Source organism: Dendropsophus ebraccatus, chromosome 1 (assembly GCF_027789765.1).
Source record: "Dendropsophus ebraccatus isolate aDenEbr1 chromosome 1, aDenEbr1.pat, whole genome shotgun sequence".
NCBI classification, from domain to species: domain Eukaryota; kingdom Metazoa; phylum Chordata; class Amphibia; order Anura; family Hylidae; genus Dendropsophus; species Dendropsophus ebraccatus.
In genome coordinates, this window is record NC_091454.1 from 151,501,443 (window position 1) to 152,528,942 (window position 1,027,500).

The 1,027,500-nt window shown below is 41.1% G+C and overlaps 3 protein-coding genes, 1 long non-coding RNA gene and 1 other non-coding gene across 17 annotated transcripts in view; 2 read left to right on the forward strand and 3 right to left on the reverse strand.

Moving 5' to 3' along the window:
• Positions 1-279,652, forward strand: part of APBA2 (amyloid beta precursor protein binding family A member 2) — a 302,541-nt gene extending 22,889 nt beyond the window's left edge. The window contains exons 2-13 of one of the 3 annotated variants that reach the window (XM_069956545.1): positions 30,097-30,184; positions 116,453-117,447; positions 147,680-147,760; positions 154,364-154,403; positions 187,419-187,564; positions 193,015-193,101; positions 213,281-213,466; positions 223,997-224,176; positions 224,264-224,476; positions 227,804-227,923; positions 277,262-277,402; positions 279,515-279,652. In XM_069956545.1, coding sequence (XP_069812646.1) covers positions 116,482-117,447; positions 147,680-147,760; positions 154,364-154,403; positions 187,419-187,564; positions 193,015-193,101; positions 213,281-213,466; positions 223,997-224,176; positions 224,264-224,476; positions 227,804-227,923; positions 277,262-277,402; positions 279,515-279,586 — 2,232 coding nt within the window. In that variant the 5' untranslated portion in view covers positions 30,097-30,184; positions 116,453-116,481 and the 3' untranslated portion in view covers positions 279,587-279,652. The remainder of the gene's footprint in view (positions 1-30,096; positions 30,185-116,452; positions 117,448-147,679; positions 147,761-154,363; positions 154,404-187,418; positions 187,565-193,014; positions 193,102-213,280; positions 213,467-223,996; positions 224,177-224,263; positions 224,477-227,803; positions 227,924-277,261; positions 277,403-279,514) is intronic. The other 2 variants (XM_069956547.1, XM_069956548.1) reach the window with 2 other exon arrangements.
• A 10,089-nt stretch (positions 279,653-289,741) lies between these two features.
• On the reverse strand, positions 289,742-289,900 carry LOC138781860 (U1 spliceosomal RNA). Its single transcript, XR_011361577.1, has one exon. It is a non-coding gene; the product is annotated as a U1 spliceosomal RNA (small nuclear RNA).
• Positions 289,901-298,258: 8,358 nt separating this feature from the next.
• On the reverse strand, positions 298,259-857,963 carry ENTREP2 (endosomal transmembrane epsin interactor 2). Its single transcript, XM_069956552.1, has 11 exons — positions 857,739-857,963; positions 664,104-664,160; positions 531,014-531,124; positions 486,006-486,137; positions 402,507-402,614; positions 381,062-381,222; positions 373,424-373,559; positions 344,970-345,045; positions 335,121-335,705; positions 306,002-306,327; positions 298,259-298,855 (listed from the first exon to the last, which is right to left on the reverse strand). The coding sequence occupies exons 1-11, from the start codon at positions 857,961-857,963 to the stop codon at positions 298,670-298,672; spliced, it is 2,103 nt and encodes a 700-aa protein (XP_069812653.1). The 3' UTR covers positions 298,259-298,669.
• Positions 598,344-606,940, forward strand: LOC138778995 (uncharacterized). Its single transcript, XR_011361085.1, has 2 exons — positions 598,344-598,424; positions 606,706-606,940. It is a non-coding gene; the product is annotated as an uncharacterized lncRNA (long non-coding RNA).
• A 134,030-nt stretch (positions 857,964-991,993) lies between the features above and the next one.
• TJP1 (tight junction protein 1) overlaps positions 991,994-1,027,500 on the reverse strand; it is a 172,243-nt gene continuing 136,736 nt past the window's right edge. For 4 of the 11 annotated variants that reach the window (XM_069981952.1, XM_069981975.1, XM_069981959.1 and 1 more), the window contains exons 11-29: positions 1,027,236-1,027,386; positions 1,026,474-1,026,582; positions 1,024,541-1,024,760; positions 1,023,505-1,023,689; positions 1,022,805-1,022,900; positions 1,021,407-1,021,489; positions 1,020,297-1,020,507; positions 1,018,801-1,018,901; positions 1,018,000-1,018,350; positions 1,015,295-1,015,543; positions 1,013,879-1,014,745; positions 1,009,876-1,009,970; positions 1,008,579-1,008,803; positions 1,005,463-1,005,513; positions 1,004,354-1,004,505; positions 1,003,732-1,004,200; positions 1,001,870-1,002,087; positions 1,001,621-1,001,764; positions 991,994-993,733 (exon numbers count right to left, since the gene is read on the reverse strand). In XM_069981952.1, the coding sequence (XP_069838053.1) occupies positions 993,639-993,733; positions 1,001,621-1,001,764; positions 1,001,870-1,002,087; positions 1,003,732-1,004,200; positions 1,004,354-1,004,505; positions 1,005,463-1,005,513; positions 1,008,579-1,008,803; positions 1,009,876-1,009,970; positions 1,013,879-1,014,745; positions 1,015,295-1,015,543; positions 1,018,000-1,018,350; positions 1,018,801-1,018,901; positions 1,020,297-1,020,507; positions 1,021,407-1,021,489; positions 1,022,805-1,022,900; positions 1,023,505-1,023,689; positions 1,024,541-1,024,760; positions 1,026,474-1,026,582; positions 1,027,236-1,027,386 (4,072 nt within the window). In that variant the 3' untranslated portion in view covers positions 991,994-993,638. The remainder of the gene's footprint in view (positions 993,734-1,001,620; positions 1,001,765-1,001,869; positions 1,002,088-1,003,731; positions 1,004,201-1,004,353; positions 1,004,506-1,005,462; positions 1,005,514-1,008,578; positions 1,008,804-1,009,875; positions 1,009,971-1,013,878; positions 1,014,746-1,015,294; positions 1,015,544-1,017,999; positions 1,018,351-1,018,800; positions 1,018,902-1,020,296; positions 1,020,508-1,021,406; positions 1,021,490-1,022,804; positions 1,022,901-1,023,504; positions 1,023,690-1,024,540; positions 1,024,761-1,026,473; positions 1,026,583-1,027,235; positions 1,027,387-1,027,500) is intronic. The other 7 variants (XM_069981955.1, XM_069981953.1, XM_069981992.1 and 4 more) reach the window with 7 other exon arrangements.

Genomic DNA, 1,027,500 nt, shown 5'->3' on the forward strand with positions numbered 1-1,027,500 from the left:
AGAAGTAGTGTATGAACGGTTTATTCAATTGTTAGCTATGGCGGACGATGATTTTGGTGTGAGACCTAAAGAAAAGATCAGCTGATCGTTTTCTTTATCACACGAAGCAATAATCGATTATTGCTCCGTATAATAGGACCCTAACTGTGGCCTATAAAGACAATTCAGGGATTCACTTTTGCATTGTTATTTAGGAGTATATCCGTAACAGTGAGTCTTCAGTCTGCAGTAATAGGAATAGTGTCCCGTTGGCTATTTATAATGAAAAATAAACTGATTGAGATCTTCGGCTGCATTGCTCGGACCAACCAAGATCGCATCAGTACCTGCTCTTAGATTGGATAATAACCACATCCAAAGATTGAAAGTGACCATTTTCTATCTGGATACTTAAGGTTGCCCAAAAATTGGTCACAATAAATTCATATTGGCTCTGCTATCATTTTGGACCAGGCTGATTGAAATCTTTGTCTGGTTTTATTTAGTCCAGTCAAGATAAAAAGGCTAACATGTTAACAGTAAAACTGATAATTCTTTGCAACAAAGTAATAGCAAGAGAGCAGTCGGAAAGCTGACAAAAAATGATGGGCACAATAACAACCGCATCTCTGCTACTTTTATATAGTTATAGAAAAAGAAATTTCAGAGTCATTTCTCTGTCATTCTCCAGTACAGTCACAGCTGGATGAGATCAGCTATGTCAGGGGAAGAACATTTGGCTTATAACGTAGTTTCATGGATTTTGGTGTTTGTAACTAACTTTATCTTTACTTTTATACTCTTGTGTTTTAAAGAGCAGTGTTCTATGGTAAGACAACAAACACCAAGCACATGGCACATTCTTTGTTATAGACAATGACAACCTACCTGTGCCCAGACGTTTTCTTCAAGATAAAATATTTATTGATTAGCTACAGAAGAACTGAGAAGAATTAAAACCGCATACAACATTGTTAGGAGAATTGAAATGTCCAGGAAATTTATATCGGCTATATATTCAGCCCTTCACAATGTTATACCCAGTTTAAAGCATACTTGTCATTACCAACCATTTTTAAAAACTGCCTGATTTTGTTAAATTAACCTTCCAGAGTGATGATAAGGTACTGTAGATTTAGTGCTCTTACGACTGTTATTGAGCTCTCCATGGTGCATAACTATTTCTCATTCTCCATGGTCAGGTCAGGGTGCAGGATCAGGTTAAGGCTGCGTTCACACTACGTATATTTCAGTCAATAGATTTCCGTCAGTATTGCAACCAAAACCAGGAGTGGATTAAAAACACAGAAAGGATCTGTTCACATAATGTTGTAATTGAGTGGATGGCCGCCATATAACGGTAAATAACTTCCATTATTTCAATATAACAGCCATTGTTTTAAAATAACAGCACATATTTGCCATTAAATGACGGCCATCCACTCAATTACAACATTATGTGAACAGAGCCTTTCTGTGTTTTCAATCCACTCCTTGTTTTGGTTGCTATACAGCCTCAAATATACAGCCTCAAATATACGTAGTGTGAACATAGCCTAAAACTGTTTGTCAGTAATATACACTCAGCCACTTCATCCCTTAGTTGCCTACCCTGTCACAGCATAGCACAACATTCCCTTATAGCTACGTCATGGCATATTATTGGTGAAAGTGCATTTAACAGGCTGACTGTGCTAGGAATGATTTACACAGTACAGTTCTATAGATAGCATGTGGAGTGGAGATGGGGTTACTGATACACTTAGTTTCAAATGTGCTTAATGAGTAGAAATGCAAGAAAAAAAAAGTAGCATCAATAAAGGGGTGTACATTAGATGCTACTGGTAAAAAACTAAAGGGAGGGAGAGGAAGATTGGATTTACAGTAGTGGACACAATTGTTTTACACAAGAGATATGTGCCCTTTATAAAGGTGGTCACAGATAAAAGGAAAATATTAATTTACTTTTGTGGATCATTTTCAGCAGACAAACTAGCTAATTTTTCAAGTACACAGCCCAGATTTTCTCAGGAGAGGTTCTCCCTCTCCCCTGCACATACCAGATGCTTTGTGTTTTGAGTCTCTCTGTTACTAGAGACAGGAATTCCCTGCCAACAGGCAGTGGACAGCAAATTCCAAAGAATTGAGACATCTAGTAGGCAAGAATATAGAGCTATTTACCTAGGGTAAGAAATTATTTCTGATAAATGTACACATTTATCTTTGGAATTACATAGGCTATCACACACCCTGTGGGCACTACATCTATGTTTTTAAATCTCTACCTGGTGCTGTAATTAGTTACACCATGTGAATCCAAATTCCCTTTCAGACTTTTTTAGGGTACTGTGGTTCCTTTGTCCATTCTGCAAAATTATTCTTCTACATGGGATATTGATCCTCTTTTAACATATGAACTATTTAAGAGAAATGTTAACAAACAGTATCTCTGTATATTTCAAACCTGCTAATCTTATGTGTATCAGATCTCCAGTTGAAAGGGCCGATTATAATCTTCTGGTGTAAACGTGTCATCTTACGTATGTCATTAATTGCATCTTTTAAGCTGGCCTCAAAATCATTGTTAATTGTTTGCAAGTCTTTCAGTGTAAACACTTGTCTTTTGGTCATTCGCAGGGATCTGTTTTATATTATGATTGTAAATATTATTTAACGACTTTTTGTAGAGACTTAATTCTTCATCTAAACGCCCATGGTTTAAAAAAACAAACAAACAGCGCTTGTCGTTCGCTAAACAAGCACTTAAGTGATTTATCTGTACATGTAAAAGGACCCTAAGAGAGTATATAACTAATCCCTTTATCATTTGTAGACTGCTATTTAGAGTGACAAGATCTAAAGGCCCTATTATACAGAGCAAGTATCTGCTAAATCAAGCAGATATCGCAATATGTAATAGAACCAGCAATTAGTTCGCTCATCAGCTAATTGCTCACTTTAAACCTGTCAAAAAATAATCTGCCCTTGGCCACTCATCTCTCTTTGTAATAGGGCCCATGGCTGATTAAAGTAAGGGCTGTATGAACAATCTAGCTCTGTTCTTACAGGGCAGGTTGCACAATCATCAAGCCGTGTAATAGGCTTTGTAAGTAAGCAATGATCTAGCAGCAGTTTAGACCTTAACACAGAGGTTGAATCCTGCAAGACATAAAGGTTGTAGGTATTAGGGTGGTTTCAGACCAGGTGTTTAGGAAAATATGAAACACTTGTCTTTAGGGAAATGTGAAACACTTGTCTTTTATTTTTTTTTTTAATTTTGCGACAATTCTAGATTTGAATCTCGATTTTCTATTTTTATGTTAAATAAGCAGAAAAAATACACCAAGACACAGATGAAGCAGTACTAGCAGCTGTACTTGAATGAACTGAAAAATTGCATTTCAGCATTATATCCCTGTTCCCCCACATTCCCCCTACAAGATTATCATGCCCCCTGCCCCTTCTCACATTCCCTGTAATATCATCATGTGCATAGTGCCCCTTACATTCCCTGTAACATCACCATGCCCCCTGCCCTCCTCACATTCCCTGTAATATCACCATGCCCATAGTGCCCCTCACATTCCCTGTAATATCACCATGCCCATAGTGCCCCTCACATTCCCTGTAATATCACCATGCCCATAGTGCCCCTCACATTCCCTGTAATATCACCATGCCCATAGTGCCCCTCACATTCCCTGTAATATTACCATGCCCATAGTGCCCTTCACATTCCCTGTAATATCACCATGCCCATAGTACCCCTCACATTCCCTGTAATATCACCATGCCCATAGTGCCCCTCACATTCCCTGTAATATCACCATGCCCATAGTGCCCATCACATTCCCTGTAATATTACCATGCCCATAGTGCCCCTCACATTCCCTGTAATATTACCATGCCCATAGTGCCCTTCACATTCCCTGTAATATCACCATGCCCATAGTGCCCCTCACATTCCCTGTAATATTACCATGTGCATAGTGCCCTTCACATTCCCTGTAATATTACCATGCCCATAGTGCCCTTCACATTCCCTGTAATATCACCCTGCCCATAGTGCCCCTCACATTCCCTGTAATATTACCATGCCCATAGTGCCCCTCACATTCCCTGTAATATCACCATGCCCATAGTGCCCCTCACATTCCCTGTAACATCACCATGCCCATAGTGCCCCTCACATTCCCCATACAAGAACTCCAGCACTCCCAGGTCCCCCCATCCTACATAATTAATGCCTCAGCTGAGTATACTATCCTGTGACCTGACAGCAGTCTAAACTGCAGGGACCTCAGAGCAATAGTCAGGGAGAGAAGATCCAGGACAGGCACAGTGCAGCATCGCAGTGTGTATAGGACAGCACTATAGATATCACTGTGCGCCGTGCAGTGACCCGATTTTTTAACTGTTTGAGCCACTATGGGCCCCCTGAGAGCCTCAAAACAAACAACAATCTGCAACTGCTGACCTCTGACATTAGGAGCCGGAGAAGAGCCATAAAACGGGCTGCTCTGTTAACTCTTTCAGTACTGCAGAATGTAGAGTATTACTGTGCATCACTTACATTCTGCAATACAGAAAGAGTTAACAGCAGAGCAGAACATGACTTTTATGCCTCTTCTCCTGCTCTTGCACTACGCTGAGATCAGCTCGGAGTTGGGCAGTGCAGAGAAGACATAAGATAGCGTCCCCTCTGCTGTTAACTTTTTCTTTTCTACAGTGTGTAAGTGATGCAGAGTATAATAACTCTGCATTATTGAAAGGGTTAACAGCAGGAGACACTATATCTATGTCTTATATGATGTGAATACCTGTGAATACGAGGCTTCCAGTGCCTCCTCAGCGCTTCTCATGAGGCAACTGACAGGAAACACGGCTGGGCACTGAGCCGTAACTAGTTGTAATGATAAGGACACAGGACGCTGATGCCGCCCCCCTCAAGGGCTGTGTTATCTGCCGCCTGAGGCGAACACTTCACCTCGCCTCATGGCAGATACGGGCCTGCATACGGTGCTTCTGATATGCACCCGTCCCCCTCATTTTCTGGATGGTATACTTTCAAGATGGATGGGGGAGTGCTCTAGAGAGGGACAGGTAGGACCTTTCTTGCTTTCCAGATAATCTCTTTAAGTACTGTATGCTAGATAGTCTTCACAAAACACTTTTGTCAAACATTACTGGTTGCTTTCAGTGACAGATCAGGTACATGTGTGATATTCTCGCCCCTTTTCTCCTGGCAGTCGTTACAAACTGTATTTGTTTCAGGGATAAGGTCAGACACCTAAAACAGCAGCTCTCCCTTTCATTCATTATTATTTTTTGGTAGGTAGCCATATTATGTAGTAAATTTGATGTTTCTTTCTGTATGCTTCAGAAACAATCAGGGACAGACAAGTCATAATCTGGCAGCCAAGAAGTTTGGTCTTTACATGATTAGCTTACATGCCAACCTGATGAGCCAGGACTCATACATAGGGTGAGGTTCAGTAATAGACATGTTGCATAGTATAGTATTTACTGAGCTGAATATCTGGTGGATAAAAGGTTTAAAGCGAATCTGTACCCACTAACTCACCCCCCAAACTACTGGTACTTTCCTTCCCGGATGTCTTTTAGAAAATGATGTTAGTGCTGGATTGGTCTGGATTTTCATACCGCCACCAGGCCAGAAGACTGGTCTACAACCTTGTTTCTTTAATTGAACATGCGCAGTAGTGATCCTAGATGGCCGGGCCTCAAGTTCCAGAGGCCGAGGGCACAAATGCCCTAGGCCCCACCTCATTGACTTGGCTACTGAGAAATAAAAGAGGATTTTTCACCCAAAAGATGGCACCAGTAGCATTTTGATATAGACTGTGCATATGCATTTGCCTTATTTACACCATGCTCACCACAGTGGAACACATTGTAAAAGAGGTACAGTATGCCCAACAGATTTACTATGATTTATGCCAATGACCTGGTATAAATCATAGTGGAAATCAATGCCATCTCAGATTTCTGTGTACCACTGCAAAATGGGAAATATACTAAGAAGGCAGCACTCCTTAATAAACCTACTAGTGGGAGATTCCTTAGACCAGCATAGGTTTTAGTAAATTCCCCCCCTTTATTAGTATATAACAGCCACATTTGGATGTGTCTTTCACAACACTGCTGACCCTGTACAGCTACAGTTACTGAAAGTATTGCTGTGAATCCAAAGTTTAAGACCAAGTTACCGATTTAGAGAATTTACTCCATTATTTTGTGTTAATCTAAAGCTATGGTGCCCCTAACTGTTCGTTTCTATTTACATTTGCCTTCATTCATAGGATTTCAATTCCAGGTTTTAGCTGATTTTTTATTTATATGAAATAACTAGGTCTCATATTATACATCACAATGTGCAGCTGGTAACAAAAAAAGACAAACATTAATGCCCGCCCGCTTGCTTAGTTTATATAGTGGCTTCCCTGATTATTTAGCGAAGGGATTAGATGGTGCGATAAGGAAATACACTACCTTCCACTTCAGCAGCAGAAATAATCAGCTTGTTTTGCATTTAGACCAGGCTGCTGAATAAACAAGATAGGCAGCTCTGAAATGTAGCAAACACTGCTGCTCTTGTTTTTTTTATGTATCACATTAGAATTGCAAACACTACACTATCAAGCCACATTCTCTAACAACACCTGCAGAGCCGTGATAATGTAACAACCCACATCTATTATTTGAAATAATTAAACTCAGACTCTCTCTGCAAATTATTGTCCTTCATCTCATCTTTCATATAAGCCCTAATACTTTTATTAATGACTTGAGAGTCTATGCAGGAAGTTTGATTTGAAGCCACTCTTCTATTCTAAGAAAAAAAACGGAAAATCCTGGCATGAAGGTGAGAATGTTTTGCATATGAGCGGCATGAAAGATGATGCTGGATAGTTCCAGGATGAACAAGGGCAAGATAAATACATAACTGCTATTTAAAGCCAATCTCCGGGCAAAGTTTTTTTGCTAACATGACCTAACTCTAAATTCTAGTTTTGAGCAATCTCGCATAATTTAATTTTGCTACTATAATAAGTAGATCCATTCCCGGTGCATGCATGCATGCCATCCCTTCTTGTCCAATAAACCGTACATTTGGGGGGGGGTTATGAAGACCGGCGTACAAAGGGGGCACCGGTCTTATATTAGGCCCCCCCTTTTCCCCTCCTTGTCACACCCCCCAAACTTCCTCAGCCCGCCCATCGGGTAAGTGGGGCATACGACAGGCGTACGCCAGGGAGAAGGGGCGAATCTGCACCTTCTCCTTGGCGTACGCCTTGGACGGACGCTTTATAAATGTCCCCCTTAGAGTTCACCTATGTAACAAACCATTCCTTCCCCTACTACAAAGGTGTCAAAACTTGGCTGTCCAGTTGTTGCAAAACTACTATTCCCATCATGCCTGGACAGCTAAAGCTTTGGGACTTGGCATTGGGACTTTTAGTTTGGCAACAGCTGGAGGGCCGTGAGTTTGACACCCCGGCCCTACTACCTTATGTGCCTAGCCATTTGTTCCCCAGTTCTGTCATGTGACTCTTTCTAGTGTACTATTACAATGATCCCTAGATTTCTTAATTTCCAGACGCTCAGTTTTCTGCTGTGCATTGTGCAGAACTGGGGATTCAGGGTTCATTTAGAACAAGTGCATAAGAGCACTGATTGTCTATGCACAAGTCGATTGGCATATATTACAAGGATCCTTTAAATGGACCAATTTTTGGCAGTGACTGGCCACACTAAAATTGCAGGATTTTTCATGCACTTCCATAATCATTTGCAGTACATTTCTATTGTGCTAGTGGCAAACAATGATTTTTCCAGCCACACAAAGGATGCAATTAGCCGCCAATTAAATTTTTTATGGATTTGATGCTACCAAAGATGCGCAATTTTGCACTTTGGATTTTTTTTACGCCGTTTACCAAGCGAGATCAGGAATTTGACAATTAAATAGTTCGGGCAACTACGCACGTGGTAATACCAAACATGTTTGTTTATTTGTTTATTTTTTTATTTATATTTATAAAATGGAAAAAGGGGGGTGCTTTGGACTTATTATGGGAGGGGATTTTTTTATTCATATTTTTTTTTACTTTATTTCTTACTTTAACTAGAAGTCCCACTGGTGGACTTCTATATACATAACATTGATCTCTCATAGAGATCAATACTATGTATATACACAGCACTGATCAATGAGATCAATGATCTATTGCTCTGGCCTGCTGCAGACCAGAGCAATGTAATGCCAAACCGGGATCAGCGTCAGTGAGGTCCGGCCCGACCAAAAGAACGGATGCGATTGCTACTGTATTAGTCGTTTGTCTTTCAACAGCAACTACAACTCAACTAGGACGATCAGCCAACATCGTTCATGTCAGCTGATCATTGCCTTCTATTACACAGGACAATTATTGTCCGTAACGGCTGATAGTGGCCGAATACGGCCCCTAATAGTCTGATAGGATGCTAAGGTTATTCCCTTATCTTACAAAGCCACAACATATTATTAGGGTGGAGAATCATGAGAATGGAGGTACATTATTAAATAAGCCCTGTGGTCTCTTCATTTTCAGGATAATTGGGGATCTCAGAGGTCAGACTTTCACCGATCTTGGAGTTGTGGCATTTCTTTTATTTATAATATGGAAAAAAACCAAAAGCACTTTAATGTTACAGAGGTTATGTTTTACAGAGTGTGATTTTTTTAAAAAGTGTTTTCGGTTAAAGGCAATTATGCATAAAAAAATCTGTATTTGTAAGAAAACCTTTGATATGAAATACCCACCCTTGTAAGTAGATTGTAATTACTGTACTTGTCTGAAATGTAACTTCAGATTTGCTATTTAAACTCAACCAAATGGCTCTCTCTCATCCCATTAAAAACCATATTGCTGTGGGACTCCTACTAGATTCTGCTTTGTGTGCAACAGATGCTTTCTTGTCATATCATAGCTAATTGCATTTTTCTCTTTATATTCAAATATGAGACATACCAGCTTCCATCTGTGCCAGCTAAGCTTCTTAAATCGGTTTCTTTCATAGCTCATTGCCAACATATACAAGGTAATCTTATTTATTAGGCTGATAAAAAATATGAGTTGCTGAAACTGCGAAGAACCAGTTGATTGGTATTAAAAAAAGGGTTTTTATATTATGTGCATTGTGTAAATCGTCTGTTGGTGGAGAAATACTATGAAACACCACAGCTTACTACAAGTTACAATAATTCAAATGTTAAACATAGACACATAGAAGATTGTCGGCAGAAAAAGACCACCTGGTCCATCTAGTCTGCCCTTTTAGTAAGTGTAACAGAATATGTATAGTAAGTGTTAGCAGACTACGGTAGCAAAATGGTCTAATTTGTACTCAAGGTAAGAACAGGTTAAGAATTTGGACATAGTTCATTAAATGGGACCTCTTATTTTTCAATGGCCAAGGAGGGGGTGGGTGAAACCAATAACATCAACTTATCATCCTGGCTCAGGCGCTGCCAATCCCGATCTGCTGCTTCACTCCCCCGGTGTGCAATTGCTTCCTGGTCTTGAGATGTGACTTTGCAGGCCTGCTCAGCCATTCAGTGGCAGAGGCGGGACAATGCTACAGCTGCTGAATGATTGAGCATGCCTGTGATGTCACATCTCAAGACCAGGAAGGGGCCGCACGTTGGGGGACTGGAGAAGCAGAATGAGGGCATCAGCACAGGAGCCAAGGAAGTAAGTGGATGTAATTGCTGTCAGTCAGTTTTATGGTTACAGATAGAAATTTATTTTTCCTTTTTTCCTTAATTCATTTCAACAATAATATATTTTTTTCTTTGATGTAGCTGTGTGAGATTTTTTTTTTTTTAAATAAATATTGATATGTTTATAGAATTATTACTTTTATTAAGTTTTTTGGAGGACATGAATGCAGAAAATAGCAAATCCCTGGGCAGAGCCGAATACACGCAAACTTGTTGATAACGTTTCTGTTGTGTATGCCATGGAAAGAGTTAGGCTGGGTTCACACTGTGTTTGTGCAGTTTTTTTTTAATGCATTTTTTGCAAAAAAAAGATGAAAAACAAATTTAAAAACGGATGTATTTGTGTGCATCCTTTTTGATTTGTTGATCCATTGACTTACATTATTAGGCTATGTTCACACTACGTATAGAGACCGGCCGTTCCGTGACCCGGCCGGTCACGGAACGGCCAGTCTCTGCACGGATCATTCCGGCCGGTACTGGTACAGTTAACCCTTAGAGGACCGGGCCAATTTAAATTTGTGTTTTCGTTTTTTCCTCCAGTTGCATTTTTTCACCTAGAAACGCACATGAGCCCTTATTTTTTTCATTAAAGTACTCTGCGAAACCAAGAAAAAAATTCAATGTGTGGTGAAATTCAAAAAAGACAAAAACGCGTTTCTTTTATTTGGGTTTTTTTCGTTTTTACGCCGCTCGCCCTGGGGTGAAACTGTCTTATGTCTTGTTAACTGTCTTGTTAAGGGCAGACTAGATGGACCCAGTGATCTTCTATGTTTCTATGTTATTTATGTTCCGATTACAATGATATGAAACATATATAACGTATAACTTATTTTATTTGATGGCTTGTAAAAAATTCAAACCATTGTTAACAAATATATGTTCCTTAAAATTTCTCTTTTCCCAGGCTTATAGCGCTTTTATCCTTTGGTCTATGGGGCTGTGTGAGGTGTCATTTTTTGCGCCATGATGTGTTCTTTCTATCGGTACCTTGATTGTGCATATTTGACTTTTTGATAGCTTTTTATTACAATTTTTCTGGATTTGATGCAACCAAAAATGTGCAATTTTGCACTTTGGGATTTTTTTGCGCTTAGGCCCTTTACCGTGCAAGATCAGGAATATGATAAATTAATATTTTGGGCGATTGCACAAAGGAAAAAGGGGGGTGATTTAAACTTTTATTAGGGGAGGGGATTTTTTTTTATTAATTAATAAAAACACAATTTTTTACATTAATTAGAAGCCCCCTGGGGAACTTCTATATACACAGCACTGATCTCCTTTGAGATCAATGCTGTGTATATAATAAAACAATGATCCATCAGATCAGTGCTCCATTATACTGGTCTGCAGCAGACCAGATGCACTGATTGCCTAGCCGGGATCAGTGTCATTCTGACGCTGAGCCCTGGCCAGCATCAGAGAGATCCCCCCACTTGACACCTGGGAGAGGGGTACAGATACTATTTATATGCAGCTGTCAGCTTTGACAGCTGCATTTAAATAATTAATTAGCCGGGAATGTCAAGCCTTCTTTGCCATGAGAACAGTAAATCTGTGGAACAATCTACCCCAGGATCTCATCATAGCAAAAACAGTAGAGGGCTTCAAAACAGGCCTAGACAAGTTCTTAGAACAAAATAACATAAATGTATATGTATAGAACCTACCCATCATCCGCCCCCCTTCCCTGTATCAATCCCGTCCTTGGTTGAACTTGATAAATGTGTCTTTTTTCAACCGTATTAATTATGAGACTATGGGACAACATAAGTAAATATGGTGAAACAAGAAACTGGTTTAAACCCCCCCCCCCCGCCCATCAATTTGATGATGGAAACACATTAGTAAATCAGCCCCTTTTATGTGTTTTAAGTTACTATTATCCAGTATGGATTGGTTTTATTCCCATAATAATATACTATGAAGCCATGTATAAATACAATGCTCTGGCAGTATGATCCACAGCATCACTTATAATGTTGATAGGAAGGTTGACTGCTTCTGAATATGACACATTAACTCGAGCACATGAGGTCATTTACTTTCTGCATAGTAGTTTCTAGGACTTCTTACAATATGTCCACATGATAGAATTTTCACCAGAAAAATCGGTCACAGATACGCATAAGACATCACGGCATACAAATGGATTACCAACAAGGAAGATTATAGCAGATTATGTCATTTATAGCTGTGATTACTGAATATCCCACAGTAGGTAAAAATTGCATTCTAATGGAGATTTTTCATGCCATTCAGGACTTGCATACTGGTGTTAATACAACGTCCCATCCAGATGATGGGGATTAGGTTGTTTTTGTTTGATTTGTATATAGCAGGGTTACAGATAGTACCCAGTTTTGCTTTGTAAATTTTACATTATAGCATTTAAACCTTAGGGTGGCTTCAGAGCAGGTGTAGATTGGAGGTGTGTGCCTCTTAGTAAATCCGGCAAGGGAAAAGGTGGTGAGGGGCTTTATCTAAATGTACAATGTACCATTTCTTTATCTTATCATCATAAATGAATAAACCCTGGTTTTATTTCAAGTTGATATCACATTTCACACCCCACTGCTTTATACATGTTCATATAGTACACGGTATGATCACAGTGTAATTTATATTTCTCAGGTAACAGCATTGAATTATTACACGTATACACCATTTTATTCTTCTTAAGTGGAAGTAACCTTGGATTCATCTGAGTAGACAGAGAATTATACCGGCTGATGATCCATAGCATTCTCTCAGAGGCACTGACCTGCAGTGTGAGGACAACTTTTATTAGAAGGGAAAGAGCAGTAAATGCAGCCTAGTTTTTTTTTTTTTTTTTTTTTTATCTTCAGCCAGCTTAACAACCAGTATAACACACCCGAGGATGTAAGAGGAGATTATTATATCCCAAATGACATGCAAATGTGGCCAGCATAATATAAGCATACACAGAAAATATTAAGCTAGAAGATGAAGGGAAGGCTTTTGTAGATGTGATCATTAAAGATATTCCTGTAGAATTTCTTATAGAAAGCATCCTCTGTATGGGCATAGATATCCAATGGCAATAATAACTCAATGAACCTTACCGTGCCACCCCTAATGGCTTTTATGTAGTGCACATTCCTGTTCAGAATTTTTTTTTTTTCTTTCATTTGTACGGTTGCTTTTAGATTTCCCTGCCATTGCTTTCCCATTACATATCATTAAAGGGAAACTAACAATAGCAGGGGTGGACACCGACATTATAGGGCCCCTGTGAAAATAACGTGTCTGGGCCCCTATAAGTAAACCACATCAAACATTTCACAGTATTGTCCAAACATTTCTGACTTTTTAACACTGGTTATCTGCGGTCTGCACCAGGACACTTATCATTGCCCTGACAAGCAGGAGCACAAGCTTCGGCCCCTCATAACACTTGCAGCTCATCAATCTGCACTCTCTGCATCAGAGGACAAGGTCTATTCACTTATCGTAACTAGAGATGAGCGAACCGGGTTCGGGTTTGAGTTGATCCGAACCCGAACGTTCGGTATTTGATTAGCTGGGGCTGCTGAACTTGGATAAAGCTCTAAGGTTGTCTGGAAAACATGGATACAGCCAATGACTATATCCATGTTTTCCACATAGCCTTAGGGCTTTATCCAACTTCAGCAGTCACCGCTAATCAAATGCCGAAAGTTTGGGTTCGGATCGACTCGCGCACGCTCGAGGTTCGCTCATCTCTAATCGTAACCTGAGATGACCACAACATACAACATCATAACTCCATGGGCCATATGAATCTTGTTTTCCCGAAGTGTACCAGAGGGGCGGATTAACTTTACCATAGGCCCCGGGCTGTTTACCAAGCCTTGGCCCCCCACCCCACTGTAACTATGGCAGCACTAGCCTGGCGTTCATAGTACAGGACAGATAATGTCATGATGTCCTGATTTGTGCAAAGTTTCCATAAAAAAAACAGTGATTTTTTGCAAATCATGGCGGAAGTGTAGCCAGGAGACAGTACACCACTGAAAGTATAAGTCTTTTTGGGTGGTCATGGGCCCCCCAGGAGCTCAGGGCCCCGGGCTGCCGCCCGAAACGCCCCTGTTATAATCCACTACTGGTGTACCACCCCTCACCACCCGACAAGAGGGACGTCATGGACACATATCCATAGTACATGGAACGCGACAACTATGAATCACTGCAGGAACCATTTTGCTTCTATAACGTACAGGGTTATATTGTAACCTACATGACCAGACATCATGACTGGTGGAGATATTATTCTGCAACCAAAGCAATAATCTTCCTATTCCTAGAGGAACTTGTTACGACTGTACAAGGGAAACACGTTGGACATTGGAAGGTGTGGTACCATTAATAATCACTTTGAGGCTGGATATATATTTAAGAGATGTGTTCCAGTTTTCACCTCCCACTACTTCCTGCCATACCTACATATGCCTAACCTTATCTTTGGGTATTTGCACACTACGGAATTCCGACGAAAAACCCGTTCAGGTTCATTCTTTGAATGGACGGTGGAATTCGCCCATGCATAGAATGGAGTCTATGGCATGGGCTGAAATGGACGCGGCAACGAGCAGGTGCGAGCTGCGGAATCTGCAGTGGAATTTTTGTCGGGATTCCGTAGTGTGCATATACACTTACTTTGATTTGAAACAGAACTATTGTTTAATTGGACGTACCCACACACACTCTTCCAGCTTAGGGGGAGATACTTCTGGCGTTTAGGGACGCCTGAATCAGGGGGTTCCAAACTAGAGGTAGGCAGGGTCATATTGGGACAACACATGACCTATGTGCTTCATATTCCTGTTTGTTATATGCTATTTCCTTTTTTGTTTGTGTGTAATACCACCACTATTTCCTTACCTTGCCTTTTTATTTTTTTTAGCATACGCTAAAAAAACCTTTCCGTTTTAATCACTTTTTTTTATAATGGAACTCAATGCAAAACAGATCCAAACGGATGCACACAGATCCGTTTTTCCCAATAAATGGATACATTAAACGCACGGTAAAAATGCAGTGTGAACCCAGCATAAGAAAATTGCCTTCAACCTTTGTGCCCTTTGAAAACAGAATCTTCAGTATAATTAGATATACATTTCCATTGGCATTCCTGGACTCATAAGATTAATAAAAAAAAAAAATAAGAAAACAAGATTAATCAAAATCACAACTTTTCAGTATATACATAGATGTAATCAACATATAATATAAGGTACCTTTGTGAATACATTTCATTATTTAGCCTGCAAGGATTCTGTGTCATATGCTTTATTATTTTCCTCATCTGTAGTAACTACTGGAAAGGTTTCATAAGGATTTACATAAATACACAGAATGGGTGTCTGTATTGATTGTAAGTTTATTCTTATTCTGTTTAGATAAGTAATACATTTTGGGGGATTTCTCAGGAGAAGTGGGTGGGGGATTACTAGACTGTTCAGACTTACAGATCATTCACTGCACTTAAAGTAATACATAGGAATAGCAAATCAGTTAATAGTACTTCAGTCTGTAAGTTATTTATTGATCCTACTGTTAGCATCAGCTTTCAGTGTCTATTATTAGCATCTTTTACAACGTACATGTTAGAGGTATGTAGATCTTAAAATTTAATATTGAAAGCCATCTTGAATTCACAAATGGCAGATTTGTTACAGAAGTTTCTGCCACAATCCTGTTCACCTGTAATATTGTCATGCAGATGAATAGAACCAATTTTCAGTTACATGAATTTAATCAGCTGTGTGTGCACCCCTAGGTAAGGGGTGCAGGAACAGAATAGAGAAAGTATACTTACCCTTCTCTGTACCCTTGCAGAGCTGCCTTAGCGATCTCTGACAGCCACTGGCCTTCTTCAGCTGCAACTCCACATACCCAGTTGATGGATTGCCCACTCAGCCAATTAGTAACTGGGACGGGACACCACTGCAGTCCCTGATTGGCTGTGCAGGCAATCTATCAGTGGTGCTGTGATGTTGCTGCAGCAGTGATCTGTGATCTGCTGCGGATCCACAGCAGAAAATCCGCTGCGGATCCGGTACGTGTGAACGTACCCATAGAGAATGTTAGTCAATGGAAAAAATAAACCAAAACAAAGAAACAAGATGTGCATTTGAGACATTACTGCTTGACAGTGGTGTATATTCTATTCTATTACACATCTATTACACATCATGCTGACAGGTTTGTATATTTGACTTCATGAACTCTGTGGGGGGCAATAAATTAAAAGCGCGTAATTCTTAGCTTAGACTAGACATTCTACAAATGCACCAGAATTTTAGAAGGGATACAAGCACATTTATGCCATAATCAGATTTATGCATAAAAAAGAAATTCTTTTCTATTTTCAATGTCTTTGATTTTAATGTCAAACAACAGCTTTTGCACCCAAATTCGGGTTTACCCACTTTTATGTATTTTCCCCAGTGTTTTATGAGGACTTGTACAACTTATTTAAAACCTGTGCATCGGAACAGGGGTCCTGTATGTGAAAAGCCATCTGCAATCCTAAAACCAAGTCAATAACAATTTTCAATGTCTAATAACCCAATATAGCTGACACCCACCTGCAATATGCCAATATCCAACATCAGAGATGACACTGTTCCTTGATGTTTATCCCCTTAGATGCTGCAGTAGTTTCCTCAGCATCTAAGGAGTTTGGACAGTGTGTGCCCTATCTTTTTTTTATTAAATATGTTAATTGAAAAGAGATTTTCTTTTGACAGACAAGAATATGAGAAACAGAACAAAACGGTAATCACAACAAGCTTCCGTGAAAGTCATTGTAAGCAAGTACAATATACAGGGCATTAAGAAATAACACAAGGCCACAGTTGTGGTTGAGGAATCACAGACATATGACATGACTATTATAATAGTGAACAACAAGTACAAATGTCTCCATTGTTGTCAGACCACACTTTTCTGTTGGTTTAATAGCCATTGGATAAGCATTCACCTAACCAGTGAAACAAAGCCATTACTAACGTGTTGATAACTTCAATAAAAAAGAAGAATACAATTAATATATTACAAGAAGACCATAGTATTAGAGAGAAAAAGAGAGAACAAAGAAGAAGAAGAAAGCAGCCAGAGAAAAGAGATGGGAAAGGGAAGAGGAAAAAACGTGGTGGTGGTGGTGGTGGTGGGGGGAGTGGAAAGGCCATGGACCGACACTCTCATAGAGCAGAAGATGTGACCTGAACTCAGGGGGAGGCTAGCCAAGAGCCCTTGTGGCCATCTTGAAAGGTCAGCCGAACCATCCACGTTCGGTTAAACCGGTCATTACGATTAGCGTCCTCTGCCAGCATCTCTTCCATTCGCATGATATAGTTGACCTCAGAAACCCATTCCACAAGGGAGGGTGCAACAGAGGATCTCCAGTGGCGAGGGAGCACCACTCTAGTGGCAGTCAGGAAGTGCCGAAGTAGGCCTTTTTTTATTGAGGAAATAGCGCCCGGGATCATGGAGAGGAGGCCAATTTGAGGCAGTACCGGTACTGAGTTAGCTGTCAGGGTGTTATATAGTTGAAATATTTTAGGCCAATATCTATTGAGATGTGTGCAACCCCACCAAATATGTAACATGGTACCAGGTTCTGAGGAGCATCTCTAGCAGAGGTCCGACACAGAGGGGTAGATCGAGTGCAGCAGAGATGGGCATCGGTACCAGCGCGTCAGTATTTTATAATTTTTTTCCTGCGCATGGCATCCCGTTGGAAGTTTGTGTGAATAAAAAAAAATATAAACCAATCAGACTCAATGAGTTGTACGTTCAACTCGCGTTCCCACGCCTGCGTGAAACAAGGAGACTTGGACCATGTAAGAGAACCAAGAATGGCGTATAGCTCGGAGAGGAGGCCATGCAGGGGGCCTGTTTGTGTTGTTACCAATTCCAAATCAGTGAGGTCCTAATGCAAGACCTGTGATCGTGAGAAAATCGTAAGAAAAGATTGTAGTTGGAGATATTCTAACCACAAGATGTGTCTATCCGGGTGGAGGTCTTTGAGTTAGGTAAATGTGGGCAAAGTCGTCTGTCCTGAGGTGAGGTGAGTTAGTCTCGGAGATGTTTGTCTATCCCAAGCAAGGAATCTATCTTGTGTGTGCCCTATCTTCCCATTGCCCCTGTATGATGCAATCACAGGACACTTTTTCTACATACTATTAACATGATGCTCCATAGTTAAGCAAGTCCCCTTCTCCATTTTGCAAACACTATGGACTATATGCAAAATATATTTATGTATTAAACTAGTAATGTAAGCAACACATAAAACATTAAAGGGAACCAATCAGCACAATTGTGCCGATATGGTTACCAGCAGCACAGTGTAGATTTACTGTGCAGCTTGCGGCGCATGCAGCAGTAGCTTTACAAAGGGGTCACTAGTCACTGTTCTCTGCCTGTCAGCGCACAGTATGGGGATTATTGACAGACAGAGAAACCCATGGCTCCCCACCCAGATGACTAGTTGCTGCCCCCCTCCTGACCTCACGAGGCATAGTAAAACATCTTTTTCCCCTTCATAAAGCTACTGCTGCAGCCGCTGCTGGCATGCTCTGCAAGCTGCACAGTAGATCTATACTATGCTGCTGGGAACCATATCAGCACAATCGTGCTAATTTGTTCCCTTTAAGAGGACCTCTAAGAAGTATAACTTCATAGAGTAAAATTTAAGCTTGTTTCATCGCACTTAATATGTGTTTCATCGCTATATTAAAAAGTTATGTTAAAATTCTAAAGTATTTATATTGCAATTAGCAAATATACAATGGATTCTACACGTTTAATGACATAATTGAGGAACAGGCTCTTCCGAACAAAAGTCCAGCTCAGTTTTTTTTCAGTATAGACAATGAAATATTTTAAAATCTTGTGAAATATTTTAAAATCTTGTTTTAAAATGCTAGTGGAAACGATGGGTAAATTGCTTTCTCAGGCTCTTACATCCATATATTTCTTCCTTCTTGGCTTCGGTTCCCCGTAAGAGTTAAATTCCTAGAAGCAGCCCTGACTACAGAAGGTTGTGGTGGTGGAAACATTTTGTATTGTTTAGCCCAGACGCTCTATAGCCCCAGAAAGACTCATTCTTCAATGCAAAAATCTAAAGGTTTGTTTAGTAGTTCTACATAGTTCTTTTAAACCACCGTGCACAGAAACATAAAGGTGACATGTCTTCTTTCAACCTAAAAGTGTTCAGAAAACTGTCATTCATGCCTCGCTGAAATGTACTTATAAGTGTGATTTGTGGTGCAGATAATAGTTTCTAACCTATTTACCTTGTCAAACACAGTGCTGATGTTCTAGAGCCTGGTGAAGGTTTTGTTTGTCTTTGCTGGGTTAACAGAGATTGGTAGACTTTGAGAAAGTCTTCACTATTGTACAGTATAAAACTCTGTTCTATGTTACTGTATCTCAGACACCAAAGCTTCATTGTTTGAGTGTGCAGAAATGATATAGTGTACATTATTAGATTGTAAGCTGTATCTTATTAGAGAATAGCAACAGAAAATATGTACCTATCAGCAAACCAGACATTCATCACAGATGTTTTTCAATAGTGTGTATGAAAATAAAAATGTTATCTATAGTAATTGATTATGAGCTATGTTACATTGATGTCAGAGGTACTGTAGATTCTTCGTCTATTTTTCCTTGTTCTGCTGATGTCTGGGTTTACCAGGTTCCTATATTTTGAATCGGAGACAGAGCTCCATAGCGTAATCCAGACAAATGAAATAGGGTAAAGGTATATATGGAACTCTCACCTTAGTGAGTTGTGCAAATGTAAGGCACAACTCTCACAAAAAGCACATGAACTCCCGTTTAATTCTCTCAGGGATTAGCACAATAGACAAACTCCTCCACTCCAACAACAGGATGCCGGACGCAGGTCCAGGTAGACCGGTCTCATAACGCGTTGTGTCTTTTATCATATCTTTTACTAAATTATTTTAATATTTACTATCTATTCCTGGCTACCTGGACCTGCGCCCGGAATCCTGTGGTTGGAGTGGAGGAGTTTGTCTTTTGGGTTCCTATATTAGCCTCCTCACCAGGCACATGGATACATTTGTGGTGCACTCCTGTGAGGCTCGATCGTTCACTTGCCAGATGGTACTGTGTGACACCACTACAGTGGTGGTTGGTCGAGGTATAGCTCAGCCAGATGGTAAATTGTCTTGATGCCAGTGCCAGGTGGGCACACAGGTATGGGGGCACACCTGCTTTTATTTTAGAGTGGTGACCTATACCCTTTCCCCTGTGGTCGGTGACCTGCCGGGCTGTGAGAAGGTCCCTTGGGCACTTATCATGGTGGTCCGGAGTGGAGTCACGACCCACCCGAACTATCGGTACTGCCACCCACAGAAAGGGGACATGACCCAAGGATGTGATATCTACTGTGTAGGTGCTCGAGTAATGACCACTTAGTCCCGTTAGCATAAATAGATCTTCTTTACTATAGAGATACTTTAAACTAGAGCTGATAACAGACTGTAGACTCGACAAGACAGGAACTGTACTGAGGACCTTTAGAATAGAGGAGCTGTGAGTAATTGAGAGGAGTTTGTGCTGAGAGTCCAGAGTAGTGGAGAGAAGTTTAGACTGCAGGTTCAGAGTAGTAGAGAGGAGTGTGTCGTTATAATCCCAACCCAGGGTAGAAGTGTTCTCTGCCAGAAGTAGAATACTGTAGACTTGTAAGTAGACGTTTACTTGTGCCTGTGTTTCGACCTTTGTCGCTATACCACCTTTTTGCCCACCAGTTTCGGGTGACACAACCTAGAGGGTGACACAAGCCCCAGACCTTGTTACCTGAGTTGAGCAGAGTGGCCAAGATTTCCTGGTTACACCGATGTTGCAAGATGAGTACGTAGGCTTCTAGCAACTTTGCTCTATCCAGGTCAGTTCCTCTTGTTATCAGGATACTGTCCTGCACTTTTAGACTTGTTCTTGGGTTGAGGTGATCTCTGACTTGTCCTCTCCTTGAAGTAGCTTAACACTGCATAGTGTGTAGAAGTGCTGCTTTCAAGAAACTGGTATCTGCGTCTCCCATGTGCATCTGTTCTGCACAGGAACCTAAGACTGAGATTAGTTCTGGAGAGGGGACCTGGCAAAGCCAGAGACCAGCTGGACCACAGCTGGACCAACTTTTTTTGTGTCCTCTCTGCTCAACGACCAAACTAGAACTACCCTAAAGTGAGTGTATGCTTCCTCTTCCCTTGTAACAACCTCCTACAGGTGGTGTAACATCCCCTGTGAGTGGTGGAGAAGAAAAGCATAGAAGAAAGGCGCTCAGAGATAGGTAGAGAAGAGAAGGTCCTCATTGGTGTACAAATAACAATAAACAATAACCCTTTGGTTACCTGCAGCTGTGCAAAACATAAGTACAGTTATGCATAATAGTGACATTTTGTGGTAAAACTTAGGTACTGCTTCATTACCAGTTTAGTACAGACTTTAGCGAAGGGTGTAACAATAAGCAACACCCGTGGTGGGATACCACACATTTGTATATCATATACTTACTTTATACACTTCTATAAGCCTGTATATGTAAAGAGAGAAATTTATTGAAAACTATATCTCTCTTATATAGATAGAATGGATCTATTTGTAGTACTCTTTTTCTCTCTGTTTACATATACAGTCTTATAGAAGTACATGAAAGAAGTATATGAAGCATAAATAGGAAGCATATAATAGTGGGGACAGTTAAAAAAGAATTTCAGGGAAATGAGATTCCACAGCACTATTTGGAAGCGAGATGTCTGCAGCTGTGTGTAAGGCACTACCTTGTATACAGCTCAGTGGAGGGAGACTGGAGAAGTGAGTTGTGGTGACAAGTAAGTAAACAAGGGCCAGACTGCAGTGCACTCATTGGAAATACAGCTGCTTTCTAGTCATCTGATCACACTGGTGTCCACCCACAGAGTGGGACCAGAGCTGCAGAGAGATTAAGAAATAAGCTAAAAACTGTGAAATGACATTGGAGAGTGGCTGTTTTTGCATTAGTAGTGTAATAATAATGGTGTGTATTACTCCAGGGCCGTATTTTTTCAATTTCCTGGGATGACCCCTTTAAAAATGAGTTTGTGCATAGGTAACCACATATACAAATACAATATTCTTTTCTGCATTCATATGAAAATAATCAGAAAATAAGTCTGGACGTACAGTACCTCTGTGGAGTACATGTAAGGACAAAATACTGTATCTGAAATGTACTATTAGGCTGGGTTCACACTACGTATATTTCAGTCAGTATTGTGGTCCTCATATTGCAACCAAAACCAGGAGTGGATTAAAAACACAGAAAGGATCTGTTCACACAATGGTGAAATTGAGTGGATGGCCGCCATATAACAGTAAATAACTGCCATTATTTCAATATAACAGCCGTTGTTCTAAAATAACAGCAAATATTTGCCATTAAATGGCGGCCATCCACTCAATTTCAAACATTGTGTGAACAGAGCCTTTCTGTGTATTCAATCCACTCCTGGTTTTGGTTGCAATATGAGGACCACAATACTGACTGAAATATACGTAGTGTGAACCCAGCCTAAAGTGTCAGTTTCTTGTAGTAGATTAATTGCTTGTCATTTCACCTTCTACATAGATAGACAGCACCTTACCTTCACATAAAAACTAATTATATTCACTCTGCCCGTGACTGCAACATAGATTGAAAATGACTGTAGTGTGAATGAAGCTCTAGCATATAAAATCAAATTGAAATGCATAGTAGGCTGCTGTCTCAAATTCACCCCGGCCGGTACTGCAGTACCATCCGAGTGAACATCACTTCTTTTGAATTTGGATACGGGCACATTCGGATGTGCCCGCATCCCAATTTACCATAGCAGACAATGTAAAGCCGTACTTTACATTGTCAGCACAGTCAATTTTGTGCTGCTGCTATTCAATGAAAAGCGGCTGCACAAAGTTGACATGTCAGTTTTCTTGCAGACCCATTGGAATCCCTGCCGGAGTGTATGTGAATTCGCCCTTTCAATAAATAGCGTCCGTTGTTACAGATTGCAGTTTGCAGATTGAGAACGTGGCCTAACATTGCAAAACATTATTTGCCCTAAATTTATACTTGTGATTTATAGGCGGCATCGGGTTATCAAGCACGCTCCACAGCAGAGTGCGCTTCATAGCAGGTGGGGGCCGTCTGCACATACATGGGGCCGTCTGGTACATTATTTAAGTTTTGGTTGAATAATGGTCGCTTTCAACATTTTCTCCTGTCTGAACATTGCACAGGTGCCTTAATGATCCAGCCCATGTTCAGTATTCACACAGCTCACAGCTGAGGAATAGGAGACAATCTGCCTAGAGCATTCCTAATGATGAGGAGGGCGGCGAGTAGGGACGGAGAGGTTTTGCTAGCCTAATGCATAGACATTCTAAGCCCCGGCCCCTGCAAATTTAAAACTTGTTTTTTTAGGACAATAACTGCATCACCTGCCGAACGGACCCCAGGACAAATCTTGGATTAAAAGCAGCTATCCGAAGGTACAAGCGGTTTGGGGGGGTCAGATTGTGGGTACAGTGTCGCTTTAACCCCTTAAGGACAGAGCCAATTTCGATTTTTTGCGTTTTCTTTTTTTCCTCCTTGTGCATCAAAGGCCATAGCACTTGCATTTTTCCACATAGAAACCCACATGAGCCCTTATTTTTTGCATCACTAATTGTACTTTGCAATGACAGGCTGAATTTTTGCATAAAGTACACTGCGAAACCAGAAAAAAATTCAAAGTGTGGTGAAATTGAAAAAAAAAAAACGCATTTTGTTTATTTGGGGGAAATGTGTTTTTACGCCATTCGCCCTGGGGTAAAATTGACTTGTTATGCACGTTCCCCAAGTCGTTATGATTAAAACGATATGTAACATGTATAACTTATATTGTATCTGATGGCCTGTAAAAAATTTAAACCATTGTCAACAAATATACGTCACTTAAAATCGCTCCATTCCCAGGCTTATAGCGCTTTTATCCTTTGGTCTATGGGGCTGTGTCAGGTGTCATTCTTTGCGCCATAATGTGCTCTTTCTATCGGTACCTTGATTGCGCATATACGAATTTTTGATCGACTTTTTACGACTTTTTATTACAATTTTTCTGGATTTGATGCGACCAAAAATGCGCAATTTTGCACTTTGAGATTTTTTGGCGCTTACGCCGTTCACCGTACGAGATCAGGAATGTGATTAATTAATAGTTCGGGCGATTACGCACGCGGCGATAGCAAACATGTTTGTTTATTTATTTGTTTACTTTTATTTATAACCTGAGAAAAGGGGGGTGATTCAGACTTTTATTAGGGGAGGGGGCTTTTTATTGACAACAACACTATATATTTTTTTTTTACACATATACTAGAAGCCCCCCTGGGGGACTTCTAGTATATACACTTTGATCTCTCATTGAGATCTCTGCAGCATAGATATGCTGCAGAGATCCATGAGATAGGCACTCGTTTGCTTTCGGCTGCTGCAGCCGGAAGTAAACGAGTGCCGAGCCGGGGACACGCCATCTTGGAGAGGTCCCCGGCCGGCTTCAGAAACGGAGATCGCTCCTCCGGGATGATCTCCACCACTAGACACCAGGGAGACGCTGGATCCGGTAATCGGATGCAGCTGTCATGTTTGACAGCTGCATCTGATTACTGTATTAGCGGGCACGGCGATCGGACCGTGCCTGCTAATACCTGCGGTCCCGGGCTACAAGCGGCACCCGGCACCGCCGCGGTTCAGAGCGGGGTCGCCGTGCGGCCCCGCTCTGAACGCCCTTACCGGCAATAGGGCGTACCTATACGCCCTTTGTCGTTAAGGGGTTAAATGGATCGTACAAGAGAATGAGGGTTGACCTCAGGGAGTATAACCAAAACACTGCTTTTCCCACATTGCCCCCTGGAAAATCAAATATGCAAAGATACTTTAGAGACACCTTTACATGTTTCTCAACATCATTGAGCTAGCCAGACCTTCCTCCATGAAGGAACAACCAAGGCAAGGGGGGTCTCCAGTCAAGGAAACCACCTTTCAACAAGCCACATTCAAGTACCGCAGTACTTTTGCATAAATAGAGCTTAGACTAAAAATGGGCAAAAAATCCAATTATTCACGGAAAATAAGGCACACAGCCCTTGATAGATTTCCCCCAATGTTTAACCCCTTCAAGACAGAGCCCTATGATGCCTGGAAGTCCGGGTCAAATTAATGCAATGCTCCTCCCCGCCTTCTAAGAGCCATGGCGCTTTTATTTTTCCACCTACAGGGCTTGTTGGGGTATCATTTTTTGTGCCATGATCTCTAGTTTTTAATTATATCATAATGGTGTAAAAGAAAAGTTTTGATCGCTTTTTATTATTTTTTTCTTATATAATTCAAGGAGGTATATTAAACTTTTATTGCCGGGGGTATAAAGGGTTTTTATACTTAGTGTAAAAAAGTGTATTTTTTTTTTTTTCTTATTTTACAGTTTAATTAGGCTGGGTTCACACTATGTATATTTGAGGCTGTATTTGTGAGGCTGTATAGCAACCAAAACCAGGAGTGGATTGAAAACACAGAAAGGCTCTGTTCACATAATGTTGTAATTGAGTGGATGGCCATCATTTAATGGCAAATATTTGCTGTTATTTTAAAACAACGGCTGTGGTATTGAAATAATGGCCGTTATTTACTGTTATATGGCGGCCATCCACTCAATTTCAACATTGTGTGAACAGATCCTTTCTGTGTTTTCAATCCACTCCTGGTTTTGGTTGCTATGAGGACCTGACATGAGGACCAAATACAGCCTCAAATATACATAGTGTGAACCCAGCCTTAACCTGAACAGGTCCCTAAAAATATCTGATTTGAGGCTGTATTTGGTCCTCATGTCAGGTCCTCATAGCAACCAAAACCAGGAGTGGATTAAAAACACAGAAAGGCTCTGTTCACATAATGTTGTTATTGAGTGGATTGCCGTCATTTAATGGCAAATATTTGCTGTTATTTTAAAACAACGGCTGTTGTATAGAAATAATTGAAGTTATTTACCATTATATGACGGCCATCCACTCAGTTTCAACATTGTGTGAACAGATCCTTTCTGTGTTTTCAATCCACTCCTGGTTTTGGTTGCTATGAGGACCTGACAAGAGGACCAAATACTGCCTGAAATATACGTCGTGTGAACCCAGCCTCAAACATGCAATCAATAGATTGCATATACTGCATAGATTGCATAGCATAGATCAGTGTTATCGGCGATCTATGCATACAGCCTGCCTTAGAGCAGACTCTATACATAGATTCCCTATCCAACAGCACGGAGGTTGTTCTGTCACTGAGTACCTAAAACACCACGATTGCTGTGCATTGTGGCGATTAATGGGTTAATCTGAGGCAGCTGCAAGATCAAAGCTGCCTCTCATTATCCTCAGCTACCGGGACACTGATGTGTGCGGGACCGCTCTCACTTCAGCGGTCCTGCACAGATCAAACCCCCTCACAGTCAGGAATATATATATATATATATATATATAATTTTCCTACTGCATAGGGTATGTGCAGTAGGAACGTATATACAGATTACTGACGTGAAGGGGTAAACATGGCCTAAATTTGCACTGTCTATGTTGGCAAATGTTTTATCCCCTTTAGGACCAAGGATTTAACTTATGTCCTTTTTTGCGGTGTATTGCCGCTCAAGGACATACAGTTACATCCTGGGATGAAAAGGGGACAGGAGTTGTGCCCGTGCCATCCCGCAGGGCGTCCCGGCTGTCAGTGATAGCCGGACACCTGCTGTATCTGCCACAGCCCGCGCCGGGTGCGGAACGGGGCAGATAAAACTATAAATGCTGTAGTCAGGCCGATTGCAGCACCTATAGGCTGGGTTCACACTACGTATATTTCAGTCAGTATTGTGGTCCTCATATTGCAACCAAAACCAGGAGTGGATTGAAAACACAGAAAGGCTCTGTTCAAACAATGTTGAAATTGAGTGGATGGCCGCCATATAATGGCAGATATTTGCTGTTATTTTAAAACAACGGCTGTTATATTGAAATTATGGCAGTTATTTACTGTTATATGGCGGCCATCCACTCAATTTCAACATTGTGTGAACAGATCCTTTCTGTGTTTTTAATCCACTCCTGGTTTTGGTTGCAATATGAGGACCACAATACTGACTGAAATATACATAGTGTGAACCCAGCCATAGTGTGGAATAGGGAGAATCTTCCCTCTATTCCTATCAGGGCCGTGCAGAAGCGATCGCACGGCCCCAATGTTTGCTATGGCACCAGGAGGGTTCCCTGAAGCCTCCTGTGTCATAGCTATGGTGGCTGAGCCTGTTCAGCTTTGCCTGTTTTACAGGCACATTATTAATGTGGCTGTAATCAGGCAATCAGATAATAATGTCCCCATGGTGGGACAGTGAATAAAGTAAATAAAACATACGCAGAAATAAATAAAGTACACAACACATAAAATCCCCATAGCCCCCAATGCAATAATAAATGTAACAAAAAAAAAAAAAAAAAAAAAGTACACATATTTAGTATTGCCGTGTGCGTAATGATGCTGGCAATAAAATTATTACATAACTAAACCTGCACGGTGACCGCATGGGAAAAAAATGAAAATCACTAATTTTGTAACTTTTTCAAGAAATGTGGGCATTTTTCATACCCAAATTGTACAGATATTAGACAAATTTTACCACTTACACTACTGTTCAAAAGTTTGGGGTCACATTGAAATGTCCTTATTTTTGAAGGAAAAGCACAGTACTATTCAATGAAGATAACTTTAAACTAGTCCTAACTTTAAACAAATATACTCTATACATTGCTAATGTGGTAAATGACTATTCTAGCTGCAAATGTCTGGTTTTTGGTGCAATATCTACATAGGTGTATAGAGGCCCATTTCCAGCAACTATCACTCCAGTGTTCTAATGGTACAATGTGTTTGCTCTTTGGCTTAGAAGGCTAATTGATAATTAGAAAACCCTTGTGCAATCATGTTCACACACCTGAAAACAGTCTAGCTCGTTACAGAAGCTACAAAACTGACCTTCCTTTGAGCAGATTGAGTTTCTGGAGCATCACATTTGTGGGGTCAATTGAACGCTCAAAATAGCCAAAAAAAGAGAACTTTCATCTGAAACTCGACAGTCTATACTTGTTCTTAGAAATGAAGGCTATTCCATGCGAGAAATTGCTAAGAAATTGAAGATTTCCTACAACTTTGTGTACTACTCCCTTCAGAGAACAGCAAAACAGGCTCTAACCAGAGTAGAAAAAGGGAGAAAGTGGGAGGCCGCGTTGCACAACTAAGCAAGAAGATAAGCACATTAGAGCCTCTAGTTTGAGAAACAGACGCCTCACAGGTCCCCAACTGGCATCTTCATTAAATAGTACCCGCAAAACACCAGTGTCAACATCTACAGTGAAGAGGCGGCTGCCGGATTTTGGGTTTCAGGGCAGAGTGGCAAAGAAAAATCCATATCTGAGACTGGCCAATAAAAGAAAAAGATTAAGATGGGCAAAAGAACACAGACATTGGACAGAGGAAGACTGGAAAAAAGTGTTGTGGACGGATGAATCCAAGTTTGAGGTGTTTGGATCACAAAGAAGAACGTTTGTGAGATGCAGAATAAATGAAAAGATGCTGGAAGAATGCCTGACGCCATCTGTTAAGCATAGTGGAGGTAATGTGATGGTCTGGGGTTGCTTTGGTGCTGGTAAGGAGGGAGATTTGTACAGGGTAAAAGGGATTCTGAATAAGGAAGGCTATCACTCAATTTTGCAACGCCATGCCATACCCAGTGGACAGCGCTTGATTGGAGCCAATTTCATCCTACAAGAGGACAAGGACCCTAAACACACCTCCAAATTGTGCAAGAACTATTACAGCAGAAGCAGGCAGCTGGTATTCTATCGGTAATGGAGTGGCCAGCGCAGTCACCAGATCTGAACCCCATTGAGCTGTTGTGGGAGCAGCTTGACCGTATGGTACGCCAGAAGTGCCCATCCAACCAATCCAACTTGTGTGAGCTGCTTCTAGAAGCGTGGGGTGCAGTTTCTCCAGCTTACCTCAACAGATTAATAGCTAGAATGCCAAAGGTGTGCAATGCTGTAATTTCTGCAAAAGGAGGATTCTTTGACGAAAGCAAAGTGTGATGTAAAAACAATTTTATTTCAAATACAAATAATTATTTCTAACCTTGTCAATGTCTTGACATTCTATTCATTTCACAACGTATGGTGGTGAATAAGTGTGACTTTTCATGGAAAACACAAAATTGTTTGGGTGACCCCAAACTTTTGAACGGTTATATATATATATATATATATATATATATATATATATATATATATATATATAGTTAGTGATGGTGATGAGTGAATAGATTGAATAGTAAGGTATTCGATCTGTCGAATATTATCGAATAGTTCACCGAATATTCGATAAATATTCGATAAGCGTTCAAATCCCCCAGCTTCCCGTTTTTACCTGGTCGAATAGATGTTTTTCAATAATCAAATACTTGTTTCCATTGACTTTAATGGGATCAAATATTCGGGAGATATTCGTATGAATATCGAATATTCGAATATTTCACTATTCGCTCATCACTATATATGTGAGTGTGTGTATACACATATATATTTAGGTGGCATATATATAATTTAAATTGAGATGGGAATTGATGATACTGTATTTTATTCTGTATTAAATTTTGATGTGGAAACAATTTTACATATGCTAAAGAAACATTATTACAGTATCAATTTTATTATTTTGGTTCTGTTCCTAAATCTTATAAATACATTTTTGTGAGCAATTCCTCAATTTTCTTCTTTGAATAGATTATTTTTTTCTTCCCATGATTATAGGCTAGTTATAATCTTCTTTTGATTATAATCAGCATCTGTTATTTCTGTGGCTTTTGTTCTCATCGCAACCGACTTGTCACATGTTGGAACAGTATTGTCTTGTTATACTGTCATGAAAGAAACATTTATACTGTATTGTTAAGTGTATGCTGTATAGATATCTATAAATATAAAAATTTGGACAAAATAGCAATAAAACAGCTTACATGCGCACAAATACATTCATACACACATACACAGACATTCATTGCCTATATATAGGGAATCTGATCTGTAAAATCTCTTCTAATAGACACAGTAAAGCAAATAATTATTTTGGTGTGAGTGATATATACTGTTATCAGAAGATATGTCATACTTACCCATACATTTTTTCTCTTCTGCAGTTATCAGATTACTACTGGTGTTGGAAGAATGTACAGTAATCCGCTTATCACATCGCTGTAGCAGCCAAGAGCATATTTACTATCACAGGTAATTTTTATGTTTACCACAGTCATAATTGTGTATAAAATACAGGAATTGGGTCCCACCTCAGGTCACTTACTAGGCTATTTACTGAGTGATCTTACCAATGTGTCTCTGTGCACATCAATAAATAATACTCAAAAGAAAGATAAAGAACCTCAAGGTATATAGCGTACTGTGAATAGTTAATATATTAAGAATAATATCAATAATAATGTGGGAATTTATTTTTTAAACGCATAAGGGTAGGCAGCAATGCTTCAGAAAAAAAGAAAAAATACAATACATACTCATTAAAATATATTTGTTAAAATTCCTGAAGAGAGTCCATAGGAATAAAACAGGTAATGTCCAATTCAGATCTATCGCCTCATGATAGTGAGCGCTCGTAGTTGCTGGCTTACTGGTCCGGTGTGGGGTAGTGCATGCAATGTTTTACCTAGGTAGAACCGTAGCTTCGAAAAAAGAAGTCACTTGGCCTAGGGCTTCAGTCGGAGGCTGCTCATGCTCTAGCGAGCTGTGTTCTGATGTGCCGTGGCCACAGCGTACAGGATCAGCGATGTAGGTGAACTGGAAGTCCAACAGGTAACGTGTGATGGATAGTAGTAGTTAGAGCTCTATGGATGGAGGGTGTCGTAGTCCTTACGATACTCCTCGAGTGTTAGACGCGTTTCGAAAAATCCTCTTTACTTCCTCAGTAACGAAGTGGTTAATTGTATGTGAAACATAGTATTTTATACAAAATATCAACGGAGACGTTTAGTTCCGGAGTCAGTAGAAAAACAGGCCTGGAGCATAGGATTTGTATCTGAGGTTTCTAATATCATATGGACTGGAGTCTAAGTGATTTAATTGCACAGTATCCTGAAATTGGACGAAGCAATGTTATAAATACTTTGTAGTTATATGTTCAACAAATTAAAAAAATAATAGAATTTGTAGACAGCAATTAAGCTTAGATAAATCACATGCATGTAAGTATATGGTCCGTAAATAGTACAGAACTGCATATAAAACGCATATGAACCGCATATAAAACACAAACAAATGGATAAATATCTAAAAGTCAATAGATTATGTTGTGTGGAAATCCAAGGCATCATAGTGCTGATATACGATCCATCAGAGAACCACACAAAAACAAAACCCATAAAACATATATAAAACGCAATAATATGAATTTATGTCTATAATGTGAAAAAGTGTCTATAATATAAGAATAAAATTGCAAGCCAAAAGAAATTAACAACGCATCAAGTCACCTGGATACACTAATAATCGTACATGTAAGTGTATGGTCCGCAAGTGGACTACAATATAAAGAACCCATATGAAACATGAACATGTGAATAAATGTCTAAAGATCAATAAAGAATGTTTTGTGGAAATCCAAAGGCATCGTAGTGCTGATATACAGCCAGACATACGATCCATCGGCGAACCACACAAAAAATTTGAGAAAACCAAAAATTTCTAAATCTAAGTTTAGACCATCTGAGGCCAAGGTTTGAAATTCATATATAGTTTTTGATTCCTGTTGCGACATTTTAGTGATATGATTCCCTCCCTGACAGAAAATAACACAGAGAATATAAGTCCCGAAGGATCTTGGTTGTGGTACTTTTTGAAATGTGATGACACTGAATGGTTATCAAAGCCAGCTCTAATATTCCGAATATGCTCTGCATGCTCTGCAAGCTCTGAATACGATCTACATGTTCTGCCCACATATTGGAGATTGCATGGACAGGTTAACATGTAGATCACCGATTTGCTATTGCAGGTTAATAATTCCTTAATAGAGAGAATATGTGCGTTGCTGGTAGATGTGACATGTTTGGTACTGGATAATTAGTGTATCCAGGTGATTTGATGCGTTGTTAATTTCTTTTGGCTTGCAATTTTATTCTTATATTATAGACAGTTTTTCACATTATAGACATGAATTCATATTATTGCGTTTTATATACGTTTTATGGGTTTTGTTTTTGTGTGGTTTTCTGATGGATCGTATATCAGCACTATGATGCCTTGGATTTTCACACAACATAGTCTATTTAATTTTAGATATTATTCATTTGTTTGTGTTTTATATGCGGTTCATATGCGTTTTATGTGCAGTTCTGTGCTATCTTCGGACCATATACTTACATGCACAATCAGTGTACCAAGCGACTCGATCTGTTATTAATTTCCTTTGATTTATTTTCTGTGGCTGTTTATCAACAACATGATGGTTTGCAATCCTCTTCGCTTTTGTTTTAGTTGAATTTCTATATTATATCTTATAGTTTATTCTATATTTTATTTTAGATATGATTTTTATATTATAGACATGAATTCACATTACTGCGTTTTATATGCGTTTTTATGTGATCTATGTAAGCTTAATTGCTGTCTACAATTCTATTATTTTTTTAATTTGTTGAACATATAACTACAACGTATTTATAACATTGGTTTGTCCAATTTTAGGATACTGTGCAATTAAATCACTTAGACTCGAGTCCGTAGGATATGAGAAGCCTCACATACAAATCCTATGCTCCAGGCCTGTTTTTCTACTGACTCTGGAACTAAACGTCTCCGTTGATATTTTGTATAAAATACGAAGTTTCACAAACAATTAACCACTTTGTTACTGAGGAAGTAAAGAGGATTTTCCAAAACGCGTCTAACACTCGAGGAGTATCGTAAGGACTACGACACCCTCCATCCATAGAGCTCTAACTACTACTATCCATCGCAGGTTACCTGTTGGACTTCCGGTTCACCTACATTGCTGATCCTGTACGCTGTGGCCACGGCACATCAGAACACAGCTCGCTAGAGCATAAGCAGCCTCCGACTGAAGCCCTAGGCCAAGTGACTTCTTTTTTCGGAGCTACGGTTCTACCTAGGTAAAACATTGCATGCACTACCCCACACCGGACCGGTAAGCCAGCAACTACGAGCGCTCACTATCATGAGGCGATAGATGTCTCACATGTTTCAGATCTGAATTGGACATTACCTGTTTTATTCCTATGGACTCTTTTTAGGAATTTTAACAAATATAACAAATATATTTTAATGAGTGTATGTATTGTATTTTTTCTTTTTTTTAAAGCATAACTGCCTACCCTTATGCGTTTAAAAATAAATTCCCACATTATTATTGATATTATTCTTTATATATATATATATATATATATATATTAACTATACACAGTACGCTATATACCTCGAGGTTCTTTCTCTTTCTTTTTCTTTACAGTCATAATTGTACCTTAGTAGTTTCAGTAGTTTTTCAGGATTGTATATCATGTCTACAATTGTCCGTATCTATACATCCTGGAAGCACATATGGATATATGAAAGGTATTGTGTTTCTCCCTTCACCTACCAGCTATCTAACAGCAGTTTGGAACATGAATTACAACTGACAAATTCACTTTTAGGGTACAAACACACTGGGCTTATCCGCAGCGGATTTCTCGCTGCAAATTCCCAGCGAGTCCCACTGCGGATCCCTTCCCTGTACACTCTATGGGCAGACAAACTCGCAGCAGGATGGACATCCCGCTGTGAGTTTGTCAGCAGCCACCCCGTTAACCCCCCGCCGCCGGAGCATGTACATCACCTTCTCCCCATTCCTGCTTGCTTCGGGGGTTCCCGGCAGGTCCCGGTAGGCCAGTCAGTGCGCTGCAGCGGAGAAGGTGATGTATACTCCGGCGGCAGGGGGTTAATGGGGCGGGCTGCTGACAAACTCGCAGCGGGATGTCCATCCTGCTGCGAGTTTGTCTGCCCATAGATTGTAAAAAACAGGGATCAGCAGTGGGTCTCGCTGCGAATTCCCAGCGAGAAATCCGCTGCAAATAAGCCCAGTGTGTTTGTACCCTAACTTTTAACATGTCTGTGACGATTTAACAGCAATGCTTTTACTTTATAACATGGTTTAACTGGATTCAAAATAAAAATATATTTTTACTGAAGAAGTGTTGGATCATCAACATTTTGGATACTTTGTAAACCAAGAAGCGATTCATATATCCTGTAGATGAGCACATGGATAAAGTGAACCTAAGGCTATTTTTCACGTGGCAGGATTTGGATCAGTATTTTGTATTAGTATTCGGAAGCTATAACTAGAAGTGGAACCTACATGGAGATAAATATAATGGAAAGACTGTTTATTTCTTCTTTGCATCGACCCACTTCTAATTTCATTCTGCAAACTGATTTAAATATTGCCATGTGAACGTGACCTTTTAATGCTTTTTGTCACTAAAACATACTGCAATAACTATTGCTACATACCATGTACCTGGTTGGGCTCACCAAATGCATGTACTCATTCAGACACAAATGTTATGCGCTAATACTGCAGCTGCCCCTGCCAGATGACAGAGAACACAGACCCATAAATCAGGATATTGTAGTTTGAGACAATATAAACATAATATCTATTGACTAGCTTGCCTTTTGTTTTGGAAATTACCCACACTGTACATTGTCATGATTACAATACATTCACCACAGCCTTGGCAAAAGACATAGTAGCATTGTTGTTTCCCAATCCCTGCAAAACACAATGAGGCTCAAAACTGCATGTGCAGAATAATCTTATCAGAGCTTCTAGCATAGCATCAAACCTGTTGGGAGAGACAAAAGGCGTCTTTATGCCTGAAGAATAAAGTGTGTTCTGACTTCTGGCCTCCGTCACATCTGGATGACTTTATTGATTTTATGGGTAATTTTTTTTTTTTTTTTTTTAGTACAAACAAAGGTATTTTCTATTTACCAGAATTATAATTTAAAGTGACATTTGCCTACAATAAAAATACATTACATGTGTGTGCCCTGTTACTTGCGTTTACTATATATTTTCTACATTGGAACATGAAGTGTAATCATTATGTCTAGTTGTGGCCAGGACTTAGGATAATGATTCGAAATGTGTCAGAATGATTGTTACTGTTTCATGTTGGAAATGCTTTTAACTTTGGATACAATAAAGAAGGATGCTTTAGCTTCTAATTCCTGCCATGCTGGGTTCACTTTACTGTTTGGCTAATGCATCAGGACCATATTTGTCATAGGTAGGAAAACCTAATACATTGGGTGAGTATACTTGGGGAAAATTACAGAGTATAGAAACACTTAAAAAAAGATGTCTAAGATATTAATTTATATATAGGCTATGTTCACTCAAACAATTTGACGCTAAGAGACGACAGTCTTTTAATAATTACAGCTACAATGATCATGATCATTATTTGCGGCAGTAATTATCAAGACTGCCTTCTTTTGACGTCAAAATGACTGCCATCCAGAAAGGCAGACATAAAACAAATGTGTGAACATAGCCATAGTCTGTTCTTTACCTGGGAGCATCGATTCACTTTTCTATCCTAGTTCTGTTACCATACCATAAGACAGAGTGTCTAGTGGGTGCCCCCTTCCTTGGCACTTAATACCGAAGGAAATATGCCCCAAAAAGGCTATTCACAGGCTTAGATACCAGCTGTACACTGGCTGTGCAGACCATGTGATACCATGCAGTTACATCCAATGGCTCACAGGGGATGTCTTTTCTGATCTGAGTCATGCAAAGAAGGGGTCCGCGAAGCCTCAGTTACGAGTCTCTAATCACTGGAATAGCCAGATATCCCTCTCTCCAGAGAAGGAAGCCTGTTACCAAGGGGTGCTTCCCAGTGGGTAGAACACCAAACCACCCTGATACGTAGCCCCTAAAGTCCTCCTGTTGTGAGCATTTGGACCCAAATAGGGAAACACCAGGGTGGCCCCTATAAGTCAAAGTCTAACTCTGTTGCGAGTGTAACAACATAAGACAAGAGTTACCAAGGCGAGGCATCCATTCACCGACAGCTGTTTCGGGGTATTTGCCCCTCGTCGGTGTGGAGTACTCCATTGGATTTTTTTCACTGATCTCCCTGAGCTCAGTGATTGTTGTGTTTTGTTGGTCTATTTTTCATTGCCCCTGGTAGCCAGAATCCTGCTCCATACTGATGAGGGGCAAATACCCCAAAGCAGCTGTCTGTGGATGGATGCTTAGCTTTGGAACCCTTATGTCATTACACTTGCAACAGAGTTAGACTTTGACATATAGGGGCCACCCTGGTGTTTCCCTATTTGGGTTCCAGTGCTCGCAACAGAGTAAGGACCATGAGTAGGGACTATGTATCAGGGTGGTTTGGTGTTCTCCCACTGGGAGGCACCCCTTAGCAACAGGCTTCCTTCTCTGGAGAGGGGGATATCTGGCTATTTTGTTGTTTTGAGACTCGCAACTGGGGCTCCACAAACCCCTTCTTTGCATATTCAAATTTTGTAGGGAGGCAATCAGGGGAGACTCCTAAATAAGTACTCCATAGGATTTTTTTTCACTGATCTCCCCGAGCTTAGTGATTGTTGTTTTTTATTGACTCTACACTTTTCCAGTACCTTTCCCCTTCTATAGTGCCTCAACCAATAATAATGTCTCTGTGGTTGGTATGTAAGTGGGTTGGGAGGTAGGCAGTTAGATGACTCCAGTAAATGGTATTCCCAGTATACAAATACCCAATAGGTAGGTTCCCCCCATCTTTTAGGCAGCAAGCACCTCTTCATATGGTATGCACAAGTGCAAAATGAGTGACATCATTGTGTGTGTGTGTGTGCATCCTGGAGGTGGAGGTGCTCCAGGCCTCTAATGAGCTTATGCAATTTTTAGGGCACTTGGATATTGTTGAAGGGGTCTCTTTACCCTAGTCCTAGAATCTTTCATTTTTATCTTTTTACTTTTCTGTATTCCTCTGCTTAGTAGTAGCCTCCACATTTATATCTCCGAGCTTAGTTGTCCTTTATGTGCATCAGCATGCCAAATTTGCAGACTTACCACAGGGGAATACGAGTCGGTAGGAAGATAAAAATACAGTAAATAATGGAATCAATGTGGTTTGAAGGACAGGGGATTGGAGGTGACAGAGTCACTTTAACAGATTAATGGTGATAAAAATAAAGGTAAAATTAAAACTTATAATTTTATAAGTCACTTGCTGCCCAAATAAGTTATTGTCCTGATTCCTCTTATTGTGTCTTTATAATCAGCAAGAAAATAATATTGTCAGCTCAATGGTTTATTTATTTCAACATGTCAATTAGAGCGATTACAGAAAACCTTTTCCAGAGTCACCGAACAGCTGAACCATCTATCTGCCGTCTTGTGTTTGCTGTTATGGGTTCAATGTTGTCCCTATTTCAGTGTGTAACGTACATTGTTCCTTAGTATATTATAGTGTCAAAATAAATCTTAAATGAAAAGAAGGGGAAATAATTCAAGCCCACGACAAGTGTAAAATTATTTGGAGGAATGGTTTACAAGCTGTGCCAGCTTTTTTTTTTCTTTACTCTTTATTTCTGGGTGTTTTTGTTTTTCTTTACAAAGAATGAAATGATGGCTGGTGATAAAATGGATTATGAGCTTGTTTTGATGCCATTGCTTCTTGCCTCATCTCTATGCTGTTTTCCTTTCCTCTACGTTGTTTTTTCTTGTTCATATGCTGCCTACATACTAAACAGAAAGATAATACCAAGTATTGAATGCTTCTTTGTAGCATTACAATGGTGTACTAACTATGAACAGTGCAGATTGAGGTTCTCTCGCCTCCCACAGTTTAATGTCACCCCTCACTAAGTGAAGCCATTTAAATTTAGCTTTGACTTTTCTTTTTCCCTTCAATATTCCGTCATGTCCATTTATTTTGTCTGTCAATAGCACATAAACCATTTAGCACAAGGTTGTTATTCAGAATGCAAGACACCTATCTTGTAGTTTTATCTGTTAAAAGGATCTACTGGGGAGCACTAAGTGACTGGAAGCAAATAACATACTGTGTTTCGCTGTGTGATGTGGGTAGATAGGTTGGAAAAGTTTCTAACTAAAGTTTTCCTGATGAGACTCTTGTCCTAGAGATTGTTGGCACAATATAATGTCTATTAGGGTTATAACATTGATAGTCACCAGGACTAAGTTTGGTAAGGATGAAATGGCATGGGTTAAGTTTGAGAATATTCTATCTAGTCTACCCATCTGATTATGTGTTATTGAATTAACAAACTAGAATGCGTAAAAACTTTTCTTTATCAATGTGGAGATCGATTAATATTTGGGACTATCCATGATGTTTTCTATAAGACTATGTTCACAGCCTTATTTTGAGCTGAAAATTACAAAAAATGGCCAAAAAAAGCAGACGTGTACAGAAAAATTGCTGAAATTAAGACCTAGTGTCTGAACATAGTGTGATGGTGACTTTCATAATGTGTTTGACACATAGCCAGTTGTAAAGATAACATGTGGGTTCAGATGTTGCTACTTCTTCTTTCTTTTTTTGTCACCTTTTTATTGTTAGACAAGCAAATTACTTATATTAGTGAGACACTAGAAACCATTCATTAATACATTAATATGTTCCTTTTTCCTGGAATGTTGAAATTTTAAAAAATGTTATATAAATCAGAAGAAAGCATCAGAAGATAAATAAGTCCAGTATTCCATTATTGCCAAAAAGATAATAGAACAATCTCACTAATACAGATTAATCTGTACTAATCCTGACCTTATTTGCACAACCACACTGCGTGCAGACAAAAATAATGATAAATTTGGTGTGTGCCAAAGTAATTACCCCCTCCTGCACTCCCCTTTTGGCTAGCACAGCACAGATCTTGCAAAAAAAAAAAAAAAAAAAGATTACAATTTATTTTGCGTAAACACCTTGCTTGCACAAAGATTTGCAACTATTTGCAAAGTCGGTTCCAGGCACAGTCTTGATGGTTTCCACAGTGAGTCTAAAGCAGAAAAAAATGGTTAGGAGAGAGGATTTGAGAAACTTTGACAAAGGCTAAATTGTGATGTTTAGATGACTTTGATGGCTAGAGCTTTTCTAGAATGTTCCAGTTTGCAGCAGTTAGTACCTATAGGTGGTAATAGGTACTAATAGGTATAATAGGTATAGGTACCAATAGGTGCCCATAGTTCATTAATGTGTGTTGGGAGCTAAAAATTGCTGCTTGTTGAAAAAGTTAAGTGTGCCTGTTATAAAAAAAAAAATATGAACAAGACATATCAGAAGTTATATTGGTTTGGGTCTGAATGGTCAGAGCGCATCTGATCAGAAGTATGAACCTGTAGATGTCACATGATCTGGACAGACTCCCAATGTCTATGGGGCTGTCAAGGTCTCATGGACACAGTGCAGGGAGAGGATTGTATGACAGCACAGTCATCTCCCGTCTACTGATCAGTCATTTTTTGAACACTCAGATCCCAACTGATAACTGTTTCATGTCCAGAGGACATGTCACAAGTTTTTTATTAGTAGTAGGTACTCATTGGGCACTTAACCATTGAACCAATTGGCATCAGAGGCAAATGCCCTGGCCTGACAAACCACATTTTCTTTTATATTTTGTGGACAGCTGGGGGCTTATATGTTGCTTACCAATGAAAGATAGCATCAGTATTCCCTATGGGAAGAAGACAAGCCAACTGAGGTACTCTGATGCTCTGCCAATGTTTTGTTAGGAATCTTTGGATTCTGATCTCTTGATTTCTCCAAATCTCAATTGAAAAGAACTTCTGTGAAATGTGCTGGAAAAACAAATCCTATTGTTGAAGGCCTAGCTTCAGCGGTTGGTTTTATTGTAATTACTTATCGTTGGTAATTTAGAAGCTTTTCACATTTTTTAGTTGTGTGAAAAAATTGGGTAAATAGTTGTCCCACTACAAATCAGTTGTGTCCATCTTTGTGGCAGATTTCTTGATCATTTCCACTATTAATTCTCTAGTACCATGTAATAACCCCCTACCCACCCCCTTTGGATCACCCTATTTTCACACTTGGCATCAAGGGAGAAAGGAAATGAAACCTTCCTCTGCGTCTTGTCTTGTTACAGTTTGGTGCTCTATTAAGCACAGTTATTCCAAGATAGTTCTTATGCATAGTGAAGTGTTTCTATATTCCTGATATCTGTAATATCAGCTGAGAAAATACTGAATTAATGAGAACACATTAAGCGTTGTACAGCTTGTCAACCTGTATGTAGCTTCTAATTGTTCTTCCATCGGTGGAACTAAATACAGCAAGTTAATAGGAATCTGCCCAATCACATTTTTAAATTAATTTCTGGACCTTTTCAGGTTTTGCATTATTTAATATTTTAATTGACTAATCAATCTTTATAGCAGCACAGTATCAGCTAAGGAGACGTCTGATGAGAGGTGCGGAGGAGCCTTTACAGCTCTGAGAAGTAATTGGAATGCTAAATAGCTAAAAAACTAAAATGGTTTGTAGTGGCTAAAAGCAGTTACATAATTGACAGGCACTGTCTGGGTGGCTCTAAAGTAAAGTTATCCGTGTGTATTAATTTTTATAGGTATCTTTTTCCTTTTAATAAGTCCAAAATTCTGTGTGGAACAATTTTATCTTTATAAGGGTCAGAGCTCAGTTTATCTGATAAAGAGCCATGACAGTTTTTATTTTTGCAAAAACGTCAGAGACCAGATGTAAGCTGGTCGTCTATGGAAGTTTATGATCTGCCTTACACACATGGGGGGACATTTATCAAAGGGTGTAAAATTTAGACTGGTGCAAACTACCCACAGCAACCAATCACAGCTCAGCTTTAGGCAGTGCTGAAAGGAAAGAGGAGCTGTGATTGGTTGCTGTGTGCAGTTTGCACCAGTCTAAATTTTACACCCTTTGATAAATCTCCCCCATGGTGTTTTTTTGGTGTTGTATTTATCTCTCCCTGGCGTTTTTGAGGCTCTTTGGTAGTCTTTCCAAAATGCAGCATACTGAGCGTGTGGCGTTTTTTTTGTTTTTTTTTGCAAACTGTGGTGTTTTTTTTCTACCATAGACTTCAATGGGATTGTTCTGGTTATCTCAAAAACGACATTGCTGTGTGTATGGCATTTTTTTCACCTTTTGTGGTCATCAACTAGGTTATGTGGTGGGGGGGGGGGGGGGGGGGGGGGGGAGTTCAGCACACAAAAATGCCTCAACCACAAAAAAGATTATTCAAACATAAAGTCAAAAACGCCTGAAAAATGCCAGAAAAAAACTAAAGCATGTGAGGGAACCCTAAAATTAATTAACTTAACTTATATACCTATTTTGAGTCTCTGCCATTAAAAATATCTTTTATCATGTCATCAGGCATTTCAAAAGTTATTGATCACAGCGGGTCGGTGCTGAGACAAGGTGTGATAAAGAGATATAGCTGGGGAAGTGCACTGGAGCAGCGCTATCCACTCCCTGGCCACTCACTTATTGTGACAATGTACCCTCTCTCTCTGGCTATATCTCCTACTCACAGCAGGTCTCAGCAGGTCTCGTTTGACATGCCTGGTGACATATTAAAAGTTATTTTCAATGACAGTGACTCTTTAACTACCCCAAGATAAACAAGCCAAAAGCTAGTCTATATGTCCTGGTGATAGGTTCCCTGTAAAAATTTTTCAATGACTATACCAATCGCTTCTTGCATCTGTAAGGGGAAATTAAAGGGGTACTCCAGCCTGGGGGTATTTTTAAACTATGGCCGGGAAGGGGGTGGTTATAGATGGCGGCGGTCACTTACCTGCCCAGTTCCAGCACGGGGTCCCAGATCGCGCCGCCCCGCACACCTGTCCCGCGGCCGCTTCCTGGTGTGAGCTGCGGAATGAGATGTGACGTCTCAAGGCAGCTTAGCCATTCAGCAGCCATAGCTGAGTTCCGCCTCGGTCGCTGAATGGCTGAGCTGCCTTGAGACGTCATGTCTCATGCCACAGCTCACACCAGAAGGCGGCCGCGGGACGGGTGTACTGGGCGGCGCTATCCGGGACCTGGCACTGGAACCGGGAGGTAAGTGACCGCAGTCGTCTATAACCACCCCCTCCCCAGCCATAGCTTAAAAATACCCCCGGGCCGGAGTACTCCTTTAAATGTTTGTTACCACTGAGATTCTCAGGACTCTTAGGGTGCGTTCTCACAGTGTGGCCATGGTCATGGTTTTTAACCACATGCATCCCCCCTCTAAATAAGATCATACCCATATTAGGGATTCAATTATGTCTCTTAACTGCCTTTTTAGAATTCTGTACATCAATAGTTCAAGACCATTAGGTGCTTTATTTTAAGGATATTTCATGCATTTCTATTTTGTATAACTGTTCTATGGAAATGTTAGCTTGCTTGGAAACACAAGTGTGATCCTAAAATGTCAGCATACATATCAGTTGCATTTCATTTGGTTTTTCAGCTATTGGTCTTTGATAATCCCAAGAGGCCTAAAAGGAAAGCTTTCGCTTTGTAAGCGGTTTGGTCATGCTTACAGTTTTCATTGTTTTGTGTTATAAAGATGTTGTGTTTCAGCGTATCAATAGCTTCTATTGTAAGCAGCAGACAAAGTGCATACGAATAAGCCTTAGTCTTGGTACCATTGGGACCCATCGTGCATATCTGCAATGTGTGGATTGTCTAGAATAAGAAGTCTTTTAATGTGACATTCTCTTGTTATGTCATTGTAGGTTCTGAATTAGTGAGCCAAATGAGTTTTAGTATAGGGACAGCCTTGGGATCACCTTAGTTTTGTTAGGCCAGTTTCACACGTTCAGGATCGCAGAAGGTTTCACGCTGAGAGTTGTGCAGTAAAATTCACTGCAATCCTGTGTCCAGTCATTTTGTATGAGTTTACATACTCGCTGCTGATTATTTTTTTCCACTACTAGTATGTAAAATCCCTTCCCCCTTAACCCACTTCTGCCCGTCCACGCTCTGGCCTGCTTTTGTGGCTCCTGGCTCCCTGATGTCCCGCTCAGCCAATCAGTACTCTGTCCTGCTGCACCCACTGATTGGCTGAGTGGGATGTCAGGGAGCAGGGAGCCACAGAGGCAGGAACGTGGAAAAGTAAAGTATTCACCGGGTCCTGATAGGTTAAGGGAGACGGGGCTTTACATACTCGCAGTGGAATGAAAAATCTGTTGCAAGTATGTAAACCCTTACAGAATGACAGGACACAGGATCACAACAGAATTCGCTGCGAAGTCTGTGTAAAAGTGTAAAATCCGCTGCAATCCTATATCTGTGAAACTACCCTAAAACTGAATTTGTCAGCTGTAATTCAGGTTCCAAACTGCTGATACAATTAGATGGCTGTCAGTTCAAGGAGACAAATGGAATTTACTAATTTGCAAATGGCTGACAAATTTCTTCCTGATTTTTGAGTGTAGCTTGCACCAAAATGGCAACATAGAAGAACCTTTTCTCTTAGTAAATTCTCTGAACTTAAATCCAAATTTCAAGCCACACCACTCTTTCGGGGAAAAAAAATGCTATTGTATGTCTATGGCCATCTTACGGTTTCTGACAGACACAAATTATGTTAACCTCTATGACTCAGGTTTTTTTTTTTTTTGTGTGCCCCCCCCCCCCAAAAAAAAAAAAAAAAGTGGGGAAATGCCAGAGGACTACTGAAGGAAAAACATCAGAAAATACACACTGCCTCTAAGCCTCTATGATCCAATCTTTTTTGGTGTGTCTTCCCCCCCCCCCCAAAAGGGGGGAAATGCCAGAGGGCTACTGAAGGAAAAACATCAGAGAATATGTAAAAACTGCCCCAGTCCAAGCATGCTATGATTTAGACACACTGCCACTGAGCCAAAAATAACACTAAAAGGTGGAAACAAATGGCAGAAACAAAAACGCCATGTAGGCATGACAAAAATAACAAACTTACTCATAAGCAGCAAACACCAGCCCATCTAAAGCTTTATAAAGTATTCACAGATAAAATGGGAACCAATACCGCTAATGCAAAGTCCAAGACAAAACAATAATTCAGCAGTAGTGATATCTGGTTAAAACGCAGTATTTGGTGGTAAATATGGATTATCAGAACATGGAAAGTATCGCTCTTAATTTGGCGGCTGGTGTAACGCCAAGCAATCCTCAAGTCCCGTTTTTCTTTAGGGTTGGAATGGGTTATTGATTATGTCAATCAAGACAGGGTTTCACCATATAACTGCAGCACATTGCTGATTTAAAGTAATCGGCTATTGGCTTTTATTACAAATATAGTGATTGCTTCCTTTTCTTTATTTGTCCAGCTTGGTTTCTCAAAAAAATAATGTAGATGTTAAGTGATAACAATTGAGTACTACAGGGCTGCTCTCACAATGCTTCAACTTTGTTTTCCTTGTCTTTCTGGTGTCAGAAAGGCTTCTAATATACCTAAAATTCCACCTGACAGCACTTGGTAGAAATCACCACATAAATTAAAGATGTGGCTTATGAGAAATGAACCAGTGATGCAACCAGGGAGAAAGCACAGATAGATGAAAGGTATATAACTGCCTATGGGGACCTCATTGAAGCATGGCGTGTCAAACCTAATCTAAAGCAAGAAGCAAGTTTCTAGACCTTGTCATACACTGAGACACCTGACCATTCCTTTATTATAGAAGAAAATGGTGGTAACTTCAGGATAATTGTAAGCAATAGGTTTTTTCTTATGATTGTGCCTAAGTTCAGGCCACTGATGGGAACTAAAGGGCAATTACAGTGTAAAAACTGGTAATGTGTTATAACAGAGAATATATAATGATTACTCAGGATTTACATACGACAAAAAAACTACACAAATAATTCAGAATGGTGAGCCAATTAAATGCTCAGCATACTGGGAATGCACATTCCTCCCTTGTGCAGCAAGCAGGGAGAGGGGAGGGAAGCTGCAGGGAGAGGGGAGGGAGGGAAGCTGCAGTGAGAGGGGAGGGAGGGAAGCTGCAGGGGGCTTTGCTGATGAGGAAGAGGGGAGGAGACTTTGGAGGCTGACTGATTGAGTTGCCCACTGCTTATACTGTACCATCCCATCTGGCATTTGCCAGAACTTTTAGATGAGCAGTCCAGCCATGCATTCAATTGATAAAGTATTAATTCCATTTGGAGTAAAGAATAATATTATGGAGTTTGCACAGACACTGTGATGAAATATGTTTTGGCAATTATAATTAGAGAGCGAGCAGATGGCAAACTCCTAATAAAATCACTTTCAAAATAAATGAATTTGCCAGGCTTTAATCCTTGATTATGTGCTTGACTTCTCCATTTATATTTAGAATAGTTCCTGATGTCCATGGCTAAAGGCAATGTTTCCTGCACGTACATCAATAAAATAAAATGGGCAAATCAGTAAGTGTGCACAATTAGCTCAACAAATAATAACAAGATTGAAAAGTTTTATAATACCCTTAGGTTTTGTTAGTTTATACACCATAAATTGCCAGTTGCCAATAGAGGAAAAACCTTCTGGACTAAAAACTGAAAATGCAAAATTTATGTCCAATATAATTTAACTACTTGTACCAGAGGTTCTGTAAGGTATAAGCTATTAAGTTAATTCTTAGAGTCAACCAAAGCTTGAGGGGTGGTGGTTGTAGGTTTGAACACCCAGAGCCCAACAAATTAAAACTTTTGACATACAGTATCTTTGTAACTTGTGAAAACTTTGTTTAAATTATGGGGACACTATTTCATAACCATTTTTTTTTAAGAAATTGACTGCAAACAGTTTTGTAATATGCTCTTTATTATTTTCTATGTTTAAGTTTTCTATGTTTAAATCGACTTTATACATATAACCACTAGGTGTCTCCCTTCCTGTCAAAATGCAGTCAATGGTCCCTTCCGTGCAGATATATATATATATATATATATATATATATATATATATATATATATATATAATATTTTATTGTGCAAAAAAAGAGACAAAACACAGGAGGTCTCAGTCCATTGCGTGCTTACAGACATAGCCTTATGTGCTCATATAGCAAGACAAGTCTTCACTGCGCTTGGCTATGTTCACACAATGTTTTTTCAGCTCCGTTTAATGGACGTCATTTAGCAGCTTGGCTTCCCCTTAGTGCAATGACTGGTGTTTGTACATTATTCTACGATGGGATTTCTAATTGCCCTTTGGGTGTGTCTTTGAAAAGCCCATTGAATTTAATAGTAAAAGCGGAAGGAACGGTGGAAAAAGAAGAACTGTGTGTGAACAACTAATAAAAAAGTCCGCTGTTAGCAAAACACGTCCGAAAATAATGATCATGTTCATTGTTTTGACTTCCGCGGTAAAAACACCTGTTATTCAGTACATTGTGTGCATTGGACATCCGTCTTTCCATTGACTTCAATGCATTGCATTGCAGTCAGTTAAATCACATAAAAAACGGACGTTATTTTATATTGCAGAAGCGGCCACCTTTTCTCTATTTTTGAAGTGGTGTGAACATAGCCCATGTGTACATGTATGTGTAAGGGGGTAGGTGACGTTGTAGGGGGAATGCTGTCAGGTGCTAGCTATTTATGACCAACTTTAGAATGTTTGGCTTTAAGATGGATTACATGCAAAACGATTAAATATATATAAATAAATATATATCTAATCATATAATATAATTATAAATTTTATGGTAATTGTAGTTTCTAAAAAAATGTAAATTGCATTTTCTAAAATATTGGATATTTTATGTTAATTGTAGTTTCTAGAAAATTAGATATTTTATGTTAATTGCAGTCTAGCAAAATACGACTGTAATTATGAGTGAAAATACAATAACAATGTATGAATGGCCCTTTGCAAAAGCAGGTGGTAAATAATGGGCATGATCATTATTTGGACAGCCATAATCAATTCTATATGGTCTGTGCACTGCCGCCCAATTTTACATTGACTTCAATAATGAATATAGCCTAAAAGTTAAAAGGATGAACCTTTTGCCTCAAGTTTTGGTTTGTCATAAAGAGTACAATCATGTATACCAGTATGTTCAGTTGTATTGCTTTATACTACAACTGTGCAGTAAATGTCACATCAGTTAAAATAAAGCAGCGAGTAACATATCTTTATTGTATCTTTAGCTTTGGTTGCTCATTCTGATTTGTATTCTTGATAGTTTTCAGGTATCGACAGGAGAAAAAACCTCAGTGATGTTACTTTTGCTGACTAGAGCCCAAGCGTTAAGCTTCATTTTAATGCCGTGCTATGAATATTTCCATTTCATTGGTCTGTTGTCTGAGTATGTAAATTCTACCCATGAATTATGACATTCATCTACAAAAATAAAATACAGTACATCAATTCTACTTATTTCATGAAAAAACCATAAAATTCTCTGTAAAAATTACACTATAATACAAAATAAATTGTACTATATAGACCCTTGACAATATAATGTTAGCTTTAATGTTTGTTTTTTTCAGTCTTGAATTTTCTGGGTGATTTCTTTTTTTCCTGTGACTGCTTGATATTCTCCATAAGTAGTCCTAGTCTTTGATATAGGGTATTTATCTCATTATTATTATTTTTTTCAATCTGTGCTGCATGAGATACATAAAAGAAATAGCAAAAATAAAACCACATTGAACATGTCATTCATTCCTCCTTAGACTGTGTTCTAACAATGCAAGTGCTAGATTGTTCCTCTAATTACAGCAATCTTCGATGAAATTGGCAATCACAATATTTGGCAGAATATTACTGTGCTTCATGATGTCACTGGTTTATCGTGAATTGTAGTCTAAATGTTGATCCAGCCCATGAAATATGTGCATCCAGTGTGTGTGGGCGATGGCGCCATTTAGGCTTTTGCTGTTCCTGCTTATCCTTAAAAGCTGGTAATTAAATTTAAAATGAATTGTGACCTCTCCCTGAGTGAACGCGTTTCAGGGAAATGCTCTAATGGAAGCAAAATCTGGACGCTGCAGCATTTTGAAGTACATACAATTTGAGTGTAATTGGCCGTTTTGTATGTATGCAGTATACTGGCTGACTACAGAAAGACAATTTATTTTTATATGATCTGTAGTGCAGGGGGCACGGTGATGGCAGGATGGCATAAAGAATAAAGTTCTCTCACTAAGATAACAGACCTAAGCCAGATACTTTTATCAATTTCCTTCCAGTCACAGCACACATTTTCCCTGAATAGGGAAAAGCTGATGTGGCCATATTGCAAGAGTCGAGAATCTGGTACTAGTTTGTTTTCAGCGACCAGGAGTTGGTCTGGAGAACTGTCTCACCAGAGGATCTTTGGCTTAACACACATGAATGACTTTATTACATCAACCGAGGCACTGTTTAGATTCCCAGCCACATGTCACTGTCAGTTGCTGGTGATGCTTTATCTATATATGTGTCTATATCGTATAATTTCAGCATTGTATACTGCCCCTCCAGGCTGAGCAAATAGATTTGCCTAATTCAGTATGGTGGACTCTGAAATTGCAATATGATTTGTAGATCCTTATGTGTCTCCAATGAAACCCTATTATAGATCAGTAAGATCAGTCTCCAGTGTGGGTATCATTTCTTGCAATGTTTAGGTAAGCTTCCTCTGAATACCCCGCTTTTCACAAATTTCAAACACATAGTAATAGGTTAGTTTCTGTATATCTGTACAACAGAAATGTGTATAGGGCTGTGATATATGTTTTTGACAGGTGAAAATCAAGCAATCAGCTGCGTTGATTTCATGGGGCAATTATTAAGGCGATATTTATGGTCTTGTCTGTCATTTACCACCTTCTTTAAAGAGACTCCGTCAGTAGGTTTCTGCAGCCCTATCAAAGGGTAGCATAAACTAGTAACGGAGAAGCTGAACAGAATGATGTATCACTTACATTGATCCAGAGATATCATCCTGAATAACGTGGACAATAAGTAGTCCTCTCCATTATATGTGTGAGCACAGTAGTCCTGGATATTCATGAGATTCAGAAAACTCAACCCACCAGCTGCTGATTGGCTGTTATGCATCCATGCTGTGTATAGACAGTCAACTCTCAATCAGCAGCAGGAGGGTGGGGGAGGGGTGTGGCAAGAATCCTATTCTCCTGCATATTAGGAGAATGGCTGAACAGTATGATGTAAGTAATTCACCGATCTGTACAGCATTTCTGTCACTAGTTTATGCTGCCCTCATTTAAGGCGGAATAAACCTAGTGACAGATTCCCTTTACCTTTTGGCCTGTGCCATTGCAACAGATAGAGAGCACAAGAAGGGACACGGACTGCAGATTAAAAAGTTGTATATTTCCTTGAATATCCATATTATTGAAAGCTGGTCTGTGGATTGGTGATGTATTTGTAGACATTGGCCCAGATATATCAAGCTGCCTGAAACCCACACTGTCTGGTTTACCCTACAGCAACAAATCACATGTCAGGTTTCATATCTTAAAGAGCTCTGGTAAAATCATAGGCATGGATTTAAACAGAAGCATCAATTAAATAATTTTTTTTTTGCTGGTGCAGCCCCAACACCTAATTTCCCTAGAAATCAGATGTTATAAGACAGTGATTGGCAATTGTGTAGCGACTTAATGCATCAGCTGTCTGATAATAAGGAGTCCTCCCCAAGTAACATCAATAAGCAAAATTAATTTATTAATTGTATTTTTATTAATTTTTCAAAGAAGAAAAAACAGAACCGGTAGCCAAGGCAAACATGCCCAAGGTATAAGAAAGTAAAATGAATTGAAATGATCTTTTATGGTAAAGAAGTAAAATCTAGTGATAACAATAGACTGAGATGGCTTGTGAGGGCTTAGAATGTGAAGGCTTATTGCATTGTTTCGCCAATAATGCTATCAGCTATTCTCATCAAGAACTGCAACATGGCATCAAATAAATGTATTTGATGAAATATAAAAGATGCATATCTGTAATGCTAATAAATGTGCAATTTTATTGTTTTTACTAATTTATTTCTAAAAAGCTATTTAAGACGAGTGACCTACATAGACATGAATAGTCTCCTCTGCAGTCTTTAATGTGGTGTTCATTCCGGCTCATACACTGGAATGAATGGGTAGTCATTGGGAGCCCATCCCAGCAGATATTTCTTATGGAGCGCCTAGCCTGGCATGTTGCGGATCTCAATAACAGAGTACTTAGCTCAGTTTTATTGCCTCAGGGTAACAGATTCTCATAGCAGATTCATTTAATCATGGCTGTAATTGCATGAAAATAACTTGACGCTACCGAGTTTACCTACGGTACATGAATGCTAGTTGTTAGCACGCCAGCTGTGCTTTGGGCCTTATGTGTATACAAAATCAAATGCTTTTTGATCTTTTAAGTCTTAATATATTTAACCACTTTGTTACCAGAATAGTTTTGTCTGTAATAATTTAGTATGCACTGGTTCAATGGCTTTAACTTTCTGTTATGTAAATGGTTGTCTGGGGACTAAATGTTATGATACAATATGGCTAGGCTATATAAAAAAAACAAACAGTATTGTCTTCACCTAATATTACACCAGTGGTATCCCATCCCACTAACACAAGTAGATGCCCACTTTCTTGTGTTGAACCCAAAACCGGAAGTGATGAGCAGTGGGATAGGGCACCATCAGCAGGGAATCAGGGGAAGTACAAGCTTTTATGATTTATTTAGCCTAAAAATTCTAGCCTGATACCCATGATACTGTTTAAGGGGTTTAACCCACTACAATTTGTGGCTGTAATATGTGTGCAGAAATGCACTTACATTTTGCTTGTGTGAAGTTTGCCTTAACATGTGTCCATCATTGTTTTATGATTCTATTAAAATGTCTTGATCTTACTCATGATTTTATATTTATATTCTATGTTTTATTTGCACTTCTCTGAACTCTGTCTGAACACAGCTCTACTCCTTGTGCTCTGCTGATTGATTGATTTTATCTACCACACTTGTCTCTTTCCTGCTGAGTTTCCTCTGGCCACTTAACAGTTAACCTCTGTTTTACTTATGTGACCCTTGCTGTGTCTGTTTCTGTGCGTGTGTGGTCCAACCATGTATGTCCTTGAAAGGGTCCCTGATCTTCTGTAAAGTGTATCAGTGCCCTGATTTCAACACTGACTATTGATTTATTTTTTTAGTGTGCAAGCTTCGCCATATCTTTTTCTGTATTGTTACCTGGTTTACCCTGCCTATGGCTCTGTTACTTGACTATTCTCTTGGATCCTGTTTTATACTTTGCTGCCTGTATGGTTTGACCCTGGCCTGTTGCCTACCCCTTGTACATAAGTTTGTCCTCGTTTTGTGTAGTCACCTGATTGCAAATAAGGAGCATCTCAGTGGTTGTTCATAGTCGCCTATGACTGTTGAGGCAACTAGATAGGGTCAGTTGATGGGACCAGATTAGGGATCACTGTTTCCTTCCCCACCCCTTCTCAGGCTACCCTGCCTATGGTCATGTCAATAATATACAGTAGCATAGCTAGTTTTGTTTAAATCATCACAAACATATCTTATGTATTGAGGTTACATTAAGAGTGTTTATTTATTTATTTATTTTTTAGCAGAATTTGGTTGCTGAGTTCTCCATAATAAGTGTAAAACAAACTCAATTTGGTGGAAACTCTGTGAAAAAGAGCTCCATGTAATGAAATAAGGTTATTAGCATTGGGGCATACATAGCTGCCCGAACACTTTTAATTAAGAAGAAGTTTTAATAAAATTTGTTGCTACTTGTGTCTTTGAACTATTTAATTAATTTGAAATCTAATCAAATTTTAACCTCCTTATTTCTAAGAGCCACATTTGTTTCAAGTTAAGCACATCATTTATCATCTATAATTAAAACCCCAGAATTTTTCACTGGATTAATTCATATGGTTGATGTAGTAATGCTGGGTAGCACTAGTTATACAGAAATTTTACATGTTTATAGAAAGTGTCATTTTAGCCTTCATTTTCTATATTTTATTTGATGACAGACAGGCTTGCTACAATTTAGAATGAATAATTCAATTTGGTAATGTTGTATAGGACATAAATTATTGTAATAAACTAATAAACTAACATATGATAGATATTGGTAATTTCCCTCTTGACTCTAACACAGTATAGCTTATTTTTAACCCCAACCCCCCCCCCCATAGTACAGCACCCTCTTAGTAAGCTTTAGTCCCCGTTCCCACTGAGCAAAACTAGTGTTCATTCTTCAGCGCGGACAGAGCAGGAGCGCGCACCTCCCATAGACTCCCATTATGAGCGGGAGGCTAACTGCATTCTGCGGCGGACAATTCCGCCACGGAATTCCGCTAGTTTTGCTCAGTTGGAACAGGGCCTTAGTGTTGAGGGGAGAGTTCAGGTTCGGCCTCTCCCCGAACCCAAACGCTAGAATTTGACTCCCTACGGCTGCAGAAGTTGGATGCTGTCCTATGTAGTCCTGGAAAACAGTTATTCGTGTTTTTCAGGACTCCTTTTAGTATGGAGTTTGATGAAATGTATTAGTAAAAAATATGGCTAATTTATGAATCATAAAATGGTCATTTTACACTTTAAAAGACAACCTAGAATACCATGGGGGAATGTGGTCTGTGACAGATTCACTATTATTACTGCTAAAAATAATTATTATAACCTCTACTTATGTAGCATGTACAAAATATGTAATTTTCATAAACCTAATAAAACAGTAAAAAGGAACAAATTGGAGGAGAGGTCAGTGTTTTAAAGATAAAATTTTCTGTTTATTTAGGATCCATTAAATGTCCATATTGATAATGTCCATAGAATAATACAGAGCACAGAAAGCTGACATGTTTCCTACTGGCTTCCCCTTAATCATCATCTACGACTAAGGACCAACTGGCCAGAAATGCCTCAGATTTGTGTGCTTTTTTTTTTATTGTTCGCGAGACATTATCAATATGGACTTTTAATGGATCTAGAATAAACTGAAAGTTGGAAGTGTTGACCTCTCCTCCATTTTTTTCCTTGACTGCATTGTAAGGATTGAGAAGTCCTTTGGTCGTGTACTAACCAGGTGAGTCGGTTGCATTTCACTTTATATTAGGAAGGAATCATTGAAGATAGAGAGGAACAACAAAACTATATTAAATAAGTTAAGGATTGTCTAAAAAGTATTTAATGAGCAGAAAATCTATCTATATATCTATCTATCTATCTATCTATCTATATATATATACGCACACACAATATTGTGACCCTTTTGGACATTTTGTGGACATTTTTTTAGTTAGCATTTTTACCAAAACCTGGAGCGGATCCAAGAAAACAGTGCATACTGTGTCAGTTCCACCTCTGGCTAAAAATACTGACCAAATACTGTGTGAGAACATAGCCTAAGTGCAGGGGTGATTCTAGCCTCTCTGCTGCCCGAGGCGAACTATAGGATGAAGCCCCCCCCCCCCGTCAATCCGCCCACATTATAATCCACTACTGCCCCCCCCCCCCACTGCTGTCCCCAATAAACATAATGTTTGGTCCCTTGCTGCACAAAGGATGTCAGGAGAGGAGGGGGCTGATCTTATAGGGGAGGTCACAGCAGCACAGAGGAGGTCAGGAGAGGAGGGGGCTAATCCTATAGGAGAGGTCCCAGCAGCACAGAGGATGTCAGGAGAGGAGGGTGCTGATCTTTTAGGAGATGGTCCCCCTCTTCCCCCCTTATAGATGGTCCCCCTCTTCCCCCCCTTATAGATGGTCCCCTCTCCCTTATAGATGGTCCCCCTCTCCCCCCTCCCTTATAGATGGTCCCCCTCTCCCCCCTCCCTTATAGATGGTCCCCCTCTCCCCCTCCCTTATTGATGGTCCCCCTCTCTTATAGATGGTCCCCCTCTCCCCCTCCCTTATAGATGGTCCCCCTCTAATAGATGGTCCCCCTCTTTCCCCCCTCCCTTATAGATGGTCCCCCTCTTCCCCCCCTTATAGATGGTCCCCCTCTTTCCCCCATATAGATGGTCCCCTCTTTCCCCCCTCCTTTATAGATGGTCCCCCTCTTTCCCCCCTCCCTTATAGATGGTCCCCCTTCCCCCCCTTATAGATGGTCCCCCTCTTTCCCCCCTCCCTTATAGATGGTCCCCCTCTTTCTCCCCCCCTATAGATGGTCCCCCTCTTTCCCCCCCCCTTATAGATGGTCCCCCTCTCCCCCCCTTATAGATGGTCCCCCTCTTCCCCCTTATAGATGGTCCCCCTCTTTCCCCCCCCCCTTATAGATGGTCCCCCTCTTCCCCCCCTTATAGATGGTCCCCCTCTGCCCTCTCCCTTATAGATGGTCCCCCTCTCCCCCTTATAGATGGTCCCCCTCTCCCCCCTTATAGATGCCCCCCCCCTTATAGATGGTCCCCCTCTCCCCCCCCCTTATAGATGGTCCCCCTCTGCCCTCTCCCTTATAGATGGTCCCCCTCTCCCCCCTTATAGATGCCCCCCCCTTATAGATGGTCCCCCTCTCCCCCCCCCTTATAGATGGTCCCCCTCTCCCCCCCCTTATAGATGGTCCCCCTCTGCCCTCTCCCTTATAGATGGTCCCCCTCTGCCCTCTCCCTTATAGATGGTCCCCCTCTGCCCTCTCCCTTATAGATGGTCCCCCTCTCCCCCCCCTTATAGATGGTCCCCCTCTCCCCCCCCCTTATAGATGGTCCCCCTCTGCCCTCTCCCTTATAGATGGTCCCCCCCTTATAGATGGTCCCCCTCTCCCCCCTTATAGATGCCCCCCTTATAGATGGTCCCCCTCCCTTATAGATGGTCCCCCTCTCCCCCCCCCCCTTATAGATGGTCCCCCTCTGCCCTCTCCCTTATAGATGGTCCCCCTCTTCCCCCCCCCCCCTGCACAGCAGATAAAACAAAAAACAGCACATAACTCACCTGCCATCCGTTCCCCCGTCGAGCCCTTCTGGTCTGGTCCCGGCTGATGTCTGGCTGCCGGAGGTGTCCCGTCCTGTCCCCGGCAGCGCGCGCATCAGAGAGCTCCCCGTGCGCCGGAAGTCACAGCCACAGGTGCACGGGGAGCTCTCTGATGCGCGCGCTGCCGGGGACAGGATGGGACACCCCCGGCAGCCGCACATCAGCCGGGGGACTAAGGCTACCGGAGCCCCCCCGCGCCCGGACAGCATCTGTAATTAGATGCTGGGAGCGGGGGAGACTGTATTCATAAGCGCCGCGCTGTAGTAAAAGCACCGCGCGGCTGATTCATTACAGCGCGGCGCTTATGAATACAGTCTCACCCGCTCACAGCATCTAATTACAGATGCTGTCCGGGCGCGGGGGGTCTCCGGTACATGGTACAATCAGTGGCAGATTATAATGTGGGCGGCCGCCCGAACCGCCCATATTATAATCTGCCACTGAATGCCGCCCCCATGATGACAGCTAGTGGCGCCGCCTGAGGCAGACGACTCAGGTCGCCTCATCATTGCGGCGCCACTGCCTAAGTGCCCTGCAAGTACCTAGCGAGATCAACAACTCTGTGTTCCTGCATTTTCTGATCAATACCTATTTTACAACATTGGTTAAAAGTCATCTTCCATTGAGGTTATAAGGCTATTCTGGAAGATCTAAACAGATATTTTACAGTTTGCTGCTCAAATATAATGCAGTGTTTTTCTGACTTGAGTTGTGTTAACAATGGGCAAAAAGGATTATTGCTAGGTTCTGATCAGATGAAGTCTTTTATGTTATACATTGTATGGGTACATAAACTAATACTGCCATATACACAAAAACATTAAAGTGTACCTTTACCTTTCAAAATCTAAATCAACAGATGGTTAATGAAGCAAGTTTGCAATTTACATTAATTATTTTTTTGGGTTATCACACTGTAAAACAAAGCTATACTTACCAGAAATCCAGATTCAGTCTTGTGAAGGCAGATTTTCTGACTTGTGCTGGTTGTAACAAACAGACTAAACACAGGAATTCCGACCAGTACAGAGAGTCCCAGCTTTATGGGTGAGATGTATCAAACATGTTGTAAAGTGAAATTGGCTGAGTTGCCCCTAGCAACCAATCAGATTCCACTTTTCATTTCTCGCAGACTCCTTGAAAAATGAAAGGTGGAATCTGATTGGTTGCTAGGGGCAACTGAGCCAGTTTCACTTTACACCATGTTTGATAAATCTCACTCTATATGTTCATGAATCACCTGACTGCCTTCTCTGTGAGCGATCAGATGGCCTGGGATACACAGGACATCTTGTTTTCTGACTCTTTGAGAAGAAAACAAGAAGTGCTGTGTTATCCATGATAACACAAACTTGTAAAAAATAATGTGAATCGCAAACTTGCTTAAAGGGGTACTCCAGCGGGGGGCACTTTTTTGCTGGGATTGGGGAGGAGGTGGCTCCGGTCCCCGGTTCCCGGACGCTTCCTGGTGTCTGAAGCGGGCCCGAGACGATAGGTCTCAGGTCCGCTCAGCCTGTCAGTGACAGAGGCGGGATCTGAGCGGACTTGAAACGGATCCCGCCTCCATCACTGACTGGCTGAGCGGACCTCTTCAGACACCAGGAAGCGGCCTGGATCCGGGCATCGGAGCGCTGCGATGCGGGACCCGCCGATGGAACTGAGGAGGTGAGTGGACGTCTTTTCCCTCAGCCACCTCCCCCCCAGTCCCAGCAAAAAAGTGCCCCCCGCTGGAGTACCCCTTTAATATCACATCTACTGTTGATTTGGATTTTGAAAATTATAACGACAGTGACACTTTAAGCCTAATATAATTAGGACATTTATCCATATGTTAATATAAAATCCTATTACAAAGAAGCCAAGTGGTCAGTATAATATAGCTGTGGAATGGAGGAATACTTGAATTGTACTTCTACAGTACAGTATATAATGCTATTTATTGTTTTGGCTTTGCTACTTACAGTTTTCCTTGCAATAAATAGCAGTTTGTTGGCCTCAGTGGTAAAATAAAAAAAACTAAGCAATGAAACAAAGTTTATGAACCATTCCATAAAAGACCTTATTTATCCTTGTCCTTCATCATATCCTCAACAAGACCTCAGCATGTGGCAGATTTTTGTAGAGCAACCTGGCAAGACAAGGTTCATAGTATTGAATTATTGAATGGCATGACCCACAATTGATTTTTCTTTTCTGCAGCGAATCATACAAGAGAAAGTTTTTCTCCAGGGGATTAATTAACTTTTGCTCTCTTCACCAATAGCTGCAGATATGTGAAGTTCTCTCCTTCTAAAGTGCTTGTACTTAATACTTGTTTACATGTCTAGGCCTGGGGAGATGCACTGTAAATTCATATGGTGTGCATTGCTGTAGACTACATCAAACACTTTGTTCTTCTCTAGTTCAAGCTTGTTGTGGTTGGTCTGAATTGTAAATGCACAGAAAAAAAATTATGATTTCCTGAGGACAAGCACCAACTTATATCTGCAATGACAAGCGGATATAAATAGAGCTGGCATAAAACTTTCGGATAGTCCTAACTCATAGCCAAATGTTCTATTGGTTATTTCTAATGCTGAATACAAATAACAGATGTTTTTCTTGTGCTGAGAAATCTTTTCATTTTTTCACTTGACTGGCTTGAGGGAAAGAAAAACAAACAAATTACAAACAACAAACTTGCAATCTTAAAATTCTCCATTAGTCAAATGTTCCCGCATACTTAGTGACACCATATTCATGCTCATCCCCATCTTTTAACAGTCATAACTTTTAAATATTTATTTTTTCCACTTTTGTAGCCATATGAGGGATTTATTTTACCATCTAAAGTATATAGAAATATATTGATTCTAATGAAGCCGCGTCACAGAGGGGAAGAGGGTTACTTCCCACTAGAGGCGGGCTGGGCCGGTACCTCGTAATGGGCCAGTGCCATGCATAGGAAACGGGCCGCAGTTAAAAAAAAAAAAAGACTTCTCTGCGCTGGGGCTGTTCTATTCATGTGCAACACTTGAAGTGAACAAACCTGATGGTACAGTCACTTTAAGGCAACTGCTAACACAGCACTCATTCAGAGAATCCTGGAAACTCATGTATGAGCTATTGAATGGAATATGTAATGCTGCGTTTACACTAAGCGATAATTCGCCCAACGAAATTTTGAAGCAATGATTTGGTTTTTATAACAATCAGTGTTTAGACGAATAAATCATTAGAAAATTTGTAAGAAAAATTGTTATTGCGATAGTTTTTAAGATCGCTTAAGCCCATTTTTCACATAGGATGAATCTTTGAAAGACTGTTTACATGAAGCGATCTGCAAATTTTTAGCGAACGGCGAACAACGATTTGAGAACATGTTGAAAGATTAAAATGAACGATTTCTCACTCGATACTTGATCGTTTGCTGTGTTTACACGGAAAGATTATCACTCTAATGCGATCGTTATTGCGAAAGTTCCAACGATAATCGTTCCATGTAACGCAGCATAAGACAGATCATTTGATCTTTGTACTCACCTGTGTTTAACACACCTGTGTTAAACTTTGTTGTAGAGTAGCGTTGAGCAAACTCTAGACTGTAGTTAAGCATGCTTGTGTTTGTCCGAATAGGCTGTATCCATTTTTTCCAGGACTCCCTAGGGCTGCATCCAACTTCATCAGCCACCGCTAATCAAATGCCACATGCTTGGGTTTGCATGAACCCAATCGTGCTCCAAGATCGTCCTCTGAATTGCTCAACTCTATTGAGAAAAGCAATTTGTGCTGAAAAGCTTATTGCACTGGGCAAACTCAGTTTAGGCCATGTTCCCACAACGTATGTTTTGTATAAATCACATCTGTTGTTGCAATTTGCAACAACGGCCGTGATTTTTACAAAACATAATTTGTATTGCATGAATGGAATCCCGGCCGGAATGTATACAGATAGTATATGCTCTGGCCAGAATTCTTACCAGTTGAACATAAAACTGACACGTCAGTTTTGTGCGGCCACTATTAATTGAATAGCGGTAGCAGAGAACATGTCTTCGGCTTTGGCTGCACGCTCCATTGTGTGCAGCGGTGAATTAGGATGCGGGCACACACTGATGCACCAGCATCCCAATTAATCAGAAATGAAGATCATCCCGGTCGGTATTGCAGTACCGACCGGGATGATCTTCCGTAACACCGGCCGTTCTGTGACCTGACAAATCAGAATAAAAACTAATTTAGGGAGTTTCAATCATGGGCACCTATAGTTTGGTATTCCCTACTAATCCTGTGTATGCGTGCGTGTGACTGTTCTCCTCTGATATGATACTATATACTATATGAGGCTATGTTCACACTACGTGAGAGACCGGCCTCTGCAATGATAATCCAGCCGCAGTGTTCTGATGCGGGCGCATCAGCGTGCGCCTGCATTAGAACTTCACATAGCACACAATGAAGCAAGCGGCCAGAGCCACTCGCTTCATTGTGTGAACTGTCAGGTCTTTCTGCGGACATGTCAGTTCTTTGCGGCACCATATGGGATCCCTGCCAAAGCGTATACAATGTGCCGATGGCAACAACGGCCTTACTTTTACGTAGTGTGAACATAGCCTGAAACTGTAATCCATCCTTTGGTTGCTGCTCAAGTAAAAGTAAATGCACAACCATTCAAACCTGCATTGTCCTGAAGCAATATTGTAGGTTCTCAATATATGCACAGAAGACTACTGTTTAATAGAGAAGAGTGAACTTCAGGTACATTCAGGTTAGTCTGAACCCAAACTCTAAGCATTTGATTACAGGTGGCTGAAGGAGTTGGATGCAACCCTGAGGCTGCCTGGAAAACAGAACTCTCTAGGGCTGCATTTAACTTCTTCAACCACCGGTAAAAAATGCAGAGAGTTCGGGGGTTGGATAAACTCATCCTTTAGGAAAAACTCATCTCTTCTGTGTAGAAATCATAAACCTTCATTTAAAGAAGATCTGTCTCTGGAATCCTGCCGAATATGACTTTATGTAATGACCTGGTGCAGAAAGGATAAACAGTTGCCATGGGTACAAAAAGTGATTTAGTTATTGAAGGATACAGTGACATGATAATTCTGTTTTTTACTTCTAGAATGTATGATCTGTCTTAGACCTATGCTATAGACCTCTGAGTCTAATAAATGCATTTAGAATTGGGCGTCAGTGTGAAAAACATTTTTTAACTTTTTTTGGAATGAAAATGAAAGTGTTGCTATTTATAAATGAGATTTTTTCAATTAAAGTTTACATGCACAAAACAAGGGGGAAAAGTTTAAAAATGAACTGGTACTGCAATGGTATAAATCCTAAATCCTCTTAATCCTTTTAATTTAAATGCGCAATAGTTTTTTGTCTACTCCCTACAGAATGTATTCAGTATTTTATACAGTGAATAAAATGTGTGTGACTATTTTATTGTGCTTGTATTTTATTAATCAAAGGACCTTGTTTTTGGATGAAAGGGGCCCTTGGGCTAATGGTAATTATGTTGCTTAATGTGAGCTTAAAACTACGCTTTACAACAACCATTTTTAATAAGGAGGTTGTCTGATAAAGACCATTCATGTACATATGACCTATTAGGAAATATGAAAGTCATGGGAAGAGGGAGTCCTTGCTTTAAATCCTTTTTTATGAGTTAGTATGGATATCCATTCATTAGAATGGTCACCATGTAATGCTACATTTCTCTTGCAGTCACTACAACTGATCAGCAGAAGTTAGAGAAACTAGACCAGCACCAATAATTCATGGTTGTGGTAAATTCCATGTAAGAACAGTTATTTTCATGAGACATCCCATTTAAAGGGTTTATAACTAGAGATGAGCGAACCGGGTTCGGGTTCGAGTCGATCCGAACCCGAACGTTTGGCATTTGATTAGCAGGGGCTGCAGAACTTGGATAAAGCTCTAAGGTTGTCTGGAAAACATGGATACAGCCAATGACTATATCCATGTTTTCCACATAGCCTTAGGGCTTTATCCAAGTTCAGCAGCCACCGCTAATCAAATGCCGAAAGTTCGGGTTCGGATCGACTCGAGCATGCTCGAGGTTCGCTCACCTCTACTTATAACCTATCCACAGGACCCCACACAATCATGAGAATGGGAGTCCATTGTCCACTGAGTGGGTGGAGTAGTGTTTGAGCATAGAAACAGAGGATTTTCATGTATGTTCGCTACTGTCATAGCCAGTATAAGATCTATTTTGACCGTCTGTTTCCAGAGTGAACTGGAACGTCACAGGATGCTCAAAAAACGGTGGGGAATGGCCAGCCTAAGCTGTAGCAGCAGCAGCATTGGAAAGTGACAGGTAAACATACATTACTAACATGTCCCCCACATCCCGGCAGGATGAGTTATAGTGAAAGATTTCCGGATAACCTCTTTAATGAGTTATAATGCACTGTGCTTCCTTGATAAGTTATTCTGTGCTCCCCTTAAGCTGTAATGCATTGTGACCCCACGTTATACTGCACTGTGCTTCCCTTCTTAAAGGGGTTGGCCACTTTATAGTAAAATAGTTCAGTGTACAGTATCAGTAACTGTTCTCAATGTATATACTGAAAGCAACTCCCTGTGTACCTCATAGAGCTAATATCAGACTCCCCTCCTCCATGCTGTGCTGCCCTGCTCTGTGGTGTTTCTGTCCATAAAATGGCCGACATGGAAGACCATGTGACCATGCCCCACCCCCTGTGTCCACCACTGAGCCTGTATATGTCTATGGAGGACACAGGGGACAGAGCATGGTCACATGCTCCTCCATGTCAGCTATTTTATGTACAGAAACACCACAGAGCAGCCCAGCGCAGCCTGGAGGAGGGGAGTCTGACATTAGCTCTGAGGTACACAGAAAGCTGCTGTCAGTATATACAGTGAGTACACTTACTAATACTGTAAACTGAACTATTTTACTATACTATAGTGGCCAACCCCTTTAACTTACAATACACTGTACCCCTTTAATACATTGAGTCTCTTTATTAATTTATAATGCACTGTGCTTGTTTAATACATAGTGTCCCTTCCTTAATGAAGTATATAACACTATATAGCAGTAATAGGGATTAAAGGTTCTTAACCTGAAACGTGTAGGTGTACGACTTTAAGTGTTTATTACACACTATATCCCCCCTTAATGAGATATAATGCACTGGGTCCCCCTGAGCAGTTTTTCATGCTCATCTGTCCCGCTTTCATGTTGTCCTCTGCAGACACTGCTCTGGCATCTGATTATTAGCTCTGGCTCCTTTTAGGAAAGATACAGACAGTGTGATAGGTAATCTCACAATGGGAGTGTTAAGTGGTGGTGCAGGGGAACTGGAGGCCTCTACACTGCCAACTCACAGGCCTGTTAAAGTGACAGAGGCACTCTGTGCACAGTGACACAGAGTGATTTAATTATTTGAATAAAGGTGCTTGCAGAGGTGCTGTGTATTGTGGGAGGCTAGTGATCATCCCAGCCTTGGGCCCAAGACAGATGCTATAGAATAAGGGGTAAGGCAGCAGCCCGATCCTAGTGAAACAAGTGCTGGATCAGGGCAGGTTGAGCATACTCAGTGGCGGGAAGCCCTGCCTCTGTGACACTTGTCAGTGTGGCACCAATATTTAAAACAGTTTTTTGGCATAAAGTAGCCCCAGACCGCAATGTGCTACTCCAGCTGGTGCTGTGAGAGTATCACTTTAAGTGTTTTGACCTTGAATAAGTGCACTTATTAAGTATAGCAGAGAACTGTGCAATCCCCCCATATAACTTCAATTTTTTTCCATCTAATCTTAAGGTCAGTTTTATAGTAGATGTTCAATGAGATGGTCATATATGGTTATAAATTAAGTTTTCATCTATTTAGTAATTAATAATAATTTATAACTTAAAGATTTCCCCAACTCACACACTTACTGCCTTCCCTAAACACCTAAGAAAAATGTTCCCCGTCCTTGAATGTGACTATCAAATTGAGTTAATGTTATTTTACCAAATCCATTTATTTTGAAGATCCAGAATGTGCTTATAGGACAGATTCCTTAATGTTCAAAATATGGATCCTGAAATCATTCCAAATATTGTCAGTGATTTATTAGATCTAATGGCTTGCAGAGGGCAGGCATGTCTTTAATAAAACTATTGAGGTTTTGATTACTTTTGTCACATGACAGGTGTTTCTTTAGAGCTTTATACTAAACTAGAAAATGTACCCGGCGCTGCCCGGGTATAAAGTGTCAGTGTGTTAATTAGATTTGTTCTAAGGTGCCCAGGAGGCAAAGCTAAAGGTATTGTTTCATATAAGTTAATCAGTGGAATTAGTGTATACCTGTAGTGCATAGTTGGAGGGGTTCTGTATACCCACAATGTCTAGTTTTTAGGGGTCTCGCATATCTGTAGTGCATAGTTGGGGGGGCTGTATACCTATAGTGTATAGTTGGGGGGGGGTCCTGTATACCTGTAGTGTGTAGTTGGGGGGGCTGTATACCTGTAGTGAATAGTTGAGGGAGGTCTTGTTTACCTGCAGTGTACAGTTGGTGAAGGTCCTGTATCCCTTTACTGTATAGTTCGGGGGTCCTGTATACCTGTAGTATATAGTTGGTGCTGTATACCTGTAATGTATAGTTGGTGGAGGTCTTGTATACCTGTAGTTTATAGTTTAAGGGTCCTGGATACCTGTAGTGTATAATTGGTGGAGGTCTTGTATACCTGTAGTATATAGTTCGGGGGTCCTGTATACCTGTAGTGCATAGTTTGAGGGTCCTGTATAACTGTAGTATAGAGTTGGTGAAGGTGCTGTATACCTGTAGTATAGAGTTGGTGTAGGTCCTTTATACCTGTAGTGTATAGTTTTGAGGTCCTGTATACCTGTAGTGTATAGTTTGGGGTCCTATATACCTGTAGTATATAGTTGGTGGAGTCTTCTCTCTCATCTGTCCGGAGTCTTCTCTCTCATCTGGGTGTCATTCCGTTATCTCTCCTCATCGCTGCAAGGATTCACAGCAAGTATTCTTCTCCAGTAAACTACCCAGCAACGCTATTTCTCTCATACTCCTACTCCCATGATCCGGCACGTATTCTCACAGCCTATGCAGCACCACTCCTGCTTTATTTGTCAAAGCCTGCTATATACCCGGTTGCATCTGGACAGAACTGTTGCTACTAGTTACCTCATCTATAATAAAACCGCTGTTACTGAACCCTGGCATTGGTGTCCACTAACTGGTGCCCTGACTAAGTGCAGCGAGGAATCGCATGCCCATCATCACCCGCAGATTCCACAGACCGGCCCTACAGCTGTGCCGCCCTAAGGCCTATACCGTGACAAGTATACACCCTGCAGCTGCCTCGGTCATTTCCCGATCATAACACCAGCACTGCGGAAGTTGCCCCCAGGGGCCAGGGCATCGCAGTCCTGTATACCTGTAGTGTATAGTTTGGGGTCCTGTATACCTGTAGTATATAGTGGGTGGAGGTCCTGTATACCTGAAGTATATCGTTTTGGGGTCCTGTATACCTGTAGTGTAAATTTTGGGGTCCTGTATACCTGTAGTGTCCTGTATACCTGCAGGGTCGTATTTACCATTAGGCACCCATGGTCTGGTGCGTAGGGTAGCACCTTGCAGAGGGGCAGTACCCTCCCGTTCAGACTTGCCAGAAAATCTTTGGTCAGGTCTTGTATAGCGGTGTTATCCAGTCACAGTATGGCGGTATTGGTCAGGTCTGGTATGGCAGTGTTATCCAGTCACAGTATGACAGTATTGATCAGGTCTGGTGTGGCGGTGTTCTCCAGTCACAGTGTGATGGTATTGGTCAGGTCTGGTATAGTGGTGTTATCCAGTCACAGCATGGCAGTATTGGTCAGGTGTGGTATGACAGTGTTATCCAGTTACAGTATGGCGGTAATGATCAGGTGTGGTATAGCAGTTTTTTCCAGTCATAGTATGGTGGTATTGGTCAGGTGTGTTATGACAGTGTTATCCCGTCACAGTATGGTGGTATTGGTCAGGTCTGGTATAGCGGTGTTATCCAGTCACAGTATGGCGGTATTGGTCAGGTCTGATATGATAGTGTTATCCAGTCACAGTATGGCGGTATTGGTCAGGTCTGGTGTGGCGGTGTTACCCAGTCACTGTTTGGTGGTATTGGTCAGGTCTGGTATGGCAGTGTTATCCAGTCACAGTATAGCGGTATTGGTCAGGTCTGGTATGGCTGTGTATCCAGTCACAGTATGGTGGTATTGGTCAGGTCTGGTATGGCAGTGTTATCCAGTCACAGTATGGCGATATTGGTCAGGTCTGGTGTGGCAGTGTTATCCAGTCACAGTATGGTGGTATTGGTCAGGTCTGGTATGACAGTGTTATCCAGTCATAGTATGGCTGTATTGGTCAGGTCTGGTATGGCAGTGTTATCCAGTCACAGTATGACAGTATTGATCAGGTCTGGTATGGCAGTGTCATCCAGTCACAGTATGGCGGTATTGGTCAGGTCTGGTATTTGTAGTGTTATCCAGCACAGTATGGCGGTATTGGTCAGGTCTGGTGTGGCAGTGTTACCCAGTCACAGTTTGCTATACCTGTAGTGCCCTGTATATACTGTACATGTCCTGTATAGTTGGAGTAGGGGGTCCTGTATACATGGCCTGTATAGATGGAGTAGGGGGTCTACCAGTTATTACTGTGGATGTTGTGAGACAGCTTCCCTAGCAACCATTGCTCCATGTGAAAATGAAAGCAGTAATCCTATTGGTTGCTAAGGCTCCAACTGCCGTGTCTGCTGCAGCTAATTATATCACCTGTGTTTGCAGTGAGGAGATTTTCCCATTCATCTCTATGGGGCGCCGCTCTTCCCCCTCCCCCTCCCCTCCTGTACATCTGGTGGGGACGGGACCTTCGCAATAACCTTCCCGGGCACCCAATGTATCTGTGTGCCAAATTTGGGGTCAAACGGTTCAGGCATTTGGAAGTCTATTTGGGACAGACAGACAGACTTTGATTTTTATTATATAGACTAGAAAATGTACCCGGCGCTGCCCGGGTATAAAGTGTCAGTGTCCTGTATACCTGCAGGGTCGTATTTACCATTAGGCACCCATGGTCTGGTGCGTAGGGTAGCACCTTGCAGAAGGGCAGTACCCTCCTGTTCAGACTTGCCAGAAAATCTGGTGTCTTTTCGAGGGGGGTATGGCGGTATTGGTCTGGTATAGCGGTGTTATCCAGTCACAGTATGGCGGTATTGGTCAGGTCTGGTGTGGCTGTGTTATCCAGTCACAGTATGGCAGTATTGGTCAGGTCTGGTATGGCAGTGTTATTCAGTCACAGTGTGTCGGTATTGGTCATGTCTGGTATGGCGGTGTTATCCAGTCACAGTATGGCGGTATTGGTCAGGTCTGGTGTGGCTGTGTTATCCAGTCACAGTATGGCGGTATTGGTCAGGTCTGGTATGGCAGTGTTATTCAGTAAAGTGTGTCGGTATTGGTCAGGTCTGGTATAGTGGTATCCAGTCACAGTATGGCGGTATTGGTCAGGTGTGGTATGACAGTGTTATCCAGTTACAGTATGGCGGTATTGGTCAGGTCTGGTGTGTCAGTGTTACCCAGTCACAGTATGGCGGTATTGGTCACGTGTGGTATGACAGTGTTATCCAGCACAGTATGGCGATATTGGTCAGGTCTGGTATGGCAGTGTTACCCAGTCACAGTATGGCGGTATTGGTCACGTGTGGTATGACAGTGTTATCCAGCACAGTATGGCGATATTGGTCAGGTCTGGTATGGCAGTGTTACCCAGTCACAGTATGGCGGTATTGGTCAAGTCTGGTATGGCAGTGTTATCCAGTCACAGTGTGGCGGTATTGGTCAGGTCTGGTATGGCAGTGTTATCCAGTCACAGTGTGGCGGTATTGGTCAGGTCTGGTATGGCGGTGTTATCCAGTCACAGTGTGGCGGTATTGGTCAGGTGTGTTATGACAGTGTTATCCAGCACAGTATGGCGGTATTGGTCAGGTCTGGTATGGCAGTGTTATGCAGTCACAGTATGGCGGTATTGGTCAGGTCTGGTGTGGCAGTGTTACCCAGTCACAGTTTGGTATACCTGTCCTGTAGTGCCCTGTATATACATGTACTGTATAGATGGAGTAGGAGGTCCTGTATATACATGTACTGTATAGATGGAGTAGGGGGTCCTGTATATACATGTACTGTATAGATGGAGTAGGGGGTCCTGTATATACATGTACTGTATAGATGGAGTAGGTTGCCCTGTATATACATGTACTGTATAGATGGAGTAGGGGGTCCTGTATATACATGTACTGTATGGATGGAGTAGGGGGTCCTGTATATACATGTACTGTATGGATGGAGTAGGGGGTCCTGTATATACATGTAATGTATAGATGCAGTAGGTTGCCCTGTATATACATGTACTGTATAGATGGAGTAGGGGGTCCTGTATATACATGTAATGTATAGTTGGAGTAGGTTGCCCTGTATATACATGTACTGTATAGATGGAGTAGGGGGTCCTGTATATACATGTACTGTATAGATGGAGTAGGGGGTCCTGTATATATATGTACTGTATAGATGGAGTAGGGGGTCCTGTATATACATGTACTATATAGATGGAGTAGGGGGTCCTGTATATACATGTACTATATAGATGGAGTAGGGGGTCCTGTATATACATGTACTGTATAGATGGAGTAGGGGGTCCTGTATATATATATATGTACTGTAAAGATGGAGTAGGGGGCCCTGTATGTACATGTACTGTATAGATGGAGTAGGGGGTCCTGTATATACATGTACTGTATAGATGGAATAGGGGGCCCTGTATAAACATGTACTGTATAGATGGAGTAGGGGGTCCTGTATATACATGTACTGTATAGATGGAGTAGGGGGCCCTGTATAAACATGTACTATATAGATGGAGTAGGGGGTCCTGTATATACATGTAATGTATAGTTGGAGTAGGTTGCCCTGTATATACATGTACTGTATAGATGGAGTAGGGGGTCCTGTATATATATGTACTGTATAGATGGAGTAGGGGGTCCTGTATATACATGTACTATATAGATGGAGTAGGGGGTCCTGTATATACATGTACTGTATAGATGGAGTAGGGGGTCCTGTATATATATATATATGTACTGTATAGATGGAGTAGGGGGCCCTGTATGTACATGTACTGTATAGATGGAGTAGGGGGTCCTGTATATACATGTACTGTATAGATGGAGTAGGGGGTCCTGTATAAACATGTACTGTATAGATGGAGTAGGGGGTCCTGTATATACATGTACTGTATAGATGGAGTAGGGGGTCCTGTATATACATGTACTGTATAGATGGAGTAGGGGGTCCTGTATATACATGTACTGTATAGATGGAGTAGGGGGCCCTGTATATACATGTACTGTATAGATGGAGTAGGGGGTCCTGTATATACATGTACTGTATAGATGGAGTAGGGGGTCCTGTATATACATGTACTGTATAGTTGGAGTAGGGGGTCTACCAGTTATTACTGTGGATGTTGTGAGGCAGCTGCCCTAGCAACCATTGCTCCCTGTGAAAATGAAAGCAGTAATCCTATTGGTTGCTAAGGCTCCAACTGCCGTGTCTGCTGCAGCTAATTATATCACCTGTGTTTACAGTGAGGAGATTTTCCCATTCATCTCTATGGGGCGCCGCTCTTCCCCCTCCTCTCTTGTACATCTGGCGGGGACAGGACCTTCGCTAAAACCTTCCCGGGCACCCAATGTATCTGTGTGCCAAATTTGGGGTCAAACGGTTCAGGCGTTTGGAAGTCTATTTGGGACAGACGGACAGACAGACAGACAGACAGACTTTGATTTTTATTATATAGATTTCCATCATGTTGTGTTCTCTGCACTCAGTTATTCATTATATGTCTATAGCACATTTTTCCAAGCATATTTCAACTTAGCCGTAATAAATTCTATCTGCTTAGTAAAAGTGTACATATAATTTCAGGTGAATTTAAGATTATTGTCCTCTGTGAGCTGCCCATGTTCTACTCAGTCTCAGTACTGTGTAGTATCCTCTTCTGTGTAAAATTAGATGAGAAGTAGCAGCATGTCTACAGTCTCCACCTTGGACATGAAGCAGCACAATAAAATATTACCCTCAATATACCAAAGAGTTCTGCTCTCAGTTAAAGCAGATGTCTGGACAGGCACTTTCCATTGTGTGCTATAGTGAATTGGGATGCGGGCACATATGGATGCGCCCGCATCCCAATTCAGCCTAAATGAAGTTCATCTGCCGTTACTAAAGTACTGGCCCTTCTGTGACACGGCCGGGTCACAGAACGGCTGGTGTAGTACAGTGTGTGAACCCGGAGTTAAAATGGTTGGCACCCATATTTGTAGTGTGTGGTCTAAAGAGGGTCACAGACCAGTTTTTTAATGTATTTCTTTTTTAATGGCTGCCTTTTGGTAATCTCTAATAAACATGATTGTACAGACACTATATTGTCTATGATGATTAACCCAGACATGCATCCATCAGATCTGTGTGAACATTATCACATTTTCATTACGGTGTCGGAAGTGTGATGAAGCAGATGGATGTAGCTGACCCTGGATAGTCTCCCACTGGCTGCAGATTTTTGTTTGGCTAACATTTTAACATAGTAAAAGAAAATGAAGCCACACATTTGGTTATTTACCTAGACAGTTTTGTACTAATGTATAGTTAGGCTGCTAAATCTATGAACTTTAGATTAATGGAATCCTAATAAGGTAGATAGGCCTAATGCAAGTGCAAGGTCAGTAAAAGTCTGGAAAAAATTCTCACACTGTTGTTCTTTAAAACATATGTTCCTGCTGTCCTTGTAGATAAGAGGTTATTGCCAGGGAATATACTGACGTATCGCCCTTGGAAAGAATACGACAGCACTGTTTATCTTAATCCTTCTAGTGTTGAAGATACTCAGCAATTGAATTCTGTGGCATCAATCTTTTGTGCGAAGGTTAAACAAAATAAAACAAAGTCTGGATTTATTTAATGCAAATTTAGGAAGGCCTCAGCAACATCCGTAAGATGGATGTTCATTTTCTATTCTTCTTTCATTTTAGTAGATTCTTGGTACTTTGTGAGGGACAATGAGTTTAGTGTTGGAATGTCTAGATAAGTGTGTCCTATATTCATAATATATGACATGCAAATAGGACAAAATGCTGTGCTATAATAAGAATATGGTGCTCCAGTTAGAAACTAACAGTATTTTTTGGATGATAAGTTGACAAAAGGTTTTGCAGGGTACAAATCATTTTTCTAGGATGATAAAGGCGGCATAGTTGCCAATGCTAAAGTATAGCCTGACAAGCAAGGTTTGTAGCTTAAAGGGGTACTCCAGCGGGGGGGGGCTATTTTTGGATCTGGCCAGGGAGGAGGTGGCTGAGAGAAAAGACGTCCACTCACCTCCCCGGATCCAGCGTCGGGTCGGGCGCTCCGGTTCCCGGGCCACTTCCTGGTGTCTGACGCGGGCTCGAGACGTGACGTCTCAAGTCCGCTCAGCCTGTCAGTAACAGAGGCGGGATCTGTTTCAAGTTGTCCCGGAGGAGCGATCCACACATCTCTTACCTCCGGGGCTCCGATTGCTTCCGGCTGCAGCAGCCGGAAGCAATTAAAGTGCCTATCTCATCAATCTGTGCTGCATATCCCAAAGTGCAAAATTGTGCATTTTTGGTCACATTAAATTCCAGAAAAATTGTAATAAAAAGTGATCAAAAAGTCGCATATGCGCGATCAAGGTGCCGATAGAAAGAACACATCATGGCACAAAAAATGACCCCTTACACAGCCCCATAGACCAAAGGATAAAAAGTATGGGAATGGAGCGATTTTAAGGAACGTATATTTGTTAACAATGGTTTGATTTTTTTACAGGCCATCAGATGCAATAAAAGTTATACATGTTACATATTGTTGTAATCGTAACAACTTGAGGAACATATTTAACAAGTTAGTTTTACCCCAGGGCGAATGGCGTAAAAAAAAAATAAAAAAAATAAAAGAAATGCGTTTTTTATTTTCAATTTCACCACACATAGATTTTTTTTTCTGGTTTCGCAGTGTATTTTATGAAAAAATTGAGCCTGTTATTGCAAAGTACAATTAGTGGCGCAAAAAATAAGGGCTCATGTGGGTTTCTAGGTGAAAAAATGCAAGTGCTATGGCCTTTTAAGCACAAGGAGGGAAAAACGAAAACGCAAAAATTGAAATTGGCCCGGTCCTCTAAGGGTTAAAGGGGAAGTTCGGCGAAAAACTATGTGTACTATATTGTAACTACACAGTTATTGTTGATACAAGAGTCAATAGAAATAACATTTAGGTGTGAACAATTGATTTATAGAAACAATAATAAAAATTTTACACTACACAATTATCATATTGTTCAGAGGCTAATGTATCAGAACAATAACTACCAAGTGTAATGGGGCTTTAGGTTTGAAAATCCTCTAGTCGTGCTCTGTGAGTTGCAGACATACATTGATCTATTCAAAGTTGGGTAGTATCGGGCGTAATTATCCATGAAGTAACATTATCTCAGGCCTCTGTAATGCCCAGTTACATCCAAGTACTTAACAACAATACAGTAAATAATATCTTGTAGCATACATATAGCACATTACCTCAAGCTCATTACTGCAAATTCATGAAATTGGTTTTGCAACCATTTTATGTTATTCCCTCCGTAAAATTCTTATAAACAAAAAAAGTCATATTACTTAGCAGATACTCTCTTTGGCCTCCTTTATATGAGCAGATCTTGCTTCTGTAGCAAATATTTGCCTGATTTGGAATATAGCTGTAAGGTCAGTATTGAGTGTTTTTTGAGAGTATGGGTTAGGTCATAAGTAGGGCTATATGCATATCGTATATATTTATAATAATCTGCCACTGACTATACCTTTACCGATTTAGAAGGAGCTAGCACTAGTCTCATAAAAATATATTTTATGAAGGCCACAAAAAACTTTATCACAGCAATATCAAAGCTGAAATGACTAGAACTGTCAGAAAGTGCTTACATATTTCTATCAACATCCGTAAGCTGTGTTCCCACTATGTGAAAATGATGGCCATCATTTTAGTGTAAAAACATGGATGTGTTATCCCATAGTGGGAGCATAGCCTTAGATTGGTGCTATACCAAAGCTTTTTATTTGTTCTGTATACATGGATAAACTGTTATTTAAAAAACAACACTTTTTTAAAGTTTTAATTAGCCGAGCGGGCCATCAGTGAGCAGGGACCCGGAGACTGAAGCAGGAGCGCCACAAGGGAGTACAGGCGGGTCTGCATTTGCTGTTTATTACATTGCTTATGCTCATGTAAACTTTATTATTATTGATGCACTTTAAATGTATGTATCCATATATCTACACTCATGTTGTACCTCTGTATATCTCAGATTTCATACACAATCTGTGAAAAGTATCCCATTGTATGCTGGGATTATTCTCTTCTAGGGAACAGGATGGTGCCATACTGGGGCACCCTACAGTGGCACATGCAGTATTTAGGACTCCACAATATGGATCCATAGGGACTCTGAGTACCTTGTTCATATGGCTTCATATGTGCATGAGGTTTTAGAATGACAGATATGAAAGCCTAATAGCCTTTGGAATGGATGTCTGGCCCTTGTGGGATAAAATACAGGTGTTCAGAATTATGGAAAGAAGTAATAAAATGCATAGATCCCAGAGCTTTGTAATATCCTCCCTGTTTTGAAAAATAATAAATGTTGCATCATCATAGTCTTTTGGTTTCTCGCATGTGACCTATATTATTTGCTTGCTAGGGAAAGTAAAAAAAAAAAAAAAAAAAAGCTCAAGGTGACTTGAAAGTATAAGGTGGTTTAGTCCTTACATGAAGGCTAGCATGAATAAAAATTACTCAAAGGTCGGAGTACTGACCCTGACTCATATTACCAGTTGTTATTACCATGTGTCATACATAAAATATTGTATACTCCATATAATAGACAAATTCAATATATATTGCTAGCAGTATAATGGTATATCCTATCACCTATTGAGCAATTGTACACTGGCCTGTCCATACAGCCACTCCAATTGCAAGTCTATCAATTAATGAAGTCAACAAATACCCAGTAGCCAAATGCAATGATTAATGATCACATTCAAAATTGCAGAACCCTTAGGCCAAGTTCACACGCTGTATAACAGCGGCCATTCTTTGACACGGCTGTGTCACAAAACGGCCGCTGTCTGTGAAGTTCATCCCAGCCGGTACTGCAGTGGCGGCCGGCTGAACATCACTTTATCTTAATTTGAATGCGTGCGCACAATGCAAAATGCAACTGGGAGCCGCACTTCACATGGTTTGCACAGTCTATTCTGTGCGGCCGCTATTCATTGAATAGCAGCCGCACAAAATAGACATGTCAGTTTTCTGTGTGGCCGCATACAACAATGGCTGCACTGTATACAGAGTGTATACAGTGCAGCCGTGGTTTTATAGAAAATAATGCATACTCTATGGCTGTGCCAATAAACAACGGACGTTGTTTTACGTTGTGTGAACGTGGTCAAAGACTGTTCACATACAGTATTTTGCTCAGTATTTTATTAACTAAAACCAGGAATGAGTTGAAAGCAGAACATGGCTATGTTCACACACAGTATTTTTGTCGTTCTTTTGGTCTCAAACCAGGAGTGGGTTAAAAGCTTTCCATTATAATTTTGCCCAGTCAGTTCCACTACTGGTTTTGGTTTAAAAATGACTGACCAGAAGACTGATACAAATATTTTGTATTATGTATGTATGAACATATCGTAATTGTGCAAATCTTTCCATTCTATTTTTTTGTTTATGTTCCCACTATGGTTTTTTTTGTCTGTTTGAGGCCAAATAACTTTTATTTTATAATGACGGCTGTCAATTGTACAATAACAGCCACCATTATGAAATAACAGAATGTCAGTATTTGTAGCCAAAATCAGGGGTCCAATCGACAGGAAAAGACTATGGGGGAGATTAATCAAACATGGTGTAAAGTAGAATTGTCTTAGTTGCCCCTAGTAACCAGATTCCACCTTTCTTTCCTCACAGACTCTTTGGAAAATGAAAGGTGGGATCTGATTGGTTGCTAGGGGCAACTAAGCCAGTTTCACTTTACACCATGTTTGATAAATCGCCCCCTATGTTTCCACAATGTCTTTTCTTGGTTGTTTGAGGCAAAATATAGTCCATTATTTCATAATGGTGGCTGTTATTGTACAATTGACAGGTGTACAGGAAAAAGAACAATTTGTGAACATAGCCTAAGGATGTGTTCACATATTATGTTTTTTTTTTTTTTTTTTGCAATTATTGGATACAAAGCCAGGAACAAAATTTTCAATAATTGCAATTCAAACCTGAATGTGTGAACACTCCCTAAGCCATTATTAATACATGCAACTATTAAAATTACAAACTATTAAAATTTTTGTCCATCACTGGTAAAATTACAAGGAAATATGCATTCTGGTCTTTTTAATGTCCCCTTATATATGTAGCAGAGAGAATGTATCACTGGTACATCGCTTTTGTGTTTATTACATCAATAGACTGGCCCAGTTCTTTTCTCCATTTGGTTCCAGCGCATGGCGCCAGTCAATTACCAAGCACTGGCCAGGCAGGAAGCACTGGAGGCAGGCCGTCCGGGCTCCAGTGTGAAGAGACCCCCTCCCCTCTGTGACACGGCTCCATTAAAATCAATGGAACCACATTACAGAGAGAAGGGAAGATTGTCACACTGGGGGCCGGAAAGTTCACCTCCAGTGCTTTACACCTCCCCGTGCTGGTCTTTTCATGTAAAAACTAAAAAGCAATGTATTAGTGAGGTACATTGGCTTTAATCTTTCTCACACCTAGATATTTTTTATCCAGAAGAAAGCAAAAAAAGTATCTTCCTAGTTGATTGTTACACATTTTGCCTGATAGGGTAAGAATAATTTTTCCGACCATAAATTAGGGGCTCAGATGTTTCCCTGGAACAGGATAAATTCATAGCTTCCTCGCTGCATTTGAACTCTTTATACAATTAGACATAAGCTATATGTCTAATCCTTTTTTTCCAGTTGAATTAGTTTAATTTGTTTCCACTGGAGAAATTATACAAAATATAAAGAAGGATTTCCTTTTTGCTGGTCTTCAATCACTGTGAAGTCAGCCAAGGACTGGACACTTGTTTTCAGCTTGGTTGAACATTAATTCAGTAGCTAAGACTGTCACTCACAGAAGTATATTTGTACCCAGTGAACGACAGCCTCAAACCATCCATACTGTTCCTCCAGTGAAGCAGAACCTCGCTTTGCTACATCTCTTTTCCTCATTAGCCATCAGCATATTTAAGGTGATTTTGTAGTGTGTGAGTCGTGACAATGTAAATGTTGAACAGTAGTTAATGGTGCTTAGTGTTTTTTTTTTCCAAAACTGGTTCTGCCGGTGGGATGACCCACCATCGTTTAAGCAGGTTTTTTTTCATTCTTTTTTACACTTTTTTTTTTTGCTATAGATCTGCGTCATATAATTTAGCAGGCAGATGCAATGTTTTACTCTGTAATGGCTGATCAGGGATTCTGCTGGTTCTCTGGAAAGGATTTATAGGAAAGATGCTGGGGAAAACGGGAAACTATTGTTATATCCACATGTTACTACTGTAATGGCATTTTATGTGCTTTAAAAAATTGCTGCAGCATAGAGAAAACATACAGTTGTGTCCGGAAGTATTAGGACAGTGATACAATTTTCATAATTTAACTTCTGTATTCCATCTCAATAGATTTGTCATCAAAACCACCAATACTTGATTAAAGTGCAGACTTTCAGTTTTAAAGGGGTACTAAAGTAAAATAAAATTGGAAATAAGATTAATTTTCCATCAACTGGTGTCAGAAAGTTATAGAGCAAAATAAGTGGCCAGCTTACCTCTTGGTAAGCCATTTGAGCTCCCATTCTAGTCTGTGTCAATCCAGAGTATAAAAGAAGAATCTTGGGTCCAGTGGCCGTTGTTTTTACAATGTGTGAACATAGCCTTACATAATAGTAGTAGGTGCCTAAGTTTGCACTTTCCTCAAAGTTCCCTAGAAATTGCCAAGCCTATGTTATGTACATAAAATAGTATAATATGAATATCAATTAAGAATTACTTATCAAGATTTTCTGTGCTGGAATTATCGTGCAATTCAATAATTTTTTAACTAAACAATGAGGCAAAGAAGTTCAAAGAAATCTATGACAGATATGACAGACTAGGACTATGCTTCCATTACGTAAAAGTGACCTCCGTCTTTCCGGACAGCTGCCATCTTAGTGCCAAATGACAGCTGCCATTATCAATAGACGGATGTCTTTTGGTGATAAAATGCCTTTCTGGACGGCTGTCATTTTTACATAGTGGAAACAAAGCTTTCAAACGTCTGTGAAAACTTTCCATAATTGCGGACAGGCTGGGGAGCCATTTATGCCCCACTCACAAACCTGTACATGTTACTGGGCTATTGCAGTCCTTATTAGAACCTGTCAGTTTTTTGAGGCATAGATCCGCATTCACTAATGACAGCTACAGGCAGCCCTACATACAGATTGTAAACATCCAGTATTGTATAATAGTTATACACTGTAGCATATAATAATAATAATAATAACAACCTTAAGTATTTTACCCTACATATTTTCTTTCTTTTTACTGTACGTCTTAGTGCATCTATATCAAGATTTTACATGTTATTTCAAGTCTTAAGACACAATCTTTCTTGCATGTCACGTTGATGGTGATTTGAAGAGTAAATCACACTGAGCACAGATGGTGAGTTAGTCCTGAAAAACAGCAGTAAGTTGTAATACTGCACAATCACTGGAGGAATTTCACACCACCTACAGAATAAATGATCCAGAGGGAAGGAGGTAGCTGAAGTGGCCAAGTGAATTTATTGCTGCAAAAATTCCTCCAGTTCATCGTAATAGAACAAATTGACTATTCCGTGGAATGATTTCTTTCTGTGTACTAACTGCTTTACTGCAGGCTATGTAAGATCCATAGCGCTATTGCTCCAAGTGAATAGTAATATAGGTTTATATGCATATTTATGAGAGAATAGAAACTAGCCCTATAAGGAAATGTTTCCCAAAGACTGTAGGTGTGCTCATGCACATTTCTTTATGCTGAGCTTATTTGGCAGTTAAGGGGGTTGTCCCATCTGCTGAATAATCACATCGACACCTCTGCGTCCCCTCTCACTTCTTGGTTCGGCAGGAGAATGGGCAAGCATTGTTGGGATGTATCATTGCTTATTTATATTACCTTGTCTTTACTTGTCTCTACCAATGGGGTTACACATGTCTCCAGAGCAGGGGCGTAACTACCACTATAGCAGCCAAAGCGGCTGCTATGGGGCCCGCCGCATCAGGGGACCCCATGGCCTGCTCCTGCAATACACTGGGCCCCCTGAGCCGTCATCATTTGCAGCACCAGGTGGCCCTGCTGGTCTCCTGGGTTTTGCAAATGTCCCTTTAACTGCAAGCACTCCTGACCAGAGCTAGCAGTTATGTAGTTATGACTTCACTTGACCGTTTAGTGGTCAGTCGGGGGGGGGCCCGATCAAAAGTTTGCTATGGGGCCCAGCCATTTCTAGTTACGCCCCTGCTCCAGAGGCAATCCAAGTCCTGGAGATGTGTGTGTGTGTGTGTGTGTGTGTGTGTGTGTTTGTCTTATTTTTGGGGAAACAGGGTATATATAGAATAGGCTTAATGGTGTGTCCTTCCATTTTTATTTTACTTTTTTTCTTTTCCATTTCATTTTTTTATTTTATTTATAGTCTGTATATGATGTAGAAGACTATATGATGGCAATCCTGTGATGGTTGCTACCACTGTGTATGTCATGTCATCTTTGCTGTTCTTGCAAAGCTGTCTCTCTGTTTGTAGAGAAAACTGGATAGGCAATTCCTTATTGTTATTACTGCAGCATCATTAACACTGAATCTAACATGTAGCATCTCCCTAGTGTGATAGGGTAATAAAGAATGTGTAGAATAATCTACAGTAGTAGACTTCTAGAAACTGTGACCAGGACAGGGCTAAAGCTCCAATGCATCTGTAACATTGCATACAGTGCTAACATTTTTTTTGTTATTAGGATGTTTTACATCTAGCGTACTATGATCAAGCACCTTTATCTTTAAATAAATTTTAAAACCTGAATGGTTTTGTTATATTAACCATTCAGAGCTGTGACAAGGTGATTTTAGTACTTAGTACTTGAGCTCCTGAAAGTCTCCTCCTGCACAGCTATTTCTCATTCTCTATTCAGGGGATGGGACTAGTACTTGACTGCTAGCAGTACTCAAACCTGGACATAATTTCCCTTACTTATCTGGCCAATGACAGTACAGCACCTTTCCTCTCTAGTAGGCCATGGCATAGTGCTTAAGAAAGTACAGTGCTTAGACTGAACAGTCTAAAACTCTTCTGGGGGATGTTTTAGAATACACTACTGTAGAGAAAGGTAGGGGGGGGGGGGTGTTATTGGTGCACTGACAAAAGGATCACAGCAAGGAAAGAGTTACAGAAGCAGCCATTGTCTAGGCAGTGAACCACTGCTGCTGCTGACACTGTTCTAAAGATAAACCAAATGTAGTCACTATTAGACTACAGTCAATCAATATACTGTAAGTCAAAGGTAATGCCTTGAATACATATGAGCACACTTTGATGGTGTAGCAGCAATGTATATGGAAAATGTGATGTGAATAGGGGCATCATATTATCATGCATGTCTTCTTTATTATGAATAGCTGTGAAATCTGTCCATGTTGTTGGGAAGGAAGATTCTCTGTTCTTTCTTATCATCCCCTGACTAGCACAGAGAATGTTTGCAGATAAAGAAGAGGAAATTACAGTGTGAAACAAAAGCAGGATGGATAGTGAGTTGCCTTTGCTTGTTTCTATTCCTGTACAGCAGCAGCCGAGCACTGCAGCAGAAGGGGAAGGTGAGCTTCCCAGTGAGTGATAGCTCTCTACTCTGCCTGCAGATGCCTGAAGAGGAGAAGCAGAGGACAGTCCTGTGCAATCTGCACACAGAGTACAGTTCCTGGGTGTAGCTAATGGTAGTAGGAAGTTCAGCTGACATTACATGTACTAATAAATCAGCAGCCATGCAAGTTCTATGAAATACATCATTCTAGAATATTATTATTGTTTGTTAGTTATAGAGCATACAGTAGGTAACAGGGATTTCATGTCATCAAAAATGTTATACAATGTACAGTATGTTGAAGTGGCAATTTACTGTGGCATAGCTATAGGGTTCAGTGGACCAAATCTATTCTACTTGTGTCCATGTTTGGTCTGTTTTTTTTGTTTTTTTGTTTTTTTTGCTGCTGTATGTATTTTTTTTGTGGGACACAAAAGTGTGATAGACTACATGTTTGTTTATGCACATGCAACATATTCCAATGGAAAACTGACCAGATATTGTTACAACTTGGCTTATTGGACCCTATGGCTATGGCTATGCCATGGATAAACAGAAGTATACATCAGAATACATGCTTGATGACATATACACTAATGACTTACAGCCAAATTGACAAGTCTCATTTCTTTTCCTTAATATTTGTAAAAAAAAAAAAAAAAAAGTTCTTTGGAAGGATTTGTTCTCTCTGTGAGGGGTTTATTCAAGTGACCTTATTACATAATCATATTCATCGGACCGCGCTGGCACATAATATATAATTTGCGTGAATTCATGTTAGGCAATCATAGGAAATACATCATTATGTTAAGTTAGGAACAGTTTCTTTTCTTTTGCTGTAGCGCTGCTGATCTATCGCAAGACTCAATTTTCAGCCGCCTGAATTTCATGGAAATGTATCCTTATAGATGTGTGGGTGGCGAATGGAAGCAAATAGCGAGTCTGTATGTGTTTTCATAAGCGCTCAAAAACATAACCCCCAGTGTGCTAACAAGTAACTTCAATTACTTTTCATGGGGTTTTAATTAGTGCGGTGATTGCATATGAAGTACAATTAATGTATCTCTGTGTTTCACTCTGCACCTGGTAGGGAATTCATATGGGACTTTGCCGAGATTTTGGAATGTGTTTCAGAACAGTACGAAAATAAATCACAGACTGGTTTGTCACACCAGCCTTGGGATATGTAATGTTCGGAAAAGTTTTGACAATAAGTATGAATTCTTTTAGTGGGGCTTTGATGCATGTTATTGAAACTAAACCTTTTATTTCTTTTCCTAATGGTATTGTACTAAAATACTGTTCTAACAGGTAAAACAAACTTACAACCCCCTATAAAAAGAGTTTTCACTTTGTAACATTATATGGAAACCACTACCAAAGCCCTACTGTGTAGTTGGCTAAAGGTTTATTTTCTAAGAGCTCGAGCATATTGTGACACCCTGAATCCCTACAACTACTGTAAACCTGAAGGATATCCTTGTAAGGTTATGTTCACACAACACATTTTTTATGGAAAGAACGGCCATTGTTCTTAAAATAATGGCCGTTCTATTTTCGCACTGCAATGATATGCGTTGAAGTCAATGCAAACAATGTCTGTTGTTTCACACAATGTATTAAACAACAACCATTGTTTACTATGGTCATCGAAATAATGATCATGTCAATTATAGACTTCAATGCAAATGCACTCTTTCCAAGCTGAAGAGCACACTTCATGAAATGGGAGCTGAGCTAGCTTTGTTATTTCTATATAATGCTGTCTTTTCCAAATCCGTCATAGTTAGGCCACAGCTGTCAAAATATCTTTTATTAATATATAGGGAAAATCATAATTCATTTGTTATTGGAATGTGAAGGTGATGCTTTTAAGAGTGTCATCATCTGGCACCCACAAACAATAATGCTGCCCACATCCTTCACCCTCCATTTAAATTTTTGTATATTTCATTCTTTGAAGGCATGTGAAAGCAAAATATACAAAAAAATGCAATATACTGTTTGTTACTGCAAGGCACTTTATAACTTTAGAGGAACTGCCGTGCTAATGTGTCTTGCAGTAACCTATTGCATTTTTTCAATCTAAATGTTTGTATATTTTGTTTACACATCCCTTCAAGGGATGAAATGTCCAAAAAATTAGAACACAAAAATGCAATAGGAGAACAAGGCACCCTCTGCTCTGTCGAGCAGGGGGCACCTGGTTAAATGCTTGAGTCTGCCGTTGATTTCACTTTTTTTTCTTTTACGATGACATATATTGATCAGCCCTTACATTAGAACCACCAAAAGTTAAGTGAATAGCATTGTCTGTCTTGTAATAAGGGCACCTGTCAATATTAGGCAACATTTACTTCCTGAGGCCATGTCACACAATGTATGTGTTGTATAAATAAAGGCCGTTATTGCAAATTTCAACAAGCCATGATTTATTCAAACCATACACTGTCTGTAAATGAGTGGAATTCCGTCTGGAGCGTATACTGCCCACAGCAACCAATCACAGCTCCTCTTATATTTTACCAGAGCTGAAAGCTGAGCTGTGATTGGTTGCTGTGGGCAGTTTACACCAGGTGTATATTTACACCCTCTCATAAATCTCCCCCATAGTATACACTGCGGCTGGGATTCCATCCAGCCGCATGAGAAACTGACATGTCAGTTTTCTGCGGCTGCTATTCATTGCATAGTGTCCGCAGAGAACCTGTCAGTGCACCTAGTGGAGTGTGCGGTCCGGCTGCATGCTCCATTGTGTGCAGTGGTGAATTCGGATGCACACACAGGCGCACCTGCATCCGAATTCAGCAGGAATGAAGATCATCCGGCGGGTACTGCAGTATCGGCCGGGATGATCATCTCAAACACGGCCGTTCAGTGACCCGGCCGAGTCACAGAACGGCCGGTGTTTTACAAAGTTTGAACATGGCCTTAAGCTGATGTTTGGCAAAACACAAGGATCAAATTATGATAACTAGACAGGTCCTGTGTTGTAATTCCAGTATGCTTTGCTCAGCACCTACAAAAAGTGGTCCAAAGAACAACAGCTAGTGAACCATCAACAGAATCATGGGTATCCAAGGTTCTTTAAAATGCATAGAGAGCAAAGGCTAGCCTGTCTGGTTTGATACCCAAAAAACAGCTACAGTAGCATATAGTACATTGCTAGAAAAGTTACTGCTAGCTATTGTATGTGCCTATGATGCCAAGGTGCCTACATTGGGCACATGAGGATCAGAACTGGACCATCCAGCACTGAAAGAAGGTGACCTGGCCTAATGAATCATGTTTTCTTGTATATCACATGGGCAGCTTTGGTGCATCTTTACCTACTAGAATGAGGGATGGTACCAGAAGGCACTATGAGAAAAAGGCAACAAGTCAGCAGAGGTGTCGATCTAGGTGTCAATTTGCCTGGAAACATTCATTTAGACTCAATACACCACTTCATGGCCACAGTGTTGCCCAATAGCGGTGGCCTCTTCTAGCAGAACAATGTACCCTGATGAAGTTGCAAAAATGGCTCAGGAATGGTTTGAGGACCATGACAAACAAATATATGTCTAATCCGTGAAGGTGCAACTTACAGACCTTAAATGATCTGTTGCTAACATTGTGTTGTCAGATACTGTAAGCCACCCTAAGAAATATATTGGCATCCATACCTGGGTTAGAGCTGTTTTGGTGGCACATGGGGACCTACTCAATATAAAGACCGATGGTTTTAATGCTATGGATGATCAGTGATCAGTTTCTCTTCTCTTCCCAAATACAAGCTTTAGTTGACACAGTATTATTTTAACTAAATAACATCCTAGGCGCAATAGGTTTAGACCAAACCCTGACCGACTGCAACAAGTCGGGACACATGTGCACTAAGCTCCTTGCCATGTGGCTGAGATAAACTCCCAATGTAATTCTATGAGTCTGTAGTGTGCACAGGGAGTGGGAAGAGAAGCACTCCTTTTAGCGATTAGTCAGGGGTCTGAAAACTAATGTCCCTTTTTAAGTGACAGGTTAACGTGATGTGTCGATCTGTTGCATAGTGCAGCTTCATCTGTGGAGGACTGCATGGTAAGTAAGCTCTTAGTTGCATGAAGGCTGCACCTCACATCATATGGGTTAAATACTTAAAAGGATTTTTCTTATAACTATTAAATATTTCCCTGTGTTTCTTGTACTAGATGCAGGCTTCTTCAGCCGACAACTTGTATAAAATATTTTGCACATATTTATTATGAAATGAAAAAAGTGGGCTTAAGATCCAAACAGTGTATTATAGGGAATAATAATGTTGTGATTGAAGTGCTCATTTGCTCATTAAAATGCAGACAACTATGTACAAGGAGTGCTTTATTTTGCTGGGAACATGGAAATAATGATAAAAGGGACAGCAGAGAGTTTTTGATTTGCCCTGTATAAACTCGGCTAATATTTCTCGGCAGACACATCTACTTCTGAAAGCCTTCTCATCACTGCTTTTGTATTCAGAAAACATTTCTTCCTCCTACCATTAAATCTTAAGGACATACTAAATGTACTATGGGCGTCTGGCTGCAAATGCACTCTTTCCAAGCTGAAGAGCACACTTCATGAAATGGGAGCTGAGCTAGCTTTGTCATTTCTATATAATGCTGTCCTTTCCAAATCCGTCATAGACCAAAGCTGTCAAAATACCTTTTATTAATATATAGGGAAAATAATGCTTTTAAGAGTGTCATCATCTGGCACCCACAAACAGTAATGCTGCCCGCATCCTTCACCCTCCAAGCGCAGCTTCATTCTTTGGTTGTGTGTGTGTTTTTTTCCCTTTTTTTTCTTAAAGTACAAATGTACTTAAACCTTCCCAATACTGTTCCAGTCCAAAATGCATACATTCATGGCTTCAAAACTACAAATGAATAGATGTTTAGTATTTTCCTGCTTATAAGACTATTTTTTAATGCAGGAAATTCTTCAAAAAAGTTAAAGGTCGTCCTATAGGGCAGGTGCTGAAAAACTTCTGAGCCGGACTGGAGAATCTGCAGTTGCCGCATATGATGAACGGAGCTAAAAACGGCCACGTGCCCACCATATGCAGCGACCGTATAAAGGGCAGAGCAAGCTGCAGGGGTCCGGGGTATGGAAAAAAGAGATATGCTAGAGTGGCGCTGTGCCCAGAAAAACACACCTCTTTCACCCGTCTGGCCGCCCTTGTATCCTTCCGGCATTACTGTACTTCTACCTCTCAGATCTCGCTGCTGTCTGATGTTTTTTATTAATTTTTTTTTGTTGTGCATTAGAACAGGGGTGGTGTTATACCATGAGTATATCCCAAACTCTATATTTTAACTGGAAAACTTGGGATTCGTCTTATACTCCCAGTCGTCTTATACTCTGCAAAATTGGTAATTGAAACCTCCTATTAGATTCTTCCAATCTTGTGATTGTAGAGGTCTTAAAAAAACTACTTTAGAAAGATAATTTGACTTTCGAGTAGGTAACATTATATCCATTAAAAACTTCAGGGAAAGAAAATCGATTAGGTATCAATTTCCCAGAGGTTATATACAGTATTCTGCCAGTACTCATGTTGGTTTTGTCTGTGTACTGTGTGTATGTATGTCACTGGGATTGCACTAGATTATACTCATTCACGCATGTTTCAGAGACAAGCTTTTCTCCAAAATGTGTCAAAGGGGTTTTTGCCTCAGTCTTTTGGAAGTGCTTGTTACTAGCAAGTGAATACACGCCACCAGCTTGGGTGAACTCCTCACAACTATGTGCAGTTTATTCACAATCAAATTTATAATAATAATAATAATGCATAATAATAATTAATCATCATCATCTGTACAAGAGCCTATAGCTTCAAGTTTAAAGAAAAAAAAAAACATTTACATTTCTATACAAAGAATGGGAAAAGTATCCTATTTTTATGAATTCTTCAGGAATTTATGGATGGTTGCCAGCCTTATTTGACATATGCAGTTTTATATATTGACGTATTACAGTTTTAATTGAAGAAAGTATTATGATATTATTAACCCCTTAACGACATCGGGCGTAAGTGTACGCCCCCGCAGCGTGGTACTTAACGCAAACGGGCGTACACTTACGCCCGATGTTTACCGGATCGCTGTGTGTAAACACACGGCAATCTGGTAAGGATGGCTGCTGTAATACACAGCAGACCATTGTAGCTTGTCGGCACTGACGGTGCTGACGATCGCTGTAATTGGCTGATTTATTCAAATCAGCCAACTACAGCAATTTTCCGGTTCCCGGGTCATCGGTGACCCGGGGCCCCGGAAATCAATGGTGATTGGTGCTGTCCGAGACAGCACCAATCATCATTAGTGTGTATACTGAAGGGGGCCATGGTGCCACCCCCCAGATCGCCGCTATTGGCCGGCCAAGCCCGGCCGGCCAATAGCGGTAATCTGAGTAAAAATAAATATTATTACTTTTCTCTTCACCCCTCAGCTAGTTAGCTAAGAGGTGCAGAAAAAAGTGTGTGTGGTGTGTGAGCACCATACTCACCGGATCCCGGCGCTGGAGAGAAGATCTGTGGCATCCCACGTCGTTCTCCGTCGTCTTCCCTCGGCTCTTGTCGGTTTTCGTTGTTTTTCTTCGGAGACCTTCGTCCAGGTACTTGTACTGCCCCCTAGCGGCTGACTAGTGTATATAATACACTAATCAGTGGCTTTGGGGTAAAGAAGTAGCTTTTTTTTTTTTTCCCCCCAATTTTATTTATTTTTTTTGCGCCCTTCCGCCGCTGAGTGTTGATCAAGTGCGCCGCAAGTGCGCCGCTGATCAGCAACTCCTCTTTTTTGGTGTAGGTTTTTTTTTCCCCCTTCCCCCCCCCCCTTTTTTTTTCTATATCCTACCGCCACTGTCTGCTGATAAGTACCGCACATAAGTGCGGCATTTATCAGCAACTCCTTTTTTGGCATAGGTTCCCCCCCCCTTACTGTGAAAAACACGTATAAAACACTACATTACACTACACTACCCCACATTACACTACTTGAAATAAAGTTTTAGACTACACCACTACACTACATCACATTTACATACCCCCCATACACCAATCCCCGAATAATGTCCCAGAGAGTGTTTTCGGTGGAGGAGGCATACACGCTTATTGCCTCCGACACCGAAACGGCCAGTGAGGATGAATGGGGGGATCCTTCTTCCCTCCATTCATCCTCATCATCATTATCATCATCATCATCCAGTGATGATGACTTTCCACCTAGGCGTCCAAGGAGGACGCCTCGGGCTGCCCGCCAGACACGTCATCCCATCCCGCCCCCTGCCCCCCAGACAGGTGACCCCATCCCGTCCCCTGCTCCCCAGAAACGTCACCCCAACCCACCCCCCGACCCCCAGACACGTCATCCCATCCCGCCCCCTGCCCCCCAGATAGGTGACCCCATCTGGACCTCAGACCCCCAAAATTATCAGCCCTGGATTTCTGGCTTTATGGCAACGGCGGGAATCCAGGTTAAGCTCTATTTCTCTGATGACTTTGTAAATTTGATGGTGGCGCAAACAAACTTGTACGCGCACTAATTTCTGGCCCAGAACCCCTCCTCTTCTTTTGCTAGGCCCATGGCGTGGACCCCTACTGATGCAGCCGAAATTTCTAAATTTTGGGGGGCTCCTGCTGCACATGGGCCTAGTAAAAAAAAACCCCACAATTCGGCAATACTGGAGTGGGGATATTATGTATAATACCCCACTTTACAGTATGGCCATGGGACGGTTTCGATTTGAAGCCCTGCATTTGTCTTGCATTACAATGACAATGCAAGGTGCCCCCCACGAGATGATCCCTCGTATGACCGACTGTACAAAGTACGGCCGGTCATAGAGCACTTCTCAGCCAAATTTACTGAGATGTATATCCCAGAGAAATACATCTCAGTAGATGAGTCCCTTCTGAGCTTTAAAGGAAGACTCCATTTCCGCCAGTACCTTCCCAATAAAAGATTGCGGTATGGCGTGAAACTATACAAACTCTGTGAGAGTACCTCAGGGTACACTTACAGATTTAGAGTATATGAGGGTAGGGACACCCAAATTCAGCCCCCAGAATGCGCCCTGATCCTTGGAGTTAGTGGGAAGGTCGTTTGGGAACTGATCTTCCCACTGCTGGATAAAGGTTATCACCTGTATGTTGATAACTTTTATACCAGCATCCCCCTGTTTCGGTCCCTCGCTGCCCGAGCTACTGTAGCTCGCGGCACGATCCGAAAAAATCAAAGAGGCCTACCAAGTCACCCTGTTAGACAACTAATGCAAAGGGGGGAGAGCAAGGCCTATGCCTGTGAAAATATGTTGTTGGTCAAATATAAGGACAAGCGCAATGTCCTTATTCTGACCACAATTCACAGGAATAGCGTCACCCCTGTCACTGTACGTGGTACCACAAACGTGGTGAACAAACCTGATTGTGTTCTAGAGTACAATCAGTATATGGGAGGAGTTGATCTCTCAGATCAAGTCCTGAAACCATATAACGCCACGAGAAAAACCAGACGGTGGTACAAAAAGGTGGCCGTATATCTGGTACAGACAGCGATGTACAACGCTTTTGTGCTGTACCGATATGCCAGCCACCCAGGGAAATTCCTTGAATTCCAGGAAGCAGTGATCAAAGCCCTGATATTCGGCAGCCACGGAGCGGGCCCCAGCACTTCTGGATATGAAGGACCCCGTATCGTACAGGGACAACATTTTCCAGGTGAAGTCCCCCACACTGGAAAAAAGGGGAGATCCCAAAAGAAGTACTGAGTGTGCCGTAAAAGGGGGATCAGGAAGGACACCATTTACCAGTGTGACACCTGTCCTGATCACCTCTGCATAAAGGATTGCTTCAAGGCGTACCACACGTCATTGGAGTTCTAAATTATCTAAATTCTGTCCCTTATTACTATTTCAGGGGTCACGTTGATCCAGGGATTATTCTGATTATGCCATTATGGAGTCGGGAAAGAATTTTTCCCCTGTGATGAGGCTACAGTTGTCTGCCTCACGAGGGTTTTTTGCCTTCCTCTGGATCAACACAGGTTGAATTTGATGGACACCTGTCATTTTCAACCTTCTAAACTAATAATTGACCCAATACCCCCAAATTAATTAAAATAGTCACTTTTCCCCAACTAAATAGGCATGGCCCCCATTCCCATTAGAGGCGTGCCATGATGCAATTAGAAAGCCCCTGTGCGGCCAGGACAGTACAAACCCACCCACAAGTGACCCCATTCTGGAAACTACAACCCGTAAGGAATCTAACAAGGGGGGCAGCGGGGATATGGCCCCCTGGTGACTCGCACATTTATGCCGTGAAAATGAAAAAAATGGTATTTTTCATTTTCACGGCACATGTTCTACATATGTACCCGTCACCAGTGGGGTCCATATGCTCACTATACCCCTTGTTAGATTCCTTATGGGGTGTAGTTTCCAAAATGGGGTCACTTGTGGGGGGTTTCTACTGTCCTGGCAGCACAGGAGCTTTGTAAATGTGACATGGCCTCCATCCTCCATTCCAGCCTCTAAATGGCGCTCTGTTCCTCTGGTGGCTTGCCCTGTGCCCATATGGCATATTATGTCCACATGTGGGGTATTTTCGTACTCAGGGGGAAATTACCCTACACGTTTTGCATTTATTTTCTCTTTTAACCCCTTGTGGAAATGAAAAAAATTAAGGCTAGACAAACATTTAGTGTAAAAAAAAAAAAAAAAATTTTTACACTAAATCATTGATCTAGTCTTTATTTTTTCTTTTTCACAAGGGGTTAAAAGATAAGAAAAAACACTAAATGTGTAGCGCAACTTCCCCCAAGTATGAAAATACCCCACATGTTGACATAAAGCGCCAGGCGGGTGCAGGGTAAGCCTCCGCAGGGAGGAAGCGCCATTTGGCTAGAATGGATGGTGAATGCTATGTCGCATTTACAAAGGCCCTGTGTTGCCAAGACAGTCGAGGCCCCCCAAAAGTGACCCCATTCTGGAAACTGCACCCCTTGTTACATTCCTTGTTACATTTGTCTAGCCTTAATTTGATATGAGGATATGGACCGCTTGATGACGGGCACATTTGTGCTGTGAAAATGAAAAAAGGAAATTTTTCACTTTCACGTCACATTGTTCCCTATTTGTGCCCGTCACCAGTGGGGTCCATATGCTCACTACACCCCTTGTTAGATTCCTTGAGGGGTGTAGTTTCCAGAATGGGGTCACTTGTGGGGGTTTACCACTGTCCTGGTAGCATAGGGTCTCTGCAAATGCATCATGGCCCATGAAATCCATTTCAGCCAAATCCAGCATCCAAAAGCCAAATGGCGCTCCTTCCCTTTAGAGGCCCGTCTTGCGGCCGCATTACGCTTTATGTCCACATGTGGGGCATTTCCGTACTCGGGACAAACTGCTTTATGCGTTTTGTGTTTTTTTTTCTCTTTTAAACCCTTGTGAAAATGAAAAATTCACGGCTGGGCCAATGTTTAAGTGTAAAAATTTTTATTTTTACACATCATTGATCTAGTCTTGACATTTCTCATTTGCACAAGGGGTTAAAAGAGAAGAAACAGAACAAAACATGTAGAGAAATTTCCCACATGTGGACTTAAGGCGCTATGCGGCCGCAAGACAAGCCTCCAATGGGAAGGAGCGCCATTTAGCTTTTTGGGGCTGGATTTGGGTAGAATGGAGGGCCATGTTGCATTTAAAAAATCCCTGTGTTGCCAAAGCAGTGAAACCCCCTCACAAGTGACCCCATTATGAAAACTACACCCCTCAGGGAATGTTACAAGGGGTGTAGTGAGCATATGGACCCCACTGGTGACGGGCACAAATGTGGAACAATGTGGCGTGAAAATGAAATATTAAATTTTTTTACACTATAATGTTGGTTTAGCCTTGAATTTTTCATTTTCACAAGGGGTTAAAAGAGAAAAAAACACACAAAATGTGTAGAGCAATTTCCCCCGAGTCCGTAAATACCCCACATGTGGACATAAAGCGCCATGTGGGTGCAGGGCAAGCCTCCGAAGGGAAGGAGCGCCATTTGGATTTTGGAAGCTGGATTTCACTGGAATGAATTTCATGGGCCATGTCGCATTTACAGAGCCCTCGTGCTGCCAAAACACTGGACCCCCCCCCCCACAAGTGACGCCATTCTGGAAACTATACCCCTCAAGGAACCTAACAAGGGGTGCAGTGAGGATATGGACCCCTTGTTAACAGGCACATTTGTGCCGTGAAAGTGAAAAAATGAATTTTGTTACTTTCACGTCACATTGTTCCACATTTGTGCCTGTCACCAGTGGGGTCCATATGCTCACTGCACCCCTTGTTAGATTCCTTGAGGGGTGTAGTTTCCAGAATGGCGTCCCTTGTGGGGGGTTTCCAGTGTTTTGGCAGCATGAGGGCTCTGTAAATGCGACATGACCCTTGAAATCCATTCCAGTGAAATCCAGCTTCCAAAAGCCAATTGGCGCTCCTTCCCTTTGGACTCTCGTCCTGCGCCCGCTTGGCACTTTATGTCCACATGTGGGGTATTTCTGTACTCGGGAGAAACTGCGCTACACATTTTTTGTTTTTTTTTTCCTTGTATCCCTTTGTGAAAATGAAAAATTGAAGGCTAGAACAACGTTTCAGTGTAAAAAAAAGTTTTTTTCTTTTTTCACGCCACATTGTTCTGAAAATCTGTGAAACACCTGTGGGGTCCAGATGCTCACCGCACCCCTTGTTACATTCCTTGAGGGGTGTAGTTTCCAGAATGAGGTCTTTTGTGGGGGGTTTCCAGTATTTTGGCACCCCAGAGCCTCTGCCAACCTGAAGTGGTACAGTCAAAAATGACCAAATATAACGGAGCCATTGAAATTCACTAGGCGCTCCTTTGTATCTGAGGCTTGTGGTTGCGTCAAAGAGCGCAATAGGGCCACTTATGGGGTATTTCTATAAACTGCAGAAACGGGGCAATCAGTATTGGGGTGCATTTCTCTGGTAATGGGTTTATAATTATGAAAAATTTTGAATTACAATAAAATCTCTGCACAGAAAATTTCAAATTTCTTACACACTTAGCTTTTATTTCTGTGACTCCCCTAAAGGGTTAAAAAACTTTCTGGATGTGCTTTTGCAGAGTTTGGGGGGTGCAGTTTCTGAAATGGGGTGCTTTGTGGGGCTTTCTAACATACAGTCCTCTCAAATACACTTTAAACCCGAACAGGTCCCTAAAAATATCTGATTTTGAAATTTTGCAGAAAATTTGGAAAATTGCTGCTAATGTTTTAAGCTTTCTATTGTCTAAAAAAAAATTAAAGATAGTTTAATAAATGCTGCCAACATAAAGTAGACAAGTTGCTAATGCTATTTAATATATAATTTATGTGGCATAACCATTTTCTGTATAGGCAGAAGAGTTTCAAAGTTGGAAAAATGCATTTATTCACAATTTTTCACGTTATTTTGTTTTTTTTCATAAAGATTCGTTATGAGTATCAACTCCAATTTACCAGAAACGTGAAGTACAATATGTCACGAGAAAACAATCTCAGAATCAGACGGATAGGTAAAAGCATCCCGAAGTTATTAATGACTAAAGTGACACAGGTCATATTCATAAAATTTGTCTCTGTCCTTAAGGCCATTTCAGGCTCTGTCCTTAAGGGGTTAATGCACTGTGTGAGGGTATTATTTGAGCATAGTATGCCTTGTATCATAATTTTGTTTAGGCTTTTGTTTAATGGTGGCAATATTATGTACTAGAAATGGAGAACTGGCTACTACACTGGCTGTGTAAATACCCTCCTTTGCAAAAATGCAAAAAAAATGGTCTGGCACAGTTAGGATATGTTCACACTGAGTAAAATCGGTGGAATGCCGTGGAGCTCAGTGTGAACATACCCTTAATGCATAAAACATCTGAACAAATCACTGCATATTATTTGGTTGAATAAATTACCAGAAGTATTAATCAGTGCAAAAACAAGACTCTAAATCATAACTTTTAATATACTGTGATCCCTACAATATAAATTTTTTCCAGGATGACTGTTGTACTGTATGCAAGGTATTGTATCTTGAGACCAAAATCCTATGGATAACTGGTAATTGGTTTTAAAGACCCCAAAATGTCACCCCAAAATAAGAGAAAAATAAGATTTAGGTTACAAACCCACTTGGCGGGTCTGCAGCGAGTCTCCATGCTGCGTTTTTGCAGCGAGACTCGCTGCAGATCCCGGCCCTATGCTTTTAATGGAAGACAAACACGCAGCAGGGATGTACATCCCTGCTGCGAGTTTGTCTGCAGCCCACCCCATTAACCCCCCGGCCGCCGGAGCTGATACTTCACCTGATCCCGGCTCTGGCGGTTCCCGATGTCTTCAGCAAGCCGGAGCGGGGACCAGGTGAAGTATATGCTCCAGCCAGCCGCCCGCAGCCCCGGCCGCCCGATCGCCCCCCCACAGTCCCGGCCGCCCGATCGCCCCCCCGCAGCACCGATCACCGGGGCGTGCGATCGGTGCTGCGGGGGGGCGTGCGATCGGTGCTGCGGGGGGGGGGGGGGGCGATCGGGCGGCCGGGGCTGCGGGCGGCTGGCTGGAGCATCAGGTGAAGTATCAGCTCCGGCGGCCGGGGGGTTAATGGGGTGGGCTGCAGACAAACTCGCAGCAGGGATGTACATCCCTGCTGCATGTTTGTCTGCCATTAAAAGTATAGGGCCGGGATCTGCAGCGAGTCTCGCTGCAAAAACGCAGCATGGAGACTCGCTGCAGACCCGCCAAGTGGGTTTGTAACCTTAGAGATAAAATATGCAGATAACTAATATAGATAAAGCAAGTCCTTACATATAACAGTCAGGAAGCTACTGGAGGCTGTAAATTACTTTCTGTATAGAAGACATGAACATTTAAAGGGTCCTGGACAGATCACACAGGGTCCCAGAAAAATAATTTCAAATTTTTCAATTTTCTTCTTTTTCTTCCTCACCTTCTAAGAGCCATATCTCTTATTTTTCCATCTACAGGACCATGTAAGGGCTTGTTTTTTTCAGGAACAAGTATACTTTGTAATGGCGCCTTTGAATCTACCATAACATGTATGACGGGAACTCTCAAAATATTATGGGGTGAAATTAGGGAAGAAAAATGAAATTCCGCAAAATTTGGGTGATCTCTATGTCTACGTAATGCACTTAATGGTAAAACTGACACGTTATCTTTATTCTATTAGTCAGTCTGAATACAGTGATAGGGAGGGGCTATGTCAAATTTAAAGAAAATTTTTTTTTTTTGTTTTTTATTTTAAACTTTTTAAGTCCCCCCTAGGGGCTTTTCCATTTATACATTACATTACTGACACTGGGCAATGCTGTTCCATAGCATAGCATAGCATAGCATTGATCTGTGTTATGTAATGATCGCCAATCTGACTGCACAGAGGAAGGTAAGAGACCTCTGTCAGTCGGCTAAAATGATTAGACGGCAGCCCATCATTAACAGTAAGGACCTGGCTGCTATCAGCCAGTCCCCACGCTCTATGAAGCGAGCTCAGCTCCTGAGCACACTTCACAGAGCCTCCGGACCTGTTGGTGTACCGGTACGCCATGGGTCCTTAACCCCTTCTTGACTGGGCTAATTTTCCTTTTTGCGTTTTACTTTTTGCGTTACATTTTTACACCTACAGACCCACATGAGCCCTTATTTTTTGCATCACTAATTGTACTTTGCAGTGACAGGCTGAATTTTTGCATAAAATATGCCATGAAACCAGAAAACAATTATATCCGCGGTGAAATTGAAAAAAAACCCCACAATTTGTTTCCCTTGGGGGGGCTTCGTTTTTTCGCCGTGTTTCCTATGGAAAAACTGACATGTTACATATGTTCGTCAAGTTGGTTTAAAACGATATGTAACATGTATAACTTTTATTTTATTTGATGGCTTGTAAAAAATTCAAACCATTGTTAACAAATATAGGTCCCTAAAACTGCTCTATTACCAGGCTTCTAACGCTTTTATCCTTTGGTCTATGGGACTGTGTGAGGTGTCATTTTTTGCACCATGATGTGTTCTTTCTATCGGTACCTTGATTACGCATATACAACTTTTTGATCGCTTTTTATTACAATTTTTCTGGATTTGATGCAAGCAATTTTGCACTTCGTTTTTTTTTTTTTTTTGCGCTTACGCCGTTTACCGTGCGAGATGAGGAATGTGATAAATTAATATTTTGGGCGATAACGCACGCGGCGATACCAAACATGTTTATTTATTTATTTTTATTGATAAAATGGGAAAAGGGGGGTGATTCAAACTTTTATTAGGGAAGGGCATTATTTATTTATAACACAACTTTTTTTTTTTTTTTTTACACTTATACTACCCCTGCGGACTTCTAGTATAAGTACACTGATCTCTCATTGAGATCTATGCTGTATAGTTATACAGCATAGATCGATGAGATCAGTATTCTATGGCTTTTGGCTGCTGCAGCCAAAAGCAATAGAATGCCGAGCCGGGATCAGCGCCATTATGGCACAGACCCCGGCCGACACCAGAAGCAGGGATCGCCCCTCTGTGACATGCCGCACCCGGCACCGCAGCGGTTCAGAGTTTTTCTTGGTAATCTTTTTCAGCCAGCTGATGATTTCATGGGGGTGACTGATGTAGCAACGTGGGATTTTGGTGCTTTAATAATTCTGCAATATATTATATGTATTTGGCGCAGTGGTAATTTGGAAAGATACAGGAGACTTTAACGGACTCACAGATGTGCAGTAGTATTGAAAAGCATTAGGATGCAGATACATTTCCGAGACAAACATACATTTTTATGGATAGACATATATCTTATGATGTTTACTTATGAATGATAAATCTCTTTGCTGCACTCAATCCACCCACATTGGTTTGCTGCTGACAAAGCTACAGAACATTTATTAATTTATCTTCACAATGCTCTCTATAACCTTATATTTCCAAGTGGCGTATTCTAATTAGAGACATGAGCATTGACATATATCATAATGTAATTGGGTGTGTAGTATGCATTCTAAGATTATTCATAGCTTATTTTGTACTTCAGTTATATTTGTTTACATGACATCTAAGCGCATAGACTATAAAACACATCAATGGTAGGCCTCACGAGGCCCCCAATGCATTTCTTCTTGTCTCTTGGTAGAATGCTAACAGTACAATTCTAGCATGAGACACAGAAAGCGACATTATTGGCCAGATGCATAGTCTTTCATGTTTAATGACATGTTGCAAGCAAATCATAGTGAAGAGCATTTACTGTGATTTGTTGCCATCTCAGTATAGTGTGCAGAGATTCAGCAGACAGGCGTTTGATATTATAGTTGTAGGGCAGATGATATCTGTCTTTAAGCTACACTGATGTCACTCTGTTTTAACATTGACAAGTGGCTGCTCAAGAATCTTCATTATAAGTTCCATCCTTTATTAAAAGTCATAATTTGGTAGCTTCTTGTACAGGCTGACATATAATTGGCTTATCACTAGACCTTCTATTCACTTTTATCCAACATTTAAGGGGATTGGTTAGACTAGATAGTACAGGAAGAAGAGTGGTCAAAACACCCGAACCTTGAGGCAACTGCCCAGTGAGGATGGAGCAGTGCGGTACTGGGAGGGCATAGGAGCCGAGGGGTGGGGGGAGTGCAGGATATTGTTTGTAATCATACTCTCCCTGGACATATAACTAAAAACTGCCACACCCAGACAACCTCTTCAGTCACCTAATTGATTCTTCCGTTGAGAGCATATTGCATATTGTAAGATAACATTACTACCAACAAAACTGTGAGAGACAATCTTAGAGACAGTACTACTTCATTATTCGGCATCACCCAGTTGGGTTTTTAGTCTCTGGATCTAATGTCAAAACATAAATATATAAGAAAATTACTTAAAGCGTAACTATAAAATATTTTGACCATTCAGTTTTAGTTAGCTTAGGTCATAAGACTTTTTGCAATATACATTAATAACCTAAAATGAACAGTTTTTTAAATACGTAAAGCCAAAAGTCCCCTCAGAGCTCGCTTTGCCTCTGACTTATTTCTGCATTCCTGCTGGACACGCCCCCTCCCTGGAGATCCGCCCTTATGCCCCTATTCCACGAGTCGTTTGGAGGAGCAAACGAGCGCTATCTGCTGCCGACGCTCCTATTCAACGGAGCGACGACAGCAGATCGCTGCTATATCAGTCGCTTGTTTTTCAACATGTTGAAAAACAAGCGACTGCAACGATCAGCCGACATGAACGATGTCGGCTGATCGTTGCACTCTATTCCACGGGACGAATATCGTTCGTAGCGGCCTATATCGGCTGAATACGAACGATATTGCTCCTTTAAACGACCCGTGGAATAGGGGCTTTAGTGTACAGACTCTGACAGGAGGATCAGATAACAGCCCTGACACAGAGAGAAACATAAACAAAACCTCCTCCCCCTCCTAGCAGCACGTTCTCCCCCCTCCCCTCACAGAGGTGACTAAGCAGAGCTGAGGGTGTTGTGTTTGAGGAGCAGCGCAGGGGAAGAGCTGGATGGAGGGACAAGTGTATCCAGTGCCACCATCACTCCAATGTACTGCATGAGGCAGAGTGGGTGAGTCACTGAGGGGAGGACTACAAGTCCCAGCACAACACAGCTGTAGTCCTTCCATAGTACATAAAACATCCACTATCAGAAGTCTGCAGCAGGTGCCGCCACCTCCATGGCTGACATTATCCTACAGTGTTATGAGAGCAGATGACTGTATCTAATCCCACTGTGTGTGATACCATCTGCTGGGGCTCTGTATCTAATCTTACATTGTGATACTGTATGCTTGGGCTCTATCTGATGCCACTGTGTGTGATACATCTGCTAAGGTCCTGGTCAGTGAATGGAGGGACGCAGCCAGGGAGATGAGGGATAGGCCACGCCCACTTTCTCTCAGCCAGGAGAAAAATTCATTTATTCCTCTGAGCCAAACAACTGGCCATATCTCAGCGAGTGTACATGCTATCAACGCATTATTTGAGGAATTTCATTTTTTGGCTACTGAAATTATAATTACGCTTTAAGCTTAACTTACATAACATTATACACTATTACACTATACACTATTAGGCTATGTTCACACACTGTAAGAGACCGGCAGTTCCGTGACCCGGCTGGGTCATGGAACGGCCGGTCTCTGCAAAGATCATCCCGGCCGGTACTGCAGTACCGGCCAGATGATCTTTATGGCCGTAGAGCCATAGAACATAGAACATAGAACATCAGAACTCCCCACAGCACACGCTCGCTCCACAGTGTGCACTGACATGGGTTTCTACGGCTGCTATTCACTGAATAGCGCTTCCAGAAAACTCAGTCAGTTGTTTTTCAGCATCACTAGGGATCCCTGCCGGAGCGTATGCCATGTGTATATGCTCCAGACGGGATCCCATAGACGGAGGTGTAACGTATACTTCCGTAATAATCACGGCCGTGATTTTACGAAAATATACCTTGTGTGAACATAGTAACAAACTGTAAAGGGGTTTCCCATTTTATAAAGTAACAATGTAGAGCATTGCTAGTATATGGTAAACTACAAGAAGGCAGAATTATAACCATCAATCGGGCATCAAGCCACATACTGTACATAAAGACTATGAGGGAAAGGTTCCTTTTGCTCGATGGTGGTCCTCCACAGCTTTTATTGTAAACCTTTTAACAACTTTTGTGAGGCATAGCATAATGAAAATCTTGTTACTGGGAAACAACATGCCGACCTCCAGACCCCTAGCGCTCAAGCCCGCCTTTGAAGTCTCCCAATGATTTTCTCCAACTAAATTGCCAGCTGTGACTTGAAAACAAATGCTATACAACACAATTCAAGAAAGAGTGCATGTAACCTGCTCAAACAAGTCATATATTACATGCACATCTATTCTTCTCTTCCTTTTAACACATGTAAGATATCTATTGCCAGTCCTACCTTTTCCATATGCAAATGTCATTTTGTAAACCTTTAGTAAATGCAATTATACTAGGGACCCATCTTCATGGGAGAAATCCTGAAGGCAGAGGTGCTGGGGATACATCATCAATGCTTGTCACCAGTGTTTCTATATTCTGGCAGCTGACTGTGCTGAAGCAAGAAGATCCCGGATAAGCAGCTGTTTTTAGCTCCTTTTACTAACTAGCAAATGTTTACAGCCAGAAGCCTAATTTTCCATACAACAGTTTTTCTGTGAGCAATCTTGAAACCATCTTTAAGAATATACTCTAATTTCTAACAGCACAGAATACTTTTCTTTATACCTACAGTGCTAAAAGTAGGACACTTATGAAATGTTTTACATTACTAAATCATAATCTTTTAACCTGACAATGAAAAATTCATTCACAACTTAGTGAGCTTAGATGGCATCCATGCTGAAGTAAAGGGTTCTGGTGACGGAGAAGGCTGTTTGGAGAAATGAGGAACATCACATTGTAAGAGGTTATGAAAGACAGACTAAGGCTATTTTCCCGCTACATTTTGTTTCCATTTTTGAAAAGAAAAAATGACGTCCGTCATTTAGAAGTTTAGCTGCCTGTCAGTGCAATGGCGCCTGTTGGTACATTATTCTAGTTTAGGTAGACTGATTGGCCTTTGGGTGTATCTTTAATTGAAATGTCATTGAATTTAATACTAAAAATGGTCAAAGGATGCTGCGGGGGTGGGGGTGCGACTGTGTGTGAACAACTAAAAAATAACTGTTAGGAATATGACTTTGCACTCCTCGGTCCGTGGCGGGCAGCCAAGGAGGCACTGAGTTTGTCTGTTGTTTGCACTGAATTGTGTTTTACTTTTGTACTTTTCAGCCACACCTGCCTTGCCTGTCAGACTTCTGGCAGTGCAAGGGTTACTGCACTGCTAGGTCTGCCCAGCTGAACTTGGTGCTGGGATCAGGGCTGCTCCAATCAGCTGCTGGACCTAGTCTCTTATCCTGGATAAAAAGCAGTCAGCTCCTCATTTCCCTGCTGGCTATTAGTTCACACTAGTCCCAGCTCCCCTGATCCTTTCCCAGCGTTCCCTCTCCTAATACCCTTGCTATTGCTCTGCCCGTGTTTTGACCTCTTGCATGACATCTGACTATCCGCTTTCTTTCTGATTTTGTACCGTGTTGTCCGTTTGGTTTTGACTCGGCTAGCTTACTATCCTCCATTGTGTTTTGTTTGTCCATCTCCGTTCTGTGTGTTCACCTACTCAGCGTAGGGACCGACTCCGTGGTTGTCCCCGGCCATTTAGGGCCGTGCGTGGCAAGTAGGTAGGGACAGTTGATGGAGTCAGTTTCAGGGCTCACTGTCGTGTCTTGTCCCTACCTGCCTCACCCTGACAGTAATGTCCAGTGTGCAAAAGACGCATGAAAATAATTGACATGATCATTATTTTTACGTCTACGACTTCAATACATTGCATTCAATACATTGAACTTGGCGTTATAATGCATATAAGCAGTTTATATAATAATTTCCTAGGGATAATAAAGTGGGTTGCCAGACAATATCTCCTAAGCATGTTAGGTCACCTAACCTGTTAGCTTATGTTCGCTGAATAGTAGGAAGAGAATCAATATATGGGCTTAGCAGTATATGGCTATGTTCTCACAACCTAACTTTTATGTAAAGAACGGACGCTGTTTGCAATGGAATCAGCGTCCGTTCCTTACTCATATGTGTAACGTAAGTCGGCCGCATGGCTTATTGATTTGCGGGCACACCCAACGATGCCCTCAAGTCAATAGTGAAAAAAGAACGTTTCTGCATCCGAAACAGAGGTATCAGCTGCAGAAACGTTCTAAATGCAGCCCGGCGGCCGGCAGTTTAACAGCTTCCATTGCTATAAACATGGCCTATGGATGATGATTTCTCTATTTCTTACTGCAAAATCAAGTACAGAATAAAACGTTCCCTTTAAGTACAGTATCTTGATTCACAAGGTAAAGTCTTGAATTATCTCTAATTCTTTACTTTATTGCTTTTTTTTTAATCTGCTTTGTGCTTGTTTGTTTGTAAAAAGCAAAAGGAATGATACTGAGGAGTATGTTGACCTTGGTTACTGAAAACATTCAGAAAAAGGAAGAAAAACATGACATGAATTCTGTTGACACGAGTACACAAGAATTATATTGCACTTCCACTTCTGTTTTCCAAGTTTATATATGACCTCTGACTCATTCAATATTCTGTGTTCCTTTTATTGGTTAAACCCTTATTATTTTGATAAGGCAGGCAGATCAGTGAAATGCTGCCATTAGTACTCAGCAGATTAGACTGCTTTTTTTTTTTTTTGTAAACCTTATTTTTTCAACCTTTTTAAGTTTCAGAGTCATTGCAAGTCCTTGGCAACATTCAACAACTTTCGATCAGATGAAGGCACCTTTCCTTTGTGACTTTATCTGCTGCTCTCTGTAAGATGTCTGTCAACGAAGAAGACTCACAATTTATCAGTATTCAAATATTTAAGAGTCTTCCTAAGCAAGCATTAAGATTTTACATGCCTCTCTTTACCGAGCTACTCAAAAATCTGTTTACTCTTTAGATGGTTGGCAAGGTTAGGAAACCAAATATCATATAAACTATTTGGGATTTCTCATATACTGTTCAGCATCTATCTCTATTGGGCCAGGTGAAGGACAGATACACAGAGCGCCCTGCATTATACAGTCAACCTATTGATGGGCACGGTGTAGTGCTTAATTCCCCTTGTGGTGGTGCTTCAGGTTTCCCACAGATTATATGTTATTACTTGGGTTCCTTAATGGTGACTCTGTGATCTATTCTTATTGTCAATGCATCCTTCTAACAAGTAAAGATACTCCAAGTGGAGAATCCCTTTAAGGCTATGTTCACACTATGTATGTGTGCGGCTGTATTTTTTATGCGGCTGGAAATGTGCGGCTGAAACTACGGCCGTGGGAAAAATAGACATGCGGCTGAAAACATACGGTCATTTACTTGGAAATCTGGTTCAACTAAAAATAACAAATAAAATTTTTAGAAAGTGATGCAAACACCTCTGGATGCATCTGGGAAAGCAGGGAAACAGTTTACATGAATTGCTATTACCGGGGTTTGCGATCCTCTGCAGTAATGCCGATGCCTCTAATAGTTAATATATTTAATTAATAAAACACATTTTCGTTGTAATAAAGTCCCTTTCATTGTTCAATAATTAAATTTAAACGAATCAATCATTTTGCAATTAAATATACTGTTAAAAAAAAAATATATATATATATATATATATATATATAAATAAATGTATATTTATATATATATATATATATATTTATTTTTTGACAGTATATTTAATTGCACAATAATGGATTCGTTTAAATTAAATTATTGAACAACGAAACTGATTTTATTAGAACGAAAATGTGTTTTATTAATTAAATATTAATTAGTACAGGAAGCTCCATTAAGCTGTTAATTCATATTGCCGGCAATAGAGCATTCTGTACTAATCATCACTTTACTTTAATTAAAACATCAAATGTTTCTTCTAATTATGTTATCACAATAGCATTATTAAAAGAAACATTTAGAATTATATGTGCGCTCAGCTGATTGGCTGATCGGCTGAGCGCACATATAATTAGCGGGTCCGCAGCACAGTGACTCACACAGTGACAACACAGTGAGTATAGAGCTCTCCCCACCCCCTCCCCAGCACTGCACCCCTCCCAGAAAGGAAGGGGGGGTCACTTAACCCCTTCCTTGCTGGGATGGGTGCAGTCTGACATCAGTCTGGCCCCCAAGGGGTTAAGGGGGATGCAATACATCCTCCCTTAACCCCTTGGGGGCCAGACTTTTTTAAATAAATAAATAATTTTAAAAAAACGCATAGGGTCCCCCCTATTTTTATAACCAGCCGGGTTAAAAACCAAACGACAGCAGCCTGGTAACACCAGGGTGGGAAGAGCCATTGGTTTAGGCCCTCCCCAGCCTAAATCTTACCAGCCTGCTGCCGCCCGGTCCAGGAGCGCCAATGCGCTAAATGTTTCTTTTAATAATGCTATTGTGATAACATAATTAGAAGAAACATTTGATTTGATCAGTTTTGTTGTTCAATAATTTAATTTAAACGAATCCATCATTGTGCAATTAAATATACTGTAAAAAAAAATATATATATATATAAATATACATTTATTTATATTTATTTTAACAGTATATTTAATTGCACAATGATGGATTCGTTAGAATTAAATTATTGAACAACGAAAGTGACTTTATTACAAAGAAAATGTGTTTTATTAATTTAATATATTAACTATTAGAGGCATCGGCATTCGGCATCATTGCCAGCTATTTCTGAAGTGCTCCGTACGGACCGCCTGTCAATCCACGGCTGTATTTCCAGCCGTAAACAATGGTCTTGTTCATTTTTTACGGGTCAGTTTACGATAGGGCCGTAGATTCATACATAGTGTGCACTGTGCAGCCGTATATCCTATACTTTCCAGCGTACGCATGAACCGGAGAAATCCGGCTGATGATTTACCGCCCGCAATACAGCCACACAGATACAGAGTGTGAACCTAGCCTAAAGATGTTATCATTACATCACTAAAAAATTATGAACATAATGAGCTATTTTAATCTGTGTTATTATAAGCGTTATACAATTTCCTGCGTTCATTGGCAGCTGTCAATGTATTGTTATAGGAGTGCACAGGGTGAAATGTCTCAAGGGACTTTCCATGGCTATGAACCTGTCAACCTCATGCATCACTGTAATGCACCATGCTGTCATATCTGTCATTTTATTTCTGGACAGTACATTCAAATGTAATAGCACAAGCAGCTTGATAAGCAGATCAGACGACGGCTGTAAGAGGGAATTCTTAGCCACTGCCTGGGCGAAGCAAATCTAGATTATTTCAACTTATTCTTATTGATATTCTCCACTAGGATCTTAAAAAATGTTATTTCATTTCTGTATGGAAACATCAAGTTATTCTACTCAATGTCCCAGTCTAGTCCCCAAATGGATGAAAACGTATGGAACTTTTTTTGAGCTGAAAATCTTATCTGTATATTATAAGCAATTTCCTAATATGCAAATGCTACCCATATCAATCCTCTTAGGAAGAGAGACTCGCATAAAATGGGAAAGCAGTAAAAACTGGCATAGGGGCATCTAGATCCCTGAGTTTGTTTCTACTAAAGGAGTAAATAATACTTACATAATACAGCATTACCTTACCTGTATTTGATGTATTTATTATATGAATTATATTGTAGCTTAAGCCTTCAAGTCACTTGTTTTATTTAACTTTCACAAGTTTAGCTTTTGCAAAGCTAGATTAGATAGGGAGATAGATGATAGATATAGACAGGCAGGTAGGTAATAAGTGAAATAATTGATCCACCAGTTGCAATGAATGTTTTCATGTCATCTTATCCTTGGTATAAATAGTCTGTCAGGCTGATTGTTGTATTCTCCTTTAATATGTAAGCACAGCATTAATAGGAAATGAAGTCTTGAATGATACATCTGTTTGTTTTATAAATGAGAAAGCTTATCTCAGATCAGTGTCAAGCCCGCTGTTATATTTTTTGGCACTCAGGCACTGTCTATCTAAGTGTCCTTATTGTCTCTGTCAGGGTGAAATATGTTGTCAAGGAAAAATACTAATAAAGGAACTATACAATAGAGTACAGTGAAAATATATTAATACACCTTACAGCATGGAAGCATATGGATGAAGGATACCTGAATGAGACTGTAGGTAAAGCTTAAAGTGAATCTTACACCCTTTACTACCTTCCGAGCTGGTAAATCACTGCATAGATCAATATAAGCATTCAGAATATTTTTATTTTAAAAAAAGTGCCTTTATTTGTACTGACAATAGCATGAAAGAGGTGAGGGCTATCTTTTTTTTTGGCCCTAGCACCACTATGCCTTACTGGTGTTGGTTCATGGTACTACCTCTATCCATCGTGGGATAGTGTGTTTGCTGCTTGCTCTACCATAGCTTATAGGGGAGAAGGGTTACATGGTCCTCTGGTTATTTTGCCTAGATGCCAACAGTAAGTTGTGATTATGGCAGGAGGCATATAACATTTTACTCAGCTGGACTTCCTTTTCTCATGGCTCCATAACAGCTGCATAGGCTGCCTCTGTGGTAAATGTCATTTTCCATTTCTTTACCTAACTACATTAGGAGAACATTGTTAGTACTTATGAATACACTTTTCTGCCTAGACTTTATCTTATTATTAAAAGTAACATTAAGCACATTGTTAGTTTTCTTTACAACACCCCTGTTTGCCCATTTCTTTGAACCGTAGATATTACAATATTCCATTCAGTTTTATATTTCATATTATAAGAAGTTTTAGTATAATTAGGTTGTTGCACAAATCCTTAAGGACAGATCAACCCAATGTTTAATGTTCAATAGTTTAATTTCAAATGCAGTCTTTCGTTGTGTTACAAAACAGGCATAGATGTGCCTTGTGCGAAAATTACCCCTCCACTCACCCCCCACTCAGGATCGCCTCAGTTCTAGGGTCCCCAGCAAAAGCTTTAGAGAAAAAAAGTAGATTACCTTGAACTTTTTTACAGTAAATTGTGTCAGGATGAACATGCTTTACCTAAAATAGGATTGGCGTTAATATGGTTTGGTGAATTCCATTACAACCTTTCAATAATTCTAGTTTTCAGGTCATTTACAGGAACAGTGATGAAGGTAAAGATGATATTACTGCTGTGGGGTTCATTTAAACAAGCTTCATGTAGTTTATAATGTGAAGGTATTCTTAGCAAATCATGATTCATATTCTATCTTTACATGTAATCTGTTTAAAACGAAGCTAATTGTTATGAAGAACAATGCGATTATCCGTCTTGCACTCGATAGCAGCTAATACTCTATGGCTCTCACCTCATAATAGCTTTCTTATGAGTTGCTATTATATTCTTTGATAAAACACTCCCCCGATGGTCATTCATGTAAATTAGAGGACACCTTAATTGCTATTGATTGCTCCTCACTTCTGTAATAAACAGGGAGAATATTCAGCTGGAGACGATAAAAGAAACCGACCAAATATTTGGAATGCAAATTACATTCTGATTTTTCAAATGTCTTACTGTAAAGCAGAGGATTTACTCTTGAGAATACTCCGGAAGATCACAAAAATAGACCTAGAAAAAAAAAAACAGAATGCTTTTTTCTGTGGCATCTCAGCATGCTTCACATGTTTTAGATATTATACGTGCAGATTTCCTCTTCTCACTTGCCATCTGCCCTTCTAAATTCCCTCATCCCAACCCTTCTAGTTTATGCCAAGACCTATTTATTGGCAGCGTTTATGATGTGGGGATATGGAACAGCTAGCCCATATTCTCATGAGACCAATCACATTATAGCACTTAGTTGCTAAAGCATACAAAAACCTCATTCCCAGCTCAGCTAATTATCTAGAACAGTTGTGTTTTTAGTGCATAATCTTAATTCATCTTGCTTCCATTAGCAGATCGAAATATATATGTATGCTTTTTCCTGTTAATGGAAAGAAGATCAGATGAACCCATCATCCTCCGCAATACCAACTGCAACCTTACTGTTTACAATGATTGCAGAAATTAACAAGGGTTTATTAGAATATTTAGTCACTTCACGCTAATTGTGAATGTCGCCTCTAATGAACTTCATCCATTGTAAAATACATTTAATTAGAATTTTTCCTTTGGAATGGTATGATGCTATTTCCAGAAACAAATACTAACAGAGTATTAGTTATGCACTTGCAGACTTCTCTGACTGTGCGTGTTACCAATCCCTTCTTGGTTTCTTATTTGCTTTAACTTTTTACAATTGCCTAAAATAACACAAAACTATATTCACTAAAATAACTGATGATATTAAAGCTGAGCATGGCTCTGTAGGGAGGCAGATATGGAATGCCACAATATAGTTAGTTTGGATATGAAGAGCAATTATGATAGTTGTGTGTAATTCCCTCCGTGAAGTGATAATAATTGAAGAGCCCAATTAAAATCATGCAAAGGTGGAATAAGACTGATATACTAGCAGTGAACCAGTACTCCATTATAGCATTTACCAGTTTCACACTTGGAGTGACTCTGAAGACTTGGGGCCCTATTATGCAGAGTGATAATCAAACAGATCAGCCTGACTCAGCAGATTATCACTCTTTGTAATAAAGGCAAAGATTAGACAAAGAAACGATCATCAGCTAATCGTCGTTTGATGGTACGCGGCCAATGGCTGATGACTGTGTAAAAATAATAAGGTTTATACTTACTTGGCCAGTGATTGGCTGAGCAGTCTGTCACAGAAGAGATGGGGCCCGAAGCGTCAGCGGTGAGCAGGGAACACAGGCGAAAGGCTGCAGGACAATGGGGGGAGAATCGGTAAGTATAAACCTAATTATTTTTCATGTAAAAAGCAAGGGCTGCACGGATATTGTTAACTATATATATACAGCCCTTGCTGCATGATAATCGAACTGTGTGTAGGCTCGGTAAGCAAGCACCGATCTAGCAGATTGTCACTCGCTTACTGTGAGGGGTCAGCCTGTGTAATACAGCACTTACACATTTTTTCAGTCACCTCCTTATGTAAAACAAGCAACAAGAACAGCTGTATGGAACCACTGTGCTACCCACCTGGCTTGAGTCTGAGTACCCTCATGGGATTCTTTTTTTGTTCTACTCTAGGATGTGGAAGCTAGACCTCGCTGCAAGAGAGTACCAGGTTGTTAAGAGATTTACTTTTTGTCAGTCCTAGAAACTCTGTATGATGTATGAATTACATTACTAGCATATTATGCATATTACATTATCCTATGCATTGTTTTAGCTAAGGTAATGCAGCTATATAGAATATTTATTTAATGCAAAGAAGAACACATTATAATAGTTTAAAATGATGTGTTCAAAAACAGAAGAAAGAAAGATAACAAGTAATCAGCACATGGAGCAGTGAGAAGACGTTAATGCATCATAAAATGCCATTACTCACTCACTGGATCCTGGCTATCTAAGCACATACTTAAAGGGGTAGTGCGGCGGTAAAGAATTATTCACAGAATAACACACAATACAAAGTTATACAACTTTGTAATGTATGTTATGTCTGTGAACCGCCCCCTTCCCGTGTTCCACCCCCTCCCGTGTAACCAGAAGTGTGTGGTGCATTATACATTACCTGATCCGTGTCTAGGGCCGTCCGCCATTTTGTGCCAAACGTCATCTTCGGACGCACGTCCGAATCCCTGCCGCCGCTCCCCCCTCCGCCGCGTCACAACTGTGCTCAGCCGCAATTGGCTGAGCACAGTTATGCTTAGCCAATCGCGGCTGAGCATCGGATGACGCTGCAGAGGGGGGCCGGCATTCGGAACAGTCGGAGCTGTTCGCCGGCCGGCCGAAGAAGACGTCACTGACTGAAGATCGGAGATGGGTGTCGGCACGTGACAGGTAATGTATAGCGCACCACACTTCCGGGTACACGGGTGGGCGTGGTGGTAAATGGGGAAGGGGGCCATTCACAGACATAACATACATTACAAAGTTGTATGACTTTGTAATGTTTTTTATTCTGTGAATAATTCTTTACCGACACACTACCCCTTTAATCCTAGTACTTCTAAATCAGGTTCACAGCAAAGAGAAGGGAATGATAAACCAAATCAATGCGCTGACTTGTGCTGTGATAGAGATGACATGTTATGTGGGCACAGTAGATTTACACCCAAGGTTACCAGCTGCTCAATATGCAGATGTGCTCTGGAAAACACACTTGTAAAGTGATATTTCTTTGTGATATTTTTTTTTGGGTGACAGCAGTAAGTAATAAAATGTGTGAGTAATTTCATAGACCTCGAAGAAGCTTCATTATTTTTTTTGAAAGTTGAAGTATTGAATCCTGTTTACCTATACTAAAGGCTTACAGTGGGAGAAAAAAAAAAAAACATTTGACATACCGTATCATAGAGACATGTCATTAGAGATTCTGAGTAATAGAAAACTCCGTAGCACTCTTTTCATGCAAAATTGTTCAACAGTTTATTTGACAGCGTGATAGGAACAAAGCCAGGCATATACACAATAATGGTGCAAAATAGAAAAAAATGCTTAGATTTAGGCGACTGATGACGTTTCGACCCTGCCAGGGTCTTTTTCAACGTCGCGGTAGGCAGTTTGAGCAGGAGCGCTCCTGGCGTTCTCCTGTGCGTGTCAAGCGCTGAGATTCTGAGTCCCCCGGTGATCACTTGAATGATCAGGGAGAAGTGTGAAGAACATGCCGTCAGTTAAGCACTGCTCCCTCTTTGTTCTCATGATAGGTGAGGGACAAAGCACCAAGACCCAACCAGTGTATCTTTTTAGTTGGATCCAATAGTCATATTCTCTTGTTAGCGAAATGAACAGGACAGATGAAAGAGAGTATTACTGCAGCAGAGACTACACATTTTGTAGCTAGCTACCTACATAGGTACATAGGTCTGCATAGAAGCTGGAGATTCAAAAGGTGGATAGGATTTTTTTTTTTATTGTTTTTCTCTTTTAGATTCATTGAAACAATAAGAAGGTGTTGGAAAGGTGTAAAAATCTTTATTGTTCTTGAATAAGGATAAGCGAACCTAAGATTAGTTTTGGGAGGTTTGCTCAAATTGAGCCTTCAGATTTGTTTCAAATTCAATGCTGATTCAGATTGAGCCTTACACTCACCGGACCAGCAAGTGCAAGGATATCAGCAAACCTTGTGCACACTTGGGTTTGTCTGAACCGGAAAATGTGCTATTTGATTACTGGTAGCTACAGAAGTTGGAGGCAGTCCTAGGGAGTCCTGAAAAACATGGATACAGCCTATGGCTCATATCTGGTAAGGAGTAAAGTGGCAGTGCACAGCACAAAGGTAAACAGTGATACATAGCACAATGATGCTTACTGTACTGGACACATCAAAATGGTCCCTATGTAGTTTAAATTGTGCCATACACTAGGGTGCAATGGACACTACTTACTAAGAGAAGGCATACACTGTATGCGACCTGTTGCTTGAATACTCAATGGGCTGGACACAGTAAAGGCCATATTACACGGAACCATTATCGGCAATGATCAGCCAACATGAATGATGTTGGCTGATCGTTGCAGTCATTTGTCTTTCAACATGTTGAAAGACGAACGACTCATACAGCACAATCTGCTGCCGTCGCTCCGTGGAATAGTAGCGGTGGCAGCAGACCACCGCTATCCCCTAAGGGCTGTGCGGACGATCTAGCGATCACCCGGGCAGCCACCCCTGTACTCGCCCACTCGCTGCCGTCGCATGTAATAGCACTAATAGCTAATAGCGCTTGTTTCCTCCTCTTGTACCCCTGTGTAATAGGGGCTTCAGGGGTTAAGAAAGCATGACAGGACTCCCTGATCCTCTACTTGTGGGTAAGTGTGAAACTACTGATCTGCTCCTTGTTCCTGTCTGTGGTCAGACTTGGATCAAGGCCTTCTTCATCTGCACTCTAGTGCCACACAGGGGAATGCTGTTCAGGACCTGGTCACAGAGAGGAGTGGGCAGTAAGTGAGTTTTATACCTTTTAAAGGGGTACTCCAGCTAAAAGCTTTTTCCCAGTAATTGAAACACATTACAAAGTTATAACTTAGTAATATGCTTCAATCACATATCTGACCCCTTCCTTATCTTTTCCCCCCTCAACCCCCCACCAGGAAGTGAAGTAAACTCATTCTTACCTATTGACTGTTGACCCCAGGCTGCTCTGTGGAAGCCATTTTGTGACAATGACATCATCTGCATAAGCACAGCTTCCTGGTTTGGGCTTTCCCATGATGCACTTTGTCTCCTGTGATGTATAACTGATAGAGATGTGCGAACCTCGAGCATGCTCGAGTCGATCCGAACCCGAACTTTCGGCATTTGATTAGCGGTGGCTGCTGAACTTGGATAAAGCCCTAAGGCTATGTGGAAATCATGGATATAGTCATTGGCTGTATCCATGTTTTCCAGACAACCTTAGAGCTTTATCCAAGTTTAGCAGCCCCAGCTAATCAAATACTGAACGTTCGGGTTCGGATCGACTCGAACCCAAACTCTGTTCGCTCATCTCTAATAACTGACTCTCTAATAACTGACAAAGGGAGGCTGGCCTAACAGGGCTTAGACCAGCCTCTCTCTTGATGATGTAATTGTCACAAAATGGCTGCCACAGAACAGCCTGGGGTCAATAGTCATTAGGTAAGAATGAGTTTACTTCACTTCCTGGTGGGGGTTTGAGGGGGTAAAAGACAGGGAAGGGGGCAGATAGGTGATTGAAGCATATTACAAAGTTATATAGCTTTGTAATGTGTTTCAATTACTGGGAAAAAGCTTTTCGCTGGAGTACCCCTTTAAGGCATTAAGTAGTCAGGCATACAGCAAATGCTTGAATTTTTGGTAAGAAAATGAGCCAGGGACTCCTGAACTAGATTTGCCTGGAAAAAAAAAAAAAAAAATATATATATATATATATATATATATATATATATAATTTTTTTTTTTTTTAAATTGGAACATATTTGATTCACCCTCTGTCCATACAATGTTGATTCCTCCTTGGATTTTTTTATTGGTATTTTATTATGTACCGATATGGTGCAAAATGTCCTGAAGAATAAACTAGGGGACAGAAAATAAATATACTGTCACGGCCACATCTTGTACCCCTGCTGCTGCTGCCGCATTTGTGTCTCTGGCCACGGTCCCTTCTCCTTGGCATCTGGTCCCGATACAAAGCTTCCTTCCCTTCCTGCTCCCGGCTATTCCTGTTTAGCAGGCCGATGCGCACGTCCAGACCTCCAATGCGCATGCACGCTGGTTCTGCTTACATTTAAAGGGCCAGTGCCCACCATTTTATTAAGAAATTCAAGACTTGATGAAGAAGTAAGGCCCTATTCACACATCCTGTTCCTGTCCGCAATTGCGGATCCGCAGAAAAATAGGACCAATGTATTTCAATGGACCCATACACACATCCAGGTTGTGTACTGGGCTGCAATCCGTTCCGCAAAAAAAAAGGACAAGCCCTAGTACGGACAGTAACTGACACACCCAATACAACTCTATAGGGTCCGTATTTATGGATGCAATACAGATGAAAATTTGAGGATTGGAAAATATACTGAAGTGTGAATAGACCCTTAGTGGAGGGGAAAAAAGCACTATATGTGCATTTCCCGTAATAAGTATATATTGAGAATTTGTATAACTCTTATGCTGCAATAACTTGCTTTAATTTAGCTTTGGTCTCGACTTCTCCTTTAATAACAACTACATATGAATGTATTCTGTTGTATTCACGTGTAACCAGCACAGAAAGCTGCAATAAGCAGCACAATAAGTTGTCCTTCTATAGGCCTTTTTTTAAATTACACAATAATCACAATAATGAACTGAAGCCATGTGCTTATTGCAATATATACAACATGAAGGTTAAGCAAGAGTCCAACTTGCTGTTGCTGTCTTCTTATTTCTTCATTATTCGTCCATTTTTATAAGGTTGAGGAGGCTTAGAAGCATGCATTCAACATAGTTGGCGTAGGTCCCGTCTGCCGCTTCTTTTTATTAAGAAATTTCTTTGTGTCACTGATAACTCAATTGTTGCAAGTCAAGGTCTTATATAATAAAGAATCCACATTTCTTTGCATTTACTCTTCTAGTTTTCCTTTTGTCTTTTTCTCTTCTGTAAATTGAAGTGACATCACAAAAAATGCACTGGCGTACATTTACAAAGACTCTCTAAGACTATGTTTACAGTAAAATAATATCAGAATATGTCTATGCTCACACAACGTCACAAATTGAGAAAAGGCGGCCGCTTTTGCTATTTAAAAAAACGTCTGTTATTGCCACGATTGAAGTGACTGCAATGGCAATGCATTGAAGTCAATGGGAAGACGGGAGCCCAATGCACACAACGTATTGTATAATGGACGTTTTCGCCATGGACGTCAAAATAATGATCATGACAATTATTTCCGGACGTTTTTGCAAACAGCGGACGTTTTTTTTATTAGTTGTTCACACAGTTTTTCTTTTGTCACCGTCCTTTCTCCGTTTTTACTATTAAATTCAAATGACTTTTCAATTAAGTTAGTAACTTAATTAACTTAAGTAACTTAATTAGAAAAAACTAGAATAATGTACAAACACCAGTCATTGCACTAAGGGTAGGCCAGGCTGCTAAATGACGGACGTTATTTTACACTCAAAATGATGCATGTCATTATAAACGGAGCTGAAAAAGCGTAGTGTGATTGCAATGGAAAAATAGTAGTGAATTGCTTAGCAAAGGGAGTTGGCAGGTATCCCTCACAGAGACTGCCCTTAAGATATTACATAGGACTTACTATGTTCCTGCTAGGTTGCATGCCGTATACACAGAGGTGTCTCCATTTTGTTTTCGATAGGTTGCATGCCGTATACACAGAGGTGTCTCCATTTTGTTTTCGATAGGTTGCATGCCGTATACACAGAGGTGTCTCCATTTTGTTTTCGAGGCTGTCAGGAGATAGGAGACATGCACCACATTTGGTGGTCTTGCCCTGTAGTCCAGAGATTGTGGACACAGGTGATTCAGCTGGTGGTGGACGTAATTGGCCGGCCTTTCCCTAGCACACCTCAAGCGTGCCTATTTGGAGTTAAGCCATCTAGGCTTCCCTATAGCCTGTTTAAATTGTCAAAATTTATATTGCTAGCAGCTAGGATCTATGTTGCCTCTTGCTGGAAAAAAACTCATCTTTCTCTAGATAAGATTAAAGATCGTGTAAATGATATTATGCTTTCTGAAAAAATTGCGTCAATAAGGGGGGACACTGTGGAAGCTTTCGAGAAGACTTGGACACCCTGGATTACTTCAGCTCATGTGAGGGACATTTCATATTATATTTCCATATGATGGGACGACGGGTACTGGACTTTCTTGTTTGTATTTTATTTTTTGCACTTATCTGCACTTGATTATTGTATTGTTGTTTGTTTTCTTCCTTTCACGTTGGAGGCCGATTGTAGGCCCATTGGCTTTGTGCTATGTGTCTTTGTACTTTTAATAAACATTGATATGTTTGATACTAAAAAGCGTTGTGTGAACATAGCCTATGGCTGTAACTTTGAGGTAAAAATGATATTTGAATATAATGATGCACTTCATTATAGTCAATGAGAAATTGTCTGGCAGTGCACACACTGTATTGATTAGGACCATGCTCATGCACAGCTCTCTTGTTTGGCTGTTCTCCCAATACATCTGTCATACTTTTGTTGGGAAACCCTATTAAAGTTTATTTTGATGACTGTAACGTAAACCCACACTTTTCCACTGGACTGAACACAGATAATCATAGACGTCTCTGGTGACTTGAAGGGGGTTCATTTGATTTCCATGAAGCATCCAGGTGATGAAGCAATAAAACATCCCAAGATGCAGGTATTTTATGAACATCTGAAACACGCTAAGGGCACTTCAGTATGATATTTCAGTACCAATAGTTAGTTTTGCTTTCTATGAGTATAAACAGATGGTGTTAAATGAAGACATTAGACATAGATGTATATTTTCGATGTCTGATATTAAACGTGAGTTATAAAGACCATTTGTGAGTCATCCTGCAGCAAGGAATTTGTCCTCCTCTACCTAATTATGCTAGTATTAAGGAAATGCTACATGTCTGCATTCTAAACAACAGCTGTGAACTGCAATTGCAAGTCTATTTTATGAATGCATTCAGTTGCTTAAATTACTGTATTACTCACTGATGTCATATGTAATGTAATGTTTTTTTTTTCTTACCACTTTTGTTTTTATGCCAAGTGATCAAGCACTGAAAGTGTAGAAAACAAACAATGCAAGATTGTACTGAATGCTATATATATCCTGTATATGTTCTTGTTGTCTAACTGTGACCTTGAAAGTTCACCTACCATGTATAAGTTATATTTCTAAAGGTAGTTGTAAAAGGCTTTTGTAGCCCAGTGCTTGTAACAGCCATTAAATTTAACATAAGGCTATAAAAAGATAGAGTTGTGCTATCCTTTTGATATTCCAGTTAGAGATCATATGAGCAGTTTGTATAAGCTTTGCCTTTAGTCTTTAAAGGGGTTGCTTAAGATTTGAAAAAGGTGTCCGTGGATCCGTTCCAGGTCATCAGCCCCCGTGATCGTAGGGTGACTAGATATCTTTCCATGCTTGTAGTTTGGCTGCTTTTGTGCAATTATTTGGTGTTTACAAGGGTGTTGCAGTAGTGGATTATAATAGGGGCGTTTCGGGCGGCAGCCCGGGGCCCTGAGCTCCTGGGGGGCCCATGACCACCCAAAAAGACTTATACTTTCAGTGGTGTACTGTCTCCTGGCTACACTTCCGCCATGACTTTCAAAAATCACAGTTTTTTTTATGGCAATTTTGCACAAATCAGGACATCATGACATTATTCACCTGTACTATGAACGCTAGGGTAGTGCTGCCATAGTTACAGTGGGGTGGGGGGCCCAGGCTTGGTGAACAGCCCGGGGCCTATGGTAAAGTTACAGAGTAATAAACTAGATAACAATTCACATAAGGGGAGTGAGGTCCCTTATGGTGGGTATACACAGGCAGATTTATCTGACAGATTTTTTAAGCCAAAGCCAGGCACAGACCATAAACAGGGAACAGGTCATAAAGGAAAGACTGAGATTTCTCCTCTTTTGAAATCCATTCCTGGTTTTGGCTTCCAAAATCTGTCAGATAAATCTGCCTGTGTAAACGCACCATTACTCACACAAGCTAACAACATATGAAGAAGTAAAGCACCATTTTGTTGGTGTGTTCTCAGTGGTATAGTACATTAACTTGTTCAAAAAGCAGCATGGTGCCCCATATTCATCTTTGGAATGTTGGCAGCTTCAGGATCTTGAATACATTAGCGGCTACAGTATCTTCTAGGCTCTAGATATATATGTATATAGATATAGATGTATATAGCCTAGTTTCCAGTTTGGGGATATTATTAGCTTAAGTCTCTACTTTCCTATGCTGTGTGCATGCTGTCCTTTTATGTATGCTGTACTGATAACTTCTAATGTGTTCTTCCTTATTTTTTTTTTAATGGCTCATATGACTAGCTTAGAAAAACCCTGATTTAGTGATAGTGTCAGGAGATGAATGAATTTATTTTACATTCCCTACTGATTTTTTATTTTGAAAGCTATAACGAAAGGTACAACTAAATTCAAGGAAAAGTAAGGGTCTATGTCAGTGTTTCTCAACTCCAGTTCTCAAGACCCACCAACAGGCCATGTTTTGAGGATTTCACAGGTGATATAATTATAGTCAGTGCGCCGGTAACAGCCACAGCTGTTCATTGTATGGGATATCCGCAAAACATGACCTGTTGGTGGGTCTTAAGGACTGGAGTTGAGAAACACTGGTCTTTGTATTATGCAGAAACACACTTTAAGGGTTTTCAATTAAAATAGTTCTTTTCAGCCTGGGCGGCATTATATTGAAATCAATTTTCAGTGCGGCTGTGAGAATAATTGTCATGTCAATTAAGGTAAGTTTCCATGCACACACGGACTGCCTTTTCTGTCAGTCTGTGTATGGCTATGTTCACACAAAGTCAAAAATAAAGAAAAGGCGGACGATTTTGATATTTAATGTGAGTGCAATGGCAATGCATTGAAGTCAATGGGAAGACGGACGTCCAATGTGCACAATGCATTGAATAACGGACGTTTTTGCCGTGGACGTCAAAATAATGAACATGATCATTATTTTTGGACGTCTTTTGCAAACAGCGGACGTTTTTTATTAGTTATTCACACACAGTTTTTCTTTTGTCACCATTCTTTTTTCATTTTTACTATTAAATTCAATGGACTTTTCAATTAAGCCGCACCCAAAGGCCAAGTAGTAATTCCAAACTAAAATAATGTGCAAACACCAATCATTGCACTAAGGGGAAGCCAGATAGCTAAATAACATCCATTATTTTAGATTAAAAATTATGGACGTCATTTTAAACGAAGATGAAAAAACGTGTGAACATAGCCTATCTGTGTTGTGCATGGAAATCAATGTTAATTAATTTTCCATACACACTCTAATTGGACTGCATGGAAAACAATGTTCCTGCAGCCATCAGAGCTCTGACGCCCGCAGGAACATGCCGAACACCGACCTGTGTTCGCCAAGTTGCTTAGCTACGGCCGTTGTTATACATAGTGTGAACATAGCCTAAAGGCACTATTACAATTGACAACCCTCAGCAATAAATATTGGTTACAAACCAGTTGCAATTAAATGTTAAAAAAACACAACTTTTTATTACAGTGTGACTAATAATTAAAAAAAGCGACTTTTCTTTATATCTTATAAAACAAGTTAAAGTAGATAAATAAATGAAACGGTGTCTTCAATGATACGTGCAACTTAGGAATCCTAATGTTCTATCTCCTTCTTTTACAGAATCTTTCATGAAATGATGGCCATATGAAATGTTCAGTATGGCAAACAGGAAACGTCAAAGTACCAGGGCTAGCATGTTGGGTCAAAGGCCAAGATCCTGCCCTTCTTCTCCTCAAGTCTTAAGTCGTGAAAAAGAGGACTCTGTATATGAGGAAACAGTAGTTCATGAGTATACAAATACACAGTTACATAATAGGCACTCTACAAACAATCAAGAGGAGCAAGACTGCAACGACAACAGTGGTGACGGTGACTCAAGCTCTGATTATGTGAATAATACTTCTGACGAGGAGTATGATGAAGGCCTTCCAGATGAAGAAGAAGGCATCACTTATTATATACGTTATTGTCCCGAAGACGACAGCTATCTTGAAGGCATGGACTGCAATGGAGAGGAATATATCCACACTGAAGAACACCACATAGATACAGATGAATGTGTTGAAGCAGTTGAAGATGAATGGACAGAATCCAAACTACAGCAACAAGAATGTATTGAAGAAGATGTAGTGCAAGAAAACCAGATGCAGATTTTAGAGGAGGACAATTCATCCTCATTAGAAGTACAAGACCAGGAGGAAACAGCCCAGTATAGTGAAAATGAAGAAGAGGTATATCAGGATTACTATCCTGTAGAGGCCAATGGTAATTCTCTTCCACAATCCCCATTTCATAAAAGGAAAGCTGATGGCAATGTAGAGGACCCAGAAGAAGATATTGACCAGATAGTAGCTGAAATAAAAATGAGTATGAGTATGAGCAGTATCAATAGTACAACAGACATGAGCCCTGAGCATGTTGGAACCGAAAATGTGCCAAAAGAACCTAAGGAAATATGCCAGAAACCAGATGCAGGTCTCTCCTCTGGTAACAGACATGAAAACAGACCAAAATCTTTGAATATTCCTTCAGCTTCAAAGCATGGTGATATACAAAGAAGTTATAAAACAAAGGTTCGGACCCCAGAAGAAAGACAGAAGTGGTCTCAAGAACAGGTTGGTTTTATTTCAGCCTTTTTTTTAAAAAAAAAACAACACCTTTCTCTTTTTATTGTAAGAGTTTTCACAAAATTGTAAGGCGGGGTATACATAGTACAGCATAATACAGACACATTTTTCTGTACAGTGTATTGCCACAAGTCCAGGCCTAACCATAGGTCCAGTGAAATGTGGTGAGAGCTGTCAGTCCAGGGCATCAGAGATAGAGTTGGGACTATAACTGGGACATGCTTTAAGGCTGTGTTTATACCAGTGTCCCACTTATAGGAGTGCTCTTAAAAGAAACCAGATTGTCAGATATTCTTTGTTCCATCTATTAAAGGAACAATTCAATTTTATTCCCCACATAATGCTAACTTATTCCCATATCCCTATAGTGTCATCCAGTAGTGGATTATAATAGGGGTTTTCGGGCGGCAGCCCAGGGCCCTGAGCTCCTGGGGGGCCCATGACCACCCAAAAAGACTTATACTTTCAGTGGTGTACTGTCTCCTGGCTACACTTACGCCATGATTTGCAAAAAATCACTGTTTTTTAATGGCGATTTTGCACAAATCAGGACATCATGACATTATCTGTCCTGTACTATGAACGCCAGGCTAGTGCTGCCATAGTTAGTGTGGGGTGAGGGTGGGGGCAGGCTTGGTGAACAGCCCGGGGCCTATGGTAAAGTTAATCCACCCCTGGTGTCATCTGTTTCATTTCATCAGCTCAGCTGCATCTATGCATTTCATGATACCAGTTAGGTTCCCCTCTCTGACAACCAGAATATTACATGTACATGTAATATGTAGATGGGATATTAGTAGACGGGATGTAGACAGGATATTAGTTAGTAAAACAAATATTCTGTTTTACTAACTTTCCTGTAAAGTACATGATCACATCATCAATGTTGATTAAGATAGAATGTCTGTTCTCTTGAAGGCTTTGTTCTCATGTAAGTCAGACACTTCATTGGAATCCTCTCTCACAAGTTACATTCAAAAACTAGAAGAGAAAAACAGGGCAAATGTTATTTTCTTTTGGCCAGTAAAGACTAGTGATGAACACCATGTAGGAAATCAAAGGGACCAAATTAATGGAATAAGGATGCTTCTGACACATAGGTGAACATAGCCTAAGGCTTCATTCACACAACCGTATATTTTGTCCATAATTGCAGATTGCGGATGCAGCCTGTACAAATCGCCAATCCACAGCAGCAACCGAGGCCTAGCAGAAGCCTTGGCTGCGTATACAACAGATTGTCTTCCCGTGATTGCATTGATGGGAGCCGATCCAACTAAACCAACAATGTATTTGTAATGTTAAAATATCCGCCAATGGAGATCTCTCTGTGTTGTCAATTAGCCACAACCCTTGGCTGTTGATAGCAGCTGGGAGCCATCCGGTATAGAGAAGTCTTGTGTTATGAACCCTCTCTATAGCCCCTTAGCGAGTGATGGATATATCTGTCATTGGTCAATAAGGGGTTAAAGGCAACTAGACTATATGTACCATAAATTAGCAAAAGTAAAATGAAGAAGAAACCATTATGATTTAATAGAGATGTTAAGGGCTATAGTAAAAGAAAAAAGGATCAAGACGCATCCATTTTTTTTGTAACGTACAAAAAAAATAAGGTCAGCTACGATTTTGTGTATGTTAAAAAGAACAGATGTGTTTTGATTAGAGATGAGCGAACCGGGTTCAGATGAGCGAACCTGAACGTTCAAGTTTAGCAGCCACCGCTAATCAAATGCCGAAAGTTCGGGTTCTGATCGACTCCAGCATGCTCGAGGTTAGCTCATCTCTAGTTTTGATACTTTTTTTTTAAATAATGGAAGTCAATGGAAAAAAGGATCAAAACAGATGCACACAAATGCACCCGTCTTTCCATCCATTTTTTATCCATTTAATGCTAAAAAAAAATATATATAAAAAAAAAAAAGGATCAAAAAACCGTAGTGGGAACCCAGCCTTATAGGAGGTATGAAGAGACTGGACAGTGTAGCTGACTGAGAGGTGTATGAAATTAGGCAGAGGGATACAAAGCAGTTTATGGCTATGTTCACACAACGTTTACCAGCGTCAATTGCATAGCAACAGGCGCTGTTAAACTGCCGGCCGCCAGGCTGCATTCAGGACATTCCTGCAGCTGATGCCTATGTATCGGCTGCAGAAGTGTTCTTTTTTTTACTGGTGATTTGCGGGCACCATCAGGTGTGCCCGCAAATCAATTAGCCATTCACTTAAAAGTAATGTGCGGCCGCCGGCGGACTTTACATTGTGTGAACAGCTATTATTTCCAGATGCTTTTCACTGAACAATGTACCGGCAGGTTCAAAATTTTAACATCCGTTCTAAAGAACAGGCGTTAACATAATGCTGTGTGAACACAGTGGGCGGCATTGCATTGACTTCAATGCAGTAAAGAACGGACGCTAATGCCATTGCAATCAGCGTCTGTTCTTTTCATAAAAATTACATTGTGTGAACATAGCCTGCTTCAAAAGAGGAATAAATTACCAAATCTCTTAAGGAGGGGAATAAGGTATAGATATCAGAGGTTGTTGTTAATGGTGGGTATCCTGAGCAGAGACTGGTCACAAGTGGTGGGCCCCAAGGGTCTGTTTTCGGATCTGTTTTTAAATATGTTTGTAAGTGACATAGGAGAAAGTTTGCTAACTAGGGTTTGCCTGTTTGCAGATGACACAAATGTACATTGAAAGATCTTCTTTTTTGCACATCCTGATCTGCTTCTTCCCACATACTGTATAAGCTGTTTTCTCATAACCAGTTCTAGAACCACTTCTAATGTCACGTTTTACGTTTGTCAAGTGATGAATAGAATAGTGGAGATGTCTGACATTTTAGTGCTGCTCAGATTATTTCATTAATCTAAAAATCTTGTGAAGAAATGTCATCCTGTGTTATGTAAGTTATCACCTCCTGGTATAAGTGTAAATGTATGTTTATTAGGAAAGTGACTTCAGGCCTTGTCTGTCTATTGTGATAGCACTAAACTACAGCACATTTCAATAAGGGCACGCGAAAACATGAGCTTGGAAATAAAAATGGAGGTCTACACAAGGGCAGGTGAGCACTGTGTGCTAAGCAGTGTGAAGAGCTGTTTGCTATAAATCCAATTTCTTCTTTATATTCACATCAATTACCTTTCATCCTCACACAGACATGACTTTAATAACCCAGGATACTCACAGAGCTGTTGTCTTAAACATGAGCAGTCAGGTGGAAATAGAAGATGCTAGTCAACCCCCGTGACTGTTCATATTTGGTAGTTGATATTGGTGCCATGAAATTGTGATCACTGTGTATACTCCTATTAGATGTGTAGTTCTCTCCGCACAAATTGTATTAGGTGATAGGAATTTGTGCCCATATTTATGTCAATAAACAATAGTACAAACAGTGCACACGAAGATCAGCACTTAGAGTAGATTAAATGGCTTGTTCTATTCGAATAACCATAAAACTTTAATCTGTACTACTATGATAGAAATTGGTATGTACATTCATCCCAAGAAAAAGGACTGAAAAAATGGACTGCACCTCACAGATAACTCAAATCAATAGCAAATTTTATTATACATAAATGCCGGGGACCAAGGACTGTTAAAACCAATTAAAATACAGACAGACCACTAGCCCAAATATGGCCATGTGGAACCAAACCCACTGATACAATATCTTCATGTAATGACCATGATCACAGAGAATAAACAAGTACGAATGAGGAAGTCCATGTGACTGAACGCGTGGGATGCCTGTCCTAACCCACTGAGTGATGGCCATGTCGGTGATGGCCATCTCTTTCTTGCACTTGCACTTTATGTCGGTGATGGCCATCTCTTTCTTGCACTTGCACTTTAATTTTTGCATTGGCATTACATGTATATCTACTAGGTAGTATTCTGCATCACATTGTTTACATATATATTTTTTCTTATTATTGCATATATCTATTTTGTTTATAGGAATTATTTATCTATTTATTTCATTCATACTTGTTTATTCTCTGTGATCATGGTCATTACATGAAGATATTGTATCAGTGGGTTCGGTTCCACATGGCCATATTTGGGTGGTCTGTCTGTATTTTAATTGGTTTTAACAGTCCTTTGTCCCCGGCATTTATGTATAATAAAATTTGCTATTGATTTGAGTTTTCTGTGAGGTGCAGTCCATTTTTTCAGTCCTTTTTCTTGGGATGTATGTACTCTTTGGATTGTCAGGACTTGCACTCACCTGAATATTGTTCACATGGTGCCAGTCCAATTACATCATAGAAATTGATATGTATACTGCACATATACAGTATAATTGGGGAGATTTGGACTGAAATACCAGTGTTAGGCTTGGTTCACACTGTTTTTGCTGTCTGTTTATTGGTTCCATTTAAAGAAAAAAAACTGATGAAAAAATGGATGCGTTTGTGTGTATCCGTTTTTAATGTTTTTTTTTTTTTATTCCCATTAAACGGATCCGTTAAATGGACAGCAAAAATGCAGTCTTAGGTTTACACTACGTTCTTTTTACATAAAGAACGGACACTGATTGCAATGGAATCAGCGTCTGTTCTTTACTGCAGGGGCGGCATTGCATTAAAGTCAATGCAATACCGTCCGCTGTATGCACACATTGTTATTTAAACACCCGTTCTTTAGAAAATAATGTACACGCCTATTTTTTCGTGACTCTGTCCACCAAACAGCGTCCAGAAATAATAGCTGTTCACACAATGTAAAGTGTGCCGGCAGCAGCACTTTACACTGAAGTGAACGGCTAGTTGATTTGCGGGCACATCCAGCGGTACCTGCAAGTTAATTGGAAGAAAAGAACGTTCTTGCAGCCGAACCGATACAGCGGTATTAGCTGCAGGAACGTCCTGAATGCAGCCAAGCGGACAGCAGTTTAACAGCGTGTGTTGCTATGCAACGGTTTCTGTTAAACATTGTGTGAACATAGCCTAAGGATATAAAACAAGGTGCAGTTATAGGTCCTGTTTACACACTGTATTTTAGCATTAACCCCTTAAGGACCGCGGGCGCATATTTACGGTAAGGGAAGGGAGCTCAGAGCGGGGGCGCACGGCGACCCCGCTCTGAACCGCCGCAGTCCCGGGTGCCGCATGTAGCCCGGGACCACGGCTATTAGCGTGCACTGTCCGATCACCGTGCCCGCTAATCAGGTAATCCGATTACCTTATGCAGCTCATCCCTGGTGTCTAGTGGATCAGATCGCCCCCCGGGACGTTGTCCCGGAGGAGCGATCCACACATCCTCACCGGCCGGGGTCTGCGCCGTAATGGCGCTGATCCAGACTCTGCATTCGGTTGCTTCCGGCTGCAGCAGCCAGAAGCAATCGAATGCCTATCTCATTAATCTATGCTGTATATCTTTGCAGCACAGATCTTAATGAGAGATCAGTGTGCTTGTACTAGAAGTCCCCCAGGGGGGCTTCTAGTATAAGTGTAAAAAAAAAATGTTGTCATTAATAAAAAAAAGCCCCCTTCCCTAATAAAAGTCAGACTCACCCCCCTTTTCCCATGTTATAAATAAAAATAAATAAATAAATAAACATGTTTGTTATCGCCGCATGCATAATCGCCCAAACTATTAATTAATCACATTCCTGATCTTGCACGGTAAACGGCGTAAGCGCAAAAAAATCCCAAAGTGCAAAATTGCGCATTTTTGGTTGCATCAAATCCAGAAAAATTGTAATAAAAAGCGATCAAAAAGTCGCCTATGCACAATCAAGGTACCGATAGAAAGTACACATCATGGCCCCATAGACCAAAGGATAAAAGCGTTATAAGCCTGGGAATAGAGCGATTTTAAGGAACATATTTTTGTTAACAATGGTTTGAATACATGTTACATATCGTTGTAATCATAACGACTTGACGGACATATATAACAAGTCAGTTTTACCCCAGGGCGAACGGCGTAAAAACAAATATCCCCCAAATAAACAAAATGAGTTGTTTTTATTTCCAATTTCACCACACATTTATTTTTCTGGTTTCGCAGTGTACTTTATGAAAAAATTCAGCCTGTCATTGCAAAGTACAATTAGTGGCGCAAAAAATAAGGGCTCATGTGGGTTTCCAGGTGAAAAATTGCAAGTGCTATGGCCTTTTAAGCACAAGGAGAAAAAAATGAAACCGCAAAAAACGAAATTGGCCCGTTCCTTAAGGGGTTAAACAACAACACTTGTTGTACGGCTGTTGTTTAATGACATTGATTGATTACATTACAGTGTATGGAACCACGGCCGTAGTGTATACACACTGTATGCACTACAGCCGTGGTTCTCTGCAGCTACACAAAAAAATTGACAGGTCTATTTTGTGTGGCTGCTATTCAGTGAATGTACAAGATAGCATACTAGATAGCCTGTGCTCACAGTGTAAAGTACGGCCTAGAGGTGTACTTTACACTGTGGTCTATGGCATATTGGAGCGCAGGCACACCAAATGTGCCCGCATTTCAATTAAAGCGATTTTCATCCGTCAGCTGTTGTTTAAACAATATGTGAACTTGGCCTAAAGTTTTATACTGTATATCTCTATTGAGTAAAAATACAGTAAAAAAAATTAACTAAGGCCTCCAGACATCATCTGGACCACTCCCTTTAATGCATCTATATCATTTAAAAAATATTTGAAATGCCCTAGAGACATGTCAAACATTTTGGTTGGCTAGGGTCTTTGTGTACAGACCCCCATGATCACTAGAACCAGACTGAACCAGACTGCTATTGAACCTGTTTGGTATATCTCTATGACATATCAAAAGTTTTTTTTTTTTATTAAATGGGGACAAACCATTACAGAGTAGGGCCAGGTTGGTGTACTAGGACTTGTCACAAGGGTGTATTCCATGTATTTATCATTTTAGTCTTTTGGCTGATACTTGTTCTGTTTGTTTTCTAAGTTCAGATTGTGCTAGGGTGATGGATTTTATTTGGCAGTCATCCATTATTAGAGTCCATTGAGTCATATTGATCATTTTTTATTACAAAGGCTCTGTCACTGGTAAACGATCTAGAAGGTGATGTGCACTAAATGCACAATGCATCACAACCCTATGCTAGCTTTATAAACAAATGGATTCATTTCTGTCTGTGCCAATTTAAGAAATACAGACTCTATTCCATTTAAAGCTAATTGTTGTTCTTGGGCTTGTATGTGGCATTTGACTTTGTCATTTCATTAGGTGAATACAGTGTGTATCATTTATTGATTGCTAAAGTTTTTTTTACTGTCCATATGTTTTACCATTTTAACATATTACTTTGTACTTTGCTGTTTGTTTAAATAGGGAATTTGTCCTTGGAAAACAAAAAAATTGCTCCATGACTTGGAGTGGTGTAAAAATAATAAACATGCTATATTCACCTTCCCCAGACCACTGCAGCTGCTGTGCAGATTCTCCTGCCACTGATTTCCATATCTTCCAGGTTCTTGGGATATCCCAACTGGTGATGGGAAATCTTATTCTTTTTGGGGATTAGTTCACTATGAACTAGTTCAAAGTTGACAGCTGCATCCGATTACTTGATGCAGCCGTTCCCTGGTGTCTAGTGGGGAGGATCGCTCCCTGGGACGTTGTCCCGGAGGAGCAATCCACACATCTTACCCCGTCCGGGGTCAGCGCCATAATGTCGCTGATCCCAGCTCGGCACTCGATTGCTTCCGGCTGCAGCAGCCGGAAGCAATCAATGTGCCTATCTCATCGATCTATGCTGCATATCTATGCAGCATAGATCTCAATGAGAGATCAGTGCACTTATACTAGAAGTCCCCCAGGGGGGCTTCTAGCATAAGTGTAAAAGTAAAAGTGTTATTATTAATAAAAATCCCCCTCCCCTAATAAAAGTCAGAATCACCCCCCTTTTCCCATCTTATAAATAAAAATAAATAAATAAACATGTTTGGTATCTCCACGTGCGTAATCGCCCGAACTATTAATTTATCACATTCCCTATCTCGCACGGTAAATGGCGTAAGCGGAAAAAAGTCCCAAAGTTAAAAATGGTGCATTTTTTGTTGCATCAAATCCAGAAAAATTGTAATAAAAAGCGATCAAAAAGTCGCATATGCGCTATCAAGGTACTGATAGAAAGAACACATCATGGCGCAAAAAATGCCACCTCACACAGCCGCATAGACCAAAGGATAACAGCACTATAAGCCTGGAAATGGAGTGATTTTTAGGAACATATATTTGTTAACAATGGTTTTTTACAGGCCATCAGATACAATGAAAGTTTTACATGTTACATATAGTTGTAATCATAACGACTTGAGGAACATATATAACAAGTCAGTTTTACCCCAGGGCAAACGGCGTAAAAATGAAAAAACCCCAAATAAAAGAAATGCGTATTTTTTTCAATTTCACCACACTTTGAATTTTTTTCTGGTTTTGCAGTGTTCTTTATGAAAAAATTCAGCCTGTCATTGCAAAGTACAATTAGTGGTGCAAAAAATAAGGGCTCATGTGGGTTTCTAGGTTAAAAAATGCAAGTGCTATGGCCTTTTAGGCACAAGGAGGAAAAAACGAAAACACAGAAATCAAAATTGGCCGGGTCCTCTAAGGGTTAAATACCAATGAGAGACCTAAAATCTGTTTTTTTCTGCTTTTAAAACTTTATTCCATTTTTTAGCTCAGTGATAGTTTTTCAAAATAATGACATGGTCTGACTATGACATTTTTTCAAGCTACTTTATAGGTGGCGAAATGCCAGGAAAAAAAAAACATTGCTAAAAGATTGCAATATGATCAAGATACCTGGTGGAGTAAAGAGAAGTACAGTACAGGGTCCATTATGGCTGCAGTTTACATCTGTTTCTTTAAAAGCCTCATAGGTGGCAGATTATCACGTGATCTCTGAATTATCTGAGCTAAATGAGCTATTGAACTAAATTCCAGAAGAAATCAAGAGAGTCTAGTTCAATCGCATGGATATGACTGGGCTCAGCAGTGACACCTATGATTTCATAGCTAGAGGTACTGACTTCTGAATGTATGAGGGAGTTGAAAAGCAGTAAACCTGCAAGTTGCATAGTTAGTACAGTATGAAGATACAAGAGCCAGTGCTCTCCTACAGAAATACTCAAACACACAAACTCACACACACACACACACACACACACACACACAGGCAGTGTGTAGGCAGTGTAGTTTCATAGTTTTCATTTTCTTTATTAAATCAGTATTTTCTGGGATGGGCTGTGTTTTTATTATTTTTATTTTCTAGCGTGGGGAACTAAAAAATGACAATTAATCATGATAAATTAATCTTTACCAGGAAAGTGAACTAGATAATTTAGTTGACTTTGAAGATAAGTTTATTTTAAACTGATCATTCACAAACTTCTTATTACTAGTCCCATCCCCAATTAATTTTTTTTTTTTTCAAATCACAGGTTTAAAACAAAACTTCAGCAGTAGAACACCCTAAATATTACATTAAATGCATGCTGAGCTCCAAAAGCGTGACGATCTAGCTGATCAGCGCTTACTTTGCACGGCCCTATTGACCTGTGTAAAACGACCCTCACTTTAACTCTCTTAATAAGAAATTTTAGTTGTTTCTTTAGTTAAAACTTGTGTGTGCCTCCTAATGATGCCAACACCTCCTCACTAAGCATCTTCTTGACTACAACAGTTGTAGAGGGTGCCTTGTAAAACTTACTACAGTCTGAGCTGGTTCTTTGGGGAAATATTTATACTTATTTCACTAGGCAAGCAATAACTAGTGGATAGGTGGATTTCTGACCACTGGGACCACAACTGATGCCCAAGAATGCAGTATAATTGTGTCTCAAAAGAACAGAGCACATTGTGCATGCCCTGCTAACACTCTATTCATTCTCTATTAGGTTTCTGAACATTGTTGAATGCAGTACTTACCAATGTTTGGAAGCCCCTGAGAGAATAAATGGAGTGTTCCAGGCACATGTGCAGTGCATGCTATTCATAAAGACACAGTTTACCAATGTTTTTGGGGATGGGGATCCTGTGAATAGGGGATAACTTAAATTTTGAATGCTGCCCCAAATTACTCACAACCTTGCTAGCACCCCCTATCTGTATGTGTGATTCCCCCCTATCAGTATATTTGTAATCAGCCCAGTGCATGCCATGTTCACCACTCCCAAAAAGCAGCATGTCCTGGTTCTTTAGCTAGATGCTGTATATGCTGGCCAGTGCCTTCACCTTTTATACCCTTCCTGCCTCATATTAGTCATCGTTACTAGTGGGATGACCTATGTGAGCATCTGCTGCTGCCATCCCTGCCTTTAATGCCATCATGTTGCAACTGGTGTTTTTGGTGGGATCCAACCAAATAGATCATACAGTAATTAATCATTTAATTGTTCTCCTTCATTGCATTAACACAATGTCTCTGTGTGAACATACCTATATATAGACAATGAATGGAGTTAATGCAGCTGGTGGCAGACAGTTATACAGATTTGGTAATTACATCTACCTATAAGTAAAAATAAGTAAAAATAAGTGCAAATAGCGGCCTTTGTTGTAAAACAATGGCTGTTGTTAATGTTCAAGTTCAATAATAACTGCCATTGTTTTGCAAAAACAGTGGCTATTTGCAATTATTTTTACATGGTGTGAACATAGCCTTTCAGTAGTTTCAACTGCTAATTGCCCTAGAGAAAGTCATGTAGTTTTTTGAACTGAACACTTTGCTCCCTGCTGCCACCTGTATCTGTGTTGCAAGCTCTGGACCCATCCTAATAAAGACAAAGGTGGCAGCAGTGAGCACTTTTTGGGTTGGAAAGAACTATACAACTTCCTCTTCATACTGCAGCTTATAAGTACTGGAAGGTAATTTACAAATCTGTATATTTTTCTGGCACCAGTTCACTTGAAAGTATTGTCTCAGTAACACATGTAATTGTGCCTTTGCACAAAGTATGTACTAGGTAGGCCTCCGATATTAGATGTACCTTTTGAAACAAGCACTGCAATTAAAAAGCATAAAGTTCAAGCTTCACTCACCATAATCATTTTTATAAGGCTTAGTAGCATCCCATTGTGACATTACATTGTGTGATAGCACCGCAGTTAATCAGATGCAAATTACATCTCGAATGAGGAAATCCTCGGCTACAGCCCCGGTGAGATGAACCAGAAGAGGGCACCATCGGCTCTATCAGATCAGGAGCTTTTTTTTTTTTGAAGCGACAGAGTTTCTCAGATAGTGATTGAGAATATTAAACAGTGGAGTTGAATAGCTGAGATTTCCCATTGGAATTCATATTCAGACATTTGAAACCACTGTTCAAGTAAGTCTTGACTGTAAGAGGACAGCATAGCCGGAGGCAGTAATTATGGAAATTATGCAGATCATGCTGTATTAATCATCTTTTTGTTCTCTGTAACTTGAATAATAATTTGATAGAAAAAAAAATCCCTTTAGCAATTTCACCTCCCAAAAATTGTTGTCTAATTACAGACGTACTTAATGAAGGGAAATACAGTGTATAGATTGCATCCCTTTTAATCACCTGTTTACAGATGTCTTCATTGTTTTATCTATTGACATATTAAATTCAAGGATATCCTTAAATGTTACTATGAACTGAGATAAGTAAAGAAAATATAATTGATTTGCAGCAGGCAGCATTTTACATACTCTGTTTTCAATGTTCTTTTTGTTCATTATCTCTACGCTGTCCTTTTCTTCCTTTTTCATGGTTCTGACATTCTGTCCGTAATCGAGCGGAAGTGCATCAAGACCGTGCCGACATGTATCACATGGTATTGGAGGTCAAACCAAACCCATCGCAGCTCAGCTGCAACAAATAAATCCAGCCCTGGGATAATTTCAGATGCATGTAATATGTATCTGTATTATGGCAACAAGTCCCAGTAAGACCCCTGGTCTGCTGACCCCAACTGAAAGCATCATAGGAATCTATAATATAATGCCTTCAGTTATAGTAACTATATCTGCAATCCAATTGGAACTTGTGGCCATAATATGGATGCAAAACTGTATTACACTCATCTGAAAGCGGCCTTAGGCGTGCAAAAGACTAGCAGATGCTTATGCAAAGTACTCTCCACAATATTGGCTTAATTCCACTGTCATTTAAAATCCCCTGAAATAAAACATTTACAATTAATTCTTATATCTTTAAAATCGAATTAGAATTTGGTTATTGCACAAAGAGTAATATAATGTCTAGCAGTGATCATAGTAACTGTCTGGGATAATCATATGAAACAGTTAATAATAAAGGAAATAATATACAAGCAGACTAGATATACCAGGTGTTCTATTTCATGGCCGTAATAAAGCTGTAGTGATCTGTCTATATGTGTATCAAGCCCTAAAGTGAGCTCTCTTACAAAGATGTCTTTAGCTGTCTCTGTACATCTCTCCCACATCTAGCTCTTTATTGTGCCATTCCTCTGTTATTCTTACTAAAAGAAAAATGAGTAAAGTAGAATTTACTAAGAAGTATTTACCAAAACAGACACATCAAAGCTGGTGACAGGTTCCCTTTAAGGCTAGGTTCACACTATGTATATTTGAGGCTGTATGTTTGAGGCTGTATAGCAACCAAAACAAGGAGTGGATTGAAAACACAGAAAGGATCTGTTCACATAATGTTGTAATTGGGTGGATGGCCGTCATTTAATGGCAAATATTTGCTGTTATTTTAAAACAAAAGCTGTTGTATTGAGATAATGGCCGTTATTTACTGTTATATGACGGCCATCCACTCAATTTCAACATTGTGTGAACAGATCCTTTCTGTGTTTTCAATCCACTCCTGGTTTTGGTTGCTATGAGGACCTGACATGAGGACCAAATACAGCCTCAAATATACATAGTGTGAACCCAGCCTAAGACTGCATGGAAGTATTTTTTTTATACTGTCAGTGATTGTGACTTCAACATGAAAGGGTATGATATGAGCAGTCTCCTTCTTCTCTCCTACCTGTTTCCTTTATTCATGCAGACAGTCTAATAATTGGGGTTAATTGGGGGCCTTTATGAGATATTACAGGCTTGCAGCTCAGAATGGTAAGACCTGGTAAGATACTAAGACTTGCTGCATTGTATTCCACTAAATCTTACACAGTCATTTATAAGAAGTATATGTTACAGAAAATATACTGAAGACAATGCATCATTTCATACTGTTTCTTAAAGCTGTATTTATCCCTGATGAAATATGATGCCTCCTTAGGCTTTGTTCACATCTGCATTGTAACTTCCTTGTTGTAATGAAAGCCATTAGACTATGCCGAATTCATCATTTGATGGATCCCAACAGAGCCTGTCCGACATCAGTGAATTATAATGGGGTCTGTGGGGGTTCCGTTGTGGCTTCCATTGTTTTGATGGCAAGAATAGCACTACATGCAAGGTTATTCTTGTAGTCAGAACTGCTGGAACTGCTGATGGAGGCTCCAAATGAACCCTTCAGTGTAATAACAGCCTCTCTAATAACATTCGTACATAGCGAGATCAGTCAGCGATGAGCAAGTAATTAGCATTTATTGGTGTGGGAGCAGATATAGATGCAATGATTTTTTTTCTGCTTCGAGTAATAATCTTGAAGCTGTAGAACAATACATACATGTAGACAGATCTTAAATTATTCAGATCATGGAGCATGTATTGTCCTTACTGGAAATTATTGCTTGCCTAAAAATTAAATGAACTTCTACAAAGCAAATTTTAACAACCATCAGCAAGAAATAAATTTGACTGTATGATAAGCATTTATGCTGCCAGTACTTGCTGAGGGCGAGATTACTACCGTACAGTACTACAGTTCCTTAGATTTCTCTCTGTAATTACTTGGTCTTCACAGACAACACATGCTTTACTGTTGAGACACAGCTTTGTTACTGACACGGCATGATTTGCTGCCCAGCATGTGAAACAAAAACCCCTCAAGAGACAGAGAGAAGGGGGAGAGGCAGAGTGATGAGTGCAGATAACAGGGAAGACATTGGAATGTGTGACTTCCAGTAACTAGGGAGAGGTAAATGGCAAAAGGGAAGTAACCCTTAACAAATAACATGTTATATACATACTGTATATACTATATATACTGTAATATAATGATCATTACTGACCAGCGAGTAGAGGTCTTAAAAAAAACTACACCTTTCTGCAGGGAACAGATGCATTTAGTCTCCCCTATTACTGGTTTGTAACAAAGGACACATCCCATCATGCTTTCCGTCATGTTTTTTTGGGGGGGTTTAAAATGTAATCCACATTAAGATGTTTCTAGATACTTGATAATACAGGTATAAAGATCACTATATAGTCTCATGAAGAACAAAGTATAATATACATGATTAAAAGGTATTTAAAAAAAGGCAGATGGGGAGGAAGAGGATTGGAGTTATGGAGGAAGTAAAGGGAGGGAGTAGAGAGAAAGTAAAGTGCGAAAATCCTTCTATCTTAAGGGCTAAAGGCAACTTTGCATTTTTTTAAAACATTTTTTAATACCTCTTTATTGAAGGGAACCTGTCACGCTGGGCAGTCCCCCCCCCCCCAACCCACCCCACCCCTGGATAGGGCCCTGCATACATACCGGCTGCTGTGTGTCCCGCTCCTGGTGCTAGCCCCGCCACCGAGATCTGGCCGTTGTCTCAGCTTTGTGCTCAATATGCAAATAAGCCGAGATGCGTCCAAAGTCTTTAAAAAAAAAACACCTGGCAGCAGGGAACAGACGCATTTAGCCCCTCATATTACTGGTTTGTAACAGAGGACACATCCCATCATGCCTTCCGTCATGTTTTTGGGGGGTGTTTTAAAAATGTAACTCTGGACCCACATTTAGATGACTTAGTCAAGTAATAGTTGGTCCAAACTTTGACTAGACTAGATTGGCCAATGAAACCGATTCACATTCATAAATCTGATGAATTTTAGACCGTCTAGTTTAAGTTAACACTGTCTAGTGTTTCACATTACAGTATATAGAGTGTATAGTTATCATCAGAACATGAATGAGAAATGTCAAGTTAAAATCCAGAAAACTGCTTTATGCTGGAATCACACTACAGTTTTTGTTTAGCCAGAAGTAGATCCAGCAAGAAGGAGAAATATAAAGTGAAGACATCACTTTGTTTTTGTATCTGTTCCTGTGTTTGTCTCTAAATATTGGCACATGTGTAAATCCAGCTCTAAGGTGTTCTGATAAATATTTAATCAGCAGGTCGATTTGTGTAAACATGCACAATAGAGCGAGTATCAAATATCCGAGATGCTGATTTGCATTCATGTGTTCATACTTTTTCTGCAGGAGGTCAAATACAGTGTAAAACACTGGTGTACATATTTATTTAGAGAATGAAGTGTTTCATATCAAATCCTGCTTTTACATGGAATTTATAATCTAGGTATCTAGTTCATTTTTTTAACTGAAGAAATATATAGAACATATCTTAAAATTACCAACAATTACAGGGGGATGATAACAAAGAGCAAATAACAAATGGTAATTGAAATAAGCATTGCAGAGATATTTCTGCTTGATAATAAAGGTATTAAGACCACTATATAGTCTCATAAAGAACAAAGTATAATACAAATGATTAAAAGGTAAAATAAAAAAAAAAAGTGGGGGAGATCGGGATTGGATCTTAAGGGCTATGGGCACATTTAAATGCATTAAAAAAAACACACACACACACATTTATTTACCTTTTTATTCACCCTGGGCAGCCCCGGCCCCCCCACCGAAATCACCCTACCCCTGGTCAGGGCCTCACATACATACTGGCTCCTGTGCGGCTATAGGAAATCACTGCACCAGGGCTAGCCACTACTTTTCAAAAAAGTCAGACTTATCTGACGAAACATGTCAGTTTGGCATGGCTTCTTTTAAATTATCCTTCAGACAGGTATCGTGATCTATAGGCATGTAAGGGTACGTACGTATTGGGCTTCACGAGTCTATACCAAATCGCTTTCAGTCTAGGCAGTAATAGCCAACGAATATCCCCAACAGAGACACTCACAATAGCCTGGTTCATGCACCATAGCGGGGATCGCTACATAGTAGAGGTACGCTGAGACGATCTTGTATTAGGTAGTCCTTTCATACATACTGGGCACAGCTCCTTATCTCTCCCGCTAAGGTCTTCACTGTGTGACCAAGTACACTCTAGCCCCCTAACGTCACCAAGTGACTGTGACATGACTCAATGTCACATGCTTATCGTGGGAGGGGATCGATTGTACTAGAATTGTCTCATTGATATTTTAATTTCGCACCTACACCACTACTTCCTTTTGGAAAATTTTAAATTAACAAATAAAAGTTAATTTTAGCCACTGGGAAATTCGGTATACTATCTAGTTATCTAGGATTGATCTAGGGCTACCCGAGATGACAGGTTCCCTTTAAAGTGTAATTGTCATTTAAATGTCACTTAGCAGAAATGAATAAATATTAATAGTACATGCGATTTTAACCCCTTAGCGACCCATGACGTATCTGATACGTCATGGTGCCGCGCGGGGTGTTCAGAGTGGGGTCTCGCCGGGACCCCACTCTGAACGGCGCTGATCCCAGCTTACATGTGCAGCCGGGCAGTGCCTCTATTAGCCGGCGCGGGTCCCGTTGCCGCTCCGGCTAATTAAGCCTCTAAGTGCAGCTGTCAAACCTGACAGCTGCACTTAGAGGCTTAGATCCACACATCCCTGGTGTCTAGTGGGACTGATCTCCCCCCCGCGATGCGATCGTGGGGGGGAGATCCGTTCTTCTGCCCGTGCCGGGCCTCAGCGTCGGAATGACGCTGATCCCGACTCGGCAATAGATTGCTGTGGCCTGCAGCAGGCCATAGCAATCTATGACCGATCTGATCGATCTTTGCTGTGTATATACACAGCATTGATCTCTATGAGAGATCAGTGCTGTCTATTTACAAGTCCCCCAGGGGGACTTCTAGTTAAAGTAAAAAGTAAAGTAAAAATGTTTTTTTATTAATAAAAAATCCCCTCCCCTATTAAAAGTCCAAATCACCCCCCTTTTCCCATTTTATAAATATAAATAAATAAACAAATAAACATATTTAGTATTGCCGCGTAAACGCCCAAACTATTAATTAATTACATTCCTGATCTCGCTCGGTAAACGGCATAAGCGCCAAAAAAATTCCAAAGTGCAAAATTGTGCATTTTTGGTCGCATCAAATCCAGAAAAAATTTAATAAAAAGTGATCAAAAAGTCGTATATGCGCAGTCAAGGTACCGATAAAAAGAACGCATCATGGCGCAAAAAATTACACCTCACAGCCCCATAGACCAAAGGATAAAAGCGTTATAAGCATAGGAATGGAGCGATTTTAAGGAACATATATTTGTTAACAATGGTTTGAATTTTTTACAAGCCATCAGATAATATAAAAGTTATACATGTTATATATCGTTGTAATCGTAACAACTTGAGGAACATGCATAACCAGTCGGTTTTACCATAGGGTGAACGGCGTAAATGCAAAACTCCCTGAAATCAAAACAAATTCCTATTTTTTTTTTTAATTTGACAGCGCAGATGATTTTTTTCCGGTTTCGCAGCATGTGTTATGGAAAAATAATGCCTGTCATTACAAAGTACAATTGGTTTCGTAAAAAATAAGCGCTCATATACGTCTCTTGGTGAAAAAATGCAAGCGCTATGGACTTTTAAACATAAAGTGGAAAAAGCAAAAGTGCAAAAACGAAAATTGGCTTTGACCTTAAGGGGTTAAGAAACTCTGTAATGCATTTTATTAAGCAAAAGAGTTTCCTTCTATACTTAAAAAGCTGTTTTCCTACCTCCCCCCTCACTTCAAGAGAAGCAATTTTTTGTGTCCATTATGGTCTATGGAGTGGGGGAGGGGTCGAGGAGGATTATTGAGCACAGAGAGGAGAAAAGGCAGTTCTACACAGCACAACAACCTGCAATTTTATCTAACCAAGTTTCCAGATTAGCACTTGGATTTATGATCTGTGAATCCAGTGTTTTATGAGCCCAGACAGTCTCCAAACTGCAGGGTTGCTTTTCTCCTCTTCTTGCTCACTCCTGCCCCTTGGCCCCTCCTCCCTCCATTGGTTATAATGGACTCAGCAAACCCATCCTCACTTTTCTCCTCTGAAAGGTGGCACCAGATGGCTACTCTGCATACCCTTCTTTACAGAATTCCTAGCGGAGCATGAATGACCTGTGATTTTCCACATGTCTTTTTGGCCTTCTTCTCAAGGAGAAGCATTACCCCCATTGGTCCTGAGTACAATAGATACATGCTCATTTGTACCATTTTACTAAATGTCCATTTGTATTTCCTCAGTGGCATGCACTTTTTTTGATCAGAATGTGCCTTTAATTTTTTTGGTGACTGAAAGATAACTTGAAGGAACAAAATCATTAACAGTATGCCGTCTTCTCTTTCTTAAGGCTTCACTGTATTTATGCATCTGTCAACTTCAGAACAGAAAGTTCAATCCATTCTTTAGCCTTCTTTGTGAAGTGAAGTATGATACCCCCGCTAGCGTCGCAATACTGGACAATTATTTCTACATTTGTATAAAGAACCCCAACCTACACTGATATTTTTTTGCATGTATGTCATTGACTATTTCTATGGCTGGCCACCAAGTTGCATTACTTTAGATAATTGTGTAATAAGAAAGCTGTCATGATTTTACTAATGCCGCTGACATCTGCAGAACAATGCCACTGGGTCTGCCTAGCAATTTTCACCATGAATTAGCAAGTCACTAAGATAAATGAATTGGTCTGGGCAGCTAATATCAGGTGTGTGGCAGGAAATGAATAGAATTATCTTAGGTTTGACAATACTGTGTATTCCGGAGCTGTATGGAACTTAAATTGGAATGGGAACCCAAAGATATTGTTTGTAGGAACACAAAACATATTGCTCTCTGAGCTTTACATGCTAGCAAAAAAATTACATGGGGCCTCATGCATCCTGTAGCCCCAACAACCCCCCCACCCCCTTCCCCGACAGCCACTGGTGCTCACCAAGCCATGGTCCGGCAACTGTAGGAGGGCGGGAGGGATTGATGCGCTGCCAGCAGCTGGTGTGAGCTGTTCCATCAAGGTAGACCACGCTTCGCCCAGGCCCCTTGCTGCACGGTCCTCATAGCAGCTGCGTGGTTTGCCTCCATGGTAGCTATGCCAGTGTTACTAAAAAGTGGAAGTTGTCATGGGGGCAAGGTTTGTAAGGCTGGGTTCAGACCCCGATAAAGTGTGGATTTGTGTAAACTCTGTTCAAAATCCAGACCAAACTGAAGCAGACCATGAGCTATAAAGTGCACATACAGTATCATCACAATTCATTTATATGGGTCTCCATTGACATTGTACTCTGTTTTGTAGCATTCTGAAACTCTGCAACAAATATGCCTCATGTGACTTTAAAGTCTCTGTTTTGACGTCATATCTGTTGGCCTTTGCTTGTTTGTCCTTTATTAAGATCCATTTTGTTAACCCTATGTAAAGAATGACATACATGAAAAAAAAAATCACATGGCTTAGAATTTAATCGCATCATAATAAAAAGAGTGTTATGTCACAGACAGAAACAATACCACATCGCCAACAACGTGGGAAAAAGTAAAAGTAACAATTAACAGACAAATACGCCCATCCAACCCTCTCACCCCAATAGTTTGATATAGTCTTAAAGGTGTTCAGGCATGAGAAAACAATTATAAAGAGAATAAAAAGAAGCTATTCTTACCTCACTGTGCTCCCCCCGTGTCCTCCTGCAGTGTTTGTGTCCTCCTGTATTATCTCAGTCAGCCAATGACTGTTGTATAGGATCAGTGCTGCACACCTCTGCCTTAAATTGTAAAGCCGGTGCTCAGTGGTAACTGGGTTCTTCAACCATAAGTCTTGTATAGGAGAAAACCACGGCACTCGATGTTGCAGGAATAAGTGAGGGTTTTTTTATTTAGTAAATAGATACAAGGTATTTACTCCGACCGTACATAAGAAATGCAAGAGATGAGACCAAATAACATATGGTGCGACCCTTCTCCCTGCATACAGCTCATGAGAGACCCCATTGCCTGAGGAAGGTCCATAGCGGACCGAAACATCGCACCATATGTTATTTGGTCTCATCTCTTGCATTTCTTATGTACGGTCGGAGTAAATACCTTGTATCTATTTACTAAATAAAAAAACCCTCACTTATTCCTGCAACATCGAGTGACGTGGTTTTCTCCTATACAAGTCAGCCAATGACTGACTGAGATAATACAGCCAGTCAGTGATTGGCAAAGTGGGTAGTCACTGCTGAGACAAGTATTGTAAGTCAGATCCCACCACCTTATGCTGAATATAGACAATTTAAGGACTAATTTACACATCTGTAGCTGTACACAGTATAATGGACCCATTTATTCAGAATAGATGATCTCTGCTGCAACCAGCCAAGTAGCTTGCCCATTTTTTTTTTTTGGCACTGTGGATCACCGCCCCAACATGGACCTGTAACACATAAAGTGACACTGTCACCCCCTTTCTGCATTTTGACTGCTCTCCACAGGTTTAAAGGGTAAATTTCACAGCTTTCATTACTTATTTTATAGTATACGTCATGGTGCTTGTTCTGGTAAAAAGTGTTTATTATCTGTAGATTGGGATATGTGGGCGGGGCTTTGCGGCCTAAGCGCCACATCACCCCACCCCTAGCGCCACTTAGTACGCCCCATCCGTGACGTCATCGATGCATAGGCCCTGCCCCCTCAGCGCCCATCGGTGTGGATTAATCTAGGGGTGGGGCCTAGATCTTTAGGCTAGACCTTCCAATGGCTGTTGAGTGGGCAGGGCCTATGCATTAATGAAGTCACTGATGGGGGCGGGGCTAGTTGGCGCTAGAGGCGGGGCGATGTGGCGCTTATGCCGTGAAGCCCTGCCCACATATTCCAATCCACAGATAATAAAAACCACTTTTTACCAGAACAAGCACCATGACGTATAATATAAAATAAATAATGAAAGCTGTAAAATTTACCCTTTACACCTATGGAGAGCAGTCAAAATGCTGAATGGGGGTGGGGGGTATGAGGCCATAGAAATGAATAGGCCATCTGTCCACATTTGTGGGTCCTTAAACCTATTTGCAAGCAGGCAGATCTTACCGCAGTAAATGTACCATATATTTTGTTTTCCTTTTTGCCTTGTTAAATAAATCTCAGCAGGCTGTCTGCTCTCAGTTTTTTTAGGGGTCCGTATGCAACAAAGAGTAATTGAAATGTTTGATTAATTTGTAAAAGAATATGTAAATAAGTGACATTTTTCATTATTTTAAAATGTTTACTTGAAAGTTTATTATATGCAGTATTTATGAGGGGATGTGATGCCGTAAATCAAGTCTAAGATGAGAATTTATATGAACCTTGATGTATTTATTTCAAGTCCTTTACTGAAAGAAGGAAATAAAAAAGATGGATGAACACCTAGATTTATTTGGATTTGCATTAACTTTTCTCTGTGACATCTATATGTTTGGAAGTAAAGGTCATGTTCTTTGGCACAATAACAGATTTCAACCCTTGCTTTTTTTTATTAATAAACTTAAAAATGGTAAGATCTAAAAAAAAAAAAAAAAAAAGCACGTCAGTTTAAAATCATGGTAGTTTTTATAGTAGAGCACATGTTCCTAGGCCCTAATGCAAAATTCATACTAAAACAAAATTGACAGGCTTTCAAAAGTGAAACCACACAAGCGTCCAGTTGCATGCCACTAAAACCATATCCATCTAACTGCATTTTTAGCTGCAAAACCATGCAGACATTAACACTGATTGTTAATGGCTACACGGGGAAGGGGGGGGGGGGATATATCATCTCCACAAATCCCACCTTATGCAAAAAATTGTGAGTTTTGCACTGCAAAAAATTGTGATAAATAAGGTTCTGTATACTGAACAAATTATTCTGAGATGTGATTGCATATAATACACTCAGTGTGTTATACATTCATATGTGTAAAAGTACATATCCTGAACACTATTCAGACGTCTACGGACCAATTACATTCTGACATTCTGACAACAGACTTTCCCTGAGGATTATCTCACAGTGACTTTTCCAGGACAATCCAGGATACAGATATTCAAGACTGGGCACTTACTGTGTATATGCTATTTATGCCTGTTTTTTTTTTGTCTGTTTTTAAATACCATACTTTGCATATAATACACTCAGTGTGTTATACATTCATATGTGTAAAAGTATGGTATTTAAAAACAGACAAAAAAAAAACAGGCATAAATAGCATGTACACAGTAAGTGCCCAGTCTTGAATATCTGTATCCTGGATTGTCCTGGAAAAGTCACTGTGAGATAATCCTCAGGGAAAGTCCGTTGTCAGAACGTTAGAATGTAAAAAAACCGCATTGGTCCGTAGACGTCTGAATAGTGTTCAGGATATGTACTTTTACACATATGAATGTATAACACACTGAGTGTATTATATGCAATCACATCTCAGAATAATTTGTTCAGTATACAGAACCTTATTTATCACAATTTTTTGCACCTGATTTGTATCACTCCTTATCACTTGTAAGGACAAGTGCCATGAAAAACTTTTTCCCAGTAATTGAAGCACATTACAAAGTTATATAACTGTGTAATATGCTTCAATCACCTGTCTGCCTCCCTTCCCTGTCTTTTCCCCCCTCCACCCCCCACCAGGAAGTGTCCTGACTCACACAGACCTGATTACTGTCGTCACCGTCACCAAGCTCTTCTCTCAGCTCCTTCTCCTGTTACACTAGCCTCCCCCCTCCCCTGCCTTGTCAGGTGACAGCTTGCTCACCTCCGATTGGCTGAACAACTGCAAGCCATCACTTGTCACATCTCACTTGCTTATCTTCCCTCCGACTGACTCGGCACTTAGGCAGTTCCCCCCTCCCCTCATACCCTCTCTCCTGCTGCCGTGGACTCAGTGAAGGAGTCATGTCACTAGAGAAGATAAGCTGAGCAAGCAGAGTCACCTGACAAGGAGGGGGAGGGGGAGGCTGGTGTAACAGGACCTAGAGCAGCCCTCCTGCTGATGACTCATCCTCACAAGAAGGAGCTGCCTGGTGACGGTGACGACAGTAGTTAGGTCTGTGTGAGTCAGGACACTTCCTGGTGGGGGGTGGAGGGGGGAAAAGACAGGGAAGGAAGGCAGATAGGTGATTGAAGCACATTACAGAGTTATATAACTTTGTAATGTGCTTCAATTACTGGGAAAAAGGTTTTCATTGCACTTGTCCTTTAATCATGATTTGCCACACACTATAAAAAGATATGAGTTACTGTTTGTATTTGCTTGAGAAAGGTCTCGAGATGAGACTGAAATGTTGCACTTGCTTTTTGATGTACCAATAAATACCACATCTTTTTTCACTATACGGATGTGCCGCAAAATTTTTGGATTTATTTTTTTGTACATATATATATATATATTCGGTGATGTGGCTAAAAAATAAAATCTCTTGTGGCCAAAGGCAGAATTCTGCCTGCAGCTACAAGAGTGACTGGCAGAGCAGAGAGCCAATGGCTGCTTGCTCTGTCAGTCAACTGTATTTAACTATAAGGGCCCATTAGGAACACTTATGGTTAAATACATAGGCACAGGAGTAGAACACCTTCTGCTTAACCCCTTATACTCTGCATAACCCAAAGTTCACTTACATGCTGCAACACAAAAAAGGGTTAAAGAAGCAGAAAACAAGGTGATCTTTGCTTCACAGCTTGTGCACTGATAACCCCTGACCTCTGTACTGAGCTCTAAGAACAGAGATCAGGGGTTAACAGAGCGTTAAATGGAATGCAAAACCGCCATGTAAACCCAGCCTAATGCTGATAAGCCATCTTCTTATTCCAGTTGATTACACTCCTGTCTTGTCTGCAGTATGTATGTAGGGCTTGTGCTTTTGATATGATATAAGGCCACCTAGAAATAAGGAGAAATGGGGTTGTCAGCAATAACAGTCTGTATAATTATTCAGTCCTCCATTCGAGGATCACCAGTACTGAGATCACATAAGTACATAATTAACTGGATCATGAGAAATGACTCCATGGGTGTATATTGAGCAAGTGCCACAGTGATGGAGTGCTTTTATCTGTAAACTGCAGATGGCTAGAGTAGTAGATGCTTGGAACAAACTTCCAGCAGATGTGGTAGGTAAATCTACAGGCAAGATTAAAGGGGTACTCCAGCGGGGGGCACTTTTTTGCTGGGACCGGGGAGAAGGTGGCTGAGGGAAAAGACGTCCACTCACCTCTACGATTCCAGCGGCGGGCCCGAGACGTGACTTCTCAGGTCTGCTCAGCCAGTCAATGAAGAAGGCAGGATCCATTTCAAGTCCGCTCAGATCCCGCCTCTCTCACTGACTGGCTGAGCGGACCTGAGACGTATCGTCTCAGGCCCGCGTCAGACACCAGGAAGCGGCCGGGGACCGGAGCGCTGCGATGCGGTACCCCCCGCTGGAACCGGGGAGGTGAGTGGATGTCTTTTCCCTCAGCCACCTCCTCCCCGGTCCCAGCAAAAAAAAAGTGCCCCCCGCTGGAGTACCCCTTTAAAGCTGCCTGGGGTATGTCAGGAATATGCAGTAGCCTGGTGTGAACTGGGCCTGGTTTGTTGTGACACACCCGATTGCTTTTCATCCAGCAAGGCAGGAGTTAACCAGAGCTCTGCAGGATTTGAATGTTTCAGCTGAACTTGGTGCTGGGATCAGGGCTGGTCCACTCAGCTGCTGGACCTATCCTCTGATCCTGCATAAATAACAGCTAGCTGTTAACTCCTGCATTGCTGGATGAAAAGCAAAAGGGTGTGTCACAACAAACCAGGCCCAGTTCACACAAGGCTACTGCACATTCCTGACAGGATAACCATATATCTATCCTAAGACAATAAGAAAGAAAATACTAAAAGGGCAGACTAGATGGACCAAGGGAGGGTTTTCTGCTGGCAATCTTCTATGAAGTCAGACAGTTATGAAAGATGGTTTCCAGTACTTGGCTAAGTAGGTAGGATATGTGCTTGAATTAGGTAATGCAATATACAGTACTTCCATAGAAAAAGTAAGTTATATGTGTTAACCTTGGGGTGTTGATGGATAAAGGTATTTTATGTGGTAAAAATGTGCCTTAATAGCTGCAAACACAAAGTCCATAAACTCCACAGCTTTAAACACCATAAGGTGCAATTTATTTATTTAGAAGAGCTACAAACACTAGAATACAATTAATTGCCCACATCTGAAAACATAAAATACAAATGACTAACCTGAGCTATAACATATAAAATGTACTGTTTAAAACTCAGCTAAACACTATATGCACATTCACATTTTGGATGCTTGCTCTGTAAATGTTTGAACATGTATTCCAGAGGGAAAAAAATCCATTCAGCTGTGCTCCGGGCACAGTTAAAGTGACTCTGTACCCACAATCTGTCCCCCCCAAACCTTCAGATAGCTGCTTTTAATCCAAGATCTGTCCTGGGGTCCGTTCGGCAGGTGATGCAGTTGTTGTTTTAAAAACAACTTTTAAACTTGCAGCGCTGTGTCTAACAGCCGGGGCTTACACTAGTATATGCATTAGGCTGGCACAACCTCTTCTTCCCTCCTCCCCACCCTCCTCATGATTAGGAATACTCCAGGCAGATTGCTTCCTATTCCCCAGCTTTGTGCATAATGAACATGGGCTGGATCATTAAAGCGTAACTGTCATGTTTTTTTTTTTTATTGCAGAAATCAGTAGTATAAGCGATTTTAAGAAACTCTGTAATAGGTTTCATCAGCCAAAAAAGCCTCCTTCTGTACTCAAGAAGCAATTTCCCAGCCTCCCCCCTTGACTTCTTATCTGTGCATTATCAGGCAAACACGTCTTCATTACAGAGAAGCCAGTGAAGAATGGTTCTGCTCTCTCCATTGTAAGCCTATGAAGGGGGGAGGGGCCGAGGGAGATGAGGGAGCAGGAAGAGGTGACATGAAGGTCAGCTGTTTGTAGACTGTCTGGACACCTAAAACGCTAAATTCAGGTGTCAGAAAGGTCAGTGCTTATCTATGAACTTACTGAGAGAAGATTGCAGGGTGCTGTGCTGTGCAGAAATCCTCCGTGCTTAGTCACTCCTAACAGCCCCTCCATAGCCACATAATGGAGACAGAAATCCTGCTGTTTCTGATGTGACGGGGGAGGCTGGGAGATTGCTTTTTCAGTCCAGAAGGAAACTCTTTTAGTACATAAAACCTATTACAGAGTTTCTTAAAATCGCTTGTACTGTTGATATTTAATATTTTCAGAAAAATGACCCTGAAATGACAGTTACGCTTTAAGACACCTGTGCAAAGCTCAAACAGCAGGTAATGTTCCTGGATCATTCCTAATGCTGAGGAGGGAAGGAGAGGTGGTGCCAGCCTAATGCATATACAAATTTAAGCCCCGGTCGTTAGACACCGCGCTGTAGGATTAAAAATTGTTTGTAAAACAATAACTGTATCCCCTGCCGAACGGACCCCAGGACAGATCTTGGATTAAAAGCAGCTATCTGAAGGTACAAGGGGTTTGGGGGGTCAGATTGTGGGTACAGAGTCGCTTTAAATAGGAAAAAAATTATCCTTACCCTCATACCCCCTCTATAGCTATTTATTTGTCAGTCTATTGTTGTCCTTCCCATTCTTGTCTCTGTGTCACACAAGGACCTTCTTGCTCAGCCAATCAGTGGCAGCAACATTGTTCCACCTCAGCTACTGATTGGCTGAGTGAGAAGGACCTTTTGTGACAGAGACTAAGGGTAAGGGTACTATTACACAGGCTGATGGGGGTCCGATAATAACAGTAAACAAGCGCTGATCTGCTACATCCTCGCTCGTTTACTGGGCCTATTACACGGTCCGATAATCGTTTACAAGGGCTGCATGGACATCATTACCGATGTCATTGCAGCCCTTGCTAAACTGGCATACATTACCTATCCCGGAGCCACAGCTCCTCTTGCGGTCCGCTTCTCCCCGGATCCCTTGTGCTGCAGCTTCAGAGCATCCTGTCTTAACTGACAGGCCGCTCAGCCAATCACTGGCCTGTCAGCGCGCAGGACCCCGGAGAGAAGAGGAGCAGGAGGAGCCCTGAACCATGGATAGGTAATGTATTTCTTTTGCAAATCGTCAGCAATATATAGGTAAGAACCTATATCAACGATCAGCCAATGACAACGATCATCGGCAGATCGTTGTGTTTATTACACGGAACGATAATCGGCCTGATAGGGCCGATTTGGACGATTTTCGTTACGTGTAATAGTACCCTAACACAGGACAATTGGCAGGAGAGCAAGGGGAGTGAGTAAATGTATTTTCTTTTATTTAATTGTACTCTGTGCACAGAGAAAAAATGACTTCAATACCAATTGAAGACATTTTTTTTTAGAGAACAGTTTATTTAGAAAAACAAAAAACATACCTTTCGCTAATGCTCTTACTTACATTACCTCTGATTTGGTTTAAGAGGTTGCCCCAAAAATAATGTAGTTAATTCCAAAAAGTTAATTCTAAAAATTGTTTGCATTTTTTTATATTCCCCTTACCAAATATTCCAGGAATAATATTAGTATCTCTCTGCCTGCTGTTTCTTTTCAAACACTTTACTGTGTTCAGCTTAGTAAGCATTCACGCACTCTGCAGATCACGGATGCTAAGGGGCATGGAGCTGCGGGCCAGCATCGGGGACTCCCTGCATAATGTATCGTTATGATGCCGGGAGCTCCAAACATGTCCAAATCTTTCCTCTACTGTAGTGATACAGCCACGTCATGTAATAATACATGATCCTGGGAGTTCCCAATGCTGGCCCTCAGTCTTTTTGTTCTGAATGAGTGTGAATGCCCCCTAAGGCCCCTTTTATATGTCCAGTTATTACTGTCAGGAAATCTTGATCAGGAGGCTTTAGGAAATCATCAATATTTCCTGACAGTAATCAGTATTTATGGTGATCAGAAGTGCTTTCAGGATTTCCTGAACAGGAAAAAATGTATTGTAGCATCTGTAACTCCAGATGCTTTCTGGATGCACATCAGAAAAGCGTCTGTATTTACGGACACTCCCATAGACCTGTATGTGCGGAACCGTGGAAGAATTCCAGTTGAAAATATGACAGATAGTTAATTTCCCGACCTATTATCCTGAACGGACACCCTTCAGAGAAAAGCCTGATTGGTGTCCGTTCCCAATAGAACAATATGGGTCAGGAAATTTATGTGGATTATATCCTGCATGAAGTAGCATATTCTTTCTAGTCTGACACAATGCCACCTCTACAGTCATGGCCAAATGTTTTGAGAATAATACAAATATTCATTTTTACAAAGTCTACTGCTTCAGTTTTTAAAATGACAATTTGCATATACTCCAGAATGATATAAAGAGTGATCAGCTTAACAGCAATTACTTGTAAGGTCAATATTTGCCTAGAAAATGAACTTTATCCCCCAAAACACATTTCAACATCATTGCAGCCCTGCCTTAAAAGGACCAGCTAACATCGTTTCAGTGATTGCTCCATTAACACAGGTGTGGGTGTTGATGAGGACAGGGCTGGAGATCAATCTGTCATGATTAAGTAAGAATGACACCACTGGACACTTTAAAAGGAGGCTGGTGCTTGGCATCATTGTTTCTCTTCTGTTAACCATGGTTATCTCTAAAGAAACACGTGCAGTCATCATTGCACTGCACAAAAATGGCCTAACAGGGAAGAGTATCGCAGCTAGAAAGATTGCACCTAAGTCAACAATCTATCGCATCAAGAACTTCAAAGAGAGAGGTTCCATTGTTGCCAAAAAGGCTCCAGGGCGCCCAAGAAAGAACAGCAAGCGCCAGGAACGTCTCTTAAAAGTGTTTCATCTGCGGGATCGGGCTACCAGCAGTGCAGAGCTTGCTCAGGAATGGCAGCAGGCAGCTGTGAGTGCATCTGCACGCACTGTGAGGTGGAGACTCTTGGAGCAAGGCCTGGTCTCAAGGAGGGCAGCAAAGAAGCCACTTCTCTCCAGAAAAAACATCAGGGACAGACTGATATTCTGCAAAAGGTGCAGGGAGTGGACTGCTGAGGACTGGGGTAAAGTCATTTTCTCTGATGAATCCCCTTTCCGATTGTTTGGGACATCTGGAAAACAGCTTATTCGGAGAAGACAAGGTGAGCATTACCACCAGTCTTGTCTCATGCCACCTGTAAAGCATCCTGAAACCATTCATGTGTGGGGTTGCTTCTCAGCAAAGGGAATCAGCTTTCTCACAGTCTTGCCTAAAAACACAGCCATGAATAAAGAATGGTACCAGAATGTCCTCCAAGAGCACCTTCTCCCAACCGTCCAAGAGCAGTTTGGTGAACAACAATGCCTTTTCCAGCATGATGGAGCACCTTGCCATAAAGCAAAGGTGGTAACTAAATGACTCAGGGAACAAAACATAGAGATTTTGGGTCCATGGCCTGGAAACTCCCCAGATCGTAAGCCCATTGAGAACTTATGGTCAATCATCAAGAGACGGGTGGACAACATGCAAGCATTGATTGTGCAAGAATGGACTGCTATCAGTCAGGATTTGGTCCAGAAGTTGATTGAGAGAATGCCAGGGAGAATTGCAGAGGTCCTGAAGAAGGGTCAACACTGCAAATATTGACTTGCTGCATTAACTCATTTTATCTGTCAATATAAGCTTTTGTTACTCATAATATGATTGCAATTATATTTCTGTATGTGATAAAAACATCTGACAGACACACATAAAAACCAGAGGGCAGCAGATCATGTGAAAATATAATATTTGTGTCATTCTGAAAACTTTTGGCCATGACTGTATAGTAGCAGATCCCCATAGAAAACCTTTCCTGCTTTGGACAGTTCTTGGCATGGACAGAGGTGGCAGCAGAGAGCACTGTGTCTGACAGTAAAGAATACACCACTTCCTTTAGGACATACTGCAGTTGATAAACACTGGAAGACTTGAGATTTTTAAATGGAAGTAAATTACAGATCAATATAACTTTCTAACACCAGTTGATTTAAAAAAAAAAAAAAAAGCCGGAGTTCCCTTTTAATTTTTTCAAAGCATACAGATGGGCCTACCAGCTGGCCTTTTAATTGTATAAGTTTGTATGTCTTTGATGATACATTTTCATATATGTTATGTCTAGGTATGCAACAGTGGGGACCAGCCTAGGAAACAGCAGCGCTCTGATCTTAATGGGCCAGTTGATAACAACAATGTATCAGAGGTAAGCAGATCTGTTATTGCACAACATAACATTTATTTGCTAATGTTTAGTATGTGATTTACATCTATATGGGCAATCAAAGCACAGCACCTACTCTTTACTGCCATGACATGTGATGTGCACTGTGTTGGGGAATGGCAGTGAAGATGGCAGTGAAGATGAAGAGGTTACTGATGCAGTGGGTTTACATGGTGTAATATGAGAAATGAAAGAACTATAGCAGCACAGCAAGGGAGGGATTACAGTATGCACTGAACTACTGTTGACAGCTAAGCTCTGCCCCCATGTCCTGTGTTCTGTCCTGGTCTGTTTGTTACTAGAGATGGAACAGGCAGTGACTGAAGAAAGGCCATTTATTTATTGTATATAACAAATGTACATGGTCTTGGTTGTGTACTCTTCACATTTTTTTTCAAAAAGAACTGGTCATTAACGCACTAGCTTTCACATGTCTTTCAGCCACTATTTTTTTTACCACTGTTTTTCTACCATAGTATATTTTAACATACTTAACATATAGCCATTTCCACACTTATCATTTCCATTCACCCTATCCTTTATAAACGGGGTACAGTTATTTGCATGTTTTTTTATACCTTTTTTTTTTCCAAACCTGACTTGTAGCCAGCTATATGAAAGCAATAAATAGCCTTAATTTTATGACCTGCTCTATTTATTTATTCAGTAGCTTACACAGTGTTCCTAGTCTGCATGAAGATGTATTAAGGTGGCTGCAAAGCCTTTACGTTTGTATGGGAGAGCATTTATGTATGATGACAGGTAAAATAAATTTTGATGCTTATCGCAGGCAGGATGAAACTAGTGGAGCAGCTACAATGTGACTTAATGAAAAAGCAATGCAAATAATAATAGCACAATGTGCAAATGAAAGAAAAAAAATGAATAAACAGTTCAGCTGTATGCTTGGAAGTGACTGCATAGATGTGACAAACAAAACAAAAACGGACTAGTGAAGGATGACAAGAATGACTTAAGGAATCATTGTTTTACCCCTATATATAGTTAAATCATTGCTACATATCTATATAAAGTTACTTGACCTGGGAATAATTGAGGTAAAGTTGTAATAGGAGTCTGCTAAGTTTCCATTCACATCATGTTTCAAGTTTCTTCCACCAGTATACGTAGAACAACAGCTGGAGCGCCGCAGTTTGGATACCCCTGCTATAGGAGAACACTGAAGTTACTAAAGTAGACCAGGTTCAGGGCCCCAAGTCAGACCACTGAAGCATAATAATAGTGGCACATATAAATTAGGCCCTGCCCCTATTCAGCTCACCAAGTTACATGCCTTTTGGTAAATCTGGTGGAACCTACGCTTGTCGCAGGTCAGGTGCAGAAATCTATACCTGCTCCAGAGCAGATGTACACTTCTGCTATGATTTACACCTGCTATGGCATAAATTGCAATAAGATTAGGAGCGTGAGGAGGCCACACCTGCTCTCTGGCTTGCCACGTCCCCTTTGAGCCCATCATGTGAGCAGGTTGAATGCTATGGAAAAGGAGCAGATCTTTGCCTTTCCCGTGGCATATGCCATGGAGGCATTTGATAAATGTGCCCCCTTATCAACATAAGCTGAAGCTGATAGTTGCTGATCTGCATCAGATATCAGTAGAGTGTAAAGATATCTGCTTAAAGGGGTAGTGCGCCGTTTAAAAATTATAAGCTAAATAACACACGTTACAAAGTTATACAACTTTGTAAGGTGTGTTATGTAAGTGAATGGCCCCCTTCCCCGTGTCCCCCCACTCCCGGAAGTGTGGTGCAGTATGCTCACCAGATTACTGTCGACCCCGGACGCCATCTTAGGTCGAACGACGTCATCTTCGGGAGGTCGGCCGGACCGCTCCAGCCAACCCTCATGCCGACCCCCGCTGCCGCGTCATCAGCTGCTCTGCCGCGATTGGCTGAGCATAACTGTGCTCAGCCAATTGCAGCTGAGCAGCTGATGACGCGGCAGAGGGGGGGGGGCGCTCCAGCAATTCAGTAAGTATAATGCACCACACTTCCGGGGGTGGGGGGACATGGGGAAAGGGGCCATTCACTTACATAACACACATTACAAAGTTATATAACTTTATAATATGTGTTATTTAGTGAACAATTTTTAAACGCCGCACTACCCCTTTAAGTTGATACTAGCTGATTGATGACATTTGTGAGAAATAAGACATGAAAATCCTTCCCATGAAAGCTCTTTATATACAACGTGTTATATGCTTTTTGCAGGATGGCAGAAAAATGTGTTAATGAGATCTTGTTAAATCTCTATTTATTAACATTGCACATCTGACAGTTAAGGATTCGTTTAAGAGCCTTTCCTGACTTGATAGGTTTCCTAACCTTGTACAGTGGATCTTTAGTATAAAGCTGTTGACTCTGCATGGTTGCCTTAACCCCTTAAGGACCGGGCTAATTTTCGTTTTTTGCCACGTTCCTTAAAATCGCTCTATTCCCATGCTTATGGCACTTTTATCTTTTGGTCTATTGGGCTGTCTGATGTGTCATTTTTTGTGCCATGATCTGTACTTTCTATCGGTACCTTGATTGTGCATATGTAACTTTTTGATCGCTTTTTATTACAATTTTTCTGGATTTGATGCAATTTTGCACTTTGGAATTTTTTTGCCCTCACGCCGTTTACCAAGAGGGATCCTGAATTAAATAAATTAATATTTCAGGCGATTACACATGCAGCGATACCAAACATGTTTCTTTATTTATTTATTTATTTTTTTATATTTATAAAATGGGAAAAGGGGGGTTATTTGGACTTGTATTAGGTGAGGGGCTTATTTATTAATAAAAACACTTTATTTTATTTTCACCAACAGTAATTAGAAGCCCCCTGGGGGACTTCTATATACACAGCACTGATCTCCCATTGAGATCAATGCTGTGTATATAATTGAGCTCCGATCCATCAGATTGGTGCTCTATTATAATGGTCTGCTGCAGACCATCTGAATGGATTACCGAGCAGGCATCAGCGTCATTCCAACGCTGAGCCCCGGCCGGCTCATTAGAATGGATTTCCCCTCCGCGATCGCATCACGGGGGGGAGGGGGAGATCCCCCACTAAACACCATTGACAGGGGGCACATATACTATCCAAATGCAGCTGTCAACTTTGACAGCTGCATTTAAATAGTTAATTAGCCGGCCACGGCGGTCGGCCGCGGAGGCTAGTACCCGCAGTCACTGGCTACACATAGCAACCGGGGACTGCGAGCTGCAGAGAGGGCTTACGCTGGGAGCCCTCTCTGATCCCCCTTAACGGCCGCATGACGGGTATACCCTTCATGCGTCGTTAAGGGGTTAAGGCCCTTTTGCACAGGTTGAGTATCGATAATGAGGGTTCCTAGGGACACTAAATCAGCCGAGATACGACCATGTAAAAGTGTCAACGATCAGCCGATGAGTCAGCAAACAAGCTTGTTGGCTGATTGGTTCTTTTGTGCAGCAGTACAATTTATCGTTATCGTCCACACATCTATGTAAATGATAATTGAATGTTAATGGCAATTAATGGTGCCTTGTCAATGCTTCGCAAGAGAGCGCCAGTCATGGTGACTGGCCCTTGTTTGTGGCAGTACTCGGCCACATATCATGTAATGTTAAAGGACCCTTACATGCTCTCTTTAACTCTCATTTACTATTTATACGATTGTCTACCGATGTACTGTATCTTTAGTCACATAACTAAACTTGAATTCATGTACTGTCACCTAATCAGATCTGTATAATTGTGTCTAATTAATTAATTAATTAATTAATTAATTAATTAAGAGGAATCTGTTGCACTTGCTGTCATTGTTCTATACAAAGGCATAAAACCAAAAGTGCAACAGCAAGTGATTACCATACATATTCCCCCCGGCATACACACAATAAAAACCTGCTCTATAAATATAAAAAAATAAGGATCTTAGCAAACCATTTGATCAGACTGAGTGTACTACTCTAGTATGCTCACATTAGCAATGGCCTCTCCTGGGCTAACATTAAGCCTAAAAACTTGGCAGATAGGATCCAGCTAATCTCTATTTAAAGCACCCACCGGACATGGGTGGATTGCAAGCCAACAGGAGTTAGCCACACCATCCACATACTACAGAAAAAAACAAGGGTTAGACATTTCCCATTCTATATCTGATACAACTGTTGTACCCTTAACAGTTGCAAGGTCTGCGAACTATGGTTGGAACAATGCCTCTACTTTTTAAATTATGTAATATTCTACTAATAAAATAGAGATATTACATACAGTATATAAATTCTAGTGTTGGACAGATAAAGGGTCATTGCTGTATTAGACTACAAATGTTTGTAGTCTGGTAACATGAAGATACATAGATTGGCAAAAGACACAAATAGGACTTATAGTAGTGCAGTGTAGGATGACAATTATTTGAAAGTAAATAACTGAAGCATGTATTAACCCCTAGATGACCCAGGACATACCAGTACGCCATGGGTCACTGTCCCCAGACGACCCTGGGCATACCAGTACATCCTGGGCTATAAAGCGCGCTCTGGAGCTGAGCGCACTTCATTGGAGGTGGGGACCAGCTGCAGTGAGCAGCCAGGCCCTCACCGTGAATGACAGGCTGCAGCGATTGTAGCAATCGCAGCATGTCATTAACTCCTTAAGCGGCTTTTAAGTGTAAGTGACAGGGGCAGTCCCCTGTCACTTACCAATCAGAACCCCAGCAGTGTGACTGCGGGGATCCCGATCATTTTAATGGACCGCCAGAGGTCTCTCACCTTCCTTCATGCGGTCCGATCGGTGGTCTGATGATTAAGTCTGCCACAGGCAGGCTTAATCAGCAGAGCGCTTATCACACTGATCAATGCTATGCCTATGGCCATCAGTGAAGCTTCTGACGCCTTCTCGGGACTGACAGGCCCTTCAGCCAATCATTGGTCTTGGCGCTGTCCTGTCTTGGCCAGTGATTGGCTGAGTGGCCTCTCACTGCATACACAGGTTTAGAAGTTTCAGCGGCTGCTGTGGTGCGCAAGAAAACTCCAGGAGGACACGGAGGAGCATGGAGAGGAAAGGAAAACTTTTTTTTTTAACATGCTGCAGATCATCGAGCTGTGTAATAGGCTCAGTAAGCGAGCACCGATCTAGTTGATCTGTGCTCGCTTGCAGCAAATGTCTGATCATGTAATACGGCGCTAAGACCCAGAAAAATACAACTAAAACACAGAAGGCAAAACACAGAAAGCTGCCAAATAAACACAATAGACAAGGCTTTACTCTAACAAAATCAGGATACAGTTAACAGGAAATAAGAAATAGAAAAAGAACTCAAAGAAAGCACTCAAAGACCTCAAAGAAAGAAAGCAAGAATGTGGAGTGAAACCAGAAACAGAACTTGATCAAGCGTAGGTGACTTGCTCTATAGTTTGCACAGACTGCCTGACCTTGATTCCTTTTAAAGGCTAACAAATGAAACTCCACTCAAACTAATGCCCACCAACTTCTTCAATGTTTAGAACAAAGGAAAGGAAGAAAAAGCAGAAGGATTCCTGCTTTTTGTAACAACAAAACAATGTCATTTCTAATTTTTAATGGATTCGGGCATAAAAAATATGATTGTTAGGTTTGGGGACTATTTCAGTATTTAGTTACTGTAAATCAAATGGGTGATGAATAATAGTGCATTTCCTCTGACCATCAAGATATATAAAACTATATGTTTACTTCTTTCCAGTTTATACTGCAATAACTTATGTATTCCCACCACAAGGCAGAGAATATATTTAAAATGAGTGGCAGGATTCCATTCCCAGAAGATCTCTAAAACTCCAGAATGAAGGTCAGGGAGGCGTTCAGTTAAATATAAATTTGCTGTGGTCTACGGGGACCGGAGAATTATGGCCACATTTTGTGCAAAGTGTCTAACTTAGCTCATTATAGAATAATTGCTGCAAACTGAACATTTTACCAGTCAAGTGACAAACACTTCACCCTACTTGTGATGTAGACCAGCAGGCCCTCATAAACACTTGTAGAGCCTTATTTGCACTGTATTTGCAGACAAATATACTTGATTTATATTATAAGTAATGTAACTGAATGTCTTGTCCTAGTCCTGAATTCATTCTAAAAAGCAGCAGTAGGAAGGAAACTGAACAGCAGTACAGTGTACTTGTGTATCCAGCACTGTGGTGAGACAGAAATAAGCTTTTCTAGGGCCTTCAGCATCTCTCTTGTCTTTCTCTCTATCTCAATGCAAGCCTTCCTCCTCTTCCTCCTCTTCCTCCTCTTCCTCTTCTTTCTCCATAGACTTCTATAGGCAGCTTGTAACTTGATCACTTAGTAGGGATATAATCTGGTCTCTCCTTTTTAGCAAAGAGTTAATGAGAATGAATAATTTAGTGTGTATAAAAGAGTGTATAAGTTTGTTAAAAAGACTGCCTATGTGACCTCTTCTGACTCTTCAGAGTCTACAGCGCTTTTGAAGAGGCCATAAGTCCCTGTCTTCTATGCATCATTATGAAAATACTACTTTAATATGACAATATCATGTTGTTTGTTTTGAGGTGCTAACTATTCTTATTTTTTTCCCAGCAGACAAAGAAAGTGGCATCTTTCCCCAGTTTTGTGGACGGTATGTACTTGTCTTTAAGTTTGTGTCAGTGGAGTACAGTATATTTTGAGGACATCTATTGACAATACAGTGAAATGGACATATAATAAAAGTGTGACTAACAACACTTCTTTGGTGCAGAAAAGTGAACAGAATTGCATAATGTTTGTTTGGTTTTATACTTTTTGTGTTTTTTTCACATATGAAAGATTTGTAATAATATGGTATGTGTGTCTTGTAACACCCACAACATTTGCAACCTTGGATATGTACTTTATTATTCAGCTGAATTGTAGGGCTTGCTCACATATCTTTAGTGTTCAGGCTCAGTTATAGCTGTGCCTTTCTATAAGTCATTGAGCATTAACACTGAATTTTTTTGAAAGCCTCCAGTCCTGTCTGAATTAACATTGCAGTATGGATGGGCATCACATACATTACATCACATCACATCGCATATTCAGCGGGCTTTCTTGCAGGAAATCTGTGAGCCAAAAGCCAGAGGTCTGTAGAATTACACTGCTCTCAATTCACAGTGTCTGATTATTGTCTCATGGCTTAAAGGGGCAGTTCAGAAAAAGAAATGATTTCAAATCAATTGGTGCTAGAAAGTGCCAGAGATTTGTAATTTACTTGTATAAAAAAAGTCACGTGTTTCTGTACTTATCAGCTGTTGTATCTCCTGCAGGAAGTGGTGTATTCTTTCCAGTCTGACATATTGCTCTATGCTGCCATCTCTACTCGCTATTTTGTCCAAGAATGTGGGACTTTTTGCCAATTTGCCCCGTGTTTTCCTGAAAAATAGACAGGGGCGAGGAAGAGTGAGAAGGGGCGTGTTCACCCTCATTTATGCTTGCAAGCATCTACATTATAGCATTATATGCACTATAAAATACGACATGGAGAAAAGGGAGCAGCTGCACATCCCACCTATGGCTGACACTAATGCCGCTAGGCCTATTTTTAAAACCAACGCCAGGATGTCGATATATAATTTGATCAAACCATATTGCCCCGTATACCACATGCAGGTCCCCTGGTTCACACGGGTCCCTATGCTAACTACACACTGTGTCGGTCAGCGACCGCCAACCCCACAAAGCGTGCACATGCAGAGAAGGGAGGCCATGGAATGGACCTGCAACCCCAATGTCAGAGGACCAAACCCAAAATGCCCCACCAAAACCCAGCCGGGACCACCGGCGGGGAAGGCTGTCCCCAAACAACACAAGTATGAATATGGTACTGCACTGACCACTGCTGCTGCAGACAGAATAGGAAAGACATAAGGTACTGACATGTGAGCACAGGTATATCCTGCCAATTTGGGTCATGTGGGTCTTATGAAGGGGAGTGCCAGCTGCTCAGAAAAGGGAGAACTATGAAATACGACATGGAGAGAAGGGAGCGGCTGCACATCCTACCTATGTTACATAGGTTAGTAACTTATGTCTTTCCCATTCTGTCTGCAGCAGTAGTGGTGAGTGCAATACAATATTCATGTGGGTGGTGAGATGTAGAGACCTGCACCGCTCCAGATATGCACTATGTGGAATGGGTCTGTGGAACGGTCTTGAGCCAGACAATGAGTGTGAATGTGGCTGCAGGGTGGGGGTGCAAACTACAGAGGCAAGATGTACCAAAGTTCAAGAAGAGAAACACGTAGTAGCACTCACCCTTTCTTCAGCTTAGCGGCTTTATTACATTCACAAGTTGCGGGGAGGGAAAGGGTTCAGGTGTGTGCGCGTCCTGGGACGGCCGTTTCGGGGATACGCCCCCTTTGTCGACCAGGTGATGACGTCAGGATGCCAGGAGGGGTGTTATATACATACTACAATGTGCACGTGATAAATAACAACCAGTAAAAACATATAACAGGTATCAGATAAAGACACTTAGATCATTGCGCTCGTTTAGGCCGAGCGGGCCAACCGCGTTCAGACGCGAGATCCATGTAGATTCCCTTCTTAATAAAATTTGTTGTCTGTCTGAGCCGTCTTTAGGGGGGTTAACCCGGGGATGTTCTTTAAAGCGAATCCATAAAGCTCTTTTTGTTTTGCCTATGTAATACATTTGGCAACTACAGACTATGGCATATACAACAAAGCAGGATTTGCAGGTTATGAAATCATGTATGTAACAATCAGTGCCACCTAACCGAATATATGCTACATTTAATAAATGCACACAATATCTACACTGTCCGCATTTTTTGTTGCCCTGCGGTAGGGTGGATGTGAGCCATTGTTTCTGGCTAGTAGCGGTGGCTTTGGTATGTATATTACTACTGAGACAGTCACCTAGATTTTAGTTTTTCCTGTATGAAATGCAAGGTCTTCGAGAGGCTATTTCATACACATCAGGATCACTCTCTAAGAGGTGCCAATGGCGCAGTATGGAGTAAAAACTATGGTGTATGTAGTATGGTGTTCATTGGGGAGTTTTGGAAGATGAAGTAGAATCTCCTATCATTATTTTTATTTTTGTTTTTCTGGGAGGGTCTCAGTAGGGTAGCTCTGGGTTTAGATTCAGCGCGACGTCTTGCTTCATGTATCACATTGGGGGGATAGCCTCTCTCCAGGAATCTCTCCTCCATTTCGAGAGCTTGCCGTGAGAATGTGTCATCGGTATTATTTACCCTACGTAACCTGAGCATTTGGCCATAAGGAATGGCTTTTTTTGTGTGCTCAGGGTGGGAGCTCTCGAAATGGAGGAGGGAATTACATGCTGTGGGTTTTCTGTACACGGAGGTACATAGGGAGCCACTCTTAACTTCAACAAGGACATCCAAGAACTCAAGGGTAAGTCCTCCGAATTTGGATGTGAAGAACATATTCACCTGGTTAGAGCTATTGAGGTATTGGACAAACTGTAGAAAGTCTTTCTCAGTTCCTTGCCATATCATAAAGACATCATCTACAAATCTGTAGTAAGTTTTGATGTACTTTATGTATGGGTTGCTAGGGGTGAAGACAATGTTGTGTTCCATTTTAGCAAGAAACAGATTGGCATACGTACAGGAGACCGGCGTGCCCATGGCAGTGCCGATCTCCTGTCGGTGCCATCTGTCCTCGCTAAGGAACACGTTGTTAGTGAGGATAAATTTAAGTGCTTCCTGAATAAAGTCTCCCATGGTTGCTGTGGCATCATTTTGCCTAACAAACCAGGATACTGCCTCTACACCCGCATCATGTGGAATGCGGGTGTAGAGGCTTTCTACATCGATGGAAACAAGGGAGCAGTCATCAGACCAGGGGGTATCTTCCAGCATTTGTAGGAAGTGACTTGAGTCTCTGAGGTATGAGGGCACACATTTCAGGAGCGGATTAAGTAGCCAATCCAAAAATTTGGAAAGGTTCTCGGTTGGTGAATTAATGGCAGATACGATCGGGCGCCCAGGAGGTACTTTAAGCGACTTGTGGATTTTTGGCAGGAAGTACCACCTGGGCGGCCTGGGGGCTATGGGGATAAGCTTCTCTGCTGTTTTCTTATCTATGGTGCCTAGTGTGGTATACTTGTTAAGCAGAGATCTTAATTTCTCTTTTATATCTGGGATGGGATCTTTACCTAAGATCACATATGTATTTGTATCCCCAAGTTGACGCTGTGTCTCTGCTATGCAATATTCTTTGGACATAATTACAGTTGCTCCCCCCTTATTCGCCCTGCGCACAATAAGATCCGGTCGTTGTCGTAGCCATTTAAGTGCTCTCTGTTCCTTATGTGACAAATTATTCATAGCTTTAGGATACCTGAGAGATTTAATGTCCCTCAACACCGATTTGCTTTAAAGAACATGTTTACTCTGTAAAGACGGGGAAGGGAGTCCCCCGTCTGATTGAACATATCAGAACTGTCCACAATGGCGATACCTCCTCACTAAGATTTCTTGGCCTTGAACGGGTTAACCCCCCTAAAGACGGCTCAGACAGACATCAAATTTTATTAAGAAGGGAATCTACATGGATCTCGCGTCTGAACGCGGTTGGCCCGCTCGGCCTAAACGAGCGCAATGATCTAAGTGTCTTTATCTGATACCTGTTATATGTTTTTACTGGTTGTTATTTATCACGTGCACATTGTAGTATGTATATAACACCCCTCCTGGCACCCTGACGTCATCACCTGGTCGACAAAGGGGGCGTATCCCCGAAACGGCCGTCCCAGGACGCGCACACACCTGAACCCTTTCCCTCCCCGCAACTTGTGATTGTAATAAAGCCGCTAAGCTGAAGAAAGAGTGAGTGCTACTACGTGTTTCTCTTCTTGAGCTTTAATACCATATTCATACTTGTGTTGTTTGGGGGCAGCCTTCCCCGCCGGTGGTTCTGTCTGCAGCAGCAGTGGTGAGTACAGTACCATATTCATACTTGTGTTGTTTGGGGACAGCCTTCCCCGCCGGTGGTGCCGGCTGGGTTTTAGTGGGACATTTTGGGTTTGGTCCTGTGACATTGGGGTTGCAGGTCCATTCCATGGCCTCCCTTCCCTGCATGTGCATGCTTTGCAGTGTTTGATGGTCGCTGACCAACACAGTGTGGAGTTAGCGTAGGGACCCGTGTGAACCAGGGGCCCTGCATGTGGTACCCGGGGCAATATGGTTTGATCAAGTTATATACCGACATCCTGGCGTTGGTTTTTAAAATAGGCCTAGCAGTCAGTGTCAGCCATAGGTGGGATGTGCAGCCGCTCCCTTCTCTCCATGTCGTATTTCATAGTTCTCCCTTTTCTAAGCAGCTTGCACTCCCCTTCATAAGACCCACTTGACCCAAATTGGCAGGATATACCTGTGCTCACATGTCAGTACCTTTATATCTTTCCCATTCTGATTGCAACAGCAGTAGTGAGTGCAATACCTGCAATTCATACTTGTGTTGTTTGGGGGCAGTCTTCCCTGCTGGTGGTGCCGGCTGGGTTTTGTTGGAACATTTTGGGTTTGGTCCTGTGACATTGGGGTTGCAGGTCCATTCCATGGCCTCCCTTCCCTGCATGTGCACGCTTTGTGGGGTTTGCGGTCGCTGACCAACACAGTGTGGAGATAGCGTAGGAACCTGTGTGAATCAGGGGTCCTGCATGTGGTACACGGGGCAATATGGTTTGATTAAATTATATACCAACATTCTGGCGTTGGTTTTTAAAATAGGCCTAGCGGCATTAGTGTCAGCCATAGGTGGGATGTGCAGCCGCTCCTTTCTCTCCATGTCATATTACATACACTAGCCAGACCACTGCTGTTAGAGGAAAGTAATAAGTGGTAACCTAGATAATGAGCTGTCGACAACAGAGGGAAACAGGAGAATAGCAGGTTTGTTAAATCAATGTATTTGGAAAAATATTTAATGTGACAAGCCCTACAAGTATAACTATATTAGTTAACATGGGAATACCCCTTTCCAATTGAACTATTGTCACAAAGTGACTATGAGGACAACCAATATTCATCTTAATATAAAATAAATTTTCCTGACTCTTGACAGTTCAGTTCATCTCTTTATGCATCTGTTGTAGCTTAGAACTGTTCTTTTTAGTGCAAACTTTACATAGAGAACTGGCAGAAATGGTGGTAAATTAAGGGTGAATGTTAAGAAAGTATAGACTCTTGCCTTTATCATCACAGAAACTGCGGGTGATGCTTATTGAATGTGGAAGTAATTATCACTCATTGTCTCCTACAAGCATTGATTAAGCGATAATCTTCACAAGCTTTTTATAAAGAAGTCACTTGCAGGCCTGAGTAACTAAAAGACTTAATTAAGCTAAAAACATCGGGTGTCATTTTCTGCAAATTTATGGTTGCCTGGTGATGGTCTTGTAATAATATCTTTATTTCAGTGTGTTTTACATTAATGTACATCTAATGACGTCTGATGAGCAGCAAAAGTTATGACTGGACAGGCTGTCTGATATCAAAAGCATCTGTTGCTGTTTTTATGTTTTTACTATAATCAGCTCTTTTCCTGTATTATGTTCTTGTTGAAATAGTTTATTAAATTATATTTATTTTTTAGTGTGCCAGCCGCTGCACCTGCTCTCAGTAAATGTTCATTAAGTGGGAATGAGTCTGAGGAACATTTCTACACTTAAATAGTTTATAGGGTGGAGATCGCAGACTTTAACTAATTGTGGATTCTTACGTATTGAAAGGAGTTACAGTTTCTAATTCAGCTGACCAGGGCAAAATTCCTTACAAATATCTTTCATTTTGTTTCTGAAATGCAGATGACATTAAGGTGGTTCATAATGTACTGTAAGTGCAGCAAATAAAATAGTCAAGGGTGCAGTGGCCAGCTCCAGTGGAGTAAAGAACATCATTCATTCAGTGGCCAGCTCCAGTGGGGTAAAGAACATCATTCATTCAGTGGCCAGCTCCAGTGGGGTAAAGAACATAATTCATTCAGTGGCCAGCTCCAGTGGGGTAAAGAACATCATTCATTCAGTGGCCAGCTCCAGTGGGGTAAAGAACATAATTCATTCAGTGGCCAGCTCCAGTGGGGTAAAGAACATAATTCATTCAGTGGCCAGCTCCAGTGGGGTAAAGAACATCATTCATTCAGTGGCCAGCTCCAGTGGGGTAAAGAACATCATTCATTCAGTGGCCAGCTCCAGTGGGGTAAAGAACATCATTCATTCAGTGGCCAGCTCCAGTGGGGTAAAGAACATAATTTATTCAGTGGCCAGCTCCAGTGGGGTAAAGAACATATTTCATTGGCCAGCTCCAGTGGGGTAAAGAACATCATTAAGTGGCCAGCTCCAGTGCAGTAAAGTACATCTTTCATTCTGCGGCCAGCTTCAGTGCAGTAAAGAACATAATTCATTGGCCAGCTCCAGTGCAGTAAAGTATATCTTTCATTGGCCAGCTCCAGTGCAGTAAAGAACATCTTTCATTGGCCAGCTCCAGTGCAGTAAAGAACATTTTTCATTGGCCAGTTTCAGTGCAGTAAAGAACATCATTTAGTGGCCAGCTCCAGTGCAGTAAAGAACATCATTCAGTGACCAGCTCCAGTGCAGTAAAGTACATCTTTTATTGGCCAGCTCCAGTGGAGTAAAGAACATGATTCATTCAGTGGCCAGCTCAAGTGCAGTAAAGAATTTGATTCACTCATTGACCAGCTCCAGTGCAGTAAAGTACATCTTTCATTGGCCAGCTCCAGAGTAGTAAAAAAACATCATTCAGTGGCCAGCTCCATTGGAGTAAAGAACCTGATTCATTCAGTGGCCAGCTCCATTTGAGTAAAGAACATGATTCATTTAGTGACCAGCTCCAGTGCAGTAAAGTACATCTTTCATTGGCCAGCTCCAGTGCAGTAAAGAACATGATTCATTCAGTTGCCAGCTCCATTTGAGTAAAGAACATGATTCATTTAGTGACCAGCTCCAGTGCAGTAAAGTACATCTTTCATTGGCCAGCTCCAGCGCAGTAAAGAACATGATTCATTCAGTGGCCAGCTCCAGTGCAGTAAAAAATACGATTCATTCAGAGTGCAGCTTCAGTGCAGTAAAGAACATCATTCAGTGGCCAGCTCCAGTGCAGTAAAGAACATTCAGTGGCCAGCCCCAGTGCAGTAAAGTACATCATTCATTGGCCAGCTCCAGTGCAGTAATGTACATCTTTCATTGGCCAGCTCCAGTGCAGTAAAGTACATCTTTCATTGGCCAGCTCCAGTGCAGTGAAGAACATCATTCAGTGGCCAGCTCCGGTGCAGTAAAGTACATCTTTTATTGGCCAGCTCCAGTGCAGTAAAGAACATCTTTCATTGGCCAGCTCCAGTGCAGTAATGTAGATCATTCAGTGTCCAGCTCCAGTGCAGTAAAGTACATCATTCAGTGGCCAGCTCCAGTGGGGTAAAGAACATAATTCAGTGGCCAGCTCTGGTGCAGTAAAGTACATCTTTCATTCAGCAGCCAGCTTCAGTGCAGTAAAGAACATAATTCATTGGCCATATTCAGTGCAGTAAAGTATATCTTTCATTGGCCAGCTCCGGTGCAGTAAAGTACATCTTTCATTGGCCAGCTCCAGTGCAGTAAATAACATCTTTCATTGGCCAGCTCCAGTGCAGTAAAGGACATCATTCATTGGCCAGCTCCAGTGCAGTAAAATACATCTTTCATTCTGCGGCCAGCTTCAGTGCAGTAAAGAACATCTTTCATTAACCAGCTCCAGTGCAGTAAAGAACATCTTTCAAAGAACATCTTTCATTGGCCAGCTCCAGTGCAGTAAAGAACATCATTCATTGGCCAGCTCCAGTGCAGTAAAGAACATCATTCATTGGCCAGCTCCAGTGCAGTAAAGAACATCATTCAGTGGCCAGCTCCAGTGCAGTAAAGTACATCTTTGTTTGGCCATCTCCGGTGGAGTAAATAAACAAAGTGGAGGGACTGTGGTGAAAATGCTATAATACGTCTTATAGCATGTATTTATTAATATGTACATTAAACACAAACATGAAAAAGAGGTTTTATAATTAGATGATTATAGGTAGAGGTATAAGGGGTAAGGGGTAAAGGTACGAGATAGGTTACCCCTGGTTTAACCCTGCCTATTACTGAAGTGGGACCCCCTGGTTTAGGCGTCCCCAAACAACAGGAGGGACTGACCCTGTGCTAGGGTTGTGTAGGTCTTTCCCGTTACAGATGTCAGTTGTCACAGTGTCTGGTAATACGGTAATATACAAAGTGTGTAGCATATAAAAGGCAGGTGTAGATGTTTTTTTGTCGTGGTTCTGATATCCCTTCTTCCGTTTATCCAACGCGTTTCCCTTGTTCTATGGCGACAAGTTCCTCAGGGAGTAGGAAGAGTGTTGGAGTATCAATGGGATATGCCTTGATACATGTCTCAGTCTGATCCAGGAAAAATTGAATTTACAGATGAATTTTGTGGGTGCTCCCAAGTCTGTTGTAGGGGATCACCGTTGTATGTATAGAGATACGTCTGGTGGACAAGTTGTGGTCACTTTATCCAGATTTGTGTCTGGTCTTGTGTGTTAGTTGTTTTCTGCCTTTACAGTATGATCAACTGTATAGTATTATTACGAGCTGTAGTAGATAAGTAACCAGCAATCTCAGTTTCCAGATGGTGTTAGTAAACAGATGTAGTTAGTTTGATACAGATAGTTTTTCTCCTGCAGAGTGATGAGCTGTGGAGCGTGCACTGAGTCTGCTGTGAGGTCTCAGAGATGCTGAGACATCTACCCTCTGTGCGAGGGTGCCTGATGGAGGCGCGTCCTCGTGTGCTGGCTACTGCTGGAGACAGCTCCGGTGGAGTAAAGAACATGATTCATTCAGTGGCCAGCTCAAATACAGTAAAGAATATGATTCATTCATTGACCAGCTCCAGTGCAGTAAAGTACATCTTTCATTGGCCAGCTCCAGTGCAGTAAAAAAACATCATTCAGTGGCCAGCTCCATTGGAGTAAAGAACCTGATTCATTCAGTGACTAGCTCCATTTGAGTAAAGAACATGATTTATTTAGTGACCATCTCCAGTGCAGTAAAGTACATCTTTCATTGGCCAGCTCCAGTTCAGTAAAAAACATGATTCATTCATTGGCCAGCTCCAGTGCAGTAAAAAATATGATTTATTCAGAGTGCAGCTCCAGTGCAGTAAAGAACATCATTCAGTGGCCAGCTCCAGTGCAGTAAAGAACATCATTCAGTGTCAAGCTCCAGTGCAGTAAAGTACATCATTTATTGGCCAGCTCCAGTGCAGTAAAGTACATCATTCATTGGCCAGCTCCAGTTTGTCTAATTTTTAAATTCTTTAGTGCTTTGATGGCTGAAAGCAACAGCCCAACAGTATGCAAATAAATAGCCTAGCGGAACATTATTGCATGGTTTATTGTAGTCCGGCCATGAAAGACAGTTCTGATTAATGGTATAGATTGTTAGGATCCTAAACAAATGAAATGCATGCTATGAGTTGTATGAATATACTTTGTAAGGGCAAAAGGAATTTCTTGTTGTATGTGTTTTATGCATTTTAGTGATGTCATTTATCATGTGCATGTACCTATTTAACAAGTACTTAGGCATCTCATTTCAAATGCTATGAATAATGCTCATTAGTGGAACACATCAGACAGCAAGGTTCTTAGCCTGATTTTGTTGTTCACGTGTATATTAGATTTGCAATTAATTTATTATGTGTTTAGACTCTTTGAGAAAAAAATGTCTAAACTCAGGAAGTGCTGTGTGTTATATAACTTTAATAATAATAATAATAATAATAATAATAGTGATGAATGTAAATTGCAAACTTGCTTTATATCTACTGCTGATTTAGAAAGTTATAACGACAGCGACACTTTAAAGACAATAGTCCTCATGTAATGAATGTATTTATTATAATCACTTTAACTGTTTAGCAGTCTCCCCTTGTGCACCCAGTTCTGTTCAAATCCCATCCCGTGGCTAGCTAGGGAGTGGCCTATTGACGTACTCCTTAAGGAGAGTCTATAGGGAGAGTCTATTATATAGACGTGTGGTGACTTAATGACCATTCCTGCCCCACTGAGATTTCTGGGAAGAAAGGATATGCAGAATAGCTCTCACACCACTTATACAAAGTGGTGTCCCTTCAAGTCAGTGTTTCACTCCATCTGGGATTCTTACCCAGTTGGAAGTAACCTACCCAATAATAGAAATGCTACCATTTTGTGTTAAATAAATGCTGTCATACATTGATTAACCCCTTAAGGACCAGGCCTGAAATGGCTTTAAGGACCAAGGCAAATTTTATGAACATGACATGTGTCACTTTATTCATTAATAACTTGGGAATGCTTTTACCTATCCTTGTGATTCCAAGATTGTTTTTTCATTAGATCTTCCACTTTATGTTAGTCATAAATTTGAGTTGATATCGTTAGAATTTTTTTGTGAATAACTCCAAAATATTGTTAAAAATTTTTAAAAAGCGCATTTCTCTAAATTTGAAAGTCTCTGCAAATAAGGTAAATACTAATATGTCTTTTATTATTTATTAATTCATATCTATAACATGTCTGCTTTATATTAACAGCATTTGGTGAACATGATTTTACTTTTTTAGGATGTTAGAGGCCATAAATGTTTAGTAGCCATTTTCTAAATTTTCATGAAAATTTCAAACTCAGAAATTCTTTAGGCACCAGTTTAGTTTTGGAGTATATTTTAGAGGCCTGTATACTAGAAACCCCCATAATTTACCCCATTTTGAAATATTCACCCTTTCAAGTATTCAAATTGACTTTCATACAGTATTTTCACCCTTAGGCTGGGTTCACACTACGTATATTTCAGTCAGTATTGTGGTCCTCATATTCCAACCAAGACCAGGAGTGGATTGAAAACACAGAAAGGATCTGTTCACACAATGGTGAAATTGAGTGGATGGCCGCCATTTAATGGCAAATATTTGCTGTTATTTTAAAATAACGGCTGTTATATTGAAATAATGGCAGTTATTTACTGTTATATGGCGGCCATCCACTCAATTTCAACATTGTGTGAACAGAGCCTTTCTGTGTTTTTAATCCACTCCTGGTTTTGGTTGCAATATGAGGACCACAATACTGACTGAAATATACGTAGTGTGAACCCAGCCTTAAAGCGTAACTGTCATTTCTTTGAAAACATTAAATATCAATAGTACAAGTGATTTTAAGAAACTCTGTAATAGGTTTTATAAACCAAAAGAGTTTCCTTCTGGACTGAAAAAGCAATCTCCCAGCCTCCCCCCTCCCTTCAGAAGAAGCAGGATTTCTGTCTCCATTATGTGGCTATGGAGAGGGGAGGGGCTGTTAGGAGTGACTGAGCACGGAGGATTTCTGCACAGCACAACACCCTGCAATCTTCTCTCAGTAAGTTTATAGATAAGCACTGACCTTTCTGACCCCAGAATCCAGCATCTTAGGTGCCCAGAGAGTCTACAAACAGCTGACCTTCATGTCACCTCTTCCTGCTCCCTCATCTCCCTCGGCCCCTCCCCCCTCCATAAGGATCGAATGGAGAGAGCAGAGCCCGTCTTCACTGGCTTCTCTGTAATGAAGACGTGTTTGCCTGATAATGCACAGATAACAAGTCGGGGGGGGGGGGGGGGGGGAGGCTGGGAGATTGCTTATTGAGTACAGAAGGAGGCTTTTTTGGCTAATGAAACCCATTACAGAGTTTCTTAAAATCGCTTATACTACTGATTTCTGCAATAAAAAAAAAATATATATGACAGTTACGTATTTCACAGGGATAACTGCAAAGTAGGAGTGAAAAGTGAACATTTTCATTTTCTTTCCAGAGACTCCAATGTAATCCTATGTATTTTTTACCACAACAATTACCGTTACTGATCCACCAATGCCGGCAATTGCCGATGCTGGACCCCCTTTGGGGCAGTTACACTAAACTGTCAGCTATCAGCTGACAGTTTAGTTGCAGCTCCCAGGCACTGTTTGTGTAAACAGCGAGCATCGGAAGCAGGTCAGTAAATAGTAAAAGCTGGGACTGAATTATAGCTGCCACACTTAGTTCACAAAACCGCAATCCAAAAATCGATTGCTTCAGCTGTCCTGTTCTGAAATACCTCAATTTAGTGGCCATACTTACATATTTAGTATTTAACTATGCAGTTAATTCCCTATAAAGTTTAAAAAAAAACCTCAGTACACATATATACAGACGTGTCATAGACAAAATCTGTTTAGTGATATGTATCATGAGATTACCAGCATTTCAAAGCACCTAGAGGTCACGGCCTTCTGTCAGTAAGTATATACACTGTGTACATCTATGAGAGGAGACAGGGTGCTTGTTATCTAAATGAAGCTTTTTGACATGTTCTGCACGTCAGGATAATGTGTTAAAGGGCTGTCATGAAAAATCTAAACATCTTTTTAACTAATGTAAAGTCCACTCAGCTGCCGAGTTCTATGCCTGAACAATTAAATGTATGCGCTCCTTAGCAGCACATACAGTTAAATTTGGCTAGTTGGTTGGTTGCAGCAAGATTGGCTTTCCGCCCTGCCAATAATTGTTGTGGCCAAAAGTGGGCACTCCCGTCCTTAAAGCTGTTGCGCATAATTGACGTAACTCAAGTACCTGCAGAGCAGGGAGAAAGGCATAAGATTACAGTGCTGCAGTCGTGCAGCAGGTAAGTATGGCCTTTTTTTGCTTTTCTTAGTTCTAGACGGGGATGCCTAATACCCCTAAGGGGGTATTTGGGGGGAGGCTAACTTCTGGTAAGGGTGTCATCTATGGGCGTTGCGGTATGGGATGTGCTGTCTAACTGACAGGGGTGTGCCTAATTTGGGGGTACAGTCTGCTGTGGGAGCTAACCACGTTAAGGATTATCAGGGAGGTAACTACTGAGGGAGGGGAGTAGGCTACCAGGGGCATGCATATGAGGAATACATATTGGGTACATTACCTACATGGGAGATGGTTCTGGAGGGGGATGCAGACATGGAGGATACTATCTTCTGAGGGAGGATATGCCTTCTAAATACTATATAGATGCACAGAGGGGAGTCTTACTTCTATTTGGGGGCACAGAGGGCACAGAGGGCACGAACTACTACTACATAGAAACAGAGGAATGTAACTACTATATTTAGGCACAAAAGGCCTAACTACTATATGGATGCACAGAGAAGGCTGAACTACTAAATGGAGGCTCTGAGGGGCCTGACTACTATATAGGGGGCACAAGGAGGGTCCATATCTTCTATATGGAGGTGTGTGTGTGTGGAGGGGAGGGGCTAATCTACTTTGTGTGGGTATAGATGGTGGCCTTTTTACTATATGAGGGTATAAAGGGAGCCTGTGTACTATATGAGGACTAAAACTGGGTCTAAATATAACATGGGGGCAAAGGGATGGTGCTGTAGCGAGAAGCCTAAAATGTTTGTCTGGCAGAGTCTTTATAGATAAAGCATTGCCAAGAAAAGTCTTCATGATGGCTGAGCCAGAAAAAGTGAAAAGGAAAAGTAAACAATTTCTATTAGCAAAATGTCACTTGTAATTCATGCAGGGAAGACAATCCCTGTAAGTCACTGGATGTAACTGAACTATAATCACTTATAAGAGCTGCAAAACCTGTATATAGCTGGATCTACTTCTATTTAGTCAACCCTTAGGGAGAATATTGGTCTTCATATAGTGGATTTTATTCAGTGATAGTCTAGTGGTATTATCCAGTCACTGGATGGTGAGGGTAGTGGTCATTGTGTGACAGTGTTATTTGTCCTGTATATACTGGTATTATTAGTAATATTGTGTGATTTAATTCAGTGACTGTATAAAACACAATTGTCAAACTGCGGCCCTCCAGCTGTTGCAAAATTACAATTACCAATAGTGGTTTTGAAACAGCTGGAGAGCCGTGAGTTTGACATCCCTGGTGTAATGGTATTAGTCATTGTGATGATGGTAGTAGTCATAGTTTTGAGTGTTGTCTTAAGATAACATTTTATATAAATGTGTAATTTTTTTTTTCATACATCCAAAAATTTGCTGTAGCCTTTTGCTAGTATATGTGGTGCCCCACGCTAGGGCCATCACCTATGTGTAGTGGTGGTTCCCTAAGTTTTGTACCACCCAGGTAAAGTAACACTCTCAGGTGTCACACCAATTGATTTCAACTGTGATTTCCACTGCAGCCACTAGGTGTCTCACTCCCCTCTGCACAGCTTTAGTGTATGTCTGAAGGTATTGGTATGTTTATATGTTAGAGCATTCACAGGTATCTCCTCTGTACACTTCTACCTTCTCTTTGACCTTTGTTGCCCTTAATGACCTTTGTTGCCCTCCTCTGCACCCGCTCCAGTTCAGCTGTGTCCTTCTTATATACTGGTTCCCAAAACTGTACACAGTATTCTATATCTGGTCTGACCAGTGATTTATAAAGAGGCAAAACTATGTTTTCATCTTTAGCATCTATGCCTCTTTTGATGCATCCCATTAGTTTATTTGGCTTGGCAGCTGCTGCCTGGCGCTGATCACTAAAGTTGAGTTTACTGTCCACCAATACCCCCAGGTCCTTTTCGGAAGCAGTTTAATGGTGCATTCACACCTACAGGATCTGCAGCTGATTTTCTGCAGCAGATTTCATTTAAATAACTGAACACAGCATCAAATCTGCTGCAGATCTGCTGCAGATCCTGTAGGTGTGAACGCACCCTTACCCAGTGTTTTAATATTTAGCACATAACTGTTCTTAATTTTTCTATGGCCCAAATGTATAACCTTACATTTATCCACATTAAACTTCATTTGCCATTTCACCGCCCAAGCCTCCAGCTTCCCCAAATCCCTCTTTAATATGATATAATCATCTTCTGTGGTGATTACTCTACCCAGTTTAGTATCATCTGCAAAAATGGAGATTCTACTCTGTAGCCCCTCTACAAGGTCATTAATAAAAATATTAAAAAGAAGTGGACCCAACACTGACCCCTGTGGTACCCCACTAGTAACTAAAACCCAAACTGATTATGTTCCATCAATGACCACCCTCTGTGTTCTATCACACAACCAGTTACTTTTGCATACATTTTCCCCCAGTCTCAGCATCCTTATTTTATAGACCAACCTTTTATGTGGTACAGTATCAAATGTCTTTGAAAAGTCCAGATACACAACATCCCCTGCCTCTTCATAGAAGCCGATCAGATTAGTCTGACAGGAACGATCCCTCATAAAACCATGCGAGTCCTGCGTTATAAGATTGTTTTCATTAAGATACTCCAGTATAGCTTCTCTTACAAACCCCTCAAATACTTTACCCACTATAGATGTTAGACTTACAAACCTGTAGTTTCCAGGATCACTCTTTGACCCCTACTTGAATATTGGTACCACATTAGCTATGAGCCAGTCCTGTGGAACAATCCCTGTCATTACAGAACCTTTAAATATTAGGAATAAGGGTCTGTCTAACACAGTACTTAATTCTTGCAAAACTCTAGGATGGATACCTTCTGGGACTGGTGATTTATGGATTTTAATGTTTTTAAGGTGTCGCCCCACTTCTTGTTGTGTTAGGCAGATGAGATTTATTGGAGGATTTACATAATCCCCAGTCATGTAATCTGTTATGGGATTCTCCTCTGTGAATACAATAGAGAAGAATGAACTTCTATCAAGAAATTGTAAAATGTTTATCAGCACATCCTAAGCCATTTAAAGGAGAAATTTGGGCAGACCACTTTCTTTACAAGTGGCGGGGGGGGGGGGGGGGGGATAAAAGAAATTACATTCTCTCACCTCCCCAGATCCAGCATTGGTTGGTACATACCGTCCCTGGCCACTTCTTGGTCTTTGCAGACTTGACACCTCACAACCAGGATCCCTACTCAGACCTGGAAGCAACTGGGGACCTCATTAGAGGTATGCTGCCACCAGTGCTGGAGCCGGGAAGGTGAGAGCATGTTATTTCTTTTATCCTCCCCGCCACTTGTGAAAAAAGAGATCTACCCGGACTTCTCCTTTTATAATGGTAACGTTTCACGTTTTTGGGGTCGGTCACAGGTCCTGTTTGAGTAGAAGTTTTGAAAAATCAATAGGCGTGTATACTGAACATGCAGTATTTAAACACCTTATGATTATATTGATAAGGTTGGTTTATATTGAGCTTGTCCAAAAATATGCAGTGCTGTTTTTGATCCTTGTAAATGGGGTGCAGAGCATAAGTTCTATCTGCCACCATTCGTCTATTCTGAACATAGTTATATGATTATAGATTTTAATGTCAGATGTTTAAAAAACTAATGAAATAGGCCATGTAACAAGAAAGAGCAATTTATTACGATTGGGTTCCTCCAATAGCACATAAATTACGCTGCGTGCCTAACTTTGTGAACAGATTATTAAAGTAGCAGCTATTTCCCCATTCCTCTCACTTTGTTTAAAAATCATTAACATTTCTATTCCGCCCTGATGAAATAATCATTTCTGCACTGGCAATAATGTCTTAACATGGATACCTTAACTTGCATATTATCAAAGGGCATCGGAAATCTAAAAACTGATGTGTCTGGTCATAAATTATATATTTAGCATTTGCCGCTGAACTTCAAGGCTGAACATCTGATGAAAGTTTTATATTAAATGATGTGGATTCAGATCTTTATTTTAACTAATTAAAGGGGTAGTCCACCAAAAAATTTTTTCCTTCAAATCAACTGGTGCCATGAAGTGCCAGAGATTTGTAATTCACTTCTATTAAAAAAACTTAAGTCTTCCAGTACTTATCAGCTGCTGTGTGTCCAGCAGGAAGTGGTGTTTTCTTTCCTGTCTGACCCAGTGCTCTCTGTTGCCTCCTCTGTCCATGTCAGGAACTGTCCAAAGCAGGAGCAAATCCCCATAGAAAACCTCTCCTGCTCTCCAGACTGGAAATAATACAACTTCCTGTTGGGCATACAGCAGCTGATAAGTACTGGAAGGCTTGAGATTTTTTAATAGAAGTAAATTACATATCTCTGGCACTTCATGGTAGCAGTTGATTTGAAAGAAAAATTTTTGGGTGGACTACCCCTTTAAAGACCGCAATGTCTTCCATTTTTTTTAACAAGCCTTTTCCTGTTGTTCAGGCAATGTAAATAACTATCCACAACGTCTTTACAGGGCACATTTGGAAGGTCACACATCTTTCCTTTATGTTGTAGACTTGTGCTAAAATAAAAATAAAAAAAAGAAAGAATTCCCCCTCTCCATCATTCTGCCTTCATACATCATTCTGCAATACCCCCTGGGATTTTTCAATGTTGGGAGGTTGGGGAGGTTGAGAAGGAGGGGTTTAAAGGATTATTGGGTAAAAATTAAAGGGGTAGTTCAGCAAAAACAAAAAATCTTTCAAATCAACTAATTCCAGAAAGTGCCAGAGATTTGTATTTTTCAGATTATTGTATTTTTCTATTACAAAATCTTAAGTCTCTCAGTACTTATCAGCTGCTGTATGTCCTGCAGGAAGTGATGGAGAGCATGAGAGGTTTTCTACGGGGATTTGTTACTGCTCTAGACAGTTACTGACATGGAGACAGCAACTGAGAGCATTGAGGGCGGCATAAAACATATCAGGAAAGACTTAAGGATTTGAATCTGTATAGTCTGGAGGAAAGAAGAGAAGGGGGGGGGGACATGAAATGTTTAAGTATATTGAAGGACTAAATAAGGTTCAGGATGGAAGTGTTTTTAGAAAATAACTGAACTCAAAAACAAGAGGACACAGTGAGAGGTTAGTTAAGGGAATGATCAGAAGCAAAAGTAGCAAAAGTAAAAGGAAGAAGAATCCATTATGGTTTACTAGAGAGGTTAAGGCCATTGTAAAGGGAAAAAAGGCAGTGTATAGGAAGTATAAGGAGACTGGGAATGAAGCTGACAGAGAGACGTATAAAAGTATACAGAAGCAGGCAAAGCAGTTTATAAATGCTGCTAAAGCCTCAGAAGAAGAAGAAATGGCAAAATCTGTTAAAGGGGTATTCCCCCCAAGAGCTAAAAAAAATGAAATGCCTCCAAACCTAGCTGGTCTTACTCACCAAGTCCCCCTGAGAATTTTGAGCCATCTCCCGTCTTTCTAGCTGCTTCCTTTCCTGAGTTACAAGTTTTCTAAAAGATGGTCTATAATCAAGATAGGAAACTACATTTCCCATCATGCAATGTTTTTGCCTGATGATGGTAATGTAGCAGAGCTGAGATGTGATGGGGATGTAGCAGAGCTGAGATAGGGAAAACGATGTAGCAGAGCTGAGATAGTGAGAACGATGTAGCAGAGCTGAGATAGTGAGAACGATGTAGCAGAGCTGAGTTAGTGAGAACAATGTAGCAGAGCTGAGATAGTAAAAACGATGTAGCAGAGCTGAGAATGTGATGGGGATGTAGCAGAGCTGAGATAGTGAGAACGATGTAGCTGAGATGTAATGGGGATGTAGCAGAGCTGAGATGTGATGGGGATGTAGCAGAGCTGAGATAGTGAGAACAATGTAGCAGAGCTGAGATAGTGAGAACGATGTAGTAGAGCTGAGATAGTGAGAACGATGTAGCAGAGCTAAGATGTGATGGGGATGTAGCAGAGCTGAGATAGTGAGAACGATGTAGCAGAGCTGAGATGTGATGGGGATGTAGCAGAGCTAGGATAGGGAAAACGATGTAGCAGAGCTGAGATAGGGAAAACGATGTAGCAAAGCTGAGGTGTCCAGAGGTGAAAAGGCTGCGGGTGGCCGCGGGTGAGAGGGCTTCGGGCGGCCGCGGGTGAGAGGGCTGCGGGTGGCCACGGGTGAAAGGGCTGCGGGTGGACGCGGGTGCGAGGGCTGCGGGCGGCCACGGGTGAGAGGGCTGCGGGCATCCTAGGGTGAGAAGGCTGCGGGCGGCCGCGGGTGAGGGGGCTACGGGCGTCCTGGGGTGAGAAGGCTGCGGGCGGCCACGGATGAGAGGGCTGCGAGCGTCCTGGGGTGAGAAGGCTGCGGGCGGCCGCGGGTGAGGGGGCTGGGGGTGTCACACATTTGGGGCTGCAGGCACAGGAGCGCTGCGGGCAGCCATCGGGTGAGCGGGGGTAAATGCACAGCCTGATTGCGATGTGCGTGTGGGTGAGCGCGGCGGCGGGCGGGTGGTGCAGGGTTTGCATCCACAGGAGCACCAGGCGGCCACTGGGTGAGCTGAATGGGGGAGGAGTGAAGGGGTCGTGCACACAGTGTGGGGGGGGGGTGGAGATGTATGATACAGGTGATCTCTCTGGGGGGCGCCGCTACACAGTTGCACTTATCGGAGTCTGCGAGCGGCCACCGGGAGACGTGGGGGGGGGGCTGCACTCACAAATGCGGCCACCGGATGAGGGGGGGCACAGACTCAAACAGTGCCGCGGGTGTGAGGGGAGGCACAGACTGTGGGTACGCTCCGGGTGGGGAGGTTACATAGAGCTGGTGAGCTCCAGGGCGAGGGGCACACAATGGGCGGTGCTGCTGTCAGAGAGGCAGACAGCTGCAGCGTCTCACTGTCCTCCCTCACTTCCGTGGACTGGGTTAGAAGCGCTAACCCAGCCCATTGAAGAGATGGAGGACACGTGATGCCATCTCGGAGGATGCGAGCCAGGAGCAGGGAGCGTGTCGGAGTGGACTGAGAGCTGATGATTCTATGCAATCCGTGGGGGTGGGGGCACCTAGATAACAGCAGAACTGTGCAGAATCCGTAATAAATTTATATTGTAAAGATGGAAAGCTACGGGTGGGCAACATATTAATGCAAAAATAATTTTGGGGGGAATACCCCTTTAAGGAGGGTAATAAAACCTTCTTCAGATATATAAGTGACAGGAAAATACGTTTATTGATGGAGATAAGGCGGTCGCTGACTATTTGAATAGTTACTTCTGCTCAGTGTTTTCAGAAGGAGGCCTTCACAATCACAGGATGGTTGGACACAGCATTGCCTCCAGTTATATGGGTTCAGCTCCAGTATTTTCAGAGGCTGAAGTTGCAGAGGAACTTGCCCGTTTAAAGCTGAATAAGGCGATGGGTCCAGATGGCATCCATCCCAGGGTTCTTAAAGAACTTGGATCTATGATTGTTGCCCCCCTAACAGATCTGTATAACCAATCCCTGCTAACAGGAGATGTCCCCAATGATTGGAGAATGGCCAATGTTATACCAATCCACAAGAAGGGGAGTAGATAAGAGCCCAGTAACTACAGGCCAGTGAGCTTAACATCTGTAGTTGTGAAAATGATGGAAACTCTTCTAAAAAGAAGATAATGGATCATCTAAGAATCAACAATTTGATGGATCCAAATCAGCATGGCTTTACTGAGGGCCGATCATGTCAGACTAATCTCATTGATTTCTATGATTATGCCACAAAAGTGCTGGATGAAGGTGGTGCTGTGGATATTGCCTATCTGGACACAGTGAGAGGTTAGTTAGGGGAAAGATCAGAAGCAATGTGAGAAAATATTATTTTACTGAAAGAGTAGTAGATACCTGGAACAAACTTCCAGCAGAGGTGGTTGGTAAATCTACAATAACAGAATTTAAACACGCCTGGGATAAACATATATCTATCCTAAGATAATAAGAAAGAAAATACTAAAAGGGCAGACTAGATGGACCCAGTGGTCTTTTTCTGCTATGTTTCTATGTTTCTAAGCAATGTGAGAAAATATTACAGAACAGCCAGTGTTACTGAAGATCATCCCGGCTGGTACTGCATTACCGGCCTGATGATCTTAATTTCTGCTGAATTTGAATGTGGGATCACTCACACGCTCCATTGTGTGAACTGACAGGTTCTCTGCGGCCGTTATACGACAAATAGAGGCTGAAGGAAAACTGACATGTTAGTTTTTTGTGTGGCCTCTAGCGATCCTGGCCGGTGTGTATACTATGTGTATACACTCCAGCCGTGATTCCATAGACTGCATCACAATGTAAGTTTCATATTAATCAAATTGTTGCAATTTGGCAAAAATGGCCAAATGGCTTTGGGAGTGACCAAAGCAAGGGGGTGGAAGGTCACTTCCATACCCCATCAGGGGTATCCCCCTTACCTGTTCATTTAAGAGTGAAACAGCAACAGAATCCTCCACTCCACAACTTGGTCCAACGGGCACAGGTCCAGTTAAAAAAAACAGGGCAAAATAAAGTACTAAAAATTTATTAAAAGTTGCCACAATGCGTTTCAGGATCATACCGATCCCTTTCTCAAGTGTCTGATTGGGTCCTGAAATGCATTGTGTAGTTTTTTAAATAAATCTTTAGTAGTTTATTTTGCCCTGTTTTTTTACCTGGACCTGCGCCCGTTGGACCCGGTTGTAAAGTGGAGGATTTTGTTGCTGTTCCTATCCCATTGTGGTTGCCTGGGAGTGGCTGTGGTTCATATACCTGCTGTGGTCAAGTGTTGTGCCTTGTGTTTGCACAACACTATCAGGTGAGAATCTCTATTTTTCTTTTTTCTAAAGCCCTTCTGTCTCATTTCTATACTATTGAGAACTGTTCATTCTTATATTATCATTTAAGATTGAGACAGCTTAAACACCTCAAGAGATGCATGCATGGGTTGCGTCTTGCACTTTGTCGAATCACTAACCCGGTGTTGATATGTATGCATGTCTTGGAAAAAGCCAGAGGCACAGATTTAGCAAGTTTTTTTTGGAATACATTATTTCTGCCATATTTTTTTCTTTTAAGAAATATAGTACAGTATGAAAATCTTCTCCAGTGTAAGGTTGTTGGAATTTTTGCCACTCTTTTATTTAATGAGATTAATGTAAAGCCTTCTCTAATCTGGGCTTTTTTTTTTATTCCATTCTCCAATACATGATACAAGTGTTTCCGGTCTATTTAAAGAGGTCTGGGCAAACCGATTTTTGTGCTGGGGAGGATAAAATAAAGAATGTGCTTTTACCTCCCCCACTTCAGCAATGGTGGCCGCAGACCAGAGCGGCGGTTTGCAGCCACCAGCACTGGAGCGGGGAAGGTAAGAGCACATTATTTCTTTTATTCTCCCCCTCACAGCAGTTAAAAAAATCGATTTTCCCGGATTTCTCTTTTTAAGTGTATCCCAATTGACTAGGTGTTCATATCCATTTTTTGGCAGTTGGATGGCCCATACAGCTCAACCCTCAGATTAGGTTCTGTGTGTGTCTACTCATTGGGGGCTTTATTTCTTTTTTTCATATTTTTTAAAGAAAAAGGGAAAGTCCCGCTACAGTTTTCACCCTCAAATGTCTGTTCTAGGCCCCTAAAGGTTAAAGAGGGTCAGAGTGCTGCCCCTTCCACCTCCCAGTGTCTTTTCTAGGCCCCATAGGGTTGAAGAGAGTCAGAGTGCTGCCTCTGCCACCTCTCAGTGTCTGTTCTAGAGTCTTTTAGGACCATTGCCCCTGATGGCGATTCCGTTTTAAAATGTCTACTGCTGTTCTGGGAGAAAGTGTCATTTAACATTACTCATCCACTGGCATCCAATGATGTCCACGGCTGATTCACCAACGTCCATAACAGTCCTAGGAGAAAAGTTGATTTGATGCCACTGGTCCACCAATATCAACTGCTGTCCTGGGAGAAAGTGTCATTTTATGCTGCTCATTTATCAATGCAGTGGACGTTTTAGACACTGTAGCAACAACAACTGTTTAATAAAAAATAGCTACTCTGTAATAGTCCCACTATTGTATCTACTATAGTTTGGCTGTTTCAATGAGATATATTTGTATTCGATTTGGGAATATTATTGAATTTAACCCAACATTTTTGAACCTCGCTTCGCTCATCTGTAGTTAAGATTCGTAGTGTATTGACCAAGATGATGATATGGCATCATTAGCTTCACCGTTCACAGGTCAATCAGTGTGTTACTTACCATAAAGGTTAAACTTACAAGCCTACAGTTTAGGTCTATTTTTTTTTTTTTTACCGCTTTTGAATACTGGCCTCATATTTGCTAGTCACCAGACCTGTGGGTCAGACATCATTATAGATAAGTCATTATAGATTTCATAAAAATTGAATATAAGGGTCTATCCATTGTTCTTAATTCCTACTGAATTTGGTAATATATGTCATCCGTGATTTGTCCATTTCAGTTCTTTGAGCACTTTGAGCTGGGTTAATCAGGTGACATTTAATGGAGAGTTTACATTATCCCTAATTATGTGTTCTGTTATTGGAATTTCCTATGTAAATATACCAGAGAAGATGGAGTTTAAGGGTACAAACCCACACAGCGTATACACAGCAGATACGCAACAAATACGCAGCAAATACGCAGCAGATTTGTTGGTACAGATTTGATGCTGTGTTCAGTTATTTAGATCTAATCTGCTGCGTATTTGCTGCGTGTTTGCTGCGTATTTGCTGCGTATCGCAGTAGTAAATACGCTGCTTATACGGTGTGTGGGTTTATACCCTAATAGATAATTACTTTCCTTATCCTCCTTTACTATTAAACCAGGTCAACAGTTTAAGCTTTAACTTTTTTTTTTATTAGTATTTTGTAGTTTCATTGAGTCTCTCTGTTTCCATCCCCGCTTTATTTGACTTCATCACAATAGTTTTTTTTCAAATTTCTTTCATTTTTTTTTATTTTTTTTTTAGAAACATTAATGCCTCATTACTATTTTTTGCTTCAGTACAGTAGTGTACATTTGCTTGTTTCATGTTGTTTCTAACATGCTTATTCCCAAACTGTATCTATTTTACATAGAATTCACGATTTAGATTGCTCTAGTGACGTCACTCAAGCACTGACACTGCAAAGGGAGCGCGGCCTCTTGTGACCGCAGGCTAAACGTTGCCTGCGGCCACAAGATTGACTGACAGGGAGGGAGCTAATGGCTCCCTCTTTGTCAGTGCTGCTGTATGTAACTATGAGCGCTCGTTATGAGCGCTCAAAGTTACAGTGCAAGGCGGGCGAGCAGGCAGGCGGGTGAGCGGGGGGCAGGATGAATGGGTAAGTAAATTAATAACTGCGCCCCCATCCAGACTGCGCCCCTGTCATTTTGTGTCCTAGGCCATCGCCTACCGCTGAATACTCTTTGTCCCAGCCCTTCATCACACCCCACCCCTGTCTGCATCATCAGCCTGTGCTCAGCAAACACACACAATGTGAGAAAGAGCCATGTAATCTCTGGCTCCTGAGGGGGAAGAGCAGTGGAAGCAGGAGACAATTTGGATTGGCACAGAGGCCGTTTTTCTTCACTTCCTGGATATCATTCAGCTTCCAGCATGGCATAACCGCAGAGATATGGTAATACATTGTATAGAGACATCTATATAACTTTTAATATACCTTTAATAGAAAACAGTTTTCCCCTGGAGTTTCCCTTTAAATATTATTTTCATAAATGTGATATTTTTCTTAGCTGCATCCATGTCTTATACAGTATTTTTGTAACCAGGTCACATTATCTCTAATCTGACTCTCGGAAAATTACAGTGTTCCCCTTCCTACCCAGCTCTATGTGGATATTGCCCCTTTTAATAAAATAAAAATTAATTAATTAATTAAAAAATAAATTAAATAATAATTTGGAAAGAGGACGCAGAGGTCCAAGTGGATGAGGAGGTAAAGGTGGAGGCGGAAGAGGAAGAAGCAGAGGAGGAGTTAGCCAACACTCTAGAATAGAGATTTGTATGTCGTTGCCTGGTTCATTTTTATGAACGCCAGCTTGTCCCCATTGATTGTCATTGAGGACTCCCCCTGCAGTGCTAAACACCCATTCAGAGATCACACTTTTCATAGGGAAGGCCCAGCACCTCCAAGGCATAGAGGGCAACTCTGGCCAAGTGTCTAATTTAGAAACCTAGAAATTTAACAAGGAAGATCCATCGCTCAGTTCGAGGAAAAAATGTTGACACACTGATTTACCATGTAGCTACAGTTTTCCTTCCTGCCTATATGTGCCATATCAGATGGTGGTGGTGGATCTTGTAGAGTACTGACAAAGGCGTTCTACATTGTGGCCATGTTCACCCTCCTTTTAAGGTCATGGTGGTTCCCCAGCTGCATTGGCGACTGCCTGATTGGCCTTGTGCTCCCAGCGAGCCCTCTCTGATAGATGGGAACTCCCAGCAGTGCATCTACCAGCTTATTCTTGTATCCCCACGTCTTTCTATCACACTCTACAGATGGAATGAAGGACACATTGTAGCAGAGACTCAGCAAGGTCGCCACTTGGCAACTCAGCCCTGATGAGAATCCTGGTAACTTGGTGGTCATTGTGCAGGCACTGCAGCGTGTAATTGCTCATGTAAGCCAGGCTGCCCAGAAGCAAGGACGAGCTGTTCTCAGTGGGAGATGTCTCCTCTAGCTCCTCTGCATCACCCCAGCCATGGTCTGGTGGTGTCTGTGAGCTGCTATCGGTGCCCCCCTGCCATGAAGGCAAATCGTCCTAGTCCTTCTCCAAAACTGTCCCTTGGCTGAACAGAGGTGTGGATGACTGGACTGACAACTGGGGAAATGGGCCTTCTTCCTCCTCCTCTGCTTCCTCCTGAAGGGTTTTATCAAACAGGCATAGGGTGGGGAGGGTAGCATTGACAGTGTGAGGGTGATGGTGTGTTGACGTATTCAAAGCACCTCAACATGGCACACACATGCCACATATTTGCCCACACGTTGCTGTTGGTCTACACTGTGACTCATCCTTGCATTTGCCAGCTGAAACTCGACTATGGGCTGCTACTGCTCAAAATCTTTTTGCAGCATTAACGTGGAGCTCCAGCTTGTGGGCATGTCACATACAGTATGAGGCGGTCGGTGGGAAGGCCAAAGTTCCACTGTAGTGCAGACAAGCGGGCTGTAGCAAGGTGAAAAAACCAAAAGGCGCACACTCAGACCACACTTTCTGGAGCAGATTTGGCATATCAGGGTAATGTGCCAGGAAGTTCTGCATCCCCAAGTTCAGCACATGTACCTGGCAATGGATGTGCTTTAAATCTGCTTAACAATATTTCTCCTGTTGCCACACACCTCCTTTTCGGGCTTCAGCTACAGCAACCATTCCTCTGTCTGCTGTTCAATCCCCATTCACAGCTCCTGCGCTGTATCACAGATAGTTTGAGCACAGCCTGCTTTCATTTCGCTATAGCTGTGCAGAATTTTGTTGCTCATGGGCTACAGTGGCCAGATGAGGAGGTGGCTGGTGATGCTGGTGGTGGTGCTCAGGTAATTAATATTAACGCCTCGATTAAGGCCCTGGTGGCACAACATGCAAACAACATGTGTCTTGTCTTCAGCTATTTGGAGGAAGAAATGCCATACCAGAGAGCTCCTCTGAACTAGCTCTTGGCCGATCATTTGGCGAGCAGTATTGAGGCCTAGCAAATAATGCTGCAGACCCTGGTGGGTGTTATATTTTCCACACCTGCTCCCCACAGCAGCAGCACCAAAGCCATGGCCCTTCTTTGTAGATTTCCTTTTTTTTTTTTCATTTGCTTAAAGGGGTTATCCAGTGCTACAAAAACATGACCACTTTCTTTCAGAGACAACACGACTCTTGTCTCCAGTTTAGATGGGGTTTGCAATTAAGCTCCATTTACTTCAATGGAACTGAGCAGCAAAATCCCACCCAAGCTGGAGACAAGAGTGGGGCTGTCTCTGGAAGAAAATGGCTATGTTTTTGTAGCGCTGGATAACCCCTTTAACTTCGGCAACACTTAGGGCCCTATTCCACAGTAACGATAATCAGGCCCCATTTGGCCCGATTCGGCCGATTATCGTTCGGTGAAATAGAGAGAACGATCAGCCGATGATCGTGTCATCGGCTGATCGTTCATTTAGGGCGATTTGACAGTAGCAGCATCATCATTATCATACATTACCTGTCCAGGCTTCTTCTCCGCGCTGTCTTCATCCCCGGGTCCCGCGCGCTCTTATCTTCTGAATGGCCGGTCAGCTGACGGAGCGCTCAGCCAATCACAGGCCGGGACCGCTGCAGCCTGTGATTGGCTGAGTGTGGCCTGTCAGCTGACCGGCCATTCAGAAGATAGAGCGCGCGGGATCCTGGGATGAAGACAGCGCGGAGAAGCCTGGACAGGTAATGTATAACTGCTGCAGCAAGGGCTGCAAGGAGATCGGTAACTATCTACTTGCAGCCCTCGCTCAACGATCATCAGGCTGTGGAATAGGCCCAGTAAACGAGCGGCGATCTAGCAGATCGCCGCTCGTTTACATCGTTGATCGGGCCCTCCTCGGCCCGTGGAATAGGACCCTTAGCCACACACTTATAGCCTAGCTGTGACAACATGAAAGCACATGAATATATTAGCCACGCATTCATTGCCCACCTGCAGCAACTGTTTGATATATTATTTATGCACCCATTGCTGAACTGCAACAACACTAGGATATATTAACCATGTACTGATTGCCCACACTGATGGGTTATCTCATCTGCAGCTATATTTGCATATATTAGCCTTGCACTGATTGCTCACCTGCCAGACTTTGATATATTAGCCATGCACTAATGGCCTAACTGTGGCAACACTTGGATATATTAGCCACACACTGATTGCCCAGCTGCGGCAATACTTGGATATATGAGCCACACACTGAATGCCTAGCTGCGGCAACACTTGGATGTATTAGCCACGCACTAATGGCCTAGTTGCGGCAACACTTGGATGTATTAGCCACGCACTAATGGCCTAGTTGCGGCAACACTTGGATGTATTAGCCACGAACTGATTGCCTACCTAAGGCAACATTTGGATATATTAGCCACACACTGATTGCCAACCTGCTAAAACACTTGGAAGTATTAGCCACACACTGATGGCCAAGCTGCAGCAATATTTGGATATATTAGCCATGCACTGATGGCCTAACTGCAGCAACAGTTTTTTTTTTGCCACTAACTGAAGGTCTAACTGCTGTAACACCTTATTTTAGCCACACATTGATGAGTTAACTGCGGCAACACCTTTTTCACTAGACTTTTAAAGATTTTCACTAGACTTCTCCTTTAACACAAATGGCAACAATATGCAGTAATATTACAAATTATTGGACAAGATATACTGAACCAGTGTTCTGCTTCCTGCAGATGCTGATAGGGAGACATCTGGTTACTACTCAGGAGGGAATAGCAAATTACAAAAGAAGTGCTTATTAATGAAGAAGTATATCTTTTATGGTGGTTACAGGGTTGACAACTTATCACTAATTATAAGGTATTTAGGGTAATTACTGATGAGCCGACATTATGCCATTTATGTTGGTATTTCCATCCTGACCACAGAAAATGAAAGTATGTTAAGTAAAAGTGCTATACACGCTTAGTATATATAAATGGAGATGTTATTGGAAAAATGCAGTAAACAGGAAATATATGTCACTTAATATGTGTTCCGTTCACTGTGTACAAACATTGAGAAGCGTATCATTTATACAAATGGTTTATGTGTACATATAGTAAATGTGCGTTGCTTTTTTAGAAAGAATCAGAGAGAAAGAAGGCTGCTTGTGAGTGAGAATCACATGAGACCAGATAAATACTCACCTGTCAGTAACAAACACTACTGTGTAAAGTCCATGGTGGCTACAAACTAACTCCAAAATGTACTCTGCACTGTCCCAATGTACTTACATTATACCAAAATAAGGAAGGGGTTTACAATATTCTTTCAGTAAATCCATATTAAAAATTGTGGCTCTTTAGGGGACTTAGAATAAAAAAACTATTTTTTTTTTCTGTTATGGCACAATGTTACAAAAGCGTCCACCCTTAGGCTATGTTCACATGTAGTACTTCCGCCAGTCTTTTGGTCAGTCTTTTTTTTAACCAAAACCAAGAGTGGAACTGACAGGGCAAAATTATAATGGAAAGATTTGCACAGCTTCTGTGTTTTCAACCCACTCCTGGTTTTGGTTGAAAAAAGACTGACAAAAATACTATGCGTGAACATAGCCTCAAGTTGTTAATTGCACTTATTAAAGCTAAAGCCAGGAGCAGATTTTAAATGGAGGACAGGTCTTAAAGAAAAGACTGAAATTTCTCTCTTTTCTTTTTGTTTAAATCCATTCCTGGATTTGTTTTCATTGATTACAATTAAAAACTTGAATATATGAACATATCATTAGGGCCCCATTTAATGGAACGATTATGCTACAAACAGGGCCAGATTAAAGGGAGGGCACCCGGGGCATGTGCCTCGGGGCCCCCACCAGCCCGAACCCGGAAGCAGGGTTCCGGGTTCAGACTGGTGCATCTATGGCAGGGGTGGGGTGAGAAAAATCTGTCCCGCTAGCCGCATCAGGCCCCCGACATATCCTGATGCGGCCCACACGCACAGCGCTCTCCTGTGTCCGGTGGCCACTAGACACAGGAGAGCCTGACAGCTCCTGTGAAGCGGTGGATGTCTGTTGTCTCTGGCGGGCCACGCACGATGACGCCATTTTATCACGCGCTGCCTGGTGTACAACACGTGTGCTGCAGAAGATAACAGAGGAGCCGGCCAGCAAGAAAGGGGAGTGGAGTGTTTTTTATTTTTACTACAACTATAATTACCAGGACACCACTGGGGATTTGGGGGGGGGGGGGGAGTTGGGAGAACGACAGATACCAGGATACCACTGGGGGTTGGAGACGGGGGATAGGTACCAGGACACCACTGGGGATTGGGGGGGGGGAGTTGGGAGAACGACAGATACCAGGATACCACTGGGGGTTGGGGACGGGGAGAACTACAGCTACCAGGACACCACTGGGGATTGGGGGAAGGGGGATAGCTACCTGGACACCACTGGGAGAACTACAGCTACCAGGATACCACTGGGGATTTGGGGGGAGGGGGAGTTGGGAGAACTACAGCTACCAGAATACCACTGGGGGTTGGGGAGGGGGATAGGTACCAGGACACCACTGGGGATTGGGGGGGGGAGAACTACAGTTACCAGGATACCCTTCCCTTTTTTTTTTGGGGGGGGGGGGGGAGGGGGGGTGAATGGGGAGCCCCCTACAAAATTGTTGCCCAGGGCCTCCACCAACCTTAATCCGGCCCTGCCTACGAACCAGCTGATATTGGCCTGAGTAATCGGGCAGTGATCAGGTGATAAACAAGCAAATGCTTTTTTGTCGGCTGATCACTTAATACTGACTTCCTGCAAAAACATTGCTTGGTGGACAAACATCTCTTTGTACAATATAAGATGTGCAGCTGATGAACAAATAAAGCAAAAGCCTTCAGGAATAATCCAGCAATCCTTTATATAGCCCTCCCAGAACAATAGTTGTTCCTCTTCTACAAGATTGACGCTTAAGTGTCCACACTGTTGGGAACTAACCACTCCCAAGCATACAATATTCTCAGTATCCCTAATAAACCATTGACCTTCTCTGCTCACTTTGTATAATAAAAAAAATAATATTAATACATAAAAAAAATCATGTTAAAGAATATAAATACCCCCAGATATCAAAGTGACATCACATAGATGGCTCCAGATCAAATGCTGTATGATAAGCACATTTAGGAACAAAAGGGAAGATTAATCAAACATGGTGTAAAGTGAAACTGGCTCAGTTGCCCCTAGCAACCAATCAGATTCCAACTTTCATTTTCCAAAGAGTCTGTGAGGGATGAAAGGTGGAATCTGATTGGTTGCTAGGGGCAACTGAGCCAGTTTCACTTTACACCATGTTTGATAAATCTCTCCCAAAGTGAAACTGGCTCAGTTGCCCATAGCAACCAATCAGATTCCACCTTTCATCCCTCACAGACTCTTTGGAAAATGAAAGGTGGAATCTGATTGGTTGCTAGGGGCAACTGAGCCAGTTTCACTTTACACCATGTTTGATTAATCTTCCCCTTTGTTCCTAAATGTGCTTATCATACAGCATTTGATCTGTTTTCCAAAACCTAATGATGACCACCCCTCTTATCAAGCAAAAGGACACTACCAGTGGCACATTTCCAGTTTAATAAAAAGTATTTTGGGACTAGTTTTACTTTTTTTGGATGTTAGTTTGTGACTTACTGACTTATTTTGCCCACATAGTGGAGTCTATTTAAAAAAATCAGTAAATATTTCTAAAATGTAGAATCATGTCAAAACCCAATACGTGTGTTAATACGTAATTTTACCACAAAACATGCTATACTATCCCAATTGCAGCTGAGGGGACATGCAACATGCCTATAATTTGTCTAGATAGAAAAAGTAAGTTTATTACTACCAATATCTGTTTGTAGTAAATAATCACATATCGATTTTATTTATTGTGTGCAAATCCTTGAACAGTACAATATTAGACAGTAGCTAATACTGTTTGTGTATACCATGCTGTACCATGGTTCTGCTATATTTAGGCTATGTTCACACTACATAAAAAACGCGGCCGTAATTCATAAAAACGTCCGTATTTGCGCAAATATGTTCGTTTTTATGAAGTACGGCCATGTTTTTTGCGTAGTGTGAACCCGGCCTTACTCTGTAATTCTTATATGATTATCCCTACATTGGGGGGTTGGAATCTTAGCTAATCATGTAAACTCTGTTAGATTGCTTTTTAGGTATATTCCTCTCTCTCTCTCTCTCTCTCTCTCTCTCTCTCTCTCTCTCTCTCTCTCTCGTTTTAAGTTGTCTGCTTTATTCATCAGCTCCATTTCAATGTTGTTATCCCTTCTAATTTCATTGGCTCTGAATTTATCTTTGCTCTGGGATTGAAACTGTCCTAATGCACCAGTGATTTCCTGTTCATTTAGATACAAATTTGTCCTCAGTTTAACCCCTGTACATATACCAAGGTGTCAAGAAAATAGTCTTTAAACAGACATAGTAAACTTCAAAGACATGTTTGGAGTTAATCTCCATCAGGAAATTCTCCAATGACCCTTTGTCACTGTTCCAAGCTGCAAAGAAATCACTTGTGTACTGAAACCAAGCTACAAAATATTATGTAAAGAGTTTTGTTATATGTTACATTATGACACTGGCTTGAAAAAGGGCCCACATTGTCTTTTACAATGCCTTAAAGGGGTTGTCCAGGGAGCAGAAGACAGCTGAAGCCTTCTGCTTCCCAGTGCTTACTTGTAAATCCATGTCTCAGTAGGATTACATCCTGATCCCAATCATTACATGTGGCCGTGGTTTTGCAACGTCAGTGACATTGTGCATCTATTGAACCTTGTGTACAGGCATGGTTTCACCCGCTTGCTATGATCAGGGTGTACGCCGCCCCCTCCACATATTAGAAGGCTTACTTCAGAGATGTGGATACATACGAAGTGAGTGCTGAGATATAGCTGAAATGTAATATTTATATCCGGTGCCTTGGAAACCCTTTCCTCATTAAATTTCTATATTTAATGAAACTAAGATACTTTGCTATTATTATTTTTACAGATTTATTTTAAATTTTTCAGTGATCTGAAAAAAAAATACAAAAATAATAAAGTATAGTTATTCTAACAATTATAGCAAGCATCAAAAGAATATGTATTGTCAACTAGTGGAATCAAATGTTACATACAGAAAAAAGTAAGAATACATTGTATACAAATATTGAATTCTTCTAGTCATGCAATTGTATATTTTCCAGTACCTAGCCATAAGACTCTACTAACCAACTGGTATTTGTTATTTCAGTGCCTGGCCCTTGTGAGCCGGAGGATCTTATTGATGGAATCATCTTTGCAGCTAATTTCCTGGGCTCCACACAGCTGCTGTCAGAACGCAATCCATCGAAAAATATCAGAATGATGCAAGCCCAAGAAGCTGTAAGCCGTGTGAAGGTGAGGGGTTTATTTCATGGATATTATATGAGGGACTTTGTGAAATCTATACAGTTTATAAAGTCAGTGTGCACTACTGCAATTTATCTAAGTCTGGATTTAATGGTAACTGTCTATATTGTCACCTGTGTCCACTGTGGCAATTTACCACTAGATTTGTTATTACTCATATTATGCACAGGTTTTAAAACCAACCAGAGAATACTGTAACCCAGTTTTTCAGCTTTTTCTTCAAATTTTTTTCTGAATGACTTTTTCAAAGTCATAAATAGATAGATAGACAGAGAGATATATTAGATCCTAACATGTCTGTATCACCAAATATTGTATATTACAAAATCATGATGCTATAATCACGATAACCTGTGAAAACATAATTTTTGTATGGATGAGCCAGCCAGATCTTTATCGATCATATTTTTGTTGTGTATTTCCTGCTGTTTAGTCCTATTGACTTAATCATCAAAATTAACAGCCTTGAAAAACACGTTTGAAAAAAATGTTAAAATAAGCATCCTGCAAAATATAAGGTCTCATACAGCTACATCTAATTTAACCTAAAAGAGGTCAAACTGTTTTTTTGAGTAAAAAAAGAGACATTTTGCCTAATTAGTCTGGGTTCACACTACGTATATTTCAGTCAGTATTGTGGTCCTCATATTGCAAGCAAAACCAGAAGGGCTCTGTTCACACAATGTTGAAATTGAGTAGATGGCCGCCATATAACGGTAAATAACTGCCATTATTTCAATATAACAGCCGTTGTTTTAAAATAACAGCAAATATTTGCCATTAAATGGCGGCCATCCACTCAATTTCAACATTGTGTGAACAGAGCCTTTCTGTGTTTTTAATCCACTCCTGGTTTTGGTTGCAATATGAGGACCACAATACTGACTGAAATATACGTAGTGTGAACCCAGCCTAAAACCTAATACAGAGTTTCTTAAAATTGCTTTTACTATATATTTCTGCAAAAATATTTTAAATAACAGTTACACTTTAAGGCTATGTTCACACTACGTTTAACAGCATCTGTTGCATAGCAATGGACGCTGGTAAACTGCCGGCCATCAGGCTGCATTTAGGATGTTCCTGCAGCTGGTACCTCTGTATCAGCTGCAGGAACGTTCTATTATTACTGTTGATTTGCGGGCACCGTCGCGTGTTCCTGCAAATCAATTAGCCATTAGCTTCAATGCAATGCTATTTGTACAAAAAGATTTGTACAACTTTGTCCAAAAATTTTAAGAATTATATTCATTCAGAATTGATTTGCTCATCTTTAGCCGCAAACATTGGATGTTACAACAACGGCCGCTGTTTGCGCTTAACAGTATGTAGTGAGAACATAGCCTTAACCTGTACTGTGAATGAACTTTTGGACAAAAGAGTTGCATGGATGCTTTTTGGGATTAAATAATATTACAGGTTATAGTCTATTTTGGAGAAGGGTTGTTGATCCCAGGATTTATTCTGATTGCCAGATTTGGAACTGCCTCCCTCTAAATCAACACTATAAGGTAACAGGTAGGGATGGTCCGAACCGAGTTCGGTTCGGGTTCGTACGAACCGGAACTCTCGGTAATGATTCCCGCTGTCTGCCCACTCCGTGCAGCGGGCGGATCCAGCGGGAGGACCACCTGGAAAACTGGGATACAGCCATAGCCATAGGCTGTATCCCAGTTTTCCAGGCGGTCCTCCCGCTGTATCCACCCGCTCCACGGAGCGGGCAGACAGCGGGAATCTGATGCCAAGCGTTTGGGTTCATACGAACCCGAACCTCGGAGGGTTCGGACCATCCCTAGTAACAGGCTTAACAGGATGGATGTCTTTTTTTAAGCCTTAGTAGATCATATGGCAATTTTATCAATGTACTTGAAGGTTGCCTAAAGTAAAAAAAAAAAGTTAAAAAAAATAAAATAAAAATGACACCTATGGTTAATGATCCTGTTTTTTTGTTGCTTTTTGTTTTATACTTCTGCTTAAAAGTAATCAAATTATCTTTTTCATTGGAAAAGCAACTGATGCATTTGACTTGATGATTGAACATGTGCTAACATTATGCTAACATTAAACTTGTAATATGCCATTTAAAAGATGTGGGATGACACGACTGTGGCAATAATACGTTTATAGCAACATAACATCTGGTCGGTGTGTGGGTTTCCTTGTCATATTCCCAGTATTGTGCGCTAATAGATTACTCTTTTCTCTGTTTTTCTTTGTGTGTTCACACTTCCTTATCCTCTCTGTCACGCGCTTTCGTCTACTCAGAGGATGCAGAAGGCTGCTAAAATCAAGAAAAAAGCGGTGTGTGGAATGTTTCCTATTTTTAATTCCATTTCATTGTCTTTTTTCATTCCATCCACATCCCTTGAATTAAGTCACAATTGTTTATGGCCATTTTTTTTCTTTAAATCATTTTTACATTAGAGGTCTGAGGAACCGGAATCATGTTTTTGTGGTACACACCATGGAATATTCTCATTTCATATATCTAATTTCTACTCCACAATTATTGTGGTGTATATATGAAATTTTGTATATGTCTATTACAGAATACTGCTTTTTTCTATACTCCTTTCATCCTCGAGCTCCATTTATCCTTCCCGTTAAAATCAGACAGCTCAGCTTACCAAAATATCAAGTTTAATGCTGCCCATAGAAGTCAATGAAAGGTGGAGTCAAGAAGGAGTTAGCTGCAGACTGAGACAGAGCACAGAGAGTTATATATACCAATGGATAAAGCTCTACTGTTATAAAGTGTGATGAAACCCCCTCCCCTCTGTGACACGGTTCCATTAGAATAGAGGGGCGGGGGTTTTCTCCCACTGGGGCGGGCCGGCCCACCTCCAGTGCTCAGTAATAGACCAGCACAGTGCACTGGAACTGGGCCGCCATTCAAAGAGGACCGCCACACTGGTTTCCCCATGCTGACCCTGTTCTATTGATATGCAACACTTAAAGCAAATGTACCTGATGGTACATTCATTTTAAAGCTTACACTTCTTAGCACTGCTTTATAATGGCCCTTATGTTGCTGCTGCATTTGAGGGTGTGCTATAGACATATATAGAAGCAGGATTCCCTCTTCTTTGTTTGTCTAGTGTATAGGATACATAACAGCTTGTCTCCACCTCTAGCTCATGGATAACTGAAAACAAGTCATGGAGCCTGCTGAGCAGAAGGCTTGTAAAACTGACATTACAAGCTATATAAAGGCTGCAAATAGTGATTCTTGACTTGTACACACACAGTTATAAACTTGATTTTTAGTTAATGTTAATATATATTGTTATATATTAACGTAAACCCTCCCATCAATCCTATGCTCCTAAATGTTACACCATGCTAAGAAATGCTTACCATTTCTTACACTGCAGCCTATTTCCTATTCCTCATCTATATTTGGACTCATTCATTCACAGTACGTAGTGATAAGTGCCCTGATTGATGAGATGTAATTTACTAGAAAACTGTTCCAAAAATCTCCTCTGTGGCTTTGTATTTATGCCTCATGGCATTTATCATGAGAAGATATGTTAATTATGGAAAATGTGCCAAGGCAGATCTTTTCTCTGGATAACAATATGCTGGATAACATGGCTCTTTTAATATTTTTCCTGAAGCCTGAAAGTATTTTTTTCCTAATTTGAGTCTCATGAAATATTACTTATCTGCATCTGCCTATTGGTTTCATACTGTTCCATAAAGTCACATGCATATATGTGTAGTAATGTCATTAAAGGGGTTGTCCAGCGTTATAAAAACATGGCCACTTTCTTCCAGAGACAACACTACTCTTGTCTCCAGTTCAGGTGTGGTTTGCAGTTAAGCTTCATTCACTTCAATGGAACTGAGTTACAAAACCAACCAAACTGGAAACAAGAGTGGTGCTGTCTCTCGAAGAAAGTGGCCATGTTTTTTAAATGCTGAATAATCCCTTTAAGTGTATACCATAAAGCGACCTATTAAGCCACTGGCTTAAAATTAAATTAACTAGTCGCATCTAAATTCATAATTCATCTAAAGAAGGGTATGCACATGTTCTGTATAGAGGAAGTGTGGACGCGCTAATCATTTTCTCTGGTGGGCTCAATAAACCCCAACCTACCGCTGTAGAGATCAGCATACTGCAGGGAAAAACTACTAAGGCCATAAGCCATAATGTCATTAGAATATCATGTAGGGCATGCATAACTCTATTTGTTATAAAGTCGGTTGCTTAGTTGCTAGCATATAAAGAAAACACAACTAACAAACAAGAAAAGAGATATGCCAAATCAGCAACATAGCACACCACAATAAGGTAATAAATCCAATGAAAGTACTTCATTGTTGCAGGTACATTACCAAACATAGATGGCCCCAAAGCTAAAAACACTTAAAACATCCCACCATGGAGACACCATGTATGGCATCATCTAAAGTGATACCCCTGAACTGGTTTATCACACACCATATTCAAGTAAAGTGCAAGTGCAATTCCCCAAAAATCAAATAAGTAAGCTATTTACAAATCACCAAGCAAAATAATACCAATATCAAGAATGCAGAAAAAATATCACAAAAAATATGTTGCAAAATAGACACAAAGGGTAAGTAGAATACCAATCACCAAAAAAGATATTGAGGGGAATAGGGTGGAAATGCTGTGCCACTAACAAGAGCCCCACGCGTTCCATCCGCCCAACCGGACTTCCTTAGGGGTTAAGCCATAATGTGGCCAAAAGACGGTGCTGGGTTGTAGATTCATTTCTGTAATCCCAGTTTTGATGCTGCTATAAGGCACTATGGAAGCAAAGACAGCCATACTCTGCAGATGATAAGATATCTGCAAACATTGAATATCTGTATAATTTCAAACTGCTTTACAGCTATATTTACTATGCTTTAAATCTTAGGTCCTTAGAACATATTTTCATCATTGAGCCCGACAAGGTGACCTTGCTCAGATGGGTCACTAAACTAATCATTATATCTGTATAACAGCAGACCCATGAGCCATGTCAGTTATACATTTTCTCTGTTTGAGTCATATACCGAAGAAGAATGAATGGGAAAAATTGCAAAGCTGCCTGAAGATGTGTCAAATTGAGCTTGCATTGAGTCTCACAAGTCTATAATCTACCCAATGCAAACTGCTGTAAGTCAATGTATAGTTGACCTCTTCCTTTTTCATGCAAGCTATTGACAAGAACCCTTCATATTTACCAGACCTTCTTACATATATTGATTAGGCCATATTGATTGTGTGTGTAAAAATAAAAAAAAAAAAGACCCGAGTCGTTTCATTGTGATGATCAGAATTAGTTGTGATCTGGGTTTACAATATAACCACTATATAGCATTCCACCATTAATTACCATCAAATCTTTACCACATCCCATCTATCAGTTTCTTTTGTAAATTACATCATTCATGTTGTCTCTGTACTCTCATTCTAGAACTCCGAAGGAGATTCTCAGACGTTAACAGAAGTGGATCTTTTTATATCAACACAGAGGATCAAAGTTTTAAACGCTGATACACAGGTATGTTTTCATCTTGTTTGCTGTAGATGGACTAAGCTGTGGGATTTGTGGATAGAAAGTGTTTCTTCGGCAAGTGCAGAGAGCTGCCTGCAGAGTCGGAGGAGTGTTGTGCAATGTCTGAATAAAAACAATGTGAGATCACCACAAGGAGCATTTGTCTCCATTCCTATCACGTTTAGGGGTTGAGGTTTCCATTCTTTTCCTTGAGGCAAATAAAACAACACAATCTATTCAATGTCCCTGTATACAGCTATATGCTGAAATATGTAAATAGTAGGTAGGTATACATGTCTATAGATTGTTGAGCTGATGAATTCTTTGTGGGAATGTCACAGTATGGGTTTGCAAACTTTTTTAGTATATACGTTAATTCTTGTGATTATGGCAAGGCTATACTGCAACTTATTAGATGCTAAAAAGCTTTTTTTAGACTGACAGCTGCACTTTACAAGATTGCATACAAGTGGATCGCTATGGACAGCAGCTTTAGTTCAAAAAGTGGAGTCTTGGCTTTATTCTTGTGACTTTTGCTGATATATATTATGACATACTCGTGGCAGATCCACGTTTAATGTACTCCATGTAGTCTACTTGTGACTACGCTTGGTTAACTTCCTGAACATATTCTTTTTGTGTGGGTCTCCAAACCATGGTCTACTCCAGTGTGCATTCCAGGAATGGACCAAATGTTGCCACTAGTAGGCTGCATTTGGTACATTAAATGCAATAGGCCAATGAGTAATACATTACCATACTTTTTTTCTGGTATCCCACGTATACCAATGATGGATGGCAAAAATGAAATGTAAATGGAGCTTTACAAAACAGAACATATACATTAGTGCCAAAGACTAATCTTTAGCCTCCACAGGAGTAGTGTGGACCTGTTCTAGCATGCAGTGTCGCTAGCGCAAATATGATCTCTTGCAAGTGTCATGAGAAGAAAACCTGCAATCAGTTCATAAAAGTCTATGTCTCAATTATCCCACACCATGCTAAGACAAGCCAGGAGCATTCTGGAATCAAAAGCCGTGGTTTGATGAAACAAAGACTGAATTCTTTGGGTTACAATCACCAAAGGTACTGTATGTTTGGAGGAAGAAAGAGAAGCTGTTCAATAGAAGAACACCTTGCCAACTGTTCTGTTCTTTTTAGGATTATCATGGGAAATATTGTACAGATTGAGCAAAGTATGGATTCTACTAAATATTAACAAATCCTGGAAGCCAACATCCCTCAGTCAGGGAGGAAACTGAAACTGAAAGGTGTTTGGATTTTTACAAAGATCAACACATATATACAGATTGTATATTAAAACTACTTAAGGAAACATAATCCCTGGCTTTTGGAATCAAACAACAGAAAAGTAGACAGCACTGCTCGGAGCTCAGTGGCATGGTGGGTGCCAGCCGGGAGATCTTGACTTTGGATAGCTTTTGAAATCTCTGTATACTTGGTATACTCTTAAGGAAGAGTATAAAAGTAATTAAGGCTTTAAGGTATTATGTGGAGACCCAGGGATGCAAGGTGTTGTATGCAAGAGCTAGGTGTTGTGGGACCGCTGCAACACTTGTCACAGAGCTCAAAGTGGTAGAAAGATCTCTCTGGGACCCAGCACATGCCTGTTATAAGTGTTCCTATATCTAAATAGTGTATAGTCCTCAAGACCAGAAATCAGCCCTACTTCATACAGTAGATATAGATTTAATGTGATTCAATAAGCAGTACTTATATTACACATGATTGTGTGATATAAAACATAGTAAAACCAACACATGGGATACACAATGAATATCATAAAAATAGTAAATATTGCATAAAAGGAGGCGAGATAAGAAAAAAATAAATAAAAATAAAAATAAAATAAAAATTAAAAATAATAATAAAAAATAAAAAATTGTCTCTGTATATTGCGGTACCGCTAGGTGCTGGCCAGGTATATAGTTGTATTTTAAACTAGTATAGTGTTAGACCCCTGGATTCATCTCTTATGAGCCACTGTTTCAAAAAAGGCACGATGTAGTTTGTGCTCGATCAGAACAAAATAAGTGATAAAAGATAGTTAAGTGATAGTCTGAGACTTTAATCCTTCCACTCTCCAGATATATAGTCCGTTTGGTTATATATACAGTCTCATTACAACTAACTCTGTGTTGCATACATGTTGCGATTCCACATCAGTTCATTAATACAATTCATAAGTGGGAAGTAAACAATAGTAACGAACTGCAATGTAGCGGCGTTTGTAACGCCTCTCACCCGTCCTGGAGCGGCTGGTAGTGAGGCGCTTCTTCTACTGGTTTCCCTTGTGAAGAGGCCGGTCGGTGATCACGGCTTCAGGCTGGAGCGGTCCTGCAGCGCATCCTTGTGTCTTCTACAGTTGGATTCGCTCGCAGCGTCCCAGCCTCGCTCTCATTCCTGACCTCTCCGTTCCGGGGTTATGGAGATGTGGATATGAATATGGATTATGGGTCGTGGCTATGGATGTAGGGGATATTGAAATAGACTAGGGGGCCCCCCCAGAAAAGAGCGATATTGCGCAACAGGAGATGGAATAAAAAAGTATAAATTGAAAATGGAAAAAAAAATAAAAAAATAATAAGTTGAGTGATAAAAATGATAGTGGCTAATCCTATATGGTATTAGTCCACAATATTGTGTGCCAAACGCGTTTCAAGGTTCTTTAAAATTAACCCCTTCATCAGTGGCAATGGTAATATTCGGTATTGACCTCCTCTGTGGAGGGTATTTATACCTAGTCCTCTTATTGGTCCTGTGTTAAAAGGAAAGTATGGGCCGGACCAGAGTGTTCCAGGTCATAATTTAGTGTTTGCTACATTCAGATATTTCAAAAACATAGACATGAACATATGCTCATAAATAGACCGATATTGATAGAAAGAAATAGAAAGGAATAGAAAGGAATTATCAATATATTCTTCTAGAACCACAAATATGTATGTTAAAGACGAGCAATATGTCACAAGGAAAATTGTCATAATGGACAGACTTCAAAAAACGCATTATAACCGCATAATGTGAATAGGGTACTAAAAGATTAGGATTCATATAATAAATTGCATAGGTGATATAATTTCAGTTAGTATTATTTACAGAAAATCGGTTATGTCTCAATTACATACAATACACTTGCAAGGATTATATAAATTGTGTGTGTTATGTAAACAAAATCATCAAATTATATAGTATTCGGACTAAAAGCACAGAGCATCCCTAGAAGATTGTATCGATTGAAACGTATTGTGTGAATGTTGATATGATGACTTGTAGGGTATGTAACATTGTATTGTTTATAATAGATCATTTATGTGGTATGGAGGACAGACCATACATATATAGTGTGGACCCTATAAACTATGCCAATTTCAGTATAGACATATAAAAATCCGCAAAGAGTAATGCAGATACAATGCTACATGGCCATAATAACCAAGGTGGCAGGGGCGGCTCCGGCGCCGTGTAAGACGGCCAGGCACGGAATCGGCCGTGACACAGAGGTCACCAGGACCGAGGGATTCTTAGTTATTACAGAAAACCAAATACTTCCATCTCTGCATTCAAGCCCATAGGCTCGAGACTATCAAACTCAAATATCCTCTGAGACTCAATTCTGGACATCTTGCTTATATAGTCGCCCCCTCTCCAATCTTTCTGGACACTCTGTATAGCTGTAAATGTCAGTTGGAAGGGGTCACAGCCGTGTATTTCTTTAAAGTGAGATGATAGGGGGTGGGTTATCTCTCCTTTCTTTATGTTCCGGATATGTTCGGTAATCCGAACTTTCAGTGGTCTTTTTGTACGCCCCACATACTGTTTGGGGCAACTGCACTGGATCACGTAGATCACTCCCTTTGTGTTACATGTAAGTAGTTCTTTGATGTCCATTTTGAAATTATTAGAAATGGAGGTTACACTTAGCGTATGTCTCGGTGTGGGGGTGCTTTTGCACCCCAGACAACTGCCACATCTGTGGAACCCCGGAATCTCTAACCAGGATTGATTGGTGGTACGCTGTGATTTTCTTGGTACAGTGGGGGCTATTTGGATTCCCAAGTTTGGGGCCCTGGTGTACACAATTGGGGGTCTTTGGGGGAGAAGAGGTCCCAGTACTTTATCCCTTTGTATCAGATGCCAGTTTTTAATGATAAGTTTCTCTACTCTTCTATGTTCAATATTGAAAGGGAGAATGATGAATTCTGTTCTCTCTGTAGGGGTTTTGTCAGTTGTGTTGAAGAAAGATGGACGTTCTAATTCCCTAACTTTGGCCAATGAGTTCTGAATGATAGTGTCTGGGTATTTTTTCTCTTGGAACTGCACTGTTAGTTGTTTAGCCTCTATCTCGAACTGTTCTGTTTTGGTACAATTCCTCTTAAGTCTTCGGAATTGGCCTACAGGGACATTAATTAGCCATCTGGGAAGATGGCAGCTGTTGAAGAGAATAAAACTATTCCTAGCAGTTGGTTTTTGGAATGTTCTGCACTCCAATCCCTCGCTTGTTACTACAATATGGAGGTCAAGGAATTAGATTTCTAGTTAGCTTATAACGGGAGTTAGTTTGATGTTCCATTGGTTGTTATTCAGTTCACCAACAAAGATTTCTAAGTCACTGCGAGTCCCATCCCATAGGAGGATGATATCGTCTATATATCTCCGCCAGAGGACCAGGCCCGTTCTTTTTTCTTCTTTTTTCTTATCTCGCCTCCTTTTATGCAATATTTACTATTATTATGATATCCATTGTGTATCCCATGTGTTGGTTTTACTATGTTTTATATCACACAATCATGTGTAATATAAGTACTGCTTATTGAATCACATTAAGGCTGGGTTCACACTATGTATATTTGAGGCTGTATTTGTGAGGCTGTATAGCAACCAAAACCAGGAGTGGATTGAAAACACAGAAAGGCTATGTTCACATAATGTTGTAATTGAGTGGATGGCCGTCATTTAATGGCAAATTTTTGCTGTTATTTTAAAACAACGGCTGTTATATTGAAATAATGGCAGTTATTTACCGTTATATGACGGCCATCCACTCAATTACACCATTGTGTGAACAGAGCCTTTCTGTGTTTTCAATCCACTCCTGGTTTTGGTTGCTATGAGGACCTGACTTGAGGACCAAATACTGCCTGAAGTATACAGTGTGTAAACCCAGCTTAAATCTATATCTACTGTATGAAGTAGGGCTGATTTCTGGTCTTGAGGACTATACACTATTTTCATTATCCTATTTCTTACTTGCCCCTTTCTAGGTTAGGACATTTTTAGTTTAACCTCGGCCAGAACCAGTTCTTCGATTGTGAGCTGCACCTGTACATTCTTTATATTTGTTCCTATATCTAGTCTCGTAAAGGCACTGTACAATAACTTTTCAATGACTGTGTTTACAAGGTGCAGTTTTTGAGTATCTTACAGTAGCAGATAAACTAAGGTAATACTTGAGGTTTTAGGAAATCTCTGGGAGTTATTGTAAGAAGGCTTGTACTTGTGGCTAGAAGACTACCTGAATGGCACCTGTCCAATATGCACAGCACTCTGCTGTGGGGATTCTGACAACCTTGGCTACAGTTATCCAGCAAGTCCAGTAGTATGGGCCTTAGGTTAGAACATTTGTGCAGAGCTAGCCCCTCAACTTATGTTGAGCAAGTGACAGCGGGGCACATCGCTATACAGCAACCACTTTAGATAAGTCCTTGTGCAGACTGAAGGGATTTGAGACAAACTTGTGAGCAATAATACTTAGTGTAGACATGTCTAGTTCCCTGGCCTGTGGTAGTTAACCCATTGGAGCTTTAGCAGGCCATAGCCTCACTTTCAGAACCTTGAAGAAAACAGGAACACAGCATTTCCTTTCCTCTTCTCAACACTATACTGTTCTGAACTTATCTAAGCACATCTACACATCTACTTACAGTATACGCTACAATGGAGCTCTCTATTGGTATAGAGCAGCCTGAGGTAACTCAGCACAGGATTGGCCACAACTAGAGGGAAACTTCTGCAGGGCTGTGAGAGGTGAAGAGGTACAGAGATGGCTGGCAAACTTCCTCTTAAGCACATACAGACTGTCACATACACAACTAACCTCCTTCAACATGTATCCAAATAGCATCAGAGTACAATATGCAGTCAAATGCATCTTTTACAGTTTGTCCACAGATTGAACCCCTCTAGACCACTAAAAACACTTAGTGTGTGACAGCAGCAGTAAACATAGGTTCTGGGAAACTGCAATTACATTCATTTGAAAAACTGACATAAAGACTTGTAAAAACTTCTGATTGCTTGAGGTCTGGGTGTTCAGACTCCCATAGGTCACAAGAACTGACCAAGAGAAGCGTGTGGCACTTCACTCCCCAGCTCAATGCAGGAGATGGGCTCCACCGATTTACTATAGAACCTATTTCCTGCAGTGAGACTTAGAGGGACCATTTGAAATGACAAGAAGTGGTTTACAAAGCATTTATTCATGTGACTATCTCTTATGTCCTCATGTGTACTGGTCTCCCCTTTTAAGAGTAACTGCATTGCAAATAGGTGTAATGTAAAGAGCATATGGGAGGGGGGCAAATACCAGGATGAACTTCCGTGTGTAAAAACCTGTGTTTGCCCATTGATATGGAGCCCCTTTTACCTATGCAAACAACTGCTCCATAGATATACATATTGCTTTCTATATTCTTATATGTGCAGCGCAATATATACTGAGCAATCCTAGAAGAATGCGGTCAGATATATGCAGCATCTAATGGTGCATGCTGTGATTTTTGTTTTTGCAAAATCTGCATAAATAAATGGACCATATGGAAATATGCTATGTGAGTGTATGTCTCCAAAGGAATTCCTTACCACTGTATATTATTACCGAATATGTGCATAAGACCTTACTGAGATAAGAAGCTGTGGATTTTGTTTAATTCATGGCTATTTCTTGCCTTATTGCTTGCTATGTTTGTGATTTCTTCACACATTCCGTAACTCTGCCATATCAAACAGATTTGTCAGCAGTCCATATTATTAAACATGCAGTGATGGGATTGGAAATGTTTTTTTTTTTTCCCCCTGACATTTCTATATACTGACATTGTAACAAAAGGGTCAATTATTATACAAAGTATGAACTTAATTGCAGCCCTTCAATCTGCTCATTGTGCTTTGTTGTGATTCATTCATCTTCCTTTATAATGCAAATGCAGTGTAAAAGATATTTTATCAGCATGCAGGACAGCAGTGTTTATTTTAATACAAAGGTGGTTTGTCATGGCAAATACAGAAATAAGGTGACTTGGGGAGGTGACATTTTTTTATTGACTAAACTGTGTGAATACCGGCCCAGCTCAGGTGAATTATTACTTGTTCTGTAGCAGCAGACTTAAGTACAAAAACTGTCAACATAAAAACACATTCTTTACCTAGACTATAAAAATGTAATGTAGTTACCTGCAAAACCTAACACCTCTGATAACATAGCTGCCAGGTCCCAGCCTCGATTTCCCATTGACAAGAAAATATTACAAAAGTGCCACATGAAGCAACATTTGAAAAAACTTCAAATACTTTCCTGACATTTCCATGTATGTGGTTGTGTTATACTGGCAGAGTGTGTGTATTTAGACAGAGGTGGATACAGCTTGTGTCTTCAGTAACTTTTATTGTCTCTTATACAATACAGCAGTGTAATGTATCCATGTAGGAATGAGCGAACTTTTGAAAAGTTCAGATCGGTTCGATCCAGCAAACTTTCGTGAAGTTCGGATTCGTACGAACCGAACCTAAAACGAACCTTGCTATAACGGTTGAATAATTGCAGCTACTATAGTGGAAGTCTGATAGGGTATAGTTTCGTTTAATTACAATGAAAAAAGTGGAAAAAATCAAAGTGCAAAAATAGTGAAAAAAAATTGCCAAGGTGTAAGTAATTACATGGGACATAGGACACAAAGTTTCTTGGACCCAGTAGGGTAGAAAACAGACATTTGACAGTGGAACCAGCAGCAGTAATAGTACTGTATTTGACCCAGTATGGTTGAGAACAGACAGGAGGAGGAGGAGGCAGTAGTACTTGATTGCAAACAGCCCAGTATGGTTGAGAAGAGACTATTGGAGGAGGTGGCACCACTTGATTGCACCCAGCCCAGTATGTTTGAGAACAGACTATTTGAGGAGGAGGAGGCAGTACCTGATTGTACCCCGGCCAGTATGGTTTAAAACAGACAATTGACGGAGGAGGAGGATGTTCAGCCTTGGAGTGGTGGCCTGGGAATCCTTGCTGATTATGTTGTTCAGCGCACTTTCCAGAACACGGATGAGTGGGATAATGTTGATCCCATAGTCATGCCTGCTCAGAGTCGCTTCCTCAAAGGGGATCAACAATTGGCAGGACATGTTCAGAGAAACCTGTGCACTATGAGGTTTATCACATGTGCCATACAAGGTGTATGACTCAGCCCTCCCTGCTGCACTGCAGAGGCAATGTTCCTCCCTTTGTGGGCTACAACACTTCCCACCGTTAGTTGACCTTGGGTCAGCCATTCATATATCTCCTACCTGATGGTCCGGAGGAGCTCCTGCCCACTGTGGCTCCGTTCACCCAGGCTCACAAAATGGAGGACAGCCTGAGAGCGCCGGGCCTGACATCGTTGGTAAGACATCGGGGCAGGTTGGACTGCAATCAAAGCGGTGAATGGTTGCAAGCTGGTGGAGGAAGAACTTTTGCGGAACTAGCCCCCTAAAGCACCGGTGAGGTGACAGTGGCAAGAATGGGCTAACTTACTGGTGGTCTTCTGGAGGAATGTTGACCCAATGGGCAGTAACAGACAGGTACTGCCCTTGCCCATAATTAAAGGACCAGACATCAGCACTGGGGTGCACGGTCTTGGACACCAAGAATCCCAATGAGTCGCCAACATTTTTCTACACAACTGTGCAGTGATGAGACAGCCGATGGGACTTTTTATTTCTTGGACAGTGATGGGACTTTTTAGTACAATGAAAATAAGTAAAGACTGCCACTTCCCCAGTTAAAGTGCGTGTAGATCAGGGGCCTGCCAGCCCAGTAACATTGTCCAATGTAAACACACACACAGATGCGATTGCGATTTTTTTTCCTTGCTTTTTATGTGCAAATTTTCATATCATACATGTTGTAAACATTTTCACCTCTAGTGCAAAAAGTCGCTTGTAAACGGGGAAGAGATAAATAGATAAAAGTCCACGGCTCACATGGAGCTCATACGGTCCTCTCGGAGCTGGGTCTTGACGTCCGCGTTCACATGCTGCGACGTTTCGAGTGTGTTCACTCTTTTTCAAGCATGAACTGTGCAATCCCACCACCACATGAAATACAAGGGAAGTCTCGCGAGATCACTTCCACTATAATGAAATACAGACACATGGGATATCAACTTTACATAATCATTACATTTTGAAACATTTCGTGGTTCCCTAACTGTCTGGATCTCATTCTGACTAAAAACTTACAGAATAGTTGGAAATATTATAAGAACACATTAAAATTACATTGCTCGTTTAATCCCAGAGGGTTAAGTGTCTCCAGTGTCTGAATCCAATACACCTCTCTCTTTAGTAGTCTTAACTTAACCTCTTCGTCACTGGCGCCCTGTAACTCTTCTAAAATGGTCCATTTAAGTTCACTGACACTATGTCTGGACTCGGCAAAGTGTCTAGCCACACCAGTCTCACCATATTTACATGTAATAGCCCCCCCATTAGCTGATGCTCTCCTGATCGCCGCACGATGTTCATTGAGTCTAATTTTCACTGTCCTCATAGTCTGCCCTACGTATGCCATCCCGCAGGGACACTTTAGTAAGTAAATGACCTTTTTACTGTCACACGAATGTCTCCCTTTTAAAGGTACAGGGGTCCCCTTCCTAGGATGTCGGAACTCATTGCCCCGTATAATGGAGCTACAGTTTTGACAATTCCTACATGGAAACGTCCCCTGTTTCGCCGTCCGCAGGAACATCTGTCTAGATACCCTGTGTTTTTTCATGTCGGCTCGAACCAGATGATTGGCCAAGGTCTTACCTCTTCTGTACACAAACCTAGGAGGTTTATCAAAGATCCGGCCATATTTCTTATCCCGTTTCATCATTTTCCAATGGCGGCGGATCACATTCTCAACCATCCTGGAATGGGCATCATATGTCGAGATAAACATGGGACAATCATCATTCTTCTTTTTCTTACCACCCTTAAATAGTTCTTTTCTCTCTATTCTCCTCACTTCGTCACCAGTCTGTCTTAATTCTATAGGATCGTAGCCTCTCTCCGCATATCTAGAAATGAGTTTCTCTTTATGAATGCAATACTCTTCATCATTGCTACATATGCGGCGGGCTCTAATAAACCGACCACGTGGTATGCCTTTAAAGGTCTTTAAAGGTATGCGGGATGGCATACGTAGGGCAGACTATGAGGACAGTGAAAATTAGACTCAATGAACATCGTGCGGCGATCAGGAGAGCATCAGCTAATGGGGGGGGGGGGCTATTACATGTAAATATGGTGAGACCGGTGTGGCTAGACACTTTGCCGAGTCCAGACATAGTGTCAGTGAACTTAAATGGACCATTTTAGAAGAGATACAGGGCGCCAGTGACGAAGAGGTTAAGTTAAGACTACTAAAGAGAGAGGTGTATTGGATTCAGACACTGGAGACACTTAACCCTCTGGGATTAAACGAGCAATGTAATTTTAATGTGTTCTTATAATATTTCCAACTATTCTGTAAGTTTTTAGTCAGAATGAGATCCAGACAGTTAGGGAACCACGAAATGTTTCAAAATGTAATGATTATGTAAAGTTGATATCCCATGTGTCTGTATTTCATTATAGTGGAAGTGATCTCGCGAGACTTCCCTTGTATTTCATGTGGTGGTGGGATTGCACAGTTCATGCTTGAAAAAGAGTGAACACACTCGAAACGTCGCAGCATGTGAACGCGGACGTCAAGACCCAGCTCCGAGAGGACCGTATGAGCTCCATGTGAGCCGTGGACTTTTATCTATTTATCTCTTCCCCGTTTACAAGCGACTTTTTGCACTAGAGGTGAAAATGTTTACAACATGTATGATATGAAAATTTGCACATAAAAAGCAAGGAAAAAAATCGCAATCGCATCTGTGTGTGTGTTTAAATGGGACTTTTTAGTGACTGTTTTTTTTTTAACCTTTATTGTAAAGATATGAACTGAGATTTTGACTTAATAAAGTAGATCAGCTTGGACACTGAAGTTCCTTTCATGTGTCTTGCTTGACACTCACAGGCAGCTGTCACATAACATTTTTTCAAATTAGGCAGCACCCAGGTATATCTGAGGAGACTAATTTAAGGTCTCACCCTAACAGGGGTGACGTCACACATCTTGATATTCACAGAAAACCAGGATACAAGGGATTATAGGAGTAAGAATCCCTTGTATCCTGGTCTATTCTGTGAATTTATTTGTTATTGTTATTTTAACCAGATTTGTTACAAACTTTCTCAAAGTTTGGTGATGAACCAAACTTTTTGCAAAGTTCGTAACAAATCTGGTTCGTTACGGTTCGGTTCGCTCATCCCTTTATCCATGCAAAGACTGTATCGGCCAACTTGATCTGTTCTCTTGGAACTGCCAGATTTTAACTAAATAAAATGTAGTATTTACTGTATGTAAGTTTATTTTACTTGCTCAACACTTTAAGATCATTGCTTGCATGGGCTGTCAGATGAAAACAATTTAATATTAATACAGCATTCTGTTATTGGAGGTACAGTAATGCATCAAGCATTTCCAACCCCCCACTAAACAGACACAGGCTGCCGACAAGAGTGTGATTTATGCAAACTTTCTATGCAATAAGGCAGTTATGTACATCATTTCAGAAATACAGTGATATTACGATCGTGAGAATGAGTGTGGTTCCTTCCCTGCTCTGTGTGAATAGAGTCAGGCTCATAGACTTTTCATTATGAACCACGTGACAGAGAGCCGGGAGAGGAATACACTCAACATTGTGAAAACTCAGACCCAGACCAATCAAAACTTTTGCCATGTCTCTCTGACTTCTCAAAAGTTCATAATAAGTTTCATAATAACAGTGACACTTTAAACTCAATAATAACAGTGTGCAGTAAGCTGCAAAGCTGCCTCTAGCGGAGACTTGTAGCAGGCAGAATATCAGTTAACTCTATGTCCAAAAGGGGGTTTGGATATCTGTATGTGAAATACAAAGGTTAAAACTCTATAAAGATATAATAAATAATGAAAACATAATAGGCATTGAATTTTGGATGTATAAGTTACATAATGGTATAAGATGGGGATTAATTTTAGACAACTACCGAATCCTGACCCAGGAATAATACGAATAACATCATTGAGCAGGATGGGTTTCCTGTAGGTTTAGACCTGCTTCTCCCTCTATTGTAGTTATGTAGTGTTATCTGGAATCATGAGCTGAATAGTATACTGCAGGGGTACTCAACAACTTTTAGTGAAGGTCCACTTACCGGGGTCTATTGTCAGGTGAAGGTCCGAGCTGAACATCAGTAGGAAACGTGTTTTGTTACTTTGTCACAAACGTTCAACTATTTATATACAGAATTGCTGCTTATTAGCGGGAAAACTGGCATTTTTTTCTCTCTCACCAGCCCTTTGATATTAGGTACAAAGGGGGTGACTGCCCTGGTAGTATATAGCCCCCCTGTTGCTCCCCCAGTAGTGTATAGCCCCCCCTGTGCGCTCTCCCTCAGTAGTATATAGCCCCCTGTTGCTCCCCCAGTAGTATATAGCCCCCCTGTGCGCTCTCCCCCTGTAGTATATAGCCCCCTGTGAGCTCCCCCCAGTAGTATATTGCCTCCCCGTGCGCTCTCCCCCTGTAGAATATAGCCTCCTGTGAGCTCCCCCCAGTAGTATATAGCCCCCCTGTGCGCTCTCCCCCTGTAGTATATAGCCCCGTGTGCTGTCCCCCAGTAGTATATAGCCCCCTGTGAGCTCCCCCCAGTAGTATATAGCCCCCCTGTGCTCTCCCCCTGTAGCATATAGCCCCCTGTGAGCTCCCCCCAGTAGTATATAGCCCCCGTGAGCTCCCCCCAAGTAGTATATAGCCCCCCTGTGAGCTCCCCCCTGTAGTATATAGCCCCCTGTGAGCTCCCCCTGTAGTATATAGCCCCCCCGTGCGCTGTCCCCCTGTAGTATATAGCCCCCTGTGAGCTCCCCCCAGTAGTATATAGCGCCCCTGTGCTCTCCCCCCAGTAGTATATAGCCCCCTGTGAGGTCCCCCCCAGTAGTATATAGCCCCCCTTGTGCTTTCCCCCTGTAGTATATAGCCCCTGTGAGGTCCCCCCAGTAGTATATAACCCCCTGTGCGCTCCCCCCAGTAGTATATAGCCCCCTCAGTAGTATATAGCCCCCTGTGAGGTCCCCCCTGTAGTATATAGCCCCCTGTGCACTCCCCCCAGTAGTATATAGCCCCCTCAGTAGTATATAGCTCCCTGTGAGGTCCCCCCTGTAGTATATAGCCCCCTGTGCGCTCCCCCCAGTAGTATATAGCCCCCTCAGTAGTATATAGCCCCCTGTGAGGTCCCCCTGTAGTATATAGCCCCCTGTGCGCTCCCCCCAGTAGTATATAGCCCCCTCAGTAGTATATAGCCCCCTGTGAGGTCCCCCCTGTAGTATATAGCCCCCTGTGCACTCCCCCCAGTAGTATATAGCCCCCTCAGTAGTATATAGCCCCCTGTGAGGTCCCCCCTGTAGTATATAGTCCACCTGTGCGCTCTCCCCTTGTAGATGCCCCCCAGACAGAAAAAAAAATAACAAAAACAACTCACCTAGCACCTCGTTCCCCGCTGCGGCTGTCTTCGTCTCTTCCCATCGGTCCGGCCCCCGGCTGATACTCGCTCTGTAGGGATGTCCCGGGGATTCCCCAGCAGAGCGCGCATCAGTGATCTCAGCGTATGCCGCCGGCCTGCACTTCCGGGAAGGACAGGCCGGCAGCGTACACTGAGGTCTGTGGTGCGCGCTCTGCTGGGGAATCCCCGGGACATCCCCAGAGAGCGCGTATCAGCCGAGGGCCGGACCGACACTGCCCCCAGCCCCACAGGCGTACTGACATCTAAGGACAGTACGCCTATGGGGCGGGAGGCAGTGCGGTGGGGAGCGGGACCTCCTAACCGCCCCGGGACGGACCGGATCCGGGGCGGTTAGGAGGTCTGACCAGGGGTCCGGACAGCTGGCCGGGTTTGGACCGCGGTCCGCCAGTTGAGGACCCCTGGTATACTGTATCTTCCTCTGTGTTTTGTGTTGACCTATTATATAATCATTTATTCATGTGTTATATTCCAATGCTGAATGTGGCCAGAGCTCAGTTACAAATAAAATATTAGTATAAAAACTATCCTTTGAATTTGTTTTCGGGTGCCCTTGGTTTAGTATTTCTTGTATATTTAATACAGAAAAAAATTACCATATTGATACAGATCTGTGCAACATCATTTTTTTAAGCTTTCCAAAACCATCAGATGAAGAATACTTCTTGACATTGGCAGGGACAGAAAAATTGTATACTTTTACTTATCAGACAGAAGCTTTCAGATTTTCCCAAATGGTATCTCAATCAAAACAATGAAAAGCACACAGGCACATTGGATTCCTTCCACGGTGAATAGCTGTTTGTTTTTACTTTTGTCACCCCATGAAATTGTTTTGTAGATTGATGTTAAGCTCAGCCTAGTTGAAGAACCTCTTTATAAAATTCCATTTCTGTGACGTTAATGCCCCAGGGATTGTCTTTTCATGAGCCGTTTCATAAATCCACAAAACTAAAGGAGACGAAAACATCAAAATGCTAAAATATTTGTGAGTGTTGTTACATTCATGCTGATAATTCTGAAGAAAATTTTCAAGAAAGTAGTTTCAGCCAACATGTTTTGTACTTTTTTGTCAGTAGACTATTCGGCAGTTTTATTTGCTCAACATAATAACTAATTGCTTTTTATTCTGTTAAAACATAGAAATCACAGTCAAAAGTTTATTCCTGATTTAAAGGGGCTCTCCCTTTAGGGTAGGTCATCAGTCCGTGATTAGCGGGGTGCCTACAACTAGCAACTTTAGCGATCAGCTCCTGTACTAAATGATAAAGGACCAAAGTTGTCTCTATTCACTGTGTGTGTGTGGGGGGGGGGGCTCAGGGGGAAAATTTTCACAAAATCGCTGTAATATCTTGATGGTAAGGCAGAGTTCACACCACATTTTTCCTATCCTTTTTTTTTTGTTTTTTTCTTAAAAACTGATGCATTTGTGTGCATTCCTTATGATCCATTTTTCCTTTGACTTCCATTATAAAAAAAAAAGATTCAAAACAGATGCGTTTTTTTAATGTAGACAAAAAACGTAGTCAAAAGAGATGAGCGAATAGTAACAAATAAGAAGAAGGCAGGCACTACGACTCAAACATACAGCCTCAAATATACGTAGTGTGAACATAGCCTAAGGCTGGGTTCACACTACGTATATTTCAGTCAGTATTGCAACCAAAACCAGTAGTGGATTAAAAACACAGAAAGGATCTGTTCACACAATGATGAAATTGAGTGGATGGCCGCCATTTAATGGCAAATATTTGCTGTTATTTTAAAACAACGGCTGTTATATTGAAATAATGGCCGTTATTTACTGTTATATGGCGGCCATCCACTCAATTTCAACATTGTATGAACAGATCCTTTCTGTGTTTTTAATCCACTCCTGGTTTTGGTTGCAATATGAGGACCATAATACTGACTGAAAATACGTAGTGTGAACCCAGCCTAAGACAAAATAAGGACAGGTGTGCACAGGTACATACAGGTATGCATTCATATGCTATGACCGTAATTGAATAATTCTATTATACAAGAACTAAAAAACACCACTATACAAGCAGACTTATCTCAACTTATTCATTGCTGCAATTTTTAGGTACGTTTTTAAGTAAACAGGTGCAACTACAGTACATTTTCACAGTGGATTTGACTTTCTGTGGAAAAGTCTACTTCAGTATATCTTATCATTGTCATGGTACAATGTCACCATTCCCATCCTGTATTTTACCTTCACCCAGGCATTCATAATGCAGCTTATCTCTTCACATTAAATTGAATAAATACAATTGGCTCTATACAATAGTCAGATTATCTCTACATATTTGCCAGCACATGAATAGCATTTTTCTAGCCATCTCTTAATACTGAAACAGTACACATCAAAGGGACATGAAGGCCACAGTCAGCAAACCCGGAGAAAATAAGAGCAGTAGTGTCTGCCAGAGCGATAACACAGTGATTTATACCTGCTACCTGCATGGATCAGAGAGATAGGACGTTTTACAGCTGCATAATCTCCTCATCTACACTTTCAGAGAGCTTGACATAAATAAAAAGGTGTCACATTTTTAGGCGTAAAAAAGTAAACTGAGCTCTGCTAAAATAACTCTATAGTTTTAATGAGAATTTCGACTGGTCTAGAGCCCACCATACCTATAGAGGCTATAAAGCCTGTGGAAATACAACTCCCAGCAGGTACTGCTCATCTCACTTTACCCTTCAACTAAAGTTCAAGACAAGACTTAGGGCCCTATTACACCAGCAGATTATCTGACAGATTTTTTGAGCCAAAGCCAGGAATGGACTATATACAGAAAACAGGTAATAAAGGAAAGACTGAGATTTCTCCTCTTTTCAAATCCATTCCTGCCTTTGGCTTAAGAAAAATCTGTCAGATAATCTCTTGGTGTAATAGGGCCATTAGACTGACTTCACACTGCCTTAAAATCTTGGAAAAACGCCAATAAAACGCCATGGGTTTTCTTGCAAAAATGTAAGCAGCCAGATGTTAGCTGGAGGTCAATGGTCAAGTGTATGATCTGCCTTGCACACATGAAGTTTTTTGGGTGTGGCGTTTTTCTGTCCACTCTTGTGTTTTGAGGCTCTTTGTCAGTTTTTCCAAAATGCAGCATACTGAGGGTGTTTGTTTTTTTTGGCAAACTATGATGTTTTTTGACCGTAGACTACAATGGGATTGTTTTAGTTGTCTCAAAAATGCCATTGCTATTGCACTTTTTTTTCTGGCATTTTTGTCACCTTTTGCGGTCCAGCAACTAGGTCATGTGATGGCAGAGGAAAAAAAAAGTTAAGCACACAAAAACACCTCAACCACAAAAAAGTCACGCATAAAGTCTAAAATGCTAAAAAAAAATGAAAATGCATGAAAAAACAACTGCATTAGCTTACACAAAAATTTGTGTCTTTTGACTGGTTTGCACCTGGCTCACCAGGTAGGTAGATAAGAGGGTACAGCATAATATAAAGGGGGTGGGTCACCCCCTGCAACAAATTTAATACAATTTATGTATGCACACAGGCATACGCTGTAGCTGAAATTTATGCTAGCGCATGCAGTCATAGTTAGCGCATACAGTCATCTCCGATGTGCCCATAGTTATGTAGAAGCCTGTGCCTCTACATATTTCCAGAAAGCCCATGTGCTGCATAGGGATTTTGTACAGATTGATATAATTTACCTGAAGGAATTAAAACAAAACATAAGGTAAAGTAAGGTATACAGGTTTACTAAAAAGTGACTGAGGTGTTTTCATATTCTTAAATATTTAGTAATCAGAACCCTCTAAAGCCAATATATACATGTCGTTTTCGGGAAATAATAATAATAATAATAAATTTATTTGTATAGCGCCAACAGATTCCGCAGCGCTTTTTTTTCTATGCATACAGTACAGAGGTACATAATACGCAGTTAAATTGGAATAAATAAGTACATAGTTAATAAAAATAACAAAAAATACAAAATACAGAGTATAGACGAGACCTGCTCGTTGGAGCTTACAGACTAATTTTCATAGACACCAGGCATAAGTGCTTTATTTGTCCATGGTCCAGCCATTGTACATAATTAGAATTACAGGATGAGCCAGTAACAACGCCAATGTCTGATGCAGGTAAGCATATAAAGTGCAGGAACAGTCAGAGAAATAGAGCAAGGGAAACAGAAGGGGGAAACAGTTTAGGGAACGTTATAAGCGAGCCTGAAGAGATGAGTCTTCAGGGCACGCTTGAAACTGTGAATATTGGGTATGAGTCTGATGTGTTTGGGTAGGGCATTCCAGAAAATTGGTGCAGCACGAGAGAAGTCTTGGAGGCGGGAATGAGAGGTTCTGATTATGGAAGATGTTAAGGTTAGATCATTTGCAGAGCGCAGAGCACGGGAAGGATGGTAGGTGGAGATGAGGGAGGAGATGTATGGAGGGGCAGAGTTGTGGAGAGCTTTATGGGTGAGGGTGAGGAGCTTGAAGTGGATTCTGGATTTGATGGGTAACCAGTGCAGTGACTGGCACAGAGGAGAGACATCGGTATAGCGGCTGGAGAGGAAGATGAGTCTGGCTGCTGCGTTCAGGATAGACTGGAGAGGGGAGAGCTTAGACAGAGGAAGACCGATTAGTAGGGAGTTACAGTAGTCAAGACGGGAGTGGATCAGGGCGACAGTCAGAGTCTGAGCAGTGTCAGTGGTGAGGAATGGGCGGATTCTGGAGATGTTTTTGAGATGGAGATAACAGGAGCGTGTAAGAGCTTGGTTATAGGGAGTAAAGGATAGATTGGAGTCCAACAAAACCCCCAGACATCGAGCCTGATGCACAGGAGTGATGCTAGTACCACAGACTGAGAGGGAGATGTCGGGTTTAGGTTTGTTAGAGGGAGGAAATACAAGAAGTTCAGTTTTAGAGAGATTAAGTTTGAGAAACAGAGAGGTCATAGTGTTAGAGAGAGCGGATAGGCAGTCACTAGTATTTTGCAGGAAGGCAGGGGAGACGTCACGGGAAGAAGTGTATAACTGGGTGTCATCAGCATAAAGATGGTATTGGAAACCAAACCTGCTGATGGTCTGTCCGATGGGGGCTGTATAGAGGGAGAAGAGGAGGGGACCCAGGACTGACCCCTGGGGAATTCCAAGCTATTTAAAGGTACAGTCAGCTCTGTCCTTGTTTGTAAACCTCTTACCTACTGGAATTTTGATACATTGATTTATGAATGAAATTATCTGTTTGTAAACATTTGTCGGAAAAATAGTTTGTGTCAGAGAGATAAACAAGCTATTTACCCATAAAATAACCCCAAGATCAAGTAGGGGTAAGAATAGGAAAGCCGCCTCCTTCAAAGAGAACCCCTGATTAAGGTTTTATATACTTTTTTAAAAGAGAGATCACAGAGTTAGCACATATCAGTTTCTTGGACAGCAGTCCTAACTACAATTACAGTCTCAACATTGATAATTTCCCCACTGACCACACTGAAACTTTGTACTATACAATATACGTGTAGATATCCTGTTCCTATATGGTCCATGGCTGACCTTACAGATGGATCTGCAGCCTCTCTATCCAACTATCTGACTGCCAACAATATTATGTTCACCATCTATGCTAAAGACTTATTGGTGAGACCTTTTCGATTATCCTTTTCCAATGAGGGTATGGTGTACATTTACCATTGGGGGTCTGGTTACAAGCCTGCATTTGCACTTTATACCAGAGTGGCTATAAGTCCGTATGTGTTTTTAATGTCTAAAGGGTCACTGTGATTTGCCATTGGCTTCTATAGGTTTGGTTGAACCACATTTTGTGTGTTTTGGGGTATATTTTAAGTTTTGTAATATTAAAAGATATGCTTTATAATAGTGTGCTCCCCCCTTGTAAATCATTGCTTACTGCTGTTGGTGTTGTTTTCCAAACCAGTATCTCCAAAAACTAAAATCTGATATCCTGTATAGGGATATGTGTTTAAGGTTTAAGGTTACCTTTTGTACTGAGAAACATTTTTAAACAAATTTACCACCATACCCACAATGTGGCCACCGAGATCTCCTTACAAAATCCTTATTTGTAAGTGTTGGAGGACCCATCTAAGTACATATCGAAGGGGTAAAACCTTTTTTGCTGAGAAGTTGACTCCCTAGATCAGCCCTAGATCTTTGTTCTGTAACGACAGTTTTCTATTTTACAGCCTACTATAGACTATAGTTTTAAAGCAATGAGCTGCTGCTTACTTGTGTAAATTAGATTGTAAGCTTTTTTTCTTATTTATTTTCCATGAACAGGAAACAATGATGGACCATGCACTAAGGACAATCTCATACATTGCTGACATTGGAAATATTGTTGTCTTGATGGCAAGACGTCGGATGCCAAGATCGGCTTCACAGGATTGTATAGAAACTACTCCAGGTGCTCAGGAAGGAAAGAAGCAGTACAAGATGATCTGTCACGTGTTCGAGTCAGAAGATGTAAGTTGTTGTTTCCTAAGGTGCATGGGACTTTCAAGTATCCTATCCTATTCCATATCGAAAGAACAATGTTTTTTTTTTTTAGAACAATCAGCGTTTAGACGGAACGATATATCGTACGGAAAAATCGTTTTGCGATCGCTTAAGCCTATCTCGAACATGTTGTAAGATCAAAATGAACGATTTCTCACTCGTCGCTTGATCGTTCGCTGCGTTTACACATACGATTATCATTCGAATTCAATCGTTATCGCGCAAATTCGCACGATAATTGTTCCGTGTAAACGCAGCATTACACACATTATTTTGCTGGTAGTTCTAGCATTACTGTTTTCAACTGTTATTTGAGAAGGAGTAGGAAGGTAACAATTATCAATTAGGTACTAGGGTTCTACCATTCAGGGACCCCCACCATTCTGAAATATACAAAGACCCTTCAGCAAATTGTAATGTAAATGAATGACATGTAATAGTGTGATTGCAAAGAATATACTGTAGTATTGATGAACTGTAACCCTTCTAGAAATTGTTGTAAGGTAGGAAATGTTCGAGAGAAGATTCATGCTAAGGTAAACAATACAAATATCCTTGTATTCTGTCTATAAGTAAAACAGACAAAAATTAAGTACTGTATATGGCTTTAGGTGAAAAGTGATCTGTCACCTAAAGGCTATTATGAATGGTTAATCTCAGCTGTTACATCTACAGTACATCTACACTGTTTGACAGAAGTTTGAGGAAAGTAGTAAAACAGATTTTTTTTCGGTAATGAAAACATACTCATAAAGGGAGGCAGGGCAAAACTAATACACTTTGTTATCGCAGGGCATGAAGAGTGGTACAGGGATCAATGCTGGGAAGAGGGGTAGGCACCGTTAGGGTGGGGTGCATTTTATGCATGAAAAAATACATACCTTTAGGATTCTGTGTATGGCTATGTTCACACAATGTTTATTTCTCTGTTTTTGAAAAGAAAAAATTATGTCTGTGATCTTGAGGTCAAAATGATGTTCGTCATTTTGCTGTTTGGCTGCAGTCAGTGCAATGACGGCTGTTGGTACATTGTTTTAGTTCAGGTCGACTGATTGGCCTTTGGGTGTGTCTTTAATTGAAAAGGCCATTATTTATACACTGTGTACATTGGACGTCCGTCATTCCATTAACTTCAATGTGTTGCATTGAAGTCAAATACATTGCAGCAATAACGGTTGTCTTTTTGAATAGAAAAGGCGGACACATTTTCTCTTTTTTTGATGTTGTGTGAACATAGCCTATAACTGATAGGACACTGTAACCATGCTGCTGATAAAGCTTTGACACTAGAGTCTAATGAGTGACTCTCTTTAGTGAAATAGGGAGCAATTTAAAGAGGTACTCCAGTGAAAATGTTTTTCTTTCAAATCAACTGGCATCAGAAAGTGCCAGAGGTTTGTTATTTACTTCAATTTAAAAAATCTCCAGTCTACCAGTAATTATCAGCTGCTGTATGCCCTGCAGGAAGTGGTGTATTATTTCCAGTCTGACACAGTACTCTCTGCTGCCACCTCTGTCTGTGACAGGAACTGTCCAGAGCAGTAGCAATTCCCCATAAAAACCTTTCCTGCTCTCCAGACTGGAAAGAATACACCGCTTCCCGCAGGATATACAGCAGCTGATAATTCATGGAAGACTGGAGATTTTTTAATAGAAATAAATTATAAATATCTGCCACTTTGTGGCACCAGTTGATTCAAAAGTGTTTTTGTTTTTTTTTCTGGAATATCCCTTTAATGAAATGTGTCCAGTTATACTAAAATTCACAGAATGAATGTAATGCTTGTACACTCTGGGTTTTAGTGGACCTTATCCTGCTCCTTATAAGGATTCTATCTATGCCATTTGTTAAATCCTATTAACCCAGAATCTATAATGTTTTCAGTATGCTTGCTCACCTGCAATGATGTAAAATGGATCTTTTGGCTGGGTTCACACTACGTATATTTCAGTCAGTATATTTCAGTCAGTATTGCAACCAAAACCAGGAGTGGATAAAAAAACACAGAAAGGCTCTGTCCACACAATGTTGAAATTGAGTGGATGGCCGTCATATAACGGTAAATAACAGCCATTATTTCAATATAACAGCCGTTGTTTTAAAATAACAGCAAATATTTGCCATTAAATGGCGGCCATCCACTCAATTTCAACATTGTGTGAACAGATCCTTTCTGTGTATTCAATCCACTCCTGGTTTTGGTTGCAAAATGAGGACCACAATACTGACTGAAATATACGTAGTGTGAACCCAGCCTTTAGGTGATAGACACTTTTTGCACTGATTTTTTCCTATTGTTATTTGTTTCCTGAAAATTTATCAACTTCCTCAATAGTTTTAATTTCCTACCATTCCTACCATTCAGATCATTGGGTCGGATGGATTTTTATTTCTTTCAGTGTTAGTTATAGCAGTAGTGAGAGGGAAGTGGTTACACATCAGCTCAGATTGTGGATGCTGATAGAATCCTTGGAGGACAGCTCAGGCAGGCTGTAGATAGAGAAGAGAGTACACAAAAGGCAATTTTAAGGAAGAACCACCTAGACAGTGCACAAGTATAGAGACAAAATAAAAATAAACTGCAGAGACTAAAGAGAAACCAAGAAACATTTTATAACAATGCGAATTGGAGAAACAAATCTTAACCTAGACTGGTATGTTGTCTAGCTAGGCGTTCTAATTTAATATACTATTAAGTGGGTATTAACCTATACCAAATGTACCACAAAATGGTATCTATAGGAGCTTCCGGCTTTTAGACAGAGGAAGATCATGCAACACTTAAGTATAAATTGGGATCAAATGACACTTCACATCTCTGTCCTTCCAAATATTCAGAGACAGGCCATTGGATGGTTGGTGAAAATATAAACTAACTATCCTTTCATTCCTTCTTCCCTCAACTGTAAAGCGTTCTTCATTGTTGGACAATGTACTCATTGTATCAGAGAATACATTCTTTTAAGAAGCAATTCTAAGATGATTGCCCATTTCGAAGCTTTCTCATACACAGAACTGAAATTTTGCCATTTCCAGATCTAAAGACTCCTTGATTTTTTAAGTGTACATGATATTTTAGGAAATCAGCTATAGTTAAGGTTCTCCTGCAGCCAAGCTCCACTATCTTATACCGGTGGACATCAAAGGCCCTATCAATAGCAACTCATGATACAGCAGTGTCTTTGATAATTTCTTTAATGTCTGCTACCTGGGATGTCCCAGCGGAGTTCTATCACGAGAGGTTGTCCTGCACTCTGACTTGAGTCAGCTGTAATAAAACATTTGGCTCAATCCCAGAATTTGATATAAAAGTTCTTATTACATTCTATCTAGGATTCTAGGGATTTGATTTGTATAGTGATAATATATGTAATGATATAGAGGCCCGAAATGCAAGCAACACTAAGTGTGAAATAGTAACAACGCCGGAGGTAAGGATACTTCATGAAAAACCACTAAGACCAGAACACTGGTGGAGACACAGTGTCCCAATAAACTTTAAGAACATTAAGAGTCTGAGCAAAACATCTTAGCTTAGAAAATCAATGCTGAAAACAAAAGTCAATTGTATCCGGCATTTGCCTCCATTTTTCTCATTTCCTAAAAGTATAGATTTCAAGGCAGGTCGTAGGGGCACATCTGTTCACTTTCTACCAGCTTTCAAGCAGCTTTAAGGTGCCCATACACTTTAGTCAAGGGTCAGCTTGACTGCTCCCAGATCTGCAGGTGCCCTCCACTACTATCCACTTTCCCCTCTTCCCCATCCCCCTCCTCCCCACCATTGTGTTGTTACGTTAAAGTGAAAAAGTATTTTGTAAACTAAAATAAAAACAAGTTTAAAAAAAAAGGGCAGCTAAACTCACTTTGACAAGACTGGCAGACTGTCTAAATCATATGGTGGCCTTCTCACTCTCCCCCGACTAGTGATGTCAAGGAAAGAATGGACATGGACTTCAGACAGCATTCTAACTTTTCCTTTGAGAACACATGAGCATTTCACCTTGCTGAGAGTTGGTGGTGAGATTGGAAGAGAGAGTTGTTGGCCAATCGAATGTTCACCGCATTCCTGGTTGCCCCCCATCCCCACAAACTAGCCATCCTGGCTGCCCTCCATCCCCACACACTACCCATTCTGGCTGCCCCCCCCTCCCCACACACACTACCCACCCTAGCTGCCCCCCATCACAGCACACACTACCCATTCTGGCTGCCCCCCCTCCCCACACACACTACCCACCCTAGCTGAGCCCCATCCCAACATACACTACCCATCCTGGCTGCCCCCCATCCCCAAACACACTACCCACCCTAGCTGCCCCCCCATCCCCACACAATACCCATCCTGGCTGACCCCCATCCCCACACAAACTACCCATCCTGGCTGCCCCCCCATCCACATGCTAACCATCCAGGCTGCCCCCCCTCCCCCCACACACTACCCATCCTGGCTGACCCCCATCCCCACACAAACTACCCATCCTGGCTGCCCCCCCATCCACACGCTAACCATCCAGGCTGACCCCCCTCCCCCCACACACTACCCATCCTGGCTGACCCCTATCCTCAAACACAATACCCCACCTGACCCCCAGTGGCCCTACAGGTCATCAGGATGCCCGATGCCGCAGTCACCAATGTACGAGCGCCAGGTGACGTCACTGGTGCACACATATGGAGGCAGGGCAGGAGTGTGGCAGCGATGCGGCTGGCTGTGGCTCACATATCCATTAGACAAGTGTGGTATGTGGGGTGGGCTGTGGCTGCTGGCATCTTGGCGCTGGCGGACTGTGGGTGGCAATACATCTGATCAGGCACCTAGTACATGGATGGCAGTGGACCTGGGGCAGTGGAGGGGCCCACCAGGCTGAGGCTCAGAGTCCGAACCTGGAAGGCCCTTCTGTTGGTCTGGGCCCCTGTGCAGCTGAACTGGCTCACAAGTGATGTCTGCCACTTCCCTAATATATTGTATAAAGTGTCAGATACAGAAGTCATAAATGAGTACAATTTAGCTAAATCTAAACTAGAATGCTTCCATCCAGTGATGGCAAGCAGGGGTCTTGATTATGATGAGATATAAAATCTATATAATAAAAATCAAAGTCTGTCTGTCTGTCTGTCAGTCCCAAATAGACATCCAAACACCTGAACTGTTTGACCCCAAATTTGCCACACAGATACATTGGGTGCCCGGGAAGGTTTTAGCGAAGGTCCCGTCCCTGCCAGATGTACAGGAGGGGAGGGGGAGGGGAAAGAGAGGCGCCCCATAGAGATGAATGGGAAAATCTCCTCACTGCAAACACAGGTGATATAATTAGCTGCAGCAGACACGGCAGTTGGAGCCTTAGCAACCAATAGGATTACTGCTCTCATTTTCACAGGGAGCAATGGTTGCTAGGGAAGCTGCCTCACAACATCCACAGTAATAACTGGTAGACCCCCTACTCCATCTATACAGTATATGTATATACAGAGCCCCCTACTCCATCTATACTGTACATGTATATACAGGGCCCCCTACTCCATCTATACAGTATATGTATATACAGGAGCCCCTACTCCATCTATACAGTATATGTATATACAGGAGCCCCTACTCCATCTATACAGTATATGTATATACAGAGCCCCCTACTCCATCTATACTGTACATGTATATACAGGGCCCCCTACTCCATCTATACAGTACATGTATATACAGGACCCCCTACTCCATCTATACAGTACATGTATATAAAGTGCCCCCTACTCCATCTATACTGTACATGTATATACAGGGCCCCCTACTCCATCTATACAGTACATGTATATACAGGGCCCCCTACTCCATCTATACAGTACATGTATATACAGGGCACAACAGGTATACCAAACTGTGACTGGGTAACACTGCTACACCAGACCTGACCAATACCGCCATACTGTGACTGGATAACACTGTCATACCAGACCTTACCAATACCACCATACTCTGACTGGATAACACTGCCACACCAGACCTGACCGATACCGCCATACTGTGCTGGATAATACTGTCATACCAGACCTGACCAATACCACCATACTGGGACTGGATAACACTGCCATACCAGACCTGACCAATACCGCTATACTGTGACTTGATAACACTGCCATACCAGACCTGACCAATACCGCCATACTGTGACTGGATGACACTGCTACACCAGACCTGACCAATACCACCATACTGTGACTGGATAACACTGCCATACCAGACCTGACCAATACCACCATACTGTGACTGGATAACACTGCCATACCAGACCTGACCAATACCGCCATACTGTGACTGGATAACACCATCATATCAGACCTGACCAATACCGCCATACTGTGACTGGATAACACCGCTATACCAGACCTGACCAATACCACCATACTGTGACGGGATAACACTGTCATAACACATCTGACCAATACCACCATACTATGACTGGAAAAAACTGCTATACCAGACCTGACCAATACCGCCATACTATAACCGGATAACACTGTCATACCACACCTGACCAATACCGCCATACTGTGACTGGATAACACTGCCATACCAGACCTGACCAATACCGCCATACTGTGATTGGATAACACTGCCATACCACACATATACAAGAACTGACCAAAGATTTTCTGGCAAGTCTGAACGGGAGGGTACTGCCCCTCTGCAAGGTGCTACCCTACGCACCAGACCATGGGTGCCTAATGGTAAATACGACCCTGCAGGTATACAGGACACTACAGGTATACAGGACCCCAAAACTATACACTACAAGTGCACGCGACCTCCAACAACTATTTACTACAGGTATACAGGACCCCAAACTTTACACTACAGGTATACAGGACCTCCACCAACTATATACTACAGGTATACAGGACCCCAAACTATACACTACAGGTATACAGGACCCCAAAACTATACACTACAGGTATACAGGAACTCCGCCAACTATATAATACAGGTATACAGGACCCTCAAACTATACACTACAGGTATACAGGACCCCCGAACTATATACTTCAGGTATACAAGACCTCCACCAACTCTATACTACAGGTATACAGCACCTTCACCAACTCTATACTACAGGTATACAGGACCCCCGAACTATACAGTACAGGTATACAGGACCTTCACCAACTGTACACTGCAGGTATACAGGACCTCCCTCAACTATACACTACAGGTATACAGCCCCCCCAACTACACACTACAGGTATACAGGACCCCCCCAACTATACACTATAGGTATACAGCCCCCCAACTATGCACTAGAGATACGCGAGACCCCTAAAAACTATACATTGTGGGTATACAGAACCCCTCTAACTATGCACTACAGGTATACACTAATTCCACTGATTAACTTAGATGAAACAATACCTTTAGCTTGGCCTCCTGGGCACCTTAGAACAAATCTAATTAACACACTGACACTTTATACCCGGGCAGCGCCGGGTACATTTTCTAGTATATTATAATTATGAACAATTATTATACATTGATGAAGCCTTAGTTACATAGGACTAGACAACGACCTCAAGGCTTTTGAGTTTCACGACAGAGCACACTGCATCCTGAAGGGTTTTCTGAAAGTATATAATATGTTTAATTCCGTAGAAGATCTGTAATACCATATGTAGTAAATCTACGCCTGGGCACTGAATTGTATTTCCCTCCCTCATTGATGAAAATTTCCATTCATAGATTTTGTTTACCCTCTGCCTCCAGAGCTCAGGATGGTGCGGTGTGCCCTAATTCTGATTAAATGCCTCCTTCAGATAGACAGGGGTTGAGTCAGCTATAATTGCCATTGTGAGATCTCCAATCCCAACCTGTGCCAAAAGATTATTCTTAATAAAACTGATTCCATTATGACACTCTCTCTAGTCTCTGCTATATACCAATTATATTTTTGTTTTTTCACGGTGGATATATTCCCATTGCCTGCAGTCACAAAATGTGTTGTGTGGAGATAATCTTTAGACCCCGGGGGACGCATCGGCTTTGCCATAGAAGGAGCACATTACATCAATAAGAATAATAACACTGCGCTACATTATTTGCAGAATCCTGCAGTGCCTGTGACTTTTTAGACAACAGAAGTTAATAGGAAGCTTGTGTACATTTTTGTCTGTGCTTGAAAGTGGAAAACATATTGATATTTGAATTACTGCAAGAAATTTACTTTCATACTTTAGGAAACCTTTCTGAGCAAAAGGTAATGGTTAAGTTGAGTTCAGAACACAGCTATAAATCTCAGTATATACCTCTTAATCCTAGTAGAAAGAAATATAAGAGATGTAAACTCAAAGACCCCCTAATGGGCACTTTGCTCTCTAGTTAAGTTCTCTGGTTTTGTAAAAGACATTACCCTGGCTAATATAGTACACTGTTTATATGCAGAGAATATACGGAGAACTCATGCAAAGATAATAGTCCAGGGAGGGCAGGAAGTGGTGGGAACATAATAATGAAGTGATACTTACCTGTCCCTACGCCCCTTAAACAGCACAGCACCACCGCTCCCGGTCACCTGCTAGTCTGCTGTATCTCCTGGTCCTGTGACATCATGGCCCCTCTCAAGAAAAGCAATCAAAAGCCAGCACACCACACTAACACTTGTTCACACTATGCAGTTTGCATGAAGCCGAGGCTAACAAGCAGCAAAAACAGAAAATTGCTGCAACAAACTGCAAGTGCCATATAGGATTTTTTTTTTTAATAAGGTTCTTAGCAAACCATTTGATCAAATAGAATGTACCAGCTCACCGCCTTAAGGTGACCTCAGAGATTTGGAACCTACTCTAGCAATGGCCTCTCTCGGACTGAAAGGGCCCTATTACACCAATAGACTATCTGACAGATTTTTTAAGCCAAAGCCAAAGCTCACAGTTACCTCACTTCTGTGGCTTAACACTGCATACTAGTGGGTTCAGTCTCTAGTAAAGGATACAGGTTCAGTCCTTGTTAAGGGCTCTGGCCTAAGCGAGGCCTGCTTGGTCACTGCAGCAGGAGTCTTGAGTCTGTCTCTCATACACACTGTCTAGGAGAACAAAAGAACAGGAAGTTACCTCAACCTTTATAAGGTCGTGCGACATAGAGAAGATTACAAAGAAAAGGGTTGAGCGTCTTGCACCTGTGATTGGCTAAACACAACACATAGCTAAACCTTAACACCACAGCTGTGTACAGAGAGGCATGAGACACCTAGTGGCTGGAGGGGAAATCATAGCTCCCAGCTCTTGGTGTGACACCTGACAGAGTTACTTTCTGACGGGCCGTGAAAAGCTTAGTTACCCCTGTACTGGAACTCTCCAGCAGCAAAGACCACAGTGCTTATAGCAGGCTATTGGTTGCAACACAATTGTTACATATGTTTATAGTCTCCCCTTCAAAAGTACCAAACCCTTTTGGACCTCATTCTTAGTGGGATCCATTGTGGTTGTCTTATTTGTTCAGCAACATATATTCCACAGTCTCATGGTTTTGTTATACAAGTAAGCAATGGCACTTGTGTGAACAGAGCTATTAAAGGGGTTGTCCAGCAAATTTTGTTTCTTTTAAATCAACTGGTTTCAGAAAGTTTTATATAGATTTGTAATTTACTTCTTTTTAAAAATCTAAGGTCTTCCCATACTTATCAGCTAGTGTATGTCCTGCAGGAAATGGTGTTTTCTTTTCAGTCTGACACAGTGCTCTCTGCTGCCACCTCTGTCCGAGACAGGAACTGTCCAGAGCAGGAGAGGTTTTCTATGGGAATTTGCTGCAGCTCTGGACAATTTCTGCCTTGGACAGAGGTGGCAGCAGAGAGCACTGTATCAGACTGAAAAGAAAACAACATTTCCTGCAGGACATACAGCAGCTGATACGTATGGGAAGACTTCGGATTTTTTTTTAATTAAAGGGCTGGAAATGACTATGGGGATAATAAAGGTATGCCAAGTATCATACTAAATAGCTCTATTTAGCAATGCTTCCATTTACACCCCTATTTTCCTGCTGACAGGTCCCCTTTAAGTGATGGCTCTTTCTTGTGATAAAATGCTTGCTTCTACAAATATGGTAATGTGAACCACATATTTTTTTATAAAGCGATAGCAGACATCTGGCCTGCAATATCACAGCATGCATGACTTCCAAATGACCTCAACCCAGATAAGTGCTTTTATAGAGCTGTAAGAAATGTAGAATCACCATTTCCTTTTGACGGAGAACAGTCATTACATATATTTAAAAGGCCATTTTTATCACTATACTTCTTTGTGTACTGAATTAAAATTATCCCATAGTGACACCTAGTGGCAGGAAAAGATTTAACATTGTTTTTCTCCTGGCCCATACAATATTGCTGCTATTGCTTTTATTAACAATTGTATTGTAATACATTATGAAACAATATGATTGTTATTACTATACAAATGACATCAGGGGCTGATAAAACAGTACTAGACTTGACACTTTGTTCTTTCCTTCTTAGGCCCAGCTCATTGCACAGTCAATTGGCCAAGCTTTCAGTGTTGCTTACCAGGAGTTCTTACGAGCCAATGGGATCAACCCAGAAGACCTCAGTCAAAAAGAATATAGCGACATCATTAATACTCAAGAGATGTATAATGATGACCTCATACACTTCTCAAACTCTGAAAACTGCAAGGAGGTAAGTATAATACTATGATGTTATCGCTATTAATAGATGCCTTTATGGACTCTCTGTGAAATATGGTTATGATTTATTTGTTAACAGCTTCAAGTGGAAAAGCTCAAGGGAGAGATTTTGGGAGTGGTTATTGTGGAATCTGGATGGGGCTCAATACTTCCTACTGTAATACTCGCAAATATGATGAATGGGGGGCCGGCTGCGCGCTCTGGAAAACTCAGCATTGGCGATCAAATTATGTCTATCAATGGAACAAGCTTGGTTGGCCTTCCTCTAGCAACTTGTCAAGGTATAATTAAGGTATGTGCAGTCTATTCTACATCTATTATGTGTTGTCTTATTAATCCCTATGGGAATATTTCCCTTAAATTCAGGTATTGTAGATTTACCAACCACATCTGCTGGAAGTTTGTTCTAGGGATTTACTACTTTTTCAGTAAACTTTTTCCTACACAGACCAAAATATGTAAACAGGGCTATCTCTAAAACAGAAAATTCCTACAAAACTGATAGCTCACACCAAAGTATAATGAACAATGTACACTTTATTTGAAAATTCATATAACATACATAAAAACACATATTTTAAAATTCCAAGATATTGACAGATTTGCACAGATGACATAGGTGGGCCACAGAGATCACTAGGACATAATTGAGCAGTGAGGGGAAGCGTAATACAATTACTCAGGCGCCCAAACAAAGGAAAAAATCAGTAAAGTGCACAGTGCTGCTAGTGTCCAACAAAAATATAGCAGCAAAGGTAGTATATGCTAAAGTGCACAGTGCTGTAAAGAGGCTATGTACAAAATCTCTGATATATGGGCGGCTGAGGTGATTACAAATATACACAGTAATGGCGACAGTGTCTAACCAGCTTCCAAATAAGTAACATGCAAAGGTGCAGGGTATACCTTAAGTCAGGTGACCGCGTGGTCCTCCTCCTCCCCAACGCACGTTTCGCGTTAGCTTGATCAGCATCTTTAGGGTGTTTGCCATTTGTAAAGCTGACATGTTGTATATATTCCTCAGTATGATTACAATGATACGCCGTTTTTTACTTCTTTTAAAAAATACAGACTTTTTAAAAATCAAAATATGTTTAAAAAAAGCTGATAGGGTTTGTGCTTCAGTCTCTCCAACCGCCTTTGGACCTGTTCTGTTTTATCAATATCTTTTGTAGGTGAGGTTTCTAGAACTTTACACAGTATTCCAGATGTGGTCTATAAAGTGGGATACAATCTCCCTACTGCTTATACCTCTAGCTATACAGGCCAGCATATGATTTGCTTTCCCTATCACCTGGTTGCACTGTTGACTCATTTTAAGGTTAGCAGAAATCATTACCCTTAAAACCTTCTATTCTTAAGTCTTTGCTAACACAGATCTGCCAATATGATACTAGTTACAGGATTCCTTCTGCCCAAATTACATTTGGAAACACTGAACTGCAGTCTCCATTGTTTGGACCACTTATCTAGCAAAGCTAAAATATTCAGGAATATCAACCCAATTGCACACTTTTGTGTCATCAGCAAACAGACAAACTTTACCTACAAAACCTTCTCCTATGTCACTTACAAACATATTAAAAAGAATAAGACCCAGAATAGACCCTTAAGGCCATCACTTGTAGCCGCTCTCTGCTCATATTGCACACCTTTCACAACAACACATTTATAGCTTTGAACTTCAAAGAACAGAAGAGTCCAGCACTCACCGATCAATGAAAAATGCAGTTGGGTTTAATGCAGACACCGGAGGCTGCCTGGGAAGGGGGAAGGTGGTGTGCAGGTGCGTTACCGCTATCTGTCAGCCAACCACAAATCCACTGAACTATCCAGGGAATAAAGTGGTTATCCAGGATTAGAAAAATGTGGATGTTTTTTTTCCAGAAACAGCACCATTCTTGCCTCTAGTTTGGGTGGTGTTTTGCAATTTAAGTAGCAGTGCACTTTTTTGTTTCATTTCCTCCCCTTCTGCAGACTTATATGTACATTTACCATTGACACTGATACCCATGTGACCTCTTTTCATTAGCTGCGGGCCAGCCGGAAGTCAGACTGCCTAAAGGAGAAAATAATTAATCTGGTCACAGTCAAAGAAATCAGTGTGTACCCGAGTACCTAAAAGTATGATTTACAGTGAGGAAAACAGGATCTGTAAAAAAAAAAAAAAATCCAAAATATAACATTGTTTGATTTATAAATAATTATTCAGTATTTGATACAATTAAAAAAGAGAACTTAATATTTGGTACAGAAACCTTTGTTTTCAGTTAAAGAGGTCAGATGTTTCCTGTAGTTCTTCACTATGTTTGCAGACACTGCAGCAGGGATTTTATCCCACTCCTTCATACAGATCTTCTCCCAGATCTTTCAGGTTTCAGGGCTGTCACTAGGCAACGCAACATTGAGTTTCAGCTCCTTTCAAAAATTTCCTATTGAGTTCAGGTCTGGAGACTGATTAGGCCGATCCAGGGCCTTGAAATTGTTTTTATGGAGCCACTCCTTAGTTGCCCTGGCTGTGTGTTTAAGGTCATTGTCATGCTAGAAGACCTGGCCACAACCCATTTTCAGTGCTCTTATTGAGGGAAGGAGGTTGTTGGCCAAAATCTTGTGATATGTGACCCCATCTATACTTCCTTTAATATGGTGCAGTCGTCCTGTCTCATTAGCAAAAAAAACACCCCAAAGTGTTTTCACCCCCATGCTTCATGGTCGGGACTGTGTTCTTGGGGTTATACTCATCCTCCTTCTTCCTCAAAAGAAGGTAAGTGTTTATATCAAAAAGTTTTATTTTTGTCTCATCTGACCACATGACCTTTTCTCATGCCACCTCTGGATCATCCAGATGGTCATTGGTGAACTTCAAATGGGCCTGGACATGTGCTGGCCTGAGCAGGGGGACCTTGTGTGCCCTGCAGGATTTTATTCTTGCAGGGCACACAAGGTGTTACTACCAGTAATCTTTGAGACTGTGGTCCCAACTCTCTTCAAGTTATTGATTAGGTACTCCCTTGTATTTCTGGGCTGATTCTTGAACTTTTTAAGAATCATCCTTAGTACATGAGACAAGATCTTTCATGGAGCCCCAGACTGAAAAAGATTGACAATTAGTTTGTGTTTCTTCTAATAATTGCATCAACAGGTGTTGCCTTCTCACAAGCTTCTTGCCTATTGTCCTGTTGCTCATTCCAGCCTTGTGCAGGTCTACAATTTTGTTCTTGGTGTTCTCAGACAGCTCTTTGGTCTTGTACATGGTGGAGAGGTTGAAGTGTGTGGATAGGTTCAAACTTAGGATAGGTGGATAAGTTCAAACCCCTTCAACAGATCTTCTCAGTAAGATCTGACATTGCTATCCACCTACAAGTGAATTCTTCCCTGTTTAGTAAGGTTTACATGTATGTTAGATGTGTCACTGTGTTCCTTTGTCTTCAATGTTCTATCATTTTCTTGTATCCTGTAGATGTAAATGCCTTACATGGGGTTATGATGATCTTTGTTTTTTTGTTATAAAATTGTGTGGGTCAAGATTTGGTATTTCTTCCAGTTCCTCTTTAGAAATAAAAAGAAAAATTTATCTTGTCGATGTAAGTTTACTTTGTTCATTTTTTTTTTTTTGCAGGGCCTTAAGAATCAAACACAGCTAAAGCTAAATATTGTCAGCTGCCCCCCTGTCACCACCGTCCTCATCAAGAGACCTGACCTGAAGTACCAGCTGGGGTTCAGTGTGCAGAATGGAATTGTAAGTTCACTTCTCAGTACTTTTTTTTTACTTTCAGCTTAGTTTTCGAGTAATGCTATTATTTGGTTTTATGGTTTCATTTGTTGATTTTATTTGTCTATGGGGCATTTACTAAGAGCAGTGTTTCATATGCAACTCTTATGTGATGTAGCATGTGCCCTACCATGGATTCCTCCCTGATATATTTTATGCCAGGAGGTTGCCAGAATTAAAAAAAAAAAATGACATGATCCACAAGCCACATGTTCCCCTCTTCCTGCCAAAAGTTTATAGTACACAGCATAGTTATAAGACAATAAAACAACTTTAATAACACTACAGGCTTAGATACACCACCTGATCATGACAATGGCCCTGGATATTGTTTTATGAATAAACCTATATACACTAACCTTGTCCCTAATAAAATGCCCGAACATAAATTTTAATGTATAAGTAATACATTATGTATAAATAATAGTAATGTACTTATATAACCAGTAATATCCCCCTGTGCCCTTATAGTGGTCATGCACTACACTTGCAATATACAGGGTATAATCACACTGTAAACTTGATATAAGTGATAACAATAACCAGTGATTCACATGTGATGTCTTGTTGATATTCCCTCTCCTTTTAATTCTTCACCTGGTCCAAACCATCATGAAAACTTATTTTAGCCTCAACTGGTCTCTGTGGAGTTTGATAATAGTGTTCTCAGTACTACCCCAGACATAAAAATTTCTTACTTGTAATAGTGCCCCACTGTTGTGCCCTACACAGTACTAGCGCACCTCTGTACTCCACTGCGATCCACAGATCAGTTTTTGACTCCTTTGTTTTAAATACATCCAAGGGTTCAGCATATGACCCGCATCTCTATTCATTCTCTCTGTACCTGGCTCTTTTTGAAAGCTTCATAGAGAATGAATGGAGCTGTGGGTCATGTGCTGCACCTCTAGCTGTATTCCTAACAAAGGAGTCGGGGGCAGATCTGGAGATTGCCAGAGGGTATGGAGGTCGGACCCCCCGTAATCTCTAGTCCCCTATCCTGTGGATAATTTAGTTTTAAGTAGGAAAAACCCTTTAATTCCCTCCACAGTAGTGGTTCACCCCCACACAGTAAAGGTGTTCCCCACATAACCCCTTAGCTATATCTATATCTATAAAATGATGCAGCGTTGCTTGCCATGTAAACTGCTTGTTTGCTGTTGCCTCTGTCTCCCTGAAAATGCAGTTCTGTTCCTCCCCACACTGTAAATCAGCACTAACTAGTCATCCGGGCTGCATCTCTCCCTCAACTAGTCACGGCTCCCGGTCTGCAATCACTCCCCTTTGCGCTGTAATCATTCCCCTCTGTGCTGTGACCTCTGAGAGGCTTGTGGCCTGTGATTCACACCCAGAAAGGTGGGATTACAGCATGGAGGGGAGTGATTACAGCGCAAAGGGGAGTGAATACAGCCCTGGAGCCGTGACTAGTTGAGGGAGAGACGCCACCCACATGACTGGTTAGCGCTGATTTACAGTGTGGGGAGGAATAAAACTGCATTTTCAGGGAGACAGAAGCAACAGCAAACAAGCAGTTTACATGGTAGGAAATGCTCCAGCATCATTATTGTATCTCAAAATCCTAAATCATTATGATTGGTTCCCTCTAAACTTAGCAATAGCAGTAATATATTTCTTACCATACATTGGGCTCTATTATTTATCTAAATAGTCTGTTTATTTTGCGAAGGGACATTCTTACCAGGCTCACTGTAGGGAAGTAAATAATTACATGTAGTGTTAAAGAAAATCTAGTTTTTTGGCTTACGTTTCTTCAGTAGCAGTCTGGCACCATCTACTGAAAAGTAAAAAGAACTACATTAACTTGAGTGATAGGAAACTACAACACCCTGCAAAATACAGTGATCCCTCAACATACGATATTAACTGGTTCTGGAAGGACCATTGTATATTGAAACCATTGTATGTTGAGTCTATATTTCTATGGAAAACTAGTAAGTGGTTCCGAAGACCCCAAGAAGTCAAACTAAATGGATAGAGTTATGGCCTGTTTACTTGAAGCGATAATTTGCCCAATCGATCATTTAACAATTTTGAAGCAACAATTTGATTTTTATAACGATCAGTGTTTAGACGAATAAATCGTTAGAAAATTTGTTCGAAAAATCATTATTGTCATCGTTTAAGAGCACTTAGGCCCATCTCAAACTTAGGGTAAATCTTTGAAAGACACAAAGCTATCTGCGAATTTTTAGCGAACGACCAATGACGATTTAAGAACATGTTGAAAGATCACAATAAACAATTTTTCGCTTGTCGCTTGATCGTTTGCTGTGTTTACACGAGCCGATTATCGCTCAAATGCGATCGTTATTGTGAAAATTTGAACAATAATCGTTCCGTGTAAACGCACCATTAGACAGCCGATAGATAAATAGAACCTGACCTATATCAGGAATCACATCAGCCAGATAGATATAAGAGCCACTAAAAATCACATATGCACAGCTGCATGCAGTCCTTAGACTGATGATCTAAGACACCAAGACCATGCTGGCACTGCCTGGCATCTAGCGTGGCACACAAGGCCCTCTTTTCCCTTCTCACTGACAAGGATCATTGCAGGGTCCCTCTTTTGTTCCTGATAGCACTGGCACACACAGGCCGCTCTTCCTTCTTTCCCCCCTGGCAATGGACTGAATGCAAGGTCCCCCAGTGTCTGAATTCCCCAGTGTCTTGGCGTCACACACAGTAGCCTGCACACTCTCACAGTAGCCTGCACACTCTCACAGTAGCCTGCCCACACTCACAGTAGCCTGCACACTCTCACAGTAGCCTGCACACTCTCACAGTAGCCTTCCCACACTCACAGTAGCCTTCCCACACTCACAGTAGCCTGACCACTCTCACAGTAGCCTGCACACACTCACAGTAGCCTACACACACTCACAGTAGCCTAGCGCTGGAACGCATGGGACGTCATCAAGATGGCGGCGCCCCGGCCTTGCTTGCACAGAAACAGAGGAGTAGGTAACGTAGAAGATACAGACTGCAAAGGCAGTCTGTAGCTTCATAAATAAACTTAGGGAAAGATAAACTTTTATATTAGGGACAGTGAAATTTAGATGATAGGTTCTCTTTAAGGACCCGTGCAATGTTCAGCATGGAGAAAATGTTTCAGTGGCATTCCTAGTGATGAAGAGGGTGGGGAGGAGGGACGGAGGGGTGGTGCAAAGTTGGGGCACAGATACTCCCGTTTGGCACAGGCTTCAAGTTTAAGGGTGCCTTCACACCTACTGACTCGCAGCGTTAATAACGCTGCGAGTCGGCTAGGTCCTGGCAGATCACTGTCAGTACATACACGCAGCGGTCTGAACGACCTCTGCGTGTATGTAAATCTGCCGGCCACTTAACCCCTTCTGATGCCGGCCGGCCGCTTCCCACTCAGCTCTGTATACATTACCTCCTCGCTCCACGGGGTCCTGCTCTCGCGCCCGGCCAATCATTGTGTTGCCCTGCCGCAGCCACTGATTGGCCGGGCGGGAGAGCAGGACGCCTGGACCCCGTTGAGCGAGGAGGTAATGTATACAGAGCTGAGCGGGAGGCGACCGGCCGGCATCAGAAGGGGTTAAGCGGCCGGCAGATTTACATACACGCAGCGGTCGTTCTGATCTGCCAGGACCTAGCCGACTCACGGCGTTATTAACGCTGCGAGTCGGTAGGTGTGAAGGCACCCTAAAAGTAATTTTTTAGGACAATAACTGCATCACCTGCCAAATGGACCACAGGACAGATCTTGGATTAAAAACAGCTATCCGAAGGTACAAGTGGTTTGGGGGGGGTCAGATTGTGGGTACAGAGTCGCTTTAAGCAGAGAGCTAGGAGTGCTTCAGCTGGGATGTTGCTTGTAGGCAGAATCACTGTGACCTGTGGCCCTTGCCTGCTTCTGCAGCTGTTTCACAGGGCAGTCCCGTTGGGGAGGAGTGATGTCACAGCTGCCTTGAGGCATTGTATCCTGATGCTGGATTCAAGGTGCGATGCTCTTCAAGGCCATCGTACCTTGAATCCATCACATCTTGAGGCCATAGTATGTCGGGGGATTACTGTACAATGATTGTTTGTGGTGGTTCCATTTCCATTTTTAGTGGTACACCTTTTGGGTACATGTGACGTTATGATAGTTTTTGACAAAAAAACAGAAGGTGCAACAGCAACCTACAGGTGCAAGATCTTACGGTATATACTCCTCCCAGCGTACACATGGTAAACACCTGCTCTGTAGATATTAAAAAGTGAGGATCTTAGCAAACTATTTGATCAGAGTGTACCATGTCGCCACGATAAGGCTTCCTCGAGACATGGTCCCTACTCTAGCATTTCCACACTAGCAATGGCCTCTTCTGGGCTGAATAAGCCTACAACTGGGCAGATAGGAGCCAAATTATCTCTTTTTATAGCACCCTTGGAACATGGGTGGAGTGCAGGCCAACAGGAGGTAGCCACACCCCCCAGATTCAACAGAAAAAATAAATAATTGGCAGCACGTCTATGACTCTGTTCACACTGCAGGTTGCACGCTGCTTGTGGCTTAAGTACAGACAAAAAAACAGAAGGTGCAACAGCAACCGTATATACTTCTCCCAGCGTACACACGGTAAACACCTGCCTTGTTTTGTTAGCTTTTATCTATATTTTTTAGGGGTTGGGATTAACAAAAAAATTTCATTTTGGTTAGTTTTTTATTTATTTATATTGCAGCGTTAATCGGGTGGGATTATTAATGTAACGGGTTAATAGACAGGGTCATTGCGGACGCGGCGATACCAAATATGTGTATTTTATTTTTAGGTGATCATTTATAAAGGGGGGGGGGAATGTGTATATTTATTTAATTATTTAATTAATTTATTTATTTTACTTATTTATTTAATCATAATTATTTTATGTGTGTAACTTTTTCATATATATAATCCATTTCAGCACATGATCTGTGCTGTAATACATTATATAGTGAATGAGCTGTCAGCATTACAGCTGACAGCTCATTTAAACAATCAGACCCTTGCCTCAGTGCAGCCTCTGGGTTGCTATGGTTATCCCCCGCAGCCGTGCGATTGGGTGAAGGGGGAGTCAAAGGGAGCCGATCTCCTTCCGGATTTCCCATAGACGTTGCAGTCCCATGGACTATGCGGCTCTCCTCCGGGCAGGGACAGTAGGAGGAGGCTTTGTGAGACAGCCTCTTCCCGCTGCCCGATTGCTGTTAGGGACAGCGGGGGGAGGCAAGGAAAGGATGACGTTCGGGGGACGTCATTTTGCAGGAATTTACCTGCATTACCTGACATTTCCCAAACGTCATATTGCGGCAAGGGGTTAAAGTTTATAAAGTTGAACAAAATGGAAACTCAGTGGGGCACCCCAAGTTGCTTTACAAGAGATGTTGCTTTATAAGAAATAGTGAATGCTTATTGCATTCATAAATGTAATGTTAATTTCAGTACAGAAAACCTCAGAACAGGTATGGCACTATGAGGCTATGTTCACACCAGGGCCGTATTTACCACTAGGCACCCGTGGTCTGGTGCCTTGGGCAGCACCTTGCAGGGGGGCAGCACCAGGGAGTAGGGGGAAGGAAACAACTTTTAAATTTTTTTTAGTCTCCCATCTCCCATTCAGACTTGCCAGTAAATCTGGTGTCTTTTCAAGGGGGAGGGGGATATGTTTGTATTGGTCAGGTCTGGTGTGGAGGTGTTATCCAGTCACAGTATGGTAGTATTGGTCAGGTCTTGTGTGGCAATGTTAAATGTGATGCCTGGAGCTATTACCTACTAATCTACCAATCCTGTTCTGAGAATCCCTTTGCAGACTGCTTTAACCCCTTAGTGACCGCCGATACGGCTTTTTACGGTGGTCACTAAGGGTCCTTATTCTGCTGCCATCAGCTTTTTACGGCGATGGCAGAGAATAAGATAGCGGGTCCGTCCCACCCCCCCCCCTTACCGACGATCGCCGCTATTAACGTTATAGCGGCGGCCGTCGGTAAAGGGGATTACCGGTGAATCCACGGCGGGGGGGGAGATGAAATAAGTGTCCATCAGACCCCAGATCAGACCCCCCTAGTGCCCTGATAACTAACCCCCCTCCCCCGGAGGCCATCATTTCCAAGATGGCCACCGCCATCGCTGTGAACAGACTAATGTCTGTTCACAGCAATGGAAAAGTTAAAATGAATGAAAACCCTATGCTCTCCACCACCGGAGGTAGCGGAGAGCATGGGGCAGTGATCGGGGACCCCCCTGTGGGGTCCCGGTACAAGCGATCAGCGGTATATACTATATACCGCTGATCTCTTGTGCCACGTGCATCCCGGCACTTTTTATCCCCTGTCACCATGAATGATTGGTGACAGGGGATAAAAAGTGATGTATCCTGTCCCTCAAGTTGCCCCCCCCCCCCAGTCCCCCCTGTCCCCCAGTCACCCCCCCTTCCCCATATACGTTACCTGATCCTGGAGCTCCTTCCTCCTCGACGTCCTGGCTGGTTATGAAGTGCGCATGCGCTCCACAACCAGCCAACTCTGAAAATTTTAAGTGACAGAGACCAATTTGGTCTCTGTCACTGAACTATGATTACTGTGATAGAAAATATCACAGTAATCATAGTAATGTAGTGAAAATGAATGTGCAAAGTACAAAAAGTGACAAACATACAAAAAAATAAAACACACTTTTTATTATAGTAATAATTGCAGTTTACTCCCAAATTACCCCTAACCCCCCCAGATTACCCGTAACCACCGCACGTTGCCCGTAACCACCGCACGTTGCCCGTAACCACCGCACGTTGCCCGTAACCACCGCACGTTGCCCGTAACCACCGCACGTTGCCCGTAACCAGCGCACGTTGCCCGTAACCAGCGCACGTTGCCCGTAACCACCGCACGTTGCCCGTAACCACCGCACGTTGCCCGTAACCACCGCACGTTGCCCGTAACCACCTCAAATTGCCAGTGACCCCCTCCAGATTGCATGTACCCACCCCAGATTACCTATAAGCACTTCAGTTTATCAGTAACAATCCCAGATTGTCTGTAACCCTTCCAGGTTGCACATAACCCCCTCAGGTTCCCTGTAATCACGCCAGATTACATGTAACCCCCCAGATTGCACGTAACCACCGCACGTTGCCTCTGACCACGCCACAATGCCTCTGACCACTGCACCTTGCCTCTGACCACCGCACGTTGCCTCTGATCACCATACGTCGCCTCTGACCACGCCACGTCGCCTCTGACCACGCCACGCCGCCTCTGACCACGCCACGCCGCCTCTGACCAACCCAAATTGCCAATGACCCCCTCCAGATTGCGGTGCCCATACCAGATTACAGGTACCCACCCCAGATTGCCTATAAGAACTTCACTTTATCCGTAACCACCCCACATTGCCCGTAACCACCCCTCGTTGCCCGTAACCACCCCGGATTGTCTGTAAGCACTGCAGGTTGCCCGTAACCACCCCACGTTGCCCGTATCCACCCCAGATTGTTTGTTAGCACTGCAGGTTGCCCGTAACCACCCCACGTTGCCTCTGACCACCCCAAATTGCCAATGACCCCCTCCAGATTGCGGTAACCATGCCAGATTACAGGTACCCACTCGAGATTACCTATAAGCACTTCAGTTTATCCAAAACCACCCCACATTGCCCGTAACCACCCCACGTTGCCCGTAACCACCCCAGATTGTCTGTTAGCACTGCAGGTTGCCCGTAACCACCACACGTTGCCCATAACCACCACACGTTGCCTGTAACCACCCCACGTTGCCTGTAACCACCCCAGGTTGCCGTAACCACAGCAGGTTGCCCGTGACCACCCCATGTTGTCCGTAACCACCCCAGATTACCTGTAACCACCTCAGGTTGCCCATAACCACCCCAGACTGTCTGTAACCACCCCACGTTACCTGTAATCTCATTTTTTTTATTTTATTTTAGTAACTGCGCTATTCTAATAACCATTACTAGCTGCGGTTTTGCTCCAGTAAATTGGCGCTCCTTCCCTTCTGAGCCCTGCTGTGTGCCTATACAGTGGTTTATGCCCACATATGAGGTACCGTTTTACTCAGAAGAACCTGCGTTACAGATTTTGGGGTACGTTTTCTCTCCTGTTCCTCGTCAAATTGAGAAATTTCAAACTAAACCAACATATAATTGGAAAAATTAGAGTTTTTCATTTTTACTGGCCAATTTTGAATACTTTCCTCTAATACCTGTGGGGTAAAAATGGTCACCACACCCCAAGATGAATTCTTTGAGGGGTGCACTCTCCAAAATGGGGTGACTTTTGAGGGGAATCTATTCTGCTGACACTACAGGGGCTCTGCAAACGCACCTGGCGCTCAGAAACTTCTTCAGAAAAATCTGCACTGAAAATGCTAATTGGCACTCCTTCCCTTCTGAGCCCGGCTGTGTGCCCATGCAGTGGTTTATGCCCACATATGGGGTACCGTTCTACTCAGGAGAACCTGCGTTACATATATTGGGGTGACATTTCTCTCCTTTTCCTCGTGAAATTGAGAAATTTCAAACTAAAGGAACTTATTATTGGAAAAATTCGAGTTTTTCATTTTTACTGTCTACTTTTGAATACTTTCCTCTAATACCTGTGGGGTCAAAATGCTCACCACATCCCAAAATGAATTCTTTGAGGGGTGTACTTTCCAAAATGGGGTGACTTATTGGAAGATTTTACTCTGCCGACACTACAGGGGCACTGCAAACGCACCTGGCGCTCGGAGACTTCTTCAGCAAAATCTGCATTGAAAAAGCTAATTGGCGCTCCTTTCCTTCTGAGCCCTCCTGTGTGCCCATGCAGTGGTTTATGCCCACATATGAGGTACCTTTTCACTCAGGAGAACCTGCGTTACAAATTTTGTGGTACTTTTTTTCTCTTATTCCTCATAAAATTGAGAAATTTCAAACTAAAAGAACATAATATTGGAAAAATTCGAGTTTTTCATTTTTACTGTCTAATTTTGAATACTTTCCTCTAATACCTGTGGAGTCAAAATGGTCACCACACACCAAGATGAATACTTTGAGGGGTGCACTTTCCAAAATGGGGTGACTTATGGTGAGATTTTACTCTGATGGCACTACAGGGGCACTGCAAACGCACCTGGCGCTCGGAAACTTCTGCAGCAAAATCTGCATTGAAAAAGCTAATTGGCGCTCCTTCCCTTCTGAGCCCTCCTGTGTGCCCATACAGTGGTTTACGCCCACATATGGGGTACCATTGTACTCAGGAGAACCTGTGTTACTGTGTTACTGTGTTACTGTGTTACTTTTTTCCTCTTCCTCGTGAAATTGAGAAATGTCAAACTAAACGAACATATTATTGGAAGAATTCGAGTTTTATATTTTTACTGTCTTCTTTTGAATACTTTCCTGTAATACCTGTGGGGTTAAATGGTCACCACACACCAAGATGAATTCTTTGAGGGGTGCACTTTCCAAAATGGGGTGACTTATGGGGGGGGTTTCTCTCTGCTGACACAACAGGGGCACTGCAAACGCACCTGGCGCTCAGAAATTTTCTGCAGCAAAATCTGCATTGGAAAAGCTAATTGGCTCCTTGGCTCCCTTCCTTCTGAGCCTGGCTGTGTGCCCATACAGTGGTTTACGCCCACATATGGGGTACCGTTGTACTCAAGAAAACCTGCGTTACAAATTTTGGGGTGCTTTTTCTCTCGTGTTCCTTTTGAAAATGCGAAACTTTAATCTAAACGTATATATTATTGGAAAATTTTAATTTTCCATTTTTTTACTGCCTAAGTGTGAATACTTTCCTCCAGCCCCTGTAGGGTTAAAATGCTCATTATACCCCTAGATTAATTCTTAAGGTGTGTAGTTTCTAAACTGGGGTCACTTATGGGGGTTTTCAGGATACCAGACTTCTAAATCCATTTAAAAAAAGAACTGGTCCCTAAAAAAATCAGTTTTGGAAACTTTCACGAAAATGTGATAATTTGCTGATAAATTTCTAAGCCCCATAACACCCTAAAAAAGTAAAATATGTCTACCAAATTATGCCAGAATAAAGAAGACATATTGGTAATGTGACTTAGTAACTAATTTATGTGCTACGACGTTCTTTTTTTTAGAAGCAGAGAATTTCAAAGTTCATAAAATGCTAATTTTTTTTTATTTTTTATATTTTGATGTTTTTCACAAAAAACACACAAAGTAGTGACCAAATGTTGCCACTAACATAAAGTGCCATATGTGACGAAAAAACAATCTCAGAATCGCTAGCATACGTTAAAGCATCACTGAGCTATAAGAGCATAAAGTGAGACAGGTCAGATTTTGAAAAATTAGCCTGGTCATTAAGGTCCAGATGGTTTAAGAAGTTAAAACCATGAAAAACACGATTCAGACAATTCTCCTACATGTAGAGAAATGCATGTGGCCGAAACCACTCTCCCCCACGCTCCTCAAGATGGGGCGTCTTCTGGATAAAGTGCCTAGGGCAGCAGCAGCTGTTAATACGACCCTGATTCACACACAGTACTTTGCTCAGTATTTTGGTCAGTAATTTTTCAACCAGAACCAGGAGTGGATTGAAAACACAGAAATCTTCTCTGTGTTTTCTTTGTCTGTTCCTCGCCAGATTCTGGCTGCAAATACTGTCCAAAATACTGATTGGCTGGGTATGTATATTTAGTCATTCTTCTTATGACTAGACATGAGCATCACAGCAGTGGCATAGCTGCCATGTAGGCAGACAACGCAACTGCTTTGGGGCCCGTAAAACTACTGGAAGATCTAGTTTATGATAACAGCCCATGCAGACACTGAGAGTGTCAGCTATATATAACAGAACAGAGGCTTAGAGTACATATCAGCACAGACGCTCACTGGCTGTGCTGATTACAAGATGTCAGGGGGCCAGAGTATTCATTTAACAGTAAATGTGGCAGTACACCATCAAATATATAGCCACAGAACCCCTATTAAATAAGGGAACTCTAAAAACATCTCATAATAGAAAAAATAATGTTAAGTTCATGGACACAAATTTAGCTTAATTGGCTTAAATTCACCATCACAGCAGGAAAGCGTCCTTGACAGTAGTTTTCACTTGCTGACAATCCTAACAATAGGACCTGCATATTGTATTCTCCACTTGCACATCCTTACAGGTTGTTTTCTTTTCAGTGCCTATTATCGCTCTTTACGATGCATTTCTAAACTTTACAAAACATTTGCAATGTTTTGTTATCTACTTAAAGGAATATTCCCATCTAAACTTCAATAGTAAAGCTTGTAGAACTTGTCATGTTGAATATTTGTGCAAATAAATTTATTTAGTAAGCTTTCCACCCTGTCCTGATATGCTGCTCTTTTCCTCTTGTTGACAGCTATTTGTCTAGGTAAGCGACCACCTCACTACTCTAAAAGCAGTGGTCTGGTTGGTGTAGATATAGCTATAAAAGATGTGCATAACTCAAGCATGCTGGAGTCCGATGGTTCAACATTTAAATACCGGTTGCTGCAACCCTAGTGGTTTTGAAAGAACATGGATACAGCCATAAGCTGTAGTATATACAGTATACACTTTATATCTATACAGCTAAATTATATATAATCAGTCCAATTACAGCTTTGAGTGCAGAGTGGTGGTTGGTTAGTAACAAGATCGGGGTCAACATGGGGAAGGGCATATTAGGGGAAGGATACAAGTTTGCTAAATGAATCTATTTGCAAAAATACTTAACGAGCCCTACAAGTATAGCTATGTTAGTTGAGATGGGAATAACGCTTAAAAGGGAATCTGTCAGCTAGTTTTATAGGGATCATTTCATGGAGACTAACAGTACCAACATAATAAGTAAAAAGATGCTTATAATCCCCAGTGTGAAGAGTCAAAGAGGTGTGCTAAAGCACTTAAGTGCCCCCTGTCTATAACGCCTCTTCAGATAAGATTGACAAGCATGGCTGTGTGCAATGACTGTGCTGGCATACACACAGTATGAACAACGGCCGTTATTTGGCACTTAAAAAAATGGCCTTTGTTTTGAATGTGGAACAACGGCCATTGTTTAGCATGTTCCAATGGCTGACATTGCAGTATGAGCCGTGGGAACATTATTTTAGCTCAGTATTGACCGCTGTCCCGTTTGAGTGTGTCCTGAAATAAAATTCCATTGACTTTAATGCAAAGGACGGGAGAAAAAAAGTACCATGTGTGAACAACAAAAAACAACAGCCGTTGTTCACTACATTGTGTGCACTAAAGGCCGTTGATTGCATTCAATGCATAGGAAAAGATCAATGTTAGAAAAAAACGTCTGTTGTTTTACCCGGCATGAACGGCTGTTGTGTGACCATAGCCTTAAAGGGGTTATCCAGCGCTACAAAAATGTGGCCACTTTCTTCCAGAGACAGCCCCACTCTTGTCTCCAGCTTGGGCAGGGTTTTGCTGCTCAGTTCCATTGAAGTAAATGGAGCTTAATTGCAAACCGCACCTGCACTGGAGACAAGAGTCGTGTTGTCTCTGATGTTTTTGTAGCACTTGATAACCCCTTTAAGCAGCAAAGCCAGCAGTAATGCTGCTCACGTACCGTACGTGCACTGCTGTGGAATTACACAGCACCTGCATGGGAATCTGGCAGAGTCCTGCCTGTTAGTCATAGTTGTAAAGACAGGGAAGGCATTTCAAGAAACAGTAAAAAAGTATGTAATCAAATAGAAATCTACCACTATTTCCATTAACTGGTTTTATTGTTTACCACAGGACAAATTCTGTGCAATGTACACAATGAAATGGTTAGATGTTGTCAACAAGCAGGCTAGGTGCTGTTGACAGATCTTTAAATCTGGCTTAATTCACAGCAGAAAATCTCCACCATATCATTCACTATATTGATTTTTTTTTCCCTCAAATCTCATCTATATCCATCTTATCTCACCCTACTGTAAATGCTATGGATTTTCCACACAGAACTTTCACAGCGAGTATTCCCTGTGTGTGATTTGGTTTTCTGAATTATTCTTTTTTGAAAAACATGACAGGAAATTATTTCCATGCATTTTAAAGCATTGCTGTCACTTAAATAAAATAAAATAAAATAAAAAAAAAAAAAATATATATATATATATATATATATATATATTTGACATGTCACACAGACATGTTTAAAGTTTTGACTGGACAGGGTCTCAGTTCTGAGGGAAGCGCTCAGCTAAGTGCGTTACTCCATGGCTCACTGTTTGATCAGACTTCTATTATTGTAAGTCTATGTAGTCCTCCAATAGAGCACCAATCTAAGGGTTTATTTACACAAAAAGATTATTTGATAGATTATCTCCCAAAGACTTGAAGCCAAAGCCTGAAACAGACTATAAACAAGAACATAAACGAGAGAATGAGATTTCTCCTCTTTTCAAATCCATTCTTGGCTTTGACTTTAAATCTTTAGCGGGTAATCATTCTGTGTAAATGGACCCTAATATCCAATCTTTACAAGCAATGATTTCTTATTGAATAAACTAAGGGGCCATTTACACAGAAAGATTATCTGACAGATTATCTGCCAAAGATTTGAAGCCAAAGCCAGGAACAGACTATAAACAGAGATCAGATCATAAAGGAAAGACTGAGATTTCTCCTCTTTTTAAATCCATTCCTGGCTTTGGCTTCAAATCTTTGGCAGATAATTTGTCAGATAATCTTTCTGTGTAAATGGACCCTTAATGATTGATTATAACAGTCCCAATCACATCTCAGCTTTGATTGATTGTAATGTGCAGTTTATACCAGATTCTGTTAAGGGTCCATTTACACAGAAAGGCTCTTTGGCATGGGCTGATTATCTGCTGGAAACACTCATTCGGCTTGTGTAAAATTGACAGTGATCAGCTGAGAAGTGGGAAAATGGCAGATCACATCTTTTGTGCGGGCTTTAAAATCTATCACTATTGGCTGCGCATCTCCCTGTATAAACAGAGGGTTTGTGGCTGATAGCAATAGATTTAAATGGGCACACGAATGATACAGTGATTATTTGTGTGGTCCGGTTGCTCGATTAGTTGTGCCAGCACTGCAAGCCAGCCCTGATAGTGCTGAGCAGCACTGGTTTGCGACCATGTGAATTCTTAAACATGTGGCAAATCCTTTATGTTCTCTATGGGTATATATGTTAGGTACAAGTGTTATGGATGCACCTCAAAAGTGCTGTCATATTGACTGTCAGTTTAAAATTACAAGTTAAAAGTTTATACTGTGCACTGAGAATCAAACACCCTGACACACGGATGGTTAAGGTGGATCTCCTTTATTCAAAGATGGCAGCCAGTCTATATACCCTGGGGGGTGTTCTACTAAGGCTTGTGTCAGTACTTCATTGGCTGAGGTACAAAAGGAGTTAGTTACATAGCACAAGTGTTACTTACGTAAGCTTTAAGGAATGTAAATATCTCTATCTATAAAGTCAGCGCCATATTGTAATGGCTGCACTAAATATACAAAATTTCACATCCTTTACAGTCCCCCCTTTGTGTTTGCAGTCCCCTGAGTTCTGAGTTATGTTTGCACTAACCCCCCAGTAATGTCATGTTAAAGGCCTCTGCTTTAGGGTATATGCACACGCAGTAATTTAGTTGGAAAACTCAGTGCGGAATCCACCACTTGTCCCTGTGCGCTCTCCGCTGGCTCCATAGGCTCCATTATATGGCTGATTCTGCAGTCCACCAAAAGAATTGACACGTCAATTCTTTACAGAGGAATTTGTTGGAGAATATAATGGAGCCTATGAAGCCGGCAGAGAGGGAAGCAGGAGTGCGCTGGGACGAGCGGTGGATTCCACACTGAATTACTCTCTTTGCACATACCCTAAGTTGTACATCTTAATACCATCAAAAGGGGTTTCCAACTTATACCGTTGTATGGACAATGTACTATTTTATTAAGGTATACATTTTATCTACAGGACATAAAAGTGTAGCCCACATATCAGAATACCTGTTTTATGGTATTTTGATGTATAACTGTGTGGTTAGTGGGGCCTAGTTATAAACTCATCAGAATAAAAGAGTAAACCTTACTGTATAGTGTTATATTAAAGTGTGTAACCACAAGCTACCACTAGATGGCAGGCTTTACTCTGCTATGAATTCATTTTCAGCTACAATCTCTGTGGTTTTGCTTAGGAGCTGTTCACATCACGATTTGACAATACATTCGGGATATATCTATGTCGGGATATATACATCAGTATTTAGTGAAAAGTGATGCCTATTGCTGCGTTTACACGAAACGATAATTGGCCCGATCGTACGATTAACGATGTCGGAGTAACGATTTTTTAGATCAGCGTTTAGACGGTACAATATATCGTACGAAAAATCTTTTGCGATGGCTTAAGCCTATCTAACACATTGGTTAAATCGGCGAACGACTGTTTACACGGAACGCTGATTTGAGAACATGTTGTAAGATCAAAATTAATGATTTCTCGTTCGTCATTTGATCGTTCCCAGCGTTTACACGTATGATTATTGTTGGAATTCGATCATGATCGTGCAAATTTGCACGATAATCGTTACGTGTAAACGCACCATATGTATGCTTGATTTACTTGATTTTCTGGCAGTTGTCCTCATTGTTAATCAAGAAGGGTTGGGAGAATGAGGGCATCCCAGTGCTCACTATTAACCCTTTCCCGCCCCATCATGTACTGGTACATCCTGGGGCGGGTAGGAGAATTCAGAAAGTGGTCTAGCCGTGACCCTGCTCTGAACCACGTGGCTCCCGGCTGCTATTAACATTTGCAACAAGGTGGTCACGGTCTCGCTGGTGGATTGCCCGATTAGCTTGTTAGTGGTTGCAGTGATGTTAGTGGTTAACATCCACATGAATGGCAAGACTCAATGTTTCTCAGCAGAATATTGCCCATAGCATCAGACAGCCTCGCTGGCTTGTTTTATATTCTATGGTGCCATGTCTTCTACAGGTAACTGGTGTGCATGTACTGTAACTGGGGGTTGATGTAATTTAAAGGGATTCAGCTCCATTAACTTCAGTGGAACTGAGCTTTAAAACCACACCCAACCTGGAGACAAGAGTGGTGCTAGCTTCCATGTTTTTCTAAGCCTGGAATGAAATTAAATGTGATTGATCATAATTGGCCTTCTATTGTTTATGATTCAGTTCTGGATATGTCCATTGTAGGTGCTTTTGGCCACGGTGTACAGAGGTCAGCATTAGCAACCTAATCAATTTGTGGCTGTGCAACTTTATATTCTGATGCCCTTTTGTTATAATTAGCATTAACATTTTTAGATACTTGTACTACAATAGCTCTTCTATGTAATAAGACAAATGGTCTAGTCTTTATTTTCTATACACTGAGCCTTAAGTGCCCATAGTCCTGTCACCAGTTTACCAGCTGTTCCTCCTTGGACCACTTTTGGTAGATACTAACCACTGCATAGAGGAGAGGCCACACAATACCTAATACCTGCCATTTGGAAAGGATATGACCCAGTCATCTCGGCATCATATGGCCCTTTTCTAAGTAGCTTGGATCCTTACACTTGGCTGCGATGGGCAACTATTCCGCTGTTCCATTGCACAAGGTGTGATAAATCTTCCATATTATATACTGCTTGGTATATGCTATTATAGTTGTACCTTTGCTGGCTTTTTTGGCACACAGTGTGTTTTCCCATGAATGTCTGTGTGTGTTGACTTACATGCCAGTAGATTGACAACGAAGCGCCACAGATGTGATATGAAATTAGCCTAAATGAGGTGACATTCATTCCTCACACAAATGGCGAAGACTTATGATGATACTCAGAGTAACTTCTGTATTACCTGTAATTCTAGGACAGATGAGACCTTATCATCTGTCTTTTGTTCTTGCTGCTCTGTTACCTTTTTCCACTATATTGTGAACTCTATGGAGCGAGACTGTGTGAGAGGAGGTGTCAGGGTTTTCTGCTTTTCAGTGCATCTGAGGATTATTCCATACAAAGTCTCTGCTGACATTACACACTTAGGTGGCAGTACTGCATTGAAGAAGACTGCAGAATATGAAACTGGGAGCGTACACAGAGCCCGATAGCAGACGTCTTTTCACTTGATGTGTGGCACTCTACAGAACGGATAATTTGCCACAATGGGTGTAATTAAACATCCTCCACCTACATGTCATTTTCTCATTATGCATGCAGCTGCTAGTTATTTACTTGGCTCACCACATGGCACATTTTATGTGCTTTTATCCTCTATAATTCAGAATGTAAAGCTATTCCATAACTGAGAAACTTTAGCTGTGAAAAAGAAATGATCTCGCCTTGATCTCTGTGAATCTCCAGCTTTAGACCTTTGTATCTGTTGTTTGTTTGACTTTCATTAACAACAAAAAAAAAAGTGTTTATCTTTGATGAGTTTTCTGCTCGCTATGGAGTGAAGGACGTAAAACATACGTAAGTGATAGGTATATACAGGGCCGTATTTACCATTAGGCATCCGTGGTCCGGTGCCTTGGGCAGCACCTTGCAGGGGTGCAGCAGCAGGGAGCAGGGGGAAGGAAACAACTTTGTCTACCACCTCCCGTTCAGACTTGCCAGAAAATCTGGTGTCTTTTCGAGGGGAAGGGGGGTATGGTAGACCCTAGTAGTCATGTGCTGTTACCAGGATTAGTGGCCATACGCCTATTGGTTACCGCATGAGGGTCTGGTTTCGGCTGCATGTGGTGAAGTACAGTAAATGTGGGAACGCGGCCTAAGACTGATCAGATATCAATATGATGTTCAGAAACTAGAAAATCATGATGCTAATTGGTGAGTCAGGATGGGGCGTCCTCAGGTTCAGTGCCTAGGGCAGCATTAGCTGGTAATACAGCCCTGGGTATATACAGTATATACATATGTTAATAAGGTGATCAAGGCCCATAGGGAGAAAAAGGAGGACAGGAGTGGATGGTTGAAGAGATGTCACATATTGCTCACCACAACATTTTGTTTTTTTGTAAGAGTATCTTTGCAGGCAGCACAACATAGTAGCAGACATGCGATTTCATTAATGTGTCAATACACAGAAGACTCCTCAGTATTCATGAGCTGTATCCCACTCTATCCCACCCACCCCAGCCCTCCTGCCACTCACTGTCAGTTTTCTCTGTAAACTCATATCATTTTGTTGAATGGAATCATTGTATCATTATAGTAGTTAGAATGAGACCCATAGTGGTGTAATAATAATAATAATAATAATAATAATAATAATAATAATAATAATAATAATAATAATACATGTATTGTATACAGTATATTTTCATAACATTTCAGCTTTTGAGTAAATCTTAAATTTATCTATTTTCTGTTTATCATCGTGATTATTGAGCTTGACAGTACAAACTGATTCTACCTTAAGGATAAGTGAAACTTTAAAATTTCTCTTCTTCATTGATTTTCTAAGATCACATGATCCTCTGTAAATCCCAACCTTGATGAATGAATTCTTCCATCTAATACGCAGTAGATGAGCAAATATTTGAAAAAAGTCTGACTCCCATTAATTCTTTGCCATAGTCTTGAACATGACATATCATTTCAACCTCTGTGTTGTTTGTTACTGTGTTGGTCATCTGTTATTGGCGTGTATCTGTCTACAGAAGCACGCTTTGGCATTTATGGAATATGTCAGAATATATACAGTTTTGTAGTATATAAATCCCGGCACTCACAATTAGGTAATGCTTCTTTTATTAAAGTGATTCAAGCGGGTACATGAGAGAGGACACGTTTTGGCCTATAGCCTTCATCAGCCCTGAAACACGTCCTCTCTCATGTACCTGCTTGAATCACTTTAATAAAAGAAGCATTATCTAATTGTGAGTGCCGGGATTTATCTACTACATTGCCTGGTATTTCCTCCTACCACGAGCACCACTTACTGGACAGAGTGCCATCTTCTACATAACTATATACAATTTTGGTCTTGAAGAGAGCCTATGTTTAAACTATGACATGTGAACAAACTGCAGTATTAGCCTTAATCTGAAAGACAAGAGCACATTATACGATGAATTGAAGTGACTTTTGTCAGAATTGGTCCTGTCATAGTGTACTGATGTATGACATTTAGAAGGCTATGCTGGTATACTTTGTCCTTGTCCTAATATTCCCTGAATTTTGATGCTGAGTTTTATATTTTACTATGAAACAGAAAACCACTGAAAATCAGAAGTTAAATTGTAAGATATAAGTCTCTAGCGAGTATCTTCACCAGCAGGTGAGATGCTAGCTTGGGCAAGTTATGAGCAGCACTAGAGAGAATTTACAAGCCATGGTCTTTGTAATATCTTTCTCTTTCAACATGGCAGGCTGTTGAGTTGGCCATTCCTGCAGGAGACTTCCTTCTTACTACATGGTCCATTCATGTCTCTCACCCTCTAAGCTGTGCCACCTGCTCTCATGCTCTCTACAAGTACCTTGCCCAGCAGGCCTTTTCACTCGTGTGATACCTGACCTCACTGCTGTTACTCTCACCACTCTGGCCCCACTTCTCTAGCAGCATAACAACCAAAGAAATTGCACAAATAGATGAAAATATAACAAAGTCTTTATTTCAATAATTAATTTATAAAAGCACATAAAAGTAAGATATGGGATAGAACTAGGTCAAAAACTAGAGGTCAAAAACTAGAGGGGAGGAAGATATCAGTGTGGTATTTAGTAATACAATTAATATGGAGTAGTATACTGTAGTGGATGTGAATACAACACCACCATCTAGTGGTCACTAGTTGAATGGCAGCCTATAACACCTATAATTAAAGCGACTCCGTACACACAATCTGACCCCCCCCCAAACCACTTGTACCTTCGGATAGCTGCTTTTAATCCAAAATCTGTCCTGGGGTCCGTTCGGCAGGGGATGCAGTTATTGTCATAAAAACAACTTTTAATCCTGCAGCGCTGTGTCTAACGGCCGGGGCTTACATTTGTATATGCATTAGGCTGGCACAACCTCTCCGTCCTTCCTCCCCACCCTCCTCATCATTAGGAATGATCCAGGAACATTTACTGCTGTTTGAGCTTTGCACAGGTGTATTAACGATCCAGCCCATGTGCCGGGCTGCCACAGGTGGGGAATAGGAAGCAATCTGCCTGGAGCATTCCTAATGATGAGGAGGGTGGGGAGGAAGGACAGAGAGGTGGTGCCAGCCTAATGCATATACAAATGTAAGCCCCGGCCATTAGACACAGCGCTGCCAGATTAAAAGTTGTTTTTATGACAATAACTGCATCCCCTGCCGAACGGACCCCAGGACAGATCTTGGATTAAAAGCAGCTATCTGAAGGTACAAGTGGTTTGGGGGGGTCAGATTGTGGGTACAGAGTCACTTTAAGTGTAACTAAACAGTACTGGGAATAAATAGTGAATGAAATAAACTAAACTAGAGGGGGGGACTGTATTTATCCCCTCACATATGAGGAACCTACTAAAAAATAATCAAATAATCACAATGTAACTTATAAGGGCCCCAAATTAGAATAACATAATTAATTCATATGCAGCCATACATATAAAACAAACATGAAAAAAAATGTCTTAAGGGCGATCTGATCACACTGTACAAATACTGTATGTTCTCATCTTTAGCATCTATGCCTCTTTTCATGCATCCCATCAATTTTTTTTACCCTTGGCAGCTGCTGCCAGGCACTGGTCACTAAAGTTGAGTTTATGGTTTGCTGTTTTACCCAGTGTTTTATTATTTGATCTAAACTTAGACTAGAAAGTCTAAAGATGTGCCAGATTTACAAATAACCTGAGCCACTGTGATGTGATCTGATGCATTCTTGGACTGTCTTGTACAAGTTTACACTGACTGAGAAAAAGACATTATTATTAAATCTAGGTCAGTGAGTTAAGTTTCTCAGTATACTCATTTTGTTATGTCATCACTAACCACGTATAGCGGGCACCACTGTGAAGTACAAGTCCCTCCTCTTTTATTTTACATCCCATTTGAATGCAACTCTGGCTTTGGCACAACTGCCACATGTGAAACCAGCATAAAGCATGATACAAGGCAGACATGGTACAACAAATCTAATTGCAAAACATACCAAGGTTAAAAACATTTGAAAAGCAAAAAATGCCTAGCTCTGCTAAGGTAGGAGCAAGGCACCCCATATACACCCCCCCCCATACACACACACACAACCATCACACAGTATGTACAGTAGTAGGACCTGGGTACAGATAAATAATAGAACAGAAGGTCAAAGACATAAAATGTTTAGGTACTACCACATGTGGCAAAAAAATATAAGGTTTATACAAACCATGTATACATTTGTGCCTTTTGCTATTTCATCCCTTTTCGGGGCTCTTTCGAGTCTTGTACATATTGGAAGCTGTAGCTGCTTTTCTCAGCCAACGGGAGGGCAACCTTCTTGTCTACCTGTATCTACGCTTAGGAAATCTCCATTCAAATGCTCTGAGTTTGTTACAACATTCAGGCAGTTATACAATGAAATATATGGTAGTTTTGGTTATAAAGTATATCTATTATTAGATTAGATTGTATTTGGTAATTCTATGCAAGAATCCCTAGATTTGTACATGTTTGCAGAGGATTGCACATACCTTATGCAGTAGCATTTCCTTTAGATGAAGGCCTTACTGACTTTCAGCTTAGAATAATTTATTTTTTTGTGATTGTTCTAAAAATACATAAAAGTTACAGAAAAGGCCTCAGGTTATCTTCAATTACAGCAGCGGAGCAGAGACTGCTCTTTTAGGTCAGTGCCTGAGATTTTGAAAGAGAAGAAGCTGTGATTTTGCACTTCTGCAGTTATGGCAGGGCGCGCAGTCATTTGTTATTTGTCCCAGACTGCTTCAGTCAAAATGGAATGGAAAAGCGAGGTTTACAGTAACTGCACTTGTCAGAATCTCCATTGTCTCAGAGTTCTCAGCTTCTGGTACTGTCAGTTAGGTATATGCCTACTGGTTGAGAAACGGCAGCTCTATAAAATTTACTGGCACCATTTAAATAGTGTGGGGAAAAAATACAAAACCTATATCCATTACTTTTACTACAAGAAAGCAGCATCTAAGGCTATGTTCAAACACGGTTAAATAAAAGCCAAATACAACAGTATAAGGCTATGGTCACACACAGTATTTGTTAGTCTTTTGGTCAGTCTGTTTTTACCCAAAACCAGGAGCGGTTGAAAAAAACAGAAACTGTGCAAATTTTTCCATTATAATTTTGCCCTGTCAGTTCCTCTCCGGATTTTGGTTGAAAAGATCCTGACCAAAAGACTGACGGAAATACTATTTGTGAACATAGCCACTAATAGGTATAATATGTGGCCATGTATTGAATCTAATATTGTGCTACATAAAATTTAATGTACCACCAGGTACATTGCTTTGGGTTTTTTACAGACTGGCACTGGCATGGGGATGCTGGTCCTTTTTTTGAAATATTACCACCACACCACAACCACTACCATCACCATCATATTGTTACTGACCAAATCCTGTATACTAAGACCAATATAACACAGTACCGGATAACAAGTAACAAATAACACCACCGCATACTAACACCATCGCATACTGATTAACACCACCACATACTGACTAACACACCACACACTAACACCACTGCTGCTACTGACTTATACCACCACATACTAACACCACTGCTGCTACTGACTAACAACACCATATACTAATACCACCGCTGCTACTGACTAACACCACCATATACTAATACCACCACTGCTACTGACTAACACCACCACATACTAACAGCACTGCTGCTACTGACTAATACCACCACATACTAACAGCACTGCTGCTACTGACTAATACCACCACATACTAACACCACCGCTGCTACTGACTAACACCACCACATACTGACTAACACCACCGCTGCTACTCAATAAAATCCACTGTACACAGATCACTATCACCTCATACAGTCATATAGAGGCTGTCCCAGCTGTACACAGGTTCTATACTCCATATACATTACAGTGCAGTTACATCAGGTGACTCACAGGGGACGTCTGCTCTGATCAGAGCTCTTCCTTTTTCATCTTCTCCATCCGCCCTGGGCAGTTATAAGAACTTCTCAGAGCCACAAATCCACAAAATCTGTCAGCCAGACATATTAGGCTCCTCACTCTGGCACCATCCTCATTTCTACAAACTGCACATCTGTATTGGCTCCTTTCCACCCTTATTTAGTGGGTAGGCTGACTCTATATGACCCCCTAATAATATATGCCACTGCCTCTATGTGGCCTCCTTATAGATGGCCCCCTGTGTTGTCCCCCCTCCTTATAGATGGCCCCCACTCCCCCTATGTTGCCCCCCTCTCCCCCTATGTGGCCCCCTTTCTATCCCCCTTTTATAGATGCCCCCCCAATCTCCCCCTTATAGATGCCCCCCAATCTCCCCCTTATAGATGCCCCCCCAATCTCCCCCCTTATAGATGCCCCCCAATCTTCCCCCCTTATAGATGACCCCCAATCTCCCCCCTTATAGTTGGCCCCCTCTTCCCCCCTTGTAGATGGCCCCCTCACTCCCCCCTTGTAGATGGCCCCCTCTCTCCCCCTTTGTAGATGGCCCCCTCTCACCCCCTTGTTAATGGCCCCCTCTCACCCCCTTGTTAATGGCCCCCTCTCTCCCCCTTTGTAGATGGCCCCCTCTCCCCGACCCTTGTAGATGCCCCCCCTTATAGATGTCCCCCTCTTTCCCCCCCTTGTAGATGTCCCTCTCTTTCCCCCCTCCCTTATAGATGGTCCCCTTCCCCCCTTATAGATGTCTCCCTCTCCCCCTTTATAGATGGCCCCTCCTTATAGATAGCCCCCTCTCCCCCCTTTATAGATGGCCCCCTCTTTCCCCACCCATAGATGGCCCCCTCTTCCCCCCCTCCTTATAGATAACCCCCTCTTTCCCCTCCCTCCTTATAGATGGCCCCCTCTCCCCCCTCCTTATAGATTGCCCCCTCTCCCCCCTCCTTATAGATGGCCCCCTCTCCCCCCTCCTTATAGATTGCCCCCTCTTCCCCCCTTATAGATGGCCCCCTCTTCCCCCCTCCTTATGCATAGCCCCCTCTTCCCCCCCTCCTTATAGATGGCCCCCTCTCCCCCCCTCCTTATAGATGCCCCCCCCCTCCCCGGTGCAGGCAGATAAAAAAACAAAACAAAAAAACACACAACTCACCTCACAACCCGCTCCCCCATCGAGCCTCCCTTCTCCTGCAGCATCCGTCAGGCCACGGCTGATGCGTGGCTGCCTGGGGTGTCCCGTCCTATTCGGGGCAGACAGATCCGGACTCTTGTGACTGCAAGCAAAACAATGCTTGCGGTCACAAGAGTGATTGATTGGGGGGGCTCCCCCTTGTGGCATGCCGGGTCGCAGCGGCGACCACTGGGACCCTGGTAGTTACGCCACTGGCTCCATTTATTCTAATGGAACCACATCATAGAGAGAAGGGGTTTTAGTCACACTGGGGGCAGGCAGGCCTGCTCTTAGTGCTTCAGGGTGGGCCGCTGCTTGGGAATAGACCGCCACAGTGAACGGGAACCAGGCGGCAGTTCAAAAAAAGGACTGTGCCACCAGCATCCCCATGCCGGTCTGTTAATGTAAAAAACCCAAAGCCATGTACTTGGTGTTACATTCACTTTAAAGTGTATGGAGAAACAGCTGGCCGTGCACATATTGTTAAAAAAAATATATTTTTCTTTTACAATGTGCACACTGACTGATATATTTACATAGACTTTAATGTAGCTCATTATTAGATTATAAATACAACTACATTTTATATCTATTTCACTGTTGTATTTTGCTTTTTTTTTTCACTGTGTGAGAACCTAACCTGAAGGGTATAGGTATGTTTAGAAATTTTTATTTTTCATTTACTTACTAAAATAAAAAATAACCAACTGAGGCTGTGTATGGCTAGGTTCACACCTGGTAGGAAAAAGTCACTTGGTGGGTGGAAGTGTAGCGTCAGTTTCCCTCTGATTCACTCGGGAGGACACACAGAAACAGGCATCCCTGCTGAAGTTAGCCAGGGCCTGGCTCTGCAAGACCCCTGTCCGGGACAGTCCAACTAGTGTGATCCAGAGTTTTAGTGAGCCAAGACACAAATGTATGAAGCAACCAGAGACACTCAGTATGTCACCACACCTGTGTGCTGAACCAGCACTGGCGTCACAACAGTGCTATCACTGGCTGAGGTGTATCACAACCACCAGCACAACATCATCCGGTGGCACAGCACCACTCCCCTTCCCCCCTGCCTGGAAGCCATGTGGTGAGCTCCAGCCAATGAAAAGGCTGCCACTGCCATCAGCAGCCTTTTCTCTCCCTATTTCTATTCACTGCTCCGCAATCCGACGTAAGAGTGATCTGAGGACGGTGGCCAGAGATGACGGCCAAAGGGATATCACCGAATGGATGGTAAGTATATAAGCTGTGTGTCTGTTTTTTTTTTTTCTTTTTTATCGGTCTGCCGGAGTACTCCTTTAAGCTCTGTGCCCACTGTCAATTAAAGGTGGGGTAGGAGTATGCATGTTGGATTTGAGGTGGTGAATAAGAGATGGGCAGGCCTACCCGTTTTCTTTGCTGTGCTGGGAAATGCCCCTTGGGCACTTGAGCCCAGCATCTTTACAAAATGGCTTATAAGTCAGTGCCACAGGGGACTATAGAGATAACAAAGGTATGCCTAGAATGGTGATGAGAAGCCCTATTTAGTCATGGACTGCTCTATACTCCTGGCTTTTTTGCTGACAGGAAAAACATAGGATAACATTATTTATTGCAATTCCAATTATTTTACTAAACTCCATAATCAATGTTTGTAATGAGAATCCTCTTTACTACTGGCTTCCAATTATTTATTTATATAGTATATATTTTTATGTGCTGTGGCAATATTGCAGCATTTATTTTACACATAGGGATAAAACACAATACATAAACCCTATTTATTGTCCTTTGAGACACCATAAATATTGCTTTTCTATTTATAACTTTCACCATGGAATTCTTCCTGCAAGTATATGAAATTACTGCTCCCATATCTGTTATTTTGGTGCAAACATTACATACTGTAGAAGTATATATTTTCACTGGGAGCCTAGCTTTTCGATTAACTGTAGCCAATTGTGTGATTCATAATTAAATCTCCTTAATAAGGGAAATATCTTGTCCCTGGGTAAAATTAGGCTGCATTGTGAAATGATTGACAGTTGTTTTATGAGCCACAAAATTATCATTATTAGGAAGGTACCGTAACAATAGATATATTTCTTTTCAAATATAACACTAACCTAAAACCCATGGAGGTCCTTTATGCCTTATGAATAAAATATGATCCACTGAGGAAGCAACATTGAAGACAAATCCTTGTAATACAAGTTACCCACCTGTATTATTGTAGCATTAACCCCTTCCCGCTTATGGAAGTACTGGCATGTCCATGGCTGAAATGGCACAGAAGCTGTTCCCTTCCCTTGCAATCCCAGTATCCACAGTGCTCAATAAGGGTTCACAGCTCAGCAGGATCCATAAGTTTTCCTGCCTGCCTTCCTTCTAATCGTGTGATTACCAGATTGCTACGATTGCTACTGTTGCTGCTTGGTCTTAGCAGACCCAGATCAATTCAGCAGTGAATATCAGGAAATTGTATTTTTCCTGTGACTGGGGCTAATTTTTCAGCCCCAAAAATATATTGTACTGTCAAATGCCCCCTTTTATGATGATTTATTTTACCAACACTTTGTGGAATAGGTTTTTCTTTGTTTCTCTCCAATCCTTTATCTTACTGTTTAAACTAAGATGAAGTATTGTTGAGACTGTAGAATGCACTAATAAACATTAAAATAAAAATGGACTAGTTAGGTAGAACATAGGGTGAAAGGAGAGATAACGGTAGCAAACCTGCAGCGCAAGTAAGCAGGAGTGGTGAAAGGAAATGCAATTGTAACAAATAGAGATGAACGAACCGGGTTCGAGTTCGAGTCCATCCGAACCCGAACGTTTGGTATTTGATTAGCTGGGGCTGCTGAACTTGGATAAAGTTCTATGGTTGTCTGGAAAACATGGATACAGCCAATCACTATATCCATGTTTTCCACATAGCCTTAGGGCTTTATCCAACTTCAGCAGACCCCGCTAATCAAATGCCGAACGTTCGGGTTCGGATTGACTCAAACCCGAACCCGATTCGCTCATCTCTAGTAACAAACCTGCAGCGTAGGTAAGCAGGAGTTGGCGTTGCAATGGATCAGCTTTGCAAATATACTTGCAACGTAACTAAGCAGGAGATGCAATTGTAACAGATCGACAGCACGAATGGGAAAACCAGTAGTATGACAACCAATTGGAGAGATACAAAGGCATAAAAGAAACAAGGAAGAACTTATTCCACATTCTTGACGAAGGCGTAAAGTTATGCTGAAAAGTGTAGGAAGAATAGTGGTCCTTGTGAGATTCCATAGCTAACTTTGTGACGTCACAGAGAACTTTCACGGAACGCCGTAGCTGGTAGAGATCACGCCACCAGCTGGGGCGCGACCCCAGCATGGACTAATATCTTCTGACTGAACACTGGATTAACTTACCATCTATGATACACTTCTGGAAAGAAATAAGAGTAAGTCACTTTATACATCCATCTACACAGTTCCATGTAGAAGCACTAGATGCATTTGTTGTATTTCTGATTTTGCACACTAGTGGGAATTACGGGCTATTCCCTTTATAGCATCTAAAAGCAGCATACTGTGAGCCAACATTCAAGCGCCGTGTTACGTATACTCAGTCTTTGCGTTACATTTACATTATTTTAATAAATACTAGTTTGTGTATATATCCCCCCAATATCATAAAAACTTTTAGTTTACTAATGGAAAAATGATATAAAAGAAAGAAAAAATTATTTGAGTGGCCAAAATGAGAAAAAATTAGCTTTGAAGTCTACTAAATAGCTTTGAAATCTAATAAAAAATACTGGTCGTGAAGGGGGGTAACAAGCCTGATCTAGTATTAAAGTGTCACTGTCGTTTAAAAGAGACATGTCAAAAGTCTTGATCGGTCAGGGTCTGTGTGTTCACACCCATACCAATCACGAGAATGGCTCTGTGTCACTTAATGAGTTGGACTCATAATGTATATCTGTAGACTCTATGGAAGGTTTTATTAAATTTTCTAAATTGTCTGATGCAAGATGTTCAACAAGAGAGTAGACATTACCACTTTTCTTGCAGTCCAGTCTTGAGGATCCTGCCCCCTGATATTGGTGGTATAACACAAGGACAGTGTGCCACATAGTTACATATGCTCATTCTCAGGCTCTTATCTCTAGTGTTTATGCTCAGTGCTTTTTTGCTTTTTTTAATTCGAATATATTTAAATCCCTTTACAAGGAGCTGAAGTCATTTGTGTGTAATTGTTTTTCCAAGTGAACATACCTAAATCTCTTGGAAAACTTTGCTGATGTTTGAGTTAGTTGTGCTCCAGCGCTCTCTATTTTCAGCCTCATTAGGCCTGGAGAATCCTATACTGCAGCACGAAATACATTCTACCTTCCCTTTATTTAGACTGCTGTTGTTTTCTATACAGATCTTTTAGGTGATTTTGTTTCTTATTTATAAAAGCAAATAATACTCTGTTAGAAAGACACTCTTTCTCCTGCTTGAATGACAAGTGCTGCTCTTTTGTGACCTTAGGGCTTCAAACGGTGTGGAGCACAACTTCTGTTTTTGGTATTCGTGAACTGTCTCAGTTACTGTGGTACAGTAAGACAGAGTTTCTTCTTAAATTTAAGGTTTCCTCTAAACAGCATACAAATGAGAAAATTTTATGTATTGCTGGTATTGTTGGTATCAGAATACAATCATAATTGTGACTGACAATAAAACAGTGTATGAACAGTTGGAAAAAAAAACAGCAAAAGCAGGTGGTAGATAATGAGCATGTTCATTATTTGAATGGTCTTAATCAAACGCAGATGTTATTCTATAATAATAACGACTAAGATATGAATTGGGGAAAGTACATTTATTGACGGAGATAGTAGGTCGCTGACCATTTGAATAGCTACTTCTGCTCAGTGTTTTGAAAAGGAGGGCTTCACAATCACAGTATGGTTGGACACAGCATTGGCTCAAATCTGTGATTGCTGCCCCCTGATGGATCTATATAACCAATTCCTTCCATATACCATATTGACAGCGGATTACACGCTGCGAGTTTGCAGTGAGATCCGCTGCGGATACCATCACTGTCACTTCAATGAGCTTCCATACTCGCAGCAAGCCGGAGCGTGGACCCGGCGATGTATGTACCAGGCCGTAGAGGGTTAAGGGGGTTGACTTTTACATACTCACAGTGGGATGACAATGGAACCTCATTGAAGTGACAGTGAAGGTATCCTTAGTGCATTTTGCTGCGAACTTGGAGCGTGAAATCCGTTGTGGATACGGTATGTGTGAACCCACCCTTAAAAACAAGATAATGGATCACCTAAGAATCAATAATTTGATGGGTCCAAACCAGCATGGCTTTACTGCAGGCCGGTCATGTCAGACTAATCTCATTGATTTCTTTGATTATTTCAAGTGCTGGATGAAGGCGGCCCCATGGATGTCGCCTATGTGGACTTCAGTAAAGCCTTTGATACAGTTCCCTATAAAGAGCTGATAGAGAAATTAGAGAAAATTGGACTTAATCCCTGGATAGTTCAGTGGATTGGTGGTTGGCTGAAGGATAGATATCAGAGGGTTGTAGTTAATGGAGTGTATTCCGAGCAGAGACTAGTTACAAGTGGTTTGCTACAAGGGTCTGTTCTGGGTCCTATTCTTTTTTTAATATGTTAGTAAGTGACATAGAAGGTTTGGTAGGTAAGGTTTGTCTGTTTGCTAATGACACAAAAGTGTGCAATAGGGTGGATATTCCTGGAGGTGTCAGTAATATGGACAATGATTTAGCTTTACTACATAAGGTCTGAACAATGGAAACTGCAGTTCAATGTTTACAAATGTAAAATAATGTACTTAGGGAGGAGGAATCCTATATCCAAGTATCATTGGTGAGACCACATCTGGAATACTGTGTCCAGTTCTGGAGACCTCACCTAAAAAAGGATATTGATAAAATATAACGGGTTCAAAGACGGGCCACGAAAAAAACAACAACTCAAGAACAAAAGGACACAGTGAGAGGTTAGTTGGGGGAAATATCAGAAGCAATGTGAGAAAATATTATTTTACTGAAAGAGTAGTAGATGCTTGGAACTAAGTTCCAGCAAATGTGGTTGGTAAATGCACAGTAACAGAATTTAAACCTGCCTGGGATAAACATATATCTATCCTAAGATAACAAGAAAGGAAATAGTAAAAGAGCAGACTAGATGGACCCAGTGGTTTTTCTGCTGACAATCTTCTATGTTTCTATACTGTGTTTAAAATACGGCTATACTTTAATCTCAAAATGACAGTAGTATCTTTATTTTATTTTAATGTGTGTGAACATAGCCTTAGGCTAGGTTCACACACAGTCGAAATGACATTTGTTTTTATTAGATGGCCGTCATTCATCGACAAGTATAGTCTGTTATTATATAAACCATGGCTGTTTATAAAACGGCCCTCATTTTGACTGTGTTGTGAACAAAGCCTACTTGACCCCTGTGCCAGTGGACTAATCGGTCTACCTTTATACATTAATTTCCGTATACATTACAATAGTCACTTTCTACTAATCCCTATTAGTGACAGTAACCACAATTCTATAGCATCATGGGTCAGAATCGTACAGTGCTTCCTGTCCTGGTGCATTCTGGGAAGTATAGTTTGTACATCAGGCATTATACAGCAATCTTGTGGAATGCTTGCTTTTTTCCAGAATAAATTACAGCAGCAACCGTTGCATTATAGAAACTCATCTAAGGTTTAAGGATATTTTCTAATGATAAGTGTATTGACTGTTTGTAATTGCCATCAGGTATCTCAGACGTCTGCAACAAAATGTACCAAATTTTGGTGCATTTTACAACGAGGTCTTAGCATTACCATCTTAGTAAATCTGCCCTACTATGCAAAAATATTTCTTGCAAATCAAATAAATGGTGGGTAAGACCTACTGTGAGAATCAAAGTTGGCCAAACTTGCCAATATCGACTGAATCAGTCAACAACTACTCCCAGGATTATGGAGTGGATGCAGAATGTACGTTAGCCAGACCATTCTAGTCTTCATTACATGTTAACTAACAGCTTGGCATTACATTGATGTTATTAGTGGAATCAGTTGTACAATCATTTCTCCAATGTGTCCCAGGAGACCTTTTCCAACACATTAATGTCAGACTGCATGTTGCTCGTGCTATTGTGAGCAGCCTTGTGGACTAAATGTATTACCATGGCCCCTAGCATTTCCATACTTGTCTTCCATACTTGATGTCCATCTGGGACATCATCAGCAATTGCACGGGGAGCTGCCAGCAATGAATCTTGATGATTTGTATGTCCAAGTAAATGCAGCATGGCAAAATATTCCTCAGGCAACCATTAATCCTCTTGTTGGTAGCATGCCAAGGAGTGTGTGTATCTGCATGTGGCCCTAATACTAAATAAATGGAGATGTTTTAAATATTTTGTTTTAATTTTTTCATAATTGTTATCTTATTAACATGTCTATCATTCCTGAGATTTTCATAATTCCACTTTTCACTTTTCCTTCCCACTATGGGAACACGCCATCCTGTATTGGGGAAAGGTGTCTATCTATCCATAATGACGGCCACTAATAATGATCAGGATCATTATTTATGACCATCAATATTAACAGACATCTGCCTTTTCCTGCTATGATTTCATAGGGGAACATAGCCCTGTGTTGCACTTTCAATGTTGAGAGGGCATGTACTTGTAGCATATGAGTGAATCTGTCTGTGAATTGCTGACACTTTGCTTCCATATTTTTATACTTTAGTGCAAAGTGCCAAAGAGGCCCCTACGTGTTGAGGGCTGTAATGTCTCCTGGCTCCCCCTCCTATCCTTATCCCTGCAACAAATATGGATAGAGATATGGGAAAGGGGGGGAGTCATTCCAGTCTGCAGTCATGGGAAGGCTTCTTTGACACTTGGCACAGGACAATAGAAGCTTTTGTGTACGTTATGGAAGTACTGTACAAACAGATATATGAAAAGAAACCATGTAAGCGGCTTGAAACGTGAATTGCGGCTGAAAGCTACCAGTCACATGGTGGTTAATTTCACCAGAATTTGATCAGAATGTCGGTTGCACACATTACCGTCAAAGTGTGTTTATTCCCGAACCTCCAGCCACAGAATGAAATTCACTGCCGATCAGGTGTGCGGACTTTACGCTTTGAATACTGGTAAATGGCACATTGTGGTGCATACATGTGCATACACAACTAAGTGCGTACAGTTTAATCAGCTTCGTCAAGTAACTGTCTTGTGAATAATTGTGGAGCATCAGGGCCGGCTCCAGGTTTTTGTGGGCCCTTGGGCGACAGAGCCTCAACAAATCATGGAGAGACAGGCAAGGAAAGATTTGCAGCAGAAGAAACATGCGGCTGCTGCATATCTTTCTCCTCCTGTATCTCCTGATCTCTGCGGTAGTCAGGACTCTGGAGACACAGTGACAGGATCATATATATATATATATATATATATATATGCGATGCCCTGGCCCCTGGGGGCCACTTCCGCAGTGCTGGTGTTATGAGCGGGCAATGACCGGGGCAGCTGCAGGGTGTATACTTGTCACGGTATAGGCCTGAGGAATCTGCGGGTGATGATGGGCATGCGATTCTTCGCTGCACTTAGTCGGGGCACCAGTTAGTGGACACCAATGCCAGGGTTCAGTAACAGCGGTTTTATTATAGATAAGGTAACTAGTAGCAACAGTTCTGTCCGGATGCAACCGGGTATATAGCAGGCTTTGACAAATAAGGCAGGAGTGGTGCTGCATAGGCTGTGAGAATACGTGCCGGATGATGGGAGTAGGAGTATGAGAGGAATAGCGTTGCTGGGTGGATTAGCTTGAGAATAATACTTGCTGTGAATCCTTGCAGCGATGAGGAGAGATATCGGAATGACACCCAGATGAGAGAGAAGAATCCGGTCACTTGAGCAGGCAGATACAGCCGAAGACTTGAATATAGCAGAGCACCTAATCCACACTTCTAGTGGTGAAGTGGGAGCTGCAGAGAAGAAGCCCAACTCCTCTGAGGCAGGAGAGGGACGACACACATCCTCCTTGCTTGGAAGCAGGGGGAAGACTCACTTGTTAGGAGGAAGTGGGAGGTCACATGGTTGCTCCTGGCCAGAACTAGTCGGCCATTGGAGGAACCATGGTTACAGGTCACGTGATCAACAGCCTTGCATACCACTGTACACTGTAATAATACACAGGAATACATGACAATACACATGAAAATGCACAATACCAGAGAATACTAGGGGAAAACCAGCAGCAGTTGCAGTGCAAACACTTACCAGAACAGGCATTGACACAGAAATAGAAATGGGCATAATAGGAGTAGTAGTCTGCATGTTCTGGGACACTGCATACCTCCCTAGCAAATTTGAGCCGACCTCGGCGAATCTAGAAGGCAGCAAACATGAATAGACTGGACAATCAAACAACAGGAATGAATGATGAGAGTGAGTGTGAGGAGGTGTGTGTTTCCCACGCCCAAGGCACAGGTGAGAAGAGAGAGAGGATGAGAAACCCTAGTGGCAGGACTTCACCTAGGGGTGCCTAACGTACTCTGGCGACCAGGTAGCTAGTGCGTGAACCATCTGACATGTAAGCCAGGACAAGTTAACTGCTGGCGGGTGACCCTCAATATTCCAGCCAGTTAGACAGTAGGTTTTCTGTTAAATGTGTTACCCTACTGGAAAAGAACTGTGAAGACCTGTGTACTACCTTGGCGTGCCTGAGTAGTGTCTTGGATACCTGGAAGAGAAAGGAACAAAATAATAAAAGCGAACATACATGGGGAGCTCCCTTTCATACCACTCAATCACACACACAAGCACTCCACAGGCCAAACACACGAAAAGGTATCCAAGGTGCGATATGTATGGACCAATGTGAAGGTTAGGTATGACTATGTGTGATAACTACTGTGTTGGGACAAGACAGAGGCGAACAAATACTGGAAACAAAAGGAAGGGAAACACAACAGACAACAAATACTGCGAGGTCTTGAGGAGAACTGGCTCACATGAATCTGAATGAAAATCTGAGAGAAATCTGAATGAAAATCTGAGAAAAATCTGCATACGAACTGGCTCAACTAAATCTTTCCAGCTATAGATATGATAATAATACACAATACTGAGACTGGATGAGAAAATACACTCCTACATAAACTGGACTTTCTCTGAGGTATATGTAAACTGACTTCTCTTACTCAGAGGAGGAGCTATCTGACTTAGACACTGGAAAATATACTGTTTTACAAAAGAGGCACTCTACTCTGAGGCAATCTATGTAACCTTGTGCTTACTCAGAGGAGGAAATACAAAGACTTTGATAACACTGGAATGCAATGGTAGAAAAAGTGCAATAATGAAATAAGTGTAATAATACCCTGTGTGGAACACACAATCACAGGAAAGTGCATTAGGAAGGAATGGGTTAAGTGTCTCTGTTAGGTAGAGTCTCTTTTAGGCAATTGGAACATCGTCCATGTAAAAGGCTCTGGGACAGGCACTAGAGAACTTTTTGTTACTGTAAGTGTCCATCAGCTCATGGCTGGTTCGTACAGGGAACTTGGTCAGGAGGACCAGGCACGAACCTTGAACGTTGCATACACTGGAATAATTAAACAGTTAGACAACAGAAACAGTTAAGGACTCTGGTCTCTGTAGCGAAGTGGAGGAATTCCTCTGGTAGAGCGCTCAGACCGTCTCAGCGGAGGATCCTCTTCAACAGTGATTGGTGCAGGTACAGGTGGAAGATCACCCCCAGTGTCTGGTTGTAGAGATGGAGTTGTTGGAGGCACAATTGGAAGTGGAGGGGCCACTGGAATGTGCACAGGGACCGCTGGATAGCCTATGGCCATGAGGAACGGTTCAACTTGGAACATTTCTTCCAGAGAGAGAGGTTTAGCTGGAGCTGCTGGGGGAGCCGGAGGTGTGGATGCAGGTACCGGACACGGTGCTGTAAGGCCCTGTAGGTCCTCCTTAGTGCAACGTTTTATCCTATTCCGGTGCACCGTCTGCGGGGCTAGCCCTGGTTTTTTGACTTCATACACATCAGTCTCTGGGTAAGGGATAGAAGAGATGACATAGGGCTCAGGCTCCCAAAGGCTTTCAAGTTTGTGAGAGCGATGATATTTCTTTAGCCAAACTTTATCTCCCACTTGTAGTGGTGTGGCATTCGCCCTTTGGTTGTAGGCATCCTCTTGGCGCTGCTGAGCCTCCCCCATCCTCCGGTCAACAATTTCCCGGGCATCCTGGATTCTCCTCTGATGCTCCCGAACCCAGTCAGTTTCAGGTAGGGGGTTGAAGGTGTCAGGAGCTTGGACTCCAAGAGCACGGTCCTGAGGGAGTTGGCCTTGGCGGCCAAACATCAGGTAGAACGGGGAGTAGCCAGTGGAACAATGAGTGGTATTGTTATAGATCTCCACTAGTTCATCCAACAAGTGGGGCCACTCTACTCTCTTCGTCACTGCAGCCGTTCGGAGCATGTTGATAAAGACCTGGTTAACTTTTTCACACAGACCATTCCCTTGGGGGTGATAGGCCGTGGTACGGAGCTTCTTACATTCATGGTAGGCACACAGCTCCTGGAAAAGTTGTGACTCGAAGGCCGGACCCCGGTCCGTCAGCAGAGACTCTGGGCACCCATAGTGCTTTACATACTCCTTGTAAAAAGTAAGGGCGGTGGTCTTGGCGGTCAAGTCCCTGACAGGTACCACGACTACCCACTTGGAGTAATGGTCGACCATGGTGAGGGCGTAGGTGTACCCGCATCTTGTAGGGGCCAGCTTCACATGGTCCAGGGCGACTAGCTGATTCGGCCGGTGGGAGGTGATTGGGTGCAAAGGGGCCCTGACTTCTCTTCCCCCAGCTTTGGAGATATTACAGGCAGGACACTCGGCACACCAGTTCTCAATGTCAGCCCTCATCCCGATCCAGTAGAACCGCTGTCGGATAGTGGCCTCCGTCTTGTGTACCCCGAAATGACCGGACCGGTCATGGTAGGCATCTAGCACCATCTTAGCGTCTCGTCGGGGAATGAGGATCTGGTGGCACCTCTCCCCGGAGACCGGGTCAAGAGAGTTCCGCAGGATCAGTCCCTTCTGTAGGAAGAGCCTCTTTCTTTGCCTCCAGAGTCGCCTTAGCTCGACATCAGGATAGGGCCTCTTTATCCGCATGGGGACCCGACCAGTAGAGAGGTAGTCATAGATCTCCCCCAGGACGCGGGACTCTTCCTGGATGGTCTGCCACCTGGCCAAGTCTTGCGGGGCCCTAGGTGGAGGCGAAGGTGCTTCAGACCTAGCTGCATCAATAGCACTCTGGGTAGCAAACCTTTGGTAGAAGGGAGGCATTTCTACATCTTCCCAATCGCTGTCCTCTGGGGCCTCTTCGCCCTTGGGTAGTCGGGACAGGAGGTCTGCATTGACGTTAGCCTTGCCACTGCGGTACTTAATTTCAAACTGGAAATTGGCCAGTCGAGAAGCCCACCGCTGTTCCAGGGCACCCAGCCGAGCAGTGCTGAGATGCGCCAACGGGTTGTTATCCGTATAGATGGTAACAGGGGTGGCAGCCAGGTAGTCCTTGAACTTTTCGGTGACGGCCCACACTAGGGCTAGTAACTCCAACTTGAAGGAGCTATAATTGTTGTCGTTCTTTTCAGCGCCCCGAAGACTCCGGCTGGCATAAGCTACAACTCTCTCTTGGCCATCTTGAACCTGGGACAGCACAGCTCCCAGGCCTTGGAAGCTGGCATCCGTGTAGAGCCGGAAAGGAAGGTTATAGTCCGGGTAGGCCAGTATAGGAGGCGTAGTCAACAGGCGTTTCAGGGTTTGAAAGGCAACCTCTTGCCGTTCGGACCACTCTACGGGGAGCCGTCGGTTGTAACTTTCTCGAGGGCAACCCCGGAGTAACTCATTGAGGGGCTCGGCCACTTGGGCAAAGTGGGGAATGAAGCGGCGGTAATAGCCGGCGAATCCCAGAAAGCTTCTCACCTCCTTGACGGTCTTAGGGGTATCCCAGTGTTCCACAGCCGAGATCTTCTCTGGATCGGGTCGTATCCCCTCAGCACTCACAACATGCCCCAGATAGTTCACTTGGGGTTTGAGAAGGTGGCACTTGGAGGGCTTAATTTTCAGGCCGTGATCGATCAGGACCTGGAACACTTCAGCCAGATGATGGACGTGGTCTTCATAGGTACGTGAATAGACAATCACATCATCTAGGTAGAGCAGGACACTCTGAAAGTTGAGATGGCCGAGACACCTTTCCATCAACCGCTGGAAGGTAGCGGGGGCGTTGCACAGACCGAAGGGCATGCTGGTGAATTCGAAGAGCCCCATGGGGGTGGTGAAGGCCGTCTTCTCACGGTCTTCGGGTGCCATGGGCACCTGCCAGTACCCACTGGTGAGGTCCAAGGTGGAGAAGTAGGCGGCTGACCCCAAAGCAGCAATAGACTCTTCGATCCGGGGCAAAGGATAGGCATCCTTGTGGGTGATTGAGTTTATCTTCCTATAATCCACGCAGAAACGGATGTTACCGTCTTTCTTCCTCACGAGGACAATAGGGGCAGCCCACGGACTCTGACTTTCTTGGATAACGTTAGAGTCTTTCATCTCCCTGAGCAGTTTCTTGACCTGCTGATAGCTGGCAGGAGGGATTGGCCGATGTTTCTCTTTGATAGGCAAATGGTCCCCAGTGTTGATCCGATGCTGGACCAGATTGGTCTTCCCGAAATCGAGGGAGTGTTTGCTGAAGGCCTCGTGATACCTTTTGGCCACCTTGAGGATGCCGTGGAGGTATTCAAGTGGGGTATTGGTATCGCCAATATGGAGTTCATCCCACCAAGGGGCGAGAGCCCTGTTTGAGTCCCTTTGAGTGCCACGGATGGAGCTCTGATAGGCGATGGTCTCCTCACAGACGATGTCCTCAGGATCGAGTTGGTATAGCATGGCCACGGTGGTGAACTTGGGTAGGTCAGCTGGGGAGTCTCCAAGGTTCACCAGACGGACAGGGACCTGACCATTGGAGACGGTCACCAGGCTTCTAGCGGCCCTGACAAGAGGTTGCCCCTCAATTTCAGTAGCATCCAGAAGAGCCACATAGTCAGCATTGTTGAGGCCCGGACGGACCCTGCACCAGATGAGGAACTCACTGTTAGCTGGGATGGTGATTGGACGAGCATCTCTAGTGCGGACACGGCAGATTTCTCCTCGAGGATTGGCAAATTTCCACTGAGCGGTGAGCACTTTTATGGTCTTCTGGACGGCTTGCCTGTACTGAGGAGAAGCACAAGACATAGAGGCATTCAAGGCATCCAACACTTCAGTGAATACATGACGGATAATATTCATGCCTAATACCACGGTCCCACTATCTCCCTGAGCCTCAGTAACAATGATACCCTGACGTGCTAGCTCTCGCTTCCCTATGCAGACAGTGGGTTCCCAGTAACCTAGTTGCACAATAGGACGACCATTACTAGCAATAAGTTTCAGACGGTATTTCTCAACTGGACCTAGGGTTCTCAGATCCCAATGTTCTTCAAACACATGCCTCGGGATAGTGGTAACCTGGGAACCTGTATCCACCAGAGCCTCCAGGGGGACTCCGTCCACCCAGATAGTCACATGCGGGCATTGTGAGAGGAACCTTGAGAACCACTGTGCTTCCTGCGGGCCTGGATCTCGACCTCCTGGGTGTTGGCCCTCGGACCCAGGGGTAGCCCGTTTAACTGATAGCACTGAGAGCGGTAGTGTCCATGTCGCCTACAGTGGCGGCAGTAGGGGTGCTCAGGGGATCTACGTCTCTGTGGAGGAGGCCGATCGGGAACGGCATACCCAGGGCAGGGGTCCTGTGGTGGTGGAGGTGTTGGATAAGCCCCTTGTAGCCCCCTTAGGGCGTGGCAGAGAGAGTCAACCACTTGCGTAAGGAGAGCAGGGATCGCTGGAGAACTAGCCGGGATAGACTGTTGGGCAGCTTGTATAGCGGAAACCGGCGGAACCATAGCGGGCACTGGAGGTGAGGGTATAGGTCCCACCGGGTCCGGGCAATCTGAACCTGGAGTACAGCCGGCACAGGGATTGTCAATGCCAACCACCCTCAGAGCCAGAGTCTTGAAGTCCAGGAAAGGCATTGTAGGGTTTTGGGCAGCTAGCATACGCAGTTGGCTCTGGATGAGTCTAGAGTCCACCCCCTCTATGAAGCGGTCAGTGATCATACTCTCCACAGCCGAGGGGGCTATGGTATCAACCTGTCTCAGGGCCCGGTAGGCAGATTGGAGGGCTAGTGCATAGTCTCTGAGGGTCTCACCTGGCCTTTGTCGTCGGTCATAAAACTTAAGGCGGACCTCCGTGGGTGTCTGTACCTCAAATTCTTTACTCAGCCGGGCCAGGATCTGTTGTACATTAGCTTTCTCCGTAGCTGGCCACGACCGCACCTCCTCTGCAGCGGGACCCTCAAGTTGTCCTAGCAGCAACTGCACCTGCTGAGTGGGAGAGAGTGAGACAAGTTCAAGGGTGCGGGAAATTTTTTCCTTGAAATCAGCCAACGTGTGGGGTTCCCCTTTATAACTGGGAAGATTGTTGGGCCCAATGAAGAACGGGACCGCTGCGGTAGCCATAGCAACGGGAGCCGCAGGAAGTCTTCGCCGGGCCATCGGCGGACTGCCGGACCCGTCAGAGTCACTGTGATGGCCGGTGGACATGATGAGGGGTTCTGGTGTAAGGCGTCTGGAAGAAAGCAGAGGTGAGGAGAGCTTGCGGGAACAGCAGGCACCAATAGGCAGGGTGTCCGGGACCAGAGAGGGATAGGGCGGAAGTCAGCACCAACGCTTCCGGCGGTCCGGGCACAATCTCCTTCCCTCCTGCAACAGAGGCTTGGATACTGCAGGGCCGGGGCGGAGCTTGGGCGGAGCGCGCGTGCGAAGATAGTGCGTCACCAGCTGACTTGACCCCTTAGCAGGCCGCAGCGCGGCAATAGCAGAGTCTCTGAGGATGATGAGGGGTAGCAAATATGAACACCGCGGGGTGTACGCGATCCTGTTCGTGACGCCAAATGCGATGCCCTGGCCCCTGGGGGCCACTTCCGCAGTGCTGGTGTTATGAGCGGGCAATGACCGGGGCAGCTGCAGGGTGTATACTTGTCACGGTATAGGCCTGAGGAATCTGCGGGTGATGATGGGCATGCGATTCTTCGCTGCACTTAGTCGGGGCACCAGTTAGTGGACACCAATGCCAGGGTTCAGTAACAGCGGTTTTATTATAGATAAGGTAACTAGTAGCAACAGTTCTGTCCGGATGCAACCGGGTATATAGCAGGCTTTGACAAATAAGGCAGGAGTGGTGCTGCATAGGCTGTGAGAATACGTGCCGGATGATGGGAGTAGGAGTATGAGAGGAATAGCGTTGCTGGGTGGATTAGCTTGAGAATAATACTTGCTGTGAATCCTTGCAGCGATGAGGAGAGATATCGGAATGACACCCAGATGAGAGAGAAGAATCCGGTCACTTGAGCAGGCAGATACAGCCGAAGACTTGAATATAGCAGAGCACCTAATCCACACTTCTAGTGGTGAAGTGGGAGCTGCAGAGAAGAAGCCCAACTCCTCTGAGGCAGGAGAGGGACGACACACATCCTCCTTGCTTGGAAGCAGGGGGAAGACTCACTTGTTAGGAGGAAGTGGGAGGTCACATGGTTGCTCCTGGCCAGAACTAGTCGGCCATTGGAGGAACCATGGTTACAGGTCACGTGATCAACAGCCTTGCATACCACTGTACACTGTAATAATACACAGGAATACATGACAATACACATGAAAATGCACAATACCAGAGAATACTAGGGGAAAACCAGCAGCAGTTGCAGTGCAAACACTTACCAGAACAGGCATTGACACAGAAATAGAAATGGGCATAATAGGAGTAGTAGTCTGCATGTTCTGGGACACTGCATATATATATATATATATATATATACAGAGCAGGAGCTGTATACAGAACTAGCAGCCCCAGCATGATATATATATATATATATATATATATATATATATATATACATATATATATACACACACAAAGAGGCCTAGATACATAGGACAGTGTGATAAAACTATAGCTGCAGGGTAAATCATCACGAGGAAATAAAATTAGGAAAATATATTGAATCTTTTGTAGGAGAGGCTGCTTCAGGCAACAGTATACCTTGAGAATAGCGTTTTTTCTTTTCCAATGGTTGTGAGGCAATATTTATGGGATAAGGCACTAATCTGTGCTAAATTAATGCACGACTAGATTAATGCATGTAGCTTATCTTTACATACAAGTCATTCCACAGGGAGCTAAAGAGTAAGAGGTTAAATAGCTTTCAATTGGCCTCTTCATATAAGAGTTCCTGAAGGCTCGTAAAGCCCAAGATGTACAGTTTTAACATTATTTTATTGCTAACACCCCCTTGAGAGCTTTATACACACGGAGCAGTCCAGTATGGGGACGACATTAATCAGAATAACACTACATCTACCTACATATTTCAGCTAAATGAAACTGACCGCCAAAGGTTTCAACACTTACAGGAAAACTGGGAAATCTTTTTTTTTTTATGTGCTCTAGGTTTAGAAAGATTTGTTTTTTGAAGCATTGACCTAGGATAGATTGTATTGTTATTCTTCATTACTGGTCACCAGGAACCAAAGATTGCACATAGTTAGATGAGTTAGTATGGGCAGTAGTTATATATATATATATATATATATATATATATATATATATATATTTGTTAAAGGAGAAGTCCAGCGAAATGTTTTATTAAATTAATTTATTGCCCCCAAAAGCTATACAAATTACTAATATACACTTATTACGGGAAATGCTTATAAAGTGCTTTTTTCTGGGATGTCACAACCCGACTCCCAGAGCTGTGCGGGCTGTGGCTGCTGGAGAGGAAGATGGCAGAGGGGTGCTCAGTGTCCCTCCCTCCAGTGCCCTGTGTCCCTCAGTGTCCCTCTGCCATCATCCTCTCCAGCAGTCACAGCCCGCACAGCTCTGGGAGTCGGGTCGTGACATCACCATGTTATCCAGGAAGTGAAGCCTTGATGCAGTAGTAAGTGCAGGGAAAAAGCACTTTATAAGCATTTCTGTAATAAGTGTATATTGGGGATTTGTATAACTTTTGAGGAGCAATACAATACTTTAATAAAAAATTTTGCCTGATTTCTCCTTTAATTCTCTGTAATACATTGTAGTAATTGTTAGTCCAGGACTCAAGGGCAGTCCATTAGCAATAAACATAAAACTAGAAAATATAATACTGTACTTTTTAATGTACATACAAAATAGTTTTTCATATCCCTCATTAATGCTCCATGTGTTACCTGTCTATTCACATTGATGTTTGTGCATAGTGGCTACGTAGTTCTCTGTCCCCATTTATGTAGACCAGATAAGCAATGGTAAGAAATGAATTTTAGTATGTTTACTATCAATCCTTTTTATATTCTCCTGTTTGTGACCTGTGGTGGAATCATCTTAATCTCCAACAACAATTTCACAGATTAGGCTTTGTTCTTAATTGCACTTGAGGCTCTATTAAAGGCACTGTTGCAAAATTCATCCAACCAATTAATTCTGCGCAGCAAATATGGAGTATGAAGTGTTTTTTTTCTGGTTATATTCAGCCAGATGAATGGACACCATATTGGAAACCCTAATTAAAATCAGTGGGGTCTGTCAGGCTGCATTGGTGTCCAGCATGCAGTGGACCCACCGGCTCCAATTACTTGTGTTGAACAGAATATGAAGGGAAGGCCCAAAATAGAGCAGGTAACGCAGATGTGAACCTGGCCTTTTATGAATATATTTGTCAACTACAGTGGAGTTAAGATTAGTGTTATTTCCCTTTCTCACATGGAGCAATGAAACTTTGAAGTGCACTATGAATGTCTATGAAATCTGCTGGCCAAGATCATGCAGTCCTTTTTCTTTTACTACTTGCACATATATTAAGGGAAATTATGGATATGCTACATAGTTATAGATGTGCTATGTCTTGGTACTCAGCAGGTCCATAGACTTACTGTACTGTTAATGGATGTGTGCGCATTAACATGAAAAACTCATTTGTGTTCTGACTATAAAAACTAAATAATAATCCGTTTTTTTTGTACAATGTAACAGTTGTTTTTTATCCTTAGGTGAAATGGTTAATATTAAATTACAATAGTATTTTTTCCCCAGTTTTTCCAGTACTTTTGACACTGACAATACTGCTTATAGCAGGAAAAATGGTTTTAATCTTTACACATTTTTGTCAGCTTCCAAATATATCAAAGGTACTTTTTTTTCCTTTACATGTGAGATGTGAGAGATTATCCCCAATTAGGATTTCCAGCTGCCTCTCGCTCCTTATGCCCTGACTTACAGCGAGATTGTCACCATAAGAAACCTCTTTATAGTAAATAATAATGAAATAGAAGATTCGGTTTCATCTCTGAATGACCTGCAGAGTTCTAGTTTTGTCCATTCCTCAGGGCTAGCTCTGTGCAACCCTGACTAACTGGTTGCTTATTATTAGAAGTCAGAGGAACAGGACTTGTTTCTTTGGCCGTTGCCAATCTTGATCTTTTAGTGGGTGTAAAGTCACCTACTAGTTCTTATTCGATTCAGAATTGTACATTTGCTCTAATGGAATGGAATATACCTTACTGATAAGTTTTCCTTAAATTTTACCCAATTAGAGTTTACTGTTTATGTAGAGATATCTTTATTGCAGATTGCAGGATGAAGGCGACAGTCATTTCGCTTTCTGAGCTCCCTCTAAGCTTAGAGGCGGCTGAGAAAGTGAAGCAGCTGTTGTCTGCATCCTGTGACCTGATGATTTTCCTATAAAGGGATATCGGTAATGGTGAGTGCTGTGGTCCTCATTCCCCTATTACAAAGTCAGTGGTTTACACTAATTTTTTGAAAAGTGAGGCACTTGATGCACCTTAATGAAAACCACCATTGGACACACAACTTTCAATCGCAGTATTCTTCATACAATTGTTTATTTGGCTTTGGCTTTTTTGTATATTGCACTAGTCTCTTTGTACAGCCCCCTTTTTGCTACTGATAAGACATTTTGAATCTTAGTTTTGTTCCTGCTTTCTCTTCCTCTGACAGGGCCATAATAGCACCAGGCATCTGGGCCTCCGGAAAGTGCCATTTTCCACAACCTCATGGTCTACAAGGGGGTGTTGCTGGTGTCTTGTGTAGGCATGAGCAATGACATAGTCATACCCACCTGCACTGTTGTCTAGACAAACAAAGGATTAGGGTGAATATTTCTTTTTTTTTTCTTTTTAATTTTTTTAGGTACATTTTCTGGGAACATTGGGGAAGATTTATCAAACATGGTGTAAAGTGAAACTGTCTCAGTTGCCCCTAGCAACCAATCAGATTCCACCTTTCATTTTCCAAAGAGTCTGTGAGGAATGAAAGGTGGTATCTGATTGGTTGCTAGGGGCAACTGAGGCAGTTTCACTTTACACCATGTTTGATAAATCTCCCCCATAATGTTCTGGAGGCACTTTTGATCATTGGAGTACTATAGGTGAGCTCTGTGGGGAAGAAAGTTTTTGGCGGACATTGGGCATTGTTACTGGCACAAATATTCTGGCACTGACGATATCTGCCTGGCACTTTTTAAAAGTAACAATGGAATAGCCCACATTGTGCTGAAATTAAGATACATATTTTGACATGTTTTCCTCTGATTTACTACAGCACAAAACTCTTGTATGAAACACTAGGTAGGCTGAACTTTTATCTTTTCCATTATAGCAATGTGATGCAACCACAAATAATCATGTGCATTAACTTTATAAAATTGTACCCTGTCCTCATGAAGACCCTGTGTGGAACATTCCATGTAATGTCTTCATATGTGAAATTCTAGTTTCTGTAGGTGCGTGACACCTAGATCCCTATGGAGAACTTCACTAGAGCCTGATAGGAAGTGATAGAAGCATTAAGACAAGGGAACAAGTGAGAGACTGACTTGGAATTCCTTAATGGCACACAAGGGAAATTCTAGTTTTGGGTCAAGTTTCCCTTTAAGTACCACTCAGCAATGCAAGCTGGTACAGAAGATATTTCACAAGTATTCTTTTGAATTAGAAATACTCTCTAAACTTCAATCTTTTATAATCTTCCAGAATGGCATTATAAGCTTTTTAGAAATTAGCTAAAACATCAATGTTTTGACAGATTTTGTCTTAATTAAGTGCTTTTTACCATTTTGATGATGTGAAGACTCAATCCGCCTAAGATTTAATGTGTGCCATTTATACGAAAATGTTTCAGATTTCATAAAATGCCTTTTTTCTTTTCTTACATGAAGATCTTTCAGATAATTATCTCTGATTATAAGCTCTTTAATCCATAGAAGAATGCATTGACAATCCACATGTATTTTCAGTTTCTAATCCACATTATTTACTTTCTGAATCGTTACCTGTTTGGAAATGAGAAATATGGTTCTGTGCATTTATGAGACATTTCCTGGCAGGGTTCCTCTTATGTGTAATTTATGGGGAAAATTTATTAAAAGGCTAAAATGCCTTTTTTAGGCGCAGATGTAAAAATAAACGCAAAAAATAAATCAGCGTAAAAATAAACGCAAATGGTCTATTTGTTAATATTTGATTCGCATCGGGCCAATCTGCACCTCCTGCGCCAGTGGGGCGGAGAGGGGGCATTACAGGGGGGTGCGGCTGCACGCAGAGGGGGGAGCGACCTCTGCGGGCACTGCATTTATAATTTTTCCGGGGAAAAAATGATAGTGAAACCTACTCAGCTCTGAGCTGACATAGGTTTCAATTTATTTGCACGGACGGGCTCCGTGTGCACTAGATTTATGTAGAGGCAGTGCGCCTCTAAGTAAATCCTCTGAGCTCCGGAGCTGCAGGGACACTTGTAAGCCCGGCATAAAAAAATATGTTCACATATTTTTTTCATATTTTTATTTTTGATTCTGTTCTTTTCTGTTCTGTTCTATTGTAGACAATAGCCCGCAAGAATAGCGTTTTTTAGGCAAGAGCGGCAGCTATGATTTGATGGAAAGTATGGAAATGCACATGGCACACATGATAAGAATACAGTTTTCCCTCTATGTAAAGTACATCACTGATCAAACTACTCATGGCATATGATGTACATGTTTCAAAGGTCCCAACCTCCATTCATGCTGCTATGATAATGTCTATGTGGTACAAAATCTCATATGTAATTGTATGGACACAAGTGAAATAACAAGGGTTTGTAAAACATTTTATGTGTCTGAAGCTACTGCTTTTTTATGTAATTTTTTGGCACCTATATATAGGAAGGCCATGGCTGAACTACAGTAGGTGCAGATATGGGTGACCAAGGTAATTGGGTGGATTGCAGTGCCAAGACAGGCTATCAGGGTTTTTTTTTTTTTAATCTGTTTTTGCAAAAAAAAGAAAACAAAAAACAGATGGAAAAGAAGATGCATTTGTGTGCATCCATTTTAATCTGTTTTTCCATTAACTTCCAAAAAAAGGGATGAAAAAGCATCTATTTTTTAATGTACACAAAAATGTGGTCAACCATGTTTTTGTGTACGATAAAAAAAGGATGCAAAAAAACAAAAAATCGCTGCAACCATATACATGCCTGTAATGCAGGTCTGAACCTTCTCCTAGATACTAGCGTGGTATAGGACGCGTCGCTAGTGCCCTGGAACTCGCAGGGCTGGTCAAAATGCAATGTCCAGAAAGTATTCCAGCGAGACAGCCATCCTTGATAAAACCCACTTTTATTTAGCTTGGACTATCCATGTGTTGGATGTTTTATTCTTTTTGTCCAAGCTAAATAAAAGTGGGTTTTATCAAGGATGGCTGTCTCGCTGGAATACTTTCTGGACATTGCAAAAAAAGGATGCGTTTTGATCCATTTACTATTATAATCATGCAGTTTTCCCACGTAGTGTGAACCCAGCCTTACCTAGTTAACAAAAAGAGGAATGGGGGTGATCTGATCACACAGGACAGATATCTTTCTAGTGATCGTTTTACACCATGAGAGGGGGGGCATTGTCTACATCTAGAGATAAGAAGGATTCACCATAGACAGGAACCTTTTTTCATTATAAGAGCAATATCAGTATCAACCACTCTGCCACACTATGAAAAAAGTTAAAGAGAGCCAGGAGGCTATTCCTCAATAATATGACCCATCTACTCGCTGCTATAATCTTCCCTGAATGCAGCATCTTATAATACATTTCTCTTGTCTATATATCTGCTATTTTCTGATGGTCTTAATCTCAGGACAGAATTATTGACACACACACTAGACCACAGTATTGAATTTCCAATCAGACTCCTGACATTGCCATGTGGTACAAAGGGTAGATTGAGTCCCAAGTAAACACCCCAAACTAGTCTCTGCACCTCCAATGCTTATCCAATAATATTGTAACCAAACTTGATTTGCTGTAAAGAGCTGTCAGCAGTCAGATCTAGGAATACCAGTGCTCTGTTAAGGTAAGTGTTGGAATAGAATGGACGGACTGAATTTATGTGGGTCAGCATCTTTTTTAGATACTCTCTTTTTAGAGAGCAGTTCGAATTATTAGGAAGTACAAAAATATATATATTTTAATATAATTATATAATATAAAATAATATAATTTTAATATAACACATTCGTGTAAGAAAGATCCTGCATGTGCCCACTCCACCCCACACCTGGATCAGTATGTAATTCACTGGAAACCAATAAAACTTCAATATAAAATATTAATAACAAAGTAGCCTATCGGTTAAATAGAACTAAACTAGATCAGCTTTGTTCTCTATCCCATAGCTGTAACGTTCTTACTATGTCTTTCATACATCCTTGATGTTCATTAATGTTGGGCCGATTCCATTTTTTTTCCATTTAGCGTCCCAATTACACTGAACAATTGGCCAACTGGCAATGTAAGTTTTACTTAAAGAACAGTTAAAAACTAGTGATGAATTACCTTTTACCCAAATTATCTAGAAAAAATAGGAAAACGATTGCCAACCGAAACAGTGTAAAGCCCCTATTCCACGGGTCGTTTAAAGGAGCAATATCGTTCGTATTCGGCCGATATCGGCCGCTACGAACGATATTCGTCCCGTGGAATAGAGTGCAACGATCAGCCGACATCGTTCATGTCGGCTGATCGTTGCAGTCGCTTGTTTTTCAACATGTTGAAAAACAAGCGACTGATATAGCAGCGATCTGCTGCCGTTGCTCCGTTGAATAGGAGCATCGGCAGCAGATGCTGCTATATCCTATCAGCGATCCTCCGAGCAGCCCCTCCCGCACTCACCCGCTCGCTGCAGCCGCGTTGAATAGCGGCGGCAGCGAGCGGGGAACGAGGAGCAAACGAGCGCTAATAGCGCTCGTTTGCTCCTCCAAACGACTCGTGGAATAGGGGCATAAGGGCCCTATTCCACCGGACGATTATCGTTTGCATAATCGTTAACGATTAACGATCTCAAACAACCGCTATTGCGAAAGACCTGAAAACGTTCACTCATTTCCATGGAACGATAATTGTTACTTATGATCGTAATTGCGATTGTTTTTCTTCACTATTTATTCGCTATTGCGTTCGTATCTATTGCGAACGACCGAACGATGTCTTATTCAATGCGAACGATTTGCAAACGTTTTGCGAACGAACAATGATAAAAATAGGTCCAGGTCTTATAAAGCGATCAACGATTTCTCGTTCGGTCGTTAATCGTTAACTGCATTTCAACCGAACAATTATCGTTTAGATTCGAACGATTTAACGATAATCTGAACGATAATCGTCCGGTGGAATAGGGCCCTAAAGCTCAGTCGGCTTTCGCACACCTAGTAAATTGATAATGTGTATTAAACATATTAATTGGTTGTCTTAAAATGGTAATCTTATATTATATGCAGCGCAAATAAATGATGGAAGATTTTCCACAATAGTTACAGTGAATGGGAGACATCAATTTATTTTTTCCATTGTCCTTGTAGATCTGCAGCCTCATGAGAGGAGGGATTGCTGAAAGAGGAGGAGTAAGGGTCGGACATCGTATTATCGAGATCAATGGACAAAGCGTGGTGGCCACAGCTCATGAAAAGATAGTCCAAGCGCTTTCCAATTCAGTAGGAGAGGTAAGAACTTGTCCTTTGTGGTGAAGTTACTGTATACTATAATGCAAAGCAAAAAATCGTTCAGAGCTCATCAATGCTCGTGAGTCATTGGCACATCTTTACATTCACATTTTAGATTTGCCTCTTTGTCTGTATGTGAGGTTACTGGAATGTGTAAAGATTTTATTGTTTGCAATTTTGCTGGCAGTATTCTTTGTGCAAGGAGATATAATGGATCCCATTTACACGGCAGGGTACATGCTGCTTGACTATTGTTAATGTGACTGTAATATTCCCATCTTGGTTAGAGGGGCTGAGGACATAAGGATTAACTTTCCGCTGCAATGAATTGAGATGTTTAGTCCCTATGAATATATTCTTTCATTTTTGAACTGCTTTAGACAGATATGAAAACATTAGATATACAAGTCAGTCTCCTCAGCCCTGATATCCTGTGTTCAGCTGCTTTGTGCAGCCCAGGGCTTTGAACATTTTATTTTAGATGTTTCATTGATGAGATAAATTGATATTCAAAAGCATTGAAGAAAAAGGGATTTGAGGTTTAAAAAAAATGGCATAAAACCCATTTATTTCACAGAACCATTTTTTTCTGCCGCTCTCTTATGTATGGTTCATTGTGATAAGGGAAGACAGACGAGGTGGCTATAATTTTTTATTCATGTGTGGCCATATAGATTCTATAAAAATCAATAGGTGGCATGTCAGGGCCATCTGCATGATTTATAGGATGAGGAAATGAGAAAATGAGTGGCTGCCCATATAACTCTTAGCACTAAAAAAGTCTAAAGTCTACATTAACTGTGCTTGCATGTATGCATGCTTGTGTTACATTTATATGGTCCATTGGTAAAGTGAATGGGTCATATTCAGCCTCCTAGCATAATGAATCCAATGAGAACATTGGAAGACAAAACAGTAGTTGCAGCATTACCTCTGTCCAGCAGTCAGTGCAGTCACCTCCACCAGTAGACGTAGCTTCCAACAGCCCCCCCAATAGTTACCGAAGAACCCTTCTCCTCCAGTTATCTAAGCTGTGTGTTTTTATACTGATCTTAGTGATCAGAGATTGATGGAGAAGCAGTACACTAAACCGTGATTACCTGAAAGCCACTGTGTCCTCTTCTCATCCAGAGTAATCACTGCCTTCCCCTGCCGGGAATGATGGAGCCAGATAGTGTCAGCTCTGTGTATTCCACACCTGATTTTCAGTTTATTAAAAAGCACACACAAAAAAAAATAAACCCCAGCAACACAAAGTGAAGGCTAAGGGCCCTTATACATGCAGATGATGTGAGGATAACGCTTGTTTTGTACCTGTTTACTGAGCTTGTACAAGGCCCTATCAATCATGTGGCCTGAGTCTATAGATTACTACTTATATAATGTGAGGTTCTTGGCACACATTTAAAAAAAAAGAGGTGTGCCTTTCCGCCATGTCAAGGTGACCTCAGATGGGACCCTACTCTAAACTCACCTGTTGGTTTATACCTCCACAATTTACTCATAATCCAGTTATACTCAAAGTGTAAATAGATGGACAGATAACTGGAGTGCATGACCAATACCAAGATGGTGGATATACTTGGGGGAATATATAGCATATATATTACTAATAATATACACTGTAGGGGTGATAATGTTTGTCATTTTGATGTTCGGAGGTTTCCTGAAAATGGAGCATAGCTAGAGGATGTATGTTTTTCTGAAGCATTTAGCAATAAAAAAGGGTAATTTCTCACATCACAAAAAGTGTAACAGTTAGAGCAAATAATAATAATAATAATAATAATAATAATTGTTGTTGTTGTTATTGAGCCAGTACATCATATAGAGCCTTTATAACTATATTATTTATGGTAGCGTCACTGTGTGACATATAGCCAGAGCTCATGCTCTTTCTACGCTTTTGTAGATCCGCCACAGATCTATGTGATCCCCTGATCCAGCCTCTCAATTGATTGTATGAAATACACAAGAAAGGATATTCTATTTGACAAGAAAATAGCTTAGGAAGGAATAAACAGCGTATGGCCGGCCCTGATGTTCAGCATTAACTGGTGATTCTCTTCCTGCCAACTTGAATTTTAACATGCTTTCTTCTCTGTGCCACAGATCCACATGAAGACTATGCCAGCAGCAATGTTCAGGCTCCTTACTGGACAGGAGACACCTCTCTATATCTAACAATGAGCAGCCATAAACGAAATTGTATTTCAAGTTTAAATCAATATACATCCACATATTAACAGAGACACTGGGCAGATATTTTGTATTTCTAACAAAAGAACAACAGATATCAATGGACAGATGCTTTTACTTTTCTTTTTTCTTGCTTCAATTATTTTTTTGCCAGATGCATTGCCAGAATAAAGCAGTTCCATCACCAACAAGGACAATTTGTACATCATAGTCAACCCGAACTGTTTACTCTTCATGACTAGTAATTTATTTGTTATCGTACATGTAGTGTTAAGGTGTTTGTGCTGTATGTTACATTGGTAAGTGTGGATTTGAAGATAGAGAAAAATGGACGCAATACACTGTGGAATCCAGTGAAGACCAATGAAATCCATATTAAGCTTTGCTCATGTGGAAATACATTGCTTAAGAGGTCCAATTAAACAAAGTCTTTATAAGCCAATATAGTCTACACCATCATTTTCACCTGGTCCAGGTCTTTCATGTTTATTGCACATTGTTATCCCATATAATGTCACTAAAAACGGCCAACCTGAGAACATCATATCCATGTAGTTTCATTAGATTAAGCAAAGTGCAGTATTGTTTTCAGGAAAGGGACAGGAACAGAAGAAGCATTGTCCTTTCTTTTACTTCCTTCTGGGATCTAAAGTGACGGCTTATGGCAATAAACTGCAAATTGTTTACTATAGAATGTCAGCCACTGTGACAATTAAATAATTGGAAATGCTCTGTGATATCAATGTGTTGTAAGGCAAGCTCAAGCGCAATGTACAGTAAATGGGGTAGGCTAATTATTTCTCTTTTTAAATACTAATTTATTCCTGTCACATGGCTATCATACCTTAGCATGTAGCATGTTCACACTATGTATATTTCAGTCAGTATTGTGGTCCTAATATTGCAACCAAAACCAGGAGTGGATTAAAAACACAGAAAGGCTCTGTCCACACAATGTTGAAATTGAGTGGATGGCCGCCATATAACAGTAAATAACTGCCATTATTTCAATATAACGGCCGTTGTTTTAAAATAACAGCAAATATTTGCCATTAATTGGCGGCTATCCACTCAATTTCAACATTGTGTGAACAGAGCCTTTCTGTGTTTTCAATCCACTCCTGGTTTTGGTTGCAATATGAGGTTCACAATACTGATTGAAATATACGTAGTGTGAACCCAGCCTCAAAGTGTCTTGTAGAAGACCAAATAATTACCCACCTCATAATATATTGCACTACAAGGGGCTCTGTAGGCAACATCTTCCATATCTTCTTACAGTAAATCCAAATGGTCCACTAGAAGGGTAGGTGGCAGGCAATACATTGCTTTGATATACAGTGAGATGAGGAATAATACAGTCATATCTAAAACAAAATGTAAACCAAAGAAATGTCAGGTGCTGGAAAAGATTATAAGCCATTGATTTATTAACTTTCAGTAAAACCCTGTTTTCCACTATTTCATTCCTAATTGGGAAATGTAGAAATACTGTGAGTTTTTATACTGGAGTCAGTTCCTCGGCTTTCTGTTCTTTACTGTAGTTGGTGTCTATTATGTCAATACTATTTGCTTCAATTTTACAATCTCTTTATTTGTTTTCCTAACCAATAGTAAGTCCTTCTCCAATCTACAAAGCACCGAACAGGCATATAAAAATTTTATTTTAAAATACAAATCTCAAACAGGCAGCTGTTGAGTGTACTACAAATAGCAGAGCCACCTGAATTGTAGATTTTAGGTGTTTTTTGTTAACCCTATAAATGTGATATTGGAGCTGAGCTGTGCACTCTGAGCTGCCTACAAATCTCCATCCTGCTGCTACTTTTCCTATGCCACAGCTGCCACTTCCTACTCTTCCCTGCTTAGTATTTGCTGTATTGCTATAGATGGTGGATGTTGAGCTTTCTGGACTTTTACAGAGAGCCTGTAGACAAGTAAAGGGGGATAAAAATCACATTTTCATTTATAGTTACAAAAAACACTACTGGTTTAATATGATATTGTTCTATTCTTGTCAAACTATGTTTCAGAAGCATTGAATATAAAAAAGCCTCTTAGTGATGAGGCCATTGCTTTTTTTTTTGCTTTTCGGGGTGCTGGCAGAAATTCTGCCTAATTTTCCCATTTTAGCTTTTTGCAGGCGGAAACTAGAACAGCAGTCTGGGAAGAGAAGAGAGGAATGGAAACCCTCGCCCTTCCTGAAACCTCCTGTCCTGTCACCATCTGAACACTGCCCTGAAAAGAGGGATAACCACTACAACCTCCCTGTGATTTATGCCTATAATAACAGAGGACAGATTAAAGAGGACCTGTCACCCCCCGTGCCGGGGTGACAGGCTCCTGACCCCCTGCTAGATCCCCCTATACTCACCTAATCGCGCCGGGTCCCGCTTCCTGATCCGGTCGGGTCACAGAGATATCAGCGCCCGAAGCCCGGCGCGCGCGCACACAACAGATTCCGATGCTCATAGAGAATGAATAGGGAGTCCGATGCTCCGTCATTCTCTATGGGCATCGGACTCTCCTGTCAGAGAGCTGAAATCTCCGTGACCCGACCGGCTCAGGAAGCGGGACCCGGCGCGATTAGGTAAGTATAGGGGGCTGTATCGGGGGGTCGGGAGCCTGTCACCCCGGCACGGGGGGTGACAGGTATCCTTTAAGCTTTCTTAGATGTCATGTCTTGGGAGAAGTAAGCCATCGAAAACATGGAATGGGCAGGGCAAAGTTGTGATCATCGAATGCGGGCATAGTTTTGTGATGTCAAATAAATGCACAGTATCTCTGATATTGCAGGGACACTGTGCACACACCACACACAATAGTCTTGACTTAACCCCATCCCCTCCCCATGTCTTGGAAGGGAGGGGGAGAAAAAGCACTGGTGAACAGAAGCTTTAGTTGTCTTCTGCTTGCTAAATATTAAAGCCAATAAATGTAAATACTACTAAAGTATACTGAAGGTATACTGTGAGGCAATGAGAGATGAGAATGACACTTCATACAACTTTTTAGGACAAGTGGTCTGCTTTAAAGGGGTTATCCAGCGCTACAAAAACATGGCCACTTTCCTCCAGAGACAGCGCCGCTCTTGTCTCCAGCTTGGGCGGGGTTTTGCTGCTCAGTTACATTGTAGTGAATGGAGCTTGATTGGAAACCGCACCTGAACTGGAGACAAGAGTCGTGTTGTCTCTGAAAGAAAGTGGCCATGTTGTTGTTCCACTGGATAACCCCTTTAAGAGTGAGCACAGCAAGAAGATTTCAGGAGAGCAAGAGTCTAAATGAACATAATTTTTGTTAAATCGCTTTTTTATGGAACAGGTTCAGCCAACATTGTAAAGTATAGAAATCTAATTGCTTCAGAATGACAGAATATGGTATTAAAGGGAACTGGTCAGTTCCTTGGTGTCCCTAGGTTTACAGATGTTTAAATTTAGAGAGTTCACAGTTGAATCATTGCCATGAGTCCAATGTATTCATGAAATGCCCCCGCCCCCTCTTGATTGACAGTTTTCTCACAATGCACTGTAATTGTTAGAAAGCTGTCAATCGGCATCAGATGGGTGGAGACTTGTCTTATGAATAAATCAGACTCCTGTCTCCCAGCACTTGCATCTAACTGTATTAATGAAACTCAATGAACTTTTTCAAATCTATTGCCCAAATTAGTGCAGACCCAAGCTACTTCATGCTGTCCTCTGAGAAAGCTGGACTGACAGATTCACTTTAAATAAAGGCACAGAAAGCAATGTTTTTCTGGCTGCTGATGTAGAAATATAGTTTTGACCCTTATAGACCCACAAAGATGTCAAGTTCTGTTGTAGGGTTTTCAAACACATTTCTGAGGCAAGGCAAACAAGATATTTGTATGGCTATAAACAGTAGGATAATATGTGAAAGCATAATTTGTAAAAGATTAAAGGAGCTGTGAGCGATATAAAGTTGGTACACAGTACGCTAAAACACATAAAACACACCATGCTTTTATGCAGGCTTTGCCTCAGCCTCTGTGTAGAATGTTCACAAAATACAGGTTGCAATAAACTGCTCGTACTCTTTCCATTTGGCTTTGAAACGGAGCTTGAAGGCATCTTATTACATAATGTCAACCAACTGTATAATACTGTACTTTGGGTTTCTTTATCTATAAGATCTCTGCTTGTTGTTCTTGCAAAAAATTAAAAAATAAATAAACAAATAAACAAACAAACCTTCTTGAGAAGGGTGACAATTATAACCTTGTGGATAACATTTTACCTACGCTGTTAGGCTGTGTTCCCACATCGTATTTCCCCCTCTGTTAGTTATTTCTTAAAATGATGCTTGAGTTCAAAATGACGTTCTTCATTCCACGTTTTGGCTGTCCGACAGCTCTTGGTACACTATTCTAGTTTAGGTGGACTGATTACCCTTTGGGCGTGTTTTTAATTGTCAAGACAATTAAATTTAAAAGTAAGGATTGTGAAAGGATGGTGAAAAAAGAAAAACTGTTTGTGAACAACTAAAAATAACAACTGCTGTTTACAAATGACGGCCGAAATAATTGTCATGAGCATTATTTTAATGTCCGTAATTTAAAACACTGTGTGCATTGGGTGTCTGTTATTCCATTGTCTTCAGTGCATTGCATTGAGGTCAGTTATTAAGTGTGAACATAGCCTTACAGTGTAGCAAATATGCAGACATCAGTAAGAGATTTGTTCTGTGGATAAATGAGGATTACAGAAGATTACTATTGTATATCCACATATCAGCCATGATCCATATCAGCCAGGACTAGGTCTGTATTGTATTTCTGCTTTTCCATGTCATCAAGAATGTATTCATTTTCTGGCAAAAAAATTTAATTTTTAAAATTAAAACACAAAGTATTGTATACTGTTATGAAACATTTTATTTTTATAGAACTAGAAAATTCATTTTATTTTAGCATCTAATTGGATATTTCCACATTAAAGGTTATCCAGAATTTCAAACGTGGCTGCTCTCTCCTCCCCCCCCCCATCCCCAAAAAAACAACAACAATGTTTCCCCCTGTCCTTAGATTGTGTGTAAAATTACAGCTTTACTCCAATCACTGAGGAAAAGAAGGGAAATGCTTCTGAAAGCTCTAAAAGAAAAAAAAACCTTTTAAACCTTTATAGCATATTCATGGGAGGAAAAGGGATTCTGTGCAGATTTGCAGCAGCTTATTTCCTTATGGAATCCTATTTAGAGTTGTCCACTGTCATATATCTATGATCTTATAGAGTAATGGAAGAAGGTTGGACCAGCACCTACTGGGGAATTATTTATTTAATTGTTTATAGTAGGAGATCAGTGACATATCTGATAATAAATTTGCAGAGAAAATGTACAGGAAAATTGACATTTGCACCAATAGACTATGTTCAGACATGGTAAGAGACCGGCCGTCCAGTGACCCAGCCGGGTCACGGAACGGCCGGTCTCAGAAAAGATCATCCTGGCCGGTACTGCAGTACTGGCCGGATAATCTTTGCCGCCACTGAATTCGGATGCGGGCACTTCAGCCGTGATTCCTCAGAAGGCAGCGCCACCTAAGTACCACAGAAATCACGGCCATTGTAATAACAGCCGTGATTACTACGGAACTTACGTAGTGTGAACAAAGCCTTAAGATGTCTTTCATTATTATTTATATATTGTTTCTGATCTTTAAACATAAAGTATGGCTATGTTCACACAACGTTTTTTCAGCTCTGTTTAAAATGACGTCCGTTATTTTGAGTCTAAAATAACGGACATTATTTAGCAGCCTGGCCTCCCCTTAGTGCACTAACTGGTGTTTGCACATTATTCTAGTTTGGTTACTTTATAAATAAAAAAGATGCCGTGCCGCGCTAAGTACTAATCTCTACGGATCGCTACGAGAGGCAAGATACTTCCTCGACCAGGAAGTCGAGGAAGTATCTTGCCTCTCGTAGCGATCCGTAGAATCTGTGATGTCACAGAAGGATTCTCATCCGGGATTCCCGTAGCTAAGGGTTTGAGGCACCACCGGCCGGGGCGTGCGCCCTATCTGGAGATTTACTTGGTGCAAAGGACTTTGGAGCAAAAATCAGTAAGGACGCAGTGACCAGTAACTCACCGACCGTAACAGGACATTCTTGATATCAAGTAGGAATCCACACAGGTTCACAAACGTGGAGGACTACAGATCCAAGCCAGCCTATACACGCACTAACGGTGAGCAGTTTGGTTTAATATCTTGCACTGGCCCTATTATGCACTGATATTAATGACTATGCTTTTAAATATTAGTACTTAGCGCGGCACGGCATCTTTTTTATTTATATTGTTCCTATTTTTTAGTGGAGGCAGATACCACTAGCTGTAGCTCGCAGCAGTACGCACACTATTTTTATCGGTATTCTTATTTAAAAACTTATTACACCAGGAGGCGCCCCCGCCCTCTCTCTTTTGTCTCTTTATAACAATGAAAAACTATTACTCTAAATCCAGTTTTAGCATAGGCTCTTCTTTTAAAACACAGGTTGGAAAGATATTCTTCATTAGTAGAAATAGCATTCCCACTTTTTGTTTCTGCTATTTTTTTTGTCATTTGAGCTCCATTTGAACTCCACCAATTTTACTGTATAGAACTATAAATTAGACGTTTACAGGAGGTTGGGTAGTATTGTTCTCAAAAGCGTAAACCCACAACAAATAACCTTTATATGGGGCCACGCTTGATGATTTGTTTATTGCTGAGGTCCAGTTGCAACTCTGAACACAACTAATTTTGCAAGGGGAAAACCAGACAAAATGTAGTATTTTATGTCAGTCACCTAGAGAAAAGTCTTAAGTCTGCTGGAGAGAGAGTGTTTTCAGAGCAGGAGGCACCCCTCTATTATGTCCATATGCCTTAAAGGAGTTGCCAAATGATGAGACCTGTTTTATACTAATAAATGAACATATATTGGTAAATAAAGTTATATCACTACCTATCTATAGTCTCTCATTCTTTCTCTTTTTGCTCTGTTATCCTCAGCCCAGTGTTCTGTCCAGGGTACATTCTGTAACAGACTACCCATTCTATTCTACTATGCGGAAGAGATTACGGTTGGCTGAGATCCCAGCTAGAGTGTTCTGTACACAGGAACAGGAAGTTTGATTCAGCATGTTTTCCAGACAGAACATTTATTTGAAAGCAGTACTGCAGAAAGTTTGCATAAAATCAGAAGGAAAGCATTAAAGACCACAGAAAGGTAGTGCAATAACTTTACTCCGTCATCATATGCATCGGGTTGTCTTCATGAACAAGTCCTTTAAGGGAAGACTCTTGTGTTGAGTGTGATAATAGACATCTAGATGGTAAGTGCTGTTAGATCACTAGGCATAGGCACTAATGTCAAGATTTTACCTGGTAATTGACAGCTTTTGGCTATGTTCTAACATATTTTTTGCACAATACGGCCATTGTGTGAACATACTGTAGCTTTTTAATGTTATAGGCTATGTTCCCACTTCAGTTACACATCAGGCATAGACTTCCATCTCATTATATAGACGGATGCAAATAAACATCATCATTATTATTTGTGGCCGTCTATAGAACGAGACATCTGCCTTTGCCTGATATGTTCCTGAAGTGGGAACATAGCCAAAAAAATGACAAATGAGAAGAAACTACTGTTGCATATACTATATCTAATGATCTGATGTCATCTGGAAACCTACCAAATCCCTGTTCTTCTATCATAATTCTATTTGTATGCATAGCCTAGTGTATGGTGGCCTGCAGTCTAGTCTACAGAACCTGAAGGTAGCATTTGATCATTTCAAGAAAAGAAACTAAACTAAAAGAGTTAGGAAATTCTGAAAGTATCTTACTGTAGAAGCTGAGTACAATCTGGATAGTGTGGTAATGGTGTGATTGTTTATCGTGTGTATACATGTACTATACCGCTCAGCCTCTGGATCTTGTATTACTGTCAGTTATCAGGATCTAGCAGAGACCTTTCCCTTTCAGGAGGAGCGTTTGTAAATGAATGATTCTGTTATTAGACATGATGCAATTTTTTTCTTCTCAGTGCACAGGAGAGAAAGAACATGGCTCGGCTTGCTTCCTTGTTTTTTTGTTCTGTCATTGACAGCCCATGACCATTTCCAGTATAAGATTGTGTGCATAGTGGCATTGTATTTCATTAACAAAATAAATGTTGATCGGTGTTCTACATTTTGGCTTAGACCTTGAATAGCATACACTGTGATTTAAGAAGCCTTACCATACAGTAACACAAATGTACTGTATTTCGAGGACTAACATATACTGTACGTTGCATGCAGACGCCAATTGTAGGAAAGCATCATTGTTAATAAATTTCATACAAACGAGGAGCGGTTTGTCTTTTATTTAACCCCTGAATAAGCAAGGTTTGGTTTATATGCATTGTTTTCCCCTCTGGCAGATACTTAACTCTTTGTCTAACATTCAGCAACCCCCAACACAAAGTGATCAGTCAGCCTCTTATTCCATCTGTATTATTTGTGTAAACGCTGCAGTGTTCTACAGTATTATCATGTATAATGTATAGTCTTTCTTGCATTTTTTGTACTCCTAAACACAAGAGAGTCATCACTTTTGTGTGGTCATAAAATTGATTGAGAAATTCATTAGATGCTGTCTGATTTCAATATATTTAGAGGTAACAAATAATGCTATACAGACAGTACTATACAGAAAGTCAGAGACCACCATTATTTACTTCATTGCCTGCCAGATACTGTACTGTTTAGTCAGGTGTGGAAAAAAAATGCTGCACAGTAAGGTTATGTTCACACATCGTAAATATGACTGTCTTCTTTTTTTTTTTTTTTGTTAGACAGCTGTCATTTAATGGCTAGTAGCGGCCATTTTTTAAGCAATGGCCGCTATTCATGTAACAATATACAATGTGAATACTGTAAAAAAAGAAAAAAAATAGTTTTTCTTTCTTTTAAACTGTACCAGTTACAAATATTTTGCCAACCTGTCTCAAAAAAAAAAAAACTCAAGAAAATGGTATAAAGACCATACACTTTCCTGCCTAAAATGAGCCCACATCCAGCTCTGTCAAGAGATAAATAAGAAAACTATGGATTTTGCAATGTGGGAACTGTTTTTTTTTTCCTATTGTGTTAAAGGGAAACAAAATTCTCACTTTATTCAATATGCAAATTTGCTATATGCTGCCTCTATATTCATGAGGAGGGGGTGGGTCGGCAGAGCGGACTCACCCCCACTGTACCAAACCATCTACATTCCACACCCAATAAAGCGAACTTTTACCAAAAATCGTGCTGAGGATGATGGTGAGAAAGCACATAAATGTATATAAATTTCTACCATTACCAAGAGAGGAACAGAAGAACATAACTGTCACTAAAACACCGCAAACCATATCTACAAACACCAGACACGCAATGGGTTGATCTTAAATGTATAATGTGATCTTTATTTGGTAGATTGTTTTTCCATTGTAGACATCGAGGATGTTTTTAAAAGGGTACTCGTAGACTGAAAAACAGATTTTAATACATTGCTTTAATAAAGTTATTATTACTTTACTAAAGCAAATGTAGATTTTATTCAGATTTTCAATTCCATTGACAGGCAGCAGTAAAGGTTGACATGGCCCCCTTCTGCTGCCACCAATGTTTGTATTAGGAAGTGCAGCACTATCTAATCCCTGCAGTTCCCTATCCCCTGCTCTGATCTATGCAAAGCAGGGTCACGCTCTGATCATGTACTGTATATTCTTATATACAGTACCTGCGGGGGAGGCTGCCCAATATGATTCCTGTGTCTGGCAGCCTCTGTGCAGTGATTGTTAGAACCTGTAGCAGGGCAAGCAGTGATAGCAGTCACCACTCCCTCTGTAGAGGCTGCTGAACATAGCATTCATGTATTAATCACAATCACAGATCCCTCAGGCAACAGCCTGAAGCATATCCTGGATAGCTATTCTTCCTAAGGACACTGTTTAGGCAGTGGAACATGTTGAAAGGGCTATATTTAGGTTTCAATAGCGATATTACTCTGCTCTGCTATCTATACAATATGTCATTATAGCTGGAATTTATTGGTTAGGCAGTGTACAGCCATTACACATGAGCACTGGGGATCAGTTTTTTTTTCAGGAGAAAGTGTGAACGCAGTCCCCCACTACCACGCAGCCCCCCACTACCACAAGTTTTCCACATTGTAGGGGTCAGCATACCCGGAGTGCAATGAATGAGCCTCACCCTGGGAGAACCACCTTAGTGATGATGGTATCTCCCCTACCAGGTAAGTATGTGGATCAGGTTTTAAAAACACAATTAGTCTACCCCCAAGTAATTTTTAGTGTATGGCTAGGCTACCCTAAAATTAAATTTTTAGTCAGGTTCCATAAGGGGGCCATTGCCTAAGGGATCTGTGATTGTGGTCCTATTGAGACCCCCGGCCTGTGACTGGAAGGCTTTTTGGGGGAATTAATGTATTAAAAACTAATTTTTAGTTTTTAAGTTCAAACTAAGTTTAAACTAAGTCTTTAGGTGCAAACTAAGTTTAAAAGCACATGGCTGTAGAGATGAAGGCGCAGAAGGAAACTGCTGGTGTTCTCAGAACAATGAACTGGCTATCTCGGAGTCCCTTTTCATTAGTGCAAATAATTCTAAATTCTAAGATTGCATCATAGGAAGAGATCCCTGCAGACTTCTTTGAAAACCTTAGGGCAAGTATCCTGAAAAGAGAAACTGAGATTACAAAATTTTTTTAAATCCTCTCTGACTTTTACACAGTTCCATCAGGTGAAAAGTTATAGTAACAATTTAAGTAGTGTTTTTATCATAAGCTATTTCCTTGTTTGATATATTGAATATTGCCAAGAACCTACATTAGTGGGGTCCAAAAAATAGCATGAAGGTCAAATCATGTATACAATGTATATAGAACTGTCATCTCCTGAAAGCACATTCTAATATAGAAAACTGCAACCTTTTTCACAGAATGTCGGTTTTAAAGAAAACATTTGCATTCATAACCATTTTCACACCAGGAAGCAAGCTTATTCTCTGTCTGCCATCAATATGGATTCAACTGTGAAATTTCTACAGTACAGTTTCTTTGCTCCACCAAGAGCAGCATCTCTGAACATATCGTACAGTTACATTAGACAGCTACTGCTGATTGTATTTTCTAACTAAAATTCAAAAGTAGTAAAGGCATGGAGAAAAAGAAGAGGATCATTAAAGGTAAGACTTTTAAAACTTTGATTCAAAAGTTCATTTCTGACAGATATCATCAATTGTGGAATTATTTAAGTGTAAAATCATAAGAAGAGCAGAAACAGATGCATAATAGAAAGAGTCAAGGGAATAGTGATATGGGGAACAAAAACAATGGAGACAATACAGTATGTAAAAGAATCAGAATAGTAGGAACCTACTACAACGTCTTCAACAAACATGCAATGTTAGGATGAACTCTGTAACAATTTTTATGTTATCAGAAATGTGAGTTACATACATCTGTTTTGCATATTATGTCCATGTTATATAGTATGTTTTTGTTGAATTCGCTTATAGACTTTAGCCCAATATTGTGTTTCAAACACAATGTACCAGGCGTGATGGACAAATGGTGGCAAGAAGTCGAACAAACATTACTTTACACAAAGTTGTTCATCAACTTCAAAACTTCCAATAATAAACTGCTGATTTTGCAGGGTACACATCAACTGTGAAAGACAGAATCTATAAAACAAATTCCAATCATTTTTTTTTATTTTTAAATAATTATTTTGCATTTTCTTGCATGAAGTAAGCATTTCATACAATAGAAAACAGATCTTAATAGTTGGTACTTTTCCTGTAGTTCTTGACCAAGTTTGCAATCACTTTAGCAGAGATTTTGTTCCACTTCTCCATACAGATCCTCTCCAAATCCTTCTAGGATCTGTCGCTGGACAACATTGAGTTTCAGCTTCCACCAAAGATTTTCTATTGGGTCAGGTCTGAAGACTAGCTTGGCCCTCCAGGGATTGAAATGCTTCTTACAGAGCTACTTTTTAGTTGCCCTAACTTTGTGTATCTGGCCATTGTCATGCTGGAAGATTGAACCACAACCCATCTTCATTGTTCTTACTGAAAGAAGGATGTTATCCTGTCCCTTTTCCAGCAGAAAATCACCCCCAATGTACACCGTTTCCATCCCTGTGCTTCACGGTTTGGACTGTCTTCTTGGGGTTGTACTTCTTCATCTTCTTCCTCCGAACATGGAGTGGAGTTAATATCAAAAATATTTTTCCCTTTTGGTATTTTAGTCTCATCTGACAACACAACCTTCTCCCATGCCTCCTTTGGATCATCCAGACGGTCATTGGTAAACTACAAACAGGCCTGGACATGTGTTGGCGTGATCAGGGGAACTTGCATGCAATGCAGAAATTTAATATAGGAAGGAAATCCCGTCACTCACTGCTTGAAATGCAAGCAGTGCTCTGGGATTTCCTTCCTATATTGCTTACCCCTTGCCACGAGCACTGTGACGCTGTTTATTACTGAAGTGCTGGTTTTACTACATTCAACAACTGCAGAAATGTAATCAATGACTGTGTAGTGTGCTACTAATGTAATATTTGAGATTGAGATCCTTGCTCTTTTCAGGTAATTCTGGCCTGATTCCTGACCTTTTCAGAATCATCCTTACCTCACGAGGTGAGATCTTACATGGAGACCCAGTCTGAGGAAGATTGACAGTCTTCTTGTGTTTCTTCCATTTTCTAATAATTGCACCAACAGTTGTTGCCTGTTTACCAAGCTGCTTGCTTATTGTCCTGTAGCCCATCCCAGCCTTGTGCCAGTCTACAATTTTTTTGTCCAAGATGTCCATAGACAGCACTTTGGTCTTGGCCATGGTAGAGAGGTTGGAGTGTGATTGAGTATGTGGACAGGTGCTTTTTTTAATATACATGTAACAAGTTCAAACAGTTGCAATTAATACAGATAATGAGTGCAGAGTAGGAGGAGCTTCTCAAAGAAATACTAACAGGTCTGTGAGAGCCTGAATTCTTGCTGGTTAGTAGGTGATCAAATACTTGATACTTGATGTAATAAAATGGCAATTAATTATTTAAAAATCAATATATATATATATATATATATATCACCAGATGCCCCTATTGTTAGAAATAAATTTATTTCATTTCATTATCCTGAATAACTCTGCGCAGTTGTTTTCATTCTGCCAGGGCTTGCTATTTGCAGGATTACCAATATTAGAATTACAGTTTCTATGATGAATATTATCTCTCACAGACATTTCCTCTATGTACAGCTGCTTGCATGCCAGCTAGTAGAAGGTATGGGCCAGTGCTGAAATTACTGACAATATAGATTTGCTACTGAGCTGCAGCTCAACTATTCTATTATTCACTGACATTGCACGCTAATGCCTATGTGTATGTGAAAGCTCTTGAAACAGGAAAGGAAGAAGGGACTGCCAGGGAACAGTGGAGACAGCAGGCAGAGGGGAAATATAAGGTGAGATTAAAGCTATAGTACATAGAGGAAAAGGGGACGTAACTAGTGATCAGCGAATCCTAAAATGCTCGGGTGCTCGTTACTCGAGACAAATATTTCCCGATACTCGGGTGCTTGTTTCGAGTAACGAACCCCATTGAAGTCAATGGGAAACTCAAGCATTTTTGTAGGGGACCCAGGCTTGGTAGAGGGAAGGTTGTGTGAAAACCTGTCAACCTCAGAAAATGATGCAAACACCACAGAAATGGACAGGAAACAGCAGGGGCAGCATGCATAGATGCTTCTGAGGCTGCCTAATCGCACTATTATCCCAAATTATGGGCAACAGTATTGCAGTGATCACACAGTGAACCACCCCAAAATTTAGCCTGACACAGCATGGCAGTGAGAACACAGGGGACCATTAAAACAGAGGTAGCATATGATGAACCACCCAAAAACTTTGCCTGACCCAACATATCAACATCAAAGAAAGTAGAAGGTATTGGTGAAAGGACGGCAGAGGACACCCGTAAGATGACATCCACAGATAATATGGTTTGAAATGGTCAAGACAAGGATGCTAAATTGGATTTGACTTTGAATTTGATTGTAGCAGTTGGGGTCACATTCCCTGCATCATGTGACTTACCACTTCTCCCCCCACCTCTGTTTTGACTTTGAATTTGACTGTAGCAGTTTGGGTAATATTCCCTGCATCATGTGATTCACCACCTCTCCCCCACCGCAGTTTTGAGTTTAAATTTTACTTTGACTGCAGCAGTTGGAGTAACATTCCCTGCACCTCTCCCCCCCACCGCTGTTTTGAGTTTGAATTTGACTTTGACTGTAGCAGTTGGAGTAAGATTCCCTGCATCATGTAATGCTCATGGGGTATGGCTGTCTCAGCACAATACTCAACACTCAATACTCAACTGGACACATTATCCGCTATCCACGTGATCACATGTTCACACTGCTGCGGTTTTAATATCTGTCTACCATGAGAAGTTGGGTGAAGAAGCTAGCGAGTAAACATCTGCGGTGTGCCACTGCTGCCCCCTGAACCACGGCCTCTGCCAACTGCATCGCTTGGAACCCCACGCCCTCGTCCTCATCCTCAACCCTTACTCCTGGGGTTCACCATTTTATGGACACTGCACAGTATGGAGCTTAGATATGCCTTGAGAAAGAAATACAGAAATCAGAAAATATACTAGTGGTCCCACTAGTTTTTTGGGGGGCTGTGGGATACAATCTGTTGATGGCTGCACCTATACACTCTGTGACACCCCCTTTATACTGTGCCAGCAGTAATGAACCTAAATATGCCTTGAGTAAGAAATACAGAAATCAGAAAATATACTAGTGGTCCCACTAGTTTTTGGGAGGCTGTGATATACAATCTGGTGATGGCTGCATCTATATACTCTGTGACACCCCCTTTACACTATGCAAGCAGTAGTGAACTTAGATATCCCTTGAACAAGAAGTACAGAAATCATAAAATATACTAGTGGTCCCAATAAAAGATAGTGGTCCCCCTTTCTGCCAGCAGCCGATCACAACAGTGTGCTGCTAAAATTGTGGTAGCTGCACTGCAAGTCCCAGCCAGCAGTCTGTAGTAATACAATTTAAAAACAATTTGAAGCCCTTACAAGGGCTGTTTGGTTGTTTCACTAGTATTCCCTGCCTACTGGAACGCTAATTCCCTCCCTAACGCTCTCCCTGACCAGCAGCAGCTCTGTCCCTAATCTCTTCCAGCATGCATGTGAGCAGAGCCTTGCCGGACACGCTTTTTATATGGCAGGGTCATCTGATCTGGCCAACCAATAGCTGCTATCGACATGTATGGGTCCCACGTGATCGCAGGATGTACCAATGAGTCTCCTGCATGTTTATTGGCTGAGAAATAGCGCCCAAACTTACAGGAAACGGATGATGAGATTTTTTTGAGTATCGCGGGATGCTCGTCCGAGTAACGAGTACCATAGAGTACCCTTATTCTGGAACCAGTACCAAGCTCGGACGAGCATGCTCTGTCATCACTCTGTTGTTCAGAGTAATGGACATAACAAAAGCAGGAGATTAACAACAAGACCATATAACATATAAAAATGTATAAAAAACAACCGCGCTCCTGATAGACACCACTACTCGTAGATGTCCGTATAGCAGCAGGCTACCAACAAGTGGTTACTGCTCCCACTCAGTAGGATAATAATTAAAAATAATGATAGTGTTGTGCCGCGCTAAAAAGATGTCATATACATAAATAAACAATAGAGTTCACATGATCTCTTCCATGTGTATTGTTAGAGATAAAATCACTCACCACATTGGTGTGTCGGTTATGCTCTGACTTGTAGTCCTCCGTATCAACGGATACAGCGTCCGATAAGTATAAGTTTCTTTCTGGATTCCTTTTAAAATCCTCAGAGTAAGTTAGGGTTCTGTACGTCCTTTTTGGTTCTTTTTGCCTCTTGAGAAAGAAGGTCGGAACCTTCGAAACGCGTTGAGGACACTTTTGCCTCCTACAGCGACCCGTACTGTGACGTCACAGAGAACTCCGCTCAGAATCACCCCAGCTAGCGTTTTACGCGCCACCGGCCGGGGCGCACGCTTTGCATAGAACTTACAAACAACCAAAAAGGACGTACAGAACCCTAACTTACTCTGAGGATTTTAAAAGGAATCCAGAAAGAAACTTATACTTATCGGACGCTGTATCCGTTGATACGGAGGACTACAAGTCAGAGCATAACCGACACACCAATGTGGTGAGTGATTTTATCTCTAACAATACACATGGGAGAGATCATGTGAACTCTATTGTTTATTTATTTATATGACATCTTTTTAGCGCGGCACAACACTATCATTATTTTTAATTAAGACCATATAACAGTTGTAAGTTTGGCTAACAGAGACATTAGCATTAAAGACAGTAGTAAGTGACTGCACATTTAAACCATCTACACACTTTTAAAGATCATAAATCCCTTTCATTTATATTCTTTTTGTGATTTATGAATGTCCTGTGGGTTTCTTGTTCATCTGATATCACCCTACAAAATTACAAGTAACAGATGCATCAATAGTACATTAGTGACAGTTTTTATATAATAACTGAATATTATTATTATTATTATTACCAAGCACAAGCAAAAGCAGGAAGATAAATATGAGGAAAATATTATTAGGTTTAGGTTGTTTTTCTTTCTGTGAGTTTTCCCCCACATGAGCCTTATCTGTTTACTCCAGTATTAAAAAGTATACAATATGGAATTGTGTATTTTTTTTTTATTTTACAGTATCCCTCTGTATAAGACAGCATGGCATATGCACATTGGCCTAGTATATATGAAAAGGACGCTCTTTGTCATCCACTTGGTGCCTTGATTACACTCGGTTTATGCTTCTTGGGCTTTTCTGGTGAATGTTTTGCAAAATGAGATGGGAACAAAGCCTTTTACCTTTAGAAGAATTAAATATTGTAGGCAGAGACTCAGTGTAATAGACCAAGTTATACCATGAACCACATACAGTATGTTTATAATAAGTGTATTTTGCTATATTTTCAAAGCCTTAAAATTTGCACTTTAGAAAATCCCGTGATAAAAATAGTAGCAAGAATATGATTGAAAAATAGGGCATGTTCAGAAACGTACAAGTCGGTTTATATGAAATGTGTTTATTGAGCTATTCATATTGTTTAAGATAAGTAAAAAAGATAAGTTACTGTCTCCACCTCTCTGTCGCCTGTGTTATCTTGGATAGAGACTCAAGTGACCTCATCTGGCAGAATTCCACCAACACAGTAGGAAATGGCAAATAAACAGGAAATTAATGTGGTCTCATATGGCCTTTGTCAAAGCCAATATTACCAAGCTACTAATAGAGCAATACATAAAGACATCCAAATACTTAGATCTGTATCTCTACTCTTCTGTGGGTGGTCTGCATATGTCTTTTCTCTCCTGTGTCTGCAATATGTGCTTGACCCTGGATATATTAAAGGGGAACTACTTATACTGGTTTGACTAAAGCCCTGGGAGGCAGCAGTATTTTCTATGTGCTAAAGAGAATTTAATTCTCCTGATAGCTAAAGTCATGAAAACTACTACATAATTGAGTTGGTAGAAAAAGAGGAATGGGGGAGAAGAAGTCAGTCATTTTTAGGACAAGCACATTCCAGCTGCCATGTACCGTCACTGAAATCCAGTCCAGCTTGGAGCTGTCCAAGATTCCAGCAACAATTCACACCTGTAGAGGTCATGTCCCCTTCCTGCATAGTCATATTAACCGTTCCTCTGTTCCCTATCTCCCTGGTATGAGCAGCACAGATAGCAAAAACTGGCCATGTTTTTGGACATCTACGCCACCAGCATGATACTGTATATGATACAGCATGATAATTTCCTGCAAAATCTATTGTTGCCTTAAACTATTCATGAGAAACAAGCTTCTACTGACAGATTTTATTAGTGTATAGTCACACACAGCAGATTTGTTGCAGAAATGGTTACCACTGTCCTATTCACCTAATGAGACTTGCAGAAATCCATGTCCCTTTGGGACACAGAATTTCCTTAGCAAATCTTCTACATGTGACTACAGTGAAACATTCCGAGCAAACTACTTCTTCGAGAAGACCCTCTTCTTCCAGACCAATTTTTTTTGTGACCAATTATTTAACCATTACTGGCCTCTCTGCTTGTCAATCATCGCACTGACAGGCAGAGAGCAGTGATTACACACGGGTGGGGAGCCGCCCAGATAACTAACTGCCCGCCTCTGCATAGCAGCTTTATGCAGTGAGGCAGGGAACCAAATCAGCCCAATTGGGCTAATTGGTTCCCTTTACGACTGGAAGTCTTGTAAATGTTCTTCTATAACTTTTATACATTTCATAAGACTGGGTTATGTGTTCTACAGCCACCAATTTTAGTTTCATGTCAGACTGACCTGTGCTAAAAGTCAATCACTCTATAACCAAGATAGAAAGATAGAGACTGAATACAAAAAATCGAAATCAATGTGAGCCTTTTTTTTTTTTTTTTTTAATTAAATGTCTTTGTGAAAACACTTTGAGGTACAGAAAGTAATACAACACTGAGGTTGTAAGATTTTTCTTCTTCTGAAGATTTTTCTCCTTTTATATGTTATGCTACCTTTCATTGATGGTACAGATAGATTACAATTTTAATGTTATCTGCAAGTTTGCAGGACCAGATAATGGCTCCCTTCTTTGGGAGGTTGCAACTGTTGAGAACATGGTATACAGTTAATGAAGCTACATGGCAGCAATATCCAAATCTCTATTTTAAATTAAAAAATAGATTGAAATTCATTTGTCTGTTCCAAAAAGGCTTTTTGTGGAAAAAAAGCTTGCATTGTTGGTGCAGAACATTATACATTCGGGGACCTCATTGAACAGGAGTCTTTTGTCCCATGCATTACCATGTTCAGATCGAAAATGCCATGTTGTAGGTTGTGTTGGTGACAGAATTGGATTTCAATGTCCTTAGTCTTTGCATGCAAACTTTTAAACACTGGTTGTCAGAGGATGGTCTCTCTGCAAACTCCTATAAGACTATGTGGTCTGTCATGGTCCATTTCTCGTGTAAGATGTATCCTGTGCAGAAATGTCACTGGAGAACTGAGTGCACCACAGCTCCGTAGGTGAAGATCTTCTTGCAGTCGTTTCCTTGAAATACTGACATTCTGCTGGGAGCTTGTAATTACCTGTTAATAAAACAAAATGTGGTTAGCACTTAAAAAAGAAATAAAACCAATGTGCTGACTAAAAGCTATAGCACTACAAACGCTACACTAAACAATAAAAGAGGATGTGTGCACTAGAAAACATAGTTGTTATGAATCAGGGACAGGATGGCACAAGGACAGGTGAGCCCTGATGCTGGCATCCGCTGTCCCTGCCTACTTGCCGCAGGAGCCCTAGATGGCAACGGACAACTGGTCGGCAAACCCTGATCTTATCTAAGTGCAACACAGAATGAAACAAGACAAACACACCCACACCCACAAAAAGGCAAAGTCAAAAGTCCAGGTCAGTAACAATTGAGTGGCGCAGTACAATATGAAATCCAAGGGGGTAGTCAAATAGTCGAGAGCCAGAAGTCAGATAATCAAAAATACAACCTCAATTTCAAAAAAGTTGGGACACTAAACAAATTGTGAATAAAAACTGAATGCAATGATGTGGAGGTGCCAACATCTAATATTTTATTGAGAATAGAACACAAATCATAGATCTAAAGTTTAAACTGAGAGAATGTATCATTTTAAGTGAAAAATATGTTGTTTCAAAATTTTACAGTGTCTAAAAATCCCCAAAAAGTTGGGACCATGCCGTTTTTACCGCTGTGTTGCATCATCCCTTCTTCTTACAACAGTCAACAGACGTCTGGGGACAGAAGAGACAAGATTCTCAAGATTAGAAATAGGAATGCTCTCCCATTCATGTCTAATATAGGCATCTAACTGTTCAATCGTCCTGGGCCTTCTTTGTCGCACCTTCCTCTATATGTTCTCTATAGGTGAAAGATCTGGACTGGCTGGCCATTTCAGTAGCCGGATCCTTCCCCTACGTAGCCATGATGTTGTGATTGCTGCACAATGTGGTCTGGCATTATCTTGTTGAAAAATGCAGGGTCTTCCCTGAAAGAGATGATGTCTAGATGGGAGCATATGTTGTTCTAGAACCTGAACATAGCTCTCAGCATTAATGGTGCATTTCAAGACATGCAATCTGCCCATGCCACAAGCACTCATGCAACCCCACACCATCAGTCATGCAGCTTTCTGAACGGAGCTATGAACAACTTGGGTTGTTCTTGTCCTCTCTGGTCCGGATGACATGGCGTCCCACTGTTCCATAAAGAACTTCAAATCAAGACTCATCTGACCACAGAACAGTTTACCATTTTGCCACACTCCATTTTAAATGACCCCCTGGCCCAGTGCAAACTGCTGAGCTTGTGGAGCTTCCTTAGAAACGTCTTCCTCTTTGCACTGTAGAGTTTCAGCTGGCAACGGCAGATGGCACGGTGGATTGTGTTCACTGACAATGCTTTCTGGAAATATTCCTGAGCCCATTCTGTTATTTCCTTGATAGTGGCATTAATTTTTGAGGTGCAGTGACATTTAAGGGCCAGTTGAATTTTACGGCCTTGACCCTTACACACAGCGATTGTTCCAGATTCTCTGAATCTTTTGATGATGTTATGTATGGTTAATGATGATAACTTGAAATTCTTGGCTATTTTACGCTGGGTAACACCATCCTGGTATTGCTGCATTATTTTTCTGCGCAACAATGGTGGAATTGGTGATCCTCTTACCATCTTGGCTTCGGAGAGACACTGACACTCTGAGTAGCTCTTTTTATACCCCAACATGTCAATTAACCTAATTAGTGTTGATTGGTCCAGCTGTTCCTTATATGCTCAGTGTAATTTTTCCAGCCACCTTTTGCTACTTGTCCCAACTTTTTGGGGATTTGTGAGACACTGTGACACTGTGAAATTTTGAAACAACATATTTGTCACTGATGAAACATTCTCTCAGTTTAAACTTTTGATCTGTGATTTGTGTTCTATTCTGAACAAAATATTAGATATTGGCTCCTTCCTCCTTTATTCACAATTTGTTTAGTGTCCAAACTTTTTTGGAATTCAGGTTGTACAATGCACTAGGCACTATCACAGGCAAGGACTGAGACACAGGGGAAGATACTTAATGAGCCTGGAGTCCCAGACCCAGGCGTGATTGCGGCTAAGGCTCCAGGTCCAGTAACCCTCTGAAAGCTGACTGGTGGTGTCAGCTGCCAGTCAGAATCACTGCAGACACACAACTCCTTTGCTGCTCGGCCGGGGATGTTGAAGCTCCGGTCGCGGGTACATAAAAGATAAGCACTTCTGCACCCCCAGCAACCAGGCTTGCTGCTAGGGAAGCCATTGGCATGTCTCTAGTAACTGGCCAGGCTGATCACTAGAGACGCCGTCGGCTTCCCTGTCAGGCCAGCCGCGTGCTCTAGCAGGGCCAGGAGCCGAGCACGCGGCCCGATTCCTACAATAGCTATGTATTAGTTTAGATTATGAACAGTTACAGAAGACATCCAGTATGTCCTGAGGAAGAAGGATTCCTGTAAACAAAGAAGTGTTTTCTACATTTGTTGATACAATACATAAATATTAAATAGTAAATTCTACAGATAATCGAACTTTAAACAAATCCAAGTGGCTAAAGAAGTTGTACACAGCCCTAAGGGACTCCTGGAAAACATGAATACAGCCTGGGGTTTTGTTCAAACACAGTATTCTTGCTCAGTATTTTAGTCAGTATTTTACAACCAAAATCAGGAATGGATTGAAAACCTAGAAAGGCTATGTTCACACACTATTGAAATTAAGTGGATTGCTGTCATTTAATGGAAAATTATTGCCGTTATTTTAAAACAATTGCGGTTATTTGTCATTAAATGGCGGACATCCACTAAATTTCAACAGTGTGTGAACAAAGCCTTTCTGTGTTTTCAATCCATTCCTGGTTTTGGTTGCAAAATACTGAGCAAAAATACTGTGTGGGAACATAGCCTAAGGCTATATCCATGTTTCCTAATTGCTGCATCCAACTTCCTCAGGCGTCGGTAATCAAATGCTGCAAGCTCGAGTTTCTTGCAAATTAGAGAAACACAACTGACAATCCTTGGAAGGACATTTCAAATTCTCGCACTGCCCCCTACTAGAGCGAATCGTCAAAAAAGTAAAAAGAAATGATACGTTGTGAGATCCTTTGGTTCTGAGATAAAGTGCTTGCTGTAAGTAATAAGCAGTTGACATATCTAGTTCTCCACAACAGCATGGGCAGCTGCACAGCAAACAAAAAGGCCAAATAATTTTTCATTACAAACTCTGAAAGACTCCCTAATGAATAACTACAACAAGAGACTGGATATATTTTACAGGAGCTTTTATTTACCAACCCTTTATGCCAACTAAATTATACTATATTATTCCAAGTGTGAATTATGACCAAGACCAGTACTGAATGCTATACAATTTTATGATACTATCACAGTGACTCCTGCATCCCAAGAATTGGTTTATTTTCTGTCCAAAAGTCCTTGTGTTCTGCTTATAAGTTAAGTCTATTAAAGTGAATGTACCACTACATACACTGCATTTTTTTTTTACATTAATAGACCAGCGCCGGACCGCCGCCCTGTTACTGCACACTGCGCCAGCCTATCCCCGAGCACCACCTCCGCTTGAAACAATGGAGCCGCGTCACAGAGGGGAGGGGAGTTTGTCACACTGGGGGCCAGCAGGCCTGTCCCCAATGCTTCATGATGGGCCGGTGCTCGAAAATAAACGGGCACCTTGAGCAGGAAGCGGTGTTGGGTCAAAAAACGGACTGCTGCTTTGGCATCCTCACGCCAGCCTATTCATGTAAAAAACACAATGCAATGTCTCCCCTGCTTCCCTTCTACAGTACATGACTTGAGATAGATTCAGTGTCAAACATAAACATGATGAGAATACTTATGGAATACTACTGGTTATAAAACATTAGGAAGGATGATGTGAAGGTAGATTAACTTAAGCACACACATTATTCAGTATGTTTGAAGAATCACTAAACACTTAAATCGAGACATGAGACATGAAGGCAGCGTTAAACAATCAACATATTGAATGAAATCCTGACTGGATCTGATTTTGCATATACATTTATGTTCTTTGTCTATAAATTATGCTGTGTAACCAAGGATTATTTTAATCTAAATTTTGATGTGAAGAATAACACAGAAAAAAAAACTATGATGGAAAATCTGTGATTTGGACTGGCCAAAAAAAACATGTAAACCCAGCCAAAAAGAAAAAAAAAGTTAAAGGGAATCTATTCTCAGGTTAGAGCAGTGCTTCTCAAACTGTGAGGCGGGCCTCACCAGTGAGGCGCCCCCTAGTTGTTGGTGAGGCCCAGCTGGGGAGCCAGTTTTCACAAAAGTAACTATGATCTGCACAGTCCTCCAAAATCTCAATTTTAGCAACATTATTAATTTATTTTGTACTTGCTTTATTAGTATATTGAGCTTGAGAGATGGGTGAAACGTAGTCCTAGCAGTATTTTCAGCTTTTAAATGGACTTTCACCACAAATGGTGAGGCCCCAGCATCCTCTTGGTCAGTCTTGTGAGGCCCAGGCATTGCCTTGGTCTGTTGGGTGAGGCTTCAGTAGAAATAGTTCGAGAAGCGCTGGGTTAGAGCTTCCAAACCTGCTTATAGATCTGTTATGACAGTATCTGTTGGGACCTTGGCGCAGTCCTCAGTTCGTTGTCTTTCAACAGGTTGAATCACAAGGATCATGGCAGCACCGCAGCAGACTGCCACTCTCTTTAATGGGCAGCCTGGATGATCTAAGGATCATCCAGGCAGCCCCTCCCGTTGCTCCCTGTAACCCCCTTCCTGCTCTTTCTTTCCTTGTTATAGCAAGGCAGTGAAAGGGGAAGGAGGAGGAAATGAGCTCTGAGCTGACAGATGGGGGCTTGCTTCCTTCTCACATTGTACATTGCCATGTAATATGGCCTTTATTCTGTGAGTTTGCATTTGTCTTAGCTCTGACTGAACACTGTCCTGCTCCTTCTGGTGTGCTAATTGATTTACCTGCCACACCTGTCTCTCCTCTGTTGTGTTGCTTCAGTGACTTAACAATTAACCTCTGTTTTGTTTAGGGGATTAACATCTGGTTTCTCCACTCACTCTTACTGGATTCTGGACCTTTGTTTCAGTCACAATCTGACTGGCCCCCTGCCCCTGAATTCCTATATAACATCTCCAGTTTGATAACCCTTCTCTGGCTATTAGATTTGTTTTTACTAGCACGCTTGGGGTTCCCTTTGCTATCTCCTGTGTTATCTTGTGCTTGCATCCTGGAGCTTGGTTACCGTGACCTGAATATCCTGTGGAATCTGATTATGTATCTTTGCTGCCCATTTCTTTTGATCACAGCTTCCAGACTATCCCTATCTGTGAGTTTGTCTTGTTCTGTGTTTCACATATTGCAAGTTAGCGAGTGTCGCCCAGTTGCTCTCAAATACCTAGGGCTATCCTGGGCAAGTAGGCAGGGACAGTAGATAGGGTTTACTTTCCGTGTCCACCCCATCCCTTCTCTGACTGGTCAGTGCTTGCAGTATCCTGACAAAATCTTAATAGGGGAGGCATAATTTTTCTGTAATGCACATTTTGTGGATTTGCTAATAAGCCTGGAAAGGGGCTGCTCAGTATTTAATATTATTTTATTAGTATTAGGATTTATTAAAAGGTTAGGACGCCCTAACCAAGGAGTAAAGTACAACCTAACCTGCTGAGTTCCCTAAAAGCCGTAATCCAGAGCTAACCTGTGTTAAAAATTTAATTCAGGTCTCAATTAAGGCTATTTTTCTCTTGCAGAACCTAAGCATACTGCTACAAAGGGGTATCATAACTACTGCTCATTCAAAAAGCACATGTAAAGCTTAGTATTTGTGATTAAGGCTAAAGCTACACAGTGAATTTGGCCACAACAGAGGTTGTGCAATGTTAATCATGGAGCCTGGATTGGGGTGCGTTGTGACCCATAAGTGGCTACAACCACAACCTCACAGTTTAATCTATTCAAAGTGACTTTTTATGTGACTGTTTGGTCATGGCCACTTGTGGGTCCCAATGCAACCCCATTTACTTTACCTATGCATGACACAACATGATCCATGATGTGTCACATGTCATTTTTTCATTGTGAGACCCCTGTGCGAACAAAATCACTGTGTAGCCTTAGCCTTAATATTCTCTTAAGTCCATCATAGTCGAATTTGAAGGCCATGGCTGTCTGATAGAAGAGGGTGCTGTTTATTTACATACATGTTCATCTTAAGAAACTGAATGCTCATAGGGACTTTTTGCCTATACCTTTTAATTGTAGCCATTATTCCAACACCAGTGCTACAGCCAGTGAATGCTCCTTTTACTCTTTTAAAAACATTAAAAAAGTATTGTGTACCTTAAAGTGAACAGTTTTTACTTGAGATAAGAGTTTTCTGTGCGCAAAGTTCAAATTCTCGAAGTACTCTGATGTTAGAATGACACTGATAGTTAAAATTAGTTGTGTCGTTCATCAGATTGGCAGAGTGGTAATGACCGTGCAATCACTATGATGTAGTAGTAAGTCATGGTGTGCTTACAATCTAAGGGCCTTGTGATACTGTTATGTCAATGTGTTGCAAGGAATTCCCCCTTTCTGTTGCAGGCAATTTCATTTTTACCTTGTTCTAAGAGCAATTATTCATATGGGGGCTTGTTTTTTGTGGTACCAGTTGTACTTTCATCTTTCATTTTACCATACACTGTATTGGGTGAAAAAAATGTCTGCAGCAAGAATATTCAGACTGATAGGGTAAGGAGAGTGTGTCTCGTGTCACTGTGGGTTCTGGAGGGGGCCCAGGAAGGGAGAGGAATGGCCTAGTGCTACCTTGACACAGGACACAAGTGGCAGAATGATTTTACATCTTGTCACTCACTCTGTCAATCAGACACAGAACACCAGTAAGTGAATGTGAAGAGGGGGCTCACTTTTAGCTCAGAGGGATTCACCTGTTCCCCTGTGGGACAGTCTCAACCTGAAAACATGTACAGATGTGGCACAACAGAATTGCTATTAAAAATAACTAATTTATTAATATTATAGTGCATAATGTCAAATGACAAATTCTTCTGCTACATATATTGTATGTATGTTGTACAACACAATGGTTACACAATTTCAGCCAGGACGGAGTGGAGGCATAGTACAGCAGTAGTTACATTCATGTATCCCCCCCATATTTGGTTACCTGGTCTATAATATTGGCACTAAAGATGGCTTCCTCCATGTGCCGCTCATCTGACTTGATGACAGATTTAATACTGTTTACTACATGTTGCACCTCTGGAGATAAGTGACAATTTGAGTGTTCCAGAAATTTGGCTACTAAAATCTTTGTGTCCTTGTATGTTTTCAGGTCCACCAAAGAATTGGGCCTCTCTTTGGAGATATTTTTTAGGGCCTTGGGCTTGATTCGATGGCTGCCTTTTTTGTTGTCTTTTTGTCTTCCCAACAAAAAATGGTTTCCTGTCTCCTGGCAGGCTGAGGCCGTCATGTGTGGATAAGAGCAAGGAGCTGAAAAGAGAGAAGGAAAAGGTAAACAGCTGAACAGATTGAAACATGATATCAAGACTAAATTGTCTGACTGGATAAAACGCATAATCAAGCATCAAGATGCAAAGCATAAATAATTAATAAATCACGCTCTCCCAAGCGAGTATTTAGCAGATTAGGAATATTCAGCGCACGTTTTAAATAAATGTGGTCTGGTTTAGTCATGCACGCTGCTGTACTGTATAATCCATCTGGAGGCAAATCATAAGGCAGTGTATGAGATAGGATTTGTAAGTAGCACAAAATGTGCCATACTTAACTTCATCCTGAACATGCCCACAGTGTGGTAAAGTCATGTATATTAAGGCTGGGTTCTATGTTTTTTTATCTGTTTTCCCAAAAAGTTGGATAGAAAAATGGATGCATTTGCGTGCATCCGTTTTGGTCCATTCTTCCATTACTTCCATTATAAAAAAAAGGATCAAAATGCATCTGTTTTTTTTAAGCGTACACAGAAATGTGGTCAACCAGGTTTTTGTGTACATTGAAAAAACAGATGCCTTTTAAACCTTTTTTTTATTTTTATAATGGAAGTCAATAGAAGAACGGATCAAACAGATGCACACAAATTCATCAGTTTTTCCATCAATTTTTTTTGCGAAAACAGATAAAAAAACAGCCCTAACATATATCACATTACAACACTGTGGGCATGTTGCATGACACCCTAGGAAGTCCTGGAAAACATGGACACAGCCCTAGGGCAGCATCCAACCTTGCTGGGAGTCAAATGCTGAGCAATCAGGTTCTGAAAAACTTGAACATTTGGCAAATTTGCTCATCACTAGTAGCCTAATGTCTGCTGCCTGGACATGGTCACGTTTGTTCTTTTTACCTTGTCAAACAAAAATATATCTTAAAAAAATCCATAGGCAGATATTAGGACTTTTTCAGCAAGTGGAAAATAGCTGTATGAGTTGTCAACATGATCTTTTAATTCTTTTCTTTGTTTATTTACCGTATATAAACAAAGCACCGACAGATGTAGCACAGCACTTTACATAGCTTTGCCAATTCAGTCCCTGTCCCCATTAGGGTTCACAATCTAAAGTCAAATATGTGTATGTTTTGGGTGTGGGAGGAAACTGAGTACCCAGAGGAAACCCACACAAACATGGAGAGAAAATACAAACTCTTTGCAGACATTGGCCTTGGTGGCAATATGCAATGGAGCCCATATAGAAGCTGTTACATGAACTACAGTAGTACTGTACAGTACAACATGTAATGTGAGAAATAATCAGGTTAAATCATACACTTGTAATCTATCATCCATTGTTCCGCCATCCCATGTAGCTCATATTCTCATACCTGCCCGCCATGCATTATTGCAGTCATTTAGGTCCTTATGGAGAGCACAGATGTTTTGAGACATAATGCCAATTGCTGAATAAAGTCTGAATACAATGACTATGAATACATTCTCCATGTGTCAATGAAGCCAGCAGAGGCTGTTCTGGATAGCGTTCCCAGTGAGACTCTCACTACAGTTCCTGCCAACCAGCGTGTGGAGACATGTTTATATAGCATAATGCAAAGTGAATGATTACAAGAATCTTTTCCAAATAAATTATACACAGTAGTTATTAAATATATTAACCCTAAGAGGACCGGGCCAATTTAAATTTTTGCGTTTTCGTTTTTCCCTCTTTGTGCTTAAAAGGCCATAAAAAATTCAATGTGTGGTGAAATTGGAAAAAAAAACGCATTTCTTTTACTTGGGGGTGGGGGGGGGGGGGTGGATCGTTTTTACACTGTTCGCCCTGGGGTAAAACTGACTTGGTATATATGTTCCTCAAGTCAATACGATTACAACGATATGTAACATGTATAACTTATATTGCATCTGATGGCCTGTAAAAAATTCAAACCATTGTTAACAAATATATGTTCCTTAAAATTGCTCTATTCCTATACTTATAGCGCTTTTATCCTTTTCTCTATGTGTCATTTTTTGCGCCATGGTGTGTTCTTTCTATCGGTACCTTGATTGCGCATATACGACTTTTTGATTTTTTGGCGCTTACGCCATTTACCGTGCGAGATCAGGAATGTGATTAATATTTTGGGCGATTACGCATGTTGCTATACCAAACATGTTTATTTATTTATTTATTACATGGGATAAGGGGGGTGATTCAAACTTTTATTAGGGGAGGGGGCTTTTTATTAATAACAACACTTTAATTTTTACTTTCACACTTATACTTGAAGCCCCCATGGGCTCTCATACAGATCTATGCTGCATAGATCAATGAGATAGGCACATTGATTGCTTCCGGCTGCTGCCGAGACGGGATCAGCGCCATTATGGCGCTGACCCCGGAATGAGTAAGATGTGTGGATCGTTCCTCACGGAACAACGTCCCGGAGGAGCAATCCACCTCACTAGACACCAGGGAACAGCTGCATCAAGTAATCGGATGCAGCTGTCAACTTTGACAGCTGCATCCGATTACTTTATTAGTGGGCACTTTCAAATACAAGTTGCATACCACAATTATGACACCACTATCCAGGTAAGAGCAGTTGTGGTGTAATCTAAAGCTTCTGGGCCCATAAACTATGGTGTGCTATGTATAATACTGGCCTCTCTTACATGGCAGAGCTGCCTATGAGACTGGACTATCACTACTATATCCTCTACTGATATGTACAAACAAACTAAGTGCATGATCATAATAGGCAGAATGGGAAGTAGATTATGAAGTAGACTATATCCATTCCTCATTCTACTTCTCTTATCCACAATAAGAAGGTAAAGTGACTGACCTGTGGGTCTCCTGATGTATGCTGGAGACTGTACTGGCTTATGAGCTACTGTTAGTGCCGCTGAGAAGTCAGCTGGCACGGCCATAATTGATATGAAACTAGACTACTATAAGTTAGAAAAGCAATAAAAGCATCTGCACCCAATGTTGGAGGGGGCAGATGAAAAGTGAAGGTCATAAAGAATGACCTCTATATAGCAAAATACATGAATTTATTATAAGAGACTCCTTTACTGTACCAACAATAATAGCAAACAATGGGATCTAAGCTCTTGGTTTGATAAAATATAATAATGGTTTTATTGTAGGGGAATAGGGTGCTTCCTCCAGCCAGCTGCGATCTAATCTCTCCTCCTAGAGAAAGCCTTCACCTGCTGTGTTTCCATTATATTTAAGAATACTATTTGCCTTGGCAAATGGGTAATTGATTCCCCCACTAGTAATTAATGTAATTGCTATTGATTTAAGAAGCTCTCCACCGCAAACCCTTTGGAGAGGGAAGAATCACTGAAACACTTTCTGTCTCTCTCAATTTGGTTCAGGGCAAGCCGAGCCATTGCGTTGATGTATGTGCTCCATTTGCAATACAACCATCCTTTAGAAATGCACAGACAGAACGGATCTTAAATCATCTTCGAGATACGGTTGCATTTTAACACAAACAAAGGCAGCCAAAGAGATTTACAACATGATGGGCTAGCAAATCTTTCCAAAGTATTGACACTCTTCCTATCTCCAAATTGCCAGCATTAGATATATTGCACAAGCCTAACAAATTCAATCACCAAAATCATACAGTTGTATTCTACAATATAAGGATACGTCTGGACAAAACATACAATACATTCTGCAAGAGAAGATTGGAAGAGAACAGCTGCCACAGATGCAAAATTAGTGCAAAGAGAGAACATATATTACAACAAGTGAAGATGGGGCTCCTCTATTACAACGATGCTAATATGCTAACTGTGATCATATATCATTAGTTCGGGAAGTATTATGAAGGGCCAAATGCACATGCCAGCTGTGTTTTGTCAGTTGTTCTCTTTCATCCATAGCTCAGTCTCTCATCCGCTTGCAATTTTAGCCATCAAATGCATATAATACCAGTGATCAGTAAATGTTAGCTCTTGTCTTGGTGGGTAGTGTAAGACAGATAATGAGGCCTAATGATAGGAGTGCATAATAATTTTTGGCTATACTCCCAGTGATACTGTATTTTATAGTGACTGTCTTTCTGATAATGACTCATTAACTGGATACCAGTGTATTTCGCATTAATAGGGAATAATATTTTGGACTGCTCCTTTGTTGAATATACAATATGTTTTCAAATGCCTTAAGAACAGACCTTCATATAAAATGAATGTATGTAAACGTGTAATTCTCTGTACTAATCTTAACCCCTTGCCTCCACAGCCTGTTTTGGCATTAAAGGGAACCTGTCACCCCCGGTGCCGGGGTGACAGGCTCCCGACCCCCCGTTAGAGCCCCCTATACTCACCTAATCCCGCCGGGTCCCGCTTCTGGAGGTGGTCGGGTGATGAAGATCTCAGCCGCTGCAGCCCGGCGCGCGCGCTGAGAGATGAGTCCAACACCCATAGAGAATGACAGGAGAGTCCAGCGCTCCGTCATTCTCTATGAGCGTTGGACTCATCTCTCAGCACGCGCACCGGGCTGCAGCGGCTGAGATCTCCGTGACCCGACCATCTCCAGAAGCGGGACCCGGCGGGATTAGGTGAGTATAGGGGGCTCTAACGGGGGGTCGGGAGCCTGTCACCCCAGCACGGGGGGTGACAGGTTCCCTTTAATGCTTTTAACTTTAGTGCTTTAGTGCTTTTAACTATTGCGGTTATTCTGAGATTGTTTTTTTCGTGACATATTTCTCTTTATGTTTGTGGTATACTTTGGTTGATACACTAAGTATTTTTTTGTAAAAAACACATTTGCCCAAAAATTTGAAAAATGTACAATCCTTTATATTCAAAATTCTCTTTTCCTAAGAAAGATAGTCATGCCACATAAACTAATTATTACTGTAACAACTACAACATGTCTGCTTTATGGTGACGTCGTTTGGTGAACGTCCTTTTACTTGTTAGGATGTTAGAGGGCTTTGAAATTTTTCAGCGATTTTTCAAATATCAGGAAAATTTCAAATTCTGATTTTTTTAGGGACCAGTCCAGTTCTGAAGTGAATTTGTGGGGCCTGTATGCTAGTTACCCCCATAAATCTTTCCACTGTAAAAACTGCACCCCTTAAAGTATTCAAAGTAACCTTTCATAAGTTTATTAATCCTTTGAGTGTTTTGCAGAAATTTAAGAGACTTGGAGGAGAAATTTAAAATTTAAATTTTTTTGGCAGATATTCTATTTTAATCCATTTTTCCTCTAACGCAGCAAATACTAACTGAGAAATGGAACTCACTATTGATTCCCCTTATTCCAGTGTTTCTAGAAATCCCCTATATGTGGCCGCAGTGCGTCACCTGACTCAACCACAAGCCGCAGACATGACAGAGACCTGGGGAATTTTGGGGCCTTTTTTTATTTCAGTTTTTTTTTTTGCCATTATACCATGTCACAGAGGCCTTGCGGTGCCAAAATATTTGTGTAAGCCAAGTTGACGTTTCCATCGGTACCATTCTGGGGGACATGTGACACCTTGATCAATATTTATTTAATTTTTTATGAGGTGGTAAGAATAAAAAACTCAATTTAGCAGCTGTTTTTCACCATATTTTTGTACGCCGTTTACTATACGTTACACATGACATTTTTATCGCTGTTCATCAGGTTGGTACGATTACAGCAATATCCATTTTATATAGCTTTTGTTATAGTTTATGGCATTTATTCTATAAAAACTGTTTGTGTCTTGCATATTGTAAGAGCTGTAATATTTTAATTTTTTCGCCAATGGAGTTATGTGAGGCCTTTTTTTGTGGCATAACCTACATTTTTAGTGATACACCTTTTGGGTACATGTGACGTTTTGATAGCTGTTTTCTATATTTTTTAGGGGGCGGGATTAACAAAACATTGTCATTTTGGTTAGTTTTTTATTTATTTTTTGAATGGTGTTAATCTGGTGGCATAATTAATGTAACGGATTAATATATGGGGTCATTACGGATGTGGCGATACCAAATATGTTTATCTAATTTATAGGGGACCATTTATAAAGGGGGGATGGGGAATGTGTATATTTATTTTAATAAATTATTTATTTACGTATGTATTTATTTACTTTATTTTAATTATTTATTTATGTGTGTGTGTGTGTGTGTGTGTTTTTTTTTACTTTTGCAGGTACATCTATAATGCATTACAGCACATGATCAGTGCTGTAATGCATTATAGAGTGAATGAGTGTCAGTGTCAGTGTCAGTGTCAGTGCAGGGACCTGATCGTAAAGTATGGGAGGGAGACGTATCTGGGGGGGGGGGGGGGGAGAACTAGGGACAAGGGGAGGGAGAGGACGGAACAGAGCACAGGGGGGTAGGCACGGGGGAGCACGAGCACGGGGGGGGAGCACAGAGGGCAGCACGGGAGAGCACGAGCACGGGGGGGGGGGGGGGAGTCGCAAGAGCATGGGGGGGGGGGGTCGCACGAGCACAGGGGGGAGCATAGAAGGCAGCAAGGGAGAGCACGAGCACGGCGGGGGGTAGCACAGAGGGCAGCACGGGAGAGCACGAGCACGGGGGGGTGGGTGTTTAGCACGAGCACGGGGGCGGGAATCGAATCCAGAGGGGAGGGGGACAAGTGGAGGAAGGGAGAGGAGAACGGGGGGAGCTGGATCGGGGTGGGGGGGCTGGATCGGGGCCCGGACATTACAGGGGGAAGGAAGGGGACCTGGGGAGAGCATTACAGCAGTGGCGACAGGAGGAGGCAACATGCAGACAGCGGTGTTTATGGGGTTAACTGCCCGGGGGGAGCATGTCTCCCCTCCGGGCAGTGGCAGCAGAAGGATGCTGTGTGACACAGCCTCCTCCTGCTGCCCGATCTCAGATAGGGACAGTGGGGGGAGGCAGAGAAGGCATGACGTCCAGGGACGTCATGATGCGTTCTGCCACTGCTTTTCATGACGTCCCGGGACGTCATATTGGGGGAAGGGGTTAAAGACAATGGTATAGTACAGGCCTGACAGATCTCAAGTCTTATATGTCTTAGGCACACCAATTACAATGGAACATATGCTATGATCTTGGCTATACTGAAAAAGTACATTTATCTTCACTGCTTTTCTGTCCTACCACTGTTGTAAGCTTTATATGCACTGTTTTTGCAGGGCCTGCTTTATAACACAATGTTCTGACCCTTTGATGGTCTCAACACAATGACAACTTTATATACAGGACTATTTTTACCACTAGGCACAATTCCAGATGCGACACGGGAAAGACGACAAAATGCAGAGTGGGACACTGGGCAGCTAGCTCAGATACCAGCACAATGAGCCGCAAACATGGCTCTGACATCTGATGTTCAGTTTTCCATCATTGTCCCATTCTCATTTTATATGTGACCATCAAGGTGACAGAGACTGCCTTCCAGAAGAAGACCAGCACTTCCACTTAATGCTGCTGCTGAGACAGGACACCATCACCCGCTTTCTCCTCTCCTGACCCTGCCTCCCTGATCTACCAAGGTTCAACTACTGTGTACACAATAAGTGAAACTGTAATGACATTTGGGGTCTGTATTTTACATATTGAGTGTACATCAGGGGGTCTGTATTTCTCATACCGGGTCTAGTCTTGGTGTCTACATTTTATATGTGGTGTGAGTCTGAACTCTGTATAGCACATATGGGCTGTAAGTCTGAGCTCTGTATAGCACATATGTGGTGTGAGTCTGAGCTCTGTGTAGCACATATGTGGTGTGAGTCTGAGCTCTGTGTAGCACATATGTGGTGTGAGTCTGGGGTTAGTAGAGCACATATGTGGTTTGAGTCTGGAGTCTGTATGTGCTGTCCCACCAAGGGTGTTGCTAGTAGTTACACCCTTCGTAAAAGCCTGTACTTTTTGGATGTAAGTGGTGAGTAGCAGTGTTAAAGTTTTGCCACAAGATGTCGCTATTATAAGTATGTGTATACCGTATTGCACAGCTGTAGTATTAAAGGAGTATTGTTTGTTTATATGTCACATGGATCTGTAGACCAATGAGAGTACTTTCTTCTTCTATCATATAATTTCTCTCATTACTTCTCATATATGCACTCTTTACCTATTCACAGCACACCTTACAGGGACTGTACATAGGAGGTCACATGGGTAGAGGAAGTATAAGGTGTTTTTCGCTGGACTGTAGAGAAAGGACACAAGCCAGAATGCTCTCTACAGTGGTCAAGTTGGGCCCTGGCCCTCTGCTAGGTCCCCAGTCTCAGTGTGCAGTCTAGAAGCAGACCCAGGTACATTCAACCTACACTTTTCTTCTCAAGCAACTCCACTCAACACTATGAAGTGTTAAGCCCTTCACTAGAGAGGACGTCAGAGATCACCTCAACCCACACCGAGGACAAGGAGAGACACAGTGGAGGACAGTATCCATAAAGTAAAGGAACTGATCTGGATATCTCGCTGCGCGGGTGTGGACAGGGAACTCTTAGCATTCCGCTATTTCCAGGTAACAAGGTCTGGGGCTTGTGTCACCCTTTAGGATGGGTCCCCCGACACTGGAAGGGCAATAGGTGGTTCAAAGACCAAAGAGTCAAAACACAGGCACAAGTATTCTCTCTCTTCTCAAGTATTCTTCTATTTCTACATCCGTGCCACCATACCTGTGTGTCCAACCAGCACTGGCGTCACGACATAACATCACTGGGCCCCCGCAATATCTTGGCCAACCACCATAGAACTGGTATCACACTTCACTACCTAGCAAGTGACCGGCCACCAACTCCCACACTGGGGCTGTACCACATGTATATCAGATATGGCGTATATAATCTGTATATTACATAAAGGGTCTGAGTCTGGGGTCTTTATATCACAAATGGGCTCTGAGTCTGGGATCTGTATATTGAATGTGGGATTTGAGTCTGTGGTGTATATCACATATAGGGTCTGAGTCTGGAATCTGTATCCCTTATGGGATGTGAGTATGGGCTGTGTCTCACATATCTGGGTCTGAATTTTGATATATGGGGTCTGACTTAGGAATCTGTATCATATATGGGGTCTGAGTTTGGTGCCTGTAACACATATGGAGTCTGTGGTCTGTATATTGCATACAGAGGTTAGTGTTGGGGGTATGTAACAAATATGGAGTCTAAATCTGGGATGTGTTTCATATATGGTGTTTGAGTCTGAAATGTGTATCACTGCTTCCGGCCAACTCCTTGTAATGCATATCAGCGGAGGAGGCCACCCGGGAGGGTAGTCCCACCCCTAGTGCACCAAAATACCTCCTAATAGCGAGGAAACAGCACATTTAACCTTAGTGCGCAATAGGGAGATATCAGCAGGTTAGATTCTTGTTTAGTTTCCCTTTAAGGAAAATAATTATTTGGCTTGTAGAATTGAAGGACATCTACATTCAAGTAATGGAGCAGAGAGGCACTACCAGACAAGGTCCATAGATAAATGTGGTGCTATTTCCTTTATTCATTTATTCTATCTCCACTTCTATTGGTTTGTTATACCTGAAGGTTGTTGCTTACATTTGATAAATTTAACGCTACACAATGTGTTATCTTTTCTAGTATGTCTTAAAAGACAAGCAGATGGTACCGTAGGAGTCTCAGTATATTTACAGTAAAATACTTACAATATAAAGATAGATCAGTGTAAAGAAACCAAGACTTTATCTTCCTGCAAAATAGTGGTAGGAAGAATTTCTTATCATGACTCGATCATCTGCAGAATATCCTGACAACTCCCCAGTGTTGGACATCATCGGTAAAAGCAGCCAAGGAACAATTGCTACGCTCTCCCATGTGACAGCTTTCCCTGTTGTCGTGTCATGTTTATACCTTCTAATAGATCCTTATATTCAATGATATTGTAAAACTCACAATTCATTACAATTATATGTGACCCAAGACATCCCTATAAAGAAACATCCTACAGATTGGGATGGGATTTCTTCTTTATCTCGGCCTGATGTGAATAAACTGCACAATGTAGATATTTTTGGAATGGAAAAGGTAAATGCCTGAGTAGTTTCATAGGACATACATCATGTGAGACTCCAGAATGATAAATGCTTCTGTCCTACTCTATTCCTGAGACTCTATTTTAAAGCTCTGAAAATCCAATTGGGTGATCTGTCAAGCTTTTAGTGTGACTGATTGTAGCGAAAAGACAAGCAACAAAGGAATCTCCTGTGCAATAGGGACTCCATGTCCTCACTAATGAAATTCTCCACAGTGACTGCGAAATGTCCACAAGGGCACTAATCAAATTATTACATAAGGATAGGGGGACAAATGTCAGTATCAGCCAAATAATCATATTTCTCCATGTAGGTTCGCTGCTCTTCCCAATTCTAATACTAGATGGACCTAACAATGACAACCACGAGCAATCTACACATCATCTCCCTGTGGAAGAATTACATTATGAGCCTGAATTTCCTATTGTCCCTATTCACTAATAGTGATGAGGTATAAAATGGATCCGATACTGTATGTCTTATGCCCTTGGGGCAGCAGAAACATGGTGCTGTATATACTACAATAAAGAGAACAAGAAACTATCTGAAAGTCTCAGCTTATCAACAAACTTGAACTTACACTACAAGTTTATTAGAAGGGGCTGTGTCATAGATGCAATTACTTGGATATAGCAATTATAAAACACGTATACGATATGTAGATTATGATATATCTCTTTTAGATATATAGCGGTATATAGCCCCCCTGTGCTCCACCCCAGTGGTATATAGCCCCCCTGTGCTCCCCTCCTCCCCTCCTCGCCCCAGTGGTATATAGCCCTCCTGTGCTCCCCTCCCCCCAGTGGTATATAGCCCCCTCTGTGCTCCCCTCCTCCTCCCAGTGGTATATAGCCCCCCCTGTGCTCCACCCAGTACATATTCCACATTCTCAACATACTGAATGGCTTAAAGGGGTACTTTGGAGAAAAATAATATTTCTAAATCAACTAGTACCAGAAAATTATAAAGATTTGTAAATTACTGTAATTAAAAAACAAACAGCCTCAACTTCCAGTAGTTATCAGCTGCTGTACACAGGAAGTGGTGTATTCTTTCCAGTCTGACATGGTGCTCTCTGTTGCCACATCTGTTTGTCAGCATCCAGGGATTAAATAATCCATATTAGGTGCTTAAGTACAATACAATACTTTTTCCAGTATAAAGACCACAATGGTCAAAACCTTGTATTGTACTTGAGCACCTAATAAAACACTTGGATTATTCTATTTCTGGAAGCTGTCTGATTTTTTTTTCTGAATTAGAAATGTGGACTACTGGCAAGGTGGCAGCAGAGAGCACTCTCAGATTGGTAAGAATACACCACTTCCTGCAGGGTATACAGCAGCTGCTAAGTTTCATATCTGTATAACTTTATGACACCAGTTGATATGAAAACATTTTTAGTACCCCTTTAAGGACAGCAGAAGACATTCAATATTATGTGGTCTGCTGATCAGCTCTTAACTACTACCCATAGTTTTACCCTTTTTCTTTGACCAATGGCATCCCAACAGAGACAGGTGGCAAAGTAGTTCACATCATGATATAAATGGTATATACTTTGCTCAGGGCCGCTTTAATACATTGGCGGGCCCGGTGCACAAACCTCAAGAGTGGGCCCCCCCTCTTCCCTTTCAGCACCCCCCCCCCCCTCGCATGTTATCAGAATCGGTGCTCCACACACAGTATAATGCCCTGAATGTGCCCCCACTCTGTATTATACATAAGGTATAACACTATTTCCACCATACAGTGATTACATATTACATGAAAACTGCACTGAACAGAACTGAAAGATATCACCAATGATACCATTACATAATACTGCCACACCATGACCACTACCACTACAGACCCTATAACAGAAAGAAGTTACATCCAGTGACTCACATGGGGAGTCTTCTCCGATCTGTCACTTTTTTTCTTTTTTTTTCTCCATCCAGCATGGGCCACCTTGATGTCTCTCCCGACTGTGAATCCTCTCTCCAGAATCTGCCAGAGAAACATTTTAGGCTCCAACACATACAGTAGTTAGGTCCCCTGTACCCCTATATAGTAGTTACCTCCCTCTGTACCCCTATATAGTAGTTACCTCCCTCTGTACCCCTATATAGTAGTTACACCCTTCTGTGCCCCCTATATAGTAGTTACACCCTTCTGTGCCCCTATATAGTAGTTACACCCTTCTGTGCCCCTATAGTTTTAATGTGTCCCTTAATAAGTAGATATGCTCTGTGCCCCAGTATAGTAGTAAGGTCCCTATATAATATAGCACACTCTGTGCAGCCCCAATGTAGTATAGACCCCAGTGTGCTGCCCTCAGTAGTATATACCCCTTGTGTGCTGCCCTCAGTAGTATATACCCCTTGTGTGCTGCCCTCAGTAGTATATAGCTCCCCCTGTGCTTCCCCCCCATAGTATATAGCCCCCTATGCACTTTCCCCAAAAAGTATCTAGTCTCCCTGTGTGCTCTCCCCCTGTAGTATATAGCCCCCAGTGCTCCACCCCAGTAGTATATAGCCCCCTGTGGTCCCCACAGTGGTATATAGCCACCCTGTGCTTCCCCCCCAGTGGTATATAGCCCTCCTGTGCTCCCCCCGTGGTATATAGCCCTGTGCTCCCCTCCTCCCCCCAGTGGTATATAGCCCCCCTGTGCTCCACCCAAGTGGTATATAGCCCCCCTGTGCTCCCCTCCCCCCAGTGGTATATAGCCCCCCTGTGCTCCCCTCCTCCACTGGTATATAGCCCCCCCTTCATAGTATATAGCCCCCAGTGCTCCACCCCAGTAGTATATAGCCCCCTGTGCTCCCCACAGTGGTATATAGCCACCCTGTGCTTCCCCCCCAGTGGTATATAGCCCTCCTGTGCTCCCCCCAGTGGTATATAGCCCCCCCTGTGCTCCCCCCAGTGGTATATAGCCCCCTCTGTGCTCCCCTCCTCCCCCCAGTGGTATATAGCCCCCCTGTGCTCCCCCCAGTGGTATATAGCCCTCCTGTGCTCCCCTCCCCCCAGTGGTATATAGCCCCCCCCTGTGCTCCCCTCCTCCCCCCAGTGGTATATAGCCCCCCCTGTGCTCCACCCAAGTGGTATATAGCCCCCCCTGTGCTCCCCTCCTCCCCCCAGTGGTATATAGCCCCCCTGTGCTCCACCCCAGTGGTATATAGCCCCCCTGTACTCCCCTCCCCCCCCAGTGGTATATAGCACTCTTGTGCTCCCCTCCCCCCAGTGGTATATAGCCCCCCCTGTGCTCCCCTCCCCCCAGTGGTATATAGCCCCCCCTGTGCTCCACCCAAGTGGTATATAGCCCCCCTGTGCTCTCCTCCTCCCCCCAGTGGTATATAGCCCTCCCTGTGCTCCACCCCAGTGGTATATAGCCCCCCTGTGCTCCCCTCCTCCAGTGGTATATAGCCCCCCCTCCATAGTATATAGCCCCCCGTGCTCCACCCCAGTAGTATATAGCCCCCTGTGCTCCCCACAGTGGTATATAGCCGCCCTGTGCTTCCCCCCCAGTGGTATATAGCCCTCCTGTGCGCCCCCCCCTCCGTAGTATATAGCCCCCCCTGTGCTCCCCTTCTCCCCCCAGTGGTATATAGCCCCCCCTCCATAGTATATAGCCCCCAGTGCTCCACCCCAGTAGTATATAGCCCCCTGTCCCCCCCATGGTATATGGCCCCTTTTGCTCCCCCCCCCCATGCTCCCCCCATAATGTATAGCCCCCCTGTGCTCCCCCTCCCATATAGTATATAACATTAAAAAAAAAAACACTTATACTCACCTGGGTCCCCGCGTTCCTCTTCACTTTGCATCTTCTGGCCGGACTGCTTCGTTCACTAGAGGCCGCTTTCCCCTTCTTCTGGCGGCGACATAAAGACGTCACTCGGTGCCGACGCTAGAAGGGGAGTGCGGCTTCTAGTGAACGCAGAGGTCACAAGAGTGACTGACAGGGAGAGAGCCAATGGCTCTCTCCCTGTCAGTGCTGCTGCTGCTGCACGGTGTCTATGAGCGCTCGTTTTACGAGCGCTCATAGCTACAGTGCAGAGCACAGCAGCGAGGGGGGGCCTCAAGGGGCGCCATCAGGATGGGAAAGTAGATTAATTACATACCCATGCCGATGGCGCTCCCCCCTGACAGGCCGGCGGCCGGAGCCCTGTGCGACCGCGTTGGTCGCACATAGCTAAGGCCGGCCTGGTCGGGGGGGGGGCCTTTAACCAGTGGGCCCGGTGCACGTGCACCATTGGCCCTATGGTTAAAGCGGTCCTGACTTTGCTAGGCAAATCTGGACTAGACATAACAGTCAATAATAGCAAGGTCACTAAACTAGTCTTAACAAGTTTTTCTCATCATCATGGAACAAGACCAAATCATGGGACAAGACAATACCTAAGAAAGCACAAATGCAGAGTTTATTGAGAACAATGTTAAATTGCACCATTGCCCATAGAAGACAAAAGGAAAGGATACCAAGGCTCATGAGAGCCACCCATTCCAAGAAGAAACCAAACCACCATGTTCAAGAGCAGTACTGTACTGAAAGTCCCTCTGTGTCCGATCAAGGTGTGCTGATGTGGAAATGATGGGTGCCAGAAGTTGTTTCCTCATATCCAAGACACAGCAACAAATCTATTTACAGTCTCAGCTAAAAGAAAGGCATTATAAGGTGCATATACTGTAGAAGAGCACCTATTGGCAGTGCATATTCCATCCCAATCAACCAACATTGACTATTGTATCTAGTTGGCATTTGCCTTGTAAAGTTTACACCCTTTATGTTGGTTTCACACATGGCAGTCTTTCTTTTAGAAAACTGCCTCGTTAGTTATTCTGCTAAAACCAGAAGTGGATCCAACAGGAAAGAGAAGTACAAGTCCTTCTTTTATATTTTCCATTCCATTTGACTCCATTTCTGGCTTTGGCACAAAGACTGCCATGCGTGAATCCAGCATTATATTTTGGCTTAGTACCCATCAGTCTGATTTAATTGCTTGGACCTCTAGTTGTCCTTGAAAAACTACTATAAATTGTCCATTATCTCTTTATCTGTTCATGCTTTTAGTAAATTGTGCAAATATGACACATCCTGTCATATAGAAGGAGATCTACCAGACCAAATGTATAAAGGAGCATAGTGAGAAATTCACGGGACAGTCTTCGATGTTTGTTTCTTTTATCATTTCTAATGAACACTAAAGGGACCTTATTACATTTTCTTCTAGTAGGTTTCTTGCAACATTTATGGTATACTAGTCATAAACATTACATTTAATTTAATAAAAGCTTTCAAAACTGACATTTTTTTTTTGTTCCTACTAGGTTTCCTACTGTTTTCCAAACATTTAATTCTGCAATTTGAGATATTATACTTGGCCAGCTTTTATTTTATTCTTGAGCTTTTTTACATAGCCACTGCACCTCGCCTTTTTAAAAATGAGCCAAAAATTAACCTTACGTCTTACACATGAAAGGTGGGCACGCTCATTGGATAAATGTCAGCCAACCTAATAATTTCAGCTGGGCCGTTAATGTGTTTGTGATCTCCCACATCCCCCAGACAGCAGATGTCAGAGGATATATGGATTCGGCAGTTCAGTTTCAATGACCTGATCCTTTTGTTCTTGGAGAGATAAGCCACTGAAAACACGTGCAAACTTGGCTGAGCCAGGGGGAATTTGGAGAGACTGCTGTGAGCCACATGAGCATTTGGTTGACAGCTATCTAACATGTACTGACCAGATTAAAGGGGTAAAATATTAAGTGATTTGAGTCAGGCTGGCATTGCAATTAAAAAAACAAAAAAAACAATAAAAAATAAAAAAATGAACATACTTCCTGCCCCTTTCACCTGCTGCAATCCTGATACCAGCTGAGTAATGTTTCCTGCTTTTATTTTTATTTTTTGAGATGCAGGAAACGCTCACTCAGCCAATCTCTGGTCAATGTGGGCCATTACCAGTGTCAGGCACTGACTGGGCGAGTGTTTGTGCATGTAAAAACGAAAGAATATAGTGCTGCTCACCTGCAACCTTCATCAGGACCATCATGGGGACAAATGCAGTGGGGGACAGGGCAAGAGAGTATACTGTAACTATAACCCTGAGTCCAGACAAAAGAAAACATAAGATGTTTTTACTTGCCAGGTTACAAATAATATAGTATACATAGTATATTGGGCAAGGAGGAAAAATTATTTTAGTAAATTATTCGTTCTTCCCTTACTTAATTTTCTTACTTAATGTCTGTTGTGCTGATGGTGGTGGAGTTAACAATGGTATCAATGCAAATTTTATGAATATATTTTTTATCAAAGCTTGGCACAGTAAATTTCGTATTTATATCCTAAAAATTTGTTTATGAGTTTAAACTGAAATGTTAGTGCACAATGAACTTTCAATATCCTTTTAAACTTCAAAGTGACTCGAACACCATGATATAGAGGTCCTTACAGCATGCCCAGTTCGGGGGTTGGCATTTCTCCCAGTGCTGGTACTTCAAAGAAAAAGTACTTTTATTGCTGCGGCGCGAGGGTCAAACTGGCATGGCCCTACGTCCGCGGCCTTTCTTCCATCCTCCATACAGCCCAGGGGCATGCTGAAAATGAAGGGAGAAATGCCGAAGTGTAAGAGAGATGCCGAAGCCTAGGGCACGGATGTTCTAGGCCTCACCAGTTTGACTACCTTCCCCATTCCAGCAATAAAAGTGCTTCTTATTTAAAATACCCCCACCCTTGAGAAAGGCCGACCCGAACCAGACACGGCGCAAGGAGCTCTACAATGCAGTGCCAACAGTTTAGGGGCAGCTACTGCTGGTACAGAGCCGCTTTAAGAGGTCAAAAAATATGGCTGTCCTGTTCCTGTTTCTAATCTAGAATTGGTGACTATAAACTTCTAAACAGTCTTAAAAAAATAGACTTCTTTTCTACTATTTGTGATTTATTTGAACCTGGAGGCACCTATACAGGTTATTATATTTATGCTGTATATTTGTATTATTTATCATCTTTGATTCTTTATGGCTTTCCAATATGTTGGTAAAAAATTAGATCATCAATGCCTGGATGAGATGCACCAAAAAAAAGAGAAAAAAAATTAGGTTGGCAACCTTGTCAACATTCCTGGTTTTAGAACAGGAGATTACATTTACCACCTACAATCGCTCATTCTGGCATTACAACAATAATTAACAAATCTCTCTTGTTAATGTACTACCTTGGACGATTACACAAGGTCCACCAAAATATAATTCTATGGGCAAGGTGATTACCATCTATTACTAGAGAAGTACTATGATAATGGCTTCCTAATGTTACATAATGCCTAAAGTGATGCTGATGCTGTTTGTTCCAGAATCAGAAGTGCATTATCCTGCCATAGCCTTCCACTCGTCTTATATTGCCTCCATTATACTAGTTGATTGTAAATAACACAGAACACTGTAAAACCTTGAGAGAGGCTTTAGCTGAAAAAGCCAGTGCATTAGAGGGATGGTGCTGTGCATTACTCATTGTAACGCTTTGTTCAGGTTTGAGGGTTAGTGTAGAGTCAAGAGGGTATTTCTTTTCATTAGGGGGTTTGTTGTATGCTACACATAGGTTTTGCTGTTGGCATCTTTAGCCAGATATATTTTACAATTTTCTCTGTACTTTTAGCAAACTTTGCATGTACTTTATGTAAAAATCTTATTTAGTACATAATAAAGGAAGAGGAAGAAATATGTCTAGGAACTTTTTCTGGCATCATAGACACTATAAGATTTACTACTCTGTACAACTATTTGTATATCACAATTAAACTACACATTGGAATGTAATGAGTATTTTCCACTGTTTGGAAATGTATGTTTCCAACATATGACTATGTACAGCCCCCAACAATGTTAAAGGAGCTGCAGGAATTTTCAGCAAGTACTGGTTGTGTATTGTACCTGACAACAATCAACCATAGTCTTCATATATCTGGGCAAGATGGAAGCCTTTCAAATACGCAATGGGCTATAGATTAACATGGAATTTTTTCTATGCGTTTTTTCCCCTCAAAGTGACGTCAGTCATTTTGAGTACCAAATGATGTCCCTCATTTTGTGTTTTGGGCGTCCATCATCACAATAACGGCTGTTGGTACACTATTCTAGTAGTTCAGGCCCTTTTAGGTGTGGTTCTTTTTTGAAGGTCCATTGAATTTAGTAGTAAGAAATCTGTGTGAACAACAAAAATAATGTCCTTTATTAGCAAAATACCTTCTGTGAATAATTGTCATGAACATTATTTTAATGTCTGTGCACACGTTTGTTTTAAATACACTTTAGGGGAGATTGATAAAACTGGTGTAAAGTAGAATTGTCTTAGTTGCCCCTGGCAACCAATCAGATTCCACTTTTCATTCCTTACAGACTCTTTGAAAAATGAAAGGTGGAACCTGATTGGTTGCTAGGGGCAACTAAGACAATTCTACTTTACACCAGTTTAATAAATCTCCCCCTATGTGTATTGGACGGCCTTTTTTTCATTGACTTCAATTAGAATTTGGGAATAACACCTTTTCTCTCTTTTTTTTATTACACAGTGTGAACATAGCCTCTGTCAGATGAGGCCAAGGTTGCACTTTGCTTTAATTTCAAAAGGTATGTTTGTTGCAAAGACACACTGTGCTTCACCAAAACCACACAATAGACACAGAGGACCATGGTGGAGGCAGTATTATGCATTAGGGCTGTTGTTTTCTGTAGCCAGAAGTGACACTTTAGTCAAGGTGGAAGAAATTATGAACAGTTCTAAGTATCAGTCAATTTTGGCACAAAACCTTCAGCCCTTCAGAGAAATTTCACTTTTCATTACACAAAGCACACCTCCACATGAACAGAAGAATGGCTTTGCCAGAAGATAAACCTTTAAGAATGGCTCAGCCAGAGCCCAGAACTGACACCAACTGAGGGTTGACCTCAAGAGAGCTATACACAATCGGATGCATTTGGGGCCAATTTACAAGGAAGAATGGGCAAGGATTGCGAAGTCTAAATGTTCCATACTGATACAGAGAATTGTATAGATTGTAGATTAAGTTTAAAAACTGGCTGCATTTCAAGAGGGGATTTCAACATGTATTTTATAAAAAAAAAACAAAAAAAAACATAGGGTGCACCAGAGGAAATCCTCCCTAGATTGAATTGTAGTTTTTAGTAAGATAAAAGTACAGTAAAAAGCAATTCTATCTAGGCATTACCCACAGGACCCCATTAATAGATATATCCATTGAGTGGTCATCTGAAACTAGAGAATGGGTCTTCTTTTAATCCAGAAATAATAATGCTTGATGTTTGATAGTATTTAGTATCACCATTTAGCTGACTTGCTGTCAGAATTATACAATTGCATGTTAATTGAGAAACATTTCAGATCTGTATATATATACACTCAGCGGCCACTTTATTAGGTACACCATGCTAGTAACGGGTTGGACCCCCTTTTGCCTTCAGAACTGCCTCAATTCTTCGTGGCATAGATTCAACAAGGTGCTGGAAGCATTCCTCAGAGATTTTGGTCCATATTGACATGATGGCATCACACAGTTGCCGCAGATTTGTCGGCTGCACATCCATGATGCGAATCTCCCGTTCCACCACATCCCAAAGATGCTCTATTGGATTGAGATCTGGTGACTGTGGAGGCCATTTGAGTACAGTGAACTCATTGTCATGTTCAAGAAACCAGTCTGAGATGATTCTAGCTTTATGACATGGCGCATTATCCTGCTGAAAGTAGCCATCAGATGTTGGGTACATTGTGGTCATAAAGGGATGGACATGGTCAGCAACAATACTCAGGTAGGCTGTGGCGTTGCAACGATGCTCAATTGGTACCAAGGGGCCCAAAGAGTGCCAAGAAAATATTCTCCACACCATGACACCACCACCACCAGCCTGAACCGTTGATACAAGGCAGGATGGATCCATGCTTTCATGTTGTTGACGCCAAATTCTGACCCTACCATCCGAATGTCGCAGCAGAAATCGAGACTCATCAGACCAGGCAACGTTTTTCCAATCTTCTGCTGTCCAATTTCGATGAGCTTGTGCAAATTGTAGCCTCAGTTTCCTGTTCTTAGCTGAAAGGTGTGGCACCCGGTGTGGTCTTCTGCTGCTGTAGCCCATCTGCCTCAAAGTTGGATGTACTGTGCGTTCAGAGATGCTCTTCTGCCTACCTTGGTTGCAACGGTTGGCTATTTGAGTCACTGTTGCCTTTCTATCAGCTCGAACCAGTCTGCCCATTCTCCTCTGACCTCTGGCATCAACAAGGCATTTCCGCCCACAGAACTGTCGCTCACTGGATGATTTTTCTTTTTTGGACCATTCTCTGTAAACCCTAGAGATGGTTGTGCGTGAAAATCCCAGTAGATCAGCAGTTTCTGAAATACTCAGACCAGCCCTTCTGACACCAACAACCATGCCACGTTCAAAGGCACTCAAATCCCCTTTCTTCCCCATACTGATGCTCGGTTTGAACTGCAGGAGATTGTCTTGACCATGTCTACATGCCTAAATGCACTGAGTTGCCACCATATGATTGGCTGATTAGAAATTAAGTGGTAACGTGCAGTTGGACAGGTGTACCTAATAAAGTGGCCGGTGAGTGTATATATATATATATATATATATATATATATATACATACAGTGGTGCCTTGGATTACGAGCATAATTTGCTCCGGGACTGTGCTTGTAATCCAAATCCACTCTTAAACCAAAGCAAATTTTCCCATAAGAATTCATAGAAATGCAGACAATTGGTTCCACACCCCAAAAATAATGATTTATTATTCTGAATCACATGTAAAACAAATGAAACAAACATTCAGAAACAGCTGACTATGTCATATTATAAGTTACTGTACAGTAATGGAGAAGATGGGAAACACCAGGGCTGACAGAGACTGGAGGGAGCATGAAGGAATGAGCAGGGCAGATATGGGCACAGTATAGCAGCGCTCTCTGTCCGGGAAGAGAGGGGTTACAGCTATGCAGAGATTACCTCCACAATCCTGTCCCCTGATGCAAGCCCCAGCCTAAAGTGGATCTGCTATGATTTGGAAGGTGAGGGAGACTTCCTGGGTCAAAGTACAGGGCTGTAGACCCCGCTATGCAGGCCATGCCCCTCCTCCACTCGCGCTCCCACCCAGTACAGGGAGCTCTTAAACCAAAGCAATGCTCTTAAACCAAGTCACAATTTTGAAAAACTGTGAGCTCTTAAACCAAAACGCTCTTAAATCAAGTTACTCTTAAACCAAGGTACCACTGTGTGTATATATATATATATATATATATATATATATATATATATATATATATATATATAAATATGATTGTATTGTACTTGTGTTTTGGGTAAAATCCAAGAATAAAAAGGAAAAAAGGAAGAAGAAAAAAATCTTAGTTGTAAACCAACCTAGGCAGCCACAGCAAATTACTTTTCACTATCTATCTATTCTGATATAATTCGAATGTAAAAAAAATTGCTGTTAGAAATATAGTCCATGATTGATGTGCTACATAGAAGTTTGTTTTATGTTTGTTTTTTTGTTTTTTTTACATGGACAACTATATTGGCAGCTCTGAGTATTGTACAACAATGGAGATAAAAAATACTCTTAGCAGCATTGATATAACTAAAGGCCCTATTTCACGGGTCATTTAGAGGAGCAAACGAGCGCTCTCAGCACTCGTTTGCTCCTCGTTTCCGGCTCGCTGCCGCCGCTATTCATCGTGGCTGCAGCGAGCGGGTGAGTGCGGGAGGGGCGGCGGGGAGCTGCGCGGGGGGGGGGGGCTGCCTGGGTGATCGCTGATCGTCCGGGTAGCCCATAGGATACAGCAGCGTCTGCTGCCGATGCTTCTATTCAACAGAGCGATGGCAGCAGATCGTTGTTGTATCAGTCTCTTGTTTTTCAACATGTTGAAAAACAAGCAACTGCAACGATCAGCCGACATGAACGATGTCGGCTGATCTTTGCACTTTATTCCACGGGACGATTATCATCTGTAGCGGCCGATATCGGCCGAATACGGACGATAATCGTTCCGTGGAATAGGGCCTTTACCTTCTACTATGCCACAGATCTCACTTTCACCTGCCCTGAATCTATGGTAAGAAACCAATATGTAGTCACAAAGTCGCTACATGCATTAGAAAAAAAGAAAAGAAAGGAAAAGAACGGATGACATGGGTGGCTACTTAACATTCACAGCAACAGATTTAAACTGTGTTTCTGAATAATTCAATGTCCCAACAGCTTGTCATATGTTGGAATCTTACATCCATGTAGAGTGTTTCCATTCTTAGCTACTTCAAATGTAAACACAAATAACATAAATTGGTAAGTTGAAACCTAAGCACCAATGGCTCATGGGATAACTCTTTTTTAGATGTACTCTATGGTGACTGAACCCACTTTTCAGCCAGTCAGAGGAAGACTCTGATTGGTGGACTAGGACAACTTTTACATCATTGATATATATATACAATGTCCCTGTCACTTTCAACAATTCCTATTTTTGAGCTGCCTCTCAGTCATTTCATTGGATAGGCAGCAAACTTCCTGGTGTAATTATTAGAGACAGAGCACCTGGTAGAGTAGCTTGCCATCAGCTGTTCCTTGTGCCTGCAGCACTTTAACAAAATCTTTCCCTCTCCATATAAACATGCAACCAACACACCCATCCTTAAAACGCCATTCCTTAACCCTGCCTCCTTATTCAGTTACTGCCCCATTGTCCCCTTTGCTTCGAAACTCCTTGAACCACATTTCTACCTTGAACCTTCCTCCCACTTTTCATCCAACTTGAGTTCTGCCCCCACCATTTCACAGAAACTGCCCTCACTTCTCCTTGATCTTCTCCTCCTACAAACTCTTTCACCAGCTTGGTGACCAGCTTGGCCCTCTCCTGGATCTCCTCTTACCTCTTCTACTGCACTTTAAGTATCTCCCACTCCCACACTAACTCTTCTCCTCGCCCCCTCAGTGTTGGTGTCACCCAAGGCTCACTGGTTGGGCCTCTTCTCTTCTCCATCTATACTTTTCGGTCTCTCATTCCCCAAGTCTTCTGCCTTAGGTCCCCTTTGACCACCTCCTGCTGCTTCCACCTCAAAAACATTTCCCAAATACACAGTTTTCTCACTCCCGACTACACAAAACTGCGACCATGACTATGTACCAGTCTGTCATTTTCCTTATTCATATAACATGTTTTAATTTTGTAATGTTCTGTTTGTCTCCCCCTATTACTTGTATAGAGAGCTGGAATTAAGGACACTTTAAAAACTAATGATAGATTTGAAAGCTGTGAGTGCACTTGCATGCAGAGCTTTCAGTAGCATCGGAACGTCACATGGACAACCATAATTAAGATGTGAACGATCAGGGAATGAAGGTTTCTTAGCACATTCAATTCTTAGGCATTCTTAGCACGTTCATTTCTGTCTTTGTGTCATGTGACCCAGACAGATCCCCAGAACAAGTCTATGGGTCCATCCAGGTCTCAGACACAAAACAAGGAGAGGAGCGCTCAGACTCTTACTGATAAAAATGTTTACGTTAAAAGTTTTTATTAGTGACAGGTACACTTGTACAGGGAAATGACAAAGAGTATTATAGTTTTCATGAGATGATAGAACCCATACCTAAGGGAATGACAAGGGTGTAGCATTATGTTACACACTATATATAGCTTCTAGAAGTCTGATTATTTGCCAATGGGTACAAATGTAATATTGGAACTTGTTGACTGTAGTTTACCAAGCAGCCACATGTGTAACGACAATGTACAATAAAATGTCTGGTCCCTATCACTGTGTATACAAGCATTTAAAAGTGAGACAAACTAAAAGAGCATGATATACTGCATATATAACCTCCAACAGTGCAACAAAACTATGTTTAAATAATTATTCTCTGATGACCCTGTCCCAGGCTGTACTGTAAAGCCCCTTTCACACTGTGCAAAAACAGCAGAATTTGGCAGTGGAGCTCTCCACCACGGAACCCCACCTTGCTCAGTGTCCTTCAGGGAGTGAATGGGAGGGTGCACGTGCATCCGCTTCCTCCCCTCTCCGCTCAAAGAAGTGACATGTCACTTCTTTAAGAGGAGAGCAGCGGGAGCGACTCGTGCACGCCCTTCCATTCACTCACTGAAGGACACTAAGCAAGGTGGGGTTCCGTGGCGGAGAGATCCACTGCCGAATTCTGCCGTTTTTGCTCAGTGTGAAAGGGGCCTAAAGCTGTAGAAAGTGACCACTGATAACTACTGTTATTGTAAACTGGATAGAAAAAAAAAAGAAAGTAATAACAACAGCACCAAATATTTGTTTATGATGAAACCTAACTGAATTACCATGTCATTAATGATACATTCCTTTTAACCTTTCCTTTTACCCACTATGCAGAGAAAATAAATAGTAAGCAAGGCAGCAAGTCAACCATGCAATGTTCCTATTTTTAGCACAGTACTTTTATATGTTAAGCACTTGCCCTGTGTTCAACTAGAAAATGAGTAAAGTAATCTCATTTCCCTTCTCATTTTATGTAGATAGATTAACAAAATCAGTCATTTGTTGGGTTTTGTAAAGGTCTCCGAACTGATTCAAGACTGGATCTACTTAGGCGGTAATTTACCAAACACAAGTCAACAAGAACTTATTTGCAAACAAGACTTGCTAAAAGTCATACAGTCTCATACTGTGAAATCACAGCTTGAAATACAAACCATTAAACTGGTCGGATCATTCTGTAAGTGTGTTAAAGTTCAGCCTCATTTTCTCAGTTGGGGATACAAACCATATTACTTGTCTGGTAATTTTCTGGTGTGTAAAAGTGCCTTTAATTCTCAATTCAGTTCAAGCTTCCAAATGTCTTTCCTAATTAATCTACCAATTGTACCTCGGAACTACTGAGGCTGCCTGAAACATGAAACTTTTCTTTCTGGTAACTGTCTGCTATAAAATACAAAATCCATTTCACGTACTAAAGTCAAACTGCTTGTTATATCTGCTGATATATTTTGTTAGAGTTTTATTTTCGAATGTGCTCTATATTGATCAAAGGTAATTGCTTTCTAACCGGGTATATCAGTTTGTGTTCCTTTTAAAATTCCACTCAGCTGTTTTTTTACTTATATCTATTTTCCAGGTGACAAGCAATATGGGCACCTTCCCAAATGTCCTAGATGTGAAACATGTCTATTTATGTAATGGGAAGTTTAATACTGCATATCTAAACAGAATTCATGATCAGGATCTGAGAAGGTGAGGATTACATGGTTACTATATTCAGTGGCGGTCTTTGGCACCAAGCACCCCAAGTGATCGCTTGGGGCCCCCAACATCCAGGGGGGCCCCCACACCCCTCTCTTGTGCTCAAGACCGCTGAACAGGGCCGCTGCCCCGCTCGCTGCTGCCATCTGAACTGTAACTATGAGCACTCATAATGAGCGCTCATAGTTACATGCAGCAGCACTGACAGGACGAGAGACATTGGCTCCCTTCCTGTCAGTCACTCTTGTGGCCGCAGGAAGTGTTTTCCCTGCGGTCACAAGTGGCCGCTCTGTCCTTGTGGTGTCGGTGCTCCAGTGACATCACTGGAGAATCGGCGCCAGGACAAGGGGAGTGCGGCCTCTTGTGATCGCAGGGAAAATCCTTACTGCGGCCACAAGAGTGAAGAGAAGAGGAGACGCCCTGACCCAGGTGAGTGTAAGTGTTTGTTTTATTGTGTTATATACTATATGGGAGGGAGAGCACACAGCGTGGGTCTATATAAATGGGGGGAGCACACAGGGGGGCTATAGACTACTGGGGCTTCACAGAGGGGTCTATATACTACTGGGGTCAGCACACAGGGGGTCTATATACTACTTGGGGCAGCAGAATGGGGTCTATATACAACTTGGAGAGCACACAGGAGGTCTATATCCAAGTGGGGGAGCACACAGGGGGGCTATGTACTACTGGGGGAGCACACAGGGGTCTATATACTACTGGTGGGGCACACAGGGGGTCTATATACTACTGGGGGAACATACAGGGGGTCTATATACTACTTGTGAGGCACACAGGTGGTCTATATATAACTGGGGGAGCACACAGGGGTCTGTATACTACTGGGGCAGCACACAAGGAGTCTATATAATACTGGTGGGGCACACAGGGGGTCTATATACTACTGGGGGAACCACACAGGGGGTTTATATACTACTGGAGGAGCACACAGGGGTCTATATCCAAGTGGAGGAGCACACAGGAGGTCTATATCCAAGTGTGGGAGCACACAGGGGGATTAAATACCCCTGAGGGAGCACACAGGGGACCTATATACTAGTGGGGGAGCACACAGGGGGTATATACAACTGGGGGCAGCACACAGGGGGGTCTATATACAACTGGGGCAGCACACAGGAGGTCTATATACTTCTGGGGAGCACACAGGGGCTATATATAACTGGGGGAACACAGGGGTCTATATACTACTGGGGGAAGCAATCAAGGGGTATATACTACTGGGGGCAGGACACAAGGGGTATATACTATTGGGGGCAGCACACAAGGAGTATATATTACTGGCGGTAGCACACAAGGGGTATATACTACTGAGGGTAACACACAGCGGTCTATTGTTTTGGAATGCGTGTCGAGGGGGGGGGGGCCCAGACATAACTTCGCTTGGGGCCCCAGAAATGCCAAGACCGCCCCTGACTATATTCAAGCACACAAACTTAAGCTTGAATACCAATTTCATGTTATATTTTAATACTACAGAATAAGCAGGATGTAATATGCAAAAGTACTATTTACCATTGTGCTCATGTAGTGTTAATAATGTGTATGTGTGCCTAGAGTTATTTGGTGTATGACAGTGTGTTTTGCACTTCTAACCCCTCAAAGAGAACTTGACACCATGAAAATGCTCTCTAATGTATGAGCATCATGTTATAACCAGGAAGAGCTGGGCAGATGGCTATGTATCTTTGTGGGAAAAAAAACTCAATGAGATGATCATTCTCTGGACTCCTTAAAGTGAATTTACCATTAGGTACATTCGCTTGAGTGTAGCATATCAATAGAACAGCGCCGTCACGGGGAAGCTGGTGCTGCAGTCCTTTTTTTTGAACCGCGGCCCGGTTCCCGTGCATTGTACCAGTCTATTACTGGGCACCAGTCCAAGCTAAAGCACTGGAGGTGGGCTTACCCACCCCCAGTGGGAGGAAACCCCGCCCCTCTGTGACATGGCCCTATTGATTCTAATGTTCCTTCTTACATAATATTTTAGTTCAATCAAAATACTGTTCAATTGCTGCCAGAATATTGCTCTAATCATATTAGACTTCTTCATCTTTTTTGTAAGAGTGTGTTCACACGTACCGCATCTGCAGCGGTTTTCATGATTTCAGTACAGTTATTCCCTATAGTCTCTACATTCTCGCAGTGTATTTTCCTGTACCGCCGCAACACACTGATTGGCTGAGCTCTGTCAGTGACCCGATAGCTGAAGATGCAAGCCAGAGCGCGGGCAGGTGATGTATGAGCTTCTTCAGTGGTGGACATTGGGGGGCGGGGCATGGTCACATGCATTTTATGAAGAGGAACACCACAAAGCAGGGCAGTACAGCCTGGAGGAGGGGAGTCTGATTTTAGCTCTATGAGGTACACAGGGAGCTGCTGTCAGTATATACAGTGAGTACACCTACTAATACTGTATACGGAACAATTTTACTATAAAGTGGCCAACCCCTTTAATAAGACCGAGAGGCTGCATTCTCCAGGATGCAGAGAACATAGGGAATAACTGTACCACATACCGCAGTGTATTTCACTGCAGATGTTGCAGCAGGAAATCAGTTGCAGATGGGGTACGTGTGAATGCACCCTTAGGTGGATTGCTGACTATTCCCCAAAAGTTTATGTTGCAAAAAGAATGGTTGGGCAGGTTGGATTTGAGCATTCCCAATCCTTCTACTTTAAATAAGCAAGCCACGACCAGGAGCAACCCCCCCCCCCCACACACACACACTAAATTTAGAATCATCCATATTTTTATAGACTCCTTAGGGCTGCATTCAACTTCTGTAGCCACTGGTAATCAGATGCTGCATGCTCGGACACTGCACGTTTGGAAGAACCTGAGCGTGCCTGAGGTCTGCTCATCTCTAACTGGCTTCTTCTGTGTCATGAGTTGATTTTGATTTCATTTAAAGTGAACTTGAATTGGTTGTTACTTTTCCCGAAAGAGGATTGTCTATCAACTAACTTGACAGAGATGGTTTTCATTAAAGGGGACCTGTCGCCCAGGCTGCCGGGGTGAAGCCCGCCCGACCCCCCCCGGTGGAGCCCCTTATACTTATCCCTCTCTTGAAGTCCCGGTCCCGGACCCCGTCCCGCCGCTGAGAAATCCCTGTCAGAAGCCATGTGTGTGCTTACCAGAGATGAGTCCGACACCCATAAATAATGACTGGAGCAGTCATTCTCTATGGGTGTCGGACTCATCTCTGGTGAGTGCACGCATGGCTTCCGACGGAAAAGCCGGGGTGACAGGTCCCCTTTAAGCTTTCTGCAAACCATAATATAAAAAAACATTTATTGTACCCTTATTAACACTGTGATAATATAGTGGTAATTTGGTAATTGTGTAAGAAAATGTACATCTGCTAAATTTATAAGGTAGGGTTTATCAGTTTTTATAATTGCACATACTGTAGTAGGATAGGAATAATGCCCATCCTATCAACTGTTATTAGAGTTCTGCTAAACACATTTTTTGATACAAAGTTCATTGATGCACTATTACAAATGTCTGTTTACCTTCTGTACTAGATGAGCAGGAAACAGGGTCACTGGTGGATCGGACTATACTGGCAATGCGATATTTCCTGGAATGAGGCTGTTGGACTGTCTTTTCCTTTGATCCTATATGAGACATTGGATTGATTGGTAATGTGCTTGGTGATGGTTGGCATTGTCCAGGTGATGGGCTGAACACACCATAACACACTTTTATAGGTTTCAATGGCTGAGACACTTTTCTTTCCTTTGTCAATAAATGAGATTCTCTTTCTGGGGTACTGAAATTCTCAGATGAAGAGTCCAATGACCTGGACTGAGTATAATTGTCACAGTCTTGCCACTGAGATCTGTCTGTTGATGCTCTGCTTCCATCATCATCAGGTGAACATTGAGAATTGGTGAGATGAAGGCCACAGCGGAGACTATGTTCCAAGCTGGCACAACTACTTCCTGTAGCTGCAGTACGAATAGTGCTATATGGAGAAAAATCTGCAGAACGCAAAGAGCCCTGAACTTCCAAAGAACAAAGGTCTTCTGATGAGCAGCTATGAGCAGCAATGTCAGCTACTTCCGACACCAAAATGGAGGTGCTGTCCACAGACACTACAATGTAAAACATGGAGATAGCAATTAGGTGTAATGTATTATTGAAATAGTTTGCATAACATTAAGCAGTCCTGTCAAATTTACACTTACTTACTTGAACCTGTCATCACTTTCATGCTACCTTAACTACCTAAGAGTGGATCCCTTTGATTTCTGTGAGCCCCACCAGCTTTGATTGATAGATCTCTTCTTGTACCCAAACATGAAAAATTTATTAAGGCTGGAGGAGCAGGGTAAAGCCATCAGGGATCACCTCAATGACTCAGGCTATGTTCACACTATGTATCTGTGCGGCTTTATTTTTTACGCTGCTGTAAATGTGCGGCTGAAACTACGGCCGTGGTAAAAACTAGACATGCGGCTGAAAACATACAGTCATTTACTTGGTAATCTGGTTCAACTAAAAATAACAAATAAAATCTTTAGAAAGTGATGCAAACACCTCTGTAATGCATCTGGGAAAGCAGGGAAACAGTTTACATGAATCGCTATTACCGGGGTTTGCGATCCTCTGCAGTAATGCCGATGCCTCTCATGGTTAATATATTAAATTAATAAAACACATCTTCATTATAATAAAGTCCCTTTCGTTGTTCAATAATTAAATTTAAACGAATCCATCATTTTGCAATTAAATATACTGTTAAAATAAATATATATATAAATAAATGTATATTTATATATATATTTATTTTTTGACAGTATATTTAATTGCACAATGATGGATTCGTTTAAATTAAATTATTGAACAACGAAACTGATTTTATTACAACAAAAATGTGTTTTATTAATTAAATATTAATTAGTACAGGAAGCTCCATTAAGCCGTTAATTCATATTCCCGATAAATAGAGCATTCTGTACTAATCAACACTTTAATTAAAACATCAAATGTTTCTTCTAATTATGTTATCATAATAGCATTATTAGAAGAAACATTTTGAATTCTATGTGCGCTCAGCTGATTAGCTGATTGGCTGATCGGCTGAGCGCACATATAAAGAGCCGGTCAACAGTACAGTGACTTCATTGTGCTGCGGACCAGCGAAGAGGACACATCGGGGTGAGTATACAGATCTCCCCACCCCCTCCCCAGCACTGCACCCATCCCAGTAAGCAAGGGGGGTCACTTAGCCCCTTCCTTGCTGGGATGGTTGCAGTCTGATATCAGTCTGGCCCCCAAGGGGTTAAGGGGGATGCAATACATCCTCCCTTAACCCCTTGGGGGCCAAACTGTAAGCAGCGATCTGTAAAGATGCTGCATACTGTAAGGTGCACAACACTGCTCACAATGATGGGTGTTGTGCTCCTGTTTGTGTGTTTTTTGTGTATTTCTCCCTTTTTGTTTTTCAGATATCGGTATCCTGTGGATTACGTCGGATTCGGTGGACTACGTCGATGACCAGCGGTTGTTTGGTGGTTTTTTTTAATAAAATGGTCAATGAGCGGTGTGGGGGTGTTTTTATTTGAATAAAAAAATTTTTTCGACTTGTGTCTTGTCTTTATTTCTTTACTTTATAGACTTAGTAGTGGAAGTGGAAGTCTAATAGACGGAATCCATTACTAAGTCGGGGCCTAGTGTTAGCTGGTATAAAATGGTTAACACTAACCCCCCATTATTACCCCAGTACCCAATGCCACCAGGGATACTGGGAAGAGCCAGGTGCCAGAGGTCCTGGAGCGTCAAAATTGGTGCTCCTGGACTGGGGCGGCAGCAGGCTGGTAAGATTTAGGCTGGGGAGGGCCTAAACCAATGGCTCTTCCCACCCTGGTGTTACCAGGCTGCTGTCCCTTGGTTTTTAACCCGGCTGGTTATAAAAATAGGGGGGGACCCTATGCGTTTTTTTTTAAATAAATAAATAATAATAAAAAATGCATAGGGTCCCCCCTATTTTTATAACCAGCCGGGTTAAAAACCAGCCGGGTTAAAAACTGGGCTCTTCCCAGTACCCCTGGTGGCATTGGGTACTGGGGTAATAATGGGGGTTTAGTGTTAGCCATTTTATACCGGCTAACACTAGGCCCCGACTTAGTAATGGATTCCGTCTATTAGACAGCTTCCACTACTAAGTCTATAAAGTAAAGAAATAAAGACAAGACACAAGTGGAAATTTTTTTTTTATTCAAATAAAAACACCCCCACACCCCTCATTGACCATTTTATTTTAAAAAAACACCAAACAACCGCTGGTCATCGACCTAGTCCACCGAATCCGACGTAATCCACAGGATACCGATATTTGAAAAACAAAAAGGGAGAAACACACAAAAAACACACAAACAGGAGCACAACACCCATCATTGTGAGCGGTGTTGTGCTCCTTACAATATGCAGCATCTTTACAGATCGCTGCTTACAGTCTGGCCCCCAAGGGGTTAAGGGAGAATGTACTTCATTCCCCTTAACCCCTTGGGGGCCAGACTGATGTCCGACTGCACCCATCCCAGCAAGGAAGGGGTTAAGTGACCCCCCTTCCTTACTGGGATGGGTGCAGTGCTGGGGAGGGGGTGGGGAGATCTGTATACTCATCCCGATGTGTCCTCTTCGCTGGTCCGCAGCACAATGAAGTCACTGTACTGCGGATCGCCTCTTTATATGTGCGCTGAGCCGATCAGCCAATCAGCTGAGCGCACATATAATTCTAAATGTTTCCTCTAATAATGCTATTGTGATAACATAATTAGAAGAAACATTTGATGTTTTAATTAAAGTAAAGTGTTGATTAGTACAGAATGCTCTATTTATCGGGAATATGAATTAACGGCTTAATGGAGCTTCCTGTACTAATTAATATTTAATTAATAAAACACATTTTTGTTGTAATAAAATCAGTTTCGTTGTTCAATAATTTAATTCTAATGAATCCATCATTGTGAAATTAAGTATACTGTCCAAAAATAAAAATATATATATATATATATATAAATATACGTTTATTTATATATATATTTATTTTAACAGTATATTTAATTGCACAATGATGGATTCGTTAGAATTAAATTATTGAACAACGAAAGGGACTTTATTACAAAAAAAATGTGTTTTATTAATTTAATATATTAACTATTAGAGGCATCGGCATTCGGCATTATTGCCGGCTATTTTTGAAGTACTCCGTACGGACCGCCTGTCAATCCACGGCCGTGAATTTGCACAGTTCCAGCCGCAAACAATGGTCTTGTTAATTTTTTACGGGTCCATTTACGATCGGGCCGTAGGCTCATAAATAGTGTGCACTGTGCAGCCGTATATCGTATACTTTCCAGCGTACGCATAAACCGGAAAAATACGGCCGATGATTTACAGCCCGCAATACAGCCGCACAGATACATAGTGTGAACATAGCCTCAATGTGGATTAGGCAGCATGAGAGTAATGATGAGTTCCCTTAATGTATGGTTGAGTGAATGGTGGTTGTCTTCAATACTGGACAACCCATTTGAAGGAAATGTATAAAAAAAAAAAAAAAAAAGTTTATACATTTATACAATTTAAAAAAAATAATTTTCCACCTTATTATCCATGTTACAGTCCTCAAATCTTGCTGTTTTTAGTCTTTTTTTATTCAAAATGTTTATTCATTTGACTGATCTTGTAGGCCATAGAAATACTGAGCTCAATTAGGACTTGATAGTGCCTTTACAGCAGGCAAAGACTGAGGAAAGTAGAATTTAGGAATGAGAGAGGGTGAGGGAAGAACAGAAATAAGAGATGCTCAACCTAATAAGGCAGACAAGGAGCAGCCCCCTTTTCTGAATGATCATGGGCTCTGCCAGGCCACTAACATGTTAGGGTCACCAGAAAAGCGTAATCTATTGTGCTGTCAGCGCGAATACTTGGCACATCCTTGTTTGGAGACAAAGGGTACAAGGACTTTCCATTTGCTTCAGGTTGAGTGGTATTGGATATCAGTTTGCTGACTAAAGCTATTGAGGGGCGGGTATGAGATGTGGAGACTGTGACGATTGCGGAGTTGAGTGGACAATGTGCCCAAGAAGAGTTAGATGTGGGTGGGAGGAGGGGGGTCATAGGGGAGTCTGGGGGTAGGTTGGATGCATTTATATTCATTAGTGTCTTTAAAAGTAAGCCATGGAAGCCAAAATTGGTTGAATAGTTTGGTATAGTGTAAAGAAGAAGGTCTTCCATCCACTGTACCGTATGTGATCAACTTCTCTGAACCATTCGGCTATCGTGGGTGGGGAGGACGATTTACATTTACATGGAATTATGGTCTGGGCTGTGATCAATAGAAAGCATGCAAGAGAACACCTAACTTTTCAGAGCTGTTTTTAGTCTTATCTCTAAGCCTAATAATATTCCAGTTCCCATTTGAACAAGGTGACTGTCAGAGACCACAAATATTGGTCAATTGGTCCATTGGTTTGCAAATAACTGTTTTGCAGTGTCCTTCTTATCATCACAGACAGGTTTACAGTGAAACGTTACACAGGAATATAGATAAGATGAGATCAAGCTATTCGCATTAGGTGATGGACACCACATCTCATCTCCTCCCCTCATTGCACAGAGACCACTGTACAAGTAACAGAGCATGCTTAGGACCCTTTCCCATATTAGTCAATGGTTCTCCTTAGATCTCTTGTACCTACAGTATGTCTATGGGGCTTACTGTAAACAATATCTCTAAATATTGTTAAAAGCAGCTAAATGCTTGCCTGCATAATAATGTACTAAGAGTGAAATAAACAAAATGAAAATAGAATCAGATTGGATAAAACATGTTTTAGTATTTGGCTCCAATCAGTTAAAACAACAACAACAACATTCAATGCCAAAGTATTTGACCTTGTCATTGTGCTTTAGTTTGAGGCTATGTTCACACAAAGTATTTTGTCCAGTGTTTCTGTCAGTATTTTTGTCTATCTGTAGCTAAAATCAGGAGTGGAACCAGAAGTGGAAAAAAACTTTTATGGAAATATCTGCACAGATTAATACACTCCTGGTTTTGGTTGAAAAAATACTGACCAAAATACGGAGCCAAATACAATGTGTTAACATAGCCTTAAACAGTATACTAGGCTGCAAAGGCTTTTATTTTACTAACTATGGTAAATATGGCATGGATCTTGGCTTTGTATGTATATACAAGGAGAAAGAGTTATACGTAATGGTCAACATACATTTATGTACAGTTTTTTTTTCCATCTCGGTTGCCTCTTTAAAACAACACTACAGACTAAGGCTATGTTCACACTACTTATTAGATCGGCCGTACCGTGACCCGTCTGGGTCACAGAACGGTCGGTCTCTGCCAAGATCATACTGGCCAGGACTGCAGTACTGCAGTATGGCAGTAGTGTTCTGATGCGGGCGCATCAGTGCGCGCCCGCATCGGAACTTCCCATAGCGCACAATGAGCCAGAGCCGCTTGCTTCATTGTGTGAACTGACAGGGTTTCCTATGGCCGCAATTCACTGAATTGCGGCCACAGAAAACTGACATGTCAGTTCTTTGCTGAGCTGCACGGAATCCCGGCCGGAGCATATACGATGTGTATACACTCCGGCCGGGATCCCACAGCAGAATAGGCTATGTTCCACTCTGCACAAAGTACGGCCTCTGTTGTAGTGTGAACATAGCCTAAGGGTCCATTTACACAGAAAGATTATGTGACAGATTATCTGTCAAAGATTTGAAGCCAAAGCCAGGAACAGACTATAAACAGAGATCAGGTCATAAAGAAAAGGCTGAGATTTCTCCTATTTTCAAATCCATTTCTGGCTTTGACGTCAAATCTTTGGCAGATAATCTGTCAGATAATCTTTCTGTGTAAATGGACCCTAACCTACTTTCCACTTGTCTATCCAATAATCCAGAATAATGAGTAAAAAAAAACTTCTATCAGGCCTCATTGATGTTTGATTAAAGGAATTATACTGTTACTGGCATATCATAGCATATAATACCTACATATAGTAGGTAAAGAACCAACACATCAAAATTATTTCCTCTGGCATTATGTACTGTATTGAATTTCACTACGACTGATCAAGTAGAATATTTCCACCAAACTTTTTAGTCACAGTATTCTTCCCTATGGTAATAGCTTTCTTGGCTGTAAGAAAATTTGTCATCAGGACAGTCTGCAAATAAGGGTAAACCTAATGGGACTCCTACCCTACAGAGTCCCATTCACCTGGAAAAGGACAATATGTCTTATACATTGCTCTCACCCAGTAGAAGATAGGATCAGTATAACTGTAATAATTACATAGATCTCTCAAAGGACAGGTCAAGCTACTTGGTAGTATGCCAAATCTTAAACAAGGTTTTGTGTCCTGTACACAAAGGAAACAACATTGTCCATTGTATTTTGCCTTCTCCAAGATAAGAAAATGCAGGGACGTGGCTCCGAGGGTCTGGTGGCCAAACAGGACTTGTGCTGGGATGGGGTTACTTAGGTTACTACTTGGTCCTGGGCCTATTGCAGTAACATTTCTTCCTGAGCAAACATTTTCTTACACAAATGTTAGCTTTATTGTAAAACATACTGCACTTTTTAAGGTGAATAAAGCTACATCATGTATAAGTTTGCTGTGCGTAAGAGAGAGTAATCAGGACTCAGGTGTGATAACCTTATAAGAGTCTGCAAGGTGCTCAGAGGTCTCTGTCTCTCACACAGGAGAAAAGAGCTAAGGACAAGTATCTGTGAGAGCCCTGCTCTAAAGTGGTTTCAGGTTGTATTTTTATTACTTTTGTGTTTTGTTGGTGTCAGGTATTAGACCTACACTGGGTTAGCCAGAAGCATTTAGGTTTAGTTAGAGCTGGACAGGCATAGGTTTTACTTTGCCATTTTGTTTTCTGTTTTGCCACCGAATCCCTTACAATTGGTGAAGGATGCGTTAGGCACAAGATTCTGGTATAAGAAACCGTGATGTAAAATTTAAAGGGCTGGTGTTCCTTTTTTTGTGGTTCTGACAAAAGGCTATAAACTTGCACTTCTAGGCTGGGTTCACACTACGTATATTTCAGTCACTATTGTGGTCCTCACATTGCAACCAAAACCAGGAGTGGATTAAAAACACAGAAAGGATCTGTTCACACAATGTTGAAATTGAGTGGATGGCCGCCATTTAATGGCAAATATTTGCTGGTATTTTAAAACAACGGCTGTTATATTGAAATAATGGCCGTTATTTACTGTTATATGGCGGCCATCCACTCAATTTCACCATTGTGTGAACAGAGCCTTTCTGTGTTTTTAATCCACTCCTGGTTTTGGTTGCAATATGAGGACCACAATACTGACTGAAATATACGTAGTGTGAACCCAGCCCTAAGATGCAAGACATGATCATGGCTGTGTTTCATGCTGTTGCAGGAAAACAGGAAGCTACTAGAGTACAACAGAAAGCTACTAGAGTGCAACAGATAGCTCTAGAGGAGACAAACCGCAGACCAACTGCCCATCTCGAGCTTACACAGGAGGAGCAAAGAAAAGACCGCAATGCTTTAAAACAAGTTGTGCAGCAACAATCCAGTGTGGCTGAAAGGCTCCCAGGTGTAGCAGACACTAGTCCTACTTCCATAAGGGCTAGTAATGTTTGGCAGCTGATGATGTGGAAGCCTAACATCCTTTGAAAGAACTGCTAAGCAAAAAGGTTGGGAAAAGGAACACTGGGCAGGAGTGTTGGCACCTCGCCTATCAGGGGAACCACAAAGGCATATTTTGACCGTGATAATCAGGATTAGGGATGGTCCGAACCGAGTTTGGTTCGGGTTCTTACGAACCCGAACTCTCGGTAATGATTCCCGCTGTCTGCCTGCTCCATGCAGCGGGCGGATCCAGCGGGAGGACCGCCTGGAAAACTGGGATACAGCCATAGCCATAGGCTGTATCCCAGTTTTCCAGGCGGTCCTCCCGCTGTATCCACCCACTCCACGGAGCGGGCAGACAGCGGGAATCTGATGCCGAGCGTTCGGGTTCATACGAACCCGAACCTCAGAGAGTTCGGACCATCCCTAATCAGGATACTATGATTTATAACAAGTTAAAATGGGAAATCTTATCATGATTGGGAGTTATAGTTTCTGTCCACGCCCAGTGTGTGCATAACTTGGTTTACCATATGCACAAACCAACCCGCTCTCAAATTCATGATCTCATCCATCTTTCCAAGAAGTGATTGCAGGTGGAGATCCTGACAGGCCCACAAATGGTGGAACCAATGGACCAAAATTTGTGGTCTCTGCCAGTCACCTTGTTCAAATGGGTAAGCTATGCGGATCCCAGAAGTGCTGACCAGCTGGTCGAGATGGCGTAAAGGTACACAGCTGAGGAGCAGATGAGCACCAGAAAATTTCAGGCCTATCTGGTAAGACTGTTCTATGGATAAAGGGGGCTGTTAGAGCTGTTAGAATAGTGCCTACAAATGGGGAGACTGAAAGCCAGAGACCTAAAAAGCCTGGTAAGTTTTGTCAGGAAGGTCTATGATGCCTAGAAGACTCAGTAAGGACTTATGTCCCTATGTCTTATAAACCTATGCCTGTCCGGCTCTAACTAAACATAAATGCTTCTGACTAACCCAGTACAGGCCTAATACCTGGCACCAACAAAACACAAAAGTAGTAAAAGCCCATAAAACCTGAAACAGCTTTAGAGCAGGGCTCTCACGGACACTTGGCCTCAGCTCTTTTTCACAGGGTAAGAGAGAGAGAGACATCTGAGCACTTTGCAGACTCTTATAAGACTATCACACCTGAGTCCTGATTACTCTCACTCTAAACTCGGACTGTCTAGATTTGGCCTGGACCCATTACCAGGCTCTATACCCGATCTATTGCACACATTTATTAAATGTTACCTGCTGCTTGCATTATAAGAAAGAAGCCATAAAGCCTTGGGAAACAAAGACTCCATCTACAACATCTACAATACACATATTGAGTCCACTATATATTTGTAAAGACCCTATACTGATGAAGTGAGGAGGGTGGTTAATAAAACATATAAAAGGTCTTATGACATTATAAAAGCCTTACAGTAAGCACCTTAAGATTAATGGATGCTTTTCCAAACACAGTAATGTAAACAGTGAAATGTGGAGTACAGGAATTGTATATCGAATATATTATTTAGAAAAGTAATTTAGGTTTCTGCCAAAAATTAACATTAACAGTGTACGTTATTGTAAACATATATAAATACAACAAAAGTTAAAAAAGAAAAAAAGACTGAATGCAGAATAAAGAGCAGTATTCATTAAATCCGATCAAGATGGAAGGAATATTTTACCAACCTTGCGTGCTGAAGCCAGCTGTAGTGTTCCTGTCCCCAATGCTGGATTCTGTGACCTGTTGGTCTATACTGGTCCCCTGCAGCGACACAAAACACATCACATACATGTTTGTATCCATGTATTTTTAGAAATAAAGTTACATTTTAACTCAAACAACTATGTTTGAATCACTTTCTTTGGAAAATGTTTTACCAATTTATAAGGCTTTGTTCATACTGAATCTGTAAGGTAGGCCTTAAGTAAAGCCCCTGATGCATCAGATATAAACCTGAAATAACCAATTTATTATAGCAACATAGCATTTTATTTTTGTATTATAGGAGGCCAGCAACACTAAAACTTGGCTCAGAAAAGAGAAGCCCAGCCCCAGTGGATATCCATAAAATCTTGTTTTATTTAATACCACAAGATTAAAATTCAAACAGGATAACACAGCGGAAAAGTTCACTTATATATTTCAAGCACAACAACAACTGAACATGATAACCCTAGGGCCAGAATTTCCTCTGGAGCCCATAAGCCTCAGACTATGTTTCTGATCATTACCCAGTACTCAAATACAAATAGCTATTGTTCTCCCAAAAATAATTGTTAGAATAGGTGCCAATTTATATATATATATATATATATATATATATATTTACAAGCCTTTACCTTCTTTATGCTAATGAGCAGAGATGAGCCCGATGTTAATAGGCAATCACTGATTTCCCTGATTTCCTATGGGCATCAGACTCTTCTCTACTCATTAGCATAATCAGCAAGAAGACTAATAGCAAATATTTCTCAGTGTCGGGACATTGCCGGGGGGATTAGGTAAGTATCTGGTGCTATATTAGGGGGAAGGTGGATACGGCCCTGGTATCCCATCTGACATGTTCCATTTAAATACAATACCCTGATTTCTAAAATGAAAAAAATAAAATAAAATAAAAAAATAAAACGAAATGTATGGCCCACAAAAACTCTTCTAACATTTCACTGTGACACCAGTGGATTTATTTAAAGTGGATTTGCCTTTTAATACAATCAGTAGTCTCTGGTATTCTCCATTGAAGACATTTGATGGACAGAATGTTTTCATGTATTTGTTTCACAACAGCCTAGAAAAAACTTTTAGTCAGCATGGTGATTGGAGATTTGTTTTCAGATACAAACTTTGAATTGATTTTTACATCTGAATCCTGTGTATGAGTGACGTTACTATTGATCCACAGATTGACTTGTCTTGTTGTTGACAAAGGGACATTAAGTATTGTGTACAGTATCTCTGTTAGCTTACGTAGAGTGAATCGTAACCAATTGCTCCATCCAGTATGTACACTTATTACCTAGGAATACAGGTATCACTTAATATCTACCTAGATCTAGTCTTCTCAGCCTTTTATCGTGCAAAAATGTCAAATATTGCAATTAAACTGCATAGGCTATTAATAGATTTATATAAATGCATAACAACTAATTCATTAAACCAATTTATAATAGATGAAATGTTTAAATTTTTACATAGTCTATGTCAGTAAAACTTATCTATCTAATGTGTACTTTTTGCAATGTATTTTTCAGGTTAAAACTTTTCCAATACAGTGGTACCTCAGTTCTTGAATATAATTTGTCCTGGAAGGCTGTTCTAGAACCCAGCAGTTTTAGAACCGAGCAGTGTGTTCCCATAGGGATCAATGTAAATGTGTTTAATTGGTTATTACCCTGAGCACCCAACCCACAGAGTGTAAAGACTAGCAGCAAGTAGCAGTGCATCTTGCACCACTATTTACTGTAAAGGAGCAGGGATTCCCCTCATTATGAGGGAATCCCCGCTACTTTACAATGAGTTCCCCACAGCTGAGGCAGAGAGAGAGGCAAGAGCAGATGGCTATTTGAAGTTGCCGCGCTGCCCTTGCTTCTACCCGCTGTGAGGAACAGCTTCTCCAGCCCCTGGACCTGTCCCCAGGCCGCCGTCTACCCTACTGGACCCTCCGCCTGCTGCTGCCTGCTGGTTTGGCAGCTGCTGGAGGGGACATTCACCCAGCTGCCTCTCCCCGATTCAGGACTCTCCTCCACCTGTCTCTCTGACCTCCCAGTACCCGTCCCCAGGCTTCTCTTGAACAGGGTGCACCTTCGCAGGCCTCTCCAACCTCCTGAAACCTGTCACTGGGCCCCTGCATTCCCCCATCAATGCCCACCACGGTGCCAAATTCAAGTGGAGGCACCAGGTAACCAGTGCTACTTTCTCTCTCTTTGCCTTAGTTGCAGGGAACACCCACTCAAAAAGGTGTTCCCCGCAGCAGAGGCAGAGAGAGAGGCAGTAGCGGTGGCTGTTTAAACTTGGCACTAGCTACTTGAATTTGGCACGGCGGTGGCCATTGGAAGGGATTGCAGCGGCCTGTTGTCAGGCCCCAGGAGATCAGGAAGGCAGAGGTGAGCTCTGTCGGGGAGAAGCTGCTGCTGGACCAGCACGTACTATATATATTGTATTAGTGAATAGATGTGTTTGCATAGAAAATTTGTATTGTTCATTAACATGTGGTAATTAGATTTATGTATTTCCTGTTTTTATTTAATTCTACATTCTAGTTATTTACTGCAGATGGGCAGATTTCATTATTGTGATATGCAGTGAATTCCTCTGTTGCTTCCTGAAAGCTTTTTTGCACATTATGCAGTTTTAAAATATGGTGGCATTTAAATGTGCATTAATCACTTTCATTTGGTGGCATTTCCTAATCCACTGTATATTATGGCTGATCTATTTTTAGCTATTTCTAAGGTATTGTCAAGTACAGCAAAATGGAATAAATTGTCCTTTCCTCCAGGGAGTAGTAAAGATCCCTGCTGTTGTACTGAACTGAATTCTATATTTCTTCTTTATTATATGATATATAGTCTATAATACATAAAAGTGACTGATTTTAAGCTGCTACAATATGTACAGTGTTTTACTGTTGAGTGCTTCAGGCCTTCAGGTATTTGAGAGTTTTCTGGAGGTCACTTGACTTAACCATAAAGAAATGTGTTACATGTAGTTACTATAAAAAAGAATCAGACTTCTTTGATATATTGTTTCAATGCAATAAGGCAGGTCTGATACATTGATTATCTGAATAGATCTGCAACAGAGCAGACCAGCTGAGGGAACCCTTATGTCACCCATCAACCCAACACAAACCCCACCCAGGCAGTTGACCCTAATAGAAACCGCTGCTATAGAAATGTGATGTTACAACTATCAGCTTGACCCAGAGTTACATATACCTTGTTTTCTGTGTTTTCTACTATTTTGATGTGTACTATTACTGTGTGACAATCACATTCAATCTAACAGTCATGTTCTTTTTCAATGCACTTCTTTAGGACTTTCTATTAATTATAACAGTGTCTTATCAGGCTAGAGGAGCAATGTACAATTGGAATCAAACACTTCTGTAGGGATATTTATTTATTTAAGAAACTAAGTCCTTAACCCCTTAAGGACAGAGCCTGAAATGGCCTTAAGGACAGAGACAAATTTTATGAATATGACCTGTGTCACTTTAGTCATTAATAACTTCGGGATGCTTTTACCTATGCGGCTGATTCTGAGATTGTTTTCTCGTGACATATTGTACTTCACATTTCTGGTAAAATGGAGTCGATACTCATAACGAATCTTTATGAAAAACACCAAAATAACGTGAAAAATTGTGAAAAAATGCATTTTTCCAACTTTGAAACCTTCCTGCTTATACAGAAAATGTTAATGCCACATAAATTATATATTAAATAGCATTAGCAACATGTCTACTTTATGGTGGCAGCATTTATTAAATTATATTTCATTTTTTTTAGACAATGGAAAGCTTAAATCATTAGCAGCAATTTTCCAAATTTTCTGTAAAATTTCAAAATCAGATATTTTCAGGGACCTGTTCAGGTTGAAAGTGTATTTGAGGGGCTTGTATGTTAGAAAGCCCCACAAAGCACCCCATTTCAGAAACTGCACCCCCCAAACTCTGCAAAAGCACATCCAGAAAGTGTTTTAACCCTTTAGGGGAGTCACAGAAATAAAAGCCAAGTGTGTAAGAAATTTGAAAATTTTTATTTTCTGTGCAGAGATTTTATTGTAATCCAATATCTTTCATAATAATAAACCTATTACCAGAGAAATGCACCCCAATATTGATTGCCCCGTTTCTGCAGTTTATAGAAATACCCCATATGTGGCCGTATTGCGCTATTTGACGCAACCACAAGCCTCAGATATAAAGGAGCGCACAGTGAATTTCAACGCCTCCGTTATATTTGGTTATTTTTGACCGTACCACTTCAGGTTGGCAGAGGCTCTGGGGTGCCAAAACATTAAAAACACCCCTAAAGGGACACCATTTAGAAAACTACACCCCTCAAGGAATGTAAAAAGGGGTGCGGTGAGCATTTGGACCCCAAAGGGGCTTCACAGATTTTCAGAACAATGTGGTGTAAAAAAGGAAAAATTCTATTTTTTACACTAAAATGTTGTTCTAGCCTTCAATTTTTCATTTTTACAAGGGGATAAAAGAAAAAAAAAACACCAAATGTGTAGCGCAGTTTCTCCCGAGTACAGAAATACCCCACATGTGGACATAAAGTGCCAAGCGGGCGCAGGACGAGCCTCCAAAGGGAAGGAGCGCCAATTGTCCTTTGCAAGCTGGATTTTACTGGAATGGATTTCAAGGGTCATGTCGCATTTACAGACCCCTCGTGCTGCCAAGACACTGGAAACCCCCCACAAGTGACCCCATTTTGGAAACTACACCCCTCAAGGAATCTAACAAGGGGTGCAGTGAGCATATGGACCCCACTGGTGACGGGCACAAATGTGGAACAATGTGACGTGAAAGGGAAAACTTTCATTTTTTCACTTTCTCTGCACAAATGTGGCCGTCATCAAGAGGTCCATATCCTCACTGCACCCCTTGATAGATTCCTTGAGGGGTGTAGTTTCCAGAATGGGGTCACTTGTGGGGGGTTTCCAGTGTTTTGGCAGCACGAGGGCTCTGTAAATGCGACATGGCGTTCATCATCCATTCTGGCCAAATCCAGCCTCCAAAATCCAAATGGCGCTCCTTCCCTTCGGAGGCTTGCCCTGCACCCACACGGCGGTTTATGTCCACATGTGGGGTATTTACGGACTCAGGGGGAATTGGTCTACACATTTTGTGTGTTTTTTTCTCTTTTAACCCCTTGTGAAAATGAAAAATTTAAGGCTAAACCAACATTATAGTGTAAAAAATGTAATATTTAATTTTCACTACATATTGTTCCACATTTGTGCCCGTCACCAGTGGGGTCCATATGCTCACTACACCCCTTTTTTACATTCCCTGAGGGGTGTAGTTTCCATAATGGAGTCAATTGTGGGGGGGTTCAACTGTCTTGGCAACACAGGGGCCTTTTAAATGCAACAAGGCCCTTGGAATCCATTCCAGCCAAATCCAGCCTTCAAAAACTAAATGGCGCTCCTTCCCTTTGGAGGCTTACCCTGCACCCACATGTCGCTTTATGTCCACATGTCGGGTATTTCCATACTCAGGGGAAATTGCGCTACACATTTAGTGTTTTTTTTTATCTTTTAACCCCTTGTGAAAATGAAAAAATCAAGACAAGATCAATGATTTAGTGTAAAAATTAAACATTTTTTACACTAAATGTTGGTCTAGCCTTGATTTTTTTCCTTTTCCACAAGGGGTTAAAAAAGAAAGTGAACACAAAACGTGTAGGGTAATTTCCCCTGAGTACGAAAATACCCCACATGTGGACATAATGTGCCATATTGGCACAGGGCAAGCCACCAAAGGGACAGAGCGCCATTTAGAGGCTGGAATGGAGAATGGAGGCCATGTCGCATTTACAAAGCTCCTGTGCTGCCAGAACAGTAGAAACCCCCCACAAGTGACCCCATTATGGAAACTAAACCCCATAAGGAATCCAACAAGGGGTGCAGTGAGCATATGGACCCCACTGGTGATGGGCACTTACGTAGAACATGTGCCGAGACAATAAAAAATACCATTTTTTTCATTTTCACGTCCCAAATGTGGCCGTCACCAGGGGGCCATATCCCCGCTGCCCCCCTTGTTAGATTCCTTATGGGGTGTAGTTTCCAGAATGGGGTCACTTGTGGGGGGTTTCTACTGTCCTGGCCGCACAGAGGCTTTGTAATTGCATCATAGCATCCTCTAATGGGAATGGCAGCCATACCTACTTAGCTGGGGAAAAGGGACAATTCTAATTTATTTGGGGGTATTGGGCCAATTATTAGTTTACAAGGTTGGAAATGACAGGTGTCCATCAAATTCAACCTGTGTTGATCCAGAGGAAGGCAAAAAACCCTCGTGAGGCAGACGACAGTAGCCTCATCACTGGGGAAAAATTCCTTCCCGACTCCATAATGGCGATCAGAATAATCCCTGGACTAACGTGACCCCTGAAATAGGAATAAGGGACAGAATTTAGATAATGTAGAACCCCAGTGACGTGTGGTGCGCCTTGGAGCGATCCAGTATGCAGAGGCCGGGGGGATCAGGACAGGTGTCACACTGGAAAATGTCCTTCCTGATCCCCCTATTACGCCACACTCTGCACTTCTTCAGGGGTCTCCCTTTCTCCAGTGTGGGGGACGTCACCTGGAAAATGTTGTCCTGGTGCGATACGGGGTCCTTCATATCCAGAAGCGCTGGGTCCGCTCCATGGCTGCTAAATATTAGGGCTCTATTACTACTTCTGATATTTTTGGATTGTGCCGCAAGCTACAGTAGCTCGGGCAGCGAGGGACCGGAAGAGGGGGTGCTGGTATAAAAGTTATCCGTACGGGTGGTGACCTTTATCCAGCAGTGGGAAGATCAGTTCCTGGACGATCTCCCCACTAACTCCGAGGATGGGGGGGGGAGGGGGCATCTGGGGGCAGGATTCGGGTGTCCCTTCCTTCATACACTGTAATGGTACATGTACACTGCGGAATGGCGAAGGATAACCCTTTGTGCATTCCGCAGCTGGCACCCGCCGGCGGACTGATGGAGGCGCGCGTCTCCGCTCGTGTCACACTCCATTCTATGCACGGGCGGATTCCGCCCTCTGTCCAAAGAATGAACGTGTTCATCTTTGGACGGACAACGGAATCCGCCCGTGCATAGAATAGAGTCTATGACACGGGCGGAGACGCGCGCCTGCATCAGTCCGCCGGCGGGTGCCAGCTGTGGAATGCACAAAGGGTTATCCTTCGCCATTCCGCAGTGTGCACGTACTCCCATCTGTAAGTGTACCCTGAGGTACACTCACAGAGTTTGTAGAATTTCACGCCATACCGTGATCTCTTATTGGGACGGTACTAGCGGAAAAGACATGTCTGGGGGGCAGCGTACGATACGCTACCCCCAGACACGTCACTTGATGATGATGATGATGAGGATGAATGGAGGAAAGAAGGATCCCCCCCATTCATTCTCACTTGTTGTTTCGGTGTTGGAGGCAATAATAGCATATGCGTCCGACGCAGAAAACACCCTGGGGGCCATCTTTATACGGGGACTAGTATATGGGGTATGTAAATGTTTATTGTAAAACTTTATTTCATGTAGTGTAGTGTAATGTAGTGTTTTTTAAGTTTTTTTGACAGTAAGAAAATAATATCCCTACGCCAAGAAAGGAGCTGCTGATAAATGCCGCACTTACGTGCGGCACTTAACAGCAGACAGTGGCGGTAGGATATAGGGGGGAAAAACGCTCCTACGCCAAAAAGGAGGAGTTGCTGATCAGTGGCGCGTTAGGGCGCAAAAAAAGTAAAAAAAAAAAAATTGGGGGGAAAAAAAAAAAAAAAATCTTTTTAACCCAAAGCAACTGATCAGTGAATGATATTCACTGATCAGCCGCTAGGGGGCAGTAGAGCGATGCTGCCGGAGATTACCGAGGCCCGCCGAAAACGAAGACCCGAGTGTTTCCGAAGATTTCCGACGCTGGACGAACGAACCCGGAAGCGACGCGAAGAAGACGCGAGGACGGCGCGGACCGCAGATCTTCGCTCCGGACGGCCAGATCAGGTGAGTATGGTACACCTGCACCACACACACATGTTCTGCACCTCTCAGCTACCTAGCTGGGGGGTGCAGAACTCGGCAATACTGTTTTTTACAGTATGATCGCCGTGATGGGCCGGCCGGTACTGGCCGGCCTATCACGGCGATCGTGGGGGTGGCACCGCGGCCATCTTTGTTGGGGACACTTATGGCGATTGGTGCTATCTCGGACAGCACCAATCGCCATTGCTTTCCGGGCCACCGGGTCACCGATGACCCGGAAAGCTGTTTTCAGCTGCTATATGCTGATCTGTATTGAGCAGCATATAGCAGCGATCGTCGGCACGGGAGGGGTTAATCACCTCCCGTGCCGACAAGCAGAGATGGCCTGCTACACATTATAGCAGGCCATCTTCCCCGACCGCTGTGTGTGAACACACAGCGATCGGGGAAACATCGGGCGTACCTATACGCCCGTTTGCGTTAAAGGGGGTATAGGTACGCCCAAAGTCGTTAAGGGGTTAATAACATTATCACTTTTTTTTTTTTGCAGATCAGATTGCATACACGTAATCTACTGCTGGTGTGAATAGTCCAATTGAAATCGGAGGGCAATAACTTAGGTATGTAATTGCGCATCTGCAATTGCAAACACAAATGGAACGTGTGAATAAGGCCTAATTCAAAGGTGACAATCAATATGGCTGTACTATCTCTTATCATTGCAAAATGGGCATCACAACAAAACAGGAAAACTTCAACATATTAATCATATGTTGCATCTGATTTATCAAATTTATGACCAAGAATTAACATTTACATTTTTGTCAGCATAGAAAAAATTCCTTAAAGAGGATGTACCTTCAGGTACAGCATCTTTAACATGACCCACGGATAGAACGGCGCTGTCACGGGGAAGCCAGTGCCGCATTCCATTTTTTGAACCGTGGCCCGGTTCCCATGTACGGTGCTAGTCTATCTAATGGCCAGGGCTGAAGCACTGGGCTGGCGTGCTCCCAGTGGGAGGAATCCCCTTCCCCTCTATGTATGACACGGCTCCATTCATTCTAAAGGAGCCACGTCATAGGGGGGAGAGAATCCCCTCCAACTAGGGGCGGGCCGGCCTAGTGCTTCAGCCCCAGCCTGGTACCCGTGGAAAGAACGGCACCGTACACGGGAACTGGGCCGCGGTTCAAAAAGCGGACCGCGGCACCGCCTTTCCTGTGACAGGGCTGTTCTATCCGTGGGTCATATTAAAGAGGATGTACCTGATGGTGCATGCTCTTTAACAGACACTGTACCTGTACTGCTTCAGGTAAATTTGGAAAATATACCATACACAAATGTTCTACATGGGACTACTTTTAATCTGGAATTTTTCATAAAAAAAAAAAAAATATTTAATATAACCCAGTCTTACTGTTTGGGGGGGGGGGGGAGATAACAATTCAAAACCTAAGTGTAAAAACAGGATTTACGCGCTCTTGAGAAAAAAAATATATAATTTTGCATAGATCAGTAAGATCTTAGTGAAATGTAACTGTAGCTTCATGTAACAACATGGATTAACTTCATGGGTGGTCTGGTGGCGTAGAATAGATCACCCTCTGAGAACAGGAAAATAATACTGTTTCACAGCTTTGTGTATGTTTACATAAAGTGCATCTGCCATTCTCTGTATAATATTCTGCAGACTGCCTACTGCAGATTTAGTATCCATGGAAAGTAAATGTGTAATATCTCTTAGATGTTTATTGCTTATATGTTATATATTGATTATAAATGTCTTTATTGGTCAGGGTCTGAGTGCCTCCTGCTCTGTGTCTATGAGGCCTAGACAGCCACATAGAGTTACATTAGGAGTCCTGTGAATGAAGAGAACACTTCTCCTGTATTCGTGATCAGTCAGGGTCTAAACTCTCTGAACCCAATGGATAAAAACCTTTACTACTAGATTTTTTTTTTAATGACAGGTACACTTTAGGCTTAGCATAAATCTAATTAATATATTCAGAAAGCCCTATATAATATGGGTATTAACTTAAGCTGGGACTCTCTAGTAAAGTCAGCACTCTGTATACGTACAATTTTAAGATCACTATCTGTCTGTCTGTCTGCTGTAAAATGATTCCACCCTTACTGCCCTTCGAATTATCTTGTTTTACTGAAACAAAAACCATCATTAATAACCTTTATAGATACAGTACTGTGTAGGAAGGCACTACATACATCTCCTTTATTGTTAGAGGATTATTCCTGCTGTGATCAAGGCCTCTTGGCCAAAACGCATGTAGAATATGTGACGATCACCTTGTTTCTATTTTTATTTTGGATTCTGGACTTCAATAAAGGCAAGGCTTTTAATGGACACAGAGCTGGGCTATCTTCTTTTTACTTTTGACTGTTTCCTGTTGGTGTCCGGGTGAATCCTCCCGCTCATTTTAAACTTTTAATATATTGCTGCCCTGGAGGAGAACATAACATACATGCTATGCTTACCTCTGCACATCCCCTCGGTGTCCTCCTACAGCATATTTGGGTCCTTGGCTAAACAATTCCACAATCCCACCTCCACTTCCAAAACTGACTCATCTCAGCATTACAGCTCACTCAGCCAATGACTGTCTGCGACGCTGTCGTCCCGTCACAGTTAGTGCTTGGCTGAGCAGGCTCTCTCTCTCTCTCTCTCTCTCTCTCTCTCTATATATATATATATATATATATATATATATATATATATATATATATATATGATTAAATGGAGACATAAATAGGGGAATGGTAAATATTCCTGTACATGGTATTAATTTGAAATAAGCGAATTTAAAGTATTAATAAGGTGAAGCGCTTTGTTAGCTCGGCAGTCGACTTATCAGTCTGCTGCCTTTAAACTGCACTGCTGCACTGCTCCGGGTGCCTGGGAAAGCGGTAAAAGTTTCCAAGGACTAGTTCCAGCTTTTCCCAGCAGCCAGAGCAGAGCATTACAGAGTTCAAAGGCAGCAGGCTGATAAGTCGACTGCCGAGCTAACAAAGTGCTTCGCTTTGTTAATACTGTAAATTCACTTATCTCTAGTGGTTAACCATAGCTGGTTAAACCAGGAACACGGTTGCACCACAAGAATAAAAAAATTGAACCATGCTCTAAAACTTTTCAATTGGCTTGTGCAACAATGTCATTGGGACAGAACAAGAAAAGGCAAAACTGTGTCTAACTTAATCTTACCCTTAGACAGATATCTCATTATCTTAAAAGTAACATTTGCTAGATAGAGATAGAAATTGTTGGTGAGCGGCATCCCTGAGCAGCAGGAGGTTAAGTAAAACTTTAAAAAGGCAATGAATGTGTTTCTTCACAAGGTCATTTACAACAGCGCTGCTCAGAATACAAAAGAAAGAAGTCATAAAAAGCAGAAAAAGGGCTTAAAGCATTCAGTTATTCTCCGTAAACAGGTCTCATCCGGTCCTTCAGCTAGTCGCAGGTTAAGTATGTGATCACTTCAAGTATCATAGGCAATCCTATTTAAATTTTGTAGAGGGGAATGTATGAAAAAGCTGCTATGTATTCAATCAAGGAAGTGGTATTGAGCCGAACACATCAGAGGAAATCAGCAGATGTGCTATATGAATTCTCAAGATTCAAGAAGTGCTGCTAAAAATGTCATCATGGGGAAAAAATAGAGAAGTGGGCAAAAGAATAAAATGAAGGAAAACTGAGAATTGTTCTGGAGCCAGAAGTGCAGGCAATCAGCCCATATATTGTGTATGGAAATGGACTACTCTCTATAATATGGGAATCTGGACACCCGCCAACTCAAGCAGCTTTCCGCTGGCAATGTCCTTAAACTGCATCTGGGGAATAATCTGTGGTTGCTGAAATCTTACACAATACATATAGTTGTCTAGTTCCTCGTATGGCCTTGCAATGAAACATAAGTGCCTTGGGTTACTTTAACTGGTCTTAATACTAGTTTCTGCCTTGGAAGTGTTGTGTGTTGTTGTGTTTCACTTAGCATTGCATACTGTAAATTGGATGAACAAGACTATATAATCATTTTCTTTTATGGCCTATGCAATGCAGTAAATACTCTTGTGTGACTATCACTGAAATCATTCAGTTTTATGTGCAGTGTTACTGACAGGACCATTTCCAAGCATCACCTTTGTGCTTTGATGCCATCAGAGTCATAGCAGAAACACTCCATTTTGCCCTTATAATTCCACTTTATCGTTGCTATAGTTGTGTAGGCTAGAAAAAACACATTTATAAGAGACCTCTTAAAGGGGATGTCCCATCTCCCCTTATTTTTAGCTCAGTCCTGCTGCATCTCGGGGTGTGGGGGGAGCGAGGATGGATACAGCAGTGCTGAGCTGAATGAGTGTGGGATGTCAGAGAGAGACATGATATAAGTGAAAATATTATCACCAGCTCCTGACCTCCGGTCTCGTCTCTGCCCAGCCACCACTATCATAGGGTTTTCTAGGCAACCGATGTCAACATGACAGCAAGACAGAGGGGGCAAACTTCAAAAGAAAGCAATTTTGCTAATGCAATGCATTTGCAAAATTGCTTTCTTTTACATTTCCCATCACCTAGCAAAAATGTTGGTGATGGAAATACCCCTGTAATGCATTCTTGCTTCTTATAATCTTAGCAGTAGCTAAAGATATTTGTGAACCCTTATCCATGCAGCATATAGATCAATAGATTCTCTGTTGAAGAATTTCCTTTGCACCTAAACCACTTTCCATTAGAGATACAGAGATAGAATACACAGTATGATTTGAGGTTGCAAACAAATGCCGATCAGTGAGATCTGCGCTTATTTGCAGTGCCTTCACAAGACTTGTGGCTGGATCGCATGGACATTAAGTGGATTCTTTGTGCGGCCATTTAACAACATTAGTATCTGCTGTTCATCCCCTGTTTATACGGAGATATGTCAGGCCAATAATAATAATTTATATGGCTGCCCAAAAGATTCAACATGCTCGTTTCACACCCGAATGCTGGCTCTTTTACACTTGCTGATGTATATGTCTCAGTTCTTGTATCAGGCAAAATGGTTGCTTATGTGGTCAAGTACATGGTGTGTTTATAGAAAGTATGTTACTAAATAAGTTGTCATAGTGTCATGATAAAGAAGGAAAGCAAAACCAGTTTATGTGCTTTATCTTTGATGCTAGGCTAAGTATAGAAAAAAGACTACATCCTCATAGAGTGGGAGTAACTTGGGGTGAGACCTGACTCATTTATAGGCTATGGTGTAGAATACCTCTTACGTATGGTTATAGGTTCACCCTATCTGGCAGGCATTCACATCAATCCTATGTTCTTGCTGGTCATATTGAATAGAACATAAGTTTTCTGTTATATGTTTGTTGATAACAGCATGGCATGAATTTGCATAATGCCAGCTCAGTGCTACAAGCACATACCACTTGAATGTCAGGGCTCCCTGCATCTAACACCAGTATGACATTATGCATAGCATTTCCTATTTAAATTTTATGGAAATTAAAACGTGGGTAAAACTGGAAATGAACATTACAGAAAAATTCTGAGAAATTCAGCCACCGCAGGAGATGATGTGTACTAGATACATCCAATATTACACCCTACAGGGCACATAAATCATGAAAAAAGTAAAAAAGTAAAGTGGTTGTGTCTATTTGAATTCTATTATCATTCACAAAATTTAGATCTTCAGGGGACTTCTCTTCCCTTTCCTGTAGCTTACAGAAACTTAAATAGAGGTTTTCATTACTGTTTGACACATATTAACTTTATGGTCTTATTAATAGGATATTGTGGGGAAATAAACTGAGTGCCCAGTAGCAACTACCTTGGCTGCTAATGCTGGGGTCACGCAGATGCAATATATTTTTCTTTGTATAAAAAAAAAGTGTGTCCTAACTGTATGCCTAGAGGAAAATAAAGAAAAATCCCCAGAATGCCCCTTCAACTTTCATAATTCTTTGGATCACAACCAGCAGTTGAACTGACACACACACCTGTTTCCGGGTTTTCAATCCACTCTTGGTGTTGGTGAACAATACTGACCAAAATACCACATGTGAAAAATTTAAGAATGTTGCTCAGGCAGGTATGGAAGAGGGCTGGGAGACTATGCTTTGTTTTACCCTCTTTTTCTGTTGTAAAAGAAGAATGATCACATAAGCATTTTACATGTCTGCGTTGTAAAATAGCTTAATGCAAGATTATGGAAAGCAGTTGTGGTTGTCTGAATTGAAGAATTGCTTTGGTTTTGGGCACCCACAGGGACCAGGGCTTGGTTGTGAATGACATCTCTGCACGAGCAGTAGGTAGACCCTGGTGCTAAGTGTGCAGAAAACTTGCTATTTGTACTAAAAATTATTGCTATTGCCTAGAAATGTTTTTTGTTTAGTTTTTTTTTTGTCATTGAACTTTAATGAAGAGGAGGCTTGGCATAAAGGTCCTTACTGTCCCCTATATCAATACTGTAGGCTTATAGGTTAAACTTGGACTCTTGTCTTTTGTCAACCTTATTTACTATGTATATGAGCTGCTATAGTCATGGATTTGTGAGGTTGATAACATAATAAAACCTATGCCTATTGCATTCATATTTACATATTATACTGTATGTACAGCCTATAATTTTAAACATTATCATACTTCACAAAGATTCCTGTTAGTGGCTAGCACTGGCATAGCTACAGGAAATAATGTGGTATAATTCATAGCCTGGAATCAGCTGGACAAATCAAGCTTCTGTGGCTTATATAAACAGTGGCAGTGATAAAAAAAATGCTAAAAAATGTAGCCAGCCCCAACTGGCCAACCACATAGTTTGTTGGGTCATGGTTGGGTGTAGAGTACTTACTGTTAGCTTGCTAACAGTAAGTTAGGGGTGCTTAGGGCATCCCTGGCCTATGGTTTTATGAGGGGAGCAGAGGATTCTGGTTAAACTTTGACAAGACAGCCTACTTGACTTTTGGAGTTTCCATTTGGCTGTTAACATAGGGCACAACAGAAACTATTGTGACTGTCAAGGTGTACACAAAGCAGCACTGGTCACATGCATTACATAGTTCTACACAAACTGTGTAGACAGTAGTTGTTTACTGTAGTCAGGACTGAAGAAGTTGGTCTGGTGTGCAGTGTAATAACTTTGGCATGATATGATATGAGTGGTAAAACGTGGTTACTCACCACTTGTACTTGCACTCCTCCGTGATGTTTTCATAATAATCGGCTCTTCCTTAGAATGACCGATACGCACAGCAGTATGCTTGAATACAAAACATATCTTTATTCTTAAACGTGCAGGTACTACAAAATAGCTCACAGATGATTCTCTGTTCACATTCTCAGGATGCCCAGACAAGCCACTATTGCCACGGACGTTTCGGAGGATAGCTCCTCCTTCATCATATGTGATCATCACTTTTCTGGCCGTCCTGAGAATAAAGAGATTTTTGTATTCAAGCATACTGCTGTATCAGTCCTAAGAAGAGATCTTTAATACGGAAACATCACATAGCAGGGCAAATGGTGAGTAACCACAATTTACCACAAATATCATGTGCACAATAGACTGGTGAATGGACAAGGTGGAGTCCTAGCCGTGTGGTTACATTGTTTAGTGCTAAGTACAGATTTTTGCTATTAAACCGAATATATAGCAATCAATACAAGGCAATACAAAACTCCATATTAAAAAAAATCAGCATTGCTGCAAGTAAGAAGCATAACCATGTATTGTTCTTTACTAGTTTAACAATTAACTATAGCACCAATATTTATGCATTTGAATTAACTCTTTATTTTCATTGCCATGCTCTGAGTGTACTAAGGCCTTTATGGTACAATTATCATCTTTCATCAAGTTGCTTAAAAGTATATAGATAAACAATAAAGGCTTCATGACAATGACATAAAACCATAGGTCCTAAACTATTCTCAATCTATATAGTAGTTATAAATAAAACACGAAATGTGCTGCGACAAGGTCAAGAGGACACACAGAGGATGTCATGTTTGGCAAAAAGCATCATCCCAGCTCAGTCTGAGCACACTTAAATATCCGACATCTCATAAAACCGGTGGCAGATCCCACGAAAAGTCATCAATCACTTCCCAGCCAGCACTTGTGTCCAAGACTTAATTTAAATTTGGCCTTTCATAAAACTAAATGTGACATGCTATTTTAAAGCTATTAGGAAGAGAGATTTCAGTTCATGTGGAATTCTACATCAATATGTGTCTTCCCACAAAGTCAGAAGGGGAAAATAATTGTTTTGCAACACATTCTATATCAGTAATGTCAATTTTTACAAATAGATTAACAGTTACTGTCTGCATGTAAATACAGAAACCCAGACTCCAAAATGTGTTGTTCAATTGTGAGCTTTAATAAGATGTCTGATATGGTAAGATGCATGACCAGTTCCATTAAGCCCACAATGTGCTCCACATTTACAAGGAACATGAAGCTGAAAATGTAATATTTTGGTAGAGTGGACGGATGTATATTAAATGGAGCTTTGTTGTAGGAAAAATTAATTAGGAAAATAGTTTTTCCTTAACTGAAGGCTACTCTAGAGGCTACTGCACACGTCCGTAGAATTCTGTCCATACACGGATGGTGTCCTGCGGACTGGACCTCGGAGCTCCCAGCATCATGATTAATCATGATGTCGGGAGCTCCAATACTATTTGAAAGTTCGTGCTAGTGTACTGACAGCCCCAGCATAAACTAGGGCGGGTGCAGCCGGCGGGCGAAATGATGCGGCCGACCAGCGGGAGGCTGGTTACAGCTGCTGCTGCTGCTAGAGGTGCTGGGACTTGAACATCGGGCTGGTGTATTTAGTGTTTTCTTAGCTTGGATAAAGTGACAACAAAGGCCTGTAACATCTCAGGTGGAAATGAGCCTTAATTCACTGCATTAAAAGTTGTAACCAGATAGGGGCCAAAAGGGATTGATAAACTTTATAATATTCATCAGTAAGCCAGTTGGGTTTAAGGGATGTAATAAAATCCAATATTTCTTCTAATGACATGGGAAAAGGCAAAGCCTGGAGCTGATTTTGGGGAATTATAATCAACAAAGGTATTTGCTATGCCCTTAGGGTCCGCTACATTTTCACTCCTGGAATTATATATGGAATGCAGCCCTCATGGCCGTATGGGCATACCAAACTATTATATCTGATACTGCCTCGTTTGCATTATAAGTAATATAATCTTCTATTGCACATGTAGTATCTGGGGCACACTTAGAGCCCCATTACGTGTGACAATTATTGTGCAAAAATCATTATATCGTTCAAATTTAAACAATAATGGTTTCATGTAAATGTAGGCAACAATCAAAAAATTCTTTGTGTGTCGTTTGTGTGACTGCATTTTTTGAGCTGAACTTAAAATCACTGTTGATCATTCGCTAATCGTTAACTGTAATTTCACATTCATTCAATAATCATTTACTAATTCATTCAGTGTAATTCCACATCTTTTTATTCATTTTCTGGATTTATATGGAGTAAACAATTGTAACTAATGACTATCGTGTTCCATCAGGGGCGTAGCTAGGCTACATGGGGCCCCATAGCAAAAAACTGTATGGGGCCCCCTCCCCTACACACTATAATATATTCAATATATATATATATATACAGTATATATATATATATATATATATATATATATATACATATTCGGTGATGTGGCCAAAAATTAAATCTATAAACAACAAATAAATAAATAAACAACAGTGATTGACAGAGCAGAAACCAATGTCTACTTGTTCTGTCTATCCACTGTATTTAAATATAACAGCTCATTAAGAGCCTCATGGTTATATACATAGGTGCAGGAGCAGACTACCTTTTGCTTAACCCTTTATTTATCCTACATAAGGCCTAAATAGTGCGGTCTATACGCACCCAAAACTGTCCAACATAAAACCAAAAAAGAAAAAATTATGAATGCAAGACCAATGTAAATATACGTATTTATTTTTTATTTTTTATTAGAATATCCCAAAAAAATATTTCAATTAAAAATGCATAATATGGGGGCTGGAGCATATACAAATCCCCATGGAAGTGGTGGATTGAATAGGTTCTTATACATAAAGTGCTATATAACAGAGTAAACAACAGTTGAATGGAGAACCTATATATACATACATATATACTGGGCACTGGGTTGGTACTACATACAATAGATAAATAACTCTCACAGTGAATACAGAGCAAAAAGAGAAGAAAGAAGCATCATCCACAAATAGTAAATATTACCCATACATGTCCTTAGTATACGAGTCCACCTCACCGTACACCCGACGCGCGTTTCGCGTGTTGCTTTATCGAGGGTGATGTCCCAAGTAGTAAGCTCAGACCTTATAAACCCCATGCAACCAATCAAACACATGCCCATCATGTGTATCATATAGAGCAATCAGCCATGCCGAGAAACCGGAAGTGACATCACTCGTCACATGACCATGCTCCGTCACACTATGGGCATATGGCCACGTATCATGATTATTCCTTCACATATATTCATGGTACCCCTACCTAAAATCTCCCTTCATAGATCTTACCAATATCCAGACCTTCTCATTTTCAAACAATACATATACCTCGGTTGCTGTATCTATGGACCGCATCGTAAGACCGGAAATGACGCGCGTCACGTGACCGCATCACATGACCACGTCATTCCCGGAAGACCCGACGCCGGAGCTGCCACTCATTGAAAATGAGAAGGTCTGGATATTGGTAAGATCTATACCTGGTGCAGGTGCTACTGCTGTGCCTGCCCTTTCCTCCATGTTGACTACTGCTGCTCCTGTACTGGCCTCCATGTTGGCTACTGCTGCTCCTGCCTGGCCTCCATGTTGGCTACTGTTGCTCCTGCCTGGCTGCCATGTTGACTACTGTTGCTCCTGCCCTTGACTCCATGTTGGCTACTGCTGGGCCTTAACTGGCATCCATGTTGACTACTGGTGTGCCTGCCCTTGCCTCCATGTTGACTACTGCTGCTCCTGTACTGGCCTCCATGTTGGCTACTGCTGCTCCTGCCTGGCCTCCATGTTGACTATTGCTGCTCCTGCCTGGCCTCCATGTTGGCTACTGCTGCTCCTACCTGACCTCCATGTTGACTACTGTTGCTTCTGCCTGGCCTTCATGTTGGCTACTGCTGCTCCTGCCTGGCCTCCACGTTGACTACTGCTGCTCCTGCCTGGCCTCCATGTTGGCTACTGTTGCTCCTGCCTGGCCTCCATGTTGACTACTGTTGCTCCTGCCTTGCCTCCATGTTGGCTACTGCTGCTCCTGCCTGGCCTCCATGTTGGCTACTGCTGCTCCTGCCTGGCCTACATGTTGACTACTGTTGCTGATGCCTGTCCCTCCATGTTGACTACTGCTGCTCCGGTAGTGGCCTCAAATGACTATTGTTGGACCTCCACTGGCCTCCAATGACTACTGCTGCTCCTTCACTGTATTTGTGACCTTTTTCCTGCATAGACCCTGTAATGATGAATTTCCTGCATAGACCATGTAATGGTGAATATTGAAGTCTAAAAAAAAAATTGACTTTGAGATATTGAAAAGATAATGGTGTTACTGACATGTAGAGCCCCACATTCAACCAAATACACTACCCCCGTATCATATAGATGCTTTAAACGATGAAATCTGAAGAAATCCGAAATTCGGTCGAACCGAATTTTCCCGAAAAAAATCCGGAAGTTCGCTCATCTCTACCCCTGACCTTTGCAGGAGCTAGGAGAACAGAGGTCAGAGGTTATCAGAGTAATGAGGCAGAGAACTAATTGTTAACCCTTTTTAGTGTTGCAGCATGTAAAAGAACACTGGGTCACTTACACACTGCAGTGCATAAGGGGTTAAGCAAAAGGACACAGGAGGCTCTTATCTTCCCTGTGCAGGGCCCCCTCCCTCCAAGGGCCCCATAGCAACTGCCTTCCCTGCCTCTATGGAAGCTACGGCACTGTGTTCCGTTTAATATGGTGAATGATTTCAGGTAGCTCTTATTTTGGATTTTTCATCATTAAAAATCGCTTAGTCTAATAGGAGCCTTAGCGTGGAAAGCACCAGAATCATATGCATGTGGCCGGATTACGGAACGGTCGGTCTCAGAAATGATCATCTCGACCGGTACTGCAGTGCGCGCCCGCATCCGAATTACCTGCTGCACACAATGGAGCGTTCAGCCGGAGCCACAAGCTCTATTATGTGAACTGACAGGGTTTTCGGCGGTCAATATTTAACGAATAGCAGCTGCAGAAAACTGACATGTCAGTTTCTTGCGACGCCACTAGGGATTCCTTAGAAGGTACCACCAAGGGCAACATCTGCAAAGAGTTTTTATGTTCTCTCCGTGTTTGCGTGGGTTTCCTCCAGGTTTTCTCCCACACCCAAAAACATACAGATAGGTGAAGCGCTGCGGAATCTGTGTGCGCTATACAAATAAAAACATTATTATTATTATTATTAAGGTACCACTACGTACAATCCGTAGTAATCATGGCTGTGATTTTATGAAACGTACGCAGTGGGAACATGGCCTAAAAATACAACTAAATATAATATGCAATCATTCCCATTATAGTCAAGACCCATCTAAAATGGCTACTTATAATTAAAGTTTGACTTTGCTTTTAGGTCATATAGTAGTGTGTAACATCTATCTAATTTTACAGGTTTACAGGCAATATTTCTAATTGTCTTTTCCTGCAATGTAGCAAACATTTTCAAAGCTTTTATGATTGCATGCAGGTAAATCTATAGAGATATTTTTATTTTATTCAGGTGTGACTGGATATAGGGTCTAGCTATTTGTAGTTCTCTACTTGCAACTAGAATAACCCCATGCAAGTACAGAATCTGCAGGGAGTAAACTGATATATTCAGTATACTATGTTGTAACTTTAATTTCAGAAGAGAGCAGCTGTGATCATTTTGATAAATTATCTTCTATCGGTCCTGCAGTGATTTATTGTACAGTAGAAGCAAAAGATCAAAGTTAAGTGCCTAGCTTAATCCTGGGTTAATCTTCAGAGCAGCAGTGAGTGGGTTATTTATAAGAAATAGGTGATCTGTGACTACATGGACATTTCAACTTGGCCACATAGATTTACAGAACAGAAATGTTTATCTTCCCTATATTAGTGAAGCTAATCTGACGTGATAATTTGCATTCGATATGTCTTCTGCTGTTGTTTGCATGACATTTCAATTGGATTAATGAGGCATTTACAGAAATCCATCTACTTCCAATACAACCAAATGAACGAAAACATTTCATGAATACGGTTTTAATTATTTAGAACCTATTAAAGAAAAACATGTAAAAACAAATAGATTTATCATCACGATAACAAGTAACAGAAAAAAAAGGTTAAAAAACAATTAACGTCATTTCAGTTTCTGCATTGTTATCAACGTCTTGTGACCTCTGCTGTTGGCACTTAGATATCTATTGGGCTGTAAGTGGCACTATTACATGGTTACATATGGTGACATTAATCCTGCACCATGTAATGGGATTGGGCAGTATATGGCAGTACACTGAAACGCATAATGCATTTTCCAAAAATTTAAACCCATTTTCATTGGTTGAAAATGATCTTTTTGACATTGACGTATAATTTATCAGAACAAGAACATTTATACTCATAAACAGAGCATGATATATAGTGAGTGATAATGATAGAACTACACTATAGAAAACTAAGGTTGGTACAAATGTGACAGTACAAACAAAGTGACAGTACAGTATCTGTCACTACATAATCCAAATAATATCATACTATCTGCTAAATTGTTGAGAAATATTTACCGGTCTTATACCAGGATAGTGATCTAAAGCAAATTTTCTAAAACAGCTGTAAATTCTCCACTAAGAGAGCACCCACTCTAGGCACACTTTTGTCTCCTTCTTAAATTGCCACTGAGAGTAAAAAAATAACCTGGCTCAATGTAAAAGGCAACACTATATATGTGGAGGTACCAGATGCAATTGTTGCAAACGCATAGGACAGACCCAGACCATACACAATGTAATTCAAAATACTGAACATAAAATAGAGTCTTACTTATTAAACATAAACCACTTCCATAAACCAGTTACTTGGTTACATGAATTATGCCACAGGTAAGTAGAGGAAGGTTGTACATGATGTGGTTTCCCTTCTTATACCTGAAGTGTCCATTATTCACAGTGTCTCTCATTGAGGGGTGTAAGCTAGAAACGCATAAGATATATGTAAAAAAAAAATTTGGATTTTAATGTTTCTACAATAAAAAGCAGTTTTTAGTGGAAGTGCTGACCGAAAAAAAAAGTTTTCTCTATACATCAGTTTATTATGCCAGGTTGCAGTTGCTTACTGGTTACTCAGGGAATAAGAGAGGAGAGGAATGTCTTAGGATAGGAGACGTTGAGCTTGGAAGTTTATATGCTCGCCCTCTGATGTTGCATGATAGACACAACTTGTCAGATGACACACTGCAGTCTGGTACGCTTTTAGTCCCCTCCATAACCCTTGTTATAACACTTCTGTCAGGATGGTATCTTTGCGGAGCGTCATGCGTCCCTCTGCTCATGCTGTGCGGCCGAGAAGGTGCTGATTTTCTTGCATTCTGTTTCTGTGTTTTGTTTTGTAGTGTGTGAACACTGGGTATTTGCTCACCTTGAGAGACACACCCAACTTTACCTGCTGAGTTCTGTCTGGCCATGTCAGGGTTAATCTGTGTTTTGGTTCTGCTGTGACTGACAGGTCTTCCTGCCAGTGGATCTGTTTTGTTCTCAGGTGTCTGTGCTTGGAGTTCAGGGGGATGGTCCAATTATGTTCTGGATCAGAACCCTGACCTCCTATATAACTACCTCAGTCTGGGATATCTTTGCCAGATATTGAGCTTGTCTCTGCCTGGTTCTGTGTTTGCTATTCTTGCTCTGTTTATTCTGACTCTGCTTTGTATTTCTGACCATTCTTGTTTGCTGCCTGCCCCTGACCATACTGCCTGTTTTTTGACCTTGCCTTTGGATTGTGATTTTGTACTTTTGCTGCCCGATTGTTGTGACCCGGACTGTCGACCATTCTTTATTGTGTTTTGTCTGTCTGTCTTGTCCTTGTGTCCCACCTAGCCAGTGCAGGGACTGACGCCCAGTTGCTCGCCGCCATCTTAGGGCGGATTGTGGCAAATAGGTAGAAGACAGTGGGCGGGGCTGAGCTTAGGGCTCACTGTGTTGTCTTGTCCTGCTGTCCGGTCCCTGACAACTTCCCTATCAATTTCAAATGGGTTTTATGGCCTTGATTCCAGGAATTAACTTTTGTTTGGCCAGAGACTTACAATTTTTTTCTTTAAAAAAACAAACAAAACAATCCCAAGTTCTCAAAGGACTTTCATTAAACAATTCTTATACTTGTGAGTAGTGAAGACTTTATAAACCACTACTCCAAAACACATAAGGTCTTCAGTCAAATCTCCTGGTGTACCGCCGTACTGTGACTGCCAGTGAGATCCCCAAGGGCTTCTGCATGTCATGAGAAAAGGGCAACAAAGATAAAAACCAGAGAGTACCATCTGAGGATAAAATGCATGTGTAAAAAACATTTACTATTGAACACTGAGGAGAGTTCCTGTTCTCCTCTATCCCCATGCGCATATAATCAATGTATACAAAACTAATTCCCGAAGTGCCCAGGTGTCTGGTAGCTTCATTGAGTCACACAATCAAACCATCTAGAATCAGGTACAGTGTTCTGACGCATTGCAAGGTTGTGCCCCCTTCCTCAGAGATGAATAGAACTCATTTGCCCACACTCGTACATATTCTGTATTCAGTCAAATCTTGCACTGCTCACCACCGGAGCTGAGATGGTGGCTTTAGTATCAGTTTATCAAGAAAAGTATGACATCACTATTAGCATGCACATGTTGGTTACAGAACAAATTGCTGGATGATGCTCCTTTAAAATCCATCCTGCATTTTAAGTAATTTTGTCCTTAAGGGAGACACTTTCACATAATGCATTTGGCACTTACTGTCAATCAAAATAATGTGATTTTTTTTTTGTCCATTCAGTGTAGGAGAGGCCTGAAGCACATTGTATGATACCAGTCATTTTTCACACACAATTGTGATTCCTGCTTCCATCTACTTTACCTCCAGGGCTCCATATGGCATGTAGAAACTTACGATTGATTTCTCTTACTTGTTCATGCAGTCAGAAATTAGGAAAGCATATAAGGCATGCAAGTAATGACTATCAATATCTATTCTCAACAACAAATGTGTTCAGCAAGACTCTACTTGGCTTAGGTGATCAATCTGTCTTGCCCATTAGCAATTATCAGATCTGCCTGTTTAGAAACAGAACTATATACTGTGGACAATACAAAATATCATTTATTGTTTGTGATGATTCTTTATAAATGAAAAGTGTAATATTTTTGTAGATATTTATAATTACATACTTCCATTGTGCTTTATTCCATTTGGTAAAAAATAACACCAAGGTGCAGAAACATGCGGTAAGTGATCACACCACAATTATCAAGTCATCACCGAAACATTGTGTACCGCTTGTTTCTGTACCTTGCAGTTATTTTTTACTGAATGGAATAAAGCACAATTGAAGTAATAGACACTACTTGGAGTATTTTTTATTTATCTAAACATGGTTCTTGGTCAGAACCTGTCTGCTGGCACCTATTATGATTCTTCCTGCTGTGCTGCTGATATCCCATGTATATATCTATAATTACAGTTATACCTTATCTAAAGTGTTATCATTCTTTTACTGTCAGGGGTATTGAAATTAATGTATAATATGGCTGTATAGAGTGTTAAGTGACTACTGGGGGTATGTTTTAGTTATATTTATCTACAATGTTTAACTACACTGACCAAAAGGCATATTAAAGTGAACAGAACAAGATTTAAAAAAAACAAAAACAAAAAAACAGTTGACAAAATGCATCTCATACCCCATGCCCTATTCTTTGTATTTTTTTTTAATCAGTAAAAACTACAGCTGTCTGATGATTATACCCCAAAACACAAGTCGAGAAGTTTTGACAAGAAAAAAAAAAAAAAGGTGTTACTATCGTGTCCAACTATTAAAATGTAAAAAAAGAACTATTTAAATTTGGAATCTCTGTATTTGTACGGAACTAGAGAATAAAGGTAAAATAATTAATTTTACAAAACCATGAATGGCATACATTTAAAATGCAAATATAAAGACAAAATAGCTTTTCTTTCATGAAAAATTGTATAAAATTTATTCAAGTAGTTACATAAACTCCAAAATGGTGCTATCAAAAAGTAAAACTTATGCTGAAGAAAAAAAAAATCCTTATGTGGCTATGTTGGGAAAAAAATAAAAGTCTTAAAATGCAAAGATGAAAAAAAAAAGAATTGGCTTATTCATTACAGTAGGAGTTTAAGAATGGTAGTGAGTAGAAAGATTGATAGTTGTTCATATCGAATACACATAGACATTTTGGCTAAATATAGTGTTAAAAAAGGGCTCTCTGTAGCGGCCAACCTGCAACAACAAACAGGACTATGGATGTGTATCTGTAATTGTCCACATTTCCGCAGATTTTCATGGAACGTACCCACAATTTGACCCCCCCCCAACCGTAATGTAGTTATTGTCCTAAAAAAACAACTTTTAAACTGTGTCAAATTGGCATTGCCTAGAGTATCTGTGCCCTAGGCTTGCACAGCCTCTCTCACCCCCAGGCAAGATTTTTCCTATTCATCACTTGTCTGAATACTGCACAGGTGCCTTAACGATCCAGCTCATGTGCAGTGTTCAGACCGGTGAAAAATAGGAGAAATTGGTCTTGGGGCATTCCTAATGATGAAGAGGGTGGGGAGGAGGGATGAAGGGGTTTTGCAATTCTAGGGCATGGGTACTCTAGGCCACGCCAATTTTGACACAAGTTTAAAAGTTGTTTTTTTTTATGACAAAACTGCATAACCTGCCAAACGGACCCCAGGACAGATCTTGGATGAAAAGCAGCTATCTGAAGGTACAAGCAGTTTGGGGGGTCAGATTGTGGTTACAGAGTCGCTTTAACAGCGTCCGTTGCTTAGAAACAGACACTGTTAAACTGCCGGGCTGCATTCAGGGTGTTCCTGCAGCTGACACCTCTATATCAGCTGCAGGAACATTCTTTTTTTTTAATTTACTTCAAACACCGTCGGGTGTGCCCGCAAATCAATTAACCATTCACTTCAAGTTAATGTGCGGGCGCAGCTGCACCTTACATTGTGTGAACAGCTATTATTTCTGCATGCTGTTCACTGGAAATAAAAGGCAGGTACATTATTTTAACGCCTGTTCTAAAGAACGGGCGTTAACATAACACTGTGTGAACACAGCGGGCGGTATTGCTTTGACTTCAGTGCAATGCCGCCCCTGCAGTAAAAAACGAAAGCTGATGCAATCAGCATCCTTTCTTTACTTAAATACAACATAGTGTGAACATAGCCATAGAATGTACAATGGCTTCCCTTTTTTTTCAACATGGATCCATACACTTATGGATATGTGTATGGGGCCATAGAAATCAATGGGTCCATAAACAGATGCTTGAAAGGGCCTTATGCTTCAGTGGTACTTCACTGCATAGAACTGGTTACATCTCTATCTGTGTATAAGTAAGTGGTATAACTAATAAAAAGCACAAACTGCATTCTGTCAATAAATGTAGTCCTGTCTTTTTAATGTTTCACCCATATGCATTGATATTATGGACCTCATCAGAATAAATTTGAAAAATTACTTTCTGCCCAAGAATCTTTGTTGTGTTTTATTATCAATATTAATTAATCTAATCTTGCTCTGCACCATCTGAATGTGTACTGAATATGATTGAAGAAAATATCATTGTGCTGTATATACTGTTTAGTATCACATTATTGGAAGCTTTGTGACACTATCTCATGGGACCAGAGATAAGACAAATCCTCTACTGCGGCATCCCTTACATATAGAAAATAGATTTCATGGTAAAAAAACATTGTCTCTGTGACTTTGAGAAGGGCCACAGGTCAACAATAAGGAAGATGTTGAAGATGTACAAATTGTTCTTATATAAAAAGGCTTTATAGGGAGACAGGAGATAAAGGCTGATTTGGGGCATCTAAATTGACATGTCTAAAACTCGTTTGTAAAAACTTACCAGGGAATTTATCAACAGGGGATTTTTCTGTGTGGTGTCTATATCAGCTATGGCAGTAATAGATTGGTGTGCTGAATTTCAGTTTACTATTACGGGTTAGGCTAGTTTATTTTCTGTGGTTGTGGTTCGTTTGTTTCAGAATTGTGTCAAAATGGTCTCATTGACCCAGATTTATCATGGTTTTATGAAACCTGAGCAGTGATTGGCTACTGTGATAAGCATCACATAATGTGATTATTAAGCTACTTGAGACATCCAGACCAATTTTGAGCAAATTAAGGAAAAGGCGCACGTCTGGACCAATCTTCCTGCCTCTCTTCCTGCCTGGTCGGATATGTCATACTCCCTTAGAAGGTATTGGGGTTTTAGGGGAGCTAGGGGAAATCTGTGGCGGTATGAATTTTGGGGGTTCAGTGAAGTAAAAGTAAGAGTTTTTGGTTGGTTGGTACGGGAGCTCTTTCTCTGCACATCTTCTCACTGGGCTGGCTAGCCATACCCCTCAGCACCCTGCCATTTTAAAGGCCTCTTAAGCAGAAAACCCATATAGAGCAGGGAATTCTGGCATTATGACACTCCTGTATAGTAAGTAACGCTGTTCAGTGCATGAAAAACGCTAATTTTAATCAACCATATACTCATAAATTGTAACACAAGACAAACTAATAATTTTCCAGTGGCCTCTTTTTTCTAGAGCTGCATATTTAATACACAGTACAGGATTAGAGTGTTCTATACAAGATTAAAGGGGTACTCCAGAGAGAGAGAAAAAATCTAATCAACTAGTATCAGTAAGTTATACAGTTTTGAAAATCACTTCTATTTTAAATTCCAGTACTTATCAGCTGCTGTATGCCCTACTGGATGCAGTATTTTCTTTTCAGCCTTACACACTGCTCTCTGCTGCCACCTCTGTCAGGAACTGTTCAGACCTGCAGCAAATCTTAAAGCAGAGGTTTTCTATGGGGATTTGCTGCAGGCCTGAATAGTTCCTGACAGAGGTGGCAGCAGAGAACATAGTGTAATATTGAATATGACAAATCACCTCCTGCAGGGCATACACCAGCTGATAAGTACTGGTAGGCTTGAGATTTTTAAACATAAGTAATTTACTCATCTATATAACTTTCTGACTAATATATATAATGTTCTCTGGAGTACTCCTTTAAAAACAATTCTCCTAGAGATCTGAACTTACAACACTATTTTTCTTACCTGGCTTGCAGGTGTTTGTCCAACCACAGCTTCATAAGGTGGCGGGAGCTCTGAAGGATACAAAATGCCTGGACTGTTTATGGACACTTCATACAAAGCACTGAAAGGTGAATGCGGGAAGTCCAGGTGAAGCCCTCTAAGAAGAGAAATGAATGTCACTTTTTATTTAATACACTTCAAAATTGAGTCAACAGTTTCACTGTCTGTATGTACGAGGACTGCAAATAAAGCGGATTTTACCTACCTGAGCGTTCAGTCACTATATTTATCACTTCATAACTATCTAAATACATCCAGCACTGCAGACTTTAATTTATCTGAGCTATAAAGGAATTGGACTGTATTAACTAACAAATGGTTTCCCATAAATACAGCTTTAATGTCTTTCATCTCCCACTGAGGGCAGTTATAGTTATTGGATTTTTAGTTATGCCCCAATAAATTGTGCCCTAATAAATTTCAGATAAATAATTGTTTATCTCCTATCTGGGAAGCAGACTTCGCTTCTTCTTAATTTACTTAGCTCTAAAATTATGCTTTCAGAATCTGAGTGCTTGCGAGATGGATTCTTGTAAAATATTAGGTATACTTTCACAAGTCAATGTAGAAAAATAGAAAAGTCATGGAAGAAAAAGACCACCTGGTCCATCTAGTCTGCCCTTATAATATTTCCTCTTTATCTTAGGGAAGATATTCAGTAACTGTGGATTTACCAACCACATGTACTAGAAGTTTGTGCCAAGCATCTACTACTCTTTCAGTAATATTTTCTCATGTTGCTTCTGATCTTTCCACCAACTAACTTCAGAGTATGTCCCCATCTGTGTGTGTGTAATTAGTTATTAAAAAATGCATGTACTGTACTTCCCTCCTGACCCTCATTAAGGCTATGTTCACACTGTAAGAAAAAGGTAAAATATGGCCTAAATGTTGAGGTAAAAATTTGGCCATATTTGCAATGGAATAATATGCTTTATTGATGTCAATGGGAAATTGTCCAGCAGTGCACACACTTTATAGAATAATGTCCATAAATCTTACGACTTACTTTTGCAAAATACTCTTTTTTCTGTTCAAGCATACTTTTATTTTCCCTCAAAATTACAGTAATATTTAGATATATATTTCTTTTAACTGTGTGAACATAGAAAATGAAATGTGAAGGATAAGCTTATAAAATATATTATTTTATTAGATATGCATTAAAAATATGTGATGTAACAAAATACAAATATTTACAATAATTTACAAGAATCTCCAAAAGCGTAGAGCCGTAGGGAGGGCTACTAGTCAGGTCATGTGTAGGAACTATCCACAGAAGTCAGTTCCAATATTCAGACACAATACCAGTTAATCCTGACAACTCCCGGCTACCACAATGTGCCAATGTACAGAAAAGAAATGCTCCTAATAGTCCAAAACCATATCGATCCAGTTATGACTACTTAAAGGAGACTATTGAACCACCTTGTCCAACGCGTTTCAGTACCAATGTCGGTTTCGTCATCAGGGGCCGTAAGGTTAAAGGTTAGAGTTAATACAGTATGAGTTTAAGTCAGTTAGTTATATCATATAGCAAAAAACATGGCATGTTTAGTACACCATCCTGCGCAGAATGACGGGAGCACATCTCCACGCTGAACGCATATTGTGATTCGACTCTATCTACCAATCTGTACCTTGCTAGACCTTAACATGGGATATACAGTATGTCCATGCACCTAGATCTACCTGGTGGGACATCATCCTAATGGTCGCTTAAATGATGGTACAGTGAGTACAGTATGCAGCAGCATTTATACTCCATCACATATAGTTTCAATTATTGGTGTACTAAACATGCCATGCTTTTTTTGCTATATGATATAACTAACTGACTTAAAGGGGTAGTCCACCTAAAAAAATTTTCTTTCAAATCAACTGGTGCCATAAAGTGCCAGAGATTTGTAATTCACTTCTATTAAAAAATCTTAAGTCTTCCAGTACTTATTAGCTGCTGTATGTCCAGCAGGAAGTGGTGTTTTCTTTCCTGTCTGACCCAGTGCTCTCTGTTGCCTCCTCTGTCCATGTCAGGAACTGTCCAAAGCAGGAGCAAATCACCATAGAAAACCCCTCCTGCTCTCCAGACTGGAAATAATACAACTTCCTGTTGGGCATACAGCAGCTGATAAGTACTGGAAGGCTTGAGATTTTTTAATAGAAGTAAATTACAAATCTCTGTCACTTCATGGCAGCAGTTGATTTGAAAGAAAAAATTTTTGGGTGGACTACCCCTTTAACCTCTTAAGGACCCATGACGTACCGGCACGTCATGGATCACTGTCACTTAAGGACCCATGACGTGCCGGTACGTCATCCCTTTAAACGGGCGCCGCGGCCGGCCGGGTCCCGATCGGGGGAGATAGCCTGCTATAATACATAGCAGGCCATCTCTCCCTGTCGGCATGGAGGGTTGTTAACCCCCCCCATGCCGACGATCGCCGCTATTGGCTGATAAGCCCATAGCGGCGATCGGAACCTTTCCGGGCCATCGGTGGCCCGATGACCCGGAAAAAAATGGCGGTCGGTGCTGTCCGAGGACGGCACCGACCGCCATTACTGTAAAAAGTAATGGTGGTCACGGTACCACCGTCCCGATCGCCGTGAACGGCCGGCCAGCCGGCCGGCCGTTCACGGCGATCAAAGTCCCCACAAGTAATAAATACCTGCTCCGGACCCCTCAGCTAGGTAGCTGAGGGGTCCGGAGCAGGTATTTGTACATTACTCACCTGTCCCGGGGTCCTGATCGGCGTCTTCCGGGTTCCCGGCGTCCTCTTCATCTTCGGCTTCTTCCGTGAGTCCCGATCGTCTCTTTCCGGCTCCAGCGTCGTCTATTTTCGTATTTTTCCGGCTCCAGCGTCGTCTATTTTCGGATCTTGCGCTCTGCTGCCCCCTAGCGGCTGATAAGTGTAATACACGTATCAGCCACTACAGGGATGTTCAGAATGTAGTAAAAAAAAAAATTTTTTTCCCAATTTTTTTTTTTTCTATTTTCCGCACCCTATCGCCGCTGAGTGTTGATCAGCATCGCACGAAAGTGCGCTGCTAATCAGCAACTCCTCCTTTTTGGCGTAGGGTGTTTTTTTTTTATATCCTACTGCCACGGTCTGCTTATAAGTGCCGAACATAAGTGCGGCATTCATCAGCAACACCATTTTTGGCGTAGGTTTTTTTTGTATACTTACTGTAAAAAACACGTAAAAAAACACTACATTACACCACACTACATTGAATAAAGTTTTACACTACACCACTACATACCCCATATACCAATCCCCATATAAAGATGGCCCCCAGGGTGTTTTCGGTGTCGGACGCATACATTATTATTGCCTCCGACACCGAAACAGACAGTGAGGATAAATTGGGGGGATCCTTCTTTCCTCCATTCATCCTCATCCTCCTCATCATCCAGTGACGTGTCTGGGAGTAGCGTAGCGTACGCTGCCCCCCAGACACGTCTTTTCCGCCAGTACCGTCCCAATAAGAGATGACGGTATGGCGTGAAATTCTACAAACTCTGTGAGAGTACCTCAGGGTACACTTACAGATTTAGGGTACGTGCACACTGCGGAATGGCGAAGGATAACCCTTCGTGCATTCCGCAGCTGGCACCCGCCGGCGGACTGATGCAGGGGCGCGTCTCCGCCTGTGTCATAGACTCTATCCTATGCATGGGCGGATTCCATTATCCGTCATTCCATCAACACGTTGGACGCAGAGCGGAATCCGCCCGTGCATAGAATGGAGTCTACGACACGGACGGAGACGTGCGCCTGCATCAGTCCGCCGGCGGGTGCCAACTGCGGAATGCACAAAGGGTTATCCTTCGCGATTCCGCAGTGTGCACGTACCCTTAGAGTGTATGAAGGAAGGGACACTCGAATGCAGCCCCCAGATGCCCCCTTCCCCCCCCCATCCTCGGAGTTAGTGGGGAGATCGTCCGGGAACTGATCTTCCCACTGCTGGATAAAGGTCACCACCACCCGTACGGGGATAACCTTTATACCAGCACCCCCTCTTCCGGTCCCTCGCTGCCCGAGTTACTGTAGCTTGCGGCACGATCCGAACATATCAGAAGCAGTAATAGGGCCCTAATATTTAGCAGCCATGGAGCGGACCCAGCGCTTCTGGATATGAAGGACCCCGTATCGCACCAGGACAACATTTTCCAGGTGACGTCCCCCACACTGGAGAACAGGAGACCCCAGAAGAAGTGCAGAGTGTGGGGTAACAGGGGGATCAGGAAGGACACCATTTACCAGTGTGACACCTGTCCTGATCCCCCCGGCCTCTGCATACTGGATCGCTCCAAGGCGTACCACACGTCATTGGGGTTCTACATTATCTAAATTCTGTCCCTTATTCCTATTTCAGGGGTCACGTTGATCCAGGGATTATTCTGATCGCCATTATGGAGTCGGGAAGGAATTTTTCCCCTGTGATGAGGCTACTGTCGTCTGCCTCACGAGGGGTTTTTGCCTTCCTCTGGATCAACACAGGTTGAGTTTGATGGACACCTGTCATTTCCAACCTTATAAACTAATAATTGCCCTAATACCCCCAAATAAATTAGAATTGTCCCTTTTCCCCAGCTAAATAGGTATGGCTGCCATTCCCATTAGAGGAGGCCATGATGCAATTACAAAGCCTCTGTGCGGCCAGGACAGTAGAAACCCCCCACAAGTGACCCCATTCTGGAAACTACACCCCATAAGGAATCTAACAAGGGGGGCAGTGGGGATATGGCCTCCTGGTGACGGCCACATTTGGGACGTGAAAATGAAAAAAATGGTATTTTTTATTTTCACGGCACATGTCCTACACATGTGCCCATCACTAGTGGGGTCCATATGCTCACTGCACCCCTTGTTAGATTCCTTATGGGGTGTAGTTTCCAGAATGGGGTCACTTGTCGGGGGTTTCTACTGTTCTGGCAGCACAGGAGCTTTGTAATTGCGACATGGCCTCCATCCCCCATTCCAGCCTCTAAATGGCGCTCTGTCCTTTTGGTGACTTGCCCTGTGCCCATATGGCAAATTATGTCCACATGTGGGGTATTTTCGTACTCAGGGGACACTACCCTACACGTTTTGTGTTCATTTTCTTTTTTAACCCCTTGTGGAAATGGAAAAAAATCAAGGCTAGACCAACATTTAGTGTAATTTTTTTAAAATTTTTACTCTAAATCATTGATCTTGTCTTGATTTTTTCATTTTCACAAGGGGTTAAAAGATAAAAAAAAACACAATGTGTAGAGCAATTTCCCCTGAGTACGGAAATACCCCACATGTGGACATAAAGCGCCATGCGGGTGCAGGGTAAGCCTCCAAAGGGAAGGAGCGCCATTTGGTTTTTGAAGGCTGGATTTGGATGGAATGGATTTCGAGGGGCCATGTTGCATTCAAAAGGCCCCTGTGTTGCCAAGACAGTTAAACCCCCCACAAGTGACCCTATTATGGAAACTACACCCCTCAAGGAATGTAACAAGGGGTGTAGTCAGCATATGGACCCCACTGGTGACGGGCACAAATGTGGAACAATGTGGCGTGAAAATGAAATATTAAATTTTTTACACTATAATGTTGGTCTAGCCTTGAATTTATCATTTTCACAAGGGGTTAAAAGAGAAAAAAACACACAAAATGTGTAGAGCAATTTCCCCCGAGTCCGTAAATACCCCACATGTGGACATAAAGCGCCATGTGGGTGCAGGGCAAGCCTCCGAAGGGAAGGAGCGCCATTTGGATTTTAGAGGTTGGATTTGGCTAGAATGGATGATGAACGCCATGTCGCATTTACAGAGCCCTTGTGCTGCCAAAACACTGTAAACCCCCCACAAGTGACCCCATTCTGGAAACTACACCCCTCAAGGAATCTAACAAGGGGTGCAGTGAGGATATGGACCCCTGGATGACGGGCACATTTGTGCCATGAAAGTGAAAAAATGAAAATTTTCACTTTCACGTCACATTTTTCCACATTTGTGCCCGTCACCAGTGGGGTCCATATGCTCACTGCACCCCTTGTTAGATTCCTTGAGGGGTGTAGTTTCCAGAATGGGGTCACTTGTGGGGGGTTTCCAGTGTCTTGGCAGCACGAGGGCTCTGTAAATGCGACATGGCCCTTGAAATCCATTCCAGTGAAATCCAGCTTCCAAAAGCCAATTGGCGCTCCTTCCCTTTGGAGGCTCGTCCTGCGCCCGCTTGGCACTTTATGTCCACATGTGAGGTATTTCCGTACTCGGGAGAAACTGTGCTACATGTTTTGTGTTTTTTTTTTCCTTTTATCCCTTTGTGAAAATGAAAAATTGAAGGCTAGAACAACATTTTAGTGTAAAAAATACTTTAGTCTTTTTTCAAGCCATATTGTTTGGAAAATCTGTGAAGCACCTGTGGGGTCCAGATGCTCACCGCACCCCTTGTTACATTCCTTGAGGGGTGTAGTTTTCTAAATGGTGTCCCTTTAGGGGTGTTTTTTAGGTTTTGGCACCCCAGAGCCTCTGCCAACCTGAAGTGGTACAGTCAAAAATGACCAAAAATAACGGAGCCATTGAAATTCACTAGGCGCTCCCTTATATCTGAGGCTTGTGGTTGCGTCAAATAGCGCAATAGGGCCACATATGGGGTATTTCTATAAACTGCAGAAATGGGGCAATCAATATTGGGGTGCATTTCTCTGGTAATAGGTTTATAATTATGAAAAATATTGGATTACAATAAAATCTCTGCACAGAAAATTAAAATTTTCTAATTTCTTACACACTTAGCTTTTATTTCTGTGACTCCCCTAAAGGGTTAAAAAACTTTCTGGATGTGCTTTTGCAGAGTTTAGGGGGTGCAGTTTCTGAAATGGGGTGCTTCGTGAGGCTTTCTAACACACAGTCCCCTCAAATACACTTTAAACCTGAACAGTTCCCTAAAAATATCTGATTTTGAAATTTTACTGAAAATTTGGAAATTTGCTGCTAATGTTTTAAGCTTCCTATTGTCTAAAAAAAATGAAATATAGTTTAATAAATGCCGCCAACATAAAGTAGACATGTTGCTAATGCTATTTAATATATAATTTATGTGGTATAACCATTTTCTGTATAAGCAGAAAAGTTTTAAAGTTGGAAAAATGCATTTTTTCACAATTTTTCACGCTATTTTGGGTTTTTTCATAAAGATTCGTTATAAGTATCGACTCCAATTTACAAGAAATGTGAAGTACAATATGTCACGAGAAAACAATCTCAGAATCAGCCGGATAGGTAAAAGCATCCCGAAGTTATTAATGAATAAAGTGACACTGGTCAAATTCATAAAATTTGCTCCGGTCCTTAAGGCCATTTCAGGCTCTGTCCTTAAGGGGTTAAACACATATTAACTTTAACCTTACGGCCCCTGATGACGTAACCGACAATGGTACTGAAAAGTGCTGGGAAAGGTGGTTCAATAGTCTCCTTTACTCTTCTTTACCCACAGAATATCCTATGATATCAAGTGCATAGGGGACAAGCAATATTAAATCAGAAAACTCCTTTAACAGATTGAAGGGACTGACTTTTAAGGCAACAACCTAACAAGACAAATTCAGTACATGGGATCCATTTACCTTTGTACTTCCATGACAGGTGTACACGTGTATTCTGGGGGATAATATGGAGGAGGTGGAATGGGTGGAATAAACTCATCAAAATCCAAGGTTTGATGAAGAATTGTTCCATGTGCCATCATACAGTCCATGTTGGTAGAGTGCCCTCGGTGCGGTAAAAACTGAAAATGAATAAATTTGAGATACAATGTTAGAAACGCAGAAACATATAAGACTATCAGCAGAAAAAGATCACCTGGTCCATCTAGTCTGCTCTTTTAGTATTTCCTTTCTTATTATCATAGGATAGATATATGGTTATCCCAGGCATGGTTAAATTCATTCATAGGGGATTTTACCTACCACATCTGCTGGAAGTTTGTTCCAAGCATCTACTGTACAACTCTTTCAGTAAAGAAAGTATTTTCCCATGTTGCTTCTGATCTTTCCCTTCAACTAATGTCAAGACTTTAGTAAATGGTAGAATCTCCCAATTCACTCTCATAAAACAGCAGATGGGTATGTATCAGTTGCGCAAAATTTTTGCACTTGCATACTTTTCCCTTGCTGCATAAAAATCTCTGGCCAAAAAGCAAAAATTACCATTAGGAGCATAGGCCTTGATAAATATGGTGCAAATTTGTGTTTTTTTTCCCCACAAAACAAAAAAAGAGCACATGATAAATCCGGATAAACAAATAACTAACATAAAACCTCACACCCCACCATGGCGCAGCTAGCCTAAACTGCTAAAACATAGCACAAGTAGCTTCATAAATGCAGAAAAAAAAGAATCAATAATAATAATAATAACATACATATATATACAGTATGTATATGTATATATATATATATATATATATATATATATATATATATATAATATACTCTGTGCACAAAAACATTTACCTTTTTTTTGTCAAAATATTGGTGCAAAACAAATCATAAACCCCCCTAAATCTGAATTTCATCTTACATGCACTGTATAAAATAATAGAATGTAGCTGTTGGATCAACAAATCTTGACCCAGGATTAAAACAAGGAACAAAAGATCTGTTTCCTTCTTGTTTTGATAGCCCGAAAAATACTTATCCTACTTACTGTCAATTAATATAATGAGTAAAGAATATCTTTCATGAACGTGCGTTTGATGCTGTCGGTATCAGTTAATTTAATCCACACTCGTTTACACATGTAACAAATCTTTTCATTCTTGCTGGTAATATTGCAAATTAGCATTGTTTCTATTAGACAATTTCAGTGTAACTTAATTATCTACGCTCCACTGGAGAGAATGACACCTCTCAATCCATTCTATTTATATATTGCAACAAGCTCTGAAATGGGAGAACATCAGAAGTGGATCGGGGTAAAGACAGTAATGCAGACAAACACTTTCAATTATATGGGGAAACAGAAGTCTAATGAGCCTGTTAGCAAGTCTAACCAATACGACATACTACAGGGACCATTCTGAAGATCAAATAAAGTGTGGACCCCTTGACCCTGCTCCTCCTGCTCAGCACTGGAAAATCACAGCCGAATCCAATCGAAGTACATGGTGTCTCTGCTACTCCCGTAGGCAAGGTTCTGTTGTCATGTCACTTTCACTGGATTCTGGCAGGCTAGGTCTTTAACTCTTGCCTCCAGAAAGAAGTGAGCTAATAATATTTGCTAAAGGCAAAACAAAAGTATTGTGCTTGAACTGTTGCATTCATGTTGTACTGTTGTCTGCTTGAATTACGGTGATATACAGCCACTATGAAAAAGACATAAGCAGACCATTTCTCATTTAATACCACTTGAGCCTTTTATGAGAATTTTGCTGTCTTTCAACAGTCTTTGTGGTAAAGATAGATTATTTATGGACAGCTAAGTTATAGATAAAATAAAAAAGAACAGTAAAGGAGTACATTGGCAAAAAGAAATGGTCCTCTTTCCATATATTCATATATTTCATATTCCATAGAGCTTATCCGCATTTTATGCACATACTAAGGGTTCCTCAATTTCATGAGTTAGCAAGCCAATCTGTGGCTCCTAACATTTTGAGGCTATGTTTCTACTACAGGATTTAAAGGGGAAAAGAAGGTTGTCCATTGAAAATAACTGTGGCAAAAAATAAACATGATCATTATCAATAGACTGCTGCCTTTACCGATGAAGGATGGACTATTCTCATAGTGGGGGCATAGCTTTACTTTGTTTTCTACTAATCTCTTAGAATGCTGAAGTAGGCCAGTTTACACATCTGCTATGGTCCTGTGTCTTGTTATTTTGTTTGAGTTTACATACTCAACATACTGTGTAAAGCTCTGTCCCCCTAACCCCCTGCCCCGGTGAATATGTTAACTGGACACAGGAGCTCAGCAGATTTTGCTGTGGAACTCTTAGTGTGAAATCCGCTGCGATCCTGTGCTTCTGAAACTGGCCGTAGTCTAATTCCTGAATTATATGACATTTTATTCACCTTTTCCTTAACCCCTTAAGGATCGGGCTAATTTTCATTTTTGGGTTTTTGGTTTTTCCTCCTTGTGCATAAAAGGCCATAGCACTTGCATTTTTACACCTAGAGACCTACATGAGCCCTTATTTTTTGCATCTCTTCTTGTACTTTGCAATGAAAGGCTGAATTTTTCCATAAAATATGCTGCAAAACCAGAAAAAAATTATATGCACGGTGAAACTGAAAAAGAAACGCAATTCTTTTTCTTTTGGGGGGGGGGGGGGGCTTTGTTTTTACGCTGTGTGTCCTATGAAAAAACTGACATGTTATATATGTCCCTCAAGTCGTTACGATTACAACGATATGTAACATGCATAACTTTTATTTTATCTGATGGCTTGTAAATTATTCAAATCATTGTTAACAAATATATGTTCCTTAAAATCTCTCTATTCCCAGCGCTTTTATCCTTTGGTCTATGGGGCTGTTTGAGGTGTTATTTTTTGCGCCATGATGTGTTCTTTCTATCGGTACCTTGATTGCGCATATGCGACTTTTTGATCGCTTTTTATTACAATTTTTCTGGATTTGATGCCACCAAAAATGCGCAATTTTGCACTTTGGTTTTTTTCCGCTTACGTCATTTACCGTACAAGATCAGAAATGGGATGAATTAATAGATTGGGGGACTACGCACACGGCGATACCAAACATATTTGTTAATTTATTTATTTATTTTTCTTTATAAAATGGGAAAAGAGGGGTGATCCAAACTTTTATTAGGGGAGGGTTTTTTTTTTTTATTTATAAAAACACTTTATTTTATTTTCACTAACAGTAATAAGAAGCCTTCTGGGGGACTTCTATATACACAGCACTGGTCTCCCATTGAGATCAATGCTGTGTCAATAATAGAGCAATGATCCATCAGATCATTGCTCTATTATAATGGTCTGCTGCAGCCCCGGCCAGCTCATTACAATGGATCTCCCCTCCACGATCGAATCACGCGCGGGGGGGGGATCCCCCACTAGATACCAGGGACAGGGGACACATAGACTATTCAAATGCAGCTGTCAGGTTTGACAGCTGCATTTAAACAGTTAATTAGCCGGTCGCTGCGATCAGCCGTGGCAGCTAATACCTGCGGTCCCTGGCTGCACATAGCAACCGGGGACAGCAGGCTGCAGAGTGGGCTCACGCCGGAAGCCTTCTCTGTTTACCCTTAACGGCCGCATAAGTATGTGTAAGCCAAAATCAGGAGTGAGCCTAAAAGCTGACAAAGTACCAATCTTTTAAATATACTCTTTTGGTATGGTCCAATCTCATACAAATGCAAAATATTGGTCAAATGTGAAAGAGGCCTACCTAGTATTAGTGACATTAGTTACAGTGAGGGATGAATTTTCCACCTTCCTTTTTATCAGATAGTGTTAGGTGAATTATAGACATACAGTAGTAGAATTCTGCAGGCAACAATGGCTACTGCTGACTCTTCTCTGCTTCAGTGACGGCCTACTTTTTCTGCCACTTCTCTGTTGGACTGGGCTGTGGCTCTCCTTCTCTGTCAGAAATGATGACATTGAGTTGCTAAGAAATCTGGCATTTGAAGATGGCCTATTTAAAGGGGACTTCAGCTGCAACAAATCTCCTTTATTGTGGTACAATCCTTCGCCAGACTACTGTCCCTCTATATTTTGGCTCTGTCTTGACTCCTGATTATAATCCTGAGGAAACGTATTCCTGCTTTACACCCCTTCCTTATTCCTTGGATTATTGACCTGGTACCAGTTGTTCTACTCGTGTTTCTGATCCTTGTCTCTACCCTGACAGTGCTCTTGTCTCATACTTTGGCCATCACATCCTGACCCCTCTAATGATGCCAATCTTTGTTTCCCTGTTGACGCTGCTCCTTCGGAGCTATTGCTACTAATGTTTGACTATTCGGTGGACCACGACATAGAAATTCAACTCACAAACTCCAAATGCTTTATCCCTCAAGAAGTTTTAGCTTAAATGACCTTCTTAGTGACTGTAATAATAATTCCTTTATTAGTATAGCCCGATCTGACTCTATGACACTTTAGCTTTGTCAATTTCCTCCCTGTCTCATTTATGATAAAATGTTTTGTATTGTTTCTGTTTTGTACTGTTCCTCCTGTCCCTACAATATCATGACTCGGGCTCAGAAATTGCCTGCTTAGCCAGTGAGTGACTTGGGCGGGACACCTCTGCAGTCACTGATTGGTTGAGTGGGTACTTTCCCCTGGGTCATGATGTACCAGGAAGCTGGGAGTGAATGAAGTCCGGTGGCTGTCAGAGAGGTGGTGCGGCGCTACGGGGGCAAAAGTATACAATTTTTTATAGTGTTAGTTGTGATTAGACTTCTCCTTTAAATGGAGACGACTATTTGGTGACCAACCAATAACCAATGTACATGTTTGAAATTAGATTAATTGTATGCACTCAGTTTTATATGTTTGTATATATTTGTTTAAAATGAGAATAAATCGAAGATCTAAGTACAAAGCTAGTTTTACATATAATTGGCTTTTATGGGTCAACAGAAAAGTGTCCCTGGAAAAAAATTTTAAATCTTGGCAAACAAGAATTGGAGAGGAACAAATACATTAAAGGAACAATAAAAGATAAATAAAATAAAATGTGCTGGTGCTATCACTCACTACTACTCACTCCAGCATTATTTTTTTAAATCCTCCAAGCAGTCGTGCTATGTCACTGACTAATCAGTGCATGCCATTACTGTCAATGACAAATATGATCCTGCCTGTGATTACACTCTCATATACAGTATTTACAACTTGTATTAGTGAACTCTGCACTGTGCTCTGTATGCCTTTAAGCATTCCTTTCCATTGGCTGCTTCAATAGTTAGGTCATCCAGGTTGCTATGTAAGTCCGGCAAAGTATTCATTAGGTTTCTAAATATCAAGCTTGTCCAGTCTATGCTTTTTCCTGTGTATGACCTACTGTAGTTCTGTTCCTGGATTCCTGATTGCCTCCTATAGCTCTACACCTAGATCCTGACCTCAGCCTACATCTGACTGTGCCTTACCCTTTGTAACGGACAGTGAGTGTACACCTGCTGTGCTAATCAACTGGTTTGGCTTTGGGCCATAGCAGGGAGCAGAGTCTAGGTGCCCTCTAGGGGCAGGTGGAGCTAATTGTAATAGATGCAGGTGGCTCTGTATTGGCAGATGGCAGTATCAGGGGATACAAGCTGCCTCTATAAATCCAAAGCAGTTGGCTACATGCACACCCTAATAGCCAGAGGCACCATTGATGCTGGGACCAGAAAACATTGTAAGAGCCGAGAAGGAGCAGTCCCAGGACCAGTACGGAACACAGCAGAATAGCTGGGCCACACAATTGGCCTAGCGATCCTGCATCATAGTCATGGGCCCTTGCTTTCTTTACACTCTGGCACCATAACTGAGACATGACAGCAGCTGCATTAGTAAGGCCAGGTAATTTCCTAATTATGCTTTTCCCCACAAACAGATAAAAGTGCCAAAATGTTGTAGTGCATTTCATATTTCCCTAAAATAACCCTTTCATAAAACATACAGTATGAGGGGGGGGGGGAGGGAACCAACAAAAATAAAGCTTTCAGACAAGTGTGAAAAATGTGCCATTTAAAAAAAAAATCACTCTGAGACTATGTTCACACACAGTAATATCGAAGAAAAATATTGTTGTAAATACTTTTGAGACTACAAATGCATGTAAAAAGTAGTACTTCTTTGTTGCTTTTTCTTTCTTTTTCATTCTTAGGCTATGGTCACACAACATGTTTTTATGGAAAATTAATACATTACATTAATTTCATTAACATTATTTATAGCTGTCATTATCAAACAACGACTAATATTTTATCTAAAAAAGAGATTGTGTAAACATAGCCATTAATTATTGAATTACATCACATGGTTTGTTTTGCAGGATCATTGATAATGTCTGTTGTTTTGCAACAACGGCCGTGGGAACATACCCAAATAATCTAACAAAGAAAATGCATGTAAAACACACTATTTTTGAAAATCACCACAAAAACTTTAAAAATTAGAAAAGAACCACACGAAGCACAAAATTATCTGCTGCAGTTTTAGGCAATGTTCATACACAGTAAAATAATACCAACATACAAATGGAATTTGGAGTAAAGATAAATCAATGTGTAAAAAGATGAAATTAATGGTAGGCTTTAGCCAAAAACTGATTGGAAATAATGAGCATGTTAATTATTTTTACCCCATACTTAATTACGGATGTTTTTCTCTATTGTGTGTGCACTGATGGTCAATTCCTTATAGACTTTAGTAGAGCACATTATTAGGCTACAAATACACACTTCAAAACATATCAGGGGAATGCAGCCGTCTCAGTATATAGACGGCTGCTAATTAAGATCATGTTCTTTATTAACGGCTGTCTTTTTAACAAGAGATCCGCGTTCCTCCACTATGTTCCTGAAGTGGGAGCATAGCCTTACATTGAGTGTACAGCTGTATTTTTTTCACTCAAAATTACTGACATATTTTGCTTTACTTTTACTGTGTGTAAACATAGCCTTATAGGCATTTTTTTTATCCAGTTTCCAAGGATATTTCATATTTACAAATTCAACAGGTAACAGGTAAACAAGAATGAAACATAGCAGCATAAAAGCATAAAATGCCACACAAGTAGGAAAGTGACATTATTTACCAATACATGTTCAGTTGAAAATAGATTTAATTATCAGAATGGCGGCTGCATATGCTGTCTGGAGCATCATTGGGCGGGAGAAAGAAATTAAGCATAATCCCTAGAGCCCATCCAATCAGCTACAGGCCCCTCTGTGATGTCAGCACCTCCTGTCACCCCCTATATAAGGCGGTTTGTTTACGGAGGTGGCCAGTCACCTGTGTGTGGAGAAGAGAGCAGGATTGCAGCAGGCAGTTAGAGCAGAGGAGGGAGAGACTAACAGAGTGATATAGGGACAGAGAGGAGAGGAATGGCAGAAATTGGATGATTAACTGGCTCATTGACATTTTTTAAATTGTGATTTTCCGATTTTTTTACACTTTTACAACATGCTTTAATAAATTTTCCCTTCTGTAACAGTCCCAGTATTGTAGCTACTATAGTTTTGGCTGTTTTATTAAAGTTAGTTAAGATTTGATTCGCGAACCTTAACAAGTTTGACCGAAAATTTGCAAAGCTTCTGAAACAAATTTCCGACTGCTTCGCTCATCTCTACTTATAACGCTTTTATTTTTTTTATCTATGGGGCTATTTTTGATCTATGTGACATGTCATTTATTTGTGCCATGATCTGTACTTCTACAGGTACCTTGCTTGCGTACACGGACTTTTTGCACACTTTGTATTACAATTTTTCTATATTTATTGCGACAAAAAAATCAGCAACTTTGCACTCTGGTGGGTCTTTGCGTTTACGCCATTTACCAAGCGAGATCAGGAATGTGATAATTTAATAGTTCGGGTGATTACACACACGGCAATACCAAATATGTTTGTTTGTTTATTTATTTATTTTTATTTATAAAATGGGAAAAGGTGTCATTCTCACTTTTATTAGGGAAAAGGATGCTTTATTAATTAAAAAAACTTTTTTTTTTTACTTATAAATTCATTAGAAGTCCCTCTTAGGGGCTTCTAATACAACTACACTGATCTCTCATAGATCCATTAGATCAGTGCTGTATTGCTCTGGACTACTGCAGCCCAGATCTATTGGTTACCGAGCCAGGATCAGTGTCATTCCGACTCTGAGGGCCGGGTTGGTAAGAAGAAGAAATCACCCCTCCACGATCGCATTGTGAGAGGGTGATTCCCCCTACTAGACACCAGGGAAAGCTTAAATGGCTTTAACCCCTTAGGGACACAGACATTTTTGGCATTTATGATATGGCCAAATTTTTTAAATTTTACACTTTATGCATCAATAACTTTGGAAAGCTTTTACCAATCCTTGTGATTCCAAGATTGTTTTTTTTCGTGACATATTCTACTTTATGATAATGGTTGAAAAAATTCTAACCAAAATACTGTGTGAAAATATTTTGATAATTATGGCTGTAAATAATGATTCTGCTCTGTATTTTTGACCCTAGTTATCAAAATATGGCCATATAAAAATGACAGCCATCCAAAAATATCCCCAAAAAGAAAATTGCTGCATGAACATAGCCTCAAACAAAAAGAAAACACAATGTGGTGTATGTACAGTACTTAATATATTTTATAGGGTAAAGTCATTTTAAGAGCACACAGAAGTATTCTTTAGCAATTCCAGGAAAACCTCTTAGCACCAGATACCTGGGACTGCAAGCATGTAGGTGTACAATGCGGTTCCACTTAAGGACCCTCACTATTGTTGTGCACAGTTTGCAATCAAATATTTTTGTGTTAATGCAACTCAAGTAGCACTTGTTTTAAAGTAAACTTGGGTCTAAATCCTCCAATATCTCTTCAAGTGAAAAAAAATAATAATGTGTTGTTACCCAACACAGTAACAGCTTTTATCTTCCCTCTTCCTCCAGTAATTATGCGCTACGATGACTGTAATTAAGGCTGCTAGAAAGAGGTTAAGGTTGCACTGTTTCCTCATAATACCCTGCAATTTGAAATAATGGGATTTAATTTGAGGGGATACACAGAAAATGCGAGACCTCTCTGAGAATAAAATAGTTGATATGCTTTTCATCTATAAATTACCACTGTACTGCTTAAATGACCACATTGGTTTCAGAAGCTAGAAGTGAAGTCCTCGTGTAGGTCTTTGAGTAAAAACTACTATCCAAAATGTCTATAAACCTGTAATATATTAAAGGGAACCAATCACGCCGAAAATCCATCTTAAGATAAGGAAACGTGCTGGCACATCACCCAGCACGGTTCCTAAACATCCCCCTGTAACCTCCGTGCCCCCCTCCATCAGTCAGTAATCTTACTTTGAAGAAGTCCCGCGCTGTATGTAAATTTCTGGCAAGTAGTCACAGTGGGCGGATTTAGTCAAGGTGGGCAGGATCAGTCACAGGTCCTGGGCGTCTGTAATGGCTGTAATCCCGCCCAGAGGGGCGTGCTTGAGGTCTGCCTTCCATCCACGTAACCTGGGGGCTTGCGTTTCACGTCGGCGGCACACTGACGTCATCCGCACGCAGCGCCGCCATCTTCCAGAGTCTGCGCATGCGCAGTACGTCGGCGTCGTCTCCCGCCGTACTGCCCATGCGCAGACTACAAAAGACGTCTGCGCTGTGTGCGGATGATGTCAGTGCACCGCCGACGTGAAACGCGAGCCGCCGAGTCACGTGGATGGAAGGCGGACCTCAAGCACGCCCCTCTGGGCATGATTACAGCCATTACAGACGCCCAGGACCTGTGACTGATCCTGCCCACCTTGACTAAATCCACCCACCGTGACTACTTGCCAGAAATTTACATACAGTGCGGGACTTCTTCAAAGTAAGATTACTGACTGATGGAGGGGGGCACGGAGGTTACAGGGGGATGTTTAGGAAATGTGCTGGGTGATGTGCTTAAGATGGATTTTCGGCGTGATTGGTTCCCTTTAAAGAGAAACTAACAGCACAGATATGTATGTATAAGTGCTGCCAATTTCCAGATACCCATTTAGGCTATGTTAACACACCGTAGTTTTGCGTCCGTCATTTCGGTGGGCTGTCATTTTGAGGTCAAAAGACAGCAGTCTTTTTATAATTACCATACATTTAAAAAGACGTCCGTCTTTTGGTGTCAAAATAACAGCCGTTTTAATAAGACCGATGCAAAATTACAGTGTGTGAACATAGCTCAAGGGAACTTTGCATATGTACCTTATCTTGTTGTCTGATCCAACATCTTTGTAAAAAAAAGTTCTTTAGTTTCAGGCGACAGTGTCAGAGAGGCAGGTCTGTGACACTGTGCCTGTCCTGCTCTCAGTTCATGGCTGCATCATTATGCCACTCCCACCTCCTCTGAGCATGATTGAAAGTGACTCATCTTTGACTACGTTGAAATCCAATATAATCATCCTTGGAAGAGGCAGGGCCGACCTGGAGACTGAGATGTTTTCTGAGAACAGGGAGTGTGCAAACAGTGTCAAAGAACCGCCTCTGTGACACTGGGGCTGGAAATTAAAGATAATTTTTTACAAATATGCCAGATCAGACAACCAAGATAAAGGTAGCCAAGCAATGCTCACTTAATAGGCAACTGGAAACTGGCAGTATTGATATATGCATATTTATACATGAGTTTCTCTTTAAGTTGCATCAAGGCTAGAAATACAAGTGCAGCCTTTGGTGCACTAAGACGCTAAAAAACGTCTGTTGTTCGACACTCAAAACAATGGCCGTTGGGTGAACATAGCCTTTGCGGTTATATATCAAGGTCTGCGCTTAGTGCAGACCATGAGAAAGTCGCACATTTTTGTGCAAAGCCCATAGATGGTGAGAGTGACGGAAGGTTTTAGTACTGTATGTAAAAATCCATACTTTGTGCCAAAAGGTAATTGAAAAATATTTGGATAATGACCTACACATCAAATCAGTTCATCCCATCTTATGGTTGTATTTATGGTACACAACAGTCAAAAATTCTTTTTATAACCTGCCATAATAAATTTGAGCAAAAGGTAAATTTTTTTCCATGTAATGAGTAAAGTCAAAAGTTCATAGTGTAGATTTAATGATAAAAAGATGACTTTGAGAAGAGGAATAATTTTGCTAAAACCCAGCAATCGCCCTGAAGAGATCTGTCTGATTTATACCCCCACTGAGGGATTGCGCTGAAGACATTCTTGCTAAGAAGGCTTTTAATCTTGGTGATAAAGTATCATACATATGTTCTGTATGCAGATATCTGTAGGATGTATTTACATATTCTCAAAGTTCAACCTCATTTAAAAGATTATGGATATGAACCACTGTCATTGTAAACTCCTCATCTGTGACTTATAAAGTGTACTTTTCTAGTCATCTCAAAGTTCTTTTTTTTTTTTTTTTTTATATCAGCTACTTTATATTGAGCAATTAGGATACCATACAGTTTATCAAGGCGTCATCTAATATCATTTAAAAAGAAGAAAAAGCAAATGCAAATTTCTCCTCTCCTGTTCCCACTGAAGGAGGCCATCTTGTAACATAGATGGCCGAAAATAATGATCATGATCATTAATAGTGGCCGTCTATTTAACAAAACTGTCGCCTTCCACCAATATTATTACTTAGTGAAAACATAGCATATGACCTCTACCTCTATATTTACTGTATATCACAGTCCCCTCATATTAGAGATCCTTACCCTTTTGAAACATATTTAACTTGGCTAATGGCAAAGGAATGTGAGTACATAGAAAGATAAAAATTACAGATTCAGAATCAACGTTGTTAAATCTTTGGACTGATAAGTTTAGGAAGCGTTTCAGAGGTTACAGAGTCCCCTTAAAGTTGTTCCATGTTTGAAACAAGTAATGTTTAAGAAATGTGCCTGATCATTACACCATGTATGTTGCCTTGTGTTATGGGTGGGGTGTGTGTGTGTATTTTTTGGGGGGTTTAGTATGTTTAAAAACATGCTACTACTGTGATAGGTATGTTTTAGAAAAACTCTATTAACAAAAAGGAACATCTTATTCAAAGGATTTTATACTGATTTACAGCCCCAGTCCTCATTATGTTGTCTCGTCACCACTAGGGCAGTCAAACAGACTCTGGTTTACAGGTGTTTATAGGATAAATGTAATATAGGCATTGTGTCAAGTGACTAATAAAAGTTGAAGTGGTACTCTGAACCATCATGGACGCTGATCACAATTGCTGGTAATCCACCACTGTCCTCAGCTCTCCTGGGTCAATTGTCTCCTGGAGTCAATTGTCACATGGCCTGTTATAAAACCATGCCTGGCAGCAGGATAAATTCATTGCCAGTGAAATTAATGCTGCTGCCAGACACCATTTTAGAACTGGCCACCTGAGGTAAGCTGACAGATGACTAACTAGTTTAACTTCATCCAGTAGAGCTGTGGACAGCGCGTACTGACACACAAAATGACAGGACAAGAACCATGTGACAGCTACACAGCTATCCTCACACTGTCCTCAATCTGTCCCTAATACCTAATTAACTTTCTATAACTCTCTTTAACCCTACCTCTACCTATCTCTCTCTAGCTAGTGTAAAAGTATGTGTTCAGTTCACTGAACACTGACATGGTCCAATATATAAAGTAAAGAAGAAAGTGTGACGTTGCGTGCCCTGCCCAGTTGTAAGGGATTATGGATACTTTTTTGTATGCATGCTTTTACTGCAAGGTAATGTATTATTTGCGTCCGCCATTTTGGATGAACTTTTAAAATATTTGATTTATTCCCGAATCAAGGTTTTTTGCAAAGTTCCAAGAAATCTCAGTTCCGAAAGTTCGGTTTGCTCATCACTGCTAAATACAACTGTAATTTTGAGTGAAAATAAAACAATGTGTGAGAAAATGGGAAAAAAAGGCCACAAGAAGGTCATGAATAATTAGCATGTTAATTATATGGACAGGCCTAATTAATTATGGTCGTTATTTCATACAGGGTTTGCACCGCTGTCCAGTTTACCATTGGCTTCAATGTAGCTGCATTACTAGATTTGAAATATTTTAACCTCCAAATTACACCCATATTTTACTTTTATTTAGCATTGTATAAATTTAATCTAAAAGAAAAACTCTTAACTATTTACAGCAACCAATTACAGCACAACTTTTATTTTTCACAGTGCTCTTAAAAATTTGAAGTTAAGATGGCCTCCCACAACAGCTGATCTTTCCACAGCTTTCTGACAGTCAAGCCTTAGAGTGGCTGGAAACTGTCTCTGCAGAGAAGAGGCAGTAACCATGGGTACAAAAACAAACATCAGTCAAAACCATTTCTCCCCCCACTGGCATGATTTGTCTCCAACTCACTCCTGCATTATTTGGTTTTTATGCAAAGCATTATGGGGGAAAAATGACACACAAGGTGCAAACTTTAAAAGTGGGCGGTCCATGTGCAAAAATTAGCAAATTTTAAAGTTGGGGTTTGTTGAAAGCATAGATAAATGTGCCCCTCTGTGTCCAGCCCCTTTAACCCCTTTAGCCCCAATCAACCACTCCAACACTGCAAACAGGTCTTTAAATCCCATCAGGGATACAGTATTTACAGGGAGTATTAAGAGCAACATACTAAAGATTCAAACTCTGCATTTATTCACACTCATGGTTAGGTAATGTCTCTCTTGGCTATTCTGCAGTTACACATAGAATGTATGACTGATATTTTAGATGCTTTACTGAAATTATTATTTTTTTAAAGAGGCAGATAAGCTACATTCTATTTACAGTGACACCTATTGGTTTACTCTTCCTTAAAATCTCTGTTAATAAAAGTTGGGAGCATTGTCCATAGATATTTTTATGACTTATGGTGCATTTACACGTAACGATTATCGTGCGAATTTGCGCGATAACGATCGAATTCGAACGATTACCGTACTTGTAAACGCAGTGAACGATCAAACGACGAATGAGACATAGTTCGTTTTGATCTTTCAACATGTCATCAAACCGTTGTTCGCAAAAAATTCGCTGTAAACAGTCGTTGTGCGATAGTCCGGCCGCCCACAGCCCCGTCCGCCGCCCGGCCCCCCGCTCATCTGCAGCCCCCTGCGCCGGCTCGATGGCCACCCCCGCCGCTCTCATCGCCGCCACCACTCCGATCGCCACCCGCAAGGCAAGGCAAGGCAGCACTGATTGGCTGAAGAGGAGCCGTTTGAAATTCCCGGCTCCCCTCTTCAGCCAATCAGTGCTGCCTTGCATTGATTGGCTGAAGAGGGGAGTCGGGAATTTCAAATGGCTCCTCTTCAGTCAATCAGTGCTGAAGAGGAGCACTGATTGGCTGAAGAGGAGCCGTTTTAAATTCCCGTCTCCCCTCTTCAGCCAATCAGTGCACTGAAGAGCGGAGCCGGGGATGTCTGAAGACCTGCTGCGCGGAGCAGGTAAGGTATGACCGCGTGCCGGCGGGGGCGATCGGATCGGCGGCGGTGGCGGGGGGGTGGCAATCGGAGCGGCAGGGGCGACCGGAGCGGCGGCGGCGATGACAGCGGCTGAGGTGGTGATCGAGCCGACGCAGGGGGCTGCAGATGAGCGGGGGGCCGGGCTGCGAGCTGAGGGCCGGGCGGCAGGCCGGCCGGGCTGCAAAACGATCGCAAAATGATTTTTCTGTATGATATATCGTACCATTTAAACGCTGATCGTAATGAAAAAAAAAACGTTACTCTGACATCGTTAATCGTACGATTGGGCCAATTATCGTTTCGTGTAAACGCACCATTATAATCTAAAATCTTTCAATCTTAAGCCTGACAAGATGTGTGCAGATCAATATTAAACATGCACAATTAGGTGCCAAATCTAAAAACCTTATATATAGTAAATAAGCCAACTGTGGCTTAATCAATATCTCTGCGGCATAGAAAACACATAGACATTTAGCCAAAACAGTTCTCTGATGTTTGAGAAATTCACAAAACAAGCAGTGCTCTTTCAGATAGTAGTTTGCATTATTATACTTGAGGTCCTATCTTAAAGGTCTCCTATCTATCTAAGAGGCTCACCAAATTGCACAAGGCCCTGTATGCCAATATTAGTGCAGTGTTATGAGCAGATAAAGAGGTGCTGGTAAATTATTAAAGGGAATCCGTCAGCTGCAATTCACTTTCCAAACTGCTGATGCTGTTAGATAACTGTTAGTTGAAGGAGACAAATGGTAGCTTTCGTATATCCAGCTGTGCTTCCAGGATGTAGAAAATGCTTTTATGGGTACAAGGAGTCAAAAAGGCTTTCCCAAGCTCCTGATCTGCTTGATTGACACCTGAGGCTGAGCCTGAAGCAGGGTCAGGTATGGGAGGGAGAAGTAAGGAGGTGTTACAGCCTGATGGGCTTAAAGTGGTTGTCCAGTTTAAAACTTTTTCCTTCCTTTCTGTTCCTTTCCCAAATTTATACATACCACCCATGTGCTTCCAGTTCCGGTCTGGTCATTTTTTCCTGACTTTGACCACCTCTACAGCTGCACAGGAAGTTCTGTAGTTCTAAAAATTTCTATGTCTGTTGTCACAATACATGTACTGCCCTCCATTTTGTGCCAATACATCACAGAACGTCATAGCACTGGGCACTCCTGGCAGTGAGAGAGTCCTATTAGTTTGTTACACTCAGTGTCACATGTTCCTTTTTAGCCATTGACAGTGCTTGTCAGGACCTTCATCACATGGTCCCTCAGAGCCAATAGCATCACAGAAATTGACCCTGCTGCCATATAGTGAACCTCAGTGGCAGTCATATACATGCAGGGACATCACTGGACCTCAGTGGCAGTCATATACATGCAGGGACATCACTGGAGCTCAGTGGCAGTCATATACATGCAGAAGAGCTGGCTGCCTGTGCTGGCAGCATCTATCATGTTACAGCAGAGACAGCAGCATCTGGGGACATGGGGAGGAATCATATGGGGAAATGATGGCTGGGTGCTGGTGTTTTTGTGGTTCTTACATTAGGCTAGTGGTCACTGGGGGAGGGAATGTGGGTGTAGTTACAAGAAGTAGACTGGGGCGGGGCTCTGGCACACAGAAAATGGTGGTCTATGTAGTTTAGCAGGTCCCTTGCTCAAATAATCCAAACCAGGAAGTAAAGAAAAGATGGGTGAAAAAAAAAACGCCCACAGTGGCCCCAAAATGTAGCGGATCACAGCAGAAATTGCTAGGGGGACTTGGGTAAGCTAGAACTACTACGTCTGCATTTTTTTTTTTTTTGCATAGAGTTGAACATCCTCTTTAAGGAGCTTGAGAACACCTTTTTGACACTTCAATTGATAGAATACCAACATTTTTCTACATTTTGGGAGTGCAGACAGATATATGAAAGGCACCATGTGTCTCCTAGTCCCAACAGCTATCTAACAGTGTCAGCAGTTTGTCACATGAATTGCAGCTGACATAATCCCTTTAACTCACAACCCTGTCATTAAGTCATCACTTTTTTGGTTGCGGATCAGTCAGGCACCTGGATTAATTTTCTCGGGTATAGCTGTCTGGAATTTGCTTTGGCTTTATAAGTCCCAGGTTAGCAGTATCCAGATCCAGATCTTTCCCTTGGTTTTTCCCTTTCTCTTGATCTTAGCAAAGCACTCACCCTTGTAAGGCCGGGTTCACACTGAGCAAAACTAGCGGAATTCCGCGGCGGACAATGCCATTAGCCTCCCTCTCAAAATGTGAGTCTATGGGAGGCGCACGCTGCTGTTCTCACATCGTCTCTCCGCGCTAAAGAATGAACATGTTCACTCTTCAGCACGGACAGAGCAGGAGCGCGCGCCTCCTATAGACTCAAGTTATGAGAGGGAGGCTAACGGTCCGCCGCGGAATTCCGCTAGTTTTGCTCAGTATGAACCTGGCCTAAGGGTGACCCTGCAAACTGTCCGCTCTTGTGTGCTTATGTCAAAAGCAAATGTATACTATGTCCAAAACACGTTTCTAAGGTTTCATGTATCCCTCATATAAGAGGGAAGAGAGATCACAAAATAATGGTAGTAGTAAACCTTGCAGCTATCAACACAAATAAGAGGTGTTTGTGTAATTAAAAAATGCAATGCTTTTACTATTATACCAATGTAAAAATTTTAGAAAAGAACATTTTTTTGTACTTGGAACATCCTATTTAGCAAAGATAAAATCACTTGTTCTGCCAATTTTGTGTATGCTTTGGGGCGTTTAGATGTATCCACTGGTAATAAATGAATATTTAGAAGGTAAATGATTTATGTCTGTTTATGAACACTACACCATTCTAAGATGGAGATACTGTAAAGTAAATGAGAAAAGATCATTATCCACAACATGTCCTGTTTAACCAAGAGATAGTCAATAAAAGTTATTGATTTAATGTACCTCCACCTAAGTGAGGTTTGGCAATTACACAGCGTGTGAGTATAAGGCAGCCTACGCTGATCTCTTAAAATTTACTAAATGTCATATTATTCTCTTAGGGTGGTTACACTAACTTTACTGTTGCAATGTAATTTCATCAGTAAAATGAAAGCACATAGGCATACACTGGACAAGGTGCTCGTTTTTACATTCTTGGTTTGTCCCATGGTTGCAAACAGTACGGTTGTATGTAAACAGTAGTACACATATTTTGCCCTTGTAAATATTTTTAGAAAGATAACAGTATTTGCACCCTGTATGTACAATTAAAGGAACATAGAGTCCATGGATTCAAAAACATATCCGTGTTGATAATTTGCATGAAGTTATATGGAGAAATACAGTACAATACAGGTGTTGGGGCCGATTCAGAATCCATTGGAAAAAATGTGAATATTTGCCATTTTTGATGAGTGCCATGGAATATCTAAAGGACTTTCTGGTACATGATCTGGCAATAAATATGAGTTAATATTTGGAACCTATACACATGGCAGTGCTGATGATGTTGCAGTTTCTGACTGCAATCCATTGACAAAATAGACACAACTAAACTGAAAAAAGACTGACAAAAAGACTGACGGAAATACTATGTGTGAACATAGCCTTAAATTGCACATAAAGAACGCTGCCGAGACAATGTTTTTTGTGGGGTCACTCCCCCTTCCTCAATTGATCTGCCTATCAGGGCAGTTTTGATGGCGCATCATCTTAGCATCAGCACTCAGCCTCAGTGTTACTTTTAGAAAGTAATGGGTCTAATATTTGGATAAATATTTTTCTCATTTTATCTCTGAAAAATTGATACATCTTGCCTAATGGAAAAGAATTAAACAATTTAAGTCAGTGATATATTTTCATCATGGATATGACAAAAGACAAAAATTCTAATAAATGTTAAATGACGTGAAGACAGAAAATATCTTCTTCAAAATCATTCTTACTGTCTGCTGCTTAAAAATCAGCAGTGTGTGCAATGTGGCCTCTGAGCAGATGTGACAACTGGTGAACACAGGATCCATTGGGAAGGCAACATGCACTGGAATAAGAAAAATTGCCTGCAACCAAGAAGAGAAGCCCTCATTTAGATTCAGTTAAACTGTACTTGGGGATTAGGAAAGAATTACAATAATTGTGGAGACAATAAAGGCAGATGCTGGACAATAAGAATTCTTAAGCAAGAGACTAAACAAACATCACATATGTAAATGCTTCTTTTGCCGACCAAAGTGGTCTCTGGATGTTTAAAATTATCATGGGCAGAAGGAACAGCAATGCATCTGAGCACACATCAACCAACTGCTGCAATTTAGAGAAAGCAATTAGCATAGAAGAACATGCAAAGCAGTAACCAAGATTTCATTTTCTCTTTATTGTTTTCCCTTACTTCTGTCACTTAGAACCAGTAAGTAATCCTTTTTATGTTTTGTTTTACTTAATCGTATTCCTTTGAAGCTGCAATGTTGAACAAGTAAAAAGAAAATATAAAAACACTTTAATATATAAACAGCCCTGCCATCGGTTTTCATTTTAATTTATTAATTTTATTTTAAATTCAATAAATTAGTCTTTTTATTTTTTTCTATAAAATTGGTATGGAAAACATGATTCATTTCAGTAATACAAAAGACGTCTAATAACACTGTGTTTCCCATAAAATAACACAGGGTCTAAAATCATGTTTTCCTTCTGAAAAGGGCTAGGGCTTTTGTTGGGGTGGGGCTTATTTGGGAGAAACATAGAACTTTGTTCCCCCTCTGTAGTTTTTACCTGTGATGTCCCACGACTGGTATTTTTCTCTTCTTCTGTGTACCCGTCAAAAAGCTTTTCTCTCAGGTTAAGTGGTGGATGAGGTATATATAAGTTTTCCCACTAGGTGCAAGTGTTTTGTATGTTTATATATATTTCTATGCTCAGCTGCAGAAGGTTATGGGTTAGTGTTTCTGTGTGCCATGTGTTGTGTGCTGGCCACTAGGAGGTGCTCTTTTCTTCTCTACCTATGCTCTTCCTTTTTTCTCCTGCGCACACTTATCCCCACCACTCACAGGCAGGCGCACAAAGGGCCCCTGTAGGACGAGTTTCCCTGGTGGAGGAGGTGCAGTCAGTCTTATCCAGATTCTCTGTGAGATAGGACACAAAAGACAGCCATTCCTGCGGAAGTTAAGCCAGGGCTTGGCTGATGCCAGGACCCCTGTCAGGGATACAGTAAGTTGAGTCTAGCCACTAGTGAGAAAAGATGCAACTGGAGACCAACAGTTCTTCTACACAAACAGCCACTTATACTATGCAGTGCTAAGCACACCCCAAGGAGAGTAGTCCCCAAGGAACACCCTGACCCACACCAGGAACATGTCAGAAAAGTAAAGGGCAGTATCATGAAAGACATAGGAACTAGTGTTGAGGAAATAAAGACAATTCAGTATATTTTATTGTTAAAGATGGCCCCCATATCCTGGACAATGCCTAAAGGAGAGAGTCTGTGTAGGACTATGTAATCCATGAGCTATGTAATACAACCCACTATGCAAATAAGAAACCTGTCATTGGCAAATAATAGCCTGGCATCCTATCTATATAACTCCCCTCTTTGTTCTGACTTCTTTCTGCTATATAACCTTCTGTAACGCTTATAATAAAAGAGTTTTACCTTGACATGGCGTGAGAGTGGTTCTTCATATATATATATATATATATATATATATACAGTATATATATATATATATATATATATATATATATATATATATATATATGAGCATACCTAATTTGGAGCAGATAGACAACAGTCTGGTACAGATTGAGTGCCATCCACCACACTAGCAACCAGTATATGAAGGTCTACGCATCCTACTGTGCAGGGCAGGTACCTGGGAAGACTTGGACACCTAGCTACACCCAGATAACCACAGCTGGGGCTCGTACTACATGGACAGGTTCTACACCACCAGAGGGCAGAAGGCAGTAAGACAGTGTCAAAACGTGAGTATGAGAATCACTCAAGATATCTCTCAAGGTTCTGACAGAGTACAAGGCTACATTGGGTTACTCTACTCTCTACTCTACAAGCACTGCTGCAACTCTTCTCAAGCACCTACCTCCAGCACTGAGGTCAAGCATTAAAGAGCATGTAAAGATTTATTTCTTGTGAAACCGTGTACTGTGAACTACAAAACTTCCAGCAAAGTTGTTATATATTTATACTAATGCACGTATCATCTTCTGTCTGCACCTATATACACACCACTGCACACCTTGGTTATTTTTCCCCCGTCTGTGGATGGCAGTACCGGTAGTCCAGGTGGGTCAGTTGACACACAGGACTTCCATGACAAGAACCCAAGGGACCCACAACAACTCGGCAGGTTACCGACCATTTGGGGAACACAGCCAGCCATACACAAACAAGCAGGTACCAATATCACACCTGTGTGCTGGACTAGCACTGGTGTCACAACAGCCACAGTAACACCTATATTGTATAAGCTCTCTGTAATTATTCCCCCATACTGTATTCCCCCTCTCTCTTTTGTAGTTAGTCCCATACGGTACACCTCTTTTCTCTGCTCTGTAAACATCCCTCATACTGTATACCCCCTCCCTCCTCCGGTCCTCTGGTGGGCCAGTCCAACAGTGCACACAGAAAGGCTGTCAGATCAGCTACAGTATGCCCATTCTCCATATCTTTGACATCCCATGACTGTAAGGGACCATTCACACAGAGAAAACAAATGGAATTTCAAGCGGAGCACATGACGCTTGAAATTCTGCCTGTCCCATTGTTTCAGTGGGATTTCTCATGCGCCTCTGCTTTACACTTTAAATTGACATCTTGCACCAAAATGAAAAAATGCCTACTGGTCTGGGTGATTTTACTGCCGTATATAACTGTCCACAACAGACAAGTTGTGCATTTAACCATAGTGATTATGAAGACAAGAGTTTGAAAAATCTTTAAAAACAAAACAAAACAAGAGTTCTATGTTACTCACCAGCTGTAGAACATCAGCAGAAACCATCTGCATGCAGCACATCGCTGTAGCCAAGGCACAGACAATTGTAGAGATGATATTCAAAGCACACACACTGAACAACAGGTCCTGTAAAAGATGCAAAGAAAACCATCAGGTTTTATCTTACAAATGCATGTGACAGGACTGCAAACATATTTAATTGGTTTGATAATAGCGGCTGTCACTTGCTATCTATCCTGTGTGGGATTAATTAGTTTGCACTTGTGCTTATTCAGATCTTAACCCCTTACCACTGAACTCTTCCAGGACACTAATGCATCACAGTTCTGTACTTTTCGGCATCACAGCATATTCAGAGGAAATTGTATTAATATTTCTATGGAAGTTTAGCTTTACTGGGATACCAACTCTCTGTAGATAAATTAGTGGTGGTTGCCATATTGCAGTCAGAGTTTTCTTCCTCTAAACAAAGACAACATTCCTAAATCACCATTTATATGGCTATTGTGTTAATGCCGTACACACTATAGAGTTTTAAACAAGACTTTGGCTGAGTTTTCACATTCACATTCGGAATGAAATCCAAACGTGATCCAAACCATGCCCCACTTCTTCATCAATAGCAAAAGTTGGCAATAATCACAGCAAAATCACACAGAGGCTATGTATCCACTACGGGATCATAGCCTGGAAAGGCGGACATCTGCCCCTTTCCCCATTATGATCCCGAAGTGGGAACATAGACAGATATTGGGGAGGAAATGGGGTGGTGGTCAACCAGGGCCGTCTTTCCCATTGGGCAGGGTAGGCGGCTGCCCGGGGGCCTATGACTCATGGGGGGCCCCAGTGGCAGCCGCCTACCCTGCAGAAAGGAAGGGAAGCTGATGAGCCACGCTGTGCCCCCTCTCCCCAGTACATTACAGGGCCGCACTACGCTGTGCATTGCCCCAGCGCTCTCCTCTCCTCACATAAATAAGCTGCATGGCCGGCCTGTGATGTGGGCGGCTGAAGCTCCCCCCTTTGTTAAGCCCCGCCCCCTGTGGACTGGTCCCATGTTCCTCCTGGCCTGGGACTTCCTGCCCCCAGCAGGCATTGGGATGCTCATGTGCGGGGCCTCACAGCAGCTGCAGGAGATCAGCAGTGTGGAGAGCAGGAGGCTACAGGCTGCTAACCTCCAGCTACACAGCGGCCTCCAGCTACAGGGCTTCCTGACCATCCCCCTCCTGTCCTGTGCTCCACTGCAGGAAATGTCAGGTACCTGGGGCTGTAGATAGCAGGGAGGTCGGGACAGAGAAGAGGGGGGAGTCTATATCTGGGCTGAGAGAAGAACACACACACACACACACCTACCCCTGTTCCCCCATAGCTGTCCCCTCTCCCCCAGGTTGCTTTGCCCTGTCCACCTGTAGCTGATCTGTACCTCCCAAGCTGCAATGTGCACCCCCTCCCCCCCAGACTGCTGTGTTCTCCCCTTCAGGCTGCTGTACCCCCATACACTTGAGGCTGCTGTACCCCCCCCCCAGACTGCATGTATGGCCAGGTTTGCACTATGTAAAGACAAGCCTAACATGTGTAAAGATTATTTATATATATATATATATATATATATATATATATATATATGTGTGTGTAAAGATTATTTATATATATATATATATATATATATATATATATATCTTTACACATGTTAGGCTTGGTTCCTATTTGTGGTTTTGTTTTGTTTTTTCTGCTCTTGAGCATTGAAGGAGAGGAATGACCCCCCCCCCCCACAGATGCTGCAAAACTGCTCCAGACAGAAGGATACACACATACAGAACAATATGCATCCATACAGAACGATGCACACCCATACAGAACCATACAGTACAATATACATTCATACAATACAATATACACCCATACAGAACCATACAGTACAATACACACCCATACAGAGCCATACAGTACAATATACACCCATACAGAGCCATATAGTACAATATACACCCATACAGAGCCATACAGAACAGTATACATCCATACAGAACCATACAGTACAATATACACCCATACAGAACCATACAGTACAATACACACCTATACAGAGCCATACAGTACAATATACACCCATGCAGAGCCATACAGTACAATATACACCCATACAGAGCCATACAGAACAATATACATCCATACAGAACCATACAGTACAATATACACCCATACAGAACAATATACGCCCATACAGAACTATACAGTACAATATACACCCACATGGGGCTGCACAGCACAAGGTTGGGGGTAGGGGGGATGCGGGGACTTGGATCTTGGGTCGGGGGGCCCAGTTCACAGCTATGCCCAGGGGCCCATCGTTTTGTTAAGACGGCCCTGGGGTCAACCACATTCAGATTGCATTCCAAATGCATATGTGGTGACACAGCCCTAAAAAATTCTATACATTTTATATAATCTAGCTCAAGATCCTATCCTGTGCTGACGAGGCTCAAAAATAGATCTCATACAGCATAGATTACATTATTTATTGAGCAGATGCCTGAAATTAAGGTAAATGGTGCATTAACATGAAGGACACTTTTTCTAAATTTGAGGGCCTTTGCAAAACTCATAATGTGTGGGTTTTACCCTAGGCTGAAATGTCAAGGAGGCAGGGCAAAGCTACTGAAGCACTGCAGCATTGGCACTTGGCCCCACCTCATTGACACTTAACAAATACCTTATTTTACTGTTTCTACAAAGATCTTCAGCTTTAGAAAAGGTCATGTTTGTGTCATTGCATCATTAATTGTCAGCCCATGTTGGGATAGCATGTAGATGGGCTAATAGATTCACTTTAAATTCCTTAAAGGGGTTTTCCTGGCAAAGTGTATTGTTGACCTATCCTTAAGGGGCCTATTCCACGGAGCGATAATCGGCCTAAATGGCCCGGGGATTATCGCTCCGTGGAATAGAGAGAACGATCAGCCGACGATCGTGTCATTGGCTAATCGTTCATTTAGGTTAAAAAGTAAAATCATTGGTCGCCACCCGCGCATCGCTACGTGGAATAGCTTCACGCGCGGAACCGGGATAAGGAGAAGACCTGCGCCTGGACAGGTAATGTATGAAACAAGGGCTGCAAGGACATCGGTAATGATGTCCCTGCAGCCCTTGCTAACGATTGTCGGTGGAAAAGGCCCAGTAAACTAGCGCTGATCTAGCAGATCGGCGCTCATTTACATCGTTTATCGTGCCCTGTTCGGTCCGTGGAATAGGACCCTAAGAATGGTTAATTATATCTGATCAATTAGAGTCTAGTATCCAGGACCTTTACTGATCAGCTGTTTGCCAGGAAGAAGAGTTGTGTTCACTGGGATATTAAACTGCAATGTAAACCTGGACATAACATTTTAACATATGCCTAAAATAAATTACATGGTAGAGTAGATAATTTTATTGCAACGTGAATTCTTTTAATCTCTTTAATTTCCTCCTTCTTACCCTATTATACAAACTGCACAATTGTACAACCTAAATGGAAACAAAGGAAATTATATACTAGTAGAATGGCATTGTCAGCACACATTAAACTTGTTTTTGAATGTATAAGAAGGTCTTTTGGTAGCAGTTATTGTTTACAGATGGTACAGATGGAAATGTACTATATACGTTTCTGTTTTTAAATATCTCATTTCAGTATGAGCAGAGACTACCGATCTGTATGAAAGTTTGTTTTCACGTTGCTAAAAAAAATTAAACATCCTAAAAGGAATATGGCATCCACATTTTTTTTACTCATTTGAGCCAGATACTAGAACATGTTGTTTTTTTTTCTAATCGGTTTCTATATTATAGACAATTTTTTTGTACGTTATAATCAAGGGAGCCATCTTGCTCGAGTTGCTTGTGACAACATTCAAAGATAGGGCTGGGGGGTATTCACTATAGAGTGTGTGTGTGTGTGTGTGTGTGTGGTGGTAGGGTATGATGAGCACTGAGCACCACCTTTTGTAAATGGCCTGATCCTGTCTTATCTATAGTTATGCATCACCTTTCACTGTAATCCTGCAGCTGGCAGCTGAAAAGATTTATCTACAGAACAGGAAGTGCTAGTTTAATACTAGGCTTAAGGTCCCCATACACCTTAGACTCTGATAGGCTGTCAATCTAAGGTGGGTGGATGGGAAGATGGGCGGTGGACGTCCATCAGTTATTAAAGGTGTATGGGGACCTTTACACTTCAATCACCCATATCCTCTATCCACAACATATTCAGCCGTCAATCTAAGGTGTATGGGGGGGTCCCCTGAATGATCACCGACAGATCCCGTTCCACCACATCCCAAAGATGCTCTATTGGATTGAGATCTGGTGACTGTGGAGGCCATTTGAGTACAGTGAACTCATTGTCATGTTCAAGAAACCAGTCTGAGATGATTCTAGCTTTATGACATGGCGCATTATCCTGCTGAAAGTAGCCATCAGATGTTGTGTACATTGTGGTAATAAAGGGATGGACATGGTCAGCAACAATACTCAGGTAGGCTGTGGCGTTGCAACGATGCTCAATTGGTACCAAGGGGCCCAAAAGAGTGCCAAGAAAATATTCTCCACACCATGACACCACCACCAGCCTGAACCGTTGATACAAGGCAGGATGGATCCATGCTTTCATGTCATTTCTATCAGCTCGAACCAGTCTGCCCATTCTCCTCTGACCTCTGGCATCAACAAGGCACAGAACTGCCGCTCACTGGATGTTTTTTCTTTTTCGGACCATTCTCTGTAAACCCCAGTAGATCAGCAGTTTCTGAAATACTCAGACCAGCCCTTCTGGCACCAACAACCATGCCACATTCAAAGGCCCTCAAATCACCTTTCTTCCCCATACTGATGCTCGGTTTGAACTGCAGGAGATTGTCTTGACCATGTCTACATGCCTAAATGCACTGAGTTGCTGCCATGTGATTGGCTGATTAGAAATTAAGTGGTAATCGTGCAGTTGGACAGGTGTACCTAATAAAGTGGCCGGTGAGTGTATGTTATTGTTGTTGCTTTGTTGTACTGTGTACATGTGATGTGTATTGTGCTGATTTTGTGCATTTTGGTCCTGGGCACCTCGAACTTGGTGGTATAGTTATGGCCTTTCATGGAAGATGGCAGTGAGAATGGGTGGTTACTGGTAGCTAGAAAAAGTAGGTATCTTTACAGGTGTAGTTCTATGAAGAGCTTGTTACACATGGATGTTGCTAGCCTATGTGTGATGTGCAGGCCTGCTGTCCACCAGGGGCCACAGTGAACTTGTGCATGAGGGAGAATTAGTGGTCTGTAGACCAGCAAAGGACTTGTCAGGGTCAAAGTGGATTTATTTACTATAGAAAAATCAGTGGGCTGGGAGCTATAGAAAATATAGAATATATTTTATGGGAGAATGGCAGAGCTGGAAATGACCTACAGATTAATTTCTAGTAAAGCTACATAAAAAAATTGTTTGCAAAAGTGTAATGGGCCGTGTGCAGTGTTAACTTGTGGAGTTTGCTAGGTCTGTGAGAGACATCAGGATGGGAGGGGACCTAAGCATATTGGTTATGCTTTTCTCATATTTAGGGGGGGCTACAGCTACAACTGAGTGCATGAGAGGCTGCGTGGAACGTCAATGTGCAATGGAAAACTTGTCTGCCCTAAAACCACAGGGTGGCCAGCTTTAGTCGCGTAGTATATTGGACTAAATAGAGTATAGGAGGAGGGACTGAAATAGAGCCAAGAATAGTAGTGACCCTCCTTTTCTTTGCATTTAACAATATGGTGTTATTAGGTTACACTGTAAGTTATTACCTAGATCTCCAGGAATCAGTGTGAAGTTAACACTAACTAGAGATCTGTGTGAAGTTAACAGTGACAGGAGAAGGAGTCATACTTATTGTTTTTAAAATGATATTCAAGTTTTCTTCTCGAATGTTGAAGTATATAGTGTCACTTAATGTGATTATGCAACCACCAAGTCTCTGCCTTATGCATGATTTGTAACACCAAGATGTGTGCCACTATTGTGCAAGGAAAGCTCTGTATTAACTAATATGGTCTACAAGGGGAAATAGTCTTACGCAAGGCATGTGAAGCTGGATCTTAAAGTGAATATGTCAGCTGTAATTCATGTTCCAAACTGCTGACACTGTTAGATAGCTGTTAGGTGAAGGAGACAAATGGTACCTTTTATCAGGGCCATATTTACCACTAGGCACCCATGGTCCGGTGCCTAGAGCAGCACCATTCAGGAGGGAAGCCCAAGGGAGCACCTCCCATTCAGACTGGTATCTGAATTGTGTGGGGGGGGGGGGCTTACGGTGGAATTGTTCAGGTCTGGTATGGCCGTTTTATCCAGTCACAGTATGGTGGTATTGGTCAACTCTTGTGGTGAGAATTCCTTCAAACAATATGCAGACGGCTCCAATCATTGATTCAATGTGGGAATTTGTTTATGTTTTAAGCCGTTAAAAACCATGAAAAACACAATTCAGACAATGTTTCTCCATGTAAAGAAATGCATGAGGCTCTCCCACTCTCCCCAAGATGGGGCGTCTTGAGGTTTAGTGCCTAGGGCAGCAGCCACTGTTAATATGGCCCTGCCTTTAATATATCCATCTATGCTTCCAGAATGTAGAAAAATGCTGCAACCTAGAATGTCTCCACTCTCCCATCCCTGCTGGATTACCACCTAGAAGCTCAGTCCCAAGCCGAGTAAGACATGAGACGAGTAGAGAGGTGTCACAGCTTGTTGCACTTCAGGTCACAGCTTGTTGCACTAGGTTAGAAAAGTCACTTTTTCTTTTTTTTTTTAATTATAGAACTAAAGCATTTTTCTATGTTCTAGAAACACCAATGGATATATGAAATGTACCATATGTCTCTTTGACCTAACAGCTATCTAACAGTGTCAGCAGTGAAAGCAAACAAGGGAAAGCTTCTTCATTGTGATAGAAACTGAAGATACAAGAAATGGGCCATAATTGATACAAGAAATGGGCCAGATGACTATTTTGCATGAGGAATGAATAGCACAATCTAAGTTTATTTTTTTTTGCTATGGATACAGTATGCTTTAACTCTGTATAGATTTGTAGCACAGAACCATTACGCCAGCATTTCTAGATGCTGCCATACTACTTGGCAAAATCTACATTAACAAGAGACTCCTGACTGCTAATCATGAGAGTGTGCTCTTCCTCATACAGAAGTAGGGCACACCTGCCTTTCCTGCAGTGAAAGGTTACAGCGCAGCAATACAAAATAAAACAATTAGCATTTCACTTTTAAGGTATGAATAAAGCAACATAATTACTGTGAAAGAGCATGCTAATCAGACATAAGTATTATGTTTACTGTTACCATGGCAATGTTAATCAGTGCTCTGTATTCCAACAAAACAACTTTTGATCCTCACTACATCTTTTCTGGGTTAGGCAAGGTATACATCATGTATATATATATATATATATATATATATACACACACACATACACGCCGCATGTTGATTTGTTTACATCATAGTGACAATGGATATACAGTGGTACCTTGGTTTAAGAGTAACTTGGATTAAGGGCGTTTTGGTTTAAGAGCTCACAGTTTTTCAAAATTGTAACTTGGTTAAAGAGCATTGTTTTGGTTTGAGAGCTCCCTGTGTAGTGTACCAGAGCATGGTTCCTGTGGCTGGGCTGAGGATGGCACCTGTCTACAAGCAGTTTATTGTCTATTCTAGGAGTTAACATGTTTTATGTGCAACTATTCTGTGTATTTCTGTGTACCAGTAACTGGCAGGCAGAGATGGGTTACATGCTTACACTGCACACTACACAACAGCGACATCTACTGACCTTAGTGGGAACTGCTCTAGGTAGTGTGGTAAGCTTGGAAGTTGCTAGAAGGGGGTGTGGTTATGCAGATAGGCCCCCTATATAAGGCTGGCTGTTGCAGTGTTTAGCTGAGACAGGAGACAAGCTGAGACAAGAGACAGGAGACAAGTGACCAGCTGTAGAGGGAATAACATTACCTCAGGAGATCACCACAGAGAGAGAAGCTGCTGAGGGGAACAAGGAGAAAGATCTTACACAGAGCAGCAAGAGAACAGACAGCTGGAGGTGAGAGAAAGAGAGACCTTGAGAGACAGTTTGTCAGGTGCCCCCTGAGGAAAGGGGCAGCACATATACAGTCAGTGGGAATCCTAAAGACAGACACCCAGTGGAGAGACTTGGCTGTAAGGGGAGCCGAGTTAACTTAGGCCTTGGCACCCATCTTCCTGACATTCGGGGGGTAGGATTGACTAGGACCCCTGGATCCTCTGGGAACCGAAAGTTGTGGCCTAAGGCCCGGCCCAGTAACTTTGCAGGAAGCTCCCTGGCAGACAGGGAGGGGAGAAGCAGACTCAAGCACCATTGGGAGAAGTCCACAGGATCATAGTGCTCACCAGCGTCCCACACGTACTGGCAGACCAGGACCTAAGGCAGGTCGTCTCTCTACACACCACCAGGCTCTCACAAGCACAGTAGCTCAGTCAAAGCCGCCAGTAGTCACTGCTGTGTACCAAAGGACTGTATAACACCTGCAAGTCTTACAGTAAAGGAGTTGTTGTTACACTGCCTCCCTCCTTGTCTCCCTGTTGTCTGGTCCACCTGCACCACACCACCATCAAGGGCCATATTACCAGGCAGCAGTATTTTGGGGTTGGCCCCGGGGGAACTACAAGTCCACACCACCGACCACCTTACACACGGGTGCAGCCCCCCTACAGAAACCGCTGCAGCAGCCACAGAAGAGAGAGAGATACCCGGGAAGCGCCAGAGAGTCCCCCTGTACCTGCAGAAGCCCTCGTGCCCACCTGTGACCGTGACAAGTTCCAGCCATCCTGCAGGTATAGCACACTCTCCCCCTGCAGCCCTCAGTGCATCCCCTCACAGAGGAGCTCAGCCACACGCTCAGGAGAGACTACCATCACCATCATCCTCTCCTCACTCCCCTCACTCTCTTCCCATTACCCCGGCTTGCTGCATGTTCTCTTTTGGCGTCACGAACAGGATAGGCTGTGTGCCTGTCACAAAGTACCGACACCTCAGCTGTGAGAAAACCGCCCTCAAGTGTGTGCTAGCCGCAAAAGAGGGGGAACCCTGCATCTCCATAGACTGTGAGTGTACATTATCGGCCTGAAAGCCTGCCATTAAACTGTTCTTGCATTGTAAGAGACTCTGTTCCAGCCCTGAAGGAGTTAAAGCACCGCAATTGTTTGCTGCGCCACAGCCTGAACCCGGAAGTGATAGTGCCCGCGCAGACGCTCCGTAACGGAGCCTACCACCATCTTAGGCTCCTGCTGCTGCCTAACCATCACAACAAGTGAGTCTACATACTGTTCCTGTCAGCGATCGCTGTGGTGTGTGTGCGACTGTGCATTAGAGATTATCCGGTCGGCTGCAGTGATCCCGCTGTGCGTGCTCTTAAAGAGACAGTACCATATATCTGCAGAAGCACGGAAAAGGTGCTAAAATGTCCAGTTCTTCAAGTGACAGTGACTCTCCTGGGCCTAATGCCACTACCGCTGCAGGCCCAATGCCTCTCACTCTACCCTACTACATGGGGGCTCCCTGGCTGCCCCGTTACCGTGGAGACGCTAATACTCTTAGAGGATTCAGAGAACAAATGATGGCCACCTTCAGGATGTATCCTTTATCCCAAGAGCAGCAAGTAGAAATGTTGATGGGACAATTAGAGGGACCTGCCCTTAAAGAGATAAAGTCATGGTCTCCTACTGAGAGGAAGACAGTAAAAGACATATTTGCTAAACTACAGTCTGAGTTTGAAGCACGCTCATTGTCAGAGTTACAGATGAGGTTCTTTGAGAGACGACAGAAACCTGGAGAATCACTCAGAGACTATGCTTATTCTCTCCAAGAATCTATGGGAGCCATTATCCAAGCAGAACCCTCTGGGGAGGCTCATGCAGACAGAACTTTGTTAGAGCGTTTCATAGAGGGAGCCTACTCTGAACACATCCAAGGCCAACTGAGAATGCTTGCTGAGCAGCACCCTACTCTCCCTTTCCAGGAATTCAGAAGAATGGCTGTTCGAGTGCTAGAGAGGGGACGACATCAAGAGCCTGTCAACCTGTCGGGCCATCCAGCTGTTGCCATGAGACCTGTCGTTCCTGTCTCTTTGCTTCCTTCCACAGGTGCTCCACCCGTGATCCAGGCTGCGCAAGCCCCTGCATCTGATGCTGTTTCCCGGTTGCAGGAGCAACTGGCTTCCTTGGCCAAGACTGTTGAGACTCTATGTAGACGTCTAGATGACCTCGCTACTCACCCTCAGCCGTCCAGTGTTCCTGAGACCCCTGTCAGGAGTTTTCCAGATGCATCACCTCCTGTCTACAAGGGTCCACCTGCAAGGACTGCACCAGATAAGGCAAGTCATCCCAAGCCTACTTGTCGTTATTGCCACAAATATGGACACTCTGCTGACACCTGCTTTCAGTTAAACTACACATCCCCGAGGGCGAGGACCGCCCCTCGGGATCAGCAGATCAAGGTCCACCTCGAGAACCGCTCTGGGGCCCTAGGTACATCTCGTCCTGCCCGAGAGTAACTATCTATCTAAATGGGGTACCCTTTGAGGCTCTTATTGATACTGGGTCTCAAGTGACTACTTTTCAGAAAAGTGCATATGAACAGTACTGGGACGTGTGTGACTTAATTCATCCCCCTGAACCCTGGCTCAATGTTATTGGCAGTTCTGGTCACCATATTCCCCATCAAGGCTACTGGGAACCTACCATTCAGGTTAATCATCTCATGTTACCCAGGCAAGGTGTTATTGTGACTTCAGTTGAGGATCATGAGTTTCCACCTGTTGTGTTGGGGATGAATGTAATGAAAAATTGTTTTGGGGAAATTCTTGAGTTGTTGCATGCATCTCTGTCCACAGCTCCACCACCTACCCAGAAGGGAATTCAGAGCGCCATCAAGAATATCAGCGCACAACAGAAGTTCAGCAGTGGATCTGGAGACATCTGCAGAGTACGTATTTGTGATTCCAAACCTATACTTTTACAACCTAATGCAGAAACTGTACTTTGGTGCCGCGCACGCCCTGGTGTTGGAGGAGAGGACTATCAAGCTCTCCTAGAACCCATTGACATCAAGGAGCGAGCACTAGTGAAGGCCGCCAGAAGCCTAGTTACTGTGTCTCAAGGACGAGTGCCAGTTCGTCTAGTCAATGTTGGTGACAGTCCAGCTACTCTTCCCAAGTTCTACGCTGTTGCAAAGCTCTCCCAAGTCACATTTGAAGACATTGTCAGTAGTAAAGCAGCAACCTGCTGTCAAACTGCTCGAGTCATGGACAGTGCAGAGCAGAGGCCCCAGGAACCCTGGTGGACCCAACTTGATATTGGTGATCCTGCTACGCCAGCTGCGCAACTAAAAGGCGTACTGAACATTGCATGCCAGTATCAACAAGCTTTTAGTCGACATCCACTGGACTTCGGCAAAACCACTTTGCTGCAACACACCATTCAAACTGGAGACCATCCGCCAATCAAGGAGCGGCATAGGCCTCTACCACCTGCTATGCACCAGTCAGTCAAGAAGCTTTTGCAAGACATGAAGGATTCAAACGTTGTCAAAGATAGCCAGAGTCCTTGGGCAGCACCCCTTGTGTTGGTAAGGAAAAAAGATGGAACCATCCGTTTTTGTGTGGATTACCGCAAACTCAACAGTGTGACCCACAAGGATGCCTACCCACTTCCACGCATCGAGGAGTCCCTCACAGCTCTGGGGAAAGCTGTTTACTTTTCTACCCTGGACCTCACCAGTGGATACTGGCAGGTACCAGTGGCACCAGAGGATCAGGAGAAGACCGCTTTTACCACCCCAATGGGTCTCTACGAGTTTACCAGCATGCCTTTTGGGCTGTGTAATGCCCCGGCTAGGTCCCAGAGGCTGATGGAGCGATGCCTTGGACATAAGAACTTTGAGAGCGTTCTACTTTATTTGGATGACGTGATAGTCTATTCCAAGACTTATAAGGAACATCTCGAACATCTCACAGAAGTTTTCCAAGTTCTAATCCAGCATGGGCTGAAGATTAAGCCATCAAAATGCCACCTCCTCAAACCACAGGTGAAGTACTTGGGCCACATAGTGAGCGCAGAGGGAGTGAAACCTGATCCAGAAAAGATCTCAGCAGTTCAAGACTGGCCTACACCAACCACTGTTAAGGAAGTGAGGAGTTTTCTCGGATTCGCAGGGTACTACAGACGTTTCATACCGCAGTTTGCCCACATATCCGAACCATTGCAAGAACTACTGAGAGGGCATCCGCCTGAAGTTCGTAAAAAGAAGTTGCCCATCATCTGGACTGACCAGCAGGAGACTGCCTTCCAGACTCTTAAGAGGCTTCTGACCCAGCCTCCTATCTTAGCTTACCCTGACTACCAGCTTCCATTCCGCTTGTACACCGATGCCAGTTACCTAGGCCTCGGAGCAGTCTTGTCCCAAGTGCAAGATGGGAAAGAAAGAGTCATTGCCTACGCAAGTAGAGGTCTGCGAGGTGCAGAGAAGAACGACCAGAATTACAGTTCTTTCAAACTGGAGTTCTTAGCACTCGTATGGGCAGTGACCGAGAAGTTTAAGGATTACTTAGCAGTGACACCCTTCACTGTCTTCACTGACAATAATCCATTGGCACATCTCAACACGGCAAGACTTGGAGCGTTGGAGCAACGCTGGGCATCAAGGTTGGCAAACTATCAATTTACTGTGAAGTACCGCTCCGGCAAGGTCAACATCAATGCCGATGCCTTATCCCGCCTACCAACAGATGAGGAACCACCCAGTACACTGGAAGATGAGTGGGAAGAAGTCGAAATGCCCGCATTCTACACCCGTTTTGCTCATCAGAAAACAACTGTGGTTGCACAGAGTCAAAATGCCAGGCCTACCCAATCTAACCAGCACCTTGAAAATGTTTCCTGGAAGACCCTCCAAGAAGAAAGTAGAGTGTTGGGAGAGATCCAGGACTACCTGCAAAGTGGTAGGATACCACGCAGACTGCGTCAAGACTATCCTGACCCTGAGCTGCTACGTCTCTGGAGACAGAGAAAACGCCTGTTTTTCTACCAAGGTCTACTACAGAGGAGTACTCTTGACCCAACCTCCGGTGAGCGACTTCATCAGTTGCTGATCCCATGTAGGGATGCTCACATTGTACTTGAGGCGTACCATGACAAATCTGGACACTTTGGTGTACAGAAGACCGAATCAACCATTCGGAGAAGGTTTTACTGGATTGGCATGCGCCAGGACATTGAGAAGTGGTGTAGAGAATGTCCTTCCTGTACAAGGACCAAAGGAGAAAGACATGACCAAAGAGCTCCTTTGCATCCTATCAAGACTCAACGTCCTCTTCAAATTGTTGCTATGGACCATGTAAAACTGGAGTCAAGTAGGTCTGGGTATACCTATGCCTTGACCATAGTCGACCACTTCACAAAGTTCGCTGTAGCAGTACCAGTGAAGGATTTGACTGCTCAGACAACTGCTGAAAAGCTTTGGAAGAATTTCATTCTACCATACGGCTGTCCTGATCACATTCTAACAGACAGAGGAGCTGCATTTGAGTCGCAGTTAATCCACCAACTCTGCCAGCAGCACAACTGTAAGAAGTTGAGAACCACCGCTTACCATCCTCAGGGTAACGGTCTTTGTGAGAAGATCAATCAGATCCTCATCAGTATGTTGAGAACAGCCTCAACCTCTCAAAGGGCTGATTGGCCAAAATCACTACCTGAGTTGGTGTACACCTACAACAACACAGTCCACTGTTCCACTGGATATACTCCATACTTCCTAATGTTTGGTCGTCAAGGACAGTTACCATCCGACTTGGCCCTTGGAGTACAAGTACCAGATTCAGTGAACCCTTTACCAGAAATCACCTGGGTGAAAGACCACCAAAGACGTCTGGAAGAAGCTAAGGAGATTGTTGCCACTAAGATGGAAGAAGCCAGACGTAAGCAAGAAGCAGATTTTAATCTACATGCTCGATTGGAACCATTACAAATGGGAGATAGAGTTTGGCTAAAAAACCATCATCGAACAAGTAAACTTGATCCAAAGTGGGAAGCCGAACCCTTCACAATTGTGGCTGTACCCTATCCAGACGGAGAGGTCTACAAGATTGAGAAAGAAGGAAGAGAACCTCAAACCGTACACCGTAACCGATTGAAACTTTGTCTAAAGGAAGATCATCCAGCAGAGTTCAAGGATACAGAACCTAGTTCTCAGACAGAAGAAAGCTCAGAGCTACCTGTTCATGTACCAAGTGCATTCTTTGACCCACTGTACATGTTTCTGGGACCTATTCTAACTGTGCCTACCTCAAGAGTTCCTACCAGAGAACTGGCTACCTCAAGAGCTGAACCAGAATCCGAACTACTATCAGTAGTAGTGGAGCAGCCACCTCCATTGAGGAGATCTGAGAGAACCACCAGAGGAATGCCTCCACTCAGATACAGAGTCTAAGTTCCGGCCTTGTTGGCCATATTGTTGATTGCATTATAATGTTATTTATGAGAAAATGTTATAGCAATGTAATGTTCAAGCTTTAGTGCCTGACTTAAAGTCAAGAGTAACGTTTAAGAGATGTGCCTGGTTATATAGCCAAGATTTCCAGAACTGTTTATGTTAGTTATAATCTGCCATGGACTGCCTATTCAGTGACCTTACTTACCCAGAGACTCTCATGGACACTATCTTTGTCATGTGCCACAGAGCGTTGTTTGTTCTGCCAAAAAGGGACTTCATGTTCATGGACACTACCAGGACTCTATATATATTGAGCTGTGCCAGAAGCCCTATACTACTACACTGTTATTGCAGCCATGTGTATTGCTTGTCCAAAGAAGCACTCTAATATGGACGCTGTGCTAAGTGCCAATAGAGAAACTTTAAGAGTTCCCTGTTGGGCAGGAGCCCACTATGTTTACAAAATTGTTTGCACTATATTTGCCTATGTGCCTAACCAAACTTTTACACTTTTACACAGGTATGGTGCCTTTTATTTGTGTTTCCAGCTTTCATCCTCGCCCCAGCCCGTCGCCGAGGCCGGCTTATTTTTAGAGGGGGAATTATGTAGTGTACCAGAGCATGGTTCCTGTGGCTGGGCTGAGGATGGCACCTGTCTACAAGCAGTTTATTGTCTATTCTAGGAGTTAACATGTTTTATGTGCAACTATTCTGTGTATTTCTGTGTACCAGTAACTGGCAGGCAGAGATGGGTTACATGCTTACACTGCACACTACACAACAGCGACATCTACTGACCTTAGTGGGAACTGCTCTAGGTAGTGTGGTAAGCTTGGAAGTTGCTAGAAGGGGGTGTGGTTATGCAGATAGGCCCCCTATATAAGGCTGGCTGTTGCAGTGTTTAGCTGAGACAGGAGACAAGCTGAGACAAGAGACAGGAGACAAGTGACCAGCTGTAGAGGGAATAACATTACCTCAGGAGATCACCACAGAGAGAGAAGCTGCTGAGGGGAACAAGGAGAAAGATCTTACACAGAGCAGCAAGAGAACAGACAGCTGGAGGTGAGAGAAAGAGAGACCTTGAGAGACAGTTTGTCAGGTGCCCCCTGAGGAAAGGGGCAGCACATATACAGTCAGTGGGAATCCTAAAGACAGACACCCAGTGGAGAGACTTGGCTGTAAGGGGAGCCGAGTTAACTTAGGCCTCGGCACCCATCTTCCTGACATTCGGGGGGTAGGATTGACTAGGACCCCTGGATCCTCTGGGAACCGAAAGTTGTGGCCTAAGGCCCGGCCCAGTAACTTTGCAGGAAGCTCCCTGGCAGACAGGGAGGGGAGAAGCAGACTCAAGCACCATTGGGAGAAGTCCACAGGATCATAGTGCTCACCAGCGTCCCACACGTACTGGCAGACCAGGACCTAAGGCAGGTCGTCTCTCTACACACCACCAGGCTCTCACAAGCACAGTAGCTCAGTCAAAGCCGCCAGTAGTCACTGCTGTGTACCAAAGGACTGTATAACACCTGCAAGTCTTACAGTAAAGGAGTTGTTGTTACACTGCCTCCCTCCTTGTCTCCCTGTTGTCTGGTCCACCTGCACCACACCACCATCAAGGGCCATATTACCAGGCAGCAGTATTTTGGGGTTGGCCCCGGGGGAACTACAAGTCCACACCACCGACCACCTTACACACGGGTGCAGCCCCCCTACAGAAACCGCTGCAGCAGCCACAGAAGAGAGAGAGATACCCGGGAAGCGCCAGAGAGTCCCCCTGTACCTGCAGAAGCCCTCGTGCCCACCTGTGACCGTGACAAGTTCCAGCCATCCTGCAGGTATAGCACACTCTCCCCCTGCAGCCCTCAGTGCATCCCCTCACAGAGGAGCTCAGCCACACGCTCAGGAGAGACTACCATCACCATCATCCTCTCCTCACTCCCCTCACTCTCTTCCCATTACCCCGGCTTGCTGCACCTGTACTGGATGGGATCGCGGGTGGAGGAGGGGCATGGTCTGCATAGCAGGGTCTACAGCACTGTACTCAAATAGCAGATCCACTTCAGGCTGGGGCTCACATCAGGGGACAGGACTGTGGAGGTAATCTCTCCATAGCTGTAACCCCTCTCTCCCCGGACAGAGAGTGCTGCATGTATGTTCCCACATCTGCCCTGCTCATTCCTTCATGCTCCCTGCAGTCTCTGTCAGTCCTGATTGGTCCATGCTGAATACACACCCCTTCCCCATTGCTGTCATGTGACTACACAGCCCTCTGACAGCAGCCCTGCTTCTCTGTTCTAGCCTTTTGTACTACTACTACTACTACTACTACTACTACTACTACTGCATTATGCATCTGCATCTCCATCCTGCATCTACAACCTGCTGCTGTGTTATCAGGGTTACGCAGTTATTATACATTATACTCCACATGCTGATTGCTATAGTGCACGGTAACTTATAATATCACATATTCAGCTGTTTTTAAATGTTTGTTTCATTTGTTTTACATGTTATTCAGAATAAATAATTATTTTTTGAGTGTGGAACCAATTGTCTACATTTCTATGATTTCTGATGGGAAAATTTGCTTTGGTGTAAGAGTGGATTTGGATTACAAGCACGGTCCCGGAACGAATTATGCCCGTAATACAAGGCACCACTGTATAAAGGTTTGGGTCCGTAATGAGTTTTACAGCATAAAAAAAAAGGGATTCTTATAGTTTCTTCTTTGAAATATATGTTGCAAAGGGGGGTTGTGTTAAATTAATTAACTACCACTGTACTGTAGCTTGTCATACATTTTATTAATTCATAACATATTCTGTAGAAGATTTAGAAATCATTGGCATTTGGTTGTTCCCTTAAACTTGCACTCTGTCCCCCATTCCCCCTTACCATTGCAGATTTACCATAGTCTGGGTATAGTCTCAATTCCTGTGTATTTCCAAATTCCTGTACTCTCTTGCAGCTCCGGGTACCACCACCCTGGGTCTTGATACTGCTGAAGAGTGTCAGGGCCCATTGTAACATTGCCTATGCCTAAAGAGGATCCCAAAAGCTAGGATAGTGAGTATAACTAGGCATCAAATTTTGGATTACTCAAATAGATAGCTAATGAAAAGATGAGTGGGCTGTGGCCCATTTCAATAGTTAATGGAAGCACAGATTAATATATATGAAAGGAACCATGTGTCTCTCTGACCCGACAGCTATCCGAACAGCAGTTTGGAATGTGAATTGCGGCTTATAGATTTTATTCAAACAGGCCTCGCTTTGAGGTTAAAAAAATCGGGGTTGGGGAGGTCTTAACTAGTAATGAGTGAACATGTTTGTAAATGTTCGTACATGAGGCTAAATGTTCTCGTTCGCCAATCACAAACAGTTTGTTCAATGATCAGAATTGTTATAACGATCATTTTCTTGTTCAATAGTTTTTTTTAAGTATTTTTCATAAAAGAATATACCGAGCAATATAACAATGTCCAATTAACATCATCTTGTCATATGCTATGTCATATCTTGTGATGTTAGAAACTGTGTATTTTATGCTTTGCACCTGATAATCTGATAAAAAGTAAGTTTTTACTGTATGTTCGCTATTTGTTCATGAATGTTCGACGAACACGAAGGTAAACTGAAGCATAAATTATACACCAAATGGGCCATAAATCGTACAAGAAAAGGGACAGATAAGTACATTTTTTTACTATAAATTTGTGGTAAAAATGCACAATTTTAGCAAGATTTGCACCACTGCTGTATTTTGGGGGAATTTGCAGCAAAATCTCATTAAAAAAAAAATCTATTTTTCAATATAAGCATAAATTTATTTATACCATAAAAATAAAATTATAGGTGCCACAATAATATCAAGAGGTATATTGGAGATTACCCATGTCTGTTGCTCTCTCCCTGCACATTAAAAGTTAAGAAACTTGGCAATTTATTTTTTTACTATTTTATCTTGGTCTCCCTGCTAGACATGTTGATGTTACTGTTATATTTATTATATATACAAAGCTTGTGGCCACCACTAATAGCCATGGAGTGCTAAACCAATGCATATAAATATAACATCATCCTCTCAAATCAACAAAGCCTATGCACAAAAAATGGTAGCACATCACAACAATCTTTATTATGACACTAACATAGATGCAAAAAAATAATATATAAATACAAATGTACAGGAGTAGTACAATAATGGAGAAAAAAACCCAAATACTGCTCTACATTTCTACATTAAAAACACTTAAAATGTCACCATAAGTCCTGCTGGCATTCCAGCCAGGATTAATCTACCACTTTGACCCTGGACTGTATGTACAATAACAAAAATCTAACATCTCTGCCTGAACAGAGACCATGTAAAGCAAAATGTAACCACAAATAATATATATACAAAAAAGAAGGAAAAAATAGAAAAAAGTCATCATATACAGTCCAAGAAGATATGGAATAGAGGTCAGATGGGATAAGGAGTCACCCAACTGTTATATTTACAGCTGGTTCTGTAGGTTCCCAAACACCTTTCTGCATTAGAAACTGGTGACTTACTGCTCTAAATGGACGGATTGGTTGAAGTGTGGTTCCCCTGTCTGCAGTAGTACAACTTTATACTGACAGCTTCCAGCCCCATTAAGCTGTTGGATCTTGGGAGCTGGCACAGAAGAGCCCAACCCAGCACAGCAGAAAGCAGAGCAAAAGAGCTTAGCACTACTGGACAGAACAGCCAATGACTGTGGAGGTGTTCAGCAGTAAGTTAAAGCAGGCCAGGAGCATAAAGAGGGCTAAGTTTGGCAGCTGAGAATACCCCTTTAATATTACTAAATGAAAAAAGCTTGAATAAATACATTTTATATGGTGTGCAATATAAACTACATGGTTTAAAAGAATAAAGATGCTGAACAGAAGTGAAAAACAAATCACTGGATACCCAGTATTACCCTTTATATGCACCACAACATATGCTGTATGAAGTAGCATTAGACCAAAGTTTAACAAACTACAGCACAATGCCAATTGAAGTACATCTGAAATGCTATCTTCTATGTTCACACACTATTAAATCCACTAAATGAAGCGCATAAGTTTAGCACATAAGCATATGTAATTATATCAGTGGCTCACAATAGAGGTGAACACAACAGAAGTATGTGAACCAGTAAGGGTTATAGCCCCCCTTCCAGTATGCTTTTTGTCATGCAGTCTCATTTACATACAATGAATTGGTGAAACTCAGACCGATCTATACTGTAGACTATTGGTTTCCAACCTGTGGTTCTCCAGCATAGAGCTGGCAACAATTTCAAGCATGCTGGTACCTCTTAAACAGCTGGAGAGCAACAGCTTGGATGCAAATGCTGTAGATAGTGATATAATTTATAAAAGGAGCAGACGGACAGGCAAACTAAACAAAATTCATATCTAATGAAAGCCTAAAGGCCCTATTACACACAGATTTATCAGACAGATCAATGAAGCCAAAGCCAGGAACAGACTATAAACAGAGAACGGATCATAAAGGAAAGATTGAGATTTCTCCTCTTTTCAAATCCATTCCTGGCTTTGGCTTCAATAATCTGTCAGATATGTGTGTGTAATAAGGCCTTAATGAAAGTATAGCTTGGGGCAAAAATAGGGTTATGTAATCATTTTAAAGGGGTTGTACACCCCAAAAATTTTTCTTTCAAATCAACTGGTGCCATAAAGTGCCAGAGATTTGTAATTCACTTCTTTTAAAAAATCGTAAGTCTTCCAGTACTTATCAGCTGCTGTGTGTCCTGCAGGAAGTGGTGTTTTCTTTCCTGTCTGACACAGTGCTCTCTGTTGCCTCCTCTGTCCATGTCAGGAACTGTCCAGAGCAGCAGCAAACCCCCATAGAAAACCTCTCCTGCTCTCCAGACTGGAAATAATACAACTTCCTGCTGGACATACAGCAGCTGATAAGTACTGGAAGGCTTGAGATTTTTTAATAGAAGTAAATTACAAATCTCTGGCACTTTATGGCAGCAGTTGATTTTAAAGAAATTTTTTTTGGGTGTACAATCCCTTTAATGAACAATTATTGTATAATACCTATCCCTACACATATATGTACAATAATTACCTGATTACCGTTTAGTCGTCTGTACTTTTATCCTTTTGTCTTTGCTGTAATAGAAATCATATCTTCATACTCTGGCTTTGTAGCCGGCCTATGATCAACCAAAGAGAGACAGGAGGAGACGTGTCTCCCTGTAAAGATTGTCTTTTTCAACAAGGGACAAAGCCCCACAATATGCCCAAATTTCCCAAGTGGTTAAAATTTATCTTTTATTTTAGCCATTAAAAATACAATACTACACCCAAGAAATAACAAAACATAGAAAGTGAAATAAAAAACACGTACCGTGTCAAGATCATATATCATACGCTATTTTTACAAAGTAGCTGTGGAGATATACTACTTTAACTGTCAATAGTCAAGTCCTTTATATATGCGATACAATCAATTCGATTTGCTATAGACAAAGGATAAAGATCAAGACACCCTGCCTATCAGACAGTATAGTAGGACGATCTTTAGGTATAGTTTTTCTATATTAGGGAAAAGAGGAATTTTCACGGACTGCTACAAAAAGCCTGTCTCCCGGAGCGATTTTTGTATACACTCCACTATATCCCACTTTTACCCCGCACTGGAAGCAATTGACCAGAAGCATCAACTCCTCGCTATTCACAATATATAGGTATATATAAGACGATACTAGGTATTAAAATTATCCATGCCTAAGGTGGAACATGTTTAGTCACTCGTGACTTTGTCAAAGGGATCAGCCAATATCTGCGGAGCTACTTTGTAAAAATAACGTATGCTATATGATCTTGAGATGATACATGGTTTTTAATTCACTTTCTATGTTATGTTATTTCTTGGGTGTTGTATTGTATTTTTAATGGCTAACATAAAAGGTACATTTTAACCACTTGGGAAATTTAGGCATATTGTGGGGCTTTGTCCCTTGCTGAAAACGACTATTTATAGTGCCTCTTCATGGAGAAGGGTCCACTACTATAAGTCCCTGTAAACACTGTACACTTTCTATAGAATGCTGCCAAGTCTTAATCACAGACCACGTCTCTGTCTTATTGTAGCAGAGCTAAAAAAAAAAAAAGAAAAAGCTGAAGAAGGAAATTTCCTGACTGGACAGCCACTTTAATGCTCTGAAGATGCATTAACAATAATCAATATGCAACAGGTGGCTATGGAGCTTCCTCTGCAGACTGTGACACAGACCAAAGACGTGATGCACAGATAAGATTATACAGTTAGGGGGTAGGGGTGGGGGGACTTGACATCACAGCTGAGACCCCAGTGATCAGGAGAACAAGCAGAAGCATGCGGTGCCACTTTTAATTCCCAGCTCACATCAATCTCTGTCCAGGCAGCTTGATTAAGTCAGAGATGGACAGAGATGCTTAACAGCGAGGAAGTGAAGTATGTTACCATGCGTGACTCTCTCCTTGTTCTCCTGATCAGTGGAGGTTTTTAGGAGGAAAGTTACCCTACTTTCCTTCCAGGGTCTTTGCTTTGGCTAGTCCAAATATTAGTACCCAGTCCACCTGCATAAAGGACTGCACAACACATAGACCACTATACCTGCCAAAAGTGATGCCACAACTCCACACATACCTTCCAGAGTCCCTCAAACGCAAACCTTCACAACCCACACAGTTTCCCTCAGAATTAGAATCCTCTAGGAATGCAGTCTACCTAATGTGCAGCAATAGATGAGGATTCGGAACCTTTCCGTTAGCCCACTGACTTACTTTCTGTGTCATTACTTGATGATGTTCCAGCATTTCCTATACACAAGGTCCCATAACAGGCTCTGAATTACCCTGCACAGTTGTTACTCACTTGTTCTGCATCCAGTGCATTGACTTTCTTGACATCCTTTGTAAATCTCTAGCAGACTCCAACCTGTAGCTCTCCACTTGTTTTTAAACAAAAATTTCCAGCATGCCCTGGAATGAGTAGTAATGCACTATAGCAGATACATGTAGGTTGAAGATAACAAATTTAGGGTAAGATTCTATTATTGTATATTCAGAGCTAATCAGTCAAATAAGGGTACAATTATAATCCAATTTAAAGAGAAGAAAATGTGTGCTTCATGTTTCATCCTTGCAGATGATTTTTGTAATGCAGATACACATATCATTATGACCTGAATTGAATACAGAGCAGCAATGTGGACCAGACCAGATTCTCAGTATGTTTAACAGCTGCCTCAAGGGCATACTTAGTTCATTTTAAGGATATCATGAAACAATTTGCTGTGCAAGGAATTATACAACTCTCTGAAGGGCAAGATGACTTGAAATACACTGTACTGCTCAGTATCATGATGTAACCTGCAGATGATAAACTCTTGCTTGACTGAGCGCAATGTGTCCCAGAGAGCCGCATGCAGGACAGGTTTAGGAGCAGAAGACACCTTGGCATACATTACATGTAATGAAGCATATCAGTGTAGATTTGTCTCTCTACTTGTGCGGTCATGGATATTACTGTAAATACACAGGGGAAGATTGCATGTTCAGAACCTGTAACGGGATTGCTTCCTACTTCTCTTGTGCAGATGAGATCCCACTGTAGTCTGTAACACAATGTCAGCTATAGACATGCTATTTATTATAATTTAGTGGCATATTATCCTAAAGGGAAAATCTGAAGTGTGAAAAATACATGTACTATCATTTTTATAGCATATTTGGTTGCTAGTTCTCCATTCTACAATCCTCTCTTTGCACACATGTCAACAACACTTTATGATGTTATTAAATGTATAAAGTATTTCATATGCTTCTTATGGCCATATATCTGGCTTCTTCAGCTCACTTAAAAGGTCATCAAGTGAGCAAATCTTTGTCCTATGTATAGTCATAGCTACATGAGCCAACGCTTACTCAGCTTCAGATTTGTTGTGAATTTTACAATTTAATTTGACAATTTACCGGGGTTGAAATCTGCTGTGAATTTATGGTAAAGTCAGCAGCAAAACCACATGTAAAAGATTTTTCTGTAGCTTTGCAGCATATTTAATTTGGAAATTTCCACCACAATTGGTCTTGAACTTAGTCCTTCCTTTATATATGTCATTCATTTAGAATTCACTCTTGACTTTGGCTCAAAAAACTGCACCACAAAGATGGCATGTGAGAAGAAATGCAGCATGTATAGACATTGTACAAGTTTTGAACCCATGTGTTCTAAATGGTTTATGTATAGTGATGGACAGACAGACCTTTATTTTTAAAATGTAAATGATCAATTCAATTTCTCTCCATGTGATTTGTAACATATTTATTAATTACTTCATTAAAAAAATGACTCCTTAAGAAAAAAAAAATGCACTAAGGTCCTTGCTTACTTTGATGGCAAAAATGTGTGCCAAAATGTGGCACACTTCTGCTCATTGGAGCCACCTTTTTCCATCAAAACCACTCCAATTTTCCAGCAAAACTAAAGATTAACCGCCTATTGATTCATCTCTTTGCATAGTCATACACACTCAGTATAATCTGCTGTAACATGAATGTTTTTATTCAAAGTGATCAGTACTCTGTTGTTCATCTGCTGGTTAATATGAACATTATTCCAGGTTGAAGGTCATAAGGTGATTAAGTATTTCTCTGCTTCTCTTAGAACACACTTAAAAAAAAAACTTTATTATCTCTTATGTCTTTTATTTAGTTAATAAACAACAAGAACAGAAAAACTATTGATTAATCAAACTGATATTTAAAAGGATAATGAACAATAAAAGTAAATTAAAGGCATCATTTCTTCATAATATAGCTATAAGTGGCAGTTATAAATAAAAGGCTTATAGTAAAAAAAATAAGGCTTATAAGGCTTATAGTAAAAAAAAACTTTCCAAACTTTCGCATGCTATTTTTCTTGTAAAAATAGTAGTATAAGAAAAAGATTCACACATTTGTGACATTTTACTTTTGTCACTGCTTGACAGCTTTATTTTCCCACCTTTGTAGTCATCTAGGTGTGGATTTCATTTTCTTAGGTTCTCTAAACTTCTAAACCTCAGAGAGTAGAAGTGTCAAGGAACTAAATGTGTCAAATAACTAGGCACAAAGTAACTATTGAGTGCAATCTACTTACATAGCCACTTCTGCTTCTGCCCAGCACTGCTGGTCTTTGCTTGCCGTGCTGCTCTCATTGTTCTCCTGTCACTATGAATGGAACATCACTGCTGTGGTCTGCCATTTACCAAGGCAGTTACCCAAAGCTCAGCCACATATCATGTAACATCAGCATGGATGCAGAAATTACTGGGAAAACAGGGCAGATTTTAAAATAAATGTATTGATTGATATATTGACTGTAATGTATTTATTTGTTACCTTTTGGGCCTATATATACACATGTTAGAGGTTCAGTTCTGTATTTGGCCCCACTCAAGTATACTCAAGGTACAGTGAAAAGTCAAACACACAGAAACAGCGGTAACTGGATGCAACCTTATTTAAATAAAAGGCACAATCCCAAATGGTTATAGGCCCAATGCGAGAATCGTCGTGTGACCTGATGTAGGTCAGGGAAAAGGTGCAAATTTTTACCTTGACCACTTAGTTTCAGCAAAAATACATGACATCACATAATACATGAAGTCACATGACCAACGAAGCAGGGTGATCCTTTCACAGTATGAATGTACACAATGTACCCTTTCTGTGCGGCGGAGCCAGGTTTGACAAATTTATAAAGAGCCGTGCGCTTCTCTAGTGGTAAATCCAGTGTAATGCATGGGTTCAGGGCTATATTTAAGACCAGCATTTGGGTACACCAGTCTTGATAAATTACCCTCAATGGATACAAGCTTGGCAGTAGGGATGAGTGAACTTTTGAAAAGTTCATATCGGGTCGATCCAGCGAACTTTCTTGAAGTTCAGATTCGTACGAACCAAACCTAAAACAAACCTTTCTATAACGGCTGAATAATTGCAGCTACAATAGTGGGAGTCTGATAGGGTAAAGTTTTGTTTAGTTGCAGTTGCTATTACAATGAAAAAAGTGGAAAAAATCAAAGTGCGAAAATAGTTAAAAAAAAATAGCCAAGATGTAAGTGATTACACGGGACATAGGACACAAAGTTCCTTGGACCCAGTAGGGTGGAAAACAGACATTTGACAGTGGAACCAGCAGCAGTAACAGTACTGTATTGGACCCAGTATGGTTGAGAACAGACAATTGACGGAGGAGGAGGAGGCAGCAGCACTTGATTGCACCCAGCTCAGTATGGTTTAAAATATACTATTGGAGGAGGCGGCACCACCTGATTGCACCCAGCTCAGTATGGTTGAGAACAGACTATTTGAGGAGGAGGAGGAGGAGGCAGTACCTGATTGTACCAGGCCAGTATGGTTGGGAACAGACAATTGACAGAGGAGGAGGATGTTCAGCCTTGGAGTGGTGGCCTGGGAATCCTCACTGATGAGGTTGTTCAGCGCACTTTCAAGAACACGGATGAGTGGGAGGATGTCGTTCATCCTATAGTCATGCCTGCTCACAAACAGTCGCGTCCTCAAAAGGGATCAACAATTGGCAGGAAATGTTCGAAGAAACCTGTGCACTATGAGGTTTATCACATGTACCATACAAGGTGTATGACTCAGCCCTCCCTGCTGCACTGCAGAGACAATGTTCCTCCCTTTGTTGGCTACAACATTTCCCACCATTAGTTGACATGGGGTCAGCCATTCATAACTCCTACCTGATGGTCCGGAGGAGCTCCTGCACACTGTGGCTCTGTTCACCCAGGCTCACAAAATGGAGGACAGCCTGAAAGCGCCGGGCCTGACATCATTGGTAAGACAACGGGGCAGGTTGGACTGCAGTCAAAGCGGTGGATGGTTGCAAGCTGGTGGAGGCAGAACTTTTGCAGAACTGGCCCCCTAAAGCACCGGCGAGGTGACAGTGGCAAGAATGGGCTAACTTTCTGATGGTCTTCTGGGAGGATGTTGACCCAATGGGCAGTAACAGACATGTACTGCCCTTGGCCATAATTAAAGGACCAGACATCAGCACTGGGGTGCATGGTCTTGGATACCAAGAATCCCAATGAGTCGCCAACATTTTTCTACACAACTGTGCAGTGATGGGACAGCTGATGGGACTTTTTTTTTTCTGGGACAGTGATTTGACTTTTTTTGTACTGGTTTTTTTTAATTATTTTTTTGTTGCGGCTAAACAGAGTTCTCCTATTTTTTTAACCTTTATTGTAAAGATATGAACTGAGATTTTGACTTAATAAAGTAGATCAGCTTGAACACTGAAGTTGCTTTCATGTGTCTTGGTTGATACTCACAGACAGCTGTCACATTACTTTTTTGATTAGGCAGCACCCAGGTATATCTGAGGAGACTAATTTAAGGTCTCACCCTAACAGGGGTGATGGCAAACATCTTGATATTCACAGAAAACCAGGATACAAGGGAATATAGGAGTAATAATCCCTTGTATCCTGGTCTATTCTGTGATTTTATTTGTTATTGTTATTTTAACCAGATTCGTTACGAACTTTCTCACAGTTCGGTTCAGTGACGAACCAAACTTTTTGCAAAGTTCGTAACTAATCTGGTTCATTACGGTTTGGTTTGCTCATCCCTACTTGGCAGTTTCAGTGTCACTACTTCATGCAGGGCATACAGCAGCTGATAAGTATGGGAAGGCTTGAGGATTTTTTTTTTTTTAAATAGAAGTGAATTACAAAACTGTATCTGTAACTTACTTGTACCAGTAGGGTTTGGCTGTTACTTTGATAACAGTCTATCTTTGTAAACATTTAGGGTCATCTCAGCCTCTGACAGCAACTCATACTTTGGCAGGACATGTGGCTTTCACAGTTTCTGGTAGCAGGCACACTATATCCAGGGCCTAGTTTCTGTTCCAGGAAGTGGTCTAGAACCATTTGCTTGTCTAACAAAACATTTCTTCCTCTGCCTGGTCTGCTATTCAATCAATGGAAATCTTACAATTGACACATAAATAGTCCCAAAAAGTGTCTCAAATGACACAAAAAAACTCACTCCAAATGTAAAAAAAGCATGTAAAAGAAGTGCTGAGATACAGCAGTATACAGCAGTGCAATGCATAGCTTATAATAATCTGCTCGCTCCTGCATTTCCTAAAAGATAAAGAAATACAGTATAAGGCCGGGTTCACACTACGTATAACACTAGCCATTCTGTGACCCAGTCAGATCATAGAATGGCCAGTGTTACTGAAGATCATCCCGGCCGCTACTGCAGTACCTGCTGGATGATCTTCATTTCTGCTGAATTCAGATGCAGGCGCACCCGTGTGCACCCGCATTCACTGCTGCACATAATGGAGCGTGCAGAAAGAGCTGACATGTTCTGTGCGGACGCTATTCAATGAATTCAATGTTCGTGCGGTGAGTTGGAATCCCAGCCGGAGCGTATACTGTGTGTATACGCTCCAGACGGGATTCCATTCAATCCAATACAATGCATGTTTTTCATAAACATACGTTTTGTGATTATAGCCTAAACAAGCAATAATGGGGGGGGGGGTCTCAGATACTAATAGAAACCCTAGTAAATTGTAGTATAGAAATATTATCTTATGTAAACTACTACCAAAGAAAATCTTGTAGATTGGAACTTGGAGACCCAATGATTATATGAGTCAGGAACACCAAATTCTAAACCTAGCCAAATGTGCCATTCTAGGTTATTTTCTTAGCTCACATCATTCAGCAGTTTCCAAGGATCTCTGAAGCAAGAGTCATAACAAAAAGTCTAGTTCCTCCATTTTGCTGAGTAAGAAGTCTAAAGACATGGAGAGAAAAGCTTGGGCACCGATTCCCTGTCAATCAATCACAAATCAGCTTATGTTGTTACTATGACAGAAAAAGCAAAGCAGCACTGCTCACCTACTGTCTATGTCGGATCTTCAGTAGGGCTTGCAGTAGTTTTGGTGTATATAAGGGAAATTGGTGGTCATTAAAGCGACTCTGTACCCACAATCTGCCCCCCCCCCCAAACCACTTGTACCTTCAGATAGCTGCTTTTGATCCAAGATCTGTCCTGGGGTCCGTTCGGCAGGGGATGCAGTTATTGTCATAAAAACAACTTTTAATCCTGCGGCGCTGTGTCTAACGGGTGGGGCTTACATTTGTATATGCATTAGGCTGGCACAACCTCTCTGTCCTTCCTCCCCACCCTCCTCATCATTAAGAATGCTCAAGCCAGATTGCTTCCTATTCCCCACCTGTGTGTATAATGAACATGGGCTGGATCGTTAAGACACCTGTGCAAAGCTCAAACAGCAGTAAATGTTACTGGAGCATTCCTAATGATGAGGAGGGTGGGGAGGAAGGACAGAGAGGTGGTGCCAGCCTAATGCATATACAAATGTAAGCCCCTGCCGTTAGACACAGCGTTGTAGGATTAAAAGTTGTTTTTATGACAATAACTGCATCCCTGCCGATTGGACCCCAGGACAGGTCTTGGATTAAAAACAGCTATCCGAAGGTACAAGTGGTTTGGGGGGGACAGATTGTGGGTACAGAGTCGCTTTAAGAGGCTAAGGACACTTGCATACATCCAAAATGGGTCAGTAACGTACGTCATTTATAAATGGATCAATAAAGCATTGAAGACTTCACTTTGTCAGGGAGCTGGATTCTCTTTTTTATGTATGGAATGATTACTGCATGTGGTCCACTGAGCATAAAGGAACTACTTATCCAGTCTCTATGTAATAATATTGATAATAATAATAATAATAATAATAATAATAATAATAATAATAATAATAATGTCATATCAGTAATAATTGAATATTGTAATGCCATACTGTCAAATAATGTTATTTCAGTATAGATGGTAAAAACCCAATTGGTGGGTTGAAACATTGCTGTCTTCACATGGATGCAATATATTCTCACTATAGTCTGATTGGAGTGCTGCTGAGTTTTTATTTTTGTTATTTTCTGTTATTTTCAGTTAGTTTTTTATTTGAATGTAAAATCCTAAAAAATAGCGTGTTCATTGTAAGTTATCTGATGTCATAGTATATGGCATGGGTATTGTATGTTTTTTTTCCCCCTTCTGCTTTCTTAAATGCCAAAATCAAGTCTAAAAGAAAATGACCAGAAAATCTATCAAAATCAAATTCCTCCCTTGCATTTGCCTTGGTTGGAAAGCAAATAGTTAACACAAGATCCATTCTAAATACATTTCATTTTCTTTCTTGATTTTTTCCAAAATCATTTAATCTGTTTATTTCGATAAGAGTTAGAATAATAATGCAAAACACGCTCAGATCATCCGCATTGAAACTGTGACTCATTTTACCCTCTGCTGGATTGAAAAGCTCATAGAATTCGTAATGTTCATTGAAACCTGGCTGCAGCACTTGGCATCTCTTCCCCAGCGTGAATACTTTTCTATTCCCTTTCTTTTATGATCTTTCGGATAATTAAAAAACATCCATCCTATGCCCAGTTACTGGGGATATTTGATCTTGAATTAATTAAAAAATAGAATGCAGGCGCAATCTAAGAAACAATAAAACAACTTAAAATACCAATGTCATCAATGCAAATTCTTAAATGGTGTGATTTAACTGGAGGAACATTCTGGACTCGGTCTAACTGGTGTGATTATTCATGTATAGAATACCACATTTCTATAATAAGCCAATCCACTTGACACAACATAAATATCTTGGCAATTTCATGAAGTGATTTAGAATGAGTTTAATAAAATGGCATGACTTACATCTCTCTTTACTATAAGTGGATGATTAAGGCGCTCTGATTTCGGTCATCAGAATCAAGGCAAGAAAGTTCAAACAGCAAACTGTGTTAAACAATTTAGTATTTTTTCCACTGATAGGATAAATAGGGGGTAATTTAGGAAGCTGGCTAGAAAAAAGGCACTCGTGGTTATTGGGATATTGTCTTGGTGTGATACAAAGACAATTAAAACATAAAGAGATTGCTTCCCTTCAAATAACTATGGTTCACATAATATGGCATTAAAGAGGTACTTCAATGAAAAGAAATTATTTTCAAAATCAACTGGTGTCACAAAATTATATAGAAATTTATGACTAGTTGTCCCTGACATGGACAGAGGTGGCAGCAGAGAACACTGTCAGGCTGGAATGAAATTATCACGTCCTGCAGGACAAAAAGCAGCTGATACATACTGGAAGACTTGGGATTTTTAGACCACATCATACACATCATACAGCCACACAACTTGTCATTCCAGTGAAAACAACTTACTTCAAAACATACAAAGAAGTGTGTATTATTATTGAGTCCTTAGGTTGCAGCCATAGTACAGATGCTGTAGACCACATCGTAGCATACCTCATAGCTATTACAATGCCTTCTCTATAACTGGGAATGCATACATTTCTATACTGATGATTGTCTAAATCCATGCTCGTCTGGGTTAACACGTTTCCTTTTTTTAGAAGCAAAGTGCTGCATTTATTTACACCCGGAGGCATTAATGCAAACAAAAACATGTAATGCTTCCTAATAGCAAGGTAATTGCCACAGTGCATTATAGAGACTGTGGTCCTATTGCTATGTATATTTGTGTATTTATGTGTGGATGTCTTTAACCCCTTAAGGTCAAAGCCAATTTTCGTTTTTGCGCTTTTGCTTTTTCCACTTTATGTTTAAAAGGCCATAGCACTTGCATTTTTTCACCATAGAGACCCACATGAGCCCTTATTGTACTTTGCAATGAGACTTTATTTTACCATAAAATATGCTGCAAAACCGTAAAAAAAAATCATTTACGCTGTCAAATTGAAAAAAAAAAAGGAATTTGTTTTCATTTTAGGGAGTTTCGAGTTTACGCCGTTCACCCTGGGGTAAAACTGACTTGTTATATATGTTCCTCAAGTTGTTACGATTACAACGATATGTAACATGTATAACTTTTATATTATCTGATGGCCTGTAAAAAATTCAAACCCTTGTTAACAAATATATGTTCCTTAAAATCGCTCTATTCCCAGGCTTATAGCGCTCTTATCCTTTGGTCTATGGGGCTGTATGAGGTGTCATTTTTTGCACCATGGTATGTACTTTCTAACGGTACCTTGATTGCGCACATGCAACTTTCTGATCGCTTTTTATAAAAAATTTTCTGGATTTGATGCAATCAAAAATGCGCAATTTTGCACTCCGGAATTTTTTTGCGATTGCGCCATTTACCGTGCGAGATCAGAAATGTGATTAATTAATAGTTCAGGCGATTATGCGCGAAGCGATACCAAATATGTTTATTTATTTGTTTATTTATATTTATAAAATGGAAAAAGGGGGGGTAATTTGGACTTTTATTAGTGGAGGGGATTTTTTATTAATAAAAAACATTTTTACTTTTTTTTTTACATTAACAAGAAGTCCTCCTGGGGGACTTTTATATACACAGCACTGATCTCTCATAGAGATCAATGCTGTGTATATACACATATATACATCAGTGAGATCGCCGATACATTACTGACCTGCTGCCGGTCAGTGCAATGTATTGCCGAGCCGGGTTCAGCGTCATTGTGACGCTGAGGCCCGGCACGGGCAGAAGGACGGATCTCGATCGCACCATGTATCAGATATGTCACGGGTCACTAAGGGGTTAAAATACAATTCAAACGCAACAACATTTTTATGTTCATCTATAAGGGTACAAACCCACACACCGTATACACAGCAGATACGCAACAAATACGCAGCAAATACGCAGCAGATTTGTTGGTACAGATTTGATGCTGTGTTCAGTTATTTAGATATAATCTGCTGCGTTTTTGCTGCGTATTTGCTGCGTGTTTGCTGCGTATTTGCTGCGTATCGCAGCAGTAAATACGCTGCTTATACGGTGTGTGGGTTTATACCCTAAATGGCATTCTATAACGTACAAAAACTTTTCAGCTGAAGTTTTTTCTTTAATGGATAGGAAATTTAGACAAGATAATATCGAATGCCTCTATAATGTATATGATATATACTCAATATGAAAGGCCTTTTTGATGAGATGGTGAATTATGACCACTTCAAATATCAAAGCATTTAAATAAGGTCTTAGGAAAAAAAAAGTGGAAAAGTAGAATAGTGACAGAAATCTCACAAGAAATGCCTTCTTAATGAAGTTATTGTTTCTCATCAGTTTCCACTTTCACACCACCCACCACTTCTCTTCTAACATCTTAGCTTCTGTGCTGAGCGTTTAGTAAACTGTCCCCTTATGATGATAAATTAAAGGAGCATGCTCTAGAATTATAATAAATCCTCTCTAATTATTATCTATGAACTGTTATGGTGGTGTCCTTACTCTCTATGTTGTTAGTGAGACATAGCGAAAATGAAAATGGCAAGACATGTACAGTGTTACCTACAATAAGAGATGCATAGTTTACACAGAGTTGGCAAACTAAACTGATACTCATTGATGCCATGACAGTAAAGTCACCTTAAGCAGCTGTCCAGGGATATATATATATATATATATATATATATATATATATATATATATATATATATACTTTTTATTTTTTTACATATAACTGGGGGGAGAGTATAAGTAAAAATAATAAAAAAGTAATACTCATCTACCCTAAGCAACTGTTGCATCTCTGCTATTGGTCCATGCTCATCAGTGAAAGTCCCGTTATACTACTGTACAGGGAACTGCAGTGTGATCCAGAAGGTGCCCCTCTCAGGCTCTCCTGACTGCCTTGAGGGCTTTCAATGGCTAAAATCTCAACACTGCCTTTCAAATGCTGACCATCTGAACATTCCTCTTCGTCATTTAAAAAATACTGTGGTTAAGACTCCAAAGGTAGAGCTAGGCTTGATAAAAGTTGGCGGGCTGATGGTGCTTTAAAGGTGTTTGGGATATTTAAGACAGGAGAAAGGTCCAAGGATAGAGACTACCCTTGCCATGCAACGGTTGTGTCAGATGATCCCACTGATAGTTGGCTCCAAGTATGGCTACTACCTGGTTTGGAGCTGGAACTCCATGACATGATGGTTGGTCACAACTTGACCACTGGCTTGTATAGGCAGCTGTGCCCTGTTGCTACACCTGGACCACCACTTGTTCTGCCACTTATCCACCCTCACTGACACTTCTGCTGCTGCCACTGGCCATACCGTGGAAAGGATCAGACTTTTGCTGCTTATACATGATGTTCTTATTGGTGATATCCTAGACAGAAAATGGATGTAATAAGCTATGTGCCTCAGTGGGTTAAATACACCCAAGATGGACAGAAAAAAAGTTATTTCTTCATATCACACTTAAGAAAGTGACACACTTTTTCCAAACAAGGAATGGAATGCCACCTGCCTCAGTGAGTTAAATTCACCCAAGATTGAATTGGTTGTTGGGAACAGTGACACAATAAATACGGTGCCACACACTAAACTTAGTGAACTGATGGAAACTGAAAGTGCCTCTGCCGATCAAAAGAGTGACAGCATATACACTAAAGCAGTCCTGTCTTACTGTACTGCCTAACCTCCTCTAAATTACCCTGCCTGGACCTATAATGTCCCTTTCTCTCTCTGTCCCTCACTGCTCTATTCAGATGCTTCTCCTCTTCACTCCAGCAACTGAATGACAACTTCCTGTTCCCTGCTGCACTATATTGAAGGGGAGTGGCCGTCAAAAGGTTTAGGGATATTCCCATGCTCATGCTGCTGTCTTTAGTTTAAAAAAAAAAAATACTTTTTGTTAAAGGTTTATTTGGTTAACGAACCAAATTTTTGCTAAAGTTCGAAACGAACCAGGGCTCGACGGGTTTGGTTCGTTCATCCCTAGTTATAAAAATACAGGCTAAGCTTTTATTAGGAAAACTAAACTGATTCCATAATTCAGAAGAGGCGCTCATAAACGATGTGTTCTGCTAGACAAATCAGATTTTATGAGAAGATGAGCTATAATCCAATTTTTGTAAGTCCGTTCATGTGGTGGATTTGAATCATTTATACTCATTTATACTGTTGCACATAAACTTTCTGAATCTAGCAGAAAGAGGGTTTTATTACTGCCACAGAAAGGGGTTTGCAACTGTTCAGACAGTAAAATGATATCACTTTCTTCCAATGGAACAGTGCCGGTCAATTTTTAAAGTACTTTAAATTGGGGTTAGAAGTTGATCTTGAGAACATGACATTTATGGTAAATTACCAGTGGATATCATTTTATATGGCCGACCGATAAATACATCTATTATGGTTCCTACTGAAGAATCAGGAATGACTTTTCTTATATAAAATAAGGGAGAATCAATAACTAACTTACAGAGATTTTGTAGATATGTATAAATATGATATAGTAGAGTAATTGAGCTTGAGGGAGTCTTCCAGCCTTACAATGCTACCGTACAGTACATTCTGATGATATTATATATTTAGTTTCCCATCTGCACTCTTACTTCTCAGACTTACTGTAGTTTAAGACAATTATGTCAACAATTGTGCAAATGTATATAAAGTAACAGCATTTCTGGGTAATGTATTTTTCTTTATAGATGTGCTCAAGGTTGTGTTTAAAATAAAACCCTATAATTCAGCCAATCGATTGTTTAGCGATTTTGAGGCAGCGATTTTGTTTTTAAAACGATCAGCGTTTACACAAAAAGATAAATCGTTTGAAAAAATCGTTATTGCGTTCGTTTTAAGATTGCTTAAGCACATCTCACACTTTGGCTATGTTCACACAACGTCCAAAAAAGGAAAAAGGCGTCCACTTTTTGTGTTTAAAAAGATGTCAGTTGCATTATTTTAATTGGCGCGACTAAAATGCATTGAAGTCTAGGGAATAACAGACATCTTTTTCACACATTGTATTGAATGACGGATGTCTTTAGAGGCGGACGCATTTAATACAATGTGTGAAAAAGATTCCGTTATTCCACAGACTTCAATGCATTTTAGTAAAGCCAATTAAAATGATGCAATAACAGACGTCTTTTTAAACGTTGTGTGGACGTTGTGTGAACATAGCCATAGGGTGAATGTGTGAAAGACTGTTTACACAAAGCAATCTGAGAATTTTCAGTGAACGACCAACGATGATTTGAGAACTTGTTGAAAGATCAAAATGAACGATTTCTCGCTTATCGCTTGATCCTTCGCTGTGTTTACACGAGCTGATCATCGCTCAAATGCGATCGTTATCATGAAAATTCGAACGATATTTGCTCCATGCAAAAGGACTATAACTCCCCAGCAATCACCATATTCCCAGAGCTCTATTGCCCCTGTATAGTGCCAACCAGTGGTTGCTGCAGTGTCCGCCTAAACCACTGACTGGTTTAGTGGGCAATTCCTTGTGCTGACCCTGACCACAGAATCTATGCACAGTGGGACCTGAGCTCTGTGAGAACAGTGGCTTAGGGATTTTCTTGAGCAGAGTTATTTTAAAAAAAATGTACTCCCCATTATATCCTTTAAGTCACGTTCACATGTTGGTCAACATATTGGTCAATATAATACGAATCTTAAATGCTGGATAACCCCTTTAAATCTGCAGCATAAAATCTGCAGTGTGAAATCCCCAACGTGAACTCCACATAGAATTAGGTATGCATGCATGTACCCTTGATGTGCAGCCATAAACTCTGTTTACACTGTTACACCGGGTGTACTGGTTTTACCAATGTAGGGTTCCAGTATTTTTGACAACAAAAATAATGCACTCTGCAATGCTATTCTTACTGTAAAAAACACTGGAAGCCTGATGGACCTCATTATAAGTAAGATGAGTTGAGATGTGATCCACCAGGATTTGTTGGGTCTCATTTGAAAACTGGCCCATTATATCTATCATAACTTTTTACAAAGGAAACCATGATGGTAGTGTGCACAAGGCCTTGTTCTAATGCCCCACTACCTGTCTGTAATATATAGTAAGCAAAGTCATCTATTTTTAGGGGGCACCTTACAATGTTTTTTAGATTCCACAGAAAGTGCTGCATTGGGGCAGCTTAGTCTTCAGTTTTATTAGGTTTGCTCTATTTAATAGGCTGGAGAGGGTGATGATGACCATAGTGCTTATTTGCTTTCTGACTGTATTTATGGTTATTTTCTAAATTGTTACAAAGTCTTTTTCTTTACAGATCAATAGAGTGTTTCAGAGTCTTTGATGAACAAAGAAAAGATGTTTATAAAAGTAACAATGAACCTTGCTGATGTTTTAAAAAGATGTTGATAGGTTTACAAATACAGCACTCAGCAGCAAATATTATCTAAGATTGCAAAGAGTTTTGCTACCTTGGAGAAATGTGTGTAATATAATAAAAAGCATGCACACAACACAGATGTATTGTGAAAGACTGAAAGGCAAGTTATACTGTTTAGCACTTTTCAAGCAATTCAAAACATAGTAAAGCCTCTTCAAAGTCTCTTTACCACAATAGAATGTAGTACAGAAGTATGTTTATATGAAACACCCAATACATTGTATGTATTCTGTAAATGCACATTGTTGGGTACATGCTTACTGAGTTTACGGCGTTCATTATAAAATAACGTCCGTTATTCCACCCTAAAAGACCTTGTGGGAACCAAGCCTTACATGCTGGAATTGTTGTCCTATTACTGTTGATTTTATGTACCTTTAGAAATATGGCTGAAATTACTTACTGGAATGTTTATACAAATCATGTCAAGCATGTTTATTGTTTACTGTGTGTGAACATATACTTAGACTGCTCATAATTTCTACTGATGTTCACAATGCAGGAAACCATTTATAGTACTTTAAAGGGGAAATGCAGGTTTGTGCGTAGGAACCTGCTGATACTTCCCAGTAGCCACTAAGGTCTTCTTACCGGCACTGATCTTCTCACCATCACCTCCACTGTTTTCAGGATACTAAATGCAATACAAATAGGCTAATTCATTCGTTAGGAGGACTGGGGGCATTTCTTGGCCACCTCGACCTCTCATGCCTACTTATACATAAGCATAAGTATGCATCTGGAAGCATGAGCTGTGAAAGCGGTGGGTGGGCTGGGCTGCCCCCAGTGCTTCTAGCGAATAAAGTAACATATTTGTACTGCATTAATTATCCTGAAAGCAACGGCACTTGAGGCAGTGAGAACACCAGTGCTGGGAAGAAGAATCCAGTGGCTACCGGGGACTACAGTATCAGCAGGTTCCTACACACAAACCTGCAGATAGTTCCTTTTTAAAAGCACATAATGAACAAGTATTATGTCAATATATGTTTTTCACAAGGAATAAGCACAACATATAAAAATGATAAATAATAATAATAATAATAATAATAATAATAATAATAATATAATCTTGTGCACTTTCTTTTACTAATCATCAGACTGAATAAATGTACTGTAGCCGAATTTAGGAAAGTAGAGGCTCTGAAGAATGTGAAGCATTTATACTCTATAAAGTCTAATCACGACCACTAAGTGTGATATTGGGCAGGTCTGTGCACATCATGAGAAAAGCAGTTTACCTGCATGGTCTTACTGCCTCTAAGGAGCCAGAAGTGAAATGCACAAGTGTGCTGTGATGTGAAACAGATCCATCTAGCTCTGCAGGATTTAAAGTATCTATGGTTCTAAAGGTTAAAAGTCCCCTTGGTCCTCCATCTTACCTAGTGGGAAAACATTTTGGCAAACAGTGGAAATAATGAGTGGAACAGCAGCTTTGTATTATCCAGACTCCCACAAACTCATTCAGGATATCATTTACTGTGCTGCGGTATTGTTTGCGCTTTATCATTTTCACTCTCTACTTAGCAAAACATGATCAATTTCCAACACTTACCACAATTTAGTACAATGCTTTCTGCTTCAAAAACTCCCATTGACTAAATCCATTTCTTAAATGTAAATTATTGTCATGCAATCAAGTTTGCGTAGCATCAGCAGCAGCAGCCATTTAGAGGAGAAAACACTGCCTCTGGAAAGCTGCAAAGAGTCTAGATAATTGAATTGAAATGTCAAATGTGGAAACTTGTTTTTAATGACTGGCCTTTCTTGAAAGTGTAATCAATAAGATCATTATGGGGAAAAATAATCACTTTTATCTCCAGCTCACATTAAACTGATGTACATGTGAAAATGGAGGCCTTCCTGGTAAAGAAACACTGATTCTGATGTAGTGTATTCTCTCCCACAGGTGATATATTGCCAGGTAATCATGCATAGCTTTTTTTGCAGTAATAGAATCTTGCCAGAGTGATAGGCTGTATTCATCATAGAAGCAAAATAGGTATCAGTAAGTATAACATACTGTATGCTTATCCTTAGTGGTATTCTTTATAGACAGACAGACAGACAGACAGATAGATAGATAGATAGATAGATAGATAGATAGACAAATGTTAATTTACAAACTCAGAACATCTCTTCTTCATTAATGTGTATGCATTCCCTTTGGTCCTATATTAAAGGGGTTCTCTGGATAGAGAAAACTGTATATTGTTGCAAGTATATGTAAATATGTAAAACAATAAAAAGGCTATGCTTACCTCTCCAACGATGATCCTGGCTCCACTTCTGAAATAAACTAGTAAACTAGGCTCAATCGCAGTGAAGGCATGGTGGATAGGGGAGTATACTTACAGGGCCTGGAGTCACAGCTCCAGCCCCAGGGCAAATACACACTTCTGACTGGTTGTGCCTGCCGTCAGTCAGTCAATAATTACATTTACCTGATTGTCCGGGGCAACATCACAAGGACCCGCCGCCAGCAACCCAGCTGGCTGCTAAGGATGCCGTCGGCACACCCCTAGTAACCGGCTGGGCTGGTCCCCAGGGAGGCTGTTGGCGCTGTCAGTGAGCTGGCCGCACGCTCCGTCAGCCAATAGTTTGCTGTCATACTGTTATAAATTATGTACATAATGGAGAAATTTTCAAATACTGTTCTTTAATAAAACCTGTGACACAACCCTTTTAATGAATCACACAGCGCAGTTGCTACCCTGTGAGCCATGATAATTTGACATTTAGCCCTGTGGCGTACAGTGCAGATGGTGTGTGGCCTCTTTTAGAGGCCGAACAACTGCTATTATTTTTTATTCAGTCACAGCCTCGAAAGACCTAAAAGACTGCTGTCGAATAGCCAAAAAAAGACGGTGTGTGACCATAGCCTAAAGGACTTCAAACATGAATCTTACTCAATATCACTCAATATTACTCAGTGTTTCTCATTTTCTAGATTTTGTTAGACTGTATTTGACATGTATTACTGACATGTCACTTTGTTCAGTTATTTGTCACATGTTGTTATAGCTAAATACTGTTCACAGTGTGATCTACAACTACTCAGTGATGCTCTTAATCCTACAGAATATACAGGCAGCATATAAATAACTTATGTAAAAAGATTACTTGATTAGAGATTTTTTAGACAGAATAAGCACGAATTTATGTAAATTTACTCACTTTGAAACAAATTTGCATCCCTTACTCCTTAAAATACAAGGAAAAAAAGTCTGCCTGAATTGAGAAGTAGTGCAAATTAGTCATTTTTTGGAATCAAATTTGTTTATTCACTGTACATTTCCTCAAACATCATTTTCAGCTGCAAAGTAACTATTTGCATAATCTTTCAGTTAGCTCAATTTAATTAGGAAAAACATTTTTTCTTGCCTAGTCGCTGCCTGCAAGATTTTGTGCACAGCATAGTCTCAGCTTTATTAGCTTATATCTTGATTTTATGCTTGACTAAGTACCAAACTTTAGCTGTCTACTTAAGGCTATATGCATACATATTTAATCATAAAACATATGTTGGTGAATGATGCTAAAATTCTTCACTTTAAAAGGCTGCATGTATAATTACATGTATGTGTACATTGATGGGGTGCGCTCACATATGCTCCTTCTATGTAACAGACTGTGGGAAAAGGTGGTGGAAGTATCAGATACCAACTATATTTGGTATAATGTAAAAATATGTATCACTTTATACAATGTCATCATGGCCATTGTGTGATAAATGCCCCTGTATAACATTCATCACAGCCATCTGTTTAATGGACATGTCACAAGCTTTTCAATAACTTTCATGATTAATCTGTTAAACGGATGCCATTATAGCCTATGGCTGATGGATATGTTAAATGGATAGCAACAGTAGAATTCATTACCCATAGGCTATAAGGGCATCATTGTATCATCGTAATGTCAAAATCATGAAAATTCTCACATATGCTAGGAAATTCTTTTAACATGTAATATGTTCATAGCAAAATGCATGACAAAATGTGGAATTACAACATAAGTTTGGTGAGTATACAGTATACTTTTGCCTCCAGTGTGTTGAAAAGCATAGTCAAAAATGTCCTTTAATAAAACTGGAAAAAAAGAACACTGTTTTCATTTAGATTCAATAGTAAAGATGAGCAAATAGTGAAATACTCGAAAATTCGATAAAAAAAAGCCCCCGATATTCAGTCGTATATCGAATTCCAATATAGTCTATGGGAGAAAAATACTCGGGACTTGGAAATCAATATTCGACCACTTGTAGGTCACCAAGTCCACAATGACACCTCAGGAAATGATGGCAGCACCTCTGGAATGCAACTGGGACAGCAGGGGAAGCATGCCTGGGTACATCTAAAACACCCAAGTCCCAGTATTACGCCACTATCACAACCTGTCTACAATACACTCCAAACACAATGTAACCACTATGTGTAATGGAAAAAATACTTGGAAAATGTCTTTCTTCTACAGCGTGAAAGCCAAATATTAAGCAAAAGAAACTTAATCATGCAACGCTTTAAATCACGTTGCCCATGACAACCACAGATGGCATAGGCAAGGGGGAAATTAAACAGCACTTATCCTTAACTGTCATTGTGTATGTATGTGTGTGTGTGATGTGATTTTTTAGAATGCCAAACAGAAGGTGTCCAAACTCTTTAAAGGACGCACAGTGCACAAATCAGTAGTACCAAGATAATTGTTTTTATGGCACACTCGCAGTATACAGCCGTGTATGGATATATAATTTTTTTTAGAATGCCAAACAGAAAAAGGCACAAATCAGTAGTACCAAACTTGTTTTTGTTATGGCACACTAGCAGTATATGGCTGGGTTCACACTACGTATATTTCAGTCAGTATTGTGGTCCTCATATTGCAACCAAAACCAGGAGTGGATTTAAAACACAGAAAGGCTCTGTTCACACAGTGTTGAAATTGAGTGGATGGCTGCCATATAACAGTAAAAAACTGCCATTATTTCCATATAACAGCCGTTGTTTTAAAATAACAGCAAATATTTGCCATTAAATGGCGGCCATCCACTCAATTTCAACATTGTGTGAACAGATCCTTTCTGTGTTTTTAATCCACTCCTGGTTTTGGTTGAAATATGAGGACCACAATACTGACTGAAATATACGTAGTGTGAACCCAGCCTAAAGCTGTATACCCTATATCTACAGTAGATACACTACAGCCTATTTCTCACACTACACTGCCTGCCTGCCTGAACTGTCTCACAACAGCTTCTAGAGCTCTGTTTTTTGTACCTTTAGCCCTAACAAGGGCTTTTGGGGGTCCCTTCCTACCTATCTTCACCTAAAGCTAACTCTCCCTGATGTACAGTCTCTCCCTCTCTAGCTCCAACCAGCAAGTGAAATGAGTCCTGCCTTATCCTAGTGCCTGTTACTCTCCCCCCCCCCCCCCCCCCGCCCTGCATGTTTATTGGCTATAAAAAGCTCCAGGGGGGTAGGGGGGGGCCAATCAATTTTTTGCTACGTTTTGAATTGAATGTTCGATGGAAAGTGTATATTTTGAATAGTTTAGTATTTGATCGAATAGCTATTCAATTGAATGCTACTTGCTCATCACTATTCAATGTAAGGCATTTTTAAGCATTTGGCCACAAGGAAAGGGCGGTGACACAGTGGTTAATACTGGAACCTAGTAGTACTTGGTCCTGCATCTGAATATAATCAATAGAAGTTTGCATGTTCCTCCCATACTTCAAAAACAAAGCAATGAGTGAATTTAGATACTGAGCACCAATGAGAGCACACTCCAGTATTATGGAATATGTTGGCTTGTATAAAAGAAATACATTAGTGTTAGGAAAACATTTATTAAAGTATTGGTTACAGTTCTGTATACATAATGCTTCAACCCAGCATGAAAGTAGACTTGTGTAGTATCATGTATAACGTTCCGAATTCAGCTTCAAAGTATTCAGGTAGTTCTTAGAACTAGTGCCCTTAGTACATCTAGGACAAACAATGCAACTTCACAGAACCCATCGAATATTCTATGGATGGCTGGTTATGTATTATTCACTGCAAAGGGCAGCGACATAACCAGAATGGTTCCCCAATAACAGTCAGCTGTTTGGGGCTCTCAGTGGAAAACAGATAAGCCAAGCATTTTATTAGATTTTGCATATGAAAAGGAATTGACAAACACTGGACAGTTTGTAGTGAGTTCCAGAGTATGAGAGATGAGTAAGAGAAAGCGGACAAGAGAAGAGTAATGATGGAAAGCCTGTGAACATTGAAGATTATGTTAGGAGAGGTAGTGGGAGATTAGCTCACATTGTAAAATAAAAGGATCATGAACCAAACCATATAATACTTTGTATTTGTCTGTTATAATGTTCAGTTATTTAGCAGATCACATTGGCTGCATTAAATATTTAACGCTATCCACGTACATTAAATAATTAGCATTAGCGAGGAGCCCAGAGGCCAGACCGCTAAGTAATCAGTATATAATAACCTGCATTAAACTGCACTTTCCACGCTATTCAGCGAAGTCACCATCAATATCATCCATAAACATGGTTCTGGCGCTGGACACATAATAAAATCTATAACAAGCTAGCAAGGAACTGATAAAAGCTTTACAATCCCCTGCTTAATTACTACAGAGAAATGTCTTCTTCAATCTACAGCGTTCTAGGAATTAATTAGAATAATACCAATATAATGGTTATATAGCTATAGCCATAAAGATTTTGTCACAAACCCATTGCTGCAATTGATCAGTAAAATGATTCAGTTTAAATATGGCTATTGATTGGCTGCACAGGTTTCCATCTTTAGAAATTGAAAACAACTTTTATCCTTGGTTGACTTCAATTACAGAGCCTCATTTCTAACATCACAATAATCTGAACAAAGATAATGAGCTGTAAAGCTTTTCCACCCATGAAATTACTACACACACCTTTCGCTTGGCATTCAAGGACAGATGTGTTTCAACTTAAGTTTTTCTTAAAGAATTATAATTGCAGTACTTGGTCCTTTGAGCCAGTGTTAATTGTTGTAAGACTTGTGAGAGCTACTGTGCCACCGGTTGAAGAAGTTTGAGAGGATTTGTTAATTAAATAGTATTACTTGAGTACATTCGAGCTGTTTGCTGAGTTGCCTGTAGTGATCACACTGTATTATTAGTCAAAGCAATATTAAGTGCCATACAATTAGATGTGAATTACACATTGGCATCCCTTTTTAAACAGTTTAAGACTTTATATGGGAGTCATTCTATCTATCTATATGTATATATATATATATATATCTCAATCACCAATCAACCATGCAAAAACCCCTTTGAGGGGGTTTTACCCAGAACATCTTTTCCCCATATTTCTTGTAGGGGCCATTTATATATTTAAATAAATTAATCATATTTCCCCTTAAACGTCTCTTCTCTAGACTAAACAAATGTAATTCTTTTAATCTCTCCCCATAACTAAGATGCTCAATTCCCCTTATTAGTTTAGTTGCCCGTACTTACCAAGCTTTTTCTTGGTAAGTATTGATATAAAAAAATTAGAATACTGTATGTTAGTAGGATGCCAATAATTATTTTACTTCTCATTGAATATCTCAAATATATAAAAGAAGACAAAAAGGCAAGTAGTATACAATTTTAAGAACTGTAAGGGTAATATAGAGTATAAATATTGGTTCAAACAGTATCTGATTGTAGGTAAATGGAAAACAAAACAAACCTAGAAATGGCAATAAATAAGTAATCAATCAAGAAAAACTAGTAACCAGTAATCTATAGCTGTTTCGAGACAATAGTGGACTATTATGTATGAGTACATATTTGTGATATAACTGGAAAATAAAACATCCATAAAGATTTGGCTAAATCAGTGATTACAGAGCTTAGTAATTGTTGTGTTTTGTTGGTCTACTTTTCATTGCCCCTGTTAGCCAGAATCCTGCTTCACACTAATGTGGGGCAAATACCTTGAAACAGCAGTCTGTGGATGGTTACCTGGCTTTGGTAAACCATTGTCATGTCACAATACTCACAACTGAGTTAGACTTTGATGCAAAAGGGGTGTTCCAATGCTCGCAACCGAGTGGAACTTAAGGGCTACATATCAGGGTGATTTGGTAATCTCCCCACTTGGAGGTGCCCCTTGGCAACAGGCTTTCCTTCACTGGAGGGATATCTGACTATTCCTGTGTTTTATGACTCGCAACTGATGCTCCACTGACCTCTTTTTTTGCATATTTAAATTTATAGGGGGCAATGTATCAATGGATACTCTTGAGTGAGTACTTCACTGGATTTTTTTTTCCACTGATCTCCTTGAGCTCAGTGATTGCTGTGGATGGTTGGTCTACTTTTCATTGCCCCTGTTAGCCAGAATCCTACTCCAAACTGATGAGGGGCTAATATCCCAAAACAGCAGTCTGTGGATGGATGCCTCGCTTTGGTAAACCCTTGTCATGTCACAATACTTGCAACAGAGTTAGACTTTGATGCAAAAGCAGCCACCCTGGTATTCCCCTATTTATGTTCCAATACACACAACTGAGTGGGACTTAATGGGCTACATATCAGGGTGGTTTGGTGATCTCCCCATTGGAAGCACCCCTTGGCAACAGGTTTCCTTCCCTGGAGGGACATCTGGCTATTCCTATGTTTTTAGACTCCACAGACCTCCTTTTTGCATATTTAAATCATTGATTAGATCATGTGGGAGTTGGTATAGAACATTGTAAACTAAGAGCAATTAGGAGTTTGATGTAAGTGGCTGAGAAGGTTGGGAGTCTGATGACATGAGGTAGAGCCACAAGTACCATTGAGATGTGAATTATTTTTTAATGAAGTAGGGAGGCAAGCATTTTATTTTATGGTATAATCAAATTAATTTCACTTTGAATAGGATTTGTCTTTTAATAGCTTGGATGATTACATGACTCACAAAACATCAAAGATTTGGTGGAATCTCAGGGAATCCCAGTAGGTATACACTTGTATAGGCAAAGCTTTCCTTCAGTGCTGCATACACTAAACTGTTCTAAACTGTTCATACTAAAGGAATAATATACACTTGACTTTTTAGAAAGTTTTCCTTTTTGTGCCTTTGCAATGCATCTGTTTAAAGTTAGCTGTCCATGGTGCTGAAAACCTACTGCTAAACAAATAACGAACATACAGTAGAAGTATACATTTTTGTCTATGCACATGTGTACAGATTATCAGGTGCAAAGTGTAAATTACACAGTTGCATACGCATTTCATTTGCATTTATTTTCATACGCAATTGCGTACAGATTGCTTACATTTTGGCCTAAAGTTACGCACATGTGTACAGCTTATCAGACACAAAGCGTAAATTACACAGTTGCATATGTTCGCAAGTTTGAATATGTTTGAAAAAAGTCATTATAACCAAACCAATTGTTGTGATCGCCAAACACGAACAATTAGCATCATGTTCGTACGAACATACTAACATTTACGAACAATAAAAAAATAAAAACAATAAAAAGGAAAAATAAACAAGGACCTATCTGTAGTAACAGTACAGTATGTTAGTCGCTGAATCAAATCACCAATTTCTCAATATGGTAACTAAGGGGGAGATTTATCGAACATGGTGTAAAGTGAAGTCAAATTCCACCTTTCATTTTCCAAAGAGCCTGTGAGGAATGAAAGGTGGAATCTGATTGGTTGCTAGGGGCAACTGAGCATGTTCTACTTTACACCAGTTTGATAAATCTCCCCCATAGTTTGTAAGATGGAAAAATACATATTTCCATCCATTTCAGAGTATGATCCTGCAGTGTTTATTCAGAGAAAGGTGAAAAGCAATAATTGGGAAGAAGACAAATGTTCTTATATTAGGGGAAAAAATCCTTCCCGACTCCAAATCTGGCAACCCAAAAACTATAGCCTGTGATATTATTGCACCCCAGAAATGCATTTATGACTAACTTTTATAGTCTCTATAGATTTTAGTAAAGAATCCCCTTCTCTAAGTGTAGAGGATGCCCCCTTGTTTTTGTTACCATCTTGTCTACCAATTGATCATGGGAAATATCTCTGTACTGCTCCCTGATATATTTATACATAGATATTGTGTCACTCCTTTAGCAGTGTTTTTTTCTAAACTAAATAACCATACTTGATATTGTTGTTTCTCTAGTCCACCCATTCCATGTATTACTCTGTGTAACCACTCCTGCTCCACTATGTCTTTCTTGTACACTGGTGACCAACTGTACGCAGAATTTTGTGTGTGGTCTGACAAGTGATTTTTACAGTGTTATAACTTGTTCTCTGTTGTGTGTATCTATGCCCCTATTTACTGTCAACTAAAATGCCTAAGTCCTTTTCCATGTCGGTTTTATCCAGTGTTTTGTAACAACCTTGAGTGTGGCACAGTATATATTGAGATCCAGTGATCTAGTCTTGATCTTACCTTCTCAAGAAAACTGATCAGCATACTTTAACAGGACTGATACTGATATGAAGTTATACAGTTCTGTTTACTGAGATCTTCCAATTTAACATCTATTAACCCTTTAATTACATTAGGCATATATTTATGCACTGACGCTGCTAGGATGGTTCTGAGAAGGGTCACACTATGACCCTACTCTGACCTCTGCTATTTGCAAGTGCAGCCTATCGCCGCACCCGGCTAATTAAAATTGGCAGCTGCATTTACATGCTACTTAATCCCTCACCTGGTGGTCTAGTGGATCGATCACACCCCGGCAATGTGATCGCGAAGGGGCAATCTATGCTTCTGTCTGGGCGATCACCAAAGCAATGGCACTGATCTTGGCTTGGCACTCCATTGCTATGGGCTTCAGCAACCCATAGTATAGATCAGTGCAATACATATGTACTGCATTAATCTCTATGAGAGATCAGTACAGTAATAGAAGTCGCTAAGGGGGACTTCTAGTTACAGCGTTAAAAAGAAAAGTTTTTTATTAATAAAAAATCCCATTTCCTAAAAGTTTAAATCACCCTTTACCTATAAAATGAAACATAGTTGGTATCGCCGCGTGCAAAATCGCAAACTGCGTATGAGCCAAAAATGCAAAAGAGCAAAAATACAGATCTTTTAGTCACAACAAATCCAGAAAATTTGTTGTAATAAAAAATATCAAAAAATTGCATTTACACAAGCAAGCTACCGATGGAAAATACAGATCATGGCACAAAAAATTACACCTCGTCTGGCCCCATAGACCAGAGAATAAAAGCATTATAAGGATGATAATAGAGCAATTTTAAGAACATTTAGACATGCAAGTTATTAAAGTTACTTGTAATCTTACTGACTTAGATAATATAGATAGCGTAGATAACATAGACATACTGTAGATAAAAAACAATTTTTTGTTTTTCAATTTCACCAACCAAATATTTTTTCCCAGTTTCGCAGCATATTTATGAAAAAATTAAGTCTTTTTTTGCAAAGTACAATGTGTGTCACAAAAAATAAGGATCCTTGTTGGTCTGTAGGTGAAAAAAACCCAAGCGCTATGGCTTTTAAACACGAGGAGGAAAAAACTAAAGTGCAAAAGCGAAAATTGACTTGGTTCTTAAGGGGTTAAAACAAAAAATACTTCAAACAATATACTCTACATACAATAGAAGTTAAATGTACAGTCTCTTAGAAAGTCAGTAGCTGTAAGTAAGTAAGTAAGTAAGACCCACTTCTGCTCTGACATATTTATTCTTAACAAGTGCACACAAGGATGATGAATTCTGGAAACTGCTCTTCTCTTTTAATATGAATACACACAATCCCTCAACTTTTATCTGGAATGCTTTAAAAGTATGAATCAGACTACAAGTATTTGGATCAGGGAATTCTGAACTCCTTGAGTCAGCAGTAATGACTACAGGTTTCTGCTCCACTGAAGTCTTTCTTCTACTGCCTAGTGGGCCAGAAACTCCTCGGAGAACCAGAATGATTAATTTCATTCTTTCTGCATTGTTCACAGAAGTTCATTTTGCTAATTGGCTTCCTTTCAAATTTTTCACACCAATCTGCTTAATGTTTAGTGCTTCTTATACATTACAAATATATGTAATAGCAAGCTTAGCGATAAGCTTAAGAAACTTTGGCACAGCACTATACGTATGTTCTTTGTATTTTGTATAGTTTTAAAGCAGTTTTTTGCTTCCTACAGGACAAAAGGTCTTCTTCCCCATGTAACTGCTCACAACTGCTGCGGTGTGGAGATCTAGGCTTCTGGCAAAAAAATAAAATTACAGTTTTCCATCTTACAGCACAGCTTGTAATAAGATGCTAATAACCACATGGTCAATTTACTTCCATCCCATGGCATCCTTTTAAACAAGAGAGATTTTTAAATTAAAAGTTTACATGTGTGCTCACAGAAACATCACATCTTTTAATAGTTTTTATTACTTTTTAATTGCCAAATACTGTAGATGAACTTATTATCTTCCGTCTTTTCCATTGACAGATACTTATGTTCTCAGAAAAATTATTATTCAAGCAATAAAAGGATAAATACATAAATGTATAATAGGTTAAAACAATAGGCAATCTATATTATGGATCAAATAATGAAAATTATGAAAAAATAGGACATTGTTTTCATTGTCTGTAATACTAGTTTGCATATTGTTGTCTACGCTTAGAAAAAAAAATAACACAATGAAAAGTAATAAAAAAAACAGACAAAACAAAAAAACAGTAATACTCAACTGTGTTTTTTGATTGTACTGTATAATGTGTATACATAGTTTAAATGTGTATACTTTAATGTGTATACAGTACAGTATCCAATATATGTAATTTGTGCTCTTTGAGGAGGGTTGTACCATCTTTACAATGCATGTTTTCAGTTACTTATACATGATGTGATCCTGCTTTAATACCTCTGAAGAAGTAAAAAGGTAAAACATGTAAAAGACTTAATACAATTATTTTTTTTTCTATTTAATCTACATTATTTAATTATATGTAACAATTTAGAGTTTGTTTATTCTTTGCATAAACAGTTTTTGTCAAATATATATATATATATATATATATATATATATATATATATATGAAACTTATTTATTTATTTATTTTTTTGAGACATGGAAATCAGGAAGATTCCAAAGAAAGGAACTTTTAAGTAATAATTACCTTTCCAATCCCCAAGCAGTTATAATGCTTGCTAGATCCCCTACCAGCATCTTACTAATGCACAGGGAATGTTATTGCTTCAGCCAATCAGTGGGCAACACTTGTCAACTGCAGACATTTCCATTATCCTCTGATGAGGACGCTGGATCACTATATGATAGCTATTGTAAAAAATAGCATCTAGACATCTTGCATCAACCAAAGAAAGACAGTATAGAAATGTCTAAATGGTGAAGAGCTCAAAAGGGTGTCTGTTATGTTATGTTCTCAGACAGGACATGTAAAGTATATAGGAATTAATGGAAGGTTTCTAGTAGATAGTTCTAGAACAATTGTCTTATACTTCATATGTATAACAAATCTTTACACTTGCCTATCTTGTTCATTTGCCCTTCTTTATTCAAACTTCAGGACTGAAGCTATTAATCTCTTTAACATGTCTCATTGTATTTCAAAGGCTTCACATATAAAAAGTTCTAAACATGCAGGCAACATCAAGGGGTAGATTTATCGAAAGGTGTAAAATTTAGACTGGTGCAAACTGCCCTCAACAACCAATCACAGCTAAGCTTTCAGCGTAAAATGAAAGAGGAGCTGTGATTGGTTGCTGTGGGCAGGTTGCACCAGTCTAATCTCCCCCCTAGTGTTATTGTCGTTCAATTTTGTCTTCATACTCTAATGAAGCGGCACAAACCCCCAAAAACTCCCAATCCAAATTTCTTACTGTGTGCGCCAAGCGAGTTTAGTATCTTTCTAACCCATTTGTAAAATTGTCCTTGTCAACTGTAATAATGAAAGCCTTTGATGCAGCCTCCTAAGTATGAAAGTTAGCAATTTATGGGTGGAATTATCATAGCTGAATAGTCAGCGTCTGATTAAACAATTGTGTGACAATCAGTTCGCTGGAAGAGAAGACTAAAAATGAAATCCTTGACCTTTTGCTAAGTGCAACAATAGACCTGCACACCTCTATATACTGTAGTTTTACAACCCAGTAGAAATATAATTACAGAGTCCTTGAGTGTGAATTATGCATTCATTGACCAACCGTTCTCAGTTTAGTTCAGTCCATTAAACAAGAATAATAACATGTGATGGATAAAAGAAAGATGTAATGGCATTGTTATCAGGATAAATAAATAATAAAGAATAACATTGATTTTCCATTAGCTTCTAATTTTTGAGACTGCCTGATATAAATAAAATTGTCAGCGATGTTTTTTAAAGGATAGAAGTAAAATTCATATACAGTGAAACTCATACCAGCTACTGCATAGGCTTATTAAATGACAAACCTTTCATATTTCCCTTGAGGCAACACTTGTGATCTAGCTCAGAGGCATTCTAAATGCCTGGCTAGAGTGTCCAAGGCCAGTATGGGCTCACTTTGTTTTGTAACCTATATTGCACATATGATGCTGTGTGACATACCGTAAAACCAGTGATATTGGGATATTGTCTGTTAGGTTATTTCAATCTTCAATGAAAGTGCACTTTGTTGAAATGTAAGGCTAGGTTCACACTATGTAAAAATGACAAATGTCTTTCATAACATTGGGCAAATAAGGTCCATTACTTTTTAAACAATAAACATTATTTGGGCAATGACACCCATTTTTATGAAAGACGGTTAGGGATGAGCGAACCGAACCGTAACGAACCAGATTCGTTACGAACTTCGCAAAAAGTTTGGTTCGTCACCGAACCGAACTTTGAGAAAGTTCGTAACAAATCTGGAATATTCGATATTCGTACGCATATCTCCTGATATTCGAATATTCGATCGAATATTCAATCCCATTAAAGTCTATGGGAACAAGTATTCGATTATTGAAAAACATCTATTCGACTACTTAGAGCACACCACGTCCACAATGACACCTCAGGAAATGATGCCAACACCATTGGAATGCAACTGGGACAGCAGGGGAAGCATCTAGCACCCCAAAATCGCAGGTAATAAAGTCACAAGTCGATGTTATACAGGTGAATTACCTAGTTATTAAAGGGTGTATGAATATTTTATAGGTAAAGCTGGACGGATGTATGATGTAGCATGTAGCACTTGGTCAACAGAGTGCCTTATTGTAGCACAGCAGCCTGCTTGTACCACCCTGTGTATTTATGTATGACGTAGCAGCACGTAGCACTGGATGAACACACATACTACTCTTTTTTTTAGATCGAGACGTCTAGCACGTATCAGCAGTACAAAGCACTTGGTCAGCAGAGTGCTTGCACTACCATTTGTAGATTTGCTACTACATATTTGAATGGAAATACCATTAGCCATTAAACCATTAAACAGTAGCCTTGTTTGCTGTCACTGAATGGAGACACCCAGTAACCTTGTTTGCTGTCACTGAATGCAAACACCCAGTAACCTAGTTTGCTGTCACTGAATGCAAACACCCAGTAACCTAGTTTGCTGTCACTGAATGCAAACACTCAGTAACCTAGTTTGCTGTCACTGAATGCAAACACCCAGTAACCTAGTTTGCTGTCACTGAATGGAAACACCCAGTAACGTTGTTTGCTGTCACTGAATGCGAACACCCAGTAACCTGGTTTGCTGTCACTGAATGCAAACACCCAGTAACCTTGTTTGCTGTCAATGAAAGGAAAAACCCAGTTCTCTTGTTTGCTGTCACTGAATGCAAACACCCACTAACCTAGTTTGCTGTCACTAAATGCAAACACCCACTAACCTAGTTTGCTGTCACTGTCACTCACTCATCATTAGGTGTGAACTTAGCCGAAATGTCCCTCTTTGACCATGCAGAAAGTTGTGAGGTATGCAGTCATATTACTCACTGCGACGTATCTCTCTTCGAAGCTCGGTCAGGATATCAGGGCTTTTTAATTTTAAATCCGACCATTTTCGCTGGATTTGCCCTCTGGTCTTCTGGACATTTAGCTGTCTCCGAAGGGCACGCAGAACTTTCTGTATAATTTTTAACTTATGTTGGTTAGAGTTTTTCACACATCCCTGTCTTAAATCATAGTCCCTGTCATCAAAGAACTGGACCATGATCTTTAATTCGTGCCTGGTGAATGGAGCAGCTCTCTCTGCCATGTTTCCTGTCTTCTGCTGTGCACACTGCAATGGTCGCATGAATGTCATGTATGCGCCGCACAAACTTCGTACGCTTTGCTAGACGTACACATATCGTACGTATATACGCACGCGTAACTAACTGTTAATACTGCGATTTTGTGCTGTCAGATGCTTCCTCTGCTTTCCTAGTTGCATTCCAGTGGTGCTGGCATCATCTCCTGAAGTGTCATTGTGGACTTGGTGACCTCCAAGTGGTCGAATAGATGTTTTTCAATAATCGAATACTTGTTCCCATAGACTTTAATGGGATCGAATATTCGAATATCAGGAGATATGCGTACGCTTATCGAATATTCGAATATCAGAAGATATGCGTACGCTTATCGAATATTGAAATATTTCACTTAGCAAGGTTCGCACGAATCCGAACTTCACGAAAGTTCGCCGAATCGAACCGAACCGAACTTTTCAAAAGTTCGCTCATCCCTAATGACGGTCATCATTTTCATGTAGTGTGAACTGAGCCTAATAGTCTTTATTGTTCATGCTCCTTGGAAACCCAGTACAATTAGGATTGTTCACATCTGTGTTACCATTTTTTTATTCAATCATAGGAACATAACAGCAGCTTCAGATTCATTATATTACAGACACCAGCAGTGCCTTATGTACCCTATTGACTTTAATAGGTTCTGTTAGGTTTCAATCACAATATTCTTATTTTCACAATATTTCTGTATTGTGTAACTGCTACTATGCAGTTTTGAAGTCTATGTTCACATGACATTTTTTATTTCTATTTTTTATTTTTAAAATGATGTCCATAATTTTGAGTTAAAAATGAAGTCAGTCATTTCGCGTTTCGAATGCCCTTCAATACAATGGTGGCTATGGGTACATTATTCTTCATCAGCTGGACTGATTGCCCTTTGGGTGTGTCTTAAATTGAAAAGTCCATTGAATTTAATAGTAAAGACAGTGAAAAACGGTGGTAAAAGAAAAACTGTGTGTGAACATTTAAAAAATAACATCAATTGTTTGCAAAAGACGTCTGCGAATAATTGTTATGATAATTATTTTTACTTCTGCGCAAACAATGTCCCTAATTTAATACACTGTGTGCATTTGGCGGACAACATTCCATTGACTTCAATGCATTAATTTGAGGTCAATTAAAATGTGGTAATAGCAGATGTCATTTTAAAAAATAAAAAGCTGACGCCTTTTCCTTTATTTCACTTAGTGTGAACATAACCTATCCGTAGTTAAAGACTACAATCAAATCCAGTGCGTAGTCCGATGTAGTCCTATATTTATGTGTTGAGGGAGAATAAAAAAACGGAGAGAAGGAGCATACTTCACAGGAAATACCCAGTAAGCTCAAAGCTTCATTTGTAGAAACAATTCATAAATGTACATTTTTTCTTTGGGAAAGACCACTGTATAGAAGTCTTAAAATACTATATTTTTGGACATAAGTGAACATATGCTGAAATTATTTTTTATTCATATTCATAAAATTCATCAGGAAAACAACCTAAAAATAAAAAAACTCACCTTTTGCTAACACATCGAAAGAGCTGATAATGAACTAATTAATACAACTTTAAACATTTATTTTCTATACTTCTGTAAATGTTGACACATCAATTAAAAACATTGTTCATCTTTAACTAAATAATCATTTCTTGCTGTCTTGATGTTTTTCACCATTTAACAATAGTTGCAGTAGAAAATTTTAAAATAATGGTGTACCTTCTTCATATATGCCATATGGCAAATCAATAGTGTAGAAAGCCTAATGGTTTGAAATGTGAGAAATATCCACCTATTGTAGTCTTTTAGTATGTAATTGTCTGGTACTCAGGATTAAGGTGGGGAAGGAAGGAGAAGTCACAATGACTATCTTCTAAAACTCCATCTTTCTCAAATAGGAAACAGTTTTTCTGTTTTAGGTAACAGAAAGAAGGGATGCACACAGGGGCAGATTAACTTTACCATAGGCCCCGGGCTGTTCACCAAGCTTGGGCCCCCCACCCCACTGTAACTATGCGTGAGACCATGTAATCCTATGTGGCAAGGCTGGAGACTGGTGCTATGGAGAGGAAGCAGAAAGCGCCATTTCCTTATGCACAGCTAACCAAACCAAAGTAATTAAAACCTGCCCTCTAGGTCACAGAAGTAGTAGGTAAGAATTAATACTTCACACCAAAACACCATTAACACCATTGTAATTACTGAACACTATTAATGTATTAAAATAAAAAAAACACAGAAATTAAAAACAATATATATGAAAGTACTGAATGAATTAGCAAGAGCGCAAAGATCACCCTTTAGCAGCATTGGAGTACAACTCCTATCATGGAAGTTGCTGTCAGCAAATGATGGGGAAGTAGTCCAGAATTAACAGTCCGATGTGCTGTTTGTTTGTTATAAACTTCACCAAACAAACAGCACATCGGACTGTTTTCATTCTGTGCGCTGATACTACTGTGCACAGTCCATCCTGAATTAGCTGATTCTGGACCACTTCCCCATCATTTTCTGACAGCAACTTCCATGAAAGGAGTTGTACTCCAATGCTGTACTCCTGCCTGCAATAACCTGACCCCCCCCCCCCCCCCGCCCACACACACACACACACACACTTCCCCACCTGACCCACACACCTCCCACCCGGGTCCCATCTTAACCCCCACCTCCACACACCTCCCACCCGGGCCCCATCTTAAACCCCCCCCCCCCCAAACACACACACGTTACCTCACTTGAGGATGATTGCCCTGAGGTAATGAAGCGCGGCGGGGCAGGAGCTTGCAGGGAGACTTCCAGGAGTGAGGCTGGGCTGGGCAGGAGCTTGGTGCCGCGGCGCACGGGTGACGTCACAGATGCTGCTCCCTCAGGTACCGCTCACTAAAGGCTGCCAATGTATGCTGTGGGTCAGGCCAGGGGTCAGAGGCCGCAGCTGGCAGCGGGGGGCGGGGGGTTGGAGGGTCGGGGAGTGCGGACTCCAGGGACAGCGCAACACAGCAGCACATCACTCAGGGGCCCACTGGGCCCCGAAAGTGATGTGCTGCTGTGTAACCCCATGCACAGTAATAATGTGGGCGGCATGAGCCCCCCCAGAGCCACGGGCCCCGGGCGGCCGCCCAAACTGCCCACATTATAATCCGCCACTGGATGCACATGGCTATTGTAACCAGCTCCTATATTATGCAGAGACCAGATGCTAAAAATAAAAAATTTTTTAAACTTGTTTTATTGAAACAATTGATTACTATTCCCCAAATGTAAACAACGGGAAAACATACTGTATGCTTGAAATCAGCATCTGCATATAACATTTTAGACACACACTCAACACCTTAACATGTCTGATGGAGGAGGGTGAGGATTACCAGATCTGCAAGATTATTACTATGCTTGTAAATTAATGTGTTTACTTACTGGTGAAATCACATTACAGATAAACCTTGGGCAACCACAAAATCAATACTATGCTACTCCTCATATTGTACACTTCTATTGATGGAGAGAATAGCAAGGCAAAGACCATGTAAATCAGGCAATGTATGCAGTAGCGGATTATAATAGGTCCATTTCAGGTGGTAGCAGGGGGCCCTGAGTCATGTGACTATGATGACACCACAGGCCCTATAAAGTCTGCACTATGGAGGAGGAAGATTAAATCTACAGGTATGTGAAAAAGGGACAGAGAGGACAATAAGTGAAGAGGGTGGTGACCAGTCTGGGGTGGGGGCAGGGGGATACAGGGTGACCAGTTGGGGGGGGAGGAGGCAGAGGGATACAGGCTGACCAGTCGGGGGGGGGGGCAGAGGAATACAGAGTGACCAATTTGGTGTGAGGGTAGGGGTATACAGGGTGACCAGTCTGGGGTATTGGCAGGAGGATACAGCATGACCAGTCTAGGGTGGAGGCAGGAGGATACAGAGTGACCAGTCTGGGGTGAGGGCAGGAGGATACAGGGTGACCAATCCATGGTGGGGGCAGGGGTATTGGGGCCAGTGGGTTACAGGGTGAACTGTTTGGGTGAGGGCAGGAGGATACAGGGTCACCAGTCTAGGGTGGGGGCAAAAGATGCACAGTGAACAGTCTGGGGTGAGGACAGGAGGATACAGGGTGACCAATCCAGGGTGGGGGCAGGGGTATACAGAGTGACCAGTCTTAGTTGGGGGCAGGGGGATACAAGATGGACAGTCTGGAGTGAGGGTACTGACACAAGAGAGGAGGGTCATGAGAATAGTGTTTGTGTGAGGAAAGGGGGTATTTTGGTGTAATTTGTGGTAGAATTAATTTTGGGGTCTAGTGTCTGTATTTAGGGGTCTGGTTGAAGTCTGGAATAATGTTGTGAGCGGAATTGGGAGTGTGGGGTGTAGTACATTAATTTATACTTTAACCCCTTAAGGACACCCTTCTCCAGCCCTGTGCTATAGAATAGCATTACACTAGGACTCAAGCCAGAGATGGATCAGGGAAGCTCTGCCTCCTAATTCACATGTACAAACAGCAGGGAGTGGAGACAATGGCTCCTCTGTTAAGGTACAGTACTCAGGCACGACATTCAAAATCAAAGTAATTTAAACAATGAAAAGTCACCACAGTGCTGTCTGATAATAATTTTTATAAAACGTTACAGTTATGTGTTAAATATGACATTATCTATCCCCTACTATGAGCCCCACGCTAGTGCTGCCATAGTTACAGTGGTGTGTGTGTGTGTGGGGGGGGGGGGGTGCAGACTTGGAGGCCTATGGTAAAGTTAATCTGGCCCTGAATGCATAGCAGAATAATTCTCTTTAAAAAAGGCCACTAAGTCTGACAGTTGCCTAAGCCAAACCAGGGGGACTGCAGTAAAAGATGGGAGCTGGAATGCAGAACTAAAACCTAACTGTCAGGACCTGGTCGCTCAGACAGACAAGATGGCGGACACAGACAGTGGACCCTAAGCTCAGCCCTGCCCACTGTCCCTACTACTTGCCACAATCCACTCTAAGATGGCGGCGAGCAACTGGGCGGTGGTCCCTGCACTGGCTAGGTGGGACACAAAGACAAGACAGACAGACAAAACACAAAGAATGGTTGACAGTCCAGGTCACAACAATCGGGCAGCACAGTACAAAAACACAATCCAAAAAGCAAGGTCAATAAAGGCAAATATTGCCAAAAGGCAATATGGTCAGGGACAGGCAGCAAGCAGGGATAGTCAGAATACAAGGCAAAATAGTCAGAATAAACACAGAGCTAAACAGAGGCAGAAGCAGGCTGAGACAAGCTTAATAACCGGCACCAGAATGAGCCTCAGCCAAACACTTATAGGGAATAAGGAGAAACTCCCAGTCCCTATTGGACAAGGCTCCTGGTATCAACTAAATCACCTGTGCACAGAACTGGCAGCAGTGTAACTCCTACATGGCCAGAGCACACAGCAAACGGGTGAGGCTGAACATCCTGATAGAAACAAGCCAGTGTTCAGACAGGGTTCAGGTTACAGCACAACACATACAAAACACCCAGTATCAGCGCCATCTTAGTCGCACAGCACGAGCCGAGGGGCGCACGGAACTCAGCACAGGCACATTCATGACACTAACACAATGATGGCCTATTACTCACACTCACTGAGGTCAATATTATGTCTGTGTTAACCTAGAGCTGCATTCACAATTTTGCTAATAGTTTTTGGAAACTGTTGATAAGTTTGTAGACTCCCATAGTCCTAATAGCTTAGTATCATACCCATGCCTGTTCTCACCTGGAAGCAATCCTTGGCATGTGGTATATGGCCAAGACTGCGCGTTTAGCCTTGTTTTAGTATTTGAATTTTATGTTTCAGTTGCACCAATCCGAACACTGTCTGATACAGGTCAATTCCTTATGTTCTAGTAATTGATTCTCTAGTACAGTTAACCTTTGTTTTGCTATGTGATTGACATCCTGCCTTTCCACTCATCCTTTGCCTTGTCAGATTGTGTTCTGTGTGCTTGATTCAATCACATGCTGGACTGGGTCCCTGGTCTCCTATATAGTGTTTGGTTGTCCTGTTATCCATGCTAGCTATTGAGCATGCAAACCCTACCCTGTATACAGTATGTACTTCTCTGTACCCCTTCACCTGGTTATCCTGATCTCAGATTGTGTACCTTTGACTACTCTTTTGGATTCTGACTTTGTACTGAGCTGTCTGTAAGGTTTGACTTGTAAGTTTGGGACTGCTAAATGCAATATAAAATTATTGGCCTCCACCTCAGATTCCAGGATTCTGGGGTAATGTTAAAGATATTTCCTATATAACTTAAGGCCCTTTTACACTCTCTTTCGGCTGATAATTGGTCCATGTAAAAGTGTCAGTGATCAGTCAAGAAAAAAGAAAACACCTGCTCATCGACTGACTGCCTCTTTTGCGTAGGCAGTAAAATTTACTGCTATCAGTCATCCATTTCCCTGTGTAAACAGGGGATCTGTGGCCGATAGCAATACATTTAAATGGCCACATGGATAGAGATGATTGAATAGGGCCGAGGTTCAGGTTCGTAAGAACCCGAACTATCGGCATTTGACTCCCGCTGCCTTACGTTCCGTGGGGAAGGTGGAGACAGCCCGAGTACCACCTGAAAAACAGGGATACAGCGAAATGTGAATGTGCACTGTTTTGCACTGTGACTAGAGAACATCTGAAAGTAATTACACTAAATAACGTCTCTCAATCCAGCTTCCCTACCTCATATATGCAGTATATTGTACATCCTTTCTCTGGAAAGTCTGCCTTTAGTATCCATGTGATTCAAGCTACTGTGTTACTTATAATCCCTGAATGTGCATTAAAGATAGCCAAACTAAACCAAACAGAAATAAAACTGAGCTCTCACTCCCCACTGCAAATCCCAGGCAAACTGTTAATTAAATCTACCATGCTGCTTTATTTTATAATCCCCTACAGTGAGAATATTATACTGATCGGGTTCTCTTCCTGAACACTGGGAGAAGATATTTATTCGCAGGAATGTACATCAAATCTTTTCAGCACATTACAAAGATGTATTATTTCTCCAAAATGCAGTGCATTTAAAAAGTACAACATATTCATTAAAAAACTCTTGCTAGGTTCAATTCAGTCTACTATCATTGGAAATAAAAACTGACCATTGAGCCAGGAAAAATGCAGTTCCCATTAAAACAGTTGTCAATCCTGTGTCTTTGAGTTTTACACATAGTATGACCTTTTTGCCGTTTTAATAAATGGACTTTTTTTTTTTTTACTCTGCCTTGTGAGTGCTGTTGACTTTCACTTCTTCATTTGTGGGATACTTTTAGTTTATTTACCTTGATACCCCAGATGACTTGGTGTGGGGATTGTACAACAGCTTGATGAGTGCCACAACATTTCTCTGTGTGTTATAACAAAGCTCTCCCATTGAGGGTGCGTTCACACCTACAGGATCTGCAGCAGATCTGCAGCAGATTTGATGCTGTGTTCAGTTATTTAGATGAAATCTGCTGCAGAAAAATCAGCTGCAGATCCTGTAGGTGTGAACGCACCATAAAAAGAAGTTGTCCTTATTGTGCACAGGGTGCTGAGGATGAAGGTAAGTTTGTTACCTTTATCCTCAGCCCTGTTTCCATGCTATTAGCAGTTTAATATTTATGCTAATTAGGTATATTTGCCTCTGACCCACAGTGCACCAATCCGCTCCTTTCTGGTCCGCTCTGCTGATAGTTATTAGGAGGGGTAGGCCAGCCAGGTGCGGATCAGTGAACCGAGGGTGGTAGTCCTGCCCCCAGTGCACCAAAATTCCAAATTAGCATAAAGATTAAACTCCTAATAGCACAGAAGGTAAGACACATACCTTCATCCTCTGTGCCTCCTGCGCAATAGGGACATATCAGCAGATTAGATTCTTCTAATCTGCTGATAGTTTCCCTTTAAATTTATTTGACATTGTTCTATACTGATTTTAAAATGTTATTTATCCAAGTAACTAGAAAATTTTTAACTCAGGCCTGTAATAGTTAAACTTATCTGTTCAGTTTTATGGTAAATAATTAAAATCTACTTATGTAACTTCTCTTCAGTCAAAATGTTATTATAAATTACTCTCATCATAAAAACATGTCATGAAAATACTTAATGGCCTCCAATCTGTCACATCTGTCATTCCATTAAAATCGCACTTTCATATATTATATTTAGAATAATAATAAGTGCAACAAACTAATGTTCCCATTCACCCAGTGGTGCCTTAACATCATTTGTAAGTTTATTATGCAAATTCCAAAGTTGGAAGAATTTTTCAAAGCTTTATCTTACTGTGGTTCTGATAATAAATATAATTCATACAGAAAACCAGTATATATCATAAAGCAAAGCTTTCCATAGCACATGGAAGTCCCTGGAAAGAAATCTTACTTTGAAGAATACCTTTCAATTACAAATAAGGAGAGATGAACAAATCAGATTGACTGCAAATCTGTCAAAGATCTTTTTAAGGGTGTGTTCACACGTAACGGATCCGCAGCAGATTTCTGGCTGCGAATTTGCAGCAAGGTCCGCTGTGAGTATGTCCGCAGCCTGCCCTGTTAACCCCCCAGCCGCCAAAGCGTATACTTCACCTGGTCCCCGCAGCGGCTTGCTTTAGGGCTCCCGGCGTCTTCATTTCCTGCTCAGCCAATCAGTGCGCTGCGACGGGGCAGCGCATTGATTGGCCGAGCGGGACGTGCAGGGAGCCCCGAAGCAATGACAGAAAATGACAGAAAACACCAAAGAAAAGACAAAAAAAAACATACATGTGAGTTGCATACAAAATTGCTGATAGCCTCCTGTGAGCTTTGTACACATTTGCTAGACTGGGCACAGAGCAAATATACTGAGTATGTGCCAATGCGTACACATGAACAATAACTTTGCTCGGGGGCCCCAGAAATGCCAAGACCACCCCTGCTTAATCCCCAAAAATTGCTGGGCATTGTACAATGGCCTCGGCAACTGCAGGCGTGTAAAGTGCCTCTACATGCCAAATTTTAAAAAAGCAGGGAAGTAAAGCAACACTAGATTTACACTTTAACTATTGGTCAGCAACAGCATCAAATGTGTGTATTAGCATAAGAAAATCTCTATTCAGTCATGGAAAAATGAAAGAGTCACTAGCATAGACAGAAGCAGCGTGCTTGGTATTTCAATGTATGGCTATGTTCACACAACGTCAAAAAAATAGAAAAGGCGTCCGCTTTTTCTATTTAAAAAAAACCTGACTGCAATGCATTGATGTTAATGGAATGACAGACGTCCAATGCACACGTTGTATAAGGTGGACGCTATCTGCACAGACATCAAAAAAATGATCATGTCAATTATTTTTGGACATCTTTTGCAAACAGTTGTTCACACACTGTTTTTCTTTTTTCACCGTCCTTTCTCTGTTTTTACTATTAAATTCAATGGACTTTTCAATTAATGACATCCAAAGGCCAATTAGGCCACCTAAACTAGAATAATGTACCAACAGCCGTCATTGCACCGAGGAGCGGCCAATCCTCAAAATAACAGACGTCAGTTTTGATTCAAAATAACAGATGTCATTTAAAAAAAAATATAAACAAACAAGAAAAAATGTTGTTTGAGCATAGCCTATCTCTACTTGATATTGTATATAGCTAAGCAAAATGAAAGGAAAAACGTTAATACTGTGTCCTACTGTAAGGAAAGGAACCGGGCCAGTGCATTAAGGTTATGGAACCTGACCATTACACTCTCAGCAGGTCTCTGCATTGCCTGCAGTGGTAATGTTAAGTTCTTGTTATACTTCAGCAAACATACTTTGTAATTATACTATGCATTGTTCATGGAATATATCTACTCTTTCTACTCTAGTCTTGTGTTTTTATTGTCTAGTGCACTGTAATTACTGATTCTGGTCTTTTTTATATGGGACTTTCTGTACCATGAGAAATAGGGGAGAATTGCACAGCCTAGGGAACTTAATTAAAGGAGAAGTCCAGTCATTCTAACAATTTATCATCCGGCAGGAAGAAACATAAAAAACAATCACTACTTACCTGCAGCTTTTTTTTTTTATTTGAAAGAAAAAAGAATTAGCTGAAGTACCCCTTTAAAGTTTTCTTGCTACAAAAGTTACCATATAAGATTCCAGAAAAAGGCCATACGGTAAAGGTTTGTGGGCCTGAACGTTTGCTGATCAATGGGCGAGCCATAAATTTATGAAAGCAATGTCATAATGAGAAAGCATCCTTAAAGAGATCTAAGGTTGATTGTGTAAAACTCCCCTGTCAATCATTCTCAGGGGTGGCCTGGGGACAAACCAGCAGCTGGAGAGTGGGGCGGGCACAGACAATGTGACAGCAAAAAAGATTGTGTTTACAGAAGACGCATGATTATAGAGAAAATCCTATGGGATGTGTCTATGGGAAGTCCGCTTTGTAGGTAAATGGAAACTGCATATCCGTGCTGTCAGTTTTCATTTGAATTGTGGCTACAGCATGGCCATCTGAAACTGGCTTGATCCTGAACACTTGACTGGCTTGACGGAACACTCATATTCAGATCGACAACACAATATTTGCTCTATTCTGAAAAAATTATATTTCATTTTAGCTTTATTTCCACTGTAAGATTGACAACAGAAGTATACAGTAGAGGTCATATTATCAGTACATTTTTTGGACATGAAAAGTATATACCAAAGTTTGTCCGCTGTTATTCAGACTGAAGTTTATCATACTGCTGCTGAAGTGAGAACGTCTACTGAGGTCAGAGGATAATTTAGAAAAGTCCCAGGATAGGCAGCATTGAAAGCTGAAGACAGATTTGGGACAGCAAGAATGAACAGATAACAATCATCCTTCACGAAGAACACATTGCCAGTGACACAGACAGGCAGGCTCTCCGTCTCATCCTCTATTTTCTTAATAACCAGCTTTTCTACAGATTGTTTTTTTTATGGATGATTTAAAACTTCAGCAGCTTTTGGGATTGCAGCATAATCTCCAAACACTATTGTTTCCTTAACAAAAGTAACTTTCTGTATTCATTTTAGATGACATAGACTTGAAATATATCTTACAGGTTTCCTTTTGTTCAACAAAAGATGAATTCTTCACAGAAGCTTTAATAAATTACAAAATGTTGATGTTTTAGTTTGAAGAATACCAGAGTTGTAAAGAAAGATTGTAAATCTATTTCTCTTTCAAACTTCCAGCTGAGAGAGCTGTCGCCAGGAAATTCACACTGAGCTGGTACAATAAAGTGTTAGTCTTTAACATGCAGTACCTTGCTGGGATGTCCTGGGTCTGAACAGAAAAATGAATGTATGGTCATTGTAGAAGAGACTGCCCACTATATTCACTATACACACACAATGCCACTCAGAGTGTTCATTTAAAGGGGTATTCTAAATAAAGATTTTTTTCTTCTAACTGTGCTCAAGGTGCATTAAAAGTTTTGATCATACCAGGTCTGAGTGTTCAGACTCGTACTGATCATGAGAATGAGCCAGGAGAAGATCACACTAAGCGGTCTACTAATGTAAGTCTATGGAACCCGACTTTTTTTACTGACACAGAGCGGTGAGCGGACCAGGCTGTAGCGTGGTTCTCTCCCGCTCGTTTCCACGATCGTTACAGATCTGAACACTCAGACCAGGACCAATGAAAACTTTTGGCATGTCTCTTTAACAGTTTTTATGATGACAGTGTACCACTCTAACCATTATTAAAAGCATTATATGCCTGGAACCCAAAGGCATAATGCATGCAAGTGAAAAATGTCAGTATGTACTGAAAGTTAGATTTAGTTACTTCCTGGGTGTTGGACAACTTATATTTACCATATTCTTTCCACCATTTAGCAATCCATCAAAAAAACTTGTGTGTGCTCACTATTGATCACGGCAGATGATCCTGTAAAGACACCAAAAGTGAGCTGACTATGTGTGAGTTTCTTTATAGTAAATCCAATACTCTGGTGGAGTAGGTATGGAATACCTGGAAATGTACTTTATTTGTGGCTATAGAGAATTGGCAAAACAAACTCTGTTATTGCAATAGTTAGAGAAGAATCACATACTGATGGCCTATCCTGTTGATGTACCATAAAGGCGTGAGATGACAATACATCTTCGCTGTAAATTATAGGAAATATTTGCCATTAATTTGGGAAAAGGTGAAAATAATTGCAGGTAATACTATGTATATGTGGTGTCCTACCACTGGTGTTTTCCTATCATCTCAAACCAAAGGTTTTATATATGTGTGCATTTCAAAGTATTTCTAATATATATTTTTCTATAACCTATGCTCTGCCTTAACAAATGTCCAGTCTTTTTCTTAAGGTGTTACGTTGTGGACGTTTTTTCTTTAGTGGGGGAGAATGTGGTGTCCTACCACGGGTGTTACGTATATATACACCCTTCGCAAAAGTCTGTACTTATTGTGTTAGTATGGTTATGAAGAGGTACTAAAGTTCACCACTAGATGTCGCTGTATTATGTATGTGTATATGGAAGCTGCACAGCTGAAGGATTGTAAAGGGTTATTGTTTTCCTGTTTGTCACCTGAATCTGTAGACCTCCTTTCTTCTTCTGTTGCACTCTTTCACCCACTCACAGTGCACTTTACATGCTGGGAGGATAGGTGGAGGAGGAGCATGAACTTTTCATTCTGGACATTGTGGAGGACATTGTGGACGCAAGCAAGATAGCTCTCCACAGTGGTCCTATCTGGGCCCTATCCCTCTGCCAGGTCCCCATACCTCAGGTCAGTCTTAGTCAGAATCCCGTATAGGAAGGACACAAGACAGTACACTGCTATCAACTTTTTCACAAGTAACACTACACAGCACTATGCACTGTTAAACTTCTCTTAAGAGAAGACAAGCCAGAGACAATCTCAAGCCACGCCGTGGACAAGGAGAAGTCACAGAGCAGGACACTATCCACAAAAGAGCCAAAGAGCTAGGAACTGATCTGGACAGAGCAAAGTTGCAGTAAGCCTAGGAACTCTGTCTTGCAACTTTGCTCCGTCCGGATCAATTCCTAGCTCTATGGCTGTTTTGTGGATACTGTCCTGCTCTGTGACTTCTCCTTGTCCAAGGTGTGGCTTGAGGTTGTCTCTGGCTTGTCCCTTCTTGCATTCCGCTCAACCCAGGTAACAAGGCAGAGCACGGCATCCTCCTCTCTGCTACTCTGCCTTTTGTATTATTCAAGTATATACAGATTTCGCCCCTAGTCTTCACGCTATTATCTTTGATACAAATAACCTTTTCTTTATTTACTGTGAAGACTACAAATTTAAAACTTAACTTTTAATAATGAATTTTAATAAATGTGCGATCAGTGATTTAAAACCTGCGGTGTATCTGACTATGACCAGTTGTAGAATAGATATCAATTAATATTCACTTGTATCAGTGAATACTATACAACCGCGATTGGATATTGTGTCACATCAATGTCTAAAAGCCCGGGTCTGCACCATCCAATGGCTATGTAATAGTGTTATAAGGCTGGGTTTGATAACCCGTGCCTAAAGCTGTATGCTGATATAGCCCTTGAAATAGACAGTGTCAGAGATATGTGGCTAATGACAGTTCGATCGTGGACACTATCTACCCATATATAGTGCGGCAACACCGGAATGGTGTGGCAGCACTCCGGCTTCGACGCACTCTCCGGTAGCTAATATAGCTTTGTGGTATATCGGTCAATTCAGAAATCACCCCTATCTAAAAACACACAAAGACACCCTTCACCACCCGACGTTTCACCACATAGATTGTGGCTTTCTCAATGGACAAAGACTATAGTGACCTCGTCACGTATGTCGGCATTATTTAAAGGATACATTTATTACGTATATTAGCCATATGACTCCTTTTTGCCCGTTGGTCCAATAGCCCGCATTTCTATTTGATTGACATGTCTTTAGACCAATCACGGACTTACCATTGACGCTTATATTGTTCTTACTGGTAATAGACGCTCAGCCCCATTTTGTATTATTCAACACAACTCAGCCAACCCAACTATATCCTACACTGCACTTTAATTACAGATCTGGTCGTTGTATTAATAAGTATTTATTGGGAACTTTGTCAAGTGTGTTTCAAGTGCTTTATCTAAAGAAACCTCATATTGTTGAAGCTGTATTACCTGCTGCACATTTAGAAGTAGTAAACCGGCTCAACTATATTCAAAAGACTCTGTGATTATTTGCAACCCACTGACACAGCATACACCTCAACCTTGGGACATTTCCTTTCTGTGGGTTGCGGGTCCTATCATCCAGGAGAGTAACTATACCACTCTGGCCATTCGTGATAATAACCCAAGGGACCCGGTAGCAACCCAGCAGGACACTGACCACAGGGGAAAAGGTTACAACAGGCCTTATAAAATAAAATCAGGTGTGCCATCACACCTGTGTGCCCTCCAGGCACTGGCATCACGAGTTAACACCTCAAGGTCCGGCTGTATCTTGGACAACCACCACCTGAGTGGAGTCACACCTGACACCTAGCAAGTGACCGACTGATCCTCCAATATAACATCACACCAGGGGTAAACCACATATACCTGTGACAATCCTTGATCATTTTAATATTCAACACTAAGAAAGTTATAAAAATATGACCTGCTGGAGGTGCTTAAAGGAGTATTCCACTCATTTTAAATTTTTTAATATTTTGCTGCTCTGGTGGAAAGCATAATTAATATGCTATTCTTACCTTTCTGCACTGCCCTGGTGTCTCCTATGGCATTTTCAGGTGCCCCACTGAATAAACCAGCCTCCACTTCCAAGACACACTGCTCAGCCAATCACTGTCTGAGATGGGACAGCGCAACGGCCAGTGATTGGCTGAGTGGGCTGTCACTTCTGAGACAAGTCTGCTTTGGAAGTGGAGCCAAGATCTTTCAGCAGGGGACCCGAATATTCTGTAGGAGGACAGCCGATAAGTGTGGAAACAAAGCCTAAAGGTTTTACAATTAGTGGAATACTGTTAGAACTTAAGGTTATGTTTACATACTGACAAAATTATGGCTGTTTTAATTGTGTAGCCATCATTTAACAGCAAATAACGGGTGTTATTTTATAACAATGCAGTTATTCACATAATAATTTATGTATCGATCTTAATGTTTATTTTGTCTATTATTTGTACCATTACCGTCAATAAAAATCAAACCGTAATTTAAGCTATGATCGAGCATTGTTGAAATGATGGTCCTTTTGGTAAGATGTCTTTACATCCATTATGTTTCTTTAAACTTACGACCATCCAACAAAAATGGCGTCATTTGTACATAACATAACCTTACAATGTAGTTGTTTGTTTCAGGGATGGACCCGTTTGAGCCTCAAAGTGCCAACATTTTTTTTTAAATAAGCCAACTGATAAGTAATCTAAATATAACATAGCCTAGACTAGGGCCAACTTTATCATACAGCATTAACCAGGCTGTCTATTCTACATTCATTCCTGTAAGTATTGAATAGTGTTAGTAAATCTGCTCCAAACAACATTTTGTCAACTTTTCTAGATTTACAAGTAGTTCCTTTGGCTGCAGGGTGTGGACACAAAATCATTAAATTGTAAACATAGTATGTTTTATCATTTCAGATTCCCTGTATCTTTTCTATGTATGCCAAGAATTTCACCGCTTGCCAACCAAGTAATGGCATTATTTATGTCATCTGCCAAAATATGTGACAAAAACTGGCATTCTTCTTTTACTCAAGTACCATATTAATCTTCCTCATTAGCACAAACATTAAGATATTTTAATCACCTGAAATTGGATTACCCCTATAATGTATTATACAGAATAACTCACCTGATTGATGTCATACAAACTGGCAAGGTGTAAAGTTATTACCATCAGGATTAAAATAGGAACACTATTCTTTTGGATTTCACTACACATGTAAGGATCTGGTCATAATTCTTGTCATAAAATGTGGGTTAATTTTTTTTTTTTTACTTTTTACAGTGTGATAGTATGTATAAAAGGGGACTACTAAGTAACTTAAATACTTCATATTGTTTCAGTACATTACATATGTTTAAATAAATATCTTGATATTAATTGCCATGCACACGTTGGAAATCTGGCTGAGTACTTAGTACACCACTTTAGGCTATAATATGGCTATAACATCTGGACCGACCATGGTTCTAGGGTTATCATTGTTAGCAGGGGGTTCAACTGTTGTTGCCATAATAGACATAATAGACAAACATAGCAGCATTGTCATTATGTGAAACTGGCTTTACTTAAGTCAACTTCTTGCCAATTTCTAAACCGCCAGTTCCTTCATTTCAAGCAATATAAACACTTCCCAAGCAATGTTTCAGCTAAACCATGGCAACTAAAGTTTTAATTTCTCTGTTATGGAGAGGCTGAGCTAAAAGGCAAACAGCTTGCCATAGTACAGCCATAGTTTGACAGCTTACTGAATAGCCACTAAATGCTAATCCCCTTGTAACAAAGAATTAGCTGGATGTTAGTTTTCTAATGAATTATTTGAAGACCTAAGTCAATTGGTGCTGTTGTCTGACAAAGTATTTAAAGTGACACCGTCACCCCCTTAGTGCATTCTGACATCTCTACACAGGTGTAAAGGGTAAATTCAGTGTTTTTCATATCTTATTTCATATCATACGTCATGGTGCTTGTTCAAGTAAAAAGTGTCCTTTTATCATCTGCAGATTGTATTAAGTGGGCGTGGCCTCGCGGCACTAGCGCCACATAACCCCGCCCACAACGGCACGGTTGGCCCCGCCCCCTTGACGCCCATTGGTTGTCCAACGTAAAGGGGGTGGAGTCTAGACCTTTCGGCCAGCCTGTTCCAATGGCCGGCGAGGGGGCGGGGCCAATTGTGCCGTTGTGGGCGGGGTTATGTGGCGCTAGTGCCGCGAGGCCACGCCCACTTAATACAATCTGCAGATGATAAAAGGACACTTTTTACTTGAACAAGCACCATGACATATGATATGAAATAAGGTATGAAAAACGCTAAATTTACCCTTTACACCTGTGTAGAGATGTCAAAATGAACAAAGGGGGTGACAGTGTCACTTTAACTCTTCCAGGCTTGTATAACCTATGGTAAATGATTAACTGCATCATAAAAAAGATCACATGACTACTGCCTAATATTATACAAAACATATGTTCTGTTCACTGCAACCTGAATAATCCAGAATTACTACATTAAACAGGTTACAAAGCAATTGCCTATTGCTGTATAGAACTGTACATGTACTTTATATCTGTCAAAAGTAGTCATTACTACATTTAAGGGAAACATCAGCAGGTTAGACAAATCTCACAAAGCATGGGGCACTGAAGATAAGGGTAAGTCTCTTATCTTCATCCTCAGCGCCGTTCCTGTGCAGTTTGTAGTGTAATCCTACAGTATGTCTGGCAAAGGTGTTTGGAGCACAGGGACAGAGCTACCAGCCCCAGAGCACTGATCTGGCCTGTCCCACTCCACTAATAATCATTAGCAAAATGATCAGCAGGTTAAATTTATCTAACTTAGCTTCCCTTTAAAGGGAATCTGTCAGCCTAAGGGCCCTCCCTAAGGTGCTGACTGTGTGCTGTAGCTGGCAGTCCCCCTAGTAAGCATGGTACCTTTTAGTAATTTGTCCGTGCAGTGGATTATGCACAGCCTCCTACTGTAATGAAGTGTCAAAGAGGAGTTCTTTGTGCCGCACTCTGGCACGCCTCACCACTCCCTCCTCCTCCCTCTTCTTCATTAATAATCAATGCTGCCAGGCCTCCTGCTCTCTCAGCTGTCATTCAGTGTCTCTGATTGCAGATCAGTTTGTGTCTGAAAAAAACCTCTCAGCTATAGTTGAATCTCTGAGCCCAAATGTGTTGGAGCTGTGGTCTAGGGGTAACTCAACCGTCTAGAGACCTGCCAGCTGTTTATTCTTTGGTTCAAATCCCCTGACAGAAATGAAATATAGGTCTTTTTTTCTTTATCATTATTGTATTGTTTTTAAGGCTATTTTCACACTCAGTATTTTTGCTCAGTATTTTGCAACCAAAACAAGGAGTGGATTGAAAACACAAAAAGGCTATGGTCTCACACTGTTGAAATTCAGTGGATGACCATCATTTATTGGAAATAACGGTCATTGTTTTATTTGACATTAAATGGAAGCCATCCACGCAATTTCAAAATGGATTTGCACCAAAGAATGACCTGCTGGCAGGTCTCTAGACAGGTGAGTTACCCCTAGCACATTTGACCTTAGAGATTCAGCTATAGCTGAGAGTTTCTTTCAGACATAAACTGCCTCCAGAGGACTGATTCGCAATCAGAGACACTGACAGTTAAGCAAGCAGGAGGCCGGACAGCATTGAGTATTAATGAAGAAGAGGGAGAAGAGTGGTGAGGTGTGCTAGAGTGTGGCACAATCAACTCCTCTATGACACTTTATTATCGTAGGATTGTGCATAATCCACTGCACTGACAAATTACCAAAAGGTACCATGCTCACTAGGGGACTTCCAGCTACAGCACACTGTCAGCACAGTAGGTAGGGCCTGGGAGCTGACAGATTCCCCTTAACCCTTTCAGGACCAAGGCAAATTTTATGAATATGACCTGTGTCACTTTATTCATCATTAACTTGGGAATGCTTTTACCAATCCTTCTGATTCCAAGATTGTTTTTTTGTTATATATTCTACTTTATGTTAGTGGTAAATTTGAGTTGATAGCTTTAGAATTTTTTTGTGAATAACTCCAAAATGTTGTTAAAAATGTAAAAAAAAGCGCATTCTCTACATTTGAAAGTCTCTGCCAATAAGGAAAATAGTAATACTACATTCATTATTTATTAATTCATATCTATAACATGTCTACTTTATTTTAAAAGCATTTGGTGAACATGCTTTTACTTATTTAGGATGTTAGAGGCCATAAATGTTTAGTAGCAATTTTCAAAATGTTTGTGAAAATTTCAAACTCAGAAATTCTTTAGGCACCAGTTCAGTTTTGGAGTATATTTTAGAGGCCTGTATACTAAAACCCCCCACAATTCAACCCATTTTGAAATCTTCACTCTTTCAAGTATTTAAATTTACATTCATTCAGTTATTTAACCCTTTCTGCATTTCACAGGAATAACTGCAAAGTAAGAGTGAAAAGTTAAAATTTGCATTTTCTTTCCAGAGATTCCAATGTAATCCTATGTGTTTTTTACAAAACCAATTACCATTACTGATCCACCAAAGCCAGCAATTGCCGATGCTGGATCCCCTTTGGGGGTCCAGTGGCAGTTACACTAAACTGTCAGCTATCAGTTGAAAGTTTAGTTGCAGCTTCCGGTCACTGTTTTTCTAAACAGCGAGCATCTGAAGCAGGTCAGTAAATGTACTGACTTTTGCTTGAAAGGGTTAAGTATAGAAGTTGCAGGTAATCCTCACAGGTTCATGTGGGTATGTTGTAAATGTCTGTGATAGGTCTACCTCTTTAACCCCTTGCCTCTAAAGCCTGTTTGGGCCTTAATGACCAGGCTCATTTTTCAAAATCTGACCTGTCTCACTTTATGCTCTTATAGCTCAGTGATGCTTTAACGTATGCTAGCGATTCTGAGATTGTTTTTTCGTCACATATGACACTTTATATTAGTAGCAAAATTTGGTCACTACTTTGTGTATTTTTTGTGAAAAACATCAAAATATCAAGAAAAATTTGAAAATTTTGCATTTTATGAACTTCTGAAATTCTCTGCTTCTAAAAAAGGAAGTCATAGCACATAAATTAGTTACTAAATCACATTACCAATATGTCCTCTTTATTCTTGCATAATTTGGGAAACATATTTTACTTTTTTAGGGTGTTACGGGGCTTAGAAATTTATGAGCAAATTATCACATTTTGTGAAAATTTCCAAAACTGATTTTTTTTAGGGACCAGTTCTTTTTTAAATGGATTTAGAAGGCTTGTATACTGGAAACCCCCATAAGTGACCCCATTTTGGAAACTAGACACCTTAAAGAATTAATCTAGGGGTATAATGAGCATTTTAACCCTACAAGGGCTGGAGGAAAGTATTCACAATTAGGCCGTAAAAAAATCGAAAATTTAAATTTTCAAATAATATATACGTTTAGATTAAAGTTTCTCATTTTCAAAAGGAACATGAGAAAAAAAGCATGCCAAAATTTGTAACGCAGGTTCTCTTGAGTACAACGGTACCCCATATGTGGGCGTAAACCACTGTATGGGCACACAGCAGGGCTCAGAAGTAAAGGAGCGCCAATTAGCTTTTTCAATGCAGATTTTGCTGAAGAAGTTTCTGAGTGCCAGGTGCATTTGCAGTGCCCCTGTAGTGTCCGCAGAAGAGAAACCCCCCAAAAGTCACCCCATTTTGGAAAGTGCACCCCTCAAAGAATTCATCTTGGTGTGTGGTGACCATTTTGACCCCACAGGTATTAGAGGAAAGTATTTAAAATTAGACAGTAAAAATGAAAAACTTGAATTTTTCCTATATTATGTTTGTTTAGTTTGAAATTTCTCAATTTCACGAGGAACAAGAGAAAAAAAGTACCCCCAAATTTGTAAAGAAGGTTCTCCTGAATACAACGGTACCCCATATGTGGGCATAAACCACTGTATCGCCACACAGGAGGGCTCAGAAAGAAGGGAGCGCAAATTAGCATTTTCAGTTCAGATTTTGCTGAAGAAGTTTCTGAGCGCCAGGTGTGTTTGCAGAGCCCCTGTAGTGTCCGCAGAAGAGAACCCCCCCAAAAGTCCACCCATTTTGGAAAGTACACCCCTCAAAGAATTCATCTTGGGGTGTGGTGACCATTTTGACCCCAAAGGTATTAGAGGAAAGTATTCAAAATAAGACAGTAAAATTGAAAAACTAGAATTTTTCCAATAATATGTTCGTTTAGTTTGAAATTTCTCAATTTCACTAGGAACAGGGGAGAAGCTGCATGCCCAAATCTGTAACGCAGGTTCTCCTGAGTAGAACGATACCCCATATGTGGGCATAAACCACTGTATGGGCACCCAGCCGGGCTCAGAGGGGAAGGAGCGCCAATTAGCATTTTCAGTGCAGATTTTTACGAAGAAGTTTCTGAGCGCCAGGTGCGTTTGCAGCGCCCCTGTAGTGTCAGCAGAATAGAACCCCAGCAAAAGTCACCCCATTTAGGAAAGTACACCCCTGAAAGAATTCATCTTGGGGTGCAGTGAGCGGTTTGACCCCACAGGTATTAGAGGAAAGTATTCAAAATAAGACAGTAAAAATGAAAAACTCGAATTTTTCCAATAATATGTTTGTTTAGTTAAAAATTTCTTAATTTCATGAGGAACAGGAGAGAAAACGTACCCCAAAATCTGTAACGCAGGTTCTCCTGAGTACAACGGTACCCCATATGTGGGCATAAACCACTGTATGGGCACACAGCAGGGCTCAGAAGGAAGGGAGCGCCAATTTGCTGGAGCAAAACCGCAGCTAGTAATAGTTATTAGAATAGCGCAGTTACTAAAATACAATAAAAAATGAGATTACAGGTAATGTGGGGTGGTTACGGATAATCTGGGGTGGTTATGGGCAACCTGCGGTGGTCACGGGCAACCTGGGGTGGTTATGGGCAACCTGGGGTGGTTATGGGCAACCTGCGGTGGTTACAGAGAATCTGGGGTGGTTACGGGCAACGTGGGGTGGTTACGGGCAACGTGGGGTGGTTACGGGCAACGTGGGGTGGTAACGGGCAACGTGGGGTGGTAACGGATAAACTGAAGTGTTTATAGGTAATCTGGGATGGATACCTGTAATTTGGGGTCGTTACAGGCAATCTGGCGTGGTTACGGGCAATCTGGAGAGGGTCACTGGCAATTTGGGGTGGTTAGAGGCAACGTGCGGTGGTTATAGGCAACGTGCGGTGGTTATGGGCAACGTGCGGTGGTCAGGGGCAACGTGCGGTGGTCAGAGGCAATGTGCGGTGGTCAGGGGCAACGTGCGGTGGTCAGGGGCAACGTGCGGTGGTTAGGGGCAACGTGCGGTGGTTAGGGGCAACCTGCGGTGGTCAGGGGCAACCTGCGGTGGTCAGGGGCAACGTGCGGTGGTTAGAGGCAACGTGCGGTGGTTAGAGGCAGCGTGCGGTGGTCAGAGGCAGCGTGCGGTTGTCAGAGGCAGCGTGCGGTGGTTAGAGGCAACGTGCGGTGGTCAGAGGCAGCGTGCGGTGGTCAATGGCAACGTGCGGTGGTCAGAGGCAGCGTGCGGTGGTCAGGGGCAACGTGCCGTGGTCAGAGGCAACGTGCGGTGGTCAGAGGCAACGTGCGGTGGTCAGAGGCAGCGTGCGGTAGTTACGGGCAATCTGGAGGGGGTCACTGGCAATTTGGGGTTGTTACGGTCAAGATGTGGTGGTTATGGGCAACGTGCGGTGGTTACATGTAATCTGGCGTGTTTACGGGCTACCTGCGGCGGTTACGGGCAAACTGGGGCGGATACGGGCAACCTGCGGTGGTTACGGGCAAACTGGGGCGGATACGGGCAACCTGCGGTGGTTACGGGTAATCTGGGAGTAAACCGCAATTATTACTATAATAAAAAGTGTGTTTTATTTTGTTTGTATGTTTTTCACTTTTTCACATTTACACTTTTTCACTTGTTCTTTTTTCACTTTCATTTTCACTGTATTACTATGATTACTGTGATATTTTCTATCACAGTAATCATAGTTTAGTGACAGAGACCAAATTGGTCTCTGTCACTTTAAATTTTCAGAGCTAACTGCTTCTGACGCGCATGCGCACATCAGAAGCAGTCAGGACGTCGAGGAGGACGGAGCTCCAGGATCCGGTGAGTATATGGGGAAGGGGGGGTGACTGGGGGACGGGGGTGACTGGGGGGTGGGGGGCGACTTGGCGGGGGGCACGGTGACACTTTTTATCCCCTGTCACCAATGATGTATGGTGACAGGGGATAAAAAGTGCCGGGCAGCACTGGGAACAGGCGATCGGCGGTATATAGTATATACCGCCGATCGCCTGCTCCGGGACCACACGGGGGGGTCCCCGATCACTGCCCCATGCTCTCCGCTACCTCCGGTGGCGGAGAGCATGGGGCTTTGATCATTATTTTATATCCATCCCTGCGAACAAACATCGCAGGGATGGGGGCGGCCATCTTGGATCTGATGGCCGCCCGGGTACGGGGATCTGGGGTCTGATCGGGGGGCTGATCTGGGGTCTGAGGGGACATTTTTCATCTCCCCCCACCGTGGATTCACGGTGGGGGGAGATGAAAGCTCTCGGCGGCGCCGGTAATTCCCGGTACCGGAGATCACCGCTATAACGGTAATAGAGGTGATCTCCGGTATCGGGGGACAAGGGGAGGGGGCCGGGGGACATACTAGTTGTGGCGGTAGGGGGAGGCAACGTGCTGCAGCCTCCCCCCGCCGCCCGATCGCCCGATCTCCCCATAGACGCTGCGGTCGCATTGACCGCGGCGTTTATGGGGTTAACTGCCCGGGGGGAGCGCGGCTCCCCTCCGGGCAGAGGCAGCAGGGGGATGCTGTGTGACACAGCCTCCTCCTGCTGCCCGATCTTCTATAGGGACAGCGGGGGGAGGCAGGGAAGCCATGACGTTCCTGGAACGTCATGTTGCGGGAACTACCTGCTTTACATGACGTTCCAGGAACGTCATTTTGCGGCAAGGGGTTAAAGCGACTCTGTACCCACAGTCTGACCCCCCAAACCACTTGCACCTTCTGATAGCTGTTTTTAATTCAAGTCCTGGGGTCCGTTTAGCAGGTGATGCAGTTATTGTCCTGAAAACAACTTTTAAACCCTGTGCAGCCCTGTGTCAAATTGGTGTGGCCTATGGTGTGTGTCCATCCTAGGATTGCAACGCCTCTCTGTCCCTCCTCCCCGCCCTCCTCATCACTAGGTATGCCTCCGGGCAGGATTTTTCCTATTCCTCACCTGAACACTGCACAGGTGCCTTAACGATCCAGCTCATGTGCAGTGTTCACACAGTTAATGAATAAGAAATTGTTCTTGCGGCGTTCCTAATGATGAAGAGGGTGGGGAGGAGGGATGAAACACTCTAGACACTCTAGGCTATGCCAATTTGACACAGGGCTGCAAGTTTAAAAGTTGTTTTTATGACAATAACTGCATCACCTGCCGAATCGACCTCAGAACAGATCTTGGATTAAAAGCAGCTATCCGAAGGTACAAGTGATTTAGGGGGGTCAGATTGTGGTTACAGAGTCGCTTTAAAGGATTTCATACACCAAGAAATAGCCTATAAAGTGTCTTCCTACAAATTACACTTTATGGATGTGAGAGATGAAAAGCAATTATAGGGGACTCAAACTCCCTATTGTTCACAGAGCTATATAGTTAATGTATTATTATACTCCTCCACATACAGGAAATAAATCAATTATTTTAAATATAAGTGGACACATCACTTGTTACATTCTAGGTGGAAGTGCTGTGGTTCTTCTTATTGTAAATGGCAGAAACAATGAAGAACCAGCTTAAATGAATCTTTTCCTTGCTTATGGGGACAGGTGTTCAAACCGTGGTTATAGAAGCCACACACATATATATTCTGGTCAAGCAAGTTCACAATATTAGATTCTGCTCTCGCAGAAAGAAATGCCCTTGAGAGATCAAACTGAATAAACAAGTCTTTATCTTTCACGTATGTGTTTGTCAGCAAAGTGAACAATAAAAACCTGTTAGCCAAGCACTTGATATCAACCTTGTGATAGCCAAAATTGTCTCTTTATAAGTGATCCAGGGAAGCTATGCCATTAGTCATGACTTAGAGCCTATACTTGTATGGAAATAATCTTAACTTATGTACAATAAACAGACAATAGGAAATCAATAAAATGCCCATGTGCTCTTTCTCTTATACTTTGTAGTTGCCTTTATTGGTAAAGAAGATCTAATTTTACTATATCAGCACTGGTCCTAAATTAATGTTGAGCTTATGTTGACGACATTATATTATAAGCAAAAGCACTGTCCACAAAATGTGTTTAATAGCCCAAAGATTAAGAAATAGTTCCTGTCGCCATAGGGTATCAAAAAGAGGGATTAATATCCATTGTAACAGCAAATGTTGTAAGTTATCCAGTTTGTACAGTCAAAAAAACCCACAAATGTCTATTACGTTCAACAAAACAGGAGTGTGGGGGTGATGAACTAATTAAAGGAAAGTGGGGTATGGGTAACTTTAGAATGGTGTTTCCTCTCTGTTGAAACTAAGGGTAAAAAAAAAAGACATAAACCAAATTGGCTAAAAAAGAAAAAATTTCTTCCTGATACTGTGTGGTGACTATATTAATCTTCAAAAACGAGAATTCTGTGAACTGGTACCCAAAACTAAACAGCATACTTCAGATGAGGCCACAAAGTATTGTATCAATGTCCCATGACTCCAACCTCTTACATATGACAATATGATGCTGGAAGTTTGAATAGAGCTGAGGTTCGGCATGTAACTCGTAGCTCTATTCTTTCTCTATGGAGCCACTTGAAAGAGCCGACTGCTTTACTCGTCTCTCAACGGAAGCTTCATAGAGAATGAGTAGATCCGCAGGTCACTTGCCAAACTGTGGTCTCTATTCAAAATAAACAGGCCAGGCGAAAATCTGGACATGTGAAATGTTCCCACAAATTGGCATGACACCGAGATCTTATAAGAAATTCAGTCCTCAGTATTTAACAGCTGCCATTGGGTAGTCTCTTACAGACTAATATCCCATCAGAATAACATTCACATAAATGATCCACCATCAGTTTACAAAGAGTATGCTGTGTAGAATATCATTTATCCCTTAACTTATCAAAGCAGCAGCGGTATGTACTGCTGTGAGATATGGAAACTGACAGCACAGATATATGTATATCCATGCTGTCAGTTCCCCTTTATTGTCATCGGCCTCACATCCTCTATTTACACAGGAAGAAGTGTGGCCAATGATGATAAATTTAAAAGCAAGCACTAAATACACGACCAGCTGAGGATTGGGCGTTTTGGCTGATTGCTGTAGCTTTTCTTGCAACACTCCTGGGCAATAATCGCCCCTCGTAAAGGGCTCTTTAGTGATGGCCTCATAGGCCTGGTCTCTGCATAAAGAGGGAACAGGGAATATTCTGAGAACAATTGTTTCAAATTGTTTCATGATTGTGTGACAAAGGTTAAAGAATACTTCAGACTGTATTCATATATAGGTTATGTTCACACAACATCAAAAAAAAGAGAAAAGACATTTGCCTTTTCTATTTTTAAAAGACGTTATTGCAACGATTTCATTGAATTCAATGCTATGCACCATCCTTTTACCATTTTAACTATTAAATGCAATGGACTTTTCAATTAAAGACACATCCAAAGGCCAATTAGTCCACCTAAACTAGAATAATGTACCAACAGCCGTAATTGCACTGACGGGCAGCCAAACAGCGCAATGACGGATGTCATTTTAATCTCAAAATGACGGATGTCATTTTTTCTTTTAAAAAAGGATAGAAAAAAAATGTGTGAATATAGCTATACCATGACAATACAATATATCAACAACTAATGATTTGCAAAAACTATATAAATTAGTTTTATATTTAACATAATTAGTATTCAATATAATTCACATATTTGTGATGAGGCTGAAGTACTGTACACGTCTTACAAGTACACATGACAGTACAGATTGTAACATATAGAGTTCTTCAATACCATTGTACATTTAACAAATAACCAGTAAAGATTCACAAGAACTCAATGAGCATTTGTATGCCTGAAGAAGGTGGATGTAGCTAAGGACTGCCTGGAAAACATGGATACAGCCAAAGGCTATGTTCACACAACATATCCCTACTATCAAATTGCAACACCGGCCATGATTAATAGAAAATGTTGCACGATTCAGAGGAATCCTGGCCTGAGTGTATACATATAGTATACACTCTGTCCGGGATTCCTAGCAGCTGTAAGAAAAACTGACATGTCAGTTTTGTGCAGCCGCTATTCATTGAATAGAAGCAATACAGAATTGTCAGTTATGGTGAATTGGGAAACGGGCACACACGAAAAGAAGTTCATCTGGCCAGTTCTGCAATATCGTCCGGGATAAACTTCACCGACCCCAGCCGTTCTGTGACACGGCCATGTCACAGAACGGTTGGTGTCTTACTAAGAGTGAACCAGGCCATAGGATGAACCTACCTTCTCCAGGAAGCAGGATTCAAATGCAGATAGCTCGAATTCATGTAAACCCATACTTTTGGCAAGTTTGCTCACCTCCATTTCGTTATGTTAGAATACAGATCTAGCTTCACACCATTAATGTACCAATCTGTCCACCTTGGACTCAAATACCAAAGCCTTATCCAGATGGAAGATGTCTCATTTCAGTTTGAAGCTTAAATCATGGAAGTTAATAAGTACAGGTGTCCATACATATCTTGAGAAAACATTTTCTACCAATAGTCAGACCATAGATTTTTTGTTTATTAAAGATCTTTCATCCATGAACGATTTTTCAGAAAAGAATGGTCTCAGAATATTTCCAGAACATTCCCAAAGACATAGTTTGTCATTCTCTAGGTGTCCATGATCATTTATGGCCAGTCTGAACAGCTATAACAGCCAAAGTGCACACAAATGCGCATAGATGCGTCTGCAGAGTGATCGTTCATTAACAATTTTTCAACCATCATCTTTTTTCCTTAAATGCATCACCACCTTAGGGTTCTTCAGGTCTACCTGCCCAGCATATTCCCTAAGGAACAGTTACCCATTGAACTCACAGGCATTCACTTAAAGGCTCTGTGACCAAAAATAGGATACAGGTTCCCAGGGAAGATCATGAATTGGTTAATGTGGGGGAGCAGAGCGATCCTGAGGACACATTTCTCACATAATCCAATTTTGTATATATATATATATATATATATATATATATATATATTTTTTTTTTTTTTTTAATTCTTAATTTTTTATTTTGTAGTTAGAAGGACCGGTGTTCTGCAAAAGGTATATTAATTATTTTCCCTTTGTGTAAAAGCCAACAGGAAAACCTAATAGTCTGTCCGTAAATTTCAATAAGCTGGTTGGTCACCAGTGTTGTATATTATTTTATATTATCTCACATTTCTTAGTTTTCTCACTTCTTAGTTCCTTATCTAGATTTCTCAACAAAATAAAAAAAAAAATCTGATGTCCCTTGCAAATACTGCATACTGTAGTATGAACACAACATACAGATGTTGCCTATTATGTTACCAGGAAAAAGTACAACATTTCAGTTCAAAGATTATTGTACAACTCCCTTTATGTAGTTTTTCATTCTAAAGTCCCAATTGTTATGTAAAATATATTGTCTGTCATTTCTAAGATAAGATTAGCTACTAATACACATCCATTAATAATACAAATGTGATGCAGCTGTTGAACAGCAATTCGAGTGGTATCTTTCATCCTCTAAACAGCTCAGAAAGTTATAGGCATTGAATCCATGTAGATGTCAGTAACGTGATTAACATGCTGTAACTCTGCCATGTAAGACAAAGTAGATCTCAAAACTGGCAACTCCATGGATATACTGTCTGAAATATTAGGTTACATTTCACATTGCAGTTATTCTCTTTGCAATTGGTTATCCATTATATTAGTATAACAGTATATTGTCTTAATGCAGTAAAGTAAAACTATAACAGACACAATAACTTCTTTCTGCTAATATCTGGGGATGGCTAAGTATAGACATTGATCAAATATCGATGCCTCAGAAGTCTGATCCAATGTGAAACTGGTATCCACACTGATCAATACAATAATGTGCCACTGGTGCTAATGAAACCTTAAAGGGAATCTGTCAGCTATAATTCATGTTACAAACTGCTGACACTGTTAGATAGCTGTCAGGACAAAGAGATACAACTTACCTTACCTTAGCTTATTTTCTCTGGTACATGGAGTCAAAGAGGTTTTTCCAAGCTGCACGCTGGAATACTTCCTCTCTTTCTTTTCCCAAGCAGGTTAAGGTATGGGAGGGGGCAGTAAGAAGTCATTTCATCTTGGTGCCCTTCAGGAGCCTCTTTGCCCATACATTTTATTTAATAGAAGCATGTTTCTACTTTCTGGAAGCACAGACTGATATTTGAAAGGTGTGTCTTCCTGATCTAATAGCTAACAGTGTAACAGCAGTTTGTAATGTGAATTACAGTTGACGTATAATAACACTATAACTCATATAGGGTGTCATTAGCTTTCTAAACAGTGCCAATAGGTTGTCACAACAGTCCAATGCCTCTGCTAGGCCTTAGTGCTGGACATGGCTCTGCTGATTGAGTCTGACCGTTGCAGACTGTACCAATAGAGCACAGATAACATAGATTAATTCAATGATAAGATAGGGCTAAAAAAATATATACAAATATTTTTAACAATATTTAAAAAAAAAACCTGTAGAACATTCCTTAAAATGTTAGAATTGCTGATTTTTGTAACATCATTTCCCAGAAAAAAAAAATAGAAAGTAGAGAGTAGAAAATGATCAAAAAGTCCCATCTAGGCAAAAGTAGTGCTAATAAAAACTACGGACCATTACACACTAAATGAACTCTACATAGCTCTGTATGTGGAAAATTAGTTATAGGGGCTAGAACATATTGGTGCAATTATTATTATTATTATTATTATTATTATTATTTCATTGTAAAACTAAAATTATCCAACTTTGGTATTGCCGAAAAAGCACTTACCCATGCAATAATGTTATTATTTTAATTTTACCATACAGTATAAATTTGGCCCTACAAAATGGTGCAAATTATTAAGTTTTTTCTTATTTTGCTCTATAAATAATTTTTTATTGCATTCTGTGGTAAAGAAGAGGTACAAGTAAGTGCAACTTGCACCACAAAAATAAGCCTCCACATGACTCAATATAAATATGTGGTTAATAAGCGGTTATATACCATTTAGGGTGCCTTCACACCTACCAGATCCGCAGCAGATCTCATGCTGTGGATTAGCAGCGAGATCCGCTGCGGATCCAGTCCCATTAATTTCTATAGAGCACATACTCGCAGCGGGATTGACATCCCGCCTTGAGTATGTGCTTTAACCCCCTGTTGCCCGCAGCCCTGCCGCCCGCAGCCCCACTTCCTGTAGCCCCACATTACCTGCTCTGGCGACGCAGCTGCATGTCAGTCTCCCGGCTCCCATCGGTCCCTCTTAGCTAATCAGCACCACTGATTGGCTGAGCGGGACCGGAGCCATTGCTCCATGTAATAGACCCTTGCTATCTCCTATGGGCTCCACGGTTGATCTAAAAATTGTCAGAGGAGCCCTCCTGCAGCTCCCCACAATCATAATTAATCGGCTATGTCAGCTGAGGTGTTAGACATGTAAAGGATTTAGTTTGGCTTACCTTTAGTGTCAATCGCACAGCACTACACTCCTGTAAAGGGTTGAGTTTCAGGGTTTCTCCAGGGTTACTACAGCCAGATGTCTGATGTTGCATTTCACAACAGACACAGACTCCATTACTGTTAATATTTATCTGCGAGGAAAAAAAGAAAAATATTGAGACCTTGACACAACAAGTGAGATTACTGCTAAGACATCATGGAATAGTCCATGCGAATGAAAATGGCCATGAAATTAATACCCTTTGTGTAACATTGTGTCTATCCACTAAAAGTGTTGCTTTTCAGAGATGGTAAGAACATCCTTAAAGGAGAAATCAGGGGTGTGTGGGAAACTAATTAACAAAGTATTCTTACCTGTGCTCGTGCCCTCCCGAGTCCTGTTGACAGCCGCCGGCCACCTGCAGCTCTGCTAGCTGCAACTTCATGTACCCACATGATGGATTGCCTGCTCAGTCAGTCAGTTACTGGCCCAGTTACACTTCCCCAGTCACTGACTGGCTGAGTCAGCAATCGTTCAGCTGGGCCATGAGTAGACATGCAGCAAGAAGAGACACGTACATGTTGTACAGTACCCAGATTCTAGGTGAAAATGATATCTGGCGGCCATCAGCAGAACCCAGGAGCGGCGCTACAGAGGCAGTGAGACGGGTTTACTTTGTTTATTATATCCCCCCTCCCCCCCCCCCCCCCTTTTTAATCTCACATGAGTTCTCTTTTAAGATTCTTGCAATCAAAAATACAAAGATAATGTATTTTCAGGCTATGTAATGACTAGTGGCATGATCCACCTATAACAGGGCTATCTTGGATCAATTTTTTAACAGATCACAATCATTTCAAAGCCGTAAGTGATCATTCAAAGAGCATTGCTCCTGACCAGCAGGGCTGAAAAATCATGCAGAAAAAAATCACATCCTGAAGGGAAGTCTCTCAGTGTCATGCCTACCACCAATGGATGGAGCAGAACAGCAGTTTACATCCAATCACCTTTTACTTAGTTAGGGAACCTTATAGTAAGCTCTATATAGTTATTGTTCTACGAAGAAAAGCACTTACATTTACTACTTAAAGTGACAGTACCTGACATTATACATTGCTAAATAAGTGCAAGGGCTAAAGAAAGTGGAAAGAATAAGAAAAAGTGGAAAACAACTAGCCATACTTTAGCTTTAAATGCACATACAGCACTGTAGCACCATCATAATCCATTAAGGTACATAGTAATGGCATAGCTCTTATTACAAACCACTGGGGAAATAAGATATCATAATTTGCGATTTATACATATTGTAGGCCCCAACAATGCAGATACATGAACCATACACTTTAGTATGTAGTTTATGCACACAAGTTTAAGTTTAAGTTGGCAGACAAAAGCACGGAGATGAGAAATGCTCCCCTCTTTCCTCTGTGGGACCAAGTGAATATAGCGCTAATTGGGGAAACAGCAGTGACCATCAATAACCACCAGGGGCTGCTGTCTGCTGCACCACGAAAGAGAGAGCTGCTGCCTGGACACTGCCAGTCAGTGCACCTCTGAGGGAGCAGAAGGTGTCTCCACTGTCATAGACAACTAAAACTAATTCTTAATGTATGTAGTACACAAAGGGTGGTATTACACGAAGCGATTATCGTTCGAATAATCGTTCAATCGGTCGTATTTGAACGATTATCTTTAAGTGTAATAGTAGACAACGATTAAACGACGAACGATTGGTCGTTGGTCGTTTAATAGGTTTTGGATCTATTTTTATCGTTTGTCTTTTACACATCGTTCGCACATCGTTCGTTTGAATAAGATGTTGTTAGCCGTTCCCTGTTCATTCGCAAATTGAAAGGGGAGTGTTCTTGAATTTTGTTGCTCCAATATAACCGATAATCTTTCTGTGTAGTAAAACGAACGATTATTAGGCAACCGCTATTGCGATCGTTGGAGATCGTTTATCGTTAATCGTTAATTGAAAAAAATCGCTTCGTGTAATACCACCCTAAGGGTTTGTCACAGATGGTGGATGCAACTTGGTAAAGATTTGGAACCGATTTGCTGCAGAATTTACACAACATGAGGCTATATCCTATCTCCTGTGTTCTTATGATGTATACTTTACATTAGTTTTATTTTGTGTGATGCAAAATGTATTATCTTCATGGGAAGGGAGCAGAGGACCAGGATAGTTGGCTGCTAAATCTTCAAGGGAAAAGCATGGACCTTGCGGCAGCAAAACATGCTCTATGGGGGGTGGGGGTGCAGAGTCAGTAGGTAGCGAAGAGAGCTATCAATCACTATATTTGTGTTAGTGAAAGACCCAGCTAGACTTAGGGTGGTATTACACGGAACGATAATCTGCCGAATTGGCCCGATTCGGCCGATTATCGCTCCCTGTAATAAATGCAACGATCAGCCGATGACAACGATCATCGGCTGATCGTTGATATAGGTTAGAACCTATTTTCGTCGGGCGCCGACCGCGCACCGCTGCGTGTAATAGCGGTGCGTGGCCGGCGACTAACGATATACATTACCCATCCACGTTCCAGGGCTGCTCCTGCCGTCCGCTTCTCCCTGCGTCCCGCGCGCGCTCTAGCGTCACAGAGGCCTGTCAGCTGATAGGCCGCTCAGCCAATCACAGGCCGCGGCGGTCCCGGCCTGTGATTGGCTGAGCGGCCTACCAGCTGACAGGCTGCTGTGACGCTAGAGAGCGCGCGGGACCCCCGGGAGAAGCAGACGCAGGAGCAGCCCTGGAACGTGGATGGGTAATGTATGCCAGTTTAGCAAGGGCTGCAAGGACATCGATAACGATGTCCTTGCAGCTCTTGTCAAACGATTATCGGGCCGTGTAATAGGTCCAGTAAACGAGCAACGATCTAGCAGATCGCTGCTCATTTACAGGTATTATCGGGCCCTGCTCGGCCCGTGTAATACCACCCTTATTTGGCTGATAAGGCATGTTAAGAATTGGAGTTCTTAACTGACTGGAAAGAAAAGGAAGCCTGTCAGGTTGTTTAAGCATCCTACATTGCTACTACTGCTGTTATCTTGAAGAATTAGGCAGTACATGTCCAGGGGTATTGTAGATTACTGGGGTTGAATTACTTAACCCCTAATTCTCTTTCTCCTTCTCCCATTCCCATCAATAATGACGCCAGACACTGTGTAACATTAAAAAATATTGGCCATAGCAGCCCCTTTGGTTAAGTGGAAAACATGTCAAATTATAACATCTTTAAACCTTTGATGACCAATTACATACTGTAGATTTGCAGACTTTTGGTCACATCACATCCAGACAAAATTGAATAAAAGATAATGAAAGACCAAGCTATCAATAAATAGTAGATTATGGCTCAAAAATAATGTCTGAATTAGCCCCACAGACCAAAAAATAAAAGCTTCATAAGGATTATAAAAGAGCAATTTTAAACACATTTAGATAAAAAAAAAATTCAATTTTTTTTTCAAAGCAGTAAAATTAAATTAAAGTTCTATGAATTACCCACAAAAAATAAGGGCTCATATGAGTCTGTAGGTTAAAAATGCAAGAACTATGGCCTTTTTAAATACGAGAAATTGGTCTGGTCCTTAAAGGAGAAGTCTGGCGAATTATTTTTTATTAAAGTATTGTATTGCCTCCCCCCCCCAAAAAAAAAAAAAGTTATACAAATTACCAATATACACTGTTTACTGGAAACACTTATAAAGTGCTTTATTCCCTGCACTTAGTTCTGCATCAAGGCTTCACTTCCTGGATAAAATGGTGATGTCACGACCCGACTACCAGAGCTGTGCGGGCTGTGGCAGCTGGAGAGGATTATTGGAAAGGGGACACTGAGGGACACAGGGCATTGGAGGGACACTGAGCATCCCTTTGCCATCATCCTCTCCAGCAGCCACAGCCCGCACAGCTCTGGGAGTCGTGACTTCACCATTTTATCCAGGAAGTGACATATTATCCAGGAAGTGAAGCCTTGATGCAGTAGTAAGTGCAGGGAAAAAAGCACTTTATAAGCATTTCCCATAATAAGTGTATATTGGTGATTTGTATAACTTTTGGGGGCAATACAATACTTTAATAAAATTTTTCGCTGGACTTCTCCTTTAAGTAGCTATAGAAACAATTTCCCATACTCAGGAAGGTCATGGAGGGCCATGAAAGCAGTACAAGACAATCCCCAATTCCCAGATCTGGGTTGACAAATGTGCTGCTACCCAAGGTTCCTATAGAACCTTAGTGTAAAACCTGCTTAAGCAGTAACCACCAAAATCATGACCCAACTTAATTGCCAGATAAGGAGGGGGGCTGGCTGTCCTAAAAAAAAACATGCCAGAATCCTTAACAAACCACCCACCTCCATGATTTTAAAAAGGGCAGGTGGGCAGGCTGTCCCTGGTCTGGGCATGTGAAATGGTAAGATCCTCCTTTAACTTCCTCTTTAATTAGCTACTCTTAACTCACCTAACCTTTTAATCCACCCGTAAATGACAGGCTCCTAGCCCTCTGCCAGCCTCCTCCTTATTCCAGTTCTCCTCTTGGCCTGCTCTTAACCCCCTGCCCTGCATCTGATCCCATACCTGTTAACCCCCAACTGCCCACCCCATCATGTACAGGATTCCTAATATTGTCGATTTCCATTGACCTATAATAGGGTACATCTAGATTCACCAAGAAGTATATTGTTTTGCCAGTGCTATTTTCCATTAAATGTGACAAATATGGAACCTCCAACACAGATGTGAACATAGCCTTGAAAATTATATGTAAAAAGTGCACGTGGCATTATAATGTTTATGTACATTATATATGTATTAGACAGTAAATGGCACCTCTTATCCATAGGAATAATCCAAATGTAATCAATATGTATCTTTATCATTCATATGTTTCTGTTCATAAAATATACAAAAAATGCAAGACATACATATTACAGTAGAAAATTTTCTGGAAGCATTTTGCAGCTTTCTACATAATGAAATCTATATTAAACAGGACCATGAAATAAATCTCTGTAGAAGTACTTGGGATTGCAATATAGCATATGATCAGACAAGTCTGAATTATTCATTACAGACTAAATATGTAATGCTGGGTCTTTGACCCCCTGGGAATGCTAAAAATAGTGACAGGTGTTGAAAAAAAAATGTTGTAAAGGCTGTGGATTCACACTCTGAAATCTGTGTTCTTTCCTATGCTAAGGCACTTTAGCTAGAGAACGACTGATGTAATAGTAAGCGGTACACAAAAAAAATCAATATGTTCTTCAGTAGGGAAAAAGCTTCCCAACATGGCATGTTATTTTGTTCTTAAATGAGCACTTTGTGTTCAGGGACAGAAAAATGGATTCTATCGCCACAAGTTACATGTCCTTTTTTCCAGCATTATTGTAGCTGAAACTGGATTACTTTTCTGACAAAGGTATTAAGAAAGCCCACTCTAAAAACTATGGTATCCATTGCCAGAAAATATTGGATAGTAATCCAAAGAAATAGATTGTTCACTTCCCAGACACAAGTTTGTGTGGGTATTCTTCAGGTACTTAGGTTTTGTCCCACTCTATGGCTATGTTGATCATCATCATAAGCGGTCGTCTATGTTACAAGATGGCCACCTTCCCCGAGATTTGTACGCCGTGGGAACATAGCCTATAACATACAGATAGGTGAATTTGGAATTTAGATTGTTGTGACAGGGATCGATTTGAGTGATGACAAAGAGAAAACAACACAGTGATTTGCAAATCTCATTTCACCCTGACATTCATAATAGGAGACAGAACACATATAAGATGTTGAAAGTGAGAAATGTTAAAGGGGTTATCAAGTGCTACAAAAACATGGCCACTTTTGCCCCGCTCTTGTCTACAGATTGGGTTGGGTTTGAAACTTAGTTTCATTAAAGTAAATAGTGCCTAAATGCAAATCACACCTGAACTGAAGACAAGAGTGGGGGAAAAAGTGGCCATTTTTTTGTAGCACTGGATAACCCCTTTAACATGTTATGAAAATAACTTGTGCCTATTTGGAACTCAGGGCAGCCCTCGGCTCCTTCAGCTGCCTTTTATTAGCCCCACTAACTTTTCTAGCCTCTAGTTGCCCTTGACCCAATTTTTTTTTAATATGCTTTCCTGCCATCAAGCTCTACCCCCCCCCCCCCCCCCCCCCCCCCCCCCCCCCCCCCCGGATGGTGAATGTGCCCTTTTTCAGCATTTGATCATTCCATTATGTTAAATTCACATTTTCACACAGTGTGCAAAATTTTTTGGAATTGTGGTTGTACTTTAACCAATCAAAACTTAATTTTTTGTAATATTTAGCCACTGCATGTACTTTCTGTTATTGTTGTTTTACACCAATCTTATCTATAGCTAGATTTCTTTAAAAAAAATACTAAAGAAACCTACAGTAAATAAATGATACTACAGGAATTAATGGACATATGCTGACATTTTCAAAGCTGTATATTACTAAAAATAACCGACTCACCTTTCAGATCCCCCACCATCACCCCACCAACAGTTCCATCATTCCTCATCTTTGTTTATATGTTAGATCACAGAATAAGCATGCCATACCTGGCACATAGTGCAACCACAGCAACCACCTACTAACTGAACAGCATGTGGTAATAATGGACAATTATTTCCCTTCATGTGTATCACTGCCAACTACAGAAGTGTCAAAAGGCAGGTCTTGATACACGGTATGACTATAAAATAATCAATATACAGTGTATGCACTGCACAAGCTTATTTACATAATGTTGCTGGATTGAAATAAATTATACAAACATCAGAAGAGTGTTATTAATATAAAACCCAACACAAAAGACTATGGTAAGAGGATTGGGAGCAGGGTCTTGTTCATCAGTGCTGATGTTCCCAGTGTTTGCAGCTGTAATCACAAGACTTTGGTATTCCGCTCCTGTGCGGCAGTAGTTTGACTATGCCACCGCTTCTTAAGTGACATAATTTACTGAAGAGCTGTATGTTTAATCATGACTGACAGTTTTCATTAGCAGCTGGGGCTTAAGAATAATCTGGCATTCTGCTCAGGCACACAGCTTTACTACAGCGTCTTAAAAATTATTTCTGCCGGCACAAATTAGTAACCATCAGCATTAGAAAGCAAAGCTAGTGACTGTATCAGCGCTATAGATTTATGTCGGGCATGCTACACTGTTTAGTGTCTGTTTGCTTGAGAATTAATGGCTCCTACTATTGGAATACTCTGGTCTGTTAGATATACAGATATGTGTGCTAATCTGTAACAGTGCAGATATTGTATAGAGATATACTAGAGCTAAACCTGTCAAGGCACCACAGCTCTGCAGTTGAGCTTATTATTCCATTCAGCCCACTATGATGTATGGCCTTCTATAGGATTGGAATTATACTGTGACATGTGAATTAGGTCCAGTTCACATCGTGTTTTTTGAAATGAAAAGCTAAGACAAAGTCATGGGCCGACCTTGATGGTTATTGAAAGAACATGTACAATAGATTTATTTTTCTTTTCATCAGATATAACCTTTTCATATGAACATGCTTAAAGGAGAAGTCCGGCCAAAACTATTTTTTTATATGTTATTATTTACGGAAAGTTAGACAAATTTCTAATGTACATTAATTATTGGAAATGCACATATAGGGCTATTTTTCCTTAATTTAGTAGATCAGGGAGACTTCAGATTCTCTAAAAAGAGATGACGTCACTAACCAGGGGTGTAATTACAATGGATCGCCTGCAGGGACGTACTATATATAGAAGTCAATGAGTACCATTGACTTCTATATATAGTGCGCCCCTGCTAAACACTCCATTGAAATTACAATGGATGTGTATGTGTATGTACATGTAATACAGTATACAGTGTTTTTGATTGAATACATTTATGGAATACTTTGGGGAGCAAGTGTCCTTGCTCCCCAAAGTATTCCATAAATGTAATCAATCAGTACATAACAGTAAGCACGCCGCCACCGAACGCCCGCTGCTACTGAACGCCCGCCACACCGCCGCTCTGGACTACACTCAACTACTACTCTCATCAGAGAGAGTAGTAGCTGGGTTCTATCGCCGCCGCCGCCGCTGATGCTGCTGATGGGAGCAGGGGAGCCGCTCACTCTGCAGCTCTCATCCCCCTCCGCTCCCCCCTCCTCCTCCAGCCAAACTTTACTCTATGTGATCGCTAAATCCCCGCAGGCGCCGCTCTCCGTTCACGCATGCCGGCCGGGGACACCAGGAAGCACCGGGAGCCGGCATGCGTGATCGGAGAGCGGCGCCTGCGGGGAGTCAGCCATTACATAGAGTAAAGTTTGGCTGCAGGAAGAGGGGGGAGCGGAGGGGGATGAGAGCTGCACAGTGATGAGCGGCTCCCCTGCGCCCATCAGCGGCAGCGGTGATAGAACCCAGCTACTACTCTCTCTGATGAGAGTAGTAGTTGAGTGTAGTCCAGAGCGGCGGTTCGGCAGGCGTTCGGTAGCGGCGGGTGTTCGGTGGCGGCGGTGGCATGCTTACTGTTATGTACTGATTGATTACATTTATAGAATACTTTGGGGAGCAAGGACACTTGCGCCCCAAAGTATTCCATAAATGTATTCAATCAAAAACACTGTATACTGTATTACATGTACATACACATCCATTGTAATTTCAATGGAGTGTCCAGCAGGGGCGTACTATATATAGAAGTCAATGGTCCTCATTGACTTCTATATATAGTGCGCCCCTGCAGGCGATCCATTGTAATTACACCCCCGGTTCCTGATGTCATCTCTTTTTAGAGAAACTGAGGTCTCCCTGATCTACTAAATTAAGGGAAATAGCCCTATATGTGCATTTCCCATAATTAATGTACATTAAAAATTTGTCTAACTTTCCGTAAGTAATAACATATTAAAAAATAGTTTTGGCCAGAGTTGTCCTTTAAACCAGACATTCAGGTTTAGTAAAAGATGGCCATTTTCTTCAAGAAACAGCACCTCTCCTGTCCTCAGTTCGGACATAGTTTTGCAGCTAAGTTCCATTGAAGTTAATAGTGCTAAATGCTGAATCGTCATACCACACACAACCTTGGGGCAGGGGTGGTGCTGTTTTTGTACATGTATAATCATGAAATGCTAAATGGGTCTATGATCTTTTTGGAGCCAAAGCCAGGAATGGATTTGAAAAGAGGAGAAATCTCAGTCTTTCCTTTAAGACCTGTTCTCTGATTTTAGTCTGTTCTTGGCTTTGGCTTCAAAAATCTGTCAGATAAATCTTTCTCTGTAAAGGCACCAATTGTCTTGGAGTCAAATCTTGGAGAGGAAGGGCATAAACAACCTTATTGTTACTCTTGGCAGATAAATGGTAACATAGGTACTGTAAGTACAAGGAGAAAAAAACAAAGGGCATTCTTTGCACACAATTCCTATGACATGACAAGTATGGGTAGGTAATATCAGAAGTAATAGCAGCACAATTTAGATGTAATGTATCAGTTCATAGGGTGCTCGCCTCACTGGACTGGACCAACCATCCGCTCACAGTATCCAGATAAACAGAAGGGGGGGGGGGAATTAACGATGCGTACGTCAGAGGCGTACGCCAGGGAAAAGGTGCAGACTTGCCCCTTCTCCCTGGTGTACGCCTACCGTACGCCCTGCTCGCCCAATGGGCAGGCTGGTGGAGCTTTTTTTGAGGGGGGGGGGGCGTTTAAGGCGGGGAGAAGGCATCAATCATGATCAAAAATGACACCTGCTGGAAGCCGGTGTAGATTTTGTACACCGGGTGCAGATTCGGGTGCCCGGCTTGCCAGATGCGCACGCTTGTCGGAGAGAAGGGGGTGGGGCCTAATATAAGACCGGCGTACAGCACTTCCAAAGTAACATGAGACAGCACTTCCTAGGAGACAGCACTTCCAAAGTAACGTGAGTCTTTAATCCACACAGTTAAGCGATGTTTCGGCTTATACACAAGCCTTAAGAAAGGCTTGTGTATAAGCCGAAACATCGCTTTGCTGTGAGGATTAAAGGCTCACATTAGTTTGGAAGTATAGGTAGGTAGGCAGGGTAAAAGGCAATGCTTACCAGCCATGGAGAGAAAGGAACAGCACTGTTTGAGAGCAGCGTGTAGTGTTCCTGGTGCTGTATAAGAGGAGACGCATTGTCAGCATATAAGGCTGGTCTGGTAAGAAGGGGAGCTTCCAGCAATGTTACCACATGACTCTCTAACAGTGGCAAATAAGGATTTTAATCTCTTGGATGTGGATAAGTATTGTGATGCACCTCTATGATGTGCACCCCTAAGTACTCTAAGTGGTGTGTTAGAGTAGTTAGGGGTGTACATAAGGTGTATATAGAGGTTGCACAAGATGTATGGGGTCTGATGTGTTCATACTATGTACTGACGGGCAAGCTCAAGCAGATTAGTTGATTTTTCTCAGTCGGCCAAATATAATTACTCTAGGGTTACTTAAGGCCCTATTCCACCAACAGATCTGAGGACAGATTATCTGCCAAAGATTTGAAGCCAAACCCAGGAACAGACTATAAACAGAGATCAGGTCATAAAGGAAAGACTTGATTTCTCCTCTTTTCAAATCCATTCCTGGGTTTGGCTTCAAATCTTTGGCAGAAAATCTGTTGTCAGATCTGTTGGTGGAATAGGGCCTTTAGACCAAGGGTGTCAATCTCTTTTCCATGGGCCAGACTTTGACACCCATGCTCTTTATTGTGATCTGTTCTGTAAAACACCATATTTCAGAGATATTATCTCTTCAGTTACTTCTGGGGGGAGCATACCTCTTTAAAATGTCATATAAAGCAACATGGCATTATTTAAGTGGTTTTAAGTAGTACCTGGTAGAAAAGAACACTCTATCCCCCCATATGAAATCAGAGAATATAAAGGTACAGCAAGGGAAATACATTTCTTAGCCTGCTATAATAGGGGTCTTTAAACCTCAAAAGTTGTGCATAAGGGCCTAAGTGTGCATAAACTATAAATTAAGTAGCCTACATGATCGTCAATTATCAAATGTTCAAAAGATCTATATAGAGACCACTGTATATCGACAAACCTTTGAAAATCTAAAAATGCTTTTACTCAGTACCATTGCTATCTCTTGCAATGTTCAACAAAGTCTTTGTTGATTAAAACCATAATTTAGAATAAAAATTCTAAGCTATCACATTTCCAAATAATTAAGGATTTAATACCAATTATCCCATGACACTGTTAGGCTTGGTGGGAATTAAAAGTAGCTGTTATTCCACGAGACATAGACATAAATAGAAATAAACTAGCGGTCTAATTAAACTGACTTCTTAAAGGTTTGTATTGCAGATGATAATTAATTACTCCCTATCAAATATTTATGTGTGGCTGTAATAATAGACAGAAGATGTATTTCAATCCTGGAGCTCCAATGAAAGACAATAAAATGCAAGCAAGGCACATTCTAAAAACTGAATGACCTATATTAAAGACAGCCTAAAAGTGTTTGTAGCTGAAATCGTCTCAGGACCTATCCACCAGGGGTAATGTATCTAATTATGGAGAATGTACCAGATAGTTACATTGGGAGAAGAACTACAAGACAGTGTATGAGCTAATGAAGTTTCTGCACAAAGCTACAGTATGACATGATATGAAGGTAATCGGCAAGCACCATTGCTGCCACCTATTTCTTACAAGTTATTGGATGTCTTTTCATATTTCTGAATTGCATTTTCTACTATGTAAATTTTTGAGCACAGTTGTTTAAATAGTTGTTTAAATTGTTTCATATAGTAATTTTTTGTATACACAAAAAGCAAGCATTTAGGGAATTTGTTTTCAGTTATTATCTAACAACACTGTACATTTACATATAGATAAAAGAAGTACCTGTTGTGCTAGTTTCATATAGATTAATCAAGTATTTGCTAAGCTAGCCTCTTAGGCTGCATTCACACGTTCCATGAAGTTGTCTGTGCGTACAGATCCATGCACACGGACAAAGTTATAGCCCATTGCTTTGTAGTGAACTATTCACATGTTCAATGTTTTTTACAGATCTCCAATCTGTTCAATTTAAAAAATAGGACATGTCATAACTCGGAACGGAAGCACGGCACGGATTCCCTATAGAAATCAATAAGATCCGTGTTTTTTACGGATGTACATTGATGTGACATCTGTGTTCATCGGTGAAAAACACTGTTATGATGTAATCAGTGTCATTTAAAATGCTTTTAGCCCTTAACAACAAAGGGCGTAAATTTACACCCTATTGCCGGTAAGGGGGTTCAGAACGGGGCCTGGTGCCGGTCGGGGTCTCCGCCAAAATGGCGCTGATCCAGGCTCGGCACTCGTTTGTTTTCGCCTGCAGCAGCCGAAAGGAAACGAGTGCCTATCTCATGGATCTATGCAGCCCCAGGGGGGCTTCTAGTATAAGTGTAAAAGTTAAAAAAAAGTATTGTTGTCAATAAAAAGCCCCCTCCCCTAATAAAAGTCTGAATCACCCTCCTTTTCCCAGGTTATAAATAAAAATAAATAAATGAACATGTTTGGTATCGCCGCGTGCGTAATCGCCCATACTATTAATTAATCACATTCCTGATCTCGCACGGTAAACAGCGTAAGCGCAAAAAAATCCCAAAGTGCAAAATTGCGCATTTTTGGTCGCATCAAATCTAGTAAAATTGTAATAAAAAGTGATCAAAAAGTCGAATATGCGCAATTAAGATACCGATAGAAAGTAAACATCATGGCGCAAAAAATGACACCTCACACTGCCCCAAAGACCAAAGGATAAAAGCGCTATAAGCCTGGGAAGGGAGCGATTTAAGGAACATATTTTTGGTAACAATGGTTTGAAATTTTTACAGGCTATCAGATACAATAAAACTTATACATGCTATATATCATAGTAATCGTAACAACTTGAGGAACATATATAACAATTCAGTTTTACCCCAGGGTGAATGGCGTAAAAACAAATACCCCCCCCAAATAAACAAAATGTGTTTGTTTGTTTTTTTATTTCACCACACATTTATTTTTTTTCTGGTTTTCCAGTGGACTTTATGAAAAAATTCAGCCTGTCATTGCAAAGTACAATTAGTGGTGCAAAAAATAAGGGCTCAGGTGGGTTTCTAGGTGGAAAAATGTAAGTGCTATAGGGTTTTAAGCACAAGGAGGAAAAAACGAAAACGCAAAAATCGAAATTGGCTCTGTCCTTAAGGGGTTAAACAAATCCGTTAAAAACACCGATACAGATGCAAAACAGAAGCAAAACGGATGTAAACACGGATGGTTTAGCATGGATCATGCAGGTAGCTAGCAGACTATATTCACCGGAAAAACCCTGTGAAAACTTGTGAATGCAGCCTTAGGCTATGTTCACGCAACGTTTTTTCAGCTCTGTTTAAAATGACATCTGTTATTTTTAATCTAAAATAACGGACGTCATTTAGCTATCTGGACTCCTCAATGACTGGTGTTTGCACATTATTTTAGTTTGGGTTACTAATTGGCCTTTGGGTGTGGCTTAATTGAAAAGTCCATTGAATTTAATAGTAAAAACGGAGAAAGAACGGTGACAAAAGAAAAACTGTGTGTGAACAACTAATAAAAACGTCCGCTGTTTGCAAAAGATGTCCGGAAATAATGATCATGTTCATTATTTTGACGTCCGTGGGAAAAACGTCCATTATTCAATGCATTGTGTACATTGGACGTCTGTCTTCCCATTGCATTGCCAATATCAAAATTGGACGGCTTTTCTTTATTTTTGACGTTGTGTGAACATAGCCGTAGTCTCTAAGTCTGCCATACAGCACTCCAGGCTCCACATGCAGATTCCTATGTGGTTAGGATCTTCTCTTTTTATTTCCTGGTTTGTGTTTTGTGATGACATGGTTTTGCTGGGAATTCAGTATTGCAATGTACTGCTACTCCTTCTGCTCAAGTGTTTGTACCATTTCCTTTTACTAGGATGGCCAGTAAACTGAAGTTATTCTGCACTCTTTACTTACTTCCTAAAGGACCGTTAACACTGAGCAAAAGTGGTGAAACTTAGTGGAGTGGAGTGCCATGGACACCTCGTGAAATTCTGCCTGTCCCATTGATTTTAATAGGATCTCTTGCGCGCCTCCGTTCTTCACACTGATCAACTGTTCAGCCAGTTGAAGTGCGCAGCTGCACATGAAACGGTCGTCAATGTACTGTATAAGAATGTTTGGGTTCATCTTCCCTCACTTGCACATGTAACATTTGAAAGAAGAGAAGCTTTATAGTGATTGCTGTGTTTTTACTTCATCTTCTTGTGCTGAAGATGGCATTTTTACTTTACTGGATGTCCCAGTATTTCTGGAAAGCATTCATCTTATTCCTAATACTCAAAGCTTTAAATTTGCCCTGAAGACACATCTTTTAAAGCAGCTTATCAGGCCCATAATTTGCTCACCTCTATTATCACCATTCCCCTACACTACAATTGGTTAAAATTGTACATGCAGAGATTGGTCAGTGACTGGTTCACCCACCTGCACTTGCACTATGCTATTTATAAAAGATAGCCAGACTATTGTAGAAATGAAGCACTTCAGCCCCTCTATAGATTGTAAGCTCTTGGGAGCAGGGCCCTCAATCCTCATGTTTATCTTGATGGTTATCTGTAATGTGAGATTTTTTTCTATACCTCATTAATCACCTTGAATTGGATTGCTGTCTGTGGGTCACCATTAGTGTATGACACAACAGATGTTTTCTGGCTGAATAAGAACAAATTCCCTCAAACACCCTACAAAACCTTGTGGAAATCCTTCTCAGAAAGAGGCCCAACTCCATAACAACGCCTATGGTTTTGGAATGGTATCTCCAACTATCCCAATTAGGTGTTATGGTCAGGTTGTAAGCATATTTTTGGCCAAATACTGCCTATGCATTAACGCCCAATCAGTCTGTTTAATACAGAAGCATAGCTGTGTTTCTGCACATTAATAGCAGGGACACATATAAATACAATAAGATGCTTGAAACACATAGTAAAGTGTGATAATGTTAGTTCTGTCCAAAAATTGTTGATTTTCATTCTACTATATTTAAAGAGTCTGTGCAGCTGAAACTGTATACCCCTGTTTATGAAGTGTGGTGTTGTGGTAGCACATTTTACACCCTTGGTATTGCACACAAATAGCACATTCTTTTCTTTACTATTCTTTCTTACTTTTTCTTTTTTTTTATTTCGTAAAATTATTTTTCAATATATAGTAAAATACTCACAACAATTTGCTGTTGTGGGTTCTGTTCTGGCTCAGTTTTTCTTGAACAAAACCAGTCTTTATATAAAGTCCGACATTTGATTCTCTTGTTCATGTATATGCTGTATGTAGCATTGCTGACGTCCTTTTACTGATTCCATTTTGGTCTATTCACATGTCAGTATATTTTTTTTTTTTGTTAGCAATCCACAAATATGGTTGCATCCGTATTGCAACCATATTTTTTGCGTGGATAATAATTTAATAATAATATTATTTGCGGACTGTGGATCCGTATTTTTGCAGATCCCATAGTGTTCTATTGGTGTGTCCATGGAAGAATTTCAGTCCCCACTAGGGCCTGTCCTTTTTTTTTTTTTTTTTTTTTTTTTTTGCGGTGCGGATCAGAGCCCTGTACACAATTACGGATGTGTGAATGGGGCCATTGAAATACATTGATCCTATTTTCTGACTGTGAAACAATTAACAAGGTACAAATCTAGGAGTTGGGCACAATCTTCTGACTGGGATGTTTATGCAGCTATGACCTTACAAGTCAATGTATGTGCTGTTATAGAAATATGCTCAAAGGTCAGTCTTTAACAAAAGGGTCTGGACATTTACTGATTGTAAGGACCTCTACCTACAGGAAATTGGAAAGGTCTCCAGTCATGAATGTTTTCTGAAGTAGTGTTTTTAAACTAAATAGGTATGAAAACAAGGCACAACACCATTATGAGATTCTGTCATACACAATTATTTACTTAAAGCATTACTGTCATTTAAATGAATCTTTAACATACTACACAGACACTTCAAAAGTTAAGATCGTCAGGGTCTCAGCCCTGAGGCCTTCCCTGATCATTAGATGGGTGAAGTGTGTGGCGATGTGCTCTGCTCTAGAGATGATTGAACAGGGCCGAGATTCAGGTTCTTACGAACCCAAACCATCGGCATTTGACTCCTGCTGCCTTCCCGTTCCGTGGTGAAGGTGGAGACAGCCTGACTACCGCCTATAAAACAGGGATACAGCCTATTACCTAGGCTGTATGCCTGTTTTCCAGGCGGTACTCGGTTCGATCATCTCTACTCTGCTCCCCAGCTTGGCGTTAAGTCAGTCTGATTACAGGAGACAGACTCCATGGAATACAATGAAGCTGTCTTCTCGGGTCAGCCAAGTAGCCTACACTGCCCAACTACTGTATATCTAAAGGTCAGAGATGTAACCACATGTTACTGTTGCTCCTGTGCCCCCCTAGCGTGCAGCCTTTATACAAATCCGATCGTGCAGCCTTTATACAAACCCCAGTGTGCAGCCTTGGTTTAGTGGTGGCTGCAGAAGTTGGATTCAGCCCTTTGGCTGCCTGGAACACATGGATACAGCCCGTGGCTGTATATATGTTTTCTAGGGTTACCTAGAACTGCATTCAACTTCTGCAGCAACCACTAAAGCTGCGTGCTCTGCTTCAGATGGAACCAAGCATCATCTCTAGTCACCAATCTCCAGTCTCCAGTCTCTTTACAGTCACCCCCCTTCCCAGTCATCTACAGAACTGAAAAAAAGACATCGGGACGCCTTCTGGTGTAGTATGTGCTGTCCGCAGCTGTTGGGGATACTGGGCTGTGTTGATGCACTGCGGCTGCTGGGGGGTACTGTCATGGGGAACATGGGGAAAATATGTAACAGCTTTGCTACATCTGTGGTGATCAGCTCTGCTACATCTGACATGTGGGGATCAGCTCTGCTATGTATAACATGTGGAGCTCAGCTCTGCTACTTCTGTGGGGATAAGCTCTGCTACATCTGACATGTGGGAATCAGCTCTGCTACGTCTTACAGGTGGGGATCAGCTCTGCTAGATATGAAATGTGGGGATCAGCTCAGCCACTGGCTGCCCAAGGGGGGGGGGGGGGAGTCTTCACATGAATACATACCTGGGGGGGCGTGGAATACATAATGAGGGGATGGGATGCCTACTCTCAGTGGAATACATACTGCTGAAATGTGATGCACAGTCCTGTGTTTACTGTACAACGTAGTAATGACAACAGTGGGACAGTAAGAAAGCTAATGAGGTGGGTGCATGAACAGACCAATCAGGGAGTAGGACTGCATAATGGGAAATGTTGTTTTCTGGCCGGCACCGTCTTGGACATAGACTGGCTTTTTAGGAAATCCTGTAACTCAGGAATGTCAGCAGCTAAAAAGATGGGAGGTGGCTCAAAATACTCAAGGGCACTTGATGTGTCAGACCAGCTAGATTCTGGAGAATTTCGTTTTTTAGCTTGAGTGTTTCAGTGACAGGAGCTGACTGATTGCTTCTGTACTGTGTGATTGTAAGATGGCAATTGGCCCCCATGGCAGCCAGAGGCCTACTGAATAAATTTGTACTGGTCAGTACTGGAGTGATCTGCTAGCAGAGCCTCAGGCAGACTATACTAGCAAAGTGCTGTTCTAACTGATGATCAATTATATGCAACAACCTTGCATAAATCAGTTAAAAAATTATCTTCCCTCCATTAACATAAAACAAAATAATTAAATAACAATAACAAAATATTTGGTATTGTAGAGAGTCGAATTGTTTAATCTAGCAAAACAGAGCATTACATTATTGATCTCACATGGTAAATGTAATAATAATAATAATAATAATAATAATAATAATAATAATAATAATAACAACAACAGATTTATTAATGATTTCACCAGAAAACAATTATTGCAATAATCACTTTGCTTATCTATAGAAACCATTTGGTTAGAGTAGTTCAGGATCCTTTTGTTTTAGAGGTGATGTTAGGATACTCTAGGCAATCTAGGGTTCTCGTTAATATGAGCTCCAGTCAGACAGAAACAACATGATTTCCAGACTGAAGAGCAGTATTTTTTTAGATGTCGCTAATAATATTCACCCAGATCTGAGGCATGTTGGCTTATCATTGATCCCACTATCCAGTAATGATAGCTCTGTCTCTGAAGAACAAGGGAAGCTCTATAAAAGCTTACTCTGCCAATACCACTTACAAATGCTCAGAACTTTTATTATTAATAGAATAACCATGACAGTGGAGACATAGGCATACAGTATGTGAACTATATGCATTTGGACACATGTACAAATAGTATTTACCTTTAGATTCTATTCTGTATAGATTTTTGGGTCTCTATAGATATATGTAGTGCTATGTTTATTTAGCATCACTCAGTTTAGCCCATGTGACAGTTTTATATGGATTATACGACAAAGATGCTTAATGGCCAATTACACTTGGACCTTTGGCATAAAATATTTATTTGCATTCCTATAATAGATTGCACTGGTTACAGTTTAGGCTTAAGAAACCAGCACTCTGCAAGCTTTGTGCAATGTGTTTAGTAAAGACATTTTTCTGTTCGTCCTTTGACAGCATATGAATGGGTTAAGTCAGTATACTTCAGTCAGTATTGCAACCAAAACCAGGAGTGGATTAAAAACACAGAAAGGCTCTGTTCACACAATGTTGAAATTGAGTGGATGGCTGCCATAAAACAGTAAATAACTGCCATTATTTCAATATAACAGCCGTTGTTCTAAAATAACAGCAAATATTTGCCATTAAATGGCGGCCATCCACTCAATTTCAACATTGTGTGAATAGATCCTTTCTGTGTTTTTAATCCACTCCTGGTTTTGGTTGCAATACTGACTGAAATATACTGACTGAAATATACATATACTGACTGAAATATACGTAGTGTGAACCCAGCCTTAGGGTGCGTTCACACCTACAGGATCCGCAGCAGATTTGATGGTGCACATTTGATGCTGTGTTCAGTTATTTAAATGAAATCTGCTGCGGATCCGGTAAGTGTGAACGTACCCTAAGTGTGAACGTGCCCTTTGATCAGTATTTTGTTACCAAAACCAGGAGTGGATTGAATACACAGAAAGGCTATGTTCACACAACACACAACTTTTATTTTTTTAACACTGACTTGCGGGCACCGTCAGGAAGTGGTGTGAACATATTATTTAAGGGATTCTTGCCTGCCCCTGTGCCCCTGCAGATGCAGCGCAGATGCTTTCTGTCAGACTCTGGTCTCCTGTTTCTCCTGGCTTCCTGTGTTATTACAACCCGTCAGATACTTCCCTGTCAGATACTTCCCATATTGATTGCTCAGAGGTTCAGTCTTTTTCTTATCGGTATCCTGAATCTCTTAGGCCTGTGACATCACTAAATGCCTCCTTAGCCAGTCAGTGACTGATGTGGGACACCTCTGTAGTTACTGACTGGCTGAGAAGGCATTTAGTGATGTCACAGGCCTGAGAGATTCAGGATACCGATAAGAAAAAGACTGAACCTCTGAGCAATCAATTTACAAAAGGGATATCTTTATTGATTAAAAAACACATAATCAGAATAATACCAAGGGAAACAGTGAATGACGATTGGAAAGATGTTTAAAAACAAAAAACAACAACAAACATACAAGCGGGGGGTAGTGCAAGTGGACCAGGACCACACACATGTAATATTTCCAAGGCTAGTAAATATAACAATGCAAAAAATAGTAGTACACAGTATATTACCAAAGTAGAAATAGTAAAGATGTCCACAGGCAACCCCCACCCCGATGTACGTTTCAGCCGAACGCCTTTTTCGCCTTTGACCCCTTTGAAAAAGGAGTTCTTCTGAAACGTACGTCGGGGTGGGGGTTGCCTGTGGACATCTTTACTATTTCTACTTTGGTAATATACTGTGTACTACTATTTTTTGTATTGTTATATTTACTAGCCTTGGAAATATTACATGTGTGTGGTCTTGGTCCACTTGCACTACCCCCCGTTAATATGTTCGTTGTTGTTTTTTGTTTTTAAACATTTTTCCAGTAGTGATTCACTGTTTACCTTGGTATTATTCTGATTATGTGTTTTTTAATCAATAAAGATATCCCTTTTGTATATTGCTTGCTCAGAGGTTCAGTCTTTTTCTTATTGGTATATTAGTTTGTAACTAGAACCCAATATCTGTGTGTAAGTACTAAATACTAAGTCCTCCATCCGTAGTACTAGGATTTATGGTCCCGGGTTGGGGGAGATCTGCGAGACTTATGTTTGGTTTATACTGAGAGATCCAGGAGACTGGTAGGGAACTATAAGCAGTGGCGTGGGCACAGGGATGGGTAAGTATCCCTTGATTTTCGCATTAACAGCACCCCCTGCCCTATGTGATTTGCCCAGAGTTCCCCCTTTATTTCATTTTCATCCACCTCTGTCTTAGCTCATAAAACTGAAAACTGCCATAAATACTGCAATACAAGGTTGATTGTAAAGACCTTCTCAGTTTTTTTTCCCCCCTCAAAAAAATGTCAAAGGAAAACCTAAATGCTGTGGATGAATGAATCCTAAGAAAATCTCTTCTTAGACACTTCTAAAATACAGAGCACCTTTCAAATAAATTAAATAAATAGTAAATTATGTATTATTTATTATTATTATTATTATTATTATTATTATTATTATTATTATTATTATTATTATTATTATTATCATCTATGCTCCACTTAGATGCCTGCAGGTTTTTGGGCAACTTTTGTATTGTATGTTCTTTTATTGTGTTAAGCATTATTACGCAAGACAAACTTGACCCATATTCTGTTTTTTTTTCCCCCCTAAGAATGAGATCTCAATAATATGTCTTGTTTTAAAGTGCTATGCTGTACATGAAAATAATTTATACAGCCAGCAAGATATATTCATCAGAGAACAGACAGGTCTAACAAATTATAAACACGTCCTTCTAGATCCAACCTTTCCTGGTTTCTGAATTTTATTTGCTCTTATTGAGTTTCAAAGCTATGCATACCAGAGCAGCCTACAGTCTCTGCAGACTTTATTTCAGCAATATATTACTTGCATGATTTTTTAAATTATACAAAGTACCCTTAGGGCACAGCTTGAGTGACATGTAATTTACACACAAACAGCAATTTTAGTGTGTTCTTACTCCTTTTGGTCAACTAAATATTCAGTTGTGAAAAAAATATATTGATATACTAAAGGCATTGACTTTGCATTGTTGAACCATCTGAAAAATTTCCCCCCAATTGTTTTTTTTTTTTTTTACTTCAGAGGATTCTTCAGATGTACTCCGCTGTACTTATAAAATCGTACATTTTAGGTGGTTCAGATGTGGCTTAGGATCACTAGCGACACAGAAAATTTAAATGCTTAGAAGACTGGTGACATACTGCCATAAGACATCAAATTAATGATACAGGACAGTACAGAAATACTGTGCAATCCACAATTCACCTCTTAGGTTTACCATAGACTTCTACATACCATGTACGTAATTTCCTACACCTACTCAGGAGGGCAGGACGAATTCACTAAGAAGAATGCGCCAGCACCAATATAATCTACTGGCTGGATTTATTAATGCAGCTAGTTAAGGATTGAGTTGAATTGTATTAACGTGATATTGTCACCCCAGTTTTAGGGTACTATTACATGGAGCGATATTTAACGATTAACACCTAACAATTAACGATCGCAAATGAGATTATCGTTTATCGTTAACCTGAAATCGTTCACCATATTACACAGGACGATGGTCGTTAGTTACGATCATTACTACGATTGTTATTGTGATCATTACTATGATCGTTTATTCCTTCTGATCCCAGCAAAACAATGAACAATGTGCAATTACACTGAACGTTTAGTGAACAAATGCGGAACTTGAGCGAACGAATGTGGAATTCAATAATTTTAGGTTCAGATCTAAATCAACGATCAACAACATACGAACAATTCTTCGATCGTTTCCTGCAATAACACAGAACAATTATCGTTTGAATTTGAACAATATAACAATTTTTTGCACGATAATTGTCCTGTGTAATAGGGCCTTACTGTATAATTTTATTAACACTATCAGCTACAAACAGTATTACTAAGGCAGGGCTTGGTGTCCATTAAGCCCCCTCTCCCTGCCTTGGTCAAGTGCTATTATCCACAATCCCCCATCAGGAGAGAGGGTTTGACAGACGCTAGATACAGCAAAACAGCACACTAGTTGGCGTAGCAGGCTGTCAGTAAGCAGAGAGCTGGAGACTGAAGCAAGAGTGCAAGGGGGTAGCATAAGCAAGTAAGCATTGGCTGTTTGTTATTTTTACTGGAATGGCAGCTGATTAGTTAAAAAAGGTGGTCACTAAATTCTTTGAACAGAATGAAAATCCATGTAGGGCCATAGATTATAATGTTACCAAGTATTGCAGCTGATTTCACTGCAAAATTCACATCGTGAAATCCGCTGCAAACTCGGAATGTGTTAGGGCACCTGAATTTATCAAGATGCTGGTCTTAAATAAATCCCAACCCTCATGCACCCTGTTGAGAGGGGCAGCTGAGCAAATCTTCTCCTCTGTTCTTCTCTGGTCAATATACAAGTTGACTCTAAAGCCCTTCAATCTTGGCTAAGGAAACTGGAAAAACCAACAGCATTTGCCTCTTGTCATTAGTTTGAGCTTTGGAGATGATGAATGACTTTGTGTATTCCTTGAAAAGAGAAAAGCTTTACATAGTTTGATTTTATTTATGGCATGCCCTGATTTGCCATTTATCCAATCTTGCATAATGCAGTATAGTAACTGGCTGTTTATATTGCCTGGGTGCAATGATTTGTTTCCTTGGATTACTTAGATGGTATGGGTATGACAAGATTTAAGGCATGTAAAGATAAGATGCCAAGAATATAGGCTTGAATCAGCTGTGCTCATTAGGGCTAGTAATCTCTGAACGCATGGTCTTTCCCTCTGTAGAGCAGTTTTCTGCTTCATAGTATCTTAGCTGCCAACTGCCTTGGCATCCTATACAATGTTTGTTTCTGGAAATGTTTCACAGCTGTTATCTACTCAGACTTACTCTGCATGTTCTAAAAATTAAATGTCACATACTGGGGTTTTCTTAAAGACATGATATTATATAATACAGACAGCTAGATATATAATTTATTTTATATTATTTTTTGTATACTGTATATCATAATTCTCTTTGGTTTTCTACAGTTCTGCAGGTAAACATATATATTTTTTTTATAACTCAAAGTGCAAATTCATCTTTTACCCATCTATGTCTGTTTAAGGCACACCCTGGTGTCCATAAGGTGGTGTCAAATTGATGAAAGTCCATGGGTAGATCCTTGGGGAAAGCCATCACACCAGCTCTTAAACCTTGCTGAACCATTACTGCAACTACGTTTAAGAGAAGTAGTCATGCATGTGCATGGTCCTATATACTGAGGTCTTCAAGATTTATGGAGGCAGATAACTAGGTTACTGCCTAAGGGCCCTATTCCAACCGTGTAAACGAGTGCCGATCTGCTAGATCAGCGCTTGTTTACTGGGCATATTCCACGGCCCGATGATTGTTTAGCGAGAGCTGCAGGGACATAGTTACCTATGTCCTTGCAGCCCTTGCAGCATACATTACCTAGCAGGGCTTCTCCTCCGCTCCGTCTTCCTTTACGGGTCCCGCGGCACAACATCAACTCCGCCTGACTGATCGGTCTGACAGCTCAGTCAGGCCGCACCAAAGTTGATGCTGCGCCGCGGGACTCGGGGAGGAAGACGGAGCAGAGGTGAAGCCCTGCTAGGTAATGTATGGTGCTTCTCAAATCGTCAGTCGCCCGCCATGCACTGCTATTCCACGCAGTGGTGCGCGGTGGGTGACCGATGATTTTAGGTTTGGGCCTAAATAAACGATCAGCCGATGATAACATGATCATCGGCTGATTGTTTTCTCTATTCCACCGAGCGATAATCTGCCGAATTGGGCCAATTCGGCCGATTATCGCTCTGTGTAATAGGCCCCTTAGACTCCCACATCAATAGATCTTAACTTTTTTTAATTGGATGGGATTGCTGAGTAGCCACTTTTGCAGCTCAATTTATGGCGGCTTGGTGGTCAATGCAGGAACTGAGCCCGCTCTATATATCATGGGTGCCGGATGCATCTTATAGCTTAAAACTGCCAGCAACTATCAGGAGATCTGCTCCTGGCAGCTTAGCCCTCTACAAGCTGCAATGAATAGTGCAACATTAAGAGAGCAGCCTGACAGATGTCGTACCTATCAGAGGTTCCATTGGCACCTCCACACAGCAGTTATCGTGTTCCAAATGGTTTCTATGGATGTCTGCATGTCTCTGTAGCTATCATGGTAAATCTGATTGCACAGTCTGACTCGTATAGGTCGTACACATAGGGGGAGATTTATCAAACTGGGTTAAAGTAGAACTGGCTCAGTTGCCCCTAGCAACCAATCAGATTCCACATTACATTCCTCGCAGATTCTTTGGAAAATGAAAAGTGGAATCTGATTGGTTGCTAGGGGCAACTGAGCTAATTCTACTTTACACCATGTTTGATAAATCTCCCCCATAGAGCGTTGATTACATTGATCAATGCAATGCAATAGCATTGCACTAATTAATATAAGCAATCTTATGACTGCATAAAAATGTCCCCTAGAGTAAAAAAAAAATTTCTTTGTCTTAATGCAAACTAAAAACAAACAAACATATTTCTTATTGTGGCATGCAGAACTGCCCAAACTATGAAAATATACTGTTACTGATTTGCACAATTATAGGGTTAAAGGAAAAATAACACCAAACCCCAGAATTGCTTATTGTTGGTCAAATTATATAAAATAGAATAAAAGCAAACAAAAAGTCCCATCTACAGTACCTCAAACTATTAACCAAAAAGTTACAGATCATGACATAAAAATGTGTCCGCATAATTCTATAAATGGGAAAAAATATATATATATATATATATATATATATATATAATTTTGACCATATGGTGCCCATTATTGGTTTAAATGGGTGGTGGGTAATCCTTACATTTTTGTTAAAGCCCCTTAAAAAAAAACAATGGGGGTTATCTGGGGAGCTGAGAACATATTACCATCCTCATTCCCATCGGTTCCCTTCAAACTATGTGCCCTTCCAATCTTCTACTTTTTCTGTTAGTGTGTAAGAACTGGGCTGTGATGGTCGGGCAAAATAGCAGCATGTAGGCAAAGCCATGGCCCTATGCACTGATCAAACAATAATTTGGCATACACTGACCACTTCATGTGGATGGCACAAAGCTGTAAATGAGCTGCCAGTGAGTAAAGAAAGGTAATACCCTTTTGTCTCCCTAAATCATCTATTTAAATAATTAATGACTCAATACACATTTATTTATACCCTGGGGCTGTTAAGGGTATGACGAGGACTGGGGGCCCCTGCTAATAGCCAGTGCAACGCTAATAGCCAGCACAGAGCTACTGTATGTTGCCCCCTACTGCTGCCACTCAATGGAAAATGTAAAGAAGCTAAATAATGTTATTAAGAATGTAAAAACAAACAAAACTAAAACTAAACAATTTTTATCTGCTGGAATGCCCTTGTAATTACACAGCAGTCTCTCCGGCAGTAAAACCTCATCCTTAGGAGAGTGCTGCACTCTGACAAACACTTGACCATTTACAAATGTAAATCTAGTCTCAGTATCGGAAGAAAAAGGAAGCAAACAAAAATAGAAGCATAATAATGTGAAACTATATCATAAAAATGAAAGTCTGTCTGTCTGTCCTGTATAGACTTCCAAACGCCTGAATCGTTTGACCCCAAATTTGGCCCACAGATACATAGGGTGCCCGGGAAGGTTAGAGCGAAGGTCCTGTCCCCGCCAGATTTACAGGAGGGGAGGGGGAGGGGAAAGAGCGCCCCATAGAGATGAATGGGAGAATCTCCACACTGCACACACAGGTGATATAATTAGTGCTGCAGCTCTCCAGCAGAAATGGCAGTTGGTAGCCTTAGCAACCAATAGGATTACTACTTTCATTTTCACAGGGAGCTGGAATCTGATTGGTTGCTAGGGCAGCTGCCTCACAGCATCCACAGAAATAAATACAGTAAGGGTGCCTTCACACCTACCGGATCCACAGCAGATTTAACGCTGCAAATTCGCAGCAAAATCCGCTGCGGATCCAGTGTCATTCAACCCTATGACACTACAAACTACATGTGACATTCCGCTGCGAGTATGTAAATTAACCCCCTTGGCGGCCGGAGCGTAACTTACACTGACAGAGGCACCCATTATCCTGCCCGCACAGATCACTGTTAGATCGCGCAGGCTCCCCTCCAGTGTGTTCAGCGCTGTGCTGCTGCTGCCAGGCACGGCTCTCTCCTCACGGCTGTGAATACTGCACACACTGCTCCAGCTTGGTTCGGGGGGGGGGGGAGGAACGTCCTGAGCCGTTAGGAGAGAGACGTGCCTGGGAGCAGCACACTGGAAGGGGGATACCTGCAAGGGGGAGTGCATACATTATGGGGGACACCACCTGCAAGGGGGAGTGCATACAGTATGGGGGCTACCTGTGGGGGTGAAGTGTATACAGTATAGGGACTACCTGCAAGGGGGGGTGGATAGAGTATAGGGGCTACCTGCAAGTGGGGGGTGTATAGAGTATGGGGACTACCTGCAAGTGGGGGGCTGTATAGAGTATAGGGGGTAACTGCAAGTGGGGGGAGTATATACAGTATGGGGGATACCTGCGGGGGGAGTGTATACAATATAGGGGCTACCTGCAGGGAGGGAGTGTACAGTATACAGTATATGAGTGTATATAACCAGGCTGTATATAACACTGCCAATGTTGTAATAAACCAGGCTCAACATAACACTGCCAATGTTGTATATAACCAGGCTCTGTATATAACACTGCCAATGTTGTATATAACCAGGCTGTATATAACACTGCCAATGTTGTATATAACCAGGCTCTGTATATAACACTGCCAATGTTGTATATAACCAGGCTCTGTATATAACACTGCCAATGTTGTATATAACCAGGCTCTGTATATAACACTGCCAATGTTGTATATAACCAGGCTCTGTATATAACACTGCCAATGTACTATATTAACACACATGGGCAGCGCCGGGTACATTTTCTAGTAGAATATAATAATTCATATACTGTATCTGTATAGTATAGTTTAGGGTTCACTGAGAGCAGTCTACGCAACATTCAGCTCATGTAGTGAATGAAAATAATTTATTGTGAATAAACCCCAGAAGCACAGCTGTATATCATACTTAGAATTGAGTGTTATGTCCAAAGAAATATGTGACAGTGCTCGATCTCTGATGTCAAGGCTGCACATATTTACCTCAAGTTCTGAAGATGCAATGTACACATTTTTGCTTTGATAGACTGTGTTTGTAGTCTAAAATATTTCAGAGTTTCTCTAATCACTTTCATCTAGAAAACATCAGTCGGTAATAATGTCAATCACTGCCTTTCAATTTGCATATGCCCATAGCAGCAATCTTTAAGGATTTCAGACTAAAACATAAAATATACAATCACTTCAATACCATTTTATTTCTTAATAAGAGATTTTCGTAAAGGTCTACACTTGCATGGAAAACAATGACATTAAAATTCATTTAAGACATTGCTGTCATTTGCAATAACCTTTGACATGTCACCAGACATCTTAAGAGTTACTGATCGTACTGAGTCTTGCTCCTGAGACCTTCTGCGATCCAGGGGTCAGCTCAGAGCAGAACGCATCTCTCCCCGACTGTGAATAAAATCTGACTTGTTCGCTTCATTATAGTCTATAAAGTGAAAAGTTTGGATGTTCTGCACTGCTGCACACTCTCCCTCGATCTCTGGATCACAGTGGGTCTTAGGAGAGAGGACATATTCATATTTATGCAAATGACAATAATGCTTTGGATCAGGTTTGATCTGTTTCTACTTTCCATTTAGCTTTTCCTCAATCCTGACCAGTCTCCCTGTCCTAACCATGCAAAACACCCCTATAGTATGATAGCAACCACTATGCTTCATTGTAAGAATGACACTTGGCCTGTGATTTGCCTGTTTTCCTTCAGATGTGAAATATCAGGCAAAAAGTTCAATATTAGTTTCATCATACCAATTTTTTGCATGTGAAATACATGTGGAGAGCCCTTTCATGCTTTTTTTTTCCAAACTCCAGGCAGCATTTTATAGGTTTCTCCCATCTGCACACACAATCTTTGGAACTCCGTTGGGTTCTTGGTCCCTGGTTGTCCTAAACTTCCATGTAAGAATTATGGAGACCACTGTGATCTTGGGAACTGTCAGTGCAGCAGTTCTCTTAGGACTGTATCTTTCCAAATCATTTCCAATCAATTCAATTTACCACAGGTAAACTACGATAAACAGACATGGCAGTCTTTGCAAGAGGTCTGAAAAATTATGTCCATGTAACATTTTAATTTTAATTTTATCCAAAAATCAGTTTTCACATTCCAATTATGGGGTATTGAGTGCATGTTGATTAAGGGAAACATTGATTTTTTTTTTATTTATTTTATGTTAGCACAAGGCCTCACCATAACAAATTGTGAAAAAAGTAAGTCTGAAGACTCAGGAGAATGCATTGTATAATCTATTTACCAGTATTTGTGCATGGTAATCTAAATATTTAAAGGAAAACTATCAGCAGGTTCATATGTACATAACAAGTAACATTTTTTGTCTTCCGGTGCCGGTCTACTGTACTTATATTTCTCTGTGGTGCCATTTAGGAGGAATTTGTTCAAAAAAATAGAAAGAAAGATGAAAATTAGACAGTTTGGTGCACCGTCCTGCATGCATCCATACCTACTTATGCATATTCATCTATGCATAAGTAGGCACATCTCTCTCCACGGTGCAGGCTGCTGTTACTGTGCATACACAAGATCTTGTGCGAGGAGAGAGAATTGTTTACTTATGTATAGATGAATAAGCATAAATAGTTGTGGACGTACGAGCAGTCAGATGAGTGGGGTGCTGCACTAAAGGGTCTTTTAATGCCCCTAGTGCACCAAATGGACTAATTGTCATATTTCTCCTAAACTGCTCCCCAGGGAACATAGAAAGACCAGCGTTCTGGGACAACAGGTAGTCATAACATCCTTATTTATAAATAGAGTTCAAATTTGTTCTGATCATGTCCCGTTCACCTAGCAGATGGGCTTATTACAATGTATTTACGTGATCTGTAGAACAGCAGACTAGAAAAGATTCTGTTCACATCTCAATTACCATAGGGTATCCAATGGCTTTTGACAGCAAAAATAATGTATTCTGCAGCACTGTTTTTTCTGATGAACCCATTTGTGTGAATAAGACCTGCCAGTATTCACTGAGATCAAGTTAAATACAAATTTGTCAAAGCTCTCATGGCTTCTGCTGCAGAGTTTCTGTTTTAGTTTCTGAAGCATAGATGGGCACTGTAAGCAGAAATGCTGAGAATAATGTGAAGTGCATTGGTAGTGAGAGCTTCTCTGCTTCTAAGCATGGTGGATTTAGAGGTCTATGTGGATATGAGGTTATTATAAATATTCTACTCAATACATTGAATAATATGTATTGGAGGTAGCTGCAAATAGCAACTGCTACTTTACGCTCTAATGTTCTATTACAATTTGTATATATTAACAAGATTTATTTATTTTTGCTCTTTACTGCTTTTTTTTTTTTATTAAACATTTCAATACATTTAATTTGATCCTCAGAAGATCTCTGATTACTCTGTGGTTTTGCTACATTAACCCTTCAGAGTGCTATCAAGGTAGTGTCAGTGTTCTCACTGCTGTTAAGCTCCTGACAGTCCCCTCCATAGTAGACAGCTATTTATCATTCTCTTAAAGGGTCTGACCAGAGCTAGGCTGTTTGCCATCAGTACTCTCATATGGACTTCTGTTCCCTACTTTGGCCAATACATGAACAACACCTACTTGTAAGTCTTCCTCCTCTCCAATGCCATAATGCCATGCTGGAGACTGAACAGGCTGGCACTGTTCTGGGCCTACGAATTACAGTACAATATTACAAATGGCATGTGTGTGTGTGTGTGGGGGGGGGGGGGGGGGGGGGGTTATGGATGTACATGGCCCTATGTGAGCAGAAAAAAACAAGCAGTAGAATAGTAGAGAAAAGAAGGAATTCCATCATAAAAGTATGCTTTGTCTAAGCATTGATCTGCTAACAATGATGGCAAGAGGTAGAGAGTACTGTGTAAATAGTAGGAACACAAGCTACAGTTGCCCTACTGGTTGGTAGAGATAAGATTGTCACCTTTAGTGACATCATGTCCTAATGTGGGGGCAACGCAAAGTGAAGAGGGAACATGGCCTCATCTTGTGCCTGATTTACCATTGTAAAAATCTATACCTTCTCAGACTTGTAGATTTCACCAAATATAATGAAAGATGTGCACCTCTAAAAAAAAAATTGCCATGGGGCATGTCAGCAGGGGTTTAGGTAAGACTGGTATACAGGTACACCAGTTTTAATAAATCCCCCCTGAAGTTTACCGGTTAGTTTGTAAATGTTTTATGGCAGCCACTAAGGCTTCTTTAGCTAGGCTGCTGCATTTAAAGGGATGGCATGACAGCTGGACTCCTATGCTAAATACCACTAATCCTGGCGGTTTAACCCATTGTATGCATAATGACCAGAAAATTAAACTGTGCGAGAGTCAAGGTAAGAAAATAACCTACATCCTCAGCGCCCTGTGTGCTATAGTGGCATATTAGTGGGTTAGATACTTCCCCTTTACCCGTGAACCACTGAACGACCTGTGTGTAGTCTGATGATTTTCTCATATTATAGGTGTTTTTTTTAAGGTATTAACCCCTTAAGGACAGAGCCAATTTCGATTTTTGCTTTTTTGTTTTTTCCTCCTTGTGCTTAAAAGGCCATAGCACTTGCATTTTTCCACCTAGAAACCCCCATGACCCCTTATTTTTTGCGTCACTAATTGTACTTTGCAAAGACAGGCTGAATTTTTGCATAAAGTACACTGCGAAACCAGAAAAAAATTCAAAGTGTGGTGAAATTGAAAAAAAAAACGCATTTTGTTTATTTGGGGGAAATCTGTTTTTACGCCATTCGCCCTGGGGTAAAACTGACTTGTTATGCACGTTCCTCAAGTCGTTATGATTAAAACGATATGTAACATGTATAACTTATATTGTATCTGATGGCCTGTAAAAAATTCAAACCATTGTCAACAAATATACGTCACTTAAAATCGCTCCATTCCCAGGCATATAGCACTTTTATCATTTGGTCTATGGGGCTGTGTGAGGTGTCATTTTTTGCGCCATGATGTGTTCTTTCTATCGGTACCTTGATTGCACATATACAACTTTTTGATCGCTTTTTTTTACAATTTTTCTGGATTTGATGTGACCAAAAATGCGCAATTTTGCACTTTGGGATTTTTTTGCGCTGGCGCCGTTTACCGTGCGAGATCAGGAATGTGATTAATTAATAGTTCAGGCGATTACGCACGCGGTGATAGCAAACATGTTTGTTTTTTTATTTATTTACTTCTATTAATAACCTGGGAAAAGGGGGGTGATTCAGACTTTTATTAGGGGAGGGAGCTTTTTACTATTACCAACACTTTTTTTTTTACTTTTACACTTATACTAGAAGCCCCCCTGCCATCCCTAACGGCATCAGGGCGTAAATATACGCCCTATGTCGTTAAGGGGTTAATCTGGACATGAGTATATTCATACATAAAAACCCTAAAAACCTTAAAAATATCCCTAATATAATAATTATAATTATTATTATTACTAATAATAATTATTATAATTATTGTGGACATGTCACTGGTAAAGTGCTCGAGGGGATGTACATCTCACCCAGGTTAATACATAGCATGAGATGGTGAGTCCAGGAGGCATCTGTGCTCAGCAGTGTTATGCTGCTGAGCTATTATTTATTATTGCCGGGCCTGGACTTACATGGAATGGCAGGTAGGTTTTGGTAGTGGGATTTGCCATTCCCTTCCCCCCGATCCAGGTCAGGTTTTGGGGTCAGGTGTTTCTGACCCTAATCAGCCTGACAAGGTAAAAGCCCTGCAGAGGATCCAGTGTTTGCTCTCAGCCAGGAGTGATCAGCCTGGGTGTCTGTTTGGGAGCAACCTGGGGATAAAGCCTCTGCTGGAGCTTGTGTATACCCTGCGGTATCCAGGTGAAAGACGCACTGTGATAAGTGTTAGATAGGTGAGCTAACCTGTTAGTAAGCGCCCAGACGGGCAAGACCTATTTGTTTGTTTTATTCTTAAAGCACGGTGCTGCTGTATTTTGTTTGATGGACTGTTTATGCTGCAAATAAACGCCAAGTTGTTACTTTACAAGTCCAAGTCTGCTGTGAACTGTGTCCAAACACACCATCCCCCGGGAAGATCCCTACATTATAAATATAATGATCCAAATCTAGTTTATTGTACTTATTCTGAAGCCGAATATCAGCGATCTCTCTGATCATGGTCAATATAGTAAATAGAAATGCAGACAAAAAACGCAGCAACACAAACATAAATTCAAATTCTTTATTCAATATGCAACATTGTAATGAAATATTACCGGCTCTTGAATAGTTCATCCGGTGACTCCCAGGTCAGGTCTGGTGGAGACCACAGAATGTGCCGCAGTCATTCCCCCTGTCCACCATTATCCTGGTCTGAGAGTCACCGGACCTAAAGATCCAGAGGAAGGCGAAGAAACCCCCCGGAGAGTTCTACCTCAGGGGGGAAAAAAATTCCTTCCTGACCCCACAAGTGACGATCGGATCTGATCTCCCTGGATCACAACTAGCCTGCTGCATACAGCTGTATGTATTATATAGGATGAGGAGACTCCTCCCTGTAAGAAATGAAAGACAGAGACATTAATGCTGCACAATATGTTGTCCCTATAGAAATAACTATTATTATTACATATACATCAATATTATATACATGTCCTGCCTCTAACAGCTTACAATCTATATAGATCAGGAGACCTGCCCTTAAGAGTTTACACACTAATATTCAAAATACATATCCTGCCCACAGAGCTTACAATCTAACATACAGTACATGTCCTGCTCACAGAGCTTACACTCTAATATACAGTACATGTCCTACCCACAGAGCTAACACTCTAGCACACTAATATATAATACAATCTCTGCTCCTAAGAGCTCACAGAGTAACACAGGCCCTCCTCTTAAGAGCTTACAGGCTTATATTTAGTACATGACTACATGTCTGCCCTAAGGAGCTTACAATCCATTGTACACTACAATACCCCACTCCTAAGAGCTTGCACTGCAATGTACCATACAGATGTCGCCAGTGTTAGGGTACAAACCCACTTGACGTATTTGCTGCGTGAATCAGTCTTAAAAATAAGCAGGCAAAACGCAGGTTGGCTTTATATGATTGTTCTGCATTAAAATACGCAATTGAGTATTTTTTAAGCGTGAAGCTTGTTGTTAGCAAAGCATCAGTTGTTAAAATACGCAATTGCGTATTTTTGAAGCGTGAAGCTACATGTGTTTTTCGCACAGGTTGTTAACAACTGATGCTTTGCTAACAACAAGCTTCACGCTTCAAAAATACGCAATTGCGTATTTTAACGCAGAACAATTGTATAAAGCCAACCTGCGTTTTGCCTGCTTATTTTTAAGACTGGTTCACGCAGCAAATACGTCAAGTGGGTTTGTACCCTTAACATGAACACGACAAAGCATTTCATGGTAACACAAGCTACATGTGTAGAGGCCCTGCTCCCGCAGGAGCTTACAATCTAATTTACAACCTACCACACAGTAGACATACAACAGAGAGGGGGCTGTCTACAAAAGAACAGCCATTTTAAAAGGATTTTTCATGGAATGATGGCCAATGCTGTGCATAGACCATAACTCAATTTTCCTTGAAAAACGCCTTCATGAAGGCCATGTTCACACATGTGCCCAGATGGGGTGTTTACTAAACTCACTTTAGCTCCATGTGTGAACAAGGCCTAAGTGAATAGCTCCCTACCTGGATGTGTTTTCTTCCAGCTGCCAACCTGTAAATAACAGCAGAAGCCTCAGATCTACAACTGTATATTCCGCACCATGTGTGACATCATGAGCATTGTGCCTGTGATGTCATCATAACTGCCACTGTTGTTTATGTATCAAGCTTACAATCAGTGATAAGTGCTCAGCTGTGATTGGTTGTTATGAGCAACAAAGGACATTAGTGTTCAGCTGTGATTGGTTGTTATGGGCAACAAAGGATATTCCTACTGTAAGACTGTGCAATTAATCTCCCCTCAGTGATTTATTTCATATTTATTTATATCCAAACGAAATATTTCAGCCATTTTCTATCAATGCATGATGGTCAATGGTCCATATTTATAGGGTGCAAACTAAATAACATACATCCATATTCATGAATGAATAAATGTATAAAGTGCTAACAGTGCATAGAAGTTATAGTGCACATAGATAGTATCAGTGCTGATATAAGCATTGGGACATAATCATAGTATGTGCTGATGTGAAGGATAAAAACAACAGGGGAGATTTATCAAACATGGTGTAAAGTGAAACTGGCTCAGTTGCCCCTAGCAACCAATCAGATTCCACCTTTTATTCCTCACAGTCTCTTTGGAAAATGAAAGGTGGAATCTGATTGGTTGCCAAGGGCAACTGAGCCAGTTTCACTTTACACCATGTTTGATAAATCTTCCCCAATGAGTCCATCATGTGTGTATGTGTGTGTGTGTGTGTGTGTGTGTGTGTGTGTGTGTGTGTGACATGTGTGGGGGTGGAAGGGACATATGTGGTTGCAAGGTGGCATACCTGGCTAGGCAAACATCTGGCTGCAGGGGACATATCCTATTGCAAGAGACATATTTGGCTCCATGGGACATATCTGACTGGAAGGGGCATACCTAGCAGAAAGAGGCAAATGTGACTGCAGGGCATAGCTGGCAACAGGGGACCTATCTGGCTGCAGGGGGGTACTTGGTTGTATGTGTCATACCTGGGGGGCACATCTGGCTGAAGGATTCGTACCTGCTACTAGGGGCATTTCTGTCTATAGGGGGTATGTCTGGGTACAGAAAGTATTACATCTAGCTACTGGGTGGGCATTATTACTGGCCACAGGGGCTATTATTATTGCGAGGGGGGGGGGGTTAAAAATTGCTACAGGGGCATTAGTATTTGACATTACTTGTCACATTGTTATGGGAGGCTCTAATCTGGGAATCAATTGCTGACAGAGACTTTATACAGTGTAATCTTGGCCTTGTTAAGGCAATGTTTCTAATTGGGGTACATTAGGGATACACAGCTGAAGCATCTTATCACATGAGGGTACTTGACTTGAAAAGGTTGAGAAACACTGTTCTATTTTTGTGGCAGTTTTGGGTAACTTTTTTATACATTTTAAATGAGCCAAATCTGTGCGGATTGAAAATAAATGAAAAATACTAGAAGAAAGATTTTTTTTTTGCTGGATCCAATCAACCTTGGTTAAAAAATAAAAAAACCTAAAGAAAAACGGCAACACAATTACTTGTGTGAAACCCCTCAACTTGAGTTTTTTTTTTTTTTTAATTAAAAGTGATGGTAAGAAGTTAGAACTGGTAAGTGTAGATGCAGATAAATCATAGTCTACTTTTATCATATTCATTCATCCTGTGTTTAACTAGCGGTATTTTAATTCTGAGAGATTATATGTTCATTGTATACAAAGACAAATAACATGTCTGCAAATGATAAATCAGTAGGGTTTATTGCCTTCTCTTACGGCTATAATGTATGCTGCTGGGGATGGAAGAGGCAATCTATAGAAAATTACAGGTATCATTTGTTCCAGCCAAGATTAAGAATTCTGGAATGCAATTCCTAAATTATAAAATGCCTTCGGAATCTTCACTATATAACTAAACTCCCTTGGACAAGAACAAATAAAGCATTCCGGTTATTTCGACATTCCTCTCTCTTCCATATCTTGGTTTATGACTTTATTGATTTTTTCATTTCTTCTTTGTAAACATACAATTGTATTTAATAAGCAAATGGAATGGATATTTTCAAAGTCGTGCAGCAGACACAAAATATGGGCCTCTTCTATCAAAAGCTTGTCAGAAAATAAGTGGCCTTACTATAGCAGCTCTCATTCATATTCTAGTAAGGACTTGGTTGCAAACGTCAATGAAGTTGCTTAGATCAGTGTTACTCCATATCCACTGGTGGTTCTCAGGCCCCCTGCATGCCCATGCAAAACATGTTTTCTTTTGGTCTCTATCACTTCCAGGCACTCCCTCAATGCTTTAGTCTATAGTCATATGACATTTGTGGCTCATATCTGTATGTCACATGGCATCATATAGAAAAAACATCACAAAAACTGAGAGACTACCTGAAAGCAACTGAGACTGGTGGTAGGAGAGAGAAGAATTAGATGGCACATTTTATTTAGGGACTAGTGTGAAGAGAGCATGCTCTACTGAGCATAGTGCTCGATAAAGCATTGGGCTACTCGTCACTGCAATTCATGGTGCTCAGGTCAAAGTGCAAGTCTCCTCCTTGCATGTTTTGCAGCTTTAATTAGCCAATAAACTCACAGGGAAGGCATGGCACTTCCTGATATGCTGTAGCCACGTTGGCCACTGGCATAGCAGTGATTGTACAACTGACTCAGGTGACCTCAATCTATATAGAGTCCTGTCACCTGATGCTCGGCTCAGATGCAGGTAGGCAGAGAGAGACACTGGAGGGGGGAACAACATTAGTGTAGGGAATAATGTAAGTAGAAATACAGACCAGTAGTTAAAAAAAAAGTCAGAAAAGTGTAAGAACCTAAAGTAAAAATTACAAATTTAAATACGTAAATAAAGATATCAGTAGAGTTCCCATCAGCAGAGAAAACCCAGTTCCCACAGCGCTAACCTCTGTAGAGGAACATGTAACTGTGCTGTGCATATGCTAACGTAGGTTCATTCATGAAATACATAACTGACAGGTGTGTTCAGGAATAAACTATTGCTGGCTGCGACTGGACAGCACAGTGATTGTCTGAGCGGCTTTATTGTAGTATTTTAAAATGATTTGTTATTTTTAAGATGTTCATACAACAAAGCCTTGTTATGGAACTGTGTACTATGTGTACTATACATACTATACTAGTGACTCATCAAGGAAACGGGGCATAATATTGTTCCAGAATGCTTCGACACGGAAGAAACCGCACCTTTGCTTAGGGTACCATTCAGATGGTGAGCTGATGAACTTCCTTTGTATATTGTCTGAGCGGGCCTGCAGTAAACAGGGAACCTGAAGAAGCAAGCAGGAGCATGCAGGGGGAGTGCAGACAGGTAAGCAGATAAATATCTAAGTTTTACATGGCTATGGCACTATATTCACATAATGGAATGAAAATCCGCTGCGTGAATGGAGTGACTTGAATAGTAATCATTGTTTTAGGGGATTTCACTGCTAAACTCACAGCATAAAATCTGCTGTTATACGGTACTTGTGAACCTACTCTAAGAGTCCTATTCCACGGGCTGAGGAGGGCCTGATCAACGATGTAAATGAGCGGCAATCTGCTAGATCGCCGCTCGTTTACTGGGCCTATTCCACGGCCCGATGATCGTTGAGCTAGGGCTGCAAGGACATTGTTACCGATGTCCTTGCAGCCCTTGCAGCATCATACATTACCTGGCTGCAGGGCTTGTCCTCCGCTCCGTCTCCTCCCCGGGTCCCCCGCGCTCTATCTTCTGAATGGCCGGTCAGCTGACAGGCCACACTCAGCCAATCACAGGCCACGGCGGTCCCGGCCTGTGATTGGCTGAGCGCTCCGTCAGCTGACCGGCCATTCAGAAGATAGAGCGCGCGGGACCCGGGGATGAAGACAGCGCAGAGAAGAAGCCCTGCAGCCAGGTAATGAATGATGATGATGCTGCTGTTTCTTCTCAAATCGTCGGTCGCCCGCCGCGCACCGCTATTCAACCGTAGCGATGCGCGGTGGGGGAACGATGATTTTAGGTCTGGCTCTAAATGAACGATCAGCCGATGACACGATCATCGGCTGATCGCTCTTTCTATTTCACCGAACGATAATCGGCCGAATCGGGCCAAATGGGGCCGATCCGGCCGATTATCGTTACTGTGGAATAGGGCCCTAAAGGTATGTTCACATGTATATAATCTGCTGCAGGTATAATTGTGTGGATTACACAAAGAATCAGGTGGTAAAAAGTGTGTATTACCACCAAGATGCCTAACAATGTGTGTTCATCCAAATATAGTTAATGTGGCCCCCAACGTGTTTCTGCCACTTATAACAGTCCTGTCATCAGGGGAGTATGAATAGCAGTATCATTTATATTCATAGATACTTTTATTGGCTGCTGCACTACAATCACTGCAGATATACTGTATGAGGTCAAACCACTCAGTTAAAAGAGGAGAAACCTGTATGGTAAATGCAGAACAAAATGTTTACCGCTTAGCTTAGCAAGTAAATGTGTGCTGTAATACTATGCTAACTTAGAGACAGGGTACAATGAATAATAATAAGCAATGTTGTGCCGCTTTGCAGCTTCTCACTGGCCCTGTTAGTCTGTGTGCCTTGCGGGTAAAATGCCATGTATAGGAATACTGTCCTTTCCTGTTCACACAATGTCTTTTTTTTGGCAATATAACGGTTTGATAACAACGAACGTAAATTATGATCATGAGCATTATTGGCAGCTGTCATTGTAAAATAAGAGGCTTTGTTTTAAAAACAAGGGCTGTTATTTTGCATAAAAAGACTTTGTGTGAACATAGCCCCAATGTTACAAGTGTATTGTCTAACTGATGAATCAATAGAGAAAATGCAACCTTCATATTTATTAGATCCTGCCAGCTTTTGGGAAAGAAAGAAAGTAGTTCAGAGTACATGGATCTGAAATAAATCATGCTAACATGAAAAATGGTTTTAATCACAGAGTTGACATTTACCAGTGTACATTGGGAACCACTTTGGATAACCTAGAAATCAGAGCAGGTAAAAATGTAGGAGACAGTGCTAGAAATAAAGGAAATGATACAATATCCTCTCAAGTCATTTTCCTTGGTTCCATTTAATATGGATTGATCGGGCTGCATTTCAACTGGAAGGAGCAGAAAGTTATTTAGTTCAGTGTATTGAGCAGAGCCCATATTGACTAGTGGAATTGAGGCAGCTCTTATCCCCAATTGAACTCTTATTTTGATTGTGAAGAAATACTATTCAAGACGGAGGATGTTATGAAAGATTTTTAGACAAATATAAAAGATATTTGCTTGGAAAGTAAGGGTAACATGAACCCTATGCCACTCTCACACAGCAGTATTTCTGTCAATACTTTGTAGCAGTGTTTGCAAGCCAAAACTACTGTTGGAACCCACACAAAAAAAGAAAGGAAAAAAAACAACAACATAATGAAAAGATGTATATACTTTCTTATTAATTCCTGCACAGAGATGGCTAACTTGTATATGGATGGATAGAGGGGCATCTAACTACTATGTGGGGACAATGAGAGGCCCTAACTGGTATAATGGGGTTCAGAGGGGATTAAAAAGGTTGTCCAAGAAAATGTAATACCTGGCCAGGCTGTTGGAGCTGCGGGGGACATTGTGTTCATAATGCATTTTTACTTGTCCTGTTCCCCTGCCACTGCCAAATCCCGAGCTGCCACTTCTGCAATAATTCCTCTGTTTTTTGAACATCTGATGATCGGAAAGAAACACTCTGTATAGAGTCTATACCCTATACTGTCAGCGGCGGGAGAACAGGTCAAGTAAGTATGCATATGTTGGGAGTACACATAGACAGATAATCAGGATCTTCAGGGCTGATGTTTATGACCCACAGACTGTAGCTACCAGAAGCCTCTACACAGGTCTGTCCTTTCATAACTGCAACTTCCAGAATATTCTAGGAGCATCAAAAGTGTAGAGCATTCTGAGAGTTATAGTTTGACTGAAAACATGTTATTTAGCATGTCGCTTCTCACTGGTTGTCCCTTGGTGGGCCCCAAGAATCATTTCCTCTGGTGGGTCCCAAATACCCCATTCCGCCCCTTGCACCCATTCCACCCCTACAACCTCAGCAGTGTATAATGGTAAAACTCAACATGTTAACATATTATAGAAAATAAAGGTTATAAGACAACTCTACTGTTGTTTTATTCATGGTGTATATCATTCACAATTTTTTCTCCGCAAAATAGATTCTAAATTCTTAGTAAGACAAATGGAAAGGTTATGGGCATGAGCATGTATATATTGCACCAAGATAATTTGACCATGTCAAAGAATACCATTTATCTGATCAATTTTTTTTAATGGCCAAGATGTATTGTAAAATTTTACACTCCTTAGTTCATTAGATGTCTAAGGAATCTTTTTACCCTATTACACAAAGCAGTGGCACGAGGCAAAAATCATGTTGACTTGTACAAACATTTCCATTCACGTCATTCTACGATTTTTCACTGGACCATATTTAATAGCCGTTACTTTGATGGCTGTTAAACAGTATGAAATGTTCATGAAGATCATGTTCAGTCAGATGGATCTGTTTTGTTTGGTGTTTTTCTTATTACGCTAATTGCAACTGATTCGTTATCTTGACAGCTGCAAATAGTGTGCCACACTGAAATGCATACTTTACAGAGAGATTAAGCCGAGGTCAAGACCTGGTTTAAATTGTCTGGCGTTAAACAGCTCCCGATGCCCTAATAAAGAGGCCCGCACCAAGCTCAAGTTGGATTTCAGCGTAGGACATTATTGAATATTGTGAATTTAAATGAAGTATTTTATGCGTGATATAGAATGAATACTAATGTTAAATGAAATTGGATTCATCAGCTCTAATAAAGGGAATACCAAGAGATGGGAAATAGAAAAGGCTGAAATTGAAAACAGCACGCAGCTGATTAAGTGGAAACTAAGAAATAATGAAAAATTGAAGGACTGCATGCAAGGATATGTTAGATTACATTGCTTTTCTAAGATTGGCAGATTTGAGATATCTTTGTTCACACATAATTTCTGGCCAGAGTGATGGGCTTTTTTCTGACATTGTTTCCGTAAACAGGGAACTGTACATTAAACAGAATCTATTGTGATGTTAAGTACAATCCCTGTAGAGATGTTTTGTTTGGAAAAAAGCAATAATGAAGGTACTCTATGGAGTTCAGAATGAGCACGAGGCAGTAGAAAAACCTTCATAGTTAACATCAAGTACATTGATTTACAAAACATCAAACAGAATGAGAAATATTTATGAATGCTATATAAGCAACAAACCACTTTGAGGAGAAGGTGTGGTGTGTACTGCATTACCCAACGTTAGGTGTGATAATGCCACCATAAGTGAAGATTAAAGAAGCAGACACTTTAACTGTAATTTTGAACAATAATGCATATAATAATTGGAAAAAGGATGCAATTTTTGGGAAATCGTTTAAAGAAATAGTACCCTTTTAAATGGCCTGACTTGAGCAAGATTGGCATTTTGACCCCACAGGTGTTTTGCAGAAATTAATGTGCATGTGTAATACATATACTGTATATAGGAGTTTTTTTTAGCTGTAGGTCTTCTTCCCAGGATTCATGCTCCGCTGGGAGGGTGGGGGGCATCTCTCTATAGCCCTCCAAGTGTAAAAGCTCCCACCTCTCATAGTCCAACAGGCACCAAGGCTTTGATAGCAAATTCCCTAAACCAAATGGTGCTGGAGACTACATGTAGATGACCTGGAGCCGTAATTCCATATGCCCCCTGCGTCTCAATCTTCTCTAGGACTCCGGGTATGGATGCGTGGAACTAGTACTCAAAGCTGGGTAGAGAAGCTATGTTTGGCCTAAAAGTTCTGGGGCCCAGTCAGATCCTATGGTACCCTATGACCCCTTGTGGGAAAGTTATGACCCCTGTTAGGATTGAACAGGTTTTACTTTTAGTCTAAGGGGGAGGAACTTGGGACTGCGTTTGTGTGCTAGGTATCTTGAAACTAGCAGCATGTATATACGCATATCCGAGATGTCAGACTTACTCTGCTATCTGCTGCATATCTTCCGATATGAAGATGTGCGACCAATATCGATAAAGTTTAAAGCCAGCTCGAAAGATGCAATAAGCTGTTTTACATGGGCTGATTAACGGCCGAAGAAGAGCTTTTAGCAACGATCCTGGCTGATAATCAGTCCACGTAAAAGGTCCTTAACATGGCTGAATGCACAACTCATTGTTCCTTAGCACTAAAGGGATGTAACAGCAGGAGACCATTTCTAGTGACACTGCTGTTTAAAAGAAACAGGAAGTAGAGATGAAGGAAGTGAAGCACTTCATTAACGCAGCAGTTGATTTATCAGTCGTCTGCCTTTGAACTCCATTCTGCTCCATGCCATTCCTCTTTGCGTGCCAGGAAAAATTAGATCCAGTCCTGAGAAACTGGGAGAAGTTTCCCAGGACTGGATCCAGCTTTTCCAAGCACCTGAAGCAGCACAGAGTTCAAAGGCAGCCGACTGATAGGGAATGATGTAGGGAATGTTTTCTTGGCAGATCATAAGCCCTTGGGTACTTGTGAATAGACATAACTTGACAGTGGGGCTTAGCAGTAGCTTCTAAGCATTGTGGCTGACCAAGTTCATCCCTCCATGGCAACTTTATACCCTATTATGGAAAGACAATTTCAAGAGGACAATGCACCATGCCACAAGGGCCATATAGTTAGGAGTTTTTCTTGCTTCTTTGCGTTTCACATTCCATAGATTTTAATCTTGTAAGACCTTAAAACACGCCATCAGCGCCTCCATGAAAATGTTAAAAACTTACAATAACCTTTGTCAACATTCATTGTTACTGCAGAAGTGTTTCTACACCAAGTAGAATCTATGCCATGATGAATGGCAGTGGGTCTGCAGACCAAAGGAGGTCAAACATGAAACGTGATGAATGACGCTTATATAGACTAAACTCCTTTAAAATTGTTTTTATATATTTATACAAATAACATTTAACAGTACAGCTGTTTACACATGTAAACAAAGCTATGAAATTATTTTATAATAATTAGAATTTTGAACCCGGCTTTGAATAAGAAAATCTTAAAGGGAAACTGTCAGCTCTAGATCATGCTCAGAGCTCAAGGGTCAAAAAGGCTGTTTCCCTCCCCAACTCCTCCCCTCTTAAATTGAATGACATACAGATCTCATATTCCTGCAGTGAATCATGCACATCAATCAGTCAAAGCAGGGATGGGTGGGGGAGGGAGAAGGAATGCATCCCGAGGTTCAAAGCAGCCTTTCTGATCCATCAGAAAGAAATGGGCATGATCTAGAGCTTCCCCTATATTAAATAATAGTTATTATATACAGTACATATGCCATAAAAGTACACTTAATAATGGGTTCAACTGCTGGGAGAACAGGGTACCTGGTGGAGAATTAAAGTACATGCACGCTTAGGCTCCCGCAAAGTCAATAAGAGATATGTAAAACGTCTTTATTAAGTTCACATAAAAATAATTGTAAATCAGTAAATATGCATATGTTACGCTGTGTACATAAAAAGTAAGCTAAATACCTTTCATATGTGCAGTGTTCTGGCACAATCTATGGGCAATAAATTTCTTTTCAGTAAGTGTATTATAAGGAATTTAAGGAATAAAAGGGGAAATGAGTGAAGTACAGAGGGATAGCCTACTGTTTAAAAGAGTTCAAGTGTGTTAGAAGTTGGAGATTTGCCAATACACTTTGCTAAATATAAACCACAGAGGCCTCCGGGTCTCCTACCTCATTTGTCTGCTGGACACAGTTATTCTAGCGCACTGCAAAATGCAACAAATTTCACCAACTGTACTCACAAGGGGCAGACTATTGTATTTCTGTCAGTACTGCATGTTATTATGTTTCAGTTAACTTCTTGCCTTCTGGATTATATGCGTGCTTTTTGTAATCCTTTCTAAATACTAAAAACATATAGGACTTGAATGTTTTGAAGAGTTAGGGGGATCTACCATATATACTCTATATACTCTTATTAAAAATAGGTAAAAAGCACATAATGTTATTGTCAAATTCTAAATAAATTATAATATAAAGTAATTTCTTTGACAATAAAATAAATGGGTTTCCTTTCTTGTGCTTCATTGAAGAGGTGATCAAACCTTTTAGAATCGATGGCCTATGCTCCAGATAGGTCATCAATATAAGATTAGACAGGTGCCGATACCTGGCAACTTTACTGATCCGCCGACTGAAGAGGCCTTGACGGACCTGCCAGACAAAAACCTAAATGCTGTGATTGCTGTTTGTTGTGACTTTAAGGCTGTGTTTATACATGCATTCACATTGCATTGGCATTGATTTACACTCCACAGTGTGCAAAACATACCCTTAGGAGATAAATGACCAGCATCAATGGAATCGCTATTGTCTGTCATTAGCAGTGGGTGTTTGCTGCAGATGGCAATTGACATATGCTGTGTATGGAGAGGCCTTCCTCTACCTGTCACGTGAATCAATCAGGAAGGGGTTAAGACCATTTCCCCTTTTCCACTAAGAGCAGAACGCTCAGGTATAGTTTACTTTCATATGACAAGTGGATTTGCAAGGGATTTCTGCACTACAGATGTGTTCATAACTTCTGCCAAGATGAAAGCACCGTGTCCCAGATCAGGGACTATCACCAAGTCTTGTGCTGTACTGCTAACATTAAGACACTTGTTATCCTTGGAAGTGGAGTTTTTTGCGACAAGGTTCAGTATTATGCCATTCTCCACTTGAAAAGTTAATTGTGCAGTAAATATGCCGTAATATTCAGGTTAATATAGGGCACAGTGCAGGTACTTACCAGTCGACAGCCTTCAAGAGAACTGACTAGCTGTGCATTTTGACAAGACAGAATGGATCCCGCCAAGTTGAGCATGACACAAACAGCAGACAGCAGCATAAAAAAGGTTATCTGAAAATAGATCACAAACAGCACATTAGTAAAACAGCTGCTAAATGTTAAAACAAAACTGCACAAAAAATGCAAATACATTTAGGAAAAACATAATAGAGGGACTATATTACATTTAATGTTTTGGTTTTATTAGCAAATCTGTAAATGGCCACTTCACCACTTATAAACTTCTTAGGCCTTATTCACGCGTTCACCAAAGCTGTCCGTATTTGTGGATCCGCAATCACGGTTCAGCTTAGTGCACATTAATTTATATTGGCTAATTCATACAGTCCACTTTCATTTTGATCCGCAATCCGTTCCATAAAAAAATGTCCTAGTGCAGATTGTGATTGCGGTACTGATTACCAATAGAAGTCCACGGGATCCATGTGTTTTGTGGACGTCACGGATGTCACATCCATGACATCCGTGAAAAACGTGGATCAAATCTACGCAAACTAGTCCCATTTTTTTAACAGTTCAACATTTTATGGATACGAAAACGGATGCAATTACAGATGATTTTTAATGGTTCACGGACAAAAAATAGCGGGAGGTTTTGCGAGCCAGAAAAATCACTGAACGTGTGAATGAGGCCTTACATGTAAAAGTTGCTTGGCTGTGACTGCATCCTTAGCACCCCTTTATCTATGCCTCAAGTATGGAGACTAATGTCTATTTACCCCAACAGGTCCAGACTTGAAATGTGCCACAATCCATTCAGCCATTCCTATGTTTGTGGGCTGGGTAGGTCAGTGGGCCACCCTTTAACGGGTAACAACCAGCTGGTTCTCACAAACTGAGGGCTTATTACCACGTCCTATGAGCCACGCAGCTGTGCCAGTACAGTACTGAAAAGATTTTAACTGGACCTCCTGGCATTATAATGATATGATAATGATATAATGATGATGGCAGGATTATGTTTTTCAATAATCTGTTTCGTTGTGCACCATCTGTTTATACGGAATGTATAACAAAAAAGCCCTTTGTTAAAATAACTGCTAGTTTGAGGAACTTAGTTCTTATTTCAGTAAAGTTTCTCAAAAGGTTCTGGTGGGTGCATAGGCCATTCTATGCCTTCTCCCAAGGTACAGGCAGCGAGATGATCATAATACAGCCTGTATCATTGAGCAACACAGACAACTTGATAAATTACCCCCCAAAGTCCTTGTAGTGACACAAAGTGGAGATCTCATCTCTGCGTTATTACTGAATGAAAGCATAGGCAGCATTATTATTGAATGGTGATAGAAGGGGCATTATTACTAAATGGGGGCACAGGGGACACAATATTACTGAATGGTAATAGAAGGGGCATTATTACTAAATGGGGGAACAGGGACAATATTACTAAATGGTAATAAAAGGGGCATTATTACTAAATGGGGGCACAGGGACAATATTACGGAATGATGATAAAAGGGGCATTATTATTAAATGGGGGCACAGGGGACAATATTACTGAATGGTTGTAAAGCTGAATAAGGCGATGGGTCCAGATGGGATCCATCCCAGGGTTCTTAAAGAACTCAGATCTGTGATTGCTGCCCCCCTGACAGATCTGCATAACCAATCCCTGCTAACAGGAGATGTCCCCGATGATTGGAGAACAGCCAATGTTATACCAATCCACAAGAAGGGGAATAGAGAAGAGCCCAGTAACTACAGGCCAGTGAGCCTGACATCTGTAGTAGTGAAAATGATGGAAACTCTTCTAAAAAAGAAGATAATGAATCATCTAAGAATCAACAATTTGATGGATCCAAACCAGCATGGCTTTACTGAGGGCCGATCATGTCAGACTAATCTCATTGATTTCTATGATTATGCCACAAAAGTGATGGATGAAGGTTGTGCCCTGCATATCGCCTATCTGGACTTCAGCAAAGCTTTTGATACAGTTCCCCATAAAGAGCTGATAGAGAAGTTGGAGAAAATTGGACTAAATCCCTGGATAGTTCAGTGGATTTGTGGTTGGCTGAAGGATAGATATCAGAGGGTTGTTGTTAATGGTGTATATTCTGAGCAGAGACTGGTTACAAGTGGTGTGCCACAAGGGTCTGTTCTGGGTCCTATTCTTTTTAATATGTTTGTAAGTCACATAGAAGAAGGGTTGGTAGGTAAAGTTTGTCTGTTTGCTGACGACACAAAAGTGTGCAATAGGGTGGATATTCCAGGAGGTGTCAGTAATATGGAAAACGATTTAGCTTTGCTAGATAAGTGGTCCAAACAGTGGAAATTGAAGTTCAACGTTTCCAAATGTAAAATAATGCACTTGGGGAGGAGGAATCCTATCCGAGTATCACATCGGCAGTACTGTGTTGGAAAAGACTTCAGAAGAGAAGGATTTAGGGGTAATGATTTCTGACAGCCTTAAAATGAGTCACCAGTGCAACCAGGCGGTGGGGAAAGCAAATCGTATGCTGGGGTGTATAGCTAGAGGTATAACCAGTAGGAAGAGGGAGATTGTGATCCCGCTGTATAAAGCTCTGGTGAGACCAAATCTGGAATACTGTGTCCAGTTCTGGAGACCTCACCTAAAAAAGGACATTGATAAAATAGAATGGGTCCAAAGACGGGCTACAAAAATGGTGGAAGGTGTGAGGCATAAATCATATCAGGAAAGACTTAAAGATTTGAATCTGTATAGTCTGGAGGAAAGACGGGAAAGGGGGGACATGATTGAAACCTTTAAGTATGTTAAGGCAGTGATTTTCAACCTTTTTTGAGCTGCGGCACACTTTTTATACTTAAAAAATCCCGGGGCACACCACCAACCAAAATGGCACAAAATGACACTAAAACAGTACATATTATACATATAGTTAATAATATAGATTCTAAATGTATTTATACTCACTCAGTGTGAAACCTGGGCCTGTTTTCTTCTCCCCCTGTGCTTCTCTCCTGTGCTTCTCTCCACCATACTTCTCCCCCCTGCTTCTCTCCTGTGCTTCTCCCCCCTGCTTCTCGCCTGTGCTTCTCTCCACCATGCTTCTCTCCTGTGCTTCTCTCCACCATACTTCTCTCCCCCCTGCTTCTCTCCACCAAACTTCTCTCTCCTGTGCTTTTCTCCTGTGCTTCTCCCCCCTGATTCTCTCCTGTGCTTCTCTCCACCATGCTTCTCTCCCCCCTGCTTCTCTCCCCTGTTTCTCCACCATCCCCAGGTTTCTCTCCCCCATTGTTTTCTCCTGTTTCACAGGGGCACCATAGTTTGGGGAACTTTCCCCGCGGCACACCCGACCATGTGTCGTGGCACACTGTGTTAAGGGACTAAACAAGGTTCAAGAGGAGAGTGTTTTTAGTAAAAAACTGAGCTCAAGAACAAGAGGACACAGTGAGAGGTTAGTTGGGGGAAAGATCAGAAGCAATGTAAGAAAATATTATTTTACTGAAAGAGTAGTAGATACCTGGAACAAACTTCCAGCAGAGGTGGTTGGTAAATCTACAATAACAGAATTTAAACACGCCTGGGATAGACATATATCTATCCTAAGATAATAAGAAAGAAAATACTAAAAGGGCAGACTAGATGTACCCAGTGGTCTTTTTCTGCCGACAATCTTCTATGTTTCTAAAAAGGGGCGTTATTACTAAATGGGGCACAGGGGACAATATCACTAAATGGTGATAAAAGGGGCGTTATTACTAAATGGGGCACAGGGGACAATATCACTAAATGGTGATAAAAGGGGTGTTATTACTAAATGGGGGCACATGGGACAATATTACTGAATGGGGGCAAAAGGGGCACTATTACTATATGAAGGCACAGGGAACATAATCACTATATAGGGCACAGGGGGACATTTTTGCTACATGAAGAGACAAATACTTTTTTGATTAACAACAATTTTGTATTGTATGTATTGTAGGCATGTGGCCTGTCAACTCTTTTTTTTAATATACTTCCCATTTACCCGCCCATGTTTAAGACCTCTGGATTAAACACAATACAAAGACATGTTCATTTTGGGGCATTCCTCAGTATAGAAGGCATTAGGGCACATTTATTAACCCCTAGGCAACCTAAGACGTACCAGTACGTCATGGGTAACTGTCCCCAGAGGACCCTGGGCGTACCGGTACATCCTGTGTTATGAAGCACACTCCGAAGCAGAGCGCGCTTCATAGGAGGTGGGGGCCGGCTGCAGTGAGCCGGGCCCTCACCGTTAATGAAAGGCTGCAGCGATCGCGCTGCAGCAAGGCAGGCTCAATGAGTGGAACGCCAATTACATTGATCAATGCTATGCCTATAGCATAGCATTGTACAGTGTCTGCAATCTAGTAATTGCAGGTAAAAGTCCCCCAGTCCCCAAGGGTAAAAAAGTAAGAAATGTTTTTATAAATACCCCAAAGCCCCTCCACCAATAAAAGTTAAAATCACCCCCCTTTCCCATTATATTAATAAAACATATAAAAATAAATAAATAAACATATTATATACCGGAACAAGCATAATTGTCTGATCTATTAAAATATAACAATCGTCATCGCGAATGGCGTAAATGAAAAGAGGGAAAAAAGCGCCAGAATTACCAATTTTTTGTTACATTATATATATAAACAAAATGTATTAAAAAGTGATCAAAACTTCAGAGCTACAAAAATATGGTATTAATAAAAACTAGAGATCATGGCGCAAAAAATGACACCCCATACAGCCCCATTGAAAAAAAAAGGATTTAATAAAAAAATATATATAACATTAGAGAATCTGTGTAAACCTGCATTTGGTTGTGTTCGGGCTGACCTACAGAATAATGGTATCATGTCGCTTTTACCATATAGTGCATTACGTAGACACAGGAACCCTCCAAAATTTACCATATTGCATTCTTTTTTACGATTTCACCAATTTATATCTTCATAAATTATATTTTGGGGGTCCATCATACATGTTATGGTAGAATGAAAGATGCCATTACAAAGTACAACTATTCCTATAAAAAACAAGCCCTCACATGACCCTGTTGATAGAATAATGAAAGTGATAGAGCTCTTAGAAGGGGAGGAGGGAAAAAAACGAAAACACAAAAATAAAAATTTGCGCGGTCCACTGGGTCATTTTGGGCCTGCTCCTCAAAGAGTAAATGTTCATTCACAGTTTTGTAAAAAAAAGTGGTGGAAAATAACATCAGGTCTAAACTTGTACTATATTCTTTAACACAGCATTATTTTCAAGAATACTCCATTATGTATGCTGCACTGATGTAGAGATTCTTGAAACTGAATTTGCATGAATAATGTTGAAGTTTTTTTTTTTTTTTTTTAGGAAGAAATAAGTAAGAAATAAGCGTTTTTAAGCCTCTATGGTCTCCAAGTTCTAGTCTTGGGGACTAATTTCATTGCTAATAATAGTGCAAAGCAGGGAACATCTTTAACAATTAAATAAATGGGGACCTACAGTACAGTATGCATTATGAGACTTTCAGACATGACTAAACAGATGGTGTCATTGTGTATAAGGGCTTTACATATATTTTTATTATATTATGTTTTTATCAGGTATGACACTTATAAAAAGTACATTATGTCTTCAGTCCTTTGGTAATAAATATTCTCATATGTAAAGAAAAAAATGTCTACATTTGCATGTAAGGCCTGAAATGCCTTACTGATTTTATAATACTGTGAGAAAGGCAGGAAAAGAGAGAACATCTGATTTATAACCTTTTCAATGCTAAAAGCTTTGCTTTGCCTTTGTTTTAAATTGTAGTATGTATGTGTCTCTATGAACAGTCTAAATCTACAAGCGTTTCAGTAATGGACTGAGATGCTAAATAGCTATTCTGTATCAAGCTACAGATGTGACCTGTGCACTGGTGGATACTGAATCACAGCATTTCAGCTATAAAAAGTATTAATGAGTCATACATCTGTTTTTGGTTGATGTAATAGGAATATTCCGGAACATACTATGGAATGCTAGCCATTTCATGTGGTACTGGCTTTCACCCATAATTATTTACTGTTCTCTATCAAATGTCTATAGCCTTTGTCTGAACAAAGAGATGGTCTAAATGTTTTATATTAGTCTGCTCTAGTCAAACTGTTTTATCTCATCTTATTTCATGAAGTGTGTTAGCAAAGTTTAGTCTTAAACAGATTCTGTAGAGGTAATAAAAAAAAGGTTTGCAAAGTATATAATATACTTCATGTCATAAGTCAGTCTAATGCTGACTGGTGCTTTAGATACAAACGTGTATAAGATGGGTACATACAGTGGAACAACAGATCAAGAAAAACTGATTGTGTCAAAATAGTAGAACTGATCCGGCAATTTGGGACAATCACTCATGACGTGTGACTTGGCCCCAGTACCTTCAATGCTTTGTCTGTCAGACGTAGGCAGAGCGGCAATTTCGAAATAGTAAATAGGCATGGGAGAGGAGCCATAGCAGCATGTGGTAATACTGCCCTCTTCTCAGCCAGCCAAGCTTGATTGGCAGCCTGAGAGCAGTGAACTTAAAGAGGACCTGTCACCCCCGGTGCCGGGGTGGCAGGCTCCCGACCCCCCATTACAGCCCCCTATACTCACCTGATCCCGCCGGGTCCCGCTTCCTGATCCGGTCGGGTCACGAAGATATGAGCGCCCGAAACCCGGCACGCGCGCTCACAGGAGAGTCCGATGCCCATAGGGAATGACGGAGCATCGGACTCCCATTCATTCTCTATGAGCGTCGGACTCTCCTGTGAGCGCGTGCCGTGCTTTGGGCGCTCATACCTTTGTGACCCGACCGGATCAGGAAGCGGGACCCGGCAGGATCAGGTGAGTATAGGGGGCTGTAACGGGGGGTAGGGAGCCTGGCACGGGGGGTGACAGGTCTCCTTTAATGCAAAGCCCAGCACTCAGGCTCCCGACAAAATGTGAGGGGCTGGAAACAGAGCGAAGGCAGCGTGACTACATGTTGATGTGGCTCCGTCCCCATGCCTAGTTACTGGTTGTTGGTACTGCACTAAATGCTGTGCAGGCATGATGGGAATTGTAATTTTGCAACAGCTGGAGGCAACAGTTTGACACCCTTGTCTTAGGGGCCTATTCTATGGAGAGATAAATGTCAGAATCGGCCCGATCCAGCCGATTATCGATCCGTGTAATAAATACAACGATCAGTCAATGACAACGATCATCGGCTGATCGTTGATATAGATTTAAACCTATAATTGTCAGGTGCAGACTGCGCATCACTGCGTGTAATAGCGGTGCACGGCAGGCTACTGACGATTTACATTACCTATGCTGCAGGGCTCCTCTTGCACTCTGCTTCTCCCCGGGTCCCGCGCGTTCCAGCTTCTGAGCTGACAGGCCGCTCAGCCAATCACAGGCCAGGACCGCCACGGCCAGTGATTAGATGAGCGGCCTGTCAGCTGGGACAAGCCGCTCTGAAGCTGGAGCGCACGGCATCGGGAGAGAAGAAGGCCACAAGAGCAGCCCTGCAGCCTGGATAGGTAATGTATAAAGTTTAAACAAGGGCTGCAAGTACATTGGTAACAATTTCCATGCAGCCCTTGTTAAACGATAATCGGGCCGTGTAATAGGCCCAGTAAATAAGCGCCGACCTGCAGATCGGCGCTCGTTTACAGTTATTATCGGGTCCCCATTGGCCCCTGTAATAACACCCTTAGACAATCTCTCTAACAGATACCTTTTCTTCAGACCCCAGAATTCATTAAAACACAATTAATTTGATCAAGATAATGTTAAAAAAAGCAGCAATGTTGAATACATTATAGCAGTTTTTTTGCCACAACTTTGTGAACATAGCTGCTTAACCCAGGACTTAACCCAGGACCAGGCTAGTTTTCGTTTTTGCGTTTTCATTTTTTCCTCCTTTTGCTTAAAAGGCCATGGCACTTGCATTTTTACACCTACAGACCCGCATGAGCCCTTTTTTTTGCGTCACTAATTGTACTTTGCAATGGCAGGCTGAACTCTTGCATAAAATATGCTGCAAAACCAGAAAAAAATTATATGCGCAGTGAATTTGAAAAAAAAAACACAATTCTTTTTCTTTGGGGGGGTTTCGTTTTTATGCCGTGTGTCCTATGGAAAAACTGACATGTTATATACAGTATGTTCCACAAGTCGTTACGATTACAATGATATATAACATGTATAACTTTTATATTATCTGATGGCCTGTAAAAAATTCAAACCATTGTTAACAAATATACGTTTCTTAAAATTGCTCTATTCCCATGCTTATAACGCTTTTATCCTTTGGTCTATGGGGCTGTGTCAGGTGTAATTTTTTTGCGCCATGATGTGTTCTTTCTATCGGTACCTTGATTACGCATATGTAACTTTTTGATCGCTTTTTATTAAAAATTTTCTGGATTTGATGCGACCAAAAATGCACAATTTTGCACTTTGGGATTTTTTTGCGCTTACGCCATTTAAGGTGCGAGATCAGTAATGTGATTAATTAATAGTTTGGGCGATTACGTACGCGGTGATACCAAACATGTTTGTTTGTTTATTTATTTATTTATTTATTTTTATTTATAACATGGGAAAAGGGGGGTGATTCAGACTTTTATTAGGGGAGGGGATTTTTTATTTATAACAATCCTTTTTTTTTTTTTTTATACATATACTAGAAGCCCCCCTGGGGGACTTCTAGTATATACACTTTAATCTCTCATTGAGATCTTTGCTGTATAATTGCACAGCAAAGATCAATGAGATCGGCACTCGTTTGCTTTCGGCTGCTGCAGCCGAAAACAAATGAGTGCCGAGCCAGGGACGGCGCCATCTTGGAGCGGTCCTCGGCCGGCAGCAGTAACGGAGATCATCTCCGGCACTAGACACCAGGGAAGTGCTGCGTCTAGTAATCAGATGCAACTGTCATCTTTGACAGCTGCATCTGATTACCTTATTAGCGGATCGGACCGTGCCCGCTAATAGCCGCGGCCCTGGGCTACATGAGGCACCTGGGACCGCGGCGGTTCAGAGCAGGGTCGCCGCGCGGCCCCGATCTTAACGCCCGCACCCGCGCGAGGACGTACAGTTACGTCCTCGTGCGGGAAAGGGTTAAAACACCAAACTAACACAGTGTGTAAATACACAAAAAGGTATACTCTTTCACAATAAAACCAGTGTTCCCATATGCTGGCTAGCGATTTTTTAAAGGCCAGCTGAGAGTCTGACAGATTGCATTAGGAAGCTTAAAGCCTCCAATCCCTGTCCTAAGCAAGTGCAGGCGCCCTACTGCCCCTCCACTCCATGGCTGTCATGTCCCAAACAGCACAGCGGCATGTACCAGGAGGTGCAGCAGCAGTAACGGATGAACCTCTATACTGCCACTGCTCATCTGTCTTCCTCTTCCTGGCCTGAAACTACTGCACAAAGGTTCCCAAAACCTGTCCTGATAGGAGAGGGTACAATAGTAATAAAGAAACCAGACACTCTGCACTGTTAGGTAGCGAAATGTATACATTGTATATATGTATAGGAAAAAGCATTCTTACTCTGAGCTGCTCCCACCACCCCTGGTAGGGCTGGCAGAGGAAAAGAGCAAGATGAACAGAGGACTGGTGACTGGTGTGTGAGTGGTCCATGGTACAGCTGTACATCATGAATTTGCAAAGTTGGTGAAATAAAACTAAAAAAAAACAAAAAAAAAACAACAACACGGGCAGTGCATTTTTTTGCCAGACTGTACATACAACAGGGAAAAAACACCTGGTATTTGTGGACTGTCTGTGAATGTTTCCACAGTTGGTAACTCTGATCGCCCCCTTTTCTTTAACAATTAGTAGTGGATGTTTTATATGCAAAAACATTTTTTTGATGTTTCAAGTTTCATTGTTTCATGTCAAATGTGTCTGAGGATTAGCTGTCCTTAGGGTCGATTTACACAGAAAAATTATCTGACAGATTATCTGCCAAAGATTTGAAGCCAAAGCCAGAAACAGACTATAAACAGAGATCAGGTCATAAAGGAAAGCCCGAGATTTTTCCTCTTTTCAAATCCATTCCTGGCTTTGGCTTCAAATCTTTGGCAGATAATCTGTCAGAATCTTTCTGTGTAAATTGACCCTTAGACACGCACCTTTATTCCCCTAATGAAACATCTGACAGCAGTGGGGAAGGTAGCTAAATATTGCATTTCAACAATCATATATTGCTGCAATATGCAGACAACTGCTAAAAATAAGAAAAGGCTTTTCACTTCACCGCTCATGGTACTCGACAAACTTACTTCCTCTAACTACAACCTAAAACTATAGTTTTATTATAAATACCAGCGTGCGCCTCCTTGATTATTAGGAACTAAAGCTTACTTCTACTTCCAGAATTTCTTTCATTTATGGTTTCAACTCAGGCTGCCATTAACCATGTGGCCGGCTGCCAAAACAAGGCTCTCTCCTCCATCCCATTTGTAGCTTCCAAATCATATAATTTGTGCATTGTAATAAAAGAACGTTATGTCAAAGTTCTCCGCCAATCTGAATTGAATTATAAAAGGTACCTCATGCTAATGTATCTATTTCATTTGTATAGCCGCCTTTGCAAAGGAAAGTTATAAATGAGGTCTAATTTCCTTCATACCACCTACAGCAGTAACCAAGAACACCATTGTATTTCATTATGATGTGAAAGAACAGCTATGGGGGGGGGGGGGGGGGGGGTTTCATTTGAGAAACGGAGGAGTTGTTTAACCATTGTATTGAAAGAGAGATTCACATAGGCAAGTAAATCAAGGGTATGTGCAGGAGTCCTGCTAAAAGCCAATTTCTTTGGCTATTAACAATTAGCAGGTACATGTGTGCGGTTAACAGGCCTTTCCATATCACTGCTATTAATGGAGCGTTTACACAGACAGATTTATCTGGCAGATTTTGGATGCCAAAGTCAGGAATGGATTTGAAAAGAGGAAAAATCTCAGTCTTTCCTTTATGACCTGTTCCCTGTTTATAGTGTGTTCCTGGCCGTGGCTTCCAAAATCTGTCAGATAAATCTGTCTGTGTAAACACACCATTAGGCTGGGTCCACACTACATTTTTGCATTATATTTTTTCTATCTGCTTTTTCAAAATAAAAAAATGAATTGAAAAACAGATGCATTTGTGTGCATCCATTTTGATCAGTTTTTCTATTGATTTCCATTATAAGGAAAAAAAAAAGTATCAAAATGGATCCTTTTTTAACATACACAAATATAAGGTCAGCTAGGTTTTTACGTACTTAAAAAAAAACATGTGTTTTGATCCGTTTTTTTTATAATGAACGTAAATTACTTTTTTTTTTTTTCATTCACTGTAATTCCACATTCGCTCGCTCAAGTTCCACATTTGTTCACTACACGTTCATTGTAATTGCACATTGTTCATTGCTTTGCTGGGATCAGATGAAGTAAACGATCATAGTAACGTTCGCAATAACGATTGGAACTAACAACTATAGTTCTGTGTAATATGGTGAACGATTTCAGGTTAACGATAAACAATTTTGTTTGCAATCTCTTGTCGGTAAACGTTAAAAATCGCTTCATCTAATAAGACCCTGAACACACTGGGGGAGATTTATGAAAGGGTGTTAATATACACCTGGTGTAAACAGCCCACAGCGACCAATCACAGCTCAGCTTTCAGCTCTGGTAGAATAAAAGAGGAGCTGTGATTGGTTGCTGTGGGCAGTTTAAACCAGGTGTATATTTACACCCTTTGATAAATCTCCCCCAGTGTCTCAAAACAGCTTGTAGATCTCTGCTTTCTATAATTTTAGCCCTGTAAAAGGACTTTTAGGGGTCCCTTTCTACCTAACTTCACCTAAAAGCTCTCCCTCCCTGGTGTACAGTCTGTCCTCTCTAGCTCCAACCAGCAAGTGACAAATCTGAAATCACCTATTCGTATATTCAGGAGACATAGTTTATCCAGCCAATCACAGTTAAAGCTTTTTTTTAAAGTCCTGCCTATTCCTAGTACCTGTCCCTCCCCCTGCATGTTTATTGGCTGTAAAAAAAAAGTGCGCTCTTCGATCGAATACTATTCTCATATCTCTAGTCTACACCAGGGAGCGGACCATAATAGATTCTACCAGAAGGAAAGTGGTTTTAGTTAGCATCAGCTGACATGTTGATGAAAAGAAGACAACAGAACATAATGCCAAGGCAGCAGGAATCATAGTCTATCTAGTCAACACAGGATGAGGTCAAGATGGACAGAAGACCTGGATGTGGTCAAATATACCAAATCAGTAAAAGCAAGTACTGAGGCTGAAGCAAAAGTATGTCCGGAATGACATTATGCATAAGGAACATTACTGCTGCAAGGAGGAAGCCAGGTGCCGTTATATGTGAACTTAGGGAAATCTTCTTCGACTTGAAATGAAACTGAAATTAACCAATGAGGGCAGGAGAATTGTTGTTCTCCAATTGTTCATGAGATCTCTTTTCAGGATTTAAGTTTTTCCAGCCACAGAAATAAAAGCATCTTCCTCCTATTTTTTTTAATGTCCAAAATCAATTTGATCTCATATTCAGTATCAAACCAGATAAAATTTTTGGAAGGGTTTCCATATACATTATTAGTATTATTATTATTATTATTATTATTATTATTATTATTATTATTATTATTATTATTATTATTAATAATAATAATAATAATAATAATAATAATAATAATTATTATTATTATTATTATTATTATTTATTAATAGAGCGCCCTTAATTCCAGAGCGCTATACAATAGATAGGGGTAACGAGCAGAAACAACACAAGATCAAAACATATTACATGAAGGTAAATGGCAGACTGCTACATGGGGAAAAGGACCGTGCCTGCGAGGGCTTACAATCTATAAGGTACAGGGAGAGAAACAGGATGTAAAGTGCAGCCAGTCAAGTGTGATGCAGAGTTATTGTAGGTTGTAGCCTAGTTTGAAGAGATGGGTTTTCAGGTTACTTTTGAAGGACTTGATGGTGGGTGAGAGCCGGATGTGTCGGGGTAGCAAGTTCCAGAGTATGTGGGAGGTTCGGGCAAAGTCTTGGAGGCGGTTGTGCGAGGTAGGAACAAGGGGGGAGTGCAGACGGAGGTCACTGTAGGATTGAAGGTTGCGTGAGGGATGGTAGCGAGGAACAGGGGACAGAGTGCAGCTATTGATAGTGATTGGCAGATTAGATGGCAGGGTGGAGCGAGATGGGGGAAAGATGATAAGTTCTATTTTGTCCATGTTGAGTTTTAGAAAGCGAGAGGAGAACAAAGAAGATATGTCAGATAGACACTCTGGAATTCTGGATAGCAAAGAGGTGACATCCAGACCAGAGAGGTAGATCTGAGTGTCATCAGTGTAGAGGTGGTACCTGAAGCCGTGGGATTCAATGATATGTCCCAGGCCAGAAGTATAGATGGAGAAGAGAAGAGGCCCAAGTACAGAGCCTTGGGGAACACCAACAGCAAGGGGACGAGGAGAGGAGGTGGTGTGGGAGTGGGAAACACTAAAAATGCGGTTGGAGAGGTAAGAGGAGATCCAGGAGAGGGCTGAGCAAGTGACCCCAAGGGATGAGAGAATTTGTAAGAGGAGAGAATGGTCAACTGTGTCGAAGGCAGAAGATAGGTCAAGGAGAAGGAGCACAGAATATTGGCGTGAGGTTTTGGCAGTTAGCAGGTCATTAGCCACTTTGATGAGGGCAGTTTCTGTTGAATGGTGAAGGCGGAAGCCGGATTGCAGGGAGTTAAAAAGCGAGTTGGTTGAAAAGTGGGAGGATAGTTGGGATGGTAGACATGTTGTTCCAGGAGTTTTGAGGCAAAGGGGAGAAGTGAGATGGGGCGGTAGCTGGATAAGGAGGTAGGGTCAAGGGATGGCTTTTTAATGATATACCTTATACTTTTCTCAGCTGTACCTTTGGAGGGTGTGGCTGTTGGTATAATGTGTATGGGGCTCTTTTGACTGACCACAGACAGATGATGCCAGTGGAGATAGGGTCGACCTTGATGCAAAGTAACTGCCCAACCCTTTTGTTCTGGGAGAGATAAGCCGCTGACATCAGTGGAGATAGGGTCAGCTGATGCCAGAGAGGGGTAAAGGTCAGAAGAGATAACTGACAGCTAAATGATCATTACACAGTCAGTTATTGAGGCATACAAAGAATTAGTTATCTACAAGGATGGAGAAATGTGAAGTTTGATTGACTTGTATTAAAACAGTATAATGACCTAGGAATCAAGAAGCATATTTGTAAGAGGTGGTATGAAGATATATAATCTTGTCATATTTAAAGAAAATCTATGTTATAAAAGGGCTCCAGGAGCTTCAGACAATACAGAATGAAGAATGAAGGCACTTATGAGTTCTGCCATGACAAGGGACGTGAATACTTTTGGGTGGATATCCTGGTGTGATTATTATAAGGAAACTACCCATTTCAGTATACTTGCCAAGTTACCTTGCCGAGATATGTCAACATTTCTGAGGAAACTCTCCAAAACTAATTTATTTGCTCAGCTTGACCCATTAGACTGAGAATGATAGGCTAAGGAAAACTTGACTTCCAAAGGTTGCAGAGTTGACCTCTGATATAATAATTTCTGGTACAATTAAAGTTAAATAGGTAAGCTAAGTAAAGCCAAATCCAATAGGCAGTGGGTCACCTGGCCATTGGCATAGGGTGTGCTGACAGTACCTAGGGCAAGACAAAATATCATCCCTTCTACCCCAATCTGGTCTGTAAATAGAAGACAGTGGCAATGCATACATGCAGAATCTTCTCAGGAGTACAACACATCTCCCATGTTTCTCTACCCTTGGTGCCCTCCATAATCAGAGTGAGTAGATAAGTGGGTTGGGGAGGAGTAGAAGGGTTTAGAGTTGGGGTCTGTAGGTAGGTCCCCAGTTGTTAGGTAATTACCTTCGATTAGATAGATACCTCCAGCATGTATATACAGTAATTACCACCTACATTGGGTAGATACTCCCAGTAGGTAGATAATCTCAGATCTCAAGTAAAATAGATATTTCTCTTAGAACCAAGAAGAAAAAAGGGAAAAAGTATAAATCGAAATTCCCTGGGTTGTGAATGGGTGAACACTTTTCTATTCATAACTTGTTTACATTATATAAATACCTGTGAGTACTAACTGTTATAAATGCACATGATGGAACTCTGGTACAGTCCTTGGTGCGTAAGGTAAGACTGAGACTTCTCTTTTGGCCATAACTTTCCACTTATTCTGTGTTTTTTTTTTTTTTGCCTTTGTCTGTGCCCAGTCTGAACTCTGTCTTATGCCTTCTAGTTTGCTAATTGTTTTCCCCACCCGTATCTGTTCTGCTAAGTTTCCTCTGGTCAAGTTATGGTTAACCTGGTTTTATCTCAGTGATTGACAGCTGGTTCCTCCAATCGCTTCTGGACCATTTGAGGTCTATTTAATGCCTATTGGATCCTGATTTTGTACTTTTGCTGCCCGACCATTGTGACTTGGATAGGCAGGGACAGTGGGCAGGGCGGAGCCTAGGGTACACTGTCTGTGTCTCTCCTGCATCTCTCTGTGACCTGAGTCATGACACTGACACTAGCCATGGCTATCTAGGTCCCAGTACTCTACTATATAGTCATTTTTTGTTTTCACCTGATTTGATGGTTAGCTAACAACTGATTCTGTGCTTTTAGTAACCAGGATTACTGTCTTAGGGTAAGTTCACACTGAGTAAATCAGGCGGAGTTCCGCAGCAGTGAAGGAGCTCATGCTCTCCCATAGACAGGCTATGGCATACTGAGACAGATTCCACAGCGTTCCACCGCAGAATTCCGTCTGGTTTACTCAGTGTGAACATACCCATACACTGATATATTTGTCATCTTTAATACTGTATGTATTTATTCTTCTGTACTTGTCTTATATTCCCATTTTGATGCACTCTGTATGCGATGTTAATTTTATAAAAAAAAAACAAAAAAACAAAAAACAAATAAAGCTAGACTTAACAATAAGAAAAATCAATGAATGGTCCATGAAATATACTAGTATATGAATGTCCTAAACAGTGAACTCCCTTCTATCACCTTACAACTGAAATTCCTATAAAGTATTTATTAGACATGTTACTATCAATATAATGTACCATTAATATTCAATTTTCACCATCTTTTCAGTCATGACAATGCAAATTTAATTGAAACAAAAAATATGGACCAGCTTCTTCATGAGCACATTAGAGAAACAATAAATTAGAGCACTCACTTATTTACTGTACACACAAATTAAAATCAAAAGACATATGGCCAACCCATTGCTACCGCAAAGTCTGAGATATCCAGATGTTGATAATATGGACCTTTAGCTTTCTGGCATTGATACTAAAATAAGTGCATTCCAGCAGCAGTGTCGAAAAAAATGAAACAGATGGGATGGTAAAAGAGTACATAAAATATTGGGTTAAATTATGCTTACAAAGTACCTTACAAAGACTAGAGCTCAACTACAAAGGCTACTGTACCATTATAGTATGAAAATCTCCTGAAATTTGATCTGGCAAACTCATAAAGCACAGGAATAAATGAAGAAGGAAAAAGAGCCATCTGGTCAATCAAATATATTTTTATTATTATTTGGGTTTAAACTGGAACGTGTCTTGCAAGAGGCACTGGAGACAAAAAGTCATATTTTTGCCAGCAAAACAAGAATATGGTTCTAAACATTGCTTGCCAATACATTCCTGCCAGTGCCCCTAAATGTTATGTGCTGGGACCATTGGCTGTGATGACCAAACTCTTTTGCAATGATGCCAGACCAGGACTTGGCGCTTCTTTCAAAGCTATCAGAACAATTTATTGTGTTTTTTTGCTTTGTCCATTGTTGTTGGCATCACCTGTCTGCTCAATACTCAAACAATTTTACCGAAGCCTTTAGTGATTAAAAAGCATACATTTTCTGTAGTGTTATATAAAAGCTTCTGTAGCACTTTACTTACTATTAAAGTGTAGCAATCACGTTTTCTTAAAATTATAAAATATTCTATTGATCATGATTTTGGCAAGGAAACTACATTACATTTCAGATATAATAAACAGATTTTAGTTATGTGATTTTCCAGGGCATTACCTAGTAGTATTAGGCATTAGTAGGCATTTTGAATTACATATTAATTTATTGTATGTATTATTGTTTCTTCTTTCCTTAGAACTAGTTGTTTTATATTATATCTAATTTACAGATTTCAGGTAGCTTTTACTTGAACAATAGTGCTGTGCACAGTATTATTCTTCCAGTCAAAACAATGGACACAACAACAGAAAATCATAGACCTCCTCACTGTGAGTCAATCTGATATCATGGTTTGCATTATAAATGCAAAAGCAAGCCGGTTTGAAACGACATTGATGTGTCTTGTAATTTGTACTTTGTTTGTTTGCTTTTTAGTGTTTAACTAGGTTCAACTCTAAATAACATTCAACTTTAGATGACAGCTTTTGTAGGTGTTACGGAAACAAGAATGTTATGAAAAATCATTTAGACCAGACTACTGAAAGAAAGTAAAAATTACAACATGGGTTAGAGAAACAGACACGTCAGGAGAGCTAATAGGTCCTTCTATGGCTATATTCACAATGTGTATTACAGCGGCCGTTGTTTTCAGTGTTAAACAACGTCCGCTGATCACCGGTTCATTTATTTTTTACATGAATAGGTCACTGCCGGTGCAGAGATGCTGGTGCCATGTTTTTGTTTTGTTTTTTAACCTCGACAGGGTTCCCACACACGCCGCTGGTCTATTATCTAGTACCGGAAGGGCATAAAGCTCTGGAGGCAGCCTGTCTGGGCCCACCATGTGAGAATCGTCACAGAGGGGAGGGGGTTCGTCACACTAGGCAGCGGTTCCAAAAAAGGGCCACAGCACTGGCATCCCTGTGCCGGACTAGTCTATTCATGTAAAAAACAAAAAGTGATATACAGGTGGTACATCAACTTTAACATGTCCCTCCGGCTGATACAGAATTATTGGCTAAAGGAACGTTATTCAAAACCCATTAAAATGTGCCGCCCATATGGGTGTGCCTAGAAATCAATTAACCATTGATTTCCCATGCACAATAAAGCTGGTATGACAGCCACATAGTGTGTGAACTGTCATTTATTTGCGGACACTGTTTGGAAACAACGTCTGGAAATAATTGACAGGTCAATTATTTCCACGGCCAGATTGAACTACGGCCGTGAGTGAACAACAGCCATTTTTTCAATTGATTTCAATGGGACACATTTTTTTTACAAGAAAAGCCGTTGTTTCAATTGGCAACAATGGCCGTTCTTGTCATAAAAAATACATAGTGTGAACATAGCCTATAAGTAATATTAGTGATAAACATATTTTTTTTATCCATGTGGCTTACAATAAAAAGAAAATGTATACAAATGATTATTCTGAAGCACGTTCTAAATTCTGTCATTGCACATTGATAAGAAGGTTGATCAGCAATAACTTACAAGCATGACTGTCCTTACATTGGCTGGTGCCCTGTTTTGACAGAAACATTTCGACCCAGCAGGGTCTTTATTAAGCTTAATTAAGACCCTGCTAGGTTGAAACATTGATTGGCTGTGTTTGTGGCTTTATGAATAAACATCACTGAAGATTTACACTATGGGATGCTGTCAGAGTTATTCTCTGTTATGTTACCTAGCTTCATATAATGATTAGAGGCCTTCTGGCGTGTGTACCCCTAACTACGACAAATTGGACTTACAAGCTGATGCTGTTAAACACTGGTTTTTGCTATGACAATATCAGGATATATAATAGTCTGCAAGTGAAAAATTAGTTTCTTAAATTTATATATTGAAAGCAGCAAACAGGTGAGCTTAAATGGAATCTGTATGGTCTGTACCAGTTACAGAGATTCAGACACAGATTCAGATAGGTGATAGGGAGATAAAATGATGCCTTTGTCTTTGCTGATGGCTATTTGCAGAGTTATAAAATAGCATTTTTCCTTGAAAGTTGAAGAGCCAGAACATGCACGCCTCCTCCCTCTCCTCTCCCTGCCTTGACTAATTGATGTACAGGGATGGAGGCTCAGCCCTGTATATCAATCATTCAAGACAGGGAGAGTATAGGAGGGAAGATACATGCATGCTAAGGCTCAGCATTGCTTCTGTAGCAGTTCAGTAGCATAGTGCTTTAGCTGTTTCGAAGCTCAGTGCTTCATAATAAATTATGAGTCCTGTAAGAGCTGAAATGTTCAGTCTGTGATATAATTCCAGAATATAGACCACATATCACTCATATATTACAGACATGTGGATCAGTGGCATAGCTATAGGGGTCGCAGCGGTCGCCATGGCGACTGGGCCCCTACGCTAGGGGGGCCTGCACGGCCCCCTTGCCACTTGTCTCTTTGAGCATCCCGAGAAGCTGCGGCCGCGCAGCTTCTCGGGATGCACAGATCGCTTTGATGTTCCGCCCGCACTGTGAGCGGGCGGAACATTAAAGCGATCAGAATACAGGAGCAGGACCTGTCAGCGTCCTACTCCTGTATTCCCTCCCATAGGCTGCCAAAACTTCATACCAGCAGCCTATGGGACGCCAGGATGTGACCTCTCCGGCAGGCATGATGATGTGACGTTATCACGCCTGCCGGAAGTCCTGTCCCTGCGGCTCGCAAGATGGAGCCCGAAGAGGAGGAAGAGCTGCTGCCTGCAGCCATAGCGCGGATTAGGTGAGTATGATATTTGTTTTTTTTAGGGGCACCTCTGGGGGCATTATTAGTTCATGGGGGGCACCTCTGGGGGCATTATTAGTATATGGGGGCACCTCTGGGGGCATTATTAGTATATTGGGGCACCTCTGGGGGCATTATTAGCTCATGGGGGCACCTCTGGGGGCATTATTAGTTCATGGGGGGCATCTCTGGGAGCATTATTAGCTCATGGTGGACCCTCTGGGGGCATTTTTAGTTCATGGGGGCACCTCTGGGGGCATTATTAGTTCATGGGGGCACCTCTGGGGGCATTATTAGCTCATGGGGGCACCTCTGGGGGCATTTTTAGTTCATGGGGGCACCTCTGGGGGCATTATTAGTTCATGGGGGCACCTCTGGGGGCATTATTAGTATATGGGGGCACCTCTGGGGCATTATTAGTATATGGGGGCACCTCTGGAGGCATTATTAGTATATGGGGGCCCCTCTGGGGCATTATTAGTTCATGGGGGCACCTCTGGGGGCATTATTAGCTCATGGGGGCATCTCTGGGGGCATTATTAGCTCATGGGGGCACCTCTAGGGGCATTATTAGCTCATGGGGGCACAGCAGGGAATCCTACATACAGGGGGCACAGCAGGGGATCCTACATACAGGGGGCATCCCACACAGCGCAGTTACTATGGGAGCCTACAGGAGGGAGAAAGGAAAGAAAGTTGCTAGAAATGTGCGGATCCTAAATTGTTTGTCTCACAGGTTCTGAAAAGATGAAACGTATCTGGAAGGAATCATCCTGGAGGACTGGACTGGATGGAGAGGAAAAGGGAAAGTGACACCTTAGATCAAAGAAGACGTCACCTGTGAGTCCCTGTATGACACTTTTCTTATTTTGTAGAACATCATTTAGTAGGGGTTCCCTGAGGTGACAGCTACTACATTATCTGTACTCAGAGATATCACTGTGTTATCTGTGGTGTTACATAGGACTGCAGGTGACATCTACATTATCTGTACTCAGAGATATCACTGTGTTATCTGTGCTGTTACATAGGACTGCAGGTGACTACTACATTATCTGTACTCAGAGGGATATCACTGTGTTATCTGTGGTGCTACATAGAACTGCAGGTGACATCTACTACATGATCTGTACTCAGAGATATCACTGTGTTATCTGTGCTGTTACATAGGACTGCAGGTGAAATCTACTACATTATCTGTACTCAGAGATACCACTGAGTTATGTGGTGTTACATAGGACTGCAGGTGACTACTACATTATCGGTACTCAGAGGGATATCACTGTTATCTGTGGTGTTACATAGGACTGCAGGTGATATCAGGTGACTTCTCCAGGTTGCAGAAGTTCAAACTTCATCGTGCCCTGCTGACAGTTTATTATGGGAGTTGTAGTTTTGCAGCATGTGGCTTTTCAGGTTGCAGCACTACAACCCCCATCGTTTCAAACTGGTAGTTCATGATGAGAGTTGTAGTTTTTCAGCTGGAGAGTCAAAAATTGGAATACAATGATTAGACAATGACACAGTACAGTCCATTATTTATAGGGGGCAGTAGTGCAGTACATGAGGTGGAGGCAGTGGCAGTGCATTAGAACATGGTGGCCCATTAGAGTAATTGGATATAACGTTAGATATGACTTTGCCTGATCGGGTGAGATGGGGGGGCCCCAAGCTAACATTTTGCACCAGGGCCCATCAGCCTTTAGCTACACCCCTGGTGTGGATGCAGCCTCAGGTTTGGTATTCTTTTTTTACGTATTATAACCTCATTCCCACACCATTCCACACATCGAATTTACTCTGGTTGGTATCACTCGCAGTATTCCAGAATGGTGAATAGCCATTTCTGTTGAATTTCTAACAGTGTTTTTACTCTACGTATATTTGAGGCTGTATGTTTGAGGCTGTATAGCAACCAAAACAAGGAGTGGATTGAAAACACAGAAAGGCTCTGTTCACATAATGTTGTAATTGAGTGGATGGCCGTCATTTAATGGCAAATATGTGCTGTTATTTTAAAACAACAGCTGTTGTATTGAAATAATGGCAGTTATTTACTGTTATATGGCGGCCATCCACTCAATTTCAACATTGTGTGGACAGAGCCTTTCTGTGTTTTTAATCCACTCCTGGTTTTGGTTGCTATGAGGACCTGACATGAGGACCAAATAAAGCCTCAAATATACATAGTGTGAACCCAGCCTTAGGCTGTTTATGGAGGGTGCTGTTTCATTTGTATTACAATGACTTGCATAAATTGTCTAAGATCTATCTAGTAGTTTATTGACTTGTTCACTCTGTCATATATTCATCCAATGGTCCTGTCTTTTGAGTGCTCCGAATATCCATAAGGTGACTTGCTCATTTATTAATCATCATCTCTGGATGCTTTTATTGTTTTCATTTGTTTGTCTGTGTTGGTTTAGGGAATATATTTCAGGATTACTTCTTATAAAACTTATTTTTAATATGCTTATTCTGTGATTTAGTTCTCGACAGTAGATGACCCCTATCTTTTCTGAGATACACACTGGTGACCAGAGCAACCCTAGCACAACCTCTCCCAGCAATATTGCACAGACTGAATTTAATACTGCATAGCAGAGTCAGACAAGTTTCTGACAGCTGTAGCAGAAACAGACAAGTTCCTGACACTAAGTATATGGACAACAGCAGAAAATGTTTTACTGATAAAGCCTGTAACTTCAGAGACACTGACTGCCCAGACAGCAGCATAATAAGTTATATTGAAACCTGCTATGCTGTAGTTAACCTCTATTAACCTCTATTGCTTCAAGCTTACAAGTACAGTTTTGATTAATTCTGCAAACTAAAAACTGTGTATATTGTCAGGGGATCGCCCCCATACTTGGTACCACTTGGTTAGAAGCCATTGCTAGGTCTGTATTCCCACCTCATTGCAAAAACCTGTGTGTTCTCTACATGTTTTACAGTTAAAAAGGCCAGAGAATCCTATAACTGTTGGTTTGAAATGTGGCAAATAAATCATATACAACATCCCAAAAACTTCAATTTTAGCAATTCTTGCTTTGCTACCTGGACTGGACTCCTCAAATGCATTGAATGAAATCAGTGGATTATCAAAGCATTTTAGCAAAAATTAGTCAACTATGTTTTGAATTAATGCACACAAGAGAGAAAGAGAGAGAGAGAGAGAGAGAGAGACATATATCTATATCATAAAAATGAAAGTCTGTCTGTCTGTCTGTCCCGTAAAGACTTCCAAACTCCTGAACCGTTTGACCCCAAATTTGGCACACAGATACATTAGGTGCCTGGGAAGGTTATAGCGAAGGTCCCGTCCCCGCCAGATGTACAGGAGGGGAGGGGGAAGGGGAAGAGCGCCCCATAGAGATTACTGTGAAAATCTCCACACTGCACACACAGGTGATATAATTAGCTGCATGTCTCCAGCAGAAATGGCAGTTGGGAGCCTTAGCAACCAATAGGATTACTAATTTCATTTTCACAGGGAGCTGTGGTTGCTAGGGCAGCTGCCTCACAACATCCAAAGTAATAACTATTAGACCCCCTTTTAACACCACCATCTCAGACCTGACCAATACCACCATACTGTGACTGGATAACACCACCAAATCAGACCTGACCAATACCGCCATACTGTGACTGGATAACACCGCCATACCAGATCTGACCAATACCGCCACACTGTGACTGGATAACACTGCCATACCAGACCTGACCAATACCACCATACTGTGACTGGATAACACCGCCATACCAGACCTGACCAATACCGCCACACTGTGACTAGATAACACTGCCATACCAGACCTGACCAATACCACCATACTGTGACTGGATAACACTGCCATACCAGACCTGACCAATACCGCCATACTGTGACTGGATAACACCACCATACCAGACCTGACTAATACCGACACAGTGTGACTGGATAACACTGCCATACCAGACCTGACCAGTACCGCCCCACTGTGACTGGATGACACCGCCATACCAGACCTGATCAATACCGCCACACTGTGACTGGATAACACTGCCATACCAGACCTGACCAATACCGCCATACTGTGAATGGATAACACTGCCATACCAGACCTGACCGATACCGCCATACTGTGAATGGATAACACCGCCATACCAGACCTGACCAATACTGACACACTGTGACTGGATAACACTGCCATACCAGACCTGACCAATAATGACAGACTGTGACTGGATAACATCGCCGTACCAGACCTGACCAATACCGCCATACTGTGACTGGATAACACCGCTATACCAGACCTGACAAATACCACCATACTGTAACTGGATGACACTGCCATACCAGACCTGACCAATACCACCATACCATGACTAGATAACACTGCCACACCAGACCTGACTAATACTACCATACCCCCTTCGAAAATACACTAGATTTTCTGGCAATTCTGAACAGGAGGTGGAAGACTAGAAAAATTAAAAAATAAAAAGTTGTTTCCTTCCCCCTGCTCCCTGGTGCTGCTCCCATGCAAGATGCTGCTCTAGGCAGACCACAAGTGCCTTATGGTAAATACGACCCTGCAGGTATACAGGACACTAGAGGTATACAGGACTGCAAAACTATATACTACAGGTGCACGGGACCTCCACCACCTATTTAGTACAAGTATGCAGGACCCCAAACTATACACTACAGGTAAACAGGATCTCCACCAACTCTATACTACAGGTATACAGGACCTCCACCGACTATATACTACAGGTATACAGGACCCCAAACTATACACTACAGGTATACAGGACCTCCACCAACTATATACTACAGGTATACAGCACCCCCACCAACTCTTTACTACAGCTATACAGGACCCAAAACTATACACTACAGGTATACAGGACCTCCACCGACTATATATACTACAGGTATACAGGACCCCAAAACTAAACACTAAAAGATATACAGGACCTCCACCAACTCTATACTACAGGTATACAGCACCTCCACTAACAACACTATACTACAGGTATACAGGACCTCAAAACTATACAGTACAGGTATACAGGACCCCCAACTATATACTACAGAACACTACAGGTATACAGGACCCAAAAACTATACACTACAGGTATACAGGACCCCAAAAGTATACACTACAGGTATACAGCACCTCCATCAACTATATACTACAGGTATACAACCACCACCAATACGACCACCACCAACTGTACAGTACAGGTATCCAGGACCCTCAAACTATAAACTACAGGTATAGAAGTCCTCCACCAACTATACATTACAGCAATACAGCACCTTCACCAACTATATATTACAGGTATACAGGACCCCAAACTATACAGTACAGGTATACAGCCCCCCCAATTATACACTACTGGTATACAGGACCTCCCTCAACTATACACTACAGGTATACAGCCCCCCCATCTACACACTACAGGTATACAGGACCCCCTCAACTATACACTACAGGTATACAGTTCCCCATCCCCCACCCCAACTTTACACTACAGGTATACAGGACGGATCTTTGAAGTTTTTAGTTTATTTCTAATGTTCATAAGCTACAATTTACATAAACAGTGCAGAACTGTTGGGTATATAGGGACATATAGGGCTACTGGCGATTTTCCCCTTAAACAAAAAAAACATGGACATAGATTGGCCTCCTGGGCACCTTACAATAAATCTAATTAATACACTGACTGTTTCAACCTGCCGAACACAGAATGGATATTAACTGACTAAGGATGGCTGCTGAATCCTCCAATATAGTATAATATCAAGGGACAAGTGAATTTCAGCAACCTAGTTGCTAACAAAAAATATAAAGTGGCATACAGATAATTAATCAAAGTAGTGTAACTATTACCCATGAGTTACCATATCTCAGCTGATACATTAATGCCTTAAAGTGACACTGTCACCCCCTTTTTGTATTTTGACTGCTCTCCACAGGTGTAAAGGGTAAATGTTACAGCTGTCATTACTTATTTTATATTATACGTCATGGTGCTTGTTCTGGTAAAAAGTGGTTTTTATTATCTGTGGATTGGGATATGTTGGCGGGGCTTCTCGGGCTAAACACCACATCGTCCCACCCCTATCACCACTTAGCTCGGCCCCCATCCATGACATAATCACCGCATAGGCCTGCCCCCTCAGCGGCCATTGGTGTGGGTCAATCTAGGGGGGTGGGGCCTAGATCTTTAGGCTGGCCCTTCCAATGGCTGTTGAGGGGCGGAGCCTATGCAGCGATGACATCATGGATGGGGTGGCGCTTCGCCCCACAGATCACAGATAATAAAAACCACTTTTTACCAGAACAAGCACCATGAGGTGTGATATAAAATAAGTAATGAAAGCTGTAACATTTACCCTTTACACCTGTGAAGAGCAGTCAAAATGCAAAAAGGGGGTGACAGTGTCACTTTAAATAGTCACTGTCCTATAAAAAAAGTTTACGCATGCCTCTTAGTAAAGCCATCTGACCCTGTGCCTGGTTTACGCCTGTTTCCAGGTGTACATCTTAACAAAATATGCACGGGAGAGGTGACGCCTTTCCACACCCCGCTCCCCTGCCCATGCATTAGGTGAACAAAGGGTTATGGCAGGTGCACACCATGGAGAAGTCAAGAATCTGAGCCTCTTCCATAGCGTACACAAGAGGTACATTATTTATAAATCTCCCCCATGGTGTCTCTGCAATTTGCTTCCCACTACCTTTCGCCAGGGATAGTGTTGAGCAGACTTCCCAAAAGTGTCTATGTTCGGCAACTTTTCTGAACCTGAACACTCAGCATTCAACTCCTGGCATCTGGAGAAGTCTAATGCCACCCATGGATACAGCCTAAGTCATATGCTTACTGACTAATTGGTATAATAAATATGGATTTACGCTTATTTATTTTCAGTTGATGACTTACTGAACGCTGTCTACTATGTAGTACATTGATCCCTCTGTAGGTGCTGCCTGCTTGTTAGTGGGAAATCTTTGGAAGTAATTTCTTTGCTAGTTCACCTGATACAATTGCCTGCTTTCTTTAAATTTGTCTGAGGCCAGGGAGACACATGAACAGTGAATGATTACCAATAGGCAATGAACTCCTTGCCAAATAATCAGAGTGGTCTCCTACAGGGCCCAGTGCGTGAATAAGCATGGAAGAGCCAAGTTAAGTGTATTTGTACGGGTATGGTAAGACAATTCTTAATGCTGAAACAGAGATGGCTTACAAGAAGATGTATTTTATTGTATTGGTTTTGCTTGGTCATTTTTTTAAGCGAATCCAAACCACCTGAAAGCCTCCCCCCCACCCCCCATAAATCCAGAACAATTTTTTAAACTTCATCATGTCATGTCTGATCCAGGGGCTGCCTTGCTCCTGGGGCCAGTGTCAATGTGGCCTACTTAATAACTGACATATATAAGGTATCCTACTATCCTACTCCATAACTTTTATACTATTCAGCATATACATCTCCCAACAGAGTATTGCAAGATGTTTTTATTTATTCTTGGTTTTACAAGCCAGTCTCTTGGCACACTTTTTCAGTTATGTACATTTTCAGTTATGTTGAGCAATAAGGAAAGGAATGAAATATGTAATAAATGTACGCCCCCCCCCCCCCCCCCCGGCCCCCTGCACTTCAGCATCTCTGTGTGCCTCATCTGTGACCCACTGCTTTAGAAGCAGACTGAACCTTGCTCTACCCCTAATTGGCTCTGCACCTAGTGAAGTAGGGAACACCACTTAGTTGGGGGCTACCTTTTAGGGCAGGTCATCTAAGTAGGCAGACACTGTGGGTTTGGTTCAGTTTAGGGCTCAATGTTCCTCAACATATGTGTCAACATATCTATACACTGTGGCATAGAATTCAAAAGAGGCAACATAGTCTACTTGTGGCCATATTTGGTCTGTTTTACATCTGTATTTATTTTATTTGTGGGATACAAAAGCATAGTAGAGTCTCTATTATTGGCTTTCTTACCCTCTTCCTGTAATTTGTTTAGTTATTCTTTACGTTTACATATATTGTTACATGTTGGAAATATAAACACATAAGAAGCCAGCTATACAGTTACTCTCCATGCCCGGGCATAAGCATTATTCTTCTAAATCCATAAACAACTTCTGACAATGGAATATTCATATTTTGTTAAGTATATTTAAGATGCTTTCTTGTGTGTTATAGTTCACTAAGTGGCATTTATAGCGACAGGCTTCCATCTCTTGTATGGCGTCATTGATCTCAGGAGTATTCATTAAAGGCAAACATTTCTGTGACAGACACAGTGGTTTAAATAAAAGAAAATGAACATAAACTCTGTATGTGGCTATAATGACATTAACAGGAATATTTTGCAGTCAGGCTTCAATCACCCATTAGAAAGACTTTTAACAGGCTGCACATAGCAACACATAACACTTTAAAATAGCGTTAAAACAGCTAGGACGATGTTTTAACACATAATACAATGGCAATTTCAAGCTCTTTCTGTATTGTGTAGGTGTACCGCTATTCAGCAAAGATGGAAAGGAGTTTTACTAGGAAACAGCCACAATTAATATACATTAGCACAATTCCCTTATGTGAGCTGCTTTCCCTATAAATTACACATTTGGGTAAAGCTGTGTCAGATGTGTTCAAAGTGAGACAAGCACTCTCGGTGGTGCACTTCTTGGAAGCAAAAAACATTCATATCATTAGCCCTTTGAACAGCACATAAAAACCTGTGGACTTGTTGGATGTGACAGGCTCATTGAAAAATTCAATATCCCTCTTGCCAATCAATCATGCTTTTCAATCCCCACTTCAATCAATCACATAAAAATGTCGTGTTCTGTGATAACTACACAAAGGAGAGCACAATGCTTCTGCAGCACTACCATGCCAAGCTCTCAAGCTGCACAATGAATGAACTTATCTCTTCTCGGTAAATTCTACAGGCAGTGGCCATTTATTTTCAGACGTGAACAATGTCAGCAATCTATTGTTTTAATCTTTTCTATAGGCATAAATTATTGTGGATGGTACACTGCGTGAATGCACAGTTTCTGCTTCTGTATAATTTACCTCAAATTTAACCTATAGTATGTTGATGTCTGGAAATCTACTGCTTTAGCATAACTTATTGTTCTCTGTGTAATTTTTTTTTTTTTTTTTTTTTGTAGAACAAGAGCCAAAAAGGTTAGGAAGAAGTCAATATGTTACTTATGGCAAGTCGAAGACTTATGAGCAGGCAAAGATGGGCTTTTATCAATATGCACTCTTTGCGTATACCAAGGAAAAGGGGCAGATCTGTCTCTGTCACACACCAGCTGTATCCCCTGCTCGCCTGATGGGTGGGCCAGGGGTGGGGGGCTCGGCAAGGCAGGGAGGAGACCTGACTGTTTACAGATGTAACACACGATACAAATCTACACCTGTTCCCGGGCAGGTTTAGGTATGTTCCACAATGCCTGCCCCAGGCGCAGGGCCAGACGGTTCTTAGTACTGTAAATCCGGCCTGGGAAAAGGGGGAGGGGTTTTATTTAAGACTGGCGTACGAGTAGGCCAGTCTTAATAAATATCCCCTAATTGATGTTAAAAGTATAGAAGTGATAAAATTGATGTATCGGCTGCAAGAACAATATTTTTTTATTATTGATTTGCGGGCACCATCAGGTGTGCCCGCAAATCAATTAGCCATTCACTTCAATGTAATGTGCGGCCGCCGCACTTTACATTATGTGAACTGCTATTATTTCCGGCCACTGTTCACTAAACAGCGTCCAGAAATAATAGAAAGGTACATTATTTGAGCACCTGTTCTAAGAACACAGCAGACGACATTGCATTAGCTTCAATGCAATGCCATCCCTGCAGTAAAGAACGGACGATGATTCAATTGAAATTATGTTTTATGAACCTCTTACCGCACCACCCTTACTGGTAGCATTTATGAAGAGTAGTATGATCCTACTGTACTTAAGGGTGCGTTCACACTTACAGAATCTGCAACAGATTTGATGCCGCAGGTTTGAGGTTGCAGATTCAAAGCTAATCTTAAAATCTGTGCCATCAAATCTGCTGCAGATCCTGTACGTGTGAACGCACCCTAAGGCTGGGTTCACACTATGTATATTTGAGGCTGTATTTGGTCCTCATGTCAGGTCCTCATAGCAACCAAAACCAGGAGTGGATTGAAAACACAGAAAGGATCTGTTCACGCAATGTTGAAACTGAGTGGATGGCCGCCATATAACAGTAAATAACTGCCATTATTTCAATATAACAGCCATTGTTTTAAAATAACAGCAAATATTTGCCATTAAATGACGGCCATCCACTCAATTACAACATTATGTAAACAGATCCTTTCTCTGTTTTCAATCCACTCCTGGTTTTGGTTGCTATACAGCCTCAAATATACGTAGTGTGAACCCAGCCTTAAAGGGTATTTAATCATGCTGTATAATGTTAATGCACATGGCTAGAATATGTCATAACCTAAGATTGCTGGATGTCAGGCTTCTGGTCAGAGGTTCCCTTGGTGCTCCTATACTTTTATATTAATATTTAGTTTTTTTTTTAATGTAAGCTACTTCTGATTTATTCTTTAGGATCACCACCCACATATGTATATGTAATAATGACAGACTGTTATATCTAAAGCATATGTTGCTTTGACAAAAGATAAACCGATATTACACTTTATCCAAAAATGGGAAGTGGACCTAGGTAGGTTCTTTATTGGGGAACAGTATTGCTCAAAATTGGAAAAGTAGTAAAGTTCCCACTTTAGCGGAGGTGATTGCCAAAGTCCAATGCAATTTTATCATGGAACGCATGATTGCTTATAAAATTGGGAATATTGATAAGTTTAGGAAGAATTGGTCCAAATGGAGTAAAACTAGGAAGTCTTGAGCTATTAATGGAGAAAGGGGAGGTGGAAGGGCTAGGTTCACTAGAGATAAGTACTGAAAGTTTTGTACACCCTACATAGTATGAGCAAGGAATGCAGGAAAAAGTTCACGTTTTGGTTGCTGTATGTTTATGTTATGTTATCCTTGTTTATCATTAGTCCATGAAGTGGGTAGGTATCAAGCAGGGATAAATAGGACATGTTGCTCTATGTTTTTTGAATAGTACCTTATACCCCCCTGTCTGTATTGTACTTGTTTGGCACCCTAATCGTGTGCAACAATATTAACCATTTACAATACCTGTCTAGTATGATACATTTTGTTGCTTTGTGTTTATTTTGTAAACTGTTAAAATTCTATAAAAATTTAAGTAAAAAAAATAATGAGGGACTGTTAATATTAAACTTTTTGAGTTATGCAGAAGTGAAATATCTGCAGTAAAAAAGTGGACTAATACAGGGCCAGGGTCAGCACCCGGCTTATAAAGGCAAGTGCCAGGGCCCACAGCACATCTAGGGCCCAGTCCCACCCAGTGAAAACCGTCAGTGTGCTGCAAGCACCGATGAGATGCCAGGGGCAGGAGACTTACAGTGCAGGCAGAACAGCAGTGCAGTTAGACAGCAAGAGCGGGGGATCCAAGTTCACTCCCCTATTTACTGTTGGAGGAAGGAAGAAGTGAGCGCTGATAGGAGCAGGCAGGCTTTTGTCTGATCAGCACAGACTTCCGTGCTTACAGACATAGCCTCTGCACTGCCGTCTAGGAAGCAGCTCTTCCTCTGATAACCTCTCAGGTACTCTGTGCAGCCATCTGACAGATCATGTGAAGGTTTCTGTGGATCATAAATCCTTGTGGAAATTGGGATGTGGGGAAGTTTATGGGCTGCAGAGCACATACAGGTGTAGTAGGGCACTAGCTATAGCCTGCTGTTTGTTTACTCCTAGAGGTCTTAAAAACATCCCCATCGGGGGCGGAGCGAGCCAGCGATGTGAGCAGACGCGTGGTGCTGGAGCTCCGTCCTGTAGCCTGCAAATCAGCCCATAATTAGCCTTCCCGGCACCCCCAAAGATTCCCCCTACACATGGGGAAGACCCCCAAAGGCCGGCAGCAGCACCCCGTACCGGAAACCCACCGGAGGAGCCGTACCCAGACGCTGGACCGGTTCCTAGCTCCGGGGCCCAGCAGCACCCTACCGGACACCCCGTCGGAGGCTGAGGCGGTCTCCACCCGCCAGACACGGTCCCCGGCTCATCTTACCTCACCGCCGGACCCGCCGGTCACGCATCCGCTCACCCCTCTGGAACAGGCGAGTAGAGGTCCTCTGACGCGCTCGGCTCAGCAGGGAGGAGGAAGACGGGCGCCATCTTGCCCACGTGTCCGGCGCAGAGGTGCGGGATCCAGACCGGGCATTTCCTGGCTGCCGGCTCGGACCACCAGGCGCTCGCAGGCCTCCTCTCCAAGGACTCTCCGGGGGGCGAACTTGCTGAGTCGGGTGAGTGGGGGAGGCTCGGAAAACGGCAGGTCCCCTCAGTCGGCTCTTCCTGCTGGAGAGGCGCCATCTTGCCTGCGGCACTGCTCTCCCGGGGGACACACCGCAGTCACCCCGCAGCCCCTCTCCTCCTCACAGAGACTGCCTACCCTCCACCTGGCTGGTCCCCCTGCGGCTTCTCTCACCCCAGCTCCAAGACAGCTTACCCCCACAACATCAGGGGGCATATTGCTTACTGAGGAGGCCCACTTCCCTGTGGCTGGAGCTGCTCCCCTCCCCTCCTCTATCCCTGTCTTGCTACAGCCAGCCATGTCTGTTGCCCCTCAACCTCATGAGGAGGGGCAGGCTGGCACTATGAGGAAGAAAGCACCTAAACAGCCTCCACCCCAGCCCGCAACCAGAGACACTGCCAGGGATGCCTGCCCTGATACTAATGACTGGCAGACCTCCAGAGACTCAGACTCTGACTCCTCTTTGTTTGGCCCGCAATCACAGAGAGGCATGCATAGACTTCTATCTCAGCTACCAACCAAAAATGATTTCCAACTGCTGATAGCCGAGGTTAAGGAAGCGTTTAAAACCGAAATCTCTGAAATTCGCAAAGACATCCAGCACATTACTAACCGAGTTGAGGGTGTTGAGGAAGAACATGATGCCACTCGGGCCTATATAGCCCAATTACACACCACTGTAGCGGCCCAATCATCTATGCTGAATGACGTGCAACGCCATCTAGAGGATATAGATAATAGAGGACGCCGCAATAACATCCGAGTCCGGGGTTTGCCGGAAGCGACTCAGGCTGACGATCTTCCGGACACTTTGGAAGCCATATTTAATACAATTCTGGGGGAACCCGCTTCCCACAAGATAAAGTTGGACCGGGCCCACCGGGCTCTCCGGCCTAAGTCAGCTAACGGCAACCCGAGAGATGTGATATGCTGCGTACACGATTTTGCTTTAAAGGAACGCATTATGACCAAAGCACGTTCCCTGAAGGACTTTGACTTTGATGGAGCGCCTCTTCAGCTCTTTCCGGATCTTGCCTGGGTCACTCTACAGAAGCGGAGATTTCTACGCCCCCTCCTGCAAGTCCTACGGGATCACCAGGCAACGTACCGCTGGAACTTTCCTTTCTCCCTGACGGCCAGGAGGGACGGCAAGTCGGCCACTCTACGTGACCTGGAGGACCTGCCGCATCTCTGTGAAACCCTGGACATCCCCCTTCCGCAGATCTCTGAGTGGGTGATTGCCCCACCTCCTCCACCCCCGCCGGATGAGGTCTGGCGGCCTGTGCGACAGAAGCGTCAGAGGCCTCATCCCCGAAACCCTTCATCACCTCCTTGAGCGGCCGCTGATGACAGGCTACTTCCCGTCCACTTTTGGGGACTACCCTTCCTCCATTTCCCTTGTTCCCATTTTTTTCTCCTGATGCCGGGACCTTTGCCACACCCCTGATGGGCTGTACTTTTTTGCCAACTATGAGCTACAAAGCTGCAAGGACGGAGTACCCACACTGTTGGTTTCCGTTTGCTGTGTGGTTGCTGTCTTTAGTTCTCTTCTCCCTCTGGGCTCATTGCCTGGCTCCCCCGCTTCCCTAGGAGCGTTTGTCCTCTGTCCTTTCCTTCCCCGAACTCCTTTTCCTTGGTGACAGAGGAAGGACCTATTGCTCCCACCCATGCATTTTTTGCATGGGTTTTTGGCTCACAGCCACTTTTTTCCTTTATGGAAGCCCTTGTTCTTAATTGATTTTCTGTACCAATGTGTTTTTTTTTGTGTTTATCGTGTTGTCTTTTTCGTCCCCTCCCTCCATGTCTCTCCCACTGTTGTGTCCCCCTCCTTTTTCCTGCAGTTCTGGAGGTTGCTGCCCTGGTTCGCCGCTGTTCCTGACTTCCCACTACCTGGAGCCCGTTGGATGGGGTCTGGTGAGTCTCACTGCACACGCATTGTCCTCTCCCCCTACACTTCTTATGGCTAAGATTGTCACACTTAATGTTAAGGGACTAAACTCCAATCTGAAGAGACGCCTGCTCCTGCAGGAATTAAGATCTCAGAAAGCTGATATAGCATATATACAGGAAACTCATTTTGATGCCTCCGCCACCTTTAACTTTGCCAAACACTCATATCCACTAGTTCACTCTGCCTCTATGGGCTGTAAACGGGGGGGTGTAGCCATCATGGTCTCCCGGACCTGTCCCCTACAGGTGGAGACGACCTACTCAGACCCCGGCGGTCGATATGTCATAATCGAGGGGTCCATCCAAGGCAGACCTCTACTGTTATGCAACATCTATGCCCCTAATAGGAAGCAGATTCCCTTTCTCCGCGGGGTCCTCAGGCGCCTCTCTCGATACCCTCCTTCGCCATGGATCCTAGGAGGCGATTTTAACCTCCCTTTTTCTGAGGTGATGGATAGGCACTCGATCTCTGGCGCCCCACCCTCCCCCGACCAGTGTCGGCTTTCTACTGAGTTTCGGAAGCTAATCCGACAACACAGTCTCTTTGACCTATGGCGCATTGAGCACCCTGGGGAGAAACTTTTCTCCTTCTACTCCCACCCTAGGCAAACACACACGAGAATTGATTATCTCTTCGGCAACATCCCTACAGTGCGTTTGCTCAAAGGTTCAAATATCGACCCCATTTCTTGGTCAGACCACGGACCGGTTAGCATCTCTCTAGCTTCCCTACTGTCCCCTATTCGCCACTGTCACTGGCGTCTCAATGAGTCGCTATTGAAAACGCAGACTCTAAAAGATTCTATCCAACACTGTATTGAGACCTACTTTGCTGAGAATGAAGGTTCGGTCTCTGCCCAGTCTACCCTGTGGGAAGCCCATAAGGCGGTTATTAGAGGCCACTGCATCGCCCTGGGGTCTAGAGGGAAGAAGGATAGATTAGAGGCTATTAAAGAGACCAAATCAAGGATTAGTGCCTTGGAGGCTGCTCTTTCCTCCCGGCCATCTGTCCGGGGTCTGCGTAGACTGATCGCGGCCAGAGCCAAACTTAAAGACCTCCTTACACACAAAGTGGAACGCTTGCTCCTGTTCTCGAAGCAACGCTTCTATGAGAAGGGGAATAGGGCTCATACCCTGCTGGCACGTATGCTAAACGACCGTTCGGCTGCTCAGTCTCCGCAGGCCCTTAGGGACCACCTGGGCCGTACCAAATTTCACCCTAAGGACATATCCTCGATTTTTGAGCGATACTTTTCGAAATTGTATTCTTTACCCTCTTCCCTTCCTTCTGATCCTGCAGCGAGAGCCAGACAAATACAAGCCTTCCTTTCACAGTGTGGACTGCCCACACTCTCCCAGGAGGCGGTTGAGCACTTAAATGCTCCAATCTCCTTAGAGGAGTTATCTGGGGTGCTTAAGGATCTTCCTTCGGGACGCTCGCCGGGACCAGACGGATTTACGTATCTGTACTTTAAGACCTTTCAGGAGCAGCTCGGCCCGCGGCTAGTATCCCTGTTTAATTCCTTCATGGAGGGCTCTGAGACTCCCCCCCCCTCTATGCTCCATTCCCTGATCACCCTTATCCCCAAACCTAACAAGGACCCGCTAGAATGCTCCAGCTACCGGCCCATTGCACTGCTCAATGCTGATCTGAAGATTTTCACGAAAATCTTGGCCAACCGCCTTAATCTCTGGCTACCAGGATTGGTGGATAAGGACCAAGTGGGCTTTGTACTGGGCCGACAGGGAGCGGATAACACTAGACGGGCTGCCAACATTATAGATGCGGTTAACTTACAAGCGGATAAAGCCTTGATACTAAGCCTTGATGCGGAGAAGGCATTCGACCGCCTTGGTTGGCCCTTCCTTTTTGAAACTCTTCAGACTTTTGGCTTTGCAGGTCCCTTTGTTACAGCCCTCCAGGGGCTTTATTCCCGCCCCACGGCCTCCATTAAAATGCCTCACCAACTCTCGAGAACTTTCTCCCTTCACAATGGGACCCGCCAGGGCTGCCCCCTGTCCCCGCTACTGTTTGTGCTCTGCATAGAACCTCTGGCGGCAGCCATCAGAAACAGTACGGATATCCAGGGGGTACACATTAGGGGTATGGAATACAAACTGATGCTGTTTGCTGATGATGTCTTACTTACCCTAACTAATCTACCCACCACTCTCCCGAACCTCCATAAATTGCTCCAAGACTTTGGGGTCTTATCTGGGTACAAGGTGAATACTGCCAAGACGGAGGCTCTTCCATTAAACTTGCCCGAAAATGAACTTCGCTCCCTCAGAGCCAATTTCCATTTTCGGTGGTCCTGCGACTCCATCGGGTACCTGGGTATCCGCCTCACCTCCTCATATTCTTCCTTGTACCTAGCTAATTATCCCACGCTCTTCCGAACTGTGAAATCCCTCCTATTGTCCTGGAATAAACATTTTATCTCCCTACTAGGCCGAATAGCGGCGGTTAAGATGACTATCCTCCCCAAATTACTATATCATTTTGTGACATTACCAGTAAAAGTCCCTATGCGGGAACTAAAAGCGATCCAAACCGCCATTTTCCGGTTTATATGGAACTCTAAGCGCCATAGAATCCCCAAAACTGTCATGATGGCCAGTAAGACTCGGGGGGGGTTGGCGACGCCTAATATTCTGCACTATTATTGGGCAGCGCACCTAAGGGTTATCCCATCTTGGTCCTCCTACCATGCATACAGCAAGTGGATGGCAATAGAAAGGAGGTGGCTGGCCCCCATACACCCAAATTCCCTCCTGTGGCTTCCTGACCCTGTCACCCCCTTGCCCCGATCACTCTTAGGGCCTATCAGATTCACTAAGCATATCTGGGACACTTGCTCTAAGCGATTTCAACTCTCTTCCACAGCTCCCCCCCTGGTCTCTTTCCTTCTCACTCCGGCTTTTCGGCCGGGCTTGGAGTCCGTGGTGGTACAGGCTTGGGGTTCTCGAGGACTCTTTCATTTTGCGGATGTTGTGAACCCTCTGACGCGCTCCCTGCTCTCTTTTGACGATTTATGTGAGAGACGGGCTCTGCCCACCTCGGAGCATTACACTTTTCTGCAGTTGCGGCATTTCATGTCGACGCACATAGGTAGCACCACGGTCTCTAAGCCCACGGCCTTTGAACAATTGGTCAGAGCCGGCCCGGGTGTGAAAGGTCTTGTTTCCGACATATATAAGATATTGGGCTCACCAGTAAATGACTCACCAGTCCGGCACGCATACATGACTAGGTGGGAGACGATCTTGGCCAAACCAATACCCCCTGAACACTGGGAAATTATTTGGGACAGGGCGGCTAAGTCTTCTCCATGTGTTACCTACAAAGAAACCCAATATAAATTGCTAATGTTTTGGTACCACACCCCCGAGTTGCTCCACAAACTAAACAGATCCATATCGCCCCTGTGCTGGAGGTGCCATACTGGGGTGGGGACTTTATACCATGTTTTTTGGGAATGCTCTGTTATTCGGCCTTATTGGACCACCGTATGCGAGGTATTTTCCTTAGTATTGCAACACCCCTTTCCACCTGACCCAGTGTCTTGCCTCCTTAACCTGACCCCTAAGTCGGTAGGAAAGAAATCCACCAAGCTGCTCTTGCAAATGTTGACGGCAGCTAAAACCTTGATCGCTAGACAATGGAAGTCAGTTCTCCCTCCCTCCCTTACTGACTTGGTAGCGAGGATTAAGGAGGTACGAACGATGGAATCACTGACGGCAAGGCTGAATAATAGTGTGGTTGCCTTTGAGGCTGTATGGGCCCCATGGGATGGGTATTGTTCACAACAGGGTTATACCTGATGGACTCCAGAACTGATCCCCCCTCCCCCCCTCCAACCCCCTCTCTACCTTCCCGATTCCTTCCCCATCTCCTCCCCCTCAACTTGTCTTTGATGTCTTATTGTCTATGTACGTCTTCCCCTGTAGGTCTTTATGGTGTTCACCTTAGTTTGACTCCTTGACCTTTTTTGTACTTGCGGTTTTGAAACATGTCCACGATTATACTGCATACTGCAGATTGCTTTATACTACCGCTGTTTATTGTGCACTGCATTCTTTTACTGTTTATATGAAAACTTTAATAAATATTACAGTTATAAAAAAAAAAAACATCCCCATCCACCTCAGTTAACCCTTCCCTGTAAAAGATTTTGAAGTAGGAGCTATTACCTATCATTTACGGTGTTGCTTTCTCCCTTTTCCTTTGAATGGACTGCCATACTTGTGTGCTACCTTAAAAACCGGTCACCAAGAGTATAAGTGATGTAGTGTACAATGTGTCCAGCTCTACACACCCTTACCCAGTTTATATATAGGCAAAACCTAGCCACAGTGCTGCTTGTTGCTACTGTATTTCTACAGGCTTGTTAACACCTAAGGCTGGTTCACACTGCACTAATGTGGTCTGCTGTAGGTATACCTTAGCTCAGCACCACCACATGATTTACTCCACACAGAGGCCCGCTAGGCTATGTTGCCCAAGGGCCCACAAAAGCCTGGAGCCAGCCCTGGCCTTATACTTAATATAGGGGCGATGTGGTGAAGGGAATAGTTTATTAGAAAGGATTTTCTCCACTGCTCATTACATTCTTAGACACTCTGATAATACAGTAGACAGTGGTAAAACAGAATATAAAAGAAATGATTTTGGTAATTTACATTTTTCTTATCTAAATTCTTGTGTCTTTCTTTTTACCTCTGTAAGATGAATTTCTTTCCCTGTATGTTCCTAGTGCAGAAATTAATCCTCCTGTTAAAGCATTTGTATGAAGAAAAGAAGGAAATTAGGCGGTAAGCCACAGTGTGGAAGGGTCCAATTTCTCTGAATATATTCTCTCCAGAGAACTGAATTATGTCAATTATGCCAAGTAAAATGCATAAAATACACTAATAACGATGATGCTAATTTACAACTGTGTACATTAAAGTTAGTTGAAATAGGAACCAAGGGGGAGATTTATTAAACATGGTGTAAAGTGAAACTGGCTCAGTCGCCCCGGCAACCAATCAGATTCCACCTTTCATCCCTCACAGACTCCTTGGAAAATGAAGGGTGGAATCTGATTGTTGCTAGGGGCAACTGGGCCAGTTTCACTTCACACCATGTTTGATAAGTCTCCCCCCAAATGTGTAACATGGTCCAGGGTCAAAGCACACAATCTACGACAGTGCCGGCCTCCCACTCAATGATAATCTTATGAAGCAGTGGGGCCTTTGAGCCTTCTTTGGTACCAGAGCCTAAGTAGAACTGCTACCACTTCAGAATCAATAGTTTGTTAGCATGGGTAGCATTGTGGCTGACAAATTACCATTGTTGCATTGCAGTACTGGAGTTCTTGATAATAAATTCAATCAAAGTCAACATCAGCATTGAGTTTGTATGTTCGTAAAACATACAGTATTGATAGGTTGCTTTTTATGTGTATGTCTTAGATAAGAAAATTAGACTGGGAGCTGCATTTGGAAACAATGTCTGATTACAATCTCTGTACAGAATACATAGTCAATATAGAAGCAACAAGAAATTCAATAGAAGGCAAACATTCAGACGAAAAAGCTTATTTTGCAGCATTTCTTTTTAACAGACTGAATAGAAAATTTCAGTACTGAACATAAAAATAAAGCTTAAGTATAAAGAAAATTATGCTCACTTCATTCCGGATCACGCCTATTTACAATCCCACTCTAAGGTTTCAAGAGGTATTCATAGTAAGACATGTGCTGTGACTACACTTCAGAGGTAGTCCCAGGTTGTCATTGCTCTCTTTTTCTTTTTGTAAACAAGGAAAGCACAATTCTTTGACATTTGTTCTTGGTTGGCATATTATGAAACGATTGCCTTTCGGAAGTTTACAATAGTTGACAACATTCTTATCATGTAATGGGCAGTCACTGTCAGTGTGCTGCGGCTAATCGGTATAATGAGAATTTAGCCAACTCTCTTGCACTTTGCTGCACACAACATAAACTATTTCCACTTGAAATGGAGCATAAGGTTTACATAGTTTACGCAATAAGCTAGTAGTAACCAGAGGCAATGTACCTTTCTGTAAATGTGCCTATTAATCTTCAATAGCTGTCAGATTAATGCTTGTCCGGCCAAAAGCTATCTTTTCTGTTCACTGCGAACACATTTTTCCCTGCCGAATATTTTTGTGTTGTGAATGGTAAGAAGGGGGACAAGTTAAAGGAGAGGTCCGGTGTAAATATTTATTAAAGCATTGCATTGTCCTCCAAAAGTTATACAAATCACCAATATTCACTTATTACGGGAAATGCACATAAAGTGCACAGAAAGCTCTGGGAGTCGGGTCGTGACATCACCATTTTATAGAGGAAGTGAAGCCTTGATGCAGTAGTAAGTGCAGGAAAAAAAGCACTTTTTAAGCATTTCCCATAATAAGTGTATATTGGTGATTTGTATAACTTTTGGGGGCAATACAATACTTTAATAAAAATTTTCACCTTTAAATCCAACATGTCAGACCCATCTGTTTACCATCATCAGGGGAGAGTTAGAAGATCCCATACACATTAGAGAATGCTGGAAATGGGTTAGACAACTTTATAATAGAACTAGTGAAATATACTTTTCTAGTAAAAAAAAATATATATATATATTTCTTACTGGTTGTGTTTTTTTAACGGCATCAAATTTGTATCCCCTGCTGAATCCATGAACAGTACCACTAACAAATCAATTTCTTAATATAAGTCTCTAACGTGCAGTAGCAAGGAACCTGTTTATCTGTATAACTACCATAAACTGACCTTTAACCACCCTTGTCCATAAATATCCACCTTATCCGGAAGTCTTAACTACTACAATAAATGTTCTTTACTACAAGCAGTCACTCTGAAGGCTACTGTGTGGCCTCCTTTGCACTGACCAGTCTAATACTTTATAACTAGACTCTCAGAGGAGTTGTAAACTGGACATACATCACTGATGGATATTGGAAGTCTTCTCTGTTGGTGACCACTATAAATAGCTAACAAGCATGGTGTTAATAGGAAATCTAATTTGAACTCATAAGAAATGTTTTACTTGCAAGTATTAAGGTAGTAGGATTATTCGATTTGAAAAAAAAGCTTGAAAAAACATGTGGATTTTATGTGCAATTGTTCATATTGGTGTTCTGCTATTAAAGTCAGTGCAGAGTAAGGTCATGTTGACACAGTGTTTTTTGAGGCAAAAAATAAGGCCGTATTTTAAACTCAAAGAACATTGTGTGAATGTAGCCTAAAACTGTCACAGTATTAAACACAGTGTGAAAAAAATAAATTTATGAATTCATATCCCCATATCTACATATAACAGCAAACTAAAACTAAAGTACTCAATGTGAGCAAAGCTTAAAGTGACTCTGTCACCCTCTGACTGCCTACTGGATATGTACCGCTGCATTGATATCAATAAAAGCATTGAGAACATCTTTGTTGCCTTTGGCTATGTTCACACACTGTTAAAACAATGGTCCTTTTTATTGGATGGCCGTCATTTAACGGGAAATAACTGTCATTATTCAAATACTAACGACTGTTGTTATAAACTAATGGCCATTATTTACAGCCCCCCCCCCCCCCCCCCCCAAAAAAAAAAAAACAGCTATTATCTTGACAGTGTGTAAACATAACCTTTGTTTGTGCTTTTACTTTTCACAGTCCGAATAAAGACACAGGCAATAAAGGTATGTTCTGAATGTGTTGATATTTATCCAGTGGTGCCACAAGCTATGTTCCCATTATGGGATTGTAACATGAAATGACGGCCATTATTATCAATGGGAACATAGCCTAAAGGAGGGACATGTTACAGTAGGAGTGTGTCATTACCAAAGGAAGTACTGTAAGTAATAAACAGGCTAAAAATATAGTCATAATTACCACTAGATAGTATTGGTTAGGAAAGCTTATTACTAAGACAAGAATGAATGATTGATATCTGTGTAAATTCCAGTCAAAGTTTCATTGAAAATATGTCAAGTTACCTAGACGTCATTCTGCTAAGTGATCAAGAACACAACAGACACGTATTGACAGAGGCTGATATCTAGACAGTTCTATTGGCAAAGGCAGAGATATCACAAAGTCACCTGGAATGAGTGTCTGCATAATGTATGCGATTTACAGACTTTTACTGTTCTTTACAGCTCCTATCTCTGCTAAAAAACAGCAAGAAAAAATTTACCTATTTCTGCTCAACAGAGTTTATGAAGGCTTTAAGGAAAAATCAATGATTTTAATAAGAAAAACACATCCACAGTCTTTCTGTCTTTTTTATGGGTTCTATTAGGTAAAAAATAAAACAGTTGAAGACCCTCTTTTAATGATATGTTACCTTTTACCTATAGAACCGTAGAAAAGGTGGTAGTTTATTCATAGAAACACATTATATAATTATTGTTTAGATGCAATAGCATAATCAGAGCTAAGTTTTCTTTTACCACCTACTGCATTATCTTAATACTCTGAACAAGTCAGAGACACCAGGTGCTGCTCCCTGACAGTATGCAGCCTGGACACAGATCCACCTCTACCCCAAGTGACATCCCTACAGATCTTAAAAAGTGTTTCTACATCTAACCCAGGTGTGAGCTACAAAAAAGAATGGTGATATTCTCCCCGCATTCGTATAGTTTGTCAAGTTTATAATCTCCCCAAAGAAAAAGTCATTGCTAGAAACAAGCAAATTTCCCCAAATTATTTTTGGGTCCATGTGACGGCCATATTATTTTTAAATTGAGATCCCAATTTAATTTAGAAGTGCCCCAATTTCCTGCAATCCCATAAACAAAGTATGTATAGGAAGGGGGATTTATATCACAGGTAGATTTCCCTCTTCCAGTAGAGTATACTGATGGACTGGACCTGGTGCAAAGTGCCTGACCCAGTGAATGTAGCGAATGGAAGCTATGATACATACAGTATAGCCACTGACTTCTGGGCTGCTCAATAAACAGAAGCAGGGAGGAAACAAGTCCAAAAGGAATCACAAAAGGTGTTGATTCCAGCCTGATTTTTTTTTATTTGCAGAATTCACATTGAATCTGATTTGTGTTAAATTGATTTATTCGTCCCTAGTTATTACCAACAAATTTACAGTAAATGCTGCAAGATATTCCAGTGCAGTGAATGAACTGCTTATTGTTAGTTACTTTACTTGGCTGATGCTTTACCTTGCTAGTCATCAGTGTTCCCTCAAAGCGACAATAATCAATGATAAGGAGAAATGCTGCTTGGGGGCCTTCCTAATGGTGAAGAGGATGGGGAGGAGGGACGGAGAGGCAGTGCAAGCCTAAGGCACAGACACTCCAGGCCACCCCAACTGCATCACCTGCTGAAGGGACCCCAGGACAGATCTTGGATTAAAAGCAGTTATTCAAGGGTACAAGCGGTTTTGGGGAGTCAGATTGTGGGTACAGAGCCGCTTTAAGGTTGGTATCACACAGTAGATTCAATGGGATGGAAAATATAAAGGGAGGACTCGTACTTCTCTTTTCTGTTGGGGAGTTACCTACAGAGAATGCCTACCTGCCGCCATATCCACTATATTTAATTTGCTATGCTACATTAGCTTTTCGACTAAGCTACAGTACTAACATTCTTGGTTTGCCCAACTGTGCTTTAATATTGCCCAGCTCTCTTGCCATTCCGCTCACAAGCGGCTGAAGCATATAGGGGACATTGCTAGTCTTATAAAATTGTCACACTAGGGATATGCATCATCTGTGTCTATATATTTTTTCATTATAATTAAAGGGAAAATATATTACATTGCTTGCACTTGATTTAGTTGGTGATCAAGTAATTTATGTTGTGCATAGTTATTATGATTAACACAGAGGATGTCTATGGCAACCGCATGTCCTATGCATACAGCAGGAACTGGTGTGAATGGCATCCTTATGCCCTAGAAAGGGCAATTGTTAATTGGTAGTAAAAATGCCTTGCCCATAGATTAAAATGATTGTTACAATGTATTCAGTTTTAGCACATAAGTAATTATGTTCTGACTGTTCTATCACACTGCATTACAAGTTCAAGTGTAAGAATCGTTCATCATATACACAAGAGTAGTATTGGTATAAATATCCATCTTATGCTTTTGGAAATTGCGGGAGTCAGCTTTAGCTAATCTATCAGGAAACAAAAGTGTCACATGTAAATTATTCTTCCTGCAAATTGAAGATGGTTGCATAATTTATGACATATATCTATGCAAATACATACCATATCCAACATGGCTTTTCCATCCTAGCATTATGCAAAAGAAGAGCCCGTGGAGCTTTATTAAAGAGTCTCGAAACACAGGACTAGCCAGATATCCCTCCGGGTAGGACCAAGCCAAGGGGTGGCTCCTGTAGGGAAACTACCAAAACCTCCATATTAAGTGGCCCTATAAGTCAATGTAATGACAAGGGAAAAACCAAGGCCAGGTATCCATTCAAAGACAGCTGTTTCAGGGTGTTGCCCCTCATCAGTGTGGAGCAGGATTCTTGCTAGGAGGGAGCAATGCCTAGTAGAGCCATAAGAGAAACAGATCGCTGATCTCAGGGAGACCAGCCAAAAGATAACAATGCCGTTGGCGTCCTTTGTTTTAAGACTTTTAAATAAGGCTCCACAGGCTCTTTTTATGCATACTTGTGTTTCCCAGGGGGGAATACACCTAGGATACACCTCAAATCAGTGATCTGTTTATCCTAGAATTATGGAAGGAACAGTAAGCAGAAGGATAATCCCATACAAAATGAGCTACAAAGGTAGGATGAGACGATTCTTTGTCTGCTATCCCCAAGTAACACAATCTTATGAACACATTATATGGCAGTGCTTTTAAACAAACTAAAAGTATCATCAGAGGTGTAAAGCAAGAATATTTTAATTATTAGAATGAAATGTGGCACATTCATTTGCTTACCCTTCAGTCGTAACTTAATGGTGTAATTATTGAATGTGTGCAATGTTAATGCATGAGCTAAATATCTGTAATTCATTCTGAAAACTCTGGAGACTAAGGCGGTTCTCCAAGGATCTACACATTACTCCATTTACTTTAGGAAATTGACACATCTCATTCAGGATTGCAGCACATCAAGAACTTTGAATGTAATGTATGATATATCGCCACTTTATGTATCTACAATGTCAATTTCAAATACCCACCAATACTTTCTCATAATAATACTAGTCCTAGGCCTTAATATAACAATAATTTCAATAAATTGCCACAGTCTGTCTGCCATTACTTCCCTTCGCTTTTCATGACTTATTCTATGACTCATTCATTATTTAGAGGTAGAACTGCAAGATTATCTTGTCGGGCACAATTATATTTCTTATAATGCAGATGACTCTGTACAAGGACTGGAGCATGGCAACCAATAAGATATATTCATATTTCCTAATACATTCTTCTATTTTTGAATCTTAACTACTGTCATGGCTGTAGTGTAAATTGTGAAGTGTTTGAAGTGTATAGATAATCTGACCAACCCCCTGTCTGTACTATTATTACATGCCAAATGACTTTTCCTTGTGTGAATTTTGCATTACGTTAAAGTTGGATTCACACACAGTAAAATAAAAGCAAAATACAGCTGTAAATAAGTATAAAACATGGCCATATTTTGAGTCTACTAATTTGTGCTACATTAACACCTTAAAAAAATTTCCTATGCGTATTGCAGTAACGTATTAATTTTTGTATATTTTGTCCCTTAAAGGGTTGTTTAAATGTACAAAAAAAAAATGCAATACGTTACTGCAAGACACATTGGAAATACGGCGGTATGCAGGCATTTGACAAAATAACATTTGAATGTGTCTTGCAATAACCTACTGCATTTTTTCATTGTAATTTTTGAGCATTTTGTTTACACATCCCTTGAAGGTGAACCAGACACCCTCCATTCTGCCGAGCAGGGGACACCTAGTTAAATGCTTGAGTCTCCTATCAATTTAAATGGTGTCTGTTACTTGAACCAGGAGTGGGTCAAAAATAAAGAAAAGGTGCAAATCTTTCCATTATAATTTTTCTCTGTTTGTTCTACTGGTTTTGGCTAAAATACTGACCATCAAAAGTGGGCCTTTTACATTACTGCCGTCATGATTCTGAAGTCCCAGATCTATAGGCCTATAAAAAGAAGCAATGTTTAAAAAGAATAAAAGGAGTAAAAATGTCTATTTCTGCTCAAACCAGCTATAGCCAAGGTGAAAATGGTTTTGTATATTATTAAGATACATATATTGGTAACATTATTGCTTTAGCTGAATCCTTAAAGGATTCCACTTGTTAAAGTATTTTAATGAGCTACATCATTTCTTGAACTTATCTGCCCTTCAATCTTAAAACATTAAATGAGCAACCAAGCCAAGGATGTCTTATTAAAACACTCTCTTTGAATGAGTAGCCTTGATGTCTGTGTGATATATCTGAGACTTTGATTTATTATAAAGCTGAGATCAGTTGTAAGACAAGCCCCCTTCAAACTAAGATAACTGTGGTTATGTTAATGGAATGATGCGGTCTAACCTCGAAAGCCATGTCCTTACATTTTGTCGTTGCTTAGCAACCTGTAAATCTGGTGGCGACACTGATTAGAAATGGTTCCAAAAAATAAACAAAGATGAATTATTAGGATTATTTTGCCAGTTTATATTCTTGGTAGGAGCTGGCACTCTTGAGCCATGATTACTGCGGCTGTTCCTGTGATAAATTCCCTTTAAATAGATTTTCTAGTTTAGAAAACCCATTTTAGACCCACTATTAGGGGATTACGATTTAGTGAAGAAAAGTCAGTGGTCCATGAATTAGTCAGAGAGAATGGAGGCGATGGCAGGCCCGTCACATCTGTGATCTACATGGATAACTGATTGAGTTTAGTGGAAACTCTGTAATGTTTCCTCTCCCTTGCGGTGGTAATGTACAGGACTTAAAGTTACGGAAAGCATCTAGGAAATTGCTCTGTTAATAGCTGAAAACATATATTTTTGTTACTAAATTAATTGTGTATCTCATTTAGCAGTAGTTTAGTAACGTATTGCATTTTTCCGTTCTAGTTTTTGTATATTGTGTCCTGACTTGTAGGAATGTGTAGTCAAAATGTACAAAATTTAGCACCTTACATTAATTTTTTGTTGTTGTTGTTCAATTACACACAACTTCAAAGTACAAAATAGAAAATACAAAAAATAGAATAAAACAATACTGTAGGTTACCTAAAGGTGAACCAGGCACCCTCCACTCTGCCATTTCATTAGCAGTCGAACAATGAAAGATGCTCGACTCAACTAACTAGCACGTTTAGTTCTTGTTCAACAGTCACATGAGTTCGGCAGACAGCTAACCTATGTGTATGGCCAGCTTAAAGGTTACCTGTCACTATGCTTCTATCTTCAGATCAGCATGCAGTTATTCACATTGAGACAATCATATAGCGGCGCTTGGGTATTTAGCTAATTGTTATGCAAGGGCTAACTATGGCACAATGATGTCTAGCTAAATGTCCAAGTGCTGAGATATAATTGTCTAAATGTGAATGATAGGAATCAGAGAGGTGCAATTGGAAATTACTACAGCATATAGCCCTTCACGAGAGTCTAACACTCTATACTAAAATTGTTCCAAATGCTAATGCCTATAGCTAATCCTTATGTTTATTTATCTAGGACGGGTCAACAAAATCTATCAATTTCTGTTTCTTTTTGTATTATTTCAGGGCACATTGTCCTCTTCAATCCCTGACAGTACACAAGCCACACTCCAGTATAATGTAGCTAAATCATGTGTTCATTCTTAGTAGTGGAGGAACAATCTCTTTTCCCTGAGCATTGAGTTTTACACTCTTAATAAATTCACAATACAAGCATCCAGAGAGTACCCACATTTTATCTTTCTATACTACATTGCAAGACTGGGCCTTTACAAAGGATTATTTATTTGTTTGCTTGATAAGTATTTTACTGCACACGGACATGAACATTTCTAGTCTGGCTCATCTTCTATCACATTTCTAGTTTTCACTCTAATTCCATACAGCTAGTTCTCTAACACGGAAAAAAATGTCATAACTTCCTTTCATTTCCATTTTTTTACATTTATTTGGCTATAAAAGCTGCTGAGCCAAATCTCAACAAACCCTGGGAAACAAAATGTGTTTGGAATGAATAATTTCTCGTAGACAGAGGCACCTGAACACCAGTCCCCTCAGCAAAGCTCACAAGCTACATTGTACACTTTTATGGATATCTACAAAAAGAAATACTTACCCACTGCAGATTAATGTTACATGAATTATGCAGGTGTTTTATTAACCACTTCTGTGAACAATCTCAGACATTTGCTCAAGTCAGACATTATCTGATGGTGTATAACAAAAAAAAGTGCTGCACAGTTCTTGGAGAAGTGTTGACACTGTGGGGGACATTTATTAAAAACAGCTTTCTCGTATGTCTTAAATGAGGTCCTGCCCTACTTTCCCTGGCCGAATTAACTAAGAGGCGCTCCCAGCAGGTCGAGATGTAAATCATGATAAATGAGGCATGGGAGGAGGCCACACCCCTCCTTGCCATGCCTACCTGAGCCCCCCCCCCCCTGCCCATCCAACGAGCGGGGGATAAAGCAGGCGTACACCAGGGAGAAAGGGCCAAATCTGTGCTTTTTCCCTGGCGTACAACTCGCACGTAACTAGCACGTTTAGTTCTTGTTCAACAGTCACATGAGTTCGGCAGACAGCTAACCTATGTGTATGGCCAGCTTAAAGGTTACCTGTCACTATGCTTGTATCTTCAGATCAGCATGCAGTTATTCACATTGAGACAATCATATAGCGGCGCTTGGGTATTTAGCTCCCTGCCATGCCCCCCTGAGACCACCCCCCCCCCCCCCCCGCCCATCCAACGAGCGGTGGATAAAGCAGGCGTACACCAGGGAGAAGGGGCAAATCTGTGCCTTCTCCCTAGCGTACAACTCTGACGCAACAAAGATAAATCCTCCCCTTTGTGTTATATGAGCAATGTATACTAATGTTTATGGACACTGCTTGGTACTGTTGTCATTTTAATATGCTATACGTCATTTTAATATGCTATCCTCAGTTTTCCTGTTTTTGCACTCATGTTTAAAAGGCTATAGTGCTTGCTTTTTTTTCACCTATAGACCCTGAAAAGAGCCTGAAGTAATCGCCGAGTCGGGGACAGTGTCTGAGCAACGCTGAGGTCCTGGCGGGTAAGTATGACGGATCATTTATGTGAATGTGCATATCGTATGGTTATACAGTTGACGGTCGTATGGTCATTTGGTTGAAAACAAAAGTGAAAATAAATGTTCCTTATGGATATAGAGTTAATTAATCAACACAAAGACACCTGGGATACTATCCCCCAATGACAATTTTTGCTAACTTTCTTAGCTGCTATTTACAGTATTTAGTGTTACACTCACTACTTCATGGATATCCTACCTTTTACGGGACACTCCTTGGGTAGCTATTAAGTAAGGTTGGGGTTGCCCTTATTAGGAAAAATACTCCAATAGATTTTTACAAGGTTTAGGAGGACTCGAGTCAGGGCTTCTTGGTGATATGTTCACCTCTGTTCCTTCCATCCCCAAAATACCAGCACCTATATCTCTACCTACTTGTTGATTCACATTGGTTATCTGTTCCAACTTAGTAGCTTTCTTTTTTAAGTCGTTTCAAGATTAAATATATTTTGTATCTTTTAAGGTGGGGTTAAGATAACAGGTCTGTGTGGTAGATGTCAAGCTAGTGACTGACTGCAATGCAATTTGTTAAAGTCAATGGGATGAGGGATATCAATTATTTTTGGACGTCTTTTGCAAAAAAAAACAATGTTATTTTTTGTTGTTCACATACATTTTTTTGTTTTTCACTGTCCTTTCTCCGTTTTTACTATTTTCCAATTAAAAACACACATAGACCAATTAGTAAACCCAAACTAGAATAATGTACCAGCAACTGTTATTGCACTGATGGGCAGGCAATCCTCAAAATAACTGCCGTCATTTTGGACTCAAAATGACGGACATCATTTTAAAAATTATAAACACACAAGAAAAAACGTTGTCGGAACATAGCCTAACAGTGTTCTTTGCTCAGGGGTGATTCCCAAGATCAACCCCCAGTTTACAAAATAGGTATCAATCGCCACCTGCCAAAGCATGGACAACTAATACCATAAAAAAATTGTGAATTGCAGTATTTTACAGCAAATTTTTCTTTTCTTTTCTAACAAGCTGTAAGACTGTATACTTTTTCTCAGAGGAATCTTATTATTGTGCTAATGATGAACTGTTGCTGCGGTGTTATACAAAGGAGCCGGGTATTGTATGTAAGCTAGGGATGTCAATAAAGCTGCTAACATAAATAGGGCTCAAGGGCTATATCCTATTTAATTTGCAGGCATTGTGGTCCCCTAAATTGTTAGAATATGAGAAAATAAACTTTCTTTTGCAGTGCAATAAATGAACTTTTATTCTACACAAGAAAATAGGAAGCTTTGCGAAACAGATTTAGCATGGCAATGTTAATGAACTGATTGTCAGTGTACTCAAAGCAACAAAACTATAATGTACAATGTGTGGTTAATAAATATACTACATGACTAGGGATAAAACATGAACTAATATGACATGATTAACTACATTTATAGTATTCTCATTGGTTTTCCAGAAAAATAACTGGTAGGCAAAATATAATACAATAGAACAAACACAAACCCCTTTGCCTGTGTAATATTTTTTTACAGATTAAGGCCATGTTCACACAATGTATATTTTCATAGAAGTACAGTAGTTGTTACAATCAGCAACAACGGTCGTACTTTTTACGAAAATATACTATGCCTTGCCTTCCATGGAATCCCGGCCGGAGCGTATACAGATAGTACTTCTCGCGGCGCCATAGAAAATCAACATGTCAGTTTTCTGCGGCCGCTATTGAGTGAATAGCGACTGCAGAAAACCCTGTCAGTGCACACAATGGAGTTCTTACACGGAAAGGCCGCTCTCTTACATTGTTTGAACATAGCCTCAAAGGGCAAATGTGGAGGAGTTACATGTTATGCTTCTGAAATTGACTCTGTACCCACAATCTGACCCCCTCAAACCGCTTGTACCTTCAGATAGCTGCTTTTAATCCAAGATCTGTCCTGGGGTCCATTCGGCAGTTATTGTCCTAAAAAACAACTTTTAAACTTGCAGCCCTGTGCCAAACGGCCATGGCCTAGATTGTGTATGCATTAGGCTGTCAAACCTCTCCGTCCCTCCTCCCCCCCCTCCTCATCATTAAGAATGCTCCAGGCAGGTATTCTCCTATTCATTACCTGTGTCAGCATGGCACATGGGCTGGATCGTTAAGGCACCTGTGCAGTGTTCACTGCAGCGGAATATTAAAAATGGTGAAGAGGGCGGGGAGGAGGGACGGAGGGGTGGTGCAAAGTTAGGGTACAGATACTCCAAGCCACGGCCGTTGGGCAAAGGGCTGCAAGTTTTAAAGTTGTTTTTTAGGACAATAATTGCATCACCTGCTGAACGAACCCCAGGACAGATCTTGGATTAAAAGCAGTTATCCGAAGGTACAAGTGGTTTGGGGTGGACAGATTGTGGGTAGATAGATGCGTATTCTAGAGTGGTACCCACATTTAAGGGGCACATATAGCACATCCTGTGGATATACCATAAGTGTGCCAGATGAGTATACCCCTTTAAGGCACACTTGACACTTTACAGGACTTGATGTAAATTAGGTTAATCCTTTGTCTTTCCATTATTGCAGAATTTTCACATATTTTTTTAAAAATAAATTAATAATAATAACAAAAATTAATTGAGATGTAAAACCTTTTTAATATACTGTAAGTTTCTTCTATTTCTCCTATAGATATTTTTTACTCTGAAGTCTGCCTCCTTCTCTGACGTTCTCAAACGGAACGGTCATGCTGACAATGCAGTCTTTTCTGCAGGTAGAAAGTTATGTTGTGGGTGGAATTAAACAGATTAATATACAGTTATGTGTGGAAAGATTCATCATTACTTGTAATACATTGATCCAAATCTCTGCTCTTTCTGGGCTTAGGAGCTCTACTTAAAGGGATTTTCCATTTTAAAAATACTTATCTCTTATCCAGCAGCTCCAAAAAGAATTAATGGAGCCACAGAAAGAGAGATCCCCGGGGCACAGACGTTGGACTCCCTGCTATTGCATACTTGTTCCCTATCCTGTGGATAGGGGACAAGTATTTTCACATCAGAAAACGCCTTTAATGATTGACAGCCTTCCTTGTATGAATTTACATATAGAGAGAGTGGTCAGTCACTGGTTAGGACTGCCCACTGGATTTATAAACCCAGAAAGAGCAAATATTTTCTTGCAAAATTTATATCAATCTGCTTAGCTGTTCCTGTTCAATAACACAATAACTACAGATTGGACTGCATGTTTAACATGGCAGGTTCCCTTTAAAAGGATTTTGTATATATACAGTATGGCGTATACTGCCACTGCATCTCACAGAAATAAGTCCGAAATATCAGGCACAGCCATTACTAGAAATGGTAAAAATCTGTTTCTGGTAAATAATGGAGGGACCATGGCTCTTTTAGGCAGCTGATTGAAAGAGTTAGAATACCAACAATATGATTTTGATGGCCTATCCTAAAGATAAGGTATCCATATTCTAGTTCTGAAAAACATCTTTAACTCCATCCCACCCCCCTTTTAAAGCCCAAGGAGGTCATGGCAAGACCCAAGAAGTGCTGATTTCTCCAAAATTGTTCATTTTAGCAGCTTGCAGAAGCATATCAGAGCTGCCAATTTTAGCTAATTTTGTATTTAAAGGGAATGTTTAATGTTAAAAACATTTTAAAGTTTGGTGATTTTTTTAAATTTTAGTTTACTATATTATATAAAATAATGCTAAAACCTTGCAGTTCTTTATTCTCACTAATGGCTTTAAAACTAAGCTGTGAGTTTCTGTTCTGTCTGTGGTGATAGGACGCTGTTGTAAAGTGATCTGTTCAGCATTGCAGCAACATGTAACACTAGTAATTAGATAGCTTCAGTATAAGACAATAGCAGATCCCTGTTAAATGATCTCTTTAACGGTCACAGAGTATGCTCAATATTGTTTTACATTTATCTCAAGGAGACATTTTGTCTATGTCCATGAGTCTTGCTCTATAGCATGTCACTAAAGGCTGTTGAAAACAGCTCAGGTCAAATGGCAGCCCCTATAACAATATACAAAAAGTAAAATAAAATAAAAATTACAATCAGAAAATAGGAACAGATTAGAATAAAAGATCAAATTTTAGTATGTGACTAATCAATAAAAAAAAAAAATCTAGGTGATTCGTTCTCTTTAGTGAACATGTACATGTGCAGCTATTCCCGTTTATAGTTCAGATAACTTGCCTGTTGGTGAGCTGTGCTGTTGCCTAATCTCGGCGGTTAGTGACTAAAGCCTCACCACCTAGACTTCCTGCTCTTACAGTCCCCTGCATGCACAAAACACATGATGCTAATATTGAGAGCTCACTGCTCCATTCTAGCTGTGTCTTATTACTTTTGGACCAGATAATTTGTTCAAAATTTAAATACAATATTTTTGCATAGATGTTCTGTTGAAGTGGAAAATATTTCCATGTTATAAATGTGATGGAAAGTATATTTGTCTTACATACATGCATAGTACTATTTTAATTGCCCAATATAGCTCTTTGACTATGAAATATGCAGTTACTAGGCTTTTACATGGCAGTTATAAATACATGGAAATCTTTAGTAATTATTAAATGGAAAAATAAATGGGTGTCACTATTCCCTTGCTGACTTTCTAAAATCTAAAACTGCCACAATAAACTATCTTTAAAAATTATAGGAATACAGTGAATTGTGCTGGCAGACCAAGTGTCTGTCTTTCAGGCAGTTTATTAGATCTATAAAACTTGGAAACACGATGGTAATTGGATAGGCAGGGATTATTATGTTTCAATTTGTTCATATTATAAATGACGACGATGATGATAATGATAGTATAGATACAATAATCGTATGGTTTTCTAAAAAGGTTTACTTTGATTCTACAACAATTTTTTGTAGAATCAATTTCACTTTGTTAATGTAAATTCTTATTTTAAACACATGTAATGATGTTACTTGTACTGTAAGTATAATTGTAGCTTATGTGAGCAAAATAATTTGCAGTATTTTTCAGTATGTTTCCTTCATTGAAATATAGAGAAGCGAAGTTTGAACTAAATAGGAAAACTTAGCAAAGCTGCTGAAAAGGAAAAGTTAAGCAGTTGCACACAGTAACCAGTCAACTTCAGGCTCTGACTGGTGTAATATCCAGTCGGTCCCGCTCAGCCAATCAGTGACTGTGGTGGGGCAGTGCGCTGATTGGCTGAGCGGAACCGACGGGAGCCAGGAGCTTCAGATGCAGCCGCTGTGGGCGGTGGGGAGTTAAAGGGGCCGGCGTTACATACTCGCAGCGGAATAAAAATTACAGTAGCAAAGTCGCAGTGTGAAATTCACTGCAAATCCTTTATATGTTAAGCTACCCTTAAGATGTGATGAAGGATTTTCTTTCTCTTCTTCCAAACTCCTATAGTAAAAACGATACCTATTATAGTAAGCAGAAGTTTATCCCACGTAATATTTTTTGAGATTTGGATTTTTTAAAATTTTTCAACACCAAGAATTTACTAGGCATCTCTTTATTTATGTGTGTAATAAAAAAAAAAAAAAAAAAAAAACTGTAGCTTAGTAAAGGAAATAGGGTGAATAACCTTTTCCTCGCACGCCTAAATTCTTTGAGCATAGAGCATAGACGCACAAGCCCTCTCATAGAAACGCTGTTTGACACTGAGGCAGGCGGGATTCTGTGGCAGAGAGCTTTGCCGAATTTGCTTAGTGTGAACATACCTCTATTCTGGGGGGAAAAACTTTTAATATAAAGAAAGACATGGAAAAAAAGGAAGCATTTAACTACAAATGAGTAAAATAAGTTATTTATAGATCAAAGTGTGAAATCAAATAAAAAATATGGAACCTCGGCTATGTATACACGCTTTCAGTCAAAGTCTTGATGCCACTGATTAAATTAGGACTATGAATTATTCAGCTGAAATATATGACTCTTGGATCTCTTTGAATTGTATGCTTTCTTCTACTTGTAGATTAATGAGAGCACATATTGATAGTATGGACTAAATCAAAGGAATTACTGCCATCATTTTAATGTAGAACAAATGTTTTTTCCCAAATCAAAAAGATTACATCTTTGCCTCTACCTTTGAAACAATATCAAAATAATGCAAAAAGTAATGAGCCAGTACACCAAGCTTGTGCTTAAATTACTTTGCTTTGAGAGCACATTACAAACCATATCCAAGATTTCAATAGAGTCATCAGGGAAAATGGATTTGCTTTGTATCATTACAATTTCATTATGGTAATAAGTAGCTGCTTAGCGTGTATTGTCGTAGGATTGACATGTCTGCCATGTCTTTCCACATAAACCACAGAAGCCAAAAAGGAATAGGTTGTGTCAACTGTTTCAAAATAATAAATTATATATTTCAAAGGCATGCATCCAATTGTTAGAAATATACATTCACATATATAGGTACACACAGACACACACAAAAGTGTGTATATATATATATATATATATATATATATATATATATATATATATATAAAGATCTTTATTTGTATACAGATTATTTATTATACCTGTTGTTATCATAATTATTCCTATAGTAATTGGGTTTTCCCATATAATCTGTTACATGTACCAAGTTACTATTGGGAGAGACAGAATGTTCTAACCCCTAAAACAATAAATTAACACCTAGAGCAATACTATTTGTAGTGATTGGTGCAGATTAATTCTCACATAGCACTAGTGTGTGGAGTGTCAGGGGAAAAAAAGCCAAGGGGGCTACGGGGGCTACTGCCTTTACTAAAAGCCAAAATCTCCAAAGATTAGACATAGGCTATGTTTACACTACATTTTTTCCTATTCATTTTTAAAAAATTGAGGGTGAAAAAAGAAAAACTGTGTGTGAACAACTAAAAAATAATGTCCAGTGTTTGTACAGGTTGTCCAAAAATAATTGTCATGATCATTATTTTGACATTCGCACAGACGTCCTTTATTTAATACACTGTTTCTATTGGATGTCCGTTAACTCATTGACTTCAATGCATTGCATTTACTACGGTTGCTGTATTCAGCGACAAACTATGGCCACTGTATTACATGTTCCTGCAGCTGACACTGCCAAATCGGCTGCAAGAACATCATCTTTTTCCTTTTTGGATTGTGGGCACCTTTTGCCAGCAGCCGTACTTTACATTGTGTGCACAGCTATTTTCTACGGCCGCTGTTTGCTGAACTGTGGCCATGGAAAATAGACATGCTTATTATTTTTTACAGCATCAGTTTAGCAACTCCTGTAGTGTATACACTATGGCCATAGTTGCATTGAAATCAATGCAAACATATTATTTTAATTACCAATGGATGATCTTTTCACTGAAAAGGATGTCCGTTGTTAATTAAATCAATATGTGAACATGGCCTTATACCGTTTTCACAAAAGCATTTCTTGACTATTTTTTAGATTTGTCAGTGTAATAAGAATTCCCCACTATCTGTACTATCTGTATCTGAATAACCTCAATTTTTTTCCACGCATCAGAAACTAATAAAGCTTCTGGCTTTCTTGTGTATGTTTTACATAATAATATACGTTTTCACAGTGCTCTTACAGATCCAATACTCTGTTGAATAAACTATTCTCCAACTAGGTATTTTCTATTACAACATGTTTTTATTTAGGTTTTGACATTTCACTTTCATATAAATACGGAAGGGGACACAATCCTTTTCTTCTATAGGGGTCATGCTCTTGCTAACACAAAACATTTTGCCGGTTGGCTTTTGATGCAGCAGACTAGTATTGTGTACACAAATTTAGTTTATCATTAAAGCTATGTTTATACTACTGTCCTGTAAAATTGCAGGAGAATGCAAGACACTCAAAAGGATCTATTATTTGCCATTGCTATCCTTTACTTCCATTGTTGATTTTGTTATATACAGAATCCACAATATCCATATCCCATATATTTATATCCCTTTTATAGGTTATCCGGATAGGGAAAACTGTATATATAAAAAAAGAAGCCCTGATTACCTCTCCAGGCTCACCCAATGTCCTCCTATGGGTCTCTGATGTCTCCCAGAGAAGATCCTGCCTTCACTTCTGAGACTCGTCCAATAGACCTCTTTTACAAACTGTACAATTGACATTCTGTCAACAAAATTCTATAATGAGTATGTCATGCTACATCTGTAGTTCATTCCTTCTGGCTTGGTAATTGATTCTCCACCACACCCATCTCTTCTCTGCTCAGTTCCCTCTGGTCTTTTAAACTGTAAACATTTGTTTTGCTTGTGCTTGACATCCTGCTTTCCACTCATCCTTTGCTTTGTCAGTCTGTGTTTTGGGTGCCTGGTCCAATCAAGTGCTGGATCAGGTCCCTGGCCTTTTATAAAGTGTTTTTTTTTCAGTAGTCTTTGCTAGCCATTTGCTTTGCAAGCTATGCCACCAGTTAAACGTACCCTGTATCTATATATTTTTATCTCTTTACTTAGTTATTCTAATCTCAGCTCTTGTACCTCTGACTACTCTTTTGGATTTGGATTCTGATTCTGTACCCCATTGTCCATTAGGTTTGAACTCGGCCCGTAAGACCATCTCTTGGTGTTTTGTCTGTCTTGTCTTCATTCTGTGTTTCACACCTAAGACTCAGGTAAGAGATTATCGCTCAGTTGCTCGCAGTTACCTAGGGCTGTCTTGAGGTAAGTAGGCAGAGACAGCTGAGTCGGGCAATCCAGGGCTCACTGCCCATGTCCTCCCCATACCCTTCTTGGTCATTTCGTAGCAGCTTCGCTGATAGAACCATTACAAAGGAAAATCCAATATGACAAATGGATATTGAATACATACTACATACATATATTGATATTTGCACTAATGTAATTTAAAGGTCAAGTGTATAGAGACTTAAACTGGAGAGGTTTACATTAATAGCATAACAACATAGAAACTAGAACTTTTTTAACATTAAGCTGGCTTGGGAAATCTACATTTTTGTAAAAATAACAATGAAAAAATGATTGTACTGAAAAAGTGACAACATAATATGTCTAACTGTGCTGCACCAGACATAACAAGATTATATTCCACCTAAGGTTATCATAAGGCTGCTATAATTAAAAAACATTGCTCAAGGCAACATATTTCCTCTCTATTTCCAATTATGATTTAATCACAGAGCTATTTCTTTGCCTAGTAAATTTTTTTTATGGTGATAGAATAGATTAGAAAGTCAGCGCTTCTTTTTGATTTCTTGTTATACTGTAAAGCTCACAATCTCTGCTGATGGACATCATGTTAATGTGCATGAACTTTCTTGAGACATAAAATGATATCACTATTTTCCATTGACATTGGAACAAAGTCTCTTTTTCTAAAATGACTGTAGTCACATAAAAAAATGTTCATTGTTAGACTCTACATCTGACTCTAAATGAGACAACAGCTAAGATTCTGAAATGCAATAAAATTAAACAAGGGTTATCTAGATTCGGTAATGTTGCATCTTGGTAACTTTGAATGCATTTTTTTATTAACTAAAAAGCAAAAATTGAAAGATGTCTATAGCCTACTCAAACAAGTGCCAAACAGAGTAGTAGCATCAGTTATATTAGCATCCCAATTGCAGCTTTACTTTGGGCTAGTGCTTCAACACTGACACAGCAATAGCTCTCAAACTTTAAATGGTCTCTCATTCTCAAACTGATCACTTGTTCTCTAGAAACAATCCTTAGATTGCTTGTGCAACACTATTTAAGGTTAAAACCAACAGTCTAAGGCTATGTTCACACTACGTAAAAGTACGGCCGTTGTTGCCATCGGCAACAACTGACGTACTTTATGCAGTGTGGAACATTGCCTACATTTCTATGGGATCCCGGCTGGAGCGTATACACAACGAATACACTCCGGCCGGGATCCCGTGCGGACCTGCAAATAACTGACAAGTTAGTTTTCTGCAGCCGCAATTAAATGAATTGCGGCCGTAGGAAACCCTGTCAGTTTACACGATGAAGCGAGCGGCTCCGGCCGCATGCTTCATTGTGTGCTGGGGGAGGTTCTGATGCGGCCGCACACTGATGATCCGGGCAGAGACCGGACGTTCCGTGACCCAGCCGGGTTACGGAAAGGCTGGTCTCATACGTAGTGTGAACATAGCCTAACAGTGGCTCCACTGGACTGTTTTGTGCCCTGTCATTCTGCCTCTATCTTGAGCTAATTGGTCATGTCATAATGGCTGTGCCTAGACGTGCTTTTCTCACACTCTTTAACTCTCGGTTCAGGGAAGAAAAACTCTTTAACCCTCGTCTGTCAACTCACATAGTCCTACTATGCTCTTCTTCACTGGTACAAAATTTCAAATTCTACTATTATAGGGAATGTGCACATGGAATCCCAATGGAACACCTGCCTCAGATTCTGCAGCTCACATCCGCTCGCGAACTCCGGCGGCCACGCGCATCTCTGCTGCTCCCATAGACTCCATTCTATGGTTTGCCAGATTACGCCGCCCGCCCGAAAAATAAACCCGCTCATTCTTCGGGCGGATGGCGGAATCTGGCAAACCATAGAATGAAGCCTATGGTAGCAGCGAAGATGTGTACTCCCACCAAAGTCTGAGTGGGTGCGAGCTGCGGAATCCATGACGGGTGTTCCATCGGGATTCCATAGTGTGCACATACCCTAACATCTTTCTAGCCCCTACAAAAAGCTTAATGTCACAATGCTTATCATTAGGCCAGGTGCTGTGTTGATCTATGCAAACGTTTAGTATTTTCTCCACCCACAAGATAACACCTAGGAAACTTTGTGCCCAATAATTCTTACATGGTTTGACACTGCCATAATGTACAATGGTCTACAAGCCTTTTACACAATAGGGGCTAACAGAGGGTACAGCACACCTATAACATGGCAATGTTAAATTGAAAATGCTCTGCATAGAGTTTTCATATGATTGGGTGGTATGAGGAATACCTGCCATACAGATTCTTTAGCCAAACAGATGAGAATAAAAGTAAAAGCTTGGTTATACTTTGAATATTCCGTTTTCTAAGTGGAAAATACAAATGTTCCATTACATTTCTTCATTGCTATTTTTGCCAGCCACAAGGTGACATTCTGAGAGCTGGGAAGATTGTGTTGCTCAATCATGCCAAGGAGAAGTTTTATTTCCACATTAATGGTGAGAAACTACGGCCCTTTATTCTATCCATCATCATTTTTCAAAAAGAAGATAGTGAAGATACCATAAAGCTGATGTATCTAAATGAACTAGACCTTGCTGTACTCATTCACAGCATAACGATTTCAAAACATTATTTCCCATTTACAATCGGTATTTAAGGAACATGTAAAATGTAAAGGGACAATGTCACCTACTGTATCATACAGAATTTGCTCTTTCTGATGTAGGGACAGAATGGAAAGTACAGTTATATGCAGTTATAAGAAGCTGAGAGGTTAGCTTGCCTTGTTAACCTAGTTTACAAAAGAATATAAAATCTACAGCAGTTTTAGGGACACTAAACCTAGAGTCTTATCTCTGTGTAACTGAATGCATTCTATACTTGTGTGTGTGTTAAAAAGGCCAAAAGTAATGTGCTTCAACGGAATTACTGATAGAAGTCAAGAAAAATATTTGCCCTTGTGATCTCTAGCTTACTTCACATACAGTATTTCTACAACTGAGAACCTCCAGAAACATTTACATCCATATGTGAGAATGATATCAATCGCTCGTTCTATTTAATATTGTTAATATTATTATTATTTTTAAACAACAATGTATTGGAGAACATACAAAGCAATGGACATGAACATTATAAGGCTATGTTCACACTACGTAAAAAACACATCCGTATTTCATAACAACGACCGCATTTGCTTGCAAATAATGGCAGTTATTTGCGCAATTATGGCTGTTATGAAATACGGCCGTGTTTTTTACGTACTGTGAACCCGGCCTTATAGACAAACTAGGCTGTCAATCAACCAAGCCATGTCTGTTAGCGTGCTAAGGACTGGGACTTTCTTTGCTTAGTCTTTTTTGTGGAAAAGGCCAAATATTGTTACAGATGGAGAATGGACCACAGTTGAACAGAAAGAGAGACACCCAATGGCCATATGTATAATGTTGATTTAAACATAGAAAAACTGCTTGCAACCCGTTGATTTCTTAAAAAAAAAAAAAAATGTGGCAGTGCCTCTTTAATGATTACATTGATGTACTGTACATTAACACACATGCTATGGGCTCTTTACTGTCGTTTTCGTATATACATATATTTCCATAGCCGATATGTTGCAGCAGAAAATATCACATTACATGGTTCTTTACATTCCCTCCTGAAGGGTAACCAGTGAAAGCCATTTAAGATCTTTATAACATTTAATTAACAATTAACCTAGTGCTAATTATTACTGTGACAGCTTGATAGCATACTTAGTGTTGTCTGTCAGCCCTGGTCTCCTGGTTTTCAACAATAACGGAAGTTGGGACATGAAGCCTGCTGGTTTCAACCTGTTACACGCATATTATTCCTCACTGTTCATTTAATAACTTCATTGTACACATTGCCATGCCCAGAAAGAAAAACCCAGCAGACCTTAAACTAATTGAAATCCAAAATTGGGAATTGAATACTCATTTTCCATGACAAATGTGTTCATATTTATATGTATATGTGTAAATTTTAATTAGTTTCAGCTTGACTGGTTTCCTATTCTTTTGAATTCTGAAATGACATTCACAGGTACACAAATAAATGATGTGTTTTTAGGCTAGACGGTCAAACAATATGAAATATTTTCTTAATGCCTTCATGCACGACTTAAATCTGTAATAAAAATGCATAATGTAATTATAGGCTCAGACGGTGACGCTGGGATACAGATAAACAGGAGAAACAGTTTAGCAACTAGTATGGTGTTGTATTAGAAAATTCTTTTATCGTTGGGTAATTTTAATTTTCTCTCTACCAGTAAATTCCAAAATTGTATGCATAGTGGCTGTCTCATACCACCTTGAAAAGATGCAATATATGGATGATGGTAATAACCCTGAAACAGCTGTCTGCAGATGAGTACTATTTCCTTTTAGAAAGATGCATGGCTTGGCATCTATTCCTAGTCATGTTCAGGGACTCCTACTTGGAGTAAAACCATCTTTTCAAGGTGGTATGAGAGAGCTACATTGCATATCCTTTCTTCCTAGAATTCCCAGTGGAGCAGAATTGGCCTGTAAGTCCCCATGGATCTTGATGGCGTTTTTCTCAAGGAGAATACAAGTTAACTTTTATTTTTATGTTAAAAGATGACATCCAGGTATCTATTTTTCTCCTGTTACAATATAGGGATTTAGTTAGGCCATTACATACCGCATTTAACTATTAAAAAGGAATGAAGAAACATTCTGAATGAAGTACTAAAAGCTATTCAGAGTCCTGTCATTTTAAAAGTGGGGTAAGCGTTACAAAGGATAAAAGCCGGCAATCCTTGGATACGTCCAAAATTCGGTCTTTATTAAATCTTTACATGCAAAAATAACAAACTCAGCGACAGAAGCTGACACATTTCGGTCTCTCGACCGTACTCATAGCTATGAGTAAGGTTGAGAGACCGAAACGCGTTAGCTTCTGTCACTGAGTTTTCTATTTTTGCATGTAAAGATCTAATAAAGACCAAATTTTGAAGATATCCCAGGATTGCCGACATTTATCCTATCGTTTGTTGGTGAAGCTTGCACTGCCATGCACTGGCCGGGTGAACTGCTGTGGGTGTGGTGAGCTGAATAATCATTTACTTTGTAAACGTTAGAAGGACATGACAAGTACAGAGCAGTAGACATAAGGAGCACTAGGAAACTCAATAGACTTATAGATAGAAGACAGACATCTTAATAGCTACTGTATTTGAAATATCCATGCATAGCCTTAATTATATTATAAAATAGGTTTATTTGGTGTTATACTGAGACTGCCACTCAGAAGCTGTAATTTTAAAAGGACTTAAATAAATGTAAGGTAAAGTTTATTTGAATAATAGGGTATTTTAAGCAGTCAAAATAATCCCTCCTCATGCTCCTGGCCTCTTTTTACTTCCTGCTTCGGGGGGAGGGAGTATACCTCCACAATCATTGGTTGCTATGGCCAGCAGCACTGTTCACCTCTACTCTGCTATTCTATGTTCAGCTCTGCTATGCCAAGTCCTGTCCTGACAACTGCAGTGGCTGGGAGCTGACAATGTGAAGATGCATTACTGCAGATATGGTGGGCAGGCATGGGAGTGAGGGAGTGAATACAGGGATGTGGAAGGGAACCTATACAACAGCTGTAAATATGACAGACAGCTCTAGCAAGGAGACAACGCTAATAAGGTGAATAGAACCAATTGCACAGTCTCTAAACATTTAATGATCATTGTATTAGATCTAGGTGTGGTGATGAGAATACCCCTATGGCTATGTTCACACGACGTCAAAAATAGAGAGAAAGCGGACGATTTTGCTATTTAAAAAATGTCTGTTTTTGCCGTGATTTAACTAACTACAATGGCAATGCACTGACGTCAATGGGAAGACAGATGTCTAATGCACACAATGTATTGAGTAACGGACGTTTTTACCACAGACATCAAAATAATGAACATGATCATTATTTTTGGACGTCCCTGGCGGCAGGGAGAAGGGGGGAGTCAGTGCCTTCTCCCTGGCATATGCCGGGTCGCGGCATTTGTTAATGTCCTTTTGTGTTCATGAGTACATGGAATAAACAATGTAGGAAAAAAAAGCAAGTGAACATTTCCTATTTGGGGCAATCATCTGCACCAAACATTTCCTCAAGCTATGTATAAAAGCGACACAATGTTAAGGAGGAATTTTGGACCATTCCTCTCTGCCTGAGGTCCAGGGGCGATTAACTTTACCATAGGCCCCAGGCTGTTCACCAAGCTTGCCCCCCCCCCAACTCTCTGTAACTATAGCAACACTAGCATAGTGTTCATAGTACAGGATAGATAATGATAATGATCATGATGCTCTGGTATGTGCAAAATTGCGGTAAAAATTTTTTTTTTTGCAAATCATTGCAGAACTGTAGTCAGGAGACAATACACCACTGAAAGTAAAAGTCTTTTTGGGTGGTCATGGGCCTCACAGGAGCTCAGGGCCCCAGACTACTGCCTGAAACACACCTATTATAATCCTCTACTGCTGAGGTTATATTGCTGCCTTTTCATTTTTCGGTAAAATGTTCTGATACACCTGTGAATTAATTGTTCCCTCAACAGAGGCAAGAGAGCAACCCCAAGGCAAAGCTTTTATGTTGGCGTGTGCTGCTTCCTCCAGGCATAGCAAGTTCCTCTGTCCATAGAACATTTTCTCAGAAGCACTGTGGAACATCCAGGGGGTCTGGGGAAAATCTGAGGCAGAAAATGTTATTTTGGACCACGATAGCTTCCTTTGTAGTGTCCTTTTATGAACACCATTCTTGCTCTGTGTTTTTTTCCAGTGGACAGAAGAGCACATGTTTTTGCATTTTGTAGAGTCTTTGTATATTATCCTTAGGCTCTTTCTCTCTTCTTTCAGGATTTCCTGCTGAGCTCATGCAGTGATGATAACAAGATACCCACTACTAGGGAGTGGGTATGAATTTTTTGCCACTTGTAGACAGTTTGTCTAACCATTTACTGATGTACGCTCAGGTCTTTTGTAGTCTTTTACTGCAGTATGTGTCTTGATAACAAAGGTTCTCCACCACAATGTTTTTCACATTGAGGCATGACTTACACTAACCAATCTGTCTTGACAAAAATAGATTTTTCGTAAGGCTTTGTGAGCCTTTATTCAAGTAAAGTGTCTGTGAAGACAACATTTCCAAATTTATCTCCTTAATTAAAACACTTTATGCTAATTAAGTCTTGGAGATGTCAATTACAGAATCCCTTACCTTTTCTCCCTGCACTGTGAATGTTTACCAGAAAGAGATGAACATTACAACTGTTTGTGTGCTGTTAGTTTAGTGAGATTGTGTGTCTATAATTGTGACTTTGATAACTATTTCACCACATATTAATAGACTTGGAAGGAAAAACTCTAACTGTAATGATTTGGCACACATCTCACATAGGAAACAGAGTTAACAAATTCTATAAACAAATGGACATTGATATTACTCATAGAACTCCTTTGTTGAACAGGATTTCTGTTGTTTTTATAGTTCGCTAGCTGCATAGTCTGGGGGGAAGTCAATGGCCACTGTAACATTTCATTATAAGTTTAAAATACAAGTAGAATAGGTCAATACAACATGTAGCTGGTCGTATCCCTTTTGTTATAGGGCTCTTCTGTCCCATGTGGAAAATCTGACATAATTTTTTGGAACCCTTGATCTCTATCCTCTTCGCGAGTCATTGAAAACAATGTGGTATGAGGTAAACACTATAGACTATATAAATTATGTTTCTTCAGCCTTTTTTCCATGTGAAATTAATAACTACTTGCAGTGGCTTGCACAGAGGCTCTAGCTTCATGCCGTCATTTCATGTCCACACAGAGTATAATAACTTATAATTAAAGGGGGTCTTGCCCATATATTTGTTATTGTACCTCTTGGAATACTGGCTCTTTTGTGATTATAATATTTATGGACGCTTACTTTCATATGTTCTCCACAAGCTAACTAAGCGTATTAAACAGCTGCTAATGAGGGAGCCGTTGACGCTCTGATGACATACAAAGCACATCTCCTCAGGCTTATTGTCAATAAAGCCTTGTTAAATTAAAGTTTTAAAAGAGTTTTATTGCAATAGACATTAGATAAACTATCTTTATATCAATCAACAGTGTCTCCGATTCATTATCATATACTATGCATCAACAAACTAAGTGATTGTGCTGAGCAGAATAGAACTCATTCACAATGGCAGAGATGGGAGCTTTTGCCTTGTTTTGAAGTCATTTCTATTGTTTCATGTCAATTTTCATACAGTACCAAGACAAATGGAAGATTCTGGTTGACGTAAGTTTTTTTAGTTGTACATTATGTTTCCAAGACAGTACATTATGTTACTTGCATTAGCATAAAATGCATTCTGGGTAATTCTGCCTCTTAAACAAAAACCCCCTCTGGTAAATTAAGTAATAGCAGCCATTCTTAGATGGTACTGCATATTCTTGTGAGGCAGAGAGACTTGCTTTTGAAATACACACTGTTTTACTCTGCAATTTTCTTCCTTTTATAGGTTTTCCAATACTAGCTAATTTGCAGAATGAAATACGTGCACAGGCTGTTCTTCAACCTATTCTGGTTATATGTTCTAGGGCAAGAACAGGATTAAAGAACACTTTCCCAGATCTCTTACCTGTTTTACTGTGTGTTTAAAGATGGATTTAGCAGAGATTCGAGAATTACTTAAACATGGATCTTTCTATGTTGCTTCTTGCTAAATACATTGTATAGGTACATAATTTGGAATAAAATATAATGTTATTATTAGAAGAAGACTCCCAAATATATACTAAGGATTCTAGTGCAATAGGCATTTGCCGTTTAGAAAAATATGGCACTTTGTACATGTAAAATAGTGAGTTTCTTACAAAAATAATATATAGAAAAAATTATCCTTCCTGCCTTCCCAGAGCTATGTCCAAACGTGGCTGCAAAGCTTCTTACAATATGATCTTTTATTAGGATCTCTATGTTACCAAACATGTGCAGAATGCAAATAACATGAATCCTAGCTACACCCCTGCTGACATCTGTAGGTATTACAGTGCAGTGCCTTCTGTTACACACATTGGGGGAGATTTATCAAACATGGTGTAAAGTGGAACTGGCTCAGTTGCCCCTAGCAACCAATCAGATTCCACCTTTCATTCCTCACAGACTCTTTGGGAAATGAAAGATGGAATCTGATTGGTTGCTAGGGGCAACTGAGCCAGTTTTACTTTACACCATGTTTGATAAATCTCCCCCAATATAACCACCTTGGTGAGCCACTAAGGCCTTGCCATTGTTGCATAAGGTGATGAAGCCAAGTGACAGCAGAACATACGAAAGTATGGTAATTTTCTAACTTTTATCTAGGCTCAGACAGGTTTCTTCTTTGTATTTGATTGTATGTTACTGCCCACATTGGAATAATTATCTATTTCTAATACATTTTATAAGTCTATGGCTGGGTTCACTCTACGTATATTTCAGTCAGTATTGTGGTCCTTATATTGCAACCAAAACCAGGAGTGGATTAAAAACACAGAAAAGATCTGTTCACACAATGTTGAAATTGAGTGGATGGCCGCCATATAACAGTAAATAACGGCCATTATTTTAATATAACAGCCGTTGTTTTAAAATAACAGCAAATATTTGCCATTAAGTGGCGGCCATCCACTCAATTTCAACATTGTATGAACAGAGCCTTTCTGTGTTTTCAATCCACTCCTGGTTTTGGTTGCACTATGAGGACCACAATACTGACTGAAATACTGTATACGTAGTGTGAACCCAGCCTTAAATTGTATATCCATACCTACATGCTGTATTGTTTTGACTGGGTTTGAGATCACACACCTTATTATGGGTCTGTGACATAGGATTTTGTACGTGTTTTCAAATGTTTTTAAATGTTTACGATTTTTTTGGAGGGGGTGTACTAATAAAGATTTTTTTCATTTATCTTGTTGTGACCCGTATTAGCAATGACAGCCAATCACTCGTTGCAGCAGTGTCTCACCTTCTTCTCAGAGGTAGGAAAAAGAGTGACAAGTGGGGGACTAGATGACCTCACACCTGGGGGAACTACGTAGGAGAGTATGACTTTTTTACTTTTATAGCACAACAGTAAAATGTGGAAAGATGTATATGTCTAAATAACCCTTTTAAATATACTATAGTATTTGTGAGCAGGGACAGACATTACCATGCCTGTCATAGTCACATGATGTGTTAATAGTTCTACCAGTATTAACAATTACATTATGTCTTAATGTTTTATCCATAGATGACTTGTGCCAAACAGTGTATTATGTTTTGCATAAATTGATGATGGAACATGGAAGTGCAAAATGAATGATTTCCTCCTGATAAATAACTACTTGCTTACTATCAGGGATAAATGAGTGGGGGACTGAGATACTAAAACTTAGTCCTTAACTATATCTTGGAAAGGCTCAGATGATGCCCCAACCCATATATATCGGTAAGGTCTATAAGACCTCCTCCTCTCATTTCAGCATTAGGGTGTGCTCATTCCAGGTGGTGGTATACAGGGCCATATTACCAGCTGCTGCTGCCCTAGGCACTAAAACTGAAGACGCCCCATCTTGGGGAGCGGTGGAGAAGCGTGGTTTCGGCCACATGCATTTCTCTACATGGAGAAACATTGTCTGAATCGTGTTTTTCATGTTTTTTAACTGCTTAAAACATAAAGTTCCACATTGATTAGAGCCGTCTGCATATTGTCTGAAGGTATTCTCACCACAGGATTGGTAGGTGTCACAGCCATACCACACCTGAACAACACTGCCACACCAGACCTAACCATACCTCCACCCTACCCCCTCAAAAAGACACCAGATTTACTGACAAGTCTGAACGGGAGGTTGGAGACTAAATAAATAAAAACAACAAAAAAAGTTGTTTTCTGTCCCCCTGCTCCCTGGTGCTGCCCCCAGTAAGGTGCTGCCCTAGGCACCGGACCACGGGTGCCTAGTGGTAAATACGGCCCTGGTGGTATATACAGTATATCTCATTAAGAAGAATCCCACATTGCTAGCTTTAACATTGAGATGACCTCATTAATGGTTATGTGATATCATTAAATTAATTACTTATGTAATTATTTGCATTAATATCTTACATAATCAACGTATCAATGTGTTCTTCACTATCTACCTCATTGGTTTGCTTTAGGGGGAAGTACTTTTACTCTGTTTAGGGTAGCTTAGTAAATGTGTTATTATGTGTAAACGCTGATAAAATGTTCAATAAACAGCATCTGATTAAAAATGTTACATGATGTGTACCTCACAACATTGTGTTAAGGATATAAATAGGATGTATATTGCATAAGCAGTGGGTTAGTGATGAGGAGTTCAAGTGGTAAATATACAGATACGTCTATTCTTCTTAAAGGGGTTTTCTGGGCAAAATAGACTAATAAGCTATAGTGCGCTGTGTAGCGGTGGCGACGTGTAACTGTAGCTTAGCTGCTATAGATAGATAGATACTGTAGATAGATAGATAGATAGATAGATAGATAGATAGATAGATAGTGCCACTGATCATCATGAATCTTGGAACCATAAACATTTGTATAAATCCTGATGTTTTTAAATTGATTGCTCTTTTTCTCTACCCAATCCTTTTTCTTTTTTTTTTTAAATAACTGATTCACACATTTTAGTGGGGAACATCCAGCAAACCTTGTGACATAGTAAAGAGAAGAGCTGTGCTTGCATTGCAGACATATTTGCTGAGTGAAGCTTTACCACTCATGCAGAAAATTAGCGTTTAATTTTACATAGAGCTGCACTAGCGCCTCAGCTAAAACAACAGAGAAGCAAACAAAACTCCAAGCAAGCTTCAAGCTTCAATTTAACACATAACAAGTAGAAATAAACAGCATTAAGTAAGCTCCTCTGTAAGCAGCAGCCCTGTGTTCTTGCTTATTGTCAGGCATTCATGATGGATCATTGTTTACCATTCATACTCAACACTCCACTTGCTTCTGACAACTAGCAAAGAAGTAAAATATGCAAACTCTCTTTTTATGACCTTTGTTGTCTGCTTTTGTACAGCTAACATAATGTGCGTGGGTGAGCCTGAAATCTTTTTCATGTCTCCTTTACAGTCCTATTTTCTTGCGTATACTAACCAATGCGGAAAAGTCAAAAAAGATTGTAGCTTGGAGCTAGATTTTATTTTAAGCTTTAAGAGGGATGATAACTTGAAAAAAAGATAATACAACAAAATTGAGCAATTGAGCATAATAAAAAATTAAACATAATAAAAAAATAGCATACTAATCAAAGTAACAGATTATTTAATACAATGTACTGATATAGCTTTCTCCTTAATTCTGAAACTTATTGCCACAATGACTTAGTGGTTAGCACTGACACCTACAAGCACTGTTGGTCCTTCTGGGGCAATACAGACATTGCTCTGTATGCTTGTTTGTCTGTAGTGACTTCAGTCACACAAAACATGACTAGCTTTATTGTCTTCCCATTACACTGTCCCTGAAGTAGGTGAGGTTGCTTCCAGTAGGAAAATTATACCACAAGTCTCCTTGGAGACATAACGAAAAATAACTGCATTCTCTTTACAACATTGAAGAATATTTTAAGTATTCTGGATTTTTTTTTTTTTTTTTTAAAGGGCTGCTACTACTACTACAATGCATATCATTGCATTATACTCTAGGAAAGCAAATACTAGGAAAGCAACCTTCAAAGAAGAAATGGGTAAAAATCTTCTGACATGGTAGAGATGTAAATTCTGGGATGCTCATCTGACTAAAAGAGCACCATTCAGAACTCAAGTGCAAAGGTCCAGTTAACTCTGAAATTTACTGAAAATGTCATATTTACAACCACTGAAAGAGGTTGTGAAAGAGGTTATTTGGCATTTCATTCTTTTAAGTGAATAGTGGTCCAAGATAACATATTTCAATTATGTGATATTCTTACATATTTCTGACATACCAGAAGACAGGACTTACATTTAAGATGGAGTCTACAAATATGAGTGAATACAAATACAGTCAACAAACCTCTTTAACTAGCTGTGATAAACCTCCCTACTGGATAACAATAAGATGATAGCTTGTGAATGTCTTGACGACTACAGTTTATTGATGATTATGGTGGGAAATTGTTTGTTGCACCAAGAGCATCCGATAGAGTCTTATTGAGTGTTGAGTTGTAGTGTATAATGTGTATAAATTATAATTGCTTGAAGCATTTTTTTTTTATTGCCAGATAGTTTTCTTCATCTGTCACCTTTCTTTGTTGTTTTATCTATTAAGGTTAAGACGAGTTCTGAGTGAGCGGCTCTTAGCTGACAACTAACCCCCCAAAGAGACAAAAGCATATGCACAAAAAGGTAGCACATCACAAAAATACTTTATTATAACATTATCGAGAATACAAAATATGCAAAAGATGCCATCCAATCAATTATGCAGGAGTAAAGCAATAAGGGAGACAAACCCCAAACACTACCCTACATTAAAAACACTTAAAATGTCAACATGAGACCTGCCGGTGTTCCAGCAAGGGCTAATCAACCACACTGACCCTGGACTGTATGAACAATGTTAAAGTCTAACAAAACTGCCTAAGCAGGATCCCCGTGGCATATGACATCACCATAATGGTGTATACATGAAATGAGAAAATGAAAACGATCACCATATACAGTCCTAAAAGATATGGAAAGTAGGTCAGATAGGCAAGAGTCACCCTGACAACTAGTCTACACAATTGTGCTGTGATATTTTTGTAACCCATTGTCCAATTCTGCGCCATAAGTGCACCTTAGTTGACCTGCTTAACCTACGATAAGTTTAAAGTTTGTCTTAATTTGAAGACTCTTCCTGTGTTGGACTGTGGCTGAATAGGAAATATCATTGGCCATCTTCCAGTCACACTTACTATTGTGTCTGGTGTCTGTCCTTTTTCATTTGTATCCATGGGGATAGTTATCTGCTCATAGACTACAAATCCAGATGGATGTTCCAATATCAGTTGCAATACTACAGGATAAAATAAACATTATCCTTTACTGTACAGCCTTAGTTTTAATATTTACACAATAATAAATCACTGTATTCAAAGAATATGATAAATCTTCTCCAATAAGCCATAACTATAGTCTTTATGTTAGCTTGTGAGTTTCAGATTTCATATATAGTAATGTCTGAAAAACATAAGTATAAAAGGACTACAGTACCAGAATTACACAGGAATAGAATAATCATAGATGTGCTGGAAAGGGCAGCAGCTCAGACACTCTACATTCTGAGCAATCCAGAAATATGACTTACCATTATATGGCATTTACCCTGTTTCTCAGAAGTCTAGTACATAAAAGTCTGATAACTCTGTGGAAATTGCTGTAAAATGAGTATGCTAAGCAAACTATAGACACAGCTACAGTACAGATATAAATAGCAAGACATTATCCGCTCCCTGAGCTGTATTTATACACTGAATCTTTTCACAATGTCCATGCAAATATCAGTTCCTTTCATTATCATTTTAATAATTGCTATGCAACAAAAGGATCCCAAAGGAAGTGCTCCATTTCTGTGAAGGAGTAATAATTCATTGTGTGGTGCCTACAGTGGGAGGGGATGGGAGAAGAAAGACAGGTTAAAGGGTTAATATATAAAGTGAATAAAGGATCAGCTGTCTTTGAATAAGGCATAGTCTAATCCCGGAGGAAATATTAAATATCTACATTTTTTTATATAATGGGGAAAGAGAATGCATTGAGCAAATACTGGAAAATGTGTGTAAAGCTTATTATGTACTCACTATCTACTATACATAGAGTTGATCTAAAGGAAAGAAAAGTCATTTATTTGCAAACTAAGTTCCTATGCATCGCTCAAAACTCTTTATTAGGAATACATGTTATTGGATGTTATGATATACTACTCTGTATAAAGTTCAGTTCCCTAAAGAGTGACTAGACATAGCCCTAGCAACATATTATCAGATTTCTTCTGAGAACTCTAAGCCTTCTGCACATGACCTTGTATGACCTTAATATGTAACATATTTTGCTGTATTGCAGCTAGTATATTCTATTCTCCTTCTTACTGTATTCCTGACAAGAAGCACTTCAATGTATTTCTACAAGGGTATACAGTACAATATTATGCATACAATAAATAGAACATTGTATTCATTTACATTGACACTAGTATTTAAAGGTATGGTAGTGCGCAGAACCTTGAATAAGTTCACTGTACTCTGTATATATGGCAGCTCACTTAGGCTATGTTCACACAATGTTTTTCTCCTCTTTGTTTTTAAAAGAAAAAATGACATCCGCCATTTGGAGTTTAAAATTACATCCATCATTTCGTTTGGCTGCCCGTCAGTGCAGTGACGGCTGTTGGTACAAAGAACGGTGAAAAAAACTGTGACCAACTAAAAAATAACAGTTTTGATTCCCAAAGATTAGTAATGGTATTTGAGGATCACTTGTCTCATCACTTATAAATATGAACAAATATTTTGGCCAAGCAGAATGTATATGTTAATGGTGGAAGATCAGGGAGGAAAATGGGTATTTTAAAGTGGCACTGCGTCCCTTTAACCCTGTTGTTCTGTTCGGTTCTACTATACACATATAATGCTCCGGTCATTTTTGACCGGGCCTATTAAAGTCTGGATTTTTAATTAATTTAATTGTTTTATTTGAATTTCTTTTGCATTATAAGGCTGGGTTCACACACAGTATATTTCAGGCTGTATTTGGTCCTCAAGTCAGGTCCTCATAGCAACCAAAACCAGGAGTGGATTGAAAACACAGAAAGGATCTGTTCACACAATGTTGAAATTGAGTGGATGGCCGCCATATAACGGTAAATAACTGCCATTATTTCAATATAACAGCCGTTGTTTTAAAATAACAGCAAATATTTGCCATTAAATGACGGCCATCCACTCAATTACAACATTATGTGAACAGAGCCTTTCTGTGTTTTCAATCCACTCCTTGTTTTGGTTGCTATACAGCCTCACAAATACAGCCTCAAATATACATAGTGTGAACCCAGCTTATACTGTATGTGAACATAGTTGTTCATAAAAAAATAAAAAATAAAATGAAAAACTTTCATTTCATTAAAATTTTTATTTTTTTGTCAAAAAATGTTACATGGCCTTATTGCATTAATTATGCATATTGCACATCTGCACACGTTAGCCAGTATCGGCTAACCAGTGATTTTCTAAACTCCTCTAAAAAAAATATTCTTTTATATAGTTTATTTTTGTTTTAATTTGGGTCTATTTCACTCTTCCTGTAGTCAGGTAGATCTCCACACAGTGGTATAATATTGAGGAGCTGCAGGTCATGTGGTCAGGTCCTTCATCCCTATGTGTGCAGGAAGCTGCTGGCAAGTCCTTCTCCTCTGTTCCTCTTCTGCTACATATATGTAAAGAAGTTTTCAGAGCTGTCTCATGTGTGCTCTCTCTCTATGTTCTCTCAAGTTGTATTGAAAGTACAATATGTACTGTATAGAATAGTATTGTACTTGTCTACTGATCAGCTAAAACACCCCCTTTAGCAGCCCAAAGTAAAACAAACACATTTTGTCAGACAGAATCTAGTAGTGCTCTTTTTAGGTCATCATTAGTTAATCGAACCAGCTAATACAAGGAACCAGCTAAGACAAATAATTCACGTTTACCATGTGAAAGATTGACAACTGAATTAAACCATTTCTACAAGAACAGAACATAACTATACTGGAAAGGAATCCATCTACAGTATCATAATTTGAAAATGTTCTGTATGTATGTGTAACTCTGCATGGACCCAAAAGGACCTAGATAAACTGATAAATAGTAGTAGATGAACTATATAGACCAAAATGAGATATAATAAAGTGCTGCAGAATCTCTTGGCGCTATACAAATAAATTTATTATTATTATTATTATTATTATTATTATTATTATTATTATTATTACTCCTTTATTTTTTTCAAAAAATGGCTGGAGATAAGTATAAAAGGCTAGTATAAAAAGTAAAAAAATAAAAAGAATAAATAAATAAATAAATAAAAACTGCTATTAGTAAGAACCCCTCAAATGAGGAAAAGTCAATGAACCACAAGTTTCAGAACCGCATAATGAATAATGAAAAAATATCAAATTTCAAATTTGGTCATTATTGACCGAACAGAACAGCATGGTTAAAGTCTCTTGTACTGTATATTAGCTGTCCTTATATACAACATGATAAACAGCCTAGTCTTCCCTGCTGCATCTTTGGGTCCCTCACAACTCCAGAGCAGAGACAATCGCTGTATATTGGCTTTATGTAAGGACGGCGATATATAAGAACTTTTAAAGGACCGGAGTACTCTGTTAACAAAGAAATCTATTCCAACTGCTTCTAAGATACCAAAACTATAAATCAACATGTCTTTTTTTCTGATTCAGATATGTAAATATTTGCACATTTAGAAATTACATTTGTTGTTTGTGAATGAAAGTAACCAATTTTTGCATAGAAACTGTAACCATAGCTCAGCTGCCCCCTTTATTCCATGAACAGGCCTCCTCTGTAGAAATTCTTTTTCTTTCCATAGCAAATAACCAACATGCTTATACAGAAGATGGCATTCTGCACATCTGACCTTTAAGACCACCAATTGTTTAATGAAGAAAAGATCCACTGTAAATATCACAAGGCTGGAGCACAATTCCTTCACAAACATTACCAGAATGCATGGCTAAGACGCGAGAACAATGTTCCTAGGAAACGTAGAAAGCTGTAAAAGCATAACATGCCACCAAATAAAAGGTAAAGATGATAAACTCCAAGCTTTGCTTTCATTAGTTCTGTCCTTAACAAACTTGATTTCAAGAAGCAGATTACTGAGCGTCTGCCAGTGAACCATGGCAAAGGCACAATTAGGCTGTAACCTTTCCAGGACTAACTAAAGGTTATATGCATGATGAGGAGGAACAAGTTCATCTTGTGCACATCTGTTCATGCTTGCCTCCCATTTTGTATTATGGATAATGTGTTTACACACAAATTATTGACCCATGAAATATTCATGCATTACGTGTACCTGTCATTGCCATTTCATTTACATAAATTAAGAGTACAATAGCTATGTGAAACTTTGCTTTATATACTTAAGGCCCTATTCCACCAACAGATCTGACGACAGATTATCTGCCAAAGATTTGAAGCCAAACCCAGGAACAGACTATAAACAGAGAACAGGTCATAAAGGAAAGCCTGGATTTCTCCTCTTTTCAAATCCACTCCTGGGTTTGGCTTCAAATCTTTGGCAGATAATCTGTCGTCAGATCTGTTGGTGGAATAGGGCCTTTAGTGCGTGTGTGTGTGTGGGGGGGGGAGTTGGGGGTGGCATCCTCCTAATTTCAAATTCAAACAGTGGGTTCCTTGGCTGCATCTTCTCTGTAAATGTACACAAAAATAATTATGTAAAACAATAAAGAAGGGGAAATGATTGTGGGGGGGAGAGCAAAAACACCACTATTAATTTATTATTATTATTACTATTATTATTATTATTATTATTAGTAGTAGTAGTAGTAGTAGTAGTAGTAGTAGTAGTAGTAGTAGTAGTAGTAGTATAATGCCAACAGATTCCTCAGTGCTTTTCTTTTTTTTTTATACACACAGTAGAGAGGTTACATAGATTTCTGGAGGTGGGGAATTGTTCCAGGACTTAATTCTGATTGCCATATTTGGAGTCAGAAAATGACTTTTCTCCTGGGATGGAGGAAGAGCATTCTTTTCCTTTCCTCTGGATCAACACATTAGGCTGGATTAATGGCATAGGGTTATAGATGAAACCTCAGGCTTAACTACCTATGATGCAGGTATACAGAATCTGAACAGATTGGAGCAGAATTACAGTTGCACATTTTCTGTGGAAAATCCCCGGTGACCTTAAGGTGTAGCTGTCACTTTTGTTTGATTTATTTTTTATTGAAATATTTAGGCAACAATAAGAGCCAAGCACACAGTGAGACTTTGGTATTCCCTGCTGCTGCTTGTATTCAGCAGTACAGGAAGCAGCAGGGGATAGCAGAGCTTTGCCTGCACTGTGCGCATGGCTGTTTGAGGTGTTATGTATCTCTAAATAGCTTTACTAAATGCCTAATGCTGCGTTTACACGGAGCGATAATTCGCCCGATCGTACGATTAACGATTTCGAAGTAACAATTTTTTTTATAACGATCAGCATTTAGATGGAACGATATATCGTACGGAAAAATCATTTTGCGATCGCTTAAGCCTATCTCGCACATAGGTTAAATCGTTAATGACTGTTTACACGGAACGATCTGAGAAATTTTTGCGAACGACGAATGCCGATTTAAGAACATGTTGTAAGATCAAAATGAACGATTTCTAGCTCGTCGTTTGATCGTTTTCTGCGTTTACACGTACTATTATCGTTCGAATTCGATCGTTATCACGCAAATTCGAACGATAATCGCTCCGTGTAAACGCAGCATTAGCCAATAGCTAACAGCTGAACCATAGCAACAGCTATTGATTGGAGTGTGTGTGTGTGTGTGTTTGGGGGGAGGGGCTGTTTGATTTAAATTTTTTTCAATAGAACCAGCATAAATAGTTAAAGTAAATAAGAAAACTCATAAAAATCACCTAAATATTGTTTAGTTAAAAAAATAAAATGACAGTTACATTTCAAAGTTACCTTTTACTATTCACTTGCAACAAATTATCAGTATACCTTCCTCCATAAGATACAGTACACATATTGGTCCTCATTTACTAACAATCTGTCAATTTTAAGCCATTATGCTGTCTATTGTGTCTGTTTTTTTCTGCGTTCAGTCCATTGATGTGACGCAAGCCCTTAGTAAATCTGGAAGGTTTTTCACAGGACAAAACTTAAACCTAACCATCCCATCACACTAGAAGTGGCTAGTTTTTAGAATAGAAAACTTGTAAAAAAAAAATAAAAAATAAAGGTTTGCTTAGTAAATCTGTTGGTTGTGGCAGGTTTTAAAGGACACGCTCATAACACGCCCACTTGGTGAGTTTTTGGACAAAAGTGACGGGTTTGTCAGGTTTTTCGAGAATTTGTTTTGCGCTTTTAGTAAATATGTCGGAACACTAAACCAATGGACAAATAGACAAAAGTCTGAGAATTTGCTGCCAGGATGTATTGTTTATGTTTGTACCACTAAGAAAATTTATTATTTTCATATTCTTCTAAAACAGTAGCAGGACTTATTCCACAGGATTATGAATTTATTTTGAGATAGACAGGAAACTACAGGCTGACATTTCCCATAAAGCAGAGAAGCTTTAAAGGATTCTTTGTTTTGAACATTTCAAATAAACGAAGTTGCGGAATTGTCAGCTTCATAATGTTTCTATACTTCAGCTGTCTAACACTATCTGCAGGACTGAGACATGGTGTTCCTGAGCTGACACATGCATGCTTCTATATCCACTCAAGACCAAAGAACAAGACTCGGCTTAGGAAAGCTGGAAATGTTTAAATGTTTTACAATGTTATTATCTATTTCTATTAAAGCATAGGTTTTTGAAGCTGGTAAGTAATGTGGCAAAAAAAAAAGACAAAGTAAAGATTATAAACCTAAAGAAAAGAACAATAGAATTTTAAGAAAAGCTGAAGAGATAGATACAAACAACTAAAACACCGATATTTTAGTGAAATACAGTTGGTGGATCAATCTGAAGAGGTTCTACCGTTTCAGCAAATAATGCTCACTAATAAAAAGTTATATGTTTTGTAATGTATTTTCCTCAAGATTTGTTTTTATTGAAAGATAGAAAGCAAAAGAGAAAACAGTGTAGAAATACAGGTTAAACTCAAAAGATTGTAATGAATCTCTTCCAAGCTCTACTTTTATAAGTCCTAAATATTATTTGACAATAGGGTCATAAACTGCCTAACAGAGTAAAAGGCAGAATCAGTGACATATAAAAGAAAGGAAATGGACAACATTATGTTTACTATCACAAACATAAAAAATCGGCAGGTTCTTAATGTGTAGCTTTATAAAGTATTATAAAGTATGGTAAGGACAGGACGTAGCAAGGTTGATTACTGAATCCATATAGCATATAATAATCCTAATGATGAGTTTTTGAATATACAGTGGTGCCTTGGATTACGAGCATGACCGTGCTTGTAATCCAAATCACTCTTAAACCAAAGCAAATTTTCCCATAAGAAATCATTGAGATGCAGACAATTGGTTCCACAATTTTCTATACAGCAGTATCTACAGCTGAGTGCAGGAACATCCTTTCATAAATCTTCCCCACAATGTTCCTTTTTGGACCATTGTAACTTGAGACCAGACTTAACATACAATGCTACAGACAGGCAGGATATGCAGGACATATGAATAAATACATGATTGATCAATAAAAGTGGCCATTTTACTGGTAAAACCCCAGTATTAGTGACGTGCATGCAGTGATTGGCTGTCTAGTATCTCCTCTCTACACTACAGTGTGATACTCCATGTTTTGTACTGCTCTTTACCTGCGCCAGGATGAGTTGCTCCTTTAGGCACCAGTTTAGGGCAACTTAATTTTTTTTCTGGGACCCTGATGGAACTGTACAGGACCCTGGAAACAGCCCAGTCTTCTACATAGGAAGTTATTTACAGCTTCTAGTAGTTCTTTCGGACTGTTGTTTGTAAGGACTTGCTTTATGTATCTTTTGGGGTGATATTTTGTGGCTTCAAAACCAATTACTGGTTTTCCATAGAGTTATGGACTCAACATACAATGGTATCAACTTATAATGGTCATCCCAGAATCAAAAATTATTGTATATTGAGGGATTACTGTATTTCAAACATCACCACTGCTTTATTTTGACACATCTTTAGACATATATTTAAATTAATGCATTGGTTACACCTACATTATAGTCTAATTACACGACACAAAGCTAGATTTTTAACTATTAACAATTTTTATTAGCATGATTAAAAAAATAACAAAGAATATTTTTTGTGCAAAAAAGGATCCAGTAATTAATGACAGCCAAGAAACCATAATGTAAAAAATCCCATAATCATCACAACATATATTATGTAAGCGTCAAAATCATTATGTACAGCCGTGCAGTGTATCCACATGGCCTCCTAGGTTAACTGCATGTAAATCTACCTAATCCATGCAGTATCTAGAAAATCATAAAGAGCGCTTACCAATCGTGGTATCTGGCATCCGTAACCCCAACGCACGTTTCGCGTTAGATCGCTTTCTCAAGGTCTAGTCTACTCATATTTGCATTCTCAGCTCAGGATCAATTTACTGAAAATTCAAGACCCGTACAGCTGTCCATTATTAATATTTCATCAATCGTCATTTGCCCTTTCTTTTCTTTCTTCTTGGTATTTTGATCCATTCATTCTTGATCCCTCCATTCTCCCAAGATTTCATCTTCAATTATCTCACATTCTAAACAACTCTTTGCATTCATGATCAAACAAAGAAAAGATTCATGTTTCATAACTTTGTGCCCCAGTATACTTGATGGTTGTTGAACACGTAAAATGCATGTCTGAATAATTCTGATCTTTTAGAGTATCCAGTGAAAAATAGAATAGTTAGAGCTGTTTAGAATCATTTATTTAATTTTATTAATGTGGTCCTCAGAAACAAGGCTAAACTAGATTTCTCAAGGCCGGCATTTCCCACGCCAGTCTTACAGAAATCCACCATCAGTACATGGGCTTGCAGGATTTATGTAGAGGACCATGCCTCCACATAAATCCTGCTCCACCTATGTGCAGTTAGTGAAATCAGAGCTAGTGTAGATTTCATCAACTATTTACCTCAGCATGCCAGCATAAATTATTATAAATATGGTGCATATAAAAGCCACCCTCTCTCTGCCTCTCTGGTGTGAGCAGCGGAGAAGGCAAAAAAACAAAAATACAAACAAACCGGGTGTTAGGTGGAAACAAATAGAATTTTTGCCCTTTTCACTGTTCGAGCTGCTTGATAAGGATCAGGATGAACTTAACATTTTGCTACAAAAAATTAAGAAAAACAATTATCCAGTCTCCAAAAATAGGTATATTACAGATGTGTTTCTTTTTAACTTATGTCTCTGCTCAACTTATCCCAAGCTGTATGGTGAGAGATTACCAGCTTTTCACAATAACATGAGTTCATGACACTCTGTCACATGATACAAATCCAGCAGGTGTAGATTTGGTACACCAGGCGCAGGTTCGGGTGCCTGTGTGCCTCTTAGTGAATCCTGCTGGGGAAAAGGTGACGGGTCTAATTTAAGACCGGTTTAAGAGTATGCTGGTTTTCATAAATCCCCCTTATGTGTTGACACCCAGTAACTGTAAATTATGTCTGTAATGTCCAAAATAATTACAAATCATCTGAATTTAACTATCTCCTTCCTTTTTTTTTTTTGCAGATCTGCAAAAAATGCAGATTACGGATGCATTACAGACTAATTTTTTGTGGAATAGGACATGGAGAGAAAGGAGCTGTTGCACATAACACCTATGGCTGACACTAATGCCACTCTGCTATATTTAAAAAACAACACCAGGATGTTGGTACAGATGTAGCCTGTGTTAACTTGACAATGTTGACTTAACAATGACGCATTTAACTCAACTTTCTAATTGACTAAACATAGCTCCTTGACACAATTGGTGCGTCAGGGATCATGTTAACCCAGGCTACATCTGTATATAATTTGATCAAACCATATTGCCCCATGTACCACGTTTCGGTCTCCTGGTTCACATGGGTCCCTACTCTAACTCCACACTGTGTCGGCGACCGCTTACCCCGCAAAGCGTGCACAAACAGGGAAGGGGGGCCATTGAATAGCCCTGTAACCCCAATGTCACAGGACCAAACCCAAAGTGCCCCCCCCAAAACCCAGTTGGCACCACCATCGGAGAAAGATGCCGCCAAACAACACAAGTGTGAATATGATCTTGTACTCACCATTACTGCTGCAGATATAATGGGAAAGATAGGAGGTACTGACATGTGATCACAAGTATCCTGCCAGGGGCGTAACTAGAAATGGCTGGGCCCCATAGCAAACTTTTGTTTGGGCCCCCCCCCCCCCGACTGACCACTAAACGGTCAAGTGAAGTCATAACTACATAACTGCTAGCTCTGGTCAGGAGTGCTTGCAGTTAAAGGGACATTTGCAAAACCCAGGAGACCAGCAGGGCCACCCGGTGCTGCAAATGATGACGGCTCAGGGGGCCTGATGCGGCGGGCCCCATAGCAGCCGATATGGCTGCTATAGTGGTAGTTACGCCCCTGTATCCTGCTAATTTGGGTCATGTGGGTCTAATTTTTTTGTGGATCAAGGCCAACGATTGCAGACATTATATTCGAGTGTGTAAATGTAGCCTAAGGCTTGTTTAAAGTCAGGCATGTTCACACACAAGTTTTTTTCAGTAAAAATTAAGGCTGCAAAAAGAATTATCATGATTATTATTTGTGGCTGTCCTTATGAAAATTATCATTGTTACTAAAAACTGACATTTTAAGCCTAATAAAAACGATGTGTGAACATAGCCATTGTACTGCATATGATGTATAAACACATTCTAAAAAATGCTTTCCTCACAAAAACAAATCTTTATTTATCTGCTTACAATGTGTATGGATTACCACAAGCCATGGTTATATGACCATGTCTGTTGGTAGAATAATTTGAATCAGCATCACCCTATTCTGGTCTCAACATTCAATTTCCCGCATGACTTGTTCACACAGCTATGGTGCTCCCATTCCTTACACTGTAATAATGAGAGATTTCCTCGGGGATATGTCTTAAGGCCAAGTCATTTGCCTCATTTTTTGCTAATAGTGTACAAAAACAAATAAGGAAACTATTACTGGCATGTAAGAGTTGTAAACTGAAACACTGGCTTTTTGTTTGTGAGGGTTCATTTAGCGTGGTCATTTTTTTATTTATTTTTTATTTCTTTTGCATTAACAACTGTGCTACAATTGATACTTTTTTTTACTTGACACTTAGGCTTTCTATAGACATAAGACTTTGATTGGTCACACATAATTGACCTATGAGATTTCATATGAACGATCATGCGAGCAACATGTCGCACTAAACTGGCAGATTACAGTTATTTTTTTTGTTTGTTTGTTTTTTGTAATTTTTTTTATTTAACCATTCACAGTGAAAGGAAAAAAAATCTAACACCGCCACATCACAGTTGTCCGCCATTGGCCATCACAAACGTAATTTAAAGATGGTGTTGGCTGAAATGGCGTAAAACAGCCATTTTGGCCACCCTTTAGCTGATGTGTAATGGCAAGCTTAGGACTTGGGCCAAATCCAGGTCTTGAGAGGCACCTGAATAAAACATTATCCTCAATCTATAGGATCTGTAGGAGTATGGAACTCACTGTTACATGATGGTGTCATGGCTGACTCGTTAACGCTTTCAGGACAAGGCTAATCATGACCAAGGTCCACATTTCAAATATGATAGTCATAGGTGATCAGAAGCTGTCTCAGAGCAGAGCCTAGTTTACTTCTGTACACAGGAGTGGCTTCCATTGCCCTGGCTAGCATTGGGACTCTGCAATTACTTTGTAAAGCCCCAAAGATGAATAGAGGGAGATTTCCCTGCTAGATGCTGCTGTCGCACTGACCACAGCATCTATAGGGTTAACTGTTCTGACTGGATTGTGGTTCCTGTCCTTACAGTTGTGTCAGGTGCCAGCTATCACTGACAGCTGGAGCCCATTGTGGAAGGCGCAGTCACAGCTTTTATGCTTGTACCTATAATGTACATGTGAGTCCAAGGATTATTTTTGCCAAATTTGGGAGTTGGGAAGAATTTTTCCCTGTTATGAGGCAATTTTGTCAACCTTAGCATTAGCTGCAGTACATAAAATATCATGCCGCCCAATGTTTTATTAATATATGCATCAATTGCCTAAACAACAGTATTCACACGTTACTGTAGTCGTGCAGGACAAAAAACAAGATACTGAATGTCATTTTATAGTGGCTCTGCCATGCACAGTAGTTGATGTCCTAAAAATCATTATAATAAATTGTCATCTAGAAAATTGTATTTTGGTAGCACGCTAGACAACCTGTTACTATGCTGTTTTAGGTAATCTTTTTTTCTTTATCTAAATATGACAGCTAATCTAGGAACGCCTTTCATTTCTTATTTTCTATAAAGGGAAAAAGAAATTATAAGCATCAAAGCCCCCTTTACAAACAGCTGCTATTAGCAGTAAAAGCCTGCTCACTAAAGGCTATGTTCACACAACGTCCAAAAAAAGGGAAAAGGTGTCCGGTTTTTGTTTTAAAAAAAGATGTTTGTAATTGCATCATTTTAGTTGACTTCAGTAAATTGCAGTCTATATAAGTCTATGGAATAACAAACGGACAATGTACATTCAGATGTCTTTTAGGCGGATGGCACTCAATACACTGTGAAAAAGATGTCCGTTATTCCCTGGACTTTTATGCAACTTATTGACGGACATGTCTTTTAAAACAAAAAGCGGACACCTTTTTCCTTTTTTGACGTTGTGTGAACGTAGGCTAAGGCTAGGTTCATATTGTGTATTTGTGGCCGTATAACGCATGTGCTAGAAAAAAAAAAGCAAAAATGAATGGTAAAAAAGAAAGCTGCAGAATCTGTTTTCCATTTACATCCTACAAGTCTACATTGACAATTCTGTTTGTTGTACACAACGGGGGACATTTACAAAGGTCCTGCCCGAGGTTTATGCAAGGGAGGGGGGGGGCTCGGGGGAGGGGGCATGGCAAGGCAGGGTGGAGACGTGGCCTCCTCCCGTGCCTCATTTATCATGACTTACGCCTGAATCATAATCCATATCTACACCTGCTGGTCTTCATAAATCCCCCAAAGGGTAAAAATGCACTATGAATCACTATGAATCAGCCTATTAGGCGTCAGGCCAGAAAGGCTAGCTATCACTAAACCAACATAAAGGAGTTATCTGTGACTACAAAATTAATGACCTATCCTTAAAGTCTCCATACCCTATACTGTACCTGACACTCATGAAGAGTTTCACCATCAATATACTGTATATGCCCCTTTGTTGTGGGAGAGACAAGCCGCAGCCAGAGCTCTCTGGCTTCAATCAACATAGAGAATATAGGAATGCTCTGCAGTGCCTGTGTATAGGGAAGAAAGGAGAGATAAATGCTGAACAGTTATTTGGCCATCAGTTATTGAATGTGTATGGCCAACTTTAGAAAGAAAAAGGTTGTAGTACTTTTATCATTCCTGCATCTCCTTCATTGTTTACCAGACACAGATTTGTACTTTAGGTATTTTCTTCACCGCATATTGCACATCAGTTCCATTATGTTGAATAGGACTATGCTTCACTTAGCTGTAATACGAGCCACCAAAAAAATAAACTTCTCAGCACTCACTAGAGTGCCGAGAAGTTAATTTTTTTGGTTAAGTGGGACTTATCCTATTGACGTGCACCACCACGGGTTCCAGAGTGCACAACCACTGCAAAAAGTACAGAGGTAAATAATCACAATGGCCCCTTCATCAGCTGATTGAGAGGATACTGAGAATTGGAACCCTACAGATCTTGTCTTAGGATAAGCTTTCAATCTTACAGAACCTTTTAAGTTCAGGGTAAGTGATGGCTATCCTGCAGATATCCTGAAATAAAGACCATTTCTCCTACTGAAACTAGCAAAATTGGAATATTTAATGCAGTTTCCAATGTGGCTACTTTACTCATTAGCTTTCACTAATGCAGAGAGCTTCTTTATATTTCCCAAAAGTATTTTCGAGTGTTTTGTGATATTTCCAGGTAATGGCTTTATTAAATACTTTAGCACGAAGGGAAATTAACCAGAAATACCTCGATCATTAGAATAGCCACATTATAGTATAATGGATTTGAATGGAGTTTTACCCTTTAAATCAAAGACGTTGACCGTGTTAACATTTACTGAGTGCTTCTTCCTATTCAATATCCTATCATTTTGCTCATTTAGCTGTTCACACTGACAACTTAGCAGTTATATTGAGGGATATTATTTTAGGAGACTTGGAATCGGAGCCTTGCAAGAACCTTATTCATTTAGATAGTATTTATTTGTATGCCGAAAGTTACAGCACAACGTGTTATGCTATTTTTGGAAGCCATTTTTCTCTGTCATCTTTGCTGAGACGTTCAAGCTATTCTAGGACAAACTCCAAGGGCAGTACTTAAAACACATTTATACAGACAAGATTTGAAAAGAGACGTCTAAACCGCTTTTAATAAACTGCAGCAATATATTGTCTCACATCCTGCTGATGCTGCTGTCAGGCGTTTTGGAAAGCCCTCTTGGGTCTGCAATTCAGGACATACAAGCCCTAAACTGTGTTAGAAACCATTGTCATTATTTGTGCATATCTGTAAAGTAGTTGGATTTAGGGTTTCCAATTATACCTATCAATACTGATGTGAACGGAATAAGAGCAATCCACAGTCCTGACGTATTTTGCTTTTTAGATGCTTCATCAAACATCATATTCTATAGTAAGGCTATGTTCACACTATGATTAACAGTGTCCATTGCATAGCATAGCACTGTTAAACTGCTGGCTGTTCACACTATGATTAACAGTGTCCATTTCATAGCATAGCACTGTTAAACTGCTTGCTGCCGGGCTGCATTCAGGACATTCCTGCAGCTGATACCTCTATCAGCTGCAGGAACCTTCTTTATTTACTATTGATTTGCAGGCACGGTGCCCACAAATCAATTAGCCATTCACTTCAATATAAAGTACGGCTGCCGCCACACATTACATTGTGTGAACAGCTATTATTTCCGAACGCTGTTCGGTGAACAGGGTCTGGGAATAATAGGCAGGTACATTGACTTCAATGCAATGCCTCCCTTGCATTAAATAACGGACGCTGATCCCATTGCAATCTGCATCCATTCTTTACTGAAAAATTACCTTGTGTGAACATAGCCTATCACTGACAAAATGTGTACACGGGTGTGGAATAAACCATGGTGGTAAATGGTTCATGATTTATATTTTCCTAATACTACCCACTCTCTTTTTGCAACAGAGAGATGCCATACACCCATGCCAACAGTCTGGAAATAGAAATGGGCAATGACATCACCATCCCTCCGCTGATCACCATCCCCACACTCTGCTGTACGTCTCACAACCACAATCTTCCATGCAGTTACTTATGTGGTCCATACTACGTTATCAATACAACAAAGCAGAATTTGCTAAAGAAATGCTGTGCATTGAACAGAAATTGTCATACTGGCCCTATTTAATTATATGTTTAAAGAGTACCTGTCATTAAAAATTACTTTTGACATGTCAAAAGTTATTGATCACAGTGTCTCTCACTGCTTAACCTGCTGCGATCAGAAGATACATGTATAGCCAGGGAGAGCAGCATAATCTACTCTCCAGCTGGCCATTAATTTTCAACAATGTAGCATCATAGACTTGGAATTGTTGGAATAAGCCATTATGGAGATGCAGCCAAGGAGTGGATCACGCTGCAGCAGCACTCTTTCCTCAGCTATGGCAGGCATTGTGAAATGAACTATATTAGCGATCTCATGCTGTCCTCCTCTAGGCCACAACTTCAATGACAGTATGATAAGCTAGTCCAATGCCATAAGTCAAACAGTAGTTTGTATAATAGGAAATACTGCAAAGACTACTACCAGTGATATTGTTTATATACCTATACGCCCATTATGACTAATAACAAATTTATATTATATGGCTGTGTTAACACGTTTTTCCTCTCCGTTTAAAATGACGTCCATCATTTCGCTGTTTGGCTGCCCGTCAGTGCGATGGCGGCTGGTGGTACATTATTCTAGTTTAGGTGGACTGATTGTCCTTTGGGAGTGTCTTCGATTGAAAAGCCATTAAAGTTAACAGTAAAGAGGGTAAAAAGACAGTGAAAAAAGAAAAACTCTAAAAAATAATATCCACTGTTTGCAAAAGATGTCCCAAAATAACTCATAAATATTATTTTATTGTCTGCGCGAACAACGTCCATCATTTTATATATTGTGTGCATTAAACGTCCGTTATTTCATTGACTTTAATGAGTTGCATTAAAGTCAATTAATTTTGTGTGAGCATAGCCTAACTCTAAAAAGAAAACATCACCAAACAATATAGTTGGTTGTTAAACACATTAAAGGGGTAGTGCGGCGCTCAGAAATTATTCACAGAATAACACACATTACAAAGTTATACAACTTTGTAATGTATGTTATGTCTGTGAATCGCCCCGTTCCCCGTGTCCCCCCACCCCCACCCGTGTACCTGGAAGTGTACCCGGAAGTGTCGGCCACGAACAGCCGAGTCGCTGCCACCCGTCCCCCCTCCGCCGCATCACAACTCTGCTCAGCCGCAATTGGCTGAGCACAGTTATGCTCAGCCAATCGTGGCTGAGCACAGTTATACTCAGCCAATCGCGGCTGAGCATCGGATGACGCTGCAGAGGGCGGCCGGCATTCGGAACAGTCGGAGCTGTTCGCCGTCCGCCCGAAGAAGACGTCGCTGAATGAAGATAGAAGACTGGTGTCGGCACGTGACAGGTGAGTATAGCGCACCACACTTCCGGGTACACGGGTGGGGGTCGTGGGACACGGGGAAGGGGGCCATTCACAGACATAACATACACTACAAAGTTGTATAACTTTAAGTCTGTGAATAATTTTTTTCCGCCGCACTACCCCTTTAATAAAGTGACAGATAAAATAATGAGTTACTGTGGACCAGAGCTTTCATATACTGTAGTTTGCTCAGAACTATTAGCTAATGCTACAATTGAATGCTGCATTATTGAATAGGAAACATGTTTGTACAGTTCCAATAATTGTATAAGAATAAAAAGAATAATTTTCTTTGCAATTTATTATCTATATTACATTTACAGCAAATTACAGTAGAATGGAAAGCATTTATATGTCTTTTTTTTGCCTCTAGTTTAACCTTATAAATCACATAGGGGGACATGTATAAAAAGGCATAAATGATTTTTTTAGGCGCAGATGGGGCAAATCAGCTTAAAAATTTGCAAACGGTAGTTTTGCAAATATTTTTTTCGCATCTGCCCCATCTGCGGCGGAGAGGGGGCGTTACAGGGGGGCGGGGAACAGGGTTCGCGCTGCCTCTGCATGCGCCACATTTGTCATTCTTTTCCGCGAAAAAATGATAGTTAAACCTACGCCAGCTCTGAGCTGGAGTAGGTTTCAAAATGCGCCTCTACATAAATCCCCTGAGCTCTGTAGCTGCGGGGACATTTGTAAGCCCGGTGTAAAAAACGCCGGACTTCAAAAATGTCCCCCAAAGTGTATTTATTACTGCATATAGGTTTGTAAATAACATGTTTCAAGAACTTTTAGATAATGTTTTTGAATGAGCACTATAATAGCACTATTTCTGGTCAATGCATAACTCTTATATTACATTTTCACCAGATATGCATTTCAAAAGCTCTTTCTTTAAAGGGGTAGTGTGGCGCTAAACAATTATTAACTAAATAACTAACATTACAAAGTTATACAACTTTCTAATGTACAGTATGTTATGTTAGTGAATGGCCCCCTTCCTTGTGTCCCCCCCCCACACCCACTCTAGACCCGGAAGTGTAGTGCTCTATACTCACCTGATTCGTGTCGACCCCCGTCTGCCATCTTGTGACAATGATGTCATCTTTAGGAGGCCGACCGAACTGCTCCGACCGTCCTTCGTGCCAGCCCCCCTCTGCGGCATCATCAGCTGCTCAGCCGCGATTGGCTGAGCATAACTGTGCTCAGCCAATCGCAACTGAGCAACTGATGACGCCACAGAGGGGAGGCCGGCATGAAGGAGGGCCGGTGCTGTCCGTCCGTCCTCCCAAAGACGACGTCATTGTCCCCAAGATGGCGGCCGGGGTCAACACAAATCAGGTATGTATAGTGCACTACACTTCCGGGGGTGGGGGGGACACGGGGAATGGGGCCATTCACTAACATAACATACATTAAAAAGTTGTATAACTTTGTAATGTGTGTTATTTAGTGAATAATTTTCTAACGCCGCACTACCCCTTTAATGAATATTTTTTATGGGAAAAAAACAACAGCAGAATCAAAGCAAGGTAAGGGTTATATCAAAAAAGCAGCTTTGGTCTAAGCAGTGAACTCCTGGTAATGATGATGACTAAAGCGGATATACGTTATAACACTTATCGCTTGTATGGCATTACTGTCTTGCATTGTAAGGTGACCTTTATCCATAAAACAGATTAGTTTTAATATTCAGATCCGTCATAGTTGACATTTGGAAATAACTGCTAATGACTTCGTTTTTAATTATACTAGGTTCATTTGGCAAGTAAGTATATTGTACTATAGCCCCAAACATCTAAGCCATCCCATGTTCATTATAACGATACACTATTCCTCTTCGTCCTCAGGCAGCACAGATGGGATATTCTATCCCCCAGACTCCACCCTAGGACCGTCCACCTAGCAAAGCAATCAAGAAATTAGCATGCTTAATTGATGGCCTATAAGAACCCACTCTCACAGCTCTCACATGTGTTATTTTCTGTCCTCATTCCACCAGCAGGAGTGGGTAGGAGCTACGTCTCCTGTTCTTGGCCACCTTGGTTTTTTCTATCCTATTTTGGAGGCAGTTGATTATTTCCTCTCCTGCTTTCATCTTGAATTCTAAAAGGTATTTCTGTTTGTTTTATTCCAGGTTAGCCACAGCACTAGCAGCATGTGCTGCAGTTTGGGGTCATGCCATGAGTGCTGTGGTGTTTTCTTGTGATCCCTTGTAGCAATGGCCAATGAGGGAAACCCTGGCCAAGTTGCAGGCTTGTTGTACTTTCTAGGGATCCTGAAAGGTCAGCATATCCCTTGTGCTCCTGATATACATACCCCCTCTGATACCTGTCAGTTGGGCTTCCTGGTGTGTGTCACACAGTGATCTGGGAGGCCCAATGGCTCTGACTGTAAGGTCCTGCAGTTATCTTTTGTGGTTGACCGCCAGAGGGAGAGTCCGTGTGGATCCTGGCGTGTCCTGCCGTTATCTCCCATGCCTCAGCGCTGGTTTCCACCTGCCGGTTGAGCTATCTGCTTCCTGTATCTCGCTCCTGGTATAGAGTGATTATGGCGCCGCATCTGTTGGGACAAGACTTTGGCCTCCGGCATAGGTGAGTGGAGCTGTCGCTCAAACTATTACACATGTGCACAGGTTACTCCTGCTACCGCACTGCTATGCTGCGGCACCTTGTGTGCTGGGCAGCCGAGGTCCCAACTTGTTAAGGTACTTGGATATTAGGAGGTCAATAAGACCGCATGGCAGCTGGAGTGTCCCTGCTTTAGGTATGTTGCAGGGTCTGTGGTGTCCCTGGCACTATATATAGGCTGTATATACTGTAGATGTGATTATCAGGGAAACAGCATGCAATGTCTGGTTTCTGGCAGCAGGTATGTTTCTCCCCTGGGGAATAATACTCCTGTAGGCTTATGTGGCCTGGTGTATAGAGCCCCCTATGTGTGTTTAGCGCCTCCTATACAGCCTTATCCTGGGTTTTTTGTTTTTTTCTCACCCCGGTGAGTTATTGACTGCTATAACCAGAATTATTAAAAGTGGGGTATATACTGTGTGTTACTGCTGATGGTTCCCAGCATTACTGTCATGGCGTCACCCTGCTGACCATGTGCTGTGTCCTATGCATTCTGGGTAATGGGAGTTGTTTGCAAACTCTGTTCTGCGAACACTGTAATTATGGAATTATTCTTCCAGTACTGAGCCCTGTTCACACAGTTGAAGTCTCCAGATTATATTGAGGCCTGGTATACAGCTATACACGCCAAGGCATTGGTTCAGTCACTGTTGGAATTGTATTAGCACTACTCGCTGTTATCAGCCTTTAGGCTGGGTTCAAACTATGTATATTTGAGGCTGTATTTGGTCCTCATGTCAGGTCCTCATAGCAACCAAAACCAGGAGTGGATTAAAAACACAGAAAGGATATGTTCACACAATGGTGAAATTGAGTGGATGGCCGTCATATAACGGTAAATAACTTCCATTATTTCAATACAACAGCCGTTGTTTTAAAATAACAGCACATATTTGCCATTAAATGACGGCCATCCACTTAATTACAACATTATGTGAACAGAGCCTTTCTGTGTTTTCAATCCACTCCTGGTTTTGGTTGCTATACAGCCTCAAATATACGTAGTGTGAACCCAGCCTATGACTGCATTCTGTCTGTAAGACTTATGTATACAAGCTATTGCACTCTGTTTAGCTATTTGAGTGGAAAGTGTCGGTAAGGCCTGTCTATATAGGCTATTTCTCCCTGTTATCAGCCATTACATGGCACACAGCTTGTAAGTTTTGCTTCCATCTTATGGAAGTCACAATGGGCTGGATAAGGCTGTAGGGCTTGTGAATATTGTTGTGGTTCCCTGTTGTCAGCCATAGACTTTGTAGCTCTTGTGAATGCAGGCTATTTCTCCCTGCTATCAGCCAATTAGACTGGATACAGCCTGTAGGCCTTGTGCTCCCTGTTATAAGCCAGTTCAGGTATTGATGAGAAATGCAGAAACATCATCCGTTCATTATTTTTGCTCTTTTTACCTATTTGGGTCCTGGCAGGATGTAGAGACATTGCAGCTGAAGATGTATGATATCCTTACTTATATCAGTGTGTATGTATGTATGTATGTATGTATGTATATATATATATATATATATATATATATATATATATATATATATATATTGCATGATATCCCTCCTTACAGCAGTGTACAGCTATGTATAAGATCTCTCCTCATATATCAGTGTATCTCTATCTATGAGATCTGCTATGCTATTCCTTGTTTATCATGGCTGCTTTTGCTTCTGCTTCTGTGCAGTTACATATAGAGTCCCAGTCTTCTGGTGTGTGTGTATATGTATATTTTTTTTTTTGCACACCACCTTCTCCTGGTGGTTCTCTGGTTGTGTATTATCACTATGATGTACTGACATATGTTTCTTTTACAGATATCAGCCTTTCCAGTGGAGCCTCCTGGTAAAGGATCCATAGGTCTAAGCACTGCTGGTGTGATATGTGCCTATAGCCGTGTAATACGCTGTAGCCGATACAATATGTGCCTATAGAAGGCTCCTACATTCACTATTATCTGCTGATCTCTTCTATAGTCCAAAAGAATTTGTTTATTGGCACTGTGTCCTTTGTCACTTGCAGATCCGGTCACTGTACAAGATGTACAAAGTCTTCATCTTGATTAAATGTCAAAATTGTTTCATGAACATTTCCTGCCTGGGGTCTCCAGTCAATACGGTGATGTATTCATGATTTACCACATTGCTGCTGATCTGCTACGAGTTTTATCCACTATCTCTGTGCTGGGAGGTCGGGGAGGTCGGGGAGCCTTCTCCTATGTGTCTCAGCCTAAACGTAGGGAGAAAATTCTAGAGGGGTTCAGTAGATCTTCTCCTCTGTTCTTCTGTAGAAGTCTCCATGCTTTTATGATGCCATTTATACATTGCTGTACACTCCTTACATCCACACCTCAGGGAGCATACATGGCTTATTCTTCCTTGTCTAAGCAGTGTTTGTCATCTGCAGGTCTGATCTCGTCCTTGCTTGGTCTCCGGTCCTGTATACCATTATGAAGGTGTGATGGCAGCCCTCCAGGTCCTTGTTGTGGTGATACCCTTATGAAGTGGCTGTTGTGATGGTAGTCCTCCGGCTCCAGGTCCTTGGTTGGTGATGTATACCCGTATGAAGTAGCCATTATGGTGATGGCTGCTCTCCGACTCCAGGTCCTTCGTGTGATCCGGTGTTGATGATCGACCATTTACAGGCAGATTCAACAGTAAAGCTTCATAGATTCGGCCTCAAACACTCTTAATTTATTACACAAAAGCCTCTACTGTCAGATGGCAGGCCACTCTGCGAGAATTGGAAATGAGAATCTATCCTCTCTACCATAATGACCTTCACCATCTCACTACTTCTGCCACAGATACAGGTACCTCAGAGATCCAACAGGAAATCCTCCCATCCTGGTATCAGATCCCTTCTGGTTATAGAGAGGCTGAACTCTATTAGTGGAGCAGGCCTTCTCTATGGCTGAATGAGATCTCCACAAAGAAACACATCTATTACTGTACCCTGATGTCTGTGCTCAAGGCGTGGGTGTAGACTTGGTCTATAATGCAGTGGATTGTCCTTATGGTTCCCATGAGATGTGATTTGTGAGAGGTTGGTTGCATTTTGCTGTGTCATGTTAGGTTGAAGCATCTATACCTGGGAAACAGTCGATCCTGACCTAGATGTGACAGGAGCCAGTGATCTAACCTCTGTGATCTGTGACAGGAGCCGATGAACCAACCTCTGTGAGCCATGACACGAGCTGGTGAACCAACCTCTGTGAGGCGTGACAGGAGCTGGTGATCCAACTTCTGGGAGCTGTGAGGCCTCTGGCCAATTCAGATTATCATAGGAAATGTGTTCCTGATCTACACAGACAACCTAACATCAGCCCTTACCATAAGTGTGTTTATTGTCCAATGGAATGCGTTCTACAGTATTAAGACAATACATTAGAACTATGGAAGGAGATCTCCTGTAGCAGAGACTAAGACCATCAGAGTGGGCTCAACCGCAAATAGCAGAAGCTGCACCTCTGCAGGATACTGACCTACCAATGAGCCTGGTTATGGTTTTACCTATGAAAGAGAAAATCTTGGGAGTCCTTCTCCATAATAAGACCTACCATAATAAGTAAGATCACAGTAAGATCATTATCCAACAGGATTCTATTGCCAACTTGGAAGATAGTAGATAAATGACTTAAGAAGAAGGTCCTTCAGTGTTCAGAGTGGATACCAGCTACGGCTACAGATGGTGCCAGTGGGAGTTTTTGGAAAATGTAAACATCAAAGTCACTCCATTTCTGCACAAACAGAAAAAATACCTCCAACACCAAAACACACGGATTGTGGGGCGCAGGTCCTACTTGAAGTCAGAAAATGATAAGAATAAAATGTAGTTTTATTAACAAGACCCAACGCGTTTCGGAACCGCACCGGTTCCTTTCAAGAGTCGTAGATGACTCTTGAGAAAGGAACCGGTGCAGTTCCGAAACGCGTTGGGTCTTAAGAATAAAATGTAGTTTTATTAACATCATTTTCTGACTTCAAGTAGGACCTGCGCCCCACAATCCGTGTGTTTTGGTGTTGGGGGTATTTTTTCTGTTTGTTCCTTTTGGATATCTGGAGTGGCTGCGGTCCAGGATCTATATGTTTAAGAGTGTTGTGCCTCCATACTTGCACAACCTCACCAGGTGAGGGTTGCCTTGCACCCCCTAGCCCTTCTTATATGTTATCCCTCTGATCTTCGCTATGGAGCGCTGTCGCCCTTTGTTTTGTCCATTTCTGCACAAAGGCTTCCATTAGGATTATAGCACATCTCATGTACAAGTCTCGGTCACTGTACGATGGATGACGTTCACTATTCTGCCAATGACTACCAGATCCATTATAGTGATCAGAAATATGAAACAAGACCTTCTCCTGGCATCTTCCTCTTATAAGAAGATTCCCTGAGGCTTCCCTGAAGTTTTTTTTTTTTTTTTTTTTTTTTTTTTTTAGATCTACCAGAAGACTGTAAGAAGGTGTAGACTTCCTTCAAACATTGGACACCAGTTGCCAGATTGTCATGATCTAATACCCTGTCCTTCATTGTATTCAGTGCAGAATAGAAGAATTTTCTTTTCTCCTATTCCTGGCAGATTATATCAATATAAACTTCAATCCAAAGAAGTCAAAAGGACACTGTAATTGTGTCCAGAACTAATGTTACTACTAGACAGGCTCCTTCTCTTGCCCAGAGGATGCATAAAATTTTCAGTGATTACTGGAGGATGAGCAATTCTACCATCTCAACTAAAGCAGCAGAACCTCTATTCCACCTGGCAGAGAGGGTGTAATTATTCTAAGATGCCTGTATCATAATATTCTGCTCCAGGCTGTGAAGGGCTTGGTACTCAAAATTGTAGTTTTTAGGAATTCAGCTATTTCGCTGATAGCCTTCAATAGTTACCCTCCCCTGGGTTTTAGCTATAAAAATTCCATCTGTGCTGCCTGAGGACGAAGAGGAAAGATAAAATTTGTCTTACCTGTAATTTTCCTTTCCTCGAGTCCGAAGGCAGCACACATATACCCACCCAATGATCTATTTTTGGTGATTCGTCTATATTTAAAACGCATGTGAGAACTGTGAGTGGGTTCTTATAGGCCATCAATTAAGCATGCTAATTTCTTGATTGCTTTGCTAGGTGGACGGTCCTAGGGTGGAGTCTGAGGGATAGAATATCCCATCTTGCTGCCTTTGGACTTACGGAAAGGAAAATTACAGGTAAGACAAATTTTATCTATTCTATTACTTTGTAGGTTCATGCTTAATTAAAATTAATAAATAAAATAGGACAATTTTAAGCAAAAACATCAGATATTTCTGAATTGCTCAGTGGTGAATACTTTTTTGATCTTCATAGACAAATCTTAAAGTCCAGGAAAACAATAGCCGTTTGGCAAAAAGCAACCATATGTTATTTACTAACCTCTAATACCAGAGAGAACATACTAAGAGAACAGAGTGGATCAGTTTAGGCTCTGCAACGTTCTCCAAACTCGAACGCTCAGCATTCGACTCCTGGAGTCGGGAGAGGTTGAAAACTGCCCTAGGGCTGGATACAGTTGGAATGGCATCAAACATTCTCCAGACACAAGGAGTCAAATACCAAGTGTTCAGGTTCAGAGAACGTTGCCAAACCCGAATAGTTCCGCAAGTCTGCTCAGCACTACAGGTAAGTTATCTAAATGCATTATAAGTGAAATTATTTAAGCAATAATAGTAATTGCAAAGAATTTATTAAGACTCTTCAGCTAATAACAGCAGATCCCATTTTTAAAAATGGATATTCCATTATGCTTTAAGTAGTGTTTCTAATTTTTAAACAGCAGGATAAATGGACTTATTTGGCCTGGGACAGTTTGCCGACTATTTTATTTTAATTAGCTATCTTATCTGTCAATACAATCTTTGTGCTGAAAATAGTGTCAGCAAAAAATGGTGCCAGACTATATTAAGAAAAAAGGCCCTTTCCTGTCCACCTTCTATGTGACACAATGATTAATATAGAGTCAGACGATAGCCGGCCCTTGCAATTAGTAGGTCACTCGGGAGCATTACTAATTGGATTCCTTGGATTTTAACATTTTACAGTACATTTAGATAGCAATTCTTTATTCATTATGCTGTGCATGTTCTTTGGTGCACTGGGTTTGCATCCTTTTCTGGTAAAAATTGAAATGATGTTCATTGTTTGGTTACAGTAGATAACAAGAAGCAGGATATTTTTATATTCATGTCTAAATGATATAAATCTTAAAGGTTTTTATTACAGAAACACTCCACGTAGAACTAATTCACTCTGGTATGCCTAATGGAGCTAGAGGGGCCAGTGTAGGACACAGATATTTAAATGGGCACTGTCATGAAAGAAAAACATTTTGGCTCTGGACGGCCACATAATGTAAGCCTATGGGGCTGATCGGGCTGGAAAGGGAGACAGATGGGAGTAAATGCACTGCATGTGAACTGCCTCCCCCCGCCATCTACAAATTTTGCAGGTTGCCCTCCAAAGATCATCTCCCATCTGTTCACACTTTGAGCTCCTCCCTATTTCTAAAAACCCTTTTACATGGACTGATTGTCAGATAGATGGCTGTTCCCAATATTCGGACCATATTAAAGGACTATCAACAAATGAGAAAATGTTTCTTTGTCAGCTGGTTGAATCTTTTTTTTTTTTGTGGCCATTTGTTATTGGATACACATTGCGCTGTGAAGTATGAGAGTATGTTTAGCTAACAATAATGAAATGGTCACACAAATGATCCAGTGATCAACTGCAATTGAAGGAGCCATATGGAGGCTTATTAATTAGGTTGGTGCTCATTATTGTAGAGCTGTTGACCTGTCTAAAGGGGCCTTTAATCTGGTTTCACACTGTTTTGTGTTTACATTCAACATTTAACCTCTTTAGGCTATGTTCACACATAGTTATATAAAAACAATGGGGGGGATTTATCCAACTGGTATAAAAGTAGAACTGGCTAAGTTGCACCTAGCAACCAATCAGATTCCACCTTTCTTTTTTTTCAAAGAATCTGTGAGGAAAGAAAAGTGGAATCTGACTGGTTACTAGGGGCAACTAAGCGTGTTCAACCAGCTTGATAAATCTCCCCCTACAGTATACGTCATTAAGTGAAAAAAATGAATTAAAAAAAACTGGTTTTAAATAGGCATGTTAATTATTTTTACTCGCACATTCAGCATCTCTTTAATACACCATTTTTAATCCTTTCAAGAGTATTTCCACTTACTCAATCTTGCACTCACCTACCCCTATGGCAAATTGAGCATAAATCGCATCCCAACACAGTCAAAGCACCTCAACACACATGCTGCCACCACCTTTCAAATTTAGTGTGAAAGGACACTGTCAACCCACCACTCACTGACACTTACAGTGTTAAAACACTACAAACTTTAATAGACAAAAGGTACAGTGCTTATAAAAATAAAGGTAAAATAGGATGAGATACAGTCATAAAATAGTAGGGAGAAATAAGCAGAAACTAAACGTACAATAGTTGTTGCCTTCCCAGGGGGTAGGAGAAATTATGGATTGCAGCTCAAACTGACTAACCCCCTGCACTCACCCAGTTTTTCTGTTGCTGACACATTTTTTTATACCATCACAACTCAGCTTAGACTTCCGAGCCGCCCATCAGGTGATTAAGATAATGAGTTGTCCCTGATTGGCCACCCATCAGGGACATCTCATTGCAAATGTCCTATAATTTAAAGGGGTATTCCACGGAAAATCAATAATTTAGCAAAGGAAAGGGTTAACCAAGGTTAACACTTTCCTAATATACTTACCTGTTGTTTTTTTGGCCCCCCAAGGAGATCTCCGGTCCGGTCACTTGATCTTGCAGCTTGTGGCTCGGATCCTCTTCTCCTTCCGGTTCGGTGACGTCACCCGGCCGGTGCCACTCTCCGACTCTCCGTCTCATTAGCAGCAGAGCACTGAACCCTGACTGGCTTGGTAGCGTGCAGCCAATCAGGGTTCAGTGCTCTGCATCCCCACACGCTTCAGAGTGGGGGTCCCCTGAGGCTGCAGTAAGTTATCAGGGGTCGTCGGGCTCAGTGCCGGTCACCAGTTACATGGGCCGGCACTGCACTACAGCAAGTGATCACTCCGCAACCCCCCCCCCCCACCTACCTTGTCAGCGATGACGACCGAGTCCCGGGAGGGGATGCGGCGGGCGGCATTACTTCATTCATAGCTACCAGACACCCGGCTGCCCGCCGTATCCCTTCCCCCCAGGGACTCAGGGTCGGCATCGGTGGGGAAGTAATGTGTATCGGCTGCTGATCCCGGCCCCCCCTCCCTGTGTCCCTGTCAGATCACTCACCCCCGGAGCGTGCTGCTGGCCCCGATCTCTGCACTGGTCTGAAGCACCTGTACTCAGCTGACAGGCGCTGTGTACAGAGCAACAAATCTCTCCTGCCTCAGTCACACAGCGCCTGTCAGCTACTGAGTACAGGTGCCTGAGACCAGTGCCGAGATCGGGGTCAGCAGCACGCTCCGGGGGGTGGGGGTGAGTGATCTGACAGGGACACAGGGAGGGGGGGCCGGGGGGGATCAGCAGCAAATACATATTACTTTGCAGGACTTCCCCCCCCCCCCCCTCCTCCCTGTGTCCCTGTCAGATCACTCACCCCCACCCCCCGGAGCGTGCTGCTGGCCCCGATCTCGGCACTGGTCTCAGGCACCTGTACTCAGTAGCTGACAGGCGCTGTGTGACTGAGGCAGGAGAGATTTGTTGCTCCGTACATAGCGCCTGTCAGCTGAGTACAGGGGCTTCAGACCAGTGCAGAGATCGGGGCCAGCAGCACGCTCCGGGGGTGAGTGATCTGACAGGGACACAGGGAGGGGGGGCCGGGGGGGGGATCAGCAGCCGATACACATTACTTCCCCACCGATGCCGACCCTGAGTCCCTGGGGGGAAGGGATGCGGCGGGCAGCCGGGTGTCTGGTAGCTATGAATGAAGTAATGCCGCCCGCCGCATCCCCTCCCGGGACTCGGTCGGCATCGCTGACAAGGTGGGGGGGGGTTGCGGAGTGATCACTTGCTGTAGTGCAGTGCCGGCCCATGTAACTGGTGACCGGCACTGAGCCCGACGACCCCTGATAACTTACTGCAGCCTCAGGGGACCCCCACTCTGAAGCGTGTGGGGATGCAGTGCACTGAACCCTAATTGGCTGCACGCTACCAAGCCAGTCAGGGTTCAGTGCTCTGCTGCTAATGAGACGGAGAGCGACGCCGGCCGGGTGACGTCACCGAACCGGAAGGAGAAGAGGATCCGAGCCACAAGCTGCAAGATCACGTGACCGGACCGGAGATCTCCTTGGGGGGCCAAAAAACAACAGGTAAGTATATTAGGAAAGGGTTAACCTTGGTTAACCCTTTCCTTTGCTAAATTATTGATTTTCCCTGGAATACCCCTTTAACCATTGCCCTATGGTTGGGGGGTGTTGTGCTTTAGTGGATCTATCCATTCTTGGCAGTAAATACAAACTCTAGGTTTCCTGAGACCCTCAATAAACCAGGCCTGGTGTTTCCTGACCAGAGATCCTAAATATGATGTTTGGACAAGCTAAGGTATAGTGAGTGGGATAGACATCAGTCTGTAGTGTTTGAAGTAAAACACTTGGTTCTTTGGTTCTTCGAAGGTGCATTGAATTTAGTGGTAAAGACGGTGAAAGGATGGTCAAGAAAATTGTGTGAACAACTAACTAATGCCCTAGTCATTATTTTGACATCCGGGCAAATAACATCCGTTATCTAATACACTGTTTACTGGGCATCTGTCATTCCATTGACTTCAATGCATTTCATTGACTTCAATTATAATTTGGTAATAAATTATTAAAACAAAAAGAACAAATGTTATGTTTTTTTACAGTGTGAACATAGCCTATGACTGTAATTTGGTCTTTACTACCAAAATGATCAATTTTTCACAGCTACCTATAGCCATGCTGAAAGGGTCAAAACAACCTCCATGGTTAAAATACAATGTTAGAAATAGTTACATACATGTATGTCATTTATTATAAAACCTTTCAAGAAGTCTAAAATAAGTTTAAAACAACTGTTAAAAATTTAACACACAAAAAAAAAGGCAATGATAAGTATAGACGTAACAATAATAAAATTAGATAACATTTGTATTTGAATTTATAACAGGTGTTTGTTCCCACTTATTTCAGAACTAATGTTTCAAGAGCCCCACCCAATTTTATTAGAACATTTAACAAGTACCCAAAGTGTTATACTGTAGCTTAGCATTTTAGCTACTGGTGGGGGTATCAGCACCCAGATCCCCACTGATTAAAACATCTAACATTGGGGGCGTGTCCTGCAGCGCATGGCGGCGGACGCTTAACTCAGGAGCTCCGCACCGTGACCGGCGATTCAGCGGCTAAAAGCTTCTTAAAACTTACGGAAAGGACTCTGACCTCCTGATCCCAGCTCCTAGCAGCTCGTGGACTCTATGAGGACCCGACGCAAGTCGAAGAAGAGCCCGATGAAGTTAACGCACTTCTTCTCAGCGGCGGAGCAGGTCCAAGATGGCACGTCCGGGTCGCCTGCCTTACAAAGACGCCCAACCCGGGGGCGATGCCTCCCCAAGATCATACTCCTCCCGGTCGGAATCTATGGGCTATTCGCCTGCTTCTCAGTATGATGGCGATGGAGGACGGCCGAGCTCTTCAGCATCGGGAGGGGGTAAGCAGACGCCATCTTCCCTGCCACGTGTGGGGATACAGCATAGCAATGACCCAGCGAGTAACGATCCTGCACACTCCTCAACTCCCGTAACTGAAGCACTACTTCGTGCCCTAATAACAGATCTTAAAACCACCTTTCAAGCAGATTTTAAGTCGGCTATGAAGGCTATGCGCCAAGAGGTAGCTGCCATAGGGACCCGCACAGCACATCTGGAATCCAAAATGGAGGACTTTGCCAAGTCCCATAATGAAGTAGTGGACACTACAAATGTTCTAGAAGATGAAGTAGCGGCCCTTAAGCTTAAAATTGCGGACATGGAGGACCGCTCTAGACGCAATAATTTGCGATTCCGCGGTATCCCGGGGGACATTAAAGCAGAGTCCCTGCAGGAATTCCTCACTGATTTTTTTTGCTGCACTACTCCCCCATGCATCGTCTGCTGAATTACTCATAGATAGAGCTCATCGGCTCCCCAAGCCCAAACGCTTACCCGCCTCTGCTCCGCGGGATACTATAGCTAGAATCCACTTCTTTCATATAAAGGAACATATAATGGCAGCTATTCGCAAACACCCAGACTTGCCTGCCCGCTTCTCTGACATTTCAATCTATACGGATCTCTCTGCAACTACCCTGGCCAGGCGTAGAGAGTTTGCTCGTGGAACTAGACTGCTTCGCGACAACGGCATCACCTACAAATGGGGATTTCCCGTTAAGATCATCATCACTCATAACGGCACCACAAAGGTGGTGTCAACGCCTGAAGCTCTTGACAAAATTTGCACCGAATGGGACCTAGCACCGGCGGACATTCCTGGCTCTATTTCACCATCTGGAAGGCCGCACAGGACAAGAGGAATGGGTTACTGTGCCAAATAGGAAGCGTTGATGCCTGATCACATAGGACCAGCTTTAGTTTTATCTCCCTTTTACAGGAGCTCCTCGCCTCCTTCCCTCGTGCTCTGTAAGCTTTAAGTTGGTCCGGACTGTAAGTTTTTTCTATCGCAATGCCGGTTGCTGCGATAATGAGGTTTTGTGGATATGTTCTGGCACCTCATTTTCCACCCCCTGTACGTGTACGTACACAGTACAGCGATAACATACTCATGTTTTTGTTGCTTAGTTTCTGTTAACTGTTTTCTGTTTTTGTGTTGTTTCCTTTTATGTCTCTCCAGGCACACACGAATCTATCAGTTTTTACTGACACACTGCACTGTCATGATGTGTTCTACTGTTACTTTCAGAACAGGAGTGGTAAGCCGATCTCCAGCGTCCCTTCTCCTAATCCAATATGGGCCTTAAATTTCTCTCCATAAATGCAAAAGGTCTAAACTCCCCTTATAAGCGAACTATGTTGTGGAAGGAGGCACTGTCACATAACGCAGATGTTTTGTACATTCAAGAAACGCATCTACTAGAACGTGATATATTTCGCCTCAAACATAAAAAATACCCTACAGTGTTCGTATCACCAGCCCCAAATAAAAAAGGTGGCGTAGCTATAGCCCTTAGAGACACGGTTGCCTTTAAACAGCAAATTATCGAAATCGACGCTGGGGGTCGGTATATCATTTTGCAGTGTCAACTGAATAATGTAACATATACCCTCACTACTCTTTATGCTCCCAACAAAAAGCAGTGTGCTTTTCTTAGGGCTACCTTGAGGAAAGTTAATGCACTCTCCAGTGGCCTATCCATAATAGCTGGGGACTTTAACTCTCCTCTCTGGCCTTCGGTTGACTCAACGTCTAAACATATATCTCAAGAACCTACCCCTGTCTTCCTAACGGTATCTAAGGCAGGCTTGTATGATGCGTGGCGTGTGGGTCATCCAACAGACAAAGATTTCTCCTTCTTCTCCTGTCCGCATAAAATTTATACTCGTATAGATTACTTTTTGGTTGACAAAAATACGCTGCCCCTAATTACCAATACGGCCATACACACGATCACATGGTCGGACCATGCCCCCATTTCGTTAACCCTTAGGGAACGATACCCCGCTCACCCAGCTCCCTTATGGAGACTGAACAACTATGTTCTTCAACACCCCCTCTATAAACCTGCTACTGTTGCTAGTATTAAGGACTACTTTGCGCTATGGGGATTCTCCTTCAGAAAGTTCCCGTGGCGTACGCAATTAGCGTACGCAATTTGCGTATATGAATAGATCCATCGATCCATGTCAGTGCTGGAGCCGCACTGAAGCTGAGCTCCTTTTAGCATAAGATTAATATACTTAAAGATTAATGAGATTATGTTTAAGACTGTGTTGGTCTATTGTGATTATTTTATCTTATAAATCTGTTATGTTTATATGTCTTTTATGCCCCTCCTCTCCCCCCCCCTCCCCTTGGAAAATGGGCGGTTTTGGCGGGTTGTTTTCTCCCTTTTAAACCACAACACTACTGGACTATACTTCATGCACTGTTCTGATGAAGGGAGATTATGTAACTCCTGAAACGCGTAAACCTTGTGCTTCTACAATAAATATGAATTTGTTTTCCACTACTTTGGTGTAGCCTTGGACGATTTCTGGGACAGCGCTGTCTGCAAGTATCGAAGTTTTTTTCCTTTTTCATTTATCCTAACACGGGCCCCTGTCTTGGGAGCATCCCGTTCACGATACACCTGGCTGCAGTCCTCAGCTTCCATTGCCACCTGCTCCGCACGGAGTTCTGGATACCCCAGTGGGGTGATATGCATATAGCCCAAGGGGCTCTTAGGTGAGTGCAATTGTTCACTCTTTGTCTATTTTGGGTCTGCCACAGTAAGACACGAGGCGCCGGTGCCCTTGTTTTTTCCAGTTTTATTTTTTAGCTTTACTTTGAGCTGAATGACTCACACGCCATCTCTAGCAGTACCCTGTGGTGCGCCTTTAAGGCGACTATCAGAGGACACTTTATAAGCCAGACAGCATACGATAAGAAGAAACGTTCACAAACCCTGTTGGCCCTACATACTGAACTTGCCGCCTTGCACCGCCAAAATAAGACGCAGTATAGCATAGCTAGAGCAAAGGAAATTTCCAAGATCCATGATCAGTTGCACATGCTTAATCTGTGCCAATATGATATGGCTCTTAGGAACTTAAAAATGAACTTCTATTGGCAAGGCAACAGAGCTGGAGCAATGCTAGCCAAACAATTAAAGCGCAAAGAAGTTAAATCACGGATCCCTTATATTAAGACTCCTTCTGGTAGTAAAATCTATGATCCACAGGGGGTTGTTAACTGCTTTGCCGAATACTATTCCTCATTGTACAATCTTAAGGATGACCCATTGACCCCACAACCCAACCAAGAGCTAATTTCCTCCTTCCTTACTAAGGCCCATCTCCCGTCTATCACTGAAAATCAGGCAATCGCATTGCAACTACCCTTCTCGGAGAAGGAAGTACAGAGCCTATTTAGAGGTCTCAAGCCAAATAAATCCCCAGGACCGGACGGCCTGACTAATGAATTCTATAGATTACAAGGTCCCTTATGTGTTCCCTATATTACTAGACTATTCAATGACTTTGCAAAAGGCCTATCCCCACCCCCCGAGATGCTGGAAGCTGTTGTAGTAACCCTCCCGAAACCGGGGAAACCCCCGGATATACCCTCTAACTTCCGGCCTATATCTTTATTAAACTCTGACCTGAAGATTTATGCGAAACTGCTGGCAGCGAGACTGGTAAATATACTACCTGATATAGTCAAGAATGACCAGGTAGGGTTTGTGGCAGGCCGGCAAACACTTGACGGCACACGCCGCTTCCTGAATATACTGCACGCGGCTCACATCGATCGGACGCCTTCTCTGCTGATCTCTCTTGACGCGGAGAAGGCGTTCGATCGTGTCCACTGGGGGTACTTAAGAGCGGTTTTGGACCACATAGCCTTCCCAGACACAATGAAAACTGCTATAATGGCGCTTTATTCCCGTCCATCGGCATGAGTATACAGCATGGGTACCATTTCTAATAAATTCCATATTACTAACGGCACCCGTCAAGGGTGCCCATTATCCCCCCTAATCTTTGCCCTTATGATGGAGCCATTTGCTCAGCATATTCGATTATCTAAACAAATGCAAGGAGTCATGGTAGGCAAGGAGGAACATCGTATAGGCCTATTCGCTGACTATGTTATCATTTCTATCTCTTCCCCTGAAGTGTCGCTGCCAGCGGTCATGGCTATAATCTCTGAGTTTAGTGCAGTGAGTTATTATAAACTCAATGTTTCTAAGTCAGTCATATTAGACTTGTATATTACCCCAGAGTTGAAATCCTCCCTCCAACGGCAATTTTTATTCCAGTGGACTACAGGATCCACTACCTACTTGGGCATCCACCTCACGACGTCCCCTAATAATCTTGTGTCTACCAACTACGCGGCCTTACTATCACAGCTTAACCATGACATACTATCCTTCTCCTCCCTACCCATATCGTGGATTGGCCGTATAGCAGTAACAAAAATGATCCTGCTGCCTAAAATACTGTACTTATTTCGCAATCTCCCAGTTCTTGTCCCATTGCCGCTGATACGCAGGTTGCAAACCACCATTATGAAATTCATCTGGTTAAATCGAAGGCCTAGAGTTCAGGCCAATATTCTGTTCCTACCAGTACAACAGGGCGGCCTTGCCTGTCCATGTTTACTCACGTACTACAGAGCTACTGTACTGGACCAAATGAAAAAATGGTGGTGGCACAATTTGCAATCTGCACAATGGGTACACATGGAAGCACAATATTTCCGACCTTCCACAGCACGCGATTACCTATGGGCAGCCGGAATATCTACTAGCACTCATCACTCCTTACCACCCACAGCAACAGCCGGCCTTCAGGTCTGGTCCAATCCCTCTATAATGAGAAATATGTGTCCCCTAAGGACTCGTGACATTCCCTTAGGAGCTCTCCAAACCTTACTCCCGCACACTGACCTCTCCCCTTGGGTGCAAGCAGGCATTACCACAGTAAAGGATATCACCGACCAATAAGGTTTGCTCCCATTTGAGATAATAGCCTCCACTCACTCCTTATCTCACAAGGAATTCTTTAAGTATCTGCAAATACGACACCTATTACATACTATCAAATGGGAGGGGGACTCCCCCCTAACTAGGTTTGAATCTTACTTTTATAACGAAAATAAACAGACAAAGGGGATCTCGGTCATTTATGCGAACCTTATGGACACAACTGAGACTGGAACCCCAATCTTTTGCAAACGATGGGAGCAGGACCTGGGGGCCTCATACTCTACTGAACAGTGGCGTTTTGTATATACCTTGCCAAAATTAGCTTCTAAATGCGTTAGTCATATGGAAGCATCGCGCAAGCTGCTATACCGATGGTATTACACACCCCTCCGTCTCTCCAAAATATACCCTTCCGTATCACCCCTATGTTGGAGATGTGGAACCCACACCGGCACCCTCATTCATATATGGTGGACGTGTGAACGTATCATTAGATTATGGTCCCAAGTTGAAAATAAACTTAGCAGTCTCCTGGGGTATCCTATCCCGTGGGGCCCTGAGGTGGCATTGCTATCATTAACCCTGGATGACTTACCTCTGCATCACATTACCCCAGTTTTTCACATACTAACGGCCACACGTACGGCTATTGCTAGAAACTGGAAATCCACTGACCTGCCCTCTCTCAATATGATATTGACCACGGTACAAGCAAATTATGTAATGGAAGAACTTGTAGCTCGCCGCCAAGGCACCTCCCAATGATTTTACAAACAATGGGCAGATTGGCCTGCACAAGCCCCTCAGGATCCTGCTCCACTCACCAGCTGAATCCGCAAATAAGCACCACAATTGTGTAGCAATGTTCATTTATTTCATGATCCCGCAGTATCTACCTGACATTATTGGACTTTGGCCTGGAGAGGCAATTTATTATTATTATTATTATTATTATTGTTGGTTTAGTTGTTAACCGATATATCTGTTTGTTCCCCCGTGTAACCTGTCCTTCCTCCCCCTACCTTCCCACCTCCCCCCGATCTGACAATGATGTGAAGGTTCCATAACGTTGGATTGAGTCTTTCCTTAAATACGTACAGTGCTTAAGGGTTCTATTGCTCCAAGAATTGTGCATCACTTATATTCGGGGTGTCCCCTGTCTGTTCTTTCACATTGTATTGTCTTTATCTAAAAAAATTATAAATAAAGTTTAAAAAAAAACATTGAAAACTGTAGGTACCTTTAAAAGATTGCTGGGTAACTGAGAGCCAATAAAAGTGTTTTCATTTGCTATATAGTAACTAGTTGGATGCGGATACTATCAGTGCACACAGTTTACCCCTATTGAATAGAACAGATGAGCCACTTTCTCCTTACTTTTATCTCTAAAATTTTACATGATGCTGTATTTGCTTTCAGCTTATAATCACTCAGCCATTAGTTACAAGGGAGGAACCATTCAATGCTATAGGATATTTCAATGTTATTGTGAGTCAGTTGAATGACAACATGACAGAAGTTTATCCATCTGGATTTTATTTTTTAACATGATACAGCCCTATGTTCTAAAGCCAAGATTCCCAGTAATAGTATTGCATAAAAAATAAATTAGCAGCCTTTTGTATAAAAAAAAATGAATTATGAGCAGCTGACCCATTTAATAGATTTCATTTCAGACATTTCATCTGTTGACTGAGATAGAACAAGCTTTCAGAATGGAGATCCACTGCCAGACAACTCAATAAGTGTTGTAAGCTCACAATTGTACAAACCACATCAGAGATGCAGAATCCTTTTGATACCTTTGTTCTTTTTATTCGCATTGCAGTATGGCTGGGTGCACACTGCATTTCTGGACCTGATTTACATATATGCCAAGGCTTCCAACATATACTGTATTTTAAAGTGTCACTGTCGTTATTACTTTCAAAATCTAAATCAACAGTAGATGTGATATAAAGCAAGTTTGCAATTTACATTCATTATTTATTTTTAGTTATCATTGAAAACACGGCACTTCCTGTTTTCTGAGAAAAAAAAAAAATATAGAGTGAGAAAACCAGAAGTCCCGTGTTTCCCAGGCCATCTGAGCGCTCATAGAGAGAAGGCAGTCATGTGATTGATGGACACATTGAGGCGTGACTCTCTGTACTAGCCGGAATCAGCACAAGTCAGAAAATCTGCCTAGAGACTGTACCTGGATATCTGGTAAGTTCAGCTTTGTTTTACAGCATAACAACAACAAAAATTATGAATCTATATTACAAACTTGCTTTATACATCACATCTTTATCACATCTACTGTTTTAGATTTCGAAAGTTATAATGACAGTGACACTTTAAACAGAGGCTGTGACAGCTTTCAAACCATGGTATGTATAACTGATAAGATAATCTGGTTACCAGATGAAAAGCTATTGAAAAGCTCATGACAATGCATGAGATAGATGCCAGTGATGGATGGTATAGGGCATTTATCTGTAAACATAGCCTAGAAAGCACAATAAAAGTAAAGGAGAAATGCTTTGGGCTATTGTTGAGCAAACTTCCTAAAAATGTGATGGTGTAGTCAACTTCTCCAAACCCGAACACTTGTCACTTAACTCCCTATGTCTGGAGAAGTGATGACCCTAGGGAGTCCGGGAACACCTGGTAGTTTCCAGACAGTCATTGGGCTGCCTCCAACTTTTTCAGACACTAACTAAATGATGAGCGTTCAGGTTCGGAGCAGCTGCCGAACCTGGACACTTTCATGATGTTCGCTCCATACTACTTGGGGCTCACTCACCTCACAATTTGTGCCTCTGATGAATGGATTTGTTGAGCCATTGTATCTCTGCTTGTTTAGCCACAGGACATGTTCAAGCAGGAATACATCAGCGTGTCATTCTGACAGTTTACCAATGTATCCATGACTAAGAGGCACAAATCATGGTGTAAACTCTACCTTAAAGGGATACTCCAGCGAAAAGCTTTTTTCCCAGTAAAACACATTACAAAGTTATATAACTTTTTGTAGTATGCTTCAATTACCTATCTGCCCCCCTTCCCTATCTTTTATTCCCTCAACCTCCCACCAGGAAGTGAAGTAAACTCATTCTTACCTAATGACTGTTGACCCCAGGCTGTTCTGTGGAAGCCATTTTGTGACTGACACTATCTGCATAGGCACAGCTTCCTGGTTTGAGCTTTCCCATGATGCACTTTGTCTCCTGTGATGTCTAACTGACAGAACTGTTAGATGTAGAACTGTTCGATGGCTCACATCTTGCTCAGCCAATCAGAGCTGAGCAACCTGAGTCATCTGACAGGGGTAAGACTTGAGTTTACTTCACTTCCTGGTGGGTGGTTGATGGGGGGAAAGGGGGAAAAATAGGTGATTGAAACATATTACAAAGTTATATAACTTCGTAATGTGTTTCAATTACTGGGAAAAAGCTTTTCGCTGAAGTACACCTTTAAGGCCTTATTACACAGTCCAATGTTCTGGGGGAATGAGCGCCAACCTGTCAGCTCAGCACTTGCTTTCCCCTCCTTTCCTGGGCAGCGTCTGTGATCCTTCCTAGACCCTTTTTTATATATTTTTTTTTAATCTTTTGCTTTAGCAGCAATTAGCTCCATTCCTCTGATCTCCTCCTTATCTGCAGTTTCCTAAACTCTGTGTGTACAGGAAGTGATGTCACCTGCCCTCACAGCCTGCCAAGTAAGGGCAGGAGTACAGTAAGGAAAGCTTCATAGTAACTGCAGTTCACATGGTACAGTTTTTATATTGTCCCTATACAGGGGCGGTCTTGGCATTTCTGGGGCCCCAAGCCAAGTTATGTCTGGGGCCCCCCCTCGACACGCGTTCCAAAACAATAGACCGCTGTGTGTTGCCCCCAGTAGTATATACCCCTTCTACCCCCAGTAATATATACTCCTTGTGTGCTGCCCCCAATAGTATATACCCCTTGTGTTCTGCCCCCAGTAGTATATACCCCTTGTTTGCTTCCCCCAGAAGTATATAGACCCCCTGTGTGCTGCCCCCAGTTGTGTATATACCCCCTGTGTGCTCCCCCACTAGTATATAGGCCCCCTGTGTGCTCCCTCAGGGGTATTTAGCCCTATAGACCTCCTGTGTGCTCCCCACTTGGATATAGACCCCTGTATGCTCCTCCAGTAGTATATACTACTGGGGGAACCACACAGGGGTTTTATATAGACCCCCTGTGTGCCCCACCAGTACTATATAGACCCCTTGTGTGCTGCCCCAGTTGTATACAGACCCCTGTGTGCTCCCCCAGTTATAAATATACCACCTGTGTGGCTCACAAGTACTATATAGACCCCTGTGTGCCCTGCCAGTAGTATATAGCCCCCCTGTGTGCTCCCCCAGTAGTATATAGCCCCCCTGTGTGCTCTCCCACTTGGATATAGACCTCCTGTGTGCTCTCCAAGTTGTATATAGACCCCATTCTGCTGCCCGAAGTAGTATATAGACCCCCTGTGTGCTGCCCCCAATAGTATATAGACCCCTCTGTGAAGCCCCAGTAGTCTACAGCCCCCCTGTGTTCTCACCCTGTTATATAGCCCCCCCTGTGTGCTCCCCCCATTTATATAGACCACCGATGTGCGCTCCCCCAGTTAAACAGACCCCTGTGTGCTCCCCCTCCCATATAGTATATCACACAATAAAACAAACACTTATACTCACCTGGGTCGGGCGTCTCCTCTTCTCTTCACTCTTGTGGCCGCAGCAAGGGTTTTCCCTGCGATCACAAGAGGCCGCACTCCCCTTGTCCTGGCACCGATGCTCCAGTGATTTCACTGGAGTGCCGGCACCACAAGGACAAAGCTGCCACTTGTGACCGCAGGGAAAACCCTTCCTGCGGCCGCAAAGAGTGACTGACAGGAAGGGAGCCAATGTCTCCCGCCCTGTCAGTGCTGCTGCATGTAACTATGAGCGCTCATTACGAGTGCTCATAGTTACAGTTCAGATGGCAGCAGCAAGCGGGGCAGTGCCCCTGTCCAGCGGTCTTGAGCACAAGAGCAGGGCGTGGGGGCCCCGCCTGGATGTTGGGGGCCCCAAGCGATCGCTTGGGTTGCTTGGTGCCAAAGACCGCCACTGTCCCTATACAATTTTATACGTATATAACTATGTATTAGATGCCTAGCAATTTTTTTTTTTTTTTTTTTTTAAGTCAACCTTCATGTAATTTTGCCTCAGTAAAGCAAATTACCCTCTATAACAATAAAACAGTAGGAGGTACTGTAGCATGGACTGCAGTTTGAGAAAAAGGGAGACGTCTAGTAGCCACATGTTTAAGGTTGATTTAAACATACAAAATGTAAAATTGTTTCAATGGTTTCACAGCTGATATTGGTGAGGACAACTATGTAATTTTGTATGTGTGTGTTTGGGGGAATTTACATTGTGACATCTCTTAGGGACTGAAATTGAGCACTGACAATATGTGTACAGCACTTTGACATATGTTGGCACTATAACTGAATAACTATTAACCCCTTCACGTCAGCCATCTGTATATATACGTTCCTATTGCACATGCCCCGTGCAGTAGGAATGTACATATACGTTCCTGACTGACAGGGGCTTTGTGATGAGAACGGGATCGCTGCAGGGACAGCGATCCCGCTCTCATCTGTGTACAGCACCGGAGATAATGAGGACTAATGTCTGTTCACAGTGATCAAGCAAGAAAAATGAATGAAAGCCCCATGCTCTCCGCCACCGGAGGTAGCGGAGAGCATGGGGCAGTCATCGGGACCCCCCCTGTGGGGTCCCGGTACAAGCGATCAGCGGTATATACTATATACCGCTGATCGCTTGTACCATGTGCCGCCGGCACTTTTTATCCCCTGTCACCATGAATGATTGGTGACAGGGGATAAGAAGTGATGTCCCCCCACCCCCCAAGTCGCCCCCCACCCCCCCTGTCACCCCCGTCCCCGAGTCACCCTCCCTTCCCCATATACTCACCGGATCCACGGAGCTCCTTCCTCCTCGACGTCCTGGCTGGTTATGAAGTGCGCATGCGCTCCACAACCAGCCAAGCTCTGAAAATTTAAAGTGACAGAGACCAATTTGGTCTCTGTCACTGAACTATGATTACTGTGATAGAAAATATCACAGTAATCATAGTAATACAGTGAAAATGAATGTATAAAGTACAAAAAGTGACAAACATACAAAAAAATAAAACACACACTTTTTATTATAGTAATAATTACAGTTTACTCCCAAATTACCCCTAACCCCCCCCCCCCAGATTACCCGTAACCACCGAACGTTGCCCGTAACCACCCCAGGTTGTCCGTAATCACGTCAGATTGCACGTAACCCCCCAGATTACCCGTAACCACCGCACGTTGCCCATAACCACCGCACGTTGCCCGTAACCACCGCACGTTGCCCGTAACCACCGCACGTTGCCAGTGACCCCCTCCAGATTGTCCGTAATCACCCCAGATTGCCTGTAACCACCCCAAATTACATGTAACCACCCCAGATTAGCTATAAGCACTTCACTCTATCCGTAACAATTCTAGATTGTCTGTACCCCTCCAGGTTGCCCCTAACCACCGCAGGTTGGGCATAACCACCGCAGGTTGGGCATAACCACCCCAGATTGCCCATAATCATGCCAGATTACATGTAACCCCCCAGATTGCACGCAACCACCGCAGGTTGCCTCTGACCACCGCACGTCGCCTCTGACCACCGCACGTCGCCTCTGACCACCGCACGTCGCCTCTGACCACCGCACGTCGCCTATGACCACCGCACCTTGCCTCTGACCACCGCACGTCGCCTATGACCACCGCACATCGCCTATGACCACCGCACCTTGCATCTGACCACCGCACCTTGCCTCTGAACACTGCACCTTGCCTCTAACCACCCCAAATTGCCAGTGACCCCCTCCAGATTGCCCGTAACCACGCCAGATTACAGGTACCCACCTCAGATTACCTATTAGCACTTCAGTTTATCCGTAACCACAGCAGGTTGCCTGTAACCACCCCAGATTGTCCGTAACCACAGCAGGTTGCCTGTAACCATACCAGATTGTCTGTAACCACAGCAGGTTGTCCGTATTCACCCCACGTTGCCCATAACCACCCCAGGTTGCCTCTAACCACCCCAGGTTGCCTCTAACCACACCAGGTTGCCTCTAACCACGTTGCCTGTAACCACCCCAGGTTGCCGTAACCACAGCAGGTTGCCTGTGACCACCCCATGTTGACCGTATCCACCCCAGATTGCCCGTAACCACCCCAGACTGCCCGAAACCTCCTCTAGATTACCCGTAACCACCCCAGATTACCCGTAACCACCCCACATTACCTGTAATCTAATTTTTTTTATTGTATTTTAGTAACTGCGCTATTCTAATAACTGTTACTAGCTGCGGTTTTGCTCCAGCAAATTGGCGCTCCTTCCCTTCTGAACCCTGCTGTGTGCCCATACAGTGGTTTATGCCCACATATGGGGTACCGTTGTACTCAGGAGACCCTGCGTTACAGATTTTGGGGTACATTTTTTCTCCTGTTCCTTGTGAAATTTAGAAATTTCAAACTAAACCAACATATTATTGGAAAAATTCAAGTTTTTCATTTTTACTGGCCAATTTTGAATACTTTCCTCTAATACCTGTGGGGCCAAAATGCTCATCCTACCCCAATATGAATTCTTTGAGGGGTGTACTTTCCGAAATGGGGTGACTTTTGGGTGGATTCTATTCTGTAGACACTACAGGGGCGCTGCAAATGCACCTGGTGCTCAGAAATTTCTTCAGAAAAATCTGCAGAGAAAATGCTAATTGGCGCTCCTTCCCTTCTGAGCCCGGCTGTGTGCCCATACAGTGGTTTATGCCCACATATGGGGTACCGTTCTACTCAAGAGACCCTGCGTTACAGATTTTGGGGTGAATTTTCTCTCCTGTTCCTCGTGAAATTGAGAAATTTCCAACTAAAGGAACATATTATTGGAAAAATTCGAGTTTTTCATTTTTACTGTCTACTTTTGAATACTTTCCTCTAATACCTGTGGGGTCAAAATGCTCACCACACACCAAGATGAATTCTTTGAGGGGTGCACTTTCCAAAATGGGGTGACTTATGGCGAGATTTTACTCCGCTGGCACTACAGGGGCACTGCAAACCCACCTGGCGCTCAGAAACTTCTTCAGCAAAATCTGCATTGAAAAAGCTAATTGGCGCTCCTTCCCTTCTGAGCCCTGATGTGTGCCCATACAGTGGTTTATACCGACATATGAGGTACCATTTTACTCAGGAGAACCTGCGTTACAAATTTTGGGTTTTTTTTTCTCTTGTTCCTCGTGAAATTGAGAAATTTCAAACTAAACGAACATATTATTGGGAAAATTTGAGTTTTTCATTTTTACTGTCTACTTTTGAATACTTTCCTCTAATACCTGTGGGGTCAAAATGCTCACCACACCCCAAAATGAATTCTTTGAGGGGTGCACTTTCCAAAATGGGGTGACTTATGGCGAGATTTTACTCCGCTGGCACTACAGGGGCTCTGCAAACACACCTGGCGCTCAGAAACTTCTTCAGCAAAATCTGCATTGAAAAAGCTAATTGGCGCTCCTTCCCTTCTGAGCCCCGCTGTGTGCCCATGCAGTGGTTTATGCTCACATATGAGGTACCGTTGTACTCATGAGAACCTGCGTTACAAATTTTGGGGTACTGTTTTTCTCTTGTTCCTCGTGAAATTGAAAAATTTCAAACTAAAGGAACATATTATTGGAAAAAATTTGAGTTTTTCATTTTTACTGTCTAATTTTGAATACTTTCCTCTAACACCTGTGGGGTCAAATTGCTCATCCTACCCCAAGATGAATTCTTTGAGGGGTGTACTTTCCAAAATGGGGTGACTTATGGTTTTTTTTCTCTCTGCTGACACTACAGGGGCACTGCAAATGCACCTGGCGCTCGGAAACTTCTTCAGCAAAATCTGCAATGGAAAAGCTAATTGGCGCTCCTTCCCTTCTGAGCCCCGCTGTGTGCCCATGCAGTGGTTTACGCCCACATATGGGGTACCGTAGTACTCAAGAGAACATGTGTTACAAATTTTGGGGTGCTTTTTCTCTCATGTTCCTTTTGAAAATGAGAAACTTTAATCTAAATGTATATATTATTGGAAAATTTTAATTTTTCATTTTTTTACAGCCTAATGGTGAATACTTTCCTCCAGCCCCTGTAGGGTTAAAATGCTCATTATACCCCTAGATTAATTCTTTAAGGTGTCTAGTTTCCAAAATGGGGTCACTTATGGGGGTTTCCAGTATACAAACCTCCTAAATCAACTTAAAATAAGAACTGGTCCCTAAAAAAATCAGTTTTGGAAACTTTCACGAAAATGTGGTAATTTGCTGATACATTTCTAACCCCCGTAACACCCTAAAAAAGTAAAATATGTTTATGAAATGAAGCCAGAATAAAGAGGACATATCGGTAATGTGACTTAGTAACTAATTTATGTAATACAACTTTCTTTTTTTAGAAGCAGAGAATTTCAAAGTTCATAAAATGCTAATTTTTTAAATTTTTCATGATATTTTGATGTTTTTTCACAAAAAACACACAAAGTAGTGACCAAATTTTGCCACTAATATAAAGTGCCATATGTGACGAAAAAACACTCTCAGAATCGCTAGCATACGTTAAAGCATCACTGAGCTATAAGAGCATAAAGTGAGACAGGTCAGATTTTGAAAAATGAGCCTGGTCTTTTAGGTGTAAATAGGCTCGGTCTTGAAGGGGTTAATAAATAAGTTATTATAGAATCATAAAATATATTTATTGGTAATATATCTACAGTCATAGTAGATATTTGTATTGAAAGAAGTTGTATCTCCATAAACTATGGAACATCATAGTTACAGTACTTGGAAACATGCATTCACTGCAATTGTGTAATTAATTCCTTGGACCAAATATCTGAGTACAAAAGTAGTATACAGTACCATAAAGAGAGCTTAGCAAAATGAAATTGTATGATAAATCTTAAATATTAGGCTCTCTCCAGCCTAAACACATGAATAAAGCTGTAAAAATAAACCAACAGAGTAAGAAATTGAACAGTTTAAAATAATTACATCTATAAAAACAGGAAATGTGAGGCTGGCTATAACCTTGATATGTAACACTTAGTAATCAAAAACAGAAAGAAAAGTAAAGTGACTTACTAAAAGACTTGGCTAAAGTTTGTTTTCATTTATTGTTTGTAATATGAAGAGAGTAATATATAGCTGTTATCTGAAGTTTAGCCAGACTCATCGGAGCAGTCTGTGTGGCTAATGTTAGTCTACAATTTCCTTTCATTCAGTAAAGAACACTTTAAGGAATTATGTGACTAGTAAATCAGCATCAGTGCAAGGGGTATCTTTGTTGTTATTGTGCTGTGTTTGAGTGGTGGGACATCATGTGTATGCATGCAACCTGTGTCTGTGACTGAGATGTGTCCCATAACATTACGCAGTGGCATGGATAGGCAGTGTATCTTTGCCCATCTGTCATGAAAATGAATACTTACTGTAACATATTGATATATTAATATCCTGTCACCAGTGCATAGAGCTCCACAAATGGGGAATGGATTACAGTGCCAGACCGAGGCAGGGAAAGGGGGTTTATTGGTAGAGACGCGCCACCTGGGTGACCCTGTCATCCTAGAGGCATTGCTGATTAAAACCCTTTTCACCTACAAAGGCACACACACACCACTAATAAAGCTAAATGGACAATGTGCAGCAGCCGCTGTCGCTAACACAGGTGGCAGGATCACTAGTACAAAGCCCAGTGATCATCTCTAGTGGTCCCATGATAAGTGTACACGTTTCTGTCTGGGCAAGTGTGCCCTGCAATCTTTTTTTTTCTTCACCCAATCCGTGCCCCAGGAAAAAGTATTTCTAAAAATCAGAAAACCCTTATAAAACTGTAAAATAGCTTTTTGGGTTTGTGTTTGCAGCCGCACTGGCTAGTGTGTTTTCTGGATTACATGTAATCACTTGCGCTTGCTGTCCCTGGAGGTGCTCCACATGCTGGCTTGGTCCTGGATCGCTCTTTTGCAATCACTGGGTAGGACACATGGGGATACACTGTGTTTATTATTAATGATAGAGTGTTTGGAGGTCATGTGGCTGTGAAAAGTCGATAATTTCTTACCATACATCACTAAATACATTTAGTTTAGAGACATTAAAGTGTCCCCCCATTTTTTTTTCAAAAGAAACATTTTTTGAGAAATTAATTTCCTGCTGTGCTGTACACAACAGTCATTTCTGTGATGTGGAACAATTTAGAATTTGTCGCCAGGATAGGCTCCTGGGTGCCTGTTCTCTTTGCTCCTGTGTACCGCTATATGAGACAAAGCTTCCTGTTGCATCTGCATAGCTCCATGTAATTCTATGCGGTTAGGTCTAGGGCTGGAGATGGAAGATATAGAGAGATGAAGCAGGAAGCTATGTCTCATAAGGTACAGTTATACGCAGCAGTTATATTACAGCACCAAAATCAACACTGATGTACATTAGAAAAATTACTATTGTCCACAATGCTGCACAGTAGTTATTTTTTACCCCAGTTATTTAAGGTACACTTTAAGGTTATGTTCAGACATCGTACAACACCATTCATTGCACAGGCGGTGTTATACTACCGGGAGGCATTTGGCACATTCCTGCAGGCAAAATTGCTGTATCGGCTGCAGTGAAAAATTTTTTTTACATCTGAATGTGGTCAATTAACTATTCACTTGTGTGAACAGCTATTGTTTCCAGGCGATGTTCGGCAAACAGCATCCAGAAATTACAGGCAAGTTCATTATTTTAATTTGTACAAAGCAATGGAGCTACGGCATCATTTCCCCACCCGCTTGCAGTTTTGTGGAATCGGCTCACCTGGACACCTTTGTGGAATCAGCGGTGCTCAGCTGAGGCCATAATGTCAAAAGAATGTAGACTGCGGCACTCTCTTCCAATTGAATGTTTTTCCTTTTTATTTTGCCATACACATTACAATGATGCAAAAAGAAGACAAGGCAGCGATTGTTTCATGCTTATTTGCGCTTCGTCACAGCCCTGAGGGCCCTTGTCGTCCTTTGTGCCTCATTGTAATGTGTATGGCAAAATAAAAAGGAAAAAATTGGATTGGAAGAGAGTGCCGCAGTCTACATTCTTTTGAATTCATTACTTTAATGCCCGTTCTAAAGAATGTTGGGACACAGCAGGCAGCATTGCATTGAATTCAATGCAATGCCTCTCCTGCAGAAAATAGTAGATGCTGATTTCATTTCAATCAGTGTCCGTTCTTTTCTTAGAAACAACGCTGTGGGATATATTAGTAGGCGCACAATTTTAATTTATTATTTAATTATTAAACTGCTAAATGATTTCCTGACAAACAGCAATTCCTGCTTATACCACCAGTATACCTAACCATATTTAAAACTTATAGTCTACTGCTCTGTTGAATCATAAATTACTGAAAAATCAAGTTATTGTGAAATGATTGCTTTAGAGTAAATGATTTAACTCATCTACATCGTAGAACACTTTACACTTCAGAGTTGACAATTTGATACACTTATTTAGTTGTGTGTGTGTGTGTGTGTGTGTGTAGTGGAGGACAGTTCCCAGTATGTTTAATAACGGCTCCATTTATTTCTTGTAATGTAAAGGCCAAAAGCAGTATGACGCATTAGTATGCTGACAGCATCCTATCCCATGGGGTTGTAAGGTCACAAGACATCAATGACAATACTGAAGAGATAATCAGGAGCCTGACATGTAGGTTTCTCGCTACAGAAAGATTTTGCGATTCATTTTGAAAAAGATAATACTGTATTCAATGCCACCAATGAAAAACAGCCAATTAAGGCTCCGTCTTTGGTCTATTTTACCACAACTTCATCATTTATACTGATAAAACTCATTGCATGCTATAATAAGAAGAAATACATATGACGATAGCTAGCTAGTCAGCACAACAGCCAATGATTTGATGTGGAATAATAATAATAATATTATTATTATTATTATTATTATTATTATTAAGTCAAACTGTTAGAATACAAACAATAGGGGGAGTCTAGGGCAGAGAACGCTCTGGAGATAAGGGGAAAGCTGACCCCACATTTTGACCTCCCAAAATGCTTAAATCACAATGAAATCTTACAGTCTGTCTGGAAATGCCATATCGGAATTATCCTGACATGGGGGAAGAAGGGGGGTGTCACAATTTTTTCTTTAAAAAAAAAAAAATGTAAAAGTTGATATTTGATGGTCAAAGATATGTAGCAGTAATGTTTACAGAAGCTACAGAAGTACCTGCACACATATTGGGCAATAAAAGGACCTGTTCAGATATGGTTACATGACTATACAGAAGTGTGCAGCTACTGTTACTATAGAAGGATCTACATGGGTAAGGTGACATGATCATATGTGTTCAGGAGTTGGGAAATACGAGGAAAAAAGCACACACATCTCCCTTGCTCCCCTCACCGCCATTAGGTTTAGGCAGCTCCAGCTTTTTGAAGCAGACTTCCAGGATTAAAGGGGTGCTCCAGCATGGGGGCACTTTCTGGGGGGGACCAGGGAAGAGGTGGCTGAAATAAAAGACGTCCACTCAGCTCCCCGTTTCCAGCGGCGGGTCACTCATCTCGGCGCTCCGGTCCCTGGTTCCCAGCCACTTCCTGGTGTCTGATGCCGCCCGAGACGCTACGTCTTAGGGCCACTCAGCCACTCAGTGAAGGAGGCGGGTTCCGAGTGGACTTCAAACGGATCCCGCCTCCTTCCGCTGAGCGGCCCTGAGACGTAGCGTCTCAGGCGGCGTCAGACACCAGGAAGCGACCGGGGACCGGAGCGCTGTGATGAGTGACCCGCCGCTGGAACCGAGGAGGTCAGTGGACGTCTTTTATTTCAGCCACCTCCTCCCCGGTCCCCCCAAAAAAGTGCCCCCACACTGGATAACCCCTTTAAGGATATGACATCACAGGCCTGCTCACCCAATCAATGGCTGACATAGTACACTGCTGCCCTGTGACATCCTGTCACCAAAACCCAGAAGAAGGCTGCAACAGAGACCAAAGCTGTGTTGTGAACCTGGCACTAGGAAGAGAAAAAGGGAGTTAAATGTGTGTTTCTGGTACCTTTCTGGTACTAGTAAAAAAAAAAAAAAATGTCTACTTTGTTTGGAAAATACCTTATGGGCTATGTTCACACAACGTTTAAAACACAGAAAAGGCATCCACTTTTACTATTTAAAAAGACGTCTGTATTGCCACGATTTAATAGAGTTCAATGAAATGCATTGAAGTCTATAGAATGATGGACTTCCAATGCACGTAATGTATTAAATAACGCACGTTGTCTGCGCGGGCGTCAAAATAATGATCGTGAGAATAATTTTGGACATTTTTGCAAACAGCAGACATTATTTTTTAGTTCACACACATTTTTCTTCTTTCACCTCCTTTCCGTGTCTCCTATGAATTCAACAGACTTTGGCCTTTTGGTGAGTTTTTAATTGAAAAGTCTGTCACTTCACCTGAAATAGAATAATGTACCAACAGCCATCATTGCAATGACGGGCATCCAAACAGCAAAATGACGAATGTTATTTTGAACTGAAAATGACAGACGTAATTTTTTTTTTCAACAATGAAGAGGAAAAACATAGTGTGAATATAGCCTAGGGGACACAGGCTACCTAGTAAATTAAGTACATCTTATGGCTATCCATGTGCCTCAAAGTAAAATCTACTCTAACTCGTAGTTTTCTGCTTCCTATTTGGACATAAAGTATAGTAAATCTGATGGGTGTGGAAGGCCACAATTTTTTGACTTTTTGAAATCAGAAAACTGTCATACTTTGTTAATAAATTCTCCCCAAAATGTAAAGATACACCAGTACAAGATACAATAAAAGGAAATTGTGCATTATGCAAATTAACCATGACAATCTTTTTCAAACAGTTTCTTTTAACAAGTTCTTTAAAATAAAGAAAAGCAAAGCAAACTTATGTTTACTTAGGTATACGCAAAGGCAGCTAAATAATTCCTCTACATCAAATCAGTTCCATTACTGCTTATCAAAGTGTAAATGCTTTATACAGTATATGTTCTCATATGTAACAGAAAGATATAAAAACTTCCATTAGTAGAGTCTGATCTTGGATGATCAGTGATTTTCAGATCAAGCAGAGTACTTGGTTTTGGTATCTCTTTGGGAACTTCTTGGCTTTGGGTTCTCTGATATACTGAGTATTGCTCCAGTAGGAGTATCATTTGTGAATGCAGTAGTGAACAATAAAACTGAGGATGACTTTTATAAGCTTCCGCACCTGGAACTTGTGTGGTCTACTGCTATGTGACTGAGCTGTTTTAGATGTTTTTTTCTTTACAATAGCAGTTTTAGCTGTTGCCCAGTAAAGTAGGGAAGATATTTTGATAAACTAAAGTTTTGGAATACAGGTATCCAAACACGTGATTAAAGTAACTGAGCACTTTAGTCCAATCCAATCTACTTCTAATGCTTGCCTAGAGAAATAGCACATATATATGTTTGATATTATTATTACTATAAAAGCAAAAGATATGGCTAAAATGTTAAAACCTACTAATACACACACATTAGAATAATAAAAAAAAAAACATTTGTTCTCATTCTTTATATGCATAGCCATCCTCAAATATGGTTTGCCCATAATGGCTGCTTAAATTATTGGAAAATATATAATGAACCAAACTAAGCATACACAGTGAATAGACAAAGGTTTGTTTTGTCTGCAACAAGAGACAAAAGGCAGAATGGGGTTGTCTAAAGAAGAAGCCGGACATGTAGCCATAGTAGCAAAAAAGAATATTACTCATTTTCTGACTGATCGAGGTGGGTTCAAACTAGATGTACTGTATTAAAATGTACTTCTTACAAAAATATAGCTATGCAAACTTGCCATTAGACGATGCATTTAAGTTCAGTTTGTGGTGGAAATTATACTGTTCTGCATGTAATGATTATTGTCATATTTAGTTGGCCCCAAAGACAAATAAAAGGGGTTTTCGGGACATTCCGTTTTCTCTTATGTATTGTTGGGGTTACAGAGAAAATAATAAACAACCCATACTCTCTTAACATGCTCCCTCATGGATCCTCCAGTGGTGTCTTCAAGTCACCCAGATAAACATTTTTGCATCCATTTCAGTCATCGATTAGGTTATCAGACTGTCACTGCCTAAACAAGTCCCTATTACACGGAGTGATAATCACTGTCTTTATTACACAGAGCGACGATTTGCCGAATCAGCCTAATTCGGCAGATCGTTGCTGTGTGTAATTAAGACAGCGATCAGCTGATGAAAGAGATCATCTGGTTTTAAGTTTCAAGTTACGATGGTATGGAAAGGAACATTCCAAGTTGAAAATATTGTATCCCGAGGCCATTGTAAGTTGAGGGATCACTATACATCATTTGTGCTAAACAAAAACTAGTGTAATTTGTCCACAGCAACCAATAACAGTTTAGGTTTAATATCCTAATGACACCCCCCCTCCCTTTAATGAAATCTATATTATACTAGAGCTGGTACAATTTACAACTTACATGTTTTAGCAGACATAAATTGTAATAAATATGTCACAAGCAGAGGCCATACCACCTCCATTTGTTTCTTTGGCGTGAACAGGAGTTTGTACAAATGTTAAAAAACTTTTGGTGTCTGCACCCCCTTGGCTTGGCTGTTCCTTCCCAGAGAAAGGTCTGGCTAGCTCATTGACTTAGAGAAACGTGATGGTGTCTCTGCAGTATCTTTACATATTTTATTTCCCAGGGGGCAATGTTTATAGAATTATTGACATTGAGTAACACGTGATGATGTATCCCCGTTGTTCTGGTTGATTTCCCTGAGGTCAACTATCATTCTCTTGAATGCAACTGGCGTGCAGCTTGATAAATCTCCCCCATCATACATATAAGTAAGCATCAACATTTTTAAAAATCAGAATCAAAGAGCTGGCAGATCCCAGTGAGATAAATGTTAACATAGACAAGAACATAGACAACTTGTCAGAAATCCCCAAATTAAAAAAAAAACCCTTTTTTTCTATTTCACCTTGCAAATTGTTTTTTTTTTTTTTTTTTAGTTCAGCAGCAAATTAAGTGTGTCATTGTAAATTACAATTAGCATCACAAAAAAGACCAAATTTGGGTCTGTATTAGAAAAAATGCTCATGCTATGGAGGAAAAAATAAAGTGCAAAAACGAAAATTTGCTCAGTCATCAAGGGGCTAAACTGCCCATAAACTTAAAATGCTGTGAACCAAATTATGGATGTCCTGACTCCCCTGTGAACATGTGTGTCAGAGTAACCGTGATTATGTTTGTGGGGGGGAGCAAAACAAACAACATGTCCAATGTTCTAGTGATTATTCAGAGATAGTGTAGCAAAAGGGCTTTGGAAGTGTAGGAGTGTTTCTAATACACACAGAAATATGTTAAATATATTACAAAAGACGACTTCAGGGAAATGTTAATCATAACATAGTTTTAGAATAAATTGGGAGCTGGTGCGAGATTTGGATGTTTCTAGCATACTTATTACCATGTCTCTAGTGTGGGTTTATTTAGAGGTTGCAAACATATTAGAAAAATTACATAACAAAAGTTTTACTACACCCATTAAATGCTTACCCTCTGGAATTAATTATTACAAACTATTTGAGATAGAACTTTATGTTTTCTTCTAAAAATAGCAGAAAAATAAAGCATACTTTTAGCAAGCGAAGATTTGTGGGGAAAAATGGCTAACCCTAAGTCTATCAGCCTGTATTATATTAGATTCTTTACTGAGAAGCTGTCAAATAAAATGATTTTTATCCACTGAAGCTTTGCTATTCCATCCTTTTTAAATGAGTTATTGGTAAGTTAGAAAATAATACCTGGGAATAGGAGCACCGCTAACCCTCTTGCCAAAGTACCTTTTTTTAAAAAAAAATTTATGCTACTTTCTTGATTTTTCTACCTTCAAATTATTTTACAGAAAATCTTCTCAATACTGTTGAATATTGAATCACTTATTGCTATGGGTGCAATAAGTTTATTGCTTTGAGTTATTAAAAATTTAAACCATTTGTGGCAGGATTTTTGATCAGAGCTATGCAGTTAGCTTTATTTGAAATCTAACTTTTTGTTGTCACTTCTATTTCTTTAATAACGGGATAATATTGAGTTCTGTGACTCGAAAGGATCCCTGCAAAAACTGAATATCTAAATATCTTAAATTATTAGTTATATATTCCTATATAAGAAGAACTGCATCCAATAGAAGACAAGATCTCTATTAATTTTGATCCCCTTGAAACTAGTATACACACTGAACAAGAAACTGAATGGTTATAGCTAAACAATGATAAACATTTCTTTTATCATTGAAATTATTCTGTATAGTGCATAGCAATATCTTTTCTCAGCATTGTGACAAGAGATTCTACTGTAATATTAGGCAACTAGTAGAGGAGACAAGGACAGCCCTTTATGGTCCCTCAACAAATGTTTAAAAAACCTCAGAATGAATCTGATTAGCACAGACAGATGGGGTGCTATATTTTTATAGATAAAGTCTATTAAAATAGCTAATTTCTCGAAAATAGAAAAAAAAATCAATAATAATAATAACTTCTAAATTGCCATGGATGGGTTGTATACTTGAAAAAGGCTGATGACCAACTGATGTTGGATGCAGTAGCCTTGAGACGCAAAAAAAACATTAAGTTTAATTGCAGAATAATGTCACCAATTACAGAGGGCAAACAAATAACCAATGTTTTTGCTTGCACTTTAAAATGTGAATTCAAGACACCAGTTCATGAACCAATTGCACCCTTTTTTGCAAAAGTGGAGTAGAAGTCTGACAAATTGTTAAGCCTTCTTCAAAGTTGGCAGTGTTCTCCCACACTGATGAGACACAAGACATATAAAGACCCTATGAGGTGGGAGGAGGGAACAGAACCCATTGTTGCAACAATGCTTACATGTCCCTTACACTATGACACCTTTTCTGCTAGATTGGCAGATTTTTCTGCTAGATTTTTTTTTACACAGTCATCAGCCGTCGACAGCGCATCGCAATTACATGTAGCAATGCCTGGCCAGTGGCCGATGAATTTGAGGCTGGAATAAACATTCATCAGCTGGTCGTTGTTTTATTATACAGAACGACAATCTGCCAAATCGGCCTGATTTTGACAGATTATCACTCTTTGTAATAGAGCCCTTAGAGTCGAGTATAGTAGATGCACTTTTTACATTAAAAGTAAAATATGCATCTACTAAACTCAACTCTAACTGCTGCAGATGCATAAGTTACTTATATAGTAAGATATTGGAGGTGATAAAATAATCAAAGTATAAAATTCACAGGATTTACCAGTAGCAGAACTTCTGGAGTCTTGCAGTGGAACACTTCATTATTAAAGAAAATTTTCCTCTGTGAACAATCCACTCTGTGAACAATACACAAGAGGTGTAGAATATATGAAGTGCAGAAAAACTGAGCATTATACATCTAAAAGGGGCTGAGAGATGTATGCTACAGACTTCAAATATATACTTCTTGGAGAGGCCAGATTAATGAATGCAGAGAAAGTTGCTTACGTTCCAGGAAAAAAAAAAAAAAATAAAGTCACATTTTAAATATTTCTGTTAAAATATACATAAAGTCTGTGCTGAGAATCTTTATTAAAAAAAATCCTGTTTCTTTGAATCCCTCAAAGTTCATTGCACAGCTAAATATCATACTGAACACACAATTTTATACAATTTTTTTTGCTACTCTGTGGATTTCAGATACTTTGATTTGTAGAGTGCTGCTCACTGGAAAACAGCCATAAGGTATCATTAGTCATTCCACATTGAAGGTGAATGTCTCATAGAGAGACAAGAGGTGTTTGGCACAGAACTGCTTTTGTTTAATATGACAACCACTTTGCCTGAAATGGATAAGGATCAACATAAGGATTCTTCACAGTGTAGGCTGTCAATAGATTGTGTCAGTAGATACTGTAAATAATTTGCCCCTAACCAATGAAGAGAAATGAAAGAAAGAAATTACAGCAAACATTGTTTGAATAGGTCTTGAATAGGTCCGATCAGGCTACTCACTATGGCAACAAGCAAGAGCTTGCCACTATTAAATAGCACCTCATTTATTGTCTATAAGCATTACATATTGTATATAAGCATTACATATTGTACCATCTAATTTCATAGAGTGACATTCTTATCCATCTCTCTGAAGGCAGTTTACTAAATTTTTTTTGCTAATTTTTTAAGGGTTCACCAAAAATGAGGAGTCCCAGGAGAATGGTTTGCATGGGAATAGTTAAATAAATTTATAGTCAATATATTTATTACATACACATTGTTTGTTTTAAAGAAAGTCTGCATAATGAAGGAAGATTTATTTTTTCGTTTTAAATCCAACTTTGGTATTTAATTACTTATTTAAATCTAATTTATGGTTTCCCAATAAAATGTTCTGTCAGTCTTTATTTTCATGCTGTCAAAAACATGTGTCATCAAGGCAGTCTCGAACAGCTTCTCCCTGTCCCGCCAGCCTTGATTGATAGATATCTCCCTTCCCTATACCCAAACAGGAAGAGAGCTATCAAGAAGGCTGGTGAGGTAAGTGACTTGTGGTTGGGGCAACTTCCTGACAGTTGTGTCTCACACATTTGACAGTAGGAGGCAGTCCTATACAGTACAGGGGCAGGAAGTCCTAGCTCCTGCACACACATTCCATGGTAAGCTATCAGAGTAACACAACTTTAAATATGTGTATAGCAGCAGAGAACTCTACTGCTGAACTCCCTGCATCTGTACTGTAGTGAGAGGCTATACAGATAACGTGTGCATGGCTGCTCATTTTGCAGGAGAGTCCAGTGCTACCTCCTCAAGGGCTGTATAATCTACTGCCTGAGTTGAGATGCTCACCTTGCCTCATGGTAGGTGTGGCCCTTTGTACACAGATGCATAGTTGTGCTTTCTTTCCCATCAGGTAAGGATTCAATTCACTTCCCTTGCCTTGTATTTAGAGTGACTTAGGCTGGGTTCACACTACGTTTTTGCAATCCGTTGTTTTCATCTGTTTATTGCAAAAAAAAAGTATGAAAAACTTAGAAACTGAGAAAAACAGATGCAATGGTGTGCATCCGTTTTGAAGCATTTTTCCATTGACTTCCATTATAAAAAACAAACGGATCCTTTTTTTACAGACACAACACGTTGTCGACGTAATTTTTTCATCCGTCAAAAATTTTAAAAAAACATCCGTTTTGATCCGTTTTTTTTTTCTAATGGAAGTCAATGGAAAAATGGATTAAAACGGATGCACACAGTTGCATCAGTTTTTTTTCATCAGTTATTCATCTGTTTTTTGCAAAAAACGGATTGCAAAAACAGATTGCAAAAAACGGATTGCAAAAGCATAGTGTGAACCCAGCCTTAGCACCCAGCGCACAAAGCCCAAGTAAAAGGCACTATAGTGGACATGAAATTAGCAGACTTTTTGCGTACACCAAAAGACATTTACTTACCCATACTTGCTGCTTCATTTACCAGATAGTTAAACACAAAATGGTTTCTGCCTTAGATAATGAAAATGAATCATGTCTCTTTAGAGATGAATAAGGGCCACAGTCATTTCACAATACATAATATTGTTGAGCTATGAAAACTTGATAAAATGACCAGCGAATGTTATCCCTAACCCCCACAGGCATATAGGTAATAAAATAGATAATGAAGAACATCTCGACAAAGAGGCAAGCTATAAAAAAATAACTAGAACCCAGGAAGACTATATTAAAATTTATTGTTCAAAAACCTCATTGTGATCACAGAAGTAGTATATACTGTATATATTATAAGCACCAGGGTTATGTGCACGCTTCTGATACAGACCAGTACTGCCCTCCTTAATGCAGAACTGTCCCAGCTGGCTAATGTGTCAGGTAACATTTTTAGATGACATTTTTAATTTTACAGGTGAGAAGTCTACACATTTCTCCAATGTGCATTAGCAAATCCTTATATTGCCCATAAAATCACAATTCTTGAGCAGCATCTCTCAGAGAAGGACCCCAAAAGATGAGAAAAAAAAGTGTCCTACCATTGTCATGTCATATGGAGTGAAAGTCTACCTGTAAAGTTCTAAGAGAAATGATTATAGTGTAGCAGCACTGTACACAATAACTTTTATAAATTACTTTAATGCTTAATAGGGCATCTAAATACCTATACAAAGCAGCCATTGTTCATGTTTCTGGCTGCTAATAACTGAGCATCATGAGACAGAGCCTCTCCAGAGCACCCATAGCCAGCAAAAAATCCAGTTATTCTATGGTGCTGAGTCTTACACTAGCTCCATATCCTAATGCACAGTTATGAGCAGCTGGGTGTGCAGACAATGGTAGCTTTATACAGATATTTAGATTTCAAAATTTAAGTAGTTTAGAAAAACACATTATTGTGCCCAGTGCTGCACTTAATATTTTTTCATATAACTTTACGGATAAACTTTAAGTAAAACAGAGAGATAACGAAAGGCCACAGATCCTCCTTAACCTATTGATGCCTTAGATCTTTTATTTAATATTGATGACTGCACTAACCTACTTTATCCCTAAGATGACATAGCAACTGAACATGCTATAGGTGTTCGTTAACATACACATTCATGTGATCCGTAAATATGTGCCATGCACAGACTATGTAGTACAGACCAGATCTCTGCAGCAACTTAAATAATTGCCAGTTAGATGAAAAAGGCAAATGACAAAGACCAAGCGGATGCACCATTTTGAGACAGTGGATCCACTGAGCCTTTTTCTCTAAAAACCTCTTTCTGTAATGCATTGGCCACGTGTAATGCCACTTACTTGTCCCTGTGAGTTTTATCTAATCAGTTTTGATCTAATGTGTGATCTAAGGAGTGAGAGAAAAACACCAGTCTTGAGTGTGGTATTGTAGCTCAGTTCTTTTGAAGTGAATAAAGCTAAGTTGTAATACCACACACAACCTGACAAAAAGTGTGGCACTGTGTTTGACTATGTTCACACAATCAAATTTTTTTAGTTAAGAACGTACGCTGATTGCAATGAAATCAGCGTCTGTTCTTTAATGCAGTTCTTTGCTGAAGTCAATGCAATGCCGCCAGCTGTGTTCACACAGTATCATGTTAACACCCATTCTTTAGAATGGGCGTTTAAATAATGTACATGCCTATAATGTTCAGTAAACAGAAACGGAAATAATAGCTGTTCACACAATGTAATGTGTGGTGACGGTGCCCGCAAAACAATGTTAAAAAAAGAACGTTCCTACAGCCGATACAGAGGTATCGGCTGCAGGAACATAACCTTTGGATGGTATGTTTTTCTAATCCTGCATAATCCTTTTTTTTTCCCAAGTGATGGTATTGTATTGCTTAGCGTAAAAGTTGGAAATCTAAATGCAGGACCGTACACATAACACATGTGAACACAATTACAGATCTCCGAGTACCGTTTGGTTTAATAATATTGGAGTTTTTCTTCCTCTCAGACAATACTGTTGGCAATCACAGGAAAACATAATGAGGAAGCCAAGTACTGTGATTTCTAAAGCATTTTATTGCACTAGCTATTTTGATCCTTTGCCGTTAAAAAGACAAGTGGAAGCCACTGCACAGCAGAAATACATATATTATATTTATTGAAGGTATAGCCCAGTCTGATGAGCACATTATGTGTATTATTGCAATTGCAGACAAAATGAAAGAGATAACAACAGGATGATTCAACAGATGTGTGCAGAATACAAATGCTTTATTTGTCACTTACAGGCTAAAGCCTGAAGATGGCCATGACGTTGTGCAGAAAAAAGATATTTTACTTGTATGCCTCACATGTCTTAGGAAGAAAATGCATTCTAGATACTACCAGGAATGTTGTATTTATAAGCTGTGGAATATATTCTCCAACGTTGAATGACAACAAAGTTGTGTGTGTGTGTGTGTGTATGTATGTATGTATGTATGTATGTATGTATATATATATATATATATATATATATAATGTGTGTGTGTGTGTAACCATCATGTTTATGACCGCCTCTAGTCTCTAGTCATGGTCCATTTTTCTCAATAGAATTAAATAAGAAGTCCTTTAAAAAATCACCGGTAAAAGCTATTTAAGGCGTTTAAAATGACGTCTGTGATTTTGAGTTTAAAATGATGGACGTCAGTTCGCTGTTTGGCCACCCATCAGTGCAATGACGGCTGTTGGTAAATTATTCTAGTTTAGGTAAGCTAATTGGCCTTTGGATGTGACTTTAATTGAAAAGTCCATTGAATTTAATAGTAAAAACAGTGAAAGAACGGTGAAAAAAGAAAAGCCGTGAGTGAACTAAAAAATTACGTCCGCTGTTTGCAAGACATCTAAAAATAATTGTCATGATCATTATTTTTACCGTCTGGGCAGACAATGTCCATCTTTTTATACACTGTGTGCACTCGGCAGCTGTTAGTCCATTGACTTCAATGCATTGCATTGAAGTCAATAAAATTGCGGTAAAAATGGATGTCTTTTTAAATAGAAAAATTGGATGCCTTTCTCTTTTTTATGTCGTGTGGACATAGTCTAAGGCTTAGCTATCTCTATGCCAAAAGTAGTTCAGAGTATCAGTACATGGTGCAAATGAGCTATGGTAATCCTGTGCTTCATCTCTATTTTCCCTTTTATTTATGGTAATTCATGATCAACTGTGGAATATTACCCTAAAGCAGTTCATTAGAATTTGCCTAAGATTCTTGGCAAGTACAAATGAGGTACAGTGTTTACCACATGCAACAATCTCATGTGGCTACTCAGCAACATCTATGGGCAATGTGTAATCAAAAAGATGACCCATTGTTTAAATCAGGTTTTAATATTAACCATACATAAAAAAAAAAACTTTTGGCAATGTTGTTTTTTTGTAACCCCCCCCCCCCCCTCCCAAATTTTACTTTGTACTATCATTATTATAAACCAATCCTGAAATCTTCCCACTAGGCTTAAAAATGAGCTGCAACTTCCTGTTCTGTCTGTGATGATAAATAAGGGGCTGCTGGAAAGTGATCTGTACAGCGAATAGTGACACCAGTAGATAGCCAAGGCAAGCTTTCCCTCCCTGTGGAATGACATTTCCACAGGTTACCGATGTTACAGAGCAAGTTTTCAAATGTGTCCCATACAAAGAATAGGGTTTGGAGATGTTCATTGTGTCCATGCAGCCTGCCGGAAGGTCTGCTGACAGATTCACTTTAGAGGATAGCTAAAGGTAAATAAGTTAGTATAGGTCTGGGTGCTGAGACTGCCACTAATAACCAAAATACATGGGCAGCAGTGCTCAACTGCATGCTGTGCCCATTCTTGCCTGCTCATCACTGCTCAATTCTGCTTAGAGAGTGATATGAGGTGTGCAGATTAACACAATGTTCATAGAATGTCTATGGCTTGTCCACGAATCCGGAGTTTGATCACAATTCTTTTAGCAGTCGTGCAGTGACAAGAAGACACAAAGGCACAGAGCTGAGCAATGCCACCCATTCATTTTAGCAATTTGTGAGGTTCTTGGCACTGATCAAAACTTGTCTCTAAGGAAAGTCAGAAGTTTTTTTTTTTAAAGTAAGTACTCTTTAAAGGTGTAGCATTGCCTTAATGTTCATGAATTTAATGTTTCCATCTTGATAAGTTTTTTTCCTCTATTTTTTTTAAGGTTATTATTTGTTAAAACGGAAATTAAATGCATATAAGAAATAAATGCTAAACAGGATCTAAAAGGAAAGTTCTAACAAAGTTGTCAGTTACATTTATATAATAAATATTATGGAAGGTAATGCTTTTGAATATTGTAGCAATTTGCTTAGTGATTTAGATAAATGGACAGTTTTTTCTGATCACTTACCACAAGTGAGAGGGGCCGCTTCCAGGCAACAACACCAATCAATCCTGACAAAAGCACCTGGGGGAAAAAAGGAAGAAATGTCAGCATATAAGGCACACAGCATAGCTTCTGGCCCCTCTATAGACTCACAACATACTGTATACAGTACTTGTACAATGCAGCACTTATCAACTATATAGTTTATTTTCTGACAGCAGAGAAGATTACAGTTTACACATGTAAATAAATATATATTGCAATGTTTTTACAAGGATGAGATACTTGTGCTTTTTAACTTTAAAAAATACAACACTAGTGATTAAATATAAGTATAAAACTGACACAATGCTCATCTAATTCTCTACAAGATCAGCTTAAGGCTATGTTCCCACTATGTCTATTTTGCATAAAAAACGTCCGACTTTTGATAAAGACAGAAATTTTTAATGATCATGGGAACATAGCCATGGGGCCATGTAGGATGATGTTAAAACTTTTAGGAGCCTTACGATCAACAGGATGAAAGTAGAAAAATGGATGGCTTCCATAGGCGCTTGTACCCTTCAGGATCCAGAAAAGGAAGGGTGTGAGCGACTTTGAAAGCCATTCATTTGTCTACTTTCATCCTGTTGATCTACCGGCGCCAAGAGAATGTTCCAGAGGGTGGCGGCAGTTCTCCATGCACTTTCTTGCTGTATTTTGAGCGGTGTCAAACAACACAACTGAGCGATACAGAGCTGTTTTGACTCTCAGGGTGCCTTCACACACACCGGATCTGCAGCAGATTTCCTGCAGCGGATTCACAGCAAAATCTGCTGCGGATCCAGTGTCTGTGCATCCCTATGAGAATTCATACTCACAGCGGAATTAACATCCCGCTGCGTGTATGTAAGTTAACCCCCCGGCAGCCGGAGCATACATTACCTGCTCCTCGCTCCGGCTTGCTTTGGGGGTTCCCCTTATCTGCCCAGCCCGCTCAGCCAATCAGTGCGCTGCCCCGACACAGCCACTGATTGCTTTAGCGGGACGTCCTGCCGAGAACCACCCAAGCAAGCTGGAGCGGGCAGGAGGTGATGTATGCTATGGCCTCTGGGCGTTAACTTACATACACTCAGCGGGATGTCAATACCGCTGCAAGTATGTATTCGCATAGGGATGCACGGACACTGGATCTGCAGCGGATTTCACTGCAAATCCGCATTGTAAAATCCTCTGCGGATCCAGTGTGTGTAAAGGCACCCTTAACAAATTTTTAAAGGGTCTAACCGCACATGTGAGTGCACCTGCTTTATTTTTCTATTTTATAAGATCTTTAAGATGTTATGGCTTCAGTGTAATCTGTATTACAGAGGAATCATATGACAGTACACAGAGACGTACAGAACTGTTACAACTGGTGCAATGTTAGGAGCTTTAAAAAGATCCTCCAAATTGTGACTAGTGAGTGTGAGTGCTTGCCTTATGTAGGAAAAACTATGCGGGGGTAAATAATTTTGTGTCAAAAAAGACCAAAGAGTTTTAGGAATAATACTTTTATTGGCTAACTTCTTCAGCCACAGGTATTCAAATACCGAATGATCGGACTCGAGCACGCTCATCTCTAGTGGGTACTTTTGTTCTCACTAATATACCCATCTATAGTCATTATGCTGTAAAGATTCACCAGAAATTCCATATATAAGGGGTTTTATTTTAGAAAATAGCTCCAATCTATTGTAGCAGAGCTAATATTAATATCAAATGAATGCTACTTTACCATAAACTGTTTGATTGGCACATTCTTTAAATCACACTGAAAATAGAAGCGAATTCTAAGTTAAGCCATTTACATATAAGAATTATTACTTCTGAAATCCTTGATGTTCATTTCATTTAAGTGAAACAAACGCTAAACAAAAGCTTTAGAAATTCTTTTGTGAGAAAGCGCATTTGTATCTACATAAATAATTGTATGCTTTCCAGCATAAATCATTGTAAAGAACAGGCAAAGAAATGTTACTTTCCCAAGTCGAGCCAGCTGCCAGAGCTTTCTTTCTGTTCAAATAGCATTGCTGAAAATACTTTACATTTTTTAAAGTCACTCATTCAAAGTGAGCAACTCTCAAAATGGGGCATGGCTAAAAATTACTTTTAGGATCTGAAGGCAATCAAGTTATTATAGAAAAAGTGATTTCCAATTACAGTACACAATGTTCTACTATTGCACAAATTAGCTACAAGTAATTTCCTTGCCTTTGCCTATTTGTGTTTATTTACTAATGCTGAAGGGGGGATATATCGGCACAAAATGGGAAATATTATTCTATTACAGAGAATGGAAACAAAGCGCAATATTCCTGTTGGGAAATTTCAATTTACTGGTGTGATACATCTGCATATATTATAATAGGAAGTATGTAGATATTGCCATTTCCTCTTCTCCATTTCTGCACGGTACCTCCCTTTATACAAACGTATTGATGCACATGTTTGTGAGAAGAAAAATGACAAGGGTAGGTATTATCAATGGCTGAGACATGGCTGGAGAGAAAAGAAGGTCAAGCTAATGTACTGTACATTTATGCAACTTTTAATATATTATGGAGGGGAACTTTTTAAGACCATCATTTCTTAAATTGATCCTAAGAGAACGGGTACAAGTGCCACTTCAACAAGATGCACATAATAATAATAATAATAATAATAATAATAATAATAATAATAATAATAATAATAATAATAATAATAATATATTAAGTACATCTATTTCTCTGCATGTAACACTTTGCAATCTAGACCCTTTACAAGCTGGTGTTGAGTTTGGCATTATGTTTGCCAGTTTGTGGATGCCATCCCTGTTAAGTCCTGCCATAAAAGCACAGCATACTATAGTGACATGCCATCCCATCTGGTTTTCCCTTAGTGGGACAATCAATGTTTTTTTTTTTTTTGTTTTGGGGGGGGGGGGGGGGGCGGCTACTGGACCTAGAAGGAAAATGATGGAGTGTTGCATCAAATAACATGGCAATCACAATCACCAACCTTACCCAACTGAGATCATTTGGGATGAGCTAGACCACAGAATGAAGGAAAGGCAGACGACAAATGCTCAGCACCTCCTGAAACAGCTTAAAGGCTGTTAGAACACTATCTATCATCTCAAAAAACTGATTGGGAGTATGCCAGCAGTGTACAAAGATGTGATTACAGCAAAAGATGGCTACTTTGGAGAACCTAAAACATATTCTGATTTGTTTAACACTTTTTTGTTCACTATTTTCATATGCCTTCAATATATATCAACAATAGACTTTTGACCTATATTGTAAAAGTCACAAAAAATCCTCTCTACTGGCAACAGGATGCACAGTTTAAATGATTCTTCCTACATGGTATCCATCTCTGGCACCCACACTTATATCAAGATGGATGGCCCACAGAGGTCTCTCATCTGCCTGTGGCCTTCAGAGGGGCTGTCTTGAGAGTCCCATAGAAGTTAATAGCATTTGAATTGCATAAACAGCATAACACCGCTAGCTACACTGTTTCCAGATGATACATAACCTAACTCATACTATGCTGTTTATGTATCTCATATTAATATCAATGGGAATTATGGAAACTATGTAAAACATCCTCCATGGCTGTTTTTGCATTCCTGCTAACAAGCCAGAGAGGGATGGGAAAACCTTCCAATTTGAGATGTGAGCCAAGAGGTGGCCTCACATATATCGGACATTTCTGGCATACCCACAGCATGTCCAGATGAACATAACCCTTCAATGTCTAATTTTACATCTATCTACCTTATGAAATGTTGAAAAAAATAAAAATAAAACCTTTCAGAATTCTCAGTGGAGCAGCAATAGTCTGTATCTCTCCTTAAGGAGAGTGAACACCCCTTTGACCCATAACAATACAAAAACATGGTGTAAACTAAGCTTAACTTGCATTGTAGCAAACCCGTATTTATTAGCAAGATAAAAGGGACATGTGATGAATTTATTTTTATAATAAGTATAAATAGCTTATTCAATGCAGAATAAAAAAAATCATTGACCATAACGCAATGAAAGACAGATGTAGTAATTATTGCCTTACATTGTGTCAATAAGTAAGTTTGGGAGACATCAGTGTAGGGTTTCTATCATGCTTCTCTTCTATCACTTTCAGTTGTCTCAAATTAGTCACCAAGGAGAAAATAATTACCCAGTATGTTTTTCTATTTTCTATTTAGTGTTTTCTGGGACTTGTGTAATTCCCAGACGGCTAGCACCAGCGATATCAATCACTTCTTTTATAATGCTGAAGGAATATCAATCTTTTTGTGACAGTAATAGATTTTTTTTTTGTTCTGTGAGAATCTTGACAGAGTTTACTGCTTTCTGTGAAGTCCTCATCTTACGAGGGTTATGCATAACTCCAGAGAAGCTGTGGTGAAATCCTACAATAACTACTGTACATGCTTTGAATGATTTAGGTTACTAAGCATGCTCGTGTTCACAAATATATCCATTATTCTTTCTACAGCTACCATTCATAAATAATTAACATACCGAGATGTCAGAAACTATGAATTTACATACAACCTGTACAAATATATAAAAGATTAATTTCTAAATTTATGCTTGTATGAGCGCTCAAGTGGACACCAGTGGAGGAATCTTTTAGCCATAATAAAGTTATAAAGTTTCAGTAATGTGTTAGAGTACAAAATCTGACACAGATTTTTACTATAAGGGTGCGTTCACACATACAGGATCTGCAGGAGATTTGAAGGCGCAGATTTGAATCTGCAGCAGATCCGCAGCAGATTTGATGACCCAGAGTTACTTTGCATTGAATCTGCAACTTCAAATCTGCTGCAGATCCTGTACGTGTGAACGCACCCTAAGGCTATGTTCACACTATGTAAAAGTACGGCCGTTGTTGCCATCGGCAACAACGGCCATACTTTATGCGCCTTTGAACACTGCCCTATCTGCTATGGGATCCCGGCCGGAGCGTATACACATCGTATACACTCTAGCCAGGATCCCATGCGGACATGCAAATAACTGACATGTCAGTTTTCTGCGGCCGAAATTCAGTAAATTGGGGCCACAGAAACCTCTCTCAGTTCACACAATGAAGAGAGCGGCTCCGGACGCTTGCTTCATTGTGTGCTGTGAAGTGTTCTGATGCGGGCGCGCACTGATGCGCCTGCATCAGAACACTACGGCCATAAAGATCATCCGGCCGGTACTGCAGTACCCACCGGGATGATCTGAGCAGAGACCGGCCATTCCATGACCCGGCTGGGGTCACGGAATGGCCGGTCTCTTACAGAGTGTGAACATAGCCTTAGAGAATAAAATGGATGAAATCTACTCCTAAGATCTTTTCCATTGTTATCTGAACCAGACTGCCAACCAGTATCTTACCAGCAAACATGAATACAGTGAGGCAATAAAAAGAATGCAAGGAAGTATTAGGGATTGTGCACGCAGCTATAAGGGCTCATACAATACGATCAGTGCCAAGGCTGGAATTGGATCTTGTCAGGGCAGAACAGGTGAAATTTAACAAAGCTTTCCATGCTTTGTCCTGGCAAGATTTAATTCCATTCTTGGCAACAGTTTTATATCTGTTTAATCGTAGCCTTAGGGTTGATGTAAACTGAGAAGCCATGGGTGCAAATTGTGTAGCGCAGCTCCCTGCATGACCCGCCATATTTAGCCTCAGTGTGACAATGTATTCTCTGCTAGAAATAATACTTTTAGGGGAGAATAATGAAACAGAGCCAGGGCTACTCCATGACTTTTTGTAGTGCTCCACATTCATTTTAACACTTAGTTACATTGTGGACTGCAGCTGCCATTCAAAAGTCTATAAACTAATCTAAGTATAGTCTAATGCAGCATTAAAGGGGTTATCCAGAGCTACAAAAACATGGCCACTTTCTTTCAGAAACAACAAGACTCTTATCTCCAGTTCAGGTGCTGTTTGCAATTAACCCCTTAACGATAAAGGGCGTATAGGTACGCCCTATTGCCGGTAATGGGCGTTCAGAGCGGGGCCGCCCGCGGTGGTCCCAGGTGCCGCTTGTAGCCCGGGACCGTAGGTATTAGCGGGCACAGTCCGATCGCCGTGCCCGCTAATACAGTAATCAGATGCAGCTGTCAAACATGACAGCTGCATCCGATTACCGGATCCAGCGTCTCCCTGGTGTCTAGTGGCGGAGATCGCTCCTCCGGGATGTTATCCCGGAGGAGCGATCTCCGTTTCTGAAGCCGGCCGGGGACCTCTCCAAGATGGCGCCGTCCCCGACTCGGCACTCGTTTACTTCCGGCTGCAGCAGCTGGAAGTAAAGGAGTGCCTATCTCATGGATCTCTGCAGCATATCTATGCTGCAGAGATCTCAATGAGAGATCAAAGTGTATATACTAGAAGTCCCCTAGGGGGGCTTCTAGTATATGTGTAAAAAAAATATATATAGTGTTGTTGTCAATAAAAAGCCCCCTCCCCTAATACAAGTCTGAATCACCCCCCTTTTCCCAGGTTATAAATAAAAGTAAACAAATAAATAATAAACAAACGTTTGCTATCGCCGCGTGCGTAATCGCCAGAACTATTAATTAATCACATTCCTGATCTCGTACGGTGAACGGCGTAAAATTGTAATAAAAAGTGATCAAAAAGTTGTATATGCACAATCAAGGTACCGATAGAAAGAACACATCATGGCGCAAAGAATGACATCTGAAACAGCCCCATAGACCAAAGGATAAAAGCGCTATAAGCCTGGGAATGGAGCAGTTTTAAGTGACATATATTTGTTGACAATGGTTTAAATTTTTATAGACGACCGTTTTGTTAATAAGGGTTACCCTAAACGCCTGTTATCCAATGCCTATAATAAAAATAAGGATAAAACACAAAAAAAGATTATTGAAAAAATGTCTAATAAACAAAAAATTGAACAAAAATCTAATACTCATAATTTTAATACAGCACTTATTACAGAATATAACTGTGGTACGCAAGAAATTAAAAGAATACTAACTAAACATTGGAATATTGTTTTAAGTGACCCAATTTTAAAACCCATTCTTCCTAGTCAACCTACGGTAATTTTTCGTAGAACTAAAACACTACGCAGCCAACTTGCCCCTGGGAGACTTCGCGATACTGTTGCCAGTACCGACAGCAAAGGACAAAAAACAAACACTATTGGCACTATACGATGCAATGTCACTAGATGCCTGTGCTGCTATTGGATCTCTGTTATTCCATCATCGTTTTTTAAATCCTCAGTAACGAAGGAAATATTTTATGTTCAAAACACATATTCATGTTTCTCACAATATGTGATTTATCTTTTAGAATGTCCTTGTCAGCTGCAATACGTGGGCCGCACCGTTCAGACGGTGCGATCCCGCATGAACAAACATCGTGCTAATATTAAGAATTCTTTTTTACTGCACAGTTTATCGAGACACTATTTTCTTAAACATAATTCTGACCCTACTTCTTTAAAACTCACGATTCTAGAGGAAATATCAGAGTCCATACCTAATAGATACAAACAGCTGATCAATAGGGAATCCTATTGGATTTTTAGGTTATGTTGTCTAGCACCAGATGGTTTAAATGAAATTGTAGAGAATACCAAAGTATAAATTAGTTGTAATATGTGCATATTTATATTTATTTTTATACTTTTATATTCATTTATATTTGTACATATTTTCATTTCAGATCCGATGTGAGTGTATATATATGTATGTTTATGGGTAGATTTTTTTGGTTTTGATAATGATAGATATAATGCACCTGTTCTAAAGGGGTTGTTCTTCCCCGCCCCCTTGTTCTGATGTCATGCTTACTTCCTTTATATGTATTGCGTTTTTTTGTAGAACACTATGACTCTTGAAAAAGGAACCGGTGCGGTTCCGAAACGCGTTAGGTCTTATTAAACTTTCTTATACCCTATTTCCATCATTTCTCTCTGGACCTGCGCCCCTTGATCCGTGATTTGTGGTGTTGGAGGTTTTTACATTGATTATTCCTTTGGGATAGCGGGAGTGGCTGCGGTCCTTTTCACACATGCTTTGATGAGTGTTGTGCCTCTATCTATAGCACAACCCCACCAGGTGAGAGTCTCCTGACACACTGATTCCTCCTCTTGTATATCATTGATCCACGCTATGGAGCGCTGTCCCCTTGTATTTTATTTTATTTTATCTGGAAGAAAGTGGCCATGTTTTTGTAGGGCTGGATAACCCTTTTAATTGGAGCATGCCACATTTCTTTAAAGATTTAGTTACAATCCATGAAAAATATATATAGATATGACTAATATGGCCATATACATGAAACTTTAAAAAATATGGCTTTGAATTATAATACAGGATGTAATTCTGGATCAGGACAAGAGACAAAACACAGTATTTGGCAATCTATTTACAAGGGCTTACATACTTTTTAAATAACTGATTTTCAAGGAAAAGTAAAAGGCAGTACAACATTTCTAAAAAACATTAGTGTATAATTGTGAATAAGATCTAATTTGGGGAAATGTCTTTGCACGTTGATTCATGTGTTTCAATACAATACTGCTGGATAATTTATTCTTACATCTCAGGAATATGGCTATAGACCTGTCAGTGTCATTTCAGATTCGAGAACTTGTCAGTGCAAGTTGCCAGAAGTTCCATATGCAATTAGCTGTTGCTTGACTTGATCTGAAGATCATTGCTCTGACATGTCACTCTCTGGGTCTAAACTTGGCAATATATTCATCAATATGTCCTGGGACATTTGCATAGGTGTTTTGAATAGAGATTTCTTCATGCAATTATCTGCATTTAAAACCATCATCTATCTGTAGTCATACCATCTGTACTTAAATGTGTTTCTGTTTACCAGTCTTTGGATATCCACATACTGTATATTTCTGATGTACCTGGCTATCGGAAACAAAGAGGTTTTGAAAACAGAAGTAGGAAAAAATATTTCATACTATACAAGACACAGCTGGTGGTCTATAAAGTTGGGTGACAAGATCACCATGAATGGTTGTAACTGTGAAGAATAGCAGGAAAACAAAGAGATGACCGAGAAAATATTATAATACAGTATTGTATTTGATTATGTGATGCTTACAGATACAATATAGAATTAACAAGATGTTACCTGGAGGATTGTACAAAACTTCAGCAGCACAATAAGAGTGACAATATTCTATAAAAGTCATGTGGGAATCTTACAAAGACTTTTGCCTAACCTGACAGAGCAAGCTATAGTTAAAGAGGTTGACCAGAAAAACTGTCGGCGCTGCGGGGCACATGTCAGTAATGTATACTTACCTGTCCCTCTCCCCCACCGCCTGCAGTTCCCGGACTGCAAGCTCTGCACCAATGTAAGTGTTTTCATAACATCAGATGACATGCAACTCCCACCATAAATGACTACTCAGCATAGAGTCTATGACATCAGCACAGAGCAGGTGGCCTGGGAACTGGCAGTGGCAGAAAGGACCATTGTATGTTGAAATTATTGAAAGTTGTAAGTTAAGGGACCACTGTATAAATTTGTAGAGTTTACATTCAGAGGTTCCCAGTAGCACAGTTTCTTTTTACAATGACACCTAATGGGCCCTTTACGCTATACATGCGTTGGCGCCTACGTTGATGCATACATTGCAAACACTAAAGCATTTCTACAATGGAAGGCTCTGATACGATGTGAACAGAACCCACCATATCCTTGTACTAGCTTCCTTTACCCAACAGAAATAAAGACATTTTCTAAGGAAATCTTAAACTCTCCCTACTGCCTCTTTGATTGGCTGAGAGGGGAGCAGGATGTCAGCAGAAGCCTGCAGAATGGGAAAACATGGGGGTTGGGGGCAAGAGGTAAATATCTCTAGTGGTTTTATGCTATGGGGAGAAAGCAGGGAGAATTTAAGATTTCCCTTGACAACCTCTTTAAGAGAAAGAAATATTTGTATAGTTCTACCTTTGTAATTTAGTATTACTCTTTGCTAATCTACAGCCAAAATGTATTACACTGTTTATAAGGAACTCTCACAGAACAGGCGAGGAACACAACAGATTTCTTTCACAGTCAAAACTGACCCTGACAAAAGTAGATCTATAAACTGTAAAATAGAGTAGACATTTTTTTTTCTTTTGCAGTTTTCAACATTTTTAGAGATTAATCTTTCTCAATAAAGCCACGTATAGAGGGAAGCATGCACTGAATTCTAATCATAATCCACATAAGAGATCAGGTATCAAAAAAAAAAAAAGACGTAAGCAAAGGATATCACTTACTTCTCTATTCTGCAGTGGATTAACTAACTATAATCAAATTACCAAATAAGTTTAGCTACCAGAAACAAATTATATTACATTGTGTTAATCTCTAACTGCTCTTAAAGATCTGCAGATAGCTTCATGCACATTACAGTATTCCTTAGTATGGTGTCAAACAGCCTCCACAGCATACCCAACAGGCTCCTTAACAGTCTTAACATCATTATGGGCCCCAATGCAGAGCTAGGAACCGGACATCCCCCCCCCCCACACTTCCCCCGCTGGCCAACCTCCCCCAACTTTGCAACAAGATCATGTAGCCATGCGCTGCGAGGGTCCATCAGCTTCTCATCACAGGGATAAACACAATACTGTCTTTTAATAACACATTTTAATTCCCTCCTCCAGGAAGCCCCTAGTATTGTTGTTAACCCCTCTCCCTCCAGGAATGCGCTAGTATTTTTGTTAACCCATCCCCTTGCAGGATGCCCCCAGTATTGTTGTTAACCCCTCCAGCAGGATACCCATAGCATTGTAATTAAACCCCAACCCCTGGATGCACCTAGTATATTAGTTAAACAACCCATGCATTCGGAGCACACAGGTATTCTCCTACAGGTGTCATGCAATGAAATTACGCCATCGCACACGGCCCGGAGGAGTAGAAATGTGCTGCTCTGGTGTACAGGACCACGGAGTCCCTGCTTCTTCAAGCACATAACATAGTACACTACTGAACGTACATACAGGAGCCAGGATTTACCTTCAGATTCCCTTAACAGTATGTATATATATATATATATATATATATATATGTTACAGACGCCTCACATTTGTTTGCTATAGATACTTCATGCTCTGAAATTGCTACATAAGCTTTTACAAACTAGAAACTAAAAGCACAAATTTACACGTCCTTAGAAACCCACATATGGCTATTTGTAAGTGCCACTTACATCGCTCCTCAGTTTATAAGAGCCTTTCTACATACAAGGCTGTTAGTAAATCCCCTCCAATGTTGATTACATCTATATGATATAATCCCAAATAAATGCCAGTGAGTCCATCCAAACCAACTGGATACTCCTCTGTAAAACTTGAGTGGGGAGGGTGAAATTTATATTCCAGTTTTATACATCCCTCTTTTATCCTGTTCAATTTGTGCACAACTGGATTACATGTCAATGTCTCCTTTCCTAATACTCCAGCAGCTGTACGTCTATTAATATACAGCAATCATACAATGAAGGAATTGCAATGGTTTAATTACATTGCATTGGCAAAGAGACCTATCTCTGCATGAAGTGTCACTCTGCCAGCATTTATTTGTAATCATAAATAATTAAGGAAGACTTTCACTGTGAACGCAAGAGAAAAGGATGTTTCCACTAAATCATTGAAGAGGTTGGCAGCTTCTGGAACCTGACAATTTAGTGACTAATTATCTAAAGGTTATCGCTCATGTTTGAAAGAAACAGTTCTACAAGCACAAAGGCAGACAATTAAAATCAAACCCCACTAACAAGAAAACGTATATGACAGATAATGTCTGAGCTCGGGTACACAGTCACAAAAAGGCCAGTGACAAGGTTTAAATATAAGGAAAGATTTCAACATCCAGCGTACATTTTGGGAACTTCATCAATTATACTCTATGGGGCAGCTTAAGGATACATTCACACATACACTGTTTGGTTTTTATTTGGCACGGTGGATTTGATGCTGAGTAAATCATCAGCATTTATCACCTTAAAGGGGTTATCCAGTGCTACAAAAACATGGCCACTTTCTTTTAGAGACAACACGACTCTTGTCTCCAGTTCCGGTGTGGTTTGCAATTAAAGAGTAACTGTCATTTCAGGGTAATTTTTCTGAAAACATTAAATATCAACAGTACAAGCGATTTTAAGAAACTCTGTAATAGGTTTTATGTACTAAAAGAGTTTCCTTCTGTACTGAAAAAGCAATCTCCCAGCCCCCCCCCCCCCCCCCTCACATCAGATGAAGCAGGATTTCTGTCTCCATTATGTGGCTATGGAAAGGGGAGGGGCTGTTAGGAGTGACTGAGCACGGAGCAGTCCTGCAAAGCACAACACCCTGCAATCTTCTCTCAGTAAGTTCATAGATAAGCACTGACCTTTCTGACACCTGAATTTAGCGTTTTAGCTGCCCAGACAGTCTACAAACAGCTGACCTTCATGTCACCTCTTCCTGCTCCCTCATCTCCCTCAGCCCCTTCCCCCTTCATAGGCTTACAATGGAGAGAGCAGAGCCCGTCTTCACTGGCTTCTCTGTAATGAAGACGTGTTTGCCTGATAATGCACAGATAAGAAGTCAGGGGGGGAGGCTGGGAGATTGCTTCTTGAGTACAGAAGGAGGCTTTTTTGGCTGATGAAACCTATTACAGAGTTTCTTTAAATCGCTTATACTACTGATTTCTGCAATAAAAAAAACATGACAGTTACGCTTTAAGCTCTATTCACTTCTTGGTTGGCTTATTTTAAACCAATAGTTTAAAGCAAAGTTTTTGTAAAATGTTGCCTAGCACAAGGCATGTATGCCACTTTTTGGGGTTGATTCTGCCAGAATTTTAGCACATCTAGCTTACTAAATCCTTCTCCTTATTTTTTCTTAGTACAGTGCATTATGGATAGCATTGAAATTGAAATATAAAATTATATTGCACGGTTCATGTATAAAAGGTAAAAAAAAACTTTGCAATAATAAGATTAGTTCTATTACTCATTGACCCGACATGACTTTATAATATGCAGAATTAATCTTTGAAGGAAACATTTAATGTATCCTAGCAGTAATAGGAAACAATAATAAATATAAATGTTAGTACAATTTTCAATTATTATTATCCTTTGCTTATATAAAGAGGAAACTATTAAATTAAGTTTACACTTTCATTTTATGCCTTTGCTCACTGAAATGAAGTCAGAGCTCTCACAGGAAAATAAGAAGAAAGGTAAACCCAATTTAGATTGAATCTTGAAATAAAGTCTGTAGACCAAATGGATATTCATATAGCTGCCATGCCTTGTCAATTCTAGAGCTCCCAAATGTTGCAGTTCCTAGATGAATGATTTTCATTCCAAAATATATGCTACTATTTCGAGAAAGTATCAAGCAAACTATTTATGGTCAGCTCACCCTGGCACCAAGAAGGTGAGTCTAACTAGAATGTTCAGAGTCCAGCACACAAGTTTAAAACATTTTATATTTTAGCATATCAAAATCTATATTGCACATACAGTACAACTCCTATGCATTTTGAGTGCTCTTTGGTTTTAATTATGGCTTCCAAATATTTATATCTAAAGTGCACAAAGGAATCTAACCACTGATAACACGGTCGGGTGTTTTAACTGACATTGGGTGATGGACTGAGAATCTTCTAATTTTGATTCTATTCAAGAGATGTACAAGAGAAAAAAAACTAGCAAACAATCAGAATCTTATATGGTCACATTCTCACATTGGTCACATTTTGCACTGGGTGGCAACGTCTGAGGCAAGAGGCTCAACTCACTTCACGGCAGATGAACCACCGACTGCAACTATGCTGCTAAACAGTGTGAGAAACCAATCTCCTCCAGAGACGTTAAAAAGAAAGCCTTGGATTATGTTTATGATTACGTTATTTTATAATGATGACTGTTATCTGTATAATTTGGTGCGTCAACATAGCCTTGAGGGCGTGTTCACATGTATAGGATCTGAAGCAGATCTGCAGCAGATTTGATGGTGCAGATTTGCTTTGAATGTGCAACTTCAAATCTGTACCGTCAGATCTGCTGAAGATCCTGTATGTGTGAATGCACCCTGAACAGGCTTTCTCAGCCTGACAAACACCTTAAAGGTACCTGTCTCTTCTGACACATCATAGTGACATGAAAGAAGTTCTGATCAGTGTGGAGACCACCTACTGATTTCTAAAAGTTATGGGCAGCAGTATTCAGCTTAGCTCTGTGACAATCTGAGAATTTGCCAGCACTGCTTATGAGCTTAATTGTGACCTAGAGTCAGCAAAGTAACTCTGCACTATTGTCCGGGTTGCTATATGCGGTGCATATACAAATATAAGTCTAGATCACTAAAGCTTCCATCCAAGACGAATCCAATCCCTACCTTGCACATCACTGTCAGTGAACAGCGAGCAGTGCCTAAGATAAATGCACAGTACAGTATTCAGCTGAGCACCGCTGCCCCTTTTGGTGGGGGGATAGGCAGATACCTTCTGGCTGTAAGCCTGGCTAAGGCACAGCTCTTTCCCAATAGTCCTTAGCTAATTAATATGTACTAGTCAAGCACATTAATAGGTTAATATTAATAGCCTGCTGTACTTGACATATAGAACAGAAACAGCATTGTAAGCCTTTGCTTCCCATTCAGTGTCTTTATGTCTGCATGTAGGACTGTATATATAGACCTACATGATAATGCCATGAATCCAATTTAATGGGGGGAAAAACATAAATGCTGAAAAAATTGAATAGCTTTTTACTCAAGGAGTTATCTCTACATACATTGTACTCCCAAAGACTAAATGACTAACTAAAAGGATAGACTACCATGATCCGAATTTAAAAGAGAGAATTCAAGCCAGTCAAAAAGAACTGGAGATTGTAATTGCATTTCAAGTGAATAGCGCAATCTATCCTTTCTTTTCTGTGGCTGACAACTAATTTGTCAAATACCACGCTGATTTCTTCCTGCAAATTGGACAGCTGAGACCACCAACCTATTTACATAGATGGCTAGATGGGTACTTCTTCATAATTCAAAGTTTATTTTTGTCACTCATATGACTTTAAGTATTTCTGTGTCAATCTTTGATCATTACGTTATTTATAATGTTTATGCTCTATAGCATCCTGCAGATTGTGTAATATGTCATTCGCAATACGCTGAAGAAGTGTTTTCAAGGAATTGGGGTTTACATTATATAATCTGTAGAACGCTGGCGAGCATATACAGAAAAAAAATGTATACATGCAGGAAGTTGCCTTAAATGTAGTCACTAGTGACTATGTTTGGGCCATGAAAGTGAATGCCCAGCTGTATACCTAGGCATTTATAGTTGACACAATGCTGACATATATGTCAAACATAATGTGAATGTACCCTAAGACATAGAACACATCCTCCATTTGCCCATCTAGTTTGAGGGCATGTTGCACACTGCAGAGAGTTCATCGAGTTAATTGAGATTAACCAATAGACAGGTGAACTGAATGGCTTTGATTGTCTAATCATAATGGTACCTGTTAAGTAATAAAGTAATGGTAAGTAGATATGTTAGACAGCAAGTGAATGTGAGTTCTTGAAGGTACTGTGCTGAAAACAAGAAACAAGTGCAAGAATCTAAATGACTTGACAAGGGCCAAACTGTGATGGCTAGACCACTGGGGAACCGCATCTACAAAATTACTATTAGTTTTAAGGGGTGTTCCTAGTAAGAAATGGTTAGTACTTACCAGAAGTGGTCCACAAAAAACATCTGGTAAACCAAGGGGGTAGTGCAGTTACACACATAGCAGACATGGAGGCCTTGTATAGGATCCCAGCTACCTTGGTAATCCATCACCACAAGGCAATTGCATTTCTGGGGTTTCCAATGGGTTGACATAGGGAGCCCCCTCTCTTTGACTAATTATTTAGATGCCCTGGTCGCTAATGACCAGCACAATACAAGATAGTTAACATAGCCCTGCCCCTGTTTGTCCATTACATTACCAGGGACAGAGTTTTATCTGAAGTAAATAATAAAGGTTCCTATTATATGACAGCAAGCAGAGATTTTGAAAGCCATGAGGACCCATCAAAGACAACACCTTTGTGAAAAGGGTGCCCGAGGTGATCAGTAAGAGTGGTCAGAGGAATTCACACCATCATAGGTAGCTGAGGAAGCAAATATAATAGGCAGCAGGTATTTGACACTGCCCTATAATGCCCTCAGCATCTTAAACCCCCAGAAAGAGCTCTCACCCAAAAAAGGTAGCTCTGTCACTTTTACCCTAGGGTCCCTATTTAATATTTTTGCTCCTTCAGCTGTCTATGAAGGTGTAAAGTCCTCTGACTGAAAACATCATCTCTATATGCAATCCTAGAACAAATATGTTGGATACTCCATACTCACACAGTCTATTACTTTGTCACTATCGTCTGTGAGGGTTAAGAATTTATGCTTCCTAGTTTACTATATTACTATTTGGGGGGCAGTGGAAAGTCCAACAACATTTATAGCTGGTCATCTGAGATTTGTATATAATTTTGTAGCCTTGGGTGACCTGTGTTTATGAGACTGTTTAGGTGTGAATCAGGCCAAGACGGTGTGAACATGAGTCTGAGAGGGTGGGAATAAGGTTCACACTCCCTGAACTTGGCATTAACACCTCTTTAAAAAAAATAAAAATAAAATCATGGGCTATGGACTCATTTTCAACTTTCCACAGTCTTGACAACAATGGGGCACAAGAGGAGGAAGAGGCAAGTTTGCTAAATGAATAATTTGAAAAATATTGACAAATCCTCCAAACGTAACTATGTTAGTTAACATGGGAATACCACTTTAGTTAACCCCTTAGCGACCCATGACGTATCTGATACGTCATGGTGCCGCGGGGGGTGTTCAGAGCGGGGTCCCGCCGGGACCCCGCTTTAAACGGCGCTGATTCCGGCTGACACGTGCAGCCGGGCAGTGCCTCTATTAGCCGGCGCTGATCCCGTTGCCGCGCCGGCTAATTAAACCTCTAAGTGCAGCTGTCAAACCTGACAGCTGCACTTAGATGCTGTGTTCACACTGCCCTGGTGTCTAGTGGGATGGATCTCCCCCCCGCGATGCGATCGCGGGGGGGAGATCCGTTCTTCTGCCCGTGCCGGGCCTCAGCGTCGGAATGACGCTGATCCCGGCTCGGCAATAGATTGCTATGGCCTGCAGCAGGCCATAGTAATCTATGACCGATCTAATCGATCTTTGCTGTGTATATACACAGCATTGATCTCTATGAGAGATCAGTGCTGTCTATATACAAGTCCCCCAGGGGGGCTTCTAGTTACAGTAAAAAAAAAAGTAAAAAAGTGTTTTTATTAATAAAAAATCCCCTCCCCTAATAAAAGTCCAAATCACCCCCCTTTTCCCATTTTATAAATATAAATTAATAAATAAATAAATAAACATATTTAGTATTGCCACGCGCGTAATCGCCCGAACTATTAATTAATCACATTCCTGATCTCGCACGGTAAACGGCGTCTGCGCCAAAAAATTCCAAAGTGCAAAATTGCGCATTTTTGGTCGCATCAAATCCAGAAAAAATGTAATAAAAAACGATCAAAAAGTCGTATATGCGCAATCAAGGTACCGATGGAAAGAACACATCATGGCGCAAAAACTGACACCTCACACAGCCCCATAGACCAAAGGATAAAAGCGCTATAAGCCTGGGAATGGAGCGATTTTAAGGAACGTATATTTGTTAACAATGGTTTGAATTTTTTACAGGCCATCCGATAAAATATAAGTTATACATGTTACATATCATAGTAATCATAACGACTTGAGGAACATGCATAACAAGTCAGTTTTACCATAGGACGGACGGCGTAAATGCAAAACTCCCCAAAATCAAAACAAATTCGTTTTTTTTTTCAATTTGACAGCGCAAATGATTTTTTTCCGGTTTCACAGCATATGTTATGGAAAAATAATGCCTGTCATTGCAAAGTACAATTGGTTTCGCAAAAAATAAGCGCTCATATACGTCTCTAGGTGAAAAAATGCAAGCGCTATGGACTTTTAAACTTAAAATGGAATAAGCAAAAGCGCAAAAACGAAAATAGGCTTTGACCTTAAGGGGTTAAGCTCTGCTACATTAATACAAAACAACTTGAGAGAAACCTCACTTATTACATTGTACAAACATAGGCTAAAGCATCATCCTCAGAGAGTTTATTGTCTGTGCTGAAAGGGAACACACTTCTTCCAATATCAAAATCTCTGACTTCTTGCTTAGATGAACTCAGATACTTCTGGCAGAATCAGAACTAGTGATGAGCGAACATTTTTGTTTATGTTAGCCAATCACGAACAAAATAATTATCGGAATGGTAACAATGGTAATTTATGAACATATTCGAACATGCGACTGTTTATCTCAAGATATATGCATCTGTACAATTTACACTTTGCACCTGAAAATCTGTGCACATGTGCGTTACTCTACACCAAAAAGTACGCAAAGGCGTAATTAACGCTTTTTTTACCTGATAATCTGTACGCATTTGCGTAGACTGAAACCTACGTTTTGTACGTTCGTTATTTGTTCGTAAATGTTTGGTGAACGCGAACCGGTCACAATATTATTTTTTTTTTGTGTTTGGGATCCGAACCGAACATCGGGATGTTCACTTAGTCAGAACATAAATGTCTACATACACTCAGCTGTATATATTTGTGCACAATATACTGTATGTATAGAAAAAAAAAAAAAAAAAAATATATATATATATGCACATATATCACATATTACATTTAAACATATATTGTCTTGATAGGGTCTCGTTTTTGTCCAACAGACACATAACTATTAGTCAGGGCTGCTGGTGTGAGAGGGAAAAAAAACCCAGGTTGCTGTGTGTGGTTAATTAAATTTGCTCACACAGCTAAGATAGCCTATCATTACTGTTATGATAACTGTCCCTGGGTTGTTAATCCGGTAATGCAGCATTGCACTGGAGAGGGTAAAATGACAAGGTTAGCTGGTTCAGCTATATCTTACACACACATAGACTTAATAGAAAACTGACAGGAATTACAATTCTTCTAATAGAGAAAAGCAACAGCCCGAACTACAAGAGGAAATTACATAGGACAAAGAAGAAATATAACTACTGTTTTAGAAAGTCTTTCACCAGCACTACTGGACCCAGCAGTATAACAAAAGTCCCACTTCAGGTGCGGTGATCTCGGTGGTGCTCAGCTGTACACATAGTCCATAGGAAGAAAAGTAGAAGAAAATCTTCTGTGGCACTCACCATAAAATTACTTTATTTTTCGAACAAACACTTAACAGGACAAAGAGGGAACATAGGCCGTTGAAAGAGCGCAGGCCAATGAGGGAGTTTTCCCCCTTTGTCCTGTTATGCTTGTGTTGGAAAAATAAAGATGATTTTATGGTGAGTGCTGTGGAAGCATTTTCTTCTACTAAAACAGAAGAAATATATTTGCATGTAAAAGGCCATTTCCTTCCTTCTTTCCTTTCTTCCTCTTTGAGGTTATCCAGACTTTGACCAATAGACTACTCCTGAATACCTTGGACTGATAAATGACTTACATAAGGCTATGTTCACACACAGCATTTAATTAGTGCTAATTAACACTATTTTTCTGCAGGCACAATTGTGCTATTTTTTCTGCAATTTTGGCAAAATCACTGCAAAATAGCACTAGTTAATTCAAAACACTATGTGTGAACATAGCCTCAACCTGCCTGTATTCTGACAAATGCATTTAACATTTTAAACATCAGTAATAGTAAAATATATGGTAGCTGAATTGTATATTCCTACAGCTAGATTCAAAGCTAGGTGAATAAAAAGCTCCAATAGAAGTAAACCTGTCTAGCAAGCAAGTGAAACGCTGCACTTATCAAGACACCCACTATTTCAGCCTCATTTGCTGACCTTTTCCTCCTTCATGGCTAATCAACCTGTCTCTCCTATTAGGATACTGAATCCCTGGCTGAACACCTATCACATCTACACTGAAGTCATACAGAAAGGAATCACCTCTGTAAAATGGATGGCACATACTGATTCACCTTATAGCAGAAAGCCTCAAAGACGGTATAGTAAGCAATCAAAATGGAAGGAAATATGGAAATCTTAAAATTTTTATTTTGCACTAGTATTTGATAGGATTAATAGTTATTGCATATACCATACATGTATAAAGGTATCAAGAATGCTTCAGCACTTTCCAGTTATACAGTATTTTGTCTTCAACTCAGGAGACGCCAAAGACATATTACAAAATGCAATGCCAAACCCCAATGATCATTTTAATGATCATGATGACAATTGTCCAACTAAACAATAGTCTACACTAAATAGAAATTACAACCTGCTGGAGCTTGCAGTGAAGGACATTCTGGAAGGTTTTAGGACCCAATTATATCATGTTTTTTCAAGCAGGTTACAAAGTCTTCCCATTATTTCCCATAGTACTCTGAACATTTTATATCTTGGTTGTGAAAAAAAGTATGTGAATGGCTATGTTCCTACTTAGGGAAAATATAGGGAAGGTGGCCGTCTTGGTACAGAGATCATCATGATCATTATTAGTCGCTGTCTATTTAACGAGTCAGTAATCTTCCACCGTTATTACTACGAAGCTTGAACATAGCCAATGATGGTAGCTAGGATGATGGATTAGCCCCATTGAAAGAGGTTACATCCTTGTTCAAAACCATGACAAAATCCAGGGTATACAGAGTAAGGCTATATTGACACTACGTAATTTCCACAGAAATCATTCTGCGGTACTTACCTAGTGCTCCAAGCTAAGGGAATCCCGTCACATAGTATACACTCAGGCCGGGATCCCTAGCGGCGATGTAGAAAACCGATAGTCAGTTTTCTGTGGCTGCTATTCAGTAAATAGTGGCCGCAGAAAACCCTATCAGTTCACACAATGGAGCAAGTGGCTCCGGCCGCACGCTGCATTGTGTGCTGTGGGGAGTTCCGAGGCGAGCATGCACTGATGCGGCGCTAAACATCATCTAGCTGGTACCGCAGTACTGCCTGGGATGATCTTTTCTGAGACCGGCCATTCCGTGAACCGTGACCCGCTCACGGAACGGCCTGTCTCATACTACGTGTGACCATAGCCTCACAGTGTACAGTAAAAATCAGAGATTGATTCTAGATGTGAACATAAACTTATACTTCTGTATTTTGTACTTTGAACTCTGAATGTTAGCTTCATAAACAGTTAATGTTGCCAGTGTGAAACTTCATCTAAAATAAAGTCTCATCTAACCCAAACTTGACCTATCTGGACTAGCATGCAGAATATAAATAGCATCTACAAAGTGCTATAGTTGATGTGATGTCCCATTGGATCTTGGATGCAGTTAATCACCTGGTTACAGTCCTACAAAGTCATACCTTGAATTTACAGGCAGGTTGTACATTTTTGGTCTCAGGTGTGATGATTTACCTCAGGACCTTGAAACTTTGCTTACTTTGTTAAAATAAGTTTTCTTCCTTTGATAATTTTGAAACTTTATCAACTGTCTTAGTACATCAATAAAAACTATTAGGAATTTAACTCTTTCTCCTCTCTCTCTATATATATTGTTTTTGAGAATATACAGTAATCCTTTCTGGCAAAGATCCAAGCAAAAATATTAGGCTTTAATCTGCTGATTTATCAATGGTTTAGATGTGTAGGCCTTAATACTTAATGGCCAGTGAGTGGTGAGTGACGAGAGACCAGAGACTTTTAACCCTTAAGGTCAAAGCCAATTTTCGTTTTTGCGCTTTTGCTTTTTCCATTTTATGTTTAAAAATCCATAGCGCTTGCATTTTTTCACCTAGAGACTTATATGAGCACTTTTTTTTTTTAAAACCAATTGTACTTTGCAATGACAGGCATTATTTTTTCATACAATATGCTGCGAAACCGGAAAAAATCATTTGCGCTGTCAAATTGAAAAAAAAAAAGGAATTTGTTTGATTTCGGGGATTTTTGCATTTACGCCGTTCACCCTATGGTAAAGCTGACTTGTTATCCATGTTCCTCAAGTCGTTATGATTACAACGATATATAACATGTATAACTTTTATGTTATGTGATGGTTTTTAAAAAATTCAAACCATTGTTAACAAATATATGTTCCTTAAAATCACTCCATTGCCAGGCTTATAACGCTTTTATCCTTTGGTCTATGGGGCTGTGTCAGGTGTTATTTTTTGCGCCATGATGTGTTCTTTCTATTGGTACCTTGATTGTACATATACGACTTTTTGATCACTTTTTATTACATTTTATCTGGATTTAATGCGACAAAAAATGCGTAATTTTGCACTTTGGCATTTTTTTGCGCTGACGCCATTTACCGTGCGAGATCAGGAATGTGATTAATTAATAGTTCGGGCGATTACGTGCGTGGTGATACCAAATATGTTTATTTATTTGTTTATTTATTAGTTTATATTTGTAAAATGGGAAAAGGGGGTGATTTGGACTTTTATTAGGGGAGGGGATTTTTTATTAATAAAAACACTTTTTTACTTTTTTTTTTCATATGAACTAGAAGTCCCCCTGGGGGACTTGAATATACAAAGCACTGATATCTCATAGAGATCAATGCTGTGTATATACACAGCAAAGATCAATTAGATCGGTCATAGATTGTTTTGGCCATTGTGACGCTGAGGCCCGGCACAGGCGGAAGAACAGATCTCCCCCCCGCGATCGCTTCGTGGGGGGGGAGATCCGTCCCACTAAACACCAGGGACGTGAGGTCTGAAGCCCTTCAATGCAGCTGTCAAACCTGACAGCTGTTTAATTAGCCGGCGCGGCAACGGGACCCGCGCCGGCTAATAGAGGCGCTCCCCAACTGCAGATCACAGCCGAGAGCAGCGCCGAGAACACCCCCCGCGGCACCATGACGTACCAGATACATCATGGGCCGCTAAGGGGTTAAAGTTTTATATGTTAAAGCACACCTGTCATTACAAAAAACTTATGACATGTCACAGAGATATGTCGAAAGTTCGGGTAGGTCGGTGTCTAAGTGTTCAGACTGCAACCAATTAGGAGAACAATGAAATAGAAAAAGAATTAAGATAATTCTTAATTAAGCCTTTGTTAATTATATCTGAATTTGCATGAAATGGTTTGTTATGTTGGCGCCAAATACATTTATAGGTGTACAATTAGGTGAACAAGCTGGATTAAGTCTATGTGTAACATATTTTTTCCCAGCTCTGTGTTATGTGACCTGGATGGTCTCAAAATGAAAGTCTCTAGGCCATCTAGGTTGGAAGGACACAGAGTGGGGAGAGTAATACTTGGCAGCATGGACTTCTCATGGCTCATTCTCCTGATTGGTTGGAGTCGGAAGACTCAGACCCTGATTGATCAAAACTTTTGACATGTCTCAGTGACATGTCTTTCTATGACAGCTGAATTCAAGAAGGTGCATTGGGAGAGATTTACTATTGCAAATGCAGCCAAACTTAGGCACAAAATTCTAGTCCAATTGTAGTTCTTCTAAACTTACACAAGCCAGTGTAAGAATGCAACTTATCAAACAGCCTGAGCCACTGTGATAAATCATCTGCCAAATCAGGACAAGGCAAAACCATACCAGGGGCATCCCAGACAGTATTCTCTTTATTATTTTTACAACTAAGTAAGGGCTTCCTGGACATTGCTAATGATGCCTGTGCAGCCCTTGCTGCATGATAATCGAGTCATGTGTAGGCTCAGTAATTGAGCACCATTCTGGCAGATCAGCGCTCATTTACAGTGTAATGCCGGGCCTTACGGCCCTTATACTTACATGGCCCTTATCCTGTTCAGGACCAAAGAAGTAACTCTACGGCCCTTTTTGCTCCAACTTGCCGCTCAGGTGCGTACTATTATGTCCCTGGACAATGCACAGCACAGAAGCTGTGCCTGCGCAATCTGCGGAGGGTCCCGGCTGTCAGCAATGGCCAGGCACCCGCCGCATCTGCTGCGACCCATGCTGATCATGGTAGTTAACCCTATAGGTGATGCGATCAGGCCAAACTAAGCACCTATAGAACAGAAAGGAGGGAGAATCTTCCCTCTTTTCCCATCAGGGCTGTGCAGAAGCGATTGCACAGCCCCAGTGGATGCTATGACACCAGGATGCTTTCCTGAAGCCACCTGCGTCATAACTACAGTTGCCCAAGGCTGAGCCTGGTCAGCTTTGCCTATTACAGTACCATTAAAATGCCACACAGTGACCGCAGAAAATTTAATGAGAAAAATGGTAATTTTGTCATTTTTCATGAAAAGTTGGCATTTTTCACAAAAAAATTGTACTGATATCGGGACCGGTCCTGAATAAAGTAGGATAAGAAGGGAACCTTTTCAAAATAAAAAGTTACTTCCTTCAGCTGCTATCAGAGTGAAAGATGGATGCCTACTCCTTTAAGCAAAGGGCAGCATTCTTTGATGCTAAATGTTAACCCCTTCAAGACCAAGCCTATTTGCACCTAAAAGACCAGGCTCATTTTTCAAAATCTGACCTGTCTCACTTTATGCTCTTATAGCTCAGTGATGCTTTAACGTATGCTAGCGATTCTGAGATTGTTTTTTCGTCACATATGGCACTTTATATTAGTGGCAAAATTTGGTCACTACTTTGTGTGTTTTTTGTGAAAAACATCAAAATATCATGAAAAATTGAAAAAATTAGCATTTTATGAACTTTGAAATTATCTGCTTCTAAAAAAGAAAGTCGTATCACATAAATTAGTTACTAAGTCACATTACCGATATGTCTTCTTTATTCTGGCTTCATTTCATAAACATATTTTACTTTTTTAGGGTGTTACGGGGCTTAGAAATTTATCAGCAAATTACCACATTTTCGTAAAAGTTTCCAAAACTGATTTTTTTAGGGACCAGTTCTTTTCTTAAGTTGATTAAGGAGGCTTGTATACTGGAAACCCCATAAGTGACCCCATTTTGGAAACTAGACACCTTAAAAAATTAATCTAGGGGTATAATGAGCATTTTAACCCTACAGGGGCTGGAGGAAAATATTCACCATTAGGCTGGGTTCACACTATGTATATTTGAGGCTGTATTTGTGAGGCTGTATAGCAACCAAAACCAGGAGTGGATTGAAAACACAGAAAGGCTATGTTCACATAATGTTGTAATTGAGTGGATGGCCGTCATTTAATGGCAAATTTTTGCTGTTATTTTAAAACAACGGCTGTTATATTGAAATAATGGCAGTTATTTACCGTTATATGACGGCCATCCACTCAATTTCAACATTGTGTGAACAGAGCCTTTCTGTGTTTTCAATCCACTCCTGGTTTTGGTTGCTATGAGGACCTGACTTGAGGACCAAATACTGCCTGAAGTATACAGTGTGTGAACCCAGCCTCAGGCCGTAAAAAAATGAAAAATTACAATTTTACAATAATATATACGTTTAGATTAAAGTTTCTCATTTTCAAAAGGAACATGAGAGAAAAAGCACCCCAAAATTTGTAACGCAGGTTCTCTTGAGTACTACGGTACCCCATATGTGGGCGTAAACCACTGTATGGGCACACAGCGGGGTTCAGAAGGAAGGGAGCGCCATCTAGCTTTTCCATTGCAGATTTTGCTGAAGAAGTTTCCGAGCGCCAGGTGCATTTTCAGTGCCCCTGTAGTGTCAGCAGAGAGAAAAACCCCCATAAGTCACCCCATTTTGGAAAGTACACCCCTCAAAGAATTCATCTTGGGGTAGGATGAGCATTTTGACCCCACAGGTGTTAGAGGAAAGTATTCAAAATTAGACAATAAAAATGAAAAACTGGAATTTTTCCAATAATATGTTCCTTTAGTTTAAATTTTCTCCATTTCACGAGGAACAGGAGAGAAAATTCACCCCAAAATCTGTAACGCAGGTTCTCCTGAGTAAAAAGGTACCTCATATGTTGGCATAAACCACTGTATTGGCACACAGCAGGGCTCAGAACGGAAGGAGTGCCAATTAGCTTTTTCAATGCAGATTTTGCTGAAGAAGTTTCTGAGCGCCAGGTGCGTTTGCAGTGCCCCTGTAGTGCCAGCGGAGTAAAATCTCGCCCATAGTCACCCCATTTTGGAAAGTACACCCCTCAAAAAATTCATTTTGGGGTGTGGTGAGCATTTTGACCCCACAGGTATTAGAGGAAAGTATTCAAAAGTAGACAGTAAAAATGAAAAACTCAAATTTATCCAATAATATGTTCCTTTAGTTTAAAATTTCTCAATTTCACGAGGAACAAGAGAAAAAAAGTACCCCAAAATTTGTAACACAGGTTCTCCTGAGTAAAAAGGTACCTCATATGTCGGTATAAACCACTGTATGGGCACATAGCCGGGCTCAGAAGGGAAGGAGCGCCAATTAGCTTTTTCAATGCAGATTTTGCTGCAGAAGTTTCTGAGTGCCAGGTGCGTTTGCAGAGCCCCTGTAGTGCCAGCGGAGTAAAATCTCGCCATAAGTCACCCCATTTTGGAAAGTGCACCCCTCAAAGAATTCATTTTGGGGTGTGGTTAGCATTTTGATACCACCGGTATAAGAGGAAAGTATTCAAAAGTAGACAGTAAAAATGAAAAACTCGAATTTTTCCAATAATTTGTTCCTTTAGTTTGAAATTTCTCAATTTCACAAGGAACAGGAGAGAAAATTCACCCCAAAATCTGTAATGCAGGGTCTCCTGAGTAGAACTGTACAGCATATGTGGGTATAAACCACTGTATGGGCACACAGCCGGGCTCAGAAGGGAAGGAGCGCCAATTAGCATTTTCCGTGCAGATTTTTCTGAAGAAGTTTCTGAGCGCCAGGTGCATTTGCAGTGGCCCTGTAATGTCTACAGAATAGACCCCCCCCAAAAGTCACCCCATTTTGGAAAGTACACCCCTCAAAGAATTCATCTTGGGGTAGGATGAGCATTTTGGCCCCACAGGTATTAGAGGAAAGTATTCAAAATTGGCCAGTAAAAATGAAAAACTTGAATTTTTCCAATAATATGTTCCTTTAGTTTGAAATTTCTAAATTTCACAAGGAACATGAGAGAAAACGTACCCCAAAATCTGTAATGCAGGTTCTCCCGAGTACAACGGTACCCCATATGTGGGCATAAACCATTGTATGGGCACACAGCAGGGCTCAGAAGGGAAGGAGTGCCAATTTGCTGGAGCAAAACAGTAGCTAGTAATAGTTATTAGAATAGCGCAGTTACTAAAATAAAAAATAAAAAATTAGATTACAGGTAATGTGGGGTGGTTCCGGGTAATTTGGAGGTGGTTACGGGCAGTCTGGGGTGGTTACGGGCAGTCTGAGGTGGTTACGGGTAATCTGGGGTGGTTACGGGTAATCTGGGGTGGATACCGTCAACATGGGAAGGTCACGGGCAACCTGCTGTGGTTACAGGCAACCTGGGGTGGTTACAGGCAACCTGGGGTGGTTACAGGCAACCTGGGGTGGTTACAGGCAACGTGGGGTGAATACGGACAACCTGCTGTGGTTACAGACAATCTAGGGTAGTTACAGGCAACCTGCTGTGGTTACGGGCAACGTGGGGTGGTTACAGACAGTCTGGGGTGGTTACAGACAATCAGGGGTGGTTACAGACAATCTGGGGTGGTTACAGGCAACCTGCTGTGGTTACGGATAAACTGAAGTGCTAATAGGTAATCTGAGGTGGGTACCTGTAATCTGGCGTGGTTGCGGGCAATCTGGAGGGGTTCACTGGCAATTTGGGGTGGTCAGAGGCAAGGTGCGGTGGTCAGAGGCAAGGTGCGGTGGTCAGAGTTGACGTGCGGTGGTCAGTGGCGACGTGCGGTGGTCAGTGGCGACGTGCGGTGGTCAGTGGCGACGTGCGGTGGTCAGTGGCGACGTGCGGTGGTCAGAGGCGACGTGCGGTGGTCAAAGGCGACGTGCGGTGGTCAGAGGCGACGTGCGGTGGTCAGAGGCGACGTGCAGTGGTCAGAGGCAAGGTGCGGTGGTCAGATGCGATGTGCGGTGGTTGCGTGCAATCTGGGGGGTTACATGTAATCTGGCATGATTACGGGCAACCTGGGGTGGTTATGCACAACCTGCGGTGGTTACGGGCAACCTGGAGGGGTTACAGACAATCTAGAATTGTTACGGATAGACTGAAGTGCTTATAGGTAATCTGGGGTGGGTACATGTAATTTGGGGTGGTTACAGGCAATCTGGGGTGATTACGGACAATCTGGAGGGGGTCACTGGCAACGTGCGGTGGTTACGGGCAGTGTGCGGTGGTTACGGGCAACGTGCGGTGGTTGCGGTCAACTTGCGGTGGTTACGGGTAATCTGGGGGGTTACGTGCAATCTGACGTGATTACGGACAACCTGGGGTGGTTACGGGCTAGCTGCGGTAGTTACGGGTAATCTGGGGGGGGTTAGGGGTAATTTGGGAGTAAACTGCAATTATTACTATAATAGAAAGTGTGTGTTTTATTTTTTTGTATGTTTGTCACTTTTTGTACTTTTCCCATTCTTTTTCACTGTATTACTATGATTACTGTGATCTTTTCTATCACAGTAATCATAGTTTAGTGACAGAGACCAAATTGGTCTCTGTCACTTTAAATTTTCAGAGCTGGCTGGTTGTGGAGCGCATGCGCACTTCATAACCAGCCAGGACACCGAGGAGGAAGGAGCTCCAGGATCAGGTGAGTATATGGGGTAGGGGAGGGTGACTCGGGGACGCTGATCGCTTGTACTGGGACCCCACAGGGGGGGTCCCCGATGACTGCCCCATGCTCTCCGCTACCTCCGGTGGCGGAGAGCATGGGGTTTTCATTCATTTTTACAAAGAGATCACTGTGAACAGACATTAGTCTGTTCACAGTGATCGCGGCGGCCATCTTGGATCTGATGGTCACCGCGGGGAGGGGAGGGTTAGATACCGGGGCACTAGGGGGGCTGGTCTGGGGTCTGATTTTAACTATTTCATCTCCCCCCACCGTGGATTCTTGGTGGGGGGAGATGAAATATAGCGGCGGCACCGGCCCATTAGTGACCGCCGTTTCGGCGGTCACTAAGGGGTTAATGGGGGTCAGCTGCAGGATCGCAGCTGATTCTCATTATCTCCGGTGCCTCACTCAGATGAGAGCGGGATCGCTGTCCCTGCAGCGATCCCGTTCTCATCACAAACCCCCGTCAAAGCAGGAACGTATATGTACATTCCTACTGCACGGGGCATGTGCAATAGGAACGTATATATACAGATGGCTGACGTGAAGGGGTTAAACAACATTGTTAATTTATTTTTCTGTCTAAATTTCCAATTCATGTTCATATCTATATGTAACAAATATTTAATAGACCAGAATAGAAGAGCGGTTTTTATTCATTGTTAAAATCCAATAATGCAACTGCCTCCAATAAGTACAAAATGTCAGAGAGCCCAATGACCTTCAGTGTGCCTCTTATCCTCAGCTAATGAGCTAGTGAATATATCTGGCAGTTTGAATTTCTTTACGAATTGTGATTTATTGCCAAACAGAGATTGGCAACAGTTCTGTCAAGAAAGGCACATTCCCGATTTCACTTTGCTGACTTAAGTGAAGTTAGAGTTGGCACTGGGCACAGCAGAATACATTTCAATGTGCTAATTAGCCGATTGGAAAAAAAATAAAAAGAAATAATTACAAATGAATCTCCCATGCTGCATGTCTCTATCTCTCAGGGGCTGCAAAAGGAGGGTGACCCCTGTTTAGCTAATAAATTTCATAGGCTTCAGTAGAAAAATATACTTTAGAGGGACACTAACAGCAGTCCTTCCTGGAAAGAGTGAAGCAGGCCTCAGCTTACGATTCCAGAGGGTATTAAAAGTCATTGACCACTATCACAATTTACAATGCGAATTTGAAAAGCAACACACCAAGTAAGGGAATTACACTGTCCCAGCAGTTCAATGAAAATGACAGTTCATGGTGACAGTCATATCTTTGGTCATCTTGTCAGTTTACAGTACAAAAGTCCATGCTGATTTCTTAACCCCTCCCTGATACAGGTATTTTTTTTAATACTTTTTATTTTACATTTATCCAGCTATACTACTTATGCAGGAAATGTAACCTAACATATAATGTTATGATCAGTCTATAACATACACCACATGTAAAGTGTTTTGTTTTTGTTTTTTTCTACAAAAGACTCCTATCATCTGCAGGATAATCTCTCACACTATTGGTATCAGTCCCATATAATTAAATGGAGCAGCAGTTGGCCTGCCCAATCACTAAATTATTCAACCAGAGAGGACATGGGACTCCTTTTTCATTATTGGTGGGGACTCCAGTGGTCAGACCCCCACCAGAATCAGATAATAACCACCTATCCTGTAAAAAGGTTATGGAAGTCTTTACAGTCAAAATCCTATAATGTTATAAGTAGGGTTAATATACTGAGGACCCCTCTAATCAAAATTAATATAAATATTTTACAATTATACTGGGAATTGATTAAGCGTGCGCTCACACGTAACGGATCTGCAGCGGATTTCTTGTTGCGAATTCGCAGTGAGATCCGCTGCGGATCCTTGCCCTGTACACACAATGGGCAGACAAACTAGCAGAGGGATGGACATCCCGCTGTGAGTATGTCATCAGCCCGCCCGCCCCCTGCATGCGGAGCGTATAGATCACCTTCTCCACGCTCCGGCTTGCTTCGGGGGTTCCTGACACGTCCCACTCGGCCAATAAGTGCTCTGTCCTGCCACAGCGCACTGATTGGCTGAGCGGGACGTGAAGACGTTGGGAGTCCTGAAGCAAGCCAGAGCAGGGAGCAGGTGAAGTATACACTCCGGTGGCGGGGGGTTTAACGGGGCGGGCTGATGACATACTCACAGCGGGATGTCCATCCCTCTGCTAGTTTGTCTGCCCATAGTGTGTACAGGACAGGGATCTGCAGCGGATCTCACTGCGAATTCGCAACAAGAAAACCGCTGCGGATCCGTTACATGTGGATATTTTCATAATAGACATTTATGGCATAAACACACTTTGTATTTTCCATTTACTTGTACTAGGTATACTGTTTTAGGCTGGGTTCACACACAGCATATTTCAGGCAATATTTGGTCCTCATGTCAGGTCCTCATAGCAACCAAAACCAGGAGTGGATTGAAAACACAGAAAGGATCTGTTCACACAATGTTGTAATTGAGTGGCTGGCCGACATTTAATGGCAAATATTTGCTGTTATTTTAAAACAACCGCTGTTGTATTGAAATAATGGCAGTTATTTACCGTTATATGGCAGATCCCTGTCCTGCACACACTATAGGCAGACAAACTAGCAGAGGGATGGACATCCTGCTGTGAGTATGTCATCAGCCCGCCCCGTTAAACCCCCCGCCACCAGAGCGTATACTTCACCTGCTCCCCGCTCTGCCTTGCTTCGGGGCTCCCAACAACTTCACGTCCTGCTCAGCCAATCAGTGCGCTGCGGCAGGACAGCGCACTTATTGGCCGAGTGGGACATGTCGGAAACCCCCGAAACAAGCCGTAGCGTGCAGAAGGTGATGAATACACTCCGCATGCAGGGGGGGTTAATGGGCGGGCTGATGACATACTCACAGCGGGATGTCCATCCCTCTGCTAGTTTGTCTGCCCATAGTGTGTACAGGGCAAGGATCCGCAGCGGATCTCGCTGAGAATTCACAACTAGAAATCCGCTGCGGATCCGCTGCGTGTGGATATTTTCATAATAGACATTGATGGCATAAACACACTTTGTATTTTCCATTTACTTGTACTAGGTATACTGTTTTAATAGTCCCATGTTTTAGTCATCTACAGTATTTCCTGTTGATAAGAATAATAATAACTTTGCTACTCTGTGTTCGGTAACTTAATCCCCAAAGGTATTTCTAGGTGATGACAGGTGCCCTGGGTGCGTTCTGCCAGAGTCCAGACTATAATTTAGAAGTGGCTGATTAATGCAGGCTTCAAGTATGACCCAACCTGTATATTTGGTGTGCACATATCAATTAAATGAGGGTTGGCTACTTTATAGTAAAGAAAATTGTTCACTATACAGTATTAGTAAGTGTACTTACTGCACTTACTGACAGCAGCATCCTGTGTGCCCCACAGTGCACACCACCACCAGGCTGTGCCATCCAGCTGTTTACACTAAATGGCGATTCTGTCCTGTGTCCCCCATAGGCATATACAGACTCTGTAGAGGACGCAGAGGGAGGGCCATGGTCACATGCTCCTCCATGTCAGCCATCTTATGGACAGACTCACTACAGAGCAGAACAGCACAGCCTGGAGGAAGGAAGCTTGATTTTAGCTCTACAAGGCACACAGGGGGCTGCTGTCAGTAAGTGTTGTGAGTACATTTACTAATACTGTACAAGAAAATGTTTTACTATAAAATGGCCAACCACCTTTAAAGGTATTTCCACCCAGCATGCTTTCTAGCCATCCTTTTAATTTTAAGAAACTTTGACAAGACTTACATGAGGACCTGTCACTGGGTGGCCTTATGTAGATTCCATTTTATACTGTTTACCAAAAACAAATTTCTTCCTGAAGTATATGTTGAATAGCTTTTTTATTTTCCAAAATGGATAGCACTTTGACCAGTATATCTTTTGCAGGCTTATATGCTTTAACATGTTTGCACAGGTTTTCTTACATCTTCCAATTGGTTTTCCGTTAACTTTATTCTAGAAAATCACAAAAAGGTATAAAAATCACTGAGCAACATGTTACTGGTATAATGCAAGTTCTTTGTACGCTCCATATGATGGTACTATATGATGAATGCATATATATATATATATATATATATATATAGCTTTTTGAATACTGATATGTTCATATTCTTAAATTGGATGCTATTCTGTAACCTGTATCATCAAGTATATTCTCTCTACGTACCATATAGCATACTGTACGCACTGTGTGCAGCAGTGTATAATGCTTACATATAGCACTGTAAGATGGAGAATGCATCCACACTGCAACATGTCATTATTTTTCCATGTGAATTTGGAGGCCTATAAAGGTACATTACCAGACCCTATTATGTCTACATAAAACTCATCAGATACAGAAATAATACTGTAATATGCATGCGGCCAAAGCCTATATTCACATAATGTATGCTATGCAATGGACTGTGTCATAATGCGGGCCACCGTGCGGCGTTTGGCATGTTCCTGTGGCCAATACTGCTGTATTGGCTGCAGGAACATTATTTTTTTACTATTAAATTGTGGGCACCTTTGGGTATGCCCGCAAATCAATTAACCAGTGACTCAATGTAAAGTACAGCCGTCAGACATACTTTACATTGTGTGAACAGCTTTTGTTTAAGGACGCTGTTAGCCGAAAATAATAGGCTTGTTCATTATTTTAACGCCCATTCTAAAGAATGGATGTTAAAATAAGGATGTTGGCACACAATGGCCGTCATTTCATTGAATTCAATGCAGTGCCGTCCCTGCAGAAAAGAACGGACACTGATTTTATTACAACCAGCATCCATTCTTTTATTAAAAAAAAACAAAAACGCTGTGTGCACATAGCCTAAGGGTTATCACTATTTCCTGTCTGTAAAGGTATGAACTAAACTTTAAAACCAATGTCCCAAGTCAAGTAATTTGGCTAAATTGTACAAAATGCCATTCATATTTTTACAATCCTTTGCAATAATGAGGAATAAAACACTATTATGTAGAGAGCAGATAAATTGCATAATAAGTCTGCGGCTGCAGGTAACATCATTTTATACAGCGCCGAGCTCCGAGCATACAACATTTAAATGCACATCTACTCCCTAATGTTATTCAAAACAAATGGATCACTTATTTATTCATTTTTATTGTGCTTTTTGCAGTGCTTTACTGTTTTCTCTTCTCTAAATTGTAGAGACTATCAGGAAAATCACACTTAATAAAAATTACCAATAAAATCTCAAAAAATGCATTTTAAAATGGAACATTTGCAGGTTTTTTGCACTTTTTAAATGCTCCTTCAACATAATGTTTATTCTCATGACTGTATAAATGCATTTACTGTGCCAGAAGAGCAGGAAATCATATTGATCTCCATTGTTGTGCATTTAGAGATCTGTATTTGGGTAAAAAGATCTATTAATTTTAAAGGGCAAGCACCGAATCTCAATAAACATTTAGTGATTGAGTATTGTAATTTAGACCTTTATAACTTATTATTATGGTTTGTATTGTAGAAATAGTTTTTTGGGGATATTGTTTTTCCCCAGGATGCAGGGTATCTGTACTCTAAAGGCTAATTCAGAGGTATCAAACTTGTGCCCCCACCCCCAGCTGCAAAACTACAATTCCCATCATGCCCGGACAGCCAAATCCAAAGCTGTAGCTGTGATGGGAATTTTATCTTTCCATCAACTGGAGGGCCATAGTGTGACACACGTGGGCTACATCATGTTTCTAAAAGTAAATTGTTCTTACCTCCTACTGTGCATTGTAATAGACTGTTGTGCTACATATGACCTGGTGACATCAGATGCATATAAAAAGGTGCAAGTCTGAATCAGTCTCAATGATTAGGGTTTGGTTATATCTCATAGTAGGAATAATTGTTTCTGGCGTCTTTTTTCAGTTTGATAGGCTCTGTTGTTATTATTATTATTATTATTTATTCATAAAGCGCCCTTAATTCCAGAGCGCTATACAATAGATAGTGGTAAAAAGCAGGACCAATACAAGATCAGGACACATTACATGAAGGCAAAAGACAGGCTGGTACATGGGGGAAGAGGACCTCTGTATCGGCTACAGGAACGTTCTCTTTTTTACAATCTATTTGCGGGCACCGTTGGGTGTGCTCACAAATCAATTAGCCATTTACTTCAATGCAATGTACGGCTGCCACTGCACATTGCATTGTGTGAACAGCTGATGTTTCCGGACGCTGTTCAGTGAACAGTGTCCGGAAATAATTGACAGGCACATTATTCTAACGCCCGTTCTAAAGAACGGGCGTTAGAATAACGATATGTAAACACTGCGGGCGGCATTGCATTGACTTCAATGCAATGCCGCCCCTGCAGTAAAGAACGGACACTGAGGCCATTGCAATCAGCGTCCGTTCTTTACTTAAAAAAAACTATGTGTGAACCTAGCCATAAGGAGAAAGGGGTTTCCGCCATAGTTAGACTTTGACCCTTTCCCTTATTATGGTACACATTTATTGTAAAGAGGGTACTTACTTATGCCACCTATGTGGCAAAACTTAGAATGGATCTGTGATGAACTAGTAAAATTACCAGCCACCTGCTTTATATTAGTGAGCTTTTGCTGTGGTTCAAGCAGAGAATTTATATGAATCTACATTTGAAATGTTTATTCTGCTTTGACAATAAAACAGCCATAGACATGTTAACTCACTAGGTTTCTAAAAATCCCTAATAACACCTCAATAAAATAGTATGAGGTATCTTCGATGGGAACCTGTCATTACTTTTATGATGCAAGAACCATGAGTCACTGAGGTGGTCCCCGTAGGCTTCTCACCACCCGCCAGCCTTGAATGATAGCTCTTGGGGACACTATCTCCTGGTTTTTAGTTGGTTGCCACACCAAGAACTTCAGTTCAACATTGCAGTGTTTCAAATCAACTGAATATCTTGTTGCACAGCAAAGCAATGCTTCTCACTTTGGGCGCCATCATTAAGAGACCATGCCCTCTCTTACTAGATGTCTCTCAGGTTCTTCTTACTAAGCCCAATCTAGTTCAGTGGCATAAAACAGCTTCCTCGGGGGATACAATAGTGCCGCACTCCCTATACCCAAACAAGCAGAGATCTATCGATCGTCTGGTGGAATAGAGAGATGCTTTATTCCATTTCCTGAAAACATTTATTAACAGCAAATGCCTGTTAAGGGATATCCACATGATATGCCATAAATGTACATGCAGGTGCCTGTTTCTAGAACTAGGGACCCCATCTTTACACAGACTGCATTTGCTGTAGGGGGCCCTAATTCCAAAAGCAGATAGTTTTTTTAATCAGATAATTTTTATTAAAAGTTGTGCATGAACAGAAACAGCCATTGTATCAGAAACATAAACATTAGAGACCAAAAGGAAACAGAGTACAAACTTGGAGTGTTGATCCAGCTGTTTTATGCAGCTTATATAACCCCCATAGACCTTCTTTCTAAAGACAGGTCAGAGACCCACATCTATCAGACATTTATGGCCTATCCTTAGATAAGCCATAATAGTCTGAGATTGAAATTGCTTTTTAATGTTGTTTTTCTGGTATAAATGTTATACAATAGCCAAGACCTAAGATTCCCTATAATAAAGCCATCTATGATTACTATTTTGTCTGTACCCATTGCCAGTCAATACACTCCTACAGGAAACCAGTTCACCCAAGGTCCCATTCTACATGCAGTAATTCGTGTAACCATTAAAGAAAGAAATAGGGATTTGCAGACTCTATAAAAATTACATTTGTCTATTATTTCAGCCTTCTGAAACTAAATCCATTGCATTTACTCGGGTCCCATCATTGGACCAATTTAGAATTAGAATAAGAATTGCTGATTTATGAATACTCTTTAGCTCCTGAATCTTCTTGTAGGCTTTCCTGTTCTCATTTAATTAATATTCTGTGATAATAACAACCTGTTAATCCTCTTACTGATGAATGAGCTGGCTGTTCTGCTTGCTCTCTTACTAGAAGTGTTCGCAGGATATTATGGACAGCTTGTACATGATAACTGTCATCTCCTTCCCTGAAATCTACAATAACAAAACTAGGATATGTCAACTGGTGTGATGTTACGTTTCCAAATGATAATTAGCTGCAGTCCTGTACTGAGTCACTGGATGCCAATTCTCCCCATAACATTTTACAACCAGAAGCCATTTGCTATTTATTTATTTATTTATTTATTATATTATTTATTTATTTATTTATTTATCTATTTAGTTATTTTGTAAACTGCCTTCAAAAGAGAGGAAAAAACATACTTCCAAACTAAATTCTCCAATGCACACTGCTGAAAAATAATGGTTCTGTACTAGCTTCTGTATAATTTGAAGTCTAGGCATTAAAATATGACTGTTTTTTTTTTTATTTTTTCCCAGTTCCTTTTAGTTAAAAAAAAAAAAAAAAAGCCGCTTCCCAAAGCAAAATAAATAAATAAACATGTCTGTTCATCGCCTTTGAAAAGGCTCTCAGCAAGGACAAACCTTTTTTGGCCCCCACTGTTAGGTCCACACCAGTCACTGAATACAAAATCTGCCGTACGTTATATTTTGTCAGAACTTTCATTTTCAATTGAAATGGTAAATTTTAAGCATTTCACCCCCTCCTGTCTTTGAAAAGTCTTTTCTGTGTTGTATAGGCACAAATACATATCACATAATGAATACTAAATATAAACAGTGCTACAAATACACATTATTTTCACAGCATTTGCAGCGTGCTAGTTTTTTTTTACATTTGTTTTGAATGATAACAGACACCTGGCACTGGTACTGGGATCTGTCTGTAAAAAAACATTTTAACATTCACATATATATAGTGACATAAGCGGGAAACAATTAGCCCTCCCAGTCTGTTGTTTTTATTCTCTACCAGCCGTGAATCCCTTGTATACTTTGAGATCTGTGACCACTTTGGTTATTGTCAATTTAAACAGAAATACGACATTTCATTGTGATATGTGTTTACTTAACCCTTTCCCGCAGACTTATGTACTCATTCATGAAGGAGGATAACTGTACTTCTATACTAAAAGCTAGGAGGACAACTGGTCTTCTATACTAACAGCTAGGTTCATGCATAACTCCAATGTAAAAATAATCACAAAAATTGAACAATAATATATGTGCACCCCAAAAATATGTTTTTCATAAAAAAAAAATTAAAACCTGAATAAGCTAAACAGTCTTTAAGGGTATGTGCACACTATGGAATCCCAGCGGATCACCCGCCGCAGATTTAGCAGCTTGCCCCCACTCACGGAGGCTGGCAGATGCGCGTATCTCTGCTGCTCCCAAAGGCTTCATTCTATGGTTTGGCAGATTCTGCCATCTGCCTGAAGAATAAATCTGCTCATTCTTCGGGCAGACGGTGGAATCTGCCAAACCATTGAATGAAGCCTTTGGGAGCGGCGAAGATATTCGCATACGCCAGCCTCCGCAAGCGGGGTTAAGCTGCTGAATTTGCGACGGGTAATCTGCCGGGATTTCTTAGTGTGCACATACCCTAAAATAGTAAGTTATGGCTGATGGAGGGGCCAAAGTTGGCCCTACAGGCTAAAGTTAGATTGTTTCCTAAAAGTTTATTTTAATTTACTCTATGAGGGACATTTACTAAGGAGTCTAATAAGTGCAACTATTCTAATGGAGATTGGTGTGTATTTTGTTCTAATTTCTTGTGACTGATTCATTAAAATGTAGCACTTCCATAGTAAATGCATCTAAATAAAAAGGCGCAACTATGAAAAATTGCGCAGTTTTATTCACCTGGTTCTGACCAGACGTTAGCCTGCGCCTGTTTATGCGACTTTTTAAAATATCGCAAATTATAAATTGGGCGCTAATCCTGGATTATGCGAACTTTTGGGTGAATACTCAAAACAGGCAGATTAAAAAAAATTCGCATCTAAAAATATTCACCTGTCGAATACTGGTTCATAAATAGAACTTAGACTGAAAAATGGGTGAAAAATGCAATTATTCACCAAAAATTAGGCGCAAACCCCTTGATAAATATCCCCCTATTTCTCAAACTTTCCGCCATTATAACCAACATTTATTTTACAGGTAGTATTTGGTGAGATAATTGTCTATCACAATATCCCTATGGTAGATACATTGCAACCTTACAGTGAATGTCTGTGGGCCCTGCACACAAAAGCTCACAGTCTACAATAATAGAAATACCACCAATAAAACTATTCATTGAAATGCAGTATCTATTTTAAAAACTTAACGTTATGTATTTTAAACATTTGGGAAGTAAATGTACAGTTATACACCAGGGCTATTCAGTTGGATTCACTTGATTTACTTCCATATAGCCTGGCTCCATTTATTAGGTAATTTGCTTGAGTTACACATGACAAGATAATTACCCAGTTATGTTGCTGGTGTCAAGGAAATGTGCTTCCTTTTTATGTTGTGAACAATATGAAGGTACATTATAGTTTTATTAGCACTTCCACAAAGTATTAAACCCAATAACATGATCTTTTCTTACTTTCTAAAATTAAAAAGCTAAGCTGTTACATTTCTCATGTTCATTACTTATTTTGTATATTTTAGGTATAACAACATTATACACATGTAAATGCTCTGAATTCTATGGACAAAAAGATTTACTGTAGTTAAAGGGGTTTTGTAATAGGCCCAAATATCCCATTGAAAAGTCTCATTTGACGTTTCTAACCTCATTCTCCTTGCCTTTAGTCTGGCTCTAGAGCAGCATTTAAGTTTCCATATCTGTGGCTGAGTGCTTCTGAAATCTATAACCCTTCATCATTCCTAATAGCAAATGATCGCCCTCCCCCTTAGTATTGTTCTCCCTGACATGTGCTAAATCACATTGTTCCCCCCTCTCTCTTTTACCTTATCTGCCCCACTCTCTACAATACAATAGAGAAGGCAGAATGAGCTGCGATCATCTGACACACTGTATTGTATGAGGGACAAAGTGCAGAGGAAGAATATGCAGTGATTGATTAAAAGGAAATTTTGGTCAAAAAAATCTATTTAAATTAAACTAAAACATAACTCACAAATACACTGTTAGCACTAATGTATTGGCTTCATTCCCACTTTTGTATGAGTCACTCCTGACTGGAAGTTGTGTAGTCTTTTTATTTTCTGTATGGTGTTGTCTCAGCAGCTCCCTGACTTTTTCCTGCATCCCAAGAGCATGCACTATCTTTTACCGTATTGGGAGGCTTTACTGGATCTTGTATCTAAGCTTAAACTACGACCCCTGAATAATATAATCATCTCTGAAAAGCCCCTACAGCCTTTATTATCATCTCCCTGATATAGTGTGTGTGAAAGTGACAGGACATGGTAGGAGGAAGGACTACATATACACAAGACAAATGGATTTTTGATGGTTTAAGCAAAGCTTCTCCAGCATTTTGCTTTTTTTTTTTTCCTGATGTTGGAGCACCCCTTTTAACTAACCTGTGATATACTGACAAAGGACAGAGTCTTCTCCCAACAGAGGAAAAGTTGAAACTACACAATCAATGTAAGCCTAGCAAATAGATCACGCAGAAGGAGGTAAAATTGAACAAAAAACGTCTTTCATTCTAATGGTACAAACACACAGGGCGGATCCGAAGTGGATTTCTCACTGCGAATTTGCAGCGATATCCGCTGCGGATACATTGCCTGTAGTTTATATGAGAATCCATACTAGCAGCGGGATTGAAATCCCGCTGTGAGTATGTAAGAAGACCACCCCGTTAACCCCCGCAGACTGGAGCATACTGTACCTGTTCCATGCTCCGGCTTGATTCAGGGGTTCCTGGCTGGACATCCTGCTCAGCCAATCAGTGTGCTGCCCCTCCGCAGCACACTGATTGGCTGAGCAGGACGTCTAGGCGCTGGAAACCCCCAAAGCAAGCCAAAGTCTGAAATGCTGCGGACTGATTCGCCCTGTGTGTGTACCCTACAAGATCATCTATCTGTGCATTACTTGAACAGCCCATCAATGTCAATGAGTACCCTGTAATTCCTCCTTTGGGTAAATAAATGCTTGTCATCAGGTTCCCATACGAGTTACAGTTAAAGGGTTATATGGGGCTTAAGTATAGGTTATCTTATCTATACTAGATGAGTGGGGCCTGAACTCTGCCCCCTAGCTGATTAGCTGTTTAATGGAGCCACAGTGATCCAGTGAGCTCTGCATCCCTTTCACACTTAGCAGCTGTGCCAGTGATAGTAGGTTAGTTGTATGGGCTAGCTAGAAATTGTATGTGTGCAAGCTTTAACCCTTATTAAGGGTATTTATTCTAGGCTGCTTGTGTTTTTTCGGCAGACCTAGAATAAGTGATTGCGGAAGCTCGACTATCAGTATGAAAGCCGGACCCCTACTGCACCTACCAGGAATGTAGAAGCCTCTGTTCCTGATAGACTAATCCTTTACATGCTGCAGTATAAGTCTGTTAGCCACCCGTTTTAGTATTTCAGAGGAAATGAGTTTTCACAGGATTTTTTTGCAGATGCTTTCAATGTATTTATTGTGCAGAAAACAGTTCAACAGACCATCAAAAAACCCAACGTTTCGGTGCCACATGCACCTTTGTCAAGGAGTCTGTACAGTGAAAGCACAATGGAATCCGGTCGAATCCTATTGAGTAAGGATGTATTGCTATTTCCCAGCAGCGCTGAGCGTGGCACCACGATCCACCGTGATCCACCGCTGCTGAGAAATAGCAACACATCCTTACTCAATAGGATACTCCCTTGTAGCCTCCTGTTTATAAGATGTCATATTTAAGATCCACTTTGTGTTTTGCTATTTTTACATAAACACAAATGTAAACTTGTAGGGACCCTATACAGATGTAACTTTGAGTCTGGCTCTGTGTCAGGATGTGGCATGCATCTACAAACCAAGCATTATTATGGCAGAATACACTGTACCTACAATGGGACTAGTGCTATATTCAATAGTCAATGGCTCAGCTAAGATTAAAAGAATAAGCAATCTATTCTCAGCATATAAAAATAAACAACACTTATTAGGCAATATGCTTTTTTGTCCTAAACATTACTATTCATAGTAATGCAGACTGCATGCATATTGTCACAGACCATTAGGTTCATCGCAATTTTGCATCAGAGCTGGCAAGATAAGCCAGCATATATTTAAATAAACTCATTTATAGATGCACTCAGCCCAGATATTATCAGTAACACAGCCTGAATGGAATTTCTCTTGCAGATGAATGTTCTGCACATTATCACAAAACCCCTTAGTTATTGTTATGGAGATCTGATATGTAATTCTTAGCCCCATTAAAGAGATTCTGCCCATTTGCCCAGTTAAAGAGATCGTATTCTGTATATATATATATATATATAATCATGAACAGAATTCTTTAATGATTCCGAAAGCAAGAACTGGTAAATGATGATCTGTGATGATGATCAGATTTCATCGTTCTGAAGCCTTGCATTGCCAGATTGCTCAATATCTATCTATGATTGTTAGGAGGTAAAATACAATAATGATGTATCTAAAAATATGACATTAGAACTAGTGCGAAATCTTATCCTTTAGACCGTTAAGACTGTTAACTGGAATGTACAGTACAAGCAGAGATGAAGCTCCTGAAGTTTATTCCAAAATGGTGTAATTTTTTTTCAATGTTTTGATGAAAATCTACTAAAAAGTACAGAAGAACAAAAAGCTCTTCAAGCTTTATATAGATAAAAACTGTTACTCTATTGTTTCATATTTTAAAAAAACAAAGTCCACTTAAGCAAACATAATAAAATAGTAAAGCCTACACATTTAGGCCACATTCACACAACGTATATAATCAATAAACAAAGGCTAAACAATTTATTTCTTCTTCTGAACTACCTACTGGGAGCCGCCGCCACCCCCGTTTTAATTACCTCACGTCATCCGGTCCTTGAACTCCAGCCACCTGTGACTCTGTGAGCACTGAGCTGATCCATACTCTCATATGTGGCCACACTAAACCACAAGATATAGTAGTAACCACACAATATGTGTCTCAATAATATAACTAAACAGTTACTGATGTTTACATACCATTCACAGGTTGAGGGTTAAACTGACATAAAGTATACAGAAGAAAGGGCTGAAATTACCAACCTCTAGAAAATACTATCAAACAAATGCTAGAAACAGGCGGTACAGACCACAACGTCAGCCAGATACTGTGAGTATGGTTCATGCTCTTACACTGTGATGTATGCTATGTACAATTCCAAGTATATAGAGAAAATCACAGGGCACTCACTGATGTTCCCCTTAAAAACTACTTTATTCTACAGTGTTCATGGCCAGCAGAGACAAGCCTGGATTGCCTCTGCTGTATATGACCACTGCCAAATAAAGATTTTAAGGGGAGCATTAGTGAGTGCTGTGGTTATTTTATTGGATCTTACTATTACTACGCTTGTGGTACAGCTAGTAGGGATGAGTGAAACAAACAGTTACGAACCAGTTTCCTTACGAATTTTGGGGAAAGTCCGGTTCGGGGCCGAACCGAACTTTGAGAAAGTTTGTTACGAGTCTGGTAAAAATAACAACAAAATTGTACTTTATTCACAGAATAGACCAGGATACAAGGGATTATTACTCCTGTAATCCCTTGTATCCTGGTTTTCTGTGAGTATCAAGATGTGTGACGTCACCCCTGTTAGGGTTAGACCTTAAATTAGTCTCCTCAGATATACCTGGGTGCTGCCTAATCAAAATATAACGTCTGTCTGTGAGTATTAACCAAGCTTATCAAATTTATTAAGGGAAAATCAGTTCATATCTTTACAATCAGGTTCAAAAAATAAAAGAACCCCGTTTAGCCGCAACAACAAAAAGTTTTTAAAAAAGTCCAAAAAAAAGTCCCATCACTGTTTCAGAAACAAAAAAAAGTCCCATCACTGTCCCAGAAACAAAAAAAGTCCCATCACTGTCCCAGAAACAAAAAAAGTAAAAAAAAAAGTCCCATCAGCTGTCCCATCACTGCACAGTTGTGTAGAAAAATGTTGGCGACTCATTGGGATTCTTGGTGTCCAAGACCGTGCACCCCAGTGCTGATGTATGGTCCTTTAAATATGGGCAAGGGCAGTACATGTCTGCTACTGCCCATTGGGTCAACATTTCCCCAGAAGACCACCAGAAAGTTAGCCCATTCTTGCCACTGTCACCTCCCCGGTGCTTTAGGGGGCCAGTTCTGCACAAGTTCTGCCTCCACCAGCTTGCAACCATCCACCGCTTTGACTGCAGTCCAACCTGCCCCGGTGTCTTACCAACGATTTCAGGCCCGGCACTCCCAGACTGTCCTACATTTTGTGAGCCTGGGTGAACGAAGCCACAGTGGGCAGGAGCTCCTCCGGACCATCAGGTAGAAGATATATGAATGGCTGAGCCGAGGTCAACTAATGGTGGGAAGTGTTGTAGCCCACAAAGGGAGGAACCTTTTCTCTGCAGTGCATCAGGGAGTCATACACTTTGTATGGCACATGTGATAAACCTCATAGTGCACAGGTTTCTTCGAACATGTCATGTCAATTATTGATCCTTTTTGAGGACGCGACTCTGTGAGCAGGCATCAAGGACATCATCCCACTCGTCCATATTCTGGAAAGTGCGGTAACCAACATCATCAGCAAGGAATCCCAGGCCACCACTTCCAGACCGACCATCCTCCTCCATGAATAGTCTGTTCGCAATCATACTGGCCTGGGTGCAATCAGGTACTGCCTCCTCCTCCTCCTCAAATAGTCTGTTCCCAATTATACTGGCCTGGGTGCAATCAGATACTGCCTCCTCCTCCTCAAATAGTCTGTTCTCAATCATACTGGGCTGGGTGCAATCAAGTGGTGCTGCCTCCTCCAATAGTCTCTTTTCAACCATACTGGGCTGTTTGCAATCAAGTGCTACTGCCTCCTCCTCCCCTCCTCCACACTGGGTCAAATACAGTACTATTACTGCTGCTGGTTCCACTGTCAAATGTCTTTTTTTCCTCCCTACTGGGTCCAAGGAACTTTGTGTCCTATGTCCTGTGTAATCACTTACACCTTGGCTAATTTTTTTTCACTATTTTTGCACTTTGATTTTTTCCACTTTTTCCATTTTAATAACAACTGCAACTAAATGAAACTTTACCCTATTAGACTCCCACTATTGTAGCTGCAATTATTTAGCAGTTATTGCAAGGTTCGTTTTAGGTACGGTCCGTACAAATCCGAACTTCACGAAAGTTCGGCGGATCGAACCGAACCGAACTTTTCAAAAGTTCGCTCATCCCTAATAGCCAGTTACAGTGCCAATCATACTGTATTTGCAGGTACAAAGCATTGCCCATACAGTTGTGCTAACACACGTCCATCAAGTTTAACCAAGGAGGGGATGGATGAAGGAAAGGAGGGTGGATGGATGGATGGATGGATGATGGGTAGAAACTACATATGCCATTCACATTCTGCTGGCATAGCTAGTGGCATCAAACTCACACAGACTTGCTTCTTAATATGAGTGTATTAATAGGGAGTACAAGGGTAGCAGTCATAGCAAAGTCTCCTTTGACATAAGGGAACACCAATCCTTCACATGGCACATTGTTACTAGGGGGCTCTTCTTCATCATTTCCTTTGGGGCCCAGATATGCTTTGAGTTATACAACATAATCTTGCTTATAAGCTTTTTTTATTATACTTAAATTTTTATGTTGCAGACCTTTTGGCTTAAGAAATCCATATATCATTCTTTAGATCTATAAATATAAAGAAACATTTCATTCTAGGATATTGAGTAGTAATAATAATAATGTCTGGTGCCTGTATTGTTGGTTTTCAGATGTTAGCAGCCATACGGTATCAATCATAGTTTATGGATAAGGCTGCCTTATAATTATCTCTAAGAATTGCTCTTTTTAAAATGTGCCAATTTTTTTTTTCTTATTTATGATGGTTCTGAGCATCTTGTATACAGAAAATGGTGTATCACTTAATGTTTTATTGGACCTGTCTGTCGCAGTCTGGTCTCTTGTAAAATACATCATACATTGTTTAAAGTAAAAGAGCTGCAGCGGACTGATTGGCTGAACGGGACATGAAGACTCCGAGAGCCCCGAAGCAAGCTGGAGCAGGGACCAGGTGATGTATACGCTCCGGCGGCCGGGGGTTAACAAGGTAGCCCGATACTCAAGCAAATACTATACTCAATAGCGTATGCTTTGGCCCCTTCATCTAGTGGATGGACCCCGATGAGCATTAAGTTGCAGAAGATGTTAGCAAGATAAAAAATAAACTTTAAGTGCAGTATATTAACAAGCAAAAGGTAGTTTTTCTGCCACTGATTATAAGAAAAAAAGGGAGAAGGCATGTTTTTAGCTAGTGAATTTAGCCAGACAGACAGACCCTTCATACACATAACCACATAGGAAGAGGGTGGAAGCCCTGTTTCAGACAATGTGACGTGGACTGGAATTGGACAATCATTGCAGACTAGAAAGTTAACGTATATTAGTAAATTTCTGTTCCTACATGTCTTGCTGTCCAGCTTGGTAAAGAACCTTATTACATATTACAATTTACAAGCAACCTGATTTTATTTATTTGGAAATTCCATAGAGAACAGGAAAAGAAAAAGCTTCATACATTTCTATGGTAAATAAAAATTTAAAGTTCTTTTTTTTTAAAAAATTCTCTGTATCCGGAACATACCATAGAAAACTAATGGCTCATGTTATATGGACATTATTTCCTATTTCTTAGAAACAGTCGTTCCTCAGCTACTGAGACTAAAGAACATTAAAAAGAATGGTTTACTGCATCCAAATCAAAGCCAGTTCAATAAAAGCATGACTTTAAATTTGCATCATCCTGGCAGTATGTTGTTTGTTCCGTTCATTAGCTGCTGAAGATTCAGAAATATCTCGACAGCTTTCCCTGCTTACACACAGCGTGCTAGCTGGATGCTAAGTAGGTCTCGTACTAAAGCATTTTACGTATCATTTTTATAGTTGATCCGAAACAAGAAGTATCACCCTGAGAAGAATACAGACGATCGGCTAAATCTAATTTAACTAATGTATTGTTCAGTCTAATTCAAACGTATTTCAATAGAGTACAAGTAAAGGCCCTATTCCACGAAACGATTATCGTCCATATTCGGACAATAACGGCCAATACGGCAGATAATCATCCCGTGGAATAGAAGGCAATGATCAGGCGACATCATTCATGTCGGCTGATCGTTGCAGTCATTTGTATTTCAACATGTTGAAAAACAAGCGACTGATATAGCAGCGATCTGCTGCCGTCGCTCTATGGGATAGGAGCAGCGGTAGCAGACCGCTGCTATCCTCTATGGGCTGCCTGGACGATCTAGCGATCACCCAAGCAGCCTCCCGCAGCTCCAAGCGGCCCCTCCCGCACTCACCCGCTTTAAAGCCCTGTTAAACAGGCCGACAGAGAGGAGCAATTGAGCGCTGTCAGAGCTCGTTTGCTCCTTGTTCCTTGCTTGCTGCTGCCGCTACCCCACACGGTGGCAGCGAGCGGGGAATGAGGAGCAAATGAGCGGTGACAGCGCTCATCTGCTTCTCTTCGTTGGCCCGTAGAATAGGGCCTTAAAGCAGACTCTCTATCATACTCACAACATACTCTCTTCCCACACCATAATTCTTTTGCTTCCCATAGGGAAAAATTACACTTTGAAAGGTAAGTCCAATGAAAGTTAAAAAAAAACAAGGCAGACAGTGGTGCCGAAACTTACTAAACAATGTATACTCACCAGTCCTAGTGCCTTCGTAGCATTGGTCCCAGTGACAGCCGCTGGTTGTAATTTTGGACTTGAGTCTGGGTGAGTCTTCCAGCTTCAATGTCACTGACCAGCGGAGTAATTGCCTACGCAGCGTGCGCCTTACAAAATCAGTGTTCGCAATCCACTTCTACTGTGTTCTAAAAATTTGTTTTCATTAGTGAACTCATCGAGTGCCTTACATAAACAGTGGTCACACTCCACTCCTACTGTGTTCTAAAAATTAATTTTCATTAGTGAACTGAGTGCGCACCTTACATTATTAGTGGCCGCATGCCACTCCTGCTGTGTTATAAAACTTTGTTTTCATCAGTTTTCATCAGTGAACTGAGCGTGTGCCTTACATAATCAGTGGCCATTCTCCACTGCTACTGTGTTATAAAAATTCATTTTCATTAGTAATGGGTCATTCTACATCTACATAAAAAAAAAATCAATTGAAATAAAATTGGCCACTTATATTGGTGCCACTTAAACTAAATGGGGATACAAAGGGAGATAAAAGGGTACTTGAAGGGGTGTTGGAACATGTTAAATGGTTTATTAGAAAGTTGATATATTTTATGCCGCTGTTCCACCAAGGTCCTCTGCTGTCCATGGCTAAAATTGGATGATTGACTGGCTGATTGACTTTTTTTTAAATTGTGATCTTCCAATTTTTTGGCACTTTTACAAGAACATGTTTTAACAAATTTGTCATTCTGTAATAGTCCTAGTTTTGTAGCTACTATAGTTTGGCTATTTTATTGAATTTATAGAATTCGATTCGCAAATCTTAATGAATTTGACCCAAAATTCATGAACCTTGCAAAATGAATTTTCATTTACTTCCCTCATCTCTAGTAGAGATGAGTGAATTTTCAGTAATTATAAAGTCAGTTAACGCTTTGTTAACTGCTTATCAGCCTACTGTTGTTTAACTCCCCAGGTAACTCCCCAGGTGCCTGGAAAAGATGAATCCAGTCCTGGGAAACTGTGAGAAGTTTCCCAGGACTGGATCCAGCTTATTCCAGCACCCAGAGCGGCATTGGCTGATAAGCTGATAAGCAGATTTTACAGATAATATATCCTTTCACTTCATTATTACTGTAAATTGGCTCATTTCTAGTCACTGGCATGATGGCAGTGAAGTAATTACTCTATGTGGCCATTATTTTGTCTGTACTTTGTCTTGCACAGGCAGTGAGCATGTCCAAAGCATGGGCAAATACAGGGGATCCTATGGGCTTTATTTCCATATAAGTTAAATTAATTTAGCACCAGCAAGAATATAAGACAGATGAAGAAATGGTTAGGTTAATTACTCTTGTAAATGCTGCAATCCTTCATTATATGGGTGTGGTAACCACTGCATCTATTTTTTACATAACTCATACAGGACAGGTAAGGGTGTAATATACAAATACAGCACAATACAGTTTATTGCCTTCTAAATATGTAGCTAAGAAAATTATTTTTAGACAATATAATGCCAAAAATATACCCAGTGGAATGCAATAGAATTCATCAACATGTTCATCTGTATTTTTCTTGAGCAAAAACCAAGTATAGCTCTACACCCAAAAAGGTAGGTAGGAACACTAGCTCTCTACAAGACACAGATTCACACGATCAAGTCAGTTCAGCAAGTGTTTTTTTCGTAATTTTTTTGCTGCCAACATCATATTTATTTTTCACAAAATGCCTGTAAATTAAATTTTTTATTTATTTGGTATTTATTTTTTACAAAGAGCCTGTAAATTTGAGTAAAATGCATTCTTAGATGACTGTCATGTAGATGGAAATCAAGCAGATTTACTAAAAGAAGCTATGTAATATTATAAGAACTTTAAAGAAGTTTGCTTCAGCATTGATGCTTTTATAGATTTTATCTGACCAGAGTATAAAGTGCTTTGACTTACAGAACGGTTTGAATTGAAATGATAACCATGAGAACCTGGCTTTTGCTTTTGAGTGTGGCAAAGACTGCTGGATCCATAATAGTCTGTAATGTTTTAGTATTGTATGAGATTTTTGTAAAGCCGTATATTGGGACAATGAATAGAATTTATGGACTATAATATAATGGACTGTTTGACTCGTTTCCATTGAGTGTAGGTTTCAAGAGAGTACAGTGGTACCATGGTTTAAAATTAACTTGGATTAAGAGCATTTTGCAAGAGCTCACAGTTTTTCAGAATTGTGACTTGGTTTAAGAGCATTGCTTTGGTTTAAGAGCTCCCTGTACTGGGTGGGAGGCAGAGTGGGGGAGGGGCATGGTCTGCATAGTGGGGTCTACAGCTCTGTATTCTGATGCAGGAAATCTCCCTCACCTTTCAAATCATGGCAGATCCACCTCAGGCTGGGGCTTACATCAGGGAACATGACTGTGGAGGTAATCTCTTCATAGCTGTAACCCCTCTCTCCCTGGACAGAGAATGTTGCTATACTGTGCCCACATATGTCCTGCTCATTCCTTCATACTCTCTGCAGTCTCTGTCAGCCCTTGTGTTTCTCATTCTCTCCATTCCTGCTATAATGTGCCTGCACTTACACTCAGCTATACACACTGCTGCTATAATGTGCCTGCACTTACACTCTGCTATACACACCACTGCTATAATGTGCTTATATAGTGTGCTTGCACTTACACTCACTGCTGTGTAGAAAAGTTTTTGTCATTGTCTTCCTGCACAGCTTTGTGATTCTCACTTCCTGATTGGTCCATGCTGAGCACACACCCATTCCCCCTTTGCTGTCATGTGACCACACAGACCTCTGGCAGCAGCCCTGCTTCTCTATTCTAGCCTGTTGTACTACACTACTGCATTATGGGGATCTGCAGTACAATCTTGTATGTACAAACTGCTGCTGTTTTTCAGGTTTATGCATTTACTATACATTATACACCACATGCTCCACATTACTATACTATACAGTAACTTATAATATCACATTCAACTGTTTCTCATTGTTTCATCTGTTTTACATGTTATTCAGAATAAAAAAATATATATAATTTTTGGGGTGTGTTACCAATTGTCTGCATTTCAGTGATTTTTTTTTTATAGAAAAGTTTGCTTTGGTTTAAGAGTGGATTTGGATTACAAGCACGGTCCTGGAACAAATTATGCTCTTAATCCAAGGCACCACTGTATTTATACCACTGCTATATATCTTTTAACTTTGCATAAGGCTACATTCACATCTGTGTTGATTTTCCATTGCTTTGCTCTGTCATAGACTTTTATGAGCTCCATAGGGTATCCGGCATGGTTTTTAGCAGTGTACCTGACAAAATAATCAAGCATGCTCCTTTCTACTTTTTAGTGCATCAGGAGTTTCGAATATAGCTTCTAATTTAGGAATAAACACCCCGTTGTGTTTTCACAGGTTCCAACATATTAATTGCAATTTTGGTTATTGTCATTATTTTGTACTAAAGTCAATGAGCAATGGGCTGCTGGAGCTTCATTTTGGTAAGAATATTAGTATTATATTTTTGTATGCTCTATTTAATAACATCTAAACCCCGACAGTCTGGGCCAATTATAAAGAAGTGACTCGTATAGAATACTGTATTTTTCTGCGTATAAGATTACTTTTTAACCCAGTAAAATCTTCTCAAAAGTAAAGGGTCATCTTGTACGGCAGGTGTCGTCTTATAGGGCGGGTGCTTAAAAACTTTGGAACCGGACTAGAGAATCTGAGGTCACCATGGTGACTTTATGAAGGGCAGGGCAAGCCGGGGTATTGAAAAAAAAGAGATACGATAGAGTGGCTCTGTGCCCAGAAAAAGATGCATCTTTCACCTGTCTGGCCCATCTTTGAATCTTACTGGTATTACTGTACCTCCTTCTCTGCCTCTCAGATCTCACTGATGTTCATATTTTTTTTCATTAATTTTCATATGGTGTGCGTTGGAAGAGGGCGTAGTCTTATACTGCGAGTCTATCTCAAACTCTTTATTTTAACTGGAAAAGATGGGGGTTGTCTTATACGCCGGAAAATATGGTAGTTTGTAAATGACTAAATCTTAAATCTGACAAGAGATGGTATTCTTTAGGTGGCTTTAACTTCTTGCAATACAGTAATTGAGCGAATCTCTATTATTACTGTTATATCACATACAACCCACAGGGATTTAATGGAATATTTTCTAATTTTCTTTAAGAGGAACACAGTTGGTAGTTATCATGAGCAGCATGTCCTTCCGTCTCTACCGTAAACCTGTGAAAAGTTACCACTGTGTCGTGATCATGTGGCTTTTATCTGGTATGTCAAAAAATGTGACAGCTTTTGATGAAAGACAGACTGTTAAAGAACCCTGAACTCTCTAATATAGCAGAAATAAGATTGTGATATACAGCAAAGTTCAGCTTTCCTTCACATTTTTTAGTCATGCTTTCCTGGTCTATCACTTGATAGATCCTGTATAGCCAGAGGCTTAGGTCAATGGCCAACTGTGCAGCCTCCAGAAAAAGCTGAGCAACGCTTACCGGAGACATGTGGCAAAGAACTTTGCTAGCCTTGCTGCCACTTTGTTCTAGTAATTGCTGGGGGTCAAAGTTGCTAAACCCACACAGAACCCAACATTCATGGCATATCATATTGGTTTCTTTGTTAGTGACATGAGAATTAATTGTAGACCCTATGATCGAATCATGACGGTATATCTTAATAGTTTGTCTTCAATCTCTGCGCTGAGACAACCCCTTTAATAACTTAATTAATGAATGCATTTATTTTACAAATTGTAATGAAAATAATCACATTCTAATACCAGTAAGCAGTCACCTTGAATGGTGTCAATAAACATTGGAATCAGCATAAATAAGAAAGCAATAATCCCATCCTGGCAATAATCTAAGAAGTCTTTTTTTAGTTCGGTTTTGATGCAGAATGAAATTACATCCTTACAGTTCATTATAAATTGGCACTCGCTAATCAGAAAAGCAACTCTTGATATACTGTAATTTAATGCTGATTAGAGGAAACATTCATCAGATTGCAGGAAAGGCTCCTGACATCCACAAAGGTAATGCATCCAAAGTACAATTAAAAAGAATAATGTTAACAAAATGCATTATGTTCACTAAACCCCAAAGCCTCTGTTGAGCGTCTTTTGCAAAGCATGTAAGATAGAAAATTCTCTATAATAAAAAAAAAAGATATTGATCACTTGACAAAGAAGAAAGATAATTCAATAGCCGTATTAGTGTCAAAGACAGATGCATAAGATCTAAGCATTGAAGGCTACAAGGTTTCAGCACACTTGACATAAGAAAGATTTTTCATGAACAAATGAGATAAGATACAAGTTAACAGGGCATTATAGGCCACATCTTTTAATCCTATTTTACTGCATCAATAGACCAATGACTTTATTACTCATGATGAGAGTTACAGAAAAAAAGGTTATTATATACACTATTATTGCATTTCTTATAAGCCATGAGCTTCATTCTATCCTGTACTTTTGTACTTTGGATTTAGATATAAATTTTACTGGATCCCTACAAAGGATAGGAAAGCTGAGCTAATATTTTAAGGTTCTGAAAAATGGTTTATAACCCTACAGGGAATGTGTGTGTGTGTGTGTGTGTGTGTGTGTGTGTGTGTGTGTGTGTGTGTGTGTGTGCGCGCGTGTGTGTGTGTGTGCACGCGCGTGTGTGTGTGTGTGTGTGCATGTTCTCAGAACCTCTTACACAAGGAACATACAGTTTTCCATATTTAAAAGAATCTGCATGAGCAAAATAATGTACAGTATATAATAAAATCTGTGACCTCCCACCTTGTGTATGTTGAAACCTTTTTTTAATTTTGGGACAAACCCAGAAATTGCCATATTGGAAGTTACAAGCAGACCCCAACTAGTCAACCATGTACCCTCTGATTATTGAAACTTCCCTCCCACCATCTCATTCAAAGACTTTGTTATCTTCTGGAACATTTAAAGGGTTTATATTCTGTCAACAATTGCAAATCTAAATCATATTTACTTATACAATATGACAGTTCAAAATTGTATGAAGAGCAACATCAGTCACAGAACTCTACTGAAAAGTGATATGAATGCACCTCAATAGTGCTGTAATCCTGACTGTCTGTTCTGAATTACAAGTTATGAAGTTTATAGTGCGCACTGAGTAACCACACTGACAGTCTGATGGTCAAGGTGGATCTTGTTTATTCAAAGATGGCAGCCAACTTATATATCCTGCTGGCATGTGTTCTTCTACTAAGGCTTCAGTATTTCATTGGCTAAGGAACAAAAAGAGTTACTTGCATAGCACTACTGTTTACTTACATAAGCTTTGAGGAATGTTGATATTCCTATGTGTTTAGAAGGTCAGCGCCATATTAAAATGGCGTCAATAAATATACAAAATATGATACCCTTATAAAAAAAAAAGAAAAAACGATGGATTATTTACGGTTATAGGGCATTTCTTAGAGTCTTGCAATAGTAATATAGCGTTCCTAACTTTTTTATGGATCAAATGAATTTTACTTATTCCTTGCAAGAGAGACAAACATAATCTGTTAGTACAAAAGAAAGTTAATAGGATAATTAGGAATGAGGCTCTGGGGGCTGTAGGTTTGAACAATTGTAATGACTTGAGTCTCTTCATTAATACATGGTGTCATCCTATACCACTGGGTCTTCATTATCTTTATGCTGTTGATTAGCTCATAATATATGCCATATGTTTCAGAAATGTGTGAAGCTTAGCTATGTTCTGTATGTAGACATGTGATTATAGTCACATGGGGTAAGTTATTATGTATAAATGACTTGAAAGGTGGTATCTTTAATCGAGGTTCACACACTGTAAAAAAAAGACATATAGAAATGTGTGAACAGTTGGAAAAACGGCCATATCATTAGTTGGATGGAGGACAAGTTAAAGGCTTTGGGGGGAAAAAGCTGCTTTCTTCCACAAAACCACACTTTTGTTTTTAGTTTGAGTCTTTTTGCTGAAGTGAATAGAGCGTAATCGCAAAACCACACCCAAACTGGAAACAAGAATTATGCTGTTTCTGGAAGAAAGCAGCCATTTTTTTTTCTAATCCTAGATAACCCCTTTAAAAGGTTCTGTCACGGACCGAGGTGGCACCAGGCAGCAGTGTGTTAGATTGGATAGAATACATCACGTTCTGCAGGTCAACTGAAACTGTAATAACTTTTTGACAACAGTTGAATTTCCCCTAAAGTAGCCATTTAACCTTTATGCATATACCATGTCAATTATTATATAATGGGTTAGAATACTGGTGTCTTCTTAATAAAACAAAAAACAAAAAAAATAATAATGCAGAAAAAACATTTACACCTATTCTTTTTTTATTTGTGCTAAAATTATTTTATTTCATTAAGGTACCTTCTTTTGAATTGTGTAGGGTTCAATATATGGAAAAACCCTAATAATACCACAATGTAAGTTTTTTTTTTTTTTTTATTGGTCAGGCAGATATTTTACATTAAGCAGCCTTTGCTAGCTTTAGAATCTGTTACTGTTCCTCCAGACACTCGCCACAATAGGACTGTATGTTTCTTCATAGTAAATTACACTCTGAAGTACATATTTGTTTTGCCTCCATTATTCAGCAGATTAAATATGACATTCTTCAAATAGGAATCATCCATAGGAAGTGTATACATATTAAATATCAGCCTATTTTTCAACCAGTTTTAAAACCATCATTAGTTTGCATGGTTGATGATTAACACAGGACTTGTATTAATGGAAGTGGATAATTGTTTACCATGTCAATTTACGAACAATCTCTGCCTGCTACTCCAGGAGGGCTTCTAGCTAACAGCTGGAACATGGTTCAATGAAGTGTAAATGTCCTGTTGCTTTAGCAGGCTTTTGCTAAGTACTAATCTTGTTGCTGCAAATTACAAGAAAAAAGACTCAACAGCTCTTAAGTCCTATCCCAGTTGCATTATAGAAGCAGATTAATTGCACATTCAGTTGTTATTTCAATAGTTATATTTAAGAGTCCCTTGAAATATTTGCATAAAGATATATGAGAAAATTGGTTCTAGTTTTAGGCTTTGTTCCCATAATGTCTTTTTAGGCAAAAAAAAAACAATACTTTTTTTTTTAAATAATAAAGGCTGTTAATAATGATTATTAGAGATGAGCGAGTAGTTAAAAATTCTAAAGCTCAAAATTCGATTTTAACACTGCAATGTTCGACTATTCAATCGAATATTGAACCCCATTAAAGTCTAGGGAAGAAAAATGCTCATTTCTTGGTGACCTCCAAGTGGTCGAATTTAGGATTCCAAGTCCACAATGACATCTCAGAAATTGATGCAAACAACTCTTAAATGCAACTGGGACAGCAGTGGAAGCAAGCCTGGGTACATCTAACTCACCCAAGTCACAGAATTACGCCAATATCACAGGCTCTCAATAATACACTCCAAACACAATATATGGCGACAGGTTCCAGGTTTTTTACTGCTTTCAATGAGGTGCACAGCACAAAAAACCTGTGACACTTTTTTTTTTTTTTTTGTTCAACTATGCCTGCACAGGCGTATATACTATATCTAAACATTTACGTGTACCAACAGGTGCCAGGTGACAGGTGTTTTACTGCTTTCAATGAGGCGCAGAGAGCAATCAACTAATGCAACAATTACTAACTAGGACAGAATAGTCCGATAGAAGTCTATGCAAGATAATTATAAGCTGCATGACTGCCCGTCTGTGTCACTATCTGATATGCTTCTAGACAGTCTATGCACTGTTAATGGAGGAAGCAGCTATATGTTGTCTGTGCCGTGTAGTAGCCCCGATAAGGGCTCTTATGGTCTCTCCTGCCTACAATCTTGTAAAATTCTCACTGTCTCTACTCCAAAATCTATCCACTAAACTACCTGCAACACGTACACTGAAGGAGGAGGTAGATACACTGCAGCCTATTCTCCACAGTGAGCCGCAGCTGCTTGCCCATCTGTAAGAATAAGCTGATGTACTGTTAGCCTGTAGGCGAGAGGTATAAATGTCAACCATAGGTTTGAGGTGCAGCAGCTCCTTTCTCTCCATGTCCGTATGTAAGTTTTAGACTGGTGCAAACTGCCTACAGCAACCAATTACAGCTCAGATTACAGCTCTAGTAAGACAAAAGCTGAGCCGTGATTGATTGCTTTGGGCAGTTTGCACCAGTCTGAATTTTACAACCTTTGATAAATTAACATCCCCCCCTCCCCATTTGCATTTGCTGTTAACTGTCACAGAATCTATATAAACTCATCAATCCAGGTTACTGTAAAGAGATTTTTATGGGGATTTATCTAATCATTCTTCCAGAAGGCTTTCTTTTGTTGTTTATAGACTTTTTAATAGCCATAGTGCATATTACTCATTATTGCCTATGTTTGCTCACTATCAGTATACACAATAGACATACTACTTTATTGAACCTACTCCTCATAATGCGGCAACTCCCTACATCTCCTTCTTTATCTAAATCTACTATACTACCTGTGTATACTACCATATTTTGCCCATAATGTACCAACATCTTCCATAATCCGATCCTTTCCCTCCTATCTTCAAGACTTGCTTGTGCTGCACCAGTTCTTTGGAATTAAATACACTGAACCATCAGACTTATATGCAGCATCCACAATTCCTAACATATATTTTAGGTTGGTGTAATGACTGTACCTGTTGGGATCTTGGCAGAGTCCTCGGTTTGTAAGGTACCACCAAGACTGCGTTTTTGACCATGAGTCTGCATTTATTCTGTGCTTTACTTGCTTTTGTCTTTTTTAAACCTTGTCCGACCACTGTTTTATTACACCACTTGTGTGGTGATTCACAGGTTCCACCACACCCATCTGGTTTCTATTGTTGGCTCTTGCCAGGGCTCTAGACTGAGTAGTGATTGACATTTGGTTTGTCCAATCACATCCTGGACCTGATCCCTGACCTCCTATGAAGCATCTCTAGTGTCTTAACACTTGGCTGAATATTAAGTCTAGCGCTAGTTTTCCCCTAGCGCAGTGATGTACTTAATGAACAGGGACAGTCGCCCAGATGTCTGCAGCTGCCTAATGGCTCTATTCCATGGGTCGTCACAGAGGAGCAAACGAGCGATGTCAGCGCTCATTTGCTCCTCGTTCCCCGCTTGCTGCCGCCGCTATTCGTTGCAGCAGCAGCGAGCAGGTGAGTGCGGGAGGGGAGGCGGGGGGCTGCCCAGGTGATCGCTGATCGTCCGGGAAGCCCATAGGATATAGCAGCGTCTGCTGCCGAAGCTCCTATTGAACAAGCGACTGCAATGATCAGCCGTTGTCAGCAGTGGGCTAGGTGTTGATGTACCGACTAGGCACTTGTCACGGGTGTCAGGAGTGGTATGCCCACCCCCAGGTATACTAGCACAAGGCTTTGAAAACTTAGCACAAGTGTGGATGCAGGTAGAGGTTGAAAAACAACCACAAAGTCCAGCACTTAACCAGGAACAGTTTACTCACAAAATCTTCATTGCAATACGTTATACTTTGGCAATAAAAGATAATGGTAAAAAGGTAAAACAAGAATAAATTAGTCCTTTCTTCTGATGGACAACACAGAATAGTTAGCTGGGATACTTGAGTTATTTGTGTATAGTAATGACAGAAGGTGCTTGGCTAAGGAGTACATCTGGGTTTATGTAGGTACTGTAGGTTAAGACTAACCAGGGGCCTTGTATAGTTAGCACAGAACTCTGCCAGGTGCTAGGCCAGGTGACTTGCTAGAAGAAGCTTGTATTCACGGCTTTGATTTATACCAGCTCCTGCCAGAAGAGCTCACTGAGAGCCAGGTCTGGGAGTACGAGTCCTGGGATTGCACAACCGGGCAAAGCTAGTCCTTCAAGGTTTCCCAAGAGGCCGAGCAGATATCAGCCGATAGAGGCCTAGCAGAGTACATCAGCTGACTTGCACTTTTCTCCACTGCAGACAAATCCTGAACGCCTAGAGATTGTCCTGACTTGGTTAGAAAAATGTCACCCATGACGTAGATGAGGTAACCCCGATAGACAGTTACCCCACCTTAGGACTTAACAACGCATAATCTTTGTAAATCTCTCCAATAACTAAAACTCATCTAGTAGCATAGAATCCTAAGCCTATGATATGGCTTTTTCCATGTTTTCCAGGAAGCCTTGGGGCTGCATCCAACTTCTTCAACCACCGGTAATCAACTGTAGAGCATTCACATTTGGACAAACCTGAGCATGTTCAAGGCTTGCTTATCTCAAGTCTAATCCCTAGTTGTGTATATAATATTAGACTTATCACTACTCCTCAGCTTTAAAAACCTAAATACATAAACTCTCTGTATAACTACTATGTAAAGATTTTAATACAGCTATAAGCAATAACATCTGGAGAACATGCACTGGCTTGATATGCATTATTTAGGTGCTAGCTTACCTGTTGTATATAAAGTCACCATCTGCATCCAGAGTAAAAAAGTGGTTGCATTTTTCATTTTCTCCTGTCTACTGGAAGTAATTTGTAGAGTCCCACTGCAAAGCAAATTTCCTTGAACTTTGCTTTCATTTTATGAGCTGTATGGTGCAGGCTTCTTCTAAAGTGAGTAATAAAGTACTGGTAATTTCTCTGTCTCTGAAGAAAATAAGAGCTGTGTGTAAAAAGACCGGCACCAGCAGCTACACTTGAACTGAATTTAGAGCACTTCTCCTACCATAAGGCCTGATTTTCTGTGCAATGAGCGTAGCATCATGGCTCTGTCTGTCTCGCTTACCGGTTGTGAACAAAACACTAATCTGATCCTAATTGCTATGGAAACAGTAGCGGAGACATAAACTCCCTTGATGCCCTTCATAGACAGGACAGTCCAATTACCTGCATATTCACATCGCTGTGAGGGTTTATTAACATGCTACACTTTTGATCTAATTTGAAGTCCATCTTTATGTATCTGTGCTCACTGGTGTGCGGCACACAGTCATTGACATCTACATTTTATGTATTAAAGGGATCTGAACGGCAGAATAATCTGCAGATAAAATGGCTTGTTTGTAACAAACAGTAATAAAGCTGAACACAATTATTTTGGAAGATTTGCAGCAACTTCTGTTACACCTCAGTTTACAGGTTTAGAAGAAAATGATTCCTTTACAGTTGAACCCTCCAATGTCACAAGTAAAGATATAGCTCTAAATGAAGATAATTTAATAGACGCTTGAAGGGTTTTCTGTTTAAAAAAACATCTTTTGCTCTATGAAATATTATAAAATCTTAGCACAGCTATATTTAAAGAGAATGTACCACCCGGTACATCCTCTTTAAGCTGAACCCACGGATCGATCAGCGCCGGCACAGGGAAGCCGGTACCGCGGTCCGTTTTTTGGACCGCCGCCCGGTTCTGAAGCACTGGAGGTCGGCAGGCCGGCAGGCCCCAGTGGGAGGAAATTCCCTCCCCTGTATGACGCGGCTCGCTTAGAATGAATGGAGCCGCATCATACAGGGGAGGGAATTCCCTCCCACTGGGGGCAGGCCGGCCGCCCTCCAGTGCTTCAGCACCGGCCGGTACCGCTGGATCGAATGGCGCCGTGCACGGGAACTGGGCGGTAGTCCGAAAAACGGGCCACAGCAACGTCTTCCCCGTGCCGACGCCGATTGATCCGTGGGTTCAGGTTAAAGAGGATGTACCGGGTGGTACATCCTCTTTAAAGGTATATTCCAGGAGGAAAAAAATATTCAGAATCAACTGGTGCCAGAAAGTCATACAGATTAGAATAAATTACTTCTATTTAAAAAAAAAACAACTCAAGCCTTCCAGTAGATATCAGCTGTTGTTTACCCTTCAGGACATGGTGTATTCTTTCCAGTCTGAGGCCGTTCTGTGACCCGGCCATGTCACAGAACGGCCAGTGTCAGGGAAGTTCATCCCGGCTATTCATGTAAGTTTTTCATGCGGCCAGTTGGCATTCCGGCCTGAATGTATACTATGTGTATACACTCCATCTGGGATTCCTTCTGACTAGGGATGGTCCGAACTGCCGAGTTTTGGGTTCGTATGAACCCGAACGCTTGGCATCAGATTCCTGCTGACTGCCCGCTCCGTGGAGCGGGTGGATACAGCGGGACGTCCGCCTGGAAAACTGGGATACTGCCTATGGCTATGGCTGAATCCCAGTTTTCCAGGCGGTCCTCCCGCTGTATCCACCCAGAGGGCAGACAGTGGGAATCATTGCCGAGCGTTCGGGTTCGTACGAACCCGAACCGAACTCGGTTCGGACCATCCCTACTTCTGACTTTTATGCATCATATCTTTTGTGTTAATCACGGCCGTTTGTTGAAAACTGCAACAACAGCTGTGATTAATACAAAAAAATTGTTGTGTGAACATAGCCTGACATTGCCTCCAATGCTTGAAGCTCAGTAGAGAGCTTCAAGTTAGACTGGAAAGAATACACAACTGCAGGAAATACAGCAGTTCATAAGTACTGAAAGACTTGAGATTTTTAAATATAAGTAATTTACACATCTGTATGACTTTCTAGTGACAGTTTACTTGGAATGTTTTCTTTTCTTTTCTTTTTGTCTTTTCTTTTTTTTTTCCACCAGAGTACCTCTTTAATGCTTATATTTGAATGTAAAATATCTGTACCTGATATCAGCTTCTGTCTTTGAATCTAATCAATGTGATGATTTTATCATAGTTACTGTTTATTCCTCCTACACTGTACTGGGTGCAAAATGTTAGGGGCAGAGATTGATAATAAATTAGGCTCATTTACCTGCAGAGCTCTAAAGGCTCCTATAAATACATCATACTGTTCCAGTTTAATATAATAAATAAATTCTAATAAAAATAAATATACTTGTGAATGTTACATTTTCTACTGGAACTTGGCAGTATAATGTCATGGCTAGCACAGATATTATACTCAAAACCAGTGATGAGAACATAACATTAACAACAAGTATTAAAGAACATTAGAGGTTTGGCATTTGTGCTCCATTTAATTTTATTGGCAGTCTTTGTTATGTACTTAAAATTACTTGAAGTATAACGCTTTGAATGTACACTGAAGTTCAAGCAGAAAAATAGAATGGGTGCTCCTTAAAGGGTTTTTCCAGGTAAAAAGGACTGATGAGTAGTGACATAGTAGTAGTATAGTAGTAGTGATAGTAGAATTTGATCGAATAGCTATTCTGATCCGTGTGGATTTAAACAAAAGGGAGATTTTTTTTTTCCCTACAGTTCACAGCATGGCAGCAGAACAACACAAGACCAAAATGCCTAATGGCAAATACAGCTCTGATCACGTATGCAGATTAAATGTCTGTCCAGGCAAAGCTATCCCAGGTAAATGATACAAACATAGTAAAAAAAAATCTAGTTATACTACTGGTTTCTCAATAGGCAATGCTGCACAATTACACACCTAATCTGAGTGTGCATTCCACTAAGAAATTAGGATGCCACAATTCATGGGAACAATGATCTGGGACTTTAAGAATCTGCTAAGGACTGAAATATACATACAGACACAATATCAAAGGGAGACCAGATGAACTGATTATACGTGGTCTGCAACTTCAGGCTATGTTCACACAACGTAAGAGAACGGACGGTCTCTGAAAAGATCATCCCGGCCGGTACTGCAGTACCAACTGGATGATCTTTGGTGCCGCAGTGTTCTAATGCAGGCGCATCCGTGCGTGCCCGCATCAGAACTCTGCACAGCACACTATAGAGCGAGCGGCCGGAGCCGTTCGCTCCATAGTGTGCACTGACAGGGTTTTCTGCGGCCGCTATTCAATGAATAGCGGCTGCAGAAAACTGACATGTCACTTGTTTGCGGTGCCGCTAGGGATCCTGGATGGAGTGTATAATAAGACAACGTATAGTAAGCCAAAACGTGGTGTGAACATAGCCTCAGTCTGCAAATATACATAGGTTAACCCCTTAACGACATAGGGCATACATTTACGCCCTCACTGTCTGGCCCTTAACGCAAGAGGATGTAAATGTACGCTCTGGCGCGGTCCCGGGCTATGGAGCGGGCTCAAAAGCTGATCCCGCCCCATAGCGGGTGAGAACCGGCTGATATCTGCAGCTAGGCCCTCACCCTTAATGGCGGCAGCGTTTAAGTATAGGTGACCAGAGCATCTCCGCTCACTCAGCAATCGGGTGTCACTCAGCGATCGCGTGTCTGCGGGGGACCCGATCGCATTTCCTTACTGCCGGAGGTCTCTTACCTTCCTCCGTGCAGTCCTCGGATTCTTGAATCAGAAGATCACAGATAACACTGATCCCTGCAAAGCTATGGCATAGCAGGGATCAGTCTTACTGATCCAATATATGAATGTGATAGGTCCCTAAGGGAACTATAAGGCTGCGTTCACACTACTTATATTTCAGTCAGTACATGTATATTTCAGTCAGTATATTTCAGTCAGTATTGCAACCAAAACCAGGAGTGGATTAAAAACAGAAAGGATTTGTTCACACAATGTTGAAATTGAGTGGATGGCCGCCATATAATGGCAAATATTTGCTGTTATTTTAAAACAACGGCTGTTATATTAAAATAATGGCAGTTATTTACTGTTATATAGCGGCCATCCACTCAATTTCACCATTGTGTGAACAGATCCTTTCTGTGTTTTTAATATACTCCTGGTTTTGGTTGCAATACTGACTGAAATATACGTAGTGTGAACCCAGCCTAAAAGTGTAAAAAAAAAAATCTATAAAAGTTTTACCAAATTCCCCATAGCCCCTCCCCCAATAAAAGTAAAAATCATCCCCCCTTCCCATTTCATACATAAAACACATAGAAAGTAATAAAGTTAATTACCATATTATATACCGTAGCGTGCGTAATTGTCAGATCTATTAAAATAATACTATTCCCGCACGGTGAATGTTGTGAAAAAAAAAGCTGTAAAAATATGCTGAGATTGCCTTTTTTTAATTTACTTTTTATGTATAAAAATTAATAAAAAGCGATCAATGACAAAAAATGACACCCCATACGACTTCGTAGGTGAAAAAATAAAAGCACTATAGGAGTCACAATACGGCCATTTTAAACATGCCTATATGCAAAAAAAAAATGTTTTACTGCTAATAAAAATAGTAAAACGTTAGAAAACCTAGTAACCATGCATATCCCTGTGTTCAGCCCGACCTATAGATTAAAGAAAAATGCCAGTTTTACTGTAAAGTGCATTACGTAAACATGGAGCCCCCAAAAAATTTGCGGAATCACATTCTTTGACCCAAGTTCACCCCATAAATGATATTTTGGGGGTTTCCCCAGTGCCCTATTACATGGAGCAATAATCTGCCAAATCAGGCCAATTCAGCAGATGCGTTAAAGGGGTTATCCAGTGCTACAAAAACATGGCCACTTTTTCCGCTACTGTTGTCTCCAGTTCAGGTGGGGTTTGCAATTAAGCTCCATTTACTTCAATGGAACTGAGTTTTAAAACCCCACCCAAACTGGAGACAACAGTAGGGGGAAGTGGCCATGTTTTTGTAGCACTGGATAACCCCTTTAAAGACAAAGATCAGCAGATCGTTGTTGTCTATTCCAGCCTAAAAACAGGTGCAAGGTGCTCATTGCTGCATGCTCTAGTGATGAACGGCCAATGTCTGATGACTGTGTAAAAAAAAAACTCTATACATACCTCTCCACGTTCCCTGGTGTCATTCTTGCTTCTGCCAAGCAGCTGCTGTTGGAGCTGGTGACAAGCTGTTCTGCCAATCACTGGCCGAGACAGGACGGCCACTGCAGCTGTGGACAGTGGGCAGAAGCGAGGAGAGCATGGACAGGTATGTATAAACTTTATTATTTTACACTTCTAAAGGACAGGCAGCACGATTACCAGGCCGTGTAATAGGCTCAGTATTCTAGCAGATCAGCGCTCACTTACATTAGTGATCGGACCGTCTAATATCGCCCTTAGGGAAGCTTCCCATGCAGCAGATTTGTTACTTAAATGTCTGTGAGTGAATATTGTTAGCACATATCTAAGTGGGGTTGTTTTTGCAAGATGTTAACAAATTTGTGCAAGCCCTGTATATGAATCAAACAGAGTAGACAATATTTTGGTAGTTAGGTAATTTATGCACAATATATACGTCACATTTTATACAACACTGCACCCAAAAGGTGTATGTAGACAAATATAACTTTGGTGCTATGGGAACTGCTGTGAATCCAGGTGTTATCTGTACCTGCGACCTTGAGTAAGTCACCTTGCTTTCTGCAGTCACAATTAGACTATAGGGACCTCATTACATTTATACAGAATGTTACTATAGTAGATACTAAATAAAGATGAGAAGTTCTGCCTGGGAAACAGCGGCTTCATGTGTGATAATTGGATGTACTTAGGCTTATCTATGCCTCTATTTTTATTTAACTACTTAGCTGCTTCAAGGAGCTTTTTATAAATGCAGGCCATAAAATTACATTGATTTTATATTTAAAATTAGGCCTTGTAGCGCATGTAGACACTACAACCAAAAAATAAAGCAGTAGATTTTGATTTCCTTAGAATTCAGTGAGCACAATACTACATGCAAGAATAAATAAAAAGAGCAGTAACAGCACAACCTCGTTGATCCTTTTTTTCAAGGGTTTTAAGGGAAATATGGGAGAGATGTGAAAGATTAGTCCAAGCTCTTGGAGGTGTTTGAAAGAGGAGGGAATGCCTAGGGTAGGTCTAGAAGAACTAAGCAAGGCAATCCAAAAAGGATCTACAGTATTGATGAAATAGAGAGATACAGTAGGAGAAAGAGAAAAATAAGAATGGGGTTAGGAGCAACTAAACGTTGACTTGAATCACTAAAAGCTGAGGAACACTTATTTATATGGGGGAGGGGCGACTCCTGCCAGGATTATTCTGTATTCTGCACCGCAGAACATAATCTAATACCAACAGGGGAAGTCAAATACATCATCATGAGCATAATATCATTCATTGTCTAAAACAAAATGGAGATAAAGGTGGACCCTGTTGCTTCTTTATTATCACATGACTTTGTAATGTACATAAAACTAAACCATCCAATGATGAAGAAGGGAAGCAGCCACTTTGAGTTATGGTAAGGCCCATAACACACCTGATAACAGACTCAAAGAAAGGGGTTGGGATTTGGTAGAACCAGAAAGTATGTAGAAAGGGAACATCTGCTTTTCCCAATCATCAATTAATGTTTTGGATGGGAACTTGTAATTGAAGGTGCTTGTAACCAGTTTTGTGATACTGCCGTAAAGCATATTTATCCTTAGAAAAAAGTTCTGACATACCACAGAGACATGTCAAAAATGTTTTTCCTCATGGGCCTAAGTGTTCAGACCCCCACAAATCTCAAAAACAAGCCATTTTTGCACTTCACTGCACAACTCACTGTGCAATAAGATAGGGATCCTGGCAAGTCGTTGAGTAAAGTGAGTAAAAGTGTGCTTCTCTTAGCTCATTTTAGTGGGAGTCTGAAAACTTTCTAATGAAAGCAACAATTACAAAATGTAGGAGAAATGTTATATCATATATAGGCCATTCATGTTAATAGCTGACCATATAAAACATAGAGGGGTTAGAGGAAGGGACACTCTTTGGTAAGGTCCACCATATAACAAACCAACAACTTTGTCAGGACTGGTTGATTTCTAATGTGTATGGGGGCCTCTCAACTCTCTCCCAACAAATGATGTCCAAAATGAAAAGCCTCAGGCATGTTGGATTTCAGCTACTTTACTCCTTAGTTCTTAGAGAGATAAGCCGCCAGAGTAGTTTAGCAGCAAATTACACCACCTCTCTCCAATGAGAACACATGCAAATTTAGCAAAGCTGAACACTTATAAGCATGTTGGTAACATGAAGGATAGCTCTGGACTAAAATGTGACAGCTCTTGTAAGTGTATAGGAACCTTTAGTGTCTCCTCACTTTTGCTGATGAAGTATGTTAAACTCCTATTATTATTATATACAACAACCATAATGCTTATATTTGTATATATAATGAGGCTAAACTGTCATAATTAGGTAATTGTCTGGGATTGGCTCACATGGCCATCCTGGCTATGTCCTGATTGGAGGCGGTCTCAGCAGCGAGACCTGCTGTGATCTTTAAATATATTTTACATGTCAATTCCGGAATTTTGCTAGTAACTGATAATGAAATTTGAGATTGGAAGATAAAAAAAGAAACGCAAAGTTGTGCTCCAATTGTAACCTGTATGTATGTAAAAGAGTTAGTAACAGACAGAAAAAATAAACTATGACAGCTGAACAGGTCTGTTACCATGTAAAACTTTGAGACAGCTATTCTTTCCTTTACAGACTGTGTACCAACTCGTAGGAAATGTTTACTCACATTCACAAAGTGATTAATCACTACTATAATTCCCGTAGGTTATGTCAATAAGATGACTTGATGTGATTGCTTAAGGGGCTTAAAGAATGTCTTAATTAAATTGACCAATCCCTCGATGAGCTAGTTTGCCTCCTGTTTATTTGAAGAACTTGGTACATCAGACTTTATCAGCACCTATGAATATATAATAAAGTCTTTCTCAAGATAGAAAATCACATTATGCTTCATGTAATTGGATATTTTTATAAACAGGACAATGGGTTTCCATGTGTTCGTAGTACTGAATTACCTTATCACTATTTGTAGTATAAATTAGGACCCACTGTAGACTATAAATTAGTTTTGCAGTGCATATATCTAGATAGTATGTCCTTCTAAAGGATCCCTACAGTTTCTACAAATTTCTGATGTTGTATTGGAATATCAGAAGTGGCCGGGTATTGAGGCCTACACCAACACTTAAAGTAAAAAACAGAGGTGTTAAGCTAAATGCCATGCCTGATTAATTTATGCTTGGTACTCCTGGAATGAGGTCTAAACGGAATGTTTAAAAATGAAAAAGTAGAATTAAACTTTGTAATTAATAAAAATTATTAGAGATGAGTGAACCAGGACTCCGGAACCAAGATTCATTCTGAACTTTGCAAAAAGTTTGGTTAACTACTGAACCGAAAATTTTGCAAAGTTTGGAACAAGTTTGAAAAGATGGTGGCCACACATCTTAAAAGATTAATAATATAAAGAAAATTTAACCACAGTAAAACAGTTATAGGGGAAGTCTGGGCAAAATAATTTTAAGATATGTCATTGCCCGACAAAAGTTATAAAAATTACTAACAGACACTTATTATGGGAGATGCCCCTATAGTGCATTTTCTCTGCAATTACTACAGCATGGCGTGTTCAGGTCTCTGTAAAGTTGGTGATGTCACGTCACATAAACTGCCAACACCTGCTGCTCCACTGCAGCAGGTGTCGGCAGTTTGTGTGACGTCACCAACTTTTCAGAGACCTGAACATGCCATGCTGTAGTAAGTGCAGGGAAGTGCAGGGTAGGTGTATTTCCCATAATAAGTGTCTGTTAGTAATTTCCATAACTTTTGTTGAGCAATAACATATCTTAAAATTATTTTGCCTGGACTTCCCCTTTAAACGCAGTGTCAGACTGGCCCACCAAAGGACCAGAGGATCCTCTGGTGGGCCATCAGCTTTATAGCCTGGACAAACACTGACTGTTATGTTGTTTCTCACTGGTTCTTCATTGGTGGGCCCCCAGAATAATTTAGATGTTTTAGCTGGTTGCTAGCAGCAAGAGCAAAAGATGTACCTGGTTTGTTTCTTCCATCTCCCAATATCTCTGGTAGATAGACTTCCCGCTGGTGTTGGTAGATCCCCTCGTTCATGTTACACAAGTTGAATCTGAAACCATTGCCATGGTGTGGAAGTGCCCCGGCTGGCAGCTTCCTCCCAAAACAAATACGGTACTCGTGAACACTAATTCGATCTCAGTGTTACATTTAAAGCATTGTTGTAATTTTTAGTATTTTTTCACGTGTCGTCAGGCATGTCAAAAGTTACTGATCACACTGGGTTTTGTGTGAAAAGTTACTATAAATGACAGTACTGCTTTAAACAAAGTAAAATACTTAAACAACTAATGCCAAACGTATAAGTAAAAACTAACATAAGCTTGAATGCCCTAGAAAGGCATATAGAAAGAAGTGAAAAACATTATCTCTTGTCTATGATAAGATTTATTATGTCTATGGCAATTCTTCTAATATAACAAGCATGTAACTGTAACCTGTATTCAATTGTATAAGCCCCTAACTCTCTATGCAGTTGATCAGTTTTTTTAAGTGGCAAAAAATCAACTTGGATGACTTTCATCTATCTAATCTCCATCCCGCGTCTAGTGAGACTGATTTCTTTAGCTTATCTGACTCCCACATCACAAGCTAAAGAGACAAAGCAACACTGGCACCAATCTGCAGGGGAAGTATTCACAGCTATTACCAACACAAATGGAAATACTACAGCTTGGCCCACTGGGACAAAGGAGATTTAAAAATAAAATCCAGTTACCTTAAGAGAAACCAAGGCTGCTTATCTTTCCAATGACATCAACCTCCCCTTAAAGCTACTGGGGTTAATATACTACTTTTTTCCTTTTTATGAGACATTCAATATATTTGTTGGCAGGTGGTTAGGGATAGAAATGTGTCTGTTCCAAGCATATAAAAGATGGAATACAGACAAAATGAATATACACACATTCACGCATAAGGCTAATTGTCATTTTATATTTCTGTCATAATCGAAATTAGAGCTATGCCTTTTCTAGCTATATGAAATTTATTTTTAGGCAGTCAGTATACAGCAACTTACCCATTAAGACCAAATGTAACATAAAACATTGCATATACAAATATGTAATCTAATAACAAAGATTTCCTCATGCTTCATGAGCATTTTATCCTACTGATAATTCAATGGATATAGACAAAGGTTTAAGATTCATCCATTTGAAAAATGAGAAGTATTTTGTGAAAACTATGAGGTAAATATTCATCAGATCGAACTAATATGCTGTACATATTGCACACACAATTGCACAATTTTCGATCCAGAAGACGACAATGTATTAGATCACTAGTGTTGAGCAAGCACTAAAATGCTTAAATGCTCTTTACTCTAGTCGAGAATTTTTCAATGTTCAAGTGCTCGACTCAAGTAATGGACCCCATTAAAGTCAATGAAAGACTTTTAACCAGGGTCTCTTGTTTGGCAGAAGGAAAGGTGTCTGGTTCACCTGAAAACCACGGAAAGTTATAGTCTGGTCTGGTTAAGTGCATCCCCATTTAACCCCCTGGGCCCAAGACTGTGCCCCATTGGGAGTTATACTTACTGTCCTGGGCTCCCGACAACATCTTTTATCTTCTGCTCCTTAATCTGCAATTAGCGGCTGAGGCGGGGCGCTGGAGTGCCGAGCACCCCCCAATGCTCGATTGAGCACTATGCTGGATGGAGCATGGTCACTCAACACTACAATATTTTTTTCCCTATATATTACATAAATACATTATATGGGATGTGAGGGGTTAAAAGATTATTTAACAAGATTTAAACTAGTGTTTAATGATATAGAGCTATCACAATCCAACCTGTTTAAAGGAGAAGTCCGGCCATTTAAAATTTTTTCCATCCGCCAGGGCACAGGGGGGAACATAACAATTCACCTCTCCACCGCTGGATTGCCATTCAGAGACCTTCATCGGGCTTCAGGATATCCTGCACTGCCGACGTCACAACCCAGTTGAAGTCTGTCTACTCAGCCAATCAGTGACTGGGGAGGGACACTGCTGCAGTCACTGATTTGCTGAATGTGCAATCCATCAGCTGGGACAGGCATTTTCCCTTGAGTTATGAGGTCATCACAACTCAGGGAAGTACCTTCCAGTGGGGGACCCAGAGCCTGTCATGTGGAGCATCACAGGCATGGGGAGAGGTAAGCAATGATTATGTTCCCCCCTGCCCCTGCCGGCTTTAGAATTTTTCAAATGGACGGACTTCTCCTTTAAATAACTCTTTAAAAAATTCAAATAAAATTTAACCTACATTTTTTATTTGGAAAAGAACAGAGCCACTTGGGAAGCCATGGCTACATTTGCTATGGACCAAGGAATTAAAATGCGACTGGTGTGAAGATTAGGATATAGTTAGAGAAACTAAAGGTAGGCATTTAAAATACACATGAAAATTACAGGCTACTTGAGTTAGTCATTTCATATGTCCCATTTACTATCACGTTTCTATGGCTACTGACAGTATTTTCGGTGGGGGATAAAGATTTGACGTAAACGATTTGAAAGGAACCTCGCTGCCTTATTATGTATCATAGGATTATTATTTCAGTTCTTGTAAAGAATTCTACACATCACCTCAAATTTTACCTCAAAAGATTTGGGGATGTTTAGATGGACGGCAAGCATTTAAGATAAATTGTAAGACACTGATAAAACCATGGTAATATATTTTTATTGTAAGGCTATGTTCACACAACATCAAAAATAGAGCAAAGAAAGCAGCTTTCGCAATTTAAAAAAACTTACGTTTTTACCGCTATTTAACTGACTGCAATGGCAATGCACTGAAGTCAATGGAAAGACGGACGTCCAATGCGCACAATTTATTGAATAACAGACGTTTTTACCACGGACGTCAAAATAATGAATATGATCATTATTTTCGGACGTCTTTTGCAAACAGCGGACATTTTTTATTAGTTATTCACACACAGTTTTTCTTTTTTCACCGTTCTTTCTCCGTTTTTACTATTAAATTCAATAGACTTTTTAATTAAGCCGCACCCAAATCCAGTTAGTAACCCAAACTAGAATAATGTACCAACAGCCGTCACTGCACTAAGGGGAGGCCAGACATCTAAATGACGTCTGTTATTTTTGCCTCAAAATAATGGTCGTCATTTTAAACAGAGCTAAATAAACGTTGTGTGAACATAGCCTAAGGTGGGAATGTATCATGTGCAAATTTCTTTTAAATAGGTGGTACTTTATATGGGCTGCACAAAATTTTATGGTGCCTGCACAAGTGCCTGGATAATTCTTGCAAAAACAGCTTGGCAACAAAAAAAAAAAAATTACCCTAGGGTAGAAGTGGAGCATTGCTGCATTGTTGGCGCAAATACGCTGATACATTTGAGTTGTGAGTGCAAACACGATAATACATTTGCTCATAAGAGTCTTAATCTGCTATAGGTTACTGTGAAAGTATTTATCTTCTATCCTGGTGGAGATGCCGAATGTTGAGTATGAAAGCCGCAAATAAAATGTCCATATAATGGACAATGCACAGTGCTGGAATACAAATTTAATTTTTAAATAAAGAACAGAATGTTTAGCACTGAATGTAACAGACAAATAGGAAGTTATCATTCCTGGGTAACAAGGTGAAGGTAAGTAATATGAAAGCTGCCCAGGTGACCATTGTTGAAGCTGTGTTTTTTCTAAACGTTCAACGATTTTGAAGCAACTATTTGGTTTTTATAATGATCAGCGTTTAGACGAATAAATCTTTAGAAAATTTGTAAGAAAAATTGTTATTGCGATCGTTTTTAAGATCGCTTAAGCCTATCTTTCACATAGGGTAAATCTTTAAAAGACTGTTTACACGAAGCGATCTGCGAATTTTTAGCAAACGACTAACGACAATTTGAGAACATGTTGATAGATCAAAATGAAAGATCTTTCATGCGTCGCTTGGCCGTTTGCTGTGTTTACACAGAATGATTATCGCTCAAATGCGATTGTTATTGCGAGAATTCTAACGATAATCGTTCCGTGTAAACACAGCATTAGAATTTAATGATACTGATATGATTATTGGGCGCCTGCACCTGTCATGCCATCTTCCAGGCATGATATTGTTGACAGATTATCACTTCTGAAGCTGCTACAACTCCACACTGACCAGCAGTTTATATAATGAATATATTTTTTACATTTTTTAGCATGTTATGAATTTTCCCAACAGATTTATCAAGTGTTTAGGTTGGGATTCTCTTGAGTGCAACCAAGCAGCTCACAAGGAAAGAAAGGACATGTCTTTTTTCAGAGGTCCTGACATACTTACCAAGGGGTTTCCACCAGTTTATGCTGCATCTACTTTGCGATTAGCTAACCAACTTTAAATAGTTTTTCACATCTCACATTAGTGATGTGATAGGCATAGTTTTGTCAAATGTGAAATACCAGCAAAATACACTAAAGGCACTCAGACACATAATAAATAGAGTCAGATGAGAAGCTTAAACCATAATGTATAAAGATTTTAAAATCCTGACAATCTTAGTAAACCTGGGCCAATACGTTTTAAGTTCAGTGATCCGCCAATAGTTCTTTGGTGCCCAGATAATCAAAATAAACAGGAGGGAAATTGTCCTTGTGTTTTCTGCTACAGGCACTTTATCCTTTATAGTTTAGATCACTGTGCACTACATTGATTTTGATGGAAGACATAAACTGGAACATAAATTTTGCTTACTTAGGAATAGATTGAAACAGCTCACTACAGTAAAGTAAACACTGCTTCAAATCTTCTTGAAGTAGCGTGAAGATACTTTTTATATTGTGATTATATTTTTATTTTTTCAGTGATGAGCTAATATTGAAGAACTTTTTCTGCTACAAGAGGAAATGTCAGTGTACTTCTAGCTCTGAGTCCAAAATTTTCAGTTAGTGTATGCCACAGGTCTCAACACAAATTTGCAGTGAAACTGAAAAAAGTGAAGTCTAGTGTTGAGCGAGCACTTAGGCCAGTACCACATCGCAGCTGATTTCATGCTGAGAGTTCCGCAGCAAAATCTGCTGCGATGCGTTGCCTGTCCTCTCCTATGAATTTACATTCTAAAAAGCAGATTCTGATTCTGCTTCTTCTATGCTCAGCTGCAGTGTGAATGTAGAATAGCCCCTGTGTACACAGTAAACAAAACATCCTGTAATCCTCTAGCAAACCTTCAGAAGTTCCCAGATGAGCACTGAGCAGTCTAACATGTTAATCGAGCAATCCCAAACTGATTATAGTGAAGAGTGGACCTGTTGAAGTTCAGCTTTGAAGGGGTTCGGCCTAACTGGACCTAGTGTACCTAAACCAGGAGTTACAGTCTGGCTCTGAGGGGGTTAAGTGAGGGTGCATAGCATCACCACTTAACCCCCTAGGGGCCAGACTAATCTTGCACTGTATCCACGCCAGCAAGTAAGGCGGTTAAGTGACCCCTTCCTTGCAGGGGTGGGTGCAGTGCAGAGGGAGTTTAACGTGACTCTGTACTCACAATCTGACCTCCCTAAACCGCTTGCACCTTCAGATAGCTGCTTACAATCCAAGATCTGTCCTGGGGTCCGTTCTGCAGGTGATGCAGTTATTGTGCTAAAAATTTACTTTTAATCCTACAGCGCTGTGTCTAACGGCCGGGGCTTACATTTGTATATGCATTAGGCTGGCACAACCTGTGTGCATAATGAACATGGGCTGGATCGTTAATACACCTGTGCAAAGCTCAAACAGTAGTAAATGTTCCTGGATCATTCCTAATGATAAGGAGGGTGGGGAGAAAGGACAGAGAAGTGGTGCCAGCCTAATGCATATACAAATGTAAGTCCCGGCCGTTAGACACAGCGCTGCTGGATTAAAAGTTGTTTTTATGACAATAACTGCATCCCCTGCCGAACGGACCCCAGGACAGATCTTGGATTAAAAGCAGCTATCCGAAGGTACAAGTGGTTTGGGGGGGTCAGATTGTGGGTACAGAGTCGCTTTAACACTTAACATTCTGGGTAATGTCTTCTTTCTTCACCAGACCCAGCACACTGAGCTTGCTTTGTGTCAGATAGGCTCTCCTGCACTGTTTGCTGAGACTATAATTGGCTGCAGTGGTGTACCACCAATCAACCAACAAACATACTCATTCCTCAAAAGAGCAAATCGCTGGCTCTTTTACACAAGCTGATTATCAGAACTAAGCATCCCGAGAATAATTGGCTTGTGTAATTGGCCTTTAGAGTAAGTTCACCTGTGGCAGATTTGTAGCAGAATCTTCTGCAATTGTCCTGTATATTTGATTGGGGCTCGTAGAAACCCATATGCTTGCCGTAAAAACAACCCCATTCACAAGTATAGAACTGATTGTTCAGCTGAAGGTAATTCTGCATTGAATCTCCTGTGGGTAAACACAGCATTAACAACCATAACACAATCTTTGGGTATATTGTCTAATACTAATAAGATTTTTAGAATAAACTATGTAAAGTACAGAGTTTTTTTATCTGATGTTGAATAAATACATTTGGCATATGTCAATGCGGACAAGGCTGACCAGCCACACCGAGCTTTCATGCTGGATAACCTCAAGGAAACTGATTAGTCGATTAATATTACAAGAGATACTGTAATCCTTTCCACTTTTCAAGAGCTCTATAAGCCTGTAACAGACAGGAGAAATGTACTGGAAGACACTAGTTTTATGTTTACGCCAGTGCTCCTAAACATTACTGACAGACCATAAAGAAACAGCACGAGAACAATCTCAAATGTGCAAACATGTCCATGCAATAGAAGAGAAATGTACGTTGGGAATAATTACAAAGTCCACAAAGCTGAAAATCTGCACATTGAGAAATGGAAGTTTTCTGATGCATCTTTATCGCAGCTTTAAACATACAGAGATTTACAGTGTCATTTCTGTACAATGCCTTATACCATAGAACCAAATAAAATATGTGAAAACAAAATAGTAACAATATGAGAAGCACCAGAAGCATTGATTTAGTAGTCTATAAGTTCATATATTATATCTCCTGCAGTAAGGAAATAGCTGCCGTATACGAACACTGATCGACTACATCCAAGTCAATCGGCGTTCAATAAAAGAACCCTTTAGACGGGCCAACGAATGGGAATGAATGGCCATCCAATCGCTAAATCGTTTGTCCAGCCGTTCACTTTTATCATTGCTGGCAGCACACACTTTGTTTACAGCGGGAGATGTGCTGCTAACAATGATTTTCAGGGTGAAAACACTCAATTACTTTGCGGTGCAGTTTCCAATACTGCAATGAAATTCTTCTAATCCTTACTACTAGAAGCGGAGTTGTGTTTGAAGTATTTGGCTGTTTGGGCATTGTATTTGGGTAAATAATTCCTATAAATATAGTGTCATTTATATCCTTTTAAGTATAGGTGAAAAACTGATTTAAACCCTAACACAATTTAAAGTATGTGTATACAAATATCATTTATAATTACAGTAGTTAAGATATAAAGTTGCTTATTCATCACTGCATTTAAAGGAATATACAATTACCTAGCCTATTGCTGTTCATTTTAAGGTGTCAATGTACAGTAAATTAACTTTTGACATATCACACAGTGTAAAGTTTAAACCTGTGCTGCAAACCAAGCTCAATGCTCAGCCCAACTGATTACAGGAGATGGACTCTATAGACTGCTAAGCTGGGTTTACACTACGTATATTTCAGTCAGTATATTTCAGTCAGTATTGCAACCAAAACCAGAAGTGGATTAAAAACACAGAAAGGATCTGTTCACACAATGATGAAATTGAGTGGATGGCCGCCATATAAGAGTAAATAACGGCCATTATTTCAATATAACAGCCATTGTTCTAAAATAACAGCAAATATTTGCCATTAAATGGCGGCCATCCACTCAATTTCAACATTGTGTGAACAGAGCCTTTCTGTGTTTTTAATCCACTCCTGGTTTTGGTTGCAATACTGACTGAAATATACTGACTGAAATATACATATACTGACTGAAATATACGTAGTGTGAACATAGCCTAGGGTGTATTCTTACACATTGGATTTTTATTGCAGTACCTCAATGAAGGATGGCTGGAAAGCAACCAAAAGAATGATTAAATGTTTTAATTAAATAATGCAGTAACACAATGAAAATGCATGTGTGAACTCAGTCTTAGGATAAACACACTCTCTGTTGTTGTTGCTTTGTGCTTGCATTGGGGTTGCCTTGTGGTCGAATACTCCTAAATTGCTTTGGTGAAACAGCATTTTTTCGGGTGTGTTTGCACAAGTTTTTAATTGCAATTATTGAAGCCAAAGGAGCAGGAGCAGATTATAAATGAAGGACACATCATAAAGAAAAAACTGAGATTTATTTATTTTAAATCCATTCCTGGCTTTGTTTTCATTATGCAAGATAGGGGTCCATGGGGTCTCTGTCTCAAAACATGGGAATAGCCAGATATCCCTCCTGGGAAGGAAAGCCTGTTGCCAATGAGTGCCTCCCAGTGGGGAAATCACTAAACCACCCTGATACATAGCCCTTTAAGTCCCACTCAGTTTAGAGTATTGGAACATAAATAGAGAAATACCAGGGGGGGCCCCTTTTGCATCTTTTTGCAAGTCTAATTCCACAGAACCCTTTCTGCATATTCTGCATATTCCAATTTTATAGGGGGCAATGTATCAATGAAGACTCTTGAATGAGTACCCTACTATTTATTTTATTTTTTTACTTATTTTATTTTTTGCTGATCTCCCGGGGCTCGGTGATTGTTGTGCTTTGTTTTCATTAGTTGTAATTCGAACCTGGACAGGTTGAAAGACCATTGGACAGTATGGAATACAAAGCCAGGAATAGATTGTAAATGGAGCATATGTATAAAGGGAAGCCTGATGCTTCTCCTCTTTTCAAATACATTCATGGCTTTTTATTAAATAATAATTAAAAACCTGAAAATAAAATGTGAACACAGCCTTATACATGTACTTGCCGGAGCTATTGCTATTTACAAATACTGATAAAATTGGAAAATGTTTAACAGCATTTTAGAAGCACTTGCTGCATATGACCAATTGCAACACATACACAATGCATGTTTACACATAGCATTTAATTAGCATAAATTAGCACTATTTTACTGTGATTTCAATTGAATCATACCAAAAATAGCAATACTTTACTGGGATTCTGCAATTGTCTGCAAAATAGCGCTAGCGCTAATTAATAGCAATGTGCGAAAATAGCCTTATGGAGCCTGATTCTTGTAATCTGACGGACTGAGCAACAACTGCAGTAGCTATAACTAATGAATGGAGGGGGCCGCAGCACTGTAATTAATTACCTTCAATGCAGAATTCTAAGGCTAGGTTCACATATATATATATATATATATATATATATATATATATATATATATTATCAAATGGTACCAGGACATTATATAAATAAGTAAATTACTTCCATTTAGAAATCTGAAGTCTTCCAGTACTTATCAGTTGCTGTATGTCCTGCAGGAAGTGCTCTATTCTTTACAGTCAGCTCTCTGTTGCTACCTTTATTCATGACAGGAAATGTCCAAACCAGGAGAGGAAATCTTTGGGCATTTGCTGCTCATCTACACAGTTCCTGTCATTGACAGAGGTGGCAGCAGATACCACTGTGTCAGACTAAAAAGAAAACACCACTTCCTGCAGGACATACAGCTGCTGATAAGTAATGGAAGACTTGAGATCTTTGAGAAGTAATTTACAAATCTATATAACTTTTTGACACCAGTTAATTTGCTATATATATATATATATATATATATATATATATATATATATATATATATATATATACACACACACATTTCCGCTTGAGTACCCCTTTAATTATGAAGGAAATCCATTTGAAAGCCTATAGACTTTTTTAACCTATCCATTCGCAAAATGTAAAGAGACCCTTACACAAGTCTTACACTAACTATACACATTCTTAAAGTGTTCTTGTATAAAAATTTATTTCCAGTTCTTATTCCCAAAAAGTAAAAAAAAAAAAAAAAAAAAAAAAAAAACGCAAAAAGTGGAGATCAAGGCTGTGTCTTAGACAGATGCTCAGCAGCCCCAGGAGATTCTCATCTACAATTTTACACTCAACAACTGTTCTTTGGAGATAAAGAAGATGTGAGGAATGCTAAGCCTAATATCTACACATCAAAGTAAGATCTTTGTTATGTTATCCCCAAGTACAAATCAATATTGCCAATCACTGGAAGTCAGGCTCACTTCCCAGATAGACATAGCTCACTGCTCATGTGTGCTGATGGCTTCTACCTCAATGCTAGTACACGAAGCAAAACAAATTTCATCGGAATGAATCAGTAGCCTGTTTATCCAAACTGCAGTAAGCCAAGGTATTTCTGTCCTCTCTAAACATGTGTTTACTTGTCATTTGTTACAGAACTTCCATCTTGGACATGTGTAGAACTCAGGACAAAATAACTTTTTAGATGTATTCATCTTACTCTGTTATTGGCCTTAAAAGGCTTACTAAACCACTGGATCTCTGACACACTTCCCACTATTTCTGAGCTAACAACCTCGCTTAAAGAAACTCTTCATTGGGAAATGCTGGATGCAATCCGCAACAAAGATGTTTCCACAAAAAAATTCATTAAAAAATGGACATTTTTTCTCATAAAGGTTATGTCGCAGGAGGAGAGGGAAGCTGTTATGAAACACTTTTGTAATACTGTTTGGTATCAGACGGCGGAGGCAAAGGGCACCCTAGGAGTACTCAGAGTTCCTTAATTATATTAAAGATAGAGATTCTTTATCTACATTTCTTTCGATCCTGTAGAGCATTAATTTTAGCAACCAATCAGATTCCACTTTTCATTCCTCACAGAGTCTTTGAAAAATGAAAGGTGGAATCTGATTGGTTGCTAGGGGCAACTGAGCCAATTCTACTGTACACCAGTTTGATAAATCTGCCCCTTTGTTTTTTCCAAATTAGGACTAATCTAATATCCATCAGAATCTTATTTACGATGCCCCAATGATATAAAAAGGCTATATTGCTTAAAAAGCTTTTTTTAGGCTGAAAACGCACAGGGCGGATGCACAGCGTATTTCTCCCTGCGAATTCGCAGTGAAATCCTCTGTGGATCCCTGGCATGTAATATCTATGGGAAGACATACTTGCAGCAGGATTGACATCCCGCTGCGAGTATGTAAGGAGACCGGATGTAAGGAGGCCGGATCCTGGAGCAGGTAATGCACATGCTCTGTCCAGCGAGGGGTTAAAGGGGCAGTCTCCTTACATACGCGCAGTGGGATGTCCGCTGCAGATCCACCCTGTGAGTTTGTAGCCTATAGCAGTAAAGGTAAACAATCACAGGGTGCACGTCCGGTATCTCATAAGGTGCAGACTGGACTGCAGACTCAATAACATATAGCTAAGAAACCCACAGCACTCTTATGTAAACGTTTAGTGGTGCAGTATATTGTAGAGATTCACATAAATTATAAAACAACCTGGTCTTGGTCCCTAAAAGCCTTTTTTTTTTTAAAATTGCCATAGGTAACAAGTAAAATTATAAGTAACAAAATGCAGTAGTATACATAGGTGAGATAGGTATAGAAATATAGGTAGGAATATTTAGTATAACAGAGATAAGAAATTGCCCAACTAGTCATAAATCATGAATTATCTGAAATACACATCATGGTGGTAATGGTACTTATATGGACAAAGCAGTTTACACCTCTGAGAACAATGGCTGTAACAGTTTGTAGTATGGCTTCTTTCACATGAAACTGAAAGGGGTTGCCAGTGAGTGTTTTCTATAAGAGGCTTAGGCTGCATGGCAAGCCATCAGTACAAAAACCTTGAAAAAGCGTAAAGTATTCATGCAAACATATATTGGATACTAATGGGTTAGCTTGTAATTAGAGATGAGCAAAACTTTTTGACTTTTAGTCCGAAAGCAGTTCGCTCGATCGTGATGCCTGTGATCCCAGGTGCATAGTTGCGATCCCGGAAATATGCGGCCAGGATATTCCTGGGAATCTATCTGGAATTCCCTGGAATATCCTGACCGCATATTCCCGGGATCACAACTATGCACCCGGGATCATAGGCATCACGATCCAGCGCAGATGCCGTCGGACCGACGGTCCGCGCATCTTTACTTATAATACAGAAGAGAATAGTCTTTTCTGTAAATAAACTCCACACTTGTTAAAAATTTATGTCCACCAGCGTGAGTGTAATACAATGACCACTAAATGAAAAAAAAAAAAATATATATATATATATATATATATATATATATTTATGGCTTGTGAACCTTCACGTGAGCCTTTACGCGGTTGTAGCAGAGTTTTACGTGCTCACATTTTTATGTGCATTTCAAAATGAAAACATCACTTAACCAAATCAATAGGCTGGCCTGTAAATAATAGATGCTGTCAGGAGAGCTGTTTAGAAGTGACTGTTTATCTATAGACAAGCTGATGAGATGTTAAACTCAAAGATAGAAGACTTGCTGCATGCTCAATAACTGTGAACCCTCATGTTCAAATGCGCTAGACTGAGCATGCACGTAATGTGACACAAACAGCACACTAAACATATTCTTATGACAGTCTCTACCTTCAAAAAAGCATTTGTTTTTTATTCCGATCTCTTCACTGAATTGTGTTTATGACCTCCTACCAAACCCCATTAGGATACAGGTACTGTCAGAATATAGCAGGCCCTCTCTCTAACTTTTCTTCTAGGTGGAGGTCCTACCCATGTTTTAAATACTTCAGAATTGGTGAAGTTACTGATCTTGTCAAGGGCAGTGGGGTAGCAGTTTTGCTAACATCATTTACATTAACTTCTAAACACTTGTTAGTTACAATTTTAGAAGGTTAAAGCTCATCTTAACTAGTGTGGCTGCACCGCACTTGGGCTATGTTTCCTCTTTTGTAACAGATGTTATTTTAGTTTATTGATAATGACTGCTGCAAATAATGTTCATGATCATGTCCATTTTCCAAAAACGCCCTATCCGGAAAGACAACTGTGAAATCTCGCTGTGGGAACATAGCCTTGGTATGTTCTTAGCTGTTTTGTGGCACACAGGTTTGTTCCGATGCAACTACTGCTCCTGTGCGCCATTTGGGTGGCACATTATTTTTTTTTAAACTTGCCAAAAGGGGGGATGTCATTGTTCCCTGTGACTTTCTAGTCAGATTAATGAAACAAAAGAGCCACAATGTGGCACATAAATCTGTTTCCCCATAAAGGTAGCGCTAAAATGATTACAGCCTGTGTGCCACAATGATAAATCCACTGATAAGTTACTCCAACCAGTCCTTTAAAAATGTTAATATGTTGTTGCCCTGGCTGAGAACATAACAACGGTGCTATTCTTGCCTCCCCACGCTCCCCTAGTGCCCTCCTGCCACTGCCATTTCTAAGACAAACTTGTCTAAGCAGTGACAATCACTGGCTTAGATGGGCTGGAGGGACTGTCACTGCTAATACAAGGATTGCAGCATTCAGCAAGGGACATAATGAGGCCCCAGGAGGATCCCAGGAGTGTGGGGATGTAAGCATTCCAGGGCAGCAACATATAAAAATGTTAAAGGGCCAGTGCACCTCTTTAAAGGGTACTTGTAGGGCACATCAACTGCATGGTCTGCAAGCAGGTGTAAATCATGGCAAAAATCTACATGATGAAAATCATGCAAAACATCTGCAATACAGTATGTGAACTTGCCCAAATACTACATGACTATGTAATCTTTACCATTAATTCTAAGAGATACCCTTGTTGTGAGATAAGGATTTTTCTTTTTAAATTACAGTTTAGTTTCCTTTGTTTGTTTTCCTTATAAATTAAACCTGCAAAAATGGCAACATTTACATGACATGTTTTACAGAGCTTTTTGAACTCAGCAGTCTTTGATATATAACTGTTCCTCGCTCCTACAGAAGAAGTATATTCTGCACAAGAACACAGGAGAGTAGATGTTTACGTTATCACTTACCATGACAGTCAGGACAGAGAACGTGGTCACTGAAAATGAAACCTGAAATTATTCTTGAACGCAATCTATGAGAGAACACGACTGATAATGTTGATCTACCATACATGTCCATATGCATTGGTCTTTACACTTTATGACATAAAGATAATAGTCTTATTACAGTCATTGTCAACCACTACTTTAAAGGAATAATCTCTCAAACTTGAAGGGACATTCCAGTGGCAATCTTATTTTACCCTCCTGCTTAAAGTGATTGTGCCACCAGGCCCAGGCTGAAGCACTGGAGGCAGGCCGACCCACCCCCAGTGGGAAGAAACTCCAGCCCCTCCATGACGTAACTCCACTAGAATCAATGGAACCCTATTATAGAGGGGCTGGGGTATCCTCCCACTAAGGGTGGGTCGGCCCGCCTCCAGTGCTTCAGCCTGCGCCTGGTGGTACAGTCACTTTAAGGCTGAAAGGGTGAATGACTGCCCTGCTCCCCCCGATTATGCCCTGATCCTTGCTACAGTGCCGATTCACACAGCTCCCAATGTAACTCTATGACATGCTCATAGACTTACATTATGAAAGTGACCTCCTATCTGCATACAAACCCCAGTATGAATCAAAGTTCCATCCTATCAGGAAATACTGCCATGAATAAAAAAAAAAAAAAAAGTACAGTATATACACAGACATAAGTAACTGAGCTTGTAATGCAGTAAATTAGAAAGAAAAATGCATACAAAACTATTTAAAGATGCACATATGCTTGTGGTCCTAAACCAAGAAAAATAACTCCAAAGTGGCATATAAGGTTTAGTAACACCTGATTAAGATGTGAGCCCACAAAACGTGCATCGGGTTAGACAATGGGACTCCCAGTTTACGTCAAACGTCAAAAGAAAAGGGGAAAAGTATATGACATAGTAACATACACACTTAAAACTACAAATATGTTTTTGTTTTTTTATATTGAACCATAGGGCAAATCGCTATGAATATCACGGAAATTAGAAATATGATTTTACTCATGCCGAAGTGAACTGGAGCATCATTCTTCTTTGTTTAATGGTATCTTAACATTTACACACCATTCCACTTTTGTGAGGAAACATAATCTAAAAACAGATCACAGGTAATTGTTTTCTTCAACAATACTCACAAAACCCACAATAAAGTTACCAAAAATATTATGAGGCAATTTAATTTTACTTAATAGCTATAAACATCTAAAAGGTGTGTATTATGTGCCTGAATTTTCACAGCACAAATTATTTATGAATGGCCTTTTGTGAATCAAGATACAAAATCTTTTATCAAACAAATATTTCAAAGGAGCCTAACCAGTAAAATGGCACAGCAACTTATCAGAAAAAAGTTTTGTTGCAAATATATTTGGCCAATGATATTCTGCTACACTCCTAGTGAAAGGTTTCTGTCCACAGTCATGTAAAACGGAGGGAATATTGGCTGTCTAGACCGATGCATTAAATAAACCTTAAAGCCTCGTATAGCTAAGTGTTTTATTGTTGCAGTCAAGCCAATCAGATCATTTTCTAATGATTTGCTAGTTTTTAATGAAAGCCCAATTTAAAGTAATATATGGAATACACGATTACAAGCACATATTTTGCATCTCCCCCTTCTTGAAACTGGCACAAAAACATCAATGCCAGCCAATTCTCTTTCAAATCAATGTTTCAGTGCCCATTTGTGCAGGCTGCAGCTGCATCTTTATTGGAATTGTAAATCCACGGCAAATGGAATTTATTAAAGAATCTCTAACCTTCCTGGATAGAAAAATGCTCACTTAATCACATTTCTAAATGGCACTTCATTAATGGGGTCCTTGGCATCAGTGCAATGATAAAGGCTTTAAGCAGATGTTCATGAGCACAATATTCCCTCAATCCTACAATGAACACTGCAGTGTAGTAGTAACCCGCAATAATGGTCATGTCACAATAAGGGAATCTTGCTAGTTAACAATCAACCCTGCAGACAATCAATTTAATAACAGCCACTTTGTGCCACTACGGAAGCCAATGTTAGTTCACCATTAAATTACACGAAAATAATATTTTTTTTTGTTTTGTTTTGTTTTTTTAATAGCAGATATATTTGGAATGCTATTTAAGTGAGTGTTGCCCATATCATGACCTATTTGGATGGAATTATAAAAATGTACCCCAAAAAAGTAAAAAATTTCAAGTGTCACTGTCATTATAACTTTCAAAATCTTAATCAACAGTAGATGTGATTTAAAGTTTGCAAGCTTGCAATTCACTTTCACTATTTGTTTTTTTTTGTTTTTTTTTTTTTAGTTATCATGGAGAAAACGGCACTTCCTGTTTTCTGACTTTTTTTTCTCAAGAAACAGGAAACAGTCAGAAAACAGGAAGTCCTGTGTATCCCAGGCCATCTGAGCGCTCACAGAGAGAAGACAGTTATGTGATTGATGGACACATTGAGCTGTGACTCTCTGTACTGGTCAGAAAATCTGCCTTCTTGAGACTGGACCTGGATTTCTGGTAAGTACAGCTTTCTTTTACAGCATGAGAACAAAAAAATAATGAATGAAAATTGCAAACTTGCTTTAGATCACACCTACTGTTGATTTACATTTTGACCTTTAGATTTTGACCCTTTAAGTTAATCCATTAACTTTTGACACGTTATCAGACATCTTATAGGAACATAGAAGACTGTTGGCAGATCACCTGGTCTATCTAGTCTGCTCTCATATTATTTCCATTCTTATTATCTTGGGATAGATATATGTTTATCCCTTTCATGTTTACATTCGGTTACTGTTGATTTGCCAACCATATCTGCTGTAAGTTTATTCCAAAATCTACTTCTCTTTCAGTAAAGTCATATCTTCCCATGTTGATTTTCAACATGTCCCCTGGTTCTTATGATTAGTTACTTAACAAAACACCTACCACCTAAACCTTATTTAGCCCTTTTAAATTTTTAAGGGTTTTGATCATGCCCCCCTTTCCCTTCTTTCCTCCACAATATACAGATTTAGATACTTTTCTTTCCTGATATTGGTTATGCCTCAGACCGTCCACCATTTTTGTAGCCCGCCTTTGATGCATACATACATCATGGAATGCCTTGTCTTAAGAAACCTTGACATACTTGTTCGTATGGAAATTGAAACCGCTTGTAAGATCAACACTGGGAGATTGGCAACTGTCTCCTGTTATTATGGACAGGAATTGTCATTCCATCTATTATGATACCAATTACATCAATACAATCTTGCACCATCAAGTGCATCCATCACAACCGGTAAACAATTCAGTTAAAAAAAAAAACATATAGGTTTATTATGTACATTTTTTAACATGTGAACCTAGGGGTAATGGATAGTCAGCATCATGGACTGATGACATCAGGCATCTGTTGGACGTATGTTATAATTGTTTATTTATTTATCTGCACCATATATCACGGAATACGTCAAGTTTTAGTTGAGTGAATAAGAATGCATCTGTATATGTTTTAATATGGAAGAATATTAACATAGCAACTGGTCCTACAATTTTTGCTGCAGCACTTGACTGAGTATAAACGGCAGCAGGAAAAAAAATGAAATGTTGAATATCTGATATAAAAATATAACTACGGATAAATGATCATAAAAAGCAATTAAAACAGTCAATTTTAAGTCTATTTAAATGAAACGTACTTTTGTAAACACAAATTTTAGATGCTGCAATAACATAACTGTCTGGTTATGAATTCCCATTGCAGCACACTCAATTACACCCCATAACTGTTATTTTTACTATTTGTTTTCTACATGAACTTAATGGTCCACCAAACCATTTGCTCAGGCTCATTGCTTTATACATGAGATAAAATACAGTACGGATAAAGAGAAATACATCTAGCTATTCTTAACTCTTCCTCAGACTTTATTTATTGCCATGTTACTCAGTAAGAATACAAGGAAACTTTTACTTTCATAACTATAACTTATCAAATTGTGTTACCAGGCTGTTCAGCTGTCTGTATAGGATGTAATTAGATGTGCCTATTAGTGATAGAGAGAAAAGAGAAAAAAAGAGAAAAAGAGCGGGGGATTTAAACACAAAGGGGGTGATTCATCAGGATTGGCGAACCCATACAGTACATTGGTCTAAAATAAAACTGTGCCCACACGTTTCAGTAAATCCAGTGGACCTGTTCCTGCTACATGTCAGGAGTAGGAATCTACACAGGCTCTGGAGCAGACATAGATTTTTATATGATTAATGGGATTATTCCAAGTTCAAATGTTATCTCTTATCCACTAAATAGGAGATAACTAACTAAATGGATGTCTGACCTCTGGGACTTCCACCAGTAATGCACATGGAGGTTAATTGTCTGCTAAGTCAATGGAGTAGCAGTGCACAGGCTTGACCAGTGCTCCATTCACCCTTATGAGGCTTCCAAACATTGCTGAGTGCTCAACTTGGAACCCCCATTGAGAATGAATGGAACAACAGCTAAGCATGCCCACTGCTTCTCTAACAAATTACCTTCATTCTTGTGGTATACCCACCTTGTGATAAACTAGAGTTCCCTTATCCTGATAAAGAAGAACCACAAAGAACTATGAAAACAGCATGGGTATAAATCTAACATATAGAGTGCACACCCTCCAAGGCCTGGGCCCACGGTCCCTCCAGTATCAGCAAACAGAAGATTTAAGCCCCTATTACACTGGGCGATCAGCTGTCAGGTCAGTGCTGTCTTGCTCCGTGTTCCCCGCACCCTACTGTCGCCATTACACGCTCCTACAGAAAGTGGGTAAGTGCAGAGGGGCCACGGGGAGCTGTGGGGGGCTCCCCAGATGATTTTTAGATTATCCAGGAAGCCCATAGGACATATTGGCGGTCTGCTACTGCTCCTATTTCACGGAGTGACAGCAGCAGATTACTGCTAGTCTGATGGTTGCCGTTTCAGCCTGTTGAAAGACATCATGCATGTGGGCAGATTGTTGTCTTCTTTTACACAAGTCAATTATCGTCCATAACAACCAATATCTGCCGAATATGACCAATAATCGATTTATGCAATAGGGCTTTTAGGCAGCATTTCAATCTACTATCCTGATAAAGGGGACAGTGCCTTTGAGCCCCATGCACACACCCATAGGAGTTACGGGTCTGTGACACTAGTATAGACCGTAGTTGCAGCATAGATCACCATTACACCAGTCAGTCCATACATTGCATACCAGTCAGTGCATACTGTCACAGACCCACAGCCGTAGTGCTGTCCATAGCTGCAGACTTGTACAGATGTACAGTTTATGACTTATATATACAAGCCCAGTGTTATCTTCAGTCTGTTCCTAAATATACTTCCTTTGCGGAGCATAGCTCAGCAACAAATATAGTGCACAAAACTAGGAGTTTATCATTAAAATAGGTAAAACCCTCAGCGTCAATTAACAAAATATCTGGTTTTGATAATTAAATTTTCCAACTGGCAGTTTTATGATCTGAAGTATATCCTCATTAGCATTTCAATAGCCACAACCTATGGCTTTGAAGTAAAGGCTCCATTAGGATTAACAGGAAATTTTATAAATCTGCAGCTATTGTTGAAATCTGTCTCATAAAAAGGCAAATTCAACAAGTCAGTGATGTACTCATTTACATACCAAAGAGCCCACTATCTCTCCACATTGGTATTTTGCATCTTAATGTGAAGAAGAAGCAATGTGTTGATGCGATACAGCAATAGCTGTTTATATTGTCTGTCTTTAGCTATGCTGCATTGCCTCTTGGAAAAATATGGGCACTGAAACTGTGTACCCATTACTTGGTTTACTAAAAAATTGTGATGTAAGATCTGCATCCGAGACATAAAGGTGAAACACTGGAGTGATAATTATTTCCATGAGTCTAACAAAACCAAAAGCTCCACATGTGACATTATAGCCCCCAGCTTGGAATCATCGAAATTCCCAGCTCAGCATTTGTCTAACAAATGTAGAAACTGCTGGGATGGGTATGAGCTGCTTCAGACATGTGCTATACATTTCAACTAATCCCTCATAATAATCAAACACAATTGTACAAAATATGAGCATACACACAAAAATCTTGTCTTTTTTTACACTGCGCACACTGTGTATTTCTCTAAGTATATGTCAGAAGAATAGTTCTGAAGGAAGGCTGCAATGTATGCATACTTGTTACGGCCGCGGCGGCGTCCCGCGTTCCGGGCCGCCGCCGCGACCGCTACCTGCCCTATGCAGCAGCCGGTGTCCATAGTCGGGGACCCGGTGCTGCTGTCACCTCGGCCCCGGGGGGCGCCTCACCTCTCCACGCTCCTGTCTCCCGCTGTGCCGGCCGGCGCGCGCGTCCCCGCCTCCTAGGGCGCGCGCGCGCCGGCTGTCTCAGATTTAAAGGGGCAGTGCGCTCCTAATTGGTAGTTGCACCTAATCACTCCCCTATAAATCCCAGCATGCCCTGTCCCCTGGGTTGGAGCCTCTACATGCTTCCCATAGCGTTTGGCCCAGCTCCCTGTTGTTCCTGTGTCCTGTCCGTTACCTGGTCCCTAGTCCCTGTTCCTGAGTCCTGTCCGTTACCTGGTCCCTAGTCCCTGTTCCTGGTTCCTGTTCCCCTGTCACTCCACCTGTTCCCGTGTCCAGCCTGTCACGTGCGCTCTCACCTGCAGACCATTGCCTGTGCCATCTCCTGCCACGCCTCGCCTGCCGACACCAGCAACCAAGCCAGGGGTAGCGACCTGGGGGTCGCCTGCCGCAGCAAGTCCATCCCGCCTTGCGGCGGGCTCTGGTGAAAACCAGCGGCCCCTTAGACTCCGCTCCCTGGTGAGGTTTGTGCCATCGCTGGTGCCGGTCCAGTGGATCCACTACTCCAGGCGTTACAGTAGGCTCCAACCATGGATCCCGGCGAGGTGCCAGATCTCCGTGACGTCGCCAGAGTGGTCGCGCAACAGGCTCAACAAATCCAGAAACAGTCACAGCAGATCCAGCAACTCACTGCCGCCTTACAGCAGCAGACTACTGCCCAGCGCACACCATCTCCTGACGCTGCTTCTTCACTCCGACTGGCTCTCCCAAGCAAGTACTCTGGGGACTCTAAGTTGTGCAGAGGATTCTTGACTCAGTGCACCATGCACATTGAACTTTTGAGTAGTCAGTTTTCCACCGAGCGCTCTAAAGTGGCTTTCATCATCAGCCTATTAGAGGGTAGAGCCCTGGCCTGGGCCACGCCACTGTGGGACCGTGATGATCCTGTTGCTGCCAATCTCCGGGCCTTCCTATTCGAGTTTCGCTCCGTCTTTGAGGAACCTGCCCGTGCTTCTTCGGCCGAGACTGCTCTCCTCAACCTCTCTCAAGGCAGCTCCTCTGTCGGTGACTACGCCATCCAGTTCCGCACCCTGGCAGCTGAATTGGACTGGAACGAGGCCGCCCTGTTGGCCACCTTCAAGAAGGGCCTGTCTAGTCGAGTGAGAGACGTGCTCGCTGCCCGAGACCTGCCTACCTCCCTGAACGAACTCATTCTACTGGCCACCCGAGTTGATACTCGTTTTTCGGAGAGGGAGGAGGAGGTTCGGCATGAACATTTACTAACCCATTCCCGTCGCCACCCCCAGCTGGCGCCGGTTTTCCAGAATCCTGACCTTTCGATGTCCCAGCCCTCTCCTGAGATTCCTATGCAGGTGGAACGGGCTCACCTGACGCCTGATGAAAGAATCCGGCGCCTGGAGCAGAATCTCTGTCTCTATTGCGGTGGTTCCGATCACTTCCGGCTGGGATGTTCCCTACGTCCCCAAACATCCGGAGGACGCTCGCACCTAGGTCCGGTGGGACAGGTGTCCCTAGGTGCGAATGCCACCATTCCAAGTCTGTCTATGCCTGTTTCCATCCGGACTCCCTCAGGACAAAATCATCAGACTACTGCCTTCCTCGATTCTGGCTCAGCAGGCAGTTTTATTGCGGCAACATTGGTCCAAAGATGGCGGCTACCCGTGACCCGACTAGCCAGGCCCCTGACTATCTCCTCGGTCACGGGCGAAATTCTTACCGACCGTGTGTACTACCAGACCGCATCTTTAGTCCTCCAGGTGGGTCCTTCACATCAAGAAGAGATATCCTTCTACGTCCTGCCCCATTCTTCCCCCGCGGTCCTCCTGGGACTCCCGTGGCTACAAGAACATGCCCCTCAGCTGGACTGGAGAACCGGGGAGATTCTCAGTTGGGGTCAGGACTGTTCCCACCAGTGTCTCAAGTCACCTCGGACCAAGTGTATTATGTCATTTCCTGTCCCGGCCAAGCCTCTATCCGGCCTACCGGCAGAAGACCAAGACTCGGCGGATGCCTTCTCTGCCGAGGTGTACCCTCTCCCCGTACCCAAGACTAAGGTCGTGTCCTCTCACCACCGGAAGAACTTACAGAAGGTCCCTTGCCACGTTATACCGCCTGATCGCCTAGTACCAGTCGTCACCTCCACTCTTCAGAGAGTACCCCCCGGAAAGACTCATGTTCACCCTGCGCTTCGAAGAGGTATTTTGAACTGGGGACATTCCTCGTTGGAGGCCGGGCACCCGGGAGTCCGTAAGACCGGCCAACGGATCTCTCGCCACTACTGGTGGCCCAGCCTATCCCAAGATGTCAAAGACTTTGTGGCTTCCTGTGCCATTTGCAGGCAAGAAAGAGGGGTAGGCCAAAGGGGGGGGGTACTGTTCCGGCCGCGGCGGCGTCCCGCGTTCCGGGCCGCCGCCGCGACCGCTACCTGCCCTATGCAGCAGCCGGTGTCCATAGTCGGGGACCCGGTGCTGCTGTCACCTCGGCCCCGGGGGGCGCCTCACCTCTCCACGCTCCTGTCTCCCGCTGTGCCGGCCGGCGCGCGCGTCCCCGCCTCCTCGGGCGCGCGCGCGCCGGCTGTCTCAGATTTAAAGGGGCAGTGCGCTCCTAATTGGTAGTTGCACCTAATCACTCCCCTATAAATCCCAGCATGCCCTGTCCCCTGGGTTGGAGCCTCTACATGCTTCCCATAGCGTTTGGCCCAGCTCCCTGTTGTTCCTGTGTCCTGTCCGTTACCTGGTCCCTAGTCCCTGTTCCTGAGTCCTGTCCGTTACCTGGTCCCTAGTCCCTGTTCCTGGTTCCTGTTCCCCTGTCACTCCACCTGTTCCCGTGTCCAGCCTGTCACGTGCGCTCTCACCTGCAGACCATTGCCTGTGCCATCTCCTGCCACGCCTCGCCTGCCGACACCAGCAACCAAGCCAGGGGTAGCGACCTGGGGGTCGCCTGCCGCAGCAAGTCCATCCCGCCTTGCGGCGGGCTCTGGTGAAAACCAGCGGCCCCTTAGACTCCGCTCCCTGGTGAGGTTTGTGCCATCGCTGGTGCCGGTCCAGTGGATCCACTACTCCAGGCGTTACAATACTATATAGAAATACAGTGGAATACATCGCTAATGGGAACCTATTGCAAACATTTTTTGTTTAGGTTGCTCTCAGTAGCACAAGCAACATATATGCCACAGATTGGAGTTAGGTGCTTGAATACATTTTCAGATCTTAGCGACAACTGCTACATCCTCAAGCTTTATAACCATATTGCTTGTCCTTCTTAGTACCTCAAAAATAAGTTGGTTATAGGATGTCCTGCAGTCCAAGAAATCAGCTGTCACTTGCATGGAGACATGACAGCTAGGGGGAGATTTATCAAACTGGTTTAAAGTAGAACTGTCTCAGTTGCTCCTAGCAACCAATCAGATTCCACTTTTCATTCCACAGATTATTTGAAAAAGGAAAGGTGGAATCTGATTGGTTGCTAGGGGCAACTGAGACAATTCTACTTTACACCAGTTGGATAAATCTTCCTCCATATGTTTAATTCTACTACAGCTCTATCAGAATGATTACAAGGTAATTGATTGAAGGTATTCCAATTACAGAAGTTCTCTGTACATTCTCACTACTCTAGTTATCGACAAAGGTTTCCAATCAAGGACCCATTCATTGTTATTTAAAAAACCTCATTGGATATATCCTTTTTCAGAATTCTATAACCCTTATTGTGGCAAACAGACAAATGGATCAAGATAACTGCCTTCAATGTAGTGATCTGTTACTAAATAGAAGTATTTGAGTTTTGGAGTTGCTCTGTTGAGGATAGGTTTATCTATATTTTATTTATTAAAATGAGATACTGATACATATTTTCTAAACAGTTTTTATTTTCTAATTGCAAATAAATATATATATATATATATATATATATATATATATATATATATAAATTAATTTTTTCATTTTCTTTTTATTACACGCGGTGTCAGTCTTGCCTGAGCTGCTGCTTTGCTCTAATAATAGTAGGTAAGAGATGTGTAATAAAAGAGCCACATGGACCACAGGAACTATAGATGACCCATTAATTTCTGTTACAGTGATAGTCTAAAGGCTCTTTTATAGGGGTTGATTATTGCTAACATGCGTTTCTATAAACTCTTATTCAGTTGGCCCATGTAAAAGTGTCAGAGATCAGCCAAAAGATGTGCAAACACCTACTTGTCAGCTGATTTATGGACCGCAGAGCTCTCTGTGTAAACAGGAGATTTGCAGCCGAAATCAATGCATGTTAATGGCTGCACAAACCATGCAGTAATCTAGCGCTTCATTGTGCCTTTGTAAAAGCACTGCAAGTGAGCAGCAATCTTGCTTGTTTGGCATTTGTTTGCAGCCTTATTTGTCCGATTATCGGTAAATGTAAAAGAACCTTAAGGATGTGATCTCTGCAGAACACAAAGACCCATACCTAATCTGCTAAAACCAAAATTAATCTGCTAAAACAAAAGCTGTCTGGTTTTGTCCATAGCAGCCAATCAGAGCTGAACTTTAATATCTTAAAAAGCTCTGGTAAAATAAAAATGGAGCTGTGATTGGTTGCTATGGGCAGACAGTTAATGCCCTATTACACAAAAGATTTTCGGCTGTACTTGGCCGATTACCAGCGGTACCGGCCAGTAATCGTTTGGTGTAATAGCTCATGCTGAAAGACAACAATCAGCCAGCATGCACAATGTCGGGGGGGGGTGGGGGGGGGGTGGTGATCCCTACCTATTGGGAGGTATTTATTAAAGTTTGTAATTTTTGCCAAAGGGCCTAATACCTATATTTCCCCAATAGTAAAACTTAACTTTTATTGCAATTAACTTTAAGATAATTCACCAGTGTTGACGTGTATTTACAGTGCTCACTTTAAAATAGGTGTGCAGCTTGTAATTGTGCAGCATGCACAATGTCAGCTGATCGTTGTCTTTCAGTATGTTGAATTATTACAACAACGGTAGTGATGGTCTGCTGGTGGAGGCGGTGGCAGCAGCAGCAGATCGCCACTATCTTCGCTCCACATGACAAGACCACCCCCACCCCCCACCTTCTCCCCTGCTCACTGCCAGTGCATGTAATAGCACCGAGAGGAGCAAGCTAACAGGTCAGTGCTCGTTTGCTCCTAAATATCGGGCCGTTTATTAGGGCCCTAAGGGTTTCAGGCAGATTGATATATCTTGGTCAAAGCATCAGTATGTTATGAGACTCAGAGGTCATTGCAAAATCTGCAAAAATAGGCAGCATAACCAAATACAGTGTTCCCTTTTCCTATTTTTTTTTTTTTTTTTTTAGTTTTTTTTAGTTTTTCTGTTTCAATTGTAACAGCCTTCCTCAGGCAAAGTTGCTGTCACTGAAAGGTTAAGAAAATGGAATAAAAAGGGACATTGATTTTTGTTGTGCTACCTTCTTTTTTTTATTGGGGTTTGCTACAATAGGCCTTTGCACCAGCTATAGTGATGTGTGAGCCCTATCTAGTCCTATATTTTGGTTGCTTGATCCTGTGCTGCTGATACTTCCAATACTATAAAAAAGGGGGGGGGGGGGGGTAAAAAAGACGGTGTCTTGGAAAAGTGGAAAATCATGTTTTAATGTAAATTCTTAATTCAAAGGTCAGCTGCAATTTAGGTTCCAAATTGCTGACATAGTTAGCTATTAGGTCAAGGAGACCATTAATAGTACCACTAATATATTCCTATTACTATATTCAGGAAAGTAGCTAGGATTCAAGGAGCCCCATGTACAGGGCCCCATTAATTTCCCCTCCCCCCTAACCCCATACACATACTCACCGCAGTCCCCTGCTATTTCCGCTTTCTTCCAGCTCTGAAGAGCACAAGTGATGTGAAACTAGGACAGAGAGAGGGCTCTTGTGGCTGGAAGTACAATGCTGCTCTGGCTACAAGAGAGCCAATGGCTTCTTGTTCTGTCAGTCAAAAAGCTACAGCATTTATCTGTGAGCGTTCATCCCAAACACAGTTAAAGGGTCCCCTTAATGCATGGTCCCCATAGCAGTGGTGTGGTGTGCCTTTATGGTAGCTACGCCACTATCCTCTGTGTTTGCAGAACATAGACAAATGCTTCTATTCTACAGTGCAAAGAGTCGTGAGAGGCTTTTTAAAGCACATGAACTGCTGAGGACCTTTCTCATATCTGACTCTGCTTGGGACTCAGATTCCAGGTGACTGTCAATCAAGAGATAATAGTGATAAGAGAGGTGAGTGAGGAGGCATTCCAGCTTACTGTACTACAGGGGCTTGGGAAAGCCTCTTTGACACTTTGTAGCAGAGAATATAAGCATTTGCTATGTTATGGAGGCAAAGACAGATATATGAAAGGTACCATGTATATTCCTGAAATTGCAACTGACAGATTCCCTTTAACCAATAGGTAAATTACTAAAAACACATTCTTAAAGATTTCTATTCAGCCTTTTCACAATATCTCTACCTAAAAAAAACTGACTGACAATCACTATTACCACCATCGCTGCTATCAAAGGGCTTATTAACTCAATTTTTCTCAAAAAGGTCAAATCAACTGAATTACAATTTGTTCTATATGCCCTACTGCCGTATCACTCTATAAATAGGCAGATTTGCAATTCAAGAATCTAAAATCATCTATCAAATATAAAAGGCCAATGTAAAGTTAATACTGCATACTTGATATGCCACAGGTAGTTTAAATATGAAAATATAATACTTGAGATATTGCTGATTTATCCCAATATAAAACTCAAGATTCAATAAATTCTGCTTTATATACTTTCCCTTTTACTAAATACAATGTTATCTAAATTTTCAAAATGGTACAGTATGCAGTGATCTGTAACAAGTGTTGATCAGGCTCTCTGAATTATGTGCTTGGCTTGTTTATAATATTAGATCCATCCTTGATCATAAGCATCATCTGCTACATCACAATAAACCACTAGTAATAATGTTTGATGAAATATTATTTCAAAGTACAAACAATTAAGCTTTATGATGTAGAAACCCCACAGATGGTGTTGAACTGTACAGATAATTCTAAAACCCATTTTAGGGGTGTTGTAAATACTGTTATTTTCAGCTAATGTTTAATGATGTTGTTTGTTACATCTGCCACTGAAAACGTGTTTATCCTCTAAACAGGCATAACTAATCCTGATTGGAATTGCTACTCTAGCAGGGACATCAAACCTTGTGGTGACCTTGGTATAATATTGTCTTATTTGAGTTTATGCATATTCCTCCTTTGATGAAATGGAAATAACATCAGGTGTGAATCAAGTGATAATTGCGAAGAAAAATTGTATGAAAATAAGAGTTGACCTGTTGTTGAAAGGATGTTACCTGTAAAAAAAAAAAAAAGGTTGCCCATTGTGGGATAAAGCTTTTATAAACAGAGGTAGACTGGGCAAAAAAAAAAAAATCAGAGATGCTGAGCGATGCGGCGCGCGAGCCTCCCATAGACTGTCTTTATGACATGAAGGCTGGCCGCATTCTGCGGCGGACAATTCCGCCGCTCTTGCTCTGTGTGAACGGGGCCTAATTGCTATGCCAATGCTTCAAAGGTTTCCCACTTATCTCCATCTCTAGGGCAAGTTTCAACACATAGGACACAGCTTTAAATGCCAACTGGGCCATTGATTGGCCAAGAAGGCATTTATTTCTATTTACTATTTGTCTAGATGAGACCAGGAAGTAGAGATCAACACAGACCTGGTGAGCAAGGGGACAGCAGCAATGGGAGATCGTTGAGAGCTAGCTATATTGGAGCAAGAGAAAGTTTTTCTAATGGGAAGGTGGTCATGTAGCACAGAAAATTGCAACAACTATCAGGAATGTTACCCGTGATGCACAGATATTTCTTGTGTTCTGTGTGTTGTCCGTGGTGCTGAACACAGAGCTAATTCTGGACACAAAGTAATTTTATGTAATGTTACTTTTTGAACCACAAGAGATATTTTCCAAATATTATTGTAGCAATCGATTTCTGACCACTGTCTCATTGGAAAAACTTGCTCTTGATTCAATATAGCAGCTTTCAAGATAGCGGCCATGTTATGGATATTAATTGTGTTTTGTGTGATCAGAATAAGCAAGAGAATAGATTAAAATGACTTCCTTTGTCTAGTTAAGTGTGTAGAACCTTGGTAGGATATGTTCCCACTAAGGAATATGCAACGTCAGTTCAAGTGGAGGCCGTGCGGCAGACCCTGCTATGTTATGTCTGCCCCATAGACTTAGTGATATTCTCAAATGAAATCCCCTTTCCACCCAAAAATTGACATGTCCATTATTTGGATGGAGGGCGGATTTAATTTCAGAATATCATTAAGTCTATGGAAAAGGCGTAACTTCAAGTTGAGTCCGCCACATATTCCATGGTGGGAACATTCCCTTATTAAGAATACAATGCATTCAAAATATTTTCAGACCTTTTCATTAAAATAAAAATAGAAAAATGCTACCATCAGAACAAGGGCTGACAAAAAACTGTTTTGAAGAATAATGTATTTTTTTTTGGTTAGAAGTGTGGAGGACACTGGAACCTGGAAGGAGAGTGAATATTACATCATGACTTAGGACACATATTAAAAATGTAATTGGTGACATACTATTGGCGAAAGTAGTATTAAGATAATTCTTGACATATGGTGTCTTCATGCCAAAAAGCTGGAATTTTTTCACCTCTTCTAATAAAAAAAAAGTACTAGTTCATTCTACTGAGGTGGGGGCACAGGAAATCTTAAACAGGCAATTGGAAGCTTTAAAGGGGTTATCTGAGATAAAATAATTTTTTTCTATGCTGCCAAAGCTGCAGGGTCAATGTCAGGGATATATACTTACCTATCCCATTCTGCCCCTGCTGCTGGGTCCCGGGCCACCCTCTTTCCACTGCCACCAGCTATTTCAAAGTATCTGGTGACGCGCCGTTCTCACTGGAAATGAAAGCTTAGAATAGCCAGGTGTTTTTTTAAATCGCTGGCAGCGACAGAGAGCAGGCGGACTGAGATCTGGCGATGGCGGTGGTGCAGCCCTGGCAGCATAGAAAAGCATAATTTTTTTCTCAGATAACCACTTTAAGGAATAAATTAATTTTTAAAAAATCAGGCACTTATTATATGCCTTTTCACCCTCTCAGGAGGCCACAGCACGATGATGCACATAAATGTTTGTAAGAGATTTATCATCTCTGAACAAGGCAACTGCCAGTAATAAAATATATTGCAAATCAGTGGTACACTGAATTATTAATGTATACATTTATGAACCCTATATGTTAAATACAATAAAAAAAAAACTATTGTGAAGCAAACACATTCAGACATGACAAAAACACACACACACAGTCCAAGTGAAAGGTGAGTAAAGTGCAAAAAATATAGTGCTAGGTACTACGGTGAAAAGGTGCACAGTGCAACAGCACATTAGTCTATGTATTAATTGCATGTAATCAACTACAGTGGTACCTTGGTTTAAGAGTAACTTGGTTTAAGAGCGTTTTGGTTTAAGAGCTCACAGTTTTCAAAATTTTGACTTGGTTTAAGAGCATAGCTTTGGTTTAAGAGCTCCCTGTACTGTGTGGGAGCACGAGTGGAGGAGGGGCATGGTCTGCATAGCGGGGTCTACAGCACTGTACTCTGACCCAGGAAGTCTCCCTCACCTTTCAAATTATAAAAAATCCACTTCAGGCTTGGGCTTACATCAGGGGACAGGACTGTGGAGGTAATCTCTCCATAGCTGTAACCCCTCTCTCCGCGGACAGAGAGTGCTGCATGTATGTGCCCACATCTGCCCTGCTCATTCCTTCATGCTCCCTGCAGTCTCTGTCCGCCCTTGTGTTTCCCATCCTCTCCATTCCTGTATAGTAACCTATAATATCACATATTCTGCTGTTTCTGAATGTTTGTTTCATCTGTTATACTTGTTATTCAGAATAATAAATCAGTATTTTTGGGTTGGGGAACCAATTGTCTGCATTTCAATGATTTCTTAAGGGAAAATTTGCTTTGGTTTAACAGTGGACTTGGATTACAAGCACCGTCCCAGAACGAATTATGATCGTAATCCAAGGCACCAGTGTATTAGGAAAAGTATGTCCTAGAAACTGGAGATTTGCTTAGACAACCATAGGGTCCTTTAATTTACTTTGAAATGTGTGTCTGTGCTTGTTCTGATCATACAAATTCTCTGGGTCTCAAAAAAAAAAAAAAAAAAAGTACTGTAGCAGTTCCTTGGTGATCAGAATTGTCATTATTCTACCACTTGTCACAGCTAGTACTTGTTGAGATCTATTTATTTCTTACTAGGAAATGTTATTTGTACAGTCATAGCTATATTCATGTTTTCAAGGTATTTTCCAGGTGGTCTCCAGGCGCTATCCTCCCTCCGTACGTAGCCGGCAGTCTGTGGGAGATAAGCATAGATCATTTTTGCTTTGTACGAAGCAAAACAAATCTAACTTGCTCATCTCTAGTATACAGTTTAGGGGGCCTTAGGGCCCTATTCCACCGGACGATTATCGTTCGCATAATCGTTAGCGATTAACAATCTCAAACGACCGCTATTGCGAAAGACCTGAAAACGTTCACTCATTTCCATGGAACGATAATCGTTACTTATGATCGTATTTGCCATACACTATTTCTTCTGTATTGCATTCATATCTACTGCGAACGACCGAACAACGTCTTATGCAATGCGAACGATTTGCGAACGTTTTGCGAACGAGCAACGATAAAAATAGGTCCAGGTCTTATAAAGCGATCAACGATTTCTCGTTTGGTCGTTAATTGTTAACTGCATTCCAACCGAACGATTATAGTTTAGATTCGAACCATTTAACGATAATCTGAACGATAATCGTCCAGTGGAATAGGGCCCTTACTGAAGAGGGGGATGTATACAGTATGGGCAAAATAATTGCATAGGGGTGAGGGAGGTATACAGTATGGAGACCTAACTACAGGGGAACTTACAGTAGAGGAGCCTAACAAAAGTGGGACATGAAGTATGGCAGCTACCTACCGTATAGACTGGGGCTACAGCGTAGGGGCATACCAAGTTTCTCAGAAAATAAGACCTACCCTGAAAGCATGCCCTAGCCCTTTTTTCTGAAGGAATATAATGGCAAGTCCTTAAAATAAGTTGTAAAAAAAAAAAAACAATTAAGAATTATTACATAAATGAGCATTATTGTCTTTAGTAAATGGTTATAGGAGCATTTATAGGTTTGTGTAGGCCTTACTTACTATAGTGTAGGCCTTACTTACTATAGTGTAGGCCTTTACTTACTATTGCAGAGGTATGACTCTACTACATAATAAAAGCATACGTTTTAAATGATAGTTTCCCTTTAAATTCCAAGTATACATTCTACAAGTACTTGAATTCTAAGAGCAACAAATTGCATTTCAATAAAAACTACTAATTATAGCTGTCTATGAAGTAGTCTCCAAATCAATAATACACAGTGAGGGTTGGCAGCTCCGTCTAAAGCATTTCTTCAGTTATTCGCAAAACAGGTTATTCAGAAAAGCGGTGATGTCCCTGATTAGACTGTTCAGAAGCTGTGAGTTATATTGATTGTCCAAAGCCATTACAACAAGAGAAGGAAAGAGAAAAAAAAAACATAAATTACTTTTTACATGAAAGTCAAGAGAAAATATTGGAGCCTTGCAGCGGTTACGTTTTATTTTTCAACTGGTTATTTGAAACAATCACAAGGTATTTTTTTCATTTACCAAATAAAAAAATAAATTTACAAACACCTCTATTAAAGAGGTTTCTTTAAGAGGACAATATCTCCAATTTCTTGGGTCCTGGAGTTGGGTCCAGATTATGCCCTTAGGGGGGACATGATCAAAACCTTTTATTAACCTTTAAAACCTTTACTAAAGGACTAAATAAGGTTCAGGAGAGAAGTGTTTTACTTAGGGAAAAAAACTTAACTGGGGAAAAGATCAGAAGCAGGGTAATAAAATATTATTTTACTGAAAGAGTAGTAGATGCTTGGAACAAACGTCCAGCAGATGTGGTTGATAAATCTACAATAACTGAATTTAAACCTGCCTGGGATAATCATATATCTATCCTAAGATAATAAGAAAGGAAATACTAAAAGGACAGACGTTTTTAGTAAACCATCACCTGAAAATTACAAGCCTTTGTTCAAGATGACCAAAATCTACTATGTTGCTTTTTTTTTTTTTTTTTTTGGGGGGGGGGGGGGGAGTATGGCATAATCATCTGTACTTAGCTTATCAATTGGATCTTTGCTCAAGCTCTATGATGATTCATATGAATGATTCCATAGGACTTTGATTAGCCACACCTTAAATGTCCAGATTAAGACTACATATACAAAAGGGTTGTGTTGATGAGACACCCTTTTAAGTATGTTTCAAGAGGAAAATAAATAAATAAATAATGCAGCTCTTCTCTCCTCTTCTAGAGCCTAGAGAGGAGTCAATTACTAGCTGAACAGGCCAATATGACTTCGTGTAACAGGGCCAGCAATCAGCAGATGACAACCAAGAGCTTGTTTGTTGGCTGATCACTTCATTGTGACCTACTTATGTAATTGGGAAATCGGCGAAATAATCATTCATGTGACCCTCTCCAAATGATGGTCCTTCTATGTAATAGGCTAGTAAACTACTATAGGCTATGTTTACAGTTTTTTCCATCAGTCTTTTGGTCAGTATTATATTTCAACCAAAACCAGGAGTGGGTTGAAAACACAGAAACTGTGCAAATCTCCCCATTACAATTTTGCCCTGTCAGTTCCACTCCTGATTTGGTTGGAAAAAAAGACTGACCATAAGGTTATGTTCACACAACATTTTTTAATCGCCGTTTAAAATGACGTCCGTCATTTTGAGTCTAAAATAACGGACATTATTTAGAAGCCTGACCTCCCCTTAGTGCACTGACGGGTGTTTGTACATTATACTAGTTTGGGGTTACTGATTGGACTTTGGGTGCGGCTTAATTAAAAAGTCCATTGAATTTAATAGTAAAAACGGAGACAGAACGGTGACAAAAGGAAAACTGTGTGTGAACTACAAATAAAAAACGTCCACTGTTTGCAAAAGACGTCCGAAAATAATGATCATGTTCATTATTTTGACACCCGCGGCCAAAACGTCAGTTATTCAATACGCTGTGTGTATTGGACGTCCGTCTTCCCATTGACTTCAATACATTGCATTCCAGTCAGTTAAATCTCTGCAAAAACGGACGGTATTTTAAATATGAAAATCGGCCGCCTTTTTAATATTTTTGACATTGTGTGAACATAGCCTAAGACTGATGGAAATAACCTAGAGTATTGCCCTTTAGATGTTTTACCTCCTCTCCACGCTCTAATCTTGGAAGTAAATCATCCAGCCCTCCCTGCTGCTATCTATAAACACTGAGAGAAAAGAGGAGAGAGAGTGACACAGCCAGGAGGATCTATATGATAATCAGCAGGACAGCTAGCGTTTAGGAAGCAAAAGACCAATAAAAAACATTCAGTGCAAAGATGTCCATAGCCTATAAATGTCCTCAGAAAAAAAATACCTGATACCTGGATATTTCCTTTTATGTCAGACTCACAGCCCCCTGCCTGCCAGCCAGCACTGCCATAGCCTTGACAGCTCTAACATAAGTCATATAATTGGTTTCTACTAGTTCTATTATTTTTAGAGAAAAAGACATGATGAAGCAAATGATCCAAACCGCTATAACCTACTCGCTGAGTTGCTGTAGTTAACATATACTATTGATTACTCTCAAGGTCTCTTACAAAAGTACTGTATTGGTGTCACAGCTGCTTACACTATCACATATGCAAATATTCCCGCCAAAATACTATACCATGCACAGTATACCAAAACATAAAAATACAAAACATAAAGGCTATGTTCACAAAAAAAAAAAAAAAAAATTTGAGGCAAATATACGGCCATATTTTGATAATTATGAATGGAAATAATCATGCTCTCTATTTACGGCTGTAATACATCTGTATTTTTGCCACAAAAAAATATTTGAACATTGCCTTATGCAGGAAACAACTTAAAACAGAGTGAATATAAGCAGAAAAGTAAATATTTTATGATCCTTTCATCCAGTGAGTCTCAGATTTAGAAAAATAAGGTTTCCATGTCACTCATAAGTTATATGTATGAACACCAATATCAGTCTCTTAATTCTATGAAAAGGCCTAAGACAGACATGTCTGGTTAGCCTCGTTTCTTGAGCACTGAATGATCATTCTGATGTTTATTAACATTTTGCAAGCAACTTTTATAGAACTTTATTGTTTTTAGACATACATAGTTATGTAATTAACCCCTTCATGACCAAAGGTAATTAATGCACGGATGTCCGGTTCAAATAAAACCTTCTAAGAGCCATAACACTTTTACTGTTCCACCTACTGTACATGGCTGGTTGGGGTGTCATTTTTTTGCAGCATTATCTCTTGTTTTAGTTTTTTTTGTATCATATTGGTGTAAAAGAAAAATTTTGCTTGCTTTTTCTTAATTTTTTTAATGTAATATAGTCTTAAAAAATCAGCAATCCTGTTTTTTTTTCCATTTATGCTGTTCACTGTGCAGGAACAATATTGTTATATCTTAATTGAACAATTCTGCACGCTATGGTATATGTATTTATTTATTTATTTTTTTATCAGTATAATGGGAAAAGAGATAATTTAAAGGGCAACTCCAGCGAAAAATCTTTCCTGAAAAATCAACTGGTGTCAGAAGGTGCCAGAGATTTGTAATTTACTTCTATTAAAAAATCTCAAGTCTTCCAGTATTTATCAGCCGCTGTATTTCCTACATATCTATGTCTTTGTCTGACATACAGCAGCTGATAAGAACTGAAAGACTCGAAATTTTTTAATAAAAGGAATTTACAAATCTCTGGGACTTAGGGGACATATATATGCAATGCTCAGATTGCATAGACTATGTTCACACAACATTTTTTCAACTTCGTTTAAAATGTCGCCCGTCGTTTTGAGTCTAAAATAACAGACGTCATTTAAAAGCCTGGCCTCCCCTTGACTGGTGCAATGACTGGTGTTTGTACATTATTTTAGTTTGGGATTACTAACTGGCCTTTGGGTGTGGCTTAATTGAAAAGTCCATTAAATTTAATAGTAAAAACGGAGAAAGAACGGTGACAAAAGAAAAACTGTGTGTGAACAACTAATAAAAACGTCCACTGTGTGAAAAAGACATCTGAAAATAATGCTCATGTTCATTATTTTGACTTCTGTGATGAAAACCTCCGTTATATAATACAGTGTGTGCATTGGATGTCTGTCTTACCATTGACTTTAATGCATTGCCATTACAGTTAAATTGCGGCAATAACGGACATTTAAAAAAAAAAAAAGAAAAATCGGCCGTTTTTTTCTATTTTTGACGTTGTGTGAAAATAGCCATATACTGATCAATGCTATGCCATAGCATTGATCAGTAGTATCAGTGTTCTGCGCATAGTCTTACTGAGAGCAGACTCTATGCACAGATCCCCAATCCGACAGAACAAAAGTAAGAGTTTTACATCCGCCTGTCAGGTGAGTGGGGGTCCCGATCAGTCAGTGACAGGTGCTTATCCTTTTAATGACTTCTTTAAATGCAGCAATCACTATGCATTGCAGCATGCAAAGGCTAATAGCAAGCAGCTTTCGACCGTGGCTGCCCGTTGTTAACTTCAGTAAACACTGATATGTGAAGGACCGATTGCACTGAAACGGCCCTGCACACATTACAACCCCTTCACAGTTAGGGACGTTTATATACACTTCTGCTGCACGGGCAGGGGCGTAGCTAGGGGTTCAGCCTAGGGGGGGCGAGCGAGTCTCAGTGGGCCCCCAACCGATTATGTTACCCATAGGGAACCTCAGTAGATGACGATGCTTTCCGAATAATAAAGGGTATTTTCTACTACATTATTTATAGTGAACAGGGACTGAGAACAGTGGGAAAGACTTTCTACATGTCACATATATAACCATGTACAAATTAAAGGGGTTATCCAGCATTACAAAAACATAGCTATCTTTTTCCAGAAACAGCGCCACTCACCTCCAAAGCTTGTATGTGGTAGTGCAGATCAGTTCCACTAAAAGTGAATGGAACCAAGTTGTAGGACCACACACAACATGGGGCAGCTATGGCGCTGTGTTTGTTTTCTTTTTTTTTTTGAATCACAATTTTTTATTTTGCATAGTCACAAGTTACAAAGTCATACAAGTGGATATTACATCATTTGTTGTATCGAACAAACATATAGTATCATGACACATGTGTAATTACCCGTATCTATCTATAGACAAGGCTGGTGTATACATTTTACAGAATTATGCCTGTGACTAAGTATAGAGTTGAAAACTCAACAAATAAACAAATAACATTAATAACCTGTCTCTTGATAATAAGTGTTTAAGGTAGAGTTAGTAGAATCTCCTGTGACCGGTAGTATGTCCTGTTCGCAAGGTCAGAAGGCCATCACGCTCTCTCCCATCAATCTAGGTATCTCATTGTCAGAAGATATAGCCGCTACAGTCCATAACGTTATCTGATTCTGGGGAGTCATGCAACCTTCAGGAGTCCCAGAGTACCTTTTAGGTCCGCTTCCAGGTACCAGGTAGTTTGGCGAAAAGGACTCATTATATCTCTTAGCTCAGGTATAGGCAGGAATTGACATATGAATTTTCTCCATTTACGGAATAGGGATGCAGTTAGTTGTTCCTTATTACGTAATGCTAGTCGCCTTTCAGTGAGAAAAAGAGAATGGAGTGAGGTTAGGACCTCATCAACTAGCGGAGGAGAGTTAGATAGCCATTTTTGCAGTAGTTGTAGTTTGGCTGCCATTAGAATAGTATGTACCATTGCTGGGAGGTGGTTGCATGATTCCCCCGGTTCAGATTCATCAAGTGTGATATGGAAGATGATTTCCACTGGGGTCAGAGGTGTCGCGAAAGCAGAGATTTGTTGCAGCAAGTGAGATATATCAGCCCAAAATCGCGTTAAGCGTGGGCATTGCCAGATTCCATGTAGGAGGTCCGTTTTGGGTTTGCCACATTTAGGACATTCAGCTTTCCTGTGTGGTAATTTTGGGGAGGGGGGGAGTTCAAACGCATATATAGCGTGATGTAATAGCTTGAGTTGGGTTTCTCTCCACTTCTCGTTGACAATATGTTTTCTAAAATCTCTTATACTAGTAGGTATATGTGATAGGATATGCGGAGAATTTAGAGCAGTAACCCATTTCTTGCCTATTTGGGCTGCCTGAGGGGACCTAAAGACTGTACCCATTATTTTATACAGATCTGAAATAGAATTAGGGGTTGGTGATTGGAAAAGACTATCGAAATCGTTGTCTGACGCTTCTGAGGATATATCAGTTAGCCTTTTAGAAAAGTATGATATTACTTGTGAGTAAGGCAGGAAGCCTGTCGGGGAAATCTTACGCGTGTTAATCAGTTCAGTCATAGTTAACCACCTCCGCTCTACTGGATGCAAGAGATCGCCTAATACAGAAATCCCAGCTGTTTTCCATATCTTAAACATAGAACTCTCGCAACCAGGAGAGAAGTCAGGAACATTCCAGAGGGGGAAGTGTTTGGAGCATTTCACCGACAGGCCATATTTCAGGCGCGTAGCTTTCCAGGCTAAGATAGTGTCTCTCAGGGTTAGGGAGTGTTTGATGACTGGCGGTAGAGAGGATAAAGGGCCATGTACTATGGCCATAAGGTCCCAAGGGGCCGCTAGTTGTTTTTCTAGAGGTGTGTTGGAGTGGATACAAGTATTGTGTTTCCAGTCCAGTATATGTCTGAAAAGGCATGCCACATTGTAACCTTTTATATCAGGGAAATTGATGCCACCTTTTTCTTTAGGTAGAAATAGTTTGGATAGCGCTATTCTCGCCTTCCCACCGGCCCAAATAAATTTCGTGAATGTGGACGTGAGGGTGTTGATATCTGAACGTTTGAGAAGTAGTGGTAGTGTTTGTAGGGGATAAAGGAGTTTGGGGAAGCTAGCCATTTTGATGAGGTGACATCTTGCTAATAAGGATATGGGGAGGGAATTCCATCTATAGAGTTCAGATTGGATTTTTTTTATTAAGGGGGGGGAATTTAGTGCGTATAATGAATGTGGGGATCTTCCTACTTTGATTCCTAAATAGGTAATGTGAGAGGTGGCTACTGTCAGACCTAGTTGTGATAAGGCCACGTATTGCGTCTGTGAGAGGGATGTTAGAGGTAGTATTTCAGATTTTGAGTTATTTATTTTAAAGCCTGAGTAGGCCCCAAATTCACTGAGTGTTGTCATAATTCCAGGGATATCTTTCCAGGGGTCGTCAGAAAAGATAATGACATCATCTGCAAACAGAGCTGCCCGTATCGCCATATTGCCGACCTTAATACCCGTGAAAACATCGCCAGAGTTAAGATATCTCGCTAGCGGTTCTAAGGCTAAGTCAAAAAGTAATGGCGATAACGGACAGCCCTGTCTGGTGCCCCTTTTTAGTGGGATAACGGGGGATAGATAGCCTGGAGTATATATCCTGGCTTTTGGGGAGGTATACATGAGGGATAAAAGAGATCTGAAAGCCCCTGTGATACCAAAGGCATCCAAGGCCTTATTCATCCATGGCCATCTTAGGCTGTCAAAAGCCTTTTCCGTGTCAAGGGTGACTAATGTTGGGTGACTTTTTTGATAAGTTGTTAGATGTACTCTGTCGAGAACTGCTATGACAGTCCGTAAATTTGTGACAGCTGATCTATTCTTGATAAATCCTACTTGTTCTTTGGCTATAAGATGGGGCATTATGTCGGAGAGCCTATCGGCCATAATCTTAGACATAAGTTTTAAATCGGTATTGATTAACGATATAGGGCGATAGGATCCTGGGTCAAGTAAGTTTTTGTTGTCTTTAGGGAGAAGTTTTACATAGGATGTCTCGAATGAGATTGGTAATGGTGTGCCTTGCAGTAATGCATTGTATAGGGTGGATAGTGTCTCACTAATTTGGTCTCCTAGGAGTTTATAGAATTCCCCCCCAAACCCGTCTGGGCCAGGGGCTTTATTGTTTTTTAATGTTTTTATGGTGGCTAGTACTATTCGGGGAGTAATGGGGGCATTAAGATTGTCTAGTTGTTCTGATGTTATCTGAGGGAGGGGAACTTTATCTAGTAGGGTTACAAGAGGCAGTGGGGCCTCACTATCAGAGTAAAGTTGTGCAAAATATGAGCCCAGTTGGTCGCTGATGGCTTTTGGATCGGTGAGAAGGTTTTTTTTGTCCTTGTCGTACAGGGAAGGGATATGATGCAACGACTTGCGTCCTTTTGCTAAATTAGCTAGGAGTTTACCGGCTTTGTTGCCGTATTGGTGCAATGTGGCCTCCATCTCAGACCTATAAAATACCTCTTTTTGTGCCGCCCAGTCATCAAATTCTCTCTTGGCTGATTCCCATGTTAGTTTAGAGGTTGGGGACGGGATCTGTAGGAACAAAGTATATGCATTACGCAATTTTGTACTGGCTTCGTTGTAGGCTTTCAAGGTTTCTTTTTTTTTCCCTGCTACATATGAAATTATTCGTCCTCTCAAAACCGCTTTCGCGGCATCCCAATATAATGGGGGGTTTCGGGTGTGGTCCGCATTTGCCCACGCATATTCCTGCCACCAAGCCTGTAGCAACGACTTAAAGTTTCCGTCTGTGGATAATGTTGTTGGAAAACGCCACAGCCAATCCGTCCCTTTTGGATATTTATCTCTAAGTGTTACAGTAATCGGGGCATGGTCTGAGATGACTAATTGTTCTATCTGGGCTTGAAGAAGTCGAGAGTATAGGTTGTGACTGAGCAGTATATAGTCAATACGGGACCATGTCATCTGAGTGGCTGAGTAGAATGTATATGCTCTTTCAGCAGGGTTCAGAGCTCTCCAGGGGTCTACCAGCGAGGCGTGTTCCAACAACCTAGGGAGTACCCTCTCACGAGGGGGAGGCAAGGTAGGTGTGTAACCTGTTCTAGTCCGAGACCTGTCTTCCTGAGGATGTAAAGCAGAATTAAAGTCTCCTCCAACTATTTTATCGGCATTTACATCCGCAAGGAGAGATGCCTCCAGTCTGGAAAAGTAAACCGAATTGTCACCGTTAGGTGCATATACATTATATATACTAATCCTGCCTGATGGCGTGTCCAGCACTACGTGACATAGCCTGCCTTCAAGATCATTGTGGGAGCTAATTAGGGTGTATTGAAAATTTTTGTGCAGTAAAATTAATACTCCAGCTTTGCGGCCTACTGAGGGGGAGCCTATGACGTCCTTAACCCAGAGCTTCCGCATTCTAAAGTAGTCGGGTTCCTCTAAGTGAGATTCTTGAAGGAGGGCTATGTCAGGTTTACATTTTTTTAAATGGCGTAAGACAATCATGCGCTTTTGGGGGGAGCGCAACCCCTTAACATTCCAAGAAACTATATGCATATACTAGTATACTTTGGATCTAAAGCATTCCCGAAAAATTTAACATACCTACAGAGTACTCTCAATGGAGAATAAAGCAGGGTGTGTATGGAAAAAAACATGACGGGGGAGAGCATATCTCGAAATGGCTCATACCTGGTCACAGGAGATGTCATCATCATTGCAGCAGAGACCTTAACTACAAAAAAATAGAGGTAAACAAACACAAACATATAAAGCGCCAATAGATGGCTCGGAGGTCGGTGCAGGATACCCGACCCAAACATATTAACGCACTTGACTTCACTTGTTTCGGAGGGAGAACTGTCCCTCATAAACGCACATCCACTTAAGAAGAATCAGCTGAGGTAAGGGGGGGGGGGCAGGGAGAGGAAAGGGAAAAAGGGGGAAGGGGGAAGGGGGAAGGGAGGGCAGGGGAAGGGGGAAGGGGGAAGGGGAGGGGGGGGGGAAGAGGGGGTGAGGGAGGGGAGGGGGGGGGAATTTTGCCCTTCCGGAGTACCCAGGAGCGTCCACGATGTACTCATCGAGGATATCATCTCTCTAGCATGTTGCTAGCATTCACAATCTGCGAGCTTTCAAGATCATTTACGGTGTGGAGGTGTCTAGTCTCTGCGCCGGTCGGCGTCTCTTCTTCTCAGGGCTGGCCGCGTCAGTAGGCCCCGGGGATGCTGAAGACGTTTGATCCATGGCTACTAGTTGGTCGCCGTGATGGTACTCATCTATGTAAATTGCCGCTTCTCTGGGTGAAGTAAATGAACGAGTTGTGCCATCTGTATGTATAATTTTCAACGTGGCGGGATATTGCAGACGGAATTTTATCCCATCCTTGTGTAACGTAGAACATACCATGTTGAAGGCCCGTCTCTTTTTTGTGGTCTCCGCGGAGTAGTCCGCAAAGAGGAGTATTTTGGCTCCATGTAAGAGCAGCGGAGTCTTTTTTGCCCGAAATGCCTTGAGAATGTCTTCTCTGTCATTAAAATCTAAATATCGCATAATGACCTGTCGCGGTCTCATATTTAGTTCAGGAGAAACGTCCGGTGCTCTTAGGTAAGGCCCCATGCGATGTGCCCTTTCGACCTTTCTTGCTGGTGTCAGCCCTAGAGCCTCAGGTAGGTCGTTTTCACATAGCTGTTTAAGTTGTTGGGCCTTCACAGTTTCAGGCAGTCCCACAAGACGCAGATTATTGCGCCTTGCCCTGTTTTCCTGATCTTCTATTCTTTCCTTCAGCATGGACGTTTCAATATGCATATTTCTGACTTGTATAGCCATTCTGGAGGCAGTATCTTCTACCTGCATTGTGCGCTGCTCAAGATCTCCTATGCGGTTTGTATTACGGGCTACTTCTTGTTGCAGTGCCTGCATGGAGGCAGATATCGTAGTGACCATGGTCTCCTTCAGATCAGGAGCTAGCCTTTCTGCTACAGCGATGGCCAGTTGTTTATAGTTTATAGGTAGTATAGTGGCCTGTGAGTTCAGTCCCTGAGTAGCCATGCCTGGGTGATCTATTAGAGATGGGAATTGGGAGTCTTGAGAGAGAAGAACAAGGTCTTCACATGCTTCGCTTATCTGCGGGCATTGATCTGTTTGTCTAAGATCAGATAGTACCTGCTGGTTAGCTGGTATCCCGTCTCTCTCTGTAGCGCCCGCCATTTTGGTTTGTTCTCGCAGAGGCAAGGTCTCGTGGTGTGGCGCAGTTATCAGGGAGCCTGCAGTGACCCGTGTCACGAAGCGGTCCATACAGAAATCGCTTCCCCGGGTGTAGAGGAGAAGGTAGGTATTAGCTGGAATCTCGCCCGAGGGCAGTTTTCAGGTATAAATGCCGATTTGTTGGGATGGCGTGAGGGAGCTCTTCCTGCGCGTCCTCACATCTCCGTGCCGGAACCGGAAGTCTTGTGTTTGTTTTCTAATTAGCCATCCTTCCATCCATCCATCCATTCTTCTATCTCTTTATCTCATATCTATCTGTCCAATTTCTATTGGGCAGCATGAGGACTACACCATAGCTGATGGTCAGTGACCAAAGAGGCAACACCTGAAGGGTGAACCCGCAGTACCAATAGTGTAAATGTATAGTACAAATGCAAGGTAATAATAAATAGTCCCATGAAGTCTAAGGCAACTATACTAAATAACCTATATACAAAAAAGCCAGACTACTGCAACATAACTAAATGGTATAATTACTGTATGATATCTATTTACTATAGATTATTAACCATTGTTGATGGGCCTGGCATGGGGCACACACAACAGTTAAAGACTGCAGCAAATTTTAGGATGTGTAAAAAAATAATATTACATATATATATATATATATATATATATATATATATATATATATATATATATAGTTAACATAAGACAATTTTACGAGTAATACCTAAACACCACCATCGCACTATAATGACTAATACCAGGGGGGTCAAACTCACCGCCTTCCAGATTTTTAAAAATTACAATTCCCATTAGGCTTGAACAGACAAAGCACTGGGGGGCGTATTCTCCGCATGAAATGTAATGACGTGTTTGCTAGGTGGTTTGCTTTTCCTTTTTCCTCTGTCTGGCTCGGCCATCATGCAGACTTCTCCTGGCGATGCCTCGTCTCTTCCCAGCCAGACAAACATTCTAGGCATCTCACCAAGGCACCAGCCCTATGTGTATTGCTCTACACTGTTACCCACTTTATGCCCTCATGTAGTATTTAGACGCAGTTTTAGCCCTCATATACAGTAGTTTCCTCTATGCTCTCATATAGTAAAAAGGCCACCATTTATACCCTAACATATTAGATTATCCCCCCTTTACCCCCATGTAGAAGACAGACCCTACCTGTGCACCCCCATATAGTAGTCAGGCCCCTCTGTACCTTCATGTGAAATTCAGCTTCTCTGAGCATCGATATCGTAGTTAGACCTTCTGTGGCCCAATATAGTTATTATTTCCCTCAGTTACCATATACTAGTAGTTAGGGCCCTCTGTGCCTTCATAAAGAAGGTATTATTCTCCATGTAGGCATCCCCTCCAGCACCATCTCATGTAGGTAATCCTCCCAGTATCTATTCCTCATGCAGCCACCCCCTTCCCCAGCGGTAATCTCCCTGGTAATCCTCCTGGTGGTTAGACACCCCACCACCACCACCAAATGTACCTCAAAATTAGGTACCCTCTTTTCAATTAGCCAGCACATCCCATACCACAACTCCCATAGGTAACATCCTTTCCAGGAGTTAGCCCCACCCACCCACATAGGTCTCCTCCTCTATAATTAAGGGAAAAAAGCCATACTTACCTGCTGTGCGGTTGCAGTACTGTAGTCTTCTGATGTCAACTCTCTCCCTGCTCTGTAAGCACACAACTGACATCACTGAGGTCCCACAGCTCTAAGGGAGGGAACAGCCTCTTGTGGCCACAACAGTGATTGGTAGGGTGGAGAGCCTTTTTAATCACTGTGCCTCATTCAACCCTATGTTCTATTCGAATCAGGCACAACATTCGGTAGCCGTGTGGGCCCCCCAGGAGCTCTGGTTGCTGGCCAGGGGCCACCTACAGACAATAGACATTTGTTAAGTCTGTCTGCATAAGCAATAGCTTTTGCGGACAGCATTAACTGGTGAAATCATCAGTGGGCCCCCTGCCTGTGTGGGCCCGGGAGCGACCGCCCCCTCTGCCCCCACCAAATTACGCTACTGCTGCATCGGCAGCAGGAACGTATATGCCATATGGCTGACCTAAATGGGGGGACGGTTAAAAAAAGACAAGAGTCCGTCAAGTTTAACTTATAACCCTGCTGTGTTGATCCAGTGAAAGGCAAAACACCTTATGAGGCAGATGCCAATTGCCCCATCACAGGGAGAAAAATCCTTCCCAACTCCAAAATGGCAATCAGAATAAATCCCTAGCTCAACATTCTATCACATGTAATCTAGTGCCCATAACTTGTAATATATATTTCAAGAAAAGCATCCAAGCCTTCCTTGAACTTACAGTATTTAATGAATAAGCCATCACACTGGCCATCATGTGGCAGAGAGCTCCATAGTCTCCCTGCTCTTACAGTAAAGAATCCCCAACTTATTTCCTTTTTTTTTTCAAATTTTAAACAGCAAAATATACCCCTCTGTGAATAGAAAATGCTCAATGTTTCTGAATAACATTATCCAGACAAAATAATTATTATGGTTCTGTGCAGCCACTCCATCACCTCCTATAGTTCTGTGACATCGCAGTCCCACGGGAACTGCCCGCTCACTCATACATTGACTTAGAAGGGACACCACTGTATCACAATATCACAGGAACAGGGTTATTGTAGTACAGCAGCTGAACTGGTCCAGGATAAGGGAGTGACACTTGTCTCTTATTTTTGCACAGACAACCCCAGCCCAGCAGTTTTACATTTTGCAGGACAACCGCCTTTAATAACTAGTATTATGTTTATTTAGATATTAAGAGACTGAATGTAGTATATTGACATTATACTTTTTCATTTTTACAGACAGTACATCAACCATCTGAACACAACAATCGTCTAGTGTATAAAGGAAACAAGGAAATTCTATTTCTAAATGATTTATAATGTAGAAACACTTCAGCAGATTCCCATGTATTATTCTCATTTCTCATTTAATAAACAATATTCTTAAAAACATAGTGCCAGGCTAATTCTAGGTTTTTTGCTGCCTGAGACAAAACCTAATAAGTACTCTACCTACCTTTGTAACTTGTTTTTGAGTATCCTCTTTTCTAGCTCCTAAATAATAAACTTGTTTAAACAAACATAGTTTTCTTGATCCTCTTCTTTTCCTTGTACAATTAACAGATGTGAGGACTTGCACCTATTGGTCAGCATATCTATTTACTCACATTCTCCAAAAATAAAAGCACCTGACATATAGAAAAGTCAATGCATTTTGCTACTCATGGTGATCCTATTCATGTTCACACTACCATTACACATTTTGCTCCATGTAAAGGGGTAGTGATCACTTGTTGTGTAGTGATGTCTGAAGCATATAACTATACCTGCAAAGTGTTTGCAGTCCTGACTTCCCTGCATTTTTGTCTGTGTCCAGCTATCATTTGCAGGTCATTGGGTTAATGAAGTCAGTGATGTGTAGCAGACAGTATCATTTATGGTCACTCTATAAAACATGCAGCTTATGCAAATCTGACGCCTGAGCAATAAACTAGTTTCCCCTCATGGCAAAAACGGCCTGCATAACAGTATAAACATCTTAATGTCACACACTAAAATGAGTAACCGTCAACAGTCAACATGCATAATAATTCAGAAGTCCTGGAGGAGGAATAGTTGAAGTCAACTAGAACTACTACTAATTCTACACAGATCCGCAAACCAGCACAATGAATGGTAAAAGTTAACTAGAACTTTTACTATTCTTTTAAATATTGACTTCCTCCCTGGCTGACATCATTAAGTTGGCAAACTTTCCAATCTGACATTTTGAACTTTAGATTCTATCATCCCATTTTCTAGCAATTATTCCATGCAAGTAACAGATCTGTGTTTGTATTTTATGTATAAAAACATTTTATACATACCATACAGCATGTGGTTACATAATGTTATCCTTTATATTATCTTATCCCAGCATGGTATGTTTGCAGACAATGCAAAGTATATTAATACGTCAGCACAGCTCAGCACTTTTCTACTATAAATGGGGATCAGGGATAATTGACCCCCAGTTTCACGCGGCCCATAAAGTGTTCTGGTGTTCCCTGCAGTTTACCACCTCTAGAGTCAATGTCTAAATCCTTGTACGCATGTTCTTTTACTTTGAAAAGTCTTTCATGCTTGAACTTTATTTATCCCCTTGAGATACTCAGTTGATTTCTCAAATGACGGCTTCCAGGAGATGCCATGCATGCAGCCGACAGGATTAATTCAATCAATCAGAATGTAGCATACTCAAAGTACTACAATAAAATCAGAAAAAAGTAACCTCAGCACAGGGTGAGCTACCTAAAGGTTTTCCTGAGAAAATGTATTATCCACAGCTGCTAAACCTACAGAATATTGTGTTCTATATTTTTCTGCCACCACAGGGTCTTTTGCTTTCTTTTATTATCCACAAATACATGGATGAATAATAATCTAACCATGTGGAAATTCATGCAAGTACAGAGTATTTGTAACAGTAAGAATCTGTGCAGAAAATAACTTAAAAGTAAAACAATAACAGAGGCTAAATTTCCATTAAAATGTAAGGCCATGTATGTACTCCATATACATGTAAGGTCTGTCAGAGACAAAGCCCCCATTACAGAGCAGGTCTCCATTTTCTGCACCTTTAGATAGGGTCGTGTAGAGGAGAGAATTCTTTTGATATCCACATGTCAATAGGGCATACGACATGTGAAGGGGCTGGCAGGTGAGGATGAGCAAAGAAGTATGCAGTATGCTAGGCTATGGGCTTGGGCTATGGGCTTTACACTTTGATGAGAAATAAAAAATCAAAGCAAACTCTGTATAAGACATCCAGCAACTCTGTATATGGCTGACTTTACCTGAGCTGAGCAGAAGTAAAACAAGATGGTGTTTGGAGCCACACACTCTTTTGAAATGATAGTTACCCTTTAACACTGCTATACTATTTAATATCTAATAATATCTGGGTTGATAGACAACAATTGGTAGGGGTAGCTTGCACAAAATACCATGTTTCTTTCAAAATAAGACCTACCTCAAAGATAAGACCTAGCTTGATTTTGCAGGCTTTTGGAGTAGGCTTGAAATATAAGCCTTACTACAAAAATAAGCCCTAGATGACCAGATCATTGACACTGGATGGCTGAGCAGCAACCAATCAGGGCCAGACTTGTTATGCTCCGCAACACCCACTTAACACAAGCTGCAGGGGAGGCAGGAGTGGTAAGAACAAGCACAGTAGGGGACATTAAATATGGGGGGGGTAGGTGGGCCAAATACAGAGGGGAGACAGGAGGTATACAGCATGGGGACTATCTGCATAGAGGGATGTACACAGTATGGGAGCAACAACTACAAGTGTAGATATAAGTTACAAATTCAGAGAATGGCAACGGAATCAGTTTTAGCCAACAGTAAAATAAAAGAAAATAAAAATGGTACAAAGTTAGTATTCTCAAATCTTCAAAAACGTTATTAATCTCTTTTTTTTTAGTTTTCCAATAGACATGACAATGTGAATTCCATTCAGTGTGAGACAAGACAGCAGTTCTACTTGGAATGTGCAGTCAATACAGAATTACATTACTTTCAATTTTCCAGTACATACCATGGACTTGTCATTTAATGTGAGCTTGGTTGAAGCATATTATACTATCCCAGCAGTGGTTCTTTCAAGTGGAAACTTTCATTTCAACCTGTACATGGTACCTTCCCAGCTTGAAAAGTATAGCTCCAAAGCGATGACATTTTTAACCCTTTGTAGCTAAAATGTTTTTTAAAGGTTTGCAATCCAAGAATAAATGGAAATGGAAAAGCCCCCACTAAAAATATACATTTTCTGCCTTTTAACTTTTGGCAAGCTTCCAATACAAAGACTCGGAAATATACAGTATATTAATTCCTTCCTCCAAAATGCATTGCCAATTTTCACACTGCAGCTCTTAAGCCAACTATGATATCATGAATTAATTATGAAATAGTATGATATATTAGTCATTCCTGGTGTACTGTAGGTCACTTCAAGGCTGGGTTCACACTATGTATATTTGAGGCTGTATTTGGTCCTCATGTCAGGTCCTCATAGCAACCAAAACCAGGAGTGGATTGAAAACACAGAAAGGATCTGTTCACACAATGTTGAAATTGAGTGGATGGCCGCCATATAACAGTAAATAACGGCCATTATTTCAATACCACAGCCGTTGTTTTAAAATAACAGCAAATATTTGCCATTAAATGACGGCCATCCACTCAATTACAACATTATGTGAACAGAGCCTTTCTGTGTTTTCAATCCACTCCTGGTTTTGGTTGCTATACAGCCTCACAAATACAGCCTCAAATATACATAGTGTGAACCCAGCCTAAAGCTGTATTTGACCGACATTGCTCGTACTTGAAATCATATTTAATGTTTCTACAGATGGATCTTAACATCCTGTACAATCATACTAACATATTTTACACGGTGAACAAAATGTTGGGTTAAATTGTGTAAATCAATTTAGGTTATGGGATTACCTGATAGCTCAAAGATTGCACAATCTTGAGAAAATAAACCTACCCCACTGTCCCTACCTACTTGGACAATCCGTCATAACTGGCGACCCCTTACACTAACTACATGCATGGGGCTTACATTATGCATGGATAGTCAGATAGAAATGCCAAAGACAAAGTCAGAGTCCATAGAACAGATACAACGTAATAATAGAACAGAACAACGTAATGATGTTAACCCAGAGACATGCATAAGATAATGTAAATGTAATAGCTGACATGTCGGCTTTGTGAAACATATCCCAAACAAATAAGAGTCCCTCATTTAAAGAGTAACTGTCATTAAAAATAACTTTTGACAGTCATCAGGCATTACACAAGTTATTGATCCCGACGAATCTCACATGTTCACACAACGTAAAGAACTGACGCTGATTGCAATGGAATCAGTGTAGGTTCTTTACTGCAGGGGTGGCATTACATTGAAGTCAATGCAATGCCACGTGCTGTGCCCACACAGCGTTATGTTAACGCCAGTTCTTTAGAAAGGGTGTTAAAATAATGTATCAGCCTATTATTCCTGGAAGCTGTTTAATGAACAGCGTCCAGAAATAATAGCCATCCACAAAAAAGCCAAGTGCGGCGGCAGCCGCACATTACATTGAAGTGAATGGCTAAATGATCTGCTGGCACACCCGACGGTGCCCACAAATCAAAGGTAAAAAAAGAATGTTCCTGCAGACGATACAGAGGTATCGGCTGCAGAAATAACCTAAATGCAGCCTGGCGGCCAGCAGTTTAACAGCGTACGTTGCTATGCAGCGGATGCTGTTAAATGCTGTGTGAACATAGCCTCCTACAGTTCTGCTACAAATATTTCACTTTTTTTGTTATGAATTTTTTTTATTTTTAAGTTATAATGTTTGGAGTTTTCTGTCCTGACACTTTGACGCCTTCCTTGGTCAACCTGTTATAACCTTTGCATATGTTCACACACAGCTGAACAACCAACATTTTTTCCTTACTCCCTATCGGATTAACTTATTGAATAAGTTTTATATATCATCTGCACTGTTTAAGTGGAAAACTAGTCATTTAATAAGGTCTGTAAGTACTTTCCCTATACTTGAATTAGCATTTTTAAACTAATTAAAAAATGCAAATTACAGGAGATTCCATACTATTATTCCTCTACTGTATCTAGAAAAACATGCCATTAGTGCCATTAGTTACCCCTTCCCATCACAGTGAACGGTCTGCAGGACAGATCTTGGATTAAAAGCGGCTATTCGAAGGTACAAGTGGTTTGGGGGGTAAGATTATGGGTATAGAGTCACTTTAACAAAGTCATATACTTTTGATTCCAAAAACTTTTTTATCTTTTTATCTACTAAACTATGTAAGAATTATATTTTGTGTGGTGGGCTACAGCATTTATTGGTATCTTGAGATAGACTAAATAGCAATGCTCTAAAGTGCATTCTATGTCTCCTGGGTTGTGCGATAAACACAATTCCGGCATCTCTTATTTTTTTTGTTTACGTTGTTTATTATGAATGATAAAAAAATATATATTTGAATAGTTCAGACATTTCTGCCTAGATACCAAATATGTTTATATTTTGTAGTTTTGATTTATTTATTCTTTTTTTTTAAGGGAAAATGGGACAATTTAAACATTTATTCAGCAGGTATTTTTTAAATATGTTTTTAAGACTTTCGTTGTCTTTTTTTACATTTTTGTTTTTTTTCGGTGACTCTTACAAGTAATTATTCTATCACATGTGCACTGTACTGTTTTATTGGTGCTATTCCTATGGGGTACTGTTCCTATGGCAGGCTGTACTAGCAGATCTCACATGGTAGTCATGGAGGTCTTCATAAATGATAACCACCCTACAATCTGCACCTAGACAGGAGAGACAACTGTAAAATAACCTTGTAGATGCTTTGGTTGCTCTTGACTACAATATCAACGGAGTTAAGCATTAGACAGATCTCTGATACTACAGCTGGTGTATGTCAGTTGCACATAGCAGCCAGCACCTGCTGAGTATATGGCGGGCATAACTCCTGAAAATGGTGTTATCTTCTGTCTGCACATGTGAAAGAAAACAAACCTATTAATAAAAAAAAACACAATGTGTAAAAGGCATCTCTCCAATGCTGTATATATCTGTGCTTGCTCAGGTCTCTGTAGGTCCATTATCCACCAACTTTAAGCACATATTGGTTTTCTTGTGTCCACAGAACAATCTTCTTCCAGATATTCATTTACAAAAGGATCTTGTATTGTACCCAAGGCACAAAGAGATATGGTGGGTCATGTGTACAATAGATTGGGAGTGGGGATTAACAGTTTTGTTCTATACAATGAATGTGTCTTAATAATTCTGGAGGGAATCTACTTACTAAATGGCCATACTCCCCCTTCAATAAGAAATGTTGCATTCTGTATTCAGCTACTTTTATGTAGCTTTTCAAATGCTACAAAATGAAATAATAAATTTAGTCTAAAATCTCTGTGGGAACATAAAGTTGCATTGGCACCCTATCTTCCATGCTAAAACATTAAAATATAAAAGATAATCTACAGTTATTTCTAAATATTTTATATTAGAGAGATTAGAGGGGAAAATAAAATAAATGTCATATGGAGTAAATAAAAAAAAAAAAAAGAAATCTCCAATATAGCATGCCCTTTACACCACAAATCTGTTACACTCTCGTGAATTTCAGTGTTCCATAGTAACACATGCTATTATTTCACATGGACTTGGAGCAACATCTCAGCTTTACTGAGGTCCTGCTTGTTTAATTAAGCCATAGACTAATATCAATTTAAATAAAACTAGAAGGACATTTTAGTATTAAAAGCTTCTTTTTCACAGAACTGGTTCTACATGCATGGCTAACAGAGGAAAATGTGGTGTGGAACAGCATGAGTAGCTTTATACAAATCCTATTAATACTAAGATCCTTAGGAAAGTATTATGATAGCTGCTTCCACAGTCCGCTGTACACACAATCCCTCAAGTGTTACAACATGGTGACAAGACCACGCTCTTAAAAGCCCTCCCTCCCTCCCTATACCATACAAGATTTTAAAAAATTACATTTACGGATGTAGTTATATCTTGTAACGACACTTCACTTCTGTATTTTTTATAAGTTAATAAGCAAATGTTTTATTTTTACATTTTTCCTCTTGGTCATATTCCCAGCAGTAGGATTTCAAGAATAATTGTTTCTTAGACACAACAAGTTTTCACTCGGCATTTGAAAGCCAATACTATTAATAATATTACAGTGTTTACAGATAGCTCACAGGCAGCAGAAGTAAGCAGAGATGCTAAACGTGCAATTAATGTGATCTTCCATTGACTGCAGGAGAAGAGTGTAAAATATACTCTGGAAATAAGGAGCTTTTATAGGACCTTGGGGTCATATTATGTGCTTCATAACTACATTGAAGAAGTTTCTTTGCTAAACTTTCTTCCTTACTTCATCATTAGATCTAATTAACAAAGCAAAAAAAGCAGATGTTTATTCTCAGTTCCCTGAGTATTCCTCCTCATTGTCCCACATCTGCGCATAAAACAAAACAAAAAATTGATGCGCTGAGGCAATTAATGTCAGAGGCTTCCCGGATCTATTCAGACACAAGACAGACTGTCGCTAATCAAATACCTAGTAGTTTATCTTAGCTGCCCCGATCTGCTAACTCTGTTCCCCTGGCAGCATTAAATAATTATAACCTGTCAGATCTAGAAGACCTTAAGAGAATCTGAATAACTCATTTTTTCCAGATGTATAAATGACTTTGTGTGTCTGTAGCTGATCTCTAATGTAGGCATCAATGAATAAATTAATCTGGTGTAGATAGTCCTAGTTTTCATAATGGCTTGAGAACACATTCATCAGCACGCTCTCCACATCCTCTGCTACACTTAACCTTGTTCATTGTGCTACTTGGACTTACGCCCATGCATACACGTCTGGCCAATGGAAATCTGGCTTTCAGTCCTTCTACATTAACACATTGCTATTTATCATAATTTATGTCATTTGCGAACAGAGGTCACAGAAGTGGATGGCTACCACATGACACTACTTGTGTTCAGCCTTACAGATTCAAAATTTATGCCTAAATGAACTTGATTTTTAAAAACAGCAATTACAGGTAAGGTTATTGGCCCTCTGATTACTTACACGAACATGGCAAACTCAAGAATGTTAACCCTCTTAGGGCTTTAGCATTTTTAGCCTTTATGATTGCATAGGTTTTATGACTAAATCAAAACCTTCACAGTGCTATTAGATCCTCCTGTACGCTCCTTTTGTAAAGATTTTCCCTTGATAGTGTGGCAGATTGTGCTGCAGACTCCTTTTTCTTTCTAATTCACTAACAAGTTATCATCATAGTCTGCCATGTTCCAAATACAATGGGGCTGTAGCCGGGCCATGGTGACTGTCTATTCCGCTAGCTCGTGTAACACTTGCCCTCTTTCCCTCATACAGCAGAGACAGAGATGCCTGTTTCAATCAGTGATGATAGTGCTGATCACAGGATTTTATTATCTAAAGATCCCTCTACAGACACACAGCTTGTGGTTCCATGCTAAGGCTGGGTTCACACTACGTATATTTCAGTCAGTATTGTGGTCCTCATATTGCAACCAAAACCAGGAGTGGATTAAAAACACAGAAAGGATCTGTTCACACAATGGTGAAATTGAGTGGATGGCCGCCACATAACAGTAAATAACGGCCATTATTTCAATATAACAGCCGTTGTTCTAAAATAACAGCAAATATTTGCCATTAAATGGCGGCCATCCACTCAATTTCACCATTGTGTGAACAGATCCTTTCTGTGTTTTTAATCCACTCCTGGTTTTGGTTGCAATATGAGGACCACAATACTGACTGAAATATACGTAGTGTGAACCCAGCCCCAAGCAAGAAATCATAGCCAAGTTATTCTAGCTCATCAGCAAGGAGATGTGAACCTGTAGGCCACACTTGGCTTAGTCCTGGCTAGAGTGGAGTGTGGAGTCTTAGAAATCTTCCTCTTCTTAGTTTTCCCTAAATAAGTGTTTAGTTTGTAGGCCACAGAATAGTCACCAATTTGAATAGCTTTGAAAGAACAGTAATGGAGTCAGGAACAGAGGCAAGGGTTGTCATCAGCCAAAGATGTGCAGCAGGCGAGAAGAGGTGCTGGTCCTCAAAGTAACTTAACAAGATCAGCAAAAAGCAGAAGAAGCAATCCATTAATCCTCTTGTTGTTATAAAAGGTGTTGTGGTAATAAGGTCCATCAGTGTATAAAAATACTGGGGGGGATTTATGAAGACGCAGGTCTCTTAGTGAATCCAGCCGGCCGGGCACCCGAACCTGCGCCCGGCATACTAAATTTACACCTGCTTCCAGCAGGTGTAGATCTGGATCATGATTTACACCTGCGAGCAGGCGTAAATCATGATAAATGAGCCAGTCTCATCACACATCCCCATGCTCCCCCAGTCCGCCCATCGGGAAAACAGGGTGTACGGGAGGTGTATGCCAGGGAGAACGGGCGAATCTGCACCTTCCCCCCCCCACCCCGGCGTATGCCTCCGGGGGACGCTTCGTAAATGTCCTCATATATATATATATATATATATATATATATATTTATATATATATATATATATATATATATATATATATATATAATCTGTTTGTTTTTCAAAGGATGGAGGTCTAAATGAGAGTAAATTATTACTGAATAGAAAATTGCGACTAAAAGTTACTTCCCTGAACCTAGGTGAGATAAGATATAGAAAGAAAATCACCACAATTTTTTTTGGGTTTGCCTTATTGTTGTCATCCAATATTAATATTATAATGGAAATTACATCTAACATGTAGCCAAAGAAGAGGGTTTATGCTAATCTCCTTACACTCACAATGAAAACAGATGCATGGAATTACTGCCAACCTACTGAACAAGAAAATTAGTGCTCTGGTTTGTTAGAATTAATGTATATAGCACATGATATGTAATACCAAGGTCATTGTCAGTTGTAAACAGAATATTGTCCATAGGTTGAACCTGATGGACTCGTGTCCTCTTTCAACCTTATTAACTATGTAACTATTATTAACTATCGAACTGACAGACACCTCAACAGAAAATAATGTACCCCATTATAAATTAAAGGGGCTTCTGGTATCTACTTTGGATAGGATCTGGCTGCATGTCGATCAAGCATGGTTGGCATTATGTAGGGTACAGCCATCATGCCTGTAAGTGGCTGTGTCCCTCCTCTATGACTACATACATATTCTCTGCATTATAATTCATACATTGTTAATAATTTTCACTTAGTTGGTAGTTTTCAAATCAAGCAATGGCTTGGTAAAGGCTATGTAAGGTCAGAACCTCAGAAATATGTATTGTGCCCAACAGAGTTAATAAATCCAATAGAGTGATATAGAAGAAAATACTACTTCATAGGTCAGGAGAAAAAAAATTATGTTGAGGTTAAAGCTTCAAATAAGTTCTGTTCTCTTTTAAGAGCATTGCACCTTATAGCACATGTCAGTGTACAGCTGCACAGGCAGCCTTGCCCCATCTCAGTCTATTGTTTAGCAGACAGTCAGTAGCACAGGCTCATCAAGTGGAAATTGGGTCTTCCTGGATGCCACTACAGAATGATGTTCATAATTCTCATTCAATGTGTATGTGTATAATTAGTGCACAAGCCCCTTATTCCTTATGTAATGAGATCATAACAGTCTGCTAACATTGGAAGAATATTAAAGGGTACTTATCATTTAAACAAACTTCTATTATGTCATAGCAACATGTCAGAGGTTTGTATCGGTCAGGGTCCGGGTGCTGAGACCCCTACTGATCATCAGAATGAAGGGGCTGATAAGCGCTGCAGTGCACACTCTGCCTCTTCATCTCCATTTCACTAGCAGTGAACAGAATTATTCTGGAGCCCTATGGAACTTCCACATCTGCCCCTTTATTATTACGATTGGCGGGGGTCTCAGCACACCGACCGATACAAACTTTTGACTTGTGGCTATGACATGTCAGAAGTTTGTGTAAATGATATGTTGTGCATTGTGATGGCACTGTAATCTGCATACTCCAAGCCACCTTTATCTACAACATGAGCAAAGGAGCCACATTCTGCTGTGACCCGACCACAAGGTTCATCACAATGGCTTTGATAAATGAGGCTGTCTTACAGTGTTCATTATTTTGACAGTTGTAATCAATTACATTTTTTTCCCATTAAAAATAAATGTTTCTAAAAATTATTCTTCTTCTAGACTCTGTTATAATTTTCTTCTTTCCTACTTGGTGTTGTTACAAAACTTAAAACCTTTCCAAATAAAATGTGTGTTTAGATTCATTAACCAAGAGATACAACTCATGTAGCGTAAGATATGAGACTACTTATCACAAAGAATAAGACAGAGACTCCAGAAACGGTTTAAAGCAATCCAGCAGAGATTAAAGAGAATTAGGCAAAATCAAAGCAGAAATACTGTCCATATGCATACAGGAGCCAGAGACATGCCCAGCAGGACCAATAACTCAGTCTGTGTAAGAAAATGGATTTTGATTTAAGTTATAGTCTAAGGTTTGTGACCTGTTCCTCCTCTATAAATGGATTGTAATCTTCAGTTTAAGATCCTAACATCTCATTTTGGTTCTCTGCATGTTTTGGTTTTCTCTCTAATTTCGTTCCTAACACCCAAAACCTTCAACGCTTCTAATATCTCACCATTTAACTGGGCTCTTGCTGAATTTTGTGACCTTATAAAGAAAAGACAGACAGTTTTCTCTCTACTTTAACAGACTCTATATGAACTTTTACCCCCTTTGAAAAGTGCTGCTGACTATATGCGTCCAGGCATTATGATTTCCATTTTCCATTGCTTCATTTGCCAGCAATGCTCAGTAATTTATACAATATTCAACCCTGGCTTAGTGACACTTTTGTCATTGGCCACTGAGGTCACTGGATGTATCATATTGGACTTGGCATGGCCTGAGTGTAACCTGAGAGAAGATGTAATATTGAATGTATATACAAATAACAGAGAGGGAACCTGGCTGTAGAGTTATTGGACTATAGGTTGAGAAGTTAGGATTAAGGTTCAATAGTACCATAAAGAACAATTCTTACACAAATCCCTAGTGAAAAAGGGGATTTAAACAAGTTTTAAAATTCGGGTCAAGGTAGTGTTATTGTACATTATGTAACGCTGGCAGAGCTACAATTTATTGTTAGTGTCAGTACCAAGAACTAAACCACAATGTAAAAAAAAGAACTTTAAAGCCTGAAACTCCTAGCATTTGGAAACGTTACAGTAAGACAATTCAGCAATCAGAGACTTGTCTTCTATGAAGATTGTGGCTCTGTTTTCACCTCAAAAAATGTTATGTAAACATTAGTGATGAGTGAACATGTTCGTAAATGTTCATATATTCATACGAACATGACACTAATTGTTCGTGTTTGCCGATCCAAACAATTTGTTTAATGATAGGAATGGTTATAACAATCATGTTGGAACATATTCGAACTTGTGAACGTACGCAACTGCGTAATTTACACTTTGAGGCTGGGTTCACACTACCTATATTTCAGACAGTATTGTGGTCCTCATATTGCAACCAAAGCCAGGAGTGGATTAAAAACACAGAAAGGATCTGTTCACACAATGGTGAAATTGAGTGGATGGCCGCCATTTAATGGCAAATATTTGCTGTTATTTTAAAACAACGGTTGTTGTATTGAAATAATGGCAGTTATTTACTGTTATATGGCAGCCATCCACTCAATTTCACCATTGTGTGAACAGATCCTTTCTGTGTTTTTAATCCACTCCTGGTTTTGGTTGCAATATGAGGACCACAATACTGACTGAAAAATACGTAGTGTGAACCCAGCCTGCACCTGATAATCTGTACGCATGTATGTAGAACGAAACATACGCTTCTACTGTACGTTTGCTATCTGTTTGTGAATGTTTGGTGAACAAGAACCATGATAATTTTTTTTATGTTCATGTTCGGGATCAGAACCGAACATCGGGATGTTCGCTTATCTCTAGTGAACATACTCTTAATGTGCCAAACACAGAAGCAATTGAATCCTTACACTGAATACCTACGTTTCTGCTAGTTGACGTGAAAGGTTTTATAATATATTTTTTTTAAAAATAGATTTTAAGAGGAATTACCCTTTAATTAAAGCCATGCAAATTCTTTTAAATGAGTTTGCTCATCAGTAGCAAATACATCATTTCTTCAAAGTGAAATAATTTCCTGTTTGAACATGGAGGACTGAATACCTGACTATTTAGATGGTTCCAATTAGATTTTGTTTACTTAATCATCCACTTAGCGCACAATTAATGTAAAAAGGAAGAGAACTTTTAAGTGTTAATTTAGTAATAATGAGAGTCTCGAGTTTATTGTCCTACATTTACAATTCAGGAACCGAAAATAGTCATATATGGTAAAGTGAATATCCCTATAATTAATACATATTCATAGCATCCCGTGTCATTTAATTTGGAGAGACATAAAGATATAACAAGAGGAGAATATAAAACATTAATCTGTGATTTATATATGAGCAGTTATCCCTTCTGCTTCAATTAGACATAAGACACAGACTAGCTCTTAATACAAGTATTATGCGCTGTTAATCCTGAAATATTAGATGGCATGCCTTTCCTTATTACATTTCTTGTTCTGAATTTGCAAAGCAATTAAATTTGCCTTAAATCTTGTAATCAAAACTCACAATATAAAAAGTTAAATAAAAATTAAGTTTTGTTAAGTGCTTGAGCACTGGGCGTACTTCTCAAACAAAGCTGGGCTGAGCTAATAATAATTCTAAAAAAGTAAAAAATTATACCCCAGACCTGGCACACTTTACAGGTTTACGTAATGGTGGGCACAAATAGCTATTTTTCTGTTTCCATTTATAGGACAGTGTAGCCCTATGCAAATGCTAAGACTTTAGGTAAGATCTGTGACCATATAAAAGAACAAGACAGCAGAACTCCAAGGTGACGTCTAATTATATATATATATATATATATATATATATATATATATATATATATATATACACACCTCTACTTATAACGGAATCACAGGCTTAATGTTAATCAGTAAATAATATGAATCAGTGGAGGCTGCCACAACAAACAGTACCGGCAACAATAATCCCCTAAAGCACTATCCTTTTGCTGAGACTTGCCACATTATATGAACTACAGTCACTTTTTGGCTGCAGGCTGTGAACAGGTTTCTAAAGTCCTCTAGATGTAGTAACACATTTGGCCACTAAAGTAAATTGCTGCAGTAGGCAAAATGTATGAAAGTGGCTAAATGCCTAACCGTGCCTTTTAACATTGGAGTACCCATTAGAGGCCAAAGACTCTGCGTATGGTAATGCCTAGTAAGCATCACTATCATCTGTAGTCTGCAAGTTTTATGCAATGATGAATTCTGACAATTTACACATTGTGCAAGCATCATCACTATCCATAGAGCGACCGTCCACTGTAATGTCCTATTCTTAATATCTGCACACCACGTAATTTAGTTGGACACTTATATTGTCAGAAGGGGAACAAATGATATCATTATTTTATGGCTCTTCAAACAGCTCAGCTACTATAGATTAAAAAAAATTACTGATGTATGATTACCTAGGTCAGTTTTAGCACTTAATGTGTCATTTAAAAAAAAAAAAACTTTTGATATGTCAACAAACGTTTTTATCAGTATGGTTCGTAGAGGGCTGGGGTGATTAGATCCCAACACACTTAGATACACACTTAGCACATTCCCTCCTGACTCCGACATGTGATCTGAACAGACTCCAAGTGCAAGTTTATGGGGCGGCCATGGGCACAAAGAAATAAAGCAGGGAGAGGACCGTGCAGCAGTTCATGGCTTCTTCTTCTTTTTGACTGATCGGTCAAGGTCTGAACACTCCAAAATATCTACAGATTACATATTTTTTCACATTAAATTAGATAACAATAAATGATTGTTATAATAGAGTTTTTAAAAAATGAGTTGATCTGCAATCAGTTAGGATAGAAAGCATTAAAACATCTGTATGTTAGACAATGAACAAGTTACAGTTGGATGGAAGCCTAAAATAATAATCTCATTCAGGCTATGTTCACATCTTTTCTAGGTTAAAAAAATGAAAGTTTTACAGACTTCTGTATGATGCCCTACATGATGGTACTACTCCATGGAGTGAGTGTGCTTTAGAGACACAGAAGAGCAGGATCCTCTTCTGTGTGTGTATAAGGAGACACCATAAGGCATGGGTGTCAAACTCACAGCCATCCAGCTGTTGCAAAACTACAATTCCCATCATGCCTGAATAGCATGTTGGAGCCAGTAGAGCAGAAACCTGGTAAAAATAATATATATGTTTTGATTTTGTGATGCGGAAACTAATTTTGTGATGTGAAAACACAGAAACTGGGCAAATCTTTCCATTATAATTTTTCTCTGTCTGTTCTATACTGACCAAAAGTATTGTGAGTAAATATAGCCTTAGGCTACAATCACACAATGTATAAACAACGTCTGTTGTTTAACACTGACGTTTGTGTGTCAAACAACGGTTGCTTTTTGACATATTGCTGTGACAATAGTACCAGATTGGCCGCAGGAACACCCTTTTTTTTATATTTGGATTGCGAGCACATTTGCATGTGCCTGCAATCCAAATATCCATTGTAGTCCATGCAATATACGGCCATCAGAACGGCCATACATTATGTGGACAGAGCGGGAACAGTGGCCATTGTTGTTGTATTAGTGGCCAAAAATAACTGTCGTCAATTATTTGCACGGCCGTGGGGGGAATAACGACTGGAATCCAAATACCCATTGTAGTCTATGCAATATACAGTCATCAGAACGGCCATACATTGTGTGGACAGAGCGAGAAAAGTGTCCATTGTTGTTGTTGTATTAGTTGCCAAAAATACTTGACGTCAATTATTTGCATGGCCGTGGGGGTAATAACGTCTGTTGTCGATGCAGCGTGCAATGCAATGCCACCCAAGCTTAAAAGAACAGATGCTGTTTTCATTGAAAACAGCGGCCGTTCTTTAAAAAAAAAAAAAAACATATCCTTGACATGTACTGTAGCTATTGAGCATCAAGGGTTATTCCTGTTTTTATATTTTATTTCTTTTCACACATGCATTCAACATTCTTCTCCCATTCATCTTCTTTTTTTCTTATACCAGTTCAGTAATCCATGTCTAAAACAATACATTAAAGCAAAAGAATCAGACAGGGGTCAACTGCACAGATATAAAATAGGTATGCAAGAAGAATGTTAAATGCATGCATACTAGAAAAATGTGTGATTTCCTATTCCATAAACAATTTTTTTTTTAAGTCGGTATACCCCTTTAAATTAAATGGTGGGAGCAAATGTAAGACCTTCATTGTGTGAGCATTCCTTAGGGGCATGAGAGTATATATGTAGTGTTGACACAACTGTGTTTTCATAGAAATTGCTATCATACTAAACTTACTTATAGAATTATTTTATGAGATTTACCTTTTCCATATGCAGCATGTCAAGGCCATTGATAAAAAAAAAAAAGGGTTTCATTTAATGTATAATTAAAAACAGCTCATGCAGCTAATCTATTAAATATGACCTGGCCTAAATTTAGAATCTCTTGCTTAAAACTATATTCAGCTATATTCAGTATTAACATGGCTCTAAGTATTGTTTGTACATTATACGATACATGCAAAGTTCTGCTAGATACAAGGACACTGTAGCATCACCTGTGGCCAGAAAAGGATCAGACTCTCTACTGCCACATATAGGTAGCTACCCTGTGGGTCAATATCCAATCAACTGAAGGGGTTATCCAGGATTACAGAGCACAGCTACTTTCTTGTAAAAACAGTGCCAACCCAGTCCCCGGCTGTGTGAAGTATTGCAATTCAGCTATATTTACTTCCATGGAATTGAGCTGCAAAACTGCACCCATAATGAGGACAAGAGTAATGTTACTTCAGGAGGAAAGCAGCCATGTTTTTCTAAGCCTGGATAACCCTTTAGGCCAGATTCACACATAACGGATCCACTGCGGATCCCTTGCCTGTCATTTTCAATCAGATTACATATTCATCATTTACTCAAGTATGTAAATGTCAGCATCCTTAAGTCCCCACCGGCCGGAGCATACTGTACCTGTTCCGCACTCCAGCTTGCTTCAGGGGTTCTCGGCTGGACGTTCTGTTACAGCCACTGATTGGCCAGACGCCGGGAGCCCCCGAAGCAAGGAATCTGCAGGCAAGGGATCCGCAGCGGATTTCACTGCAAATTCACAGTGTGAAATCCACTGCAGATCCGTTACATATGACTCTGGCCTTAATGGGTCTGACACTGAGTTACAGGGTAGCAACCTACAGGTGGCACTAGGAAAACAGTTTTCTGTCTACTGCAGGAGAACTAATTTGCAAAATTATTCCCAGGCGGCTTGCCCTGTAAGACTCTCTTTACCAGCTGGTTCTCCTCAAGGAGAAGTAGTATCTGCCAGGAGCCAATAAAGGAGTTAAGTGTTGCAGCTCAGCCTATAAAGAGAACATTTTTATGCTTGTCCAATTACACCTGTTCAACTGCCAGAATTACATCCCAGCATTTTCTATCATTTATTATTTACCAGGTAACATTTTATAAATTCTAAGTGCTGAATGAACTGCAGCATATTAACACATTTTTGCTAGACACATACCTTGAACTCTGGTCCCAGTCACCATCGCCTAGAGAATAGTATGAGTCCCATAAGGTTCCTCTAGGCAGCCTGTCAGAGAAATGCTGCCTTTGCACTTCCCAAATCACAGCCCTTTGGCCTTCACATGAGTTTCAGTATTTTTCACAAAGCTTCAGAATTTGGTTATGTGCTCGGAAACCTCAAAGCTATTGCTTTTCTTAAGATGCCTTTATTACAGTACGGAAGCTGCCTCAGGCTCTGTCTGTGCTATATATATTTTGTTATGTGAGGAATTAAAGGAAGCCTACACCATACGAATGCATTCACGCTAAATTGTTATAATCTTAGATGTGCAGCAGGTCTCAGACGAAAAGCTGCTATGTTCCCAACATCAGAAGAATCAAAAAGACAGGGGCCCTTGTGCTCTGAAGCTACTTCTAAGAGCAGGAAGAACACAACCCCAGTCTTATAAAGTGTGTATTTGTAAAGTTTAACTCTTGCCATTCTTCAGATTGGGAATGGAGTGATGTGGTCAACACTGGGCAATTGTCTTGGCAAGACCACATTATGGTGCCCAGTGAGTACTATGCATATGTTCTATTAGTAAAGTATTCTCTCTTGCTGTACATCGTATGGCAGCAACTGTACCACCCAGCATGGGCTGCATATGTTCCCACCAATTTAAAGAACAGTTGAGAGTTAAAACTTACAGGTGGTGCTTAAAGCAGGGATTAGGCTCTCCAGCTGTTGCAAAGCAAGAATTACCATCATGCCTGGACAGCCAAAGCTTATGCTTTGGCTATCCAGGAATTATGGGAATAGTAATTTTTCAACAGATGGACGGCTGAAGGTTCCCCATACCTGCTTTTACGTACAGGACACCTTCCCCATAATGCAGAGAGATATGGCATAATTGTGCTTGTCTTAAATATCGGTGATGGCGGTACATTATGAAAACACATCAAAAAAATAATTTTTCCTTCATACACCATTCCAAAGATATTTTTTTACAACTTTAGGGGAAAAAACTGATTCAACAGTGCAGCATCTGTTGTAAAACATTCATTCCTGCATGTTTCTAAACTCTGTCATAGTCTTGCTGAAGATAAAAGAGATATTCCTAGAGGTGTCTTTAATACAGTAACTCTTTAACAGCTTCCAAATTTAACTCTGTTAGTAAAGAAGAGAAGGGTTTAGGGGCAGTGACTTCTGACAGTCTCACATAGTCAACAAGTCATTAGTGCAACCAGGTGGTAGGAAAAGCAAGTCAAATGCCTGGCTGCATAGCTAGAGGTATAGCCAGTAAGAAGAGGGAGGCTGTTATCCAACAGCATAGAGCTCTAGTGGGAACATCTCTGGGATACAGTAGCGGATTATAATAGGTCCATTTCGGGCGCTAGCCCGAGGTCCTGAGCTCCCGGGGGTCCATGGCCAACCCAAAAGACTTATAGTTTCAGTGGTGTATTGTCTCCTGGCTACAGTTTTGCCATAATTCGCAAAAAATCACTGCTTTTTTGCCACAATTATTTACAAATTAGGGCATCATGACATTATTTATGAACAATACGCTAGTGCTGCCACAGTTACATAAGGGTGGGGTAGCCTAGGCTTGGTGAACAACCCCAAGCCTATGGTAAAGTTAATCGGCCCCTGCTGGGATACTGTGTCCAGATGTGCTAATGTGTCTGCCTCAGAAGTCTGTGTAAAATGTGGTGCACGTGACTTTTCTCCACATTTATTATTTGTTTCCAACACTTAAGTGACACTTTCTGCCCGGTTGAGGAAGCTAGCGTGGTCTCTGGGAAATGGGGCACGGTCTAAGGTGCGACCCCCTGCACTAAAAATTGCACAAAATTTGTCTGAAAGATTTTGACATTGATTTGCAATTGGTGACTTCTAACTTTTTTTCCTCCTTTGGATGTTTGGATCTTTTCCAATACATATGTAAAAAAAAAAAAAATGTATATATATATATATATATATATATATATATATATATATATATATATACTGTATACATATATATATATATATATATATATATATATATATTCATTCAAGTTCAAGCTAATCCATACCATGGCTATCTATAAGCCACCCTTTTACCAATAGTGATACATAAAATGACCAAACCAAAATAGGGAATTCATGCCTTGACTTTTGATTTTATTGTGAATTTGCATTTTGAAGGACTAAAATTTACAAAATAGTGTAAATAACAGCATAATATATAATAGGCAAATTTATGAAAACTATATAAAATAAAATCTCTGCTGCCCATAGCAACTAATCACAGTACAGCTTTTATTTTACCAGGATAATATAGGAAATGAAATTGAGCTCTGATTGGTGCCTATGGGCAGCAAAGACAATGTTACTATAGGACAGCTTGATGAATCTCCCCCCTAGGTATAATAAAAAAAAATGCTAATTTACAAGTACAGCAAAAGAGCTCGGCCATGCTACTAGCCTGCACTTTCCCATGCACCGTTTTTGCTAAGAAAGCGATGATTTAGTTTACAGACTTTACATTTATGGCATGGTCTTTTATATACATTGTGTATCAAAGCAATAGAAAACAATATTAAAAACCACATACAAGACATTGAGCTCCACAGGGGATTATTATAAATACATTGTTCAGACACTTCAACAATGTAGTATTTGCATATCAGCTGCATATAAGTGGCAGCCACTATGATGTATTGTAAGTCTAAATGCCCTTTAGCACAGGCCAATGAGTGTGCTAATCCACACATCCCAGCAACCAAGAGACAAATGAGCAAGCGCTTGTTTGTCAGCTGATATTTGTTATAGGGACATTGAAATTATCAATAGTTGGATGGCAATAAGTAGATTGAATAAACAGTCACATTAGTTCTATTCTCCCAGCCCCCAGCCCCTGTGCCCGTGTTATTATATTCATAGAGACAATTTAATTACTGATCAACCATGCATTATATATTGATCCTTCTCCATATATACAGTGAGGACTGCAATATCACCAAAGGCCTTATATATGTAGAGAAGCAACTAAAAGGGTTCACTGCCTGGTAATTCTTTTCTGATGCTTATATAATAGCAGGTCATATTACAGTATTTTATTACTTAACTAACAGTATTGTATGTGATGACATCATGTGGTAAAGCCTGGAGTAATGCATATACTTACTAATCTTTGAATCTCCGAAATGCTTGCCTTGCTGGTCTGAACCCAAGCAGTCAGCACTCTCTAACAGGAACAGCGATGAAATGCAAGGTGAAAAACCCTTAGCACTTATTTACTTATATAAAAAATTGACTTGTATAGATTTAGAGTAATACCTACTGTAAATCTCACTAATGCATGTTCTGTATAGAATGACAGAATCACTACTAGCTCTTTGTTCTAATTAACAAATCTAAAAAGGTTTTTAGCTAAAAAATTATCTTTCAATTTCAAGGATTAAAAGGGGGTCAGCTGCTCTATACCATTAGGTTATTAGCTTGTCTTTTAGTAGTTGGGGTCCCAAACATATGCTTGAGCTTTTTCTTTTATTCTGAATAGCAAGTTTTAAAGTAACATTATTTACAGAATACAGAATCAAGCCCTGTTCACACACTGTCTTTTTTAGCCTCAGGTTATGTTCACACAATGCTTTTCATGAGTATAAAATAACAGCCATTGTTTAACATACTACGGCAGCTGTCGTTACAATGTCAACCACTGGTACCTTTTTCTAGGTTAGGTTCGACATGGCGGCTTTTTCATACCCTTTTTGGTGTGGCTATTTTAAAGTTCCATTCAAAATTGTGCAAACTACGGTGAAAAGACAGTGGAAAAAAAAGCTGTGCAAAAAACGTAAAATAACAAACAGCGGCCACTATTTTATACATTGTGTGTACCAACAGCGATTGTTTTCATAGACTTCAATGAAAATCATTAAAGACTGAAAACAAAGACCATTATTTTAAATTAAAATGGCAGCCGTTATTTTACTGTGAAGTAACATGGTCTAATAGGTTTAAATCAATGGAATTTCATTACAACATAGCTATGAACTTCTGAGAAATGTTTCAGTTTTTAACCCTTTGAGGACTAAGCCCAAAACCTCCTATGAAGCGCGCTCTGCTCCCGAGCGCACTTTATAGCAAAGGACGTACCGGTACGCCCAGGGTCGTCTGGGGACAGGCATCCATGGCGTACCAGTATGCCCTAGGACACCTAGGGGTTAAAGGAGTACCGCTGAAAAAAAGCTGTATTTTAAGAGGACTTGTCACCCCGTGCCGGGGTGACAGGCTCCCGACCCCCAGCTAGATCCCCTTATACAGACCTCATCTGACCGAGTCCCGCTCCCGGAGACGGTCCCAGGACGGAGATATCCCGGTCAGAAGCCGGCGCGCGCGCTGTGGGGAGAGGTCCGGGGTCCATAGAGAATTAATGGAGCCGGACTTAGCTCTGCGGGATATCTCCCCGGCACGGGGGGGGTGACAGGTCTCCTTTAAATCAATTAATGCCAGAAAGCTATACAGATTAGTATATGACTGTAGAAAATGGCGTAGGCACCTGTAGTTTATGGCTCGCCGCAATAGGATGACATCAGAGGGTTTCTTTATAAAATGGAGATTTATTGCTTCTTCTTTAAAAGTAGTGGAAGTTACAGAAATGAATAGAAAAGAATATCAGAGAAACGTCTTACAGTCTTTAGTGTCCATATGAGAGTCCTTTGAAGTGAAGGGTTTGTCTTACAAATCGTCACGAGCTTCAGGCAGCTGTTGCTTCACTCAAGCATCCTGGGAGACATTCCTTCCTTCACGCTTCCATCATGGATTCCTCACGCTTACATCACAACCTTCTCCTTGAAGGCTCTGGATCCTTCTTGTGACATAGGGCTCATACCTTCTGTACAGCCCTGATCCAACCAACCTCCATCTTGGTAACTCCCATCTTATATAGGTTCATGACTCACTGTCAATGTCATGTGTGTGTGGGAGTGTTCATTATACTTGAGTGTTTGTGTCTGCACATATATGACCATAACAAATATAGAACTCTTTCTCTATACATCAGCATAACCTGTTTCCACTCATGGATGTATAGTTATCGTGCTGTGTACAGCCTTAACACCCTATATAGTCATGGATCCGTGAATAGTGCTGTGTAAACATGTATCTATTTCCAACTTATACACGTCTCCTTAGTATAGAATATGATGTTATACTGTCAGTCTTACAATCACTTTATACAGTGAATAGTGTTGTGCTATTATGGTGAGGTCAGCAGTATATATATGACTTACATTATATTATACCAAGATATTGTTCATTGTAAAACACATCATATTTAACATTTCCCCCTCTTGAGGATGAAATACATTGTATTGACTCCTCAATGTATCTAGATTTTCCAATGAACAATACCTTTTATACATTAGAGATCACGGAATCTTCTTTCTTCATTCTTCTTATAAACACACAGACAACGTCTATCACTTTAATAACAAGTCTATGGAAATTATCACTTTACCCATAATAGATTTGTAGCATTTAAATTATTATGTTATGAGAAACTGTGATTTGATTTTATAAAAAGATAGAATTCTAGCTAGGCCTAGTCTAAAAAATGTATCTTCTTGTCTTCATCTGGATCCATGGAAAACTTGGAATGGTTCAGATGACTTTACTCTTCTTGGTGTAGCAAAGTCTTTAGGTTATACATTCCTTTGTTGTTAACTAATCAAAATAAGATTGGCAAAGTCCTTTGAAAAATAATTCCTTCGCTGAAAAAGTAAACAACAAAATGAATGTCTTGATATTATCCTTTGCATGGTAAAGAGTCTTTGAGTCTTTGTCTCTCTGGAATTGAAGCTGTCAGCTGACACCTGCTAGGCTACTGAAAAAAACACAAAGAGTTAGCACTTCTTGACCCCCCTTGTTTGTGCAAACGACTCCCTCATTTCATCTCACTTCTGTAGTCTTTACAAGGGTCATCTTTAACTCTGTAACGTCAGTACCTGGAGCAGACATCTTGTAACATAACACAGTCATTTCTCATCCAGATTGTGGAGATAAAGATTTAGCTTATAGCACAAAGTCCATTGTTCTCAGACTTTAGGAGCAATCTTTTCCAACAACTCGCTGAGGATGATAGAATCTTGTATAACTTACACTTGATAAAAGCATAGTCCAGCAACCATCACTTACATATGCCATCTTTTGTCCTTTGCTATCATGACCACTGGAGGAGATTTAATGAAATGAACAAAGTCTTTTAAACTCACTTGTAGACTTGCTGTTAGCAGAAGAGGATTGTGCAGACTTTTAAGCTTCCCTCACATTCTGCCCACTCGACTTCCGGTCATGGCATCTGTAGTTGGCTTGACATAGTTAAAAATGTAACAAACAAAAGAATGTCAATCATGAAGATACTTTAGCATAGTCCCAGGATAGATCACCTGAAGAAAGCTCAATAGCCATCTAGAAGCTTGTGGTACTAGAAGTCTCAGCATGCCAGTTGATCAAAGAAAAGAATAGTAAAACAGTCCATGATTTATCTGTTCCCTTCAAGTGCTTTACTTGGATAAGAATTACAGCTCAGTCTCTTTCTCTGGCTACTGATCAACGCTGGAAAAAATCAAAAATCCATACAAAAATTCTAGGCTTGATTGAAGATCTACTTTTTCTTCCCTATCCTACACCAAAAACTTGGTGATTATTACTATCCTATGATAATCACAGTGTACCATAGCATATCACTCTATTTTACCTTAACTATTCCCATATCCATTTTACTCAAAAACTTCATTTACTAGAATGTTCATGTATGTATTCAGTAAGAATAGAATATGGTCTTGCAATAGTTAGATCACTTTAAATTATCTTAAAGCATGAAATGATGTTTTCAACACTATTCAGATAGAATAAATAACAGAATGTTTCATTCAATGAATATGTCACCAAGATAATACTATCAAAAATGCAGACTATTGTAACCATATTCAGTGAAGAAGCATTACCACAATTTACCAAAAATATAGTTTGAATGTTTTTACCTTTAAAAAACACAATTCCTAATCAATGAAACAATATTATTGTTATAGACCTTGTTTTGTTAAAAGTCAGTGTGCTTTCACATGTTCTTATATTATATACTACTTCCTTTATTTACTGGAACACTATCACCACATGTATTTGCTATATTTATAAATAATACCGCAATATAATATTATTGACCTTCCATAACCACCATATTTGTATGAGTGAATGAAATATTTTATGTGATATGTCTTGCTATTCTTGGCAGACAGTTATCTTCTTGTAACCTGAGGCAAACATCAGTAGTATCGTGGTTCTAATGAGAACACATTAAAAATAAACATACCCAAATGAAACATAAAGTTGTGTGTATATATGTGTGTGTATATATTCATACTGTTATCAAACACATATGCTCATAGATATATGCACACACTGTGTGTTCACACATTTGTATTTGTGTATTGGACTTCTCAACTGAAAGAACTGAAATGACACCATCAAATAGTCCTGTAAGAAACTGAAACAACATTTGTTAAAGAATGAACTTAACCTTCTGATAATAACATATTTATAATGACATGATTAAATATAACCCCTAAACCATTATGTATCTCTGAAAATGTGTCTTTGTATATTATTTGGATAAACATCAAATATATATATATATATATCAGTGTTCTTATGATGATACCCAGGATAAAATATTGTACATTTAATATTTCTCCTAATATTATCTCATGTTTAACCTTCTTAACAAATAAGACACTTTACCTTAGTAACATGATACATCCCATCACACACACACGCGGTACCATACACATACTGAGCAGCTGCTATAACACATGTCACACATCACTTATACCTGACATGTGTACATTCATTCATCTCAGAGGATTTTCACATTTAGTCTCTTCTTAAAAAATAATGCGCATAAAAACCTTAAGTATATTCCTAGGATACTTCTAAAAAATAGATGTTTAATGGATCCAACAAGTCTTGGTGTATTGGTTGTACCTCAATATACCGATTCTTCCATGTTGAAGAAAAATATAGGCCTTTCTTTAAAATATTGTTTTCACAGACGAAAACATATAGACATGAAACACGAGAGGGAGAGAGAGAAAACATATATCTGTATTTATCTCTTATAACTCTACGGACATTCCAGGCCCTCCTGTTTCCATCAATCACTTATCCAAACACATGCCTTAATACTTGCACTGAATGAGAATAACATGCAACAGTACAATACATTGTTTAATCTCAGCAAATGCAATTCCTCTTATATTAGTGACAGATTTTGTTATGACAAATTAGTTACATCATTAAAAAGCATTGCAGGCTAACACAAAACTATTACTTTACATTCCATCATTAACCACAAAAATGCTCATACTCTTTTTTGTGAAGATTCTATAATGAGAGAAAATATCATTAGAATCACATATCATACATTTAAGAATTTAGCCATTGGGAGTGATTCCTGAAATTAACTACTAAAGTTAATAACAAATGGAAAGGTAATAGGTACAATACAGAATCCCTGTACATACATATCCTGACCTCTGAGAAGTAACCCATACACTTATTAATAGCCTCGACATTTAAAAAGAATTCCTAGGGGGAGAAAGGTTATTAGCTTAAACCATATACACTGTATATATCTATACCAGTTACACTTTTAAAACTGTCATTAATTCCCTTTCTATGTTCTCAGGATCTAAACTATGATTATAAGTGCTCCGGAATCTGCTGGTGCTATAAAAATAAAAAATATTATTTTTATTATTATCCTTATTATTATGTATTAATTTGCATAGCATTATACATATTAATAATATCTCATATATTACTAATAATACATAATTACTACTTTTATTCCGTAATTAAATAACTCAAGTCCTTAGTACAAAGCCGGGTCCGTTACCAGTAATTAATATCTTTCACATATCATATGAAACATCTAGCCAATCCCTATTCCAGGTCTGAACACTTCATGATTTAGAAAATCATTGACTATATGAAATGCATTTCTCAAATATTGAGGTTCTCCTAATTTATGCATTTTCCTGATCTTGTTATTTATGAGTGCAAGCATGTCAGCTTTGGAACCATTTGGTACCAATCAACTTTGTAACCTTAACCGTCCTACGTCATCAAAATGTAACCATTCATCATTGTCAAAACACTTTTTTACTTCTAGGCATCTACTTATATTTACTGGTAGCCAAAGTCTAAACAATTGGTTTTTTTGCTCATTTGATAGATCAAATTTCTCAGCAAAACTCTCAAAAATGTCTGCATTCCTGCATACATGCACTTTCTCATCATATGCAGGTAAATCCTTACTTAGGTTTATCAAGTACCCTTGTAACTTCAGTTTTAAGCTGGCTTCCTTTATATTTAAAAGTTTCTTCTGAAAAGAACTGTCTTCAGCATGGCCCATTGACACATTCTCTTCAGAAATACTACACTGCGTAGCTGTGTCTATTTTTGGATCAGTTACAGTCGTTACACTAGGATCCATACATTGTTCAACAAAAGAATGATAAACATTCACCAAATGTGCAATGTTTCTTAATTTTAAATCTTCATCTAAGTTTCTATTCATGGCACTACATTGTGAATACAAATGCATCCATGCTATACTTAAATCTGGCTTATCACTAGACTTTACTGTACATTCTACAGTACATTTCCCAATAGAAGATAAAGTTTCCATACTTACAAACTTGTTTGTGATCATCAGCACAGTCACGTGTCTGGATTCCCGTTGTCCTTCCTACTGTCCTTAGGTTCTCCGTGTTCCGAAAGCTTGAAACGTATGTCTCTGGGGTCTCGACTCTTCCCCCCTGTTCAAGCTAAAGGAGCTTGGTATGGCTGGCACGCCAACTGTAGAAAATGGCGTAGGCACCTGTAGTTTATGGCTCGCCGCAATAGGATGACATCAGAGGGTTTCTTTATAAAATGGAGATTTATTGCTTCTTCTTTAAAAGTAGTGGAAGTTACAGAAATGAATAGAAAAGAATATCAGAGAAACGTCTTACAGTCTTTAGTGTCCATATGAGAGTCCTTTGAAGTGAAGGGTTTGTCTTACAAATCGTCACGAGCTTCAGGCAGCTGTTGCTTCACTCAAGCATCCTGGGAGACATTCCTTCCTTCACGCTTCCATCATGGATTCCTCACGCTTACATCACAACCTTCTCCTTGAAGGCTCTGGATCCTTCTTGTGACATAGGGCTCATACCTTCTGTACAGCCCTGATCCAACCAACCTCCATCTTGGTAACTCCCATCTTATATAGGTTCATGACTCACTGTCAATGTCATGTGTGTGTGGGAGTGTTCATTATACTTGAGTGTTTGTGTCTGCACATATATGACCATAACAAATATAGAACTCTTTCTCTATACATCAGCATAACCTGTTTCCACTCATGGATGTATAGTTATCGTGCTGTGTACAGCCTTAACACCCTATATAGTCATGGATCCGTGAATAGTGCTGTGTACACATGTATCTATTTCCAACTTATACACGTCTCCTTAGTATAGAATATGATGTTATACTGTCAGTATTACAATCACTTTATACAGTGAATAGTGTTGTGCTATTATGGTGAGGTCAGCAGTATATATATGACTTACATTATATTATACCAAGATATTGTTCATTGTAAAACACATCATATTTAACAATGACCTCTATTTCAGTGTAAGCCATCCAGTCTTTATCAAGTACTGTATGTTATGGAGGAAGTCATGTAGTTTTTTTTTTTTTTCAATCTGAGATAGTGTTCCTTGTTTCTGTCACTGTTGGGAAGTGTCCAGATCAGGAGCAACCCCCAGAGTAAACCTCTCCTGCTCTAGACAGTTCTAGACCTGGACCCAGGTGGCAGTAAGAGCACAGTGTTGGACCTGAAAGAACTTAATTACTTTGCCCAGGGCAAATAGCAGGTGATAAGTACTTGTTAATTTGAGAACACATTTTTTTTTCTGGAATACGCCTTTAATTTTCTGATTTCTTGTGATAAACTGAGAGGCGAGCCATGCTGATGAGGGGGTACCTACTTATGCCTCTAGTATCCAGTATGACACTTTCTCTGTTCGGGGGAATTATAAGCCTATATCCTAAGTTATGGATCCCAGACTAAGCAGTTAGAAGTAAGTGTGATGACTGAACAAATGACTGTTACTGAAGGGACTGTGGCTGGTAGTTATGCGCTGTGTGGACAGTACATGGTACTTTTTTTTTTTATTCATGGATTTAGACCACTGTTAAAGCTTAGGCATCACAATGGTTCCAGCCCTGATCTAAAGTATTTGGAATAATTGTTTTACTTTCATTATTCTATGTTAACAAAAAATAATACTTGTATGATGTAATATGTATAGAACTACAGAACGGCTACATGTACATGCATGTTATAAAAACTATGGAAATGGCTATGACAAACTGTATAATTTAATATTTAGCTTAACATAAATATATCAAACCACATTCACTGTATAATATTACTATAATGAATGGGAGGAAGCCTGAAGAGCTGGTTTGTGCATATGCTCTATAATTACATTGGGTATCACCACCAATATGACCACAATATACACTAATTGATGGGAATGACTGAAGAGATTCTAAGCCGCAGCAACAAACAATGAAGAACACTGTCACCGGATATTTAGCCAAGTCAAATGTTTTATCTAGTCAGCAGTCAGTATTTCTTCTTTCTATTAATTTCTTTAAAAGAGTTTTATAATTTTTAGAAGCTGGGACTTTTTTCTGCTGTGTGGTTTATACTGCTAAGTAATTTCTTCTGTAGGTTAAATAGAAATGATTGATGCTATTCTTCTGCTATTTAAATACACTTCCTTCTAATTCAACCACAATGAAATGATTAAACCCACTGGGAATACAACCAGCATTAGAGATCCAGTGGCAGCACAGTATCAGGAGCTAGTTCTCCCTTCGGTGAATTACATAGGCTGTAATATGTTAACATACTCATCAGATTCACAAATTAATGTTAGATAAGGATGGTTAACATGAAGAAATCTTTCAGAGATGTTGTAATTTGGGTCTAGATAGAGTATGGGCTAATGTACATCACAGTGTTTTGTCTATAATAATCTATGGGGCCATACCGTGCCTCCATATGTCTCCACACTGTGTACTGCTTTGGCACTCTGGATATGACAATTTTATACACGAATGTCAAAGCTTGTCAACACTAAATACAAGTGACAGAAAAGTAAAAAAAATTGAATCGATATACTACTAAATGTGAAATAACCTATGAACTCTGGCGTTTGTATTTTTCTTAATATATCATCCAACAGAATGTCACTGTGGCTTGGCTGTACCTGCGGTATTCTCCTTAGAACTTATTGCGGTGTATTAGGTACAGCCATATTTCCCAATAGCCTAATATTGGTTTTAAAAAAGAAAAATGATTCTTTTAATAGGTGTGCAGATTACTTCAATCTGGAGAGAAATAGGTATGGAAAGACTGTAAAAGTAATGTAGCATACACAATCTACAATATGAAAAACCTTTGTTTTTAGTTGTCTAAGGTTACAAAGCAGTTTGCATAGATATGTATGATGAATTAAGAAGTTAAAGGGGCAATACAATTGCATATATATATATATATGTATATATATATAATTTTTTCCGGCATTTAAAATGACTAGGCGTATAAGACGACCCCCAACTTTTCCAGTTAAAATGTAGAATTTGGGATATACTAGTTATATAAGACTACCCCTCTTCCATCGCACACCAAATAAAAATTTATAAAAAACAGACAGCAGCGAGATCTGAGAGGCAGAAAAGGAGGTACTGCAATACCGGTAGGATACAAGGACGGCCCAGACAAGTGAAATATGCATGTTTTTCTGGGCGACTGGGCGACTGAGGGGGGTATTGGGTTAAAAGAGTATGCTTTCTTTTTTTAATTTTAAAGCACCTCCAGTCTATTAAAAAAATTTGTTTGTATCACAAGAATCCCATTCAATATTTGTCTGATAATCAGCCCAAGTAAAGGGGCTTAAGTGACAAACCAAAGAATCAAAATAATGCAAATAAACTGATTTAACCTGCGTTTGTAGCCATTTTGTGTACTTTTTATGTTATAATGGGACTAAACGCAAAAGCCTCAAAGGTGTTTCTGCAGCTATGATATATGACGAAAATGAGACACTGCAAAAATTTTCAGTTCTGATATTCCATGCGATTCAAAGCGTTTCGCTAAATTATGTTATGCTAAAGCAACACATCTTCAGTAATCCAGTCTTCTTTAGTTTCTGCATTGGCAGTTTCATTATAAAGAGAAGTAGATTTCACCAAAAAAGGAAGCAGTCATATACTAAATCACAGCTTGCAAAAGTTTCAAATATACTGTATGTTGATTATTCTGCAAAACTATGTTAAAAAATGTTAATTATAATCAGCTGACATGGATGGAAGCCCTCTTCTTTCTTGCTACTAAATTTACGGCACTTTTTCCACATGTTGCACTGTTTTTACACCAGAGCCATATAAAAATACATTTCAGTTAGTATAGTTTACTAAGAAAAAATTACAGATCAATGAAAAGTTTCCACATTAGACATAAGTTGGCTAAATGTGCTAATTTCAACAGGACCCATTGACCATGTCATGTGTATAGGGTCCTATTGACTCTACTCTAACAGACGATGTTGGAGAGAAAAGGACTGGCCAATGAATTTTAACTGCCCAATACTTTTTTTTCCTGAGGGAGATAAGCTGCCGGCAGAGGTGTCTGGCAGCAGTCCCCTCCCCCTTCCCCCATTTAAAATATATTAAAACAACATAGACATGTGTACAGTAGCTACACCATCTATGACCACTTTAATCATAGGGCAAATGATACAGCTGCATTGGGCCTCCTTGTAGCATCCACCATGGCAGCAGCCCTATTTTAAACTGCGTTTATCTTTTCTGGACATGGATAAAGCTAAAAACAAAGTACAAGTCAAGAATTCGTCTCCCGCCCATTCTGAAACTATTAGTGCAGGGAGACACAGTACACAATGGGTGATAAAATTGCCAAGGCAATCATCCAACCCCTAGCAAGTTTCATAAGGTCCATACACAAGTCCTTTTTTCAGATGAATCATGGAAATTGCTGGGCATTTGATGGTTGTCTCAATAGTACAAAAAGCAATATATTGGCTGTGGAGAACCTAAAGTGGCTAATATTATTATGTAATGCACAAAGGGAACCACTCTTAGGGTCCTATTACACATGGCCCAATAATCATTTAGCAAGGGCTGCATGGACATCGTTAGCAATGTCCGTGCAGCCCTTTCCCAAACACTAAACACTTCCCCTGTCCATGCTCCTGCTCTTCTCCTGTATTCTGCATGCGTCCCAGTACCACGCACTGTGGTTTCAGAGCAGCCGTCTGAGCTCATAGGCCACTCAGTCAATCACTGGCCATGGCGGTCCTGGCCAATGATTGGCTGAGCAGTCTTTCAGCTCAGACAGGCTGCTATGAGCCACACTGTGTGGTACTGGGACACATGCAGAATACAGGAGAAGACCAGGAGCATGGACAGGTCAATTATTAACTGTTTGGGCCATAATCAGCTGCCGGCTGCACAGTGCTATTGCACGTAACAATGAGCGGTCGTAAGCCAATGATTTAAGGTCTGGACCTAAAGAAATGATTAGCCGATGATCGTTTTATCAGCTGATCGTTGTCTTTATTACATGGAGCCATAATCGGACGAATTGGGGCAATTATTGCTCCATGTAACAGGGCCCCAACTGTGTGGTGAACTATTTAGTTACTATTACCATGTACTTCTGTCTGAGGATACTAATGTGTTTCAAGGGTTATGTCTGTATGAATGAACTTAGACACCTTTAAAATTGACACTAAGCTACTCTACTATGGAATAATAGCACTGATTCTGTTGCATAGCAAAGATGATAATAATGTAAAAATATATGTATATTTAGACATCCATTGACCAGGAACAGAGAAGGTTGCCGAGATATGAAAATAAATTAAAAATAATGGTCTGCCCATATTAATCATGCTCACATTCCCATCATGATCCCACCCTATTCATTCTTTTCTCACATTTTCTGATATCGCTTTTATTTCTGCACGCTGGTTATGATTAATCCGTTAAAAAGAAATGATTTCACATATACTTTAATAAAGAGCTAGAAAGTCACCTTACCCATTACCTGAAATAAGCATACAGGAATACATTTGCATTAAGATGTGTAGAGAGCATTAGTGATATTATACATACTGCACATGAAAGGAATCAGTGGCCTACGTGAAAAGCAGAAGTCCGTAGGTTGAACTCAGATGGAATTTTTATCAACTCCATCCCTAGCTGCTATTTGGATCATTTAGGGGTTCTGGGTCTTAAAGTAAAGTTCGGTTTAGAGCCATGCTAAATACTTTATAAGGAAACTTCATTATGAGAAATTCTCAAATATAAATGTTAACGTCAGATCTAGTACATTTACAATTGGGAGCAATCCAATAATAACCCAACAGGGCTGAGGGTAATTTCACGTTTATCACCACTGACTTCAGATGCCAATAGCAATACAGATCACAGTTCCGAAGAAATGGAGGCAGCAACTCTTGGGGATGCAGGGAGTCGCAACTTTTTCAGCAGTAATAAAGAGGACCTGTCATTTCTCATAACCTGTGTTAGCAAATACATTTAATGTCCATGAAATAAAAAGTCTGGATAACCCATTTGTATAGCTCTGTGTTGTGCCATTCCTTTTTTATTTTTATTAGAAATGTATAACTTTATAACCAACTGGGTGTTACCAATTTGGGACTCACTGTCTGACACTATCCAATCAGAGCTGAGAGTACCAGACTTTGTAGGGACACGTCCCCAACTAGTCACACCCAGTTGGTTATTGAATCATACATTTCTAGTAGGAATAGCACAGGAACAGCACAGAGCTATAAGAAAAGATGTTTCAGAACTGTTATTTCATGAGGAATACAAGTATTATTAAAACATGTGGGTCAGGAGTGGTGACGGATTCCCTTTAAGTTGGCCATACACTTCAATAGCTGTTAGAAAATTGACTTCTCTCTCCAGAGATTCCTATATACAGTACATTTGGCACAACCAAACATTTATATGTCCTCTATGTAGAGGGGAGAATTAAACTAAAGCTCTAGCTTTGGCTTATCTCTCCCAGAATAATTGTTGAAATGGCTTTGAAATTCAACATATTCTGGGAGAGATTTGGGTGACCATCAAACACTTTAGACAGTTGGCAGAATGTGCCACAGTCACTGTGTTCTCCCGATTTTTGTATAGGCACTGTTAGGCTATGTTCCCACAGTCTTTCATTAGCCGTTTGAGTCCATACTGATGTTATTGTACAAATGATGTCTGTCATTATGAAATAACAGCCGTTATTTGGACTCAAATATGCAAAAAAAAAAAAAAAAAGACAGTGTGGGAACATAGCTTCAAGGTGTCATTTTCATAAGGTCTCGGGTCCTGTTTACACTACTTTCAGTGCCTCTGTTTGAAGCCTATTGGCAGTGTTAGCATGGGATGTTATAAAATATGATAAAAATGATAGACATTGCAAGGGAACCCCAATAGAACTCAGAGTAAGCCAATGTCTTACAATGTTTCTGGCATTGTGGAGATGTGAACAGAGCTATACAGGCATTATAATAATTTCTGAGAGCATGCAATTGATAAACGACACCTGCAGTGTTATTAGTAGATCACTGCACTAATGGAAGTGACTTAATAATAACTGCTTATTATGTAATTACCAATTGCCTAAAATAATATTTAAAATGCATCTACCTTTAGCACATTTCTGTACAGAGAGAACAGCTAAAAAGCAATGCATACAAAACAAAAATTTTCAGCCATAAATAAATGCTCAGTGGCCAATGAGACAGATGATTTAATTTGTATTTTTAAAAAAAAATTTAATATAGAATTTAAGATAGATTTGAGAAAAATCACCTAAATTTAAGAAAAAAAATATCCTTATATTTAAAGCACATGTACCAGCTGGTACATTTGTGGTGTCCCACCACGGGTGTTTCTTGTACCACACCTGTCGCAAAAGCCCTTCACTCAAAGTCAGATGGTGATATAGGTATTTATTTGTTTCACCTCCAGATGTCAGTGTTTTGTATGTGAACCTGTATATATTACACAGCTGTAGTGAACAAAGGGTTACTTCTCTGTGTTGTTTATCTTATTGAGATACTTCTTTCTATTTTGGCTATCCCTATTCTTTTTCTTTGCACACATTCCTTTTCCACCACTTACAGGGGCTCTTGCACACCCTTGTAGGAAGTAGTCACTTGGTGTGAGGAAGTGCAGCATCAGTTTCCCTCAGATTCTTGTGGGAGGAGGACACAGAGTAGGCATCCCTGCTGTAGTTAAGCCAGGGCCTGTCTCTGCCAGGAATAACCCAGCCCACGCCGAGAACCACTCCACACAGTGCAGGGCAGTATCCTAGCTACAGAGGAACTGACCCGGTGTTAGGACTCGGGCTATGCGTTTGGCTCAGTGTCCTTAGCAGCCAGACTGCATGTCAGGTTTTGCTCTGCTCTGCTATTCATGTTGTAGTAGTGGCCAGTATTCACTCCCTGACAGATCAGCATAGGTGTAGTGAGTTCACTAATCAATGACTGAAAGCTGACTCACTAGTCAGCTGTCAGTATCTGGGCAGGACCTGGAGCCTCAGCACCAATCACACCTTGGGGTCTGGGACTACAAGTCCCATAAGTATAATCCCCTGTCTCAGTATCTAGCCTGCGATAGAGCCTAGTACTCCTAGTGTTTGTTGACCTTGCGTTTTCCCTGACTTAGATACTCCTGTGTACCTGACCTTTTGGCTTGTATTTTGACTATCCCTTGGACACGTTTTTGTACCTCGCCGCTAGACTGTTGCTTACCCGGAATTCTCACCTCGCTCTTGTTGTGTGTGTCTGTCTTGTTTTGTTTCGTGTTGCACCCTAGCAGTACAGGGACTGCCGTCCAGTTGTCTGTTTGCCACCTAGGGCATCTGGGGCAAGCAGGTAGGGCCAGTGGATAGAGAAAAAGCTACCGTAACTAAGGTCTACATACTCTCTCGCAGAGCAGGTGACACAGGAAATTTCGGACACTTAGCTTCACCCAGGTAACCATGACTGGGGCTTGTGTCACCCTAGTAGGACGAGTACCTCGACACTGAAGGGCAGAAGGTGGTCAGACAACATAGTCTAAACACAGGCACAAGTATCTCTCTCTCAAGTCCGTCAGTCCGGGTGGGTCGTTTTTTACTCAGGACTACCGTGACAGGAGCCCAAGGGACCTATCACAGCCCAGCAGATCACCAACCATTGGGGAACAGTACAAACTGGCCATATATAAAACAGGTACCAACATCCCTCCTGTGTGCTGGACTAGCACTGGCGTCACGACAACCACCATTACTGGCCGTGCCACCACACATTGCTTTAAGATTTTTACATCAATAGACTGGTGCAGGGATGATGTTGGCATTGTCCTTTTTTTCGAACTGCGGCCTGGTTGCTGAGCACAGTCTATTCCCGGTCACCGGCCTGGCCTGAAGCGCTGCAGATGGGCCTACCAACCCCCAGTGTGACATTCTGCCCTCCCCTCTGTGAAGTGGCTCCATTAGAAACAATGGAGCTGCGTCACAGAGGGGAGGGGTTTCATCACACTGGAGGTGGGCAGGCCAACCTCCAGTGCTTTGGGTCAGGCTGGTGGCTAGGAATAGATTGGCACCCTGCTGCTACATTGGCTTTAAAGGGGTTGGCCACTTTATAGTAAAATTGCTCAGTGAACAGTATTAGTAAGTGTACTCAATGTATGTACTGACAGCCGCTCCCTGTGTACCTCATAAAGCTAATATCAGACTCCCCTCCTCCATGCTGTGCTACCCTGTGGTGTTTTGGTCCATAAGATTGCTGACATGAAGGAGCATGTGACCAGGCCCCGCCCCCCATTGTCCACCACTGAGCCTGTATATGTCTATGGAGAACACAGTGGACAGGGCATGGTCACATGCTCCTCCGTGTAAGCCATTTTGTGGACTGAAACAAAACAGAACAGGGCAGCCCAGCCTGGTGAAGGGGAGTCTGATTTTAGCTCTATGAGGTAAACAGGGAGCTGCTGTCAGTATATACATTGAGTACACTTACTTATACTTTGTACTGACCTATTTTACTATAAAGTGGCCAACCCCTTTAACTAATGGGTTATTTTGTGATTATATATATATATATTATATCCTAAGGAAATGAAAAGCCTTGATGCAGTAATAAGTGCAGGGAAAAAAGCACTTTATTTGCATTTCCCATAATAAGTTTTGGGGGGTAATACAATACTTAAATAAAAATTTTCAACAGACTTCTCCTTCAAGTTGCTAGCTAAATTTTTAAAGACATATGACAATTTTAAATTACTTATCCTCTATTCACAGGAGAGGTAATAAGTGTCAGATTGTGGGGATCATGGAGACCCTCCGTGATCTCAAGAACAGGGCCCACAGTCTTTTTCATGGATAGAGCAATGATTCGCACACGCATGCCGTCCTATAGTCTTTGACTTTGGGCCCTGTTCTCGATGAACACCCTCAGTGGATGGACCCATGCAATCTGAGACATTTCATTTCTTGCTTCTTATATTTCATAAATTTTAATTAGGGATGGTCCTAACCAAGTTCGTACTCTCGGTAATGATTCCCGCTGTCTGCCCGCTCCGTGCAGCGGGCGGATCCAGCGGGAGGACCGCCTGGAAAACTGGGATACAGCCATAGCTATAGGCTGTATCCCAGTTTTCAAGGCGGTCCTCCAGCTGTAACCACCCACTCCACGGAGCGGGCAGACAGCGGGAATCTGATGCCGAGCGTTCGGGTTCATTCGAACCCGAACCTTGGAGGGTTCGGACCATCCCTACTTTTAATGCTATTAAAACACCTCTGTACCCACAATCTGACCCCCCCCAAACCACTTGTACCTTCGGATAGCTGCTTTTAATCCAAGATCTGTCCTGGGATCTGTTCGGCAGGTGATGCAGTAATTGTCCTAAAAAACAACTTTTAAACTTGCAGCCCCATGCCCAACGGGAGTATCTGAGCCTTAACTTTGCACCACCCTTCCGTCCCTCCTCCCCACCCTCTTCATCATTAGGAATGCTACTGGAACATTTTCTCCTGTCTGAACATTGCACACGTGCCCTACTGATCCAGCCCATGTTCAGTATTCACACAGCCAAGGAATAGGAGACAATCTGCCTGGAGCATTTCTAATGGTGAGGAGGATGGGGAGGAGGGACAGAGAGGTTGTGCCAGCCTAATGCATACACAATCTAAGCCCCGGCCATTGGGCATGGGGCTGCCAGTTTAAAAGTTGTTTTTTTAGGACAATAACTTCATCACCTGCCGAACGGACCCCAGGACAGATTTTGGATTAAAAGCAGCTATCCGAAGGTACAAGTGGTTTGGGGGGGGACAGATTGTGGGTCGCTTTAATATATTGTTTTGACATTTAAACATGGTACAACATGGGCTCCAAAACTTACGATGTGCAATGCCATACTGTGCTAATGGACATCCATAACTGCCTGTTGTTTTATATGTAACACCTGGCTGGTGCAATACTGGCTGCTGTTCTACACGTGTCGTACATAAAAAAAGTTTTATAATGGGTAAACCCTAGAACACATTTGTGTACTGCAAGACATATTTTATACAATGAAGCAAGATTATGATTTTATGGCTTGCTGACAGTGTTAAACACATTTCCACATGTCTCTCTAGTGCAACATTGCCGGCTGCTGCATTTGCAGTCCAATATTATAAACGTGTCATTGCATTTTTGCACACACATCCAACTTTATCATAAGCTTTATTAAAACTCTTCACAAATATAGACACTGAACTGACTATTCCATTGTATTCACCTTGCGAGTAAACGTGGTTCCAATTATATAACATAACACAGTTAGATTTCAATTTAAAGTTTTATTAGCTTGGTTAAAGCAGCACAATCATACACTAACCACAGAGCAACACAACACAGTGCAAATAATGTTGTAACCAGATTATAAAACCCCAGAATGTGCTATGCTAACCATAAAATATTAAAACAATATTTATTTAAATAAGGCGATGATGAATTTCTCCTATATTTTAAGGCCCCACTATGAATAAAGCATATTGGTAATTATATTTAGAAGAAGGCTTAATATTTATTATTCCACCACAAGCTATGAGGAAGGTTATGGTTTATTGGTAATAAATACAGCTAAACTGAACTCAGAACTTTTCACCCCTTGGTTCTAATATAATATTGTATTTATCCAATGGTTGCCCATTGTCAACTATGCAGTAAAGACCAATCTCCTGAAGTCCTGTTTCCCATTATTTGTTTGGCTGCAGTGTAAAAACAGAGAAAATGGCTGCTGTTTATTAACCGCATTTTCAGGGTGTAAAAAAAATATGTTTCCTTCTTTTTACTTCTTTTCTTTTGAGTTATTCATCTGATCCGGTGATGTGGTGAGCTGAGGCAGAATGAGAGTGATCAGGGCCCCGAGGATAAAGATCCCTTTACAAACCATTGTAGACATTAGTTTTCTTCTGCACAGTGATTGAGTTGAACAGTTTAATATCATATACTACTGAGAATGCAATATATATATAGCAACAAAAATAAAGTTAGATCAGGGTGCCTGGAGGCTTTGGCAGAAACTAGGTTTGTGCATATTATCTTTTACTCAAAAAAAATACTAACTACAGAATGGAGATTGAGAACTAAACATTGCCTTAAATATAATGTGTCGCCTGATTTTTTTATATTGATTAATTGTTTATTGCCAAGCACAAAATAGTTTCCTATCCAGATGATAAGTAATAACACCCCATGGCTCAGTAATGTTTGGAAATCCCACAGAGAATGAATGAAGCGCTGTCTGCGCACATGTGGTGTGACCATTGATTCAAGAGGCAAATTTCCTTTATTTTAATAATCGGTCAGGTCCCAGGATGAACACCAACTGATCAGGATAAGGGATAACTTCTTAGGTTTGTTTTTTGCTAATTGGTTTCTGTTTTGTGATTGTAATTTATTTATTTCCTTTTTATACATTATTATTGAGGCATCCATATTGCTTCGGCCTCTGCCTTGATCTGCTCTAATACAGTAATACAACTTTGCCACAAAAGAATAAACAGAAAATGATATCACCACAGTGCTCAAAAGGTTGGAGACTCAGATGTTCACACCGTGGCGCTGGTCGACTCCATTCCTTTACTGAAGACTCTCACTCTCCACAGGACGTAAGATGACGACAGCACGTCTTGCTACGTTTCGGGGGTCCGCCCCCTTTCTCAAGCATAATGAAAGTGCACCCTCCACCATATTTATAGCAATTGCTCAATCACGTAATGCATCACTATAAAAACACAATAAGTGTAAGTTATGGATCTATAACAATATTGGTATCTACATTAGTATATATTTACAAAAAATCTCACTGTAGTATAAACCAATTATGTTATATACGTCATCCTGGTCTGATAATGAAAACATGTCACTCCAACTCTATAAAAATACTGAAAAATTACAGATTTCATTCAATCCTTTTGGATATAAACTTTCTAATTGATGTATCCAGAATGTCTCCTTTTGTAACAACCTTCTTTTAGTGTCACTCATACTGGCTCCATTTACTTCCTCTAGTACCAGCCACCTCAGGTCACAAACCTTGTGACCAAAATCATAGAAGTGACGTGCAACAGAGGTTTCACCAAATTTTTTCACATTTCCCAACTTTTCCTGTACCTCTTTTTTCTGTCCATACGTTCTTATTGCTGATTTGTGTTCATTTATTCTCATTCTGATTTCTCGTGTAGTCTGTCCTACATAGACACGTCCACATGGACATTTTAGCATGTATACTACATTACTTGTTCTACATGTGTACATCCCTTTCATCATGATCTTATGTCCCTTCAGAGGATGGCATATACTGTCTCCTTTAATTATGCCATTGCAATTCTGGCATGAGAGACAAGCAAATGTCCCCTTTCGGCATGTTCTAAGTAACATTTGTCTCGATTTGGCCACAGGTTTTATGTCTGATTTCACCACCATATTGGCCACCGATTGGCCCTTCCTGTATAGAAACCTTGGAGGTTCAGAAAATAGTTTGCCATATTTCTCATCATGTTTTAATATTTCCCAATGTCTCAAAATAGTTCTTTTAATGATCTTGGAATGTTTATCAAATTTAGACTGAAATGTAATCTGACTTTCTTTTCTATCCTTCTCTCGTCTTCTAATCAAGTTCTCTCTTGGTATTGTTTTTACCTCTTCCCATGCTTTATGTACCTCCTCTTTCTTGTATCCTCTAGCACAGAATTTATTCATCATTGTAGCACATTGGGCTTCGCATATTTCTTCATTCTTACAAATACGTTTAACACGCATCAACTGTCCTTTAGGAATCCCTTTAAATGTCATAGGGGCATGATGGCTAGTCCTGTGTAACAAATTATTCCTATCCATCTCTTTACTATATAGTTTAGTGTCTATCTGGCCATATTTTACTATTATTTCCACATCTAAATACCGCACCGTAGTGGTGTGGATCTCAGCTGTAAATTCTATTAGCTCATGAACATTGTTGAGGTATTCAATATAGGACTCCAACTCTTCTCTCGTACCCGTCCAGAACAACAGGACATCGTCCACAAATCTGAGCCAGGTATGTAAATGCACACTATGTTCATGAGTCAATAGATGCCTATCTTCCAGCACGGCCATAAACACATTAGCAATACTGGGGGCTACCGGTGACCCCATTGAAACGCCCTGGGTCTGAAGGAAAAAATCTTCTCCAAACCGAAAATAATTTTTAGTAAGCACTAGCTCTAGGAGTGATACCAAGAATCTAATCATAGAGTTATCAAGTGTGGCATCAATTAGAAAGTTTATATCCAAAAGGATTGAATGAAATCTGTAATTTTTCAGTATTTTTATAGAGTTGGAGTGACATGTTTTCATTATCAGACCAGGATGACGTATATAACATAATTGGTTTATACTACAGTGAGATTTTTTGTAAATATATACTAATGTAGATACCAATATTGTTATAGATCCATAACTTACACTTATTGTGTTTTTATAGTGATGCATTACGTGATTGAGCAATTGCTATAAATATGGTGGAGGGTGCACTTTCATTATGCTTGAGAAAGGGGGCGGACCCCCGAAACGTAGCAAGACGTGCTGTCGTCATCTTACGTCCTGTGGAGAGTGAGAGTCTTCAGTAAAGGAATGGAGTCGACCAGCGCCACGTCGTGAACATTTGAGTCTCCAACCTTTTGAGCACTGTGGTGATATCATTTTCTGTTTATTCTTTTGTGGCAAAGTTGTATTACAAAAAGAAAAATATTTATAACAAGAATTTTTTCTAAAAAGAATTTTTTGTCCTGGTTTTCATTAACTTGAGACTTACTGACCATTCAAGCTTTGCTTCCACAACAATAGGCCTTTCAATAGTTAGCCAGCACCCTGCTTTGTACTGGCAAGGGGCAAAAATCCTGAAAGAGCTGTCTGCAGATGGTCAGTCTTTACTTTTGGAGAGATTTTTAGCCTGGCATATATCCCTAGTCATATTCCTCAGAAAGGTGGTGTGAGAGCACTACTTTGCATATCCTTTCTTCCCAGAATCCCCAGTGGAAGGAGAATTCTGCCAGTACAGTTATCAGAGTGTACAATGTAACTAACCATGCATCTGTGTGTCTATAAACATGGGCAGATGCAAAAAAAAAATTCTGAGCAGCTGGATAGTTTTTCAAAATAAATTAAAAAAAAAATGTATAAGTTAAAATAACATTTGTTTCTATTTTCCTGTATTTCTAATGCACTTTTGCAAGTAGTGGTATGCTCTCTTCAGAGAGGCGCGCAGTAGATAAATAACAGTAACTGCCTTAGGAAGTCTGAACTGAACACTAGTGTGTGTTCTGATAAAAGTCTCCTGGGCAGATTTACTTATTTTATAGGTAAATAAAAATACTGCAGTACTCTACTGTTTTTATGCCTTCATGCAAAAAGAATACTAATGGAAACTACTGCTGTAGTGCTGACCTCTCATACAGTAACTAGTTGGCTGGGTTATCCTGTATGCTGCAAAGAGGATTGGAATGGTGCAGCACTTTATCCTTTTACTAGTAGCCAGAGACCTATAGACAATAAGCTAGAATTACCTGACAATATAAAACTGATTGTTTGCCTTAACTATTTTACATAGTAAAAATTATTCTACCTTGCAGCTATGTTCAGTGATTTTCTGGGCCGCAAACCTCCCATGATTTTTTTTCTCTGTGATCCGTGGAAAATCATCTGTATTTGCACCCAAAATTGCATTCGATTCAGTAAAATGTGAATCGTACTAGTTTGCATAGATTTGATCTGTGGTTTTTGCAGACATCACAGATGTGGCATCTCTGTCGTCAGTAAAAAATCCGAATCCCATAGACTTCTATTGGTAATCCATACCTCAATCACAATCTGCACTAGCACATGTCACATGGATTACATATCAAAATTAACACGGACTGTGTAAATAACCCAATATATATCAATGTGCACTAAGCTGAACCGAGATTACGGATCCGCAATTACTGCCAACTTTATGGGATGTGTGAATAAGGCATAAGTCAAAACCCTATTAACTTCTAATGAGTCCAGAACTTTAGTCTTATGTGTATCTGTACCCATTGCTATACAGCAAGTGCTCAGATCAGGTGATATGGCGAGATTTTACCCCGGCAGAAAAACCCTGGAGGGAATCTGATGCCAGAATCAATTTATTGTTGTGTACGGCGTTGCTTACATTCGAAAAAAGATGATAAGACCAGATGACAACAGGATTTTTTGCATTACTTTATCAGGTGTTTTCAGATTTTGTATTTAAAAAACTAAGCTTGATTCACTGGCTATATATCCCAAAGTCTGAATTTACCTTATAATTTCTAATCATTAAAGTGTTATTTATCTATTAAAGAGATAGTATATCACTAGTATACAATGAAGGAGACATAGCACAGATGCAGAGCTTCCCTTCTGGTCACCTGGCTGCGCAATGACTTGCAGCCAGCCCAATTCATTTGAACCATCTTCAGCAACGGAAACAAATTTCACAGAACAGGAAATGGATCTGTGTTCTCATGGTGTCATTACATTCTGTCATTGCTAAATGCCATGCTCTACGCATTTTATGTCCTTATGAAATTAAATATACTGTAAGTTTTGTACAGTGAAATGTTCTACTTGGCATTGATCCATTGGAAATGCTCACTAAATTATGCTTCAGGTTTTGACTGGCAGGTAATTATTTTATATGTGAGTTGAGGCGAGCAAAACAGGCGAAAATTCGTTTTTGCTAGCTTCACAAATTTTGGGTCAAACTTGTTAAGATTTGTGAATCGAATCTAAACGAATTTCATTGAAACAGCCAAAATTCTAGTAGCTACAGTACTGGGACTATTACTGAAGGGCACATTTGTTAAAGAGGATGTACCACCAGGTACATCCTCTTTAACCTGACACAGGGATAGAACGGCGCCATCACAGGGAAGCTGGTGCCGCGGTCCGTTTTTCAAACCGCGGCCCAGTTCCCCTGTACAGTGCCGTTCTTTCCACGGTTACCGGCCAGTGCTCAAGCACTGGAGGTAGGCCAGGCCGCCCCCTGTGGGAGGGAATTCCCTCCCCTCTATGACGCGGCTCCTTTGATTCTAACAGAGCCGCGTCATAGAGGGGAGGTAATTCCCTCCCACTGGGGGCGGCCTGGCCTACCTCCAGTGCTTGAGCACTGGCCGGTAACCGTGGAAAGAACGGTGCCGTACAGGGGAACCGGGCCACGGTTCGAAAAAACGGACAGCGGCACTGGCTTCCCCGTGGCGGCTTATCCCTGTGTCAGGTTAAAGGGGACGTACCTGGTGGTACATCCTCTTTAGAGCATGTTTTTGTAAAAGTGACAAAAATCTGAAAATCACAATGAAATCCAACTTGTATTACACAATAGGAGTGGAGAGGATTGTTATCCCTTTGAATAACTCAATAGGAGTTGATAGGAGTGTACAGTGTATAATGAGTGAATAATATGGACTGTGTCTTCACTGGTCCAAGTGAATTCCTATAGGCAACCAGTTGCTTGGTAAACTGGACACTTGGTTGACAACTACAACAAACAAACAATCCCCCACAATCAGCCTTCCTATCCTCTCCTCTCTGTCCCTTAATCACTCTGTTAGTCTCTCCCTGCTCTGCTCTAGCTGCCTGCTGCCATCCTGCTCTCTCCAACATACAAAATAGAATGATCAGGACACTTTAGTCTTCAGAAACTTTTTTTCTTATTTTACTTTTTTTCTTTTTTCTTATGCGATATAAATTAACATCTTGTACAAAAATGTAACATAACACATCACCACAGTGCGCAGGATTCGGGAGTTTCAGATGTTTAAGCCACGTTCCTGGCCGGCTCAATTCCTCCTCTGAGACTCTCACTCTCTTCAGACGGTATGACGACTGAGCATGCTGCTACGTTTAGTAGCCATCTTTATTAGTGCATAACTTTCAACTTTTTGTATCTGATTGTTTTTAGTAATTTATATGCAAATGATCTACTGGTATAAATTGGTGAAGGGTGCACTACTGGACTATGCTTGAGAAAGGGGGCGGACCCCAAAACGTAGCAGCACGCTCAGTCATCATACCGTCTGAAGAGAGTGAGAGTCTCAGAGGAGGAATGAAGCCGGCCAGGAACGTGGCTTAAACATCTGAAACTCCCGAATCCTGCGCACTGTGGTGATGTGTTATGTTACATTTTTGTACAAGATGTTAATTTATATCGCATAAGAAAAAAGAAAAAAAGTAAAATAAGAAAAAAGTTTCTGAAGACTAAAGTGTCCTGATCATTCTATTTTGTATGTTGGATTGACCAAGGGGAAGCATACTTGGTACAGGACTATACACACACAGTGCGATTAGGCACAAGAATCTTAAAATTTTTAAGATCCTGCTCTCTCCTCCACACACAAGTGACTGGCCACCTCTGTAAATGAACCATTTTATCTAAAGGGTGAGGGGGAGGTTCTGACATCACAGAAGGGCCCTGTAGATGATTGGACGGATGCTAGGGATTATAGTTAATCTCTTTCTCCCGCCCAGTGATGCTCCAGACAGCATGTGCGGCCGCAATTTTGTTTTGTTTTTTTGTGAACTTCCTGTGACATTGGGGATGCAGAGCCACTTGGTGGTCTCCCTTCCCTGCTAGCGCTCACTTTGTGGGGTTGGCGGTCACTGACCAACACAGTGTTGAGCCAGGGGACCTGCAAGTGGTACATGAGGCAATATGGTTTGATCAAATTATATACCAACATCCTGGCGTTGGTTTTTAAATGTAGCCGAGAGGCATTAGTGTCAGCCATAGGTGTGAGGTGCAGCAGATCCTTTCTCTCCATTATCCGACTCACTGATCTGCCAATTTTGTTAACCTAAAGAGCACAGTACTTGAATTGTTCTATGATTCTAATTCGGCAAAAGTCCATACTGTACGCAATTAAGTAATGAATCCCAATCACAACTAAATGGCAAATCAAGTTTGGAAGATTGATTGATTGATTTTTTTTACTTAACCCAGGACTGAAACCAGTCCACAATAGTGGTATTCCAGCAAGAAATAGATCTAGACCTGGTTTCCCAACAGAGTATTAACAGTACACAGTAGAGTTGAAGAATAAGACATGTGATCATGCAATCTACCAGAATGTAGAATTAATAGATAAAGGCAAACATGATGCAGTTAATTACTGTGTTATGCAAGGGATAATAGAAACTCTTCCTGATATCAAATAGGAATAAAACCTTTCGAAACAATCTGACTGCTAAGCAATCTAGTAGTTATCATTTGTCATTTGTATTTCCTAAAAAGCTTCCAAACCATTTAATAGTAACTACTACAACATCCAGTGACAGAGAGTTCTTTCGGGGGGAAGAAAAATTGCAAAAATAAAATTAACACTAAAACACTTCATTCTACCCTCATAGGGAGATCTTGATTGCTCTAGATGTGCTGACTGCCCTGTTTACAGCCCAGAGAATAAAGTGACCCGTAGGCAGACTTGGCAATACAAATTAAAGTGGTACCTTGGTTTAATAGTAACTTGGTTTAAGAGCATTGCTTTTGTTTAAGAGCTCCCTGTACTGGGTGGGAGGGCAAGTGGAGGAGGGGCATGGTCTGCATAGCGGGGTCTACAGCCCTGCACTCTGACTCAGGAAGTCTCCCTCACCTTCCACATCATAGCAGATCCACTTCAGGCTGGGGCTTACATCAGGGGACAGGACTGTAGAGGTAACCTCTTCATAGCTGTAACCCCTCTCTCCCCAGACAGAGTGCGCTGCTATACAGTGCCCACATCTGCCCTGATCATTCCTTAATGCGCCCTGCAGTCTCTGTCAGCCCTGATTGGTCCATGCTGAATACACACCCCTTGCCCATTGCTGTCATGTGACCACACAGACCTCTGACAGCAGCCCTGCTTCTCTATTCTAGCCTGTTGTACTACGCTACTGCATTATGGGGATCTGCAGCTCCATCCTCCATCTACAACCTGCTGCTGTGTTATCAGGGTTATGCAGTTACTATTCATTTTACTCCACATGCTGATTGATATACTGTACAGTAACTTAGAATGTCACATATTCAGCTGCTTATAAATGTTTGTTTCATTAGTTTTACATGTTATTCAGAATACAAAATTGTTATTTTTCGGGTGTGGAGCCAATTGTCTGCATATCAATGATTTCTTATGAGAAATTTGCTTTGGTTAAAGAGTAGATTTGGATTACAAGCTCAGTCCCGGAACGAATTATGCTTGTGATCCAAGGCACCACTGTATTTAGATTAAAGGGGTTAACCTGTATAGGAAAATTATATTTAAATAAAACCCCAAGATATAACTTACTAATACACTGTTCTCCCTAATAGTACTGTCTTCTGTGTGATCCACCCCTGACTGGAAATGGAAAATAAAAGAACTAAACCTGTGTATTGTCTCCAGCTGCCCAGCTCCTGCCTACTTCAATGAGGCTGTTGTAATCCCACCTTACTTTCCCAAAGGCTGTGTTCACACATGGCTATTTTGTCATATTTTTATGTGCTTTTTTTACAACAAATGTAGACAAAATGGTGCACATGTGAGATCCAGAGGATCCTCCGGTGGCCTAGGGCGTCATACAATAATGGGTTCCAATATTTTAGCCAAAAAAACCTTATTTGGACCTAAATTTAGGTCCATTAACTAGTCTCTAATCTTTACGAGTTAACAAAAAACAAAGTAATTGTACCTGTTTCGCGCATATGATATAATGATATATAGAATCTAAAGAACACAAGTAAAAAACAGCCTAACACTATGGCCGTATATCCAGTACTGACCTCCATGTTGACGTTCTATCCAGGTTGAGGTTTGTCAGGTAATCCACTACCTGTATCCCCTCTAAGATAGTTTGAAAAGAAGCTAGCAATCCTCACTCCAGATGGTGGTGTAGCGATCTTTGAAGAGAGTTGCAGTCTGTTTGCTCCAATTTATGAATCCTCTTCACAAGGGACGTGCTACTGTGGTACCAGTATTCAGGTGCTCCCATTTGTCCCAGCAGCTAGTTCACACAGACAACGATCGAGTACACACCCACTTGTTTTCATTCTTTACGAGTTGATTCCCAAAAATATGTATATGAAAGTATTGATTGTGTGTCCTGCATGTGCAATGGTAACAATTTACGATGATAATACAGTAGAGATAAGCCTATCCTTATGTGGACAAGGAATTCCAGTCCAATCCAATGTTTAAGTGTCTTTAAATCCACATTCATCATTTATTAATTAAAAATAAAGGACAGAATACAAATCTAAGAGTCTCACTTGGCATATAGCTTCTTTCATATAACATGTAAACGGCCTATTGAAGAGGAAGATGTGAAGCCAAGCGCTATCTGTCCCACCACTCCTCCTCCTCCACCTACTGCAATCTAAAAAAAGAACCCTGTTCACATTGTTTTCATCTCCCTGACTTTCACTAGAATTTTCTTTTAGGTGTGGAATCATCAGTACAGTATAAATGTGGGCCCTTTTGCCTTTGGTTGAAGCTATTAAGTTGTGTGGGCTTTGAGGTGAGCATTCATTCTGCTAGAGTTGATTTAGTGTGCATTATGCTGTATGAAAAATATAATTATCATTACAAATCAAAATAGCTTCAAAAAAGACTGACATTAAGCCTGGGGACTTTCATTTTCCATTTTGGATACATTTTTTTCTAATGACTGATGCTTCAAAGACTAGGGGAAAATAAAGTCCTTGATGCTATTGTTATTTTTCTTTCCCTTCATTTGCATTGTATTTATTTCTGAGGCTTTCCCAAAGGGACGATAAAGATTATGCTGGGAAGTCTTTAGGAAATCATGATCTGCTCCTGGCAGGTAATGTACAGCCCCAGGGATCCTCCTCCTGCTGCTTTCACAGATATGTCTCTTTCAAACTGTGTTCTTCAGTGCAACTTGCAATTTCGCGGCTAAGCGCTAAGAACATTAAATGCCATTACAATGGTATACAGTTTATTTTCAATTATGTTTTATGGAAAACTTCCTAGTTTCATTGCTTGAATATGAATCCTGTACTATATTTTAAAGTACTTGGAGTCATGCACATAAAAGCCGGCAAGTGACGACCAGTGAAATTAACTTCCCTAACTGTATTCTGTCTCCTTGAGAATTGTATACAAAGTGACACAAAATGTTATGCATATATCCGCCAGTTTCCTATAACATGAGCATTGCATAGTTACCAGACAGGCAGTGCCTGCCAGCACTGCTCCATTCCCTGGCGCTCCACCCTGGGTGCCAGGGAAAAGCTGGATCCAATCCTGGAAAACTAAGAGATGTTTCCCAGGATTGGATCCAGCTTTTCCTGGGATCCTGGAAGGGGTTCCCCACCCCTGCAGATAGTAGGTAAGGTTTATATAAATGTGATATATATTTGGAGAGGACAGTTATTAAAGGGTTAAGTATAGAATAATGGACAACCAGAATCCTAAATAGACACTGGACACTCTCTTATGTGTCTCCCCCCCCCATCCCAGACTGGTGTCACCCTGTACACCCCTGTCCTCCTCCCCACTCTGGGCACCCTTAACCCTCCTCCACAGACTGGGCACCCTTCAACCTCCTCCCCAGACTGGGCACCCCTGATTGTCCTCCCCTTTCCATGCACCTGTATCTTCTTTCTTCCTCCTCCATAGTGCAGTGTACATACAGGACCTGTCACATGTCAAGGTCCTTCACCATCTACACAGTAACTTTACTGTACTGTCTCCTGGCTGCTGTTTAGCCCTGATTTGCACAAAATCTCGGTAAAAACGCAGCGGTTTTGTGCAAATTATAGCTAAACAGCAGCCAGGAGACAATACAGTATGGGAAATACCTCTTTTGATCAAGTAAAAATCATCCCCTGCCCACACTGACAGAGGGCAGGAGGCTTCCAGGCTGCCTCATCCACTGTGATCCTTCTCTCTCTGCTTCCTGTGATGGCGCCCCCTCCTGGTCTCTGCACCCAGGGCAGCTGTCCCCCATGCCACCCCTGCTTGCTACGCCCCTGCCATACATGATCCCCCATCAGAAATGGTAATATTTTCTCTCACTTGTAGGTAGAAAGGCATGTCTAAATAAGATGCACTCTGCAAATCTCTGAAATTCTGTCCACTTGCCCTAACAGCATAATGGAAAACTGTCACAGGGGGCCCAATAAATATGCAGCTCAGCCTGCCATGTACGCCATCTTTTCTATTGTATTTATAGTGCAAGTCTGCTCCAATGTTTATTTTATAGCATTTTTAGTAAACTGTAAGCTTTTAACTTTGACTTCTTTATCCCAAAACCTTAGATAGAGTTGACATTAAAAAAAAAAAGCTGGTGCCTATTGCCCAGCAGTCTGTAGTCATTACTACACTGCCAGTATGCTACACACATCAGAATTTACTACATAAAGAAGGTATGAGGAGGCTATAGCCAAATAGATCACATCAGCTCCAGCTCACCCACTGACTGGGCAGTGTAGGTCTTCCTTTACATCTTCATGTGGGTAATCCTTTCTGTATGCTGACTCAGCTAAGTCCATTTGTTCGACATTTGATTAACGATGACTGAAAAAGTTGGATGCTGCCATATAGGGAGTCTGGGAAAACCTAGATACAGCTTAACCATTGTACTCTAGCATGCTCAAGTTGCTCTCATCTCTAGAGTAAATGCAACATCTTTGCTGGTAAATTGCTCTATTGGATATTACAGCAGAGCAGACAGTTCCTAAACTTGTACAGATAAAAAGACATCCAACAGTGCATCACATAACAGATAATCTGAATCAGGGCCGAGTCAGATCTCAGATCAAAAGGTGGCAAATCAAAGTATTAAGTACACAGTATAAGGTTCCCACTAGTATATCAAGTAGAAGATGTAGCAAGATGTAAAGAAACAGTTTTTTCTACCCTCATATAAACCTAAAATATACTAAAGCTTCTGAAAATACCCGCCTTTACACATTTCCAACTTTTTCCTCCTAGTCTCTATCTTCCTCAGTGTTGGTGATATAATGTTAGTTTCATCTTTTCTTGGCAAACAACACAATAGCAGCAATTATATTAAAATGACTACACATAATTATCATCCACATATGTGTTATACTTAATGTATGTGTATTACGTTATAATTATTGTGCATCACACCAACAGCCATGCCCCTGTACTCAACAAAGGAACTCGGCTGATCTAAAATAATAATGTATTTATTTCAATGATTTTCCAATTTCTAGAACAATGAGCTCAGAATGGTGCAGCGCCTATGACTTTATTGTCTTTGTGCTACAACAGGAACCCTCCTGTGGACGCCAGCAACTCTATTGTCACAGGCTGCTGTTTTGCGACATGTTAAATTTGTGCATATCCTGTTGCGTGTTCCCCTGTTCTCCTGAAGTACATATGAATCTAAAGACATTTTGTGAGAAGGATGACCTTCAACTTCAGCACGACAGGCAGCCTCTCTCTCTGTGCCTTTGGAAGCATACACCCATCAAGATATAAGCTGAGAGCACAGCAGGGTTGCATTTACTAGCAGCTTTGCTCTCATATGTCTGTAAAGATATATTCCTGTAGAAATCCATAGAGAGTTTCTATACTAAAAGATTTTCTTAGAACAGGAAACTTTTATATTATTTAAATAGACTACTGGGGAGTATTTCTAGTCACCAGTGCAAATGAGCTCGATTCATTATTAATGTCTTCATTTCATTTAAGGAGCATACTGTGCTCCGTATATGAACATAAATACAACTTGGAAGGGACTAATTCAACGAGAGTGAAATGTCCTCACGGGATGGAGAAAAGATTGCTATTGTTTACCCAAAGCTTACCCAATTTTTAGAATACGTTCACATGCTGCAGACTTGTCAAAATGTTTACAGCAAAAATCTGTCCCATACATCTCAAATGGGTTTGCAAAAATGCTGCAGAAACAATTTCAGTTGTATAGGACATATTAATGTAGATACTTCTGCATATCTGCAACATATAAACATACTGTTTGTTACAAATATCTGTAATAAGCTGTTATATACCTAAATTGTGTGCAGTAGAGACCCCCCGTCATGGTCAAGCTACTAGACAGGAATGTAGACCCACTGTGACACTAAGAAGCATTGCTTACCCATCTGTCCAAGTTGTGAAACCATCAAAATCTATTTTATGTGTTTGTAGGGCTCTTCCTATGTCAGATAATCACTGTGCTGCCTGGTTGAGCAGCTGATCAGTTCTACAATTCCAAGAGTGTTTTGCTTTACTTCAGCTCTCTTTTACAGCCCTCCCACCCTGATTACTTCCCTCCCACAGCACGCTTGTCATTTCCCCACCCAGAGCTGCTCCTCAAAAATTTAATACACAGCAAACTATTGCTCTGCAGTATGTCAGCACATAGCTTATTCTTCCCTAAATGTCTCAATACAAATATATGTATATGTGTATATGACATAGAGATGGGGAAGTGGGCTGCAGGGGAGGGTTAGAAGTGATGACATCACTACAGAGGTGGGGTCTGAAATCAGATCAAGCCAAGCATGGGATAATGCATTGTTTCGGGGCAAAATACTGAAAAATCACTAAGTTTGGTGAAACAAATACTTGTCACTTCATAGCACTAGTAATACAGAGCCAATGCCACAACCATTAATGGACAAAACAATGGTAAAATATATATTTATATTATTTATTTACTTATTTATTTAATTTACTCACAGCGGATCACAGTGCAGAGGGATGTGTAGGTATTGCCAGAGCAGAACATACACTGTCCGCCTCCCATGATTGTTTCCTGTTATCTCATGTGAGATACTCACTGGTAGTCACCCAGCTCTTACTGGAAGGATGTGAAGGGCTTAGCTAGTCCTGTCTGCACTTCCTCCATTCTGTCTCATCTCACAAACATGGTTGCTATAGACAGAATCGCAGTAGGGGTGGGAATTAGACTGCAAATTCAGCAGGAGGGAGACACCTAGTGGCCTTAATTGAATCAAACTTCTATTACATTTTCAGTTAATTTATTAAAAGTGAAATAAAGTGAAAAGGCTTAATTGAGGTGGATGTCCCGTAATTAAGATTTAACCTCCACCCACCAGATAGAGGAGAAGTGTATAAATGTAGCAGCTCTAACTGCTGGGGACCCCTTTCTCTTAAGAATTGGGATCCCACGATTCTCATTATTCAGGAAAGGCCCGAATGAGGATAATACAATCTGCACTAGTCAAATCAAATCTTCACACTATGCCACACTGGACTGAAATTGTTGATTTTTACAATGTGTTAGCTGTCTGGCATAGAAGTATTTTTCATCAACTGCAGCTTGATTCTGCTTGGGTAATATTTTTTTTACTACTCTAAACCCTTTCCTAGCACATCGCTGTTCTAAACTCAGCTCCCAATGCTGGTACTTCTGCATATATAAAGATATACCAGACCGGGGGGCGGAGCCAGCCGCAGCCATGAGCGGACGCGTCTGAGAGGAGCTCCGACCTCACTGCTACTTACCAGCTATTATCCTGCCGATATCCTGCAGCCACCTGCCCCATTCTCTTGGGCACACATCCCGACATACCCTGAGCCCGCAATGAGCCGCTCTCGCCAATCTACCGCGACCGAAAAGCTGAATTTCTTCGGCCGGCAAGGTGGACAACAGGCCCAAAATGGCGCCCGCGCCTCACAGGATCCAGATCCGCCACCTCCGGAATCCTCAGAGCCCACGCTAGCTCAGGTGTCCGCCCAGCTGCTGGATGCCATACAGGCTTCTACCGTATCCCTGACCGGTAAAATTGACGAGGTAAAACTTGATGTTGGCCTCCTCAGACAAGATCTCCACAAACTGCGTGACCGTGTCAGGGAGAGTGAACACAGAATCTCGCAGCTGGAGGACGCGGCAGCCCCGCTTCCTCGTAAACTGACTGACCTGGAGAAAGCAGCCACCTCATGGGCACAACGGGCGGACGACTTGGAGAATCGGCTCCGGCGGAACAATGTCCGCGTCCTGGGGCTACCAGAACGATCTGAAGGTGAGGACCCCTGTGCCTTTATGGAGCGCTGGATAAAAGATCAGTTTCCCGGTGCGGAGTTTTCGGGGGCGTTCGCCATTGAGAGGGCGCACCGCGTCCCGGCCAGGCCTCCTCCGCCGGGTGCCATGCCACGTCCCTTCCTGGCAAGATTCTTAAGCAGCCGTGACAGAGATGCGGTGCTAAGGGCCGCCCGACGTAAAGGGAAGCTCTCCTTCCAGAATGCCAACATAATGATTTTTCCAGATTTTTCGGCATCCCTCCAGAAAACCCGGGCTTCCTATACCTCTGTTAAGGCTCGGCTTCGTGAATATCAGATTGCCTACTCTATGTCCTACCCAGCCCGCCTCCGGGTCATCCATGAGGGCAAAACCCATTTCTTTAACTCCGTAGCCGAAGCCGAAGACTGGATCAATACTTTGGACAGACCATCTCGTCGCTGACAGCCTACGGACGTATGGTAACTTGGGAGGGAGAATGGCCTCCCCTGCTGATGGTATACCACCGTGACCTGGACTGCTGTCACTAGAATACAGGGCGCTATGACTAATTCTTACTTTCCACCACTATGTGCCTACTTACACATATGCAGATCCCCCTGCTCTGATGCCGACGATCTCGACAACCTCCCCCCCCTTTTTCCCCCCTCCCTCCCCTTTTCCCCCCCCCCCTTCCCCCCCTCCCCTCCCCTCCCCCCCTCCTTCCCCCCCTCCCCTCCCCCCTCCCTTCCCCCCCCCCCTTTTTTTGTTCCCTCTTTCCCTGACCCCTCCTCACACAGTGTATTACTCTGTTCTCCCTCTTTTTTTCCCCCCCCCTCCCCCTCCCCCTCCCCTATTCCCTTCAACCCTACCCCCCTACCTCTACCCCCTCCCTCCTCCTAATTGCCCTGGTGAAGAGTCTCTATTGTGTACTTTTGCTCTTCACCCCCTCACTGAAGCTATCCCGGTGTACACCACACAAGGATTCCGATGGAGGGCCCCGCTACGCCTCCTATGGACTTCTAAAGAACTATCCGCCTTCCTGTGTATACGCCGAGTGGTCATTGGAGGTCCACAGCATCAAGGACGGCGAGTTGCATTAATCCTTTACGTCCTACCCCCCCCCCCCCCCCCCTTTTTTTTTTTTTTTTTTTTTTTTTTTTTTGATTTTCAGGAATGTTATATATATGTTGATGTGTGGTTTACATATACCCTCTATTTAGCAGTGCAGGACTGTAGCCTGCGCGGAAGTCACCAGATCGCAGACTACCCCCCGTGAATTTTCTTGTTTACTATTAAGTTTAGTTGAGAATAGGACCACTTGGCCCTATAGTGTGAAAATTTTTGATTTCTCTTTTCTTCTTTTCCCCCCTTTCTCCTTCTTCCCCCCCCCCCCTTTTTTTTCTGCTTTTTCTTTTTTCTCGGAAGCAGCGCACAAAAGGTTTTCTATTGTCTGATATGTCACTTAGGATATTGTCACTAAATGTTAGAGGTCTGGGCACCCCGCAAAAGCGGGCCATGGTTTTCACCTTTATACAACAACTACACCCACATGTAATATGTCTCCAGGAAACGCACCTCCATTCCTCCACACTTAGATATCTGTCCAAGAACTGGGTCCAATGGTCCCTACATTCCACCCACACTACCTATTCCCGAGGAGTATCCCTATTAATACATAAATCCCTCAGATGGGAACCAGGCACTACTTACCGAGACCCTGAGGGAAGAGGAGTCTTTGTGCAGGCCTGGATTGAATCAGTGCCCATAGTCATTATAGGTCTGTACCTGCCCCCCCCTGCATCATTGACCATTGTCCATGAGGCAGCCAAATTTGCGGCCATACACCCCCAGGCCATGGTGCTCTGTGTCGGAGACCTCAATATGACCATGCACCCCCACATGGATAGGTTTACAGGGAATGCACCGCCATCCTCTGACACCTCCCACAATAATCTTAGTCTATTGATGACAGAACTGGGATGGACAGACATGTGGAGACTACTTTACCCCACCACACGAGAATATACGTGTCACACTCCTGGTCGCCAGGCATTGTCACGTATTGATTATATGTTTGGCAACGCTAAGCTATGCACAGCCTTGTCTTCTATTTCTCATTTACAAAGAGCAATTTCTGATCATTCTCCTATCCTTGCAGAATTTTGTCTCCAGCAGCCGTCAGTTAATAGAGGACCCCGTCGGATACATCCATTCTGGTTGACGCTTTTCGCAGACAACGATAGAGTCCCTGACCAGTTACGTGAGTTTTTACTCCACAACCGAATAGAACCGTCTCATGGGGCATACTGGGACTCCCTTAAGGCCTATTGGAGAGGGTGTATCCAGTCCTCCATTTCCTTTGTCAAAAGGGAATCGGCCAGGCAAGAGGAGGGATTGGCTACTGCCTGTAAGTCCCTAGAGGCAAGATACATTTCTGACCCCACTGACTCGCATAGAACAGACTGGCTACGGGCAGGTAGAGACTATCTACTTTTCCTTCAAGAGAAAAGTAAACGCAAACTTTTTTTTAACACACAAAAAAACTTTGAATTGGGCAACCAATCGAGTGCTCTTTTAGCACAACTGATTCACTTAAACACTGCATCTCCAGCAATATTGAAGATTGAGACGGAGAGAGGGGACGTATTGACCACTAGTCCAGACATCCTACAACGATTTTATGAATATTACCAGGATCTCTACCAATCTAGACTAGAACGGACCGAGGAAGAGATAGCTGCCTATCTAGACCCAATTGATTTACCCACCCTAACGGATGATGACCTCCTTCTTATGGAAGCTCCATTATCCATTGAGGAATTAGAAACCGCAGTTGGCGATTCCTCTAGAGGGAAAGCACCTGGCCCGGATGGGCTGCCCTTGGAGGCTATTATACAATACCAAGACATACTACTTCCTCAATTACTCCGTGTTTACCATAAATCCTTTGAGTTACAAATTCTTCCGGACTCATTCTATTCTGCAAATATCGTACTTATCCTAAAACCTAACAAAAACCCGAAAGAATGCGGATCATACCGCCCGATCTCATTGCTCAACATAGACTACAAACTGTTGACCAAAATGCTGGCTAACCGCCTCAATAGAATTATCCCCACTCTTATCCACGGAGATCAGTCTGGGTTCGTCCCAGGTCGCAGTACCTCGGACAACATCAGACGGGCACAGATTGCTCTCCAGAGAGGTGTTGCGCAGAAACAAGACTGGGCTCTGGCGGCACTAGACACCGCTAAAGCCTTTGACTCTCTGGAATGGGCCTTTCTTTTTGCGGTCCTACAGAAGTTTAAATTCGGGCCTAATTTCATTACTTGGATCCGTCTCCTTTACCACTCCCCAAAGGCAGCTATCTCCCTCAATGGTCTACTGTCTCCCTCCTTTAGGTTGGAACGAGGCACTAGACAAGGATGTCCCCTCTCTCCCCTCCTTTTCATTCTGGCAATGGAGCCTCTCGCAGTACTGCTACGTAGCGACCCTATTTATAGAGGGATACCCTACTCTACTGGCGAGGATCGTCTAGGCCTCTACGCCGACGACCTTCTCCTCTTTCTGTCGGAGGTCGATGTCTCTCTGCCTAGAGCCATAGCGATTATAGACATGTTTGGCACCTACACGGGCCTATGTATGAACTGGTCCAAATCATTCCTATTATACACCCATGAAGACAGATTGCTTTCCCTGGGCTCCAGTGTTAGTGGCCTCCTTGTAGTGGACAATTGCCGCTACCTTGGCGTTCAGCTCAGTGCTGGCCCCACTGCCATCCTCTCCCTGAATGTAGATCCCCTAGTTGCCTTATTCAGGGATAAATTCAGGGTCTGGGGATCTCTACCGTTGTCTGTAGCTGGCCGCATCAACTTAATCAAGATGGTGGTCCTTCCCAAGTGCCTATATGTACTCCAGCACGTTTTTGTCCCAGTTCCTAAATCCTTTTTCCAACTCATAAATTCTTCCATTATCTCCTTCATATGGGGGTCCTCCCGCTCTAAACTGCAATTAGCCAAATTACAACGTCCTAAAGACATGGCCGGATTTGCAGTTCCGGACTTATATCTTTATTATTTGGCTGGACAGCTGAAATATATGGGTGACTGGACATTGGCTGTCCCTTCCCTGACGTCCGAACAACATCTTCTGGATGTGACTCCTCTTCCCTCCCTCTGGTCAGTCCTGACAGCCCCCTCAGTACCCACACGATATCTAATGCCTATCCACAAGGTATCTAGACAAACCTGGCAGGCTGTATCCAAAATAACAAAATTTAATGAGGTCCCGGAGGAGACCCCCCTGTGGCACACTACGTACCATACCCACCTACTGTCTATGCCAGATGCACGATACTGGGCGGGCATGGGAGTTCTTTATCTCTCTGATGTATATAAAGACAACACGGTGGTTTCTTTTGATACACTAAAATCTAACCATGATATCCCTAATACCAACTTCTACAAATTCTTACAACTCCGTCACGCTCTCCAAGCTCAATTTCCTATCCCCGCAACTTCCATCTCTTCCTACCCTCTTATCGGTATACTACGTACTCAAGGGCCCAGAGGTCTAATTTCCACATTATACTCCTACCTGATCAGGGCCAAGGCAACACACACTCCGGTACCAGGTTTAGAAAAATGGAAAACACTGATACCTGCTATGTCTCAAGAGGCATATGAGGAGTTATTGGAATCCCACCTTTATGTATCGCCGTCCATTAACAATAAGCTTATACAACTATATTTCCTACACCAATGCTACCTGACCCCGGTTAGGCTTTACCGAATGGGACGGATACCAGCCCCTACTTGTCCTAAATGCTTAGCAGAACCAGCTGACTTCTGGCATATGGTGTGGGTATGCCCCAGGATAGTCCAGTTTTGGAACGATGTCATTCATGTCCTATCTATTGTGTGTGATACTCAGATACCGTTTGACCCCACTGTGTGCCTCTTTGGCCTGTTAGACGAGGAGATATGGAGTCACCATCTCCGTATTTTTCTTAGAGAAACATTATTTCTGGCCAGGAAGGCCATTGCCCTGCGCTGGATTGACAGACGACCACCTGATAAGTCGCAGTGGATAGCCTTGATAAATGTAGTAGTTTCCTATGAACGCTGTATATTTATACACAGAAAATGTCCCGCTAAATTTCATAAAATTTGGGACAGATGGTGTAATTCCCCCCTAACCACAATTACCCCAGAGGACTTACCAGCTCCTTGATTGGCTACGAATAAATGGTGACTTCGTATACTCCTTTATATCCCTAATTGTGCTGTTTCCGACCTGTTCCACTTGTTTGAGCAGTTTAGGTTACACTGCTCCTGGTTAAATTGTTTACTGTGAGTGATATTTCTGATTTATTTGTAACAAGTGTAGGATCACTGTATATATGTTTCTCTATGCTACTGTAACCCTCTTGATCTTACTCTGTATCATACTCTACACTTTAATAAAACTGAGTTTAAAAAAAAAAGATATACCAGACCAATAGAGACATATTTTTTTATATATCCAGCACTTATGCAAAACTGTGACATGGGGGACCGTATAGAACTGTGCTTTAAATGTTGACTATGAAATGAAATCTTATAAATTTCCTGTCTATTTTTTCTGATACCAATCCATTTGCACATGGTGTCCAGTTCCCAAGGTATACCCTTAACAAGCATTTGCCATGCATCAGTGTTCAGGGGTTAGGTTGCTACTAGGAGACAGAAAGGAAAGTGATGGTAATTTAAGACTTGCAGTGTCCATGGTACCAGACTCCAGGGATAAAGCAAGGATTTCAGTGAACTCTCTAAATATGTTGATAGAGCTCATTTACATGTAATTAGCTAATACTGCAAATTTACATATAAATGACCATGCTTCTTATATAAATAATGCTAAAATACGTTAGCAGAAGGGATTTATAATAGAACTCAATCAGGACACCATTCAGAATGTGTACTCTGCTAATGCTTGTGGTCTATTTATATCTGCTCACTAGAAATGTCCTTAAGGGGACAGGGTCACAATAACCTTTTACTAAATATTACACAATTTATATTCTAGTCCACACCACTTATAATGCATCCATCATAATATAAATTATATCCCATTTTCTTTCTTCTGTGTGTGGGGGGTGTAAAGGGGGTTAATTTGTCAACTGATACAATATGCGCAGCAGTTCGTGCATCGCTCTATTATAGACAAAAAAAAATGTCTAAGTATTTTGGGGGGGAAAATTTGGGGCAAAATATATTAACAAAATATTGCATTACTATGTCTAAATGTGAGCACCCATTTCTTTACATCTACAGAAAAGACACTGCTAGCCAATTCCAGTTTTAGGCCATGTTCACACAACTTATAAACTCATTAAACAATGGCTGATGTTGTAAGTTTGCAAAGGCCTTTATTTAATGACAGCGGCTGATCACTTTCATTACTATGGAAACCCGGACGGAGTGTATCTTGTGCAGCTGCTATTCATTGAATAACACCAGCACGCCGTACTTTACATTGTCTGCTATGGATAATTGGAACAAGGGCACACCGAATGTTCCCGCATTCCAATTCTAAAGAAGTGATGTTCATCCGGCTGATACTGCAGTACTGGCTGGGATAAACTTCACAGACAGCGGTCGTGTCACAGAAAGGCTGCTATCTTACAACGTGGGAATGAGGCCTTATAATGTACATTGACCCAGATTTACTGACGGCTTCTTGTTTTTTAGCACATTTTTGTGCAACAACTATTTTGGCGCATATTGTTGGCTGTTCTTTACCTAGTCCACAGCTTTCAAAGGTAATGCATTGTATTTATGAATAGAATCACTCATTTACTTGGCACAGGGGGAGCCATATGCTAAACTGTAACATTCCCATGGAAAAAAAACCCTTAAAGGGATACTCCAGAGGTATTCAAATCAACTGGTGCCAGAAAGTTATAAGGATTTTCCGTCTTTCAGTACTTTTTTTTTCAGCTGCTATGTGCAGGGAGTGGGGTATCCTTTCCAGTCTTACACTGTGCTCCCTGCTACTACCTCTACCTCTATGTCAGGAACAGTCCAAAGCAATAGCTAATCCCTACAGAAAACCTGTTCTGACCTGGGCAATTCCTGACATGGACAGAGATGGCAGCAGAGAGCACTGGAAAGAATATACCACTTCCTGTAGGGCACACAGGAGCTGATAAGTACTGGAAGACTTGAATTGTTAAAATTGTTAGAAAAAAATTAAAAAATCTGTAAAACAATTTTAAAAACTTTTTCCCCCCAAGGTACCCTTTTAAATAACACAATCTACTGTATCTGCAAGTTACCATACATTTCAAATGTGATAAAGTTACATTTAGACTTTTTTATTACTATTCTCATAATCTAGTTTGGTACGTTCCTCCGTTCAGAATTTCCAATGCAATATTTGTGCAAGGGTCTCCCTAACTTCATATAGAATATATTTACAATGTACAGAATCCATATGGGATCGATATAACTTTGTTATAAAAGTATTATATTATCTTATATTGTTGGATAGCGCTGTCTAACATGGCTACAATAATATGTAGTTATCATGTCATGCTCAGTTATGGTCAGGGGCGTAACTACCCCTATAGCAGCCATAGCGGCTGCTATGGGGCCCGCCGCATCAGGGGGCCCCATGGCCTGCTCCTGCAATACACTGGGCCCCCTGAGCCGTCATCATTTGCAGCACCGGGTGGCCCTGCTGGTCTCCTGGGTTTTGCAAATGTCCCTTTAACTGCAAGCACTCCTGACCAGAGCTAGCAGTTATGTAGTTATGACTTCACTTGACCGTTTAGTGGTCAGTTGAGGGGGGGGAGGGGGCAATCAAAAGTTTGCTATGGGGCCCAGCCATTTCTAGTTACGCCCCTGGTTATGGTGCCTTCTTTGATAACAAGTGGTCTTTAGTCACTACAAGTACTGGACTGGTGAAATTGCAAACTCTGCTATAGGTTTAACACTGGTTCCAATTATAGCATATTTTTAACCCTTGCTCATTTTTCCATACTTCTTTTTTATTACGTGTGAAAGTATTTTATTTACTATAATAAAGCACAGACACAAGGTAGGCATCATTCCATGTTCTGTCAGCATGTATGATAGTAGATTAGATTTAAGATCCTGTACAACCTTATGGGACTGTCAGGTATTTTTAAATATATAGTACTTTTACAATGAGCTATTTAGATCATTTATGATGGGGAATGTGGAACTGCTTACTGATATGTTACTATATTGCTTTTCTAATGTGTCCAATGTGTCCTCTTGTTTTGCCTCTACTCCTCTGCAGTTAGGTAATGTAAAAGTCAATAGGGAAGTAGATATGGACAAGAAAGGTCACATATTGATAAATGGCTCAACATTGATTTGAAATAAAACTAAACAGCATTTGTGTGTAGTGACAGGGACAATGATTTACGGTCTACATGCTTAATGGTAAAGGCATCTTTGGGAGCGATATATCAAAGCCTCTTGACTGAAAACATAAGACAGACAGAATTACTTCTGTGCAACAATTTAGCTTCTGCTGCCATACTGTTTCTTTTTTTCTATATGATCTGTATCTAACTTACTTTCTGTTACTTCTTGCTTCCATTCAAAGCAAGCATTATAGGCAAAGAAATGTCTATAGGTGAACACAATAGACTTTCCACCACACACACACGTCTTCATGTCTTCAAAGCTGGCCACTTCAACGCTTGTTCCACCCACAGCTATCTCTCCCAAACCTCTCATATTAATATGACATGTACGTTTAGTTATAGAAATGAAATATACAGCCCAAGTCTGTACAGCATACTAAATTTTGTACAATGTACAAATATAACTATCTGTATACATCACACACATATGGACTTAGTTGATCTTGCCACTAGGCATTCAGCTTGGTAGCAGGTATGGTCCAGCACCCTATGTGTGAAAAGATTATAACTACCCTATGGGGGACACTTATTAAGGCTGGCATACTTGTATGCCAGTCTTATATAAAGCCCTTTTCCCATTTACCTAGCTGGATTTACTAAGAGGTGCAAACCTTTTAATAAAGCCAATGGGACCCGCGCCTGTTGCACAGAAATCTACACCTGCCTGTTTCCAGGAGTAAACCATAAGGCCATCAGGTGAGTAGGGGTTAGAGGGGGCCTTTTCGGTAGTGTATACCAGGGGCGCATTTTGATAAATGTGCCCCTATATGTTTAAGTGAGGACCTAAAAGGAGCATAGTTTGTATAGATCTAGTATAAGAAAGGCAATAGGCTCAATCGGGGAGATTTATCAAACACGGTGTAAAGTGAAAGTGGCTCAGTTGCCCCTAGCAACCAATCAGATTCCACTTTCATTCCTCACAGACTCTTTGGAAAATGAAAGGTGGAATCTGATTGGTTGCTAGGGGCAACTAAGCCAGTCTCACTTTACACCATGTTTGATAAATCTCCCCCAGAGTGATTATAACATGGACAAGCTTTCGGCATTTCATATCTTAACCAATAATTTTATTATAGGTTGCAACTATTATGTCCACTTTTATAGAAAGTGTACACACTGGGGAGATTTATCAAACATGGTGTAAAGGGAAACTGGTTCAGTTGCCCCTAGCAACCAATCAGATTCCACCTTTCATTCCTCACAGACTGTTTGGAAAATGAAAGGTGGAATTGGTTACTGATTGGTTACTAGGGGCAACTGAGCCAGTTTCATTTTACACCAGTTTGATAAATCTCCCCCACTGTCTCTTTTATGTTTCAAAATGTTCGCCTTTTGTATATGTCTCTGCTCCTTTTCCTAAGAGTCTCCCAGACACAATACAGACAGTAATATAGCATACATTTATATGTACATCAATTCCTCTTAAAGAGCAATAAGGATAATAGAAACGGCACTGGCATTTATATAATGTATGTTTCAGCAAATTCAACATTAAACTAGAAAAGGCACAAAAGAACGTTATGAATTTTCCAAGAAACGGATTACTGTAGCAAGCACAGGTCCATTAGATGATTTGTGTAGTCATGTAGGCAACATCATCCTGAAAGCCCCCTTGATTTCTCAATACACTTGGTCTTAAAGCAGACCTGTTAGCAGAAGCCTTACTGAACCCTTGCTGGACAAGCACAGACTGTATATAACACTTATAAGGCTAAATATTGTATATTTGAAACAACATAAGAATATGATACCACCATGATTTATTTTGTACATTAATATATACAATACATTAATCTCCTTATGAAAAGGAGATGTACTCATTCACTGGGATATACTGTATTTCCAACTTACAACGGCATAGAGTTTCAGCACTGAGAACCTTGAACTGCATGTTTACTTTCATAAAGTGGTCTTGTTGCAAAGGTGACAAACTAATACAAGGTAGAATGCACGCAGAAGGAAATTTTAGAAAACACTTGGTTGAATTGGAAACTATTCGTATAAGCTATACAAGGTAATGCCTGGTGTCACACAGTGACGGTTTACAATTTCCTCTGTCCGCCATGCTACCTGTTGTCTTTGCTGTCCTACTACATTGATTCGCTATGCTGGGGGTAGCATGTATGCATATATTCAGATGCCCTGGGTTTTATACAATAACAACAATAACATCAATTTGATTTCTGCTGTCTACTTCCATGTTCATTCTTGATTCCTGTTACAGACCTTACTTTAACACTTTAATGGAATCTGTCAGCTGTAATTCACATTCCAAGCTGCTGACACTGTTATTTAGCTGTTAGTTTAAGGAGATACATGGTACCTTTTATATATCCGTTAGTGCTTCCAGAACACAGAAAAATGCTTTTATTCCATAGTACCAAGCTGCTTTCCTGAGCTCCTGAAGTGCAGCAAGCTGTAATATCTCCTTACTTCCCCCTCACATGCCTGACCCTGACTGGAACTCAGCTTCTAATCTCAGGTGTCAATCAAGCAGGGAGGGGGAAGAGAGGAGACTTTCCAGCTTACAGCTATTCAGGAGCTTGGAAATGCCTCTTTGACTCTTTGTACCACAGAATTAAAGCATTTCTTTACATACTAGAAACATAGATGGATATACAAAAAGTAACATGTTTCTCCTTGTCCCAACAACTATCTAACAATGTCCACCATTTGCAATGTGAATTGCAGCTTACAGATTCCCTTTAACTTTTTCTTGCTGTCTGCTGCCTTCTCTGACCTCTGTTAGTCTACCAAATATGACCAAACTGTCAGACTTAAAGGAGTATTCCCATCTCAACTTAAGGCCCTATTCCACGGAAGGATTATCGGCTGTATTTGGCTGATATCGGCCGTTACGGCCGATAATCGTCCCGTTGAACTGACAGCAACTATCAGCCGACAGCTTTCATGTCGGCTGATCGTTGCGTTGTTTGTCTTTCAAACATGTTGAAAGACAAACGACTGATACACCACCGATCTGCTCCGTGGAATAGGAGCATTGGCAGCAGACGCTGCTGTATCCTATGGGCTGCCCGGACAATCAGCGATCACCCGTGCAGCCCCCCCGCAGCTCCCGTGCCCCCCCCCCCCCGACTCACCTGCTCTCTGCTGCTGCGTGGAATAGCAGCAGCAGCGAGGGGGAAATGAGGAGCAAATGAGCTCTAATAGCGCTCGTTTGCTCCTGTCAGTCGACCCATGGTATAGGGCCTTTAGTTAAACTTGTGGAGCTAATGAAGATAAAGAGGCACCAACACTGAATTTTGTGAAGTATTGCACTACGTGTGGCGAGCTGACAAAGACTTTGCTTGTTTCATACCTAGGGGTGCATTCATCTTCTTCAGGCAGTCAGACGCCAAGCATTTGGGTTTGGCTGAACCCGAACATTTAGCAAGATCGCTCAACACTACTTCTACTTCATTTGTGTGATCCTGGCTTTAACTTAAAAATTCTATTAAAAAAGCTGAACGTGAGAATACAAATGAACTGCAGACACTCAAAACCAAGAGGTGCTAAATATATTGCCATGTATGAAGAAAAGTCCAGCGGAGGGGAGTATATACTTGGCAGTCCCTCCTCATTCTGTGCAACTGCAGACAAATGAATCTATCATACATAACCATGGTGACTATTCCTGAAAGAAGGCTTCTTCAGATTGCATGGCTTATGGTGTAACTAACCGTAGGAAAGCAGTTCATAAAATGAAATCTGATAAAAGGACACATATCACATATTTGTTGTACACCGGAGAATTGATCAGTAAAGCACAGAGTCCGTTCTAATCCATACAGAATGAGAGCAGGTTGGAAATGAAACAGCAATGGGCACAGTGTCTGACAGATTAAATGAACCCCTAGAGGTTGTGACTGGAAACAGCCGGAAGCACTGTTCCAGGAAAATGAGAGGTCACATGACACAAATGCAGAATGCTAAGGGTAAACCAATGAATACTATTTCCGTCAGTGTTTTGTGTAAAAATAATGTAGTTCCTAATGGTGATCTTCTGCCCCTATGGATGACCATGGTTTCTGTACTGCTATGTGTGAGGTGGGTGACACTGAGCTATATAAGCCTGTGAACATGCTGATTGATTGAGATGGAGATTGTTAATGCCAACACAAAATATTTTCCCATGTATAAACAAATGGTGTGCAGTGCAATATGGCCTATACCATGTGAAAATAACATTAAAAAAATGATTAAAAGAATGACTAAGTGGCACCCTCTTCTGCTGAAAGGGCACAGCGCCCTATATTGCCATAAAGGTGATACATCCCTAAAGTCGACCCTGCTTACTATTTGTGTGGATGTACTGTGAGATGTGCTGGGGAAAAAGGTTAATTTATAGACACCCCACCTTGCTAACATTTTGGTACCAAATAGCCAGAAGATCTATAGACATCTGAGTTTTATATATATATATATATATATATATATATATATTATATACCACAATATTATTAACTTCGGTCAGTGATCCTACTCAGTAACATTTTACTATAAAGAAAAGTCTAGAAAACCCCAAGTGGATATGTGTGCAAGAGGCAGTCAGATCATTTTGATTGCCTATAATATTACAAAGTGATGAATTGCCAGAGGCAACTGACCAGACTGAGAAGCATTAACAGACCTGCCACTGCAGTTTGATAAACTGTGCAGAAAACATCCAGTCATTACCATCCTGAGACTTTACAAATGAGTATGGAATACAGTAGTAATTACATAGGAATATGTAAGTGGCTTCTGAAGAGGCATTTTCCTCTCTGTGGGCATACTGACCTACACGGCAAATATGCACTATTTAGTTATAGGGGGAAAAGTCTGTACATTTCATTTTTCACAATTTCCTATACTAAATAATGCTTACCCTTCCCATTCATTTATTTAAAGCTCAGTGTGTATTTATTTATGAAGTACCTGCCACCCTGAAGAACAGTCTATCATTTTCCAGAAGGCATGGAAAAGATGCGATTGGTTGCCCATTTACTTTCCATTTGCACCCAATTTGATCAATCTGCAAGTGTCAAAGTTGTGGGTTATTCATCCAGCTCATGCCCCCCCTCTAACCTCAAAGCAGTTGTCAAGAAAAAGTACAGTCTCTCTTTAGATCTAAGGTTAGGGCATGCCCATGATGGCTGCTGGTTTCTCCTAAACCTTCTGTGCTACTATGATATGATACCAGGTAAATAAGTGAATAGGCGGCACTTACCACATACATGAAGGTGGTCATTTATTATAAGTAAATGACCATATTGCATATTCACGATACCAGCATGGGATAAGTAAAGCTGGAGACCGTTTCAGTAAGCTGTGTCGGGAATACCCTCTTCTCTGTGTTCACTATGATATGACACGACTTACCCATTTGCAGGGTTGCACTTGTAAAAAATGCCCTAGCACCAACAAGGGTGGGTGTCTGTCACCACTACTACTTTTTCTCAGTTACACACAATACAGCTTAAACATTGGAGCAGTATTCCCAAGGTGGGTGCATGCTATGTTTTGTGTTCACTTCTGCAGGGAATGTCAGTGCCTACCTGAGGGAGCTTGTACAAGACTGAAATCTCTGGTCAATTCTGTATCTTGAATCCATATGTTAATGGTCTGAATATGTTTGATATGTATAACTGTGAGGATTTAAAAAAATTATTTCCACTTTGCTTGCATACAATAGGCATCAGGTGTCATTTGTATGCAGCACATCACTGGAAGATAGAGAACTTCACATCACAGTAATGTTTCCAGTTAGATAAACAAGTTAAATGATAGAGACAGATAGAGTCCACAGAGAAGTGACATTTCAAAATATCTAATTTCTTAACCCAGGCTACAAAGGAGACCAGTCTAGAGTGGCAAAAGGTTACCTGCAGATATTTGTGTGTAAAGGGGCCTGACTGCTCATTGGGTGTACATTGCATTTTCTGTATTCTGGAAACACCTAGTTGCTTATTACAATAGAGTGTTTAGCACAGGTTGTATGCAAGACAGTTATGTTTTTAAACCTCATGCATTGCATAAAAACACATTAGACTAAGCATCTACATACCATCGAAGCTCATGGACAGAGACTCCTCAATACAGGGAAATTTATAGAGCAGTATGTCATTAAAAGGAAACTCCGGAAAAGGAAAATTATTTTCAATTAAAAGTACATTAAAAGTTATATAGATATGTCTATACAATGTATTACCATATCTGTACAGGTCTGCCACACTGCTAGCTGATTGACATCATGGAAATGAAGAAAACTGGCCTTTGTGCCAATCCACTCCTGCTCCCTCTGCTCTCTGCCCTCAAGAGACAGAGATTCCATGCCTCCATCTCACATTAAGTTTGTTTTATGAGAACAGGCTAATGATGCAGACTTGACAGGGAGCAGGGCGAGATGTCACAGGAGGCTTGGCTTGATCTTGTCTCCCACCTCCCTGAATGATTCCCCATCTCTGACCAGCCTCTTTAGCCTACACCCGAGCAGGCAAGGAGTGACAGAAGCAGCTGCTGCAACTTCACTGATTGTGCAAGGGTCTGCAGTGAAATTAGGGCAATGTTCACACATGTTGAAGTCTCATTGCAGTACTGCAGCGTCTGCAAAAAAATGTTGCAGCAAGGCTGGGTTCACACTGCATTTTTGCAATCTGTTCAACGTATCCATTTTAATTGGTTACTTTTAACGGATAGAAAAACTAATTTTGTGTCCGTTACAAAAATGTATCCAAACGGATGGCACACAATCTGTTTTTTGCATCCGTTTTTTCCATTAAACGTATAATGTTAAACGGATTTCAAAAATGCAGAGTGAACCCAGCCATACACAATTAAACAATGCTAAACAGCAGAGAGGATCAGAGCCTGCACTGCCAAAAATCCCACCTGGACAAAAAACAAGGCATAAACAATATATCCCATGTCACATAATATCAGATAAAGTCCTTATTGCGGGGCTCCACCTCAAAGATAAAAGATGCTTGATCAGAATACGTGCGTGGAGATTAGAAAAAAAAATGTCATTAAATTGAAAAAGTTCTTTACTTTATTCCAATATTAGTGTTACAGGTAGTAACTGTGTGCTGTGTGGGGGGGAACACAATGAAAGTACTGCAAATAATTCAGTAACACAATGAAACTGCAATGTGTTCATTAATTTTGCAATTCATGATCAGTTTAAAATCATAAAGAAACTATTAGCACTTCTATTTTTGAAAACATGCTTAATTTGCAGCATTTTTCGACACCTGCCTAACACTTTGAGGGACACTTACTAAGGAGTCTAATGTGTGAAACTATTCTAATGGGGATTGGTGTGTATTTTGTTCCAATATCTTGTGACTGATTTATTAACATGTAGCACTGCCATAGTGAATGTATTTAAGTAAAAAGTCGCAAAAAAAGTTGGGCAAAAATGAAAAAAATTGCGCAAGCATATTCACCTGGTACTGACTAGACGTAAGCCTGCACCTGTTTGTGCGACTTTTTAAAAAGTCGCAAATGATAAATTGGGCTCTGATCCCGGATTATGCAAACTTTTGGGTGAATACTTAAAACAGCCAGATTTAAAAAAAAAAAAAGCTGCATCTGAAAAATATTCGCCTGTTGAATACTGGTTCATAATTAGAACTGGGCTAAAAATCCAATTATTTACCTTAAAATAGGCGCAAAGCCCTTGCTAAATTTCCCCCTTTGTGTATGGTATACTATCCACAATCGTAACACTGTAGTCATTACTGTACATGGTACAATGTATTCTGAGCTGAAAATGAACCAGAGTAAAAGCACATGTGGATGATATAATATTTAGTGTTGAGCATGATTGATCAAGCATGATACTTGACCGAAAACCTTGTGGTGCTTAGGTAAATGTGGCCATACACCTTCAATAAGTGACGGCTGAACAATCCACCATTAGTTATGTCTCCCGCCCACCACAGTAACCTATTGCACTTTTTCATTGTCATCCCTTCAAGGAAAGAAATATACAAAAATTAGAACAAAAAATGTGATCGGTTAGCCAGGCATCCTCCACTGTGCTGAGCAGGGGGAACCTGGTTAAATGCTCGAGTCTCTCATTGATTTCAATGGGGTTACTTACTCAAGTCAAGCACCTGAGTATTGAATATTGCCCAACTTGAGTAACGAGCACTCCAGCATTTTAATGCTCACTTAACACTAGTAATATTAGTACAAGTATTAACTTTAATAAGCTTATGTTCACATTGTCAGTATTAGGGATGGTCCGAACTCTCTGAGGTTCGGGTTCGTATGAACTCGAACGCTCGGCATCAGATTCCTGCTGTTCGGCCCACTCCGTGGAGCGGGTAGATACAGCGGGAGGACCGCCTGGAAAACTGGGATACAGCCTATGGCTATGGCTGTATCCCAGTTTTCCAGGCGGTCCTCCCACTGGATCCGCCCGCTGCATGGAGCGGGCAGACAGCGGGAATCATTACGGAGAGTTCAGGTTCGTACGAACCCGAACCGAACTCGGTTCGGACCATCCCTAGTCAGTATGGCTATTGATGAAAAAATGGTCAGAAGATTCTGTCAGCTGTAATTCACGTTCCAAACTGCTGACACTGTTAGATAGCTGTTAGATCAAGGAGAAACACAATACCTTTTTATATATGCATCTGTACTTCCAGAATGTAGAAAAATGCTTCTATTTTATGGTATAAAGTGACGAAGAGGCTTTTCCAAGCTCCTGATATGCAGTAAGCTTGAACACCTCCTCTCTACCCTTCCCTGCTTGATACCTGGAGTCCCAAGCAGGTTCAGGTATGGGAGGGGGAGTAAGAAGGTGTTACAGCTTGCTGCACTTTAGGAGCTCGGAAAGCCTCTTTGTATAAAATCAATTTTGTACAATGTGGAAGCACAGCTGGATATATGAAAGGTACCATGTTTCTCTTTGACCTAACAGCTATGTAACAGTGTCAGCGGTTTGGAACATGAATTGGAGCTGATAGATTCCATTTATAGTTATCTAGTCTTGAATAAAGGCAGGTACATGAAATGTATACAATATTTACCATTCACCTGCTCATATTTAATTACATTTTACCACCTGTAAATAAAATGTAGTATGTCCCTGTTTTGCCGTACCCTTCTCTTAATCCATTATACCTGGTAGCTCTGTTTTCTGAAACAGGCAAAGTCTACTGTTTAAGTACATGAAATTGTGCCACAAAGCACCGGCCTGTGACTCCAGCCCCAGCTGTATGGTAATTATTCTCAATATTCCCTGAAGAATTCATATACTGGTGCTGCAGCTGAAATTAGATTTTTTACACCAGGGGATCAGCAGTATATTTTTGCAATGATAAAAGTTCAAAACAAGGCTTAAATTCTGTACATACTAATGTCATGTTAAAAAGCATTAACCACTGCTTATTCTTCAAATGTATCAATATGACAGCAGAAAAATAAATAAATAAGAACTATTCCTTATTTATTTCCATTTTACTATAACCCCTCCATCCACGCTTTATAATCCATGTATCAGTATTACTGTCTTGCTCAATTTTAAAGACTCCGTTATACTGTATTTCTTCATAAATAAAAGCTTACTGCAGACCAAAGTAACGGAAAAAAAAATTATGTCTGGAGTCTTGACTTAACTTTACTATTTCACCAACAACGTTCTCATTTAAAGGGCATAAGGATATCACAGAAGGGGCTTCTGCTCCGGACCTCCATCTGTCAGCCAGACATGCAAGCCTCTGCAAAGAGTGGTTCCTGCTGTGGTGGACTCAGCGTATCCATAAGGTATATATGGTTGCCCATTCATCTGAATGAGCATCAGGAATCACATCTTTTCTCCTGTAGTTTTAATAATAGTAATATTTAAAGGAATTGCTTATTACTCAAGGGAGCTTAATTTTACATGGAATATTTTACAGGATCGAATGTCTATAAATGATATCTTTTCACAGCATGTTATCGAAAGACAAATCTATGTATTCATAATCTTTTCTTATTCATTTCATTCTCTCTTTCCAGCCAGAAGATTATAGAAAAACATGCAGGAGATCTGAGAAATACTGCTGCCTTTTACCTAATAGTTCCAGAGCAGGCCTGCCATATTCCTTACTGGAAATTCTTTGAAGGGTTGTGGATATTTCTCACCCACAGAATTACATGAGCTATAAAGTCACAACAAGCAAGACTAGGATTATGAGCCTATAAAAGTCTGAAGCCGAGACTTGTGGTTCTTAGTGAGCGCTGCACAGTTTCCCTGGAACATGCCATATTGAGCATTGACACCTTTGCAGATGGCTTTGTGAGCAGAGTGCACAAAGAGCGCTTGGTCAATCCGTATTTCCTCAACCTGCTGCGGAAAGGTTCAGTTCACAGTTTTTCTCGAACTAAAATGCCCTTGTCCTTGAAGCATCTGCAGCAGATTTGCCGGCTGCTCTGCGGGTCCCCTCAGGGGAAAAACAGAATCACAGCTCATTTTCTTCTCTCCATAAATTAAGTAGCACTGGATGAGAAACCAGTAACAGAAAAACATGGCAACTGGGGGTTGTAGATTTGTGCAAAACGAGCTAAAGACTGTATTACGAGCCACAAGCAAACAAACTTACGGCTCTTAATCAAAGACCTGCCTTTTGCCCAAACTTTATAATGTTTCAGCAGCACTAAGAACATTTCTGTACAAACTTTTATTTGATAGAAACTGTTATCCGGAGCTACCTGTACCATGGTTTTATACCAGTTTCACACAATTCACAAACTACCTTTTGAAACTGAAGTTGCCCTTGGTGATTTATGTGTGATGTAGCTATGATCTTGGTACATAAACCCATGTTAATTAGAAAGTGTCAGCGTGTTCTACATTAGTTTACAATGAATATAGTCATTTGTGAGAGCACTGGAGCAAATCCAGAAACTAAATATTTATTAATGTGTCTCTGCTTAAATTCCCTACCTCAAACAAACAGGTATACATCCAAGGGATCCTGCACACAAATGTATTGCAGCTCCATAAAACCTTTATATTATGGCTCTGTACAACCCTCTAGTGGAGATTAATGCCGTAATACAGTGCCATACGAACAACCATAAGATAACTCTTGGATTGCCTACTGAGCGCCCCAGGGACCTAGTGTGCTGCTTATAATCTCCTGCATATGGCTCTGCTAAATGTATCAGGTCTTAAGCCGTTCCACACATGTGTAATATGGCTGTAATACCCAGCTCAGCCACAAGCCTAATGACCTAAACTAACAGTATGTGACATAACTGTGATAGAACAGGGCGGGGAAGATCTACTTTGCCTACATTTCTTTTGACTAATGACTGGGACTCAATCAGTGAAGTGTCTTAATACTGCCAGTGCCGTGCTCCAGTCAGTGGCATAGCTACCATGGAGGCACCACGCTTCGCCACACCCCCTTGCTGCATGGGCCCCACGGGTAGTTGGGGCAGTTGCGTGGTCTGCCTCCATGGTAGCTATGCCACTGACTGCAGCAGTGCCCCCATGGTGCTTGCACTGAGGCCATGCATGCTGGGGTCATGTTACCTGTGAAGATGGCATAGGAATAGCAAGGAGCTGCCCGCCAGGGAGCTGCAAGAACAAAGGAACTCTGGAGGACTGCACTTTACTTCTATTATTGTCAGCAGTACATACCCTGTGTACACTGGGAGATATACTGCTGATAAATAATGATTTTAGGCTTATACACTGGCTTATATCTGGGCCTTTTACAGGAAAATAATCATCCCATTCTGCCGTTAATCATTCTATGTAAAGGTGCCTCTACAGGCAACAGTGGGCAAGATGGATAGTGGCTTTAAAAGTATGGGGATGGGGCCCCATGTGCATTGTCTGCCATCACTAGAGGTATATGTACTGTATGATCTTTATAATTACAGTGGTCCCTCAACATAAAACATTAATTGGTTCCAGGACGACCATTGTATCTTGAAACCATTGTATGTTGAGACCAAAATTCTATGGAAAACTGGCCCAGGCAGCACAGGACATGTACTATTATACTATACTCAAAGAATCAATGCTAGACAGCCAACCAGTGCATGCACTTCAGTAATACTGGTGTTTTACCAGTAAAATGGTCAGTTTCATTGGTTGATCATCTAGTTATTTACATGTGCCACAGATCCTGACTGTCCATAGCATTGTATGTTAAGTCTGGTCTCAAGTTACCATGGTCCAGAAAGGACCATTGTATGTTGAAAATATTGTATCTTGAGGCCATTGTAAGTTGAGTGATCACTGTACAGTGTTATGTCAATATACCTTGAGACCAGGGGCGTAACTACTACCATAGAAGCCATAGTGGCTGCTATGGATCCCGCTGCATCAAGGGGCCCATTCCTCCAATATATTGGGCCTCCTGAGCTGTCATCATACTACCAAGGGAGATGCCACCATGGGGGACACTATGTACTGGGCAGTAGGATACTAGGGGAGATGCCTATTTTGGGGGAAATTATCTATAAGGGATACCAGGGGAGAAGCCTATCATATGGGGGATACTAGGGTAGATGTCTACCATAGGGATACTATCTACTGGGGAGAATCAGGGGAGATGCCTAACATATGCTATCTACTGGGCGTGGGCTAACAAACAGGGGGATTACCTACAGTAAGGTACAGAGAAAAAAGGAGCCCAATCAAAAGTTTGCTATGGGCCCCAGCCCTTTCCAGTTACACCCCTGCTTGATACAGTGGAACCTGTACTGCAGTTAGTCTAGCAAAGAGGTGCACAGACCCCTCCAAAGAGGTTTGGACTTAACTGGTTGGATACTCAGGTGCTGATCTTAAGATCTTAATCCATTCCTAGCTTTGGCTTCCAAAATCTGTCAGATAAATCTGTCTGTGTAAACGCACCATAATGGTGCATTTACACAGACAGATTTATCTGACAGATTTTGGAAGCCAAAGCTAGGAATGGATTAAGATCTTAAGATCAGCACCTGAGTATCCAACCAGTTAAGTCCAAACCTCTTTGGAGGGGTCTGTGCACCTCTTTGCTAGACTAACTGCAGTACAGGTTCCACTGTATCTAGCAGGGGTGTAACTGGAAAGGGCTGGGGCCCATAGCAAACTTTTGATTGGGCTCAGTATATGTATATTTCAGTCAGTATATTTCAGTCAGTATTGCAACCAAAGCCAGGAGTGGATTAAAAACACAGAAAGGATCTGTTCACACAATGTTGAAATTGAGTGGATGGCCGCCATTTAATGGCAAATATTTGATGTTATTTTAGAGCAACGGCTGTTAAATTGAAATAATGGCCGTTATTTACTGTTATATGGCGGCCATCCACTCAATTTCACTATTGTGTGAACAGATCCTTTCTGTGTTTTTAATCCACTCCTGGTTTTGGTTGCAATACTGACTGAAATATACGTAGTGTGAACAACACATCAAATAGCTGTGCATCACAGGGAAAGTTTCCAGTTGTTGTTGCAACTTTCTATATTATTAACTGTTGAACCACAAGACACACTGCAAATCTGACTGTGGCGATCCATTTCTGCGACAATTTTGGTCTTCTCAGATAAGCTGCATGACCGCCTTCCCACAGGAAAAACTTGTCCTTGATCCAATATGGTGATTTTGAAGATGTGGCCATGTTTGGCAACATAAAAGATAGGCCTCCTCACTCATTACTTGCTGGGGTATCAAATATGTAATTTTCTCTTTTAGTTTCTAAAATAAAAGGTTGTCCTGAGACTATTGACTTACCCTGTATAATACTCAATGTAGGATGAGTTTGCAGCCTAGCATGCATGGATTCAGTCAGATCAGCTCCTCCCTTGCACTCTGCGCAGGCTGGGCCTTTTATTTAGTGGACTAAGCAGCTACAGTCCAAACACTATTTTGCTTTTAGTTCAGATAAGTGCTGATCAGTAGAGTACCTTTCAGTGACTGAACTATACAATGTAGCAGATCAGTGGCCAACAGGCTGTTCCACCAGTCAGTACTCTCCCTTTACATGTAAACAATTAATTGATAAGCAAGGAGACACTATGCGTGTTGGGCAGGGACAACTATGCATGCATTGTTGGGATATGCTAGCACCTCCCTCTCCACCCTCCCTTGTTCTTTATTCCAGAAATGAAATAACTTTTTCCCTATCCACTGGGGGATTATGGGGGGCCAACCTCAGTACCCCCCGCCAATCTCCATTTTGGGCCCCACCGGCTTTGTTATGAATTGAGCCTTGGGTACAGTGTGTGACACTGGGCTCTATTCATTCCTATGGAGCAATGGAAAGGGCCGAGTACGCTGAAAGAACGCTGTAATCTGCTCTTTCTGTCTGCTTCATAGGAATTGATGGAGCCGTGAGTCAAGCATCGTACCCACGGCCCTATTCATAACAAAGCCACAGATTGTCGGGGGGGAACAGAGGTCAGACCCTCCGCAATGTCCTACTTTTCCCAATCCTGCTGAATTTTTCCTGGAACATTTCTATAAACTTAATTGCACCCAAGGCATATGACACAGCTGCCGCGTTTCTAGCTATCTGTGTATAGTCAGAGAGAATGTGAAAAATTGGGAGCATTGTGCAGTCTTAAGACTTTTCTTGATGATTTTTGAAATTTTAAAGGAGAAGTCTGGCCACATACTTTTTTGTTTTAAAGGCAGGAGCAGGGGGGGAACATAATAACCAGTCCTTATTTACGTCTCCCCATGCCGGCCATCTGCTGTGTGACTGGCCCTGGAACCCCTGCTGAAGGAAAAATTCCTTTAGTTGTGATGACTTCATGACTGGGGGGAAAATGCCTGTCCCAGCTGAAGGACTGGCCGCTCAGCCAATCAGTGACTGCAGTGGCTTCCCACCCCATTCACTGACTGGCTAAGCGGCCAATCAATGAACTGGGTCATGATATCGCCTCTAGTTGAGATCCCGGCTAGGGATCCGAAGCAGCGATCCAGGGCTAAAAAAGGCATGGGAAGAGGTGGGTTGAGATACTTCTGTTAGGTATCAGTGAGGTTAGTTTGGTTAGTTGGGTAGTTTTGTTTTTCTTTCCCCATTTTGCAATCTTAGTCTGCTATTAATGTAATGTGTTGGGTATTTACCCCATATTCAGTGTATTTTATGTTGAGAATCATAAAAAGGAACATAGAGAGAGTGGAAGGTAGGCTGCTGAAGTGAATGAATGAATGTATTAATAAATGCATTTAATGAAAAAAATATGTTAAAAGCCAGAATAAATAATAGCCATAATTAGGAACAAAGAATAGATTGTTCATGTGTATACAATGTTTAGAATTCACTTTTTATATAGTGCCTGTATATTTTCTTGTTCTATACAGAAAATGGACTCTAACATTCCCAAAAGTTTACAATCTATTGCCCTTCCAGTACACACTGAAGAGACTGTATGTAAAACTAAATGACCCACAATGACCGATTCTGATTGTGGGAAGAAACCAATATATGACTGGATTTACGTACAGCATTTTGCATGTTTATGGCCAGATGTTACTTTATAGTCTATAAGAGACTACTGAAATGTCTAGTAGGGTGTTTTTTTGTTATCTTTAGTTTTTGGGGGATAGGACAGTCTAATTCCTATAAGACTTGACAAAAACTTCTTACTGCTAAGATATGACACTTGAAAGGTCATAGGAGCATATTGTTACTGACAAATACATGTAGTTGAATTTTTTTTTCCTAGATTTATTTTTGCTTACTAATCACCAGATCTTCTCTTTAAGGGTGGCTTCTTTTTATTGAAATTAATGTTTTTCTTTCTTTTTTATTTTATTTATTTATTTAATATTGCAGGAAGAAATTAGTGGTAAGTCAATCATGGGTATTATAAATATGTAAAGCACTACAAAATGTTTGTTTTTTTTCTAAATGTTATTATCTTAGTACCAATGGCTTTTAGTTTTTAACTCACTATGCTTTACTTATTTTTATCTATTAAGACATATAGACGTCATAAAAAGGGTCCCCCCACTCTAGACCCTCTCTACGAATCAGTACAGATAGCCACGTTCATAGAGCTGCTTGGACAGCCCCTATATTGTGAGGATGGGTCTGCAATGGGAGAGGAAATATCTGTGTAGCGCTGCTTCCCCTGGTAAAATCAGCTCTGCCAGTAGTGTCAGAAACCATTCTCACTCTGATTGTGTCTTCTAACAATGCCTTTAAGGCATATCACATAAGTCCTAACTAATGGATTATTATCCCTCTTTTATTGGTTCTCTTCTGTCATCACAGGTCTCCCAAGGGTTGCCTAACTTTCCACCTGTCCTGAACAGCAAATCTGCCTAGGTGTGCTGTGGTGTACAGTGTACAGGTTGTATCCATAAATATTTAGGCAGGTAACAGGAAAGCTGGGCTGTATTCTCATAGGGAACTGTATAGAAGACAATTACTTGTGACACCTCATTGGCTTTTACAGAGTAACAGGTGAAAGGAGTTTTTTTTTGTTTGTTTTTTTTTGTAGTTTTGACAGGTGACAAAAAGAAGACTAAATGGAATTTTAGTGAGCTGTGAAATAAATCATAAAATCATTGTTTTCTCTTTTTTGTTTCATGTCTGATTTCTGACTATTCCATTCCTCCATGTCTATGCCTAGTCCTAAACAACATCTCACATGTTGATGTGCTCTTCTCCATCCCCATAATGGTCCAATATCAATGAACCTATGCTACAGACACTGCTATATATATATATATATATATATATATATATATATATATATATATAGTTTATCCTATGGTTTACATAAAAATCAGGGTGTGCAATTGGGTACTCAATTTACTAAGTACAACTCTGTCCCTGAATTTAAACAGTAAAAGCTACACACATATAAAAAGTATAAGGATCATGCTGAAGCATAAACTCCGAGAGAGCTGTCTACTCACATACTGTAGATTATCCCTACATGAAACCAGACAAGTGCATTGGTCATAGTGACAAGCATTGATATAAAGCATAGTGACACAGTAGGCATCAGTGAATGATTCTTTGAAATTCTGGCACAGAGCACCAGCCTATGCCTGCCATTCCTGCCATTCAATGCCAGCCTGGAGCAGTACAGTTTAAGGTGCATAGTTTATACCAGTGTAATGCACATCAATGAAGACTAAGGCTGTTGCTGTCTTTAAACTGGTCATAGATGGTGTAAGATTGGTGTGAGGATCTGATGGTGCTGGGGCTTGATAGTATGATAACAGTATCAGGCATCATTGGTGCAAATGACTTTATACCAGAAGATCTCTATGGAAATGATATATCAAGGGTTTATCATTTAACATTCTTCTTATTGCAGGTAGTTGGCATTTAATTTATATGAAACTTATATTATACTATGAATGGTATCAATAATATTGCATGCACCAGGTATTAGATAAAAGTTTATTGCTGCACAGGGTATTCTAGTTAGAGAGTGACTTACCGAGAAGCCAGCCCAGAATGGGCAGGAGTGCCGTACCCTGGCAGAGGTAGTGAGAGCCAGGGCTGCGAAGCTGACAGCCACAATGAGACAGCCCAGCACCATCTGGGAGACCCCCAGAGACAGCATGATCCTGGAGCGAGTCCTGTACTCCCGAAGGCGAGAGAGGCTCCGAGAGAGAGCAGCAGGGCTGAGAGAGCGGCTGCCAGGAAGGGCACTGAGTGGCATCATGGGCAGGAGATGACCTTCTACAGGTAGACAACCAGACCCAATCCTTCCAGAAATACCACGACCCCCAGGGTGGCCCCAGCCAATGCCCAGGATATAGTTAGAGCACCTTCTTAGCAGAAGAGATGTCACAGTGAACAGTATGCACCAGCAAGGTTATTTGTAGTAAGAGGTATGCCAACCTATGGGTGATCCAGAATCAGGAACAAAGTGATGCCAGGTGGTGGAGAGGGTGCCCAGTATACCCCATTCACTTCCAAGAGCCTGGAGAGAGTGCAATGGTGTACAGCCCCAGTGGATGAAGGAAGAGCAGAGATGGTTCAGGAGTCAGTGACCAGAGGCAAGGGACAGGTCCTAGTGTCAGGGGTCTCCAGATCAGGGGACAGGTCCTAGTGTCAGGGGTCTCCAGATGTGGGGACAGGTCCTAGTGTCAGGGGTCTCCAGATGTGGGGACAGGTCCTAGTGTCAGGGGTCTCCAGATGTGGGGACAGGTCCTAGTGTCAGGGGTCTCCAGATGTGGGGACAGGTCCTAGTGTCAGGGGTCTCCAGATGTGTCCATCATGATGGGAAGAAGATCTCATCCACACAAGACTTCTCCAGGTGCTGTATCAGTACCTGGGATTAGTCCTTCCTCCTCTGGCAGCTGGTCCTAGATGATCATGTGTCCCCCTGGCTCCTGGACCCCCCAGGATGCTAGGCTGTGATGTAAGTCAGGGGCACCAGCATCCTGTCATTGCCAGGGATGGGAGCACACAGCACACAGCCCAATGTGGGGATGAAGTCACTTGTAGATAAACACTGGGCGGAGATAGAAGGGGAGAAGACATGGGGAGCCGGGGGATGAGAGCCAGCGATGTGTGCCGCCTGCTGCTGCTGCTGGAGGAGGAAGAAGAGCAGGAGGAGGAGGATGCGATCCAAAGTCCCGGGGATCAGTGCTCTCCCTGGTGATAGCCAACGCCAGACTGCTCTGCAAATGGATGCAACTCCTCCAGTGTAGTGTCAGGAGGGGAGGGGGATCAGGATAACCCCTTGTATTCTGCTCCACCACTAGCCCCCAGCACAGCCATTGCTCGCTACCTCTTCCAGCAGGCTCCCAGCACTGCAGAATACATGATCCATTCACTATGGGAAAGCCTCACTGCTAACTCCTGTCTCCAAACAGCATGCACCATCCTAGCTCTGCTACTCCTGCTCAGAACGCCTCCTCCCTCACTATTAACCCCTTAGAGTAAGTCTTGTGTCTCTGTGCAGCCTTACCCCAGCCTCCTGTGCCTGCCTGCTTATTACACTCCTATCCATGCTATTATTTGCTTCTTAGTGGCTCCATTTGAATGCTGCTTGCAGCTGGCACAACCATGTGCCCAGTCTGCTGTCACTCACATTTGCCACCACCTATGCCCCACCTGACACTGACCATAGACATAACAATGATTATGAATAATCTAGCTGATCTACCTCTAGTGAAGTTTTTTTTAATCCAGCTGACCTTCACTATATAATCATTGTGACTAGTCTAGATGGCCAGAGATGTAACAATCATTATTAATGATCTGGCTAACCATCACATATTAATAATCCTACTGATGGTCACAACAGCAATAATCAATAGCTGTCCATAGGGGTAATTAAGACTGTTAAGAAAACAACACACCATCATATTTGTAGCAGTAATTGTCTGTGGAAGTAATGGTTACTTATTAATAACCCCCTGACCATGTGCAATGATCATTATAAACAATCATAAAGGTCATGGATGTAACACTATTTATTAATGATCCATAGATATAATGATAAATATGAATGATCCAGCTGGCCAGAACCTCACTTGGACCAAGATCAAATCTTCCTCTAAATCTATCCTCAGTTTTGCCATCATGTTATTATGCTGCATGTGATACAACCATAAAAATCACCATTGTTAATGATAATTGGTATGTCTGTGGTTCCAGAAATAATCTGGTCCTATCAATTCCAGTATATCACTATAATAATTGGCCAGTCATGTTTTATGTTTTTGATTGATCACTGATCACAATCATAATATGTATCTAGGGGTTGTCAATAATAATAATAATATTTCATGTTGAGGCATGTTTAATACAATGGTGACCTATGTTTAATATAATGGTGACAAATACTGTTTACTGCTATATATTATAAGAGTGGAATACATGTTTACTATGGTCCTCATCTGGTATACAAGGATAATACTACATTATAGAAATGAGAATCATTAAGATTCCCCAGAACAATGCATTTTCTGCGATTAATCTTTTTGCTTATGTGACATCCAGTTATTTGGAACACTGTGTTCATAAAAAATATTGGATTCTTTATTGTTTTTAATCAAAACTGCTATGTCTATGGCCAGCTTAACATTAATTTTCTAGGAAAGTGATTATTTCATATTAATATACCTCATCACCACAAAACAGATACATTCACTTTCTCATCTATAGCACTGTGAACCTGCACTGTCATATCCATCCACTTCTCCATCATCCAGATCTCCAGATTATTCCTGAATACCTCTTTGTGGTTGCACATCACATTTTGTTTGTTCTGCAATCAGTATCATATAGTGCTAGCATTCTGATTACAAGTGTGCCACTCTCTGGCTACCTCCTGGTCTGACTCTTAATAAAGGACACATACTAATCCAAGGTCAGCCACATGCTATGGGCCTTCTTCAATTACTGGGACAGAAGCCTCACAGTACCTGTATGTCACGTACAGTAAACTATACAATTATAGCTGCTTAAAGATGTTTATATTTTGTACCAAATAGTTAAAACAAATCCAGGAACTTTGGTTTTATACTGTTCTTTTAGATAAGGTCACTGCCGTTATAACTGTAAAGATCTAAAACAAGAGTAGACGTGATATAAAGCAAGTTTCCTATTAACATTCATTATTATTATTATTATTATTATTATTATTATTATTATTATATTTTTTTGTTATCGTGCTGTAAAACAAAGCTGGACTTACCAGAAATCCAGGTCCAGTCTGTGTATGATCTATAGGCAGGGGAGTAACTACCACTGTAGCAGCCATAGCAGTTGCTCTGGGGCTTGCTGCATCAGGGGGCCCTGCGGCCTGCTCCTGCAATACACTGGGCCCCCTGAGGTGTCATTATTTTCAGCACCAGGTGGCCTCTTGGGTCCTGCAAGCGTCTCTTTAACTGAAAACACTCCTGACCAGTGCTTACAGTTATGGCTACACTTAACGGCTTAGTGGTCAGTCGGGAAGGGGGAGGGGGCCCAATCAAACGTTTGCTATGGGTCCCAGCCATTTCTAGTTACACCCCTACCTATAGGGGGCAGTATACCAGCTTCTCAGGCTCTGTAGAACAGTTTTGTGAACTTTTTCTCAGGTGTGCATATATTTTTGTAATTGTTCCACCTGTCCTTTACCTCTCACTAACCCACCACAGGTCTGCTAGCACATTATAGACAACAGATGAAAAGCATACCTTACAACTTTTGATGCTACCTGGGGACAACTAAGCCCTTTTTCCAACTACTGCACCTGGAAACACCTATAGTATAGACCTATTTCATGGCATACTCTAGAAAAAAAAACAAATGAGAGGCATGGGAAAGGGGTATGGAAGACTGTTACTATGTGTTACAATTAATACTATTATTTTAGATGTTTTGGAACAGTAAAAACACATATTTCAGGTCTGCATACCCTTTAATATAATCAGGTCTAAAATGGCATGCTGAGAAATTTCCTGTGCTTCCTAATGGGATGCAAGCTCCATTTTTCTTTAGAGCTTCAAATACAGTATAAAGAGTTAATTAATAAAATTCTTCCAGCCTGCCTTCACCAACAGCAGGCATTTGCAAAAGATGAATTTATAGATTCATTGAATTTAGTATAGAGCTATCTTCAATAATTTCATCCTATTGGTGACTGCAAGTAGTCAAAATTGTGTAATTTAAATGGATAATGCTGTTAATAAATATTCATTTAGGCCCCCTTCACATTTATTCAGCAATCCCTTTTGGTCTCCCTCCAGCACAGTAGCAAAGCACTGGAGGGAAACTGACATTTGAACTGGTCCCATTTATTTGATTGGGACAGTTCAAACCATTCACACCTTGAATGCGGGATGCCGGATCGCCAGGCACAAAGGATGGAAGCAGGGGCGTAGCTAGGGTTCATGAGGCTCCAAACTGTTCAGGGCCCCATGAATCCTGCACAGCCCCCACCTACATACAGACCTGGTCCAGCATTCCTTCATTTTCACAGCTCCCCAGTGCATGAGTGACATCACACACACCAAGGGACTGCACCAGGCCAGGTCAGTGTGTATATGGGGGGGGGGGGGGCTGTTGTGGCTGGAGATGCAATGCTGCCTCCAGCCACAACAGAGACTGGCAGGGCAGGAAGCCAATGGCACCGCAGCATTTAACTGTGATCGTTCATCATGAACGCTCACAGTTAAAAGGACGGGGGCCTGGGCCCCACAGCAGTGGCAAGGTCTGCCTTTATGGTAGCTATGTCACTGGGAAAAAGAAGGCATCTTGCAGCCTTCTTCCATCCAGTGTATCAACCAAATTGATGGTTAGTCATACAGTGTACAATGAATAATGATGGTTGATAGAACATCTGTTGACAACTTATGCATTTTTGCCTTCAATTGTCATTAAAAGAAGGATGCAGGACTGCTTGATTAATGAGAACTGGGCCTTTCTTATATAAATTAGAGATGAGCGAATTGCCCATCTAAATGAAGCAAGTCAGGGTGCTGAAGTGCTTAAACAAGCCGGTCTCCCTGCTTTTTCTGGCAATCTGTGGTGGTCTGAGCATCCAGACCTTGACTGATCCAAACTTTGAAAATGTCTGACAGAACAATGTGGCCTAGATCAGAGTGGTCTCTATATGTCATTCCAAGGTAGAGAACCAAACCTATAGGTATGCCTGGTGCAGTTTGCTATTACTTTTCTATAAAAGTAGAAGAAAACTTTGGCAAGTCAGTGTCCAACTTGAATTTTTCTATACTAAATAATTTTGCAGGTTTTAGCAGACATAAAATAGTGGTATCGAAAGCCATTCTTTTAAATGAAAATAGGACAGAGAATGTATCAAAGTGATGTCCCTGAATATGTACAGTACCAAGCTGTCTGTAGTTGGGGGAGGGGGGGGGTCAGTGTAAGAAATCATATTTACATAACTGCCTTCCTGAAACATTTTCAATAATATGTAGATTAAGGAATTACTATATAAATAGTCCCATAATAAATAAAGTGTAATCCCAAAGGAAACATATGCTTTACAAAATGGTAAAATATGGGAACATGCCGTTTTTACAATTACACAATGATCTCTAGACGTATGCAAACCTCATTCCGAAGCTTTCCTATATGATTTACTTGCAGTTGTCGGAAAGAAATATATCTGTATAGAGATTTATACACAGAGAAATGCAGTACATTCTGTGGTAATAGAGGAGCAGATGTTGTATGTATAGATGGGTTGTCCAATTTTACACACATAAAGCTTTGTATTCTGTCATATAATGCTGAAGACTGGTCCAAAGTTCATGAAATGCGTTAAACGTTAAGATGTAGTAACAATTCCAGTCACTGTGTACCTGGTCACCACCGGATGGATAGAGCTAGTGAACTATTGTCTTACATTTCCCTTGTTAATTGATGACATTAGTAATGGCATTCCTGGATGTCATCCTGTAGGAGGACTTTTATAAGGGGGTTGTCTTGTGGTGGATGTTATACTACAGCACCTGTAGGTTGCTTTAGGCGCACTGAGTGTAAGTCTAGTCAGTCTTCAAGGGTTTGCCAGAGGATTCTAAACGAGGCTGAGAAAAAACTAAAGCATTTGTACTTTAGCATGTGGCAGGTTCAGCCATTAATTTAAGGTGTATGGGGCTCTCCTAGCCCCCCACCGACAGGTTATGTATTGGGAGACACAAGCCACAGTGAGAGCTTTCTTGCTGTGGCTTACCCCTTTCATAGAGAACACAGGAACACTTGGGTGTGTAGAATGTTCCTGTGTATGAGGAGGACAAATGGGAGACATAGCCGACAGACCGTCAGTTATTGAAGGCTTATTGCCAGCTTAAAGGGACACTGTCACCCCCTTTTTGCATTCTGACTCCTCTGCACAGGTGACGTCATTGGCACGTAGGCCACGCCCCCTCACCGACAATTGGAACAGACTGGCCTAAAGGTCTAGGCCCCATACCAATGGGTGTCAAGGGACGGGGCCTATGCGCTGATGATGTCACTGAGGGTGGGGCCTATGGTAGCGCTATGAGTCGGGCTAAGTGGAGCTGTTGCCGTGAAGCCCGCCTACTTAGCACAATCCGCTGATGATAAAACAACACTTTTTACTTGAACAAGCACCATGATGAATGATGTAAAATAAGGTGTAAAAACTGCTAAATTTACCCTTTACACCTGTGTAGAGGAGTCAGAATCAAAAAGGGGGGTGACAGTGTCACTTTAAGAGTACGGCCAACCCATGTAACCGAGAGCAACCCATGTAGTTTGGTGTAAGTGTGCTTCTTACAGTTACAGTAGCCATCAAGTGTGTTGTGCCTTGGTGTAAGGAAAGTAAAAGACTTGTTAAACCTAAAGTGTCTGACATTCCAACAAAGTCCCTCCTACTTACAAATAACCAAGAAGGTTTATATGATAAATATAATTTACAGAACCCTACACCCTCACGCTGTCAGGTTTAAGATTCCAGTAATGGGTTAATTGGGATCGCTGCTTTAGCGCATATAGATTGTTATATAGATTTGAATGAGGTACGTTTTTCCTTTCACCAAGACACAGCAGACTTTTTTTTTATTGTTTGCAACATAATTCGGCTTTGTAATTTTTATTCAGTCACATTGCCCCTGAACAGCAATAATTTTCATTAGTTCATCCCTTCAAAGGCGTTGTCTTCTGTGCAGCCCGTGGCCTTATTGCAACCTCTGCAGGAACATAACTGTATTTTCTTCTCCCTCTTACATCATAAGTTAATTAAAGCACCAGCCTCATGTAGTTTTACATAAAGTGATTCATTACATGGATGGGCTTTTGTCTAAATGATGGAAACAGGAAGGATTAAAGCTGGCATATCAAATGGCAGATACAGGAACAGAGGTCATTATCATATGACCAAGGTCATTCCCAAGTTGAATGAAAACCCTCTCAGTTTCTTTAATTCCTGCCTGCGCCTTACATTTCTACTGCTATTAGTATGGAATGCTTTATGATTCGAGTATACATTCTTAGGCTCAGCTCCAATCGGATGTTAATACAAAGTTTAAATACATAGTTTACAAAGGAGATGAAGTCTTCTAAATATTTATACACATCCTGAAAAGCAAAGCCTATTCAATTGTAACCTAACCCTTCCATACTGGATAACACTTTCATTATTTCTGTATTAATGTCGGTGCTGAATTGTTTCATTCTATATTGAAATAGTGCTGGAATGTAAATAATGCCCTTTTGTATTATTAACTAAGCTCTCTCCTTTTTCTGATACAGCTTAGTGGAGGAGTGGCGGGACATAGGGTAATTAAAGTGTTAACCTCTACACCTTCGTGTATCTGCCAAAGATTTGAAGCCAAAGCCAGGAATAGACTATAAACAGAGATCAGGTCATAAAGGAAAGCCTGAGATTTCTCCTCTTTTCAAATCCATTCCTGGCTTTGGCTTCAAATCTTTGGCAGATAATCTGTCAGATAATCTTTCTTTGTAAATGGACCCATAGACAACACTATCTCTCTGCTAGACATCCTCTGTTCTCCAAGATCATTAACGTACATTATGGAAAAATCTGGAGGTATACCCAAATCTGGAATACTGCATATGATTGCGGGAATGATTTTATGCTGGGGTCTGTCCTACCAGGCTTTATGGCAATACGACTTGCGCTATTTAATCTGTTGTAGAATGACAATATAAAGAGAACACTTTCTACTACAACACTAGTGCCACAAAACACTAGTGCCATGCTAGTGCCACAGTGACATGCAGATACCTAGAAAATTAACTGGACATGACTTGCTGGGAATCTGTCAGCACCCACACCCAACCCGAGGTGCTGACAGTGTGCTGACCCTAGGTGCTGACAGTAAGTGGCAGCTCACTACTTAGCAGGTTACCTTTGCCTTCGGTGGAAGGGATGTTGCACAGTTTCATTTCCTGCACTGTAATCAAAAGTCAAAAAGGAGTTGGGCCTTACCACTCCGTCCTCAGTGAGTATTCAGTGGCTGCCAACTTCCTCATAAGCTCACTCCATCTTCCATTCTTGTGCTGCTTCTGTCAAGGGCCGCGCATGCTGTTCAGACAATTCACACATGCGCTGGTAAGATAACAGGCTGCGCGCTTCCTGTCTTTGCTGTTTGCGCTAAGTGTCTCAACTGAGAATATTAGCTTCAGTCTCTCAGCCCACATACACCGCTCCTCTGATGTATGGCACCTGCGCAAATGCCAAAGACTGGAAGCGAGCGGTAATCTCACCAGCACATGCACACATTGTCTGGACAGCGTGCACAGCCCTTGACGGTAGCAGAGCAAGGCTATGTTCACACTACGTATGAGACCGGCCGTTCCGTGACCCAGCTGGAACCATGACCCATCTCTGCACAGTTGATCTTTCCGGCCACAGGGTTCTGATGCGGTCACATCAGCGCGCGTCCACATCAGAACTTTTCATAGCACACAATGAAGCAAGCGGCCGGAGCCATTTGCTTCATTGTGTGAACTGAGGGGATGTCCTACGTCCGCAATTCATTGAATTGTGGCCGCAAAAAAACTGACATGTCAGTTATTTGCGGGTCTGCATGGGATCCCGGCTGGATGTGTATACGATGTGTATACATTCTGGCCGGGATCCCATAGAAATGTAGGCAATGTTCCACACTGCGTAAAGTACAGCCATTGTTGCCGACCCAACAACGACCGTACTTTTACGTAGTGTGAACATAGCTCAAAAATGGAAGATAGCGCGAGTAAGGTAAACTTGTGAAGATAACTAATGAGCTTCCACTTAATGCATACTGTCAGCACCTTGGGTCGGGTTCAGGTGCTGACAAATTCCCTTGTGTAGAAAACCTGTGACTAATCCACGACATAAATTGACATGTCGCAGATTTTAAAATCCAGAAGGAAGGTAAATTCCAGCCACAAAAAAATGTCCTGTGTGCATATCTACTTGGAGGGTACTGTAATCTGCTTGGATTTGCCTCATGAATTTCTCTGTAGAAATCTGCCGAAAATTTGTCAAGGGTGCATTATATGTTTCTTTATTTAGAATGCCACAATGGCCATAACAGAGCTTTACAATGAACACTAGAACAAGTATTTCTGCTAATTAAAGGGGTTATCCATGGTTATAAAAAGCACAATATTTTTCTTGCATAAGCAGCGCCCCTGTACCGGGATGTGTGAGGTATTGCAATTCATCTCCATTCCCTTCAATGGAACAAAGCTGCAAACCCACACCTAAACTGAGTACTAGGCTGTTGCTGTTTCTGAAGGAAAGTAGCCATGTTTTTTTATTAAAAAAAAGCCTGGAGAACTCCTTTAATCTTTACATAAGCTGTTAACAAGAAAAAACAGGCTTTTAAGTTTTACTGTAAGAATCAAACGTTAAAATTTCTGTACCATAAAAAAACAAAATTTTTGCGTCTCATTTATACCATATCCAAATAAGAATTGAAACAACCCAGCATGATTATAGTATAAATGAAACAGCCTGGCAAAGAAGCGGTTACACTCCTGGTTGCTTAGCACCACGTTAATATAGATGTGACCCTGTCTCTCTTAATCCTCTGGTTACCACTGATGATGTTCCCTGCTACGACAGACATGCACGGATCTGTTGTTCTGGTGTTCAGCCTACACCACGGGGCTACTGAGCTACCTGTCTTTCTAGCTCCACATCACTGTGACAGACAGAAGCACACAGGCTCCTGTATCTGAGAACATGTCTCCAATTGAAGTGAAAGGCCCTGTTCACATCACATCTAAGCTCTCTGGTAAGTATACAGTATATGGTTATACAGCAAAAAAAAGTCTTCAAACATATTACTTTACTTTTCACAATGTTTGATCTCCTTTAGATCAGCACATGCTATGCTATCCTTTTCTATTATGTTATTTCAACCTCATTTAAACATTTTTTTGTTTGTTTGATTTTTCACATTATAGTCCATGGATGACACTGTATGCAGGTGTAACGCATTTTAAATTTCTTTTTTGGTAGAAGAGAGAATAGAAAATGTTAGTTCTCTCATAGCAGCCCACCGCTCTGACCCATCTTTCTTCTCTGGTGCCCAAAATAAATGGCCAATAGCTAGAGAGAGAAAGATGAAAAACATATACATGTGGTATCCCACAACGGGTGTTAATAGTTTATACACCCCGCGCAAAAGCCTGTACTCTAAGTAAAAGTGGTAATGAAGTTGTATCTAATTTTTGCCACTAGATGTTGCTAGTATGTATATCTTGTGTCCAAGTATTGCACAGCTGCAGTACTCAAGGGGTTATTGTTGTTTGTGATTTGTGCACCAATGAGAGCTCTTTTCTCTTCTCCACCTATCTCTGTTCTCCTTCTTCTTTTGCACTCTCTTCCTCACTCACAGGAGGTATTACATACCCTGTAGGAAGTTGTCACATGGGGAGAGGAAGTGTAGACACACACTAGTTAGTCTTTCCCTGGTTTTCATAGAGGCAAGACGCACAAACCAGAGTCTCCTGCAGAGTTTGTCCAGGAGCCTGGCTCTGCCAGATTCCCTCGCTGGGACAAGTCCAGTGTAGTCTAGTCTGGAGTGAGGTGGTGGACAGACACAAGGGAAGCACAGACACTAGTTTCTTAAAAGCAGAGATCATCCTAGTCCATGCCATGAACATATCTAAAGGTGCAGGACAGTATGCTGAAGTGGAAGGAACTGATCCGGATAGAGCAAAGTTACTCCAAGCCTACGTACTTCAGGAAAACCTGACCACTCTGCTCAACTCAAGTAACAAGGTCTGGGGCTTGTGTCACCCTAGGAGGATGGGTCACCCAACACTGCAGGGCAATAGCTGGTATCAAGACAGAAGTCAAAACACGGGCACAAGTATTCTCTCTCTACTCTCAAGTATTTTACTTCTTCTACTAAGTTCCGGCAAAGCATGCTACTACTTGGGTTCGGACTCTCACATCCTACTTCTCTCTGCTCCTCTGTACTCACTCTACTTCTCATCACAGATCCTGTTAGTCAAGTCAAAAGTCTATTGTCCAGTCACAGGTCCATTGTCTACTATTGTATTAAGTATTCTTGAAGTAAAAAAGATTTTATTTATGGTAACAGGACTCAGTGATTATTACTCTAACACCGACACAGTGATTACATCATCCTTCGGTCATCTCCCCTTTCTGTGGGTGGCGGTACAAATAGTCCGGGTGGGTCGAAACTCCACTCCTGACCACCATGATAAGCGCCCAAGAGACTCCCTCACAGCCTGGCAGGTCACCGATTACAGGGGAAAGGGTATAGCCAGCCTCCCTAACCTAAAAGCAGGTGTGCCTTCATACCTGTGGGCCCAACTGGCACTGGCATCACGACAACCTACCATCTGGCTGAGCTACACTCCAACCAACCACCACAGTAGTGGCATGACACAGTATCATCTGGCAAGTGACCGGTCGAACACCATAGTGGTGCACCACATATACAAAATATATACAAACATACTTTATACATAAAAGATTTTAATGCATACGACAGAAACATAGAAGGCAGCATAAAATGGTATGCTGTTGTCTAGTTCTTAGTGTATATATTAAATGTTTAGGCCTAATAGACTTGTGAAATTGTGATGGGGACTTGTAGACTTGTGAAATGTGATGGGGACATGACTGAAGACAGGCAGCCTTCAGAGACAAAAATTCTGAAGTTATCTTTAGGAGGTCCAGAGACAATAAAATAATAAAAAATGGTTACATTATTCCAGGTAACTGTTCAGCTACATAGGTGGGTGCTTAGGTAGGTGCAAACCACATGTTGTATAGGGTATAATATAGTCACTTGTAACTCATATAAGGGACTTTATTGCATCCTCCTGGACAAGCTAATTAGGAACTTGCTATGAACAGCAACTAATGGGTTTCTCACAGTAAAGGTGCGTTTACACAAAACGATAATTGGCCCGATCGTACGATTAACGATGTCGGAGTAACGATTTTTTTTTTCATAACGATCAGCGTTTAGACGGCACGATATATCGTACGGAAAATCGTTTTGCGATCGTTTTGCGATCGCTTAAGCCTATCTCACACATTGGTTAAATCGGCGAACGACTGTTTACACGGAACGATCTGCGAATTTTTTGCGAACAACGAACGACGATTTGATAACATGCTGAAAGATCAAAATGAACTATTTCTCGTTCGTCGTTTGATCGTTCACTGCGTTTACAGGTACGATTATCATTCGATCGTTATCGCGCAAATTCGCACGATAATCGTTACGTGTAAACGCACCTTAATTCTCTAGTCATGGAATAGGTAAATGTATCACTGTTTATGGTCATAGTTGCTATATATCATTTACCGTGACTGACATAGGTGGAGTATTATTGTAGTATTGAAATAAACTAGCCACGGTGTCCTCACTGTTAGCACATCTGTCTAGCTTAATGTTAGCCAAGGCAAAACAGGTTATAAGCTAGGACACTGTGACTACTTACAACTGCATCACCACCCAGAGAACTATTGGTGGTTGTACATAGTGGCCTTATAGCTTTTTTTTCTTGCTATGAGTAAAAAAAAAGGAAGAAAGAAAAGGCTAAAATGCTATTTACCAGCACTAAGCTACATGTCAGCCATCTACTGTATGACCAAAATGTTCCCTTTAAATCTCTGGAGTAATATAGAAATCATGACAAAGGTTTCAGCATACATACTGAGAGGGAGAGAACATTCAGTGTGTAGATGATTACAGTAGCCGGATTAATCATGTTGTACAAATAAATATTACACTCTATGTAGTGCCACTTGGTGGACAGCTGTGGTATTGCAGTTGTTTTTGTTTCCCATGTATCTACTTCTATCATGCAGGAAAAATATGTAGGTTATTTGGAATCGCTTTTATACAGTATTGTTGTATTATTATTCTGTAGTGATTGAGGAGATTGTAATTACTTGATGTGTTTTATTTTTTGTTGCAGAACGGCCGCTGTCATACACTGTGTGAACCCAGCCTAACTCTGTATAACATTACAATAAGTACAAAATGAATCAATAATGTTCCTAAACCAGTTATTTATGCAGCCAGGGAAAGGACTGAGGGACTGAGCAGCGTATAGTCACTTTAAGTAAAATTGCCTCCTCAGCCGTGCTTTAACAGCAACTAGGGGGTGCCTCACAGTTGGAGAAGCACTGCTCTAGGTTATAAGATATTACCACTTTTACCTTGAACACCCTTTCCAAATGCTTTAGGCTGGGGCTACACTGTGACTTTTTGTAGCACCACTTATTGATTTTAACCCTTTCCCAGGCCCCCGATTTTTGATAGTTGGCTTATGTTTTCTTCCTCCTCACCTTGTAAAACTCATAAATTCATAATTTTACCATAGAATATATTATGTCAGGAAAATGTCAGGAAAATATTTATTAGATAAACAAATATTAATGATTACAATATTTTTTTTCTGAAGCTGACTTGGTAACCTTTTCTAAATGGCGGTATAAATCCAACGATACCAAACATGGTATAGATATAGAGATCACAAGCTTTTATATTTATCATGATTCTTACTGGGGTCTAATATTATTTTATTGGTCAGCCAGGTCATCAATATGTGTCTATTCAAGAAAAAAGCACTAAGATGTGGAAACAATAGAGAGACTGAGTACAGTTTCTGCTATTTTAATAAAGGAGTCATGTTTAATTTGGAAAAGCCATCCATTCATCATCTTCTCTTCAGCACCATGTACCATGCTTTTTGATCCCAGCATGTTTTCCTGATAGTATTTTATTTTTAGCAATGTTGCCCCAGACATGCATTGTCTCCTACAACTCTAGTTCTAGAGTTAAAATTACCACGTTATGGTCTATTCAGCTGAAAACGTATCTCAAATAATAGTCAGTATCCATTCTTAGATGTTTCATCACTTACAGAAAGGAACAGAATCCTGGCATCTCCTGTTACACTCCCAAGAATGTCTGAAAGATTTCATTTCAGTAAATGGATGATATCAGTTCTTTGTATTTCATGCTATATTGTATTTTATACTCCTACAGAGGACATTTTATTTTCTCTAAATAAATAAATAATGTACTATAGAAGGTGGCTTGATCTGTAGAATAACATTTTCTTTTACACCATGTGGAAAGCTGGGTGTATACCTGAGAAATACTTGGTACCAAGATAAACCTTGGATTACGAGCATAATTCATTCCATGGCCGCGCTTGTAATCCAAATCCCTCAAACCAAAGCACATTTTCCCATAAGGAATTATTGAAATGCAGACCATTTGTTCCACACCCCAATAATAATGATTTTTTATTCTGAATAACAGGTAAAACAAACATTTAGAAAGCTGGATATGTCATATTATAAGTTACTGTAGAGCATAGCCATCCAACATGTGGAGTATAATGTATAGTAAGTGCATAAGAATAAAAAAAAACAGCAGCAGTTTGTAGATACAGAATGGAGGTGCAGGAGCGTAGTACAACAGGGTAGGATAGAGAAGCAAGGCTGCTGTCAGAGGTCTGTGTGGTCACATGATCACAATGGGGAAGGGGTGTGTGTTCAGCATGGACCTATCAGTAAGTGAGAATCACAGAGCTGTGCAGGAGGACAGTGACAGAAACTTTTCTATACAGCAGTGTGTGTATAGCTGAGTGTAAGTGGAGGCACATTATAGCAGGAATGGAGAGGATGTAAAACACAAGGGCTGACAGAGACTGCAGGGAGCATGAGGGAATGAGCAGGGCATAAGCGGTCTCAGTATAGGAACACTCTATGACCGGAGAGAGAGGGGTTACAGCTGTGGAGAGAATACCTTCACAGTCTTGTCCCCTGATGTAAGCCCCAGCCTGAAGTGGATCTGCCATGATTTGAAAGGTGAGGGAGACATCCTGGGTAAGAGTACAAGGCTGTAGACCTGTACTGTGAGCTCTTAAACCAAGGCGATGCTCTTAAACCAAGTTACAATTTTGAAAAACTATGAGCTCTTCTTGCAAAACGCTCTCAATCTAAGTTACTCTTAAACCAAGGTACCACTGTACTAAGTCAGCAAGCCATCAGAGCAGTATAAGCCTTACAGGGTCATACATAAAACAAACCTGTGTTTTATTATTAATAATAATAATAATACTTTTATTTGTATAGCGCACAACATATCTATATCATCAATAGGCAAAATAGCTTTCACGCTGCTAAGGAGAAAAATAGATGGGGCCTTTCCTGTGCTTTTCTCACAAAATTCAGCTACTGTTCCCCCCCCCCCCCCCCCCCCCCCCCAACCTGACAGGAGCCTTGTAGTGCAAGACTCCCCTCTTCCAGGTTTTGCTGTCCTGCTCTCTGGTGAGTCTGTCCATAAGGTGGCCAACATGGAGGAGCATGTGACCATGCCCTGCCCCCAGTGTCCTCCTTTGGAATTTACAGGTTAGTTGGTGGAGACTGAGGGGCGGGGCATGTCACATGCTCCTCAATGAAGGCCATCTTATGGACAGACTCACCACAGAGCAGGGCAGCACAGCCTGGAGAAGAGTAATCTTAATTTAGCTCTATGAGGTACACAGGATGCTGCTTTCAGTAAGTGCTGAGAGTTAATTAATACTGTACACTGAACTTTTTTACTATAAAGTAGTCTAGCCCTTTAACCCCTTCCCCCAATATGACGTCCAGGGACGTCATGAAAAGCAGTGGCAGAATGCATCATGACGTCCCTGGACGTCATGCTTTCCCTGCCTCCCCCCTCTGTCCCTAGGTGAGATCGGGCAGCAGGAGGAGGCTGTGTCACACAGCCTCCTCCTGCTGCCACTGCCCGGAGGGGAGCCGCGCTCCCCCCCGGGCAGTTAACCCCATAAACGCCGCGGTCAATGCGACCGCAGCGTCTATGGGGAGATTCAGTGTCCCACGCCGATAGGGCGGCGGGGGGAGGCTGCAGAACGCTGCCTCCCCCCACCGCCACTCAATCTGTGTCCCCTGGCCCCCTCCCCTCGTCCCCCGATACCGGCGGATCGCCGCTACTACCGCTTTAGCGGCGATCCTCCGGTACCGGGCATTACCGGCGCCGCCGATAGCTTTCATCTCCCCCCACCGTGGAGAGATGAAAAATGTCCCCTCAGACCCCAGATCAGCCCCCCGATCACCCTACCCGGGCGGCCATCAGATCCAAGATGGCCGCCCCCATCCCTGCGAACAAACGATGTTTGTTCGCAGGGATGGAAATTAATTAGTGATCAAAGCCCCATGCTCTCCGCCACCGGAGGTAGCGGAGAGCATGGGGCAGTGATCGGGGACCCCCCTGTGTGGTCCCGGAGCAGGCGATCGGCGGTATATACTATATACCGCCGATCGCCTGTTCCCAGTGCTGATCAGCACTTTTTTATCCCCTGTCACCATAAATCATTGGTGACAGGGGATAAAAAGTTTCACCGTGCCCCCCCCCCAAGTCGCCCCCCCACCCCCCCAGTCACCCCCATCCCCCAGTCACCCCCCCTTCCCCACATACGTTACCTGATCCACGGAGCTCCGTCCTCCTCGACGTCCAGGCTGATTCTGAAGTGCGCATGCGCTCCAGAATCAGTTATCTCAGAAAATTTAAAGTGACAGAGACCAATTTGGTCTCTGTCACTGAACTATGATTACTGTGATAGAAAATATCACAGTAATCATAGTAATACAGTGAAAATTAATGTATAAAGTACAAAAAGTGAAAAACATACAAAAAAATAAAACACACACTTTTTATTATAGTAATAATTGCAGTTTACTCCCAGATTACCCCTAGCCCCCCCAAATTACCCGTAACCACCGCAGGTTGCCCATATCCGCCCCAGATTGCCCGTATCTGCCCCAGATTGCACGTAATCACCGCACATTGCCCATAACCACCGCACGTTGCCACTAACCACCGCACGTTGCCCATAACCACTGCACGTTGCCACTAACCACCGCACGTTGCCACTAACCACCGCACGTTGCTACTAACCACCGCACGTTGCCACTAACCACCGCACGTTGCCACTAACCACCGCACGTTGCCCATAACCACCGCACGTTGCCTATAACCACCACACATTGCCCATAACCACCGCACGTTGCCCATAACCACCGCACGTTGCCTATAACCACCACACATTGCCTATAACCACCGCACGTTGCCCATAACCACCGCACGTTGCCCATAACCACCGCACGTTGCCCATAACCACCACACGTTGCCTGTAACCACCCCAAATTGCCAGTGAGCCCCTCCAGATGGTCCGTAATCAGCCCCGATTGCCCGTAACCCCCCCATATTGCACGTAACCACTGCACGTTGCCTCTAACTCACACACATTGCCAGTGACCCCCTCCAGATTGCCCGTAACCACACCAGATTGCCGTAACCACCCACAATTACATGTACCCACCCCTGATTACCTATAAGCACTTCAGTTTATCCGTAACCACCCCAGATTGTCTGTAACCACCCCATGTTGCCCGTAACCACCGCAGATTGTCTGTAACCACCCCATGTTGCCCATAACCACCGCAGATTGTCTGTAACCACCCCATGTTGCCCGTAACCACCCCAGATTGTCTGTAACCACCCCATGTTGCCCGTAACCACCGCAGATTGTCTGTAACCACCTCATGTTGCCCATAACCACCGCAGATTATCTGTAACCCCCCCAGGTTGCCCCTAATCACATGTAATTCCCCCCAGATTGCCTCTAACCACCGCACGTTGCCTCTGACCACCGCACGTTGCCTCTGACCACCGCACGTTGCCCCCGACCACCGCACGTTGCCCCCGACCACCGCACGTTGCCCCCAACCACCGCACTTTGCCTCCGACCACCGCACGTTGCCCCCGACCACCGCACGTTACAGGTTTCCATCCCAGATTACCTATAAGCACTTCAGTTTATCCGTAACCACCCCACGTTGCCCGTTACCACCCCACGTTGCCCGTTACCACCCCACGTTGCCCGTTACCACCCCACGTTGCCCGTAACCACCGCAGGTTGCCCGTACCACTGCAGGTTGCCCATAACCACCCCAGATTATCCGTAACCACCCCACATTAGGTGTAATCTCATTTTTTTATTGTATTTTAGTAACTGCGCTATTCTAATAACCATTACTAGCTGCGGTTTTGCTCCAGCAAATTGGCGCTCCCTTCCTTCTGAGCCCTGCTGTGTGCCCATACAGTGGTTTATGCCCACATATGGGGTACCGTTGTACTCAGGAGAACCTGCGTTACAGATTTTGGGGTACATTTTTTCTCCCATTCCTCGTGAAATTGAGAAATTTTAAACTAAACGAACATATATTGGAAAAATTCGAGTTTTTCATTTTTACTGTCTTATTTTGAATACTTTCCTCTAATACCTGTGGGGTCAAACCGCTCACTGCACCCCAAGATGAATTCTTTGAGGGGTGTACTTTCCTAAATGGGGTGACTTTTGGGGGGGTTCTCTTCTGCTGACACTACAGGGACACTGCAAACGCACCTGGCGCTCAGAAACTTCTTCGGAAAAATCTGCACTAAAAATGCTAATTGGCGCTCCTTCCCTTCTGAGCCCTCCTGTGTGCCCATACAGTGGTTTATGCCCACATATGGGGTACTGTTGTACTTTGGAGAACCTGCGTTACAAATTTTGGGGTGCGGATTCTCTCATGTTCCTTGTGAAATTGAGAAATTTTAAACTAAACGAACATATTATTGGAAAAATTCGAGTTTTTCATTTTTACTGTCTAATTTTAAATACTTTGCTCTAATACCTGTGGGGTCAAAATGGTCACCACACCGCAAGATGAATTCTTTGAGGGGTGTACTTTCCAAAATGGGGTGACTTTTGGGGGGGTTCTTTTCTACGGACACTACAGGGGCGCTGCAAACGCACCTGGTGCTCAGAAACTTCTTCAGCAAAATCTGCACTGAAAATGCTAATTGGCGCTCCTTCCCTTCTGAGCCCCGCTGTGTGCCCATACAGTGGTTTATGCCCACATATGGGGTACCGTTGTATTCAGGAGAACCTGCGTTACAATTTTTGGGGTACTTTTTTTCTCTTTTTCCTTGTGAAATTGAGAAATTTCAAACTAAACGAACATATTATTGGAAAAATTCGTGTTTTTCATTTTTACTGTCTAATTTTGAATACTTTCCTCTAATGCATGTGGGGTCAAAATGCTCATCCTACCCCAAGATGAATTCTTTGAGGGGTGTACTTTCGAAAATGGAGTGACTTTTGGGGGGATTCTATTCTGCTGACACTACAGGGGCACTGCAAACGCACCTGGCGCTCAAACTTTTTCAGAGAAATCTGCATTAAAAAAGCTAATTGGCGCTCCTTCCCTTCTGAGCCCGGCTGTGTGCCCATACAGTGGTTTACGCCCACATATGGGGTACCGTTGTACTCAAGAGAACCTGTGTTACAAATTTTGGGGTGCAGATTCTCATGTTCCTTTTGGAAAGGAGAAACTTTAATCTAAACATATATATTATTGGAAAATTAAAATTTTTGAATTTTTTTTGAAGGCCTAATTGTGAATACTTTCCTCCAGCCCCTGTAGGGTTAAAATGCTCATTATACCCCTAGATTAATTCTTTAAGGTGTCTAGTTTCCAAAATGGGGTCACTTATGGGGGTTTCCAGTATACAAGCCTCCTAAATCAACTTAAAAAAAGAACTGGTCCCTAAAAATAATCAGTTTTGGAAACTTTCACAAAATGTGATAATTTGCTAATAAATTTCTAATCCCCATAACAGCCTAAAAAAGTAAAATATGTTTCCCAAATTATGCCAGAATAAAGAGGACATATTGGTAATGTGATTTAGTAACTAATTTATGTGCTATGACTTCCTTTTTTAGAAGCAGAGAATTTCAGAATTTCATAAAATGCTAAATTTTCAAATTTTTCATGATATTTTGATGTTTTTCACAAAAAACACACAAAGTAATGACCAAATTTTGCCACTAATATAAAGTGCCATATGTGACGAAAAAACAATCTCAGAATCGCTAGCATACGTTAAAGCATCACTGAGCTATAAGCGCATAAAGTGAGACAGGTCAGATTTTGAAAAATGAGCCTGGTCATTAAAGAGAACCAATCACCTGATATTAACTGTCCCTATAATAAAAGATTCTCTCTCCCTAAGTCTATTCCTGAAGATTCAGACTGCCTGTGCAGTCTGTATCTTATGTTTTTATCTAATCCTGTATAGCGGAGAAGTAAGGCTGGGGGCGGCCATCTTGATGACGTCAGTGGTGCGTTCCAGTGCTGGAACGCAAGGGACGTAATCAAGATGGCGCCCGGCTTTACTGCACCGCTACAGAGGACTGGGTAAAGTATAAGATACAGACTGCACAGGCAGTCTGTATCTTCATGAAGTTTATTTCTGAAGATACAGACTGCCTTTTGCAGTCTGTATTTTATACTTTACCCACTCCTCTGTAGCGGTGCAGGAAAGCCGGGCGCCATCTTGATTACGTCCCTTGCGTTCCAGCGCTGGAACGCACCACTGTGACATCATCAAGATGGCCGCGGCCCCTGCCTTACTGCTCCCAGCCTTACTGCTCCGGTATACATGATTAGGTAAAAGCATAAGATACAGACTGCACAGGCAGTCTGTATCTTCAGGGACAGACTAATAGGCCCAGTTAGGATAGACATACACAGCGATCTCGCGCTGTATAGCGCGGGATCACTGTGTATTTACAGAGCGGCGGCAAAGGCTCATGGGAGCCCTTCCCGCCGCCCGGCATGCCGGGAGCTTCCTGTCGCGCGCCGGCTCTTTTAAAAAGAGCCGGCGCGAGACAGGAAAAGAAAATGTGTATATTGCAAAAATGCGGCCATAAAAGTAATTAATCCTAATTACAAATATTAATAAAATAAGAATTTTAATCTAATTATTGAAAAAAAAAATTTAATTTTCGCCCATGATTGGTTCTCTTTAAGGCCAAAACAGGCTGCGGAGGCAAGGGGTTAATGTTAATGTGAAAAGCACGAATGGTGTTGGTTGAAGGAGCTAATTTGTGGTAAAAAAAAATTGAAAAGTGGAAAATCTTTAAAAGAATGTATATATATTTTTTTTTTTCAATGAAGATCACTTTGATAAATTGAATCAAATGAAATGTCAATTCAGTGATTTTTATGAATACCAGGGGTACCCACCATTGTATGTTGCCAATGTCTGAGCAGAAAAGTAGTTGAAACAGCATCATGTGTCAAGAGGGTCTTTTTGATCTAGTGTTTTGTACAAATAATAAGTATCCTTTATAGTTCTCATTAATCATTCCTCAATTCTTTATAACATTTTGCTTAAGGCAAAAGGTTAGCACCTACTGCTTATGATATTTAACTGTAAATGTGCAGACGCAGTCTACTAAATCCCAAGTATGTAGCGACGCAGCAGTATTTTATATTTGTTTGCTTTCACGGATATCCCTGATGTGATAACACAATGTATTTTATCACCTCAAAATTAACCAGTCTTTTTATCCCCGAGAGCCACTACTGAGACACAATTTGTACATGATCTGCTTGGTATTTTAAGCACTTCAGATGTCAAAAATGACAGCAGTGGAAATAGAACTCAGCAAGAGTGGGATTTAAATCAAATAATAAACTGTGAACAAAAGAATCTCTCAAAACAAAACCATAGGCACATAATATGAACTACTATAGCTTGACTAGAATGGATAGATGGATAGATGATAGATAGATAGATAGATAGATAGATAGAGAGATAGAGAGATAGAGAGATAGATAGATTAGATAGATTTTGGACAGACGTCATTTTAGTGCCAGAACAATAATTTGCATTATTTGTTTCAAAATGCTGTCCATCCAAAAAGATGGCCGTTAAATGGCCAGAAAAAAAGGCTGTTGTGGGAACATAGACTGAGGACATCCAAAAACACACCTGTAAAACAGCCAAACATGATGTTGTGGGAACACAGCCTTATACTTATCTTTCGGTTTGGTAGGTATAGGTCACTTCAGGAACATATCAGGCAGCCATTTTGTTATATAGACAGCCGCTAATAATGATCATGACTGCCGCCTTTTCCTGATATGTTCCAAAAGTGGGAACAAAGCCTTTAAGACCACAACCACACAACATCTTATTTTTGTCTGCCTTCATTTCAATTCCACATATAAGGGCCATTGTTTTAAAATTATGGCCGTTATTTGGGCTCGATATGACGACCATCCAAAAAACTACCATAAAACGGCCAAAAAAATACATTGTGTGGTCGTAGCTTAAATGTCCTGTATATTTAATTTGGTGAATGCTGTATTTTATTGGGCTAAGTTAACACAATATATTTTTTCATTTAATAATGGCTGTTGTTGCAGATGGCATTGACTTGAATTAAATCCAGGCCGGAGTGTATTCACTCTGTATATACTTGCAGTCGCACAAAAAACTGACATGTTAGTTTTGTGTGGCCACTATTCATTGAAGGCTACACCTTAAAGGGGTAATCCGGCGCTGATAAAAAATAAATAAAAATTAATCAATCAAACATAGTTTTTCCATTTTCTGTCAGTCTGTCTCCATTTGAATTTCCTGCTGTTTGCAGGTCCCTGAACCTCCAGTTGGTGGCTTCATTTTTTCTTCTCTTCCTGGTTTGGGCTTTTACTTGTTGCACTTTGTCTTCTGTGATGTCTCTGTAAAACTGTTAGAAGGCTTACAGCTTGTTCAGCCAAACAGAGCTGAGCAACCTGAGCCATCTGACAAAGGGAGGCTGGATTAACAAGTCTTGAACCCGCCTCCCTCTTGATGATTCCATTATCACAATATGGCTTCACAGAGCAGCCTGGGGTCAATAGTCATTAGGTAAGAATGAGTTTACTTCACTTCCTGGTGGGGGGTTGAGGGGGGGAAAGATAGGGAAGAGGCAGAGATAGGTGATTGAAGCATATTACAAAGTTATAGAACTTTGTAATGTTTTCCAATTACTGGGAAAAAGTTTTTCGCTGGAGTACCCCTTTAAGTTTATTTCATAAATTGTATACATTCTAACACACACTATAAAAACTTTTCTAATTTGAAAAACTGTGATTAAAATTAGAGAACACTTTCAGTTACCTGCAAGTTATTGGTGTAAATCTGGCAACTAGTGCTAACTTCCTTAATTATCTGACAAATCCTAAGTAACTGTCTGCCTAACTTTCCAGTTTTCACTTACATTGCAAAAATGGTGTGTCGTTCCAAAGTGACCGAAACCCGCCGGCAGCAGGTGAAGGCCAAAGGGTTGACGTTATCAGCCATAGCAAGAGAAGTTGGTCATTCCAAGTTTGTGATTTCTAGAATATTGCATCTTTACAACATCACAAACTCATTTAAAAGGGTATTCTCCCCGAAATTATTTTTGCATTAATACGTTGCCCACCCCTAGCTTTCCATCTTTCCAATATAAAGTTACTACGGATTCTGCACAGTTTTTCTGTTATCTAGAGGCATTCACCCCCACCGAATGCATAGAATACTCACATCTCAGTCCACTCCGACACGCTCCCTGTTCCTGGCCCTCACCCTCCGAGATGGCATTACGTGTCTTCAGTCTCTTCAATGGGCTGGGTTAGCGCTTCTACCCCAGCACACTGAAGAGTGGGAGGACACTGACAGCTGCCGCTGCTGACCACTGTCTCCCTCTCTGAAAGCAGCCCCCACCACCACACTGTGTAACCCTATTTCCCCCCTGCAACTGACCCGGTGGTGGCCGCCCCCCCCCCCTTGGGCTCACCAAGAGCTGGCCGAGGCACATCCCCCCCCCGGAGTCACCTGCCGCCCCCGTCCCGCGAATCGCCCAGTGCTGGCCACGGTGCCACCCCCCCAGCTGCGCCCCCCCCTCCCCCGGCAACTGACACGGTGCTGCCCACCAGCGGCAGCCCCCCCCCGGCATCCAATGCTGGCCGCGGCACCCTTGTCCACACACCCCCTTCCCCTGCGAGTCACCAGTGGTCCAGAGTTCATTTTAGTGATGAAAGCAAGTTTAATTTATTTGGGTCTGATGGGAAACTTTATGTTTGTCACCAAACTGGGGAAATACTGAACCCAAAGTTTATAAAGAAGTCAGTGAAAGGTGGAGGAGGAAGTGTAACGGTTTTGATAATGTTTTCTGCAGCTAGGGTCAGACTGCTCATACAGCTACATGGCAGAGTGAATGCAAGTGTGAATCAATACACTTCAACAATGTGTAATTCCTTTCTTGCGTTCATCGCTCACTCAGCCAGCAATTTTCATGCAGGACAATGCCCCCTGTCACAAATCAAAACGGTAAAGCAGTTCCTTGAAACTAAAAACATTGAAATAATGAAATGGCAATAGAGTTGATCTATACCCAATAAAAAACTTCTGGAAAATCCCTAGTGACAAAGGTAGGGCCAAGAAACCCACAATAGTCACAGAACTGTGGATGAGACTGGAAGAATAGTGGCCCAAAATCACAGCAGAGAAGTGCCCCCTCATGCCCCCTTTTCCTTCTTTCCTATAGACTATAAAGGTTTAAATCTTTATAGCCAACTATTGTTTGGCTTCCTCCTTTACAGAAAATATATCACAAGGAGGGATTCAATACCTTATTGGCTTGGTAACATGCACAGCAAGCAGCTTGGTCACTGTCAGTGGTGATATTACACATACATGGAGGGCTGATCCGACAGGACGGAGGTAAGTGACTTACCCCCGCCTGTTGGTACAAGTAATCAGGTCCCGATCACTCAGTGACAGGAGCTTGTCCTGTCACTGAGTACCTTAAACAGCGTGATTGCTATAGATGGCGGCATTTAAGGGGTTAATGACTGCAGCTGCCTGCAGCTGCCTGTCATTATGCTGGGCTCCCGGGACACTGATGTTTGCGGTGCTGCTCTCACTGCAGTGGTCCTGCACACATCAAAAGCCCTTCACAGTCAGGAACGTACATACACGTTCCTGCTGCACGGGGTATGTGCAGCAGGGACGTATATATATGTATTGCTGACATGAAGGGGTTAAAGACAAATCACTTCTTAGAAATGAAAATTTGACATTTTAGCCAAATGTATTTGGCATTTGAAGGCAGAGGGGGCATTGTTCTTGACATGGACTGAGGATCCTCAATTTTGGATCCTGGATTTTATCCCCCTACAGTATACCCAACGGGATTCTGCTCATCAGGCTGCGGGTTGCTCCACTGCCTTCTGCTCCTCCCCGAATGTTGGAAAAAGATGGATCCAGTCCTGGAAAACTGGGAGAAGTTTCCCGGGACTGGATTCATCTTTTCCCAGCACCAGGGGAGGAGTGTCATGGAGCAGAGCAGACTTCAAAGCCCGCAGCCAGATTAGTGGAATTCATATAGGAACAAAGCGATCCACTTTGATCCTACTGTAGATTCACTTTATCTCTACCAACAACCAAGAATACAAAATAAATATCAAATTGTTGGTGTTTTGTTGCTGTAACCTCCACCAATTCCTAGAATGGGGGTCCCGAGCCCTCCACTTTCCACATCTATCCACCACTGCAGTGAGTAGCAGTTTGATAGTGGTACTCGAGCAGAGGTGGTCGACATGAACCCTACTGCCCCAGTATAGTTGGTTAAATATTATTGACATCATATCACATAAATGTCAGTAAATGAGATGCCTCAGTTGATCCACAAAGCCTGGGCTGACCTAACATTGCCCGGATGACAGGGTTTTGAGTAGGAAATGTATTATTTTACTATATGGCTATGTTCCTTTGCCTTTGGTTAATGACGGCCACAAATAATGATTAAATGATTATTCACGTCTGTCACTAGCAATAGACTGCTGTCTTCACACTAAAAAGAAAGGCAGCCATCATTTTTACCTAGTGGGAACATAGCCTATAAATGTAGACCATGCTGATGACAAGTAAAGCTGGACACAGAAAAGGTTGCCCTTGAGAACACACATCCATATTAATGCAGTTTATAATGCTGATTTCACAAACAGCAGTTTTTTTTGAAAAAGCCAAAAGTGGATTCAAATGGGATGGGAAATATAAAGGGACGACTTGTACTTGTCATTCCTGTTGGATCCAATTCTGGTTTTGGCACAAAAAAAACTGCCATGTGTAAAACCAGCATCCACCAAGTGTGGGAGTGTGCTTTACATTTACTCATAAAAATACCTGCAGCAATTTTCAGTGTGCCCTTACATTAAATGGTAAATTAGAAAGATCCTCATGCAGAAAATACACGTAAACATAAATGCAGTATATGTTCACACTACATATGTTTTCATAAAAGTACGGCCATTGTTGTAATTGGCAACAATGGCTGTACTTTTCACAAAAATATACCTTGCCTATTCCTCTATGGGATCCCGGTCAGAGCGAATATACATAGTATATGCTCCGGCCAGGATCTCTCGAGGCACTGCAAACAACTGACATGTCAGTTTTCTATTCAGTAAATAGCGGCCTCAGAAAACCATGTCAGTGCACACTGTGGAGCAAGCAGATCCGTCCGCTTGCTCCATAGTGTGCAGTGGAGTGTTCTGTTGCAGGCACGCGTGGATGCGCCCACATCAGAACCCTGTGGCTGAAAAGATCATTCGTCCGGTACTGCAGTACCGGCCGGGATGATCTTTTCAGAGACCGGCCGTTCCGTGACCTGCCTGGGTCACGGAACGGCCGGTCTCTTACGCTGTGTGAACATGGCCTATAACTGTACGAGCAAAGTGAATGTTACACCTCCATATCTCTATATTGTAGTCATTTATCAAATAATACAGGGAAAAAATATTATAATCCTACATATTACCATCATACATAGGGTGAACTTATTCTTTATGCTGCCTAAAGTGAAAAGTGAAAAGGTACACCTTTCCCTTTGCTCCTTATTGAAGATTGCCAAGATTGGCCAAATTGGCAATAGAGAAAATGTCCACATCTGAATCACATTAATCCTATTCACATGCTGTGAAACAACTGGAATAATTCACATAGTTTTGTTGCAAATCTGGTAATCTCCGCAGACATGAAAGGCTTGATGGGTGCTCCATGAAGGTATATGTTGACAGATGATATTGACAGGTTATTGATGTACTGTATACTCAGATCGGGGGGGTCTCTTAGTCTTAGGCTATGTTCACACAACGTGAGAGACTGGCTGTTCCGTGACCCCAGCCGGATCATCCCGGCCAGTATTTAAGTACCGGCCGAATGATCTTTCCGGCCGCAGAGCGCTGATGCGGGCGCATCAGCGCGCGCCCGCATCAGAGCTGCCCATAGCACACAGTGAAGCGAGCAGCCGGAGCCGCTCACTTCACTGTGTGAACTGACAGGGTTTCCTACAGCCGCAATTCACTGAATTGCGGCCGCAGAAAACTGACGATGTGTATACGCTCCGGCCGGGATCCCATAAAGAAACAGGCAATGTTCCTTTATGACCTGATCTCTGTTTATAGTCTGTTTCTGGCTTTGGCTTCAAATCTTTGGCAGATAGTCTGTCAGATAATCTTTCTGTGTAAATGGACCCTGATGCTAAGTTTACACGAGGCAATTATTGGGCCGATCGTACGATTAACGATTTCGAAGTAACGATTCGTTTTGCGATCGCTTAAGCCTATCTCACACATAGGTAAAATCAGTGAACGACTGTTTACATGGAACGATCAGCGAATTTTTTGCGAACGCCGAACGCCGATTTAAGAACATGTTAAAAGATCAAAATGAACGATTTATCGATCGTTCGCCGTGTTTACACGGACGATTATCATTCGAATTTGATTGTTATCGCGAAAATTCGCCCGATAATCGTTCCGTCTAAACATAGCATTAGTCTTCACTCTCTGTGAAGAGAAAACACAGTAGTTTGACAATAAATGGCGTCACCCAAACACTAACCATGAGTTGAAAAAAAGTTTTTGTGTTATTCATATTCTCTGGACAAGAAAGCACAAATTCTATCAGGGTATGTAAACTTTTGAGGACAACTGTATATGGAGATATCATCTCATAGAATTATAATTTTTTGAGAAAAAAGATGTTTTCATATATGTAAAGCAATGCACAGAGACTATAGCTTTGTACTAAAGTACTAAAGCCTCCACAATCTTCTGTAAAGGGTTAATGCAAGTGTGAATAAACACTAGCACATTTACCTTTAAGTTCGAAAAAAATAGCAGTGAATTAAAAATGAAAATTTGGCCACACAAGCCTAGTTAAAATATTGTTGGCAGGAAAGAAAAAGTGGATAGAATAGCAATTAATCTCCTTTATGATGCAAACTGAATGTAACGTTGACATCTACTCTCAAGCTTTATACTTGAATTGTTAATAGCTTTTAGACTTAGACAGTTATCATGCATTTTCTTACTTTCTTTAATTGTGCATTACTGCCTTGCAGGCCAATATATGTTTTTCTTTTCTTTTCTTTTTTGTAGGCTACTGTCATTGTATTTTATTATGTAGCTCATTGTTATAGACCTGAGGGGATTTATTGAAGCTGCCCCCCCTTTTCCATGCATATTAAGCTTGTAGCATTGGATTGGTGTCAATAAAAGCATTGGCACAATAGCTAAGAGTATCATGTTCATGCTTTTAATGTGGCGAAGAAAGAAAAAAAAAAATTTTATTATATGCTGTGACAGTGCCCTGGAGGCGGGCCTGGAGTTCCCGATTCCCTAGGTCTTTTATACCTCCCTTATGCTTCTTCAGCCATGCCCATGGTTGAGCTGACATCAGGGAGCCGGAGCGCTGTACAAATCTCTTACTCTCCTACTGTTACAGCAGATAATAAAAGTGTTTTTTTATTAAATGAAGAGCACAGATGTGGCATTCTGGGTTATTGCTGCAGTACTTTTGGTTACACCAATCCAAAGTTTTTACCTGCTCTGAAACCAGGAAAGAAAAATGCGCAGTAAAATTAAAAAAAAAAAAAAATATATATATATATATATATATATATATATATATATAGATTTGGGGGAGGGGTTGTAAACACCATTTGTCCTATGGTAAAACTGACGTGTTATCTATGTTCCTCAAGTCATGATGATCAGAACGGTAGGCAACTTATAAAACTTTTATTTGATTTGATTGCTTTTAAAAAATTTAAAAATGCAAAAATAACAATAAATGGGCGACATTTATCAAGACTGGCGTACTTGTACACCAGTCTTAAATAAAGCTCTGCTCCCTTTCCCCGGCCGAATTTACTCAGAGGTGCACACCTCTCAGTAAAACCGGCTGGCTCTGCGCCTGGTGCAGGTATTAAGGAGCAAATCTACACCTGCTTTCAAGCAGGTATAGATTTGTTTTATGATTTATGTCTACCAGTGGGTGTAAATCATGATAAATCTGGTGCAGGGGGAGGCCACGCCTCCTACCCACTTTGTCATACACCACTCATCAGGCGAGGGGGGGATACAGCTGGTGTACGCCATGGAAAAGGGGCAATTCTGCAAGGTTACGTGATGGATCGTACAGGGGTTAAGAAATCAACAGGGGTTGGATTGCAAACAGTTTTGCAATATACTATCTTTATTTTTTTTCTATGTTTAAATCAGTGTTATACATCCTGTCAAACTGTGGTCCATGTTCGTGATGATATTTGGTCTTTTCTCTGTTCAAAAAAAGTGACAAAACACAGGAAGTTCCAGTGCTTTGTGCAGTCACACAAGAAAAGACACCTGTTCATTATGCAGGTTGTATATCAACTAAGGGCAACTAACTTAGGCTAATTATATTATAAACTTTTGCTAATTCTTTTATCAGCTATGTATGCTGACATGGAGACAATGTCCTTTTTTATCCAACAATTCAGTCAGCATAATATCACTGTGTGAAAGCAAACAGTTCATCCAGCTCACCTGGTGAGTGTCTGACCTGAGGATATCCCAGTCCTCATTGCAACATGAACCAAAAAAAGAAAAGAGAGGTCGGCACGTCCTGAGATTAAAAGAATCTGTACTTTATTCCAATGCATTAAAATCTCAGTAAGGATACAAAAAGGTGCACGATCTTACGTGTTTCTGGCCGGATGTCCCTTACCAGGATTGAATCTACTCACATTAATGCTAGATGTGTATGATAATTGTCTTTGGAGCTGTATCACTTCTCATAGTCATCTATCTAAGTTTCCCCATTCTTGGGAACCTGCTTTTCATGTCGCTGGCCTAGTCTGTCAGCTCACCATGGAGGGGGGGGGGGGTGTTGGTTGACAGCAGAAGCAGCCAAAGCAAGGAGTTGATTTGAAAAAAGGAAATCTCAGTTTATAGTCTCGGTTTATAGTCTGTTTATAGTCTGTTCCTGTCTTTGGCTGCAATGATCTGTCCCTTACACCATTACACTTTGCATGGCATTATAGTTCATCAGTGGGCTGTTTTCCATGTTCCAGACTGCTGATACTGTTAGATAGCTGTAAGAAGACACATGGTACCTTTTATGTATCCATCTGTGCTTCCAGGATGTAAAGACATGCTTTTATTTTTTGGTTAAAAAAAAAAAAAAGAGGCAAAGAGTCTTTTCCAAGCCCATGAACTGCTGCAAAGATGGAATGTCTTCTCCCTCTCTCTCCCTCTTTGTTTGATTGACACCTGGAAGCTGAGTCCCCAGCAAGGTCACGTATTGGGATGGGAGTAAAAAGGAGTTACAGCTTGCGGCACTTCAAGAGCTTGGGAACGCCTCTTTGACTCTTCTTACTATCTAATAAAAGCATTTTTCTATATCCTACAATCACAGATGGATTTATAAAAGGAACCATGTGTCTCCTTGACCTAACAGCTATCCAACAGTGTCAGCAGTTCGGAACATGAGTTGCAACAAGAGGTACTTCAGAGAGTAATTATTATTATTATTATCATTATTATTTAACACATTGCTTTAATAAAGGGATATTACTTTGCAATATAACTTCATTAAAATAAATGTAAAATTTTTTTGTTCATACATAAATCTACATAAGGGTTTAGCATTAGAGGGCAACACAGCTCCTCTGCTACCAATAACTAATGTTGTTTTCCTTTTGGAAATGAATTAGTAATAATTAAGGGGGAGAAATGCTTAAATACATACAAGGTCTGCAGCATCTGCGGAGTATATTATGTTTTTGAAGCAGCTGGGATGCAGAACTGTACAATTCACGCTGCATCTGCTCGGTCTTGTTTTAAAAAGAAATTGAGCACTACATGTCAATCAGTCAATAAGCACCACTTATCTCTTTATAATCATCAGGTTCAGACATCAGATATTATTTTTATGAAAATTTTCCCCTATCATGTTTTGTAGATAAACCATTCTCAACATTTGTAGTGCTACACCTCAGCCGTATACATTATCACTTTGGGCTTCTGAATAAAAAATCCTTTGTGTCATCTCATTTATAAAATAGCTTACAAAACATTTTGCAATACAATACATTGTAAAATGCTACTATACCAACTGAATACTCTTCCTACTATATTCTGTAAACCACACATTGACAGAACTAGAAAAGTCAACTGTTATAGATATATAATTTCAGCACCTTGGACAGCAGCTCTCACTGAAGGAGTCATTTTCTGGGTCACTGTATGAACTCTTCTTCCAGTCCCAGGGGTATAGCATGGCCTAACAAAGAAGCACTTGAAGACATACACATAAAGAAGTGGCTGAAAACATTGCATTGGGGTATCACATACTAATATACAAGTATGTACAATGCAGGTTTGGCTTAAAAGGGTTGTCCAGCAAAAATCTTTTTCTTTCAAATCAACTGGTTTCAGAAAGTTATATAGATTTGCAATTTACTTCTATTTAAAAAATCTTAAGTCTTCCCATACTTATCAGCTGCGGTATGTCCTGCAGGAAATGTTGTTTTCTTTTCAGTATTAGACAGTACTCTCTGCTGCCACCCCTGTCCGAGACAGGAACTGTCCAGAGCAGTAGCAAATCCCCATAGAAAACCTTTCTTGCTCTGGGCAGTTCCTGTCAGCAGATGTCAGCAGAGAGCACTGTGTAAGACTGGAAACAAAACAACATTTCCTGCAGCACATGCAGCAGCTGATAAGTATGGAAAGACTTGAGATTTTTAAATAGAAGTAAATTACAAATCTATATAACTTTCTGAAACCAGTTGATTTGAAAAAAAATATATATATATTTTAGCTGGACAACCCCTTTAAGCACCTGCAGTTTTGAAAATAGTCAGTTTCTGTGCATTTGAATTATTTATACTAAGATATAAAATAATATAAATTGGCATATTAAAGCTTCCAATACAAGCTTCTGGATGTTCTGCATACATTGTGAAGGATAATTTGCCATTCTGGATTTTTTTTGTCTTGTTTAAATGACTATCTCAGTAATAAAGTAGTATCCAGCACTCATGGGTAAATTAGGATAAAATCACTAAAACTCTGTATAATAAAAAGAGTGTAGTCCCTAGGTTCCTAGTGTACCTGGACCCTGACTATGATGAAGGGCTAATGTATAAAGCCAAAACATGTTGTTGTATATCCTAAAGATAAACTTAAGTATGAAAAGTGATCGGCACTACTACTGACCAGATATGGTGTCAGATCCAGTATGAGGTGGTGCTCACTCTTTCCGAACATTAGACAAAGTTTAAGCATCCAACAAGGAAGAGAGTGAAAGATGTGGTTGCCAATGCAGGACGTAATTCTTTATTGTTCAGCCAAAAACATTCATTTCATGCTGTAGCAGATGGCCAGGATGCCAGTCCCTCTGTTATCAGTGACTGTTGTTTTATGCGCGTGCACACTTCTCCAGACCTGAAGTGTTCTATATCATAACTATCTTTTATTAGAGGAAGGTAAATCATAATGTCAGTCTTTAGTCTTCTAGATAAAACTTGGCTTCCAGGGACAGAGTTGTTTATGTTAAAATGCTGGATGGCTGTGGATTTTCCTCAGTACAGTACAGGAGCTAGTCATTCTATTCTAAGGATTACACAACTAATTCATAATTGCTAAAAAAAAAAAATCTTTTTGAGTGCTGTGGGACAAAGGTGGCACTACCAAACCTTCCTATGGCAACTTTCATTTGCTATTATGCAGATAGGCAGCTGGTATACATTAACATTTGCTACTAGCTGGCAGGTCACAGTACTAGAGGCACAATAGTAATATCAAATGGTAGGAAAACAGTCTCAAGAAAAACATTCAAAGCAAATATCAATATGTAAAAAGAATAGGTATAGCAAAGAACTATTTGATGACTGAAACTTAAGGTGGGTGATGGAATGGATAATGACACAAATAAATTGTAATGACAAAAGAAAATGAAACAAAAGATAAATTAAGAACACATACAAGGACTGAGCTGAAATAACTGTCCCTATGTTTCCATGGACCAGGGTTTCTCAGATTATTCCAACTGGGGCCTCACCCAACAGATTAGTGTGATGCCTGGACAGGCAGGACAGGGGGATGTCTGAGCTTCACCATCTGTGTTAAAAGCAGTACCAGCCGGATGAACTTCATTTATGTTGAATTGGGATACGGGCTGCATGCTCCATTGTGTGAAGTGACAGTTCTGTGCGGCTGCTATTCAACGAACAGCGGCCTCACAAAACTGACATGTCAGTTTTTCTTGCGGCTTTTAGGGATCTTGGCCGAAGTGTATAGTATGGGGGCCATTTATTAAGTCCGGCGTTTTCTGCGCCGCACTTAAAAATGTCCCCACAGCTCCGACACTACATAGATTTATATAGAGGCGTACATAAATCCTGTGCGCACCAGTGCGTGCGCCAGTAAACCTACGCCAGCTCAGAGCTGGAGTAGGTTTCCTGACTATTTTTAAGCGGAACAATTGATGAATAGAGCTGACTCTGTGTCCACGCCCCCGTTCCACCCCCTCCACACCCCCTCCCCGCCTGCCTAGCGTACCGGGCGGAGAGTGGCCAGATGCAAATATTTTATTCGCAAAACAGCCATTTGCGAATAAATTTATTTCGTCTGTCCCCTTTCCACCAAAAAATACACTTTTATACCTAAATGTCCCCCTATGTGTATACACTCTGGCCAGGATTCCATTCATTTGGGCGCATTGCATATTTTGAATTAAATATGCAACAATGGCCATGATTAATTCAAAATGTACATTGTGTGAACGAGGCCTTCATCCGTGTTGTATGCAGATCTGCAAAAAAGAAAGGTGATAGGTAATTTAAGGTGATCTGTACTTTTTGCGGACAATATTGACAGGTCTTCCGTAAAAATTATGTATGCTCCGACAGACTTCAATGGGTTAATCCATGCCACAATTACAGCCCGTGCTAGGGTTTGTCCTATTTTTTGTGGCACAGATTGTAGATACATAAAACTATGGACAGTGGGAATAGCCCAATAGAGAGCAATGTGCCGGTCTCTTATGTAGTGTGAACATAGCCTAAATTTGTTAATGCATAAACTTAAATGAAAGAAATTCCATATCAAGCTGGTTCCAACTGTATTGAAGAGAAGTAACAGATTTGCTTTGCAAGATGACGCCTTCTCATGGACAATGTTGTTTTTTGTTTGTTTGTTTTTTCCACCATAATTTTTTTTTTATTAATGCTTTCTGCAATATGCAAAACACAGAATATAAAGCCATATAATCTCGAAAAAGTTGTATGCACAATGTATAAGAGAATCACAAAGGAAAATTTACGCTGTGAAATATATTGTAACTGAGAATGTTGTACTCGCTAATTAGTTCACATCTTGAATTAGTAACAATCACAAGAAAAGATACTTGAGAAACACAGATATAATTAACTGTAGTAACAGCAATAAAAGAAAAAAAAATGGGGGAAGGAAATAGAGGCTAAACACTGAGTTTATGAAAGCCACTAATGAAACACGTCTTTGGAACAACTGTGGAATGAACCTAGTTTGTTTCAAATTAGATTAAATATGGAAACTCCTTTAATCAGGGACACAATGCAGATAAAAATCTTTAGTAAGAACTTTGTTGGCTAGCAAGCATGTTTTCATAAAGGCCGTTTGTGGAAACTATTTCGGTTACATCTACAAGTGTTGCTACGATGGGAGTTTTCCATCCATAGAAAAGTTGGCGGTGTGGATAATATGCCATATTAAAACTCTGTGAACCAAAGCAATTGTTTTAATTCCAGTTAGTTAAGAGCTGGGTGAGTTCTGCTTGAGGAAACTTTGAACATTTATTTTATTAGCTCTATAACTGAACTGGGCTAAGATATCACATGACCTGGAAATATGAAATAAGGAACCAACAACTAAGTTCTTCAGCAATGTATGTAAAAGTATAGGATATATATTTGAAAGGCAAGAAAGAAGAAATGGATTCCTCCAGCTCATGTAAAATTCCACTTTATTGTATCAAACGTCTAAAATGATAGCCGACGCGTTTCGAGCCTATTCGGCTCTTAGTCATGGCATCTATACAATCAGACAAACAGATTTAGTGTTAATATATAAAATTACAAACATGGTTAAAAAACATATATACATAGGTGCACAAAACATGAATATCGCATACACAGGAACAAAATCGTATAAATTCTAAACAGAAACACACAAAAACCCCTTCACCCTCATATAATGTATTAATTCAGGTATTTATTTGTTATGGTGGCTCGTGTTACCGTGACACCGACATTCGGGATTGTGGTTTTGATAACATTGTCAATTTATCATCACATGTTTTGTCATTTGAACAACTTGATGTATTATCTAGAGGACTAAATTTTGTCCCTACTAAACATTTTGATGTTTTCAATACTTTGTTGGATGTAAATAAGATGATCAGAGCACTTGTGGTAAAGAAACATTTCAGATCCCTTGAAACCGGGGAATCCCCTGAATGTAAGGTTACCTTCAGTAGTAACGTTAATAATGAGTATGTTGATCTCAATTTTACTGAGCAGTGTGCTCTGGTGTCCCTCACTAATTTACATCTTGAAACGAATAAGGTGAGCAGAGATGTGGATGTGGTGGGTGTCACCATGAGCAACCCTAATTTCTATCCCATAGGGGCAAGATCTAAATCCATTGACATTTTCCAACATGTCATAGAAAGGGAGTTAATTAAACTCCATGATAAAACTAAGACGGATTTTGGGGACTTCAATCTTACACGAAAGCAAAGAAAAGCTCTTACGGAATTAACAGAATTGGAGAATGTGGTCATTAAAAATGCGGACAAGGGTGGGAAGGTGGTCGTCATGGACAGCGTTATGTACAGGGCTTCGGTCCTGTCTGTCCTTGACGACCACCAAACCTATGTATCCCTTACTATTGACCCCACTAGCAAATGTAAGAAATTGCTGACATCTCTTGTCAACCATGGAGTTAATGAGGGTTTACTCACTGATAGGGAAGCAAAATTTTTAATACCAGACAACCCCGTGATGCCCATCTTCCATGGGTTGCCAAAAATTCACAAGGGGGTCTCCCCACCCCCTTTGAGACCCATTATAGCAGGCATAGGCTCTCTTAATGAGAACCTCTGCTCGTGGATAGATTCACTCCTCCAACCGTTGGTTCTTAGAACCCCTGGCTACATACGAGACAGCAAGGAGGTCCTCAGAGTTTTTGATAAATTCAGGTGGGAGGAGAATTTTGCATGGTTGACCTGTGATGTTACTGCGTTGTACTCATCGATCCCCCATGATGTAGCCATAACAGCTGTAGCACATCACTTGTACAGATATAGTCCCTATACTGAGGAATTGTGTGAATTCATATTGGATTCAATCAGGTATTTATTGACCAACAATTTTTTCTCCTTTGATGGAGTTTTCTACATGCAGTTGGTGGGCGCGCCTATGGGCGCGAAATTTTCACCATCATTGGCGAATTTGGTGATGGCCTGGTGGGAGGAAGTGGCCATCTATTCCGAAGTGAATGCTTTTGCTGGCAGTATTGGGTGGTATGGGCGATACATCGACGACATACTGATTGTGTGGTCGGGCGATGTGTCGTCCATACCATCCTTTGTTGCCGCCATAAATAATAATAAATTTAACTTACGTTTCACATATGAGACGTCCACTAACAAAATTTCTTTTCTTGACCTAGAACTGACAGGTAATACCCACACAGGCAGAGTGGAGACTGCCATTTTTAGAAAACCCACAGCAGGTAACACGGTGCTGCATGCCACAAGCCAGCACCCTAGTCACACCATACAGTCAATACCTGTAGGTGAATTTATCCGTACAGTGAGAGCCTGTTCCAATATGGAAACAGCTCACCGCCAAATTCGGGAAACCGAGTTGAGGTTGATGGAGAGGGGATATTCCCCACGTAACCTTAACAAAGCAAAAGGGCTAGCCACTAAGAAGTCCAGAAGTCATTATCTGGGCACCAGCAATAATAACAAAAACAAAAATAGGGATAGATTTGGTGGTGGAATATTTTTTTGTACCCCCTACAGCAGAGAGTTTGGGGCGATCAGAGATATTGTCAAAAAACATTTGGGCATCCTCCGCCATGACGAAGCTTTGGCGGACATCTTAGACGAGGGATGCCATTTTGTCTCCCGCAGGGGCCCCTCTTTGGGCACACTGCTTTCCCCTAGTTTTTTTTACCAGCAAAAAATTAACTAGAAACTTAAGATCAACGGGCAAGGTAGGTTTCTCCCCATGTGGGAAACCACGGTGTGGGATGTGCCAATATACTAACAGATGTAAAACTTTCTGTGCCAGCAATGGAGGTAAAACTTATAACATCTGCCCCCCCCTAAGCTGTGAGTCTGACCACATCATATATGTCATTGTTTGTTGTGAATGCAACCTACAGTATGTGGGATGCTCCATCAGGAAACTTAAAACAAGAATTGCCGAACACGTTAGTAGCATCAAACATGGAGGGGTACAGCTATCTGGGGCAGCTAGACATTTCTGCACTACACACGGTGGTAGTCTTGATATGTTTAGCTGCTTTGCCATTGAGCAAGTACAGGAACCTATTAGGGGCGGTGATTGGAGAAAAAAACTTCTCAAAAAGGAAGCTGAGTGGATTTTTAAACTAGGCACACGGTCTCCACATGGTCTCAATATCAGGAGTGATCTCATGTTTTTCTATTGACGGTGTATCCGATCGCATATTATATATTTAATTATTGTTGTCTCCTTCGCTACTATAGTACATTTTTTCTATAATGACCACATTCCTTATAAAAATCATTTTTTTTTTCTTTACCAACAATTTTTTTTTTTTTTTTTTCTTTAACAACATTTTTGTGTTTTTTATAGTTGTTTCCTCTTTTCTGACATATAACTGACTCAGTTTCCCAGATTTGGCCTGTAGGTGTTATCATGATTTATTTTTTGTAAAAATTTCACAGTCTGCGTATGTTATGCTTATTTTCATTCCAAGTTTGTATAATTAAGCATGTATGCTTTGATCTACATTATGTCTCCTGCTCTTACTAATCTCCCTTTTTGTGGTAATTGCCCATTATAGCTGCATCAGACAGCATGATATATACCAGAGATAGCGATGGAACGCATCTGCGTTCCACCGAGCGAGCATAACTCACAGCAGGTGCTTTCTATGTTGGGACGTTCAGTTAAGGTCTTTTTCAGATAGTGGGATGTACCTTGTAGTTGTTTGGGGCGTATTATGCGTTCCACCGGGCAGTCTGGACTGGTGTTCGTGTATTGTTGACGGTGGAACGCATTTTGCGTTCCACCGGGCGGATGTGACGTACGGGGTCACTTCCGGTTTCCTCTCATATGAGGCTGGATACATGTATGCCGGCGGTGGAACGCATTTTGCGTTCCACCGGGCGGATGTGACGTATGGGGTCACTTCCGGTTTTCCCCTTTAAAAGGCTGGAAGAATGAATATGTGCCTCAGACGCCGGCAAGGCGAACGGTGGTGGTTTGAATCTCTCCTGCAGCTATGGCATTGGAGGTTAGTCAATATAAGGACAGTGTTGCCCTATTTGCAGACATGTGACTCTTTTGATGTTCTCCTTATTATTTTCCTTGAATTTGGGTTTCAGTATAGCCTGCTCAGGTGTGTGTACTTACATCTTTTCAGAGTCCAGTTGTCTCCTGGTGACCTTTTTTTGGGATGAATTTCCCCCTAATTTTGTGCAGATGCAGGTACCATGTTTTTCTACCTTATCTCTCCCACTTATTCATACTTATGCATTATATTTTAGTATGACTCATATATACCCTAATAATAAAAACAATTGTGATGTTTATACCATAAAGAGAGAAACAAAGGAAGAATAATGTAACACGAGCCACCATAACAAATAAATACCTGAATTAATACATTATATGAGGGTGAAGGGGTTTTTGTGTGTTTCTGTTTAGAATTTATACGATTTTGTTCCTGTGTATGCGATATTCATGTTTTGTGCACCTATGTATATATGTTTTTTAACCATGTTTGTAATTTTATATATTAACACTAAATCTGTTTGTCTGATTGTATAGATGCCATGACTAAGAGCCGAATAGGCTTGAAACGCGTCGGCTATCATTTTAGACGTTTGATACAATAAAGTGGAATTTTACATGAGCTGGAGGAAACCATTTCTTCTTTCTTGCCTTTGACACCCCGAAATCCAGGGGTTTCATCCCCCGTGCTCTACATCTTCCACGTGATCTATGAAAAGCTAGATGATTATTGGGAGCTGACCACATCTACTGTCTTTTCCTATATATTTGAAAGTCTTATTGGTGTGTAATACCATCTCATTAGATGTTTATTGGTGTTGTTCCCTAAGGCCCCCTTCACACGTCCGGAAAAACTGTCCGGATTTCCTGATAGGATGTCCGGACCCATAGACTTTCATTAGGCACGGACACCCTTCTGGATTTGTCCGGAAGGGTGTCCGTTCCGGAAAATAGAACCGGATTTTTTAGAACCGGTCCTATTTTCGTCCGGAATTCTGGCCCGGACGCCCCCATAGAAGTCTATGGGAGCGCCCGAGCTCCGGACGCTTTCCTGATGCATGTCAGGGAAGTGTCCGGATTCCCCCACCCCCCACCTGTACCCCTCTACCCCCGAACTCACCGGCCTGCACCCGGCTCCCTCGGCTGCGCTGCTCCTGGTCTGCCCCGGCTTCCGGATGGTGCCGTACCGCCACCCGCCGCTCCCCCGCACATCAACGCCCACACCCCACACCCCCCCTCCCCCGCCGGACCACATCGCCCATTGCCTGCCGCCCGTACCGCGACCCCCCCACCCGGACCTCATCACCCACCGCCCGCAATCACGCCCCCCCCCCCCCGAACCACATCGCCCGGCGCCTGCCGCCCGTACCTCATCACCCGCCGCCCGCAATAACCCCAACCCCCCCCACATCGCCCGGCGCCTGCCACCCGTTCCCCGAGTTCCCCCCGGACCACATCGCCCGGCTGTTTCAACAACCCCCCCCCCCAGCAAGCGGCGTCGAACTCACGACCCCGACAAGAAAGAAGAGGACCAGGGACGCCAGGATCCAAGACAGGTGAGATTATCCCCCTAAAACTACTACTCCCACCATGTCTGCTGACAAGTCCATGATGGGAGTTGTAGTTTTGCAACAAGTGGCCATTCAGGTTGCAGAACTACTCCTCCCATCATGTCCCACTGACAGTCCATGATGGGAGTTGTAGTTTAGCAACATGTGGCCATTCAGGTTGCAGAACTACTACTCCCATCATGTCCCACTTGACAGTCCATGATGGGAGTTGTAGTTTTGCAACATGTGGCCATCCAGGTTGTAAAAGTACAACTCCCATCATGCCTTGCTGACAGGTCATGATGGGAGTTGTACTTCTGCTGCCTGTGGCCATCCAGGTTGCAGAAGTACAACTCTCATTATGCCTCTATTGGCAGGCCATGATGGGAGTTGTAGTTCTGCAGCCTGTGGCCATCCAGGTTGCAGAGGTACAACTACCATAATGCCTTGCTGACAGGTCATGATGGGAGTTGTACTTCTGCTGCCTGTGGCCATCCAGGTTGCAGAAGTACAACTCTCATTATGCCTCTATTGGCAGGGCATGATGGGAGTTGTAGTTCTGCAGCCTGTGGCCATCCAGGTTGCTGAAGTACAGCTCCCATCATGCCCTACTGCCAGGTCATGATGGGAGTTCTGCAGCCTGTGGCCATACAGGTACACTAGGGGCTGTGTGGGTACCTGTGATTAATGTTGACCATATTAAGAACTATTTTATTTTTCTCATCAGGAAATCCTGAAGATTTTTCCTGATGGTAAAAACGGATTAATGTCAGGAAATCCTGATACTTTCCTGATGACATTTAAGGTCTCCTGATCAGGATTTCCTGACAGTAAAAACGGACGTGTGAATGGGGCCTAAAGGGAACCAATCACTACCAACTAGCCCCTGCAGCTATACATACAGTGTAATAAGGCTGGTAACACTGTTTGCAAATATATAAGTATTTCCAATAACCTTTACACAAATCCCCTGAATATGAACTTTATGCATCTCCAGCACTGTATGTAAATCATACTTAACTAGGATTGTGGATGGTCCTTAGCGGCAAAGTAGTCACAGATGGCATAAAAAATCCTTTGCAATGTCTCTGGATGTGATTTTCACAGTAAGAGTTGGGAGTGTCACAAAGAGGCATGATTACACAGGAGTTTTCGTGTTAGCGGTGACTACTTTGTCGCGGTGGAAATTTTTGTTTGGGTAGATTCTCGCACATAGTAGTTTGGTCAGTATTTTTCCTAAAAAAAAAAAAATTATTATAATAATAACTAGATGTTTCACACCACTGTCTGTAATTTAATTCAATTACATCCAATTAAAAATATATTTAAAGAAATTATGGGGAAAAAACTGATATTTGAAATACTGTACCACTTATTTTCAGTTTGTAAACCACAAACAGCTGTGACACACAAAAACTTTGTGGACATTCCAAAGTAAAACTGACAGAGAATCAAGTAATAACAGTTCTTGAACATATGGATCTATATAAGACTCACTCTTTAGGTTAGAAAGAATGTACATGTGAAATTTTCAATTAATTATGAATAAACATATCAATACGTACGTAGGTGTGGTGACAATTAGAGTATAAGTATAGTTTTTTTCAGGAGCTTAGTATTAGTAACATCTTACATCAGGCATCATAAAGATCTGACTGGATTGAATTGATTTTTAAGAATTGATTGCAGTCTGTTTGACCCTTTTCTATAGTTTTTATTGATAAATAAAAGTTGAAAAAAAATTGAGATATATAGGTTTGCTATAGTAAGCATATTATGAGTTTCTACAACCAGAGAAACCAGCTTACGCCCTGGATCAGTAAGAACTTGTATCAGCTGGAAAGATATATCTTAAATAGTGATTAGGATACCTGCTTCCTTCGTTTCTGGATTAGAATAGAAAATGGAAAATGTCTATTACTGATCTAAGAAGAATGGATATGCAAAGCAGCTCTCACACCATAGTAAGGTAACTTTTCTTATCTGGGGATAGAGTCTTTTTTAAAATGGGTCTCCGTTGGATACAAAGACTATCTGCTTTAAGTAGTCTAGCCTGCTTCCATAGTAAAGTCTATTGTGTCCTTTAGCATTCAAAGCTACTATGTTAATTGCCATGTTGAACAAGTAAGAGATTGCTTTAGCTTTTCATTTCATTAGAATAGTGCAATGATTAGCAGCTCAAGCCCAGGAGGAGAGGGGAGAAACAAGGAATTAACATAAAAAAAGTTTGTTATACCAGGCTCCATTTGTATCAGGGTGTACTTACAGCCAGTGGTGTAGCTACCATAGAGGCAGGCCAGGCAGCTGCTATGGGGCCCATGTGACAGGGGGACCAAGGATTCACAGGGAAGATAAGAGCCATCTTGTGTCCTTCTGCTTAACTCCCCTACTGTACTGCAGTGTGTAAGTAACCCAAAGTTCACTTACAAACTGCAACACAAAAAGAATAAAAAAGCAGAAGACAAGGAGATCTCTGCTTCACTGCTATGATAACCCCTGACCTCTGTTTTCCTGAGCTCCTGCAGAGGTTAGGGGTTATCATTGTAAGAGCAGTGAAGCAGAGATCTCCTTGTCTTCTGCTTTTTCACCTTTTTTGTGTTGTAGAATGTAAGTGAACTCTGGGTCACTTACTCATTGCAGTCCATTATGGGTTAAGCAGAACATAGTCTACTCCGGCACCTATGTATTTAACCATAAGGGCCATTATTGTTGGCTCTCTGCTCTGCCAGTCACTGTTGTGGCTGCAGGCCAGATTCTGCCTCTGGCAAAAAGAGATTTTATTTTTTGGTCACATCACTGAGCCTATATTTATATATATATATATATATATATATATATATATATGCATTGCTTTGTGTTCTGCAGAGGGGAGGGGAGGGGCGTACAGTTTTTCTTGCTATGGGGCCCTATGAATCCTAGCTATGCCCCTAATAATATATAATAAAATTAAGCTGTAGAGCTTTTGGTAATAAGTGACTTTTCCAGACCATAATAGTTTTGGCAGTTGAGGTGGAAGTCACAGCAAAGGGCTAAGTGGGGCTTGAAATGCATTGCACCAATAGCATGGACTACAAATATGTTTTACCTGGTAACACAGGAGCTCATCTGATTAAAACTGTTGCTCCCAAGGGAATGAGGCAGAGTGAATGCTGTAGCCTCTGCCAGTAGGGGAGGGGAGAGAAAAGATAATATATCTTTAATTTCTAAGAAGGTATTTATGCTGAATTGTGTTATTTAGCATTTTTAGGTAGACATTTTTTGTTGTACTGTGGTACTTGTTTGGCATTGCGAGAGTGGTATGTCGAGCTGTACTGTGGAGCTTGCCACTGTAAAGGGTAGTTTTTGCCTTTCTATAATTTAGCATTGTTGGAGAGGTATTGTACTGTGGCATTTGGTGGTGCTAAGGGTTATTTTAAAGGGAACCTATCACCTCGGGCAGCCCCCCCCCCAAAACTCCCCCTGGACAGGGCCTTGCATACAGCAGAGCAGTGATTTCCTATGTCTATCGGACTTATCTCAGCTCATTTGCATATTGAGCATGCAGATGAGCCGGTGGCCAGATCTCCATGGCGGGACCAGCACCCGGAGCCAGATCGGGTATGTTTGCAGGGCCCTGTCCAGGGGTGAGTTCAGGGGGGGTTCCCAGGCTGACAGGTTCCCTTTACGTGTTGCATGGTGTGTGGTAATTGGTTGGTGCTGTTGGGGGTAATATGGGTGCAGCATGGCATTTGGTGCTGTATGATAGTGTTAGATCGCTGGTAAAAACTAGAGATGAGTGACAGCGAGTTTAAAGGCAGCAGGCTGATAAGCTGACTACTGAGCTAACGAAGCACTTCACATTGTTAATACTGTAAATTCGCTCATCTCTAGTGTGAACCAAGTAGAAAACATAAAAGGAGTGATAGTCTAAAGTTAAAGGAAAAAATGTTTAATAGATAATGAATATTATAAATATAAATTGTGGAGTCAAGGACGCCTACAAATCATTATTTTAACATCCTTTTTACACTTCATCTTTACCATCAAGCTAAAATTGTATGAATATTGTTAAAGAGGATTATAGTGGAAACAGATAATTTTTATTGTGAAAAAGGACAAGTTCATTCTGGTGAGAAGACTGTAGTCAGAAAGAGTTAATTCCAGTTTGCAATACTGTATGCATATGTACATAGTAGCATCATAGTTCCATTCCCCTTCCTTTGCATAAGGCACTTATAAAAAGGTAAACCATGAAATTGTATGTCATCAGAAACCTTCAGGAAATTTGAAGGAAATGAGCCCAGACATTATTTGTACTGAAAGGTATTTGTGGTAAAAGAAAACCTATCCTGAAAATAAGAACAACATATAAGCAACAAAATAAGACCTTAAAGAAGAATGCTACTCCAACATATAGCTGATTTCATAGCTAGAATAACATATAATGTTTCATATACAGCAGTTTTCTTTTACAAATGTTAATTTCATCTATGTTCCATGGATCTCTCCACAAGTGTGAACGGTGCCTATGACTGCATTTTGTCTTTTTGTTGTTTTTTGGGCCCTGCAGCTTATCTTAACTGATTGATATTAATCTACAACAATTTCTTCAGTCTGTTACCCACTAATGGATTTTCACCCATCCATCACCCACTGACATCAATGATTAACAGCCATCAGTTTGGCTTGCACAGAAAAGAATAGGATACATCAAGTAGGCAAAAACAAAACGTGATCATTTTTTTTTTTTATAGTAAACACTGCAAATATATGAACATTTTCACTATAGCGTTTTTCATTTTATTTAATTTCTTTCTTTCAGATATACACTCACCGGCCACTTTATTAGGTACACCATGCTAGTAACGGGTGGTCTTCTGCTGCTGTAGCCCATGTGCCTCAAAGTTCGACGTACTGTGCGTTCTCAGTCCTGTGTAACAATGGAGAGGTCATATATGAGGCTATAAAAGGAATGTTTTTGTGCTGTTACACTCACTTTTTGTGAACTCATTTATATAACATGTACTCTAGATGCATAACACAGGAGAAGACATAACTTTGGTTAATTCATACCTCTTCCCAAGTACATGGAAAAAAAAACCTATCTTTTGTGAACTTGCTAAATGTTTTATGATTCTTTCTTTCTTCCAGAAAGAGTTAGTCGGGATGCCAGGCACGTTCACAACCTCATCAGGTATCACAATGGCCAGGGTTTAACACTTGATTTCTTACATTATACATCCAGAATTTATAATAGGACTACTATTTTAAAAAGAATGTGAAGACCTAGTATGAACCCAGATGTCCATTAGAACCCCTGGCAAAAATGATTATTAATCGAATACTTAAGAGTTTATCCAGCTTTGTTACTTTATAGCAAATTACACATATGACACAAGCTAGCTTTGTCACATAGTCCTCAAACTAATGAAAGGGTTTTTTGAATCAATGGCATATGATTTCCTGAATCGTGGACAGAATTTCTGACACAGACAGAGGTGGCAGCAGAGAGCACTGTGTCAGACTGAAAAAAATACATCACTTCCTGCAGAACATACAGCAGTTCATAAGTACTGGAAGACTTGAGATTTTTTTAAAAGAAGTTAAAGGGGTATTCCCCCCAAGAGCTAAAAAAATGAAATGCTCCCAAACCTAGCTGGTCTTACTCACCAAGTCCCCCTGAGTAATTTGAGCCGTCTCCCATCTTTCTAGCTGCTGCCGTTCCCGAGTTACAAGTTTTTCTAAAAGATGTTCTATATTCAAGATAGGAAACTACATTTCCCATCATGCAATGCTTCTGCCTGATGATGGCGATGTAGCAGAGCTGAGAGGGCGATGTAGTAGAGCTGAGAGGGCGATGTAGCAGAGCTGAGAGGGCGATGTAGCAGAGCTGAGAGGGGGATGTAGCAGAGCTGAGAGGGGGATGTAGCAGAGCTGTGAGGGCGATGTAGCAGAGCTGAGAGGGCGATGTAGCAGAGCTGAGAGGGCGATGTAGCAGAGCTGAGAGGGCAATGTAGCAGAGCTGAGATGGCGATGTAGCGGAGCTGAGAGTGCGATGTAGCAGAGCCGAGAGGGTGGTCCGCGAGTGTGCTGGGGGGGGACCGCGAGCGTGCCGGGGGGGGACAACGAGGGCGCTGGGGGGGACCGCGAGCGTGCTGGGGGGGACGCACTCACCGGGCGGGTGGCGGCTGTGGGGCCGGGTGAGCTCTCAGCGGGCGGCCACCGGGAGATCACTCACAGGAGCTCCCGGCGGGTGAGTGGCGCGCGGGCGAGCGGGGGGCGGGTACCGCCGCCACAGGTGCACAGGAGCACCGGCAGGCGGGTGCCGCCGCAGGAGCTCCGGGGGGGTGAGCAGGGGGTGGGCGGCCACCGGCGGTGAGTGGCGGGGGATGATGAGTGGCGGGGGCTGATGAGTGGTGGGTGAGCGGCGGGTGGGCACAGCCGCCGCAGGTGCACAGGTGCACCGAGCGGTCGCCGCTGCTGCAGGAGCTCTGTGGTGAGCGGGGGTGGGAGATTACAAACAGGAGCCCCCGGCGAGTGGGGGGCGGGTGAGCGGCGGATGAGTGGCGGGCGAACGCCGCCACGGCCTCTACTGAGGGAGGGATGGGGGGGCACACAGTGGGGTGAGCTTGGGGCTGGGTACGCTCTGCTGTCAGAGAGGGTGACAGTGCTCAGCAGCAGCTGCTGTCACTGTCTCACTGTCCTCCCTCTCTTCAGTGTGCTGGGGTAGAAGCACTAACCCGGCCCATTGAAGAGACTGAGGACACGTGATGCCGTCTCGGAGGGTGCGGGCCAGGAGCAGGGAGCGTGTCGGAGTGGACTGAGAGCTGATGATTCTATGCAATCCGTGGGGGTGGGGGCACCTAGATAACAGCAAAACTGTGCAGAATCCGTAATAAATTTATATTGGAAAGGTGGAAAGCTATGGGTAAGCAACGTATTAATGCAAAAATAATTTTGGGGGGAATACCCCTTTAATTATAAATCTATATATCTTTCTGAAACCAGTTAATTTGAAAGAAAAAACATTTAAAGTACCCTTTTAAGCCTTAAGCAGGGATAGGGATGTGAGGAGGAGCAAAGAGAATATCACAATCGTAATGACCTGAAGATAACATGTAAGTTTTACTGCACAGTGAATGGTGCAAAACTAAAACCCAGGTATAAAAGTAGGGCACAGTCGCACAGTTCTCTTGGCACACAACAATTGAGTAATCAGGACACAGAAATACATTTATACTTGCTTCCTAATTGCTTCCAGGACCATTGTACTGTATGTTGAAAATATTGTATCTTGAGAACAAAACTCAAAGGAAAACTGGTAATTGGTTCTGAAGCCCCCCATGTCATCCCAAAATAAGAAAACAATGAAGGTTAAAGAAAAGTAATAAGGTAACTGATAGATAAAGCAAGTCCTTACACATGACAATCATAAAGAGCTACTGGAAGCTGATTCAGGGTCCTGTATATTTCACACAGGGTCTCAGAAAAATATAATGGAACTGCCCTCAAGTGGTGCCTAAAGGAGAAGCTCACCCTGGCACAGGTAAGGATCAGGCCAAAACATAAGAGAGGCACTGCTAAACAACCAGTAAGTGCATACACTTCAGTAATACTGGGATTTTACCAGTGCCCTATTTTATTGGTCGATCATCTAGCTATTCATTTGTTCCGTAGATCCTGACTGTAACATTGTATGTTGAGTCTCGTCTCAATCCACAATGGTCCTGAAATGTATGTTGAAAATATTGTAACCTTAGACCATTGTGTTATAAAGAGCCACTGTTCAGATATTCTGTACATTTTAAGTAAAATTAAGCCTCAAGCATGGAATAAGCTTAAAGTAAAATAGTCTGTACAATGTATGCAGTCCCCATTTAATTCTATCACAGTCTGTAAAGTAAGGCTGCAGATACAGTACTATGTCATGATGATATATACTGTAAATCCCATGGATAGGAATGTTTGTTAGTAGGTGGTGGTTACATTTCCCTTTTCTGCTCTATAAACATGCTCAGGAGGATTAGGCACATCACTAGCAAATAATTCTAATGCATTAAAGCAGGGGACATGTAACCTTTGAACCCCTTTTTGTAAGAGTGGTGCAGGTCTGTGCATTGCACTGTAAGGGATGAGCCCTTCTTTATCTTATCTTATTGACAAGTTGACACTCTCAATAAATATACCTCATATCATTACAATTCTTAAAACTAAGGCAATTCTTCATTGATAATAGTATGCCAGAAGTTATTATGTGTCTTCAGATTTCTCTATAAAAGAATATATATTTAGAGAGAGAGAGAAAATTACATTCTTACATAAAACTTTATAGAAGAGGAAATGCATGTTTCATGGCAAATACTAAGTAGGTTGATGTATATTTTAAAATGAATTATAATTGTATTTGAATATTTAAAGCATAACTATACTTCAAATGCATTTTGAACTAGCAAGGTTTTGTTACAATTACCCTCTGATTCATGGCAAGGTGGTCAAGGTGGATTTTTGGGGTCTCTTACTGCTATAATTGCACTCAAAAGCATCTTCTCCATGGTGCACATCTATTTGTCATTCTCTCTATTTAAGGACACAAGACCAGAGCTGAGCTGTTTACCAGCAGTACTCACACCTGGACTTCCTTTCCCTCATTTCTCCAGCACCTATAAGAGTACAGTTTTATAGATGGCATGTTGATTGAGATGGGGGGTTATTGATGTACTGAGTTTACAACCTGGACCAGAGGATGAGACAAAAACATGTCATTGGTAATATGTGCTAAAATGATTTATTGTTTTATGCTTTCCTTGTACAGTATTGTGCATCCAATGGGCCCCGCAATAGTACTATAGATTGCTCCAACCATTCTAGTGCTCTATTCTTGCTGGCGACTTCTAATAAACAGTTTCCAAATATCTGTGCCTTTTTGCAAATGTACAGCCTGCTTGCCTGATGGCCAGGCAAGGGGGACATTTTTTAGCACCTTTTTTATCATGATTTATATCTGCTAGCAGGTGTAAATCATGGTAAAAGTCTACCCCAGCTGCAGAGTGGGTGTACATTTTTGTGACCTCATTTACTAAGAGGCATCTGGCATGGAGGAGGGGGTCTACATTAGATCATTTTCCCCATTGTGTTTAAAGTGGGTAAGAAAAAAAACAAAAAAGGCAGAGCGCCTCATAAGGTGATAATATTAATATGCTCACCTTCTGAACAACAAATCTAGAAAGAAAGATATGGCTACATGTTGTCTGTTAATCTACTGTTTTTCCTCAAAGTTCAAAAACTGTACAGAAAACCAGTGCCTGTGTGAGATGGTGAAACAACCAGAGAGATGTAATTGTATATAATAATATTTATGATATATGGTTTTAAACTGACATTCTGCATTTGGCCTTTGTTGTTAAAGGAGTACTCCAGCAAAAAACTTTTTCCCAGTAATTGAAACAAATTACAAAGTTATATAACGTTGTAATATGCTTCAATCACCTATCTACCCCCCCCCCCCCCCCCCCTTCCCTATCTTTCCCCCCTCAACCCCCCACAAGGAAGTGAAGTAAACTCATTCTTACCTAATGAATGTTGACCCCAGGCTGTTCTGTGGCAGCCATTTTGTGACAATGACATCATCAAGAGGGAGGTAGGTCTAAGCCCTGTTAGGCCAGCCTCTCTATGTCAGATGACTCAGGTTGCTCAGCTCTAATTGGCTGAACAAGCTGTATGCAATCTAACAGTTTTACAGAGTCAATTAGACATCACAGGAGACAAAGTGCATCATGGGAAAGCCCAAACCAGGAAGCGAAAAAAATATGAAGACACCAACTGGAGCTTCAGGGACCTGCAAACAGCGGGAAATTCAGACAGACTCCGGAGGGATGGTAAATGTGAAAACTATGGGGGAGATTTGTCAAACATGGTGTAAAGTGAAACTTGCTCAGTTGCCCCTAGCAGCCAATCAGATTCCACTTTTCATTTTCCAAAGTGTCTGTGAGGAATGAAAGGTGGAATCTGATTGGTTGCTAGGGGCAACTGAGCCAGTTTCACTTTACACCATGTTTGTTAAATCTCCCCCAATGTTTATGAATGATTGTTGTTTTTTTTTTTTTTTTTTATCAGCGCCTGAGTACCCTTTTAAGGCTGTGCTATTGTCAGGGGAGACAAACTTGGCATTTGGAAGATGTGACCTGAGGAAAGAAGAAAGAACAGAAGAAGAAGAACAGTTTCATTGAGTCAGTTAAGGAGCCCTGTCAAATCTAGAGGTGAAGAGGAGTGACCACCTTCTTTGGTACAGAACTTTGACAGGGGAGCCCGCTCATTCAGTAACCATCTAAAGGAGACCCGGGGCAGTAATCCTGCACCCCAGACTTTCTAGAAACATTATCGGTCCCGTAGTTATAGTATAGTCAGGGCTATTATCTGTGACAGGCCGCAATATATTGTGTGAGGAACATCACAATTGTGGGATATTGAAACAAATCCTTGGCTTATGATACCAGCTCACAGCATTCTCGGTTTATACTGTTATTTGTGGTTTGGGAATAGTGTAAATAGTTTATAAATTGTGAGTTGCTGTGCTACACTGCAAACGCCCATGAGACGCACCCAAACATAGTTGTTTCTGATTATTCAGGTGATTAATAGGTATATGGCGGCCGGCCTATGTGAGCTCTCTAGTAGGTAAAATAATTGCGTGTGTATTCATACAACATATATCTGGGCGACACACTGTAGCACAGGGGTTATCTAAATTGTTATCAGGGTTAAGTAGTTCAGCCAAAGCAAAAGACCTGGAGATTGCGCTTCCCACCAAAGGACATTTGGGATGCCTGCTTTCTAAATCCTAAAACTGCCATAGGGATCTCTTGTATCCGTATCTGTATGACAGTTTTAGCAAAAACAGTAGAGCAGCAAAAACAGTAGAGAGCTTCAAAACAGTTCTTAGACCAGAATAACATAAATGCATATGTATAGAACCTATCATACCTCCCCCTTCCCTGTTTTCATCCCCTCCTTGATTGAACTTGATGGACATGTGTCTTTTTTCAATCGTATTAACTATGTAACTAAACTCACCGGCCACTTTATTAGGTACACCATGCTAGTAACGGGTGGTCTTCTGCTGCTGTAGCCCATCTGCCTCAAAGTTTGACGTACTGTGCGTTCAGAGATGCTCTTCTGCCTACCTTGGTTGTAACGGTTGGCTATTTGAGTCACTGTTGCCTTTCTATCAGCTCGAACCAGTCTGCCCATTCTCCTCTGACCTCTGGCATCAACAAGGCATTTCCGCCCACAGAACTTCCGCTCACTGGATGATTTTCTTTTTCGGACCATTCTCTGTAAACCCTAGAGATGGTTGTGCGTGAAAATCCCAGTAGATCAGCAGTTTCTGAAATACTCAGACCAGCCCTTCTGGCACCAACAACCATGCCACGTTCAAAGGCACTCAAATCCCCTTTCTTCCCCATACTGATGCTCGGTTTTAACTGCAGGAGATTGTCTTGACCATGTCTACATGCCTAAATGCACTGAGTTGCCGCCATGTGATTGGCTGATTAGAAATTAAGTGGTAACGTGCAGTTGGACAGGTGTACTTAATAAAGTGGCCGGTGAGTGTATATTAAGAAAACAGTTTTTGGTAAGACATATATGGCAAACATATGGGGTATAAATAAGGTTGAGAATGTTTTTATGTTCTTCTAAAAGTGGATTATGTGTTATACCATGAATTGGATTTTATGGAATAAAAGATCGGCACTTTTATGAATTTTATTTGCATCATGTTGCAGATATTATACTGTAGACGTGTGTTTTTTATCTGAGAATCCTTTTTACTGAATATGCAAAAGAGGAGCCGGTGGAGCCTCATTGAAGAGTCTCAAAACACAGGACTAGCCAGATATCCCTCCTGGAAGGACCCAACCAAGGGGCAGCTCCTGTTAGGAAACCACCAAAACCACCATATTAAGTGGCCCTATAAGTCAATGTAATGACAAGGGATAAACCAAGGCTAGGTTACCATCCACATACAGCTGTTTCGGGGTGTTGCCCCTCATCAGTGTGGAGCAGGATTCTGGCTAGGTGGGAGCAATGCCTAGTAGAGCCATAAGAGATACAGATTGCTGAACTCATGGAGACCAGCCAAACGACAACACTGCCGGCTGCTAGTGAAAGCACTCAATGCAGTGAAGTCCTAGATGCATTGCCCCCTGGGAAACATGAATATGTAAAAGAGGAGCCCGTGGAGCCTCATTGAAGAGTCTCAAAACACAGGACTAGCCAGATATCCCTCCTGGAAGGACCCAACCAAGGGGCAGCTCCTGTTAGGAAACCACCAAAACCACCATATTAAGTGGCCCTATAAGTCAATGTAATGACAAGGGATAAACCAAGGCTAGGTTACCATCCACATACAGCTGTTTCGGGGTGTTGCCCCTCATCAGTGTGGAGCAGGATTCTGGCTAGGTGGGAGCAATGCCTAGTAGAGCCATAAGAGAAAAAGATTGCTGAACTCAGGGAGACCTGCTCCACACTGAAACAGCCGTGGGGTGTTGAAGTTCAGAAGAGACAATCTTAAAAAAAAAAAAGTTTATTATCTAAACAAACTACAATACTGAACATACTCCTGGGATAAATAGCCCATTGCCAAGTAATCTTCCATTAATTTGTCATTATATTGAAGTTTTAAAAGAGAAACCAATGATCTGCTTAATCTGCTTAGTAGACATAGCTGGTACAGTGCTGTTATTCTTCAGCTCTGCGGGGAGCTTCACAATAGTTCTATACATTTTTACATCATTAAAACGCTGCGAAACTTAGCAGCTAAAACTGCAGAGAATGTAATCTTTTACAAAACCATTTACATGAAAAGTCATCTGAACACGGTGAGGTATTAGATGTTTCTGGAAGAATGAGGATTTAGAAAGATAACCACTGTTGTGTGTTTCTTCTATCGTAGGCGTCCATTTTAGCTTTGCTATACAATAATACAATCAAGGCAAGATTCACACAGGAATTTGCAGCAAAATCCGCTACAAATTCCTTAAATGTCACTTTCAATACGATTGTATACTCGCAGTGGAATTATCATCCAGCTGCGAGTATGTAAATGGCAGCCCACTTAACCCCCAGCCCAGTATATACATTACCGGGTCCACGTTCCAGCTTGCTTCAGGGGCTCTTGGCATCTGGACGTCTCGCTCAGCCAATCAGTGCGCTCCCCCACCACAGCCAGATTGGCTGAGCGGGACATCCAGACGCTGAGAGCCACAGAACAAGCCAGAGAGTGGACCCAGTAATGTATGCACCAGGCTGCAGGGGTTAAGGGGCTGCCTTTTACATACTCGAGTATGTAATTGTATTGAAAGTGACAGTGAAGGGATCCGCAACAGATTTTGCTGCAAATTCGCAGCGTGAAATTTGCTGTGGATCCATCCTGTGTGGGTCTAGCCTTAGGGTGCCTTCACACATGACGGATCTGCAGCGGATTTCTCAATGCGAATTTGCAGCAAGATCTGCTGCAGATCCCTGCCCTGTAAAGCCCCGACGCAGCACACTGATTGGTTGAGCGAGACGTGCACCTGGGAACCCCCAAAGCAAGCCGGATGGCGGAGCAGGTAATGTATGAGCACCGGCCAGCGGGAGGTTAACGGGGCTGGCTCCTGACATACTGGCAGCGAATACGCAGCAAGAAATCTGCTGCGGATCCGTCATGTGGGAAGGCACCCTTAAAGTATATTTTAAGAATGATTCAAGTACAAACAGAATGAAGTACAGCTATGCCCCATTATCCGTTCTAAATCAAGCTCATAGATTGCAAGTAGAGTAAAGGCCCCAAGTACACAAAACAATTATCGTCCGTATACCGCTGATATCCGCCATTACAGCCGATAATCGTCCTGTGTAATAGAAGACAGTGTGTCAGCTGATTGATGCTGTTGTTTGTCTTTCAACATATTTAAAGAGAAACGACTAATATAGCAGTGATCTCCTACTGTTGCTCCTGGGAAAGGAGCCGATAGCGCATGTTTGCTCCTCTCAGTCTCCCTGTGTAATAGGGGCTTAAAGCAAACTTCGAGCACGCCCAAGTTTGTTTAAACCCGAGCATACAGCATTTGATTAGCAGTCGCTACTGACTTTGCCTGCAACCCTAGAGAGAACCCAAGCAGGCTCGAAATTTGCTCAATTCTAATTGTAATCCTGACTTTATCCTTACTCTCCTGCTGTAATTCAGTTTGCATTTTGCTCCTTCTCTGTCAGCCATCCTTTCTAGTTTTCAGTGCATTCTTAATTCTAATGGCACCTAACTGAATACTTCCTACTGGTAAATTTATTCCGCTGTCTTGCTCAATGCCCCAAGATTTTCCTTTCTATAATTAAACTCTTAGGTGAGTTTCATTCTTATATAAACTAGAATTAAAGGGGTTGTTCATCCAAAAAAAGTTTTATTTCAAATCAACTGGTGCCAGAAAGTGCCAGGGATTTGTAAATGCCCCCTACTGCCACCACTGTTTATTTTAGGAACTGTCCAGAGCAATAGCAAATCCCCATAGAAAACGTCTCCTGCGTTCCTGACTGAAAAGAAAACCATTTGCTGCATACAGTAACTGATAAGTACTGGAAGACTTGAGATTTGTCTATAGAAGTAATTTACAAATCTCTGGCATTTTCTGGCACCAGTTGATTTGAAAGGGAAAAAAAAAAAAACATTTTAATGGACACCCCCTTTAACCTTACAACAAGGATTCGAGACCACAATTAACTAAAAGTAGAACTGTTCTTAGAGTTGATCTCAAACTTGTAAATCTACTATCCAGCAGAGTTTTTTTAGGAGTTAACCATTTCCTGAAGATAAGAAGTTGGCAAGGAGGATCAGTATTCTTATTAATTTAATATGTTGAAAAGAAGCAAAATGGTGCTTTCTGAAACACATGTAAATGGATCTATTGTACAGAGAGGTGTAATTTAACTTTGATAACAGAAAGCATGTGTATGGCAAATATGGGAACAACCATGTGGATCAAATAAGCCTTGAACCCTTTGTGTAGTTTGGACAAAATTGATATCTAGTTCTGTGTAAGAAAGGTGGTATGTTATTTTTATATATTATAATATTGTTACTCTGCCCTCCACCTTGCCAAACAGGCTTACTTTACCTCTCTCATCTCTTCCCTCTCCAACAATCCAAAACACCTCTTCAACACCTTTAACTCTCTTCTTAAGCCCAAAGTTCAGACACCCATTACTGACCTCTGCGCTGAAGACCTGGCCTCCTTCTTTAAAACCAAAATTGACACTCTCCGCTCCGACATCACCTCCCAGCCCCAAAGTCCCATAGCTCCTATTACTTCTCCCATAGGTCCCCTTCCCTCTCCCCCTTCGCTCTCAGCCTTTGACCCAGTGACAGAGGAAGAAGTCTCCAAGCTCCTCTCCTCCTCTCGTCCTACTACCTGCCCTAGTGACCCTATTCCCTCGCACCTCCTCCAGTCCCTCTCTCCTGCTGTCACTGCTCACCTCACCAAAATATTCAACCTCTCCCTCTCCTCTGGTATCTTTCCCTCCTCATTCAAACACTCTATTATAACCCCACTGCTGAAAAAACCTTCTTTAGATCCATCCTGTGCAGCCAACTATCGGCCTGTCTCCAATCTCCCCTTCATCTCTAAACTCCTGGAACGTCTTGTCTACTCTCGCCTAACCCGCTATCTCTCTGATAACTCTCTTCTTGACCCTCTACAGTCTGGTTTCCGACCCCTTCACTCCACTGAAACTGCTCTCACCAAAGTGTCAAACGACCTCCTGAAGGCCAAGTCACAAGGAAACTATTCCTTGCTGATTCTCCTGGATCTCTCAGCAGCGTTTGACACTGTGGACCACCAGCTTCTCCTCTCCATGCTCAGCTCTCTTGGCCTCAAGGACTCTGCTCTCTCTTGGTTCTCTTCCTACCTCTCTGACCGCTCCTTCAGTGTATCCTTCTCTGGCTCTACTTCCAGTCCCCTACCTCTTACTGTTGGGGTTCCCCAGGGATCAGTCCTGGGTCCCCTCCTCTTCTCCCTCTATACAGCCCCCATCGGACAGACCATCAGCAGGTTTGGTTTCCAATACCATCTTTATGCTGATGACACCCAGTTATACACTTCTTCCCGTGACGTCTCCCCTGCCTTCCTACAAAATACTAGTGACTGCCTATCCGCTCTCTCTAACACTATGACCTCTCTGTTTCTCAAGCTTAATCTCTCTAAAACTGAACTTCTTGTATTTCCTCCCTCTAACAAACCTAAACCCGACATCTCCCTCTCAGTCTGTGCTACTAGCATCACTCCTGTGCATCAGGCTCGATGTCTGGGGGTTTTGTTGGACTCCAATCTATCCTTTACTCCCTACATCCAAGCTCTTACACGCTCCTGTCATCTCCATCTCAAAAACATCTCCAGAATCCGCCCATTCCTCACCACTGACACCGCTCAGACTCTGACTGTCGCCCTGATCCACTCCCGTCTTGACTACTGTAACTCCCTACTAATCGGTCTTCCTCTGTCTAAGCTCTCCCCTCTCCAGTCTATCCTGAACGCAGCAGCCAGACTCATCTTCCTCTCCAGCCGCTATACCGATGTCTCTCCTCTGTGCCAGTCACTGCACTGGTTACCCATCAAATCCAGAATCCACTTCAAGCTCCTCACCCTCACCCATAAAGCTCTCCACAACTCTGCCCCTCCATACATCTCCTCCCTCATCTCCACCTACCATCCTTCCCGTGCTCTGCGCTCTGCAAATGATCTAACCTTAACATCCTCCATAATCAGAACCTCTCATTCCCGCCTCTAAGACTTCTCTCGTGCTGCACCAATTTTCTGGAATGCCCTACCCAAACACATCAGACTAATACCCAATACCCACAGTTTCAAGGGTGCCCTGAAGACTCATCTCTTCAGGCTTGCTTATAACGTTCCCTAAACTGTTTCCCCCTTCTGTTTCCCTTGCTCTATTTCTCTGACTGTTCCTGCACTTTATATGTTTACCTGCATCAGACATTGGCGTTGTTACTGGCTCATCCTGTAATTCTAATTATGTACAATGGCTGGACCATGGACAAATAAAGCACTTATGCCTGGTGTCTATGAAAATTAGTCTGTAAGCTCCAACGAGCAGGTCTCGTCTATACTCTGTATTTTGTATTTTTTGTTATTTTTATTAACTATGTACTTATTTATTCCAATTTAACTGCGTATTATGTACCTCTGTACTGTATGCATAGAAAAAAAGCGCTGCGGAATCTGTTGGCGCTATACAAATAAATTTATTATTATTATTATTATTATTGTAACGCCTGGAGAAGCGGATCCACTGGACTGTCACTAGCGATGGCACTACCTCACCAGGGAGCGGAGTCTAAGGGGCTGCTGGTTTTCACCAGAGCCCGCCGCAAGGCGGGATGGACTTGCTGCGGCAGGCGACCCCCAGGTCGCTACCCCTGGCTTGGTTGCTAGTGACAGCAGGCGAGGCGTGGCAGGAGCAGTAGGCAGGAGATGGTTCTGGCAGAGGTCTGTAGGCGTAGCCGCAGGTGACTGAACACAGGCTGAACACAGGAGCAATAGTGTAACAGAGGAGCAGGAACCAGGAACAAGGACTCGGGACCAGGTAGCGGACAGGAATCAGGAACAAGGACTAGGGACCAGGTAGCGGACAGGAATCAGGAACAAGGACTAGGGACCAGGTAGCGGACAAGAATCAGGAACAACAGGGAGCTGGGCCAAACGCTATGGGAAGCATGTAGAGGCTCCAACACCTGGAAGGGGGCAGGGCTGGAACTTATAGGGGAGTGATTAACATACAAGCCAATTAGGAGCGCACTGCCCCTTTAAATCTGAGACAGCCGGCGCGCGCGCACCCTAGGTGGCGGGGGCCCCGCGTGCTTGCCGGCACAGCGACGGGCAGGAGCGCGGTGAGGTGAGGCGCCCCGCGGGGCCGAAGCAACAGCAGCGCCGGGTCCCTGCATATGGACACTGGCTGCTGCAGAAGTGGGAGAGAGGGTGCGGCGGCGGTGTGTTATATATATATATATATATATATATATATATATATATATATATATATATACATACACTTTATTTATTTTTATTTGGTCAGTACAATCACAATGAATTTATATAGCTTTTGTGTACTTTTACAACATTTAAAAATTAAAAAATAAAATAAATAATTATTATTTAAGTGACTCTGTACCCACAATCTGTCCTTGTATCTTCAGATAGCTGCTTTTAATCCAAGATCTGGCCTGAGGTCAGTTTGGCAGGTGGTGCAGTTATTGTCCTAAAAACAACTTTTAAACTTGCAGCCCTGTGTCAAATTGCCGTGGCCTAGGCTTGCACTGCCCCCGGCCCCTCCTCCCCGCCCTCTTTACCATTAGGAATGCCACAGGCAGGATTTTTCCTACTCATCACTTGTTTGAACACTGCACAGGTGCCTTAACGATCCAGCATATGTGCAGTGTTCAGACAGGTAATGAATAGGAGAAATTGTTCTAGGGGCATTCCTAATGATGAAGAGGGTGGGGAGGAAGGACGAAGGGGTGTTGTAATCTTAGGGCATGGGTACTCTAAGACACGCCAAGTTGACACAGGGCTGCAAGTTTAGAAGTTGTTTTTTAGGACAATAACTGCCTCACCTGCCGGACAGATCTTGGATTAAAAGCAGCTAACTAAAGGTAAAAGCAGTTTGGGCGGGTCAGATTGTGGGTACAGAGACGCTTTAAGTGAATGTTTTTTGAGGAATGAATATGCCCATACATATATATATATATATATATATATATATATATATATATATAATGTGACCAAAAGTCAGTAATTTTTGTTGTTTTTTTTTACGTCATTCAGCATGCAGGATTAGTAATGTTGAAACATGGGTAATTAAAATTAGGACGGGGGGGTTATATTTTTTAAAACTTTTTAAACATTATTTTTACACATTATAAGTCCCCAAGGGAACCTATAGTCAGTTTCGTTTTATTTATTTTTGTTTGCTTGCTTTCATTGCTACCAGGTGTAAATCATGGCAAAAATCTATACCAGCTCAGAGCCCCCCTTGGTGGGGAGAAGGAGAAAAAGGTGCTGCCTTGTGTGATACCACAGACAACCGAAGGAGAGGTAATGAGTGAATTCAAGGCCTTTCAGTCACTTGGGTTACTGCTCCACAAGTTGGGTTACTGCTGGTCCTAGATGGAGAGGTGTAAGCCTATGCAATCGTCCTGTATTGGTGGAGGGGCTGCAGGTAGCTAGTTGGAGTACTAAAACTGGATACTCTCAGAATGGAGCCCGTGAGGAAATACATAAAAGAAAGTGACCAAAGACCGTACTCAATGCCAGAGCTGCCTCAAAAAAACGAGTCACTAAAAAAAGTATAAGAAGTATTGATACCCTGTGCATTTCTTGAATAAACCCCTTGGCGGGGGTCCTGGTGAATGAAACCTCACAGATCAGCTTAGATAGGAATATCCCTTTAACTTAGGCATCGCCAAGTCCCTAGAAAGCCTGCTGCAGCCTATTTACCTAAACTAGGGGGTGCAGCAATGAATAAGTGCTGATATTACCTCCCAGACTTTCGAAAGAACTAACTAAATCAAGATTGAGGTACAACCAAAGATTTCCTTTTGTGCCATGAGGTTACAGTTTTACATTATTAGGCAGCCTGGCCTAATACCACTAATGTACAAAGACTGGCAGCAGGTGCTGGCCAGTCACTGAGTTTTAAACTCAGAAAACCCCCTTGAGTTTGTTCTCTTTCTTTTTAAAGATTTGTTGAATAATGTTATATGCTTAGGCAACATGCCTTAAATAAAAGCCTTAGCATCCCAGACCCAGAAATGCTGGAATTAGATCCTCGATTTCTTTGTCTATGACATTACAACAGCTTAATAGATTTAACTAATGAGAGTAAAACCTATATAAACTTCTAACAGATTACAAAAAATATATATATTCAACCTATCAAGATTTCTCTAGTCTAACACAAGATAGTTTTAGCACAGGTTAACATAGCATGGTCCCCAAGAGTCATTTCTATCAGCAACAGAACCTTGTGAGATTTATTATAGCATGAATAAATTAATTTTTCAGGGCACATAAACCACCATAAATCCTTCCAGTCACAATCTGCAACTAAGTATGCCAGGGAAGATGGATAATGATTAAACTATTTTATTGCTTCCCACTTTCTATCTAATTTTTCTGACATCACATTGTTAAAGTCACCAGAAATCAACAAGGAGTATTCAATCTTATCCTTGATGAACTCTTGCAGTCTCAGCAAAACAACAAGAGAGATAGGTAGAAGAATAAAGAAACAAGCCAGGATCCATTTCATACCATCAAGTTGACAAATAAAAATAAAGCGTCCTCCATCCTGCAAATATGAAAAAAATACAGCAATCAATATCTTGATAGATGGGCACACTGAGTGCACGGGGGAAGCTATTGTGACAAGAATGAAGCTCATATTTATCCTTCACTTACTTAAACAGGTAATCCTGGTGGGTTTTCTGTAAACAAATTGTAGCTGGAAAGTAACACTTAGGACGATATTCTGCCAAATCAGGCCTATTTTTCAGATTATCACAAGCTGATAACAACGATAATCAGCTGATTGTATCTTTTGGTCCTGACCTAAAATCATTGGCTGTCGACCGTGCATCACGAGTAATAGCGATGTGCGGCCGGCAGCTGATGACTGTGTAAAGAAAATAATAAAATATACATTACCTATCCACACTCCCCATTCAGGGGCGTAGCTAAAGGCTGATGGACCCTGGTGCAAGGTTTTAGCTTGCCCCCCCCCCCAATCCCCCATCCAATCAGGCACAGTCAGAGGCCAAAAAGCGTTATATACAATTACTCTAAGGTGACGCCTCCAAATTTGCCACTGTGTCCTAATGAACTGTCACTATCCCCTTCATGTACCATACTACTGCCTCCACCTATTGTATTGTGCCACTATGTCCCCTCATGTACTGTGCCACTGCCCCCTATAATTAATGGACTGTACTGTGTCATTCTCTAATCATTGTTTCCCAATCTTTGACTCTCCAGTTGAAAAACTACAACTCTCATCATGAACTGCCAGTATGACATGATGGGTGTTGTAGTGCTGCAACCTGGAGAGGCACATGCCGCAAACTTACAAATTCAATCATGAACTGTCAGTAGGGCATGATGGGGGTTGTATTTCTGAAACCTGGAGAGCACAGACTGTACAACTACAATTCCCATCATAAACTGTCAGCAAGGCATGATAGGTGTTGTAGTTCTGCAACCACAGACTGCAAAACTACAACTCCCATCATGGACCGTTAACAGGGCATGATGGGGGTTGTAGTTCTAGGGATAATCTCACCTTTCCAGGTTCCTGCTCTTCTCTGGGAGCTGGGAGATGTAGTGTTTGCAACTGTTGTAGTTGGAGGATTCTAGGTGTATTGTACACTGGATGCTTTGTGGGAGATCAGAACCTATAGTTATGCATAGTTACACTAATAGGGTATACAAATATATATATATATATATATATATATATATATATATATATATATATATATAAGCATATTATCACCACACAGTACATATCACTAAACCAAGAAAAATATTACCAGTATATAAGAAACAACTATTATCACCTCACCGTCACCACAATCATTGCAACCATATAGTGACTAATACCACCATACCGTTACTGAAATCCAGTATAATAAGACCAAAAATACCAGTATATAAGAAACAAATATTATTACAACACCTTCACCACCACCATTACCATTCCCGTACCATTATTATATAACATCCACTGTACAAATACCAGGACCATCCCCATACACTGACCCATTTAAAGGTAGATACCAGCTGTACACAGGCCCTGCACACTATGCAGCGACATCCAGGGACTCACAGGTGACGTCTTCTCTGATCGCAGCTGTTCATTTTTCACTTTCTTCTCCATCTGGCCCATGAAGACTTTTTCTGAACACACCTTGACCCCGCAGAATCTGCCAGACAAACATTTTAGGCTTCTCACTCATACAGTAGGTGTCCTGTGTACCCCCATATAACAGATGCCCTCTGTGCATCCATGTAGTGGTTTAGCCCTCTCAGAGTCCCCATATAGTAATTAGATGCCCCATTGTGCATCCATATGGTAGTTAGGCACCCCTCTGTGTATCCATGTAGTAAGTGGGGAACCCCTCTGTGCATCCATATAGTAGTTATGCCCTTCTGTGCATTCATACAGGCATCCTCATGTAATTCTTCCTGGTAGTTCCCCCAATAAATAGTATCCCCCATGTAGATGACATCCCCCTTAATCTAATCCCCCATATAGTAGATATTCTCCACTAGGTAATCCCATAGTGCCCCCTCCCCTAAAAGGTAGCTATAGGAATAGGCAGTATCCCCATGTAGATGACATCCCCCTTAATCTAATCCCCCATTTAGAACATATGCCCCAGCAGGTAATCCTATTGCTGCCCCCCCCCCCCCCCCCCCCCCCCCAATAGGTAGCCATTGTAACAGGTAGTATACTCATGTTAAAAGCCCACACTCATTTAAAACTAAAAATAAATAAACACATACTTTCCCAAGTCCACCATGTGGGGGGAGGGGCGCTTCAGCAGCATCTTTCGTCACTCCCAGCAGTGACAGGAGGCAGAGCAAGGGCAGAGGCAGAGAGAGAGAGAGAGAGAGAGAGAGAGAGAGAGAGAGAGAGAGGAAAGAAGCAGGGAGAATGCAGCTCCTTCACTCACTATCCTGCTGCTGTAATCCACCTCTCCTCTCCTCTGTAGTGTAAGCCGATGCCAGCAGGGTTGAAGCTCCTCCCCCAGACCGGATCACAGCATCGCTGTACAGCAGGCAAGTAAAGATCAGTGAACACAGTGATGTTGTGATCCGGTCTGATGGAGGCGCCTCAACCCTGCTGGCAACGGCTTTTATTACTGAGGAGAGGAGAGGTGGATTGCGGCAGCGCGATCCATTATTGTTCCTCTTACGTGCAGCCTGCCAGACGAGGCCCCTCCCAAAGCCAATGTTGTAAAGGTACAGCGTAAGTAAGTAGCTTGCGCCGCAGCTGCATGTCAAGGGGAGGGGCTGCTGGTACAGTACTTGCTGTCATCTGACTAAGAGGCCCAGTCAGATGACAGTATGCTATGACCCTTATCTATCCCAGCAGCGCCGGACAATCAAAAGGCGTGTAAGGGAGGTGTTGGGGTGGGAGTCCAGGTGAGAAAGTGGCGAGGGGGGCCTGGGGGCCCCCCTAGCATAGGGGCCCAGTCACCATGGCGACCACTGCGACCCCTATAGCTACACCACTGTCCCCATTATCTTCCTTGCTTCTACCCTCTCCTTGCAGCCACTGATATTACTTCAGAACCAGTCTCTGATGTAACAGGCTCAGCCAACCACTAGCCAGGACGGGACCACTGCGGCCAGTGATTGGCTGAGCGGCCTGTCACTTCAGAGACTGGCTCTGAAGTAAAGCTGGTGGCTGTAGAGAGCGGGCAGAAAATAGGAAGATACCGGGAAGCGTAGAGAGGTAACATATATACTTTATCATTTTACACTTTTAGAACAAGGGCTGTATGGTCATCGCTAATGATCCATGGAATAAGAGAAACAGATCACTGATCTCAAGGAGACCAGCCAAAGATAACACTCGGCTGCTTTTTAAATCGCTCAATGCTGTGAAATCCTAGGTGCATTTGTAACGTCTGGAGTTGTGGATCCGCTGTACCACCACTAGCGATGACGTAAGCCGCACCAGGGAGCGGAGTCTAAGGGGGCGCTGGTCTTCACCAGAGCCTGCCGCAAGGCGGGATGGACTTGCTGTGGCAGGCGACCCCCAGGACGGTACCCCTGGCTTGGCTTGCTAGTGGCAGTGGTGGGGTGCAGCTGGAGACAAGTTGATAGGCTGGAACTCAGCTGGAACTGAAACAGCAGTCAGTTGGCAGGAACCAGGAATGGCTGGAACCACTTGGCAAGATACACAAGCAGGAATATACGAGTAGGATACACAGGCAGGATACACAGGGAGGAATATACGGACAGGATACACGGGCAGGACACAAGAGCAGGAAACACAGTGAGCTGGGACCACACACTAAGGAAAGCATGCAGAGGATCCAACAGGGAATGTGAGGACAGGTGCAACTTTATAGGGAGGTGATTATGTGGGAGGTGATTATGTGCACAGCCAGTTAGGGATGCACTGTTCCTTTAGGCTTAAGCAGAGCCGGCGCGCTCCCTTGGAGATGGGGACACACATGCGGTAGGAGGAGAGGTCTGAGGACGTCCGGGACCATATGATGCCGGGGGAATGAGCTGCTGCCAGGGAAGACAGCGCAGCTGCGGGAAGAGGTACATGCCGCTGACGCAGTTGTAACAGCATTGCTCCCTGGGAAACATAAATATGCAAAAAAAGAGCCTGTGGAGCATCATTTAAGACTAGGGATGGTACAAAACTGCCGAGGTTCGGGTTCGGATGAACCCGAACGCTTGGCATCAGATTCCCGCTGTCTGGCCGCTCCGTGGAGCGGGTGGATACAGCGGGAGGACCGCCTGGAAAACTGGAATACAGCCTATGGCTATGGCTGTATCCCAGTTTTCCAGTCGGTCCTCCCGCTGTATCTACCCTCTCCACGGAGCGGCCAGACAGTGGAAATCATTACCGAGAGTTTGTGTTCGTACAAACCCAAACCGAACTCGGTTCGGACCATCCCTCTTTAAGACTCTTGAAACACAGCCATAGCCACAGCCATAGCCAGATATCCCTTGGGCTTGGCTGGGCCCTTCCTGGAGGCTATTCTTTACTAGCTATTGTAGATTATTCTACAATAAAGTCTAATGTGTGTATGTGTGTGTATGCTGGGCTGGCCAAGCAGTGCTGGCTTGCTTTGTACTCCTTTTTTCTACAAACAAGCCTACAGACATGTGTCTCTCTCACACACACACACACCCTGCGCCCCCACCCCCCCTTGAGTGGAGCAGTTTTAGTCACATGTTCAAGATCTAGGTTACCAGCTTGGCAGAAGCAGCTTAGCCCTACCTGCATAGAATTATACATGTCCCTGGGACCTGCAAGTCTAAAGTATACTGTGACAGTCTTCTTTTCTTTTCCATAAAATTCATTTTTATCTGGATTTTTCCAGTTGAATGTGGCCATAGCTCAGGGAACCAGGGCAGCAGGAATAAAAACAACATAGCATTTTTGCTCTAAGCCACAGTCATATTATCAGCAGTATAGTAACTAGACTACTGCACACAGAGCAGGAAATCTCAATAGTCTAGGACTGATAATATGATCATAATGCAGCATGCCCTGTAACCTGGGAATATTATTACACATGTAACATAACATCCAGAGGTGGAATGACGTTACACACGCAGTGAATCGGAACATTGTACAGCATCGGTATGAGAGACAATAAAATGAGCTTTATCTTGAAAGACAATTCTTAGCTTGAATGGAAACATCATAGAATACTTCACATCTTGTCTCAACCTGGCTTTCACATCATTAAATTTCTGCCTTTTCTTTCGAGTCAGAAAAGACTCTAATCTGGTTGCTATTATATAACATCTGAGAAGCTATTATATCAGTTCTCAATATGGCGTCTCTGTCAGAGGAAAGCAACACATTTGTGAATATAGGCTGTGGGTAATTCTATGATAGTGGACATAAAGCGAAACTTGTACGCACTCGGAATCACAAATGCATTGCAGTCCACTTTGGAATAGAAGGATATAATTTCAAGAGACTTTGCCTAAGTCCCAGAATTCTGATACTAGATCTTCTTGATCTATCTATCTTATAGATCAACATTATTTTAAAAAAATCACATAGATTGTAAAAAAGGAAAGCACCCAAATTTTACTGCAAAATCCCCAGTGTTTATTTTCAATCATTCTTTTAAAAAAAAACTGCCAAAAATTTTGTAGCAAAATTTGTGTGAATTTTTTCCTTTTTTACCTTCTATGTGGATTGCGATTCCTGTGAGTTAATGGCTTATGCCTGCTGGCCATTACACTACTTTTGAGTAGCAGTATTATTATTTTGCTGCAGAATTTGTCATTTAACCCTTTGAGGACCAGGCCCAAAATGACCCAGTGGACCGCGCAAATTTTGATCTTAGTGCTTTCGTTTTTCCCTCCTCCCCTTCTACGAGCTCTAGCACTCTCAGTTTTCTATCTACAAGCCATGTAAGTGCTTGTTTTTTTACAGGAATAGTTGTACTGTGTAATGGCGTCATTCTTTTTACCATAACATGTATGATGGAATTCCAAATATATTATTTATGAAGATATAAATAGGTGAAATCGTAAGAAAGAGCAATATGGTAATGTTTGGGGGGTTCCTGTGTCTACGTAATGTACTATATGGTAACAGCGACATGATACTATTATTCTATAGGTCAGCCCGAACACAACCACATGCAGGTTACACAGATTCTCTAATGTTATATATATTTTTTTTTATGAAATCCTTTTTTTTGGCAATTAAATATTAATAAAATGGGCCTATTGTGACGCTTATAACGGTTTTATTTTTTCACCTACGGGGCTGTATGGGGTGTCATTTTTTCCGCCATGATCTCTAGTTTTTATTAATACCATATTTGTGAAGATCGGACGTTTTGATCACTTTTTATTGATTTTTTTTAATATATAATGTAACATAAAATCGGTAATCTGCGCACTTTTTCCCCTCTTTTCGTGTACGCCGTTTACCGGTCGCAATGACGCTTGTTATATTTTAATAGATCTGACAATTACGCACGCTACGGTATATTATATGTTTATCTATTTATTCATTTTTATATGTTTTATTTATATAATGGGAAAGGGGGGTGATTTAGACTTTTATTGGGGGAGGGGTTTTGGGGTAGTGTGTTAGTGTTTTGAACTTTTTTTTTTTTACACTTTTGAAGTCCCTTTGGGGGACTTGTACATAGATTAGTCTGATTTATACACTGATGAATGCTATGCCATAGGCATAGCATTGATCAGTGTTATCGGCGATCTGCTCATTGAGCCTGCCTGTGCAGGCTCAGTGTAGCAGATCGCCGATCGGACCGCACGGAGGCAGGTGAGAGACCTCCGGCAGTCCGTTTTACCGATCGGGACCCCCGCAGTCACACTGCGGGGGTCCCGATCGGTAAGTGACAGGGGACTCCCCCTTTCACTTACACTTAAACGCCGCGGTCGCGCCGCGATCGCGGCGTTTAAGGGGTTAATGACACGCGGCAGCGCGATCGCTGCAGCGTGTCATTGCCGGTGAGGTCCCGGCTGCTCACTGCAGCCGGCCCCCACCTCCTATGAAGCGCGCTCCGCTCCGGAGCGCGCTTCATAGCGGGAATAACACCCGTGACGTAAGGTTACGTCATGGGTCGTCTGGGGACAGACTTCCATGACGTAACCCTACGTCCAGGGTCGTCTAGGGGTTAAAAAAAAAAAAAACTTTTGATATGTCAGGCAGATGTGTCAAAAGTTTTTAACGGTGGGGTCTCAGTGCTGCTACCCTCCACTGCCAAGAAAAGCATGCAGAAGTGCACTTTAGTCCCCAGCTTGGCTCTCACCCATTACAGGAGACAGGGGTGATGGCTGTCCTAGGAGTGATGCACACAGCCACACTTCTCCCAGCTACATCTAGAGATTGTTGGGGTCTCAAAACTGACATCTTGTCATGATCTACAGTGTTGCCTTTATATACTTTATGTTATTTTGGGTGATCAGTTCTACATGTTATCTGTCAGGGGCTGGCTGGCAAATTTTAGCCCGGGGGGCAAGCACACAGCACTGGCCCATAAGTAGCAGGCTGGCAGCCCATCCTTTAACCCCTTAGCGACCCATGACGTATCTGATACGTCATGGTGCCGCAGGGGGTGTTCAGAGCGGGGTCCCGCCGGGACCCCGCTCTGAACGGCACCGATCCCGGCTGCAATCTGCAGCCGGGCAGTGCCTCTATTAGCCGGCGCGGGTCCCGTTGCCGCGCCGGCTAATTAAGCCCTTCAATGCAGCTGTCAAACCTGACAGCTGCATTGAAGTGCTTTCCTCCGTGCATCCCTGGTGTCTAGTAGCACGGGTCTCCCCCCCGCGATGCGATCGCGGGGGAGAGATCTGTTCTTCTGCCCGTGCCGGGCCTCAGCGTCGGAATGACGCTGATCCCGGCTCGGCAATAGATTGCTATGGCCTGCAGCAGGCCATAGCAATCTATGACCGATCTAATGGATCTTTGCTGTGTATATACACAGCATTGATCTCTATGAGAGATCAGTGCTATGTATATACAAGCCCCCCAGGGGGGCTTCTAGTGTATGTAAAAAAAAAAGTAAAAAAGTGTTTTTATTAATAAAAAATCCCCTCCCCTAATAAAAGTCCAAATCACCCCCCTTTTCCCATTTTATAAATATAAATTAATAAATAAATAAATTAATAAACATATTTAGTATCACCGCACACGTAATCGCCCGAACTATTAATTAATCACATTCCTGATCTCGCACGGTAAACGGCGTCAGCGCAAAAAAATCCCAAAGTGCAAAATTGTGCATTTTTGGTCGCATCAAATCCAGAAAAAATGTAATAAAAAGCGATCAAAAAGTCGTATATGCGCAATCAAGGTACCGGTAGAAAGAACGCATCATGGCGCAAAAACTGACACCTCACACAGCCCCATAGACCAAAGGATAAAAGCGCTATAAGCCTGGGAATGGAGCGATTTTAAGTGACATATATTTGTTAACAATGGTTTGAATTTTTTACAGGCCATCCGATACAATATAAGTTATACATGTTATATATCGTTGTAATCGTAACGACTTGAGGAACATGCATAACAAGTCAGTTTTACCATAGGGCGAACGGCGTAAATGCAAAACTCCCCGAAATCAAAACAAATTCGTTTTTTTCAATTTGACAGCGCAAATGATTTTTTTCCGGTTTCACAACATATTTTATGGAAAAATTATGCCTGTCATTACAAAGTACAATTGGTTTCGCAAAAAATAAGCACTCATATAAGTCTCTAGGTGAAAAAATGCAAGCGCTATGGACTTTTAAACATAAAATGGAAAAAGCAAAAGCGCAAAAAGGAAAATTGGCTTTGACCTTAAGGGGTTAAGGACCACTCTGGCCCTTACCTATAACATCTTTGTCATTTGTGACCAAATATCCTACTGTGCCCTGTGAAGGGATCAGAAGTCACTTTGCTGTATAAGTCTATGGGGCGGCTCAGCGATGACACGGAACGTACCCATAGACAGATGCAAGGAATGCTGGGTGACCTCTATCGTACTGAGTATATGATGCTGGAAAGCTGGTTGACCTTCATCAAACTGAGTATAAGATGCTGTGAAAGCTGGGTTATCTCCATCATACTGAGTATAAGATGCTGGAAAGCTGGGTGACCTCCATCCTACTGACTATAAGATGCTGGGAAAGCTGGGTGACCTCCATCATACTGAGTATAGGATGGTGAGAAAGCTGGGTGACCTCCATCCTACTGACTATAAGATGCTGGGAAAGCTGGGTGACCTCCATCATACGCAGTATAAGATGGTGGAAAAGCTGGGTGATCTCCATCATATTGAGTATAAGATGGTGAGAAAGCTGGGTGACCTCCATCCTACTGACTATAAGATGCTGGGAAAGCTGGGTGACCTCCATCATACTGAGTATAAGATGGTGGAAAAGCTGGGTGACCTCCATTATACTGACTACAAATACAAGATGCTGGGAAAGCTGGGGTTTCTGTATTTTTTTTTACAATAGTTTATATCACTGCTGTGGTCCTGTGGGTATAGGCATTCCTCTTTTTAGAACACCCCCCTCGTGTGTGCACCCCCCATTAGTAAAAATAATAATAAACAAAACAACAAACACACATACTTATATGTATCCTCTATGTACTCCTGTATATATGTATCCTCTATGTACTCCTGTATATGTCTCCTCCTGTATATATGTCCCCTCTATGTACTGATGTGTATGTCTACTCCTGTATATATGTATCCTCTATGTACTGCTGTGTATGTCTACTCCTGTATATATGTATCCTCTATGTACTGCTGTATATATGTATCCTCTATGTACTGCTGTGTAGGTCTCCTCCTGTGTGTGTATATATATATATATATATATAGTTACACTGATCCAAATTTTCCTGCATTGCATATTCCCTCGTGAATATATATATATATATATATATATATATATATATATATATATATGTGTTCACGAGGGAATATGCAATGCAGGAAAATTTGGATCAGTGTAACTATTGTGGACATGTCACTGGTAAAGTGCTCGAGGGGATGTACATCTCACCCAGGTTGATACATAGTGTGAGATGGTGAGTCCAGGAGGCATCTGTGCTCAGCAGTGTTATGCTGCTGAGCTATTATTTATTATTGCCGGGCCTGGACTTACATGGAATGGCAGGTAGGTTTTGGTAGTGGGACTTGCCATTCCCTCCCCCTCGATCCAGTGTGGGTTTTGGGATCAGGTGAGCTCTGATCCCAATCAGCCTGAGAAGGCAAAAGGTGGGCTCAGTGTACAGGTCCTAGCTCTCTCAGCCAGGAGTGAACAGCCTGCATGCTGTGTGGTGAGAGCTGGGAAGACAGCCGCTGCTGGGGCCTGTTCACACCCCGCAATACTGCCGACTGAAGTGTCAGAGAGGTAACCTGCTGTGTTAGTTAGCGCCCAGATGGGCAAGACCTTTTTGTTTTGTTTTATTATCAATGCACGGTGTTGCTGTATTTATGTTGCTGGACCGTTTATGCTACAAATAAACACCAAAGCTGTTTTTAAAGAGTCACTGTCGTATTTTTTTTTTTTGCAGAAATCAATAGTCCAGGCGATTTTAAGAAACTTTGTAATTGGGTTTATTAGCCAAATCTGCCATTATCTGCATGTAAAAAGCCTTTTCCCAGGTCCCCCCCTCCTTCCTCTTTTTCATCCACTCCAAAAAATCTGAAAATTGTGACTTGTTGCAGGAGACGTACCCTGTCTGTTCTAGGGAGAGGGGAGGGGGGAGGAGGAAGGAGGGAGTTAGCCGGCAGCAGAAAGCAGATAACAGAGGATTACAGGCACAGAGCTGGGTGACAGCTGTAATCTGAGCTCAGACAGGTCACTGGTGATGGTCAGAACAGATAACGCGCGAGGGATTTGTAGATTAACTCTTTGTTGTCCTGTTTTGGTCTTTTCTTTAGCTCTCTCCATAGGAGAACAATGAAGACAGGGGGGAGAGCTTCAAACTGCTTTTTAATGATAAAAATGCATTTTTCGGATAATAAACCCAATTACAAAGTTTCTTAAAATCGCCTGGACTATTGATTTCTGCAAAAAAAAATTTCACGACAGTGACACTTTAAGTCCAAGTTTGCTGCCTGAACTGTGTCCTAACACACCATCCCCCGGGAAGATCCCTACACTATATATATATATATATATATATATATATATATATATATATATACACACAGGGGGAGACCTACACAGCAGTACATAGAGGATGCATATATACAGGAGTACATAGAGAAGACATATATACAGCAGTACATAGAGGAGACATATATACAGCAGTACAGAGGAGACATATATACAGCAGTACATAGAGGATGCATATATACAGGAGTACATAGAGGATATATGATGTATCCTCTATGTACTCCTGTATATATGTATCATCTATATACTTCTGTATATATGTCTCCTCTATGTACTACTGTATATACTGTATGTATCATCTATATACTTCTGTATATATGTTTTCTCTATGTACTCCTGTATATATGCATACCCCCCAACTTTTGCTGGGGGGAAAGAGGGACATAGCCACGCCCATAACTGCGCTCTATGACCCCATAGCCACATTATCTATTACCATTATATAAGTAACAAATATCACCACTCCTTCACCACATAGTTACTTATACCACCATACCACTGGTGCCTCCATCTAGGTAGGGTGTAGTAGTGGAGGTATAGTGAATAAGGGGTGTAGTAGTACAGGTAAAGATGAGGGGTGAGGTAGTACAGGTATAGATATGGGGGGTATTAGTAATACAGATGAGGGGCATTAGTAGTAGTAGTACAGGTAAAGATGAGGGGTATGGTAGTACAGGTATAAATGAGGGGTGTATTAGTAGTACAGATGAGGGGGATTAGTAGTACAGGTAAAGATGAGGGGTGTAGTAGTAATACGGGTATAGCTGAGGGGTCACTGGGGGAAACTGGGGCAGCTGGGGGTGACTGGGAGAGCTGGGGGTGTATAGGGCAAACTGGGGGAGCTGGGGGTGACTGGGAGAGCTGGGGGTGTATGGGGCAAACTGGGGGAGCTGGGGGTGACTGGGAGAGCTGGGGGTGTACGGGGCAAACTGGGGGAGCTGGGGGTGACTGGGAGAGCTGGGGGTGTACGGGGCAAACTGGGGGAGCTGGGGGTGACTAGGAGAGCTGGGGGTGTATGGGGCAAACTGGGGGATCTGGGGGTGACTGGGAGAGCTGGGGGTGTATGGGGCAAACTGGGGGAGCATGGGGCAAACTGGGGTTGACTGAAGAGGGACTGGGGACAGTTGGAGTTGACTGAAGGGGGACTGGGGCAGACTGGGGATGACGGAGGGGAAATGGGAAAGACTGGGGGTGACTGAGGGGGACTGGGGCAGACTGGGGGTGATTGAGGGGCACTGCGGCAGACTGGGGGTGACTCTAGGGGGACTGGGGCAGCTGGGGGTGATTGGGGCAGGAGTGCACATAGCTCTCCTCTTCCTCTCACCCTGGCACACAAGTTCCCCTCCCCGCCACACATGCAGGTCCCCAGTCTTTGAAGGAGGCCACAGGGACTGTAGTGGTGATATCACCACTACAGTCCCTGCGGCCTGCTCCAGAGACCGGGGACCTGCACGTGTGGCGGGGAGGGGAGCAGGACGTGATATTTATAGCTCAGGCAGGTCAGTCGCAGCTCTGTTAGGCGGACTGCCCGACCGCCCTGCACCTCATCTCCAGCCCAACACTCCACGCACCGCCATAAGCCCGCCATGCACCTCACCTCTGCGCCGCCCGCTTGACCTGCACCTCTTGCCCGGCCGCCAACCCGACAATCCATGCTGCTCCGCCTGCAATGATTTTTTGTGAAAATTTAATTTAAGATTTTTACAAAAATCTAATCGATTCTAACCTTCTGGGCGAATTAATTTGTTTACTCACCCAGCCCTAATTCCTCTGTATGTCTCCTCTTGTATATATGTATCCTCCATGTACCCCTGTATATATGTCTCCTCCTGTATATATGTATCCTCTATATACTCCTCTGTATGTATCCTCCTGTATATATGTATCCTCTATATACTCCTCAGTATGTCTCCTCCTGTATATATGTATCCTCCTGTGTAGGTCTCCTGTATATATGTATCCTCCTGTGTAGGTCTCCTGTATATATGTATCCTCCTGTGTAGGTCTCCTGTGTATATGTATCCTCTATGTCAGGGATAGGGAACCTTGGCTCTTCAGCTGTTGCAAAACTACAACTCCGATCATGCATGGACAGCCTATGGCTGCCCAGGTATGATGGGAGTAGTAGTTTTGCAACAGCTGGAGAGCCTTGGTTCCCTACCTCTGCCCTATGTCCTGCTGTGTAGATGTCCTGCTGTGTAGGTACCTGACTTCCTGCAGACACCATCTTCTCTGTCTTCAGGCTCTTCTAGCCCAGACACAGGAGAACCAGCTGGAAGGAGAGAGCGGCCTCTGGTGGCCGGAGGAAGATACTGCATACAGCAGTTTGCTTTTTACCATAAGCCTCATAGGCTTATAGAAAGCGTAATGGCCATAAAGGGGCGGGGCTTACTGTCATGGGGGAGGGGCTTCAGCGGCCGCTTCCAGCACAGACCGGATCCACAGCACAGCCACAGGTAAATATGACTGAAGAGGGCCGGGGCTGTAAGCAGGGGAGGCACTGAGGACTCCAGCCAGCTGTCAGCAGCCATGCGGCCCTGACAGCTGGGGGAAGAGCGGCCCGGGGGGCATGTGCCCCCCTGCCCCCCGGCCCAGCCCGCCCCTGTTATCTGTGAGGCTAAGCATGTTTTAGTCTGTGTACTATAAAGATGATCCCTATGTAGTTATTATCAGTCCCCTGGAAGCTATGTTTTTTAGTGGCTTGATTCATTGTTTTTATGTGTTAATCAATAAAATTGAATATTACAGTGTTATACAATAATATACCATTTAATGCTGCAGTTAGTATAGGAGCCTTTCCCGTTCCTGATACTTGTACTCTTTGAAGCTCTGTTGAGGAGAGATGAGTGGAAATCTCAGCGTTTAATTACCGGTAGCTAGAAAAGGTGGATGCAGCCCTAGAAAGCCCTAGCCCATGGCTGTATCCATGTTTTCTAGTCAGCCTTAGGGTCGCATCCAACCTCTTAAGCCACTGATAATCAAGTGCAGTGAGTTTGGGTTTGGACAGACCCGAACAGACTCAAGGTTCGCTCTTTTCTAGTGTTCAGCTGATACTTGTACTATTTTAGGCCAGGTTCACACTATTTATGACTGCGGCCTTTCTGTGTCAGTAAAGTTTATCCCGGCCGTTGCTGCAGTACCAGCTGGATAAACTTCATCTCTCTTTCATTTGGAATGCGGGCGCATTCGCAGGTGCCCGCTTTCCAATAGCCGACAATTTAACCCTTAGAGGACCGGGCCAATTTGAATTTTTGCACTTCCGTTTTTTTCCTCCTTGTGCTTAAAAGGCCATAGCACTTGCATTTTTCACCTAGAAACCTACATGAGCCCTTATTTTTTGCGCTACTAATTGCACTTTGCAATGACAGGCTGAATTTTTTTCATAAAGTACACTGCATAACCAGGAAAAAATTCAATGTGTGGTGAAATAAATAAAAAAAACGCATTTTATTTGGGGGATATTTGTTTTTACACCATTCGCCCTGGGTTAAAACTGACTTGTTATATATGTTCCTCAAGTTGTTACGATTACAACGATATATAACATGTATAACTTTTATATTATATGATGGCTTTTAAAAAATTCAAACCATTGTTAACAAATATATGTTCCTTAAAACCGCTCCATTCCCAGGCTTATAGCGCTTTTATCCTTTGGTCTATGGGGCTGTGTCAGGTGTCATTTTTTGCGCAATGATGTGTTCTTTCTATCAGTACCTTGATTGTGCATATGCGACTTTTTGATCGCTTATTATTACAACTTTTCTAGATTTGATGCGACCAAAAGTGCGCAATTTTGCACTTTGGAATTTTTTACGCTTACGCTGTTTACTGTGCGAGATCAGAAATGTGATAAATTAATATTTTGGGCGATTACGCACACGGCGATACAAAACATGTTTGTTTATTTATTTATTTTAATTCATAACATGGGAAAAGGGGGGTGATTCAAACTTTTATTAGGGGAGGGGGCTTTTTATTAATAATAACACTTTATTTATTCTTTTACACTTATACTAGAAGCCCCCCTAGTATACGCACACTGATCTCTCATTGAGATCTATGCAGTATAGTTATACTGCATAGATCAATGAGATAGGCACTGGATTGGTTTCGGCTGCTGCAAACCGGATTGCCGGAAGCAATCGAGTGCCGAGCCGGGATCAGCGCCATTACAGTGCAGACCCCGGACGGTGCCGGATGGAAGGATCGCCCCTCTGTGACTATGTCGCAGGGGGGCGATCAGCCCCACTAGACACCAGGGAATCGTCTGCAGTCAGTTTTCAGATGCAGCTGTCAACTTTGACAGCTGCATCTGAAAACTTGACTAGTGGGCACGGCGATCGGACTAATAGCCGCGGTCCCGGGCTACATGCCGCACCTGGCACCACTGGCGGTTCAGAGCGGGGTCGGCGCGCCACTTTGAATTTACCTAGGCGACCTTGGGACGTTCAGGTACGCCCAGGGTCGCCTAGGGGTTAATGTGCGGGGGGGGGGCAATGAATAGCGGCCGCACAAAATTGACAATCCAAAATGAATCAGCAACAACAACCATTAATAAATGAAAAAATATGTTGTATGAACTTAGCCTTAAGCTTCATAATTCTGTACAATTAGTGTAACACAGTATAAACTGAAACAGGTTTTCCCATAAGAGACACTTAGCCTGATTTGCAGGTGATAAATATCTGATCAGTTAGGGACTGACTGCTGATCCAGTCCATTGCTCAGTCATATTAGTCCAGCTCATAGAGTGCGTTCAGACAGTTAAACACAAGACCCCTGTTCTTGTGATTAGTGGTGGTCGGACCCTCACCGATTAGTAATAAAACTTTAACCAGAGTCAGATCAATAGCAAGTATATATTGCATTGAAGTGTTACACTCTTTAGTTATATGGAAATAAAGAATATCCTATCCCACATATCCCCTTTTACTGAGTTGCACTTCTCCTTTATATCACAAAATATTGTAACTTGAAGCATTGACATTGGGAGTCACCTTATAATATCTCTTATTCTGTTACTGCTCAGTCAGGGAATTGTTAATTAAAAGGAAGATGAGGCCAAAATAAATTCCAAGTGACAAAATAACAAAATGGGCATTTTTGGAGGCTTAACTAAGATATTCTAAAGACAGCAGGATGTCTGCCTGCAGTACAAAATCAAGCAGAACATCAAGCCTTATCTCTCAGCAGGATTCCCTAAATGTAAAACTTTATTATCCTTGAAATCCCACTGTTAAATGTGAAGAATAAATATGTAAAGTGAACTTTTTCCATCTACGGTACAGGCAACATTATTTGAAGCACCTTTAAACTTAAATATATTTATGTTTACACATTTTCATCAAGAATTTTTAGTATATTGCAGTAGAAAGTAGATTTGGTTAAAAAGTAAAAAAAAAAAAAAAAATTGATTAGTCTATAGAAGCCACCACAAGCAGGCGAGACAACAAATGCAATAGAACTACTTATGTAAAAAACTAACACATCAAAGTTTTCCATTTATCACTTTTCTGAGGCCTTTTAGAAACACCAACTTTCAACTTCCTTAGATATACTTACAAATACAGACACCCATGTTCTTTAATCCCATGACACTATGCTGTTCATTACAGTCTAAATTAAGAGCAAGGATTCAAGTGTAAACTGCCTTGGCCCAAGGGCATTTCTAAGGCCTAAAAAGATCTTAGGCACGAGTCTAACCCAGTCCACCATTACAGAGTGCTGCAGAAAGTGCACATGACTGAACAGCTTGGACTGTGTTGGGCTAATGATTTACACAGCACAGTGCTAGGTAAGATGCTGGGGACAAAAGGGTTACTGATGCACTCGGTTTGAAAGGTTCAATGTGATCAGATAGGTAAGACACCGCTGCATCACAGGTAGGAAGGGCTTAAGCTGCTAATGTTGCTGATGATGACAAGCTATAAAGGAGAGGGATATTTGAAACTAAACTGATGCAACACTAGATACAGCAGTAGGCACACTGGTATTGTCACTAGTTAGAGCTGCCCTGAGTTTTATATCAGATGAGAAGAATGCCTTGATTATTTACCTTTAGGAGAAGTCATTTCCTCAATAATACTCATGAGAGGTTGTTGTTTCCCGCCCTTGGCTAGGTGATTACTGTGTGATATCAGTGGCAGGTGGGGTTACAGATGAGGTTTTACAGCTTGATTATCCACAGAAGATCATGTGACCTCTGTCTCAGAAGGGAGGGGGAGGACAAAGGTGCTGAGGCAGAGTGGAACAGGAAGTAAGAATTGACAAATGGTTCACTCTAATAGAAACCTATTAGAAATAAATTTAGATTATAGGTGGAGAGTGAACATTGTTTCTTATCTGAAGTTTCCCTTTAATTCCGAAAGCACATTCAAACTGTAGACAAAAATGGTGCTATGGAAAAAAAGTAAGCTGCTATGTTTTTCTAATCCTGGGTAACCCCTTTTAGCACTCAACCTGGAAAAATCGGCTCATGGATGTTAACTCTACTTTTAGAAATGCTTCACTAGACAGATTTTTGTTTTTTTGTTCTCCCCGTACAACTAATCCTTCAGTCCTTCTTTCACTTGTATCATATCCCCTAAATACTGTCTTGTCCATTATTTCATTTGCACTTTAGCCTTTAAGTGCCCCCCTTATTCAGACATAATAAAATCTTTCTGCTATACTCATATTTGCCAGTAACAAAACACTGACAAAAGTAGTACTTTTTAATTTCGGTAGGTGTTATTATTTGCCTTCTAGCATATACATGTGCCTCCATAGTGTCAATTCCTAGTAGTTGGAGTTGGAACTTGTTTTTGCCTACTTTAAACATATCACATAAGAACATTGGGATATGTATTGAAGGCTTTCAAAAATATATTTATAATAAATAATGAAAGATACCAGCACTTAGCTAACAAGACTAATGAAATGGAAATGAAATTGTTTGTTTTCATTATAATACAAGGGGGCCATAGGGAATCTGATGAAATCTATATTGTTTATTCAGTGTAAAATGAAATAAGGACATGTGGCAGAAATAGACAGAATAAAACTGGTTTGAAAGTAGCTAAGATTAGTATGATATTCCCTTCTCAAAGAGTTTCATTGAGGTAATAGCTTTAAGGAGTAACAAATATGGACTTTCTAATTTTTACACTATTTTACAATCACAATGGAACATCATAAAATATGACCATTACTGCTTAGGAATGACTGAGTTTTGCTTTATTACTCACATATTGCAATGACCTGGAGGGAGCAGTCCTGGTGTTAAAGAACAGGACTAGCTGACATTTTTAGTTCCACAAGCTGTAAAGTAATGTGTCAGGACAGGGGAGGCTGGGAAAAGACACAACAGTGAGCCCTGATGCTGAACACACCAACTGTCCCTACCTACTTGCCTCAATCGACCCAAGGCGGCCGTGGACAATCACGAAGACATTCCCTATACTGAGTATGTGAAAAACAGAACAAGATAGATGGACAAACACAATATAGGATAGTCAAACAGGCAGGGTCAAAACCAAACACGCAGCGCAGTACAAAACAAGTAGCAGTTGGATAGTCAAAAGTCAAAGCCAGAGGTCAGGTAACACAGATGAGCAAGCAGAGGGAGTTAGGATGGGGAGCGCAGGAATAGACAAGGGGGAGCTGGGATCAGGGTGTTAATCTAATAGCCAACGCTGGGACTCTGCCTCAGCTTTGTTTTATGCTGACCAAGAGCCCGGTCCGAATCCCCATTGGACCAACGCTCTAATTTTCCAGGTTGCTGACAGGCAGAGGAACCCGTCAATCACACAGACAACACAGGTGCATTATCAAGTTCAGCAGCTTCTCAGCTTAACTCCTGCATTGCCGGAAGCTGAATCAGCTGAAGCAATCAGGTGTGGCACACAAAAGCAAACACCAGGCCCAGTTCACACCAGTCTACTGCACATTCCTGACATAATGTCGAAGTAACTAGAGTGGAGTTAGCCTGGGATACTTCTCTGTGGGCCATGACAGTGATAGGTGGGTCTGTACAAAATCTTATTATTGTCCCTTAGGGCCCAACCCTATTACAGTGCCCACCTGGTGGTGACTGGGGCACCCATGATGTGTGAGTACAGGGAAACAGACACCACAAGCCAGGCAACTGCAACAATGAGCACTTTACTTAAACTTTTCTTATCCACAAGACAGAAACAAAAAGTATTTAAAAAAAGAGTCTCTACTCATAGGGCACTTAAAGGGTTACCCAGTTTTAAGATGGTTATTCCCAAACTGGGTTTGTCTGTTTAGGTCCCTCACTATTGGGGAGTGACTGGCATCCCAGCAGGCCAACAAACTTGGGGTATGTCTTATACCTATGTTCAAGGGGACGCCAGTTGTGTCAGCCACAGATTGATTTGGTCCCATCCACTGACAATCAGGATCAGCTCAAACCACTAACTGGTCAAGATCAGGTTGCTTATAGTAAAATTCCTTCAAATAAATCAGCTAACTAGCTAGAGAGAGGTATATTTATTATGAAGGCTCTAAAGCAAAAAGTTAAATATATATCTGTACCCTGTGTTTGTGAATTTTATCTCTGAATTAATACAAAAGAAATTTTAAGCTTTATTCATCTTACTTTGGCAGTGGCTCCTCAGCATCCACTCACATGTGGACACTGGCCAGGAAGAAATATAATTTTTATAGATGTGAATTAAAGAGGCGGACAGGTGAGAGAGCAATGAAAAGATTCTTGAAATTTTTTTGAATCTGTTAAATATGGCAGAGGACATAAGAAGTACCTGGAAGAGGGCTATAGGGCATGTATTCTTGGTGGGGGTGGCATGTAGTATATCTGAAAGTTGCTTCCAGACACTGGTTAATATACTCTTGGATATCTTTTATCATCTGGATTTTCTATAAGTTTTGATGGGGGGGTGGGGGGGGGGGTGCCTTTTTCATCTTGTCAGGAGACAGGCTTCATAGTAAGATCATGCAAGAGAGTCCAGCAGCATCCACGGTTCAATTTCCAAACCTTTATTGGTGTCCAAGTCACATAAATACGACGTTTCGACCTCTGCTGAGGTCTTTGTCAAGTAAACAGAACCCTGGTGACATCTGACTTAAAATATACAGTAATGTGTGCCCCTCCACCAATGAGAAACATGAGGGGGAGCGGCCTGTCTGGTGCCGATACAGCTAAAACCTGGTGGAATAGTCCAGAGCTGTACATGTATGCAACAAAAGTACAATGATAATGATATAATGGTAGACAGTATTACCTCTAGGTAGAAGCCTTGGTGTCCGAGAATAATCCCAGTATTAGTTCCAGACCGGAGTTTCCCATGCGTCTGTTGCGGTGGCTGAGCCGGGACTATTTTCTGTCTACCATTATATCATTATCATTGTACTTTTGTTGCATACATGTACAGCTCTGGACTATTCCACCAGGTTTTAGCTGTATCGGCACCAGACAGGCCGCTCCCCCTCATGTTTCTCATTGGTGGAGGGGCACACATTACCGTATATTTTAAGTCAGATGTCACCAGGGTTCTGTATACTTGACAAAGACCTCAGCAGAGGTCGAAACGTCGTATTTATGTGACTTGGACACCAATAAAGGTTTGGAAATTGAACCGTGGATGCTGCTGGACTCTCTTGCATGATCTGACTATACCCACTGGGGGTACGTGGGTGATCCAGCGTGCATTCAGCTAAGAATAATTAAAGGCATCGAAAGGGACGATTGGTGCTGCAGGACCTACACAAATTAGGCTTCATAGTAAGTCTATTTTAAGAGGAATTATAGAGGAGTATAACATTCTCTTTGGTGTGTTTCCTAATTGTAATACACCCAATGGTATAATACTTTAGCTGAAATCTAACCTGCACCTCTGGACCTGGACCTCTGGACCTGGTGGATGGACTGGTTGTGACTAAACCAAGACTACTATTAGCTTAGGTTATTAAGCACTGATTAATATCATTATATATAAGCACCCTTGATTCCATACTATACCTATGATAAGGGGTTAACAAACTATAACATGAACTCAAGTACAGACAACATGAGCATAGTAAATGTTAGGATTAAAGATGTGCGTTCAGCTCAGCGTCCATAGCAGTCAGCACTAGGTGTTTGTGATCACAGTGATTTGACTGACAACTGACTCTCCCAGTCAGCTGTCGGTATTTGGGCTGGGCTGGGCTGGGACTTCTAGTTCTATAAGTACTTTCACTTGTCTCAAGTTCTTTGTCTGTGAAAGAGTCTAGTAACCCTTGTATATCTTGAGCTAGCATTTCCTCTGACCTGTTTATCCTGTTTTCCTGACTGTTTTGGACCTCGACTATTCTTTTTGGACTCTGATTTTGTACCTGAGTATACCGAACGTTGATGACTTGGACTGCTAACTACCCTTTATTGTGTGTATTCGTCTTGTCATGTTTTGTATATGTCACTTAACCGCAGGTGAGGGAACACTGCCAAGTTGTCCACTGCCACCTAGGGCAGAGTGTGGCAAGTAGGTAGGGACAGCTGGGCGGATGTCAGCAACAGGGACTGCACTGTGTATTGTCTTCCCAGTCTCTGTCCTAAAATTAAATTAGAGGCTGGTACATAGGGAGAGAAGACCATGCCTGTGAGGGCTTATAATCTACAAGGTGAGGAGAGGGAGACAGTAGCTGAGGGGAGCAGCTGGTCAAAACACAGTAAATTGGCCTAGCAGAGTTATAGAAAAGTTGTAGCCTATTCTGAAGAGATCAGTTTTCAAGTTGTGATGATGGGTAAGAGCTGGATGTGTCACCACTGTCAGTTCCAGAGAATGGGGGAACCCATTGGAAACTATTGTGTGAGAAGCAGACACTTATGTGGCTAGTTATAAAGAACAAAGCATTGAAAAAATTAGTACATCTCAAAGAGTCAAAAAGAAGAAGAACAAGAGACTCTGCATGAGACATAATTCTATTGAACAGCTGGTGTACAGGTGAAAGAGAAATACACTTACCTGAGTCATTCAGTTGGCACAACTAAGCACACCACTTTCTGAGGATCCTCCAAGGACTCAAATGGGATGTGGTAATCAGGTTGGAGAAGAAAATGGTAGTCCTTACAATCGCTTAAGGCCCTATTACACCAAAAGATGTCTGACAGATTATTTGACAGATTTTTTCAGCCAAAGCCAGGAATTGATTTGAAAAGAGGAGAAATCTCAGTCTTATCTTTATGGCCTGTTCTCTGTTTATAGTCTGTTCCTGACTTTGGCTGAAAAAATCTGTCAGATAATCTGTCAAACATCTTTTGGTGTAATAGGGCCCTTAGTCTGCCGAACCAGACTTTTTATATGAAATGGTTTATTTTGACAACACATTTTTAGACATATGTATCTTTCTTCCTCAGGTCAGATATATGACAGCCATCAAACTGAAGATTATCCATGACTATTAATTACAATTTTGTTACGTATTTGAAGAGTACATCAAAGGAGACGTTCTCTAGAAAGTCCTCCTTTAATAGTCTTGAACACATCTTGATTGTTGTTTTTTTTTACAACCCATCAATTCTACCCATTGTGTTCATCTTCAGATGAACTGATGTTGTTTATTTGTGTTGAAAGGAGCCATGCCCATCTTGAAAGATAATACATTTACATTAGTGATTTCCAGTTCACAGCTGCACTTAATTATGGCATCTTTGTTAGCTTCTCAATATGTGTAGTGATTCTTTTATGGCAGGTCGTCTATTCTAAAGACATAGCTTCAGTGCTGAATAGCTTCCATTTTACAATTCAAAATCATTCCTTGTTCTCTGCAATGTCTTTCAGGTTGATTTTAACAATGGTGATTTTAGTGGAATTTCCATTCGCAGCAGTATGAAGGAATTGACTGAATATACTGCAGATATGTAACAGATACATATTGACTACTAATTCTGAAATATTTTCCTATCTCACAGCCCATCAGAATTTTATAAAGGCAGCTTGAAATTTGGAAATATTTTACATTCAAAGTCCATTTTATCTGGCAAATACAGATTTTTATAAACCACTGCTTGATAATACTGTTGTATACATTTATTTGGCATGTATCTGACAAAATAGTAACGAAATCATGTTTTAAAGATTTTACCCCAAGACTGAAGTGTAATTGTTTCAGGGAACTTTTTTTTCCCCTAGAATTCCCAGTGGAGCAGCAATGGTCTGTAAGTCTCCACACGTCTTTATGAATGGCTCACCTTAAGGAGAGTCACTACCCCTTTGACCCATGTCGATAGACCTCTCACTAGCCAGCCAACACCCTGCTCTGCACTGATGAGGGGCAAAAACCCCGAAACAGCTGTCTGCAGATGGGAAATCTTTCCTTTTGGAGAGATTGTTTGGCTTAGCATAAAATCCCCAGTCAATGTTCTAAGGCTCCTTGATTGAGTGAGACTTGACTTGTAGGGACATCTCTTTGCTCAAGAGGTGTGAGAGCTATTTTGCATATCCTTTCTTACCATCATATAGTTGGAATCCAACTGATCCATATCTACTGATTGTTTGTTAGCCCTATAGGATTGCAATTTTGCAAGTACTCTCCGATGGGTTGATTGTCTATAAAAATAAATGGGTGAGATTTATTAAGACTGGCGTACTGTTATGCCAATTATAAATTAAACCCCACCCCTATTCATCTGGGAAGATTTACTTAGAGGCCCACTCCTCTTAGAAAATCTGACAGTACCTGGGCCTGTTGCAGGGCTTGCACAGAAATCTGCACATGCCCCGAATCAGGTGTACATCACTGCATGAAAAATTAGGCACAGGAGGACCCCTGGCCGCCCATCAGATGAGCAGAGCTTACAGCTGGCATATGCCATGAAAGAGACAAAAATCTGTGCCTACATTTGATAAATGTGCCCTTTTGAGTGTGTGCAAGAGATCAGAATTGTGAGCCCTCAGGGAACCGGTACTAATATGAAGGATTATTCATTTCTTTATATATTGTATAGGATACTAATACTGTTGCATTAGTAACTGTACAACTCTTGACATCTAGCAGTGCTACCATTGCACCAGCTCTTATCTGACTCGTAATAGGAATGTTATACAATAAGTGATAAATAAACCAGCTCTTGATGTTATATTCTCCACTGACATATAAAAGAAAGATTAGGGCCTCTCCAGGGGTATGATGTGGTCAGAATATATACCAGGCAATCAAATACCAGAAAAATATTCTTGATTTATTGTTGTCCTTGAAGTACAGTTTAACAAGACTGCATTAAATACAGTTCTGACTGCAATAGCAAAATGATATCTCCTCTAGGATAGCAATGACATGTGCTTATAAATGGAAAGAAATAAAATACAAGGCAATGACGATACAGTTCATGACTGGAAAGATGGTAATTACACTTACTAGTAGATTTGTTTCATAATAGCGTGAGAGTGAGGACCCAATCCCAGGAGAAATGAATGGAACACAACAGGAGGATAAAGGTTAGTTTTCTGATAGTTTTTGGGACAATGATAAATAATTACATATATGGACAATTTAAGGTATTAGTCTGGTGGTTTCCGGGCAGTACCAAGTGTGTGGAACCTTATTCATAAGGGTTTGTGTTATTTAAAAAAAAAAAAGTTACAGTGTTTGGTTTTGTTTTTTTCAATTTTATACCTCACTTAAAAAAAAATCCTTTTTTGAGCCATAACACCTGCAATTAGGCCAGACAGGACCCTAGGCCATAATTATGCTTGTGTGAATTTACTTACCTACAGTAAATGTAAATGAGGACACAAAGGTCTAACAGGATCTGACCTAATTCACTCTTCAAGCTTAGTTACCTTCAACCCTAGACCACCAGACTCAGTGACAATGGCCCCTCCACTGCTTTAGCCTACCAGGGAGGATTTTAGTTTGTATAAAATATATATTTTTCTTATTTTAGTTGGCTAAACAAGGAGTGTGTCCTATAGTGAGATGCCTCCTATGAGTCACATCTGCTTCATTCAACAAATGGATGTCGATGTGTCAATCGAGAAACATCAGAGAACACCATGCAAAACCATTGCTGAAAGTACACAAGCCGGTGGTAGCAGCGTTATAGTCTGGGGTATTTCTCTAGGCATGGGACATTAATCCATGTGAAAGGCACGTGCAACTGATTTGGGTATGAATCCCTCCTTGCCGATCATGTACACATTTACATGCTGATTGTATACTCTTGGGGGATAGGATCTTCCAGCAAGCAAATGCGACATGCGACATGCCCAAGGCTAGAAGTGTCCGACATTGGTTGGAAAAACATGGCCAAGACTTCATAGTACAACCCTTGCCCCCTAATTCCCAGACTTTAACCCATTTGAGCATCTGTGGGACCACTGATTGCAGATGATGCACTGCAATCAGTATGGCTTCTGATACCTGTGACAACCTACCAGGACCTTAATAGGCCTCTCCTAGACCAGACTAGCTGCTGTCAATGATACACACAGTGCTTACTCTAGATATTAGCCTATAGTTATAATAATATGAATAGTGTGTGTGTTTGTGTGTGTGTAGATGGATAGATAGATAGATAGATAGATAGATAGATAGATATGCAAAAAAGGGATCCATGGAGCCTCAGTTACAAGTCTCAAACACAGGAATAGCCAGATATCCCTCTCTCCAGAGAAGGAAGCCCATTGCCAAGGGGTGTCTCCTAGTGGGGAGAGCACCAAACCACCCTGATACGTAGTCCCTCAGGTCCTCACTCTGGTGCGAGCTTTAGGAACTAAATAGGGAAACACCAGGGTGGCCCCTGTAAGTCAAAGTCTAACTCTGTAGCCAGAATCCTGCTCCACACTGACAAGGGGCAAATACCCCGAAACTGCAGTCTGTGGATGGATGCCTAGCCTTGGTAACCCTTGTCTTATGTTGTTATACTCGCCACAGAGTTAGACTTTGACTTACAGGGGCCACCCTGGTGTTTCCCTATTTAGGTCCCAAAGCTCGTAACAGAGTGAGGACCTGAGGGACTACGTATCAGGGTGGTTTGGTGCTCTCCCCACTAGGAGGCACCCCTTGGCAATGGGCTTCCTTCGCTGGAGAGAGGAATATCTGGCTATTCCCGAGTTTTGAGACTCGTAACTGAGGCTCCACGGACCCCTTTTTTGCATATTTAAATTTTGTATGGGACAATCAATGGAGACTCGTAAATGAGTACTTCATTGGAATTTTTCACTGTTCTCCCTGAGTTCAGTGATTGTTGTGTTTTGATAGATAGATAGGAGATAGATAGATAGATAGATAGATAGATAGATAGATAGATAGATAGAATCAATAGAGGGAAAATTGTTCCTCAATGCCATTCAGCTCTGCTACATCTATAGCTGCAATAATTGGTAGAAACCTTGAAGCAGATTTTTCTTCTGCTGCATGGCATATTCCCAATTCATTGCAGTCTGATCACTTCTTCCTCCTACATTTTAATAGTAAATCTAAATGCACGGCGGGTTAGCTAAGAGCATTACACTGGTACTCTGTTCACCCACTCCTTGCAGCATTTCTGGAAAAAAAAGATTAAAAGTGTTTGCATAGTGGGGGACAAATGGCATATTGAGAAATAGTTAAGTAGATAAATGACTTTCTCTCATACATCACTACATCTGTTCAGTGTTTATTTCTATCTCTACTGCAACCCCCTACATGGATCTTGCTACTTGGCCTTATTGAAATGTTTGCTTGTAGCAATATATTTACTATTGATGATGCTGTTCTGAAAATGAACATAATGCATGTTAAGTTTTATAGGATGTACCTGCACTTTAGCAACAGCCTATGGGGCTTTATGTTCTCTGCAGCAGTGCACATAATAATGCTTAGTCAATAATGCTATCCTTCCTGCAGTATAAGCAATGACAGGGACCCAGGCTCCCCACTGAATATTGCCAAGGACATAGACTAACAGCTGGGAAAGCATGCTTTATGTTCACTAAGGATACATGAGAGTAACATTCTGAAATAACTTAGTAACATTAGTCCAACCACTTCTAATCTACACTCTTTATGGGCTGTTATAGCTAGGCAGATTCAGCTCTTTTCCATAAGGTTATGCTGATGATTGAGAATATAGGAAAACATTACTTTTATTGGTATACAAAGATAAAACATCCAAACCACGACAAGCAAAGAGGTACAAATATCTGTGCTCACAGACTCCATCAAAAAAGCAAAGCTGATCAATTTTTATGCAACTAGGCCAAGTACATATACATCCAGCGATCTATACACTTTGTGGAAGACAACACCAGATGCAATAAGCTGGATCAGATGTATCTATAGGCTGTTTTTTACTCTAATGCTACGTTTACACGAAACGATAATCGGGCGAATTTTCGCGATAACGATCGAATTCGAACGATAATCGTACGTGTAAACGTGGCGAACGATCGAAAAATCGTTCATTTTGATCTTTTAACATGTTCATAAATCGTCGTTCGCCGATCGCAAAAAATTTGCCGATCGTTCCGTGTAAACAGTCGTCGCGCGATAGTCCGGCTGCCCGCCGCCCGCAGCCCCGCCCCCCCGCTCGCAGCCCGGCCCCCCGCTCATCCGCAGACCCCTGCGCCAGCTCGATCCCCACCCCCGCCGCTCCGAAAGCCTGAGATTTCTCCTCTTTTCAAATCCATTCCTTGCTTTGGCTTCAAATCTTTGGCAGATAATCTGTCAGATAATCTTTCTGTGTAAATGGACCCTTATGCTAAGTTTACACAAGGCGATTATTGGCCCGATCGTACGATTAACGATTTCGAAGTAACGATTTTTTTTATAACGATCAGCGTTTAGACGGTACGATATATCGTACGGAAAAATCCCTACACCGCCCTGATCGCCACCCCCGCCGCCGCTCAGATCGCCCCCACCGCCGCGGCGAAGAACATATATTACCTGCTCCGCGCAGAAGGTCTTCGGACATCCCCGGCTCCCCTCTTCAGCGCACTGATTGGCTGAAGAGATGAGCCGGGAATTTCAAAGCCGTTTGAAATTCCCGGCTCATCTCTTCAGCCAATCAATGCAAGGCAGCACTGATTGGCTGAAGAGGCGAGGCGGGAATTTCAAACGGCTTCCCTTCAGCCAATCAGTGCTGAAGAGTAGCACTGATTGGCTGAAGAGGAGCCCTTTGAAATTCCCGGCTCATCTCTTCAGCCAATCAGTGCGCTGAAGAGGGGAGCCGGGGATGTCCGAAGACCTTCTGCGCGGAGCAGGTAACATATGTTCTTCGCCACGGCGGTGGGGGCTATCGGAGCGGCGGCGGTGTGGGCGATCGGAGCGGCGGCGGTGGGGGCGATCGGAGCGGCGGCGGGGGTGGCGATCAGGGCGGCGCAGGGGGCTGCGCTTGAGCGGGGGGTAGGGCTGCGGGCGGGCCGGGCTGCGGGCGTACGATCCCAAAACGATTTTTCCGTACGATATATCGTACCATCTAAACGCTGATCGTTATAAAAATCGTACGATCGGGCCAATAATCGCCTTGTGTAAACAGCATAAGGGTCCATTTACACAGAAAGATTATCTGACAGATTATCTGCCAAAGATTTAATGCCAAAGCGAGGAATGGATTTGAAAAGAGGAGAAATCTCAGACTTTCCTTTATGACCTGATCTCTGTTTATAGTCTGTTTCTGGCTTTGGCTTCACATCATTGCAGATAATCTGTCAGATAATCTTTCTGTGTAAATGGACCCTAACACAACCACACATGTGATCCCAGCCTAAAATTGTGTACACTATGATGGAATCTTAGAGCCCATCCATTGCGATAGAAAAAAATAAATACCCAACATATCAGGGACCGCATTTCCCAACACAAATCCACCATTAGATGTTCTCGCACCCTACTACCCATACCAGCTCACTTTGCCGCAGCAAAACACAACATCTCCCAAATGCGATACCAGGTACTAGAACAGATCCCCTTGGCACGCCGAGGTGGCAACCGGATTCAGAGACTGAAGGAGCGTGAGGCCTACTGGATCCATACCTTGGGAACACTGGAACCCAATGGACTTAACAGAGAATACGAACTGATGTATAATTGATCCCCAGAAGGTCAGCCCTCTAAGCTCCGTATATACCATATCTTAGAGACTCTGATCGCTACTGTATGTACTTTGTACACATTAAGTATGATTTATATCATATACATTTGACCCAGTATTTGTCATCCTTTGTCTATCAACATATCCTTTGTGTTTCATTATATATTTATGATCTTTAAACTTCCTTATAGGTCTGACTCGCGCCCGCAGCTGACAGGTAGCATGGACAGTGCATAGCTTGATAGTTTTCTGTGTTTATTTCTTTTCTTCCCTTTCCTACTCTTGTATATATCTTATCCCCCTTCTGTCTCCTCCCCCACCTCCCTCCCTCTTACCCATATAGCTTCATCACACAGCCCACTTCTGTTCCATCCTGCCCATATCCACTATACCTAGCCACTATCATATTTTAGTAGACGCCACTGGACCCCTCCTCATCCCGCCCTTGTTAAACACATCACTGCAGTGCCATCCTATCATGCTTCACTACCATTTAGTATCACGCCGCCCTGCCCCCGACCCACAGCGCATGCACCCCGGACATCAATAGCGATTCCATCCTATTCCAGTTATCACCACTGGACCCCTCCTCCAGCTCCTCCCCATTCCGCCCCTCATACACGCATCATGGAGTGCCGTCCAATCACGCGGCCCCGCCCCCGGTCTACTGCGCATGCGCCCCGCACATAAATAGCGGTCCGGCGCATTAGCCCTGACGTCATCATCCTGCGACGCAGCCTCACCGAACCTCCAGCCACGCTTCCAGGACCGCTACCTGGGTAACTATCCCTGTACTTGTTTACCCACCGACCATATACCTTACCTATCTCAGTGGCTCACCTCCCTTCTCTCCCTGACAGTCCAGCCATCCGGTGCCTCATCCCCCACATGTACTGTGTGGAAACCATCAACACACCCGGATTCGCTCCTCCAGGGTAAATATTTACCTCAGTACCACTGACCATTTACATACCTCCCCCAATGATTATTGATCACGATTCATTGATTCATTGATCACGATACCCCTCTTACCTCTTTCTCCTTGACTGACGAGCTGATACTTTGCATTGTCCTACTCCCTACTAACATCATTATGTACTTGCATATCTGTACATGTATATATGACTAATCTGTACATATGTTTCTTCTATAGCCATGGATTACTCCACTGCTCTCTCCACTCATCCCCAAGCCTAGAATCACTACAGAGCTATTTTGTTGTATTCATGTCGTATATGCCCTGTCTATAGACCAACAGATACCTCTCACTTTATTTGCTATGTACCCACAGGGTCTTTCCCCCATTCCTTGTACCATGTATATTATATATTGTATATCATATCTTCTTGTCCAAGCACCAAATCATTATATTGATTTCTGTATTTCACGTTCATAGACTCCTAGAGAAAGGTGACTTCACCGAAACGTCGGATTATGTCTGTGTTTACCAATGTTACAAAATAAATGATGCACAATAAGCACTTGCAATTGAATACTCGAGACTACCTTGTACTTAATTTTCTATAAGGGAACCGGTGGATTACTATCTATACTAGAAAAAAATAAATAAACACTGATCAGGATGCAAATTATATATGTGAACAAGTTTGGTGTCAGAAACCATAGCACAACTTTAGAGATGTTGTTGAGTCCATGCCTCAGCAGGTTTTTTTTGTTTGGTTGGTTTTTTTGGAACAGGGCAGCTAACACAATATTAATGTTATGACTGGTATCATCTGTAGTCAAGTAATGTCAAAAACAGATTTGAAACAGCACTGTGATTTAATAAACAGGTTGCCGGGGATCAGAGAACCAGACTCAATGATCCTACAGTAATTCAATACCAAAAAATGGGATAAGATGCTCTGTTTCTCCACAAAGAAAGAAAATTTATTTATGCACGCATCAATTTATAGCAATGTGTCAGCTTTTCTATGGAGGCTAGAAACTGACTCCCTAGAGGACCTGAAATATTGCTATGAACTGATGGGTCAATATGTATACTGTATTACTATTTTTTATGGAGCAAAAAAAAAAAATGGAGAAACAAAGTACTATTTTTGCATATCATAGAGAGGTGTTAGATACAGTATCTATTGTTTTTTTACTTATTCATGTTTTGTTTGCTTTCTCTTGACAGGTTTTCACCTCCAGCAAAGTTACTTTCTTTCTGTCTTGGGTTCTGACCCTTGCTTGTCTAGCGGGTTTTGACCCTTGCTTGTCTAGCTTCTACTCAGTATTGATCCTGGATCCTGATTGACTGCCTGCTCTATTTAATATCTAACTTAGGATTAATATCTGTTGAAAAAACATGGATTGCATTCTTGCTTTTTGCCCATAACCTACTGACAACTATCTCGTGCAGCACCCATATTACATAAAATAAGCAGAAGTAGAAACTGAATGAGCTGACAACATGTATTGATTGTATCATCATGGCATATTTACTTAATGCAAAAACAAGTAGCATATGCAGACAAGCATAATTGTTCTGTATACCACATAGAATCCCTAAGTTATAGACTTTTCCATTATATGTTGCTGGGCTGCAGAGACAATAACAAAGAGGTATACTTACCCAGCCTGCTTCATCACCACTACTGTTTTTTCCTAGCACACAGTCCCTGACGTGGTCTTCTTCTTTACCAGTTCCAGTGGGATACCATGTAGACATAAAACGTCTGCTCAGTGGATATTAAGAATTGACAGCAAAGAGATCAGGTGTTCTGCAAGCAATTGCTGTCCACAGGGAACATCACTAGAACTAGTAAAGAAGAGAACTGTGGAAGAGACCAGGCACTTAGGAAATCGGCAACATCAGGAGTGGGATGGGTAGGTATACCTCAGTGTTATTTTTGTTGCAACTTGGTCCCCATATTTAAAAACTCCCAGCTCAGATAATTATTATTTTTTAAATTAAATGAAATTTTTATTTTTTTCAACTCCGATACCCTTATATTGACAATTCCAGCATAAAACAGACCACTCTATTATACTATATAGTTCTTATCTGATGAGGCAGATTCCCAGACCACCACTTTCTCAATTTATAAACATATTAAAAAGACTTAACCCCTATACCAGGTTGATCATACTAAGTTAAGACCAATACGTCGGAAACCAGCAGACTGGACACCCCCAGAATGGTTTGCAACCAAACCCCCAGACCCCATCCTCCCCGAAACCCCCCACACTCAAATACCCCTACTTTCCTAAATCAAATATGAAATCATATTTCCAGTTGTCTTCCATTGTACATCCACTCTAGTGCTTCCTACTCTTTCCTGCCTCTATCCCAAAGGATCCGTACCCCGCGGAGGAGGCACAAGTCTACCCTGGAGACACAAGAGCATATTTACATTCATTCTAGTGACTCTATCTACATCTATAATATAAGCCGCTGTCAACTTTACTGGTGCCTTCTGACCCCCCTAATGATGAGGTGTCCAGGACACAGTGATCCATCCCCAAATTTCCCAGGCTTAGATTTCATAGATCATTTTATACACTAGGAAGCAGGTCCCTCATCATATCTTATCCAGCCGGAGTTATCCAACCGGGCCATCTAAACAGGCAATCCCATTAGGTGGAGGGGGGGACCCGAGGCATCCATCACATCCCGATTCCGACATCGTCCCAGCCCCTGAGCCAGAGAATGGGGCCCAACCATCTGTCTATTCCACCCCTTTTATAACCCTTAGTGTATAGCCTAAATCTAGATGTTCACATGACTACCAGTGCTCAAGGAAACTGCTCAACAGTCACAAATTCCAACAAATTCCTTGCCGTATCCCTGAAGACTTTGCCTTCCCTGAAAATGTTTCTAAACCTGACAAATCCCAAGATGTATGCTGCAAGATGTTAAACATACGTGAAAGAAAAAAATATAACTTCAGAGGCTGCCTCAACGAATGTTATCCATCACCTATAGGCTCCTATGTAAAAATACACTGTGTAATATGTGTTTAACACAGTATTTTTACTGGATGACTGCATCCAATGCCTCTGACAGACATCATCCATCAGTTATACATCTGACATGTTGGCTCCCATGTTAACACAATGTATGCCTTACAATTTTTACTGGTATTAATAAATTGGTACCATAATAAATTGTATAACAATGCAATTCAGAAAGGTTAAGGATGGACACATCTGTAAATATAAAATGTTTCCTTCTCACAGTACAGATGAAATGAGGGCATCACACGTGTGGGATGTTAATTGATTTGTATTGACCAATTGTGGCTTTTGTAGCAATACCTTTATTGAGAGGTTTGCCGCAACGTTACATATTTCTTTTCATTATTACTTCACATTGGGTCTAATATTCCACTTCTGAATTTCAGATCATTGTCCGATTCCTTTATATTCCAGGTACATTCATTAAATAATCCTGTTGCCTACAATGATGTTGTTTGGAGCTGTGGCTAGTTCTTTTCATAAGGAGCCATAATTACAGCTAATATTTCTGTCCTCGTTTACTTGTCCCACACGCCTCTCATATTCATATCTCAGTTTTAATTAAATGACCAGAAAGATTTACTAGAACTGCTGCCATATAATTTATAAATCAGGCTGCAGCAAATACAGTTTAATTGCTTGTTAGAAGACTTAGGTTTGTAGCAATCACCTATTACCCTGTGGATCCAAAATGTATGGAACCTTAAATATGTTCTACTTAATAAATCCTTGGAGGAAAGACAGATGACAAACTATAAATATACTCACACAAATAATAATGCACAATACTATTTTTCTTTTGTCCCCATTCACATCACAATTCCTTGTTACACGGTATGGTAAAGGGTAATTGTCAGGCTGCTAAGAAGGTAACCTATCGGATTGCTTGTTTCAATCCCATTATTCATCTAGATAATGTAATAATAATATACAGAGAGTGAAAGGCAAGAAACACCTTTAAATACAATGTGTAACTAATCAAACCAAAGTTATTTTGGTCATTAGTGAACTTAGAAGTTAATTCAGGAGAGCAGAGAAATGGGCTGGAGACAGAGCCCCCAAAGAGCCAGTCTGGCAGATTTCATTCTATATAGTATAGAGCAGCCAGTAATATATGTAAAAAATAATAGGACCTATCAGAGCTATTTTTTTTACATTGAAATAAATACAGCGCAATAAAATGCATTGAAAGGTGTCCATAGCCTTTATTAAATTGCAGTGCCACCTGCTGGCCATTTGTAGAATTTGAACACATTCTCATTTTTTTTAACACATCAATTACACACGTGTAAAATATACTTAAATGTGAAATAGCTTGTGTTGAATATGTATCAAATATAAAGCTTGATAGCGATAAGGAGCACCTGAGCATACATTTATATTGTTAGACTGTGTGTTTCTGTATCTTCCCAGAAGTGATTGGATTGCTGTTTATTATGCATCTGGAAATAGACACCCATTGTATGTTTTATTACTTTCCGCTCCAGTCAACTTATATAGGAGACATGGGAAATGGAAATTGATTGATGCATTGATTTCATGTCAATAGTAACTTTCTTTGGCAACAAAGTGTGTCCTATATTTAGACTGACTAAATGTACTGCATTACATTTCATATATCCCTGTCTCTGGGCTCATTAACCACATTGTTTGGTCCTTGACAGCGACTTCCAATGAGCTCCACATCTGCAATGATTAGTGCGGGCTTTATTTATTGTCTACGCTTCCTTCTCTATCATTCCAAGCATAATGATACATGTAAGGTGTCCTGTAGCATGCAGGGCAAACCCCCACATATTGCTGTATGTCTTGTCTGCTTCTCCTCCCAATCCCATTTCTTGCCTCGCTGTTTCGCCTCTCATCGATCTGTGAGTTACTTCCTCACTGTTCCCTCAGTTTAGTTGTATATTTTATAATACATCTTGGCTGCCACAGCTTGCAGTCGATTAGGGCTACATGACAAATTGTCTTCAGTTTTAAAAAGTAAAAAAATGTTCTGCATAACTAATATAATACGATTTTTCTTATACCTTTCTCTAAGCTCGCCCCGGTCTCCAGTGACTGAGGACAGGAGTTGTCTGACACCAGTGAAAAGCCTCATAAAATTAAAAATCACTACAGTAAGTATTACTATGGGAAACTGGGAATACACACAGTACATCAATCTCTCTCATTCAAGCTACTGAATTTATTGAATTGTGGTCGCTGTCAATAAATATGAGTACTGAGGTATCTGCCGTTTGTGGTTTTCTGATATGCCTTCCTTCTCTCTAGTTTTATCATTGATAACATCATCTTTGCATTTACTTAAAGGGGTATTCCGCCCAAAATTATTTTTGCATTAATATGTTGCCCACCTGTAGCTTTCCATCTTTCCAATATAAAGTTATTATGGATTCTGCACAGTTTGACTGTTATCTAGGTACATTCACCCCCACGGATTGCATAGAATCATCAGCTCTCAGTTCAACCCGACACGGCTCCCTGCTCCAGGCCCCCACCCTCCGAGACGGCATCACGTGTCCTCAGTCTCTTCAATGGGCTGGGTTAGTGCTTCTAACCCGGTCCACTGAAGTGAGGGAGGACACTGAGACAGTGACAGCTGCTGCTGCTGATCACTGTCTCCCTCTCTGAAAGCAGCCCCCCCAGCTCACCAGGCATCAGAGACGGCCGCCAGCAGCACCCCCACACCCCCCGAACTCACCCACAAGGGGCACCCCGCCCTGCATCTCATCAGTTGTGACCTGCAGTAACCTCGCCCCATCACGACACCCAGCCAGCGGCGCAACCCGAATCCCCCCGGACTCATCAGCAACCTTCACCTGCGGCGCCCAGTGGTTACCCGTGCCCCCGCCCCCTTGGCAACCCCTCCCCACTCCCCCCGGAGCTCATCTGCAAGCGGCAAATGCGGCTCCACCCATACCCTTCACCCCCCGTGGTTACCCGCGGCACCCGCCAGTGCCTCGCCCTGCATCAGAGTCGTCCGGCATCAGAACTGACCCGCGGCGCCCCCCCCCCCCCCCCCCCTGCGCATCTCACCTGTGCTGACCCACAGAGCTCCCCACTCCCCACGAGCTCATTCGCAAGCGCAAACACGGCTCAGCCCGTGTCCCCCCCGGTGGTTACCTGCGGCACCCCCACCACCCAGCCAGTGGCACATCGCCTCCCCTGGACCCCGTCCGGCATCGGAACTCACCCACGGAACCCCCTGTATACAGCAGCCCCCTTTTATGTATACAGCAGCTGCTCAGTCAGTGCTCCATTTGTCACCCCCGTGCCAAAAACTATATCTATATATATATCTATATATACACACTGCCCTGACATCTATATACTGCCCTGCTATCTATATACTGCCCTGCGATCATGGCACCCAGCCAGCAGCTACATCATCATCATCTGGGAGAAGCAATGCTTGATGGGAAATGTAGTTTCCTTGCCAGCACCTTTAGAAAAACTTGTAAGGGCGGGTTCACACTACGGAATTCTCGCAGACAATGTCTGCGGAATTATGTCAGCTGTCCGCCCACAAGGGCACGTGCTTTTCCGCCGGCTCCATAGACACCATTCTATGGGCCGGCGTATTCCCGCGATCCGCTAAAAGAAGTGACATGACACTTCTTTCAGCGTATAGCGGAATACGCTGGCCCATAGAATGGTGTCTATGGGGCCGGCGGAAAGGCGCCCAGATGTGCGGGCGGACAGCTGACGGAATTCCGCGGACATTGTCCGCGAGAATTCCGTAGTGTGAACCCGCCCTATCTCAGGAATGGCAGCAGCTAGAAAGACAGGGGATGGCTCAAAATACTCAGGGGGATTAGGAGAGTAAAACCAGCTAGGTTTAGGGGCATTTTATTTTTTTGGCTCTTGGGGGGAATACCCCTTTAAATTCTTGTTTAAGTGATTGTGTTTATTTCCTAATATTACATAGACATTAGATTTCGATATGAATCCCACTTCAGGATACACTATCAATTTACCCATGAAACCATAACTGAGAGCTACAAGGGGACTTATAAGGATCATTTTTTGATATGAAAGATTTGTCTCCTAACAGAATCAGCAGTTTGGAATGTAGATTGCTGCGGACACTATAATAGTAGTAATAATAATAATAACAATAATAATAATATAAAATGGCAACTCAACATTAGATAGCAACAGCTGATGGTAGAAGTAGTCTTCAGAATAGTTCAGATGGGGTACCAAGGACAGGCAGAGGGTAAAAGACAACAGAGAAAACAGGAAAACACTGTCTAAAGGGAAACAAGCTTAAAGCACCAGGGCCAATAAACTCAGTAAGCAAAACCAAAAAATAAACTTTCCTATGCTTTACTGTTCTGCACTACACTACAAGGGACTCCAAGGACTACCTTTGGACTACTGTGTGTTGGGACCTAGGGAAGGCTTATACCACTCCAAGCCCCATGACAAGTGCCACAGCACGACCACAACACAAGGCCTTGCTAATAACATCTAGCACCCCTGGGTTACCACTAAAGTTGTGTCCCTGGGGTACCCCACAGATTGCGGCCTTCTCCAAGGCGTACACCTGCTGTAACACCCGCTATCCTAATGGGCGTGCAGGGCCAGAGCTGCAGGGGGGAGAAGGTGTGGCCTCCTCCTACACCTCATTTATTAAGGTTTACACATCGAAGCTGGTGTAAACCAGGCAAAAATTAACATCCGCTCCACAGCAGGTGTATATTTTAGCGCAATTTCTGTGCAAAACGTAGGTTCCGCCAGTTTCACTGAGAGGCTTGCCTCTTAGTGAATCCTGTTGGGTAAATGGAGGCAGGACTTTAGCTAAGATTTGCATAAACGTATGCCAGACTTAATAAATGTCTCCCTTAGTGTTAGGCTAGCCCTGGTCCTGACCACCAGCTTGCCTCAGACTTTGATCTCATCTCTTGGCTTATTGTATCCTATCTGCTCTTCTGGCAATGGCCATTGGCTCTGTTCCTGACCACACCTTAGGCTGGGTTCACACTACACACATTTTTTTCATCCGTTTTTGTGTACTTTTAAAAAATTGGATGCGTTTTGATTAGAGATGAGCGAACCGGGTCCGGGTTGGAGTCCATCCGAACCCGATCGTTCGGCAATTTGATTAGCGGTGGCTGCTGAAGTTGGATAAAGCTCTAAGGCTATGTGGAAAACATGGATACAGCCAATGACTATATCCATGTTTTCCACATAGCCTTAGGGCTTTATCTAAGTTCAGCAACCGCCGCTAATCAAATGCCGAAAGTTTGGGTTCGGATGGACTTGAGCATGCTCCAGGTTCGCTCATCTCGAGTTTTGATTCTTTTTTTTTTATAATGTAAGTCAATGGGAACCCTTTTAACCTGATTAAGATTCCCTGCGTGCCAGACCCCATCTCCATTAACTGTGCTCTATGGAATTCTAGATCTGTCTGCAACAAACTCACTGAAACCCACGACTTATTCCTCAATAAATCGCTCAACCTGCTGGCTCTCACAGAAACATGGCTACAAGAGTCAGACACAGCCTCACCTGCTGCTCTGACCCATGGAGGTCTTCAATTTTCCCATACTGCTAGACCTGATAACAGACATGGTGGAGGAGTGGGTGTACTTCTCTCTCAGGACTACACTTACCAGGTCATTCCCCCTGAGCCCTCCCTCTCATTCTCCTCTTTTGAGGTGCACACCATTAGACTCTTCCGGCCCTTTTCCCTGAGAGTCGCAGTCATATATCGCCCCCCTGGTTCACAACGACGCTTTCTTGACCACTTTTCTACCTGGCTTCCTTACTTTCTATCTTCTGACATTCCCGCCCTCATCATGGGCGATTTTAATATCCCTATTGACAAACCACTTTCCCCATCGGCCTCTCAGTTTCTTTCCCTAACCTGCTCCCTTGGCCTCTCCCAGCATTCTGACTCTCCAACCCACAAGGGTGGGAATACCCTGGACCTTGTCTTCTCCAGACTTTGCCCAGTTTCTCGCCTTAATAACATTCCTACCGGGCTCTCAGACCACAATCTTCTCTCCTTTTCAATCACTAATACTCATTCTCCTCCTGACACCCCAACCTTGGTCATGTACAGAAACTTACGTGCCATCAACACCCAACAACTTATAGACTCTGTACAGTCATCACTGCCTCCTATCTCTTCACTCTCCTGTCCCAATCTGGCTGCCAAATGCTATCATGACACCCTCAAAACAACCCTTGACAAAATGGCACCCCTCACACCTCAATCAGCAAAACGCAGACGACCACAACCCTGGCACACACCTTCAACTCGTTTTCTTAGACGGTGTTCTAGGTGTGCTGAACGTTCCTGGAGGAAGTCTAAAACTGATGCAAACCTCCTACATTACAAATTTGTGCTTAGAAGCTACTACTCCGCTCTTCATTCTGCTAAACAATCTTACTTTACCTCTCTCATCTCTTCTCTATCCCATAACCCAAAACGTCTCTTTGATACCCTCAACTCCATCCTCAAACCCAAAGTTCAGACACCCGTAACTAACCTCTGTGCTGAAGACCTAGCATCCTACTTCAAGGAAAAGATAGATACCATCCGTCAGAAGATCACCTCCCAGTCCCAAAGAAGTGTTGATCCCATTCCCTCTTGTATTTCCTCCTCTTCCCTCTCAGTATTTGAACCTGTAACAGAGGAGGAAGTCTCCAGACTCCTCTCCTCCTACCACCTGCCCTAGTGACCCTATTCCCTCACACCTTGTCCAGTCTCTCTCTCCTGTTGTCACTACTTACCTTACTAAAATCTTCAACCTCTCCCTCTCCTCTGGCATCTTCCCCTCGGCTTTCAAACACTCCATTATCACTCCATTACTGAAAAAAACCTCTCTAGACCCCTCCTGTGCAGCCAACTATTGACCTGTCTCTAATCTTCCTTTTATCTCCAAACTGTTGGAACGTCTGGTCTATTCCCGCCTAACCCGCTACCTCTCTGACAACTCTCTCCTTGACCCCCTTCAGTCCGGTTTCCATCCTCACCACTCTACAGAAACTGCCCTTACTAAAGTCTCTAACGATCTCCTCTCCGCCAAATCTAAAGGTGACCATTCACTTCTCATCCTCCTGGACCTATCTGCAGCTTTTGACACTGTAGACCACCAGCTCCTCCTCTCCACGCTCCGCTCTATCGGCCTCAAGGACTCTGCTCTTTCCTGGTTCTCCTCCTATCTCTCCGACCGCTCCTTTAGTGTATCACTTTCTGGCTCCACGTCATCTTCTCTCCCCCTTACAGTTGGGGTACCTCAGAGATCAGTCCTGGGCCCTCTCCTTTTCTCACTTTACACTTTACCCATCGGACAAATCATCAGCAAGTTTGGTTTTCAGTACCATCTCTATGCTCATGATACCCAGCTATATACCTCCTCCCGTGATATCACCCCTGCTCTTCTACAGAACACCAGTAACTGTCTGTCTGCCGTCTCTAACGCTATGTCCTCCCTATTCCTAAAACTAAACCTTTCTAAGACTGAGCTTCTTGTCTTCCCTCCCTCTGCTAAACACCCTCCACCTGACATCTCCATCTCTGTCTGTGGTGCGACCATTGCCCCTACACAGCAAGCCCGCTGCCTTGGGGTTATGTTTGACTCAGATCTGTCCTTCACTCCTCACATTAAATCTCTTTCACGTTCCTGTAATCTGCATCTAAAAAACATCTCTAAAATCCGTCCCTTCCTTCCTGTCGAATCTGCTAAAACTCTTACTGTCGCTCTGATTCATTCCCGTCTTGACTACTGCAATTCCTTACTAATCGGCCTTCCTTCCTCTAAACTCTCCTCTCTCCAGTCCATTCTCAATACAGCGGCCAGGCTCATCCCCATGTCCAGCCGCTATACTGATGCTTCCCCCCTGTGCCAGTCACTACACTGGCTCCCTGTTAAACACAGGATACAATATAAAGTCCTCCTGCTCACCCACAAGGCTCTCCACAGTGCTGCACCTCCATACATCTCCTCCCTCATCTCTGTCTACCGCCCTACCCGTGCCCTACGCTTCTCTAATGACTTACGACTAACATCCACCTTGATCCGCACCTCTCACTCCCGTCTCCAGGACTTCACCCGAGCTGCACCAGTTCTATGGAATCCATTACCCAAGACTGTCAGACTCACCACCAATACCCAAAGCTTCAAACGTGCCCTCAAAACACATCTGTTCCAACAGGCTTACCAGGTTCCCTAGTTTTGACTCAACCCTTAACCCCCCCCTCCACACACACACACACACACACAGACACCTCCACCATGCACACACACACAGACACATACATACACGCGCACACACACACCAAGCATTTAAGCACTTAGACCTGTGCATGCAGGCATTGGCTGGTGACAGGTTCACCCCCCCTTACCCGCACTGCCTTATTCATAAAGATGGCCGGACCATAAGAACAATGATGCACTTTGCTCCTCTGCCATTTTGTCTCGCACCCTCTCCTGATAGTATGTAAGCTCATGCATGCGAGCAGGGACCTCACTCCTCATGTATGGATAATTATATGTATCTCTGTAATGTCGATTTTTTGTCTATGTATGTACCCCCAGAATTGTAAAGTGCTGCGGAATCTGTTGGCGCTATATAAATAAAAATTATTATTATTATTATTAATGGGAAAATGGATCAAAACGCATGCACACAAATACATCTGTTTTTCCATCAGTTTTTTTTTACAAAACGAACCATAAGAAAAAAGGAGATGAAAAAAATGTAGTGTGAACCCAGCCTTACTCTAACAGCATTTCTGCTGCTAATCTAGAACTTTTTTTTTTGGTTACCATGACCTGGGAGACCTCCTGCAGTACACACCTCATTATAATGGTTAGGACATTATTACTACTGCATGAAAAACATGAAAAAATGTTTGTTTGTTTTACTTTTTTTGCACTCCACACACACACACACACACACACACAAAATATAAAATCTATAAAATGTTTTATGTACCCCAAAGTGGTTGTATTGAAAAACACAAATCATCTGACAAAAAGTAGGTCCACATACAGCTATACAGAGAGAAAAAGGAAATAAAAGAATTAGAGAATGAATACATAAGAAAAAATAATTTAGATGCGCCTTCCTCAGGGGTAATTAATTACTCTGGTCTTCAACTTTAAATAGCTACATGAATGTCAAGTTATTACATACACTCTAAAACAGGGTTCTCATGATGTGCGTATTCATCTGGAGTCCCACTGGAACTGTGAGTTCCCGAATGCTCCAATTTCCAAACTATGCTTGTTACAAGAATCCTTAACATTCAATTTCACCTGTGTGCGGTATGCTAAGTCGGGAGGGGGGGCCTTTAAGACTTCCCCAGTAACTTTTAGATGTGTTTAAGGTTTTTTCTCAAATAGTATTCTTAAGGCCCTATTACACGGAATGATTATGGGCCGTATTCGTCCGTTACAGCCGATAATCGTCCGGCGTAATAGAAGGCAACAATCTGCTGACATGAACGATGTCGGCTGATCGTTGCAGTCATTTGTCTTTTAACTTGTTGAAAGACAAACGACTCATATAGCAGCAATCTGCTGCCGTCACTCAGTGAAATAGGATCTAGTGATCACCCGGTCAGCCCCCACCCCGCAGCTCCCCGTGGCACCCCCAGACTCACCGGCTCGCTGCCACCGCGTGTAATAGCAGTGGCGGAAAGCGGGGAACGAGGAGCTCCTCAAGGCGCCCCGTGGAATACAGCCTTTAGATATCCAAAGTAATGCCTCAATCTGCTGAAAACTATTTGTTCAGTGGGAATGTAAAACGCAGGAGTACAAACAGACATAACTGCAAACTGCTGCATCTCCTCCTCCCTAACTTGTACAGGGCGTGAGCACTAATTCATCTTTTCTAGCACATTGTGGCATCACTTTGGACATCTAAGAAAAATATGTAAAAGCATCTTATAGGTAATAGGGACAATTTGAGGGGCAAATGGATGTGGCAGGTTTTCTTTTACTTTTCTTAGCAGCCCTATACCTCAACAGTGTCTAAACTAACACAAATGTGCCATCAAATACTTACTATGTAATGTATCCCTTCTAGAGATGAGCAAATTTACAGTACAAACGCAGCAAAGTGATTTGTTAGCTCTGCAGTCGGCTTAATAGCCTGTTGCCTTTGAACTACTTGCCACTCCGGTGCCTGGAAAAGCGGGATCCAGTCCTTGGAAACTTGTCATAGGACTGGATCCAGCTTTTCCAGGCACCCGGAGCAGCACTGATTTCAAAGGCGGATGGCTGACGGCATGTCAATTCTTCGAGTGGAGAGGCGTGAGCCCTCCCATTCAAAGAGATTGAAGGCAGGATTTGGCGCTGAGTCCGTGCGGGGGTTTCCACACAGAATCTCAGCGCCGATTCCGTAGTGTGAATGAGGCCTAAAGCAGGCAGACCTTTAGCCTTGCCCACTGTTTCTCCTCCACGCTTCAGTCTGAGCACTCCCATGTGCTGCTTATTGCAAATTTTTTGCAACTAATCTACAACCAATTTTCAGCGCATCTGCATCATATGAACATATTTTTTTTACTATTGTTTTCTTGCCATTTGGTCATTACCCTGTCCATGCTATATGATAAAAGTTACCATGTAGGATGTTGCATGACCAAACCAAAGGTAAGCAAATGTTTTTTTTCTGAAAGTGGTGCAGTTTTTAATGTTGTTGTTTGTTTGTTTTTTATTACATTGGACAGCGTTTGCTATTGAACAAAGATATCTTTTTAAACTTTATATGAGGTGCAGTGTCATATGCATGCATCCATTGATAGTTTACTCTTTTATATGTGCTGACTTGCACTCATTTGTGTAATAATTGTTGGTGCCCACCTTGCTCCAATAATGTGAAAGCTTACATACATTACATTTACAGTAAACATCAAACAACGGACAGATTTTCTTGCACCATGTCTTCTGGGCAGGAAAACCAAAGACAGAGCTATTTGGTCAGAAGACCAGTAGACATGTCGGCAGAAACAAATAACAGTAGCAATGAAGCACTGTGTTCTGTCCACCTTCCGTATTTAATAAAATGCTACAGGAACACTGAGGTCCTGTCTTCATTCTTTGAAAGATATATCATTTATCTGGGTTAAGTGTGGGTTAATACCATTTTATGAATGATGTCATGCTTTAATGAATCACTTAATGCTTGCACTTAACGTTAAGCCCTAGTCTGGGAGTATGACATTTAGTAGATTTTGATCGTACAATCAACCTAATTAAAATAACAGAGAATACCATCCCCAGCCTTCATTTTATTTATCATTGCCAGCTCCTCGAATTTACAGCTATTACATTTACCATACCGCACCATAAATTTAGGTTAGGTCAGACAATACAGTACATGTGACTGCAAATGTGCCCAAGGAAGACAAGATCCATACTGTATATTGTTACATCAGAGGTATAAGCCATAGGGAATTCAGAAGAGAACAGATGAATACTAGAGGCATTCTACAAAACACAGGGGGGAGATTTATCAATTTTGCGCCTCTGGTGTACACCAGGGAGTAGGTGCAGATTCTTGCCTTGTCCCTGGCTTAGCCAGCCATGTAAATCATGATACAAACCTACACCTGCTCCCAAGAAAGTGTAGATTTGCGCAGCAATGCCTGCACTAGGTGCAGGGCCGGACATCTTTACTAAGAGGCGTACGCTTCTTAGTAAATCCGGCAGGGGAAAATGGGACGGGGCTTTATTTAAGACTAGTGTACAAGGAGTATGCCAGTCTTGATAAATGTCCCTCATGGTATACTTTTATTAGAATACCTTGGGATCAAATAATTTTATATTGAAATGGTCTCAAGCTGGGGTACAAACAAAAATGAATGCATTCATCTGCTCCAACCACCTGCTGCCATTCTCACGGAGCCCAGTCCCACTGGGCTCAATTTCTGAGTCTCAGTGTAAACACAAGGAAGGGCCTATATTCACACAAAAGTTTCTTTTGGTCACTTCTTGTCCATTTTTTGGACGGCCATCATTTTGGCACCAAAATGTAGCTGTTTTATGCAAATTGTAGCCATTATTTGAATAAATTGACATGTTTTGGGGGCTATTGTGCCATTGTGTTAATATAGCCTATCAAAAAAAAGTTTAGTTTTTTTATTTAGCATATGAAAAAATGTGGTTTACCATGTTTTTCTGTTTGTTAAAATTAAACATTCAAATACAAATACAGTGAAACGTATGCAAAAACGCGGTATGAACCTAGCCTAAACTTTATTTAGCTTCTTTTAAATTCCACTGTAGGACTTGAAACTGTAATAATTTGATCATATATATAATGCTTTGGAATACTTAATAAAGGAACACTGACAATAATTTATAACAGGTTTACACTTTTAGCACACCTGGGGGCCTTTGTTAAGTCACCACTTGCTATGCTAACTCATTGGCACACTGCAATCACATCACAGGCTGCTGTTTGGTCAATAGAGGAAGTCACCTCAGTCTGTCAGTTTCTTTGCCATGGTCTCTGGTGCCCACGCCATAATCACAAAGAAGCTGTATGTCAAAGAGCTTTTTTAGGACAATCCATGATTTACAGTTACATCTTGGCGCATTAAGGGGTTAAAAGAAATAAAATAATGTAAGAGTACAAAGGAAAGGAAAACGTCATGACTCCACAAGGACCAATATAAAACCAGAAACTACTCTAAGCCTTTTTAAAGTATTGCCAGCAGATATATATCAAAGGCAAACGATAGAATATTGTGCCAAGTATAAAATCTAGGCATTATAACTTAGAATCTTAGACTCTAGGATATAACTTGCAATTTTAAGGTAGGTCAGAAATGACATACAGAAAGTAGAAAAACGTTACACTCATAAATGATGAATTACAATAGAATTTCTAACATAGACACTTAAAATAAATACAAAAATTACATTAAGGCTATGTTCACACAACTTTTTTTCAGCTCCGTTTAAAATGACGTCTGTTATTTTGAGTCTAAAATAACGGATGTTATTTAGCAGCCTGACCTCCCCTTAGCACAATGACGGCTGTTGGTACATTATTCTAGTTTGGGATTACGAATTTCCCTTTGGATGCGGTTTAATTAGTAAAAACGGAGAAAGAACGGTGGAAAAAGAAAAACTGCGTGTGAACTACAATTAAAAATGTCCGCTGTTTGCAAAAGATGTCCGAAAATAATGATCATGTTCACTATTTTGACGCCTGCGGCAAAAACATGTTATTTAATATACTGTGTGCATTGGACGTCCGTCTTCTCATTGACTTCGATGCATTGCCATTGCAGTCAGTTAAATCTCGGCAAAAACATGAGAATCGGCCGCCTTTTCAATATTTTTGACGATGTGTGAACAAAGCCTAAGAAATGATTGCAAACAGATTTTCTGTGAGTAAAAAATGTGGATATGTATAAATAGTACATGTAACTCATCATCATCATTTAAACTTGTTTTACCTATATATTTAATAGTTTTTTTTTAAATAATTATACAATAAAAACAGAGACTGTATCCCTTTAAATTTCAGTGCCCCAGTCCTTCAAATGAATACAATCACACTTATAATAACATTATATATAATCTAGCCATTTAAATTCATATTTTCAATGATGGAGACTACAAATAAATGCACTAATAATCACTCGCGAAGAGCAAACCTTAGCACGCCTAAGTTCATCTAAACATGAGTGCTCTGCATTTGATTACCGGTGGCTAAAGACGTTGTATACAGCCCTAGGGAGTCCTGGAAAACATGCAGTCTAAGGCCATGTTCCCACTCTGTAAGAGACCGGACGTTCCATGGCCTGGCCGGGTCACAGAACGGCCAGTGTCAGAAAAGATCATCCCAGCTGGCACTGCAGTGCTGCTTATTTCAAAGGGGCTTACAACCAAAGACAATCTTATTCCTTTCCGAGGAACAGTTGGCCAAGCCCACCATGCGTCAACTTTATGCAGGCCCTATTACATGGGCTGATTATCTGCCCAATCAGAGAGATCTAACCCCATGTAAAAGGGCCAACGATCAGCTAATGAAGGATCAAATGCTTGCTCATCATATGATTGCTCACTAGAATCTACTATTGATCGCACTTCTCCTAGTACACAGGGAAGTGTGCTGTCCATGGCAGATTAACAATAGATCGATAGCTGATTAATGCTAGTGATTGTCAAGCCATGTAACAGGCTCCGGTTGTGGTTTACCCCTCTCTGTAGAGAACACATGGTAAGATACAACAGTGATTGAAAGTCTATGGCCAGTTTGAAAATGAAAATGTTTTAGTAGATCTAGGCCACTGAATGTTAACTGCTTGTCACTGCTAGTTTCAGCGCATTGTTAATTCTTGCGCTGAGGTATTATTTATGTAAATTAATTAGAAAATGTATTCTAGTTATTGCTACAGTATATGTTCCCCTTTGTGCTGTCTCCATCACCTTCTATCTTTGTGGTCTTTCAGGCTGTACATTGTGTCTAGAACAACTATATTACTAGTAAATGAAATATGCCCCCAGTGATGTAAATGTTCTCATTCTCACATAATTGTATATGTTTTCTATCAACTCCATCATTTCCTCTTAAATACATGAATTAAATATTTTCAAAGACATGGTATAATGGAAACCAAATGTATGTAGAATAACATTCAGAACCAGGCAAGTCAGGGAATACATGAACGATACTTCAATGGCGGTATAAATATATTTTTCCAGACAATACCTTTAATAAACTGATAAATGTCATTCCTGTGCATGTACATAGAATTGGAAATTGTGCAATTTAAATATTATGTTTCAGGCAATTTCAGACAGAAAATGCCATTTCTATGAAAGGAATAAAATATGTATGAAAAATAGAATACGTCAGTGAAATATCTTCTTAATATCTCCATAAAACTAACCAGTGCAAATGTATTTATATCGATATCTGCCTATAATATATACATGCCTATACTGTACTTCTATGTGCCATATGCATGGAGGGACTATATATAAATGATGGCATAGTAACTATTCTGTTGACATAAATACCATGTTGGAGCAGGACCTGCCCATTCAGCCAATCTCTGGCCACAGTGCCCCAACTTGTGACTCCTAAGTGAGCAGGTTCTGTTCCAACACGCCATCTCAGAAGCAGCTACAAGAAGAAAGCAACATGGATAAGTAGCCTGAACAGAAGCTGTGAAGGAACGGGGTTAGTAAGTATTTTACATTTTTTATTTTCAGCAAACCTCAATCAATATATAAATATTTTTTCAATACCAGAATACCCCCTTAATCCCTTCAGGCCCAAGGACACAATTGTAGGTCCATTCTAGTGGTGTGTTCCCGCTAATGATCATACAATTGCATCCAAGGATGAAACAGGCACAGAAGCTCAGTTTCCGGCAGTGAACCCTAAAGATGTTGAGGTCAGTGCAATCACAGCATCTATAGGGGAAAAAAGAGGGAGAAATCTCCCTCTGTTCACCATTTGGCTCCATGAAGCGGTAGCAGAGTCACAGTAGTAACCATGGACACCAGAAACCTTAATGAAGCACACAGACAGAGTCTAATCTGCTATGTCTGTCAGTGTATCACTGACAGACATATAACACTGCAGTGAAAATCACCACTGTGGTAAATTTTTTCTAGGATGAGAGAATTAGAGAGTCAAGTCCCCTAGACCAGTGGTGCTTCTCAAACTGTGAGGCGGGCCACAACAGTGAGGCGCCCCCTAGTTGTTGGTGAGGCCTAGCTGGGGAGGCAGTTTTCACAAAAGTAACTATGATCTGCACAGTCCTTTTGCTTTTTGAAACAATCTTCATTTTAACAACATTATTAATTTATTTTGTACTTAATTTATAGAGCTTGGGAGACAGGTGAAAGGTAGCCCTAGCATTATTTTCAGCTTTTAAATGGACTTGCACCACAGATAGTGGGGCCCGGCTTCCCTTTGGTCAGTCTGGTGAGGCCCAGACACTGATTTGGTCAGTTGGGTAAGGCTCCCACAGGAAAAGTTTGAGAAGCACTACCCTAAAGGCATAGTAAAATCATATGCAAAAGTAAATAAAACACACAAAAACATAGAAAAAGGAAACCAACAATCCCCATTATCGCCAATGCAAATAATTAAGAAAAACAAAAGTACATGTATATAAATTAAGGAGGAATTCTGATAATTTACTGTCAGTACAATTATCACATGCTTTAACCTGCAAGACAAATGGAGAAAACACAAAGGTAGAAAAAGGCTATTTTTTTCCTTTTTTTTATGAAATACCAGCAATTTTTAACAAGAAAATCAGAATTTCGGCCGAAATTTACCACTAACCTAAAGTACAATATTTTAGAATTGCTTGTATATGTTAAAGCTATAACCAAATAAAGGCAGACAGGTCAGATTTCAGAAATGGACACTGGTCTTTAAAGGTGCTTTCACACATACAGGATCCACAGCAAATTTGATATCAATGTAACTAAATGACTGAACACAGCATCAAATCTGCTGTGGATCCTGTACTAATGAACGCACCCTTAGGCCATTTTTGGTCTGGTCCTAAAAGGGTTAAACTACTGCAAAGTAATTATCGTTACTTCATTGACAGCACCACAACAGACATAACAGTTGAAAATCAGGGTGTAAATACATCTTCCACAAGACAATCACATCTGTAGTGTTTGAGAAAAGTATATATATATATATATATATATATATATATATATATATATAAGAATCATGAAGTGGCAATAACATGGCATCATGGGGGAAAAAAATCAACTGTGTTTGAAATTTTTGGCTGATTTGGGGCAAAGGATCTTTTGTTCAGAGAAGAGCTGTCATCCACAAACAATAAGGAAAGAATGTTCTCAGAAAGATCCTTTGTAGAGATGAGCGAACCTCGAGCATGCTCGAGTCTATCCGAACCCGGGCATTTGGCATAGCGGGGGCTGCTGAAGTTGGATAAAGCTCTTAAGATGTCTGGAAAACATTAATACATGGATATGATTTCCACATAGCCTTAGGCTTTTATCAAAGTTCAGCAGCCCCCGCTATGCCGAATGCTTGAGGTTCGCTCACCTCTAATCCTTTGTCCTTCCATGGCCAGTTTGAACATAAACAATATAGATAAAAATACTCATGGCTTTGATGGCAAAATAATTATTCATGAGATGATCAATCAACTGTAGTTTAACCATCAATCCACTTCTGTCTAATGTGTATGGCCTTCATAGGAGAAATCTTAGATGAGCTATACGTTAGATAGATAAACTGATTCATGGAGCAATAGTATACCTGTTCGCCTTTATTCTGCCATTTTTCCAGAATGAACAGAAGAAACAAAGTAAGGATTCCCTCCACTCTTTGGAACACACGTGGTGGTAGGATGACATTGTAAGAATGATAAAACTGAGTAGGATTATATGTTTTGAGTTTGGGTGGGGGGGTCATTCATGGACAGCAAATCTGGCTAGATATTTAAAGGTTTTATTTATTGAATCTTACTTGTCCCCTACCCACAGGGAAAGGGACAAGTATGAGATTGCAGGGGGTCCGACCTCCATGCCCCCCTTAGGAACTCTAGATCGGTGCCCCATCTGCTTTGTTATGAATGGAGCCGTTGGTCTGTGTGTGGATGGGGGACAAGTAAATTTAAATCAGAAAACTCATTTAACAACATGAAAGTTGAGGATTTATCAGTGTATATCTAGGTATTCTGCAGTCTGGGAAAGCTGGGTAACAAATTCTGGGGGTCTGTTATTGTGGGCATACTGTTTAAATACCGTAAGCAAAATTCTGCAGTCTATTCTATGGTACCAGGATAGCACAGCTTCCTGCAGCAGCAGCATCAGTTCCAGTGGGGAAGATTCTAGCTTCCTGCAATGCTAGGACAGATGGTATCAATTAACAATTTAATTACACATCCTATATAACAGCTAAAGCTCCATAGTCTCACTGTGTCTCTTCTATCCTCCTCTGGGACAGGTGGTATCTGGGAAAGGGTTACTCAGTTTTTTCTCCCCTTTGTCTTTTGACATGGTCATGTAGTCCAGGAGTTATAATCATTATTGTTTTATATGTATTATATTTAGCCTTTTTTCAGGTTCCTGAAACAGCCATGGCTCAGGAGAATTTATTATGTTTGATATTGTTTATTGCCACTTGTCTTTCATCTTTCTGTTGGCTGAGTCTGACATTGTACGGCACAGGTTGCATTGTCTGTCTCTCTGCATTATGCTCCATGTTACACACATAGCTTCAGCTTGCTTGCAGGCATGATGTCAGACACCATGTGCCAATATCAGTGTCCCTTCAAGCTTAAAACTTTGTGTGGTACATGGGCTTAGAGTAGTGTTCAGCACACAGATCAAATTGTTCAGGTTTGACAATGTTTTCCAAACCTGAATGCTCAGCATTGACACCAAATAAGGTGTTACATAGGCTGTCCATTTATATTGTCAACAGTGTCACCATGATCCAGTATATCTATACAGTATTGGAAAAGAAGAGTCTGTGGAACCTCATCAAAGAGTCTCGAAACACAGGACTAGCCAGATAACCCTCCGGGAAGGACCCAGCCAAGGGGTGGCTCTTGTAAGGAAACCACCATATTAAGTGACTTCCAGCTTCAGGCTATGTTCACACGATGTATCTGTGCGGCTGTATTGCGGGCGGTAAATCATCGGCTGTATTTTTCCGGTTCATGCGTACGCTGGAAAGTATACGATATACGGCTGCACAGTGCACACTATGTATGAGCCTACAGCCCGATCCTAAACGGACCCGTAAAAAATCAACAAGACCATTGTTTGCGGCTGGAACTGTGCAAATTCACGGCCGTGGATTGACAGGCAGTCCGTACGGAGTACTTCAAAAATAGCCGGCAATAATGCCGATGCCTCTAATAGTTAATATATTAAATTAATAAAACACATTTTCTTTGTAATAAAGTCCCTTTCGTTGTTCAATAATTTAATTCTAACTAATTCATCATTGTGCAATTAAATATACTATTAAAATAAATATATATATATATATAAATAAATGTATATTTATATATATATTTATTTTTTGACAGTATATTTAATTGCACAATGATGGATTCGTTAGAATTAAATTATTGAACAACAAAACTGATTTTATTACAACAAAAATGTGTTTTATTAATTAAATATTAATTAGTACAGGAAGCTCCATTAAGCCGTTAATTTGTATTCCCGGTAAATAGAGCATTCTGTATTAATCAACACTTTACTTTAATTAAAACATCAAATGTTTCTTCTAATTATGTTATCACAATAGCATTATTAGAAAAAACATTTTGAATTATATGTGCGCTCAGCTGATTATATGTGCGCTCAGCCGATCAGCCAAAGAGCCGGTCCGCAGTACAGTGACTTCATTGTGCTGCGGACCAGCGAAGAGGACACATCGGGGTGAGTATAAAGCTCTCCCCACCCCCTCCCCAGCACTGCACCCATCCCAGTAAGAAAGGGGGGTCACTTAACCCCTTCCTTGCTGGGATGGGTGCAGTCTGACATCAGTCTGGCCCCCAAGGGGTTCAGGGTGATGCAATACATCCTCCCTTAACCCCTTGGGGGCCAGACTGTAAGCAGCAATCTGTAAAGATGCTGCATACTGTAAGGTGCACAACACCGCTCACAATGATGGTTGTTGTGCTCCTGTTTGTATGGTTTTTGTGTGTTTCTCCCTTTTTGTTTTTCAGATATTGGTAACCTGTGGATTACGTCGGATTCGGTGGACTACATCGATGACCAGCGGTTGTTTGGTGTTTTTTTTTATAATATGGTCAATGAGGGGTGTGGGGGTGTTATTTGAATAAAAAAAAAATTTTCACTTGTGTCTTGTCTTTATTTCTTTACTTTATAGACTTAGTAGCGGAAGCCGTCTAATAGATGGAATCCATTACTAAGTCGGGGCCTAGTGTTAGCTGGTAACAAATGGCTAACACTAACCCCCCATTATTACCCCAGTACCCAATGCCACCAGGGGTACTGGGAAGAGCCGGGTGCCAGTGGTCCCGGAGCGTCAAAATTGGTGCTCCTGGACTAGGGCGGCAGCAGGCTGGTAAGATTTAGGCTGGGGAGGGCCTAAACCAATGGCTCTTCCCACCCTGGTGTTACCAGGCTGCTGTTGCTTGGTTTTTAACCCGGCTGGTTATAAAAATAGGGGGGACCCTATGCGTTTTGTTTTTTTTTAAATAATAATTTTAAAAAACCGCATAGGGTCCCCCCTATTTTTATAACCAGTCGGGTTAAAAACCAAGCGACAGCAGCCTTGTAACACCAGGGTGGGAAGAGCCATTGGTTTAGGCCCTCCCCAGCCTAAATCTTAGCAGCCTGCTGCCGCCCCAGTCCAGGAGCGCCAATTTTGACGCTCCAGGACCACTGGCACCCGGCTCTTCCCAGTACCCCTGGTGGCATTGGGTACTGGGGTATTAATGGGGGGGTTATTGTTAGCCATTTTATACCGGCTAACACTAGGCCCCGACTTTAGACAGCTTCCACTACTAAGTCTATAAAGTAAAGAAATTAAGTCAAGACACAAGTGAAAAAATGTTTTTATTCAAATAAAAACACCCCCACACCCCTCATTGACCATTTTATAAAAAAAAAAAAACACCAAACAACCGCTGGTCATCGACGTAGTCCACCGAATCCGACGTAATCCACAGGATACCGATATCTGAAAAACAAAAAGGGAGAAACACACAAAAAACACACAAACAGGACAACACACCAATCATTGTGAGCGGTGTTGTGCACCTTACAGTATGCAGCATCTTTACAGATCGCTGCTTACAGTCTAGCCCCCAAGGGGTTAAGGGAGGATGTATTGCATCCCCCTTAACCCCTTGGGAGCCAGACTGAGGTCAGACTGCACCCATCCCAGCAAGGAAGGGGTTAAGTGACCCCCCTTCCTTACTGGGATGGGTGCAGTGCTGGGGAGGGGGTGGGGATATCTTTATACTCACCATCTGATGTCCCGATGTGTCCTCTTCGCTGGTCGGCAGCACAATGAAGTGACTGTACTGCGGACCGGCTCTTTATATGTGCGCTGAGCGCACATATGATTCAAAATGTTTCTTCTAATAATGCTATTGTGATAACATAATTAGAAGAAACATTTGATGTTTTAATTAAAGTGTTGATTAGTACAGAATGCTCTATTTACCGGGAATATGAATTAACGGCTTAATGGAGCTTCCTGTACTAATTAATATTTAATTAATAAAACACATTTTTGTTGTAATAAAATCAGTTTTGTTGTTCAATAATTTAATTTAAACGAATCCATCATTGTGCAATTAAATATACTGTCAAAAAATATATATAAATATACATTTATTTATATATTTATTTTAACAGTATATTTAATTGCACAATGATGGATTTGTTTAAATTTAATTATTGAACAACGAAAGGGACTTTATTACAACGAAAATGTGTTTTATTAATTAAATAATTTAACCATGAGAGGCATCGGCATTACTGCAGAGGATCGCAAACCCCGGTAATAGCGATTCCTGTAAACTGTTTCCCTGCTTTCCCTGATGCATCCAGAGGTGTTTGCATCACTTTCTAAAGATTTTATTTGTTATTTTTAGTTGAACCAGATTTCCAAGTAAATGACCGTATGTTTTCAGCCGCATGTATATTTTTTCCCACGGCCGTAGTTTCAGCCGCACATTTCCAGCCGCGTAAAAAATACAGCCGCACAGATACATAGTGTGAACATAGCCTCAAGGTGCATGCACAGCTTAAAGTGACTCTGTACCCACAATCTGTCCCCCCCAAACCACTTGTACCTTCGGATAGCTGCTTTTAATCCAAGATCTGTCCTGGAGTCCGTTCGGCAGGGGATGCAGTTATTGGTTTAAAAACGACTAATAATCCTGCAGCGCTGTGTCTTACAGCTTACATTAGTATATGCATTAGGCTGGCACCACCTCTCTGTCCTTCCTCCCCATCATTAGGAATGCTCCAGGCAGATTGCTTCCTATTTCCCACCGGTGTGCATAATGAACATAGGCTGGACCGTTAAGACACCTGTGCAAAGCTCAAACAGCAGGTAATGTTCCTGGATCATTCCTAATGATGAGGAGGGTGGGGAGGAAGGACGGAGAGGTGGTGCCAGCCTAATGCATATACAAATGTAAGCCACGGACGTTAGAAACATCGCCGCTGGATTAAAAGTTGTTTTTAGGACAATAACTGCATCCCCTGCCAAATGGACCCCAGGACAGATCTTGGATTAAAAGCAGCTATCCGAAGGTACAAGTGGTTTGGGGGAGTCAGATTGTGGGTACAGAGTCGCTTTAAGTTCAGTGTTATCCACCCTCAGTGCAAGGATGAAAGCCGTCCAGGTATCTCTTGGATTAACTACTTCACACACCATATGACATACAAGGAAACAATGTAGTTTATTATGTCCAACTAGAGATGAGCGAACCGGGTTCGAGTCGATCCGAACCCGAACGTTCGGTATTTGATTAGCTGGGGCTGCTGAACTTGGATAAAGCTCTAAGGTTGTCTTGAAAACATGGATACAGCCAATGACTATATCCATGATTTCCACATAGCCTTAGGGCTTTATCCAAGTTCAGCAGCCACCGCTAATCAAATGCCAAACGTTCGGGTTCGGATCGACTCGAGCATGCTCGAGGTTCGCTCATCTACATTAAAAAAAACACATCTGTTTTGATTCTTTTTTTTTTATAATGGAAGTCATATAAAGGTTGTCTGGAAAACATGGATACAGCCAATGACTATATCCACGATTTCCACATAGCCTTAGGGCTTTATCCAAGATCAGCAGCCACCGCTAATCAAATGCCGAAAGTTCGGGTTCGGATTTAAGTCCATTTAAGTCCATTTAAGTCCATTTAGTCACATTTAATACTACAAATAGCAGAAAAATAGAAAATATACTGTTAATAGAAACAATAGCAATTTAACCCTTAGAGGACCAGGCAAATTAAAATTTTTGCGTTTTCGTTTTTTCCTTCTTGTGCTTAAAAGGCCATAGCACTTGCATTTTTTCACATAGAAACCCACATGAGCCCTTATTTTTTTGCACCACTAATTGTACTTTGCAATGATTGGCTGAATTTTTTCATAAAGTACACTGGAAAACCAGAAAAAAATTCAATGTGTGGTGAAATTGGGGGAAAAAAAAAAACAAACGCATCTCTTTTATTTGGAGGGTATTCTTTTTACGCCGTTCACCCTGGGGTAAAACAGACTTGTTATATATGTTCCTCAAGTCATTACGATATGTAACATGTATAACTTTTATATTATGTGATGGCTTGTTCAAAAAAAAAAAAAAATCAAACCAAAAAATTCAAACCATTGTTAACAAAAATAAGTTCCTTAAAATCGCTCCATTCCCATGCTTATAGGGCTTTAATCCTTTTGTCTATGGGATTGTTTTAAGTGTCATTTTTTGCACCATGACGTGTTCTTTCTATTGGTACCTTGACTACACATATGTGACTTTTTGATCGCTTTTTATTACAATTCTGGATTTGATGCGACCAAAAATGCACAATTTTGCACGTTGGGATTTTTTTGCGCTTGCACCGTTTACCGTGCGAGATCAGGAATGTGATTAATTAATAGTTTGGGCGATTGCGCACGTGGTGATGCAAAACATGTTCATTTATTTTTATTTATAACATGGGAAAAGGGGGGTGATTCGAATTTTTATTAGGGGAGGGTTTTTTTTTCTTTTACACTTATACTAGAAGCCCCCCTGGGGGACTTCTAGTATAAGCACACTGATCTCTCATTGAGATCTATGCTGTATAGTTTTACAGCATATATCAATAAGATAGGCACTCGATTGCTTCCGGCTGCTGCAGCGGTAAGCAATCGAGTGCCAAGACGGCATCAGCACCATTACGGCGCAGACCCTGGCCCGAGCCAGACGTGTGGATCGCTCCTCCGGGACAACATCCCGGAGGAGCGATCAACCCCACTAGACACCAGGGAAGTGCTGCATAAGGTAATCGGATGCAGCTATCAACTTTGACAGCTGCATCAGATTACTTAATTAGCGGGCACGGTGATCACATCGTGCCCACTAATAGCCATGGTACCAGGCAACATAAGGCACCCAGGACCGCAGCGGTTCAGAGCGTGACCCCACTCTGAACACCCGTAGGCGGCCCTGGACGTACAGGTACACCCAGGGTCGTCTAGGGGTTAATAATCTCAGTATCTTGTTTTGACTTCCAGCAAATATGCTGATTGCTAGTAAAAGGAGTATTCCACTCAGGCACAACTTTTCATATGTTGCTACCCATGGTGAAACTAACAGTTACTTTCTTACTTATTATCTCCTTTCCCCAGTGCTGAGCTGCTGCTTTCTGCTGAAGACACAGAAAACTGTGTGTGAGCTTTTCTCTCTCCCTCTCTCACCCTCCTCCTCCCATCCAAGATGGCTGATGTAAACAAGTCCCTATCTGCAACTTTGTAATGTTGGGAGGATTAATCGCAGTGAGTGAATTAGCAACTTGACCTCAGATAACCCTCTTAGCATTATAAAGAAGCTACAAAGTTGCAGATTCAGCTACCAGGGACTAGTTTACATCAGCCATCTCAGAAGGGTGGGGGGGGGGGGATGGAGAGAAGAGCTCACAGACAGATTTTTGTGTCTTCAGAAGAAAGCAGAGAACTGGGAGAAGGAGCCTGAATAGATAAGTACCGAAGTATGGAATGAATTGTTAGTCTCACCATGTGCAGTAACATATGAAAAGTTTGAGTGGAAAACCCTTTTAAGTCTCCTTATAGACTTTGCTTTGAGTTTACAGCTTACATAAAAATGCATCTGGAATCCATTCTGCTGTTTTTTGATTCTTAATACAGGAAGAGACAGGTACACTAAAGTGACTACTAACCGGCTGCAGTAGACAGCAATTCAAAATCCTATAGTGGTGTAGCTACCATGGAGGCAGACCATGGTCTGGCTCCATGGTGCTACAACACTCACAGTCCTTCCCCTCTGTGGCACAGCTGCACCTGCAGGGGGACAGCCTGTCAAAGTGGCTGCTCACAGCGCGTCAAGGCGCCAGCCCTGCCAGCATCCTGCAAAACCCCCTTGGCACAGAGAACTCCCCCCACCCACGACAAAGAGCAACTTGCACCCCAGGTCCAGAGAGCCACCTACACAACCCCAACTCCCACCCCCTCTTCACCCAGAGAGAGCAGATCACAAACCACTCCCTGGCACAGAGCATCCTGCAAATCAACACCCCAGACACAGGGCAGCAGGAAAAAATTGAGAATATTCGGTATTAGCACTATTGCAAAGGATCAGGGTCCTTTTATATGGGCAGATTCATGCCTCATACAAGCACAGATTATTTCTCATTTAGAATCAATGGAGCCACAATGGAATAGAACTGAGCTGTATGCAGGAACCGGTCGTGGTTAAAAAAAAAAAAAAAAAAAAGCACTGCGGCACCGGATTTCCCGCACAGGTGCCATTCTATCCACGTGCAAGGCTTAAAGCGAATGTACTGATGGTACATTTGTTTTAAGAAATATTTTACATGTCTCAAATGAACACTGCATTGTTTGAGCAACCCTTTATTTGCAGCACTGCCACATATCTCCTGTTTAAAACAGTGTATTGTGCAGCCAAACAACAGTGATTTTCAAGGCCATATAACCCCAGCGATTAGCCAGCCAAGAGTGACTGCCCATTCATTAGCTAATTGCTGGGTCTTTTACATAAGGCAACAATCAGTCTCTATAAAGAGACCTTTATTAATAGAACAGGCTTATGCTGCGTTTACACAGAACAATTATCGTTCGAATTTGAACGATAATCGTTAATCGATAATTGTTGAAGCAATGCTTAAAAGAAAACTCAACCTAGAAGCTAAATTATCCAAAACCCACCTCAAAAACCCTAAAGAACTGTATAATGTTAATTCCTCAAGAGGAGGAGGAGAGGCCACACATAATTTTAAGATTTAAAGAAACATTAAATGTTGAAATGACATTTTCACTTGCCCATTACCTCCAGCCTTATGTCCAAGGGTATAAAAGTTTTCTTCTGCATCTATGCTTTTATTCTGGCCCATTATAAATAAATATCATAGAGATACATTTGGTATGTGACTATTTTTGGTGGTATTTCAGCATTCAGTATGTACTCTCCCTCCAGTGTAGTAGATTTATATCCCAGTTGAAGAAATAAGAGATTTTTATTAGTAAAGGTTGTCTCATTTCTTTTGCAATATAAGACATTCATTTGGTTTAAATTTGAATGTTTTAATGAAGAAAAAGGGCAAATCTACATTTTGTGAGAATTAATCTGCCTAGTGCTATTATTGTATCTTTTACGGAGAAATAAACTAGCCAAATAAGGCTTGAGTTAAAAATTGTACCATGTGGGATCAAAGCTAATTACTAGAAAAATGAAAAGAAATAAATTACTAGAGTAGAGTAGCTTTAGGTTCTCCTGACAAAAATTTCCCAAAAGGCCATATTGCTGACCTGGAAAATGGTATGAACATGTTTTCTTATTTCTTATTTGGTCACTAAGCAGTTGTATTAAAAATGTCTAACCTCAAGGCTATGTTTCCACTTCGGGAACATATTGAAGGAATGCGTAGTTTTGTTAAATAGATGGCCGCTAATAAAGATCATGATCATGAAAAATGGCCGCCTTTGCCCAATATGGGAACATAGCCCAAATCATACCTTAAGGGTAAAAACCCACTTGTGGGATCTGCAGCGAGTCCCCTTTTTGCAGCGAGACTCGCTGCAGATCCCGGCTCTATACTTTCAATACTTTCAATATGTACATCCCTGCTGCGATTTTGTCTGCAGCCCGCCCTATTAACCCCCCGGCCGCCGGAGATTATACATTACCGGGTCCCCGCTCCTGCTTGCTTCGGGGCAGGAGCGGGGACCCGGTAATGTATAGCCTGGCCGCCCCCCTGCTGCCTCGATCGCCCCCCTCAGCAGCACTGATCGCACCCGGCCGCACGATATCCCCCAGCCCCGGCCGCACGATATCCCCCAGCCCCGGCCGCACGATATCCCTCAGCCCGCGGCCGCACGATCGCCCCCCGCACCCCCCGGCCGCACGATCTGAGCTGCAGGGGAGCGATCAGTGCTGCGGGGGGAGGGGGGCAATCTCTGGCGGCCGGGGGGGTTAATGGGGCGGGCTGCAGACAAAATCACTGCTATTGAAAGTATAGAGCCGGGATCTGCAGCGAGTCTCACTGCAAAAACGTTTTTGCAGCAAGGTGACTTGCTGCAGATCCCGCAAGTGGGTTTGTATCCTAAGGAGCAAAAGTGACGGAATTCCACAGTGGAATTCTCTGCCGCGGAATGCCTCCAGCCTCCCTGTCATACTGGTGGTCTATGGTAGGCTTGCGCGCCTCCTCTCTGAGGAATAAACATGTTCATTCTTCAGAGCTGGGAAAGGAGACGCACGAGCCTTTTTTTTTTCAATGTGCACGGAGCCTTAAGGGGAGCTGAATCATATATTACATATTTTGCCTTTCTTCAAATATCGGTTAAATCAGGAAACAGGCACCTTGGAAACTAATTTGCAAATCATCAGGTGCATAACAACTATCGTCACAAATGCTGCTGTCCTTGGAGCTGCAAAAACCAGGCTCTGATTGTGGTCAGTATTAGGACATTTTCTCTGGATCTCAACCTGGCTTACATGACCTCACATTAGAAGCCATGCAAGTTAAAGAAACTTCAAGATTTTGGGTTCACCAATGGATACCCTGTCCCCATTACTTATAGTAAACTATTGTCTTATTAGGGATTATACAGAAAGTAAAGTTGGCCATATATATATATGAGCTTTCTGTATAGTCCCAAATAAGACAATAGTTTACGATAAGTAAAAGAGATAGGGTATCCATTGGTGAACATAGTGAAAGCCTTGAAGCTCCTGCTGGTTTTGATTAAACTGGCTGGCCATGTAATATGTGGGGGCCTCCTAAAGGCAAGTCTGACAAGTTAACATTTAAAGAAGTAATGCAAAAATTTTTATTTTAATAGTATTTAATTGCCCCCCAAAAGTTATACAAATCACCAATATACACTTTTTACAGGAAATGCACATAAAGTGCTTTTTTTCCCTGCACTTACTACTGCATCAAGGCTTCACTTCACTGGATAACATGGTGATGTCACTACCTGACTCCCAGACCTGCGCGGGCTGTGGCTGCTGGAGAGGATGATGACAGAGGGATGCTCAGTGTCCCTCCAGTGCCCAGTGTCCCCCTGCCGTCATCCTCTCTAGCAGCCACAGCCCACACAGCTCTGGGAGATGGAGGGTTGTGACTAGAGATGATCAAACAGGGCAGAGGTTCAGGTTCGTACGAATACCGCCTGGAAAACAGGGATACAGCCTTGGTAATAGGCTGTATCCCTGTTTTCCAGGCAGCACTCTGGCTGTCTCCACCTTCCGCACGGAATGGGAAGGCAGCCGGAGCCAAATGCCGATGGTTCGAGTTTGTACGAACCTGAACCTAGGCCCTGTTCGATCATCTCTAGTCATGACATCACCATTTTATCCAGGAAGTGAAGTACTTTATGTGCATTTCCTGTAATAAGTGTATATTGGTGATTTGTATAACTTTTGGGGGGAAATTAAATACTTTAATAAAAAATTTCACCGGACTTCTCCTTTAAGTTCAAAATTTTATTCAGGGTGCCTTCACACGTACCGGATCTGCAGTGGATTTCACGCTGAGAGTTTTCAGCGAAATCTGCTGTGGATCCTAGTATAATGAAGGCCTATGGGGTCACATACCTGCAGCGGACTTTCCACATCGCTGTGGATATGTGACCTGGCCCCTTTAACCCCCGGACGCTCGCAGCCCCGGCCCGAAGCATACATTACCTGCTCGGCACCGCGGCTGTGTGAAGCTTCTGGCTCCCCTCGGTCCTCATCAGCCAATCAGTGCTGCCGTGCACTGATTGGCTGATAAGGAGAGAGGGGAGTCGGGAGCTGCATCTGAACACTTATTGCGGCTCATTCCCTGGTGTCTAGTGGGCGTATCACCCCCCGCCCGCAAATCGATGGCAGAGGGGCGATCCTTACATCTGGCACCGGCTGGGGTCTGCACCGTAATGGCGCCGATCCCAGCTCGGTACTTTATTGCTTTCGGCTGCAGCAGCCGAAAGCAATAGAGTGCCTATCTCATTGATCTATGCAGTATTACTATACTGCATAGATCTCAATAGAGATCAGTGTGCTTATGCTAGAAGTCCCCCAGTATTAGTGTAAAAAAAAATGTTTTATTATTAATTAAACCATTCCCTAATAAAAGTTTGAATCATCCCTCTTTTCCCATGTTATAAATAAAATAAAGAAACAAACAAACATGTTTGGTATCGCCGCCTGCGTCATCGCCCAAACTATTCATTTATTTCATTCCTAATCTCACAGGGTAAACAGCGTAAGAGCAAAACAATTCCAAAGTGCAAAATTGCACATTTTTTGTTGCATCAAATCCATAAAAATTGTAATAAAAAGCAATCAAAAAGTCGCATATGCGCAATCAAGGTACCGATAGAAAGTACATATCATGGCCCAAAAAGTCACACAGCCCCAAACACCAAAGGATAAAAGTGCTATAAGCATGGTAATAGAGCGATTTTAAAGAACATATATTTGTTAAAAATGGTTTGATTTTTTTGAAAGCCATCAAATAAATAAAAAGTTATACATGTTACATATCTTTGTAATCGTAATGACTCGAGGAACATGTTTAACAAGACAGTTTTACCCCAGGGCGAATGGTGTAAAAGTTTAAAAAAAAAAAAAAAAAAAAATTTTTCCCCCAATTTTACCACACATTGAATTTTTTTCTGGTTTCGCAGTATACTTTATGCAAAAATTTGGCCCTTCATTGCAAATTACAATTAGTGGCGCAAAAAAGAACGGCTCATGTGGGTTTCTAGGTGGAAAAATGCAAGTGCTATGGCCTTTTAAGCACAAGGAGGAAAAAAGGAAAACTCAAAAATTTTAATTGGCTCTGTCCTTAAAGGATTAAAGGGGCAGGGTCACATATCTGCAGCGGAATGAAAATTATGTTGCGGGTATGTTACCCCATAGGCCTTCTTTATACCAGGATCTGCAGCAGATTTCGCTGCAAACCTGCAGCGTGAAATCCGCTGCGGATGCGGTACATGGGAAGCTACCCTTAAAGGGGTTCTCCAGGCTTAGAAAAACATAACTGCTTTTCTCCAGAAACACCACCACTCTAATCCTCAGTTTGGGTGTGGATTTGCAGCTCAGTTCCATTGAAGTAGAACTGAATTGTAATACCACACACAACCTGAGGACAAGGGTGGTGCTTTTTCTGCAAGAAAGCAGCTGTGCTTTTTTCTAATCCTGGATAACCCCCTTAATCCTTTTACCTGATACATTATTTTCTTACACAATGTTTGCTATATTCCAGTAATTGCATCGGTGTGAACAGTACTTTCCCATGTTCTTTGCACAATGTACAATTTAAACTTTTTTCAGTAAATTGTAGATCACCTTAAAATATAGGTCCAAAATTATAGCTGCAGTAGAACTGCGATGTTCCAAGGGCATGCCACAAATGTCATTAGCAGCCTGCGCTGAGGACCAGCAGCTAACACTAATCCATAGCTACAATTGGTTGCTAGGCAATGTGTTCTCTACGTCAAAGCACTGTCTGCTCCTCCAACACAATTACACACACAGACATCAGACGGATTATCTGACAGATTTGTGCAGCCAAAGCCAGGAATTAGTTTGAAAAAAGGAGAAATCTCAGTCTTTCCCTTATGACCTGTTCTCTGTTTATAGTCTGTTGCTGGCTTTGGCTTCAATAATCTGTCAGGTGTGTGTGTGTGTGTGTGTGTGTGTGTGTGATAGGGTACTGAGAAGCATATACATTACTTTTCAAAAGGAAATTTTACATGAATGTTTTCGCTTTCATCATATATGGATGTTGCATGTCTGTTTAAAAAAAAAAACTACACTGAGAAAACTATTTTTATTACATAATCATAACATCTTTTATCAAATAATACCAGACATTCTCAACGCAAAAAAAAAGACATGGAAAAACACATTGGAGCTGATTTTAACATTGTCTTTATAAAGAATGGGTCTATAGTGTGTAAGTTGCATACTGTGCTAAATAAGATCCACCTGGCTAGTTAGATACTTATCCTGAGGCTGCCCCTGGGTGACTTTACTTTACACCAGGGATGGGGAACCTTCGGCCCTCCAGCTGTTTGTTGCAAAACTACAATTCCCATCATGCCTAGAAAGACAAAGCAAAGGCTGTCCAGGCATAGTGGGAATTGTAGTTTTGCAACAGCTAGAGAGCCAAATGTTCCCCATCCCTGCCTTATACTAATATTTTGCATTTGCCATTCAAAAAAAAAAATAAATAAATAAAAATCTCAGACCATTTAACTTGTCCCTCTATCTAAAAACACTTTACTTCAAAACTGTATAGAAAGGGGGGTAATAGATTTCCGATATCCCCCTCAAAAACTATTGTCATTCCATTCTCTGCCACCTGATTAATACTACTAAGGCATGCATTCCTGTTTTGTGGAGATGCCCAGATCCTCCTAGTGTGTATGTGACTACATAAGGTAGAGGACCATAAGCGCATAGAAGACCTCATGGCAGGGGTGTTGCTAGGGTCCAAAAACATCCGGGGCACGGGCCCTCGAGTGCAGTCGTAAGTGGTTAGCAAAGGAGCCCAGTGCAGAAGCTAGTGACCCCAATGATCGCTCTATTAGCCCAGCTCTATTGCCGCCACTCATAACTGCGGCGAAGCAGACACAGTCAGCCACCCGCCCGGGGCTCCTGTCAGGGTCACTGTCATCGGTAGTGATGCACACCACTGCCCAGGCAGCTCCTTTACAGCTCCCTCCTGTACACAGCCTCTGGTCCGGGAGGTCTGCCCTAGCTCCTATCCTCTAGGCCAGTGTTTCCCAACCTTTTCTACCTTGGGAAACTCCTACCACATAATGTTCTACAAAATGCAAAAGCCTCATTCAGTGACTCGGTGACGTCTTCTTTGATCTGAGTTGTTCTCTTTCCCTTTCCTCCATCCGGCCCAGACCACCATGATGATTTCTTCCAGTTGCAAATCATCTCTTCAGAACCTGCCAGACAAAAATATTAGGCTCCACACTTACACAACAACTTCCTTCCCTTTTCCCATCTATAGGCTCCCATACAGTAATAATTCCACTGTTTGGCGAGTAAGGTAGGTAAATGTGTTTCCCCCTCTATGTAGTATCCTCTGCTGTGTCCTCATATAGTAAAAATGATCAGTGTTGTGCCCTATAGTAATAATGCCTCCTGCTGTGTTACCCCACATTGTAAACTGTCCCCTACTGTGCACCCCCAAAGTAATAATGCCCCCAGCTGTGCACCCCCATAGTAATAATGCCTCCTGCTGTGCCCCCTATATATAGCAATATTGTCCCCTGCTGTGCCTCCATATAGTAATAATGTATCCTCCTGTGCCCCCATATAGTAATAATGTCCTCTGCTGTGTCCTCCATATAGTAATAATGCCCCCTGCTGTGCCCTATTTAGTAATAATACCCCCTGCTGTACCCTCCATATAGTAACAATGCCCCCTCTGCCGTGCCCCCTATATAGTAATGATGCGGCTGCGCCATAGTAAAAGTTCCCCTCCTGCCATCCCCACACACACTATCCTACCTGACCCCCCCCACCACACACACACACATACATATATTTTGCATTAAAGGGGTACTCCAGGCTGGGGGCCCCCAGCTCGGAGTACCCCTCTAAGGAACCAGCAGGCCAAGTGTGTCTATTTCCCTTCCCCGGTCTCTCCTGCGGCCTCCCCCTTGTTTCCTTTTTGGTCTCCCCTCCGGCCTCCCCCTTCTCATCTCCGGATCTCCCTCCAGCCTCCCCCTTCTCCGCTCCGGTCACCCACATCTCACCTCGGGCGCCGCGGCAGCAACAGCTTCACACACTACCCACCCTACCTAGCGCCCAGACGTACTTCTCCAATCAAATGAGCGCAGGGAGGGAGCGTGGAGCTGCTGCGGCCGGCCGTGGTGCACGCATCCAATCAACGTGTGCGCCGTGGAGGGCCGCAGCGGCTCCACGTTCTCTCCCTGCACTGATTTGATTGGAGGAGGACGTGCGGGCGCTATGCCAGGTGGGCGGTGTGTGAGGCAGAGGGGCAGCTGCGGTAACGTGCGAGCCAGATGCGGCCATCAAAAGAGCTGCATCTGGCTCGCAAGATCCCGGGGAATTAAAAAAAAAAAAGATTCGGGGCGGCAGGCATTTTATTTGGGGCATGAGCCCTGACTAAAACTGCCTAGCGACGCCACTGCCTCACGGCCCAATTGTATGATCGTTCTGCCCTCTTTTTTTGGACTGTTCTATTTGGACCAGTGAGGTTGGCTTCCTCTGAACCTCCGGCCATGGTTCCCTTCCCCCCACCCCCCTGCAGTTTGTGTTTTTTCTCTCTCCCCCCTCCCCTGCTGTACAGTTTTCTTATATTTGAAAATACAATCTATATATGAAAATACAAATATTGAGAAATACGTAACTAAGCTGTTTAGATTCTGGCCTCCACAATTCAGTCCAAGTATGGGTGTCACAAACTGATATCTGATCCGCAGCAGATTTGATGGCCCATTATCCTTTGATGTTACTTTGCATTGAATCTGCAACTTCAAATCTGTACGTGTGAACGCACCCTAAGGCTGGGTTCACACTATGTATATTTCAGTCAGTATTGTGGTCCTCATATTGCAACCAAAACCAGGAGTGGATTAAAAACACAGAAAGGATCTGTTCACACAATGTTGAAATTGAGTGGATGGCCGCCATTTAATGGCAAATATTTGCTGTTATTTTAAGACAATGGCTGTTGTATAGAAATAATGGCAGTTATTTACTGTTATATGGCGGCCATCTACTTAATTTCATCATTGTGTGAACAGATCCTTTCTGTGTTTTTAATCCACTCCTGGTTTTGGTTGCAATATGAGGACCACAATACTGACTGAAATATACGTAGTGTGAACCCAGCTTAAGGGTAAATTCACACGGACAGATCCGCAGCAGATTTTACACTGCAAATACATCCAATCTACACAAATATAGTACTATTAAAAACTAGAGATCGTAGCGCAAAAATTTATGCCCCAGATAGCCCCGGAGTTGAAAAAATAAAAGCACTGTAAGAGTCACAATAGGGCCATTTTAAATACTCTATTTGTAAGAAAAAGTTTTACTGTTAATAAAAATAGTAAAACATTACAAAAGCTATGTGAACATGCATCGCTGTGTTCTGATAGACCTATAGAATAAAGATATCATGTCAGTTTTAGCGCAAAGTGCATTACATAAACACAGATGCAAACGGAATCGCATTTTTTCCCCAAATTCACCCTATAAATGATATTTTGAGGGTTCTGACATTCATTTTATAGTAGATTGAAGGGTGCCATTACAAAGTACACTTGTTTCTGAAAAAAACAAGCCCTCACTTGGCCCTGTAGATGAAAAAATAAGAGTTATGGCTCTTAGAAGGCAAGAAGGGAAAAACCAAAATGCAAAAATGAAAATTGGCCCGGTCCTTAAGGCCATTTTGGTCTCTGTCCTTAAGGGGTTAAGGGCTGCACTTTAGGGTTACATAATAATATAAATACAGCATTTTCTTTGGAAAACTGCCACCACAGTTAAAACTTAAACTAAGTATGTAATCAAATGGGTTGGGCAATATACATATATATACACACACACATATACATACACACACACACACACACGACTTACACTTCAGCCTCCTGTTGGACCCACTTTTGGCTTTGCCTCAAAAACTGCAGTGACTGTTTTCCAAAAGAAGTGCAACATGTGACAGCAGCCTCACATTTGACCTGAAAGCAACTCTTAGCTAAGCGTTTTACTCCCTGACTCACTGCAACAGTCTTGATAGGTTTACAATGAAGATTGCGAAGATTGTTTCCTGCAACAAGATGGAAAAGGCAGCAAGCCAGGGAGTGAAGAGCTTAGCTGAACGCTTCTATCAGATCTAAGTCTCTTGGACATAAATATATATATAAATAAATAATATCTCTAAGTGAGAGTACTTATTTATCAGTAAACAGTTTAAACAACATACATGATCTATTTAAATTATTATTATTTTTTTTTTTTTGGGGGGGGGGGGGGGGGTTTGTTCACTGATGCCTGATATTGTCTTGGGCCCTATTTTTGTATTTGCTTTGTTATAATAATGCAGTTAGCTAACCAACTGGAAAAGTATTTTTATTTCATACACTGAAATTCACATTCAACCACCATTTTTCCCCCAGAGCTAATAAGACCCCTTTTAGTAAAACTGGACAGACTATAGATGATTATTCCAAAGAAGATTTAATGGAGAAGCTTTCGAAGGAGAATTATAAGACTGAGCTGTTGCTGCATTTTCAAGTAACTATAGAACCTACAAGGGCTACATATTTATTGCTGGTAAGTAATCGCTCGTCTTAAGATAAGATGCAGGCTGATCTTTAGATTAATTTTGTTATTTTTCCCTATTTAGATGATCGCTATAATGAGAACTGCTATTCTTTCTGTATACGAGTATGTTTGTCCTTCACTGTTACCAGGTAAAAAAGAAGCCATCTATATTAACCCAAATCAAGAACGGATGTTCCATTAATGGAAAAATGACCATAGATCATTTTGTATTCTGCTTGAAGGGGAACGATCGGCAAGTTAGATAATTCTAACCTGCTGACCGATACCTAGTGAGCACAGAGGATGAAGGTATGTTTATCACCTTCATCCTCAATGCCGTTCCCATGCTTAGTTGTGCTGGGTAAGCAGTTACAAGCACTGGGGGTGTGGCTACCTCCCCTACGAGAACCGATCTGGCCTGCCCCCCTACTGATAATCATTAGGGAAGTGGGCCTGGGGCCCTAGCCCTGTACCCCGACATGGAGATCCAACCACCTCAATTTATAATTATTTGGAAGAGTGGATAGGCACACAAGAGGGCATGGCTACATGCACTGTTCTCAATTTCACAGGTGCTCCTTGCAGCTGCACATTCCCCCACCCATCCATCATACATACATATGTTCTATGCTGCTACAGCTTTGAGATGAGTGGTAAAGGAGAAGTCCAGCCAAAATGAAGAATTGGCTGCCAGCAGGAGGGTGTGGGAACATAATAAAGAATGTATACTTACCTGTCCCCCACAGCTCTGCGTGACTGCTCACGGACCCCCGCCAGCCTCCTGGATCTACTGAACCGTCACAACCAGGCTCAGGCAGGTCAAGACAACACCAGAACCCAGGAGAATGGCTGGAATACCCCTTTAAGCGATTGCTTTAATTTTTCTTTTTTGGTAAGGTTTTAAAACACAGCTTTCCAAGCAGATCTAAACCTCTGTATTACAATTTTAAAGAAATGAACAAAGCAATATTTACTGCATAATAAATTAGTGCTTTGCCTTCACTTCTGAGGCAAAACTCAACCTAAAGCAGATGTATGAGCATTTTCAGTTTCATTAAGTGTGACTGCAATAATAAAAGTCAGTAACCATTCCATCTTCAAGCCAATTTCATATTTTAATGCTAATATCCTTTTTTCTTTAATTCAACATTTTATTGATCTCACCATAAAGTCAATCAAGGAACAACAATATTGAAATGTCTAAAAGGGGTGTCTGCGAAGCACATGAATGGTATCTTAGGCATCAGCTACTTATTGGATTGTAAAAGGGATGTCATAATATTTAAGTTTATCACTTAGGCCTCATTCACACGTTCAGTAATGTCTCAGAACTGTATAATAATAATAAGCCTGTGATGCGTCCGTAATCCGTATTTTTTTGCAAATGCGTAAAAAAATGGGGTGATTAAATTAAGGTGATCTTTTTTGCAGACATTATATTTCTAACATGCACAAAAATGTGGATCCCATAGACTTCTATTGGCTAATCCATGCTGTAATTTTTTTCATGGCATGGATTGCAGATCCATAAAACTAAGGATAATGTGAATGGACCAATAGAAATAAATGGCCCCTAAATTTGTGTCCATAATTGCAGATCTGCAATTACGGACATTTACGGAACATGTGAATAAGTGATAAATGTCTGGTTAGTTGGGGTCCAACAAAAAATAATGGTGATGCTAGTCTCATTCATGGCAGCTTTTTGGAAAACTCCCACTTCAGTTTTAGAGCTTAAGCCAGGAGTTGATTCCAGAATCCAAAAAAACAACATTTAGTGACTCACAAGTGATGTCTTCTTCGTTCTATGGCATTTACTTTCCATTTTCTTCTCCATCTAGTTTAAACTACCATGACGATTTCTTCCAGCTACAATTCATCTCTTCAGAACCTACCAAACATCTTAGGCTACACACTTCCTTTAATTTCTTCCTCCCAAATCTTAAATATTGCCATATAGTAATAATGTCTCCTGCTGTGGCTCAAATAGTAATAATGCCCACTTTGCCCTCCAGATAGTAGTAATGCCCATTGCGGTGCCCTCTATATTGTAATAATGCACCATTTAGCAATAATGCCTACTGCTTTATCTCCTATGTAGTAATAATGTCTCCTGCTGTGCCCTCTATAGTAATAATGCCTCCCATGCTGTGCCTCTATAGTAATGATGCTGTGCGCCTCATAGTAATAACCAAAAGTCTTCAATCTATGGGATTGAATGGAGGAGCAACACACTGACAAGTGCTCCTTTACTCTGTTAGCTTTAATATTTAGTCCGCTCATCTTGTATTATAGTGAGCGTGCAGAACATCAAAGTGAGGGGTGCATCCCTAGAAGCTGAGCAGTGGGGATGCTTAAAGTGACAGTGTCACAACTTCCACAGCACCCCTGAGGGTTCTGGCTACACCCAAGTGAGAACCACTGGAATAGAGAGATAACTATCAGAATGGGGATCTGACCGCTAGAGCCCCAAAGTGAAGAATAGTGACCTGAATATTCCATCAGTCGCCCTATTATTTTATGGAAGCTGTGTAAACATCTGAGTACAGTGTTCAGCTCTTTCATTGGCTCCCATAAAGAATAAATTGAACAGCGATACACTTAACACCTGAGAAGCATAAAGCTTTATATCAGTGTACTATGTTCCCCTACTGTAAAGTTAAGCAACATTGGGAGATAATGGGAAGAACTGCACTACCCAGACTAGGAGACAATAACTGTGAGCTTGCTGACCCCTTGTCCCAGTAGTGCTCAGGTCAAGTAGCAAGTTTGAAGTGTCCAATACAATCCAAAAACAGAAGAAACTTACATACCTAATATTAGACCAACAAAACACAGCAAATCGCTGAACTCAGGGAGACCAGCGACAAAAAAAAATCAAATGCAGTACTCAATGAAGAGTCTCCATTGATACATTGCCCCCTATAAATTTAAATATGCAAAAGAGGGGTCTGTGGAGTCTCAGTTACCAGTCTCAAAACACAGGAATAGCCAGATATCCCTGCCAAGGGGGTGACTCCCAGTGGTGAGATCACCAAACCACCCTGATACGGAGCCCCTTCAGTCCCACTCAGTTGCGAGTATTGGAACATAAATAGGGAAATACCAGGGTGGCCCCTTTTAAGTCAAAGTCTAACGGCAATGTATCAATGGAGACTGGTCTCCCTGAGCTCAGCGATTGCTGTGTTTTGTTGGTCTATTTTTCATTGCCCCTGTTAGCCAGAATCCTACTCCACACTGACGAGGGGCAAGTACCCCGAAACGATCGTCTGTGGATGGATGCCTGCCTTGGTAAACCCTTGTCATGTAGCAATACTCGCCATAGAGTTAGACTTTGACATAAAAAGGGGCCACCCTGGTATTTCACTATTTATGTTCCAATACTCGCAACCGAGTGGGACTTAAAGCATAATTGTCTTTTTTTTTTTTTTTTGCAGAAATCAGTAGTATAAGCGATTTTAAGAAACTCTGTAATAGGTTTTATCAGCCAAAAAAGCCTCCTTCTGTACTCAAGAAGCAATTTCCCAGCCTTCCCCCCTGACTTCTTATCTGTGCATTATCAGGCAAACACGTCTTCATTACAGAGAAACCAGTGAAGACGGGTTTCGCTCTCTCCATTCTATCCTGATGGAGGGGGGAGGGGCCGAGGGAGATGAGGGAGCAGGAAGAGGTGACATGAAGGTCAGCTGTTTGTAGACTGTCTGGGCACCTAAAACGCAGGATTCTGGGGTCAGAAAGGTCATTGCTTATCTATGAACTTACTGAGAAGATTGCAGGGTGTTGTGCTGTGCAGGACTGCTCCGTGCTCAGTCACTCCTAACAGCCCCTCCCCTCTCCATAGCCACATAATGGGCACAGAAATCCTGCTTCTTCTGAAGTGAGGGGGGAGGCTGGGAGATTGCTTTTTCAGTACAGAAGGAAACTCTTTTGGTTTATAAAACCTATTACAAAGTTTCTTAAAATCGCTTGAACTGTTGATATTTAATGTTTTTAAAAAAATGACAGTTACGCTTTAAGGGGCTACATTTGTGATTTGGTGATCTCCCCACTGGGAGTCACCCCCTTGGCAATAGGCTTTCCTCCCATGGAGGGATATCTGGCTATTCCTGTGTTTTGAGACTCGTAACCGAGATTCCACAGACCCCCTCTTTTGCATACCTAATATTAGAAGAAAAAAAAACTTTTACATGTCTCAAAGGTCAGGGTCTGAGTGCTTAAAACGGCAACTGATTAGAACGAGTCAAGAGAAGTCAGTGCAGGCCACATTTCCACCATTCTGTGCAAGCTGAACGGCTCTATAAACATAAAATTTTGCGGCCGTCGAGGATTCGTGACATGGCCGGAAGAGAATGTGCTGAGTGCAGGCTTCTGCCAACCCAACTGATTGGTCACACTCAAAAACTCTGACTCCAACTGATCAAACCTTCTGACAAGTCTGTGCAATGTTTTTTTTAGTGACAGGTATGATTTAGGTTATTATACAAAACTTGTTTCACAACAACATTTTTACAAAACAGATTCACACTTTAAGGTTTTATTTTATTTATTTTATTTTAAAACCAGTTTTATTTTGTATATTTAGAAATGTGTAATTTTAATAACTGCAAAGGAAAGAAAAAAAAAATAAAATAAAACGAAATCAGCCACACGTGAAGACTAATAATTGATTAGGAGAATGCAGTGCTGTATCTTCTACTGAAACCGTGCGAATGTGCCATAATAAATTGTCTATTAGTAAAAAAATACATTTTAGGGCACATTATACAGCATCCTTATCACAAATTGCAGCAGGGATACTTTGAAGATAAGAATCAAACTAGAGAATTCTGAGGATTTATGCTCAGCATTTATAAAGATAGCAATTTTGTGCATTTCGCTTCAAAATGTTCTTGTGGTGAGTATTGTAGAAATGCGCTTTATTGCTGCAGATGTTACAAAGTTCAAGGCTCAAAAAAGGTATGAGTACAAAGGTATCCTTAAGAAACGTTCAGTTTTCTTTTTTTATACAAAAAGTAAAGCTTAAAAAAGTTAAATTTACAAACAAAAACAGAAAATAAAAAAGGAAAAAAAATAAAACAAAAAGAAAAAACAAAAGTGGTATGCACGCAGTTTATATACAGGCATTGTAACATCTTTGAGAATTTTTTTTTTTTTAAATGCATAGCAGAAACATACAACTTCCTTCACTATTTTCTGAGTTGTTGGAAGTAGATTCAACCCTTCCAGCTGCAACTCAAAAATAATTCACAATTAATCATATTTTCTTCAATCTTTCTTCATTATACATTATCCTAAATAAGCGCAAAAAAGCCATATGAACTTTGTAGTACAGAGAACTTGGAAAGAAAACAAAAAAAAAAAAAGAAAAAAAAAAAAAGACCGTAACATGAGGGTAAGGCATCCCTGCTGGTTAAATGTATATATTATATGGATAATTTACAGATCCACAGAAGCACCAGAACCATCTACTTTGAACACTGGGCCACAATTGGTCTATACACCTTTGCAATATATATATTTTTTTATTTAAAGGGGTATATAGGCCATCAATTATATTCCTTTATGGGATTAACCTTTTCTATCCCAAGTCACTGTTAGTGTCTAACTTTTTAATTAAGTAATAACATTCAGACCTGTGAGCTGTTGAAAAATGCCTTACAACCATGGTTCACAGATCTCATCAGCAATGTTATAAAGAAATAGAGCTCTCTTCCCTAAACAAAGCAGTTCGTTCTGGTGCAAATATTTTCTCGATCATGAAAAGTTATTAAAAAAATAATAGAAGTGCTAGTTTATATGGTTTTACTCGAAAAATAAAACAAGCAGTATCCTTTAGTGGCATCGGGCAATCATTAAAAGTATAATTCTGGAAAATGACTTTATTTTAGTGTTATCAGCATTGGTCCTTTGGAGACAAACTAATGCAAGTGAAAGGCGTTTTGTTATAAGACAAGGAAGGCATGACACTGGCCTACCTTCACATGCCATTTCTGAGGCCGAAACTTTGACCATGGCTTTAAAGTCTACTCCATATAATGTAAGTTCAGGCAAATTCCTAGCACTATTGAGTCCCATTCTTATTTAAATGTCAAATAATACTCAATAGGTGGTGTAAAGATAAATAGGTCCATAGTAGATTTCACATTACTTCTTATCTTTACACTGTAGGCTTAGAAATGATCTATCAATACAGATACACAATTTGCTCCAACAAGATAGTTAGGGTCACCAGGAAGAGATTTGTTCTGCCAATGTTTAGGGTCACCTGTAGATATATTGGGGAGAGACAGAGAGATGTTAATCACTGATCACAATTAAACAGCATTTTAATACACCAATAAAATTGCAAAATAATATAAAATTTAAAAAAAAAAATCACATAGGTAGCTCAGTGATTTGTTTTAACACATGTACGGCTCTTTTTATGTGCAAACTTTGGATGCCTGAGTGTACACAACAAAATTTTACCTTTTGCAAGGTCACATTCTAAGAATTTGTTTCACCAGATTTAATTCTCTTGCCAAATTCTTATCTGGGGCACAGACATATCTGTTTGTTTCCAGAACATGCTAAATTGAATTAAGTGTTAAAGTGTCACTGTCGTAAAAATTTATTTTGCAGAAATCAATAGTCCAGGCGATTTTAAGAAACTTTGTAATTGGGTTTATTAGCCGAAAAATGCATTTTTATCATTAAACAGCAGTTTGAAGCTCTCCCCCCTGTCTTCATTGTTCTCCTATGGAGAGAGCTAAATAAAAGACCAAAACAGGACAACAAAGAGTTAATCTACAAATACCTTACCCTTTATCTCCTCTGACAGTCAGCACTGACCTCTTTGAGCTCTGATTACAGCGTTTACCCAGCTCCATGCCTGTAATCCTCTCTGTTATCTGCTTTTTGCTGTCAGCTAACTCCCTCCTTCCTCCTCCCCCCTCCCCTCTCCCTAGAACAGACTGGGTACTTCTGATGCAACAAGTCACAATTTCCAGATTTTTTGCAGTGGATGGAAAAGAGGAGGGAGGGGGGGACCTGGGAAAAGGCTTTTTAAATGCAGATAACGGCATATTTGGCTAATAAACCCAATTACAAAGTTTCTTAAAATCGCCTGGACTATTGATTAAAGCAAACAAAAAAAAATACGACAGTGACTCTTTAAGAGTCAAGGCAGCTTTCCCAAACTCCAGAATTGCTGACAGCTGTAACATATCCTCATCCATATCCATACCAGATCCTGTTTGGGACACAGCTTCTAGCTATCAATCAAGCAGGGATAGGGATAGGAAGGGGAGCGAGAAGGAATTCCAGGCTGCTATACTTAAAGGAGCTTGAAAAAGCCTCTGACTTTCTTGGAGAACAGCTGGATATATGAAAGGTACCATGGGTCCCCTTGACCTAACAGCTTTTAGATGGAACGATTATTGTTCGAATTTGCACGATAACGATCGGATTCGAACGATAATCGTACGTACACTGCGAACGATCAAGCGACGAGCGATAAATCGTTCATTTTGATCTTTCAACATGTTCTAAAATTGTCGCTCGTCGTTCGCAAAAAATTCGCAGATCGTTCAGTCTAAACAGTCGTTCACAGATTTACCCTGTGTGAGAGATAGGCTTAAGCGATCGCAAAATGATTTTTCCGTACGATGTATCGTTTCGTCTAAACGCTGATCGTTATAAAAAACACATCTTTAATTCAAAATCGTTAATCGTGTGAATAATCGTTCCGTCTAAAAGCACCATAACAGTGTCAGCAACTATTAAGCATTGTCAACAACAGCTGTGCAGCGCTTAGACTTGGCTCAGCCTAATAAACTGCCAGTGAGTTTGTTACTTAAAATGACACTCACCTCCTTTTTGCATTTTGACATCTCTACACAGGTGTAATGGGTAAATTTAGCAGTTTCATACCTTATTTTATATCATACCTCATGCTGCTTGTTCTAGTAAAAACTGATCTTTTATCAACTGCAGATTGCTTCACGGCATTAGCGCAACTTAGCCCCGCCCACAGTGTTACTGTTGACCCCGCCTCTCCATGACATCATAGCACATAAGCCCCGCCCACAGTGTTACTGTTGACCCCGCCTCTCCATGACGTCATAGCACATAAGCCCCGTCCCTCGCTGACCATTGGAACAGGCTGGCCTAAAGGTCTAGGCCCCACCCCTAGGTCGTCCCACCAATGGGTGTCGAGGGGGTGGGGCCTGTGAGCCGATGTCATGGAGGGGCGGGGCCAACTGTGGCGCTGTGGGCGGGGCTATGTGGCGCTAATGCCCACTTAGCACAATCAGCCGTTGATTAAAGATCACTTTTACTTGAACAAGCACCATGACGTATGATATAAAATAAGGTATGAAAACAGCTAAATTTACCCTTTACACTTGTCAGAATGCAAAAAGGGGGTGACAGTGTCACTTAAAAGCAATACTGTATTTAGCGGTCTATGGCCCTGTACTCTGACCCAGGAAGTCTCCCTCACCTTCCAAATCATAGCAGATCCACTTCAGGCTGGGGCTTACATCAGGGGACAGGACTGTGGAGGTAATCTCTCCATAGCTGTAACCCCTCTCTCCCCGGACAGAGAACGCTGCATGTATGTGCCTACATCTGCCCTGCTCATTCCTTCATGCTCCCTGCAGTCTTTGTCAGCCCATGTGTTTCCCATCCTCTCCATTACTATACAGTAACTTATAATATAACATATACTGCTGTTTCTGAATGTTTTGTTTCATTAGTTTTACATGTTATTCAGAATAATAAATCATTATTTTTGGGGAGTGGAACCAATTGTCTGCATTTTTATGATTTCTTATGGGAAAATTTGCTTTGGTTTAAGAGTGGATTTGGATTACAAGCACGGTCCCTGAACGGATTATGCTCTAAACCAAGGCACCACTGTAAAAAAAAATTGTCAGGTCCATGGAGCCTCACACACTGGCTCTAAGATGTGACAGGTGAGAACAGAATTCTGACACCGGTCTTCTATGGTCTATGTGATGCACGTCCTGTAAAAGGTGGCAGCAGCTTCTAGTCATGCTGGCTGCACTCTCCCCCTGGCCATGTAAGGCTTGATTGCCATTTTGGTATCATAAAACAAGTCATTCACAAATAAAAAAAAATAATAATAAAAAAAAAAAAAAAAACATAAAAAGCTACAGTTCTTGGAAAGCTATACATACATTTGGTATTACCACCAACCAACTAAACCATAGTGGGCAACACAATTTTGCCCTTACTATGAACAATGAAAAATGTAAAATGCAAAACAGCAAAGACAAAATTCTGTTTCTTTTACTCCCATTACCTATACAGTGAATTTCATTGGTTATATGCACCCCATTAAAAGTGCTACTTATGTTGCAAAAATAATTTTTAAAAAAGTCATGGTTTCCTAAACGTGGCAACACAAGAGAAAAAAAATTGTGGTACTAAACTAAAAAAAAAAGTACTTTTGGTCCTAAAAGGTTTAAGAAATCCACAAATATTTTTGTTAGATACATGGGGCATCAGGGTTCATCTAATTTTGCATGTAATTTAGGAAACGTAAAAACAAAATATACACAAAAGATTCTATTATAAACCTAACATTGCCCTCTACAGGACAGTCATAAAAAATGCAATGTACTGCGAATCCTACAAACACTAACACAAAGGTTATAGTGAAAATAAAAAGTAATATTCAGCACCAAAATCTGCAAATGTATGGATGGGTTTATTTACAGCCATTTTAGCGGCACTAATATACACAAAATAAACACATCCATAAAATGTGCTATATGGCGCAAGCTCTCATTTCTTCAATAACTAAGAACTCAATATAAGCAAACAGTGGTGAAATATCAGTCTGAGGAGGTTTAAAAAAATCTTGAAAAATGTTAAAAGAACCAGGAAGTGGATTGAAAACAGAGAAAGGCTATGTTCACACAATGTTGAAATGTAGTGCATGGCCGCTATTAAACGGCAAATAATGGGCATTATTTCAAAACAACGGCCTTTGTTTTAAAATAACAGCAATTATTTGGCATTAAATGACCGCCATTCTACTCAATTTCATCAGTGTGTGGGCATAGCCTTTCTCTGTTTTCAATCCACTCCTGGTTTTGGTTGCAAAACACTGACCAAAAATACTGTGTGTGAACATAGCCTAAGTATGTACTGAAGCACTGCGGAATCTGTTGGCACTATACTGATCTGTTGGTAAATAACTATTAAAAAAGACAGGTCTATATTATATTTTTTATACAATGGTGAACGCTGTAAAAGAAAAAAGCTATAAGTCTAAGAATTTTAATTCTCTTTACCATTTCTGGAGGCATAAAATATTAAGGTTAAAATTGGTACGGTCTTAAAAACGTTGCTCACAGGGGCAGCAGATTACCACAAACACCCAGATTGTGCCTTCATAAAAAAAAGCTATATGGTTTTATAAAAACGTAACACAAGACAGAGCAGGTCCCCAAGGAGGGAAGTATGCACCCCATAACATGAGATCAAATGGACAGCCTTACTGTGGTGTACTTTGTGTAAATTTTACGGCCCCATAAGCTGTTCCTAGGTAAACACTTAACAAAATGAGGCTTCATTTATGGCTTCTGCTGAAAATCTTCAAACAAGAGGCTTGGCATCTCTAAGCAGAATGAGCCAACAAGGAATTGCAACAGAGCAAAGTGATTTAATTAGCCCAGACATTACAGAATATTGGCTCATTAAAGAAGCAGCAAGCCTTATATCATGTTGTAGGACTAAATGCTGCACAAAACATTACACACACCTATAAATATTCTGAATTACCATGGGTTTTGATGATGGACCATAAAATCCATTTCAACACTGTACCTTTATTTGCGAAAGAACGCCAATTTTGTGTGGTTTTGTCATCAAAATAAATCTGTTATGCTCTGCAGGCCATAAAACTGGTATCTAAAGACCTACACAGACAGCACCCAATTAGCCCCTCCCAAACCTCAAAAAAATTTATATTCGACACCAGCACAAAAGGGACACTTTCACAGCAAATTGCTAACATTGAACCTATCTGTGAAGTGTGGGACAAAACTAACAGCTCCTGAAACACAGGAGGGAGTATGTCATAGTAGGTGTAAATGCATGTGTTAATTTGTGGTCTTTGGTTCACGAAAAATCAGCTTATAAATGCCAATTTACCCAAATGGCGTCCATTGTAAAGCTAATGAATGTCAGGGTTAGACTAAGCTAACAGAAGTAACCATTTAAGTGTGGTCTATAACTACGGAGCTTGTGCCAGCATTTGCGACTTTTGAACTAAAGTCACTATTGATAAACATGCTGTGAGCTCTAAACTAGATGTATTAGGCACGCTAAAAGTGATACTGTCACACCCCCTACTCCTGGTTCATTTCATCAGCGGTTAGTGTCACCTAGGCGGGGCTTCACAGCAGTTGTGCCCCATCTCCCGGCTGGTTAGAGTGCCCAACTGTCATGAAGCCGCGCCTAGGTGACACTGTCCACCATGAAATAAAGTTATTTTAGGGTGCATTTACACATAACAGATCCGCACCCTAGCACGTATGCTCTGGCCGATGGGGGGTTAACTTACATACTTGCAGCGGGATGTCAATGTATTCTAATATAAAATAACTGCCAATGGATCAGAAGCAGATTCGGCTGTAAATTCACAGGGGATCGGGTACGAGTGGGAAAAAAAGATGCAGAAAAGTGTTATACAGGTATACATGTGCAGCATCTAAGCTTGTGGATGGTGCAGGGAACTGCACAAAGAGGAGAGGGGGGGGGGGGGGGTGACCATATCACTTTACCTGGCTACAAAAGTGGGATGGTGTAACCTCAAATGGCTCAATTGTGCAAAACATTCACAACGTTTTTTTTTTTGTTTTGTTTTTTTTTCACACCAAACCACAGACGTACAGCAACAATAGATTTCCCCCACAAATTTTATACCAATATGCAATATTTCTGTTGCATGTACTTCAGTACTCAGAGGCTCTACTCGGTTACTGTGGTCTACTACTGTTACAACCAGCAAATACAGCTGACCTGGGCAAATGTACGCAGGAACTTACTTGTGGCAAATCTGGGGTGCTAAAACAGTGGTACATATAAGTGTTAATGCTGCAGTTTTTGTACACAGATTTATGCATGAAGAATCCATACAGAATTACAATACATTTTAAAGGACAAGTGCCATAAAAAACTTTTTCTGAGTAATTGAAGCACATTACAAAGTTATATAACTCTGTAATGTGCTTCAATCACCTATCTGCCTCCCTTCCCTGTCTTTGCCCCCCTCCACCCCCCACCAGGAAGTGTCCTATCTCACACAGACCTGATTACTGTCGTCACCGTCACCAGGCAGCTCCTTCTTGTGAGGATGGGTCATCAGCAGGAGGGCTGCTCTAGGTCCTGTTACACCTCCCCCTCCCCACCTTGTCAGGTGACTCTGCTTGCTCAGCTTATCTTCTCTAGTGACATGACTCCTTCACTGAGTCCAGGGCAGCAGGATAGAGGGTATGAGGGGAGGGGGGAGCTGCCTAAGTGCCAGAGTCAGTCGGAGTGAAGATAAGCAAGTGAGATGTGACAAGTGATGGCTTGCAGTTGTTCAGCCAATCGGAGGTGAGCAAGCCTGTCACCTGACAAGGCAGGGGAGGGGGGAGGCTGGTGTAACAGGAGAAGGAGCTGAGAGAAGAGCTTGGTGACGGTGACGACAGTAATCAGGTCTGTGTGAGTCAGGACACTTCCTGGTAGGGGGTGGAGGGGGGAAAAGACAGGGAAGGGAGGCAGATAGGTGATTGAAGAATATTACAGTTATATAACTTTGTAATGTGCTTCAATTACAGGGAAAAAAGTTTTTCATGGCACTTGTCCTTTAAGGCTATGTTCAGACCTCGTATGAGACCGGCCGTCCTATGATCAGAACTCCCCACAGCACACTATAGAGCGAGCGGGATTCTGTAGAAGACAAGGCAACGTATATTTTCATGAAAAGTATGGCCGTTAATGCAGATTTCAACAACGGACGTACTTTTTCAAAAATATATGTTGTGTGAACATAGCCTAAAATCACAACTTGTCAATTGTTCTATATCTGCTGTGGATCCACAGTTAAAGAGAAACCATCAACAGGTTAGAAGCATCTAACCTGTTATGTCCCTATAGAGCATGGAATGCTGACAATGAAGGTAATTTTCTCACCTTGATCCTCTGTTTCCAGGAAATGTATCATTTATTCCATATGCTAATAAGGCATTTTGGTGCACTGGGGGTGGAGCTACCGCTCTCCTGCTGAGGCAGATCAGTGCACTGTGGGTGGTAGTGCTGCCCCCAGTGCACCAAACCGCCTCATTTACATATAAAATAAGTTACAAAGTTTTCCAAAAACTATGCTGAGGATCAAGATAAGAAACTTACCTTCATCCTCAGCGCCCCATGGGCTTTAGGGACATATTAGCAGGTTAGATGATTCTATAACCTGCTCTTAGTTTCCCTTTAAATCCACAATTAAAGATTTGCAATGCATTGACATTTTAACCTCAATTCTAAAAAGCATATTGTTCCCAAATCTGCAGCCAATCCACACCAAAATCTTTCCCTCCACCAACAAATAGCTCATCAACATCTCATTCTAGATAAGAACTTACAAAATAACTGGTAAGGCTGGTTCACACTACGTTTTTGAGATCAGTTTTTTTTAATGTACACAAAAACGTTGTCAACCTCATTTTTGTGTCTGTTAAAAAACGGATCCATTTTGATTTTTTTTTTTTTTTTTTTATAATGGAAAAACGGATCAAAAACTGATACACACACAGGCATCAGTTAAAAAAAAAAAAAATTGCAAAAACGTAGTGTAAACCCAGCCTTACTCTCTCATTTTAGGACAGAGGGAGATAATAACTGCACAAACTAAGCTTCTTCTACTTTACCCTGAGAGCACAATCAGAAACCAGACAGATCTGATTTGAATATTAAAAAGATCCAGAATTCATGTAGCATATTTAAAAAAACAGCCGTACATGTGTGAAAAGCAGAAAGTGAGAAGGAACACGAAATGTAAATGCGTGATTGTAACCAAAGTTTTCCTGGATTGTGTGACTCATGCTGTGTGAGCAATAGTGACCAAACGACCCAGTAGGACAGATGGAAAAAAGCATACCCGACGAGGTGTCGGATGATTTTAGAGCAAAAGACCAACCATCAGGAGTCATAGACGCACAGTGTGGCAAGCGCAGCTCCACCGGCTTCAAGAATTTTAATCCATGGGGCCCACACATAACCAATGGACTGAGTAGTGTTTCTCCTGGAAAAGATAAGAACAATAAGCAAAAATAAATATAAATTGCACCTCATTTAAAAAAAAAAAAAAAAAAAAAAAAACACCCACAACACACACTTTATTCCTAACCTTTTTCTTTATCTAGGGGTGGCAGGATGCTGTTGTCCCTGCAGACTTTGAAGTAGATTTCCTGTTCAATGCCGTCAGGAATAGCTCCTTGGGGTATGATGATGCTGACACCAGTCTCTATGGAACTTAACACTCCACCGTTGCTATTAAAAATACCTCTAGCAGTGGCCACAACTGTGTGTGAATCATCATCATCATCTTCTTCCAAAGCAGAAGGACTGCAAAAGATAAAAGTTTCATAAGGAAAAAAAAAACATGCAGGAATTCAGTGAAATATGGTATGACGCTGGAGGATGGTGTCATATTTACAGTGGATAACAGAAAGGGAATGCAGCCACGCAGTTGTACAGGGAACTATAGCCCCAACTGAGTACTGCAGCCCCTTTGTTCTCATAATTGATGGGGTGCCAGAGATCAGGCTCCCACTACTCATAAACTAATAGTATAGTTAAAGGGAACCTGTCAGGGTGACAGGCTCCCGATCCCCCTCTAGAGCACCTTATATGTACCTGATCCCACCGGATCTCAGTCACCAGACCGAATCAAGAAGCGAGACCCGGCGGGATCAGGTACGTATAAGGTGCTCCAGCAGGGGGTCGGGAGCCTGTCACCCCGGCACCGGGGGTGATAGGTCCTCTATAAGTCATATGCCATCACTTTATGAAATTGCTGATTAATTTATAACTAGACTTCGGGTCCATTTACACAGAAAGATTATCTGACAGATTATCTGCAAACGATTTGAAGGCAAAGCCAGAAATGGATTTGAAAAGAGGAGAAATCTCAGGTTTCCTTTACGACCTGCTCTCTGTTTATAGTCTGTTTCTGGCTTTGGCTTCAAATCTTTGTCAGATAATCTGTCAGATAATCTTCCTGTGTAAATGGACCCTAACACAGCTCAATGACAGGATTCATGTAAACCATTGCAAATCTAAATAACCCAAATCTGGATTACACTTTGCCTATTAAACCAGCTCTATATGTTTCTCAAATTACGAACTAAATAAATAATATATATATATATATATATATATATATATATATATATATATATATATATATATATATATATATACATAATTTTTTAATTAAGAAAAAAAAGAGGAAAAAAAACCTTAACACTAGAAGGAGAATAATATTCTGAAGCTGTGGAGTTATTGGGCAGCCATATACATGCAGGCAACATGACTAACTGAATGTCTTTACAGTAGAGCAGGGAAGATGGGCTTCAGCCTATGTTTTCTATGATGGACCAGCATTTTTTACCCTCTTTTTCTAGTGCTCAGAAATACTATAACATACGTATATTACGGTAAAGATAAAACTTTTTTTTATAAAATTTGTGATTTATTTTTGCGACACATTTGTCTGCCACATTCTACTTTGTTTAAAAGAGGAAAGTTTTGATCTTATTCTATGTTTCATGGTGTATGAATGTAAAAAAAAAAAAAAATTGATTAAAACTATATACCCCAGGTTGATGTGGATATGAGGGTCTTCAACTGGCATCAAATAACTGCAGCTCCGTTCTGACAGGACTGAGATTGTGGGGGATATCAGTAGTTGAAACCCCCTGCAATCATATACTTATTCCCCTACCCTATGAATTGGGGGTGTTTCAATGGTCAGAAAACCCCTTTAAGAACATACAGTCTAACACTGTAAACATCAGAGCCTGTGCCAACACAGGCTACACTAGTGAGAGACATAAGGTGAAAATCAAACAATCTGCTACAGAGAAGGATTCCACAGGTTCTCAAATCTTCAGTAGAAAGTTTTGTCGTCTTAGCAGATTTCTATCTTGCTGTATTAATAGGATTTACATTACATTAATGCTACATTTTAACAGGAAGTAACTATACCTGACTGGGATTGCTTTAGGCACTGCATTGACATTATTTGGTTGATATTTAGATTTACTGTCCACTTGCTTGGAAACACCATCAAGCTCAGGAGACATGGTCGCATTAGTGGATTTCAGAATAGGTTGCGGAGAGTTCTGAGGTTTGGCAGGCAGCTCAGGCTTCACTTGTGCTTCATTTGGCAGGAGATTGTGGTTGAACTTGGGGCTCTCAAATTTGCGCTCAAAAGGTCTTGCAGAGCTTGTGTAAGGTTTGGGTGTAAAGCGGTTATACGATGGGGTAATGGTTTTGGCAGGCTGCTCTGTGCCATTAACTGGGCTCTTGTCAGGAAAGCTTTTCTGAGGAAAGTAGTTGGACTGCACTGTGTCCTCTCTGTTGGTAGGTCTGAAGATCGCAGGCTTGGTCTGGAGTGGTGGTGGTTCTGGCTTGGGTAGCGCAGTATTTGTTACTTCCACCGACACAGAGTTAACTACAACACAAAAAAAGAGAAAATTAAAAGCTGATTTGATGTAATAAAAAAACAACAACCACCAACAACCAAACAAGTCAAACTACTAACATGAAAGGTTTACACATATGCGCTATGTGCTCTCAGCTGACAGAAAAAACAAATACCACCTACCTTCCGAATGTGTATGTTTTGTGTGTGCTGTGTGGTTTACAAGCACTGGTGAAGGTTGGTTATACTGTGAAGTAGAAGTAACCTGTGGGGCTGGATCATATCTTTTCTCACTTATAGGTCTCTCAGGAGGATCCACTTCGGCAGGTTTTCCCCTGTTAAATTTTGAGCAAAAATCAATGAGCCTCAGAAAATAAATGATAAACACACATAGGCGTCTTTCTTCCAATACACATTGCACATAGAGAGCGTTCTCCTGCCCTACTTACATACTTCAGAACTGAACATGTAGACATCAAGAGGGAATCTATAAAAAGTGGTATGAAAGATTTCAGTGAGTGCAAGGTGTCTGGGATCAACATCAAGGTATGCACCCTTCAATAGGGTGCAAACCTTAAGTGGACCTAATAACATGGTTTATAACCTATTCCAAGGTAAAATACACATTCTGTCTGCCTATATCTTCAGTTCATAAGTTCAGGATTTGTTCCAAACACAAATCCAGTAATTGATGTATGGCAGGTTCTGGACAGTATACATTCATTCAGATACACTGGCAGCAACCTCTACGCCATAGACTTCAGAACACAGAATTGAGATGTTAATGCAACAGCACAAACTTGACAACATTAAGGCGGATGACTTGTATGCTATCCATTCCAAATGAGTGATACATCTAATCTGCAAGCCTTTTTACTGCAACAACAAAATGCAGCAAGAGAGCAAGCAGGAAACCAGTCATTACAGAGACTAAAAGCAACTATAGTCTCGTATGAACAGAACCATTCTGGCCTTCTTTTGTTCTTTATACATATCATAAGAGGTGCGCTTTCTGCATACTGGACATACAAACAAATGCCAACTAGATCTTAAAAAGCATCTCAGGTAAGGATACCCAACTTTATGTGCACTACTTGTCATAAACCAACTGGTTAAACAGCCTTCATAGAATTACGTCTCTCCCGTACTTTAATTTCTGCAGGAAATTTTATTACACCTTCCCCCTCCAAAATAAAAATCCATCAATATGTTTTTTGGGGTGCACATAATGCTGTGGTAAGTCTAAGAGAAATGACACCATAAACACAGCCTTAGGTTAATGCCAATCTTACCACTTGATGTTCCTTTTCAAGTAGTCATAGCTAGTGTAAGAGCCAAGAAATCTATGCGGTGGCAAAGCAGACATGACAGAAGAATGAAAGAAAAGGGTCATTCTAACTTTAGGCAAATAATCTCCAGCAAGATTTTTTTGTTGTTGTTGTTGAGAAATACTTACAGAAAATCTATCTCCTATTCTAAAACAGGTCATTCTATTAAACAATGAGCAGCAAACAGATAGCAGGTATTGCAAAAAAAAAAAAAAACACCAAGCAACTGTTAGAAACAATGATTGAGAGATCACAGAAGATTAACAGCAGTATTATTTATACAGCGCGCTAAATAAGAGATTAAGCCTCACTCATCACAATTACCCAAAAAAAAAAAATTATACCACCCACGGCTCATCTTCCATTTTTCAACCTGATTTGAAAAATGGAAGAAGTGCTGAGACTAGCTGCTTTGGGCAAAAAGGAAAGTTTTTAAGGGGTTATGAGAAATGAGGCTCAATGTGTTAATACATTGAAGACAAGAGAAAAGCACTGCACACAGAAGCCAACTACACATCCGCTTCACAACACTGTAAAAAAAGCCAGGATACTTTGTTGTCACGACGCCTTTCTGATATTACATTTTAAGGTTTGGGGCTTCATGGCAGTTTTGGCTGCAATAGGGGTCACTGGATTGAAAACCAGTGACAGTGAATGAAGTTGGAGTGCATTCTCTCATGGCCATAACTGCTGTGTAGTCTTCGCTAACTTATTCAGGTTTTATCATTGTGAATGGTTTAGTCAGAACTGATTGGTATCATGTAGTATTTATTGAAACTAATGACATTCTAAGTTTAAACTTTTATATTGTTGTAGATTCTAAATTGAAAAAGCTCAACCTAGAAAGAGAAATAACTTCTTATATTCTTAATATAACCATTTTACAGAATCCATCTATCATTTAAAAAGGGACAGTCCGGAAGTGTTTCGTAAGAAAAAACAAAAAAATAAAATAAAACTTACCCTTCAAATTCACAAAGTGGTCTCCCACCATCAGTATCCTATGGTCCAATGTACTGACAAAATATCCTACAAGAGCAAAGTGGGCCATGTGGCTCTTCGTCACTCTGGTGAAAACCTAACTTTGGCCTAGTCATAACACTGGACGGAAACATACCAAAAGCAGGGGACAATGCAAAACAGGACTGTTAACACTGACCTCATGAATTCAGTTTTCTTCATTTTGGGGGAAAGAAAAGCATTGCAAGCAGCGCTAGTCTTACACTCAATGTCTCAGGGCCTTAAGCCATTGTCAGCAACTATTCCACTTAAAGAACTATTGGAAATTTCTTCCAAGTAAACATGTCAACACTTTTAATGCTGCCTGAACCATTGGAATGGTCCCCAGCAGCCTAACCCTGCCTAACCAGCATTGCTTCATAGATCTCTCCTTATACTCAAACAAGCAAGGATGGTGAAGCAAGCTTTAGGGAAGGTGACCGTCCCCTTTAATAGGTTACTTCCAAGTTTTCAGTGCTTGAATGTTCAAGCCTAAAGAACACTTCAGCAGTACAGATTTTTATTACAGCGCGTTCTGTCTGAACGCTGCCTAGAAAAATTACGTAAGTCAATCTCAGTGGTATGGGCTGACTATATAACGTCTAGGACTTCAGCTCACTTCTGAAAGAAGGGCCACACATGCAAAATTTTACCATGTGTTCTTATTCCCTTCTCCTTAGTGAAATGGTGGAGGTGAGATATACAGTTATGGGCAGAACAAACACTCAGGTGTTTATCACAGGGAAACTGGATCTAAATGGCCATCTATATATAAACAAACACCACCCACCACTGAATACAGGGAGATCAACACTAATGTGGAAGGTGATTTGTGTGAAGATAAATCATAAAAGCAAAAAACAAATTCATTTCCACTTCCTAAAGCGCACAATACAATTAGATACAATGTGACAAAAGCAGACAAACTTGCAGATACTTTCAGACCACACTGCATTTTAGATTCCGAGAAGAAAACAAATGGCTTGCAGTACAGATATTCCATATTAAATGAAAATGAACTAAGCCTCACTGCTATCATACCCTGTGGTTACTGAAATAATAAAAGTTATTGATGCTGGTGCTGCTCCTTAGGGCGCAAAACTAAAAAAACACAGTAAATATGTACCAGAAAGCCAAGTTGCTGTATAACATATCAGACTTTAGTAAGGGTGTTACAATCAATCTTAGGCACACCACAATTGTCTGCACTCAGCATTTAATTCACCAAGGTAAATGTAAAAATGTATAGTATGCAGCCTGACAGTCCCTGAAACATAAAGAAATGTCCTTTAAAGGTTGTTTATAGGGAAGTAGACGCCATGCTGTTAAGATGCATGTCAGAGTGGGCAAAGTTATGTAGTTATCTCATCAGCCAAAGTCCAACGTTCCTTTCGGTTCGGCCTTAAGAACATGAAGTCAATAGCCATGGGAATGAAAGTGTTAAAGCTAACCTGCTATACGGGTAAATTAAATATACAGCCATTATAGAAATGTAAAATCCAGCCTGTAAAAGAAGCCGCCCCCCCAGTATTCGGAAAGGGTTATTCTGGTTACAGGTTCACAGTTAATCTTATAGCCCCCGCACTTAAGCAATAATAGAGTTAGAGTTAGTCTAGCAGGGTATATGAACATACACTGCAGTGTATAATGTATTACAGAGACTTCTACAGATTATATATATGGACACTATTAGGTTCTGCAGTCACGTTCATTTAAGACATAGCAACCTATTGCTTTAACTTGGCATAACAGGAAATTGTCCTTAACATACATATTATAGATTGGCCAACGGGTATTGCATCTGATTATATATATTATTCATTAGCCAATTGGTGGTATAGGATATCTTGTGCCTAAAGAACTGTATTGTGTCTATACACCTGCAGTGTATGATTTTATTACAGACTCGTGACATCACAAGACCTTACAGAAAGCCCCAACTTCCCAGCACACATGAAGTCAGGACAAAGTCACAAGTACAGCTTTCACACATGAAGTGCTATGTCTTTCACTGCAAAGGGTCAGGATGTAGGTGCAATGAAGAGGTCACAGAGAGACAAGTGCAGCATGTCAAAACGTACTTGGAAGGGTAGCTGTTAAAGCTAAGTTGGCTCTGAGATTGTCCAGGTTTAGCAGGCTCGGGAAGGATGTTTGCAGACAGAGGTGGAGTGGGTTTTTCAAAGCTTCTACGGTCAAAGTACGACAACTGCTTCCGGTAGTACTCTTCATCTTCCTCGGGATCATAGTTATTAGAACGTACAATGTCCTCTGGTGGCTTCATTTGAGGTTTTTGAGGTTCAGGTACTCTTAAGAAAAGCAGTAATAAATAGTATTTGCAAGAAACTGCTTACCACACAACTTCATAAATTCACATCAGCACTTGTGTATGTATGTGTATAATATATATATATATATATATATATAATCAGTAGACACATTTAAAAAAAAAAAAAAAAAAAAAAAAGAATTTTGTTTGTCAGGCTCTTAACATGCCAAGCATAGCTATGCAAATAACCAGCACTGCAGGCCGGGCCATCTAGACAACATCAAGTAGTTTAGTAATGTTGTAGACGTTATTCATGAAATTACCTGCTAAATGAGCCTTCCAGATATCTTGTAAATCACATGGGATACAATAACATAAGCAGAAAAACACAAATGCAGAGGAATTAAAGCCTAAAAGCACTTGTACAACAACTAAATAGCCCTGGGAACACCACACTGTGTACAGAGTTGCTTTCTTCATCCTGTTCTGGTCACCACATGGTACTGGGTGTCACATAGGGCTGCTTTATTTTTAAGTTAGGGACCCATTACTTTGTCAGGAACCTTGTCATGGTGTGGGCTTACGCTTTTTGATCAAAATGTAACTCCTGATGTTAGTAGTATATGGTGCTCAAAAGCAGATGGTCAGTCATAATCATTGTGGATGTGCTGCCACGTCTATTTTTCTCTCCATAGAGTACAATGTTATTTTTCACTCACCCCTTCCCTGGGCATTCTGAAGGGAAAAAGGGTTCTGCTTGGACTTACATGTACAGATCCCCCCCATACTTTATAGCACATTTTTTCCCAAGCAACAAACATCTAAAAAATACTTTCACACTTTTTTAGTTTTGAATTTTTTTGGCTGCAAAATAGGCCTAAATCAAGTCTCAACCCAAAATAGGACCCCAAATTGAGTCCCAAAATATAGAATTACAGCCTGAAGCCTGACTGGCCAAAGCAGAGGTTGTAGTTTTAGCATAAAGACAAACATTTTTAAAAGTTCACTTTCTATTAAGTTTCCATAAATGTAAACTCTTAAAACATTACTCAAACAAAATTTATAAATTAGAAAAATCACAAAAAGTAAAATAAAAACAAACATTCTCTTACCTATATGTTGCTTTTTCTGGATCATAATGAGGCAGTGGCACGGCTTTAGATGCAGTAACCGGAACAGTTATTGGTTTGGGTGCAACCTCAGGGGCCTTAAAAATATAAAAATGATAAATCATACTGTAATATCGGTAACGTTCTTATTAAAAAAAAGTTAGACAAAGGTAAAAAAACAGCTATACTGTCAGTCATGTGGAACAAATGTTGTGTTCAGTTTATCTTATTTTGTCAGACTGAACCAGTAATCAATAATAAAAGCAGTGATTGAACATGGGAACGTACGTAGTATATTACATAATTTATTCACTTTGTTTTAGCAGCTATAAATTTTTTATTACTTTTCTCAAAAATTGGTTTACTCTCTGGCCTGGTAAGCTGTGTACTGACAAATACACTGCAGTCTACGTGACCATATACTCCACCACCTTTAACCCCTTAGCGACCCATGACGTACCTGGTACGTCAGTGATGCGGGGGTGTTCAGAGCGGGGTCCCGCCGTTCTTCTGGCCGGGCCGGCACTCAGCATCGCACTGACGGTGATCCCGGCTCGGCAATAGATTGCTATAGCCTGCAGCAGGCCATAGCAATCTATGACCGATCTAATCGATCTTTGCTGTGTATATACACAGCATTGATCTCTATGAGAGATCATTGCTGTGGATATACAAGTCCCCCAGGGGTACTTCTAGTTGATGTAAAAAAAAAAAAAAAGTTAAAAAGTGTTTTTATTACTAAAAAAATCCCCTCCCCTATTAAAAGTCCAAATCACCCCCCTTTTCCCATTTTATAAATCTAAATTAATAATTAAACAAATAAATAAACATATTTGCTATCGCCGCGCACGTAATCGCCCGAACTATTAAATTATCCCATTCCTGATTGCGCACGGTAAACGGCGTCTGCGCCAAAAAATTCCAAAGTGCTAAATTGTGCATTTTTAAGTCGTATATGCGCAATCAAGGTACCGATAGAAAGAAGACATCATGGCGCAAAAAAATGACACCTCATTCAGCCCCATAAACCAAAGGATAAAAGCGCTATAAGCCTGGGAATAGAGCGATTTTAAGGAACGTATATTTGTTAACAATGGTTTGAATTTTTTAAAAGCCATCACATAATATAAAAGTTATACATGTTACATATCGTTGTAATCGTAACAACTTGAGGAACATGCATAACAAGTCAGTTTTACCATAGGGCGAACGGCGTAAATGCAATACTCCCCGAAATCAAAACAAATTTGTTCTTTTTATTCCAATTTGACAGCGCAAATGATTCTTTCCCGGTTTTGCAGCATATTTTATGGAAAAATAAAGCCTGTCATTGCAAAGTACAATTGGTTTTGCAAAAAATAAGTGCTCATATAAGTCTCTAGGTGAAAAAACGCAAGTGCTATGGACTTTTAAACATAAAGGGCAAAAGCGCATAAAGCAAAAGCGCAAAAAAAAAATAAATTGGCTTTGACCTTAAGGGGTTAAGGATGTAACAGATTTCGCTTTTGCACTTTTGTTTTTACCTCCTGATGTTTAAAAGGCCATAGCGCTTTTTCACCTACAGACCCACATGAGCACCGGAAAAATAATATTTGTGAAATTGAAAAACGAAACGTGTTTATGTCATTTGCCATAAAACCGACATGTTACCTATGTTCCTCAAGTCAATATGATTAGAGATGAGCGAACCGGGTTCGGGTTCGAGTTGATCCGACCGTTCTGTATTTGATTAGCTGGGGCTGCTGCACTTGGATAAAGCTCTAAGGTTGTCTGGAAAACATGGATACAGCCAATGACTATATCCATGATTTCCACATAGCCTTAGAGCTTTATCCAAGTTCAGCAGCCACCGCTAATCAAATGCCGAAAGTTCGGGTTCGGATCGACTCGAGCATGCTTGAGGTTCGCTGATCTCTAAATATGATATAAAACTTGTATACCTGTATAATGTTCTTAACACTGCTCTATTACCATCCTTATAACGCCTTTATTTATTTTTTTTGCTTTATGGGGCCAGGTGAGGTGTCACTTTTTGCTCCATGATCTGTACTCTCTATGGGTTGCTTGCTTGCTTATATGTGACTTTTTGATGATTACAATTTTTCCAGATGTGGCGTGACCAAAAAAATTATTTTGCACTTACGCCGTTTACCATGCAAGATCAGGAATGCTATAATTTAATAGTTCATTCTGCACGCAGCAATATCAAATATGTTTGTTCATTTATTTTTATTTATAAGATGGGAAAAGGGAGTGATTTTAACTTTTATTAATCGGGTGATTTTTTTTAATTACTAAATTTTTTATTTTTAATACAGTAAATTGAAGTTCCCCTGGGGGACTTCTCAAATCACAGCACTGATCTCTCAGAGATCAATGCAGTATATATGTACAGCACTAATCCATGAGATCATTTCTCAATACTTTGGCTGCTGGAGCACTTTGTAATAGAGTCCCGAGCCGGTATCAGCATTATTGGGGTGCTGACTTTTGACTTTAGTACCATTTAAATGCAGCTGTCCGTATTGACAGCTGAATTTAAATAGTTAATTGGCTGGGTGCAGCGATCAGCTCACTCCCGCAGTCAGCTATCAGCAGTTGGAAGCGCGGTGGTTCAGAGCGGGGTCTGAACCCCTCTCTGAACATGGGTAGCGACATCATGACGTAAATATACATCACATGTCGTTAAGAGGTTAAAGGGAATCAGTCACCAGGTACATGCTGCCCTACCTAACCTCGGTATAAACCTGGCACCTGGGACCCTCTGTAGAATATTACTTTTCTTTGTAAGCACTGTAAATTGGTGTTAATCACCTCGGACTACTGAGTGAGCGTGCACTAAGTAGTCCGCGATATTTATGACCTGCAGTCCCAAACCTGGTAGCAGCTGATAAAGATTGCTAACTACTAAGCGCAAGCCTGCTCAGTAAGACTTCAGTGATTAACAGTGATTTTCTGATATGAACAGCAACTAAAAAGAAAACTAATATATCATGCTACTTAGGGTTCCTGTCACCAGATTTATACCGCCCACAGGTAGGGAGCATAAATCTAGTGTCTGCTTCCCTTTAATTCTTCCAAATATCTCAAATTAACAACAGGATTTCGCAGCCACCTGCACTCAAACACGTGCAATTTAATCTATCTTGAGGCTTCATGGTGCCCTATGCAACCTATGCTCTACAGACCGCAATAGAAGCTGGAATCATTCTTAAAAGCCTTATCCCAACATTATAACCCAACACTGGGAAGGTAAAAAGTAGCTGATCTGTGGGGATTTGACTGCGGATACCCCCAGGATGAAGAGGACAGGGGTCCCTTTCTCTCAAATGGAGTTGTAGCTTTTAGACTTATTGGCTTTAAAGAGAAAAAATGTCACCAATATGTACACAAGGAAATACATTAAAGAGGACCTGTCACCCCCCGTGCCGGTACAGGCTCCCGACCCCCCGTTAGAGCCCCCTATGCTCACGTGATCCCGCTGGGTCCCGCTTCCTGAGCCAGTCGGGTCACGGAGATATGAGCACCCGAAGCCCGGCGCGTGCGCTGACAGGAGAGTCTGATGCCCATAGAGAATGACGGAGCATCGGACTCCCCATTCATTCTCTATGGGCATCTGACTCTCCCGGCGGGATCACGTGAGTATAGGGGGCTCGGGAGCCTGTCACCCCGGCACGGGGGGTGACAGGTCTCCTTTAAGCTAAAGCTAGATTGAGACACAGCGGTTTGCTGGATCTTTTTACTATATGCATGCTGCGACCAGATGTGAAGGTCTATAGTGCAATAGTGACTAGTCTACATGCATTGGATCTGGGTTTACTGCATTTTTGGGTCAGTGCCATTTCCTCCAAAGGGCAGAATGCTTCTGCTGGTAAAAATTGAAGGAAGGAACCCCAAACAAAACCCAGTCCACAATAACTGGTGACAAATGTAGTTTGAGATAAAGAAAATAAAAATATCTATTAAACCAAATCAACATGTGCCAAAAGTGTTGCTATGGCAGTACCTTTAAAGCTGATAAATCATTCACATCCTTTGTTTTATCCCCTTGGATGGCTCTTTTATTTTCAAACATCTTAACTCTGGTAAGCACAGACTGTGGTTTCATGGCTGGGTCATCATCGTCTTCACTTACAGCAGCTGGTGGAGGTAAAGGTTTGTTACTGTTCGGCAGAAGGTCTGACTTTAACTGTGCTGAAGGTGGCATGTTTTCTACTCTAGGAGAAAGATCATATTGTCCTTGCTTCGTATTAAATCCCTGGGAAGGACTATGTTCATAACCCCTTGGTTGCTGATCAAAATATGGTTTTGTTTCAGCAGGCCGAGAAGTGGGCACAGAAGGAAAGGTTTGAGGCTCTGGCTTGTAACGGACAGGCATGTCGAATTCTGATGAAGGGGGATCTTCATAATGTATCGGGGGTCCTTTAAAATTTTGAGAAGGACGAGGTCGATTGTCATAGGCAACAGGAGGTGGCTCCTCGAAACGAGGTTGCTGTGGAAAATAGCTGCGCTCAAGACTTTCGTCTGAATGCTGCCTAACACTAAAGTCCCTAAGCTTACTATCAAACTGTGGCCTTTGTGGATATGAGGACTGCTTTTCGTCGTAATAACCCCACTGCTCGTCGTAAGTAGGCACATGATCATCACTTCGTGGGTCATAGCTGTGTGAGAACTGATCCACATAATCTGAAGAAGGATCGTATCTGTAAGATGGATCATATTCTCTGTTCATTGCTTTCTCTGCATAGGATGGCAGGGCATCAAAGCTCAGGTTGGTGTCTTTCTCTGGTCTCTGATGGCCGATTACTTGTTGTTTTATCAAGTAGTTATGCCTAGGATTCTCTTCCATAGGATATGGCTCTTTTCTGTATACCTGTAGAGATAAAATGAAAAGTAGACAGCACATAAGGATGGGAAGAAAAAAAATCTTCAATTCCCTTTTACAGCCACAAGATGGAAGCTTTCATGCAGTATTCTCAAGCTTCTAGGAAAAGCATGATGCAGTGCAGGTGACTGAAAATAAACCGAGAAACATGTTCCAGCTATTGAACATGTTAAAACATGAAAAGTATAGTGAACCTATAAGTGCAAAAAAAATATATATATATTTATTTTTTTTTTTCAAAAAAAGAATAGGTTAAGAAAATAGAAAGGGTGGGCATGCAGTACTAAAAAAAAGCCATGCAGGGAAAAGGCAAGCGTATTAAATTCCAGTGATTTAGATGCAGCCTAGTAAACTGCTTCAAATCTCCAATCTAATTTATTATCTACCTTTACTACTGCAAGTACTGGATCAACAAAGACGCTTTTCCAGTACCTCCAGTATGTCAAGGTTTAAGAGGAAAGTGTTAAAGAAAGAGAATCTTGGATGCAAGTATGACTGGAAGTAGAACAGACTAGTGCAACAATGTAGTACTGGTACCTTTGCAGGATCTATGTGGACAGGTAAAGACGAAGGCTCTTGGTCTCTTAGCATTATGTGAGCTGCCTCAGTGTTAGGTGATCTCATTGGGCCAGCTTGTGCTTGGTAAGAGCTGTAGGGGGCAGGGTTGGGATCCTCCAATCTGACATTACTTAGGTTTACATTAGGATTTACAGCAGCAGTTGAAGTTGTAGTGTTTGTATCAGACGGCAGAGAAAGGTAAGGGGCAGCAGGTAAGGCATCTGCTTTCTGTGGAGTGTGTAAAATAATTTTTTTCACTTTCAAAAGAAAAACAAAAACTACAAAAAACAAAACACTGTCTTAAAAGGTAGAGTTCACATAAGTGCTTCCCTTTTAAATTTAAAGTCATGCTCAGTTTGTCTTCGGTTAATTTTATGGAATGGTTACACTTCTATACAGAAAATAAATTTCTTAAAGTGTACCTGTCGTTATAAGTTTCAAAATCTAAAACAAACATAGTTATGATATGAAGCAAGTTTGCAATATACATTATATTTTTTTTAAGTTATCATGGAAAACACAGCACTTCATGTTTTTTGACTTTTTGTTCCCTCAAAAAACAGGAAACAGTCAGAAAACAGAAAGTCCAGTGTTTCCCAGGCCATCTGAGCACTCACAGAGAGAAGGCGGTCATGTGACCTATGGACACACACAGAGCAGTGACTCTGTACTGGCCACAATTCCTGTGTTTAGTCTGTCAGAAAATCTGCCTTCAGGAGACTGGATCTGGTTTTCTGGGGAGTTCAACTTTGTTTTACAGCATAACAAAAAAAAAATAAAAAAATGAATGTGTATTGCAAACTTTATTTATAACACATCTACTGTTGATTTAGATTTTATAAGTTATAATGACAGGTACACTTTAAAAGGAAAACATAGTAGTAGACATGATCAGGCTAATGTATAAAAAGTAGCCAAAAAAGGGAATGTGGATTCCCCACAGCCACTTACCTGGTGCTGAATATAGGCGCAGATTACAACACCTGTAATCTGGCAATAGACAGTGGAGGAAGTCTCGCAATCCACTGACTGCTATAGGCTCTTTTACCTGGGCCAATTATCGGTTGGCAGACATGCTAATTTATGGTACATGGCATGTGTAAAAGAGCCGGTCAACAAATTTAGAAAATGGTTGTTCATCAGCAGAACGGACCTTTTGTGCAGCCCATAAAATCGGTAGTGGGATGCACATCTTCCTGTGTACACAGAAATGTGCAACTAACTATGACGACAGTAAAGGGCACCACAAACCATTAGGCGCCTATTTAAGCAGCCCAGCTGATTCAGTCTTTTATCAGCAAGATTGGCACACATTTGTAGCTTCACGTCAGGCCATGCAACAGGGCCCCATGCCATCTTTTGTGAATTGTATTCTGCTGTCCACTCTGAGACAACAGACACGGCAAACTAGTCCCAGAGTCATTCCTGCCTGCTATATTCTAACTACCTGTGACTAGAAACTTACCACAATAGAATTAGGAATTAGGGCATATACTCCTGCTATGCTTCAGTCAGTATACAGGTTGGCCACTACATGCTGAGTCTATATGTGGCTTACCGGACTTTACATGCAATAGACAGACTGCATGTACAGGCTGACCAGGGCACACAATGCTTACTTGTGCGTAAAAAGTATTAACTCTATAGCCCAGATTTGTTAATCTGTCCAACAAACATGTTTGTTGTCACAAACAGACAGCAACCAATCAGAAGTAAGTTTTCATTACTCAAAAAAAAAAAGAGAGTTGTGATTGGTTGTCCAAGACAAAGACCAGACACTGGGCTGATATTGGGAAGTAGCCAAACTGTGAGGCCTGGAGCAGATCACATTATCACATTTAAATAGGAGATTTAGAAATAAAATCACAAGATTTTCATAGCTGTTATTCAAAAATCCTGCATTGTTATGGCATTGCTTGTGTCTAAACATTAGGGAAGTCCTGCTCATCCAGCGCTATGGCTGAGATCAAGGGGGGTGATTAAAATGGGCGCACACCTATACCTGTATTACAGCCACAATGACTAGAGTTAGCAGTATTAGAGCTCTGTAGGATGTTGTTAGTTTGGGGCACCAAAGTCGGGTCAGGACTTGGGCCCGTGAAATTTGGCTTAACATTGCATTACCTTTTCACAAAACATGTGTCACTGTAAGTGACAAGTCAAAACTTTTGCTCAGTCTGGGGACTAAAATCACCACCAATACCTAGAATGAACAATCCCCACCTCCCTTTCGCCAGTGGAAATTTAATATAGAATCCAATATAGAATAGACTATAAAAACTCAAAGCTACATTACATTCCAATAGTAAAAGTAGGCAAGTGCTTTAACTTAAGCAATTATACATAATATATACAAAACTTTTAATAATGAATAAACACCATTGCACTCAATACATTGGGCAGAAATATTCAAAACTTTAGTATTAAGAATTATGGACTATATTTTAACGCTCTTTATACTTTATAAGCCAAACATTAAAAAAAAATACAAATACTAAAAGCTATTCAAAACTAAGAACCTATGATAGCCAGCCTGCAGGGATTTTCAATGAAATAGACCTGTAAGCATTTAAGACTCCTAGCAAAATAAAACAAGAAAAGAAAAATACAACTACGGAAATCATCTAAAAACTTGAAAAATTACTATAAAAGTTGACATGCATAAAGTGGTCAATGAAACTTACCTGTTGTGAAGGTACATTTTTATATCCTGGAGAATCTGTTCTGACAATTGGCTGTGGCTGTGGTGGATATGATGGGTAAGCTTGGTTGTCTTGATGATGTATCCCTGATGTGTCATCACGGACAGGTTCAGATGAGCGTGTAATGGCAGACTCTGGTGGTGTTCCAGCCTCATCATTAAGGGTCTCATCCAGGTCCTGGTCAGTGTATGCCCCTCCTTCTGTGTCAGTATCTTCATAATCTGAGGTGTGCCTGCTATCAGTGCTATACATTGAGTATTCACTACCTGGTGCTGACAAGTAGGATAGACGGTCGTCATGCAAATCAAGATCATCATCTGTGCCACCTTCTGCCTGCACCGAATGAAGCCAAGTTAGACCAGGTTAGTAATTCGAGCTCTGGAATTTTGCCGGAGAAGTCCAGGATTTTTATTCAGTGTATACATTTAATTGATTCTTTACCAAATCCTTTAGCATTTCTCAGCTAATGTAAATTTTGTATACTAAATACTGTAAACTGTAGAAAGTTACATTTTCATTATTCTCACGTGTTCTGTGGGACATCGATGCATTACGATGTTAATTTGATATACAAAACAGGAGAAGGAATGCTGGCTTACTAATATACACTAAAATGTATCAGTTGTAATGTGCATGTCATCTAAATCAAAGGCAATTTTAGCAGATTCATACATTTGCAGCTTCTGTAGAGTGAATTCCAGGCACTGCATTCTAGTGAGTATGCTGAAAACATTGCCACAAACTCATGCACTAATATATTAAAAAAACTGGAATAAGTCTTACTTTGCCCTCAGAGACCCAAACCAGCTGGTTCTGTTGTTGCTGAACAGCTTCCTTCAATGCTCCGTACCAACCATCATTCATAGAATTTAAATTAATGGTAGCTAGAAAAAAAAATAGATATCAGATTACTTAGCAGTCATCTCATGATAAAAATCAGCACACAAAAAACTAACACTAGGTTAGTGTTTAAATCCTATGATTTGGACCCTAATCGGTTACGCCCCACTGATTTGTCATGTTCTAACCCTCCCCAGAACCCCAACCTTAACCTTCCTGATTAGCACCAATCCCGAGGGTTAGGGTTGTTGTGTGGGCAGGGGAAAGTTAAAGGGAACCTGTCCCAGAGCCCGCCGGACCCCCCGATGCAGCCCCCGGATACTTACCCTTTCCGGCGAGTCCCGCTCCTGGAACCAGTCCCGGGACAAAGATATCAGCGCCCGAAGCCGTGCGTGTGCTATATGCTAATTACCTGAGATGAGTCCGATGCTCATAGAGAATGAATAGAGCAGTCATTCTCTATGGGCATCGGACTCACCTCTGCAGCACGCACGCACGGCTTCAGGCGCTGATATCTTCGTCCCGGGACCGGCTCCAGGAGCGGGACTCGCCAGAAAGTGTAAGTATCCGGGGGCTGCACCGTGGGGTCGGGCGGGTTCTGTGCCCGCGTCCGCCACAACAGGATCCCTTTAAGTAATATTTTGGTAGTAACCCTAAGACGACCCCCAATCCTAAAACTTAACGCTCGGATTACGGTTGGGTGTCTGACAGGGTCCGATTTTGGCTGCTAGGAAGCCTGGAGTGGAGCAGCCAATGAAATCCATCCGGGGCTTGCCCAGAGAGCTGTGCGAGCACCTCCAGCGAGTTACCTGTACGATGGGATTTAGACACTACCTTAACACTAGAGGCAAAAAGGAGAAAAAGGATTTCCACCTGAAGAAGCAAGAGCTACATAAAGTGGAATGGAGTTTGCTCCATACTACAACCATAGAGGCAAATAGCCAGATGTAATCAATGATTAGTAATGCTAGGCATCCTCCCTTTTTCATCGTTATTTATTTCATCCTAAATTGTCTCATACTGCACTAAAAAAAGAAAAGTGAAAAATCATCTCTGTCTCCCAGGAGCTCAGCTGTGTCCATCCTCCTCAATGTCCTGGCTGCAAGACAACTGCCTGGAGGAGTATGACACTACTGCCCTGTCAGTATTAAGACACAAAGACTGTCTAGCCCTGTAAGTTCAGCTGGTCACCAGCGGAAAATGAAGCAATCAGCGGCAAGCTATCTCCTGTGTGCAGAAATTCTTGCAGACTGGTGTGGGAAAGATTGGCTTCTGTTTAGTTTTATCAACAATTCCAGGTTTACTGCCAACAGCAACTGGCATCTAAGAATCACTGAGCTATTAATGTATGGTTAATGAACAGAAAATCAGCAACAACATCGATACAAGACTTCAAATGATGTCAAAGATCACAATCTATTTTATTATTTGTCACTTACTTGTAAAAAGATGGTGATTATTTTTGCGTAGTTTATGTGAACGTTCGAAAAGTTTTCTGGCACTTTTGCGAGATTCTGGGCACAACCTCGTTCGCATAGTTTTCACACCCTGTTTGGAATCAGGGTTAAGGAACACAACTATTGGATACCACTGTGCATAGTTCAGGCGGTCTACAGCATTGGGAGTCACATCAAGGAGTGCATGTTTATCCTAAAGAAAACAACATCATTTGAAAAACAATGAGAAATCCTTACACAGAAGGCAAAATTATATGCAGAGAGACATGCAGCGAACCGTTGCTATAGTTTTCTTAAAACATAAAAGACTAGGATCAGCAGACATTGTGAATGCTGGCTAATCCTTGACTTTTAACATGAACTATTACACAAAATGATTATGGGCTGGAACGGCGAGTAGTCGTTTGGTGTAATAGGGCAGTTATAATAGGAGTCTATGGGGCACGTCTCTTCACACTGACACAGAGCAGGAATAGGATTGTGCTGCAGCGCAGTCACCTCCCCACTCCTTCCTCTGACCAATGCAGTCTGAACATTAAAAAGGGGGTGATGTCAGGAAGTAAAGAAGGTAAAATCAAATGTGAACCACATATGTATGAGTGAGTGAGTGAGTGAGTGAGTGAGTGAGTGAGTGAGTGTGTGTGTGTGTGTGTGTGTGTGTGTGTGTAAGGGAGTTGAAATGTGCAGTTTTTAGTACAGCCGCTTACATCAATGTGTGCCGTTTATCTTTAATAAGGTTATTGGACACTGTTCCTCAGATCCTTACACTTGCTCGTTTTCTTGCTTCTAACACATCAACTAAAAGTTCATCTGCTACCCAAAATATCCTACCATTGACAATCGATGGTTTTTATGTTATAGTTCATTGGTGTATATATGCAAACAGCCTATGTAATTACGTGTGAAGACTACAAAAAGAAACAATTCCATTTCGATATGACATTAGTTAAGCAACTTAATCAAAAGCTTACCTTCTAGTGCTTAATCAGCATGCATCAATCTTCCATAGATGCTAGTCAAACTGTCTGCTATATGTAAAAGATGACCAGCACAGCAATTCTCTCAAATCATCTTACTGCATAAATCACTCACCCTGTCAATAATCTGCTTGATTGTATGAAGACGAATGATCCCCGAGCTCCGCTGGTCAGTACCTGCATCTCTTGGTTCACTTCCTGCAGACAAACATGTTCATTACACAAACCCAAAGTTTAAAAGAAAAGACAAAATTCCTGACATCAGCAATTTCTGCACGGAATGAAATCTAAAGAGTCATTACCGAGAGAAAACTATAATTTGAGAGGGTTTTTTTTGGGACATTTTTAAAAGCAAGGTAATAGGACGATTTGGCACAGAGTTTCTCCTGCAAGACTGCCTCTTAATCACAAATACTGTAAGCAGAGCCAACTGTCTATGACAGGCTGGGGATCCTTGCAAATAGAACAGAAATAGGAACAAATGGGAGGCTTTTATGCATCACTGACACATACTTAGAACAAATCTTAACTGTGTGAAAGAATGCACTAGATTCACTTTCCTTTGCAATTCATTCTTTTCTCCAAAGCAAGAGTCCCATAAGCCAAAGCACTGCCAGGATTAAGCTGTGCTTTATGAAAAGCTACTAAAAAGGAGGTTCTATACTTAGAAAATATGTTACGGTATGTTCACACCTCATATTAAAATTCAACATACATCTCCACAGCAGAAATCTAAGGCTAATCATTGGATTCCTGCTGTGGATGTATGAAAACAGGCCATACTGTAGTAACATGCTACCAAATTCAAGTGCTAAGGGGGTTATTGCTATCTCAAATAGTTATACTTGTAGGGATCCACAGTATAAATCTTTTTGCAAATACATTCATTTATTCTATAATCAATGTAAAATGCTTTTACATTTATTTACAAAGAAAACTTGTAAAAAAGGCCCAAAATGCTTCTAGGGGGAAGGGGGTAAAAGAAAACAATGAAATATTTCTGTTAGGCTGTGTACAATGATTTGTGCAATTGCGGTAAAGCAGCACCATTTTGCAGCAATTTCGCCAAAGCCGTCGCAAAAATGCATGGAAAAACACAGCCTTAAAAGTCAAAGATTTCAAATGGGGAGGATAGAGAAAAATAAAAAATATATGTGGTTTTGCTTTACTTTGTTAAAAAGAAATGTGGTGAAGCCATAACACTAGTAAATTTCATATAAATGCATATTAGCTCTCAAGCCAACCAGCAATAGTTTTCATTATTTGATGGTTAAGTTAAACCAGATTTTATTTGTAGTGAGCAAATATGATGTACTCCACAGACCAAGAAAAATGTAGTGTTCCTCCATGGCCTAGCACCAAGTTTTGTCTCCTCTATGCCCAATGTCAGGTCAGGCAGGAGAGTCTAATAAAAACCTAAGTCCAATAGAAACATTTCTGCTCTGTTATGGTCTGGACTTTTATCAATGTAAGTGCGCTTATCAAATGATAAGAGTGTGTGCAAAAAACTTACTTGCAACCTCATAGATATCTGGCTCCTCTCTTGCCAACTTCTCTCGTGCAACATCAGCAATAGGACCAAAGATAACAACAGGCCTGAGAAATCCAGCTGTAAAACATTTATTTAAAAAAAACCACATCAGCCAAAACGTCCAAGTTTTCACACAGAACAATAGAAAACCATAGCAAGTCTCATTTTTCAATACTTAAGGCCACAGAATGTACACAAGTCAGATTTATTAATTTATTTGCAGCATAATTTGGTTTTCCCATTAAAAAGACTTATCTACCATGTATAGACGATAGGTGTCTGGTGGCAGACCCTCACAAGAATGGGGGTGTTCTGTGAGTGAAGCAGTGGTTAGGCATGCACTACTGTGGCTCAATTTGATACTAGGAGGGTAAAGGAGATATTAGAGATGGAGTTGGAGATGACTGCTTATAAACAGATTCTACAAACAAGGAAGTGGCACCCTATTACAAGGTTCAGTTCCAAAGTAAAAACTGAAAATATAGCAGCTACATGATGCCTTTTGTTTTTTGTGGTATAAGTGATTTCTTAAACAGCCTATTTAGGGGTATAAATAATGCAGCACACAACTATTAAGTTTTTTTGTTGTTGTTTTTTTTAAATGTTGGTTGGTGGGAGAGTCCTTACAATCCCCCTCACCATTATCTTTGGTAAGGTCAAAAGAAATATAGAAGAAAAATACCTTCTCGTAAGACAACTCTTTCATACGCAGGAAACTTTGTCTGAACAGGTTGGGCAGAGAGATCTTCTCTGCTTTTCCTGAGATTTCGCTTGGAACTTCGGAGACCCCGGAAGCGCCAAAAGTCTGCACGATCACCTCCAGCGGTTTTCGGGAGTGTGTACTGCACACTTGCAAGCTGTTCAGCTCTAAGAAAAGTTGTGAAGAAAGATAAAATCAGCTACAAGGAGGAAAAAAGATCACCAGCTAAAGAGCCTTTAGTCAGACAATGCCATCACAAGTAATAAGAAAATTAAAAAATTGGAGTTAGGAATGTGTTTTCTCACAAATGTGACCTAGATATGGTTATATGTTCAAGATTCTTTTTTTTTCACCCTTTTACCCAAGGTCTATATCCCACATAATCCCAAAAGCAATGCAAGAACAAATCACTTAAAGGAGAAGTCCCACTAAAGTTAAAAAAATCTCTGACAGGGGGATGCAGGAACATAAAGAGAGCATACTTACCCATCCCCACGCCCCCACAATCCCTCAGCCCAGCTGTGATGTTGCAGCTGGAGGAGCAGAGTACGTGATGTAACCAGCTGCTGGCTGAGAATGACATTGGGCGGCTGAAAACGGAAGATGTGAATGTTGCAACGGGGCACATAAATGGGTATACTTTCTTTATTATGTTCCCACAGAGATTTTTAACCTTGGTGGGATTTCTCTTTTAAAATAAGTTTGCAGGGATGTCCAAGTGGTGTCCAAGGACGTGAGGAAGGAGGAGCTTGACCTCCGAAACGTCCGCAGGACACCAGGTGGACTCTTGGGTGCGTGAACAGCCTGTGAACTGAATTGTACCGAATATGCTGGAATTAAGTGTATTTTGGATAGCATCCAGAGTTCGTGGATTCCTTTTATCACGGGTATCCAGCTCAGAAAGAGGACTACAATCTTGGGATATGCAGATACAGGTGTATTTAACACCAATTTACCCTAACTATTTTCTTTACTACAGTGTGCGTGTACACATACATACAAATCAACTTTGTGTTACCTGTTCTTATTTGGGATAATTCCTCTTTCCACCTCCTTATGATTTCTACCTATTCGAATTGCCAGCCATGATCCTAGCTTCCCATTGTATAGAGTATCCACGACTCGAAACACCTCTCCTTTGTTGAAACTTAGGCCGTATGGTGATTCCTTCTCATATTCAAAATGGGTTCGGATATAAAAGGAATCACCAACGTCTGATTCAACAATGCGACGGTAAACTGTAAGGGAGAAAACATACATTAATATAAATATAGATTATGAGAAAGGGCATGTGTCACTTAAATTTTTTTTAAAAGGGTCACTCAGCGGCTGACGACGCGGCCGCGTCATCAGCCGCTGAGCCGCGTTTGGCCGAGCACAGTTATACTCAGCCAATCGCGGCTGAGCAGCTGATGACGTGGCCGGCACTCGGCAAGATCGGAGGTGTTCGGGCCGGACTTGACATTGTCTGCACTGTCAGTTTCGTGCGGCCACTATTCAATGAACAGCGGGTGCACAAAACTGACATTTTAGTTTTCTGTGCAGCAGCATGAAATCTCGGGCCGGCCTGCCGAAGGTGACGTTTGGCACAAGATGGCGGACACGTGTCGGCACGGATCAGGTATGTATAATGCACTACACTTCCGGGTACACGGGTGGGGGTGGTGGGACACGGGGAAGGGGGCCATTCACAGACATAACATACATTACAAAGTTGTATAACTTTGTAATGTGTGTTATTCTGTGAATAATTTTTTACCGCCGCACTACCCCTTTAACGCCACAGACACAACAGGAAGTCTAAGCTTATTTTTAGCTCTTGTGGCAAGAATAAAAATTGCAATATATTAGTATCTTGAAAATGCCATGTGGATTTCACACAAGAATCATTGTAAAATACATGAATTTTGTTGCTCACTGTCCTGTTTAAAATAAATAAATGGTGATTGGGTAGTTGTATGTCTATCTAGCGATTAAACTATTTCCTACCAGGTCAAATGAAATCAACTTTTATTAATTCATAATTGGTTAAAAACAGTACCAGTAAATGGTCAAAGCTTTTTCGTATATACATTCTTACAGCACTAGGTGGCGCTCCATTAATAAGGGAATATTGGCCTAGATGTCCAGACTCATAATCCACTTAACTTGTGTGTGTGTGTGTATGAGTTTTAATACAACCTGTGCCAGTCATTATTATTTATATACAATAATTAAATATATTGTGTCTGTGTGTGTGTGTGTGGGGGGGGACTATATATAATTTTACAGACACAGAATACATTTTTTAATTATTATATAACTAATAATGACTAGCACAGACTATATTAAAACTTACTGCTGTCAGTGGACACACTGCTATACTATGTGTATAGTCATCCTATGGCAACTCTAGACTCCAAAAGTCTTAACTATACCTTCGGCCGCTGTCAGTAAAGTTTATTTCTTTTTAATTGGAATGTGGGAATGTGTGTGCCCGTATTCCAATTACCTATAGCCGCACTTTACATTGTCTGCACTGTCAGTTTCGTGTGGCCACTATTCAATGAACAGCGGGCTCACAAAACTGACATTTCAGTTTTCTGTGCAGCCGCATGAAATCTCGGTCGCAGAGTATACAGAGTGTATACACTGCGGCCCAGGATTCCACAGTAAGTAAATTGATCGGCCACAGTAATTAAATAACGGTAATAACAGTAATTAAACAATGCAACGACATTGTTTGATCAAATTATACGTTGTGTAAACATGGCCTAAAAGTGCACACAATGGGGGCGATCATCAAAAACTGTCTAATAGTAAAACTGGCTTTGTTGCCAATAGCAATAAGTAATGAATAGCTTTTACTGACAAAATACTAGCTAAAAAAATATCTTGAATGTAAAGATTTTATTGTTTCATTGATTATTTTTATTACTGGCACTGTAATATATGATTCTAAAGACACAAACCATCTTTCTTTTTCTGTGCCAGAATTGTGACCTCTTCTCCTTTGGGCAAATCAAGAAGAAAAAGAACAGCCTCCTCCCTGATGATATTCGTGAAATCCACATTGTTTACCTGAGGAAGAAAATAAAGTAGTGCATTACAACAGTTCTTTAAAAAAAAAAGCTATTTAATACAACACCACTATTTTAAGGGTTGTTTATGTGATATCATTGGATACCTAACACTTAAGTTATCAAATCCAAAAAATATACAAGACTGTGCATATTAATGTAATCAAGTAGTACAGTTTAACAAAAGATGCAGATGTGAGCGCCTTCTAACAGCTTACATCTAAAGCGAATGCTGAAAGATCAGACTCCAAAGTGAACCAAAAACTGGTGTAAATTCTCAAACCTTAACTTTTCATGCAACTATAAGGGTGCAGGGACACTGCGGAATGGCGACGGATAAGCCATCATGCATTCCGCAGCTCACGCCTGCTGGCGGACTGATGCGGGCGGGCGCATCTCCGCCAGTGTTATACACTCTATTCTATGCACCGGCGGATTCCTACATCCGTCCAAAGAAAGAACAGGTTATCTGTCGCCACTCCGCAGTGTGCATGCACCCTAAGTGTAGATATTTAGTCATGTTGTATTCATTGTTTGATTACAGTGTAGCGCCAATGCCTACAAAACAAAATGCTACCTCTAAGGTCCCTTTGGCTTGCACCCTTGAATAAATCTCCAGCACAGTTCTTGAAACATAAGCTCTACGCAACTTACTCTAAGAATCTGATCGCCTTCTTCTAATCCTTCTTTTGCTGCTGGGCTATCTTCCAAAACACCTGCCACGAAAATGCCAACATCGTTTCCACCAGCAAGACGTAGTCCTACACTGTCTCCTTTCCTGAATTTTACTAGTTTCATGCTAGGCCTAAAAAGATAAAAAAAAAAAAAAAAATTATATATAAAACTTATAAAATATACCACTCATTGAAAAACAATACAGATTTTTATTTTATTTTTTTAAAAGCCAAGTTTTATTTTC

Excerpts from the sequence above, each read along its gene's own strand:
- ENTREP2 (XM_069956552.1), bottom strand. The coding sequence starts at position 857,963 with ATGCCACTCAGTGCCCTTCCTGGCAGCCGCTCTCTCAGCCCTGCTGCT. Across the intron at positions 664,161-857,738 it reads CATTCTGGGCTGGCTTCTCG|GTGCTTTTGTCAGGATTGAT; the intron begins GTAAGTCACTCT and ends TTTTTCCCCCAG. Across the intron at positions 335,706-344,969 it reads AGCTGGCTTCAGCACGCAAG|TGTCTGTGGACAGCACCTCC; the intron begins GTTGGTAAAATA and ends TTTACATTGTAG.